This window comes from Dipodomys spectabilis, unplaced genomic scaffold, assembly GCF_019054845.1.
Source record: "Dipodomys spectabilis isolate Male_0828 unplaced genomic scaffold, ASM1905484v1 ptg000178l, whole genome shotgun sequence".
NCBI classification, from domain to species: Eukaryota; Metazoa; Chordata; class Mammalia; order Rodentia; family Heteromyidae; genus Dipodomys; species Dipodomys spectabilis.
The window spans coordinates 12060845-13214277 of record NW_024870855.1 but is presented as its reverse complement, the minus strand read 5'-3'; the positions used below and the strand labels follow the sequence as shown (position 1 = coordinate 13214277).

At 43.3% G+C, this 1153433-nt stretch overlaps 12 protein-coding genes, 1 long non-coding RNA gene and 1 pseudogene across 32 annotated transcripts; 5 read left to right on the top strand and 9 right to left on the bottom strand.

Annotated features, from left to right (window-relative positions):
- Positions 1-73545: 73545 nt before the first annotated feature.
- On the bottom strand, positions 73546-76453 carry Neurod6 (neuronal differentiation 6). The gene is made up of 2 exons (XM_042695133.1): positions 76157-76453; positions 73546-74822 (listed from the first exon to the last, which is right to left on the bottom strand). Exon 2 carries the CDS (start codon positions 74799-74801, stop codon positions 73788-73790), a length of 1014 nt encoding a protein of 337 aa, XP_042551067.1. The 5' UTR covers positions 74802-74822; positions 76157-76453; the 3' UTR covers positions 73546-73787.
- Positions 76454-192596: 116143 nt separating this feature from the next.
- Positions 192597-263271, top strand: Itprid1 (ITPR interacting domain containing 1). Its single transcript, XM_042695044.1, has 17 exons — positions 192597-192669; positions 195654-195839; positions 197090-197138; positions 197448-197491; positions 209011-209062; positions 211058-211144; positions 212996-213198; positions 216551-217113; positions 218062-218119; positions 242202-242299; positions 242651-243790; positions 247689-247816; positions 249257-249368; positions 249693-249917; positions 252019-252106; positions 255979-256107; positions 263111-263271. The coding sequence occupies exons 2-17, from the start codon at positions 195677-195679 to the stop codon at positions 263269-263271; spliced, it is 3300 nt and encodes a 1099-aa protein (XP_042550978.1). The 5' UTR covers positions 192597-192669; positions 195654-195676.
- Positions 263272-272543: 9272 nt separating this feature from the next.
- Ppp1r17 (protein phosphatase 1 regulatory subunit 17) lies at positions 272544-281527 on the top strand. Its single transcript, XM_042694953.1, has 4 exons — positions 272544-272637; positions 275596-275748; positions 276901-277053; positions 281448-281527. Exons 1-4 carry the CDS (start codon positions 272544-272546, stop codon positions 281525-281527), a joined length of 480 nt encoding a protein of 159 aa, XP_042550887.1.
- Positions 281528-297470: 15943 nt separating this feature from the next.
- Positions 297471-551036, bottom strand: Pde1c (phosphodiesterase 1C). Of its 8 annotated transcripts, none has more exons than XM_042695106.1 (21): positions 550574-551036; positions 507890-507940; positions 493986-494157; positions 436989-437015; positions 370411-370524; positions 368012-368194; positions 366463-366529; positions 360965-361081; positions 360147-360287; positions 357317-357417; positions 355975-356103; positions 354164-354265; positions 353474-353594; positions 350365-350446; positions 348724-348844; positions 347711-347886; positions 342724-342951; positions 337295-337372; positions 313463-313528; positions 309639-309699; positions 299488-299573 (listed from the first exon to the last, which is right to left on the bottom strand). In XM_042695106.1, the coding sequence occupies exons 1-20, from the start codon at positions 550656-550658 to the stop codon at positions 309686-309688; spliced, it is 2175 nt and encodes a 724-aa protein (XP_042551040.1). In that variant the 5' UTR covers positions 550659-551036; the 3' UTR covers positions 299488-299573; positions 309639-309685. The 8 variants fall into 8 exon arrangements, 7 of the variants coding, with proteins under 7 accessions (XP_042551037.1, XP_042551038.1, XP_042551042.1 ...); XR_006149805.1 differs by having other exon boundaries at positions 299500-299573; positions 309580-309699; XM_042695103.1 differs by lacking the exon at positions 309639-309699 and having other exon boundaries at positions 297471-299573.
- Positions 551037-606387: 55351 nt separating this feature from the next.
- On the bottom strand, positions 606388-610781 carry Lsm5 (LSM5 homolog, U6 small nuclear RNA and mRNA degradation associated). The gene is made up of 5 exons (XM_042695054.1): positions 610673-610781; positions 608412-608507; positions 608095-608122; positions 607174-607246; positions 606388-606643 (listed from the first exon to the last, which is right to left on the bottom strand). The coding sequence occupies exons 1-5, from the start codon at positions 610716-610718 to the stop codon at positions 606611-606613; spliced, it is 276 nt and encodes a 91-aa protein (XP_042550988.1). The 5' UTR covers positions 610719-610781; the 3' UTR covers positions 606388-606610.
- Positions 610782-612833: 2052 nt separating this feature from the next.
- Positions 612834-646130, top strand: Avl9 (AVL9 cell migration associated). 3 transcript variants are annotated; one of them, XM_042695052.1, is made up of 16 exons: positions 612834-613147; positions 624476-624596; positions 626565-626650; positions 628536-628607; positions 629763-629852; positions 630806-630872; positions 631375-631415; positions 632508-632546; positions 633968-634037; positions 634723-634874; positions 637421-637555; positions 639006-639225; positions 641439-641556; positions 642855-642908; positions 643325-643413; positions 644450-646130. In XM_042695052.1, exons 1-16 carry the CDS (start codon positions 613055-613057, stop codon positions 644572-644574), a joined length of 1572 nt encoding a protein of 523 aa, XP_042550986.1. In that variant the 5' UTR covers positions 612834-613054; the 3' UTR covers positions 644575-646130. The 3 variants fall into 3 exon arrangements, with proteins under 3 accessions (XP_042550986.1, XP_042550984.1, XP_042550985.1); XM_042695050.1 differs by having other exon boundaries at positions 634723-635237; XM_042695051.1 differs by lacking the exon at positions 637421-637555 and having other exon boundaries at positions 634723-635237.
- Positions 643400-651729, bottom strand: LOC122120831. The gene is made up of 3 exons (XR_006149797.1): positions 651658-651729; positions 650075-650203; positions 643400-643478 (listed from the first exon to the last, which is right to left on the bottom strand). It is a non-coding gene; the product is annotated as an uncharacterized LOC122120831 (long non-coding RNA).
- A 45-nt stretch (positions 651730-651774) lies between these two features.
- Positions 651775-679297, bottom strand: Kbtbd2 (kelch repeat and BTB domain containing 2). 3 transcript variants are annotated; one of them, XM_042695114.1, is made up of 4 exons: positions 679154-679297; positions 663101-663594; positions 658630-658795; positions 651775-654360 (listed from the first exon to the last, which is right to left on the bottom strand). In XM_042695114.1, the coding sequence occupies exons 2-4, from the start codon at positions 663268-663270 to the stop codon at positions 652825-652827; spliced, it is 1872 nt and encodes a 623-aa protein (XP_042551048.1). In that variant the 5' UTR covers positions 663271-663594; positions 679154-679297; the 3' UTR covers positions 651775-652824. The 3 variants fall into 3 exon arrangements, with proteins under 3 accessions (XP_042551048.1, XP_042551046.1, XP_042551047.1); XM_042695112.1 differs by lacking the exon at positions 679154-679297 and adding an exon at positions 678672-678967; XM_042695113.1 differs by lacking the exon at positions 679154-679297 and adding an exon at positions 678040-678207.
- A 5952-nt stretch (positions 679298-685249) lies between these two features.
- LOC122120844 (retinitis pigmentosa 9 protein) lies at positions 685250-694770 on the bottom strand. The gene is made up of 6 exons (XM_042695069.1): positions 694509-694770; positions 688761-688791; positions 687888-688017; positions 687541-687632; positions 686392-686453; positions 685250-685806 (listed from the first exon to the last, which is right to left on the bottom strand). Exons 1-6 carry the CDS (start codon positions 694670-694672, stop codon positions 685608-685610), a joined length of 678 nt encoding a protein of 225 aa, XP_042551003.1. The 5' UTR covers positions 694673-694770; the 3' UTR covers positions 685250-685607.
- A 2756-nt stretch (positions 694771-697526) lies between these two features.
- Fkbp9 (FKBP prolyl isomerase 9) lies at positions 697527-720015 on the top strand. The gene is made up of 10 exons (XM_042694961.1): positions 697527-697830; positions 705287-705432; positions 706627-706816; positions 707444-707589; positions 710452-710641; positions 713416-713561; positions 714743-714929; positions 715720-715865; positions 717037-717200; positions 718865-720015. Exons 1-10 carry the CDS (start codon positions 697604-697606, stop codon positions 719039-719041), a joined length of 1719 nt encoding a protein of 572 aa, XP_042550895.1. The 5' UTR covers positions 697527-697603; the 3' UTR covers positions 719042-720015.
- On the bottom strand, positions 713051-769332 carry Nt5c3a (5'-nucleotidase, cytosolic IIIA). 5 transcript variants are annotated; one of them, XM_042694963.1, is made up of 11 exons: positions 769171-769332; positions 735630-735728; positions 734048-734117; positions 732446-732492; positions 730876-730961; positions 728691-728780; positions 726129-726291; positions 724208-724408; positions 723452-723564; positions 716505-716510; positions 713051-713061 (listed from the first exon to the last, which is right to left on the bottom strand). In XM_042694963.1, the coding sequence occupies exons 1-9, from the start codon at positions 769306-769308 to the stop codon at positions 723463-723465; spliced, it is 996 nt and encodes a 331-aa protein (XP_042550897.1). In that variant the 5' UTR covers positions 769309-769332; the 3' UTR covers positions 713051-713061; positions 716505-716510; positions 723452-723462. The 5 variants fall into 5 exon arrangements, with proteins under 5 accessions (XP_042550897.1, XP_042550899.1, XP_042550898.1 ...); XM_042694965.1 differs by lacking the exons at positions 713051-713061; positions 716505-716510 and adding an exon at positions 741268-741316 and having other exon boundaries at positions 723140-723564; positions 769171-769245; XM_042694964.1 differs by lacking the exons at positions 713051-713061; positions 716505-716510; positions 769171-769332 and adding exons at positions 741268-741316; positions 744669-744854 and having other exon boundaries at positions 723140-723564.
- A 2735-nt stretch (positions 769333-772067) lies between these two features.
- On the bottom strand, positions 772068-783833 carry Rp9 (RP9 pre-mRNA splicing factor). Its single transcript, XM_042694967.1, has 6 exons — positions 783608-783833; positions 780500-780530; positions 779447-779576; positions 777234-777325; positions 773310-773371; positions 772068-772624 (listed from the first exon to the last, which is right to left on the bottom strand). The coding sequence occupies exons 1-6, from the start codon at positions 783769-783771 to the stop codon at positions 772426-772428; spliced, it is 678 nt and encodes a 225-aa protein (XP_042550901.1). The 5' UTR covers positions 783772-783833; the 3' UTR covers positions 772068-772425.
- Positions 783834-785646: 1813 nt separating this feature from the next.
- Bbs9 (Bardet-Biedl syndrome 9) lies at positions 785647-1104713 on the top strand. 5 transcript variants are annotated; one of them, XM_042695124.1, is made up of 22 exons: positions 785647-785688; positions 794032-794154; positions 798642-798792; positions 802630-802694; positions 806308-806421; positions 859597-859771; positions 864499-864583; positions 865622-865805; positions 866420-866549; positions 894875-895053; positions 899743-899819; positions 902272-902325; positions 907101-907203; positions 908522-908626; positions 917346-917486; positions 920253-920348; positions 933400-933572; positions 937041-937193; positions 1030581-1030763; positions 1048281-1048503; positions 1103758-1103868; positions 1104051-1104713. In XM_042695124.1, exons 2-22 carry the CDS (start codon positions 794043-794045, stop codon positions 1104080-1104082), a joined length of 2646 nt encoding a protein of 881 aa, XP_042551058.1. In that variant the 5' UTR covers positions 785647-785688; positions 794032-794042; the 3' UTR covers positions 1104083-1104713. The 5 variants fall into 5 exon arrangements, with proteins under 5 accessions (XP_042551058.1, XP_042551056.1, XP_042551059.1 ...); XM_042695122.1 differs by lacking the exon at positions 785647-785688 and adding an exon at positions 786953-787033; XM_042695125.1 differs by lacking the exon at positions 785647-785688 and adding an exon at positions 786968-787033 and having other exon boundaries at positions 794059-794154.
- LOC122120939 lies at positions 810363-810462 on the bottom strand (annotated as a pseudogene).
- Positions 1104714-1153433: the final 48720 nt, after the last annotated feature.

The window sequence follows — 1153433 nt, the reverse complement described above, 5'->3', positions numbered from 1 at the left end:
AAGAATCAAGTGAGAAGTTAGACATATATGAATTGCAAACAACCATTAATTATCTGCTTTGGAGTTTGGCTCTTGGGTTGTTCAATTCAGAATCAAACAATTCACAATGTAGCTAATTCAATCAATTGTAATGAAGCACTTTCCACTGTCCAAAGTGCCCAGGAAAGCTGCTTTCAATGGAGTTTGCGTGTTGGCTTCAATAGAAGACTCCCCTAATTCCAGCCTTCATAGCATTCCTTCCCTCTCTGATGTAATGTAGGATTATGTACCCTGTCCCAAAGTTGGGCTCCTCCTTACTCTTATGACTCCTTGGCCAAAGCCTATACATCCTTAAGGGGGCTGGGCTCATCTTCTCCTTGTCCATCTTCCTTCTTAGAACTCCACATGCATTTCCTGTATGTAACCTCTCCAAATCCCTTGAGAAAGTGACAGTTGCCATCCCCTATTTCAAGTCTGGGCCTAGACTCTCATGTGTCTGGACTTCAGTTCAGCAATATTTCCTAATGCAGTGTTTTTAGGGCAGAACATATATCATTTGAGACATTCAGCGTGACCCCAAAGCCTTATGACTGACTCCTCCCTTTTACATAGAAGAGACCATCCTGTGAGTCTTCTGCCAAGTGTGACCTCTCAGTCACAGTTAAGCACCTGGAAGGTTGAGATCTGCTGCTGTGGGTTTCCTGTTACCCAGCATTGCTGTGAACAGAAGTACTCTTGATTTCTGAGTGATGGAGTCCATCATGGGCCCTCTTGCTTCACAATGAACTCTGTGCTGCTTAACTATAAAAAGATAGCAGAACACTCAGGATAAACCATCCTAGGAAAGGTAACGCTGATTTTGGCTGGCCATTTTGGAGGTTTCAGCCTGAGGTCAGTTGCCCCATTGTTTGTGCACCTGTGGTGAGCAAGCGCAGAAAGGACTTTCTTGGTGGCTTCTAAGAACGGGAGAAAGCAAGATGAAGGTCCTAATTTGTCCTTCAGGGCCACACCCCCCGTGACCTCACTTCCTCCCAGGAGGCTCCACCTCCCACTTCCCAGTACACCTGAGTCTGGTCCAAGTCTTCACTAGAATATTGGGTGCATGGAAGACTTTCGTGCTCCGAAAGGTTGCATTCTCAGGGATTTTCTGGAATGAATTCCTCTGTTGGATTCATTGGGGGCTAACCTCCTAGCCTTGGCCTGCATGACAGATAGGAGGGCAGCCAACTTACAGCCTAATTCTCTTCACTTCACCTTGGACATTATTTGTGGGGCCATTTGACTTGCTTTGGCCAAAGAGCTGAGCATAGTGATGGAGTCTCTGCCAGCATGAAGCTGAGTGTGGTGATAGGATCCCTCCCAGGATGGAGAAGTAACTGTGGTACAGCGACCCTCTCCCTCAATTCCTATCACTGCCTAAATAGTCAGTGGTGTCACCTACTGGAAGTGACAGCAGGTTGGGTCTCCAGGGAGAGACATGGAGAAGATCATTTGTTGACCCTCAAAGAAAGACAGCCAAGTAAGAAATAAGTCTGTGGTTATGAGTGCAGAAATGTGGGGTATTTTTGTTACTACATCTTAATCTATCTTGCTCCACATAGGATGAGTTCAACTCATATTGCAGTATTTGACATGTACTTCATAGATCTTGAAGCAGTTTTGAAATTTAAGTATGAAGAGTTGGATTATTTCTAAGCATGAATGATCTATAGAAACAAAGTCCAAAATGAAGGCCTAGAGTAAAGGGTTAATGACCCAGGACTTTTGTTTGACCTCTGGGGTAGTATGTGTCATATCTTCTTTTCTTGTCTTGTTAAATTAAGTCAATACTTCCTTCCACTGAGCCGGTAATGTAATGAAGGGATAGTTATTGAAAGGTATGAGAGCCATCTTCAGTCAGCTGATAGGGAGGACAGGGGGCAGGACAGAAGACAGTCAGTCAAAGAGATTTAGTACTTATAGTCATGCCCTTAATTTGTCATTGAGATAATTCCACTGAGATGTCCTGGTGACAGGTGTGGTGGCAGGTGTGCTGGTATTCATTTTTACTATAAAAGCATCAGACCACCAGCAATTTATAACAGATTGTATTTCTTTAAATGGAAGTCATCTTTTTCTAGGTGTTCGATGCTGGACATTCTATCCCGCCCACATTTACTAGTGGATGGTAAGACTGACATTGCCGGTGTTTTTGGACCTTGATTTCTAGGGATGAAGATAACTCTTTGGGTCTTTGGTCAAAGAAGTCTTTAAGGGATGTGTCTCTGTTGAGTTTAGACATGAAGACCCACATCCCCTCTGCTTGCTCTGGGACTTCTTCATGGCGGTCTGCAGCTGCCTCTGTCAGCATCGCAACCCAGGCTAGCAGGAGGACAGTGGCTGCCTGCAGCCGCCCTGGAATCCCTATCTCTCAGCCCTGACTGTGTTCCCTCCTTGAGTTCCCCAAGCTCTGACCCTCAGCACCTCCTCCTTGAATTCCCCGAGCTCTGACCCTCAGTGTCCCCTCCTTGAATTCCACAAGCTCCTGGGTCTCCTCTTCTTCTAGAATGCTGAGGAATCGAACAGAAGGGCTGACAATCAAGGGCCCCCTTAGAACCACAACAGCCTCTCTTTCAGACCCTGCCTCTCTTTCCTTCCTTTCCTCGTGCTCTCCCTCCTCTGGAGTCCCTGGTGTGGGGACCTGGGGGAGGGGTGGTGACAGCCGTGGCAGCAGCTGGCACTCTGACCTACAGGCTCCCCTGGATGCCGCTGGCAGCTTGTTCCACACTGTACCCTGGCTCCTCTTATGCCCTCTCTACCTTGCAGAAGACCACAGCCCAGGAAAGCTGAGGCTCCTCTCCCCTCCCTGTGTCTGCCTCCACTCAGGACATTTGTGTCCTTTTCTAGATTCTCCCTGCGTCACCATAACACAGTCAGGAAGCTGTGTGAGTCTTTCTTCCAGCCATCTGCTGGAAGGCAGATGGCATTTACCTCTGGTTGCCTTCATCTTGGCCATGAACATGAGGCCAGGGGCTTATGTGGGAAAGGCTGTGTTTTCATCCCCTGCTCCAAGGAGCATGAGAACTGGCAAGAGAACCACTATACATTCTGCCTGACCACTCTGGGAACCACCCAGAGAAGTAATGTAGATCAGCACACAATAGAGACACCAGTACTCTGGTTACAGCCACAGCATTCCGGTAGCCAGACTATGCAATTAGCAACTGATGAATGGATAAAGAAAACGTGGGGTATCTACACAGTGGAGCATTATTCAGCCCTAAAGAAAAATGGAATTATGTCATTTGCGGGAAAATGGATGGAATTGGAGATCATCAAGTTAAGTAAAATAGGCCAGACTCGCAGAGACAAATCTTGCGTGTTTTCTCTATAGGTGGAATCTCGATCCACTCATACAAACAAGCAAACAAATAGAAAGACATGCACCTAAACAGAGTAGTATTTGGGGTACAGGGAGTGAGAGGGAGGGATGGAAGGAGAGAACAGGAAAAAGATGGAGGAGTGAGGCCTAGGAGCAGGATTCTCTGATGCGTGGCTTGGGTTCAAGGGCAGTTAGACAGAGTCTGGCTCCATATCTTCTCCAAGTTCTCAGTGAGGGCTTCAACAAGTTGGGCTGCAGTCAAGCAGAATTTGAAGGAGTTTTACATGGAGCCATGTTCAAAGTGGGAAAAAAATCCCAGGCCTTCCTATACGATTAGGTAATTAGAACCCTGTTATCTCCAGCAGAAGTGGCAGGGGGGAAGAACAGTGGGTACAGGGAGGTAGGAATGGAGGTCCTGCAGGGAGTTCCCCACAGGGAAAGGTCAGGTGGAGGTCCCTCCATTCCAGTCCCTCTGGACAGGACCTGCATGGAAGGCCTAGGCTCCTCAGAAGTGGGTCAGGGAGCACTTATGGGAACACTGGGAGGGCAGCAGGAGATTGGATGGGGGTGCAATGGTTTTGTGTCTTCACTGATAACAGCTGATCTTCCCTGGTTCCGGGAAACTCTGGGGAGTGAATGTATGGCAGCTGAGTTCCTTTGTGAGCTTTGCTTTTAGGCAGAGGAGGGTTCTTGGCACCTGATTCTCCTGTCCACTACACCTCTTCTATCTCTTTGATGTACCCTGGATTCCTTTACCCCAGAAGGGGGTGTGGCCCCTTTGTATGAACTACATTCCCACTGGGTTGGGCAGGATCCTGTGAAGGCAGCTGGAACTTCCAGCTCCTCTGTCCAGAGAGCAGCAGTGCCACCTGGCCACTCGGTGGTCACAGGATGTGGGCCTGAGGCTCAGCAGTGTCACCCAGTCACTCTGTGGCCACAAGATTCAGGCCTGAGCCTTGGAGGCAGCTCTGTGTCCTGGCTCCAGGGCACTGCACATGGCTCCCAGGCCACCCACACATGCTGTGAAGTCAATGTGGTGCTCACTTTGGGACCTCAGAGCCTAGGGGAGGCTGTGGCAGAAGAACAAGACTTGGGATTGAGACACAGATTTTCTTAAGGCTGGGGACTATGAAGAGACCCTTTTGCACTGTAAAAGGAGGACTCTGTGCACAGTCTTAAAAGTTTTATTCTGCAGTTCAAGAAGAAAGTGAAGTTCCCAGGTGTGCTCTCCAGATGGGACCAAGGTGATTCGGGTAAGGTGACAAAATTTCCTTCGTTAGGTGCCTCTTGTTTGTTACAGAAGCCGCGCAAAGGAGCTATACTGAGCCACAAATCCTAAAAACACTCGAGTGTTTTTCCTTGTGTGAGAACTTACCCTTTGAAAACTCCCAGCCCTCCCTGGGCTGCACATGCTGACTCCGGAGCTCAGCTGCCGGCAGCACCTCACCTGCGCCCGCAGGAAAGCAAAGGCAGTTGCGTGCAGACATTGTTTAATGTGCTGGGATTAAAAATACCGCCTCGGCTCCACAGATTTCTGGAACCGTGAGGGGCATTCTCATTTGTGGGCTCTGGTGAAGGTAAGATTTGGAGATGGGCATAGGTAGTGAAAAGCAGTCCTCTCAGTGCATGAGACATCAGCCAGTATTTGAATCCCCAAGCTTTAAGTCTTAAAGAAGCAGCTGCTTTATAGCCCCAGGTCCCTGTAGCCCCCACAAACTGAAGTACAGTGAGGTGGTGGTGGGGAGGAGGGGTGGACTTTCCTGAGTGCCCAAGAGAAAAGCCTTGTGCCAAATGAGGCATACAGGGAAATCCTGAGGCTCTGATGCTTGGGAAATCTTGAGGCTCTGACTCTGGGATCTATCCATAATTAAGGATAGGAGTGAAACTCTCAGTCCAGGTCAGGGTTAAAGCCATGTGATCTTCAGGACTCCAAAGATGAGTATGCCCTTGGCTAACTAAGTCAAGATCAAGTGATCTGTTCCAGACCAACTCACCAATACATTTCTCCCACTTGCTCAACACAGGGGCTGTTTGGCCCAGTCCTACTCCGGAGGTCCAAACCTAATGACTCTCACTGATCTTCCAAAGGGAAAGCATGGCCAAGAAACCCAGTACGGCCTTTGAGATGGAGACAGAATGGCCTGTGTTTCTTCAGGGGGTGGTGGTTGAGGGTTTGAGGCTAGAAAAGAGAGGAGAAAGGTAAGAAAGGAGGTTCCAGTAGGGGCTAGAAATAATCTCTAGTGTTTACTCCGATGAGTGGAACAGTTGGCAAATCACCCAGAAGTCCGAGGAAAGGATTGTGGAAACAAGAAAGAGGAAAACTACTCAACATGTGTTGATTATGAATTTTAATTACTGAGTTATGTGTTCAGTCAACAGGCTGAGAAAGAAATGTGGGCAGGACGGGCTCTGTGAATGTTACAGATGATACAATTCTGTTTTTAGGAAATGCACAATTAGACTGTATCTACACAACCCAAAGTAAAAGCAGATGTATCTGTCATCAGACTATTTTGATTAATGGGGAAATTTGGAGCTTAAATTATCTGTTTCCGCCAGCCGTGTTGATCCAATGAACTGGACCATTGCCAGCTCCCTGCAGTAGGGTGCAGACACAACTTTTGGGGTGAGGCAGTTTCAGGAACAGGATCCGCCATGTGGCACTGGCAGAGCTGAAGTGGGAGGGAAATGGGTAACATGCGAGAGACCACAGGTTCTGCTCATTTCCAAACTCTACCTGAGAAGGCCTCACCCAGCTTGGGAAGGGGCCCTCTCCTGCTGCTGGGGAGGGACCTCCTACTGCTGGCTTCAGTTGAAATGACTCAATGGAAGCAAAAGAGTTGGTAGAAGATTCTGAGGTCTGAACTATTTTGTCATTACTTTGTTCCAAGTGGAGGCCACACTGCCATTTGCTTTGACCAAAGTCTTCTCTTTCTTTCATGTTACTGAACTCGAGGCCTTGCTCTTGTAAGGCAGGAATTCTGCTGCTGAGCCATGCCTCCAGCTCTGTTTTCACACTGGTTATTTTTGAGATAGGGTTTTGCTTCCTGCCCCCATCATGTGATTGCACGGTGATCCTCCAGCTTTCTGCTTCCCGCTGCAGCTTGGATAGGAGGTCCATGCCCCACGCCCAGCTTATTCCGTTGAGATGGCGTCTTCTGGACTGTTTCTGTTCATGTTGGCCTGGAACTATGACCTGCCAGATCTCAGCCTCCTATTTCCAACTTGTTGACATAAATAGCACAGCACTGCACCAGACATGGATTGAAAAGAGGTCTCTCAACATTTCCCTCTTTTGCCTGACTTAGAAGCATATACAATGACCCAAACAACTATCAGTAGATGAATGGATGGACACATCTAGTATGAACATACCAGAGGACATTATAGAGCCATAAGAAGAAATGAAATATAGCTACATGGCACAACATAATACAGAGGGGCCTTAAAAACAAGACACCAAAAATGCAGACATGTAAGGAATAATAAGCTATGTGAGTCTGTTTATATGACACATTCAGAATAGACAAAATCCTCTGGGACAGGAAGCAGACTGGTGGTGGTTCCTGAGGGCTGAGGAATAGAGGAGAAGGTCACAAGTGATTGCTTTATTGAGTATGGGATTTTATTTTGCAAAGTTTTTGGAACTAGATAGTGTCGTGTAACACTGTGAATGTATTAAATGAGACTGAATTATGGTTTAGGTTATGGTTAATGTATACTTTGAAAAGGCAGCTAGAAAGTGAATGTATTTGGGTCCTGTGACTCCCACATACCCTCCTTTTTCCCAGTGAAGAGGGGATGGCCTTTAGGCCCACTGTGTTTCCTACAGGCAGAGAGCAGGTCAGTGCTTGGAGGACCTGAACACCACTACCTCCTGGTGTCAGATCCTCACGTTCTGCAGATAGGAAGGGAAAGAATTCCCAGAGGTCCTGGAGGAGAAATCCAGGTTCAAGAGAAGTTGCTAGTGCTTAATCCAGGAGAGAACAGTGTGTCATGAGAAAGGTGATGTGTTAGTCCATTATGGTTTTGTTGTGAAGTGAATCACCAGAGAGGACCACACGGACACAGAATACATCCAAAAGAAAGACTTTATTAGTCAGTTGGCAACTACACTGAGCCTTTGGGATACCCAAGTGCAGTCCTGAACCCGTTCTCAATGTTCCTATTAAGCAAAAAACCCACATCCTTGTTTGCTCAGGGGTGGAATGTCCCTAACAGTTCTTTCCTGCATATGCAAGCCAAGCAGGAGGTTACACAGACTTCAGTAAGGGCAGCATGACCGTTACTTAGGAACAAAAGCCAAAACATAGCCTGGAGAATGAGTAGCATATTCTTAAATCTCAAAACCAGGAGGAATTTATTCCTGCGGTTGGGGGTGCAGTCCTCTTCTAAAGAGGGAGCAACACTTGCCTCGTTGGTCCAGAGATACCCTATCAAAGTTTTGATCTGAATTATTTTCCAAAGGCCATGTGCTAAGGTATGGTCCCCATCCCGTGGCAGTGTTGGGAGATGGGAGGTGGGAGGTGGGGCCTAGCAGTAGGAAGTTAGGTCATTGTGGGCTCTTCCTTGCTCCTGGCTTCCTGGCCTCCAGGAGTGGAGTGGGAGGAGAGAGGTAGCATGTCTTTGCTGGTGACTGTCCCAATACTTGGTACTGCAGGATGCCACTTTCTGCCATGCATCTCTGTCATTTCTGTTCCACGACCACTTTGTCCAGGAGAAAGTATGGCATGGCTGGAGAAAAGTTGACTGACATCATTCCATAGGCTACCTTACCACAGAAGGCTGAGTTGTCCTGCCTCCGTTTCCCTGTGCTAGACACTTAGGTGCATCTCAAAGATCATCTCACCTCTGCTCTCACTCCTGAAGTGACCCACCATCCTCTCTTTCAGACCTTCTGGTCACTCTTTCCTCTTTCTTGTTCTTTCTCAGTACTGGATCTGCTGGCCAGTCTTTGGGCTTTGGGCACTGTGTATGAAATCAGTACAATTTAAACTGAGCCATCTCTCTTTGCTCATGAAGTGGGCATCTAGGTGGGCGGCCTGGCGTGTGTTTCACTGCGAGGACTTTTTTCTACTCCAGTCCTTTGGGGATGGCCCTACATAGGCTGTAATTTAACAAGCTCTCCCTGACAGCTGACGCCTGCAGATGGGAGATTGTCTCACAGACCAGTCCGTCCTCCTTCTTCCTCTGATAATGAGCAGCAGAGGACTCTGCAGGATGTGCTAGGTTTAAAAAGCTTGAAGTTCACTGCGGGAAGTTACGTCATTGCCCGAGCCTGGGAAGAGCTGCACTTTGGGAAGGAGGAGACATACAGGCCCTGTGAGCTTTGCCAGGAGGAGAAGGCACTTGCTCTCTTGTCTGCCATGTTTCCATTGAGGACCATTATTTCCTTTTGATTGAATAAGAACTCCTAGTTTTCATCCTAACACTAGACTCTTGCCTCAGAGAGGACAGTGAGTGAACCTGGGGCAAACGAAGATGATGAGCACTTGGGCATAGGCCTCATCTGGAGTCACTGAGGCATCCCTGGGAGTTGTTCTGAGCACCGGTGTATGATAATTGAGGGACAGTGGCTCAGGAATGGAGGTTTGCATAATGCAGCAATGGGAGCTCAGCCAGGAGCCCAGGGTTCGCATGTGGAGACACTCAGGTGTCAGAGCAGGGCTGGGAAGGCTGGGAGACGCTGGGCAGGGAGCAGTGGGGGACGTGGAGGCAGGCGGACACGGCTTTCATGTGGGCGCGGTGGTGGAGCACGGCTGTTTGAAGATGCATTTCTGTGGCTGCGGAATTAGTGAGTGGAGGCAGGAGGCTGAGGGCCACAAGCTGTAGCTTGTGCTTTGGAGCTGTGCTTTTGAAGTTAGGAAGCCAGATAGATGCAAGGAACATCTGGTCTCTCCTCATTTCTATGCACATGCAGATTTCATATTAATATCAAAGAAACTCAGCCGTGGATGTAAAGGAGAAGTAATTTTCTTCAGGGTCCTGATTTGTCAAACCCCACCAGGATATTCTTTTCACAAAAACGACAGACTCCACTTTAAAAGCCTTGACAGAAAATGATGGGACTTGATTCTAGGAATGGCAGTAGTAAGAATAATAGTTAACATCTTACAATGACTTAGGTGACCCAGGCGGTCACCACTTTGGCCCTGTGAAGCAGTGTGTGAAATGGCCTTACTTATTACCCCATGGTGCCTACGAGGAGATGGAGACTTAGACAGTTATCCTGAAACACCTGAAGAGGAAGAGACAATGTCATTCTCTAAGTATAACCAACCAGCTCTGTAGCCTATAAGCTATGGTGGTTTCCCTCTCTCCCCTACTGGGTTTGAACTCAGAACCTTGAACTTCTCAGTCAGTTTCTCTACCATTTAAGCCATATCCCTAGCCTATTTTGCTTGCTATTCAGGTAGGATCTTGCTTGTCTTGCCTAGGCTGACCTGGACTGTAATCCTCTTATTTATATTTCTCACCATAGCTTTGATGACAGATGTATACCACCATGTCATCTTCTGTTTTGTTTTGTTTTTGTTTTTGTTTTGTTTTGAGATGAGGTCTTGTGACCCATTTTTCCCAGCTCATCTCAAGCTCCTGATCTCAGCTTCCTAAGTAGCTAGGATTGCAGGTGTGACCATAGACCCTCATCACAGTCCTTATGCCTAATCAGAATCTTCAATTACATTTCAGTGGTAAATAATTTCAAGACAAGCTTTACCCTAATGATTACCCATTCCCTTTCAATTCCAATTGTCCCTTGCTATCTTCTGAGGCTACCAAAATCTCCTGATGATCAAGTCCTTTACTTAAAAGGTGTATTTTCCTATAGTTTATGCAATTCTCTTATATACTTCAAATAATCTCTAGTTGCTTATAATGCCTGCTAATATGAAAGCAGTTGTGGTTAGTATACTGTACTGTTTAAGGAAGAAAGGAAGAAGAACAAGAAAAAAAATCTATACTTGTTCAGCAATATCTATCCCTCTCCCTCCCCGCCCTCTGCAATTTCAATCTGCAATAGATTGAATCTGCAGATGCTAAACCCACAGGTAAAGAAGGCTGTCTGTACTATGCATGTGTGTGTGTGTGTGTGTGTGTGTGCGCGTGTGTGTATGTGTGTGTGTATGCGCGTGCACGGGAGTGCATGCATACATGCATGCATGCATGTGCTCATGCACACATGCTCAGTAAACTAACTTGAAACTTCAGACATTTCTAATGTTGCCATCAACTTCATGCTTTACTCACAAGTAATTGTCTATTAAATACAAAGTGACCACCCTCTGACTGAGTTATTTGGTCATAGATAAGAGACTGTATAATATTCATAGCTAGTGTTCAGCACTGACAATGGGCAAGCACTCTCGGAAGAGTGCATGATTTCATTTTCTCCTCCCCATAATCCTGGGGGTAGGGGGAGAGATTCGCATAAGGTTTCCATGTAATAAGCAAGAAGGAAAGTTGCTCTCCTAAGGCAAGCCTGTGGTCAGATCTGTTCCCATAGTTCTGTACATGGTGGTTCTCTCGAGTGGAGTTCTGTCCTTTACTATGCATGCTTTCAGGTCATCCTTCCTTCAAAAAATGCTTCTGAGCAGCTAGTGTTTATCAATTTCTCTTCTCAGTGGTGGAGCCCATAGAGGATGAAATATGGCTTCTGTTTTTGTGGTGCCCATTCCCAAGTGGGGGTGAAGCTAAGGTCCCCAGCACCCCAACATTCTAAGTTTTGGTTAGAGGCAACTAAAATATTCTGAGTGAATTCAGCCTTGACTTGGGCAATGACAAAATAACATTTCCTGGTAACTTCTGGTTGGTACCAGAAGTGGTCTTAATTTACTGAACTCTGGAGTCTTGCCTCCAACTTATAACTCTAGCTCAACTCTTATTTTCCTCCCCATTTGGAAGTTCAGAACACGGTCCCCATTCAAATGCTCTCTTCTGGCAGTACCAGGTTTGAACTCAGGACTTCAGGCTTGCTAGGCAAACACCCTTCCCTGTAAGCCATGGCCTCAGTCCCAAATGTTTTCTTTAGTTTTAGTAGGAACAAAAATTATCTTTCTTTAAGAAGAAAAGACATTACTAATGTCTGTCCTACCACTTAGCACAAGAACTACAACTTACTCCTCAACTACTCAGGAGCAGCAAACAGCAACAAAAAAATTATCTTTGTTTGCTGTATCACTTGAGATGTGCCACCAGCCCAGCTTTTCACTGATTATTTTGGAGATGGAGTATCCTGGACTTTTTCTGCCTGTGCTAGTTTTGAATTTTCCACTCCCTGGATCTCAGCCTCCTGAGTAGCTAGGATTACAAGTGTGAGCTGTAGGTACCTGGCTGAGAAGGAGATGGTTTCTTATGGGTAAGAAGCAATCTCTCAGTGTATTTCAGGACTCAACCTGGTATGGTGCAGCCAGCTGCTCAGTAAACGTGGGTCTCAAGGAAGGGGTGTGGCTAGGAGCTTGCTGGATCTGAGTCTACTCTGTGCCTGGAATTTGAACCACACCACAGACCCCACTCAGGGAGAGGAAGTTACGCTTCAGCAGGAAACAGGTTTTCCATCTGATTAATGCCCTGAACATGTAAAAAACATAGCAGATTGCATGCTGTATCCACCAAGGAACATACATATGCATTTAAACCACTTATGTTTTACTTTTTATGATGCAGTCCTGAATTGTGTTCCTTTTGCATTTGTAATTAGGAGGAGGAGCAGATGTGATGGCTTCTTTTAGAGTGGGAAGTCCATTCCAGTAAACCCATACCACCAGGCAAACGTTTCCTTTAACTACAGAGTCTGGCATTGTCCTGCTGTTTTGAACCATTTAAGTAGGCTATGAAGAAAAACATGTGTCTTCAGGAAATATGACTGATTATGAAAGTCAGAACATTTTGTGATAAGGGTTTATATCTGTTTGTTTTGTTGACATTGTTTTCTCCTTTTTGAAAGTAAAATATTATCAGAGAAAATTTTATTCCTTCATCTCTTTTTTACAAAAATCTTAAATTGAGACAAATAAATCAAGCCTATCTGTGTCTCAGTAGAAACCAAATCTTCCTTCTTTCCTTCCTTCCTTCCTTCCTTCCTTCCTTCCTTCCTTCCTTCCTTCCTTCCTTCCTTCCTTCCTTCCTTCCTTCCTTCCTTCCTTCCTCCCTCCCTCCCTCCCTCCCTCCCTCCCTTCTTTCCTTCCTTCCTTCCTCCCTCCCTTCCTTCCTTCCTTCATTCTTCTTTACCTTTCTCCCCTCCCTTCCCTCATTTTTTCCTTGTTTCCTTCCTATAAGCTATATTGAAGTAAAATTGCATGGTAATCTCTCTCACATTTAGTTGTCAGACAAAGGACCCATATTAGTGCTGGCTCTTTGTTTGAGCTTAAATAAAGTATGGGTTTTAATTTTGATCCATATCACTTTTATGAGACCTGCAGTTGTGCTTGACTTGGACAGTCATTGCTATAGCCAGTGACAATTCTTAGCACAGTATATGAATCCTCCTGACCCAATTACCCACTTCCCACCCCCAACACGGCATCTCCAGCCACCTTTCACCATTTTATCCTTGCAGTGCAATAATGCACTTGACACAGATAAAAATTAAGCTAAAATTACTCTTTGTGGAGCAGATGCTATTAACCCCTTGTACTGCTATATTTAAACACAAGTCTCTGAGTCACCAGTGCTCGTAGATACATTCCCAAGTTTCAAGTTGTCAAAAAATTAATATTAGCAACATTACATAGTCTGCACACAACTGTAAAAGATAGCATGGTTTAGTGTGAATTGCATTTAGGATAAATCATTGCCCCAAATTACAACTCTTTGTTGATGATATGAAATACTCAGAAAGGCTTGCAATGTTGATGCTTTTGTCTCAATGGCTTTAATAATCATTTAGGGTGTAGTGTTTCACCTTGCAGACACAGAGGGGAAATCTCAGACCCTCTTTACAAAGTCCCTGAGATTGCCGACAGAGTTAGGCAACTGAGCATCAGCAAGTGTGTTTGGGGCTTGCTTCTCCTGCTTTGGTGGTTTGCACTTAAGATACAAAATGTTCAACTTCCTTTTTATTCACTGTAGAAGTTTATCTATAGACAATTCTTCTTCTTCTTCTTTTTTTTTTTTGCCAGTCCTGGGGCTTGAACCCAGGGCCTTGGTGCTATCCCTGAGTTTCTTTTGCTCAAGGCTAGTGAGCCACTTGAGCCACAATGCCACTTCTGACCTTTTCTGAATAGCTTATTGGAGAGAAGGGTCTCACATTCCTGCCTGGTCTGGCTTTAACTGCAATCCTCACATCTCAATCTCCTAAATAGCTAGGATTATAGGCGTAAGCCATTGGAGCCAAGCTTAGACAATTCTTTTTTTTTTTTTTTTTTTTGCTGAAACATAGTCTATTTATTTTTCATTTTTAATAAGTTTTTTTATTGTAAAAATACTGTATGGAGGGGTTACAGTTACATGAGCAAGGTAATCAGTACATTTCCTATCAAGCATTGTTACCTCCTCCTTTGTTTTTCCCTACCATCCCTTCCCTCCCACTCCACAACTACACTCCCCTCCACACACACCTAAATTGTAAAGTTCGTTTTTCAACATAGTGTCTTGTACATTGTTACAATGGGTCAACCTGTATCCCTATTTAAACATTTTGTTTGTTCCCTTCCCCTCCCCAAATTAGACCAACATCAAATACAATGAAAATGGGTTATACCATGGGGGAGGGACATACAAAGCAACAAAAAAAAATCACATGGTACATTATAATTATGTTAGAAACAATAGCAATAAAGAAAAAACCACTTGTGTCACTATCTTGGGGTTCATTTGGTTTAACATCACCTTATCTGGTCACATGTACATAGCTTTTGACCTTTTCTGCTTCTCCCAGACATATGCTAGTTATTGCAAATAAGGGAAATCATGGGACCTATGTTTCTTTGGGCCTGGCTTACTTCACTTGACAATGCTTAATATAGCATATGATATGTGAACCCGTGTTTAACAAGTCATGTTTTTTGTTTTACTAGTGATTTTTCTGGTTTTCCATTTGTATTGTAAACTCACTGTATTTTATACCATCTGTTGAGAAGAGCCATTCAGATCATGATGGGAGGTTATTTATGGGTTCTCTCAGGGCAAGGATTATGAACTGATGTGACTAAAACTTTAAATTTTTTCCTAGACATTGGTTTTCCATTTACAAAAGAGAAACAATGCTAAAGTTTCTTCAATTTGTGTAGATTGCTTGTTTGTAGTTTTTTGGTTGTTGTTGTAGTTCTTGGATTTTGAATCAGGGCCTCATGCTTGCTAGGAAAGTGCTTTATATCTTACTGAGGTCTTCAGTCATTTTCTGTGATTCTTATAAATCCATATGTTATACTTGTCTTAAAGATTTACTTAAAATGTGGTTCAAGCAGTTGCTGGCAAATCATTGATAGATATTAATAGAAAATGTATTGTAATAGGAATAACAAACTCAGCTTATTAGTTGGTATTTTGTTAGTTTATTATTTCTGCATGTCTTATAACTGATACCAAAAAAGCCCTCTGGGAGCCCCTTAGTGGAAAGGCTTTCATAGGAGTTGGAGGCTGCCTGCTAGAGGCTGCTCAAACATAATTCTATATGAAACTTTGGCTTTCAAAGATTGTTTGTGGGGAGATTTATTAAAATGTTCCTTTAATCCATATTCTTGTTACAGTGTAGCACCAATTAGAAAATAAGCTACATAAGGACTATGCAAGATTCTTGCCATGGGGGAGGTGTGTGTGTGTGTGTGTGTGTGTGTGTGTGTGTGTGTGTGTGTGTGTGTGTGTGTGAGTGTGTAGCTGTGTGAGGATGTTCATTTGCTTCACCACAATGTCCACTTACATATGTGTGTATTTGTGCGTGTGTGTGTATGTGTGTACACATGTGTTTGAATTACACTGTATAGACAGAATAGACCTTATTGTTACAATCTTCACATGAAAGTTGGGGCATAGCTCAAGTGGTAGTGACCCGTCTAAGCAGGGACTAAAATAAAATATAAAATATGAAGTTGAGCTCTCTTGGGCCTGTAAGCTAGCTTATTTACTTATTTGGCAGTATTGGGGTTTGAACTCAGAGCCTCTTTTTGCCAGGTTGGTGCTTTGCTGCTAAATCATGACTCCAGCCCTATTTTTGCTGGTTACCTCTTCTTACTTTAGGCTTCCTATAGTTGTTGGGATTGCAGAAACCCTGCCCCACCTCGTCCAGTTTCTTTCTACAGAAGGACATGTTGTAATCAAATACTTTTCAGCCCTCTACTGGCCTGGTATCATAAACCTCCCAATCAGTTTCCCTGCAGAGTTTTGGGTGACAGATGGGCAGCACTGTACCCAGCTATGAATTGAGAAAGGAGTCTCAAGAACTTTTCTGTCCCTGATGGCCTTAAACGAAGGTCCTCCTACTTTCAGCCACCCAACTAGCTGAGGTCACAGACATAAGCTACTGGCACCCAGCCCAATTTTAAACCCATTGCTATCCAGTGGATATGCCTTTCCTCTGCAGGGGTCAGGCATGCAAGAATGCTCAGTGCTGTATAATGTTTAGAACAATCCACAGATCCACTCACACACAATACCATTATTGCATTCAAGCTGAAAAGCAAGTGTGTAATGGTGAATGCCGACCCAATGAGGAAGCCATCTTTGCTGCGAGTGCTGCCTCTTGTGCAGTCCTGCAGTCCTTCATCCCATGTAGTCCTGAAGCCCTACCTCCTGTGCTGTCCTTCCAGACTCAGTGGCAGGGCACACCTTCTGCCTCAGTCTTTGTATAAGATCACAACAGAGACAACTGAACATCAGTACCACAGGGTGCCTTGTGCAGAGGGAAGAAATCATGAAATGTCTAAGGGAAAAGCACTTAATAAGCACCAATAGGATAAAAATTGGACAAGCAGCACACGTCCTATAAGCTCTATTGAGCTGCTTGGTTTAAGCTCTGCCTCTTCTTGGGAGAAAGAAGTCAGATCAGATGACTTTCACGATCAAAACTTCATCAAGCTGCATTCAACTATCTTTTTTCCCTTTGGTAATCCCTAAAAACGTTTGACTTGAACAATAGCTAGTCAACACTAAGTTCTTTGATTCTGGCTATTTTTATTTTTATGCACTAGTGCTAGCAGGAAGTTGGGACTTCTACTTCCTGTTCTTATGGTGTCAGTAGAAACAGCTCTACTTCAGTCATCTTGGAGAGCATTCTTATGTCAACCTTATGGAAAGTTTTTACAACTTAAAACAGGTGCATGAGGGAGAGATCTCCTGCAAGTTCTGGAACTACTGCCAAGGCCAAGTGGAGGTTTGCTTGCAAGACAAGCTGTTCTTCTACATCTAAGGGATGTGCCACTTCCTCCTCCTTCCTAAATAACACCCAGATCCTTACCAAACTTCCCTTCCCTTTTCTATGATTATTACTGCCGTTATTATCATTATTATTGATTACAGAGTTTTAACACTGTGATTTGAGCTTGCTCTGTAACTTGAGTCATGCCTCCAAGTCTTATTTTTAACTTTACTGTCAAATAGGGACTCACATTTCCCCCCTGGTGCCAGCCTCAGACGTTGATCCTCCTTCCCATGCCTCTTCTGAAGTTAAGACCATGAGTTGCCCCCACCAGGCCTAGTTTTCTGGATGAGATGACCTAGAGCTCCTGCTCCTCATGCCTCTGCCTCCTGTCTGCAGACTATAGGTTAAATACATGTCTACTGAGAACTGTGAAGAGTTTTGGAAAGGGTTTTGCACACTGTTAGGACTGATCACACTAACCAACCAACTGCTGGGCTTTCCATAACAAGGTGGAATAAAAGACGCACCTGAAATAGCCAACCCATGGACAACTGAAAACTGGATAATAACAAGGAACACTAGATGTGCCTGTTCTTGTATGTATGTATGTATGTATGTATGTATGTACGTATGTATGTATTTTTACTGGTTACCAGGGTTTGAACGCAGAGCCTTGAGCTCACCCAGTTTGCTCGCTCAGCTGGCATACCACCAGCCCAGCGTTTGATGAGTACTTTCAGGATGAAGTCTTGACAGCTATTCTGCCTAGGCCAGACTAAAATCATGATTCTCCTGATCTTAGCCTCCTGAGACTCAAGGATGACCAGCATGAGTCACAAGGGCCTGGCTTCCCAGGAACTGTTTTAAACAATTTACAATGATTAGCTCAGTTCCTGACCACACAGAGTGAAGGAATGTACCAGGTCTCACCAAATGCCAATAGATAGTGGAGCCAGACATTGGGCTGAGTGATCTGTAATCCCATTCCAGGCTCTGAGTCCTCATCCTGTTCTGCTGCATAGTTTCTAAACCCTCCAGTGATGCTGTTAGCTTTGCTAATTCCTACAAAAGGTGGCTGAAAAGCCTGAGAAAGTGTGGATCTTTTGGGATATTGATTTACTTTTTCCTTTAGGAAAGTTAAGTAAGAACAGTACAGAACTAGTTGATATGGGTTGGTGCACAGTGTTTCTTCTAAGGTTTGCATGAACTGTAACCTAAGACATCTGAAAGTTATAGGTCTCTTCTGGACTTTTAGAAATATGGACAGCATAATTTTTTAAAATTGAATTCATTTTACAGATAGGAAAATTAAGAATTTCGTGATGTAAGCTGGATCTTTCTTGGTCTGGATTATGTGTGTGGCTGTCAGTCTACAATGTTCATTTCCAAGTGCGGCTGAGCAGGCAGGACTGTGAGAAGACTCCACGCTGTTTCCTAGTCACCCTCTGAGCAACGAAACTCAACACTGACATATAATTATAAATGGATTCACTGCCACAAGGAGGGTGGATTCATCACACCTTGAAACATGGAGGCAACAGAGACGTCCATAGAAACATGACACCTTGTTTTATGTCAGACAAACAGTAGCCAGGGCAGATGGGCCTGGACAACCGCTGGGTGCCAATCAGGGCCAGGCAAGCACTGTGAGAAGAGAGCATTATGTGTCACTGTCTTGTGTCCCAACACATCATTGTCATTGCCATGTGTCATTATCAGGTGCCACTGTCAGACATCACTGTCACTGTTATCTGTCACTGTTACATCTTGTCACATGTAACTGTTATGTGTCACTGTCATATCATTGTCAGATATAACACTAATGTGTCACTGTCGTCACATCTCACTGTCATAAGTCACTACCACAATTATTGGTCACGGTTACATCATTGTCATGTATACTGTCATGGTCACTGTCACATAATTATCACATGTCACTGTCACATATCACTGTAACTGTCACGTGCCACTGTCACTATTCCATGACACTATTACATGAACTTTCCGCGTGTCACTATTATGTGTCACTGTCACCGGAACAAGTCACTGTCACACATCACTGTCACATGTCAATCACCATGACTGGCCTGTGAAACCTAGATTAATGCATAGGTGCTCAGCACAACATCCATGCCAAAGAACACTGGCAGTTCTCAAAAATTCAAACCAATATTTTCTTGTGGGAGTAGAGAAATGGGCTGGATTCTTAAATATGTGGTTTGAGATTTTTGTGTACAAGTTTTTGAGGATGGAACAACTAGTAGATGGGCTATTTCTGGTTGCTGGTAAGCCTTACAAATATTAGGCTGCATCTAAAAAAATAACCTACATGCAGAACCACAAAGCTCTCTTACATGCCCATGGAAAGAGTACACCCAGTAGTGTGTGATCTATGCTGCAGTCACTCCATCAGCCCAAGATTGAGGTTAAGTGACGGATATTTCCATTGGTAGGAATCTGGGGAATTTGATGAACAAACAAAATAAAACTGAATTAATTTACACAATCTATTAACATATGATCATGCTTTCTCTTGGATGTGGTTTATTGTTGGCAAAATTTAGAAAAATTCACACATATCATTTTAAAGAGCAAGTAAGTATATTCTCAGGAAATGTACATGCTTGTGCAGTTCAATATTTATAGGAACTTTATAATTTTTTTTGCCATTCGGCTTGCTTTCAAAATATTCAAATATAATTGGCTTTTGTAATTTTGCTAATTAAACCTTCTAAAACAGATGGAATTATAGAAATCACAAGGTTTAAAATATCATCTTAATTGGTTTACAATCTATGTGACACAGTGCCATGCGTACTATATAAAATATATACGGGTGGCTCCAAAAACATGGCATGCCAAGGAACTTTTCCTCAACTCTTGATTACAATTCTTCTTCCTCCTTTTCTCCTTCTCCTTCCCCTACTTCCTCTCCTCCTCCTCGTCCTCCTCCTCCTCCTCCACCTTTTTCTTTTTCTTCTCTTTATTATTTTCCTCCTTCCCCTCAGCAGGGCTTCAAGAGAGCCAGAGTCACCCCAGCGGTGACCTGGAACCCCACTAGAGAGGTTCTTTTATGCCTGAGGTTAGAGACAGTAGGAATTTACCTTCTTTGTAAAGAAAATCTAAGGGTTAGGCTGTCCTCTTGAAAGATACTAAATTTAATCTTCTTTTCTTTCAACAGAGATTGTCTAATATACACAGATAATTTCATTCTTCTGCTTTTTCTGGAATAGATTTGATTTCAGATATCCATTTTACTTAAGAACTTCTTGTATTTATCAGCTCATGTGTTTAGATTTTTGAGACCAGAGCTCTGCTTGTTGTCTGTCAATTTTGGGGAGATTTAAATGGGCTGCTTCATGAGTGTGTATATGTGTTAAGATCAAGGATCAGATTGAATAAACTCAGTGATTCCAATTCCCAGGCCTACAAGTGAAGATTTCCACTGAATAAACCTGTTTTATTTTTTCCCACTCCAGCAAAATAACATGTGTTCAAAAAAAATTCTACATTTTTTTGGCTACTGTTGGCTAACAAAATTAAACTCGACTGTTTCTTTCAAATATCTCAATTTGCCATTGAGATGTGATTTTTGAACACATGATTCCCCTTTGTTGCCATGGTAACCGGTCTGGGCCCTCATGGGTGGCAGAAAAGTAGCACCGAACTGGTTCCTGTTTGAACACACATGTTCCCTGAGTTTCCGCCTTGCGGCGGGGAGGAGAGGAAAAAGCTGGAATTTCCATGCTTGCAATAGCAAGGTAAATCCTGAACCAAATAACACTTGAGTGTGGGCCACAGCCCACGGCAGGGCCAGATTTCCTCTTAACGTCACTGCAGAGAGCCTTCTAGAGTCTAGCTTTAATGACCCCAGATAGAGCCCTCTCCTCCCCACCAATGTGACATTTTGCAGGCATTTTAGATATCAAGGAAATATTTAATTGAAACGTGTTTGTGAGAATGCCTACTGAGCTGGCTCTAGGCATCTTACAACGTGGCAGGGGTCAATTAAAAGAACCAATCAACTGGTTTTCAAACTTTAATTTTTTTTTTTAAAGGGGAGGTAGGTAGGGGACAGAAAGTGGACAAAAGTAACGTTAAATAGCGTGGAGCTTGACTAATGGTGCTAGCATGTTAAAATCATTGGGAGAATGTCCTTGGAAGACAAATGAATTTTCAGCAGAATAATTAACTTAATTAACAAATTTGCATGCATATTCATCAGGCTATTGAAGTCTTTCCAGCCCAGCTTGATGAGCGTTGGTGTAATAATTGTCTCATTTACATTCTGCAATCTACTACAATTTAGGGCATGCAAAAAAAAAAAAAGCCAAGCTCTTCCCTTTGACTTTCTTTAGGGTCTTCAGAGTCCCCAAGGCACAGCCTTTGCCCACTCCGTGGCTGTGGGCTCAGGACTTTGGAGAGAACCCCAGAGAGAGTTTGACTGTGGCCTCCCCTCCCCCAGGTTCCCTCTCTTTTATTCTTTTTTTTTAATTTTTTTTCCTTTTGGCCCAGGTTCTCTGTTTTTGCCTCTGCGTGCTCTCCTGGGTAAATCTTGGCACCAGTTCTGACTTCAAATCTCTTGGGTCGCCAGACTGCATCATGTAAAAATTGCCATTTCCCTCTATCTCTGCAGGGCAATCTTTAAAGGCAGTAAGGTGTGACGGCCCAGACTGGCAGCTTGGCAAGCAGGAGCCCATGGATACCGGCACAGGGATCGGACGGAGCGCATGGATACCGGCACAGGGAATCCGACGGTTCGCTCGCTCTGACAGCAGTCAGTGCTGGGAACAAAAGAAATGGAAGGGAATAGCACAAATATAGTTTTACATATTGTAGGCATATGGCCATAAGACCAGAGGAAATACATTTAATTACCAATTGCATGCACTGGGGAGAGATATGTTAGGAAGGGGGAAGAAAATCTGCATACAGCAGTAGTATTCCACTTTGACTTTTCACCTCAGTTTTCTTTTCTTTTTCAAATTGAGATAAAAGGCACTGTGCATAACAATTGCAAAGGGTTTCTGCTGGAACCCTGTCCAAAACCATGTGGGTTTGACATACCATCCTAGATGGCTGGTATTGGGAAATGTACGTCTTCTGTTAAAGATTTTAAACATAGAATGTTTACCATTGAAAATTTGAACTAGAATAATTAGATAAACTTACTGTGTCTTCAAAGTCCACTTCTGATGTGACACGTTCATTTAGGTCTTAACAATGAATGGATAATGACTGAAATTTTCTCTTCTGGTTCTTGCCTATAAGATCAGAAATAGCCACTGTCAGGAGGCAGAGATGGGCAAAGTCATGGATCCATAGAGCCAAAGAAGCACAGAGACAAGTCAGCCTGGCACTGAGCAAGCTCAGGGTCTAGGAAGGGAAGCAACTACGCATAAGCACAATTATACTAGCTTATGCTAGTAAATTATTAACAATGTTAAAATTACAGATAATTATGATTTTTAATGATCATACACACATGATACTTTGCGTGTAATGCAATGATGTAGGTCCAGTGCTCCAGGCACTGTGGAGACATGTCTCTGGGTTCAGCCATGGGCAGTCATACTGGATGTTTGAGGGAGGATGGACAAGTGAACCAGGGGTGGGGGATGCTGGCCAGGGAAGAACGTAGCATACTGAGTGGTTTGTGCAGCCAAGGGTCAGACAGACAGGACACAAAGAGGAGGGGTCAGCAGAGGCAGAGATGGTGTGTGTATGTGAGTGAGTGTGTGTGTGTATGTGTGTGTGTGTGTGGTGTGTGTGCAGCACCATGGCAGGAAGAAGCCACAGCCAGAGGAAGGAACTAAAGATTTTTCTTTACAAAGCATACAGCTTTGGGTCTTAGGTTTTATCTACAGAATGTCAACCAATGCTCTGCTCACCTGTAGACTGGTGCTGTGGGGGTGACAATGACTGGAACTCAGAGTGACCAGTCAGGGTCCTAGGCTTGCTCTGCAGGACACAGGAGAGGAAGACATAGGTGCTAGCAGAGACAGAGGCTTCAATCAGATGGGGCAGAATGACTGGACTGCATAATCCCACAGCTCAGCACAGAAGCCAGTTTTGGCCATGCTGGCCTGGCCTGGGCTGGCTCTTCTGCCAGCATTTCTGGGAGCTGTGTGAACAGCTTTCTTCTTTTTCCTGACATCTCAAGGGTGAATGGGAGGGCCGACAGAGAAGGTTCTGACCCCCTAGGGCTTCTGTATTTATGATGATCTCAGGAACATGATCCTGTAGTAAATTCAGTCTGTTTGGAGGATTGACCTTGGACAGGATAACATGCAAAGGAAAGGTCATTGCAGGATAAGTCCCGTGTCTTGTGTGTAAGTTGTGCTAACTCAGTCATTATAGCACTCCTGTATGCTTGGCAGGAAATGACGACATGTTGCAATGCTCACAGGTGAAAGATGTACTTACCATTACTTTCCTGTTGTCCAGATTGGCAACATTCTGAGCAATGCACTGGATCAGAAGGTCACTATGGCCATTCATTAATTCACAAGGGATTGCTCAGGGACCTGTTCTCAGCCCTCCCCCCACCCCCCGCCAATCCCCCAGCACCAGTGGGAAGGAGAGATGGCAAAGACAGCAAGAGGGAACATAAACCATAGAGAACAAACATATGGTAGACCAGAACATTTGTGGAGCAAATGATCTCAAACATTAGATCTTTCATCCCAGAAATGGAGGACCATGATTCCTTTATTGTTACTTGCATGGTGAACTGCTAGCTCCACCTGGCTTGCCCGAGGGGACTTTGCTGACGGCCAAGTGTGGCTACAAGTGCATCACATATAGATTGCAAATATGGCTGTTCTCCTGCCTTGTGGGGTGTGGACCCCTGGACCCTCAAGTTTGGCTGATTTCATCAGCCTTAAAGTAAAGAATTATATTCTTCAAATTTATATGATAACCTCTAAGAGTTTGCTAAGTAAGAGCGATATACTGCCATATTTTTAGGCCAGTGATTCTTTTTTTTTTAAGCATGAAAATTTTATTTTATTAAAAAATTACATGATAGGCACATGGAAGCTGAGGAGTTCTCGGAAAGTAATATAGGGCATAACGTGGATATGGGCCACTATCAAGGGACCTAGTATACAGGCTCACTCTCTGTTTTTTTGTTTTGTTTTGTTTTGGTTTTAGCTTGGGGCTTGAACTCTGGGCCTGAGTGCTGTCCCTCAGCTCTTCAGCTCAAGGCTAGCACTCTACCACTTGAGCTACAGTGCCACTTCAGGTTTTCTGGTGGTTTATTGGAGATAAGAGTTCCATGGACTTTCCTGCCCAGGCTGGCTTTGAACCATGATCCTCAGATCTCAGCCTCCTGAGTAGCTAGGATTATAGGTGTGAGCCACTGGAACCTGGTTTAAAGCTATTTTTTTATTGAGATTAAGTGATTACATAAATTTCACAAATTTCACAGTATTGTGAGATAGTGATTCTTAGTTAAAGTCACAAACAAATTTTAACCGTCACAAAGCAAATGTGATTATTGTGGTCTATAAAGTTTGTGAATTCTGTGAGCTTTGACAATACAACTATTTCTCCACATGGGGTGATATGTACATTTCTTCTTTTGTGTAGTATAAACTGTTCCCTCGAGTTGCTTATTCATTTTCATCAATGTCTAGTGCAGCTGATGGGCCCTTCTGTTGTATATTTTCCCATTTCCCTCTGATTCTGTGCCCTCCTCCTAGTTTCCCTCAGATATGTGTGTATACCATACATGTGGTCAAGAACATCGAGTCATGTAGAAATGATACAGAGGTCCTTTGTTTCTTGAGTCCTGTTTACTTTGTCATATCTCCTTGCATTTTGGCTTTAGCATCCACATATCAGAGAGACCATGTGCTATTTGTCTTTCTGCTCTTGGTTTACCTCACTCAAAATGATTCGCTCTAGTTCCATCCATTTCCCTGCAAATGCCATTATTTTGTCCTTTCTAATGGCTGCGTAATATTCCACTGTATATAGGTACCACAATTTTTGTATCCACTCATCTGTAGTGGGGCATCTGGGTTGTTTCCATATCTTGGCTATTGTGAACAGTGCTGCAATGAACACAGAAGTGCATGTGTCCTTGTATACTGGTTCCTGTTGCTCAGGGTAGATGCCTAGGAGTGGTAGGCTGAGACCAGTAATTCTAAAAGTTAGACACTGATTTTTAATTTTGTAAATTGTGGGGTATCGAATATATGTATATTTCTTTCCCATCTCCCAGAGAAGAATGGATTCTCTTTTAAAAACTAATTTTTAAAAAGTAAGATTCAAAAGCAAAAACAAAAAAAGAGCAAGTTCAGTTTGAACAGAATATGTATGAAATTTCTTTCTGGACCTTCGGAAGCCCAACGTAAAAAGGGAATCATGGGAAACTGCATAATCTGTCCTGATTAAAAAAATAAGATGGTTATTAATTCTGCAGGAGTAAAAAGATGTTTACAAACACATTCTGAAAATACTTTAACACACAATTTGGGAAGGCAGGTACTAGGTGAGGTATCTGTAGTGCAGTGGGCCTGTGGGAGACACACATGGGCCTCTTAAACTTGCAGTGGAAGAGCACTGCTCCTGGCATCCAATAGTGGAAAGCCAGAGACTTTGGTTTCCCTTAACCCTGTGCACAGGCCTGGGGTCAGAGAGCAAGTCCTGTGCATCTGCACATTTACATAGTCACTGGGCAGATGCTGGCTGCTTACCTGGGCTGGCATTCATATGTCCAGGACTGGGGTTGAATGATGGAATGGTCCTGCTTATATCCACATTAAAATGATTCCAGCACACAAATCCAGAGTTTTACAGTGTCACAGTGATGTGTGATGGATGAATTACAGGTTAATCGACTCACATGATGCTTTACGGTTTATAAAGTGTTTTTGCACCCCATTACAACCTTGTGGAAATGTTAGGGTTTTTTGGTGTGACTCCCTTTCTGGTTCCAGAGTCTCACGATATCACCAAAGTATTGTTTCTGATTATGTTTTTCCGTTAGAGAAGTTACGCTTGAGAGCTTGTTTCAGAAATTACTACGGCAGCCAGCTAGCAAATACCACCAGAGACACTCACGTACCTCACTGTGCTTAAGAGTTGAACACGCCATTTAGTGACACATCTCATGAAAAACACTACAAGACGTTTTGCAAAATGTGAGATCTTTGTAGGAGACACAGCTAGGAAATATTAATAACCATTAAGTGATAACCATGGGCCCTATCTCAAGGCGCATGGTTGGTCCCTTAGACCTCAGGCCTCTCTCCTCCCTCCTCAGACCCTCAGGCCTCTCCCCGCCACCCCCTTCCCCCACTCCCCTGCCCAGCATGCTGTGCACACAGTGTGAGCACAGTCCTGCCCTCAGTAGGTGCAGAGCCCCATACTTGAGCGCTGTGCCAACAGACTTTTGCTTCTTCCCAGTTAATTAATCACATGCTAGGGTTACTGATATTCCTGGTTGGCTCCCAGTGACCTCCAGCCATCAGCCCCCATCTATCCCAGGTCTTTTGATCAGGCAGCTGAAGTCTTTATAAGAAGACTGGTTACACATATCCACAATTCCTGGGCTCAGGTGGGGTGAGTTTGCCTCTTAGTTTCCCAAGAACTTTCTGGTTTTAGAACCCAAAGACTCCTGGGACTCTCTACCCTGCCTGCCCCAGTCCTAGGGCAATAGAACTAGGTGTGGTCATTGCACACAGGAAGCTGTCTCCCTGACCAGGAATGACACAAGATCGCTCCTACCATGGGCAGAGCATGGAGTCCTCACTCACACTCCTTGGAGGCAGGCTCTGGGTCTGAGATTGAAGTGTAAAAGGTTTACTGGAGGGAGGGGCAGTGGTGTGACCCTTAAAGGCAGCAGTGTGCAGTGGGGAAAAGGTCCAGGATGCCAGCTGTCACTGTGGGCACCTGGCACCTCATCTGTGATGTGGACCAAGTGCCTGGGTTGATGTCTGGGCCATGTCAAACCAGGAAACCTCAGATGGCCTCAAACTCATGATCGGAGCCTCCCAAGTACTGGGATTATAGAGCTGCACTCCCATACCTGGCTCTCCATTTTATCCATTATTTAACATAGTTATATTTTAAATATGAAAACTGATAAGAGTCAACAGATCCACCTTAAATCTTACAGTTTGGAAAGCATGGGGTAACCAGGATACTGGAGATTTGAAGTCATCACAGATGTATGTGGGTAAATGGCTTAAGTTCTCTGAATCCTGAATGAGGATGTTGTTTACTACGAGTAGTTATTTTCCCAGGTGAGGTGACATGCCGGTGGAATCCCAGCTGTGGAAGGAGCACCATGACTGTCATCTTCAGTGTTACAGAGAAGTAGGAGGAAGATCTCAACTCAGGCCAGAAGTGACATAGATGAACCCCTACCTCAAAAAAAAAAACAAAAACCCAACACAAAATGGGACTGGCGATGCGGGCTTAAGAGCCAGAGTGCTGCCTACCATGCAGATGATACTGAATTCAACCCCAAATACTGCCAAAATAAAAATAATTGTTTTAGTCTCCACAATATATAAAAGCATGGAAATATTTCTCCCCACTCATCCATATACCCAAATGTATTGTAGAAAAGAGTGAAGATTTTTTATCTTAAAGATTGTAATCTAATAATAAAAAGCATAAAAGAGTAAGAGCTATAAACATGGAAAAGAGAGAGGATATAGGCCAAGTAGGCACCCTGACATAAAGTTAAAAACTTGATGATGAGTTCTAGAAACAAAGTAAAGCAGTCACATCCCACTGCAATAAAATGAAATGTAGCATTTAATTTGACTTCATAAGGTCAAATATGCCTTTGATTTAACCATAACTTGAATCATTAAATGGTTCCATTGTGAAACATTGAAACACACTGTGAGATTTTTACTGCAGAGACAGAAGGCCTCTGTATTCTATTTCTTCCATTGACTGAAAATGGAAATCTGAGAGTATAGGGTTGTGTTGAAGGCTTCTGGAAGGTATTTGTATGCAAAGCTGTATTAAGATATCTAAGAGGTCTACTATCTAAAAACATGAACGTTGCAGCAATGCAACCTTCAGGAGCCAGAGGACTGGTCTGGGTTCTGTTCTAGCTGACCCTTTCCCAAAGGGCCTGGGCTTCATTTATCTTGAAGGTGCCTGGACTTTGTGCAGTTGAGGAAATGTTAACTTTTACAATGGCTCACAAAGACAGTAGGGCAATAAGAAATCAGAAGGAGAAATCATGTTCAAAGAAAGTCATTCCACACCCATTAGGGCATAGTAGGAATAAGTCATCAGCAATGGTAATGGCATTTATGTGAAATTATTTATTTGTAATTTTAAAATTTGGAAAAGCACACATTTTCTATAATGGGACAATTTAGAAGTTATTATGTACATTCAACTAATGTAATGCCATCTAATCTTTAAAAAAACACAAAACCATTTTTTAAAGAACACTTAATGATTTGAAAGAGCATTTGTGCATAGAAAATGCTCCAAAAGAAATATGCCAAATGTTAATAGTAATTATAAACCTCCAGAGGTATGATTATGGATACTTAAAATAATTTCTTTTCTGATATTTATATATAGTGCATTATAAAATTCATACACAATGCATATATTATAAGCAGATTATTATAAAACAAGAATAGCAGAAGTGTTAGAAGATGATAAAATGGTTTAGATTTCTTCCTACCAATGTTGTATATAGTTTTTATTTTCTTCTAGATTCACTATCATTTTTCTTTTCTGCCATCATTTCTGTTGTTCCTTCCTGGATCTTTCACTCTGTTTCTTACTTGTCCTTCACCTTTTCCTCCTGTGTTGTCCAGGTGTTTCCTTTCCCTTCTTTTCAGGCTGCTCTACCCACAGATGGGAAGCAAGTGGGGGGACATGCAGCCCCTCGGTGCTGGCTCCTTGTGTAGTGGCTCAGTCTTGTGGCTCGGGGTGCAGATGGCGGGTAGGTTGGGGAGACCAGTGCCTCACACATTTCCCGTCGACTTCTGCTCTCCCAGACAGAAATGGGATCCACTCCTACGTCCACTGCCGCTCACCAGCATATGGAGCAGATGGGTGCATGGAAGACTCTAGCCCTGGTTCTCTCTGCTTCTATTTCTGTCTCCTCCCAGCCCATAGTGCTTTATTTATGGAGACTACTATGCTGGTAGCCCACAACTCAAGCCTGGCCCAGGTGCTTTGTGAAGAGTTGCTTCATGGATGTCCATGGAGATGAGGTGGGGGTTAGTAAAATGAGGAATTACCATCTGGCTGTCCTAAAAATACCAGGAGTGCAGTGAGGGACTGGCCAGCTAGTTTTCTGGTACATTCTACCATGAGTTCCTCAACTCAGCATCTTGTCCTGAGGGAGAACAAAAGACTTCTTCCTTCTTGTGGGCCCCTGGGATTTTCCTTTCCCATTAGCGTGAGCAATAAGAAGCATTTCAGATCCAAACTATAGCCTTCTCTAGTCCTTTCCTCTCTCCTTCCCTCCCTCCCTCCTTCTCCCTTCTCTTTCTTCCCCTTTCTCTTCCCCTTTCCCCCTTCTCCTGCTCCTTCCCTTCCCTTCCTACCCTCCCTTCTTTCCTAGCAACAGCACAGGTATTTCCTAGTGTGCCGTGGGGTTTTTGAGCTGAGGTCTAGTGGCATTAAAGTCAGATTTAGAAAAATGTCAAAATTTAGAAGTAAATTTGTAGTTTTCATGGATTTTCTGAATCTTTACTTTTTTAAATCTTCAGAGGTATTTTAATACAACATGGATAAAAGGTGCCACCTCTTCTGGTCTATTTATGTAAGAGGCCACAGTTGCATTTCTTACTGTGAGTGGTGTGATCTCAGAATGTTTTCCAGGGCCTTCCAGTTCCAATCTATCCTTAGGATTTGAGCAAGCAATCCTTATGAATGAGAAAATTTTTCCAAAGAGATTCTAAAGTCTAACATTATTAATGCTTGCCTCTACCACATAAAATGTTTTAATATGGCATTTCTATAGATTTGAAAAGCCAAATACCAGATGATGGAAGGGGTGACTTTGATAAGATACATTATATACATAAATGAACATGTTAAATTGAAACCTCCTTGTACACTTATTTAAAGATAATAATAAAAAAAGGAAAGCCAAATATCATGTTTTTGCTCATTTGTGGAATTTAGACATGTGCACGGGTATGGTCATATACATACATGTGTGTACATATGTCCACATATGCATGCATGTGTAGAACATGAGTATAACTAGGACTCTTTGAGGGATACTGGGGTGGGGAGGAAGAGAAGGAGAAGAAGGATGGACGCCAAATCCTGTCAAGTCCATACTGTGTAAAAGTAACCTCAGAAAACTCAGAGATCTGTTGGGTAATGGGTGGTTAGGTGAGGGGAAGAGCACCGTAGAAAATTAATTGACAAAAATTGTGTCTGCCCCAAAGTAGGAGGTGGAGGGGGCTGCTGTGGGCCTTCCTGGAAGACAGATGGAAAGGGCTAGTGGGAGACACTGTGCCACCCTAGTCATTGTTATTGTAGGACAACAAGGAGAGGTTGTACCTGAAGCAAGCTGTACCTCCAGCAAAGGCAGCATGGGATCTATCTCCAGGCAGGATGGCTAGCATCTCTCACACAGTGCACCTGGGCCTGTGGGAGTCAGGGCCGCCAGGTGTCCTGCAGAGGAGCTCCATTCAGAACACCTTCCAGCTGTGGTTGAGTCTAGCCAGCAGCAACCCATTGCATTCATGGCTGTGAGTTGCCATCTGGAGGAGGAGAATGGCAAAGGCTGGTGCTCCGAGGAGAGGTTTGTGGGAATTGCCCAAGTACCCCACAGAAAATCCAACAGAAAGGCACAGCAGCCTGGAGCAGATCCCCCCATCCTGCCTCACTGATTCCCTTGACTCTTAATACTGACCATCTATGGGAGTGTGTGCTAGCTGCCAGTGCCCAGACAGCCTATGAAGAAGCCAGCATCTGTGTGTGTGACACACCGGTTGGTGTGTGATACACCAAGACTCATGGACATAGCCACTCTCTCTTGAAGAGTTCTTGTCTTTCCAGGCAAGTGCATCAAGCCTGCAAACACACATACATTTCTGGGTGTGTAAGACAGTAGCTGTGTTGAACTCTCCTTGCAAGCCAACTCAGGTCTGTTGTGCTGGGCGGTGGGACGCAGGTGTCAACTAAGAGGTGAAGTATCCTGGAGAAGTGGCCAAGTTATCTTATGGGGGTTGTCAAGTGGCCATGCACCCAGTTCATTTAGAATCTCCCGGAATAATTAATGAATATTACAAGTAGCCACAAGAGAGTACGGTAATAGCAAATAGCAAAAGTCTTCTTGTCATAACTGTCATGTCGTACATAGAAAAATGTCATTGTCACCCTACTCTCTGCCTTTGGAAGGAATGAGCCTTTAGTCTTAGCCCATGACAGAAATTTGTCTTCCATTCTGCCCTGGAAAACTAAAAAGTGCTGTTTCAAATACAATGCTGTTTGCAGAACAGAAGTTCTTTTTTTTTAAACCAGTGATTGTATTTTAAGTTTTGCTTTACCTCCTTAAGCAGTAAAGAAAGCATAGTTTGGTTATCTCAGCCCAGAGTTAATGTAGTTTCCCAAATGTACTATCTTCTGTCCCCCCCACCCCCAGGTTTACTGAGGTATAACAGACAAATATAATCTTCTATATTCAAGGTGTGCAGTGTGATGTTTATGTACCTATATAACCTAAATTGCTAACTTGCCCATCACCTCATACAGTTACTTTGTATGGTGGGGTGTGTGTGTATGTGTGTGTGCATCATAAGATTGACCCTTTTAGCCATGTTTAAGCTCAGGAGATACATTATTATGAACTATAATCACTGTACCCTACACTTGTCTCTAGGATGTCACTCTATAATTAAAACCTGTACCTGTCCACCAGCCTTGCCTTCTCTTCTCCAGCCTCATACTCCTGACAACCAGCATTCTTCTCTCCATCTCCATGAATTTGGCTTTTTTAAACTCCACAAGTAAGTGAGATCATATCTTTTATTGTCTGGGTTATTTCACTTAACAGAGTCTCCCAGGTTTATACTCATTGTTATCTTTCTTTTTCTTTCTTTCTTTTATTCTTTCTTTCTTTCTTTCTTTCTTTTCTTTCTTTCTTTCTCTCTCTCTCTTTCTTTCTTTCTCTTTCCTTCTTTCTCTCTTCCCCCTTCTCCCCCCCCCCTTCTTTCGCTTGAACTCTGGGCCTGTGTGCTGTCCCTCATTTCTTCAGCTCAAGGCTAGGGCTCTACTACTTGAGCACGGCACCACTTCCCAGTTTTCTGTTGGTTTATTAGAGCTAAGAGTCTCATGGACTTTCCTGCCTGGACTGGCTTTGAACTTCGATCCTCAGATCTCAGCCTCCTGAGTAGCTAGGATTACAGGTGTGAACTACCAATGCCCAGCGACAGTTTGTTTCTTGTTTAAGGCTGTACAATATTCTGCTGTACAAAACATTCTATATATCTTTTATAATCTGTTTGTTGATGGCTACTAAGATTGTTTCCAATACTTTGGCTCTTGTGAATGACATTACAACAAATATGGCATACAGATACTTTTTTTGGCACACTGATTTCTATTCTCCAAAAAGATACACAGAAATTGGATTGATAATGATTCTATTTTTTTAGGAACTTCCATACTGTTTTTTTTGTAATGGCTACACCAATTTTAGTCCCACCATCAAATGTAATGAGGAAAGAATTCTGAAATGTCCTAAGTATAGTTACCAGAGTGGAAGGAGGGAAGAGCAAAAAGAAGGGAATTTCAACTCAGAGCTTCAGGCTTGATCAACAAAGAAAAGGAAAAAAATTCCCAAACATCTCCCCATTTCTTTCTTCCATCTGTGATGGTCACCCCCAAAGGCTAGGTCACACTCAGATTTTGGAACCAGCCAACCCAGGAACAGCTGAATTGTCTTTTTATGAGCTAACTCCTATCCAGGACTTTGCCAGCTTCCATTGTCCTCCCCTCTTATCTTCAGCCCATGCAAATCCCAGACAAGCAATGGGAGGGTCTTCTCCCTACATTGTACTCTATACCCTGTCCCTTGCCCCCTGGGTGTAGAGAATGTTCTTCCCCAGGTCTGAGGATGTACTTCCAACTGCTCTTTGCCATGCTCCTGGTGGCTCAAGAAATGTGTCCTAGGTCTCGTCATTCACCTTTTGGCTTCCAATATTTGTCAGATGTCATTGTCAATTGTGAGTATGATCACAGACATGTACAGGCAAAGAACTGAATAACATTGAAACATTTTAAATGTGAATTTCTTTGCCTTGTCAGTAAGCCAGAACTGTAACTCAACTCAAGGTAAACTAACCTATCCCTTTATTTCAGAGACCTTTCTAATCTCTACAATTTCAGTTCACAAGTGTATGAGGATCTCCTCGACTCCAAAGGCAGATGTATTCATTCACTAAACAGTATTTGCTACAAACCTATAATGTGTCCAGATCTAACCTGTAAAGCATTCTGGGCTTGGAAAGATAAAAGTCATGGCTTGTGATTCTGTGAATGGAATTATAATACACCAAGTAAATTGCTATCCGAGTGAAGGGGATTGTACAAAGGAGAGCAGCACGGGAAGCCAGGATAACTTGTGGAAGCCAGGATAACTTTACTGAGGAGAAGCTGTAGCCACATCTTGGGATCGTGGCAGGAAAGAACGGCTGTGAAAATGGTTCTTGACATAGGATGACCATCCTTATTTGCAGGGATCTGGGTACAGCAGATGTGGGAAGCTGGCTAGTTTACTGCCCTGGGTCTCAGCTCAGTCTGTGTGCATCCCTAATGTCCTTGAAGAACTTTGGCTAAAGAACTCTATAGATTGATATTGACTGCAGAGTTGAGTAACAATAAGGTTTCTCTCAGTTTCAGAAAGAGGAACGAAGTTGAGAACCAAGATACATTACAGAAATTCCAAGTAATGTGTCACAATTATAGAAGCACCTGTTCTAGGCATGACAATAATTTGTTTTACTAAGCTGCATGAGTCAAGACCAACTGCATTGGAAAATCTTATAATGAATAAGTAGGTGCTAAGCTTCATTTGTCTACCTGAGGACAAGTTGAAAAGCCATAATTCCAAAGAACCTCACACGGACTTCACTCCATACTGTTGTAGAAGTTCTGTTGTTTCTAGATTTGTGCCACTGTGCCCCCATAGTAAGTATGCTGGCATCTGACTTCAAAGATTCTTGAATCTTTGGTTCTTGAATGGAACTAAAAACTGAACTTCTTTGGCTCTGAAGGCAATTTTGTTCAGTTGCCAATCAATCAATAAGTCAATCAATTGCATTTCTTTATCTGATTTGGACCTGCAGAAAGTGACTCCCTGGGACCAAGTATGAAGCCACTAGGTCTCCAGTGCTACTCATCTTCTGGCTTCCAATATTTGTCAGATGTCATAGTCAATTGTTAGTATGATCAATTTTTCACAGACATGTACATGCAAAGAGCTGAATAACATTGAAACATTTTAAATGTGAATTTCTTTGCTTTGTCATTAAGCCAACACTGTTACCTCCTTGATTTTGCACCTTATGTGTGCTACTACATATAAGAGCAACCCAAGAGAATATTCTGGGCCCCTCAGCTACAGAAGAAGTCTTCAGGGAGCTTCAAGGCCAGGATTATCTAGCTGGACCAATGATCGAGATTTAGTGATTACATGGCTTCCCTTTGGGAGTTAGTCAGTCTAGCTGAAGATTCAAAGCATGTGTAAGGAAACTCCTCTTGATGGAAAGAATCCTATTTCCATCAATTTTATCTAGACCACTAGGAAAAAGGACTCAGGCAATCTGCTGATAATTTCTCAGCTTGTGCTTTCCTGCGTGAAGAAAGAGACAGAATACAGAAGTTAAATGTTCAGGCTTGGAAGTAACTTTGGATCTTGCCCCAAACTCTCACTTCGTGTTGTGAGTCTCTTGGAAATCTGTTCAAAATCAACATGTTGTACTCCCAAACCATAAACAATGGGTGGGGGGGGGGGGTTTCCTTATTAGTAGTATCTGCCTGTAGGGTGAGAATGAGGATTGAATCAATTCATTCCTTGCTTGTGTTCTGAAATTTCCAGTCTGGAGTTCTGCAGCAGGGATAGATAGAATTCCTCAAATACCCACACTGCCCTCCATGTCCCAGCTTCCCTTGCAGTTAGCTTAGAGCTGTGTGGTGTGGTCAGGTCCAGCATTGAATCTGGGTGGCAGTGCTCTATGTCACTTCCAAGCCAAGCATTGAAGGAGCAGCAGTCTTGTCCATCCCTGGCTTTCCCTCCCAAGGGCACTTTGAGACCACTGCTGATGTGGTCAGAGCCTGTGGCCTTGAGCTACTGTTGCTCACTCCACAGAGAACTCTCTGTGAAAGGGAAGCCAATTGTGAGAAAGAATTACTATGAGAAGTAATCTAATGTGATATACCCTCACAACAACTGTCTGTTGTGAGAAATAAATTGTTCACTGTGTTATATGATAAGCCACTGAGAATTTAGGAGTTTTTTTTCCTCCACAGCATGAAGTTCAATTACCCTTTTATTATAAGTCACAGCAGCTTAATTTATATTTATATAATCCTATTTCCTTCTCTCTTTAATTAAGACTTCACTTTAGGGCTATCTTATTTTTTAGTATAATAATGTAAAACATTAAGCCATGGCTTTTCAGGAAATGACACATTGATTTGAGTTTTATCATATAAATTCAATGATTTTTGCACTCCGATTACCAGGCACCTCTGTGTATGATAGCCAGAGATTTCCCCTGGAGAGTTTCTGGTGGGAAAAGGTGAGCTTTGCTTCCAGGAATGGGGAATAAGCCTGAGATATGACATCTCTAGTCTTGACAATTTTGCCTTACATGGGCCAGCTATCTACTGGCAGCACTACGTTGGGCATTGCATGTGAAGGCTTCTGTGCTTAGGAACAGCTCAGGATCAAAGTATAGCAGAGAGGGGAGGCTGTGGTGTAGTTCCAGCTGCAGCTGTGATTTGTTTCAAGGAGATGGAATAAAAGCAAGGCGAAGGCAATCACAGACGATGACAGTCCTTGGTCTCCTCAGCCAACAATAGTCTCCTCCCAGAATCAGTCTTGGTAGTGACTGTTTTGTTTTATTAAGAAAGGCAGCATTGTCTCAACAATCTTGTTTTCCGCAAATCCTTAAGGATTTCAATTATGCAATAATATGTAATGCCACAAACAAGCACCATCTGGAATATCCCATTGAATGTCCTCAACTTCTCTTTGCAGTCTTGTCTCTTCTGTACTGTCTTGTCCAATGGTCTTGCCAATTCTCTGAGCTCAGAATCTTGAGCCTTGGGTTTTTATTCCACTAAATTGATAGTGAGCCTATCTAGCTCTCCTATAGGACAATTAAAATCCTAGGACTGGATTTTCTTGATTGCCAAATTGGGTGAAAGGTTACAAAATGAAAGTGACATAATATTTTATTTCCCACATCCCACCAGTTGACCTCACACAGCTGATATATTTTCTAGCATTATCTTTTGACAGCTGGCATCTGTAATATTTTATGGGATCTTTTACAGCAGAGTATCTAAGCAAATATCCTTTTAAAGCAATAATTTTATTATAATTAAAATTTTAAATATAGATACTAAACTTCTGCAGTTTAAAAATATAAAACGGTCAGATGTGAAAATTGTCTTTTTATTTAAATTTGGTTCCTCTGGTTATCCAATTTCTTCCTGAGGGAATCACATTTCTGTGTTTAAAGATATGAACCATGAATACACAGATAAGCACAGAAACATATGAAATTTCATCCATCCATCCACACACACATATACACACACATATATACACCCTTGCACACTTCTCTTCTTTTTCTTGCACAAAGATAGGTACGTATATTTTCTCCTGAGCTACTGTTTTTCCCTTTAAAATATATAGGAGTGAATTATCACTCTGTGCACGAAGATCTTGCATAATTTTCACATCTTAAATTGAAGTAAGCATGCACCTTGCAAAATCTCATAAATACCATGATCACACAGCTCAGCCAGCCTTAGTGTGAGTGCATGTGGGTACTGAGCACTCAGATTAAGACACAGACACACGAACTCCCTGGGAGCAACAACTGCAATCTCCTCCAGACCTTAATCTCTCTCTTTAGTGTGAAGTTCTGCAGAAGCTGTGACTTCAGAGCTTAGGAATGTCAAATAGCCATTGTTATGTACAATTCTGCAGATTGGTGATTCCTAGTTTCCATTAGACTATACTTATGATTCAATAACCAGCAATTCAGCTGAGTTTACCTATGAGTTCTAACAATGTGTCCCCATTTTTGTTTCAGTTTCCTAAAGCTACACAATTTCCTACGTATACATTATATGATGCATGTGTATAATATTCTATTTTTCTAATATGTTTACAATTTTTGTGCATCATAGTGATGCCATTTTTCTAAATAATTGTGTGTGTGAGAGAGAGAGACAGAGAGAGTGAAAGAGAAAGAAAGAGAGAGAGAGAGAGGGAGAGCTCTTAGTGGGGCTTGAACTCAAGCCTTTATACTTGCTTGGCTTGCTTTCTTATTACTGGAGCTTCATCACTTGAGCCACGCCTGCAGTTTGCCATTTTGCTAGGAATTGGAGATGTAGTCTCATAGTCTTTTCTGCCAGGACTGGCTTTTAACTATGATCCTTCAGATCTAAATGCTTGCTCCAAGTAATTTGTTCACTTCTAAAGCTATAAGAGGTTATACTGTCTAGACAATTAGCAGATACAATAGAAAAGAGATTAATTTAAAAAAACTACATAACAAATAAACTTGAAATACACTTTATAAAAAATATTTCAGAAGTTTTCAAAGGCATAATAGAATCTGTAGGTATGATTCAGATTGTATGAAAGCAAAGAGGTATGAGTAAGAATAAGATGGAAATCCTGAAAGTGAAAAACATAGTTATTAAAATAATTTTAAGATACCTGATAGCTTCAAATAAGTTGCAAATGGGTGCTTAACTGTAGTTGAATGTAGAATTAATGAACTGAATTACAAACTTGAGGAAATAAGTCAGAATACAACTCAGGATGGAAACAATGAGGTAATGGATGAAAATGAAGGTAGGAGCCAAGGCCCAGTGAGAGTCCAGTATAGGTAATGGTGATATTGCACAGGATGACTGTGGGAAACAGCAAAAGCAGGGTTGAAAGGAAAGCATGAACTCTGATAGCTGAGAAATGTCCTCCTGCGCCATAAGTTAAATGTTAAGAAACAAACTATCTTATTCACTGGGCCTTCAGGTTGCAGGAGACCTAGGAGAAAAGAGAAAACCTGAAAAGCTAGCAGGAAAGAGGCTGACAGTCAGATTATTACACACGCATACACAGAAATCCATGTTACATGGCCATGTGAAACTTCCTGTCCACTTTCCCAGGCCATGGTCATACGGCCTTTCCAGAGACCCATCACTGGACACTTGACCCCATCTGGAGAGCCATCGAGGACCACTCTTCAGCAAGACAATGACCACAAGGTTCTGCAGGAATTAAGGCATTGAAAACTTTGGCTGCTGGTGGGTGGCTCAAGGGGTAGAACAACTATCCAGCAAGCATGAGGGCCTGCCTGAGTTCAGAACTCAGCATCCCTTCAAAGGCCAATCATAAATTTAACTTAGTGAAGAACTTAGTTCTTTTTTAAAAAGAAGAGATGATGTTGTGAGAAAGGATTTAATAAAGATAAAAACTGGATAGGAGGTTAGTAAACCAGAAACAGCAGAAAAGATAAACAAAGCAAATATTTTAAAGCTACAAATCAAAGCAAAAATAGCATATGACAGAGTTAAAATGTGAAGAAGAGGAATGTGTTTTGACATGGCCAAATGAAACTCTACTGGAAAGTCCAATGAGCCATTTTGCATAAAACATGCTCTTACTCCTTGGCACAGGCTGAAACTTTCTTAATAGAAAAACACAACAAATCAAAGAAAGTTGGACAAATGGGATTGCATGAAACTGCAGAGCTTCTGCATGGCAAAGGACATAGCTAGCAAGATCAATAGAAAGCCTACGGATTGGGAGATCTTCACTAGCCATACAACAGAAAAGGGTCTCTCATATCTAAGATAAACTTAGAACTCAAAAAATTAACTCCCCCAACAACAAATCCCCAAAGAAATATCTGCCTGGTTAATAAATGGGCTACAACTTAAAGAGAGACTTCTCTGAAGAGGAAATAAGAATGGCCAGTAGACATGAAGAAATGCTCAACCTCTCTGGCCATAAAAGAAATGCAAATCAAAACAACATTGAGATTCCACCTCACTCCAGTTAGAATGACTTTAATCAAGAAATCTAATAACACAGATGCTGGAGGGGATGTGGCCGGAAGGGAACCCTACTGCATTGTTGGTGGGAGTGTAAACTTGTTTGGAAAGCAGTATGGAGATTCCTCAAAAGATTCCATATAGGGGCTGGGAAAGTGGCTCAGTGGTAGAGTGCTTGCCTTGCATGCATGAGGCCCTAGGTTCGATTCCTCAGAATCACATAAGCAGAAAAAAGCCTGAAGTAGCACTGTGGCTCAAGTGGTAGAGCGCCAGCCTTGAGCTAAAGAGCTGAGGGCAGCACCCAGGCCAAGTTCAAGCCCCATGACTGACAAAAGAAAAAAAAAAGACTCCACATAAAGCTCCCCTATGACTCAGCAATCCCACTTTTGGGTATATACCCAAACAATCACAAACAAGGCCATACTAAAGCTACCAGCACAACTATGTTTATTGCAGCATTATTTACCATAGCTAATTGTGCAACCAATCCTAATGCCCCTCAGTAGATGAATGGATCAAGAAAATGTGGTGTATATACATATATACTCCATTGTGTATATATACACAATAGAATTCTCTGCCTCCATCAGGAAGAATGACACTGCCCCATTTGGTAGGAAATGGAAAGGCTTGGAAAAAATTATATTAAGTGAGGTAAGCCAGACCCAAAGAAACATAGGTCCCATGGTTTCCTTTATTTGCAATAACTAGTATATGTCTGAGTCAAGCAGAAAAAGGTCAGATAAGTTGATGTTAGGGAAATGAACCACAAGATATGCATTCAAATGTTTTTTTCTTTCATGTGATTGTTTCTAACATATTTATAAGATTATTTCTTGTTGCTTTGTATGTCCCTCCCCCATGGTATGACCCCTGCTTTCACTGTATTTGATGTTGGTATAATTTGTGGAGGGGAGGGGAAAAAGCAAGTCGTTTAAATGGAAGTACAGGTGGACCCACTGCAACAATGAGATGTACAAGTCGTTATGTTGAAAAATGAATTTTACAATTTTGATGGGGGGGAAGATTGGACAGGGGGTGTGGGGGATGGGAAGAGATGGGAAGGGGAAACGAAGGAGGAGGCTACAATGCTTGATAAGAAATGTACTCATTATCTTGCCCATGTGACTGTAACCCCTCTGTACAGTATTTTCACAATAAAATAAATAAATAAATATTTTTTTAAAAAGAAAAAATATATGTATGCATAAAACATAATGGCATGAACATAAAACATATAACATATATGTATAAAGCATATAAATGGCATGATATTTAACACCTAGAAATGCAAACTGTGGCTGATGCAGAACAATTTTATTCTTTTTATCTTTTCTGTAGTTGGTTCTTTTCATTGTTGTAATGTTTCACACAGAACAGCTTCTTCGAAGCTGAAGAATACAGCAAGCTAAATTGGCTTACCTAGCTTAGATTCATAAAGAAAAGTTAAGTCAATATATTTTTGTTCCTGTAACCTAAAAATAATAGCAGGATTAATAATGGTATTTGGGTGATTTTATTTGATGAAAACTGTCAAATCCAATTACTTTGATATTTAGCAGTTACATAAGCGGAAGGTGAAACTGACAATTTCCCTATGGTATTCAGGTGAGATTAGACTGTGTTTATATTAGAAATGGGTCTTGTCACTTGCTGAGGCCTTTGCAGTATCCTGGTTTTCCTGTGAATGTCACCTTGAGGTCCTGTTTGTCCTGGATTTCTCAGCCCTCCATTTCCTTCTCCAGACCCACTGTCTGGGACAACGGAAAGGGACCTGTGGCACTCCACTGAGGTCCAGACCTTCCCTTGCCGGGCTCCTGCTTCAGGAAAAGCTTAGAGATTCTTGTCGTGTTAACATGCCTCTTAGCAAGACCTCAGCTGCTGACTTCACAGACGCTCCAACTACACCCTCGGATTTCCTGTTTGTTTGTCAGCTATACAACTGAGCAAACGGGACCCAGGGACCCTGGCACTGCTCCAAATCTGAGTGAAACACATCCTGAATTGGCCCTTTGCCCGAAGGTATAATTCTGAGCTGTGAGTTGCCCTTAATTTTGAAAATCATATTTGTAGCTTCGAATTCTTCAGGAGCAGAGCAGCGTTTGTATGTAGCCCTTCTCCAGGCAATCAACATTCAAAAACAAAACACACAACATCTTTTTCTCCTTTGTCTTTGCATCAGATCAGACTTACAGACAACATACCAAGGACATTCATGTGTAAGTACTACAAAGACTGTGCTTGTTGGCCAAAAATGCCTTCATTGTGGGCAGATTTCCTCAGGTCATTTCAACCGGGTACTCATGATTTATTCGGCTTCATACCTGAGATACTTGAAACCAGATTTCACTGTGTTTATGAATACTAAAACAACTTCACATTGGTTTCAAGTACACTGGTATAAATAAAATTATTCCATGATTGAGGATAACAATTCACAACAAACAAATTTAGCAAACATCAATCCTGGCATGTTGTAAAGTAGCAACAATATATAGTTACAGTATTTCATAAGACTGTGTCACCTAGGGCTTTACAAACACCAAGTCTGTGTTTATTTTTTATTGATTAGTGAATAGTCTTCTAAGTCTTAAAACTCCAGCAAGCAAATGATTTCTGGTCCTAATCCATTAAGATCTTTTCTTCTTTGAGAAAGTGAAGCTTGTAAGAACTTGAGGAGTTTTTATGATTGCTATTTTGCTTTTGGTATTTATAAGAAGTAAGATGTGTTGTCATTTAAAAGATAAATTCCATCAACAAATGTTCAGTATCTTTATTCCTTCAAATTAAAAATTAATGCATGCAAATAAAGACAATAACAGTCTTTTTTTTAATACAAGTACATATAATGATGTTTGAATCAGAGACACTTGACTTCTGACCCCAGGTAAAGAAAATAAATTCACAGAGGAGCAGTGCTTGCAGAGCCTCGCCTCTTGTTTACTAACTGCATGCACCAAGGTACAGAGTGTTCCAGCCTCAATTTCCTCACCTAAAAACAGGAAAGTATTCCTTTTGGTAAGACAGTTATCATGAGCTAATTAATCTGTAAGTAGACCTAGCACAGGACCCAATGACAATTGAGAGTTTAATTACTGTTCTCTTATGAGATTCTGAAAATAACATGTTTTTATTAGAATATTGAAACAAAATAAGTTTTCAAAAGTCACCATTGTTGCACATCTATCTGCATCTCTTTTGCCTTTTTCCTATAATAGATGAGATTTTGCATAGTAGAAAAATTTTACATTTTGCTATAATTCAATTGACTTTAAAGCATCAGCATTTCCTTAGGTTAGTAAAGTCTTCATGAGTTTTAGAACCAAGTCGCTGCTGGAGAGTTTTGCTCCTAGTGTTTGGTAAATAGTTCCTTTTCAGCAGCTTTGATGCTAACTTTGTACTTCTCAGAATATAGACAATATAGAATAACCAAGTCAAAAGGATTGGAAGTGTGGCTCAGTTAGCAGAGCATTTGTCTAGCAGACACAGGCCTTGAGTCCAATCCAGAGGAACATCAAAACAAAACTGTCACCCCCTCAGATCTTTAGAGGGAACCACACACTCACCATTCCAGTGGCTTTTAGTTCCTTTGTATAGTTTAACTTCCATCTGGTATTAATTCTCATTTTCCATCTGCTTCAGAGACTTCTTTTTAGCATTTCTTGTTGGGTAGATCCACTGTCCATGAATTCTTTAGCTTTGGAGTCTGCAAATGGCTGCATTATATCTTTTCATTTTCAAGATATTTAATTTTGTTTCATGGGTTGCATGTTGACATTTTAGGTTTTGTTTTTAGCTGTGCCACTCTACTGACTTCTAGCTGCCATTGTTTCAGACAGGAAGTTTGCTGCAATCCTTAGCTTCTATTCTCTAACATGAATTTTCTCCAGTTGTTGCTTTTTAGATCCCCAGCATCAGTTTACTAAGTTACAGTAAACTTGAGTCTGACCTAACACAGTGTGGTTTTCCTTGAGATTTACTGAGCTTAGATCTATGGTTTAGAAAATTTTCAACATAGTAAGATGATGCTAAGCGAAATGAACCCAAAGATAGAGACACAAGAGGTTTTTATCTTTATTGTTGTTGTTTTTAATGTACTTATAATGTACTATGTGATTTTATTGTTCCTTTTGTATGTTCTTTCCCTCCCCCGCCCCATGGTATAACCCCTTTTTTCACTGTATTTGATTCCGGTACCCTGCATCTAGTATATACATTTGGGGAGGGGAAGGGAAATAACAAAATGCTGAAATAAGAATACAGGTTGACCCATTGTAACACTGATATGTACAAGACACTATGCTGAAAATGGACTTTACAACTTTGGGGATGGGGGAAGGGAGGAGTTGGGGAGGTGGGGAGGGAAGGGATGGTAGGGAAGAAACAAAGGAGGAAGTAACAATGCTGGATAGGAAATGTACTCATTATCTTACTTATGCACCTGTAACTCCTCTGTACAGTACCTTTACAATAAAAACATATATTTAAAAAAAGAAAAATTTGAGCACAATTTCTTCAAATGTTTTCCCCTAATTCCTCATTCCACCCCCTCTGGATACCACGCTACATGTATGGCATGTATTCCACAAGTTACACACATGACATATTCCACAAGTTAAATGTATTCTACATATTACAATCTGACATGGACACAAGTTACATGTATCTCATGAGTTACATGTACTTCACGAGTTACACACATGGCACACATTCCACAAGTTACATGTATTCCACATGTTACATTCATGTCATGCACTACATAACTCACACGTGTGATGTATATTACACAAATGACATATAGCACACAAGTCACATGCATGATATATTATATAATGCATGTTATGCATCACACATGTTACATGCATGACTAACTATGTAACATTATCCTCACTCACCGCTCCTTTGTTCTGTTCTCCTATTCTTTTTCTTTCTGCTTCATTTTGGGTAATTTCTTTTTTCCTCCAGATTTTATATTTTATTCCATCGACAACATATTACAAGTCAAAAATGATTCTTACTGAGCTTAGATATATAAAATGTCTCACTTTGAAAGGCATTTTGGGTAATTTCTATGCAGTCTCTTCCTATTCACTCATCTCTTCTTTTGCTGCCTCTGTTGTCATGGGACTCATGCGATGCATTTATTCATTCTCTTGGACACCACGGTTGTCTCTACAACTTCTGCATGAATTTGCCTCTGTGTCTACCTGACATTATCCATCATTATTCTATAAGTTGAAAAGGCTTACCATAGTGATTTTATGTAACTTTCTACTCTTGTCAGCTGGGCCATTTCTGTGATTATTTTTTTCCTAATTATGGACCCTATTTTGTTTCTTCATTGTTTTCCTAGCACATATTTTTGTGGGATACTAGAGATGATGACTGGAGTTTGAATTCATGGCTCTGAGCTTGCCCTGGAGGCACTTGGCACCTTTGACCTGAGCCTCTGGCCCTTTTTGTGCTGATGATTTTTGAGATAGGGTATCACTTTTTATCTGCAATGTCTTGACTTGGAATAAAATCCTCCCCATCTCAGCCTCCTGAATAGCTTGGATAACAGGAATGCATCACTGTTACCAACTACTGGTTGAGATAGTATCCTTGATGAACATTTTGCCCAGACCAACCTTCTGCTGTGATCTTGCTGATGGCAGCCTCCAAAGTTGCTGGTGTTACAAGTGTGAGCCACCCAATGCCCAGCTTTATTTTGCTTCTGAGATAGAGTCTCTCTAACTTTGACACAGATAGCTTCAAACTCAATATAATCTTGCCTTGACTTCCTGAGTAGGTAAGATTTCAGATGAATATCACAATGACAAAAAGTCTCTGATGTGTGTGTGTGTGTGTGTGTGTGTGTGTGTGAGAGAGAGAGAGAGAGAGAGAGAGAGAGAGAATGGATGGGTGTTGGTGTGTGGTAGGGGGGCAAATCTGGTTCCTCTCCTTCCATCTGGCTGGAAATGGAAATCCTCTCAAAAATAGATACCTAAGAGCTATATATAATCTTTAGAGACAAATACGTTCATCTAGAATTATAAGTATAAAATCAAAAGCCCAAAAGAGAAATAAGAAAATTCTTTTTCCCCCAGTTTATTTGGGTAAGAAATGAAATCAGGACCTGAAGACTATAAACTATAAGACTATATGTTTTGTAACATCAAAACTAGATTTAGAAATGAAGATCATTTCTTTTAACTTTATGCTCTTATGAATAGATCCAAACCATCATTGGATGATAAACCACCTTTTCTCTCTCCAGCTATTTTTTCTCAGCAGCCTTTTCCCTCACTTAGCAGGTAATCATTGTGGGCGGAAAGAATTTGAATAAGATTTCACATGCACTAATAATATTATAGCTATACCATGAAGGCAATATTACAGGTTAATACACACAGACATGATTTTAGAAGACTTCACTCACTCTTATACAGTGAGGTGATTATGTGAACTATTACTTATGGCATAGTCTCAGTAAATTGTTATAAATAAACCAATAAATACTTCCTTCCCAAACTCAGCTTGTAAACATCTGAAGTTCAACCTAGCACAGCCAGCAGAATGCTTCTCATCTCAGTTTGTCATGCACATTCACCTTAAAAAAAATTCCCAAACTAGGTACTTTTTATGTGATCCTACATCTAGCAAAACAGTTGGATAGACTTATAAGTGGTTGGATCAAGACCGCAAGTATTAATCACAAACCGAATCAGCGTATGACCTTGGAAGAAAGAGATTAATAAACCTTGAAGTTGGCCTGCAGTAAAAATTCTCCTACATACAGAATGGTGTAAACCTAGCCCTTCAGACCTTCTTTCAAGAAGCACAAATACCTTATAATTAGAAAGCAAGCAAGCTTAGTCTGCTTCCTAAGAAACTCTGAAATCTGTTTGCTGGTCTTCTGGCCTCTTGGCTATCCGTCCCAGCCTGACAGGCAAATAGGGATGATTTCTGAGGCTCAGATGACTTCAGATACTTGAATGTCTTTAAAATAATTCCCCAGGGAATCTGAAAATATTCTTTTGTGTGTGTGTGGGGGGGGTCCAGTCATGGGTAGGGCCTGAACTCTGGGCCTGGGCACTGTCCCTCAGCTCTTCAGCTCAAGGCTAACGCTCTACCACTTGAGCCACAATGCCACTTGCAGCTTTTTTCTTTTTGCTTGTGTGGTGCTGAGGAATCGAACTCAGGGCCTCATGCATGCAAGGCAAGCGCTCTACCACTGAGCCACCTTCCCAGCCCCAAGGAATCTGAAAATATTCTCTGAAATGTTAAGAAAACAGCAAATAAATTTGACATCACTAATATACTTATTCACCTGTAGCAATCTTCCTGTAGGTTTCTTAATCAAGAAGTGGCTACTCATGATTTCAAATGAATATCACATTTATATTTATCATAGGGCATAACAGGGAATAGCTTGGTCCATCCTAAAGATAGTTTATCTTGAATGAAGGGCAATAATTTCAGTAATGGGTGAATTATTAAGGCATTTCTCCATTAGGTTAAGGAACAAGCTGCTCATTACTACCCTTGTTTTGAAACATTCTAGAGGTTCAAGCAAATGTTATAAGGAAAACAAAATGAGCAGTATAAATGTTGGAATAGAAGAGGCACTCTTATTAACTGCTGTTATGATTGTGTGGTTATATACCTACAGAATACAAGAGGATTTGTTTAAAGCTATTATCAAAGCGAACAGAATTTATTAAATTGTTGGAGTATCAAAAACACTTGAGAATCAAAAGCTTTACCATCTGCTAGCTGAAACCATAGAAAATTAGAATGGCAAAAAATAACAAGTTGCTACAAACTCTTCAGGAATACATTTAATAAGAAAATAAAATAACATGTAAAAATATAGGGAAGTCCTAACATGTGCCCATTTAACTACATTTAAACTAAATGATACCTGGGTCCAGGCTGTACATGGGTTTCTCATATCAAATAAATATAACTGAAGTCTTAAGATGCAACAACCTCTTCCTTAGGGGTCTGACAAAGACACAGTAATTGTTTTCAGTACAATAGGAAATGACTGACAAAATTTATTATAAGACATCACAGCTGTATACTATTCTTCAGAGGTGATTTAAAATATTCAAGGACCATTTTGACTATAACCAATTATTGCCTTGTTCAGGTACTGGTATTGGAAAACAGCCCTTGTGAGGGACCAGATCCATGGTGGCTGCAGGAACTTGAGAATGGGATAAATGGGGTTAGAGGCCACAACATGGTTAACTGCTTGGATGTGTAACATTAAATGAAACAAAAGAAGCAGACAACTGTCAAGCGAGGCTCACCTCCCCCACTCATTACTGGAGGCATTGTGAGACAGAATGTGTAGAACTGCCAGATATCTGCCTTTCCTTTATTGCTTTTCTTCCTGGCTAATTGAGTTACAGAAACTCCATTATTAGAAGATGTGCCTGCCTCCAGACTGGAGAGCCCTGGCAGCCTTCTGGTAACCAGACTTCAGGTGGGAAGAGTAGAGTGGCTGTCCGCTCTGCCGATGTGAGCGTGTGGATGCCAATGCAGGTGGCCCTTGGATGCTTTGAGGTGTGTAAGGAGACGCATCACATTGCTAAGGCCAGCAGGTTGCAAGGACAGGACAGGACAGGGATCTCTTGGGACTGAGGGGAGAAGGCGAGAACTCCCCAAAGACATTGCTCTCCCATCTCCTCCTGCAGTGTTTGTGTCCTCCTCTGAGAGGTTGCACCTGACTTGTTAGATTTCTCCCAAACTCCAAGGATAACAAAGCCCCTAAAATTTGACAGGCAACAGAATGTGATATGATACACACCCAGGGGGCCACCGTTACTGGAGAAAACACAGCCTGGTAGTGTAGGACACAAAACAATGCCATGCAAATGTTGCTTATCCCCAGATGAAAACAAACACGCAATACTGATACATTCAGGATCCCAACTCCCCTGTTTATGTGTCTTTGGAAATGGTTCTAAACATGACAGTTGTCAAGGCGTTTTCAAACAAGAACTAAGGAGAGGCACTTACCCTCTCAGCTATAAATAGACATTAAAATACTGTACATCCATCACAAGGTACATGGATAGAAGTAGTAAATAAACAATAAAAATAGGTAGTAGGACTGCATTGTAATCATTCCACAGCAAATTACACATGGGATCAGCATGGGGAGATGCCATGCTAGCCATCAGTCCACAACTTGTGACCAGGGCACCATTTCTGTCCTCGGGAGCCCAGAGGCTTGGGTGAAATAGCAGGTGTCAGATCACAAATACTGAATACTTCCCTCCTGGGCTATCATGTGGGCCCTGCTCCCTTTCTTCTCTTCCACAAGCCTCCAGGTCCCTTCTGCCTTGCCAGTGGGTTGAGGGAGCTTGACAGTCTGGCTGGAAATTGACCTGATGTTGCTGCCTAATTCTGGGCTTCACAGGTCCCAAAACAGTGAGCCAAATAAACTTTTCTCCCACTTTCAGGAATTCTGTGACAGCAACAAAAATAGGCTAAAATAAATATAGTAATAATCAATGTCCCTTACGTTACCCCTCGTTAATTAATTATTAATAACATCATGATCGCCATTCCATCAACAATTTTTAGACTTTGTTTTATGTGGCTACAGGCTCACTTTTGGATCTTTCCTTTGCATGAGCTCCACATGCTTCTTGCCTTGTTCCTTGAAGGATTGGATGAATGGATTTGCCTTCATGCTATTATTACTATTTCTTTTAAGAAAATGGTCGGAGGTAGCACATTTTTCGACTCTTTGAAGCTGAAAAATGTCATGCCTTCCCTTCCTAGATCTCGGTCAGTGCTTACAGAATCCTAGTGACTTTATCACTAAACATTTCCTCACTTGTTAGTGTTTGATCCTGTATCCTTCTGGCTCACTTGAAATTTGGCAATGTTATCACGATATGGTTAGCGTATGGTTTTAGAACTCCAGGACAGGAACTTAAGGATCTGATGACTGAACTTTGCCCTCATTTTTCTTACTATTGTGGGGTCTATTTCCCACTCAACTCCCATACATGGTGCCAGTGTGTATCTGTAGGCAAAAAGGTCTGCTAAAATGCCACCAGAGCCAACTTGCACCCATCACAGCCCTACCCCATGTTTTCTTGCTTTCTTTTTATGTTTTAAACTAGAGCTAGATTCCAGGAATTGAGGAGAGCCAGAAAGCTTTTGGCATGTGTGTGTCCTCAACCACTGTAAAAGAATGAAACTGCATGAAGCAAAGGGGACACTGGTACATGGTAGCCTCATGCCTGATGCTCCACTTTGAAATAAAAGGAATGCCCGTTTTCATGTTAACTTACTACAGTGACTCCAAAGTGGAGGTCCAAGAGAAAGGAAGCCAGGTGAGAGAGTGGCGCTATGCTTCCACTGAGCCTTTCTTGAGGAATCTGGTGTAAGGCTGACTTGAAAGACTTCTAGATTTGGACAAGAGAGTGGGGCACTAGAATGTACCTCACCATTATTGCTACATGACCAGAAGCCCACAGTGAGGGGATAATGTCACTGTAGAAGGAAAAATTGAGACAGCAGGACACAAGTATTGTCCAGGTTCTATAACACAGAAAAGGCAAAATCAAGCTATGGTGTCTGAGATCACCAGACATTAAAACCTATGATTTATGATTTTTTTCTCTTGTTTGGGAGATGCTTCCAGATTCCATAACTAGTGCTGGCACAAGCCCTTTGTCAGTAGGGGATGTGAAGATTAAATTAGTTGTTGGTGATAAAGATTCACGTCTGCTTTCTTTGGGGACACATTGGTTTGGGATTATAGCTTATTGTAACTTGGTAACTTCAGAAATGTACATGCAACAAAATGTTACTTAAAAATGAGATGTAGGTTCAGTTGGAGGTGGTAAGGTAGTTCTGGGGTGCTTTCTGTGTGGTGGTCCTTCTGGGGTGGGGTAACAGCTGCAGCCATAATCGAACAGGGAGCTACAGCTGTTGACAGATGCATTATGAAGACAAGCCTCCGGAATTCGGCTGTAGAATTTCTCCTGTGCAAAAGGAAGGCCAAATTTGCCAGAAAAAGAGGAAACCTAAGGGACAGCAGTAAATTGAATTTCCAGCTGGAGCTTAAGGTGCTAATTCTGATCGTTACTGTTGCAATCAGTCCAAATTCAGGTTCTGACTCATCACAGAAAAGGTGGTTTAGGTTCAGAAGAGGAAATGACTCCTTTGTTTCTCAGTGCACTGCTGATTCTTCCACAGTCCACACCTATGAAGAGGAGCAGCCTGTCTCCCACTTAGAATTCTATAAGGCTCAGCTACGATACATAGGTAATAAGCCGTCCATGTTCAGCAGCATACAACTGATAAATTTAGGAGTCTAGGTGAGTCTGGAGCATGGAGTCCTCTGACATTCAATTCTCCTGAGCCTAGAGTTTTGGGAACCCAAAGCTCTTTGGTGTATCGGCTGGGCAGTGAACAGACAGCTGTCACGACTGCGACTCTAGTGGCCTCATTCCTCCGCCAAGATACTGAGCAGGAGCCATCCCCTTAATTCAGCAAATTACATTTAGGGTCTCAATTACCCAGGAGTATGACTTTGGTTATTATTCTTGGCTATATATGTGGTTGTCATGTGAAGAGACTAACCAACCAAACAGTCACAAAAATCAATTTGTTGCCTGGGAAGAAAGGGGGCTTCAAGGCAGGGAGGAAGACCCCGATCCTCTTGGGGAAAAGCAGAAAGGTCAATTTGGTTTATTAAACAGTTGATCCTTTTAGGCTCAGGATGTAATATGGTTCTTTAAAAACCATCTAGTAGGAAATCAGAAACAGCCCAAAGGCACTGCTCCCCGAGGAGGAGGCCACGCAAAATTAGTAGCACCAGACCAAATTCTAGCGCTCTGGGCTGCCTTAAGCACAGAACCCTGAGATGCAGATGTCATTTCAATTTCTCAGAATTAAATTTCTAAGGGCCTGGTGCAGGAGGTGTTCTGGCTGGGAGACTCACGGCACCATCTACAAAGGACAAAGAAATGCATTCACCCTTAGTGAACTGCTCAGCATGATGAGGGTAAATTATTTAAGAAGATTCCTCAAAAGTGGGGGAGATGGTGGAGTCGAGGCCAAGGTGAGCCTAAGGAGCTTACTAAAGACAGGGACTCTGTCATCAGTGTGGTCAATGAGGATCCACAATGGTCAGGAAGACCACCATGAAATCAAGGGTGTGGGAAGGAGGGCAGAGGTCTGAACCCACTTGCTGTGCATAGCTTCAGGGCAAGACCTGTGATACATTAGACATCAGGCTCAAGGTCCACTGTGCTTGGCCCAGTGTGCCCATGAGGTCAGGACAGACCTGCCCAAAGCACAGACCCCACCTGCAAGGGCTCCCTGCAGCATGGCTCACAACACAGGGTTGTCCCCTATAGGCCCCCCAGGATGAAGTTAGTAGTTGACACTGCAGATTCAGATGGTTGGCCCTAGGTGTGAGTGGTACACAGAGTGATGGGGAAAGTCAGAGAAGGGAGCTCCAGCTCCCTCTCCAGGGAAGGGAGAGAGGCAGGACGCTGTAGGGAAGGCACAGTGAACTCAGAGGCCCTGCGGTGGAAGGGACCTGGGCCAGCATAGTGTCTGTGTGTCCTGGCAGATTGACCCAAATGAACATGGCAGCACAGGATGTGGAAGCTGAGCCCAACAGCCCATGTAGCACTAGGAGAGGGAAGAAAACGGATGTGGCTGATGATTCAAGACCTAGCCAAGACAGCAGAGCCAGGAAAGACTGTCCAGAAGCTGTGCAAAGAGAGGTTAAGAGCGTGAAGGACTAGAGACGCAAGACTAAGAACTGAAGAGCCACATGGGAGCCAGTAAAGTACTCCAACTGTGACACCCTGTGCAGTGAAGTGCTCCGACTGTGACATGTGCAGTGTCGTACTCCTACCCTATCAGAACAGTAGCACACTCCTTAGTGCCAGAGCAGGGTATGGGCCATCATTCTTAGTGAGCACTGAGTTTCCACAGCCAGTTGGAATGCTTAAAAGTTCCACAAGAAAGCGCCATGCAACAAGCCAGAAGGAATTTTCCTCTCCAGAAGCTTCTTGGTTGAAGAAGCATTCCTCTTAATGAATGGTGTGTCTTTAAAACATTTGTTTTGTTTCCTTAGTGAGGGGTTCTTGGAGAAAGCTGTAGTTTAGCTTAGACAGGTTGATTTGGTGGAATATTTGTGTGTGATGTTATGTAAATAAAGCAATAGCCTTCCTTTCTGATAGTCACCTTGGGCAGGCATCCTGAGGATGCTGTGCCCAGCAAGAAGGGGTGTGTGTGTGCATGTGTATGTACTGAGGGCTAGTATGTATGTGTTTGCTCTGAGATCTGTTGTACGTATCATGTGTGCCCTGAGATGTGGTGCATATGGGCATGTGTGTACATGTGTGTGTTCCATGGGTTGGTATGCTTGTGCAAATGTTTCCATTAATGTTTGATATGTGGGCATGGTGTGTATCAAGGGTTGGTGTGAGTGCATACGTGTGCATTGGGGGCTGGCACATGTGTTCATGCATGTGCACTGAGGGCTTGTGTGTGTGCCTGCCTATTCACGTGTGTGAATATCTGTGCACTGAGATCTGGTTCATGTGTGCTGAGATCTGGTGTCTATTCATGCATGCATGTGCACTGAGATCCTGGTGTGTGTGCATGTATGTGCACTGGGGGCTGGAACATGTGTATGCATGTGAGTGGACTGAGGTCTTGTAGTGCATGTATATGCACTGAGGGGTGGGGGTGGGGAGAGACGTAAGCAAGCTCAGGCTAAAGTTCTTGATGTAAAGAAAGTCACCAATTCACAAAGGAATGCAATTCTCTATCCATTATCCGCACACAGTGAGGAGCGTGCTGCTAACCATCTGTCATCCATTTCCTTTGCATCTCAGCACCTGGCCTGTTTATCTGCTGCATCCCTTTCTTCCCCCATTTCTTCCCCTGCTTTAATAAAATACAGAAATGTTATTGTTCAAAACCAATTAATTTACAATCCTCCGCAGAGATAGTATTACTTATAATTCAATTTGGCTTCTAATGATCTGCTTTCTTGCGAAATGACTTAATTCTTGTGTCAGAGATTAGTTATTAGATATCACCCCACCATGGCAGCCATGTATGCTGAGGTAGGCGGAGCAGCTTGTGCTGTCCCTGGCCATTAATCAGAAGTTGGAAACGGCTTCTCATTTAACTCCTTCAAAAACCTGGTGGCAGGATAGGGCCCTTAACTCTTCCTTTACCCCAGCAGGTCTGGCATAAGGAGGGCTGAAGTCTTCAGAGGGATTCTCTATGTCTTGAATTTTAAAATTTTCATAACTGCATATAACCTGAGATTCTTCCTGCACCCATGCATGTGTCTCTATTTGACCATTGTATCTGGAACTTCCCTATGAAGAGTCTTGCCTCCACTCTGGTGTGGCTGGGTTTCCCACATAGTGGCTGGTGGGTGTCACCTGCCTGACAGGGCTGGCTCATCTGCACTATCACATGAGTGCCAGCGCAGATGGGGGCCTGGCAGCCTCCTGCCCTGGCCCACACATTTTTACAATGGAATCATAAACATAGGGTAACTAGCACAAGCTGGAAGCATCAGCCGGGGCCACCGGTATCTGAGTGGAATTGTGGTCTTACAGATCCCAAGTTCCTTAAATGTCTTACTATTTTTTAATAAAACATTCTTTATTTTATTTTTATTTTTTATTTTTGTCGGTCGTGGGGCTTGAACTCTGGGCCTGGGCGCTGTCCCTCAGCTCTTCAGCTCAAGGCGAGCGCTCTACCACTTGAGCTACAGCGCCACTTCCGGTTTTCTGGTGGTTTATTGGAGATAGGAGTCTCAGGGTCTCTCCTGCCCGGGCTGGCTTTGAACCGCAATCCTCAGATCTCAGCCTCCTGCATGTCTTTAGGTTTTTATTCTTCAATGTTTTACATAACCCAGAAATTAGCATGGGTACTATTACCTCTCTTCTCAGTTTGATTTCTACGAATATAAGCAGGTGTCATCTATCCAACAGTGGGAAATCTATATTATAGTTTTAACTGTACGCTCTGTATGGAGACAATAAACAACACAGATGTTTATAAAATAATGTGCATTTTAAATTATGACTATAAAGATTAGGACATGTCCTAGTTGCCAGAAAAAATAGGAAACCCTGAAAATAATCCCCACAGATAAATTATACCTGAATGAGAATACATCTCAAACTTGCATGGCACAAGGGGCTGAACTTGAAGTATTCACAGATTGAAATGACATAGAAAACAGATCAGTGTTTGAAGGTGGGTGGTAGGAGAAGGTATTTTGCTGCTGAACTGAAAAGCCTGTGTTTTACATTGACAAAATCTATTTTTTTGGATGATGCATTTGTAGTCTTGCACTCACTCTTACTTTTGCAAGATGCACTTACTGCCATCTCTGAAAAAAGGCCTGTGTTGTTGCCCCTGGAGGGGCTGCAGAGGTGGTGGGGACCCTTTTGCCTCCTAGGGATTGTACCACACTCAAAGCGTGGGGTGCTCATTATTTTCCAAAGGAGAGAAGCTGGCTCCATGAGGGAGCAGAAGGAACCTGAACAGCTGGCTGCTGTGCACCAAGTATTTTGGTGTTTGTGCAGAGTACCATCAAGGTCCAGCACCTCACACTCCACTGCACAGAACTGGATTTCTGCAGATAATCAGGCTCACTGGTCATCTCTCAGAGATCTTTTGCTTTGGGTGGGTGGAACTCAGCACAAGCTAGGCAAGCACTCTACCACTGAGCTACATCCTAGCCTAAAAGTCAATCTTATTCCAGCTTTGACTCATCCTGAACACTGCTCTTGGATTGTCTAACACATTATAGGTGTTATTCTGAACACCTCCTTGTCTGATCTGTTTATACATACACATACACTTGCTGTTAGTGAACCTGGCTCTAAATCATCATGTAGCATAGGAAGCTATCCTAGGAGAATGAAAATTAATTCTGATAGGGTCAAAGACAGGCCGTGATAGGACTATGACCCTAGAATCTGCTGCCTGCCCACTACAGCTCAGGATGATGCTATGTAAACTTCTGAAACAATCCATCATCACTCTCTATATGCAAAATAGGAGTGTTAACCAAATATAAAATATGTCCCCTCCCCCCAGAATAGACCTAAATGAACTCTACCTTTCAAAATTTATTCTTCAAACCAGACAATGAGTCGTTAACTTCAGGAATAGGAGCAGAGCCAGGCGAGTGGCAATCTAATATGCAAATGAGGTCCTGGCCCTGATCCCTGGCCACTCCTCTGCATGGGATCACCTGCACCCATCCCTCCTAGGAGCAAATTTCAAACAGAGTTAGTTCCTTAAACCTTCTAATTAAAACGAGAGATCCCCAGGCTTCCATGACTCAGCCTCAGAAGAAGATTATTAGGAATTTAATAGGGAGAATATAGCAGCCCAGACCATCTGTGACCCAGTGCTCTGTGAGAATTTAAAGAAAACTGGAGGGAGAGGCGCACGCTCAAGGAGGGCTCTGTAGGAGCGGCGATAAATCAACATAGTTAGAGTACAGCCTTTTTCAGATTTAATTACTGTTACATAATTATTAGCAAAGCATTCTCCTCTGAAACTGTAAAACTCATTACATCAAAACTCCCCAAGCTCCTGATGGAATTTATGAACTAGTTACTTTCTTTCTAGCTCTGGGAAAATAGTGGAGTAGTGTCCAGATCTATCTCCAGCCTTTTTAGAAGCCAGGGGAAATTTAAATCTATGTCTGCATTGATGATTCTCTTAGACATTTTCTATATTCTCACTTAAATACATGCTTACGTTTCTATTCTAGTGCCAGAAGGTGCTAAACCAAGTGAATTTGGAAGTGCACTGATCAGGAGATGGCTCTTTATTTTTGAAACAATGAGAGGTGCGTCCTTTTTAGGTGTCTGTGATTTTAGGAGGGTTAGGGTATGGTTAGAGAAAGCACCACCGGTTAAAAAGTGAATGGGATTTGTGTTGGAAAGATAAAAGTATGTTCAGGGCTGTATCAGAATGTCCAGTACCAAAAACAATGGTGGTCCACTGGCAGCTTGAAACGGACCCCAATGGCAGGCTTTAGACTACAGAAAGCAGCCAGTGTTACAGTCAAGGCCTGCTCCCTGAAGAGCCAGTGTTAAAGACAACCACGACAACTCTGTTCCCTTCCATGTTCACAGTGATGCTGGTGTGAAAGTACACTACTGTCCACGTGGCTTTCACAGCACCTCAGGCCCATTTCCCACACCGATGCACGGTGTTCCGACTGAAGGTCAACAAAAATAAGTCTCTATAGAGCCTGTCTTGGGCCGTGTGCTTGTTCTTGGAACCAGGAAGACTGTGGCAGAGACGACAGGTGAGTAGCCTGGTTATGCCCAGTATGGCCTTCTAGCCTTTGGGTGTTACTCACCCCAGGATGGGCCTCTCTCTTCCATGGATGTGAGGTGGCCTCTGGATCTCTGGCCCCTGCCTTCCCAGAATGGAGAAGCGCAGCTGTTGGAAATGCTCCGCTCCGCCCTTGCACGCACAGTATCCTGCCAGATGTTCTCTGTTGTGTTTTGAAGTTCCCCTGGGATTAGCTCTCACCAGAGTGAGAGGAGGATAAAGGCGGGGAGGCTTAAACACTCATCTGTCTGCTACTGTTCTGCCCAGGTACCGATTGCCTGCTTAAGGGATGGCCTAGGTTCCCCAAGGTCTCTGCTGTCATTAACAGTGCAGCGGAGTTAAAGGCCTCCTTACTCTGAACTTGCCCTGTACTTCCACGCTTTCCTCTGATTCTCTTATTTCTTCTCTTTTGTAATAGAGAGAGGGGGACCACTGGTATACTGTGCATCATCCACACCCTCCATACTTCCAGGCATCCATGGATTTTTTTCTCTTTAGTCATGTGAGTTTAATTGACAAGAACTCTCCCTGCTTGCTTTTTTATAGTAGCCCTGCTCTTTCTTTGTGAATTCATGAATGTGACAACATTCCAGATCCATTGGAGAAGAACGCACTGAGAATTTTACTTTGTTTTCTGTGTTCATGTTGTGCTTTCTGGGTCTAGTCTTTGTGTTTGCGAATTGTTGTGTCTTTTTCATGCTGAAGTTTTCCTGGGACATTTGGCAGTTCTTTCTGGTCCATGCCTAGCATAGCTAAGCTTCTGATTTAAGCTGTCATGGCTGCCCATGGTTGGCTGTTCCAGTTGGGAGGTTTTGCCTCCGCTAGCTGGAGGAGGAAAAGGGCACAGCAAGGTGAGGTCAGATGATGTTTCCCTAGGTTTAGAGACCAGTTCCTTAATGAGCATGTTTGTTACAATCATGCTTGCTTCTTCTGTCCCCGATCATTGTTCTGCCTCGGAGGTCAGAAATGAAAAATCAATCTAATCTACAGACCAGTGCCCTATTCAAGAGCACAGAGATGATCCGATTGACTAACCTTAAAAAAAAGAGCCATTGAATTCATTCACGGCCAGCCTTTCTCATGGGCCTCCTCTAGCGGCTATGCCTGAGCTTAGAGTGGTAGAAAGGCCTGCCAGGAAAGCCCACCTGCTCCTCCCTCATCCCCTTTCACCCAACAGGCTTGCAGGCTGCCACTTTGTCTTACCCTCCTCCCCTGTAGATAAATCAGTCCCTGTTCTCATCTGCTGTGCAGTTGCTTCCATTGCTGCCTTGCATTAAACTTTTTCACCTCTTCCTGCATTTTCATGGAATTTCAGGAGAATCGAAACATCCTAACCCAGAAATCCTTCTCCACTCTTCCATATCATTTTTTTTTCTAAGTCAAGTGTTATTGTCTATGGTTGTCATTTAACAGAACTTAACTGGAGTATTGTAGTCATTTTGTGTCCAATGGTCTAGGAAACAATATTCACCACGTAAAACAGTAGGAATCTATAGTTAAGACTTACCTGTCTACTCCATGTTTCCTGACTTGACCTTGAAGAAAATAAAAATAAGTTAGTGATGGGGTATGAAGTACTTGGAAAGAATGGCCCCATTCTTCTCTATTCTTTATTTTCCAGCATGGTTTGAATGACTTGTGTTCTTTTCTTTGGTGTTTCAGTGGGGAATTGTTATTTAAAAATCTGCGAAAACTTCTGGTGCTAATAGTCTGCATTTGATATCTACGTGCCACAAACACATTATTCTCCAGACAGGCATTGAGGATAAAATGGAAAACTTCTGTGATGTTTTCATAATGCCAGGTTTCATGGTATATTTTTCTACAATGCTATTATAGTAGACCTGAAGCTAGTTTTTCAAGTGAAGGAATGTAGTGTGAAGATAAAGAGGAGAATTTGTATTATTCTTTTACCGCAGCTTGGTAATAAATGATAGAACACTGTTAGAGCAGGACATTCTTAAACGGATTTGTGAGTGACCAGTTGCAGAGTTGAGAATCTTGAACTAGGATCATGTGACAATTCTATTTCAGTTTTATAAATAAATTTCCACATGGAAATTTATTCTGGCTTTGTGGTTCTTTGTCAGATGAGTGGACGCTGCTCCACATATATATAGAAGTCAAGGCTCTGACTGGGACTAAAAACGTGGTGTGTTAAGTCACTCAGCATGCCAGTGCAGAGAAACCCTCGAGGCTCCTGGAAGATGTTGGTCACTGCGATACTCGAGGCTAATTTTCACATCCTGCTTGCAATGGTCTCCTGTCAGCATGGTGCTGCAGGGCCCTGTCAGAGCTCTGCTGCTGTGTGACCAGGCCAGAGACAAGATAATTTGTTCAGTCAAACTATTTGGCTCTAATCTGGTTCAGGCTTTGTAGAAACTCCTCTGACATGAACACCAGTGAAGTTTACTTTATCGTGATTTGTGTTTTGGATTAGCAGGCTGGAGGGAGCATGAATGCAGCCTGGACTGGTCAGCCCGGACTCTAGGTTAGCCTAATTCTGGGCAGCCTGGACTTTGGGTCAGTTCAAAGCAGGGTCAGGCATTGCTGTTACTATTTCACATGTAATATCTCATTTAAGCCTCCCATCAACCCTGTGAGGCCAATGTGGCCACAAATTATAGATAGAAGTGAGGAAACTGAGGCCCAGAGAAAGTGAGTCAACTGGTTAAGGTGGCAGGAGTGAAGCTGTGGTTTGTACCCATGTGGGGTGAAACTAGAACCTGTATCTTTATGGAAACAATTTTGTTTACAATTTTATGACTACGTTATTTCCATATAAACCTAATAAGTGGTCTTGAACAACAAGTTGCATCCTGTTCATTAATTGAAAGACCTAGACTCAAGCACTTCACTGAACCCATGTAGCCTGTTCATGTTGTGGAAAAGATATAAATCACATTTCTATTGAAAGTATTTGACTCACGAGGCATCATGCTTGCTAGGCAGATACTCCCGTATGAGCCTTGCCTGCAGTCCTGACTTTGCCCTTTTATTACTTTGAAGATAATGGCTTCTTTCAATGTTCATGCCTTCTAATCTGATTTTGGAATACTTGCCCTGCTCTCTGCTGCTCCTAGCTTGAAAGACAGCTGCCTCTTTTTGCACTATGCTAACCCTTCATCATCCCCACCCAAGACCAGCTGGTAAAGGTCCGGGTGAATAGATGTGGCTGCCTGGGGAGCCCCGCCTCTTGGGCATCATCAACTCTGGAGAAGTGGATGTTGTTACTACCTTTCCTTGATCTCAGTTGCATGATATGTGTGTTCCAGTAGGATCCCACCATGGCAATTCCACAGCATGGTCAGAGCTAAGACTGGAAGCTCGTCACGCTGGTGGGGTCATGGTCTTCTCGATCTTCCAGGAACCATCAGGAGGGAAAGTGCTGGGGCTGAGTACAGGAGCAATCAGAGGTGAAGATGCTGGGAGTTAGCAGAGGAGAAGGTGCTAGGACTGAGTACAGGAGCCATCAAGGAGGTGAAGGTGCTGGGGCTCAGTACAGGAAGTGGTGGATTTCATCAACACCAATTGGAAGACTGGATGACCTTTCAGGGAAACTGATAGGTGGAGAGAGGCCGCCTAGAATCCCATCTCTACGTCCACAGTGCTGCCAAGGCTGTGGCTACCATCACCCCAGAACTGGGCTCACTAACATGGCTCCACATCACCTTCTCTTAGGTCCCCAAGATGCCATCTGTGAGGAAGGTCACATGGTGGAGAGAGGAAGAGGAGCAGAGGTCAAGGACAGGTGCCTACTCTGAATCTGTGCACAAAGCCCTGGGCTGGACTTGAGGTTGGGGGTTCAGAATTCCCATTTTATTTATTTTCAGAATGTTTTCTGGGGTGTGGGGTAAGCCCTGGCTGTGTTTGTAGAAAAGGCATGAGTTAAATTTTCCTTATTTTTAAATCAAGATGGAATGATGACCAGAGGGAGGGAGAACCACAGACTGCCTCCTAGTTGGCCTCCCAAGGAGTCAGAAATTCTCAACCGAGACCCAGCCTCTCTTCCCATCATTGTGGAGGTAGAGTTTATCAAGATAAGGCAGGACACATTTTATTTAACAGTTCATTAGCTAGACTTATGTAAGTTTCCTACAATGGGCATGCAATAGTTTTATTGTATTAATTATTAGTTAAGAAACATGTAATGAGTGCTATAAAACAAGCCCACACACGGTTCAAAGCCTAATGTGGGCCTCCAGTTTACAGACTCTAGTGCATTGATAAAATTTCTTAGGACTTGTGTGCCAAAACATGTTGGACCATAGAAGAAGAGACGAAGAGACTGTGACACTAACAGCCAGGATTCCCAGGATCCCCAGCCTGCAGGATGGACAAGGCACATTGGAGACTGAGTGTCTGAAGGCAAAACCTCACCAGTGGCATGTCCAGGCCCATTCCTGAGCTATAGCAGACCCCGAGGTTCTCACAGAGCAATGTTGCCTTCAGCCAGGTGGGTCAGGCACTCAGTATGCTTGTGATCACAGAGCCAGAATGTGTAATACCTGAAACTATTTGAACTAATTCTGTTCAGGAAGAAAGGCACAGTGACACTAAGTGGACCAGTCAAATTTCATTCTACTGCTATTTAATATTCTAAGCTCTAAATGCTTAGAGAATAAGATAACTAGGACACACTGCCACCAGGACATCAGATACCTTTTCACTCTTCTCCATTGTCAAGCCACCGCTGCCAGCTCTGCTTCTAATCTAACCTAGATTTTGTGCCCAACACAGCCTGGACAGAAAGAGTTGAGAGTCTATAGATGTACGTTCCCAAAGGCCACCCAGAACATGGGGGTTTCAAGAGAACCCAGAAATGGAGGTATCAAGAGAACCGGAGCAGCAGTCTCTGTAGATGAAGGGGAAGTTAGCCTTTGGTCTACTGTCTCTTATTTATAACTATGTTCTTAATGGTCAGCCATGCAGTCCCCTGTCTCTGTCTCAGGGTAGGGAGGTCCAGGGTTTGGTTTGTTGTTCAGCTCTCTGGCCACGTGGTTTTCTGCCCCGCCAGTGCCTTTCTCTTAATGATGCTTCCCGATCAGAGGGGACTCATTTTCCTTTGCCTCATTATTTTCCTGCCTGGTTTTCTGCCCTCCAAAGCTACATTTTTCCTTCCATTACACATAATTGGGAAAATGTACTCACTTGTGCATACTACTAATCTTCCTGTGGTTTTGTAGCCTGACCTCTGGTCAACCTTTAACTTACAGGACTTCTTAAAGGTGTGCCTTGCTTTAAACTTACTAAAAGACATGCAAAGACACTGTACTTCTTCTGGAGTCCCAGGAGAAAATGACATATTCAAAATGTAACCATCCTGGTTTTTTTGTGTGTGTGCCAGTCTGGGGTTTGAACTCAGGGCCTGGGCACTGTCCCTGGGCTTCTTTGGCTCACGGATACCACTTGAGCCACAGCACCTCTTCTGGCTTTTTCTATTTATGTAGTGCTGAAGAATTGAACCCAGGGCTTCAAGCACCCTAGACAAGCACTCTACCACTAAGCCACATTTCCAGCCACCATCCTCTGCCATTTATGCCACATGTGTTTGTTTATGTCAGATTCCATGCAGTGGATTGGTTACTTGACTTTCAGAAATGAAAGAGGAAATTCACATTTCTCACTGATACTAGTCATATACAAGGCCCACGGGCATCTCTGTGACAACAATTTCCCCCTGTCAAGCCACAGGGCACTTTGTGGATAACATGTAAATGTGTGAATGGTGTACCTACTATGTGCAGAGTACAGGGTTGGCTGTGGTAACTGGCATCCAGAGCCAGGATTTTTGGTAGGATAAGCATAGGGCTTCATAAGGATATTTGTGGGGCATAAAGTTTCATCGGGTGAGCAATGCAAGTTGTGGAGACCACATAGCAAATGGCTGTAAGTGCACATCCAGGTCCCTTAATGCACATCTTCTATTCCTCTCAGCTTGTCCTAATCCATCTATTTCTGCAACAACTATAATAATAAATCATCCACATTTGTCCGTGGCTTACAGGTCTCCTTCTAGCACAAGGCCTTTTCTACAGTCTGGATTCTGTGTTCAAATCTTGAGGCAGATTTACAACATCTGCAGCCTTCTTATGTAAGGTACTTAAGTGTGTAGTAAAATGTTCAAGGAAACCTAGGTGGTTCTTCACAGTCATAAAACAAATGGGAGGGCACATTGTAAGAAAGACACAAACTGAACTTGCCTCCTTATTAGGTCAAGGGTTTACATGACTTTATTAAAGTAGATAAATGTAGATAAATGCAATACTTTGGAAGGGCCATGGATAGGCCTGGCAGTGAGAAAGTCTTGGGCCTGATTTAGGTTCTGTCTCTTGATAACAGAGAGAATGTGAGCAACGAATCACCTAATTTCTCTCCATTTCACATTTCAGAAAGGAAATTGCATTTGTTTACCGTGATATGTCAAAAAGTTGTTGTGATAATCCATATAAAATAAGATTTAATAACTACCATTTGGGGCCTGGAGTGTAGCTCAGTGGCAAAGCACTTGCCTAGCATAGGGGGTGGGGAGTACGATTCAGAAGGCAGGTAGCATCATTATAGCAAGCTTGCAGATAAACTCTTGGGTATCATTTGGCTCTCTTTTTATGAATCCCTAACTGTTAACTAATTTTCTTCATGGATCTTTTTGCAATGCTCCTTTTCTAATGACTTTACTTTCCCTAGCCAGGATCAAAGTACAAAGACATGTGCAGAGTCAGGTGCCTTAGTGGTCCTTTGAGGGCTGCAGCTGGCTGCAGTGTTTCTGTCACATAGCCTCATGTACCCCTTTTCCTGCAGAAAATGAGGGAATCAGAGTTTTTCTTTCTATAGCCTCAGATCCCTTCTCTATGGCTTCCCTTCTTCCTCCACTGCTCCTGTATAAAACGTAGCAATAAAAGGTTATAATTACAGATGTGAAGTTGAGAAGATAAATCTTAGTCATCATTATTAATGTTATTTTTTTTTATTTATTTTTTGGTCTGAATCTGAGGTTTCTCTTTGCAGTTTATCTTCTGGAAATGACAGCAGGAAAGAATGTGGTAAGACTGGAGGAGTGAGAGGCAAGACTTTCCTCGTGACTGGAAGAGGGTTGCAGGACACATTCAGAGGAGAGGGGGTGAGAGGTGTCACCAGCTCCCTGGGGACGCAGTATGACATAATAGCAGCCCCCCTCTGCTGACCAGGCTGAGATCCACAGATGCAGGTCAAGGGGCACACTGTCCCCGGGCAACTCAACAAAAAAGGAAATCAAGGTAAGAGTCATAATCACTATTTGTAAGGCCAGAGCAGTGAAGTGTAATCGTGTTTTTATTTTCTGGAATGATGCAAGTGGCACATATCTCATTCTTTAGGATACTTGAACTTCTTGTAGAAGGAGGCATGACTTAGCTATGAGGTGCAGACCGCACCTGATTGGGGGAGGGTTGTGGAGAAGGGGGATTAAACTCCTAACAACTCTTATTTTTATTTCAAACTTCTTAAACAGGGGTATGTATGTATGCATTCATGTATCTAAATACATATACATATGCATATGCATATATGTGTGTGTATTTCTTCTCTTGTCTTCTAAGAGGAAAACTGAAAAGAAGAAGGAAATTGTGAGTAAGGAAGAAAAATACTAGAAGTCTTGGCTACTGTTGGAGATTGAATGCTCTTGATTTTATTCCCATCAATGAAAGAGTAAATAATAGCAGGCCTATAGATTTGAAAGCACATAATTACTTATTGTGATGAAATTAGGAAATAAAGCAAATCTTTAATTCCACCATTTGAAAGACACTGCTTCCTATTTTTGGTTAGGTCAAGAGCTTCTAACTAGACATGCTGGGCTATTCTGTAAATTGTTCAATGGAGTGACCAGAAAAACAAAAATTGGAGCCATATGGAAACTTATCGCACATACTAAATTGTGGGTAACAGTGTTAACAGCATCTTGATTTGTGGCTGCAAGTAATAAATGAATTATATTAATTTTGTAGCTACAAGCTAATTTCTCCAGAATTACTTTTTAATAACCAGCATCATGTTCGCTGGTAAGATTTAAATACATTTAGGAACAAATTTGTAGACTTTTAAGTAATGCTAGATTATCATTTGGAAAGCTTAAGAGTTCATTTACCATCTCCCTTAGCTCCAGATGTTTAGAGAAGAAATGCCTTTGCTCAGACCAGGAGCCTTAGCTGGTAGCGAATGGGCATGTTACGCCAGGGGACAGTCATGGTCCTCACATGGCCAGGGGAGCGTGGAATGTTCAAGAACTTTCCCCCATATTTTCTAGGTGATTTGTCTTTATTATATAACTTACCATTTTCTCTCCCCTGCTGGGTGGAAAATAATCACAATTTAATTTCGATGCAAAACCTAGCATGCTGAGGCTCTGTTTCAGGCAAAGGATTTCATGTGGAAGTGAGGAGCCTGGAAAGTGGTGTGGATGGGGTTTTCACACCCCAACAGGCCAGCCACAGGCCTCCATCTTCTGACAGAGTCAATCTCAGTATTCACCCCTCGTGGCCTCTATTTCCTGATGGGGCCAGTCTCAGTGTGCACTCCTTAGCCACTGGGAGAGTTATGTCAGGAAGAACACATGAGGCTCTTGTGCTCTTGTGGTTTCTCAAGGGACAGATTCTGGGATGCAGATGTTGTAGGGGGAACTCTCAGGGGAGAGGTCCATCCATCCATCCATCCATCCATCCATCCATCCATCCATCCACCCAACAGAGGCATGTCCTCAGAAAGAGTCCTGTTCCCCGCTCTCCTCTCTCCCTGCTTGGTATGTGATTGTCCCCTTTTCATGATTCCATCCATGATGAGGTCATCACCATACACAGAACACACAAGGCTGCCCTGATTGAGACTTTCAGCCTCTCTGTGCTGTTCGAATTGGATTCTTGGAGTGCAGTATGAAATCAGGGGGTCATTAATTGTTTCAATACTTTTTCTTTCTCTTCCATGAGACACAGACTCACCTCTATATTTGGGATGCAAGGAGCTGGGCAATGTCATCCAAATCCAATGACCAGATTCCCCCATCTTTTAAGCACTACATCACAGCGGACCTCTGATACCAGGACACAACAGATCTATAACCACAGATAATAAAATGTTTGTACTACTCTGGGGATATCCTCTATTTTCTCTCCTTTATCTGGAAATCAAAGCCCTGGAGTTGTCACTTGTCATGGTCTATTTTTTATTGCTATTACAGAAAATCTGGGGCTGGATAACTTATAGAGATGTGTTTATCCCAGAGGATGGAAGTCCATGCTTGGGCTGCCTGTGAGAGCCATCATGGAAGGCAGGAGGACACACAGGTTTACTGGAAGAGGTAACCTGAGGGGCTGGGCTTGCTTCACTAGTCCTTCTCAAGCTAACTCATCTAGTCTCTCAGAAAGAGCGGCATTACCCAACTTCTCTAGCCATAAAAGAAACGCAAATCAAAACAACATTGAGATTTCACCTCACCCCAGTTACAAATCGAGTAACAACAGATGGAATTCTATGCCTCCATCAGAAAGAATGATACCTCCCCCTTTGTTAAATGGACAGACTTGGAAAAAATTATATTAAGTGAAGTAAGCCAGGCCCAAAGAAACATAGGTCCCATGGTTTCCTTTATTTGCAATAACTAGTATATGTCTAGGACAAGCAAAAAAGGTAAAAAGCTATGTACATATGACCATATAAGATGATGTTAAGCGAAATGAACCTCAAGATAGGGACACAATGGTTTTTTCTTTCTTGCTATTATTTTTCATGTATTTATAATGTACTATGTGATTTTCTTTTGTTTCTTTTGTATGTTCTTCCCCCATGGTATAACCCCTGTTTTTCACTGTATTTGCTTCCAGTGTCTTGCATCTTATATAAACATTTTTTCTAATTTGGGGGAGGGGAAGGGAAATAACAAAATGCTGAAATAAGGATACAGGTTGACCCATTGTAACAATGAGACATACAAGACCCTAAGTTGAAAATGAACTTTACAACTTCGGGGACAGGGAAGAGAGGAGTTGGGGAGGTGGGGAGGTGGGGAGGGAAGGGATGGTAGGGGAAAAACAAAGGAGGAGGTAACAATGTTTGATAGGAAATGTACTCATTACCTTACTCACATAACTGTAACTCTTCTGTACAGTACTTTGACAATAAAAACATTTTTAAAAAAGAAAGAGCAGCATTAACCTTCATCTAAATGACTCTCCACAGTACCACTCCCAGCTCTGCCACAATGATGGTCAAACCTAAACAGGATTTTGGGAGGGGTTGGACCATGCTCCTACCTTGGTGCTGCTCACCCTAGGACTCCGGCGGGGGTCTGGAGGGCATTGGGGCTTCAGAGCTTCACTTGCGGTGGGCCAAGGGGAGAGGATGTACTTGGGGTTCCCCAGGGTCAGTGCTTGGCCTTGCTCCTCTTTCTTTGCAAACCCTGTCTACAACTAAAGCCCTCTTGAGCTGTCAACAGTCACCGTTCTATTGACTTTTTTACATATTTTCAATAAGGTCCAAACAAAGGTCCTTGCTTTTCTGCCTTTGTCTGTCTTCCCACTGATCTTCCCTTCCTCAGCTACTCCTCTCCTATCTATCCTGTCCCTCTGTTCTCTTTCATTCCAACAACTTTTCAATTTGTTCTAGGTTCAGCTGGGAGCTCTCACTGTACCACTCTGGTGAATGCTTCTGAAATGTGAATCTGTTGCACCCTCAAATGTAGGGGCTCTGCCACAGTTCCCCTGGGCCCTGCCAAACTTTCTGAGTACTGTGAGGCTGTGTGACTTTACTAAGGCATTGTATATCTGCTCTCATGATCCTTCATGAGTGCTCATTTCTTTCTTTCTCTCTCTTTATTCCTTTCCTCCTTCTCTCCCTCTTTACCCTTCCTTCCTTCCTTCCTTCCTTCCTTCCTTTCCCTTCCTTCCTTTCTTTCTTCCTTCCTTTCCTTCCCTCCCTCCCTCCCTCCCTCCCTCCCTCTCTTCCTTCCTTCCTTCCTTCCTTCCTTCCTTCCTTCCTTCCTTCCTTCCTTCCTTCCTTTCTTTCTTTCTTTCTTTCTTTCTTTCTTTCTTTCTTTCTTTCTTTCTTTCTTTCTTTCTTTCTTTCTTTCCCTCTTTTTCTTTGTCAGTAATGGGGTTTGAACTCAGAGCCTGGGTGCTGTTCCTGAGCTCTTTTGCTAAAGGTTAGCACTCTACTACTTTGAGCCATAGCACCACTTCTGGTTTTCTGGTAGTTAATTGGAGATTAGTGTCTCATGGACTTTCCTGACTCGGTTGGCTTTGCACTAAGATCCTCAGATCTCAGCCTCCTGAGTAGCTAGGATTATAGGTGTGAGCCACTAGCACCTGGCAAATGTTCATTTGTTAGTGTTGTAGCTTCATATAGAATGTCTCTTGCACACCCATGTTGCTCAAGAATTACTCCTTGGCTCATGGTACCCTTGGTTGGCATTAAGAAGTAGAGAATGGTAGGGGATCAATCGAAGGAGGTTGCCCTTTAATAGAATTATGGTTCCCTATTCTCCTCTTCATTTTCCTATCTTCTTTTCCTCCTTTTACTCCTTATTCTTCTTCCTCTTTTCCTCCTTCTTTTCATGGCCAAAAGGTACACAGTACTGTTTGTAATATATTACCATCAGAATGCATTTCTGCAGGTCCTAAGCACCAGGGTCAAGTACTGAAACTTCCAAGTGTAAACCAAACTAAACCTTTTCTCTTTAATAGGTAATTTATCTCAGGTATAAGTTACAACAACAGGAAGCTGAGTGTCACGTTGGTGTGCAACATTTCTGTTGCTGGCATTCAGGTTCCTACACAGACTGTGTAATGGGGAAGCGGAGTGATGGTTGAGGATCCTGAGAACTGCTGTTCCAACAAACATATCCCTGGGAGATTGCATGCCTGGGAAAGCTTGAGAGTCCTACTGAATGGGATGGTGTCAGATTCCTGCAAGCTGGTCTGGGGAGGGGTGTCACTCAAGCTGTGTTTTCCTTGATCCCCATACATTAGACTTCATAAAGTGTCTTGTGCTCCTCCTCTCCTTTCTACTGCTCACAGCATCTCTGTTCTTCACCATCTTCCTGTAGAGCTCTTAGCTACACAACAATACCCTTGCCAAAGTCTGAGAGGGAAGAGGAAGGTGCTTGACTTGATGTCCAAGAGGTTCCAATGCCACTGCAAAAGTATTCTCTGGAAACTGGCTGGTGATTCAGTGTGGACTTCCCCATGGTGAGCCCTCACCTCAGCTGTGATGGCATCTTACACAAACTGCACTTGAGCTCAGAAGTGTGCACCAGGTATTGCAAACACGACTCCTCTGGCCTTTCTCATCTGTCCTTGCTAGATCAGAGGCTCTCCAGCCTCCTGACATCTGACACTGGATTATACACATCACTCTGTGTGTGTGTGTGTGTGTGTGTGTGTGTGTGTGTGTGTGTGTGAACAATCCATTTCAGATGAACCAGACTTTTACTATATAGAAGCTCTTATTTCATACTGTTGTAAAATATACCAATAAAGGCTACATGATAAATGTAGCTTGCACTTCATCTAGATCTTACAGGAATGAGTGAGGGTATACCACACCAGCTCACTGGCCTCATTGATGGTATGCATACTTGAACCCGAATGCAGGCTAAGTGGCTTTCAGCCACGATCTCACTTCATCTTCACAAATCCCAGTGACATCTGTGCCTTATTCTCACTTCAGAGGTGACGAGTCTGCACTTTGCTGTGGGGGCTCAGCATCAACCCTTATTGGCAGTGATAAGTTGGCCTGTTTTGCCTATGCATCGAGACCTGAACTTAGATCCCAACCCCAAACCCAAATCAAGAGCTGTGTACGTGTGCTGCATGCACTTTGGAGAAGCAGAGAGGATTAATTACTGACCTGGTTGTCAAACTGAATGTAATCTAATCAGTGCAATATATCACATAGCAATGTATAACCAACTAAGATATCAAAAATCATATTACCTAGGTATGAAAAAGTGAGTGGACCACAATAGAACTGGGTTTTCAGGGCAGGATGAAGTCTTCACAGCTCACTCAGGGGTCTGGGGGCTTCACATAGAAGTCTATGTGACTTTGAGATTCAGCTCCCTGGATCCTGTCCTTTTTATGACCCTATGTTGGCATAGGAGCTAGAATAAATACTAAAACATTTGCAATCTCAGTTTATTGGCCGAGCTAGAAGAAGGACCAAAGGGACAAAAGATCACCTGATAAAGCTATAGCTACACTCTGGATCTGGTTGATACTAAAGAAAAAGCATGAGAGCCCAGAAGGGCTTTGGATGCAGAAAGTGTTTTGTCATCATTCCTTCTCCAGGTAGCAAAGGAAGCCTTATATTTATGTCTGACTCTTTGCACTGATTAGAGATCCTACTAAATATTTAACATGAGAGGACAGGTTAGAGACTCTCTCTTTCTTATACACATCTCTGGGAAGCTTTGTTATAAATGTGGATTTCCATCAGGAGACTCAAGAAATAAGGTTCCTGTGGAAAAGGAGGCTGCCTTGTACCCCCTACCCAGGGGAGAAATGCAATGGGGCAAGCTCAGAACAGGAAAAACATTGAAGTGGTGTGGTTGTAACAGGAGGCTAATTTGAACTCAGCTCCCATGGGGTGGAGTGACCAAGCACCAGAGAGCCAGGTGGTTCAAGCAAGAGATCCTGAGTATCGGGAGTGAATCCTCTGCCTCTCTACAAAATGACGATACATGTCCTTCCTGGATGAGAGAGGGTGAAGAAGGGTAAAGGAGGGTGAGGAAGGAAGAAGGTGGGTGAGGGAGGATGCTGGGGAGAAGTGGTAGGTCCAGGTGGGGGAGGAGGACTTGACTGGACTGGATGGTGGGGGTACAGGCATAGTTAGAGCCTGGACCAACATCTGATCTCTCTTTTCTTACTGCAGGACTGCTTTTATTCCTGGTGGCAATAAACTCTGTGAACTAGGATGTATTTCCCAATTAAAAGGATGTATTTCCCAGATTTTCCTAAATCTGAGGTGTTCAGCAGAATCTAGTAGAAATCATTGCACTGGGTTTTCTAAAGGAGTTTGACTAGGTGGCTGGATTCCCTTTTGCCATCTTCCTTCTTACTCTCCCCTCCTCTTCCTCTTCCTCTTCCTCCTCCTCCTCCCCTTGTAAGGCTGTATTTGAGATCGAATCTTAGGCTTCTTATGTGCTTGGCACATACTCTGCCATTTGAGCCCTGCTGCATCCTTTTACTTCTTAGTTTATTTTTCTGGTTTTATGTGTTTTTTTTTTCCTGGACCAGATTGAAACTATGATCCTCAGAGCTCTACCTCCCAAGTACCTGGGATTACAGGCACTTACCACCATGCCCACCCCTTTCTTAATGGGGCTGTGAAAACAATGGCTAGAGATCTAGTAGCTGGCTATTTTGGGTCTTGAAAATGGAGGCCTACGCCAGGTATAATACAGACACATCAAAAGAGAAAATGTGTATGGCAGGGGTGAGGAAAAAGGTGGGGGGAGAAAGAGAGAGAGATCCGTAAAACGTGAAAGAACAAATAGAGAAGAAAGCACATACTTGAAAGATGGTAAATACCGACTGGGAAATCCAGCTTAAAACCAAAGATGCTTAGTTTACTTCCAAGTCAGTAATTACTAGAAGTTCAGAAGAAATGCTGGTAGGGAATGGGAAAGGCAAGAATCCCACCCAGGTCAACCCAAGACAAGCCTGCCTAGCCCACATGGGGACGTCCTTGTGTGAGTGAACAAGTCTTACCATTTCCCAGGCTACAGTGGGTGGTGACAGACACTAACATAGGGGTCTGCCCATCACGCTGGGCTCATGGGAAGAGGGTTATCTGTCCAGCAGGCTGCCCTAACACACTGTAGGGACAGGGCAACACCAGTCAGTCACTACAACAGGGACCATACCTTAAGCTTGCGCTTCCAATCACTCAGAGAGCTTCCTGTTCTCTAGGGTGTGTGCCCCAAACCTCACTCTTTAGCTGCAATTTCTCATGAATAGGGCTGTGAGGTGAGGGGCAGCTCCTGCATGGTTAGATTCTTTCCTGTGTCCCCTGCCACTCCTCTACCTGGCAGAAGGGAGGAAGAGAAAGGTTTCCCTCCATGGCAGTCTTTTCCTAGTGAGGATTTGTGGCCCTGGAAAGACTATTCCAGAAGCCAAAGGATAAGACTCTGAGTATCCATGGGTGCACCCTGCAGCCGGATGGGTTCAAGGGGACCACACCCTGCACCCTGCAGCAGGGCTGATGGAGTCCAAAGAGCCACATCCAGTATCCTGCACCTTGCTGCCAGGATGAGGACCAGGAGGGGACCTCACCCTGAATCCTGCATTCCTCCAGGACTGGGGGCCACACCTGCCTCCTGCAGAGCGGGTAGGGACCAGGGGACCACATGCACGTGTTAGGGACTAAAGGGGACCTGCTAAAAAGAAGCAACAAAACAAACTTCTTCTGCTCCCAGATTCTTCCTCTCTGTCTTGTTGGCTCACAATGGGGACCCTGACCACGTGGGTGATGGCCACGTTGGAGCTCCTAATGTTTGAGGTGCCTTAAGGAGTTCAGGCCACCCCGGATCTGCCCAAGGAGCCTGGGCTTTGTGGGCCTATGGAGGCGGTGGTGATAAATGGTGGCCCAGAGCCACCACTCCTTGGCCCAGACGACGGAGGGACTGGCTGCTGTCTATTTTGTTACCATCTCTACCCGGAGGGCCCAGTCCCCTCCTGGAACAGGGACCGCAGCAGTGCTGGGAGCTGAGTCCCTCCTGGAGCCAGGACCGAATCCGTGCTAATTTGCATGCCATCGGAGCCCAGCCCGCCCCTGACCTGCTGGCCTGGGGATCTCCGGGCAAGGCAGGAGAAGGGGCGGGGCACACAGGGCACCGCTGCTGGAAGGAGATGCGAAGGCAGATTGAGTTGGAGCTGCTAAAGCCATCCCCTTCTTCCCTCCTGGTGCTGCCAGAGCCTGGGGCCCTGATGCCGCGGGTCTTTGCCGGTCCCGATAGTCTGGCAACGGGGTCCCTGGACTTGGAGATCAATTTTGGTGAGGGCGGCGGAGCCGGGCAGCGGGCGGGACTCGTGCATGTGCGGCCGGAGTCCATGGCATCCGCGGGATCACGGCCACCTGCACCCCCTCGCCCGTCTCCGCCGCCCGCGGGGCGCGCAATAGCAGCTTTGGCTCCGTACCCGGTCCGCGCGTCCCGCCATGGCCACTGCCACAGGCGCCGGCGCGCGCGTCCTGGGCCTCTGCCAGCCGCTCCCCTCCCCGACTCCTGCCAGGGGTCCTAGCCACCTGAGGCCACGGGGCTGGCTCTAAGAAGGCCAGCTCTCAAGCCCCGTAGACTTAAGTTTGGGGTGATCTTTTGTTACCGAAACTTTTAATCCCAGAATTTAGCCTTTAATCGGCCAGACATTTAAACGGTGCGGAAGAAAAAAAAAAAACCTTCCCTTTTGAACACCCACTGTGATGTTTGCTGGAAATTTGCCACCGAATTTAGGCCTGAGTTGAAGGTTACCAGGATTTATCATTGTTTCCCCAAGATGTTTAACCCTCCTGGGCTCCATGCTTTCATTTAAGATACTCCAGAAAGGAAAGTCTTGTCAGCGCTCTGGCCATTTTGTTTAAGAAATTTGTTTTGAGCTCAGTACGGTTTTGTAATCCAGAAGTATTTCTGAAACGGGGAGGATGTGGCAGACGTGTCCCAGGAAATAATAAGTATCATGCAAAATCACCACGGCTAGTAGGTGGCTGTTACAAGGGGAAATATCTATGTTTAATTGCTTTAAAAATAGGGGGTAGGAAAACCAGTTACCTACTGTGCTACCAAACCTGTAAGGATAATTTCTGAACACTTCAAGTGCAGGAAAATCATTTTCTGTAGGATGGAAATAATTGTTCCAAAATTAGGGTACCACCTCCCCAGCATCACGTTGCCCCCTTTTACAGATACAGAAGAGGGATAGTTACCCATAGGGTACATTTCATCTCATCCCTAACAGACAGAAAATTACATCACTTAAAGTCTTGCTGTAAATGTCCAAAGCCATTGTTAGCTCAGTGAAAGTCTCCATATTTTACTGTGTCCATTTTCAGAGATACATAATATATAATGCCTAATAATCATCAACACATCGTTTGACTCATCTGATTTTAATATCATGCATTTTTATAATGACTGTACAACCGGAAAAGACAGGCTCCGTGCGTGTCTTCATTCAGTACTATTTTCTCAGACACCTTGTTCAAACAAATTAAGTAAATCTAAGAGAAAATAAAGCAAGAAAAAAAAAATCCTGTCAGTAGAAACAGAATCACAGTGGTTTACAGACAAAAGGAAAGGAATAGAAGTTCTCATAGGAAAAGAGATATTTTTTTTATTACATAGAAAATTCTCACGGCAGTTGGAGCACACTTGAAAAACTAGTGAACACCTTAAACAGAGTTGTGCCAATTACTCAGCCCACGGGCATCTGCCTCGTCTTAATTAGACGAGGGGCGGGTGGGGGGGGGGTGAATGACCACCGTTTATTTTCATTTTCCTCATTAATTATGAAAAACTGCATTTAATTCATCCTGCATGGTGAGAGACTGGCTGCGCAGATGTAGCTCGTAGGGGAAGGGGTTGTCAGCGGGCAACCTGAACACGGCGCCCTGCCCCAGAGGGCCCCTGGGCGGCACTGCGCAGTAATGCATGCTATAATTGTAATTTTTGCCATAGTCCAAGGGCTCTTCTTGCTTCAGGGAAAAGATCCCATTATAGTTAATTGGGGGAGGACTTAAGGGCCCTTCAAACTGAGGGCTGGCACACTCGGGGGAAGCGCTCTCGTAGAAGGACTCGTACGCACTGCAGTAATTGTAGGGTTTCATGGACTTGGCATTCTCCAGCGTCCCGTGCCCCGTGGGGGTGGCCAGCTCGGGGCTGTGGTAAGGAGGGTAGAAGGTGGAGTAGGGTGGCCTGGTGGGGTGCGCAGCCTCGCCCCCCTGCCCCATCAGGAAACTCCGGGCGTTGAGCTGCAGGCAGCCGGCCACCAAGTTTGTAGTCGGCTGGGAGAGACCCTTGCACAAGTTCTGCACGAACGTGAGCAGGTCTGGCCTCTTGCCGATCCTCAGGATCTCGGAAAGTGCCCAGATGTAGTTTTTGGCCAGTCGTAAAGTCTCTATTTTGGATAGTTTTTGCGTTTTGGAATAACAGGGGACCACTTTTCGCAAATTGTCCAAAGCATCGTTGAGGCCGTGCATCCGATTCCGCTCTCGGGCGTTGGCTTCCTGCCTCCTGAACTTGACCCTTTCCAGCCGAAGCTTCGAGGTCTTTTTTTTCCTGAGACCCCTCCTTCGGGGCAGCCCGTTTTCATCTTCCTCTTCTCGATCGTCCTCCTCTTCTTCCTTCTCAGTTTCTTCTCCTGGGGCTCTTTTGAGGCTCTTGCCTCGAAGGACAACTGGTTTGGAAAAGCTTTCCGGTTTCTTGATTTGCTTCTGGTCCTCGCATTCTCTAGAAAACTTTCTGCACATCTGGGATTCTGGCATTACAACAGACTCATCAAACGGTAGTGTTAACATGGTTCTCTAATTTTAAATTACCTGAAAAAATGCCAGCACAATATTTAAAGTGTTTTCATTTTTCAAGTTTATATACTTCAGACACACTTGATAACTTAATCTTAAGACTCCAAAGCACATGAGAAAGACTGATATCAAGACGAATACCTTTTTGCATTAAATAAAATTTTTGAGTCTGTGCAGACTAATGATTGTTAAAAAAAATAAATAAAACACCCCCAAACAAAAAACACTGATGCATGCAATAGAATTGATTTACACAGGCAAATTACCAAAAGCCAAGAAGTCAGGACGCATTCATTCAGCAGCATCTCCCTCCCCATTTCCCTGGGATTTTAAACTGGATTTTAATGTAGGAAAAGGATTGTGGAATTCAAGCAAATGAAAACCATGCTATAGCAATGCAAAATTTCATTAATTCCAGCTCACCCGAGAGCAAAACAGCAGAGAAAACAGTTCTTAAAATGAAAAGTACTATCTCTCCATTAACTGACAAATTTGTGAGATTTTTCTTAGAAAAAAAATCCCCTGTTTGCAATGATCATATCATTCGAGTGTGAATTTAAGTAAATGGCTGTTAGAGTATACAAATTTAAAGAAAAGAGTAATTGAATCCATTTTAAAACTGATTTCTTTCTGATCAGTAAAAGAATTATGCAAAAGAACACTATTTTCCTTGCCTTTGAAAAGAAAAGGGGATTAGACAAATTTGTAAAAAGAAAAGAGCCAGTTTCCATAAACAAATGAAAATAAAAAACACTGGAAAATTTTAAAACAAAAACATGACATTAAGATTATTTTGAATGTAATTGTTTACTGTTGTTCGGATCATCCTGGACAAAAACCCTACTCTCATAGTGGTTTTTTGTTGTTGTTGTTCGATGAGCCACAGAAGTGTCCCTCTAGCTAAGAGCCCACAGGAATGGTCCAAGAATTCTCACTGCAATTGTGCGCGTGTGTTTAGAATCCAAATGAAAGGGGAAGAAGAGAATTTAAGTTTCAATTGCATTTTTGTTTTTTTGTGGGATAAAGCAGCAAGGATTTTCATCTAGAGTCTTCCAACAAACAAGCATGCTAAAGCAGAGACTTTTCAATGTAACAATTAATCTGTAGCCCCCTACACACACACACACACACACACACACACACACACACAAACTCTTAGTAATGTCCACATACTGGCAGTCCTACATAATAGCAGTGAAAGTATGTGATAATTATATCATAAGAACAAGATAGGATAAGAAGTTATAGATGGCAAAGAGCATATAAATACTCCAAGACAGTGACACTGTATCTTTAAATACTTGCATGCAAAGCCAGCAGCAATTGAAGTATATCTTTATTTATATTACCTTAGGTTTTAATTTCATTCAATAATCAGTTTTCATTTTGGGTCTTCCAAATCTTTTCAGGCTGAGTGTTGCATCGTCTCCAGGAGCCTCTAGATCTGTGTATATCTGCACTATCTCATTGATCTCTAAAAAGTGACATTGATACCAACTGCCAGAGCTGGTACTCATGCCATCTGCTAGTGACGTCACAGGGCAGAGAGAGCCATGTGATCCTCTCTTGGGACCTTCATTCTGCACTGATCATCTGGCATCCCTGTAAGTGGGTACCAGCATCCATGCATCAACACAGGAGGTTAGCCGGGTAGGGAGGGACCGCACCAGCCCTCCGCCTGCAGTAGTGTGTTCCTCTCTCCCTGGCGATCTGGAGAAAGAGCTGTGTTGTTAGTGCTTTGCTCACTTTCGCCCTGCCAACGGTGCCACTGCTAGGGAGTCGTTAATATTCCATTCATTTGCAAGGTGGGCTTTTGTGTGAGCCAGATTTTTGTTGTTGGGGATGGTGTTGTTTTGTGAGGATCACCATCTCCTTTGTGCACCGGGGCACCAGGGCACCTGGGCACCAGGGAATGAAAGCCTTGGCAAGGAGCTGGGCAGACACTGGGCTTGGGTGCTGAACCAAACTGAGACGAGCAGCAGAGACCAGGGTCGGCACAGGCTCTTTATTTCTTTGTTTGTTTCATGGTGTGTGTGTGTGTGTCTGTGTCTGTGTGTCTGTGTGTGTCTGTGTGTCTGTGTGTGTCTGTATCTGTGTCTGTGTTAGTGTATCTCTGTCTGTACATGTGTGTGTGAGTTCTTTATCGCATGTAAGACTTCTGTGCTCCTTAGGAATTTGGAATAAAAGAATAGTTTCTCTGTCTATCTGTAGTCTGTGAAAAGCATCCTCAAATGTTCCCGTTCCTACATTTGCTGTTATCTTCCCACAACTTTTTTTGGGAGATTGGATAAAATAGACAGATGATAGATAGCTAGACAGACACATACATACATACCTAACAAAGTAAATACATAGATAATACATAGCTACATGAACACAGGCACATATAGACCGGTGCAGACATAACTCAGCCACACTTAGACTCTCCACTAGTTACGAACTTCACATTTTACTCCTTCCTTATCCTCTTTCTCCAATCATTAACGTGCCTGCTTCTTCTCATTCCATTTCAAGCACAATAAACATAAAAATGATCACTTAGGGTTGTTTTATTTTCCACTCAGCATTCTTTGGAGGAATTTTATCACAGATTAGCATTCTCACGTTTTGGAGTTTTCAGATTTATTATTTATTTATTTATTGGTCTTTGTCCTTTAAAAAAAAAACTCCTATTTTTGTTTTTTTTTTCTAGACTGTCATCAATTTAATTATCATCTTGTTTCTATATACATGTCCAATTGTTTTCCCCTATTAGGTGTGGTCCCCTCTTTTGGGTTCTTTTCGATAACAGCTGGGAGGTGTTTCTACTTTGCAGTACAAAGCTCACACAGTCTGCCTAACAAGCTGGACCCTGAAGCCAAGAAACTGCACCATCTTTTCTCTCCTCTCCTACCCCTTCCTATCAACATGCATTTCATTTCGGGAATGTACCCAAGGTAAAAAGTGAACTTCAACTTCAAAGTAAAGTTTAAAAACAAACAAACAAACACAAGCTTTGTTGTTTGATGCCTGCCTGTGTAATCTTCTCTAGCATGAGTATGCTTTTGGTATTAGTGTAATCTCTAACCCTGTGAGCCCCCCCTTACAAATCCCACTGCAGGAAGGCCTGGGTTCTGCTGCTCTGCTGCACGTGGGGCTCACATTGGCACAAAATATAGTGCAGTTCCTCTACCTGACATTCTCACCCTCCTCAAAAAGTCACCCGACTTCTCCTAGACAATTCTAGGAAAGATGGGGGAGCTGGCAACAAGAATCGTGCGAGGCAAAAGTGGACAATTTTCTCTCCTAATCAGCAATAAAAACAGTAAGAGTAAGACTCTAAATTTGTAAGTTAAAATGGGTAAATTGGCTTTTTCATGTTTTAGAATAGAAGCAAATATAATAAAGTCATCTGAAAATTGGTAGCTTAAGTTATCGTTGCTCTTGAGTGTCAATTTCATGGAACATTTGGAATCAAAACCTAACCCCATTTTATGTATTAGCACAAAGAATTTCCCTAGTGGAGTCAAAGGCAGGATTTTGTTTGTCTTTGTATGTGGTTTAATTTTTAAATGCAAAGGAGCACAAATATCAAAGTGAGCCCAGGCAGGCTGGGGTGACTCAGGTTGGGTGTAGGATGCCATATTGCAATCTTGCAGCCTTCAAAAGCATTTTATCAAAAGTATCACATACAGGAAAAGCCAAGGAATGAGCAGCATGGCAAACTAGTGGTGTGCCTCGTCAAAAAGATCCATTTTATATTTTAGCGAAATGTGCAGAAAAACAAGAGATGGAGACAGAGACAGAGACAGAGAGACAGAGAGAAAGCTCACTGGTGAAAACATTTGGGCTGTGCTGTTCCTGCTTTTGATAATGAAAGGAAAACCTCAATAGTGATGGGTGGGGGGTAATCAGTGTTATTATCAGCTTTTCTGATTAGTAATTGGTTATTTATATGTCTTAGTCACTGTTTTTCCTCCAAAATTAAAAAAAAAAGAGAAAGTAGAACAAGAAGTTGCTATGTACGGATTTAACAAGATTTAGGATTCAGTGTATCTGTACAATCATTTTTCAAATTTCTCTGTGTCTTTTTACTAGGGTTCCAGATATGTAAATGTGTATGCATTCGTATGCATTGGTACACGGCACACAGCGAACTGTCGCTGGTGCTCTGCTGTGCTGAGGAACCAAGTGAGAAACAGAACTCCAGACAGAAATGAATTCTGACTTAGGCTCAGAACAGAGGCAGTGTCATATCACAGTTTCTATAATACGTTTTTTTTAAATTGCAACACTGCACAGCAATGTTCACTTCTATAAGGCATCAGATACTATTCAACCATTGTGATTTTTGTTTCTGGGCCATGACATTTTATAGATTTTGTAACAAGTGCCTAGTGTCTGTCTGCCTGCTGTCTCTTGCTTTCGCTAGCTAAATTCTTGTATCTCACTTACAGAGATGAACCACAGAAAATCTGGACCTAATTTTCATTCCATCTTAAAGCAAAGAAGTCAATAGTCCAAATTAAGGCTTGGGCATAGTGACTTTTGGTACAATCTGTTGGCACCTGTGCCTTAGCAAATGGGAATTCATGCAGTCCATTTTTCCTTAGTTCCCAAGGGGACAAGTCAACAGAACAAGATTAAGGAGCAAAACCCAGGACCAGATTTATGCTGGAAACTTTTCTCTGTTGTCACTTCCTTTCTTCTTCCCTTCCTTCCCTCCTTCCTTCCTTCCCTCCTTCCTTCTTTCCCTCCTTCATTCCTTCCCTCCTTCCTTCTTTCCCTCCTTTATTCCTTCCCTCCTTCATTCCCTCCCTCCTTCTTTCCCTCCTCCATTCCTTCCCTCCTCCCTTCCTTCCCTCCTTCCTTCCTTCCCTCCTTCCTTCCTTTCCTCCTCCCTCCCTCTCTCCCTCCCTCCCTTCTTTCCTTCTTTCCTTCCCTTCTATCGTCCTTCCTAACTTCCTTCTTCCTTCCTTCAACAAACAGTCTTTTTGTTTGTTTGTCTGGCTGGTTCTGGGGCTTGAGCTCAGAATTTCACACTTGCTTGGCTTGTTCAGCTAGATCTCTACCACTTCAGTCATCTGGTCTGGCTTTTCACTGGTTAGCTGGTGAGGGAGTCTTGAGGAATTTTCTGCCCTGGCTGGCTTACAACATTAATCCTTCTATCTCAGCCTCCTGAGTAGTTGAGATTACAAGGGTAAGTGGCCCAAAGCCTTTGTGAATGTGCTCCTGTTATGAATATCATGAGGGCAAGGGAGAGAGCACTAGCTTGCAAAGAAGTTAGGGTTGAATTGGGCTCATGAAACACATTCGTAGTCCTTTGGTTAAGAGCAACAAGCACTTCCTGAGTGAGAGAGTGGCTGCTATGAGTGAGTTAAGCTTGCAGTTATGTGGGGAATTCCTTCTTTTGATATTTGCTTCTTTCTGGTCACATTTGAAAAGCAGCACAGACTGAAAAGTGCACATGACCATAAAGACACAGCGTAGTGAGGGTATCTGAGCCATAAAATGTGACAAGTTGAGGGTATCTGGGCCATAGAATGTGGATGGAAAAACAGAACATTCCCAACAACCCAGAAACCTCTTCCCACCCCTTCCAGACACCAGCCAGCCACTGTTCCAAAGCTATCCGGACACCATCAAATTGTATTCATGCATTTTGTCTGCAATGTTATCTTGGTGCATTTTCAGTAATACAAATGGAGTTATTCAGTGAGTGCTCTGGAGGAGGTCTGGCTTCTCCATTCCAGTGTTTTCTGGCATGTCATTTGCCCATGTTGTTGCATGTAACCATTGATGACTTACTCTTATTACTACATAGTACTCCATCAAGTGATTGTGCTATGATTTTTTTCTGTCTACTGTTAAGAATCTGGAAATTTTTGAGTTCGATTTGATATAAGAATGGCTCAGCCAGGACCTATAATTTGGTGAATGTGTACAAGCTAGGTGCATCTCATTCCTCTGTATATATCCAACAGAAGTGCATACTTCCATCTAGTACATATACTTTTAAGGGGAGTTAGAATGAGAGATATAGAAAGAGTTCATAACTGCATGTGGCAATCACACATTTTCACATGAGATAACATTCTCTAGAAGCTTTGAACTCGGAATCTAAACAAGGAAGGCATTGATTACTTACCTGTAAATATTTACTGAGTGATTCCTAGGTGTCTGATGTTGGGGAAAGAATGAAGGGACACAGTCCCTTTGACCAGTGGGTTTGATTCCAGCTAAGGGAATGAGGTTAGCCAACTGGAAGGACCAAAAAGACTGAGAACAGACTGTGGTGGGCAGGAGCAAGTAAGAGAATATCTGCTTTGATGATCTAATGCAGCAGCCTGCAGGAAGACAGCAGAAGTCCAGGATCATGCTGTGCTTGTACCACGAGGATGTTTCAGAATACTTGAAACTTGAAGTACTTTGGCAAAAGTACTTTTGACTTCTTGTATGCTGTGGCTAAATTATTAAGACTATATTCAACTGGTGTTTAGAGAGATTTCTTAAATGCTTTCCTCATCTAGATTTTGTTTCTAATTCTTACTACAGCTGTGTGAGCATTGTTTGCAGCTGAATGTCTGGCATCTAGAGCTGGTTTCTGAGACCCACTGCCCATCTGGGCGACCTTGGGAAAGACCTGTGCTTCCATGTCTCCATCAACAAATGGAGTGCTTGTCTTCTTATCTCATAGGTTGTTAGAAGCACAGTTCCTGGAGAAGTACCTGGCATGTGGTAGGTGGATCTATTTCCATTGCTGTAATGAAATACCTGAAGATGGATTTTTTTTTTGTAATAAGGCTTGAACTTAGGGCCTGGGAACTGACCCTGAGCTTTTTTGCTCAAGGCTAATGCTCTGTCACTTTGAGCCCCAGTTTTCTAGTGATAAATTGGAGATAAAAGTTTCACAGATTTTCCTGCTCCCGTTGGCTTTGACATGAACCTCAAATCTCAGCCTCCTCAGTAGCTAGGGCTACAGGTTACCACCAGCACCAGCCTGGAGATGAATATTTAAGAACCAAAAAAGGATACTGTAGCTTATTGTACTTGGATACTGAACCAGCATGGAATATTGAAACAACACCAACACTGAAACAACATGGAACCAGTTCTGACAGGGTAGATGGCTACACAATACAAGAATGAATGTGGGAAGGAGAGATCATACTACCAGACAGGAAGTCAGAGCATAAATCAGTAGTCAGACTTACTCTGGCAGCAACATGTGCTATCCAGAACTAACCCAGAATCCTGTCAGAACTATTGTGGCTGTTCTAAGATTAGCAACCCTCAGGGCCCAGTGCCCTTTCTTGGGACCCTCACTTTTAAAGATTCTGCCACTCCAGTGTCGCCACAACAAAAACCATGCCTGCCATCCCTGGTGCTATGACAGCCAGACAACACCCAGACTAGGGCAGCAAGTGTTGTGTTAGAAAAGGGATTATTTGAAAATAAAAACTGAGACAGTGTGAAAGAGTTGAGTGTAAGTCATTAATGGGAAATACGTCTCCACTCTTTGTAGATTTCTCATTCTTTTCCCTCAAGTCTGTGGTGATGCCCTGTGGTGATTCGGACATTCAGGACACAGGTAGACAGTTCATAACCTAATGGTCCATGCCACCAGTGATTCGGAAAATGGCATAGACTGCTTGCACTTTCCATATTTGGACCAGGAATCTATAGCAGCCTCTTAGGGACGAATTGCTACTTAGTACCTGGCTGCAGATCTTATAGGAGTTTGAACCTTGTTGCTACATATTCTCTAAATCTTTGTCTCTACTTACTTTTTAAGCCATTGATGGCTTTGCTATAATAACTACAGTGCACACCCAGCTAAGATAAAGATTGAAGCACTTTCAGCTGTGATGTGTGTAGAGATATGCTGTTGAGGTGACTTTGGACTCTGAAGATTCAGGTGGAAAGGCTAACTTTGCTGAAGCTACAGCTTCAAATGCAAACAGGCATGAGTCTTTCAGTCTTCAGAGATCGCACTCTTTGGCTGAGTTCTGCCCTGTGCACACAGACCTTATCACATCTTGGGTTTATATAAACAGGAGGAAAAATAAGCAGTTGAAGTCAAGCAAACTGAAAAAGAACAAATCATGATTTGCCTTTTAGTATTTTGGACTTCAAGTTGGTTTGCTCTGCTTTGTTGGCAAGTCTCATCTAATTACTGTATATTTTCATTTGTGTTTTAGAAGACTGATCCTGACCCATCATTATTAAACATATGTGGTAAGTTGTGCCTGGGGTGGTGATAAATTTGAGGAGTCCACTCACATCGTGATGGCCTGGAATTAATCTCTCCCTCCCGATTTCCCACTGCACTTTGTGCTTAGCATAATTTGCTTTGCACTGGGCTATTTGTGATCACATCTGTCTCTCTCTTTGCACTAAGAGGTAAAAAAACTGCCCCTGATTTTTGTATGTTTCATTTTGTTTTCCTGGACTTATATCACACAACACGTTGATTTGGATAGTAGGATCAGTAGGTATCAACAACGGAATGAAATCTATCGATTATAGTTACAGTATATTCCATGGCTGAACACCGTATAGAAACCAGGCCCATCTGTCAATCAAAGCTGTGATCCTTGCCTCATTAGCTTTAGGGTAAAAAGTCAGAGACAAAGCCTCATGTCCTACACACTATAAATTAGGTAGTGTGTGTGTGTGTGTGTGTGTGTGTGTGTGTGTGTGTATTTCAGTTGTAAAAAATAAAACTTTATGGAAGACAAGAGGAGATCATGTGGCAATAATGACTCATGCTATTGATCACAATTGTCTGTTCTCCAAGGCAAGAATCCTTCCTAATTAGCATGTATATCTCCTTATAAATAATCTCTGTGGTTGTGTGTGTATGTGTGTGTGTGTGTGTGATCAGTAACAAAAATGAAGTAGAAATTAATGAATGTATGATGTATTTGAAATGGTAAGAGCAGACAGGACACATGTTACACTAATTCCAGGCCTGTTATGGTAACTACATAGAACATATTCTCTGCCCTTGAGTGGTCTCTGGCCTCCAGGGACATTTAGATGCTGATAGGTGTATTTCTCAAGTCATAGAGTGGTAAGGTACCATAGTTAGTAATCTGTCTGAAATGAAAGCAGGGAAAAGCCCATGGGGAATCTTGATAGATGGACATTCAAGTCTACTTTTCCAAACTAAGCATGACAAACTGGGACACTTTACAAAGTCTCTCTTAAGGCTTAGCGGTGATCGCTCTAATTATACCTCAGGAGACTAGAATATTTATTTTATTGTTTCCATGGGAATTTCCATCATAACTAGATGAGAAGTGGAGATTGTGTGAAAAAGGTGGAGCTTCCTGTAGACTTGAACTTGTGGGTAGGTTAGAACTCTAATTTAGTGAATTCTACCTCCTTTACTTATGTGGACCCTTTCCTCCATAAAAATAATAAAAATGATGCTTCGTAATGATATGGGTATACAAGGGTATACAAATATCATTCAGGCTGGATTATGTTCATTTCAATTTTGGGTTGGGGGAGGCTCCCTAAAAATTTTCCACAGCCTGGGGACTGTGCAGAATGCTTCACAGACAAATCTAACTTGTCACTAGAGGTAGGGTCTGACCAACAGTGCATGTTAAACCCTTTCCTTGTTGATAATCCCAAGGTATGAGAAGGATGTAGTAGCTCACAAGAAACATATTTGTGGCAGGTTCTGGTAATCCTAGCTTACTTCCGAGGCTGAGATCGGAGGCTGAGGATCATGGTTCTAAGCCAGCCCAGGCAGCAAAATCTGTGAGACTCTTATTTCCCTTTAACTACCAGAAAACCAGAAGTGGCACTGTGGTTTGAAGTGGTAGAATTCTAGCCTTGAGTGAAAAAGCTCAAAAACAATGCCCAAGCCCCAAGCTCAAGCTATGACCAACCAAAAAAAGAAAAAGAAAAAAGAAAAGAAAGGAAGGAAAGAAGAAAAGAAAGAAAAAAAGAAAGCAAGAAAGCAAGGAAAGAAAAGAAAAAAGAAAGAAAGGAAAGAAAGAAAGAAAGAAAGAAAGAAAGAAAGAAAGAAAGAAAGAAAGAAAGAAAGAAAGAAAGAAAAAGAAAGAAAGAAAGACTTGTGATTTGTGGAAGCATCTGCCTCCTCTACTTCTTTCAATTGCGGTTTCCACAAGCTGCTCACCTTCCATTCGGAGGTCACATGATTTGAGTAGGGAAGAATGAACACTCTACTCAGGTGCCAGACTTAGCAACCAAAACTGTAGGACACAGTTCTATTTGAATTTTAGATGTGTCTATATGTAGAACAAAGTTATAATAAAAAGTATACATTGCTGATCTAAAATTCAAATTTAACTGGGCATTCTGCATTTTTACCTGGCAACTCCATGGATTTTATTTTAGCAAATCAAATTGCTTTTCCTCGTAAAATATACTTTCTGATAAAGTCTCCCAGAGTGCTCTGTAGACGACTAGGAGAAATCACCTAAAAACGTAACTGTGCATTAAGGCGTCTGTTTTCTTTGCTGTCTGTTCTCATGGATACTTCCACTTGCTGATGCACATTACAACTCTCCAGGAACAGGACATGGAACAGACAGAATCATGTCCCAAATTTATCCCACCATGGGGTGGCTTCCTTTTACTGGAGTTTCTCAGGGAAATGCAGGTTTTCGTGGACCCACGCATTCTCACCACGAGCCAGCATATTTTGCTCCGTGATGAGTGTAGCAAGTGTTTTGAATCTGTGTCATGATTGATTTCCTTTCCTGTCCACCTTTCTCTTATCTCTGAGTATCTGACCACTTTGTGTTCTGACTGTAGGTTTAGTTGGGGCCCCCGGCTGCACAGTGAGAGGTCTGTAAGTCACTTTACTGTTGAGTGAAAAAACTGGTGCTGGGTGAAAAACCAATTACATCACTGGAGACCCAGAACAGAAGAGAGGGGCGGGGCCCCTCATTCATAGATCATTGCAACATTCACAGTAGCAACAACAGAGCATTAAACCCAACTGAGAGGACTGCTTGGATTGGATTCATGGGTCCTGCCACAGAGCCCTCCTGGGGCCAGGATGCTGGAAGGACCATCACCCAGACAACCCTGGAAGGGGCTTTCAAAGGCTGAAACCTCACACAGAGGCTGTGAGAAGTAGCAAAGTCACGGATCAGACCCCAGAAGATATGGGACATTCAGATATTGTGTTCACTGAGGATTGTTGTTTATATTCTCACAAACATTGCATTACACTTTTCTTTTAATCTTGATTTTTGTGTTCTTGGTCTGTTTGGGCAACCATAACAGAACACTCCAGATTGGGAGGCTTCGAGGACAGGCATTCAACTAACTCCATGGTGCTAGAGGCTGGCGAGTCCAAGGTCAAGGGACCAATTTGGTTTCTGGTGAGGTCTCTTCTCCTTTCGCCCTAGGATGGCCTTTCTTTTGAGGCTGTGAAGAGGGGAATGGGAGGAGAGACAGAGGAAGAGAGAAAGGGATGTGATGTGTGTGTGTGTGTGTGTGTGTGTGTGTGTGTGTGTGTGTGTGTGTAACCTAATGTAATCCAAATTAACTCCCAAAGGCCATCTCCTCCAATCATCTCTTTAGTGGGTAGAGCTCCAGAGTGTGGATTTTGGGAGACACAGCACACAATCTGTTGTGGCTGCCCCTTAAATTCTGTGTCCCTGAAGTCACTCACTCCTGATATTTTGGCCCTGGTGAGTTAGACAAGAGGAATTCTCCTGGGAAATGAGCAGGTTGACAGAGCTGGGAACTCTCCCGGGGGGAAGTCTACAGACTATAAATGCTGGGTGTGGAAGGGGAAGCAAAGGGAGGTGCTGAGGGTACCACGGTTCTGGCTTCCAGTCAATCTCTGCCAGTCTGCCTCTACTGCCCACTCTTCCTGTTCGAATGCCAACTTCACCGTGGCATGGATTCTCATGGAAATAGGGGAGCTCCAGTTGAGCCCATTGTGAAATGACAAAGATTCAATTATGCAGCCCACATTCCAGCTCATTGCTGTGCGAGATGAGACAGCTCACATGAGACAGCTCACAGCTACTTTTCCTCAGGACCCCAAACAGAGTCTCTGGATCCCCCAAATAGGGAGCAAAACAGAGTGGGCCACCCTGCACTCACTTGGTTTTTTTCCCTTCTGGAAAGCCAAGGCTCAGGGGCCACTTATCCCAGGAATTGAAGGCACCAGCCACCCTCAGCCCTCCTTAGGGCTCCCCACTCAAAGCTGCTCTCAACTGGGTCCACTGCCTTGGTTCATATCCCTCCCCCATCATCTTCCCCTGCTCCCTCCCACCCGTCTTAAATTCCATTTTACAACACACAAAGCAAGATAGCCTTTGTTAAAAAGTTTAATGTTCTTAATTAGTTGAATCGGTTGGGCTAATTAGAATACCAATTAGAACTGGCAGGGCTATCGTTAATTTGAAAGTGCTGTGGTCTAGTGTTAATCGCTATTAAACCTTATAGTTTGTGAAAGATAGAAAGGGGATGAATTCACAAAATTGGTTCTAAACGTGAAAGGTCTGTGGTCAGGGGATGGCTTGTCAGCGAGGGCTCCCAGAAAGCACAATCCACAGAGAACCCGAGAAGGGCCCTCCTGCCTCCCTTGCCAGGAAATGTTCAAAGACTGGAGTATGTTTTACTAAAATAGCCACAGTGTTTTAATTCACCTAATGGGCTAATGATCTGGAATGATTCTTTAGGATAAAAAAAAAAAAGATCAGTGTGTAAGTTACCAGGGCACGAAAAAGTTTTCTGCTGTTAGCAGAGCTGTGCATCCCTTTTGGGTTATAACTTCTTAAATCTGAGGAGGAACCTTCACAATTGAACCACTTTTATTTCTGGTCATGATTTGAGTTGGAAATTAGACTTTCTGCCGTCTTTGCACAGTGCATGTATGCCACATTAGGACTGAGATGGCGGAGATCTTATTCTTTCTGTTGTCCTTGGAGATGCTTTCAGGAGAAATCAGTCCTAACCTGTGTTTTCAGACAACTTTGGCATGGACAGTGATGGTAGGTTTGGAGTGCATCCTCTGAGCTGTGGCTGCTTTCACTCAGTTCCACCATGCAGACAGAAGGGATCATCCTCCATGATGGCTGTGTTATCCTCTCATGCTACCTGTGAAACACTTCCAGAAAATAAACCCTGCTGTTTAGAGCAAACAAATATAAAAATATATTTCATCATAGGCATTATGACACAGTTTGGAAACAAAGAATCTATCTTTTCAGGCAGTGAATTGCCTTACATAGCACATAAAATAATTGACTTGATTGCTGCGTCAAATCTTGTTGGAGGGTACGTGGAGAATAAATTTAAAACAAACAGACAGACTAACAAATACATAATGACTGAATGACTGCCCTGAATCAAGGTAGTTTTGTGTACAAAAATTTGCAGGAAGAACAAAAGTTTCATTACCTAGCTTTTTCTCCAAATAGCTCTTGAGGAAACATAGTGACTTTAACAGAAGGAATGTTCAGGTTCTTCATCAAATTTGACTTCACCCCCTCTGAGTATCCCACAGTATGCAAGGCCACACATGACATAGAAGTCCGCCTGGAGCTAAGAATCCATAAGTAAAGGGGATTGAGCTAGGGTATGTGGTGGAAAAGGTATAAATAACAGAAACAAACAAAAGAAAATTCTGTTTGATAGCTGATCAGAATAAAGATTTGTTTCCTCTGAGCCTGGGCTGAAGGCCACATGAAGCTTTTTTTTCTATGTCACTAAATGTTATACTTGTTTTGATCCTATATGAGTTCCAATTCTTTCAGGAATACTAATTAGAGAATAGTTTTAAGTCATGTATAAACATTATATCCAGGCAATATGCTTAGTTCAAGTAGGGTTATTGGAGGGGGGGATTTTTTGTTAACCCCAAGGACTCAAGTGGTTTTTCTTTCTTGCTATTGTTTCTAACATATTTATAAGGTGATTTCTTTGTTGCTTTTCATGTCCCTCCCCCATGGTATAACCTCTGTTTTCACTGTATTTGATGTTGGTATAATTTGGGGAGGGGAAGGGAAAAAACAAATTGTTTAAATAGGAATACAGGTGGACCCATTGCAACAATGAAATGTACAAGATGCTATGTCAAAAAACAAACTTTACAACTTTGGTGGGTGTGGGGGGGAATGGGAGGGCAGGGATGGGAAGGGAAAACAAAGGAGGAAGCAACAATGCTTGATAAGAAATGTACTCATTACCTTGCTCATGTAATTGTAACTCCTCTGTATGGTATTTTTACAATTAAAAAAACTTATTAATAATAACAAAAGAACTTAAAATTTCAGTATTTATCTAGAATCCACTATATATGAGGGTCTCTTTATGGAAGGGGGAAAACTTTGAAACTAATGAGGGCAGATACCAAGTATAGGCTGAGCTGATAGGGTTCTGCTAGATTCATTTCTGCTCAATATGTTTTGAGTCACTTGTTGGTTTCTTTTAATGTATTTGCAGCTGCTTTTTCCTTTTTGGAGACCCAGAAATCTCCAAATGAAGCTAGGTAAATCCTTGTGTTCAGTTACCCATGCAGTGAGTGAACAGAATTATTTATTTTCTGCCACATACCGGGTGGTGTGCTGAGGTTGGCGTAAAAAGGATACCAGGCACCAATGCCTAGGAAGTAAAATGAAGGTTTACAACACGACTGAATTTGCTATCTGGTCAATGGGGAGTCCCCTGGTAAGAATGAGGTCACTTGGAGGAGGGCATAACCTCGCAAGAATGAGGCAATATAAAGGATGAAAGGCAGAGCAACCTAGTCAGAGTGGCCAGGTGATGTCAGGGCAGGTTGAAGAGCAGTTGGGAACATGCATTTGTCAGTTCTCTCATGACTATAATGGAATTCCTGAGTTGGGCTGACTTTATAAAGAAGAGAGGTTGATTTGGCTCACAGCTTTGGAGACTAGCAGACTTGGAGACTAACTCTTTATGTTGTCCCCTCCACCTGGCTGAGTCACATTGTGAACAGCAATGCGGGGAGCGTGGAGGGAGAGGAGGGATCAGAAGCAAAACTAGAAGGTCAAGAGTGATTCAGGGGTGGACTCATCTTACATCAACTAGTTCCCTAAAAGCTTAGAGGTCTCCCTAGAACTCCTTTGATCTCTTCAGAGGGACCCCCCCAACTAGACTCCCTCTCTGAAAGATACGCTCACCTCTGATGTCAACACAGCAATGCTGAGGTTCCCACATGTTGGAGAATTTGGAGGGTACATTCAAACCACAGCAGACTGCTCTGGAAGGAATCTCCCTGGAAGGAGAATGCAGGACCCGTGGCAGGGATTTGGGAGTGATGAGCGGCAACTGATGTTATCTAAATGCAGAAAATGCAATGCAAGACAAGATGCATAGACATCTTGTGGATTGAAGTTAGCCAACAACAGAGCTAGCTGCCTGGTTTGGAGTTATTTTCATCAGTTAACAAATATTCTATATTCATGTTATTTGTTTCCATCTGCCAAGAATCTACAGCCCTGAGCCAATATGATAGAACTTCAAACAAATTTCTCTCCGCATTTATAACAGGTATGCAAACATGTTAGGAATTGTATGCTGTATTTTCATTTGGGGCAAGAATGTGAAGAGAACAAATGAAATTGTTTCTCTTTTGATAGTACATCAGACGAAAAGTGTCTAGTATTACTGAAGACAGTCATTCAGGTTTCCTTTATCCAAATCCTTGTCCTGAAAATAGACCTTGGGAAGTCATGGCAAGACCCCATCCCTCAAGTACCCCCAGTGTCTGGGCACTGTTAGAGACAGTCCCTCATTTGACCATGGATATGTAACGGCAGTGTTGTGACGCTCTGTCATTCTGCAGGAATGGATTCATCCAGCCAACTGGATGTGTGAGATCTGAGCTCAGTAGTCAGCTGGAAGAACAAAGAGACAGCGATCAGCAAAGGTGGTCCATGGGGGTCCCTGAGGGCTGTCATTAATGCCGGGGGGGGTCCCCCAGGGCCGTCATTGTCAGCACTGGGGGACTGTTTTGACAGAACCACTGAACTGGGTACCAGAGTCAAAAATTCTGGGGCATCAAAGGAGGATTTTCTGCTGGCCCTTGAATACCAGAAAGCCCTCTGCCTAGAAGGGGTAGATAGGAGAGATCTTTCCTTCTGGGGGTGCAGTTGTTTCTAGGGCTGGATGGGGTAATTTGCTGGAGGCAAAAGGGCAAGGAACATTGAGTAGCAGAAATGGAGGCAAATAATTTATTTATTTATTTATTTTTTAAAAAAACAACTGTGCACCCTGATGTCTGGCCGACAGTTGAGCACATCGTCCTTCCTCCAACAAAAGAAACACACATGCTTTTCCGCCCGTTTCCGCCTCATCTGGCAGCTACTTTCTGGTCCAGCAGACACTAACATCTAATGAGTCAAACTTCTCATTTTCAGACTAATCAGTCGGCTGCACTAATTGCAAATGCAAATATGCAAATTTATATTAATTAATTACTCTGCTAATTAGTTCTGCGGTCTTTTTTTGGGTAATAAATCATTGTGCAGTGGAAGGGAAACAAGTCCTGTCCCATTTCGCTCCACATAAAAATTTAATGTACTCATGGAAGAAAAAAACATATATACATATAGAAAGGAGCGGGGAGCTAATCTCTGCTTGCACCAATGAGGGCCTTGTCGAGAGGTGCCATTGTGAGGGTCTTTCACATCTTCGGCAAATGCCATCACTAAGGTGCCTGTTAGCAATTTAATTATCACATTATGAGCTTCAGAAGAAGCCCGTTTGCTGAGCTGCAGGCTATGTCATGAAGCTGGGCAGTTTACCTGCTCTGCAGCAAGGTGCTTATAAATAAAATGGGAACAGAGAGAAGGAATCCCATTGATTTGCTGAAATGCTATGGCTGGGGAATGCACAATTCTTTTTGGGGGGGGGGCCTTGCTGCTGTTATTTTTTTCAAGTCCAGATTATCCTTGAATTAAGTTTTCTCACTCAGGTTCAGAGAGGCACACAAGGTGGGCCTTGGTGCGAGGGGCAAAGGGAAAGGGGGCAGCAGAAAAACAGAGTCAGCCAGGTGTATTGATTCCATATCTTTCTCTTGGAGACTTACGACTGTTCCCAGCTGCCCACTACAGAGTCCCTGCTGCCCACTGCAGGTGCCTAACATGCCTGAAGCATCCAGAGACCATCTCTACCAATTAGTGTGAGTTCTTTTGAGAAGAAGCTGTGTGTTTTCATTCTGTCCCAAGCTTCTCTCCAGACTGAGAGAAGCTGTGCATTCTCCATGTGGGGGCTGATGTTTGAGAAATAAAGAAAAAACCAGGCATGGTGGCATCTACCTGTACTCCTAGCACTAATGAGTGCAGGAAGATCTTGCATTTGAAGTCAGCCTGGACTGCACAGTGAAGCTTTGTCTGTTTGGAGGGAGAAGGATTCCCAGGATGTGGTAGAAAAAAAGTTGGTAAAGAGGACCGAAGGAATGACATATATAGATGGGGAGGTCATAATGAAACTCATAAAAAATTAGTAAGAAAGTTTAAAAAATCAGGGGCTGTGGGCAGAGGAGATAAGAAAGAGCAATAATAGAGTAGAACTATGGATGGGCATGCCTTGTGCTTTACAACCAATATACACCAAGAAAAAATTTTAAGAAATAAAATACATAGAAAACAATGTCAATGCTCCCTTGCTTTTCTGCCTCCCTTGCTTTTCTGCCTCCCTTGCCAGTAGCAGTAGTTAATTCCTCAGTACCCTTATGAAGGAAGACTGAATTTATAAGTGATTTGTATACAGCAGGCCACACTACTGTCCTGCATCTTGCTTTTTTTTTTTTTTTTTTTGGTCAGTTGTGGGTCTTGAACTCTGGGCCTGGGTACTGTCCCTGAGCCCTTCAGCTCAAGGTGAGTTCTACCACTTGAGCCATAGCACCACTTCTGGTTATCTATTAGTTAATTGGAGATCAGAGTCTCCTGCCCTGGCTAGCTTTGAACTGTGATCCTCAGATCTCAGCCTCCTGAGTAGCTAGGATTACAGGTGTGAGCCACAGGTGCCTGGCTACATCTCACTTTTAATGGGCACAAAGATTCCCTGTGCCTTTTGAGTCTGGATGGTATACAAGACCCAGATTGGCAGGACATTTAGGTCATTTCTGAATTCTGCTACCAGAAATGATGGGGTGGTTCCCATCCTTGTATATTCAGCTCTGCCTGCATGGATGCAAACTGGCAGGGCATGTTTCCAGAAATGGAAGGGTTGGATTAAGGGGCACCCAACCTTCTACTCTCCCCTCCTGGGTTCTCCGAACCCCAGTTCCACAGCCTGTCCTGTGAGAGGTGCAGGTAGCTGATCAGGCTCTGCTCTTATTGGGCGGTGGTGGGCTTGTTATAAAGGGGGTCCTTCGAGAGCAAGTCTTGATGGATGGATGTTGTGTGCAACTCTTCCCCACAGCTCTGATCTTATGTTCACCCTCCTGGGGCTTTTGGAGGGTGATGGGAGCTCTGGTGCAAGCCACCTATAGAAGCTCCATGTGTTCATCATCAGCAAAACCCACTTGCTTTTCCTACGGAAGGAAATGGCATGCCACCAAACTCCTTTTAGGTGGAGTTTTGCCCCCCGAGGCAATAAGAGATGGGAAATGAAAGCAAGGGTTATACCGTGGGGGAGGGACATACAAAGCAACAAAGAAATAATCTTATAAATGTGTTAGAAACAATAGCATGAAAGAAAAAAAAACATTTGAATACACATCTTAGGGTTCATTTCCCTAACACACCTTATCTGACCTTTTCTGCTTGACTCAGACATATACTTGTTGTTGCAAATAACTCACTGTATTTGATGTTGGTATAATTTGTGGAGGGGAAGGGAAAAAAGAAATCGTTTAAATAGGGATACAGGTGGACCCATTGCAACAATGAGATGTACAAGTCGTTATGTCGAAAACAAACTTTACAACTTTGGTCGGGGGGAGGAGAGGATTGGGTGGGGTGGGGAGGATGGGAAGGGATGGGAAGGGGAAACAAAGGAGGAGGCAACAATGCTTGATAAGAAATGTACTCATTACCTTGCTCTTGTAATTGTAACCCCTCTGTACAGTATTTTCACAATAAAAAAATAATAAAAAAGTGACAGGAAATGAAGGGAGAGTTCTCTCCATCTTCTTTCTCTCTCTCTCCATTCTCTCTCCATCTTCTTCATCTTCTCTCTCAATCCTACCTATTCTCTCTGTCTTCTCTCTCTCCATCCTTTCTCCCCATCTTCTCCATCCTTTCTCTCTCTCCATCCTCCCCATCCTCTATCTCCATCTACTCTCCATTCTATCCCCCCATCTTTTCTGTCCATCTTTTCTCCATTCTCTTTCTCTCCCCCTGCCTTAAAGACAGGATGAAAGTTCTCCTTAACCAAAGATGGCATCAGAGGACCAGAAACCCCTTAGGGTCTTGGAATGTTTACCTTCCCACTGTCCCCTGCCTGGGTCTTCTCACAGATGTTTTGTTCCCTGTTAAAGACGCTGTACTGGCCAGCAAGTTCTCAGTCGCTGAGGTGTCTTCCATTTTAGGTCAATAAGTGTTTATCTCCTATCTATGCCCCCCCTTCAGCCCCCCCACCCCTTGCCCAGCTCTGTCCTAACCAGGAGTCTGGGATCATTTCTTCGAGGGTATGGGCCTAGCAGACTCCAATGCTGAGTCTTTCCATCATGTCAGCTCCTAAGAGACATCTCATGAAGGTTCTTCTGAAGTTTCCCAAATGCTTATTCAGATAGTACATTTAGCACAAAGAGGACAGAATTGTCTATCACCTGCCTAGGGCATAGAACAGGTCAAAGGAAGCCAGTGTAATGCGATGGATGATAAGGAACTAGAGGAGCAGGTGGATAGGACCCAGGGTGAAGAGAGGGACCATGGAACAGGGTATCTGGAGCTGGGTTCTGGACAGAGAATGGAAGGTGTCCCGGGCCCCATGAGCCTCCAGTTGGAGATGCCAAAGCCATGCAAGTGTGTGGTCGGCTGTGCCTCCCACACCCTCCAGGGCCGAGGAGCCCTCAGGCTCTTTCTGTGGAACACAAGAGTTGATGCCAGGACAGAGTTCAATTCACAAGTTCAGCACCACTGGCCACTCAGGGACACTGACCCTGTATCTCCGCAGCACTCTGTAGCTGTGCTTACCAGATGGGTTCAATGTTGTTGACGGAGCACATTGTCTCTCAGCAATGTGATTCCTCATGCTGTAGTTCGGTGCCTCCAAGAAAGTGTAAACCACTGCTTGTCATTATATTTCGGTGCGTGCTAATGAACTGTGAACCACCCTCCTTCTCTCTGTTTTGTTTTGTATCCTTCTGTTCCACTGGGGTGCGATCCAGAGCCTCCTGGTACGTGCTGGCAAGGGCTTTGCTGCCAAGATGCATTCCCAGACCTTTCAAATGTTTGTATTTTGAGACAGGGTCTTGCTAAGTCACTCAGGCTAGCTTTGAACTCACCATCTCTCTGTCTCGGCCTTCTCAGTAGCTGAGAAGACAGGTGAAGCCTGTGTATTTCTTGGTGTGGACCCTGTGCTAGGCCAGTGTTACCAAGTCCTGGGGGCATAGGAGAGGCTTAATGGCTGACAGGTCTATCAAAGTGCATAGGGCCTTCCTGTCATCTCATCCACCCTTGGGCAGCTCTCGACCCTCCCCCTCTTCCGTCTCCCCTCCTGGGGCTAGAACTCAGGTTCTGAGCATTGTTTCTGAGTTGTTGGAACCCTAGCACTCTACCACTTGAGCCATAGCTCTACTTCTGGCTTTTTGGTGGTTAATTGGAGATACGAGTCTCACAGACTCTCCTGCCCAGGCTAACTCTGAACCATGATCGTCACATCTCAGCCTCCTGAGTAGCTGGGTTTAAAGGTGGGAGCCACTTGCTCCAGGCTCTCATTTTTTAAATTTTGATCTGAACAAATCAGACACCTTTCTAGGTTTCTATGGCTTGTGCTGGTAACTAACAATTCTTGGGCAGGACACTGAGCTGCTGTCCAGGGATGCCTTGCGGGGCCCCGAGGCCCTTCTGCAAGCCGACTTCCTCTCCTCCTCTCTGACAGGCATATGGCTGAGCCCTACAGAGTCCAACTGAGAGACTTGGGGCTGATTATTTATTTAGTGAGAGCCTGAGACTGTGACTAGCTTAGATCGTAATTAGACTGACAGAAGAACCATGGTGCAGATTTTAAGAACACAAATGGCTTTGGCTGAAAACCTGGGGAGCAGAATCTTTACAATTCCATCTGACACCAAAGTATTAATGCTTTGTGAAGGTCAAGTGGAAAAATACAAGCGTCTCTTCTGATAATTAAATTTAAAACTCTGTGTCATATCCTGCATTTGTATTTGAGTCATCACATTTTTTTTCGTTATCTTAAAAATGATACTTTTTCCTCACTTATGTGTTAGGAGATTGTTGAGTTTTATTTTTGATTTTGGTCTCATATTTCTTGACAATCAACTAGGTTGATGAGGTTGAATATTTGTGTCAAAAATGTGGCCAAATGATTCATCCTGAAAAACGCATGCTCTGTATATACCTTAGCTACCTTTTCTGAAACATACTCCTGGATTCAGGGGCAAATCCATTAGGTTTACAGGAAGAGCAACTGAAAATGGCTTTTAATAGCATTTGATTTTACACTCATGTTTTGGCATAAAGAAAAAAATTAAAATCAAATATCACATATGTGTACTTGTCTCTTTGTATGTGTTACTTATACTTTACTAATGCTTAACAAGAATCATGGACCTTGCCCTTAATCTTACCATCAGAGACAATGACTGTTAAATTAGGTTCCTTCCCAACACTGCAAAATTACCTGGATTGACCAAAGGGCTTCCGAGGGTCTGTGGTTGTGTCTCTTTCTTCCTTTGGGCCTGTGGCAGCACAGCACAGCACACCACCGCAGGGAGTATGTGGAGGACCGGCACAGTGGAGCAGGCTCCAGTTCCTTGGACCCCCTGTCTCCTCATCCTCCCATGAAGCTCCCATGACTTATCAGTGCCACCACCTCCTGACAGGTCACAAGAGGGCAACCACTCCTCTTGTAAGGCCTCTGGAGGGTACTTCCTAGTCACAGGAACTGCAAACATTTGGGGTTTTCCCAGGCAGTTGTTTACCCTAATGCCACCTGCAGCTGTATCTCCACTTGACAAACTTCTCCACAGACGTGCTGGGTCTGGAACTGTGGTGCTGCAGCAGGTCTGTTGTTAAGTTCGTCACTGTTGCACAGGTCAACAATCCTTTGTCACCTGGTTGTTGTTGCACCCATGTGTTGTCTGCCTTGGCATAGTTCTTGTGTATTTGTTTATCACTTACAGGTAGCATTTTCTCTAAATGCACTTCATTTTTGTGATCATAGAGCATTTGGTTTTGTTGATAGCCTACAGCTTGTCCAACTCATCTCAGGTCTTGGAGCATCTGGATGTGTTTCCAATTCAGTCTTGCTGTTTGTTACATCTGTGCTGCATTCTACTTTCTGCTTCTGATCTGCATTTCTCCTCTCTAGCACTGACCATTCCATCCTAGCCATTCAACTCTCTACTGAAAACACTGAGTCAGTTCATCTCTAGTAGTGTTAGCTCTTCCTTAGTCCTTGCCGGTCCCCTTTCCAGTTTTGCTTTTGTCACCTCCAGTATTACCAATTCTCAGTGGACACTTAAGGAACTGGGAATTTTAAGACTCATTCTCTGAAATATAATTTGTATCTCTTCTTTCAAGAATAATGTTTGATATTTGTACCATTTATCACCACTCAACAATTGTTAAGCTATGAACTGTGAGCCTTACTGCCTTAGTAACTCACTGTGTCTTTTTTTTCTTTTCAACAACATTATTTACACTTACTCATTTTATTTTAGCAATTGTCTTAGAAAATAGGAATGCTTTCTGAGGATATTTTCTCACAAAGTATATGTAGGTAAAGAGCATGCTGAACAGAATTTTTCTCTCTTTTTCAAACACAAAAGGCATGACATTTGTTCGAAGTTTTTCTTCAAATTTCCTTACCTATGCTCCCAGTTTGTCCTCTGGCTTTGAATTTTAATCTGATTTTTTTTTCTCCCTAGATTGCCTTTAAAAACAACTACCTGTGCCTGAATAGGTATCATTCCCTCTTTGTCTCTCAAGTACAAACTCATAACTAGGTTTGCACATGTGGGAGACTGTCCTCATTACCTTCTTCAATGGACCCATGAAATCCAGATGCTCCCTAGACAGACTTCACAGGAAACCCCTGTTGTTCCTCCACATCAGGTGCATCCTGTTCTTGTGCCATGTTTCTCTCATGGTACTTGCATTCGTCTTGTCCTCTTGTGCTATCATTTATCCCTGTCCTGTGTTCGTTGTTCACCCTCTGGTACCGAGTTTGGACGAAGCCATGAAGCTGGTCCCCCTGTCACAGGCTTTTTTATCCTCTCTACTGCTGTAACTACTCACTGTGCTGGGGCATTTGCAGGCTCTGGTTTTCACCTGGAAGCATCTTTCTCCTGAAAACAGTTTTTCCCCCCTTACAGAGATATAAATCTCTTATACACTGAGGCACAGAACAACTCCCTGTGAGCATGCTTCAAATTTCTCACCATAATCTACACTGGAGAATTTGGCTCTGTGACCTCTCTTGGTCAGCTTTTTTATATGTCAGATGAACTGTCACCTTTGGAGGCAGCAGGGCTGGATGCATATCATGACAGCTACACACCTGTGACGCCACCCTGTAATCCTTCCGACTCAGGAGGCCAAGTCCTGGAGGACTGTGGTCCAAAGCAGCCCAGGCAGAAAAGTCTGTAAGACTTTATTTCCAAGTAAGTATCAAAAGCCTTGTTGGAGATATGGCTCAAATGATTCAGCACCAGCCAAAAAAGAGCTCAGCCCTAATTTCAGAAGGCAGAGCGAGAGAGAGAGACAGAGACAGAGACAGAGACAGAGAGAGGGGGGCGGGGTATTGATATCTTTATTAGCAATTTTATAAATCCTTGTTCATGTATATTTGAGTTCCAAACCTATCCCCCAAAAGTAATAAAGAAACAAGGCAAAGGTTAAAAAAAGAAGAAAAGGGGGGAAAGGGAAGAAAGAACTTATATTTCCTGTGCTCCTATTGTTGGCAGGACAATTTTCAGAGTGAGAGCCAAAGTGATTTTTGAGTGGCAGCAGCACCAGCCAGCTGGTAACTGCCCTCTGTGTCACCTGAGCTGTGGCAGACTGCGTCACCCCTTCTTGCACAGCACCCTGGCTGCTCCAGGTCAGATGTGGGTCAGGCCTCCAAGGCCATTGTAGACTCTTTGGGCATCCTTTATAGTCTCATCAGACTGGCTTTGTGTTCCAATTTGGAATATAGGCTGTGCCCTACAAGCTGTTTCATGCAGTTGGGATTTGTTCCAAGCATGCCCTGAGCTCCAGCCCCTATTTCTGGGTGTACTCAAGCTCCAGTACCTGTTCTCAGAGTGTGTGGGCTCTGGTGGCGGTTCAGCTTCTCTAAAAGATGCAGATGTTCTTGTCGTTGGGCATTTCCACTTGGGTGTCCCGTGCCAGTCTTGCGGTTGGCACTATGCCTTTGATGGTGTCCCTGAGGCATCCTTTTTGGGCACTTGATCAAAGTTATTAAACCACCTTACAGGACATCCCAAATCGATGGGAAAAAAATCTCTTAAGGGGGGCCTCATTGCTCTACAGGACCCAGAAATATCAGCATGAAAGATTCAATGAATGACCAGCATCTTGTGTCTTCATGAGGTCACCAATTCCTGTATATAGATAGCAGATGTTTAGGATTCTTATTTTCTTCTTGACACTTGGCATCATCAAAAATACAGACAACATCCACAGATTACTAAGATTGAAAAGCCATTTCTCCATGTCCCCAGGCTCTTTGGGTAGGGGTTATTTTACTGACCCCTGGTTCCTTCCTGGAAGAACTATTATTTCCCTCCCCCACCTTCTCTGGGCACAAGCTGAGCTTTACAGTTCAGAAGTTAAGCACATTAGAATATTTATTTAGAGGTAATTCTGTTGCCTGCTCTTTCTGGGTAGCTGGGCCCACCATGCTGCCAGACCTCCAGATGTGCATTTACTTTATGGTGGCCCAGCCTGCAGAGACATGGCTTTGCTGGAGTTTTTCTTCCACAAACCTTTTAACTCCATAAGTTTGCAACCATTAATTCTTAAGGGTTTTGACAAATCTCCCCAGTTAAATATTAAATAATAAATATGGCCCGGATGGTAACAGTGCTTTGTGAAGTTTGTTTGAAGTGTCCTTTAAAATATTAAATTCAAATAAATGATTGAATCAGAACAAAGGCTATATCTTAAGACAAATTCAGCCAAGTCTCTTTAACCTTTGAGCTTTCGACACAGATTAGAAAGCCAGGGAGCACATGCTTTCCTAGCAAATTGAAGTGGGATTTTGGAAACGGTTCCTGCAAATCCAGGTAACCTACACCTAGGCTTGATCTGCTCTTGCCATTTTGGAGGAGAGATTTCTGTTGCTAATGTTTGATAAGAATGTGAATCTTTTTTTTTCCTTTTTAATGCTTATGTTCAAAGAAGCAAATCCTTGGGAACGCTTGCTCCCGGTGCTGTGTTTATTTCTTGTCAATGTCTTCCATATGAAATCTGTTCTGCTCATAATATCCACCACAGTTGGAGCCCTGGGAAAAAAATCTGTTTTGTATCTGCCCTTTGCGCTTTGCTGATTTTGTTTGAGGCTTCCCCCACGTTATCTGTCTGCATTCTGTCTTGCTTCTAAGCAAACAGACTTGGGGAAGGAGGGACTGGGCCGACTGCCCTGACTTTTGGGGACCTGGACTCCTGACACTTGTGTCCTATCTCAGGTAGGAAGCAGGCAAAGGAGAAGAGGCAGAAGACTCATAAAGTAAGATTTCTTCCTTTTTCCTCCACACCCTGTGCAATCCGCTCAAGTACTCATTATATCTGGTGCTGAATTTGTGCTTGGCCACTTTAACTCCAGCATTTGTCCAGCACCACACAGATTCCCACAGCTCCTCACTTAACTAGCCCAACTCAATGACTCCACAGACCCCAGTACCTCTGAAGCAGATGGGTCTCCCAGCCACAGAACATGTATGATACAGAGACCTGATTACGGGACACGGGTTGTGTGCTGAGGAATATGGTTGGTTGCATGGGGCTGAAGGGTGTGAGCATGTCAAAGACGCCTGTTATAAACCTCTTGACTGAATGGGGGTTGTGGGGTCCACAGGTCTCTAAAAGGAGCAGAAATGAGATGTTCATTGCTTCATGCTGTCTGTCTGTGGTAAGAAAATGCTGAACATAGGCGGATGGCATCCTCAGCTAAAGGCCCTGCTTCACCTTCTCATGATGAACATCTGGTGGACGGGGCCCTCCTTCAATTCACAAGTAGTCCAAGGGTTGGCATAGGAGAGGTTAGAATTTGTCTGCATGAGTAAAGGGTGATTTACAATCCAGAGACAGACAGACAGACAGACAGACAGACAGACAGACAGACAGAGAGATCATCTTGTGCCTCCATTTTAGTACTGTCCTTGGTGAAGTCTTGTGTGAAGGCTGGTGCTGTCTTGCTAGGCTAAGTTTTCTGGGTGCCATGTTCTGTCCAAGGCATCATTCCTGTGACTGTTCTGTTCATGCCACCAGGGGGCATTGATGCTTTGCTTAGGACAAAGCAAAAGGCAGCTTTTTCAGATGAAACCCACCAAAAAGATGCCTTGGGTTGGGTTCTGTCTGTCTCTGGCTGTGTGCGTTTGAGCCTCTGGGCCTCAGTGCTCTTATTTTTATGATGAGAAGAAGAGCTTGAGAGGCTGATGAAAGATGTACTATATGCCAGATTTTGTACTATATGTAGATTTTGCTTGGGAGAGGAATTCCTCCAATAAGGCTGGAGGTAAGGACTTAGGTATGCTGACTTATTTGGGAATCATGGCTCCTGGGTATAGACAGCCAAGGCTGATGCAGGGTACATGATGGAGGGGCTGCTAAGAGCTGGGCTGCTGGGGTCCAGGGAGACAGCCTCAGCAGGGCCAGAGGCCTCACAGAGGCTGGGCCTACCTGGCTTCCATCCTACCTGAGTTGTGGCTTAGGGCAAAGCACTTTTGTACACCAGTGGATTAGAACAGAGAGAGAAAAGTGGACATGTGTGGTACATGAGTATGGTGGAGAGTCTGAAATCAGATGAGAGTCAGAAAGATAATGGGATGTAGAACCTAGATACAGTAGAGAACCTCGGATGGATGCTGGAGAGCCTGAGGTGGGATGATGGAGAGCCTGACAAAGGATGCAGAGTCCTGAGTGGTGCACAGACACAGTTTTCAGGTACTTCTTGCTTTCCAACTGGGTTCCTGCTAACCTGTTGTATTACCATTTGATGAAATGGATCGAATACACCCCAGCGGCCAGCATCAGAACACAGCTTTGCCTCTCTTGAACATGGTCAGAGCACTTACATTGGCCTGCAGCTGGTATTGCCATCCCCTGGACTTCACTGATTTCTGCACTGAACGTGAGAAATTAGGTGGATCATACTTACTTCCTTTCCTCCTCTTTCACTTCCTTCCCCTCCTTTTCCTTTTGTTCCTCCTCTTCCTTTTCTTCTTCCATCTTCACCTCTCCTCTTTCTTCTCCTTCCTTTTATCCACTCTTGCTTTGCTTCTTTGAGACTGGATTTTACCATGTAGTTCAGTCTGCCCCAGATCTCATGATCCCCTGCCTCGGAGTGCTGAGACTGCAATTGTGAATCACCACACCATGCTGGTTTCTTTTCAAGGGAAGAGCCAATGTTACATCTTTGTATTTCCTTCATGATGTAACCATTTTTATCGGGTGAGAACAATGAAATGTAGATTTCATGGTGAACACTTGTCCAGGGATATCCCAGGTTACACTTAGAAATATCAAGGAAAATATAGAGTATTTTAAGGACAATACAAGGAGTTGTTTGTTTGTTTGTTTGTTTATAAGAGAAGTTCTTTATCCATCCTGCAGTCTCTAACATTCATCACAATGTGAGAATGTTAGCAAAGGCATAAAACTTTGACACATAACTCCAAATTCAGATAATAAACTGGGAGTCTGAGGCAGAAAGATCCTGAGTTTAGGGCTAGTCTGAAATAGAGTGAGACCCTGCATTAGAAACAAACCAAAATGAAAAGGGGAGAAGGAAGAATAGATGGACCAGGATGAAGATGAGGAGGAGAAGGAGGAGGAGGAGGAGAAAGAAATACACTTCAGCCCTTACCTCAAGATTGAAATCCATTTAAATTCTGAGAATAAGTAGCTGACAAAGATAATTTCCATAGATTAACGTTTTTCACTGGGTTTTACATTTCTGGGAGAAATATGCACTGCATCGGTTATGCATTGATCAAACTTTTATTGTGCCAGCTGTACTTCATAGAGCTGAGAAAGTGACTCAAGCAAAACAAAAGAGAACATAAAAGCACAACTCTAATGGCTTTAAATCCCAAAGAGGCCATTCTAAGTTTGATTCCAGAGAGGCAGCTGGACTCCATCGGAAAGCTGAACACCTTATCCATACTAAGTAGTTAGGAAGGCGAGGGCTGGGGATGCAAATAATAAATTTGCACTGCAGTCATATTTGTAAAGCACATCCCTTTTAATAAGTGAAAGGATGGGGCAATAAATTTTCACATGAATTCGTATGCAAAGAAGAATTTTACAGAGTTCAAATGTGTTATGACAGGTAAAGAAAATGTGGGGCATGAAATAATTCATTATAGATAACAGATATGAAAAAGGATGGATTCATGTGCCCCATACCAGATCATAGTTCCTGAGTCACTTGGTGCTAGGCTCAGCCAAACACAATCTCCCTATGCATGGGGTTTTGCTGCCTCTCTTCAAAAGGAAAATGAGAGCAAATGGTTTATCCTGGTTCCCTAAGTAATTCACAAAAGCCCAGGATGATATATGTAGAGAACTAATTATTGTATGGTTTAGAATATCTTTCTCATCAAGAAGAGGAAAGTATTTATGCAAGGTTCCACTGGCACTGAGAAATCAGCCTGGCCTCCTGTCCTGTGAAAGTATTCAAACTCCAGATCCCACCCCAAGAATTTCTATTCGCTTCCCGCAAACAGAGTAAGGAAGCAAGACCAGAGTGAGGAAGCACTTAGAAAGCTTCCGGCTTCAAAGTGGCACTGTGGCTCAAGTGGTAGAGCGCCAGCCTTGAGCTGAAGAGCTGAGGGACAGTGCCCAGGCCCAGAGTTCAAGCCCCACGACCGGACCCCCTCCCCCCAAAAAAGAAAGCTTCCGGCTTCAAATTCTTTCATGTCCTCTCCAACCAGAAAACATCATGTGACAACAAAACAGAACTAGGAGATGGAAGAAGGCACCTACAAAAACCCCAAATCTAGCTGGGCACTGGTGATTCATGCCTGTCATCTTAGCTACTCAAGATGCTGAGATCTGAGGCCCAGGCTTGAAGCCAATTCAGGCAGGAAAGTCTGCGAGACTCTTACTTCCAATTAACCACTAGAAAACTGGAAGTAGAGCTGTGGCTTAAAGTGGTAGAGTGCTACCCTGAAGCAGAAAAACTCAGGGTCAGCACCCAGGCCCTGTGTTTGAGCCCCATGACCAACCAAATAAGCCAACCAACCTCAAAATCTTCAGCCCATGCCCATGCAGGGTTTTTGTAGGTGCCTTCTTCCATCTCCTAGTTCTGTTTTGTTGTCACATGATGTTTTCTGGTTAGAGAGGACATGAAAGAATTTGAAGCCGGAAGCTTTCTTTTTTGGGGGGAGGGGGTCCGGTCGTGGAGCTTGAACTCTGGGCCTGGGCACTGTCCCTCAGCTCTTCAGCTCAAGGCTGGCGCTCTACCACTTGAGCCACATGCATGAAAGCCAAAGCCATGGCAAGAAATTCTAGGCTGAGCTATCATCTGAATGGTGTCCTTCTGGGCCAAGTGTGGTGGTTCATACCTGTAATTCCAGAGATAGATATCAGAAGAATCATGGTTCCACACAAGCCCAGGCAAAAAATATTAGTGAAACCCCATCTCAGCTAATGAACTGGGCATAATGGCATGCACCTTTCAACCCAGCTATGTGGGAGGTATAGCTTAAGGATTTGTATGGATCTAGCTCAAGGCCAGCCCCAGCAAGAAGTTAGCACAACCCTATCTCCATCAATTAACCAATGTGGTAGTACATAGTTGTCAATCCAGCTGACTGCTGTCTCAACTTATCAACCTATCCTCAACCTATCTAGCAAGCCAGGGGGCTTAGTGCTGTGGAAGTCTCTGGAGGACAGATGTGACATCTGTGGAATGGCAGCTGTCTCTGAAGGCATTAATTTCACATAATAACTGTTTTGCTTTTCCCTGTGCCAAGGCTCAGGTTAGGATCATCGGCAGGGAATGTGTTCTCTAGGATCATTAAGGTTCCAGTTAGCGCTCTGTGGATATAATTAATTAAACTATACCCACATTCCCTGAAATGAAATTCTTTATATTCCTAGTGGAATTTGGGGTGCACACAGAATAGATGGAGTAGGATTCACCCAAATCTGACTTCCTGCCAAGGCTCATCTTATGCATGACTTGGGTCTTCCAGCCTCTCCTGGGGGGGCCTGGCAATGGCGGCCTGTTCCATCCACTTTTGTACTTCTCCTGTTTTGTGCTAGTTGAACAGTCGCATCTGGTAATAACACCTGAGGATAGGGTCAGAGGCTGGAGGTTTTAATTGCCATGCTACCACGAGCCCTGATCAGATCACTGAGCGATTGCATTGCAACCAGTTACATGCTTTGCCATAGTTAAGTGTGATTTGATGTGCCCATTATCAGTGCCTAATCTCAGGGGTTTATGTCTTGGCCAAAATAGTCCCTCCAGGCTGAAAGCTGGCAGACATTTCAGCCTAATTACAGTCATTTTCCTTTCTGGATTAAGAAAATGGAATTATTACTGTGCTTCAAGGCCCACCCACTCCCATATTTTCAAAGGTTTGTGTTTATATTCACATAAATTGGGGGATTTTGATCCTTTAAAGAGAATAGGACTTCCTTGATATCTGTGAGCAACTTGATCAGAGAGCGGGGAAAGAGAGAAAGAGAGACAGAGGGAGAAAAAAAGAAGGGGAGAAAAGAGGAGGGAGAGAGAGAAAGAAAGAGAGGAGGGGAGGGGATAAAGAGACAGAGAGAAAGAGGGAGAAAGGAAGAAGAAGGAAAGAGAGGAGGAGGGAGAGGGAGAAAGAGAAAAGATAGAGAGAAAGCAAGGAGAAAGAGCAAGGGGAGGGGGTGGGGGAGACTCGCCTTTGTTTCCAGCAATTGCAGTGAGAAGCTAGGACCATGAATCGAGGACCAGCTTTGTGGGGTATTGAGGAGGCCAGAGCTCTGGTTGTCTGCTTGACAAGTGTAAGTGTTTCCAAGTCTCTGGTGATTATCATGATCACTTTCCTTCTTAAACTTTGTCATGCTACTCATGTTTCTAGCTTCCTTTCTTTCATTCTTGGACACATGATCTGAGGGTAGGAGCGGTGACTAAAGAGGCCTGTGCTAGTATGGAAGAAAACTCAAGTCTGCCTTCTGGGCAGGTGTTCCCTGTGGTCATCTCTGGGAGGCCTCAGGGAAGGTTGGCTTGTCTCACCAGCCCTGAAGAAGCCTAGCAGTGACCCCCTTGGCTCACCAACTACCACTCTAGGGCAACGTGGATCATTTAAATATTGCCACCAATGCAGTAGGTAATAGATGACTTAAAGCTTTATGTCCCCAGTGTGGCTTTTTTAAAAAATTTGAATCATGCAGTGAGAGATGGTAGACTGGAAGCTTTTTGCAACTTTCCAATGGCTTCACTGACTAAGGCCATAACGGCAAACTTTTATGAAGAAACCAGTGAATATCCTGCCATTGATAGCTTGGAACTCCAGGGCTGTTGTTTGTAAATCAACTCAGAGAATGTGTCATGAATCCATAATGTGCTCTGACATGGAATGTACAGTATAAATGAGCCATGGACTTCCTCCTCAAACTAGCAACAAGGAGTTGGTGGTTAAGAAAAACACATTACCCAATTTTCTACTCAGTGCAGCCCATCCCATTGAGGAGACTGGAAAAAAAACTAGTGTGGAAGGTGCTAGAAGGAAAGTGTTGCTGAGTCAGACCCTTCTCAGAGGCACCTTGTTGAGTCACATCTTCTGGAAGGAGATGCATACCCCCAGGATCTCAGGTATTTACAAAACCTGGTATTTGTGGGATGGCATTGAGCAAGATGGCATGCCAGTGATACATAGAAACCAAGCCTCCAGAAGTTAAATTAAAAACTAAAAAGGGTTTGAATGGCACAATTGAATACGACTTAATTGAACACAATTCTATTGAAGATTATTAGCTTACCACCTTGGAAAAGAAGCACAAAGAGTTAGATAATGAGCCACAGAACCCAAGTTTAGAACAGACACTGACAAAACCGCAGGCACCCCAGTGTTGCAGACATACAGGGCTGACAATATGAAAGTATGAATTATTTATATCTTCTTTAAATGTGGAATGTAAATTTGCCTGGAATTAATTTCTGCTGGGAAATCACTACATAGTAAACAGTAATGTCTCTTAGGGTAATATTTTTCCACTCTAAATGTTATTATTATTATTATTTTGTTATTGTTCTTATAGGAAGGAGAAGAAAGGAGGAAGAATTATTTAGAGCCGAGAAGAATCTAGCTGTAATTATACTGGAAAACAAAACCTTTTATTTCCAGGGAACGTGTGATACAGACATTCACGAGGTGATTTTTCCCACACAATTCTCCAGAGGATAGCCAAACTGGGTGGCACAACTGACGCAGATCCCAAGTGCTTGTGTCAAAGCCCTGATCCCCACTATGACTGCACTTGGAAACAGGGCACAGCAGGAGATCTGTCTGTCTGTCTGTCTGTCTGTCTGTCTATCTATTTCTCTTGACCATTCTGGCAATGAAACCCAGGACCTTGCTCATTCTTCCCCTGAGCTACATCCTCAGCCTTTTGGGGATGGAATCATTAGGAGATATTAATGTTGAATATGGCAATAAAGGTGAGGCCCTAATTTTATAGACATATTGGCCTTACAAGGAAAGAGAAAGTATGTGAGTGTGGACGTACATGTGTATGTATGTGTGTCTCTGTGTGATGTGTATTGTATTGTGTGTGCATGTGTATATGTGCATGTACGCACATGCAGGTGGATATTATGTGCATGTGCTTGCATGTTTGTGTGCATGTGTGTATGTGTATGCATGTGTATATGTGTGTGTATAGAACTGAAGAGGAATTATTCAACACAAAGGAAGCTGAAGGTGGAGATTTAGAGAGTTGTTAGCTTATCCTTGTAAGGTTGCAATTAGACAATCATTGGGTGGGGATCATGACAGAGGGCCAGGACTCGTGTCATCTCTGCAGAAGTTGGGCAGAGTAGGGTCTGCCACTGCCAATTTCTACTGAAGGAAAACAGAGAAAGCGGGGTACTACAGGGCCTGTTTGATTATGCAAGGATGGACCATAGGACCATTTTTCTATGGAATTGTGTTTTTGTATTCCTCAAGGAAAGTAAAGAATATCTTCAAATTTGATTCCAATACCAACATGGCTGCCTGATAGGATCCAGGGAGGAGGGCAAGGCTGAGCCTTCTCACTTCAAGGATGGGACTACCCTTCTAGAGAGCTGTGCTGGTGGGGTCCCCACAAAGTGCAGAAGGGACAGGGCTATGACATTGAGCTGTGATGCTGCCACCCAGAAGGCTGAGCCCCAAGCCAGCAGCTAGATCCTCTGGCCTTAAAAGCTTACTCCTGAATTTACCCTGCTGGATGGGGTCTGATTTGGTAGCCACCATCTTTGTCTTACAAAGTGGTGACTTCTATGTCACACCTCTGGCACCCTGGTGTTTTGGAAGAACATAACCTGGCATTTCACACATGGACAACTGGAGAGGCTCAGCCACACCTGACTGAACTGATATATTTAGATAAAGCTTTAGTTTTCAGAATTGAGAGTTGATGCAAGAATGATTTAAGACTTTTGGAGCCTTGAGGATGAAACATATTATTTTGTTTGCAGTAAAGGCTTGAATTTAGCTGGGTGCTGGTGACTCACACCTATAATCCTAACTACATAGGGGGCTGAGCTCAAAGCCAGACTAGGCAAACAAATCCACAAGACTCTTATTTCTAGTTAACCAGTGAAAATAAGAGACTGGAGGCGTGGCTCAAGTGATAGAGAGCCAACCGTGATCAGAATAGGCTGAGTGAGAATGCGAGGCCCAGGGTTCAAGCCTCAGTATGGACACATACACCACACACATGCACACGCGCGTGCACGGGTGCGCACACACACACACATGCCTGAATTTTGGGGGATGAGCACACACTGTAGGCTGAAGTCTTAATCCCCTCAGTACCTGTGTTTGGACATATGACTTTTAGAAAGGAAATAGGTTCAGTGACATCACATGGGTGGGACCCTTAATCCTACAGGTTGGTAGCCTTATGAGAAAATAGAGATACTTTTCCTTTCTCTCCTCCTGAGCAAAGATGAAAAATCACAAAAGCTGTGTTCAAGGCAGGAGAAGAGATTTGCCAGAGCCGGGGCCCTGGTGTCATCTTGAGCTTGAACGTCAAAGTTTTTGGAATGCTAAAAAAATAAAAACCTATTGATTATGCCACTCAGTGTTTGGTTGTTTATTTATGGCAGCCCAAGCAGACTAAGACAATGAAGTTCACAGAAAAACTGAATTTGGAGGGCTCTTTAGGGTTCATTGTTCACCCATTGAAGACTGCAAAGCCTTATGACTGTCTGAACTATGCATGTGAATTCCTGTATGTTCTATACCTGTGTTGCTTCTGATTCCTTTTGGTTGAAGATTGGAAAAAACAAATAAACAATTGAGACTTGAGGTTTTGTTTGGCCCAGCACTGTCCTGTGGAGATTAATACGTTTAATTTTATTCTAGTAGTCACATTTGAAAAGTCGAAGAACTGCTCAAGGCTTTGGGTTTAACCCAGGACAACCTCCTACTGGCCAAAAAGAAAAAGAAAGTCAACAATAGAGATAAAATTAATTTTAGTAACATATTCTCTCTAACGGATGATATCTAACACATTAGAATTTTAGTATGCAATTAATATGAAAATATTAATTATATATTTTATATTCATTTTGATATTCAATCTTCAAACTCTGAAGTGTATTTTACATATTTAGCACTACAGCCCAGCCACTTTCAAATCCTCAAAAGGCACATGGAGCTAGAGGCTATCATCTTGGATGGTACAAGTATGGACCATCTTAGTCTCATGCCAAAGTAACATGGAATTAAGCCTAACACCTCTAGAAAGACATGCTCGAATGATTAGCCAAGCAATTCTGTGTCTTCTTAAATATGTATTTTTGAGTCATGTCAACTCTAATCTATGACTTACATTATTTGTGATTTCCACAATGGGAATTCATTCACAGTGACTTTCTGCAGCTATAAAATGGTTCCTAATGATGTGTTTCAGGGTTTGGGGATTAGACAGAATCTCCTGTACAAAAGGCTTTGCTGGATATTTGCAAGAAGAATTTTGTGTTATACCAAAGTCTGGCACCTAATCAGCACTCAGTAATTATTCCTGAAAAATGGAGGCAGCACAGGAGAGGAGCTGAAGGAAGAAACAGTGAAAGAAAAAGTGAGGAGAGGAAAGGAGGCTGGGAAGGAGAGAGGGAGAGAGGAAGAGTGGGAGGACAGGGAAGGGAAGAAAGGAAGGAAGGGCCAGGATTCTGGCCTCTCAGCCAGCTGTCTTAGGGCAAGGCTAAACAAAAAATGTCACTGTGTGATTGAAGGACAAAGCTATTCATTGGGTTTTCCATCCTCCATGACTAGATCCTTTTGCGTGCGTGATGGTGACTCTATCACTTAAATATTCTACAGCACTCACAACAGTGGACAGATCCAATTTATCCATTTTGTCTCAGTGCTGCCTAGATAGTCATCCTCAAGAATCACAACCCAGCAGAAGAGCAGTGAATGGGAAGGGGCTTCTGTGCCTGTTCACACAGCACCTATAGACAAGGTGGGTTGTGTTGTTTTCAGACCATTAGAAGCTACCAGAGCCTGATTCCTGGGTCCCAGAAGGAAAGTTTGGAATAAACATTTCCTTCTTTCTAATTGTACATTGTCTGTGTGATGAAAAAAATTACAACAAATGATAAAGTCTGAATATTTGCCCTTGCTTCTGAACATTCAGAAAAGAACATTGAACTAAAAAACAAGAATAGTGTATGAGCAGGCTTTGGCCTGTCCCATGCTCGATTCTGACTGGTTTCACTGCAAAAACAAATGTGACACCACATTTATCACAAGATCTGGCACTTTTGGGAACATATTAATAACTGCCCAGTGCTGTTATTCTCCTTCGGTGCCTTGGTGAAGTCATGAGTCTCTTAATCAGTCAAGTTAAAGCTCAGTTCTCAGAAATTGCCGCTTGTAGAGTCTGGTGGGCAGCCAAGGCTCAGACGTAGGGTGCTGATGGGCCCCAAGCTCTCAGTTTCTAGCTTAACATTTTCCTCCCAGCCTGTACAGCCTGGAATATTCTAAGAAACACCAGTGGGTTTGGACTTGGCCTGGCATACAGCATAGTCGAGTATAGTCACAGATCTTTAGGACATGGCATCATATACCAATGTTTTATTCAGATTCAGTTTTCCTTTTCCACCGATGAGGAAACAGCCTAGAAAAAGGGGCAAAAATGTCAAATCACGCAGTTAATGCTAGCAGAATTAACACTCAAGACTCCATCTTCTGTTAGTGCTAGCAGAATGAACGCTCAAGACTCCATTTTCCAGTTTCCTATCCATGTGCCTCTATTAGACTATGGTATTCAGAACTGATACTACCAGGCCTTTTCAGCCCTCACCAGGAATAACAGATGTCTTATGCATATAAATGGTTCACGAAAGCAAAGAACCAGAGGAAGGAAGAGACTGAAGGTGTGTGTTTCCTTGACTTAATTAAGTGGCAATCTATCTTAGCTGCTCAGGATAAATTCATGCTTTCTTGACCCTCATCCCTCTATTCTCTTCTGGACAAACATGAGCCACATTGTGCATGGGCTGGGCACAGGTGGCTCTCACCTGTAATCCTACCTGCTCTGGAGGCTGAGATCTGAGGATCATGGTTTGAAGCCAACTGGGCAGGAAAGTCCATGAGACTCTTATCTTCTATAACCACCAAAATGCTGGAAGTGGGGCTGTGACTCAAGTGGTAGAACACTAGTCTCGAGCACAACAGCTCAGGGACAGCACCCAGACCTGAGTTCAAACCCCAATTGGCATATTAAAAAAAAGAGAGAGAGAGAGCAGTTTCTAGAGTCCAGGTACAGACATGTGCTGTGCAGGCAACTTCTCCATGATTCCATGCAAAGGGAAAGAGATGCCTAGTTCCTATATGGATGCAGGCGTTTAAGATAATAAAACATTAATAAGTGCTGCAGAATGTGTTACAATTAAGCACTAAATTGACACCAGTAACTCTGCGCAGGTAAAATGGCCACAAAAGTGGATTTCAAAGATGCCTGAGTTGATCACTTGTCTGTCAATGGGTTGTCTCTGGGCTGTCCTCCTTCCTTCCCTTCTTGCCATTGAGGGCACAGGTGGGTGGTCTGGGCAGTGGGAGGTAGATTCTGGAAGCCAAGACCAGCAGGTGAGCTCTCTCTTCTCTCTCTCTCTCCCTCTTTCTCTCTTTCTGTCTCTCTCTCATTTTTACCCGAGACACAGAGCTGAGTGCTCCCTAAGTACCAAGAGAAAATATAGGGTCCTTTGCTAGTGCTGAAGGGCTGAGTTGTAGGAGGAGAGTTTAAGCAGGCCTACCTGGGCCGGGTCTCCCTAAAGCCCACCTCCTATGCACCACTGTACCCCTGATACCTGCCCTCTGCACTTCTCAGAGTTTTCATCCCATGATGCTCTTCTCCATGCTGAGTTTTGGCACCAACATTGCCTCTGCCTAGAACATTCTTATCCTTCCCTTCCCTTTGCACCTTTGCTTTGCCTTTGCCTGGCAGTGTGCGAGGCTCTGTCTCTCCCTCAACTCTGCACCGCGCCCCCCCCCCCCACACCGTGACCTTGGGCAGGGCAGTGTGGTGCCATGAGAGCTGCCCAGCTGCCATGATCTGTGTGTTGTGATTCTTGTCCCCGAAGAGGTGGGAGCTTGCATGAGGGATTCTGTCCTGCTGAGGTCCCCACTCCTAACACACAGCCTGGACAGAGGAGTCAGTCTGTGCAGACTAGCTGATGAATGGCAGCATGTGTGCACACTGCCAGTGTTGCCATCTCAGCTCCTTTTCTTCTGCATTTAAAGTCCGAAGCTCAGTTAGGCTTCCAAGTGCAAGTCCTGTTTTTGTTTTTTTTTTTTTTAAATTAGGAACTATAGGGAAATAGGCATGTGTAGGTCTGTTTGTAGTCTTGGATGTCTGCATTCCTCTCCCTCGGCCTGTGTTGCAGCCCACGCCTGCCTCCCTCGCAGTATCTGGGCAGGGAGCGCAGGCGTGAATATTCTTCTCTGACATTATTTTGGAGCACGGCTTTCCTGTTTGCTACTGCTTCCCTTTCATGGGCCATTAGCAGCTTCCAAAGGCAATATCCTTTCACTGTCACACTGTGCCACGGGGGGCCGTTCCCACAACTTCAGACTAGGGCATTAAGTGCAATTCTGGATGAGAGTCAGCACATAACAAAATAAAAATAATAAAGGGAAAGCTTGTAGGAGCCATTTGGAATGCGATCCTGGGCTGAATTCATTTGCAGCCTTGCAGAAACCTACCTATCACAAGCCATCAGCCCGGCGCCCGCCCATACCTTATTTAATTGTGAAGTATTTCATGTCCTCAGACACGCTCCTGCTCATCTGCCTTCCCTTTTTTGGAGATTGTCTTGGTGGAATGCTGAGATCCTAATCAGTGGGAGAAGAAGAAAATGCAGGTTTTGCTTTCAGCGAGAAACAAAACAAACAAACAGGTATATTTCTTGGAGCATCTCTTCTCTCCTTAAAATGAGCATTTAGGAGAGCTGGTTGGAAACTCTCCTAAAATAGGCAATTGGCACTGGGAACAAGAAGGTACAAAAGCAAAGCGATTAAGCTCGAGTACTCCAGCTACTAGGAACTCCTGCATCCCTGCCTGGTCTCAAGGTGGAGGGCAGGGTCAGGAACGATCTAGGAAGGAAGCTGTGTCTGAAGTAGGTCTTCCCTTTGGGGGAGAGCACAGAGCCTGAACCCAGAAAAGTCTCAGTTCTAGGGTTGAGGGAGGCCATACCCCCTCAGTGGGCCCCTCATTTGCCTGCCACCATGGCTGTGCAGATGAGACAGTTATTAAAAGTATTGATTCTCAGAGAAATTCTGACTTTATCCACCTGGGGTGGAAAGAAGGAAGCGTGAGAATGTGTGATTTAAGAAGAAGATCTTTAAGAAGTTAGGAAACACTGTCACAATTTAATATCCCTTCTCTACCTTGGCTTGTACTGATAACTGGTTTAGTACAGCTGGAGCTCAGAGATCATGAGGGAGAAGCCATCCATGCAGATTCTGCCTTCCAGGATCCACAGTGCAAGCATTCCAGGCACTTCTAGAAAGTTTCAGTTCCCTCCTTAGTCCAAGTGTTTTCTAGAGCTCAGTGACACAGGTGAATCACTTCGAGAAGTGCAATCAGAAGTCAGTTAAGACCTGCAGAGTCACTGCAAGATACCATCACTGAGCTCTGACTCTGGGAGAGAAGTTCCTTCAGCCTGGTGACAGAGTGTGTGCATTAGAAAGACAGGTACAGACAGACTGTCATAAAACAGCACAATAACACTGCCCAGCAGACATGTGTCACAAGCTCCTGAAAGTCCGTGTCTGCTCAGCACTGTGCAATATAATTTGCTTCTCATCTCATTTACATTAGGGACTTGGTGTTGTTCGTTGTTTCCCTGTTGGCTTCTAGGACAAGGCTAGACACAGAGTAACTACTCAGTACTTGTCCACTGAACGAGTGCATGCATTATTAGCTGATCTAATCATCTAGACAGCTCTCTGAGCTAAATAGTAAGTATTCAAGATGTTCTAACACTTTAGTAGGGGCCTCCAAACAACCTCTATTTGTATCAATCTCTTTGCAACATTAGTATGGGCCAGATTTATGAAATAGGATATTTAAATCAAATTTTCTAATAGATAGTTGAATCCCCTGGGGGAAAAAAATCTCACTGGAGTTCAGCTCACACAAGACCATCCCAAAGGCAAAGCTCTTACCACCTCTTGTGGAAGCTTACACTACATGTCACACTGAAGTCCGAACAATGCAAGAATTAAAACATACTCCTTAGGATAAAGAGAAGTACATGCTTGCTCCACTTTTGCCACATTGTTTGCTTTGCTTTGGTTTTTGGGGGCATTGAGGTTTGAACTTAAGCCCTTGTGCTTGTCAGGTAGGCGGTGTTACCACAGAGCTATGATTCCAGTCTTCTTTTCAAAATAAACTTTCACTCATTGCTTGAGTACCTGCTCTAGGGCTGTGACTGCCTGTGTTAGGTCTCCATCATGGTTAAATTGGCAGTCATTGTGCTCAGCCATCCATTGAGATGGGGGTCTTGGAAGTTTTTTGTCTAGGTTGTCCTCAAACTATGATCCTCCCATTTTAAGTCTCCCAACTGCCATGATAATAAATTAAGCCACCAGCACCCAACTGACTAGTATGTTTGAGAGTTGAGTTTCAAATCTAAGTTAATCAGATTTGAGTCTGTGTTCTCCTGCAGAGACTTTTCATCGAGATGGAACCATGATTCCTCATTACTCCTGCTTCTAGCTCCATCCTAAGCCTCCATTTTATGTGGTGAAAGACAGCTGAATGTGTTGAGCATAGACTTTCTTCCCTTTCCAACACAAAGCAAAGCAAAACAAAACACCCACTAGTTGTAGATCCCTCTATAAATGGCTCAAACTCCAGTTTTCCCCACATGTGCTAATAAAATGTCATAGCACTGAGAGTATAAAATGTAATGGCTAACATAAGCAAACCACATATAACGAATAGAATAATAAAGCGTGAAAACTGCAGCTAACATTTGCTGTGTGCAAAAACTGAGACCGAAGATCCTCACCCAAGTGGATGATGGACCAGGGTTCGAACCCGGAAACCTTTCTGTGTTCTGTAGCTAGTGACTGCATGGTTATTGCTGGCCATTGATGTAATAAGGACTCTCATTTAAGATGTGCAGTCTTCCATGGCATCTGTTGCTAGAAACGGTGGCTTACTTCTCTTGTGAGAAGAGAGCCCAGTCCTGTCTTCATTCCTTCCTGTGGATGAATGTGCCTGTTCAGAAGCTGAGACTCATTTCATCCAGTTTCCGGTAGTCCGGGGGCTGCTTTGTGAGAACCCACACTCCACCCCGAGCCTTATTCTCCCATGGAGTCATCACCAAGAACTCTAAAACTGCTGGACTGAAAATGAAATATGCAATGGCTCGGGGCTATGCTTTCCCTTTGTTGGGGAGCTCTGCCATGATAATTGTTTCTACAAAAAGAAACTACAACTCTGGCAAAAAAAGAAAAAAATCAAACCCTCTGTTTGCTTGAACCTATCATAAGCCATTGCTGGTAATTATAGAAGCTGATTGTGTGACTGTTTCGTTTAACTTAATTGGCAATTTTTTTTAAGCTACAAAACACAATAAAAATAGTAAAGAACAAGCCAGGTTCTAGAGATGGATAATTTAGCTTCAGTGAAATGTCAGAGTTCTGCATGCCTTGCCAAAGGTGTGGGGCTGTAAGTCTTTGCTGTCGGCTCTGTTATTTAAGCCTTTCTCCTCGCATTTTAAATTCTGTTTCCTGCATGCACAGAGTCTGGTGTGTGCCTTCATTGTATTATGGCTAAGCTGGAAATTCCATGGCTGTGCAAAGAAATGGGCTCCATTCACCAACTCAGACATCCAAGACTCTTGTGCCCGAGAGACAGCGAATACAAGACAAACCAGCTGTCTCCCATTACAAGTGAGGTAGAATCAACTCTTTGGCAGGCTTCTTTAACTTCACTGAGAAAGAAAACCATTTACTCTTTTTGCCAGCCTAGGGACAGTCTCATCCTTGTTTTTCTTCCATGATCCTCATCTCATCCAGTCTCACCACCACCATCATCTCCAACATCACCATTATCACTGTCATCAACATCACCATCACCATTATCATGACCATCAATCTCACCACCACCGCCACCACCACCACCACCACCACCACCACCACCATCATCATCATCATCATCGTCATCATCAGGTCATCTCTGTCATCAGGTACTGTGGAATCCTGTCTCCATGTTTAGTGCTTGCCTCCAGACTGCTTAGTGCACCTCCGGAAGCCACATCAGGAAGGAGCACTTCTCTCGTCGTTTCTCTGTTTTCCTCTTTGGAGTGTGGGAAACATAGATTCAAATTGTGTCCAGTAATTTAGCTCAGAATTTTGTTAGGAATCATTGATCTATAGACTGCCTTTGCTCCCCTTTTCTCAATATCTGTTTTTAACACTCATTTTCCTGTCTTGGTTTTAAAATGTTTATTCACTGTGTGTTATGTTACCTAACATTTGCATGTTCTGCTGAGGATCATAAATCATTCCCAGAGGAATACCTGTTATATCTACCATAACAATGCTTTTCAAACTGTATCACGTGTACTCCAAAGTGACTTGGGGGCTTCTTGAAATTCAGATGTCCAGTCAGGGTAGCATCTGACATGGCATCTAGCACCAGGGTGGGGCCTGGCTGCTAGTCCAGCCTGTAGCTGAGCTAAGATGCAAAGTTTAGCATCCCATGTCTCCAGTGTCCCTCCCAGGAGAGGCCAATGCCAGGGAGGGGTGGGGATCACACTAGTTCTCCAGTGCACCTGGGGAATGATGGCAGCCTTGTGGTCTGCTCTCAGAAGTACTCCCCAGCCTGCAGGACTTTTCTGGTGGAGGAGTTGTCTTAAACTCGAGTTAAGATTCCCACTTTACTCTGCACCTAGGCACTAATCGTTTGAGGAACATTCATCTAAGGCTTGTAATTTCCTACTACCTTCAAGACTTAAGACACCAAGATAAGAGCAACAAAGACATTTTTGTGATTTGCAGGGATGCTACCATCAATAGTTTACCAACTGCTAGCTTTTACTAATGTCAGTTCTGGACCATTGGAGCAGGGCCTGTCAGGATTCAGACACTGCCCTCAACCTGAAGGAGCTAATGCCAACTTGCTTTGCTGACTGTCCTTTGGTCTGAGTTATTTTCACCTTGGATTACAAGAACAACAGGCCTGATAGATAGATAGACATCTTGTCACAAGAATTGAACCCTCTCCCCTAGGAAGAAGTGATCTTTTTGTCAACAAAGCCCTCCAAACCATCCTGAGATGGTTTAGAGCAATGGCCTGACCTAGCTTGGTTGTTTAGCTACTTGTGCAGATCACTTGGCTATGCCAACCCCAAACCCTCACCTTTGTCCCCTTCCTCAAAAGCCTGAAAGCCCTCACAGCACTCAGGAGAGGTCACAGGCCACCTGCTGTCTGTTCTCCCCAGCAGGGTCACATTGAGCAAAGTGCCTGTCCTGCTCTTAGTGCTACTCTGTCACTTGGAGATTTGGGGATGGTGGCCATGTTTGATGTGTTCAGACAGACCTTAAAGCTGAGGCTTCACCCTGAAACACAGACCCCCTTCCCATAACCTAGGATTTGTCATGGGAACAAATAGCTAAGAGGATGCCTTCAAAGCAGGATCATGGTTTCTGAAGTCTCAGTCAGAGTTGGCTGGACCCATGGTTTGGGCCTGAGATGAGTGTGTGGCAGAGGCTGACATGGAGAGCAGGAAGTTGAGAGACAGGTGGAAAGGGTGGGGGAGGGGATAAGGCACACCGGGGGGACCTACTTCCTCCAGCCCATCCATCCCCATCTCCTGTGTCCTCCATCTCCCAATAATGCCATCAAATTATGAACCCACCAATGGAGGAAGCCATGTATGACGTCAGCACCCTCTGAAGAGCCCATCCCCGCACACTGCATGGCTGGGGACTAAACCTTTATTCCAGGAGCTTTCTGGGGACACACCACTTTCAAATGCTAACAAAGAGAGTCTGGTTTGTTTCCAGTTTTCCCTGTTGTGTATTATGTAGTGGGTGAGGAGGGGTTTGCTTTCTTACCAGGTTATTATGCAGTAGAGCACCTCTCCTTTCCCTCTTTGCAAAGCCCACACTCTCTTTCAAGTGGAGATGTGCATCTAGGACTATTTTTGATGCTCAAGTATTCCAGAAGTTTATGTATCTGTTTGTGAATTACCTATGTATCTGTCTCTTAACTAACACAGTATATATTAATTACTATAGATTTGTAATGATATTTTTTATCCAATAAAATGAGGCTGACACCTTAAGCTGTGATTTAGATATCTGTATTAGGTTTTGAGTGGCTCTGAGTCAGAAACTAACCAGCTAGCTAGCTAACTGCTAAGTAACCTAAAGAAATAAATTTGCTCTCATTCAAAACTGAGTTCACATATTCCACCAACTGTCTCCATTCAGTCTTTCAGAATTGAGAGTGTTTCCATCCTGCAGATGGCAAGTTGAGCTCCGCTAACTTTAGGGAACTTGCAGAAAGAGGTACCGTGGAACATGCTTAATGCTCATTAAAGGTGCCTGCCTCCAGAGTCCTTAGTTCCCCTCACAAAGCCACATCAGAAACAAGCGCCTCTCTCACTGTTTCTCTGTTTTCCTCTTTGGAGGGTGGGGAACTTAGCTTCAAAGTTGTGCCTGATAATTTAGCTCAGAAGTTCATTGCGTTTACTTCCCTTTTCTCAATACCTATTTTTTTTTTTTTTTTGCTGGTCGTGGGGCTTGAACTCTGGGCCTGGGCGCTGTCCCTCAGCTCTTCAGCTCAAGGCGAGCGCTCTACCACTTGAGCTACAGTGCCACTTCCGGTTTTCTGGTGGTTTATTGGAGATAGAAGTCTCATGGTCTCTCCTGCCCAGGCTGGCTTTGAACCACGATCCTCAGATCTCAGCCTCCTGAGTAGCTAGGATTACAGGCGTGAGCCACCAGCGCCCGGCAATACCTATTTTTTTAAACACTCATTTTCCTGTTTTGGTTTTTAAATATTTATTCACAGTGCATTGTTACCATACCATGTTTTGCTGCTGATCATGATTCATTTACCTCATGATATCTACCACACGGATGCTTTTCAAACTGTATCACATGTATCCCAAAGTCACTTGGGGGCTTCTTGAAATTCACATGTCTGGTCAATAAATCCAGGGCTGGGCAGAATCTGAGGTGGTGTCTAGCACCAGGGTGGGGCCTGAGCTGCTAGTCCAGCCTGTAGCTGAGCTGAGATGCAAGGCTCAATACCCCATGTGTCCTGCGGGCGCCCAGGAGAAGCCAATGCCAGGGCAGGGTAAAGATCACATGAATTCTTCAGTGCACCTGGAGAATGAAGGTGGCCTTGTGGTCTTCTCTCAGAAGCCTGAATTGGGCTTTTCTGTTAGAGAACTCACCAGAAGATGGAGCTGCTTCTTTCTGGCAGCTGTCTCTACTCTGGCTGCACATTAAACTCACCAAGGTAGCTTTTAAAACTTGAGAGAGTAAAAGGAGTCCAGGCCAACCATGTTCCAGGCCTTGGGTCAGGAATTTAAGAATATTTCTAGGTTTCCTATTGATCCCAGAGCACAGGTAAAGTAAGAGGTGGTCCTGCTGCCTGTCCTCCCAAGGAGAGGGGGAGCCCTCCTTCAGACCTCCTCCTTGGCTGGCAGGTTATTGTTTTCAAAGCTATTTCTGTTTCATGGCCCTTTTCTTCCCTTCCTTCTCCTTTCTCTTCCCTTTCTCTTTCCCCATCCCCTTCCTTTTCCCCTCCCCTCCCCTTCTCTTTCCTTCCTTATCTCCTCTTCCCTTTTCCCCTTCCTTTCCTTCCTTTCTCCCTCCCTCCTTCCTTCCTCCAATCCCCTTTCTGCCTTTCCTCATCTTTCTCCTTTCCCCTTCCTTTCCCTTCCTTACACCTTCCCTTCCCTTCCTTACACCTTCCCTTCCCTTCCTTACACTTTCCCTTCCCTCTCCTCCCCTTCCTTCCCCTTCTCTCTCCTCCCCTCCCCTTCCCTCCCCATTCTCTCTCCTCCCCTTCCCTTCCCTTCCCTCCCTCCCTACCCACTCCCTCCCTCCCTCCCTCCCTCCCTCCTTCCTTCCTTCCTTCCTTCCTTCCTTCCTTCCTTCCTTCCTTCCTTCCTTCCTTCCTTTCCTCTCCACTTAAAAGGAAAAGCCATATACAGAAAAGCTACAATACATTCTTTCATATGACTGCCCCCCCTCCTAAAAGAGATTTGAGGAGATGGAAAGCAGCTCTATAAAGCCACCCACAAGCAAGTATTTAACGGGAGTCGTTCTGTCAGAGAGAGCTGTCACTCTCCACCATTAAGATGTGATATGCGCTCCATAATCTTAATTCGAATGAATAAATTTGGAGAGAAGGGTTGCTACTAAAATTCCTAATGAAGCATAGCAATTACTTTCTTATTTTTTCTTATTTTTTATTTTAAACTAAAAACTGTGAGTGGCAAAGAAATTAAAGACAAATACGTTTATCACCTTTTTTTTTTTTTCAATTTCTGCGGATTTTTTTCCCCCAGATTTGGAAAATACCATTGAAATTCAGGCTAAGGCTTACATTTATTGTTTTAGAACGATGTCTACTCCCATTCCATGAGAACATTTACTAGTAGTAGGATTCCTTTTGACAACAAGAGTGCAGATTCACATTTCTTATACATTAAGAATTTAAATTAAAAGTATATTTGGATGGTAGTTGGAACATGATGAGTGAATATCATTCGTTCTCAAAGAGTCTTGGTTATGAGCCACAACAGAGACCATCATGAATATTGTGATTTGATTTCATGACTCCTTAACCTTATTTCTCCCCATCATTTGAAAACATGTTGAACAATATATATGGTATTTAAGCGAGTACAATGTTTTGTTTTGCAAGATTTTATGATTCCCTTTGTAACACAGACACAGGGCTAATGTCAGTGCCTTGTAGATGGGGTTGCAGAGTCCTGTGGGTACTAGGCAATTTTTAAGGAAGTTACATGAGTTAAAGCACATAGGAAGAATAGTTTTTATTTCCACAAAGAAAGAGGTCCAATCTTATTTGTATTTAAACATAGGATCCTCTGCTTACCACTCTTCTTCTGGATATAGAGAAATAATCACCTACCAAAAGCATAAAAAAGGGACAATGCTAACGTAATGATGAATGGTGTATTCCCTGTGGCCTGGGTGTGTCATGGAGGTAGTGGGGAGAGGTGAGGACTGTGTTGAACCATGGAGTAATGTTCAATTACAGGCATGTGGGAACAGCATCTACTACAGCCAGGGATTTGGAGTTATTGAGGAAAATGAACACCTTGGATTTTTTTTTAATGTTTATTTTCTAGTCAGGCATGGTGGTTCACGCCTGTAATCCTAGCAACTGAGATCTGAGGATTGTGGTTCAAAGCCAGCCTGGGCAAGAAAGTCTGTGAGACTCTTTTCTCCAATAAACCATTCAGAAAACTGGAAGTGGTGCTGTGGCTCCAGGGGTAGAGTGCGAATCTTCAGTTGAAGAGCCCAGGCCCAGAGTTCAAGCCCCACGGCCAACCAAAAATATATATTCTTGTGAAGATGTTGTACAGAGAGGTTACAGTTACATCAGTAAGGTAATGAGTACATTTCTTGTCAAGCATTATTACCCCTTTCTTTGTTTGTCTCCTATCATTCTTTCCCTTCTCAACCTCCCTAACTCCTCCCCCTCCCAAAGTTGTAAAGTTCATTTCCAACATAGTGTCTTGTGAGTATCATTGTTGCAATGGGTCATCCTGTGGCCTTGTTTCAGCATTTTGTTATTCCCCTTTCCCTCCCCAAATTAGATAAATGTATATACAAGGTACCAAAATCAAATACAGTGACAATAGGGAGTTTTTTGTACATTTTTTATTGTAAAAATACAGAGGGGTAACAGTTACATGAGCAAGGTAATGAGTACATTTTCTATCGAGCTTTGTTGCCTCCTCCTTTGTTTTTCCCCTACGATCGCTTCCCTCCAACCTCCACTACTATCCTCCCCACCTCGCCAAAGTTGTAAAGTTTGTTTTCAACATAGTGTCTTGTGCATCTCATTGTTATAATGGGTCAACCTGTATCCCTATTTAAGCATTTTGTTTTTTCCCTTCCCCTCCCCAAATTAGAGAAATGTATATACAAGATGCAAGGCACCGACATCAAATACAGTGAAAACAGAGGTTATACCATGGGGGAGGAACATACAAAGAAACAAAAAAAATCACATGGTACATTATAAATACGTTAGAAACAATAACAAGCAAGAAAAAGTATTTGTGTCCCTATCTTGGGTTCATTTCGCTTGACATCATCTTATATGATCATATGTACATAGCTTTGGACTTTTTCTACTTGTCCTAGACATGTACTAGTTATTGCAAACAAGGGAAACCATGGGACCTATGTTTCTTTGGGCCTGGCTTACTTTGCTTAATATAATTTTTTCCAAGTCTTTCCATTTTCTAACAAATGGGGCGATGTCATTCTTTCTGATGGAGGCATAGAATTCCATTGTATCAAGAAAATGTGGTAGATATATATAGCACATATATACATATATACACCACATTTTCTTAATCCATTCATCTACTGAGGGGCATCTGGGTTGGTTCCATATCTTAGCCATGGTGAATAATGCTGCAATAAACATAGTTGTACTGGTTGCCTTATTATGGCCTTGTTTGTGATCGTTTGGGTAAATGCCCAAAAGTGGGATTGCTGGGTCATAAGGGGGTTCTATGTGGAGTCTTTTGAGGACAATAGGGATATTTTTTATATTGAGATATTCTACTTAAAAAATTATATCTTTATAAAAACAATTAGTAGAACAAGTGAAACAAGACTTTGAACTGATTTTATCAAGGAGGTTATAAAACTTCAAGGATGGCTATGAGGAAATAACACAAAGACACAAGTCAGCAGAGGGCTGGAGGGATGGCTCAAGTGGTAAAACACTACATTGCAAGGGGAAGGTCCTGAGTTCAAACTCTGGTGCAGCAAAGAAAGAAAAAACAGAAAAAAGCAAAACAAAAGTCATCAAGGAAGCAGTTTTAAGCTGGCATGTGATGTGATGAACACAAGGTCCTTTCTATCATAAATTGCTGGTGAGATGCTGTGCATGTGTGTGTGCACACATGTGTATGTGCACCTGTGTGCATGTGTGTGCAAATAGACAATTGCCTTGTCAGAATACAATATTTGACACTATTTGAAGAACGTATCATTTTTGTGAGGAAACATTGAGAGGGAGCAGCTTGGGTTTGGGGCACATGGATTGAGAAACAACAAGACAGCCACATGGGATGGCAGGGAACACCCTCCCCCAGCTCAGTCCCTAGGGAATAAAGAAGGCTCCCAAAGAAAGTGGAAGGGAGAAAGAGGAGGTGACAGTCTGGACAAGAAGTGACAGGTGGATTGAGACAGTGACATAACTCGTTATTAGCCCTCTGTTCCTATAACAAGATACCTAGAGTTACTCATGTGTAAAGAGGGAAGGTCTGTTTGACCACAGTGTGGTAGATTTCAGTGCATGACTGACTGGCCCCATGGCTTTGGGCCTGTGGCCAGGCAGCACACCATGGTGACAGTGTGTGGTCAATCAGTTTCTGAGTATCTTATGACCCCCAGGAAGTGAAGGAGAGGAAGAGGACAGGGCTGGGCCAGATATCCTTTTAAAGGACACCTGCCCTGTGCCTAGAGGACCTCCTGCAAGGCCTCTTAAAGGTTCCATTATCTCCCAATAGGGTCACAGGCTTTGTCCCCACACAAACACACAGCCCAATCACACATCAAAGATAAACTACTCTCATGGAAGTATTTTTTTAAAACCAACAAATGATCAGCAGGCTGTTGTTTCTGCTCAGATTATGCCAGACCAGTGTTTCTTAGGTCTTTACCTGGGGCCTCTCCCAAACAACTAGATTAGGGCCGTCTGTCCCTCGGACCCTGTCCCTGTCTGTGGTCCTCCCAACTCTCCTACACTTTGAAAGGGGGCACCTCGGACCCCACTATCCCAGATCCCCACCTGGATTCCCAAACACAAGCTCATTGTGGCCCCTTCCTTACTCTTGCAGGCTGAAAGGCGCAAACACCCTGCACACACATTTAGTGAATGCTGAATGTGTAGTACATGCATTATTTTTGAAAGAGCATTTCCCCCACATGAGAGGAAGAAGAATTTATATTCACACTGCTTTATGGAATTCTGGAATGTGTTTTGGGGCATACAACTCAAACACGACAGTAATCTGTTTTGTGCATATTAATTGATTTTACACAGAAGCCGTCCTTGAGAGTCTGGGGAAGATGTTACCAATGGTTGTGGGGAAAGGATCTCAATTACCACAAGCTTTAGGAGACAGGGGTGAGCCCCTGCTGGCTTCCTTGCCACCAGTGGCTGGAATCCACTGTTCTGTACTCACTGCTGAGCCCTTCCCAATGCTCCCCTTCCAGAATAATCCTTGTACAGATGATTTCCACTTTACAGCCTTAGACCATTCACCAAGTAAGTGCCTGGGTGTGGGTGGAGTTTAAACCAACAGTTCTCAGCTCTATCTGACTTTTTCTCCCTTTAATATTGTACAATAAAAAGTCCATGGGGGGGGGGGCTGGGAAGGTAGCTCAGTGGTAGAGTGCTTGCCTTACATGCATGAGGCCCTTGGTTCGATTCCGCAGCACCACATAAGCAGAAAAAGCCGGAAGTGGGGCCGAAGCCCAAGTGGTAGAGCGCTAGTTTGCAGCTGAAGAGCTGAGGGACAACACCCAGGCCCAGAGTTCAGGCCCCACGACCAACAACAACAACAAAAGTCCATAGAGCATTAAATCAAACTCCATACTTAACTTCAAAGTATGTAGTGTTTCAATCATAGTATAAAAGAGAAATGAAAGGAACTTACAATAATAGGTACTTCAGCCTACACATGGGGAGAGAGGAATATTCTAGAACTCACTGGGGTTCACATGTCCACTGTGGGTGCTGTCCCTACAGCATCCCCCACAGGGCTGAGACACTCACTGCACTGGTGGGGTGGAATTCGTGTTTCTTCCTCCATGTAGAAATGTGGAAATCGCATTGGCCACAAAGGGGCCTGAGGCATACGTAAGGGCACTGGACACTCAGACACCCAGTGGTGATAGGATCTAGGGAAACAATGAACAACTTTTGACACTGGAGTGAAGTACTCTCAATCCGCGAGATACTTGCATTTCTGAAATAGCAGAATATCGTAACTGTTATACAACATGCCTTCTTACAAATGTTACATTTACAAATGTAAATGTTACGAAACATGGAATGGAGTGAGGAGTGCAGGTTTGTATAATTATGAGTGGGTTTACCACTGATTTGGGGCTTTGTTTGGGTTTTGTAAATACCATGTAGTGTATTTGAAAGTGATGCCAATTATGGCACAATGCATTGGCTTTCCTTTATTTTTCTGCCCAGTTTTAAGACTCTCCTCTTGTCTAATTAATGTGAGGTAGAGAGTCCAGCTTTTCCAAAAATGGCAAGGCTAGATTTCTGCTCAGGTCAGGTTTGGAAAAGGCTGCTAGAAGTTTCCAGGGATTTCATTCAGACAGGCTCAGACTGTGGGCCACGGGGGACATCCGTCCATAGGCAGAAGTGACTAAAATGTTCCCAGGTGTCACCTGTCACCATTCCTTATGCCTCTTGTGCAGATGGGTCTGCCAGAGCGATGGCTGCCAGGAACATGGGACCTTGTCCCACTCCTGTGCTGTTCTATTCTCATTTCCTAGCGGAGTAGTTCTCATATTTAGAAGATGTCAGAATCACCTGGAAGGTTTGTCAAGCCCCAGGTTGCCTCCCACCTCCAGAGTCTGATTCAGCAAGTCCAAGGGGGTCTCCATGGTTTGTATTCCTAACAAGTCCCCAGTTGATGCTTCTGAAATCATCTTCGAACTCCCACACTTGGAGAGTCATTGATCCAGGAAATCTGAATGAATGGGTTGTCAGCCAGTCAGTCTGCTCCTCCAACCATCAGACTGTCAGTCAACAAATACTTACTTGTACCAAATTCCTGTTTATCTGAAATTTCAGACCGGGAGTTTTGATTTTGTGACAACCATTGTGCCCACGGCAAATTTAACTAAGGCATAAAGGGTGAGAATTACTGCCTATGAAAACCTTTCAGGGCTTAGAGCCGAGTGGAGACAGGGGATCTGGGATAGAAAGGATTTCCAAAATTGGAAAATGATGTCATGTTGCCAAATCTAGTACACAGAGGGAAACTGATACTTTAAAAGAAATTGAAATCTTCCCAGAAGATCTAGAACCATGCTTGGTTTGCTCACAGGGAGAGGAGTAAATACACAAGTATGTGAGCAAGAAGTCTAACAATAGTGAGCAAGCCAGGCAGCCTGAAGGAGAGAGGCAGATTAGGGACAACTCTCATGAACAGCTGAGTCACTAAGCTATACAACGATGCAGGCAAGAAAAGGCTTTCAGGAAAGCCATTTGGGTCTGATCATGTTACTTGGGGGATCATTGATCAGACACCCAACTGCAGGTGTCAGGAAGGGAACTGGTCCCATTTTCAGAGAAAGGTAGTGAGTGGAAATACAAATTTGGACAATTTACAATTTCAAAACTAAGGGACCAGTTTTGCTTATGCAGAGAAAGTATTTGAGAAAGAAAGGTCTGGGAGAGAGTCCTCAGAGCAGCCTGAATTGAGAAGGGGAATCAACACAGAAGCACATAGAAAATTGAGGTTGGGGCTGGGAAGGTGGCTCAGTGGTAGAGCGCCTGCCTTGCATGCTCGAGGCCCTGGGTTCGATTCCTCAGCACCACATAAGCAAAACGAAAAAAGCCGGAAGTGGCGCTGTGGCTCAAGTGGTAGAGTGCTAGCCTTGAGCTGAAGAGCTGAGGGACAGCGCCCAGTCCCAGAGTTCAGGCCCCATGACCGGACCCCAAAAAAAAAAAAAGAAAAGAAAATTGAGGTTACAGAAGTCAATCACTACACTTTTATGGAGGAAAAATGACAATATGTATCAATGCCAGAATGATAAGCACACTTTTTTTGGAGGTTAGTCATGGGGCTTGAACTCAGAACTCATGGGTTCTTTTGCTGAGCTTTTATGTGCTCAAAGCTAGTGCTCTACCACTTTGAGCCACTGTGCCACTTCTGGTTTTCTGGTGGTTACTTCGAGATAAGAGTCTTATGTACTTACTTTCCTGCCTGGACTTTGAACTGCAATCCTCAGATCTCAGCCTCCTGAGAAGCTAGAATTACAGGTATGAGCCACCAGCACCCAGCTAAACACACCTTTTTATTAAGTAATTTGACTTCCAGGAATCTAGTCTATAAGAGTTTAAAATTTACATACAAGAGATTTTCATTGAAGCATTATTTCATAATAGCTGAAGATTATGTACACCATAAATGTCCAAAAATAAGAGATTCGTTAAATAAATTTTGATGCAGCTATACAATTGAATATTATGCAGCCATTAAATTATGTTTATGAAGAGTTTTTAATGAGCTGAAAAATGCTTCTAAGATGATAGAATGTTGAGTTAAAAATAATATGCGAAATTTTATAGACAGTATGATCTCAGTTATTTAATCATACGTACTGATTGAGAAATGCAGGAGGAAGTACCCCAAAATAGTAGCATATTCCTCCAGGTTATAGGATCATGAATAATTGTTATTTTTCTGTTTTTCCCCCTGAATTCTCCCAGAATCTAGCAACAAAAAGCATTAAATAAAGCTTTGTTACATGAGCAGAAATTTGTCTTCTTCTGATCTACATTTGTTTGTTCTCATTTATCCCTTTGTGTGGCTGAAAGGGTAGGGAGTCTTTCTTCCTATATAAAGGAGAGAGTGAACACCCAGAGCGCTAGCAGCGCAGACTTTATCCCCCGACCTCCAGGATCCTGAAGAGGAGTCTGCCTGGGACCCCACCCCATGTCATTTGTCACTGGATTTCATTCTCTCACAAATAGAGCAAGTAAGTGTTTGGAAAGTTAGTAAGTAGAATATGGTGTGTGCGAGCTTTTATTTTAAAAGCTGAGCCTGTACAACGGAGATGGAATGGAGGCTCCTAGTAACAAAACAGAAACTCGAAAGTCAAGTACCATTCTTTTTTGTTCTGTTAATTAAATTTACATGAGTAGGATGAGGGGTGAAGTGTCTTTTCTATTTCCTTTAGTGGTGGAGTCTTTGTGCCAGGAGCACTGTAGGTGGGGTAAAACTGTGCAGACCAGTAGTTCTGTCTCTTCCCCTCTTTTCCAATTTCTCCAATCATATTAATTTCAAAATTATATAGCTTATAGTGCTGAGGCTGGAACTAGGGGTTTTGCATACATTAATCACCTTGTCAATGAACTACATCCTCCAACCCCTATCATTTCTTTTAATTGACTAAAATTGATGCCTGAGTTCAGGAGTGACCCGTGGCATGATGGGTATGCAAACTCCTCTGGCCTCTACAGATATTGTGGGTGTAAAGACACTGGGACTGAGAGGCTGTAGCCAGGCTCTTGCTGAACTGGGGGACCAGGAAGGACAGGATGAGATGGGGATTTTTGACTATTTTCCCAGTGGCTCACATGGGTGAAAGAGGATGGGCGCTGCATCCTCTCTGCCCCAGGAGCTCTGTGTCACCAGGACCAGGGTCAGCAGTTGGGGGTGCCTGTAGCCATTTCACTATGGTGGATAACCAGCTCCTTAGCTCTTCATTCCTCTTCTTCTGCTTTGGCTATAACCTGCTTTATGCCCTCCCTCCAGAGATGACTTAGCCATCGGGAAAGGAGTCTGAGGAAGGAAGAGAGTGACTTCAGCCCTCCTTCAGCACTGCATGGTAACAGTTGCATGACTGCCACCGTGCTATGGGAGGTAGGACCTGACCAGAATCTGTCTTGATTCCCCTTCTGTCTTTTCCTTCTGGGGTCAGATGATCCAGGTATGCTTTCTCTTTCTCCAAGTTGAATGCCAAAATGCCATTTGCTCAATTATTATCCATTAGGCATCTTACAAAGTTAAGGCCCAAGTATTGCCACAAAATTTGTTTTCAAGTTCACTGTTGTTGTTGTTTTTTTCTGAAGGATTCTCTAATTAATTGGCATGTAAATGAGGTGTCAGAGGTATGGAACTATCAAGGCTTTCCATAGATCTCAGACTTTCTCATCTCATTTTCAAGGCAATTTGCATATTTTCACTCACAGCTACCAGACGCTTCTGTTTGAAGAAAGCTCTAGTGCCTGGGAGGGTTCTGAGCCCACAGCAACCCTGACCCAACACTTGGGCTGCACTTTCCCCTGAGTAGTGACATTGCCTGGGGCAAAAGTGACACATTTCCATCACTGAGGCGCATCCTGAGGGCTCAGAGAGTACCCCAGCACTGGTGTGGATTTATCTAGAGGTAGGGGTGGTCATTTTTTTTTTAAAAATTGTTATTATTATAAAGATATTCAGAGGGGTTACAGTTGCATAAGTCTGGTAATGAGTACATTTCTTTTTGGACAATGTCATCCCTTCCCTCACGCTCTCCCAGTTTTACTCTCCCATCCTCACCTACAAGTTGTTTAGTTCATTTTCAACATAGCATCCAGTGAGTACCACTGCTGCATTGGTTCACCCTTTGTCCCCCCACCCCATACCCTCCCAAAGACAAATAAATGAACAAACAAGACAAAAAGAAAAAAAAAACAAAAACAGCAACAAAGAAAAATCCTCTTGTCTACATTTCCTGGAGCTCATTTCAGTAAATATTATTTTATATGATCAGAAGCACATAGGCATTATACCTTTTTTTGTTGCTTGTTGGGCTTAAACTCAAGCCTGTGTGCTACCCCTAAACTCTTTGCTCAAATATAGTGTCTTACCATTTTGAACCACAGCACTATTTTCAAGTTTTAGATGGTTAATTGAAGATAAAAGGGGGACTTTTCTGCCCAGGCTGGCTTTGAATTGCAATCCTCAGATCTCAGCCTCCTGAGGAGGAGCGAGGATTATAGGCATGAGTCATGGGTGCCCAGCTGCATTGTGCCTTTTTGTTCCTCTCCTAAGACTATCCTCATTGGGTCCCATTGTTTGTGAATGCCTAGAATCCTGTTTAATTTATGATGTCCCAGTGTATTTTAGATCTACCTTCTGCGTATGAGAGAAAACATGTCATTTTTAGAGATTCCAGGCAAAATGTAGAAAGAAAATTAATAAACCATAATAAACAAAGTTCTTTTCTTGTTTTTTTTTAAGTATGAGTGAGCTTCATTTAACTTTATGGATTTTTTATTAATATATGTTAATTATATAGGGGGTTCCTTGTGACATCTTCATATATGGATACAATGTAACCCAATCACATTCACCCACTCTATCTTTCTCCCTTACTGGATTCCCCCTTCTAAAACAATCCCAACACGTTTCTTTCTTCTATTTTTATACATGCGAATAAACCCTTTGACTACATTCATCTCCCCTTTTCCACTTTCCCTTTCTTCAACCTCTGAAATTCAACCTCCGCAGAGCCTGTGGTACTTTCTGACTCCCATCTTTTAGTGTGTATTAGTTACATCCAGGGATTTCCCCAAAATATTTGAGGCGTCTGTGCTGTATTTAATCAGAATCATCCTCTCTATGGATCTGACTTCCTGCCCTCCAACCCTGTCCTGAGATCCCCTACGGCATCCTCTATGTGTTTAGATGTAATTCACCTTCCATTGTTCATTCTCTCTCTCTCTCTCTCTCTCTCCCTCTCTCTCACACACACACACACACACACACACACACACACACACACACAGCTTTGGTCTCTTGGCTTAGATGGAACACTGAAGGGTAGGTGAACTCTCCTTCTCTATCCTGATTACTCAACCAGCATTGCACAGTGATGCGCTAGTGAAAAATGAAGCACACACCTCTCTACCTGCATATCTGTCAAATTCCATTTGCTGTGAGAGAAAGAAGGACTCACCTTGTACTACAATTGAGTTTAGAACTTACTAGTTATCATTTATTATGAAGAAAATACTAATAATTAATCATAATAAAAATCAGGTATTTTTGAGTGCTTACTGCCCACTGTGTTATTGTTTCTACTTATTGTTCATTTGTTTGTTTAGCAGTACTGCGGCTTGAATCCAGGGTCTCATGCTTGTTAGGCAAATGATCTCCCTATGACAAACATGTAGCTGCTTTCTTCTTTATTGTCCATGTAGGGTCTTGAGCTTTTGCACCTGTCCAGCTATGTATGAGGATCCTGTTTAACTATGCTTCCCAAGTAGCTGTGACTACAGATGCAACCCAACATGCTAGGAGATGGAAGTCTGATTAACTTCATGGCCAGCTTGCCTCAAATCACAATCCTCCTGATCTCCCCATCCTAAGGAGCTTGGATTACAGCCACTAGGCTTGGCTTTTTTTCTCTCCTAGTATGTGAGTTTGAAAAAGATCTTACATTTGCTCAGCTTGATTGGTTGGTTGGAGCTCTGCCATTTGAGCCATGCCTCCAGCCCAGCTTTTTGCTGGCTATTTCTAAGATATAATCTTTGGACTTTTCTATCTGGGCTGACCTCAAGCTTTATTTTTTTCCCCTGATCTCAAACTCCTGTGTATCTAGGATTACAGGTGTGAGACACCAGTGCCCAGCTCACTAGTGTTTTTATTCATAAAAACAAATGCTAGGGCTGGGAAGGTGGCTCAGTGGTAGAGTGCTTGCCTCACATGCATGAGGCCCTGGGTTCGATTCTTCAGCACCACATATGCAGAAAAAGCCAGAAGTGGTGCTATGGCTCAAGTGGTAGAGCATTAGCCTTGAGCTGAAGAGCTGAGGGACAGTGCCCACATCCAGAGTTCAGGACCACAACCGACAAAACAAAACAAAACAAAACAAATGCTAGTTGCATATTACATGCTGGATACTGTGCCAGATTCTAATAAAAGAAGACTTGGCGATATCTCTCAGGCAGTAGGCTACAGTAGATGATAAACAGTCCTGAATGAGGAATGGTGGAGTGTGGTTCTGGGTTTAGCACATTTTGTGAGCCGGCTGTGTCACAGGGGGTAAAACAGGGTTCAAACTGAAAACCTGTGTTCCATCCATTTAAGATGCCCTTGAAGAGAAGAGAAGTTTTATTTTATGGACCACCTACAAGAAATAAAATACTGCTTACTGATCTGTGATAAAATCCTTTTCCATGAGGATTTTCTGTCTAATATATGTTGAAAGAGCACTTTTAGCCTCGTTTATACATCAATTTCCTTTAGTGAAGTATTCTTTTGGGGGTGTCCACCAAGGAAAATGCAAATAGACTGAAATAAAGTCCTTCAGAGTCGGAGTCCTCTGTACCAGCTCTGACCCCATGTAACCTATGGGAATCACATTCTCTCAAAGGCTGTTCTGCTCTGGGCTTCCCTCCATGCTACCACCGTTGATTTTTCCTTCAAATATTGACACAGGCAACATCTTGATTTGACCAGAAGATAGCAAGTGGATATTTGAACATTATTACCTCAGAATGTCTTCGGATGCTTTGTTGGCTGAAACTTCTGAAAGCTGAAACAGTGACATGCTTCTTCGGGCCCAGGCAATCACCACCATTGTCTGCTACTTGGCCCAGAGTAATTGGGAGTCACTCAGTTCTCAGAAATGTAAACATGTGTGCGGTGAGGGGTGGGGGGAGGACTTCTTATTGTGAGTAAAGACATGACAGACAGCTTAACGAGACACCCTCATCCACCAGAATTAATTGGAACAGCAATTATAAATGTGGCAGGGCCAAGCTGGACTTCACCCAGCCTCAACCCTAGGGAGTAGGAATAAGAGAACAGGCACTATGGCCTTCCTTCTGTGGCTAGAGATCTGGTGCATGATGACTCAGGTTCCCCTTCTTAGCACAGGCAAGCAAGACATCATTCTTAAGAAAGAATGCCACACGCATGACTAGAAGGAATGTTGCTAGAGAAGAAAGGGCTGCTAGGATTCTGGTGATGGAGAGGAAGGTGGGGGTGGGGATGCGTGGCTACTGGGATCCTGTTAATGGTCCAATGTGTTTGATTTGGATACTTTCAACCTTGCTACCCAAAGCATAGCTCAGGACTGGTAGCATCAGAATCCCCTGAGCATGGCAAAAGTACAGATTTTTCAGGCCTTACCTGAGAGTCACACAATCATCACCACCTCTCAGACATCACCTGAGGACCACTGGCTAGGGGTGTATTTTCTCCCTCCATACATGCTGGCACATACCACCAGTGATGCCTGAGCTCACCAACCCTAGAAGCTCACCAACCACCTTGGCCTATTAAATAGGCCATGTACTTGGAGACTTTGTTATTTTAGTTTTAAATTTTTATTGTAAAGGTGATGTACAGAGGGGTTACAGTTGTATAACTCAGGTAATGAGTACATTCCTTTTTGAGCAGTGTCACCCTCTCCCTCATTTTCTCCCAGTTATTTTTCCTTCTGATCTCTCTCACCCCATGTTGTATAGTTTATTTCCAACATAGTGTCTAGTGAGTATCACTGCTGAATTAGTTCACCCTTTGTCCCACCATTTCTTTTTTTTTGGGGGGGGGGGAGGTTCCGGTCGTGGGGCCTGAACTCTGGGCCTGGGCGCTGTCCCTCAGCTCTTCAGCTCAAGGCTAGCGCTCTACCACTTGAGCCACAGCACCACTTCCGGCTTTTTTCTTTTTGCTTATGTGGTGCTGAGGAATCTAACCCAAGGCCTCAGGCATGCAAGGCAAGTGCTCTACCACTGAGCCACCTTCCCAGCCCCTGTCCCACCATTTCTGTACTTCCCTTTCCACTCCCCTAATCAGACAAACTTACATACAGAACAAAGGGCACAGAAATAAAAAACTGAGACAAAACAAAAAACAAAACAAAACAAACCATAAGCAGTATGATTAAAAAACACTCTTGTTTTCATTTCTTGGAGTTCATTTAGATAAGGATCATTTTATATGATCATATGCACATAGCTATTGACTTGGAGACTTTAATGGTAGCCAAACTTTAATTGATTTTGTAGGGAGGAATGGTGAGATGGATTTAACAAGACCCGAGGAAGAACTAGAGTAATTATGGATCCAAATCTGGAGGGAGAAGGTGGAGGGATGCAGAAGAGAATGTGTGGTGGTGAGAGAATCACATAGAGTATACCTCGGGGACTATTGAAGAATTCCTTCCCCAAAGACTCAGGGAACATTTGGTACAGGTTTTCTGATGATTAACTGGAGATAAGACTTTTCTGCCTAAGTTGGCTTTGAACTCAGCCCCCTGCATAGCGAGGATTACAGGTGTGAGCAACCAGTGCCTGACTCCTTTCTCTTTTGTAGCACTAAGGATTGAATTTAGAGCTTTTTGCATGCTGGGCAACTGCTCTACCACGGAGCCATATGCCCTGCCTGGCACTGTGCTTCCCATAGATCCTTGGGAATTAAGTTTCTATCGGTGGATGCTTCAATAAGAACACCTCTTCCTGTTACCACACTGGAAGCACCACCCTGGCTTCTTCTCCAGGCTTATCTCTTGCTGTCTGGATCATGCCCTCCTGAGAATCCCATCCTCCAGGCCTGGGCCTCCCAGACTCTCTTCCAAGTGCACTGGGTGTCTATCAGCCCAGAAGTATGGGGAGGCATTTGTTACCAGCAAAAACTAAGGCCTAAGCACACATGTACTATTGGTTCCCTTTGCTTTATCTAACCTTTCCAATTTGATAGTATGATTCCACCCTTCTCATTAGCTTCTTATGATAAAACCTTTTGAATGGGATGTTATTTACAATTCATCAATTCAAAGTTTCTTTCTCTCTCTCTCTCTCTCTTTCTATATATATATACTTTTTATTTGAGCATTAGTACTCACGTGCAGCAGGGAGAAAAAGAGAAACAAGATAAAAGGATGTAGTCCTTTGGTGTCTTTCCTTCTCCCCACATCTTTCTGGAGAACAAAGACACTGTTGTGTGGGTTGCATGAACCCCAGCCATTTGCATCTTTGCTTTCTGCCTTGCTGGTGGGGGAGGTTATCCCCGAAGAACAGCATCTGCCCTGGAGTGGGACAAAGGTGCTTTCTAAATGCACCCATCCTCCCTCCGTCCCCTCCTTCCTCTGCGTGTCCACAGTCAGGAGTGCCTTCTGGAATGTCCAAATCAGAGGTCCCAGCTGGTGCCCATCTACCTGCATACAAGTCCTGCAGCTGCTCTGACCTTCCAGGAACAGCCCATATTGTTCCCTGCAAGTGCCCCCTGTGCTGTGCGAGTTGGTTAGGGCTGAAGCACTTTCCCACCAGTCATCATCGTGGGAACACCACCCTCCCTCACTGGCTCTGTGGTTTCATGGTACTGTATTTAACTGCAGGTCATTCAAATTCATCATCACATTGCAGCAGCTCAGTTAGATTCTGGTAGGTGCAAGAATAAGGCAGAGGCCAGCCCTCCCACTGGTGAATAGAATGTAACTGAGAAGTGGTTGAGTCCCTGTCTAGCCCGCTTTCTCCAGCACCCCGGCTGAGCCCATTCTCAACAAGCTGTGAGTTTCTTGCTGTGTCTCTCCAGAGGGGTGGCTTCTGGGGGCCCAGTGTGTGGTCTAGTCATGTGTGCTGACACATTGCCGCCTGGCATGCTGATAAAGCTTTGGGTAGGAGGCAGCCTCTGTAGAGGGTTGGAGAAGGAGACAGATCTCCTCTCCCCATTTTGAAAGTTACTGGATATTTTGGAGGAAGAATCAAATACCAGCTCCCTCTCAGATTCACAGACTCGGGAAGAGACACAGACACACTCGCAAACTCCACGCCTTTGCTAAATATAACCCTTCATAGCGACGGTATCGCAGTAATTTTAAAGAGAAGAGATAGGGAGAGAAGCCAAGCCCTTCATAATGAATGCAAGCCTATAGCTTTTAAACAGGCCTAACATATGGGCCACCGATGTGAATGTGAATGCAAATTAGATATTTCTGATTGCTTGAAATAAAGTCAGCACAATCACAGAGAGACTCATACAGCAAATGGTGCAGCTTTAACTCCATCAGTGCCAGCACCTTAACTCCATCGGTGCCAGATTGTGGATGAGAACTCTTTAACACATCCTCAGGGAAGAACAAGAAAAGGCTCTCAGGCTGGCAGGTTGGAGCAGCGGCTTTCTAGGTGAGAGTGATTTTACCTTTCTTGGTTTTATTTCCTTAGTCTTTCATTTTTAGTGTGCAGAAAAGATTTGACCTCTAACTTTTCTGATTAATTATAGGTCACCAAAAGTGTTGGTTTAACTAGGAAACTTGAGGAGAGAGTTGGGAGAGAATGGTGTAAGATATCAAGATACTCATTGAATTGTAATTGATCAAGATACTCATGAACTGATATATTGAATTGATCCCCTTCTGCACGACTATTTAAAGATAATAAAAAACAAAATAAAAATTTTAAAGTCTTGGTGTGTCCAGGAACCATCAGAAGTCATTTTGTCTGAACTTTTTTAACTTCATCCAGGTAAAAATCTTAAGTCCATGTGATGGGCACTGGGCTAGGTGCTGGAGACCCAGAGATAGAGAAAACACTCACTGTGCGCAGGGTAATCACCAGTCTGGAGACATGAATCCTACCCAACCTTGTGGGTTCTGTGACAAGGTATAGGAGGTCCTAAAAGGCCTCAAAAAAGAGGTGGGGCTTCTTCACTGGGAGTGTGAGTCTGAGTGTGTCAGTAGAGAGGTTCACAGGAGACGTCCTAGATGAGTGACCCCTGAGCCAAACACTGAAGGACATTTAGAGGAGAGTCCATCCTGCATAGAAGCCAGAAGTACAACAAAAAGCACCTTCTCTGTGCAGGTAGAGGGCATAGGGCTGGCAATTGCAGTAAGGCAGCCTGGATAGAAGCACACCCAAGTAGATACCAGGCATTGTTTCCAAGGGCTGTAGCCACAGGGACAAGGCTAAGGCCAATCCTGGATACTGGGGACATCTACCCCTATATGGAACAAAGTACCTACCTACGGAGGCCCACAGAGAAGACTCCTGTCCAACTTAGGTAGGGAAAGCTTATGAACCCGAGCTGGTCACCGGAACCTGTAACCTTATCCTTCATTCCAAGGCCTAAATTGCCATGTCCATGGCTTCCTGTTTGCAGGGTCTCTGCTGTCAGAGCTACCCAATCCTTCTGAACCCTCCCAGAAGATGCCAGATTCTGACACTCTCCTGCCTCTGAGCCCACTGTTTTTCAACCTTGCTTCTACTGTCATTTTGGAATGGATATCTGCTGTGGGGAGATTTCTCTGCATTACAGGATGTTAATGGCATCCTTGACCTTGACATACTGGATGTCAGCAGCTCCTCCCTTCCCGCCGACTGTGACAATCAAAGATGTCTCCAGATGTTGCCAGATGTCTCTGCCAGCAAGATCATTTTCTGTGAGAACCCAGCAAGGGCCCAACATGCCAATGCTCTTCTCTAGAAAATGCTTCTTTTCTATACCTCACCCCTAGACCTTTGATGAGAGTGTTCAGGTCTCCTGGGACGTCTCTTCCACTCCAAATGTGACCAAGCCAGGTGGCCTGGTTGAGGGTGTACAGTGAGAGCATTTCCAGGATGTTTATGTTGGATCACGAAATTTCTTCCTACACAAAATTTGGAGGACATGAGCCTGGGAAGTTGGCCTTACTGGCCATAGTCATTGCTTCTCTGAGAATCAAGCAAAGGGGCAAATTTGTGGTGTCATTTAGATCTGTACTTGCAGCTTCCTTAAAATCTACCCACACACCTGCCCCGTGAACATCACACTCCCTGCTGGAGTAAGTTAGGTGGGTTGAATCTGGGTTACTATTCAGCCAAATTAGACCCAAGAAACTCACCACCCCACAATGAGGGAAGTGCAGTGAGGGAAGTGGAGCAGGAACAGGAGTTTCTGTCTCCATGTTGCAGCTTGGTAGCCTCTTGGGGTGGCTTGGGTGGGGCTGCCTGCTGGGGCCACCTTGCTGCCTGGGATGATCTCACAGGCCTAGGTAGCACCAATGGCCAGAAATCTGTTCCTATTGGGCTCTGATCTAGGTCTTTTTTATTTATCCCCTGTAAAGTTTCTGTACCCAGCACTTTGCCCTATAAAATATCACAGCCTTAGTTCTTCCTCAAGCTGAGAGAAGAGGGAGGGGGAGCCAAGGACTCTGAGAAGGAGACACTATTGCTCTGGGGTTTATTCTCTTTTCCTCAGACTCACGGGCAAGCAAGATGCATGCATCCTGTGGAGGACATCAACTGAGTGCCCATCACCCTGCTGGCCTTCTTCTGAACATTCTTGTTATTGCCTGTGTCTGGGGACCCATGAGATGAGAAGCCCAACTTCCAGAGATTTTGTCAGTACTGCTTAGATGCAAACTTCAAATTGACTTGTGTCAGATATTCACCAAATGGATCCCAAACTGGAGAATTTATGATTCATCACATTGGAGAAGCCAGCCACTTTCTGTTTTCAGTTGTGAATGACCCAATCAGTTACATTTTCCAGCTATATTCAACAGTAAACATAGTGTTCATCAGAGCAATGTGTTCCTACTGAACCTCACTCACCTTGCTATCATAGCCTCTAATTCTGAACCCCACACATGGGAGGAAGAGCAATGCACAGCTATGTCTTTGGCCTTTGCTTGTCCTCAGATATCTCTGCCAGAACCCTTCAATCCCAAAGGACGAAACTTGCATGCCTGAGTTCTGCTGGTAAAGAGGGTCTGCTCTGGTCACAAAAGTAACCATGTCCTCTGCTCTGGGAGGTCACCACCAAGACTGCAGTTCCTGAGTCCCCTGAGGCCCTGGAACTGTTCTGATCTCCTAAACAAATTTTTCTTCTTGCTGATACTAGGCCCTGCTTAGTCTACAGAGGGCATCACTCCTTGGATCTGGGAGCTGTGCACAGATTCTGTGGGTAGGTGGGTTTTTAAAAAATCAGATATAATAAGACACATAATCATGACCGTCATGAAGCTAAGAAGGTATATTCCAGAAGCAAGTGTGAGGTCAGCCAGGAAAGCCAGGGCCACAAGTAGCAGAAGGAAACAAGGAAAATGTGGTACCCTTTTGAAGTAAGAGGCAGACAGGGCATTCAGACTTAGGACTGGCTAATTTGAATAATTTCACCAGACCTATGGGGAGAGGCTTTCCACAGATGTCTAGAACCTGGTCCCAAGGTGACTAGAGGAGGAGAAAGGTAGAGTGGAATGTGAGAGCCTAATAAACTGATTAGGGATATTGGTTGGTTGGGTGTGGCTGCTTTGCTTATGAAATAGAAACATCTCCTCCTGTCTGGGTTGAGTCTGTCTCTGGGGATGTCCTCCCCGGGCTCAGGCAGCTTGTGGGGGGAACAGAGAACCCTCAAGGCCTCAGATACTTCAGGCTCAGTATTGAAAAAATAGAACTTGTGCTTGACACAGTTTGCCACTGAGGAGGATATAAGGTTTGAAGCACTGGTTCTTAGACCTTCTGAGGTTTGCTTTATGCTATGGAAGCCTTGGGCACACAAGCCCCCCTCCTTTTCCTGGGTAGTTTGTAAGGACAGGAGAGGTGGGAATCCGTCGGTGATGTCTTAGAAGTGGCTCATTGGAGGCCTCTCTAGTGTCTACCTAGTATGGGACTCCACTAGCCACATTCAGGTCCTCTGTGCACAAGCTACATTCCCCAAGAGGAGCCCATCACAAGGCGGGTTGGGACACAGCATTCCTCCCAGAATACCATACACGGAGAACAGGAGAGTCTGTAGAACAAGATGGTTTTTCACCAGCTCTAGCATCAGACTGAGCCATCCCCAAGTCTCTGGGCTAGAATGAGTGATATGAATAACCTCCTCTGCTTTCCTCTCTCCAGGGCCACTTGTGCAGCTAGAAACCTCTGTATCCTCCTCCACCCAGGGCTAGGAAAGGCCTGCATGCAGCAGTGAAGGCCTCAAGGTCAAGCTGGAGTCCTTGAGGATGACCACATTTCTCTCTAGACTTCCCACAGGTCTGCCCCAGCTCACTAACTGCAGGTAAGCACAAGAAAAAAGAAGGCAAATGACATTCCACTCTCATTAGCATTATGATTTCCATCAATAATACGGTTATTAAAATTAGTCCAGCTAACTTATCATCATCATCCATTTTCCCATAATGTTCCTGTCTTGTTTAAATGCAATTCCTGCTACTGAAAATTCAGTGTGATTTGTTTCCCTGAAATGTCTAGGAGAAATCGCAGCTCTCTCCCTAATCTCTGTTTTCTATGATGTCTGAACTATGAACTTTCTTATTTTCCTGTGGCATCCAGACCTTGCAAGGGCTTAGAAGCATGGCTCAATAGCGCATCTCCCCATTTGTAGCTCATCCCATGGAGTCCAGTGACCCCAGTCCTCCTGCTTCTGGGGTCCCAGGAATCAAGGGTCCCTTGCTGTAGTCTTCTCCACCTGTTCCATGCCTTGTCCTTTTCTTGTGGAAAAGAGATCCACTGAGAAGGAACAGCAGCTTCTGATTTAGAATATGGGAAAGATCTCCCCATATTTGGCACCAATGGTTTTCTCCCCCATTGATGACTTCTTGGAACCAGTGGTGTCTGACAGACCTCTCCCTGGGTGGTAGCTCAGTATCCAGCATGAAAACCTTTGTTGATTTGTTCTTTGAGTTCAGGACTTTGATCTGAAAAATTGAAAGAACTCAAAAGTCTGACTTCTCAAGTGCTAGAATAATGCCTGTTCTTCATAAGGCTGCTTGTGGAACTTCAGAATATCCAGGGCCTCTAGGAAAGTGCCAATGTTGAGAGTTAATTATGTACGAGGTGGAATCTGGTCTGAAGAATTCAGGGGTGATGTGTTAGAACACTGGAAAAAGATTTTTTTTAGAAAGCTGTTTTCATCATCCAGATGATTATCTTTGCAGGCCATGTGATTTTAAATCTTCTCGCCCTGTGTTCATGTGAGATTATTTATACCGACACGCTTGAAATTTATAGAGTGGGATCTCTATGTTGGAGGCTGTGGGATATAGTTATTTAAATGAAGGCAATTGGCTTCTGGACTTGCTTTCTTGGCTTCTTGGATCATGTAGAAAACTAAAAGTTAAATTCAGTCCACTTGGACAGGTAGGAGAAACATTAAACATTAAACAAGGGGTCAACCTTGAGCATGTAAGTAAAAATTGAGGGTTGGAGTTGGTGATGAGCTCTGTTGAGCCTCTAGACCTTACTAATTCTGGTTAACCACCTTGGATGACAAACATTTAGATACATCACAACAGCAACAAACAAGAAGGCATCTGAGGAGTGCGAGAGTAATTTCATAAATATTTTTTAAGCAGAGTGGGTAAGGTCTATTCAATTATAGTTAATCTGTGAGGAAGTGAAAAATGGTAAGAACTATCTGAATCTCAGAAAATTGGTCAAGGGTGTAAAGAAGAGGCTCGGAGACATTCTATACTTCTGGCTTCCTGGGTGTATGTGTGTCATTTTGAATTACTTAGGGACAGTACTTCAAATGACAAAAGGAACCATCATTCAACCAACTTTCAAACCAATGTAGATTTCCAAGACCACCCTAGCATGTCCCAGCTCACATTTGACCTCTGTCTTCATGGCTTCATGTAATAGGCAATCTGGTAAACTCAAGCTACAGAAACCCACCGGAAACTTGACACGTGATGAGAATAATTGAAAACATGAATTTCAATTTTTATTTTTCCCCAGTTAACTTAAGCTTAAAAATGGATATTTGATTCAGTTACTGGAGGATTTCAAGAACATTTAGTGCAAGTTGGCGATGTTCATCGGCTTTTTTGACTGACTGTCAATCTAAATTCAGATCAATTATTCTTGAGGAAGATTTAGCATCTGAATTGAGCTGTGCTGTAAGTGTAAAATATACATCAGATTCTAGAGACAGTATGCAGAAGAATGCAAATATTTCATCAATATTTTTACATTGATTGCTTGTTGAAAGAATATTTTGAACATATCGGGCTAAATAAAATCTATTAAAATAAATTTTATCTTCCTCTTCGCACTTTGTTTTAATATGAGCACTAAAAATTTAATAACCAATGTGCCTCAAATTACTGACCTGCAAACCTGGTTTTTAAGCTTTTGGTCTCTCGATCTTTCTTCTGAACCATGGTGCTTCTCTGGGATATTTTCAGAAACTCTTCATTATTTTAGAAGAAGCTGGTGTGTGGGCTTTTGCCATAGTCACACAAATTTGAATCTGGTTTAGGCTTTTTGCTGTCTTGCCTGTTCTCTTTGTCTGGCCCCTGGTTCCAGATCTTAGGAGGGGCACTTTCTGGGGCTCTTCATTTTGCCCTCCTCTGTAGGGCTCACCCACAGAAGGTGAAAAGGCTCTGCTGTTGAGACTCAGGGATGGCTGGGACAGTCACTCTGGCCTAGGAAACAGGGCAATGGAGCTGCCTTGTAGATGGAAGTCCTAGTGCAGTGTGGGCTTTGTTGCTTCCTGGGGGAGGCTTCCATGGCTCTGATGATGTTCTGTCAGCCTGTGTCTGGAGTGAAGACAGCTTAATTCTCAGGGCTCATGAGATCTGAAAGGGGGAAGCTGGGTGGGTATCAGGGAGGTGATCCCTGCTCCTCTCTTTATAGAGATTGGGAGGACATGACAACAAGACCCCATCTTCAGGGAAGTCAATGTGTGGAATTCAGCAGTAAGATCATGTTTACTTCAGCGCATAAATGGAGACTGAAATTTAACAAGTACTCAATGGGGGCTTCCAGTAGAGTCACCACAGTGTATGTGGTCACATAATCGCTGACCCACATGTGTGCTCAGGTGGCATACAGAGACATGGAAGAGGGTCAGTGTGTGAATGGAAAAGGAAGGAACATGGTCACTCACCCACCAAGGAAACCCCAAAACAGAGACCAAGCTAATAGCACAAAGACAACAAGTTTGAAATCAAAAGAGCAGAGATAGTTGGATTCAAAATGCCTTGGTCACCCCTGTCCTGCTCTAGGGTGAACTTATTTCTCTCAGGTATTTGCTAACAGCAAAGAGAAAGTGACCAACAAGAAACTGGTTGCAGACAAGGGGAATTGTTGCAGGGACTAACTGTCCACATGGTCTGTGGGAAGAACTTGGAAGAGTTTGAAAGTGTGGGCTTGCACACTCTAGAGTATGCAAGCAGAAATTAATGGGTGATTCTGGTAGGAGCCAACAGGAATGTAGGCTGTGAAGGCTGTGCCACTAGGTTTCTGATGGGATCAAGGATTGAGGACTCTGGAGAACTGGACTAAAGGCCACTCATGTTACCTTGTGGTGAGAAAATTTAAAAATCTACCTTTTGTCAATTCCCTGAGACTTTGAGGGTGGCTGAGCTTGAAGATGTTGGATTAAAAAGATGAATCAAGCAGTTCACCATTCAGGCTGTGGCCTAGGCTTTGTCGGCTTCTTGTAGCCAGGTTTACAGGGAGAACAGAACAGAGACAGAAAGCAAAACAGAGAGGTTCAGAGGATTTCTAGGGTGGTTAGAGAAGGCTGTGTACAGTTGTTTCTCTCCCGTATTTGGTCATAGCAGCACAAGGACAGGAAGTGACTCGCTCTGATGATGCCATGTCATTCCTTTCTTCTCTTAGGTCCCACTGATCTTCCTCCTTGGTGCCACCTGGTTTCCATGGCAGGTAAATGAACAGTATGGAGATCATTGCTTCTGTTCCTTAAATAGGGGTCTTACTACCAATAGCAGAGAGTGGTCCTCACCACCTGATAAGTTCAAATCTCTTCCAGGCAGCTAACATTCCAGTGCATTCCCTCATAACACCTTTCTGAATACCTCTCTGTGCATGAACATCTCTGCAGAGTTGAAATGATGCCATGTGTGTTGTTTTTTTGTATGCACTCTTTTCCTCCACACTGTATTGTTTCACCATGCAAGAGTCTATGAAAACCATTTAGCAAACTATTTTCATTAGTAAAGCAAATACAATGATATGGAAGGCAATCCAGGGGCACCCACAGTGTGCGCTGTCCCTTCCTCAACCCATCATGTCTTGTTCCCAGTGCACCTTGCTGAAAGGCCAGGAGAGCAGTACCTCTCATGTTGAAGGCAGATCTCTGCCTCTGACACTGCTCCTGCTCCCAGTATGGGAGCTGTTACAAGGAGCTTGGGGCTTCCTGTCCATCGCCAGAGACCTGAGTTGGTCTAACTCTGAATACAATTCTCCCCACCATGCTCCCTAGCACCCTGCTTTCTGGAATCCATCCTGTGGCATTTCCCAGAACCTTGACACTGTGCTCCTGAAGGAGCTGCCCCTGTATGTCAAATAGCTCTACACCCAGGCCTCTGTCCAAGGGCCTATGAGTGACCCACCCCAGCGTAAGCCATGTGAGGTGCAAGAAGGCACTCTACACCATTTCATCTACAATGAAGCAAATCTAATCATTTATGTATAGGTGATGTGACTTAAGTGGGGCTGAAGGCCCAGCCGCCCTCCCACCATCCAGATACAGGAAACTCACCATCGTGGGAAGAAAGAGAATTGTCATCCTTGTCCAAGATAGGCGCGACACTGAATTATTGGCACTGTGGTGAAAGTCACTTATACTTTCTCTCAGAGCAATCCTGGGGTGGTCATTTCAGCTCACTTCCCATCTCCTAAGCCCACAAAGCGAGGTCAAGGGAGGCACACCAGCTGATCATGCTCTGTTAGAGGCAGGCAGGCTTGGTGGCCCCTCCTCTATAATAATTGAATCAGACAACCGAGACTCTTTATTATAGGAAGTAATTTGACGTGTGTACAAATGAACAACCGAGTACTGTAATTGTAAGAAGGTTTATGACAGAGTTGGCCAAAAAGTTAAGACACTTAAACACTTCAAGGGTGGGTGGAGAAAAAGAGAAGCAAAGAAAAGAGAGGAGAGGATGGAGGGGGTGGGGGAGGAGAAGCCATGGCCCATCTGTAAATGAAATACTATAATGCGATGTGAATTTTAAGCTGATTTAATTGAGGTTCCCACTCTGGAACAGGTTCTTGTTATATTGTTAAGTTACCAAACAGTATCCATTTAAAGAAATGCATTAAATGTTAAAAACGTTCTGCTGTGGTGGGAGTGTGATTTCGGTTGACTTTTAAAACTTATTTTTGTTTATATGCTGTCTTTTAAAAATCATCTACAAAAACACGCACTACTCTTGTAATGACGAATGACAGCCAAGGAGGAAAATAATGAGTAGAGCCCCTGACTACCCTGTGGCTTTGTATGAGGGGCCAGCAGCCCTGAGACTTAGAGTCCTGTGTCACCTGATCAGTTCTTGGAGCTGCCTGTGTGCTAGACCTTGCCTCCTCTGGGCCACTACTTGGGCTCATCCTGAGCAACGAGAGCCCAGTGGGTGGGAAGGAGGTGCAGCAACCTCTGTACAGCCTCTGCACACCCGGAGGACAGCAAAAGAACCATCACAGCACTCTCCTCCACAGCACTGCCCTGCCATCCACCTTCTGCTGACCTCAGGAAGCTCGGGCAGTTGTCACTGAACACATGTGTTCACATGTGCTCCCTACATGCCAAGCCAACCCTGGGAAGTCAGCCAGGGACCTGGAAGAGGCTCAGTTCCAGAGGTGCCAGGCCAAAGGACAGCAGGGTCTCCAAGGACAGGGCCTAGGAGCGTGTACTTTTGAGAAGCCTCTCACATTCCGTGTCGACAGGCTGCCAGGTCCCCATGCTCTCCATGCCTGTTAGTTCCTTCACCACTGAACTAGGATTCCCCTCTCTCTAGGCAGGTGGTAGAGTGGGCTCTGAGCATAGATCAGCTGGACTTCAACATCAATAGGATGAATTCCTTTCTTCAGTCCCACTGCTCAATAGTGAAGGACACAGTCCCCAGCCATGACTCCTGGCAGTGTAGGTGCAAAGGGACCAACAGGAAAATCCAGTGACCTCACAGTGCCTGGGATCGCAGAGACGAAAGCTAAAGAAACCACCTTGGCCATCATTCCCCTGAAGGAATCAAATAAGAAACCTGTACCCCCAGGTCCTCAGCTGCTGTGGAGCTGGAGGGGCAGACAGAGCAGGGAGGAACTGGGGATCAATGCCACTTGCTTACGGTAAAAGGGAATAGGGGCCGAGATTCCTCTCCATCTCTCCACCATCAGCTGTGGTATGTACTGTCTAGCTGTAGTCCCAGAGAAAGGTGACCTTACTGCGATAGATCGCCACATTCTGCTGTCATGGATCTCTGAGGATCTGATTGATGTGCATGGCCCAAAGGCAGGCACCTTTGGGAAGGGTGTAGGGTCTGCCCATCATGTCTGGTGGCCCAGAAGCTCTTCTGGGTCTCTCCTGAGCTTGCATGTTCTTCACATGGTCACACTGTTGAGGATGAAGATAACAGACCTGTGGTTCCCTGGACATGATGCTTTAGTCTGCCATCCCTGACTCCCAGTTTAAGGCCAGGTTTAAAACTAAACAGACCACACTGCTGTCTATCCATTGAAAACCTACCCTTGTCAGACTCTTAGCTGACGTCTCCCCCCTGTGTTCTGGGAGCCCTGAAAGAGACCTTTAGAGATCTGCTGTCTGTCTGTTTATGATTCAAAATTTTCAAAGTAGAAGGAGATAGAGCCTCAACTTCCTTATCTACAAAATGGGTATGAGACCCATGCTATCCATGCTTCGGCAGAGCTAGCTAATCAGGCATTTTATCTGGAGGGCGAAGCATGAAGTTGGGCAGACAATGGGTAATAATCAAGGTTCTTCTCTTAACTAAGAGGCCCTAGGTGACTTCTCAGGAAAATGACAGAGCTATGTTCCAACAGACAGTCCAAGATTTCCCCGAGTCTATCTTCCTGCCTGGTGTGCATCTTCACAGTGGCATTGTGGGAAGAGCTCGGTTCCCACGTGGAAATCTGGAGCTTCACCTTTCCTGACAAACATTCTTGCAGAGTTAATTCGCAGCATCACTGAGCTGAGGCAGTGCTGGATGTGAGTGACTTTTTTCTTTACAGTGTTACAATAATTTATCATCTTCTCTCCAGCAGCCATACTCTGGCTGGCAGCTCTAAAAACCCTACAGTCCACGAGAGAGCAGTGAACAGAAATATTTTCAAGAGCAGATGGGACATACCTTCAAAATGCAGGATTGTCCCTCTGAAACTGGGACATCTGGCAACCCTAAAAAAGCCCAAACTAGATGAAATAAAAATTATGAGACGGAGAAGCAGAAAAATATGTCTTTGCATTGATTAGCAAGGAATGTAATTAATCTCCTTCAACTCCCTTTTCAGTCCTGTGGTGTAAAACAAGGAGAAACCACAATCTTCCCGGGGCCCCCTGTGACAATTCTTACGTGATAATTTCAAAGTAGTGTGAGTTTTAAAACTTCACTGTAATGCCTTCCTTCTATTGCTTGAACTGTCCAGGGAGTGATGAAATTCACACCTAAACTTACTCAATATGATGCTTTTCTTATTAGCCTGGCCAACAATGAGGAGAAAGACGTTCAGACGACTAGAATTGGGATGATGTCTACAGGTTTATTAGGAAATTGTACAGACAAATCTTTCTTAGTTTTGTTAGGTTTTATTCCTTCCCTCCTTCCTCCTTTTCTCCCTTCCTCCCTGTTTCCCTCCCTTCTTCTCTTTCTGTCTCTTTCTGCTTCTCTTTCCACTCCCTCCCTCCTCCCTTTCCCTTCCTCTAGCCCCTTCCATTCCCCCTTTCTTTTTTTTCTCTCTCTCTCCTTTCATAGACCCAGGGAGCCCATGTGCATTCACAGGGAGCAAGTGACATCTGCAAAGCAAGAAGCAATGCCTTTGTCAGACACTCCTCAGTCAGAAGATCAACCTTTAATTTCAGTATTCCAGCCTCCAGAGGTAAAATTGTGGAGGAAACTATCCGGTCTGTGTGTTACAGCAGCCTGAGCTGACTGGGGCAGACATGGTTCTCAAAGCAGTCAAGCATACACCCAAGGGTCTTGGCTGTGATAATGACAAAGGCTGAGTCCAATCCCAGGTGGGTTTCTAGTTCACGGTGTGGCCAGCAGTCAATGTGTGATGCTAGACCACACATCTCCATGTGACCACATGGCTGGACTTTAGTGGGTCAGGACATAGCCCTGGTCCAAGGAAAGGAGAGAGAGAGAGAAAGCACAGCCATATTTGGGCTTGTCTTTTCCTGCTCCTCACTGGGAAGTGCACTCACCCACACTCATCTGCTTAAATGCTGCAGGAAGATGGCTGGGGTGCAGGGTGTGAGAAGGAGGAGAGGGGGGAGAGGCTCTACTGTAATCTAGTAGCTCTATTTACTTGATTCCATTTTAGAAGAATCCTGTTGGGTACTGTTGTTGCCTGATCAAATTCTTCAGTACCTGGACTTCTTTCCACAACGATCCAGCAGGCCAGTTTACCCAGCATCTCCCTTTCTCTTGATGTTTCCTCTGGTAGTTTTCCATCCACTTACCCCACTTGGTGGCTCCTTAGCTGTGAATCTCCCTTTACCTTAATCAATATGCGCTCAATCAACTCAGTTTTTCTCTCTGACTTCGAGGCCTTATTGCAACAGAATCGCACTCAACCTGGCCACAGTCACCCTTGATTAAGATCTCCCTCACTGACTTTCACAGGCATTCTGAATACTATTTCTTTTTACCCGCATATATGAATTGCATGAAGGGGTTCCTTTGAGATATTCCTATGTATATATATATATATATATATATATATATATATATAATGTGCTTTCATCAGATGGAAATACTTTTTTTTTTTCCCCTTAAAGCCAGTCAGCAGACTACTGTGATCACAAGCCGAGTGGCTAGGCTGGATGGGAGGCAGGCTGGTATGGAGAGCCCAGGGCCAGAAACGCGAGACTTGGCAGAGCGGGTCGACAGATTGGGTGTAGGAAGATGGGGTGAGGGAAGGATAGAGGGTGACTGGTTCTTGGTTCTTAGCCCGTGCGGCAAGACTGATGGTGATTATGTAAGGCAAGACTGAAAGTACAGAGAAGGGGACTTTTCCGTGTTTCTGGACTATGTGTGAAAACGGCCAGTGGGATAGTGGATTGGAGGGGTGTGGGGGCAGCAGCCAGTGGGAGGTGGGCCGCAGGGGAGTTGCGGGGAGGGGGAGCTTCGAAGATGACAGTAGAAGCCACAGGAGAAGGTGAGACACACCCAGGTCAGAAAGAGAAATGTGGTGAACATGAATATTTAAATAGTATCAATCCCTGCTCCTGTTGGATTTGTGAGCTCTTTATGGACAAGGACCATGGCTTTGCCATAGGAGTCCTCAAAGTGCAGGAATCCAAGTGCACCAACAAGTGTGTACCCACAGATGAATGACCAGCTTAGGGATCATTCTACAGCAGTGCAGCACTGAATCCTGAGTCCGAAGGGTTTTCTTGGAGTCTCCAAAGCCCCCTGATTAGGCCCCCAGTACCCCAGAGTCACTGAGTACAGAGAATTGGGCTATGACTGGCACACTTGTATGAGACACATGCATCTGGGGTTCAAACCCAGACAGTTGAATAAAATCAAGAGCACACTCTCACACAGTATACTTCATTGTCTCTTGTCCTCATGTCCCGGGCACGCTGCCTTGGGACAGTGTCCTTGAGCTCTGCTATGAGGGCATGGAGGCATGAGTGTCATTTGACAGGAAATATAAACCTGAGTGTGTGGGGGAGAAAAATGACAAGTACAAGAGTAGCCAGTGTCCATGATCACCAGAGTTCAGTGAGCCCAGGCAGCATGCCCAGGTGGGCTTTGCCATGGAAGTCTCTGATAGAGAGAGAGTCTCCAAGGCCACCATGGTCTGCAGGTTTGTAAGAGCACACAGAGGACAGCTGTGTAATGTCAAAACTTACTGGTCTGATCAAGGAAGGTAGAGATTTCAGAGGCCTGTGGTTGCTTGTTTATTCCATGCTTGTGAGCTTATTGCTCTGCTAAGCAACCAGGAAGGGACAGTGAGCCTTGGTGTGGGGGAAACCCTTTCTGTCTCCCTTCACTTGGGCACACCCTCTACCTACAGCAATGCTTAGTACATCCTACCAGTCCCCAGGCTGTTGCTCAATGAATACTATATAGAGAAGATTCCAGCCCAGGTGCTGGCCTCCTGCAGGGAGTAACCTAGTGCCAGCCAGGGGAGTCTCCTTCTGCCTTTCAAAAGGACTTGCAAGGCCCATGCTAAGTGTAACACTGGTTTCTCTTTCCCAGTTGCCCGTAGTGTGGGGGCCTAAGTTTCTTCCTCTTTTCCCCCTCCCATCACATTGGCTGACTCTCCAAATATTCAGGCATGGTGTCCATTCATTATCTATCCATATTTATTTCGATTCTAAATTAATTTTTCTTAAGAGACATCATGGCCGGATTAAATGTCTCATCGTCCACCCTGGCAGAAATAGTGCATTGCCTCTGTCATTACTTGGATAAACAACACATTGAGGTCTTAAAACTCCTAGGGGAGAAGGGTCTTCGCCAGCGATGCTACGATCTGTGAATCTCACCCACTGGCAGTCAGATGAGTGAGGAAAAGGACAAAGATCTTGGATGGGCAACGTCTGAACCCACCCCTGCCAAGTGGCGGGGACAATTTTAGTGCTGCCGAGATCCTGCCTGCCGTTCCGCCTACTCCACCTTCCTCCTTCCTCCTGTCCTTGCGCTCGCTCGCAGATGCCGCTTGCCTTCTGCTCTCTCCTTTCCCAGGCGTCCTCACTCCAGATTCTCATTACTGTGTTCGCCTCCTCAACCCTCCCCAGCTCCTTGCACACCATGCCATGGGTCGCTCAGTTCCGCCCCCCCCTTCCCCAAGAACCCATGTTGTATCTTCCCTTACCTCTGGGAAATTGGGACAGCCTTGGAGCAGGGTGGGGGACAGCCTGGAAGTAGCTGGAGAGAGGGTACTCCTTTCTCTCTTGAGCCCCCCGGATGGTGGAAGAAATCCTCTACCCATCCATTCACCTGTCTGTATGCAGAATGAATTCTCTAATGATCAAACCTGACCTTCTGAACTTATGACTTGTACTTCTGGAATGCCCCAGAACCCTCTTTGGTCCTCAACTCCACAGTCACCATTGTCTATCATTCAGCCTCTCCTTGCTGTCCCAACTCATGGGGAGCAGTACATGCAGGACCCACTCACTGTCCATCACTGGTGTCACTGCTCCTCAGGGAGTGAAGAATGGTAGACACTCACATGGTAGGTGACAGTGAAAGGGAATGGATCTGGGGAGGGGGTTTGTGCTAGGCCTCTGCTACTTCTTCTCTGACAGTAAGCAGTGAATAATCTGTTCTTTAGTCGGTTTTGGTCTGTATGTAATGGTAAACCTCATGTCCTTCCCCAGGGCTAGAGCTAGGGAAAGGTAAGGAAAAGGGATTTGCCTTGGGCACAAAAAGACCTCAGAAATTAGGAAAATAATATCTTAATGCAATGTTGTCAAAAGACAAAATTGATGCAAAAAAATCCGCGATGATGGACAGATTTTTTTTTAGGACTGTGAATAAAGATGCTGACTGATCCTTGCTCTCTAGCTGCACCCCGCCCCACTCAGGCTGCTGGGAAGTGGAGCAGAGGGTGTTTGCATCAGAGCCTAGTGCCCTGGCCCTCATCATAATGGTACTTAACTTTGAAAGCAGGGCACGCAGTTTAGCTCACAGAACAGGTCAGTCTCTAAACTATTATGGACTGGCAAGGTGCAGAAGATAAAGCAGTTTCTATTTTTATAATAGTTGGATAGCGGGATTTTAGATCTGTTCCATCTTTATACAAGCATGGCTTTTATTTTTTTAGGGTTTTTTTTATATTTTATATTTTAAAATTATTTCCCTTTTTTGCATTTTGTTTTAGCAGTGTGGCTAACAAATGTTTTGATGAACAATGAATAGGTCATAGCTTTATTTAAAATGTTCCTTTGTGACAGATATTTTAAGAAGCCTGTCTCTAAAGTTCAAGGTAAGGCTGAGATGGATTAATTTGCTCCTGAGATGAACCAAACCCAGGGAGGGTGAAGGCTAGACAAAAATAGCCCTATGGCTCCCAGGACCCTGGTATTCTGTGGGAATGGCGCCCCCTGGTGTTGAGACTCTGCTGTCCAGAGAGGGTCCCAGAGCGGGTCACAGAGTGGGTTCCAGAGCCACCACCTGGACTCAGGGTTCATAAGCCTCTTCCTATGTCCAGTGATGTCCACTTTCCTTTTGGTTCTTTGCTTGCCGATGATTTATCTGGACGATGTAAACATCTACCTTGCCATCCTACCAGAGAGTGCTTACTGAGGCCCTACTGTGGGCAGGGCATGTCCACAAATGCTGAGATTGGGGATGGATGAATTTGACAAACTTCTCCCATCAAACCCTCCCATTCCATCCGAAAGGTCAGGTGGAAGAATGAAGTAAACAAACCAACAAAAAGATCAATTACAAATTGACAAGGAGCAGGAAGAACTGAAGTGCTGTGGTGATGAGTGAGAGGAGCCAGCTTAGAAGGGGGCCAGATGATGAGATCTCACTACACACAGCCCAGGGAGAGCTGGTAGGCAGTGAGGATGGGGGATGAGGGAGAAGGTGGTGCTGGGCTCCAGGCCCTGAGAGGATGGCAAGCGCTAGACAGAGGGGCACATGGGCAAGACTGGCCAGACTGTGAGCACCGCCCACAGCAGCCACCTGATACCTGCCTCCAACTCAATGAGAAGTTGGTCCCTGACTTCAAGCCATGTGCCATTTTTGAGCTGTGTGCCATTTGGTATGCCACGTGGAATTGGCACAAGCCAGCTCACTTGGTTATGCCTCTTTCAGCTGCTAGGTGGTGGCTCAGCTTTTGTCCTCCTGTCCCTGTTGCTCATCTGTGCACACCGTGCATGCCTGTCTGTGCTGGGAACCAGGCTGGGCAGACAGAGCTCGATTCTTGGATTAGTCAGGAGAAAACCTGGGCCTTGAGCTGAACACTCAGATTACTTCCCTTAGGCTGATTTGAGCTGGAACTGTGAGAAAAGATCCCATGGCTGGACTCAAGACCACCTGTGGCCATGTTCCCTGCCTCGGGGGACAACGTGTGCTCTCATGGGTTGGGGGTAGGATGAAAGCAGAAAGCCGAAACAAGGACAGGTGGGTAAGAGCCCTGATGATGTTTAGGCTGAGGCCCAGACTCTCCCCAGCTCCTCCACTCCGTGTGTCACCCCAGGAGTCTACTGATGATGTCCCCCCACCCCCACTCCAGTTACTGCTTTGCTTGAGCTTGTTCAGGCTTTATGACCTGAAACTAAACAGGCTCTCCCCATCCTCACACCCTCAATATTAACCTGGGCTCCTTCTCCCTCAACAAACTACATCTTAAGCTTAATAAGAGAAAGTCCATGATCCCCTAGAGAAGGGCAATCAGAGGCTTTCTACCTCTGGGAAGCTAAGCTGGACCTCTCTCAATATTTTTTAGTCAACTTTTATCAGAATAGCAGTTAAGAAGTCAGAAAATCGTAAGTAAGCTCATGCACACACACTCATGCACATGTGCATGCATGTACACACCTCATACGCACATGTACACACATGCACATACACCTCATGCACACGTGTGCACACACACAGGTGTCTTCTTATGCACACTCCCCTCACACATGCATGCCGCGCACGTGCGCGCACACACACACGCACGCACGCACACACACACACACACAGGTGTGTGCTTATGGCCATGCCAAGTAATTTTTCAGTAGTTGCTGTCATGACCAAACGAAAGAAATTCCATTTCCCTCTGTGCTTTATAAATGAAAAGGCTTTTCTGAGCTCTGGGTCAGTTTAGAGTTCTTTAAAACCATCTGGAGCCTGATTTCCTTTCTTCTTAACAATTTCTTTGTGCTATTTTTCTTTAAGCTCAACTGTAGTAGGAGGGGGAAAAGAGACCCTAGAAACCAAGCCAAAAATCGGTGTGAATCCTGACAGCAGGCTCCAAAATGCCAAGTGGGAGAGAAAGAAATGGAAACGCTGACTTTTCCAAAGCCTCTAACAATTCACCCCTCCACAGATACCCATGTGGAGTGATGAGCGTGAGCTTCCCCAGGCAGCCAGGGCCAGCAGGCGCAGTTTGTGTCAGCGGCTGCACGTGCCATGTGCCCATCTATCCATCGACTTCTACCACTCTGAGTCTGGTGACCTTTCGAATTCACGGTGACATCCAGATGTTCAATCTGGCTTGCAAACCCCAGAGGACTAACAATTGGAACACCACAGAGGTGCACGTAGTATTTTAAACTGAAAATGATAAGCTGATGAGGAAGACGGCTTGTGGGAACGTGGGAAGGAATGATCTACTGCCAGAAACTGGGTTTTCTATGGCTTACTCTACATTCAGGAATAAATTCTGTTCAACCCGGCCCCGTACCACACTGGTGCTGGGTAGCAGCTTTCCACTGTGAAGGAAGATGTGCTCCCATTTATAGGAATGATTGATAATGAAATCCCCACTTCAAAATATCTTTAGTGAGCACAAGTTATTTCAGCATCGATGTTTTTTTTATCGCATAATTCTAATAAATATGTCCTTTCTCCCGTTCCTTAAGTAGGCTATTTGTGAAGACATAAACACATTAAGGAGAAATGCTTTCAGGAAGATGCAACTAGACATGCTATGGCAAAAGTCTTATCTGGGACATGTGGTCATAAGACTTTTCCCAGCATAACACTTGGTGATAGGCTAGGTCACTTTCAATATATTTTTGGCAGTATTGGGGCTTGATCTCAAGACCTTACTCTTGGCAGTCAGGTGTTCTATCACTTGAGACACACCCCAATCCTTATGATTCATTTAGTTTTCAGAGAGTCTCCCAGAGTGGGAGTGACAGGGATGTTTCACAGGAAGTTATATTCCTGGTGGAGTTCTCCAGTCATGGATCACCTTTCTCCCTCTCTCCTCCCCATGGGAGATGCTGTTCCAGACAACGGCCTCAGGCTCTGCAAAGACAGACCCAAAACTAAGAAAGGATGTGTAGGAGAAGTAGCATCTTAATCTCGCCCTCTTCCTGACTGGTGTCTTCCATTGTCCAGATCTCACTGGGGACCCATTGCTAGGAGAACCTGGTAAGGAAGCCTTTGTATGACCAGAGGAGAGGAGAGTGTACAAAAGCCCAGATCATTTGGCTGGTTCCTCCCTTCTAATACCCAGTTCTGGTGTCTTCAGAATGCCTTTCCTGCTGCCAGTCTTGTGTTAGATCACTCCATCATCTTGTGTTGGCTTTATAATCTTCCGCCATCCAAAACCACCTTGTTTGTTGCCTCTGGGTTCCCTCCAAGAACATATATCCCAAGAGGCTAGACCATACTTACCTCATTAACTCTAGGGCCTAGATCATAATAATTGTCTGCTCCCTATCTATCTATCTATCTATCTATCTATCTATCTATCTATCTACTGGTGGTACTGGGGTTTGGACTCAAGGCATTGTGGTTGCTAGAGAGGTGGTCGATCACTCTAGTCATGTCCTAGCCCTTTTTAGTTTTAGTTGTTTTTCAGATAGGCTATTTTTGCCCACAGCTAGACTCAGTCTACCATCCTCCCACCCATCCCTTCCTTACAGTAGAGGTCCAGATGGGTGCTACTACACATAGCTTGGATGTTGAGATGGAATCTCACTGGCATTTTGCTTGGGCTGGTCAGAATTGAGGTATTCCTGATCACTCTTGTGTGACTAGGCATGTACTACTGCTTGTCTTGTTAAAAATCTGTTGAATGTTGAATGCAGTGAGACTAATGTGAATACCTGCACTATAACTACATTGGGAGAAACAACCTTTACTCCTGACTGGATCACCAAATTTCCCTATTCTAAAGAATTCAGACTGCTTTGCCATGCTGAGTGCCTGGTTACTAAGTCCCTTGATTAGTGACATCTCTTAAGGGCTCTTGGTGTCCTCATTGTCCTTTGCACATGCAGCCAGGACAGCTAGAGGGGTTTCTCTGTAATGAAACAGGGAGAACCAAGCCCAATTTCCCTTTGCATCTGGAAGTAAGGACTCTATAACTGCTCCAGCATTCCTCTTCATTTGATGAGAGGGGGGAGCTCTCATTTTTTCATAGAAACTTCTACCTCCTCCCCCTCACTGGAGGACTCAGAGCCCTGGCACCATAGGTCATCCGAAAGTGCTGTAGGCATTGGATGCACCCTGCATGCATTGCTCAGTCCTGACACTGTCACATGACAGAAGAATTGCTCTACAGTCTCTTAGCTGAGGAACTGAGGCCCAAAGACAGGGGCTGGTTTGTCCTGTAAGCAAAATGAAACTTGGTCTCAAAGCCAGTCTGCTTCTGGTCCAGTGTCACCAAGACGAGCAGAGATAGTTAAGTTGGCTCTCCCTGATTGATATACAGCAAGCCCCCAGGACTGACATACAGGAAGCACCACAACTTACAGACAGGAAACACCCACAACTAACAGGAAGCACCACGACTGAATGACAGGAAGCACTATGACTGACAGGAAGTAATATAACTGACAAGAAACACCCCTGACTGACTAATAGGAAGCACTCATTACTGACTGTCACATGGGTGCCTGGACTGTGTTAGCATATCTGTCAGCTGGTCAAGTCCAAAAGGTTTGATTTCAGACTCAGACCTCAGTTTAACTCCACCCCCTCTGATTGTAGACAAATGGCTTTTCTTCCTTGGATTAAGTTCATTACCCACATCAAAACTGTGATGAGATTGACCATGGTGGAGCCTGAGGAATTAATTACTACTTTGAAGGCCCTGGGGAGACGCTGCAACCCTGCCTCTGTCATACACTTCTTCCAATTTTTAGCCACTTCATAGACGAGGGAGTGTGGGTCCTGGTTGTCGGAGCTGTGGGGATGTAGCTCTGAGTGGGGCTGGGCGGGCCTCCTTCACTGACTCCCACTGAACTTGGCCCCTCAGCAACCTAGGTCTGTCCTTGGCTTCTATCATCAACTGCACTCCCAGCATTTTAAACCTGAGGTTTAAAAGGGGAAAGAAGGGAATTAGAGCTTCAAGCACCTCTTCACATCCTCACTGCACCCCTTTGAAGGATGCCACCCCCTGACGACTTTAAAGATAAGGAAACCCAGGGTCAGGGAAGATGGCTCCCCTTCCCCAAGTTACACACCTGCAGAGGAAAAGGCAGAGTTGGAGCTCAGGCGCTGGTGCCTGAGTCTGCCCTGGAAGACAATAGCACTGAAAACCAAAAATCTCCCCAAGTCCCATTTACAACTTTGGGTCAACCCCAACGTCTGTCCAAACATTGTTGCAAGCATGAGAGAGCTCAAAAAGGCTTTCTATAGGATGCACTTGACTTGGCAGGGCTGGGGCTAAGTGCAGAGAAAAAAGGCTGTAAGTGGACAGAACACCGACATTTGTCTTCACAGAAAATTTATTGAGGACAATCCTCTTGTCCTCTTTCCTAAACAGAAAAGGTGCAATCCTTCCAGATCCTTTCCTTTCTCTCTGTTTCTCTGTCTCTCTTCCTGCCCCCTCTGTCTCTGTCTCTTCTCTCTCTGTTTGTTTACCTCTCTCCTCTCTCTCTCCCTCTCTCCATCTCTCTCTGTCTCTCTGTCTCTCTCTGTCTCTCTCTCTGTCTCTCTCTGTCTCTCTGTCTCTCTGTCTCTGTCTCTGTCTCTGCTCTGTCTCTGTCTCTCTCTCTCTTTCTCTCTCTCTCTCTCTCTCTCTCTCTCTCTCTCTCTCTCTCTCTCTCTCTCTCTCTCTCTCGGCAGAGACAGAAACCCTGAGATCTTGGGAATCTAGATGAAGCACAGAGCTGATGGCTCATGCCTTTCCTGCTCCGTTGCAGTAAACAGCCCCCATCCCCCAGGGACTCAAGCTCACTGCTGATGTGAGCACAAACCTCCTAGTTGTGTCCTCAATGCCATTGGAGTCCTTGATGTTCAGGAGCGCGGCAGATTCTGCAGTTAATAAAACCAGATATTGTGGCATCAGCTCTACCTGAAACAAAAGAAAGGCAGGGGTCCTTTGTGGCACTCTAAGAACAGGACTAGCAGGTAAAAAGAGAGGCCTTAGTTTGAAAGAAAGAAAGGGCTTTGATTTTAATGCCGGTCAGGACTATTTGAAATGTACATCAAGTTGACCTTTTTGAGGCAAAATCCAGAGGGTCAGCAATCTACAGTTACTGGAACAGCGGTGATCCCCACCCCAAGCCTTTCACATGGACTCTGTAGTCTCAGAAACAGGAGAGATCCTCATTTCCAATCATTGTCTGTGGAGCCTGGGAACATTTGGGGAGCAAGTTGAGTGGATCAGCCATCCCATAGGAAAGAGCTCATTAGAATGACGATCGTGAAGCTTGGATGTTGCAAAATAAACTTCTCAGTGAAGGCATTCATAATTCTGAACCAGACTGTAAATTGCCAGTGTCTACCATGGAACAATTGTTTAGTAACAATATTTGCTAATTAATGAGTCTATAATAACAGTGCATCCATACATATACACTTTTAGAATCCAATACCTTAGGCATGCTTGGTGTTGTTTTATGCACCATTGAGTCTTCATGAGTCGAGTATGAAGTGAACATTTTTACCTTGTATTAGAGTAGAGGAAATATTAAGAGGTTATGCAAATCATTATAGGTCAGGACTTCTGCAAAATCATGCTGATAAAACAAGGCTTCTTCAAAGCAAATTCTCTTATAATCCAAGTATATATATATATACTTGTTCTGGAACTTACAGGGAAAAAGTACTAACGTTTCCTCACCCATCAACAATGAATTGAGTATTTCAAAATAGTGATTAGAAGCTGGGTGCTAGTGGCTCCCTCCTGTAATCCTAGCTATTCTGGATACTGAGATCTGAGGATCACGGTTCAAAGCCAGACTAGACAGGAAAGTCCATGAGACTTTTATCTCCAACTAACCACCAGAAAACTGGAAGTGGCACTGTGGTTCAAAATGGTAGAGTGCTAGCCTTGAGCAAAAGAGCTTAGGGACAGTGCCCAGGCCCTAAGTGCAAGCTCCATGACCACCACTACCACAACCACCAATAACAAAAAAAAAGAGTGAGTCGAGAGGAGTGTGAGTGTTCCTAACAAATAATTGAAATAAACAATATGCCATTTACCCCAATCCAGTCATTAACATTTCACACATATATTGAAATGATACGCTGTACCCAGAAATATGCACAATTACCATGCCAATTAAAAATAAAAACCTAATTGGAAAATCAAGAAATGAAACTCCCAGAGAAAAGAGAAAGTCATTCTGCCAGGCCATTGGTGGCATGTCTATTTGAATCCTCACAGAAACACAGTGTAGACACATTAGTATTGATTTTTTTAGAAGAGGAAAATGAGACTCATGGCGGTCCAGTAACTTGCTAGAGGCAGCCTGGATAGGAAATAGCAGAGTCTGGTTTCAATTCAGGTCTTTATCACTCAAAAATCTGAAAACTATACAAACAATGGTTCTATGTGAGCACCTCAGCCCCTATAAGACACTCAAGGAGGTAGTGACCCAGTTCATCTTTGGGGGCTCTGGATGCACTCTATCTCAATAAGAACCCTAAGAAGTCCAGTGTATGCATGCCCAATAATATTTGACCAGCTTTATGGAAGATTGTTCTTCGATTCCAGGAAGTATACATGAATGTTCAGTGGACCTTGTGTTTTAATTGTGAGTCTCTACTTTATGCAGCGTGTAGGAGACAATCAAGGTTGTAGCACAACAGGCATTATTAATACATTATATATGTAGGTTTTTGTGGATGTCTATCTGTGCAGGTAGGTGCTTGCCTGTATGCATGTGAGAGAGAAACAAAGATTGATGGGAACAGAGAGAGAGTCTCACAGTCTGGATACCACCAAATTTCTGGTCAGGAAGGGAACATATGGATATAGATAAATGAATCATCGTACTCCACTTGCTTTCCCATATGTAGGCTAAAAGATCTGCCCTAAGACTGGCATTTGTGGCTTATGCCTATAATCCTAACTACTGAGGAGGCTGAGATCTGAGAATCGCTGTTCAAAGCCAGCCCGGGAAGGAAACTCCATAAACTCCAATAAACCACCCAGAAAACCAGAAGTGGCGTTGTGGCTCAAATGGTAGAGTGCTTGCCTTGAGCTGAAGAGCTGAGGGATAGTGCTCAGGCCCAGAGTTTAAGCCCCACGACTGACCAAAAAAAAAAAAAAAAAAAAAAAAATCTGCCCCAATTCTTATTCTTACCCTCAGTCCTCCAAATATTACAAAGTTGAATTTGATGGGAGATAATTTTGTCAGAAATTGGCATGGCTGAGCACCAGTAGCTCATGCCTGTAATCCTAGCTACTCAGGAGGCTGAGATCTGAGGATCACGGTTCAAAGCCAGCCCAGGTAGGAAAGTCCATGAGACTCTTATCTCCAATAAACCACTAGAAAACTGGAAGTGGCGCTGTGGCTCAAGCGGTAGAGCACTCTCCTTGAGCTGAAGAGCTGAGGGACAGCATCCAAGCCCTGAGTTCAGGCCCCACAGCCAACAACAACAACAAAAACAAACCCAGAAATTGGCATGTTTTGCAGTCTGGTAGGAATTCAGGAAGAAGAAACAGGTTTCCTGAGCCTCTGTGTGTATTACTGGGGCCTACAGCTAGAAGTGCAAATGGGCTGACATAAATATGTTAGGCTGTCTTCTAGTGGAATTCTAGGTTTGGGAACGCCTACCTGAGAGTAGCCCCTCTACCACCAAGACTGACACCGGTTCCATAGCTCGGAGAGATTTGACTTGTGTGATATTTAAGGCTCATTAAAGACTTATGCCTAATGACCCAGGGATTTCCACCATCCTCACAAAAGGATAAACAAAGGTATCATCCTGGAATTCCTATTGAGAATGTAGCTTGATAAGTAGCCCACGGCAGACTTGCCCAGCTTCTCATCAAAATAAATTCATATGAAAAACAAGAAAAGAATTCAGCGTTAGAATTGTTAGGTTTTTAAAAAGAGGTAGCCGAGTAAGAACAGCAGCACGCAGGTGGTATTCAGATAAGGGGTAGGTTTATTCAGTAGACCTGCTGGGACCAGGCAAGGTTGGCACTCCACGTGGCTGGGAAAGGCCTGGGAATGAGAGAGAGCTGGGAAAGAGAGGAAAGAGAGAGGAAAGAGCTAGGAAAGAGCAGAGAGAGCTAGAAAAGAGCAGCAAGATAGCAGAGAGAGGGCGGAGAGCAGAGAGAGCAGGGAGAGCTAGAAAAGAACAGAGAGAGAGCTAGAAAAGAGCAGCTAGAGAGAGGGCATCTAGGCCTGGGCTAGGCCTCATCTAGGGTATGGGTGGAGAAGGGTGTGGCTATATCAAATTCAGATGTGGCCTCTTCCACGTGTCCCAGTTGCCTAGGTAACGCAGGTACTGGGTGGAGACTTTGCTGTGAGGAGGGTGGAGTCTGCTGGCCATCCAGGAGCGGACCTTACAAGAATCAAATGTATATACAACTGACTGTCAGGATTTGAAATGCCTCCATAGAAAATATAACACAAAGGAAATCAGTTCAGAAAAAACAATTACACTATTTCATGGCCCAGTTGAGTGTCATGAGCAGGTCTTTGATGAATTTACAAATGTGTTCTTCCTTCCAGGTCTTCTCCTGCAGACATATGACCTGGACCCTGTACCCTCAAGATTAGCAGAGAAAGTATCCGATGCCCCTTCTCTCACATTTCTTAATAATAAGGCAACAACTATAAATCTCAGTGCTCACTGAGGAGTCAGCTATGGAGGTCAGGGATTCATAGCAGTGTGCATTCTGAAAAGAAATTGATAAAGCTTGAGGCCTAGGAAGGAAAACTCACAGAGCACAGCAAACTTGCACTAGTCAATGTTCATATGCTGCCTGGATTCACAATATGGAAATCAGGGAAAATAAGCCAATGAAAGACAGTTGGTGAATCTCCACTCAGGATCCTTAAGAAAATTTGGAGGAAGCTGTCCTATTCACTAGAGAAAAAGGACGCAATCTGTGCAAAGTATAAGTGGACAGCTTTCTAGAAAGAAAGGACTTCAGATTAAAGAGTTAGACTGTGGGACTATCACACAGATTCAGATAAAATAATTTAGAATTTCAAGGAGTTGCCTCTGTGTGTGTTAATTCTGGTTAATTGGAGAGAAGACTCTTACAGATTTGTCTGCCCCAGCTGACTCCCAATCATGATTCTCATGTCTCTGCTTCCCAAGTTTAAGCAGGAACCACCAGTGCCAGGCTGGCCCATTGCTTTTTAAGAGTAGAAATGATGTGTAGAAAGTGATTAGTGAGATGAACAAGTTTATAATGTTTTCCCAGAATTCTAAGAAATTATACAAAAAAAAGAGAACACTGAGAAAAAGGGTGGTAAGACTAAAGACTGATGTAGAGGGCAACTAACTTGTAAGTACATACCATTTCTAAATGAAGTATTGGGAAAACTGAACTAAAAGAACCTCTCCTGAACATTCTGTGTAAAGTCAGAGCAATGAGACATTTGGATTAAGACAAACAACTAGGATAAAGATAAAAACCAATTGTGATCCAAATAGGAGAAACAGGTTTTCTACAAGGAAATAAACAACAATTTAGCTCAGTTTCTCACTTTTAACTGAAATGCCAACAGACAAGAAGGTAATGTGTTTTCTCCTCCTACCAAGAATTTTTAGACTAAAGAATTTTAGACTCAATTGTAAGAAGCGAATAGAAATGTATTTTTTCTGACAAATGAAAGCTTATATACCAACAAAATACCTATCTTTCCTGATAAACTTATTTAAATGTCCATTTTTGTGTGTGTGCTGGTTGCAGGGATTAAACTTTGGACTTTTCTGCTCATAGCTGGTGCTCTACCACTTAAACCATGCCTTCAGCTTTTTGGTATTTAGTCTCAAGAGCTGTTCTGCAGGGTGGCTTTGAATAGTGACACCCCAGATGTCAGCCCCATAGCTAAGATTATAGCTATGAGCCCCAGCACCCAGCTTGAATGTCTATTCTAATTGACCAAGAGGTAAAGCAAAGTTTGAAGATCAAGAATAAAGAAATCAGGGTTGAAGGTGTCGCTCAAGTGATAGAGTGCTCACATAGCAAGAGAGTCCCCTGAATTCAAATCCCAGTACTGGAAAAAAGAGTGAATAAATCAATATAAGAAGAGTGATTTTGCAATAAAATGCATGTTTTTATATATATACACATATGTTAAACACATATTGTATGTTATATATTATAATATGTAATATGTTATATATATACATATGTTAAACATATATTATATAATGTTATATATCATAATATGTAATATGTTATATATGACATATAATACATTAATATATTAATTTAATATACTATATATGTTATATATTTGTTATGTTCACATTATTTATACATTTGTTAAATAGACTGGCAACTAGAACCTAATATATATATTTCATATTACATCACTACTGTGGCTAATAATTAATAATTATGACATTGTGATGTAATAAGAAATGGGTATTTGCTGTTTGCCTCCAGTTCTAAACTCCTTGGGATTTCTGGAGTACTGGAGTAGGAGGACTCTGTTATTCCTAAGTTTTCTGGGCCACATCTGAGGAAGAGGGCTGATTCCTAGGAACCCAGCCTCATGATTAGAGTGCTGGAGTTTTAGTGCCCTTCCTATCCACCTCTGGAGAGGAGAAAGGGGGTAGAGATTGAGTTCATCACCCTCAACCCATGTGTCAGCCTTTCATGCATATATAGGAGACCTCACAAAAACAGTGGGTTCTGAGAGCTTCTGGGCTGATGGATATGTCCAGATGCTGGGGGCTGGCTGGGTGGAGAAGGGGTCCTTGCACCCTCCTTTTACTACGCATTTCCTGTCTATAGTAGAATGATGAGAGTAAGTAAACTTTTTCCTGAGTTCTGAGAGCCGTCACAGCAGGTGATCAAGCCTGAGGAGAGGGTCCAGAACTTCCCCAGTTGACCGCCAACTGCTCAGGACCACAGGAACCCTAGACTTGAGACTGGACTCGGAAGTGACAACATCCTCTGAGATTGAAGCAAATAATTTTTCTTTCCTCTATAGGATCTGAGGCTAATTTTGAGTTAACATCAGACTGAATTAAAAGATAGTCAGCTGGTTGTTGAAGTGAAAAATAAATCACACATTTTGTGTCAGCAGTAATAGAACTAGGGATTACAGCTCTGTGTGTGTGTGTGTGTGTGTGTGTGTGTGTGTGTGTGTGTGTGGTGTACACATCTAGTCTACCATGCCTGTGAAATCTGCATGCATGGATTCAACCAATGATGGAAAAAAGTTGTTTTTGAGACAAGGATGGCCTGGAATTTATGGTGTAGTCCACGCTGGTTTTTTTGTGTTTTTTTTGGGGGGGGGGTTCGGTCATGGGGCCTGAACTCTGGGCCTGGGCGCTGTCCCTCAGCTCTTCAGCTCAAGGCTAGCGCTCTACCACTTAAGCCACAGCACCACTTCCGGCTTTTTTCTTTTTTGCTTATGTGGTGCTGAGGAATCGAACCCAGGGCCTCAGGCATGCAAGGCAAGCGCTCTACCACTGAGCCACTTTCCCAGCCCAAGTCCATGCTGGTTTTTAAATTTTCATTTCTCCTGTATCAGACTCCCAAGTGCTAGAATTTCAAGTGGGAAACCATTCTTAGCAATTTTTTTAAAAGTATATCTCTAATGAACATATGCAGAGTTTTTCTTCTTGTCATTATTCCCAAAACAATGCTGTTTAACAACAGTTGGTGTAACATTTACCTGGTATTGTATTTGATTATAAGAAATCCAGAGGTGATTCGGAGTACACAGCTAATCTGCAAACACAACAGCATTTTATACTGATGAGCCCCCAAAGGCTCATCATAACAGAGGTGAGTAGGTGTTGAAAAACATGTCACATTGCTAGTTTAAGGAGAGGTTGGTTGTGAAATTGAGAACTGAAATTTTTCCTTACTATCCCATATTATTGACTCTATGTGGTTGTGACAAAATATCCCAGAGAACAACAGCCAGGAAGGAGGAGAGATTCCTTCTGGCTCATTGTTTGGAAAGAGGAGAGCCCATTTCCTGGCTCCTTGTAGTTGACTTTGCCTGAAGAAGACAGGAGAATGTGGGGGAGGCGGGTCTTCATCTCTTGGTGGGCAGAAGCAGAAACATTTCAGCCAGTCGAAATATTTTCTGTCCCTCCGACTCTTCCACAGCATCCAGAAGATGTTTGCCTCCTGCTCAGATGCCTGAGTTACAAAAGGAGTTTATGTTACATCACTAATCTGTTGTGAAGGTTGTAGACTCACTCCTGTTTGGCAGGAAAAGAACGTTGCATATGGAAAATCCTTTCATAAGTAAAACTCTCTGACAATGAAAGCTCTGGGGTGGCCTCTATATGGAACTGGGCTGACATGTTTTTCTTTCTCTAGTGAAAACATAATGCATTTTATCATCCAGCAGAGTTACTCCCTGCCTCCCTGTAATGGAATAACAGTGTGCCATCACTGAATTCCACCCGTGCCATTCTTTAACCACAGCATTTGGCCAGAGGCCTAAAATACTTGGCTGAAGATGAGGGAAATTAGTCTCTGAGTAACTTGGGATTAACTCACCTCAAAACCCGAGGTAGCTACTGGGCTTTGAGACAGGAGTCCACCATGCAGTCTCAGCCTTTTAATACAGACTCTCGATTTGACCTCTCAAAAAAAAAAAAACCTGAGGGCTGGGAAGATGGCTCAGTGGTAAAGTGCTTGCCTAGCATGCATGAGGCCCTGGGTTCAATTCCCATAAGCAGAAAATCCAGAAGTGGCGCTATGGCTCAAGTGGTAAAGCACTAGCCTTGAGCTGAAGAGCTGAGGAACAATACCCAGGCCCAGAGTTCAGGCCCCACAACCAACGAAAATAAAAACAAAAACAAACAACAGCAACAAAAAAACCCCTGAGGTAAACAAAACAACCTTTGGGGGTTGGGTGGATAGAGGTTATAATAGTTGCAACACTTGTTTCCAGACCTGAAGATGTTAACCAATAAATTTGAACTCATGAATCAGAAATCCTAAACTTGGGCTCACAAATCAGAAACCCATCCATGATTGAAAAATGAACAATGCAGACTGGCTACAATCAGTATGTAAAGATTTAGGGGGAGGCCTGGTGGCAGCACACGGAGGGTCTCCCTGGCACAGTGCATTCTGGGACTATCTGACTATGGAATGGGCCCTCTAACACCAAAGGCTAAAACAAACCGTGTTTAGTTGCAAGTTAAATGGCTTAGGTATTTTTTAATAGAGACAGAAAGCTAATTAACACAGTCCCCTTTTCCAAGGCCCTACTCTAGACCACTTCAGACAATGACCAGGACAGACTCCACCAAATGACATCAACCATGTGTCCTGGACAAGTCCATGACCAACACCACAAACAAGGGAGCAAGGGATGTGGCAGTGGGTAAGAATTTCCATGGAATTTCAGGATTCAAAACTGTAAGCCAAATACACCTCTTTTTTTTCTTTTCACAAATCACTCAGCCTCAGACATACTGTTATAGAAATGGAAAGCTGAAAGCAGAAGGAACTGTGCACATAAGCAGTCACAGAGGAAAGACAGAGAAAAGGTTAGGGGGAAGTTGAAGGCTCCTGTGTCTCCTATCAGAAACAGATGGGACTAGACAAGGGCCTCATGGAGCTCCCATTTTACTAAGCCAGATTTTCCGCTACTCCTTCTTTACACTACCTATCTTCCATCTCCAGACTTGATCTTTTGTTTCTGCCTCCCGCCTTGGCCTTACAAAGGGTTATCCAAATATGTACATGTTTGGTTAAGACTTTGAGCTCTGTAATTATACCCACCTCTCATAAATATTCCCAAAGCCAAATGGAAGTTGTTCCTTCCTGGTTGCAGTTTTGCTGGTCTGACCTGGGTTATCTTACAGCAGCATATATAATGTTTACCATTGAATAGACCATGCACTGTTAGAACTTCCTTCTGGAAAACTCAAATCAGTTCTTAGCTAGGATGTTCTCACTGTCTTCCCAGGATGGCCTTGGTTTCTTCTTGACCAAGATTTAGATTCTTAGGTTGATCATCCAAGATGTCCGTGTTGGTCCTAACTGACCAGCATGTTCTATTAGGCTCTGGTCCAACAAGAAGAAACTGGATGCAGTTAGGATCCAACTGTACGTAACCATTGGCTGGTCTGGAATAGAGCATCTCTATCCACAGTTAGCTTTATGCCTGTATCTCCCAGTGTGCCATCCTGTGTGGAAGTAACTAGAAGGCTGGGATGCTGAACATGGCATTGGGCTACACATGAGATTGAGGTACCACTTGTTTCATGATCTATAGTCTATATTCTTCCTAGACAAAATCAAATAAGAAGTTTTCATAGGAGAAACAAACTAAGGATAGACAGACCATCCAGAAAGAGGGAGTGAGTCCAAGTAGAGAAATGAGACAGAAGAAAGAAAACCATGGGAGGAAAAGAAAGGTCAAAGTCAAGATGTAGGAAACAAGTTGATATTTATGAGGTAGCGAACATTCTTTTTTTTTTTTTTTTTAATTGTGAAAATACCGTACGGGGGGGGGGGGGGTTACAATTACATGGGCAAGGTAATGAGTGCATTTCTTATCAAGCATTGTTGCCTCCTCCTTTGTTTCTCCTTCCCATCCCTTCCCATCTCCCCTCCCTCACCTCCCCCCTCCCCTCACCAAAGTTGTAAAGTTCATTTTCAACATAACATCTTGTTTTGGGCATTTACCTAAAAGATCACAAACAAGACAATACTAAAGATACCAGCACAGCTATGTTTATCGCAGCATTATCTACCATAGCTAAGATATGGAACCTGCCCAGATGTCCCTCAGTAGATGAATGGATCAAGAAAGTGTGGTATATATACACAATGGAATTCTATGCCTCCATCATTAAGAATGACATTGCCCCATTTGTTAGGAAATGGAAAGACTTGGAAAAAATTATATTAAGTGAAGTAAGCCAGGCCCAAAGAAACATAGGTTCCATGGTTTCCCTTATTTGCAATTACTAATATATGTCTGAGACAAGCAGAAATGGTCAGATAAGGTGATATTAGGCAAAATGAACCCCAAGATAAGGACTCAAATGTTTTTTCTTGCTTGCTATTGTGTCTATCATATTTATAAGATGATTTCTTTGTTGCTTTGTATGTCCCTCCTCCCTTGCCCCCTCCAGTATAACCCCTGTTTTCACTGTATTTGATGAAGTAGCGAACATTCTGTCAGTTGGGCTTTAGGGAAAAGAGCCAGGAGTTCTTGGAGAATCCCAGCAGGATGTGTACTGACCACAGACAAATCTGCAAGGAAATGTACCTGAGGCTCTATGACTTCATAGGAAGGATATGACAGAGACAGAAGGCCAAGTTTGGGAGAAGCAAGTAACCTGTTTTGAGTTTTAGCTTCTTATACGTTATGTGTAGTAGAGAAAACAAACCCAAACAACCCCTCTTGCCCTTGGGATCCAACAGATCTGTAGGAAAAAAATCAATACTGGATGTGAAAGTACTTCATAAAACCGTAGATTCAGCACTGAACAGAGCACATTGTAATCACTAATGAAGTTTCACTGGGCTAAAAATATTAACAATAATACGTGCTTATGTTCCAAGAGTTGCCTTCAGTGTGAGCAGGGAAATACCAAGGACAGAGATCTGACCTGAGGATAAAATTACCAATTCTTTCCACCTTCTTCTCAGGGCCCTTATGAAAATTAACTTGCCAAGTTTCAACCACAGGACCATATGCTTGCTAGATCATGTGGGGAAATGTGGTTTATTCTGATTATTTGTTTCTATTAACATTATTAGCACAATGCTCTATTTATTACACTGGTCTGAATTCAATCTGTCAAGAGGCTTTGCAGCACATGAAGGTATAAACATATTCCAAAATGCATGGAATTTTCAAAACGAGAACTTTGAACCCCGAGCTCCCTCCTCCTCCACAGACTGTCAGTAATCATCGCTCAGCTCCTTACACAGAAAAATAGTCATGGTCTGAGCCCTGTAGACTGTCAATGGAACATTCATGTGTACTAATGACAGCTTTAATATTTAATATACTTTAACTTCTCATTATTGGGAGGCTACTCATCAATGTCTTCACTGAAGCTAGGTCATTTGATCAACCAGACTGCCATTTTCTGTTCAACACTTTCCTTCCATGTTTCTCTTCCTCCACAGATAGCTCCAGACACTACAGGGGAGACCCACCATGGCAACCAAATTCATGGGACTGTTTCCTAAGTCATCAGTCAACTCTAACGCCTCCTCTGCTCTCCCCTCACCTCTGCTGTCTGTTTTTACAAACTATGTTTCTGTCAGAAAGACTCCTTCTCAGTTCCCTAAAGGCACTGCCCTGTTCCATCATTAGTTCCACCCTGTTATCCCGTCATTTGCCCCTTTGTATTCAGTGTTCTTTCTTTCTCCAGCACTCTCCTTACAGTTCCTCCCCAGTCCAGCCCTCATTTATTGGGTTTGTTCCTATGCTTTATCTTCTGTTTAGCCTCACCATAATTCATTCTATCTCCTCTGTGGCCCCAGCACTATGGGGCTCCTCAGTATTATATTTGTAGACCACAAACAAGCATCCTTGAGCCGAGGAGAGAGGTGAAAGTGCTTGCTTCCTCTACACAGCTCCTTTTCCAGCCTTGAGTCTGGCAGAAACTAGAGCTCAGAGACACTCATGGTGACAAATGCTGGAGTTCTGTCCAGTTTGATCCACTTTTCTGGAGTCTGGAGGACAGGTTTTCTTTCAGACAAAGGGTGTGGGTTATGAAAATGTTACTCAGGATTAGTCAAATGCTATAGACTATTTCCTTCTGGAACGGCTCCAGCCAGGACTTTCACACAGTCCAGAAGCACAGCTCTGAGGAAGGTGGATGGGGTGGTGGAATGGGCATTGCTTGTTTCCAGAACTTCACTTCAAGTGAGAAGGTAAGACACTGACTAACACTCGTGTGTGTGTGTGTGTGTGTGTGTGTGTGTGTGTGTGTGTGTGTGTAGTTTATGTGTGTATGTACACTCATGTGCATGTGTATTCATGTGTACATGTATGCATGTTTGCATGTGTGTGTGCATGTGCCACTGAAATATATATGTTCTCCCCGGTCACTGAATGAAGAGGCATAAAATTACTTCTTTCCTTTCTCCCTTCTCTCCCTGGTGAGATTCTGTCGCTAACCTAGCAGGCTCACAGAGAATGCAGGTAAAATTGATGAGATTGAGTTTGCGAGGAACAAATAAAGTCAGATGTGGTGGTAGAGGAAGGCGTTGGGGCATTTATTGGCAAAGACACATGAGATTGAAAACTAAATCAGGTATTTTCTGGGTAGGAGAAGAGAGGAAACAATCAGTATGGAGCTAAGAATTGACAGCAGAATGGTGTGGCCATAAGCACTGCTACTGGAGAGAGAGAGAGGGAGGGGGAGAGAAAGAAGGGAGAGGGAAAGGGAAAGAAAGGAGAGAGATGGAGAGGGAGACAAAGATAGAAAGGGAAAAGATTCAGGGAGGGGTAGAGGATGAGAGAGAATCTAGGAGATGAAAGCTATTAATAAGCATGGAGGTCCTCCATTTTTATTCCCCATTTTTGTATGAGGATGCCATTCTAGAGCAATTTTCAGAATGCCATAAATCAGAATGATGTTTTGATACCTTGTTAGCAGATGTGTTACTAACCTATATACTAATGAGATTAAATGCTCTAATCAGAAAATAGAATGCATTGCAAATATATTTTCATATGGACAGTTACATACATATGGATAGATATTATATGATTTAGCCATAGTATAAACAATATTATAGTGTTATATCCTTATAGAATCTAAGTCATTGTTTTTGGTAGTGGGGTTTCAACTGGGGCTTGCTGGGTTTGCTGGCTTGGCATTTTACCACTTGAATCATATTTCCAGCCCAGGATTATGCTGGTTAATTTAGAGATAGTATCCTTTCCTGCCTGAGCTGACCTCAAAGCACTCTCCTCTAGAACACAGCCTCTTGAGTTACAGCTATGAGCCATCAGTGCCTGGTCACAATTGTAGTTTTAGCAGATATGTGTTGAAAATAATTACTTTTTCCTTTTTTATTAGCATCAATAGTTGTCCTAGGGTGTTTTATTTTGACATGTGAATTGGTGGATTGAGGGCTGCTCAGGTCTGGGTTCATATCAAGGAAAAATGTCCTTATGAGAGGGAGATAAGAAAGGAGATATGGTAAAAAGGGAGAGTCAGAGAGAGATTTGAAGATGCTACCCTGCTGGTCTCAAGCCCAGGACTTTGAGTAGCTCTAGACACTGGAAAGAGAGGGCAATAGTCTCTTACCACCCTTCCAAGAGGAATGTAGCCCTGCTGATACCGGAGTCTCCATGAGACCAAGCTACTCTGACCTGGTGAACTATGAAACAAATATTACCATTGGTCATTGTAGCATCCGTAGGAAAAACTGTAGAGGTGTCTTTCAGATGGACATGGCCTACCAAGCAACTGCTGCACAGGGAAGTGTGGCTGGGTCAGCTGGAGGGTTTTGCTGAGTAAGACACAAGAGTCAGAAGGGATGGCAGGCTGGTCTCTGAGATATGTGGATCATGAAGCGTGCTGTTCTGGCTTCCTTCATTTCAGGCCCACAGAGGGCCTGAGGGTGAGATACAAGTTGTTTTCTGCACATTGTAGGAGAAATTACAGAACAGTCTCACCAAGTTCATGTGAATTCGTTATCCTTGTTTTCAGTCCTTCTGTATAGTATCCGTTCTCCTTTGTTCAGGCCTTTGTAAATTTCCAAGGACAAATTTAACTTCAAGCAATAAATTATTTAAAACCTACAGGAAAGGCTTTCTGAACTGATTCCCACAGAGCAGACATTTCTTGAATCTCAATCTTCTATCACCGTCCAGGAGATGTGAACGAAGTTGGACAAAGCACACATTCTCCCTGAGGTTGCTATTTTGTGAAATCTTGCCGAATTCATCAAGACTCTTGAATACTAGATTTGGAGGGAACCCCAGAAATGACAGATTTCTTATTTTACATAGGAGAAAATCCAGAGATTACTTGTCCAGTATTGCACAGTGCACTGTATTCTGTATATACCAACATGTGCTCCAGGTTTTATGTAAGAATAAGAGGCAGAAAGATGGAGGCTTTGTCTTCAAGATTATAATTCAGGAGGTAAAATGGACAGTATAAATGTATGAAATAGTTTCTGAAGTGTTATAGAAGATAAACAGTGATTCTGGTTGGTTTAGAGGTATATTTAGCTAAGTTGTTATCACCCATAATGAATACTCAATGACTTTGTGTATGCTGGTGGTGGAGGGCCTGGACACTGTCCCTGAGCTTTTGTGCTCAAGGCTAGCTAGAGGGGACACAGCAGAGACTTGATATGCTTCCAAGGAGCCCATCACAGAGGAAGAAACTAAGCCCACTTGGGAGGAGCTCAGCAGTGACATGTGGAAGCTTGATTTGCTTTTCCTGTGACCGCACCCAAATTCCTCTAAAGGCCTAGATCACCTCAACTGGTCTCAAGTTTTCATTCTATCTCTTAGACACATTTTTATACCCCTTTTTGGCTGGGGAAGAGCACCAAAAGGAGCACCCAAAGCCTGCTTTGGGAAGGCTTCTTCTAACTATGTGAAGGTTGTTGGCATGAATGTTAGTTTTAAGGTTCTTGGTTCTTCTGGAACCACTGGAGAGCTCTTTGGCCTAAAATGGCCAAGAACCATTACAATTAAAAAAAAACACTCAATACATTTGAGGTTATTCATTTCCTAAGAGAGCCCATAGAGTTTTCTGTACACCTTAACAACAATACTCCATTTTGAAGTCATTGTCTGTCTCTTCTCGAGACCATGAACTCCTATGTTCCTTGATAGTTGAAGCACACACATGGTGGGGCGGGGGTGAAGTGTTCTGTGTGGAGAAATCTCAGGGACAAAGCCTTCCCTCCAGGTTGTATAGCAGACCTCCACATATTGCTGCTAGGATACATTTATGAACAAAGCATGTTTGGGTCCAATGATGTACAAACACATCATTTGCTCTGAAGTATCTCTGCTTCTGAAATGGAAACTGGTTTTCCACATAACTATCCAGGAGAGACTGTGTTAGGTCAAGATCTGTCCGGTAGAAACTGGGCTTCAATAGGCATAAGTGTTCTCCTAATGTCTGGGTTAAGTATATTTCAATGCTTTGTGCACTACATCCTCTCTAGAATAAAGGCACATAAAAATAGATGTACACATGATGTGTAGTTGAGGCATGGGGAGTTTTGTTGGTTTGCGATAGCATTATATTTCTATTTAAATCAGTGCTACTAACGCCTGGAATGAAGACAGTTAAAGTATGGCTTTCAGGAGCATTCTTCTAGATGTGGCACTTCAGTTAGCTCGTATTCCTCCACTTAGTCTTCCACAAAGTCACCTACTCCTGGTGAGTACTGGGACTGAGTTGTGATTTGCTTGGGGCTGTGTGTCACAGAGCAAGGCAGGCTGTTCTGTTATCTAGGATCTCCAGGCACTTCTGAGTTCCTGAGGCAGGGTTGCAGAAACTGGTGGTGAAGAGCAGCCAGAAGGAAAAGCTACCTCTTGTCTAGAGGTAGCTGCAGTGTGGCTCAGCAGAGGGATAGCTGGGTGTAGTCAGTGGAGGGATACTGAGTGCAGTCAGTGGAGAGATGGCTGGATGTAGTTACTGGAGGGAAGAATGAGTGCAGTAAGCAGAATAATGAGTGGGTGTAGTCAGTGGAAGGATGGCTGGATGTACTCAGTAGAGGGATGCTGGGTATAATCAGTGGAGAGATGAATGGATGTGGTCACTGGAAGGATGGTTAATTGTAGTCAGTGGAGGGATGACTGAATGTAGTCAGTGTAGGGATGGCCGGGTGTAGTAAGTGGGAGAATGACTGAGTATAGACAGGGTAGGGATGGCTAGGTGTAGTAGTGTAGGGATGACTGGGTGTACTCAGTAGATGAGTGGCTATGTGGAGTCAGCTAAAGAATGGTGGGGTATACACACTAGATGGGTGGGTTGGTATACTCAGTGAGGGATGGCTGGGTGTATTCAGTGGAGGGGTGGCTGAGTGTAATCACTGGAGAGATGATTGGGTGTAGTTGGTGGTGAGATGACTGGTGTAGTCAGTGGAGGGAAGATAGTAAATCAGTAGTGGGATGACAATGTAATCAGTGGAAGGAAGGCTGTGTGTAGTCAATGTGGGAATAGCTATGGTGTAACTCTGAGGATACAGCACTGGCCAGGCATAAGTGAGGCCCTGGGTTAAGTCCCTGACATAAATCCTTCCTCTAACAAAACCAAAGTAGGGACAAGAGCCAAGGCCAGTCTCTAAGGCTAGAGGGCAGATACACATCCTGCTCAGTGTGGCTGACAGCCCTGCAGAGGGGCCTTTAGACTTCTCCCAAGGGAGAGGAAAGAGCTAGGCAGACTTTGTCCTTCCCTGTCCTCCTCTGGCCCTCAGCCAGCAGCGATGTCTGACCTTCTCTATGAGTTGTGGCTCCTCTTTGCTTGAAAGGGAGAATGCAGCTCTATCAAAATGAGTGATGCTGGGGTGCACAGCTCTAGAGTTATCTTTGTCCTTCAACATCGTCTCCTCTGTGAGAATGGATGGTGAATGTGACTGAAATTTGATCCATAACCCAAAGTTGATGGTTTGCTTACTTATCTTCCCGGTGAGAAATTGTCCCATCTTTCACCCGAAATACTTGCTGCACATTGAGGATCCTGGGAGGCTATGGCTGAAGGAGATCCTTGAAGGAGGTCTCATTTCTGGGTTTAGCTCACATTTCTTCTTAACTTCCCAGCTGCAGTTCCTGTGAGCTGACTCTGCACCCAATATCAACCTTCCTGTCCTTGTTTCTAGTCATGCTTTGCAATGCAAATCACTGGGGTGGTGAGCCACAGTGCCATAGCCATGGTAACCAAATGAAGACAAGCTTGCTGGACTTCTTTAGCAAACTACATTCTGGTGGGGCTGCATTCAGATCTGTACCACTGCCCCAAAGGTCAAAGGGCATTAAAGGAACAGCAAACTGTCTCCTGGTAATAAAAATAGGACTAGAATCATGGTGTCCATTCCCTAGGCCCTCTTCCTCTGAGTCCAGGATTCCTTACTGACAATTTCTGTCCTTCCTGAGAACTACTTTGCACTGTTTTCTCTCTCCTTTTGAGGAGCAGGTGGACAGAGCCACCAGGAATCTTTACCTGCAACTTAGCCTTGGCTTTGACAAGCAGAGAGTCCTGGCTTTCTAGTATTAACACTGAAATAGCAAATAGACTGGAGTCACTGCTCTGCTCTGTGATCACTAGGACGTTTTTGTCTTATCAGCTGTGAAACAGAAGACCTCTGCAGACACCTGAGAACAACTACAACTTATAAAGGCCATTTCTCTGCTGAGACCCCTTTATTCTGGTACAGTAGCTCCTATAATTTAGCTTTGTTACACCTTAGCTGGTGGGGGAGACAGTGTTAGCTCTGTTCTCATTTTCTCTCAGCTGGAAGGAAAGGGCAGTCTCAGCTTGCCCTGAAACTTCTTTACCTGCAGCTGTGTGATGGGGCCCCAGAAAGAGAAACTATTAGCAGTAAGGTTAAGTGTTCTAATTGTGGCTGGTTCGGCCTGGATGGTCTTAGAACCCCTACCACTGCCTGGTGGCTTCCATTAGCAGCAAAGGTCTGAGATCCGTGAGATGCGGTGGCTCGGGGCTCCATTGTTAGGTTATTTCCTGTAATGTCCTGTATGTGTCTGAGGCATGGTGCTGGAACTGGATTCTACTTTCCTTTTGTGCTATTGTATTACCTTGGGACTTTTGTGGCAAGATGCCTTTTCTCCTTCACCACCTGAGGGAAGTCTATTTCAGTAAGATGATCCTAAAGGGTGGAACTCTTTCATTTTTAATCTATCACTTAGTGAATTCACTAAGCATAAGGATTGAGTTTTGATCTACTGGAGCTCTGTGGGATTTTCTGGTACCAAGTGGAAGTTGCTATGGAGGTGAATTGTATAGATACAATTCAGAGTGAGGAAAGATTAAGTACAGGACTCTGTTACGTCTAAACTTTAGACAAACAAGATTCTTTGGGTATGGGATATAAATATATACAGGATAGTGCCTGGCTGTGCTTCGGCTTATAGTCACCAGAATTCACCTGTAAATGGGAACTCTGAATTTTATTTTACTGAACTGGCAACTTGATTCAGGGACTTAAGAGAGCTATAAGAAAATAAAAGACTTCTCACTATACTTGTCAGGCAAAGCGTTCAGTAATGGAGCTCAAATTTTCAGAGGAGAAAGCAAATGAAAACAATTATAAGTTAGGGCTAGATGGTCCTTGTCTCATAATGTTGACTCAGAGATTTTTCATTATAGCTGCTTGCCAGCCAGAATGAAGATGGCTGTGATACGACCACACATAGGACTACCTGGGATGAGACTTATATGCTGCTCAGAGATCCCACCAGTGCTCTCCTGGAGGGAGTGCTGGGGCAGGAGGTCCTGATTCCATCCTCTTGTCTCCTCTAGGACCCAACAGAGGACTTGAGGAGACTTGAGTGCAGAGATTTAATGCAATACCAAATACTGCAGTACAGTTAGGCTGGAAATGGGAGGCCAGTTGAGTTTTCACAGTCACCAGATGATTTCATACATCATGAAGGTAGCCTCTGTAACCCTCTGTGCATGAAGGTTGAGAATGAACTTTCAGAGGTGAAGCTTTAGAATGGAGGGTTAAGAGTGCAAAAGTAAAGGTACCATAGACTCTTTTTTCTGATTATACAAAAAACTCAAATTCATAGACAATTAAGAAACAAGAAGTATGAGGTAGTTTTCTGCCTTTTTTTTTTTGGTGCCAGTCCTGGGGCTTGAATTCTAGGTGTAGGCATTGTGCCAGAGCTGCTTTTGCACAAGGCTAGCACTCTACCACTTGAGCTACAGAGCCACTTCTTTTTCATTTTTATTTTTTGGTAGTTTGGTGAAAATAAGAGTCTCACAGATCTTCCTTCCTGGGCTGGATTTGAACCATGATCCTCAGATCTCAACCTCCTGAGTGGGTAGGACTACGGATGTGAGCCACTGGTTCCTGGCTACTTTTCTGCTTTTTTTTGCTGTGCCTTCTTTCTAGTTTGGGTCTTGAGGTCTCTATAATGAGAGTACCTGTAAGACAAGATTGCCAAGATTGCCTTGAATAGCAGAAAGCTCTGATCAGCTGTGTTGGCCAGAAGAGACACGATGAGGAAGTGAAATAAAAATGTATAAAATAGAAGAAATGGATCACTTCTGATTAGAGAAGTCAAGGGTGTCCCCATGAGGCCTATGGAAGTTTAAGTCATGACTGACTGACATGTGTTGATCAGTAAACTTTACCTGCACTATATTGGCTTTGGGGGTCAATGGATGAGGAACAAGTAAGCCATATCATAGCAATGGTGGTGTGACTGCATTTCAAACCTCTTATGGCAGGCCTAACACACATACACATGTGTATGTACATATATATATATATAGATATAATGCAAATATATGCCTTTTAGACATCTATGTAATTTTATAAGACTTGCCATTTTATTTTCTTTCTTCTTTGTTATGTGTTTGTTTTTTTCATCATATACATTTTCTGATCACATTAAAATTTATGTGGTAGTGATTTTGATATTGACTATTTGAATATTTAAAGTAGAATGACTCTGCACCATTTATTTGAGCTTTCTGTTTGTCATGTCTGTGAGCAAGGCCAGTTTTATTCCTTCCTCTCTAATTCTGTCTGTTCCATGGCTTTGCTGAGGTGGCCAGGTCATTCAGAGCAGGGCCGAATAGCGGCGGAGGTGGCAGGCCCTTGCCTCACTTGCAGTTTGAAGAAGTGCTCCATTTCTCTTGCAGTTTGACAAAGCTCACTTCTGTTCCTAGTTTAGGAGCTTGCGTCATGAATGGATATGGATTTTGTAAAATGGTTTTTCTGAAGCTAGTATGTGATCATATGGTTTTCCTCTCTTGTTCTGCTGGAGTGGTAAAGGACATGAATTCAGTGCTCAGTGCTAAGTGCTCAATGAGAAGATGAGATTGTAGCACAGCAAGAGTGAAGGCGAATAATGTGTAGCAGAAACAGCATAGAGAGCACACAGGGAGACTGCAACAGTGTAGAGAACACACAGGAAAACAGAGCGAGCATGGATCAAGCCAGTCGGGCAGAGGTGGCTTGGGCCATTCAGCTTTTCAGAGCATCCTGCATGGCAGTTTTAATAATAAGACAATCTCACACTCCTTCCTGGAGTAAATGCCACTTATCCACTTTACATATTGAAGGGTTTATTTGCTCATTTTTTGTTAAGAGATTTTCACAGGTAGACTTAAGGATATTGGTCTATAATTCTGGTTTCTTGAAGTATCTTTTTAAATCTGAGGCTTGTGATTCATTTCCTCTCTCTGCTCTGGGTGGGAGCAGAGACGGAGATACTTGGAGTTGGTGAGGGGTAATGGGGACAAGACTTTTCTTCCTGCCTCCCTGCCTACTCGGATATTTGAGCTTTTGGTCACACTAAAGTGGGCACAGTGAGGTTTCTCCTGACTTCCTTAGTGCCTGTATAGTTTCTTTGGCATGGGGATAGCTTGTTCAGTTAAGGGTTCCTTCCTTAACGTTTTCTTAAAATATCTTATCAGCTTTCGGTAGTAGAGCTATGCTGTCTCTATTTCAGAAACTCAGAAGGGTTCCTTCTCTTTCAGAAGGAATACAAGTGGAAAAATTTACCAGCAAAAACTCTGACTCTAGAATTCTTGGTGAGAAAGATTTTAATTATGAATTCAAACTTCACTCATAGAGCTATTAGGTTGTTTTTTAAATTATTTTTCTTCTGATAATTTTTGTTCAGTAGAGTTTTCCAAGAAATTTATATTGCATTAATTTTTTAATCAAAGTAGTTAGGCAAAAATTTTCAATAATATTAACTAACGTTAAAAAAAGTCTATTAAATCTATTATGAAACGTCTACTATTATAAATTCCTCAGAAAATACTTGGCCATTATGTATTAAAAGACTTCTTCAGCTTCATTTTTCCACTTTTGCTTATGAGATATTGGAAGATCATTTTTTGCACCATCTTAGGTGTATTTTTAATATTTTACTATTTTTAATCTTTTACTCTTTGCCTTTGTGTTTTGATCATGTCTGTTTAGTCATCCTGAAGTTCACTTGTATTTTTCTGTGCTCTGTCCAGTCTACTGCTATACCCATCAGAGAATTCTTCGTTGCAGAAACTATTAACATTCTTCCATGATTTCCACTGGATTATGTAGCATATTTGCTACAGATATTTTCAGATTCTTGCCTGATGATTCTGCCATCTGGTCCACGTCTTGTTCCAGTTGCATTGCCAGTTTTCTTGCTTAATGATGGGTTTCATTTTTGTGTCCTGTAATCTTCTATTAAATTATAAATGTTGCATGCAAAATAACCAAAAGAGGAAAACCTGGAGTAGATAATCTGTATGCTCTGAAAAGGAAGCATGCTTTCTCCCATCTTGCCATTTATACAGTGTTGAGTCAACATAGTCTGTATATTGCTGTGTCTGGGGATTTGTGTTAGGGTTTTGTTTTTTTGTTTTTGTTTTTGTTTTGTGTTTGGTTTACTACTGGCTTCAAATGATTGAGGATAAGATTAAAAAATTCTCTGTACCAAGAATTTGAAGTTGAGTGACTATAGAGATTATATCTCTTTTTTGCCTTTATTCTTAGGAAGGCTACATCCATTAGCATCATTTAACTCTTCTTGAAAACTGAACATACATGGCTGCCACCTCTCATTCAAAGTATACCCTGGAAAACGTGTAGAATTATTCTCTTACTCTGCATCTTAATCAGCTTCTAGCAGGCTCTGTATTGCTGGGCCTAAATGAGACTGGCACTTAGCTTGCTTGCACTTTTCTTAACCTTTTGTTCTTCCCACAGATTAGCGTAGACCCAAACCACTAAGAGAGACTGATAACTTACCTTGTCTCCAACCCTTCCTGAAAACCATCATTAAAGATCTACAGAAAAGCAATTATGGGTGGTAGCTCACCCATTTATCAGTGTCCCTTTTTTCCTGTTGATTTTGTGTTTACATATTTTATTCAACTTGTTTATTCATATAACTTATTTCTTTATGCTTTTCCTACCATGTATATTTATAGTGCCTTGTTATTCAGAAACTTAGGCCAAGTGCAGAGGTTCACACCTAGCTATCTGGGAGGCTGAGATCAAATGGATCATGGTTCAAAGCCATCCCAGCAAAAAGCTAGCAAGAGACCATGTCAATCAATAAGCTAGGAATGGTGGTGTGCACCTGGAGTCTTAGCTACGCTGGAGGACAGTGACTGATAGAGGGATTGCAGCCCCAGGTAAAAACGCAATAGCATGAGGTTCTAGCTATAACGTAATAAATTCAAAAACAGGCTCTTTACACTAAATTATAGACACACTCTTCTTCATTTCTCATGATTTTTGTTTTGAAGGTCATATTACTGTTTCATTTAGAATCTGTTTTGTTTATTAGTGTGAGGTAAAGACTTTTTTCTTAATGCTCAAATGAGTGTCTTCTTGTCCTCAGAGAGATTTCAAATTTTATCTTTATCATATTTTATACTAATTGTGGAGTTAAGCCTGATCTGTTGCTAACAGTCTTCTATGGAGAAGGTAATGGTGTATATCCTCCGTGTATCAAGTTAGCACACACCTATAACCGTTTTCCAAAAATGATAAAATACGTTCCTGAAATATAGCAGATTTGTATTCATTCTTTATTTTTCTACCAATCTGCCAATTCTGGGAGAATTGTGTTAAAATCTTTCACTGGGATTGAAATTCCCCATTTCTTCTCCGTTTCTACCTTTCCTTTTGCTTTGTGTGTCCAGGAAATATGCACTAGTGGATACAGAACCTGGTTCTTCCCCTTTCTGGAATCCATTTGTATAAGTTCACTCTAAGATGTCTGCATGAAGGCACATTTACCTAGTGACGTGTTTCTTGTTGAGCAATGACAGGGATGCAGGCTGTATTCCTGTAAAATGATGTATAGAGCTGTCATTTTTAATACGTCCAGCCTAGAACTCAATTTTGTTTTAAATTAATATTGATACAGCTGGTTTTGAAAACAGTTCTCTGGGGTGTATTTTTCTTCATATTCAGCCTTATTCTGCTGTTATTTTTTTCTCACAAGTTTTGTCTTATGTAAATGCTACCAGCTGTACTTTAAAAAATTTCCATCTGAGCTTGTCTGTCATTTACTATGTGAACAAAGCTCACGTCTATTTATTATTATTATAGACATATAAAGACTTCCTGTTATCATCTTCTTTTGTAGTTTTCACTATCTTCAGCCTGACCTTTTCCCATTTCTCCCATATATTTGTGTGTGTGTGTGTGTGTGTGTGTGTGTGTGTGTGTATGTGTGTATGTGTGTGTGCACACATGCGTGGGCACTAAATTTTGTTATTCTGTCTTTTGGAGTTTTCTTGCATTTGAAAGGTTTAAATAAGTAAATATTTCTATCTTTCTAATGGATACCTCTCACTTTAAAAAATTGACTTAATTTCTAAACCTTTTCAGACCATTCTTTCCCCCTTTAAAAGTAAATGTCAAATTTCAGGAATAATAATGAAACATTAAATGCCACATTAAATCCTATTTCAGAAGACATCGGATTGCCAGAGATAATATGCACATTTTTGTGTTTAGCATTTGAAAATTTAGGTGAAATAAGGAAATGCTTAGAAAAATACAATGAAACAAAACTAATAACAGTGCTATCATTGAATAGTATTATAACTAAGAAAAACAAAATTGATCATTGTAAGCTTTCCACAAAGAGAAGTCCAGGTATAGACATGATAAATACTTTTAAACATTTAAGAAGTAAATCCCCAAATCTAAAATCCATTCTGAGAGTAGAATACAGAGAGCTTTTCCCAAAATAAGTTGTAAGGCTAATACCTTGCTACTGAAATGTGACAAAGACATTGCAAGAAAGGATAAATGCTTGCCAGTCTCCCTTATTAACCAGGAATTTTTGTAAACCCTAAGCAAAACATTAGAAAATTAAATCCTGTGGACTTATTAAAGTGATGGTACATCATGACCTAGCTGATTTTATTTTAGGATTGCAAGATCTGTTTGAGATCCAGAGAATTAACCAATGCAATTTAGTACACAACATCATAAAATAGAACAATAATCAAGTAGATAAGGAAAAAATGTTGCATATAAATTAACATTTTTATGATTTTTGAAATACTTTGTAAGCTAGAATTTTACTAGCATAAAGCAAGCTTGCATTTAATATGCTTTTATTTGAATATTCTCAGATTGGATAGTATTTCAGTATCTCATTAATAATCAAATATGAATAATCCCCATATGCTTGGGAATGAGATAATATTATCTACTCTTCATTTATCCTTTGTGCTTATAGATCAGATCACCCCCCTATCCCCAAATACCTTATTGATTCTATATCCTAAACACCTCAAAGCCACCTCCCATGCCATCCAGTGAGGATCTTTTTCCTAGTACCTTCCTGACTATAAGGTTCATTGGAAGGAAACTGCCCCGTGGTTCGGACAGAAAAGAGTTTATTGCAGAGAGAGCAAACTGCTGGTCTGCAGGAGATGGAGGCCTGTGGAGAAAGAAAGGAAGATAAACAGGGAGAAACTTGTGTTGAATGGGATTATATCGGGAAAGGTGGGAGGCAGGACCACAGCAGATAGGAAAGTGATCTCAGAGCCTGGGGAACCTCTCACTGTCCCAGGGAGGCTTGACTAAGGCAGTTCAGGAAGTGGCCTCAGCCGGTAAGGAAGTGACCTCAGAGTCTGAGGTCACAGTCAGGTGATTGACAGTCAGATGATTACAGGTTTCAGGCAGGTAATTTCTAGCAAGGCTAACTGCTGTCCTTCATGAAGAGGAAAGGGGGCGGAGGTCTTCTCCTGGGTAGACCTAACACTAACCTAATAAACACACCTAGACTATGATTTCATATGGATGCTTATAGATACTGATGAATGTGTGGTCAATACTGTTTTGGTTTAATGTCCCTGTTCCATGCTCCAAGCCCTTCCTTAGTGGACCAACCCTGCCTGGTTCCCTGTTCTGTTCTTGTTGACATCCACGGTCTCCTGCAACAGCAGGCTGGCTTTGAACTTGCTATTACAGATTGATGAGCCTCGCTCAAGTCGTCTGGAATATAAAATCTAGCAGACACTGGCTGGAGGAAGGTGCTGATGGCTCCCAATGGAAATGGTCAGAGATGCAAAGGTATTCCAAAAAAGGAAACAGCTAAAACAAGAACTTACTTCTTTGCCTTTGACTGCATTCCACAAGTGTGGAAATTTTATTGACATAAAGCAAGCTTGCATTTAATATGCTTCTATTTGACAAATGATGGGGATTTTTAAAGATAGAATCTCACAATTGACACACCCTAAAGTGACCCAAGTCCACCTACATTAGTGCAGGAATAGTCTGAACAATGGATCAGTTCCCATTCTCTACTTAGCACCTACCTCTGGATTTTCTCTAGGACATGCTTTGTTTTCTCAATGTAATCACTAAAAAATGTCATATTATTCAAGTTTCCTGTGGCTACTTATAAGGAGTAAGATCTCCCTTCTCTCTCTCTCCTGAGATTTTTGTGGTTACTGAGCATTCTCTGATGATTGAGGAGCAGAGCACACTAGTAGAAATTAAAACCCCTTTGTTCAACTACTTAAAGATAATAATAATTTTTTAAAATGTCTCTGCAAATAATACAGGCAGAAAAGTGGATTTAGAGATGGCAGCTGCTGTGAACCATAGTCTCTTCTCACTCTATTTGTTGTTGCTGTCTTCGTGAACAGAGCACTTTCTCATTTTTGTAAGACCTTCAGAATCAACAAAAGGGACTGAAATACAACACAAGTTTTATGGTGGAACAATGTAAATCTAAACTGGAGACACATTTGACTAGTCATCATTGAATCATAAAGTGAATTACTTGACTAGCTTTCTCGTTCTCTCTATGTATATTATATAATTTTATTTTATTTGATATGTATATTATATAATATTATTTTAGTGTATAATACCTCCTTTTTTAGGCCAGTTTTAAGTACACAAGAAAATCTAGTGGAGAGCACAGAGTTTCCATGGCTGCTTGCCCCCACACATGTATGGCTCCCCTACAATTCACACATTCACACATCTATATTAACTCACCATCATCATCATTACCACCACCACCCAGAGACCATACCTTTCATCAGGGTTATCTCTTGGTTCTGCACACTTTTTGGACTCAACATATGTATACATATTCATCTGTATATACACATATGTGTATATGCTAATGTATATGCTAATATGTGTGTATGTATATGATAATAACCATATCACTTATAAACATCCATATGTAAGCTTTTGTCTGTACATTAGTTTTCAACTCACTTTGGTAAATAGCAAGGAACATAATGGCTGAATCCTATGATAAGAGATCATTTAGTGTTGTGAGAAACTGCTAGAGTGTCTTTTGTTTTTGTAAAAAGCTGCCAGACTGTCTTCCAAAGTGGTTGGGCTATTTTGCATCCCAATCAAGATAAGAGATCCTGTGTTCATGTCTTTGGCAGCATGTGTTGTTGATATTAGTGTGGTAGGTGCATGGCACAATTTCCTCATCTGTACCTCTGTGGTGATATATCATGTTTAGCAACATCTCAAATGCCTATTTTTCATCCAAGTGTCTTTCTGGTAGACTTTCCTTTATAGTTTGTATATGTAGAGAGTTGTTAGTTTGTTTATTAAACTTTGAAAGTTCTTTTGATATTTTGAATGACAGTCTTTTATCAGCCTTGTCTTTGGCAAATATTTTCTCCCAATCTGTGGCATCTCTTCAGTCTCTTGACAGTATCTTTCACAGAATGGAGATTTTAATTGTAATAAAATCCAGATTGCAAACTTCTTTCAGGAACTGAGCCTTTGGTGTATCATGCTTAAAAACAACACTAAGATAAATGAAAAAAACAAGAAAACAAGAATAAATGCAAATCAAAACCACATTGGGATTCTACCTCACCCCAGTTAGAATGGCCCTTGTTAAGAAAACAAATAATAACAGACGCTGGCTGGGATGTGGCTAAAAGGGAACACTATTATACTGTTGGTGGGAATGTAAGCTGGTTCAACCACTCTGTAAAGCAGTATGGAGGTTCCTCAAAAGACTAAACATTGAACTCCCCTGTGACCCAGCAATCCCACTCCTGGGCATTTATCCAAATGATCACAAGCAAGGCCACACTAAAGCTACCAGCACAATTGTGTTCATTTCAGCATTATTTATTATTTACCATAGCTAAGATATGGAACCATTTATAATTATATATATTTATATTTATACCACATTTCTTGATCCATTTATGTGTGTGTGTGTGTAAAATGGAATTTGATGCTTTTATCAGAAAGAATGGCATTGCCCCTTTTGTAGGGACATGGAAAGACTTGAAAAAATAATATTAAATGAAGTAAGCCAGACATAAAGAAACATAGGCTCTATGGTTTCCCTCATTTGCAATAATTAGTATATGCCTAGGATAGTCCTGGCAGAGAATCATAATAGCTCAATAGCCACGTACATATGACCATACAAAATGATGCTAATTAAAATGAACTCCAAGACATAGAAACAACAGGACTTTTTTTTTTTTGGTTGTTGACCTTACTGTCACCAATGTACTATATCTAGTTTTTTCTTATTTTATTATACTTTTCTTTTCCCATTGGTTTATCCCTGGCAACCACTGTCTTTGAATTCTGGTACCCTACATCTTGTATATATTTATCTGAAGGGGAATAACAAAATACTGAAACAAGGACAAAGGATGATCCACTGCAACATACTCACAAGACACTATGTCAGAAATGAAGTTTACAACTTTGGGGGTGGGGGTGGGGGGAAGGAAGGCAAAGGGAAGGGATACTGGGAGAAAAACAAAGGTGTGGGTAACAATGTTCAATAAGAAATGTACTCATTACCTTACCCTTGTAACTGTAACCCCTCTGTACAGCATCTTTACAATAAAATAAATTATCATTAACATCTAAAAACCACGACAACACTAAGTTTAAAGCATCTAGGTTTTCTTATTTGTTATTTTTATGTAAATTGTAAACTTTTGCATTTAGGTTTGAGAGTAGTAGAAGTTTCATTCTTTTGCATCTGGATGCTCAGTTTTCCTAGCCTCATTTGTTGAGAAGACACCTTTTCTCCATTGGATATTCCTTGTTTCTTTGTGAAAAAAACTCAACCAACTGTAGATTCTATTTCTGGACTATTTTCTCCCAGTACAAAAGAGTAGTAGGAGAAGACATTTCTTTCTTGTGATCTAAGTGAAACCATTTTTCATCATTATGTGACTTACCAGAAGGGATTTTGTAGATATTATTAATCAAACTGAGAATTACTAATTGACCAGCCACGTATAAAAGATACAAATTGAGTAAGGAATTGTGATAACTCCAAACCATCAGATAAGCTGACTTGTGATTTCATTAAGCCAACATTAGAGAATATGTTTGTCACAAAGCCCTGTCTTAGCAGCCTTTTGGTGAAATCTAGGCTACTCTTGTTCTCTTTCAACTCCCTTTGTCTGGAAAGCTTGCTTATCTGTTTCTCCTTCGTCAGGAACCAAAACCAGATTTTTCCCTTCCAAGAAGCCTTTGCCTAATGGCTAATTTTCTTCTTTAATATTTCAGAACAGCAGTTGTTTCGTGCTTCTGCTAAAATGCTCCCCATACAGTTTCTAAGTACCTATCCTCATCATCAGTGATAAATGCAAATATTGATACTTAGATAGTCAAATGTTTAATTGAATTAAATTGGTAGATGCTATTATTTTTACCAATTTATTTATACAGTATAATTTATGGCCAACTTATGCTATGCCTAGCATGATAGAGACTATGAATACTAGAAAGTCTCAGTTTCCATCAACTGAGAACACGAAGTCCAAGGTGAAAAGCAACTACCATTCATAAGACAGTCACTGTGGACCTCTTACAACTGTCCTTGTCTTGGATTAAGTTCTGCTGGTACACAAATGATTAAACCATAGCCCTTTCCTAGAAGGAGTTCATTTAATTGGTGACAGAGGCCGGGTATGGTGAGTCACCTGACCTGAGTGTGAAGAGTACTGAAGCCTCTCACAGGTTGCTGTGAGTGTCAGAAGAAGATAGGGAGGTGGTAAATGAGGAGAGTGAGTCCTTCAGACATGTTTTGTTGTAGCTCAGCCAAACAGGTTCCTGGGAAGGAAAGAACAGGGCATGTAGAGGGGTCTGTCTCTGGGGACCAAGGCTGAGAGAAGGGTACCTTGGTGGGCTGAAAGTGGGGTTTCTCTGTGGGGCTGAGAGAGGAGGGTATCTGGGAAGGGGCTAAGAGGAGAGTGTCTTGGCTAAGAGGAGGTGTTTGTCTGTGGACATTCGTTGTTGGCATTCAGAATAGGATGCACCCAGAGGAACTAGAATTGCAGGGCTACTGTACTAGTAGATGAGTTCTAGATGTTTCCTCAGTGGGAAAAGGAAGGGAACCATTTGCAGGAGAAAAATCACCTTAAAACCCAAAAGGATTAGAATAGGGATACCAGGCATGGGGTAGCTGGCTTCACTTTACCAGACTTGAAGCCATTTCCAGTTTCCTGGAAGCTGTGTATTAATAATACTTCTCAGGCAAACATGGGAGCTCTGAGTTCAGAAATCAGCTTTGGGTCCCGCCTTGGGCATGAGCTGGCTCCCAGTGGCAGGAGAAACTCTCTACCCATATTTCATGGTGGGAGGGAGCCACCCCCAAACAAGTCATCACAGACGGCGTGTTCCTCCCAGCAATGTTCACAGAACACACTCTTCCTTGGGTCTGCCTCTACTTCACTGACTCACTTGGAAACTTTTCTAGGAGTTTGTGGAACTTCCATACTTGGACAGGAAGGGAGAGCAGAAGGGCATTCCTGGCTTGACGTCCATGCTTCTGTGTCTGAGTCTTCCAAATCTATGAGTAATTGGAACAATGGTTCATTCTTCCTATTTTTATAATTGTGATGAAGATAACTTTAAAGTATTTTAAAATGTGAGCTCCAGTGGCTAACTATTAAATAGCCTATGAGGAAGCTGGAAATAGAATAATGAACCATTGGAATTATCTCAGCTCATCTAATTCTCTCACATTATGCAAAAGGAACTTACATTCCAAGACAACTTGCAGCTGCATGCTTGGTGTTGAACAGCCAACTGATAACTATTTGTTGATTAATTAAACTTGAAACTACATGTTGTTATGTTTCCCTGGTGATAGCTTAACATCTTTCATTTGCTTACTAACTGCTGAAAGGGTCATAAGAGAAGGTAAAGAAGCTACTTATTCACATCAGTTTTTTAGATGGTATTTATTTTAGGTGGTATTATGTTTAGGTAGTATTTATTTGGATAGGAATTTTGTGTGTATGTGCGTACATGTATGTGTATCTACGAAAGTGTGTTATATATGATATGCATATATGTAAATAAATATTTGTATGTGTGTGCAAGTGTGTATATACATGTGTGTGTATGTCAATAGTCGCATCATTTTTAACAAACCCATCATGCATTACTTCTTGGGGCTATGATAATTTGTTTAACTGTTAAATAACAAACTCCCTTTAATTATTTCATAACCAGATTTTTTTGATATTTCTCAATTCCTTTTTGGCATTCATTTACACAGTCACTCATTCAACAATCATACATTGAATCCTTTTAACATGCCCACATGAAAAGGAGCTAGGATCTCTGTCTGGGACACAATCTCAAGGTGGTTAAGTTGAAATGCAAACACAGACTTATAAAGCAAAGCAAAAATACCCTGATAGTGAGTTACACTGTACTGTGAGATTTTTAGAGAAGAAAATAAAGACATACACAGACGGGGAGAGCATGGAGATAGAGGGGTGGAGAGAAAACTGCCCTGAATGAGATAAGAGAAAAGTTTGGAGTGTGTGTAATACTAAAAACAAGGCTTCGTTATAGGCTGACAAAATTCTAAAGTGGTAAGAACTGAGAGCCGACAATAGCATACTGACCTGAAGGGTTTATAGAGGGAAAAATGTGAGGGTAACACAGGCAGAAGCCTCTTGGTGAGAGCACTCTTCCACGTTAGGTTGATGGCAGGTGGTAGATTTGTTATACTGTAAGCCCCACCCCCCCATTTTTAAATAGCTCAGCAAGAGATGTGAAAGGAAGAGAGGAATCAAGAAGACCCATAAGTCCCTTGGCTGAGCAACTGCCCTTACGGTGGATGGTGCCAGGTACTGAGATGAGGAACATAAAGTGGGGGCAGGTGATGCTAGTGGGGCAAGTAGAAGTCAAGCAAACAATGAAGGACTCCGTGGGGGGTGCAAGTCAGTTTGACTATAAATATCCAAGTGGAAATGTCATGCAAGTGGGAATAATCTGTTCAAAGTTTGGAAGCTAGGCTTGACTTGGAAATAGGAATTTAGGAGTTTCTATCACTTGAATGATGAGTAAGGGCAAGTGGGGGAGGGATATGAGAGAATTAATGGGGAATTGTTTTAACAAGGGTCACATTTCAGTGTGAAGTGGAAAAAGAATGACCCAACAGGAAGGGCAGAAATGATGCAAGTGAGCCAACCTTGCTAGAAGAGAGGTAATAGTGGATGCTTGAGACTGGGGTTTGGAAGGATTTTCCCTTACAGTGATAAAATATGAGCAAGCAAATTTGGGTGCAAGGAAAAAGAGTCCTGAAATTGAGTGGTGTGGTGTCAGTGGGTCATCAAATAGATAATGAAGACTATCAGGATACCACCTAATTTTTTTCTCAGTCAATGAGGATGAATGTCTTAGATGTTGATGAGTCCATGGTATGATGGGGTATGCGTCAACGGACAGAGAACACAGTCTAGAGCAGCCATGCAGCCCATGGAGGAAACCTGTATCAGTTCCAGGAACATGGCACAGATTATACAGTAGGGGAAAGAACCAAAAAGTCACAGCTTGAGAGAGCATCTGGCTCTCAATTACAGAAAGAAGGCCTTAGCACATTCCAGAAAGAGATTGGGGTGAAAGAATTTGCGGGTGGTTGTTCATGAGTTCTGGGGGGCCCAGTGGTTGAAGGAGTCCAAGAAGGGTGGGAAACTGGGGCAGATAAAGCAAGGTCACTGCCACCACGTGGTGGAGGGCACAATGGAGCCATTCCACTGCCCTCCAGTCCTCTTAGTCTGCTGCCCTTCGTCTCAGGCCTAGGTATTCCATTATGATGAGTAATATTGAGTCATTGTGCTTTTGAGCATGATCCCTGGAGATTTCTTTTGTAGGCCTCTGGGAGAGCAGGGGGCATTAGTTGAGTAGATAGTTCTGTCTGTAGACTTCTCTATATAAGAAGTCACTGTGTACAGGATGGAGGGGGGAGAAAGGCAAGCCAGCCGGGTCTCTCTGAGATCTTACAAAAACTTGAAGAGAGAGCAAGGCTCTGATGATGAGAATCTAGAGAGGACACAAAGATCCTTGCAGACCGAGAATGACTTGAGGTCATTCCTCTGTTACAAAGTCACCTTTGTGACCCCAGGATTCACCAATAGAGGTGGCCAAGGCCAGCTCTGAAGTCCGTAATTGTAACCTAGAAATTAAGTTCAGATTTGAAGGAATCAATAAGAACCTCCCATTAGCTTGAAGGAGATCTCATTCTCCTGGTCACAGAGATGCTCTATTTGTACACTCCTCAAATATGTCTCTGTTACCCAAGCTAAGGAATCTCATGACCACACAAGATATACACAAACTAAGTACCAACTTTGTCTTTTCTAAGAAAACATTGCATGAATTGTTGACTCCCTCACTTGGCAGTTTTTGGCAGAGTAGTGACAAGAGGCAACCAAGAGAAGAGAAGGAAGAAGAAAGAACCTGCCAACATGGGTGGTTGATTGTTTTGTATACAGTTTCCATTAATTTTTCACAATAACCCTATGAACCGGTTATTTTATACCCATTTACATATTTGAAGGACTAGATTATCAGAGAACTCTGAAATTTCCCCCTAAAATATCAAAAGTTACAGAGCAGAGATGAACATCCAGGGCTGACTTGAAATCATTTGTTCCTTTAACTGTGTTAAGAAGCTATTTCTTGGGCTGGAAAGGTGGCTCAGTGGTAGAGTACTTGCTTTGCAAGCATAAGGCCCTGGGTTTAATTCCTCAGCATCACATAAGCAGAAAAAGCTGGAAGTGGCTCTATGGCTCAAGTGGTAGAGCACTTGCCTTGAGCTGAAGAGCTGAGGGACAGCGCCCAGGCCCAGAGTTCAAGCCCCACGACTGACAAAAAAAAAAAAAAAAAAAGAAGAAGAAGCTATTTCTTTGCCTTTCTTTTTTTTTCTCCTCTGGTTTATTCCCTGTTTGTCACTGTTTCTGATTTCAGTGGCCTTGGTCTTGTATATAAGCTAATCATGAGGCAAAGGGTAAACCAATGCAACAGCAACACTCACTAGACACTATGTTGGAAATGAACTTTAGAACTTGGGGGGAGGTGAGTTAGGGGGCAGGGAGAAGTGGAAGGAAACAAGGGAGGGTAATACTTTTCAAAAAGAAATATACCCATTGCCTTACTTGTCCCTCTGTACATCGCCCTTACAATAAAACAAAAAAATTTTAAAGAATCAATTGATTAATTGATTTCACTGCTAGCTGAAGGCTTCACAAGACAAAAAGGAACAGGTATGGTTGAAGTTGCTCACCTTAAAAATATAAAGTAGAATTAATTTAATAAAGTGAATTTTTTCTTGTTTTGATTATTTTTAAATTTTAAACGATTTTCTTTATTTTAGGTCCAAGACTGGGACTTGAACTCTGTACCTGTCACTTTCACTCATTAGGGTAGCCCTCTACTGACTGAGCCACACCTCCAGCCCTAAATTTTGCAAACTTGATAGCATTTTGGTCTGCTTCTCTTTGTCCAATACATTGGTGAGTATAATATATAATATATATATTACACACACACACACACACACACACACACACATATATATATATATATATACATGTAGCTCTTTTGCATCTTTATGCACATAGGAATTCAGAACAGCCAAAGAGTCAAAATAGAAGGAGTCTAAGGAGAAAAGAGCCACGGCCCTTAACTAGAGAGCACAATGTGACCTGCACAGGAGTGGGTGGCAAAGGCAGTTCCTTGAGAACAAGAGTATTTGTTTCTAGAAGCAGATTGGTTTGCTAACTGGATATGTATCTCCTAAAATAAAAGAAGGAAGAAAAGAGGTTTTCTTTACCAGTGAGCCCCTAACCCTTGTCCTTGGCCCAGGTTCCCACCTCCTTTGGCTGGTGTTTTCTTGCTCTAAAACCAAGAATAGCAAAGCTGGCAGAGAGCAGCTCTTCACTGGCTGAGAAAGGCTAGTAGCAGGGGTTAAATCTGCCATTGTAGAATGGAGGATTGGAGCACACAATCCAAGAAGCACTTCATCTCAGCACAGAGCTTCTGGTGACGCCAAGTGTGGAAGGCAGTAGCTGTGTGGACAGCTGATATCTTGGGTATCTGTATTAACATTGGAAACAGCATTTGAGAACCATCAGCTAAAACGCCACTGTACTAACTGGCTTTAGCTGAGATTAGTAGAGGAGTGAGATTATTTGAGGGACCTTGTTTTTCTATAATACATTGTTTCAATCTTTTAATGAGTCTGATATTGTTGAGAATAATTTTAGCTTTCCTTCTTGTGAATTGTTGTCCTGATTCATACTCAAATGATGAAGGCACAGCTAAAGAGAATTTCCTTATCTGAGGATCATAGTTTGATGCCAGCCCAGGCAGGAAAGTCTTAAATCCAATTAATCACCAGAAAGCCAGACATGGAGGTAGAGCACTAGCTTTGAGTAAAAAAGCTCAAGAACAATACCTAGACCCTAAGTTCAAGCTCCAGAACCAGAACATACACACACACATATACACACACTCACACACACACACAAAATTAACTTGAAATATATCATAGACCTAAATAAAATAGCTAAATCTAGAAAATTTGCAAGGAATATCTAGCAAACCTTTTGTGATCTTGTGTTACAATTACTTTGTAGAGAGAATCCAAAAATAAGAACCATACAAAAATTGATAAATTCAACCTCAGTGAAACTATAACTTTAACCTTATGTGTGTGTGTGTGTGTGTGTGTGTGTGTGTGTGTGTGTGTGTGTGTGTGATACTGGGGATTATGGCTTTAAATCTGTTAAGCAAGTAAAATATATGGTATATAAATTTTGTCTCAATAAAGCTGCTAAAAAAAAGACTCAAAGCCTGTGCAAAAAGAAATAACTAAAGTTTCAGTGTAATTCCAAAGGATTATTTTGTATAACGTTAGAAATTATAGGGTATTGAACAAATCTATAGATTAAACTACAATCTCATCTATATTATTTTGTCTTGTTATCATCAAAATGTTTATAATTTGCTAGAGGATATCCCTAAAGATAACTCCCTAAAACGAACAAATTAACATTTACTATTAGTGCAGATATCAACTACTCTCATTATTAAGTAACTACAATTTCTAAGTAAATATAAAATTTCTTTTTAAACATAAAATTAAGTTATCACAATGGCCACTGATTTTTGTAGTCATGTATAAAGGCAAGCGTATATGTGCATTTAAACTTGAAGATAGAGTTTGAATTTATAAATATATCTAAAATCTTTGTCTATATTTAAAAGAGAATGTTCAGATATTTACAATAAATCTAAGTGGTTTGCCTTTTTTAGGTGCTGATTGGAAATGATGGCATCTAATCAGTAACTCTGCCCAATTGTAGGCAGTCTAGAAACTCTGCTAAGGTGGGTATTTGGCTCTTCAGCTATTTCTCTAAACTTGAAGAATAAACTAATCCTAATTCCAAGCATACTATGGAAAGAATTTAGTCAGAAAGTGGAAGTTTGAACCCAGGGTTGGCTATTTTAATTTCTTTACATGTTAGTTTAAAACCTCCTGTGTAAAAAATTCAGTTAATAGTAAAATATCAGAAACGCATAAATCAGCATTTGTTCTTTAAGTGTTTAGGCTGGGGAGATGAGACATTTACACTACCTTCTCACTCTCATAAGGAAATTAATAAAGGCCAAAAGAAATCATGAGAACAGCTGATACTTCCCGTGCCAAGGCTGTAATATATTCCTGAATACCTTAATTGTTCCAACCACACTATGGGAGAGAGAGTAAAGTCATAGGAAGGTGATTAGGGTCCAGAGCCTGCTTTTGAGTCCATTCAGCTGTATGATGACACACATGTTAACCTCTCTGATTTTCCATTTACTGCAAATCATAACAATTCTATTACTTTCTTCGTTGAAAATTAATTATGGGATAGATGAAGAGAATTCAACATAGACTCTAGCATATAGTAAGTATTCCACTGAGGTTAATGGTTATTAAACTACAGAAGAGTGTGTCCCCAGTTAGAAGATCAGGGTCTGTTGAGAGGTTATATAATTTGCACAAGCTCACATAATAAGTTGCAGAGATGAGGCTCAGCCCTGTCGATCTCTTGTGGAAAGCTTCCATTTCCCTCATCATTTGAGGTGTTTGAAAATATATTTAGAGGAATAACTGCTTGGTAAATTTAAGAGATACTTCATGTGTGAGTCACCGAAATCCAACTTATTGCTTGCCTTTATATTCAAGACCATCAAATTAAGTCTATCACATCCTTTAGAGTATAGATACAGCCAAATTAGACCCCAGTCTCCAGCTGGTTGTTGGTGGAGAGAAAAATCTTCCACCAGAGAACAGAGCTCAGCTCAGGTGGGCAAGCCGGGCCCCTGTGAGACAGTTAGACTGTATTGCTCATTTGTGAGATGGAAATTCTGGTTGTTCACATGATTCCAAGCATTGGAGCCAAGTGTAAAAGCGGAGCTCATGGTGTCTGATTTGTTGGTGTGATTTAAGTCACTTTGCAGAATTCCTCTCTAATGATGGCGGAGAAGTCACAAGGATCTGACAACCCTCAAGAAAGCCAGGAAAAGAGCAAGAGAGAGATCCTGAGGCACACCAAGACAGCATGGATGCCTCTGGATGGACAGTCGGCTCTTGGCTCTGAGGAGGAGAGCCAGATGGTCAGCGTCCCCCTGCTAGGTGAGAAGGGACAGTGGAGCTCTTTGAAAAATGTCCTAGTGTGGGTGGGGAGTATGCAAGGTTTTAGCTAGAGTGGAGTTTTTGCAACAAGGATTTGAGTTGGAAGATATCAGTGCTCCTGGCACGATGTTGGACATTCTATGAAAGGTCACTTACCATTCCCACAGACACACAACCCAGAACTTCCACCATAGAGACAACTAAGGGATGGGTTCTGGTCTTTCCCAAGGTCCTCAAGACCTTAAAGCTGCATAAGCCTTCTTCTAGAATATCATTTTATTGAGAGATGCTTTTGGTCTTGCATGGAACAGCGAACATCTTTTTTGTAATTAAAGAATTGTAAGTAAGAAAGGACCTATTCTCCCCATCACTCAACACAGTTAGATGGCTTTCCCTTGTAGACTCTACTCCAATTGATTTCACCCTTTCCTTGTACCTTGACTGGAGAGTCACCAGTGTCTCTCAGGGCCTCTGGCTTTGCTGGTTCACCTGGCAGTGTGTGAGGGCTAACCCCATTGCTTCATAAAGCTAATGTCCCCCCAGCTGGATGGGAGCCATCAGAACAAACATCTCCCAGGAAATACTGCTTTTATCCTTCCTGTCCTGATGACAATTTGCTCAACCAGTATGAGAGATCCACCTTAAAAGACTGGAGCCTTGCTAACACAGAATGCCCTTGGCAATGGGGGACTGCAGTGTGATTTGTCCCTGGAATGAATGCAAATGTGGTTTCTAACCTGGCAGAGAACTCCTTGCAAATAAACAACCCTGGCTGGCTGCCTTAGGTAAATGTCGGGATTCAATAAGGAGAGACTCTGGGGTGATTTACATCCAACAAGAGAAAGATAAAACTCTCATATGCTTTTCTACCCTTTGTATTCACACCAGGTAATTTACAATTATCCTGTATCTCTCGCTCTTCACTGATTTGCTTCCAATCTCTTTATCATTTCTCTCTCTCTCTCTCTCTCTCTCTCTCTCTCTCTCTCTCTCTCTCTCTCTCTCTCTCTCTCTCTCTCTCTCTCTCTCCCTCTCTTCTTCCAAAGTTGCACTCTTTTGGCAAGTTTGCACTCTGTTCCCAGGAAAGGCTGATTGTGGAAAGCAGGAGACTGTGCCATCAGGCAGAAGATGAATTCGCTTATAGAAACATGTGACTGACTGTAGTAGCTAAGAGGGTGACAGGGTGGTGGTGTGGAGGCTCGTGGCTGCCTGGGCTTTGACTAACAGGTCTGTCTCTTCTTCATTTGCAGAAGATTTCAAACAGGAGAACATCCAGCAGTGGCTGGACTCTGGATTCTTGTAAGTGTTTCCCTGTTCCTTGCCTATTTCTCTTACATAGATCCATGGAAACCATGGCAAATAGGATACCTGGAGGTTTTCACAATAATTGGAAACTTAGTTTACCTTATTATTGCAAAACCTAGATAGACATCTAATAGTACAAAATAGACTACTGATTCATCCTTGGCTATTTGTTGATTCCCAGAAGTCCTCTCTTAATAAAAATCTAACTCTGCATGCACTCATGAGTTGAGTTTAAAAAAAACAAATGAGTATAATTTATTTACACAAGTTGTGTGACTCACAATCCTTTTGTTTCTCTTCTAGTGTCTCTGTAAATGAACATATCCAGCAAGTCATCGACCCCACTGGTAAGACCAGACAGCCCAGAGGAGCTCTGCTTTGTGGAGCTGAGTAGATTTATGTGTGCTGAGTAGGTTTATGTGTGGTGAGTACAGTGATTGTCTGCCTTAGAACCAGTCTTCTTCAAGGAAGGGTTAGTAGAGGCTCCCGGAAGTGGGTCCAACTTCACTTCTTTCATTTGTAAGCTTGGAACTCAGGGCTTTCCCCTAGAAATAGGTTTGGGCCAAAGCCAAGGGTCTTCCTACTACTCAATATTCTCAACATGTAGCAGAAACTCCCTGGGTTCTGTGAAAGCATTTGCAAAGATATAATTATGGAAATGAAATGATTTAGCTTCCCATATACAATGTTGTACTTGAATACAGTTTCTAAATCTAGTTTCTCTCTAGTGTTCAGTCTCAGAATTGCACTTGTCTTCTGTCTAATGATATATTTGTTCTAATGATATATTTGAACAAATGACTGAATCCTAAGGCAAACAGTACAAGTTTTCTGGGGAGAAAAATGTATCTCAGCTGTCTCACTGAAATTTGGTAAGAATAGCATAGAACAGAAAAGAAATTTAAGGACAAATTTCAAGGATTCCATCTTCATTCACTGAAATACCATACTCTATAGAACTGAGGATTCCTTAATTATAAAACGCACTTGTTTTATAAGTAGGACACCAGCAGATAAGATCAGACTTGGTGGTTGTGAGTGAAAGGCAGCATTGACTACAAGATACATATTTATAGAGAACTAGTCCTTGGATTTAGGACTCATCCTAATCCAGTATGACCTCATCTTTATTGATAGACCTAGAAAACCTGTATTTTTAAATGAGGCCATATTCTGAGATTCGGAGAAGATATTTGGTGGTGGTGGGCTCCAAGGAGAAGGTCCCTGGGCCCAGTTTCCTCATTCATCACCTTGTAGTGAACTAACAAGCACCCGATTTTCATCCATAGAAAGAGGCTCAATACCTTGAACTGTGCTCAGATACAATGACTTCAGGGTCCTCTTATGATTGCCAAGGGACTGTCTTGGACTTTTATGGTGACTCATGGACTTTAATTCCCAAGGTCCATTTTTGTTTTATTAAGCTAGCATTTTACACCTGGTTCATCACTCTCAGGCTAGGTAAGGCTCCTAAACCTTGGTGGCAGAACCAGCCTCTGAGGTCTCTATTTTCATGATCAAATCTTACAAGGAGGGAAATGAGGTTCAGGAAGGCTAAGTCACTTGCCCAGTGTAGTCTCACTAGTAGATAAGGGAGCCGAGACTGGTGTTCAGGAGTGTCTGGGTATTCAGCCACCCATCATAACAAACTGATATGTTCCATGTTATGGAATAACATGAATGGAAGCTCAGAAAGGAAAGCCTTGTACCAGCCTCTCTGGTGGAAAAGTATGAGCATGATCCAGGGGTGAGCCCCAGGCTCTTCTCTGTCTGTCATCTTACTCATGTGGTCCCACTCTCTGGGACCATGGCATAGTCCTTCTGAAGGTACACTTTTCAATAGGGGATAATCCCAATTTCCAATGTCCATCAAGTGTTTATGGAGATGCAGAGTGGTCACATCTGGGTCTTTCAAAAAGATAACCTCAGGTTGGCCAGTAGACCCAAACTTGATAAGTCATGAACACCACAGTATAGCACAGTGCTCATAGTTAACAATACTGTATTATTTACATGAAATTTGCTAAGAGAATAGATGTTAAATATTCCTGCATCAGAAAAAGTAATTATGTAAGTTGATGAATATGTTAATTAGCTTGATCATGATAATCATTTTGTAATGTATATCAGATCCTGTTGTATACCTTGAACAGATAAAAAATTTTATTTGCCAATTATACCTCACTAAAGCTGAAAAAAAAACCATCAAATCATTCATGTAGAAAGCCATGGTAGTTATGGTACTCTGATTTCAGAAATTTAAAATGATCAGAACTGTAGGTCTGGGAGTGGTGGGGTACAGATGGTGGAGCACCTGCCTAGTAAAGGCTCTGAGTTCAAGCCCAGGGCCTCCAAATACATAAATAATGACCCAAACTCGTAGAAAATTGTGGATTGAGAAACCAACGCTTACCAACTGGAGATTTCTCTGCTTACTGTGCTTTCTTGAGGCTCATTAGGTTCTTCTCTGCATACTTTTCGGATTCAAAAGTGATAATAATACAAATATTATAATTAGTAATCATTACTTATCAAAGGCTTATTGCATATAAAAAATCCATTGTATGATAATGTCATTAAGCATGGTGGAAACTGATATTTAGAAAGATTACAGAATTTGTGTAAAGTCACAGGCCAGTACTGCCTGGAAACAGGGCTTGAATTCAAGTGTGTCTGTTTTCAAAGTCCATGCTTCTTTTCTGCCAGAAGCTCATGCCCTTCCCATGACAGTGTGTGTGCTGGTGTGAACCAGCTGCCCGAACAGTATCTCTGTTTCTTTCTTAATTCTGTGAGCCAAGCATGGGTGGCAGGAAAGAACTTTCCTTAACTTTACTCTTTTACTGTGGGGACATGCTATGGTCACCATCTTGGTAATGCAAAATCCCTTTCCTTGTCTTTCTGGGGGCCATGGAAGGCTGTAAGTATTTTTATGAAAGAGATGCTGCCCACTGCGGATTCTGCACAATCCTCTTACTGCTGCCACAGAGACAATCTGAGTCAATACTTGAGCATCCCACTTCTTTGCACCTCCAGGATCTCCCATTGCTGCCTGTGAAGCCTTATGGTGCTGCTTCTTGTAGAATTTGTAAACATACTCATGTCTCTTCTTCCTGTCGGATTCCACATTGAAGCTGAGTATAAGAAATCCCGCCAAGGGGCTAGGAAGGTGGCTCGGTGGTAGAGTGCTTGCCTTGCATGCATGAGGCCCTGGGTTTGATTCCTCAGCACCACATAAGCAGAAAAAGCTGGAAGTAGTGCTGTGGCTCAAGTGGTAAAGTGCTAGCCTAGAGCTGAAGAGCTGAGGTAAGGGACAGCGCCCAGACCCAGAGTTCAAGCCCCACAACTGACTAAAAAAAAAAAAAAAAGAAAGAAATCCTACCCAAAAGGCACATGCCTTTAATCCTAGCTTCTCTGGAAACAGAGATGGATAATACCATAATTCAAGGCCAGTCTGGGTAAAATGTTAGTGAGCCCCCAATCTCAGCAGGTAAACCTGGAACCGTGGCATACAGTTGTAATCCCAGCTACACAAGAGGTATAGATAGGTAGAGGACTGCAATCTAAGGCTGGCATGGGCAAAAATACAACAACACTCTATTCTGGAAAACAACCCAAATAAAAGGAGCTGGAAGCCTAGCTGAAGTGCCAGTAATTGCAGGACCCAAAGCCCAAACCCTTGCACTGCTAAAAACAAAAATTAAAATTAAATTTAAATTAAAAAGCAAAGAAGCAAAGCTCATAGAGAGTATCTTGTTTGTGGCAAACTCATGGCCGCCACCAGATAACAATTTAGATGTCAGAACACTCTTGATTGTGACTGCATATTGTCATTATAATAGCACTTCAAGTGGGCAGCCCTCACTTGTTTATGTCTCTTTTGATCTTGGAAGTATAGGGATTGACTCAGGTTACATGCTTGCTGGGGGGGGGGGGGGGGGAGGGGGTCACTGTGACACTTGAGCTATGCCTTCAGTCCCTTTGTTTTTCATTTGTGTTTCTGGCAGGGTCTCATGCTTTTCTGGCCAGGTTAGAGTTGTATCACAGTTCTTCTACTACTACTTCTTCCTCTTCTTGAGTAGCTGAGATTACAGGTATGTTCCCCCACATCTCTGGGACAAGTTTAACAACACATTCAAGTATCGCTGCGGGTGCCAAAGCTACAACTAGCTCCTAGAACAGAAGGCTGGCTTTTGTCAGAGTTACTCTTGGAGCTGCTTGCTCCTTGGTTAATTAATTTGTCCTTTTTGATATTTAAATATTTCTTCTCCAGTCCTCAGGGAGGTTCCCAGAGGAGTAAAATGATTTCTTTCCAGAAAGAATTCGTTAAATGATTAAGAATGCAGAAAATCAATTTCTACATTCTGTGGTCTATATTATTAGAAAAGGTCAGAATAAATCCAACTAAACATAGTGCTCCCTTGAAGCTTATCCAGGCGGAGTACTTGCAGCAAAGCGCTGTTGTATGTGAAGGTACAGAAGAGGAGATGTAGAATGAGACCCTGGCTCTCAGAAATGGCATCCTGACCTTTGTGATCATCCTGGTTTGATCATTACCTACTACCTACACTGAATTTCTTGCAAGACCTCCCTGGCCATCTCCTCACTTCACAGTCTTGGTTCTTCATCCATTTTCTTCTGTCTTAAAGTCTTTCGCTCCTATGGTCCCATATTCTCCAGGAGTTTCTGCCTTACATGGACTCTGGGATGCACTTTCTCTTCTAAATACCTTGTGTGGCCCAGGCTGAGGATCTGAGGCTTCTCCCTGACACAGTGACACAGTTACAGCCCACACAAAGTAGAAGCTGTCACTAAGCTCCTGATGGCCTCAGAGCTGGTCAGTAGAAGGATCCTAATGAAACCTAGTATGTTCAGATAAGGTGGTCACACTCCAAGAGGTGCTTAGAGAAGGAAGGCCTGAGCTGGTCAGTGAAAAGGGAAACCAAGGCAAAGCCAGAAAATTCAGTTTGGTGGGAATCTTAAGAGTTTAAACAAAAGCACAGGAATGAGAAGAAACCTAAAGGTGTGTAGGAAAGTACCCAGAAAGTGAGGCTAGAGAGGTATGGAAATTTGTCTGTTATCTAAGATGTGGTCTGATTCTAAAGGTCTGATCAGAGGGACCATGTCCAATGCAGTAGGAATGAGTGTCATAGGTAAGTCACCCCATATTGGGGGTTGAATGGCTAAGTCCTAGCAGGGTGTTTGGGAGGAGTAGAATGCAGAGGCCATGTTTCCCATGGGAATGGGAGTCCTGGGTGCTGAGAATGGGAGCTGATATTGGCTGTAGGTGCAGGCTGCTGAAGTCACTACTCACTGCGCTGTGTTGAGAGAGGAGGGGGGAGAGGCGGACCCTAGAAGATTCTCTTGACCTCAGAAGCAGGGGGCTCACTTGTAAAGAATTATTGTGGCCATGGAATTGAACTGATAAGGACTGGCCCTGGGGTGGAAGGGATAACAAAAGTCCACAGCATAAATATTATGGGAGTCAGGGAGAGGAGCAGAGCTTTCCAATTAGCTTTGAAGTTTTGAGCATGAGTATCAGGCTGGAGATAAGCCTCTTTTTTCTAAGGGTGTGAGTTAAGAATTTGCCAAAAGAGAGGAACACACACTGTTAGTTGTCTTTACTCAGTGCCCTGGTCATGCAGGAGTTAAACATTCAGAAAGCAGCAGAATGCTATTATTTCAGAGCCCTGTGAAATGTAACTTGATTAGTTTATTGGATGATATTCCAAAGAACCAAATGTCTTCCATGAATCAGTCAGAAATGCTTAGGAAAACCAAAATAAAAAATGCTTTCAAAGCCAATAAAGGTGCTAATTAGTGCCTTCTGCATATCTAACTACATCTTCTTCAATAGTGCATTCTGTGGGGTTAAGTGTGGGGCTGAGTGCGGGATCTGCCATCTCAGATGGCATAAGTCCACCTGGCCAGGCAAGGGCTCTGGGCTAAGATCACAGAATGGAAACAAGCTGGATCTTTCTGTCCTCATTTTCATCCCCCTACCCCTACCCCTGCCCCAAACCCATCCTTAGAAAACTTGAGGAGAGCAAGATTTAATCTCTCTCTATATATATTTATTTTTTATTGTGAAAATACTGTACAGAGGGGTTACAATTACATGGGCAAGATAATGAGTACATTTCTTATCAAGCATTGTCTCTCTTTCTTAAGACAGAGAGAGATAGGAAATCTGGTATTGAAATCTAAGAAGAATATTCTAGAGGTAAAAAAGGGGGAGAAATGTCTGAGCCAGGCAGTTAGAGAACGCAGCATGGAGATAGGCATCCACTGGCAGGGTTTGCATGGTGGTAGATTTTTATCCCTTAAGAGTCGGGATTCACACTCCATGCCTGGAACCTGCAGAAGCTTCTAGAGGTCCAGAGTGACAGGAGAGGTATGTGTTCTATCCTTCAGATTCTTTTTTTTTGGGGGGGAGGGGGGAGGTCCGGTCATGGGGCCTGAACTCTGGGCCTGGGCGCTGTCCCTCAGCTCTTCAGCTCAAGGCTAGCGCTCTACCACTTGAGCCACAGCGCCACTTCCGGCTTTTTTCTTTTTGCTTATGTGGTGCTGAGGAATCGAACCCAGGGCCTCAGGCATGCAAGGCAAGCGCTCTACCACTGAGCCACCTTCCCAGCCCCCCCTCAGATTCTTGATCTGATCAGAGGTAACAGACTCAGGTGAGGTAGCAGAGTCAGGGGCTTCCGGGAACCAGGCAGGTGATTGCCAATGAGTGAAAGCAGACTGCACAAAGACCAGAACAGTCGAGAATATGGAGCCTGCAGCAGGTCTTCCCTGAGAACATCCAAGAAAGGATGTGCGTCTTCTGGGCTTTAAGGTAGGACCTAGGATCTCTCATCTCTGCAGACTTGGCTCATTGTGGCTCACCACCCGGGCTGCTCCACTCCGATCATTTTGAAAACAGATCAGGAAAGCAATATTCGACCCTGATATGCTCATCTCAGCCTCCAGGAAGTTTACCTTACAAACTAGCACTCTGGAGGGAAAAAGTCTTTTCAACAAGCAAGGACGAATCATATCCACTACCCTGTGCAAGAGTCTCGGCACAGTGCTGGAAGTACAATCGCGTCCTCCACAGTAATCAGCTTCAGTCCCAGAAGCCCTCTGGCCTCCAGAGCGATCAACCTCAGTTTCAGAGACTGTGCGGGTAGTGTAGGTGCTGGGACCTAGGGAACCCAGGGAAAGCAGAAAGCAGGCCAGGAACCTAGTTAATTTTAATACTTTTATCATAAACCCAGGCTTACCTTGTAAGCTTAAAATGTATTGTCGGTTTGCTTTTTATGCTTTTTTTCTTGTTATTGTTGTTGCTGGTCCTGGGGCTTGAATTAAGGGCCTGGGTACTCTACCACTTGAGCCACAGCTCTACTTCTGGATTTTTTGATATTTTATTGGATATAAGATTTTCACAAACTTTCCTGCTCAGGCTGGCTCGAACAGGATTTTCATCTCACCCTCCTAAGTAGCTAGGATGATAGGCATGAGCCACTGGCGCTGGGCTGGTTTTTTTGTTCATTTGTTTTCTTGGCTTTGTTTTCTCTGAAATCCAAGTTTGGCAGCATAGAGGACCTACATGTCTGAATGCTTTGGTTGTAGATACACATCTGTGCCATGTTCAACAAGATCAGAAAGAAGGAGGGGTCCAGGAAAGAATGTCAAAGCTGTATTTGTTTATCTGGTAAGAGCTCTCATCCCTAGTTGTGGGCCTAGCTGGGAGCTAGCTGGATGTTGGAGGACCAAAAGGTCCTTCACTCAGCTGCGGCTAAAGCTTCAAGGCTTCCTGGGGTACCATCAGATAGGACAAACTCCACTGGGACCAAATCAGGTCTGTGAGGCTGTTCCTTACAAATGATGCTGGCTTTGGAACTTCCTTTCCTCTTAGAGGGAGGAGGCCTTTTGTTTCCTAGCAACCAGATGGCACCTCACCACAGAGGTGAGAGAGGGGTGAGGCCTAGAGAATGCCTACTAGTTGTGTGTAGACACAATCCACTAAGAAGCTGTGGGCAAAGGCGCAGGACCCTGAATCACCAGATTTTTTTTTTTGGATGAATTGATTTTTTTTCTCAGGGCTTGGGTTTGTGAAAACCCAGGTGCCGGAACCAGCCGGCAACAAAAGGGACTCCTGATTCAGGGGGTGAGGACGGAAAAATAAAGACATAAGACAAAGGATGGGGTCGGGAGGTCTGCAGCTCAAGACTGCAGCACCGTTTATTTTTAACTCTCCTTATTATATACTATTGGAAGTCAAGAGGTAACCTAAGGTCACCATAGTGCAGAGAAGCAAGGAAAGTCTTTAATAAAAACAAGGGTGCAGAAAGAAACAAGACAAAGTCAACTGATAGAAAGTAAAACAAATTCTACAGACATAGCAAAGCAAACCCGGACACCAGGTGCTTTTCATGAAAGCCAGTTCCTTGTACGTGCCTTCAAGTGAACACAAGGGTCAAGATGACCTTGGAGCTTTACTGTTGGCTCCCAACACCCAGCAAGGCTGAACTAATACTTCTCATCCACATCTGAAAATGGACCATTTCCTCTCTGACATTTTGAGAAATCCATGGTGGCCACAGGGCTAGAACCTTGGCTGATCATACACATTCATCTTTGCGTTCCAAGAAGCCCACAATGGCCTATCTAAAATCTCTGCTGTATCTATGCCAAGGGTAGTAAGGTGGCAAACCGGCTTTCTACCATGTAGCACTTCCATCAGTTGGCAGTGGTTGTGTGAGTCTGAGAAGCTCTGACTTGGATTTCATTAGCAAGTGTGCCTCAATGGGTTAGTAATGCCTGCCCAGATGTGATGCTTGCATCTATCTGTGCAATAGATTAGTAAGGCCTGCCCAGTTGAGAAACTTGTGTCATGAATAAATGATAATGTTCAACCTCTGGCTTCTGGAGGTGCCTCAGATGGTGAAGCAGTTGCTAAGTGGATGATCTTGTCCCTTAGAACGTTTCATAAAACTTTTTTTTTCTAGTTATGGCCTTCCAAAGTCTGGGCATAATAAAAGAAATGCATATCAAAACAACATTGAGAAACCACCTCACCCCAATTAGAATGGCTATAATCAAGAACTCTAATAACAACAGATGCTGGAGGGGATGTGGACAGAAGGGAACCTTACTGCATTGTTGGTGGGAGTGTAAACTTGTTCAACCACTTTGGAAAGCAGTATGGAGTTTCCTCAAAAGACTCCACATAGAGCTCCCCTATGACCCAGCAATCCCACTTTGGGGCATTTACCCAAATGTTCACAAACAAGACCACACTAAAGCTACCTGCACGGTAGTTTTAGTTTGTTTGCAGCATTATTTACTATAGCTAAGATATGGAACCAACCCAGATGACCCTCAGTAGATGAATGGATCAAGAAAACGTGGTATACATACACAATGGAATTCTATGCCTCCCTCAGAAAGAATGACATTGCCCCATTTGTTAGGAAATGGAAAGACTTGGAAAAAATTCTATTAAGTGAAGTAAGCCAGGCCCAAAGAATCATAGGTCCCATGGTTTCCCTTATTTGCAATATCTAGTATATGTCTGAGTCAAGCAGAAAAGGTCAGTTAAGTTGATGTTAGGGAAATGAACCCTAAGATATGTATTTAAATGTTTTTTTTTCTTTCATGCGATTGTTTCTAACACATTTATAAGATGATTTCTTTGCTTTGTATGTCCCTCCTGCATGGTATAACCCCTGCTTTCACTGTATTTGATGTTGTTATAATTTGTGGAGGGGAAGGGAAAAAAACAAATCATTTAAATAGGGATACAGGTGGACCTATTGCAACAATGAGATGTACAAGTTGTTATGTCCAAAACGAACTTTACAACTTTGGTGGGGGGGGGGGGGGAGGAGGATTGGGTGGGGGACGGGTGGAGGGGAGGGGAAGGGGAAACAAAGGAAGAGGCTACAATACTTGATAAGAAATGTACTCATTATCTTACCCATGTAATTGTAACCCTGCTGTACAGTATTTTCACAATAAAAAAAAGGTCTGAGCATATACCTTGAAATGGTTGTTTTTCACAAAGACTCACTTATTAGGTTTGTGACAAATGGCCTTTGTTATACGCAATCATTCCAATCAGATACTCCTGGCTTTCCTCCAGGATCAAACAAAAAGCTACGTGATTGATTAGTGATGTCTGCAGTCTGACTGGGAGCTTTATGCAGAGATTATATATATTCTATTTCTCCACATAGCCTTTGAAATGGACTCACATTTTGGGTTCTGACCCAAGTGGTGATGGAGTTTCATTTGTTTTATAAGGCAGATTTACTATATCTGTACTTGCATTGGCCCTCTAAATTATGATTAGACATTCTGGGTGCAGTTAAGAATCCTTTATTCACTCACATCTCAACAATATTGCTCCAGTCTTTATCTCCCTAGACCAGCCTTCTATTTCCATTTATCAGGGTAACTGAGCCTTTAAAAATCTTAAAATTACAAATATTTCTGAACATGCTTATAATCCAAACACTCAGGAAATAGAGGCAGGAAGCTTATGAGTATGAGGCCAGCCTACACTACATAGTAAGACCTTATTTCAAAGTGAAATAAACAAACAAAAAAGGCCTGGCAAGGTAACTCATTAATGCAGTACTTGCCCCCATTTGCAATGCTCTGGATTTAATCCCCAACACCATCACATGCACATATGCGTGTGTGTAAACGCGCGTGCACGTGCGCGCGCACACACACACACACACACACACATACATACACACACACACACCACAAAATGAAAGAAATATTATGGAAATTCCTATCTCCTTTCCCCAAATTTGAAATTGACAGTCAAGCCCACAGACACCTTGCAGTTTATAGTGGACACCCTACTCAGACAGGAATCTTGTCTCTAAACTAATGTCCTTTATTATGTTCAGCATCTTCATACATTTCAATCATTTCACTTTGTTTATCCACAGTTTCTCCCAAGTTATATAAAACCTCATCTTCTCCTAAAAGAGCAGGAGGGAAATGCTTCCTGGCTTTATGAATTCTCACATATTTGTAGCTAGGACAGACAGGAAATGGAAGACTGGGACTTCTGGGAAGTTTGTACACATTCTGAAACTTGCCTCTGGTAGAAATTGGCCACACCCTATGTCACAACACAGGTATGATACTGCAGCACCTCTCTGGCTTCCAAACGAATCCCCAGCACTAGCATGCTAGACTCTCAGTGTCATCTTTCTTATGTTTGATTGCTCTAAAACCTTTCATGGTTCTCCATGTCCTGACAAATACATATAAACTTCTTTATCTGGTTTTCAAATAAACTACAAGACATTCTGTTGCCCGTGTGATGTTTTATAAATAAATGAGGCAACAACAAACTAAAATAAGCTGTGCATTTTATTTGCCATGAGAAATTTATTTAGTCTCACTGACTCTGTTTTCCTGCATACCTATTTTATGGATTTTTCTGTCAGGAATGGAAAGACTGTACATGTAACAGGTTGAGACCTTCCCTTGCACAAAGTTAGGGCTCAACAAATAATATTGTTACTCTAACCTGTGCTATAGGCATTCGTAATTCCTTCTAGCTGGTACTTTTGATTGTATGATGCCAAATTCATCACTAACCTGTTAGTCTCAGATTCTTTATATAAGACATAAGATCATAAGTAAAAGACTTTTGGGAGGATTCAGTGATACCAACAGATGGGAGATGGTGGCAAATGCTAAGTCTTTGGTGGTACACTGGAAATAAGAGTCTCACAACTTTCCTGCCCAGGCTGGCTACAAATCATGATCCTCAGATTTCAGCCTCCTGAGTAGCTGGGGTAACAGGCATGAGCCACCAGTGCCGGTCTTCTAATACTTTTTATTGTTGTTTTTGCAGGTTCTTTGCATGAAGAAGGGATGGTTCAAATGACAGTGAAAGAATACATGAGGTAGGTAGAAGAATCAAAGCTAATTACTCCAATACTACGCAGCCACATCTTGAAGGAAAGTTTCTTTTTTTGGGGGGGGGGTCCGGTCGTGGGGCCTGAACTCTGGGCCTGGGCGCTGTCCCTCAGCTCTTCAGCTCAAGGCTAGCGCTCTACCACTTGACCCACAGCGCCACTTCCAGCTTTTTTCTTTTTGCTTATGTGGTGCTGAGGAATCGAACCCAGGGCCTCATGCATGCAAGGCAAGCGCTCTACCACTGAGCCACCATCCCAGCCCCTTGAAGGAAAGTTTCTTTCTGATACCATAGATCTTGGGTACTCATGGAATGTTGCTGGTTTAGCCACGGGCCTAGAACATTCTTCTTTTCCACTCACCTTTGAGAGAAATAGTTTCTCTAAATGTAAAGAAATCAGCAAATGAAATCAACAATTACTGGCTTGCTGGGAATTTAATGAGAGTTTATGTATTAATGACCTTCTACTACAGTGCTACAGTTCCTTAAAGCCACATTCACATTTTCATGTTGCCAATGTTGGTGGACATCATTTTGTTTCTGGATGAGAAGACATACAGTTCCTGAAGTTCCTTGGAAAGCAGAGAGTCCCCTAGTAGAGCAGGCTGTTCTCAGAGTCTGGTCAATTTTTGGAAATCCTCCAAGCCTTTCTGATACACACTCTTAAATTGGATGTCCTAGTGGACCAGAGCTTTAAGGTGAGGCATTTCACACCTGCACCTTCATCATCCTTGTATTTTTAGGAATATCCCAGCTGGATAAAACCAAATATGCCATTCTCTGTCCTTCTTCATGATTCCCCCACCCCATTAAAGGATTGGTTTGCTACTCCTGGAGCTGGAAGGGACCACAGAAATCTCCCACACAACTCATTTATCTTTTCAAAGAGGAAAATGAGAAGTGGGTTCAGTGGCTAGTTCATGGTTTAGCCATGCTAGCACGCATGAATTCTTTTTTTTTTTTGGGGGGGGGGTCCAGTCGTGGGGCCTGAACTCTGGGCCTGGACGCTGTCCATCAGCTCTTCAGCTCAAGGCTAGCGCTCTACCACTTGAGCCCTAGTGCCACTTCCGGCTTTTTTCTTTTTGCTTATGTGGTGCTGAGGAATCGAACCCAGGGCCTCATGCATGCAAGGCAAGTGCTCTACCACTGAGCCACCTTCCCAGCCCCGCACGCATGAATTCTTCTGGATGTAAGGCTAACAGCCAGGTAGCTCTGTTGAGTCCTACAAAAACCAAGAAATGACCTTCAAATTGTGAAGAAAAACTAAATTATGAGAGGAGGCCCTAAGCACAGGAATCTTTTCTGCCTCTGTTCATATTCTTCCTCAGCTTTAACGACAGCAGCAGTTAGACAAAGACGCAAGTTCCAAGTACTCTTTCTAAATGTGGAGAAGGTGAAAGCAAATCATGTAACTTCATTTCCTTAGGGATATTGATAACAGCACTGGATTCTTTGATAAATTCTAAATGTTTGCGAAGCATCTATTCTACTTGATGATGGGAGAAGTGGTCTCTGGTAGAGATGAGCTATAGGAAACTGCATTGCATTACAGCTTGGGCCTATTCTCTTCAGAAGGGCCTGACCTATTGGATAGAGTGATACTCTTTTTGGTGATGGAGGGGTTTGTTGCTATTGGATCTGAGTGGGGTCAACATGGAGGCACTCCGGAGGCTGGTCACTCTTCCTCTGTCATAATTTTAACTTTTCCTCAAGGTTGAAGCCGAGCGAAGATGTGTTTCTGAAATGTCCCCCATTGAGACATTCCATCGCCTTTATACTGAGCACAAGCCCACCCCTATCACTTAACATTCTCCCACCTTCTATAGCACATGGCTCTGAAAGGAGAAACAGTCCCCCAGACTACAGACTTCCCCATCAAACCTGTGGCCATTTATGGGGCTGGCATGTTTGGCTCTGGAAGGAAGACAGTGGTACTGGCCAGAATCCATGCAATTCATCTTTGCTGTCCCCTGTTCCCCTGCAGATCTCTGCACCAGCTCTCAGAGACACCCAGCCTGTCCAGAGGGACCAGTTTCAATTCTTGCCATTCTACCACAAGTGTGCCACAAAGGTGTGTGACTCAAGGCTCCTGCTTCCGTAGGGGTGATTCTGCACAAAAGTGGATGCCACCACATGATAAGTAAACACTTGAAAAATACTCATGGAATGGATGGATAAAAGACTAGACAAAAAAGGATTTCTCAGCTCTGACAGAACAGTATAAATGATTAAATAAAATTGGAACCAGAATATATATCTGTTAAGGGAAACTTGACAGACAAATTATTGGTTAGTCCATTTGATAGAATTCAATCAGCAATACAAAGCCCAGAAATCTCTGGACTCAATGTATTGGAAATACACACACCTTATCTCTCCCGCTTAGAGAGATCTTCATATCATATATTAAATTTTTTATTTCAATTTTTTAAGTAAGGTCCTCAAAGATACATAGGGTATGTTACTATTTTTTTAAAATCAAATGAGTTCTACAAAGCACATGTGTAAGTACTTGTAAAGGTGTTTGGAAAAACACCCATGGACTGGCAGGGAGAGGGTTAAGAATGGGGATGGGGGACTAAGAAGAAAGAGAAGCATTTATGATGTATTTTCAAGTTGGTATATTTTAAATGCTTTTGCACAACTCAAATATAAATTCAAACTTAATAGTATTTTCATAATAATATGCAAATAGTTTATGACAAACCAATCGATAATTATATTATTGGCCATATGACTAATCTTTAGTCTGTCAAAACAGGGACTATCGATGTCAATTTTTCTGCCTTGTGCCTAGCATTACAGCTCAGAACGTGACAGATGTTCAATAAATATTTGTCTAAATAGATTGAATAAAAGTTTGTACAATGCGGCCGGTAGGATAATAGATTAAATCTTCCATGTGCAAATTAGATTCGTCCCTGGAGTTTCTCCCCCTCTCTTGATTCAATTTTATATTAAGATTTTCATGTCAATATGGTGACCTCCAGTTAACTTCAGTGATTAGGATATCCTGGGCCATGCCAGATAAGGTCCTCACAGAGGCTCCCTGCCTATCTTTTCTTCCTTGATTGAATCAGGTGTTAGAGCACCAGAATACCCACTGCTCTGTCACATTATTAAGAATGAGAACATGAAGATAGTAGTGTGGGTGAATGGCCTGCCCGTGGCAATATCTATCATCGTAGAGAAATGATCTAAACCATCTCAAATAAACTCATTAGTGTTGCATGTAAGGTAGAAGCTAACTTGGTAAAATCTGTACCAAAAATTCATAGAGCCTAGCAATTTTAAAAGCTCAAATCCAAGACAGACTTACTAATAGAAAAGTGGCTTGGTAGTCATAAATGGTTTTCTTGGTTTTAGTGATAAAGCAGACCAGGACAATTTGATTAGAAGTATTTCATATGTTACAGCCAGTTCAAAGAATAAAGGAGAATACCAAAAGTATTTTAATTCCATCTAAAAATTTAAAAAATATTGTTTGGAAATATGAATCTTTGTAGTCTGAATTCAGTAATATCCTTGACAGATTTGCATAGCCACAGACCTATACTCTTTAAAAATATTCTTATTTGAGTCTCCTGCTCACGGCTTTTTTTCTTGTTTCCTCTTCTGCTATCCATTTTTTCTTGGTGGTTATTAATGCACTCTTTTTGATTTCTATTCTTCAATCTCCCTGGCTCTTTCAACTTTACATTTGCTCTCTAGGAAAGGAAAAACCAGATGGACACATTCACAGAATGGTTGGTTGAGCCCCGTGAATGGGGTGGCCGACTGTCCTCTAGGTGACAATATAGGAGTTCTATACAGTCCACCATGTTTATTTGTCCAAGTTCATTTCTCTTTGTTTTGAAAGATTGGATGACTAGAAACAAAATGAGGTGCTATTGGATAAAATTATCTATATTTTTTATCCCAGCATTCCAGAATGGCTGGAGTTTTGGGAAAAAGATCCAGTGGACATTCTCTTGGATCTGGGGTTTGGTACTGACGAGCCAGATATCTGCACACAGATCCCAGCCAGGTTCCTCACTTGTGGCTCAGCTGCCAGAGGAATCGACATGCATGTATTTCTTGAGGCTCAGAAGCAACGGATGGATGTGGAGAACCCTAACTTGTATGGTAAGTGAGGGCCATAGGGCACTAACACCTCAGAATAACAATGAGTGGGCCAAGCATACCTCATTGTCTGACAGGCTGAGCCAGCTGGCTATGTGTGTGGTAGCAGCTGACTCTCTACTGTGGTGTCTTGGGATGGTCTATTGCATATCTGTTGTGATTGGCTGTGTAGGTCTTGGATCAGGACCCATCTGCTCCCCAGATCCTCCCTGAAAGATTTGCCCCAGCCCCCCTCAATCTGCAGCATCACTAGTTGCAGTGACTAGTTGCTCATAATTAAACATCTCAGGTCTGCTCAGATTCCATTGGCCCAAACAAGTCAGACGGCCACATAATCTCAAGTGAACGGAATCTGCAATGTTGCTGTACACCCAGAGGGAACAAAACTGGCAAAAACTGGTAAAACTGCCAAATGCTCACATCTCCCCCACACACAACTAGGACAAGACAGACCTCTCGGTGTCACTGGGGGGAGTGGCCCCCTGGAAGGCAGTTAGGACTACACTATGCCTGCAAGCCTGTGGATTTACTATGCCTGACTCCTACGGCAAGTGTACACACTGCTCTACTTCTCCAATTGGCTGTCCAAGGACTCTGTTCTCTGGGCTTTTTCTAAGTATGTCTTTGGAGTATGTATACTGTGCTCCCTCCCCAAATTAGGGAAAAGATGATTTAAGGCTGAGCAGGCTTGTGTTTTGTTTTTGTTTTTGTTTATGTGTCGGTTGTAGGGCTTGAACTCTGGGCCTGGGCGCCGTCCCTCAGCTCTTCAGCTCAAGGCTAGTACTCTACCACTTGAGCCACAGCACCACTTCCGGTTTTCTGAGTGGTTTATTGGGATAAGAGTCTCACAGACTTTCTTGCCTGGGTTGGCTTTGAACCATGATCCCCAGATCTCAGCCTCCTGAGTAGCTAGGATTACAGGCTTGAGCCACCGGCGCCCAGCTCAGGCTTGTTTTATTACAGGATTTATTTAATATGCTAACACACATATTCAGCTCTGGGGTGCAGAGGGGAGCTAGCAGCATTTCCCCCAATCATTGCAATCTATCCACCTTTACCTACGAGGCACATCTTTAGGGAAGAGAGTCTGAGAGTTTCAGATGAGGAAAATACAAAGTTATAGTTCCAAAATCAAGTACTGTCAATAAATAAGGTCCCTGGATGGAAAAAATCGAGGGAAATGAAATGCTTTCCTCAAGATTATCTGAAACAGACACTTCACCTGGATTTGACATCTGAGTTTCGGTCTCTCCATTTTCAGGTAGGTGAAATCTCACTCAAAATCTCAGTGGTGAGATGGTTAAAGAAGAGGGAGTAACACAAAAGTGATAAAATGTCATTTCTTCACCTCTCGGAAGCAACTAATGTTGGTCCTTGCTGCCTCTCTCTCCTGGAAGCATGGCTTCCACCTGAGTTTTTGAAATAAACATTCTACAAATGAAATCAACCCAGGGATTATAGAGAGCTAGTGACCCAGGCCCAAAGTCTGGGAGTCTTAATTAGGTCTGACCACTCACCCTCATATGCCAAATAGAGACATGGTGAAAGGCAGAGAGAGGAGATTAGTTCCATGGCAACCATGGGAAGACCACCTCAGTACATCTTCAGACAACTTTAGGAGAATAGACATTGGCCTCATGTTAAATAGGGAAAATAAATAGGTTTACCTTTTGCCACAAGAAAAGGACACGAGGGGCCCAATTGCCTTACATCATCAGATGTTTATTGGTGAATCTGGTCTTTCCAAAGTGAGCCCAAGGTGATTGCAAAGTAACTACAGGTGGAAAGGGCTCATCTCAACAAACGCATCCACAAAGCAGGAGCTGAGAGTCCAATTTGTAGTTCATTCACAGGCCCAGCAGAAGCAGCTGCCTGCATGAGGAGCTGGAGGCAATCCCATAAGCTCTGGACCTTCCTGCTTTCCTCTACATAATACTTACCACCACACTTTTGGAGTCAAGAAAGCTGAGAAGGTCAGATGTAAAACAGGCAATAACAAAGTTAGTTGGCTGTTCAAAAGACAGAATGGGAAATGATGTCGCATTCAAAGTCAATATAAAAGGTTTAAACTGGAGGGTAAGAATCAATTAGTCCATCATTCAGTTTACCCACAGGCAGAAATAGAACAGTCATCTGAGACTGTTGTGCTTTGAGAATTGACTGAACCAATTAAATTGATAGGTTTTTGTCTTAGACTAACTGCATAAACCTGCTCTGAGAGGGAGAGGAGACAATCATAAAAGCTATATTGTAATTCAGACATGCCCCCCAGCTCACAAAACAGATTTGCTTTCAAATAAGCTTTATTTGGAGGGAGGAACGTCATCAGATTTATTCCGAAGCTTCAAACCCTGTAGTTCCTAGAGGTCTTGAATAGATCACACAGTCCTCTGTGAAAAATGCATCACATTTGTGGAATCGAAGGATGATGAGTCAAGAACTCCTCCTCACAGGTGAAAGACACAGGTCAGCCCCAAGATGTGCCAGGGTGTTAGCTGGTGACGTGGCAGGGATGGTGTGAATGATAGATGAGAGGTGGCATCCTGTTGCCTCCTCCAATTTGACTTCTGCAGAGCCATGTAACCCTGTGTGCAGGCCCTTGACTGGGAGAGGGAGATGATGGAGGCCATGGTGATGATGATGATGATGATGATGATGATGATGATGATGATGATGTCTTCACACCAAGCTGGGGGGAGAGGGCGGGGAGATACTGTGATTTTTTGACTATGAAATGTCAAACCATCAAACAGGCTCCTCTGTTGACTGCTGTGTCCTGAGCTGGCAGCACTATTTGGGGAGGTGGGTGCTACCTCATTGGTGGCATGCCTTTAGAGGTTATCCCCTCCTCTCTCTTCGTCCTGTCCCCCATGAAGCAAGTAACTTCTGTTACGTGTTCTCTCTACCATAGACCTTCCCTCAACAGAACTCTCCAACACCATGAGCTCAAATGAATCCTTCTTTCTTTACATTGTTTTCCTCAGGTATGTGGTCACAGGGATGAACTCAAGCAACTTCACACTGAAACTGCCCAGTTGATGTTTTTGCACTCATTGCAATACACCCAAGTTTCTAGATTCCCATATACCTGGAGTTTCTAATGCGCTGACACATTAAAATCCAGAGTGACTCAAATTCGCCTACCAAGGTGTTATGCTGCCCCTGGCACAGCATAGGGGACCATCTTAATAGGACAAAGGCATTACTGAGAAATCCTTATCAAGAGCTTAGCTGTCTTCTGTACCTGAGAAATCCAAGGACCCCTCTCTTTAATTTTACCACTTGTACAGCACCACACCAGTGCATCTCTGTTGAAAGACACAGTCTAAAGCCATGGTGTTTCTGTGTTCTTCAGGCCGGTTCCGGCAGCTGGAAATCCTGGACCGCGTGACCAGTGCCTTCTCCTCTTTGCTGCATGACGTTAACGTACTACAGAGCAACAGTGCAGAGAAAGCTGGAGGGCAGGGGCTGCAGAAGACTTCGGCAAGGGGAGCTCAAGAGCCTCGAAAACGAATGAGCCGACTTTTGAGGAGAGCTTCAAGGCAGGACACCAGGAGGATATGCAAACTAGAGGCCCCTGAAGCATTAGGGATCGAGAATGGGTTTCCTACCAGCTCAGCCAAACAGTGGGATTATGGAGCAGAGTTACCAATGGCCTCCATCAGCCACAGCCAAGACCACAAGTCTTCTTTGACAGAGCTTCATTCTGTCCAGATCTGCGATATCCGGACTCCCTATCACTCTCCACGAGCCTCCCTGGAGCCTAGTTCCTCCGTGCTGGCCAGGCAGTCTCCTCTTCCCTGGGTACCCCAGATGTCAGTCAGGGCCAGAACCCAGAAGGACTGGATTTACACAAGCAAGCCCAAGAACTCGCCTCATCTTGTGGGGAAAGCACCAGACTCCTTTGAAATGGAAGAGGTAAGTATTCGTGTTCTGTCATTCCCCCTAGTCATGTCCCTAATTCTGCTCCCAATATTCAGACATCAGTCAGTCCAATTTGACGAGTAGAAAGGGAGTCAGCATTCTTTACCCTTGCAAAAAATTTTGAAAATTCCGGAAGTTAGAGAAATGTTACATAAATGAATGTACCTTCAAATTGCAGCCTGTGCATCACTAAAGATGGTATTTGCTCTGGGTATAAGGTGGAGGAGCTCAGCTCCCCTCCATAATGCCCATAAAATGTTTGATGGTGCCACTATATCCAGACCATTGTAAAGAGATACTAGCATAATTTCTTCCAAAAATGTTAGCTTCTAACTGTTTTCTGAGCCTCTTAAAGATTTTTTTATCTGGTTTGTTTCTATAGTAAGATGTTTTAGTACATTTGAACAGTATGAATAACTTGGCCTTAACAGTAGTTTTATTCTTCTTAATTGATTACTATTTATTAGTTTATTTTTTTCAAAAAAACTTTCAAGAATTCTTCTCTGGCAATCTGGAAAATGATGTTTTGTTTTTAATCTAAGCACTATATAATAACTGAATTTCCTAAATGATTCTCTCCAAGTGTATTGAGCCATCACTAACCAACTTTCTCTAAATATAGTGAACATTGTTTGGCAACAATATAGGAGTCCAGCGTAATGATATTGTTGTTTACATTTAGTTCAAAAGCACATCTTCCAGAAAGAAGCCTGGGTCCTGTACCCAGATGTGATCTTCCTCTCTTGACCTTGTTAATTGTTTGAAATTTCCTCATGGGGTCTTGTCCCTGCCACCAGCAGAGACAAGTTACTTGACTGAAGAAGCTCTGCGACTTTAGCCCTCTTGCCAATTATTGCTTATGGACACTCCTTATATGTTGACTGAACAAGGGAGTTTTTTCTAAAGAAACCTCTAATGAGTTGATGTGCTTTGGTACCGTAGGTGCAGAGCTTTGAGGAGGAGATGAGCAGCGTCCTCAACCTGACCTCAGGGACGGCAGGTAGGAGCCCTTTGCAGGGCGAGACTCTGTATGTGATCTTTCACGAAAAGAGTGAAACAATTGCTGCCTATCTTTCTCAGTGTGTTCACAGCTTCGTTCATCTCTGCAAAGCGTCCTACATTTGCGCATCCTTGGGGATGGTCAAAACCTAGTCTTGAGCAAATGTATGTGGCAATGTTAAAATACCAGAAAGAGGTTTGTTATCTCCAGGACTGGTAGGGTGAGTGGCTTGTCTAACAGCAACGTGTTTGCTCTGACTGTACCAGAGCCAATGGATTTCACACAAGACCGAAAGGAACTAGAAAAAGTTCCTCCCTCCTCTTTTGCCTACAGCGCCCATATTGTAGAAGTCCTAGTGTTTTCCTGGGCTTCCAATTCTCCATCTGTCCGAGTGAGATAAGTGTGGGAAAATGTTAAATTCTTTACTAGTCCTTTGGTTCTACATTTTGCATGACCCCAATGTCAAACTTGGTATACTCAAATTGCGCAGATGTAACTTTACAAGCCCCATCCTGAAAGGATGCACTGTTGTTTGTTGTCATCCCAAACAACAGAGAAGGAGCCTTTTTCCCCTCCTCCCCACCCCTTGTCCCCCAATCCCCCACTATTCTCCTCTCATGCATTAGCTCCATGATTCAGCATTTCCTAGATCCTTTATGGAGCTGGAGATAGGCAGAGATGAGTCAAGCAAAACAGAGCAGGCGAAGCTAGCGCCTTTCCTGGAAGAAAATATGCAAATTTTTAATTTAATTTAGTATGGTATCAAACATGTCTTTTCCATTACAAAGTGTATGTATGGGCCTCATTTTGCTAAATGCTGTTTGGAAATTATGCATTAGTAATTATAGGGTCCTGCTGATTACATAAATTGTTATCCTGCTCTTCTAAGTAATTACCACATAACCTGCGTTGAGGTTTAGAAGACAAAAATAAGCAGCTGTTTTCCATCTAATTGAATGCTTCTCAGTGAAGCTGGAGTCCCCTTGTCAGTAGGAACTGCCTTCCTTGACATTCAATTAAGAGACCTACGATATCGTGTAAACCATCCCAATGATTCCAAAAAGAAATATTTGGGAATTTATGCAAATGGAGATTGTGGTCTAAGACAGGTGACGGCTTGCATAATGGATAAAATCTAGACAACAAATAGGATTTTATTACTTTCTGAAACACTGCATGTGTGTGTATGGGGGGGGGGGGGGGAGAGTGGTGGTACATGCCTGTAATCCCAGCAGAGTAGGGAGCATCAGGAGTTCAGAGCCAGCTAGCAATACCATGCCTCAAAAAATAGTCCAAAGTGCTCCTCACCTAAGAAAAATAAGACTGAGAACAAATCAGTCAAGTTAATGAGGAAAGGATGATTGTATACAAGTCATTGCTTTGAGATCCAAGATGTATAAATGAGACACACACACACACACACACACACACACGTGAGCCCCCAGGGAGACAACCCATCCTTGATGTTCAGTTCAGGATGACCGGAACCTAGAAACCAGAACCGGGGGAGGTGATGGCAAACCATTACCTCATCACGTGTACAAAGAGAGCAAGTAGAAGCAGACATTCACTGCCACCTTGCTGTGGGCTCCCATGCCAACCTCTGAGGGAAGGTAGGAAGGTGAATTTTGCACCTCAAGCAGTAAGAGGCCTTCAGAGAGATCACTCACAGAGCAGCTTCACCCTATAGAAAAAACACATGTGCATTGCAAGGGGTACTTTTCTATAGACCTTAATTCATCCCCTGAGGGAAGCACTATTTTTTCTCTTGATTGTACTGGGATTTTAACCCAGGGCCTTGTGTTTGCTAGACAAATGCTCTGGTACTTGAGCCATGCCCTCAGACCTTTTGACTTTCAATTTATTCTCCAGAGAAGGTCTTGCTAATTTTTTTTTTGCCAGGTCCTGCCTCAAACTGTGATCTCCAATCTCCCAGCTGGGATTGCAAGAGTGTAGCACTTGTCCTGTCCTGAGGCACTATGATTATTGCATGCGTTAGATGAAGAACTTGAAATGTAGAGAGCTCCAGTCTAACATATAGTAAAAAGTGTTGTCTTATTTCAGATTAAGACCACTGAGCTCGTTGTGTGCTCATGCATCTTTGAAATGAGTTACTATCATCAGGAGAATAACTCTAAATTTTCATGTTTACGCATTGGATATTTCCAAGGACTTAGTAAATTGTAGTTTTGCTCAAAGCAGACTCAGGGAAGGAAATGTGTGTCATTTATATTCTGTCCTCTGGTGGATCTTCTTTCTTGCCACTTACCCCAGACACTGGATTCTGTGTATTCTCTCTGTCCTAGTCTCATTTTGATGTCATTTCAAAGGGGCTGAGTACTAACTAGCACACCTTTCTCCTTCCTTAAGTAGGCAAGTTATTCTGCTCTGCTTCTCTTCCTCCTCCTTCCCTTTGTGTCTGCTATGATCAGAAAATGACATCCCTATTGGTCTCACCTGGAGAAACTGTAAGGACATGCTTGTGTTTCCTCTCTTATGCAAAACTGTGCCACACTGGAAGATAGAGCCCTTGTCTTCTTTACCTTGGATCCCTGCACCTAGCCCTGTGCCAGACTGCAGGAACCCTACTCTGGGAACCCCACTGCAGGAACCCTCTGCATGTGAGAACCCACCGCAGCAACCCACTGCATGCAAGAGCCTGCTGCAGAACTCTTAGCATGCAGGAACCTTCCCCCACCCCCCCCCCCCATCACATCACACATGGTGTCTGTCTGTCCACTTCTCCTCCTTTTTTGTGGGATACAGGGATTGAGCTCATGGCTTCAAGTTTACTGGGCCCTCCTACTCATCTAAACTCCCAAACTAAGTTAAATGCAACATTACATGATAAGACATATTATATGCATATATGATATTATATGATATATACTGTAACATACAATGTGACATATTTGATTATGTTCCTAGTTGGGGATTCAGAAGGATTATCCCTTGGTGTCTGTGGGGGTTTGTTTTAGCACCTCCTGGTAGACGCCAAGTTCACAAAGGCTTAAGTGCGTTGTAGAAAATGATGTCGGATTTTCATACAACCTATGGACATGCTCTGGTAGACTTGAAATCTGCTCCAGATTACCTACCATACCAAGTGCAGTGTAAATAATATGCAAACAGTTGTGCTATTTTTATTGGTGAGTTGCATTTTTCATGCATAATCAGTTGGATCTGCAGATGCACAACCAGTGATTAGAGAGAATGGACTATATTTGTAAATAAGGAATGTATCCAGTTGTATATACTTTCCAGATTTATTAATTGGTGCCTAGTGTTTACAGATACAGTGAATGCTAGTAACATAGACTTAGGTATTTCATGTAACAAGCTCTGACCTCCCTCCAGCAGCTGTTCTCAGAAAGCTGCTTTACCTAAATAAACATGGAGTCTGTGGAGTAGCTTCAGAGTGTAGATCAACTACACTTCTTATTGAGGAGTTGTTAAATGTTTGCGTATTAATCATTGACACAGGGTCCAGAGCAGTTTCAATTATATTCCTTGATACAATCACCACACTACAGTTTCCCTTTTAGAGATTAGAGCTCAATGGATTAACCAACTTGCCTAAATTTACACAGCTGGCAAAAAAAGGAGAACCAAAATTCAAGCCAGGATCTTTTGAATTCAAGTCTAGTCCTTCCTTCCATCCTGAATTCATGCATTCTGCAAATATTGAATGAACTCTCATTTAATACAAATGGGAGGGAGAGAACTTGTAAGTATCAAGAAATACCAATCAATTATTGAGTGATGATGAAGAGAACGATGCTCATACCCAGGAAAGAGCTGGCCCCTCGTCTGTGAGCCTTGCTGAAGCTTTGTTTCCAATGCTTGGCATCTGTTAAAGAGCTTATCCTCCTGCCAGCAGGGATTCATAGAGGCCTGTCCTTGTGACAACCACACCCCTTGCACAGATGAGGAAAGTAAGGTAGAGGCCAAAGCTTCCTGCAGCCACAGTGCAGAGCGGCAGACTGTTCTCAGTTCTGGTTGCCTTGTGAATGACCTTGAGAGCGATGACTGACCTTGACCGATGATAGCCCTGGTCACAAAGTCTGAGGACTCACCTTAACCTTAACCCAGAAAAGCTACTCCACGGCACAGCTGCTCAAAAATAACAGAAACCGAGGCCACAGATCTCAGAAAATACTGCATCCACTTCAGCATGCCTAGTTCACTCTCTGGGTGGTGCCGAGGCCTTCCCTATGGTAGAGGTTGGAAGCATGAGAGGACTCTGTTGTGGCTGGAGGGCTAAGGCAGGGGTCCTCTCTTCTGCTGTGATTAGGGGTTGGTGGGGTTATTTCTTTTCAGGGAATCAGCACATATGTTTGGAAGACAGACAGGCCAGATGAAGGGAGGTGACTGCTCACAAGACACAGGAGGACCAGAGCGCTGATGGACAGGCTTTGGTGACCCTGTCCCCTAACTCCCTCAACCTGACTCCAGTCTGTAGCCTCAATTTGAATCTGATTTTGCTTAATTTCCTGCGCTCCCCACAGAAGCCAATCTCCATTTTGCTGCTCTGTATCTTCTTTATATTTTCCCACCATCTAGTGTCTGGCTGTTTAACAGCAGCAGGCTTTGTGGTAAGGGTTGTGTGTTTTTTTTTTTTAATTTCATTTTGTTTTTCTATTTTATTTTATTTGCCTTTCTTTTTTTCTTTCCTTGGCAGTAAGCATAGACTTCATTTTAAAAGACGCACGCACAATCCAACAGCCCTGAACGACTTCCACGCGAAGCGGGGTATTTTCTAGCCTTGTTTTTTAAAATATGGCCATTTTTTTATTAGGCAATTTTATCATTGTTATAAATAAGTAATTGTACTGGGGAGAAGGGATAATCCTTATTTAATTAAATTCGTCTACACTCCCAGGTTGGCGGCCACAAGACATATGTGAGGCTAATGCCGGCCGCCTGCCTCTTTGCCTGTGCAATTAAAAATTCACTCTACAGTGGCACTGGCAGTTTAGTGTTGCTTTTGGCATTTACAAATTCTTTTATTTTGTGACTTTTTTTTTTACCATACACATATGCTGGAGCAGATGTTGCTTATTTGTTGTTTATTCAAATCTGTAGGCTCTGGCAGCTAACTCCATTGTTCTGTAATGAAGCTTTATTCGCTGTCCTGTATTAGGACCGGGCTCCTGCACCAGAGGCTGTGGGTCCCGTAGGACTCCTGCCCGCCCCAGTTACTGCTCTCGTAGTTGGCTGTGTTGGGCTGGGGACTGGCCCTAGGGGGAGCAAAGCAACAAAGGGTGGATGGCCAACGGCCAAATGAATGCAGAGGGACAGGCAGGAAGGTCATCGAACTGTCCTCGGGTCCTTGTTTCTCTGTTCCGTGGTTTCATCTGCTATGGGGTTGGTGTGTAAGACTTGTGAGCATTTTCTTCCTGCTCTTTCTGGACGGTTCCTTCCCCTGGCTCCCCAGTTATTTCTTTCATTCACAAGCAGGGTGTTTGCTGCCTCCCCTTTCCTTCTCCCCTTCTCTCTGTTTCCCCAGTGTGTCACAGATTCCTCCCTGACCCTGCTTGGCTCTGCGAGCCCTTCAGTGCACACTCTTGTTTCTTGCATGGCTCTCACCTTTCTGGCATCTTGTCTCACCCAGACATGGGGTTTTGGCTGCCCCTGCCTTAGGGGCAGCCACACTGCGTGAAGTGGAGAATGTCACGTCCACAGTGACCGTAATAAAGACCTGCTGATCCCTGGGGCTCCCTTGCCAATTTGGAGCTGTTTGCCTTCTGGAAAGCCCTGCCTGGGCCAGGAGGCGATCAATCAGAGATGTAACCACCTCCATCTGGCACGATATGACATGGACCCTCACTATTAACACATTTGTGATTCGTCTTGTCCCGAGGAGTAGCGCCAAGATCACCCTCCCCCCCGGCAGCTGGGAGCATTGGAGCTTCCCAGCGTGCAGCCTTAACACGGCGCCTCCTGCGACACTACCAGTGACAATTCTTTTAATTATCAGCCCCCTCCCATCCCCCCACTCCACAGACATTTTGGCTCCGTGGAGATATTCTGCAGCCGGCAACCAGTGCTGCTCTTGATGGCTGAGGGCCGTCCAGAAGCAGGAGGTCCGGTGTTCCCCACGTAGGATGAAAAGGGCAATTGCTTGATGCTGGAATCTCACCATCAGCACCACCACTTGTGTGGGGGGCACTGGCTTCCATGAGCTGCACTGTGTGCCCAAGGTTATGAACTGATTTCTCTGCATTGTCTATATTGTGAACCTAAGTCTGCTTAGGATTGAGTCCAACATCTTTCTCGTCCACTCTCAACCCTCTGACCTCCTGCATCTCCTCTACCACCCCAGCCCTCCTGACCCCGTGTCCCCTCCACCACCCCCAGCCCTCCTGACCGCTGCGTTCCCTCCACTGCTCAGGCCCCAGCAAGGCTAGGACACTCTGCATCACCCCTCCCCCCAAGCTCTCCACCTTTATTCCTGAAGCCCTGTTGCTCCCTTTACATAGAACCCACTCTGATGTCATCTTTCCAGTGTCAAAGGCCATCTAGGCCCATGGGGTCAGCTCTATCACTGCCCCTTCGAGTCTCCTCCCCTGGACCCTTGCACCTCACTGTGCCCCAGGAGGAGATCCACCGCCCCAGAGACCTTGGCCCATTTTTGCCCCATGTTGTATCTGTGTGCAAGGCCTTTGTCCCTAAGTCATCTCTCCTGTGAGGGGCACCTGGCCAGCCTCCTTGTAGCTCGGGGCCAGCACAGGGCTCCGAAGCACATGGCCATAGCCTGACTTCGCAGCATGTGTCAACCACTCACTACTCACTGTGTGCTGAGCCCTGCACAGCACGTTCACGGTAGGAAGTGAAGCTCACTCCCATTTACCAATGAGGGTACTGAGGGTCACACAGGAGAAACAACCCAGAGAGTAAATAACTGAGCTAGAACCCAGGCCTCCTTCTGATCCTGAGGCTTTTATTCCTGCTAAGCCCCCTTCTCTTTCCCTAGCCATAATCATGGTGATAATAATGAGGATGATGGTGGTGGTATTAGTCTGTAAGATTAAAAATAAGATACCACCTTAAATAAATACAATCCGAAGCCAAAAATAATTTAAGATACTGACTGAAAATAAAAAAAATGTAGGCAGAACTACACTTAGGGCCCAAACACCACTGTATCTCTAAGGGAATATTAAAATCTGGTTTAAGTGATCCATACTAAAAAGAAAACACTAAAAATTTATAATTTAGCTATTAAAGATTGAGTTTATTCAAATGTAAACATCTTAGTAATTATTGTTGCTATGGTAATTATGTTGTTTGTTATATCAATACTGTTGTATTATTTATAATAAGAATGTTGAGAAATAATAACAATTGAGAAAATTAATGATGATAATGACTGTTATTCTAAAACACATCCACTCTGTGGAATTCTCCTACTATGTGAGACTTCATTGCCAGACTTCATAGAAAATTAAACTTTCATGTTTGACCTGAGATTCTTCCATGAGAATAATTTATGTCAATATTGAAGCTTAGAAGCTTTTGTTTTAGCCTGGATTGTTCTGGAAGTGAGTCCATAAACCTCTCCCTGGCCTTGTTGAGCCTGTGGCCAAAGTCTATAGTAGCTTCTGAAGGGAAGGGAGCAGGCAGGCACAGTGAGGAAGGAACACTCACTTCAGGAAGAGGGGTAGAGTTGACACTCCAGTGCTCTTTGTCATGCTAGCACAAAACAGTTCATGGTGAACATTTCCTCAAGAAATGCCACCCACCGGCCATTGGTTAAGAAGTCTACCCTTGTCCTGAAGTCCATGGTAGCTGGGTGGCTGGGAGCAAGTGGGAAAGGCAGATTCCCATGTCCTCTAGGTCTTCTCTGGGGCTCTGTGGAAAGAACACAGGCCTTGCCCTACAGCAAGCATTCTTTCTAAAGAGCTCAAGGCCACAGAATGGGTGAGAAATGAGGCATCTTGGTGAGTCAGTGCCTCAGGCACTGGAGTCCGGCCTCATAGCTGGTCTTGTCCTGGCTGCTCTGGCCTTGGTGCTCTCCCTCCTATCCTGCTCTAAGAAAGTTGGAGCCATGTGAGGATTGGTCTACCTTCTGGTCTACCTTCTGAGCCAGAGCAGCTGAGGGTTTGCTTCGTTTTCTCTGGTACCAGCTCTGCCAGCTGCTGGCACCAACGGACCTTCATGCTGACATCTGACACGGTCTGTTTGCTGTACAGTGGGCACATGGGTTTAACCTTGGTCACGGATGGATACACTAACCAATAAGATTAGATTTGATAAATCTGAGAAGTATGACTCTTTAAAAGACAACATTTGGTATTTGTGAACTCCAAAGATTCTGACCTAGATAGCCTGGTAACACCATACTAAGTGTAGAATCTGACACCTTCTAGAATATCCACAATTGCTTTTTCAATGGGAGACAAGGATCAACGAAGATATCTGTCTATGCTAAAATCCAGCAAAACCAAACCAATGATGAAGGTCTTCAGAGTGTGCTGAGATGGGGGAGAGAAACAGGGGGTTGGAGGAGTCATGATGCTCCAGTACTAAAGGCTCAAATAAAACTAAAGCCATGCAGGCCAGACTTTGCAAAGATAATTTGGTCCAGTACCATAATCCTGTTGCCTGACCATTTTCCATTTTCCTTTGTTGTTAACTCTTTCTACACATTTCTTTTTTGTTGTTGTTGTTGCTGCTGTTGTTGTTTGTTGTGAGTTTTGAACTCTGGGTCTGGGCACTGTCTCTCAGTTCTTCAGCTCAAGGCAAGCACTCTATCACTTGAGCCACAGTGCCACTTCCTCTTTGTACACATTTAACCCTTCCAACATATTATTCTTCTTATAAGAAAAGTTAGCTAGGCCTAACCATTTTAATTTACGGTTTGAATTTCCCCTCTGATAATCTCTCTTCTTTTCCTTTCTGGAGTAGATGACTTCTAAGCCTGCAATGAAGCTGCCTCCATTGGGTGTCCCTTTGTCTTTTTCTCAGGTTAGATTTGCTCTGTCCTACAACGCACAAATGTTTCTCTTCCTTTAGATATTTCTCTCAGAGTTTCTTTTGTTTGATTTTTCTTTTCTTTTCTTTGTTTTTTTTTTTTTTTTTGTCATGAGGCTTGAACTCAGGGCCTGGTGATATCCCTGAGCTCTTTTACTCAAAGCTAGCACTTTACCACTTTAAGCCACAGCGCCATTTCCAATTTTCTGGTGGTTTATTGAAGATAAGAGTCTCACAGACTTTCCTGCCTGGGCTGGCTTTGAACTGTGATCCTCAGATCTCAGCCTTCAGAGTAGCTAGGATAACAGGCATGAGCCACCAGCACTCAGCTTCTTCTTTTAAATAAAGTACAGAGAAAGAGGGAAGCAGGGAGGAGACAGGCCCTAGAAAGCACCAGTAGGTATACACCTATTTTCTCCAGTAATCTGTAGGTCTGCTTTCATTGTCGTCTTGCTTCCAATGCTATGCTGAGAAGTCTAAAGCCATAGCAAGCTGTAGCAAGTCTGTTTCTCTCTCTTTACAAGCTGACTGATTCCCTTGGTGCTTCTATACTTCTAAACTTTCACACTGATGTATATGAGCCTATTTTCATCTGTTGGATTGGGTACTTAGGGCCTACTTCAAACACAAATTCATGACATTCAATCATAAATTATTTGTTAGTAGTTTTATCACACTAGTTTTCCCTCTTCTTCAACTTCTAGAAAGCAAATAATTTGAATATGAATACTTATGGATAGACTAATCTGCTAGGTTTTCCCCCTTATTTTCTACTTATTTGTTGTTGAACTTTCATTTCTGAAGTACTTTTTAAGTTTTTTTGTCTAATTCTTCTTTGGATTCTGCCAAATAGGATCTGAAGTGTCCCTCAAGCTTCCATGCTCTGATGTCTTACTCAGAGTCTGTAGCGTTACTAGGAGATGTTAGAACCTGAGCAAGGTAGGGCCTAGTGAAAGGAAATCAGGTTGCTGGGAGTTGATGAGCATATCCAAGTGTAGTCCCACGTGTCTCTCTCTTTGCTTCTGTCTACCGTAAGGGTGCCTCCTGCTCCCACCGTGTTGTACTAGGCTGACACAGCCCAAAGCCACGGGATCAAATGACTGTGGATTAACACGTGAAATTGTGAGCCAAAACGAGTCTTTTACCATTTTCAGTTCCTTGCCTTGGGTATTTTGTTGCAGCATCAGAAAGCTGACTAACACAGGTTGATTTCAGATTTTTGTGTTTACTATACATTTAACCGCCCATGCCTCATAGCATTCTATTCTTGAGTCATAGTTGTGATGCTTTCCTTGTCTCTTTGTAGACATCACACATATGCATGCACATCTGTAAATTTTTCTTTCCCTGTGTAGTTCTGGTTTTTGTCATATTTTCCCCCACATAGGCTTATTGTGGTCTTTATCTTCCCTGCTGGACGTTTTCTTAAGTACCTGGGATCCTTGTTATACCCTCATGGGTAAGAGTAGGACTATAAACGCCATTATGAAGTTCTGAACAGGTGGGGAAGTTTTGTGGAATTTAACTGTAGGGATGCCTGGAATACCTCACTGCCAGGGGAACCCCTGTGGTGATATATTTAGATCATTTTTCTTGGATTACTTAGAAGGCACAGAGAACATTCTTCTAATCTTCTGCCTAGAATAACAATCTGTTGAGATTCTGGGAAGCTGGTCAAGAAAAGCTTAGAGTTTTTGGCTTTGAGTCTTCAGTGCTTGTCTACCCAGCATCATCTCAAGGCCATCACCTCCTCTGTTTTTCCAATCCTATGGATTGGAGGTGGGTACAACTCAGTTCATTATGGAATTGGAAGAAGAGGTTGCAGTCCCCAGCAGCACTTCTCCAGCCCTGGCATCTCAGCGCCTCTAGTTATGGGAGTGGTTGCTACCAAGGGTCAATGGCTGCTTCTTATTTCTATTGTTTTTCATGGTTCAGTTTCCTCTAGGAAATCGCTTACTCACTTCCACCTGTTTCTTAACTCTTCAAACAAGGCTTTTTTCCCCTTCCATTGAGCATTTTTATGTATCCTTTCATTGTCATTTAGTTTTAGAACAAATTTATCGAGGTATAATTTATATGCCATAAAACTGCAGATCCTCAGTTTTCAGCCTCCCAAGTAGGATTATAGATGTGAACCACTGGTTCCAAACTCAACATTCTTGTTGAATTTTCTCTTTCTCCTATCATTTCTGTCATAATAGATATTTTTTGCAGTTTTGTTTTTAGGTGTATATGTATTTTTAATTGCAATGACTTCTGATGAATTTACTCTTTATCATTATGAAATATGAAATGTCCCTTGTCCTTAGTAACAATTTTCTTAATATTTTTCTTAATAACATAATATTTTCTTAATAACATAATTTGTTATGGAAAATATAGTGGTTGATTTTCTTTAGCTACTATTAGTAACTTTCTTTAGTTACTATCATAAATCTTTTTGTTTTTTTTGGTGGTGGTAGTGGAGATAAAACTCAGGGCTTTGAGCTTGCCCAGTGGTGGTTAAACTCAGTGGAGATTAAACTCAAGGCTTTGAGCTTGCCCAGCTTGCTTGCATAATTGACACTCTACCATTTGAGACACTTCTTCAGCCCTGCTTTTGGGTGGTTTAAGGGTGGGTTTTACTTTTGTTTGTTTTTTTTGTTTGTTTTGAGATGAGACATTGTGAACTGTTTTGCTAGGCTGATTTTGAACTGCAATCCTCTGGATCTCAGTTTCTTGAGTAACCTCTTCCCAGGCTCACATATCTTTTTCTAGCATTTAATGTCAACCCCATTTGTTTCTTAGAATCTACAGTGCCATTCTTACAGGCAGCATATATTTGGATTGCATTGTGGTTTTATCCACACTTCCAATGTCTTGTGACTTCAGTGTTTGTTTAATCTAGTTCAATGTAATGTTACGATTGATAATAAATTTTACTTATATTTTATGTTCTATACCTTTTTAATCTTCTGTTTCTCCATTATTGAATTACATATGATGCTATTTCATTTTTGAAAAACAACTTCTAAGTTCTTAGTGAGGGCCCTGGGAATATCATTGTCTTACCTAAAAAATAACCTAGCTAGAATTGATGCAAAATTATTCTATAGTAAGCATATAAGTCATTGCCCTGTTGTTCTGATCCTGTTATTTGTGATGTTATTTTTATACAAATTATAGTATCATACATATGATTCCATCAACAGTCTTGTAACTATTGCATCAAGCTGTCTTTTTAACAGGTAAGAGAACAAATAAATTTTAATTTAAAATATTTCTGTCTTTAAATTTACTTTATATATTTGTCTTTGTGAGTGCTGATTATTTCTTTGTATGGAGCTGAGTTCCTGCTTAGTTATTTTTCTGTTTTTGTTTTTGTTTTTTCTTCCTTCTGAAGGACTCCTTCAGTTTGTCTTATAGAGCAATTCTTCTGGCAATGAATTCTCTCAGTTTTTGTTCATCTGGAAATTCTTAAACTGTATTTCGTTTGCGATGAATCACTTTTCTGGGTGCAGAATTCTTGATTGGCTTTGAATCTTTCTATTCAAATGTCAGTCCACAGTCTTTTAGCCCTTATGGTTTCTGATGAGAAGTCAGCTGTTAATCTCACTGGTTGTGTGAACTGAGTCATTTTTCTCTTATTTTAATAAGATTCTTTCTCTGTCTTTTGGAAATTTTTCTGTCATGTGTACACGGATCTCCACAACTCTCTGAGTTTGTTCTACCTGGAGTTCCTTAGTGTTTGGATGTCTACTTTATTTTTCTGGGAATTGGGGCAATATTTTTCAACTACTCTTTATTGCTGCTTCTTTCCTCTTGCACGTGTCTGCATTTTCTACATCTGTTGCATTTAAAGGTGTCCTACACATCTCAGTTCATTTTCCTCAATTCTTTTCTGTCTGGCTTTACAGCCGGATTATTTCATTTGGCTTATTTATGAGGTTTCAGGTTCTTTCATCTGCCAGCTCACATCTGATCTTGTGGCCCTGTGCTGAATTTTTCATTTCAGTTAATACAGTTTCAATTCCAAAGTGTGACAATGGACTCTCATTGTAATGTCTATATTTTGAGTGCTCTGCATTGGATGAGACCTTGCTCTTACATCTTCCTTTAATTCTTTAGAGATGGTTTCCTTTAATTCCTTAAACACGTATTAATGGATGATTAGTTATATCTGTATGTTGACTATATCTTCGATTCCTCAAAGACAGTTTTAACTGTTTATTTTGCTTTGGTGTGTCAGGACTATACTTTTATTTCCTTTCATGTCTTGTTGTAAACTGGGTATTTAAAATAAGATGAATACTCTTGAACTCAGCCATTTGTTGTGGTGTTGTTGGTTTTCTGCTATTGTTTATGGTTTGTTTATCTGCTTGCTTGTCCTAAAGTTAAAGACTAGCTCTGTAGAGTCTGTATTTTTTCATGTTCAGCCACTGAAAATTGCTCAGATAGCTTAGTGGTCTGTGAATAATTTGTAGAATAAAGTGTCTTGAACAAATAAGTTTACCTTTCTTTGATGAGGAGTGCTATATATTTATTAGAGCATGCCCTGTGGTACTTTGACAATTCACACACCTTTAGTCTTTACTTCCAAGTGTGCAGAGCCTCTGGCCATCCTATGTGTGTGACCAAAGTCTTTGCATGTCTCTCCTAGACCTGTACAAAACCCTGCAAAGAAGGAAAAACTGTGTGTACTCATTCTACACAGAGTCAGAGTCTGTTATGCTTATTTTATTATAAATTCAGGTATTTAGATCTTTCAATCAGAACCTCCATTTATTATACCGTCGACTAGTCTACCTGATTGTTTCTGCATAAAAGTTTATTTTCTCTTACTTGTAGAGTATCTGAGAGTAAAACAGCAGAAGGATGAAGGCCTTCCTCCCTTTAAATCCCTCTATGATCAGCAGTCAGCTTTACTTCGGCTGAAGCCAGATCTAGTAATTATGTCTCTGTATGTGCTGTGTACCTAACCCATACTCTGGGCCTCTCTGAATTCCATAAGCGGGATTGGCTGTGCAGATTTCAATGGTACTCTATCCCTATTTATACAATATAACAAAACTCAATGGTATTTGTGTCAATCTGGCCACAATGCACACGTCAGCATTTTCTGTCTCTTATTTTCTATTTCTTATCTTACACATCTCTTACAGTCATCTACACAAAGCTTAGACAGGATTATCTATATTTTTCAGATGCTCAGAGCAGCTGGTCTCAGGGAAGTTCAAGGGAAATGATGGGGAAAATTTTCGGGAGTAGACATATTTATTATAGTCAGAAAAATCATTGACATGCTCAGGACATTTCAGGAAGCTGTGGCCTCCCAGGAAGGAAGTGGGAAGAACTATAGTCCCTCAGGTCCATAGCAGGGAGGAGTAGGGGAGGACAGAAGCCCCTTAGGCCCTCTGACCTTCAGTAAACTGTATCTTCTTGGAGCCCACCTTCCCAAACTTAAGATTGTCTTTCCTACTTGCGTCTTCTTCAGTCACAACCTCATTCACTTCTCCCACACACACACCCAGTAAACCAACCATATGATTTTATCTCATGAAATCATGGCTGTTCATGGGAAGCCCAAAGAGCCCAGAGTTCCATTATTAATTGGAGAACCACTCCCACATGCTCTCGGTGACACACAGCACTACCATGAGTCTGTGAAGTGGATCACCGGGTAGGGTTGGCTTCCAGGATCCACATTCCACAGACCTTTGATTGAGAATGAATCTTTGTTCATCCATAGCCTAATCCCAAGACAAAATTCCTCCAAGAATTCCTTCTCTGAAAAGTTACACTTGATGTTAGAAAATGTTTTGATCCAAGAAAGCAAAAAGGAGTCAAGAAAGGCCAGAACTGATTTCAGACACTCCCTTTCTTTCAGTGCGTTATAACACACATCCTCCACTGGGTTACAACACTGTAACGGTTACAGCCCATACCCTCCACTGGGTTGCATGCATATCGTATCACTGCATAGTGATAGGTATGTTCCTATGCTTAACAGGTTTCTCCCCTATTCTTTGCTTGAACTATATTTGTAAAGCTAAGTGTGACACAGATGAGTCTATGACACCAGAGCATTTTTTTCTTTAGTCTCAACCTTCACGTCACCCTGGGCACACAGCAAACACTCAAAGACATCTGTGTTGAGGGAACAATGATCATGTAGGTTTGTGAATAAAATCTGTTCTTTTTTGTAACATTTAAAAATAGAATAAGCTATTCTCACAATGCTCTCTCGTCTGCCTTCATCTTTAGAAGGTTATTTTATGAATGTTTTTACAAAGGTAAGTGATCCTGTTACTAGACTCCCAAGGCAGTACCCAATCTGGGGCGGGGGGGGGGGGGGGGGTGACAGGGAGAGAGGAGGGAGTCCCAGCAAATCATGTCCTTTGAGGACTTGACAAGAGCTTTAGATTTATTAAGAGGAAGAAGGTGAAGTTAATCAAAATTGATCAAACTGAGGTCTGGCCAGTCACTATCTCAGATCTTGTCCCAGAGTCTTATTAAGGAAATCGCCTCTTGCTCTCCAGAGCTGGGGAAGGAGAGAGGACGTTGCCTTTTGGTGCCTAGAAAATAGCCACTGTTGAGGGGTCTGTCTGGGCAAGTCCATGTCTGCTTTGCAGTGTTTACTCTCAGGCCTATGGGCTTCAGGGTTAGTTCAGTTCCCTGGAGATGATTATGCCTGCTAAGGGCAATCTCATCATGGAGTCACATACTCAGACTGCCAACCTTGAGGATTTTTCAGTGCCATTCCAGGAGTCCAGAACAGGAATTTTTGAAAGCTGTCAGTTGCCCATATGCTGATTCTCACTAGTGCCCCCAAATCTTGGGAATATCTCAGTTATCTTAATGTCTTCAGCCTTGAAGGCAGTGCTTGCTAGTGGTATTGGTGGTGGAGGGGAGATTCCTCTGGTTGAGATGAGCTCTCCTTGGAAGATCAACAAACTGGGAAGGGACCTGACCTAAAGTTTAACGCAAAGGAGACAGAGAAGAAATGAAGGCAGAGATGCCAATTTTATCCTGGTGTTAGTCACTTGTGGGGCATCTGCAGGCTCAAGCAAAGGGTCAGAGCTTTTAGCACACACAGTTCAGCTACTGCGAGTGTTAATAAGAAAGTTCTTTAGGTTTGTATGTGGTGTGTGTGTGTGTGTGTGTGTGTGTGTGTGTGTGTGATAGAAAAAATCATCAGTAAACTTCATTACTTTTCTTATATAAAGTTAAATCTAATTTTTCTGCAGTGTTAAAAGGAAACCAAGTTGATTCTAAAATCAAAGAACAGACAGAAGTTCAAGTGGGTTGTAAACTTGGCAAAAACATGTTCTGCCAGGAAATAAAAAAGAATTTGGTCTCAAAATCTGTTACAGTGCAGGCTTCTTCTGGCTTTCCTTTTGTAAGAGCAAAGTCCAGGAAAAAAAAGAATCATAACATCATCTAACACATGAATCCACTTTCTGAGTCTGACGGTATTTAAATTGCTTATCTGAAATTAGGCCAAGGCTATAAAAATGTTCCTTCTGAAAAACCAATTTGGACATGCAGTACACATTCCACCGACATGTGTTTGTGGAGTGAACAAATAGAACACTTTCTTGTAGAGCATTGGCAGCCATTGATTTATAATTGGTTGATTTTTTATCTCTGTGATTAGAAGGAGACCCTGTGTGTTTTGATGTCTCTTAAAGATGATATATGTTGAGGATAGTTTTCTGGGATTCTTTTTATTGCTGTGAGTTCAAGGAAAAGGTGACCCTAGTAGTTTTCCTTACCATGTAATTTATCCTTAATCTGTAACTTGTTCGGTAGATAGGCTGCCCAAAAGTTGGGCAGTGCCTCTGAACCTCTAGTTCATCCACAGTGCAGCACCACAACCACTCGGTAAATGTCAGTAGTGACATAAATGACTGAGGATATATGAAACTATGTCAGTCTGAATTTAAAATGACTTGGAAGCAATAAAACATATAGATGATGTAGAAAAATAAAAGTAACATGGAACACCATCTTTGGAGAATTATCAAAATACAAAGGAATGGGAAAGAGATGATGGATTCAATATGACAGCTTTGGAAAGCAATGCTACCATTCTCTGCCCATCCTTACTAAAGCTTAGATGAAGCCCCTAAAGGTTCGAACTTCCCTTTTATTCAAAAGGAGATTAATTAGAATTAAGGTGGAAAAACTATGGACTGCTGTACAAGGGGGCTGCCTCTTCTTCTTGTGTGAGCATTTATCCCAGTCGCCTGCCAGTCAACTGGTTAACTTGAGCAAGGATAAAGTTTGCTCCCAGTCCACTTCAAAAAATAAAAACAAAGAAAAAAAACCCCAGCAACATTCTGAATGGGTAACACTGGAACTATTGTAGTAAAATCAGTGCAGGAATTAAAAGCTGCAAAGTAACTGGCATTACAAATCTTGAAATGTACCTGTTGTCTCAAGTGGCGGTAGAATGGCTGTTGATTTAGCCCAGGATACGTCTGCTACTCTGTTTTCAAATAGGAGATAAGCGCCAGATCTAAATTAAAATGTATAATGACATTATTCTTCTGGGAAAATAAATGTAGGTTTATTACTCAAAATTGGATCTTTCCTCTGTCTTTTTACATCAGAATGTCTAGTAAAGAAATATCCATGTAGACAAAAAGGATATGTGTGTTTAAACAACACAATCTTTATAGATGGCTATAAATGTTCTGTTTCAGACATATTTAATTGGGTTAAAACTCTAACGTCTTTCTTCTCATGGTCCTGCAATGACTAAAATTTCCTGATTTTTTTCCATACCTCTGGGCTTCAGACATCCTTGCCTCTCTTCCACAGCCATAACTGTGGGGGATGGAAACCCCCATATTCCTGAGTGACTCTTGAATAGCACACTCTAAAGGGTCCTTTCCAACAAGGTTTAGGTTCATGTGTTGCTATGACAGTTTTTCACATTTTATTTTATTGTAAAGATGCTGTGCAGAGGGGTTACAGTTTCATGAGTAATGAGTACATTTCTTGTCGAACATTGTTACCTCCTCCTTTTTTTTCTCCTACTATTCCTTCCCTCCTTCACCTTCCCTACCCCTCCCTGCCACAGTTGGAAAGTTCATTTCCAACATAGTGTCTTGTGAGTATCATTGTTGCAATGGGTCATCCTGTGGATATGACAGTTTTTAAAGGTCATAAGATGAAGCTGGAGGGAGCAGTGTGAATTAGGTACTTATATTGCAGTGGTCATTTCGTGGGCCAACCCTCACCTCCTAGCCAACGCTCTGGCCAGAGCCAGGAGAGAGCAGAACTGCACTAGTTCCCTTTTGAAGTGGAAATTAGACAAATCAAGATTTGTTTATGGTTACACATTGTCCTTGGAAGCAATATCTCAGACAGGCAAAGGCTCAGGAAGTAGATCATCCATAGCTTCTTCCTGTGAAGAAGGGATGTGCCGTGAGCACTTGCCTACCCAGGGGTGAGGTCCTGCTTCAGTGTATAAAGAATTGTGAATCCCACGATATAAGGCAAAAGATCTCCATTTTTTAAAACAGAACAAAGAAATTAAAAAGTAACCATGGCTGTATTTAAAATTCTAGGGTGAGTCATAGAAAGCTGAATGGAAGAAGAAAATAAAACTGTCAACAAAAGCTGATTGAGGAATGATAGATACTGTTTCATTGTTGATACCAACGGTTAGAATTTGAGACATGCTAGAATTTTTGACATACCATATGCTTTTTTGGGGGGGGGTCCTGTCGTGGGGCCTGAACTCTGGGCCCGGGCACTGTCCCTCAGCTCTTCAGCTCAAGGCTAGCACTCTACCACTTGAGCCACAGCGCCACTTGCGGCTTTTTTCTTTTTGCTTATGTGGTGCTGAGGAATCGAACCCAGGGCCTCATGCATGCAAGGCAAGCGCTCTACCACTGAGCCACCTTCCCAGCCCACCATATGCTTTTTGAATAACCAAGGGAGAAAAAAAACAATTAAAAGAATTGTGTCCACTTTGCAACACAAGTAAACATGGAGAACTAACTGGACATACATCGATGAATTAGGAAACCTGAGGAGCCAGTGGTGATGAGAGAGATGGGAAGGAGGAAAGATGGTGGCGGAAGCAACACTGGCCAAGACATACTGTGCACATAAATGGATGCACATAACTATGACTATTTGAAGATAATTTTTTAAAGTAGATTAACATTACTTTGATTTTTACATGAAAAACAAATACTTTAAAAACACAAATCCTTTAAAAAAAAAAAAAGGCTCATAAGGGCAAGCCTCTGTGTAATGGTCTGTGGATACTTTGGAGACCCAGTGTGGGACATGGACCCAGTGCACACGTACTAGGAGCAAAGGATGCTAGTAGAGCATCGTGTTCTGTCTGTTCACCATATCACCAGGGACTTTCCCACAGTGAGAGTGTTTTTCAAAGCGATAGGCAACACAAATAGATTTCAAACTGAAGATCAAATTACCCTTGACAGGAAGGAATCGCCGTCTCAAATGTGCAAAAACAAGGATGCAGACAAAATTGTTCATGTAGGTTTCAGTATCTTTTATTTTCCCATTTCCAAATAGAACACAGATAGTAGAGTAGGCCAGTGCTGGAAATACAACTTGTAACTGAACTGAAAGCACAGGCTGTGGCAGGGGCTGAGATCCCCAACACTTCTGCTCTGTGCATGGCTGGGCCTGGGGATGGACCACACAGCTCCTGAAATCAGACGAGGTGTCATATTTCACAGCAAGCTAGCAAACCATATCCCTCAGGGCTGATTTAAAACTCTAAGGAGAACTGGCCTGACATTCATACCCTGCAAGGGCTGGAGTTAAAGGGGCTGGAAGATTCGGCAGAGGAAAAGGGTTGTTGAGTGTAAGATAGCTGTCTTCAAGGAGCAAGACAATGACCAGCAAATGGCATCCCTGTACATATGGTTCACTACAAAAAGGGTTGGCCAATACATTCTGTGAAGAACTTGAAGTGGTCCTGAAGAACATTTAGAAAGAACAGCGTGGTAAAATACTCTTAACTACACGGGAGTAATGCCTTATCACCAGCCTGTGCAATCAATAGCCAGGTGACAACTGTAAAGAATGTTCTAGAAGCTTTTCACTTCTTCACCTGGGGACTTGAAGACTGTGGCTCATGAAGAGGCTTTGTTGTTCCACAAAAACAATTGAAATTTTCTAAATGCCTTGAGGAGCAACCAGCAGAATCGAGAGAAGGCACATGGCTGCCCTGTGCCAACTCCAAACTCAACACCTGTGCTTCTTTCCTTGAGAGAAGAGATAGGAACTTGGCAACAAAGCAGGTATGGTGAACCAGCGGATGAAGATGGTTCACTCCAGACAGCCTTCTCTCCTCTGAACAAGACCACAGACTTCCCCTCCCCCATCTGAGTTCCAATCCCATAGGATTTCTGCCTCCAGGACCATTTTAAGTGCAATTCCAGGAGCTCCTGCTATCAATGTAGATGACAAAGGCAGCCTTTTGGGTTCGCTTCTTCCTGCAGCCAGTTCCAGGTCCTCCACAGGGCCCAGGCTCCTGCACTCTGTGCCTGGTGTAATACTGCCATCTGGTGTCTGTTCATATGCAGTGCCTGAGGGCTGGGCCTCCTGCTAGGCATGAAGGTCTCTAAATGTGTGACCTGAGCCAGCCAGTAAGAGAGTCATCCTCTCAGGCCAGCCACGGGGGGCAGAGTGGTCCTTCCAGGCCACCAGCAGGAGAGCAGCCTCCCAGGTAGCCAACAGAAGAGTGGTCCTCCCAGGCTGCAAGAGAGTAGTCCTCCCAGCCAAGAGTAGTTCTCCCAGCTAGTAGGAGAGTAGTAGTCCCAGGCTGCCCGGGGAGGTGGGGGTGGGGGGAGTAGTCCTCTCAGGCAGACACACAGAACCCAGAGGAACCTGTGAAGACAATTAGGTACACAAGAAGCTGGTTTCTAGTGAACACGGATACTAATACATGTTATAATATATTAATATTGCATATTAATAATGCTGAGTAGTAATCAGTGTAATCAAGTGTGATCATTATTAATGATCTTAATTGTGATTGTGCAAAGGAGAACATAAAACAGTTCTATATGTGCAGAAAGTCTTCATGTACATATTATCAACGATGATCCTCATCGCGGCCTGCAATTAGCATAGGGTCACCATGTCCACACACACCCCAGGGGGAGGAGCACTGTGTGCTCAACTGCACATCTGGCTCCAGGTCTATCAAATGATGTGGTTATCTGGGCCAACAGGGTGCCAGCATCACACACTATGAAGAAGTCAGGCTCCTGGCCTTGGGCAGACAGAATGAGGGCATCAGTTGGCAAGTGTAGGACAAAATTATGGACAGGGGAGGGGGAAAGGAAGGGGGAAAGAGGGGAAGGAGAAGGAGGAGGAAGGCTTCGTTTATTGAACTGCTTTGAAACAGGGGGCAGTCAGTAGCAGGGCATTTGTTCATAAGATTTATCTGAAAGGAAAAAACAGATGGACAGTCAAGGCCACAACTTATGGAGTAAGGAGTTGCTGGGGTTCCTTGGGAATAGTATGCCCCTGGGGAAATCTCCCCAGGCAGGAGTTCCCTGGCCTGGCCTAACTAGCTTCAAGAACCGTGAAACCACACTCTGGGGGGGCGCCCCCGGCGGGGGATGGGTTGGAGGGGGGGACTGGCATGGTGGCCTGCTGCTGCCCCCTGAAGAACCCCCTGCCGCAGCCCGCCCCACAGACGAATAGGCTGGGGGGGGAGAGGCAGGGGAGGACAGGTCACGCTGGTTCCTGCCGGGCTCCCCGGGTGAGGCCGCGACTCTGCCAGCCTCCCCGGGTGTCCGGGCCACCGCGGGGACCGTCCCCCCTCGCCTGCTGCTAGTACCACTTGCGCAGCACTGTGCCCGGGGTTCGCGGGAGGATTGAGAGTGACAGGCCCGGGCCGTGGGGACGGGCCCGAGCCGACGGAGGTGCCCGGGGAGTGGGAGAGGGCAGCCGCGCCTTGTCCAGCCTCAGCACACACCCAGCCCCCCTTTGTGGGCCAGCCTGACCGATCCAGCCTTTAGAGCCAATCCTTATCCCAAAGTTACGGATCCAGCTTGCCGATTTCCCTTACCTACATTGTTCCAAACTGCCAGCGGCTGTTCACCACTGTTTAATCCCGTGAACACCACGTGGACACCCTCGTTTGATCACGTGGACACCACTGTTTAATCACGTGATCCTCACGTGGACACTATCATTTGATCACGTGATTCCCACATGGATTCCCTCATTTGATCATGTGGATACCACGTGGACACCATCACTTGCTCACATGGACACCACATGGACAACACTGTTTAATCAGGTGATCACCACGTGGACACCATCACTTGATCACGTGGACACCACGTGGACAGTACTGTTTAATCGCGTGATCACCACGTGGACACCATCATTTGATCCCGTGGACACCACTGTTCAATCATATGATCCCTACATAGATACCACTGTTTAATCACGTGATCACCACGTGGATATAATCATTTGATCACATGGACACCTTTTAATCACGTGATCCCCACGTGGACACCACTGTTTGATCTTGTGATTCCTGCATGGACACCACTGTTTAATATCGTTCATCCATTCATGTGCGTCACTATTTAGATGACGAGGCATGTAGCTACGGTAAAAGAGTTATAGTTACTCCTGCCGTTTACTCACACTTCATTGAATTTCTTCACTTTGACATTCAGAGCACTAGGCAGAAATCACATCGTGTCAACACCCATCGCGCACCTTCTTGCCTGAGTGTGGTGCCATGACATGATGCTCTCCCTAAGGCCCACTGTACCGTGTGTCTTGAAGGATTGTCTGCTGTCCACTGTCTAGAAAATCAATTTTTTCATGTACTCTGGTCTAGTTTTTAGTTAGTTATTTTGAGACAAAGGAAAATGTATCATCTTACTCCAGTTTGCCAAACAGAAAGTCTCATCTAAGTGTATCACTGGCAAATATTTCCTATACTTTAATCTCAACAATACAACAACAAAAATAAACACTGTATGAGAGACCCTATCTCCAAAACAACCACTTGAGGCATTATGGCTCAAGTGTTAGAAAGCCAGCCAGGAGTGAGAAGCTAAGCAAGTGTGAGGCTCTGAGTTCAAGCCTAGCATCAATTTCAAACAAAAAACAAAAGTACTAAGATACAAGATACCGACGCATATTCACCAACAATGTCTTTTCAATGCAACTCCCAGACCCACAACCAATTTTTTTCACAGAATAAAGAAGGGCCCTCCATCTGGTCCCTGTGTTCTTAAAATGCTTCCTCCCAGCCTCCCACTTCCCAGATGCTTCCTTTCCAGCCCTGCTCTCGTCCCTGGATGAATTTCTCATAGAGAAGGAACAAATCTCCTGCTCTAATCTTTAGCAGAGCCACCATCTACTAGCTATCTAGCCATGATCCCACCATGATCAAACGTACAACTGACATAAGTTTTTGGCCAGAAGCAGCCTCAAGTAGAGGTAGAGTTCAGGTGCTGCTGCTCACAAAGCCACACCTGCCCCACTTAACTATGCAGGGTCTCTGTGCATCACAGTGTCTCCTGCTGACAACAGCCGGTGTGACAATGACAGACCCAAACAACAGGAGCGTGGATTGTCATAAGGCCGGGTCCAGCTGAAGCTTCGAAAAGCTTCTTATCTAAAACCAACTAAAGAGGAAGGGCACACAGGCCTTTTGGTCTTTTATCGTTTTATTGAGATAGCATGTAAAGTTTATGCCTCTCCTAATAACCATGCCTCTACTAATCTAATAAAAATTCAACCCTTCCCCCCACCCAAGTTGTCCAGATCGTTTCCAGCATACTGTCTTGTGTATATCAGTGTTGCATTGGTTCCCCCTTGTCCTTTGTTCACCATGTTGTTGTTCCCCTTCCCTGTTATTTTGTTTTAAGAGATGTTAGTGCCTCTGGCTTTCATGTGATGACCTTCCTATCAGTAAATCAGAGATGTACTGATGTGAACTCTTGAGAATGGAGGAAAAGAAGTCCTTAGAATTTCTTCATCCATTTGTGCTGGGCACTGACAGAGGCAGGCACTGGAAAGCTGGGCCCCAGACCTGTTGAAAACACATGTGCTTTTCACTAACCTCAAGGTCTCTTCCTTCCCACAGGTGCCAGAGTAGACAGAGCAAACAGCTGCCAGTCTGACAGCAGTGGGTTTCTGGAGGAGCCACTGGAGCCCCCGCAACTCCAGGTAGAAGGGAGTGAAGCAAGGCCCTAACTGCCCTTCCCTCCTGCTGTACTCAAGTCCTCCCACCCCTCCCACCCTGGGCCCGGTGTTTAAAAGTGCCCAACACCATGGGAAAAATCTGAAAGCACATGCCACACCCCTCAAGGACAGAGGGTGACAGAACCACAGAGGCCACGTGCCAGAACTCTCTTTTATTTCCTTTGATTTTTCTAAGTAAGAAGGCTGAGCTATGTAGATGTGATTTGATGCAAAACCCATTTGCCATCTTCATCCTTTGACTTCTGACTCAATGGTAATGGTACTTCTCCTTGCCTTCCTCACTCCTGACTCCATTCCTTTGTCCCCTTATCTTCTGTGACTCCTCTGCAGAGCAGACATGGTCCCCCTGAGGCTGGAGAGGGGAAGCCAAGGGATTCAAGCCACAGCTCTGTGTCCTTCCGGAACTTCCAGCAAGAGTCAGGTGGCTCTGATTCCATGGGCCTGGTGGGTACCTCCTCAAGCCAAGACTGCAATGTCTTGGAGGAAAAGACCTCTGCATTTATGGTGGAGGAAAAGCCTCTGCTTGGGGCCTCTGAGGGGCCACCAGATCTGTGGACTCCAGATATGGACTCCAAGAACCCTACAGGGGGAGAAGATCCAGAAGAAGATGTCGAATACGAGGATGCAAATCCTGGCCTTTGGGGACCCCTGGTGCCTGAAATTACAGAGAAGGGAGGTGGGTCTGTGAGGCCTGAGGAGGCAGGAGAGGTGCCCGGGAAGTGGCAATGCCAGGATCCTCAAAGGTCATCTGGAATGGATTCTACTCCAATCAGAGTCCTGCGTGTGGACTCTGAGTCTTCAAGAGCCATGGAGAGCAGCAAGCTCTGCTCAGACACCAGCGAGACTGTCCTGGCACAAGAGAGGCCATCACAGCACATCCCCAGTCACGGAGTCGTAACACCCCACACAGCTGACCTTGTCCGCACCACAAAGTCCAGCCCCTACCTCCATACCCTCCCTGAAGCAGATGCAGGCTGCCATGAGTCAGTCACAACCCCAGTGTCCTCCGGTCTGGAGTCAGGTGCTTGGAATGCTGTGGCCGTGGGGGCCAACCGCAGAGGCGCAGCTTTCGAGCAAACTCTGTCTGACCCCATCACCATGACAGGCACCCAGGTGGCTCAGGTCCGTGATGTATCTGTTCAGACTTCTATAAGCAGATCCCCATCACAGCCCTGCTGTTTATCCCCCTGGAACAAACTCTGTGCTTGTGGGCGCAACGCCCTCACCAAGTCGGCCTCTCTGGACACAGATTTCCCCAGGGCCTGCACAGCAGGCTTCTGCCACTCTACACCTGTCCATTGCTGCCTCTGTGGCCCATACCATCCCTATGCCCCTGGGGACAGATGCTGCCTCAGCCCTGCACCAGCTGCCTGCTCATTGGGCCTACACCCACAGACAGGGCTCACAGAAGCCCCACTCATGGAGACCCCAAAAGTCCTTCAGGATACCACCAGGAGGGAGCTGCCATCCGTAAGTGTTCTTTCTGTAAGCCCACACCACCAGCACCATCATCTACATACCAATACCTCCACCATCCACAAGCTAACACTACCATCCACACCAGCTCCACCACCCACAGACCAACATCACCCCCCACAGACCAACGCCATCATCTACTCACCAACTCCTCTACCACCCACACACCAACATTATCTACTAACCAACATATCCACCATCTACAGGCCAACACTATGGCCCACCTGCCAATACTACCACCTACACCCACTCCCCCACCCATACTGCCAACACCTCCAACTTTGGCACAAAGCTCTGAGTGAAATTAATTGACTTAGTGATAGCAATTGATTTGGTGTTACTCTGATCATTGATTTGTTTTACTGATTTATTATTGCTCCAGTTTTAAATCTGGAGCTTTTCACAATAAACAGAGGGCATTGTCTACTTTTATTAGTCTTGTTTAAAAGTATTCATTGGGTTACTGAGAGGTGAGTGATCTCCACCTCCTTTAGCTTTTAATCAGCATTTAATGAGTCCATCTTGTTTCTCTCTTCAGTGTATCTAAATGGGAGAAGTAACCAAGGCCTTCAAAGCTGGCCATTGATTTTAAAAATGTATTCTGGTGAGATCTGGTTTCTATTCACGTGGAAATCATTTATTGTAATTATTGATGGTAAGGAGAAATAACAAACACATGTCAACAGACAGAATCTAGAAGTCCATCGCACCACATTGTGTTTGCGCTACATTAGTTAATTTTTGCAGAACATGGCCACATTTCATCAGACCATTGCTTTGACAGGCCTAGAGTATATGAACTTTTGGTGTCCCTGGCAACTTGTAGGAGTTGGTTCAAAGCACAATTTGACAACTTGGAACACAGGTGCAGCTAGATGGACTGCAGCTGCTAGAAGAAAGAGGGTAGACAGGGAAGAGTGAGAGTCAGCCCCAAGAAACCCAGGCACTGGGGCCCAGAGCCAGGTATAGTAACGGCATTGCTTAGATACAATGTCTGCCCATTGTGTCCAGAGAGTACTTGGAGTGTACGTACAGTCCCACATGTGTGGGACTATCAAGGATACAGCCCTGACTTCAAACCCCAGTCACATACACACGCATACACATACACAAATACACACTCACACACACATATATACCCACACACATACATACACATATACACCTGAGTCTTGATTGGAAATGTGCAATTATTCAAATCTGTAAGGCACTGCATACTCATTGAGCCATACTATATGGGGCTTTACTAGATGACAATGAATTTGTCTTTAGAGTCAAGGAAGCAGGAACACACATTGGAAGGCAACAATGAAAATATGCACACTATACATGTGAGTGTTTGTACTCACATTCAGGCTGTATGCACACACATGCATGGACATGCGCGTGTATGCACACACACAGCACAGCCAATGTAAAGAAGATATTGCAACACTCCATAAGGAAGCCATTTCCAGAAAGTTGAAGAAGAGGACAGGGTATGGCAGACAATAAGATCTATAGTGAGCCAGCATTTTCTAAAGCTGGAACCATATTCTAAGGGGAAAACAAGGCCTTGAGTTGAAGGTTGTATACTAGCTAGGGGAAGAAAAAACACTTTGAAAAACATAACTAGAAAATAGTACATAGACCAAATGAAAATTATAGGCAGTCAGGAATGTCACCTTTTAAATGCTAACAGGAATTCCAGGGGATGTTCAAACTAAAAGCAATTTCAGGTAAAAATTTTGAAAAGTACCTCCTCATTTTATCCAGGGCTTTGTAAATACTACAGAGAAGCATGCAGCCATTTCTGTGGTCTTGAAGGTTATCTAAAATAATAGTTTGTGATTGAATCTATATATATGAGGCCAAATGCCAGTGGCCAATGCCACCTATAATCCTAGCTACTCAGGAGCTAAGAACTATGATCTGAGGATCATAGTTTAATGCCAGCTCCAGGCAGGAAAATCCATGAGACTTTTGTCTCTAATTAACTACCAAAGAACTGGAAATGAAGCATGGCTCAAAGTGGTAGAGCACTAGCCTTGAACATAAAAGCTCAAGGAAAGTACCCAGGCCTTGAGTTCAAGCCCTAGGACAGCAAACAAATAAATAATCAAGAAGATAGATATATTCGATATAAATCAAGATTTTATTATAATTTTTCAATTGCAAATTATTGCTGGTGCCATTAAATTTATTTTAAAAATGAGTTCTTTAGAATAATTTATGAACTTAAAATACATTCTGGAAAGACAAATGTCTTTCCAGAAAAAGAAAAGATGCATCAGAAACAACATTTCTGATTATTTGAAGATGCTTCTATAACATTTATGACTTAAACCGCAGGAGAAGAAGGAAATATACAATTTCATAAAGTTCCTGTGAACCAATTCAAGAGTCAAAGCTCTCACTCTGTCAAAAGCTGAGGTTTGCTTTTCTAGATTAAAGTCAATGGACTTGCTTGCAGTGGATTTAACCCAGTCTGTATGTGAGGGGGGAAAAAATGTCCAAAACTGTTCTCTTCTATGTCCCATATCGGGCTTTATCTCTGAAACTGTTTAGCAGAAAATTTAGCTTCTCCAGAGCTGAACTCTATTGTTTATAAAGTTTCCAAATGGCCAGAAGATGGCAGCACTCTAGTTCTCTCAAGTCCAACTCTACCTGCCTGGGGTTTTCCAACCACAAAAGGTCACCCCAGAATATCTGATGGCAATCTAAGGGCCCTCTGCCTATTTGAGCTCACACGGTCCCTAGAGCTTGGAAGTTGATTTTGGCCCTCCCTAACCTTGGTGACCTTCTAGGAATCTGCTTGAACCAGGCTGGACAAGGTCAAGGCCTCTAGGTCAGTGGCGTGTTTCTGAGCAACAAGCTCAAAGCTAGGGTTCCACTCTCCCACAGGGGTTGAAAGGTGATCCCGGCTGTCCAGATAGCACAGGCTCTCAGATCCTTGAGGAGGACACATGAATTAGATGTCACCACCATCATAAGCTCCTCATAGTACCTGCTGAAGTCAGTGGTCAGCATCAGGGATTATAACATTCAGCAACTGCTGCCGGCAGGGCAGGAGGCCACCCCAGGGACGTGGCCACCCCAGAGACACAGCCACCACAGAGACACAGCCACCAAGGGACATGGCCACAATAGGGACACGGCCATCACTGGGCCAGTGCCTGTGCTGCTAGGAGTCATGCTTGAGCAGGTTAGGCTGTTTCTTGTGCAGAGGTTCCCCCAGATCCCTGGACCATCGGAACATGCTTATGCTAGGAAACCAAGGCACAGATCAGCTAAGAGAGAGTGTCAGGCCACCATGTGACCCACATTAGCAGTGACTGAAGCAGGAAGGGCAGCTCAGGAGAAGCCAGGATGTCTTATCTTTGCTTGTCCTCCTCCAGGTGGACTGGTTAACCAGGTGGAGACGATGGCAGATTTCACCCCCCCAGAGATTATGGCTAGGCAGGACTGGGGTTAATACAATTGTTCCAAGGGCAAACTCCATCTGAGCCAATACATTCAATGTTCTTGATTTACTTTGGTGTAAACACCATGAAAGGAGGCCCTGGCTTTCTCAGCCCTGTCCAAATCCTCACATCCTGTATCACCTCTGTCCTCCCTCTGGTCCACATCCTCACAACCCTGCATCACCTGTGTCCCCTTCCTGTCCACATCCTCACAGTCCTACATTGCCTAGGTCCTCCTTCTTGTCCATGTCCTCAAGTATCTGGACATGACTGTCATTAAGCGCCATCCAGACACCTTCCAGGTTCAGCCAAGAAATGCCTTGGGGTTGGGTGTCTCTGCCCACCCCTCACCTCCACTTGCCTTCACAGTCAGACTTCCATGGAAACAGGTGACCCTTTCGTTGGAATGCAGATGTCCTCCCCCTTCTCAGCTCTCTGCTTGTCCTTAGTGTACCCTGCACGGACTGGAAGCCATTACAACTGTATGCCAGAGTTTCCGGGAGTACCTAGAGGAAGTTGGACAGCACCTAGCAGGACAGCAGGCACTTTTGTCCAGGGACATGCTAGAAGAGGAAAGGTAATTATCTAAGGGAGCAATAAAACCAAGGAAGGGAGTTGGGGCAGTGTAGGCCTGGGGCACAGCCTGGGGCAGGGCTAATGAGAAATCTGCAAACTCTTGCTTTGCTTTCCTATCTTATGCTTGCTTTCTCCAGGGGAGGCTTGAGAGCGATTTGCCAGATGGGGCCTAGTTCAGGAGGTCAGAGGAGGGGTGATCCGGTGGGGAGAGGCAGTGTCCATCGCATGGATTTAATCTATGGGAACAGGGCTCATGCAAGGGAACATGTGCAAGTTATTAGAATCTGCATTATATTCACATGAGTTAAAAATATATATCCCAAGGCTTAACACAATGAGTCACACCTGCCATCCCAGATCTGTTACTTAGAAGGCAGAGAATGGAAGATCCTGGTTTGGGGCCAGACTAGGCAAAATGTTAGGAAGACTGACTCCATCTCAGGTACGAAGTTTTGTCACACATTTTCCTGGTAGCTAACATCCTGGCTACACGGGAGGCACAATTAGAACTGTGGTCCAGGCCAGCGTGGGAAAAAACAAAACAAAACAAAACAAAACCCACAAGAGTTTTATTTTCAAAATGACTCAAACACAAAGGAGTGTCTCAATCAGTAGAGCACCAATCAAACAAGTGCCAAACCTAGTACCATGGCAGAGGAGGCAAAAGTAGATGCATTATCCACATATACAGCCTGGGACTAGAAATAGAGTTGGAAGTCGAGTGCTAGGGTTTGTTTGCTTGTTTGTTTTTTCTCCTGAACTCAGGAGCGTCCCTGCCTCTGAGCTTCCTTTACTCAGGGCTGGCATTCTGCCACTTGAACCCCAGCTCCATTTCCAGCTTTTGAGTAGCTTATTGGAGATAACAGTCTCATAGACTTTCCTGCCTAGGCTGGCTTTGAACTATGATCCTCTGATCTCAGCCTCTTGAGTAGTTAGACCTACAGATGTGAGCCACAGATCTCCAGCTGTGCGTCCTAGTGTTCTTAATGGAGGGGGAATGTATTCTGCAGCTCTAGGATGAAGAGTTACACAACTTGGTAAATGTAGTGCAAATTATTGAATGATAGCTTAAAACAAGTAAATGAGATAGGAAAATTTTAGTATAATAGAGTAGTTCTAAAAATTAAAACAATACAAAGAAAAATAGGTAAGCTGGAGATGTATTTAAGTGGAAGAGCGCTTGCCTAGCTGATGTTTAATACCCTGAAAAAGGAAGGAAGGGAGGGAAGAAGGAAGGAAGGAAGGCAAGGAGGAAAGGAAAGAGTGAGGGAGGAAGGGAAAAGGGAGGGAAGGAAGGTAATGTACTATGCATGCAACTGAATCAAATGAAGGGGATGACATTTCCTCTGAGAAACATCAATGAGACAGGCCTGTACTGCCAGCAGCACAGTGCAGAGGTGCACCCCAGGCTGAGGCTCCTGTTTTCTGCTGTCTTCTTCAGGGAGGAGGTACAACACCTGCACGCCCTGCGGGAAGCACTGCGACAGCAGGTGGCAGAGCTGGAGTTTCAGCTTGGAGACCTCGCTGGGAAAATCAGAGAAGAGCTCCTACTGGTAGGGGCAGGGTGGGAATAAGAGTTAGACTTTGTCCAGCCCAGCCCAGGGAGCAGGGAGTGAGAAACCCATTGGTGCCCTCGTTTCCATCATTCTAGGGTCACATGCCCATGCCCAGGTGGTAGGTACAAAGCAAAGCCATTTGGTCTGTTCATACCTACACAGTTGCCTAGTGGTCACTCAAGGCTAGACAGCAGTTCCCCAGTACTCCCTCCCAGCCTGGAAATGAAAGAAGAGTTCCATCCACCATCTTTCCCCAAGCCTCGGGTGGCTTCAGGTGCAGATATGACACTGTCTTCTCACCTCTTTCTACTTTCCTCTCAGGAGCTGGACTGCCTCATAGGGGAGTCCCTTGGACTCCATACAAATCTACCACCATGTAACTGGACAGAAGACAGAAATGGCCAGAATCTGTATGCTCACCCCCACCCTGCTGTGGTCCCGGAGCCTGCCAGTCCTCCTTTCTCAGGGGAGACTCAGCTGCCTGCTGCCTGCACTCCACTGGTCCTGCGGAGTAGCACCATGCCATCTGCCCAATCACCTGCTCAGGTATGTCAGGTCCATCCCCTGCATCCCCTTGTTCTTCTAGAGAAAAGAGTACAGATACCTCTTCTAGATCATGGCAGGAAGGGGATGGGGAGGGGGAGAAGGATGGTCCTCAGGCCTTTGGGTACCACAGAAGAACCAAGAAAAGCTCTTGCAAGGAAATCTAATGTTACGAGGTGAGAAAACAAAGAAGCCACTTTTCGAGAGGTGGTTGAATCTCAGAGTCTTTATTAAAAGGCCAGCAACTGCATGATGGACTCCTGTCTCAAAGACCAGCAGCCAGCAAATACAATTAACACTGTTAGAAAACTGAGCCACAGGGGCTGGGAAGGTGGCTCAGTGGTAGAGCACTTGCCTTGCATGCATGAGGCCCTGGGTTCGATTCCTCAGCACCACATAAGCAAAAAGAAAAAAAGCCAGAAGTGGCACTGTGGCTCAAGTGGTAGAGCGCTAGCCTTGAGCTGAAGAGCTGAGGGACAGCGCCCACGCCCAGAGTTCAGACCCCACGACCGGACACCCCCCCCAAAAAAAAAGAAAACTGAGTCACAAAGTCCAGAGAAGAAAGAAAGAATAAAACCCAGACCAAATTGGGACATCATGGTGACCAGAGAAGAGCCAGGAGACAGGAAACAGGACACAAACACAGAGACATGTGTTCTGGTGTTGAGGTGCCTGAGCTGGTCCAGGCCTAAATAGAGTCAGATCAGGGGTCAAGGTCACAGGAAACTGATATCCCAGGCACTGGACTGACAGGTTTAGTAACCTATCATCCAAATCCCCAGCCCCACCTCCAGGGATTCAGGCATGCCTATCACTTGAGAGGCAGGGCCTTCACCTTACACCCACCATGAAGACAAGAAGCCAGACTCTACCATCCACCATGAGGCTAAGATGGCACAGCCAGATCCAATCTCTCTATTAACCAACACTTCATCAGCAATTCTTTTTTTCCCCTCTTGTACCCTATAATTAAAAGCAGTAGAACTCAGAATATTTGAATCTTCATTGACTATAGCATAATTAATCACATCATCTATCCCTGATGGTGTATACAAGGTATACGAAAGTGACCAAAATGGTACACAGTCTCTGATCTGCTAGAGTACTACAGTGTAATGGGAGAGACAGAATATAAACACACATGTGCATTTAACAGTGAGGCCCAGGAAAGGCTCTGGAGAACACGAACAGGTTTTTATGAACAAGAGCAGTGCAAGAGTCTGACTCAGACCCTTGGTCAGGAGGGCTTGGGGATGTGAAAACAAATGAGGGAAAAGGATCCCATGTCTGAGTTGCAGACTGTCGACAAGTCTAGAGTCAATCTACCATGGGAATGTCAATGAAGTACCTATTGTGTGCCAGGGATCCTGCTCATACTGGAGCTTTTGTGAGTCAGACAGACAGAAGGCCTCCTCATGGGGAGTTTGAAGAACCTCAGAAAAATAAGACAATTTCAATCCAGACATTGTGGGGAAGCAGCTGGTGTAGGGTAACCTCAGAGGGTAGGTGAAAGGGGGGCTTTGGTTGTGCAGCTTCTTGGGGAATGGTGAGGAGTGACAGCAAAGGAGATGGAAGGGCCCTGGCTGAACTACATTTCTGAGCAGTGGGCCTGGCCCACGTTAAGCCATGGCCAGGAGTCTAAGAGCCTAGAGTCTCCTCCTAAGTGTAATGTAAACCTTTTATAAGCTTTAGACAGGGCCGCCATCCATACAATACAGAACTCAGGGTCTGGAGCTCTTGTTTGGCTATTTTGCTCACAACTGGGGCTCTGCCACTTGGATGCCCCAAAAGTTATTTTGGGATCCAGAGAACCAGCAAGAAACCCCAGAATCACCACACTGCTCCCTCCCCTGAGCAGTCTTTCAAAATGTCTGCACACCCTGGGATGATGGTACAGCTCCCCCGACCAGATTCACACTGAAAGAGTAATTTGGCCTCTTCCATAATGGAGTCCCAGAGTCTTTCCCTGGGTTGATTTTGTTCTCTGCATATTCCATTTCTTTATTCAAAGCCGAAATCATAGAATGGGGGTGGGGGGGGGAGACTGGTTTAAGACAGAAGGCTTGGAACTGGAGTCACACATTTTCTTGGCTTTGTTATGCAGGGGCGAAGACTCAAGTTACAGAAGACAGAAGGTGAAACCTTGAAGGCTGCTCTGAAGCAGAGCACATGCACAGACCATGTAGATTTGTGTAAAGAAATGAATTTTTAACCCACAGAAAACATTCCCCATTAGATTTTGTGTATTTAACAAATTTCCCTTGCACATATATTTTTTTATTTTTGGCCTGCATACTTCGAGCTTATTTTCCCTTTAAGAGGAAATAATTTTTCTAAGGCGGAAAATAAGAGGCTTTCTAATGACATGAAAGTTTTGTCCCCTAAGGAGGAGTCCTTTGCTAAGGAAGCAATCTGTTCTGTGATGTCACCCAGTATAATTAAAGAGCATGTGTGAGAAGGATAAAAGTGTGTGTCAAGGGTAGAAGTCCTTTCTCTTGGAGATGAAGCTTCCGTGTTCTTGTGTGGAAGGATGGGTTTCACATCCAACTTCAAATTGTAATTTGAACAACAAATTATCACCATGATTTTGAGGTATAGTGATTATTCAAAAATATTCCAAATCGTCTTTCTTCTTTTTTTTTGGGGGGGGGGAGGGGAGTCCAGTCATGGGGCCTGAACTCTGGGCCTGGGCGCTGTCCCTCAGCTCTTCAGCTCAAGGCTAGCGCTCTACCACTTGAGCCACAGCGCCACTTCCGGCTTTTTTTCTTTTTGCTTATGTGGTGCTAAGGAATCGAACCCAGGGCCTCATGCATGCAAAGCAAGCACTCTACCACTGAGCTACCTTCCCAGCCCCCCAAATCGTCTTTCTTGAAAATTGTAGAGCATAAAATTTAGCTAATGGTTAGATAGAAAATTTCGGCTGGGCGCTGGTGGCTCACGCCTGTAATCCTAGCTACTCAGGAGGCTGAGATCTGAGAATCACGGTTCAAAGCCAGCCCGGGCAGGAAAGACTGTGAGACTCCTATTTCCAATAAACCATCAGAAAACTGGAAGTGGTGCTGTAGCTCACGTGGTAGAGCACTGGCCTTGAACTAAAGAGCTGAGGGACAGCGCCCAGGCCCAGAGTTCAAGCCCCACAACCAACAAAAAAAAAAAAGAAAGAAAATTTCTCTAATGCAAACTCAGCCTTTCTTACAGTCTAATTTTAAAACAGTAGCAGATCAGAAGGTTTGGAATGGGATGTTCCTTTCCTTAATCTATGCCAAGTTAAGAAAGAACTCATGCCATCAAGAATCATTCCTAATTGCAAGAACTAAACTAAAGAATTGTCCTTTCATTCTCAGGTACTCAGAGACTGCTGTGTCACCCATCACTATTCATGTCCTCGCACATTCCGTCCATCCCTTGTCTGATTCTATCACCAGGAATGTGTAGGGGGAAAGAAATGCACCATTACATGACCACTCTAACTGTGTGCCCCTTTCTTAATTCCCATTATATTTAACAATTGCTTATTTGCTCATGATGATAAATTATCATCACAAAGCATTTATTTTTATTTCTTAAAAGTTAAGCTGTTGGGAACTAATTCACAGGTATGAAGTTTATAAGAAATACAATAAGCCGGGTGCTAGTGGCTCATACCTGTAATCCTAGCTACTCAGGAGGCTGAGATCTGAGGATCGAGGTTCAAAGCCAGCCTGGGCAGGAAAGTCTGTGAGACTCTTATCTCCAATAAACCATTCAAAAAACAGAAATGGCACTATGGCTCAAGAGGTAGAGCATTTGCCTTGAGCTGAAGAGCACAGGGACAGTGCCCAGGCCCAGAGTTCAAACCCCACGACCAACAAAAAAAGAAAAAAAAAGAAATACAATAGTTATCTATTATTTTCTCTCCCTAGAGTTGTGTGTGTGGGGGGGGGTGTAGTGTATGTGTTTGTGTGTGACTCGTTCCTACTCTGGATCATCAGTATTCTTCCATTACATGAGGCATTTGTCAGGTGCATTGCTTTGCTAGCAATTTCTATGTTATAAAATGAAATTATTTCCTTCAATTTTGTATTACCCTCTGGCATATTCTCCTTGAACCTTGAAGGGCCTAAAGTTGCTCTATCTTGTGAGCTGGACCTTGCTTTAATAAATGCATAAATAGATAGATGATAGATACATAGATAGATAGTAGATAGTAGTAGATAATAGATAATACATAGATGATAGTAGTAGATAGATGATAGATACATAGGTAGATAGCTAGCAGATAAATGATAGATAGGATATAGATGATAGATAAATAGATACATCGTAGATAGATACATTGATATATACATAAACATATCAAAGATACATAGATACGTATAAGTTGTAGACATTATCTTAATCATTGTGTATCATGCTTTCTAATCCATATCTTTCTGTACAGTGAAAATTCTGAGCACATCAGAGATACATAGATACATACAAGTTGTAGACATTATCTTAATCATGGTGTATCATGCTTTCTAATCCCTATCTTTCTGTACAGTGAAAATTCTGAGCTAATAGTCTATAATTCTCTTCCCTCTTCATTCTGCTTTAGTCATCAACCTGGTGGCTTCTTTTCTATCTCTTTTTCTTTCCTGAAACAGTTCAGGAAAACTGACCAGTGATTTCTTAATAGAAACCAATATAATTGCTTCTCTCTTTCTTTGATCCACATATGGTAGTGTAGCATGGAGATGAGAAGTTTGGTGTAGAAAGTCTAATTTTATCTCCTAAAATCTGCTTAGCTTGGGTGGATTATCTAGTCTGTATAGCCATAGTTCATAAGAAAGATAAAAACCAATATCAAATGTGTGTGTGTGTGTGTGCGCGCGCGCGCGCACGTGTGCACACACACGCGTGCTGGACCTGGGGCTTGAACTCAGGGCCTGAGTGCCGTCCCTGAGCTTTTTTGTTCAAGGTTGTGTGTGTGCTGGTCCTGGGTCTTGAACTTGGGGGCCTGAATACTATCTGGAGCTTTTTGTTCAAGGCTAGCACTTTACCACTTGAACTATAGCTCCACTTGCTGCTTTTTGGTGGTTAATTTGAGATAAGCCAGTCTGTCCAGACTGGCTTCAAACCATCATCCTCAGATCTCAGCCTCCTGAGTAGCTAGGATTACAGACATGAGCCACCAGCACCCAGCCCAACATCAAACTTTGATTTAGGATAAAATGGCAGACAATTTTGGATAAATTAATTGTGTTTCTGAAGTGCTTAGCCTCAGACATGATAGAAAACTACTTGTTTCTGCTCACACATGTTGCATAACTAAACTAACTAAAACTAAGATAACTAAACTGTGGGAGTAGAAAAGAAGCAGAAACTTGTTTGTGTAGTTCTTTATCTTTCTTTTTTTTTTTCTCCCCAGTTGTCCTGCTACTTTCAGGGTCCTAGAATTGTTTCATATTTTTTATTCAGGACTTGTAGTGTTCATCGATATAAAAGATACAACTTCTAACCAGATTGAGATCTATCACTATATTTGATTTTAATACTCTTATTATGATAAAAAATGTTGCTATTACTCTTACATGGGCTAAATAAGCGGTGTGATTTACACTTAGCAAACCCTGAAATCATTATTGTCTCCATTTCAAAGATGAGGAAGCAGAGGCTTAAAGGGGCTAAGTGTTTTTTTTTCCCCACACAACTGGAAATCCAAGTGTGATCTCAGATTGGCCCCAAGTCATAGCCAGCCATTTTATGCAACCAGAGTTGCAAACATTTCCATTACATGTAAGGATCTCTCTTTCCTGGTCGACCTACACCTGTGTTTTTGTAGCTTTCAGCATTGATCAGGTCAGGTTGAAAGAGGTACTTACACACCACAGGTTGAGATCTAATATTGCTTTGTATTGGTTATGGGGCCTGTGTTTGTTTAAAGGAAGTGGAAACAGGTGTGTGGGCCTTGATTCAATTAGTTGATGGAGAGGTACACACTGATCCATGGCCATTTTCAAGGAGAGATGCTGGCTGTGGTAATTCATCACTTTTCTGTCAGAACAAAGTAGAACATAATAGGAAATGATGTTCGGTTTCATAGGTGTGGAGCGTAGGCGCCTACGCCGCGTTTTTCAGCAAGCAGAGGCAACTGTTTATGATGACAGCAGTGAAGATGCAGAGCTGCCTGCTTCAGGATCCCCCGTGGTACCTGAGACAGCTGGAGGGAGAGGTGTCCTACAAACTCTTGCCAGCACTGTGGGCCTCATCCAATACAGGTCCTCTCCAAGGAAACTTTCCCTCCTCCTTTCAAAGAGATTAATTGAGTCTCTCTAGATCTTAAGGGTAGCCCAGAGAAAGACCTAGAATGGGCATTTTCTTTTCTGTGCCATGAGACACTCAATCCACTTTTGCAGACCAAGCATTGATGCTCACGTTGGTGTATATAGTAATATGTAACTTATTCTTTCATTTATCTGCTGGCCATTCATGAGCCATTCTGGTCATTTGAAAACATAAATCAGGTACATTGATCTGAAACATTAAATAAGAGTTTTTGTTTAAAAGAATCTCCATAGACATTTAAATATATGTCCAGTCTCAATTCCTTACCAAGATTTTTTGTATGTTTTTTTTTAATTGTAAAAATGCTGCAGAGAGGGTTACAGTTACATGAGCAAGGTAATGAATACATTTCCTATTGAGCATTGTTGCCTCCTCCTTTGTTTTACCCCTACCATCCCTTTCCTCCTATCTCCCACCCCACCCCACCCCACCCACACCCCTGTGGAAGTTGTAAAGTTCATTTTCAACATAGTGCTTTGTACCTCTCATTGTTACAATGTGGCAACCTATATCCTTATTTAAGCCTTTTGTTTTTTCCCTTCCCCTCCCCAAATTAGAGAAGTGTATATATAAGTTGCAGAGCACAGACATCAAACACAGTGAAAATAGGGGTTATACTATGTGTGTGAGGGAACATACAAAGAAACTAAAAAATCACATGGTACATCATAAACACGTTAGAAACAATAGCAAGAAAGAAAAAAGATATTTGTGTCCCTATCTTGGGGTTCATTTCACTTAACATCATCTTATATGGTCATATGTACATAGCTTTTGGCCTTTTCTGCTTGTCCTACACATGTACTAGTTATTGCAAATAAGGGAAACCATGGGACCAATGTTTCTTTGGGCTTACTTTGCTTAATATAATTTTTTCCAAGTCTTTCCATTTCCTAACAAATGGGGCAATGTCATTCTTTCTGATGGAGGCATAGAATTCATGTGTGTATATATTTATACACACACACACACACACACACACACACACACACACACACACACACACACACACACATATATATCAGATTTTCTTGATCCATTCACCTACTGAGGGAGGGGCATCTGGGTTGGTTCCATATCTTAGCTACCTTACCAAGATCTTAGTAAACTACATTTTGATTAGGTTAAAAAAAAATTAGCAAATCGTGATAAGGTGGAGCTTGATACAGACAGACTATTGGAGAGCAAATTAATACAATTCATCATATTATTAGACTAAAGGAAAAACACTTCATTGGCTTAACAGTTTCAGAAGAAACATTTAGTGAACACTATATCTCGTGATGAAAATCTTTACCTAAGTAAGGTTTAAGTGCAACTTCCACCAAAGTGATAAAGGACAACTTTAAAAATCAAAAGCTAGATCCTTATATTTCACCCTGCACCAGAATCAACTCCAAATGGATCAAAGACCTCGGAGTCAAAGCAGACACTCTGAAAACATTACAGGATGGAATAGGAGAAACCCTAGGTCTCCTTGGCACAGGCCGAACTTTTCTTAATAGAGACCCAGAAACACAACAAATCAAAGAAAGGTTGGACAAATGGGATTGCATGGAGTTGCAGAGCTTCTGCAGGGCAAATGACATAGCTAGCAAGATCAATAGAAAGCCCACAGATTGGGAGAAGATCTTCACTAGCCATTCAACAGACAAGGGTCTCATATCTAAAATATACTTGGAGCTCAAAAAATTAAATCCCCCAATAACAAATCCTCAAAGACACAACTGCTCAATAAATAAGTGGACTAAAGACTTAAAGAGAAATTTCTCTGAAGAGGAAAGAAGGATGGCCAATAGACACATGAAGAAATGCTCAACCTCACTAGCCATAAAAGAAATGCACATCAAAACAACATTGAGATACCACCTCAGTCCAGTTAGAATGGCTAAAATCAAGAACTCTAAAAACAACAGATGCTGGAGGGGATGTGGACAGAGAGAATCTTACTGCATTGTTGGTGGGAGTATAAACTTGTTCAACCATTTTGGAAAGTAGAATGGAGGTTCCTCAAAAGACTCCACATAGAGCTCCCCTATAACCCAGCAATCCCACTTTTGGGCATTTACCCAAATGTTTACAAACAAGACCATACTAAAGCTACCAGCATGACTATGTTTATTGCAGCACCATTTACTATAACTAAGATATGGAACCAACCCAGATGCCCCTCAGTAGATGAATGGATCAAGAAAATGTGGTATATATACACAATGGAATTCTATGCCTCCCTCAGAAAGAATGACATTGCCCCATTTGTTAGGAAATGGAAAGACTTGGAAAAAATTATATTAAGTGAAGTAAACCAGGCCCAAAGAAACATAGGTCCCATGGTTTCCCCTTATTTTCAATATCTAGTATATGTCTGAGTCAAGCAGAAAAGGTCAGATAAGGTGATGTTAGGGAAATGAACCCTATGATATGTATTCAAATTTTTTTTCTTTCATGTGATTGTTTCTAACACATTTATAAGATTATGTCTTTGTTACTTTGTATGTCGCTCCCCCACAGTATAACCCATGCTTTCACTGTATTTGATGTTGTTATAATTTGTGGAGGGAAGGGGAAAAACAAATCCTTTAAATAGGGTACAGGTGGACCCATTGCAACAATGAGATGTACAAGTCGTTATGTCGAAAACGAACTTTACAACTTTGGTGCGGGGGTGGTGGGGGGAGCGGGGAGGATTGGGTGGGGGGGCAAGGTGAGGATGGGAAGGGAAGGGGAAACAAAGGAGGAGGCTACAATGCTTGATAAGAAATGTACTCATTATTTTGCCCATGTAATTGTAACCCCTCTGTACAGTATTTTCACAATAAAAAAAAATCAAAAGCTATTATCATTACTAAAGGTAAAAGACACAACAGTTCAGGGCTGGGAAGGTGGCTCAGTGGTAGAGTGCTTGCATTGCATGCCTGAGGCCCTGGGTTTGATTCCTCAGCACCACATAAACAGAAAAAAAAAGCCGGAAGTGGCGCTGAGGCTCAAGTGGTAGAGCGCTAGCCTTAAGCTGAAGAGCTGAGGGACAGCACCCAGGCCCAGAGTTCAGGCCCACAACCGGACCCAAAAAAAAAAAAAAGACACAACAGTTCAGCCCAAAGCAGGAATGTCCCATCTTAACACTTTCTGGAGATACTGACAGTGAAAAATAACAAGAAAAGTAAGTGAAAGACACCAAGCGCAAAGAGATACTATATTGCCTGGAAATCCAAAGATCTACAAAAGATCTGCTAAGCAATCATGTTATTAGCAAGACAGTGAGATACTGGGTACATACATAAAAATTATATTTCCACATGCTACCAATGAATTCAGAAAAAATAAAATAAACTCCAATAGAGATTATAGCAAACTTACAAATTCTTGTATGTAAGTCTAGGAAAATAGGCAAAGGGATTTTGTTTTGTTTTTACTAAAACCTAGAAGGTGGGTTTCATGTGTCAGCCATCTTTCTGCAGGTGTGACTTATACATGAGCTAAATCACTTGAAAGGAAGACAGGATTGATTTGGGTATGGTCTCAAAGGTCTCAGTCCATGGTGGTTTGGCCCTGCTGCTTTCGGGGTAGTATTCGTATCATCTCAAAAGCATGCGGCAAGGAAAGCTGTTCATCTCATGGCAGCTATAAAGCAAATAGAAGAAAGGGGCAGAGCATAGGCATTGCCTCTGAGGACATGCCAACAATAATCTCACTTCATCTCAACCCATAAAGACTGGCCTATAGGCTGGCAACCAAGCCTTTAACAAATGGTCTTTTGTTAAAGGGGACATTCAAGATCCAAACTATAGCAGCTTATTAAGCAACCCACAGAGATTTTAGCTTTATCTCAAATTTATTGAGAAGCCATTGAGGGCTTAAAACAGGACATTGACATGTCATGAGGTGTTTTAGGGAGAAATTCTGGCTAGCTTGTGGACATGAAAGGAGAGAGAGAGAGAGCGAGAGAGAGAGAGAGAGAGAAGGCGCCAAGAGCTTTTTGCCATAGTTTAAACAATACTCAGGAATATGGATTCCATTGCTTTCTCCTCTTTTTTTCTTCCTTTTTCTCTTCCCTTCCCTTTCCTTCCTTTCCCTTTTTCTCTTCTTTTCTTTTTTTTCCTTTCCCATCACTTCTTTTGTTCAAAAACTAAAGACAAGGTTACTTGATGCTTAGCAGGATATTTCTTGTGAATTGTTATACAAAAAACCTCTTAGCCCAAATATGTGAACTGGTCTTAATGTTCAGTGGTCACAAAAGAATAGTCTATTGAATGCAAAGTTGATGTTACTCTTACACAATTAGTGCTCATGGAGGGAGTTTAAACCCACTTCTTCCTCCAAAACCTAAGTGAGATGAAATGTGGGGCACCCCTTCTGTCTAGGACAACCCTTTCCCCCATGACTGGCTGGCTGGGAGCAGCTCAGTGCCATAGCCACCTTGCCAACTCCAGCCTTTAGTGTATCTTCAGAAGGAGCACAATGGAGCATCTCCAGGGAAACAATGCATCAGGCTCCTGATTTGGCCTCAGGGTTGTACAGACGAAAGTGGGTGGCACAGAATAGTCAGGCTTTGTTAGGTCATTACTCACGTAATGAGATTGGAGCGCTGCTATTCACCATGATTTTTAGTGGGCAATTTCACCGCGTCTGAATTACTGCCTACAGACACTTGAATGATCAAATAGCATTCAAAAGAAAAAGAAGACAGAACACCACTTACTTTCTCAGGCCCCTGGTCTTTTCTATTTTCACTTTATGATGGAGATGTGTACAAAAGGTGACTGTGCTCAGCCTGGAGATGTTCATGTGTGGCACCTGCAAACTGCTCCCCCCCCCCCCACACACACACAGTCACCACCAAGCCTGTCACAGTCCTCAGGGAGCTCTCCACAGGACCCAGACATTTCTAGTCAGGGGCCCATCAACCTTGACAGTAGGAGTGATCTGACACCTTGTCTTGAAGCCAGCCCTAAACCCTCAGTACCGCAGGTCCACTTCACTTATCAAATCAAGCCAGGCTTACCGGCTAGTTACAGATCTGTTCATCAATTCTAGATATTCTGTGTTTGCAATTTCTTCCAGGTTCTCACCTATGCTGTACATCTTCCTATGGACTCTGTGGTGTCCCTAATCCCTCTGACAGCTTAGAAGTTAAGAGAGGTCTGAGTATGCTTTAAAATATATTCACAGGTAACTTTAGAGTTAACTGCAAGCCCAAGTCCTGACTCCATCATGACTCTTGGGCCGAATGCTGTGCCTCAGCACAGAGCCAAGAACTGACCCAGAAGACCTTAGCTTGAACCTCTGGAACTCATGAAGGACCATAGAACATTTACTTGGTTTCCAAGTCTTTCCCTTAGCCCTACTACCTTGGATGCAGTCTCTATAGGAGCACTACAACTCAGACAAGGTGCCCTGAGTCCTAAGGACAATGCTCTACCCTGTCCCTGCCTGTCCCATGTGACTACACCTCCATACTCAATACCTGATTGACACCTGGCTGGAACAGAGGGGAATAGTCTAGGAAGTAGTGGTTAACCAGGCTGAGAGGATGTAGTTGGTTCAGGCAAGCCCTGACTTTGGCCGTGATATTCAAAACCATCCTTAAAGGTAATACTTGCCTTTTCCAGGATGGCTGATGAAATGTGAAAAAAGGCTTTCTGAACCACTGACCAAGATGAGGGACGACCCACTTAGCACCAATCATCCTACCTAACCTAAGTGAGTATGAGGCTAGTGAAACAATGTGCTTCTTTCCTAGCTCCAGCTCAGAGGCAGCCCCTCTCACCACACCTCTGGATCAGCATGCACCCCTGGGTCCCTCCTAGGTGGGCATTCTGGAACAGTCACTGCCCAGCCAGGGGACACTAGACAGCTAGGAGAAGCCAGCTGAATTCTGCACGCCAACTTGCCAGAAACAGAGGGGCTGACTTTCTCGCTGGCAAAAGGAAGAAAATTTCCTTTATGAAAATAGGAATACAAGGCATGTGATTTTCTTGAAATCAAGTGCAGAAGTTACAGTTGCTATTTTAAATACATGCTGGGTTTGAAATTTGCTTTCACATATTCCTAAGTTGGGTGTCATTTTTCATACACTTTAAGCCAAAGAGGTAAAGTCCTAAAACCAAGAAAGTAAGAAAGGAAGGAAGGAAGGAAGGAAAAAAAGAAAGGAAAGAAAGAAAGAAAGAAAGAAAGAAAGAAAGAAAGAAAGAAAGAAAGAAAGAAAGAAAGAAAGAAAGAAAGAAAGAAAGAAAGAAAGAAAGAAAGAAAACAAATCCTTTTTCCGCATTATAAAAACTGTCATCAACACTTTTCCAGAAGCTCACAGCAAGCTAAAGAACTGGCTTATTAATATTGCGTGGCACAATTCAAATATGATAACCCTGAATATCTAAATACTTCTCTCTCTGAGTAACAGAAGCTTTAAACTCTATTGCATGCACCTTAAACTTCGATGTGACCTCTGGGAAAATAGACATACTCACTCGCTCAGTGTTCTGTGGCTCTGCCTGTGCTCTGCCTGCTGCTGCCACCATCTTGTGGCTGATACCTTTCCATGTAGATTCTTCCAACAGGGGTAGGAATGGGGGTGAGAGATCAGAATCCAGGTAGTTCTCATGTGTGGAAAGAAGCAAGCTAGGGAAGAGGGCAGCCCTGTTCATTCTCCTGTGCTCTGAGCAGTAAACAGTGACCCAAGCAAAGCTAGCTGCCTCTTAGTGATGGCAGGCTGTACAAGAGAAAGTATTTACAGCATGGTATTGTCTTTAAGATTCTTATTAATTGAAAATCAGAGGAACTAGGATAAATTGCTATCCAAGCAAAGCTATGGAGTCACAACTGAGGAAAAGCCACACATGGCTTCTTCACTGTTCTACTGAGTGTCATCACCATTTTTTTTTAATGTAAACCAGATGTCCAGATTGGAGAACATGTGACTGAAAAGAAAATCAAGTGGATTTTAAAGAGCAAGCAAAGAAAGGGCCAGATCCATTTTATTAATGCAGAAGAGGAGGAGAGTCTGAAGCAGGAGGATGGACCAGGAAAAAGGCAGCTGGACGTGCACACTTACTAAAGGGAAACCTGGAATCCTCAGAAGATTTGCTCTTGAATAAATACTATGTGGCACTGGCCAGTGACATGAAAGCCTTTTGATGGCATTGGTCCCCAAAGAAATGCAAATTAAGCCCTCAGTGAGATGTCACTTCCTGTTAATCCAAATGGCCACAACAGGTAAAAGAGCAAATATTGAGTGCATGCAAAAGGACTGGGTCATGCGTGCATTGTTGGTCTGTGTCAAAGTACAGCCAATCTGGAAAACAACTTGGCAATTTCTGATTAAACATGCGAGTACCATGCAAGTGAACGTGTGTACTATTGCAAATGTATCCCAGAATAATGAAACCTTACATGCACACAAATACATGTGCACACATGCTACTAGCACAATCATTTGCAATAGAAGAAGCTTGAATCAGCCTGGTTAGGCTGACTGTGGCATATTTATCACATGGAATATCTCCCAGTCACAAAGAATGAACTAGCAATACAACAATCTCAATAACTCATCAGAGAACTAAGCCGATACGAATGATTATGTACTATCTAGTTTCATTTATGTATCATTCTTGAAGTGACAAAATTTTAGCACTAGAGAGCCAAATCGTGATTGCCAGCCATTATTGTGGAGGATGGCAAGGTAGGAGGGGGGGACCAAAGCTGTAAAATAACAGTAAGAGGGATTTCTGTGTTGTTGGAAATTAAGTATTCTGTCTGTAGCCATGGTAAATGCACTCAAATGAAACAACTGTATAGAACTTACATACACAAACACAGAGACACACCCACATACCCACACCACACACAACTGGAAAATCTGATTGTTTTAGGCCAATATCAATGTCCTGATTAAGATATTGTGGTAGTCACCAATTATTTCAGAAAATATCACCATTGAGGAAAACTAAGTAGAATATGCAAGAGCACTATCTTCCTGTATATTGTGAATATATATGTGAATCTATAATTATCTCTGAAGTGCCTGAAGTAAAGAAATCTGAAAGAATGAATATGTTCCATATTCCTTCTGATGAAATGAATAGATACGATCAGATTTTCTCGTAAATTAACTCAAACACTCCCCTATTAGGAAGAGCTCAAATGTGTTCAGAGCTACCCACCACAGAGACATTGGTGCTGATTTACAGAAATGATTGACCTAAGACAGTGAATTCCTTCTCTGAGAAGCTGATGAAGACAATGAAAGAGATGAGCAAGATTTCTTAGGTAAGTCCAGCCCACTAATACTTAATATTTTCTCTGTGTCTGTATTTCTCTGTCTCTTTCCGTCTCTCTCTGTGAATCCCACAAAGTATTTCCTAGATTGAGTGTGAAAGGAAATTCTTGCACGTGGATGTTATAAGTAGAAATTGCCTGGAATAAGTCATCTGGGGATGTTCATTGCTGTCATCACACTTATTCATAAGTATAGAATCTGCGGTTTAAATGAAAGCGTATTCTTTCCAAGCTCCTTACCATTAGGTATCCTGACGGGGAATGAAGGTGGATGCTGATCTGGCTATACATCAGAGGACTTGTGGCTCTACAAATCATGTCATGGACACAGTGGTTCCCTGCACTTACAAGTGAGTGCTGCAGGCCAAGGGCCATGACTTCAGCCCTGCATACACAGCCCTGCTGTTTACAGCTCTCTGAGGTATAGACTTACATGACCATCTGCCAACTCAGGGGCTGTTTACATTTGGCTTAAAAGGCAGAGGGATCCGATCAATTAAAGTATGTAGAAAGCCCTGGAAACACCACCAACAGCCACATCCGGAACCTGGGAGAGGCGCCTGTGTCTGCCCAAAGAGGAATGAAATTCATACTCTCCAAAAACTTCTTGCCTGTGGAAAACTAGATGACCCAATTGTTTGTTTAAAACCACAGCTCCTCTAAAAAGCCTCAGCGATACCTCCGTCATATAAAATTGGAAATTAATTTATTTACACGTTTGAATTCATACAGATTTGCAGCCTTTGCTTTACGCAAGCTGCAAATTAAGACACCCCCCCCCCATTTGCCAATCAAGTTTCTGATAAAAGGATAGTATCAGAATATCTAAAGCATTTTGAAAATTCAACAATAAAAAATTCAATCCAATTAGAAAGGGATAGGGGTGAGGGAAAGGCCTTCTTTGCCAGGTACTGTTCCAGATGTTCTTCGGTGAGCAGAGTGGCTAAGAGCATGGACGTAGCACCCAGGTGTTGGATGCAGACCTCCACTTTGCTGTGTGAGAGTTGAGCAGGTGACATAGTTACTCTGGGCCCCAGTTTCTGTGGTCTGGTGGGTCTGGTGAGCAATGCCTTCATCACAGGGTTGTTTTGAGGTTTAAATGAGTCAATACATGCAGTGTTTGGAAGGACGTCTGGAATGCAGGACTGTTAATATCATATTAGCTGCTACTACTGGTCTTCCCTACTCCTGATAATATTCAGAGACAATGAGGGAGCTTTGTAGATGCTCTAAATTTAAATGCAAATCTAAGGCAAGTCACTCTGTGCCTCAGTTTCCATGTCTGCACTGTTTCTAGATTGCTACTGGCAGTCAAAGATGTAGTGCTTTGTGTTTCTCTGGGATGCACACTCCAGACTCCAAGCAGGACTCCATGTGCTGTTCTGTACTGTGCGGAGAGTGCTCTGGCCCATACTACCTCCCTCTCCATCCCCCTTGCCCTGGTGCCTGAGAAGCAGAGCATCTCCATGGCAACAGCAGCAGCTGGTCCCTAGATAAGAGGAGCTGGAGCCTGGCTGCAGCAGCCACTGTAAGAGGAGCCCAGCAGTCCAGGCCCAGCTTGGTGAGCGCTCTCCCAGTCATCTGCAGCCCTCAGCTCAGCGCCTGTGTGGATTGGTGAGCGCTTTGTATTTTTATCCTGGGAACTTTTGTGGTGGGAAAAGCAAGTTTCAGTAAGTTACTGCTTCCTTGTAGATACTGGGTCAGACAAGGTGGCAGGTGGTGTTGGGGTTTATGCTAGGTAGAGGCTAGGTGGGGCAGGAAAGTCACCACCTACCCACAACTTTTCTAGATGAGGTGTGGCATTCCATCAATCTCATTGCTCAGTGAGGTGTCCACCTGTTCAAAAAGCATGGCGGTCTGTCCCACCTCATTCCAAGGGTATCTGCCTGCCAGCCACCATCCCTCTGCTCTGCTTCAAGTCACCAGCACTCTTTGGAGGATGCTGCAAATATAGTTTTTCTAAGTGAACAAAGGTGATTTTAACATGTGGTGCTTTGGGACCTGAATTCAATTCCACAGTAGATCATAGCCAGGGGAATTATTAACAGGATACTACATTGTACTGTGTGCTTTTAAAGTTTTTTCCTTGGCCAAGGAAAGCTAGATCTGATTGCTTTGGGACTATTCTTTAGAATATGGTGCAGCTAAAATAAGTGTCACTCATTCCTGAGAATCAGCTGTAACTATCTTCCCAAGTCAGGAAATGGGTCGTTGGTGTCCTATTATTGTTTCTACTGTTATCAGCTCCACAGAAGGCTGGGGGAGGGGGAGGGGAGTATTGTGACAATGAGTTTGGGTGACATTAGGCCCAGGGGTTCCAGTCATGGGGAAGGGGACTGAGAGAGCAAAGCAGACATCGGCATCTATGGAGCTGGGTCCTGGCCAGTACCATGAAGACTTTGTGTTGCCAGTGCTCTCAGCAGCCCTAAAAAACAGTCACAGGACCCCTTTTGCAGATGTGAGAATTAGGGAAGGAGCACAGAGCTCTTCCACGTGTGCTCAGCTAGAGAGGGGGATAAGAGACAGTATGCTTGAAGCACCAGAGGCTGGTGTCAGGGAAGGGGTGGCCTGCCATGAGTCACATTCTCAGAAATGAAAATGTATAATTCTCAAATTCTCTTACCCAGTGGTATGAGAAACTACTACACCTGGACCAGCTTCAGACCTCAAACTGAACTACAGAGATCCTTAATACTCTGTTCATTTGATGCAGTACCTAGCCTGGGCTAGTGGAGGCTGGATGTAGCAAAATGGACTAAGGTTTGCTAAGGGCATGCCTGCCATTCTGCACCTGACTGGGGCTCCTACTAGGCAGGTGACCAGCTCCTGGATCCTCTCAGTTCCTATAGTCTGAAGGTGTAACCTTTGTCATTAGCAAGGGTGGGTGGGGCCGTGGTTTATAGATCTCTCTCAGTGGTGCTTGCATTTTCAAGTGTCCCTTGTGAAAAGGGATCAGGAAGAAAGCTACTAGAGTTTAGCCTCTGGGTCCTGACAGCCTTCATCTTTGCGCCTCTCCGCCTCTCATTCCAGGAACATGTCCTCCCCATGCCCCCTCCAACAACAGCCACCAGAAAGGCAGTTCAGATACACAACTCATTATTCTCTAATCACAAATTCCAAACAACTGAAAAAAAATGGGTTGTGGCTGTGAAGTCCACCAGAAAGTCATTCAGTAGCAAAGCTGGAATCCAGACCTGGAAGGAACTAGGTCCTAATGTGGCTGTCCTTGAGCTGTGGCCACTGGGGCTCTCTGAGAAGCCTGTCCTGATTTCCATAGAGCATCTGGCTTACCGTTCACAAGGAAGGGTGGACAGCAACCACAAGGGAGTCCAAGTCCCATGATGAACCAGCATGACTCCAGCATGCTGAGGCCTCAAGTCCTTGCACAAGAGAGTGTATGGATCACACACATACACACACACACACACACACACACACACACGAGAGAGAGAGAGAGAGAGAGAGAGAGAGAGAGAGAGGAGACCCTGTCAACCAGCACCTCTGAAGGTCTTGGGTTGGAATCTGAAGCCCTGGAGGACAACTATTCAGCTGTGAAGGAACTGGTCTCAGACAGCCCCTGGATTACAGGGAGCTGCTAAGGGCCATGACTAAACCTTCCCTGGGCATCAAGACAAGACCAGAGTCCCTTCAGGACATCTTGGGTGGGGGCTGGACTAGAGAAGAATGTATGGAGAGCTAGAAACAGAAAGCAGAATCATCTCATTTCTTGGTTTAAAAATTAGATGAGTTCATGTCATGTTTACTCTTAAAAAGCATCAATTCCACCTGGCTCAGTGGCTCACATCTATAATCCCAGCTACTCAGGAGGCTGAGATCGGAGGCTCATGGTTTGAATCCAGCCCGGGCAGGAAAGTTTTATCCCTTATCTCTTATCTTCAACTAACCAGCAAAAGGGTGAAAGTGGATCTGTGGCTCAAGTAAGTGGTAGAGTGCTAGCCTTAAAATGCTAAGGAACAGTGCCCATTCCCTGAGTTCAAGTTCCAGGGCCAGCACACACACACAAAAAAAAAAGAGAGAAAGAGAGAGAAAGAAAAAGCACCCTTTCCTCCAGCATGCCAACGGTAAGGGAGGCAGGAGGCAGGTTCCTCTGGGACCAGTGCACATGGGCAGGTACCGGCAAGGATTCTTATTCTGGAAGCAGGACCAGACCCATACCCTCTGCTAGCAAGGATTCCTAAAGCAATACCAGACCAGCATCACCTGCCCTCCACTACTTTGCCTTTTATTTGTTAGAAGGGTTTCTGACTGGAAGGTCATAGTGATGTCATACAAGACAAAACATAAACATAGGTCGTTGTTGTGATGAAAAACTCCAGGAGTGGGCATTGTCTCTCGGCCACTGATAAACAGTTTTCTGAGTTCCCCACCACCCTCTTCTCCTCACACTGATTCAGAAGGGTTGTTTCCTCTGTGGATGATAGGAGCTGTTCTGGGAAGAAGCAAATGTCACTTCTGTGATGAATCACTAGTTGCTGTAACTTGTTCAGAGGCCTCTGAAACACACATGGAGCCAGTCCTCGAACAATTCACCAGCTGGGGCAGGCTCCTTTTTCTGCTTTACTTAAATGAGGCTGACCCGCCCAGGCTCAGCAGCTGAATGAAATAAAAAGACTACAACGTTTCCTAGAATATTCCAGTTATACCTGGTCTCCACTAGCCAGACACCTAGCCAGACATAGCCAACACTGTGTGACAACGGTGCCCACACTGAACATTACATGAGGCTCTCCTCCTTCATGTGAGAGAAGCGTCATGGTTTCTATTTCACAGACAAGAATACTGAGAGCAAACCTAGGGAGCAGAGAGGACCCTATGAACCTAGGTGCCAGTCTAAGGGGGAGCCACAAAGAAGCCAGTCTTGGAAAACTTCACCACCACAGCAGTAGCTTTCTAGGAGTGGGCATGAGGATTCCATTGCATGGGGCCTACTAAAAATCCCCACTACTTTGTTAAGATTCAACAGCTTCATCAAAAATCCACCTGAGCTGTAGTTACAGATCTAAGATTCAACCTAGGTCTCTCAGGCTCCAAATCCTGAGTTCCAATTTGCTAAGCAGCTATGGATGCCAAGGAGGAGTCACAGGTCCAAGAACACTGAACAACTCCTTATGAGTTGGAGTGAAGGAAAGGAGGCCTTACTGACAACCTGAAGTAGACAGGAGGGGCCCATGTCCACACTGGAGAGGCAGGAACTTTGGATAGTCAGTGAGCTACAAATGACATGTCAGTGTAAGCTCTGTGAAGCTCATTTTCTAGTGGGGAGAATTTTAACACATCTGTGGTGGGGGCCAAGACCACCCAGAGAAGAGAATGGCTGGTGACTTGGGTGGTGGGCATCATGTTTGAGACTATTGCCTTGTCTGAAGAACTCAGCTCAGAACCCACTCCTGAGTTATGGTCACAGAGCTCAGCTGTTTACAGACACAGCGGGGGTAGGGGGAGACCTAGGCACCTACCGCACTTCCTTCCGGCCCCAGGAGTTGGCTCTATTCATACACTCAGAACAATGGTCTGACCAATGCGATGTCTGCTGAAGTCACTCAGCACAAACAATCTGCACAGAACGACACTAAAAGCCAAGCAAGAGGGATCAAGTAATGGCCCCATCTGCTATGGGATGACCTCAGCGCATGGCAAAGAGGCCTCAGCTGTTCCCCAGAGCCCCTCACTCCTCAAAGACAACTGAATCAGACACATGCTAGGAGCAGATAGCAGATAGCAGATAGCTGCTCTGTGTGGTCTCAGAAGAAGACACTCGGCTCCTTCATCCTAATCTTATTCATTCCTCCCCCGTCAGTCCTGCTGCTGCAGGACATGGGTAGACAGTCATCAGAAAGGAACTTGAGTAACAGAGTAGAGAAGATTCTCTATAAATTTCTCTTTTTTTAAAACTAGGTTCTACAAAAGTAATTAACCTTTATTTCTCCCAATACATTGTTATTTTATATAAATGTTATCCATTTTATAGCTGAAGAAATTGAGGGGATTTTTTTAAAATACATTTTTTATTGTAAAAATACTGTACAGAGGGGTTACAGTTACATGAGCAAGGTAATAAGTACATTTCCTATCAAGCATTGTTACCTTGCGACGGACCAGCTCGGCCGGAGCACTGGGACCGACGGGACAGGGATCTCGGGATAGGTGGGCAAAGAGTCGGCGAAGTGACAAACAGACACAGACTCAAAAGAGTTGCATCTGAGTGTATCTTTATTGAGGAGAATTAACATTTTTATACAGTGTGTGATTGTGACATAGATTCTTTGCTTATTTAAGCACGTAATCAATTTTTTTAAAAGGCAGAGCATTGATGAATTACATGAAAATTGATGACTATCCCACCAACTGTTTAAGCTAAGTGGTGCGAAACAAGTCTAGCATATTGTTTAATAGAATGCGTCATCTATTCAGCCTTTTTATGTTTAATAATTAACAAACCTAAGACAGGGCTGTACTTATATTGTACTCTTTTTAATTTTATTTTTATCCAACTGTTTTCATCTTTATAAGCTCCTGTATAAGGAAATGGTTCTTGGTTGGTTCAGGAAATATGTTACTAACTTTATATTTTGTGTGAAAACACCATCTATTCCCTATAACGTAAGTTGGACTAAACAATCATAACTGTTGGGAGAATCTTTCTTTTTCTTTTATAATCAGAGGTCCCTTCTTTTTTAGAACTCTCTGAACTACTGGGATAACTCTTTCTAACTTAGTTTAATTCATTGATTTTGTCTGTTGGACATATCTGGAAATTTTAAGTCTCTATATTTACTATGTGTGACCTGCAAAACCGCTTGTGAAGTTGTAGGAGTTTCTGGAGGCAACGTCACATCAGATGATAGATTGATTGGAGCATTGCCCACATTTAATCTTTGGTCTTAGTCTTTATTACTTAGAGAAGCCGTCTCTATTGGACTGGAAAGATACAACATGCTCTGTTCGCGGATCAATAGAAAAATAGCCAAAACGAGAATAAAGGCAACGAATGTACAGCCAAGAAGAATATAGTAAGAATAAAGGTAGAGGCTATAAAGGTGCAGCCAAGTGTATGGGAAGCCTTGAACCAACACCCCCTTCCTGCAAGCATGCTTCCTTGAAGCTCTTTGTCTAACGCGAACTCTCACGCAGACTCCGCAGAAGGTGGTGTGGCATTACCTTCTTCTTTGTTTTTCCCCTACCTTCCCTTCCCTCCCACCTCCACAACTGCACTCCCCCTCTTTCCTCCTTCCCCTCCCCCTTCCCACCTAAACTGTAAAGTTCCTAAATTGTAAAGCATCCTGAGATGCTTGCCATACCTCCTGGACCACAGTGCTAACTGACAGCTCTGCAATGTTCAATGGAGTTGTGGCCCAGGAAAGAGAGGGATCTGAGGATGTCCAGATCCCTAGGAGTAAAAATAATGGGGCTCCGCAAAGACCCAGATTTTCTCCTGACATTCTGCAGCCTTGGAGAGAGAGCTACACTATGTTATAGGATACAAGGGTAGAAAGCATCTGAGTTTGGAGGACTGCTTATGTTTTTAAGAGACTTGAGTATCTAGATTGTGATCTAGGCTCAGCTACTTAATAAACATGTGGCTAAATAAAGTAAACTTTGTGAGCTATAATCCCAACTTTGCAGAACTCAACAGAGCTGACATACAGGCAGTTGATTAAGACTTTCTGTAACTCTTAGGCAACTCCTTACTAATTCAGATTTAAATAAATACTTAACAAGTATTTATTTTGAAACTACAATAATAAGTATATATTGACCATTTTCTACATGGTGATCACTGCTAACTACGTGGGTGTGTGACTTATCCATGTGAACCCGTACATGTAAATTAACCCATGTGACTGATTTTAGCTCACGCCTCAAATTCAGTAGTTCTGTCTAAGAAACAGACTTGGGAGATGGCGTTAAATTGGGAACAAGATAGTCAATTGTTCAATAAATGTGTGTGTTAATAACTAAGTGGACGTGTGGACAGATCTGTCTCTTATCCTACTGCAGTGCTGGAGAAGGAAAGTAGCCACCTCTTTCATCATGTCCACTGAGATGATGACCTCAGAGCAAGTTCAGTCACGGGAGGACCCGGAAGACAGGCGGGAGAAGCTAGACGCTCACTGCAACCACTTGGGTAAATACTTCATTGTCAGTATCTATCGTGGAAGTCAGAGGCTGGTTCCTCTGCCATCCTGTCTGCAGTCGAGTCAGAGAGTAGCCCCTGAAACCTGATAGCCCGTGCCTTCTGGTGAGAGCCAGCACCAGATGGACAGGCAAATAGCCAGGGGTCTGTGGGGTCTGCCATGTAAATATTAGCTGAAGTACTGGAGACGTTCATCAGAGTTAGAGAGAGAAGAGGCCTGGTCCTCTTCTTGGGGCGTCTCACAGAGTCCCAGGAAGAGCATTTGTGAGCCATAAATGGAACGCCGTGGCGTATTTTGTTTCCAGTATTTTCCAGCACACTGACACCCCACGTGCAGTGCCAATAAAATATTTCAAATATCTCTCTTTGCCTATCAAGACAGAATTTTAAATAGCCATTTTCTGCTTTATTGTCAATCTGTTTCCTTTCCAGAACTGACTTTTTGCATAACCTTTGTAATGAAAATACCAGAAACACTGCTGCCTCTACCCATTTCTAAAAATGAGACTCTCAGACTTTTGATGGATGGGCCTTCTGCATATTCATAGCCTTTGTTTATGCCCTGCCTGCCTGGTTATGGCTCTCTCCTCCTCCCCCCTTTCCCCATTTCCCATCAAGATATTTTATGTTCAGAATTTCTCCCAAAATGAGGAAAAGTGAGACTGAAGTAAAACTCAAAATTGAAGCAAATGTCTCACTCTTTATCTGCATGCTGAATGTTGCCCTAGGTTGAGAGTATGGCACACTCTAACTGGTCCGTGCCCAGGCCCTGCCTCCAGGGATTCAGATGCCCCCACTCATTCCAAGCAAGATTTATTCATTCATTCCACTTCTGGTTGAACCTAAACAATGCTTACAGTATGTATAATATGCAGGGGTTTTAGCTATTGTGTGATAACAAAATTTAAGGGTTCCCTTAACCTGCCAGCAGTGTACCCCTCAGCTCTTTACCTGGACTTCTGAACCTCAGTTTCCTCATCTGAATATTAGTGAGTTGATAATAATAGGCTGTCTTTAGAGGTTTAGTGTGGGAACTGAATGAGAGTCACTGATCAGGAAGGATATTAGTAAAACCAAGTGATCAAGCATGGGCACTCACTGAGTCAGAAATGTGTCCATCCATCCCACATGCTAGATGTGAAGTCTCCCAGGACCTAAGCGGCACTAAGTGCCCCTTCCTCTCTCCATTCCAGTGCCTCACACCCCACACTATTGCGATAAATGCCTATTAAAATGATATGACTGGATAAGATTATCAAAATCCCTTAGGTAAAGGGAAAGTGACCAAATGTGGCTAAAGAGAATTATTCTATTTGATTGTTTGCTATATATAATGATCTTTGATAATCCAGGCATGATGATGTATGGTCATGAAGTATTTTTGATGGTAGGGTCCTTACATATGCTGAGTATTCTAAAACAAAGGATCACCTAGACTCAAACAGCCCTGTAAACTAATAGGACCTTGAAGGCAAAAACAGTTTCTTACCTGTCTTATTATTCCTGGAATATAAAACAGGAACTGGCATTTACTAAGACCTTAACAAACTTTGGTTGAATAAAACAATCAATAATGCAGATTATTCTAGATCCATAAAACTAATGTTTTAAAGAATTTTGCTTGAGGGCTGGGAAGGTGGCTCAGAGATAGAGTGCTCACCTCGCATGCATGAGGCCCTGGGTTCGATTCCTCAGCACCACATAAGTAGAAAAATCTGGAAGTGGCGCTGTGGCTCAAATGGTAGATCACTGGCCTTGAGCTGAAGAGCTGAGGGACAGCACCCAGGCCCAGAGTTTAGGCCCCGTGACCAACAAAAAAAAAAAAAAGAATTTTGCTTGAATATTTTCTTTTAAAGAGAGATAAGGGGGGCGGGGGGAGAGGAAGAGATTGAAAGAGGCCAGGCATGGTGTTATATGCCTGTAATCCCAGCACTCAATAAGATAAGGATACAATAGAGGCCATTCTGGATTATGTAATGAGACCCTTTTTATCAAAAGAAGGAGGAGGAAGAGAGGGGAGGGAAAGATAGGGGAGAGGAGGAGAGGGGAGGGGAACTAGAGGGGAGGAAAGTAGAAGGGAGGGAAAGGGAGAGAAGAAAGTAAAGGAATAAGAGAGGTGGTAAGGAAAGAGACAAGGCAAGGAGGCACAGGGTGCTATAAGCACAGGGGAAGGGAAGGGTAGAGAAAGGAAAGAAAGAATGGAAGAAAGGAGGGAAGAAGGAGGTATGAGTCCTGGTTAAGCTCTGAGTCCCACATACTCATGCATACACTTGTAGGTATGTCCAGGCTGTGTCCAGACACAGTTAATAATTTCTGGAGAGGACAAGCAGCTTCATTGTTTTCTGCCTTTGTTGAATCCTAATAGAAATGCTTCCTACACTAAGTGTATTTGCGTCTCCATTCATCAAAGCATACACATTCAACAAATACTTATTGCTTCTAATGAGATAAAAAGATACTATTATTGAGAAGACACATGCAAAAATAATAACTACACAATCCTTTAAAGTTGTTACCTAGGCAAAATTGCTGTTCATGTTGCCAAAATGAGAAAGGGCAGCCAAGCACAGAGTCGACGTGGAAAAGCTGACAAAGTTGGGGCTTTCCTCTGGGTCTGGGAGAGGGTTAGGGGCTGACCACAGACCAGTTAGCAATCTTTGGATATATGATATAATCAAATCTTTCAGATGCTTTCAAACGAACAAATCTGTTCTTTCTCTGCATCTATCTCTATCAGACTCTCTCACAGACTAATCTGAGTTCAAATCCTCACTCTTTTGTGTGTGAATTCTGAGACCTTTGGCCTAATGTCTACGTCTCTCAACATTTAAAATATGAAAATAGCATTAAATCTCCATGTGTTTGTGTGTCACTGTAAGCCCACCCATTTGTGACAGGCCCTTACTTATGTCATATTCCTTGGTCTCTTCACTTGCTGTCAAAAATCAGGTGATCTCTCAGACCAATTCATTGAGGACTGTGATCTCAAAAGGAAGCCAAGAAAGGGGAAAAATGCACAGGCCAACCTGAATGTGGACTCTGACCAGAAAAAGCCCCGGAGGAAGGACACGCCAGCACTGCACATCCCTCCCTTCATCCCAGGTAAGGGACACACCCTCAGATCCTGGGTCTCGCCACAGCCACCAGGTCACGTGGCTCTCCACAAACTTAATCAACTTAAATATCAATGGCTTATCAACAATGCTGTAATAACAATGCAGGATGGTGTTTTCATGCACGGATAGTAGAAGCTTGGAAATGCTCTGCTTCGACACGTCATTTAGAGATGCAGGCTGTGTAGCGCTCACCTCAGCAATTTATGGTGAAGTCACCTTGAACTTCCAAAGCCACCCTGAATGGGGGCCGGGGTGTGGTTGTGGGGAGGCTCGCGTGTCACAAGCCTCTCCTGACGTAAAGGCAGGCCAGACATGTCACCTAGCCCTGTGCCCGAGAGGACAGCAAAGCAGTTTAATGAAGAGCAACTTGTCCCGATGTTTCCTTCTCTCCTTTACTTTTAGACATTTCTATAATGTCCTTTCCAGTCAGTACCTTTTGAGTGAGACAAGCCAAATGAGACACCAAGCTTTCAAATATAAAAGAAAATAAGAGGAAGGTACAGATGCAGTGGGAATACACAGCAAGCGTAGTGGAGACTCATACAAAAGGACCAGGAGAGATGGTTCTGAGCAGTGCATCTTTGGAAACTTCATTGAAAAGGCTGTCTTTTAAGATTATTAAATGATGGTAGAGCAGAGGTGAGAGGGCAGGTGGGGGAAGGTGGGGGAAAGGGAGCAATAAACATGGCAAGGGGATGGAAGTATGTGGCACATTGCTTACAGAACAGCCACGGAAGATGAGCTTTGTAGATGACAAATCCAGCTTCCATCTCAACCCAATGCCTAGCAGCTGCAAGAAATCCTGTTCAACCTTGCTCATGTAACTGTAACCCCTCTGCACAGTATTTTTACAATAAAAAACATACAAAAAGGAAAAAAAAAAGAAATCCTGTTCACATCTTGGCCTTGCCTCCTCAGATTGGTGGCATGGTAGTGACACGAACTTCTTCAGGGACTTTGAGGGGTTCTAGTTTGGCCTCCATAAATAATATTCTTGCTATAAGGGAACTTCTCCCATTGAAATAGTTGGGAAGCTGTACTGAGTGCAGATGGGAATCTGTTGGAATGCAGGCCTCCTACGTTAGGTAAGACAACTGCCTCTGGTTCTGCTGCTTTCTCTAATCCCTGAATCATACAGGTGTGATTTCAGAACATTTAATTAGAAGATACGATGTTCAAGAAAGACATCCCAAAAGCAAAACCAGCCCCACTCTTCATAATGCTGATGCAGAACAGAAGAAGCCAAGGAGAAAAGACACACCTGCCCTGCATACGTCCCCCTTGACAGCAGGTGAGAGCCAGCCCTGTGCACTCAGAGGAGGGGTAGGGATAGGGGTCAGGTTCTTTCCACCCTGAGGTACTGGGGGCATGGCCTGTGTTTTGGCCCAACAACCTGTGTTGACCAGGTACTCTGCCCTTGCTGCTGTCAATCAGGTTTGTCTTTGAGGACTGGTCAGGCCCTGGCTCAGTGATTTTCTGCAGACCTGGTTAAACCTCCTAGGCCTGTGAGACAGGAATGTTGGTGTGTCCTTGGGAAAGGGAGGAGGTCCACGCTTCCCACAGGCTGGCATGAGTCTCACATCCTTAAACCTTGGCTGGTGGCTGGTTCTACCATGGGCTATGACTAAGCAGAGGAAAGGCAGGAGAGGAGTAGGAGAAGGACCACTATCTTCCAATGTGCCAAGTGGAGCAAAAATCCTCATAACTCATCCTTGCCCCAACCAAATTCATATGCAAGCTGGGAAGTAGATATTCATGCTCATGAATAGATATGAGATTCTGAATGAGGCTGTGTGCAGATGCATACACATGTGTGTTACATAGATGGTTGTGTGGGGAGAATGACAAGGGGAGATATGGGCAAATATTTAGTGAGACCCTAATACATGTATGGTGTGGATTTACCATGGACTTGTAAAGAATGATCTGAACAGCACAATAGAGTAGATATCTCCATTTATAGATGAAGTTTATCTTCATAGGAGATAAACCCCCTGAACTGTAAAACCCCTTCAACCCACCCATCCCTGACCAGAGGATTCGATAATCCACAGATGAAGTTGTTAGAATCAGGCAGCCATAGTGGCTCATGACAATAATCCCAGATACTCAAGAGGCAGAGACTGGGATGGTCGTGGCTTGAAGATAGCCTGGGCAAAAAATTAGTGATGTGGCATTATACACCTGTGACACAAAAGGAAGGCTGTAGGTAGGAGGGTTGCTGTCTGAGAATGGTGCTGAGCAAGAAACACAAGACTATCAGGAAAAAAAAAAACTAAAGCAAAAAAGGCAACAGAAGTGTTAATGCAATTCAATAAAGTACACAGATCACTCGGTGGGGTTTTGTTACATTGAAAGAACTCAGTGAATGTTAGCACCACGACCATTCTCCACGCAATCGTACACCCTAAGACTGACCAATTTCCAAGGATGAGAATTCTTGTTGGCTGCAGCACTTCTCTACATAAACTTGCTGAACCTAGAAACTCTCTGTATTCCCTTAGCGATGGATGCTGCCTCCTAAGAGCACAACTTCTCAGGCACTGTAGCACATGGAAGAGGGAGGAAGGGGTGTGTGGACACAGAATTTGTCCGAGCCAGAATTACACGTGTGTGCAATCAAAGCTGTTTGTCAGCTTCTGGCTTTTATTAGCACAGTAGCCGAAGTACTTCATTTCTGAAGAGCCTTTTAGTATCTAAAGATTTGGCAGTAATTGGAATGCTAGTTAAGCTGATGAGGACAGAGCCTTCGGCAGATGTTCAAAGGACGCCAGCAGTCCTAAGAACACAGAGGGAAGCCCACGCGCAAATGGACTCTGGAGATGAGTCCTCTCGTTAGCCCTTGGCAAGTAGAACCTGGATGCGGACTCTCCCTGCTCTGAATCTCTTGCTAAGCACCTTGTTGCCTAGGTTAATGAGCTGACTTGACAGTTTCCACCTGCCAGAATGGCCCCTCCGTGGGGCTCATCTCAGTCTCCGTGCCAGCCCCAGGCTTGCTCCCAACTTGGCCTCCGGCTGCCAGAACCCCTGTCCTGGTGATTGCATGGCAGAGTGTTGGTTGTGACTAGCCAGATCTGGCAGACAAGGCCTGCCTACAAGGGAAAGAAGTCTCCAGTAAAGAATAGTGTGTGGGGAGCACTAGTAGAGACCTGAGCAAAGAGGAGTCTATGAGACTATCTTGGGCGTCATATCCCACAGGAAATACAAATTATTTTTTCTTCGCCAACTTTTCCCATGAGTAAAGTGAGCCTCAGATAAATTCAATGAGCTTCTCTGAATGTGAGCTGCTGCTGATAGCTCACCGAAGGCAGAACTTCCTAGTCCCATGGCCTGTCTCACACCTTCCCTGGGGGGACAGCTCTGCTCTCAGGAAAGCGTGTCACACCAGACCTCTGATTCCTACACCCATCAGCAACATATGGAGAACAGAACACAGTGATGACACATGCCCACTCCAGTTCAAAGGGTCACCCAATGCAACATGTCCACAAAGTCAAGGTGTTAGTGGGTGTCTGTGTGGTCAGTTGCCTTTGTATCCTTCGTGGGGATGCGTACCTGAAAAAAATCAGGTACAGTGTTCTATTGGTTTCAGCTGTTGGTCATGCTGTCTTTGGGCCTATGGTGAGGCTCAACGTGGTGACAGGGAATGTATAGAAGAGAAGCTACTTGCCTCATAACAGCTGAGAAGCAGAGACACATAGAGGAATATACTGAGGCAGAGAGAGTCAAAGGTAGAGACAGAGAAAAAGGGCTAAGGTCCCAACATCACCTTCAAGGCCACACCCCCAATGACCTAACTTCTTCCCCCATCAGCCCCACCTCCTAGAGTTTCTAAGGCTGCCCAGCTGGGGGCTGGGCCTTTAACGGATGAACTTTTCAGGGTCATTGAAATTCCAGACCACAACAGCTTCCATACTTTTTCATCATAAAACATTAACATTAATACTTAACTATATTTAATTTACTAGCTCGTTTTCCACTTCAAATGACCTCCTTTTCCCCTATGGACAAGCTATTTCACTTTTTAATATGAACATTCAGCAGGCACCTCCTATCTTTGAAATTCCAGGACTTTCCTCCCCCTCCTTTGACCCAGATTATCTCTGACTTGATTTTAAAGATATCCAGAGTAACTAGGATGTTTACCAGGACTTGGGAACGTAAAGACTCTCACTGCTTTAATAAATGTAAGTTTGGCTTAATATAAATGGGCATTTGGAAAGGAAGAACAGAAAGTTTGGGACTCACCATCGCTGATTCTGTATTCTCCCTCATGCTAACTTTAATTCCATATAAAAATCCCAAACCCCATGTAGCTGGTATAAGAGAAAATATCTCCCACTGCACTTGTAAGTGATTTATGCAGAAGCCTGACTCTTGAGATTGTTTTTCTCCTCCAATAAATATTAGGTAATTGGTAAAAAGCCCATCTAAACAAACAAGATATGGAACCAAATGATAGCTGTTAAGCTCAACAGTTTTCATTCATTTGCTGCTGTTGAGAGGAGTTCGAGCTATCGTAGGCTCCTGTTCCTCAGCTTGAGATCTTTGTAAACTGGGTCACAGACAGAAGCCTTTATGAGAGGAGGGGACAGAGTTGCGAAGCCAGTGGGAGAGGGGCTGCCAGGGACTATAAGAATCACAGAGGCCCAGTCTCTAATCACAGCCTCCTCTCTGCCCCCATATTATATTTCACAGAAGATACAGAAGCATCCTGACCTCCTCAGCCAGCCTTTGCTGAGCTGACCAGTCCAGAAAATTATACTCAAAGAAAAAAAAAAATAAGTTCAGATTTCTAATTTTCACAGACCAGTACACTTTAAAAAAAAAAAAGGCATAACAACCTTTTATTTTGCCTAGTAAGGATACAAAAACAGAAATGTTAACATCCCTAAAGTTTCATAAAAGATGCTTTAATTCCCAAAAGAAGGAAAAGGGTCATCTCAAAACAACAGACCACACTCTATGCAGCCGTGCAACTACACTCTCCTTAAAGCAAGTAATATGACAGCTACACTCTCCTTGAAGCAAGTAGTATGACAACTATACTCTCCTTAAAGTGAGCTGCAGGAGCTTCATTATTGGCTGGGACTGAAGGTGGCAGCGCGTGGTCCAGAGCCTCAGCCCGCTTTCCCCAGATGTTGGTGAAATGTTTTTATGTCTGATTTCCTGAGCTCTACCATTTTTTCTCCAAAGGACCAGACTGACCCTTAGTACTGGCAGGTGGGGCTCTTTGCTAAGCAGGTACACACATCTTCTTCCAGTGATGCAATCACTTCATAGTAAGGGTTAGTGTCTTGTTTCACAGATGAGAAAGTTAAGGGGAGGGCGTGTCACTGTATAGGCAGATGTGGAAGGTGGCTAGACTAGAAGCCCAAACTCCGGAGTTCAAACACTGCTGATGCTTAGGAGCAGAACTCAGAGAAAGAAGGTGAATAGTGTCCTCATTAAGCACCCCTGAATAGGTTGAACCAGGCTACTCAGCTCTTACGCACTCTCCCTCTCTCTTTCTCTCTCCCACCCTCCTTCCTTCCCTTCCTCCCTCCTTCCCTCCCTCCCTCTCCCTCCCCTTCCTCTCTTTCTCTCTGAAACTGAGCCATTTCTGGGTTGCTAGGCCCTGGTACACAGGCTGTCTAGTACTTTAATTAGCAGCATTTAATTGAAGGGCCATTCTCTGTTTTGCAGGTGTGACTCTGCTCAGGGGGGAGAGACCTCGAGTGATCGCAGAAGATGACGAAAAGGACGGGAACAAGATGGCTATTTAAAGATGTCTCCCCTGAGATCACGTGTAAATAGGTTAGCTTGCTTCCCTGGGGTGACCTAGAGAAAAAAATAGAGCCGCTTCTGCCCTCTTTTGTTCTAGTCAGATCAAGACCTCGAGTCCCCTCCCAGGAGACACGCTGCCACAGATCACTGGCCACTGGCCACTGTTCTGACTCTTCCTTCTTCCTTGCATCTGCTTTACAGAAACTCCTGGAGTTTCCATATTTTGATTGAATGGGAACAAATCATTCTGATCAGAAGGTAACAGGGAGAGCGAGCTCTGGTGATCATCTGGACCAATTCATGGAGCAACAAATAGGGACAGTCAGAACCAACTTCATTCCTGGATGGTCTCATGAGCAGAACCTGACTTAGCAGTGTACACACACACACACACACACACACACACACACACACAATCATCATGCCCATTAGAGAGGCTCTCTCTATCATTTTGGAGAGTGTGGCCTTTCACGTCTCCTGTCTTATCTTGAGCACCAACTCTGGTGACATTGCCACGTCCCTGGTCACAGCTGCTGTAAAAGGAAACTTAAAAGTCAGCAGCCGAGCACACCTCCATTGAGAGGATAGAAAGCGAAGAGTTCGGTCTCTGAGCAGTTCTGTGATGTGTCCTCAGATTTACTTCCGGTTCTAAAAGTCAACAACTCCTCATATTATTGCCCTGACATTTTTGAACAGTGTCACAGTGAGCCATTACTAATGAGTGGTAAAAGACCAGGTTTGTGATATATTTCCTTTTAGAAAACTAAAGCCCACTGAAGATCATTCCGATACTCTTGGTTTCTTGCTTAGAGACTTCAATACAGGTTTTTGGATGGATGGGGAATATGGCATTAGCTAAGAACAGGGCAAGCCCCATCCTCAGCCCCTGCCCCAACCTGAAATCTATAGGTGACTCAGGAGGGGGCTGTGCACACAGACCTCCATCCTCAGGCCTCAGACAGAAAGGCGAGAACAGTATAAAAAGGGAGAAAACTAGATGCTACAATGATTGCCTCTGACAGCAAGTTCTCCGCACCCCCCACCCCAAAAGCTTGTCAGCTGCTACACCCGCTGCCTGCACTCCCTTCACAAATAAGGCAAGGCTGCAAGACCCATAAAAAAATAAATAAAGCTACTTCGTCCAAGTCTGCAGTGCTGATATCTTTCTTCTAGACATATCCTAATGGCTTCTAATGACAAAGCACAGACCCACAGGGCTTCTTTGCTTTTGCTTTCTGTTTGGCCTATAGAACTTTGAAAATGTTTGAATCAGCTGTTCATGTTTGATAATTCTATCAAGAGAATCTCCATCATATTCTAGATTTCCATCTTCTCCTGAAAAAAATGTGTCAAGACTTGGTTGACTTGAGTCTTATTGGAAACCTTCCTCCCATGCTGGCTCTGAGCACCAGGCGCTGTTTAGAGATAGCATGTGAGTCCCCACTGTCCTGACCCACCCTCAATGGCCTCACCCTCCAGCCTTTGCACTTGAGTCCAGAGTCCCTAGAGTACAGACCTGCATTCTGTTCTAGTGTTCCCTCTCCCTGATTGTAGCATCCACTTCCATTCTGATGAATTCCATCATAGTTTTGAAGCTTTGGAGTGACGCCTGAAGCACAAATGGAAGACCAGGCCACCACTAAGTCTCCACCAGCAAGTCCCCATCAAGGCTATGTGGATCATGGGATTATGCCAACAGCAGTCATCTTTAGGCTAGCTGTATAAACACAGGGCACAACCACAGCTATGTACAGGTATATGTTCATAACTCTTAGCTACTTAGAAAAGACTCCATCATTTCTGACTTCTGGGGGCCAGGTGCAGAAAGAAAAGCTTTGGGTTCTAGGCCAAACTGTGACATGGAGCAAGTTCCTGAAACTTGTCATGGTTCTTTGTCTTGAAAATAAGAATAAGAATAGTTCTAGTGTCTTCCTCATAATTTGAGGAATAAATAATGTGTGGCAAAGATCTTTGTGAGCTAAAATGGCCAGTCCAGTGGTGACACAGGACAATCTGAAGACATGTTCAGAGCACAGCTGTCACCATAGTCACACCCCCTCTGACAGCAAGTTCTCCACACCCCCTTCTACCCCAACAGCTTCTCAGTTGTTACACCTGCTGCCTGTGCGCCCCTCACAAAGAAGGCAAAGATGCAAGACCAAGGGAATAAAGCGACTTTGTCCAAATCTGCAGTGCTGATATCTTTCTTCTAGAAATACCCTATTGGTTTATAACGATAAAACACAGAGCCTCTAAAAGAGACTCACAGGGTTTCTTTGCTTTTGCTGGAGTTGAACAGGTAGGAATTATTTGCAACAGACTTACAGTATTGGAAGAAGATTTACAGTAGGGCAACCAGTTGCCTGTATGGACTTTATGGAAAGGCCAGCCCTCTCTTCTGTGGAAGACAGCCTCATGGCAGAGTCCTAATCTCAACCAATTATAATCAGAATACCAGGGAAAAACCAGCTAACACATAGCTAAACATAGCCATCTCATAGCCAATGCAGAGTCAAGTCATAGCAAATGCATAGCCAGCTCATATTCAACTCGTAGTCAACATGTTAGCAACTCATATCCAACACATAGCTAACATGTGGTTAACCCATAGCCAATATGTAACCAACACATAGCCAGTTCATAGCCAACACAGAGACAGCTCACAGCCAACATATAGCCAGCACTTAGCTAACCCTGGTCATGCCACATCTGGGTGGGAGCCAAACCTCCTCGCCACCCTTGCCCTATATGGGCAGGTGAATTACAGGTTCAGCGATGGAACTTAACATTCCAATTATAATTGTTCTCAGTATGTTCGGAACAACTTCTTCCAACCAAATAATAGTGCTAATACAATATTAGAAGCATCATAAGGTTCCCATTCAGAAAGAAGGCTCAAATTAAAGGCCTCTCAACAGAAACGACAAAGCAGTTGACCATTCAAACCTTTTAGAAGCATCTAAAGGGAACCCAGGCTAAGTGAGAAGAGGAACCACTAGACGGGTGTGAGATACTTCCACTCTCTTTCAAAAGCCCCACATAAGGCCTTTGTGAGAATCCAGGTCGACTTTAAAGGCTGTTAGACAGGACCACACAGCCAACTTCTCACACCTAATTATCACTTAGAAGGACCGAGCTAGTAGAAAGGATCAATGGTATCATAAAGAATTCAAACCCAGTTTCCTTTCAAATGCAATTAAGTGAGTGTCCCCTTCCCTGCCTGTGGTGTCTCTCTTTAAAGAAGGAAAGACTGAGATCACCTGTGGTCGTGAAAATAAGCAATTATTTTTGAGAACCAAGTGGCTGGTTCCATGACTGAAGGATTCAGAGCATGTCTGGCATCCTGGGTAAGTGAGGCTCCTGTGCCACTGATAATTTGTAAGTGTGGAAAGTGTTACTCAAAATACTCTGGAAGAGGGTTTCAGGTAAAGGACTCTCTCCCTGCAAACCCCAATGGGTAGCTGCTCACATTCTATCCTGGGGCTGGCTAGCCAGCGGCTTTCTGTGACTCTGGGAACTTCTCAAGACTTGGCCTTTTCCTGCCTAGTGACTGTGAGGGCTCAATAAATACTTGTCACTGCAGAGATCCCTCAGCCTCAAGATCCAGCTAGCAAGGAAAAATTCCTCAAAGGAAATGGCAGAATTTTTCTCTGTCTCTGTCTGTCTGTCTGTCTGTCTGTCTGTCTGTCTGTCTGTCTGTCTCTCTCTCTCTCTCTCTCTCTCACACACACACACACACACATCCACACACCAAGAAATGGAAGACAAATTGGCTCAGCTCTTCCATGTGAGGCCGACTGTGTACCTTGATGGCTGAGTAGAAATACCAAGGTACAGATTCTCATGCCTTTATAATTCTGATAAAGCTGCATAAAGACAGTATACACCTTAATGTTTATCACTATATTACAAACACATTTATTTAAAGCATATTACTTTTTTTTTAATTTTATTTTATTTTATTTGAGAACATAAACATTACAGGATGGAATAGGAGCATATTACTTAATCACTATTTAAATCACACCTTTCGGCAAAGGAGCCTTCACGTGAGTCCGGCCTTTCCTATACTATCTCATTTAAGCCTCTAAAGCAATGGAAGGGAGCTAAGAACCTGGAAACATGGGTTGAAGAGGAAACCAGGACAAGAGTTTAGGTATCTGAACCCCCTACTCTGAGTCTCTTTTTATGAGCAGCTGAGAATCTTCCTTCAAAGAAGGGCCCAGGGTACTGTGAGGTTGTGTGTGTGGTGGTAGTGGTGGGGTTCTTTTAGTGATCTGGAAAGGAATAATTATATCTTCTGTCAGTTACCCATTCTGTACAAGTTTTGAACAAGTCAATATACAAATAAAGATGATCAACTTTCTAGCACCTTAGGTTGAATTGTGGCTCCCTGTGCTTCTGAATTTTTGATTCACTGAGGCTCCACATCATGCAGCTAGAACCCAAATCTGACAAAGTCTGGCTGGACTCTCACCCCACTCTCTTCCAGGCTCCAGGAACATCGACCTGTGTCTTGGTGGGGACCTTGCTCTCTTTTCCCTTTTCTCTCCCAACTCGTCTGCCCTTCAGCGCACCTCCCCTGCAAGTCCTGCTTACTGCACAGTCCTAAGCAAGCTGCTACTCTCCCTCCTTTCCAGCTATTATTTGACTCTTTGTGAACCACTATGTTCTACGTGCATCCATACACACCTACACACACGCATATAGATACACATACACTCCCACACACACAGACACATCTTTCAAAGGGGTATCACTTCGAGTTTATGGATGCAATGCATCTTGAGCCATGTCCCCACAGCTCTTACGCTTTCATTTGTATAAGGAATATCTTACCAGTGAGGTCAGCTTGTATGGCTAGAGTTATGGCTCCAAAGATTGTCTTTAGATCTTGAAGCCGAGCTAAAGAGTGTGAGTGTGTGTGTGAGACAGGATGAAGAGGATGAAGGGAAGGGAGAAGGAAATGAGTATCGATTCATGGAAAATTGAAGGAATGGAAAGACAAGTAATATTATAATCTTCATTATCTGTGTCCTTTTTCTTTTGATCTTCCTTAGCAACTTTCCAGAAATGTTTAGGTAGCAATGTCTCCTATTGAGACCTAGAGTCCCCTTCTCCTGGAACCCTCTGGAGCTCCTAGCCATCCCATCACCCAAGAGGGTCCTAGCAAGCCATGGGCCTTGGGTTTCAAACTTCAATGACCTCCATGTAAAGCTCACCCTAGCTGGCCCTGGTGTGCTGGGTGGGAGGAGGCTTATAGGAGCCTGTGCAAGATGTCTCCATCTTTTGCAGTGATTTTTTAAACCTCCTGTGTCCCCTACATGCTGCCATGGAGCAAAGACTTCAGCAGCATGGAGGACACTGAGGGAGTAAAGGCTGAGGAGATGAGAAGTGTACAGAATTGTTCCCACGGTTTTTGCAACCTCCATCTAGGCTGTGTTCTAAGATGGAGGGTCTGAGGACCATCCAGGGGCCATCCCCACCCTGGATGAAGCTATTGAAGCTTCTGGGTACCATGTCCTCAGGAGTTCCTGGACTCCTCTCTGCCCCCACAACATGGACACATAGCTCTGGGACCCCTCCCTGCCCCCACCATGTCAGGGCCACATGGCTGTGGGTCCCCTCTAACAGACAGATGCTAAAACAGTAATTCCACCTTAACTGAAACAAAAAGTCATCCATAGGATGGATTCTTGATGCAGTGGTTAATGTCCATTGCTCTGAGTCTGTTGCTCAGAAAAAAAACAAGTGCCATGCTGACACTGCTGGTCCCCGATCCCTCTTCCCATCAGAAAGGCTCCTGCAGCCATTGGCAAGAGTTTGAGGATTTTTTTTAATTTAAACAAGATCATACTTAGACATCCAATATGTGGGACACAGAAAGTGAGGCTAAGTTAGGGAAGTGGAGACACCCCAAGTCTACTTCCCACCTTGGCCTCTCCCCCACACTTCACCTGGGACCTTTAAGGAGGCCTAGAATTCTTGAGCATGAGGTTGGAAAATGCTGCACTAGGGGATCCGGATCCCTTGGCTGCCTGCAGTCTGAGCATCCTCCGCTCACACGCGGCCTCCCACATTGGTGGAAGGGCGGAATGCAGGCTTCACCGTGTGGGTAATGTATGGGTTTTAATATACAAGTTGCAATCTCTGTCTTGGATATGCCCTGTGCATTTCTGAATAGGAACAGCATCCCTGGCGACGTCTCACTCTGAGCAGAAGCCAAATCGGCAGCCGGTCTCCTATAGAGCAATGCAAAAGCCGGCAATAAAAAAACTAAATAGCAAATCCACGGGGCGCAGTTCCTGAACAAATGCACATTCATAATTTGTAAGTGTGCAGTTATAAATCCCCTCCTGGAGCTCTGCTCTAACGACCCTAAACAGAGAGGAAACTTTTATTTTTTCTCCATTTGAATATTTGGTGAAGGAGCACTACACAGTTGCCAAGTGTACAAATATTTATACATTTTACTACCTTAAATAATTACACCTTAAGCAATTATATATATATCAGGTATAATTAATTATATGTATATATATGAGGTTAAAAAGAATCAACAGCTGAATTGATCAAAGCCCGCCTCTAAAATATCTATCTGCCACACAGATTAATTTTAGATGAAAAGGAGTGTACGTGATTTGTCGCAAAAGCTTTAAGAACATAGGCCCCATCACAAGACCTCAATTTCATGACTGTGTGAGTATGTGAGAGTGAATATGAGGAATCCACTCCAGAGCCAGGCACCATGGCTCACACCTGTGATCTTAGCTACTCAGGAAGCTGATATTCAGAGGATCATCATTCAAAGTCATCCTGGGCAGAAGAGTCCAGGAGGCTCCATCTTCAACTAATCAGCAGGAAGCTGGGCTGGTGTGTTGGCTCACATGGTAGAATACCAGCTGTGAGCAAGAAAGCTGAATGAGTCATGAGAAGTTCTGAGTTCAACCCCCAGTTGAAAAGACAAAAAACTCAGTCTCAGTGTCTTTTGTGTTCTCTTAAGCATATAGGGGACAACAAGCTGAAGAGGTAAATGGGAAGAACCATCAGACCAGAGACTCACATTCATCCTTTAGAGAGACTGGCTCATTATCTGAAGCATCTTGGATTAACAGCATTTCCTTCAGGAACCAGTGTCCCAGGCTGAGGTGTCTAGTGTGGCTCTAGCTACAGGTGCTTCTCAGGCTCCTGGAGTGTGGCTAGGGAGACAGAGGAATTCATTTTCATTTTATTTTATTTCAATCCATTTTCATCTTAATAGTCACATATGAGTGCTGGGTGTGGAACATTAGAATAACTAGTTCAGGAGACAGTATCAGGTCGAAGATAACTTAGAATAGTCGTGGTGTAAGAAGCAGAGTTAGGGAACTTCACATTAAAACAAGAAGAGAATCATAATAGAATCGACTATGAGTGTCTGAGATACTTGGAAGGTTCTAGTCTGGAAGCCACAGCTCATATGCCAGCATAAGGAAGATGCTTCTGATCTCATTTCTTTGGCTATATAAAGAGCACCAGGCCGATGGAGGTTGGAAGGCAGATACTACTTTCTGCCCCCAAGAACGCCATGTGTCATGATCCCTGCCAGAGAAGGTTCAGTAAGGAGCAGGTAAGAGGAATACACTCCTGGGACTCAAAACCCCACTCATATGTTCAGCAAAAGTTATATAATTGTGTGTGTGTGTGTGTGTGTGTGTGTGTGTGTGTGTGTGTGTGTGTGTGTGTGTGTGTGTGTTCCTGCCTTTTCCTCTGGCAGACCACCATTGCATTTGGTTGTCCCCTAGCTCTCCCTCTTCCTTCAACCTCTCACCCTGGTCTGCTCCGGGCTCCCTCTGAGACTTCCAGCTATCCTGTTTCCTTCCAATGCCCCTGTCTGCTCCAATCCCCACATCTTCAAGTACTGTGGTGGTCCCCAGCCTTCCTTTTGTGCTCAACATGTTAGTCCTATCACCCAGCCCCTGCTGCATTCCACATGGGCTTTCATTTCATACCAGCCTCAATGTGGTTCATGACTCCAGCACTCGTAACTTTTGGACAACATTTCACATACACATCAAAAGGGCCTATGTCCCAGGCCTGATGTGGCCTAACAAGGATGTCCAGAGAGTAGGCCAGTCAGATTTCACATCCTTCCCTGAGCTACAGACCTTGGCACCATGGTGGGCATTGAGCCCATTTCCTTACTTTCTGAGTGAGTATCTTGGTTGCTGCTCTGTCTTGGGTGGTAATAATGAAGTTTGTGAAGTGACATGATGCTTACAAAGTAGCAGGTCAGCACCATAGTGTTCATTTCCTTCCTCAGCCTGCAGCTCTGGGGCATGTTTCGGATCTTTTTTTCTGTAGCTCTAGTCCTTTACCGCCTTTTCTCTGTGATCCTTAGAGAGAGGAACGTCTATGATGATGACCAAGAAGATGCAAATGTACCCCATTTCCAGACCTCAGACAAGATGTGCTGCTGGAAACATGCCTAGATTTGATTTCTTCATCCCTAGGAAGCCAACACTGAGGTCCACGGCAAAGGACCGGTTTGGGGCTGGCTTTCCTTACTTTCCAAGAATAGCATGAATGCTCCTGCCAGGTAGCAAGGATACATTCTTCTCTAAGAGTGTGGGGCTCTACCCCCAAGCCAGGATGATCCATCTGTCTTACTCCTCCAGGACCTTCATACACATAAAGTGGATCTTGGCACCTGAATGGTAAAATAGGCTTTTGCCAAATTCTAGGAAAGGGCCCAAAGCAACCACCACCTTTCTCCATGCCACAGTGTAGCTTTTCCCTACATGGCACTGCCATCTGCTGGGTAGATAGCCACATTGCAATTGCCAGCTAATAGAGTGCCTTTGGTGACTATGTATGTACATCAGGGCATTGTAATTCTTTTTAGATAAGAGATAAATTTCACTTAATATAATTTTTCCAAGTCTTTCCATTTCATAACAAATGAGGCAATATCATTCTTTCTGATGGAGGCATAGAATTCCATTGTGTATATATACCACATTTTCTTGATCCATTCTTCTACTGAGGGGCATCTGGGTTGGTTCCATATCTTAGCTATGGTAAATAATGCCACAATAAACATAGTTGTGCTGGTAGCTTTAGTATGGTCTTGTTTGTGATGCCCCAAAGTGGGATTGCTGGGTCATAGGGGAGCTCTATGTGGAGTCTTTTGAGGAACTCCATCCTACTTTCCAAAGTGGTTGAACAAGCTTACACTCCCACCAACAATGCAGTAGGGTTCCCTTTTGGCCACATCCCCTCCAGGATCTGTTGTTATTAGAGTTCTTGATTTTAGCCATTCTAACTGGGGTGAGGTGGTATCTCAATGTTGTTTTGATTTGCATTTCTTTTATTAGCCCTAGAGAGGTTGAGCATTTCTTCATGTGTCTATTGGCCATCTTTCTTTCTTCTTCAGAGAAGTTTCTCTTTAAGTCCTTAGTCCACTTATTTATTGAGCAGTTGTTTCTTTGAGGATTTGTTGTTGGGGGATTTAATTTTTTGAGTTCCAGGTATATTTTAGATATGAGACCCTTGTCCATTGTATGGCTAGTGAAGATCTTCTCCCAATCCGTGGGCTTTCTATTGATCTTGCAATCTATGCATTTGCCATGCAGAAGCTCTGCAACTTCATGCAATCCCATTTGTCCAACCTTTCTTTGATTTGTTGTGTTTTTGGGTCTCTATTAAGAAAATTTTGGCCTGTGCCAAGGAGACCTAGGGTTTCTCCTATTCCGTCCTGTAATGCCCAAAGAAACATAAGTCCCATGGTTTCCCTTATTTGCAATAACTAGTATATGTCTCAGACAAGCGGAAATGGTCAGATAGGTTGATGTTAGGGGAAATGAACCCCAAGATAAGGTTTCAAATGTTTTTTTCTTTCTTGCTATTGTTTTTAACATATTTATAAGATATTTCTTTGTGGCTTTGTATGTCCCTCCCCAATGGTATAACACCTGTTTTCACTGTATTTGATGTTGGTATAATTTGTGGAGGGGAAGGGAGAAAACCAATTGTTTAAACAGAGATACAGGTGGACCCATTGCAACAATGAGATGTACAAGACATTATGTCGAAAAACAAACTTTAGAACTTTGGCTCGGGGTAGGGGGAAGCGGGCGGGGGTATGGGGGCAGGAGAATGGGAGGGATGGGAAGGGGAAAAAAAGGAGGAGGCAACAATGCTTGATAAGAAATGTACTCATTATCTTGCTCATGTAATTGTAACCCCTCTTGTATGGTATTTTCACAATAAAGATTCAGATTTAATTTTGATATGTAAAGGTTATATATAGTTACATTTTTATGAGTATGCAGAAAACCATCTGTGTGTATGTGTATGAGATAGAGAGAGACAGAGACAGAGACAGAGACAGAGAGACCCAGGCTAACCTTCCAAATTTGAGTCCCTTGTGTGGAGTAGGCTTGAGAAGAAACAGGAAACATGTCATTAGTGTGAAATAATACAGAGGTCGAGGCCAGGCTAAGCTGGGCTGTGGGCACTTTGAAAGTGGTACTTAATGCAGTTGATCTAATTGCCAACTAGTGATTCATTAAAATAGCTCTTTTAATTCTATCCATAGCTGCAGGGGGTTAAAAAAAAGTGGATACTGTTCCCATTAGCCTAGTTTAGTCTCTTGGCGTTCATATTCAATAAAACTATTTGTCCTAAAGCCTAGGATTGAGAATTTGACTTTTCAGGCTGACCTGATCTCCTGACCACCCAAATAACTATCGGATTTCACTCCCATAGAGACAGTGTCATCTCAGTTTGGAAAGAGTATAGGAAAAACTTGCATCCAGTTCGTCTGAGGACTCTGATTTCAGACATTACTAACACATAGAGGGCGAAGAGGACATTTCAGCTTGCTTGCCTCAAGAAGACCATTGTGTAGGTAAAAAGCAAGGTACTAGAGAGCCTAGAAACACAAGAGGTATTCGTTAGAATTGTTTCCTTCCCATTGGGCTGGAGTCACCCTTCCAAGCCCATATTGGTGCCCACTCTCTCCCTACCCTACCCTCAGCATTTTAGAGAAGGCCTAGAATGTTTCAATTCCTCCCTGCTTCGGCCTCTCAGCCTGGCAGACAAGCAAGAAGCCTGGAAAGAGGTATAGGGAGGGGAGAAGGAATGAGGTGAAGCAGATGAACACAGTCTGCTAGGGTACAGGTGACACCTGAAACAGAATGGTGTCAGGAGAGGGGTGCTGAGAGGCTTACTGGGGGGGGGGAGGGGGCGGATAATTCCCACAGCACCAAGGGCATTAGGAAGAGGCTAGGGGGCAGCAAACCCACCAGCTTCCATGGACGTGACACTTCAGAAAGAAGAAATAAGGCCTAGACTTGGGCAGACCTGGGTTCAAATGGATGTTTCCCTACCACATAGTCTCCAGTACAACACAGACTCAGTCTCATGGACTTTGTGTTAATTCTTATCCAACTTCGTCTCTTAGGATTCCTTAACTGGGCTCAGGGAAGTGGTCCATACAGCCCGCAGCCTACCTGCGCACATGCAGAATGCTTTTCTTTCTTTGTGGGAGTCACACATGTGGTCTCATCCTGAGGACAGGAGGAAACGAGTGAGGCTTGGGATGGAGAGGAACTCAGTGTCACTGAGTGAAAGTTACTGTCGTGGACAGCAGAGGACAGGGGGAGGGAGGTGGAGCCGGGCCATCAGCTTTCTGAACGTTGAGCTCCTGTCCAGAGACAAGCTGCTGACTCTAATAGGATAACAGATAAATTCTAACAGGACGAAGAAGAGGGGCTAATATCTTCTGCTCCCATCCCCATCATGTTCTCCATTCCATTAACCCATTCAGCCTGTGAGGGGGCAGCACTAAGGCCTTCCCTAATCACCTGCCCATATTCTGCTTTCTCCTTTCCCAAGTTCATCTTCTGCTTCAGCCCCGAGCCCGACACTATCCTCTCCTCTGCTCTCAACACCTCCCTACCTCTATGGCTGAGATCTCTTTACTACAGTCAACCCATTTGCCATTGGCAGCCCCAATGATCTTTGTCAAATATGAATTTGCTGTTGTTGTTGGTCATGGGGTTTGAACTCAGGACCTGTCCAGGATCTTTTGCTCAAGCACTTTGAGCCACAGCTTCACTTCCAGCTTTCTGGTGGTTAATTGGAGATAAGAGTCTCACAGACTTTCTGGCCCCTGCTGGCTTTGAACCACGAGCTTCAAATCTCAGCCTCCTGAGTAGCTAGAATTACAGGTGTGAGCCTGGCTCAAATATGAATGTGATCCTGCTGGAAAATAACTTATTTTTTTTTGTTTAAAAAATCTTCCAGCCTGGGCTGGGAAGGTGGCTCAGTGGTAGAGCGCTTGCGTCGCATAAATGAGGCCCTAGGCTCGATTCCTCAGCACCAGATAAGCAGAAAAGGCCAGAAGTGGTGCTATGGCTCAAGTGGTAGAGTGCTCACTTTGAGCTGAAGAGCTGAGGGACAGTGTGCTGGCCCAGAGTTCAGGCCCTATGACCAACCAAAAAAAAAAAATATCTTCCATTCTTTTTTTTTTTGGGGGGGGGGGGTCCGGTCATGGGGCCTGAACTCTGGGCCTAGGCGCTGTCCCTCAGCTCTTCAGCTCAAGGCTAGCGCTCTACCACTTGAGCCACAGCGCCACTTCCGGCTTTTTTCTTTTTGCTTATGTGGTGCTGAGGAATTGAACCCAGAGCCTCAGGCATGCAAGGCAAGTGCTCTACCACTGAGTCACCTGCCCAGCCCAAATATCTTCCATTCTATTTCATATCAAGTCCACAGTCCCCTGCACTCCCCTACAAACCACTCTGTCCCTCCCTCACCTCACCTCACATGAGACTTAGCAGCTTCCCACCTAGGCCTGTTAAGCCATTCCCAGTAGAGGTGTGCTTCTTGTCTCACTCATTCCCCTGGTAAGAATGTTCTTTCCTGTTCTTCGGACACCTGAGGCTGCCATCCTGTGCCCTAAAGATGAGGGGGCAACAGAAATATGAGAAGGGGGCTGGGAAGGTGGCTCAGTGGTACAGTGCTTGTCTTGCATGCATGAGGCCCTGGGTTCGATTCCTCAGCACCACATAAGCAGAAAAAGCCAAAAGTGGCGCTGTGCCTCAAGTGGGAGAGCACTAGCCTTGAGCTGAAGAGTTGAGGGACAGCGCCTAGGCCCCCACAACCAACCAAAAAAAAAAGAAGAAGAAGAAGAAGAAGAAATGTGAGAAGGGACAGCTGTGGATTTCATGATATCAGACCCAGTGTCAGCGCAGAAGTGAAAATCACATCAGCAAGCAAGCATTCAATGGAAGACTCACTGTACACACACACACACACACACACACACACATACACACTTGCATGCACACACAGACATGTGCGTGCACATAGCACATGAACAGACACATGAACAGACACACATGCATGCACACACAGACATGCACACAGAGGCATGCTTATAGGCACACACAGACACACATGCATACACACAGAGACACACAGACACACATGCATTCATGCACACAGACATGTACATACATACACAGACATGCATGCACACACACACATATATACCAATTCTGCAGAAAAGTAAACAATGTATCTCACTGAAAACTCCAGGGAAACGAGTCTTACGCTTAGTTAGAAATTGGCCTCCAGGATAAAAATTGGAAGCATAGCTTCACAGAAATGAGTAACATTTATTTTTCTCAGACAGGAGAAAAGTCCTAAAAAATCAGCTCAGGGATGGCCCACACCTGATCCTTTGTGCTCTGCCATGAGCATCAGGCTGGGTCCGGCAGTAGACCCTCTGCCACCACACCTCCAGGCTCAAGCTGGCTCAGGAGCAGGAGAGGGAGCTGGAAGAGGCAGCATCTCCCTTGCCACCAAACTTCTCACTCAAAGCCTCTGGCATGCAACACCACGAAGGTGAGTATTCACTCTGACAATGTCTCCTTAGGAGCCTTGCAGGGTAGAGAACTTAGAAGGGCGGGGGAGCCTGCATGTGAGCAAATTTGAGACAATCAATAGAAATTATTAGCATTGCAGCTGTTGTCATTTATCTCCATTTATAAAATATCATGGGTATTGTCTTTTAATTGTAGTTATTTATTATATTTACTAAAATTTCCATATAATTTCTCCCCCAATGTTTACCACATTGTTTTTGGCCTAGATTAAGATAGATAGATAGATAGATAGATAGATTACATAGATAGATGATAGAGATATAGAGACACATAGACACGAGCACTCATGTAACAGCAGTACTATACAGCAAACCAAGCCCTTCATTGGCAGAGGCCAAGGCCATGCAGAAATGCACGAACACTGTTATTACCAGAGCCAGGACTTCCTTTGTTGCCTGCCTGCCCTTAAGCTCCTATGAACATCTAGCCAAAAAGTCCTACCTGCTAATGATCCCTGAAAATGCTCACCTCTGATGGACACCAGGTGGAGCTGCAGCCTAACACAAGACCAATCTGTGCAGCCAGAGCTGCGATTGGGTCCCACTGAATGAAAGAACACAGATAACCTTTTAAGTCTATGTCTTGCCCGGGTCCTAGAGCCAACAATGCATCATCATGGCCTCAAACTTCTCCTTTCAGTAAGGCCATTCACATCCAGCTGTTTGGCTTATTAACATTGGGGTTCTTTTCAGATGGGTGCTGGCAACTAAGTACACACCTGTGTGGCCTAACCCAGAATCATCCAAGGCAAAAATCAACTGTGTTTTCTTAGTGCCTAGGAGAGAGCAGGGGACTGAGAGAGGAGTCAAAGTGAGTATGATGCATGGTACACATAGGTGGAAATGTGAAGTTGAAACCCCTTTGTACAATGATTTTAAAATAATACACTACATAGGTTAAGGAAAGAGAATCAAGTCATGGAGTAGGAAATGAACCAGGTGGGCAGAGCTGAATGAGAAACAGCACCATAGGAAGTAGGATTCAGAGAGGAAAATCTGAGAGCCAGAGGTGGCCAAAGTGAATGGAGCGTGAACAGCTGTGCATCAGGGGGGAAGGGAGAAGCAGGGGTGGGGGTGTTGGGTTGTTACCAAATGTAGCAAAGTATAAAGACTCCAGAGCAGGGTGATGTGGAAATGAGAATGTGTAGGAACAGAGGGATGTGTGGCACTTGGCTGAATGACCAGCCACCTTTAACTGAGGTAAAGAGGATTCTGGGCCTGGTCCCAGGCAGAGCAAGGATGCTGCCCTCTATGTCAAAAGCTACATTTCTTTTGTGCTGCTCTCACCCTTCCCTGTAGCCCTGAGCTGTGCTGAGTCAGGGTTTTTATTACCCTCATTTTATAGTGGAGGAAACGAACATTGAGACACATTATGTAAATCAGCTAAGCTCTCAGAGTAAACAAAAAGCAGAGCCAGACTTTAATTATACATTCTTCTGACTCCAAAGTCCCAGGTCTTAACCACTGCCTATAACCTTTTCATTACAATAGAAACTCTGACAGCGCAGATGCTCATCTTCAGTGGGCCCTGGTTATGGGTTGATCACATTGACAAATTATGAAGTCTGCAGGGAAGAGGAAATCATTTAAGAAAAGTTATCCTCTACATAATCAGGAACCAAGTTGAAAGGGGGAGTTATACTATTCACCTTCACAAAACATGCAGGGCTGAAGGAGGATGCCAAACTTAGTAGGAAATCTAACTTAAAAAAAACTTAGGGACTGGAAAGTGGCTCAGTGGTAGAGTGCTTGCCTTGCATGCATGAGGCCCTGGGTTCGATTCCTTAGCACCACATAAGCAGATAAAAAAAAGCTAGAAGTGGTGCTGTGGGTCAAGTGGTAGAGTGCTAACCTTGAGCTGAAGAGCTGAGGGACAGCGCCCAGGCCCAGAGTTCAGGCCCCACGACCGGACCCAAAAAACAAAACAAAACAAAACAAAAAACTTAGAATTCCAGAGAAGTTAGAGATGACTCACATACAAGGAAGTCCTTTAAAAGCTTATTTTTATTTCATGTAAGAATAGAATCTGCATTTCTATACAACCCACCATGCCAAAAAAAAAAATACAGGGGAGGCATTTTACAACATTTCAGTATCTTTACATTTGCTCAACTAAAATATTAGTAGAGGTTAAAAAAATAACAGCTTAGCAAATAACACAAGCAATTAAAGTTGTTTCTTCTTCGGAAAGATGGCTTCCAACATCAAGAAGCACAGTCAAGAAATCACAGCCACACCAAAGCCTGAGCCCTAAAGCTGGAGACCTTGAGAGACAGAGAAAGCATCACTGTATCCCGTGGCTCTGTACCACCATCTAGAACATCTGTATAGAAACAGGTATGAACCACCTGCAGAGTGAACCTAAGTAAGGTGGAGGAAGTGCTACCAGTTTGCAGAAGGGTTTTCTTGCTCAAATACCAAGCCAGGAGCTAAGAGTTACAATTTTCTTCCTTAACACAAAGTCTTCAGTGTTTTTTTTTTCCTGTTTGGAAAGCAAATTAAATTTCCCTATAATACCATCTTTTTTTTAAAGCACGGTACACATAAGCAGCTCAGGATGGTCACTAAACTCTGGAGTAGGCTCAACTGAGTAACTGTGGTCCACTGGACATGAACTGTGGACAGGGGAATGGATGTCTCTAAACCCCTGACAACTGAGTCAGGAGGCTGTGACCATGAAGGCTGCCTCGTCTTTGTGAGACTCTCCTGAATAGCTCGGCCTCTTAGTGGACATGCTCAGCAATAGCAGCCCTGACCTACAATCTTATTCTTCTTCATCACAAGATACAGAGTAGGGACCACGAATCCATGGACTACTTTTGTAAACAGAAGTTTCCAAAAACTCAGGCCCTGATAACCAGAACTTCATTTGTGAAGGAATAAAAAAAGCATCTCTGATCATGAGCTTTCCCTTGCTATTTCTCTGATTTCAGTACCAACATAAAAATTCTCATGAGAGATATAAAAAGGCAAAAAAAAAATGCCACCCCAAAGAGAAGTGAGCTGTGAAGTCTTCTGTTCTACCAATGGCCATGAGAGCAAAGAATACCACAGGGCTCTGGACACGTGCTCTGTTGAGAAGGTGACCTGACATTTAACTTAAAGACATCTCCAGTCTTATGGAGAAACATCTGTAAATAAGGAATTACAATTAAGTTCACCTTCCTGTTCCAGAACCCACCCCCCTAAATAACTTTATGTCTAAATAACTTTGACTGTTAAGGCTTGAGTGTCCCATGGTTCCTCAGCATTCTCTACTGAGATGGAAGAGAAAGAGTAGAAGAAATATCTTGAAAACTCCCAAATCCTCGCACATGTGATTAGAGATCAAAAAAGGGTTTTTTTCTTTTCTATTTGAGATTTCTTTCTTTTAATTTGGATCCAGTTTGTAACACCCACATTCTGAAATGTATACAAATATAAGTTTCAGACATGTTTTCCTTCTAAAATTATTACATTCAGAAACATATAACTTCTGTTTTGAATGCAGTTACTATGAAAATTACATATTTACTTGTATCTTAGATAAGAGTATTTAAAATGAAAAGATACTCTCAGAAGTTTACTTCTTAAATATGATGATTACTATACTGAGTATATTCTTATTGGGGGCAAATTGAAACTTAGGGATGAAAAATGGCAGCTTTTCCTCTTTTATCTGAACAGGATATATAATTGTAACATAGGTCCAACTTTGAAAGATTTATATAATAAAAGCCACATAGTTTATTCTTGGAGTGTGGATTGACCTCGAATCCAGCCACGGATGGGCCTTGCAGGAGAATGACAAAGGTTAAATCACATATACCCTGATGCTGCCTTCCTGTGTCAACCATGATGGTGCTAGCTCTTCCCAGATGATGCCAGCCCTCCAAGGATGTGCGAGGCCTGTCCTGCTCTGACAGGTAGGCTCTCTTCACACCCTCTTTTCTCTCTCTGGCCCTATTTTCTGTTCCAGTGATGTGAGATGTTCTGAATCTTCTTCATTTTGATCCTCTGATCCAGCATCTTGTACCTTGCAGGGTGGTCATCAGCTTTCTTGGGAACCGAAGGTGCATAGGAGCTGGAGGCGTAAGCTGGGCGTTTAAAGTGACGCAAAGGAGGCTTGATGACTGGAGCCATGGAAAGGAAACAGACAATTATTAGACTCACCAAGGGCACAGTACAACCTACATATCATAGTCAACTTCCTCCAGACTGGCCTTCCCCACGCCAGCATATGCACATAGAGTTGGAGCCTTATTGGGACCCTCATCACCAATAGATCAGTAACCACATTATCAACTTCATCATTGTCTTAAAATGAACAAAGGCGAGGACTTCCTACAGAAAGACAGTGCTCATAGCACATCAAGGCTCTTTGACGACGTGGATGGGGTTAAGGAAGGGAGAAGACAGCGTGGGACACTTGGGGACAGCAGAACAAATGCGGCGGACAGAGTTGCATCACTGACGACATTTAGCCATGGAAGTGAGCTCTTGAGTTTGGAAAGCGGCTATCATTAAAGGAAGTTCTTGAGAATATACTTGCAAAACACCTATAAAGGTCCTGTATTCAAAACCTAGAAAGAACTCTTAAAACTCAACCAAAGGAAACAACCTGACTTAAAAATGGACAAAAGAGCTGAATAGACTCCTCACTGGAGAAGACACATGTCAGATCACCCCAGGAATACAGATTTAACATTTTTTTTGTCACTAACAATTTACACAATAGATATTCTACTGCATACCAATTGCTAATAAGGATGCAGAGCAACAAGGACCAGCGTGCATGCAGAAGAGTTTCCACAATGCCAAACATTACAACTTCTTTGCAAGATAGTTTGGCAATTTCTCATGAAGCCTAGATTAGTGTTACCTTATGATGCAATAATTGCGATCCTGAGTTCACTTGACTGATTAGAAAAAAAAAATCTATGTCCACATGGAAACTTCTGTAGAAACTTTTATTTCCCCAAACTGGAAATTACCAAGGTTTTCAATAAGTGAAGGGATTGATAAATGAATTATCAAGCCACACAAAATTCTGAATGAATCTTAAATGCATATTGCTAAGTAACGCAGGAGAGTCTAGAAATGTAACATATCCCATGATTCCTTTATATAGCATGCTCATAAAAATTATAGAGATAATAAAAGACTGGTGATTTCCAGGAAATTAGAGAAGGAAAGGTCGAATAGATGAGTAAAGGATTTCCAGGGCAGTGAAATTATATTATGTGATGCTATAGTGATAGATATGCATCACTATGCAATTGTCAAAATCCACAGAAAGTGATCCTTAATGTATGCAAATTAAAAACACTATTTAGGGAGCTATGGGATCCCAGAATCGAAGGCAAAATGTCACCAAACAATCTGACTTCATTGCCAATGTAAGAAACAACCTCACTGAAGAGAAGACAAGAAAAGACAATAAATAGCTTTGGATAAAAGTGGACTCCACAGACCAAAGGCCAAAGAAGGTAGGCATAAGCACTGTAGTCTTATAGGCAATGCTGTTTCTCATGCAAGTACATTGCTTCTCACATAGATACAGATAACATCTCTTATCACTCTACATGAGTCATTGAGCAACTATGTAAAATAAACCTATTAGGAAATTTACAGATAAGAAGAAAGGATAGAAGCATGTGGTAATAGATTAGACTTGGAACAATATAAATTCAGTTAACAGTGATATTGATAAGGTTGCATATAAAGATATGTATAGATACATGTGTTTATGTGTGTAAGCATATACCTCTTTTTCTCTCATTCTATCAGCTGAGAGGTTGGTTCTAGGAGCAGTGAAAAGTCAGCAGACCTAGAAACTCCAAGCAGCCCACAGTCTGTAGACCTAGACTTCTAACATTTCAATAAAAGGAACTAGGGATTCGTGAAGAAATGACTCCTGGGATTAAGGCACAAGATAGACCAGGCACACTTGGAACACATTCTTGGGGCACAACATTGAAAAGTGTTTGTAGACAAATAACAACAGATAAGCAATCTCCAAGTGAAATATCTCAACTTGCTTTAAGCAATAAAATATAGTAGCATCGTTTTACCACCCAAAGTAGAAAAGTAATAAGCCTATACTGACATAAGTGAGGAAATAAAAACACATGAGAGAATAGATAATTCTGTTACACCTGTCTATTCAAATACAATTTTCTATTTGCAGATTACCAGATAATTTATGCACGCAAACACCCTAAGATTGAGAAGGAGTTAGTGTCAGGTAATTGTAGCACTTCCAAAGTGTATTGTCCAGACACAGTACAAAGAGTAATTTTGCAGTGAAAAAAATCTAATTCATATGACCTTATCCAGAAGATCAAAGTGACACAAGTAAGTACTGGTGGCAGCATGCATTCTGATATTATGTGATGGAAATGTACATTTTGTGATAAAAATAGAAATTTACCTCTATGGTCATCCTCCCTCAAATACATAACTTCTCTCTGATAAGTCACAACTGAAGTGCATTCTACAAAATGCCAGACTAATATTCATCAAAAAACAAAAACAACAACAACAAAAACAGAGACGGCTGGGAGAGAACCTGTCAGGGCCCAGAGCTACTCTAAGGAGACATGACCACTAAGGTACTGTGTTACCTGGATGAGATCTGGAACAGATCTGGAAAACCAGTTACTCTTAGGTTAAAAAAAAAACAACCAGCAAATCACTGCTAACAATAAGAGAATGCATTTTTGGTGTTTGCTTTGAAGCAAAATGTAGACAAACTTCACTATGCAATCATAGGGAATGAAGTCAATACTAGTATATTCTTAAAATGTAACATTATGACACCTGAAAGATAGAATGAGTTTCTCTTAGCAAAAATGGACAATCTTACCTCATTATCAGAAAATACATAAATATGCACAAAATCTGGAAAAAAACTCAAAATCATAGCAGTACTTGTCTCCAAGTCACATTAAGACCGCTATTTTATTTTTATGTATATTTTGCTTCCAGTTGATTCCTTTTTCTGATTTTCTATGATGATCAGCTTTGAGCGATGTAACTTTTTAAAAAGAAACCTAACAGTCAGGTGCAGGCGGCTCACACCCATTATCCTAACAACTGTTGAGGGTGAGATCTGAGGATCACAGTTTGAAGCCAGCTGGGGCAGGAAAGTCCATGAGATTATAATCTCCAGTCAACCACTAAAAAGCTGGAAGTGGATTTGTGGCTCAAGGGGTAAAGCACAAAAACTTAGGGACAGTGCCCAGACCCTGAGTTCAAGCACCAGGACCAGCATCAAAAAAAAAAAAAAAAAAAAAAAAAGATAAAAAGAAAAGAAAGAAACATAACTGACAAAAGTTTCTTCTAGAAAATCACAGACCAGAGCTATGTTACAAAATTATACCTTATAGAAAGCAAATAAAACGAAGTATCTTGGAGGCTTTTGTTATAGTCATCTCAGAGAACTCACTGCTGAGGACCCTTTGTGCAGCTTGCAGACTAACCTGCTGCCTAACTTCTTAGAGAGCCTACCCCCGTGCTGCTGTAATACAACAAGACAGAAGGAAAGCCCTGCCCTCGTGGCTTTCCTTTCTGGATTCTATTCTGTTAAATATACCAAAGCTTGTCGCCCACTTAAAAAACAAAAAGGCATCGAGGTAAAAACGATGTCACCCTATAAGAAGCAACTTAAAAGATACCTTTTCTGGGCCCTGTGAATGAACTAAATGCCCCCAGCTTTGCATCTGTGCTGGTGGATCTGAACTAGTCTCTGCGATAGTCACCTTGGGCTCCAGAAAAGAAAAGATTCGCAGTTAAGTACCTTGTATAAAAAGCAAACTGCTCCCTCCCCCCCACAAATAGACAATGTCCTCTTCTTTACCATCCTAAAGGAAACAGCCAAACACTTAGATCACCCATCAGGTATCATGTTCCTGCTCTGCCCCCATGATAAAGTGTTAACTCCTCCTGAACAACTCCAGAGATCCAGACCAATGGTTATCCAGCCCACACCTGGGCTGACCCACACGTGGGATGTGGGACAGTGTTAACTCACCCGGCCCCCAACTTTCCCATTCAGCCTGAAGCCAATATATATACTCCTGAAGATGAGTGAAGATGTACTAAGGTGCTATCTTCCCATGGCTGCCATGGAACAAATCTCTTCTCTCTGCCCTTCACCATGTCTCTTTATTTGGCATATGGGCGCATGAGACTTTTGGATTTGGGGCCTGGCATGATTTCCATGCCAACTGTGCCTTTTGAGTTACCCTAACACAGTAAACACTATCAATTAATGACCCTGTTGAAGCTTAACAATAGACATCATTCTATATAGAGGAACTGTTCTCTTTTAAATGCCCAGAGCTTAATTCTGTGACTTAGTGTAAAGGAGGGACTGGGCACTGAACACCCCTGGGGAGTGGAACAGAGAAACAAGAGGGCATTGGATGGAAGGCAATGGCTGGGAACAGTTGGGGCTCCTGATGTTCAGCCTAGAGAGCCGCAGAACCCTCTGCATTCAGTCTATTTTTGCAACTCAACAGGAACCCAGTCACTGTATTATTGAATTTCTCATTCTCAGCATGAGGAATAGTCTCAATTGGCTGGAATTCAGTTGTCAGAATTCAACTTCCCTGGCCACTGGCATCTCTTCAAAGAGATTGTTGGACCTGCTGGTGGAGATGGGAGAGGGTGGGCCTTGGTCAGCACTGACAGGATGGGTGGCAAATGAGGCCTGCACATGGCTAAGTTGTCCCATAAGTACTGGCAGCATGGGTTATGGATTTCTGTTGGCAACTGAGAGCACGCTGCTTTTCTTCGGCAGGTGTGGATGGTTTTATTTGGCTAAAGGATCTCTTCATCTCATGACCATCTCATAGCACAGTGGAAGGCAAACACGTTTAGGCCTTGGGTGTCAGTGGCTGATTCAATGTCCACTCTGTGTTTTATACATGGTGAGGACAGAAGGAAGGACCATCACTTGCTCTTTTCCACACCTGAGTGGCACAGTGAGCTGCCTTGAAGTAACTGTGGCTTCCATTACAATCATTCTTGATTCTCTCAGTGCTCTACAACCATAATGTCATGTGTGCAGAGCAGTGAGCACACCCAGAGACTCCTGGACTCTCCATGGACAGGTCTCTACTGTTGTCAGCTTTTTATCTTTTTTTATCCTTGGACACTAGGTTTCTTTCTTCTCTTGCAGAGATAATGCCACAATGACAGTTACAAAACAAACATTTCCACCAACAGACATATGTATGCACACCTCCACACACACAAAACACATTACTAAGACGATAATCATTTATTGTCACAGGAATGTTGTTTTACATCGATGAAAACAATTATCCCACATGTGGCATTTCCCAAATCAGGATAATTTGTGGTGTCTGCCTGAAATCTTATGAAGAGTCCTTATAAAAAATGGACAAAATTCATCCAGGAGCTCTGAGTCATCCCCAGTGATGATGGAAGAATGTAAAAGCCGAGCCTGTGATTGAAGATGGAAGAATAAAAGAAGTGATGTTCATCACAGTAAATGCACTGATAACATAATTGCATTAGCTGTATATCATACACTGATTGGCTAATCACAATGCTAGGACTCTAACATGAATTACCTGCAATTCTCACCACATTCCTATACACGAAGTACTGTCTCTCTCCAGTTCTGGTTGAGGAAACTGAGGCTTCTCACATTTAAATCATTCACCAAAGATTGCAAAGCTAGGATGAAGAACGGCTGGAGTCTAGATTCACTTCCACGCAGTTAGATTTCAGATCTCTCCTTGTATATTTAAAATGATTGTGGTCCCTAATTCAGTTTTAACAACTACTATAGTAGATTTAAGACGGTCACACTAAAATAGCACCAAATTTATATATCACTGTTTGAATATACACCTGGGATGTATGGCGGATTCTTGAATAGCCTTGTTAGCAGCTATCATCATACTTCTCCCAGAACAAGAGGACCTCATCTCATTTAAAGCAATGGCTCAGGATGCACCTGCATGAAGGTCTCTTAAACAACTGCGTTCACCTCTTCCCTCACTGTGCAGAGTAGAACGCCAACATGTCCCAAAAGTCTAGACTCACAGAAAGAAGCCACCATGGCAGGCAGGCTCCAGGTCTTGAGTTGAAATTGTAACTCAGTGATTGTCACCCCTGGCTGCAGATGAGAGCCATGTGGAGACAATGTCTAATGCTTAAGTTGTAGCTCACTTAGAGCAGAACCCTCTCCTGTTATTACCCTCACCTGTCTCCTCCTTACCCACCTTCATATCCACCTTCTCATGTGTAGGCCCCTACCATCTTCAGAAGATGGCCAGATTCAGCTCTGAGTCTGGCCCCATGTAACTGGGTGTGTGCTTTCCCTTTTTGGGTTTGATATAATGGAGAGAATGACCCTCAGTTCAGCCAAGTGTTGTAATGCATGCCTGTCACCCCAGCTATAAGGGGAGACACAGGTAAGAATATTATCAGCAAAAGCAAAAACCTCTCTGAAAATATCGTGAAACCAAAAGGGCCAGGAGCATGGCTCAAGTGGTGAGCACCTGCGGAGCAAGGGCAAGGCCCCAAGTTCAAAACCACAGTAGCACCAAGAATAAATAAGCAACAGTCAGCTGAGAGGGCCATGATGAGAATGAAAACAGTGTGTGTGTGTGTGTGTGTGTGTGTGTGTGTGTGTGTGTGTGTGTGTGTGTGTGTGTGTGTGTGTGTGTGTGTGTGTGTGTGTATGCGTAAAGCCAGCAGCCCAGTGCCCATGCTCATGAGATCCAGTTTCTATCCCCTGCCTAGGATGAGGACCCTTTGTTTCTGGAATTATCTAGAAGAGTTACACTTGTCAGAAAATTTCAATAACACAATCCTTTTCTAACTTGGGAGTTCATTTGCATCTCAAGATCCAAGAGCAATGCAACGGGGCCCCCACGGACAGGAGACCAGACAGGAGTCCTTGCCCCTTGGAGGAACACAATGCAGCAACATAACCCAAGCAGGAAATCAGTCTTCTACCACACACATTAGGTAGAGTGTTCTCTAAGATGATGAGCTATTCTTGGACTCCTCAAGGTGTATTATGTATTAAAAATGAGAATGATCAAAGCCACTATCTGCATTTTTAAAGACTCTAGCTCTCCAAGGACTTTACCTCAAGAAAATGAGACACATAAATTCTCCATAGCTTCCGGTTTTTTTCTCACACAAAGCAAAGAGCTCCAGAACAAGAAGCCTAGATAAGATGACAAGCTATCCAATAGGAACTAAGGTGACACCCCACCTCACCCTAACCAAATCATTACCCATCTGACATGGAAAAAAATCACCCAAAGGGTAATGTAAGGTCTCTGGAAGAGTTGGGAAGATGAAACAGGCAGAACATATAGCTTTGATGTCTTCAATCCCACCTAAAGATGTCTGCTTCCTCCAGTAGTTCTCAACCCTGGAGACCATTGGTCTACTAGGAAAGTTTCATAAAATCTGCCACTCAATCCCTGCTCCAAGAGCCTTTGGGATAGCTATTTGGATCTCAACCTCGGTATGTTTGCAATGCTCGGTCACTGGACGGGTAGCCAGGGTTAAGAGCTGCTAAATGAACTACCTTTGTTTTCAGCACAAGCCAGAAATAGGCATGCACTATATAATGGTGAGTGATGACCCATGTACAGAATAGTGTGTGCCATGCAGCATACATGTAAAGTAGGCTGTGTAACCGAGGGTGTGTGCACACACCGTACAGTGTCCACACAACTTCAAAATCACCTATGGCACACTTTCTGGAATGTACCCCAATGGAAGGACTGAGGACTAGACTGAAGGTAAGAAGGGTCTTGGGCAGCTGACCACAACTGGTCAGTGCCTGGAAACCTGTTCTGGTCCTTCTGGGTTTGTGCCTAAGGGCCTTGGCTAGGTTCTAAGACCAGAACACAGATCCACAGAGCATCTATGGGGAGAAGTGGGAGAAATTATGGAAGCATCCTGGGCTTGGGGTACTCAGAACTGGGCTGAGATATTTCTGCAAGATCCTCAGGAGATCTTAAGCATCTTCTTGTACTTCCTCTCTGGGTTTCATTCTTTCTTCTGTGAATAAAATAGTAACTGCTTTTCACGAGACTGTGCGGGCCTCAGAAGAGTATAGGGCAGAATATGTACCTGAGGCTCTCTGCCCTGTGCCCAGCATGAAGCAGGTGCTTGGCATAGGATGACCATTACTACACAGCACAGGAAGATCAAAGGTTACCCGGTGCTTCTTAATGGAGCCTTCCCTGCCCTTAATGTTACCACAGTCTTAAAAAAATTCTCCCTGTCTCTCATACAATTCAACTTTACTATAAATAAGAAAGATCTTGTCACACCATGAGGAAATCGCTTACTGGATTTATTTGTGAACATTTGGCCAAAAACACTCCACTTTGATTCACAAAGATCAATTATCAAAAATACACATATGTTGGAAAAGTATGTATATATACATATATATGTACATATATGTATTTCCATTCAGCCACCCAAGGAAAGCACTTGGCCAAATCCAAGTCCACAATTGAAACTAAGCAATGTAAAAGCATGGTAAAAATTAAAAAAAAAAAACACAGTGACCCATCCAGTAATGACCACAGTCACTATAGTCATAGTGCTTCGGAGACATGGATGAGGAAGGTATCTCAGATAACAAGCCAGGGTGGAAGGAGCTCCAGTCCCTGAATTATAACCTTGGTATAATGAGGGGAATGTAGAGAAATTAGGAAACAGTTGGGCACTTCTAATTCTTGAGGCTCTTTGCTTTCATTATGCGGAGTCATAATGATGCTTTAATTTATCCTCACTGGAGGTCTTTGAGATTCTCCCTGTTTGTGCTTTAGCCCACTGGCAAGTCAGCCCTGCAGGTCCACTTCCTGAGGACGGGGGCAGAGAATATACATCCTGAACCCCAGAACACAATCAAGACTGATAACAGTTGGTGCAAAAGAGATATTTAAATGAATGAATAAACTACTTCTCTAAATCACATTCAGTTACCTTCATAAATCTCTCATTTGGAGAATAAATTACTCACTACCAACATATACCAGCTGTAAAATTGTCAATAGAAGCTAATATTTCTCCCTCGTGTCTGCAGGGAGATTTACTGCCTTGTTTGCTTAAGGAGAAAGTCCTTTTCTTCTCAAGTGTCAAGTATAAGGTCTGAGCAAACCTGCCTTACACAAATGACAGCATCTCAGCTCATTTCCACTCTCAACAGTAGTGTGGCACCATTTCCCAGCCCTCCCCAGTGCCTAGCAAACTAGTGAAAAAGAGGAACAATTAGCCTAGACTGAAAAATCAGGTTTATTCTTATCTAAACAATGGCTACCTATCAAATACCCTGTGATATAAAAGAAGATTCCAGAAATATCTCCCTTGAAAAGGAGCTGATTGATTTTAAATTGTGTTTGCCCTGGCATGTACAGCATACAGGGTTCATTCTGCGTCAGTGGAGAAACATTGTATGCAAGCTAACTCTTTCTCATTTGATTTTTCTCATTGACATAGATATTTTTCCATGTATGAGAATGAAGTCTAGAAGTATAAGGCCAGTCCACAGCCCTCAGCCTCTGGTCATTACTAATAAGGCCTATTTTTAGAAGAAACTGGTAAAGATAAAGCACTTCAGGGCTCTGAAGTACTCAATCAAGGCCTAACAATGACTCTGTTTTGACTCAGTCCATATAAGTGACATCCTTCAAAGTGAACTCAAGGTGAAAGTCAGCTTCAGAGACTGCCATTCAGGTCTGCACTATGAAGTTAGTACAAAGTCCTTGAATTGGTGGATGGGAAGTAATCCCTAGGCAGATGGAAGTGTGGAAGGTAGTTAGAAATGCAGGCTATTTAGCATCAGGCTGACAGCAAATCATACAGGAAAGAGCATAGGCTTTCTATCTGCCCCTTGCCAGCTTGAGCAAGCTACTCATCTGCTTGTGCCTCAGTTTCCTAACCTGTGAAATGGACATAATAGTACTTGCCTTGGAGAGTTTGAAGGACTTAATACATGTTAGAAACCTAGCATTTCCCTGAAGTTTGTAGATTTACCATACACATAAAAGTACTTATGGGAAAAAAAAAATATATTAGGGAGATCCACAATCACCATTTTTGAAGCTCTCAATAACTTACAATACATGTAGTTTTTGTTTTGGCAAAAGAAACATAAGCTTTCTATAATGTCTTCGGACCTCAAAGATGGTCGAGTCTCTTCCAAAAAAGCTTCTGGATGTCCGCTTTATCCGTAGTCCCCTAAAACAGGACATACAACAATATTATTGCCAGGCCGCCAACAGGGGGCATGCACACACTCTAGCAGGGAGGAGTTTTAGAAGCAGAGCCTTGTCTACAGCCAGGACTACAGCACAGGCCAGCAGCTGCACATGGGACCAGCTACATCTGCATCAGCCAGCGATGGCAGTACTGTACCTTGTCCTCTAAGGCCACTTCCGGAAAGTAAGGGGGCGGGGACTCTCTGCTCGGAAGTGAGGAGCTGTGCACCACGCCTCCACCGGGAGCCACTGTTTCCCCAGCTCTCCATCACTGACGGCCCACCCATGGAGGTCCACAGGGGCTCACAAACTCCCAATAGATGATGTTGGTGCTAGAAAAAGATCTATGACTTTCCCACATGAAAGTTGAAGTTTCCTGGTGTTGGGGTTCCAGGATGAGCCCGGAGGTAACTTCAGAAAGAGTACAAGCAGTTATTTAGTGATGGCAGGTGGCCACCGTAGGGAGTCATGGTCCTTGCTGGACTTTCCTTCACACCCCATCTTCATATCCCAAAGCCCATTTCTGCCCATGGGTTAGCAGGGGGAAAATAGTACATTTCTGAAAACTATCTGCTAAATCACCAGCATGAACGAATCCCTCAACAAAAACATCTTGCCACACGAGCACAGGTTTTTCAGTTAAAAGTTAATACAACATTAAATCATAGAGGAAAAATAGAAATACTAGAATGATGCGCATCTACATATTCAATATCACTCAAGTAAATGTTAATGGTTTCTATATTTGCTCAGAAATATTTTAAAGGGAATAACACAAGTAGAGTTGCATGACCCACTCTTCTTCCTGTATGATATGTGGGATTTGTGTGTGTGCTTGGCTTCTGCTAAGCAAAATGTTTCCAAGATCCATGGGTGGCGTATCAGATGCCATTCATTTAGAACAGAGATGACATTTTGTCTAGCTGGTGGCCGGGTGACAGAAGTTTAGGTTGTTTCTATGTGTGGACAATCGTGGATGCCAAGTAGTAGACACTTGTGAACAAGTTTTCACAACATTCAGGTTGTATAAACCAAGAGAACTGCTGAGCCAGGAGATTGCTGAGATTGCGTTTGAAGAGGCTCAGAACTTTTCAAAGATGGCTGTGATGTCCTTCATGTAAGGGTTCTAATTCCTCCACGTCAGAGCCAGGACCCATGATGACAGTTTACAGCAGATGTCCCATGATCATACCAAGGACAGCACAGATCAAGTCAGCATCCTCCTGTCCATCCAGGAATAGCAGCTTTCTGTGACCCCTTGGGCTGTAGCCCTCTGCCCCCACACTTCGCATCCTGTATTCAGACTGAGTCCCATGGCCCTGGGCTCTTCTGGTCTCTGTGACTCCTTCCTGATGTTCCTGCTCTGGGTACAGAGCACAGCTGTCCTGTGGACTTTGTGCACACTTTGAGACACATCTGTACAGAACAGCCCTTTGTTTCTGCTTCCCAGAGACATTTGTCTCCAGCACGGCCTTTCAAAAATTACTTCCTTAAGCTGGGTGCAGTGGCTCATACCTACAATCCCAGCTACTCAGGAGGCTGAGATAAAGAGGTTCACAATTCAGGGACAGCCTAGTCAAAATGTTCATTAGACCCCATCTCAACCAGTGAAGTATTTGTGTCAAGTTGTGTACATCTGTCATTCCAGGTAAGTGGGAAGCACAGATGGACCAGTCCAGGGGAAAAGAATGAGACTTTGTTTGAAAAATAACTACTACGGCAACAAAAAGGGGCTTACATAATAGAGTATCTGTCTAGCAAGCACAAAGCCCTGGGTTCAAACCCAAGTGCTGCCAAAAAAATGTTTATTTTTCTATTTTGTCCAACTTCTCATTCACTTAGAGCAGAGGAATTGTGTGTCAAAGAATCAACTTCTTGGGCGATGTTGGTTAGAATTTACAATAGACATTTTCCTCTCTTAGTGACTGAGCTGTTGAACTGTTTGGATCTGGGCACATGGATGATGTTGAAGAAAACAACACCCATGAAAATTCTGACAAGGCCCATATCTGGTACACTGCACAACTGCAGTATTTTTTTAAACAGCTATTTACTGCAAATAGCTAAGAATTGTGTACCTGTGGTGTCAACAAAGGCATCTCTGAGGTGAGGCTGGGAGCAGGCCCTGTCCGGGCCTGGATAGGGAGCTAAATTATGCTACATGAAGTAAGCTGGGTTCAAAGAGACAAAGGGGAAGTGTTTTCTCTCATATGTGGAAGTTAGATCTAAATGACAAACATGTGAAAATACATACAGAGTCATATGCACGTACACCCAAACTGTCTAAAATACATCTACACAAGGGAGGATTGTAATGCAAGGATGTAATGCCTTTGTACAACGAAGTCAGAGGTTAACAAAATGAATATCAGGAAGCTGAAACTTATGTTGTTGGGAAGAGGGAAGGTCAAAGGAGGCGTGAAAATAAATAGAGGCATGGGAGGCGATGTAGTCATCATATCCAATGTACATACCTCAGAACGGAACCAAATTCCCTGATGGGGGGAGTGAGGTAGGGATGGGGGAGAATGATGGGAGGTGGAAGGGTGACACAGATAGAAAGAAAATGAAAACTAAACGAAAATAAATGCCATATTGTCACATACAAGTAAATTGTGACATAGTCCTTGAAATACCAGCCAATCACAGGAATATTTGCTAATTTTGTAACATGGAGGAAATGCTGTGACTTAAGGATGAATTTCAAAAGGAAACAAAACTGCACACAAAGCACAACTTGAGTCTAGGATAGCAAGAAGGAGAGACTGTCTCGGTTAATTAACTGAAGAAAAACATGTTGCTACTATTTCTTCTGTATATTATTAGTATTATTATTATTTCACAATAAACATTTTTCACTTTCTACAACTGTCCTTTCTACCCCCCCCACCCCAAATCAATTGCATTTTTTCCATTAAATTGTAGAAAGGAGTCTAAGCCTAGACATCGACACAGAACCTTACATGAACTACTAAGGCCCAAAGCTATTATCACAAGTGCTTAATCATCTCCCCTACACCCTGGAGGGTACTAGGGTCCTGTGGCCTCTATTTTTCTCAGTAATCTAAACCAGGTGTGTATCTACGCCAACCCTGTGTGAGTACTATGCCAAATTTACCAATATTATTTCTCATCCTCAGGAGAGACAGGTGAGGAACCTATAGCATTAGTGAGGGGCCAGAGACATGGGATGATAAAGAAGTGCATATGTGGTTGCAGAATTTGAACCCCTTCTCTCTCTGTCACCAGAGTGACTAGCATTCTTTATTTTCATCAGTCCTGGGGCTTAAACTCCAGGCCTGGGTGCTGTCCCTGAACTTTGGTGCTCAAGGCTCATACTTTATCACTTTGAGCCACAACACCACTTCCAGTTTTCTGGTGGTTAATTAGAGATAAGAGTCTCACAGACTTTCTGCCCAGGCTGGCTTTAAACCATGATCCTTAGATCTCAGCCTTCTGAGTAGCTAGGATGACAGGCACAAGCCACCAGCACTCGGTTTCCCATTCTTCCCTCTGTCTGCCAATGCTCCCAGAGCTGGACCAGGTGACTAGCAAAAAGGACCTGAATCCTGTTCTTTCTCCCACTGGATGGGAGACATCATAGGCCAACTATAGAACTGCTAGACCATTGCTAGAAGAACCTCATAACATGGACAACCAAGATGGGGTATACTACATAAAGAACTGGCAAGGATCTGTTCATCAACTCCTGCATTCAGCTCTGATGCCAGATGTTCACTCACCTGGCAAGGTCAGACGACTTGAGCTGGTGCTGGGGGCCGGCGAGCCCTGAGAATGTTTCTTTGCACCTGTGAAGAGGAAAGAAAGGATAAGGGGAAGTAAAATTTTGGATTGATGTGGATAGGCCAGTGTTCACCTGACCTGTCGTCGGATATCCTAAAAGTGTGGGTCTAAAAATAACCTTTAGTAGAAGGCCGTGGAACATGGATGCGATGGTTCCTGCAAGCCAGGAGGCCAGCCTCCATTTTTGGGTGGGGGATTGTACTAGATTGGCTGGGCTGGAAGATTGGGACACTGGGACCAGTGCCCCTGCACAAGAGGAGCCTCCTACATGTGCCACTCCCTGGGCCTGAAGTAGACATCATGGCGGAAGATGGCTAAGCAGGGATGGGAAGTCTGGTTCTTGAATGGAAGACTCAGGGCTGTGTCCCTGCTTTGCCTAACAGCCTCTCTTTGCTATTTGCCCTGGATCGCTCAGTGGTTCCTGTCCTCTTCTGAAACACGAGGGAAATACAATGACTTCATCCATTTCAGGTCAGGATCATAGAAACAGAGGTATGTGAGAGGACTGGAGAGCTGGGAGAGGGGGAACACAGTGGCTAGGGGAGGAGGTCTATGTTCCCTAGTAGCCAGCAAGGAATGCTTGTTAGGAGGGGCTCTGGGTTCAAAGCTGTGGTTTAATTGGGTCATAGGAGATGAAAAGGACTCCAGCTCGGTAAACAGAGGGAAAAACCAAGGGGAAAAGGGATGTTCTATAAAAGTGTTCATATTTTATATATATATATATATATATATATATATATATATATGTATATATAGTGTAAGTTACATGTACATACATAAGGACATATAGACATATTTATTTATATACACAGACATGTATATACATATATTTGATAAATTTATAAATATATTTCATTCATTCATTCATTTATTATCTTGCCATCCAGATTGAGTGGGAAGAGCCTGGAGTGAGGAATCTAACAACCCAGCCAGATGGAGACAGAACTCCACACAAGTCAATGTTATTGCTCTGATGAACCCCAGGCCACTTCCCTAACTTGTAGAGGTTGACTCTGTCTTCAGAAGCCCTGTGAGGGCGCACACATGTTTCTCCATCAGCACAGGGGGCTTGGGGTCTAAGCATGGCTGCATCTGTTTCAGTATCAGGGGTGATGTAACTCCAGCCTCCGGGGCCTCCTCTGGGACATGGAGGCAGAACTTCTGGGCCCCCAAGGAGTGGAGCCAGAGCCTGGCACATTAGGTAGGTACCCAGGGGAATCTAATGACCAGTAATCTAAGAATGTGCCATAAACACCAGAAGACGTAACATTTGCCCAATGTGACACAGCAACACAGCCAGGGCCAGCCAGCCCTCTGCACAAGATCGCTGTGTACTGTTCACACTGGAAGCACAGTCACTCAGTAGGTGCTGCTCTGCACAGGTGCTGATCAGTATATCCGAACAAAGTGCCCAGGATGCTGTTCACCTTGTGTCTCCACAAAGTGTCATGTGAGTTCTGTTCACACAGTACCTACACAAAGCACCCAGTGGGTGCTGCTCACACAGTATCTATACAAAGCACCCAGAGGGTATTGTTCATACAGAACCTTCACAAAGCACTCAGTGGATGCTGTCCATACAATATCTACACACCCAGTGAGTGCTGTTCACACAGTACCTACACAAAGCACCCTGTGAGTGAGTCACCCTGGTAAGAAATTTGAACTCATACCCATAGTTCTTGACTAAAGTTCCTCCGAAGTCTTTTAGTTAAGGCCAAGAAATGAGAATGACATTAGCCAGTGGCCCAGGAAAATGAATCTATCATTCCACTGAGTGAGAAGAAAATCAGAGAGGTGAATATTATAGAAATGTGTGTGTGTACATGTGTGTGTATAACACACATATAATTGTGTGATGGAATCCATTGAAAACCCATAAAAAGAAGGGAGTAATTATGAGTTACATCACATGAGTAGATTTGGGTCATATACATTATATGTACGTATGTAAATAAATTTAAACTATTAAAATATTTAAAGTGGGGGGTACATTTAAATCTAGATGGTGACTGAGAAGAAATTCTGTATTTCCTAGCATGCATGAGGTCTTGGGTTCCATTGTGGCACAGGAAATAAGGAGGGGAGAGGAGAAGGAAGAGGAGGTAAGGAGGAAATAAAAGCCAAGCCTAGTCATTTCTTTTTGTCCATCTAGTAGAAGATCAGGTGGTCAGTCCTCTTCCATAAATGCTCTTAGGAAGCCCTGTGGGCTTGCTGACTACTTTAAAGGTGCTCAGCCACTGCAAGCTTTAGCTTTCACCTGTGGCCACATTCACCCCCTGCTGGGAATCCACAGGACTTCTTCAAAAGGGGCAGCTTGGTGGTTCCTCGGCTCAGGAGGCCTGGCCTTCCCCTGCTCCCTGGGCAGACATGGAGGGAGGAACTTCCAGGCTGAGCTGGTGATGAGAGATCTGTGTTTCTCTGTGCCTTTGGCAGAGTTCCCAGTGTGTCCCCATCCTCCTCCCACCAACCTGTCTTTATTAACAGAGGCAGACAGAGACACTGAGACAGCCTGGTGTGACTTCTCCAGACTTGGATATCACCTAGCACCACATGGGTGGGTTGTACCTGACCTGGTATGCTACTCTTGAGTTTCTGTGCAGAAGGAAGGAAGTGCATGTGCATGGCTGCGCACATGCATGCATGTGTGTGTACATAGTAGGTGGCATGGCTCAAGTAGTAGAGCACTAGCTAAGAAAGCATGACAAGGCCTTGAGTTCAAACCCCAGTACTGTGAAAGAAAGGAAGAAAGGAAGGAAGGAAGGAAGAGAGGGAAGGAAGACAAGGAAGGAAGGAAGGAAGGAAGGAAGGAAGGAAGGAAGGAAGGAAGGAAGGAAGGAAGGAAGAAGGGAAGGAAGGAAGGAGGGAAGGAAGGAAGGAGGGAAGGAAGGAAGAAGGGAAGGAAGGAAGAAGGGAAGGAAGGAAGGAGGGAAGGAAGGAAGGAAGGAAGGAAGGAGGGAAGGAAGGATTGATTTTGCTTTGGGCCAGGAGAAGTCACAGAGAATTTGGAGGAATTCAGACCACCTGTAATTTCCAAAGCATTGCTTTTCATGAGTACATGAGTAAGGTCTGCACATATAATTTGCAGGCAATATGAGGTCTGGTATGTGGTATTTTCCCTCCACAGCACCACGCAGCCTCTGTACTGCTGTGGTTGCTTTGGTGTGACATATCTGTCCATCCCAAAGAACAATGGTGGAAATCACAAGAGCTATTCAGACATGCACTTTGTCTGCTATTTGAATAGGGCTGTTCTGACATCTGAATGTGCTTGGAATTCAGAACCCCCAGAAAAGGTTTGACCTAGTTGACCTTTGACCTAGTAACTGTACATCCACAGATTTGTTCAACTTCGCTACTCAGAAATAAGATAAAATCTAAAATTCAAAGATCTTCATATCTATTATTTTTAAGAGCAAAATCACAAAGAAAAGCACCTAACCTAATTTCCTCTGACGAGAGAGATGTGGGTAATAGCCTGTGCTGGATCCACAGACTGAAATACTGTGCTGTGCTGCTACTGAATTCTATTCATGGGGTTTGGAAAACAGAAAAAAAAATGTTTACTACCTAATGTCAGGTGAATGGGCCAAAATGCAAAATTCACTATCCTGTATGGCCTTAACTTTGTAAACCCTAACACATAAGTAAACCCTAAGTAAACACAGCGTGTTGACCTACTAATTGTGGGATGGAGTTATACAAGTTATTTTAAGTTTTTTTTTAATGGTCTGACAACAGCAATGCTGTTATAGTACAATCAGATCCCACAGTGTGGAGGTGGGTTCTGAAAAGCTGTGTTTTTCAAAATGGGTAACAATCAAGCACAGGTACTGTGCAAGATCCACCCGCCCCACCCCTTCTCCCACCCCCATCTCCATCCTATTCCTACCCTGCTGCCAACCCTGCCCCTACAACCTCACATCTAGGAGGTTGGTTGGAAGGAAATAGGCCCAGGCCCCACAGTATATAAGCCAACTGCATCCTACTCAAAGGGCATGACTATTTCCTAGCCAGACTCCTGCAGGCTAGGAAACTATTTCTAACTGTCGGCCTTTGGGAAAAAGGAAAAAGAAAAAAAATGGAATTAGATAGCTAGCTTCTTAGGACTGTAAAATCCTATCGTGGTGAACCATGAAAATATCCCTGGGAGGGCAGCCTGGCCCTCTGAAAGCTTCTCTACATTGGAGGAGGAGTTTCTGAAAACTCATCTAACTCATCCCTCATTCTCAAAGAATGATATGGAGCCAGGGACCAGTGGCTCAACCCTGTAATCCTGGCTACTTGGGAGTCTGAGAGTAGAAAGACTCTGGTTCGGGGTGGGCCAGGACAGAAAAAGTTCCTTTTTAATGAAGAGCTGGTAAGTGGAGTGTGAATGTTAGTACCCTAAGCTTCATGAGAGGCCAAGAAAAAGAGGATTATAGTTCCAGCCTAGCCAGACAGAAAGGTCCTGGAGATTGTCTCCATGAGGGAAGCTGGCTGCAGCAGCATGCATCTGTGACACTGGCAACTACAGGAAGCGTAAAGTTGGTGGAGGCCTAGCAATGAGACCCTATCCTAAAAGTAACTGGTATGAAACAGGGCTGGAGGCATGGCTCAGCAGTATCATCCCACCTGGCAAGTATGAGACGTTGAGTTTGAACTTCAAAACTAGTCCCAAACTAGAAATGAAACATGATTCTGTCACCCTCTGTGAATATCTACTGTGTTTAGCAAAAGTGCTTGGTCCCTGGATTTGATGGAAGGGGGGTGGTCTTTGGGGAGCATTTTGCTCCTTCTCTGGAAACAGAGTGTGGGAAATTAGGGGGAAAAAAACAACCTTTTCATTTTGCAAACTCTAGTGCAAAGTGTTCGTTTGGTAGTGAGAACATACAAGCACTTGTCCTGTGAGATGCTGAGGGGGAGTTACACACTGAGGGATCCGGAGGCTCCTTTGTGCAGTAAGGATTTACAATGGTCTACTGTCAACTGCCCAGGAGGGGCTTAGCTCTATTTGCTTCCCATAAAGCCCTGAGACTTGATTTTGAGTCATAGCTTTGACAAAAGTGAGTCATGAGAACACGCCTCCTTCACTGACCACTCCCTGTCTTCCTCTATGAAGAAACCGAAGTGTTCTTGGTGGAATCCAGGGATTTCCCACAAATCCAGCTTCAAAGTCTAGAGCTGAGGAGATGAGGTGATCCTCCATAAGGGCAGAGCAGCCAAACAAGGGAAAATCTTGGACCACAAGCACAGTGCTCTCAGCTGAGTGAGGAGGATGACAAAATCACAGTAGCTGCAGTTGGTCCACCTGCTGAGCCCCTGACTGACAGGCCTGGCCCTGGACATTCTTTTAAGGCTGTCTTCCTCACCTGGCCTGGCCTCTAGCTCCTCCCCATGTCCCAGCTGCACTGAAGAAGCTTTGCTTAGCTTTGTTTAGCTTTTCCATTGCACGGTGTTTCTGTGTTGCCCACAAGATAGTGCAACAGATCCAGGTCAGGGAAATGATGTGGCAATGACAGAAACATGGAGAGGAGATGGGAAGGACAGAAATGGGGCAAGGAAACCTAGACCAGATGGGGTTAGGAGGAGGACCCCACCAGGGGCAGGCACAGAATGGGTAGCGACTTAGCTGGGCTCTACAGATGAAAACTGACAGGAGATTTCTAAAGACCTATCAGATAAGACTTATGGTTATGTATGTCTACTGTGCAGTGGCATATGACCATGTATCTGTGTCATCACACACATGCACACATATTCAAAGACATGGACAACCATACAGAAATCCCTCCTCCTAGATTAGGACATAAGGGCAAAGATTATTTAAAGATGGGCACCTCCTGAGCAAGCTAATTAAAAGTAATCTCACAACCACTGGGTTGTAATGGGCACCATAATCTGATGGATTTACAGCATAGATCAGACCCATGGTGCTGAATGACAGTGGGCCAGGAACTGCAGGATATCAAACTCAACCACATGGCCAGGATGAAAGCCACCTAGGGCCTGTTACAGCCAGTATTTGCTCCAGTACGGGGTGAAGTGGCCCCTGGGAAAACTGACCAACTGCACCTTGAGTGAGGGAGGGACTTCACCAATCATTTCAGTTCCCCAGCTCTGCTCTGGCACTTAGGCTACTCATTACTGAAGCCACTACATGGGCAGTGTTATGCTGACACTGGGGGTTAGAGTACACGGGAATTCATCTCACATGTGTCTGCCAACAGTTTTAAAGAAAAATAAATAGGATGGGGGGTTGCTTAAGGAAAGAAGAAATTAATATGCCATTTGACCTTCTGAGCCTTTCAATCCAGATCTGCACTCTACCCACCCTTGTTTAATACAAGCAAGAAGCTCTCTCAGTGAAAAAAGGCTTGCTCGCTGCAGACTTCCCTGGAGGAGATTTACCATTCTCAGATGCCCCTCGAGGCCCCTAGAGACATCTGCTTTTCTGACCCCAAGGAGAGGAACCGTGGTGACCAGCAGTGCGTTTTAATGACAGGAAACCATAAAAACCGAAATCTGGCCTTCAGGTAATTAATTGTGTTTCTTGATGTCCACAGGCATATTTTATAGGAATATTGTTATTGTTCATTATGATTTTTTTCATGTTGTCCATTTCTTCTGTAATAATGAGGCTTTTAATCATGGGGTCACTGTGGATGAATTACATGCAGTTTTCTATTTCATTCAGTAATAGGAGCCAGTATAACAAGGTGATTGTAACACTGTGCTGGGTGGCATTCGTTCTTGCCAGGTGCTGAACCCATTACATTTGTGGTACAGAACTATGCAATAATGTGTGTGTGTGTGTGTGTGTGTGTGTGTGTGTGTGTGTGTGTGTGTGTGTGTGCTGTGCACACAGATCCTGTCTACTGTGCCATCCGTCTTAATTTTTAAAGTTTCAACTTGGCATCTGAATGAATCCACTGATATTTTTTTCATACAGATCAATGTCATCATCTCTTTGGGTATTCTCAGATCAATTCTGTTCCATTGCTATGACTTTTTTCCCTTAAGTTAAACATCCTTGGGAAAATTTAAAGACACTTTTCTTAAACTTGGCCGTGACACTTTCTACCAAAATACCTGCCGTTTCTCACCTCCTCTTAGAATAAGCTATTGGTATGTAACCAGGGTGTGTCTGCCCACACTTAAAACATAAGCTCATGAACATTAAGTGATGTGTTCTGTGCAGAGGAGATGCTGAGTACATTTTCAGTGAATTTGATTTTGGTTTGCATTCCCAAGTGAACAGTAGAATTCCAACTGACAATTCTGTATGTGTTTCCTGGATACTGGCTGAGTTCCAGGCAGTACTATCCTGTCAGCAACTCAAAATCAGGAGAGCAAAGCCCACAAAATGGGAGAAAAATACAGTGTTGTAAGGGTCTGCATCCCTCTTTACCTGAGATACAGGTCTCCACATTCAAGATTTTAATCTCAAATCTTCTCTTTGTGATTTTTTTCTTTTGTTTATCCCCAAACTCTACAAGGAACATTACAGAGAAATTTTCCATTGTCTAAGTGTCTGCTCAGACATTAAGAAAGACAAGATACAAGTATACTGCATGTTTTGTCTGTCTACCTACTCAACCTTTTCCTTCCCACCATCTCCACAAGAGCTCCTCAGGAGAAGAGGCCTGTCCTCTCTCACCTCATGGCAATGTTGCTAAAGGATGTGGAAAGCATGATACAAAGTCAGAAGTTCTGTGAATGCATCAGATACATGCTTAGTATAAGTTTTCTGTTCACGTGTCAGCTCTGTTTTGGGATCCTTTTTGACATTTGAGACAGCTCTTTTTAAAAGCTCAAATATGAAATGGACAGTGGAAGAAAGTCCACTTCAATGAATGGGTTAAAAATAAGCTTCTCTTTTGCTGCCACAAGGTCTTTAGGCTCATAGCCCAGGCAAGGTAGGCATGAATAAAAGATGCAACGTGGACTTCCCTAAGAATAAGTCATTATGCTACCAAATCATAAAGCTGTAGGGCTATTTAGTGACCCAAACTCAAGGGTTCTCACAGGATTGTGCAGAGCCTGTGATTGGTTGGTTAGAAGTGAGGATGTCCCCACTGCCATCTGCATACTGTGCCCTCATAGAATGTATAGGTTTTTCTAGCCAGAGGCCCCAGCTAGTGCAAAGAACAATGTGAGTCCCACATGGCTGCCCATCTCTGAGGAGCAGTTTCAAGTGGGAAGAAAAGACCCCAGGAAATGAGTGATGGCTTTGGAAATGTTCTCCCAACCAGGCTGATTCAGAACAATGATTTTAATGTTTGTTATGTCCAGTATCATTTCACAGCATAATAGCACATTGGTACTTTTTAAAAAAACAACTTCACATTTTTACCCAATACACCTTCAAAAACACTTTTAAAAGGCTTCAAACTAACAGTGAGGTACACAGAGATCTTTTTTTTTCCTGCTCTGTTTTAAGCGAAATTTTCCTTCCATGTTTTTCCTGCTGATTAACAACTTAAAGCAAATGAGAAATATTTCCATCTAATGGCTATATTCCTGTTTCTTTTGCAAATGCTTGGTTTTGCTTGCTAGGTTATAAAATGGAAGCTGTAGACATTCTACTTTGGCTGAAAAGCTCCACATACAAAAATACAAGATAGAAACAAGGTGAGAGATGCAGGTTCCGCTGACATACATGTGGTTATATTTAGTCATATACAGAACCATGCCACCTCTTACAGCATGGTTTGCAGTCTGATGTCTCCTAGACATGAGCTTATGCACAGTTGGCACAGTGTAAATTTCTGAGTCAGTCACAACATGTAAAACTTTGGAGAGACTTCCAGAAAATTCTAGATATCTGGGACTCCCATTCCCATGTACCACCAAGCCAATAAGCAGCAGATGGTGGGCTGTTGGCTTCTCTCAACAATACCCATCCTCATCAGTTTCTTACAGTCTCTACTCTTCCATGCTGTCTCCCAGAGACCAGAGCCTGTGGTGAGGTATCATGTACCACCTGGTTGAGATAATGCATGGCTTATTTGAGTCACACACTTTGATCTCCTGGGCTGCTGAAGTCATCTCATTTATTTACTGTGGTCCCTATTAGCAAAAATGAGACCCACAGAAATATAGATCTTTTATTTTGAGATCCTATATAAAACCAATAAAAGAAACCTGAGCTGCATCAGCACACAGTTGTGCAAGCTATGCAACCACCTTCTTCACAACTATGGCTGTAGAATATTCCAGAGAGCCAAGCACCTCAGAGATGTATCTGTCCATCTGAAAACACCAATATTTTACCTTACCAATGCAGAGGTGTTTAAATAACTGGCTTTTGTTCTCTTAATGTGGAAATTAAATCTGGAAGCTGACTGCCTGGCTTCTCTTCCTATTCTTTTTTTTCTCTTCCTATTCTTAATCCTACTCCCTGTCGTTTCCTCTTGGGAAGGACTAAAGCTTTAAAGTAACAGGGTAAAGTTCACTTTTATCAAAGCAGTCCACTGATGTCCACAGGAGCACACTTGCCTTGCACTCCCCTTTTAATTTGGCTCTGGGGGTGATGCCATTCCTATCTTCCCTGCTATGCCTACAATTTTTATTTTCTACTCGAGCTATTACTCAGCTCGTATCTGATATCATAAAGGACTCACTAGAGTGAAAAGAATGTTCACACTTACATTCCTGATGCTACTTCCCTTATCATTTCCCTGAATAAAAATGATATTCAAAAGAAGAGCAACCACCATTGGTGAACTCTCCATCACCTCTTACTTATAGAAACTACCCACCAAAAACAATGGCCCTACCCCCTGCCAGTGTGGCTAGGAGCCAGTATGTTCAAGCTTACAGTCCTGAATGTACAATAAAATAACACAAGCATCAAGCACATGCCTCCGTGGCACAGAGCCCCCCTTTTCAAAAGGCCAACAGAATTTCATGTTATTCAAATGGGAGAAAGCATATGAACATTTTTTTAAATTGAAAAGAAATTGGGGGTGAGGTGGGGGAATAAATGTTCCTGACTCAGGAAAGAGCCAGAAATTGGAATCATCATTCTAGCTGTGGTGAAGGCCAGCCTGGCTGTATCCAAGATTAGCAGCCAGGGCAAAAATAACCATGTTAACAGCCTTGATGGTGACCAGGCGCGAGTCCCTGTGGGTGGCTTTTCTCGTCTCTCCTAGCATATCCCAGATGTCCAGTCTCACCGGCCCGGACAGGTGCAGGGATGCCAGGTGGCTGGCATAGGGTACTCAGGAAGTCCCTTCACATTTTATTTCTTGGTTTATGCAAAAATACTCAAGTGGTTTGATCTGCTCAGGGGACAAATCCCCAGAATTCTAAGTCCTCAAGCAAACCTCTCAAAAGTCATCCCCAAGGAGGAGATGGCATGAGTGAGAGAAGGCCAAATGTGTGTGGAGGGGGCAGGGGGGGGTTGTGCTCGAAAGTTGTACACCTTCTCCACACAGGGTCTTTGTGGAAGAAGGAGGAGGAGGAGGAGGAGAATGAAGAAGCTAAGATGATGCAAAACATTGGCAGCCTCTTTTAGTGTATGGGAGATCTTTTCTACTCTTCTGAATCTGAAAAAAAGAAAAAGAAAAAGAAAAGTGTCAATGCTGCCTCTCCCCCTCCACCCACCTGCTCTCAGGGAAGAAAAAGTCAGGGAGGGGCAGAAAATTGGGGGGCCAATTAAACATTTCAAGACTGGTCATGACTATCTCTTTTGCAAAGAAATTTGTTCTTTCCATAAGAAGAAAATCCTAGTGGAGAATTTGAAACACTGGTACGTTTGATGTATTTGGTTTAAATTGTATGGTGAAGGCTTTGGTTCAGGCACTTGGATATTGCATCACGTTATTTGCATTCAAGATCAGAATATTTGCCACCCTGATCAACTTGCCTCCATGACCAGTGGGATTCAAAGAAATTGGCTTCATCTAACCCCAACTATATCCATGTTGATTCTCTCTTAGAATTCTTTTGCCCCACCCAAAGAAGCTTCCCAGAGACATTGAAAACAAGACACGTCCCAGCCAAACTCATTATGCAGGTGAGACACTCTCCCAAATTCTCCACAGGACCCAGAGTGAGAGGTAGAGGAGGAAGATGCATGGAGAAATAGCACAAGAAGCTCTGCAATTCACCATTCCTTCTCTCCTTTCATACAACACTGCAATTCACCATTCCTTAGGTTAAAAGCTCCCTTCTGTGCAGGGCAATGGCAGTGAAGAGGTTAACATCACCAAAGGTGTTCCAGGTCATTTCAGGACAAGGAAAGTTTTCCACTCAACTTTAAAGACTAAGAGCCTCTCCTAAAAAAAGACTTAGCTGAAATTAGGCAGAAAACTCGTAAAAAAACAGGTGACCCCCTCAGATCTGTTGTAATTACAGTTGATTTGCAATTTTCCAGGGGCCATTGATCCAGGCCTCCTGAGGCTCCTATCTTTATCTGGGTGCTCTGATGTTTCCTTGTGTCTACCCTCTATTAGCACCTCCCCAATTTAGAAGACATTGGAGGAAAGAAAATCTTCGGACCACTCATCCCTTTCTAAGGATCAGAGGGGCAACTGGCCACATTCATATTTGAGAATCTATGCAGGGAACTGAAAAATAGACGAGGATCCCAGAGCCCTGATTCAGCTTAAGGTCAAATGTAGTGAGAATGCTTTCAGATGGTCACCATGGCACCAATGACTTTCCAATAGATTCCAGGCTGCTCTCTCATCAAAACCCAGTTTTGTTAAGATGATATAAGGTTGAGTTTGACTTTTCAAATACCAGGAAGGTGAGGACAGGTAGCTGGATTTAGTGGAAAGTTCCACCATTTAGCTCAGTGAGCCCATGCTAGCCGGCAAGGACAGTGACCCACTTGGACTCAGAGGCAGCCTGGGCTAATGGTGGCCTGAGGCCAGGCTGATGGTCCCACAAATGGGAAAGGGCTGTCTTCTCCGTGGAATCTAAAATTCACCGAGAAGAGACCTTTCCACTCCGAAATCAGCTCAGGGAGGAGACAGAAGAATGTTCCTTCTGGCTTTTCGTCTCCATCCTCCTCTCCACTCTGGAGTCCAGGAGTGAAGTTGGCCAAGGTGTGGAACTGGCAAATACAGGAAGTCTGGACATTTAAGCTGTGTCTATTTTCCTTGCCAATAAGTGCCATCAGTGGGAAAAGAACAAGAGGCATGAGTTCTGAATCTGGCTCTGCTGCCCATCATCACCCTGACCTTCCTCCCCAAGGTCAAATGTAGTGAGAATGCTTTCAGATGGTCACCATGGCACCAATGACTTTCCAATAGATTCCAGGTTGCTCTCTCATCAAAACCCTTAAAAAAAAACTTGCGTTAAAGACTCAGATCACCTGCCCTAAGGCACCTGGGCTCACAGCTGGCTGCTGGTGCTCCAACCCACACTGCAGGCTCTCTGTGCCCAGGGAGAACACTGCATCTTCTTTTAACATTCCTTGCGTGGAGAACAATGACAGAGCATATATTCATAGGTAACTATTTTTGTGGTTTCGCAGTGTTACTTCTTGTACAATATTATTATGAATGGCATTTAGGTTTCCATTCTACATGGAAGATTATGAAAAGTCTAAAGATGTCACTATTCTCTAAAAGAAATATTATTAGTATAAATTGTACAAATGTGTCTCTTTATATGGGCAATGTACATGTAAGTACATGCAAAACATGCACTTTTATCAAATTTACCACATCTAATTTATTCTCTCTCGGGAATCCTTCTTCTTTCCCTTCCTTTTAAACATTTTTTGTTTTGTTTTAACTGAAAGGAGATCAATGGAATAAACATGAGAAGGGTGGGAGAAGACCACGTGTGGTGATGAGAACGAGAGTCCCTCTACTGTTTTCTGATTGTGTCTTTCACAACATGAAATCAAAATTGAAAAGGCCACCATCGACATATTACTCCCTGTGAAGGAGCTCCATTACAAATGGCTTTCAGTGGGGCTGACTTCCCAGAAATCAGCAGCCACTCTCACTCAGCCTTGCCGTGGTTTGTAGATTCAGCCTGATCCTCATCTCACACTGGCTTTTCTATGTGTTAGATGCCAGTGTATTTGTTTTTAGTTTACCCTGACTTCGAGGAAGCATCAGCCAAGACCACAACATTTGAGGAACTGCCAACGACATGTCAGCGACTCATCTGGGCTGAACACAGAGCTCTGAGAGGTTCTCAGTAGCTGCTTTGAATCCCACTCTTCTGATCTTTGGAGGTCACAAAAACTCACCGAGTTCACCCACTTTTCAAAACAGTGAGAGATGAGCTGAGGTGGACACTAGATTCATGTTGGGATGATTCATGAACATATTCAGGGAAGTGTCATCCTCACCAGCCCCTTGGCTATAGATAGTCCCTCTACCTCCCTAGGGGCAGGTGTGGTAGATTTGAGTCTTAGAGCACAAATTAAGAGGTTATGAGGCCACAGAAGGGTGTTTACTCTGAAGAGAAGACTAAAAAACTTGAGCAACTTCATTAGGAGATTTCAACCTACGTGGCTTTGTTTATGCCACTTCCCATGGAATTCTGCTGGCAAGAAGGGGTGCCACGAAGTGATGCATCACCACTGGTTTAAGACCACGGTTGCAAACAACAGGTCAAGTCCAAATTAACATGATGTTAACATGTTTCTCTTTCATTTTGCTTGGGTTTGGATTTTTTATTTATTTTATATTTTTTGGTCGGTTGGGGGCCTGAACTCTGGGCTTGGGCGCTGTCCCTCAGCTCTTCAGCTTAAGGCTAGCACTCTACCACTTGACCCATAGAGCCACTTCCAGTTTTCTGGTGGTTTATTGGAAATAAGAGTCTCGAGGGTCTTAGATCTTCCCTGCTTGGGCTGGCCTTGAACCAGGATCCTCAGATCCCAGCCTCCTGAGTAGCTAGGATTACAGATGTGAGCCACCGCTGCCCGGCTTTAAAAATTCCAAATCCAAAGAAATGACTTGGCTGAGGACAGAGCAAAATTTAAACCTAGATTTTTAATTCCAGAGAAAACACCACAGCTGCCTCTCTATGGGATCAGCTTTCTACAAAAGCAAGAAAGTATGCAGCCAGTGACAATAGACAAATGGAGAATAAACCTAGTGACGCTAACCCCCCCCTTAAATGTCAAACCGCATGGCACTTTTTTTAGCCTACAAATGGTCTTGGTTTTGTTTTTTGTTTTGTTTTTTTAAGCTGTTACATGAAAATAAGTTTTTTACTTATTTTGAGTTTGATGTTTCAATTCTACAGCAAATGCATGCTTAACTTTGTAAGAATCTGCCAAAATGGCACAGCGCATGGGACTTGAGGTTGCTTGGTAATCGTTCACTGACACCAGTGTTTCTAAATGAGCTCTTCTTATAGGTGTATAGTCCCATCTAATTATGTCTTTAATTTAAATGTCTTTCATCATTAGTGATAATTTGCTATTCACATATTTGTTCAGCAACTATGTGTTTATTATTTTTTCCTATTTTAATTGAGTTGTTTGTTGTTTTTTCATAATAGGAAAATACAATGTTATTTGAAAGGCAGCTGTTTGACTTGGCAGCCCAGATCTGGCTCTTCTACTCTATAATTGCTGTTTAGTGCATGCATGTTTTCTTCTTGTCCAAACTACAGAGGAAACAGAGTGGGATTATTCTTTTCTGTTTCTGTTGCTCTTTCTCTTCTTTACATGGCTTATATTCCTTTGCAATTTTAAAGTATGTGGCCAACAGTCTCTGCCCTCCTGCCACCTACTACCCAAGGTATTTTCCCATTACCTCTCTTTCTGAAGAACCTAGTGCATTAACCCATAAGCAAACAATGAAAACATGAAGTCTCTCAGGGCCCAGGGCTCCATCCACTCTACTCAGGCAAGTAAGACCAGGCTAGTGACCCCTGGTGACAGCTCATCTCCTGCTCCCAGGCTCCAGAAGGGGCAGAGTTAATGCTTCTTTGCAAGGGACAATTTTGTTTCTGCTCTGTTAGAATTAGTAAGCTCAAGAAGAAACAAACCCCAGGAAGACCCAAGCAAGGTCTGCAGAATCAGGAAGGGAGGGGCCGACTCTGGACCCCAAACAGTCTAACTGATCTCCCTGCCTTTCTCAGTTTTCTTGGTTCAGAAAAAAGCACTAACTGTTTCAGAGTACAAATCAGAAACAAAATCTATTTTGTCATGTTCTCACTATGGCTCTAGGATAGAAAATAAAAATAGCATGTGATGTAGTGGATAATGGTTAGAAAACATACATCCTCACTGAAGGTTGGGGTGCCCTTTGGCGGGAATGCCAAGAAGAAGCACACAGGGCAAGCAGGAATACTCAAAGCTTTTTAAGCACGTAGGTGGCTAGACAAGAAATAGCACAGGCAAATGTAGACAGTCCTCAGTCCCAGATTCCATACCCATCTATTTCAAAGACAGCAGTTTCTTTAGAAAATTCTTAATGAAGTCAACAAAGTTCCTTTCGGTAAATACATTATTACTGTTGTTTCTTATGTTATTTGACTAGAATCTGACAAAAAAGAATTTTTCTAGGTGGAAAACAGATAAATACTTATTTTATGATTTCTAAGTAGGTTTAATTTTTTTTAATCTTGAGCATCAATTTTAAGCGGAAAAGAAAAATTGCTTTTCTCTAGTAGTTCCAAAATTTTAATTTGCTCTGTCAAGCCAGGCTCCTTTAAAAATATAATGGTAGACTGGGAGTATAACGAAATGTCTAGAAGATAAAGTAAAACACTGAAAGTTTATAGCCAAGAACTACAGGGGAAAGTGCCTTTAAAAGATTAATTTTGTCATTAACAAGAGTGCAAAGTATATATTCCTTTGAAATTTTAACTATTTGGCTATTTGGTAAGAGACCTATATCTAAGCAACTAGGTAAAAACCAGCATGATATAGTGCTTTAAGTCTTCTTTGGTATAACGACTTTGGGCCTTCAGTTTGCTTAGTTGCTTGTTCAACCAAAGCTCTACTACTTGAGCTACATCTCCAGGCCTGCTTTTTGCTTGTTATATCTTGTAGACTTTTCTGCCTGGGCTAGCTTTGAACTTCCAAGTCTCTGCCTCCTGAGTAAGGATTACAGGTGTAAGCCACTAGTGCCCAGCTATACGATTCAAAATTTCAAACCCACCAATTTCATATCCTTGTGGACACATACCCAGGACACATGTGCAGGTGTACACATGTGTTACAGTGGCTGATATCACATGTTCAACAACACTGAATCTACAGCTGACCATTGAACTGCATGCCAACTTTCTTCTTCCTTCCTCCCCTAGATACTACCTTATTCTTCTGAAAAGCACAAGCATGGTTACTGGATCTAAAATTACTTTAGGATGTACTGATGTGAAATGGATTGCTTCAAATTGGACATCAGAGTGGAGGTTTAGACACTTGCTAAACCATTTGAGGAAGTAAGGTTATAAAATGCTTTAAAAGGCAAGTATTTTGTGTATCTCCAGCTAAGCCAAGGCTTTTCCTTCCTGTTGGTATGTTACATAAATAGGTCACAGGAGTTTTCATGGACAAATGGCAACATGTGGTATTAGGATGATTTGTCTTCATTGTGAACAGAGAACTCCAAATGTTTGGTCCCCTCACACTCATGGAAAATAACCCCCAAAAATATTGGCTTCTCTTTTTAAGGGTAATTATTTCATTAAAAGTAAAGACCTCTTTTTTATAATATATAGAAGTTTATGGTGAGATATCTCTAGGAACAAAAAGTAGTGTTTTTCTCTGAGATAAAAATGAGCTCAAAATTCAAAGGCTGAGATTAAATATTTACAGAATCAAGTCAGCAGACATTGATGTCAATGGTATGACCAAGAGTGATATGGACTGAAAATCATTTAATACTTAAAGCAGTTGGGCACTCATGTCATGATGCTTTGAGGTTCTTAAAGTAATAGGAGAGGATTCCAGGTTACTACTATGGCAATGTCGTGTTGTGTCAACAGCCAGTGCTCGCAGAACCTGCGCCCTTGTACATCTCATTTTACACATCACATGACTTCTGTGGGTGGTGGTGGTATAGATCTTGTGAGAATATGGTGGGCTAAAAGGGACAAACATAATGAAAATGAAAACATTCCAGAACAAATGCCTTAAAGACAAAGTTTCTTCAAGATTAAGGCCCCCAAAAGAAGCAATCAAGGAAAACTACAAGCGAACACAAATCATTACCAAGAGGTTTGATGGTTTAAATGAAACTAGAAGAGAAGGTGTCATGAGGGGTGGAGGAGAAGACTCTGTGCTCTCAGTACACAGCAACCACCAGATGGACTGTGTCCACACTGCGTGCAGGTCCAATCAACCACGATATTCTAGCTTGACATTAATATAATGTTATTTAAGTTTCATAGCAGATACTGTTGTTCTTATGTCTAGAACTGTGATTTGGATGCTTTTAATAAATCCCATGTCATTAGTTAATTTCTGAATATATGGATTACTGTTACAAGTGCTGCTTGCCTTCCTCATCTGCTAATTCTAATCTCTGTTTCACTTCTGGTTTGGTTTCATTTGGTTACTCGTAGGTTTTTTCATCATAGTTGGTTAGTTTTTTTCTATTTGTGCATTGCATGAATTTTTACTGGATGCCAGACACTGTGAATTTTACCTTGCTGGGGGGCTTGATAACTTTCTATTATGTATTTATTCACATATACATATATAGCTTTTCAGTTATCTAAATTATATGTTGTTTTCTCTATAATATGTCATATGCTGGGCACCAGTGGCACACACCTGTAATCCTAACTACTCAGAAGTCTGAGATCTGAGGATCACAGTTCAAAGTTAGCCCAGGCAGAAAAGTCCCTGAGAGACTTTTATCTCCAATTAACCACTTAAAAGCCAAAAGTGGTGCTGTAGCTCAAGTGGTAAAGCACTAGCCTTGAGTACAAAGAGGCTCAGGGACAGCACCCAGGCCCTGAGTTCAAGCCCCACAACTGACAAAAAAATAATAATATGTTATATGCAACCTAGATTATATACTAAGGGCTACATATTAGATTTAGTTATATTATTTTATTGCATATAATTTTCTATTACATATTATATACAATGTATTATATATTTTTAAAGGTAAGTTTGTGTTTTTTAGTTACTATAATAAATATGGCAGGTCCAAGAGGCAATGCTATTACAATTGTGGCTAGCCCTGCACGGAAAGAATTGGTTTTCTCATTATCCCTCAAGTCTTCCAATGACAGTGGAAAACTCCACATACTAAGAGAAACCTTGGCTCAGAGGCCTTGGACTTACTATGTCAGTGCATTTTTTTCCAGAGGTAAGCAAGGTGCTTTCAAAGGAAACCCATTCTCTGCAATAAGTTCGAAAATGATTGCTGCAAGGTACGAAAGAGCACCTCAGTACCTGCAGTATGTTCATTGTGCCAAGGTGTAATTTACCCTTCCCTCTATGTGTGCCCCAGGTCATGAGAATTTGGGAATAACAGACTGGATTTCTCTGTCAATGATTACAACGGTAAACCTCGGTCTGTGGGTTAGATTGCAGTGGCATGAATGATGACCAAATTCTCCCCCAAAATTACAGAGAATTACCCATCAACATTCTCAGAGGTTGGAATAAGAACAGAGTCATTGTAAAGTTCATTAACTCCTCCTGATCACCAGAAAAAAAGATATACTAAAAATAAACGTTCCAAGTGTTGTCTCTATACATTTGAAGACTTAATAAAGAAACAACTGACCTACAGATACCCTTTCACAAATCTTCTAGAGCAGAAAGGCCTTTAATGAGTAAAAAGGAGATGGTATACATAATATATCACATTAACAGAGTCAAAGACAAAACCATATGATCATCTCAATAGATGCAATAAAAGCCTTTGACAAAATCCAACATCCAATCATGTTTAAAGCTCTGGAGAAGCTAGGAAGTGAAGAAACATATCACAAAATAATAAAGGATTTATATGACAGACCAATAGCCAACATTATACTAAATAGTGAAAAAGTAAAAACATTTCTTCTAAAATCAAGAACACACTAAGTATCGCCACTCTCTCTGCTCCTCTTCAGTATAGTTCTGGAACTCTTAGCCAGAGCAATAAGGCAAGCAAAAGATATAAAAAAAGGATACAAAAGGGATTCACATAGGGAAAGAAGAAGTCAGACTATTCCTATTTGCAGATGGTGTGATCTCATAGCTAAAGAACCCCAAAGACTCCATCCCCAAGTTCCTAGAGCTGATCAACAACTTTTGCAAAGTAGCTGTATGCAAAATTAACCCACAAAAGTCAGTAGCCTTTCTTTATGCCAACAATGCCCAAGCAGAAAGGGATATCAAGAAAACAACTCCATTTGCAATAGCCTCAAAAATTGCCTGAAAATAAACCTAACCAAAGAAGCAAAAGACCTTTATAGCAAAAATTATAGAAACTAGAAGAAAGGAATCAAAGAGGACATCAGGAAATGGAAAGATCTTCCACATTCATGTATAAGTAGAATCAATATTGTGAAAATGGCCATACTACCAAAAAATGATCTACAAATGCAGTGCAATCCTCAACAAAATCTCAATGACATTCTTTACCAAGATAGAGAAAACAATCCAAAAATTCATATGGTAAAAAAAGACCTTGAATAGACAAAGCAATTATAGGCAAAAAAAAAAAAAAGCAATGCTGCTGGTATCACAATCCTGACCTCAAGTTCTACTACTGAGTTATAGTAACAAAAACAGCTTGGTATTGCCCAAAAATAGACCCAAAGATCAATAGAACAAACTAGAAGACCCAGAAATAAAACCATGTACCTACAGTCATCTGATATTTGATAATGGAACCAAAGATATACAGTGGAAAAAAGATAGCCTCTTCAATAATCGGTGGTGGGAAAACTGTGCAACCATATACAGAAAGCTAAAAGAGGATTCCTGTTTGTCATCTGTGCACAAAATTCAAAGTGGATCCTTTGATCGACATCAGGGAGTGGGAAAAACACTAGAACTTATAGGCACAGACAGAAACTTTTTGAAGAGTCCCAGGGACACAACAGATAAGAGACTTGATAAATGGGATAATATCAAAATTATAAGTTTCCACACAGCAAAAGATATAGTTACTAAATTATAAAGACAGCCAACAGACTGTGAGATCTTTACCAGCAATACATCTGACAAAGGCCTAATATCCAAAATAGACAAGAAACTCAGGAAATTAAGCCCTCCCAAAGCTAATAAACCAATCACTAAATAGGCAAAGGAGCTAAGGAGAGACATCTCAGAAGAGTAAGAATAGCAGACACACATGAGAAAATGCCCAGTAGCCCTGGTTGTAAAGGAAACGCAAATCAAAACAACTTTGAGATTCCATCTCACCCCAGTTAGACTGGTCAATATCCTGAGCTCAAACAACAAATGTTGGTGGGGATATGGTGGAAAAGGAACCTTACTGCACTGTTGGTGGGAATGTAATCTGGACAGCCACCGGACAGCAGTCTGGAGGTTCCCCTCCCTATGACCCAGCCATACCACACCCAGAACATTATGAAATAGGATATGATAAAGACACTTGCACATCCATGTTCACTGGTCGCAATATTCACAATAGCCAAGATATGGAAATAGCCCAGATGCCCTACAATAGATAGGTGGATCCCAAAAATGTGCTGTGGTACCTATACACAATGGAATTTGCAGAGAAATGGATGGACCTGGAACAACGTGAGGCAAGCCAAGCTCAGAGAGACAAGTGGCACATGTTTTTCTCTCATATGAAGAAGCTACATCTAAAATATGCCAGGACATGATAAATTATACAGGACTCTGGGAATTCACACACAGTGAGACCAAAGGAGAATACTCCTGGGAGGAATACAAAGGCACGATGCCTCTGTGCCTTTGATCATGTAAAATAATATTTATCAAAAAAATTCCAGGAAGTGGAAGCAAGAGGGTTTTTTTGTCTTGTTTGTTCATTTATCTGTCTTTGGGGAAGTAAGGGGGAACATAGAAATGGAGGGACAAAAGGTAAACAAATGCAGCAGTGGTACTGACTAGACATTATGAACTATATAACTTGTGGGCAGGGATAGAAAGAAAAAACTGGGAGAGAGGGAAGAAAGGAATGACATTGTCCAAAAAGAAATGTACTTTTTAACTGACTTATGAAAGGGTAACCCTTGTGTATATCATATTTATAGTTTTTTTTTTAAAAAGGAGAGGGTAAAAGAAAATTGTCAAATTCTTTTGTCCTTCATGAGCCAAGAAGTAGCTTTATTCTTGGGAAAGTTGTTGGGGGGAGGGGGAAGGGGGGTCTTTCTTTTAGTGGTACTGGGGTTTAAACTCAGGGCCTTGTGCTTGTTGTTTGTTTTGGTGGTACTGGGGCTTGAACTCAAGGCCTGTGCTTGTCAGGCAGGTGTTCCCCCATTGAAGCCATGCCCCCAGCCAAGGTTTGGACAACAACTGTATCAGTCACTGAAGCTCAGGGCTCTAAGTCTCATTGTACTAATGCTCACTGACATGTTTGTTCACCAATGAAATCGAAGTACATTTCTACACCCATGTTTCCCTATGAGCTTACAAGTATATGGTCACACATCAGATCCTTCTGGAAGCCGTGGGAATCAAAGTTGTGGATGGAAGAAAGGAAATAGAAGTGAGAGTTTGTCTTAATTCACTATAAGCTGTTCATTGTGCATTGAGAACAAGGATCCTGTTCATTAGACAAATCTGTCACTTCACTAACTTCCCTGTTATCCCAAACCCATTTCACTCCTTTGCTACATTATAAATTATTTTAATAAATATTATATCAAAGGCTTTATGAAGGTTATAAAACAATCTGCAATGCCCACTTGCTGGCATTATAGTAGCTGTTTTAGAGCACAATTAACAAGTCAGTGAGATTCAAGATTCCATATTCAGCTGGGAAGGTGGCTCAGTGGTAGAGCGCTTGCCTTGCATGCATGAGGCCCTGGGTTCGACTCCTAAGCACCATATAAGAAGAAAAAGCTGGAAGTGGCTTTGTGGCTCAAGTGGTAGAGCGCTAGCCTTGAGCTGAAGAGCTGAGGGACAGCACCCAAGCCCAGAGATCAGGCCCCACGACCAACAAAACAAAACAAGATTCCATATTCAAAGCTTTGAACTTGATCTATTCTGGGCCTGTGAACTTCAGGTGTTGGGTTGAGAGGGCACTGGTCAGTCACCAGAAGTGGTCACCGGGCGGGTATCCTGGTGCTGGGTCGCTAGCTACCACTGGACATTTTTCTGCTTTGCTTCTAATGAATGATGCCTGGCAAAGGACTCTGGTATTTGGCTGAGAAATGATCATTTTATTTCTGCATAATTCATTTTCCTTAACTACAAGGAATCCAGGAAAGTAGGATGACCACCAGGCCATGGTTTCTGTTTGCATAGGCAAGTTGAGAGCAAACCGCAGATGAAAGTTCCTAAGTATTCTGTGTGTGAAGACCCTGGTGTGAAGGCTGCGAATAATCTTAAAAGGAAAATGAGTTCACACCAGAGTAAAGACAGCACATCACTATGGCGTAAGGCTGAAAGCTAAGGGACGACTTCCCTAATGGATGTGGAGGAGGAGTTGTGCTCAGATCACTTCTCACTCCTCAACCCTATGGCCTGGCATTTGCCCTTCATAGGTATTTTAACCAAACTTGTCAACAACAAACTGAGGGACAAATACAAATACACATCTCCCAGGAAATACGATTCCAAAAGAACCCTGGACTCAGCAACACAGAGCTTGGAAACTTTCATGCTTAGCTTAAGAACATGGCCTTGCACAAGAGGATAACTAGCAACAAGCCCCATTCATGACTGAAACAATGAAGTCTGTGCTGCTGGTAAGGTAGGTTTCTCAAGCCGACAGTCTAAGAGGACAGGGGGACATGATTTCACCTTCCAAGTTATTTATTTACTTACTATTTATTGCTGTCTTGGGGATTGAACTCAGGCCCTTGTGCTTATTTAACCACTCTACCACTTAAGTCACATACCCCTAGCCCAAATGGCTTTATTTTTCCTTTTTCCCCAGGACAGCCTTGGACTGATCCTCCTATCTCTGTCTCTTGGGTATCTAGGATTATAGGTGTGGGCTACCATACCTGGCTTGTGTTTGAGATAGAATCACACTGGCTTTTGCCTGGGCTGGCTTTGAACTGCTATCTACCCATCTATGCTTCCTACATAGCTGAGATTACAGATGTGAACCACCATGATCAGTTGAGTTTCCAGATTTTAGAAAGAGTAGAAAGATGTTTACGACAAGTAAGGTAGTGCTTGTAGTGTGTCACAATGCTGGCTTACTCTATCTATAGTTTTACATTGTGGTAGTCTTCAGGTTTTTTTCTTTATCTCTGTACCTCCCAATGTAAAAACTGAACAGACTCTTGGTTTCTTTGTCTTTAACAAAACAATAGTTCACTCAAGGTAAATAAAAATGCCAAGACTTAAACATGGAACATATCCTTCTATGAGATATACTTCATGACCTCAAACCTGTAATTCATTGATGATATATTTTTACACCACTGCACTGCAATCAGAAAGCCCAGAACTAATTTTTTATGAAATTTAGAATAAAAGCTGAAGGCAGGACAGAGAGAGAATAGAAAGTATGCATGGATAATGAAGAAACTATGGAGGAGTTAAAAGGAAGCTGAGATACTTGAGAAGTATTGAGGAAAGAGGTGACAGTGCTCTTCTTATGTAGTGCTCTATTTTTTGGGGTACAATATAAGAATGTATGATGACAACCACTATTTTAAGTTTAGGCATGATTCTGACAAGCTTTTAACATTGCACATTTTGTGAGATTATATAATGAGAATGTCACTCTTACCATCTGTTTTCTTTGAATCATTTCCGACGGCGGCGTGATCCTTCTTGTCTGCCTTATTTTTACCATCTTTCAAGTCACCTGAAAACAATAAACATGACAAACAGTTAATGCTACAGCTGAGGGGAAAGTCGTAAATATCTTTAAACCTGTCAGGCGAGGAAAGAGAGTGTAGCACAATTTTTATGGTCATGAAGGAATTCCTGTCTCAGCGTAAAAAGTATCATCTGTAACCACGTTAGGTTCTGGAACTAGGATTCTAGTCAGAAATTACAACAGAAAACTCCTGTCAGACAGGGTTGTAATTAAGCCAACGGTGTTATTTTTCCAGGAATGTTGTTAAATTTTATTGTTAGACTATGGGATGAGGAACAGCCGGTATAAAATGTGAGTTCTACTCATTAACAGCATTTCACAGCCCCATGCTTTCGTTTTCTTGTCTGTAAAATGGGAGTGTAGCATCTGCTTTATGAGCATAAGGATAAACGTCTTCCAAGTATGTTAGGACTGACTGTCACATCACTCAAAAATGGTCATCATTCTAAAGCAGAGTTCGAGTGGTATTCTAATTAATGAGCTCGTTAATGTGCAGGTTTTAAATTTTTATTTTTTATTCAACTATATTGTAGAGGTGGTATATAGAGGTGTTACAGTTATATAAGTCAGGTACTAGCTACATTTCTTTTTGAATAGTGTCACTCCCTCCCTCATGTTCTCCCAGTTTTCCTCCTCCCAACCCCCCTCCCTTCCAAGTTAATGTGCAGTTTTTGTTTCGGGTATTTTTTGTTTGTTTGCTTGTTTGGTTGCTTGCTTGCTTTTGCTGGTTCTTGGGCTTGAACTCAGGGCCTGGGCTCTGTCCCTGTGCCTCTATGTGCTCTACTACTTGAGCCACAGCACCACTTCTGGTTTTTTCTGAGTAGTTTATTGAAGATAAGAGTCTCATGGACTTTCCTGCCAAGGCTGGCTTTGAACCATGATCCTCAGATCTCAGCCTCCTGAGTAGCTAGGATTATAGGCATGAGCCACTGGTGCCCAGCTAATGTGCTGTTTTTAAGGCTAAAAAGAATACTATTCTTGGAAATGTAGAAGGAATGTGTGAAAAAAATATGTATTTAATTCAGTTATGAGGGAGCTAGTGAGTTTATAAGATGGTTTTAAGAGCATTTATGGAAGAAGATATTTATGAACATTAAATGAAGACAACTCCGCTGGAGAGCCGCCATTCACAGCCCATATGCCGAAGGAAGGAAGGAAGGAAGGAAGGAAGGAAGGAAGGAAGGAAGGAAGGAAGGAAGGAAGGAAGGAAGGAAGGAAGGGAGGAAGGGAGGAAGGGAGGGAGGGAGGGAGGGAGGGAGGAAGGGAGGATAGAAGGGAGGGAGGGAGGGAGGGAGGGCGAAAAGAAACCCTTTGGGCCATCTTCTCTACAAGTCAAAAATCTCCAAGTTAGCATAAAATTCACTCCACAGTTACAGGCATTAACTAGTAAGTAGAAATTAAACACAGCCATAGTCTCCATGCACAAGGGTCAATAAGTCATGGCCCATGAAGAAATTGTTATCTAAGGCTAACTCAAGGCCATCTTTGGGTATGATATCCTTCCTATCATATATATATATATATATATATATATATATATATATATATATATATATATATATATAAGTATATATAAAAGTATATATTAAAAAAGTATATATATATATATAAGTATAGATATATATTTTAAAAAGTATAGATATATATGTGTATATATACACACACACACACACACACACACACACACACACACACACACACACACACACACACACACACATATATATATATACTTTTAAGCTCTCCAGCCTTCCTCTCTTTCTTATTCTGCACTGAAATGACCTGGCTTCATACACCTTCAGGCTTCATACAGCACCTGACCTTCACTCTCTATCACACTGGTAACCAGAGAGAAGTCTTTCTTTGGAAAGCCCTCAGAGCAGTTCAAATACTGGCCTTTCCTGTGGATGGAGTCAGAGAGGGCCTTGAGGATCACAAGTCATGTCAACACTTTTAAGTCCCCTAGGACATGGGTCCTCCCCTTTGCATAAGCTTTTACACTTTGCAAGTCCTCTACCAAGTTTCAGGATGCTCTGAATACAGATTTACCCCAAGTTTTATAAGACCAGAATATCTTCCAAAAGTCGACCCAGATGTTGGGTTTGCTGGAGGATGCTAGCAGCCAGGGCTAGGGAGGCTCAGGAAGTTGCCTGATGGAGACAAAAGTCCAATTAGAGGGTGTTGTCATTGCCCAGCAGAGACCAAGCCTCCAAGGATGGCCTTGTCAGTCCATGAAGCAGGGCACCAGGAAAGGGGCACATGCATGCTCCATGCTCCTGAACAGAACCCATTAGGTAATTTCCCATGGGCTGCACAGAGAATAATGGCGAATGTGAGCTGTTGCTCAATAAACAGGGGAAACACAAGAGCCTTTCTGGGCAGTCATAAATCATCTTAATTAGGCTGCTGAATCAAAGTCCCCAATTGCCATTAGCCTTACTTATTACTGCACTAAATTGATTTCTTTTCCCACCTTTCATCTCGGGCTTAATTTTCCAGGGAAATGGTGGACTACTGCTGACTTTGGGAAGTAAACACAGTTGCAAATCCAGCCAGCCTCCTTGAAGACTCGGGCTCCTGATTTGTGTAGTACAGCCCTGCTCCCAATTATCTTGAAAATAAACGGCTGTCTTATCAGCCTCCTCTAGCTTTTTGGCATCCATTGATTACTCTCACTGACCCAATCATGGGAAACCACAGGTCAAACCTGGCACAACTACCACTGTGTGATCGATGGACTGAAAATGGTTTTTACTCTCCAAAAGGTTTGAGGGGAATGTTAAGACTTTTGTGATACAAACACATTAGTGAGAATTCACATTTCGATTTCCATAAATGAAGTCGTATTGGAATTCAGCTATGGCCCTTGGTTCCTGTACCACTTTTAGCCCTTCTCTGGCTAGGAGAGTGTCGAATCGTTGTAATAGAGACCTTGTGGCTTTCGAAGCCAGAAATGTCCACTCTGGCTGGTTACAGGAACCATGTGCCAACTTCTGTGATCGAAAATGAACTTCCTGTGGGCAGCAGGTAAGTCTCCACCTTCCATGCACACCTCCACAACCATGCCAGACCTGGCACATTGTAAGGGGTTGCTGATTGCTTATGCAAGTAATTTAACATCTCCACATCTCTTCCATGTGCAAGAGGAGAAAAAAATGACTCTACCTGATAAGAGTTGCTAGGATTTTAAAATAATTTAATGTCGAGGGAAAATCACAAGCACAACCTCTGGCATGCTGAACACTGAGTAAATGGTCATGTTATTCTCATCACTGTTTTCATTCATCCTTTATGTCCCTTTGTTTGAAATGGGAGATTTATCTAAGAGTTTTCCAGCATGTGAAGCTTGACTCAGCCACCATCCCCCACCCCTTGAGAAGTGTTTTCCACAAGACACAGCTTTCCTGTGCTTACTGGGGAGAAGGAATGCTGCACCCCCTGGCTCTACTTATGTCTGGCCACAAACTCAGCTCAGGTCACCATGGTAAAGAGAGCCCTTAGCTGGGCACAGTGAGTTTATGCTCTGAATTCGGCTCCAGCTGGATCTGGGCTGATGCTTCATCCCTGGGCTTATGAACCAACAGGGAAGTTGGTCAATTTGATCTCAAAAAAGAGAGAAGGAAGGCAAAACCTCAACTGGGGCACCCTGTATTCTAGCTGGACCAAATCTTTATTTTTCCAAACTGTGCTCACGTGAATATTGCACATTCATTGCGAGAAGTCTCCAGAACCAGACTGGTTGGGGCAACGGCCTTCCTTGTCTCTTAGAAAGATCATGTAAGAGTGTTTATGTACATTTCTGGAATGTGTTATGGGCTACTTTTACAGGCGTATTAAAACACCATTACCCAATTATACTCATGTGTATGTTACTCTATGCACTTTCTGCCTGTTCGCTCCCCAGACCTGTAGCATAACATCTAGAACCAGAGGAAAATACCTGGTCCTTCTGCGCAGACAAGAGAATTGGATGCCTTAACACAGCATGTGGTACAGGAAGTGAGGGCTGTGTTGCTGTTGCCTTTTTGTTTGATGGTGTGTTTTTTGGAAAATTTTTTCTCCCATGATCATCAGCAAAGGCTCACAGAGGTCTGTGTTATGAATGATGTTTTGTGTATTTTGCAGACACAGAGAAAGCTTAAGTCATCCAGACAAAGCCAGCTATAGGAGGCAGACTATGGACTTTGGCTACAATGCTGCCTGGCTTACCTGACCAAGCGAATGGTGGAGACTCTGAACTTGCAAACCTTCCCTAAGCACAGGAAGCACACCCAGGACCCAGTGGGAAGCCCCACTCCTACCTGAGCAGCAAACTGCTGCTTCAAACTGCAATCTTCAAAACCTAGCACAGAGGCGGGGCACTGGTGGCTCACTCCTGTAATCCTAGCTACTCAGGAGGTTGAGATCCGAGCATCAAGGTTCAAAGCCAGCCTGGGCAGGAAAGCCCTTGGGATTCTCATCTCCAATTAACTGCTAGAAATCCAGAAGTGGAGCTGTGGCTCAAAGTGGTACAGCACTAGCCTAGAGCAAAAGAGCTTAAGGACAGCACCCAGGCCCTGAGTCCAAGCCCCACAACACTCTCTCTCTCTCTCTCTCTCTCTCTCGCTCTCTCTCAATCTCTCTCTCTCTTCCTCTCTCTCTCTCTGTCTCTCACACACACAGGCACACATGCACGCGCACACACACACACACACACACACACACACACACACGAACAACAACAAAAAAGAAACAACCTGGTTCAGACTCTTCTTCCTCTTGAGGATTTCCCTGATAATTCACCCCCACCTCCAGCCCCCAACAAAGCTGGTGCCTTGTTCTTTGTATATGATCATTGGGCATTTTATCTTCCATGCTCCTATGACTCCTTGCCCACATTCCACCAGTATTTCACCATATCCCGATGACATCATGGGTTTCCAATGACATTTCTGTTGCTAAGGCACTCGTGCCTAGAATAGCACTTGATATAGTTGCTAATGAGTAAGTATTTAGTGTATTCAACATAAGAAATGATCGATGACAAGAGTTATGGTGGCTCTCTCCCTTTGGTTTTAAAACTGAGAGCCTTATATCCTAGGAAATCCTCAGCTATAGGCAAGCCACTGTATCTGATTCACCATATTGTGTGCAACCTGCATGCTGAAGGGGAAGGGGACGCACACCCCTGCAGCCTGGCTGCTGGGTGTGTGTGTGTCCTTCCATCACACCTATGCCAGCAAAGCCCTCAGGACTGTGCTGGTGTTGTGAGCAGTAACTACACCTGGTGGTCAGGAAGGGGCAAATTCTCCCATAGAGAAGGACAGAAAGACACAGATGAGCCCGTCCCTCCTCACCATTCTGCTGCTTTCCTCCAGAGGCCTTGTCGCCTTTGGGGTTCTTCCCACGAGGGTGGTCACCTTTGTTGGGACGGGTGCCATTGCCTTGACTCTTGGCTTCTGAAGTCTTCTTCTCTGTTTTGTTGGCAGCACCTTCTTCAGCCTGGCTTCTGGCTTCCATTTCCTTCTGCTTCTCCTCGGCAGCCAGGAGAGCCTTCTCCTCTGCTTCTTTCTTGGCCTTCTCCTCTGTATCCCCAGCAAGTTAGTGAAAGCAGGGAAAGGAGACAGAAGAAAGGAGACAAAGAGGACATTAGGAGAGTTGCCTCTTTGGAGGAAAATATCAATTAATACACAAAAATGGCCTAAGGTATTTACTAAATTGGGGGGGGTATATTTCTTTGGTTAATTCAAAATATAAGTTACTCAAAAATCACTCTTTTGCAAAAGCAGATTCGGCCAGGGGTCAGGACTAGATGGTCTGGTCAGTGTCCACGGACAGGCCTGTTTCAGGTGATGCATGTCTGGGAAAGCATCTGGTCCCTGACAAGGCCGAGTCCTACGTTATGGCCTACAGAGCCAGGCAGCATCCGGCATACTTCCAAGGTCTTCCAGATTGTTCCACAACCTCCACGTGGAAAGCATCACTGCATTTGTCTCCATGTGTGTTGACGTTGCCCTACAGATCATTTTTGAGAGCCCTTTTTCTTCCCCTTGTGTTAGTATTCACAAAAAGCTGCCTCACATATGACTGTATTTGTGCATCCGGACATGCTCATTTTCATTCTACCTGCTGTCAGCCCATAATCCATATAAGGTCTAGGTTCATGGTTCAGGATGCTTATGGTATATGTTCATGATGTCTGACTTTATTTTCCTATGCCATTCCCTTTCCTCAGATGTCCTCTTTAATGTGTGATGGCATTTTCACCCATTCTTCTATTGATCCATCAGATTATCCATCCATCCATCCACCCTCCCATCTATTCCTCCCTCCAGATCAGTGACTTCACCTCCCACTATACAAATTAAAGCAGATTCTGAAGGAAGAGGAACAAGGATAGGCTATTTTGAATGTTTTCTCTGTGCAATAAGGATTGAGTAGCTCTGATTGAAAGTTGGAATATTTGCTTTTCAGTGTTTCATGACACTACTTTCCAACAAGTTGCATTTATTATTTCCACTAACATGGGAATATTTCTTTATAAATAAAATAATCATGTCCATCTGCAGTATAATAGTCTCCTAATTTCTGTAGAAATGGACAGCTAAAAAGTGAAAGAATGTTCTTGCAGAATGAATGCCATCTTCTGCCTGGCTCCCTCCCCTCATTCTTCAGTGCCCTAGGATAGGGCTCATGTGCCATCTTATCCCTGCTTGGTTCAGCACCTGGCACACAACATATCCTCCTGAAGTATTTGTGTATTCAGGGTAACACACCCCATGTGTGTGATTTATACCATCTGCCAGTGTAGCCTTGTTTATACATATTTCACTTTCAACACCATTCATTAGCATAAAACAAAAGCACATATACACACTCTCAGAACCCAGTCTGAGAGAGTTGTTTAACAAACATCAGCCTCCTTAACCTCTAATATAAGTGAATAAGAAGATGACGACTGTTTGTTCTACACAGAGAGGGAAACTGAGGCAAGGCAAGGCAAATTCATTATACTCAGAGCTCATTTTCAGGAGAAATCATTTATAATCCTCCCCCCACTGAATCCATGGCCATCGTTCAACGTTCAAAATATCTGTGTTGAAAATGATCTTGATAAAAACTGAAGGCATTAAATCCTGGTTGGCTACAAAGGACCATAAAATAGTACCCAAGCAAGAAAAATTCATGTGACAACTCAGTCAGACCAATTTCCCATGGAAAATGTAAAAATAAATCACCTTAGAAGAAATGCATTTCAGTACCCAATCTGTTTTTGTCCAAGGGCAACTACATACAATGACAGTTAATATTTAGATTAATGCATGGTGCCTTGGTGACATCATGATCAAATCACATGAGCCTGCACCACTGCGATTTTGTTCTCAGCAGCAACCACCTCCAGGCGAGTGGCTCTGCTTGCTCTAAATTTCTAATTCTGGCTTGGATCTGAAATTGCTAATATCAGTATAATCAGCCAAAGGGTACTAATCAAAATTAACCTAATTGAAACGAATGCGCAAAATGAGCAACATCAAATGTAAGAGAGAAGAAAATATGCCCCTAGAAGGTAGAGTTTTGTTTCCCCATTACAATCACATTCCTTTATATTCTCATGGTGAAATTATTAGTAGTGATAAAATTGTCATACGATGAAAAAATAGGCGAAGGCACTCTAATTTACATATGGCCAATCTCCTGGTGGCATGCGCATGGTGAATTCACTTTTCAGGTGTTGGATTCAACATCTTGACATTCATAGAGCTTTGAGTCTAGCAGACCACAAACTTCATGGCCTATTTCCTTTTGCTCCCCATTTTAGACTATTCATGTTGATGTGACCCGTTATGACAAGACTCACAGAAAGCAGATGAAGGGTTGGTGAGGACACAGCAGATTCCCCCATGAGTCTTCCCAACACAGAGTTAAATAGAAAACTGGTATGAAGTCATCTAGGGAAAGTGACCACCCACAGAAAGATGATTGTAATTTGATTTCTCCTTACCATCAGTCAACCATAACATGTTCTAAAGCGTGAGTTTTCTATTGGTGCTTTTACTACCAGGACCTTAACTTTGCTTCATAATGGCTCTTTCTTTTCTCATGTGTTTAAACAGCAACTCCCATTTACCATTTATGTGGTGATTTGTATACATTATACTATTTAATATGCACTAACCTGGGTTCTAATGATTTGTGTACATTGCGTCTGCTCTTTACATCCATTCTCTTATGTGCATTATCATCCCCACAATTAAGTCACAAAGAGCCTCAAAGATACCTTGGATTTCATTTCTTCCTTTCCCCATTAACTAGAATTTGTCTCAAGAACCAAAATACCCTCCCATAAAACACTATAACCCAAGCTCTGCACCTTGGCCCATCTCCTTTCTCTATCTTCAGATCAACCCCAAGTCCTGGCTTCTTAACACCTTCCCAAAGAGCCCAACCAGCATTAGGGACAGACAAACCCTTTCATGCTGGAAAAATAGATTTCGTGGAGCTCTTCCTGCATACCTCACACATTGTAAATTCTGAGCTGTTTATCTGTCCTTTGCAAAGGGCTGGCTTTCTGTTGGGAAAGGAAAGGAACCTTCGAATGCTTCCCTGGTTGATTAGCTTCCAAGGGTAATTTTAGTACGCTGGATCATTGCAAGCAAATGATTCTCGAGCACCTCTTTAAACTGTGTGTTGTCAGGACCTGGGTTTTCAAGCATAATGAGTGCAATTGATTAGGAGAGCATACTTCTTTTGAGAGGATGCAGCGGCAGCCATGGCTGCCTACAGTGCCTGCCAACAGGAAAGGCTTCCATGCTGAAAGCAGTGAATGGACTCTAAAAGGCTGTGCTTAAAATAGGAAGGAATGTTGGCTCCCATCATAACACAAAGCCAATACCTGTCCCAAAGTGATAAGGGGCCACTTCTGTCCTAAAAACCCCATACATCTAAAGTCTGCACATAAAACAAGCGGCTGCTTGAGCAGGATTCTGGGGCCAGTCAAAGTACAAGCAAATCCCACCTGAGTCTGATTCCCTCCGATTCTAAAGGTCCCCTCTCAATGAGGGGCCCAGAGGCAGACTCCTTGCTCCCAATGGTGGCCAAGACTACCTATGGTCTCCCACTGCTATAGTTTCATAGGGGCAGCCCTCTGTGATGGCATCAGTGGCTTTATAGGAAGAGACTCAAGTTATCCACTAGCTCTGTCTTGCCACATGGTACCCTCCACCAAGCTTTCCAGATGTCAGGCCCATGCTTCTAGAATTCCTGTAGCCCAGAAATTTGAGGCAAATAAGCGTCTATTCTCTGTTAATCATGTGGTTTTATTATTGAGACATAAAATGAACTAAGACATCCACTATCCTACTTTCTTGCCACGTGTTGCACCAGCATAAGCAAAACACAAGTACAGGTGCTGTGACTGGGTTCAAAGCTCTCCTCATCCTGCCCAAGGGTCCAGAGCTCAGGACTGTCAGGGGGTGGTGACTCCTATTCTTTTACATGAAATATGTCATAATGTCTCCTCTTTCCATCTATGAACTGGGAGGATGAGGATGCCAATTACTTATTTCTCTACCCTGGGCTCTGGGCATGGAGCCTAGGAGGCAGTGGACACTCAATAGAGGTTAGCAAAAGCTGGCCACTGTTGAAGGAACATGTGAACATGTGAAATGAAGATAAGACCCATTCGATTCTTCACATCCCAATGTAATGACCCAGGTGGTCACTGGCTGGCTGGACTTTACTTAGGTAAAAGAAGGAATGAGGTCTTACATTTAGCCACATGACATGAAGTAAGAATGAAACATGCTGGTCTCACTCATAGAATTTTCTTTTTTTTTTTTTGGGTCCGGTCGTGGGGCCTGAACTCTGGGCCTAGGCACTGTCCTTCAGCTCTTCAGCTCAAGGCTAATGCTCTACCACTTGAGTCACAGCGCCACTTCCAGGTTTTTTCTTTTTGCTTATGTGGTGCTGAGGAATGGAACCCAGGGCTTCAGGCATGCAAGGCAAGCGCTCTACCACTGAGCCAACTTCCCAGCCCATCACTCATAGAATTTTCATGTGGAGGTGAGTCACATCACATAAAAGGACATGATGCTGGAGGGTTGGTATGTTCTATCATTCACTGAGTGCTAGCTATAATGATGAACCCTTCTTATCTGCAAGGTCATAGCCTGAAATTTCCATCTGATTTGCAATACCCATAAATGAGGGATGATAAGCCTGTGCTTTAAGGAGTGGACGAACCCCCTGGACAGTTCTCCCTCACCCCATAGATGAGTCTCCGAGGCAAGTCTCCCTTGCCCCATGGACCAGCCTCCTGGATGGGTCTCTCTCACCCTTCATTACCTTTGGGCACCTTGGCCCTCCACCTCTCCCGGTTGATATGCACCACCTCTGTCCAGGTGGCCTTGAAGCTCTTGTAGTCCACAGGGATGACGGAATTGTTAATGGGGGCACTTCCTTCTGACCCAGAGCTCTTGACACCTGAACGCTTTGCATCTGAGGAGTTGATGTTGTTCAGACTGCAGAGAAGAAAATGAAGACCAAACCAAAGAGAAGAGTGCAAATGAGCGAGCTACGAGAGGAGTGATCAAACTACATGTGGGTGTGCAATTCCTGTAATTATCCTATTTCCTATGCATGACAGCAGGGAAAGTCTAAAGTTTCCAGGGAGGGGAGGGAAATGATATTAACAGTACACCATCTAAATTCTCAATATTTCTCATGGGTCCTCTTTCTCAGTAACTAGGATCCAGTAACATCACTGAACATGGACTCCTATGTGTTTCACAGTGTGAAAGATTTTCCCAAGCTAACCAGTGGTTTTGTCCTCCTTCTCTCCAGTTCTACCCTCCCTCCCTGCACCCACAATCCCTTGCCTCTGGTTCCTTAAGTCCAAGAGAAATGAGATTGTGGGAGACATGACATGCAAAGATCTTGCTTTAAATGGGTTCTACTCCCCTAAAAACTGACTAGATAAGAGAGTCAGTCCTCAAAAATCTGTGCAACTGTGGGGACAAGAACAGGAGAGTCCACCTTCTCTAAGAACACAATGCAGTGTGCCCCTCTTGAGCATCCACAGAGGCCTGCTGTTTTTACACTTCTCCTGCCTTCCCTTCCTCCTGACTGGTCCTTTCCCTCCTCTTCCCATTCCTTCCATGTTCTCCCTCACTGATGGCCAAGTTCAAAGCTTTGTATGGATATGGAAGAGAGCTGCCATCACAGTACAACTGCAAAAATGGGATGGTGGACCAAGGCAGCCAAAAGAGAGGTAATAAGGCAATCACCACAAAGCCACACCCACAGGAGACTCTGTCCACCCAGAAAGATCCACGCCAGGTCCCCACATCCCCACTGACCTAGAACGCCTCTGTCCTGTCCCACTGGTTTGGGAGGTCTCATCGATGAAGGGACTCACAATCTTTTCCGTCATGTCGGTGAGCACAGTGAAGGTGGGCTCCACAATGAAATCTATAAAACCTGCAGAGAAGCATCTACACCTCAGCAGAGCAAGCAGATATAGCCCCCCAGGCAAACCCACATGGCTTCTCTTCCTGCGCAGGGAATCCAGAGATTCTGGGATCTGAATGTCAGGAGTCTCTTCCATTGCTCCAGTGGGTGATCCCAAAAAGACAGATCATAAAACCCATCTCATCCCCCGCCTCCCAGGAGAGTGAGCACAACACAACCCCAGAGTGTACACAGGACACAGAAGTCAGATGAAGACCCCTGGGGAGGGGAGGGGGGCAATTCTCACCCCAGGAGACTTGGGGACACTTTCGTGGAGGTTGAACACTGGTGGGAAGAACACATGCCCCTTATTCTGGGGCGGGGGGGGGGGACAGTGGGGGCACAAGATGGAAAAGAGGATGAGAGGTAAATGTGGTAAGGGGTTCATTCAGGCTTGGGTGAGGAAAGCTCAGAAAGGCTGCTGCCTGGAGTTCAGGGGAGGGAGAACTCTTAGAGGCTGGGACTTAGAGGAATATTAAAAGCCTCTAAAGATATTTGGAATGTCCTGTGACTTTTAAATGTTCTGTTAGAAAGTTCCTGGATCACAATAGACAGAAAAGAAGTGAGCAGGACAGCAAGGATGAAAATGTCTTGCTGGAAAATTGCATCCATGTTGGATTTTTGTGTACATTGCATCTTGTCCACCACCCAACAATGTCTTAGTGTCTTAAGAAACTACTAAGTGCACTTTGTGTTTAAAATATCACAATGCTAGGCAGTGCCCGGCACCTAACAGGGGCACATGATGCATTGTACAAAAAAAAATAAAGAAGTACTCAAAATACAAGCAGGAAAGTCAACAAATTAGTATTCAATTTGTTTTCTGAGTGCTTTCAGACTCTTTCTGAGTGCTTTCAGACTCTGCAGGTAGAGATCCCTGATGACAGTTGGTAGACTGGTACCCTCTCCCATGGCTGAAGAATTTTATAATGCATGTATTATACTGATTTGCAGTACAAAAGTTATCATTACCAACAACAATGAAAAATATTCTTCTAAAACCAAAAGTAAAGGAATATAGGAGAGGAGAGCTGGAAAGATGAAGAGGAGGAAGAAGGGAGATGAAGGAAGGAAGAAGGGAGGAAGGGGGGTTAAAAGAGCCCCTTTTGGGTGCTTTAGAAGATCGGCCTGCCCTGAACTCAGGCCTAGAAGGAGCATCACATAGGAGAAGCGGGACCTGGACCTCCTAGGCTGCATGCATAACAGCTTCTGTACAATGGCATTCACTATCTACTGGGGAAGTTGAAGCCCCATTTTTCTCTTGGTAGAGAAACACCACAGTGTCACCGCCTAAGGTTGCCAGACTCCAACCACACCTAGGGTAGAGGCTGCCCTAGCTCCACCATGCAGCCAGAGTCCTGAACAATGCTACCTGGCAAAGCAGCAGGGTACTGGTAGTGGGCACCCGGCACCTGAGGTGGGTCCCGGAGCGGCCATGGCCCTTCAGGCCTTGGCCAGCTGCTCCCTCTCCCCAAGCAGCCAGCACCTACCTACTTGGGACTGGGCAACCATAGTGGACTTCCGATCACATAGAGGAGAAAAGGGCAACCCCAACTCTGCTTCTCGGTCACCCTAGAAACAAAGGAGATCATAGTAAATTAAGGGACAGAAGATGAGGCTGCCCAGATTTTCTTTTGCGGCTTCAACTGCCATGTATGCCACTGGTCTTTAATTATTACAATTACATGATGTAATGTGTCTTCATGGGCTTTTTCCTCTGTACAAAGGATGCCAGGAGGCCAAGCTCAATGGGATCCAGTCTTCCCATTCCACCACAAAGGCTCATGCTGTCCCCAAGAAAGCCTCAGTGGGCAGCAGGGGGCTCCCCAGGGAAAATGAGGCAGCAGGCCAAGTGTCCTGAGACTTGGAGCTGCTACCGCCGCAGCTACAGCCACAAAGGCCCTGCCCATGTTTTCCCGTGTCCATCAGGGCCCCCTCACCAACCACTGTGCCCTTCCTGGCTGTGGGCAGGAACTGAAGCTACAACTCAAACTGGACTGATGGACCAAGAGAATGGACTAGTCTAGTCCAATGGACCCGTTTCGTCCATAAAAATGGACTAGAAAGAACCAGAATAGATGAGGGGTTATCAAATCATACAAGACAAAGCATGGCTGACAGGACCCCAGCTCACCAGAAGCATGGCTGCAATGCAATATGTAAAGTCTAACTCAACGGGGTGGCTGATCAGAAGGTGACCCAAATACTCAATAGTCATCACCAGAAGAAGGGAGATGACGTCTCTCCTCTCCTAGCGGATTCAGCTCTCAAATCACACCTGGAAAACCCACTCAGGAGAGCAGCTACTAACTGCTGCTTGAATCCTGCCTTGGGCCCCAGAGATGTGTGGACACTGAAAGATTAAAGTTCAGTGTGGAATAATTCCAACATCACGGGGTCAGAATGAGAATGAAATGATAGTACATTTTCAAAAACGATTGAAAAAGAATATTGTTTCCCAATAGAAACCTATGATATTTAAGTCCCAGGTTTAAAAAATACTTAGTGAAGTTGTTGCACTGAACACACTCTGATTGTAACCAGTGCTTGATAACTTGGGAGTACATGTAAGAGAACAATAACGTGAAACCAAGTCAGGCCCAGAAACTGAAGGCTTTCCTCTCCAGCTCCCTGTCCCTCCTTCTCTCCCTCCCTCCCCCTTCCCCTCTCCCTCTTTCTCCCTCTCTCATTCCCTCATTCCTTTCCTCCCTCTCTCTTCTTCCTTCTCTTTCTCCCTCCTCTCTCCCTCTCCCTACCCTATTTCTCTCTGTCTCTGCCTCTCTCTGTCTCTGTGTGTCTCTCTGTCTCTCTCTGTCTCTGTCTCTCTGTCTCTCTCTGTCTCTCTCTCTTTCTCTCTCTCTCTTTCTCTCTCTCTGGGGGTAGGTAGCACTAGATTTTGAACTCAGGGTCTCATGCTTCCTCAGCTTGCTTGCTTGGCTGATGCTACACCTTCATCCCTGCTTTTTGCTGATTATTTGGAGACTGACTCTCTCAGACTTTTTTTTTTTTTGCCAGTCCTGGCGCTTGAACTCAGGGCCTGGGCACTGTCTCTGAGCTTCTTTTGCTCAAAGCTAGCACTCTACCACTTGAGCCACAGCACCACTTCTGGCTTTTTCTGTTTATGTGGTACTAAGGAATCGAACCCAGGGCCTCATGCATGCTTGACAAGCACTTGACCACTAAGCCACATTCTCAGTCTCTCTCAGATATTTTTACCCTGACTGGCTTTGAACCATGATCCTCTGGATCTCAGCCTCCTGGGTAGTTAATCTTTAGGATGTTCTTAATTCTAGTCTCACTTCATTACCAGAGAGAAGGGAACATGAATACACACACATGTGCGTGTGCATGTATGTGTATGAGTGTGCTTGATAACTCAGGAGTGCATCTGAGAGAATCCAAGCGTGCTCATATACATCCATGCATGCAAGCACATATACCTTCTATCATTTCCTACTTAAACAAGAATCATAAGAGTAAGAGTAATCACGAAGGTAATTTGCTTCCAAGAATCAAAGTAGCAGTGTGCTATGGCTGGACTAAGTTCAAATATCACTCTCAGGACTTTAATCCCCAAAGCTGGGTGTTAATGGTATTTGGGGGTGTCTGGGGCTAGATGAGGTCAGAGGGGGGCTCTCACGGTATCCTGGGAGACAAAGCTAACACACCTGTTCCATGTTGTCACGCTCCATGCTAGTGCCAGCTTTGCACTCTAGAACTTCCCAGACCCCAAACCATGATCTAAACATATCTGTATTTATAAGGACCTGATGGGAGTGTTTTGTCAGAACCACTTACTTGTTTTAAAGCAATATATGTTCCATAGAGACATGTGTGTGTCTCTCTGCATGTCTTTGTGTGTGTGTGTGTGTGTGTGTGTGTGTGTGTGTGTGTGTGTGTATGTGTGTGTGTTCTGGTCCTAGGGCTTGAACTCAGGGCCTGAGCTTTTTTGCTCAGGGCTAGCACTCTGCCATTTGAGCCACATTTCCACTTCCAGCTTTCTGGTGGTTAATTGAAGATAAGAATCTCACAGACTTTCCTGTCCATGAGATATAAACCTTGATTCCCAGATCTCAGTCTCTTGAGTAGCTAGCTAGGATTACAGGTATGAGCCACCAGCACCCCACTAAGACTATTGTTATAGACAGCAAAACTCTGGATCTTAAAGTACTGGTAGTTAAGTGATTTCATGGCCCTTATTTGCCACTGAGTTTTGGAATTTCGTATCACAGACTTGTTCACTGGGAAGAAACAACCCGACAAATTATAACAGAAACACGATACAGAGATTAACAACTGAATCCTACATGATGAAGGCCAAATAAACACCATTCTATAAACCAACTAGGGGAAAAGAGACTCCTCAAGTGGCATTTTGAGAAGACTGTGGAACAGAAATGCATAGGATAGAAATGCATGAAATGCTTCAGGTAATATCCCATGAGCCAGAATTTAGGTAAGATTCAAACACTGATAGCCAGGAAGCATTAGAAGCTGTGAAACCTTCATTCCCCCAAGGACCTGGGATAAAACAGATCATTCAGCTGTTCAAGGCTGGTGCTGAGGACAGCACAGAGATGGCCAGTGCAGAGATGGTACCTGTCTGAAGAATTCCTCCAGCAGCGACATGGTCCAGCGGTGGTGTAGGTCCCAGGCCTTGGCAGGGTGGCTGATATCAGCTGTGTGCAACATCAGGGACAAAGCTTTTGGCTTTTCAATCCTGTGAGCCCAGAGTACAGACAGCACAGGTGACTCACTCAGAAGAGTTCATTAAGGCTGTCATTCACCTCATACCCCTCCCATTCTTCAGCCTCAGTCCAACCTCTGTGGAGCCATCCTCCGACTAGGATATGATCCCCTGGGTCTCTGAGATCACTGAACTAGAATCATCGCACTTCAACTCACCATTCCAGAAAGCAACTTGGACACAAGAGTCACTCATTGATCTGTTACCTCTGCATCCAGGGAATCTTTGATTATTTAGCTTCCCACAGGAAATGATTCTATTTGGCGCAAACCATCACCAGCCCCATCATTGACTGCAATCCTGATGAGTGCAACTGTGAGGCATGTACACCAGGCCCTTGCCTACCAATACGACACTTGAAGCTTACTCAGCACAGTTACTGTGAAGGACACAGGCTGGAGCGTGGACACATTCTAGTGCAGACACCTAGAAAGATGCTCCGTGTCCCCAGAACACACCACACCACAGCCAGGATATGCACATATTCCATGCGGACACCTAGTGCATTCTCTAGTCCCAGGGACATGCCACAGCTTACTCACGCTTCTGGCTGCTGCAAGGCCGTCTTCATTGCTTTGATTTGTTGGAAATGACAAGACATATCCGTGGCCATCACCATCTCAATAACCAAGGTCCGAAACTCCCTTTAGGGACACCCAGAGAGAAAACAGGATGGAAGTTAAAATTGTAAATAAGTAAATAAATACAGAAATTAGTTTATTTCTTGCCACTTTTACCCAAAATAAGTGGTGGGTTAGGCACAGCGTGCACAGGACCAGCTCTCTGCCATAGCTGTGGGCTGAAAGAGGTTCTGGGACTGGTTCAATGGAAGTAGAAAATCCCAAACAAAAATAAAGAAAAGGGCCTGTGGCCTGTCTGCACTTTAACATATCCTAAGAAGCCAGGGGCTGGGCCTTGGAAATCAAGAGCATGTGTCCCCACACCAGTCCTGTGAAGCTATGTCCTGCCAGCTCAAACCTTTCATTCACTTATAGCCCTGGATACTGGACGGAAAGCTTTGGGTTTTGCTGAAGATGTGCACTGAGTAATTATTGAGCTCTAACCTTTGAAGATGAGGGCTAAGTCCATTGCAGTCTAATAAAGCTGAAACTAAGGACTCCCTCTGGCTTGTTTTGGGTGAAGATAGAGTCTCACTATGTATTCCAGGCTGACCTAAAACTCTCACACCTCCTGCCTTGGATCCATTGTTTGCATTCCTTGTATGGCTTATTTGTCTGGATCCTTGCAGAGTGGCAGGCAAAAGTATACTCATTCAATGAACAGTATCTGTTCAATGAAAACGTAAGCATGCGTTAAGCCACAACAAAGACAGAACTTCTGAAGGATTTAGCTGTGTTTATCTACAAGCTTTGAAACATTTTGACCTATGCTTATAACTGCAGTGACTTGCAAAATTGCTTGAATATCCCACAAAGTGTGCATTTTAAGGGAATAATGTCATTGTAATCCTAACCAGTCCTGAGTTGTGGTATTGTCTATTTGCTAACTGTTCACCATTAATGAAGAGATTGAATAATGCTCCCAGCCTCTCACAGCTAGTGAGTAATTCTGTCTGTACTCAAACTCGGGCATGCTTAAATCCAAGGTCATAGCATAATTTAGGAAACAGGAATAAATACTTTTTTTCTGATGAGGGAGGCTGCACTACTGAGCATGGACCCAGGGCAAGCACTCTTTTGGTTGAGCCATACCCTTAGCCATTTTATTGGTATTTTATATTTTGTCTTCTAGATGGAGTCTTGCTAATTTTGTCCAAGCTAGTCTCAAACTCAGGATCCTCCTGCTTCCACCCAGTAGTCCACAATCTAAATAATTCCCATAGAAAAAAATTTAAAGATTATTTAAAAACCCAAATCAACAATAAGGTGTTTTTCCAAATGATAAATGATAAAAATTCACATGTATGGAGCTCACCTAAAAGTAATACAAGTTTTTAAAGGTAATAATTAATATTCACAAAGTGTCCTTGTTTGGACACTATTGGGACAATACTGTCAAATTTTCTTCCACAAGAATCTCTAGCATAATATAGAATTATTTGACCCAAACTGGTTCCATTTCTCAATCCATTGATACAAAAGCAGAAAGATGATGAAATAACTTAGGTGGACCTTGAGGAAAATACTCTATTGCCTTTACTGATAAACATTTGAACATCTGTGTCAAGAAAAAAGTAGAGAAATAAGAATGAACTTCACACAGGTGGAGAGAAGCAGGGGAAAGAGGCAGAGACAGAAAGAGAAGAAAAATAAAATTTTAAGCAGGGTCTAGTTTCAGCATTCATCTCCACAGTTCTCACCCTGACTTTCCAGTCTCTCCCCCTTAGCCTCACCTCCAGTCATCCTTTGAGAGGTTGATCAAAATATTCATCTCTTCATCTTCTTGCAGAAGCCGGTAGGCTGCACTTAAGTGGTGATTTTCCAGTACCGATCTGTCGTTGTAGAGAATGGCTGGATCTGACCTGAACAGAAAGCCACACACAATCAATGAGGAAGGGGACCACTGAGGCCTGCTCAGCTGGCACGTACAGGCTGGGAGGCACCATCGCTCGCCCTATGTTTAGAAGCGATTATTTGCCCATGTAAGTGGAAGCAACTGAAAGCTAAACAAACACTACAAGTTATCCATCCACACCGAGCAACATTCTACAACCCACTCATGGGCAGAAAGCCTGTGACATTCAGCCCAACAGCTCTGCACAGAACTATTTCATAACTAGACTCAATCAACTTCACTAGTGGCATCTAGTGTTTATCGGGCATCTTTCTTAATGTGGGTAATGTCAAACATCCTTTTACTTTCTGGAATTATTTTACTTTTCCTTCATAGTTAATTCAATGGATGCGATGGTATAGATCTGTTCGCTCTCTGTGAGCCACCTCTGGTAGAAGCCTGATGCTAATATTTTCCACAGGAAAGACACAGGAGCTCAGTTGAAAGTAAGAAGCAGCCACTTTCTGACTGTTCTCTCTCACCAAACACAGGGATATATATTATTATAGCACCTTTAACTTAATGAAAACTTCAATTCTTACAGGCCCTTTATGTCCCATGGAAGAAGCTGAATCAGGAGATGAGAGGTATCTTCTTGGAGCCTTGTAGTGGTCATATGTCAGGGTGAGGGGAAGGTGAGGTCTCCCCAGAGCAGGCCACTCCAAGATGGCATCCACCTGTCCCTGGCCAAGCTTTGGGGTGGATCTAGCCAACCTTGAAAGTGTTAGATTTACTTATCATTTAACAGACCTGATCGCACACTTAGTTTTCTGAGTAGTGATCACCAGAAAGAGAAGACCACCTTACCAGAACCCCAGAGATTGGAGGGCATGAAGACTGTTATCATGTCAACCCAAGCCCCGCAAACCACCACCTGTCCGTACTGCTTTAGTTCACATCGTCTCTACACAAACTCCCCACCACATAATAGAAATAGGCAGAGCACCGCATAAATAAAGCACTATAGTAGAAGAAAAACTGGTCCCCATTGGATCTGAATAAAATAAGAACTAGGAACCAGTGGCTGCTTCAACCCTAGCCACTGACTGAAGCTGACCAGACCCTTCTTCTGCAACTCACAGCCGCCATGCCAAAGAAAGCTGTCAAAAGCACAGCTCGCTGACTTCTGAAACACTTTCCCTGCCATGTTTTGCTTCTCTCCAAACATGTCCCAGGCTCACCGAGTCTGAATGTGGAAATTGTTGGTGGTGCCCGTGTGTTCATAGTCATGGATGGCAGCTGAGAAGATGATGGCGAAGATCTCCAGCTCCGTCAGCCAGTTCTAGGAGTGAGACAGAGCAGTCAGATGACATGGCCCCAGTTCTGAGAGGGAGGCAGAGCAGTCAGGTGACCTGCCCCTTCCTCAGTGTTGACAACATGTCCACACTGCCACCTCTCCAACCTGCAGCTGTGAGCAATTGCCAGAGGTGCTTTCTGACACACAGTGAATTCATTGTACATGCTGCAGAATTGAGAAATGGAAGGGGAGGGGTGGGTCAAAGGGGGTGAAGATGTTGAAGTGATGACACAGATCAAGATGCATTGTACGCATAACTTGCTCTGTTAAATGGCAAAATATTCAATACATACCCTAAAATTAAGAGAAGGGGTAGGTTAGGAGGGGTGGGTAAGAATGTGGAAAGGGACGACATTGATCAAGATATACCATGTTCATAAACTGCTTTGGTGAATGGCAACTCCTTGTGCAACTATTCAAAGAGAACAAAAATATTCCAAAAAAGTTCTTAATAAAGAAAAATCATAAGTTTTCTGCTTTGTTTGCTTTTGTTTGTGAATAGCCTGGGACTCGTGGTTTTCAAGCAATGTGCTAGGTTGAAAGAGTTAACTAGTAGTTTACCTTTTCCCCAAGAGTCAAGGAGACTGAACATGAAGACTTTAAAAGGTCTCAATCTTCTCCTGAGTTTCTCTCTCTCCCTCTCTCTCTCTCTCTCACGCATGCGTGTGCGCACACACACACACACACACACACACACAAACACACACATGTGTACACATACACAAACATCATACACTGCCAAGCACAATGGAAGACCTACTGTCTGATTATGGTATGATACACAAGTAGATGCATGGGGGAGATGACACAGGGTGCACAAGTGTTTGAAGGGCCCCATCCCCCTAGGCACTATCATGGTTGGTTATGGCTCAGGGCTTTCCCAGTGTGCTCCCTGGGTAGCAGAACTAGTGTCACTAGTGCTAAAAATACAAATGAAATTTCTGGCCCCAACCAATGCTCCTGGCTTAATCATGTGTGTCTGAGGAGACCATCTGAAACCATATGCTGGAGTTTGAGAGGACTTCTGCTCTAGAACCTCCCTTAGCTAATCTCCACTGATGGGTCTGGGGGTTTGCTGATATTTCTAATCCCTCTGTGCCCCTTAGCACCTAAGACCTGTGTTCATGACCCACGGGCTACTCTCTGGTGCCCTCTGCTCACTTTCACTAAGAGGGTCATGGTGCTCACAAAATTTGGTGTAGTTATTCCAAACCCTGTTGTACTTGGTTATTACCATTATACAACATGACATAAACCAATAAAGATGAACAGAAAAATGAAGCCACTTCCTTAGAACACAAATCCAATGCTTTGAGCAGTTACTAAGAGCACTGCTGTCCGAATAGGTATGACAACTGCCAGAACACTGAGAACCCATGTAAAAATCTAGCAATTGTGCATTCTGCTTGCTTCATGAGGGTCTTTAAAGAAATAAATCTAGAAATCTCAGAGAGGGGTATAGGGAAAATGTAAAAAAAAAAAAAATACTGAACTTGGCAGAACCCCGGAAAGAGTTTGTAATGTGTGCCTAAAATAAGGGCATAAAATATATTTATAGGACTTAAGGTTATAGAAAAGGACTTTAAATGAGCATACATCTTTCTGATTCTCAGTTTTAGCCATTTCTTTCTATTAATAATTAACTTTTGTCATCATCTAAGAATATTTTTGAGAATTAAGGCCTTCTTGGAGGACAGACATGGGGTACCACATGGCGTCCAAGAGCAGAACAGTTAATAAAATGGATTTCAGAAGAAAAATCTAAAAATATCACAAAAAAAGTAGAAAGGCTGGGCCACAACCAGCATGAAAATTTCAAATGATTAGAAAACCAGCTCTTAGATTAAAGAAGAACTCAGGTATACACAGACAGATGTGGATAACAACAGTTTCTGTGGAAAAGACGCAGACGTCTGAGTCGAAACTGAACTGGTATAACATGGCTGCCAAGTCTATTGGACACAGTTTCAGACTGTGAGACACCATTGTTAACTCTGGTGATGCAACAGAACCACCACCACCCAAAGCTGCAAACATATCATCAGTTGTACCCGTTGTAAATGATTATGGTCTGGCGATGACAGTGACAACTAGTGTCTACTACATCAAGTCCAGGAGGAAGAACACTTCACAGGTGACGGAAAACCTCCAGATTTCCCAGGGTGGCGAGGCAATTCCTGGGAGTCTGAAATAAAATGTCATCTTCCTGGGCTCAAGCTCAACAAGCATGGGGACATCCTTCAATAAGAAGTCAGTATCAGGACCAGAGAGATGCAGACAGATATAGATGATAGATGGATAGACAGACAGAGACAGAGATGAGAGAGAGAGTTAGATATAGACAGATGATCAATATGATTGAGGTATGGTATACACATATGAGAAATGCCATGGAAGCGCCTTTGAACAATTAAAATACACCGTAACAAAAATGAATATTAGAAAAGTAAAGTATGTCCTGTGGAGACTGTGTAAGATTGGGAGGCAGGGTGAATGAAGAGGTGAGTATGGTTGAAATATCTTCTGTCCTTGCTGGGCTTGGCCTGGGAAAGGGGGAGGGGATGGAAGAGTGAGGGTGGAGTGTGTCAGATCAAGGCACATTATGTGCATATAGGGACCTGCCACCATGAACTCCCTTGGACAATGAATTGGAGCTGATTTTATTAAGGCAGCATCATGTTTTGTGTAGTTCAAGAGTTATGCTCTCTACATACCGCCACTCCTGTCTTGTAGAGGAGGTAATGCACCGTCTGTGTGACATCGGCAGCATGCATTAGATTGTGGTAAGGGTTTTTGTGCTTGCTGTAGCCCACTTCCAGGGCCTCCACAAAGGAGACAAGTGCAGAAATGGGGATCTGAAAGAGAAGAACAAGCTTCATTCACTCGAGGGGGCTGCGCAGGTGGAAGGCACACAGCCTCCCCCCCTCCCCTTGCTCCAGGTGGAAATCACATGAGGAAATCACAGTGACTTACAATGAACAGAAATTACTGGAGAATTGCCAGATAACTTGAAATCAAATATGAGTGCCCTAGCTGCAGAACATCTGGCCCTGGGGGCCCTGAGGAATGACGTCAGAATGATCTTAAAGAGCTTTAGTTTGATTGCCATGCAAACCAAGGACTTGCTGCACAAGAAGAAAATGAAGTGAGCTATTACTACGCTAATTTTCTGTATTTCCTTGTCCTTGTTCCTCTATAAATAGCCTCTGACATCAGTGGTGATGACGCATTGGGCGTAACGGCCTTTGACAGCAGTGACAATGGGGCTGGAAGGAGAAGGAGATGGGGCAGCCATGGAGCCCAGCCATGGCAGCCTCTGGCAAGCTCTGGGTGACTCCAGAAGATGGAGATCTGCAGCTTCTCCAGCCTCTTTCTTCTAAGAAGGCCCCAGACAGCATAGGATATAAAGCACCCAACACAGAATAACATGCCCAAGCCACCTAAAGATATTGATAAGGAGCCTCTTGGTCATAAATCACAAGGATGGACAGCTGTGAGGTTTATTTGTTCATCTTTGTAGTGAGGCACTTACCTTAAAGCGGCTGATCAGGTCATAGCGTGTGAGAAGCTCGTAGAAAATGAATTTCAGAGCGTGGTCCCCACTGGCTTCATTGAGAGAGAAGACGTCAAAAGACCACTTGTCCACATCCTATGCGGGCAGAGAGCACATGAGCGTATGCCCACCAACCCAGCCGCCAGGATTCCACAGCCAAGGACTGTGACAGGCATCCACACAAGTCCACATACATCCACACAGGTTTACACAATACACATGTGTCCATACAGGTTCACACACGTCCACCCATGTCCACACACATCCACACTCCACACACGTCCATGCACATCCACACACTTCCCATCCCAGGCTTGATCACTTCAATCCAGTAGTCCTACATAGCCCTGGCTGTCAAAAGCAGTTAGTCTGCAGAATTTCTCCAGTGTGCAGGGGGTGGTAGGCATTATGACGGATTGGTGATAACAATCATGAATGGTAGGAAGGTAGTCAAATGTCTCAAATGAGAAAGCTGAAACTCAAGGTCCCTAAGCCACACTGCAGGAACCAGTAAGGCACCCCAGCAATACCTGCACTCGGCACCCCCACACACACTGGGGCCATACATAGTAAGGACACTTGCACACTACATTTAGTGTACTTTGAGCACACTTCCCCCTCAAGGCTCTATCTTACTGAGCAAAATGATTTTACACAGTTATTAAACCTCACAACTCTAGAGCGTGGTATCGCTTCCCCAGATCTGACGGCAGCCAAGGAGATGACGTGAAATGTCAACACCAGATGGTAGCACAATTAGGCGATAATACCAGAGACTGACAGACAACATTGTGAACTCAATTCATCCATGCTGCAACCTGGGCCCCACGCCCTCAAGACCTGGCGAGGAAGGACACAAGCCACACACAGCAAAATCTGTTGAGAGGTACTCAAGACTACCAGTGAAACCTTGGTTCCTAGAATTGACATGGCCACGAATCCTCCATTGTCTAATGGAAAAGCCACTGATAGCTCAGGGGACTGGGAAAAGTCTTTTCACACCAGACATTTTTGGCAGTACTAGGACCCAAACTCAAGGATTTGTGCTTATTTGGCAAGTTCCGTACCACATGAGCCACATGCCCCCAAGACCTTTTTGAATTCCTATCTTTTGAACAGGTTCTTACTTCCTTCCCAGGCTGGCTTGGGCCACCATCTTCCTATTTACCTTTCCTGTGTAGCTGGGATGACAGACATGTACTACCTGCTCAGCTCCTTGTTGGTTAAAATGGGGATCTCACATTCTTTTTGCCTAAGTGAGCCTCAAATCATGATCCTCTCCATCTTGCCTTTGGAGTCCCAGGATTACAGGTGTGAACCCCTGTGTCCAGCCACATATGACAATTTTTAATCATGTTCTCCAGGATGAATTTCTTTTAAGAAGGAAAATCTCTCACTGGAATATCAAAGTAAAAAGCTAAGGTTTATTCTGGTTCTCAGATGCTCTTCAACCCCTTCTTAACTGTGGTTCTTAAGATTAATATTTCACCCAATCACTGTGGGCTTACTCAAAATACTGGTGGTCACACAGACTGAGAATCCTGGCCCTGGCGTCTGCATTCTAACAAGCTCCCAGTTTATCTGTCTTAAACATTCTTCCTATTTACCAAATTTTGCCTGAAACAATCCCCATGGGAAAACCACACGAACTTCCCTCAAGGAAGCTGGAGTCTGCTCACATCCTCACACTTAAACCTGGAGTCTGGCCAACCTGTCACTTCCTGAGTCACAGGATGATGTCCTTCTAGAATAGGAGGTGCCCCTGAGTTTCCAGTAACTGCACCCAGAAAACTGGAGAGAAATAACAAAAAATTAGAAGCTACTATTTACTGGGGGAAAAAAGAGAAAGGAATGCAAATTTAGAACTGTGGTGTCTCTTACTTAGTTGTCATTTATGCTGTGTGCCCACAAGCATTAACACAACCATGGCATGGATAAGTTAGTGAATTATGTTCTCTATCTTTGAGGAAAATATCTGTCATAGAAGAAACCAATAGTGATTCTACATTGAAAAAAAAAATCTTTCCTCTAGCAGATACCATATACAAAGGAAATGAGACTCTTTCTCTGTTCCCAACTCACCCCGACCAAAGCAAAGAAAAGTCTGGGGATCTGGAAAAATATTAAATCTTTAAAATGTTTTGAACTTCTAGTGGATGCCTGTAAACCCAGCCACTCAAGAGGTGGAGACAGGAGAATCATAGACAGAACTTGTTTGAGCAGAAAGTTAGAGAGACCCTAGATCAAATGTCAAGCTAGCCTGGCAGTACATATCTGTAAACCCAACTACTCAGGAAGTACAGATAGGAGAATTGCAGCCAAGTACTGGGCAAAAGCAAAAGACCCTATCTGAAAATATTAAGTGAAACAGGAAAAACGGGCTAAAGGCCTTGACATCAAACCCCAGTTGCCCCCCCACCACAAAAAAAGGCTTTGAACTTTTCTAGTCAACAGAGGTCAAGGCCAAAGCAAACAGCCTAAATGTACATATCAATAAGGCATGCAAAGGAGGGCAGCAATTGAGAGCTAGTGCTTGCTTCAGGTCTGCACCTCTCCCTTAGACAACCTGTTTGCACCAGAGACTTCCCCTACCCTCCCATAAAACAACAGCCTGTAATGTACACAAGTTGTCTGTGTTTTTTTTTATTCTGCATAGAAAAGAGGGGCTGGAAATGTTGCTTAGTGGTAGAATGTTTGTCTAGCACAAATGAAGCCCTGGGTTTGATCCTCAGTACCAGAAGTGGTACTGTAGCTCAAGTGGTAGAGTGCTAGCCTTGAGCAAAAGAAGTTCAGTGACAGTGTGCAGGCCCTGAGTGCTGCTGCAGCAGCAGCAGCAGCAACAGCAGCAGCAGCAGCAGCAGCAACAGCAGCAGCAGCAGCAGCAGCAGCAGCGGAGGAGGAAGAGGAGGAGGAGGAGGAGGAGGAGGAGGAGAAGAAAGAAAGAAAGAAAAGAAAGAAAGAAAGAAAGAAAAAAAGAGAGAGAGAGAGAGAAAGAAAGAAAGAAAGAAAGAAAGAAAGAGAGAGAGAGTGAGAGAGAGAGAGAGAAAGAAAGAAAGAAAGAAAGAAAGAAAGAAAGAAAGAAAGAAAGAAAGAAAGAAAGAAAGAAAGAAAGAAAGAAAGAAAGAAAAAGAAAAGAGGCTTCAATTTGGTGGTGGGAAGGGAAAGGTTCTGGTAAATGTCTAAGTATTCATATCTCCTCCTGTGTTTATGCTATGACAAATAAGAGATTAAAGATGAGAATATGCTCTTAGTGATCCTAAGACATTTCAGGGTCAATTGTGAAAACTGATGTGATTTCATAGCGACGTTATGACACATGAGAGCTCATAAGGTTATCTTGCTGATTATATGGGGAACAGGCTGTGGATCACACTGATATAATGGGCATTAAAATGGACCCAGGGGTGGTGAAAGAGAAACACATAGATTCTCAGAGCATTCTCCCTTCTCCTCAGATTAAGGAAGCAGAGACAGAGACAAAAAAAAAGTGAGCATCTGTCTGTATGTCTACCTGCCCAGCTACCTGCCTATCTATCTATCTATCTATCTATCTATCTATCTATCTATCTATCTATCTATCTACCTACCTACCTACCTACCTACCTACCTATTTATCTTCTATCTGTTTCTACCTATCTATTCTATCCAATTATCTAGTTATCATGTACCTATCTATCAATACATACATCTATCTATATCTATTTGGTATCTATTGAGTTCTATCATCTATTTGCCTGTCTAGCAATCTATATATCTATTATGTGTCATGTGTCTTTCCCATATTTACCATTGATCTATCATCTACCCATCTAGCTATTATCTATCTATTCACACATCTACCGATTTAATATCTATCATCTATTTACCTAGTATCTATCATCTATCATGTATCTATCTATATATCTACCTATTTGTCTATTAGCACATAACATCTACCATCACGTATCATCTATCCACCTATCAGCATCTATCTAGCTCTGTAGTACCTATCATCTATGTATGAATGAATGTGTGTATATATATATATAGCATATATAGCTATCTACCTACTATCTACCATCTATCCATCTGTTGGTCTCTGTCTATCATCTATCATCTATCTATCTCTTTTATCAGCTAGCTAGCTAGCCATCATCTATGGTCCCATGCATTCAGCTAGTGGCTCTGAGACAAGAAGAACTATGAATATACAGTCAAGATGTCCCTGAGGCTCATTTTGATGTAACTTTCATTCTCAATTCCATGAATAGGCAATTTATCTTCTGAAAACATCATCAGGTCATTGTTTTCAGGCTCCAGAGAAAAACAACATCTTTAACAGATCAGAATTCAAGATGCCCTAAGCAAACAGACTAATTCTATGTGTGTACACTAGGTAGTGCTAACCAGCCTTGTGACCCAGGTCCCTTCCACATCTCTACTTGGGATTCAGAGTCAAATCAAGCCTAGGCAAATGGACCCCAAGACCAGTGGGTTGGAACCAGCCTGGAGCGGCACCTCCACTTTGAGGCTACAAGATACTCTGCATATTTCTATGAGGTAGCCTGTCAGGATTCGCCTATTTAAATGCGAAATTTTGGGTGACATCTATGACCCCTTGGCTCAGTCTACTTCTTGGAAAAACAGCAGGAGAAAGGCAGAGACAAAGGCTCTGGGGGCCAGCATACTTGCATACAGCAACATACTCCTGAGAGCTTACTAAGGTGTTATAAACACAGCTCTCCAACTTTAGCTCTATTTTTTTCCTTAAATCTTACTGAGTCTTACTCTCTTCCCATTTGCCACATTTTTACTCACACCAATTGAGTGTACAAGGGGACTTTATGTTGACATGTGCATATACACATACAATGTGCCTTGATCAGATTCACCCTTCTGCCACCCTCCCCATGCACCTCTGCCTTTCCAAACCAATCTAAACAACTTTAAACATACATGTTCATTTGTAAACACACACTGCACACACATATTTTCACACTATATGCACCTTCCTCGTCCTCCGCTTTATCCTCTTCCCTTTTACTTGCCCCCGCATCCTATATAGAACCTGCTCTTCATTCCTGTCCCTCATTTTCTTTTACTTTTCTTATCTATAAAGTGGACTCGGAGTGGATAATCACACAATGATGCAATGACAATCACCAAAAGATTTTCCCATGATAGGCTTTGACCATATCATATTTGATATCCATAAGGCCAAAGTTAGCAAATTTCATACAACCAGGCATTGCATACCCTAGAGAAACAGAAAGCCACAGAGCCCATGGTTTTGGTTTTTTTTTTTTTTTAATTTAAGAAAAATAAGGCTGAAAATATCATTATCCTATTGAAACCAATCAGAAAATGCCAATGAAAGCTGGATGTTAGGGATCATGAGCAAAAGAACTGTGAATGGAATCCTCTCCTTTTCTAAGAAGAAGTTCCATCACACTTTTTATGAGGTGCCGTGTGTACTGCAAACCTTTCACTGGCCTTACCTTTAGTGCCTCAATGACAGCAGGGGGGTAGCTCAGCCCAACCATGTTTGATGTCCGTCTATACATTCTGGCAATATTGGAGAGGAAAAATGCAATTTTAAAAAGGGCATCTGCAGTCCACAACTCCATATTTACACAGTATGGTGACAAATCATGAGAAGCTAGAAAATCTAGAGACACAAAGAACCTAAAGTTCCTTTTGGCAACTTTTCAAAGGAGCCTTATACCATTACATTCAAAAGAAATTAAAGCAATCCCAAATGCATAAACTACCCTAAATGAAAAAAGTCTATGTGCCCTAGGCTGGAAATTAAATTATGAAAGGGGTCACCTGCTCTACCCAAAAGAATTACAGAACAGTAGAGACACTTTTCAGCATAGTTCTTGAACTTGAATAAAGTACTACTGTGCACAACCCACTAGCACAGCCTGTCCTTTACAATTATCAAAACAAGTAAGAAAGTTGTTCTATATAAACTCTGAACCTGCCATGTATTTCTAATGTATCATTGTAGCTAGAAGTGCAGCTCAAGTGGTAGAGTACCTGCCAAGTAAGCATAGGCCCTGAGTTTAAACCCCATGGTCAAATGCCTCTCCCCACCTCCCCTGCCCCCTACCCCTAGTTAAAAGAATGAGTGTGGCTGTGAAACAGGGATTACAGGAAGAAATAAATCTATTTTGAGTAGCAGGGGAAATTGTTTTATTTCAAGGTCCAAGAAAATCAGAATGTCGTGGAAAACATAGCTCTTTAATGAACTGTGCTCTCAGATCAGCAAATGCAAAGCTCCCCACCCATTCAAAAGTGGACACTGTCCACATATTTCAAAGGATGGTGGATTAAATGGCTTCCTTCTTTAAAAATTAGAGACTGATCCAAGCACAGGTGGCTCATGTGTGTAGTCCTAACTACTTGGGAAGTTGAGAATGGGAGGATTATGGGTTCCAAGCCAGCCTGGGTGAAAAAACCAGCAAGACTCTATCTCAACTCATGGTTGATGTATCCTGGTGGTCCTAAACTATGCAGAAGGCTGAGTGAGGGAGGGTCGCAGACCAGGCCAGTCCAGACAGAAGAGTCCACAAGATGCCATCTCTACCATGAGAAACTAGACCAGGGGCATGTCCTTGTCAACCTCATAAAATAGACAGATAACTGTTGGGGCATGTGCCTGGACAGGAAGTGAAACCCAATCTCAAAATCAACCAGGGAAAAGTAGGGCAGAAGGTGTGGCTTGGTGGTAGAGTGCTGGCCTGCCAAGCCAGGCCTTGAGTTCAAACCCAATACCAACTCCCCCAAAAGCTCAAACTAAATGCCTCCTGATTAAGAAAGGGGATTCTGATCATGGGAGGTGGGGGGGATGTATTCTTATGATATCTCAGAGATTAAAACAGATATGGTTTTTATCATTTCTCATTCGAGACTGTTTCCCACCCATTAATTTCCCTGTTTACAAGTCTCACAGCTCCATGGAAGCCAGGCTTCCCATTACTGGGGGCTGGCAGCTCCTTTTGCTGCTTTGTTCCTGAGTGATGATGAGCGCGACTTCTTTACCTCTCCACAAATATCCCAGCCTGCACCGCGTGCACGATGCTCTTGAACCGGGGTTTCTCCTCGCTTCTGCGGAGCATCAGCCCCATCTGCCGGGTGAAGGTGGAGGCCAGCCAGTCCCGGACCTCAGAGGGCACAGCATCTGACTGAATGTCACTGAGCTCATCCTCCGTGTCCAGAAGTCGCCTGAGCAGGACAAACAAATGTGACACTAAGACTGAACTTGAATAAGGGCCCCTGGCCATCACAGCCACTGTTCACCCTGTACTGAATGAGGGCCCCAGGGTCTCTACAGCTGCTGACTAGCCCACCCGCTGCGCAAGCACAAAGAAACTAAGTTGAATCGGACACACACAAAAATACAGTATTATTGTGGCTCCCTGGATTATAGTTTGGGTGTTGAACGGCCCCAAGGGGCCAATGTATTCAAGGCTTGGTTTCCAGCAAGTGATACTATTGGGAGATGGTGCGAACTTCAAGAGTTAGATCTTGAAGCCCTGCAAGTGTGACCTCAGAGGCGACAGTGGGCTGAGCCCCTTCCTTTTCCTCCCTTTTCCTTCCTGGTGGCCATGAGCTGAACAGCTCCTGCCATGATGGGCTACTTGCTCCAGGCCTAAAGCCATGAAGCCAATTCATCATAAAAGGGAATCGCTCCAAAGCTGGGAGCCCAAGTTAAACTTTTCCTCTTCATAAGTCAATGGCCTCTGATGGTAGAGCAATGGAAAGCTGTCTGAGGCCCTGAGCAAAGGACTCAGGGAGAAGAGGGGTCAGAACTGCCCCATCTCAGGCTCTCCAGGCCCACTCATCCTTGGGCTCCTCTGGCTGACAGATCCACTGGTCACAGTGTGCACACACCAACTACTTAATCCTCTAAGGAATTGTGGAATTTGAGTGAAATTTTAAACTTCCTTCTAAAAACTCAGGCACAAGGAGGTTTAAATAATTCCATAGATGGACTAGGTACATTGATTTTAAAAAATAATGAACATTTGCCGGGTGCCAGTGGCTCACGCCTGTTATCCTAGCTACTCAGGAGGCTGAGATCTGAGGATCGCAGTTCAAAGCCAGCCCGGGCAGGAAAGTGCGTGAGACTCTTATCTCCAATAAACCACTCGGAAACCGAAGTGGCACTCACTGAAGAGCTGAGGGATAGTGCCCAAGCCCAGAGTTCAAGCCCCATGACCAACAACAAAAAAAAAGAACATTTAAAGTCTTTACAAAACATCCCCCAACCACAGCAAAGCAGGCCTCTGAAGTAATCATCTTAAATGATGTCAACTGATACACCTTCTTGTCTAATAAGATGTAACTGAAACTTAAATGTCTAAATCCAAGCCAAATTGCTAAAGTAATGTAGTTTTAGAACATGAGTGCAATGAGTTAAATCATCAGATGGCTGTGTTTTGCTGGACAGCAAACTTGTCCATAGGTCAGGTAACTAGAAATGAACATAAATCCAATAGTAATTCCATACTGTGATAAGTTATAAAGCTGAATGGTTCTGCTTAGTAAAGATATTCGATTACTAGAACAAGGGAATAATATTAGGAACTTACATTGTTAGGATTTTAATAAAACCTAAAATTGAATGCTAGACCAATCTAGTCCTACTACAGTAAAAGTGAGCATTATAGAAGCAGATGTCAATGAAAAAGTTATTTTTGTTTTTGGTTACTAAGTTGAGGTAAGAAAAAAACACACAATGGAAGAGATGTTGGTATTAAGAGTCCTTAAATAAGCCACAAGGCTTGTCACTGCCATACCAAGCCATGTGATCCTTAGATTACAGAAAAATTAAAATTCAAATTCCATTCCCCCCCCCCACCCTAAAATTAAGACATCACAAATGCTGACAAAGCAGCATGTCTTATGAGAAACAAGAAAGGCCTTTTATATCTCACATTTTCCAAAACAGAAAGCAATGTTTTATATTTTCAAATGCATGTTTAGCACCCAGAACTGCTTTGATTCTTTTTGGACAATTCAATGGAAAAGTGTGTAAAGAAAACCAATGACAGACATCAGAGAAGGAAGAAGAGCACATGATCTTCCATCTCTCCAGGTCCTCAGCGTTCAGGCTACTGGGAATTAAAACCAGCCCTGTGTGCACATAGTCACAGTATGCAGCAATCACAGTGCAGGGGAGAAAAGTCTATGGATGTTTCAGAATTGTATTTGTATTTCTTCCTTCTATATCACCTCCCCTTCTGTCCTAATAGTCATTGGAGATGAGTTCTGTCCATTCCTTTTACAGATGAAGAAGCACAGAGGGAAAGACACTTACCCAAACCAATCTCATTCCAAGGGCTGGAGTCTCACAACCCTTATACCTGCTGGAGAACAGTTTTTAAAAATACTGGACAGTAAATCACTTTACTGATTTGCAAACATCTTTAGCTTACCGGGTTTCATCAATGTATACAGATTCCAGCACTGTGGCTGCATATTCCAAATTCTTCTTCAGATCTACCACGGAGGCTTCCCCTCTCTCTAGCTGTTTCACCAAAGATCGTAACCTACAAGAAATGGAAAGTGACACAGCTTCATTAGACTAGAGGAACAAAGAATTAGGGTGACACATTTTTAGAGTCATTGAATGTTGCTCTTTAGCACAATACAAGGATAATACTCATAGGGCCAAAGGAACAAGTCACAAAATAAACATAGTTTATTGTCCTTGCCAAATGAACAAAAATGTTCTCATAACCTGGCCCTAGACACTCCCAACACAGAGGAGTGTCCAAACTATCAGTGATTTTGCTTTTCCTTGGACTTCCATCTTTTTGGTTACAACTCAATGTGGTAAGGTAGAACCAGTGGCAATACCAGCCAATGACTCTGGAGGATTTCTCTGTGGAAAGAACTTCATTCAGCCTTGATCACAGAGGACAGCTTGAAAATATCCACTGGTAATAGAAGTGTGCTGAGAATAGACCTTAATCCTCAAAACCCAAGAGGAAAGGACAAAACAAAACAATAACGGGAAAATATGACTCACAGAAGGAAGAACCAGGAATCCTATCTACCTATAGTAGGATTTTCATAAAAATAAAAATAAACAGCTTTGATCAAAATAGGCTTTTGTAGGTTAAGGCAAAGCCTTAACTGAGCCGAAGAAAAAGGGTCAAATAGGTCAGAAAAAAAATAGCCAGTATGTGTTATTGCAATTTTTTTATTCCAAAGAATAGAAAAAAGAACTTGAAAAGCTTTGAGAGAAAAATACATTGCTTCAGAAGTTACAAATCTGAAACTAGTCATAGACTTCTCTGAAGTCAAACCCAAAAAGTGACTAAAAAGTTTTGAGAATACACCATTGAAGGCATTTATGTCTATATCCCGTGGAGCTGCCAACAAAGATTGTAAAAACCACGAAGATATTCTTAGATGCCAACAAACTCAAAATACTATCGCTTATATGCTTCAATAAACAGATACAACTTCCTGGGCTCCAGGTAAGTGGACAGTGGGTTTATGGACCACATCTAACTATGCCAGCCTTTGCAAAAACAGAAAACAAGTGCCCAAGGATTCCTGAAAGAAGAGGCTGACACAACATCACACTACAGACACAAGGACAACCAGACATGCAGATGAGGTGGCATCATACTATACTACAGACACAAGGACAACCACACATGAAAACACGGTAACATCGCAAGGCTCACACTACAGACACAAGGACAACTGGATATGAAGACAAGGTGACCACAATATCATACTAAAGACACAAAGACAACTGGACATGGAGATGAGATACCATTCCATTTTCTAAACAAGCTCCTGTTTTAACATAAATACCTTCCAATGCCTACCTGTTCTATGACCTAAAAACTATCCTGTTTTAACATAAACATCTTCCAATGCATGCCAGTTCCATGACCTAAAAACTAACAGTGTACAGAAATTCTGAACTTATGAAGAGCATTATGCAGATTCTGGATTCACAGCCTCTACTTTAACAGCTCCCCTCCTGGGACAACAGGCAGCAAGGGAGTTGTTGTGCGATGCACCAAGGAGCCAGACCCAGGCCGGGCACAGGGGTCCCACAGAGAAAACCTGGCATGGAGCCACATCCAGCAGAGCCCAGCCGCAGCTCTGAAAGGCTTTGTGTCACAATTCGTAGGAAATTGGCCAAGCAGGGACCGGTCACCAGCAGGATGGGTGAGCAGTGCCATTTATGAAGTAATGGACTGACCCACTGGAATGTTATAAACAAAACAAGTCCCAGCCAATGGTTTCAACAAACCCAAGGAAGACATGATACGGGGATAGAATGCCTTCAGGGTACACCAGAGGTACCCCCACTTCTGAAATGAGCAGAGACTCAACCAACAACCTGGCAGGCAGTAGAGAAACAGACCAAATCTTTTGTTTGGGAAAATCTTCTAGCTGATGATTTGAGGATAAGCAAACACACAAAATTATCTAGAAAGTTCCGTAATAAGGACAAAGAAGGAAACCATCCTCCAAATGCAGAGAAAGGACTCGCTTCTGAAACAAAACAAAAAAAAATAATTCACTAGTAGAAGGAGAAATAAAATTCTGGGTAGCATCTGTTGTGGGCTCAATAAAATTCAAGAAAGTCTACATCTGTGGACGCTGGAATTGGTGTTATAAAAAGCGAGCATATTGAGAGGAGAAGCAATTAAAAGGAAATGAAATACGATAGTAAAAAAGTAAGAATTCTTTTTTGAAAAGTTAAAACGAACCAAATTTCTAAGTACCCAACTCCTGTTTGGCTCAAGGAACCGTCCATGTTGGATACAAACTAGAACTATCAACTGAATACTTCACAAAAACACCACTCAACCCCCCAGGAATTCCAGGTGGTCCTTCTGTCCACATTGTTGAGTTTAGCCCAGTATACAGGCAGCTGCTCCACAGCCCCAGCCCACTCTCCACTCTGCCCCTCATCCCTTCACTCAGAACCCCTGCCCTGCCCCTCCCATCACCTCCTTCCTAAGACCAAAGGCTGCCATTTCTCAGCTTCTTCACCACTGCACTATTAGGAGACACCAGTCTTTGAAATTCCTCTAGTTCTGGGAATCAGGACTCTCGCCCGTTCTCGCAATGTTGTACATTTTCCCTAGATCTGAATCCATCAGAATCCATCAGAAAATGAGCTGCCCTTTCATCATTACATTGTAAAGTATTCTATCGCACTTGGAGGAGAGCTGGGTGGGAAGGCTGGACAGCCTTTCTTTGTTTCCCAAGGGAAGTGGACCTGTGTGAATTGATTATCACGGAGAGGCTGAGGGCCAAGGACCCACTGTGTGGCAGCAGTCTATATGCTGAGAAAGATGGAGGCTATCTATCTACCTTCTGAATACTGCCACAAGGGATGTTGGTATTGGCACCCAAAAGGAATACATTTTGAAGAACATTCATAACAAATTCACAAGGAAAAAAGAGAGAAGAAAAGGGGAAGGGGGGAGGGAGGAAAGGGAAGAGAAGGGGAGGAAGAATAAGGGAGGAAAGGAAGATGGAGAGAGGAAAGGAGGGGAAGGAAGGGAAGAAGAAAGGAAAGAAGGGAAAAGGACAATGAAAATAGCAGAATTCAAGTTTGTTTTCTGAGAGAACACTCGTGGTCTCCACTCTATCCATTGCTGTTACTGCACTGCCAGACAATAGTTCCAGAACAAAGGTGTAGCACCATTTCAAGCTCCCCAGCCTCGGCTAGCTACCCATGTTAGACAGCTTGAACTGTTCCCAGGGAACAGCCACCAAGCCCCCCATCTCTTCATGCAACCACTGTTCTCTTTGTACATCTTTGCACATGACTGAAATATCATGTTACCTCTGTTTCCCATACCTCAGCATCAGAGGTGAGTTCTGGATGCTGAGTCCCCAGCACTCAGGCCGGCCTGTGGGGCCCACAAAGGAGCTGGTGGATGGGAACTGAGAAGAAGAAAAAAAGTTTTGCTTTTGTTGCTTTCTTACTACTAAAGCAAATTTTTAGGACCCATAGGGTACATGCATTGGGCTTAAGTCTTGCTAGAATTTAATTACCAGCAAAGTACAAGCAAGACTTAACTGGAATAAGACGCTACAATGTGCTCTCTGGTCTACCGAAGGATGGATATGAGCTCTTAAAATACCCTGGGGTGCTTGGTTCTGGATGGCTATTGCCTTGGACAGGTTTTTAGTTGGAAAAGTGAAAGAGAGCTGGATGTTGTACAGAGCTCCCCTACCTGTCCCAATCAGAAGCCTTGCAAACTCATTTGAATAAAAGAATCCGCTCAGAACATCACATCTATGGATTTGTAAGGCGCAGGTGTCTGTGATTTTCACACACCACCTTCTCTTCCACTCCTATCCCCCCTCCCCTCACTTACCTAAATGCCACCGAAAACAACGTAACAGAATTCCTTCGAGTGGGGTATTCCACAGTGATGTCCAGCCTTATGTTTAAAACCACCCCAGTCTCTCACTCCCAAATCCATCCCTACTTCTGTACCCAAGGAGCCTGAATCAGGCCTACAGCTGGTCTGACTTCATCTCTCCAAGGTACTTTCTAGTTAGAGATTCCTCTCCTCTTTTCTTTCTTAGCCTCACACTGACACCACTTACAGGAGGCCCTAGAAGGCGCTGCTGCGAGCTAGCTGACTTCCCAGACCCAGGGGAAGAGATGTTTTCCCCCTATGGTGTTGCTGGAGCCCTACCAATGTGGCTGCACATAGAAATGACTCAAGGAATAAGTACATGAACAATGAGTGCTTCAAGAACAGCCTTCCTAATCAGTTGTCATTAATAATGGACACAAACAACATCAAGGAAAAATGTCCAGCTGACTGGCATCATTGAATACCACTGTGAGTGAACCCCCTTGGCACAATTAATATACACTAATAAAAAGAGAATGTGTCTCATTATGAGCCTATTCCCTCTTGTGAATACCATAAATAAAAGAATTTTGCTTCTATGCTCCCATGTATATTTGCTTAAAGTAAGCTTGCAAATAGATGTCAATAAATTGTTAGACTCCCGTTTACTTCATTTACTTCAGAACAAAATCCAGTGCCCAGCTTCCCATCTGTATTTTTACATACCTCTCGGTACCACCTTTTAGTTGATAAATTACAGAAGATTTTGAACAATGTCATTACCAAAATTGACATAAGAGCCGTGATAAACACTGCACTTCTGAAGTTCCCCTTGTTCTCTCCAGCGACAAAAATAGACCATGTTCCAGAGTATGGACAGGGCCTTAGCAAAACTTGACAATGGTAGAATGAAGTCTGAAATAGATAACAGAATAAAATGCCTAGAAACAGCCCAGTTGTTTGGAAATTTAGGAACACACTTCTAAATAACCCCAAATCAGACTACTCAAAGGCTGAGATTGAAGGATTAGGATTAGAGTCTAACCCAGATAGAAGTTTTCAAGAGAAGATCCCTTCTCAAGCCAAAGCTGGACATGGTGGTGTACCCCTTCTATCCTAGCTACAATGGGAAGCTTAACAGAGTAGACTGCACCAGGCAGGAAGCAAGACCCTATCCCACAAATAACCAGAAATAAAAAACGCTGGGTACATGGCTCAGTGGTAAGAATACCACCTAGCAAACACAAGGTCCCAAGTTCAAACCCTAGTGCTATCAAAAAGCAGAAAGTGGCTGGGTACCAATGGCTCACACCTGTCATCCTAGCTACTCAGGAGGCTGAGATCTGAGGATCATAGTTCAAAGCCAGCCTGGGCAGGAAAGTCTGTGAGACTCTTATCTTCAATAAACCACCAGAAAACCGGAAGTGGCGCTATGGCTCAAGTGGTAGAGCGCTAGCCTTGAGCTGAAGAGCTGAGGAACAACGCCCAGGCCCAGAGTTCAAGCCTCACGACCGACAAAAAAAAAAAAAAAAAGAAAGAAAAAAAGCAGAAAGTGTTCAGGTGATTTCATCGGCTTTCTAAGATAAGAAGCCCTAGCACTAGACAATGTTCTTCAAAACAAAGAAAGAAGAGGAAGGGAACAAGAAAGTGCAGAGCATGATTCAGAATCCACTCAGGCCTGCTGAGGACTGGGGAGGGAGAAGGAGGCAGGGCCTGCCAGGGGAGGTGAGCTCTAGAAATCATTTTTCATTTGCATCTATTCATGTGGAAAAAAATCACCACCACTTTTCTGCGCTGATAAACATACCACTTCCACATCTGTCCCAACAGACCACAGAAACAGGAACTAAAAACATCCTTGAATGGCAGTAATTAGAGAAAGAAGATGCAAGAAATGAGACGAGAACTCAGGAAGGTGGTAACTTATCAGGAGACATCGTTTCTCATCGACTATTCAGACCTGCTCCACGAGTCTCTCCTTTTCCTTCCCTGGATGCTGTTTCTAATCCAACCGGAATCCTGTCGCGTTTGTATGACTGTCACCCAGGGAGAGCCTGGGGATTCATGCTACTACAAAGATCAGAGGCTATGATCTTAGCTCCATGCTGTGTGCATGGGGCTATTTGTGTCTGCCTGACAGGAGTTCTATGTCCTCTTACTAGAAGAGGACCTGTGTTGGGCAAGGAAGAGGGAAATAGAGGATGCTAGGAAAGCAATAAAGAGGATCATAGATGTTACATGTGTGTATGGATGCATATATTACATACATTCATCCATGCACACATACAAAACAGCATAGCAAAACTCATCAAATGCTGTTTGAAGTCGAGAGGAGAAGGGAAGAGGGATTGGGAACACACTGGTGAAGGCTAGGTATATTCCCAGAGCACAGGTGCGTGTGTACAAATACCACAATGAGACCCCCTTATGCTATGTGACGTGCTTTAAAAAAGCACAGCATAAAGTTTGTCTGTGAATCTCATATAAAAATATTTCCTTTTAATAAAGAAATAAAAAAGAAAGGAAGGAAGGAAGGAAGAGGATTCAGGAAAGCAAAAGCCCTAGCTAGAATTTACATCCTAACGCTGGACCCCAAGAAGAGGCAAAGAAATTATTGGCGGCGACAGCGTTTTCCAGCATCCACAGTGGCTGCTCCATCGTCTGTACTCACAGATGCGTGTGCACATGGCCCAGACTGCACCAGGCAAAGCACAGTAAGGAAGAGTAAATACTTGATCCACACAGTCTATGAATGAATGAATGAGGAGACTCGCCCACTAGCATGTCATCATGAGAAGATTCATTTATTCATAAGTGCTTAAAAAGCACCACATTATGAACAAAAGAAACATAAAACCGTCTTTCTAAAAAAAATGTTATTTGTTATCTACAGTAAATATACAAGTAAAATAAATATAGGATCCCACAAGCCCAGTGGCTGCTGTGTACCTGTGGCGAATCAAGAGAAGAATGCGGAGATATCCATGTGGGACTAGGAAGGATCTGGAACTGCTTGGTTCTGTCTGCTTGCCTTTGTCCAGACCTGTACATAGCCACACTTTCCAAATCAGATGCAAGAAAGGAAGGGAGATGCAGAGTGGGGGAAAAGCCAGCCAGTCCCTTCCTCACCCCAAGAGCATAGCCCTGTTAGCCTGGCTGTTACATTTAAGACTTTAGTATCTTTTACCCTGTTGAGATGATCTAAGTGGAATGTTGGGTCCTAACGTGATTTGTTAACTTTATCATCCTATTTAGAGGCATAATGATCCTAATTATGAAACAAACTCCCAAACGTGCTTATAAAAATAAGCACTCAAGGGAAGTGAATCCCACGAGGCTATATACTATACGATTCTGTTTATATAGCAAAGACTGTTCTACGCACCTCCACTACACAACATGATATTACTACATGATTTAATTTACATAACGAAAGATTTATGCACAATACAATTCCACTATACAAGAGGTTATATACTACACAAATCCAATTATATAACTTCTCAATGGAATGATGAAATGAATGGAGAGTAAGTGGCTGTCAGGGGCTGGGGAAGGAAGAGATGGAGGCAGGTGATTTGAGTGAAACAGACAGTTCAGAGCTGAGTGATGAATGGAATTGTTCTTACCATGGCTGACAGTGGATTCGCAAACCTCACATGTGCTAAGATTTCACAGAAACACACACACACACACACACACACTCTCTCTCTCTCTCTCTCTCTCTCTCTCTCTCTCTCTCTCTCTCTCTCTCTTAGAGGAATCTAAGATAGATGAGTTGTACCGATGTCCACATCCCCACAAAGTTGCAATATTTTTATGAGTGACAGCCATGAGGGAATTTCTCCATATTCTGTAGGATCCAAAACCCACAATCATTGTAAAACCTAAAGTTTCAAAGACTGGGACACAGGCACGGATAATCAGCTAAAGGCTGGCAAAGGCTGTCCATTCCCAGATGTTAGCTATGGCTTTCTATGCCCTTGGCCTATGTGGCTCCCAAGCCTTCTGCCAGAGGGAAGAAAGAGACATGTGTTCACTTTTATCCCTATCTGATGACTTTAGACCCAAGGACCTTTTGTGGAGGTGGCAGAAAATAAGTTAATTAAGCTTAAAAGAAGTTAATTAAGATTAAAATAAGGGCTGGAAAAGGTGGTTCAGTGGTAGAGTGCTTGCCTTGCATGCATGAGATCCTAGGTTCAATTCCTCAGCACCACATAAGCAGAAAAAAAAAGCCAGAAGTGGTGCTATGGCTCAAGTGGTAGAGCGCTAGCCTTGAGCTGAAGAGCTGAGAGACCCAAGCCCAGAGTTCAGGCCCATGACTGACAAAAAAAAAAAAAAAACCTTAAAATAAAAATCTTTAAGATGAAGAGCCGATTGCATAAAATAAAAGAAGGGAGGCTAGGTGCTGGTGGATCACGCCTATAATCCTAGCTACTCAGGAGGCTGATATCTGAGGATCATGGTTCTAAGCCAGCCTGAGTGAGAAAGTCCATGAGACTCTAATCTTTATTTAACCACCAAAAATCCAGATGTAGAGCTGTGGCTCAAGCGTCTGCACCCAGGGAGAGGTAGGTGGGGTGATGTGGAAGGGGCCTGGGCTGTGTAAAGAATGAGCAGAGAAGGGAAATTAGGAGATGAGAGCCTCAATCTGCTTCATTCCTGGAGGAGGTCCTGCTTCTGCAAGCCCCTGCTTGGTCCTCTTGGCAAGGGTTTCTTTCTATCACTGTGCTTAAGAAGAAGAGAGGCTAACTGGAGCTTGATGCGTACACCATGCAGAGTGGCTGCCTTCACATTCTCATGTGCTGAGGAGGAGATGGGAGGGGAGAGAAAGTAATTTCATGAGGGAAGGGAAGGTTCTGGAACAATGCTGGAATGGCTCTCAATCCAGGGCAGTGATTCAGTTCCACAGCTAACTTCTTTCCTGGTCTCCCAGGAAGACATTTGAGACTACCAAAACGGACTTGAGACCCCAGTGAGAAGTCAGATACTCCTGCTGATTGCTTTCATGGAAGATGAGTGTAAAACTCTTAGCCCAAGCATCTGAGCAGTTAAACTACTTCAACTGATCCCTACCAGTGCTTTCTATGTACTTTCCTTAGAACATTTGACCAAGGGTACTAAGAGGCACATAGCTAAAGAAAAGTTTGCCCTGTGCAAATGTTTACAAAATCCAGGTCAGACAAAGCTACACAGTGTGTTTAGTCTCTGCCTTCCAAGGCTTTGAACACCATGCACACACACCAGGGTGCAGAGAGAGTTCTCTCGTGCCAACATGTCCTCATGGGATTGGACAATACTTGTGTTTGTCTTCACAAACCTCAGGATTACAACACCCTGTAACATGGATTTGTAGGGTGCTGCTGGGAACACTGTCACAGGGCCCACGTCCCAGGTGCCCAGATGCCCCAAATGCCCTCACTTCCCCAGACCAGGTGCCTTCACTTCCCAGGGGTCCAGGTGCCCTTGCTTCCTGGGTGCCCAGAGCAGTCATTAAAAATCAAGGACCAGGCACACTTCCAACAAAGGGAGGATCACAATTTGAGAACCAGCGTCTCTTCCTTGTCCATGCCCAGCCAGCTTTCTAGTACAAACAGAAATCAAAGGGAACATGCAGAACAGGTGAGATTATGAACTGGTGGGTGTGAAACAGGACACCAGGACACACAACTTCCTGAAGCCAGGCTTTCCACTTCTTGGGTCCATTCTCTCACCCAACACTGTGGCATTAATTATTGGCTTATAAGCACATAAATTCAATAACTCACTTCTAAGATTCACAGGAGAAAATAGTTTCTTTCCTAAGTTGCATAATTTTCTCAGTGGGTAATGTGGTAATTTTGCTCGATACATGAAAAATGTATGTATCCTCTGAATTAACAGTCTCTCTCCTGGTAACATAAATGAGGATGTTCTAGAATATTCTTCTGTACTACATAATGGCTATTCAGGAAACAGTACGTCTATGAACAGCAAATGGACTAATTACATCTCATTAATTACATCCATAATTGCATTACTATAATATTATGCTATGGGAAACTGTTTCTTCAGCTGTGTATCATAATTATAATGTGTAATTATATAATACGTAGCACAATAGTTTATGGAGTTTCTCAACACTGAGAGGTGCAAAGATTGTGTGAGATAGCTAGGTATACATAATTGTCAGTTACCTTACTGAGGCCACAGAATAAGAAATATTTCTTAGACTTCCTAAACAAATTGCTAAAAAAAAAAAAGTTTGTCCTAATCCTGAAGTCCAAATGTTATGTTTGGTTTTGTTTACATATTCAAAACTTTTATAACTTCATATTTCATGTGAACAAATAAACTTTTACAGACAAACATGCAGTAAGGCAAAAGTTATGATGAAGAAGTAATCATTAACTAGAATTAAGATGGTGATTTTTTTAATGAAGCAATTCCATTTTTAGTGAAAATGTATTTTTTCAAGAAAAAAGAAATGTTCCAAAAGGAAAATAAGGATTTTCTTAAAAATAAAAAAGTTTCAAACTGCTAAAAAATAAAAATCTTTCATTAGAAAACAAAAATATCTGAAGACAGGACCAAAACTTTTACATAAGTTGTAGTTTAATCTATTGATAACTAGAGTCAAGATATATTCTGATGCCGGACACTGGTGGCTGATGCCTCTAATCCTAGATACTCAGGAGGCTTAGATCTGAGGATCATGGTTCAAAGCCAGCTTGAGCAGGAAAGCCCATAACTCTTATCTCTAGTAGACTACTCAGAAAAAGCCAGAAGTGACACCGTGACTCAAGGGGCAGAGCACTAGCCTTGAGCACACAAACGCTCAGGGACAGTACCCAAGCCTTGAGTTCAAGCCCCAAGACAGGCAAAAACTATATACATATAAACGTATGCATACATATACACATACATAAACACATAAAAAAGAAAATATAAAGATTGGGATACTGCTGGCAAAAATTATTCAAAGAGTAAGGAATTACAAATATACAATTTTCCATACAATGCTACTCCAGTGGATTGTAAATGGTACTCAAATATGAGAGTTCAGGTTCTTAGTATTCACCGTATAACCTGTCAATCTGTGAGTATAAAATACTCTAATTAGTCCATAAATCAGCATAAGTAGTCTCATTCTTTTGCCAAAGCTTCAAAGTGAGAAGTCTGGAATCGAAAAACTATTGCTATGAGTGAGATGTATAAAGTCAGGAGCCTGAATCAAAAAAAAAAAAAAAAAAAACCACATGGCCAAACCCACTTATTATTACAGTCTGGTCATGATTTACAGCTGTCCAAGGGCTATTTAGGAAATTACTATTTTAATCCAAGGGCCAACATGAATTTTTTTAAATGATCAGCTTTCCTTTGTTTTTAATCATGATTGAGAGAAAAAGCAGTCATTTCCTTTTTAAACTAATTCTGACCTTCACTGGTGGATTTCCTCTTTATAGGTGCACTCATTTAAGTGCTGCAGTGCACTAAAGCACAATGGAAACTTTTCTTTGACACAAGAGCAACCTTTTTTGTAATACTAATATTAAGAACTTATTATCTCATCACAATCACTATGATACAATAAAAACAGATGTTAGAAGGAAAGCAAAAGTTTAGAGAAAAAGAATGAAGCAGATGATAAATTGGTGTTTAGTATTCTTGGGGATAGTGTTAACATAAAGTTTCTTCCCATGTATTGGTCTGTAACTATTCTTCATTGATTTCTCTTTTTTAATCTTTTTTCATGCATTTTTATTGTTATTATAAAGGTGAGGTACCGAAGGATTACAGTTACATGGACATGGACAATGTCACTCCTTTCTCTCTCTCTCTCTCCACCCCCCAGTCTTTCCCTCCCATCCCCACCCACAAGTTATATAGTTCATTGTCATCAGTGTCTAGTGAGTACCACAGCTAAATTGGTTTCCCCTTTGTCCCTCCATTTCTGTGCCTTCCCTGACCATCCCTCCAAAGACAGATAAATGAGCAAACAAAAAAAAAAAAGAAAGAAAGAGAAAACAACAATGAAGAAATGAAGAAAACAACCATGTTTTCATTTCCTGGTAATATTATTTTATATGATCAGAGGCACCTAGGCATTGTGCCTTTGTGTTTCTCTGTTAAGATCAAAGGAAGATATTCTTAGCCAAACCACCTTTTACACAGGTGCTCACGTGGGTGCCCCTCCATCCAGCTCCACACAAAGGAGGCTGAATCCAGTGTACTCAAACAGAGGCAAGGAGCCAGCAGGTTCCTTGTAGACTCTGCTACCCATCATTTCTAAGTATGACTGACTCACTTCCATCCCTACTGCCCCTCCCTAGTGTTCCTGAGAAATAATCACTCTACAAAGATCCCCTGAAAACTCCTATCTCAGTCTTTCGTGAAGCATTTTCACAGTAAATTATACATCTGACCATGGGTTCATGTCTGTCAGTGATTAGCTGACAGGGAAAGATTTAGATGTTCGGTCAAATGACCACATTTATTGATGAGATTCTTTCTTCCTCACCATAAATTAGCTGCACTTTCTCCAGTAGTAGTTGAACCCATCCGCTAATTATTATTCTCTTGAAAACTTAGGGAAACGACATTTTAAAATTTCCATCCTCTTACCTATCAGAAGAGCATACTTGTGTGGCTAGATGTGACATCAGACCCTGTGGGAATAATTGATGGTTCCCACAGCCTAACATCATGACTTCCCTGCCAGCTCCCAGATGACTGGTTTCACTTAGTGCAGTAAACATCTGAGAACATGTGCCAATGTGCTACACACCATTCTAGACCCAAAGACACAGATTAAACCATGTTCTATTTGATTCCAAGCATGAGTGAGAATGTCTCTACTATAGATTCTTGTCCAACATCCTTATTCCTATAGATTAGCTTCGTTTTATCAACAAAACACATGATACACTCAGATCTCAGTAGGTCTGGACTTTTTATCTTGACAACCTAAAAATAACATAAAATACTGAATTAAGGTAAAATCTATTTTTATCAAGTCTGCAGAGATGAAACATCCTATTGGAGAGAATTATACCTTTCTTAACAACATTAGCTTACTTACAGATTGGTAAAATAAATATCACAGCCAAGAAACAAGTTCCCACTTCACTTGGCCAAAGTAAACTATATAATTAATGATGAACAAATATCATCTTCCACAAAGCTGTTAGTGACTGAAATTTCCTTTCCACTTTTATAATCACAGTGAACAGTAATAGGATGGATAACACTGCATGACAAATCATGCATTCATTCTAAGTACATTTCCTCCTGTGTCGAAACTGTATACTAAATCAGTCACAATTGGTCTTGCCCAAATCTTCATGTCTGAAGCCACGATCTAACTATATCTTTCTCCTCTTTAGTTAACTACTTCCAAGTCGCTCCTCATAAACATCCAAATTTAACACCTTAATCAACTCACTAATTCTCACACAACTTTTCTCCAGCTTACTTGAAAGTATTAGGAACATAAAATTCCTGTTTGTTCTATTCTCATATTTTTATATTCTCTCTCTCTCTTTCTCTCCCCTTCCTTCCCCTCTCTATCCCTCTCCAATTCTCTCCCCCTCTCTCTCCTTCTCCCTTCCTCCCTTCCCCCATCTCTGTTTTATTGTTACTTGGGTCTGAACCAGCACCTAGAGTGTGTCAGCTTGCTTACTGGCTGGTACTCTACCACTTGAGTCATGCCTGTTTTTTGATGGTTTTTTTTTTTTTTTGGAGACATAGTCTATTGAACTTTTCTTCCTGGGCCAGCCTTAGAGTATGATCAAGTGTGCTGAGTGGCTGGGATAATATGCATTAGCCATTGGTACCTGGCTAAATTCTCTTAATCATTTCTATAAACATGTTAATTTTTATTATAAAGATATTGTAAAGAAGGGTTACAGTTAAATGAGTAAGGTAATAAGTATACTTCCTATCAAGCATTGTTACCCCCTTCTTTGTCCCCTATTATCCCATCCCTCCCACCTCCCCAACTTCTCCCTCCCCACCCCACCCCCGAAAAAGTTGCAGCCCAGGCTGGTCTTGACCTCATGATCATCCTACCTTATCCTCCTCATTAATTACCAGCGTGCGCCACCACAGCTGGTTAATTTTTTGTCTTACAGTAGAAACTTAGACTGTGGTCAGCTTATGTTCTGTGTCATGCTTGAATAAATCCATCGTGTAGTAATTTTTTTTTAGGACTGGTCTCAAGATAGGGAGTGATTTACATTAGAACCCTCAGGTATTTTGGCTGCTAGCACTGTGAAGTCAATGATGATTTTACGGTAGGCAACATGTGAGCTAGAGATAAGGAAGCAGGAAGTGTATGGTCAGCTGGGATGGTGACAACTCTGAGTGAGGCCAACAGTCCAGAACACAGCCTCTGCAGAAGAAAGCCCATGTCCAAAGCTGTTTTTTCTCCTTGACTCACTGTGTGACCTTGAACAGGTTCTAAATATCACCATAGGTCCCTATGTGATCAGTAATGATAGTGACACCATGCAACCCCACATGAACAGCAATGGCATTGTCACCACACATTCCCACGTGATCAGCAATGGCACTGTCACCACCTGTACCCAGGTGAACAGCAATGCCACTGTCATCATGCATTCCAACATGAACACTGATGGCACTATCACCATGCATTCCCACCCCCCCCCCAGAAACAACTATGGTGCTGTCACCACATGCCCTACAAACCAGAAGATACTGTAGATGACACTACTTCTCCACTTATTTATAATCTCATATTCAGCCTTTTCGTTTCGTTTTTCATTGAAAGTTAATGCATTGCAACTCTGGTGGGCAATTTGTTTTAGTATAAAAAGAAATCTAATAATAACCATCTGTGAATCTGAAAATATATCCCAAAGATATCAACAGATTTGTCATGCATAGCTGGAAAATGCATCTCTCCTATGTGGGCTTCCTGAATTGAGCCAACTGCTCTGGGCAGTGTACACATACGTGGGCCTTTACCTATGATGTGAGAAATTGCTTGGGAAGAGGTGAAAATGAATCAAGAAATGAGTCAAGAAGTATTCATAGGCCACCAAATAAATGAAGCAAAATGAAACCTTGCAGGAGAACTAGATGAGTACCATGTGTGTGTGTGGGGGGGGGGGGGGGAGGGGAAGGAGGAGTAAAGAAAGGAATATGTAAAATTTTAAGGAGAGAGTTACCATCTACCCAGGTTCCCACAGTGAACGAATGACATGACACCTGCATTGTGATTTCATCTACCAACTGCCAGTAGAAATGCCTCTAAGGAAGTGACAACTAGTCACTGGTAACAGCCTCCATCACCCTCTAATGAAGTAACCTCAGTCACTGGTAACAGCTCCATCACCCTGTAATAAAGTGACCTCAGGCACTGGTAACAGCCTCCATCACCCTGTAAGGAGTGACATCAGTCTCTCATAACAGCCTCCATCACCCTGAAATTATCCTCTAGGATGCTTAAATGGTGAACACACGCGGTAACATTTTCATTTTTAAATTGTTGCTCTTTGACTGCTTCTCTAATCTCAGTGCCAGCTGTCAAAGGTGCTGCTGAGTTCTCTGTGCCCATGGATGGTGGGTGCCCACCCTGGCCACACAGGAGGGTACTCGCTTCCCATTACAGTGTACCCAGGGCAGGACATGCCACAGTGTGGCCACAATCCATCTGTATGTTCCCATACTGTGCCAGCGCATAGGAAGATGGGCACAGGCCTGTGATGTCGAGTAAAATAAGCCAAGCTCAAAGAGCCAAATACTGTACATTTGTAGTAATTTATGAAATATAGACCTAATATGATAGTGGTGGTGATGGTGGTGATGATGATGATGATGATGATGATGAATGTAAAAGAGGGAATTGATTATCCAGGAGTAGATCCTTATCTAGTATTCTGCTAGTTCTGATCTCAGCTAATCCTTTTAGTCATCTGAGATCTGTATTATTGTTACCTTTCTTACAGGTGATACAATTGGAATGAAGAGAGGTAAGTAAGTCAGTTTTCAAGGATTGTCAGCTATAGCCTGAATATGATTATCTCCAAGAGTTCACCTCTTAGTCTTTTTTTTTTTGGTCGGTTGTAGGGCTTGAACTCTGGGCTTGGGCACTGTCCCTCAGCATTTCAGCTCAAGGCGAGTGCTCTATTGCTTGAGCAACAGTGGCACTTCTGGTTTTCTGGTGGTTAACTGGAGATAGGAGTCTCACAGACTTTCCTGCCCAGGCTGACTTTGAACCATGATCCTCAGATCTCAGCCTCCTGAGTAGCTAGAATTATAGGTATGAGCCACAAGTGCCCAGCTTAGCCTTTTTATTCTATTGCTTCTCTATGCTTGGGAAGAATAAGAGGGGAATACATATTGATAATGTCTGACTTTTCTAAATTCCTTCTGATGTGACATCCTCAGCCCTTCCTGCATACACAGCAGATTCTTTTAGGTAGATTCTATTTATCAATCCTACGGAATTGCCAGTGGACTTGAGCTGCCACAATATAAAACCTTTTGCTCCAAGCAATAATGCTCTAAGATTAGAGCCGGATTTTGCTTATTATAATTTAATAGTCTTCTCTCTGTTATCTGAATAGTGATATAGTTTTACAGAACTTTAATTTTAAATTGATACTACCAAAATGTGCATCTGGAGGCTAGAATCCTAACTTTTCCACAAGCTTCTATCTCTGAATACATTTAAATGTTGATTTCCTTTAAACAGTACATTTCAGAGGTAAGATGTATTCTGAAAACTTCAATCTCTGCACAAGCTATTATAAAACTTCCTTGGCATATCCTTTCCCTTACAGTTAGTCAGATTATATTTGGGTACTGGAAACGTGGGGATACAACAAAGCAATGTGAGTGGACAAAATGTATGAACAGCCTCGTGTTTACAGAGTACTCTCATGTATATGAGCTGACAGAAACAGCTGAAGAAGCAAATAAAATCACTCAGCGGTTTACAAAATAAAACAAACAATGGTAATCTTTGAAATAAAAGTGTAGAGAGGTTTATAAACAATAAGGGAAGAGGGAATGTTAAACATCAAAAAATACAGAGTCGAAAATGAGGTTTGTAAGAAAGAAAACTGATCCAGATTACAAAAGTTCTTAGATGATTAAAAGTACAACATAACATCTAAGCTTTTTTGTTTTATCTTTATTGAAAAGGCAATGAACAGGGGGTTACAGTTACATAAGTAAGGTAATGAGTACATTTATTTTTAAACACGTTACCCTCACTTTCTTCCATTTATCCCCCCTTAGTCCCCCCTACACAAGTTATAGAATTCATTTCCAACCTAATGTCAAGTGAGTATCAATGTTCCCTTCCACAGATCGAATAAACTTATATACAAGACACAAGGTACAGGAAACTAAGAGTAGTGTAAAAAAATGTTTAAAATAAAGAGTAATATAAAAAAACTAACTACATCACTTATTCTTATTAAAGAACCTCTTTTTTCCATTTCTTGGAATCCATGTTGATAGTCTTCATTGTATATGGTCCTATGTGCTTAGCAATTGGGTTATTGAGAACCCCTGTTAAGAATATCATAGACATATTCTAGTTATTACAAATGAGAGAAACCATGCAACCTACTTTTCTTTGGATCTGGGTTACTTCACTTAATATAATTTTTCCAGGTCTTTCCATTTCCTTATGATGGGGCAATATCACTCTTTCTGATGAAAGCATAGAACTCCATATCTTCTTGATTGATTCATCTACTGAGGGGCATCTGGGTTGGTTCCATATCTTAGCTATGGTAAATAATGAAATAAACATGGTTGTGCTGGTAGCTTTAGTATAGCCTAGTTTGTGGTCATTTGGGTAAATGCCCAGGAGTGGGATTGCTGGGTCATAGGGGAGCTCTATGTTTAGTCTTTTGAGGAACCACTATTCTGCTTTCCAGAATGGCTGAACAAATTTACACTCCCACCAATAGTATAGTATCACTCCCCTTTGGCCACATCCCCACCAGCATCTGTTGTTATTAGATTTCTTGATAATGGCCGTTTCTAACTGGGGTAAGGTGGAATCTCAAAATGCAAATCAAAACATGTAAGCTTATGGAGAAGCAGATCCACTTCCAGACCTAGAACCTGTCTGCCTCCTTTTTATGTCTCTCTCTATAAAATGATGCGCTCTCAGGTCAGAGTGTTCCAAGGGAGTAGACATTGGGAAGCAAGCACAAAACACTGGCCAATGGCATACGCTCAATCAACTCAAGCAGGGAACATGGGAGATGTACCAAACAGCTGGGGCTCAGAGACTGCTGTAGAGCAGTCTCTAGGCAGAGGAAGCACACTCAGGTTTCACCTAGATCCCCGCATCAGAATTCCAGTGCTAGGTACTCTACAGTGGCCTTGAGTTTCTCCACAACTGGCCCCACAGCCTGGTTCATACACAGTGGTTTTCAGCCCTGGCTGCATGTGAGACTCATTGGAAGATGGTAGCCAGGCTCCGGCTCACCTACATAAGTTAGAATCTAGGGGGTGAGGTAGAAGATGGAGGAACAAGTAGCTGTACAAGCCACCTGTGTTTTTAGACCTCAGGTGTCATCAGAGTTGAAAACTACTGGTTCGGGTTCGGGTTGAATAGCAGGAACGATTCATTTAATAATGGTTATTGATTCTCTCTCAAAATAATATAGAAGATGCCAGTGAGTATTGTATAAAATTACCATGACATTTTGTTTAATAGAAAGTAGCTGAAATTATAGACATCTCTGTCCCACAGTATCCTTGCAAGAAGCTCAGCCACTGAAAAGTGGGACAGGCCGTCGTATTTGGGCTAGGCAATTGCAACTCAAGCTTTAGCCACGCCCAGTGCTGAGCCGGTATGATGGTGCCAATGTCCAAGTGAACTTTTCCCCATGACACAGGTTTCATTACCAGAAGCTCAGATGTGAGCTTCTGTCACCTTGGCTAGCCCTATGTGTTTAAAGTGCCTGAAGTGGCTGGGATCAAGTCTTACTAACAAAGTGACCACAGAAGGACCTGTCCTAATTTGGAGCAGAGATGAGAAGCTTCTTCCCCGCTGAAAAGCATTTCCCATCCTTCAAGGTCAGCCTTGGACTTCAGCATGAGAAACCTAGAGCTTGCTCGCTGTACACAATGCCACGGCATACACTGGCATAAGCCTGCCTTGCAGAATCGCCAACAAACCAGAACCATGATTGTAAAAGCCAAGATACGGGACCGTCAGCAAAGAAAGTAAAAAGAGAGAACAGAAAGGGAAGGGAGGAGAGTGGAGGGGAGGGGAGGGGAGGGGAGAAGAGGAGACCTTGCTATCTTTAATGCATTCAAGGCCTCCAGGAGTGATTCAGTGTTCTCAATACGAGATGCATCAAGAATCGTGTCACAGCTCTCTAAGACTCAGTTTTTGTTCATCAACAACATTTTTATTGATAAGTGTAATTCAGATGACATCATAATTAATGTAAGCCCTGGCATTTATTCCAGTGGCAATTTTCTCTTGGCACTGGAAACAACTTTATGCTCCTGGCATAACTGCTTTGAAGTAGAAACCTGTGATATAAAATCTACAGTAAACTCAATTAGTACCACAAATTAAAAAAAATAACAGCATTAGCTTATGAATTGAAGCCAGCCATTTGGCAAAACCATCAGACTTTTCCCTCATCTTTTAAACATAGCAAGAATGCTCTCAGGATATCTCATTGATGTGTTTTCTCTTCTTGGACCACTATTCTCATAAGAGCCAGTTTGTGGCAGAACTTACATGAAGTCACTCAAAGCACCTCTCATTCCCCTGGTGACAAAATCTAGCTTGTTCCACACTCTCCTATACAAACTATCTCTGTGGGTCAGAAAACTATGAAGGCCATGACAGCCTGGTTTAAAAAACAATACCTTCAAAGACTGAATTCTCTTTCCAAATAATACAAGCACTGGATTTCAGAAAAATATAGAAGGAAAGAAATGACTAGGCTCTGATTGTGTTTCTTATTTGCATCTATTAGTGGTACAAAGTCATGGACTTCACTGTGACATGCCTTTTGACCCAACACAGTCCTGCTATTACAGTCTCTTATCCTCTACTCCCCTTATTTCCTTCATATCCTTAAGAGACCCCTGAATTTTAAACTAGCATCCTCATTTCGGTATACATGTGTGAAGATGAACATGTCAGGTTAACAGATCAGACAACTGTTACTATGTTAAGAATAGCCAAAGCTCAAATGCTCAGAATGGAAGGAACCAATAGATAAAGTTGTCACATAGACATATAATCTAATATACACATGGATACAGAGTCTAATGTACTCATGGATGCATGATCTAATGTATACAAGGGTGCATAGTCTAGTGTACACATGGGTGCACAATCTAATGTCCACACGGGTGCATAATCTAATATACACACAGATGCATAATTATAAAGGCCCAGACACTGAATAATACAGAGAAAGCATCCTGAGTAGTTGGGGAACCGCAGGTGTGCCCTGCACTGGCACAAGAATCCCCTTGTTTAACTGAAATCAATGCTTCTCATAACGGCTCAGCTGAGCCATGACAGTCTCCACTTGCTTAGCAAATCAAGTCTGTTATTTCAACTCTTGTCCTCACCTTATGCCTTAATGTCAGTCCTTTCATCTGGGACCTCTCACGAAGGTCTCTGAGAGCCAGTGGCAGGGGAGGAAGTCACAGCCTCCACAGCATTGGGGACACTGAGTGTGGCTGACAAGGCCAGCACCCAACTTCTTAAATTCTGATAAGTTCAGGGGACTTATTCCCCCTTCCTTAGGAAAGCAGGGTCTGGAGTACCTCCCAGATGAAATTGACAGCCACCGCTGTCCACATTTCAGCCATTTTCCTACTTCCACAGTGCCCCTCCCCTATGGGCTAGAAACTGGAACATATTCAAGCAACACTATGGATCTGATGTCTACAGAAGGGAAGCAGATCCTTCCAGGCTTTTTCATTCATCTTTAAAGCTGGTGACTAAACACCTTCCTAAGAGCAGAGCAAATGGCTCCATTCTCCTTCAGGAGGAATGGGAGAAAACCACACAAAGAGTCAAGCATGCACCACAGATCAGCATCTCCGGAGATGCTCCAAAGCTTGGGAAAGAAATCATAAGCTGAGTCCAGCTTGTGTCAATCTGAATCATGAGCCCTTATCATGATGTCCATCCTGGGGTCACTGGCTCCCAACTTACACTCCTCAACTAGTCTTCCATGAACCAGTCCACTCACAGTGCCCTTGGTTGCCCCAGAAAAAGGAACATCTCTACAGTTTATGAACCTCACGAAATGTTATCAGAGCCATCTGAATCCTAAGAAGAAATGCACCATAGAAATATCATGACTTAAAATGCATCCAAGAGGTATTGAGATGGATTTGAGCTTCCCTTTGTCTCCTGTGTAATAAATGATGCTGTCCAAGTAAGTAGAAAGTCCAAATATTAGAAGAATCACAGACAGAAACTCTAGATCATGCTTCCCAGAAAAGGCTTGTTTCAAGAGCCAAGGGGAAGTGATAATAAGTAAGCCAGCACAGTCTTGAGGAGGAAGGGGAGAGGGGCAATATCTATTTTGAAGGATAATTACTACCTTGGACATGCCTTTTCTGGTTTAAAATTGCTTTAAGGCTGATCATACATGAAAAAAAAAGTTTCCTACCCCAACATTTGCAGAACGAATTACCTTACATTCACACTGGAGCCAAGGCAAGTTGTCAGGCAGGAAAGCTTTGACCTGCATTTCCCACCCCAGGTCTCAAGAATTTACATTAATGAGCCCAGTGGATGCTCAGAATCACTTCCTCAAGGCACATTGGGTCAAGGCACACTACACATAACCTGACTTACAGAATTGAAACCTCTTTGTACAACTACTTCATAATTTTTTTGGGGGGAGGAGGGTCCAGTCGTGGGACCTAAACTCTGGGCCTGGGCGCTGTCCCTCAGCTCTTCAGCTCAAGGCTAGCGCTCTACCACTTGAGCCACAGCGCCACTTCCAGCTTTTTTCTTTTTGCTTATGTGGTGCTGAGGAATCGAACCCAGGGCCTCATGCATGCAAGGCAAGCGCTCTACCACTGAGTCACCTTCCCAGCCCTACTTCATAATTTAAAAAAAAAAAACTGCCATCATATTTTGTAGCTTTGGTAAACACTTCCTACAGGCACTGAGGGGCATCTGACATGGTTCAGTATTCCTCAGGAATGCTATCGTCTGACTTTTCTGTGTAAATTGAGCAATTAAAATGTGCAGAGCTCCTGCCTGTAATCCTAACTACTCTGGAGGCTGAGATCTGAGGACTGAAATTCTAAAGCCAGCCCAGGCAGGAAAGTCTATGAAACTCTTATCTCCAATTAGCCACCAGAAAACCAGAAGTGGAGCTGTAATTGAAAGTAGCAGGATGCCAGCCTTGAGCATAAAACTCAAGGACAGCACTCAGGCCCTGAGTCCAAGCCCCATGACTGAAAAATAATAAATATATATATATATATGCACATAAATAAATGAGCACATTTACAGAAACCCCATGACAAATTCTTTTGAAAAGTTGCCTTTTGCAAGCTACTATTCAGCCTTGGTTGACCGAACTCACCTCCAATGTTCATATATCAAGCACACTTAACAAATGACAACTATAGTACTTGACCAACTCTAGTCTCTCAGAATATGTTTGGGTGTAACAGTCTTTCTAAAGGTTCAGGAAATCTGGAAAACCATACTACATATCATGTATACCCAAACACACAATCCGTAGAACAAGGCATGCTGTGATCTAGGAATAATTGGATCATATTGGATACATGGAACTTTGGAATTCTAGAGAAATCTTCAGATGGGATCAAACAGCAGAGAAGAATTCAATATTGCTCTGGCGAGTTGAAGGGTTTTGAGGTGATGGCTGCAATCTGGCAATTGGTGTCCAGGCCTTCATATTCCTGGATCTGAGGTTTCCTTACATCTCTCCTCCTTACATGCCTTTCCCTGATATAACCACCTCAGGAAAAACACACAGAGCCTGGTTTCATGTGTTTTATGATTTATTTGAAACAATTTTATTAAAAGATATAATTAACTTATGTAAATGTTACCAACTTTATACTAAAAATAAGTAAGAGATAGTCTAATCCAAAGAGGGAAAAAATAGGGAAAGATTTAAGGTCAAAAGATATTTAAAATAAATATTGTCTCCTTCATACTGTCATTGTTTTGGGCCATGGTGATCCATCAGCATACCATCCCTATTCTCCAATGCAGGATAACATACCATTTTGAAAATAACAGCAACAACAAGAATAGTTAAACTTACTGGTACCTAAAGAACTTGCTCCCGTTGGTTTTTCTCAGGATAATAGTACCTGCATGCCAAGCATGCCATGGGACACACTTTAGGAGTCATGCAAGATTCCTGTTAAAATTGTCAGCATTTGCCATACATCAGAAGCAAGGTCATTTTCAACTTCCTATGGTTAAAATTAAAATACAGACACTTCCTGGTGGAGAAATCTGGGCATCAAGAAACTTCAAGCTGGCAAGACAGGCGCAGGCTCTACACCGGTCTACGGTTCCATCCTGGATCCTGCTGGGTTTGATCAGATGTCCCTCTCCCTTCTCCTCAGCCACACACACAGCTACATGTATGTAAGTGGCAAGATATACACACATACATGAACATACACAAATTCGTATGCACAAAATCCCGTCTATGCTCAGACAAGGACCAAACTCCCCAGAGACCAATTTAGTTCTTCCTATCTTCTCCAATAAAGAGCATTAGCTCTTTATTGAAGACAGTGGGTATTTATGAATCAAACCTTGCTTTGGTTCATTGCAATCATCCTTAAGGGCAACAGTTCACATGTCAAACCTCTGAGACAAATCCTATAGCTAGCAATCAGTGTAAAATCTAGGATAAATATCAGGAGAAAATTGATGGCACAGTGCAGGTCTTCAGACCATGCCCAGGATGTCGCCATTTGGAGTCAATCTCTAATTTCTAGATGTTCAAGGATACTGTCCACTATCTTTTCTCTAAAACAGTACAGAATAAAGAAGTCCTTTGGTCCCACTTATCTCTTATAGAAAGCAAACCAGTTACAACTGAAGGAGCCTGGATAAGTTCCACTTCTCAACCCTCTCTAACCAAAGCACCTCAGTTCAAGCATCTTCCCCTACTAAGCGCCAAGCCACGCCCCTTACTAAGTGCAGATGCAGTAAGCCTTGGGCACTACTTGCAACAGCTGAAAATCCTTTGTGGAGGTTAGGTCTAAAATATAAACATACGTAAAAATGTGCACAGGGCCACACATACGCTAGCACAATCAAACTGACTTGGATATGGTATGTGCAGCTCCTTTCAATGATTAACGGATGGTTTCATAAAATGAATACCAGGAATCTGGAACATGTGTATTGCTTGAGGGAGTGAGGCTTGGGGGAGAGGGCAGATGAATGGAGAGGGGAAGTGGAGAAGGGAAATACAGTCACAATACTCCATGTACAGAAGTGAAGCTGGAACCAGGTAACTTAAGTGAGGGGCGGGCTTAACGAGATGAGAGAGAAGGATGGAAGGGGCGACTCTGATTAAGATGTACTATATTCACAAATTGACATACAGAATTGAAACTCTTTTATACTACTACTTAAAGATAATCCAAAAAATGGAAAGAAGCCAATGAGATCACAGAGAGGATTTTTTTTTTGGGTCAGTCGAGCATGAACTCAGGGTCTGAGTGTTATCTCTGAGCCTCTTTTGTGCTCAAGGCTTGTGCTCTACCACTTGAGCCACAGCACCACTTCGGGCTTTTTCTGAGTAGTTTATTAGAGGTAAGAGTTTCACAGAATTTCCTGCCTGGGCTGGCTTCAAACTGTGATATTCTCAGATCTCAGTCTCCTGGATAGCTAGGGTTATAGGCATGAGCCACCGGTGTCTGGCAACAGAGAGGATTTATTATGAAAACAGAATAGCATCTTTATGTCAAGCAATAGTCTCCACTCAGCCCTACCATTGCGACTCCTTAGCCCAAACAATCCACAGTATTCTATACAGAAGAAGAACCGCTGGGAAGAGTAAAAAAACAAACAACACATCCACTTCTCCAAGATGAAATAGACAACACGCATTTCTAAGAGGAAGAAAAGCCAGAGACCCTGGCCACAATATCTTCCTTCAGTATCCGACTGCTCTGGATACAAATCTCTTTTCTCCTGTTAAGAATTTATTGCAATTTCACCTTTCCTAAGACATGAATATTGTGATCCTTGAGTAAACAACTTACAAAGCCATCTACTCTCGCCCACACTTACTAAGTGCCTTCGCTTCCTGAACCAAAATTCTATTGAGTCATTTCCTCCAGCGCATCACACATTCTTAAGTTGTGTCTCCATTAGGTCCTTGGAGGAACAGAGGAAAGGCTGCTGGAGGCACTCCATGTCCTCTGGGGGAGGAAGTATCTTAGCTGCACACTGTAAGGTCCGCTCTTGGATGGCTAGCAGACTCCACCCTCCTCGCAGCAAAGTCTCCACCCAGTACCTGCATTACCTAGGCAACTGGGACACCTGGAAGAGGTCACATCTGCATCCCCTGAGGTCACGTCTGAATTTGATGTGGCCACACCTTTCCCTGCCCATACCCTAGATAAGGCCTAGCGCAGGCCCAAGCTCTCTCTCTCTCTCTGTTACCTCTGCTCTCTCTGTTCTATTCTAGCTCTCTCTCTCTGTTCTTACCTCTCTCTCTGTTCTATTCTAGCTCTCTCTCTGTTCCTTTCTAGCCCTCTCTGCTACCTAGCTCTCTCTCTCTCTGTTCTATTCCTCTTTCTCTCTCTGTTCCTCTCTGTCTGTCTTGCTGCTCTTTTCTAGCTCTCTCTGCTCCCTCTCTCTTTCCTCTTTCCCAGCTCTTTCTCTTTCCCAGGCCTTTCCCAGCCACGTGGAGTGCCAACCTTGCCTGGTCCCAGCAGGTCTACTGAATAAACCTACCCCTTACCTGAATACCACGTGTGTGCTGGTGCTGTTCTTACTCAGCTACCTCTTTTTAAAAACCTAACACACACCACCCGTGTTTCCAGTTCCATCAAGAAGGGGCATGGATGAAGGAAGAGAGGATCAGAGGAAATGAATTTCTGAGTGCTGGGGCACACCTGCGTGCATACACACACACACACACACACACACACACACACACACACACACACGCCCCACTTCTTCAAGCCTTCCCAGGTGAGTTACCCTAACTGTGCAACTTAGAAACTGAGGCTGAGAGTAATTAAATCACATCCAAGGTCGGGACACATAATGCCAGGGTTCAAATACCAGCAGAATTGGTTCCTAGCCATGTCACCTGGAGTGAGTTATTGAATCATCTTGAGGTTCCGTTTCCTCTTTAATAAAATGGGAAACGGGGAGATTGGGGTATCTCTGGGAATCTTGTCTCTAAATCACTTAAGCTCCTTCGATGGCACATCACAAGAAGTGGGTAGATGGCAGCCATTGTTATTTCAACCTGCACCCAACTGGGTCAGCCTTAGCCTCCTCTGCCCTGCTCTGTGAAAAGAGCCTTTCTGGGACCATTCATTCACAGTCCTCCCTCACAGGCAGGCTTCCAGCTGAACAAAGTCAGAGGGAAGTACAAACAGCAAAAAATCAGGAGCAGAGAAGACTGGAATGACTTCCCACTCCCTTCTTCCTCTTGTGTGTGTTGTGTGACAATGGCGTCCCTCTGCCATCTGCTCCTGCTAGGAGACTCCTCTCCTCACTGGTTTCCTCCCCTTTACCCTCAGGACTTAGGATTGTAGCACTTCTGTTTGAATCTGTCTCCAGATGCCCCAGGGCCTTCATTTACTTCTCCCATCCCCATGTCTGTGAGGCTTTTTACCAAAATCTCTTGGCCCCTCTGAGTTGGAGTCTACTTGACAAAAAGCCAAACTCAGAAATCACAGTAAACGAAGGACTCACTCACCACTGGGGCACTTTGCTAGTGCTTTACAAACCACTTGCTCACCAGCACCCATCTAAATTGCCAAGATAGTTTCGTGATCAAGTGGTATGGAATAAACATTGTTAAGCACATTGTTAAATACAGCCAGCATGGCTGAGAAATACATTTGGCGTCTTATTTTGATGGCATTTGAAACAGGCTGTATCTCACTCCTGATGCCTCATCCCTAATCACCCCACCCACCCAGCAACTACAACCTAACTTTTCTTTGTGAGAAGGATCAGTGTAACTTGGTGAGGGGTGTCAGTTTGACTTCATTTGGAGAAAATGAAGAAGATGGAGACTCTTCCTAGAACTCTGGGAGAAAAGTTCTCAAAGTATAGCCAGCACAGTATTTCTCATTCCCCCTGAAACTGTCTTGTCACAAACTCCTAAGCTCTGGGAACAACTGTTATCCAAGTACCACCAGAGTCACTCTGAAAGCCATCATTTTCAACCATGTTCAGTTAAGACTTGACAGAAGCCACCTTAGTGGTTCTCAGTTTTCCCCAGCAACTTCAAGTATAATTGTTAATCAATCCACGGGACATGCATAAGCATGTAATTACTCAGTTAAAGAGAAATTATGTGGGCATTTATTTGTATTCTACAAGCTCAAGGCATACAGTGTGCATTATCTGAAAGGGGTGTACCATATGTTTTCAAAGACTTAGATTTGTGTTTGCTTCGGTGTTTCCGTGGATATTTTCGATAGCTTTTGTTCTGGGGCAGTTTGGCTGCACAGCGCTGAGGCGCAGGAGATGAAATGTTCCGAGCGAGGCACCATGGCACTTCCGCAGGGCTGTGTAATCAGTTCTGATGGTTTGAAGCAATTTTATAAGTGACCCTCCATTACTAGTGAATCATTGCAAAATGCCCATTTTGGAACAAAGCAATAAAACAGTGGTCTTGACAATTGCTGGGCATCAAGAAAACCTCAAGCTGGCAAGGAAGGCCTGGGGCACAAGCTCTGGGAACCTGGCAGTTTGCCGCTTTCACTAATTACATTCTGCCTGTCTTAGTTCGCAGCTGCAGTGTCGGCAGGGTGCACCACCTCTCCCCACTTCCTGCCCTGAGCACTGTACTGCACACTCATGGGGCTACCAGCCAGGTCCAGATGCAGGGCTGTTCCATCATGGGACCAGTGGGTGCTGAGCCAAGCTCTTTCCTAGTAAAAAGAGGGTCCCTGAGGACCTGCGGGAGTCACTGAGTCTGGGAAGGAAGAGGGTCTCCACCCCAGCACCCTTCCATCTGGGCCTGAGGTATATACACATCCCACCCTGGCAGACCCAGCCCCCATTCAGACAGATGTGTTCCAGAGTACCTCCATCTTCTCCAGTGCCCACCTCTAGTTAGCCCTCCGCTCCTTTACATACATACGAAGCACAAAATAAGTATTTAGTAAATAGACAAACAAGTGGACACAGCTCATTTTCCTCGGTCCCCGGTGCTCCGTGCCGAGTGTGATGGGCATCTTGCAACTACTCAGCCTATACAATCTGAGCATCCAGTCAGCATCTCCACCCGACACCCCACAGCATCCATCAGTGCTGGAAGCCTGACCTCTGTCTTGTGCCACCCCATCTGTGACATTAATTTCATGTTGCTGCATTCATAAAGGCTCCTCGTGAGATTCCATCCCTGCCCTGATGGGCTGACATTTCATGCCAGACCCACTACAATCAGCTACCACAGAAAAGCCCATCCTTGGCACCTAGTAACTGCTCAACAAACATTCACTGCCATCAGTTTAAGTAACCTCGTACTCACATCTGAGGGCCGCAATACAGACTTGAGGTGCATGGGTCAACTTCTACCCATATCATCTTCACAGGCATCATATGAATTTGGAAACAATAGAAGATAAAGTTGTATCCTGAGATCAAGCCAAAATCCAAGGGAAAAAAGCAGCCAATCGGGCCTGGAGATGTCAACCAAATCATGAATAATCCTTCCTGCCCATTAGTCAAGAGTAAGATGTGAACTCCATCTCCCTTCTTCCCAAAAGCTACAGAAACTGGGGCCTGCAGAAGGTTAGCTCCCAAGCAAAAGTCACAGACTGATCAGCAGTAGAATTGGGATATGTGTTCATTCCTAACTCCCTAGACTGGCAGAGAGTGAAGGGAGGAGAAAGATCCAGGTGAGAGGAGGTGAGTCATCCCCTTGTAGAGAGGGAAAGAGGGAGAATTTGGGATGGCTGCTCCATTCTGGTGCTCCTTTTGTACGGTGCGTTCCCTTCATTGGTGATGGCAGGAACCATACTGGAGAGTCTGACGAAGGACAACCCTGCCCCTCCATCACCAGAGAAACTCTCCACACGATACGCCAAGAGCAAAGGCCCCTGGGGGTCGCACAGAATAGTCTCCCAGGATGCATGAAAAAAATCAATGAATAAACCTAGTACAACCCATTAATAGATATTTCGAACAGCAGAATTAGAATAATGATAAAGATGTAAGGATCCGTAGTTGCTCACTTACTTTAGCGATGGACATTAAAATGAGAGGAGACTCAATAAAACTGCCTGAAGCCAGGCACTGTGACTCATGCCTGTAATCTCAGCTAGTTAGAAGGCAGGGATGGGAGGTATGCAGTTTCAAGCCCAACTAGGACAAACAAGTTCCTGAGACCCTACCTCAACACTGGGTATGGTGGTGTTCAATGTCATCCCAGATACAGTAGAAAAGCATAAATAGGAAGACCAAGGTCTCGGCCATTTGGGGTAATGTAATAAACACTACCAAAAAAAAAAATAACCAAAGTAAAAAAGAGGTTGGAGTCATGGTTCAAGTGGTACAACACCTGACTAGCATGTGCAAAGCCAATTTAAAAAACAAAACAAAACAAAAGCCTGCCAGAGAGCATACTGCTGGTCATTTGCAGAACCAGAGTTCAGAGCCAGGCTAAATCCCAAGTTCAGAGTCTTTACAACCTTATGCCAAAACATGCATCTGCCCAGGTGTTTGCACCATGACCCCTGCACCTGCAGGGAAGCCAGCCTCCAAGTCCCCAGTGAACTCTCCCCACAGTCAGAAGCTGACTGCGGTCCCACTGATCTCATCAAATTACTATGTTAATGGTCAGGCACTTAGAGTGTCCATTTCACAAGACTCTTAAATTGAATGCAGATGCTTAGAAGATTGGTGTCAAATTAGAAAGCATTAAGCTGACATTAAGTGGACCAAATTGGTATTTTCAAGAAGCTGGGCCAGGCCGTAATATGCACCTGCTAAGTAGGCCAGTTACTCAGAGGTGGATCCCTAACACTGGTGGATGGGTCTTTGGCTCTGCCAGAGGATGTGAGTAAGGGGCCTGAACCCCATGCAAAGTATTGGACTAAGGGTTTCAGACGGGGTGGAAGGAGGTCGTTTCTCCTGCTAAGCAAAGCTGGAATCCCCCAGCAGATTCAGCCCAGAACCCCTGCATCCAAACTGTCTTCCTATTCATTGCCTGATGGTGGAAGTATACTAGCTCAAACTCCAGTATTTCAATAGAAATCACTGCAAGAAATAAATGAGATCCACTCCCTCAATAGATATGCCCGCACTGTCCATCTAAAAAATCCCAAGGAAGCCAATCGTCTCTGAGGGTTTTGCTGTTTCTCTGGGTGATAGGTAGAGTTTGAACTCAGGACTTCATCATTGCCAGCAGGCACTCTATGCCCTCCTCCCTTTTTGCTTTCATAGGGACTCATGCATTTGCCTAGACCAGCTTGGTGGGTCATCTTACCTATGCCTCCCAATGCCCACAATCCTGTTGGGATTATAGGCTGTGCTGCGACATGTGGCTTGTTTGTTGAAACAGGGTCTATGATGAGCCAACACAGCCATAATACTCAATGTACACATGTGAAAATGGAGTAAGAGGATCTGAGGAGATGGAGGAGGTGGGATAAATGGGGGGAAGGGAAAGAAGGAGAGATGCTGATCAGGATGCATTGTACACATAAATTAACACATTGAACTGAAACCCCTTTGTATAACTACTTAAAGGCACTAAGAAAAGATAGGATCTTAATTAATCTTTTTGTCCAGGCTGAGAAGAGGAAATTGCAACCATGGCAGGAGAGAGTGGGGAGGCCCAAGGGAGGGGTTGCAGATGAGCAGACACAGCCTTTACTTAAGATCTGTTTACAAATGAATCCCCAGTGCTCTGCAAAAATCTGGTAGAAAAGCCAGTGCATGGAGTCATGAGTACCATGTGAGATGATGGCTAGCACCAGGCATCTTGTCTTCAAAGACTGTGCAGAGGACGTGAGAGCTACAGTCCAAGGGTGTACTGGGGAGGACTCCATCCCTGCTGGGTAAGGTTAGACATCAAGTTGTACAGAAAGAAGGAAGGGGTGGGGAGGGGAGGGAAACGAAGGGGAGTGAGAAGAATATAACCATGCTAATCCAAATGCAACTGAAGAAGGGATTTGATGCTCAATGAACACAAACACTTTAAAACTTAGTTACCCAAAGCCCTCCCTTAAAAACACAAATGGACACCAGGTACCTATGGCTCATGCCTGCAATGCTAACTACCCAGGGGTTGAGTTCAGGCGAATGATAGTTTGAGACCAGCTCAGGCAGAAACGTTCATGAGATTCCTTCTCAATCTATAACTGGGCACAGTAATACATGACTGCTGTCCCAAGCTATATAGGAAGCTGAGATTCAGGAAGATCACAGTTCCAGGCCAGCCTGGCAGAAGTGACGTCAAGACCCTACCATACCAGGATCGAGGCTCATGAGCACACCAGGTAAGACACTAACCTTATCCTTAAAACAAATCGTGAAAGCCAGGGCTGGCAGCAGGGCCCACGGGCAGAGCAGGAGCCTAACAAGGGTCAGCTACTCAATGCATACAAATGAATTCTGACCCCAGTAGTGACAACAACAACAACCAAAAAAAGTAGAGTATTCTCAATATTTGAATGGCAGCATTTTTCAGAGAAAGATCAGAGCATTTGGCATGGGCAAGTTTAAGGCATTGCCCAGCTGAGAGACTTTAAGATAAGTGATTTATCTTTTCTGGTTTCTGTTGTTTGGTCTGTAGCAAGTACACGATAGCCCCTACCTACCAGGGCAGGAAGAAACTGGAGAGCTGTACACAGGAGGACCTGACTCAAGTATATATACTGGAAAATGTAGATTCTTAGATCCCAGCGACCCTCAGAAGTGGAGTGGTAGGGGGGAGAGAGGGAGACTATAGAGGCTTTGATGTAAAAATGGACTATAACACTTTTGTGAGCTTCTATTTTTAAAATAAGAAAAAATAAAAATCAGATGAGCTATTTCTGTTTCCAGACAAATCCTCCACAAGCCATTTGACCTCAATGTTGATTAAGTAACAAAAGCATTATGATTCAAAGCCATTTTAATTCTATTAATTTGTACCTTAAGACAGCTGTTTGGGGGGGGGGAACACTGTATGGACTAGGATTAAGGTACTAGACATTTTCCTTTATTTAGTTACTTATTTAGTTATTCATTTACTTATCTGTTTAGTGGATGAGAGTCACTTTTTTTAAGAGACCTTTAAGTTGCATATCAGAAGTCCTTGCTAAAGCAACAACCAGCTCTGACCCAAGGATATAAATGTGGTGTGCAACTCAAAGTATTTGTTCCCAGAGGTACTCAAGGCCAGAACAGGGTGAAGACACACCCAGCAGAGCTGTCTTTCCTCAGCTTACTCTGCAGAAAGTCTGAGTCAAATCCTTCTGGGTCACCATCTTAAGAGCTATGGGCATCATTCTAGTAACCTGGAACTCCTAAGAGGACCCAAAAAGAAAGCCACACCCAGGCCTAAAGGAGAAAGAAGGAACTTAAACCTAGAGAAACACATCCATGCAATTCTTCATGTAATTAGGGGTGGGGTCTGCATAATAAAATATCCCCTCCTCTAATAAAACCAGCATCACTACCTTTGACTTTCCATGTTAGCCTCAGAATATAAATTTAAAAGAAAGTATCTTTTGGCTATTACCGGTGATAAAATCCTCAGAATGGTATCTGAGGCAGGGCTGTCTTTCACTAGATTCTTCTCTGTATGGGCAGCTTTAGTGTGAACTTTCAGGATGCAGCTGCATTCCATAAACAGGACTGTATTCATAACTGCAAGTGTGTGTGTGTGTGTGTGTACCATTACTGTCTGACAGCTCACATGCATCCTTCATGGATTGCCCTTCATTACCTCTCTGGAGACACAAGCAGAAACTGGGCAGTGAGAATGAGGAGAAAATCAGGGTGGATGGATCACTGGGGCCATTCCAAGTTCACTATGGGTTTGGCTAGGGCAGATGGGTAAGTCACATCATATAGCAAGGGCTTCTCTCTAGCCCATCTTCACACCTCCCCCTGCCCGTCAGAGGTGTGCAGAGGTGTAAACGATTTGCTCTCTCCACCTGCCCCAGGTGCCACACATTCCTTTTGGCTCTGTTGAATTCCCAGAGGCTGGCTGTGAAGTGCTCCTTTGTGCAATAGCTGAGATCTTGAACCCCTGGACCTGCCATTAGTTTCCAACTAGGACCCAGATCAACAAGGGGATAATAATAACATCTGAACTTGTAAGTTTGGGGTGCTTGGTGGTAAGCCCTCAGATGATTTTCTCTTCCCTGTCTTTCCATAGCCTGTTTCTACCTTTGAGCTCTGCTCATCTGCTCATCATTCAAGGACCACCAGTCCTCCTACATAGGGGCCTTGGGATTTTTTAATTGTTCTGTGTTATTTGCATGGGTATTAAAATGAACAGAATAGGCTACACCCTCCTGGTATGGGTAAACATTTTTCAGTGTCCACAGATGGAATGACACTAGTTCCTCATCGCTCCCCATCTACATGATCCCAGCACCAGGTCACAAAGAAATTTGCACCATGAGTAAATTAACAGAATGCCGGGAATATTCCTTCACCAAACCAGGACCATTCCATGACCCTACCCACCCACCCCATATGGTATTACTGTATGCCTATACAAATGCCACAACCCCAAAATTTTACCTCAGTTTTGCCCACCGCCCTCCTCCTCCACCATTTTTGTGCACATAAAGAGTGCTTTCCTTTGGTCAAGAAGTTTCCAGGCACTTTATACATTTTCCGCATCACACCTCTGCTCACCTAGGAAAGCGGAGGCCTTGTTCTTTTTTTCCCTTTCATGAGACCCTTTCAATGAGATGCCTTGAAGCTGCACTGCTCCTGATTGGCCTTAGTGCCGTGCTCAGGCACCTAATCCTGATGAGGTTGATTGGTGTGAAGAAGCCAGACAAGATTTCTGGAAGGACCTGGCCATGGGAGGCTATCATCTTAGCCTGTTTGAGTGATGAGGCTAAGAATGGGAGGATTGTGGTTCCAGGGCAGCCCAGACAGAACATTCTACAAGAATCCATCTCAACAGAGGAAAGGTGGACATGGTGGTGCATACCTACCTGTCATCTTCACAATGATAGGAAACTGAAAATAGGTAGATTGTGGGCCAGGCCAAGACATGAATCAAGACCTTATTCAAAAAATAACCAGCACAGGAACAGCTTTTGGTGTGGCACAGCATGTGAGCGTCTGTCAATTTAGAGGGCGGAAGGACTTTAGCCATAGACACAGGTCCCAAAAATCATAGGTTTCTTGGGCAGCCAAGGGAAACTTCTGTTCACCAGGAAGGTTTGACTCTATCCCAGCCTGCACAACATTTCTTACGTTCAGTGGGTGTGAAACCCAAGTTGTAAGAGAAAGGCAAGAACACCCAACCTCCTCCAGCAGAGGCAGGACCCTGATGTCTAGGAAAGCTTGCTGTTCCCTAATGAGGGGAGGACATTTCTCTAGTCCCAACCTCAATCAAAACAGTAACTGAAAGCCTGGAAGTTTGATAAAGTCCATACAAGATGATCTCAAGACGAGGCCACAGATCTCTTTTCAAGACATTGTTCTGTTGTAAAGTCATCAAACTCTGAGGAAAAACAACTCCTGCCAAGTAGATTTTACAAGAGGAAACAGGACAAGAAGGCCAGTGTCTGCTGGGTGGATGGTGTTTTAGTTAGATTACAGGATCAATCAGATCCTGCAAGAGATAGAGATTACCATTGCACAGGACAGATACAAGGCAGGCACCAGCAGCCTCCAGGGAAGGCATCTGTGTGCGCAAGGCAATGTCTGTATACACCTATGAGGAAAGACAGGAGGAAAGCTTGAGTTCAGACCAAGCCAGTTTCTCTCTATTGCTGCCCTTTGTTAATTAAGCTTATGAGCAAGATGAAAAATATGTTTGAAAGAAGTTATAAATGTATCATTGATAGCCTACTTTTAACCAATGATTAGGAAGCTCAAGAGGCAGATCAAATAAAATATAAAAACAAGGGACAAGAAATAAAGCTGGGATAAACAGTATCAGGAATCAGAAAATAAGAAAGATATTGCAACCTACCACTCAATCTATCTTTCCAGTCAAAACAAAAAGGAGTCACAGGCAAGATACCCCTCAGAGATGAAGAAGGTAGAGTATGCTTACCTGGCAGAAAAATAATCAGCCATTTTGGCACTGGGTTGTGGGAAAATCTGACACATGGACATAGAAAGCTATGGATCAATAGGTGAATACTGACAAAACACTAAGTGCCAGCATATGGTACTTCACGAGTCCAGTCCTTATAGATCTTCTGAGGACATGTTCTGCAGTAGTTAGACCCAGGTTCCTACAACACTGGGAGAGTTATTAAATATACTAAACTTCTGATTTCTCATCTCTAAAATGGAAGCAATGACATGAGTCTCCAAAGATTCATTATGAGCATGAAGTAAGGATTTTGTGTAGTATCTGGCTGATGTAGGTTTCATCTTCCACCCCTTGCCTTCATTCCCAATGGTGTGAGCCGACATGCAGACAGAACAGAACCAGAGACCTAATGTCCATCCCTCAAGGAGATCAAGGCAGCATGACTGACACAACGGTCTGAAAAATTCACTAGTCAGATGCAACAGTGCAGCAGAGAGAGCCTGGAAAGATGGCTCCTGGCCTGACAATGACACCCACCACTGCTGGGGAGCAACTGCAGGGTTGACCCAGCTTCTGCCAAGCACATAAAATGTAGATATTCTCTGCGACTGGTCATGTGAGGGCTGGATATGTGAAATGCCATGGTCAAGTGGTAGAACTGCAGACCATTCACCTGGGCAGAAAGTCGGATAAAAGTGTGATTATACACCAAGCCAGTTCTCTATTCCAAAAATATGCACAGATGAACCCTTCAAATGCTTAGAAAAAGAGGAGTGGGGATTCTAGAACTCTATCAGTGGGAGAATAATTTCAACTTGGAATATTTAAGAATAAGTGTCGTCTATGCAAAAGAAAAATTGCCAAAAAAAAAAAAACAGAATGGCTGCTGGAAAACATTTTAGCAGCACTGTCACCAGATGGAAAACTGAATGCATGCATGACTGGGTGGGTGACATCATACTTACTCACCTTTTCACCATATGTCTGACTCTTGGCACACATATTGCTTCAGAGAATCCCAGCAATAGGAAAACAGAGGTAACATGCTGAGATACCGCCACCATCTCATCTACATGTATGAGCTTCTATGTGCAAAGAGTCATCCATAAAAGAGCTGTTCAACTAAATATCCCCACACGATCAGGCACATAACACAAAATATAGTTAAAGGAACCAAACACAAAATGCTTTTATAGAAAAATCATGGTAAAATAGTCACAATTATTTGTTACTTTGAGCATAACCAACAATTTGGTTAATGCACAAATTCTAACACTAGAGCCTCTCTAGATAAAGGAGCTTAACAGAAATTCACTGCCATAACAGAATTCTCAAGCCCAACAAATTTTATAATACACATTTTCTCAGATGATGAAGGCAAGCCAACAGCACTCAGCCAGAACCACTGTTTAATTCTAGCAATTCTGTACAATAGCCATTGCAACCAAAGATGGTCACATCACAATCACCCGTCACTGCCTAAGGGCTTTGCTGCCAGAAACCACTGTTGGCTTACAAATCCTGAAAGCATGGAAATTGTGTTGTAGTCCAATAACAGAAGAACTTGCAGAGCATTTTCAGAAAGTTACCTCTTTGAAAACAAGCATTCCATCACTCACTGGTTGCCAGGCATTGTACGAGGTCTGGGCTGGAGGGGTATGTCTCTATCAGACGCAGGCCACAGCCGTCTTGGAGCTTACAAACACACTTAATCAGAAGTGGTGTTGTGGTACAAGTGGTAGAGCTCTAGCCTTGAATACAAAGAGTCTCAGGGACAGCACCAAGGCCCTGAGTTCAAGCCCCAGGACCAGCAAACAACTATAGTTCAGCCAAGAGCAGAAAGCAATCGTGAGATATGAATCACTTAGAATTATTTATTCAGTATCTCCTAAGTACCAGGAGACATAATCAGTGTGACTACTGTTGAAGAAGAAAAGGAGGCCAGGGTTGTGGGGGCAGGAACAGGCCCAGGCCTGGACTACAAGGTGAGTTGGTGTGTCAAGGCAGAGGCTGACATAGGAGAATCAAGAGAAAAAGATGGAAAGGCAATCCTGCCACTTAGCATGGCATCACTTGGCAAGCTGACTTCCCATCTGGACTTCTAGTTCTTCATCTATGAAGATGGAGATGACCACACTCACCCCTCAGCCATGGCGAGAAGGAAACATGGATGTGACCCAGGGCTTGGATTTCAGGCTATAGTCATTGCAAAATGAGCTTTACCGTTCAGTGAGGGAGTGGGAGGGGGTGGTGCTCTCTGTCCTCTGTGCCTCAGACTTCCTTGGCTCTTGAACAGGTGAGGACAGCCTCTCCTGAGATGGCCGTGAGGACTCCATGAGTTCATGCAGAACATACAACAGCCTGTGGCTCACTATAAGAACTCAAAACAAGTTTACCCTCACCTGCTGCCTTTCTGAGACTACAGGGAGCTTGAGGATGCTAGCAAAGAGATGTTTACCAGGACAAATGGTGGGGTGGGGTGGGGTGAGAGGGATAGAAGTGGAGAAAAGGGGAAAGTGAGGAGGGAGGAGGGAGGCTGGAGGCCTGGAGCCTAATGCTCTCTTGTCTGCTTCATCATCGCCCTGACCCCATGCAGTCCCCAGCCAATCTCCACCAGCCCCCGACTCACACAAGGTGCTAAGCCATAGACCAGATGTCTGAGATGAATTCTGAACACACACAGGCCCAGGAGACTCCACCACCAAGCCCTTGCCCATGCCCATGATCAAGCCTCCATTTCCAACCCAGGCTGCTTGCTACCCTGGACCCAGAGACATTTTCGGAAGCCCTTTGGCTCAAGCTCCACCACCTCCACCCACACAGTTCTAATGTATTATAAGGTGTTGTTACATTTGCTTTATAAATTCAGGACGGGTTAATATGTCATGATTTTTTTTCACCTACTTGATTATCTAAGAAAGTGTGATAATGGCATCACCGATAATGGAGAGGAAATGTATATCCCTGTGTGCACAAAGTGAAAGGGTGTAACATGGTTACATTAGAATACATGGAACAACAGATGTGCAAATATCACGTCTGTAAATAAGAGCCCTTGAGGAAACCAAAGACAGCAGCCATAGCAATTATTCTCTGGAGAAGACTCACACGGAAACTAACCTTCCAGTTAATATACTTTTGTATGTCTTCGTTTTATACCATGCATGTTGCTACTTTATTTTTTAAATGAGTTGAGCAAAAAGCAGAAAATTTCATCACCAAGTTGATTCTAAGGCTTGGATGAAAGTACAGATTCCACAAGGTAAGTTGTTGGTAAATGGTTATTGACTAACAGTCACTGCATTAAATGTTGTCACTTTTGCTACAATTCCCACCTTACTGTGTGTCAAAGTATTTATGGCCATCCACTGTGCCAGGAGGCTGAGAGCTCCATGCAAACAGCTCTTGCCTGTGATGGTCTTGCATTCACACACATGCATGCACACACACATACACACACAAACACACACACACACACACACACACACACACACACATACACATGCACACACCACCTCCCTCAGAGGAGATCCTGACAGATTGAGCAAGCCAGCACCCCCAGGAATCAATGCACCACACAAGGCCCCATCCATGCAGAAGTAAGTGCATCCTTATCTCTATTTTGTAACCAAGACACAGAACTAGAGGGTGCTGTAGAAACCAACAGTCAAAACATTCGAAGAAGAGCCCCGACAAGTCCAGCTTCCCAAGGCTTTCAATCTAACCCTTCCAGCCACAGCCATGAAAACACAATTTGTGAACTTTCCAGCAGCAGCAGTCATTAAAACAATCCGTCTGACTCATTGCCTGAGACCAGTGCTGCGAGCCCAGTGAGAGCTGGGCTGGGGACTTTGAAGAAATGAGCTTTCTAAAACAGGCTGGCAAATGTCATCTCATCTCTTATAAAAGAAGGTTCTCTCCTGGCTTCAGCAAAGTCCCCCGAGAGGCCTACACAAAGTAGCCCAGAGGGGAAGAGAGCAGTCTTGAAGGGTTCCTGGCGGGAGAGCCTGCTGACCACCATGGATGTGGGACACCCAGAAGTGATGGTCAGCAGATGGCTGATAGTCTCTTGGTTGGACCCAGGCTCTACCCCACAACCTCACCTAGCTGCTGATGCTCATTTGTGAACTCAAAGGCACCCATATATAGATACCTACACTGCAGGTGTCAGATAATCACAATAGTAAGTGACAAGGGACACATTACATGAATATTAGCCATGTGCTTCCTTTGTTACCACAGTTTGAGTGAGGCCTCAGTGCCCCATGCCTGTAACCTTAGCTACTTGGAAGGCTGAGAACAAGAGCATCAAGGCAGAAAAGTTCACAAGACTCCTTCTCAATTCACAGCTAGCCACACCCACACGTGGCTGGCATCCCAACCTAGGTGAGAGTCTGACCATAGAGGATCGTGGTTTTAGGCCTGTCCAGGCAGGAAAGTGGGACATGGCTGCAAACTCCTGTAAACCTAGCAATGAGGAGATGTCTAAAAGACAGGTATTGTAGCTCAAGTGCACACCCAGGCCCAAAGTAACACCTGTTCTCAAAAATAAGCAGCAAAAACAGGGTCAGAAGTGTAGCTCAGAAGTAGAGCACCAGACTGGCAGAAAACTTAAGCCTCTGAGTTCAAACCCTGGTGTTCTTCACACATATACACACACACACACACACACACACACAATAGTTGAAGTATAAAGATACCACACAGGTGTGTGTGCATGCATATGCACGCACACACATAGAGACTTCCATCCTTTACTCCCTCTTAATGATATTTTTCAAAGACTATCATATCATGCATTATCAATACCAGCATTAATTGTGTGCAGAACTCTTTTCTTCCTTCTAACTGGGCACTGCCCAATACAAAACCAGAAATTGTCTTATCCAATTTTATATCCTCAATGCATACAAAAGTGCTTATATGTGTCTGTTGAAAACATCAATGTGGAATGAAAAATTTTAAGCATTTTAGACTCACAGAGTCATAACTGCAAGCAATATTCTGAAAATTGAAATTCAGTTTCTTTTCATTTGGTTGATGCCTTCTAAAATAGTTGGCCATGAAAGCAATATCCATCAATAAAGCCAACTTGTGCTGGGAGGCTCCTTAAATGCTAAACCATCAGCCCTGCGGCCTCTCTTGATGTTCATCGAACTTCATTTCTACAAAGTTGAAGTCTACACATTGAACCAAATGAATTCCATTTGTCAAGAAGCTCAGCCCACCAAGACAGTAACAAGGCTCTGTCTGGAATGGACGATGCAGGACCTTCTTTAACAAGCACCATCACTGTTCAGTTCTCTTTCTCAATCATTGCTGGTGAGAGGTGAGGGGAAGAGTATGCATGGGGGAGGAGCTGAAACTCTGACCCATTTCCAAGCCATGTGCCAAAATTCTGTGAATGAAGCAACAACTGTGACATCTTTGCCCAGCAGACTGGCAGATGACATTAATAACAAACCTTATTCCACTTCGACCCAGTGCCTCCCTTTTGCTCTTGGGTGCAATTGCATGGTTGGAGATGAAAAACACTGTACTATTGTACGGCGCTTATGTCTTTAGCTGGGACCCCATCCATCATGGAGGTCAGATTCATTCCATGCCACATTGCTATGTGTCTTCTGGAAAAGGACAATCTTAGGAAGTTAATAACTTTATTATATTCAAGGCCCATCTATTATGGCATAGCTGTAGCTACATTTGGCTATCTCAATTCCTCAATCCACCCTCCTCTACAAAACCCATGGAGGCAGAAGAAAAAATATGATTCTAGGAGTGGTTCATTTATAGTCCACTCACTATTACTGCATGTCTAGGATGTACAAGCATGGGTGATATGGTCCTCAAAGAAAACAAGACAGAAAAAAATTGCTTGTGTAGAGTTAATATGAGAGGAAAGAGACTGTTCTTTAAAAAAACAATTTCAGCTAGGTGCTGGGAGCTCAAGCTACTCAGGAGGCTGAGATCTGAGTTATATCCATGAGACTCTTAACTCCGACTAATCATCAAAAAAGACAGAAGTAGAGCTGTGTGTGTGTAAACTGATAGATCACCAGCCTTGAGCAAAACAGCTCAGGGACAGCACTCAGGCTCTGAGTTCAAGCCCTAAGACTGGCTATCACAGACAACACCTCCCCTCCCCCCCCACACACACACAGCCAATTTCACAATAGGATACATTGTTATGAAGACTCACAAGTGCAGAGTGTGACCCAGACTACAAAGAAAGACCATGTGGACTGCCCTCTGCATGGTGGACTCACATACACTGCCCTCTGTATGGAGTTGAACAGCTCCCTGCTGATACTTGCACAGATCTCTGAGGATGAACACTTTGGTCAGTTTCCAGAAAGTCATAGCTAGGACAGATCACAAGAACTTGTGTTCAATACTGGTGCCCAAACACTGAGGAAGATCTTGTCAAGCTCTTGAGTATAGTTATTTTATTGCCTGTCAATACAACTGGCGTTCAAACACCAGAAAACAAACATATGCCTATAACAACATAGGCTTTGATGACCCCTCATTGTCTCATTGAAGGTAATACCAGGAGAAAGAGAGAACTCTGACAGCTGAAGCATGCATACAGGAAGAAAATGGTCACTGGGTTTCACTGACCACAGCCCTTCCCGCATCCCTCACTGTCTGGTCACCTGTGTGGAGAAGATGCCATTCCAATCTCAAGAGGATTACCTGAGGTAGACCGTGACAGTGTGCCCACCAGACACTACCCCTACCACAGGACTAGTAAGGGAGTGTCTGAGACTTGTACAGGGTTACTAAAGACATGTTACTTTCCTGCTAGATAAGAACCTGCATCTTGCCAGGCCCAACTGTGCCAGGAAACTCACTCAGAGAGCACAGAGCAGGAACGTGGAAAGGTGGAGTAAGACCCTGGCCCTAGATGCCAACATCCAAAACAAGCCACATTTGAGTCCTCTTGCTTTCAAACCCTCAAGTTCTCTGGTAAATAAGTTATCATTTTATTTCTTATGGGTATTATTTTTTGACAGTGCTGGGGTTTGAACCCAGGGCCACATGTCCACTCACCTGGTGCTCTACCACTTGGGCATGCTTCAAGCCCTACTTTCTGCTGGCTAGTATAAAGATGGAATTTCAGACTTTTCTGCCAAGGCTGGCTTCTTCAAACTGCCATCTTGCAGATCTCAGCCTCCCAAGGAGCTGGAGTTAAAGGTGTGAGCCACTCACTGGTAACTACCTTATATTTTATGGATCAATACCATAGAAAGTAAAATAGACAAAAATCTCCTTCATACTAAATTATTGAGGACAGAGCACATTTCTCAATATATTCAAAGAGCAATTTGTTGAGAATTTCAGAGTGCTGGAGAAAAATGAGGTCTCTGTTGGTTTCTGTTTGTCAACATTTGACAGATACCATGTTTGCAAATTGGAACCAGCTTCCAGAGGAGGGTGAAAATGTACAAAACATTGTCTCCTGGCCTTCAAGAGTATCATCTACAAACTGTCACAATTGCACAGCCTTTCCGTGTTGCAGAGCACTTTTACAACCTCATACTTCAGCTCCATAGAATGAGATTAGATTCATCAAAATCCTCAGTTTCAGGTCACTGGAGAGATGGGTGGGAGAATGATGGAAGATACTGATCAATACACTGTACTCATAAATCAACCTATTGAATTGAAACCCCTTTGTGCAATGGCATAAAGATAAAATGGTAATAACAACAATAATCACAAAATTCTAGGAAAAACCCCCAATTCGTGAACTGTTATCATTGCTCCATGCATCATCCTGTTTTAATTGCATGCCCACAAGTTCCCTTCTCCATCCCCACAACCAGATAGGAAGTTGAGGTCTCTGGGATTCTGAGACCCTCACAACTACGGGGCATCAGACTCAGAACTCAGAACTGCATTTCCATCTCTTTGTGTAAGAATAAGAGGAAGATGAGGTTCCTGCAGTCATCCTGGAAGGACTAGTAGTACCTAAGAGCTGTTATGTCTGCAGGGTAGAACTCAACATATCACCACTAAAGCACACCACTGGAATGCAGGGATTCCTGAACTGCCACTCCTGAGTATGAACATTCCAAAGAGATTTTACACAAACTCAGTACCAGAATTCTGTTCCTTACCCCTCACAAACTGATATCAACCAATACATGAGGTACCCAAGCTACACTCAGATGTGTTCCATGCAATAAGAGGCAGTCTCTGGATTTTTTAAAGAAGTCATTCCTTTAAATGTCATCCCGGCCTTCCCTCAGTGGCATTTTCTTTTCTTATGTGACACATGAGGTAGCATTTTCTACTGGGAGATCAATACCAGGTCTCCTGTGCCCTTTCCATCCCTCTGCTCTGACCAGATCTGGACAGGGAAGAAAAGTCACAATCGTTCCACTTATTTTATCTAGAAATAAAATCACCCAAGAAACAGCATTTTACATTTTTGCAGGTGCTTGACCTTGCCTTCTTTGTCTGAAAGATTCACCACCTGGTACACCAATTTAGTGATGTTTTATATGCGATACTTTATGCCCGCAAGTTGAATTAATGTTCTCTATACTGGGTGACTAATTTGGAAGAGTTAACTTATAATTCACCCTAAAACACAAAATCCTCCCCTACCCTCAAGCAGTACAAAGCACATAGGAAAACAGAAGAAAGATGTGTTTCCACTGCATGAGTGTCCACAGGACAAACTAGCTGCCACTGGATCCATTATCTTGAGCCAACTCCAAGAACCCTGAGTGAAAGGCCCCATGTTATAGCCGGCAATGGGAATAAATAGAAGGTGGACAAGGGCTCAGCGACTCACAGGTGTGGCAGGAAATGAACTTCATAAACATGGAAGTAGCGTGTGGAAGAGAAACATGCCTGAGGTCAGCAATACTGTGTGACAAATCCCAGCCCCTGGAGGCACCAGACAGTCCCAGTGCCCTGAAGGGAAAGTACTGTCCCTCAGTCCAGATGTCAGAAGTCGGCAACCAAGCAGGTGGCATCCTTGTCTCCCTCTGTAGGCTGTGAAGGAAGGGTACGCTCGAAGCCTCTCTCCCTGGCTTGGAGGGAATCACTTTCCCCTATGATTCCCTGTCAGGCTCTGTCTATATTAATATAATATCAGGGTGCAAATTTTTCCCTTTTTATAAGGAGACCAGTTACACACGGTGGGACCCACCTTCACAACCTCGTTTTAACTTCATTTAACTTTATTGTCTTCTCTAAAGACACTGTCCCCAACAAAGCCACATTCAGAAGTACGAGGAGCAGTACCCTAGGAATAAAACCATCTGTTCCATGGGGCCCCAACACAGTCTAGAACAGATACCACAAGCACAATCCATAAGAAGAACAAATTCATAAATGGAAGCCTTCTGTTCTGCAGAAGATAGTGTTAAGAAAACAAAAAGTAAGTCTGCAGTATGGATCAGGGCCCTGAGTTCAATCCCCAGCACTGGAGAGGAGGTAGAAAAGGGGAGAAAGAGACAGGAAGGGGGAAGGGAAGGGGTAAAGAGGGAGGGAGAAAGGAATGGAAAAAGAAAGAGGGGGAGATGAAGAGAAGTGGGGAAGAGAGAAATGGAGGAAGAGAGAGGAAGAAGAAATAAGAAAAGGGAGAAGTCAGACCACAAGAAAACATTTTCAAATCACTTATCTGATAAAGAACTTGTATTTCAAATATACAAAGACTCAAAATCAACTATAAAAATGTTAAAGAGAACTGAATGGATGTTTTTACCTGAGAAGACACTGACACACAGATGGCAGGTAAGCGTCAGATGTTACAGAAATATAAATGATAGTCACAATGGAGTCCCACCATTCACCCATTACAGATGCCAAACTTGACCGTGCCCAGAAAACTAATTTGAGAGCTGAAATGGACAACCTACTCTTCAAAATCCAGAAAGTTGACTCCACCACTTTCTGACTCAGGCTTTCAGATCATGCTAAAAGTCAGTGCTGCCAACTTGAAAGTGTATTAGCAGAAAGTAAAAAAAAAAAAAAATGAGTGTTTCTTCAACTCTGAAGAATTTTCAGATGGGGTCATGACTTCCCTGGCCACAAACATAGAGGCTCAATCTCAGTGACATAGCACCTGTGAACCTTCCTCCACTCCAATGGGCAAAGCAACATTTCCAAATGCATGAAAGGAATTACAGTGTGAAGCTGAGTTTAGACCCCCAAGACAGAACATAAAGGAAGCATTAATCATTTGTCCTCTTTGCACTGTGGAATCTGGAGCAGTGTGCAAAGGAACTGACCTGGTGGGCCCCTCTGAAACTGGGGGGTGGGGGGTGGATGCCAATGAATCCCTCAGCCTTAGAAGGCCCTGTAATCAGGGAAACAAAAGGAGCATAAGAACATCAGGACCATCAGGGCTGTGTGACCCGTGGTTCACTGAGGTGTAAGGTGGGACTTCCAGGACAGAGACAGGGAGCCCCTTGTCAACACAGAAGCAGGGGTAGACTAAGGGGGCCCAAGGATGGAGAGAAATCAATGCACAAAAGGGAAACACAGCTAGCAATGTTGGAACAGTGGAACCTATTCCAAATGGCTATAGCTCCAGGATTTATAACTCCTCTATTTAAAGGAATTCTTCTGCTTGCCCGCATACAGGGTCCCTGAAGGATTTGGAGAAAGTGCTTGGAGAAGGTTTGTGTTTATAAAAGGCAAGCAGAAAAATTCTAATCCACATGCCCAATCCCAGGTCCCATTCATCAGAGTGCCTCTAACATGTGCCACACAAATGTGAAGTCTATAATCATTTTGTAGTGTGAACCTCCCCATAAAGCATATCGATAACATAGCAAACGAACTAGCAGCTGCAGTCAGAGGATGGAGCACCCATGCACTTTAATTATTCCTGAAAAATAACCCAAATACATAAAAATTCCCTGCACTTTATATTCCTTCCAAGTGGTAACAGAAACGAAAGGGAGACAATTCAGTTTCATAAATATTGAATCCATTCTCCTGAAGTACAAAACTCATGAAGTATGCTTGTAAAGATTTCCAAAAATCCCAATATTATCACAAGCCTCTTCCTCAAAATGGATTCTTTAAACCACACCTCACAGATCTGAAACCTAGAAATCTTGAGAGACACTTTAAAATCAAGAAAACAATAAAAGAACAGACACTTGTTTTGTTTCCCAGAGTAAAAGTGTTGAGGGTAAAATTGCAGTTACACATTTCTGAAAAGCACAATGGAGCTTCAAACCCTGGAAGTTTGCAAGAAGATAAACTGAAGCAAACAAGGCCCGGAAGAGTTCCGGCCTGTGTCAGACTCAATTTGCACAGAACTAGATGGTACCCTGAGGAACAAATGAAAATCTTCCTGACAACACCCAGACCCTACAACAATGGTTTTCACTGCAGCTGCCAGGAATGTGAAATCCCAAACTGTTTTGGCCTGCAGCGATTTCTTTTATCTTTTTTTTTATTGTGAAAATACCGTACAGAGGGATTACAATTACACGGGCAAGGTAATGAGTATATTTCCTATCAAGCATTGTTGCCTCCTCCTTTGTTTCCCCTTCCCACCCCTTCACATCCGCCATCTCTTCCCCCCCCACCCCTGTGCCAAAGTTGTAAAGTTCCTCCCTGGGGCTGCCTGCCCATCACTAATGTAGGAGACCCCAGCTCTCCCTCCTCTTCTTCCTTTCTTTCCTCTCCCCTTCCCTCCCTCCCTCCCTGTGAAGACCACATCCACCAATGTTCCCCTCACTTGGTGTCAGAACAAATGTTTCCTGTACTTTTGACTGGGTAGACATGAATTCCCTCAGACTCCACTTTTTTCCTCCCCTAAAATCCTGGGCACTGGACATGTGTGAGGGCACTGTAGACTTTTCCTTACAAACCCTCACCAGGCTGACTTGGCTCTAAACAAATTACACTCCATGGTTGTTCCCAGATTCCCACATGTTCTTTTCACAAGAACATTTCTGGAGCAAAAGTGGGTCAAAGGAGAGGCAGCCGGAGGATGGCATTCTGTTATGGTACCCCCTCAGCCACAAAACAAGACCCAAGGTTAGACAAGGCGTAGCTCGTCAGTCAGTGACCCCAACACGCATCCTCACTCCCAATGGCCTTTTAAGTATTTTTCGCATACGTCAGAGCTGTTTTCCTTGGCAGAAGCATTTCTGTATACCAGTCAAAATTATTTGGACACTTAATTAGAACTGCTGTTGTATCTTACCCTGACAGCTTCATTTTCTGTCACCAGCTCACACCCAACTGATGTCTGTCAACAAAACTTGGTGCTCAATACTTTCCTTAGCTTCACAGAATCTTGACTCAGAAGCCAAGTCTTTTTCTATTGAAGGGGACTACAGTCCATGCCCCCTGTCCCAGAAAACACAACTTGCTTTTCTTTAAAACTTCTGAAGATGAATATTCTATGTTTTTTCTTAGGATGGCCTACATGTCTCCATCTGATGAATAGATTTTTTTTTTGAACCCTCATGTTTAACTTTAAAAACCAGTCATGAGCCAGGAGCCAGTTGTTCATACCTGTAATATTGCTACTCAGAAGCCTGAAATATGAAGATCGAAGTTCAAAGCCAGCCTGGGGCAAGGAAGTCCATAAGATTCTTATCTCCCATTAACTTCCAAAAAGTTGGGAGGGAAGCTGTAACTCATAAAATAGAGGCCCAGCACTGAGTAGAAAAGCTCAGGAGAAGCACTCAGCCCCTGTGACAGTGTCTAGAAAGAAGCAGGTAGCAGTATCTAATAAAAGACCAGATGAAAGAGAAAAGGAACAGTGAAAGAAAGGGAAGAAAAGATAGAACCAAGCCTGATGGGGAAGAAAGGAGTGATGGGTAGAAGAGAGAATATACTAAGTTGATCAAACCTGAATCCTGAATCTAGCTCTCAAGAAATTAGCAAAGGAGTGGCAGAGCTTTAACACACCACCTGTGAATAACCAAAATACTAACTAGGAAACTTTAAGGAGACACAGATTCAAAGCTGGAGGAAATCAGAAGAGGGTTATAGATTTTGTGAAGGAGGCCATACTGAGGTAAGCTTTGAAGCACAGGTCGACATCAGATGAGTGATCCCGAGAAACTGCATAATTCCCAAATGCCACAAATGTGGGGACTCAGGTGATGTCATTTAAGGAAGGAAAGATTATGGGATGGGTTTCCAATCTATCCAGACTTGAGACAGAAGTGTGAGTGACTATTTAGAAGATCATTTCAATGAGTGTGTGAATGGATGAACAAAAAGAACAAAGAAAAATGAACTAGCCTGGGCCTGTCAGCTCCAAGATGATAAATTATAGTTTCTATAACCCATCTGTCAATATCCACTGTGAATAACACTTCCACTCTCATAAGGACCCTCAGGAGGGGAAAGCCTCCTTCCTTTAAATTAGGTTTATTTGAGCAAAAAAATCAATGACATAATCTTAATTAAATTAGCATTTGCATTTCACTTTTTTAATCCCAAGGATATGGAAAGTTGGTATGCAATCATTTGTAATATTTCATTCAGCAGACCATGACCCGCTGTGATTTTTCTGTCTTCTTTATTTCTAATATTTTTAACACTTAAAAGCAAACTGAAAAAAAAAAACCCTAGCCCTTGACTTTTTCTGTTCCCTGTTCTTCTCATGTTGCTTGTTATGGCTGAGTTGTTTCTAGTAAAAATTTAGGAAGTGGGACACACAGCCCCACAACTGGCACGGGGTGGGGGGGGGGGGGGGAAATCAGTAACTCTAGCATAAGATGGATGAAAAAAACATCCGTGTCAAAGCCAGAGGGATTAGCAAATGTTGTTGTGACTGCTGGCAATGCTTAAAATCTCCTGTGACTTGTAACATTTAGGAACATCTTCTGTGCTGTATTTGTGGGAAACCCTCCTCAGCCACTGGCATGAATTCTACCTGTGTTTTCTTTCTATAGTTGTCCAACCACCTCTGCTCGTAGGTAAGCACAAACAAATTCCAGGACATATGTCAGAATGCAATCTATTTCACACAAGGGTTTCTGCAGCAGCTTCATCTGCGATAGCCCCAAATGAGAAATAACCCACTGTATTTCAGTAGCAAGTGGTTAAAGCCCTGTGGTCCATCCCCATGATGCAGTACTATCCAGCTGTAAAAGAGAAAAATACATTGACCTACACAACATAGATGGACTGTGAGCAAATTGACTCGAGACTTTTTGTCTGGGCTGGCCATGAATCTTGATCTTCTCTATCTCTGCTTCCAGAGTAGCTGGGATTATAGGTATGAGTCAAAACACCTGCCTATTACCTTATTTCTTGATGACATTATCTTTTTGCCCTTAATAACTTTTGGAAGGACTACATTTAACCATTCACCACTAAGGCACAATTCTGAGCTCTCAAAAGCACATAGTCAGCTCAGAAACCACGGAACTGAAACCATACTTAGAACATTCATCCCTCAGGAAGCTCTCTCTAGCATTTTCTGCTCAAAGCAACTTCAGTTCTCTTTCCCTCAGTAAATATCACTCCATCTCCACTCCCCCTTTTAGTGAGTTATAACGACCTGATGAGCAGCTAAGCAAACACTGGGAAAGTGGAGTCTTCAAACACCATCCAAAGCTTGACACGAAATAGCCAAACAGGACCAAGGACCACAAGGCAGGAAATGAGCAAAGAGGAGAATATCTCAGAGTGGCGCAAGCAGAAGAATGCCAGCCTTCCTTGCAAGTTCAAGCCCCAATTCTGTCAGAAAGGAATAGAGAGGTCAGACCCAAGGTAGCCTGAAATCGAAGATAGGATCCAGGAGGAGTGAGGAGAAGGTAAGGCCAGGAGATGTCAACTCATCATGAAGTCCATAATGAAAAGCTAGAAGAACTGGCTAGAGCAGCTGTAGTCTACTACTGGGTGACACAGCCACAGCTCCACACAGTGATCAGACCTCTCAGTCCATATGCATAGCCAAAAGACACACAACCTGCCCAGGCCCAGCCACTGCTCTGTCCCAGAGAGCCACATACTCCCTGCAATCTCTAGGGGTTACAGTTACAGTTACATAAACCAGAAGAAGTCCTGGCAATTTCCATGCCTTGTCACACCCCTGCAGGAAGCTGCTCTGCTAATGAGTCCCTTCCATTGGGTGGCCAGTTACATGGCTGCCACAGGTAAACAAAAGCTACATGTTGAGGTAGCCAGTTCCCTCCAAATCACACACATGTGAACTTGTGTACACACCAGTGCTCTCACATACATACATGTGCACATGCATGTGTGCACATACACTACCCAGCACAAGCCAGGGACTGTGGTCAGGATGAATGAACATTGAATGACCCAAGCAGGTCAGCAGAGTTCACACTGAATGTTTTCCAATTCCCAGTACTACCACGGTTTTGTTGTTTGCAGATGCAACGTAAGCTGTGTACTCAAAGAGGGCAGAGCTGACCACCCTGGCAGTGTGATGAAATGGGGGTTCCCCAACTCATAGCCTGCCTGGCCCCCTAACTGTCATCACGAAGGATGACATCATGTGGATGTCAGAACATGCAGACACATGTCAGTCATCCAAGGACTAAAACACTGACCTGGTTAGATGAAGACTCTCTCTCTCTCTCTCTCTCTCTCTCTGACACACACACACACACACACACATTATTAATTACACTAATGACTGCTAAGAATGTGAAACCACAGAGACACCCACTTGGCTAAGGACTGCACTAGGATGCCTACTTTTACCAAAACTTGGAAGACACCAAGATGTCCCTCAGTGTGTAGATGGATAAATAAACCATGGTTCATCCAGGCGATGGAATGTTTTCCAGAATCAAAGAGAGATGAGCAAGCCAGGTACAGGTAGCTCATACCTATAATCCTAGCTACTCAGAAGGCTAAGCGCTGGAGTATTGGGGATCAAAGCCAGCCTGAGCAGAAAAGTCTGAGAGGTACTATCTCCAAATTAACCAGCAAAAACTAGGCTGGAAGCTAGGTGCTGGTGGCTCATACCTGTAATCCTAGTTACTCAGAAGTCTAAGATTTGAGGGTCATGACTCAAGGCCAGCCTTGGCAGACAAATCAGAGATTCTATCTCCAATTAACCAGCAAAAAGTCAGATACATGGTACTGTTTATCATAAGGTAAAGCATCAGTTGTAAGAGAATGAAGCTGAGTGATAGCATAAGGCCCTGAATTCAAGCACACAAAAAAAAATAATTTTTAAAGCAGAGCTGGAAGTGTGGCTCAAGTGGTAAAGGACAAGTTGAGAAAGTACAAGGCCCTGTGTTCAAACCCTGGTTCTGTCCAAAAAAAAAAAAAAAAAAATGAATGAGTTACCAAGCTGCAAGCAGGAGAAAATGAAGTATACATCACTGAATGAAAGCGGCCAACCTAAAAAAGCTACATGGCTCTACTTACATGACATTTAGTGAAAGGCAAAATGCAGAGCGAGTAAAAAGCCAAGTGGTGGCCAGGGAAGAGAGAGAGGGCAGTGTCCAGAGGACACTTAGGGCAGGATAACTATTCCATATGACACCAGGTACAACAATGGATTCAGGCCATTACAAATTTATCCAAAACCATTGACTGTGTGAGACAGTGAACTGCAATACGAAGGGACAGTTTTGAAGACATCATCAGCTGTGACAAATACAATTTTGGGATTTTGACATTGACCCACAATCAAGGGCCCTGAGTTTATGGTAAGTCTCTATTCCTTTCTCCTTCTCTGTAAACATAAAACTGCTCAAAAAATTAATAAAACCCATTGATTTAAAATGAATCTAACAGAAATAAACTGAAAAAATGTTGACATGGAAAAATCACCATGCTTGTGTACATATATCTAAACAGATAGGAAGTATGGCATCCTAAAGCAATGCAGCACATATGATACACCAATCATGACACAAATAAAATTCCACTGCTACTATTTCCTTTGCCAAGGCAAAGAAACTCATAAAAAATAGCTCAGAGGCTAAAGGAAAGAAGTTGATGGGTCAAAAGACCTTGAAAACCAAAGCAATTCTAGGCAAATAATAAAGTAATGCTAATGGTATATCACGGTCCCAAACCTCAAGCTCTACTATAGAACTATAACAAAAACAGCTCAGTATTGGCACAGAAATAGATATGAAGGCCAATGGAACAGACTAGAAGACCCAGAAATAAAATCATCTACTTACAGCTATCTGATATTTGATGAGAAAGCCAAAGATATACAGTACAAAAAAGATAGCCTCTTTACTAATTGGTGTTGGGAAAACTGGGCATCCCCATAGAGAAAACTAAAAGTGGATCCCTGTTTGTCACCATGAACTAATACCAATTCAAAGTGGATGAAAGACCTCAATATCAGACCTCAAACTTTGAAATGATTGCAAGAGGAAATAGGAATGACACCAGAATTCATAGGCATAGGCAGGAACTTTCTGAAGAGTCTTGGAGGGCAGATAGGAGAGAGATTTGGCAAATAGGATTACATCAAAATAACTTTCTGCACAGCAAAGGACATAGCTACAAAACTAGAAAGACCGCCAGCAGACTGGGAATGAAGATCTTTACCAGCAATACATCTGACAAAGGCCTAATAACCAATCTACACAAGGAACTCAAGAAACTAACCCCTCCCAAAGCTAATAAACCAATTACTAAATGGGCAAAGGAGCTAAGGAGTGACTTCTCACAAGAGGTGAGGATGGCAAAGTAACACATGAGGAAATACTCAATGTCCCTGGCCAGCCATAAAAGAAATGCAAATCAAAACAACTCTGAGATTCCATTTCACTCCAGTTAGACTGGCCAACATTGTGAATTTGATCAACAACAAATGTTGGTGGGGATATGGGGGAAAGGAAACTGTATTGCACTGTTGGTGAGAAGATAAACTAGTACAATCGCTGTGGACAGCAGTCTGGAGATTCCTCAAAAAACTAAACATAGATCTTCCCTAAGACACAGCCATACCACTCCTGGACACCTACCCAGAACATTACAAACCAGGATACTGTAAAGACACTTGTACATCCGTGCTCATTGTTGTACTATTCATAATAGCCAAGTTATGGAAACAGCGTATATGCCCTACAATAGAAGAATGGGTCCCAAAAATGTGGTACTTACACAGCCATTAGGAAGAATAATATTATGTCATTTGCAGGGAAATGGATGGACCTAGAACAAATCATGTTAAGTGAGGTAAGTCAAGCTCAGAGAAACCATTGGCACATATTTTCTCTCATATTTGTAATTTAGATCTAAAAATCACAAGGGCATAATAAATTGTACAGGACTCTAGGCATTTACACAGAGTGAGACCAAAGGAGGATGCTCTTAGGAAAGGAACAGAAAGGCATAATGCCTGTGTGCATCTGATCATACACAATAATAGTTATTGAAATGAACTCCAGGAAATAAAGACAAGTGCTTTGCTTTTTTTGCTGTTTTTTCTTTTCTTTTCTTTTTATTCTATTTGTTCATTTATATATTTTTGGGAGCATAAGGAAAGGAACAGAAATGGGGGGACAAACGGTAAACAAATGCAGCAGTGGTACTCACTAGACACTATGTTGAAAATGAACTATACAATGTGTAGGTGAGGATGGGAGGGAAAAACAGGGAGAAAGCTAATGAAGGGGTAAGACTGTCCAAAAAGAAATGTAGTCTTCACCTGACATATGGAACTGTAATCCCTTTGAACATCACCTTTACAATAACTAAAAAATTTAAAATAATAATTTTAAAAGTGGTTCAGAGACTAAAGGAAAGAAGTTGATGGGTCAAAAGTGACAGCTTTGATCCTCTATTGAGATAAGCTTCTCCACTGTGTTCCAAACTGTGGCAGACAGATGTAATTTCTCTCTGTGCCTGGCTACGTGGTTCCCACACCCTCCAACTCGTCCCTCCGTGTTTCCAGGGCATCACCAAATCTGATGTGATAAGGCTGACTGTATTGCTGTGAGAAGCAATCAGAGGAAAAGCAACACAAAGTCCTAGGATTCAGCCTTAATCACGCTTAGGCTCTAAAGGTGGGATCAGAACTTAAGCATCCAGAGCAAAGACCATGACGGATGGACAGATGCAAGGGCTGCCCTGGCTCAAAGCCTGCTGTCCCCAAAGAGAATGCGGGGTAGGGCTGCAGCCCACAGCAAGACAATACATTCTCCTGGCCATGTGGGAAAGAACACACAGACAAAGCTAACAGCACTAGTGTTCTTACTTGAATACAGGACAGATGACTGTTGATGGTTTCAAAGACTCTACAACTGCTTGAGGCTAGAAGACTTGATTTACAAATCTGACAGGTCCCCACCTTACCCTGGCAAACATCCCTCCATCCTTCAAATACACGCATGGGAACGCCTCTCCCATGTCCCATGTCTTAGTTCTTGACATTCAACAGATTCAGCAGCAAAAAAACAGGGTCATTCTAAATACATTCAAGCAATTCCAAAACAAGGGAAGAGCTCTGCCAGTGTGAACCAGCTCCAATTTCTATCATCATCAGTGCTACTATTTTACTCCTTGTGTCCATCCTTCCCTATATCATTTGTTTATTGTAATTTTGATTGTATGAAGACAATAAAAAAGTAATTGCATGTATTTGTTGGGTAAAAGTGATAGCATGATTTATGAACTTAATGCAGAATAACCAAATCAAGTTAACTAACATAACTTATCAACTCAAATACTTGACATTTTTGTGGTGTAAACATGTGAAATGCACTCTCTTAGCAATTTGAAAATGTACAGTGGTCTCATTCATAGCCCTGCCTCAACTCAGGACCTTTCTGCCTAAGCCTCCTAATTGCTGGGATTACAGGAGTGAACCACTACATCCCCATCACCTATTACTTATTGTACTCACCATGATGTGAATAAAACCCATACCTCCTCCTGTCTGAGTTCCTGTGTATCCTCCAGCCACCGCCACCACCACCCCTGTAACTACTCTTGTAATCTCTGCTTATCAGCATTACATTGACTTAGATTCCTTAGAGAAGTGTATTTTTTAAGTGTATTTAAAAGGAAGCATTCAAGCTATACTGCCAATAAGGAATTCATATGCAAAACAGTTAAAGAGTTTGAACCCATCAATAAGAGTAGAAGGAAACATCCCCTTTAAATGGCAAGGGCTCTGAACAGACATTTGAAAAAGGCCACACGCAACTGGCCAACAGGAGTATGAGAAATACCATCATGGACAAAGGATACCAAAGAGATGAACAATAACTGGGACTGGAGAAAAGGTAGAGAAAGGAAAATCTTGTATCCAGGCATGAAATAGAACAGTACAGGTGTGTGGGAAACTACGGAAATCCTCCAAGAAGCCACAACCAGTGTTTCTGTAGGACCCAGCAGCCCACCTCTGAGACTACCTTCCAGACCACAGTTCACAGGCACAACACAAGGAACCAACTTCCCATATTGTTGTGAAAAGCAAAACATCATTAACTTATCTTTGGGTATTGAAGGGATGTGCTACATCATTATGGCCAAGCAATTACTCACAGGTTTTAAAGAAGTAGAAAAATCAAGATCTACTATGCACAAAGCAATCTGAGGCCTGCAAGTGGAGATGAGTGTGGTAAGAAGTGAGAGGAGAGAAGAGATGGAAGAGGGCAAACCAGACAGGACAGACACCATAAGCCAAGCATCTGAGAGGGACACCCTCAATGAATGGCATCCAGTCACGCAGGTAATAAAGCCGAGGTTCAAATGTGATTTAAAATAGGGTTTTCAAAGCAACGCACATTGATTACATGCACCAATACATCTGAAAGAGCTAGAACACAGGGTTTCTTCAATGTACTTGTGCATTTGAAGTCTGGCCCTTAATAAACCTAACGATGAGCCTTCTTATTTCATTGCAGCATTATTTATCATGCCAAAGAACTGGGGCAACCCAATGACCCTTCACACAGAGGAAAACCTGCATAATTGGCATCCTCTGGACTCCATGGAAAAACTTGAACTTATGTGACCTATACCCATGGCTCTTGACCTTCAGTTCCTTTTCCAGTAGGGTCTTTACTGGCACTGTGTATAAACGACCAGGGTTTGGGTAATATGGTGACAGAGAAATAAAACAAAGTAAGCTGGGATGCTCAGCATGATTGGAGTCTGCAACTTTCATACCAGGCACCTAGCACCCATGATAGCAGGTCTCTCACATCCATGATGACATTAGGACCCTCACACCCATGATAACACCAGGTCCCTCAAACCCATGACACCAGCCCCTCATGCCCATGATAATACCAGGGCCCTCACATCCATGATAACATCAGGACCCTAACATCCATGATGACACCAGGGCTCTCACACCCATGATGACATCAGGACCCTCACACCCATGACACCAGGGTCTTCACACCCGTGACACCAGCCCCTCACATCCACGATGACACCAGGCCCCTCATGTCCATGATGACACCAGGGCCCTCACACCTATAGCTGACTTCATATGAACCTCCTTAAGGACTTAAAACCATCCTGGAATTTCTAAACTAAGGGTACAGTTGCATGACACCCTCTAACCCACTGGTATTGGACTCAGCCTAGGATTACTTTGTCCAAAGAAATATGAGTGCTGACATTCCTCACTCAAGCTGTCTTTAGCAGTGGCAGAGGGAAAAGCCCTTGCCCTGGGTGCTAACTCCCCCAGCAGGTGCACCCCAGAGCCTTTACACTGGCTTATTCAAATGCACATTTTGGACACTGATAACAATGAAAAATTTTTGTTTTGTTATTACTGTCTGTAAGTGAGACACAGGGTGGTTTCAAGTTGCCACATCCATTTTATGTGTGCAATGCATCTTGGCAAAGTAACTCTTGTCTACAGACAAACAGTAAACTCAGCCTTGTAGCAATTCAGTCAACTCCTTAACCCCCTGTGCAAAAAAATCTCAGCATACATTTGCACATTCTTCATTAATGTGATGATTTTCTGAATTATTCCAATGGGGGAATAATGTCTTTCCATTCTTCTACTAAACAATGAGTTAAAATCTTCATTTTATATCTGAATGAAAGCACAATTTTACCATCTTTTGAAAATCATCTTAACAGCTCTTATTCTGTGTGTGGTTTACTCTTCACCGGGCCCCTCCAACAATCCCACCTTTTACTATCCAGAAATCAGTACTACCAGGCAATGGTGGCTAATGCCTATAATCCTAGCTACTTAGGAGGCTGAGACTGCCAACCCAGGCAAGAAAGCTTGTGATACCCTTATCTCCAATTAGCTACTAGAGAGTCAAAAATAGGGCTGTAGCTCAAAGTGATAGAGCACTAGCCTTGAGCACAAAAGCTCAGGGACAATGCCTTAGCCCTGAGTTCAAGCCCTAGGACCAGCACCAAAAAACAAAAAACCAAAAAACAGAAATGAGAGTTGTGGAGAGACTGAAGTGTTCAGTGTCTGGGTAATAGCACAGCTGATGTCTACACTTGCATACAACCAGCACCTTCACCCGGTGCTGCCCTAGGAAGCGCCATGCTTGGGGCACATTGTCTGTCTCTATGACTCACCGCAGATGGTTGGGCTTCCAGAAAAAAGAGAAGGGAGCCATGAAACACAGTGAATTACAACTCAATCTTCTTCACCCTGGAAGTCATTCAGTAGCGTTAATGAGCTTACTGTCTGAAAGGCAGAGGAAGAATGCATGAAATACAACTCAAGTCACACCTGATTCTTTTTGTTGTTAAAGGGATATATCGACACCCTTCCTTCTGGTAAGTACTTTGGCAAAGGAAAATCACATTATTGTTACTAACTATGGCAGGTGATGAAGCGTTCCTTAGAGCATGAAGTGGCTCCTAACAACATAGTTGGTTTTCTGACTATTCCATCCTGTCCACTGGGCAGGTGGAGGCAGAGGAGGCAGAGGCCCATGAGTCTTCACCTTGACTGTACCAGCTTCTCCAGAGCTACTTCCTTATACTTGACCCACAACCCAAGAGGCACTCAGAGGGTTGTTTCAAATTCAGGCAGAGGAAAACCCAGAGAAAATTCAGGCTCCCCCCCAAGAAATTGCAGCACCTGGCTTCACAAACAATTCGAACTCAAATGTTCAAGTCATGCTTTTGTGGTAATTCTCAGAAACCATTATCAATACTTTTCCAATTATGGATCACTCGCCATTGGTGGATAATAAAAACAATTTACTAGGTTAAGGACAACATATTTTATGTGAATAGAATAGAATTGAATGAAGAATAGAATAGAAAAAAAAAAACAGTAATTTCTGAGCGGCTGGAACACAAGGTAACAACTTCCTCCACCTCGGCCTGTCCTTTGCTGGCACGAATCCAGCTAGTCATCTGATAAACAAAGTCCTGAAAGATCAAGCTCTAGAACACATGCAGTCATTAAGAGAGATCAAGTTTGGCAAAGAGTTTACAGGGTCTCACTCTTAACTATGAAAGAGGGTGGCATTCTGATATTATTAAACTCCTGACTAGATACCTACACCTGTCATATGTTATACATGCATTGTTTCATTTGAACCCCAGGGGTGATTGACCAGGACACCTCCTACTGTGAGAATACTCCAAAGCAAAGGAGAAGGAACACTAGATCTACACTTCCATCTTTCAGACCCCAAGGCCATGCTCTGAATGGCAATGAGATACTGCCTTATTTAGACACTTCTGGCACAATTATGCTGCATCAATGTGCACACAAACCAAGGGCGAAAGAAAAATCTCAGCTATCAAGGAAGGAGAGTCATCTGTCCCCTCATGCTGGAGACCCAAACTGTCATTTAAACACGCTCCGCTTTCCACACACATGAGACTGATTTGGGAGAAATTTCTTTCTATTCGAAATAATGGTGCTCAGGGTGACACAATTGAAGCTACCAGGGGACCATCAGATCCTCCTCTGCTCAATCCCAGAATGGTGCTCCTCTCACAGCTGTGAGTGCAGGGGCATCAGTGGGGAGGGCAGGGGGTGGAGCCAGTGGGCAAAAGCACAAAGCCTGCCCACTGTGTTGAGCATGCAATGCATCCTTGATGAAGAGCAGTGTAGGTCCCTGGGCCCCCTCTCCACCTCCGGGGACGGGCTGTGGCCCTCATCCCAGAGGAGGGATGTTTTGTCCTCTGAACAGATGATGCTTCTGCTTGCCCTTCATACAGGAGGCCCCGTGGGCTTCACCATTTTCTCATACTGGGTCACCAGTCATCAGTGACAACCACAGCGGATATGGTTCCTGAGCACAGAGAACACTCACTGCTACTGACAGGATCACAAATCCCGGCAAGATTATCCAGAGCTAGAGTTATGGGTAATGGCAGGAAGGCACTGCTGGGCACACACCAGCTCTCCTTAAGTGCTTTCATTGCTTGCCAGCTCTATGAAACCCCAGATAACAGTCTGATGACAGAACATCTTAAAGATAAAGGAAGAGATTACAGAAATGTCGGCTGGACACAGTGGCTCATACCTGTAATCCTAGGAGGCAGAGATGGGAAGAATCACAATTTGAGCCCCACCTGGGCAAAATGTTCATGAGACACCCCTCCCCCATCTCAAACAATGAATGGGCCTGGTGGTACATACCTATCATCTCAGCTAGGCAGATGATGAGATTGAGAGAATCATACTTCCAGGCCAACCTGGGCAAAAAAGTTTGTGAGGTCTCATCTCAACAGAAAATACACACACACACACACACACAAATTGGCATGATGCCATGGTGTTGTGCACCTTAGCTATGGCAAGAAGTTTCTATCAGATGATCTTGGTCCAAGCTGGACTGGGCAAAAGCAAGAATATATCTCAAAAGTAACCAGAAAAAAGCCAGGCACGCTCACACCTGTAATCCTAGCTACTCAGGAGGCTGAGATCAGATGATTGCTGTTCAAAGTGAGCCTAGGCAGTAAAGTCCATGAGACTCTTATCTCCAATTTTAAAAAAAGGGCAGGGGGGAAGAAGGGAACAGAAAATAATCCTCAGTAATCTGCTCTCACTGTATTTGATGTTGGTATAATTTGTGGAGGGGAAGGGCAAAAACAAATCATTAAATAGGGATACAGTGGACCCATTGCAACAATGAGATGTACAAGTCATTATGTCGAAAAACTAAGTTTATAACTTTGGTTGGGGGGGGAACTTTTGAGGGCAGGGATGGTAAGGGGAAACAAAGGAGGAGGCAACAATGCTTGATAAGAAATGTACTCTATCTTGCCCATGTAATTGTAACCCCTCTGTACAGTATTTTCACAATAAAAAAAAAGGGCTGGGACGGTGGCTCAGTGGTAGAGTGCTTGCCTTGCATGCTCAAGGCCCTGGGTTCGATTCCTCAGTACCACATAAGCAAAAAGAAAAAAGCCGGAAGTGGTGCTGTGGCTCAAGTGGTAGAGCGCTAGCTGAAGAGCTGAGGGACAGCACCCAGGCCCAGAGTTCAGGCCCCACGACCAGACCCTCCCCCAAAAAAAGATAATCTGACTGGTTTAAATATTAAAAAACAAAACAGAAGCAGAGATATGACTCAAGTGGTAGAGCACTAGCATTAAACAAAAGAAACTACCAAGCCTTGATTCTAGGCCTGAGTTCAAGTATCTAGGCACTGAGTTCAAGCCCCAGGACTAGCACCCCAAAATAATCAGAGCAAAAAGGATTGAAGGTATGGTTCAAGTAGTAGTGTGCCCACCTACCAAGTGTAAAAGCCTAGTTCAAACCCCAGCACTGCCAAAAAAGAAAGAAAAAAGAGAGAAAAGACAAACAAAGAAGAAAGGGAAAGAAGAAAATGAAGGGGGGGAGAGAAAGAAAATGTCAACCTACAAGTCTTCAACTTGTACTTAGAGCTGAGAGCAATGAGACAGTGGGACCAGCAGGCCCTCCTGGAGCCTCCTTATGGCAGAGCTTTGCAATCCAGGAACTCAGGGCACATGCTAACTTGCCAGCAGTCCCATCAGACCTGCTTTGTGAGGCGTTGCACTTGCTATGCTACAGGACTAGCATCAGTGGTCAAGGAGGGACTTGTAGTCTGGCCACTTCTATTGCAGCTTTGTAGCTATTAATTTTCACTGAAATTACTCTGATAATTTACTTTCTCTATCACAACATAAAAGATAAACCTCATCCCAGCACATCTGCATGTTATTGCCTTCTAGATGTGATATGTAGTAATACCAAAGTGTTTCTGCTCAGAACCATTGTTTTATGCTCTTTAGGACTAGTGCACTATAACATATGGGAATTGAGACTTCTGATTTGTTTCAAGGCACGGGCATTACTGTAGTTACATAAATCAAACCGCATTCTCCCTATAAAATCTTGAAAAATCTTTCCATGTACCATTAAAAGCATTTTAATTTTTTTCCTGTGAAACTTAACTGCATTTACCATGCTGTTATATCTTATATACAGCTACATAGATTATGAGACATCATCCATAAGCATGAGCCAAAAACAATGAATCACATTCAAAAGGAACCATGATAATAGGTGAAATGCTATTTGCACTTACTAAAATTCAGAAGAACACTATCCTGTAAACTAGGTAGCTAATTTCTTTCTCTCCAGATCTTGCTCAATAATCTTCCTGCCCCCAAAGAGCTGGGACTATAAGTATGCTTGCATTCTCTCTCTCTCTCTCTCTCTCTCTCTCTCTCTCTCTCTCTCTCTCTCTCTCTCTCTCTGCAGAGATAACAGTGAAGCATGGAGCAAGGTTTCTCAGCCTGCACAAGCATTGCCAAACATCATCTGCAGGGAATTTCACCCACCCCCTACCCCCCACCCCCGCCCATCGGAAACCACTGGCTTGCAGAAGTCAAGAAATTACTTTAGAAAGCTGCAGTGGAAGTCAGGTATTGAGTCTAGATCATGTGTTCTCAACCAACAAAACACAGTACTCTCTGTTCTATATAGTTTAAATAACACAAAAAGAAAGCTACAAGGAGGATGAACTACAAGCCCCTTCCTGTGCAGAAATCTTCCATGGCCACACCAGACCCAGAGTTTCCAATCTTCCCTCTTCCTATCCAGGCCCACATTCCAGTGACTATACCTAGTGGGCCTTGCTCCCTGACCCACCTCTCTCAGTCTCCTTTGGGTCTTGTTCCATGTGCCAACATTCTAACAGACAGTCATCACTCACTCAGTGAAGGGGACTCATCGCATGCTCTCCTAGAACCCCTAGAGTATCAGATCTGACTTCCTCCCACCCATTCCCTAGGCCACCCAACATCCCACCCTGCACCATCCCAGAGTGCACAATTGTGTGTGCACCTTAACTCTGATCTTCCAGGATATCCAGACCTTCCAGGCCAAACATTTTTCCCATCTTTTCCTACCTGACTTACACATGTTATTTCATGTCTGACTCATAAGAAGCCTACAGAGCAAATAGTATTTCCATTTGGCCAAGAAGAAATAGAGCCCACTAGGTAAGAAGACCCAGCATTCAGGACTCAGCATGCCAGGACGCAGATTCCAACCTAAGGATGGGAACTCTAAGCTCTTTACCCCAGACTTCTCTGCCCTACCAACTTCCTGACCAAGCACAGACTATAGGCCTGCATACCTCTTCTGAAGTATGCACCCAGCATACTCTACTCCAGCTTCCTTAGATGTTCCTTATTCTGGTCCCCTCTTCCTGACATCCCAAAGTTATAGGCAAAGCAAAGGGAAAAATTCAGGCAGTCACCCCAGGAACTTGGAGAGGTAATAGCCTACTAAATCAGAGGATAGAAAATACAGAACAAGTTTTCCCTTATCTGATTCGAGTTCTGCTATTTACTTTTTATGCACAAAGAGTTATGCGTTCATGTGTGACTGGTCAGATTACTCCAAGCCCTTGAAGCCTGTAGGCAGAACAAGAGAAGATATGAAAACCAGAGCCTGGTGGGGAGGGAAGATTCCTCTATTCAATCACATTGCTTCCACAGAGCTCTAAAATAATCCTCCTGAGTGAGTGCTTCCACATCTAGGTTAAGGCAAGATACAAAACACTTTCAGACATCAAAGGCCCTGACAAGAGAAAAACGATGGGCAGAGTTGGGACATGAACTACCAGAGGCAGATCTTCCCGGCCCACTGACTTTTTTCCACTTTAAGCTAGTGGCTCGGTTGATGACTCAGTTAAGCAGGCTGATTCATGGAGGCTGGACATAGGCAGACCTGACCAAGCGAATCATTTGCTGGATTAAATTGATTGCAAAGCTCATCAAACATGACTACTGAGCCATATCAAAATCCAAGTGAAAGTAGGCATTGGACACTGAGGAGAAAAACAACTCCTTGCTCTGTTTTCCAATACACAGAGTCCTCTACCTGTACAATCTCGGATGCCTACACACGTTTGCCTCTTGAACCGTTTCTTTTGTTGGGTCCATAATATTTTTAAGCCAATAGCCTCTTTGAAAAAAAAGGTAGACAGAATCAGAAAAAACAAACATGCATTTTAAAAAATGTATGCACAGAGGGATGTTTCCTACAAGTATTCATGTGTCTAACTTAGCTTTTTAATCTTAATTTATTCTAGGTAAGCCCCACTTGGGACCTATTTCCATTGATCTCTCTGTTGCTTAAATTGGGCCAAAAAGGGTCTTGGCACAGATTGGCCCTGACCTGTCAATCACCCCCCTTCAACATGGGGTCAGAAGAACTGAGACATCATTCAATTACAGCTAGATATTTATGATCAGCATGTATGCATGGTCTGGCATGCTTTCTCAAAGACACAAACTTCTCCAGGGCAGCCCTGAAGTTGAGCTAAAGACACAGTGATGAGGATTTCCCAGGAGAGCCAGTTTTCTCTGTAATCTTCTCCTGTCAAGTCGCCATGCACCCACTTTGGCAAATCCTTTAGAATGACTGACCATCATGGACAAGACTGCTTCACACAGCAAAAGCAGACATCTCCTAACCAGGCCAACTTTAAGTCTACTCCTTCCATTGAAATGCTGCTCTTGGAGGAGATGCACACTGCCCAGCACACCAGAAGAGAGGCTCAGAGGCATCTGGATCATCACAATTCTCCCCTGGGCTAAGATTTGCTGATACTTGCTGTCTTACATACAGAAAGATGACTGCCTAACAAGAGCTGCAGGAAAGTAAAAATTACTTTGAAAACTGGTGGGTTTTTTCTCTTTAGTGGAGTATTGAAAGGTAAACAAACACATTAGCAAAATTAAATATAAACTATAAACAAAAGAAGATGGTTTGTGAATACTAGACCATCAACCCTTCCATGTGGCAGCAAATCAACCGGACACAACCTAAAGCTTCTCAGAATAACTAGCATTTATTTTATTTTATTATTTTATTTTTGTTGGTCATGGGGCTTGAACTCAGGGCCTAGGCACTGTCCCTGAGTTCTTTTGCTCAAGGCTAGTGCTCTATAGTTCCAGAGCCACAGTTCCACTTCCATGTTTTGTTTTGTTTTGTTGAGTAGTTAGTTGGAGATAAGAGTTTCATAGAAACTTTCCTGCCCAGGCTGGCTTTGAACTGTGATCCTCAGGTCTCAGCCTCCTGAGTAGCTAGGATTATAGGCGTGAGCCACCAGTGCCCAGAGATAAATTACTTTTTACTACTAAAGATGATGGCAGCATGTAATCTGAGTGGTTAATTTACATCCTGCTGAGGGCTACATGAACAATTACTACCTTGAGTCCCTCCAGCGAACTGGAACACAACTGAACGGTTTAGTCACCTGTAGACACTGATTATATTTAGAAAGTACAACAAGTTCATTTGGCCCTCGATGGTTCATGCAGTCCAAATTACAATACAACCCCTAGGACTGCTGTTCTGTTTGGAAGCCCTGGGACACAAAAGTCTCTACCCAGTGATGATCCTCATTAGAAAATACAGAATTAAAATGATCAGCTAAAAATGCCATTGTTGAAACCTGTTGACAGATTTTAATTGTACTGACATTTTTATCTGAATGTAATATATTTAACTCTGCAATACTAAAAGGAAAAACAAGGAAAATTAGATACTAGACCTTCAATCTGAACTGTGGGCTTCAAATGCTTGTCAGACAGAAAGCTGATGCAAACTTCCTTCTTTGCAATGTATGTTGCTCAGTATGTTAATAATTAATAGTAACAATTAATAATAATACATTACCATGACAGGTCTTAGGGGTTTCCTGGGTGACTTTGAAATTGATACTTTTCCTTACATCACTCAGAAAAGCTCCCTCTCACACACAAACACAAACACACACAAACACACACACACATCTCAGATAAACTACAGATAAATTAATTGACCACAAGTTCACCAAACCTCTTCCTAGGGGCCATGGTCATCTAAACCTTTAAAACCACGACTCTCTTGGAAAAGCTATAGCTAAGGCTTAAGAGGGGTCTCATTTGAAGAGTCAAGAGTTGATGTTGGAGTTATGTGCCATAATTGTGCAATTCAGTTTATGACAATCCTCACTGCATACAAGATGAACTGATGAAATGAAATATGTCATTGAAGGGGGAGGAGGGAAGTTAGATATTTGCTTGGCTACAATAATTATTTTAGTATGTATATTAAAGTATGTTACACACCTTAAATATACAATTTCTAAAACGAACCAATGAATAAGTGCACATGACATTTCCAGGGCTCACTTCATTATTCCAGGTTTAGAGATTGTACATAGTCTCTCCACCTTCACAAATGTATAATGCACATGCCAAACCAGCAAGCAGTATCTGCCCAAGGCCCTCTGGTGGGGAGCCAAAATCACATGTGCCCTGAGAAACAGGCCTCCACCACAACCAACTACTCGTGTTGGCCTTGCAAGGGCACAGGTCAGGAAGAGTCCACGCAGTCTCTTCAAGACTCCTCATGTCAAAACAGCCAAGAACCCGGCCAGCAGCTCCCCTGGTGCCTCCACATCTCCACACCCAGGGAACATGGAAGGCTTGGCAGATTCTGTGCTGAATTACCCTTCCCACACATGTCAAAAGTCAATTGTTGGCTTAGAATCTCTGCCTATGCACTGAAAGAAACAGAATTTTCTCAGTGAATTGGCCAAAGGAGAATCTGAGGCAAAAGAGAAGTCAAACCTTAAATGAGTTTTTAAAGATCTCTGTGTTCCTCATTTGTTAACCCTCAACCCAGCCAGCCTGGCACTGGCTAGTGAAGGGTTTGGCTAAAATTACTGGCCAGCTCTGGTGGACTACGCTGCAGGTCTCAATCAATTTTTAATTCCAGCAGCAGTAAGGTCTGGAGAGAAAGCAGGCAACTCACTGAGAAGGATTAGAGAGACTGTTTATTAATGATTCTAGCTAACCATGAGCCACCAATATGTCAGCTGAGCAGCTTCCAGAAAGTTCCCTCTGCCAGAAAGATGCTCTTACCTCTGGGATGTTTTCTTATATTTCCTCCTGTAGGAAAAGAAGCAGAAAAGTGTTATCAGAAAAGCCTTTGACAGGGGACAGAGAATGTAATACTTTAGTAGGTCAAGTACAGAGGTTAGCACTTTGGGGGTCAGTCTCCTGGGAGGTCTCTCTCCTGGGGGTTCCTTTCCTAGAGGTCACTCTGGGAAACTTACCAAATTCAAAGTACAGCTAAAAGCTGAAGATTGTTGGATCATGTGTATTATGGTTGGATGTACACACACACACACACACACACACACACACACACACACACACACACACACACACACACCCTTGCCAGTGAAAAGCAGCACTCTAAGAACTCAGTGGCTCTGCTGTCTCCTTCCTACCCCTTAGGGATACTGTGGCCTCTTGTCTGAGGTCAGGCTTTAAAAGCAGAAAGATCCAGGTTCAAACCTCAGTCCTTCTTTCTGCAAAGGTACAGGATTATAGTAAATAGGCAGAGGCTTATAAAGTATTTCTTATGTCTAGCACATATTAAATTATTGGTAATTATTCCTTGGGTTCTTATATTGTGACCATTACCCCCACTGCCGGGCAATCAGGTCCATTTAAGGGTCTGCCTTTTCTTTTTATGTGGGAGGAGGGTGTTAGCAATTGAGCTCAGGCCTCAAGTTTGCATGGTACTTGCTTCTCCCCAGTCCCCAAAAGTACTTTTTAAAATATAAACATGTCATCATGCAGCTCAAACATGAGGTAGGCATGAGATTTTCAAAGAAGGGAGCAATGGGGAAGGGGACAATGGGGAGGCCTAGAAGCAAACAGGGACCCACATCTGCTTTCTACAGTCATTGGGCTGCATCCACTCAAACTACTGACTCACTAACTGGCTGCTATATCATATATGTTAGGAGAGGGGAAGAAAGAAAGAAAGAAAGAAAGAAGGAGGGACAGAGGGAAGGAGGGAAGAAAGTCTCAAATTTTAAAAATCACTGACCAGTCACCTCTGTGTTAAAATGAAAACATGTTCCATGTTGGATGGAGATGGCGTGACAAACACAGCACACCACATAGACCCTTCAGTGCACTGCTCCCCAGATAGTTACAGATATCTGCTTCTCTGAAAAGAAACACCAGAGTAGCAGCCATCATCCCAGGCTATTGATTAATGGAGCATCCCTTTGATTTTACAGATCTGCCAAATTTTAAAGTGAATACAATGCCAGGCGCTGGTGGCTCACCCCTGTAATCCTAGATACTCAGGAGGCTGAGATCTGAGGATCACGGTCCAAAGCCAGCCTAGACAGGAAAAGTCCGTGAAACTCTTATCTCCAATAAAACACTAGAAAACCGGAAGTGGCGCTGTGGCTCAAGCGGTAGAGTGCTCGCCTTGAACTGAAAAGCACAGGGACAGTGCCCAAGCCCAGAGTTCAAGCCCCACAACTGACCAAAATAAATAACCAAATAAAGTGAATACATAGTTATGTGTGGAGATGTAGCTATACATAGGAATATTCAGATTTGTGGATTCTTGTTAAGTACACTAAAGGATTGCTTAGGCCACGGTATCTAAAACTACCCATGGCCCAACAATGGCTCAGGAACAATGGTGGACCAGGCATTCAACACCTCTGAGCCCCTACTTCATCTACAATGTGAGGATCATCAGGACCTTGTTATGAGAAAACTCCCAAGGTAGGTCCTTTGGGAGGTTCTTCACTGTGTGCCAGCTCCTAAAACAATGCTACATCCTCCTCTCAAAAGCTAAGATAGTGCCGGGCACCGGTGGCTCATGCCTGTAATCCTAGCTACTCAGGAGGCTGAGATCTGAGGATCGCAGTTCAAAGCCAGCCTGGACAGGAAAGTCCGTGAGACTCTTATCTCCAATAAACCACTAGAAAACCGGAAGTGGCGCTGTGGCTCAAGCGGTAGAGTGCTCACCTTGAGCTGAAGAGTGCAGGGACAGCGCCCAAGCCCAGAGTTCAAGCCCCACAACCGACCCAAAAAAAAAAAAAAAGCTAAGCTAGGCAGCTGAGCTAGGCAGGCACTGAGCTAGGCAGGCACTGACCACTTGCTCTCTCATACTTAAACCTGTCCAGGTTTCATTTGCAGGCCTAGAACATGGGGAGCTATGGTATGACCTCAATACCCTTGGCTTCGCTAGCAATATAATCTATTAAACTGGTCTAAGAAGCCTCTGGCAAGACTAGAAAGTAACCCACTAAGACTGTGCAAGCACTCAAGGCAAAAACAAAAGATGGATACCCTTGGCCTCTCCTTCGAAGCCTAACTGGTTCTATCAGCAGAGGGTGAGGGCGTCTTCAGAGGTTAGAAGGCCGAATGCTACTGGTGCACTTTCCTGTGCATTTTCCAAGGGTCATACAGAGGTATTATTCTGGAGTACTGGAGGAATCAAACAGGGACAAATATAAGAATAGCTTCATTCTCAGCACTGAACTATAATGTGCCCTTTTATATCATTAATCCTCATAACACTGATTTTGCTTACCATACTACAAGGTATTCAAAGCCCCACTTTACCCTTCCAGGCAACATCTGTGTTAGGCCAAGCTTCACATCTAGAAGAAACAGGATGGTCTTGGATAGAGGTCATGTATTTAATTCACCAGATGCTGCATATTCTAAAAACATTGGGCCCCTTAAATCCCTAGTTTTGAGTTTTGAGGTTAGAGATCCTGTCGTACGAATCTCTGAATTTCTCCCAAAGGCTTGTATACAATCGTTACAAGATTGTCAAACCACAAATATCTTTTGGCCAAATATCTATTTGCCATCCATGTGGGTCAAAATATGGGTTAAGCATTCGGTAGACCAGGAAAAGAGGTACTCAGCCCCACACACGCTCCTGTCCCTCACTCCTCACCTAGAGGTAAGTGTTCTCAGCTGTACACACAGTATGATGTTTCACTCTCGTTTTTCCCCATTTAGACTCAGCCCCCAAATCAAACTAGACCCAAACTGAACAGTGGAATTTGGAGGGCTGCACTTAAAGCACCACAGGAAAAACAACAACAACAATTCCATGGGAACAAAGAGCCAACTCTCCGGGGGTCCTGTTGACTTGTCATTGTCCCCTGAACCCTACCTACTTCTGGCTTCTCAGCTGAGCCCTTGCTTCTTTCCTTCCCAAACCTGCAGGGCCTCCCCAGCCCCACAAGATGAGGCCCCTCTGTTCCTGGGACTAGTGCTCCCCCCTATGCAGCCGCATTGTGACGTGGAGTGCTCTTTCTGTGGCAGTGATGTGAGAAGGTTGGTGTGGCCCTGCTGGTGTTTCTCTGTGTCTGCCATGTTGTGTTCAGCAAATGGCAGCTGCCCAACGTGTTGGTCAATGAATGCTTTCTCATTACCCATTTTCCTTCCATTTAGTGACAACTTTACTAAAAGAAGGAAGACTGTCTGCCTCAGCTATGATTTCCTATCCAAAGGAGAAACCCAATGATTTCCTATCCAAAGGAGAATCCTATCCAAAGGAGAATCCAACAAGGTAGGGCGGGAGCCCCTTCTTCTGTAGGCCTGGTCAATCCTGCGACAAATCCTGTGAGGTCCACCTGCTCCCACCTTGATAGACATGAGGCTTATGAAGGCTGAGTAGCTAGTGACGTAGCTAAGGAGCTAACTTAAGAAACGAGTTCTAAGGACACAGAACCTTGAATCAGCTGATATGAAAAGCACTTCTGAAACCTTCCAAGAAAATTGGGGAAATTACACAAAGATATCAGAGGATTCCAGGAGGAAACGTAGATACTAGATAAAAAACAAACCTGGCCAAGGGGAAACCCACTGAACTCCTTTTCATTCCAAAGGAGGAAATGAGCTGGCAAAGAATCCCAGTTTATTTTCGGTCTTTTGTATTTGTAAGGACTCTATCACAATTCTTCCCTGACTCACTACCTGAAAGACCTGGGGAAGGTTTTCTCTTCCTTTTTCAAACTTACTTTAAGTTTACACTTCTCTGAAACTTGGAACAGGAAGTACAAATCTTAGGAATCCTGTAACTAGACTGAACTAATAATGAAGAAGCTGGGAAAGAAGGAGCAAGAGCCATCTGCTCTGAGACCCAGCTGAGCTGGCAGCAGCTTGGAGATGAGCAGCACTGGCTTTGGAACTCCAGCAGGAGTCAGCTTGCTCATCACCTTGGGGCCAGGCTGAGCAAAGACAGGGACAGTGCTCCCCAAACTGTGCTCCCAGGACCAGCTGACATTTTGTACACACACATGTATACCTAGAGATCTACACATGCACACAGGTGAATGCACATCAACCAGGGCTTCATTTATGTGCCTGAGTTTGCATTTTTAGGAGAAGGCCTCAAGCACAGTGCTTGAAATGGCCTACCTGAACTCAAATCCTTTATCCAATAAAATGTGTCCAAAAAGCTTTGTGACCCTTACAACTTGCGTTTCTTCCCCATCTACCAGTTCTTCTCCTTGGCAAACTTTTGGTGATAGGGCCCCTTTCCCAGTGGTCACTGATAACCGCACAGCCCACAGCATAAAGCAGGGTGTCCAGGAGGTGCTTGAGAAAGAACCAACCGCTGCCTGTCATAGTGGTCCTGCATTGATAACAATGGTCCCATAATTCAATAGATTTTCACATTTCACTTGGAAAGTAATCCTTTCTTTCAGCAGTTAAAAATGTCAAAAAAAAATTTAGTTGGAAACCAAAATACTCCTGGTATGGAAAAACTAAAACTCCCTTAGTATTCCTAAGCTTGGATCCCTTGGACCACAAAGGAAGAAGGTGCTAATTCTGCCAGGTAAAGATGAATCACAGCCCTTTGTGGCACCCCTGCGGCCTGTGCACCCACCCCTACTCTATGGCTAACCCAGCAGAGTTCCACACTTCCTCTAAAGTCAAAGTTGGGCCATTGCTCCGAATAGTACAACTGGGTACTTGTGGACTTGTGAACAGACACCTTAGTGATCCTTGTACAAATCTAAAATTGCTTGTAACAAAACATCTTGTTATCAATAGTTCCCTTCACACAGAACTAGCCTGCATCTTGCCCACACAAGCACCTGGAAGCCTCCTCAGACACTATGTGCTAAAACTACAATTATTGATGGGCCCACATTTCTCTACCTCTTCTACAAATTAAAAGACTGCTGGCCTGCACTGGAAATCAATACCTGTTAAAGTCCAGAGTGTTTCAATGGAGCTTTGGCTTGCCCAAGCAGTATCTTATGGTGCGCGCATGTGTGTGTGTGTGTGTGTGTGTGTGTGTGTGTGTGTCTGCTCATTGGTACAGGTATACAGACAGAAGTGAGCTCTAAGACTCCCCTCGGAGGCATCCATCCATGTACATTCACCTGAGACAGGATCATCATCAAGGGATAGAGCCCCAATATTTTAAAAGGCTCCCAAAGTTCTTTGTGACTGTGCTGTCCAGCAGAGGCTTCTTGACCCTGAACTTCATTTCACATCTTCTGTGACCATGGAAGGGAGAAAGTCCACAGCTAAGCCCATACTAGGGATCTCGACTCACACAGCAAGGACGCCCCTGCCCAGGAGCACACTGGGGACCAACAAGGACCCCAGGAAACACCAGCAAGGATAGAAAGAGGAGATGAGGAGATTCTGAAGTCAGGCCGATGACCAGGGATGGCTTCTAATAGCCCGGATGGGTGGCAGCCGACTGAATGCTGATGCTCAATTACTCATTGCTCTAAAGTGAGTACGGGAGCAAGAGCCATATGTGTATGCAGTAATGAGGTTTATAAATAGGCTTAATATTCTAACAAGCTGGCTCGGGGAAACCAAAACGTGTACTCTGCTTCAAGTTAACAGCAAGACGCCTCCCAGTGGGGCACAAAGCTTCAAACATACAACAACTGTGCACGCGCATGTGCACGTGCACACATGCACACACGTGCACGCACACACACACACAAATGGGACCTGCAACCTTGCCTTCCATGTCCCCCTGAGTAACTGATGAGCTGCTGCCAACACCCAGACCACTGTGGTGACCCTGGTGCTCAGACCTTGGTTCCCTTGAGAGGAGGCTGAGCGAGAGACTCCATCTGAGCACAACAGAGAGGCCAGCGACACCGGGGGTGGGGGTGGGGGTGGGGTGGGGGTGGGGGCAGGGGGAGTAAGCAACTCATTCTCATGAGACTGGATCCCGTGTGGCTAGCTTGTGGGAAAGTAGACTGCAATAAAATGCCACAGACAGCCGTGAAATGAGCCAGGACAGGAATGACCATCTGATCCTCTGGTTTTGATTTTCATTGGTATGCAGAGTGCAGACAAAACAGAATGGGTGGATCTAGAAACTTCTACAGAGCACATCTTCCAACACTTGTATGAACTAAATCTCCAGGCTGCTGGGAATGGAAGGGCTCTACATGCTTCCTCCCTTTCCGCTCAGGGTTTCATATCCCGGATGTCTAGGGTGAAACCTAGATTTGCACCATTTGTCCACTGATTGTTGGCTGGCCTTTCCGTCTTCTGAATAAGCAAATGTCAATATCAATACAAATGTGTGTGTGTGTGTGTGTGTGTGTGTGTGTGTGTGTGTGTGTGTGTGTGTGTGAATATATATGCATATAAACTGGAACAGCCCAGTCATTAGGAAAGAGCTGGGCTCTGCTTAAAATTTCTAAGGGATTATTCTAGGAGGTTTTCTGTTGGGGACAATTGTCTTACAGTCATAGCCCCTCTGGCTTGGACAAGGATGCTTCTATATGGTGACAGACATCTCCCAGATACACACACCAAAGTAATGAGCTCAAATGCAAACAAAGGCAGTCTCTGGAAATGTGGTTTGAGGCTGGGGACAGTGAGCGGGGAGAATGGGAGAATGCTTGTCTGAAACAGCTGTAAATAAGACAATTTTCTCCCTGCTCCTGGGACCAAGTGGCTTTCTAGCTAGCCTTGTCTGTCTGGTGTTAGACAGTGAAGCTCATAGACAGAGAGGGTTCACTATTCCAAAGGAGCCAACTGTTCAGAAAGCCACACCTATAAATACACCAGCTCATACAGCAAATCTACACAGGCTCAGCTGGGCTCCAAACTCCTGGGCCAGCCGGCTCTTCAATACTGTCCTCCCCTCCCTCATCATCCTGCAGACAGCTGGCCAGACACAGAAATCCAACCCTCTTGTGCATGCCCACTTCTCTCCCAAGCCTGAGTTTAAAAAAAGAAAAAAGGAAATAGAATTCTAGTACTTGGAGGCTCCGGAATGTGACTTGGCTCCATAGAACACTGAAATCTTCCTTGGATAGCAAGGGTATGGGTTTTGTTTTTTAGAAAAATCAAACACTATTTCCTTTCCATCTAGCTGAAAAGCAAGGCCATTTCTTAAATCCAACAGCTTGTCAAGGCCACCAAGAAGAAGGGGGAGAGGGGGAAATGGAAAAGAGTTGAGCAATAGTATCAGGCATGTGGAAGTCCACGTAGCACATTTCCTGCACAACTGCTTTATTCCTTTAGTCGTGAATTCCCTACTATCTGGACTTCAGCCAGACTGCCTGCGTGGGAAGAGGACAGAGTTCTGTTACCTCTTTCCGGGGAACCTGGCTTCACCAAAACCAACATCAAGCGAGAAAGGCTGAAATCAGAACTTGCTCTTAATGTCTGTGACAGCACTGCTAGAGTGCAGCTAAAATCCAAAGGCTTAAGACAGAAGCACACTCCTCACAGACAAAGCCTTGCAACTAGTGGAAGAGGGACCTTCTCAAATTTTTGGTCTATCCAGAGAGTTCCTTCCATCTTCTACTTTCCAGCTGCCCTGGTAGACTTAGCCAGAACAAAAACTGTATCTTTGGTCAAACCCTTCCACCCACCCCAGGGGCTCCTCTGTCTCCAACTCCTCGTCTTTTCCTCCAACTCTTGCTCCTGAAGGCAAGTGGTTGTTGGTCATTCTCCCTCCTGGGTGATTTGAAAAGTCAGTGTCACAGCTCTGGGGAAGCTGAGAACATTCTTATCTCATCTAAAACCTGGTCTCCAGTAGCATCATCTCTGTCAGCATCTTAGGACACAGATTCTAGAATGCTCCACAATGTAAATAAAACAAATGAGTTCCTTGTCCAAGACATATGGGACTGGGAAAACTAGCAGATGCCATCCTGGGGCCCATTTTGAGCTCTTCTGTCAACAGAAATTAGCAGAACATTCTAAGCTCTAATAGTAACTTCCACATCAAAGTGCCCAAAAGGGGTGCCTGGAAAAATTCTGCCAGCATTTGTTTAGTGGGGATTGTTTTGGATGGTTTTATAGACAGCATGACAGTTCTAAACCATGTTTAGGATGTTCCATTTATGAGCATCGGTCTTTATGCTTCACAGATGAGCCACACGGGACCCTACTCATGAAAGCATTGTTTACAGAGCCTCAGGCTCAGCAGACAGGGTTTGCATTAATGCCCTTCTGGAATAGTACACAGCAATGAAGGAAGTAGTTACTTTGTGGGGCTTAATTGGAAGGCATTGTAGAGCTCTTAGAGTCATCCTCAGGCCAGGAATAGAGAAGTAAAGAAAAACAGATGGCCAAACACTAGTCTAAATGTGAACTCTTCCCTAAACACACTTGGCAGGAGTCTTCTAGGGTGACTCTTTCAGGGCCTGTTCACTAGGTTTGCAGTTGTTGAAGGATTTCGGAGGTGTGGAATCTGGATAAACCAGATTAGCTGGAATCCAGACAGCATGGAACTGAGCTTGGCTGGGTCCCTCTAGAGTTTGCTGGGCTCTCAGCTTTGAGCCTTAGCTGCCTGGTTCCTGTGCCTTGTACTGCCAGAAGTTTCCTGATGAGGGTTTCATTCCTTTTCACTTCTTGGGTTGTACTATCTTTGTGCCTTAGGAATACTGGGGAAGACCCCGCCTATGCCAGGCCTTCATGTCCCTCCCAAACACCTATGCCCAATTAGCCAAGGCAAAAGCTTCAAGCAAAGCTATCCACGGTGATTTTAGCCAGGTCTCTTGGTACCTTTTGTCAGACTATTTAGGCTGTCACATAGGACTGCATTCTCTCCCTCTCTCTCTCTCTCTCTCTCTCTCTCTCTCACACACACACACACACACACACATACATATACAAACACATACACACACACACACACACACACACAGAATTCTCTTTGTTGACTTGTATATTGTATAACCCAAAGCTTTCCCTAATCTGCAGACCCTTTACTCAATTACACACCTTTGCATACTATCACCCCAAGGGTCCTATAAGAAACCTCATGGTCACCACACCCCAAAATGAGCCCCATTCTCTGTTCAGTCTGCTTAGTCTGCTTGAGCAGCACTGGTATTCAAGCTAAAATTTGGGGCATTATTCCAGGTTCCTCTCTCTGCCTCTCCTAGGGTCCCGCCAGCTTCACTGCCTCAAAAGCCCTGAAACCTTCCCCACAGACAGAGGCTTCTCATTCCATGGCCCTCCCATGGCCAGCTCAGCTGCATCTCCAACCCCATCTCTTATCGTCTCTGCTGGGCCACTTGGCCACAATTCTGTCCTCTGAAGTACCATCATCCTTCCTGTCTTTGGCTCTTCAAGCAAGCAAAGATCCACTAGCTTACGCTTCCCCTACTCTCTAGCTACCCAATATCAACCTAGTCTTCCCATCTCAACTGAAATCTCACTTCTTCAAAAACACCTCTGATGAGTCTTGGACCAAGTTTGGACCCCCAAGCTAAAAGTTTCAAGAGCATCTTGGTTGTTTTTTTTTTGTGTGTGTGTGGCATACACCACAGTAAATATCTGTTTGTGGAAATATTATTTTTATTTGCTTCTGTCCACACAGTGGAGTACTCCCTGCAGGAGGGCCTGTGGCTCACTTCCTCAGACCTCTGTCCCAGGCACAAGGTGAAGCGTGTCCTACATATAGACTGTGTGTGTATGTGTGCGTGTGTGTGTGTGTGTGTGTGTGTGTGTGTGTGTGTGTGTGTTCAAATATAGAAGTCATTGGTCTGAGAAGGTGGCTCAGTGGTAGAGTGCTTGCCTTGCATGCATGAGACCCTGGGTTCGATTCCTCAGCACCACATAAGCAGAAAAAGCCGGAAGTGGGACTGAGGCTCCAGTGGTAGAGCGCTAGCCTTGAGCTGAAGTGCTGAGGAACAGCTCCCAGGCACAGAGTTCAGGCCCCACGACCAGAAAAAAGAAAGAAAGAAAGAAAGAAGTCAAATATAGAAGTCATTGATTAAAATTCTGGATTTTATGTCTTGGTTGAAATATTCTCCTAAACATGGCAAAATTTCACAATATAGTTAACACTTCAGATTGTGTTCATTAAGATTCCTTTACTTTGTTTAATACAGCTATTAAGGGGGTTTTAAATAGAGAGTACATTCCATTAAAAGCCTGAAGGAACCCAGGCTTTACATGGATTCAGGACAGTTCCTCCAGGAGCAGCGTTCTATTTGTCACACGACTGGCTTTTTAATTACTAATGAGAAACTGTGAAGGTCATTCTCAAATTGCCTTTCTTAGTCATTTTTCAAAAAGCCATGAGACAGGCCACAGAAGCACTTTCCTTCCCTCCGTATAGAGAAAAGGGAATCGAAGAGGGCATTGTAAGAGCCAAAGAAAACTAAGAGAAAAATCTTCAGAGACCCCCTCTGCTTAGAGCTGCAATCCAGTTTTAGGGATAATACTTGGCCAAAATAATAAGCATGGAGCTTTCGCATGCTGAGTTATAATTAGCTAGTAAGTTAGCACAACGATTCTGATAAGAAGTGAGGTCACCATATTAATCTGCATTAGTAATCCATCAAGGAAAGTTTCCTCTAAGGTGAGGGCTTAGCTATCCTCGCTGATGTCACTTCCTGTCCTTTATCGCTCAATTAAGAACACATTTCCCTGGAAAGATTTGGAAAAAATTATACTAAGTGAAGTAAGCCAGGCCCAAAGAAACATAGGTCCCATGGTTTCCCTTATTTGCAATAACTAGTATATGTCTGAATCAACCAGAAAAGGTCAGATAAGTTGATGTTAGGGAAATGAACCCTAAGATAAGTATTCAAATGTTTTTTTCTTTCATGCAATTGTTTCTAACATATTTATAAGATGATTTCTATGTTGCTTTGTATGCCCCTCCCCCATGGTATAACCCCTACTTTCACTGTATTTGACGTTGGTCTAATTTGTGGAGGGGAAGGGAAAAAACAAATCGTTTAACTAGGGATACAGATGGACCCATTGCAACAATGAGATGTACAAGTCATTATATTGAAAAACGAACTTTACAACTTTGGTGGGGGAGAGAGGACTGGGTGGGGGGAAGATGGGGAGTATGGGAAGGGATGTGAAGGGGAAACAAAGAGAAGGCAACAATGCTTGATAAGAAAGTACTCGTTATCTTGCCCATGTAATTGTAACTCCTCTGTACGGTATTTTCACAATAAAAAAATAAAAATACAAAGAACACATTTCCCAAAGACTTCAAACACCATCTCTCTAACACCAAGTCTGCCTGGGGTGTTACTATCACTTTTAGCAGTTTGTTTTTGCCCTCCATTTTTCATTTGTGTGTGTGCATGTGCGTGTGCGTGTGTGTGTGTGTGTGTGTGTGTGTGTGTAACACTTTACATGCCTTAGTTTCCTGTGTATAAAGTTTGTTTTTTTTTACTTCGGGTTAGTGCCATCTCCCCTGGGTCACATGCTTATAAGACTAACCCAAAACAGTTCCAAGCTAAAGCTCCCTCAATCACTCCAGGTTGCTGTCACCAAGTTCCTGGGACATTCCAGGAGCCCCAGGCCAGTGCGTCCATGACTGGCTACTAGCTGCTTTACCCTTGCTGCTCCTAACAGGCCATATGGCACCCAGTCTACTGACAGGTCCCAGATGAGACGGACCTGGAAGACAGTCCCAGCCCTTTCCTGCCACAAATCCAAGTTCTGTGGATTATTCTCATTTCAGGGTTATGTCTCAGTTCCACTGTCTTCTCAAAGCCTCAAGTCCCATCTCTAATCTCTCTCTTGATCGTCATCTACCATTACAGCTCTAAATTAACTCTCATTTTGCTACCTTCCTATTTAAACCATTTAACAAAATAATGAAATGTATACTCCTTTTAAAAAATATATTTCTCTGACAGCCAGGCACTGGTGGCTCACACCTACACAGGAAGCTGAGACCTGAGGATCTCAGTTGGAAGTCAAGCTGGACTGGAAAGTCCATGAGATTCTTATCTCCAACTAACCACAAAAAGCTGTGCAATAGAAGAGCATTATCGAGCACAAAAGCTCAAGACAGCACCCAGACTGAGTGCAAGCACAAGGACTCACAAAACAAAAAAGAAAAGAAATTTCTGGCTGGGCACCAGTGGCTCACACCTATAATCCTAGCTACTCAGGAGGCTGAGATCTGAGGATTGCGGTTCAAAGCCAGCCTGGGCAGGAAAGTCTGTGAGACTCTTATCTTCAATAATAACCACTAGAAAACCAGAAGTGGTGCTATGGCTCGAGCGGTAGAGTGCTTGCCTTGAGCTGAAGAGCACAGGGACAGTGCCCGGGCCCAGAGTTCAAGCCCCACAACCGACCAAAAAAAAAAGAAAGAAAGAAATTTCTGGAAGATATGAGAGGAAAATGTGGAACACAACACTTTTTGGTGTATAGTAAAAAAAAAAAAAAAAGTTTAAATACCTCCTTAAGCTATAAACCTGTTCAAAAAAAAGTAAATTTATACAGGTGCCAGAGGCTCATGCCTATACCCTAACTTCTTGGAAAGTAGAAATTGAAGGATCATGATTTAAGGCCAACTGGGCCAAAAAACTCAGAGAGCTCATCTCAATAGAAACAGCTAAGGCCATTCCAGCTATATCAGGTAGGCAAGAAGTCAGTGTTTCAGGTTAAGCTGGGCAAAAACTGAGACCTTGGTTCAAAAGCAACAAGGGCAAAATTGACTGAAGGCATGGATCAAGTGGTAGAGCACCTCCCCAGCAAAAACAGAAAAACCCAAGTTCAAACTCCAGTACCATCCCAAAAAAGTTAATTTTAAATATTCCCTGCATCACTTCCTGGCCCTCACCTTTTTTTTGGGGGGGTGGTCCGGTCGTGGGGCCTGAACTCTGGGCCTGGGCGCTTTCCCTCAGCTCTTCAGCTCAAGGCTAGCACTCTACCACTTGAGCCATAGCGCCACTTCCGGCTTTTTTCTTTTTGCTTATGTGGTGCTGAGGATTCGAACCCAGGGCCTCAGGCATGCAAGGCAAGCGCTCTACCACTGAGCCACTTTCCCAGCCCTGGCCCTCACCTTTCTTTCCCAAATCATTTCTCACTCCTTCTTGATATTCTGTTATCTCTCAAGCCCACAATGCCCTCTCCAATTGTGAACTTTACCCATCCCTCAATACCCTGAGAACAGCAATGCCACACCTCTTAGGGGAAATAGTTAGGCTTTGGGGATTGACCAGTTTTTTTAGGGGGGGGGTGACTACTTTTGCAGAGACCAGGGAAACTTTCATTCAGTAACTTTGCTTTGAATGACAGCAGAGCCCCAATCATACCTCATACTTTGGGAATTACTGATGAGGAGTTAGCATAGAGAAGTTTACTGAGACCCTAGACTTACACTGGTCACAAGAACCCATTTTCCTAGCAGCATCTGGAAAAAAATCACAGACAACTCAGGACTGCTTAATGTTGTGCTGACTATATGGCCCCTTATTACCCGCCCCGTGTGTATTCAAAAGACCTCTGCATCCTTGCAAAGAGGCTGAGTTGGGATGAAAAGAATAAGTGAAAGGAATTTTCCTTAGATTTTTTTGACTCCACCCTTTCTGTGACACCTGCCCTGGGCTCCCAGGCAGAGGTGACTCTCTCTGGCCTATATTCATCTGTACTGGATATTCCTGACAGCCCTGTCTCTGCCTAGGAACCTCCAGTGGCCAGCTAAGCATACTACTCACTTTTGCAAATTCAACAATTAACAGAATGCTGGTGCGTGCTCACACACGCACGCACACACACACACACACATACACACACACACGACACTCAGTGAAAGAATACTGAATATATTCCTGTCAACTGAACATCAATTACATTATTTAAAATTCCAGTGAGTAGGAAGAAAATACAGAGTAAGAAGTCTTAGGTTACAAAAAAAAAAAAAAAGGTGTGAAACAGAAGATTCAGGTATCTGAAATTTGGAAGAATCATTTTGAAGTCTCTGTGTTAGTTAAGACTCATGCAGAGAATCTGAACTCAAAATAGCCTAAGTGAAAAAAAAAATACTTTAAAAAAACAGTGATAAACTCAGAAAAGCATGTGCAGAGCCAGACCCTGGGGTTAACAACCATCCCCTCCTCTGCTTTTCTTTGAGAGTTTGCTCAGTCTTCCATCACAGGAACGCCTTCCTATGATAGTGTAAAAGGGACCTGATAGAAGTCACTATAAGAAGGCTGGGAAGGTGGATCAGTGGTAGAGTGCTTGCCTTGCATGCCTGAGGCCCTGGGTTCGATTCCTCAGCACCACATAAGAAAAAAGCCGGAAGTGGTGCTGTGGCTCAAGTGGTAGAGCGCTAGCCTTGAGCTGAAGAGCTGAGGGACAGCGCCCAGGCCCAGAGTTCAGGCCCCACAACCGGACCCAAAAAAAAATTAAAAAAAAAAAAAGAAGTCACTGTAAGAGCCCAGAAGAAGGGGACACATTGGTCTCCACACAAATGTCAATGGAGGGCTCTGATGCTCCTGTGCATGGGGCATCCATGCCCCCAGTGAGAGGAAGACAGGACCCCAGGACCAGCCAGAGCTGAGCCAGGAGCCCAGCCCTGTGACAGAGCTTACAGAATAGAGTGAGAATCAAAGGCTGTTACTATATTCAGGAGTAGGAAAGCCCAAGCACAGACAAAAACAATAGCTGTCCAGTCTACTAACCATTTACCTGCCTTTGTGCTCATAATGTTGCTTAAATAATGCAAAATTCATCATTTTCACAAAGCATTGCATAAGCATAAAATTTATTCTATTACCTCATAGTTGGGGAAAGTGAAGACCTGAGAGCTTAGATAATTACAATTATGACAATAAATGCCAAGGAATTAATGAAACCAGCCCTCTGGGTCTTGTTTTTAAAAAAAAAAAAAATCAGTAAAGAAACACCTATAGGCCGGCACAGAAAAACTCTTGGTCAGGGCCCAAGGTAGGAGCCATGATCTATTTGCTCAACTCCAAGCAGCCCAAGGCCTCCCCAAGTCATCAGACACCAACTCACGCTGCGCCTCACTAGTGGAAAAGCCATGGTCACAAGGTGATTGGGCATGACTCTTAAAAATTCCATAGCCTCTTAGGAAGAAAAAGAAATATCCCAACAAGCCAGGCATGGTGATGGTCCAGGCCTGTCTTTAATCCCAGCTAATCAGCAGGCTGAAGTAGAATGAGTGCAGCCAGAAGCCAGTCTAAGGAAAGCCTGTTACTCTATCTGAAAAACAAAGTAAAAGCCCAAGAGCTGGGGGAAGGGGGCTGAGCAGTCCATCAGCAGTACACAGCCCCAGTACCAAGAGGGGAACAAAAACAGAAGTGAATAAAAGCAACAGAAACAATCCAACAATCTACAGAACACAACCAAAGCTTTTAGAAAAGTGAGAAATGAGCCTTCTCTGAAAAGAGCAGAGGGCAATGGTGCCCAGGTGACAGGAAAGCTCAGGTGTGCAGACCAAGAGCAACGTGGACCTGTGCATGAATGGAGTCGAGGGCCGTGATGCCAGGGAGTCAGCCTGGGCCTGGGCAGCAGTGAGAAGAACCTCCCTTAGGGACCCTCACTCAGAAAGGCCACACTAGACCTACAGGTTAAACACCCTCAGCTCTGCGGTGTTTGAAGCTCCTATTTCCCATATTCTTTGTATGCTGACAACACAAAGAGTGGCCAGTGCTTTCGAGTTTTTCCTAGTTACTTTCTTTGAGAACCACGTGAAACAGCTCTAGGTTTCAAATCGGTGTTGATAATTTACCATATACTGGGGAATGTTACAGGCACTGAGCATTGATCAGTGAGCTGGACAGAGTCTCCCCCCACCCCACCCCACCCCACAGCTTCTGTTCCAATTGTGGGAGGTAGACAATGTGTATAACAAACAGACTGCAGCCCTCAGAGGTGGAGAAGAGCCCGGGAAAGCTGGGGAGACCCCACCAATGGTTCCTCCACATTCCTTGTGTGTTGTGGATTCCTTCTAGATCACAACCACAGCTGACCTCTTTCTCCTAGTAGACCATATCTCATGAATGCAGAAAAGGGGCCATGGGGAAGGAAAGAGAGAGATTCAGTAAGCATGAAAATGGTACCTAATCCTGAGTCATCGCTTTCCTAGATTTTACTCTACTCCAGTTAGGCTGTTAATAAAGCCTCTAGCTCAGGGCTCAGGTGATAGGTCTCATGGCCCACAGGCTGACTCAAATGGAAATTCATCTTCATTCTACATATTACAAAGTTCACATTAAGAGTATTTTTTTATCACCCGTTAATTGAGTATCTACTATGTCCTGGGCCCTGCTAGGGAGACTAGAGCTCCTGGGGGTTGGGGGAGGTACACCAACAGAATCCATCCTTATGAAACTTACATCCTAATGGTGGAGATTTTTTTTAAAAAATCAACAAAAAGTTCATGAAGGGAGAGACTGACCAATCCAGGACTCACAGGACTTACACACCAGTTGAACTGAAGTGCTGACCATCTGTGGTCACTTATAAAGCCCTGTCCCCAAGGGTACCATGGCAATAAACTACTATGAAAGTTCAGCTGTGGTGCTGGCTCTCTCTAAAAACCGTGAAAATGCAGCTTCCCTTCTCATGCTGCTGTCTGGTGTGAGGCACCAGATCCCATGCAGACCTCCTTCCACGCCCTGGAGTTTCCATTCTGTGGGCTGCTGAAGGCTCATTCCAAGATGCATACATGGGCTCTGTTTTCTAGGGTCTCCAGCAGCTATAACACCACTGCTTTGTTAAAATAAGTAAATGAATCATAAGAGTAGAAGCCCCCACCATGGAGGAAATGTATTCTGATAACATTAGAAAGTGTTACTAAGGTCTCTTGGGGCAGCTGTGAGGGAAAAGGGGGGACAAAAAGAGTCTACCCATGGCTATCATGCTCAAAGACACCAGGTTCTCTTGGATATGGTGGATAGAAGAGACTAGAAAAGCAAACAGTGGCTACATCACGGGACAACGCCTCAAGGAGAGAGGCCTTGCAGATAGGAAGCTGAGAAAGCTACAAGACAGTGAGGTATAAGTGCTAAATGCTTTCTTACCCCATTCTCAACTCAGCTTTGCTGATCTACCCAAATGCTCCCTCTAGTCTAGCTGAGGAGTAAGCTTCATGACATGTCTTTGACTTGTGAAGCAGCCAGAGAGCCAGAAAAGTCCTGTGAGTGTGCTCCTCTGGCCAGGAAGAGGAAGACTCTAGCCTGGATACACCATCCCACATGCCACAGACGCAGGCTTTGTGAACACAAAAAAACCTGTGTGCTGCACAGGGTTATTGGACATCATGCGCAGGACAGTGAACATGAGCTTACCATAAACACAGCTCTCATGAGCTATCAGAGGAGCGTGCTGGCCAGACATGACTTCCAAATAAGTTTACAGCTCCACTAGCAGCAGCCAGACAAGTCAAAAACCAAAATATTTGGCCTGGTTTCTCATGAGAGCCACAGCCCTGCAGCTCACTTGTGTTCCTGGTAGAAAGTCTGTTATAGATCGCACCTTTCTATGGGGACCCCTTAAAGAAGCACATGCTATTTATTGCTTCCCCTGAGAAATGGACAATCCTGTTGGGATAGCTCGGCTTAGTTAGATGGGTTAGATCAGAGCCTCTTTATTTGTTTGGTTTTGCTGTGTGCATGAATATGTGTGTGTGTGTGTGTGTGTGTGAGAGAGAGAGAGAGAGACAGAGAGAGACAGAGAGAGACAGAGAGACAGAGAGACAGGGAGAGAGGGAGAGAGAGAGAGAGAGTTTTCAAAAGCAATCGTGGCAGCAAAACACACAAGGAACTGGTTTTCCCAACTCTGTCCTGGTAAGAACAGAACAACTGCAGAACTTGCGGAGAAAAGCTATTCTTTTAAATAACACTAAATTTCTGGTGCAAATATCTGCCGTTTATGTGGAGAAGTCATGTAAGTGTATTTGGGAGTTGCTCAGTGACCAGAGGGGGAATCGGTGCAGTTTCTAATGAAGGTTGCAGCTGTTCATTGTTTATGAATGTTCTCCGATGTTCATTCTCTCTCTCTCTCTCTCTCTCTCTCTCTCTCTCTCTCTCTCTCTCTCTCTCTCTCTCTCTCTCTCTCACACACACACACACACACACACACACACACACACACCCTAAGCCAGTACCCCAAACCAAACTCAAGCCATCATGGTGACCAAAATTCAGACATCCCTTCCTGTCAGCTAGCACTCCAGCTGCTCCACTCCGGGCCAGCAGCTCAGATAATTGCCTGCATCTCCCATACTGCTAGGAAAACTCCATCACTGCTTCTAACCTCAGCTTTGCCCCAAACAGCCCTTCTTGTAGTAAGCATTTCTCTGCTAGGAAGACTCCTCAGAAAATACCAGATGCTGAATCCTGCTGGAAAGAAGGAAAAGGAGCTTCCAGGGTGATTGAATTAGAACTGTTTGTTAATCCTGAACCATTCCCAAAGTGGATGCAAGAAGCTTTCAAAACAAAACTCTGATTAAAAGTCCCTGATCAAGCTCCCCAAACTTTTCTCCCTGGACAGAACGAGTCAGAAACAGCTCCTTGCTGTAGAGCTAGGACCATGGCTAATCTAAGAGCTGCACCTGACCCCCCCCCTCCCCTCCCCTCAGGACCCTAACAGAAGGACTTGGCCGGCCAGGTGCTGTGCCCAGAGGCAGAGAGCAGTGACTGTAATTAACAGGGCAGATGTGGGTCTTGCAGGGCCAGGTTTAAAGGCGATGCAGGAGCTGGGATGATGGGGGCAAATAGGAGAGCAAGAGGAAAGGGGTCCAGGGGCACGGGGTGCACTTACAGTCCTCGGAGCCGCAGCCAGATCTTCTCTATCTGCTCGGGCTGCAGGTATTTCAGAGAGTTGCTTTCGAATTCTTCGATCTCCTTGGTCGGGGACTCCATCGCGGCCGCTTCTCGCTGGGGTGAGGCGGGAAGAGTTTGACGGTTGGCTCCCAGCCTGGTCAGGGGGGGTCTGGTCCCCGCAGAGCCCTCGGGGCGCCCACGGGGCTCAGAGTGGGCGCGGCTGGAGGTGGATCCCGGCCCCAGGTGCACCCTGGAAGCTGCGGCAGGAAGCGGCCATGGCCCGGCCCAGGGCAGGGGTGGGGACCGCGCGGTGCCCGGGCCGGCCGGGATGGGGACCAGTTTCCAGTACCCAGGGCAGGGATGCCCAGGCTCCGGTGCCCAGGCAGGGGTGAAGACTGCGCTCCTCCGGGCTGGCTCTGATTCTTCCACTAAACAAAGCCGGGAACAGAGCGATGGTGGCCCGCGCACCTCGGGGTTTGGAGAAGGGGCTCGGGTGGGCGTGGAGAGAGGCAGAGGTGTGGATGGGGAGGTGAGCGCGCGGGGTGGGGCGCAGAGCCGAGCCCAGGAGCAGGCGGGGAGGACGCACCCGGACCGCGCCCCAGCTCCGCCCTGAGCCCCCGCCCCTCTCTCCAACGTCACCCCAGTTTTCCCTCACTTACCAGCAGGGCGGACAGGCCAGGGGGCTGACAAGTGAGAAAAAGCGGTGGTCAGCGCGCGGGGTCCGCCGTCCACACCCCACCAGATCCTGGCCTGGCACCCACACTCCGCAGTCCCCAGCCCTGCCACACCGCTTCCGGACCACGAGCCACATACAGAAACCTGGGCTCACCGAGCCCACAAAGAGGAGGCAGTGAACCCCAAAAGGGACGCAGACTAGGGCGCAGCAGCAGCAGCAGTAGCGGCAGCAGCAGCGAGATGCGCGAGTTTCTAGCCAGAGCTTTCCGCTAGGGGGGGAAAAAAGAGCCAGAATTCCAACCCAGGAGGCAGGAGTTCCCATGCCCAGGGTCCCGGCGGCGCTGCTGGGGGGGAGGGAGGGGGCAGAGGTGGGCAGGGTTTCAGTTCCCCAGAGTTGTGCTTGCTTAGGTGATTCCAGAGGTTACTGGCAATGTCAAGACAAGGTATCCCCGGGGAAGGGAGCAGGTATGGAGGTGGAAGGAGGGAAGGGCAGGACAGGAGATCAGAGAGCCAGGGACAAAATCAAAGCCAGGATCAAAACCAGACCACTCGCCTCTGTGCCCAAATTGCCTGGAATCTAACACAGAATTGATTACCACATGCCCTTCCAGGTGGGGAGGTCCCTTCCCGGGCTGCCACCCCCTCCCCAGCCAGCCCCACTGTGGATATGGATACTGAGAGCCAGCCTGCAGCACCTGTGGCCTGCCCGGCATGGTCTCCCAGACAGGCCAGGTGTCTTTGAGCCACACTTCTCAGTATTCTTTCTGTTTCCATCAAATAACTCAGAGCTTGCTTCCCAAAGGAAAGATAAATGTAAAGGTGAGCACTACTTTCCTTCCTTGATCAAGCAAAGTTCCCTTCTTGAGACAATGACAAAAATGCTTAACACAATGGTGGCCAAGTTTGCCAGGCTACTTTAGGTAAGAGGATAAGGATTGTGTAGCCAGCTCCGATCACCCTAACAGAGAAGGCTCCCATAGAAAGTTCTGGTGGACAAGCCTGCCACCCACAGTCAGTCAATGTCAGTCCTTAACACTGCTCTGGAAGCTGTCCATCCTGAGTTCAGGCATTATTGCCAGACATAGATGATATTAAACAACCAATGTGGTCATGCGGAGCTCAATTATGAGAAGAAAGCCAATCACCCACTCAGTGCCAGGGGAACTGAGCAGCAATAGAAGAAATTACTTTGGCAGCTTGCTTGGGGGGGGGGGGGGGGGTGACCAGAGACATACGTGGTTGCATGGTTGCAGACGGGGTGTTTCCTTGGGCTGGCCCATATGGTGCAGCCTGCAGTCCCAATATGAAGGTGCAGCAATGCAATGCAACTAGCACACACATACCACATGCAATTGCAGACTCCCCCTGATCCATGCTTATGTAAGATTCATGTCTCTCCAGAGGGACTCTCACATCCTCTCTACGATAAGAAACTCAAAGCACTAGGGGTTCCCTGCTAGGAAGGGAACAGAACAGAGATGGCCAGACCCTGAGGGAAGGCCCACAATCTCGGCCAGTACAAATGTGTCCCACTCCATGAGGTTCCCTTTTCCATCTCTGCGAAGTAAAGAAACCAAGCAAAACTATTTCCTGTGTCTACTGCTCCCTTAGACTACTCTTGGAGGCCACATGTACGGACCAGAAGAAAATTGGCTGAGGAGAGGTGACTACCACTGAGCACATGTACACATTGCAGTGGTCTCCATGACAACAGGCCTGGGATGGAAGAAAAGGGAATGATACAGGACGAATTCCTAGGTCCTGTCCCAGTGTTGGTGAGGTTTTGATACATCAGAGAGAAGGCACTTTGGGAAGGAAAAAGAATAGCCTTACACTGCAATGAAGCAAATGAGAGAGAGAGAGAGATGGGGGGGGGGGGGGGAAGGGAAAGAGAAAGAGAAAGAGAAACTTGACAAGAGTTTCTAAAAGAACATTTGGCTTCATTTCAGGAAAAGAAAATTTAAATAGTAGAAAGTTGACTTTTAAAAATATAACTTTGACCGGGCACCAGTGGCTCACGCCTGTAATCCTAGCTACTCAGGAGGCTGAGATCTGAGGATCACGGTTCAAAGCCAGCCAGGGCAGGAAAGTCCGTGAGAATCTTATCTCCAATAAACCACTAGAAAACCGGAAGTGGCGCTGTGGCTCAAGCGGTAGAGCACTCGCCCAAGCCCAGAGTTCAAGCCCCACAACCGACCAAAACAAAAAAAATAATAATAACTTTGCTGTATTTCAAGGGAACAATGATTTTTCAAAACTGGAAGAGGCCTGAAAGATAATTTAGTTTGAAGGTTTTAAAGCAATGGAATAGTTTATTTCAAATAACAAATAATTTCAAATATATCTTATAAGCACTTACAATGCATACTTTGGCTTCAGATCCTCAAGTCAGAGCTGCTCTGACTGCATAGAAAGAGGGGTTATCAGGTCCCAGAGACGTTGTCCAGCCCTCTACCCCATTTCTGAGTGCCCAATGCTCCCATTTTAACAGGAAGAAAACTGAGGCCAAAATATCACAGAACAGCCTCTAGGATTCCTTCTTCCTGAACCAGGGTTCTTTCTAACCTAAGTAAAGTTTTCTTCTGTCTATAAAGTACTACTGTTCTCAGCCATGCATGCTTTTATGTTACTGGGGGTTTGTTCTCTCTTTATCCTTTCCAAACAAAGTAAGCTTAAAAGTCACAACACCACAAGCTGTAATTGCTACCAGCATACTGCACAGAAGCAACAAAGCATGGGTGCAAACTGACCTGGAAACAAAAGGTCAAAGAAAGCTATAATACCACATACAACTTTGCATTGGAGATTAATTTCCATTCTAAGTCAGATTCAAGTCAAGACTCTTTAGGAAATCTCACATGGCCAAACACCACTGAATTCTACATACCCATATATACACATGTTCACACATATTATGTATGTGTGTGTGTGTGTGTGTATGTGTGTATGTAAAGACATATATATGCATATATATATATATATATACATATATATATATATATATATATATATATATATATATACCCTCTAATTGATACATAGTAACACAGCCTAAGTACTAGCAAACCTCTAAGCCATCAGCATTGAGAGTAGTGGGCACTCTCTGTTCTTAGAGGAGTTCAAGGGGAAGCTAGACAATTATTTCACAAGAACACAAATTCAAGCCTTTGCAGACATGAAGATGAGTTGATCATTGTAACAACCATCCCTACAAGTGAGCAACAGCTACCATGGTGAGTACCAGCTGAGTCTGGCCAGGTTATTTGGTTCATTTCATCAACAGTTTCAGTTGACACTGATAATTCTTGTCGGGACAAACAACTATCAGTGGCAGAGCAGCTCTCAAACCCAGGCTTTTCCTGGTACCTTACCACCTCCCTACAGGCAAATCAGAAGACCAGTAGGATGGTACAGACTGGAAGGGCCTGGCTGCCCCATGAGCAGAGGGAACCCCAGTAATACAGCAGAAAAATCAGGTCCAGGGTCTAGGTGACATTTGAACTGGATCATGAAGGTAGATGTGTAGAAGCCACTCTCGTGGGAGGTGGATGGAAACAAATGGCCGTAAAGATAACCTAGTATGAAAGGAGGCACAGAAACACGGATGGATTCTAAATGCCTAACTAAGAACACCAGGAGAAAGTGCCAGAAGGCTCAGCCAGCCCTTGTGATCAAGAAGAAGCTTGGGATCTCTCCTGCAGGAGCAGGAAGCCATGGGTGGCTCCAAGAGAAGATGTCAGCCACGTGTTCTTCGTGCATGCAGCCCTGAGCTTGGCATTCAGGGAAGTTCCACCACAGATCCTGCAACAGCCATGAGGAAAAGATGCTAGGTAGCCCTTGGTGGGCCCCAGCCCCCAGATGTGCACATGCTCTCAGCTAAGAAAGATGAAGAGTCGGCGAAAACAGATACAGCCAGAAAAGGCTGAGCACTGTCACCCAGAAACTTACCACTATCCCATCCCAAACACTCACCTTGATCCATGAGGTCAGTGCCTGCCCTTGGTGCCACATGGATACCATCAAGGTGCCTTCTGGGGGGGGGGGGATTCTGGGGGCAACTCAGGGCACTGGAAGCAGTGGCAGGGTGCCTCTCCCACCCCCACCCCTGCATGTGGGCTGACCCCCCCCCCCAGGGCCACATAGCCTTCCCCAACTCATCCCACAATGGTGGTACGGGAGGGGGGGGGACAACTCTGTCCACAGAACCACCTTCACCAGAAAAAGACAAGGAGAGATGGGGGAAACTGGAAGAAAGGACTAACCCTCATCTAAAATAGTGCTCTGAGAAGCCAGCACCACAAATATATCCTGAGAAGGTGACCCAGAGATTCTGGGAAGAGGAGAAAGTGTGGGAAGAGACAGAATGGAATCCCAGCTCATGGGGAGGGGAAGGGGAGCAGCAAGTGTCCAGACCCATCAGCTGCTCTAACAGAAACCCATGCCACCCTTCCAAGGAGATGGCAAAGACGAAGCAAGGACTTAAGACCCTGACTGCCACACCCCTCTCTCTTCTCTGGCGAGGGCCGGGTTAAGCCTACTATGTACTGTGGATCTCTTTCCAGGGTTCAACGTGCTTAAACTGAGAACCATGGCCTGACCTATACCAGCCATGTTTTCATGAGACCCAAAAGCTTACATCAAGACCCAGGTCTCCCCCCCTACCCCACCCCCGCCTGCCCCAGGCTGTCTATGATGTAGGAAACACAACCAAGGTTAGAGAGGAAACACAACCAAGGTTAGAGAGTAAGAGTCATGTCCCCTACATCACTGAACAATGCACTCAGACCAGGAATGGCAGGGGACTGAAACAGGTCCTAGCAGCTCCAATACCACTTCCCCATGAGGAAGTGGAGGAGGCCACTTGAAGAAAATCAGCTTGTTCTCAAGCATAGGCCTGACACTACCTCGGCCCTGACCTTCTCTTTCCCACCAGTGAAGAGAACACAATAGAAAAATGACATCAACAAAAAGACAGAGAAAACCTAGAGAAACAAAGGGAAAAGATAGAAAAACCTTTGGAGTCCCTTGATCCTGCTATATCTGAAGCCAAGCCACCGATATACTTTGAAGTTACATGAAACAAATAAGTACTCCTTCTGCAATGTTTGTTTGTTTGTTTGTTTTTGAACTTTAGGCCAGTTTGAGTCAGGTATCTGTCATTACAGTAGAAGACTCCTGACACACCTTTCCCTATGGAGGATTGTCCCTATGGAGCCTTGAACACTGGAGACTCCTGAATGTCTAGCTCCTTCCCCACCTCCTATCCGTCAGAGCTCATAAAAGGAAACCAGGTAGCCCTGAGGTGGGCAGAGCACTAAGGAGCCATTGTCATTTTGATAAATAGATCCAGGAATAATTTTGTTTCTTGGCAATGCCATATGAAGGTATCACCACACTGCACATGCTAGCCCCTTCGAACAACCCTGAAGCGAGTGGCATATATTTATTATTCATCCTATGATCATAGAGCCGTGGCTTAGAACTGAAGTGCTGCCCTCCTTCTGGCCCACGGGCCCTCAGCTAGCAGCAGCAGAGAGACAGTGGCCTGCATCTTCTCCATTCCTGGCCCTATGGCCGCTCTGCCTCTGCTAGGCCAGCAGAATTAACTTGGCAGAACTAATGAAATTGAAATTTCTGTTCATATAAAACTGCTGATGCTACAGTAAGCCAAGTTCTGACCCAAATGTCCATAAATCAGTGAGTCCCTTCCCACTACATGAAGAACATTTAAATGTGGAGAACCACTGCCCCAGGCCTGGTTCTAAACAGCTTTTGGGAGTGGATGAAAGAAGGAAGACCAGAGGCCCTGCCCTTCCCGTACTCTCAACCCAGGCTCCAGCAGCAACGGCTCCACGTCCCACTAAGATTTGTGTTCTGCCAGGCATGAATGCTCACACCTGTAATCCTAGCTGCTCAGGAGGCTTAGGCTTCCTCCAGAGGCAGAGGGAGGTCAAGTCCAAGTGTCCAGAAGGAAGAGACAAAAGCTGGGCCTCAGAATGGTGTCTCATGGCTGCTGCCTTTGTTTTGAAGCTTCCCTGAGTGGCTCTGATTCTGTGGGGAGAATTGCGCAGCTTTCTGATGGAGGAGGAGGAGGAGGAGAGGGATGCAGTTTGGGCAGCCCTGGTGAATCTACCCAGGTGGTCAAGGATGGCTTCCATGAGCAGGAGACACCCGAACCCAGACTTGCACAAAGAGTGGTCCAGGGAACAAGTAGAAGAAAGAAGGAAGAGCAGGCACCATGATCCTAAAGCAGGAAGGGGCATGATAGTGGTGGCTGTGAGGAGCAGGTGAGAGCCCAGGGTGAGGGAGGTGGACACAGGGGCACCGATGCAGGCAGGGACACAGGTGAGCACAGGGGTACAAGTGAGGGCTGGAGGCATAGATGTGAGCGAAGGAGGGCTTCACTGCCAATGGAGGTCAGGATCCACTGTGCTGTGCTATCCCCGGCTGCAGAGGTCACGGGGCCCAGTCCCACACTGGGCACTCCTCAGAAGACTATGAAATGTATCTGATTTAAGATCCCAGGGTTAAACACTGGCACATAGAAGCCAAGAGCACAGAAGAGGTGAGGAAACAAATGAACCTTCAACTAGACTTGAACCAACAGATGTAGGTCTTCAGGAAGAGGCTACATAGACACTGCCCAGGGAAGCTCTCGGGGTTCAGAGGGTTAGCTTCCAAGTTTCCGGTGGAGAACGTGCTTTCCGGCACCTTCCAGAGTAGTGAAATGCAGCTTTCTGTTTGGTTCAGTGCACAAGGCACCGAGAGATTGTAACCACTGCTGACAGCATTTTCAAAATTGTCCTTGGGGACCTCTGGAGTGTCCGCCTGGCCCCTGTGATTCCCAGAAGGGCATGAAATTTGAAGATCCAAGAGGATAAAAGACTAAAATGTCATGAATCCCTCCCACCTGCATGCTTTCCTAATCCTTGCTAGTAAATCAGGACCAGGTCACCTTGAATGTGTCCATGATCCTTGGTGCCCACACACAGCTAGAGCCGGCAGAGTCAGGATTTCTACTTCTAAGGCCTAACAGACTCTTCCAAGCCTGATGTGAGGTTTGTATGGAAAATAGAAAACTAGACCCAATGGTTTTTTCCAGTCCTGGAGTTTGAATGAACTCAGGGCCAAGGCACTGTCCCTGAGCCTCCTTTGCTCAAGGCTAGTGTTCTACCACTTGAGCCACACCTCCACTTCTGGATTTTTTCTGAGTAGTTTATTGGAGATGAGAGTCTCAGGGAAGCCGGGCGCTGGTGGCTCAGCCTGTAATCCTAGCTACTCAGGAGGCTGAGATCTGAGGATCACGGTTCAAAGCCAGCCCACCCAGGAAAGTCTGCGAGACTCTTATCTCCAATAAAAACCACCAGAAAACCAAAAGTGGTGCTGTGACTCAAGTGGTAGAGCACTTGCCTTGAGCTGAAGAGTTCAAAAAAAAAAAAAGTCTCAGGGATTTTCATGCCTGGGCTGGCTTTGAACCACAATCCTCAGAATTTAGCTTCCTAAGTAGATTATAGGTGAGCGCCACTTGCTCCAATCCTGGCTAAGGGCTCTCAAACTGCCTAAAGTCCTCCAGAACCATCCTGGAACTGGGAGGGGGGAGAGAAAGGTGTCTCTCATCCCAGGTGGCTGGCACACAGACACAGCCTTGGGTTAGATGTACAGGGAGAAAGAAAAAAAAAAATCTCAGGAAGATTTTTTTGTGACTCAGGAAGTACTTAGTGCCTCTATAGCACTGAAGAAGGCATTGAGTCCTGGAAAAGAGCCTTGGCCGGGCCAAGTTATGTCCTGTCCGCATTCATTGTTCTCTCAGAATGGACAAAACAAATAGAGCTTTGGGATCAACCAGTCTCTAATACTTCCCTTCCCTCCACCTGGCACAAAGAACATTCCTGCCACATCCAACCCCACCCATTCAAATAGCACAGAGAAAGTCCCTTACATATCTTACATGGGACTCATCAGTTCCATTGGCATCTGAGGACATCTACTGATAATTAGATATTTCTACCAGTGTCCTTCCCACCATTCTGCCAGACCAATACTAAGTGATACAGGAGGCTCTTACCCTTCTCTGGGGACTTGTGGCCCTGTGTCCTATTCACTAATCAATGAATTAATCTGTCTCTGTCACAACACTGGGATTAGCAAGTGAGAGAGGAACCTTTAAGGACTGATCTCTGCACATTTCATAGCAAGATTTAAACTATGAGAGTCTGTTGACAACGGGCTACACCATTGACTACATGTGATCTCAGAGGCTTATTTGATCACTGGGGCTTTTCGAAATTCTCATCTGGTTTATAGAAAATGTGTTTATGTCCGAATATTGGCCAGGAGATTCATAGCATTCAGTTTGTGATAGATTCGATTAGCAATTCAGAGTTAATCTGCCTTCTACCATTACTAACTTAGTCCTGAAAAACATTACTAATAAATGCATTGTCAAAAAGGACTGTAAACAGAACACAAAGGAGGGAAGGAAAAATCATTCCTAAAACACTTGCCAAGTATCACAAACATAAGGACTTGTAGCGACTGAACTCTCACTCTGTCTCTCTCTCAAATCTGTCCATCCCTATCTGTCTGTCTGTCTCTGTCACTGTTTGTCTCTATCTGTGTGTGTGTGTCTGTGTGTATCTGTCTATCTCTGTCACACTTTGTCTCTCTCTGTCTCTGTCTGTCTGTCTCTCTGTCTCTGTCTGCCTCTCTCTCTCTCTCTCTCTCTCTCTCTCGCTCTTGCTCTTGCTCTCACTCTAAAATCCAGCAGAAGAACAGTATCCCCACTTCAGTGAAGAGCTCCTATTTCTCCCAGCTGCTAATAACTGTAGCACAGATCCATACCTCTCCAACTGGACTAGCTTTTGAGGCCGGGTGCTCCAGAGCTCCCTCCACCAAGGCTGCGATGTGCTGGGTGTTTGTACACACAGGAAAATCCCTGTCTGCACTGCAGCCCTGACCTCACCCCAGCAGAGCTCCCTTACTGGCCCACTGGCATTTAATGACCTGTGAAATGGTGTACAGAAGCTGTGGGAGGAGAGGCCGAGAGGAGAAAACAGGGCAGAGGAGCTGTGGCTTGCGCTTTTCACCTTTGAAGGAAAGCACCATTTTGGAGCAGATCACAGACAGGCTTGCCTCCAGGGACACAAAAGGAGGGGAAGACCTTTTCTGCCGACATAATGCATAGAGACCCATGCTGACATGCTTCTCGGCTATCTGGATAACTGAGCAGGGTCAAATTCAGCTCTAAAAGGCCACTTGTGGACAGAGACTGTGGAAAGGACTGGTTTAACCTGGGTGGGCCAGAGAGTGCATTCCAGCCCAATCTGTCCCCACGCATTAACACTGCTTCTGGTACTAGTGCAGGCAGTGACAGACATGGCCAATGTACACCATGTGTGTCCCCCTGGCCACCAGCAGACATCCTGTGGAGCCCTCATGTGGTACCTCCAGCTACCAACTCATGCCTACAGGGCAAGGAGCAGCACTGGGTTGGAGCCAGAGCCTGTCGCTGGCATGCACAGGATGCATCTGTCTGTCAGATGCTGAATCTGAGCATCCCACCAGTCAAGCTCTGTAGCCATGGTGGCTTCCAAACCAAAGGAGCCAAAGCCACGATGGCTGGCATCAACACGACAAACTGGAGAGGACCCTGCAGCTCTCCTGAGGGCCACCATCCCAGTCACCGGTCTGCAGGCCTCAAAGACTCTCAGAATGCCACTATGAGGGTGCCAAGGACCACCCCAGGGAGTCCTCATAGCAGAATTTCCCCAGAGGTGACCCTGTTGTGTGGGAGGTTCAAATGACAAAAGCCCGGCATGCTGGCAGAGCTGGGCATGGGAACGCAAAGCCTGGATAGACAAAGCCTGTAGATCTTTAACCCAGAGGAGCCCTTAAACACCACAGTTTCTTATATTGATCTCAACAGCATCTGTTCCTTCCTCTGCTAAAGGGCCGTGGAGTCTGCAGTAACACATGGACCCCTACGTATTTTCATGCTTGCTTCATTACAGCAGGACAGAATCATTTCCCTTCCTGTTTCCTTGCCTTTCAACTGCCTCCCATTCGTAGTTTTCCTCTCTTGCAGATGCAAGAAGTACAAGAAATGAAGACAGAACATTTTCCTAGGATGGGATATGGAAATGAGGACAGAATAGAGGAGCTGGATCAGATGCTAAGAGCTGAAAAGAACGGTCGTCTCCTTGCTGATCACAAAAAGAAAATAAAGATAAGGGCACCTGAACAACTCTGAAGTTACCGCCAGCCAAGATGGCCTTTCCACAGACCTTCCAAGTCGAGATCCAGAATTACAGAATTATACTCAGTACTTGAGGGGACTCTGTGCTCTCCTCTCCTCCCCCTCCCCCACCACCCCCTGCATGGGCTCTGGGCTGCCACAGATTAAGAAAGCATTCCCAACACCTGTGCCTGCACTTGTGGACCCCATCATCCACCCTGGCCTACTCCATGGTGGCAAATTCCAGGGACTCAGATGGCCTTGGCATGCACAGACTTGCCTCTGACCACACAGGAAGCTGAAGGACTCTGCTCTACTACCAATCAAAGACCATTTTCCACTAATGATCATGTTCACATTTCCATTTCAAAACTTTTTCTTTCAGGAAGCTTGAACCTGTACACCAACAGTGGTGGTGTGGAAATGTTTAAGGGTTGATGGAATTGGATGAAAGCTCTGGACTGAGTATGCTTGGATAGGCAAGGGATCTGTATCTTGGATCCAGGAAAGAGGAGACACAGCCACTTCTTCACGCGCGCACACTTCACACATGCAACTCTAGCAGGCTTTTCTTAGCACAAAGAGAAAAATTACACAAACTGAAAGAAGATAACTTGCAAAGAGCACATTGGAATTCTTCAAAAGGGGCACTGTGCTTAATGAACATCAAATGAACACCAGCTTCTCTGCAGGGTGAGGTATATACATTCGTAAGTTTAAATTATAATGTAAGAATGTAAACTGTAATCGCTATTGTAATTATTAACACATATTAATTCTACAGATTAATGGGTTTCACTGTGACACTTGCGTACATACGTATATGTGTTTGATCTACCCACTCTCATCCTCTCTCCCCCCCTCCCACCACTCCCCTTCCTAATGATCCCTCTTTTACTTTCCCGTCATCTCTCTCCTTTTACTTGTCTTTCTGAGCCCACTTATTTTGCTTAATATGCTATCCTCCAATTCTCATAATTTCATTCAATTTTTATGGCTGAGTAATATGTTCCTGTGTGTGTGTATGTGTGTGTATGTGTCTGTCTGTCTGTCTTTCTGTATCTGTGTCTGTGTCCATTTCTTGGCTATTGTGAACAGTTCTACAATAAAATATGCACCTCTAAAGTATGCTGTCTTGATTTTCTTCATGTAAACATGGGGAGTGATATGACAGGGCAGCCATTCTACTGTTGGTTGGTTTTTGGTTGGTTTTTTTTAGGAACCTCCATACTGATTTCCATGGTGGCTGCCCATCCACCATATGTGAGTGCCCCCCTTCTCCCTTCCTTCATCCCTGGAAACACTGGCTTTTACTCAGAGTAGAAAGGAGGGACAAGGACTTGCTGTAATGTCCTGAACAGAGTGGAGACATTGCCTGATGACTCCCATTTGATGATGACACCAAGGCCACTGCTTTGGGAACTGACCCTGGTAGGGATGGGGGCAGGATGGAAGGCCAGGTGGGAGGATATATCCTATTAGCCAGGCAGAGCCGCAGAGGCTGGGCAGGGGCAGAACCTCTGGCAAAGGACAGGAGTGTATGTGGCTGTGTGAGGGAAGACCAGAGGAAGGGCGGGCTAGAACTCTGGCCAGGGATTCCAGACAATGTGTGCTCTGGCTCCCCCCTGCATTGAAGGGGCCTTGGAAGCTTGCTGCCAGCCTCACCACACCCCCAAACCACGTGAGGAGTGGCACTGTATGGCACTACCCACATGGTACCATGTCTAAAGGCCTTTCCTGTCTGAGCCAGCATCCTAGGCCAGGGGCAAGTGGGGGGGGGAACAGGGGGGTAGTTGGGGGGAATGAAACAGCTCCTCAGTGTGTTTTTCATCTGATTTCACTGTGGTAAAGCAAGCTTGGGATGTGTTCTCTTTGTCCTGCCCTGACCTTGTGGCTAAAACTGAGGGATATCTTCTTCTGCTCTGCTGCCTGTCAGTTACCTAGACCATCCTGCTAGCCACTAAGTGCTGTGGCTTTCTAAAGTGGAAGCTCCAGATGACCAAATCTGACATCAAGAGCAAAAGGCCACAAACAACATAGACAAATTCCTGGTTAGCACAGACTGTTAGGCAAATGTCAAGCCATCAGCTCTGAACACAATCAAGTGTAAACCTGGGGTGCCCTGCCAACGCCTTCTGTTTGGCCAGGGAGGCAGTACTCAGAGGCTGAGCAGGCAGTAAGGCTCAACTTACTTGCTCTGAAGTGTTGCTTTGACATATGCTTTAGCATTTAAAAATGGAAAAACAAAAGAACTCTAAGATGGCAGAAAACAATAATCTCGTAAGGAAAGTAATTGCATATCGGCAGGATGCTAAGGGAACTCACTTCCTAGGCAGGTACTTTATCATTTGAGCAGCACCTCAGCCCTTTTGCTCTGGTTACTTTTTAGATAGGACCTCACTTTTTGCCCATGCCAGCCTAGACAGTGATCCCCTATTTGGATGGAGAACCACCGTACTTGGACAATAGCTACATGCATCACACCAATTTTTTTTTCCCATTAAGTAAAAATTTCATGACCATGATCTTGTTTTGTCAGCCATGTGGCTTGAACTCAGGGCCTGGACACTGTTCCCAAGCTCTTCTGTTCAAGGCTAGGGGTCTGCCACTTTGAGCCACAGAGCACTTCTGATTTTCTGGTAGTTAATTGGAAATTAAGAGTCTCAGAGACTTTCCTGCCCAAGCTGGCTTTGAACCACACTCCTCAGATCTCAGCCTTCTCATTAGCTGAGATTACAGGCATGAGCCACTAGCACCTGGCTGATTTCATGGTCTTAAGTAAGGATTTCATGATCTTTTTGCCTAAGCTGGCCTCCACCCTCAATTCTCCAACTAATATTACAGGCATGAGCCTTTGGAACCCAACCCATGTTGTGTTTTTTAAAAAACATTATTCTACTAAATCTACCTGACACCATAAAAAACAGCATTCTTTTCTTTTCTTTCTTTTTTATTTCTTTTACTTTTGCCAGTCCTGGAGTTGAACTCAGGGCCTGGTCACTGTCCCCTCGCCTCTTTGTGCTCAAGGCTAGCACTCTACCACTTGAGCCACAGTATCACTTCTGGCTTTTTCTGAGTAGTTTATTAGAGATGAGAGTCTCATGGACTTTTCTGCACAGGCTGGCTTCAAGCTCTGATCCTCAGATCTCAGCCTCCTGAGTAGCTAGGATTACAGGCATGAGCCACTGGCATCTAGCTTCTCATTCTTTCAAGCAGTTTTCCCAGTAATATCTGCAAGTTGGAGCAGGTGTCATCTGACCTCCAAGTATAGTTGCCACCCCAGTTGCCTTTAGAATGTCCAAGTAACCTGCCTGCCCTGTTCTGAGTGTGTTGCTGAAATTTTCATTCTAAATGCAAGAAAGTCTTGGCCAAATGAGGACAAAATGGTCACCTTTGCTGCTTCTTAAAAACTGGAGGAAGCAGAACTGTGGCTCAAGTGATAAAGCACCAGCCTTAAGCTGAAGAGCTAAGGGAGAATGCCCCAGTATAAGGACAAAAATCAAAATCTGCGCCTCCTCCTCCTTCTCTTCCTCTGACAGGAATGTGCCCCTCTGCTGTCCTCTCTTGCCAGTGTGCCATGGCAGTGGTATGCTGGTAAATGCTTAAGCACCACCTCTGGACTGGAGATCTAGACCAAAGCCCTGGTTTGCAGTGTTTGCTGATTCCTAGGGTATAAATGCATCCACTAGCACCAGTTCCCAGCTCCAGACCTGATAGACACATCACCCAGCACAGAGCCCAGCAAGCTTGCTGACACGCAGCTCAGGAGCATTCCCCCACACCACACAGCACAAAGGCCTTGTCCAGAGCTCCTCCATCCTCCCCTCCCCAAGTTTCCAAAGATTACAAACCAGGATACAGAAAAGCCATCTGCACCACTATGTTCACTGCAGCGCTATTCACCATAGCCAACGTATAGAATCAATCCAGATGTCCCTCCATGGATGAATGGATCAAGAAAATGTGATACACACACACACACACACACACACACACACACACACACACACACACACACACACACACACATACACACATACAAAATAACATTTTAGAGCTGGGTGCCAGTGGCTCACGCCTGTAATCCTACCTACTCATGAGGCTGAGATCTGAGGATCGAGGTTCAAAGCCAGCCAAGGCAGGAAAATCTGTGAGACTCTTATCTCCAATAAACCACCAGAAAAAAAAAAAAAACAGAAGTGGCGCTGTGGCTCAAGCGGTAGAGCGCTCACCTTGAGCTGAAGAGCGCAGGGACAGTGCCCAGGCCCAGAGTTCAAGCCCCACGACCGACAAAAATAAATAACATTTTACTCGGCCATTAGAAAGAATAATACTGTACCTTTTATAAAGAAATAGAAGGACCTGGAGGAAAAAAATCATGTTATCTCTTCTATGTAGAGGCTAGAATTAATATGTAAATATATAAATATACAGAGTGGAATCCAAGTGTACACAAATGTACTAATGAAAATATAGTAGAGCGGGGGAGAATTTAGATGACATAATTCCTTAGTAAGGCTAGAAATAAGCACTCAAAGGTGGAGTAGGCTCAAAGGGAGGGGAGTGAAGATGAATGAAGAGAGGGGAGGGGGTGAAGATGAGGAAGATGAGAAGAGAGGAAGAGGGGAAATGCAGTCGTAAGATTCAATGCATATCCTACCAAATTAGGAAAATTGACGGGAGGGGTAGGGTTGGGGGGCTGGGGAAGAACGATGAAAGAGTGACACTGATCAAGATTCATTGTGTTTGTATGTTGCTTTGTTGAATGGCGACTCCTTTGTACTTACAAATAAAAATTAAATTACATTTTAAAAAAAGAACAGGAGGGGCTGGGAAGGTGGCTCAGTGGTAGAGTGCTTGCCTTGCATGCATGAGGCCCTGGGTTCCATTCCTCAGCACCACATAAGCAGAAAAAGCCAGAAGTGGCGCTGTGGCTCAAGTGGTAGAGCGCTAGCCTTGAGCTGAAGAGCTGAGGGACAGCGCCCAGGCCCAGAGTTCAGGCCCCACGACCGGACCCAAAAAAAGAAAGAACAGGAAGGAAGTACAGAATGCTGTGCTGGATGTCGTGGAGGGTGTGTGGATTTGACTACTTGGAGCCAAGCAATTTCCTCTTCTATTGCTAAGAAATGTGTGTCCATTTCAGGGCAACCAAGAAACCTGTGGAGGAGGGGAAGGTGTTGCTATGAATTAGATGAGGAAATTGCCTCCGAGGAGACTGCTAACAGGACAATCCAATGCAGTCCTGCATGGCAGGTATCTCTAGTCATGTTGTCTAAGAACCCACCACAGGCACCACCACCACCACCATAGAGGCCCCCAAGGTCCTGTCCACAGTGTGTGACCACGGGTGGCGGCCTGGAGTCTACAGAGGCTCCCTGATCGGCCATCTCTGTCCCGCCTCCATCTTCCCACCAACCTAGGTTCATCTCCCACCCCTTGTCACCAGCCTGCCAACCTTGCCTGACCTCCAGCTATACTGCGTGGAGTTACAGGAGTAAGGAACCTGCTCTCTGTCAAAGGCCCTTTAGATATTTATAGCTTCCTCAAGAGCCATAGAAATTATCACTAAGGGCAGGCAGCCACAGGCAGTTGACAAGAAGCTTGTGAGACCCATGTGTACCAAATGGCCCTGGCTTCCCTGCAGCCTGGCGCCTACCCCTTACTCAGGCCCTGGTGACCCATCATGGTAGGCTGCATAGAATTCCTGATCAGGATTCTACGAACAGACATTGCTCATGTGAAGAGGGTGACTCAGCTGGGCCGCATCTGAGAGCTTGCACCTGGAGCTTGGTGCATTATCATTAACCTCCAAAACACAACTCATGGGGGATCGCGGGCATCCCCATCTTCAGTGAACATCCTGGCCACAGCTGCTGTAACTCAGGAGCCAGCTCCACATAGCTGCCTGAGCTCTGTCAGAGAGCAGGCCAAGTGCTTTCAAGGGAAGGGACAATGTATTCCAAAGCCCACATCTGAGGACGCTAGGAGATAAAGGCAGAGGGATACCAGAAAATGGCAAAACATGCACAAAATGAAACTTTGGTGCCTTAGTGGCAGGTCCACAGAGAGCATAAAGCATTGCCAAAATAGGCCTCAAATCCCTCCTGCCATGTTCTCGATTCTCATCGTGGTAGAATGAACCCAGGCATAGGAATTCAATACACCTAAGATTAGATATGCCTCACATCTTGCCTCTCAAAGCTAAACTGGCTCTAAACTGGTCTTGAAGGACTAATTTGAGAATTGAATAAGATAATAAACACCATCACATGATAACACACAATCGACTCATGCCTTGAAATACTGTTATCCTGTGCTGTGGAAAATATCCCAGTCTGTCTTATGCCCATAATCTAGGTCCTAGCTACAAAGAGGATGGTTGTAGTCCAAGCTCTGGTATTGGTCCTAGTCCAGGATTGATTTGTATAAGGAGAACACAAGAAGAGAGAGGGAGGAGGGAGGAAGGAAGAGAGAAAAGAGAGACAGACAGACTGACAGAGACAGACAGAGATAGAGACAGAGACAGACAGAGACAAAGAAGGATAGACGTGGCCTAATCCACCCTGCCTAATCCTCTATCCTGTTACTCCTAACTGTTAGAGGTACAGCCATTCTCACTTTCTCCAGAGTACCACATGCCTTTGCAGCATAGAAGTTCCTTCCTGCCTCCCCCTCCTAACCCTCCTCCTGTGCTCACTCTGACTTTTCCTGTAACTTGACTCAACCCAACTGGTCTCTGACCTTCAACCCCACACTGTCATCACCACAACATGCACATGAAGCGGCTGTACAGCCTTCCACTTGCCACACCTCACTGTGGACTACCTGCACGTGCACAGTTGTGTGTGTAATGTGCCGTGTGCACTGCTGGTAACAGATCTACAAAGCTCCTGATTTTCCTAGCAAGAAAGGGGAAGGAGGAGAGAGGGAGGAAGGCAGGAGGCGAGGAGGGTGGGAGGGAAGTCAGCATATCTATTTGTCCCATCAAACCTCAGGCTGTTTCCCCACACTGCTCCTGGGAAGGATTTCTTATGTGCAGAAATAAGTGGTATACATTCTGTTGTGTCTGATAGGAAAATGAACGCAGTGGCCCATCAGTCACCAATGTCATAACTTAAGCTGCTGTCTGCTATCCCCTGAATTTCACCCACGTGGTGGGGGGTGTGGGGGTGGGGGCAGGCCCTGGGCCACCAGCCTCTCTTGTGTTATGGGAAAATGAGAAGATGATGTTTTACTTCAGCTTTTCAGAAAATCACCTAAACACTCAGTACCTGTGCTTGGAGATCAGACTTTACTTCCCCTCAGTCTAATCTGACTCATCTGAAACCTGCTTGCTTTCCAGAAGATGCAGGCTGGGCTCAACACCAACTAGAACCTGAGGCGATGCGTGCATGTGCACACAGATGTGTCGACATGTGTGGACACACATGCATTCATATGTGTGTACATACACCTGTATGCATGCCAATACACCCGTACACATGTACATTAATGCACATGTGTTCCTACATCTGACTCCGTCTTTGCTATCCCTACCTTCCTCCCTACCTGGGGCCAGACTTGGAAGGAAAACTCAAATTCTACCAGAACTTGACCAAAAGTGCTACAGAGAAAAACCATGCCCTAAGAGGTGACTCACATCTGAGGCCCAGCCCCGGGTTCTGACCGGTGAAATCCTCTCATGGCCTGATCAGCAGCCAGGACCATGCTTCAGTCACATACAATGTGGCTTCTCACCTCAAGGTCCCGGGAGGGTGGAAAATCAAGGCAAGTCACCTTACCCTCTAAATGCGGTGGAGGTTTTTCCTTCTTTTATGAACATTCTTTGGGGAAAATGATGACAAAAGGAGGTTAACCTTTGTCTCAAACACAGATGTGAAGTTGTTCCACCATGTAGAGAACTCCTCCTCCCACTAGGGGTCCTGGGGAGGAGTAACAAGACACTCAAGACCTGGATCTTGGCTGAGGCCATTGGAAGTTGTTGAGTATTTAGAGTTCTAGACTCTTCCACACAATGCTCTAAAACCCGAGACTATTGCACACCCTAAAGCATTAGGACAGGAAGATCCTTCTCCATCACCTTATCCATGGCCTCAAATCACATTGGTTAGGCACCTCCTCTGTCCTGCTTAACCTGGAACACGGATCCATGATGGTACCTCAGAAACGAGACCTCTATTCTTCTTTATCATCTCTGTGGTCTATGGAAGAGCTGCTAGACATATGTGAGTTCAAATTCCTATCCTTCCACGTGACTACAAGCCCTTTCAACATGCAGTTTTCCTCTTCAGTAGAGCAGAGCACCACCACCACCCTCCAAGGATCATTAGTAGAATGAGATTGTAAACCTACATAAAGCAGCCTCTACAGGCCACATGAAACCACGTCCTGTTCAATAAGATGACACTCAGGTGGATTCGAAAATGCAGGAGAATCCCCTGAGCTTTCGAAGGCACAGGCCCAATTGTGTGGGTAAGGACAAGCAAGTCCACCAGGGTTTTACCCCCCAGATCTCTCACCCAAAACTCCACAAGAATAAAAAACAGACAACTAGATGTGGACACATCAAAAGGCACCAGAGCCCCAAGGATCCTCAGGAACAAAAGAGAAAGAAGCAGGGAGTAAGTGTGAGTTGTCCTGCTAGGGAAGGGAGGGCATGATGTAGATGTGGCACCACTGTGAGCGAGAAGGGAGTAAGTATGTGCATCACCCTCAAGAGACCCAAGGCTGGAGGAGCTCAGCACTGTGGAGGTCAGGGGTAAGGATGGAGCTGAGGAGTCTTAGATTCTTCTCTTTGAGACACTGAGGCATTCCAGAGAAAATGCCATCATGTACCTGTCTAATAAGAGACCTGCTAAAATGCTGCCCTATGCACTATGAGAAAGACTACCCACACAGCCATTAGCTTTTAATGCTCCTGAATATAATGATGGATAGACAATGAGTATCACGTATTTGAGAAAAGCATTCAGCATGATCAAAGTCCAAAGCAAAAGGAAAATAAGAACCTGGGAAGAAAAATAAATCAACGCAATGCAATGCAATGTAGAGGAAAAAACTTTCAGAGAAATACAATAATGTCTACAGAGATAAGAGAAAATATTGCTGAAACAAAATAATAATATTAAAGTGAAGTGAAAACTAGTTAGAATAAAAGAGCTATTAGACAAAATAAAAAAGGGTATTGATAAGGTTTTAAAAAAATCCAATAAAACAAAAATCAAAAGACAGACAGCGAAAACTAACACAAAGGGTTATTCAAGATGAGAGAACAATCTGGAATATGTAATCTGACTAAGAGAGCTCCAGATAGAGCAAAGATAATATGGAAAGGAAGAAGTTCTAGAGGAACAATACAGTAGCACTTCCCAAATGGGGATAGGAAGTCCCAGATGACAAGGCACTTGATGTGTGCACATACACACACACACACACACACACACACACACACACACACACACACACACACACCTCTGCCAGGTCACCAATATAGAATTTAAGAAAACCAGAGGAAGGAAGACACACTAAAAAGATGATTCTGGGTTGAGGAGAGAGAAGTAACGATTCACCAAAAAACCACAATGAGAAAGCACCATCATTCTCAATTGTTACATAGGAAACTTGAAGACAATAAAACCTCGCCTTACTCCTTTCTGAGAAAAATATAAAGAACACACTAACCCTGGGGTTAGCCCCAGGATTGCCCCATCTAGAGCTAGAGCTTCTACTGTCAGTTCTGAATACTGATGGTGAACCTAAGAAAGCTGAATCTACATTAGATGTAGACTGTATCTACATTATATGTCATTCTATTCAACGTACATTATGTAAAATATGAACTACTGAAGTTGAGGATAGGGATGGAAGGGGGGAATGGAGGAGAGTGAAGCAAGAGGTGACATCGTACTTATATAACCTGACTTACAGAATTGTAACTTCGCTATACAACTACTTAATAATAAAGTACAAGAAAAGCAAGAAAACTGACTCTTTAGCAGACAAGAAGCCAGTGGAACAGATCTAACATTGGGAAAACGAGGGGAGCTCCCCACATACATGTTACTTTAACAAAAGTGATGAGTCAAAATAAAAGGACAAAAACCTAACTGTGACTCATGCAGAAGACCCAAGCACACCTGTTCAAAGCCCCGCATGTACCACAAACAAGAGGGCAGGAGACGATGGGGAAGGCATCTATCCCCTCTTCTTTCTCCTAAGCATCTATGAAAAGGGATATAAGTGAGGTTTCTTCTCTTTTCTTTTTAAGACTTTTTTCCATATATATTTTTTATTGTAAAAATACTATACAGAGGGGTTACAGTTACATGAGTAAGGTAATGGGTATATTTCCTATCGAGCATTGTTACCTCATCCTTTGTTTTTCCCCTACCATCCCTTCCCTCCCCACCTCCCCAATTCCTTCCCCCCACCCAGCCAAGTTGTACAGTTCATTTGCAATACAGTGTCTTGTACATCTCATTGTTACAATGGGTCAACCTGAAACCTTATTTCAGCATTTTGTTATTTCCCTTCCTCTCCCCAAATTAGAAAAATGTATATACAAGATGCAGGGCACCAGAATCAAATACAGTGAAAACGGCTTATACCATGGCTGACAAAGGCAAAAACAACACAAGGCTATATAAGAGCAGCTCTGTTTGGATCCCAGGGACAAGAGATGAACAGTAACTAACTTAGAATATCTGAATGCAATGTCTCCCAGAGACTCCAGGATTGGCAGCACCCAAGGCTGAAAAGAGGAAATGGGCAAAAATCTGAGTGAGAATTCTACCCCAAGATGCCCAGCCCAGCAGCATACAGACAGAAAATTCTCCTCATGCATGTTTATTGCAGTACTGTTCACTATAGCCAAACTGAAATCCATTGAAAAGCCTGGCAACCAATGAGCAGATAAAGAAAATAAATCACATATACACCATGGAATATTACTTAGCCATCAAGAAAAGTGAAATTATGTCATTACAGAAAAATGGAGAGAGCTGGAAAGCACATCACACTGAATGAGATTAATACTGCATGTATTTGCTCATTTGTGGAATCTAGATCTAAAATACAGGCATATACATAGATCTGGTAGAACTTCATATGCACTTATCTGAACAATGAAACCTGTTGAAATTGTTTTAATAAGGAGGAGGGCACTAAGAGAGCGTGATAGGAGAGACGATTTTAATGGGATCTTTTGTGTTCATGTATGGAAATATCACAATGAAATTCATTGTACAATAAGAGAGGCTAATAAAAATCTTTAAAAACAAGAGTCAGTCTCAGTTCTTTTTACTTGACAAGTCATATATTGCTCTCAACAGCAACAAAAGAAAATACAAGCAACAATAAAAGGCAAAAATAAGAGTCTAAAGAGATAAAATATTAGAACTAGACTCAAATATTCTATAAATATCAGGTAGGGCATTTATAATAACTATAATTAGCCAGGCATGGTGGCTCAAGCTTATAATCCTAGCTAGCTACTTGGGAGGCAGAAATCAGAGATCAAAGTTAGCCTAAGTAGACAAATTCATTTATTGCATTTGTCTCATATCTTCAGTGAACCAGCAAAAAGCCAGAAGTAAAAGTGTAGCTTGAGCGGTTAGAATGCCAGTCTTAAGCAGAAAAGCCATGCAAGAGTACAAGGCCCTGAATTTAAGCCCCATGATTAGCACCAAAAATGAAATAAAATTGTAATTATCAGTTAAGGAAATGATCCAGACTAGAGCAAAGAATAAAACATAAGGACTCAGAAACAACAAGAAAAATTAGAAGATCCATCCAAGCCAACAATGAAAATGCAAAGGGTTCCCAGGGTATGGCTACAGAAGAAAATTCTGGAGATGCACGATTTATCAGCCCTTTTGCTTAGCACTTTCTGGTACTTGTCATATACATGCATCAGTTGTCCCTTCCTTCTTTCTGGACACATGCAGCATGAACGTTCATGAAACTGAATATCTGGTCAGCACTCCCTGGGCCTTAGCACAAACCAAGCAGAGAAGAGACCAACATGGGTTCTCCTACTGTGCAGCCCTCCTGCCCAACCTCCTCCTGCCCAATCCCTGCTCCAGACCCAGGCCTGCAAGTGGGGTTATCCAAGTCTCTCAGTGCTGCACCCGGCTCCTGAGCTAAGCTTTCCTGCCTTGCTCCACTCAGCCTCCCTCTGGCACTCCATTTTCTGAGTCATCTGGACTTCGCTGCAGGACTGGAGGTAAAATAGGCCTGGCAGTCAGAGGAACTGGCCGCAGTCCTGCCGGCTCTGTGGGTGCAGAGAGAGAACAGCTCAGCCCAGCCGGGAGGGACTTTTACTGACGCCCTGTCCGCTTCAGGCTCAGGGTGAGTCACCAAGTTGCAGAATGAACAAAACACATAAATATGTATGTGTGAGAAGTCTCCTCCCAGGGATGTTTGTGACAGCAGAAAAGAAAACCAAATATTTGAAAATCGGGGATATTTAAACTGTGGCAAAGCTTCACCATAGAAAGGCTCACACGTGGGCCTCATAACACGCAGATGGATGGGAGGACATGTTTGATGTAGATCTCGGGTGGAAGGGAAAGATTCAAATACTGTGGGTTCCATTTCTAATTTTTATATTTAGTTGTTGGGGGGGTCTGTTAATAATTTCTCCACATTTCTGTTGGCATCAATTAGTTGTACAAAGGTGTTTCCTTTTGACATCTCTATAGAAGCATACAATGCCACCTTGATCAGACTCCCCACCTCCATTCCCAAACCAATCTCAGCAAGCTCAGTCCTTCTATTCTCACACATCTACCCCAAATGTTTTAAATACTTTAAATATTCACCCTCCCTCATCCTCTCCACTACCCCTCCCCGCCAAGTACCCACAACCTGGATAGGTTGCTTTTTTATTTGTTTGCTTGTCAGTCCAAGGGTTTGAACTCGGGGCCTGGGCACTATCCCTGAGCTATTTTACTGAAGGTTAGCATTCTACCACTTGAGTCATAGCTTTGGTTCTGGCTTTTTTGGGTGGTTAATTGGAGATAAAAATCTCATGGATTTTCCTGCTCTGGCTGGCTTCCACCCTTGATCCTCAGATCTCGGCCTCCTTGGTAGCTAGGACTGCAGGCGTGAGCTATCAGCACCCAGCTTGCTTTACATTATTGTCATTCATTAGTTTTAAGTATATGCTATTTTTGCTTAAAACATCACCTTGAGCCCAACTACTACCTCTAAGCCAGGTCTCAGGTCCTCAGCATTTTGGGTTGGAGGTGTGCTGTATACTACAGGTGTGGGACAGCCCAGATGTCTCTAGACATATCCTAATACCTCTGGGAGGTAAAGCTGTGCCCCAGCCAGAGAGTCACTGGTCTAAACTAAATCTGAGCAGGGTGGGAAGTACAGAGTTCCCTATTCAAACTCTACCAATTCCTTCTCATTTCTTAACAGTCCTTGAGGAGTTCTTTTTCATTTTTTCTTGGGGAGGAGATGAAGCAGTATTGGGGTTTGAATTCAGATCCTCATACTTACTAGAAGGATCTCTGTCACTTAAGCTACTCTTTTTTGAAATAGGTTACTTTTTGCCAGGGCCAGCCTGGACCTCTATTCTCCTATTCAGGCTTCTCCCTGTGGCTGAGATGTGGCCTCAAACTACCTAAGTAAAGCATGAATCTGGATGCAAAATTGTCCTTGCCTGTGACCTTTGCCTTGACACAGACTGCAGGGTGCCATAAAATGCCAGTTGATCCTTTGATTAGCATCAGCCAACTCATTTCCTCTTTCATTTCTGCATGTGCTTGGCTGTGGGATTCACATACATTACTCCATTTGTAGGAGGGTTCATGTGCCTTTCTCCCTCCCAGCACAGAGCTGTGTCTGTCTCATTGCCAACAGATGCCCCCAAATGAGCTCATAAGACAACTGCACCGCTGTCCTCAGGGAAGGAGCCATGGAGCGCATCCCTGCTGCCTCTGCTGAAAACCACTGCACAGGCAGGATGCAGGTGGAGGTCTGTCAGATTTATGCCAAGTAAACACCTTAATGACCCACCTAAACAGCAGGGGGCCCGCTCATAATCTTCTATACATATGTAGAATAGTAAAAGAGAGAGTGCCAGAACTATTCTGCCACCTGGACTTTCCTCTCCTGCTTCGACCACCTGGGGTGAAAGGAATAGAGCTGGGAAACAAAGACAGTGCAGTCACCTTAGGAGGCTGGGGGGTGAGGAGGGGGGACAGGAGAGGGAGGGGGTCAGGAAGCCTAAGGCCTGGTCCACACACCATGAGGTGAGGTGATTGTGCTCCTACTGGACCATTGCTCAGGATTGCAGAGTTAATGGAACCATACAGCTGGCACCTTCTATCGCCACAGAGCCATCTCTTCCCAGTGCTCCAGTGATATCTCTGGACACGTTCAAGGGCAGCATTCACTCCTCCTGCCGTTAGCTCCTCCCGCTGCACAGTGGCTTCCCTGAACTGCACAGGGAAGATGCTGTCAACTGCATGCGTGAAAACTCTCTGCTTCTGGCTCCTCAAAGGGGGTGGCACAAAGGACAGAAACCACTCCCTTGGCTTGGTATTCCTTCAGCAGCCTCTCAGCAGAAAAACAGCCTTAAAAATTCCACGTCTCTTGACATGCTCAACTCTTCTTTCTTCTAACCCATCAAAGGGATTTTGTTTTTAAGGTCAAGGAGAAAATGTTGAATGAAAGCAACTGGCCAATTCATCAAATATGCGGAAACTTGTTTGTGTGTGTCGAGACCTGGAGTGATATACCCCCTTCCTTCCTAATTCTGGTCCTTTGTCTTTTCACCAATCTGGTACAGTTCTCATGACAAACTTTGTCGTCGGGAGTGCTGAGAATCCATGCCCCCTCTCCTTCCCGAATAACTACGACATGCTGGAAGAGAGTAACGGAAATTAAACTGGAATCACGCTTTTAATTTGAGGGGAGTTGAAGAGGTGCATTGTGAACTCATTGTTCGAGCTGTGTTTCTCCTGCTCCTCTCAAGAGGGAGGGAGCTTGACTATGTCCATGAGGACTAATCTGTCTCCTCTGTCCCTTCAGGGAAGGACCAGGAGCACAGTGCTCACCAGAGGATGGCAGAACACATTCGGTGGGACAGAGGCCTCCCTCAAGGGCTCAGTGCCAGAGCCTAGGGCATTCAAGGTAGGAAAGAGAAAGTGGAGTTGCCTGGCACCCTCATAGTCAAGCCTGCTGTGGGTGGGGAAGAGGTCTCTGGGTTTCATCAGGACAGGTGAGAATTAAAGCCTGGCTGACACAGGCCCAGGTGTCCACCAGAGTGGATGAAGGGCAGAAGGTGACCACCATGGAGGAAAAGCAGGAAGTGAGTGAGACAAGATGCTTGAATGATTTAGTAGAGAGAGCCTCCCCAAAGAGAGGGAGCCCCCCAAAAGAGGATTCTTGGAATTCTTCCCCAATCATAGCTAGTGCTGTGAACTGAATGACGCCTCAGAATGTGGCACATGAAAGGTTATATTTGAGGTGAATTTTAAGAGTTGATACAGCTCCATAAGTACTAATTTAATAAAAATGAGTTGCTGCCTATCTTTTGTGGCAAGACACCAACATAAACCCCAGTGTGCCAATAGTCATGGAGGAAAAACTGGAACCACATGATGATAGCTTAGAGAACTAGTAACACCAGTAGGAAATATTTCACAAGTATGAGCGGATCCTAGGTGGAAGCTAAATCCACAATATAAACATGTATGAACACACATGCAGGGCTGTGTACATATATGCACAATCTAGCTGTCTAAAGTACGCACAGGGAAGGATCCCCACATGGTAACGTTCTTGAACAATGAATACAGTTCAATGAAATGAATACCAGAAAGCTGAAACATGTCTTAGCAGAATGAGTGGGAGGGAAGAATGGACAAGGAAATAGTGAGAGAGCACAGTCCTAAAACTCAGTCTACACACCTGAAAATGGGCCAGGTAACCTGAGGGGATGCGACAGATCGGGGGATAGTGAAAAGAGCGACATTGATCAAGATGCGTGGCACACACACAAACTGACATGTTGAATTGAAACCCCTTCATACAACTACTTGAAAATAACTTTTAAAAAAACAAACTTTTAAAAATCAAAAACAGAGAAAATTTGACTCAGAAAGAATCCCTAAATTTCAACCTCACAGCAGCAAAATGAAAAGCACACAGCAGGTGAGGGAAATGATACCACTGTATGTGACATTGAAATTGGGTAATGTCATTATGCTCACAACTGCATAAGTAAATGTATAGTGTCAAGAGACACAAAGAACTCCAAATGGCCCATAAGGTTCAACTTCACTGTTCCGTTGTAAGAGGTGCATGGAAATAACCATGGTGTTTCTGGACCATGAGGTTGGCATGGATTATTAAATGGTCTTATGGTCTAGATTGTGGCCTGTGGCCCACCATCTAGAAGGAACCATGTGTTCCTACTGCATGGAAGGCTTCTTCACATCTAGAAACTTAATTGTAAGGAAGTAAATGGGCAAAGAGGGAAGGAGCTGCCATTTAAAACATATGTATCACAATGTGTAACACTGTGATAAACAAAATGCTATATGCATAACCAAGTATTATTCAGCCATAGAGAAGAATGAAATTATGTGGGGAGTTGAATGAAATTGTTTTTGGGGGTTGGGCAAGACAAGTGTTATATACATACTTTGTGGGGGAAAGAAGGATTTGTTAATAAATTACTTTGGTTTTTGTGTATTAATTAATTAATTCTCTCTTAAATGTGCAATTGATATTGAGAGAGTAAGTGTAAAACAGGAAGCGCTGGGGAAGCAGTAGGGAAGGCGTGATCAAAGTACTTTGTATGAATGTATGAAAATAAAATAGTAAAACCCAGTAAACAAATAAAAACTGTTTGAAAAGGGGTACAGAAGATGAGGAAGAGTAGTAGAGGGAATGGTTCAGGTCAGTACATTATCCATATGTAAAAACATACCCATAAAAATGCTTTATATAGGGCTGGGAAGGTGGCTCAGTGGTAGAGTGCTTGCCTTGCATGCATGAGGCCCTGAGTTTGATTCCTCAGCACCACATATGCAGAAAAAGCCAGAAGTGGCGCTGTGGCTCAAGTGGTAGAGCGCTAGCCTTGAGCTGAAGAGCTGAGGGACAGCACCCAGGCACAGAGTTCAGGCCCCACAATGACAAAAATAATAAAAAATAAAATAAATAAAGTAAATAAAAATGCTTCATGCAAAAAATACTCACCAATGAAACTGAGAGACTATGTAGGTGCTCTTACAACTGTGCCATTTAAACCATCACTGAGAAAGCCACTACAAATATTGTCACAGGTACTTCTCAACATAAAAAGGTCCCATCTATCCTCCTGACTGAAGACCTCAGCAGACTGCCACAGAACATTATAATCATCTCCACCATGGGGTTAAAAGTGCTGGTGTATTATGGTAAGTTCACAGGAACAAATGATCAAAATAGCTTCATATGATCCACTCACTCTTGGATTTCAAGCTCCTTCTGGCTAAGAAATGAACATCAATCTCTCAAGAGACCAAGGTCAAAACAGGCTTCCATCAACAAAGGCCAAGACCAGAGCTACCAAAATGCTATCCACATGGATATAACATCAGCTCCATCCATGTTAAGATACCTCTCCATGGCACTGTAATTACAGAGGACAAGGGGGCCTGGAAGAGGCTCAGACATCTCACTCCTTTCAAAGCCGTTGCTTTCATGTGAAAGACACACAGAGTTCACTTGTTTAATTGTGAGTAGTTTTGTGTTGTTTAGCATTAGCCGTTCTTAATAGAAAACAAGAAAGCAATCATACCCACGAGACTTCCTCTTTAAGCTAGCATTGTATCACCTTTCTATATTCACCTCTAACTCCCAGAGTCACCTGTATGTCCATTCATGCAGACACTCATTCATGCATCATTCATTTCATTCTTGCACGCTATGGCCCAGATGAGGCATGAGAACATCACAGTGCTGCTGTGAAATGGAGATGCTGTGAACGGCTCAGCACGGTTTGCATTATGAATCATGGTGTGTATCCAGGAGCCTGGCTTCACACTGCAAGCAAAGATGTGTAGCAAGCAATCTCAGCACTCTAAAAATAAACCAAGACACACCCCAGCCTACCACTTCCCTCTGACGCTCCAGCAAGAGAAACATCAGCTGGGCTGGAGGCATCCTGAGTTTATGCTCCATTTTCAGGGAGGCATGATCAAATGAGTGCATGTCATATGCTTTGTTTAAATGTCACCACGACTCAGGAGCAGTCTGGATGTTGTCTAGGAAAGGACTAATAGTAGCTACTGCGGAGTAAAGACCCACAGATGGAATAATGAATCCAGGGAGAGATGGCCTCCCAGCCAGCTGTCCCAGCTCCCGTCCCCTGCAAAAGCAGAGAGGTGGCCAGTGACCAAGGCTGTTTGTCCTCACATTAAGTAATGAAAAAACAGCACCATCGTGCTCTGTTCCAATGTCCGTTTTCCAATTCTGTGTGACATATTCAAATCTTGTCTCCCTCCTTGAAAGAATGTTTCCTGTTGGGAACCTTAATAGACTATGTGAGAGAGAAGAGTTGTGTCTGTCCAGGGACTTCACCTCGCTTCCCACTCTGCAACCCACTTTACCGCCATCCCAGAGTGGACATGGAGGGGTTGCTATAGTAACAAGAGGTTTTCATCCATTCCCTAAGTGTTTGCATCTCTGTTGATGAGGAAAGCCTGTCCTTGCTGATCACACCTCTTATTTCTCGTGTGATTACTTATGAACCAAGTGCATTGGCTTTGGGTTTGTCAACTTCAGTGAGAGTGCATCATTGCCATTTGTAGCAATGAACCAAAGTACAAAGGTAGAGTGGAGAACAAGGAGAGGCAGCCTGAGGAAATACGAAGAACTCCCCATGGGGAGTCCTCAGTTCAAACTCGACTTAATGCTCTTTTGAAGCCTATGCTGTGTGTGTTCAGTGAGAACTGCCTTAAGCCAATTTTTTATTTTATTTAGAAAAAAAAATTACCCCGGCCGAAGGTACCACAGAGTCATAATCTAGTCTTTTCCTGTCTGAAAGATGGGGACAGTGCAAGTCTTTACGGGATTGTTGTAAAAGATTAAAAGAGGTAGCAAACGTGAAAGGGATATTCCAATATAAAGTGATTATCATTAAAAAATTCCGTAGATTATTAAATCATCCAAACTCATTTAGATCATCCAAATGCAGATGAACTAGCATTCTCTCTTCAAAGCTCCACCCAAGACACGACTTACTACTTCTTGCTTTCCTCATCTTCTGGCTGGTAAGGGTATAGAACTCAGAGCTCGGGCTCCCAAGACAAGAGAGGAAATAGCAAGATCAGGGGCTATCACTTCCTGAATACCTAAACTGGAGGCTCTTCTGTTACAAATGAGCAGGCACTAACTAAACCAAACACAACTCCATTTAAACTCACATTGCAAATGCAAGCGCCGTGTATCATGAATCCCAGTTCACACAGATCCCTTGACAATTAGTTTAGGATGACAATTCCTAAATGTTGACACAGGAACAATTTGTATTTGTTACTTTTTCCAGCTGAGGCATCTCCCTAACCGAATAAGTCAGTCCTCACAAGGACACGGTCAGCACAAGCAATGGACACCTGAGGGAACAAGTCAATCCAGGCAAGGATACGGTCAGCACAGGCAGGCCAATACCTGAAGTATGGCGGGAAGGAGAGCATTGAAAGTGAGTCTGGAAAGAGGCTCAAGCTCTGTTGTAGCATGGGGCAAATTAGCAAGACTTTGAAGCAATTCCTCACGTACTTAAGCTTTGTTAGCCAAGGCATGATACACAGAGCAGAATCATAGGGCCACGCTAACCCACATAAGGATGGGAAAACTACCACTGCAGCCCAGCCGGGACAACCAGAACTAGGAATGTGGGGAGGGCAGGGGCCCCAGAAGATCCAGAACCTGGTGCCCCGTGCTGCTCGAGGCATGGCGTGATTTCTGCTCCTCAGATAGAACTGGAGTCATGGCTGAGTCTCCCTCTTTACCATCCCACGAGTTTTGTGAAATTCCTCCTGGCCAGGGGCTGCCTCAATTTTGCAGCTGTCAAGTGTACAAAGTTCCCAGAAGAAGAGATTAACTGGGTTTAAGTTGTTATTCAACACGTCCTTCCCACCTGCCTTTACCCAAAGCCCACCCTTAAGACACATTTTAAACAGCCCGATACGGGTTTTATTGCTTCTTTTTCTTTGCTTCTCTCCTTCCTTGATTCTCTTTTTCTGCTACATTCAGCTCAACAAATATATAATGTTTATCACAGAAATGGTGTGAAGTGTTACAGATTTACACTGAAATAAGAAGTGCTGAAGTGAAGATCCCATAAATGAGGGGAAATTCTCCTGCACTACTGAGTGTAGCTCACTCTTGAGCCTGTGTTGACAGGACAGAGAGAAGAAACACATTCTGCCCAGGATGGATGCAAAGGTGCTTTAAGAACATCTGACCTGAGCCTAGACAAATGGACAGAGACATGCTGGGTTGAAAGATGGAGATGGACATTCCAGGACATGAGCAAAAGTAACAGATGTGCAAAGCCTTGCTGTTGTCTGGGCAACAAGACCAATCAGGGCTTCTGATTGAAAGTAACAGAAAAGAAACTCACAATGATGTACTCCAGCAATACAGACAGACAGGCAGGCAGGCAGGCAGATGGGCAAGCAGGCAGGCACTATCTTGGCTCATAAAATCAAGAGACTCCTCTAGATGCCAGCTACACAGAACAGCAGCTCATATCCTGACTGCACATCCTACCAGCTCAGCAGCCTAAGCAGACACAGTACCTCTTCCCCAGGAATTCCCAGTACTCGTGGCTACTGACTGCCTATCTCCAGCCAGTCGCTGTGGCTGAGGGAGTCCCATTCCTCTGCTGATCCACTCTGGGACACACACACAGTGCCCTGCTGTGTGGTAGAGGTAGGGCCAACCTCACCCAAACCTTCTGGTCTAAAGAGTAAAAGAACAGAATTGGTCCAAAGAGATGCCAGGCTATTGTGACCGCAGTAAGGAATGATGCATTGTGGGTAAGAAATAAACGTCCCTTCCCTGGGTACAGCCAGAACTGAGCATGAGATGAGAATGACTAGAGCAAGAATGACTAGAGAATGACTAGAGAATGACTAGAAGAATCAGTGCAAAGCGGGCCCCAGACCCCAGATCTCTACGACACACAGAGGGCGCTGGACTTCATGGTTCCTCATCATCCTCCCACAGCACAATGAAGGGTGGGACCACCCTGGGCACGCCCAGCCGTCCGCCACTTTCCACACTTGGCTTTCATTCCATCCCTACCCTCCCCCATGAGGTGGCCATGGCACAGAGAATCTTGAAGGGTGAAACAAAAAGAGAATAAATTATTCACAGACTTCAGCTCACTAATTATTGGTAGTAATAAATTACTTCGGTTCCACGCTGTCTCCCAGTACTGAGGCGATGGAGAGCTACTGGAGGGTATTAAATGATTAAGTCTCTTTATTCTCCAAAGACACAAGTGGTGGCAGGCTGTGGGTAGATTGGAGGAAGACAGTCTTCAGGCAGCAAGGTCTGGGAGGCAAGGAGAGGGACAGCTTCCTACCTGAACTAAGCTTCTGTGCTCACGGTTAAGGCCTGTTCTTTGATGTCTACACATTCACTGTACTTCATTGTGCAACCCGAGAATGGTTCACAAGGATGCTGACGGTGATTTCCAGGGATCATTCATGATAGGTGGGCAATACTAATAATACCTGCCCTGTAACTTTTACACAATTGCCACCAGTAATAACTTAAAAGAGTACCTTATGTCTTATGCTGGTGTTCTACCAGTCAAGCCACGCCTCTAGCCTGTGTTTTATGTCCTATAGCACTGTACCTCATTTTCATAATAATTGTGAAGCACATACTGTTGATCCCATTCTTATACCAACTTGTCCAAAATCAGCGGACAGATGGGCATCAAAGGCTGTGCTAAAACTCCTGACCTCTGACCTCTGCAACAGGCTGTCTGGGTGCCCATTATCTGCAGAAAAGGTAAATAAAATGGGGTTCTTTGATCTGAAAGAAGAAATCAGAATCCACACAGATTCTGAAATGAAGCAGGGAGGGAGCAAAAGGAAGAGCTCTTGACCATATCAAGTACCCCCAGTAAGTCAGGGAGGCCATAACAAGAGTCAGTTATAAGGATCAGCAAGTGATACTAGACCCTTTGCCTGTTTGTTAAGAAAAAGGGGATTTGAGTCTCAGAGTAGCTCACACTATATCCCCTCATCATAGAAGGGGGACAGGAAGAAGGCTCTTTTGCCACAGGTAAATTAGGGGAAAACAACCAATGCCCAAAGTCAGCATCCACAGTACTATGTGTCCATGTGCTAGGACACACCCACCATCCACGTACTAAGACATACCATCATCCACATGCTAGGATACACCATCATACTAGGACACACTATCATCTACATACTGGGACACATCCATCATCCATGTACTAGGACACATCCATTGTCCATGTTCTAGGACATACCACCATCCATGTACTAGGACACACCACTATCCATGTACTAGGACACACCCACCATCTTCTTCCTCTACTATATTCCTCCTTATGGTTGCATGGCAAAGGGCCATGTCATGTATTTTTGATAAAACAGGAGACATGAGGATTCACAAGGCAGTGCAATCAGATAAAGCAAAACTCAGAAGCTTCTGCACAACAAAATAGTACTGTGTGCCTTGGGATGCAACATCTAAGAGACAAAGGGAAGATGAGCAACAAGGAGGGTAAATCCACATCATGACACCTCCATGTCCTAGAGCCTGAACAGAAGAGGAGGATGCTAGGAAGGGGAACTGGGTGAAATCTGAACATGACTATGTACCTAGCTAACAGCATTAAATAAACATTGAGCTTCCTGACAGTGATTATTTGTTCTGAAGAGACTCAAGTGAAATCTGACAGGTTATGCCGCCGAGAGCTTAGAGTCAGAGGTTCAGGAAAAGGAGATAAAGAGGTAAAATGCTAGATCTACAGCAAGTGTAGCAAATGACAAAAAGTGATTCTAAATAGCAGGTAGTGATTGGTTTCATGAGCCTTGCAGTGATTATAGACATTTAAATATTATCAAAATAGTTTTCTTTGCAAAAGGAAAACCCAAACAGATGCAAAATCATTTCTTTACTATAATCCCTGTAACTGCCTAGAGTTACATATTATCACTGGATTACCTGCTGTCCTGGAAGATTTAACAACCACAGAAACACAACCCTGACTTGGGCAGCCATATTTAAGGATAAAATAATGAGTAGGACATTATACAAACACCTAAGTAAACAATTATAACCCCAGCATCTACACATTTAACTTTCCTTATTCAAACCCTGAGCTATTTTCAGAGAGTGAAGACAGCGAAGCCAAGTATAGTTTCCGATCCTGAGGCCAATCTTGCTGCTTGCGTCACGACTTCCCATGTGTGACTTAGCAAAGTGAGTGATGCTCTGGGTGGGCTGCAGAACATCTGCTTTAAAGTTCTTGAAGCTCTCTGCCTGTGCCCAAGTGATCATCACCTCTTCTAAGGAGGACACGTGTGTCTGCAACATTCTTGCAAATAGCAGAGCTAACCCAACCTAGCAGCTCAGAACCTAGAGGCAATTTGCCCTGCCCAACTGCCAACACACTTAGCAGTAATCAATAAACAGTGTACAGATAACAGAGCCCTCTTCCAATGACCCTTAACTGCTCAAGCATTTAGAAGTCATTTACAGTATGGGCTCCGTTCCAATCCATTCTCACCGGTTCCTCCCAAACTCTCCCTGCCTTCCTCTAGGCCCCAAAGTCCCACAGGCGATCAGGCCTCTTTGCAGCTGTCCAGCTCCAAGATGATTCAGGATGTCTTCATTTGGGTGCTAGATGCATAGGAGAAATTAACTCCTAATTCTATAACTTAGTGGAGGAAAATATGTACCTAGATATATATTTTTTATCTTTAGACATATGTTTATCTAGATGTATCTCAATATTTATCAAATATCTAGATATATATTTTCCCAAGTATGATTATATAGTCATATTTGTGATATATAGTCATATGATATATATGATATATAGTCACCTTTCTACCTCCTCAAAGGTGGATAATGGGGGTGGTGGATAACGGGGGAAGTGGATAATGGGGGAGGTGGATAATGGGACAGTAGATAATGGGGATGATGGATAATGGGGGTGGATAATGGGGGTGGTGGATAATGGGGTGGTAGATAATGGGGTGATGGATAATGGGAGCAGGAGCTTTGGAAGGGATCAGTCACTAATCAGGGAATATCCAGATTGGTGTCCTTGGTGTTTCATAGAGCATGTCTTGCGGGGAGAGGGTGGCAGTGATAACGATGACTCAATTCTTATTTAAGGCATCTCAATTTCCCCACAAAGCAAAGGCAGTGATGTCATTCATGGCGGAAAGCTTCTGGGGTGACATATGGTAGCTCTGAGACATCTCCCAGCAAGGAGTCCCATGCCACTAGGCCAATCTGTCTCTACTTCATCCTCCATTGAGACTTAGCCCCAGGCCTAGTATCGGGGAAGAGGGGGAATTGAGGAGAAGATGATGATGATAAAGCAGAAGATGTGGGAAGTCCTAGATGCAGCCTCTGGCTGGCAGCCTGAGAAGGAGAAGAATGGTATGAGATCAGGGAGGTTGTGGAACTCTTCTCTCTGCTGCACCCACTCCCCCTAGGGGAGGCTGCAGTGGAGGCCAAGAGAGGGGAAGGGAGCAGGCTTTTTTATTTCCCCGTGGTCCCTTAAGGCCTGTGTGGTTTGGGCAGGCCCCAGAATCTCCCACAAGCTCCTCCAACCAAACCCCAGCTCTCACCTGGCATCACAACTGGGGAATTTGCAGTGAGCTGATGTGGTGAGGAAGGAATCAGGGCTGAAGCCTGGACCATCTGATACAGACTCGTAGGTGGGTCCTGGGCACTGCCTGGGGAGAGGGAGGCCAAGGCAGACAAGCGAGGCCCTAGCCCACCTGCCAGCAGGAGGTAGCAGGGAACTCTACCTCAGGGGCCACCAGAGCCTCACAAACACAGACACCATCATGAGGAGGAGAGAGGACACCAGAATGAATATTTCACTCAAAGTAACTAAATCAAGCCAAATATAGTGGTGTACACCTGCAACCCAGAGCTCAGGAGGCTAAGGCAGGAGGAGAGTCAGTTCAAGGCCAGTCTAGACACAGTCTGAAAAGAAAAGGGGTGCAGTTGGAGGGAAGAGAAGGAATAGAGATTAAGCATAGGAGGCTCAAAAGCACTGCCCACATGTGAGGCTCCTCGTTGACTTCAAATGTGAGGTATCTCCCAAGGAAGATGAGTTCCTTGCAAAGACAATTAAAAAGCTCCATGTTCCTGCTCTTCTCCAGGCTGTGACCCCATGCCACAATGTCTGTGGAATCCAGTCCCTGCTAAATAACAAGGACAAATCCTCTACCCGCTAATAAATTGGGGAAGCAGGAAAAGTGGGAGTCAGTGCACAACACCACCTGCTGTGGCTTCTGGGACTGCAGGACCTCTCCCAGTGTCTGTCTGTCTGTCTGTCTGTCTGTGGCCAGGGTAGGGGCTGGGTCTTGGCAGGTGACAGGAAGCAGAGCAGGATAGGGGCTGATCCTCAAGCTGGAGGCCAGTAGGAGTAGCTCAAGAGAACATGTCCAAGAAAAGACTTCCTAATAATTTTTCCCTTCAGGTCTAATGCCATTTGGGCCTTGTTTGAGAGTGAGAGCTGAAGGCTGGGTGTCCTGAGCCTCCATCCCCAAGGCCTAGGTCTGCATGGGAGGGAGGAAATGGAGTACCCAAAGCTGTTACTCACCCTGTGTCTTCAATGTCATGGCCAGCCCCACTCGGAGCTGGGAGACAGTGACAAACAGTGACAGTTTCTGAGCCAACTAAGACATGTAGCGTGTTAACAATCCCATACACAAATCCCCCGACTGAATATGCACACGCACTTGCAGGGCAGGGTGGCTGAGAGGGCCAGGATTGCGCAGTTGGAGAGAAGGGCCCAAGTCTCCAACCTCCGCAGAGGAACACCTGCCCCCTAGTGGTCAGAAGAACCATCTTCCATTCTCACCTGAGGTCTCCAAGCCCTGGAGGCCACTGTGAATTTTCCTCCTGGGTCTGTGACATCTGGAGTCAGCATTGTTTAGGGATATTTCAATGTTGTGGGTAACATAGGACTAGGAGTATGACATTCTTTCTGTGAGCGCCTCTTTCTAGCTGTTCACTGGGGAAGACCAAGAACCCAGGAGAAGTAGAAAGATCACAAGGAGGACACTATGAGACTGGTTCCATGGCCACGAAAACCACTAGCTGTCCAGTCGTCCTACAGGTGAGTGGACTTCATTTCATGTAGAACCTCATAATGCAGTAGCCAAACCTGTTCTGCAAACAGGAAACGCAATTGCCTGCAATTCTGCCTCAACAACGTTGCCACCACAGTTACTATTCCCTCTCCTTGTCAGAATTCATTGCAGTTCCATCTACACAAAAAGCTTCCCAGTAAGCTGCACACCAGTGGTTCACGCCTGTCATCCTAGCTACCCAGGAGGCTGAGATCTGAGGATCGAAGTTCAAGGCCAGCCTGGGCAGAAAACTCTATGAGACTCTTATTTCCAACTAACCACTAAAATGCCAGAAGTGGAGCAGATGAGGTAAAGCACAAACCTTGAGCAAAAGAAGCTCAAGTACAGCCTCCGGGCTCTGAGTTGAAGCCCCAGGACCAGCACAAAACTAAAAGATAACAGAGTATCAGCAGCCAACACAGATGGAAATTTCTTAGTTCATTTCAGTCATCCATTCATCTCTCAGTACCAGAATCCCAACCACAGAAGACCCAGAGATGGATGAAATATGCCCTATATTTCCTGTGCATTTATCTGTCTATATCATCTCCTTTGGAGCAAAAGCTTATTAATGTGACTCAAATTGCCAACATCGGGCAATCCTAGCATTCAAAGGCCAATACCACTGAAATACCAACAGCAACTTAACTTCAGGAGCTGCACCCGCAGCCCAGCTCACATTGACTCTGATTCTACTTTACAAAAGAAGTCACTCATTATAATATGGTTGCATGGAACAATTCCCTGGCTCATAAGAAGGAATCAACTGGGTTTCTCGCCAAACCTGAACGACGTCTTCACCAAGGCCTCTGGGCTGTCCAGCGGTGGCAGCTCATCAGCCAGGATCTCCTCTGGGGGCCGGGGGTCATGAACGATGGCAGGCCGGGCTTTCTCCTTGGTGTTCCCTGTGAGCCCATCGATGAGCGAGTTCCACAGGCAGTTCTGTGACTTTGACCCTAAGGGAGAGGGAAAAAGAATTGTGGTGAGTCCCCAGCCAATGTCCAGACTCCACACCAGCCTCTCCTGGGGCCCAGACTAGCCAGAGGCCAGGTCTCAGGATTCTATAGAGACATCCCACAAAAGGAACCCATTTCTAAGCGTCACTGCTCACCAAGGAGCCCGGATGCATGCGCCCTACAAATACTTCAACAGGAGATTCATGTGAGAGACCAACATCCAGAGGGAATGGGGCTGGAGAACAGAATGGGATTAGCCCAGCGAGCCAAGTCAGTGCCAACAATGGCACATCACACTGACAGCCCAGCCATCTCCCTCATCCAAATGTACAACCCAATGGATCTGCACACTCCTAGCTTCTGTCAACGTTGTGCTTTGTCATCAGCCAACAGCAGCCTCTTACATGATGACTGAGCATGCACAGACTCTTACATGATGAGTGAGTATATACGGACACTTAGGTGGTGACTGAGCAAACATGGACTCTATGTGAGGACTGAGTGTACATGATGTCTTGGATGCAGAAATATGTTTGGTAAAATCTAAAGAAATCTGAGCAATGTTTGGACCTCAGCTAGCAATCATTGTCAGTCTTGGTTCATCATTCATAAGACACGTGCCACACAAATGTACGAAGTTAGTAACGGAGAACATCTTCATCCACTCTGAGTTCTATGAAGAGCTTGGTTTTCTACTGCTGGGTCAGGACACAGTAACTCTAAATCATATTGCATGTGTGTGATATAACCTGTGTGTGATGTAATTAGTAGTCATAAGGGGGCTGCTGGGACCAGAGATCTCACTTTCTGGAAAAGAAAACCAGCAGATGGGAGAGGGGTGGGGGGGAGATGCCACAAAATCCAGTGGTATCAGATATGAAGGGCAATATCTGTGCGGACCCGTGATTGTATTTGGCAAGCCTTGAGGAGATGCTTGATGACTGAACTATTTAGTAAATGATGAACTACTTTTCAAACAGCAGAAATATGAGCAAGAAGAGATTCGAATACAAATCAAGAAATCCAGAAATGACAGACCCTCCCCCACCTCACACATTCTGGGTCATTATCTACCTGCCCTAATCCCATAGTAGACAAAGTCTACTATGAGAGAGCCGGGGACATCCTGGAGCCCACCGGAATGGTTCTGATTAGCTCTTGCTCAGCAGGCCTCCTACTTTCTCCCTAACTGTTGAACCCATCTTAGTGTGCCCCTGCCTGACCTCCCCCATGGCTTGTGTGTCCCCTTCTCTTGGTATTTATAAGTGTCCATGTCTAGTGTCAGTCAGACACCTACAGAGGGAGGTAAGCCAAGTTGGCTCTACTGGGGTCTCCAGTGCAGGAATATTCCCACAACTCCTCTGAGCAGTGGGAGAAACAGCATCTACTGCTAGCTGGCATGACCACCAGCAAGAAGAACCCCACCAGGATGAACTCTTTAGCTTTTCTGGTCTATTCACAAGCACGGGATAATTTCCACACCATTGGAGAATTCCGAGGGCAGAAACAGAGAAAATGGTGTGGCCAGAATAAATGAAACCAGGCTGGAGAGGTGCCTGTACACAGTGTCTTTGTAGGCCTGCAGACTTAAAAACAGCGGCATCCAGACTGCCACTCATTCATACCTCAGAGGGCAATGCAGAACCCATTGCCTTATCATCCCAACTCAACCTGGGGTGAATCTTTTAGAGCAAATTCTCTCTGGGAGAGAGTGGGAAAGAACTCTTCCTCTGATCCTATATGAATGGGGGGGGGGGGGGGGGCGGGATACTCTCCGGGGAGATTGGAAAGGTCTTCTCTGACAACGTGAAAACTAAAAAGTCCCCTGCGCTGGTTTATTTTAAGCTTATTTCGCAAGCATGAAATGCTTCTGACTAAATAGAGGCAAAAACACGGACACTGAGAGAGTCACACTGGTCTTTTTCAATAATAGCAAAAAAAAAAAAAAACCCATGAGGGGAACCATAGGTAAACTAAGCTTCAGGGAACAAAAAGCAATGCGGCTCAGATGCCAGGAGGAACCAGATTGCCCAGCCCCTCCATTCATCTGCTTCCCTGCCCGCTCCCTCCCCACCCCCTCCACCACCACCACCACTCCCACCTCCCACACTTACTCAGAATTCAATGCCTGCTGCACTTTCCTCCCCTCACTCTTCCCTCTGTCCCTGCCATAACATTCCTCCTTTCTGTCTTCACAAAGACAACTTTTCACATCCCCCATAAACCTTAAGCCTTGAGACCAATGATAAAGTCCATCAACTTGGCTGGTGGCATCTGTGCCTCTGAGTAGGTTTGGTCATTCCCCTCCCCCAAACCCTCACCCTCCAATCATGTGACAGCACTGTGCTTTCTACATCCTGGGCACTGCAGTGATGCCTCAACCTGGGTTACCTACATAATCACCAAATCAAGCCTTCCAAGCAAGTGTCACTCAATTCTTCTTCTTACTATTTTCACTCAAACAGTAATGAGCACTCAGACACGAAGGCTTCAAGAGATCACAGAATTGGAAAACAGCAGATTGTTCACCCCTAACCCAGAGCACTGTGTGACACAGCACACCACGTGCCCGTAGCCAGCAAATGTGTGCTAGGCAGATCAGGCAGAATGTCCTGCACCTGGCAGAGCCCAAGCAGAATGATCCACACGCTGGAAAGAGATAAGAAACCCTAGTCCCCTAGTCTGAGGAGGAAGAGGCTGGACCCTGCCCTGTCCCTTGCTAGAACAGTTCGAGCTTCAGAAAAGGAAGTTCTGCAGCTCAAAAAGGAAGTTCTGCCATGGGAAACAGGGATGAATAAGGTCAGGTAAATGTAGTGGGTTGAGAAAAGACAAGGAAGCAAAGAAAGGAGTGGGGGGCATTGAAATCAGAAGTAACTTCAGGCCATGGCTAGAAAAGGATCTGAGAAGTATGAGATCAGAGGTAACTATAGCTTCGTTGCAAGAAAACAAGGGAAGAAGTAGCAAAATCAGAAATAATGATAGGTTTGCTTCACGGTGTGGCTATTCCAATATTCAAGTGATTTTTCCACTCAGTTCTGGATGAAAACCTACAAAGACTCCACTGGCAGAAGGCTAAGAATTTAAAGTCCAGCAAATCACAGCGAAAAAAAGTGATTTAACTCACCAGAATAGAGATTTTAAAAAAAAAAAATCTCGATGGTTCCCAAAATAGCTGTGGCCTGAGGAGGAGGCACAGGACTCTTCAGGTTTAGAAGGAGGCTCCTAAACCCCAAGTGGACCAGAATACACAGGAACCAGAAGGAATGAAACAAACCCAGATAAGAACCTTGATGCTGGGGCTGGGAAGGTGGCTCAGTGGTAGAGCGCTTGCCTTGCATGCATGAGGCCCTGGGTTCGATTCCTCAGCACCACATAAGCAAAAAGAAAAAAGCCGGAAGTGGCGCTGTGGCTCAAGTGGTAGAGCACTGGCCTTGAGCTGAAGAGCTGAGGGACAGCGCCCAGGCCCAGAGTTCAGGCCCCACGACTGGACCAAAAAAAAAAAAAAAAGAACCTTGATGCTTACTAAAACCCACCAGTAGTGACAATATGGAAGATTAAGTATTAATAATTGCTGAATTCAGTCATGTGGCATCTGTTCTATTATTTTCAATATACTAATTCTCACTTGTAGTAGCTTGTCAGGAATTCTTTCTCCTGCAATTTTGAAGAGATACAAAACTTTGCCTCCATATTTTGTACACTGTAGGGCACAAGGGCTGGCTTCCTCATCAAAATATAAGAAACCATTCGATCTGGGATGACTATGCTGAATTCTTAAAGGTATTACAGTTTATTTCTGAGTTCTCCTGTTTAATGTGTGTGTACGTGTGCACACACATGTGCACGTGCATGTGTGCATATGTATGACTACATCACAATATGGTGAGCTGTATCTGCTTTTCAGTATCAAGATATAATTTCTATCTACAAATGTCTCTGTAAGGCTCACGTGATAAAGGCTCAGAGATAGTCGGCTGGTGGGTGTCTGGACCATTAACTTCATCAGTGGATACATCCACTGAAGCGCTCCTGGGTGAATGAATGGAAGTCACTAGGGAAGGCCTTTCTTTTTTTTCTTTTTTTTTATTATTAATAAGTGTTTTTATTGTGAAAATACCATACAGAGGGGTTACAATTACATAAGCAAGGTAATGAGTACATTTCTTATCAAGCATTGCTGCCTCCTCCTTTGTTTCCCTTACCATCTCTGCCCTCAAATCCGCCCCCCCCAAAGTTGTAAAGTTCATTTTTCTTTTTTTCTTTTTTCTTTTTTTTTTTTTTGTCAGTCATGGGGCTTGAACTCTGGGCCTGGGCACTGTCCCTCAGCTCTTCAGCTCAAGGCGAGCGCTCTACCACTTGAGCTACAGCGCCACTTCCGGTTTTATGGTGATTTATTGGAGATAGGAGTCTCACGGTCTCTCCTGCCCGGGCTGGCTTTGAACCACGATCCTCAGATCTCAGCCTCCTGAGTAGCTAGGATTACAGGCGTGAGCCACCAGCGCCCGGCAAGTTCATTTTTCAACATAGCATCTTGTACATCTCATTGTTGCAATGGATCCACCTGTATCCCATTTAGACAATTTGTTTTTTCCCTTCCCCTCCCCAATTATACCAACATCAAATACACTGAAAACAGAGGTTATACTGTTGGAGAGGGACATACAAAGCAACAAAGAAATCATCTTATAAATACATTAGAAACAATAGCAAGAAAGAAAAAGCATTTGAGTCCTTATCTTGGGGTTCATTTCGCCTAACATCAACTTATCTGACCTTTTCTGCTTGTCTCAGACATATACTAGTTATTGCAAATAAGGGAACCCATGGGACCTATGTTTCTTTGGCCCTGGCTTACTTCACTTAATATAATTTTTAGGGAAGGCCTTTATAAAGCAGCCTTTCCCCCCAGGCCTCTAGGCCCTTCCTCCTGTCTCCTTGTTTCCCAGATGCCACAACGTGATTAGCCTTTGCCTGCCGCCATGACGTTCTACTTCACCACAGCCCAAAAGCAATGGAACCAACCACCACACACTGCCACCTCTGAAACCACAGGATAAAGCAGATTTTTCCTCCTTCTAAGTCAATTACCTCAGGCATTTTGTAAGAGCAGAGAAAAACAGATAACACACTAGTTTTGTACCTGTGTCTGATAGTTCAAGACCTCATTATTTCTCTTTTTGCTTATCCTTACTGAGTGGTTAAAATCATATTCTCAGTTCCTCGTATAAATGATTTTTGTTTCTTTCAAAGCTTTTGTCCTGGAAACTTTTATAAGTTTTCTTTACTCTTCTTTTAAAAGCTTTCTTCTTGCTCTCTCAAATTAATCAGAAAATCATATATAATAGCCATTCATGTAATTCATTTTTTAACAGTCTGGCTCTTCCATGAACTCTTAACACTTTTTATTCTTTGTGGTACTGGGGATTGAACTCAGTACCTTATGCTTTCTAAGCAAGCACTCTCTCTACCACTTGAGCCATAGCTGCAGACCCTTTTGCTTTCTTGTAGCTGGTTTTTACAGCTATAATCTAACACTAAATTTGGCAAGGCTGGCCTCCAATCACCAAAGTCTTTCCCAGTTACCAGAGTTAGGTACTCAGCAGTTCTTAAACAAAATCATTTATAATCTAGGTCACTCCTGCTCGATGTAACAGATGCAAGCTATGTGTGTTAATTTAAATTTCCTAGTACCTACATTACTAAAGCAAATACAAATGATATTAGTTTCAATAATACATTCTCTTTAATCCACGAAGCCCAAAATATTGCTGCCTGTAATCAATATAAAAATATTAATGAGCCAGGCACTGGTGGCTTACGCCTATAATCTTAGCTATCCAGAGGCTGAGAATGAAGACCAAAAAAAAAAAAAGAAAGAAAAATTCTTTCCAAGAGCAGCACATTGGCTAATGGGACACACATAAACCACAGCTAAGGTACAGAGTGGCTCAATTTTCATTAAGCCCTGAACATACTTATCAGACACAATAGAAAATAATTGGGAATTTGGTCTGGTGCTTTTTTTTTTCTTTTATAGACAAACAGTTCTGCTTGGCTTTGTCATTCAAAGAGCTTGTCCATATATATTCAATTGTAGGTCACTTGTACTGAATTTTACATTTCTTTTTTTTTGGGGGGGGGGTCTGGTCGTGGAGCCTGAACTCTGGGTCTGGGTGCTGTTCCTCAACTCTTCAGCTCAAGGCTAGTGCTCTACCACTTGAGCCACAGCGCCTCTTCCAGTTTTTTTCTTTTTGCTTATGTGGTGCTGAGGAATCGAACCCAGGGCCTCCTGCATGCAAGACAAGCGCTGTACCACTGAGCCACCTTCCCAGCCCCTCCTACTATGTTTTCTTGCCCTTTCCATTCTACCCTCCCAAGATAGTGTCCTCAAGCCTGTTGTCCAATCATTGGCATTCTGCTTGTGAAGATGCATTTTAGTTCCTACATTGCACGTTTGCTCTCTTCACACCATTTCTTTCTCCCCTCCAACTCAAAACCACTGGCTTCTCTTCTTGTGGGTTTTTCCTCATGTCTCCTAGCAGCTGCATCTGCTTGATTCAAATGAAGAAAGCCAAGTAAACTTTACCAGCCCCTCTTTGGGCTTCTACATTAAATCTTTTTTGTAGTGTCTGCCTTCCCACGAAGTCTTTATGATGACGATTCCTTTCCCTGGGTCTTCATATTTTGTTTGCATCTCATTTTGAATTTATCTTTACTTTAATCATCGTGGGGTACAAAAGCATTTGTACAGAGGTAGTTGTTCTCTGCTGGGCAGAACCACCAACCCACCTACACCAAGAGCATGTCACTTAGTCTAGGTTTCAACCAATGTCAATTGGAGCTGCCATGGGAAAGCAGCAGGAAAAAGACACTGACACTGGTATTTAAATAGCTGGCTGACGCCGTAAGCAATGCTTCACCCAGGTCCACAGAATGAGCAGGGAAAAGAAATGGCACCCAAAATGCCTCAAAGCAAAGCTTCACACCTGTCCTTCCCAATTGATGGACATTGCTCCTACATAATATCCAAAGTCTAGTTAGAAAAAAAAATCTGAAACAGTGGATTACTATATAGAGGGACCATCAATTCCAAGAGGAAAGGTCTCAGTGATTCTTTGTCACATAAGAAGAATGAGTCTGCTCAATGCAGTAATGAGATAGACAAGATTAAAGAGAGACAGCTTTCAAAAACTTCGCTCAACAGCATTCATTTAGGAAAGTAATTAAAACATAGGCGAATCTATTAAGAGTGAAATCTACTTGGCAAATAATTTGTTAATGGTTATGGAAGCTGAACCCTGGAGTTTGGGAAGACAGCATTTTTTTTTAAGGTTTTCTACCATTTTGACTTTCACTAAATCAGATACTGCCTTCCCCATAATTTACTGGAATTCTTTTTCAATGCATAACTACCTCAAGAATGCTAATGTCTGTAAAACATGCAAATATCCAAATCTGACCATCTGCTGTGGGATTCATTTGTGAATCTGCCTAGTATTCCTTTGGGAAGTTCCAGGACTGATTTGGGGGGGGTCACATTCACTGATCTAGTGGGATGCTTGAATGGGATGCGTACAGTGATGCGTACAGGGTGTGAAAGAAATTGCTGGAAGACTTGAAGTGTTGACAAGATCCAGTCAAACAGAGAGGCTTGGAGGACCATATGGATTGCAGAGAAGAACTGTTTTTCCTTGGGGCCCAAACTACCTACTGCTGATAATAAACGTAAAGATGAGGGCCTTCTGTCGGCAGTAAGAAGAATTAGGACTTGCTGCTTTTGATAATTCCACCTCCAAATGTCCTTTCAAGGTTAACTTGGGTCTGGGCCTCCATGGTCTTAGTAGACACCACATGAAAAACTTGAACAAACAACACCACCACTTTTCCCTTCTGCCAGCTTCAATTACATCACACCTGAGTTTCTGTTTTAATTTCTGACTCAATTGGCTCACATCTTGACTTCCTTCCTTATCTCTTTCTATTTAAAAAACTCACTGACTTAAAACAAGGGTTCAAGGATTGCATTCATCAGATGAACTGCTGCACTGTGCATGCCGTCAGTTTCAGCCAAGAGTGGAATCAGCCCCCTCTCCTAGTCACGCCCTGAAAATACCCAGGAGCTCTGTCTCCACCTCCGTGCCCCCTCCTGCCCTGGGCCTCAAATGGACATTCCGCCCTTGGTGTAAGTAGGGTCAGTGTGCAGTTAGGCCCTTCTTCCCAGGCGTCAGTCCAGTTTCAACCAAACTGAAGCACCCATACAGCTGAAACACATGTCTTTCATCTGACCTTCATGTATATGGATCACATCTCATACACAAACTTAAAATTATAAGATGGGATCTCATACACGTGTGGATCTGTTCCAAGAATCTGCCCAGTCACCATCTCTGAGGTCCCTGACATCAGTGCCCTGTCCTCACTGGGAACTCCCATACTGAACCCTGAATATGATGACCACGAGCTCCCTAGCCACCTTGCGTAAACTGTCTCCTTGCTTTGCCATGTGTGTGGATGTGTGTATATATGTGTACATGTGTTCATACGCATGTGATGTGTCCACCGGTGCATATTGCATGTGTATATGTGTATATGTATATGCCTGCATGTGTGTATGTGTATGTGTGCATGTATATATGTAGATGTATATGTGTGTGAATGTGTATGTCTATGTATGTATGTATGTGTATGTGCACAGTGTATATGTGTGTGGATGTGGATGTGTCTGTGTGTACATGGGTGTGCGTATGTGTATATGTGTATTGTGGATGTATATATGTATATTTATATGGTATATGTGTATATGAATGTGTGTATCTATGTATGTCTGTGTGTATGTATGTGTGCACGTGTGTATATGTGTATATGGGGGTGTGTGTCTATGTGTGTATATTGTATGCATATGTGTGTATACGTGTGTGTATGTGGTGTATACGTGTATATGACCATCACTGGTAGAAGAGGTGGTTCAGAACTTGGGCTATGAGACAAAGCCCCTGGAACTTCATGCTTCCTGGCCGGCAAGACTCTATGTGACCACACAAGAGTTGGCTGAGGCCTAATACCCAACATGGCAGGAGCCACAGCCTCTGCCTGGTCTTCCTGCTGCCAAAGGCAGGGGCCTGGCCCTGTGCTGGTGCACAGTGCTCCATAGAGATTTGTACAAGGGAAGCAAGGCAGTAACTGGTGACTGGAGATCATGAGACTCTCATAAGTCAGAATGCCCCTGACTCCTAAATTCTTAAATGAAAACAGAAACAGCCAGATTCATCAAGGCAACGGCCCCTTAGCCCCATGAGTCACTAGAGGATTTAAGATCAACTCCTCTCTCCAGGACAAACGCAATACAAATGGAAGACCCTGTCTATAAAGGACAGCTGGGACCTGAGCGCTACATCTGAAACAGAGGATGGATGAATAGGTCACCATCTTCACTATAGCTATTCAACCTAGCACGCAGTGTCTGCGGGTGACAGTTATATTCAGCATATCCAATAGGTTAAATCTATAGACTTTGCAGTTTTTAGGATGCCTTAAAAAAGTCCTATTGACTATCCATGCAGAAGACACTGCTGAGTTTTAAAAGGTGTTTCCCACTAAGATCTCCTTGATGTCAGGAAGAAAATAAGTGTGTCTCTGTGGTCATCCTCTGCTCCTGATCATTGCAGCATGTCAAATTGAATTGGTTCAGCCTTGATGAGTCCAGACCCAACTTGGGAAGGAATGCTGGACCATGCAAGTCATTTCAATTGCTCCAGGAAGACTTATCCCCAAGAGCCAGAAGAGGCAAGCTAGCTCCTTCTGACCTCCTCAGCCCTGCAGGTATATTTGGTTTGTCTGTGTCCATTTCACTGCAGTTATCCAATTGCTGTATAACAGAGTGAGGGCTCAGAGGTAGGACTTCCACAAGGACTCTGGCTCCTCACAGCAGGCTGACAGTGGTCGAGGAACAAGAGTCCCACAGGCCACAGGTGGAAGGTTCCCCATCCCCCACCCCGCCCTACCTCTGTGGATGGAGCTTTCCAAGTCCAATCATATTTCTACCTCGGCTCCAGGCCCCCCCTCAGCTCAGAGGGAGAGGATGCAGATTTTTCATCTTGTAGGAGGTTTGTCACATCACATGGAAAGAAGAACGTGTGGGAAGGAGATTGAGATGCAAATATTTTTGGAAAACAAAATCTGCCATATGTTTTCAGGGTCTGAGTTTAGGCAACTCCAACTCTTCATATTGCACAGCACAGGAGCAGACTCAGGGCTGTGATCCCAGCCAGCATCACTCACAGGAAATTCCTCCTCCATTTCTCGCCCCTGTAGGATTCTTTCCATCACAAGGGAATTTTGCATTTTAAAGTGCTTTGAAAATATTTCGTTCAGTATTTCTATGTGTCGAAAAAGTGAGAGAATATTCAGTTGATTCTGGTCTACCTCTTGCCTGGAACCCAAAACTTCATCCTAATTCTATTCAAAGAACATTCAAGAGAGGGTAAAGGAGACGCTACTCCGAGTTCAGCAGCCTGGCTGCATCTCTCTGGCCTTCCCTGTGAACTTGGGGCCTGGCAGAAAACATACTGTATCTCATTTATGTATAAAATGGCAGGAATTTCCAGGCACCAGTGAGCTAGGCTGATAATCCTGGTTACTCAGAATGCTAAAATCAGGAGGCCTGAGGTTCAAAGCCAGCCCAGGCAGGGAAGTCTATGAGACTCCATCTCTAAAATGACCAACAAAAAGCTGGGCTGGAGATATGATTCAAGTGTGCTGACAATTCAAGGGGGTGGGAGGTGAGATTGTGGGTTCCCCTCCCACCCTACCAGCCCCCACACCTTCCAGAAAGAAATAACAGCCACACTGGTGTATTGTTGCCTCGCAGTCGTGTATTGTTATCTGGTAAGGATACATGCTGTCTTACATCCATGAAGTTCTCCATAGCAGACTGCAGAAATACATAAATCGAACTAGAGCACTGGGCAGCTCTGCCCCAGCCCCACCCCCTCCCAGGTTCTGCCCTGACCCAGCCCATGACTCCACCCCTGACTCTGCCCAATCATGGCTCCGCCCCTGACCAGGTTCTGCCTGATCCACCTCTGACTCTGCCCCTAATCCACCTCTGACTCTGCCCCTGTCTCCACCACACACCTGGTCCCCTGGAGCCTTGGTTCTCCAAGGCTGTGATGTGCACAGGATTCTGCTCGATTGTTGCCTCTAAGCCCCTGGTATGTAGAAATCTTATAGCTACCATCAACAACATACCTTTTTTTGTGTATGTGCCAGTCCTGGGGCTTGAACCCAGGGCCCAGGTGCTCTCTGAGCTATTGTGCTCAAGGCTGGTGCTCCACTACTTGAGCCACAGCTCCACTTCCTGCTTTTTGGTGGTTAATTGGAGATCAGAGTCCCACGGGGCTGGGCGCTGGTGGTTCACACTTGTAATTCTAGCTACTCAGGAGGCTGAGATCTGAGGATCATGGTTCAAAGCCAGCATGTTTAGAAAAGTCCATGAGACCCTTATCTCCATTATTGGAGATAACTAGAAACCAGTAGAAAACCGGAAGTGGCGCTGTGGCTCAAGCAGTAGAGCGCTTGCCTTGAGCTGAAGAGCGCCAAGATAGTACCCAAGCCAGAGTTCAAGCCCCATGACTAACAGAGAGAGAGAGAGAGAGAGAGAGAGAGAGAGAGAGAGTGTCTCACAGACTTTCCTGCCCAAGCTGGCAATCCTCAGATCTCAGCCTCCTGAGTAGCTAGGATTACAGGTATGAGCCACCAGCACCTGCCTTAACAATACAACTTTTTACTGAGAAACATGGGAAGCAGAGGTGAGCGGTCTTGACTATTGTTGAGCATGAGGCCCTGAGAACACAGAAATCCCAGCCACCAGCCCAGCCCTCCATTCAGCCTCTTGCCCATCTTCCATAATCTATCTTCTCCAGGCCAAGCTCCTAGTAGTGCAGCTCAGGCTAAACCTTCCCTGGGTAGCCACACCTGGGCACAGCCACATAACAGTGCCCCACCCTCTACCCTTCCCAGGCACACAGCACATTCCCTTGCCCACCTCTGCCAGAAGAGGGGATGGTTCATCCAGCCCACACCAACCAAGTGCTGCCTCTCCCTGCTCAGTCCAGCTCATCCACAGGACTCCTGGATGCCCCTCCAAAGCAGGAAGCATATGCTGAAGGCGTTGCTGTGAGCCTCCAAGCCTCCAGTTCCCTTGCTTTTGATACTATTATTTTTTTCCATAATTGCTTTTCTCAAGGAGAAATTATTCTCCACTCATTTAGGGAGGTAGTTAAAACTCCAGGATAGAACTGCCCAACTACAAGATTCGGGGCAGTAATCCCTCTTCCCTTCCCTCCCCTCCCCCCCACATACACAGGGTGGGAGATGCTGACCCATGGTAACAGAGCCTCTGGTAGGTCTAGGGTGGACAAACAGATGGAAGTCGGCACCATCCAGGCTCATCCTGCCTCCCTGTGGCCTTACCCAATACTACATGTGGTCTTTATACCCTCATGATCATTGGGTTTCTTTCTTAGATAGGAATCACCTTCTGTACCCTCCACATCCTTGTACACAGGCTCCCACCCAGGGCAGCCAAGCTCCTGGTATTCATAAACCAGCTGGCCATCAAAGCCAAGCTGCCCTGGATTACCTCAAGCGGCCTCCAACTCAAGGTTATCCATGACTCCCCATCCTCCTGGACATTTCATTCTTCTGCGGTTTTTGAGGGACAGGGGGGAAATCCGACTTCCCAGCTCTGCCTCTCCTGTGGCTACCAGGGACATGATCCCAACTGAAGTCAGACTCATCACGGTCAAAGAGGGAGCCAGCCGGGTAGGGGGCCTCAGACAGGACCCAAGGCTCAGGAAGCACTGCGTAGACCACCAGCAGCACCAACTCCAGCAGCGCCTCCCCCAACCCAGAGGCTTCTCTGGACCCCAGGGCCCCAAACCACATAGTACAGTGCTTGCTCCATGCTCCATGGTCAGATCGCACTCCACACAAGCTGGCAGGACTTTTGCATCTGTCTGTGTGGCTGGCTGCACACTGCATTCCCACGGTGAACCAACATCAGTTCAAAATGACGCGCTGAGATTTCATTTTCCTCCCTAAAAGACCTCAGTGTTTGCCTCTGTGTGCAGGCCACCAAAGACTTGGGAGCTAATGCAACACATGACTTCTTCCAGGATACTGCACTAAGTGTCTCTCTCTCCCCCCTTTCTCTTTCTCTCTTTTCTCTGTCTCTCTTTGTGTCTCTGTCTCTGTCTCTGTCTGTCTATCTGTCTCTCTCTCTCTCTCTTTCTGTTATATGCATTTTCTCACATCCTTACTGATCTCCAGGTAATAAGTTATCAAGTGGGAAGTATTCTTCCAACTCAGCCACACAGCTTAGAAATCACAGAAGCCAAGTGCAACATGAGCCTTCTTTATCCACACAGGGGCTCCCAGCTTCAGGCTTTAGGACTGGCCCCCCCTCCTCCTCTGACAGCGTCAGGAACTCCCCAAGGGGCACACGCTACCCCCTGCAGGGCTCAGTTATGGCCCGAGGGTATTCATTTACTGGACCATCCTTGAAAAGAAAGGAGCAGGAGCATATTCACCATCCTCCCTGAGCTGTGGGATAAAACTTATTTGGGAAACGATGGTTCTGTTTCCACTTCTAACAGGGCTAACGGGGTGAGCCACACAAGAGTGGGCTCTGGGAAACCAAGGTGTTCTGAGAGAGCAAAACAAAAGTACTCACGGGAGAAGCGGGCAAGCGGCCTAGCATTCTTGTCTCCAGCTTCATTTGCAACTGGAATAAAAAAAAAAATAAGATATAATTAAGAACAAGGCTCATGTGTCCACAGAACAGGCCAAGCTGTGGAGAAAAGGAAGAAAGCGTGATCAGGTAGAAATGCTAAGTTTGACTCACTTTAAATCTCACTTTTCATTCCCAGAAAGATGATACTGAGTTGTTTAGGGTCCACACTGAAGGCCGACATTAACAACTAAAAGAACACCACCACAGCCACCAACAGGAGGAACACTCTCTCTGCTTAGATCAAAAACAGCACTCAAGGCTCAGGGAGGGTGCAGATGCTTGCTGGAAGGGCCCTCACTGTGGGAGAGAGAAATGGCCTTGGCCATACGGAAGAAATGTCCTGAATTCAGTGCATCCTTTCACAAAGAATGAACAGAGCCATGTCTGCAAAGGTAGATGTTTTAAAGCTCACTATGTTTTGGATGATTTTTCCTTCAACAAATTCAATCTCAGGCTACTTTTGTAAATCTGGCAATCCTACCTATGTGTTCCCAGCATTGTGTCAGCTTGCTTCACTGTTATAGAGGAGACATGTCTAAGATTGGCCAGCAGGGGGCAGTGAAGGCACATCCAGCTCATGGAGCACATCCAGCTCCCCAACACCTCCTTCAATTTGAGATCAGGGAGAAAATGGGATACCTTGGCCCTGTACCGAACACTTTAAAAAGGAAAATATTCTCAACTTATCCAAGGGTACAGGGCCACCTGTGAGAAATGGCCATCTTGTTTCCTTCCTCAACCAAGAGATTCTCATTTCTATTCCTGCCTAAGCAGGGGGACTTCACAGCCTGGACCAGGGGCCGGGCATTCCCAGGTGAAAATTGTAATCAGGCCTTCGTAGCCTCTCACTAGGGTGAGTGTGGGAAACATGACTTGCTACCAGCACTTGAAAAACTCAGGTAGTGGCAAGAGTTTTCCAGACTCAAGGTTATGGTATCACAGAGGGAAACGAGTGGGGAAAGGAAGAGGAATGAATCACAGATGGCTTGCCTGGCTGTTTTTGTTCTGTTGTTTTTGTGGCAGTGGTTTAGGGGGTTTGAACTCAGGACCTTGCACTTACAAGGCAAGCACACTATCAAGCAAGCCCCAGCTCTAACTCCTGTGTGTGTGTGTGTGTGTGTGTGTGTGTGTGTGTGTGTGTGTGTGAAATACACACATATGGTTTTGACACTCTATCTGTCAAGGGATAGCCTCAGCCCTTATTCATGTTTGTTTATTTGGGGACAGACTCGTGTTTTTTTGCCCAGGACAGCTCAGACCACAATCCTCCCACCTAAGCCTCTCCCATACATAGCTGGAATTACAAACGTGTATGCTACCACAACCAGAAAATTGTTTCCTTTAGGCACCATAGAAGAAGAAAAAAAAAATGGGATGGTATTTTTTTTCTCTCTCTCATTTTCTTCAAGATGTTTGTGGCAGACACTGATGGCCTGCTTCAAAAGCAGAGTTGCAAAGGCCACCTTGTGGTGAAGACAAGAGTGACTCAGAGCTTCACACTCAGCCTGAGACCCCCACACCCTCCCACCCTCGCCAAGGTGGGAGTGTGTCCCAGATCCGGTCACGCAGGAGAAGCAGAGTTCAAGACTTAGGTCTGTGGGTGGCATCAGAGTTCCCTGCACCCACCCACCCCCAGCACTGGTTTCCTACAGGTTCAGGTCTTGAAGCCCCATGCCCACAGACACAACCCAGCTCTGCTGGCTGGAATAAACACCCGGCCCACAGGCAATGCTGCTACTGGGACAGCGGCACAGACATCTTTCCAGCACCACCACACCCACGGAGACAACTTATTCTCAGAGAGGAAAGTTCATTTTCCCTCTGTTTCTAGCACACCAACAAGTAGGTTCATTGTTCTGGGCCTTCATGGGGTTTCTTGATGGTAAGAGGGTGTCCTTGGCAGAGAAAAACCACTGTACTCACTGCCAGCAAGCCGCAAACTGAGGAAGAGGTAAGAGAGGCCACAATCCTGCCCCCCTCCCCAAAGAGCACGCACCCCTCCCCCCAAACGAGGCCAAACTTCTAAAAGTTTAACTAAGAGCACCCTCCCCCATCAGGCCCAACTTCTTGAAGTTTAACTTCCCACAGTGCCACCTAGTGGACAAAATCTTTAATACGTGTGTCCAGAAAGCTAGCTCTTTTTGCTAGAGCATCTGTCAGAGCCGTCACCCACCAGGACTGCTGCTGACCTTAAAACTACTCTTCCCACCTCTCCCCTCCCCACTCTGGCCTTCTGCCCCTCCCCTGGGGACATCTAGCTGACCAACTCCTGCCCATCCTTTGAGATCCAGGCCAACCACTCCCTTTACCACCTCCATCCCTGATGCCCCTTCCAGATTTGTGGTTCTCGAACCAGAGGACATCATGCACCTCCCTGGAACACTTGCTAAATGCACAGGGCAGGTTTGTTCAATAGCTCCCGCCCCAGGAACCTGCATCCTGCTGCTGATCATCTGGTATGCAGTATTGGTCATGGCTGCTCCAAACTATCAGCCACCACCGCTCAGGAGTTCTTGCTCTTGGTCTTGCCCAGGCCTGCTGGTTCTGGATCCTTCTTTTCACACTTCCCGCATCGCTGGGATGACAGGTTCCATTTGTAAGGTGCAAGTAGAGCTTGCATTTGGCAAGATGCTCTGAAAGTAATGGGGCAGATGGATGGAAAGTTCATGTGCCACGTTGCTGTATCAAACACAAGCTCCCAATCCAACAGTGAGGCACACTCTAAATGTGCATAGCTGCAGACATAGAGATGGAAACTCCATCAGAGAGGGGACAGGAACCTTACTTCCCCTGTGCTGGAGGTTGGGAAGCTTTCTGACTTTTTAAATACTTTTTTCATATAATGGCTTATAATAAATATTGCTTAGTTTTATAATCAGAAAAATACTTTTACTATTTATTTTGTGCCATTTCTGGGACTTGAACTCAGGGCCTGGGCTCTGGCCACAGACTTTTGCACTCAAGGCTAGTGCTCTAGCTTGAGCCACAGCTCCACTTCCAGCTTTTTTGCTGGTCAATTGGAGATAAGAGTCTCATGGACTTTCCTGCCCAGGCTGGCTTCAAACCTTGATTCTCAGATCTCAGCCTCCTAAGTAGCTAAGATTACAGGCATGAGCCACTGATGCCCAGTAGTGTTTGTGTTTTTATTTTACTTTATTTTATTTTTTTGGCCGGTCGTGGGACTTGAACTCTGGGCCTGGGCGCTGTCCCTCAGCTCTTCAGCTCAAGGCTTGCACTCTACCACTTGAGCCACAGAGACACTTCCAGTTTTCTGGTGGTTTATTGAAGAGTCTCATGGACTTTCCTGCATGGGCTGGCTTTGAACTGCGATCCTCAGATCTCAGCCTCCTGGGTAACTAGGATTACAGGTGAGAGCCACTGGTGCCCAGCTGTGTTTGTGTTTTTATTAGCATAAATTAAAACAGAGGAATTTCATTCTGATAGTTACAAACATGCACACAATGAACTTGATCTGATCCATGCTGTCTGTAATGTTCCTTGTTAATGGCTCCTAACAGTTCTTAGTGAGTTTCATTCTGCTGTTTCGCGCATACACACACACACACACACACATATATGATACTTCCATCATATTCACCCATCACCCCCTCCTTCTCTGCCCCCCACAGAAGGAAAAATATTTTATCAAAGTAGTCAAAAACAGCTGGCTATTACTCTTTCCCAGGAGTGCATATGTGTTATGATTTTGTTCACTTATATATGCATATATATGTTACATGTGCACAAATGCACACATAGGTAAAGTACATTCTAGACTCAGATTTCAGAGTAGTCTGGGATCACAGATTCCAGAGTGCCTAAAGCCCCCTAGAATCTTCCAGAGGTTTGTCTCCCCCTCCCCTCCCCCATGTCCTAGGCCACAGACTAGAAGGGAATGGCCTGGGGACATTGACAAACTAGATCACACCCCAACCAGTGATCAGGGCCTTGTGGGCCCCATCATCAGGCCCGGAAGCCTAAGAAAGGGCACAGTTTAGTCACCCCTCCCTCATCCTGAAAAATGCTGCTATTTCCTCATTAATGTCCAGAACCAAGGCATGTCTCTGCCTTAGGGAATTGCCACTGTGGGCAACAGGCAGCTATGAGGGTCATTAGGAGACAAGTGGGTAGTGAAAAATCTGTTTCATATCACTTTGGACCTTCCACACTGAGAGCTGGAGTGGAGTGAGGGGACAAGTATGGGAAGGAGGGAGGGGGAGGGAAGGAAGGAGGAAGTGGGGGAGGAAGGGCACTATGCCTCTGCTTTACCCACTGTGGCAGTAGGATACCAGCTTGAGTCCCTGTGAGTAAGGACAGGCCTCGGGGCTTTAACAGGTGCCCCAGAAGCTACTTGGGCATGTCACTGTCTCCACAGCAGGCTTCGAGGTGACGGGCTGACCTGGTGTCTGCTGGGTGCCTTTCCTCTTTGGATGCCCAGCCACAGATCTCAAGGCAGAGAGCTGCATGGAGGCCAATGAGAGCAGGGAGCTCATGCAGAGGGCTGGGCCCCTACCAGAGGCAGACTCTGCAGCCCCAGCCAAGCCCCCCGCCCAATCCAGGCCATCAGAGAGGGCAGGGGGCCATGTTGGGAAAGGTCAGGTGGGCCAAACAGTTGTGGTGGAGGACTGGGCAGGTGCACAGTGCTTTGTAACCAAAAGTAGCACCCACAACAGTGCCAGCCTTGTTTTGAAAGTGGTGGCAGCTGGGGGAGCATAAACGCAGCTGGGAGGTGGGAGGGGCAAACACAGGAGCAGCCAGCTGCCCTGGGGTGCTGGCTTCCTAGGAGGGGACCCACCTGGGTGCCAGCTTTCTAGGGGGGCCCAGTCCAAGGTGCTGGCTGGCGTCTCTTTTACCACAAGCTCCAGTCCTGACCCAGTGACCTTCCCAGGTGAGCAACTCCAGGAAGACAGGTGGCTGACACCACACACATATACACACACACACACACACACACACACACACACACACACACCCCACAGGAAGAAAGGGTGAGAATAAGGACCCAGATACTTTTCCTTGTTACTGGAGAAGCCAGTGCTCAGACCTGCTCACAGGAGTTTGACTTCCCTGAGCCTTCCGCTCCCAAAGACCCAGGATGAGGGGCCAATGGGGAGACTCAGGCCCCAGGCTGCTGTGAGCCACCTCTGCTTTGGTGGTGCCAGTTTCTCAGTAGAGTTCTCCATGATACCCTGATCAGAGCACAGATATCCCTCAACCTCCTTTACCACCCCCCCCCCCAACAGTATTTAGGAGACTTACTGCTAGTCTAAGCCTAGCCAAAGCATAGATTCCTGAAAGTGAAGGATGGATGGAGCCCGGGGCCTAAACACTGCCTGCACAAAGTTCAGGGAAGAAACCCACACGTGGCTCCAAGAGGAAGTGTACAGAGGAGAGCACGAGAACAGTGGAGACACCGGGCAAAAAGACCACCCAGACCACACCAGGCCCCCTTTGCTGCCCCTGGCCCCATTTCCTCCCCTCCTGCCCTCCGCAGCGCGTGTGCAGAATGCATCTGATCATGACCAGTGAGGCAGCTGTAAGTCCACTCCCTGGCACTGTGTGGCAGGGCCCTGGGTGTCTGTTCCTAGCACCCAGCTGGCATGTGACTCAGCCACAGGACCACACCGTGAATAAGACCATGACACCTCATGTCACAGAGGAAAGGCAGGCTTGACCTCCTCGGCGACCCCCTTGGCAGCTTCCCATGGCCCCGTGGCCCTGTGGGACCCACCAGCCTGGGAGGTGACAGGGGTGGCACCTCTGTAGAGCCAGGTGGAGAGGAAACTCAGGCTGCCCGGCAGACAGCCCCACAGGGGCAGGATGAGGCTGCTGACCACAGCCCATGCCACTGGAGTGGCCCCTGGGGAACAGGCCCCCGTCCTGCTCCAGCCTTCAGGTGACTGCAGTTTGGTGACAACTTCAACGTGATCTCAGAGACCCTCAGCAACACCCCATAGCCAGGAGACCCTGCTTCAGATTGAGGTAGGAGCCTTCACGCTATGCTGGGCACTTAGCATCTCCAAGAGCTCAAAAACAGAGAGGACCAGGAAACTTGAAGGGGGGAAAGGGGGGTCAGGGAGCTTCTCCGGACCCACGTGGTACAGGTACTGTGACCCCACAGAGGGACAGCATGAGAAAAGACAGGAATGGGCAACACACGGCAGATGGCCGCACTCAGAGGCCGGGGGCTGACATTGGAATGGACCACCAGGCCGGGTCCTGGAACACGCTGGCATGCTATTTTCACAAGTGGGTATGCTCAGAGGCAGTGTGATTATTTCTGTCTCATGAATGGCACATCTAAGGCTCAGAAGGGTTTCGGCATCTGTCCAGGAGTGCCCAGTAGTGAGACCAAGTGCAGGTTGTGGTGACAGTTGAGCCTGGCCTTGTCCAAGACAGCTTTACAGCTCCCCCACGCAGGCCTCACAGGTCTCAGCCAGACCCTGTGGATGACGCGGTCTTCTGCTCTGGCTCTGGGTAGAGCAATGTTGGGCTTGGACGCCCCTCTCCTGTAGAGGATCCCTGGGATACCTCCTCTGGGCTGCCTGCGCCTCCGGCATCTCCTGGGCCATTCCTCTGCCTGGCAACCAGGCTGTTCTGTGCGGCCAAGTGATGGGCTGCGCCCAGGCTCTGCCCCTGCAGGGCAGGCAGAGGCTGTGTTCCACTGCTCCAGCACGGTGGGACTCCACAGCTGGAAACACCCAGCCACCCTCTGCCACGCACTGGGCAGCCAGATAGTGATTGGCTCTGAAGAGCTGGTCCCAGAGGGGAGCTCCTAGGGACCGAAGGAAGTCAGGGCCTCAGAGCCCCTGGCTTCACTACTGCTCTTCACTCCCTGCCATGCTGGGCATCCAGATGAGGAAACGGAGGTCTAAAGAGACTGAGCAGCTCGCCCAGGGCACCATCAGCTGCTGTGTACAGCTGGCCTGGCGGCGTGGTGCACGGCTGTATGACTCGGAAGCCACACCACACTCACCACAGGGGTCTGTGTGTGTCATGAGGATTTCCTGAGGACGGCAGAGAGGACATCATTACCCCATGCATAGCAGAGCACAGATAAGTCAGCAAGGGCTCTGCGGAGTAGCTGGGAGACCAGGTTGGCTCAGCCTGGTGGCTGTCTGACTCCAGATCCCTCACCCCTCCCACCAGGCCTTTATGCCTTCCCAGCCTCTCCATACCAAGTTCTCCACAGCTCTGTCCACAAAGATGAAACTATAACAGAATCATGGCACTGGGGGAAGGAAAGAAGAAGGAGGAGAGGAGAGGAGGAGGGGAGGTAACTTAGCCCCTTCCAATGAGAAAATACGTAGGAAATCGATCGTGCGCCTCAAATCTGCCCTTTGCACTGGAAGAAAATGCATGTGAGCCTCCCAAGGTCACAAGGTCACACCGCAGGTGCACACCGTGGGCACCTCCATTCTGCGCCATGGCAGGCAGGTTTGGCCTTCATGTAAAGTTGCTCTGATCACAAACACAGAAGACCAGAGCCACATCATCCAGTCGGGTGGTCCCAACCTTGTGTAGCAGAATCGTTGCCTCTTTTCTGGGTGGGGCCCCCTGCACCTGACACCCGTCAGAAATCTAAACTTCAAGACCCGGAGTGGAGGCTAGAGGGTGGAGGCTGGAGAGTAGAGGCTGGAGGGGCAAGGGAGCTGATCCCAGACAGGACCAGACTCTGCCCTGTGCAGGCCTTGGGAGGGCACAGTTGCTAAGTGGAAGCCTCGGTCACTCCTGGGACCATTAGAGCACTCTGAATCCACCCTGAAGGACTCGGACTCTGTACGCTGCTCCCTGGGAGCCCTGAAGCCATGGTGACAGCCCTTGGAAACAGCCCTACCTGGGCTCCAGTGGGGCAGCAGGAATCCAGGGAGAGAGACCTCGGGGAGGAAATCCATGCCCTTCATTTGCTGTTCTGTGGAAGACACTAATTAAAACACTCTGAGCCAGGTGACTCACGCCTGTAATCCTAGCTATTCAGGAGGCTGAGATCTGAGGGCTGTGGCTTGAAGCCAGTCCAGGCAAGAAAGTCTACAAGACTCTTATCTCCACTAAACTACCAAAAGAAAAAAAAAGACAAAAATGGAGCTGTGGCTCAAGTGGTAGAATACTAGTCTTGAGCACAAAAGCTCAGAGACAGCACTCAAGCTCAGAGTTTAAGTCCAAGGACTGGCACACACAGACCAAAACAAACAAACCCTCTCCGTCCTCTGAGCTGCCATGAGCCCTGGCCCTGTCTTGCTGCCCATTTTGGGACCCCCCAGGGACTCAGTTTCCTGATGGTCAGGAAGCCTCAAGCATGTACAATTAGAGGCATAAGACTCTCTGGACTGGCAAGCCCTGAGTGGCCCCCCAGAGTCGCGTTGCAGGTCCTCACTGCCCCTATGGTATCTGTGAAATGATATGGTAAGCAGTGCTGAAGACCCTCACGCCAACCTGGCGTAGCACAGACCCCAGTCCTCCCACCTGAGTCCACACAGCTCAGGAGCCAGGCAGTTGCTGCACAGGCTGAGGATCTGAGATGTTAGCCTCCAGGGCTCCCCACCACACTGCCAGGGCGCCCCCACTCCAGCCTCACTCAGTCCTCACCAGTCTGGCCTCAGGGACAAGATTCTCACAAAGAAGGAGAGCAAATCACCTCTCCACCTCAGGCGAGCAAATCACAGAGCCATACTGGGGGTGGGAGGAGGGGCACCGGGAGGGAGGGAGAGTTGTTTAAAGGAGAAATGTGCTGAGAGCAGATGGGGAACCACACACTCAAGGAAGAGATGGGTAAGAACTCATGCAAAGGCTGGGAATGTGGCTCAGTGGTAGAGTGCTTGTCTAGCATGCATGAAGCCCTGGGTTCGATTCCTCAGTACCACATATACAGAAAAAGCCAGAAGTGGTGCTATGGCTCAATTGTTAAGAGTGTTAGCCTTACACAAAAGAAGCTCAGGGACAGGGGCTGGGAAGGTGGCTCAGTGGTAGAGCGCTTGCCTTGCATGCCTGAGGCCCTGGGTTCGATTCCTCAGCACCACATAAGCAAAAAGAAAAAAGCCGGAAGTGGCGCTGTGGCTCAAGTGGTAGAGCGCTAGCCTTGAGCTGAAGAGCTGAGGGACAAGCGCCCAGGCCCAGAGTTCAGGCCCCACGACCAGACCCAAAAATAAATAAATAAATAAATAAGAAGCTCAGGGACAGTGCCCAAGCCCTGAGTTCAAGCCCCAGGACTGACACACATACACACACACACAAAAGAACTCACATAAATGGTGCCAGAGAAAAGCTGTCCCCCAACACTGAAAAGGTAAATGCATTTAAAAAAAAAAAAAAGATGAGACCCTGATTACTTAAGAACATGAGAATGGGAGGTTTATAGTGTGAGGGCAAAGTCCACAAGACTCCATCTCAACAGAGGGGAGTGGAACATGGTGGCACATGCCTTCAATCCCAGCTACAACTGTAAGCCTAAACTAGGTAGATGGCAGTCCAGGGGCATACTCTGACAGAAAGAAAGACCCTATTTTTTAAAATAACCAGTAACAGAGAGAGGGAGGAAGGGAAGAGAGAGAGAGAGAGAGAGAGAGAGAGAAAGAGCTGGAGGTGTGGCACTTGCCTAGCAAGTATAGGCCCTGAGTTCAAATCCCATATGGTAAAAAGAAAACGTTTCATTATTTAGCGTACACAAATTCTAAGAATAATACTATAGAATTTATAGTAGAAAACACAATAGATTCGATACTATAGAATAGATTCTATAGTATACAGATTCTAATAGAGAGTATAGAGATTCCATAGTATAGATTCTATAACTATACTTTAGAATCAGCCACTGCTGCAGAGAGGGTGAAACAGAGCAGACATTCCAGAAAGCGTTGATTGTTTTATAACGACATTAAATACACCTAACGCAAATATTTCTATAATTTAAAAAAAAGTTAGACAAAAGATGTCCACAAATGTTTGTAGTACCTCTATCTCGAATCACCCAAAACTTGGAAACACCAAAATCTCCTTCAGTGGGTAAACAGACAAACATCATTCCATTACACACTGGAATACCTCTCATCCACGGGAAGGAGCACACTACAGATGTGGGCCACCACAGGGATGCGTTTCCTCATCATCTCACTGACTGGAAAAAGCCAGTCTCAAACTTTTACATATGATAGGATTCTATCATGCAGCGATCTTTGAAAAATAAAAATCAAATTATGGTACCAGAGAGCAGATGCTATTGTTCAGGAGTTAGCAGCACAAATCCCTATTGGATTCCCTTATACCAGCAACACAAAACTAGAACACTTTTCATTTAGAAGGTGCAGCTTTTCAAATGGTATCTTCTACAAGCTTGTCAAAAATTTTACAAGGGGCCAAGAAATGAATCTAGCTATCCCATCAAGAGCATGATGGAGAATATGCTTGGAATTTAGTTAAAAGGTGATAAAGAAGGCAACTGTGCTCCTGAGCAAGAAGACTTGGGACAAATAAAGAGAGTCGGGATCATCTGAGGAAGTATCTGAAAAGCCTGACACTAATAAGTGATACAGAAATGTTGTTGAATAAATAAATCAAAAATTCCTACAAGGCTTTTCATAGAACTTGACAAGCTTGTTCTAAAATTTATAAGGCAGAACAATGGTCCAAAATTAACCGAGGTGATCTTGAACAGCAGAGGTGGGAGGGAAGAGAACGCTCGCTCTAGCTGGTGTTGGTACTTCATTATGAAACCATCAAAGCAATGTCCTTGTCCACCTAGAAATAGGTGGAATATTCTACATATCAGAGCCAGCACTGCAAGTTAATGAGCACTGGAATTCTTATTCATCCAGAGGATAAACTAAGATGTTCACAGCTTTGAATTCCAGGCAGAATAAACACATCACACAGAAAGCAAAAGGGAAGGAAAGAAGGAGGGAGGAAGGGAGGGAGGGAGGAAGGGAGGGAGGGAGGGAGGAAGGAAGGAAGGAAGGAAGGAAGGAAGGAAGGAAGGAAGGAAGGAAGGAAGGAAGGAAGGAAGGAAGGAAGGAAGGATATTTTTTAAAAATGTGATTTTCTCAGGATTTCTTTTTTCTTTTTCTTTTCCTGTTTTCTCTTTTTGGTGCTGCTCCTGGGACTTGAACTCAAGATCTGGGCTCTGTCCTTAGGCTTTTTTTCTCAAAGCCAGCACTCTATCATTTAGACTACAGCTCCACTTCCAGCTTTTTTCATGTGTGATTACTCAGAGATAATAGTCTCAAAAACTTTTCTTCCCAGGTTAGTTTCAAACCATGATCCTCAGATATCACTGAGTAGGATTACAGGCATGAGCTACTGGCATCTGGATAGATAGGATTTTTTTTTCCCATCATGGGGCTTCAACTCAGGGACTTGACACTGTCCCTGGGCCTCTTTATGCTCAAGGCTAGTGCTCTATCACTTGAGCAACAGCATCTCATCTGGCTTTTTCTGAGTAGTTTACTGGCACTAAGAGTCTCATGGACTTTTCTGTCCAGGCTGGCTTAGAACCACAATCCTCAGATTTCAGTTTCCTGAGTAGGTAGGATTACAGGTGTGAACCACCAGCACCTAGAGAATTTCTTAACCAGTAAGATGCTGACTACAAAACAGAGGAAGGCAGATCAGAAGAGATGAGGTAGACAAATAACCAAGTATTTTTAAAACTCTGCACAGGGCAATTCAAACCAGACTAGATCATGTTTGCAATTCATGTCAACAAGATACCAGTATCCCAAGTTCATACAGAATGCCTGTAGATCAATATGGAGCCACAAATACTTCAGAGAACAGACACTGGTGACCTCACACATAACAAGGGGACGGCTATCTGCTATCTGCTATCTGCACTGTCACTATGGTCACGGCACTGTAACACAATCATGGCACTGTCACCATGGTCATGGCACTGTCAACACAGTCATGGTGCTGTCTCCATGGTCATAGCACAGTATGGAAGTGGTCTCTGGAGAACAGTGGCTGTCACCTGAGCCACTGGTGCTCACATTCTCCTCTTCCTGTGGACCCAACTGATCACAGGCAGTGGCCCCGAGCCTGTGGGCCCAATGAACCTCTTCTCTCTACAGGCTGACTCTCATGGATGTTTGTTAGAATAATGGGAAGCTGACCCTCAGCTTCTTCCCTACAAAGATAGAACAGGCTCTGGGTCACACAGACCTGAATGACAAAAGAGATGCTTAGTATTTCAGGTCAGGAAGGGCCTTCGGATGTGAGCTGAGGCACCCAGGGCTGAAAGCTGAGGGACTGAGAGTTTTGGGGCTTCAGACTTCAGGGTTTTGGGCTTTGGAGCTGGATGTAGAGAGAATGAAGCCCATCTTGAAGCCTTTGGAGATGAGGTCTTGTGTGTTGGTGGGTTTCCAGGGAGACACATTTTACAAAAGCTACTACGAGAGAGGCCCTCCCTGCACAAAGAGAGCCACATCCCACTCCTGTGCTCAGCCGCTCCACCTCATCCTGACAGATGACAGCACAACGTAGGAGGGAAAGGCCTCAAAGCTAGATATGAAGACAGCACCCCACACCTGGTCTGCGGGGTGAATGAATGAATGAACAAATGCAGTGCCCTTCCTTCACGCAGAGATGGAAGGAGACATAAAAGTGGCCAGACGGGGACCAAAGATGGGGTATAGAGACAATAGGGTCAGTCACGGGTATAATATAACCCACATAGTGGATCCTAAAACTTTCAGCACTCTGAACAGGAGTGGTGGTTCATACCTAACATCCCAGCTTCAGTAGAGGCAGGGCTAGGAGGATCACATTTCAAGGCAAGCCCAGACAAAAATATAAATAAGTTAGCAATGGGGCTGGGAAGGTGGCTCAATGGTGGAGCGCTTGCCTTGCATGCATGAGGCCCTGGGTTCGATTCCTCAGCACCACATAAGAAAAAAGAAAAAAGCCGGAAGTGGTGCTGTGACTCAAGTGGTAGAGCGCTAGCCTTGAGCTGAATTGCTGAGGGACAGCGCACAGGCCCAGAGTTCAGGCCCCACAACCGGACCCCCCCCCCCAAAAAAAAAGTTAGCAAGATCCCATTCAGCAAACAAGCCAAGTGTAGTCATACCTGCAACTCAATTACAAAAGAGGCATTGCTAGGAAGATCGTGGTCCAAGACAAAAGCAAGGTCCTCTCTGAAAAAAAATCTAAAGCAAGAAGGGCAGGGGCATAAATTGAGTGGTACAGAGCCTGATGAGCAAGCATTCAGGACTCACCAAGAATAAAGGACAGACAGAAGGTGTCCACTCCAGAACCAGCCCATGGTCCCTGCCAGAGTATCACTCTAAGAATGGCAAACTCAGATGCAAACAAGAAAATGGGGTCCCATGGCCTCTGTGTCCTTTGTGGGCATATACTACTTTCTGTCATCAGGGTCTTCCTCAACCTGGGTGCTTTCTAGTGAGTGTTCTGGGGGGCATGAGTACCCCAAGCCAGCCTCTTAATTACAGCTATAAGCCCTGACAATAACTTCTCACCCATCATGCTACTCAGGACACATCCAAGCTCAGGAGTGTTCCGAGGAGAACATCAAGGAGTGCTGTAAGTTCAAGATGGGGTGCCTAGAAAAACCCTTTTCTTACCCAACCACCACCACCCTGGACATGGTTCTCAAAAATTCCATCAGCTGCACTTAGCCCCCACCCTGAAGCAGATCTTCTTCTAATGACATGAAAAAAGTTAAGAGTCCAAGTGGTAGAGCACCAGCCAAGCAAGTAAGTAAGCTGAGCAAGCACAAGATCCTGAGTTCAAGCCAGAAGAAGAAGGAGGAGGAGGAGGAGGGGGGTTGGTATTCTCTCGTTCCACAAAAAAGCAAGACTGCAAGGATTTGAAAAGGCAATTGCAACACTAAAGAGCTAAAGAGAAAATGCTGTACACTCCAGAAGGGAGGCAGTCTGGCAAGGTAGCTGAGCGTGGCATATGGAGCAGGCACCCAAGGACTACCTCAATTTGGAGGCTCCTCCCAGATTGATCCATTAGACATTAGTGTCATTTAGGCCTTGCCCCGAGGGCAGGGGCTCCACATCTGGTCCATCTGACCCAGCAGCTGTCTCCAGGAAACCATGGGTGGAAGGCTCTCCATGTAGGCCAGGCGATGCCAGAAAGAAATGATTCTCAACACTGTCACCAGCCCCACACCCTCTCCACTGCAATCTTAGAAACAGGCAGAAAGTTCCCAGAAAACTTCATTTAAGAGGCTCCCCTCTCCACCCCATAACTTTAATACCTGCTTATGTCTGAAGACCACTGACCCCAAGATTTCTACAACTAGTAAGGAATAATAAAATTTGAGGGAGGAAGGCATGATGGGAAGAAATCATGCTGGTGGCTCAGCGCTCTTGGTGACAGGGAACAGAAGGGGATCTCAGCAGGAGGAATGTGGCAGCCCCACCCACCCAAATGTGGACCCTGCCCAGGCAGCTGCAGGCCCCAGTGGGTCTTCTCTGTGTCCTCATCAGGGAAGTCTATGATGGCTGTAGGGTGCCTGGTCCAGCTGCACAAACTCGGGCCTCACCAAGATCACTGACACTGCCAACTGGCTTTTTCCATGGATGCCCCATGAATCAAGAACAGCTGCCTGATGGCACTGTGCCCATGTGGTAGGCCCACCCTCTATGCCCACATGATGCACTTGGCAGATCCTCCTCTGGGGAAGCCCTGCTAAGCAGGACCCTTTCCCCCACTTCAGAGACACAGCAACTGGAGTTCCTAGAGCTCATGTAACTGTGCCAAACTGGCATGCGCCCAGCTCCAAGGGCCCCCCAAAGCCATGCCCTTTCCTATGCTAGGGTGCCCCCAGGGGAGAATGAACTGCCTCAGAAGCTGGTGGGTTCCATGGCACTGCCATTCTCTCAGGTCCAAGGGGAAAGGCTTGGCATGACTTACTGGCTTAACTTGAGTGAAACCCCACAGTTGCCTTCCAATGCTTTATACCCATAAAATAACAATGTCATACAAGGAGCTCCCCAATGCACAAATCTGAACCAAAGACCTGAATTCCCTCTGTGAGCTCTGCTCCACCATGCTCCATCCCTCCTCAAACCTCATGTGTGCCCCATGCCCCCCTCACCACCTTGTCCTGCCCACCTTCTACCCTCTGCCATCTGGAGTGACCTCGTCAGCCAATCACAACTCCTTGGCCATTTCCGGCCTTGTGTTTTCTATCAGGGCCTCAGATGTGGCCTGCATTGAAAGGCGCAACTCGCTCAATTTAAAAAAGAAGAAGAAGAAGAGAAAGAAAGAAAGAGAGAGAGAGAGAGGGAGGGAGGGAGGGAGGGAGGGAGGGAGGAAGGAAGGAAGGAAGGAAGGAAGGAAGGAAGGAAGGAAGGAAGGAAGGAAGGAAGGAAGGAAGGAAGGAAGGGAGGAAGGGAGGAAAGAAGGAAAAGAAAGAAAGGCACAGCTCAGTGAGCATTGGCATTCTCACCTGAGCCAGAGGAGGTGAAGGACACGTAACGCAATTCAGAATGGATTTTGTGCCTCCCATGAGCAAGTCAGAGATAAACAGCTAAACCGGTCCACATTGAGTTTGAGATCCAGTTGGCAAGGAGATGCCTAGGATGGGGTTTTGGGAGAAACAATGGCAATGCCATGCAGAAATCATGGTAAAGGGGAAGTTCCCAGGGGAGAGAACTGAGAGTGGGCAGAGAAGTCAAAATTCTCCTCAGATTACTGTTAGAATAGTGAGCACCTGAATGGGAAAATCACCAGACTGGAATTACTTGAATGCACATAGCTAGAGCCCAACCTGAAATAGTTTTATAACCTAACAGGGACAGGGGGAAGAAGGGAGAGAGGGAGGGAGGGAAAGAGGAAGATGGGGGTGGGGGAGAGAGGGGAAAGGGAAGAGAGGAAATTCAAACTGAAAACCATGCATGAAAGTGAAGCAACCATTTGAAGCAGTCCCAGAAGGGACTCCCAAGGTCCTGCAGGACTTCCAGACACCCCAGTGAGTTGTGTAGCCCCTCCTTAAACAGACACACAGGGGACCCTCTGTTAGTGCACTCTGACCAGACATCACCCCATAGCTAACTCTTAACCACAGAGACAGGAGAAAAATATTACCAACTCTTGGAAAACAAAATGTATGGGGAGAAAAGGCTTTGCAAAAAAGCCACTTTTGATTTTGTGCCTTGTTCCCTAGGTTAGGGCATGAGGGAAGAGCAGGCTGAGACAGGTGGGGTGAATGTCAGGAGCAGGAAGAGAGAAGACACCATCATCTTCAAACACAGGGATGGCAGACCCACACAAGGCCAGGGCAGATCCACTAACATGCTGATAGACTGGAGCTTCTGAGAGAGTCAGAATCCAGGACAGTATAAAGATGTCCAAGCGTTAAAAGTCCTGGAGAGAGTAACTACCTTGGGGATAATAGGCCTTGTTATTGTTCAGTCTGGGTTTGACATTGTTCAAGCAGGGTTAGGGATGCTATGGGACAGATTCAAATAGGATGTTAAAAATTCTAGCCCAGCCAGTGTAGTGGTGCATGCCTACAATCTCAGCACTTAGGGGGTGGAGACAGGAGCATCACTGGCTCAAGTCCAGCCTAAGGCTCATAATGAGACCAGTGTCAAAAACAATCCGTTATGTTTTGTTTTTTAATCGGTCATGGGGCCTGAACTCGGGCCTGAGTGCTGTCCCTCACCTCTTCAGTTCAAGGTGAGCGCTCTACCGCTTGAGCCACAGTGCCACTTCCGGCTTGGAACACCCTACTTGAATCATTGGAAATGGAAGAATGGGCCCATGACTGTATGGTACACTGAGGCAGGACAGAGGGGTCTCCTTTAACACCAGCCTAGCTCACATACAGCTGGCCCTACCCATGGCAAGAGGAGGAAAGATGCCCCCCCACCCCAGCTGCTGAGCTGGTCTTGAAGGTCCATCAACAACACAATGACTATTTTTGTCCATTCTACTCTGGACTAATTTAAAACGTGTTTCTGTTCAAGAACTTGGTGTCTTTCACAACCTGCACTCTTAAGGATACACCCAACAACTCATGAGATGTCATTATTTCAATTTTGCAGATAAAAAAAAAAAATCAGGGCACAAAAATAAGTCAATTACCATGTGGTAAATACAGCAGGGTCTGGATGACAAAGGCCAGGCTGGTAGTTAGCTTTAAACGTACAGGCCCAGGGCTCCTTTGACAATCCCTTAATTCAAGAGTACAGTCCCTTTGGTTGGATGGATAGAGTCCTATGTGCTAAACAGGGTAAATGCACGCAGTATTTAACAGGGTCCAAATGCAAGATCGCAGAGTTTTGAATTCCATAGAAGAGAGAAAATAAGGCTGCATGGTGACCTTTGCATAAGTGAGATGGATATTTGTATGCTCGCCTGCCACAGCACAGCAAGGCAACATTACACAGCTCTGTGTTTAGACAGGTGAGCCACCCCAGGTGTGGACGCTGACAGCTGGGCCACCTCAAGTGTGGATACTGACAGGTGTGCCTCCCCAGGTCACCTGCCCCACCAGCAGCTGAATGAGCACTCAGTGGCTTATGGAGAGAACCCTGAGTTCATGCTGTGCACTGCCCTCGCTATATTTGATGCTCACACTGAGTCACAAGCAGAGGCAGAAGCCTCAAACTCAGGGCCTGTGAGTCTCCAAGCAGCCATGCTTCTCCATCATCGATGATGTTGTGAGGAAGTCTCCTGGGTCTCTCAGAATCCCTTCCAGCCCACTTTGACACAGGTATTCCACCGGCCACCTGTGGAGGGACCCCACGGCGGGCTCTAATTCCCTGCCTAATACACTCTAAGCCCACGCCAGGGCATCTGTGCAGGTTTGGTACTGGTCACTGGTGACACCCTGGGCCATGTCCTCTTACCCCTCTCCCTGGAAGGCCCCCCCCCAGGGAGAAAGTGAACCCCGCAGCCTGGGGTTCCACTTAGTGAGCTGAGGCCCAGTAAAGCCCTTGAGCCAGTGAGGCCTTTTCCTGCAAGAATTCGGTCTCACAGTTAATCCAAAGAAGCTTTCTACTTAGGAAATGCCTCAGAGCTGATTAGACGTTGGATTCGGTGGTAACGAACCACAAAGGTAGCTCCCCAGGCCTGGCCTCGCATTTTCTGAATAGAATTATTCTGCTCCGTTTGATTGAAAGAGCGCATGATCTAGTGCCAGATGGCGACATTTGTGCAAGCCAAGCTGGATTAAGTCAAGAGCTTTAGTGAAGCATGATGCAGATAAAGAAGACGATGGATTATCCACGCACACGCACACATACACATACACGCACTGCTAATGCGAAATTCTTCCAACTCTGCCAGTCAGCCGATCCCCCCAGTAGCCTGTCCCCAGCTTCTCACAACTAGAAATGCTCCTACATTTATTCACCTGCAGCAGATTACCCCGGGGCCAGCCAGATGTAGGCCTAAAGCATAGACTAGGACTAAACCCCTACTCCCTTTTTCTACCCAACTTCTACCTGCACCCTGGAATGTGGTGCTACAAATTGGATTTTAAGTCTCTCTCAGAGGTCCCTATCATAGTCTTCATCCTTGGGGAAGTGGTAGGAACTTCCAGAGGGAGGCCTTCAGGCCTTTGGAGGCCTGCCTTGGCTAACGCAGGGAGGCCCTAGCCCCTTCCTCTGTCTCTCCTTTGGCTTTCTAGCAAAGCAATGCAACCAACCAACATCCAAAACTGTTTGTCTTCGGGATGCCGAGGTACATATTAAGTCTGTGTTCTGTGATCACAAGTATTTGTAGTGAAATTATTTCTGGTTCTTGAGGCTGTGTTCTCTGTTATCTTAAGCACTTGTGACAGTATCTTGGGTATTTGTTTCAGTCCTGGAAAACAGGCTAATACATAGCAGGGCTCTCATCTCAGAGCACCACCTGCAGAAAGCCTCAACTCAACAAAGGAGACCTCTTCCTACCCCAAACCAGGCACCTGCACATCCACCACCCTCACCTTCCACATGGAATCATGGCTAGGTCCTGCCAGGTCCAGAGTCCACCTGTGCCTTTCAGGCACCATGCTTGCTCCTATTCCAACTACAATGCTGCCTCTCTGGGTTCCTCTAGCCATCTCCTAACCCTCTCCTGCCTCAGATTCCTCCACGTCTGGTCAGCTGCTTTCCCCAGTCCTCAAACCCCTGCCACTGAGTCATGATTAGCCAGATGAGTCCTAGTAGAACCACAAGGGGAGGGTCTGTGCAAGGATCTGGACTGGACGAGACTCTGAGAGTCCACTCAGGTATAGGTCGTTGGCCTTATTGCTGGAGCTGATAGAACAAAATCGTGGTTTGCTCATGGCATTCCCTGTGCATACCTGCAGAGACCACAGGCTGAGACCCTGGAGCGGTGGTGCCCCATGTTTGCAAACATTGACACAAGCCAATGACATCTGCCCTGGGCTTCGGTCCTACTTGAACTGTGAGGTCAGAAGAACGCAGATGCCCTGTACACTCAGGAGACCCACTAAATACTTCTATTTTAAGGGATGGAAGGAATTGGTGGGGGTAATTTGATCAAAGTACATTGCATGCATCTGTAGAAATATCACAAAGAAACCCCTTGGTACAATTAATACACAGTAATGAAAAAATGGATAATGGCCCTGAGTAGAACAGCACAACTTTCTAGACCTCCTGAGAGAACAGAAAATCTTCCTCCTTCCTTCATCTCAACCTTGAAAAGTAGTCAGAAAGCTCAGTGGCACCTTTGTTATTGTCAAGAGCAATCAGCAAATGCTATCTATGAGGCATATGAAGAAGAACAGAGGGAGACCAATCCAGGGTGAGTGTGTTTGCCTAGGATATGTGTGAGCATGAGTACTGTACATGTGTGCAGGTGTGCATGAGTATGTGTATATACGCATTGTACAAGTGCCAGTGCATGTGTGGCCGGGGGACAAATGTGTACATATAGTCATGTGTGTACATATGAAAGGGGAAGATGGAAGTCTAGTCTAGAGATTGCTTCTCCCTCCTGCAGTCAGTACACAGGGCATAGGACCTGTCAACATTCTTCTTTCAAAAGGCTTGTTGCCTCCAAGGAGAGACTCTTGGTGATAACCACTGTCTAAGAAAGGTGAAAAACAGCCTCGGTGTAAAACAACACAGAGGGATGCACTTCCTTTCTCCTTAGGGTCCTGTGGGACACAGCCAGTCTCTAGTAGCTGCAACACTGATTCTTAGGGGCCTGTGAGATACAGTCCATCTCCAGTAGCTGTAACACTGATCCTTAGGGGGTCTATGGGGTCCAGCCTGTTTCTAGTAGCTGTAACACTGATCCTTAGGGGGTCTATGGGGTCCAGCCTGTTTCTAGTAGCTGTAACACTGATCTTGTAGGATACAGCCCATCTCTAGTAGCTGTAACTTTGAACCTTTCCCCACTGCCAGAGATTTCCTCTAAGGGCTCTGACACTGGAAGTTTGGAAATTGCCCACACTGCTAACAAGTTGTCCCAGCAGACTGAGGGCAGGATGGCTGCTGTCACCTGCCACAGCTGTGAAGTGCATTCATGAGTTCCTGGAGTGAGGCTTCTGGGCGGAAGACTCAACATAAACCTCTCACACTGGTCCCCAATCCAGCAGGGTCCTCCCCTCCTGGAGACCAAGGCAGATGCAAGGGCAGAAGGATTGGAGCTGGAACTGGCACAGACCTCAGCCTTCCTGCACCTGAATCACACTCAAACCTTCCACCTGAGCAAGCACTCTTCGAGCCCTCCACCCATTTTCTTAAATTCCCAGAGCCCCTTTCCTCCTTTCCTATCTTCCAAATCACCACCACAACACCTCTTGCCTAGAGCCTCCAGGCATTGCATGAAGGGACCTGTTTCTCAATCCCTGTCACAAAAGAGGCATTCGATCCATGGCAGCTAGAGTTTGCGGTGGTCAGAGAGTGTGCCAAGAGAGCCGGGAGTTCTAGGACAATAACACAGGTAGAAACCTCAAGCTCCAGAAGGTTCTACGCATGCACATGTGTGTGCATGCATACACACACACGCACACATGCAAACACATACCTTCACATTCAAATACCTTCAGAACCCTGGGCAGCTTGAGTTCTCCCTGCTATGGAGAAGAAAGGAGAACCCAGAACAATAGGGCTGTTTCTGCCCTGCAGGCCTTGATTCACCATGTGGGCACGGGCAGAGCCACAGGCTTGAGCTGGGCACAGGGACAGAAGCCTCCTGCATTCCTGCCCCTGACGACCTCAGCCAGCCATGGCAGGTATCAAAAACACAGTGTTTTGAAGGCCATATGAAAAGCCATGGAAATGTAGTGGTCACCGAAGAGACAGAAGGATGGACACTTCACAGAAAATGGCCCTTGCCATGGACCTACGTGATTCACAGGAAGAGGAGAAAGGATCCAGACAAAAACAAGCAGGAATTAAACACATATGCTTCCTGGTATGCTGTGTATGCCCATAAGTGGTTGAAGCTAGTTTAGGGAAGGGCCTGGTAGACCATGGTGAGAAATCTCTGCTCATGCAGAGAAGGACACTGTCACCTTGTCCAGGCACGGCTCTGTGGCTGCTGCATACAGTGGCTTGGGGGAGGGGGGGCAGAGAGCAGAAGAGAGAAACCCTGCAGGGGGCTGGAGATGGGATGATGTCTCCATGGTGCTGATGCCGGGGAGAGGTTGAATGCATCACATTATAAGGCAACAAACACTTTAACACAGAATGGTCTGGGTTGGATCTGGTAGAAACACTGGCCTTGGATTCCTACCCTGCACCTTCAGAACAGAAATGTCTGCTAATGACTCGTTCACAAGACATTTTCCATGTGCCCTCTGCAGTACCCATGAGAGCCAGGCACATGATATGACCGTGGGCCAGTGGTGTGCAGAGGGACAGGGGAAAGGCCACATCCCTGGTGAATTCTCCACTAACAAGCTGTGTGCACATGCAGCATAAATATTGCCAGCCAGGGGAATTCAAGACTTTGGAGTCCCTAAGGAATCATCATGTTTAAAAAAAAAAAAAAAAAGCTGAAGTCAATGAAGGAAATCCCCCAAGTTTGGGGCCCAAGAAGCTCAACCGGTAATGGCAGCCGGCTTGCTGGGACTTTATATTGGCAGCATTGCAGGTGTCTGTGATATTTTACACTCAGTATTTGTTACTCAAGAGGATCACAGCTCAGAGAATCCTCTAAGAGGCTCAGCTCCTTCCATGAGGAGATCTGACCTTGTCACTTGCCCAGGAAGCCTCCATCTTCTTATCTGTGGGGTTGGAGAAAACAGGACCTAGGGCTTGGAGCAGCTGCAAGGATTGAGGGCTGACACCCATGGAGAGCCAGGCACAAGGTTGGGAGGAGGAGCCTTAATAGAGGCACCCTTCCCCTCACCCCAAGTGTCCCAGGCCACGTCCTGGCCAGCACTCTGTAGGTTACTGTCCATGATAGAAAGGCCACAAAGGGTCTTCTAATAGAACAGAGCCTATTTGGTGGGTGATATGGTTTGAACTCAGGGCTTTGCATTACCGAGACAAGTGCTCTACCCTTTGAGCTACACCCCAGCCTGTTTTGCTTTAGTTTGTTTTTTAAAAGGGCCTTGTACGATTGCCAGGACTAGCCTTAGACTACTCCTCCCTCTACCTCCTGAGTACTTGGGTTACAGGCATGTGTCACCCTACTCAGTATCACAGACAAGTTTTCATATACCACTCTGCTGTATTCTAGACATGGAGAAAGAAAGAACAAAGGCCAGTGAGGGCAGTACTGGGACCAGCCTGTGTTTCTCCTGTACTGCCTCTCTTCTTCTTACTCCTCCTTCCTCCATCGGCCCTTCTCTTTCACCTATGTGTTAGCATGGCTGGAGAAATGCCAAGAGGCCCAGAGCCCAGGCCTTGCTAGGGAGAGGCCCAGGCAGGTCTCTGCTCTGGGACAGGCATTGACTAGAGTTCAGGACAACTGACCTCCGTGGGTCTCTGCCTCCCATGGCTGGGCGAGTTCCCAGGCCTCCTACACATCTGAACCCTGGGGCTTCCCCCGGGGGGCTGAAAAGGCATTTTCCAGACTTCCATCAGATCTGACCTCAGATAGCATGCTTTCATTATTGTCCAAGACTGGAATTGTCCAAAGCAAAAACAGAACACTTCTCCGAAGGAAGGAGTTGATTCATTCTGCTCATCTACCCCCCTGGGGAATTCCTGAACAAATGTGATCCCATCTCTTCCCGTGTGCACCAATATGGTGGCCAGAGTAAGCCTGGTTAGTGCAGTGTGGAAGAGTGCTGGCACCAGAGGCTGCCTGTTCTCCCATCAGCTCCCCTGCCTCCTTCCAGTGATGGTTCTGTGCACGGTAAACCAAGGCCAAGTGGCAGCAAATCAGCAAGTCAGCTCACAGTGACCAGGTCTTGAAGCCAGGCCCCTCCACTCAAGAGCTCTGCAACCTTGCAAAAGCTGTTCAGCCTTTCTTGATGTCAATGTTCCATTGGCAGAATGATGGTCTGCACTTTCTAGGGCTGCTGTGAGCCTTTGGGAAGGTGTAACATTCATCATCCAGGCAGAGAAGGCCACAGGAAGCATGAAGCACTTTCTCCTGATTCAGTCCCACTCTTTGCCTCATCTGCAAGGTGGCCTTGCAAGGGCCCTCTGGATAGACTGTATCAACCTCACCCCTCAGAGAACAAGGAAACTACTCCCCATCATCATCCTGTGCAGTCACCTCTTGCTGTTGCCCAGGATCAGAAGCAGAAATTCATTTTGAGTTTCACTTGAACGCTGCCTGTAAGTGTCTGCAAACATGATAGCTACAACACTGAGAGCCACGAAACCTACACATAGCCCATCACTGGTGGCTCATTCCTGTAGTCCCAGCTACTCAAGGAGATGAGACCTGAAGGGTCAAAGTTTGAAGCCTACCCTGGCCAAAACTTATATAAATAAATTAGCCCACAAGAAGTCCATCTCAAATGAACTATCCAAAAGCTGGGCTAGAAGCATGGTTCAAGTGGTAAAGCACTAGCCTTGAGTAAAAAAGCCAAGCAGCAACCTACATGAGTTCAAGCTCTAGTACCAGCAAAAAAGAAAAAAGAGAAAGAAATCGAGTGGGGCGCCAGTGGCTCACGCCTGTAATCCTAGCTACTCAGGAGGCTGAGATCTGAGGATCATGGTTCAAAGCCAGCCTAGGCAGGTAAGTCCATGAGACTTTTATCTCTAAGAAGTCAATCAGGAATCCAGAAGTGGCGCTGTGGCTCAAGTGATAGAGCACTAGCTTTGAGCTGAAGAGCTGAGAGACAGTGCCCAGGCCCAGAATTCAAGCCCTACAACTGACAAAAAAAAAAAGAAAAAAGGAAGGAAGGAAAGAAAGAAAGAGAAAAAAAGAAAGAAAGAAAGAAAGCTACACAAACATTTTGGTAAATAAGCTATCTTGAAATCACTTATTCACCTGGCAGCAATTCAATATCACAATTTTAATAGGCTCCCAGTTTTTAAATACTGTCTTCAGTCAAAAAGAATTTTAAAACACTGTTGAGCTAAAAATATCCAGAGCCTTCCAATCTAGAAACCAAAACATTTACAAACATTTTGTACAGAGTCCGAGATGGCTGACTCACACCTGCGGCCACTCAGGTATTTCCAGGAGGGACAGCTACCCGTTAGTAATGAAACTGCTGCCAGGAACCGGAAAGGAGGCAGAACTTCACCTGCCTCCTCTGATCATGGGGGGAGAGGGCGGTCCTGGAGCTTTAACTCAGGGCCTGGGCATTCAGTGTCTCTTAGCTGTTTTGCTCAAGACTGGTGCTCTACCTCTTGAGTCACTCCACTTGGCACTTTTCCACTCGAGGTTGGGAAGTTTTTAAACTTTGAAACTTTTACATTGAACTTGAGCAGCTGTGCCTCAGGATCACTTTTGACATAACTTTGGTTTTTTTTTTTGTTTTGTTTTCTGTGGCTCCCATCTCCCTGCATACCCAATTCCAAACAAGCCACCAAGCAAATAAGTCTACAGTCTGCTTGTCTTTGGGAAAAATCCTAAACTCATTGAAATGCAGTGAGCTGGCAGGGATGGGCCGGAAGTTGGCTCAGAGGTCACCCAGTGACCTTGAAGTTTCTGAAGGAGGAAAGAGAGTCATGGCCCCAGAGCACTCCAACCTGCACAGAGGATGCCTGGAGCGGCAGTGCTCACATGAGCTCTGTAGCCCTGGGGTGAGGCCCCTGACAGGCCACGGGAAGCACCTCTCGCACACAGGTCCCACTGGCCCAGCTGTGTACACATAGTGTAGGGAACGCAGCAGCAGAGATACCAGCCAGACCTGCACAGACAGGCTGGAACCCGGTAGCTGCAGGGTGCCCAGTGTAAGCATAGAAGATAACTGGGACTCCCCCCCTCTAATTGCATATGCTCTCTCTCACGTGTTCTCTCTCCTTCCCTCTTCTCTTCTTCATCCCTCTCTCTTGTATGTATGTATCTGCATGCATGTGATTTATATATGCATATGTGTATAAATTTGTTTCTCTGAACCATTCATACGTTGATGACTTTTTGCTCTAAATGCCTAAGGATACAATTCTCTGGCTCATATACATACCCAGGGAATGGTAACTTTTTTCATCTAAGTTAGCATCCACATTCCTGCTTTTCCAGGTAATAGAAAAACATCCTCCTAGCATCTTGGCCTCCAGACAGGGCCAAGCCAGAGTTTCAGGCATTGCAGTTTATGTTCAGGCAGACTTCTCTAAGACCTTTCCATCTGCAAGAATTCCCACAGCCTTTGCTTGTCTCCTGTGACATTGACTTTATGAATACAGTCCTGTCCTACACACACACACACACACACACACACACACACACACACACTGTACCTCATTTGTGTGGGTGTTAGCAACTTTCTTTTTATTAAATTCAGGCTTTGTCCACTGAGCTGGTCTCTGCCTCAACAATGCTGTTTCCTCTTTAGGTCTCACATCTAGAGGTACAATGTCCTCATCTTCCTCAGAAGAAACTTAATTTTGGCCATCTGAGGTCTCCCAGGCCATGAAAATGCTCTGCTCTACATTGGCATGCCAGCCGTGCCCTTGACTGATGAACAATTGATTTTGCCTGAACCCAGTCTTTACCATGAAGACTGTGACACAGTGTTGAACAAAGGTACCAAGAGCACAAGGGTGCCTAAAAGCACTCACAGGGCACAGGCTGTGGTGATGGGCAAAGGATGGATGTAAAACTGTGCAGGAGACAAAATCTCCAGGGCAGGAAAAGTACATTAACTGCTGTGCTGACTTGAGTGGACATGGAGCATATCTGGTACATTCACAGAAGTAGAAAGGACTCGGAAGAACAAATGAATCCATTCATGAGGCACTGCCAGAGGCCAGGCCGCTTCCTGCCCTGGAACACAGCTACCAGACTGTACAACCCTGGCCTTTGGGGACTAGCATTTCAGCTGATGGAAGGAGGGGTGGGGGGGCAGAGTGCGCACAAAACTCAAGGATGACAAATACAGAGAAACCAGGCATTCTGTGAAGGAATTAGAATTAGAATCCTGCTGTGGTAGATGAGGTCCAGGGACAGGATTCAGGGGTAAACTTACTGTAGGACTCCCTAACATCTAAGCAAAGGTGTGAATGGCGAACTACAGCCTTTTGAAAGAATAAACACTAGCTGGGTGCCAATAGCTCACACCTAGCTATTCATGAGGCTGAGATCTAAGAATCAGAGTTCAAAATCAGCCTGAGCAGCAAAGTTCTTACCAGCTCATCTCCAATGAACCAGCAAAATGCATGACAAGAGGAATGGCTCAAACAGTAAAGCTGTCACCATAAGCAAGAAAACCAAGTTAGTTGGGCTCTGGTGGCTTCTCAAAAGGCTTAGAACTGACTATTGCAGTTTGAAGCCAACCTGGGCAGGAAAGTTCATGAGACTCTTATCTCCAATTAACTGCTTTAAAAAAAAAGCCAGAAATAAACCTGTGGCTCAAGTGGTAGAGTGATAGCTTTAAGCAAAAAGCTCAGAGACAGCACCCAGGTCTAGGACTGACACAAAATAAAAATAAAAACTGAAAAAAAGAAAGCCAAATGAAAGTGAAATCCTGAGTTCAAGCCCCAGTATCTGTACCCAAAGGCTAAATACTAGCAGCAGAGGCAGGTAAAGCCGGAGATGCAAATGAGCCCCAAGAACAGTCAGTTCACGGGGTCCAGAGCCAAGAGGATAAACTGGCAGGATTTCCCTAGGTGAGAATGCCACTGGTGGGGTGGGAAGGAGGCTGGGGAGCCTTGGGACCAGCAAGGGAGAGAAAGGACAATCAGGCAGGGGGAGGGGTTGACGTCTGAGATCACTTATAGTCTTAAAAGGTCAGGTAGACAGAGCGAACACACACCAGCCATCAGAATGGTTTTGCAGCTCCTGGGTTGAAGGCAGCCACCCCCTGCTCCTCCCCATACCAACGTCAGCTTCTCCAGCTTTGTACCTGCTTCTGCCTCACTCTCATGACAGACCTCTGCACACACCCAAGCAGGAGCAGCCAGGGAGAAAGGAAGACATGGCTGAGGCCTACTCCTAGGTGGTGGCTGGGGTGGAGGAGCAGCGACCATGTTCCATTTAGGATATACTGGACAGTGTCACCTCACTCTTCCTCCCGGCAGAGGCTGTACACACCTGGTCCTCAAACCTCAGCCTGTGTAGGGAGCTGAGACATCCCAGACATGCCCATGGGACTTTAGTCACACAGCATCCCTGAGCATCGAGGATCACAGAAGTGGAAACAGAGGCTCCCAGTGCCCAGCAAGGATGCCTAGCCTAAGGTGACGCCTGAGCCCTCAGATGGGGAGCCCTGTGTGTCACACAGGCCCGAGGCCAAAGCCACAGGGTCCCTTCCTAGAGCAAGCCCTGAGGGACTTAGGGTAAGGCTTGATGTCAGGAATTTCAGTTCAGTTCCATCCTGACAATTTCTGAGTGGTTCGTGGCTCCATTTTCCAGAAGGTTTGGGAGGGTGCCTGGCAGCCTCCCGGGCAGGTTGGTGGATAGGGGGAAAGGTGGGCATGGTAAGAGACCTGAGTCTAAATGCTGGCTCCTGGATCATGGGCAAATCTTCAGCCTCTCCAGCCTCAGTTACCTCAGTAGAAGCTGAGACTAAGGCTGCCTCCTTCTAGAATGACTTGAGAAATAAACCCTTTTGGAAGCAGCGTACACACAGGATGCAGGAAATGCTCCAATGAGAAGAGGAAGTTGGGAATCCGTATTTATTTACTTTCTACCTCATGTTGTTCTGGAAAGAGATTCAAGACAGAACATAAACACTTGCTGAGTAGATAGTGGAGAAGGGAACTGTGAGTCTGATCTTTGGAGAGGTAGGGGGTGGAGGGTGGGGGCGGGGTATAGCCTGCAGTGAAATTCCCCGGGAGTTTTCAACATCAGTGATTTGAGATTCCAGCCTCCACAGGAAGGAAAACCAGCTTAGATGAGAACACAGTACCAGGGGAAGTTCTGCCTGTGTTTCTCTTCTTTCCTTGCCTCTGGAACACCAAGGACAATCTGAGTTATTCTCGCCTTGGTAGAACCAGGTCTGCTGAGCACTTTCCCATGGAGGGGCAGTGAGCTGGGAAATACATGCCCCCTGCCCACAGACCATGTTGCCACAACAACTCTGGGTCATGGAGTCCAGCAGCAAAGCCTGTGAGATGCCTGCAAAATGTTCCCAGCACTGTGTGTAGTCAAAACACAGGAAGCAACCGCCATGGGCTGCCTTAGACCAGAGCTTCACCCTCTCCCCAGCATGTCCCAAACCCAAGGAGGATATTGCAGGAACTTGGTGAGTCACTAGGTCCAGCTGGGGCTGAGGATCTCCATTTCTAACCAGCTTCTGGGTGGGGATGACCATGCCTACAAACCACCCCTAAGTAGCAGTCTTGGCTAAAATAATCTGGGAAGAGTTTACATTGGGATAGTGTGCACCTCTTTTAAATGATGTGAACCTACCTTTCTATACGCATATAGAAGAGAATTTAGGGTACACTTTTGATACTAAGCTTGAACACAGGATCTTGTACTCTTGCTCATCACTGACACTCTACCACTTGAGCCACGCCTCTACTCTACCACCAGCTTTTTGCTGGTTAAAGAGTATCATAGATTTGTCTGCCCAGGCTGGCTTCAAACCACAATCCTCAGATCTCAGCATACTGAGTAGCTAGGATTACAAATGGGAACCTCTAGTGCCTAGCTTAATATCTATTTCTCATATGTCTTAAATTAAAATCTTAATAAAATATCCAATTAAGAATTAAAGATTAAAATGCAGAATGCAAAATAATATGTATAATTCTGTTTTGTATGCATGTAAAAAAAAAACAAGCTTAAAAGAATATACTTCAAAATCCAATGGTATTTCAATCGGCAGCAGAATTTAGAGTGATTTTAATTTATTTCTTTATATTTTCTAATTCTAATTTTTTACAATAAAGTAGCATTAAAAAAAACCTACAAGAAGTTGTGAGGCCCAGGAAAATCTTTTCTGTCTGGAAATAGGTAGATAGATAGATAGATAGATAGATAGATAGATAGATAGATAGATAGATGGATGATTGGTAACAGCACTACTCAGAAGAGATAAAAAGTCAAGTTCCTGTTCTGTCACCATGCTGACCATCAGGACATCCCCAAGGTACCAGTGACATGCTATGAGAAATACAGCAAGCTAAAACTACATAGGTTCAGGGCTAGTTAGGATGGTGGATGAGATGACACCCGGCCTGGAGTCCCAGACCCAGGTGGCTGCAGTGAGATTGGCTTGCATGCAGTACATGAGGAGTCACACTCAGGGAGCATCATGGACCAAGGCTGGCCCCATGAGAATTAGATCTGAGCAGAGGCTAGCCCTGTAGGAACTGGAACTGGAAAGAGGCTAACCCCAGGAGAAGTGGGCAGAGGCTAGCCTTGTGAGGACTGGGCAGAGGCTAGTCTTGTGAGAGCCAGGCAGAGTCTAGTCCCATGAGAACTGGATTATAGGCAGAGGCTTAGCCCCTTGAGAACTGGAACTGAGCAGAGGCTAGCCCTGTGAGAAATGGACCTAGGCAGAGGCTATCCCCATGAGAACTGCAACTAGACAGAAGATAACCTCAGAAAAACTAGACTTGGGCAGAGGCTAGCCCTATGAGAACTGGACGTAGGTGAAGGCTAGCCCCGTGAGAATTGGAACTGGGCAGAGGTTAGCTTTGTGGGAATTGGACCTGGCCAGAGGCTAGCCCCACCAGAACTGGACCTGATGTCAGGCCCCATGTTTGTTAGAAGCCAGGAGCACTGCAGGCTCTGCCACAGCCAGCACCTGGAAGTCTGAGAGAACCAGAGGTGAGGTTTGATCCAGGCTCCCAAGCCTCAGACACCTCTTTGTGGGAGTGTATGGAGCTGTAGTCCCCTCATTCTCAGCTTTGCTGTCTGCAATTTCAGTTACCCAAGGGCAACACTGTCAGGAAATAGCAAATGGAATGTTTTACAATAAACAACAGCATAGCCTTCTGAGCAGGGTGATGAGATCCCCAGCCACCCTCTCCTTCCTGCACCACCACGCCACGCACATTTCCACCTGCTCGTCACCTAGCCCCCATCTGTGTTACCCGATGGCTGTCAGCGACCCAGGACCTGCATTCACCCTGTCCCCGTTTACTTCACGGTGGCCTGAAAGTGCAAGAAAAACGAGCTAGGCTGGAGATATTATCATCATGTATTATTCTAACTTGTTATTGTTCATGGCTCACTGTGCCGAAGCTATACATAAAACCCCAATTGGATGTGTAGCAGCAAAAGTCATCAAACCTTTAGGCCTCTGCACCCTCTGCAGCCCGAGGAATCCCCTGGGGGTCTCAGAAGGGCCCCTGTTCATGGAGGGGAGCCAGCATATTTATCTACTGACAGAAGAGGGGAGTCAAAGTAGGCCAGATGTCCACCAAAAACCCCAGAATGGCTTTGCACACAGTTACACCTCAAGGGGCTTCTAAAACTAGAAGGCACTGTGCAGCCATCTAGCACACTATCACAAACATAGCACAGAACATTTGACTCAAGTAATGTGTGGCACAATTCATTTTTTTCAGTTTTTAATTTTTCTAGAACTGGTGTTTGAACCCAGATCTTGCACTTGGCTAGGCAGGCACTCTACCACTTGAACCATACCCCTAACCCTTTTTTTGGTTTTATTCTTTTATGCTTAAGTGGTCCTGGACTGTGATACTCCTATTTTTACTTTCTATACAGCATGGACAGGAGCAGGTGGGCTTCACTTCACAAATAGTCAAGAAAATTAACAGAAGATTTATACATTATTTTTTAACCTATCGGCTTACAATTTTTCCAAAGGTTCAAATCCTCATCTACAACACCAACATGAAAACATACTTTATGTGAAGAATTATAAACCAGTGCAATATTGGAGGAGGTGATTCAGGGTATATCTCAAGTGCCTCTCTACTCAGCAACTTTACCTCTAGAAATTTATCTTGAAGCTAAACAAATTTATAGAGAGGCAGCCATGATGGTAGTTGTTGTAACCTTATCTGTGACCAGGAGAAAGCAGCAAGAACTTCAACATTCAGCAACAGACCACATGGTACCTTAACAACTCTGAGGAAAAAGAACATTAAGATGAAGTTGAGATAAAGAGATATTATTTTTACCTTGCTATGGCAGGGAACAAAGTCCTTGCTAACAGTAATGATCACCTACTTGAAAAATAATCAATGCATGTGTGTACATTCACTAAATGCACTGCTCAGAAAGATAGTGAACAAAATGCTAACCAAATGCTATGTTGATATTACCAGTACAATTTTGTTTCCTTGGCCAATCTTTGTACATTTTTCCATAGTCAGCACATACCATGTGCATGCTCATTGCTGCACAATGACCAGAGTGGTAATATAATGGCCTGCAGGAATTATTAGGCCTTTGCCTTGTTCTATGAGCACTGGCACACTGGTTCTTATGGTAGAAGTCACCAAGCTTCCCATTAGTGAAAGAAGACTTGGCTTGCCACCGCCCAGAGAGACTCCTCCAGTGGGCTGATTACAGCTGCTATAGCAACAAGGGGAGGATGTGACATCACAGGATGATCCGGTGACTTTGTCGCCCCCGTCCCAATGCAGAACCCTGGATGCCAGCTGGGAACCCAGCAGGGACCTCATTAAAGGCATCTGCTCAGTAATTACTACAAGTTTCCCTTCATCATGCATCCAACTCTGAAAACAGCCTAGCCCAGGACTCCAACTCCTGATTCCAGGGGCCCTTAATCTTCCACTCCTGTAGAGCTCAGGCTGACAGCCACCAGGGACACAAGGTCAAGTCCAGCTGGGGTGGTAAATGCACGCTGACCCACAGGAACCAACAGAGAAGCTCCGTCTCTATAGCAATGTAGCATTTCCATTAGAGATAATTGAAAGAGCTTCCATCCTACCAGCAAGAAGGGCAAGCAACAGTGATTGCACAGGCTGCCCCAAATCCATGGCCGTGTTAGTGTGCATGCTGACCTTCCACAATGAATCCGCAAACCTGGGACACTATCCCATAGTGCTGGCACTGTCATGGTGCAGGGTGGGACCAGCTGCTAGAGTGGCAGTGGACAGTTAGTGAGTGACTCTGGCCACTGCCAAACAAGGTCTCCAGAGAGCATAAACCCAGATAAAAGCAAGGACAGGGTCAGGAAATCCCATGGGTCCTACTGGGCTTGTGGGCCTGGTCTACAAGCAAAGAGAAGCCACCAGATGGTTATTGAACTGGAGGAATAGAGAACCCTCAAGACTTGAGGCTGATTAGCTGGGTGGAGGTAGGCACACAGGAAAAGGAAGTAAAGAAGGCTCCCAAGTTTCTGGCTGAGAGGCCCCATCCTTCAGAATCATAGACTTGAGTCATTGCTCTATAACTAATCACCAACTTCTGTGAACCCTCATTTCACTTGGCATGGCTAAGGACTCCTCTGGTTCCTCCTGGCCATGGGAAGGGTGAGGAGGTAGCGTGGCCCCTGGAATTCAGCTCTCAGCTCACCGCCCTGAGGAGGGGCCACCAGCCACAGACATCCTTACCCCACTGGCTCAGTCCATCTGCCCAGTGGAGCTGATCATGGTGATCTCACGGGTCAGGGTTTGGATAGATCATCCATGCTGAGGTCTGAGGAAGTGTGTCACAAGTGGTCAAGCCTTGCAGTCAACATGGGGGCAACAGCCTGAAGAACAACTGCATAATCAATCCCCCAAAATGGCCTCCTTGAAACAGTCACGCAAAGCAGGCTCGCAGTCTCACAACTGGACTAAAGTCGGCATCTTGGAAGCCTTTTCCCTCTCAAGCAGTTGGCCTCGTGCATGGCTGTGATGAGACAGGAAAGTCTACCTTGTTGGGAAATCAGGCTTCCCTGGGGTCCTGCAATGGTCAGGCAGGAGCTGAGCTCTGCACCAGCCTGTACTTCCTGAGATGCTGGGGACTCCGTCAAGACTCGCCGACTTGACACAATTTGGAAGTCTAAAGTAACTTCCAACTGTTAATGGAAGGGAGTCATTAGACACAGGGGGACCCTCTGGGAAGTGGTAAACTAATGACTTTAGAATAGAAATGCATCCACTTTCCCACTCTGCCTAAATCCTACTGTGTTAATTTGGGCTGCCTGGACCCCATGGAAGTCAAGCCGTGTTATCTTTCTCCCAGATCCTCTCAGAGGGCAAAAACTTCCAAGGCTGGAGGGCCCTCTACTGTGTGAGTGCACATCCACAATTCCTCAGGTTTGGAATGCATGAAGGAGCTGGGGGTGGGGAGGAGGAGAAGAACTGGGAGTATTAACCCCTTACCATAGTCTCCTTGCCAGACAACAGGTCAGACTATATGTATTATTCCTACTTTACAAGATTCAGAAAAGTTAAAAAAAAAAAAAACCAGCTGGTACTGGTGGCTCACACCTGTAATCCTAGCTACTCAGGTGGCTGAGATCTGAGGATTACAGTTCAAAGCCAGCCCAGGCAGGAAAGTTTTTAGACTCTTATCTCCAGTTGACCACCAGAAAACTGAACATGGCTCAAGCCACTGTGGCTCAAGTAGTAGAGGACTAGCCTTGAGCAAAAGAGCTCAGGGACAGTACCCAGGCCTAGAGTTTAAGCCCTATGAACAACAACAAAAAGCAAACAAACAAACACTCATAATGATGAATACCAGAGTTCAACAACTCAACTTCTGGTTGATCTAAAAATAAAGGAGGAATATTTTTTTCCCACCATATATATCACAGTCTTTTGAGATGATCCAAGGACAAAAATAGCCAACCCATCAGACCCCACGCAGTATTCCAACCAGAAACACAGGAGAACGAAGCCAGGAAAGATCCCTGGGACAGAAAAGAACTGCATGCAAACCTTCACTCATTAGTTTGATCTTGGGTGAGTCACTTTTCCCTCATCTAATGTCAACTTGTGAAAACTGAATTACCCTGTCACTAGCTCATCTGTGGGGCTGATCACTGGGGACGTGTAGGTCTAGAGTGGCCCCCCACCCTCCCTGCCTTCCTTCTCAGAACCAGGGAGCCCCTGGGAGGCCCCTGGAGCTATCAAGGAGCACATGGAGCAGCAAGGAGACAAGTCAGTGATTCAAACATGGTTTGTTCTCATGAGCAGCAGTGACATGGCCCAACACAGCCAGAGCTGTGAGTGGGTCAGACTCTACCTAGCCACTATCGTCCTCCATCAAACAGAAACCATCTTCCATCCTCCAAGTCACTGGGCCTCGTGGGGGAGGCCTGGTTCTGTGGCCAACCTCCTCCACACCCCTGAGTCTGCTGGCTAGCCCCACAGGAAGGCACCACTAGGCTCTCACCAAAACAGCTGACACCAATTACCCAGCCCCAGCTGAGGAGAGGGAGGGACTCCACATCCCAGCCTGTTCAGAAATTCTACACTGAAATGAAGACAGCCTGGCAGCCACACCAACACTTGTCTAAGTGGCTGGTTGGGGAACGTGGGAGGGTGCGGGGAGCAAGCTGCTGGGCACCAGGCAGGGGAACAGCTGTGGGTCTGGGCATTTTGCCCATTCCCTGATTTCAGAGCCTCTCCATCATCAAAACCACCACCAGCTACTGACTGCCAGGCACCTAGAACATCCCTGAGCCTGCCCAACACCCCCACCAAGGTGATCAGAGTGACTATCACCATTCACCAGTGAGGGACCTGAGGCTCAGAATGGCGAATGCAAGTCCCATGACCTCAATAGCAGGAAGAACTAGAGTTGGGTCTGGAACCCAGGGCTTCTTGATCACATTTCTCTCCAAATGGCATCCATCCTGGCTGAGGTGAGCTCACAAACCATCAAGGACCTGGCAGTTATTGGCACCAGCTTTACTAAACTATCATAGGTCGAGACACATCCTGAAAGACCACCCTTGGGGTACGTAGAGACCCAACAAGAATCCAGCATGGCAGAACACAGGCCCCAAGAGACATTATGTCTGGTAGGAAACTCCAATGTGGACCATTGAAAGCCAGAGGAGCAAGGCTGCCCTCACAGATTTTCAAGAACAATATACAGCAATCTCTTATGAGCCAGGACTCAGAGCTGGTTTTGTTGTTGTTTTCATGTTAATAACATCAGGAAAACTTGTTGTAAGTAATAATAACAAGCCGGAGCAGTGGCTCACACCTGTAATCCTAACTACTCAGGAGGCTGAGATCTGACGATCACAGTTCAAAGCCAGCCTGGGCAGGAAAGTCCATAAGACACTTATCTCCAATAAACCACCAGAAAACCGGAAGTGGCACTGTGGTTCAAATGGTAGAGCATTAGCCTTGAGCTGAAGAGCTGAGGGACAGCGCCCAGGCCCAGAGTTCAAGCCCCATGATGGAACAATAATAATAAAATAATAATAATAATAAACAAGTATCACAAGTGATATAGAATGTACTGTGTCCCCTGTGTAGTTCTGAATACTTGCTTAATCTAACATCCTGGGAAGTGAGGAAGTATAATTATCTCCATTTAACAGATGAGCACACTGAAACACAGAGAAACTAAGTAGCATGTCCAGGATCACACAACTACTATTAACTTCAAAGCAATAACTAGGCCAAGGTAGCAAGCTCCAGAATCCATGCTCCCAAAACCCAGCAAGCCATTGCCAAGCAGGACCCAGGCTTGGACTGCCATACTACTCCTGTTCTTGCCTTTAATCTTTGTAACAACCAAATCTACTACCAAAAGTTGAAGTCATGACAAGAGTCTAGAGCTGAGCCTGTAGGCAAGTAGAAAATCTAGGAAATCTCTTCCCTGCCCCATTTCCCAGGGAAGTCTGTTCCAGAACCAGATAAAATCCCCAGACAGCTAGCTACACACAAACCAGCCTCCGTTCTTTCTTGAATCTAACTTGGTGGTGATCAGACTTCACTGTGAATGTAAAAACAGCAAATTCGTATTCACGAGGCCCGATGTGCTTGACTCAAGAATCATCTTGGCTCTGATTTCATCATTAATCTTCCCTGTAGCTTCCTTCCCCTTTTCTCTGAACTTGGCAATGGTCTGTCACCATCACCAACCCTGGCCACTCTCTGTGGCCATCAAGACTAAAAGTTCATCTCCTTCCAAAGTGACAAAAGCCTCAGAGATTTTTTTCCCAGCTAGTTCATGACAGATGGAGAAGCATGAGCAACTCATTCAAAATGAAGGACACTAACACCCCTGTGGATTCTGAATCTTCTGTCTCCCCTGAACATGTACACTGCCAAGATTTCTTCCTGGTACTTGTCTTTCCACAGTTCCTCCTGAACTTAGTAAACAGCAAATGTTTGTGTGTGTGTGTGTGTGTGTGTGTGTGTGTGGTGTGTGTGTGTGTGTGTGTGCACACGCGTGCTCGGAGCCTGGGAGCTGTCCCGGAAGTTCCTTTGCTCAAGACTAATACTCTATCACTTGAGCCACAGCTCTACTTCCAGAAATGTTTCTCAACCAACACACCAGCTATCAACTTTTCTTATCTTCCCCCTTTCCAGCCTGGCACTAACCCACGTGAGCCATACCTTCACTTTTAGCTTTTTTGCTGGTAATTGGAGATAAGGGTCAGATTTTTCTGTAAGGCTGGCTTCGAACGTAGACGCTCAGATCTCAGCCTCCTGAATAGCTACGATTCCAGCTGTGAGTCACCAGAGCTCAAGCTAACAATTTCGAATGTCTCAATGTCCCAGTCCCTACCCTCCCCGCTAAAATTGTCATGGGTCCTAGACATGTCAGCCTTTATGGACCCCTTCCCCATGAAAAACTTTTAAATGTGTTTTAGTATTGCATTGGTACTCATTGCCTTACTCATGTAACTGTAACCCCTCTGTACAGTATTTTTACAATGAAAACATATAAAAATACATTATGCTTTGCTGTTTTGTTCTTCCTGGTAGGAGCACCTGAGCTGAGGCCTCATTTCCTATAAAACTTTTCTGGTACTGGTGGCGCCGTGCAGCACAAGGCTCTAGAGCCTCTTCATCTCGCTCAGCTGAAACCCTACTAAGGTTTGGCTTAACCTAAAAGCCTATTTTTCTAATTATAAAAGAAAGTAAAATATTTTCATAGGTTCCGAAATACATTGCGCAATCTGCAGGCTGGGCCTCCCATAAATGCTACCCATAGATCTCATCTGACGTCACTGCCCACAGATCCCATCTGACGTCACTATCCCCGCAAGTAGGTACTATTTTATCCTGCTAGTATCATCTGACTACATGATATCCTACAGCATGATCTGACATTTTGAGAGAGAACACATTCACCTAACTTTATGCTATTGTAATGATTCTATTTTATCATTAGCTATCTTCATCCCTTATGGTGACTAAGCTATAAATCAAATCTCATCATAAATATGGTGTATAGGATCTGATTTGGAGCACACCCTCTATGGATGAGAGCCCTGTTGTATTTTTATCTCAGATCTTTATTTTTGTCGCTCATTATTCTCCATGGCCAGGTATAAAAAGGTCCAAAGGTCTTGCCTGTACTTGGACATGCAGGCAGATAAAGATGAGACACTCAGCCCAGAGGACTGAGAGAGTCCGAAAACATACACGTGCCGTCAAAGGCCAGGGGCATCGGTATGTGCTGGAGTGAGGGCCACATCCTTGGTGCTGGCAGCCAAGTCCCCCTGGCCTCAGGCATCCACAGAGCTCTGCCCATCCTCCAGATGGCCTCTGGGAAAAGTATCCACAGCAGTCCCCTTCCCTCAGCCTGGAAGGGGGACAGGGAGCCCTCCCTCCTGGCCCTTGGCGTTGAGACACCTGTCTAGGGAACCTTATTTTTCCTCCTCTGGGACAATCTAAGGAATGAAACACACGCAGGCAAGGCAGTTGCTACAGGACACGAATGGCTCCATTAATGACACCTCTTCCGAACAGGACTGGCATTTTCTACGCCACCACCACTGTCTTGAGAGAAGTAGGGGCTGCATCCCACCACCCTCCTGTCCTCCACACTGCAGCCCCAAATTCTCTGGACAGAAGAGAGGGAAAACCAGCAGAGCTCCACTCCCATCTTAGAAAGGAGAATCACAACACAAGTGGTGTTTTTGCACACAGTCTACCCTGGGGGTGAGGAGAGGGTATTTAGGGTTCAAGCCACCTGAGCAAGAAAACAAGAGGCTGTGAATCAACTCACTAGCAACCCCATAGGAAGAACACTGGGAAGGTTCTCTGAAAAAAACAAGATAGTACTCCGCACATCTCCACTCACCTCCTATTCAAATGTACATTCACCCCACCCCAGCACAGGGGGACATCAAGACCCAGCCTTCACTGCAGGCCCTAGCCACACTAGAGATGTCCTGCACATGGAAGCCGAGCCAAGTTCTTCTGGTGTATGGAACAAATTCATTTGTTCCGGAACTGACCACATACCCATCTCGTGACCTGAGAAATTCATACAAAGAAAAGCCAAAGTCACCTGCCCTGAGGGAGACCAGAACCAGAAGCCTCATGGCAACCAGGCCAAGGAGCCTGTTTCTCTGCCCATCTTCCTCCAGGCACAGGGCCGGCCCTGCTAAGGCACTTGTCTCTGCTCTTTCTGGTCTCACTCACTGGGCTGCTCCAAAAATCTGAGGACCCCTGAGGTCTCTTTTCACTGAGGTGATGAGCTGTCTGTCCCAAAGCTCCCACAGAAACAACCCCCACTGTGGAGTGGGGGGAATCCCTGGATGATGGCCAGCACAGATGTGGTTTGAACCTGCTCCTGCCACTTCCTTCTGATGTGAGTTACCTCCTCTCAGTCTTGGGGTGCCTATTTCTGAATGAGGTCAGAATGGTTGCCTTTCCCAATTAGCGAAAGAGATGAGCAAGCCCGGGGACATGGTGCCCGGCACCACCCGCCCGTTCCACCAGGGCCGATCATTCTCAGGAGAGCCCAGCCAGGTGCTGCCTGCAAACCCAGTCAGGGATGCAAGGTTCAGGGGCTCCAGACTTCCATGGAAAGGGTCCCTGGTGGAATTGCCCCGTGGTGGCATTGGTGGAGCTGTCCCACATAGGGTGTCCCAGGACAGGGTACCCTTGGGATACGGGTCACTCCTCACTGGGAAGGGCTGGCCTTCTTAAGGTCCTGACCTCTGCTCACCTATTTGAGGCTGTCTCTAGGTCCCCTTTACCTTGGTGGCCCTTAAAGATGCCCCATGGCTGTCCAGATGTCCCTGGGGATGTCACTCCTGAGGGACAGGACTGGTCAGGAGCCTCCAAGGAGAGTGTGCTTAGGACCTGGAGCTGGATCACCCCACCACCACCTACCTCCATTGAGACCCCCCCCCTTATCTGCATAGGCCCTCCTCTGGAAGATTCTCAGGTCTCCCCAGGAGTATACAAAGAAAGGAGATCTGGGACTACAGGACCTCCTCATGTTGCTTTGCCACAGAGCACTAGGCACCTGTCCACCTGCCCATCCTGTACCCACAGCTGCCAGGACAGATGTGGAGTCAACAGGAGTCCTTACTGCCGGCCTTATACCCAGTCTGCAAGGACAGGAGTCCTCCTGCTTAGAAGAGAGATTTGTTCCAAACACATCTCATAGTGCTTGCAAGTGTGTGCAAGTTCCATATGCATGTGCATACAGACACACACATGTAGATGTGTACTATACACACATGTATAGGTGTATGCATGTATGTGTGTATCCATATATACACATACACACATCTACATATGTCTATGAATATGAGTATTATTTAATTATATGATATGTTCATTAATGTACTCATCATGATTACATGGAATGCATAATATATCAGCGAGATTAAGAGTTCTTGGAAATTAGTAAATGATGAAGCCTACCCACCCCACCCCCCAGACAGTAAACATAGTTGAAAAAGAAATAGAAAAGCAGTTTTATGAAAGAGGTGAAATGATGTGTGGGACCTCTGAGACCCAGCTATCCACCTCCAACCTTGTTTTAAATGATGGTGGCCAGCACTGAGAAGGGTGAGTAACTTGACAGGCTACAGTTCCTAAAACTGTAGATGCTAGAGCTGGGGGCATGGTTCAAGTGGTAGAGTGCCTGCCTAGCAATCACCGATCTCACTCACACACTTATACAGAAACACACATACATACACATACACACGGTATTTGTATATAAAGGTACAGAATATTCTGGAACTAATCAGTAATAGCTAAGTATTCATGGATGCATTCAGGGATTTCAATATTTATCATTGCTCATTATGGTAAAAATGAAAGGCCTAAGTACCAACAATAGGAGATTGATTAAATACCTTATTATAGCAGGAAGCAAAGCTAATGAGATATCATTAATCACCATGATTGATTTTTTTGCCCCCCCCAAATGTATTTATGCAGAAATACTAATGGTTAGCATTGAGTTAGAAAATTAGTGATTTTCTTTTTGATTACTTGTATTTTCCACAATGACTATATTAGCCTAAAGTAATTCTGCTTTGTAAAATGGTTCTGTGCTCAACTCACCTCACCCCAACGGTTGAAAATTCTCTGAACACAGGGCTTAAAACCCCCATTTGTCTCCCTAATTTCCCATCTATTGGCTTAGTGCCTTAAATGATTGCCACCATTACACTGGACTGAAAGTTTGCCACATGCATGCATCTTACTACATTGTATTTTTTTCAGTAAGATTGAATAGGCATTCCTTGAAGGGTGGGGTGAAGGAGGAAGGGCAGAATGAAAAACCTGGCAGCTGTTTATAAGTGATCAACTCCCTTGGGGTCCCTTTGACCAGCAGCAAGTGCCACCTGCAGCCCCTCTCTTCTGAAGGGAGGGAGGGGTCCTCAGAGGAGGATGGCCCCACTTTTTAGAAAACACACTTTGAGGAAGATACGACTGGAAGAAACTACCTAAGAAAACCTAAAATACATATCTGAAATTTTTCCTTCCAGAGCCAAGAAAACCAATACAATGTTCTTGTGTGTGTGTGTGTGTCTGTGTCTGTGTGTCTGTGTCTGTGTCTGTGTCTGTGTGTGCAGGTCCTAGACCTTGATCTCAGGGCCTAGGCACTGTCCCTGAGCTTTTTCCTTCAAGCCTAATGCTCTACCACTTGAGCCACAGCTCCACTTTTGGCTTTTTGGTAGTTAATTGGAGCTAAGAGTCTCACAGATTTTCCTGCCAGGCCTGCCTTCTAAAGGAATCCTCAGATCTCAGCCTCCTGAGTAGCTAGAGTTACAGGCGTGAGCCACCTGTGTCAGCTAAAATGACCTTTGAATGAAATACATTTGCTCTTGGCAAGTCTTTACTCATCTTTACTTGGCTGGAGGGTGAGAGATGAAGTTACCTAGAATCAGACTCAAGAAATTCGCGGTGGGAAGAGAACTGCCCGCAGGTGTGGACCAGGAAGTTCAGACAGGGCAGGAGCTCTGCTGGGAAGCTCTCAGGATACCATCCAATGGGGCCTTGGCCCAGACAGAGTTAGGGAGAGGCAAGTGATACCAGCACATGAAGGCAGACAAGATTGCAGGCTTGGCCTGGGCAAAGTCTGAGGGTGTAAGTCACTGTCTTTGGGGAAGTAAGGGGGTGCAGCCCATGCCCAGGGTTCTAGGACCACCTCATTAGAAGCAAAAGTGGCCCAGGTGGAGCTGCCCATCCTCTGTTTTCCTTGCCTGCCACTCCCACTACTGCAAACCTACCAAGAAGCAAAGAAACCTTCACCCTGTTTCCCAAGGCTTAGGAGGACCCTGAGAGCTAGGCTCCTGAGTGCCCCCAAAGTGCCAAAGAGCTCCCTTGGCCTCCAAGGCCGGGTGTAAGCAGAGGAAGTGGGGTTCAAGGCCTGGTGATGAGGGTTTTTACTGAGTACTCTCTGCTTCCGGTGGAGCTTGGGGCAGGAGGGCCTGGGAGCCCCAGAGCAAGGGGGGGAAAGGAGACTTCACCACACAGCGCAGCTTTTACTCAAGTATTTGGGTTACCCAGGTTTTGTCCCTGCCCCCCTGCCTTGCTGTCTCCCCGGGACTCAATGCTCCCCTTCCTCTAAGTCATTGTCCTGTGTCTCCTGGTCTGTCATGCTGTCTCTACCTCTGGATTTCTGCCTTGGGGTCTTCTTGTCACTTTCTGTCGCGCCTCCCTCCGTATTCCTACCCTCCTCTCACCACAGCGAGGAAGGGGTGGCGCAGAACACCTGGTCCAGCGGGGTGCCCAGCTAGGGTTGCCCAGAGGGCAGGCGGGCATGGATCCCCTCCTCCGGGACCCCCATCCACCCTCTCCCGCTTAAGCCATAGCGCTCCTAAGCCCGGAGCCGGGCGGAAGTTCTCACCGATGGTGAAGCTGTAGCCATCGATGCTGAACGTGGCGCTCCGGCACTTCTTGAAGCCCTCCTTCCTGCTGCTAGCGTCGCTCATGGCTGGGCCGGCGGGTCCGAGTTCGGATCAGGGAGCTCCGGGCGCGTCCCGATCCCCGGGCTCCGTGCGCCTCTCCCCGCGCGCCCCGATCCCGGTCCCGGTCCCTGGCGCACTGTGCCCGCAGTGACAGCAGCGGAGCGCGGGCCTCGGCAGGGACGTCAAGGAGCCATAATAGCCATGGCCGGCACGTTCGGAGGGGAGCGGAGGTGCTCGGGGCGCGGGAACGCAGCGAGGCCCCCGTGGGTGCGGGTGGGGAGGCGGCGGCCCGGCCTCGCTACTCCCCCAGAGCCTCCGCAGCCCGCGCACTGTTTTCCATCCCCGCCTCGCCCTGGCGTCTTCGGGAACCCCGGGGGAGCGGCTGGGATTCGGTGGCGCCCTGCTTCCTCTAGCTAGGCGCGGAGCTCCCCCCAGCACCGCCCGCGCCACCACGGAAAGCAAACTGCGCCGCGCCGCCAAAGTTTACTCCAAACAAGGAAGGCAAGGAAGTGGCCACCAGGGACACGCGCGCACACAGACATACACACGCGCGCACACATACACCACTCGCATGCACACGCATACATAGACACGTATCCACACATGCACATACATGCATGCACATACACACCACACAATGCACACGCCCATTCATGCGCATGCATGCTTGTGCAACTCAGTTGCTCTGCTTGTCCCAGGAGCGACCAGTTCCCTGAGAATTGGGATTTTCCCAATATGAATTTGGGAAGGGACGAAAGGTACTGTGGCTCCTATAGGTAAGGCTTTAGTGACAGAAATGGAAACGGAGGCTAACAGGGCCTGAGGATGTGCTTTAACCAGGCGTGGCAGCATTTAGGCACAGAAGCTTCACCCCCAGATCTGTCAGTGATCTTTGTCATGGCAGAAGTTAGGAGGGCATGCACTGGGGTGGCCTATGTAAAAATGGACCAGAGCCACAGCCCACTGTGGAGTATGCAATGAGGTGCAATGTCTAAGCGATCAAACAGTGCAAAGAAATCAGCCTCCTTTATCATTTGCCCATGGTAAGAATTGAGCAGACGCCAGTGGGTCATGCCTGTCATCCTAGCTACTCAGGAGGCTGAGATCTGAGTTCAAAGCCAGCCCGGGCAGGAAAGGTTGAGAGACTCCCCACTGCTGCACCAGCTGCTTCTCCAGGTTCACGATGTCTACTGCAATCATATCTGCTACTTTCTGTCACAACCTCTAGTTTTATGGGAGAATTATAGGTAACATTGTTACCTATTGCATATTTTGGTATATACTTTTATTATCCTTTTTTTTGGGGGGGGGGGGGTCCGGTCATGGGGCCTGAACTCTGGGCCTGGGCGCTGTTCCTCAGCTCTTCAGCTCAAGGCTAGCACTCTACCACTTGAGCCACAGCACCACTTTCGGCTTTTTTTTCTTTTTGCTTATGTGGTGCTAGGGAATCGAACCCAGGGCCTCATGCATGCAAAGCAAGCACTCTACCACTGAGCCACCTTCCCAGCCCCTACTTTTATTATCCTTAAGTGCATGGAGTTGCCATTTAACAAAGAAGTTTATGAATGTAATAAATATATCTCAATCAATGTCACCCTTTTCAATGTCCTCGCCCATCCCTCCCCTACCCACTCCTTCCCTCACTTTTTTTTATTTTAATTTTATTGTCAAGCTGACGTACAGAGGGGTTATAGTTACATAAGTAAGGTAATGAGTACCTTTCTTGTCAAACTTGTTACCCCCTCCCTCATTTTTCACCCTCCTTCCCTCCCCCATTTCCCCAAGTTGTAAAGATCATTTCCAACATATGGTCTTATGAGTATTGCTGTTACAGAGGTGCCACTTTGTCCTTGGTCTCGCCATTTTGTTGTTCCTTTCCCTTCCCTAGTTCAGATAAATGTATATATAATACCTAGGGTACCAAAATCCAATACAGTGACAACAGGGGATAAACCATAGGCGGGACTAACATCAGGAATTTTTTTCTTCACTTGACTGAAAGTAAAGTGTGGTAATTAAACACTCTTCACTAAAAAGCTTCTTGGAATATAATTGATAAAAATAATAACAGTGTGATCACTTATCTGTCCCCTAAGTCTGGTAAAAATAACTTGCCTGAACAATTAGAACTGTTTTTAAACTGCTTCTCCTCAGAACCATTATCTCGCCTGGTTTTAGAGATTCCACACCTACAGAACCACGAAACGCTTTGCTTCACAACTCAACAGCCTTCTCCACACAGGTTTCTTCCACCACACCCGCGAGCCTCAGTGCTAGCATTACATAAGCCCAGGAAAAGGGGCTGTGTGCCTTCCTCAGGGAAGCCTGTGAAGGAAGAAAATAGGACATGACAATCGGGCAGCTGTGCTAATGCTGTGCTCTCACAGACAGAGCAGACATGGGCAATGGCATGTCTGCAGGGCAGAGTTGCCTTTAACCTGGCTCTCCGGAGGCTGTGAGCTAAGGATGTCTATTAGTTATCGGAAATAATTCCAGAAAAGAATACTTCATGACACATTAAAACTATACAAGTCAGCTTGGCACCAGGGTCTCACATCTGTATTCCTAGCTACTCAGGAGGCTGAGATCTGAGAATCACAGTTCAAAGCCAAAGGAAAGTTCTCATCTCTAGTACACTACCAAAATGCCAGAAGTGGAGTTGTGGCTCAGGTAGTAGAGTGTTAGCCTTGAGAATTTAAAAAAAAGGGAGCAGCACCCACGGCCTGAGTTTAAGCCCCAGGACCAGTCCGGGGTGGGGACGGGGAAGAACCTATAGGAGCCAGACATCAGTGACTCACACTTGTAATCCTAGCTACTTAGGAGGCTGAGATTTGAGAATCATCATTCAAAGATAGCCTGGGTAGAAAAGCCTGTGAGATTTTTGTCTCCAATTAATGGGCAAAAAGCCCCAAATGCAGATGTAATTCAAATGGAAGAGCTCCATCCTTGAGCAAAAAAGAAAAGAGAGAGCATCCTGGCCCTAAGTTTAAGTCCCAATACTGGCATCTTGACAAAGAAGATAGGAATGGTATCGGCATACACCTTTGCTGTAAGGAAGGACAGAAGCAGGAGGATTGTAGTCAGACCTTCCAAGTGGAACTCTCCATATTCTCCTATCTTCCACCATCTTTGACCACCTGCCTCTACCTTCCTCCACTTTCTTCCTTCTTCCTCCACCTTCCTCCTTCTTCTTCCTTCTTCCTCCACCTTCCTCCTCCTTCCTCTACCTTCCTCCACTTTCCACCATCTTCTACCAACTTCCTCCATCTTCCTCCATCTTCCACCATCTTCTACCAACTTCCTCTGCCTTCCTCTACCTTCTTCCAGCTTCCAGATTCCTCTTCCTTCCTCCATCTTCCCTTCACCTTCCACCATCTTCTATCAGCTTCCTCCACTTTCCTCCAACTTCCTCCATCTTCTTCCATCTTCCTTTCTCCTCCAGGGGTTCCCTTGGGGCATGGGTCAGGGAGCATAGCTTCTTACCACCCCCCTTCTTAGGACAGCCTCAACCTTGCTGACCTCAACCTCACGAGGAGTCTCCCAGCTGACTCCTTGATGTTCCAGGACATTCCTTGGAGGGAACCACCAGGGTGAGAGTTTTTGCTGGGCAGAGTCCACGTGGAGCTCCATGAAGAGTGGAAAGGGCTTTCTCCCCAGGGAAGCAGCTCCATGCCAGGACCCACACAGTGAAGGGTGAGTGTGACAGGCCAAGGTCCCTGTCCCCCAGCCTCTCACAATCAGATATTGCTGGTCTTCTCCCTTCACCTTCAACACTGTCCCCTCCACAATGGTCCTTCCAAATGCCCTATTATCCGATCTGAACTGCAGATCACTACCGCTCCTTCTGACTTCTCATCTACACAGCCACTACCTCTGGCAAAGCCTCAGTGTCAATGTGGGTGACACCGTCCCCCATCTCTAGGGCAGCCTCTGACAGGAGCCTACTGCCCCCTCTACCTCCCAGCCAGTCAGCCTTCCTACTCCAAGCCACTACCAAACAGCCAGAGAAACCTAAAATACAAATCAAGCCATGTCCTCCTCTGCCTAAAACCCCTCGCCCCTCCTCATCTGCCTAGAGAACATTTAGAATAACGCAACAGACCACCCCCCCCCCTCCACACACACACACACACTATCCCGTGCTGTCTCCTGTGGCCCCATATCACATGAGGGCAGTGAGGAGAGGCCAGCGAGGAATGGCTGGGTGCATGTTCTCCCCCAAGCTGGGGAGTAGGAGTTGTCAGGAAGGAAGCTGGAAAGCACTAGCCACTGAAGGCAAGCCCACGGGCCCTTGGGCCCATGGCACCCAGGGCTCCTTCCCCTGGGGCCATCAGGAGCCAGTGACAATGTGCTGGGCTTCCCTGCCTCATTCCTGGCTCATTTCAAAGGCTCAATTTGAACCAACTCTACAACTCCCCTCACAGCAGACTTCCCAGAGTGACTCCAACATGGTGTGCTTACTAGGGAGCAGGAGGAAACCATACTAACATTCGTTGAACACCTACTATTGCAAACCTTTTTAGTGGTTTGTTCAGCTAAACTCTCTAGCAAATACATAGTTCAGTATCTAACCATGACAATGGCTTATTTCCTGCTCCTCACAGAGCTGACATGGATGGAAGGCAGGTAAAGAACTAAGTTTTTAATCCTATAGAATTCCTCAAGGAGTGAGCCTCCCTCCATCTGGAAACCCCCCAATCCAAGGGTCTCTGAACCTTCCCTTGGTTCCTCTCCAGTATCTATCACCTGGCAGGGGACTGATGAGAAAAAAGGTCGAGGGCCATAAAGAATTTTAGGGACAAGGTATAGAAGATACACACATGCCCTTTTGCCACATTCCCTTATCCAGAAATTAGTCAAGTGTCCCATCCATCCTCAAGGCTGTCTGGAAAAGGAAGTCCTGAGAGGAAAAGAAGGTGTGGTAAGCACTGAGCCTTTAAAACTCTATTCCCTCCCATTGTATTTAACTCAGCTTGATCTCCAACTCACCAGGTAGAAATGTTATTTATTTTTTATCTTTAAGTAGTTGTGCAGAGGAGTTTCATTATAAAAAATGGAGTTTTAACAGAATGATAATCTGTCTACAAACTGGATTTTATCCTTTTGATCTTAAGTCCAAACACATAGAACCAAAGTCCCTGAACCCCCACCAAGAGAGAAATCAGGGCCTACTTTCTACAGAAAGAACATCACCTTTCTTGTGATCTCTTGCTGGTAAAGGTTTAAAAGTTATTTTAACACTATGTTATAATGCAGGATTCAGAAAGTAAACCAAAAATGTAATTTAGTAGCTGATCAAGGCACCCTCTTTTGATATATGATTTCTTCTTTTCTGTAACTAGAACACATAACCACATAGAAATACAGCAGTGCCAAGGTGTGAAACACAAAGTGTATACAGAATTTCCACAGTCTTTAGTTTGCCAGCAAATTTCACCTCATCAAGAATGTTGAAAGGGGTGACATTAACCAAGATGCATTGAATTCACAAACTACTTTATAGAATGGCAACACTTTTGTGCAATTACTTAAAGATAACTTAAATTTTTCTTTTTCATTTGCCCCATCAAAGATGCTTGGTAAAGATCTCGGAACAAGGGACTGGAATAAATACGGAGGATCCAAGGTTACAACTTGCACAGTGATCAGTCCCAGGTGGGTGCCTGGTTACAGGCAAAGTTGGCACATACTGGCATCCAGGCATGGAGAAGGGTACCTACTCAGGGCCCTGGTCTTGAGCCGGCCATGTGTACCAGGCTGTGTGCTAAGGACTTGTATATCTCATTCCAAATCCTCCTGTAACAAAAAAGGGGACTTGGGGTTAGATTTTTCACTATGGTGCTGAAATCCCCAGAGAAGGTAGCATGTCCCGGGGGGTAACCTTTGCAACAGAATTGTCAAGAGCAGCAAGGCCGAAACCAAGGAGAAGACTGGGGCAGCCCAGGGGATTCTGACACAAGGTGATTTAGAACAGAGATTCTCTTCTGTCAGCCATGCACTGGCAGCTAAACTCACCTAGGACTTTCCTCTAGCTTCATGATTCACTTCCAATCGGTTAACAAACATGTTCCTGATTATCAGAAAACACGTACCCCCACACACACCCCACTTCTGTCTTGGATGTGGGTTGCCTAAGCAGGTTGGTATTTTGAAGAAAATGTCACAGAACAAAATGTTAAAGAAAGAGAACAAACTATGACGTAGGATGCAATAGTTTCAACTCTTTTTTCTCTTTTTTCTTCTTTATTTTTAATAATTTTTTATTGAGATTAAGTGATTACATAAATTTCACAAATTTCACAGTATCAACTATGTTTCTTAAAGTGCATTTAAGAAAGTTGGGATGAGATGTGTGCTGGTGGCTCACACCTTTAATCCCAGATACTCAGGAGGCTGAGATCCAGAGGATTTCAGTTCATGGCAAAGAAAGTCTATAAGATTCCATTCCAAAAGAGTCATCAAAGAGCAGACCTGGAGTCATGGCTCAAATAGTGGAATGCCATCCTAGTAAGCAAAGCCTAGCAAGGGTATACCTGAACTCAAACCCAGTACAACCAAAAAAGGAAGAAAGAAAGAAAAAAAGAAAGAAAGAAAGAAAGGAAGGAAGGAAGGAAGGAAGGAAGGAAGGAAGGAAGGAAGGAAGGAAGGAAGGAAGGAAGAAAGAAGGAAGGAGGAAGGGAGGGAGGGAGGGAGGGAGGAAGGAAGGAAGGAAGGAAGGAAGGAAGGAAGAAAGAAAGAGAGAGAGAGAGAGAGAGGGAGGGAGGGAGGGAGGGAGGGAGAGAAGGAGAGAGGGAGGGAGGAAAGAGGGGGGAAGGGAGGGAAGGAGAAATGGTAAGAAAAAGGCAAAGAAAGGAAGAAAGAACAAAGTGGGGGGGGGGGGGAGTAAGATGAGCAAGAGTGATAGAGTAAGCCAGGCACAAAAAGCTCCAATCTTTGGCTTCCCTTGGATCAGACAGGATCTAGGGATATGTGGGTGTGTTTTCATATTTGTTTTTATTTTGCCCTATTTAGTTTTTATTTTAATTAAATTGAAAAAAATTTAAAGAAAGAAAGGCAGGAAAGATGAAAGGGACGGAAAGGGTGCAAAGGTGATCGTACTCTGGTGCTGGGCTTCCCAGAGCAACTAGTTGAACCTGGTTCAGGCCTGGCCTGCATCCCAAGGCTTTTCATCCATGAACATGGCCCACACGTGGTTTCTTCATGCATATGTCCACTAAATTTTCCTCCATGCCTATCATCAGGAAAATATGCACATTGAAAGTTAGTTACTCATACAGAGACAGGAAGCTAAATTACCCATTGCACTAGATTTTGTTTAACACATTTTTTTTTAATTTTAGATAAGTATTACATAAGTTTCCCTGTGCCAGGTCAATGACCCATGTAAGTCTGCATTCTTACTGGACGTGAACCCCATGAGGGCTGCATTTGTTGGTTTTCTGGCATATTCCAAATGCTTTGTTGACCCTACATTGATAGCTAAAAATACATGCTGAATGCACAAATACATGGTATTCTGTTTCTCGTGGTCATTTTAACATTGGACAGAGGCCAGAGGTGGACCACTGACCTAACAGGCACAGGCCCTCAGTTTGGTCATAATTGCTCAAAGAATGGAAGAAAATCATTGCCTGCTATTTGTCTGATGGGAGATAAATAAATATTCAGACAATCTAAAGAGCTCAAAAACTAAACAAATAAAGGACAAATGATCCAATCAGTAAATCTGCAAATGAAAAGATCAATTTTCAAATGAAGAAATACAAAATGGCTAATAAATACATTTTAAAATGTTCAACTTATTTAGCCATCAGGAAAATACCACTCAAAACTATACTGAGGTGGGAAATGGTGGCTCACACTTGTCATCTTAGCTACTTGGGAGGCAGAGATCAAGAGGAAGGATCACAGTTCAATGTCAGACCCATCATATACCCCTTTCTCAACCCACAGCTGGAAGCAGCAACATTCACCTGTCATCCTAGCTATGAAGGAGGCTGCAAACAGAAGGATCGTGGTTCCAGCCCAGCCCAGGGATATGTGTGATCCCTTTTCAACCAATAGCGGGTGTGGTTCCATGCACTTGTCAACCCACCCATGATGGGAAATGAAAAAATAGGAGAATCAATGCTCCAGGCAGGAAGCTGGACATATCTCAAAAGTCACCAGTGTTTGCAGGGTGCCAGTGGCTCACACCTATAATTCTAGCTACTTAGGAGACTGAGATCTGAGGATCATAGGTCAAAGCCAGCCTGGACAAGAAAGTCTGTGAGAGTCTTTTTTTTTTTTTTTGGTCAGTTGTGGGGCTTGAACTGTGGGCCTTCTGTGCTGTCCCTCAGCTCATCAGCTCAAGGCTAGCACTCTACCTCTTGAGCCACAGTACAACTTCCTCTGTGAGACTCTTATCTCCAACTAATCACAGAAAAAGCCAGAAGTGGCGCTGTGGCTAAATGGTAGAGTGGTAGCCTTGAGCAAAAAGGAACTCAGGGACAGTGCCCAAGTCCAGAGTTTGAGCCCCAGGAACAGCAAAAAAAAGTCACCAGTGCAAAACAAAAAAAAAAAAAGACTGGTGGTGTAACTCAATGACAAAGCACTAACTCTGCCTAGCAAGTATGAAGCCCTAAGACAAACCCCAATACTGAAAAAGTTAGAAACCTACTACCCTCAAGGAAACAAACAACAAACACAAGCAAGGATAGGTTGGGAATGAAAATCAGTGTAACCACTGTGGAAACTGGTACTTCATGAAGTGTATTTAAAAAACTAAAACAAAACAAAAAACCTAAAACCAAAGCTGGGTGCTGGTGGCTCATGCCTATAATCCTAGCTGCTCAGGAGGCTGAGACCTAAGGATCATGGTTTGAAGCCAAACTGGGCAAGAAAGTCCGTGAGATTCTTATCTCCAATAAGCCATCAGAAAACTGGTAGTGACACTTGGCTCAAAGTGGTAGAGGGCTACCCTTGAACACAAAAGCTCAAGACAGCACCCAGGCCCTGAGTTCAAACCCCACAACAACAACAATAACAACAACAACAAAACTAAAATTAGAATTACCATATGAGTCTGCCATGCCAGTCCTTGGTATATAGCCAGAAAAATCAAAGTCAGCTCACCACAGAGAGATGTGCATGCCTGTTTATGCTGCACTATTTATAATAGCTCAGTTGTGGAACCAGCCTAGGTGCCCATCAATAGATGGATGGTTAAAGAAACTGTAAATATACACGAGAGTTTTATTCAGCCATGAGAAGAACAAAATTAAGCCATTTGCAAGGAAATAGAAGTGGAGATCATTAGGTTAAATGAAATTTACCAGCTTCACATGTTTTCTCTCATACATGAAAATCTAGCGGTGAGGGAGGACATGTAATGGGGGATGATTAGCAATGTGGACGGGGAAAGTAGGGAGTGATATGAGAAAGAGAAAGGAATGAGTATGTTCCAGGTCATTATATATACCTATGATACTGTCAATAAAACCCATGACTTTGTACAGTTGGCATACACAGTGTAATTTTTTTTAAAAAGTAACACAACAACCTTGTAAATCATGGCCATACTACAGTCATCAGGATACAAAGTGCTTGTTTGTGATTGATTGAGTGAAGAACTCACTGTTGTCCAGGGCCCCCAAGCAATTCATAAACACAAGACATCTTATCTGTGGGTATTTTCACCATAGAAGGTAAACTGGTGTCAAAAAGAAATAGATTACAGACTCATGTGGTTGATGATGTTCTAAGTGATGATCATTAATTACAAAATCTCTGGGGCTGGGAGGCGGGGGAGATCACAACATCTCCACATTGACAAATGACTGAAGTCTGAATCTTGAGCAAAGTTTTCCAGATGTTGATTACATTGCTGCCCCCAAAACTTTACCAGAAATTCCGACAGTGTATTAATCATGATAAAAGAAAGCAGTTATAGCTGACAGCAGGTGGGAGCAGTAATCACTTAAAGCTGTTATTGTGGAGTATTTAAGTTACCACAATGTACTCTTTCCTTGTGACAAACACTCACACATACCTTGGGAGCCACATCTTTAGCACCCACCATGCCTCCTAAGCTGACAAAGATCACCTCCTTTCCACATCCTGACTGTGAAGTCATCTCCCCAGACACACCATTCACACAGCCAGCACTCGACTCTGGATTATGGAATTCAGTGTAGCCACTGAAGGAAATCACAAGAAGCTAGAACTTCCCAGTGAGCTAGACATGCAGGACCACATATGAAAAATATCTGCAATGAAGGAGCTGGGAAGGTGGCCCAGTGGTAGAGCGCTTGCCTTGCATGCATGAGGCCCTGGGTTCGATTCCTCAGCACCACATAAGCACAAAAAAAATCTGCAATGTTCTTTGAGGTCAACTTGTGTTTTGCTGAGACATACACTGTGGCTGCGTGTTAGGGCTCAGAACACAATATCCTCTATTACAGACACTGTAGGCTGGTGTTGGGGCTCCCTCCTATTTCAGGGAGACGAAGCAACATTTCTCCCCGCTGTCCCTCCTTGTCCTCCCTGATCAAGTCAGAGAGTCTAGAATTCCTCTTCTCCTACCCTAGAAGCTGGAATCCCTTTTCCTCCAAGTCAGCCATAAAGCCTAATACTATCATGATAGCTTTCCTGGCCTTTCTGGGTAAGTAAAAGGGTTGGCCACAAAGAAATACAAACCTTCCTCCACCTGCCACTGTGTCAGACTTGAGTCATTTCAGCTCATGCTTTCCTGCTCCACAGTGAACCCAGCTGAGCCTTGGGGTAGGGGGGGGGAGGTTGAGCTCCTTTGTCCCCCTACCCACCACAAGTTGCCTCTGTCTCCGGAGGGGATTAGAGCTACAGGGAGCTTCACCTGGTGGGAAGAGAGGATCATAACCCACCCTTAAAGAAAAACAAAAAACAAAAACTCCTTTCATTTTTTTATTTGCTTTATCTTTAAATAGATGCATAAATGGGTTTTAATGCAACCTGTCGATTTTTGAGTACAATGCATCCTGGTCCATGTCACCCCCTTCCAGCCTTGTCCCAACTTCTTTTGTTTTTGTCAGTTGTGGGGCTTGAACTCTGGGCCTGGGTGCTGTCCCTCAGCTCTTTAGCTCAAGCCTAGCGCTCTACCACTTGAGCCACAGTGCCTCTCACCGTTTTCTGGTGGTTAATTGGAGATAAGAGTCTCATGGACTTTCCTGCCTGGGCTGGCTTTGAACGGCAAGCCTCGGATCTCAACCTCCTGAGTAGCTAGGATTTCAGGTGTGAGCCACTGGTGCCCGGCTTCTGCTCAACTCTTACCATGGGCAAATGATAAAGGAGGCTGAGTTCTTTGCTGTGCTTGATCGTTTAGGCATTGCACCTCATTGCACTCACCACCTCAGGCTGTGGCTCTGGTCGATTTTTCCAAAAGTCACCCAGTGCATGCCCAGCTTCTCCTTTTAAATAAAGCCCAGAGAAAGAGGGAAGCAGGGAAGAAACAGGTCCTAGAGAGCACCAATGAGATAGAGTTTTTTACATGCCTGTGTGTGCACGTGCATGCACACACGCACGAGAGCGCGCGCACACACACACACACACACACAGCTGTGTTTGGGGACTCCCACACACACACACATCCTGTGAACAGCTGTGCTTGGGCCCCACAAGGCCTGGAGCGAATTGGGCCTTGGCAGGATTCCACACCCCACAATTCGGGACTATCATGTCATAGAAAGAGAGGAGGCGTGCCAGGGACAGAGAAAATGGTAATGGGCCAGCAGGGTGTTCTCCAAGCTGCAGGCCCAACAGGAGAGATACCTCCCCTCTCCCACCCAGAATGCAGAGTTACCAGGGCAACAGGAAATGGGGAATCAGTAGGAATTAAAGCAAGAACTCAGCACATGGCAGCCAAGAGATGACCACATTGACCTGGATATCTTCCTACAAAAAGAGACACCAGAGTACCTACCTGAGGCTTTCTGTGTGGCCCAGGTGCCCACAGGAAAAGCAATACCACTCACTGGGCTCCCCATAGCCATGCAAGCACCCAGGACTCAGCCTGAGGCTCTAGGAGGGAGGACTAGATGGGTTAGGGCATATGGAGGCTCAGTTGCTTATGGACACAGCTATGCCAAGGGCAGAACCAGGAGGATCATCTTCAGGGCCTTGCAGGTCACCTGGCTCTGCCACACCCTGGAATTTCTCTCTGGTCTCCTCCAGTGCTCTATTCCCCAGAACCACTCTCCTCCCAGGGCCTGCCTGTGTGGGCAAAGAAGAAACATGGTCTGTGAACTTCTGAGTAGGCAAACACCATTGTCACCAGGCCCATGCATGCTGAGCTGGAGTCACTGTGCTCCCCAGAGTTGCATCCTTGACTCCTTTCAAACATGTCACATCCAGTATAACAAATGGACCTTCTCACGATGGCCACGGTACTGACTGTCATGTCATTCCCCGAGTACCTAGTAAGCAGTTCCTGAGCACCTACTAAGCCCCTTGGCCTGCTACACACTGCCCAGCTCCAGCTGCACCAAACCCACAGCCACACCCAGAAAGTCCATGCCATCATCTGTGAGGATACACTGGCCAGCATGGGGCACAGGGATGGTCACTCCAGGCCCGGGCCATGTACTGCCACATGACAACTCTGATTCACACCCACATCTGTCTTGTTCCAGAGGACATATGTTTAGAGCAGAGAGAGGAAGAAGAATAAATTTCAGAATGCAACCTTGATTCTTCTTGTACAACAATCTCACATCTCTTGCTTAAATCTACTCTTATAAGAGTAGACAAAGGAAATTTTTTTAACACACTGAGAAGAAAAGTCAAATTGACATGCTTTCTTGAGGCAGTACTTTCTCAGCACAGGAAAGGGCAGAGACTTTGAGTTGCCAAAAGACAGGAAAAGATGAATGCCTAAAAAAAGGTGAACCCAGCAAAATGACAGTGAAAGAGAAGAGAAATCAAAGGATCCAAATCGCCAGGTTGTTGCACAATCACATTTCAGTGGCTGGGGGAATATTACCATATTATGATCATTTTTCCAGCAGCATAAAATAGATGCCCCAGAGTTGCATCCTTGACTCCTTCAAGTGCCCCATTCAATCATTAAAACCTATTCTGTTACTAAAGCAAAACACACTTAGAACACTTCAGCACACACTGGGAAGGGAAGAAATGGAATTTTGAGAGCAGGTTTGCTCCTAGTGTGGGACAACATCAGCTTGATGCTAACCATTCTACAGTGGGTTTCTCTATTTAACAAATGGCTAACTCTGGGAGCACAGGGATCTTTCTATGAACACTCTCTAGCTCCACCTTACCAACCCTCAGAGGAGAGTTCCAAGCCCATCAGTGGTTCAAATTCTCTTAGAGAAGGAACTCTCCATCTCTGCATGTTTTGGAAGCACTGAGGTTTAAATGCAGGGTTTCACCTTGCTAAACAGGCATTCTGCTGGTGGAGCCAAATCTCCAGCCCTGTTTGCTCTGGTTATTTTTGAGACAGGGTCTCACTTTTTGACAAGGGCTGATCTGCTCTCTTTTCTGACATAGCTGGTATAACAGACAAGCACCAACATGCCTAGCTTTCTCTTCTGAGATGGGGGTCTCATAAACTTCTTGTCCTTTGTGCTAGCTTCGAACAGGTCCTCCTGACCTCTCCATCCAGTGAAGACAGGCACCAGCGGCACCCAGCTCCATTTGCATTTTTGCTCATATAATTAACATTTCACATGCATAGTAAAGGTATTAAATAGGCAGTATCTGGCATTCATGCATCCATCATTCCATTCATGCTCCATTTGCATAGGCAACGTGATAGGGGCTGAAGATAAAATACTTAGTAAAAATAGCTGGATCCACAGGGTGGCCATGAAAGGAAGGCATTGTTGTAGATGCTTGTGTGGGTGTTAACCTTGAGTCCTCTCCCTCCATGGACAATGTTCTGATGTCACCCCCATTCTCCTAACGAAGCAGACCAAGTGAGTGGGTTGCATGGCCGGGCTTGCTAAGACTGTAAGTAACAGAGTTTGCACCCAGATACCCTAGCCCTACAGCCCTGGAAATTAATCACTCTTTGATCTTCAACTGTCTTCCCTAGCTCACATTCAAGGAACTAATAGCTGAATAAAACAAGAACACACAAAGCTGTTTGTGAGCCCAGGCAGGGAGCCAGCACAGACTGAGAACGTCTAGAAAGAATTTACCAGGAAGGTACAGGGGTGAAAGATACTCTAAGCATTTTTTTTTGATAGCTTAGCAAGCTAGAGGGCTGGAGGTATACCTTGGTGATAGAACAGTTACCCAGCAAAGCAGAGTGACATAATTCATTCTTCTCTTAGTGCTACCTTCTATAAATCAATGGGTGGGGTAGGTTGGGACATAACCTAAAGAATAATTTTATCTTCCTGGGCTCACACACCATTGTGCTGTACGCCAGCAATCTTGGACAGGAAAAGCCAAAAGCAAAACAGAAACAGTGCCTAACTTGTCTTTGGTGGATTTTCATTGCCATTTTCCAAGGTCTAATTGCTTCTACCATGGCAGATTTCAAGCTACCGGGCAGAGAGCACAGTACTCAGAGTTGGCAAGAGAATCAATACATGTGGGCCCTCTGTGCAGACTTATGCTGGCACCAATCCACCACCACACAGTTACTTATAGTGAGAGTTGGAGTCTGAGAGCCAGGCTGGGGCATGTTCAAAGGATAGGGCACCAGTCTAGCAAACACAAGTCCCTGAGTTCAAAGCCCAATAATTCATTACTACCTAGAGAATTCATTGCTATGGAAATACCAAAAACTGAGATGAAGGACCCTGTGGACCAAGCGGGCTTGGGGAGGAAGAGCGGAGGTTCTGATCAGTAATCTACTCGAGTGATGTCCACGCAAACAACATCGCAATGATCAACAGGCAACTGTGGAGGCAAGTCTGAGATACAACTACAGCTATATATTCGGAAATTCTTGGCTCAGAGGAGCCATCTTGGTCTACAGGAGACAGGAACCACAGGACAGAAGGGATAAAATGGATCAGGTGATCCAAGCCTGTGCAGCTTTCCAACATCTAATCAACAGGATTTGGGGGTCCTGGAAGAATGAGGGCTTGGGGGCTGAGGGAAAGGGGAGGAAGCCCGGTGGAGCTGAGTGAGCTCACCTGAATTACTGTGTTATTTTGTGGATTGCAAGACTATGGGGGCAGGAGTGGCTGGGGCTCAAACCCAAGATCATCAAGCCACAAGGCAGGACCAGCCCTTTACCATCACCTTGTAAGATGAAGAGCCCCAGGGCACTGCAGCCATTGCCACCCATACCACCTCACACATGCGGATGATGAGAGGAAACGGAAGTTTTACTCTAGCACTCAACCTCCCTTTCTATCCCTTCCTGCTCTCTAAGAATCCCAGAACTCCACGCCCAATGCTTCTCCAGGCATTGCCTTATCTGGGACACACACACACACACACACACACACACCCGAGAAACCATGGTCACAGTAAACCAAAGTCATAGCTACAAAATTCATGTTGAGCATTATATTAAAACAATGTGGAAGAGACAATAGCAACAACAGCAAGATGGATATGTATTCAAACATCAAGTTTCTGGGTACTTTAGAAACTTTCTGGGGTCTAACACCCAGCATTTGGCTCTGTACCTGAGTTCAGGCTGTGGGATGTAGCTGGGTATGGGAGGTAGACATGGTGGAACCAATTGGGGTCATCTTTCTTCACACCTGTGTGTGTGTGTGTGTGAGAGAGAGAGAGAGAGAGAGACAGTGAGAGACAGAGAGGAGAGACAGAGACAGAGAGAGAGACAAAGAGAAACAAAAAGAGACAGAGAGACAGAGAGAGACAAACAGACACAGAGACAGAGAGAAAGACAGTGAGAGAGAGAGAGAGAGAGAGAGAGAGACGAGCATACAATGAGCAGTTCCTGAGCACACAAAATGAGCATGGGTGCCTTATCGGCACACCTGGCCTAGGTGTGCATGCTCAGAGCCACTGAATGGCCATTACAAGAGCCCAGAACTGATGTGAGAAGCAGGCCTGACCATCAGAAAGCTATGTGCCAAGTAATGGATGGGTCGCATGCACAGCAACCTGCCACTTACCTTCCCAGTGCCCTGGAGAATTGCCTCGACCTTTTCTGACTCAGTTTCTGCTCATTGGATTAGAAGACATACACCCTAAATTGTGAGGCTCAAGTAAGACTTATACAAAATAGTTTATGAGAACAGGCTTGGCAGAAGGAAGCCCCTAATGGGCTCTGGGAAGCTGAGCATGGAGGAGGTTGTGGGCCTTGTAGTTCCCCCATTTTAACATAAACACATTCATAGTTTGTTTCCTCCCGTGTTTAGTGAGGACTTCTGAACTTGCTTCATAGACAAAGAATTTTCAGGGAATGTTGAAAAACACCCAGGTCCTGTCATCACAGACAACGAAGCAGATATAGGCAGGAGGGTCTGAGGACCCTGACGCTTGGAATACCTTAAACAAATGCTTTTGTAGTGCCTTTGCTCATCCAAGGTAAGAACAGACTATTGGTTGATGGGATGAAAACAAGCCCATCGCCAGGCACCAGTGGCTCATGCTTATAATCCTAGCTACTCAGGAGGATGAGATCTGAGGACTGTGATTCAAAGCCAGCTGGGGCAGAAAAATCCGTGAGACTCTTATCTCCAGTAAACCACCAGAAAACTGGAAGTGGCACCGTGGCTCAAGTGATAGAGTGCTAGGCTTGAGCTCAAAAGCTGAGGACAGCAGCCCAGGCCCAGAGTTCAAACCCCACAACCAACCAAAAGAAAAGAAAAAAGAAAACAAGCCCATCTTCCCCTGTTCCCTCCCACTGCTACCAAAGGAGGAATAAGAATAAATGTTATAAATATTGGGAGAATGATGGGAAGGGTAACATGAATCAACTGTACTCACAAACTGACATGCTGCATTGAAACCCCTCTGAACAACTTCTGAAAGATAATTTTTTCAATAAATAATCAAAAAAAACACAAAGTCTTATTGCATATCCTGGTCAAATTTCTTTCAGTAAAACTAAACTACCTGCAAAGGCAGTCTATAACTTCCAAGAAGGAATAATTTCAGATGTGATTATCTAAATAAAGATCTGCATAGTAAATGCTCAGTTTACTTTTATGTCAAATATAAAAATGATTTTCCTAACATTGTATTTTTTTAACATGGTCCACTAACATCTTGTTCACATTTCTATTTGAAAACTGAAGTTTTTTTCTGTGTATTAGCATGTTGGTTAAATATAGCACAGGACATTTATACACAGGACTATTAAGATGTATCTATAAAATTTGCATTTTCTTTTTTGTTCCAGTCCTGGGACTTGAACTCAGGGCCTGGGAATTGTCCCTGAGCCTCTTTGTGCTCAAGGCTAGCACCTTACCACTTGAGCCACAGTACCACTTATGGCTTTTTTTTTTTTTGGCCTGCCTTCTTTTATTAAGAAAATGTTTTCGAGGGCTGGGAAGGTGGCTCAGTGGTAGAGCGCTTGCCTTGCGTGCATGAAGCCTTGGGTTTGATTCCTCAGCACCACATAAACAGAAAAAGCCAGAAGTGGCACTGTGGCTCAAGTGATAGAGTGCTAGCCTTGAGAGGCTCAGGGACAGTGCCCAGGCCCTGAGGATCAGACAAAACAGAAAGAAAAGAAAAGAAATGTTTTCAAGATTCAACTATCTTGTATCATATATCAGCATTCTGTTCTCTCATGGACCAATCATATTCTTTCATATGGGCATATTATCAGTCAATGGACATTTGGATTGGCTATCATGCTAAGTACTTCTAGCTTCTGGGTGGCTAACTGGAAATAGAGTCTCATGGACTTTCCCAGGCTTGCTTTAAACCATGATCCTCAGACCTCAGCCTCCTGGGTAGCTATATGAGCCACTGGTATCTACTTTCATTTTTTAATATACAAATAAAGCATTTTTATAGCCAGTCATAGTTGTGCACGCCTACAATTCCAGATCATGAGTCAGAGGCCAGCCCAGGCCAGGTTACCATGACACTATCTCAAATATCAAAATTTAAAAGAACTAAAGGGATGAGGTGGCAGAGCACTGAGGCCCTTGGTTCAATCCCCACTTCCATCGTGTGTGTGTGTGTGTGTGTGTGTGTGTGTGTGTGTGTATGTGTGTGTGTGTGTGCGCGCGCGCGCACGCTTACACATGCATAAAAGCGCAGAAGGTTAACAATTTAAAATGTTCCTGAGTTATTCTGAATGGTAAGACTATGGGAGATACAGTCTTTCTTTCTGCAAATATTTGTTTTCAAATTTTACTCTACAAATAATGGTTACCACGCTGGAAAGGCAGCTCAGTGGTGGAGCACTTGCCTTGCATGCATGAGGTCCTGGGTTTGATTCCTCAGCACCACATAAGCAGGAAAAAAAAAAGCCAAAGTGGCTCTGTGGCTCAAGTGGTAGAGCGCTAGCCTTGAGCTGAAGAGCTGAGGGACAGCGCCCAGGCCCAGAGTTCAGGCCCCACGACCGTATCCTCCCCCACCCCCAATAATGGTTACTTTTATAATAAAGATATTCTTCCTTTTTGGAAGTATGGAGATTTTGCACTCAGGACTTTGTGCTTGCTAGGCAAGCACTTGTCTACTTAAGCCAGGCTACTAGCCCTTATTTCTTTAGTTTACTTTAAGACATAACCTTGCATTTTTGCCAGGGGCTGTCTTTGGACCATGATTATCCTCCTTATGCCTACCAAATAGCCATTATTACAGGCATGTAGTCACCTACCCAGCTTGCTTTTCAAGATAGAGTCATGCCAACTTTTTGTACCAGGGCTGACCTTGAACTATGATCTTTCTATCTCTGCCTCCTACAGCTGGAATAACAGGCATATACTACTACACCCAGCCCTGAAAATAGTCTTCTTTTTATGATGTGTAATTGTTTATGGGATTCTATGTTCTTCACATCTTGGCAGAAATCTAACTGTAGATTCTTAAGATTATAATACCCCATATCTGTGATATTCTTTTTAGTTCCTTCCATTCTGTCCACCAGCAGGAAACACTGATGAGTTTCTCAAATGAAGTAAAACATTGATCCGTTGGCTCTCTTCTAGGGATTGTGCCATGTTCTGGCCTCCATCTGAGTAAGTCCTCCAACTATCAGAGCCTCTCCTCCCCCACGTGGGCCCTGAGTGGAGGGGGCCGCCTTCTCGGTCATCCCTAAGATCCAGGAGACCCTGTGAAGTACCCAGAGGTCTTGGCAAGGTGGGAGTGGAGTTGATGAGTTCTGGGCTTTCTACTGGGGTACAAGAGGTCTCAAAAGGCAGGTAGTGGGCTTCAAGCAGCTGTGGGCTGTTGCTGGCCTACTATAGCAAAGCACTACAGTCTCGGCACCTTTTACCATCGAAATGTATTTCCCTCAGAACTGGGGACTTAGGAGTCAGAGGCTATGGCTGAGCACAACTGGTTTGTTCAGAGGCCTGTCCCCTTGTGGTGGCCGCCTCTCTCCATTCTTGTCCCAGTAGTCCTCCCACACTCTGTGTGTCTACACTGACCTCTTCTTACACGGCTTCCCATTGTATTGGACTCCAGCCCAACCTTCACCCAGCCCTCCTGTACACCTCTGTGGACCTTCTAAATACATCCACATTCTAAGGTTGTGGGGGTCGGAGGTCATGTGAGTCCTGAGGAGACACAGCTCACCCCACAAAGTCCTAAAAAGCAGTGCCCCAATGGACATTGTATATATAAAAAATGCCAGTATAAAGGACTCCAGGGAAATCAGCAAGATGTACGCAGCATCCTTCTCACACCAACAAGGACAGGCCGAGACCTTCGTATGCCAGCCAACAGCCATCCGGCCAGCTGCCAGCTTGGGCTTCAAGTTTAGTTCAGCTGACTTCAAGCCACTACAGGTAGATCACTTGTACCCTTGTTTACACATGATCCTGCACTTTGTCCTCATGATGTCAAGTCCGTGTGTAGAAAAGGGGGAAGTGATTAGCTAGAAGCCATGACAGGCACAGAAGTCTCATAGCTTTACTCAATGACAGGAAAAAGGGAATGTTCACATGAGCACTAGCCAGGAACTCCCTCAGCCGGAGTCCACGGGACCTTAGCTGACACACATGCATTTATGAAGGGATAGAAAAAAGAGACAAAAAGCTGAATGATCCAGACCAAGGCCTCAAACAGGCCATCAAGGGCCAGTCCTCAAAGACCACATGTGGTTTAGAAACTTAAAACATGCCTTGAGCCCAGTGCCGGTGCTCACACCTACAATCTTAGCTACTCAAGAGGCTGAGACCGTTAAGATGGTGGTTCAAGGCCAGCTCAAGCAGAAAAGTTTATGAGACTCTATCTCCAAAATAACCAAGAAAAAAGCTGGGTGCAGTGGAGGGGAGGTACTCACTTAACAGCTCCCAGTCATCCCTTCATTTTGGAGGGGGGAGGTGTGCTGGTCCTAAAGCTTGGACTCGGGGCCTTGTGCTCTTGCTCAGCTTTATTACTCACTACTGACATTCTACCCCTTGAGCCACACCTCCTCCCACTTTTGGCTTTTTGCTAGTTAATTGCAAATATGAGTCTCAAGGATTTGTCTACACGAACTGGCTTTGAACCACACTCCTCAGATCTCAGCCTGATGGGTAGCTAGGATTACAGGCATGAGCCACCAGCTCAGCTCATCTTTTATTATATGATTATTGTATCTGTTGCTCCACTTGCAGGTTAAGCTAATGGTGAGGCTGAAGCTAACCACTAACAATAGACCTCAAACTCTTCCCCTTCTGCTGTGATCAGACATGGTATCTTCTGGAAAAGCCCTCAAAGAGGATCTGGAGATCTCCCTATCCTCACACTCACAGGTTATGTCTCTCCTGGAGGCCCCATGCTGGGCACTGGCTTCCCTGGCAATGTCCTAGAGCCTCTCCCCAGACACTTACTGTGTCTGAATGAAGAGGAAGAGGCCAGGAAGAGGCTATGGAAACATAGGTAAAGTTTTTGCTTACTTCCTGTCTGCTCTCTGTGCTGCACTCCTGCAGAGAGCAACTTGTCCCAGTGTAGCAATTGTCCAGTAGCTGGGTCCCCTGTTCCTTCACTGGGGGAAGTGGCACAGGGATCTTACAACATCAGCACATGAGCCAGCAGAGAAAAACTGATGCTTGGATTTAATTAAAACTCAAAGCATTTGCTAAAAACCAAAAACAATATTAAGAAAATGAGAAGACAAGCCATGGCCTATAAGAAAATATATTCTGGGGCTGGGAAGATGGCTCAGTGCTAGAGTGTTTGCCTTGCATGCATGAGGCCCTGGGTTCAATTCCTCAGTACCACATAAGCAGAAAAAGCCAGAAGTGGCGCTGTGGCTCAAGTGGTAGAGCACTAGCCTTGAGCTGAAGAGCTGAGGGACAGCACCCAGGCCCAGAGTTCAAGCCCCACAACAAAGAAAGAAAGAAAGAAAGAAAGAAAGAAAGAAAGAAAGAAAGAAAGAAAGAAAGAAAGAAAGAAAGAAAGAAAGAAAGAAAGAAAGAAAGAGAAAGAAAGAAAGAAAGAAAACATATTCTGGTCATATGAGTAAAACACCTTGTATCTAGTACCTATGGGTGATGGCGGGGGGGGGGGCGTCCATACAATTTAATAATGAAATAAGCTACCCCCATTTCAAAATAACAGACAAAAGACTGGGCGCAGTGGCTCACACCTGCAATCCTCACTATTTAGGAGGTAGAGATCGGGTAATCCCTGTTCAGGGCCATCCTGGGCCTAAAAGTTCATGAGACTCCATCTCAATCAATGGTTAGGTGTTACAGCATGTACCTGTCATCCCAGTCACTCCAGGAAGCAATCCAGCAAAGCTTAGGCATTAAGTGAGAAACTACCTCAAAAATAACCAAGGCAAAAGGAGCTAGAGGCATAGCTCTAGTCTGCCTAGCAAGCACAGGGTCTTGAGTTCAAGCCCCAGCATAGCTGGAACAATCCCTGGGGCACACAGTCGGTGCTCAGAAGTGCTGGTTTGCTCTTCCCTCTGCCTTACCTGAATGGCTGTCTAGGGATCTCAGATCCACCTTACTCTGTACCTGGGTGGGAGGCCTGCCAAGGAAGACTCAACCAATGGCGCCCTGGGGCTCTGACTATAGTGTGTGTCACATGGGCACCACTGAATGGCCCTGTGTGTGCAGGAGAGCCCCACCTCCCTCATCACTGGACACTTAGGAGCAACATGGCTCAGTCAGCAGCTTGCTGCTCAAACCTGTGACCGACAGCAATCTGAGCCCCCTCCCACAGCTTCTGCAGCCAGTTCTGAGAAAGGATCCCCAAGGGGGTCCTTCCAAACAAGGGGACCCTAAGTCTCTCGACATGAGCCCTGGCTGGGGACCTCAGGCCCTATGTGCTGAACGCACTCGGGCTGTGCTGAAGACAGGCGAGGGTCTGAGAACAGAGCTTTTGGAGGGTGGGGCGTGGATTGAAGCCGGGTGGGGGGAGCAGGTCCAATGGGTTCCAAAATTAAACTCCTAAAGAAATACATTAGGGACTCCCACACTGCCGGGGGAGGTACTCCTGTGAGCAGTGTAGAGCCAAGCATTTGCAGAGCTGGTCTCCATGGCGTCCATTAAAGTGGTGCTGGTATGGATGGAGCTGAGTTCTTGATTCATTAAAGATGCATTAGAGATCAGAAAGGCAAATCGCCTGCTCATAGCGAGTTCCTTCACTCCATGACAGTAATAGATTCAGTACTGTTTCTATCCTCCTGGTCTGTTACTATCCCACAATGCCTACCATGTCTTTCCCAAGCCATTCCTTTACACACTCATGCATTTAGTTAGTTAGTTAGTTAGCTAGTTAGTTAGTTAGTTAGTTATTGTCAGTTGTGGGGCTTGAACTCTGGGCCTGGGCGCTGTCCCTTAGCTCTTCAGCTCAAGGCTAGCGCTCTACCACTTGAGCCAGAGGGCCACTTCTGGCTTTTTCTGCTTTTGTGGTGCTGACGAATCGAACCCAGGGCCTCATGCATGCAAGGCAAGCACTCTGCCACTGAGCCACCTTCCCAGCCCCTGTTGTTTGTTTTTTAAGGCATAGTCTTACTTTGTAACCGAAGTTGCTTTAAGCTTGAGATCTTCCTGGGTCTGCTTCCCAAGTGCTGGGATTACAGACATGCACTACCACGCCACTTCTTTTTTTTTCTGGTACTAGGAGTTGAATCCAGGGCCTGGGTACTGTCTCTGAACTGTTTTGCTCAAGGCTAGCACTCTACCACTTGAGCCACAGTTCCATTTATGCCTTTTTGGTGGTTAATTGAAGGTAAGTGTCTCATGGACTTTGCTGTCCAGGCTGCCTTTGAACTGTGGTTCTCAAATCTCAGCCTCCGAACTAGCTAGGACAGGTGTGAACTACTAGCTCCTGGTAAGATTTTTTGTTTATTAGACCTGCTCCTGTTGTTTAGCACTAACCACCTCCATAGCCATCTTTTTCCCTCCATGCCTGTGCTGAAGGGCTTCCCCCACTGCCTCTAGAAGAGCAGGGTCACAATCACTTTGTGAGAAGCAGCACCCTGGGGACATCAGTTAGAAGCAAGCGCAGACATCCTTCCACTCCATCCTCCCCCATTCCTGTGCCTCTGAAACATAAAGGTTCTGTCCCTCCACTCCATCCTCCACTCCTATGGCTCTGAATAACACTACACAGAGCAGAGCCACTCTCAAACTGCAGTCAGGAAAATTACCATCATGAAACACTCAGTATTATAATATTCACCTGTCTCCTGAATGTCACCAACTTACCGAGTTATTTGTTTTGTTTTGACTTTAGAATCAGGCTTGTACACTTGGCTGATATGTCTTTGAATCCCTGTTACTAGGTGTTAGGTCAAGTCTTGCATTCATAAATTCAGTCCTTGAGTATCGCCCTGGAGATAAAGTTTCTCAGGAGAGGAGATCTGAAGCTTGTAGCATACAACCCCATTTCCCAAAAATCATTTCTGCTTTCCCAGTGGGCCTCCTCCATCACTATCCATCTTCTCTGAGGTCTTCCCAGAATCCTAAAGGTCAAAAAGGCACAGAGCCCTAGGCTGCTGAGTAGCCAACAGCAAGAACAGAACCCCAGCACAGCCATTTCCTTCACGTTTGCTCATCCTCGGTCCTCCATAACAGCTGTGGTCAATCCCATGATTCCCAACAGATCACTGTGACTCTGGACTTCTTAGAAATGATGGGGTCCCCTAGTTCCCAGGCCCTCCTTTGCAGTCTGGTAGATGTGGGCATTTGCCAATAATGATGCTCTTAGGAGTCCTCTCCCCTCCCCAACTACCGGTTCTGGAGTGCTGCTAAACAAAAATCTTTGCTTTTTTCTAACTCTTAAGGGTTCACAGAAATCTCTTCAGGAAGAACCCATCCTGCAGGCATGGACTGGCTACACCAGCTGTCCCCAAGTCCATCCTGGGAATCGGGAGGTCTGGGGTCTCGTTACTTTTTTTTTTTTTTTGGTCGGGTCGTGGGGCCTGTCCCTCAGCTCTTCAGCTCAAGGCAACATTCAACCACTTGAGCCACAGTGCCACTTCTGGCTTTTTCTGTTTATATGGTACTGAGGAATCAAACCCAGGGCCTCATGCATGCGAGGCAAGCACTCTACCACTGAGCCACCTTCCCAACCACTGCCATCCATCTTTTAATGCTTACACAGTCCAGCCTTTCATATAGCTCTGCATATTTAGTGAGGCTATACAAAGATGACTCTCTGGCTGTCCCTGGTAAAGGAGAGGGCTGTAAGGCCTGAGGGTCTACTGGAGTTTGAACTCAGAGCCCTGCATTTGGCAGTCAGGTGCTCTTAAGGCTGAGTGATGCCACTAGTGCTTTTTCTTTCTTTTGCTAGTCCTGGGGCTTGAACTCAGGCCCTTGGTGTTGTCCCTGAGCCTCTTTGTGCTAAAGGCTAGTGCTCTACCTCTTAAGCCACAGTGCCACTTCCAGCTTTTTCTGAGTACTTTATTGGAAATAAGAGTCTCACAGACTTTCGTGCCCAAGCTGGCTTCGAACTATGATCTTCAGATCTCAACTTCCTGAGTGGCTAGGATTATAGGCGCCTGCTGCCACTAGTCCTTTTGTGCACTGATTATTTTTCAAGATAGGATCTCATCCCCTGCCCAAGTGCCTAAACTTGGGTCTACCTGTATTAGATTTCTTGTCATTGCTAGAGTGGCAGGCATACACACCATTCCTGCTCTCCGTTGAGAAGGAGTCTCATGAACTTTTCTATCCTGGCTGGCCTGGAATCACAACCCTCCAATCTCAGCCATCTGAATACTAAGATTACAAGCCTGAGCCACCAGCATGGGGTTCTTTATGATTCTGGGGAGTCTTACATCTTCTTTGTAATACCACCTGTGATCATGGTGCAAGAGTTTCTCTCCTCGGAAGACTTTGTCATGTTTCAAAGCCTTGCACTCAGTGTTTCTTACAGCAGAAACAGGCATCCCAAGTGGAACCCTGCTCCTCACCCTCAGTCCTAAAACTGAACACAGTCCCTTCACCCATAAAGCAGTTCAGAAAACCAAATCATAGGCATCCTGGGTATGCAAGCCTTGCCTCCCCAACACAAGCACTGCTGTGTCATGGTCAGGAAAGCTCTGAGCTCTGACCAAACAACTCTGGGTCCAGGGAAGGAAAGCCTGCAGGGTCACGCCAGTCCTGAAGCAGGGTGAGCCTGCCCCCTACCAGCCTCACTAAGGACAGAAGACATGCGGCCTTGCCCAGAAGGGAAACTGGGGCTTCTCATGTCTCCCCAGCATGAGAGGATTTTCACCAAGACCAAACAAGTGGTGCCCTGACCCTTTAGGGTCTTCCTCTCCTTGGGGGCATCTTTATCATCCATGCTTCTACTCAATTCTCCACATGCTCCTCTTCACCCTCCACACCTTCCTACCTGTCTTCTCCACCCAGTCCAATACCCAGCCTGAGTTTCCAGGTCAAGAGTGTTGATGGCTTGTAGCTTGAATTCATGGGGAACTCTTTCCTTATTTCTACTATGCCACCTGGACTTTCCGGATCACACTCAGTGGTATCACTTACAAATGAACTATGAGTAATCAGCCTCCTTTCCAGACCCGAGAGAGGACACAATGCATCCCTGGGTGAAGAGCACGCTCCAGGACTATCCCTTGCCCTCAGCATGCACCACAGCACTGCCCATCAGAACAAGGATATCCCCAGGGCAGGGCCCACTACCTGTGCATGATGCACAGAGGGACTGTCCTGAGCTCCAGCATCAGTCAGGAAAAAGATGTAAAATAAACAAGCATTCACTTAAACTTGACCCATTTGTGAAATGATGCTCTCTCCTCTTTCTGCCATTTGCTGGGGGGGGGGGGGGGGCGGGAGGGTGTGTCTTCAGAATCTTGTCGGTCTTGGAAAGCTCAAGAAGGGGAATCCAAACAGAATGGGTGGATGACAAGGGGGGGTTCCCATGGGGAGACACTACCAGCCCATGCCCACCCTCCTCCTTGCACACCTCTCTGGGGCTCTAACACTAGCATTTCTGTGCCTGCAGTGCCATCTGGTGATGACATGCCTGCACTGTCTTAACACTTCCAGCAATCCAGGTCCCTTCTAGGATCTGCAGTGCTATAAGGCCAGCCTTTTAGGGCTCCTGAGCCTGCTCCACCAGGAAGGCCCACCCCACTGTGGTCTGGATGTAATCTGTCTCCTGAGGTCTCTTGTGATCTCCTTTTAATCCATGTTTGAAAACCAGAGGAAAGAGATGGTTCCAAACGTACTGGGTAGCTGCACAGTATGACTGGATTCAAGCTTCAGCCCACATCCAGCTGCAGTGTCTGCTAACAAGAGGGGCTGATACATAGACAGACAGACAGACAGCTCCTCCTTCACTACCCTCAGGGGTGGGGGAGACCATATCTGGAAATGGCAAGCTGTGTAAAGACTGAGTCCAGCCTCCTGCCTTGCTAGATGACCACATAGGCCTTCTTCACCCCTGGGGTCCAGACTCAGCCTGTCCTCCCATGACAACTGTGCTCACTCCCATCTTAACTCCAGTGCTGGGGAACAATCTCCCATACCCAAATCTACCCTGTGTGCTCCCAGGGAGATGGGCAGGTGGCATGGGTTCCATGAAGCTCCTCCCAGGAAGAAACATCCCCCCTCACCCGACTGGGGCCTCCTTCTCTGTGGGCCCTGCACATGAGACCCCAGCACTGGGAGGAGTGAGGACATTCGTGCATGGATTGGACCGCTGCTCCGAGCCCCCCAGGACCATGTTCAGCTTGGTGATGGGGGATGGAGACCAGTGCTGCCCACTGCTGCCCAGTGGTGCTCACTGGTACCCAGGAAAAACGTTGAAGTCACCCAGGCCTGAATCCAGCTCTAGCACTTACACAGAAAGCTCCAGGACATACCCCAGTCCACATGACAACAGAAAAGAACAGGGTTGTCTGATATCCTGCCAAGGCCCGAGGTTCCAGCAGCTGAGTTAGGAGTCCTGTCCCCCATTTCCACCCTCTCATCCCCAGCCTAGGCAGCAGCAGTGATGAAGAAGCCTGTGCGCCTGCTCCCCACCACGTTGATCACAGCGCCATCTTGTGCTGATCTGTCCATCAGAGCACTGGCTAGAAACTCCACAGCCATGCCAGGCAAGACAGCATACAGGAAGGACAGACAGAGGCACAAATCCAGACAACAGGACACAGCCTAGTACCATAAATGAGACAGACTTCTTGATGCAAGGATCCCAGGTCAAAAACACGAAAGGAGCCAAAAGGAATCATTAGATTCTTAGTGAGAAAAACACAAGAACAGACACCGTCAGGAACAGAGAGAGAGAGGCAGGGAGGATACAGCCAGTGCTAGGCTGATTGCCACCCTGAGGGCTGGAAGTCAGACTTCACGCTTCCTGGAAAAGGTGTCTGTGCTTGGGTAGAAGTGAGCCTGTAAGGGGAGCTGCAGGTTCCTGCTACCAAGTGTAGGACCACCTGTAAAAACCACAGCTCCCAGGAACCCTCACAGAGCAACCTAGGGACTCCAAGGACATCCAGAGGCCTTTGCCTCTGATCCAATTACATGCAAACACAGCTGACAACTGCTGCTGCCTGGGCTCTGAATCCATCCCTCCTTGATGGACAATGCATAATCTGGAAGCCAAGACTTTTCCTGAATTGCCACTGGCAGCTGCCCTGCTGCCCCATCAAATTCACTTCCATTCTAAGTCCAGAGATCCAGAGCCATTAAAAGAGTCTAGTTTTGCTCTATGCTCATGGCAATGACTCAATACTTTCTGCTCCTTCTCCCCCGCCCCCAAGTGCCTAGAGGTCTTGCTCTTGGTGGTGGCTGTGTTCCATGCCTGCCCCCATCCCCATCAAGGCCAAGTCCTCCCCTGCTTTGCTCAAGCTTAGCTCCTGCCATGCTCCCCCACACACACACACACACACACAACCCATCAGACCTGCCAGGCTCATGATTTTCCTTCCACTTCTTTGCCTCCTCCTTCCCAGACTACCTTGAAAGTTGTCCTCATTTCTCTGACTTCTTACCCAGGGCTAAGTCCTCTCAGGTGCCCTTGCTGTGAGACACATCTACCTCCTGTCTCTCAGACAGCTTCCTACACCCAGTCACACAGCCACAGGCCTCTTCCCTGTGGGGGTCGAAGGAGGGGCATCCTTTAGCCTTTAGAAAGCCTCCGAGCCTCCTCCTGGTCCTCTTTACCTTAAAACAGTAACCCTATTTCATTCTTGCTTACACTAAATATGCTTAGAGACACTGTGACTCCTTTCTTTCCTTCTTACTCCTTCAAAACGCTTGCTGATGCTAGCCAGGTATGCTGGCACATGCCTATAAGCCCAGAGGTCAAAACTAAGCTGAGCTATATAGAGAGACTCTGTCTCAATATGTAAATGAATGGATAGCTAGCTAACTAGATAGATAGATAGATAGATAGATAGATAGATAGATAGATAGATAGATAGATAGAGACAATACATGGATATAGAAGATGATAAACAATAGATATACTAGACATCATATATAAAGAGAAAAATCTCTTTATATATAAAGCAAAAAAGTGGGTTATCTGTCAGCCAAACAGCTAACTGTCTCACATCATGATAGAAGCTAAAACAATGGAACTTCATAAACTATACCAGTTTCAGGTCAACCCAGGCCCACCCTGGTGAGTTACATCCTCCCTATTTTGAGACCTGACCTTCCTTGGGGCATAGTTTTCCTTCTATGAGCCAGGGAAGCACCTCTTAGAAACATCTCTTCTCTTTTCCTTTGTGGGCTCTATCTCCTTCCAATTTTACTTCTCACACTACAAGAAGAAATATAAGCTGGGCACCAGTGGCTCACGCCTGTAATCCTAGCTACTCAGGAGGCTGAGATCTGAGGATCATGGTTCAAAACCAGCCCAAGCAGGAAAGTCTGTGAGACTTTTATCTCCAATAAACCACTCATAATACCAGAAGTAGCACTGTGGCTCAAGTGGTAGAGTGCTAACCTTGATCTGAAGAGCTAAGGGACAGCACCCAGGCCAAGAGTTTAAGCCCCACGACTGACAAAAAGAAAAGAAAAGAAATATGAGGAATGTTGATGGATATTCCTAATTTGATTATCATCTCTGCAGAGTAAAGATACAGTGAATCCCTCCCACTCTACTTTGGGAGGAAAAGGTGTCCTGATGAAAGTAAAGACACATTGTTCTGGAGTGCCACTCATTGGCTCTGTGACTGGATAAATCACTTCTCTCTGGACCTGGCTTCATAAACAATGGAGCCAGCTCACCTTAGTTATAGATTTAATGCATGCCATTTTGACTACACACAGTCAAAAATTAAATAAATTAAAAAAATTCAGGAAGTGGGGGCTGGGAAGTTGGCTCAGTGGTAGAGCACTTGCCTTGCATGCCTGAGGCCCTGGGTTCGATTCCTCAGCACCACATAAGCAAAAAGAAAAAAGCCAGAAGTGGCGCTGTGGCTCAAGTGGTAGAGCGCTAGCCTTGAGCTGAAGAGCTGAGGGACAGCGCCCAGGCCCAGAGTTCAGGCCCCACAACCGGACCCCCCAAAAAAAAAAATTCAGGAAGTGGCGCTGTAGCTCAAGTGGTGGAGTGCTAGCCTTGAGCTGAAGAGCGGAGGGACAGAGCTCAGGCGCAGAATTCAAGCCCCATGACCGACAAAAAAATAAAATAAATAACTCAAAAGAAATGCCAAAAAACATTCTAAAAGTTTTAATTTCCATGTGTGCGTTAACGCAGCTCAGTGGTAGCAAGGGAAACACCATTAGTCTGCATTACGGCCAGTTGGGTCTAAGTCCATCTGTGATATCCCCTTGTTTTCCTTCCTGTTGTATGAAAACACAGTGTGCTTCCCCAAAGCAAAGGGGACTCCCAAAGCAAGGTGAAAGTGATGCACTAATAGAAGTGACCAAGTGAACGTTTGAGATTTGTAGAAAACACATGACTTTAGCAGAAGCTGGGTTGCATTGTGGGAAAAATGAGTCAAGCATCCACAGTACCATGATGAACTCTACATGCTGACTGTACTGGTTCTTCTTCAACCATGGTGGCCTCCTAGAACCATGTGACCATGAGCACCAAGGGTCCACTCTAACAGAAGGAACCTTCACCCTTTGTCCTCCAACAGATACTTCCTACCCTAAACCATAACCAATATGATGACTTTTCAGGTCCTTTCCAGGTATCAAAGTTTCCATGTAAACATTAATGCCTCCCTTTAGGTTAAATGTGGTTCTATCCTTCAAGACACATGATGTAGGTTCTCCCATTCCCAGACAACAGGCAGCAGCATCCACAGATGAATTGAACTGCAAACAGCCCCATTATATATACATATACTCGGCTATATGAACTACAGTACCTGCCACAGGTCAGGACACCATGATTGGCTACAAAAGGCACACATGTTCAGAGACACAACATACAAGATCCCTGTTGTTAAAAAAAAAACTGATGAAAACTCAGAGACACTAGACCAGGGTTTTCAGGAAGCCGGGCCAGGCCAGGCTCCCAGTGCATGCCCCAATGAGCAGAGGCCATGCTGAGCTCTGGGAGTGCTGGCTCTCAGCAGGTCAGTGCAAGTGTCTATGTCTTGTGGCTACTCCAATCAAAACAATCACATCTCCTCTCTTCCCAGAAGTTCAGGAGGGCAGACACAGGATAGGTTATAAATAAGAGATCACCTGAAATCTCATCTTTCTGAGGGTAAAAGTCATCCACCTCATCAGAACCATTAACCAACTCTCCCATAGCTTGCCAAAACCCAGCTCCTTCTGAATACCTCACACACCATGACCCCCCAACTGGTTTACCACACCACATTGCAGTTCCCTTGTCATGGCATCTGGCTGTCACTTCACATCACAGACAAGCAGTGGTTTCCCAGCCCTGAGCACTGACCACCCATGCATTTGCTCTGACAGTAAGTTTCTCTTCAATCATTCCTGTGCCTGTCCTCTTTCTCTCTGAGCCAAACACATTAAACCCTATGGGAGAAAGGAATAATATTAGCTTTGCCCTCCCAGCTGGGCACTCATTTGCCTACAGTCTTCAATTGTAGAGAAAATATGTAAGAAAATATGTAGGAAAAATATGTAAGTTATTGTAAGAGAGCCTGATGGGACAACGCTTGGAAGGCCGAGGCAGTAGGATCTCCAGTTGCAGGCCAGTCAGGGCTATGTAGAGTTCAAGGACAGCCTGAACAGCACAGTGAGACCCTGTCTCAAAAAATAAGATAATAAATCCAGGCACTGGTGGCTCACGCATGTTATAATCCTAGGTCCTTGGAAGGCTAAGATTGGAAGGAATGCAGCTGGAAGCCAGCCCAGACATAAACACAGTTTCCTTTTCAACCAGTAGCTGGGCATGGTGGTATATGCCTGCCTGTTATCTCTGAGTAGGAGAGGCTAAGATCTGAAGGACTGTAGCTCCAAGCCAGCCTGGACAGAAAAAGTTCACAGACTCCATTTCATCAGAAAGAAGCAGGGCATGATGCCGGACACTGTCAAGCACTTGCCATTCTACCTATGCAAAGAGTCTAAAATATACATGTCATGTGTCACAACTTGGGGACACACTGGTGTCCATAGGAAAGAAGCTGAGATTCTTGCTAAACACCCAGCATGTGTAGGACAGCTTTTAATGATAAGGAATTATCTGGGCAAAGGTATCAATAGTACAAAAGTTGAAAAATCTTGCCTTAGAGCAACCACTAATTTTTTTTTCAAAAAAATACAGTAAAAAAAATAAATACAGCCAGGCACTGGTGGCTCACGCCTGTAATCCTAGCTACTCAGGAGGCTGAGATGTGAGGATTGCAGTTCAAAGCCAGTCCCAGCAGGAAGTCTGTGAAACTCTTATCTCCAATTAACACCAGAAATCCAGAAGTGGTGCTGTGGCTCAAGTGGTAGAGTGTTAGCCTTGAGCTGAAGAATTGAGGGACAGCTCCCAGGCCCAGAGTTCAAGCCTCATGACCTTCAAAAAAAAAAAATTAAAAAATAAATGCATTAAAATTCTTGCTCAAAAATAAATATTTAAGCAGGAAATTGGTGGCTCAAGCCTGTAATCCTAGCTATTCAGGAGCCCAAGATTGGAGACTCCAAAGAGGCCCTCTACAATTAACCAGCAGAATGCAGACTAGAGGTGTGGCTCAAGTGGTAGAGTACCAGCTATGAGCAAACAAACCAAATTTAGTGGTAAACGCTACCTAATACTTAAAAGAGAAATACTGCCAATTCTTCACACTTTCCCCCAGAAAATAGAAGGCAAGAAACTCTCTGCCTCTTGTTCCATGAAACTAGCAATGTCCTCACTAATGTCAAAGACATTACAGACAGATAAAGCTCAGCATTCCCAAATATAGAAGCCAAAATCCCCAACAAAATACTGATGAACCGAATCTAGTGATGCACTAGAACAATATACACCATGACTGAAGGAGATCTATCCCAGGAATAGGAGTAGTCTCACATCTGAAAATCAATTAACAGCCTATATTAAGAGAACAAAGAACAAGAAAGTATGATTATGTTAATAGATGTGGAAAAAGCATTTAGCCAAATATAATATTCATTCTAATGCAGAATAAGAGCAATACTTGAAGTAGGATCCAAAGAAAATCTCTCCAATTAGCTTAAAAGCCAGTATGAAAATTTTAGATCTAGTTGGGTGTGGTGGCTCACACCTGTAATCCCAGTTATTCAGAAGGCTAAGGTAGGAAGATCTCAGTTCAAAACAACCCCAGGCAAAAAGTTAGAGATCCTATCTGGAAAAATTGACTTGAGCAAAAAGAACTGGGTCAGGCCTGAATTGGTAGAGTCCTTGCATACAAACACACCAGCTATGATTTCAAAACCCCAGTAATATGAAAAAATAAATTAAAATAAAATACAAGAAAGGATATAGAGGATACTGACAATCTGGAAGTGACAGCATACAAGGCTTGTAGAAAAATTAATTGTTGAGAAGTATGTGTGCATTAAATATCTTTGCTGGGTGCCAGGGGCTCATGCCTGTAATCCTAGCTACTCAGGAAGCTAAGATCTGAGAATTGCAGTTCAAAGCCAGCCCAGGCAGAAAAGCCCATAAAATTCTTATCTCCAATTAACTACCAGAAAACTGGAAACGGAGCAGTGGTTCAAAATGATAAAGAACTAGCCTTGATCAAAAGAGCTCAGGGACAGCGCCCAGGCCCGGAGTTCAAGCCCCACAAACCTACAAAAAATTAAGCTTCTGAATTATCCAAACCTCTGCCAAGGTTATGATGCAAATGATGCCAATGATGAAGGTAATGATGATAATGATACCAAGGTCATGGAAAATGATGAAATGTCTCCTCTCTGGTTTGAAAAAAAGCATTAAAAAATAAGATGTGTACAAGATGTCGTGTCAAAAATGAACTTTACAGTTTTGGTGGGGGGGTGGGGGGTAAGGGGGTGGGAGATGGGAAGAGATGGGAAGGGGAAACAAAGGAGGAGGCAACAAAGCTTGATAAGAAATGCACCCATTACTTTGCCCATGTAATTGTAACCCCTCTGTACAGTATTTTCACAATAAAAAAAAAAGATGGGTTGCTGGATGAGCAGAAGGATAGACATGAGATAAAGCAAATATAGTGAGATGCTTGTGTGGAATTCCAGATGGGTGTGTGGGCGCTCGCTGTAAAATCCACTTGATCTGTGCATTTGTTGGAAAATATTTAATTAAAAACAAAACAAAGCATTTGTTGGGAAGTATTTAATTATAAACAAAACAAAGCTGGGACACAGACATGAAAAATCTCCCAGGGAAGTTATTAAAACCCAAATTACCCAAGTATTCATTCAAAAGTACATGTGCAAGTTTTGTATTGACATGGATGGAGTCTCAAACCACTTGGAATGATGATGGCAATTTTTTTTATTGTGAGAATACCGTACAGAGTAGTTACAATTACATGGGCAAGATAATGAGTACATTTCTTATCAAGCATTGTTGCCTCCTCTTTGTTTCCCCTTCCCATCCCTTCCCATACTCACCCCACCTCCTCCCACTGGGTCCTCCCCCCCCCCCCCACCAAAGTTGTAAAGTTTGTTTTTTGATATAACGACTTGTACATCTCATTGTTGTAATGGGTCCACCTGTATCCCTAGTTAAACGATTTGTTTTTGCCCTTCCCCTCCACAAATTATACCAACATCAAATACAGTGAAAGCATGGGTTATACCATGGAGGAGGGACATACAAAGCAACATAGAAATCATCTTATAAATATGTTAAAAAAACAATTGCATGAAAGGAAAAAAAACTAAAAAATTTGAATACTTATCTTGGGGTTCATTCCCCCAACATCAACTTATCTGACCTTTTCTGCTTAACTCAGACATATACTAGTTATTGCAAATAAGGGAAACCATGGGACCTATGTTTCTTTGGGCCTGGTTTACTTCACTTAATATAATTTTTTCCAAGTGTTTATTGCAGCATTACTTACCATAGCTAAGCTATGGAACCAACCCAGATGCCCCTCAGTAGAGAATGGATCAAGAAAATGTGGTATATATACACAATGGAATTCTATGCCTCCATCAGAAAGAATGACATTGCCCCATTTGTTAGGAAATGGAAAGACTTGGATGATGGCGATTTTAATAAATGGTTTGAGATTGTGAATAATCATTTGGAAAAAGACTAATAGCTCTGTACCTCACACCATAAATAAAGAAAAGCTTCAAAAGGATCAAAATGATAAAACAGGGAAACAAACTAGTACTGGTTGAAAAGGTAAATTGAGATTTTTTTTTTTTTTAGAACCTCAGTATAGGAAAGGATGCAAAATTCAAGTACAATAAAGAAAAAGTTCAACAACTTTGATTACATGGAACTTTTTTTCCAGGCACAGTGATTCATGTCTGTAATCATAGCTATTCAAGAGGTTAGGATCCAGAGGATTATGGTTCAAAACCAGCCAGGCAGAAAAGTCCATGAAACCCCATCTCCAAAAATAACCATCCAAAAAGCAAGGCTGGAGGTGTGACTCAAGTGATATAGTCCCAGCCAAGCAAAAAAGGAAGTAGAGTAAGAGCAAGGCCCTGAGTTCAAACCCAAGTACTAGAAAAAATAATTAGTTGAATGTTTATCACAGCATTACTCACCATAGCTAAGATATGGAACTAACCCAGATGCCCCTCAGTAGATGAGTAGATCAAAAAACCATTATATATATATAATGGAATTCTATGTCCCATTTGTTAGAAAATGGAAAGACTTGGGGGAAAAAATCATATTAAGTGAAGTAAGTGAAGCCAGTCCCAAAGAAACTTAGGTTCCCATGGTTTCACCCATTTGCAATAACTAGTATACATATATGATAATTTTATCAGATGAGCAGCAAAAGCTCAAAAACTAGGTTCGTATGACCATATAAGATGATGCTAAGTGAAATGAACCCCAAGATAATGGACACAAGACGTCTTTCCTTATTGTTGTTGTTTTAAATGTACTATGTGATTTTTTTTGTTTCCTTTGTATGTTCTTCCCCTATGGTATAAACCCTGTTGTCATTGTACTTGATTTTGGTACCCTGCATCTTGTATATACATTTGTCTAATTTGGGGAGGGGAAGGGGAATAACAAAACGCTGAAACCAAGACACAGGATGACCCACTGCAACAATGATATCCAAAAGACAGTATATTGGAAATGAACTTTACAACTTCGGGCATGGTGGAGGGGGGAAGAGTAAAGGAGATAGGGGAGGGAAGGGATAGTGGGAGAACAACTGGGAAGGGGTAACAATGCTTGACAAGAAATGTACTCATTGCCTTACTCATGTAACTGTAACCCCTCTGTACAGCATCGTTACAACAAAATAAAATTTAAAAAAACTACTTGAAACCCTCATCACAACCAATAAAAAGCTGGGCACAAGTGATGCATAGCTTGCCCTCCCAGCTCTGTGGGAGCTGAAAACAGGAAGATCACAGACCATGCTAGCCCAGGCAGAAATGTGAGACCCTATCTGAAAAATAAGTAAAGCAAACAGGCTGGGGGCGTGGCTCCATGGTAGAATATCAGTCTAGCAAGTGTGAGGTTCTGAGTTCAACCCTGGTTTTATCAAAAAGGGTAATGTGGGAGGAGGGGAGACCTTACTATATACATTCTTATGTACTCTGCTTCTCTTGCTTAAAGTATGCTGGAAGGGTGGCTAGGTGCTGCCATTTCAGAGAGAACATGCTAGAAGGTGATATTCACAAGGCCTGATGTGTGGGGCACTGTGGGCTGGGTTGGAGATCCTGAGCAAGTGTTTCCACTTCCTTTCCTGGATCCCAGGGTGTAACCGAGCTGGGATGCAGCACCCAGAACCCAGAGCTGGTGAGTCAGAACCGCAAAGCCAAGCAGGCCACCTGCAAGGTGACATCAAAGCCAGGCTGGAGAGCTGCCTCACTGTCACTGGGGGTACCAGGTTTGAGTCCCTTCCTCCACGAGGACCTTAGCTTTGTGCAGAACCAAAGCTTTGTCTCCTGTCACTCTGGCTATGGACATCGGCCATAATCCCCTGAGATCAGCCACAATCCCCCATTTCTTTAGTCCGCAAAAGGTCTCCTTGATGTCCAACAAGCTCAACTTTGCACTTAGAAAGCTGCTTGCTGTGCGCTGTCAATTATTCTAGGAATCTGTAAGCAAATGTTTTGGGGATGGCTGTTTCACGGTGCAGAGCTAAGAACAGTCAGGGCCTCTCAGTCCACTGTGTCCCCGGACACACATTAACCCCCACTCATGCCTGCGTCATCATCTGGTGCTGCCTAGTGCACGTGGCAAAGTGCCTTTGTGTCCATTAGTCCTCGGTGACAGCTGAGGTAAATAGGGCAAGTGTTCACACATACACACACACACACACACACACACACACACACACACACACAGGCCCAAAGCCAAGTGAGACAGAGCCAGGACCAGCATCCACCTGCCAGTCCTCCCTGCAGCCTCTGCTACTCCAATCCAGTCTTCCACACCATCAGCCACTCATTGCCTGGCTTGGGGTCTAAAACCTGAAGAAACAGAATCCTTGCTGGGCCTTCAAGTCAATGTGGAGAAGTAAAATCTTCCAAGCTGACACCGCAGGGACAAAGGCCAGAGTGGACAAACAGAAAGGAAGCACCTGTTTTACTGTGTCTCTGAGGACCCCTCCTCTAGTACTCAAAGAAGGGGGGATGCTGTTCTGAGCCATCTTCAGCTTCCTCGCATGGCAAACATAACGGCCTCAGCCCTGGCCCTGGCCTGTAGGTGGGGCTGTGGCCCCTCCCCCTGGAAGAGAGTCAGGAGTGGTTTATGTCCAGAGGTTCCAAAGGGTGGCCTAGGAGTCCCTTCCTCAGCTCCCCATCTCCCTCTCCACATAAGTGACAGAATTTTCCAACAGCTGACAAATGTAAAACACCGTCCACTGTGCTGAATTCAAGGTGCCACTGTCATCTTTGTTTAACTTTGGAAAGATATGCTTCAGAACATCTTCTGCAGGAGAAGAGGTAAGATCAAGAGAACTAGAAAACTGGCAGAAAATCCTCCATTTTAATGGGGATGGTACTGAGCAAGAAAGAGAAAAGGACAAAGCAAGAAGAGGTATAGAAAGACAACATATAGCAAAGAACCAAGTTCAATATACTCTCTGAAGTTGTAAGGCTGGGCATGGTGGTACCTACCTATAATTCCAGCTATGCAGGAATGGGGAGGAGGAGGGACATAGGTAAGTGGATAGGTAGGAGGATCATAGTTCAAAAAGGAGCCAGACAAAAGGAAAAACAAGTAAAGCAAAAAGGGCTAGGGGTATGGTCCAAGGGGTAATGCACCTGCTCAGTAAACTGCAAATCCCCGAGTTAAAACCTACTCTGCAGCTGAATGCAACAGATAATTTTCTTGGAAAATAGAATTTGCATTAAAATTCCTTATCATAACCAAAAAATATGGTGGGAGGCATTGCTCAGCAGTAGAGGACCTGCCCAGCAAGTGCAAGGCCTTGAGTTCAAACTCAGAACTGACTAAGATAAAAAGGAAGGAAAAGAATGTAATTGTAACCCCTCTGTACAGTATTTTCACAATAAAAAAGAAGGAAAAGAAAAAGAAGAAAGGAAAGGAGAGAATGAAAAAAGGAAAAGAAAAAAAGCAATGAAAAATATAAATGGCCCAGTTTCTAGAAAAGAAGTCATCAAAACACTGTGTCCAGAATAAGCACCCAGCTCCAAGGTTTCAGACATTCAAAGAACAGGTCATTTCAATTATACTTTTCCAGATTCTGAAAATAAAGGGAAAACCTCAGTTAATTTTTATTAGGAGAGTATTACACTGATAACGGTTTCACATGCAGTAAACACTAAAGACAAATTTCACTTAAGCATGTTGCTAACAAAACTCCTAAGTAAAATATTAACCAAGAGTCAACAACACAGTAAAGCAACAATATGTGCATGCCAGGAGAGGTGCTTCTTAAAATACAGATGGTAAAACATTAGAAACTCTACTGATTACTCATATTTATCCATCTAGGGAGAAAAGTCCTTAGAGAAAGAACATGTGTCAAACTCCATAAAAACTGGAACAAAAACACCCTAAAACGATTACCAAATATATATATATATATATATATGCATAAAGATATAAATTATGTCTATCTGAAACCCCAGGATAATAAAAACTAGTTACGAACAATCACATTGGATTTAAAAAAAAATAAAATGAATAGTTGTTGTATAGTTGTTGCTTTACACCAACTACCGAACCCAACAAGCAAACGGCTTGCCCTGGAGGACCTCATGTTCTCGAAAGCAGCTTAGATACAGCTCAGGGTAAAGCTGAAGGTGGGAGCTGAGAGATCAGAGATCTGGGTTCAAATCCTAGCTCAAACTTCCTTGCTGTGTGAGTTTCGCCAGTGCAATCACCCCTCTGAACCTCAGCTCACAAGGACACCATCTCAGGGGTCTGTTGGAACATTGTAATTGCTCAAATAACACACAAACCAAATGCCACACTAACCCATTATTTCCCAAAACAAACAATTGACAATCTGCAATTAAGAACTGGTTAAAGATGATTTTGTCTTCCTTTGCCTTACTCAGGTTCGGGGAGCTGACATTGGGGTGCCAGCAGAGAAGTACAGTTTAAACAGAGCACGTCCTTTTCCTGGAATATTTGCTCATTAATTCCCATCAGAGCCAACTGTGACCTAGTCTGGGCATCTCCTCCTGAGCTCAGCCACTCACAGGAAATCAAGTAGGTGAAGGACACGTGTGTGTGCACATGCATGTGTGTGCATGTGCCCTGCAAGCCACTCTCTTTCTCCCAAGGGTGCAGCTTGCCTTTAATTCCAGTTTTCAGTCCTCACCCTGGGTAAAATGTGGATCCAGCATTCAGCCTCCAGTGTGGCCTTTGTGGGCCTGCTTTCTCTGCTGTGAAGGGAGAATGGTCTCAGGTGAGCAGCAGTCAGAAGTGCTGTTATGATTCTGTCCTCTCCTGAGCACAGGAGAGCTGCTTTCCTGTCCCCAGCCTCTGCATTGACAGGGCCAGGAGTGAAGGCAAACTCAGCAGTCACCACTAGGTCAGCCTTCAGAGCCTGAGCCTCCACCTCCATCTCCACCTCTAACTCCACTCTGTGCTCTGCCAGGTATAAGCTGTCATCAGAGGCAGATGACCACAAATTCTTCTAACCACCCCCCCCCCCCGTGCCCAAGAGCACAGTGCCTGGCATTTCTAAGCAGCCATGCATCCTAATCAGCGGAAAATTATTCCTAATTATACTCATGTTGATTTTAAAGCCCTTTATTACAACAAGGAACTGTAGAAGAATGGAGGAATCAAATTCTGAGTATCTCTGATCTGTGTGTGAATGTTAACTACTCAGTTCTAGCAGGCAGACTGGAAGGTGCACACTTGCACACTTGCACGCACACACACCACCTAGGTTGAGTAAATGACAGATAATATCACACCATAAATCTGTGGGTCTGTCATCATCTCAAAGTGAAGTGACATGGCGGGGGAGCTTTGTGACTTTCCACCCCCAAGTTCTGTAGCTTCAAGCTCCACTCCCTCCTCCCTCCCCATTCCTTTCCCCTTCCTTCCTCTCCCTCCCTCACTGTGCAACTTCCACCTTAGCATCAGCACCACACTGTGGAAAGGACTAGAACCAGCAGCTCTGTCTCTCAGCCTGGTCAGTTTATTTGCTGAGGGACATCAGCTGCAGGAAAGTCTTTCCCTTGCAGCTACTCTGTTTGTTTATTCCAGCCAGATTTATCAAATGATGCTCTCTGAGGCATGTGCTAAATGAGCCCCTGCATAAATTACCCCATTCAAGTGAGATCAGTACCATCTCCACTTCCCAAATAAGAAAATGGGCTCAGGGGAGTCCACTCATGGAGGCTTCTTCCCTGTCACCACACTGCCTGGAAGAATTAATCATGAGTTACCTGCAAATCCAACAACTGCAAGTGATCCAGGGGAAAAAACACATGCACATACACAGACACACAGACACACACACAAACACACATATATACTAAATAAAAATAAAGAACTGATTCAAATGCCCTTTATTACGAGAAACAATAAAATCGATCCCATTTACCTCAGGCTGAATAACAAAAAGGCTCCGTTCCAGGAGGCATTGTACAAGATAGTGGGTGCCACCAGCTGCAGATAATTGATCTAAGCTGGCATTCAGGGCTAAGACAATCATTCGGCCCTGTCCCATGTTGAGCCCAACTTCAGAGAAGTGACTATCCTACCCCAGGAGAGGGAAGGAAAGTGGTCCTAAGAGTTCTCAGCCTTGATGCACTCTCAGACCCCACCAGGCTCCCTGGGGAGAGAGGGTGAAGGGGGGGGGTCTCCAGAGATGTTTCCTGAGGTATCCCCAGAGGTGACATGGCATCTAGGGGCCCAGCTCTTGCCTGTCATGGTTGCTTCTCATCAGCACTGTCTGTCACTAACCTAAGCTTTAGAAGGCTGAGCATGTCTGTTTAACTCAGAATGGGCCACGAGTGGGGAGAGGCTGTGAGAGTTGAAAGTTAAGACACTGGGGTGGGTTGGGAAGGTGGCTCAGTGGTAGAGCACTTGCCTTGCATGCATGAGGCCTTGGGTTTGTATTCCTCAGCACCACATAAGAAAAAAGCCGGAAGTGGCGCTGTGGCTCAAGTGGTAGAGTGCTAGCCTTGAGCTGAAGAGCTGAGGGACAGAGCCCAGGCCCAGAGTTCAGGCCCCACGACCAGACCGCCCCCCAAAAAAAGATACTGGGGTACCTCGCCACTCTCCCTTCTAAAGGGACAAGTTTTGCTTTATAGTCACATTCGTCGTTCCTTTTAATTCAGCTAAAGGCCCAAAAATGTAAGAATTCTAAGTTATCAGCTTCCCTGGCAAAGAAAAACTCATAATCAGCCTGACATTTTGGAACCTGGCAGGAGAGTGGATGTCAAGGGGCTGGGCGGTGAAAGGGAGATGAGGTAAGGGACAGCACCTCTCCCTCCAGGGTCTGCTGTGCAACATCTGCTCAGACCCCAAAACAACAAAAAGCAACAAGTCCCGCTGCTAACACAGCAGTGACTCTTTCCCTAGCACTAGTAAAAACATCTGGGGATTCTCAGAAATGCATGTTCTCAGGATGTTTGCCTGACCTGCTAATGAGATGCTGGGGAAGGGTCCAGATCAAATGTTTCAGCCTCCAGTAGCCATGGCACACACTTGAGTGGTAACACAATCACCTGGGCTCGTCGGTTGATGTCTTAAGACCACAGCTTTATCCTGTGGAATCCAGCCTGTGCTTCAGAATTCTCTCTCCAGGTGATCTTTCTTGCTGAGCATCAATGTTAAAAATGACAAATCCCAACATCTGAGGGGGCCCAGCAAGAGGCAGACGGGGAAAGCTCAACAGAGCCACAGGAGATGGAAGCCAGGAAGCAGAGAGACATTCTCTCAAGACTGACATTTACTCCAGACTGACATTTGAAAAATACTGGTTGCATTTCAAAATCAGTACTCAGGGGCTAGGGAATGGAGCTTAGTGGTAGTGGGTTTGCTCAGTATATACTAGGCTCTGGGTTCAGTCTCTAGCACAAGAAGGGAGGTAGGTAGGAAGGAAGGAAGGAAGGAAGGAAGGAAGGAGGGAGGGAGGGAGGGAGGAAGGGAGGGAAAGGGAAGAACGGAGGGAAAGGGAAGAAGGGAGGGAGAAAGATCTTATAGGACACACATTTTCCAAATGTTGAAACATCAGGACCAAAAAAAGATCATTTGAAAATAAGAGTCTCCAAAATACAAATGCATGTATTTATTCACCAAAGGTAATTTTTATCACCAACATCAAAGTTCCTCACCACCAGCAACCACAGGAGCTTCCCCCAGCACCCCAGTGCTCCTGCTAATGTGCCCCAGGTTACTATGTAATACACAGGTAGCTATGAGCTATTCCTTCTGCGTTTTGTTATAATGAACAATGAACCTTTTCCCTAAAAACAGACTGAGCTTCTCTCTCCTTTCTGCCAGCATTGAGTAGAACCTCAATGCTCCAGAATCAGACACAAAACAGACACACACACCTCCCCATGTACTTTGACATCTGATCTCATGCAATTGGGAACTGTCACCATCCTTAATAAATCTCAGAGGTTCATAGAACTGAGATTTCTGGCAGGAGAAACAGCTGGTCAGCACTTTGACCTTGACCTTCCTCAGCAGCTTCCGGGCTTTAATTACCAGCTCAGTAACTAACACCCAAGATGACTGTTTCTCCCTGGTGCTCTGGCTCCTCCCCAGACACCTTCCACTCCGTCCAATGCGCTTTCCATTGGTACCTTCCGAGCAACTGTGATAGAATAAAGCATTCAAAGGACATCACTAAATAATCAAATAAAACATAACAGCCAGGCACCTGTGGCTTACACCTATAATCCTAGCTACTCGGGAGCCTGAGATCTGAAGATCCCAGTTCAGGAAAAGTGTGAAAGAGTCTTATTGTCAATTAACCAGCAAAAAGCTGGAAGTGGAGCTGTGGTTCAAGTGGTAGAGCACCAGCCTCAAGAGAAGATGCTAAGGGACAGCATCCAGGTCCTGAGTTCAAGCCCTAGTACCTCACATAGAGTTTCACGTAGGAAACTAAAGGCCAGCAGATAAGACTTGGCAACATTTTAAGCACAAGTGATTTTGTTGGTGGTGGTGGTTGTTGGAGCTTGAACTCAGGACCTGGGCACTGTCCCTGAGCCTCTTTGTGCCCATGGCTAGCTCTCTACCACCTGCGCCACAGCACCACTTCCAGTTTTTTGAGTGGGGAGATGAGAATTTCATGGAGTCTTTTCTGCCCCTGCTGGGTTTGAACTGTAATCTCAGGTTTCAGCCTCCAGAGTAGCTAGGATTACAGGCGTGAGCCACCAGCGCCCAGCTACAAGTGATTTTTAATAGATGTACCAACTAAAAAATTGTACTCCCACTTGAACAAAATAGGATCTATGACGTTGAAAATGAACTTTTGAATGTCTCAAAAAAAACCTTTAAAAGTTATTTTTATCCTTTTAACTCTGAAATAATTATAGACTCATAAGAAATGTTCAAAAATACGGAGAGTTCCTACTAGTACCTTTGCCACCCCCGCCACCAAACTAAAAACTTTGTCAGTTTTCCTGCTCCTTGAAGCAGTTTTGGTCCACACTGAAGCTTTAGCTGACAAAGTCTGTGCAGAGGACTTCTGGATGTCTGGCTCTCCTCCTATTTTCCAGCCACCTGGTTGATAACTGTCCACATCACCCTGGGTCACCCACGGGGAGACTGAGACCTGGGCAGCCTGATCCAGCCCAGGACCACTGTGAAAGCACAGCGAGGACTTAGATCCTCCGGACTCCAAATCCTGTCTGCAATCCTCACCTCTGCACACTGACTTCCTACCCCAGACAGAAGTCTTGCCAGCCACACCCTTGCCTTCTGCCCAGACCCGGTCAAGCACTGGTCTCCTGAGCGCATGTACTCAGTCTTGAACCAGCAGGAACCCCTGCCTTTTTCCCACCCCTCCAGAAGGAGACAAGCAGGCCGGGTCCTTCCTCCAGTCTTTGGGGAGAAAGGTATTTCCCAGGGCACCCACACAAGCTGGGTATGGTGTTGGGGTACAAGCTGTGTCCCCAGATATGCAGCCTCCTCTGAGGGGAAACCGGGCCCTCGACGTACCCGCTATGGATTTAGAAATGAATAGTGACCTGGGAAAGAAGTTGGGGGCGTAAGGGCGAGAGAAGTAAAACTCTGTGGGACTTTAAGCCTTTCATTTCTCCCTGTAAAAGATCTCCAGGTGAGACGCTCCCCCTCCCCAAAGGTCTCCAGATGGGAGCCCCGAGGTCGGGGTCGAGCGGGACAGGGACTCACCCAGCCGGCCGCTGCTGGGCGAGCGCGGTGGGGGCGCGTCTGGTGTCCGCTCCGGCTCCGTGCGCTCCGGCTCCGCGCGCTCGGGGTCGGGCCGCGCCCCGCGGGCCGCCGGACGGTCGGGCGTAGGGGGTCTCGGCCCCGGGGTGCCGGGGGTCGCGGGGTCTCCGCGCGGCGCTCTGGGCTGCACTACGGAGCTGCGGGACCGCGCCAGCGCCGAGGAGACCGAGCCCATGGCCGCCCCGGGACTCCAGCCCCCCGCGGGGCCGAGGCTGGCTTCGGGGCCCCTCCCGCACTGGAGGCCCCCCGCGGTCGGTATCTGAGTCTCCCGCGGTTCTCCTGCTGCTGGGCTGGGGGGAGACGGTGGCGCTGCGCTGCGCTGCGCGCCCACCCCAGTGATCCGCGGGCGCTGGGTGTCTCGGGGCTCCCCGGGCGCGGACGTGCGGGGTGGGGGCGGGCTGGGCGGGGAGGGGCGTGGCCGCACGCGCCATGCCTTGTTCTCCCGGCCACACACGGCTGGTGGTGCCCTCCTCCCGTCCCCGGACCCTGGGGTCCTAGGCTTCGGAGTTAGGAGGGGCGCCGAGACCTGCTCAGGTCCGGGCTGAGCCTCGCCTGGGCCCCATAGCCCACCCTGGGCGTCTCCCTACCTGCCTGCTTGCCAAGGATGGCAGGGCGTGGGCCCCGGGCAGAGGCTGGAGAAGAGGCCGGCAAATAACGCCCTTCCGTGTCAGCGCTGCCCAGTATCACACTCCAGGTCAGGATGAGACGGTCTGGGGGACACCCCCTCCCGCCCCCCCCTCTGAGGGCAGCACTAGAGTTTGTCAATGCACAGTGAGTGAAAGACTGCCATGTATGGAGGTGCCTTCAGGTGACCATGTGTGAGCAGGTGCCTGTAGGTGGTCATGTGTGGGCAGGTGCCTGTAGGTGGTCATGTGTGGGCAGGTGCCTGTAGGTGGTCATGTGTGGGGAGCTGCCTGTAGGTGACCATGTGTGGGGAGCTGCCTGTAGGTGACCATGTGTGGGGAGCTGCCTGTAGGTGGTCATGTGGGAAATCAAAGGACACAGCTCCAAGGACACAGATGTCAGGTGAGCTGGGTATTAGGGAAAGGTCAGGCAAATGAAAGTAGATAAAGAAAGAAAGCAGAGGGGCTGGGAAGGTGGCTCAGTGGTAGAGCGCTTGCCTTACATTCGTGAGGCCCTGGGTTCGATTCCTCAGCACCACACAAGCAGAAAAAAATAAAAAAAGCCGGAAGTGGTGCTGTGGCTCAAGTGGTAGAGTGCTAGCCTTGAGCTGAAGAGCTGAGGGACAGTGCACAGGCCCAGAGTTCAGGCCCCACGACCGGACCCAAAAAAACCCAAAACATTATAATATCATTGGGCTGGGATGTAGCTCAGTGGCAAAGCGCTTGCCTAGCAAGTGCAACGTCCTGGGTTCGATCCCCAGTACCAAAAAAGAAAAGACCAAAAAAAAATACAGTTAAAAAAAGAAAGTAAGAAAGAAAGCAGAGACCTCAGCAGTCCAGAACAGGCATTAATCATTGCTGCTGGAGAGGGACTCCATAGACCCAGCAGGGTCAGACAGACAATGAACAGGAGCATGGGAGGGCTTAGGTTTTTATACATTCAAGGACTTTGGCATTTCTTTGCCTTGTCCTGTTGGGGATTTATGGTGAGGATGTCCTTCTGACACCATAGATCATGGGTGATGTTCCGGGGCCCTTGGAAGTGGGTGGTCAGTGGGCCGTGGGAGCAACATGGAGTCATGAAAACAAAGCAGATTCCCATCACTGGGTGCCAGCTCTTCTTCTGCCCCAGGTTTATTCATGGGCCCAGCCAGAGCCACTCAGAAGACTTCTACACTTCAAGCCAGGCAGGAGCCCAGGGGCAAGAAGCCTGCTCTGCTGGGCTCCCCAGACATGGATGGACATGAGCAGCTTTCTATGGTCAACTAACCACACAGCTAGACCTGCCTCCTGCCCAGGGGAACTCTGGAAATAGGATCTGGCATTGGAAACAGGATGTGCCAGGGGATGAAGAGGTGAACTGCACACAATACAGCCCTGAAAGGTCAGGGGAATCCTACCCTGGGGACACCTGAGAGCTGAGGAAAGTCATCTCAGAGCAACGCCATTGTGATGTCATTGCTAAGCCTCCAGGTGTGGTACAGAAATAGAGCACACGTGGTTTCTCATGAAAACAATGACGCCAGATGTTTTCCTGCTACCTGCTCTGATGCTCCACTCTGCTGTGCAGTGCCCTTGGAAACGAGAGAGGCTGAATGCCCTGTCTCATTCTGTATTCTAACAAAGGCTGGAGGGCTGAAATCCATTGTGTCTGCTGTTTGAAGAAAGGGAAAGGAGAAAAGGAAGGAATATTGTGGGACACGGTGGAAGGTAAATCTGTTCAGAGTACACAGAATGTACACAAGGAGGTGTCACAATGAGACACCCTTGTGCTATGAATGTCTGAAAAGTCAAAATAAAATAATAATTGGCAGATCCCTTGTCTCAGCTTTTGATTTTTTTTGGGGGGGGGGGAGTTCTGGTTGTGAGGCCTGAACTCTGGGCCTGGGTGCTGTCCCTCAGCTCTTCAGCTCAAGGCTAGCACTCTACCACTTGAACCACAGCGCCACTTCTGGCTTTTTTTCTTTTTGCTTATGTGGTGCTGAGGAATCAAACCCAGGGCCTCAGGCATGCAAAGCAAGCACTCTACCACTGAGCCACCTTCCCAGCCCCCTGTCTCAGCTTTTGTGTATGTCTTAAGCTTCCCACACAGAACAGTCCTGTAGTTTGGGGCTTATTGCATTGTTGTTGTTGTTGTTGTTTTAGTGGTCCTGGGGTTTGAATTCAGGGCTTCATGCTTGTTAAGCAGGTGCTGTACCCCTTGAGCCATGCCTCTAGCCTTTTTTTGCACTGGTCATTTTTGAGACAGGATCCCAGTTTTTTCCTAGGCCTGTGTCTGGACCACAATTCTATTTTATGCTTTCCTCCATAGCAGAGATGGCAGGTGGGTGCCCCCTGCCCAGCTTCTTCCATTGAGATGCAGTCTCACAAGGTTTTTGCCCAGGCTGGCTCAAAACTTCAAGCCTCCTTTTCTCAGACTCCCTAATAGCTAGGTTTAGTGGCATGAGCAACTATGCCTGGGTGTTTTCATTTGCTGATTTTTTTTTTTGTCAGTTATAGGGCTTGAACTCACGGCCTGGGTGCTGTCCTTGAGTTCTTTTTGCTCAAAGCTAGTTCTCTACCGCTTTGAGCCACAATGCCACTTCCACTTTCTTTTCTAGTCATTAATTGGCTATGAGAGTCTCCCAGACTTTCCTGCCTGGGCTGACCTTGAACCCAAATCCTCAGATCTCAAACACCTGTAGTAGCTAGGTTTATAGGCATGATGCACCGGAACCTGGCACTGATTTTGTTTTGGTATTTACTGGGTACTTGGGTACTTATTAGTCCAGGCTGGCTTCCAACTCCTGTTCTTCCTATCTCAGCCTCTTGAGAGCTGGAATTGTAGGCAAAAACCGTCACTTCTGGAATGCAGCACTGATTTTAGCAGTGAAGTCACATCTAAGCCATGCTGGGAAGGGTGCTGGGAAGGGGTACAGATATGTATGAGGGAAGCAGTGAAGACAGAGGTGCAAGTATGCCACCGTTTGGTGCAAGACCCCACAGGTTTTACTATAGTTGGATGCCTGCCAAGGTCCTGTGACTGAAACCTAAAGGCCCTTAGTGGGAGTGTTCTAATTGCTCTTAATTTTCAGTACCATGTTATAGGAAGTAATGCTATAAATGGAAACCTAATGTCTGTAATTCCCTCACCCTCTGAGGACATCTGCACATGCAGGGCTGCCTTCGCTGTGTGACACACCCAGCCTGGTGAGGAGGTGCACTCCAGATCAGAAGCAGGAAGCCTTCCCTAACGGAAGCCAAAAGAGGAGGAAGAAATAGTAACGATGTGATTTTTAATTACGTACAGCATGACAAGAAGCATGTGTGTGAAATTACATAATTTTATATGTGATGTGTGTGTATTCACCATTACTAAGGTAAATATATGATACAATGTACTACCTACAAAGACATAGAGCTGGGCATATGCTAAATGTTCATGCTAGCCAGGTTATTTGATATGGTGTTGTACAATCTTTCTTTCTTTTTTAATTTAATTTAATTTTTTTTGTGAACATACTGTACAGAGGGGTTACAATTACATGGGCAGGATAATGCATACATTTCTTATCAAGAATGCTTGATAAGAATGCAGCCTCCTCTTTTGTTTACCCTTCACATCCCTTCCCTACCTTCCCCCTACCTCCCCACCACCCAATCTTCCCCCCTTCCCCCCCACCCCGCACCAACATTGTAAAGCTCGTTTTCGACATGACCTTGTACTTCTCATTGTTGCAACAGGTCCACCTGTATCCTTAAACGACTTGTTTTTCACCATCTCCTCCACAAGTTATACTGACATCAAATATAGTGAAAGCAGGGGTTATACTGTGGGGGAGGGACATACAAAGCAACAAAGAGATAATCTTATAAATGCGTTAGAAACAAATGCATGAAATAAAAAAAGCATTACTTTCTTTCTTTCTTTCCTTTCTTTCTTTCTTTTCCTTTCTGTCTTTCTTTCCCTCCCTCCCTCCCTCCCTCCCTCCCTTCCTCCCTCCCTCCCTCCCTCCCTTCCTCCCTTCCTTCCTTCCTTTCCTTCCTACCTCTCTTTATTTCTTTTTGTTTGTGTGCCAGTCCTGAGCGCTGTCCCTGAGCTTTTTCGCTCAAGACTAGTGCTCTACCACTTGAGCCACAGCTTCACTTCTGGCTTTTTGAAAGTATGCACTAAGCATGCAATGAAAGTTGCTTACATTTAATTAGCATAGTTCAAAACAGCAGTCCCTGACCCCAGCTACAAGTATATCCAAAACCACAAATCCCCCCCATTTTGTTTCTATTTTCAAAACTTCTCTAAAACCTAGAGCATTCCAGACTCTCTAAGCATGCTGCTATCTACTTCCTTTAAGTGGGTTTTTATACAAAAGTTAAAGTCATTCAGGCACCAGCAACTCACGCTGGTAATCTACTTATTCAGGAGGCTGAGACCTAGAGGATCTTAGTTCAAAGCCAGCCCGGGCAGAGAAGTCTTAACACTCTATATCTCCAATTAACTAGTAAAAAGCAGGGCTGGAGGTATGGCTCAAGTGGTGGAGTGCCAGCCTTGAGCAAGCAAGCTGAGCAAAAGCCCAAGGCCCTGAGTTCAAGCCATGATACCGGAAAAAAAGATGTTAAAATCATGACTCATATAAATATAAAATAAACATATGTCAAAGAGTTTATTAAGCTCATTAGTTAATTGAAGAGCTGATGTTTAAAATATATCTGGTTGAGATGGGGGTCTCTCAAACTCTTCTGTCCTTGAAACTTGATCCTTCTAGTCTCTGCCTCCCACTTCACCTACTTTGTAGTTTTTAAAAATCCTGCCTGAGTGGGATTTCAGAAGTGGAAAACTGAAGAGTACCTTGTCCAAAAGCTTTAAGCTCTTTGCTCATAAGAATTTGTACATAGGGATCCGTTTCTAATAAGGACTGAAGGATGTTCTTGCTTGGTTTTGATTTGCTTTGTTGAAGAGCCAAAGGGTGGGGCTGGTGGCTGGACATACTGGATCAAGAACAGTCAATCCCAGGCTCTGGGAAGCCTGAGGTCCTGAACATGTCCCCAGCCCTTTGCCTCAGGCAGGCTCTATGATGGACACAAGCTGGAAAGATGAACAGTGACCCTATTATGGGAGACAAAGCCAAGCCAGGCCTCCTACTGCCAATCCTCCTCCTATAGCCTTCTCCCAAACACATACATGTGTGTACACATTTGCCTCCACTCAGCCTCCTACCACAGGACAAAAGCTTTTGATGTCACTTTTCTCAGAGTAATTGCCTCTGCTCTGACCACACACCAAGACTCAGCATTAGGAGGGGTGAAGGAACCATCAGTAGACTGCCCACGACACACCCTTGGGACTCCAAATCACTTAATGAGAGGTGATGTGTCACTCTGAGCCAAGTAGTCAGCTCAAGCCTGCACAAAGTGAGTTTGCCTGTCCTTGTGTTCCCAAGGGGGCACATCAGAACCTGGGACTACAATGGAGTACTGGGATCTTATTTCTAAGTGTGCAATCCAGTGGGGTTTAGTGTTGTCATAATGTGTGCCAACCCCAGCTTGCTTTGGTGTCAAACCTTCCCATCGCCCCATGCAGACACCCTGACCTGGCAGCCATCACATTATCCTGTTATATGAGGATCTCATTAGTATTTGCAGACTTCACCCTTCCTCCAGCACATGGAAAACACTGGGCTTGAACAGCCTCCAAGAAATCCCTAGTAAGAGAGCAGAGAGAGAGAGAGAGAGAGAGAGAGTGGTGTTTTGTGTCCTGGGGCTTGAACTCAGGGCCTGGGCACTGTCCCTGAACTTTTGTGCTCAAGGCTAAGTGCTCTATTACTTGAGCCAAAGCACCAGTTCCAGTTTTTGGTAGTTAATTGGAGGTAATGCTCTCACATACTTTGCTATCTGGACTGGGTTCAGTCCTCAAATCTCAACCTCCTAATTAGCTGGGATTATTGTGTGAGCCAACAACACTTGACAGCATTTTTTTAGAGAGCATTGCTCTTCTACTGTCTGATTTTCACTTCACTCTATGGTCTTAACACATTTTTAATTTATATGGCTTGAACATCATACAGTAGTTACCCTCATCCCTGGGGTTTTCCAGAACCCCCTGAAGGTCCAGGTGGTCCCAAACCTTCTGGACAGTATGCTTGTTTCTACATACATTGGAGCTGTAACTTTAACAGTTTGAAGTATAACAATAAAATCAATCAAGTTTTTTATTTCTTCTGCACAACTTCATGGAGGATTCATTCTTAGTAGATCTTAGCAATCTCAGCTTGCAATTTTTCTCCTTTTCTTTTTGAGTTTTAACTTTCATTTAAAGGTAGCCCTTTTCTGGGTTGGAGGCATGACTCAAGTGATAGAGAACCTCCAGGCAAAGTTTAAGATTCCCAGTTCAAACCCCAAAACCCCCCTCCAAAAAAACCCCATCAATGTCAAGTGGGACAGAAGACACGAGGGTGTCTGAGGTCCCATTTGTGGTTTTGCTCACAGTGGAAAACTCCTTAAGCTTCTGCAGCTCCCACCTTGGGCTGTGCACACTCCACCTGGGCAGGCTGCTCTAGCCCCTTGTCACCCTGTTGGTGGCATAAGCTGCCTCTTGCCTGACAATTCTCTCCACTAATTAAATGTCACACTTGCAGCTGCAATTGCCCAGAGATGCTCTCCAGACAATTCAGTACAAGAAAAAAATAAGGGCCTCCCCATTTCTTGCTATCCTCATGAGATGCTAACCACGAAGCTGTGAAAAGCCATGACAAATAACAGGGTAGTTAGGAGGAAGTGTCAGTGGTCTGTGGTCCAAGAAGCAGCAATTATGAGAGAAAAGAAAATGCTTGAAAGGAAGTAAGTGGAATCCTTTCCAGAGTGCTGACCACGCACATACCTGAGTCACTCTGCCATAACCTTCCCCTAGGCTGCCAAGGTTCTTTTTATTCCCCCACCCCACCCCCCCACCCCCAGTCCTGGGGCTAGAACTCAAGACCTGGCTCTGTCCCCGGGCTTCTTTTGCTCAAGGCTAGCACTCTACCATTTACTGGAGGCACAGCTCCACTTCTGCCTTTCTTCTTCTTCGTCTTCTTCTTTCTTCTCCTCTTTCTTCTCCTCCTTCTCCTTCTTCCTCCTCCTCCTCCTTTCTGCCTCTTCTTTTCTTCTTCTTCTTCTTCTTCCTCCTCCTCCTCTTCCCCCCACCTAGGCTGGTTTCAAACTAAGATTCTTAAATCTCAGCCTCCTGAGTATCTAGGATTACAGATGTGAGCTACCAGCACGCTGCTCAATCTTGCTTTGGAAGAAACGAAGCTTCAAATCTTAAAGGAGTGACTCACTTTAGACCACACAGCTACTTGGTGACAAACTCAGATTTCCAGATTATCTTTCTACTTTGTGCTGCTATAATAGAATATCTGAGGCCAGATAACTTTTTTTTAAAGATTGATTCAGAGACCCTGTAATAAAAATAATATATAACTACTCACTGAACACTTGCCATGTAACTGAAGCCATGATGGAAGTTTACATATGTGATCTCCTCAACCCTAAAAGGTGGTTATTCTTTATTACATTCAGATCATGAAAAAGAGGTGAGCAGGGTTAAGCAGCTCAATCAAAATCACAAGTAACAAATGTTAATAGGACTGGGGCCCATGGGTCTGACTCTAGAGCTCACATATGAAGACAAATACTGAAGACAGTATTTCATGGTAAAGGTGTCTCACATAGAACACAAAATGGCCGGGTGCTGGTGGCTCACACTTGTAACCCTACTCAGGAGGCTGAGATCTGAGGATCGCGGTTCAAAGTCAGCCGGGGCAGGAATGTACGTGAGACTCTTATCTCCAATTAAACACCAGAAAAATGGAAGTGGCGCTGTGGTTCAAATGGTAGAGCACTAGCCTTGAACTGAAAAGCTCAGGGACAGAACCCAGGCCTAGAGTTCAAGAGCCATGATCAACACCACATACACACACACACACACACACACACACACACAAACACACACACACACACACAGACACACACAAATGGATTATATGAATGAAAAATATATTTGCCTTTTAAAAAAGTGTGAGATGGTGAGTCCAGCTCTTTATCTGTCTGGGTCCTGTGACCCAGTAGTAGGAAGAAAGGATACGTGCTCAGAAACCTGAGTTCTAAGGGTTGGAGGTGTGACTCAGTGGTAGTGTGTTACCCTAGCAAGTGTTGAGTCCCTCAGTTCAAACCTCAGAACCACTCAAAGAAACCTGAGTTCCACTGGGGTCTGCAGAACCAAGGCACAGCTCCAGCAACTGTCTAATTCCACAGTGCCCTTGGGTGGCCAATCGATATCAAGTATCACTTTTCTAAATTCAATGAAACACTAATTAACCATTGTCAGGGTGGATGAAAGTTTCCCAAGTGTGGCTCCTGTGTTCCTGAGTGCTTCTCCAAGCTAGAAGTGCCAGTTCACAGCATTTTCTGACCCAATGCTTTCTTGGTTCATGAGTAAATAATAGAGGATTTTGGAGGGCCCAGTACATAGTACCCTTATTACTTAGAACAATTGTTCCCAACCAGGGTGGCATCCTGGCATCAGAGGACACTTGTCTGTGTCTAGTGACAGTACTGTCACTGCTGGAAGGAGGTAAAGGATTTTACTGAATCACAGAAGCTGCTAGAATTCCAACAATGCAGATATCCTCAACTGAGAATTAACCAGAAAAATGTCAACAGCACTAAGGTTGAGACACTAATAGTCTGTAAACAAACTGCAGACACAAGTGTAAGCAAGAGTAAAACCACCACCTAATCTAAGACTAGACTTAGGCCCTGACTAATCGGTGGACAAATGGCCTCTCTTACTACAGCCACTAGTGAAGCTAGGAACACAAGTTCCCTGTAGGTCACTAACTCCTAAGGAAAGAAAGTAAGAGTTGATGGGCTGGGAAGGTGGCTCAGTGGTAGAGCGCTTGCCTTGCATGCATGAGGCCCTGGGTTCGATTCCTCAGCACCACATAAGCAAAAAAGAAAGAAAAAGAAAAAGAAAAAAGCTGGAAGTGGCGCTGTGGCTCAAGTGGTAGAGCACTAGCCTTGAGCTGAAGAGCTGAGGGACAGCGCCCAGACCCACGACCGGACCCCCCCCAAAAAAAAAAGAAAAAGAAAAATGACCACCCTGCTTCCCTGGTGGAGAGAAGAGGGAAGGCCACCATGACATCATCTGTGTTCCCCTCAAAGGGGAACAGAAAGAGCAAAGTATTCCTCCTAGCAAGTCAGTGGTAGCTGCTGTAACCTGCTCTTACTCCTCTAACTAGAGCTAAATCTTTTTTTCTTTGGTAATTCCTGGCAGGTTGAAATCTGTATTTACACTATGTAAACAAAATATGTATTACAAACCTGTGGCTTGTGTTGTTTTTCACTTGTTGGCTGCAACCCTAGCACTCCTAGGCTAAGGAGTTTGAGGCTAGCCTGAACTAATTTCATCTCAACAAAAAGTTAAAAGCCCTGTATGATTCATAAAGTCTCAATGTGCTCAAACTAAAAGAAAACCTGATATTAGGATTTCCTTATCTCAGGTGCAGAGGAGAGAGGGAGAACATGGTGAGTGATGGCCAATTGCAGCCGGTACTGTGGACGATGCTGCAGGGGGCAGGTGAGTACAAGCCTCCTGCTGACAACAGGACAAATCATGCCTTTGATATATCTGCTTTTGAACTGATTCTAAGAAAAATAAAAATATGTTAGTGACTTACTACTCTGGCCACAAGAACAGACTACATAAGTAATTTATAGTAAATCCACTTAATCAAATAGTATGTACCTAAAAATATTGAAGTATTTTAGCTATATGGACAATTTACCACTTAAACGTATTTACATGGAGGCTAAATATTCAGGAGCACTTCTCTATGACTACAGGCACAGTAACATGTACTTCAAAGGTCTAGCGCAATACAAAGTGCAACAACTGCTTTTCCTTCTGCTCACCTGCATCCCATGTCTTTAACTAAATCAAGTCAATCAAATAGCTATTACAAAACATCAGTTTGAACTGAATTTTCTAAGTAATCCTGTCAGGTTTTCTAAACACTTCTGTTCAAAGTCCAAGTCCATCATTAGTCTGAACAACTACTGACAAGTCAGTCAGTGAAGAAGCAAACATAAGCAAGGCGAGCCAGGTGCGGTAGCCAGAGCTTCTGTCCTCCACTGCTTCAGTGTACTACATGCCACAGCAGGTTAACCACACGAGCCAGGCACAGAAGTAACCAGAGCCTCTGGCCACCATCACTTCAATGAATACATGCCACAGGCAGTAACCAAAAACATCTTTATTTTGTAATCTTCAAAAAGCAAACTCTTCTTTTATCAAGGTACTCATGATTAACTTAGAAAAATGGCATATGATACACTGTCATACCATTTCCCTTCAACGGGAAACAGCATTTTAAAATATAAACATTAAAAGATTAAAAAAAAAATCCCATTTGCTTGCCATTATAAGACAAAACAGAATCTAGGTAAGCCAAGGAAATCCATTCATACTTCAGGTCCTTCTCCTCCAGGAACCAGCTGAATGAAGGAAAAAAAATTCATTAGTAACACCACCATGTTATTAATGCTAATGACAGTTACTGATGCTATCCATATTAGTAACCAACAAACCCCCTTTGCCCTTGCCTACCCTCATAGTTCCCAGACTGTCTGGTCATCGGTATCTATATTCAATTCCCTCACCAAGGGTTACCTGTTTTTAACAATGACTCCTGACAAAAGATTAAAAAACCCAAGCATACTCAAATTTAGGCCAAATGCCTTTTCTTTATTAAGTAATCATACAAAGGGTTGCAATTCTGTGAGTCAGGTTATGAGTACAAAGCTTCCTGGTCAATGTCACCCCTTCCTCCATTTCCCTGCTTCTGTTTCTACCCTCAAGGCTAATGCCTATTCAACAGCTGCTTTAGGTGTGACCAACCCTCTCCCATCTTAAGCACTACAGTCCACCAGTGTTCAGGGAAGCAAACAGCAGTACACATTGCTTTTATAATCCCTGCCTCCCAAAATGAGCCAACATCTAAGTAAAACAACATACTGTGCCTTACCATGGTTATATTATTTCCATTCAGCAATATCTGATCCAATTTAGTAATCCGTCTTCCTTCTGGTGTGATTTCACTAAGGAACAGATTAGAGTCAGGATGAAATCAAAGCCAACATTTCAGAAATACTTTTCATCAAAAGTTATTCTAACAACTAGGTTGGGGTTAAGAGCACAGTCTTAGCATCTACAAGGTCCTGGATTCAAGCCCCAGTAGATTATTCTTGTTATAAAATGAATGTGAGGTCAGGCATTGTAGTAGTAGTTTTCAGAGACAAAAACTGTCCACTCTTCATTAGAGGCAAAAAAAGACTGACTGGCCTAAAATCCACACTACTGAAGCTCCTTTATGAAGAGAAACAAACTTGCCAAAGAAACCAAATATGAATAAAACACACAGTACTTCCCACTCCTCCATTTAAGCATCTGTAATCAACTCAGTTTTAAGAACAGATACTGGTCATGATCTTTGTAATGAGAATAACTGAGCCATCACATCAAATACTCTCATCAGCTCCTTGATTTAACCGAGCCTTAACATTGTTAGCTGTGTTCTGCACCTTTTACCTTAAAGCTTTGTCTGTACTAATGTCCTAAGAATTTACTAATAAAAACATTAGGGTGATCACTTTTTTTTAATTAGTAAGCTTTTTTATTGCAAAAATACCATACAGAGTGGTTACAATTACATGAGCAAGGAAATGAGTACATTTCTTATCAAACGTTGTTGCCTCTTCCTTTGTTTTCAAGGCGATCACTTTCTAATGCAATTTTACAAGCATCAGTAAATACTTTGTCTTTAAAGTAATTCTGACAGATAATCATTTCTCATCCATCATTTTCTTAAGAAACATACTAAAACTGCCTTTAAAGAAGATGACAGTACCCCTCCTCCCCCACCTAATGAGTTTTTACTACTACTCACAATTCTGTGACATCTTCCAGCACCATATCTAAAATTTGGTGTTAAGAAAATAAATACACCAGGTTGAATTTACTCTAGCTTCTGTGGCTTGAACTCAGGGCCTAGCCACTGTCCCTTGGCTTTTTTCACTCAAACCTAACACTCCTAAGAGTGCAGTCACAGCTCCACTTCTGGCTTTTTAGTGGTTATTCACGCATCTCATAGATTTTCCTGCCCAGGCTGGCTTCAAATTGTGCTCCTCAGATCTCAGCCTCCTGAATGGCTAGCCTTACAGGTGTGAGCCACTGCCACCTGGTCACTAGGTTTTAAAAGGATATTGACAAAGTCGTCGAATCCGAGAAGTGTGCCAACAATTTCCTTGTCACTCTTCATCACTATGTGAATTCTTGATCCTATGCATTTGTCCACGAGCTCTGCAGAGAGAAAGGGGCCATTCTACCCATTCACCGTTTTAACAGGATTGATGCCTACCGGCATTTGGTGAAGAGAAGCAGGAAAAGCATCCACGCCACAAATTCAGGTCTTCTTATACAAGTCTGTGTTCAGTCTAACAGGAGGGTTTCCCCTCGACATCCACTTACCTCGTTGGTGGCAATTGATTTGACTCTGGTTTTGTACTCAGATCATCTGACTAACATAGCAATGCGCCAACTTCCCTCTGACCCGACTCCCCTCGGTGAGGGTAGAGGCTGTGCTTATTTGGCCCACCGCCCTTTCCGGTGTCCCGGGTACACAGTGCCCGGCATCCACCCGGGGTCGCCAAGGCGTAGTGAGGCCTGCTGAATGGAGCCTTCAGGTCACGGCCACCGGCACCAGGCGCTCCCTCTCTCCACCGCCGGCAGCATCTGGGGAGCGAGACCCCATGTGGCCTCTTCCAGCCTCCCCACCGAGCAACGCCACCCGCTCAACTCCGACAGCGCAGCGCCAGCCACAGGGCCGGCCGCGGCGACGCAGCGTGGAAGCAACGGCTGCGCTGCGGATGCGGCCGGGGAGAGCGGAGGCCGAGGCCGGGGAGAGCGGAGGCCGCGGCCGGGGAGAGCGGAGGCCGAGGAGAGCGGAGGCCGGGGAGAGCGGAGGCCGAGGCCGGGGAGAGCGGAGGCCAGGGAGAGCGGAGGCCGAGGCCGGGGAGAGCGGAGGCCGAGGAGAGCGGAGGCCGGGGAGAGCGGAGGCCGAGGCCGGGGAGAGCGGAGGCCGGGGAGAGCCGGGGCCGAGGCCGGGGAGAGCGGAGGCCGAGGCCGGGGAGAGCGGAGGCCGAGGCCGGGGAGAGCGGAGGCCGCGGCCGGGGAGAGCGGAGGCCGAGGCCGGGGAGAGCGGAGGCCGAGGCCGGGGAGAGCGGAGGCCGAGGCCGGGAGAGCGGAGGCCGAGGCCGGGGAGAGCGGAGGCCGGGGAGAGCGGAGGCCGCGGCCGGGGAGAGCGGAGGCCGAGGCCGGGAGAGCCGGGGCCGAGGCCGGGGAGAGCGGAGGCCGAGGCCGGGGAGAGCGGAGGCCGCGGCCGGGGAGAGCGGAGGCCGAGGCCGGGGAAAGCGGAGGCCGCGGCCGGGGAGAGCGGAGGCCGGGAGAGCGGAGGCCGAGGCCGGGGAGAGCGGAGGCCGCGGCCGGGGAGAGCGGAGGCCGGGGAGAGCGGAGGCCGGGGAGAGCGGGGGCCGGGGAGAGCGGGGGCCGGGGAGAGCCGGGGCCGAGGCCGGGGAGAGCGGAGGCCGGGGAGAGCGGAGGCCGAGGCCGGGGAGAGCCGGGGCCGAGGCCGGGGAGAGCGGAGGCCGAGGCCGGGGAGAGCGGAGGCCGCGGCCGGGGAGAGCGGAGGCCGAGGCCGGGGAGAGCGGAGGCCGCGGCCGGGGAGAGCGGAGGCCGGGGAGAGCGGAGGCCGAGGCCGGGAGAGCGGAGGCCGAGGCCGGGGAGAGCGGAGGCCGGGGAGAGCGGAGGCCGAGGCCGGGGAGAGCGGAGGCCGAGGCCGGGAGAGCCGGGGCCGAGGCCGGGGAGAGCGGAGGCCGAGGAGAGCGGAGGCCGGGGAGAGCCGGGGCCGAGGCCGGGGAGAGCGGAGGCCGAGGCCGGGGAGAGCGGAGGCCGAGGCCGGGGAGAGCGGAGGCCGCGGCCGGGGAGAGCGGAGGCCGAGGCCGGGGAGAGCGGAGGCCGCGGCCGGGGAGAGCGGAGGCCGAGGCCGGGGAGAGCGGAGGCCGCGGCCGGGGAGAGCGGAGTCCGGGGAGAGCGGAGGCCGGGGAGAGCGGAGGCCGCGGCCGGGGAGAGCGGAGGCCGGGGAGAGCCGGGGCCGAGGCCGGGGAGAGCGGAGGCCGAGGCCGGGGAGAGCGGAGGCCGAGGCCGGGGAGAGCCGGGGCCGAGGCCGGGGAGAGCGGAGGCCGAGGCCGGGGAGAGCGGAGGCCGAGGCCGGGGAGAGCGGAGGCCGCGGCCGGGGAGAGCGGAGGCCGAGGCCGGGGAGAGCGGAGGCCGAGGCCGGGGGGAGCGGAGGCCGGGGAGAGCGGAGGCCGAGGCCGGGGAGAGCCGGGCCGAGGCCGAGGGGAGCTGGGCCCATGGGTCCCGAAGGCGCGGAGGGAGGGCCCGGCTCCAGGAAGACGGGAGGCCTTTACCTAGCGGCAGCAGCTGCGACGGGTTGGTGGTAGCGTTAGCCGCCATGGCCACGCCGGAAGTGGTCTCACATCCATCGACGTCCGCGCGCGAAGTGTAAAAGAGCGCGCTTCCGCTTTGGCCGCAGCGCGCGCAGGCACGGACAGTCGCTGGACGAGCTCGAGAGCCAGTCCGCTCGATCGATCACCGCTTTCTCGATCGGCGGTCTCTCTCTCTCTCTCTCTCTCTCTCTCTCTCTCTCTCTCTCTCTCTCCCTCCCTCCCTCCCTCCCTCCCTCCCTCCCTCCCTCCCTCCCAGCTTCTGCGGGGCAGGTGGACGCCCTATGTGCCCCTGAAGTTTCGGGGAACAGTAAAAGATACCTTGCCTCCGGTCTTATTGGACTGCTTATCCTGCAGTCTTATGGTCCCGTAGATTGTTGCATCTCATTTTAAGCCAGAATCTTTCTTCAAACCAATATTTCCCGCCTCTACCTCGCTGATCGGCAATTCCGCCCCCCAACTCCCTTCCCCCCCTAAAAAAAGCCCGACTCCTTTTCTGAAAATCCACAAACAGCCTTTTCTTTACAGTTATAATGCTCTTTGTATTCAACAGTATTAAAAAATTATACTAAGGCCGGGCGCTGGTGGCTCACGCCTGTAATCCTAGCTACTCAGGAGGCTGAGATCTGAGGATCGCGGTTCAAAGCCAGCCCGGGCAGGAGAGACTGTGAGACTCCTATCCAGGCCCAGAGTTCAAGCCCCACGACCGACAAAAAAAAAAAAAAAAAAAAAAAAAAAATTATACTAAGGACTTAAATTTTTTCTCGCTTAATCTTTACTATTTTATTTATCTTTCTTATATTGTTAAACATAAAAGTCATAAAAGTCTACTATAAGCGCCGGTGACTCACGCCTGTAATCCTAGATACTCAGGAAGCTGAGATCTGAGGATCGCGGTTCAAAGCCAGCCCAGGCAGGAAAGTCCGTAAGACTCTTATCTCCAATAAACCACCAGAAAACCGGAAGTGGTGCTGTGGCTCAAGCGGTAGAGTGCTCGCCTTGAGCTGAAGAGCACAGGGACAGCGCCCAGGCCCAGAGTTCAAGCTGCCAAAAAAAAATGTCTACTACAGGCATTTTTGTTCAGAGCCTCTGTGTTCAAGGCTAGCACTCTACCCCTTGAGTCACAGCTCCACTTCCAGCCTTTTCTGAGTAGTTTATTGGAAAATAGGAGTCTCTTGGCCTTTTCTGACCAGGCTGGCTTTGAGCTGTGATTCTCAGATCTCAGCCTCCTGAGTAGCTAGGATTACAAGCTCGAGCCTCCTGCTCAACAATTTTTTTTTTTAACAGACAACTAATGGATGTCGCTGTAAATTTTATGCTGGTGTCATTGAAGGCGGAAAACTCATGCTTTTGCACTTCTATTTTTAAAAAACATAGAAAGCAAACAAATTCTGCACCCTAGTTCTTTTTATATTTGTATCCGGGGATCTTTGTGAGAAATCACGAAGATCACCTTTCATGCCTACAACACCTACCACCCTCCCATTGAATAAGTAGGGGCTTGTTTTATACTATTAGACTAAAGGTTTGACTAAAATCATACTGTTTGACTTAAAAGTTTGAGTGCACAGATACATAGAACGTGCATGCGTCTATGTTGCTAAATATTATGATTCAGGAGAGAGACTAAGCCCGAGTGGAACTAGTGAACAGAAAACAAGTTTTACAAAAGGAAGGGAAGGAGCTGATGTTCCAAGGAGGAAGAATAGACAATAAGGGGGAAGGAATCTAGTGACAAACTTGGAGAGACGTTAGCAGGTAACCCTTCACCCCACCAGCCCCGCCCCTCTCCGTCTGGCCTCCTCCCTGCTTGCCTCCTAACCCCGCCCTTCCCCATAGCCCCGCCCCTGCTCTATCAATCCCCGCCCCACCAAGTACCTGTGCAGTCCAGTGAGCCCCGCCCCATCCCCCGCCTACCCTTCTCTAACCTTGCCCCGAGCCACTGGCTCCAGCGGCCTCTGAAGGCCCCGCCCCGCTCACGTCGTTAGCCCCGCCCCAGTCCCCTCATTAACGCGGCTCCAGTTCCCTGGCTCCGCCCCGGACTGCTCAGGCCCCGCCCCGCTAGGTCCCTCCCGGCCCCGCCCTGTCCCGCCGCGGGCGGCTGGCGAGTCAGGTGACAGCCCGGAAGCTGCGGAAGCCGATGAAGGAAGAGCGGCTGCGGCCCCCGAGGGCCGGTGCGCACCCGCTCGGCGCACCGCGGCCCGGGCGCAGCCCTTCTGCGCGCGGCCCTCATGCGGCGCCGTCGCTGACAGCTGGAGGCCGCCGCTGTCGGTCCTCCGAGGACCGTGGGGTCGTCCAGCCCGCCGGCCTCAGCGGCTAACGTCGGCGGGGCCGCGGCTGCCTCCCATGGAGCAAGCCGGGCACGGCGGCGAGAGCGCCCCTCGGGGCCCCGTCCTGCACATCGTGGTGATCGGCTTCCACCACAAGAAGGGCTGCCAGGTGAGGTCGGGGTCCGCGCCCCCGCCGGGCGCCTCCGCCGCCGCCGGCTCCGCTCGTGGGGCCCCCGCCCTCTGCCTGCGCTCCCGCGGATTGCAGCGCGCGCCCGGCGCGGGGGGGGGGGGCGGCGGGAGCGGGGGCCGCGCTCCCCGTCCTCCCCGTCGGGGTCCGGTGGTCGCTTTCGGGGCGTCTCGGGGGACGTAGCTCCGGGCCGGTTTTCGGGAGGCGGGCACGGTGAGCTCCTTACCCGCGAGCCCCTGGGTGGGCAGCAACTTCCTTTGTTTACCTCCTGCAGGCCTGGGAATCGGGGTGCGCGGGTGGCGGGTGGGCGCCCTCCCCGCGCACCCTCCCCCCTCCCGGCCAGGCCTCGCGTTTTTGCTCTTGTCCTGAGCGATTGATTTTGTTTGGCAAGGTCGGCCTCTTCTGGTCGGTCACAGCAAGCAAAATGTGCAAGTCGACTTTTCCCTCCGTCCTCTCGCCAGTTCTCGAATCCGACATCTGAAGTGGAACACTTGCAGGCTGGGTCCCGAAGGCCCAGGAACAAAATAGAGTCGCAAACCCTGGAAGCAATGATGTCATAGTGTGCCAGTGAACACTGAAGTGCGTCTTATTAAAGTGTCGAAAATCCTAATCGCCACCGCCAGGCAACCTTGCATTTGGTTTCTTGTGTTCTGGAGAAAAATGTAACCTTTAGAAGACTTATTGGCAAAAGTGCAGTCCCTTAGAGGATGGTGACACAGAAGCTTGAAAGGAATGAAGAGATGTTTATTCTAGGCATTTTGAAGACTGAAGTTTAAGATATTCCTTATTCCCATGTGGTAGTAAAAAGTTTTGAGTACTTGAAAAGCCCCCGTGTTTGAACCTGTTGTAAAGTGACTCATGGTGTGTGTGTGTAAAGTGATTGAACCTTGATATGGTCAGCACTACAAACAGTCCTGGAGTCTGAGCTGCATTGATTGCCACCATTGCCCATATTGTCAACTCTGTAGGGTAAAGAAAGTTGGAAGTGAGCCAGGTGTCAGTGGCTCACTTATGTAATCCTAGCTGCTCGGGAGGCTGAGATCTAAGGATCCCCATTCAAAGCCAGCTGTAGCAGGAAAATTCAGCTGGGAAAAAACTAAGGGGCAGTGCCCAAGCTGAGAGTTCAAGCTCCCGTTCTAACAACTCCTCCTCCCCCCACACACAAAGAAAGGTGAAGTTGAAGCCGTCACTCAGCTGTAGGGAATGCATTTTGTCCCTTTGTTGTTACTGTCACTTGCAAGTCAGAGTTTATTGTGCTTTCTATTACTAGTGGATGGTGTGGCCTTGGTATCCAGCAAGGAAACACAGTGTTGCGTGGAGATTGTAGAAAACCAAACCGGCTGTAAGAGGAAAAGAGCACTGGAGCCAAAGTAGCGCCTGCCTGGGGCTCTAGGCACAGCCTTTCCCTGCCTTTGGCTGTTTGGTTTTAGTCCCAAGGGGAAAGTGACTAGTTTTGTAAGCTAAACACTACAGAAAATCAGGAGACTTGCCATGACCCTGACCTCAGGCAAATCCTGATACCTTTACTTTCTTCCCACTTTCTCCTCCCAGACATTATGAGCTTTTAGATCTGGCATGAATCTTAGGGATTATCCATCCTAAGATGTGTCCTGAGCATTCACAGCTATTTTTTTCATTAAAAAAAAAATCTAACAGATATTTGTCATCATAACCACGTAGATGTGCACAACTGGCAGTAAACAGATCCTGGTGTTGGGTAATCCTCCCTGATATCTAGATTTCCAAAACCTTTCACTACACAGAAATACAATGTATTGTTCCAACAGCATTTTTAAAGCTATAAACACTTAAAAAAAAAAAAGACCTGCCTTGTTTTTGTGGCTGTAATCCAACAAATGGATCCTTACAGATATGATGGCAATGTCTGTGCTTGATGGATGTGGATGACGAGTAGAGTGGAAGAAAGTGGGAAGGATCTGTCCCAGTATAGTGACAATTGAGAGTCCCAGTGGAGCTGTCTTTTCAGGTGCTTAAGGGGGCTTGATTTGTTACTGCAGCTTTTGAAGATCACATACCTGTCTTGTAGTGGAACAGAAAATGAAGCACTAGAAACCTGGGGGGGGGGGGGGGGCTTGGAAGTCACTCATTGGTAGAAAGCTTGCTTGGTGTGTTTGGTCCACAGCCCTAAATAAAAATCAAATCTTGCTCTGCAATTTAAAACCATGCCAAAAAAATAAAAACATGCCATAGGTAGACAAAGGCAAAATGTACATTGAGTACAAAGGTGATTGTAGATAGACACACATCCTGTAGCTTTTGCAAGAGCCAATCATTAAAGATTTTACTGGAGCTAAGTTTTCTTAGGATCTTTTGCTAGTTTCCTGTTGTTTAATGGAAGTTGGCGGGATAGATGACTGGTTTCTGGGGTCTAACGAGAGTTCAGGTTAGGTAAGTGGCCTTGTCAGGAACCCTAGCTGACTGACTAGTTACTCAGCCAGCCCACTCCATCAGCAGCCACTGAGTGGTAGATGAAATTGACACCTTAAGTAGATCAGGAGCAGTGAGATTTTGGTAAGGGCATAATTTGTATAAGCCCTGTAATTCATCTAGCTTGACAGGATGTTCAATGGATATATGCTGGAATCAGAAACTAGTTCCTTTCTCTTTTTCCTTTCCTTTTCTTTTTTTTTTTTTGTGGGACTGTGAACTGAACTCTGCCTGTGCTTGTGCCTCTAGCCATATCCCCATTTCTGCACATTTGTGTACAGTCCAGTGCAACTACATTGTATGTTTTGGAAAGTGTGTTACATGCCTGAGTTTGAATGTGAATAGCCTTCACTTTTTTAAAGCCAGTGTGTCCATTTTTGTCAGAGCCGGTGCTTACGTAATTTTCCCCTGGCTGCTCCACTTGTTAAGATTTCCTTCTAGGTGTAAAGAATTAAGCGTATGCCCAGTTCCTTGGATTGTGGCCCTGCCTTGGGATGCTTTTAGTCTGTGTGAATTTGTTAGCCCACCCTCCTCTTACCCAGGCTGGCTATGATCCTGCTGCATGCACTCAACTGTAATTGGGATTCAGGTGGCCTGAGATTAAAAAAAAAAAACAAAAAAAAAACCTTTGTCTAAAAGTGCTGCCTTCTGGCAGTGGCTTGCTCAGGTGTGGCTACAAGCAGGGCCGCTGTTCTTTTTGGGGCTAGAGAGGGAGGAGCCATCCCCTTAATGGTTCCTTGGAGAACCAGGTGACTAGGGAGAGGCTCATCATGGTGCCCTTTGAAGCCTTCAGATGTATTTTAAATGGGAAATTTCCTCATTTAAATTAAAGTGAACATCTACTAACTTTATCAAATGATGTTTTTTCTCATTTGTAGGAGTAACTTATGGAATGAATCCTATAGATAAATAAGCTGAGTTGTAGTGATTTTTCTACTTTATTGCTATATTTAACATTTAGAACATTTTCAGTGGCTTAAAATATTGCCATGGCTTTTTAAAGTTTTGAAATATTTAGCTTTTGCAACTTTTTTGAGGCATAGCTCCAGCCCGGTCTTTTGTTAGTTATTTTGAAGATGGAGTCTCACCAATTTTTCTGGCTTCAAACCTTGATCCTCCAGATCTCAGCCAGATCTCAAGTAGCTAGGATTACAAGTGTGAGCCACTGGTGCACAGCCTTATTCTTTTTAATTTGACAAAAGACTCCTCTGCCTAGAAAACTTATCTGAAATAAACTAACATGAAATAATTTATGTGTACCCTTCTATACAGTATTTTCTTGTTTTGCATCGTATGTAGCTCTTATTTGTTGAAACATACAAATTAAATTTGTTAGGTCAGCATACATTTTTGGTAATTTATATAATGAAATACCATATAAACTCTGGTTCTCTCATAGATAGGTTAGAACTTTTTTAAACATTCAAATCAATAGGGAACAGTTACTTCCCAAGTGATCTCATTAGAAAAAAAAAAGTACTTGATTTTTAGTAGAGTTCATTGCTTTGTCGTAGTTTTCATTTTTATGTAAGTGCATCACTCTTGGTTTTAATTGTAGTTGTAGAAGGATTGAGCTGTTACAGGGAGCTGCAGCAGTACCCTGCGTAGATGCTCGCCAGAAAGTCTTCAATGGCTAGCAGAACCTGTGGTGCAGGTTCAGGGCTGGGCTGAGGTTGGGGAGGTTAGTTTATGTGCGTTTGACATGGCTCTGTGGCTCTACAGGAGCCTTGCTCTATTCAGATTTAGTGACAGATGGTCACCAGAAGGCTGGTTGTTTGGGCACCTGCCGTTGAGGGAACCCTGTGGTGACAGTGATGAAATATTCCAGAGGCGTTGCTCAGGACTCTTGTGGAGTAGAAGGGCTTGGAAAGAAAGAGCAAAACTTTAGAGGGTTAGAGGCTAAAGGAGAATAACATTTTAAAAATCTTTTAGCTACAGGGTTTACAGAAACTTTGTCCTGAAAGAAAAATCACATTTCCTAGCCTTTCATTGCAGTCTTCTTCCTTGTTCCTCCTCTTTTTCTCCCTCCATCTCTATCCTTCCTCATGGCCTTCCTTAAAATTTCCATGTTTTGGTGGAGTTTCTCTGAAATCATGTGACTCTCTGACCTTGCAGTGCCCCCAAATGAATGTTTAGAATAGTGGAATCATTTGCAATGAAGGAATTTACATATGTGAGGGATACTTTGGCCCCTTATAATTCCAGCTAGCTAGAAAATGACTTTTCTTTGGCTATAGTCTCTGGTCCCCATAAAATGCTCCTAGAGCATATCTGATCTCCTTCATATTCTTAATTTGTTGTGTGTCCTCAGGGGTTTCTGATAGAGGCTTTGTCACTATTTCTGGTTTTTGGTAGTGTTCTGGAAATTAAGTTGTTAGAAGACTAATTTCCCAATAACCTCTGTCTGGGTGTCCATTGTGCTCATTACATGTGCATCACTGCACTCACCATGCTTATTGCAGGTGCATGTCTGCGCTCACCATGCTCACCGCACGAGGATCCCTGTGCTCCTCATGCTCATTGCAGGTGCATCTCTGCGCTCCTCATGCTCATTGCAGGTGCATCTCTGCGCTCCTCATGCTCATTGCATGTGCATCTCTGCGCTTCTCATGCTCATTGCATGTGCATCTCTGCGCTTCTCATGCTCATTGCATGTGCATCACTGCACTCACCATGCTTATTGCAGGTGCATCTCTGTTCTCACCATGCTCACCGCACGAGGATCCCTGTGCTCCTCATGCTCATTGCATGTGCATCTCTGCGCTCCTCATGCTCACTGCATGTGCATCACTGCACTCACCATGCTTATTGCAGGTGCATGTCTGTGCTCACCATGCTCACCGCACGAGGATCCCTGTGCTCCTCATGCTCATTGCATGTGCATCTCTGCGCTCCTCATGCTCATCTCTATGCTCTTGTGCTCATTGCGTGAGCATCTCTGCACTCTCCATTCTCATTGTGCAAGCATCTCCGCTCACCATGTTCATTGCACATGCATCTCTGCGCTCCATGTGATCATTGCACATGTGCGGCTGGGCTCCTTGTCTCAAGGTATGCTTTTTTTTAATTTTTTTTATTGTGAAAATACTGTACAGAGGGGTAACAATTACATGGGCAAGATAATGAGTACATTTCTTATCAAGCATTGTAGCCTCCTCCTTTGTTTCCCCTTTCCATCCCTTTTCATCCTCCCCCCTCCCCCACCCACCCCTCCCCCCCACCCAATCCTCCCCGCCCTCCCCACCAAATGTTTTTTTTCTTTCATGCGATTGTTTCTAACGCATTTATAAGATTATTTCTTTGTTGCTTTGTATGTCCCTCACCCACAGTATTACCCCTGCTTTCACTATATTTGATGTCGGTATAATTTGTGGAGGGGAAGGGGAAAAACAAGTTGTTTAAATAGGGATACAGGTGGACCCGTTGCAACCATGAGAAGTACAAGTCATTAAGTCGAAAATGAACTTTACAACTCAAGGTATGCTTTTGTTTGTTTGTATGGAAATGGCTGCAGCATTGTTGTTTGGACTTGGGTCTACTCCATGGCCTTCACTGGTGGTTCTAGGAATCTGGGAGGCTTTATTTGACAGGTATAGCACATTCCCAGAAGAACTCAGGGCCTTGCCCTCTCAAAAGCTTTTTTCCACTCAAGGATAGTGAGTTCAGCTTTTTGGCTGGTTAGTTGGAAATAAAAGTCTCAAGAACTTTTCTGCCCAGGCTGCTTTTGAACTGTGACCCTCATTTTCTCAGCCTCTTGAGTAGTTAGGTTTATAGGCACAAGCCACTGGTACCTGGTTTATGCAAACTTTGATAATCTTAGCGCCTGGGAAGCTGAGGCAGGAGAATCAGAAGTTGAAGGCCAGCTTAGGCTACATTATGAGGCCCTGTTTTAAAAAAAAAAAAATCAAGGTCAGGGATGTAGCTCAGTGGTAGAATACTTGCCTAGAATGTGCAAGACACTGGGTTCCATGCCTGGCATAGTAGGCAGGTGGGTGGGTGAAGCCTTACTAAACATATATGGAGCTGTTATAAGTGCACTCTAAATACAAATCTGCTATTACTGTAAATTGTTGCTCTGAAATACATAGTATACTAACTCTATCTGAGGGCATTTCTGATTCTTTTGAACTGTACATTTATAGATCCTGATGTTTTAGTGAATACTAAATCCCTGCAATCAGTGGTGTTTGGTTTCTTATCATGTATATTTGTATCATGAACAGACGTAAATAGTAATAGAGTTTCTCAACTTTACTATTTAAAAGGAGCATGCTTTCATTCCATAAAGACTTCTGTAAGAAATGTGTGCGAGTACATGGTCCATGTCAAGCATGCATACTTCATGGAGCTCTCTCTGCAGTAAACTACAAATGGGATGGTGGTCACTGAGTGCCTTGAGGCCCCACAGTGTGGTATCAGCTGCCTAGCTGCCTGTGGTGATGGTGGTACTGGCACTAGAGTCCTGTCCTTGTTCAGGGCACTCTTGTTGTGGTCTGGTGCCACCACAGTGACACTAGCAACTACCCAGAAAATACATTTCTACATTCAAGTTGACATGCATGTCATCTGTCATCCTGTTCATAATACAAATACTCCTTCTGAAGAACTATGGAATAGAAAGTGTATCTTTGATCCTAGCAGAAAAGTAACAGCCACAGCTTTTTATTCATTTCATTCTACCCATAAAAGCAAATGCTTTATACTAAAATGCTTGTTTCTGTAACTCTGCAAAACCAAACTTAGCTTTAATGGAGAAATCTCAGCAGTCTCCTTTTGCCTCTGCAAACTATACATTATTTGAGGGGCCTTTAGTGCACTCCTGAAACTATACAGTACTCCATTGTGTGGAGGTTTAAGAAGTTACGTACAAGCCATTTAAAAAATCAGCAGTGATTGACAAATGCAGTGATTTTGATAGCTCTGCAATAGAGCCAACATAATGCTGACTTTTTAAAAAATTTTTTATTGTAAAGATACTATACAGATGGTTACAGTTACATGAGTAAGGTAATGAGTACACTTCCTATTGGGCATTGTTACCCCCTCCATTGTTTTCCCCCTACTATCCCTTCCCTCCCTACCTTCCCCAAGGTTCTTTTTTTTTTTTTAATTGTGATTAAGTGATTACATAATTTCCCAAATTTCACATTATTGTGGAATAATGATGTTCATTTAAAGTCACAAGTTCATTCTAATTTTCCTGGAGCAAATTGTCTATCACGGTCTATAACATATAACAGTGTACATATATACATCATACATGTGATCAGCAGCATGGGGATATTTAGTAGTGGTTCGACCAGATGAGTGGGAGTTTTGTTTCTTAAGTCCTGTTAATTTTGTCGTATCACCTAACATTTTGGATTTAACATCCACTTCTCAGGGAGACCATGTACCGTTTGTCTCTTTGCTCTTGGCTTACCTCGCTCAACATGATTCCTTCTAGCTCCATCCATTTCCCTGCAAATGCCATTATTTTGTCATTTCTAATGGCTGTATAATATTCCATTGTGTATAGATACCACAATTTTTGGATCCATTCATCTGTGGTGGGGCATCTGGGTAGTTTCCATATCCTAGCTATTGTGAACAGTGCTTAATGTTGACTTTTTAAGAGATTTGATGAAGAAAACACGTCTTTGCCTTATAAGATTTTCTTTCTTTCATTTTTTTGTTTGTTTTATTTTGTTTTTGTTTTTGCCAGCCCTGGGGTTTAAACTTAGATCCTGGGCACTGCCCCTGAGCTTCTTTTGCTCAAGGCTAGCACCGTACCAGTAGAGCCACAGTGCCACTTTGGGCTTTTTCTGTTTATGTGTTATTGAGGAAATGAACCCAGGGCTTCATGCATACTAGGCAAGCACTCTACCAGTAAGCCACATCCTCAGAACTCTAAGGTGTTCTTGATTTCTCCTTTTGGGGGAAGTTTGGTAATGCTGAGGATGGAATCCAGGAACTCGCATGAGCTCCAAAGCTTTAAACATTGGGACCTGGCCACGACTTTGGTGCCTGAATGTTAGGATTATTGAGAGAAGAAGGATAGCTACCCAGTCTCTGAGTTTCCTAGATTGGAGTGGAGGGCCAGAACAGCTGGTGAGTATTTTTCTGCAAACAGTGACCACCTTGCTTTCTGTTTGCAGTAGTGCTGGACAGGGCAGTGGAGGTGATGGAATGTGGACACTGTGTGCTTCTGAAGTACTCAGAGCTTATCCTAGGGCGCTTTTTGTAGTTTTCCAGTGTGTTTTCCTTAGTCTTCCCTCCTGAGGACACAGCAGTAGAATCTGACTTGTCTTAGGAATGAACAAAGAAGGTGATATAGTAATTTCTACTGCTTCTGGACAGAACAGGTCATGCTTTCTTATACAGCTTATTCCACATTTAGAAAAAACTGCCCTTTATTCCTTGTGATTAGAGCATCCCTGTTCAGCTTTCACTTACTGGAAGTCAAGTCTTGTTCTTTCCCTCTTCTCTCTATGTTAGCATGTAAGCGTGTAAAGTAATTGTAATTGAGGTAGATTGGGTCACATGAGTATTGGTTATTTAAAGAGAGGCACTTAAAACTTGCATCAATATTATCCTGTGAAGGACATTTAAGACCTGACACAATATCCTGCCAGCTGCCATCTTTCAATTTTCCAAATTTAACTTGATTTAAATGGAAGAGCATCTTTAGTACCTCCCCACACACCCCTCCCCCTCACTCCAGACTGGATACTAATTAGTATAAATGTTCTTAGTCTCAGCTGGACACTGGTGGCTACACCTGTAATCCTAGCTACTCAGGAGGCCGAGATCTGGGAATCATATTCAAAGCCAACCTGGGCAGCAAAGTCTATGAGACTCTTAATCTCTGATTAGCCAACAAAAAGCTGGAAATGGAGCTATGACTCAAGTGGTATTGTGCTTCCTTGAGCAAAAAAGCTCAGGGTCAGCACCCAGGCCCTGAGTTCAAGTCCCAGGATTGGCACCAAAAAATGCTGTTGGTCTCTAGGCACCTTGTTAGTTTTGTCCACATTCTCACAGATGCCTCTGTGGCAATTCCAGCTGTATAGACCTGTGCAAGCTGCAGTGGCCATGATTTCCCTTGGGGGTGTGCTTTAAGGCAGCCCACCATACCAAACCTACCTTCACTTTCTGGTTAGCTTAATTTGCATTGTTGTTGAAATTGCCTTCTGTTTCAACCAAGTTTGTTTACTAAGAATCTCAAGTAATTTTCTGAGCATTCCTCTTGTTTCTATGCCATTGTTTGATCTATAGAAACATAGAGTGGCTGATATTAAAAATATGAAAAATGTACCATTTAATACTTTCAAATGCCATCAATCTGGTCGTCCCCATGTTAGATCTTTGATTCTAACAATTCAGACCCATTCTGACATTGCCTATACAAAGTTGGCTTTAAACTCAATAGATTTAAGTACCCAGTTCCTAGCCTGTCCTCACTTTAGCTGCCAGCTACTTGTCCCAGGGCCCTCTGCTCTCCCCCCTCCTTCCCCCCCCCCACTCCTGACAGACTTAGCTACAAATTCAGGGTTCCCATGACCTTCAACTTGGGGGTGGCAGGTGAAGATGTACATAGGGCATGGTATGAAGAAGAGTACATGGGCTGGGAAAGTGGCTCAGTGGTAGAGTGTTTGCCTTGCATACATGAGGCCCTGGGTTCAATTCCTCAATACCACATAAGCAGAAAAAGCTTTAAGCAGTGCTGTGGCTCAAGTGTTAAGAGTGCTAGCCTTGAGCTGAAGAGCTGAGGGACAGAGCTCAGGCCCTGAGTTCAGGCCCCACGACTGACGAAAAAAAAAAAAAGAAGAAGAAGAAGAGCACAGGCCTGCCCACTCCTAGCACCTTGGGGTCTGGACAACTTGGGAACTTCCTAAACCCCATTTTTAGGAGATTTAAAAATTACATAGTCACAATCACTGATGACTACAATCTCTAGTCCCTTTCTGCCCCCAGAGATCCAGGCATGGGCCTAAAAGCTGGTTTTCTAATCAAGGTGTGGTCTTTCTGGTGACCAGTCCTACCCTGAAGCTGCCTAGGGGCCCTTCCAGGAGGTACCTTAATGACCATAATTACTTAGTTGCTTTAATTACTCTAATTAATGAATGGCACCCAGGAAATGCCTAAGGACATAGGGGTCTCATCTTACGAACCAGGCACAAAGCCTAAACGTATGACTTTTCATTATATATCTGAATAATACTGATAATTTATTAAAATTTATTTTTAATAGGCTAAACAAGGAAATAATGCTAAGTAGCCATTAAAGTGGTTGTGTGTGTGTGTGTGTGTGTGTGTGTGTGTGTGTGTGTGTGTGTACACACACACACACACACACACACACACAGATGTTTCTGTACCTACTTTGAACTTGATTTGCTAATTTGGGAACTTTGACAATTGGCACCTCTACCAAAAGACAAGAATCCTAGGCCACTGCCCACACAGTACTAGGCAAACTACAGTGTGAATGGGTTGTGTTCCAAACATTGGCTGTTTGAAATTCTAACCACATTTTCCTAAAGAAACCATGTTTTAAACACTGTGGGCTCAAGTCAGCCTAGAATAGCCTTAACTTTACTCATAGAATTCTTGGAGTATATGCAGTACTTTCACATAACTTCCATTTAAAATAATTTTATGAACATCAGCATTTGAATTCTAATTAGAGACCCTAAACCAAAAAAGTAGGAAGCCTTTTATACCTTTTCCTCTTCTGTGCGTGAGTTTACAGAGAATCCAAGCACACTGACAGATGTGTGGCTTTTCCCCACTGTAGTCACTGGGGGTCAAAAACATTGGTGCCTCTCTGGATAAAATGCATCCTTTGACCAGTCACCTGATTACCATCTCTTACCATTTTAGGTTGAGTTCTCCTACCCACCCCTGGTTCCAGGAGGTGAGCATGACAGTCACACTCTACCTGAAGAATGGAAGTACCTGCCTTTTCTTGCCCTACCTGACGGTGCGCACAACTACCAGGAAGGTATGTGATGCAGCCACACTTGAGCAATGAGTAGGCTCCAAGACATCTTAAAGATTTTAAAAACTAAGGTAAATGAAAATCTTTGGGCCTAGATGACTTAGGAAATCTATATGTATTGTTTGGAGATAACTCGTCATGTACTACAGAAACCCACCAGGCTTACATGGGCCATGCTGTTGATCCTTGGCAAGGCAAGTGACTAGCCAGCATACATGGGGCTTCTTTCCATGGGTTACGTGCACCAGCCACACATGCTTGAAGCTCCAGTGTTAGGTTCACTCTTCACGTCCTACCTGGGAACAGCCAGGGTCTGCTGTCACCATTGCTGCCCCAGTGACCTGCCCACTAGATTGCATGCTTGCATGGAGAGCAAAGGTAAGCTCAGTACCCAGTCTCCCACCACCCTAGAAATGAAAGACACAATTTTACCATGGCGTTGGAGGCTCACCCAAAATACCAGATTAAGCTTGGTTTGATGACTTGTTTTCCTGATAAAGTATTTAATCATTTCCTTATTAAATGAATCAAATGTGTACATTTATGTACAGGATTTATAATCTCAGAAATCTTTTATCTTTTTAGTTTTTTATTGTAGAACTTTTCAAATATATGAAAAAGTTGAATTAGGATTATAGGAAATACTTTACAATCATATATTTGTGTTCTATGTACAGTTGTATTTTTGTTTTGGTAGTACTGGGGTTTGAACTCGGGGGCTTTTGCTTGCTTGGCAGGAGCTCTACCACTTGAGCTATGCCCCCAGGCCATCTATTCAGTTCTATATTTTCTATTTTAAAGTCAATTGCAAACAGCAACAGACACTTGACCTCTAAATTCTTAATTCTACATAATCTAAGAATAAAGTCACTCCTCAGCATAACATCCAATTTCATCATCATGGCTAAATGATTTGACAGTAATTCAACAGTACTGTCTCACATCCCATCTTTGTTCAAATTTCCCCAGTTGCCCCCAAAATTTCTTGGATCAACTCAAGATTCACACTTTGCCATTGGTTTTTATTATTTGTTTCTTGTGTTTCTTTGTTAATTTATTCTGGGCTTGAACTCAGGTCCTGGGCACTGTCCCTGGGCCTTTTTTTTTTTTTTGGGGGGGGGGGTCCGGTTGTGGGGTCTGAACTCTGAGCCTGGGCGCTGTACCTCAGCTTTTCAGCTCAAGGCTAGTGCTCTACCACTTGAGCCACAGTGCCACTTCCGGCTTTTTCTGTTTTTGCTTATGTGGTACTGAGGAATCGAATCTAGGGCCTCAGGCATGCAAAGCCAGTGCTCTACCACTGAGCCACCTTCCCAGCCCTCCCTGGGCTTTTTTGCTCAAGGCTAGTGCTCTACCACTTGAGTCACAGCACTTCTAGCTTTTTGGTGATTAATTGGAGATAAGAGTCTCATGGGGGCTAGGAAGGTGGCTTAGTGGTAGAGCACTTGCCTTGCATGCATGAGGCCCTGGGTTCGATTCCTCAGTACCACATAAGCAGAAAAAAAAAGCCGGAAGTGGCGCTGTGGCTCAAGTGGTAGAGTGCTAGCCTTGACCAGAAGAGCTGAGGGACAGCACCCAGGCCCAGAGTTCAGGCCCCACGACCGGACCCAAAAAAATAAAATAAAATAAAAAATTTTTTAAAGAGAGTCTCATGGACTTTTCTGCCTAAGCTGGCTTTGTACCGCAGTCCTCAGATTTCAGCTCCTTATTGAGTAGGATTACAGATATGAGCCAGTAGTGCCCAGCTCTCTTCTGGCTTTTAATCTAGAGCAGTCTCTATACAGAGCGTTTTGTGAAGAGTATACTCTCAAGGCACTGTGTGGAATTCTGGGAAGGCAGAGGCATGAGGTTAAAATAAGTATGACATGGGTCCCTAGTGTCTCACCACTTTGTGTTAGTGACTGCATTTTGAAGATTTGTGTTTACGAATAAGGTAACCCACCTTAGGACTTTTACTTCCCATGTGTCTTTTAGATACTGTGTTCTTTCACTTGCCACCCAGAAATGGAAATGGAACCACAGTGTACGGCGTCTCCTGCTATCGACAAATTGAAGCCAAGGTACAGTGGTTGTGGTCAGCAGCAACAGAACAGATGCTGAACACAGACTTTATCTTCCACGTGATACCTGGATGTTTCAGGGTTGTTTTTTGTTGTTGTTGTTGTTGGTCATGAGGCTTAACCTCTGAACCTGGGTGCTATTCCTGAGCTCTTCAGCTCAAGGCTCAACAACTTGAGCCACAGCACCACTTCTGGTTTTCTGGTGGTTTATTGGAGATAAGAGTCTCATGGACTTTGCTGTTCTGGCTGCTTTGAACTGTGATCCTCAGATCTCAGCCTCCTGAGTTGCTAGGATTACAGGCGTGAGCCACCAGCACCCAGCTCAGGGTTGCTTTTTATTGGTTTGTCAGCACACATTAACAGTGCAAGGGAGTCTCACTGTGCTGAGTAAATGTAGAACAAATTCACCCTCTATTCCTACAATCCTCCTCGATTACATTCCCACAATCCCTCTCCTGCTCTCCTTTTCAGACAGAATTTAGTGGGTTTTAGTATACTGTTTAATGTTGAATATGGTTGTATGTGTGTAGCATACTTCAGTCCTCCTCCCAGATGCTTAGACTTTATAAACACTTTATAAAACTATTACTCCAATAGTACCAATTTATTACCAGTGTCTTTTTTTTTTTGGGTCCGGTCCTGGGGCCTGAACTCTGGGCCTGGGCGCTGTCCCTCAGCTCTTCAGCTCAAGGCTAGCGCTCTACCACTTGAGCCACAGCGCCACTTCCGGCTTTTTTCTTTTTGCTTATGTGGTGCTGAGGAATCGAACCCAGGGCCTCATGCATGCAAGGCAAGCGCTCTACCACTAAGCCACCTTCCCAGCCCCTATTACCAGTGTCTTTATAAACTGGCAAAGGTGGTTGCAATTATGCTGTTGTATATTTTGTATACACCATTGTCAGATCATGATACCAGATTATCCATTTTTCTCTCAAGTATTATAGTTTAGTTTCATAGTTCTTTAAATTTTCTGTTTCTAGTGTTTGATGCTATTGTTATTTTTCCATTACTGTAACAGAATACTGAGATAATCAGTGTATAAGAAGGAAAGGTTGGGCTGGGAAGTTGGCTCAGTGGTAGAGCGCTTGCCTTGCATGCCTGAGGCCCTGGGTTCGATTCCTCAGCACCACATAAGCAAAAAGAAAAAAGCCGGAAGTGGCGCTGTGGCTCAAGTGGTAGAGCGCTAGCCTTGAGCTGAAGAGCTGAGGGACACCGCCCAGGCCCAGAGTTCAGGCCCCACGACCGGACCCAAAAAAAAAAAAAAGAAGAAAGGTTTATTTGGTTCAGTGATTTCAGAGGTTGTAGCCCATAATCACTTGGCCCCATTGTGTTGAAGCAGAGCACGTGGAGCTGCCCACCTAATGAGGGCCAAGAAGCAGAGAGATGGGTGGGAAGGGACACAGTTCCAAGAGCTCCTGTAAGGGACCAGGTCCACTGACCTCATTTCCTACCCCCACTGGCATCACTTTTGCCTGGTAGGTCACATCCCTGCTGACCATACTTCAGATCCTCCACTGACCTCACTTCCTCACTCTAGGCCCTACCTCCTAAAGGTTCCATTACCTTCCAGTAGCTCCATAGGCTGGTGACCAGGCCTTTAGCACCTGGACCAATAGAAAATTCCATAGATTGATTAAACTCAGTAGGATTTAATTAAAATACTATTCCTGCATTGGGCAGTTCCCAGAACCAGAGTAGGTTCTGAAAATTGCAGCCAACAGCATGGTCATAGCATTCAATAAGTGTTTTGACTTTCTCTATAAGCAAACTTACGTATTTAACTGGATGCAAGAAATTGCTTCTATTTATTTATTGTTTTCCTGTTGGAAATACTTTGTGAATAGTGCTGTGGAATACTTCTAATAATGACTATTTTTCATAATAGGCATTGAAAGTAAGGCAAGCCGACATCACCAGAGAGACCGTTCAGAAAAGTGTGTGTGTTTTAAGCAAGCTGGTAAGAGGCTCATAACTTGTGTGCAGATGTGTTGACATTCATGGTAGAGTCTCATTGAGGATGAGGCATGAGCATAGAAGGGATTTATTTATTTTATTTATTTATTTTTGGTCAGTCATGTGGCTTCAACTCTGGGCCTGGACGCTGTCTTTCAGCTCTTCAGCTCAAGGCTAGTGCTGTACCACTTGAGCCACAGCACCACTTCGGGTTTTCTAGTGGTTTATTGGAGATAAGAGTCTTATGGACTTTTCTGTCTGGGCTGGCTTTGAACCGTGATCCTCAGATCTCAGCCTCCTGAGTAGCTAGGATTACAACGGTGAGCCACCGGCGCCCGGCTAGAAGGGATTTATGAGAGCCACTTGTTGAAATTAGTCAGGGCTTACTACTTGTGTGCTTGCCTTTTTGCTTCCTTTGTGTTCCCACACTTGTACTCTCATTTGTTCCTCAACGGAAGACATGAGAGGCGGGGAGGAGAGTAAGGGGTTTGAGGAGCTGTTGGGGAGGAAATTGACACTTGACCAAAATGAGGAAGCTGATAGATTTCACTCAGTCATTTTTGTTTTGTTTCTGTCTTTGGATGAGTAATGAATAATGAGTAATGAGAATCAGTAATGAATACAATTTTTCAGTGATCTTTGCATCCTATAAAAGACATACACATGAGAAAACATTAAAAAAGAAGGCTAAGATAAACGATGCGAATCGTAGAAGAGGGTACTAAGTAGAATAGATTTGGTACTAAGGGAATAGCTTTGTTCAAGTATACTAAAAAAACCTCATGGTACCGGACACAGATTAGTTGCTTTGAGGCTCCACAGAGAACAGGAAAAGAAAGTGAACTTCACTTCATTGTGAGCATTCAGTTATATGATTCAGGTAGATTCATGCTACCAATGTAGCATTGAAATGAAATGCGTGCAGAATGAGGATAATTGAAATCGGGTGCTGAGAGCTGTGTATATGTGCAAGCTGTGTGCCCTGTGCCCTGCAGTGCCTCGGGTAAGGGCGGCACTGTCTGGTTGTGCACACATTCAGCTCCATGAGCAGGTGGGCTGGAGATAGAGTCAGGTATAATTTTCTCAGAATAAAGTGAGGAGGCTTCTTTGTGGTTATTTACTCCCATCAACCTTACAGCACCTTTCTCTTTTCTTTAAGCCTCTCTATGGCTTACTCCAAGCAAAACTTCAACTCATTACACATGCCTATTTTGAAGAAAAGGATTTTTCCCAGATTTCCATCCTAAAGGTAAACTTTCTATCTCTCTGAAAATGTGTCCATCTGAAGGCAGGGTCACAGAGCAAGTCAATCTTGTCAGCACTGTCATTTATTAGCTTAAGAAAGACGTTCCAGGGGGCTGGGAAGGTGGCTCAGTGGTAGAGCTCTTGCCTTGCATGCATGAGGCCCTGGTTCGATTCCTCAGTACCACATAAGCAAAAAGAAAAAAGCTGGAAGTGGCGCTGTGGCTCAAGTGGTAGAGAGCTAGCCTTGATCTAAAGAGCTGAGGGACAGTGCCCAGGCCCAGAGTTCAGGCCCCAGGACCGGACCCAAAAAAAAAACAAACGTTCCATCCGCAATAAAACATTGAAGGATCAGGGATCTCTTCATAGTACATACGATGTCTCACCAAAAAGAATCATAACTGTAAGTAACTGCATAGATGTTTTTCTAAATGGATAAAGGTCAGTTTGCTATGGCATAGCTTTTGTAAGTTTGCTTATCAATAAATACCACAGTACATTCATAAATCAGGCTGTGGCCCCTAGGTCCAATGTTTAATTGAAGATGGATAATGCCTTTCTCAAGGTTCATGCAGGCACCGATACAGGTCTCCTGGACACCAGGGAAAGTGAGACAGTAATTGGGTAGGGAGGCAGAGGGACTTACTCTGAACTTCCTACTCCCATGTGGTGACTCAGGCTGTACAATGAGGAGAGAGCAAGCAAGGAGAGGGAAAGAGGAGAAAGAAAGACATAGTAACATCCACAGTTGGTGTCCAGTTCTCTTTCGCAGTTGCTCTGTATGGAAGAGACCTAGTGCTAGAAACTGGCAGGGTTCTGGAGATATCTTGATGGTTTCTAAACTTAGTATCTGTCAGAATAACCTGCCCAACTTTTTCCGGCAATCCTATGTCTTGACCTTGAGCTCTGATAACCATGTGCCTGGGGGTGATGGTGAGCTCTGACAACCGTGTCCCCTAGGAGCTCTATGAACACATGAACAGCTCCTTGGGCGGGACCTCGCTGGAAGGATCCCAAGTATATCTTGGTAAGTCCCTTCTACACGTCATATAGGGGAAGCTGCCTCCTAATGCACATGGGGCCGGCCCTGTTGGTGGGCATATCATAGGGCACATAAAAATTTTGTCCTCTGTGTACAATCAGGGTTTTTCAGTGTTAGCTGCTGCTGCTGCTTCAGCCAGCTTCTTAGCCAGTGTTTGCACTAATGGCAGAGTTCACAGCTTTTTCTTTGTACACATGTACTTATAAAATTAAACAGATGAAGTCAGTTTGTCAGTCAGTCACCCCCACCATATGTCTAGGGCTCCATCTCCATACTCGGCTCAGCTGCTGGTTTCAGACTCCCTCCCCTCCCCCACCCCCAGACCCAGAGTCCTGTTGGACAGCTCTGCTTCTGAGCAAGTGTGTATTTTGACAAATATTTGAATATTCGTGTGCTCCCTCTTGCTTTGTTAACCCTCGCTTTCTAACTAACTTTCCACAAAAGCTGTAGAATGCAGTCACAGATTAGCTTTGCATTACTGTTACAGGTCTGTCCCCTCGAGATCTGGTCCTTCATTTTCGACACAAGGTAGGATTCCTTCTTTAATTTATAGTGTGCTAAATGCTATGTCTTTGGTATTGTTTGGGCATGTGTTTGCTACTACTGGAGTTTCTCAAAAAAGGGCTTTATACTCAGTAGGCAAACACTTTCCTGCTTGAGCCACACCTCCAGCCCTTTTTGCTGGTGTTATTTTTCAGATTGGAGCTCACTTTTTATCCAGGCTGGCTCAGACAGCAGTCCCCTCTTTTTGCTTCCCATATAGCTGAGGAGCAGAGGTGACAGGCGCATACCACCATGCCCAGCTGCTTTTGAGATAGGATTTTGCTAGCATTTTGCTTGGGACTGCCCTGAAACCTTGATCCTCTGATTCTCTGCTGTTGGGTGTTTACAGACATGAGTCACTGCATTCATCTGAGACACCATTCTTACTGCATTTCTTTTATTGACAGATGCAATGTGCTATATAAGATTCAGCTTAGTGCATAACTATTTTAGATCTTTGAGGACTGGTGCTTGGCCTTAGAGTCATACAAAGTTGAAACTGTCAGGAATGTTTGTATCATAGACATCTTTAAAAGACTACAAAACTGTCTATTCTAGCAGGGTAGATTCGTGTTTTTCTATTGTCTGAAATTTCAGCTATGCTTAGATCAAAGTGGGGAAGAACATGTTTTGATTTGCTGAATATTGCTCTGAGAATGGAACATTTTCTGGCAAAATAGCTGTCCTTTACCTTTCCAATCTTGTATTCTGTTTTTGGCTATGGGGATTATGATCTTGGTTATTAAAGCAGATGTTGTCTGGGACATGTGTTCATTCCCCAAATGTGTATCAAAAACCTGAGGTTCAATGCTCTGCACCCTTGCCCTTTAAGGTACTTGCAAAAATTTCAGGCAAAAATTCCTCCATGCCTTCCACCAAAGATAATTTGCTTCAAGATTTGCATGATTCTTACATTTTTAAGGGGGCACAATTATTATTAATTTCTTGGTGTAAATCCATAGTGTATCATAAGGTTTTAATTTACTCCAATTAGTTCAGTTAGATGGCACATGGCTGTATTTAAGAAGGGGACACAGGACTACAATGTCTAATTTTAATACATTGTTCTTTCTTCAGGTCTTAATCCTGTTTAAACTAATTCTTCTTGAGAAAAAGGTATGATACAAAAGGATGAAGAGCTGGGTGCTGGTGGCTCACATCTATATTCCTACCTACTCAGGAAGCTAAGATCTGAGGATTGTGGTTCAAAGCTAGCCTGGGCAGGAATGTCTATGAGACTGTCATCTCCAGTTAACTACCAGAAAACTGGAAGTGGTGTTATGGGTCAAAATGGTAGAGCACTAACCTTGAGTGAAAGAGCTAAAGGACAGTGCCCAGGCCCTGAGTTCAAGCCCCATGACTGACCAAAATAAATACATAAATAAAAAATAAAGAGATTAATGGAAGGCTGCTATAGTATTTACCTTTTATTAACATTTTTATAGAAATTAATAAAATATTTAGTATTTTTTGCTTATGAAACTGGTGACCTGGAGCATGTGTTCTGAGTGCTACTGCTGTCCACGTTTGAATGTTGGACACATATTCATTCCATCATCAGGATCGTTTTGGATATAGGTAACAGAGCTCCAAGGTTAAGCTAACTTGACTTTAAAGCAAGTGCCTGGCCCATGCAGACTTCAGGCTTGGCCGACTCAATGGTCATGGTGAGTTAGTCACTAAGCACCTGGATTTCCCCTCTCTCCTGTGCAGTGCCCCATCCAACTTGCTCTGGGGCCCCATGTCCCTGGTAGCACAGGAACTAATCTGCTTCTTGCTTCTCAGTCCCAATTGGTGGGAAACCACTTGATATGAATTCTTCACTCCAGTTGGTTTGGCTTGTCAGGCTGTAGGTCTAGCCCTGCCTGCACTTGTTTCCTGGTCTGCCTTGCCCCTGAGTCTTTGCATGCATTTCTCAGACTTTGTAAGCAGGCATGTCCTCCAGAGTTAGTTATATTCAGTAAAAATCTCAGCTGTAGAGACTGGGGAAGGGCTGGATGCACTCTGTGCTATAGGAAGCTGAGCCACAGATGAGGTTACGGTTCATGCTCTGTTCAAGCTCAGCAGTTCCCCTGCAGTATCCCAGCATTGCTGGTCCTCCAGGGTCAGAAAGCTCTGTCACTGTGCACTTGCTTTATTTTGTACTCTGTGACACTGGGACTCTTTAAAGAATCCAGATTTGGATTAGAGTTGTTTCATATTAAACATTTTAATAAGAATGTTACTGAGGTGAAGGGCTCCTTGGTCATGTTGGAAGGCTCATAGTTATGTGGACAGCTGGTAATAATTCGCAGTTTGGTGGATTGGTTCAGGCGGTGTCCCACCTCATGGGTGCCAGGGATAAGGGATAAATCTAACACACTGAGTAAATACCCTATGCCAAACACTTCCATGGTCATTTTAGTATCAAGTGTTTTCTGTCAGTGCTTGTACACTGGTTAGCTATGATCCTTCTGCAGAGAGCTGAACCCCTACCCCTTTTAGTAGCATTCAGGCTTCATGGATTTTCTAATTAATTTCGGTTGACTCCATTTCAGGTTCTTTTTTATATTTCTCCAGTGAACAAGTTGGTGGGGGCGCTGATGACTGTGTTATCCCTCTTCCCAGGTAAGAGGACTGGTTTCCCATCTACTCTTCATTACACTTGGCTGTAATAAGAACAATCAAAAGATAAGTGTTAGGGTTAGTCTTTGTATTTTTATGTGACATTTTCCTTTGGGAATAGGTTTTCTTTTTTGTCTGAGTTTTCCTTCATTTCTTTAAGGTTTTTTTTTCTTTTTATAAATGAATACAATAACAACTTTTTGTTTTCTTGGTCTTATTGGCAGTACTGGGCCTTGAACTAGGCAGACCCACATTACCTTGAGCCTTGCTGCCTCCAGCTTCTGTTGGCATTGGTCATTTTTAAATCAGGGGCTTGCCTAGTGCCTGGACTGCAGTCTTCCCACTTGTGGCTCTCCTGGAGGCTGGGGTGACAGGCGGACACACAGTGCACACAGTTCCAACACCATGCTTCCCCAAAGCTTGAGTAACAGGTGCACACTACCATGCTCAACTGTTGTTGAGATCGAGTTTCCTAAACTGCATTCCCCAGAACTCAGCCTCTGAGTAGCTGGGATTCCAGGATTGTGCAGTGCCTGGCACAGGCACAGCCTTCAAAACCTTTAAATGTAGGAGCATTCTGCTGCATGAAACTGCACAGTTCTAGTCTTTCCTGTTGTAAACACATCTCTAATCCTACGTGTTATTATCTGTTATAAACCATGTGGATCTCCACCCCTGCGTGTTCTAGGCATGATTGAGCATGGACTTGGTGACTGCTCTCAGTATAGACCCCGGAAGAGCGTGTCAGAAGAGGCAGGACTGCAGGAGAGCAGGACTCCAGTGGACGACTCCCTCTCTGAGCCTGCTTCTGAAACTTCCATTGCTAATGTGAAGATGGAGGTGAGCAGCAGCCACAGAGGAGATGCAGCCCTCACCTCTGAAAAGCCTCTGTTCCCAGTAGATGACAAGGGACAGGAAGGATCCAGTGCCCAGCAGTACTTGAAGCCCCCCTCCCGCCTGTCTCCAGAATCTTCAGAAAGTGACTGGGAGACGCTAGATCCCAGCGTCCTAGAGGACTTGAAAGAAAGGGGGCCAGTAGAACCCGACCTCACAGACTCGCTTCCTAAAGACTCGGTGCCCTCAGACAGCCCCCCGATTACTGTCCAGCCGCAGGCCCACACTGGCCAAGTGGTCCTGATGCCAGGACTCATTTCAGGGTTGGAAGAGGACCAGTATGGCATGCCCCTGGCCATCTTCACAAAGGTAGGATGGGTGGCTGGGTAGCTCAGTGCTGAAGGCCATCGGGTCTCAAAAGTGTTTTTTTTTGCTTGTGCTTTAATCATTTATTTAATCATTTTGAATCTTATTATTTTTATTTTTATTGTTATTATAAAGGTGATATGCAGAGGGGTTACAGTTACATAAATCAGGTAGTTTTTCTCAAAAATGTCTGGGGCAGCACCGCTTCTGCCTGGAGTGCAGGCGAAAGGTGCTGTCAGGTGCCGTGAGGTGCCATGAGGAGCTAAGGGCCTTGGTATGTATGAAGGCAGCAAGTCTCCAGGTCTCCTTTTAAGTACATAGGTTAAACCAAGGAAGTCCAGAGTCCTGATGGCACTTATGAATGTATAGTACACATTACCTTGGTAGCCCCACCGGCCAGGAGATGGAGGCAGGGCATCCATGAGCTCCAGACAACTCAGCAAATCACACAGATCCTGTGTCTCAGGAAATCACATTGTAATGTCATTACGTAGGGAGCTGTGATAGATAAGACATTTTCTGGAAGCTACAATTTTGGGGCCTTTTTTGTTTTTGTTGTTTATTCTATCCAGGAAAAACTGTTGTGGTGTCATTTGCAAGTTATTTTTGAACATGGAACAGAAAAAAAATTCCATTTTGTTCTTTCACCATAGACAAGGAGCACTAACAGGCGCAAATGAAGCCATGTGGAAATGCATTTCATGTCTTGTCAATCAAGCTTGCTTAGCAGAATGTTGGGAGTCGTGTGCTTGATGCTAAATGTTGTTGAGCTCTATTTCCAACTTACCTTTCGTCTTTCTTTTCCCTCTCCCCTTTATCCTAACATGTTCTGCATGTTTATGTATATGTATACAGGTATATGTGTGAATGTACATGTCCCTTAGTATGTATGTCTTTTAGGTGCGGCTTTTTGAGTGTGGTTCATTTCAACATGATGCTCTCTAGTTCCATACATTTTTCTGCAAAGGACATGATTTCATTTTGCTTATGGCTGTGTAATAATCTGTGTGTGTGTGTGTGTGTCAAAATCTCTTGGGAAGGGCTGGGAAGGTGGCTCAGTGGTAGAGCGCTTGCCTTGCGTGCATGAGGCCCTGGGTTTGATTCCTCAGCACCACATAAGCAAAAAGAAAAAAGCAGGAAGTGGCGCTGTGGCTCAAGTGGTATAGAGCACTAGCCTTGAGCTGAAGAGCTGAGGGACAGTGCCCAGGCCTAGAGTTCAGGCTCCACGATTGGACCCCCCCCCCCCCCAAAAAAAAAAAATCTCTTGGGAAGCAAGCAGTAATGTTTTGGATTTGGTTTTAGTTGTTGGTATGGGGTTTTGTGCATACTCCAGTGCCTCTGAGGTTTACAGACTCACAAATAACTTCCAAGGCAGTGTTGTTTGAAATAAAACCCACAACTACTGCCATTCATTTTTGCTTTATCAGTTGGTAGCAAATTGTCTAGACGTATCTTTACCTTTGTTTTTGTTTTTTTGTTTTTTGTTTTTTTGGCTGGTCCTGCGGCTTGAACTCTGGGCCTGGGTTCTGTCCCTGAGCTTCTTTGGCACAAGGCTAGAAATCTTCCACTTTAGCCACAGCACCACTTCTGGCTTTTTCTGGCTTCGAACCTCGATCCTCATATCTCAGCTTCCACGTAGCTAGGATTACAGGTGTGAGCCATCGGCACCTGGCTTCTTTACCTGACTTTTTGTAGTAGGGAAATAAAATATTGTGGTGCTTTGCCATCCTCATAATGGTATTTTGGTGATCATGTGCAAGCGCATGTTTGAAAGAAAATTTTTTGGCCGGACTGGGTTTTAATCGGTTTGAACCAAAGGCCTTTGTACTTCCTAGGTAGGAGCTATATCACTTTAGCCACACTTGCAGCCCTTTTATCGTAGTTACTTTTCATATATTCTCACATTTATAGCCAAGTTGACTAGGACCATGATCCTGTTTAGACTTTCCTGTTTGTCTGGGATGACATATCTACCACATCAAACGCAGATTTTTTTGTTGATAGTGAGTCTGTTATTGTTTTGCCTGTGCTGGCCTCTAACTTTGGGTTCTCCAGATCTCCGCCTCCTCCAAAATAGTTAGGATTATAGTGTGAGTCTGTAATAGGACTCACTGGTGTTTCTAGGGGGCAGGCAGGGAAGGCTGGGCAATGTTCTCTTCCTTTCTTACCATGTCCTCTGCCTGCAGGGTTACCTGTGCCTGCCTTACATGGCTTTGCAGCAGCATCACCTTCTCTCTGATGTCACTGTGCGCGGATTCGTTGCTGGAGCCACTAACATTCTTTTTCGACAACAGAAACACCTCAGCGATGCCGTGGTGGAAGTAGGTTGTGTCTGGTGTTCTGGCACTGATGGGCCCTGCCCCTTCCTCAGCTGCTTCCATAAGGCACAATGATAGCCCTGTAAAGGGCGCCCTCAGCTTCACATGTGGCATGAGACCCCGGAAGATGGGCAAACGTACTCGTGCAGAGGCTGAGGTCAGAGGTCAAGTCAGTGCCAGGAGAGCAAACAGCCAGTACATGTGTGAGCCAGCGCAGCTTCCTGTCAGCCACAAGTCACCAAAACACATTTCCTGTGTGAGTTCCTCCTCCTAGTCCATGTAGCATGTGCCTAAAGTAAGAAAGAAGCCAAGAATAGGTATTTGGTCTTATCATTACACAAGAAGTTCAAACCATCTAGTCAATTTTACAGTTCAAGGAGTCCTTTAAAAAGCAAGAACCGGGCCTGTGATCCTAGCTACTCAAACAGCTGAGATCGGGACATCCCAAGCCAGCCTGGAAAGTCAAAGAAATCCCATGTCTAGTTAACTAGCAAAATATTGGACTGGAGGCATGACTCAAATGGCAGAGCCCCAGCTGTGAGCAAACATGCTTAGAAAGAGCACGGACCTGCAAGCCCTGTTCTGCAGAGAGAGAAAGAGACACAGACAGAGAGTCCTTGCTAAGGTTTTTGTAGGTCCTGACAGGAGGTACATGCTTTATGGGGAGATAGTTCCAGGTTATTTATTATGATCTGAATTTGGAGGACAGTGTCTTTCCTTTCCAAGCCAGGAGGACACAGAACCAGAGCTTGTGGCTTGTAGGCAGGCTGGAGGGCTTATGGGTATTTACTAAATCTGTGGGCCTAGAGTGCAGCTGTGGGGTAGAGCACTGGCCCAGTGTCCGTCTCTAGCCTATGAAAGCAAACCGAGTTACAGCTAATATGTATTCATTGTGTATCAAATATTACATAATAAAATGTTCCCCCAAATCCACACATTCCACAGGAAAAGTTAAGGTTGTTCATTTCAGGTGACTAAAGATTTTTATTGTAAGCTGGGTGCCAGTGTCTCACCTATAATCCTAGCTACTTAGAAGGCTGAGATCTGAGGACAACAGTTCAAAGCCAGCCTGAGCAGGAAAGTCCATGAGACTCTTATCTCCAATAAACCACCAGAAAACCAGAAGTGGCACTGTGGCCCAAGTGGTAGAGTGCTCACCTTGAGCTGAAGAGATCAGAGACAGTGCCCAGGCTCAGAGTTCAAGTATCAAGATCAGCAAAAAAAAAAAAAAAAAAAAAAATATATATATATATATATATATCAAAATGGTGCATTTATGCATGTACTTTCTACAAACAAAACGAGCATTTTTTGAATATACTGGACACGAGTGTAGGAGCCGGTTTCCTGAGTGTGGTTCTGTCCTTTGACCTGTCCCTTGCTGGCCTTAGTTACAATTCCTGTGAGCAAGGACTGGGCCTGCTGACTTACCCCTCATCCTCACTTCCTGTAGGTAGAGGAGGCGCTTGTGCAGATCCACGACCCAGAGCTCAGGAAACTGCTGAGCCCAACCACGGCAGACCTGAGGTTCGCGGACCACCTGGTGAAGCATGTCACAGAGAACCGCGATGACGTTTTCCTGGACGGCACAGGCTGGGAGGGTGGCGACGAGTGGATCCGGGCCCAGTTTGCAGTCTATCTTCATGCCCTGCTGGCTGCCACCCTGCAGCTAGGTGAGGTGCCCATAGATACGTAGAGGTGCACATTGTGGTTGCCCTGCACACAGAGACCGTCCTGAGCCTGCCCAAAGCCTTGGCTTTGCATCCATTTTTGGCATTTCTGTGGGCTGGGATGGTCCCAGGGCCTTGGACATGCTAGGCATGTGCTTGTCCCTGGGCTGATCCCAGCTCATGTTTTGTCAGGGCTTTGTTTTATGGTCTTTTTACAGAAATAGAGCCCTTTGAGCATGTTGTACCAGTCTTGCCTTTTCTGGCTCTTAAGTAGAAACCTAAAACAAACACTGAGCCCTGCCTCAGGAGTCTTCACAATGTGGCACCACAGAGGGCATGTCACCTGTCAACCTTCATGGCCATGTACACAGTGAAGACCTCTGGAGAAAACAGTCACAAGCCACATTCTCCACTTGCTCCTGCTAAGAAATCCTTCCAAGAAATGGGCAAGATGGCTCCCCATAGAAAGATCTGGAAAGTAGCACTAGAGCTTTCCCCAAGCTTCACCACCTCAGGAGACTAGCAAGTAATTGTTCTCTTCCAGGACTCCTCAGTCCTCCATCAGTGTTGGCTGGATGTCAATAAGATAGTCTAAAAGGGAGACCCCAGTTCCTGTCACTGAACTTCATGAGTAACCCATTTTCCTTTGTAAACTACTTTTCCAGGAGGCTGTAAGAACTAACATTTTATTTGAAACATTTAACAGGGAGAAAGACCTTTTCTGGGAGCTGGGAATGTGGCTTAGTGGTAGAGTACTTGGCTAGCATGCATAAAATGCATAAAATGGGTTCAAGTCTGAAGTGGCTCAAGTGGTAGAGTGCTAGCCTTGAGCAAAAGCAGCTCAGGGACAGTGCCCAAGCCCTGAGTTCAAGCCCCAAGACTGGCAAAACAAAAAACAAACTTTTCTGAACACCTGAAATCTAATAATTCCTGCCATCTTTGCAACAATACTGAAGGCAGTGTCTTGCCATGTCTATTTTATTTTTCTTTTATTTTTTAACAAGTTTCATTTTATCTTCTAGCAGTATTTAGGTTTGAACTCAAGGTCTAGGTTAGTTGGCAGTTGCTCTACCACTTGAGCCATGCCCCCATTCCGTTTTGCTTTTATTATTGTTCAAGTGTTTTACCTGAGCCAGCCTTGACCACTGTCTTCGTACTTAAGATTCCTACACAGCTGGGATTACATCTGTGATCACCATGCCCGGCTTTTCCATTGAGATTGAGTTTCCCTAAGTTTTTGCTGGGGTAGGCCAGCCTTGAGCCACTGTCTTTCTGATTGCTATCTCTATAGTAGCTGGGATTGCAGGCATGTGCCACCTCTGGCTGGCATCCCCATTGTGCAGAAAACAGAATGAGACATAGGGAGTTTAAATAACTTGTGACCCACTCCCCAATCTGGTGAGAGCCTGAGCTAGGGCCCAGCTCCAGTTTAATAAGTTGAGGCACTGTCAATGGAACTATCTCCTACTGTTCCTTTCCCAGTAATAGAAAGTACTTAGATTTACCTTCAAAGCAAGCAACACAGCAAGCCTGGTGGTATAGTCTATAATCCCCTTAGGACCATGGTAAGGATGGGGACTTCCAGGCCCACCCAAGCAAGCACACAGCTAGATCCTGTCTCAAAAACAGACACAAAAGTAAACTACATACATTTGACGTGGGACATGGTCTCATGGACCCATCTGCCAGAACTGCTCTGTGGCTCCCAACCATTGCCACAGCTCAAAGTTGTTGTCTTGGAAGTCCTCATGATTTTAAGTAGTTTGGACTGTGAAATGCTAGAAAAGTCTAGAACAATGTCCCAGAGGGTGCGACAATGTCCAAAGGAAAAGAAATTGGGTGAAAGAACCACTTTATTATATCTTGATAGAAAAAAGACATTATAAAAAGTACTCCTCTTTTCCATACGCATTGTTTAGTTTTTATTAGTAAGTTATATAGTCTTCCATCATGGAAGGTGAACTCAAAAACATTTTGAAGTTCAAGGAACTTTGGAAAATGTCTGGTTCAACCCTGTTCTCTTCAGTTAGGAGGTGAAGTTCTGAGTGACTGACTTTCCAAAGTCCATGTATCTGCTTAGGATTTCTGGAGCCAGACCCAGGTGTCCTGACAGGTGGCAGGCGCTCAAACCAAGGACAGGAGCTCTGCCTGCCTCTGCTTGTCAGCCTGAGCCCCGTGGCTGCACAACTCAACTCTGGCCAATATTTCCTCTGCAGATAATGAAAAGATGCTGTCGGATTACGGGGCAACCTTTGTCACTGCGTGGAGGAACACACACAACTACCGGGTGTGGAACAGCAACAGACACCCCGCACTCGCCGAGATCAATCCCAAGTAGGCACTAGGGAAGGGGGAGGGTGTACCCAGAGTGTCCCACACAAGTCCTACCCATCCCGCAACTATTAAGAACAGCCCTCTGTGGGTTGTAAAAAGGCTGCACAGCCTGAGATCTCCTTTTGTATGCAGTCTTTACACAAAAAGCATCCAACTTCTGTTTGGTGTATCCATGTGTGAGTGAATACCATGGAGGTGAACTGTTGAATGCATACACGCTAGAAACTTCTTTCCTAACTTAAAAGATAAAAATATTCATGTCATAAGCATACACTATTGTTATTTAAATGTGACTCAGCTCAGTACTGACTTCCATGTTCCTGTTTAGGGCTGACTAATGCTAGGATGGTTGCCCTGTGCACATGCTCACACACTTTTCCTAAACATGCACTCACCACACCTGGCAAAGCAGACACCTATGTTGACAAGTGGATGTAAATAAAACAGTACCAAATGGTACATGCCATTCTAGCAACACAAAAGAAAGGATCCGAGTTGTCTCCCTCCTCGAGCGTAGGCCTATGATCCAAGACCCTGGAGGGGGCCAGTGGGGACTGTTTCACAGTAGACATGGGGGTGGGGGAGCAGTGCCCAGAAAGCAGAGGCCTCCTGTTAGCCATGCAGGCACTGCTCTGGTGCTTTTTCACTTCTATCAGCACTACAGACTTCAGGGCACGTCTTCCAGAGGCACAGCTGGAATGGGTTTGAAATCAGGGTCTGGGTGCTGTTCCTGAGCTCTTTCCATCAGGGCTAGTACTCTTTTAACTTTGAGCAACAGTCCCATTTCTAGTTTTCTGGTGGTTAGTTGGAGGTAAGCATTTCACAGACTTTCCTGCCCAGGCCAGTCCTCAGATCTCAGCTTCCTGAGTAGCTAGGATTACAGGTGTGAGCCACTAACTCTCAGCAAAGAGGTACATTTTGAGTTTCTTTTCTAACTACAAGGCTTATGCTAATCCACTAATTAAACTTTACCTTGTCCTAAATTGGTGATTCCCTGACTGTCCCACCCCAGACTCAGTGAAGTGGGAACAGAGGGCAGCTTTATCACAGCATCAACTTGTGTACCCATGCGGTTTTACAAGGAGGAAACGAGCTCCCATGAGTTTTCCAATGGGTCTCAGCTCCAAGGTGACAGGAGCTATCTGGTAGATCACAGCTCTAGGCAGAGAGCTGTCACCCAGCCAGCTCTAACCCCACCTTGAGCACTTCTCCCTACCTGCTCAGCCAGGAGCTACTGGCAGTGAACCCGTGGCTATATGGTGAAGCCCCTGAGCCTAAGCTCACACTTTGTTTTACAGCCACCCATTCCAGGGGCAGTACTCCGTGGCGGACATGAAGTTAAGATTCTCTCAGTGAGTACCTGGAGGATATGGCCATGTGCAGAAGTTCTATACCTGCTGCTCACAGGAACCTTTTCCACCTGAGAACTTGACGCTTTTAGTAGCTCAGCAGTACATGCTACAGAGTTGAAGCTGCTGTGGGGAGGGCTGTGGTGTTCAGTGAGGTACTGTCAGCCAGCCAGTCTATCTGCCTGTCTGTCCATCTTTCATGGACACTTGACCAGCCTTTCTTCACTTTTGACTAGCTCTGTTCTTTGCTATGTTCTGATGATCTGCATGCTTCAATCAATAAATTTACTCACAGATACTGAATAACAGTTTCTCAGTAGTAGTTTGGGACAGTCACAGTATGTGGGGGTGGAGGGGTGCGCACGTGCAGGTGCGTGCAAGACTTGTCAGTTGTACTCACACTCCTTTCCTCTCCTCAGCTCTGTTCAGAACAGTGAGCGTGGCAAGAGAATTGGGAATGCCGTCGTCACAACCAGCCGGAACGTTGTGCAGACGGGAAAGGCTGTTGGTAAGGTGCCAGGCTGAGGCCTCCACACCTGTGGTCCAGCTTCAGCAAGTAGAAAGTGGTGAGGTCTGTGTAACACACAATAGTAACACAAGGTATATCAATCTCATTTCAAATGAACATTCTGAAGATTTCACTGAGTTCCTTTTCCCATTTCCCACCACTGCCCAAGGCCCCTGTGTGTAGCCAAGAATTGCAGTAGAGTGGGCATTAGGAGGTGCTGTCTCTAAAGTAAGAAAATGAATGGCCAGTCATGAAGCTCATGACTATAATTCCAGTGGGAGAAGGAAATGGGAGGCACACAGATTCCAGGCCAGCCTGGGCTGCATAGGAAAAGAGAAGGTGAACACTACCAGTATTCAGAGAACAGAAAGATGAAGGAAGAATAACAGGAGTGGTGGCTCTTGCTTATAATCAAGAGGCAAAGGTTGGGAGGATTGTGGCTTGAGGTCAGCTCAGGCAAACAGTTAGCAAAGTCCTCATTCAGCCAACAAGCTAAGCATGGTGACACTTATCTGTGCTCCCAGTTCTGTGGGAGACATAGGCAAAAGGCTAATGATCCAAGGCTAGCCTGTGCAAAAGTGTAAAATGCTATCTGAAAAATAAAGCAAAAGAGAATTGTGGCTCAAGAGGTAGAGCATCTTCCTACCACACATGAAGCTCTGAGTTTGAGTCTCAGTAATAACTAAATCAATAAGGTGACTAGTTATGTGTGTGTAAACACTTTTACACACGTAAGTGGATGTTCAGTAGGATCTGAGATGGAGGGACACAGATCTGCATGCTGTGCTGCAGCTGTGTGAATTCCACAAACTGTTGAGCTACAATAGAATTCCAACTTTCTAGAAGACATTCCCAAGGGAGGGGATTACTGTAAAGCTAGAAGTTTAGGAGCGTCCATGTAAGTTAAGTGGCGAGCTGTGGTTCCTACTGATCTCAAGATTTAAGGCATGGTCTGGGGTGTGGCTTGTAGAGCCAGGCCTGGTTTCCCTCTCCAGCACCACCAGAGTTTACCGTGGCATCTCTCTTCCTCCCCCAGGCCAGTCCGTGGGAGGTGCATTTTCCAGCGCGAAGACAGCTGTGTCTTCCTGGTTGTCGGCCTTCAGCACCTCGTCCCCCCAGAGTCTCCCTGAGCCATGCAGCCAGGACAGTGGGAAGCCCTGAGCTGGGACCCAGCTGTGTGGCCTCAGGTGTGGGGGTGCCCGTCACCTATGGCTCCAGACCCTTCCTCTGCCACAGGCCCACAGCAGAACTGTGCTGGGTGGCAGCTGTGCCTATGGGGAAGTCCATCTGCTGAGAAGAGGGACTCCACTATGAAGAGCAGCACGGCATCCAGGCCAGACTGGGCTCCAATTGACAACTTTTATCTCCTGAGCCTGATTAAAATACAGCAAACCTTCCAGTGAGTTCTACATTCTGAGATTGTACATTTGTTTACTCCAGAGAAGTTTTTACCTATGTATATTTTGTTCTATTTTACTGCTGGGATATCTAGATGGTGGTTGTAATTTATATATACTAAAATTAAGTTATATTCCTGTTTTAGTTTCTCTGAAGTTGGCCTTAGTACGTGCTGAGCTTAGAGTCAGGCAGCCCACCTTGTTCTCCTGAGTGTTTACCAGGCCACCTCCCCTGGGACCATGAAGGCCAGAGGGGGCCCCAGGCTGGGACGCCCTGTTTCAGTCTTTATTCTTTGCTGACTGGATTGCTGAGGTGACAGGAGGGAGGCATAGTGCAGAGGAAGCTGGGGGATCATGGGAGGCCAGGTCCATGGGCCAGGCTGTCTGTAGGGCTGAACTTCAGAGCCCACCAGTGAGCTTGGCCCACTCTGTCCAAAACATGTTCTTCATCACTGTTTAAACCAGAGCTTTGCCTCCACCTCCCAAGGGAGCACTTCTTTGCTGGTGTGGACAGAGCTTCAGACGTCTGGGCCTCATTGTTCAGAAAGCTGTGCCCAGAATGTGGCCTCCTTCCTCACTCAGAGTCCTCCACAAGGCACTTCCTGCCCCTTCCGAATCTATGACTAGAAGAAATCTCACCCAGCTCACATGTGTAGTGCACAGGAGGCAAGAGAGGCCAATGGCAGGCCACCCTGGTCACCTGCTGTTAAAAGGGCATCCTGCTATGTTGGCCTCTGCTGGTTTTGCCCAGCAGCTAGTGTTTGCCACACTCAATACCCACTGCAGGCTGCAGTTGGTGGACGTGTGGTGGCTCAGGGAGTGCTTGTTGGTAGCAGTCGCCTTCTCGGTGACAGAAGACACACGTGGAAGGGGTCAGTGAGCAACGTCCTGCTACAGTTTTCCAGGAGTACCAGAAACCAGGGGCATTGACAGGTGATGAGTTGATTTCTCCTGGTGAAATGTTGGTTTATAAATATGTAAATGAGGCATGTGGAAAAGCACAGTGTATGCTCTAAATATCCCTAAACTTTCCAAACTGGTGCTTCTGCACAGGTCACTAAATCTCAGAGCATATACTTCTGTTTGAGCATAACTTGAGATATCAAACTGCAAGATTTAACCTGAGAACTCCATTAATTTACTTCAGCCAGGAAAATTAGCCTCAGGAAACATTATTTGAAGGAAGAAAGTAACAGCAAAACCACCCTTAAAAGGTAGTTAATCAATATTGTAGAGATTATAAAGAATTCGTTCTAAAGTCAGGCATGGTAGTACATATCTATAATCCCAGCCCTTGGGATTTTTTTTTTTTTGCTGGCCCTGGAGCTTGAACTTGGGGCCTGGGCATACTGGCCCTGAGCCTCTTTGTGCTCTACCTCTTGAGCCATAGCAACACTTCTGGCTTTTTTCTGGAAATCAGTCTCATGGACTTTCCTGCCTGGGCTGGCTTCAAAATGGGATCCTCAGATCTCAGTCTCCTGAGTAGCTAGGATTACAGGACACACACACACAGGCAGAACAGAATACTAAAGCAAAATAAATGTAACTTTTTCAGTGGAATCTGAGGCATGGGTTGGGTTCTTTTGAGCAGTTGGAGAGAGTTCCCATCCCACAGCCTGCTGTGGCCTGTTCCGGCTGCCCCTGGGCCCTGGGCCATGTGAACGACATCTGTGAGGTCACAGCTGCACAGGCACCATCATACCACATGAGGTGAATTCTTTTTGTCTTTAGATCATTTTTGAGACAGGGCCATGTAACCCAGCTGGCCTTAAGCCCTCAGTCCTATTGCCTCTGCTACCCAAGTAACTGAGATTACAGGTGCACCTCTGCCATAGAAATGGTCATTAGTCTGTGCCAGTTCTGGGATGTCAGTGTTAGGAAGGGGCACAGGTGTTTCAGGGTCGCTGGCCCTGGTGGCAAGCTTGCATGCTAGGTGGCTGAGCCCTGCTAAGCCAGGTTGTGATGCAGCTGTAGTAAAGGTGTGGCAGGAATTGCCAAGGCCTTGTGCCTGACAGCTGAGTGCCTAACACTCATCCCAGGGGAGCTGGGGGCAGCCAGCTGCCTTCTGCCTCTTGGGCACAGTCCATCTGCAGCCTGGCAGCAGTCCCACTGCTGTCTGACTTAGGAGCCAGTATCCTGGCGTAGTGACAGGGGCATGGGTAAGGAGGACTTACAGCTGGCTGAGTCCTTGTCACCCAGATAGAGCTCACGGGACTAGTGTGGTCTATCCTAGAGTCCATGAGTGATTCTAACCATGTATGCTTTCCCTTTAAGAAACAGTAGCAGCTTTTGTTGGCAGCAAAGATGACTCTATGCTGTCCAGGTTGTGACTCAGTGCTCTGTGTGCTCAGTGCTTCTATGAGAAAAACTTCCTTTGTGAAGCCACTGAGAACATGGACTGCAGATACAGGGCAGGTGGCTGACGGCGCAGGTGCTTCAAGTGACGGGATTTTGACAGTAGCATTTAATCTGCTTAAGGTTATAAGAATTCTTCTGGAAAGAAGTTTCAATTTTAATCTGCCAGGTCCACATTTCAGAGTGGAGCAGGCATCACCTCCTGGCAGACCCCTTGTGTTAGGTTTTGTGTTTTGTGGAGAAGTTTTGCACAAATGACAGTTCCCTTGGTCCAGTCCTGGTGGCAAGCCTGGCAGTCTTTAGAGACTGGAGGCCAGGCTTGGTCTATCTCACCCACCCCTGTGGAGTTGCCAGGCAGGGGAGCAGTGGTCACCTGAGGGCAGTGCCAGTTCTCCTGAAGTGATGCCAACCCTGGAGGACATGCCCCGATTCTTTGGTGAGACCACCCAGCCTTCATGCCTTCCCACCCTGTCTTGAGAGCCTTTCACCGTGACAGGGTTACACAAATGACGCCAGCCCGCATAGCATACCTGCTGCAGACCATTCCCATTCCACAACTTCCGACTCCGTAACTTTTAATTCTCCACAATTCCTCACATTCCACAGTGAAGGACTGAGAACATGTGCCTATGGCCCTTCACATAAGGGCTGGTGCGCATGACCACTTTCCCGCCCCATGTCATCACCACATTTGCCAGGTGTGTTATGTCTGAGGGGCTGCGTGTATTTTGTAAAATTAAATGCGTTTTGTATTTGTGCTGTTGAGAAGTTTACCTTTCTACATAAAGATACAGAAACTATTTAGATCACAATCAGGGCTTCACATCTAACCCTTGCTCTGAGTCTCACACCCACAACTTGCTGCTCAGTTTATTTTGTGTGTAATATATAAACATTTGAACATTTCAGTCAGGTACTGAGCCCAGAAAGGCCATTGGCATTTTCAGAAGGCTTCTGTGAAAATACTGCCTCATTTCTTAATATGATTTCATAGCAAAAAGATAAGACTTAGAAAGTATCTGATGAGTAAGCTGGTGAAAGCACTTGGTGACAAGTGTCCCTCAGGTATTGGGAAGACGGTGTCCACAAGCCATCGTCAGAAGCTTCTAAGATTTGGCTGTGGCATCTCCTGATCAGAAGCAAGTCTCTCTTGGCTTTAGTGCTTTTATCATTTGTATCACTTCTTTCAGTTGTCCGTTGTTTTCAAAAATGATGAATCATGTTTGGTCACATTGAATTGTAAAATTCTTATTGTCACTTTAAGAAAAAGTGGTAATAAAATGACCGTCTGCCCTGGAATCCTCTGGCATGTTGTTGTCCGTGTGGTCTGTAGCCCAGCTTGGCAACAAGATGCCAGCCTTGGGGTGCACTGTGTGGTAACTGCCCTTGGCTCCCCACAGAGACCTCAGCTCGTGGGCCACACAAGGCACCGAAGAGGCCAGTCAAGCCATGTCCTCTCCCATCACTGGTGTTACCCTCAGACAGCTTGGACTCCACCTGGGCCCTGAGGACTTCAGTGTTGTCATCTGTGTCCCTTCAGGTGCTGTCTTGCACCTGCTCGACAGCTTCACAGGGGAGCTGAGTTATGCCACGGTTCAGGCAGTCCATGTCACACCCAGGGTGGAGCCACTTGCTGTTCTTCTGATGCACCAGGGAACTTCTGACTCCTTTACCATCCAGGAGCCTGGAATGGAGTCAGTTCTCTGACTTGACCTGATCCACACAGGGCTGGGAGTGGGGAAGCCCCATCACCAGATCCTACCTCAGGTACTTTTCAAGCACAACAGGGCTGTTTTGTGTTTTCTGTTCTTGACTCCACCACACTTGCCTCAGGAGGTCCCTGATGTTATCCCATGTCGACAGGACTCAGATACTGTAAATGCCATGTGTCCCTGGATGGGGCTGCACTCCGGGAACAAAGTGGCCATGGGAAAACAAGAGCCACTTGATGACATAGTGGGCATAGCTGAGGTGGATGGTGGTGCACAGGCATTCACAGGTGTGCATTAGACTTCTTGGCATTGCCTTATGAACAGTTTAGAACTGCCAGGGGCAGTGCTTACCTATATTCCCAGCTGCTAGGGAGGTGGGGACAGTGGGGGAGTTTGAGGCAGCCTAGGCAAAGTAATCTCACTGAGAATGTTGAACAGAATCCGGTTATTAGGCTGTGACCTGAGGTCAATACTCTTCTCATGAGGCCCTGATAAGTGTTCAAGACAGAATTGTTTGTACCTTCTGCCTTTGCCACGTGACCTCACATGTACACTGGTCACTGCAATGCCTCTGCCACAGAGAATGAACTTCACCATGGCAGAGCTGATGCCAGCACCAGAACGCTGAACTTCCAGAACTTAAACTATACAAACTTTCAAAAAGTAATAGTGGGGCTGGGAAGGTGGCTCAGTGGTAGAGCGCTTGCATTGCATGCCTGAGGCCCTGGGTTCAATTCCTCAGCACCACATAAGCAAAAAGAAAAAAGCCGAAGTGGCGCTGTGGCTCAAGTGGTAGAGCACTAGCCTTGAGCTGAAAAGCTGAGGGACAGCGCCCAGGCCCAGAGTTCAGACCCCACGACCGGACCCAAAAAAAAGTAATAGTGTCTGAGTACAATGGTGCCCACCTGTCCTTCCCAGGAACACATGGGGAAGGAAGTGGAGGACTATAACCCACATTGGCCAGGGCATAAAGTGAGACCCTGTCATGAAAATAATCAGCACCCAAAGTGGATGGTGGTGTGGCTCAAGTGGTGCAGTGCCTCCCCATGGTGCAAAGCCCTAAGTTCAATCCCCTGAACCATCAAGAAAAATGAAGAGGTGAAGAGAATAGCTCGCTACATGAACGAAGCTGTTGGCTGTTGCCAGTGGAGACTCCAATGGGTTCTGAAGGGCAGTGCTTGTGTGCATGAAGCTTACCTGATACAGATGTTCAGGCAATCCTGTGACTAGTTGTATGGTAGAGGAGACAGCCACAGAAATAGTGTCATGCAGGGAGGAGGCCCACAGGCCCATTTCTTCTTCCTAGGTATTTCCTCAGCTTCTCACCTGGTTGCCAAGAACATGGAAGTATGAACTGCATTAGGGTGACTTACTATGGCGATCCATCTGCTTTTGAACTGTCCCTGTTGAAGGGGTATATAGGATCTAAGCATGGCAAAAGGCAGAGAAGCTGCTACCTATCAGTGAAATGCAGAAGCCCTGGCCCATAACAGTTTCAGCCAAGCAGGCACATCTTCACTGTCAGGCCCTTACTACATTCCCATGGCTGTGGCAATGGCTCTGGAAGACCTGCTTGGCACTTAAGGAACTTGAGGCCAGGCGCCAGTGGCTCATGCCTGTAATCCTAACTACTCAAGAGGCTGAGGATCTGAGGATCACATTTCAAAGCCAGCAGGGCAGGAAAGTCCATGGACTCTTATCTCCAATAAACCATTTAGAAGTGGTGCTGTGGCTCAAGTAGTAGAGCACTAGCCTTGAGCTAAAGAGCCGAGGAACAGCGTCCAGGCCCAGAGTTCAGGCCCCACGACTGACAAAAAAAAAAAAAACAACTCTGGAAGAGAAAGAACACTGTGCATTCAAGCTCTTCCTGCTTTACCAAGCTCTTGAACTGGGAAAGGAGATTGAGAACCACAGGAAGTAGGCTTAAGGGTAAGAAAAACTGCATACCCAAGGGAACTCAGATGACCAAATCCAGACAAAAAAGCTCTCATCTGGAAATCTAGCAGTTCCAGAAAGTTCTGTCCATCTGCATAATTACATAAGCTTTCTGGAAAGAATGAAGTGGCAGACTCAGGAAAATGGTCCTCAGTCCTCCAAAAAGACAAAGACAAACAGCTCCTAGGCCTTCACTATGAACTAGAATGCTCAGATTTTCCGAGGCTTGCCCATCATCCAGAAGCTTCTATTATCAACTCCCAGTGAAGAAGTGGGAATGTCCTTTTCATTGAACACAAGGTCTTAACACTCTCACTTGGCTTTTCCTGCTCATGGCTGGTGCTCCACCAGAAGTCATGCCAACAGTCCCAATGACCATTCACTAATAAATAGCAGAGGAGGCAGTAGTGGTGGGTGCAGGTACAGATATGGTGATGTTCTATCCCTGCGAAGACTGTTTCTCATATGAAGTATGAGCACCTCATCCTCTTATTCGGCAGGAGGTGAGTCCCATGAGCCCCAGTCTTGAGTATTATTGAAACTGTGGATGTCAAACCCCTATATGCTGTTTTCCTCCACACAGGTTATCTATGATAGTTTTGTAACTTGTAAAGTAGGCTCAGTAAGAAAGAAACAATTTTAGCAGAAAATGGTACCAAAGAACAGGAAGATGAGAGACCTGAACTCTGGAATGGCCAAGGGCAGCACACAGCATAGGCACATTGCTCAGAAACACAAATCCCAAGCAGAGAGGCCACAACTTAAAACCCAGGAATTATTCATTTCTACATTTTTTCCATGTAGTATGTTCAGAGTGCAGAAGGGAAACTACTGTGTGCACATACATCTCACACAAAATCCTGAAGATACCAATACCGCTACCTGAGCTGTACCAGCAAAACCAAACTAAAAGCAGCCCACCCTGAAACACAAAAAAACATATGTTGAATATATACAATTTATTTAATAAATTAATGTCATTCAAAATACAGTGCGAGAACATTACAGAGTTGAACATGCCGGCGATGTTGGTCACAAGCGCCCATGCTCACATCCATGGGGGCGCTACTACTGCCAGTGGTTTCTGGGATAATGCCACAGGCACCAGTCATCTGCCCTCCTGCAGATACCAGTGCAGATGGCACCTAACCCGACACACACACATCAGGTTTAAAAAACACACTCTGACAGCTAACAGATACCTACACACAATCACTCTACAGTAATGCTTGTTATTAAATTAGGATGTAATGACCTGGTTAACCCACTCTCAATCTTGAAGATGGAGGACTACATCAGCAGCAGGTAATTCTATGCATGAGCAGTGCTAACGCATAGAAGAGGTGGAAACCTTCATCATGAAAGCCCCACAGACCCGCACAATTCTCACTGCAAGCCCAGCAACTGGGTTCATGTACCTGGTACACGGCCAGTTGACTGGACGACCTGTATTCTAGATAGACAAGTTAGTGGAGAGAGGATACATGCACCTAACTGGATAGACTGGTCCTGCAGTCGTACCTTTCCTGTGTAATACCACAAAATTACGGAGTGTTCTCAACTATGGCAGAGGACATGGACAATACTGCTACACAAATGTGGACATCAGTGTTAAGCGCAGCTGGTTAGTTACTGGAAAAATGTATTCCAGAACTTCAGAACAAAGCACAGGAATGAGATACACTAAATAATCTCAGCATAGTCTGTGATGTCCCACACTAGAAAGGAAGCTACTTCTCTAAGTGAACTTTGAACTGTACGTGCACGGGGCTAACAGCATTAGCTGTTCATCCCTCTGCTCTCAGAGTACTTAGAGGTTCTTAACCTAGCTCCTATTATGGAAGCACATCTTCCTGTGAGACTCACTGATATATATTATACTGAAGCAAATATTAAGTAGGGCATAAAAATAAAATTTATCAAAGATAGAATTTTTTGTACTCCCCATGTGGTCCTCTCCTAGCCTGTCACTTAGTGAAGGAACGGAACCAAGCAGCACTACTCCAACTTGACTATACAGGAGGGAGTGCAACCATCTCTCCGTCCAGCTCAAACTCCTCTGTCCCATCTGGCGAGAAAAGGTAAGTTGGTGGTTTCCATGGTGATTCTTCAAGGCAGGATGGATAAAGTTTTCCCACAGTGCATCGAAAATCTCTGCCTAAGTCCCAAAGCACGCGCTCTGATATATGCTGGCGCAGAGACCAGCGGTCAAGTTCCAGGTCGTACTGGTAGGTGACATATTTAGCTCGCTCATTTAAGTGGGTTTCTCGCATGAACACACAGAGAGAATTTGAGATTACAACAGCTCGAACACATGGGTCCGAGTACCTCTTGGCAGGGATGTTGGCTGCCATTTTCCACTCGTTTTTGTTCACATCATAAATCTCTACAGTCACTGAAGATCCATCTACAGTGCCAGAGGGGAGTCTTAGACCAGAATTTGTAGCAATGTGCAACCCTCCAATGTAGAAAATCTTATCACCAAAAGCTGCAGCTGAGGCAAAGGATCTGCTTGTCTGCCTCATGGCCATCTCCACCCAGGAGTCAGACCTGGGGAAGTAGCAGTACATGAGGTTCAATGTCATCACATAAATGCAGTCATGGACCACCACTGCCGCACTCCACTGCCATGCACAAGGTAGAGGGCTTACCATCGTCCACTCGTCTTTTTCGGTGTCGTATCTTTCTACGGTCCTCCGATTAAGTTCTCCCCCCACACTGTCACCCCCAATCGCATAGATGTAGCCTTCACAGCAAACCAAAGACGGCTTCACACGGACAGTAAGCATTGGGGTCTTTGGGAACCAGGTGTTTTGCTGTGCATCAAACCAGTAGAAGCAGTTCACAGTTCTAAAGGCAGTCTGCAGTTTACTTGTCTTGCTGTGATTGCTCTTTGTGTTTTTCAGAGGAACCTGGCCCCCTGCTATATAGATGTCATTATCAGGGGTGACCACAGTCCCAACCTTATGCAAATCTGCAGGTGGACTGCACAGCTTGTAAACTTTTTCTGCCTGTGGGCTGTAACAGACCGAAGAGTAAAGACTACAAGGGTTTTCTGAAGAGGCTTCAATGAAGATCATCATCTCTTCTTTAGTCATCCCAAGGCGTGGTTTGAAAAACTTAGGCATGGACTTATAAAGACCTTGGACCACCACAGACTTATCATTGGGTGGTAGGCCTTGAAACCAGGCTCGCTGGGTCACTTCTGAAAGTGCATCAATTCGGATCTGGCTAAGGACTGAAGATAGGTATTGGGACCGTGACTCTGTGTTGTACTCCAGCCAAAGCATAGCAGCTTCTCGAACGGTCTCTTCCTTCTCTACATTTAAATTGTCACTGCTAAGAATGTCTATTAGCAGGTCATGGGACAACTGCATGAAGGCTTCCTGGTGACACACAGCCGTGAACTTGTGCTCCACCATCCTTTTAGCACTCTGCTTTAGTTCCTCACAACTAAAGAGGTCAGCAAAACTCAACAATCTCACACAGTTCTCTGCATTTATTTTTTTAATTAAATACTCTCGACAACGGTGCAGCACATCTTCTACCTAAAATAATAAAGGGAAGAAGGTTGATAAGGACATGGGAGACCAACAAACAAATCAATACACAACAAATTATGGCAGTGGGGACAGAGGCCCTGCATGCAAGTTCAAGAATGTGTCTACCCTGAACCATAACCCCATCTCACATTTTAGGTGAGATGCAGGGCCTGTGTCACCTTTCCCTTTCTGAGAACTTTTTACTTAAGATACATCTGTTTAGGCTAAGAGAAAAGTTTCCCAAAAATAATTAAGACTAGTAGAGGTCTGCATTTCCTTGATCAATACCTTACTTAACTGGCCTACTTAAACAGTAGTAAAGTATTAAGCAAGCATTTAAAACATTTGAACAGCCTCAAGGATAAGGAAATTCATAGGGAAGTTAACTTTTCTAGGCATTAAAAAACAAGGTTCTTGGGGCTGGGAAGGTGGCTCAGTGGTAGAGTGCTTGTCTTGCACGCATGAGGCTCTGGGTTCGATTCCTCAGCACCGCATAAGCAGAAAAAGTGGAAGTGGCGCTGTGGCTCAACTGGTAGAGTGCTAGCCTTGAGCGGAAGAGCTGAGGGACAGTGCCCAGGCCCAGAGTTCAGGCCCCACGACTGACCAAAAAAAAAAAAAAGAAGGGCTTAAAATTTAGTTAAAAAAAAACAACACATGAGTATCTTGTGTAATTACAGGAAGTGATTACTGAGTAGCTGGAAAAGGCAACCATATAAAGTGATTAAGAAGAGTTGTTACTGCCACACTTTTCTAGAGAGGGAAGATGCAAGTCAGAGCAATGTGCAACCCTCCTTTGGTCAGTTTCAGGGTGCTGGGGACTGTAGTCAGAACACTAGGTGTTCAGACAAGTGTTCTACCACTGCTATGTCTAGAGCCCTAGCTTACCTACACTAAAATGATGCATCTGAACCACCCAAGCCTTCTCTTCTACAGATTTTTTTTTTTTCCTGAGAAAGCAGGCAGGTTTCAGCTGACTCAGAAGTGCCATCCACTAATCACATTTATTCATCCATACTCATTCACCACCTGGTTAACTAAAAGCCACTTACAATGAAGAGTCAGGTCATTTCAATCCAAGACCTCAATTGGCCAGTCAGTACTTGTATAATTAACAGGCAAATGGCGTCTCTCTAAGCCTGTCTTCTCTCATATAAACTGACGAAATAATAATTGTCTATCTTAAATGATTAAGGATTCACTTTGAGGATCAAAGTGAAGTATGAGTATAATATCTGCTGCCTAAAAATACTATCGCTTCAACTTGGTTACAGCAACCAAAGCCAAGGAGCACTCACTGATATCCCAAGAGGCAAGCCTACACCTTACACATACAGAATTTATTAACATGGCAAGAAAGATTACAAACTTACAGAAACCTTTTAGCACCTGAAAAATGTGATCGTGTAAGCCATAAAGAATGCTTAGTACAGACAGTACTCTCTTCCAAGTCTGGCCTTGGGAAGTGAAGGCTACTAATTATGAACTATGAGAGAGTGACCAGACATGACCACACACAAGAAGACCAGTGTAAGACTAAGAAGGAGGGAAGCAATATAAGAAGGAATTAACTATGCTCTGGTTCCTAGGCTACATCCAAGTGAGCATCCAACCACTGTCATTCACATGGAGGGCAGACCTCAGTACCTACCAGCTACATTCACTATGTCCCCAGTACCTACCAGCTATCATCTACTGTATCCTCAGTACCTACCGGCTATCATCCACTGTGACCTCAATACCTATCATCCACTGTGTCCTCAACACTTACCAGACATCATCTACTGTGTCCTAAGTATCTACTGAGTACCATCCACTCTGTTTCTAAAACACTTTAAACTTTGTTTTGAAGGTTTCCATTTAGATAAACCTTCTCATTTTTTGTGGTGTTTTTTGAGACAGGGTCTTGGTAGGTACCTCCTCCTGCTTCTACACTCCTGAGTTCCTGCACTGACACACCCCACCCTGTATGTACCCTGCCTAAAACTTTCTTTCTTTCTTTCTTTCTTTTTCCTTCGGTCGTGAGGCCTGAACTCTGGGCCTGGGCGCTGTCCCTCAGCTCTTCAGCTCAAGGCTAGCACTCTACCACTTGAGCCTCAGCCCCACTTCCGGCTTTTTCTGCTTATGTGGTGCTGAGGAATCGAACCCAGGGCCTCATGCATGCAAGGCAAGCACTCTACCACTGAGCCACCTTCCCAGCCCCTAAAACTTTGTTTCTAAGTAGAAAGTGTCATTCCAAGAAAGGAAATGAGGGGAAAGAAAAAGCAATAACTCCTGGGGTTGGAGATGTTGCTCAGGGGTAGAGCACCAGAGTCAGATTCCAAGTTTGAGTACATGTCTCAGACAAAAAGATGAAAATAATATGACTATTAAAATCTGAAAAGAGGCCTGCTCATGCCTGTAAATCCTAACTACTAGAGACTGAGATCCAAGGACCATGGTTCAATGCCAGACTGGGAAAAAAAGTCTTGTGAGGCCAGGCACTGGTAGCTCACAACTATAGTCCTAGCTACTCAGGAGACTGAGATCTGAGGATCACACTTCAAAGCCAGCACAGGCAGGAAAGTCCATGAGACTCTTATCTCCAATTAACCATCAGAAAACCAGAAGTGGCACTGTGGCTCAAGTGGTAGTGTTTGCCTTGAGCTGAAGAGCTGAGGGACAGTACCCAGGCCCAGAGTTCAAGCCCCATGACCAACCAAAAAAAAGTCTGTGAGACTATCTCCAAGTAAGAAGTGGAGCTGCAGGTCAAGGGGTAGAGTAGTAGCCTTGAGCAAAAAAGCTCAGGGACAAGCACCCAGGTCCTCAGTTCAAGCCTCAGTACTGGCAAAAGATAGAGGGGGGGAGGGAGGAGTGAGAAGTCCGAGGGAGATAGGGAGGCAGAAATGATAGGAAAATAGAAAGTAAACGTTAATCAGGGAAAGGGAAAGTGGAAGAAAAGGGAAGGGGTGGTAACAATGTTTGACAAGAAATGTACTCACTACTGACAAGCAGAAACGGTCAGATAAGTTGATGTTAGGCAAAATGAACTGAGAGATAAGGACTCAAATGTTTTTTCTTTCTTGCAATTGTTTCTAACATCTTTATAAGATGATTTCTTTGTTGCTTTGTATGTCCCTCCTCCACGGTATAACCCCTGTTTTCACTGTATTTGATGTTGGTATAATTTGTGGAGGGGAAGGGAAAAAACAAATTGTTTAAATAGGGATCAACGAGGTGTACAAGATGTTATGTCGAAAAACGAACTTTACAACTTTGCGGGGGGAGAGGGGAAACAAAGGAGGAGGCAACAATGCTTGATAAGAAATGTACTCAATTACCTTGCCTATGTAATTGTAACCCCTCTGTACGGTATTTTCACACAACACCAAAAAAAAAAAAATATATATATATATATATATAAAATGCTGAAAACTTAGGAATAAAAAGCACATACCTCAAAAAAAATGTATTCACTACCTTACATATGTAACTGTAACCCCTCTGTACATCACCTTGACAATAAAATTAATTTTAAAAAAGTTAATCAGACAGGGCTAGAAAGGTGGCTCAGTGGTAGAGTGCTTGCCTCCCGTGCATGAGGCCCTGGGGTTCGATTCCTCAGCACTACATAAGCAGAAAAAGCCGGAAGTGGTGCTCTGGCTCAAGTGGTAGAGCGCTAGCCTTGAGCTGAAGAGCTGAGGGACAGCGCCTAGGCCCAGAGTTCAGGCCCTACGACTGACAAAAAAGTTAATCAGAGATAAATATAACAACCATCAATATTATTTAACTACTAAACAGCATAATATAATTTACCATAACCATTGTAAATATTTAAATTTCCCAGGCATAATAGGCAAAATAAGAAACCAGTATGACATTTTGGCCTGAATGAGTCTTCCTTTATGTAGTGCAGGCTGGCCTCAAGATGGCAAACTTCCTGCATCAGCCTCCCCAGTGCTGGGATTACAGGCATGCCACACCAACACTCAGCTCACCTGTCATAAAAGTAACTTAGTCTGCCAGCTGATTACATCATCAATTCTTTTTCATTTCACACTCCCCCCCTTTTTTAGATTTAGCAAGGCTTTATTTTAGTGTAATGGGTAAAAGAAGGGAGAAATGGGAAAAAGAAAGTAACACTGTTCCCCACATAGGAAATGGGAGTTAGATGCCGCTTTCATTTCATACCTTATAAAACACCCAGTAAAAACCTTACAGACACAGGTCACTAGTAAACCAGGACTTCCTGACACAATAAGCAGCCTCAGAGGTATCACTGAGGAAGAGCAGCTTTACCTGTAGGAAACAGGCTGTCTCATACAGCTGCTCCACCGTGTTGTCACTGAGCGCCAGGTTCCCCGTGTAGGCATAAGTGATTATGATCTGGAGGGTGGCGGCATCCACATTCCTCAGGTGCACATGTGTCTGCTTGCTCTCACTGAGTCCACTCATGAACATGGCCCTATAAAAGACAGGAACAGAGCTGAAGGATTCAGGGTAAACCAAATGTAGCGCTACAGAGAGAAATGACATAACACAGGAAGATTAATGCAGGGTCCTTTTTGATAAGGAAGACATCCAACAGACAACAGAAAATAGTACATAATTCAATGCCAGACTCACTCTGCCTTTCTGATTACTTACTGAGTATAGTCATACAATGGAATAAAACAGAACTACTGATGAAACACTTAAATGAGCCTCAAATACAATGGTCAGACGGAAACATAGATGCCAGACACAAAAGATCATATATTGTATGAATTCATTTGTATGAAATGGTCAGAAAAGAAAAACAGAGACAGCAAGTAGATTACTAGTTACCTAGAGCTACAGGCAAGGATAAGAGTGACTGTAAATGGACACAAGGTGACAGAGAGCTCAGTTAGGTTCTAGAAATGGTACACAGTTTTGTAGGAGTACTAAATTTATCACATCATATAGTATCTGCTAAGGACTACTTGCAGGAGAGACTAAGACCTGAGGGTACTGTAGTCCCCTATATAAATGGCTACTTGTATGAAACCTATACTCTATCCTCAAGACTTTAAGCCATCACTAGACTGAAAACAATGTAAATGCATCCTAAGCAGTAAAGACTGTATTGCTTATGGAATAAAGACAAGAAAACTCTATCTATTCAGTAGATATGAAAAATTTTCCCAAGTATATCTGATGTGTAGTTGGTTAATACAAAGAACATACTGGTAAAGAGACCAACTATGTATTTATAAACATTAGTAACTTTATGGTAGGTAAAATCTATGTCAATAAAGGAAAAAAATTACAAGAATTTCCTAAAATTATGCAGGATACTTTACAATACCACACTAACAAGATTCCCAGAATGTAACTATGCTTCTTGGAATTACGTAACAGTACAACAGAATGAAGCACCATAGTTCAAGTTCTGAGCAGTTCACAAGTGGGTTTCTCATTTGGGTCCAAAATGAACAGTAAATGTACCAAGAAGCAGAAACTACTATTCAAAACTACATACGGGTTTTGGTAGGACAGCACTGATAATCCAAAAGGAAGAGGGTAATCCTTCCTAATGTAATTCAACAGGCAGAACTTCTGGATTGGTGCCATGGCTCAAGTAGCACAGCACTTGCCTAATAAATGTGAGGCCTTGAGTTCATCTCTACCACTATGAATGAATAAATAAATGAATTTCTTAAGTCACAGCAGTATTACATGTTAATGACCCTGAAATCGGAGAATATAGTTAAGAACATTTGGAAAAAAAAAAATCAAATGATTGTAGAGTATAAAAATGTCTACCCAGGGCTGGGAAGGTGGCTCAGTGGTAGAGTGCTTGCCTCACATGCATGAAGCCCTGGATTCGATTCCTCAGCACCACATAAACAGAAAAAGCTGGAAGTGGTGTTGTGGCTCAAGTAGTAGAGCACTAGCCTTGAGCTGAAGATCTCAGGGACTGTGTCCAGGCCCAAAGTTCAAGCCCCCAAACCAACAAAATAAAAATAAAAAATAAGTTACTGACACCACTACAAATAAGGGAAGTTAATCAAGATAAGTTGTTACTTTCTAGTCAAGATCATGACAATAAAATATTAACAGAAGTCGGGCACTGGTGGCTCACGCCTATGTAATCCTAGCTACTCAGGAGGCTGAGATCTGATTGCAGTTCAAAGCCAGCCCAAGCAAGAATGTCCGTGGAACTCTCAATCTCCAATTAGCCACTAGAAAACGGGAAGTGGAGCTGTGACTCAAGTAGTAGAGTGCTAGCCTTGAGCTGAAGAGTTGAGGGACAGTGCCCAGGCCCAGAGTTCAAACCCCATAACCGACCAAAAAAAAAAGTGTGTGTGTGTATATACATACATATATACATACATACATACATACATAACATACATACATATATATGTGTATGTGTGTATATATATATATATATATATATATATATATATATATATATAAAACAATTTTATTTTTTCAGTCCGGGGGCTTGAACTCAGGGCCTGGGCGCTGTCCCTGAGCTCTTCAGCTCAAGGCTAGTGCTCTACCACTTTAAGCCAATGCTATACTTCTGGTTTTCTGGTGGTTAATTAGCAATAAGAGTCTCACAGTCTTTCTTGCCCTGGGCTGGCTTGGAACTGAGATCCTCAGATCTCAGCCTCCTGAGTAGCTAGGATTACAGTCATGAGCCCCTGGCGCCCGTCTATTTTTTTTTTTTTTTGAGTCCGGTCGTGGGGCCTGAACTCTGGGCCTGGGCGCTGTCCCTCAGCTCTTCAGCTCAAGGCTAGCACTCTACCACTTGAGCCGCCACTTCGGGCTTTTTACTTTTTTGCTTATGTGGTGCTGAGGAATAGAACCCAGGGCCTCAGGCATGCAAGGCAAGCGCTCTACTACTGAGCCACCTTCCCAGCCCCACTCCTGTCTATTTAACAGAATTTCGGTAGAGGCTTAAAAGTTAGGGCAGGTGACCACAAATGTCAGGCTATAACTTAGAAAGCTAGGACAAGAAGGTCATTTGAACTCATGATAAGGCTTAAAAGTTCTTTCCAGGGGCTGGGAAGGTGGCTCAGTGGTAGAGCGCTTCCCTTGCGTGCCTGAGGCCTTGGGTTCGATTCTTCAGCATCACATAAGCAAAAAGAAAAAATCCAGAAGTGGTGCTGTGGCTCAAGTGGTAAAGTACTAGCCTTGAGCTGAAGAGCTGAGGGACAGCGCCCAAGCCCTGAGTTCAGGCCCCACAAGGGGACCCAAAAAAAAAAATAAAGTTCTTTCCAATAATGGGCAATCAACTTAAACCTTATGGTACTAAAAGGAGGGCTTATGAGCCCATTTATCAACAAACCTCTAACCCTGAATTTCTCCCACCAACTGCTAGGACAATGGGTCTGAGTGTAGGTAGGATCACAACCATCCCTGAACCTACTCTACCTCTGATCTACTGAATCAGAATTCATGGTTTTGAAATTCCATAATCCAAATCACATGATTAACTAGATTTTAGAGCTACTGCTTGCAAATAATAAATAAAAACAGTAATAAACTTTCTGACACAAAGAAAATCAGTAAGAAAACTAGCATATGAAATAGCATGAAAAAGCAACTTAAACTTGAAATAAAAGCTTGTAAGAGCTAAGCACTAGTGTTTTACTCCTGTAATCCTAACTACTCAGGGGGCTGAGATCTGAGGATCACAGTTTGAAGTCTGAGCAGAAAAGAAAGACAATTAACCACCAAAAGGCCAGAACTGTAGCTATGGCTTAAATGATAGAGAACTGGTTTGAACAAAAACTCAGCAACAAGGCTTAGCCCTGAGTTCAAAACCCCAAGACCAGCACAAAACAAAACAAAAACTTTCCTTTCAGCCTCATGCCAGTAACTCATACCTGTAAATCCTAGATATACAGAAGGCTGAGATCTGAGGGTTGCAGTTTGAAGCCAGCCCAGGCAGGAAAGTCCAGGAGACTCTTATCATCTCCAATTAACCACCAGAAAACCAGAAGTAGTGTTGTAGCTCAAAGTGGTAGAGCGTTAAGTCTCAAGTGCAAAAGCTCAAGGACAGTGCCCAGGTCCTGAGTTTAAACCCTCTGACCAACACAAATAAAAATTTAAAAAAAAAAAAACCTTTTCACCTATCCTATGATATACCTACAAGGAAACGGTAAGTACTGAAAGGTCAGATAAGGTGATGTTAGGAAAATGAACCCCAAGATATGTATTTAAATATTTTTTTTCTTTCATGCATTTGTTTCTAACGCATTTATAAGATTATTTCTTTGTTTCTTTGGATGTCCCTCCCCCACAGTATAACCCCTGCTTTCACTGTATTTGATGTTGGTATAATTTGTGGAGGGAAAGGGGATAAGGATACAGGTGGACCCGTTGCAACAATGAGAAGTACAAGTTGTCATGTCGAAAACGAACTTTACAACTTTGGTGGGGGGGGGGGGGGGGGGAGGACTGGGTGGGGAGGCGGGGGGAGGCTGGGAAGGGATGTGAAGGGTAAACAAAGGAGGAGGCTACAATGCTTGATAGGAAATGTACTCATTATCTTGCCCATGTAATTGTAACTCCTCTGTACAGTATGTTCACAATTTTAAAAAAAGTGGTAATACAAAAAAAAAAAAGAAAATTTAAATGTAAAAAAAAATAAAGGTCAATAGTGAGCAATCACAAAAAAAAAAAAAAAGGAAAACAGCATTGAAAATTTTGAACATTTAAAAACATTCCTATTAAAACATTAAACTAGGTCAATATTTTATATTTGATTGTAAAATAAGATTAAAGTACTTACCTGAAGTAGGAGCTACAGGTTGCAAGAACCATCTTATGACAAGGGAACTCTGTGCCCTCGACAATCAACACTATGTCTGTGAACAACCGCTGCTCATAAAACAGTCTCAACTGTTCCAGCAGAGACACAGCGTACTCTGTATTGACCCGCCTCTCGTCTGGAGTGGCCATGTCTGTATTCCATTAATATCTTCAGGAGCACAATGGAAAACTCTGTCTTGCTAGAAAGTCACACCAATTCTTCAGAAAGAAAAAGATAAAGTCGGCTTGCAGTTATCTGCAGCATTCACAACCAACACTGACATTCTCTAATATCTATCTTGGCAGGCTTAAAAAAAAAAATCCCTGCTAGGTCATCATGTGTCAGTTGTGTTCTTCAGAGTTTTTCAACAGTCTCCAGACATTCTGCTCCAATTTGGAAGTGCACTGCTCAATGGTGAGTGAGACAAATTCAGGAGGTAGATTTGGTGGCAGCATCCTATGTTCATAGATCTTCTGGAGAATTAAAAAGAAAAACAGTTGAGTTAAAGAGTATCTCAGCTACCACTTTTTAGAATATAGTGTTAAAATGGAAGCCTCAGGACAGGAGGTTCAGCTCAAGTATTAGGGCCATAGCAAGCCTGAAGTCTTGAGCCAAACAACCCAAGAAGGGTAAAAAGTCTTAAGAATAGTTATACCATAGTTACCATAAAATGGTTACCGTGTAAATAGAGCTTGAGAAAAATATTTTTAAAGTTACACATTTAAAATAAAAAGTAGGGCTGGGAAGGTGGCTCAGTTGGACAGCTCTTGCCTTGCATGCCTGAGGCCCTGGGTTCAATTCCTCAGCACCACATAAGCAAAAAGAAAAAAGCCGGAAGTGGCACTGTGGCTCAAGTGGTAGAACGCTAGCCTTGAACTGAAGAGCTGAGGGACAGCGCCCAGGCCCAGAGTTCAGGCCCCATGACTGGACCCCCCCCCAAAAATAAATAAAATAAAATAAAAAGTAGACTACAGAAAATGAATAGCTGTATTTCTAACTTTTTGCCTTCCATATGAAACAACATCCTGGAGCCGGGCACCAGTGGCTCACACCTGTAATCCTAGCTACTCAGGAGGCTGAAATCTGAGGATCACAGTTCAAAGCCAGCCTGGGCAGGAAAGTCCATGAGACTCTTATCTCCCAATAAACCACTACAAAACCAAAAATGCCACTGTGGCTCAAGCCGTAGAGCGCTTGCCTTGAGCTGAGGAGCTGAAGGACAGCACCCAAACCCAGAGTTCAAGCCCCACAACCACCACCACCACCAACAACAACAAAAGAATCCTGGCAAATAAAAAGCACTTGAATAACCATAATTTTAAAGTTCTGTACAGAGTTTAAGCTATCAAAGCCAGATCTCACAGTTACTTGGTAGTATCACATGATCTTAATTATGGGTGAAAAGAACAAAAATCTCTTTTGCAGGAATTGTCATTTGAGGACTGGTTTTATATAGTTTTAAAGGCTTCATATTTAAGTTACTTATTAAACTAAATGGCAAAGGGACTTTAGAAATCAACTTCTAAAGTCACACATACACATATGCATACACACAGACACATACATAGTGTAGTTTTTATTTGCCCGAGTTGCTAGGACTGGAACCCAGGGCCTACAAGCACTCTTCCACTGGGCAGAACCACTAACCCCATGCTACATGTTTTCAGTCCTTTGAGAGAAGCACCTGTAACTTATCCCTTTGAAGAACTTCCTGATAAGCATATCTTTCTTTTCTTTCTTTCTTTGTCGGTTGTGAGGCTTGAACTCTGAGCCTGTGTGCTGTCCCTGCACTCTTCAGCTCAAGGAAAGTGCTCTACCACTTGAGCCACAGTGCCACTTCCAGCTTTCTGGTGGTTAATTGGAGATAAGACTCTCATGGGCTTTCCTTCCTGCCCAGGCTGGCTTTGAACCGCAATCCTCATATCTCAGCCTCCTGAGTAGCTAGGATTATAGGTGTGAGCCACCAGCACCCAGCCTGATAGGCATCTTTATAAGAACATACACTTTCACGGAGAAATCTATGGAACATGATCAAGTGGAGATACATGTTCCAAACACAGAAAACACCATTATACAGATATGACTAGTCTCCAAATTAATGTGAGTTTAATACAAATCTAATCTAATTCTTATTTATGTACCTAGAATCATGCATAAAGTTGTAGAGACAGTGTTTTCCCTCAACTCTTATCAAACACTAAAATGTATAACAAACCAAAACACAAAATATTGTACATGATAACTATGGCATTTGAAATCAGGAAGACTGGCTTATCTCAACAAAGAATGTTGGAACTGGCTAACCACATAAACAAATAAGAAGCACCTTAGACTTTAGTCATACTATATACCATTCATCAAAACATAATTCCAGTTCAATTAATATTTAACTTTAAAAATGTTATTTGAAACTCCATTTACATGTGGCAAAATAATTACAAACCAGAAAAAAACAAAATTAGATTGCTACTATGTTAACTATAAACCCATACCACCCTTTTTCTTATTAGATGACCCTGAACTCCCATAATCAGAAAGTAAAATGATTTGCATATAATAAAATCTATAAAAATGACCATTACATGGGGCTGGGATTATGGTTTAGTGGTAGTGCTTGCCTTGCACATGAAGCCCTGGGTTCCATACCACATAAAACAGAAAAAGCCAGAAAGAAGTGGCGCTGTTGTTCAAGGAGTAGAATTCTAGCCTGGAGCTTAAAGACCCTAGGAGGGCTGAGAAGGGGGCTGGGAAGGTGGCTCAGTGGGACAGTGCTTGCCTCACATGCATGAAACCCTGGGTTCGATTCCTTAGCACCACATAAACAGAAAAAGCTGGAAGTGGTGCTGTGGCTCAAGTGGTAGAGCACTTGCCTTGAGCTAAATAGCTGAGGGACAGTGCCTAGGCATGGAGTTCAAGCTGCACAACCAACAACAACAACAAAAAAGACTTCAGGAATAGCGCCTAGGCCCTGAGTTCAAGCCTCACAACATACCAGAAAAAAAAGAAGACCATCACAGAACCAAGAATATTTTCCTCACAAATTATCTTCCAGTATGCCAACAAGACAACATTGTATCTTCTCACTAAACTATACTATTATAGGAACTGTTAAATTGGTAATATTGACTGTCCACTTACCAGCAACTGAACTACTGAAGTGACTAGACCAGGTGCAAAGACAGGGTGAGACTCTGGGTTATAAAGTAATGTCTTTACTCTTCCCAGACTGAAGGTTATATCTAAGTTTTACCACTACAATCTCTAGGGAGAGTAATACCTAAACTCTCGAGCTGCCATCGCCACATATTAACAATGCAGCAATGATTAGTGTTGGTCAGAAAAGCAAGTCACACACAATCCTAGTGCTGTATTCAAAACTCTTGGGACAAGATTGTGCTCTAGAATTTCTTTTTTTTAAAGATTTTATAGAAGTCACATGAGGGGCTGGGAAGGTGGCTCAGTGGCAGAGTGCTTGCAGCCTCGCATGCATGAGGCTCTGGGTTCGATTCCTCAGCACCACACATAAGCACAAAAAGCTGGAAGTGGTGCTGTGGCTCAAGTGGTAGAGTGCTAGCCTTGAGTGAGGAGCTGAGGGACAGCAGCCAGACCCAGAGTTCAGGCCCCATGACCAACCAAAAAAAAAAAAAAAAAAAAGTGACATGATATGTTATCATGTTACCAACTCTCCTTAAGGCTACTAGGGCAGCATTCCATAAGTGAACACAGGGTCTATGCTAGGAAATTTGAATAGTGATAAAGACTAGTATATTATTTGTTTTTTGCCAGTCCTGGGGCCTGAACTCTGGGCCTGGCTGCTGTTCCTCAGCTAGCGCTCTACCACTTGAGCCACAGTGCCACTTCTGGCTTTTTTTTTTTTGCTTACGTGGTGCTGAGGAATCAAACCCAGGGCCTCATGCATGCAAGGCAAGCACTCTTACCACTGAGCTACCTTCCCAGCCCCGACCCATATTATTTGAAGTCACATTTGCTGGCCATGAATTTTAGGATTATGTCTGGGTTTTTAACTTTTCAGAGCTTTTTGAATTTGAAGTTATTTCACTAGACAATATGTATAATTTTAAGTATTTAATTCCACGGGCAGATTTTTTTTTACAGAAAAAACTTGGGGCTGGGAAAGTGGCTCAGTGGTAAAGTGCTTGCCTTGCATGCATGAGGCCCTGGATTCAATTCCTCAGCACCACATAAGCAGAAAAAGCCGGAAGTGGCGCTGTGGCTCAAGTGGTCGAGCGCTAGACTTGAGCTGAAGAGCTGAGGGATAGCGCACCGGCCCAGGGTTCAGGCCCATGACTGACAAAAATTAAAATAAATAAATAAATTGAAAACTCCTATCAAATACACAATTGTCCTCAAGTGGTGACCAAGTGGACCAGTACCAAGATAGATTCAGACCACACTGGGGACTTCAGGATTTCTTTCAGGCTATATACAACCTTAAGCTGTACATGCCATTCACCAGATAATGATATGACCTGATTTCCTACAGTGATTTTCTTTCTGTCCCATTTATGTCTAGATTTTGCTAAACTAATTTTTAGATCATATGCATTAATCTGTACTTAAACAACTGAAAGTTTTATTTTAGAAAATTATATAGTAAGCCAACTTTATGTAATGCTCATTAATAATGCTTTGTTAGTTTCTCTTATTTCTGATCCTTCTTTTAAATTCAGGGTACATTTTCTTCCTGAAGAAATATACTCAAATAAAAAATGATCATCAAGTAGGCAGAAAAGTTATTCAGATTGCATACAAACTAAAAATAATTTAAGATCTTCAGTACAACTGAAAATAAAACTAAGCATTTATCACTTCTGGGAACATAGATGTCAAAATTTATCAGCTATACAAGCACAAAATTGCAAAGTTTAAGGTTCTCAACCAACAACCTTCAAATACCTATACACAAACATTTTCTGTAACAAGATTTTTTTTTTTTTTTTGGTTGGTTGTGGGGCCTGAACTCTGGGCCTGGGCGCTGTCCCTCAGCTCTTCAGCTCAAGGCTAGCGCTCTACCACTTGAGAGTCAGCCCCACTTCTGGCTTTTTCTGCTTATGTGGTGCTGAGGAATTGAACCCGGGGCCTCATGCATGCAAGGCAAGCACTCTACCAGGGAGCCACCTTCCCAGCCCCTGTAACAAGATTCTTTAATTGATGTGATAGCTCCTTTCATCTGTCAACTTGATTGGACTGAGTAATGCCAAGGAGATCAGCAAAGCATACCTGTGGGCAGGTGTGTCAGAGGTCAATTTTAAGAAGATGGATTGAAAATGCCAACAGAAGGCTAGCCATGTAGCTCAGAGTGCCAGTACAGCACAGACAAAGCCCTAGGTTCAATCTCCAGCATTACACATACATGCAAGTACATACAGGAAAAGAAAATGAAAAAAATCAAACGTGAATAGTTAACTGGGAGAAGGCAGGTCTGGTTGAAAGAAGTAGGTTACTTAGTGTCATTGTGCTTGTCCTGGCCCCTTCCTCTTAGAGCCTCACTCTGCTTCCTGCCCACCAGGGCTTGAGCTACTCAGTCATCCTTCCTGTCAGGGTGGGTAAAAATCTTTGAACCTGAGCTATAATAAATCCTTCCTCTTCTTTTAAGTTGGTCTCTTGAATGTTTGTTCTCTCTCACACACAACCACAGTTTAATAAATTACTCATTTAGTGACCAAATGATAGGATGTTATAAATTTCTCTCTCCAATAACTGTATTGTTTTGTAGGTCATTCTATCTTATATCACGAATTGAGAAAAAGCTGGGAGCCGGTGGCTCACACCTGTAACCCTAGCTACTGAGGAGGCTAAGATCTGAGGATCTCAGTTCAAAGCCAGCCCAGGGCAAGAAAGTCCATGAGACTCTTATCTCCAATTAACCACCAAAAAAAAACAGAAGTGGAGCTATGACATAAGTGGTAGAGTGCTAGCCTTGAGCTGAAGAGCTCAGGGACAGTGCCCAGGCCCCCCATCAAAAAAAAAAAAAAAAACAACCTGAGAAAAGTAGGATGTAATTCACTGGTAGGGCATTCAAAAGGCACTAGGTTCAAGTCCCAGCCACAAAAGTGTCTGCACTGGAAGTATAAGGCCCTGAACTGAAACCCAGTACCACCAAAAATAAATGAACAAATAAAATAGCTCCAAAATCATACATCCTCATCCATGGAAACTGGTATCTTCAGACAAAGTAATTCTTAAGTATCAAGGAAAATGTTTACTTTGTTATAAATATCTACTTAAATTCAACCTATGTTTATTATTTACTGTTAATCATTGCATTATGTATGCTTGGAAAGTTGCCAACTGGCAAAGCTCAAAAACCAAGGGCATTTACTCTTACTATGACTACAGCTAAATCCACAGCTAACATTTACAAAACAATTCTAAACTGTTATCTTAGACAAACTTAAGCCATTAGAGTCAAATAAAGCAAGCTGAGTCTAAGAAATGTTTTTCTTGCCAGGTATAGAGGTAAACACAAGCTACTTAGGAGGCAGAGATAGGAGGACAGCAGTTTGAGGCCAGCCAGGGCAAAAAGTTAATGAGACTCTTTCAAAAACTAGCTGAGTGTAGTGTAATCCTTCACAGTTTATTGGACGGCAGAGGTAGGAGGATCAAGGTCCAAGGATGACCAGGGCAAAAGTAGGACCACTATCTGAAAAAACTGAAATCAAAAGAACTGGGCATGGCCCAAGTGGTAGAGTGCTTGCCTGGCAATGTCCAATACCACCAAAAGAAATAGAGAAAATATTTTTGTTGAAATCTATGTATGTATCCTTTTGTTTCCAAACTTTTTTGGGGGGAAGGGGGTAGGGGAAGCAGGGAGCACTGACTTTATGGCTTTGCACATGCTAAATTAATGCCCCCCCCTTTTTTTTGTCTGTCATCAAGCTTGAACTCTGAGCCTAGACGCAGTCCCTCAGCTCTTCAGCTCAAGGCCAGTGCTCAACTACTTGAGCCATAGCACTACTTCTGGTTTTCTGAGTGGTTTATCGGAGATAAGAGTCTCGCAGAGGGGCTGGGAAGGTGGCTCAGTGATAGAGTGTTTGCCTTGCATGCATGAGACTCTGGGTTCGATTCCATAGCAACACATAAGCAGAAAAAAGCCAGAAGTGGCACAGTGACTCAAGTGGTAGAGCGCTAGTCTGGAGCTGAAGAGCTCAGGGACAGCATCCAGGCCCAGAGTTCAGGCCCTACGACCTGAAAAAAGTCTATCCAGTCCATAGAAAAGGTAAGTGAGAACAAACAAAAAGTCTCACAGAACTTCCTGCCCAGGCTGGCTTTGAACCACGATTCTGAGTAGCTAGGATTACAGGCATGAGCCACTGACGCCCAACAACCCCCCACTTTTTTTTAAATTATTATTGTGAAAATACTGTACAGAGGGGTTACAATTACATGGGCAAGATAATGAGTACATTTCTTATCAAGCATTGTAGCCTCCTCCTTTGTTTCCCCTTCCCATCCCCCCCCCCCCCCCCCCCCCCCCCCCCCCCGGGCCAAAGACAGGGTCTTACATGCTTCCCAGACTTTCAAACTCTAAACTTTTGGCGCTGAGATAAAAATTGCTGTGCAGTTCAAGTTGGCCCCAAATTACTTTCCTGCCTCAGCCTACTAAGTGCTACAATTATAGGCCTGCTCTACCACATTCAGCTCAAACTCCCAATTTTTGATGAGACCCAAGTGCAAGAAATTTTACTCTGCCATAAGAAAAATCATAAAACTGAGCAAAAGTAGATAGTTGGCATTTGATCCCACTGTTGACAGTGATAATGGAATTCTATGCCTCCATCAGAAAGAATGACATTGCCCCATTTGTTAGGAAATGAAAAGACTTGGAAAAAATATTAAGTGAAGTACACCAAGCCCAAAGAAACATAGGTCCCATGGTTTCCCTCATTTGCAATAGTTAGTATATGTATGAGTCAAGCAGAAAAGGTCAGATAAGGTGATGTTAGGAAAATGAACCCCAAGATATGTATTTAAATGTTTTTTCTTTCATGCATTTGTTTCTAACGCATTTATATGATTATTTCTTTGTTGCTTTGTATGTCCCTCCCCCACAGTATAACCCCTGCTTTCACTGTATTTGATGTCAGTATAATTTGTGGAGGGGAAGGGGAAAAACAAGTCGCTTAAATAAGGATACAGGTGGAACCATTGCAACAATGAGAAGTACAAGTTGTCATGTCAAAAACGAACTTTACAACTTTGGTGGGGGTGGGGGGTGGGGGGAAGGACTGGGTGGGGGAGAGACTTGGAAGGGATGGGAAGGGGAAACAAAGGAGGAGGCTACAATGCTTGATAAGAAATGTACTCATTATCTTGCCCATGTAATTGTAACCCCTCTGTACAGTTTTTTCACAATTAAAAAAAAAAACACTGGGAAGAAAGGAACAACTGACTCAACACCTACTTAAACATCCCAAGTTTCATTAACATAAGAAATGATTACTTAGGGGCTGGGACTGTGGCTTAGTGGTAGCATGCTAGCCTTGAGCTCAGGGACAGTGCCCAGGCCCCCAGTTCAAGACCCAGGACTGGCCAAAAAAAAAAAAAATAGGGGCTGGGAAGGTGGCTCAGTGGTAGAGCGCTTGCCTTGCATGCCATGAGGCCCTGGGTTCGATTCCTCAGCACCACATAAGCAAAAAGAAAAAAGCCGGAAGTGGCGCTGTGGCTCAAGTGGTAGAACGCTAGCCTTGAGCTGAAGAGCTGAGGGACAGCGCCCAGGCCCAGAGTTCAGGCCCCACAACCAGACCCCCCCCCCCAAAAAAAGTAATTCCCTTTCCCCACCAAAAAAATCCCAAACAAACAAAAAAAAAAAACCAGCATTTTAAGCTTTGGAAGCTTACTATCTCAGTCCTGAAGACTTAACCTAGTTGCTGCAGCCAAAAGTAGCAAGTGTGTGACTATTTCAACCTGACAATATTAGCAAAAACCAGTACCACTGACAGGATCTGGCTACACATAGTCTAGGCTGTGTAATCCAGGCTGACTCTGAATTCACAATTCTCCTGCCTCAGCCTCCCAAGGGCTGGGATTACTGGCCTGTGTCACAGGCTCTTTTAGGCCATTTCTGAAAGAAATAGTGACTAAAACATCTGGTTTTACTAAGAAAAATAAATGCCCCTTCAGAGCACAAAAAGAAGAAAAAACACAAGCTGTACAGTCCTGAAAATATTGAACTAAGTTTCACTTGGGTCATTAACCTAACATGTATATAGTCTTGTGTTTCCTCTCAACATCTCTTACCTCATCTAAGTGCTTCTCAAAGTGGACATCGGAAAGCATTTTTCCTAATGTGAGTTCTCTTCAGTGAAGTTCTAAACCCTAAGCAAGCAAAAGCATAAAGACTTCCTTTTACCAGACAACCTGCTGAAAAAAAATCTACAATGAGAAATGCTCTAATACGGATGCAAAAAGTTTGCACGTGGGGCTGGGAATGTGTCTTAGTGGTAGAGCGCTTGCCTTGCATGCCTGAGGCCCTGGGTTCGATTCCTCAGCACCATATAAGCAAAAAGAAAAAAGCCGGAAGTGGCACTATGGCTCAAGTGGTAGAGAGCTAGCCTTGAGCTGAGGGACAGTGCCCAGGCCCAGAGTTCAGGCCCCACGACTGGACCAAAAAAAAAAAAGTTTGCGTGTATGAGCACCTGTTATCTCAGTTAATGAGATTCTGAGGCAGGAGGAACACCAGAATCCAGTTCAAAGCTAGCCTGGGTAACATAGCAAGACCTTACCTTGAAAATATACTACTGGATGAACATAGGAGTTCACATCTATAATCCATAGATTACAAATTCTAGGCCACTCTAGGGAGACATCATCTCAAGAACAAAACCATATAATACTGATGAGACTCAAAAACTCAAATTACTACTATTTTATCAGCTACAATAATATCTACATACATCTGAAAAACCCAAGATGGAATGGGAGATGGAGCTCAGTGGTAAAGCACTTGCCTAACATGGGCAAGACCCTAGGTTTGATCCCCAGCACAATAACCAAAACAAATGTAATTTCACAAAGACTGAAAGTAACAAGATTGTGTCAAATAATGATTCTATAAAGACATGTACTAAACTCATATATTCAAATTAGATGAGTCAAGGGCTAGAGAAATTTGGAAATCATTGCTACATGTCACAATTCCTGGTACCAGTTGTTTCAAGATTAACAGAAAATGCCCTATATTCTAAAGATGATTATGAAAATATATCCCAGAGTGAAAAATGTCAACTATTAAGAATTAAGGGCTGGGTGCTAGTGATTTATGCCTGTAATCATAGCTACTGAAGAGACTGAGGATCATGGTTTGAAGCCAGCCTGGGGAAAATTTCCATGAACTTTATCTCCAATTAACAAGCAAATGCAAAACTAGAGGCATGGCTCAAGTGGTTAAGCACAAGCCATGAGTGAAAAAGATGCAAGAACATGAGGCCCTGCACTTACTGGCACACACACACAAAAATTAAACGAGAACCACACATTGCAATCCACTTTGACATAAAGACAATGGACAGTCTTAATTCCTGAGCTCAATTCAATGTTTCTGACTGATTTCCTTGAGGTATTTTAGGGCCTCAGTTTGTAAGAGCCTATATACACCTGAAAGTTTATCTGCTACAGAAATTACATGAATTTGTTTTATAGATTCTTTTTTTTTTTTTGTCAGACATGGGGCTTGAACTTGAGGCCTAGGTGCTTTCTGAGTGGCTCGGAGTGGTAGAGCACTAGCATTGAACAAAAGAATTTCAGGCCTAGGCCCTGAGTTCAAGCCCCAGGGCTGGCAAAAAAAAATAAAAAAAATCAGAGCAGTGTGTCAGAGTGCTTAGTCTTTTGGTTTGTCTTGCAGGGTGGAGGTTGAAGGAAACGGTATCTACTTACATTCTGAAATCTCACTTTCATTCCTACAGGTCTGTAAGTAGACCCCGCTCTACTAAGTATAGAAATAGAGAAGCAAACTTTCCCAATGTTAGCCAGGAAAATTATAGAAGATGAAGGAAAATAAAAAGGATTAAATACTACTGAATATGAAAATGAAATTTAACAGTAAAGGCTACCTGAATTGTGGAGGGGAAAATGAAGGAAAAATAATAAGATGGGGAAAACTGTGAACACTGCTTGCACACAAAGTACATAGTATGTTAGCATGGGAACTCTATTAAGAACCTGTGGCAGAGCACAGCATGTAGTTGCATAAAATCTGCTTAGACTTTAAATGTTACCACCACCAAAAAAGAAAATGTAAGGTACTGATTATATTAGCTTAAATCTTTCCACATGCTTTACTGAAGTATTTTATTGTACCCTCCATACATTTAATTAAACAGAACAACAACAAAAAAACAGAAGAAAAATTAAACAGAAAATACACATGGCATGCATGTGTATTTAATTCCAGCACGTGGAAAACTGAGGCTTGAGGGTAGCTAGTTATGAGCCAACCTGAGCTACAAAACAGGTAACTCAAAAAGCCCAAAGAAATCCACCCTAGGGATGAAACAGAGAGAGGGTAGGGTGTTTCCCTTCAGAAAACTCACTCTAGGGCTGGGATGTAGCTCAGTGGCAAAGCACTTGCCTAGCAAGTGCAACGTCCTGGGTTCGATCCCCAGTACCAAAAAAGAAAAAAAAGACAAAAAAATACTTAAAAAAAAAAAAACGCAAACAGAAAACTCACTCTACCTGTAGGAAGCCCTTTCACATAGTGTTACAAATGTCCATACAGAAGACTGAGAGGTTTTGTGGGAAAAGGATCCATGGCATTCTGGATGTCAAAGATCAGGAACAGATCAAGAGAATGATTGCAAACTACTTGAAGTCCAGCTACAGACCTAAAGTCATTATTACTCTGCTTAGTTTGCTCATCTGTAAACAGCAATGAACACAAACTCTTTAATCCTCTCACACTTGGAACAGCACTATTACATAAATATTTTTATTAGTCTGCTCACTGGTGAAGTTTTCCTAATACTTTTCCAACTTCTGAATGTACATACCTAAAATAATTCTAGAGATCCCAAGATTTCAGTACTCCAAATCCAGTCTTTTATTCTTATCTTGGCTAAATCATACTTAGATATGAAGAATCCAAAGTTTTTAGGGACCATTTTGATGTTACAAATCATGAAACAAACTAGCCCAAAGAAGAGTGATGAAAATTAAGCAAACTATGAATGCCACAAGTTACCATAAAACACTGACAGTTGGGAATATTTAGAAAAGACTATTTAGGCCTCTAGACAGTCAAATATTATTATACAAACAATTTTCTCAAGTTATGACAAGTAGCAACTAAGAAACAAGCACCTTAGCACCTTACCTTTACTAGAATTTATCAAGCTCAATATATTGATTTCAACATCATTTCCCCTACTCTAATTGAAGGCTTAGGTCTATCCCGTGTTACTTCTTTCCCAAATTTAGAAGAAGAGATCTACTGGCCAAATCAGCTCACGCTAAACAAACTCAGGCCTCAAGTATTAGTTTCTGCACAGTATGACTAATAAGCTGTCTCACTTTTAAAAAACCGAAAGGAGGTAGGTGCTGGTGGCTCATGCCTGTAATCCTGGCTACTTAGGAGGCTGAGATCTGGGGGTGGCAGTTTGAAGCCAACCCAAGCAAGAAAATCCGTGACTCTTAACCACCCCAAAACCACAAGTGGAACTGTGGCTCAAAGTGGTAGAGCCCTAGCCTGGAGCAAAAAGATCCAATAGTTGTCCCTCTCTATGCTGCAGTTCACTTATCAGTACTTCACAGATTTTCACACGTCCAAGGGGTCTCTGGACCATCCCAGCTCCCGAGATAGGTGAGGGATCAATATGTTCTCTAAAAACCCAGGGTATAGTGAAGCCGCAGTAAGTGAACTGTGATACAGCGAGGGATGACTGTATACCTTCTGTTTTGGAAAGTGCTTTTCTTTATTCTTCTCATCTTTTCAGTAACTTCCTAGGAAAGCTGGGAATGGTATGGTAATACATAATTGATTTTAACCTTTTCAATTATCAATTTCATTTCCTCAAGTCAATCATTTCTCCCATCACAACATCGCATGGTCACATTACTTAGCTTCCCAGACACTTATGGATGAGGTTATGAAGAATGTAAGGTTATGATTTACTTAAGGTGGTTTTATTTTTTTAAATACATAGCAGACGACACCCATGCCTATAATGTCAGCAATCCAGAGGGAGAGCACCAGTGATGGTGAGGGCAAGTTCAGGCCAACACGGGTACATAGTGAGATCCATTCTCAAGCTACTTAGGAGGCTGAGATGTGGAGGACTGCAGTTCAAAGCCAGCATTGATAGGTCAAACAGTCTGTTCCACTCTAGTTCCAAAATAGCCAAAAGAAGATCAAGTGGTAGATCACCTAGCCATCGGTGAGGTCAATTAGTCCTCATTTCAAACCCCACTACTACCAATAATAAATAAAATAAATAAATAAATATTTGGAGATGCAGCTCAAGTGAGAGTGCTTGCTTATCATGTACAAAAAAAAAAAAGATAAACTTTACATTTGAAAGAGAATTAAACTCTTAGAAGCCCCTGTTTATTGTGGATGCTACTACAGGTCACTATTTGTCAAGGTATGTGCCTTAAGAAAAGGAAACCACGGGGCTGGGAAGGTGGCTCAGTGGTAGAGCGCTTGCCTTGCATGCCTGAGGCCCTGGGTTCGATTCCCCAGCACCACATAAGCAAAAAAAAGCTGGAAGTGGCACTATGGCTCAAGTGGTAGAGTGCTAGCCTTGAGCTGAAGAGCTGAGGGACAGCGCCCAGGCCCAGAGTTCAGGCCCCAAGATTGGACCCAAAAAAAAAAAAGAAAAGAAAAGGAAACCAGCCGCTCTTGTTTTACGGCTGGACTTCCTCCTAATTTCCTGCTGCAATTCATTTTTCTCACAAGAAAAAAAAAGGATCTTTAACACTGCAAACTTCTGACAGAACTAGAAACACTTTTCATATACCTAAAAAACTACTTGAAAGCAACCTACCCATTCTCATTTGAATATTTAAATATCACTCAATATACTCAAATCCTACAATGCTGCTGTTAAGATGTCTATGCAAAACCAACCTTATCTTTTGGTTTCAGTGCCTGCGCTTATAAGAATATGGTGGCACACGCCTGTTACCAGGAGGCCTCTGCTGGACCACATGAAGACACAATCTCCTACAAGAAAAAAAATTCCAGCTTCTGGGAATTTACCACGTGCCTTAAACACATGCAGTTAGTCAATGTTCACATATGAAAAAAATCCATTCTATCAACGAAGGAAAAAAAAGCATATGGGATGCACATTTAAGAAATCCAACACTTATCTTCCCCACTATCTTCTTATGTTGACTGATTTCCTAGCAATGCTTCCTATAAAGCCTGGAACGTCGAAGCACTTCTAAAAGCCTGCAGCATACTGGACTACTCAGCTTGCTTTACACAGTGCTAACTCTCCAGCACTTACTACTGGCAACCTCGCAAGGGCTTCAGGCTCCAATCTAAATGGGCCTCAAAAAGTACTACATCAAAAAAAAAAGACCCAAGCGAACTCTAGCAGGCAGATGAAAGAGAGCAGAGCGCAATCCCACATCCAGGGAACTGGAAAACGAACTTGACTTTCCCATTTATCTTAGGTCAGGGGAAAAAAAGTTCTTTATTCAACGATAGATAACTACAACCAAAAAGGCCTAAAGTCCCGACCACTCAGATTCGGGCCGAGTCAGAAGGAAAAGTAAACCTGTGATCTAGTGGCACAGAACAGGCGGTGATTTCGATGGGTGTGCTGCGGACCGGCTGCTTCTCCACGGGAAAGCAGAGGGCCCGACTTCCAACTTGTGACCAGTGGTGCTTCCCCCCTCTCCCGCTCTTCCCCCGTCCTGCCCGGAGACGCCCGTGGACGGAGCATAAAGCACACCTTTTCTAGGCTGAATGGACACTCGCAATTCTCTTTATCTGCACTGGCAGGAACCATCATAGAAGCGCCCACTCGAGAAGTCAGCAGGTCGGTGGAATCAACTTTACGAGACCATTCGCTGCAGAAACAGACGCATACAAACCCGCCTGCAGCCAAGCATCCGCCTAGCGCGGCCTTCGACTGGCAGCCCTACGCATCCATGCGGTGCGGCCTGGGGCTGCCGCTCCGCACGCCGCTGGGCCCGCCCGAGCCGCCTCTGCTCGCCGGCCCTGAACGCCGGGAAGACGCTGGGCCCCGGCGGCGCGCGCTCGGCGCGGTCTCAGGACTCGGAAAACGCGGAATCAGCGCGGACGCCCCGAGGCCCCGGCCCAGACCGGAAACGCCCCCGCGAGCGGCCGCCCGCCCACTCCGTCCCGCAGCCGCCCGGGGCGACGCCGCGCCCCGCCCGCCACTCTTTCGCGCCCCGCCCGCCTCTCACCCTCCCCGCCCCGCCCGCCGCGGCGGAAGCGCCCGCGTTTGAAAGATGCCGCGGCCGCCACCCTCCCCGCCACAAAGGCCCGAGCACCCCCGCCCGGCCTCCGCCGCCGGCCCCTCCGCAGAGCGTCCCCGCCCGCCTCGCGACGCTCGCTCACCCGTCCTCGGCCCGGGTCCCGACCGGCCGGCGGCGCCCACACACACCGGGCCGCGGCGGCGGGGGCGTGGCCCTCCCGCGAAGGCCAGCGCCGGGGTCTCGCCTTCCCCTCCCGCTCGGAAGAGTGGTCCCGCCGCCTCCCTTCCGGTTCCTCTGCGCCTTCGCTCGGACGGCCGGCCCGGCGGGAAAGCTCGTCCTCAGCGGAGCCGCTGCGCGCCCCTCCGAGCCCGACCGCCGCCAGGTCCCGCCCCGGGAACCGCGCGCGCCGTCCACCGCCCGCGCCACCTCGTCAGCGCCGCCTCGTCAGCCGGGAGCGCCAGACGCCCAAGCCCAGCCCCGCGCATCCTGGCTCCGCCCCCATACGCGCCTTAGCCCCGCCCCCAGCTCTGGTCCCGCCCCCACGCGCCCTAGTTCCGCCCCAACGTTCCCCGCCCGCGGCCCGGAAGCGCGCTTTGAGCAGGCCCCGGAGATTCGCTGGCTCACCTCTCAACTGCTTCTTTTCCAGCAGCCGCGCTCTTGGGAACACTGGCCGCACCTCTGTAGTTTCCCGGGTTCTGCAGACGTCCCGCACCCCACCCTCTTCCTTTGCTAGATTCCACCGGAAAGCCAAAACAATTGGAGCCGCGCAGGCGCGAAAGGGAAAACGGAAAGAGCAGGCTAGGCGGGGGCGGCGCGAGGTGAAGGCGGGCGTGAGTCCAGGGTCTTCCCGGGACGGTGCGGGGGGCACCTCAGCCGTGTGCGCTTGCGCGGGAGGGCGCGCTCCCGATGCGGAGCGCGAGCACGTGCCGGACTTAGGCGCTGGAAAGTCCAGGCGGCCGACTCCCTCTTTGCATTTCCCTGGGAAATACCGGTACTGGCAAGCGGGGTCCCAGTAGGCCATGCTGGGGCCGAGAAGGAATCGGTTTCGGAATGGCCCTTGTGTCCTCGGCCTTGGCTCCATCCGGGGCCCGAGGAGCCTCCGCCAGCGGAGCGCACTTGTTTTTTGCTGCTACCCGTGTGCCTCGCCTAGACAGGTTGACCGCACCTGCACCGGTGTGCTTCGCCAGGAGGTGCTGACCGCACCTGGACAGGTGACTGCACCTGTACCTCTGCGCCTCATCTGGGACTACTGATGATAATAAATGGCACCGATGAGGAACTAGACTCTGCCTGGCGCCGGTGGCTCACGCCTGTTATCCTAGCTACTCAGGAGGCTGAGATCTGAGGATCACGGTTCAAAGCCAGCCCAGGCAGGAAAGTCCATGAGACTCTTTTTTTTTGGGGGGGGGGTCCGGTTGTGGGGCCTGAACTCTGGGCCTGGGCACTGTCCCTCAGCTCTTCAGCTCAAGGCTAAGCGCTCCACCACTTGGGCCACAGCACCACTTCCGGCTTTTTTCCTTTTGCTTATGTGGTGCTGAGGAATCGAACCCAGGGCCTCAGGCATGCAAGGTAAGCGCTTCTACCACTGAGCCAACTTCCCAGCCCGTCCATGAGACTCTTATCTCCCACAAACCACTAGAAAAACAGAAGTGGCGCTGTAGCTCAAGTGGTGGAGCGCTCGCGTTGAGCTGAAGAGCTGAGGGACAGCGCCCAGGCACAGAGTTCAAGCCCTACTGACAAAAAAAAAAAAAGGAACTTTGAGTTCTAGTATCCAATCACAGTGGTTAGTCTGGCCAAATGTTTGATATTTTGATAAACAATAAAGAAGCCTGACAAAAGAGTTAATCATGGATGGGTTGGAGGGGTGTGTGGCTCAGTGGTGCTTGGAATGCGCAGAGCCAGAGTTTAAAATCCAGGGCTTAGGGAAAAGTCTATGAACCTGAGCACTGCCATGCCTGGAAAGCTGCAGGGACAAGAAACACCTGTGATTGTAAAGCACTGAAGATACTGGGCTGGGAATGTGGTTATCAGGTAGGAAGCTGCTCAAATAGTCTGGACAGGACTTGGAGAGAAAGTCTAAACTAATGGTGATTGAGAGCTGCTTTCTGCGGAGCCCCTGAATTACAAGAGAAATGCTTTTCAGCTCTCTCCATCTTGTACACGTCTCTTCCTGTAGCCATTTTCCCTGCGGTCAGTATGCTGTCATGCTGGACTCTGAAAAGAACGGAACTTATCACCATCATAGTAATGGGAACTTCAGAGCTTCCACAAGACAGACCACACTCCAGACAACAGCCTGACCAGTGATGACAGGAATGACAACTTGTAAACCCTTCCCAAAATGACATAATGATAAACCAGATATACCTCATCTAGGACCATTATGCCCATCTCTTTCCCTTATGCCTGTTATAAACACTAAGACAAATGTCTGTAGGTCTGAAGACATACTGAAATGCTATCTTCCCATGGCTTCCATATAGAAAATTTTTCTCTGCCCTTCACGGCCTGTCTATTTGCCACTTAGAGGCAATCGGCCAGACCTGGCATACAGAACTCCTGGCATTTGCATTTGGGCCTGGGGTCTACAAATTCCTGTTTCAGCTTTGAAAACTGGCCATGATGAACAAGTCTTGGTTATCAAAAGTGTCAAGGAAATTCGTCAAGGATGAGTTTTTTACTTGTAAGGACAAGACTGATATCAGCTATAAGAGGAATAACAAATTGTGAGTAAAAAGATACTTAGAAACTACTTTTGCTAAAAAGCACCAACTCCTTACTTTGAGGCCTGCAAAGTAACTAAAACCAAGATAAAAGCTGAACAGGCATCTCTGCCTTTACTTGGTTTCTCCTTTACTTTAGGTCAGACACTTGCATAATTCTGCATGTAGGAATGTTAATTACTCAAGATGTGCCGGATGAAGGCACAAAGATAGGTACAATGGGTATTGCTGACATATAGTGTCATATTGAGGGTTGAGGGGGTTGAACTCAAGGTCTACATGCTGTCCCTAAGCTCTTTTACTCAAGGCCAACACTCTACTACTTGAGCCACAGCTCCACTTTAGGCCTTTTAGTGAGTGGAGATGGAGCGCACAGATTTTCCTGCCCAGGTTGGCTTTGAACCACGATCCTCAGATCTCAGCCTCCTTAGTAACGAGCTATGAGCCACTGGCTGCTGGTGTTACTGACATCTTTTATAATGTCCTATCAGAGATCCCCATCCCCACCCCCTGCCCAAAAAAGTGCCTGTGATTCCAATCTGCAGTCACATTGGATTCTAGAAATAATTGAACAGATCACCCACAATGAGGTTATCCTCCAAATAAGCCATCTTCTCCTGGGAACTGAATTGTCTCCTTGAACAGTAAAACCTCTTCAAATCTTCACAGAATCAGAACTGTTAGAATGATCAACCAGACCACACTGCCTGGAACTGTCTAGCTATGCATACCTCTTGCCCTTGTTCCAATTCTTCCTGTTTAAACCTAAAGCTTATTTCTGTACCCCAAAGATGAATACTTAATATCATTTGACTACACAACACAGCTATATTGGTTAAAATCCTTTCCTACCTCTCCACATTCCTCTGGCTGTTTTCTTTGGGGCCAGAGGTTCGAACTAAATAGAACCTCAGGAGTCAAGGCTCTGTATATGTGAAGGTGAAAGGTCAGACTTTTTAGTCCTTTAAATTGCTATGCAGTCAGGAATGTATCTGATTGCAAGTAAAATTAGAAAGATTTAGCCAGGCACCGGTGGCTCACACCTGTAATCCTAACTATGAAGGAGGCTGAGATCTGAGGATCTCGGTTCAAAGCCAGCCCAGGCAGGAAAATCTGTGAAACTCTTATCTCCAATAAACCACCAGAAAACTGGAAGTGGCGTTGTAGCTCAAGTGGTAGAGCACTAGCCTTGAGCTGAAGAGCTGAGGGACAGCGTTCAGGCCCAGAGTTCAAGCCCCACGACCGACAAAAAAGAAAGATTTCATTACAATCTAGTAAATATACGGTCACAAAACATCTACAAGTAGGCAAAACCTTTGTTGACTCAAAAGCTAAAGAGCCAACATTTTATTAATTCTCTGGACATTTTCCTCAGGGTTGCAAGCTGTCCACAGGAATTTTAGGCTTTGTAAAGCCCTTCTTCAAGGCAGGGGATTGGGAAAGTTATTTTTTTCAGGACAGCAAAAGCTTTTTCAGGACCCTACCTCAGCAGTGATTTGGCAAACTTCCCCAGACATCTCACTTCCCAGAGTCCAATCTGGCCACCTGTAGCTGCAAAGATTGTTTCCAAGCTCTAGCTCTGCCTTGCTCCCACATTTGTCAGGAACAGTCCTAAATAGAAGGAACTCTCAGCTGGAAGCTTGAGGCAGAAGCAGATAGGGTGAGTAGCTGTAAATCAGCTACACCCCGGTAGCCTGTAGTAAGTCATGCATTGAAGGTTAATCCTAGTCACGTATCTCTGACTGAAATGGGCACCTGTTAGACAATCTGCAGCTCTCTAAGCATAGGCATAGGATGTTTGGCTGTAAATATGTCACCATTGCATATTCATTCCCCGTTTTGTTTCCTTCAGCAGGGAAAGATGAAAGGCAGGAGAGAAAAGAAGGAGGAAAGTAGGAAGGGAGAATATACATCTATATGTATGTATAGGAAACTTTTAAATTATACATAGAGCTGGGCACTGGTGACTCATGCCTGTAACTAGCTATTCAAGAGGCCCAGGCTGGCATGATTCTCAGATCTCAGCCTTCTGAAATGCTAGAATTTCAGGTGTGAGCCACCAGCACTCAGCTGCATTTCTTTATGACAGGAAAGTAAAATAGAACAATGAAATTGTTTTAATAGGTAAGGGGAGAGTTACAGGGGGAATTTGATGAGGTACATTGTATGCACATATGGAAATGTCACAATGAACCCCCCCCTTTTGCACTAATACCAATAAAAGTCTAATGAAAATATTTTTTACAATTAAGTCTTTAGAGACTTACATTTAAGTCTAACCCATTTTGTGTTGGTTTTTATTATTAGTGGAATAGGAATCTAGTTTCATTCTTCTATATGTGTAAATCCAATTTTTCCTGCACCTTTTGTTGAAGACTTTTAGCCAATGTGTTTTTTTTTTTTTCCTTTTGCCAGTCCTGGGGCTTGACTTCAAGGCCTGGGCACTGTCCCTGGGCTTATTTTGCTCAAGGCTAGCACTCTACCACTTAAGGCACAATGCCACTTCTGGCTTTTTGTTTATGAGGTACTGAGGAATTGAACCCAGAGCTTCATGCACTCTGCCACTAAGCCACATTCTCAGCCTGCCAATGTGTTTTCTAAGCAAGTTGTCAAAAATAAGTTGGGTGCAGATGCATGTGTTTATTTCTAGGTCCTCTATTCCTTTCCACTGGCATAACTTCTGCAGCCTTCTACCAGAGAGCCACATTCCCAGCCCTGACTTATGAGTACTGAATCATTTCTCTGAATTTTCTTGAAGTTTTTTCCTTAGAACAGCTGCTTTTAATTCGCCATACTAATTACTGTCCTGTTATTTTCCGGCTTTATTCCTGTTATTTTGACTTTTAGTTAAGGTCATGGTTTCTTGAAAGTACTTGATGTGTGTTGATGTATTACATCATCTGAGCATTGAAGAATTAGGTATTTATTCCACTCTTCATCTGGCCTTATTGGTGCATGTCTTTCCAGAAATTCTACCCAAGCTATGTTCTCTGAGTCACTTGTACTATTTCAGGACTGGATGTTGTCCAAATTCTATAATAGACTATTGAGTCTGCTTAATGTGTTGTCATTCTTTCAACACTAGAGGGTGATGTAAGCTCAGGTTCTCAAACCAGAAGGAACTAGGGAATTACCTAGAAAGGGCAGTCCATAGCACAAGGCTTACTGGGACCACATACTTCATCCATGCTCACTGGCTAACAGTCAGGCATTGTGGGATGGTGCCCAGCTTTGGGCAGAATCATTGCATGAACGAGCCCCAAGGTCCTTTGCTACCTGTTAGCCCCAAGTACCACCAGGCTGGGTAACCCTGTGAGTCCACAGTCCAAGACCACCCAGACTAGCCCCCCTACCCCAGAGTGGAAGGACAAAGGTCTACAATGTTATGGGCTACCTACTGCTGAGGTAGACTCATGGCCTGAGCTGTTGTAACCACCCAGGGCACTCTGAAATGTGTGTGTGTGTGTGTGTGTGTGTGTGTGTGTGTGTGTGTGTGTGTGTGTATGTGAAAACCTCTGTGGCTGTGGAGACCACTAGGAGATTTCAGGTGGACGGACCCAGCAGCAGGATGAGGTGGGAAGTTAAAGGCATGGAATAGCTGATCCAGTCTACTACTAGGCTTATTATGTTTGTTTCTAGTCAATGCTTGTGAAAGTCTTGGGACTTTGGAAGTAATAGACAAGCAAGTTAAATGTAATTAAGTCACACCAGATTTTTCACTGTTGCTATAGGAACCCTTCTCCTCAAACCATCAGATACCAGAATGTGCATGGAAAGATGATTATATCCATACACTGTTAAATTTTAAAAAGAATACCACTCACAGCTTTTGTACATAAAAAGCCCTTTGTGTTCATGATATACTGAAAAGTGCACTACAAATTGTAAGCAGGAATGGGAGCCTCGGGGAAGTAACGGGTAGAAATGAAGAGTCCAGTGTCAAACCTCTGAAATTCATTCTACATGTCCGTGCTGTTCATGAATAGATGACTACACTTTAAAAAATAAATCATTAACTTTTATTACCCTCAACAGCAGAAGGGTCCAGCCCGAGGCTTGTGGGCACTGAGCTGCCCAGGATGGCGGGCAAGGCTGGGGGCAGCTCCTTTGTCCCACGCCCTGAAGCATTCCACAGGCACCAACTCCAGGGACCAACAGGAAAGACACCCAAGACACTCTCCTGCCTGGAACTGGCCCAGCCCCAGGCAGCACCTGGGAAGACAACCCACCCTGCTGGGAGTCAGCTGGTCATGGGAAGGGATGAGCATCCACAATGTGATGACTGTCCCCTCTGGGTCTATAACCTGACTCTCATCCCATCTTCCTCTGCTCTTCCAGTGCTTGAGGACCCCCCATCATTCCGAGTCTGAACTTGAGCTTGACTTGGAAGACTTATGCTTCCGTTTTTTCTTCTTTTTCTTCTCTTTCTTCCTTTTTTTATGTTTTTCCTTTTTCTTCTTTTTCTTGTGCTTCTCTTTACACTCAGAGGAGCTGGAGCTGCTCCCATCCTCATCTGAGGTGGAATCCTCCAGCAACTGCTTTAACTGCTGTATCCTAAACACAGAACAGGTCGGGGGATGTGATCTGTCACTGACAGTGCTTTTCTGTACATAGGTAATTTATCAAGCAGCTTTGGGGGAAGAATTGGGAATGACTGTGTCACTAGAGGACATCTACACTCCACTGTCCATTTCTGCACGTTTCCAATCTATCATTTCCAACTGATAGATTACTGAACCAACACATCCTTACTGAGCTTACCTACTGCTCAATTTCATGGTTGTTTATCTCTAGAACTACACCATACATAAATTATCAAGTCTAAGAATAAATTTTAAGAAAAGCTCAGATCCTCAGAAATACTGGGTTAGAAACTAAATCACACAAGAGTTAACTACACGCCACAAGCAGATCCACATATGCATCACCTCCTCACCTGCACACACAGCTGGGGCACCAAGCCCCTCTCTTGCTTTTAAGCAAACACCAGAAGGAGGCTGGCCTGCTGCTACCCCTCACCCCCTGCTTTAGGCCTGTTCAGGTGTACTTTCTGCCCTCCCACTATGCACTATTTACGATTAGAATGGAGGTTTCCAACTCAAAGACTATGGGAAGCTGTTCAGGGTCAGATGACCTCACCTCACGTCTTTCTCATGCCTTTTATTCTCCCGAATGATGTCATACATGGGGTCTTCATGTGCCTAAGGGTGAGAGAAGAAGGTTAAGCTTCTAGAACTATAAAAATTAGCTCCTATATCACTGAAACCAGCTTCTTTTTATTGTATCATAGAGCTTTATGCTTAACATGTTCTCATCTTCTAAAAAAAGTCAATTACCCATTAAGGCTACAAACAATTTCTGAATAGAAAAACAAAATAAGGAAACATTCTTCATCAGCAATGAGCAATATAAGTGAACAGTGGTCCAGTCCTGCTATAAAACAGTACTTAGGCTAAGAAGATTGAGGTAATATTTGTTGACCTATATAGGCTGATGACCAAGAAACAGTGCTCAGTGGAAGAAATGGGCTATGCAATGCCGTGTAGGAATGATCCATCTCAAGCACACAGAAAATGTCATGCCACCTATCACAGGAAACATGTAAGTACATGTGCCTGCTGGGGGAGGTGTCAGCATGATTTGCCCTGCTGTGGGGGCATGAGTACAGATCCTACTGTGTGTATCTCCTCTTCAGTCAGGCAAAGGCATTGTTCCATCATTAAAGTAGCTCCTAACATACATACACAACTCTTTGTTTTATGCTTGTTTTCCTAAGCATTTTCCCATCAGGTTATACATTTACTAAAGCAATTCCTAATATCCAAATAACCTGTATATTACAGTTATTAGGTGGGCATGTTGGCCTTTAGTTTTCATTAAACTTATCAGCATATAATAGTTAATATTGTGTCTGTAAAAGTGATGTTTATGTGGGTGCCCTATTAAATCCCTGTGGTAAATTCTCAGAAGCTGGATGGTTGAGTTTATTCCTCTCGGCAGAGCAGTTACTGAACAATGAATGATCACTCTGAAAAATGAACCTATTGAAGATGAAATGAAGATTTACTCTCAGTGGAGAGCTGATGGACATGCACGTACAAAGACCTGGATTTATTCCTCCATGCAGGGGTGGCAGGGGAGAGCTAATTTGTGTGGTTATCAAGGCATGCTTGGGCCAAGAGGCTTCTGGGAACGCCTTTCTGTGAAAACTCATTTGCTGATGACAATCTGGCTCACAGCTGTCCACAATCTATGATCAATGTAAATCAACACTGCAGGTTTACTTACTACTCTGAACTGCTCTAACTTTTGGTTGCCTTTGATAAAGAAAGGGCATTCTTTGTCGCCTGTTCGGTGACCATACCGTTTGCAACGCCAACCTAAAACAAAGAAAAAGGGAGATATTTCTGTAAGGCAATGCGGTTTCTCACAGTGAAGTTTTCCTTCCTGAGACTAGATGATGCAGTTCTAAATGCAGAGGCCAACAGTGGATGACATAAGAAAGTGACATCCCAGAAAACAGGCAAGCCAGCTGCTTCCCCACCCAGCCTGTAGCTTTAGAAGTGAATGTTCCCTAACCAGTGTAGATGTGAATTTATCTTTAGCGTGTTTAGCTCTGTCTTCAAGACACTCACACTGCATAACCTTGACTTCTTTCCCCAGGGGCATCCACAGTCCTTTAGTTGGCGCGTGAGCCAGAAACTCCCTGGCATGCTCATTTCCTGGGACATCCGGTATGCAGTCTTCCGGCTTAGTCTCGTCTTCCTATGGGAAGGAAAGCACATGTAAGCAACAAGGGAAAGCACTGGCTTCTGCTTCTCCTGTCCAGAACCCCACCACCACCTGCTTGTCCTGCACAGTTGGGCTCAAGGCCATTCTTGATCACTCCAGGAACTGGGGAGAACAGTGACCTGACAGGAGAAACAATGAGACCTCACAGAAGAACCTGAAAGTCAAGACAGCTGTTCCTGGAGGATGACCGTGAGCACCATGTTCTGATGGGAGTAAGACTCCATCAAAGGTTTCACCACACCAGATGTGTGCCAGGCAGGAGCCGGGCATAAGAACTGAATCAAGCCAGGCTACATGGAACACTAGAGACAGCCTGTATGTTCTGATGGCTCCCCTTACTGCAGCAGCCCGACAGGGAGCTATGCAGGGTCCCTTCAGGGGCTTTATGAGGGCACTGAGACACTATTCTGAAGTATACCGAGGGTGGGGTACACCCCAGCCTGAGTGAGGCAGACAAGGAACATGGCATAGTTCGCAAAGATGCTACCATGAGGGAACCGTGGCAGAGGAGCCCATGGGAGCCTGCACTGCTTCCTTGGGGAAGGGATACTTGGCTGATTCAATTCCTCAGAGACACAAAGCCCCACACAAGAACCTGACACCTGTGGGAAAGGACATAGGTTTCCACAAAAAGAGAAAAGAGGCAACCGTTTCTCCTACCTAGTTATTGAGGAGGAAATACAGATAGAGTAGCCAGTAACTAATACCACACTAACCTTGATAAGTCCAGGAGGAGGTTTCTCATAACTAGAAGATAAAAAAAAAAAGTGAAACTTCAGCAATGCTAATGAAAGCACATCTTAGCTGTAAGGTCACAGCAATAGTTGTAGCAAAAACTTAAGGCTAGATTATGTCTGCATCAGCAATAAAACAGGATCTGCCTTCAGGATCTTAGTGAATAAACGGGTGCATCCCACATCCTGAAGAAGTGACATAATAACTTACTGCCTGGAACTCTGGATGTTTTCTAGAAGGAGAAGGGAGTGAATGTAGGTTGAGTGTGACACTGTAAATTCCTGGCTAGCTTGGCGCCAGAACTGCCCTGCAAGCAGGTTTACAGGAAAACGCGATGTCACTGACAGGCAGGGCATCATCCATGTGCAAGCACAGCAACATCCACACACAAGCACACTGTCAACATGCAAAGCATGACATCATCCATGTGCAAGCATGATGTCCATTTGCAAGCATGCCATCCACGTACTCAACAATGCCCAGGCTCCTGGGGAGGTGCCCTATGTTCCTATACAGCTGGAGGAGCACAGGGCAGGAGCAGCAGACTCCAGCCCTCCTCTGTCCAGTTGCTGTGCTCCTCAGCCCTCATCACTCTTCACACCTGTGTTGACCAGCCCTGCGTGGCGCCCCATCCTGAGTGCCCTCATGCTGACTGGTGCCAGATGCAGTACACAAAGGTACACAAAGGGACGGGGAGCCTTTTCTCCTCTTCCTCAATTACAATGAGCTGTGAGTCTCCGAGTCTCCCAGGGTTTGAGCCTATCTTCCACTTCTGAAACAGCCAGAAGAGGCTGCTGGTCACCAAGTGTTGAAAATCAGCAGCAGATGCTCAATCTCATTTTTTAAGCATCAACATGTAATCATGTGAACCAAACACAGCGTGGGAGGTTGCTTGTTTGTCATGAATGCAGGTCAGGAAAAGTGCAGAAAGGAGGCAGACGTGGAATGCCTCCCCTGGGAACTGACCTGTCATTAGGGCACTGAGGCTGCCCTGACACAGTATCTGGACTCCAGAAAATTGGAAGTGTGGAGCCTCAAAATGCTGCAGGAGTGACTCAGGGCCTGCATTTCTGTATTCGAAATTTCTGTATTGCTATTCTTATCGGAAATACCAACGCTCAGGAATACCAGTGCTGGGCTACCCACAGGGCCTCAGAGGCATTGGAGGAGGGGAACACTATGGAAATACCCACTAATCCAACAATACGCTATTTTTGCCACATGAGTTGTACAAACAACATATGGCCAAAGGAGCCCAGTTCCAAATTCCTGGAAAGCCTGTCAGTGTTTCTGCGCTGGTGGAAAGGGGAGTGAAGAACTGTACGTTTTCAATTCTTCTATTATTAGTAATGGCACTGCCTTAAAAGTGTATCTTACAACTGTGCATGCACAATTAGAGGAAGACTTTTTTTTTCCCCCAGAGGCAAGCAGCCTGGTACATGGTGTACAACTTTAGTCTCAGCTACTCAGGAGGGTGAGGCAGAGACCCACTTAAGACCAGAGGTTCAAAGCTAAATTAGAAGTCCATTGAATTGTGTGTGTGTGTGTATGTGTGTTTTCTTCTAAAAATCATTATCTAGTAAATAAATAGTACATTGCGGAGCAGATGGGAGAGGCTGGGCTGAAGAATGAACTGACAGAGCTGGTGTGGAGGGACATGAGAAAGGACCCTCAAGCTTCTGGAGCCCAACTGTTGGGGGTGGGGAGAGGAGGGGGATACCAGCAAGGAAAAGCGAATTAAGCAAATGGAGAAACTGAGCACCTTACTAGAAACTTGGACGACAACCCTAGAAAGCCAAAGAAATTACCAGAATGCTATCTGGCCCAAACCTGAACAATGTGGTACATTAACACTAGTGATTTAGCAGAGTTTAGTATAGTGCAGTTGTGAGATGGTCACCTTCCAGGCTGTTCTCACTCCTCTCCCTTAGCCCGCACTCTAAATGCTACAGGAAAGATGCATGATTCAGACATTTACCTTGAAATCATCTGAACCCAGAGCTATCTGACAACAGAATGTGTAACACCCTCCATATATTCTGTGCCCCTGACCACACATGTGAATGGTAGTAAGGTGGAGAAAGTACAGGAAGCCAGAGGAGTCAAATCCTCCATACAGAAATGCAGAACAAACCTCCAGTTCCCTCCCTATGCACCCTTGTGAGTGGACTTGGGTGAAGTAATGCAACTGAATGGCAGAGACCACAGGATAAAAAAGACAGGTGGACAAATCCTTGTGTGCTGTGTCCTGAGGTTCCAGGTACAGGAGGCCAGGGCACTGCCCAGCACACTGTGGAGGCCTAAGGATTACTTTGACAAATAATGAAAGGGATCTCCTCTGAAGGACCATCTGTGTCCATAAAGGAAATCTCCATTTCTAAATGTCCTCTCCCAAGAACAGAATGCCACTGCTCACTGTCTTATAGATTATTGAATTCTAACATTTTCTACATACAGAACACACATTTCTTCACGGTTCCCCAAGACTGCCTGAGAGGAGGATTTAGTATGTCATATGCACTTACCTCGACATTCAACTATAATGTTCATGCATTGCTTAATTTCCTTATAAGCCCCGCAATGGAAAGACTTAGGAGATCAATCTAAGTTGGGTGCCCATGGCTCACACTTGTATGTAAACTACTCAGAAGGCTAAGATTTGAAGGATCAAAGTTGAAAGCCAGCCACTCAGGCAGGAAAGTCTGTGAGACTCCATTTCCAAAATAACTTTCAAAAAGCTGAGCTGGAGGTGTGGCTTAAATAGTAGAGTGTTAGCAATGAACAAGAAAGCCAAGTAAGAGTCCCAGACCTTGATTTCGGGCACCAGCAAGAGTTAATCAGTTATGTGAAATTATTACATGTATGTTTCTTAAATTCCTGCTCGTTAATTCATATTCATTCAATTACATTTGGAGGAAAGAGAAACAAGCTTTTCTGTACCACTGGATATTTAATCTACATTAAACATTATTACCATGGAATGATTAGAAGTTTATTTAAGGGTACACAAAGCCCTAAACATGTCAGCAGCCTAGCCAGTCTTAATTGTGTGAAACTGGAAAAGGCCACTGGCCTGGGAATTAGTCAAACACCTAGGTTTCACTAGTTTATAGACAGACATGGCCTGGAAATGGACGCTCCAATTTGCTCATTAGCAAAAGTAGTTTATAAAGTCTCTGCTGTCTACAAGCTACAAAATAAATATGTTCATAAATAGTTCAGGACATTATTCTGAGCTAGGCTCTGGCAAGGCTCCAACCAACCCAAGAAAAATTAAGATGGGGGCTGGGAAGTGGTAGAGCTCTTGCCTTGCATGCTTGAGGCCCTGGGTTCAATTCCTCAGCACCACATAAGCAGAAAAAATAGCCGGAAGTGGCGCTGTGGCTCAAGTGGTAGAGTGCTAGCCTTGAGCTGAAGAGCTGAGGGACAGCGCCCAGGCCCAGAGTTCAGGCCTCATGACCGGCCCCCCCCTCAAAAAAAAAATCAAGATGGGAGTCATCCATAATAAAGTTCCAAAGCATCAAACCTAAACTACCTTGTCACCTGACCTAAGAAGCTAGGAGAGAAGAATGACATCCAAGTTTCCCCACAGATGATTTTCATGTGCTTAATAATAATGTTTCCTGAGCCTTAACCAGAAAGCAAATGCTCTTAATCAGATGTTTTTCTATTGTTCTGCTAATGACACCCCCCCTTAAGGAAAGTAACTTTGAAATAAACTTTTTGTTCCTGGCTACTGTTTTCGTCTACCTTTACATAAATATCCTAACACTATTGGAAGAAGAGCTGATTAATTCTACACTCAAACCCAAAACCAGTTCAGATCTTTGGAATAACTGCAGTTATTAGGTCCTCTGACAGTATTAACCACCACCTGGCACCTGACATTGCAAGATACTGGGTTGGGCTCCATTTTGGAGGTACTCAGGATTGTGAACTCAGGACCTCACCCTTCCCAGGCTAGCACCATAGCACTGAGCCATACCTCCAGCCCCCTACATTTGCAGATACAAAAGGCTGGACAGAGCCAGGCTATGAAAAGGTCTCTGAGCACCTATTGCTGGGCCCAGGCATGAGCCCTTAAGCACATAGTGGTAAGACATAAAGAGTGGGCTCAGCCCAAGAAGGAAGGCACTTTTCCATCAAAGGTCTCCTCAGATTAACTCTGAGGACTTCTGTGCATAACTTAATAACTATGAGGCCTAGAAAGTAGATTGGTGAATAACTTAGGGAACAGTAAACTCAGAAAAGTTTGCCTTCTGTGGTTAACTATACATTCATTATATACACACACAAAAACTCAAAGGCTGACAATCTAATTCCCACCTGATTCCTGTATTGGGGGAGCTAGATAGCTGCAAGAGGTTATCAATACCCCACACCAAAATATGACACCCTGATACTTTATTTGTAGCTAAAAGAAACTGAGAAACCCAGCACAGTAATCCTAGCTACTTAACGATTTGAAGCCAGCCTGGGCAGGAAAGTCTGTGAGACTCATATTAATTAACCAGCAAAGTCAGACGTGAAGATGTGGCTCAAGTGGTAGTGTGCTAGCCTTGAAGGGGGGGGGGAGGGGACTAAGGGATGGCGCCCAGACCCTGAGCTGAGCCCAAGAACTAGCACAAAAAGAAAAAAATTAAAGAAATCGAGAACCAGCCCTCACTAACCCTTGGACCTAACCTAAAGCACAGGAGAGGTCCATTATCTTTTTTTTTTTTTGAGTCTGGTGGTGGGGCCTGAACTCTGGGCCTGGATGCTGTCCCTCAGCTCTTCAGCTCAAGGCTAGCGCTCTACCACTTGAGCCACAGCGCCACTTCTGGCTTTTTTCCTTTTTGCTTATGTGGTGCTGGGGAATCGAACCCAGGGCCTCATGCGTGCAAGGGAAGCGCTCTACCACTGAGCCACCTTCCCAGCCCCGACAGGTCCATTTTCTAAGGAGAACTTCGCATCCTTTTTCACCAGGAGAGCTGCGGGAGCCAATTATCTGACCCAAGGGACTTTCTTCCCCGAGGGAGACCATGGCCCCATTTCTCCCTTCTTTCTCCCTTCCCCCAACCCCCTTTACTTCTCAGGAGCCACAGCCCCCAGCCCTGGCTCCTGGGCGGTTTCTGTCTTCTCAGTCTAAGTCCATTTTGTGTTTCTTCTCCCGAGGACGGGGTCACTTTCGTCCCCTACGCGGGAACCCCACGACCCCTCAATCCCCCTCCGTCCACAGTCCTGAGCTGACCCAGACCCCAGCCCAGACCCACCGCGTCCTTGTGCCACCTGCCAACGAGGGGACCGCCCAACCGCCTCGGCTCCTCCACGGCCCGGGGAGACCGAGGACCCGCGCGCGAGACCCGCGCTCAACCCCCCCCACGCAAGCCAACACCCCCACCTCCACGTTCCCTCGCCACCCCAACTCCCACCTCTACCCCCCCACATCCCTACCCCGCCCCAACTCCCACCTCTCCCCCCCACATCCCTACCCCGCCCCAACTCCCACCTCTACCCCCCCACATCCCTACCCCGCCCCAACTCCCACCTCTACCCCCCACGACACCCTCCCGCCCCTCAACTGCCACCTCTCCCCGCCAGCACATCCCTCCCCGGCCCCAGCCCTCATCACTACCTCCCACCCCCATCCCCGCCCTCCTGCGCCCCCCACGCCCATCTTCCCAGCACACCCCGGCCCCGCCTGCCCCGCCCCACCCCTGCCCCGGCCCACCCGCGCCCCGCTGACTCACAAGGACTCCAGGTGCTGCAGCTGCTGCAGCTGCTGCGCGTCCCGGCGCCGCCGTTTCAGCTCCCGGCGCCGCTGCAGCTCCTGCTCCGCCGGCTCCCGCTGCCGCCGCGCGCCCCCCGCCCGCGCCTCCGACCCTGCGTCGTCGCGCCGCCGCTGGGACGACATCGCGGCCCGCGGGGCTCCGGGGACGGCTCCGGGCACTTCCTCCTCCCCGACCCCGCCTTCCCGCCGAGGGTCCCCGAGTCCGAGCGCTGAGCCCCGCTCCCCGGAGCCAGGTCTGCGGGCGCCCCCTGGCGGCGTCCTGAGGAGGGGAGGGGCGCGGCCGGAGAGAGAGAGGACTTCCGGGAGCGTCAGGGCCGCAGGCCACGCCCGCCCCAAGCCAGGTTGGGCTTCTAATTCGGGGCGGAGCTTGAGAGGACTTCCGGGAGCGTCCGGGCCCGCAGGCCACGCCCCTCCACTCCAGCAGTCGCGGTTAGGTAGTCTTGGTTAGTAGGTTCAGTTTCCTCCTGGAGAGAACACCAGTGTTTTCATACAAATCCTCCCCTTTTCCAGCCTTCCATCCGCGATTAAAACCATCACATATTAACGAGGTTTGGATGCTAGCAGCAAGCTAATCCCTTAACAAGATGTTATATAGCTGGGCGTCGGTGTCTCACGCCTGTAATCCTAGCTACGCAGGAGGCTGAGATCTGAGGATCCCAACAGGAAAGTCTGAGATTCATCTCCTGTTAACCACCAAAACACTGGAAGTGGCCCTGTGGCTCAAACGTTAGAGTGCTAGCCTCAGCAAAAAGGAGCTCAAAGCCAAGGCCCAGACCCAGAGTTCAAGCTCCAGGACAGGCAAAATAAAATAAAATATAAACGTAAAGATTTTATTTTAAACTTTTTTATTTTTTGTGATGCTAGGGATGGAACCAGGGGCACCACACATGTTCGGCCAGGGCTCTACCACTAGCTTACATCTTCTGGGGAACTCATTTAAATATTAAACACTCAAAAGCAGATTGTGAAAGGATAGATTTGGTTAAGTAGATTAATTCGGGCCCAGGACTCCTGGGGAACATCTCTAAGTTGAAAGCATTCTGATTTGGCAAGCTGAGACTAAACTAGGGAAAATGCATGATTCAAAAATCCCACCCCTAAAGAGAATGCTTCACCGTTTCTCCATCCCTCCCAGTTCTTCCCAATCTTCATTGGGTGGCTTGGAATACAGTAGACAAACCCAGTCTATGATAACTCAAGTCTCATTTTGGCAGTGATTTAGCAGGTCTTCTCATTGCATAGGGGTGACCAATAGGAGCTCAGTCCAGGGTATAAATTCCCTAGACTTAGATCCATTTACAGAGTCACACTATAGTGAGCCAGCTTCAATGACTTCAGCCAAGATGCTTCTGAGTAAAGTTCTAGCCAAAGGTCTGCAAGCCTAGCAGTCTGGGCCCACTGCAGAGCTAGAAGGGATGAGCAGACAAGCTGTGCCTAGCTTCAAACAGCAGAAAATCCTAATCCATAGTAGTATCCTTTGTTTATAGATAAGGAGACTCAGACAGTTGAGTAATAAGCATCATTAGGCTTATCATTGAAAGCAGGATTCAGAACTGTTAGTTTCTTTGTCCAGTTTTCCAGAACCATTTATTGAAGAAACTGTCCTTTATTCAAAGTATGGTCTTGCTGCCTTCATTGAAAATCATATGGCTATAATACATAGATTCACTTCATTTCTTATTTGCTGGGCTCAAGTGACTCCCTTCAGACTCTTGTCACTATGCCTGGTCATAAAAGATAATTTTTGGTGCTTCTTGGATTGTCTGTTTATAAAAGCAGACTTTGCTATGGTCTTGCTCTTCAGCATATAGGAAAGAAGTGTGGGGTGTTTTTCTTCTTGGTTTAAGCATGAGGTTATAAGTTGCCATGAACTTCTCTGATCTCTTTCTTCTCCGGTTTGTAAGTAATTCTCCTATTATTAGAGTAAATCCTAATGGGAACAAGAACATTTCCTGTGAGCTACTTGTAGTTTCTGGTTTGATCCCTGGAATCCAGTAATTAGATCTATAATACTTTTGTAACCATCATTTTATCCTCATCTTACAGTTGCAACTGAAACTTTCATCAGTTTGAAGTCATCCAGATTAGCCCATGTATTGGTGGTGACCCTGATTATACTGCTAAGTTCAATTTGCTCACATTTCAGTCAGCAATTTTACATTCATAAATTTAAAAGATTGTCAAGGGTTCGTGTGGTGTGTGTGTCTTTTTATATTCTCTTTATTCTATCTTTGCCAGGTTTTGGTGTCTGGATTATTCGGCAACTAGTTTCTAAAATAAGTTGAGAAAAAACTGCTGTGATTTATGCTTCCAATTTTAATCTTTAGCTTCTAAGATTCCAACTGTAATACGTTTCTAAACCAAGAGAGCAACTACCGACTCCACTGGATTCCTCGTGGCTGGGCCCTGTGTTCCTCCGGTGGAGCAGAGGGGGTGAGTGGCTCCCGGGCGGCGGCGGCGGCGGCGAAGTTGCAGCACGTGGGGAGCAATGTGCAGTCTTCTGGGGACAGGCGGAAATTCCCCCCCTACCCCTCTCCGGCCCGCTTCCCTTCCGCCACCCCCTCCGGCCCGCCGGCCAGCGTCAGGCGTGGAAATGTCCAGGTCTCCAAGTCCCCCGAGGATCCGAGATTCCTTCTCAAGCTGCCGCCCCCGGAGGGGCGGAGCGGTTGGGGCGGGGCCTGTAGAAGAGGAGCCTATGGGCGGGGCCTGATGGGATGGGGCGGGGCCTTGGGGGAGGTGCTGTGAGGCGGGTTCTGTGGGACGGGGCGGGGCTCAGAGCTCTGGCGCTGGGCAAAGCGCGGGTCCCAGCGAGGAGGGGCGGGGTCCTGAAGGACGGGGTGTGGCCCTGCCGGGTGGGACGTGGCCTCGCAGGATGGGGCGGGGCCCTGCTGGACCGGGCGGGTCCTGGCGGGCTGGGCGCGGGCTGGGGGCGGGCGGGGGGGGGAGGGGTCCGTGGCCAACGCCGGGAGGGACCAGGGACCGTTCCACGTTTGCAGACGCGCCGCGCATCCGCCGCCCTAGCTCCGCGCGCCCCCGCTCCTCGCCCACCGCCCGATGGCGTCCCGGGCCCGGGGCTGGCGGTCCCTGCCGCCGCCGCCGCTCTTGCTGCTCCTCTGGGTGACCGGACAGGCGGCGCCCGTGGCGGGCCTTGGCGTCGACCCGGAGCTGCAGATCGAGCGGCGCTTCGTGCCCGCCGACTGCCCGCGCGCCGTGCGCAGCGGCGACTTCGTGCGCTACCACTACGTGGGCACATTCCCCGACGACCGCAAGTTCGACTCCAGGTACCGCGCCGCCGGCCCCTCCCGCCGGGCCTCGCCTGCAGGCCCGGTCCCCAGCCCTCGCGGCAGGGACGCCGGGGTCCCCAGACCCCCGCAATGGCCTCTCGGGCCGAGCTCCGTGACATAGTGTGAACTGGCCCCGGGCCGGGGAGAGGCCGCCGCCCGATGGCCCTTCCGGCGGGCTCCCAGCATCTCCGCGGCCGGGCGGGTCGGAGCCGCTGCTGGTTAGTAGTCCAGGCCTGGACCCGGCCAGCACTGTTCCCTTCGTGTGGAAAGGAGGACGTGAGCAGAGGCTCCGAGCCTCCCGAGGCCGGGAAACTGGAGTAAAGTCGGAGTGGGATGGGACGGGGTCCCTGCGCCCCCTCCCGTGGGTCGTCCTGAAGCCAATGAGACAGAGGTGCGTGGTCTAGAGACATTGCGGCCTTTGCACTCAGCCCTGCTTGGGGTCTTAAGTCCCAAGGATCACCCGCCCCTCCATTGTCTTCCAGTGTAGTTTGGGCCACATAGGCCCCAACATCAGGCTAGGTTTCTGTTGCCAACAAGCGCCCCTGACTCATTCCAGCTGTAGGATGTTGGGCCCTGCCTGAGGCTGGGCTGAATGCATCTTGGCTAGAACACCGACTGCCACCTCTCTGAAACTTTGCAGTTTTGCACACATTACTACGTGGCACATTAACAAGTGCTAAGAGATGGCTTCTTGCCATGTAGGCGTGAGATGGCGCATGCCTGCAATCCTGGCTACTCTGGAGGCTGAGGTCTGGGGATCTCCAGGGGAAGAAGCCAACCCTGGCAGATAAATCTGAGAGATTCCAGTTAACCAACAAAAAGCTGAAAGTGGAGCTGTGGCTCAAGTGTTCGAACACTAGCCTTGAGTGAGAGAAAGCCAAGCAAGAGCAGGAGGCCCATAGTTCAAACAAAAAATAAAAAGTAGAGATGGCATCCTTACTGTTTACTAAGGGCCTTGTGCATCCAGGCAGGAGCACTACCTCTGAACCCCAGCCCTGGTCAGTGATTCCAGTTACTTACTATTGCTTCAGGATGTTGCTTAAAAAAAAAACAAAAAAACTTCATTGAAACATCGTTGTTATAAAATTGACCTACTGAAATGGGCGCCGGTGGCTAACGCCTGTAATCCTAGCTACTCAGGAGGCTGAGATCTGAGGATCAGGGTTCAAAGCCAGCCCGGGCAGGAAAGTCCATGAGACTCTTATCTCCAATTAACCACCAGAAAACCGGAAGTGATGCTGTGGCTCAAGTGGTAGAGTGCTGGCCTTGAGCTGAAGAGCTGAGGGACAGCACCCAGGCCCAGAGTTCAAGACCCACAACTGACCAAAAAAACAAAAACAAAAACAAAATAAAATTCACCTACTGAGAATGTACAGTTAGGTGTTTTTTGTTGTTGGTGGTGGTAGTCATGGGGCTTGAACTTGGGCCTGTGCACTGTCCCTGAGCTTTTTCACTCAAGGCTAGCACTACTATTTGAGCCACTTTCTGGGTTTTTGGTGGTTAATTGGAGGCTCATGGACTTTCCTTTCTAGGCTGGCTTTGAACTGCAGTACTTAGATCTCAGCCTACTGAATAGCTAGGATTACAGGCATGAGCCACCAGTGCCCAGCAGTTGGGTGTTTTTTTGTTAAAGTATATTCACAGAGCCATGCAAATACCACAACTGTCTACTTCCAGAACATTTCTATCATTCCAAAAAAGAAATTAGGCACTCCTAATTTAGCAGTAGCATACCCTCCCCCTAGCCCCCCCCCCCATGTGTTGTTGAGTTTAACTGTCGCAGACATTTCATATAAACAAGTCATCCAATTTGTGGTGTGGGCATCTGACTTTTGTTTCCTCACGTAGCTTTCCAAACTTCATGCATGTTTGGCACCCCCAGTACCTCAGTCTTTCACAGCAGTCAAATAACCTCTGGTTATTTGGCTTGTGTACATGGTCCTGCATTATAAAGCAAAGTTCATATGGTATTTGGCTTGTGTACATGGTCCTGCATTATAAAGTTCATATGAACATTGTGTGCAGGATTTTGTGCTGGTGCGCCTTTCAGTTTCTCTTGGGTTTATATCTAGGACTGGAATCATTGGCTCATTTAACTTTGTGAAGGACTTTGTCTTTGTCCCTCTTCTATGTCTGTTCCCTCCTGCCTAATCCTTCACACGTTGTTCACACTTTCATTTGACTCTGGTCACTTAAGGGTAGTGGTAGTGTCATATATGGCTGTGATCTGCATTTCCCTGACATTGACTGAGAACAGTGTTTCACAGGTTCATTGCCTGTTTGTGTATCTTCTTTCATTTGTTCCTTTTGTTATAAAAGAGGGGATGCTGGGCATGGTGTTTCACACCTATTCACACCCAGCTGGTTCACACCCAGCTATGTAGGAGGCAGAAAGTCAGTAGGCTCACAGTTCTGAGGTTAGCCCCAAGCAAAAATGTGGGACCTAACCCTCAAAATAACTGAGGAGAAAAGACTGGGGGTATGGCTCAAGTGTCAGCTTGCCTACCTTTCAAACTAAAGCCCTGGATTCAAACATCAGTACCACAGTAATAACAATAACATAGGGAAGATTTCTTGCCTGAGCGGATAGAGTCAGTAATCCCTGCTAGACCAAGTTGTGCTGTCTGTGCAGCCACAGGTGTGAGGCATTGTAGGACAGTAGAAAGAGCATATTGGAGCTGCCTCATCCATGAGACATTCATGTGGTCTGCCCTCAGAGACTAGTACTAATCCTGTGTGTCCCCTCCCTCAATCCTGCCATTTATGGCCAAAGCAGTTACAATCAGTGCAATAAGAAGAGTGTATATATTCCAACTCACATAGAGTTTATGACCAGATTCAGCCTGTGCCTTCACCTGTATTCACTCCTTTAATCTCAACAGAATCCAGCTCAGGACATTGAGAAAGGTATCTTATTGCATGTGAAGAGTCTTAGAGGAGTCAACCACAGAACCTCACTCCTATAATCCTAACTCAGGAGATTGAGATTTAAGGACCATTTGTTTGAAGCCAGCCTTGACAGAAAAGTCTGTAAGACTCTTATTTTATCTCCAGTTAAGTAGTAAAAAGCCAGAAGTGGAGCTGTGGCTCAAGTGGTAGAGCCTTGGGCAGGGGGGAAAAAAAGCTAAGTAAAGGCATGAGACCCTGAGTTCAAGTCTTAGTATGGCACATGCGTGCACACCTACACATATGCACACATACATGCACATACAGCTGAGAAAGCCTGAATGGCTTGTCCAAGATACCTAAGTACTGAGTGGTCCTGTGTAACTTTTAACCTGGCCAGTTGCTTATGACCATAGTCTATGGTCTACCCTTAACTACAGTGGGCAGAAAGGCAGGCAACTAGGAAAATAGGGAGAAGGCTTGACTCCAAGTTGTTTGTGTGGAAGGCAGCCTGGGCTGAGGCAAAAGACACAAAGGAGGCTAGAATTTACCAAGGAGGATGGAGGATGAGGGCTGGGAAGGGTGTGTGGGGAAAGGAGGATGGAGGGCAGAGCTGGGAGGGGGTGTAAAGGGAAGGTGGATTGGAGGAAGGAATGCTGGTCAGACAATGAAAATGTGGATAGTGGTGGGGGAAGAAGGGAGGGGAAACAAGAAGGTGGAGCTAGCCTCTTTTTTTTGTTTTGTTTTTTTTTAATCGCTGGGTGCTGGTGACTCACACCCCTAATCCCAGCTACTCCAGGAGAGGCTGAGATTAATCAATTCTACGTTTTCTTTTTTTTTTTTGGGTCCGGTTGTGGGGCCTGAACTCTGGGCCTGGGCGCTGTCCCTCAGCTCTTCAGCTCAAGGCTAGCGCTCTACCACTTGAGCCACAGCGCCACTTCCGGCTTTTTACTTTTTGCTTATGTGGTGCTGAGGAATCGAACCCAGGGCCTCGAGCATGCAAGGCAAGCGCTCTACCACTGAGCCACCTTCCCAGCCCAATTCTAAGTTTTCTTGTAGATTCTGCTGAGCTTTCTACATATGATTCCATCTGAAGCAGATGCACTTCTTCCTTTCCAGTGTGTAGGCTTTGTATTTCTTTTTTAATTAGCATACATTATTACACGAGGGGTTTCATCATGACATTCATTCCTACACAGGCATACAGTGAATCCCCATCAACCTCACTGCCTTTAGTCCTCCCTCCACCCAGAACATTTCAACAGGTTCACTCTTTATTTTCCTACATGCAAACAAAACTACTTTGGTCTGCCTGCAGCCTCTCTACTCCGCTGTTGTATTCCTTTTTCTTGATCCGTCCTTCACTCAGGACATCCCAGACCAGAAATGGCACAGGGGGCTTCACTGGCTAGTGGCTGATCAGAAACAGTTCTGCTTCTCACTGTGAGAACAGTGTCTGTAGGTGTACCCCTTTGTGAAGCTTTTCTGGACCAGCCTGTGGGGTGTGGCCTGCAGGGCTGGCCTTCTGCAGAAGGTAGAAAGGAACTGGACACCGGGACCAGCTGCTTGCGCCCTCATTCTAGATGGCAGGAGTGATTTTCATGAGTGCTGGGCTGCCAGCTGCCCACTGGTCAGCAGAAATGCTCTGGAGATAACTGCTTTTCCAGATGGTCAGACTTGAGGCAGTCAATAAGACTAGCCTCCATGGTTAGATGTTGAGTGCCCTTTTTTTTTTCTTTCCAGTCCTGGGCGTGGACTCAGGGCCTGGGCACTATCCTTGAGCTCCTTTTGCTCAAGGCTAGTGCTCTCCCATGAACCACAGTGTCACTTCTGGCTTTTTCTGCTTATGTGGGACTGAAGAATTGAACCCAGGGCTTCATGCATGCTAATCAAGCACTCTACCACTAAGCTACATTCCCAGCCCATGAGTGCCTCTTTTGGAAAGGTTCTTGTTTGAGATTCTCAGGCCATCATGAATGAACTAATTAGGAGTGAGGCCTCTGCAGGTTTTTATTCATCATGGAGAAGCTCTATGCCAGGTGCCTAGGAGTTGGACCATCCTGGGATTTAGCAATTTTTTTCCCACTTGGATAACTGACTTTGGAGAAGTTTTTAACTTTAGGTCCCTATCAGAGCACCCACTTCTCAGTGCTGCATGAAGAGTAAATGAGGTAGCAGGAGAGAAGAGCATTCTTTGCCACTGTGCCTGTAAATACTATTAATTATTTAAAACCGCCACTAAGTTTGGGAACTATATTCAGTTCTATGGGGGCACGGGGCTGGAGGGGGGAGAAGAGGTTCATGCATGTGTGCCAGGGTTGAACTCAGGGTTGGGTGCTGTCCCTGAGCTTTTTTGCTCAAGGCTGTCACTCTTCACTTGAGTCACAGCTCCAGTTCTGGCTTTTTGGAGATTAGAGTCTCACAGACTTTCCTGTCTGGGATGGCTTAGAACTGCGATGCTCAGATCTCAGCTTCCCGAGTAGCTAGGATTACAGGTATGAAAATCAGAGCCTGGCTGACATGTTTTTGTTTTTGTGTGGTGCTAGAGATTGAACCCAGGTCTTGTGCTCAAACAGTTCTTTACCAGCTCTAAAAACTGTGTTCTTGGAGTCACCTTCTGCCTGTGTGTTACTGTGTGCCATATTAAGTACCTCTGGATCTGTGGAGTCTGGTTCTTTATCATAATCCTGCTAGTTGGTGATGTTTACAGTGCAGTGTGCTACAAACCAAGTGTAATCCAAGCTGGCCTTCCAGGGTAGCTGGGAGGCCCCGGGGGAGGGGGTGTAGGTACAGATCTAACTTGGCCATTGAGCTTACCAGAGCTTTGTCCTCTGGCTTGGCCTGAACTGGAATTCCTGCCTTCTGCTTATTGACCCTGAAGAAGGGAAGGAAGGTTATCCAGATCTGCAGAACAGGGCAGTGGAAAAGATGGTGGATCCAGGAAGCTGCCCTCACTTGCCAAGGGTTGGAGGATTAGGGTGGAGTGACGTAGATTCACACTTGTCCCAACTGTTCAGTGGGAAAAATGCAAAGAAGAAAAACAATTGGCAGTGAAAGGCAGCAGGTCCCAATGGCCTGAGTACCAGCAGCTTTGAACTTTGCTTACACAAGTAATTACAGGGTCATTTCTGAAGAGAGAATTAAAGAGAAGACATAGCCAGTCACCTGGAATCTACTGCCCATAGATTAACACTGACAAAATTTTCATTTACTGCCTTGTAGATTTTCCTGTGTCAATTATGCAGCTATCTATCTGTCTGTCTGTCTGTCTCTCATATGTATCTATATTATCTATATTTCTGTATCATCTATCTACCTATTTACCCACATATCTATTGTTTTTGTCTATTATCTTTTAACCTATAATTAAATACCTGTTATCTATGTCACTATCTATAATTAGTGACTATTACTATCTATAAATAAATGGGATTAAATCTAATCCATATATAGGATTAAATATATATATATATAATTACATATACTGTGGCTCTATAACTTGTATTTATCTTATTGAATATGTCCTTCCAGTCAATAAGTAGAAATCTATGTTATAAGATGGCCACCAAGCCATCTTTATTATTATTATTATTATTTTTTGGTTTGTTGTGGGCCTGAACTCTGGTCCTGGGTGCTGTCTCTTAGCTCTTCAGCTCAAGGCTAGCACTCTACCATTGAGCCACAGCACCACTTCTGGCTTTTTCTGCTTATGTGGTGCTGAGGAATCGAACCCAGGGCCTCATGCATGCAAGGCAAGCATTCTACCATGGAGCCACCTTCCTAGCCAGCCATCTTTATTATAGGTCCTCCCTTATATGCAGTGAGAGCCATGCCCTTAAACTTCTTCTGTCCATTACTGTAAATCAAGCTCTGAGTGGGTTTTTTTTAATTCATTTTTCTTTTGTGTTTTCTCTTTAAAATTTTGTAGTCTCTGCATTATAGTTTTGGCAACTCAGGGCCTTATACTTGCTAGGTAGATGTTTCACTACTTCAGCTACACCCAGCCTTTTTGCTCTATCTTTTTTGTATAAGGCCTGCTGTTTCTGCCCAGGGCCAGCCTAGATCTTGACTTTCCTCCCTCTGGGCTTGAGTAGATGGAATGAGAGAGCCACCATATTCAGCTTTTTTTCTTTTCCCATCCTGGCCTCTAACTGAGAAGCGAGGATTCCAGGAGTGAACACTAGGCCTGGCCTGAATGAGTGTACTATAATCATTGTCTTATACAGGATCTGAAACCACCTCTCTCTGCCAGTTCATAAAGTAGTATTTGTTGGCAAAGTCTATGTCTTCGGCTTCTTTCATGTCTCCCAAAACACCCAGCACAGTGTCAAAGGGCAAGCCTTCACTTGTTGAATTTGACATTGCAAGTGAGCACAGGCAAACTCCTGCCGTTTATCTTCGGCCCTAGGCCAAAACCCATCAGCCCTCAATACAAATGAGTGGTTTCAAGATGCACTTACACTGATTACCTGCGATAATTGTGGTAGTGACCCAACCCCATGCTTGCAGAAATTTTCTTGTTGGAATTTATGCTTTTCTTTTTCTCTCTCTTCCTTCTGGTGGTCAGCTATGACAGAGACTCTACGTTCAACGTGTTTGTGGGCAAAGGACAGCTGATTGCAGGGATGGACCAGGCTCTGGTTGGGATGTGTGTAAATGAGAGGCGCTTCGTGAAGATCCCCCCAAAGCTTGCCTACGGAAGCGAGGGCGTTTGTGAGTTCTGTCATTTTGTACTTATTTATTTTCTTGTTTCCATTTCCTGGAGTTCATTCTGGTAAATACTATTTTATATGATCAGAGTTGTACTTGTAAACACACCTGAGAAGCCACCATAACACTCTATAGAGACTGTGGCCAACTAGACTGGAGAGTTTTGGAGGCTTTTTTTTTTTTTTTTTGCCAGTCCTGGAGCTTGAACTCAGGGCCTGGGCACTGTCCCTGAGCCTCTCTGTGCTCAAGGCTAGCATTCTACCACTTGAGCCACAGTGCCACTTCCAGCTGTTTCTGTTTATGTGGTACTGAGGAATTGAACCCAAGGCTTCATGCATGCTAGGCAAGCACTGTACCACTAAGCCACATTCCCAGCCCTTGGGGACTTTAAGAGGGGAAAATAAAAAGCAGTGAAGACAGATACAACTGATATTACTGTTTTAGATTTCATCTCTTCTAGAAATGAAAGGTGTCATTGACATGGGCATGTCCATGTCAATGGACATGATTTTTTTTCCCCCAGTTGTGGGGCTTGAACTCTGGGCAGGGGTGCTGTTCCTCAGCTCTTCAGCTCAAGGCTAGTGCTCTACCACTTGAGCCACAGCGCCACTTCTGGTTTTCTGGTGGTTTATTGGAGATAAGAGTCTCATAGACCTGGGTGCCAGTGGCTCATGCCTGTAATCCTAGCTACTCAGGAGGCTGAGATCTGAGGATCACGGTTCAAAGCCAGCCTAGGCAGGAAAGTCTGTGAGACTCTTATCTCCAATAAACCACTCAGAAAACCGGAAGTGGCACTGTGGCTCAAGTGATAGAGTGCTAGCCTTGAGATGAAGAGCTCAGGGACAGTGCCCAGGCCCAGAGTTCAAGCCCTATGACTGACAAAAAAAAAAAAAAGTCTCATGGACTTTCCTGCCTGGACTGGCTTTGAACCTCAGTCCTCAAATCTCAGCCTCCTGAGTAGCTAGGATTACAGGCCTGAGCCACCAGTGCTTGGCTCCCACTGGTGTCTTTGATGAGAGGAAATGTGTTTTTTCTTTTTAGTTTCATTTGGAAGGAAAGATGGGTCATTTTGGAAGTCTTCATCAGTGACCCAGCTTGAGCCCTTTGGGTTTCTGTTCCTATTAGCAGTGTCCTAGGTATTTATTTTGTGGCCTGAAAAGCAGTAGTTTCTAAGTGTGAACTCTCTTTCATTTCTAGCTGGTGTGATTCCCCCAAACTCTGTGCTTCATTTCGATGTACTTCTGATAGACATTTGGAATTCTGAAGACCAGGTCCAGATTCACACTTATTTCAAGCCCCCGACGTGCGCTCGGACTATCCAGGTGTCAGATTTTGTTAGATACCACTATAATGGGACTTTCTTGGATGGGACACTGTTTGACTCCAGGTAAGCCCTTCTGTTCATAGCAGTGACTGTGAAATGCCCCCTGTGTCTTTTGGTTTTGTCTATATTCTATGCCCATGAGGAAGCCAGAAACAGGACCCTTCTGAACTTTCACCAGTATTAAACTACTCTTTGTAATACTTGTGGGTAGTGTCTTATGCTCATGGTGCCAGAATCAAGGCTTAGTGCATATTAGAAAACTCTCAAGTATTTCTTATCTAATTTAACAGTATTTTGATACTTTATCATTAAGCAAAGAGCCTTATTCCTTAGTAGACTCATGTGTTTTGGCTCATTTTTATATTTTCCCCATGGAGGGAGAACAGGCAGAAATAAAGCTGTAAGTAGCCACAAATAAAGCTATATATAGGCTAAGCTTTAGACCAGATTTTCTGCCATGACAGTGTGCTTGACTAGTGGAATAAGCTGGTCTATGGTAGTCCATCGCTGATAGAAACCCGAGCCTTTCCTTTCTTCTTAAACTGGATGCCTTCTGTTGTGTTTGGGAGCAGCAGTCTCCAGAGATGGATGTGGGCTTGTTTACCTGAGATTTGGGTAACAAAATTCTCCCTGAAGGACACACTGGAAACCTACACCGTGGAACTCTTTCCCTTTCTCATTGGCTTTCAGTCACAATCGCATGAGAACCTACGACACATATGTGGGCATTGGCTGGCTGATTCCTGGCATGGATACAGGGCTGCTGGGGATGTGTGTGGGGGAAAAGCGAATCATCACCATTCCTCCTTTCCTGGCCTATGGAGAACACGGGGATGGTGAGTCCTCCTCCTTCTCAGGGATTAAGACTGTTGTGATCCTATGGACCCCACTGCTGTGCAATCCAGTTATGATCCTAGGGGACCCATTGCTGTCCTATCCCGTCGTGACTCCATGGGACCCACTGCTTTCCAATCCAGTCTTTATCTTGTGGGACCCACTGCTGTCCAATATGGCAGCCACTTGATACAGTCAAGTGACAATTTGCCCTTGCTGGGCAAGTGCCAGGTGGCTTCTTAAAAGAAGTATGGGCAGAGTACCCTGCTAATAGAGAAGTCAAGTTTGGAAATGATTATCATAAATATATGCCCATTCTCCCTTCTCTGGGGTCAAGTTCTTTGCACTGCTATTCTTCACCAGTGGAAGTTCTTTTTACCTGGTCTCAGACCCTTTGCATTTTCATCCACATAACAAACAAGATGCTCAGTCTCATGGGAAGACTACTCTTTGTCTTAAATAAATATTTAATAGCTTAAATATTTAAAATAAGTAATTTATATTTGACTATTGCACAGGTATTCAAGTAAATCGTTGAATGACTGAATAATCTTGGGAAATACTTACATATGTGTATATATGTATATACATATATATATGCTAATGCTAAAATCATGCAAACTCTGGGGGGTTGTTTTGGAGCTGTTCTCCTAGGAACTGAGGGGTGGCTCAGTGGTGGATTGCTCACCTAGCATGCATGAGACCCTGGGTTCTGTCCTTGCACCACAAAAGATAAAAATGAAAACCTTTGTTCCTCTTTGTAAGCCAAAGTACAAAGGGTTAACTTTCTCTGCCACACATTTGCTCCAGGAATGGGACACACCGTGTGTTCCAGAGGCTGGCACAGATCTGCTCCAGGGATGAGGCACACCGTGTGTTCCAGAGGCTGGCACAGATCTGCTCCAGGGATGGGACACACCGTGTGTTCCAGAGGCTGGCACAGATCTGCTCCAGGGATGGGACACACCGTGTGTTCCAGAGGCTGGCACAGATCTGCTCCAGGGATGGGACACACCGTGTGTTCCAGAGGCTGGCACAGATCTGCTCCAGGGATGGGACACACCATGTGTTCCAGAGGCTGGCACAGATCTGCTCCAGGGATGGGGCACACTGTGTGTTCCAGAGGCTGGGTCAGTTGCCTGCTTTCATGTCACTGTGCTTTGAGGGGAGAGAGAGATGCCTGGGCTGGCATGCCACCCAGGATGCTACTGCCCTCTTTGTACACTGTAACACATGGCCAGCAGGGGTGCTGAGGGCTCCCCGCACACTGGCTGGTGGGGATCTTTACAGAAAGCTTGTGCCCTGCCTGCCATACCCAAAGCATTGTCCTTTGGCTTTACCCTTTGCAGAAACGTCCTCTCCAGATCATTTTAAATATGGGCTCTACCGCTGCTTTTCCAGCCACAGCTGAGGGGACCAAGCTCTCAGGATTCCCAGCTGTGAAGTGAGATTTGAAGTAGACACTTTATGGGCCCAGCGCGCTTCCACTGGGCTACTCTGCTACCATTGAAGTAGACACTTTAGACAGAGAAGTTTAGCCATATGATGTCATAATTGCTAAGTTTTCCTCATTTCCTCCGCTATGCTGTGCTTTACCTATGATTAACTTCATATGACAAGGAAAAATTGTTATTTTTTTTAATACCTCTGGTGTGTATGTGTGCACAGCAGTGCTGGGGCTTGAACTCAGGGCCTTGTTTGGCTTTTTTGCTCAAGGTTGGCACTCAATTCCTTGAGCCACACCTCCACTTCTTGACTTTTGCTGGTTACTGGTGATAAAAGTCTCTCAGATGTGTCTGCCTTGGTGGCTTTGAACCATGATTCCCAGATCTCAGCTCCTGTGCAGCTAAGATTATAGATGAATGCCACTAATACCAGTTAACATTATTTTTGAAAAATCCTTAGTATTTTTTTTTCTTTTTTTTCCAGTCCAGGATTGAACTCAGGGCCTGAACACTGTCCCTGAGCTGCTTTTGCTTAAGGCTAGCGCTCTATCACTTGAGCCACAGTGCCACTTCCAGCCTTTCTGTTTATGTGGTACTGTAGAATGGAACCCAGGGCTTCACGCATGCTAAGCAAGCACTCTGTCACTAAGCCACATTCCCAGCCAATCCCTAGTATTTTCGATCTGGACTCGGTTAAATCCCCCAGATAGGGAGCCCAAAGCAATGCTGGAAGGGGTGATGGTGTTCAATGAACATCCTGTGTACCTCCAGGCTCATCCCAGAGAAGCTATACCATGCAGGAGGGAGATAGAATCACTATTTTGGATTATGGGTGCCATATTTTCCCCTTTGTTATCTAGCCTTGGTTTTATTTGTATCTTGCTGTGGATAAAGCACTGAATTTTCCATTTTGCCTTTCAAACACCTTGGCTGTGATCATGAAGCCTTTAGGGACTGTGGAAAAGTGAAGAGAGGCACGGAGGGTTGAGGAAGAAGAATAGAGTAGATGTGCACCACCAATCTAGGCATGGAAGACTTCCCAGAGACACAATGTACAGTTCATTCATCCAACTTCAAGCCTGGCTCTCAGTGGGTGTGTGAAGCCCTATGAGTGGGATTTCTGCACAACCAGTGCAACTTTAGGGCCTGTGCTTTTCATCTGTCCACACACAGAACCCTGAGGCCTTTGTGAGTGCGGGGGCAAGCAGTGCAGAGCCACTCAGCATGGGCACAGGCAATGGGGTCATACTGCACATGGGTGAACATGGTGAGACACCATAGTCAGACCCCAAGGATCCCCAGAACTTGGAATCCCCCTTGCTCTTGGCCAGACAAGGTCAGGGGCCAGCACTAGGGTTGTTGTGTGGTGGTGGCCCAGCCCCAGCCTGGTGCAAACATCTCTCTTCCTCTGTTGGGTAGGGAAGGACGTCCCTGGACAGGCGTCCCTGGTGTTTGACGTGGTCCTGCTGGACCTCCACAACCCCAAGGACGGCATCACAGTGGAGAACACAGAGGTGCCTGCGGACTGTGCGCGGCGCAGCCAGAGTGGAGACTTCCTCAGGTACCACTACAACGGCTCCCTGCTTGATGGCACCGTCTTTGACTCCAGGTGAGGAAGCAGCCCCAAATCTCTGGGCCAGGGCTACTGTGAGGGGGGCCAGTGTCCTGCTCCTCCAACAGACTCCAGGCCTTTGCTTCCCGTAAAAGCTGGAAGTCTTGCTGGTCCCTCTTGGTATTAGACTTCCAGTTTATGTGCTCATCATCCAAGAGCCTTGCAGAATTTTCTGTGGTAAGGTTTCATTTGAACCAGGGGCAGTGGCTTACACCTGTAATCCTAGCTACTAGGAGGCTGAGATCTGAGGATCCTGGTTAGAAGCCAACCTAGCCCGTGAGACTGAGGGTATGGCTCAAGTGGTAGAGTAGCTAGCCTTGAGCAAAACAACTCAGGGGCAGGGCCCAAGCCTTGAGTTTAAGGTCCATGACAAAATGACAAATGGCACATACACGAAAATGATTTCATTTGAATAATCCACTCTTTATTCCTATCAGCTCTTCTTTCATTTGAGATTTTTGTTTTGAAAGAGCATCAGTCATGTGATTCTAAATAAAAACAAAATATGAGGTCACAGGGAGGGGAAGAGCAGACAAATGTAGAGAGGAAAGGTGGGTGAAAGTAGTTTAATATTCAATGTATATATGTAAAAATGGAACCAGGTCATGTGAGGGGATGGGTGGAGTCGGGAGAGGTGGGGAGAATGATGAATTGATCAAGATGCAATGTATATAGCCTGGTGCCTGTAATCCTAGCTACTCAGGAGGCTGAGATCTGAGGATTGTGGTTCAAAGCTAGCCCTGGCAGGAAAGTCTGAGATTCATCTCCAATTAACCACCAGAAAACCGGAAGTAGTGCTGTGGCTCAAGTGGTAGAGTGCTTGCCTTGAGCTAAAGAGCTAAGGGACAGCGCCCAGGCCCAGAATTTAAGCCAAATGACTGACCAAAAAAAACAAAAAAAGATTCAGTGTACTCACAAATTGATCTGGTGAACTGAAACACCTTTCTATAGCTACTTAAAGATAATATATATGAAATCAATATGCTATATGCCCACTCCATCTGGTTACCATTTTATTAACAATCCTCATTAGTAGTTTCTGATTTGTTCAGTCATTTCTATATGGCATACAGAATGTCATATATGTATATGTTATAAAATATTTTCTCTGTTACATAATAAATAAAATTGTGTAATAACTTTTTGTTTTTGGTCAGTCGAGGGGCTTGAACTCTGGGCCTGGGTGCTGTCCCTGCACTCTTCAGCTCAAGGCGAGTGCTCTACCACTTGAGCCACTGCGCCACTTCCAGTTTTCTAGTGATTTATTGGAGATAAGAGTCTCGCAGACTTTCCTGCCTGGGCTGGCTTTGAACCGTGATCCTCACATCCTCAGTCTCCTGAGTAGCTAGGATTACAGGCGTGAGCCACTGGCACCCCGCTGTAATAACTTTTGTTAGCTCCTTATCGTCCTCACCGCAAGGCACCCAACGCTTAAAAACCTCTTAAAAAACTTGCCCTGTGGGCAGAGAGCCTTTTCTGTTGAAATCTTTAATCTGGATCTTTTATTGGTGGTGGTGGTGGTGGTGGTGGAGTCTGAATTCTGAGTCTGGGCGCTGTCCCTCAGCTCTTTAGCTCAAGGCTAATGCTCTACCACTTGAGCCACAGCGCCACTTCCGGCTTTTTCTGCTTACGTGGTGCTGAGGAATTGAACCCAGGGCCTCATGCATGCAAGGTAAGCACTCTACCACTGAGCCACCTTCCCAGCCCCTAATTTGGATTTTATTATCGTCAGTTGTACAAAGAGGTTAACATTCAACCAATGTGTTTATAAGTATAATGCATGTTGGTTGACAATCACCCTTTTCATCGTTCTCCCCTCTCCCTTCCAACATCTAGAAATCTTGGTGTTAACAATTTTTTTTTTTTTTTTTTTGGTTGGTCATGGGGCTTGAACTCTGGGCTTGGGCGCTGTCCCTGTGCTCTTCAGCTCAAGGTGAGTGCTCTATTGCTTGAGCCACAGCACCACTTCCGGTTTTCTAGTGGTTTATTGGAGATAAGAGTCTCAGGGTCTTTCCTGCCTGGGCTGGCTTTGAACCATGATCCTTAGAGCTCAGCCTCCTGAGTAGCTAGGATTACAGGCGTGAGCCACAGGCACCCGGCGGCGGCGGTGTTAATCAATGTTTATGATGGAGAACCTCACTTGAGTTGACTGGCTGGGTTTTCCAGAACCTGTCACTTCTATGGCAAATGACTTCTATGGCAAATTTAGTTCCTATATGGATTTGGAGGGTCTTCATCTAGGATTGTTTCTGCACTGGAGAGGAGGTTCTTCTCCCTAGGCCCCTTGGGAAGGAGTGCTCTGCAGTCTCTGGAGTTAAATTGTCCTCAGACTTGTGCTACTCTCCTGGAAACACTGTTCATACCTGCACTGGGGGTGTGGTTCAATGGTAGAGCGTTTGCCTAGGATGTGTGAGGCCCTGGGTTCAATTCCCAACCCATACACTGGCTCACATGCACATACAGATGATCCATATCTCCCATATTCAGATATTCTTCTCCAGAGGCTGGAGACACTGCCCTGTGATCTCTTAGTTTCCACTGCGACCTACCCTTGGTTTTTCATTAAGTCAGCACTGGCTCCCTGTGGCTCCCTCTCTCAGATTACAGTGCATTTATGACTGACTCGACCAAAGCCGAGGTCTGCTCCTGTCATATGCTAGAAAGCACATGCCCCCACTGTGGCCTTACCTGTTCTGGGGCCTGGAGGCCTCTGTGGTGCTGATGGTTGACATGTGTGTGATTGCCTGGTTGTTTCCATTCTTCTCTTGTAGCTACTCGAGGAACCGCACCTTCGACACGTACATCGGGCAGGGCTATGTGATTCCTGGGATGGATGAAGGCTTGCTGGGCGTCTGCATTGGGGAGAGGAGAAGGATCGTGGTCCCCCCTCACCTGGCCTACGGAGAGGAGGGCAGAGGTGCGCATCACCTGCCTTTCTGTTTACTGGCTGCTCCCACCTTGCTGGGCTTCGAGAGGCAAACCATGGGTTGACATCCAACTTAAACCTTGATTGCCCATGTAGATTTAGTTCTAGAATGGCCTTGATTGCCCATGTAGATTTAGTTCTAGAATGGCCTTGATTGCCCATGTAGATTTAGTTCTAGAATGGTCTGTGGTATTTTCTGTTCTCCTAGCTCCATTTTCTTTTCCTTCTGAAAATATTTAAGCCTATGCCAAAGTTGTAAGATCTGCATTGTGAATTCTGTTCATGTTCATTGACTGTTCATGTTTTTGCTCTGTTTTCCCTCCTTTTAGCTTTATTTATCTTGTTTACTTGAACTGTGTGAAAGTACAAAATCCTTATTTAGGTGAAAGGCCTGCCTGGGTAGGGCTCAGGTCCCTGTCTTAGGGCTCAAGTTCTGGTCTTCAGTTTTGCTGTCCAGGAACTCCATCTGCCTGTCTGTCAAGGCTTCTTTGAGTTCTTTATGACATGGTGGTAGGGATTCTCAGAGAATCAGATGGGCAAAGCTCCTGCTCATGCATGCTTGCATCCTCCCCCCACACCCACTGGATGCCCTCTGTGCCTCAGAGTCAGCCAGGTACCTGGGAGGTGACACACAGCCAGCTTGATGCGAAGTACTGTAGTCGTCACTGGAGTAGGTGGGCATCAGCCTCTGGGTTGATGGGATGTTTGTGCTGCAGTGCTCAGTGCAGAAGCTGAGCTAGTCAAATTCAGTGTCAGCCTCACTGTATCCCTAACTCTGTGAAAGGCTACCACTCACTACAGACCTACAGAGGTGGAACTGGGATTTGAACTCAGGGCTTCCTGCTTACTGGGTAAGTGGTCTGGTAGACCATTGGAACCTCACCCTCAGCCATCTGTGGTCAATTCAACTGGGGCAAACAGGCTAGAGTCCTGCATTTGAGTCCAAAGTATGCTAATTGGCCTGGTTCCTCTGGACAGATCTATGCCTCCATTTCCTTGTCTTCAGAATGAAGATTCAGTTCTTCTAATGGCCACAGCTCCGTTCTGGTGTGCCCTTGCCTCTCACTTCTGGGTCCTGTATTCCTCACAGGAGGCAGGCAGGACACCCTGGGGGGGTGCTGGGTGCTGTGGCCCACAGAGCTTGTTCACTAAGTCTCTGTGTCTGTCCTCAGGGAACATTCCAGGCTCAGCTGTGCTGGTGTTCGACATTCATGTGATCGATTTCCACAACCCCTCGGACTCCATCAACATCACCTCCCACTACAAGCCCCCTGACTGCTCAGTGCGGAGCAAGAAGGGTGACTACCTCAAGTACCACTACAATGCCTCCCTTCTGGATGGGACTCTGCTGGACTCCACGTGAGTATCCCTTGGGGGCGGGAAGTCCTTCAAGTTCTGCTGCCTCAGCCTTCACCGTGCTGGGGTTAAAGGCATACACAACCATGTCTGGCCTACCAGACTAATTCTTACCCTGTAGAATTGTTTTTCTATAAAGGCAGATCTTGTGCAGCTGTGTTTAAAACTGGCCCTTGGATAAACACCAGAGTCTCATTGTCAGCTAGCTCTGCTTCTGATGCATGTGTGCGTGTTTGTGAATCTGTTTCCCAGGGCTGCCCTATATGGTGAAGCAAGTTGAATGCGCTTCTTCTGGCCACTTTCTGCCTTGGGTTAAATGTCTTGCCTTTTTTCAACACTGTCCCTTCATTTCTTGAATCAAGTGCTTCATATTCCAAAGCTCATATTCCCGTTAGGGCTCCTTACATGGGAAAAGGGGAGTATGGGCAGGAACTGAACAAAGGCATTCCTTCTGGAAGTCAAGGATACGTTTGCCTGTGCAAGAGGAGCCCACTTCCTGCCTTGATTGCACTTGTGCAATGGGAACCTTGTCTCTGAGTTCCCCTCTTCCTGGGGGCTCCATCCTGGCACAGAGCTCATCCTCTCTGCATGGCACTTGTCTCTCTGGAAGCTCCTCAGGGCAGCAGGGGTTGGGGTGAGAGATTGTGCCAATCTGTGGCTCCCTCCAGTATCCTGGGGAGAGAGAAGAGTTGGGTATCTTGAGAGGATCCTCAGGGACCCACGTGTTCCTCTCCTAAGCACCCTTTCCGGTCCCAGTGGCTGGCCAATCTAACCTGTGTCTCTTGTCTTTCAGGTGGAGTTTAGGCAGGACTTACAACATTGTGCTGGGGTCCGGTCAGGTGGTCCTGGGGATGGACATGGGCCTCCGGGAAATGTGTGTGGGTGAGAAGCGGACTGTGATCATCCCGCCACACCTGGGCTATGGGGAGGCTGGCGTGGGTGAGTGACTCTGCTTGGGGTACAGGCTGTACTTTTGGGGGACTAGAGCTAGAACTGCCATATGCCTCTTCCACTTAAGACTCCAAGGGCTATGCTTTTTTTTTTTTTCCTTTGGTGCTGGTCCTGGGGTTGAACTCAGGGCCTGGGCACTGGCCTTGAACTTCTTTTGCTCAAGGGTAGTGCTCTATCATTTGAGCCACAAGGCTTTTTTTTTTTGGGGGGGGGGTGGGTACTTAATCAGAGATAAGAGTCTCAAGAGACTTTCTTGCCCAAGCTGCCTTTGAACCATGGTTCTTAAATATCAGCCTCCTGAGTAGTTATGCTTTCTGGTTTGAAGTTGCTTAAAGAGCCTGTGAACTTGGTGCTCCTGAGCTTTTGTAAGAAGAGTAGCAGGGAAGCGAGCCGAGTGTTGGTATGGGTGGCAAGGCACCGCTGCCCTTCTCCATATGCAGAGGCCTCCTCCCTCTGGCTTCTAGCCTGGACGGGTGGATGCCGAAGGTCAGGACTCCTCACCACAAGTCTGCCAGGAAAGTTTGGCAGAGTTAATTAAGACTGGTTCCGGGAAAAGTGACTTTCCTGCATCTTTGCAGGGTTATGTCCTGCTACATGACATTGCTGAGATATAGCTTTCCAGAACACTTCTAGCTGGGATCATCACTACAGTGGAAAGTGTCAGCTATTTTTGTGAGTCTTGTGCTTGTAAGGCAAGTGGTTTACCACTAAGCCATACCCCTGTCTTTTTGCACAGTTATTTTCCAGATAGGGTCTTGCTGTTTTTTGGCCAGAGTTGACCTCAGACCACCATCACTGTTATCTGTAGCCGTCCACAGCTGGGATGACAGGCACAAGCCCTTATGTCTGACTTGTTGGTTGAGATGGAGTCTTGCTAACTTCTTTTGGCCAGGGCTGATGATGAACCTCAATCCTCCCAATCTGTTTCGCTAGTAGCTGGGATTACAGGTGGAGCCATTGCATATGACTACATTTATTTCGTGTTGCATATAAAATCGAAACAAGTTGCATGAAACAACACCTATCTTTTCTAAATGCCACTCTCAGGATCTAGTTCATTTGGAAGCAAGTGCAGTCTCCCCGCCTTTAGGTTAGTGGGAGCAGTGGGTGGAAGGATCTGCTGGGTGCAAACCCATGCCGTTTGTCTCTCCCCGAGCAGATGGAGAGGTGCCAGGCAGTGCTGTCTTGGTGTTTGACATTGAGCTGCTGGAGTTGGTGGCTGGCCTGCCTGAGGGGTACATGTTTGTGTGGAATGGGGAGGTGTCTCCCAACCTCTTTGAGGAGATTGACAAGGATGGAGATGGAGAAGTCCTCCTGGAAGAGGTGAGCAGCCTGATGGGCGGGTGTGCCCAGGGCTTTTATCAGTGCCAGTGACTCAGCTCGGCTGAGATAGGGAGCTGGGAGGTGCAGGAGGGACCCCAGGCCTCTCCATGGAGCTGGGTGACTTACTGCGCTGACAAGCTGGAGTCACAGCTCCCTGGCTTTTCCTCTGTGCATTCTTGTGCAGGCTCCAGCCATTCCTTCAGCATCAGTTTTCCTCCAGCTCCTGTCTTGTTTTTGTGACAGTGTCTCACTTTGAACCAGAGGTCCTCCTGTCTCAGCCTCCTGGATTACGGGTGTTCAACACACCTGGCTCAACTTTTTAAGAGACAGGGTCTCACTATACTTCCCAGGCTGGTCATAGACTCTCCATGCTGCTGGGACTACAGGAATGTGCTGCTGCCCCCAGCTTTCCACTCTTTTATTTCTTTTTCTTTCTTTCTTTTTTTTTGGCTTTGGGGCTTGAACTGAGGGCCTAGATACTATCCCTAAGCTTTCCTGCTCAAGACCAGTGCTCTGCCACTTTAAGCCACAGCTCTACTTCCAGTTTTCTGGTAGTTAAGTGTCTCATGGACTTTCCTGCCTAAGCTGGCTTTGAATTATGATCCTTAGCCCTCAGCCTCCTGAGTAGCTAGATTATAGGCATGAGCCACCAGCACCTGGCTTTCCATCCTTTCCTAAGCTCCCTTCTGGTGAACTTTTGTCCTGCGATGCTGCTGTTGTTTCTCAGACCCCCTTGCCACCATGTCCAGCGCCTTCTGAGCCCGAGGTTGAGATCGGTCCTCGATCCTCTCTCTCTTCTTCAGCACCCCTGACTGTCCCAACTTCCAGTGAATCTGCTTGTCTGGTTTCCCTTGTGAGGCTCTGCTGGGCCAGGGATGCTCTGTTTCATCCAGGCTCCATTGTGGGTCATCCCGTCCCAGTGCTTCAGATGTGGAGCATGAGTTCACATGTCTCCACCTGCACCAGTTTGACATCAAACTCACTGCACTGCTGGTCCCCCACTTCTCCCCCAAGCCTGCTTCTCCTTTACATCCTGTGGCCCTCAGCACAGCTCTGTCCTGCAGCTACTCAGGTGACTGCACTGTCGTCTGGCCTTTCTCAAAAGCTCACAGAGTCACTTCAGGGCCTCACAGGGCTGTAAGACCTCTGCCTCCTTCCTGTGCCTCATCTGTGTTCCAGCTGGGCCTTTGTACCAGCCACACCCCCTGCTCAGAAGACTCCACTGTAGATGGTGTGCGGTTCATTATCTCACCTTCTTTAGGCTTTTGCATATGTCTCCCCCTGAGGTTTTAGCCCACCACTTCATCCTGCTCTCCCTTGCTTCCATTCTGTGCCTGAACTTTGGAACAAGATGTGCCATTCGTTCACTGATTATGCTCATTTTTCTCCCTGTAAGGCCAGCATGTGCAGGATGTTTGTTCATTTGTATCCCGATAAGTCCCCAGGGTCCACATGGGTACCTGGTACATAGTAGAATCACTAGGTTTGCACTGTGGGGAGCTTGTGGGGTGAGGGTATGCTCTGGTGGCCACTGGTGTAGGGGTCTGGTGGGAACAGGCTCTGGCTTCAGCCATGTCCCCTGGGCTGTTTGGGCGTGGGTTATGATCGGGCTGGTTCTGCATTCTCAGCCACTGTCTCACATCTGCCTTGCCCTTTGTCCCCAGTTTTCACAGTATATCCACGCTCAGGTAGCCACTGGCAAAGGGAAACTTGCTCCTGGCTTTGAGGCTGAGATGATCGTGAAGAATATGTTCACCAACCAGGACCGGAATGGCGATGGAAAGGTCACGGCTGAGGAATTCAAACTCAAAGACCAGGAGGCCAAACACGATGAACTCTAAAGCTGACATGAGCCAGGTGGATCCAGGGAGTGTATGACCCAGCCACCACTGTGGCAGAATGTAGGGAGGGTGAGGGCCATGGCAGTTTGTGGGCCATGCGGACCTGGTGCAAACTTCAGACTGGGGGATATCCATGAGAGCCTTAGCTAGTGGACAGATTCTGCAGAGGCCTTAGGCAGGCTGTGAGAAGTGCTAGAAAGGCTATTCTGCCAGTCTGAGTCTTCGGGCAATTTTGTCATTAAAGGAAAATAGGATCAGGTAGAAGTTTCCATTTCTTGGAGGAAACAGAATACTTTGTCCAACTCTCTATGTAAAGTGATTAAGTTTTTTATTTTTAACTTCCCAGTGTCTTAAAATGTTCTCTCCATGGGCAGGAGAAAGAGGCTTGCGTGCCTGGGAGAGTCCTGCTCTGCCTCTGGCTTTTCTCAGTGTTCTGTACAAACCCTGCCCTCCCCACCAGCCCCAGATCCCCACTTATTAGAATATCCCATCCCACCGGAGCCATCCCTCACTGGCACGTTAACGGGGCTTCCAGCAGACAACTCCACGGACCAATGAGTAGCTGTGAACCATGCTGTGTGGAGCATCTGCCTGGCTCTTTCCTCCCAGAGCCCATTCCCACCCCAGCCATGGCTGGTCCTCATGGCCAGGCCTTGTGGCCACTCAGCAGCCAAAATGACCTTTTCCTGCTGCTCCTTCCTGTATCCTAGAGGATGGTTTGGGGCTCCGCAGGTCACCCCTCTGCCACAGGAAGGCAAAGATACTGCTTGCTGGTTGCTTTTCCCATCATGCAGTGGTCACACTGTGCCTTTCTTCTGCCCTTATTTAGTGTGGGCACCACCCCTAGGCAATCAATCAACCATTTCCTTTGGAAACTGCCTTTGTTCTAAGGCTGTTGTTGCATGGATGTAGCCTTGAGATGGTTCACGGAAATGCTGTACTTTCCTCTAGTGGAATAAATGTTGGAAACTCAACCTCACTGATGTAAAATGTTGAATCACATTGTTTCATTGTGTGACATTTTATTTGGAGGTACAGAGGGTCCCTGGAGAACACAGTGACTGTGAGAGCCAAGCAGGACCCCACATGACAGTTTAGTACTTTCTGGAAAGGAAGTTATGCCTAGTGTGGGGGTGCAGGTCACGTGTTGTCTTGGGGGGACTCAGGGGGCCTGCAAGAAATCCAGGGGTCCTGAAGAGGAGTTCTTGAAAACTCTGTGGAAGTGAGGTAGGGTTTAGGACACCAGAGGGGTAATGAGGGCAGTGTTGGTTATCAGGTTGTTCACCCTGACCTGAAAGACAAGGAGAGTGGCTCACCCCTGTAATCCTAGCTACTCAGGAGGCTGAGACCTGAGGATTAGGGTTCAAAACTAGCACAGATAGGAAAGCTCATGAGACTTTTTAACCACAAAAAAGCTGGAGGTGGAACTGTGGTTCAAGTGGTAGAACACTAGCCTTGAGTGAAAGAGCTGAGAGACAGGTCAAGCCCCAGGACTGGCACAAAAACAGGTCAAGAAGAGGCAGCAGGAGAAGGGAGGGGCGGAGGCAGCCATTCAAGAGCCCTGGCTACCAGTGCAGCTGAGAGAAGTACAGATACCAGACTTTCTGCCCTTCCGGACTCCCTCCCTACACATGGCTACCTTCTCACTCTCCCATACTGCTGCCCTTCCATGCTTCTACCCTCCTATCTGTCCAACTTCCTGTCCATCCTTCAGCCTGTCCACCTGTCCTCCCTCCGTTTGTCTACCTTGCTGCCTATCAGTCCTGCTGCCCTTCCATCTCTCATCCTTCATTTCTCCCATACATCTACCCTTCTGTCCTATCCACATGCCCTTCCCCTCCACCTAGTAGTTCCTAGTAGTTGAACCTTGTTCAAGGCCAGAGGAATGGGGTGACCTGTGGGTGCAGAGAAATGTGGAGAATGGATCTGAGCTATGGGTTGAGGTGCTGGTATTGAGGCTTGAACTCAAGGCTTCATGCTTTCCTTTGGGTTTTTCAATCTAGGCTGGCACTATACCACAGCTCCACTTCTGGCTTTTTGGTGGTTAACTGGAGGTAAGAGTTTCACAGACTTTCCTGCCTGGGCTGGCTTTGGAACTAAATCCTTAGATCTCATCCTCCAGAGAAGCTAGGATTACGAGTACAGAGACACTGGCACCTGGCTAGTAATGCATCTTTGGATACGTGACTGCTAAGTTCTTGAATATATGGCAAGGTGTGGCTGTGGATGTGACAAGGGGACACATATGGAAGCTATAGGGTAGGGGCCTCAGAGAATACCCTATTTCAGGGTACTCAGCACAGGAAGTGACCCTGACCCTAATTTCCTCAGGATATGATAAGAGTTCAGGTCTTGGGTTGGGTGGTAGCTCAGTGGCAGAATGCTTGCCTGGCATGTGCAAAGCTGGGGTTTGACCCTTGCATCACAGAATACTTTTATAAAAGGACAATTGCAGGTCTTAAGGTTTTGTACACTTACATCATTTGTTTTTTTAATGGATGTATTATGAAGGCCTTTGGAAGGCATCTAGGATGATAGCAGAATGCTGAAATCCAACTAGCCATTTCTATTGTTTTTCTTCTTCTTCTTTTTTTTTTTTTGCCAGTCCTGGTACTTGAACTATGGGCCTGGGTGCTTCTTTTGCTCAAAGCTAACATTCTACCACTTGAGCCACAGCACCATTTCCAGCTTTCTGTTTATGTGGTACTGAGAAATCAAATTCAGGGCTTAATAATTGCTAGATAAGCACTCTACCACTAAGCCACATTCCCAGCCTTCTATTTTTTTTCTATGTGAAAAACCTTCCAGTAAGTTCTGACATTTCCATCACACTACCTGCTTTCCTGTATTAACTTCAAACCTGGAGCCTTGCACATGCTAAGTACACACTTTGCTTTTGGACTTTTCTTTTCCTTTTGCAGTGCTGGGGTGGGACCCAGGGTTTCTGGCTTTCTAGATAAGTGTTCTGTCACTGAGTCACCTCTCTGGTGCAAGCTGATTTTTGAGCTCGACCTTAGAAATACTTAAACAAGGTCTAGCCTACTTTTTGCTCTTTCCTATTTTGTTTCATTGTTTATTCTATAGAAGGAGAGGCAGTGCACTTCCTCCGCACCCCCAGAAATACCATCACAACATTGACTAGGAGCCAACTAACATGGTGTGTGGATCACAACTCAGATGCCACAACAAATCACTTAAGTAGCCCATGGCTTCTTAAGTTCAAGGTCAGAGGGTGAAATATATCACAGTGGCAAATCTAAGCCTATAAAAGGCAATTATGGAACAGAAGCAGATATTTTAGAGTAGAAGCTGGATTGGTTCCTAACCTGGTATTTCCCAGTTTATTCTGTTTTCAAACTCATAAGAAAGCACTTTCTCCAGAGGTTTTCAGTAGGGAAGAATCATTTTTACAGGCCTCAGTATTTTCTGGAGGACAGGCTGAATTTTCTCTGCAAATCTCTTTTTTTATGCTCGGATTTAAAGTACACGACTTTTAAAAATCATTTAAACTGGGCGCCAGTGGTTCCCACTTGTAATCATGGCTACTCAGGAGGCTGAGATCTGAGGATCACGGTTCAAAGCCAGCCCGGGCAAGAAAGGCTGTGAGACTCATCTCCAATAAACCACTAGAAACCTGGAAGTAGTGCTGTGGCTCATATGGTAGAGCTCTCGCCTTGAGCTGAAAAGTGCAGGGACAGCGCCCAGGCCCCACAACCAACAAAACAAACAGACACAAACAACAACAAAAAAAAATGGTTCAAAATAAATAGCCACTACAGCAAGGATGCTGGGACTCATCTGTCACAGAATGAAGGAAGGAGGAAACTCATGGCAGGTGATTGGTACAGTAACTGCTGAAAAATACAGCCAGGACAGCAGAGCTGAAAATGAGAAAGGCTTTTCATGTCCATACATGTATTATCACTGCATCACATGGAAAATCTGCAATGTTCAGCAACACGAGTGGCTGTCTGTGTCCCAAACACATCTACCAGTGTTTCCTAGGAAATTGTGACCAAGTATGTAACACAAGTGCAGAAGATGACAACACCCATGGTTATTACAAACCACAATAGAGCAGCCACACTAAAAATCATGCAGATTGTCACCATTTCATAAAAATGCTACAAATGTCCCTGTGGTTGAAGACCTCATGAAACCTTTAAACAAATGGCTCACTCTGGATGAGTGGGGAGATATGTTTCTAATTTTGGCTTTAAGTTGTTAAAAAATCAGTTTTAAAAATGTGGCGAGGAGTGTCTTGAGGTGGACATGAGGTGTTTCCAGCTGACAATGGACGCCTCTGAAAGCACTTCAACCACACAGAGTGAAAACTTCAAGAGCAACCACATTATAAACAGGAGTTCATCAGCACAATGGATGGGGAGATTGTATGGCTGTGCCCAAGGCAAAAACACTTGTTATAGAATCTTCTGAAAAATAGAGTTGGCCACCTCCAGTGATTCATCTTTGACTAAAACAATATCATAAGAGTCCATGTATTTTTCCAAAAGCTCTTCTACCTAAGAGAATAAGAGAGATAAGTCAGTACAGGGAGCAGCATACAATGTGCACATTAATCTCATCCAGGCAGAGCTATAGAATGTAGCAAATGAAATTCAAGTTCATAAAACATTCCTCAAACTTTAAAGGTTGACAGATGTGTTTGCCAAATGGTAGCTTTTCTTCCAGAAGGCTTTCTCTTCAGTCTAGTGGTCTTAACCAGACAGTTCTGACTGAGGGGAACTTCAAAGTCCTGAGACTTAATTTCTTTTGCTGAAGCCTAGCACTCTACCACCTGAGCCAAAACCCCACTTCTAGCTTTTTTCTGGTTAATTGGATATAAGAGTCTCACAGACTTTCCTTTCTAGGCTGGCTTTGAACCCTGATCCTCAGATCTCAGCCTCCTGAGTTGCTAGAGTTACGGGCATGAGCCACCATCACTGGCTGGAGACATTTTTGATCCTGGTGAGCAGGACGCATGCCCAGCACCTGTAGCCACCCGGGAGAGATGGATGCCTCTCATGGCCAACACTGGAGGCTCACTGCACTGGCCACCAAAGTGAAGAGGTGACATAAGCAGGTGCTAGTGCAGCTTGGGCAACAATCACCAGAAAGCTTCATCCTCATTTTTTCTTAAAAAGTAGCTGCAGACCTGATACTCACCCGGTCATTTAGATAGCCGATTTTCAGGACATGCTGGATGTTGGCGACTCCATCGGCCATCCGTGGGTCTCCTTGGGAGTCCCCCAGGAGGATGACATTACTGTTGTCCCTCACTTGGCCGAAACAGTCACTGTTCTTCAAGGCACCATTGTGCTTGTTAAATACGTGGATCAGCTCTCCCTTAAAACCCCTCAGCACCCCCTGTCAGAAATACAAGGATTTTGAAATGACAGCTTTCACCGACTGTCCTACTGCATAGTTCTTAATAGATTCACTAAGATTCTACTTATTTGTAAACATCGCTTTGACACCCAATCCAATCACCACACTCCCGAGTTTAAGTGCTCGGAGAAGAACTTTTCTTTTTTGTGTGCCTATCCTGGGTCTTGAATGCAAGGCCTGGGCACTATCTGAGTTTTTGTGCTTAAGGCTGGCATTGCTCCATCACTTGGAGCTACATCTCTGCTTTTGGTTTTTAAATGGTTAATTAAAGAAAAGAGTCACACAAGACTTCCCAGGCTGGCTTTGAAACAGGATCCTCAGCTCTCAGGCCTCCTAAGGAGCTAGGATTACAGGCATGAGCCACTGGCACTGGCTACAAATAACTTGTTTTCTGGTGACCACTCTAAATGGTAAAACACAATGAACTGAGAATTCAACCATCACTTATCATACTGTATCTTCTTCCTAATCACAATGTCCTACTTTATATATTTTAAAATAATAAACTGTCTTGATTCTTTTTTTTTTTTTGTCGGTCGTGGGGCTTGAACTCTGGGCCTGGGCACTGTCCCTCAGCTCTTCAGCGCAAGGCGAGCGCTCTACCACTTGAGCTACAGCGCCACTTCCAGTTTTCTGGTGGTTTATTGGAGATAGGAGTCTCAGGGTCTCTCCTGCCCGGGCTGGCTTTGAACCATGATCCTCAGATCTCAGCCTCCTGAGTAACTAGGATTACAGGCGTGAGCCACCAGCGCCTGGCCTGTCTTGATTCTTGATTAAGAAGATTCATTTAAACAGTGTCAGTTCTAATTTGTTTTTAAAATAAAATCTATAAATGTCTTTAGTTGTTGTAGTTAAAAAAAAAAAAAAGAGAGAGCCAGTGCCCCATTCTTATAATCCTAGCTATTTAGGAGGCTGAAACCTGGAGGATAGAAGTTCAAAGCCAGTCTGGATAGCAAAGACTGTGAGACTCCATCTCCAGTTAACCAGTAAAATGCTAGATTGGAGAAGTGGCTCAAGTGGCAGAGCACTAGACAGAAACAAAAAAGCCAAGTGAGAGCATGAGGCCTTGAGTTCAAGCCCTGGTGCCAGCATATACACACACTGACAGAGACACTTAAGCATACATGCACACAGACAGACACACACAAGGTCTATTAACTTATAAATGATACTTTAAGAAAGTTATTGTTATCATTTTATTTTTATTTTTGTCCATGGTGGAGCTTGAACTCTGGGCTTGGGCTCTGTTCCTCAGCTCTTTAGCTTAAGGCTAGTACTCTACCACTTGAGCCACAGAGCCAGTTCCAGTTTTCTGGTGGTTGATTGGAGATAAGAGTCTCACAGACTTTCCTGCCTGGGCTGGCTTTGAAATGCAATCCTCAGATCTCAGCCTCCTGAGTAGCCAGGATTATAGGCGTGAGCCACCAGCGCCTGGCTAAGGAAGTTATTATTTTTAAAAATAAAGATAGGACATTGGGAAAGATAATGAGTTCCATAATAGAACTACTGACTTCAGCTGATTAAATGAATGTTTGTCAAATAATAATAGAGAGCAGATTAATTTATATGATTAAAATGCTTCAGGTTTTAGAAGTAGTTCTTAGCAGAGTGTGGCAACCTTGGAGGTACAGGCAGGACAGGGAGATCCCATCTGCACACGAACAAAAGGTCACACTGAGGACTGATTCTATCTTCTTACCTTTTCGTCGAAGTCCATGAAGTTGGACACGACTCTGACATTTGGATAATAAACTCCAGCTTGGCGGATGACTTCCTCCAGGACATCACCAATTCCAGCCGAAAAGATGAACACAGGCACGTCGTGCTGACGCAACTTATCGAAGAAATTCTTATAGCCTTCCCTGCCAGGTAGGGAACAGACCCATGGTCAACCCTTCCCTGCCTTGGCTTAATCGCAGAAATTCCCCTCTACCTAGCCCTGCCTAGTGTTGTATAGAGAAGAGGGTGGTTGAGGTAGGGAACAAATTCATTGTTAATGAGCAGAGTATTTCCTGGCTATTTAGAAGGGGAAAGGAGAAAAATTTCTGCCTAATTCTGTGGTTCATTTATATTTTCATCTTTTAATCAGTCATAAAATGAGATGTGTTTAGGTCTTCAATGAATATGGATACAAGGATTCACATTTATACCACTTAGAGGCAAGTAATTAAAACCACACCTTGAAAAGCCCATTCAGGGTGGCCATTGGCCTGACTGCTTGGCTCTTCTCAGCCACCAGAGAGCAATGGACGAGCTGTGCTCTGTACTCCTGACATCTCCTTCACAACTCCTCACCACCTTTTGCCATCCTTCTAAGTTGCAGGCTAACCTAACCAATCACTCACTCATGGATCGAATACTCAGCCATACACAACGCTCTTTCTGACAAGTTCATAATTTCCACACAGAAGTAATCACTTTAAAATACACCATCATTAGGGCTGGGAAGGTGGCTCAGTGGTAAAGCGCTTGCTTTGCATGCATGAGGCCCTGGGTTCGATTCCTCAGCACCACATAAGCAAAAAAGAAAAAAAGCTGGAAGTAGCGCTGTGGCTCAAGTGGTAGAACGCTAGCCTTGAGCTGAAGAGCTGAGGGACATCACCCAGGCCTAGAGTTCAGGCCCCATGACCGGACCCCCCAAAAAAATGATAATAAAATAAAATAAAATACACCATCATTCAGACTGAAAAAAGAAAATGAAGACTTGGCTGGTGGGAGGCTGCTCAGCATCAGAGCTCTTATTGCCAGGGAGAGTACCTGGGTCCTGATCCCTAATATCATGTACACCAAAAATGTAGAATCATATTTGTCTCATGAGTTGAAAAACATTTATTTTTGTTGGTTGTAGGGCTTGAACTCAGAGCCTGGGTATTATCCTGAGCCTCTGTGCTCAAGGCTAGCACCCTACCACTTGTGCCACAGTACCACGTCCACTTTTTGAGTGGTTAACTGGAGATAAGAGTCTCACAGGCTGGGCGCTGGTGGCTCACACCTCTCTAATCCTAGCTACTCAGGAGGCTGAGATCTGAGGATCACAGTTCAAAGCCAGCCTGGGCAAGAAAAGCTGTGAAACTCTTATTTCCAATAAACCACCAGAAAATGGGAAGTGGTGCTGTGGCTCAAGTGGTAGAGTGCTAGCCTTGAGCTGAGGAACAGTGCCCAGGCCCAGAGTTCAAGCCCCAAGACAGACAAAAAAAAACCCCATCCTCATATCTCAGCCTCCTGAGTAGATAGGATTACAAGAATGAGCCACTGGTGCCTAGCTGTGAGTTGAAAATTTGAACAGATGGTAAGCAATATTGCAAATTAGATAAAAGCCTTTTACATATTTTAATTCACAGTATTTTAATTATTTTAATTATGAAAATATATTTCCTATAACATTTCAATGAAGTGTGACAACTGAGAAAGTAGATTACTGGAAATTTAGAAACAACGTGCTTAGTTAAATCTTTCCCAACTTGATTACATTCATATTTAAATATTCCTTTCATATTATACATCTTGCAAAAATGTTTTTTGCTAAAGGATTTCAAAATGGTCTTGGTTGCCTAAATTCCTAAGTAAGTCTAGCCTGCCTTATTTTTTGTTTATTACGTGTGGTCTTGACTAAGTGCAGTCAAAACAGAGTTCCCATGTGGGTTCATATATCAGCAGATGTGTATAAGCTGTCCCATGCATGTTTCAGTCAGCTGTGTTACCTGCTGAGTTTTTCCTGACCTTCATTTTGTGACCATTTGCCTCCAAAAAAGCAAATAGTAAGCTGGGCACTGTGGCTCATGCCTGTACTACCCAGGAGGAAGAGATTTGAGGATCTTAATTCAAATCCAGTTCAAGCTGGAAAGTCTATAAGATTCTTATCCCCAATTAACTACTCAGAAAAGGCCTGTAGTGATGCTGTGGTTCAAGAGGTAGAGCACTAGCCTTGAGCAAAAGAAGCTCAGGGACAGCGCCCAGGACCTGAGTTGAAGCTACAGGACTGGCACAAGAAAAACAAAAATCAAATGCTGCCCCCAAAGCAGAGTGAAGATGAATGTACTTTACTAAAGTAGTAAGTGAAAATCTGAGCTAATGACAGGTAGTTTGTCTTTCAAGGAAGTTGCCTGGTTGGGGGAAAATGAGTCAGGCACCTTCAGGACAGTACTGATCTTTATGCATCCTAAGCATGTGCAGTTTTCCTCAGGGGCAGTCTCCTTGGAACCCTGGAGGGTCTCCTGCATGTCAACACCAATAATAACAAACAAATCCCCTCGGCACTTACTTGAGCATGATGTCAGATTCAGCCACAATTTCTTTAAGTTTAGCTTTCTGTATACCTTGTTCAACAAGCAAACCATGTGATTTAGTATACCTATAGGTTAAGACAGAAGAAAAACAGGCAAATGAAAACACAGCCGGAACAAACACCACCACCACCACCACCACCACCAAAAGACATTAGCTAGGTTCCAGTAGTTCATGCCTTACTTCTAGCTACTTAAGAGGGCTGACCTGGGGAGGACTGCATTTTAAGACCAGACTGAAAAGTAAGGCTCACAAGACCCCTTCTCACCCCATAGGTGGGGGCAGTGGCAAACTGTCCTCCCAGTTTCCTAGGAGGTTGAGAACAGGAAAGTCATTGTTCAAGGCCAGCCCAGTCAGAATAGTCCACGAGACTCTTATCTAAATAGCAGATGCTGGGATGATGGTATGAACCTGACATCTCAGCTACAAAGGGAAGCACAACAGGTAGATCACTGTTCAAGAATGTGCCTGGGCATGAATCAAGACCATATCTTAAAAAAAAGCAAAAACAAAAACACAACAACAGTACAAAAAAAGGTCTAGAGGTATGGCTGAGTGATTGAGTACCTGCTTAGCAAGGCACGCGCGCACGTGTGTGTGTGTGTGTGTGTGTGTGTGTGTGTGTGTGTGTGTGTGTGTGTGTGTGTGTGTGTGTGTGTGTGTGTGTGTGTGTGTGTGTCTGCTTGACACAAAGTCTTACTATTGTAGCCCTAAACTCCTGATCCTCCTCCCCTCCCACCTCTCTCTCACCTCTGTAGTGCTGGGATTACAGGCATGCAGCACCATACCTGGCTGCAAAGTATTCTTGAGTATAAGAAGGTGATTTTTGCTCACCATATTGCATTTAGACCTTAAGAGATTTCAGCTCATCACTGATGAATGGATATCTCAGTGTGCCTAAAGGTGCAATGTGTATGTTTTCCTGTATTTCCCAGTTCTCACAAACTCAGGCTTGGCTTGAATAGGCTAAGGTAGTGAGAGTAACAGGCCATAACCCTCTCTTCAGTCTGCAGACAAGAACACAAGCCAACTTAGGGTGGCAAATCATCTCCAAGTTCAGTAAGCTGTCACTTGGGTCATCAACTTAACGTCTGAAATGTCTGAGTTCTGAAGTTCTGCCTATGCAGCATGGAGAATGTATGCAGATGGGTATGTTTTATAATTAGGTAACCCCCTTAGGCCCTACCTCTCAGGGTAAGAACTCTAAGAACTTGACTCATGGCCAGATGACTCAGTGTCCTTGAGCAGTCCCTCTTGGTGAAGTGAGTTACTGTCCCTGCCTCACAACAAAGCTGATGAGGAAGGACTAGCTGGCACTCTGGTTCCAAGGGCAGGTAGAGTCTGTCTTCAACATTCAGTACCAGAAACGCAGAAGCCCTGTGCAAGTGGACTTGTTAGGGGATGGGCTAGGGGAGATACACAGTCTATTCCTGGCCTCTTGAAGTTTTCAATTCAAAGCATTTTATCCATGCGGGGCTGTCCTTGAGTGGCGTGGCTGATGTCTGTGGTCGCACTGGTGGATCTGCTGCTCTGTTCACCAGGGTTTGTCCCAGCAGCATTTTCTCTCCCAGAACTCTGGGACACTCAGCTGGTCTTCTTGGTCCAGAGTCTGGCCTCCACATGTGCCTGCTGCACCCAAGCATTCTGCCAATTCAACCCTAATGCTTTGTCTCTACTAAGGCACATCTTGCTCATGTGCCTCTTTCAAATAATCCTCGTTCTAAAGACTGAAGTGCAGGGTCTCATAATGTGGTCTGTATCTACACCATTTTTTGGATTCCTACAGAACTTCAACTTAGATGCTAGAGTGTAAGAGGGAGTTTCCCGAGCTCAACTGTAGTTCTTGGTTCACTGTGAATGAGCACCAGGGGAAACTGCACTGAGTCTGACTAGCTTTTTTATGTTGGTCCTGGAACTTAAACTCAGGCCTGGGCACTGTCCTTGAGCTACTTTTTGCAGAGGATAGTGCTCTACTATTGAGCCATAGCGCCGCTTCCAGCTTTTTCTGAGTAGTTTTTATTGGAAATAAATCTCATAGACTTTCCTGCCCACGGTTGGCCTCAAACTGCGATACTCAGATCTCAGCCTCCTGAGTAGCTAGGATTACAGGCGTGAGCCACCAGCACCTGGCTAGTCTCACTAGCTTTTCTCTCCCCACTCACCACTCCACGATGAATGGGCATTTCTCTTCCACAGTGAGGACAGGGTCAACTTCGATGGCATAGTACTTCTCCTTCAGCTCCAGCAACTAGGAGAGTAGGAGATGTGGTTTTGTGGCTAATGTGCTTATTACAGAAAGCAAAACAAGGCAACAAGTTGTTTCCCATAAATTGTGTTACAGGGCAAGATTAAGTGAGTCCACAGCTGACCGTGAGGCTCTATGGACACTACATATAATCCAATGTACCTGCAAAGAGCCATCTTTCTTTTTAAAGTACTCCCCAGCCAGCAATTAGGATAAAGAAATGACTAATCAGACTATGACCACAAGGCAACTTTAAAGTTTAAATCTTTAATGACTCTCTTAGTAAGATAAACTGAGACAAAAAAGATAAACTGAGTCAGCTAATCAGCAAAGTACTAACTGAAGTAATTTCTCCAAAAATTTAATGGAAGAAAAAAAAAAAGCTGAGCATTGGTGACTCATGCCTGTAATCCTACCTAATCAGGAGGCTGAGATCTGAGGATCTCTGTTCAAAACCAGCCTGGGCAGAAAAGTCTATAAGACTCTTATTTCCAATTAGCCGGGGGGGGGGGGGGGGGGGGGGGGACAGAAGTGGAGGCATGATGCAAGTGATATAGCACCAGCCATGGGTAGAAAAAGTTGCTTTGGATCTCGAGGCCTGAGTTCAAGCCCTGGCAATAAAATAGCTGGGTGCTGGTGGCTTATAACTGTGATCCTAGCCTCTCAGGGCTGAGACCTGAGGATCCTGGTTAGAAGCCAACCCAGCCAGAAAAGTCAGTAAGACTCTTATCTACAATTAAGCACCAAAAAAATCTGGAAGTAGAGCTCTGCCTCAAGGGGTAGATCACTAGTCTTGAGCCAAAAAACTAAGGGACAGTGTCTAGGCCCTGAGTTCAAGCCCTAGGACCAGCAAAATAAATAAATAGACAAATAAATAATAAAACTATATAAAGCCGAAGTGTTTTTAATTTTCTAACATAGGATACTTAAATATTTTAATAGTCATTCAAAAATTTTAAATCTAAATTTTGATGTTTATAGTCACTGTTAGCTAGATGCAGTGGCTCCTGCCTGTAATCTTGGCTACTTGAGAAGCTGAGATCATCAGGATCAAGGTTCGAGGCTGTCTGGGGCCTCATCTCAACCAATACAAAGCCAGAGGTGGGTCTACATGCTTCTTGTCCCAGCTACACAGGATGCATACACAGGATTGTTATCCCGGCTGGCTTTGTCAAGGAATGAGACCTTATTCGAAAAATAATGAATGCAAAAAGGGCTAGAGGTATGGCTCAGCAAGCATGCCTTCCTAGCAAGGCCAAGGCCTGGAGTTCAAACCCAAGTACTTCCAGAGGGAAAATAAAAGTTTCTTAGTTTTTCCTTAACAATACGCTGAGCACAGCTCCTTGCACAGTAAATCCGTGAATGCCTACCATGTAGCAGGAAGGCTGTGAGCCCTGCCCCAATTCTCACTTGTGACAATGACCCCAGCAGACACTGAGTGTGCAAATACACAACCACAATGTGGCTAGCAGGATCCCAGAAATTACCTTCTTTCGACACTCGTCAGTAACAAACTTGCAGTTGTCAATGACATCTGAGGGGGGAAGCAAAGCAGGCATTGTAAGAGAAAATCTGCTCAGTGCTCCCACACCTGTATTTTCATAGCTAAGTCCACGAAGAACAGTGTTAGTACAATCCTCAGTCTCAGTGGTGTGTTCTGCACACACTGCATGTCACAGGCTGCTGTCACCAACACTGTGAGCTGAATCCTGAACTTCCCACCTTGTTTTTTTTAGGGCCCAGTCCTAGGGCTTGAACTCAGGGCCTGGGTGCTATCCTTGAGCTTCTTCTGCTCAAGGCTGGTGTTCTATCACTTAAGCCAGTGTTCCACTTTTGGCTTTTTGGTAGTTAACTGGGGAGTGACTTTTCTGCCTAGACTGGCTTCAAACTATGATCCTCAGAATCTCAGTCTCCTGAATAGCTAGGATTACACTGTGCCCAGGCCCCAGATTATTTTTATTAAATAGAAGAAATGTCTCTTGAAAAAAGGCCTTTTCTTAACAGAGCATTTAATGTAAAAATATGGAAAATAGGGACTGGAAAGTTGGCTCAGTGGTAGAGTGCTTGCCTCGCATGCATGAGGCCTTGAGTTCAATTCCTCAGCACTACATAGGCAGAAAAAAGCCAGAAGTGGCACTGTGGCTCAAGTGGTAGGGTGCTAGCCTTGAGCTGAAGATCTGAGGGACAGCGCCCAGGCCCAGAGTTCAGCCCCTGTGAGCAACAAAAAATAAAAAAATGAAAATATTATTATAAAAAATTGTATTTCTATCATTCAAACTAAATTATTAATATGTTAGTATATTTTCTTTCAATATTAAGTTTTGTGTATTTTTAATTAGATGAGAGATCAAACCACATCTGGAATTTTTATTGCTTTTCAATTTATAATGTGGTCTGTATTTTTTTTTTGACCTTTTTTTTTGTCAGTCGTGGGGCCTGAACTCTGGGGCTGGGCACTATCCCTCAGCTCTTCAGCTCAAGGCTAATGCTCTACCACTTGAGCCACAGCACCACTTCCTGATTTTTTTGCTTATGTGGTGCTAAGGAATGGAACCCAGGGCCTTCTGCATGCAAGGCAAGCGCTCTACCACTGAGCCACCTTCCCAGCCCAGTGGTCTGTATTTATACCATTTCTGCATTGCTTAACTTTTTAGGTTGCTTCCAGGCTCTTGATTTTATGTTGATCTTTTTTTTTTTGGTGTGTGTGTGTGTGTGTGTGTGTGTGTGTGTTGCTGGAGATCAAAACTAAGGCTTTACACATGCTAGACAGGCATAGAAATTCAGCCCAGAATATCTTATAAATGCAATTTCTCTCAGTTAATTTAAACATTCTTGAATAGTTGACATTTGGTGACAAGTTTTCTCAAGTCTCCATTCTCTGCCATCGGACTACACACACAAAGAAGCATTTCCAGAAACACATGTAAAAGCAAACCCTCACCACACAGTAAGAAGGAGCAGTGTCTCACTTCCAACAGCTGGAAGGCTGTAGCACAGGCAACACAGAGATGTGAACGAACATGCCACTGTGCCACGCGGAGGTGTGAGTGTGAAACTGGCACATGCAGAGATGTGAAGATGACACTTACTATGACATGTTGGGCACCTTTTGCCTTCATAGGAGAATCTACTCAGTGTCATATCAAAGTCTGTGATTATCTGTAAGGAAAGGGAAAGGCATTAGGCAGCCACAGAGACCACCGCCACGATCACTGCTGTTCTTTCTACCTTGTGCTCTCCTCTCCACCATGCACTGTCCACTCCACTCCATGCTATCTGCTCTACCCTGCTTTGTCCTCTCCACCCCTCACTGTCCATTCTACCCCAAACTATCCTCTCCACATCCCACTGTCCACTCCACCCATGCTGTCCCCTCCACACTGTCAGTGCCCTGGACACAGACAGAGCCGGCTCCTAGCCCTCTGTAGTTATAATCCGTGTGCTCAGCTGTTGGCTGCAGTTGGTAGCCTTCACTAGGAAGTGTGACCAGTGGCTATTACCACGTCAGATACAGTTACTCCATGTGAGACTGCAGCAGCCATTCTTCTCTCTGCGGTAAAACATTGCACACTCAACTGCTTGGTTCGGTGTGCAGAAACACAATGGCAGCAGTTGAGCCCACGAGGCTCCAAGATCCTGAACTGGTCACACCTGACCCATGTTACCTCATGACCTGGTCACACTTAATCTATACACATGACTCCCCACCATGACCCTATCTCATATGACCTGTATATGTTACTCCATGACCCTGTTACATATGACCTATATATGTCACGTGACCTGTTACACTGTGCTCATCTAACATGCTGGATCTAATTTCCCTACTTATGGTAAATCATACCCACTTAATATGATAGTTTGGTAGCTCATAAAACAGGAGATTGGATTAATATTAGAAATGCTTAAAAAGGAATTGTTTGGTGACTATTCACGCTATGGTTTAATTACATTTAAAATGTTCCTTAAAAAAGGAGAATTACAAAGTTCAATGAATATGCTTCCTTTCTTATTACAATGACAGAGAATTAAAATACAAAACAGCAACCTGAAAGAGTATACTTTTAAATATCATTATTAAAGTGTCTGAATACCTATGCATGGTATTTGTTAGCTAAGTATTCAATTCTGAAGAAAATAGAGTTTGGGGCTGGAATGTATCACAGTGGTATAGCACATGCTTGACATATGCAAGCCCTGAGCTTAATCTTATGCAGAAAAAAAGAGAAAGGAAAGGAGGAGAGAGGAGAGGAGAGGAGTACAGAAGGGAGGGGGTGGGAGGGAGGGGCTAGGGAGGGCAGGGAAGGGACTACTGGGCATGGTAGAACATGGCTGTAATCCTAGGCTAGGGTCCAACCCAGCCTGGGCTACACAGTGAGTTCCAGATAAGCCTGGGTTGCAAATTGAGTGTCTAAAAAATAAGGAGAAGAGACAGAAAGAGAAGGAGAAAAAGGAGAAAGGACCTATATTTATCTGAAGACTAGTACTTTTTGTGCCCAACAGAGCATTCTGTGTGTTTTAGGCCAAATCTAGCTACATTGTTTTAGATTTTAAATCCCCCCAAACAGACAACAAAAGGACTAACTACATTTTCCTGAGATTTTATATAAATAGGAAAATTATTCTACTTGAATGATTAAAAACAAATTAATTCCATGATATAGGCTTCACCTGAAGTTTGGCAGCTCCTCCTTTGATAAGACCACAGATGATTTCTTCTACTCGTGTAGGATTCTTGATTCGAACTGAACTTTTCTGGAATTCTGGCATCTAAGAGGCAAAAGGAAATTAACTATTTTTAATCCCTCTTTTTCCTGGTTCCTCTGTTATTAAGCAGAAGCCTGTATTATTTAAACATACAGCAACGTTGAGATATAGCCTGGAATGGTGGTGCAAAGCTGTATTCTAAGCACTAGGGAGGCAGAGGCAGGAGGCCAATCTGTGCTACATAGTGAATCCTTGTGTCAAAAGCAAATGCAGAAAGGCTGAGGCACTGTTTTTTAAATGTAAGCCACCCTGCTGGGAATGTGGTAGAGTGCTTGCATAGTATGCATGAAGCCCTTGGTTCAATTCCTTAGTACCACATAAACAGAAAACGCCAGAAGTGGTGCTGTGGTTCAAGTGGTAGAGTGCTAGCCTTGAACAAAAGAAGTTCAGGGACAGCCCTCAGGCCCTGAGTTCAAGGCCCAGGATTGGCAAGAAAAAAAAATGTAAGCCACCATATCTAATTACCATGTAGACACACAAGAGTTTTTTAGAGCACATTTATCATCTCCATCTTGAAGACTAAAACTGTGTCAGGCACATAGTTTTTTATGTATGGCACATGCTGGGATTACAAGCGTGTACCACTATGTCCAGCTACATTTCTCATTTCTCCTCTAATAAAAGTGGAGTAGAACAGTCAGAAGAACACTACCATAAGAAACACAGTTCCTTTAGCACCATACAGCGGGGAGGAGGGATTATTTTATAGTGGTTTACGGTAGATTTTACCATCAGCTACACAGCACAGACAATAGCAATATTTCATATTATTGGGATATCTTTATGTGTTTTTATTCTAGATTAGCTATTGCCAATATTAACGCACTTCATGCATGTTATGAAATCCCTAGATTTCTGTCTTACATTAAAAAGAGGCTCTAACCAGGTTAATCTACCAGGTCCTCTGGTATTCCTAAATATGGGCAAGAATGGAGATTCTAGAAATGGATAGAACATTTTCCAGAAGCTGGAAGCTTCCAGAAGTAGACAAGAAAGAGAAGTGCTCATGCTAACATTTTCTTCCTGAATGAAAAGAGCTGGACCTACCATACACTCCACACCCCACACTCCAGCTGGCGTGGAGAATGCATGAGCTCTACCACTCCGATAACCCTTCATGAACACACTATGTCTATCGCTGAGCTACACACACACACACACACACACACACACACACACACACACACACACACACACACACACACACACACACACACACACACACACACACACACTCTACCACTGAGCTATCCCTTTACCACCAACAGCCCCATTTTGAGGATGGGGCATTCACAAAGCAATCAAACCTTGACATGGCGATTCTTCTGAGTTTCAGTGATGGAAGTTTTGAAAATGACAGAAGGTTCTCTAAGATATTTATGTACAAGGAACTCAAGAGAGACAGGCAGGCAGGCTCCACTCTGTCCCTTCATGATCTATTCATTGCACAGTCAGTGCCCTAGTGGAGACTCGTTTGTGCCAGACGCTCAAGTGAGAGGCGAGGGCTGGGTGCTGGCATCCTCACACCATACTCTGGAGCAGTGTGGATGCTGTTATGCAGGATCCCCTCCCAGCTCCCTTTCCAGCCACTGCTCATATCCTGACAGCCTCCCTGGAAGATATAGAGTGATCAGCATGTTTGGCTCCATGACTAACCCATTCAACCGAGAAGAGTAAAGGATGGCATTACCAGTCTCATTGTCACCACAAAACCTAGCACCAGGTCAGAATGGTTGCCTGTCTTAGGTCTTAGAGGATAGCCAGGGGACTAGAACCTAGGTCACTGCCTGGCTATGTCACCACCCTAACTCCTGTCCCAAGGCTTTCCTCTTTCCCAACCAACCAGGATGGTTTTATTATGAAGTGACTTTTCTTCTTATCACAAAGCATGGAAACTTTAAGCCTATGTTCATTTCCCATAATGTTGCAAAGTTTTCAGGCAACTGATTGAACCTGCTCTCCAACTCTGCTTAAGGCTGCTTTCTGCACTCTCAATCAGTGCCCATGAAGAGAACCAAATGCTTGAGGCATCAGCAGCTGTGCCAGTTGTTCCAGATAAATAAGTAGCAAGTGGCCAGCAGCCCTGGAGGGAGCAAGGAATGACAGCAGAGGAGAGAGCTGTGCCTGCTTGGGACACAAGATGTTGGAGGACATCTGTGGAAATGTGGCAGCCAAGGTTCAATCCCCAGCAGAGGAAGGAAGACGGAAATGATCATTATAGGTATATAACACTCCTCCACTGCAACACATACATACACAGACACAGACACACCCACTCAATACACATATGTGCTCACTGTCACTAAATACTTCCCAGGTGCCTTTGGGAATATATCCAAACAACAGAGTTGAAGCACTTCAGTCTGGGAAAGGTCAAAGGCCACCAGACCACTCAGAAGCCCCGGGAGGGCAGGCATGTGAAATCTGTCTCATGCATTTCTTGCCCCACATCCTTTCCCTCCAGGTTCTTCATGTACAAAATAAAGACTGGTTTGGTGATGAACTGCATAATCACGCTTCAAACCTCAAGGGCAAGTTATTTTGAAGGGTGGAATGTTTTTTCCATTTGTTTGTGATACACTGTTACAGAAAACAAGAAAAGGAAGAAAAGGAAAACAAGGCCATAATACAAAAAGCTGGGGTGTACACAGCCTTGCTGTGGAGACCCAGGGAGAGAGGCTGACTGGGGAGGCTGCGCTGATTCAGCACTAAAAATTAAGAAGCAACTCAAGCATATTAATTCTGAACTCAGGTCTGTGCTCTTGCTTAGCTTTGTCTCTCAAAGCCGGGGCTTTTCCACTTGAGCCACAGCTCTACTTTCTGATTTGTTTTTTTAAAATTTTGAGGCAAGGTCCAGCCATGTAGCCTAAGCAAGCTTTGAACTCACTCTATAGCCTTGCTGGCCTTGAACTTTCAATCTTCTTGCCTGTCTCTTACAGCTACTGAGATTATAGGCAGATACCACTGTTCTGGCTCTGAATTTTAACGTATTGCATTTATACAGACGAAGTGAACTCCCAATCATCAGTCTACTTCCACATATGGTTTCTAGATCAATTGGTTTGAAAGTTGTCCCACTTCACTGACAAGTCAATGGTAGTGTTCAGTTCTTTGGTATTACCCTGTGGATGAATTAGGACAAGATGAAAATGAGTTATCTTCAGTTACCATCAGTCCAGTAATAATGTCCCCCCCAAAAGGTCACCCTAACTCCAGGATGGAATTATGAAATTATGTTCAGAAGTAATTAATAATACATTACCTATTCTTAAACTCAAATGTGAGAATAAGGGGCTGGGAAGGTGGCTCAGTGGTAGAGCGCTTGCCTTGCATGCAGGAGGCCCTGGGTTCGATTCCTCAGCACCACATAAGAAAAAAGAAAAAAGCCAGAAGTGGCGCTGTGGCTCAAGTGGTAGAGTGCTAGCCTTGAGCTGAAGAGCTGAGGGACAGCGCCCAGGCCTAGAGTTCAGGCCCCACGACCGGACCCCCCCCCCAAAAAAAAAAAGTGAGAATAAAACCTAAAGGTTAGTATAATTCACAATGTACAGACAGTTCATGTTTAATCAGAGAAAACTATTTGTATTTTTATATGTTCATCTAAGGTAATTATCTTAACATTAGACTGTATTGTTCTGAAAAATGACCCACATAAAAATTCATTGAACAGTTGAGTGCTGGTGGTTCATGCCTGTAATCCTAGCTTCTCAGGAGGCTGAAATCTGAGGATCAGGGTTCAAAGCCAGCCTGGGCAGGAAAAGTCTGTGAGACTCATCTCCAACAAACCACCCGAAAACCAGAAGTGGCGCTGTGGCTCAAAAGGTAGAGAGCTAGCCTTGAGCTGAAGAGCTGAGGGACAGTGCCCAGGCCCAGAGTTCAAGCCCCATGACCAAAAAATAAGAATAAAAATAAAAACAAAAAAATAAAAAAAATTAGTTGAACAACTTAATGTCAGCCAGATACTCTTTTTTTTCCTGGTCTCTCATCATTCACACTCTGTGTGGACCTTAGAGCTCAATACTGCCCGGGTACAAAGGAGAAGACTCTGTTATGTATGCAACGGATTTAAAGCTACCTATTCAACCTCCTAATTGGAGAGTGGAAATACAAATAAATGAACCCAACATTTCTTTGGGAGCTTATGCATTACCAAATTTCCATGATCACTATGTCCCCTGTGTACCTCAATCAGGAAGGAGAAGACCTAACTGGTGCATCTACTTGCTCATCAGAAGAGCCCTAAGTGTGAGGCCATGCATTCTGCAGTGTTATAAGACTTCTGAAGGCTTATATTCAAAGCACATGTTCTAACACAGAATGCAAGGCAGGACCCCAAGTGACTAGCACAATGCTGGAAAGCCCAGTTAAAACATACAAGGCACAGAAGAAAGGGAGCTATGATACTGAAGGTCCAGGAAGAAGAGTGGGCTCAGCCTTGGAAGAGAGTGGAATCTGGATTCACAGAGGATGGAGAAAAATCAAAACTGAGAGTCTAGTGTGGAACAGAGAAAGAACAGTATCGTAACTATACACAGAGGAGAGAAAATGAAGACTGCAGAGGCTGGAACCAGCACAGGAGGCATGAGGAACCTATGAACTCTACTGGTACTTTCAGAAAAAGAAAACAAATGTAAGGTTAAACTTGCATCTATTATCAACAATACCCAGTTTTATTCTCCTTTACTTTTGGATTTTTCTTGTCTATATTCAGGGAAATGGAAGAAAGAGTTTGTATTGGTACCGTTTCTCCATTCAGTGGCTGGTTAATGGGATTTGCTAGAATTTATTCTGATTGGAAGGTAGAAACAGAGCCTTATGTGTATGTTGGTGCAGAGATACATGAACTTGCCTTAATGGGAAGATTGAAAGGTATTATGTTCATACATCTGTACAAATTTATAAATATACTATACATATGTGTGTATAAAGGTATGTATACATCTATTTCCCTAAAAAGTGTGTAAACAATCTTTATTAAGCAAGATTATATGCCCATGATCTGAGCATTGGTGGCTTGTGCCTGTAATGCTAGCTACTCAGGAGGCTGAGATCTGAGGATCACAGTTTGAAGCAGCCTGAGCAGGAAAGTAAATGAGACTCTCACCTCCAATTAACTACCACAACACTAGAAGTGGAGCTGTGGTTCAAGAGGTAGAGCACCAGCCTTGAGTGCAAAAGCTCAAAGACAGCATCTAGGCCCTGAATTCAAGCCAGAGAGAGAGAGAGAGAGAGGAGAGAGAGAGAGAACAAAGAATAAAAGAGAAAGGAAAAGAGAGAAAGAAAAAAGGAAGGAAGGAAAGAAAAGAAAGAAACTATGTGCTAAGAAGCATTATAAAATACCTTTTATATTTCAAGCAAAAAGATTTCAAAGATAATTTCAAGTTCAATGCAATGAGCAATGGGGTTGTATTGTGTGCCAAGCACTATGAGCAAAGAGCAGGGTGAAGTTTCAGTCCCATAATGCTTAGGGTGATGTTTCAGTTAGCAAGAGCTCAGGGCAGGAAGTTCACCATTAGTAAGCAGAGATGAAATACTCAATACCCACCATTTTCAAATGCACAGCAGACTCTTGCATTTCTTGATTATCCAATCTTCTGGATTTCCCAGGTGGTGTCACAGCAAGAGAAAGAAAAAGAGGCACACGTGACATACATAAATTTCAGGCTCTTCATGTATGCAAATGATATGCTAAGGCCATGTTTTGGTAGGATTTTAATACCAAGCGATGGAGGCATCTCATTTTTCTCCTATGAAGCTCAGTCCAGCAAAGCCAGGGTTTGAAAAACTGTAGGATGAGCTTGAAGCTGTTCTGTACCACTGAGCTGGTGCTAAGAAGATCTGAATAAGAGCTGCAGGAGCATACATGTGCACAGATAAGACTTACTGCAAGAACCCTTTAGGAACTCTCCTCTACATAGAAGGAAGAGGAATGGAAGAAATCTCTGCACAGGACTAAAAACAAGGAAGGAGAAACTTTCCATTATGTTGTCTATATGGTTAAGATGAGCATTTGAATGTAGTGGACTGACCCTTACAAAATGGGTATGGGACCTTTTTTTTTAATGAAATGAGGGTTTTTTTAAATGGTGTGGGTAAAGTTTGTGTAAATTCATTAAACTAAAAGTAAATACCCTTCCTCGTCATTATTCTAATTATTATTTCTTTCTAGTAGAATAAATCTTAAGAGGAAAACTGGTTGCCAGTGGCTCAAACCTGTTATCCTAGCTACTCAGAAGGCTGAGATCTGAGGATCACAGTTCTAAGTCAGCCTGGAGAAGAAAAACTATGTGATTCTTATCTCCTGTATCAACCATCAAAAAAGTGAGAAGTGGCTCAGATAGTACAGCACCAACCTTGAGTGAAAAGCTAAAGGACAGCACCCATGCTCTGAGTTCAACCTCCCCCCCCAATCTAGATCTATAGATATATATATGTTAGAGTAAATTACTCACTTTTTTTCCTCTCACGACTTTTCTTTTACTTTATTCCAGCTAAATAAATTGTAAAGTTTTACAAAGTCTATTTTAAAATGGCTACTTAGGGATTCTTGCCCAGTATGCATACATACATGAGCCCTCCAAAAATTAAATAAAGAAATAAATTTTGAAAAGAAGGTGGAGTTAGTAAAAGAATAATCATCTCTAATGATTTCTTTAAACATTTCTTAAACAACAGCAAAGACTGATCAGAATTGTGATCCTGGCTAGCTTCTCTTCTACCAGTTCCTGGATACAATGCAAATTTCAGCATTAGAGCCAACTCACTGAATTCACCCTGGCTTCCAGAAAAGGATGCCACAGTCCACCACCCTGAAATTCATATTCTTATGAGGTGTAAGCACTCAGCACAAATGTCAGCCCTCTGGCACTCTGCAAACATTGGGGCAGAGTATTTTAAGCAATAGGGTGCATGCAGGCCAGGCATAAATTCAGGCTGGCTCTGTGGCAGATGTTAGGGAAGGGGTGCAGGAAGAACACATCAGGTGCAGAGATGCCCAGAATAGAAGGTGGTGCCCTTGAACTAGAAGCTTTCTTCAAGTCCACGATCTTTACACAGTAACAACTAGAGAATAATTATCCTGTGTGCTGAGCTCTGAGGTTGAAGCCTTTGAGGAGAGTCCAGATGCCTACCACCCAACCTGGAGGAAGGAACTGCACTTGAAAAGCATGAGCCAGGGGGCTGGGAAGGTGGCTCAGTGGTAGAGTGCTTGCCTCGCATGCATGAGGCCTTGGGTTCGATTCCTCAGCACCACCTAAGCAGAAAAAGCTAGAAGTGGCGCTGTGGCTCCAGTGGTAGAGCACTAGCCTTGAGCTGAAGAGCTGAGGGACAGCGCCCAGGCCCAGAGTTCAGGCCCAATGACTGGCAAAAAAGAAAAGAAAAGAAAAGCACAAGCCAGATATTAGGTGACAACTTTAGTTACAGGATGACACCCCAAGGTAACCATTTACCAAGCAGTTAATGGAGATCATTAATGTACTTGCTTTATAAAACAAAACTCAAACTAATCAAGGAGGCTTGGTGCTGTTTTACTGGAAAGCAAAAAAGATGAAGTTCACTGACACAGCCTGAATTCTGACACTGGAGGGACGCATAAGACATTCTGAACTGTATTTTGAGAGAGGGCTGGTCCTCATTTACTCTCCTCTCACAAATCAGTTCAGTGTCTGCAGCTTGGATTCATCCAGGCAGCTAGCTCACGAACAATCTAACCATCAGTCCAATTGTTTGTTTTTTGTATAGTTGTACTGATTTCCTTGGAACATTAAAGTAATTCTCCCTAATTAGGTTTTTAATTTGGTACTAAAAATACACAAGCTGGAAAGCGAAACTTTTCCAATACATGAATCAAAAATGAAAGTGACCTGAAAGGGGAGGGGCTGGAAAAGAGGAAATAAGACAATTCAAAGTGGGCTTAAAAGAAGGCAACCTATAACAAGATTGTCAAGCAGAAAGACAGAGTTATAGAACTCCTGAAGATAAACTTTCAGGACTTGCCTGGGACTGCTCTGGCCTCAGGCACCTGGTACACTTTCCACAGGGAGGAAAGCCAAGCAGGAAAGCCAAGTGGGGGGGGGGGGGGGCGCGGTGGCCCTACAGACTATGACCCTCATGGAAGCTGACTTCTGACCTTGACTCTGTTCTGAAGCGGTGCACAAGGACAAGCAACATCCAGAGATGTTGGGTTTGGGTACAACCTGACTGCCAGACCCAACAGAGGTTTCATGATGGTCTGCTACATTTTCAATCATTTTTGTGATTTAAACTAAAAACATACTATATAAACCCTGTACACTTGACTACTGAAATCTGACATAACCACGATGTTCTAAGGTGTCTCTGTCATGTCATGTTTGAGTCCTGCTGGGTGCTGAGGAATGGACAAGGAGGAACGCATGGCCTCCACAGCTTAGGCATGCACTGCTCCACTGAGCTCCATCCCAGCCCTCACATAGCTGAATCTTCATGTTCAAAACACAAGTTATATTGTAATCTAGCTTTTGTTAATTCATAAAAGACACCCAGTATAATGGCAGTTTATAATATCCTAGATATGGCTTCAGGGTATTGAGTTAAAATGGAAATAATCTTTGTTATCAGCTATAATAAATGGTTTCTAATCCTAGAGACAGAAAGCAGGTGGCCCAGAGCAGCTGGTGAAGAGGCGTGGGGACTCTCGTCCCAAGGGAGAGAGACACTTCTAGCTGTCACCTACAAGAAACTCTCAAAACCAGACTGTATAAACGAAGACACCTGCAAGTCCCACATGTTCCACACCTTTGCAAACTGCAAAGAACTTTCTCACTACCTGCCTCATTCTACTTTTGTTTCTCAATGTGTCTTCTAAATGCCCCTCAATTTCAAAATGATAAAGAATTAACTAAGAATCATGTCAAACTTAAATACCACAAACTCCCAAGCACACACAAACTGTAAACAAACACTTACCCTGAAGGTAACCGGACCAGCTGGGCCAGCGAAAGAAAATTCTTCCTGTTGGAGGAGAACTAATATAGACCAGGTGCCAGAGGGCGGTTCCTGAAGCCGAGCCTATGCTGAGCAGCCATGACGCTGCTCAGACAGGGCGGGCCACCCGCTGCTCTGAGCATGTCAACAGCTGGACCCAGGGTGGTAAGAAAAGCCTGGGGACACAGGAAGGAGCCTCTTGCTCTAACACTGACAGACGTCCCTCCCCTACGTGCTTTGGATTTGCCTGTGTGCCTGTAAAGTGTGGGCTTGTTTGGGTGGACTTGGCAGCTATCCAGAGTAAGGAGGCCAGGTTGAGGCTGGCAGCCAGCACTGGGGACAGGGGCAGGGTTTCAGTTTGGGAAGCGAGAGAGTTCTGAAGGTGGCTGTGATGATTACACAACCATGCTGGGTATAGTGCTGCCTCACGGGGGCCCTTCAACATTATGCAACATTATGTAACTAAAAAGAGAAGATACAAAGACTCAAGTGGGGTCCACAGAATGCTAATAGTCCTCTGGGCAGGCTGTGCTTGAGGAGAGCAGTGCGGTTAGAGAGGCTTTTACTGGTGCGGTTAGAGTGGCTTTTATCTTGTTCTTCATATTTTCCTGTATTTTCGGTGAACTTTAACAAGACCATGCCATAAGAACTAATTTTCATTTTTAAATACCAAAAAAGCCAGGTATAAGAATGGGTCCCAGATGACTCGAGGAGAGCCGGCCCAGATTACACAGTATTGCTCCTGTAGACCCTATTAAAACAAATAAACAAACAAAAAATACACAACAAATACACAAGACCAAGAAAACATTCCTTCCAGTTAGAAAGAAAAGCAGCCGGATTGCGGGAAAGAAAACATTTTAAAAGAAAACCAGTCCTGCTTTTAAACTGTCATGTGCTAAGACCTTGTCAGGACCTGCCAGCACATGCGGCTGAGCTCAGGAGCTTTATCATCTAGAACACAGCTAAGCTACAATGACATAAATAAACTTTCAGAGCACCTCCCTCTCTCCAGTGCTTAGAGAAATCTCACCCAGGCAACCCTTCAGAAATGAAACTTCGTGAAGTAGTATTTTCTATTTAAAACAAGAAAAAGCTGTTTACCAATTTTTGTGGGGGTTTCATTGTTTTGTTTTTTAAACTGGCCCAGGCTGGCTTCCACTCCTAGGCTCAAGTAATTCTTCTGCCTGCTCAGCCTCCTGGGTGGTGGGGACATTACCATGCCAGTTTTCAAATAGCTTTTACGAAAATAAACTGCTTTTTAAAGGGCTGAATACTGTGGGTCAGGCCTGTAATCCTAGCTACTCAGGAGGAAGAGGTAGGAGGGCCAGCAAAACTTGGTGACTCTATCTGAAAGGCCCTGAGTTAAAACCCCAGTACCACAAAGAAGGGCCTTCTCTTTCTCATATCACTTGAGTCTAGTAATCCCTCCGGAGGACACAAGGACACAGTTGCAAGAATGAGTACTGTGGATGTGTTTGGATGTTTTTTTAAATAATTTTTATCGTGATTGATTACATAAATTTCCCAAATTTCACAGTATTGTGAGATAATGATAATTAGTTAAAAGTCACCAACACATCCTAACCAAATTGTCATTATCTTGGTCTATAAAGTTTGTGTGTGGATGTGTTTTATAATACTAGGAAACTCACACCTAGTACTGGTGGTTCATGTCTATAATCCTAGCTACTCAGGAAGCTGAAATTTGAAGCCAGAGAAGGCGGACAGAATTGAAAGACTCTTACCTCCAATTAACTGGAGAAAAGCCTGAAATGGAACTGTGGCTAATGTGGTAGATTGCCAGCTTTGAGTGAAAAACCTAAGGGAAAGTGTTCTGGCTTTAGGATTGGCTGTGCATGCAAGTGAGTACACATATGGACACACAAGTACATACATGTGCACACACACAGAAACTGAAAATCATCTAAACAATAATTTAGTAGAGGTAGGGACTGGAATCTGGCTGGATGGACACATTCCTGAGAATGCGAAGGGCACCAAACAAAGCCAGAAAAGTGACCATACTGTGATCCATACCTGAAACACAATCCTACGCGGCTCTTACCAGTGGCTGTCATCACTGGCTAAAATGCTAAATCCTAGGCAGGTGACATTCCTTATTCTTCTACTTGTAACTCTGGAGGCATGAGCCATTACCATTTTCCTTTCATGGGGGAGCATGAGGCTACCAGCTGGCAAGTAGCAGAAGTAGATGAGAATGCAGGTCTGACTCCAGAGTCAGAGTCCAAGTGTGCGAGTACTAGTCCAGCCTGGTCCATAGGATCCTTCCTCACAGACACATTGACGCACTGGCACAGCTCAGTGCTGAGAGCCAGAGTCCAGTTATGAGGAGAAAAGGTTTTTGTTTTGTTTTTGTTGGTTTGGGGGCTTGAAGAAAAGTTTTCTTAACATCAATTTTGTGAGCATAAATTGTGTGAGAGCCAGCGGCTCATGCCTGTAATCCTAGCTACTTAGGAGGCTGAGATCTGAAGATCACAGTTCGAAGCCCACCTGGGGAACGAAAGTCCATGAATCTCTCATTTCCAATTAACCACCAGAGGGCTGGGAAGGTGGCTCAGTGGTAGAGCGCTTACCTTGCATGCCTGAGGCCCTGGGTTCAATTCCTCAGCACCACATAAGCAAAAAGAAAAAGCCAGAAGTGACGCTGTGGCTCAAGTGGTAGAGCGCTAGCCTTGAGCTGAAGAGCTGAGGGACAGTGCCCAGGCCCAGAGTTCAGGCCCCACGACTGGACCCCCCCCCAAAAAAAAAAGAATCCAATTAACCACCAGAAAACCAGAAGTGGCAAGTGGTAGAGTGCTACCTTTGAGCAAAAGAGGCTCAGGGATAGTGTCCAGGTCCTGAGTTCAAGCCCCATAATCAACAAAACGAAACAAAACAAGTGGAATAGTAACACTATTCTGTTATTCCTCTCCATCATCAGAAAATTTATAAAGCTAGTGCATCGTCATACAGATGGACTGCTTAGAGCTTTGCAAGAAGAAACCTATTTGTGCTGGAAATGTGGCTTAGTGGTAGAGCACTTGCCTAGCATCCATGAAATCCTGGGTTCGATTCCTCAGTACCACATATAAACAGAAAAAGCCAGAGATGGCACTCTGGCTCAAGTGGTAGAGTGCTAGCTTTGCGCAAAAGAAGCTTAGGGACAGCACCCAGACCCTAAATTCAAGCCCCAGGACTGGCAAAAAGAAAATAAATAAAAAAATAAAAAGATACCTATGGCATGAAAAGAAGCTGGAGGAAATCATCTAAGATGGCTATGGGAGCCAGATACAGAGGGCTGCAGCTGGAGGCCAGCCTTGGTTACCTAGCAAAGCCAACTCCATGTACAGGGGTCTTAAGGACAAGTGCAGGGAAGCAGGGTGTTACTTCCTGCCTGGACACTGTGCTGTCCTCTGACTCTGCCCATAGCTAGTTGGCCTAGTGGACTGTGTAGGCTGTAAGCTGAGGCTCTGTAAAGAAGGTGTGGATGTTTGGAGGGATTTACATTCACCAAGCTTGACTGACATATCTCTAGGGATTTCCTCCTGTTTATCAGAGTCAGGTGTGTGAATGCCCTTAACAGATGTTCTAATTTTATCAGTAGAATAACAAGACAATACAGGGGCGCTGGAGGCTCACACCTGTAACCCTAGCTACTCAGGAGGCTGAGATCTGAGGATCGAGGTTCAAAGCCAACCCTGGGCAGGAAAGTCCATGAGACTCTTATCTCCAACAAACCGAAGTGGCACTGTGATTTAAGTGGTAGAGGGCTAGCCTTGATTGAGCTGAAGAGCTGAGCGACAGTGCCCAGGTTCAGAGTTCAAACCCCATGGCCTACAAAAAAAAAAAAAAAGAAAGAAAAAGAAAAGAAAAAGAAAAAAAAAAAGAATACAGGGGCTGGGAATGTGGCTTGGCAGTAGAGTCCCTGCCTAGTAATGCGGAGGCCCAAAAGTTCAAACCACAGAGCCATCCCCCCCTAAGAATGTTCCCCTACAGAGAAGGAATATGAAGTCTGGATGAACTGACTTACTACTTCTGTGATTTATGCACAAGAGCAGCAATTTCTTCTTTTGTACAGAGTGCTGTCTCTAAGTAGCATTACATCTCTACAGTGACACTAAGGACTCAAGAAGTCTGCCTGTAAGAATGTTCTAGATGTACCACAGCCCAGCCCAGGAATAGGGACACACAGAGCTGAATTAAAAACAAACAAGCAGTCTTGGGTGGAGGATGCTAGTCCTAGGTGGAGTGCTTGCCTGCTATCATTGAAGCCCTCATTTTGATCCCCAGCACCACATAAAAAAACAAACATTTTGTTTCAAATAGGTTGTTTTTGTTTGTTTTCTTGTGATGGGTTAGAAAGAATGAAGGAATAAGACCAGGAGCTTCATTAGTAGGACGGACTTTCAACTCTGTAGAAGAACTGCTGGTCTCCATAGAGACACATACCACTCAGGTGCACCCAGGCAAGCGCCACCCAAAGTTTAAAGGCCAAGAGGAAGAGTAGAGGATTTCCCATGTAGGGTACTCTCTCCAGTTTGACAATGGATATAACCATAACTGGTAACTTCTTCCTTTTTTTGTTTTTATAGGAATGGATATCTTGATCAGTGAAGAACACAATATCTATTTGTGCTCAGAGCACTGTAAATACTGTCCATTAATCAACCCACTTGAATTTTAGGACTTGAAGTGCTAAAAATGATCATTTCATATTTGGTCAATATAAACTTTCTGAGCCAAGTATCGTGGCACACACCTCTATTCCCATCATTTGGGACCCTGAGGCAGGAGAAACAAGATTTCTTAGTCACCCTGGGCTGCAAAGCACGACCAGGTGTCCAAAACCAAGGGGAGAGGGTCCTCTACAGAAAAGTAAACTTGTGTATTATAATCTTTATGACTGTTGACTTAAGTACCAGGACAGGGAAGTAACAACTAAATCCAACACATCATAATCCCACAGCTGGAATGTGTACAGGTGATGCTCAACATTCCAGTCTAAGAATACCAAATCATAATTGGGTTGTCATAATCCAATGATCACTCCAACAAGGAATGCAGTTTTAAACATCAACCAAAGCTTGGCTGACACCCCAAGAGTTGTTGAAGACAATAGGATGAAACCAAATAAGGAAAGCCCATCGTGAACGATTTCCTACACTGACTTGCCCAGCTCTGCCTTCCTGCCAACTCTGTAAACTTACAAGATGAATTTTCAGCATGTAAAGAATCACTCTAGGTATTTGGCTCTTCTTCAAACTTCCCTGAGAAGGCAGCAGAGACCTGGCTTCAGGAATGTGATGGTTCAAACAAAACTTGAACTGGCTCTACAAATGCATCTTTGAATATGGCCTCAAACTTCAAGAAACTGTTCTCACTATAAACACAAGTGTAGCTTCACAACTGTGAAGCTGCCTGGAGGTGAGAGCTTAGAGAGCCGTGCACCCACACACCCAGGAGAGGTTGCTCCAGCCACACAGATCGCATGGAAACCCTCCCAAAGACCAGAGAACTTCAAATGAACCCCCCCAAACCCAGTTCCTGCCATCTTAGTGAAACAGTATTCAATTCTGTGTAGTCCAAGCCCTTTTGGAGAAGATGACATTTGTGTTGCAGCAGTAACGTCAGCGGAGTCATCCCCAGCTCACCCTTCAACCCTCCTCCCTCTAATGTTTTCAAGATGCTTAGCACTGAAGCTGTTTCCATTGATTACAGCCAGATTTCTGGGCTGAAAATGGAACAAGATAAAAACTTTGTGTTCGTAGTCAGTATTTTGTCCCAGGAAGAGGAGCAGCACTGCTTAGGAGATCGTAGCAAAGGAATATGGAAATTAGGGTTGGTACCTTGTACCTTTATGATTGGTGTTTTCTACCTGGCATAGTTTTCTACATGGAAAACACAAAGTGAGACCCAAATCATTAGCTTTCCCTTTCACTGTGCCAGATATAAAAACCTTATGATGGTCTGGTATGGAGTTGCCTATTGGTTACAAAGCCCTGGGTTTAATTCCTAGAACTGTAAGTCAGCAACTAGAATGCTACCAGGTGCCATGGTTATGGCATTGACATAGTTATGGCAGCACTATTCACAGAAACCCAACATGCCCCCAGCCCAGTGCCCATCAGCTGATTTCATAAATATGGTTGGTAGGTTAGTTACAAAGATAGATGGAGATAGAGGTAGACAGATACAGAAGTGTGTTTTACCCCCATCCCACACCCTGTACACACACAAAGAGTCTTACTCAGCCATAAACAATGGAAATGATATCATTTGCTGGAAAATGGATGGAACCAGAGATCATTATGTTAAATAAAATAAGTCCCACAACTGCATTTATTGCAAAAAAAAAAAAGAAAAGAAAAACAGGGTCATGAAAGTAAAATGAGGGTACTAGAGAGGTGAAATGGGAAGGAAAAGGGGGACAGGGAATAAGAAAGAATAAGTGGGAGAGGTAGAAATGATCAAAGTTTATTTGATACATACACTAAAACATCACAAGGACTATACTTTGTATATTACCGTATGCTAATAAAAAACCTCCCCGAAACCCAAACCACCCACCTATCAAACAGAACCCATATAGATGGGGTGACCTGTGCCCCTCCCACAAGCCTTTAAGCTCTAAGAAGGGGAACAAACCCCAGCAGCAGTCACCCGACAGTGCCTGCCTGTTCCCTGTTCTCAAAACTGGCAAGGTATTGTTCTGTAAATCTAAAAGGACTCCAAGGGCTGGGAAGGTGGCTCAGTGGTAGAGTGCTTGCCTTGCATGCCTGAGGCCCTGGGTTCGATTCTTCAGCACCACGTAAGCAAAAAGAAAAAAGCCAGCAGTGGCATTGTGGCTCAAGTGGTAGAACACTAGCCTTGAGCTCAAGAGCTGAGGGACAGCCCTCATGATGGCCATAAATAAATAAATAAATAAATAAACAAATAAATAAAAGGACTCCAAAAAGTAAGTATTTTAAAAAGAAAGCTAACAGGGAGCTGGTGAGGCAGCTGGTGCAGAAGGCTGAGCCAGGAGGCCTGGGAGCTGGAGGCCCATTGTTATCCCAGTATACAGAAGGTGGAGGCTCCTTGTAATCCCAGAATGCAGGAGGCTAACACAGGGGCCCAGCCACTGGAGATTTTGTCTCAAACTAAACAAGATAAAGCAAAAAAGTGAAGAATAAAAGGGAAAACACCCAATTTCACAGACACAAAATTCTTCATCAACCATTAGCAAACTGAACTGAATGAAGAAGGCGACAGGATGAAATGAGGACAGCCCAAGAGCCAATGAGATTCTTTGGAGGGAAGGGACGGCCTAGGGTGATATGTGACCTGTTTGATGCCCACCATGTTACTAAATTAAGGGAAAATAACCAGGTGGCAAAGCTACTCTGCAGGGCCTTCTCCATGGACTCACTTCCTCATTCTAAGGCGAGGAGGACAACGGATGGAGCACTGCACTGCTTCCTTCTCCCCGGCCCACTGAATTGCAGGTGAGGCCTATAAGCCATACCCAGAATTGCTGGGCTGCAATGGGATTGGGACAGACAAGGGCAGAACCATGGAAAGGGTGAGCTGATCAACAGGCATTGTTCTCATAATGGACATGCGGCACTGACACCTCTTCGTATGACTTCCCAAAGATAATAATGAACAAATAAAACAACAAAATATTTTTTTGAAAATAGCATTAAAAGCTTTTGCTTTTCATTTAGGTTCAAATATGAAAATGAAGCCATGTGCCAGTGGCTCACACCTGTCATCCTAGCTACTTAGAAGGCTGAGATCTGAGGATCAAGGTTCAAAACCAGCCCAGGCAGGAAAGTTTGTGAGACATTTGTCTCCAGTTAACCACCAGGAAGCCAGAAGTGGAGTTGTGGCTCCAAGTGGTACAGTATTAACCCTGAGCAAGAGTTCAGAAATATCACCCAAGCCCTGAGTTCAAGCCCCATGACAGACCAAAAAAAAAGAAAGAAAGAAAGAAAGAAAAAATGTATTTCCACATACTTTCATGGATCGTCTTTTTGTAAAGGGCCCTTGTACATCAGGAAAAAGAACCCAGGGCTGGGATATAGCTTAGTGGTAAAGCCTCAAGTAGCTTAACAGGAGATAATTACACAGGCGAGTTTATGAGGAGGTAGATTTAACCTTGGCAGTAATGGTGGCACTGAAAGACCAGGATGTGTCCGCTGCCTGTCAGGTTAAATGCGCTGTACAAAACCTGGCATTAGCTGGGTGCTGATGGCTCACACCTGTAATCCTAGCTGCTCAGGAGGCTGAGATCTGAGGATCATGGTTCAAAGTGAGCCTGTGAGCCCTGGAAAGTACAACAGACTCTTATTTCCAATTAACCACCAGAAAACTGGAAGTAGTGCTGTGGCTCAAGAGGTAGAGTGTTAGCCTTGAGCTGAAGAGCTCAGGGACAGTGCCTAGGCCCAGAATTCAAGCCCCATGACCAATAAAAACAAAATAAAACATCAACAAAAAACCTGGCATTAGGTTAGCTGTTTCCTATTCTCTATACTCCTAAACTTGAAGAAACATGATGAAGAAGATGAACCCATCCCAGCTGATCAGGAGGCTGAAGAAGGAGGATCTAAAGTTGAAGCCCAGCATGGGCAACAGTGCAAGGCCTAAGCCCCTTTGAAATTAATTAATTAATTTTTAAAAAGATGTGTGATATTGGACTGAGGGCATGGCTCATATGACAGAGCACTCACCTCCCAATATCAAAGCCCTGAATTCAAACCCCAGTACTACACACACACAAAAAAAGGTTTGTATATGGTATAATGAAACATTTTGGTTTGCTCTTCCAGTATGATGACTCAAAGTAGGTTTAAAATACATCACTTAACAATCACATGAAAGAAAAAAACATTTGAATACTTATCTTGGGGTTCATTTCACCTAACATCAACTTATCTGTTTCTGCTTGTCTCAGACATATACTAGTTATTGCAAATATGGGAAACTATGGTTGGGCCTGGCTTACTTCACTTAATTTTTTCCAAGTCTTTCCATTTCCTAACAAATGGGGCAATGTCATTCTTTCTGATGGAAACACAGAATTCCATTGTGTATATATACCACATTTTCTTGATCCATTCATCTACTGAGGGGCATCTGAGTTGGTTCCATATCTTAGCTATGGTAAATAATGCTGCAATAAACATAGTTGTGCTGGTAGCTTTACTGTGGTCTTGTTTGTGATCATTTGAGTAAATGCCCAAAAGTGGGATTGCTGGGTCATAGGGGAGCTCTATGTGGAGTCTTTTGAGGAACCTCCATACTACTTTCCAAAGAACAAGTTTACACTCCCACCAACAATGCAGTAAGGTTCCCTTCTGCCCACATCCCCTCCAGCATCTGTTGTTATATTTATAAAATGATTTCTTTGTTGCTTTGTATGTCCCTCCCCCACGGTATAACCCCTGCTTTCACTGTATTTGATGTTGGTATAATTTGTGGAGGGGAAGGGAAAAAAACAAATCGTTTAAATAGGGATACAGGTGGACCCATTGCAACAATGATATGTACAAGTCCTTATGTCGAAAAACGAACTTTACAACTTTGGTGTGGGGGGAAGGGCTAGGTGGGGGGGTGGGGGGAGGATGGGATGGGAAGGGGAAACAAAGGAGGAGGCAAAAATGCTTGATAAGAAATGTACTCATTATCTTGCCCATGTAATTGTAACCCCTCTACAGGGTATTTTCACAATTAAAAAAAACAACAGAAACATCACTTAACTGAGACTACCATGAGAGAGCACATGTCAGAAAAAATTAGAAAGAAAATGAATGTTTACTGACTACATTGTGGTCAATGAGGTGCATGTTATTGAACTGGGAAGGTGCTTGGAAGACCGCATTGTGTGAACTTCCCCCAACATAATGTAATTATGCAAAATACCACGCAAAATACTGTCAGACAGAACTTTTTTTTTTTTTTTAATGAGACAGGGTCTCACTCTGTAGCTCAGGCTGGCCTCAGCCTCATGACCTTCTGTCTCTGGCTTCCAATTACTGGGATTCCAGGAGAGCAGGTGGATGGCTTCCACACTCATGCCTGGAAATGGGATTTTGAGGAGTGACAGACTCTCTCCAAGGACACACCATTACAATGTGGCAGACCTGAGACCCACACCAAGGGTTCATGATTAGGAGACTCCCCAGCACAGCCCTACTCCTTCACAAGAATGTTCTGGGCTCAAAGCAGAGTGCTGTACAGGGTCTCTCACTCACTGTTAGCTCCTAGCAGGAAGGAACAGAGATACAGAGCAAACCATGGGACACCAGACACATACCTGTGAGCGCATGGGAGGTGTTGCTCAGTATCCAAGGGACACTAATGCCAGCATATGCACACACCCAAGATGATAAGAAGGAAGTCTCTACATGTTTGTACACACGGCATCTGGGAACATATGCACAATCCAAGGATGGGACCTTGTGAACAGAAAGGACACACACAGACACACATACTCTCCTGGCTTGGAAATGATCTGGGCTGATGGTAGCTCTGTGGAGACAGAACAGGAGCAAGCACCTACCTGGTGAATTCAGAGCCCTGGGTTCGATCCTCTACACCACAAAAAAAGTCACCCCCAAAAAATCAAGTAAAAATAAATAATGCTCAGTAACATATTCAAAAGTACTGAGGGCCTGGGTGTCAGTGGCTCAAGCCTGTAATCCTAGTTACTAAGGAGGCTGAGATCTGAAGATCACGGTTCAAAGTCAGCCCAGGCAGGAAAGTCCGTGAGAATCTTATCTCCAATTAAACTACCAAAAAACCAGAAGTGGTGCTGTGGCTCAAGTGGTAGAGTGCTCGCCTTGAGCTGAAAAGCTCAGGGACAGTGCCCAGGCCCAGAGTTCAAGCCCCACAACCAACAAAAGAAAAAAGAAAAAAAAATACTGAGGTTCCTCAGTATTTGATAACTTTACCCACAAGCTTCGGAGAGCTGCAATCTGACTGCAAGCAGCTGACAGGCCCCGGTAAATACTGAGGAAATGCAAGGCTGCTCCACCAGAGTCCACACCCTCAAATGAGCCCAAAGGGAATTCGTTTCTACTAGTCTTCCCATTCCAGTCCCAGTGTGCCCTTCTTCCCCCATCCCAAAAATACCAGTGTTTCTATGTTTCTATTTTGCAACATTTCAACATGCAATAGCTCTCTGGGATTTGACTTGTTCCCATTTGTCATCAGGAGCAACTAGGGACTCATTCATTCCCTTTCAATCTGGCAACTAGACAGAGAACTAGATAGAACAGCAAGATGATTTTTGTTCCTGGGGATGGCTACCTGTGTGAGGGCAGAACTGAGGTTTGAACTCAGAGCCTCTCAGTAGCTGGGCCACATCTGCAACCCTTTGCTGCTTATTCCTGAGAATAGGGTCTGGCTTCCTGCTGGGTGTGTGCCTGGACTTTGGTCCTGGGCATTTTGTTTCTCATTGTAGCTGGTAGGGAGGCATGCTTGCCACGCCCAGCTTCATCTGCTGATATGGCTTCTGTGGGCTTTTCTGACCACAATTGTCCTGAGGTCAGCTCCCATAGGCAATACACTGGTTTCATCTTTTTTATTATTAGAGTGGGGTTTTAATTTTTGAGATAGTATGTCCCTGTGTTGCCCATGCTGTTCTGGAACTTACTTTTGTCTCAGCCTGCCAAAGAGTTGGGTCTACAGGTATGGGCTACCACACCAGGTTTAGATTACTGTATTCTTAATCTCATCCCCAGCCCAACTCCCAGCAGGTGAGGACTGTACTTTGACAAGGCCTAGACAGGAAGCATCTTGCAAGAATCTGTATTTACTTCTACCTACTTACAAGAGAATTTGCCAAACAAATGAAGCAATTTCAACAGCTAAATCATTCTGCATCTTCCTCATTCCAGAGGATAAACATCATATTTTAAATAAGAATCAATCCCAGGTTTGATGGCTCACATCAAAAGGATGTCAGTTCCAGACCAGCCTAAGTTTTAAAAAATGTCAGCAAGATCTCCATCTCAACAAACAAGCTGGGTGTGTTGGTATATATCTATGATTCCAGTTATGCAGGAGATGTAAATAGTAGGACTGCAGTCCATGCCAGTCTAGACAACAAAAACAAAACCACTCAAAAGATAACTAAAGAAAAATGGCAGGGAATATGGCTGAAGTGGTAGAGCGCCTGACTACAAGGCCCTGGGTTCAAATTCCAGTAATCCTTTCCAACAAAGTGGTTAACAACGTGCCATTGCTGTATATGCCTGTAACCTAGCTCTAGGGAGGGGAGGCAGGAATATCCTGAGTTAGGAACCAGCCTAGGCTACACAGAGAAGCCCACCTCAAAAATAAACAAAGTAACACTAGAGTTAGGGGTATCTGCCCCACTTGACAGGCATCATCAGGCACCAAGTGAAGAGAGAGAAGAGTGGAGGAGGAGAGGAAAAAAGGAGGGGAAAGAAGAAAGGAGAGGGAAAGAGAGTGGGAAAAACACAGGAGGGAGGAGAAGCGCTCTTTCCTTAAGAAGTAGTGCTGTGCCGCGCAGAGAAACCCGCCCCCTGCTGACAGAAAAGCTGAATTGTTTAGACCTCCCTGAATGCTGTTTTTAAAGATCCCAAGGCCTCTCACCCTTGCCAAGCAGACGTGGCTGTCATTTGAGCCACATCTCCAGTTCTTCTTTTAGGTTATTTTTCTGACAGAGTCTTGTGCTTTCTTCCTGGACCAGCCTCAGGCAACAATCCTCCAAATTCTACATTCTAAATTGGTAAGATAATAGTTATGAACCACCACTCACTGTGGCCCAGCCTGATAGTGGAGCTGGGGGGTCTCACTAACTTTTTTACTCAGCTTTTTCCCAGGCTGCCTTTGAACTACAAATCCTTCCAATGTCTGCCTCTCACACAGCTAGGATTACAGGCCTAAATCACCGTGCTCATTTCAGAACATTTAATCTGCCCTAGAGTCCCAGCACTAGTGAACTCTGGCACACTTACTTTTTATTGACTGTGTACTACTTCCTTATATCAAGGTATCATGATTGACTTAACAGCAGAGTACTCACACATGGCCATGTCACTACCCTATGAGCAAGTAAGCAGGGACTTCCAGGACATGCTAAGCTTGTGCTTTGCTGGGTTAGAGGATAAGAGTAGGAACTGTTCACTCCAGTTGTTTGGTCCTTTCACCTGCATCACAACCACCTAGACGCGTAGTTTAAACACTGATGGCCAGATGTGGTAGCACATGCCTGCAATTCTGCAGCCCCAGCAAACACTGGGGCAAGCTGAGGCAGGAGGGTAAGTTCAAAGCAGGCCTGGAATACAGGAGAGCCTGTTTCAAAACACAAAAAGGGAAACCTTGCTGATCCAATTTCTGGCTGAAGTGGGGGTCCTGGATAGGTCCAGGTCATTTGTCTACTTAAGAAGTTGCCCCCAGAGGCTCACATGGGAAGGTGGTGTCAGACCCTAGGTGCTGTCAGGTCCACAAAACCAGACTTCACGCCTTGGCTTCTACCAGCAGCATGAACGAAAAGTGATGCTGTGGCTCAAATGGTAGAGTGCTCACCTTGAGCTGAAGAGCTGAGGGACAGGGCCCAGGCCCAGAGTTTAAGTCCCCTCCCCCTTGCCACTCCCTTCCCGCCCCCCCCCCCCCCCCCCCCGCAAAAAAAGAAAAATGAAAAGTGCTGCTTTGAAGAGGGAAGTACTAAGCACAGACTTTACCCCTAATGCTTGACCTCAGCTGGCAATCCACTTGCAGAGAATAAAGACTGTGGGGGGAGGGTTAACTGTTGGTGGCCAGTTTAAGGTGGGCCCATTGGTTATGCAAATCATTTCACAGGAGAAGAAAGGAAGTGGAAGCCATGTCAATAGCTGCAGTCAAGAACAACTTCTAGTTTTCATGGAAGCTGATGGTGAGGTGTGGTCACTGGGGCAACCCTGCTTTGAAAGAACTGAGTTATAGAGAGCTAGCTCCTCCCACTTCTACACTGCCAAGTTTGTGGTTAAGGAAGAGCTGGAGGAGCTGATGGAATTGCGGCAGGGCACTGGCTTGGATCTCACCATCTCCACCTCCATGCACAATCAAACCACACAAGATGACTCTAGGTTAGTGTCCATGGGTTAACTATTTTTTTACCTTACATTACGCCTTCCTTAAACATTTTTTTTGCTTACTGCTGGCCTTCTACCACTTGAGCCATGCCTCTAGTCCTTTTGACATTTTTATTAGCACATATTGCTAGTACAAGAGGGTTGCACTGTGACATTCCCATATATACACATGTAATAAGTACACACTCACTTTTAGTCCTCCTGCTACAATGGTGCCTGCAGCCTGTTTAACTTTCCTGTTATGTTTAGTGTATATGAATTGTATTTCACCTGTGCATGCCATTTAGTCAGATTGATGCCCTCTCCCACACTGCTCTTTCCTACTCACCCCCCCCCCCCCCCACCCAGCATGTTCAAAAGCTTTTACCTTCCATCCATGTGCACTTTCCTGTGCAGGTACAATGTATGTGGGTATTATTTGAGCACTGCCCCTCGGCCCCTAACCACACACAATGTGTGTATGCGCGTATGTGTGTGTGTGTGTGTGTTTCAGGTCTAGGTTCCACAAAGGAGTGAAAACATGCAATATCTGTCTGTGAGCTCTGCTTATCTCTGCATTTATGGTGACTCCCAGTTCATTCATTTTTTTTCTGCAAATGACTCCTTTTTTCTTTATGGCCTAGTACTATTCCATGGTAAACTTTACTGTCTTGATCCATTCTTTGGTTGTTAGATACCACAGCTGGTCCCTGACCATGTATTTTGTGCAGCTGGACCAACACAACTGTTGCCCCCCAATACCACCATTGCCATGACCCCTTCTTCAGTGCCACTACCAGGGCAACTTATCCAGTGCCACCTATTACCCCACCACACCTCAGAGAGCACTGGGACACTGACAATTGCCCACTGAGCAACTGCTTGGCTCTAGGGCTGCTGGCCTTCTTTTCCTTTCCAGGGCTTCCCAAGGACTCAGAAAACACTTTAGGCCCAGCTCCATCCCCATCCTGAAACACCAAAGCTCAGGTCTCAAGGAGTACCTAAACTCCAGGTATGTCTTTTCTTAGTACTTCTGTACTCTTGTGTTAGACAAGAGGAAAGCTCTCCTGAGTCTAGATTCTCTACTGCTGCTCAACATATTCTCCTTTCTGACAGGATCTGAAGTTTGGAAGGTGGCAGAGCACTCAACCAAAAAATAACTACCCTGCTCTCTCTTGTGGCATGTAGACAGAAAACTACTAGAACAAAATCCCAGTTCTTTTGTGAGCAGGACTGCTGCAGCCACTTTGTGACATGATCAAATCTAAGCGGTAAAGTGTATGCTTAGCATGTGCAAGACCTGGAGCTCATCCCTAGCACTCAACAAGGAAAAGCAAAAGCCCAACCCCAAGGAAGCTCCTGCCTTAATATTCTGTAGCCTCTGAGTAATACCACCAACTGCTGGCTGTGTGGACTGCTCATTCCGTTACAAAAATAAAATTCGTATGGCTTATTAAGGCCAACATTTCTGGGTTTGATCTCTCAGTAGTCAAGGGAAATTAACCAGATATCAGAGACAAACAGACAGGGAGGGAGAGATACAAACACAGAGACAGAGAGATAGGATGATGAAGGAGGGATTGAGTGAAGAGAGAGAGAGGAGAGACTGAGAAAGAGAGGGAGAGATAGACAGGGAACAGACTGGAAGGGAGAGGAAGGAGAGGGAAAGAGAAGGAGGGAAGGCAGGAGGGAGAAAGAGATACACAAATAAGGAAAGAAAGAGGGAGCAAAAGAGGGAGGGGGAGGGAGAGAGAGGGAGACAGAAAGAGAGAGAGAGATGTATCCATAAAGATTTTCAAAGAGCATACCTAACTACAGACAGGAAACACTATGAATTTTGTTTCATAAAACAAATGACAAATTCAACACAGGTGCTAAAAGGCCCCAAGATGTGAGTGCTGGTAAACGCTGAGCTGCAGAGACGTAAACTGCCACGATAGCTGTTGTTTAATCTCATCTCCCCTTCCTGCTTCCTAAATATAGACTCGTCTGCCCAGAGCTGGTGACCAGGCCAGCACCTAGGACACATCTGAAATTAGCTTAAGGTAGAATAAGGGACGTTGTTAGCCAATCTACTAAAATGAAATCCAGAAAAAAGAAAGTTAGAAACAGCCTGGGCTTTTTAGGGACCACAGATAATGTCCACAATGAGGGTCAGGATGTGCTTAATTGGGAATGATCAGCTTGGTTTTTGGGAATTATACTTAGGGTTTTATGCTGGCAAAGAAGGAAGGCTCTATCACTTGAGCCACACTGCTTGCAGGGAGGGGGGGCACTAGCAGTGGCACCCTGGGCCTCCTGCTGCGCAATTTCCTCTATTGATAAGACTAGCAGATGATGTTTGCTAAGTCTCTGTTCTAGGCTTGGGCCTGTGTTTCCTCCCACTTTGAGGGCATATTCAGAACTAAGATTAAACGAGCTCATTTTAAAAAGAGTTTCTTAAGCAGGGTGCAGGTGGCTCACACCTGTAATCCTAGCTACTCAGCCGGCTTAGATCTGAGAATCATAGTTCAAAGCCATCCTGGACAGGAAAGTCTGTGAGACTCTTATCTCCAATGAACTATCAAAAGAGCTGGAAGTGGAGCTGTGGCTCAAGTGGTAGAGCACTAGCCTTAAACAAAAGAAGCTTTGGGACAGTGTCCAGGCCCCCAGTTCAAGTTCCAGGACTAGTGTGCGCGCGCACACACACACACACACACACACACGTTTCCTAATGGAGAAAAATAAGACATTTGTTGATGAAAGATAGAATAAAGAACCCAGAGTGATGGCATACACCTGTAATCCCAACACACATGTGAGGCAAAGGGCTGGGGATACTGAGTAACAGGCCAGCCTGGGCTAAAGCAGGGCCTGTCAAAAAGCAAGCAAGCAAACAAAAACAAGAACTAAGACACCTGTCCACCTCTGGTCTCCAGCCTTTACCTCCCCGTCTCCACAGGACACACTCAGTGTATTTAAGGGGAGACCTTGAAACCAATGAAAATTGTCAGTCTGTGGAATTTGATGTCTTAAGATCAACTGCTCTGATATGCTCAGCATTTTTTCTCAGAATTGCAGACATTAAAGATGCACCTTCCAAACAATGGTTTCTTTGTCTCACTAAATCTAGCATTACCACCTCACACGGGCACACACACCCATACACACCCATATGTACCCTTACACACAGCATACAGAGTCTTTAATCCTCCAGGCTGTGAGCCCCATCCAAACACTGGGAGCACAGTACAAACAGAGCCAGCAGGAACACTGGGCACAGGTCATGGGGTGAGGGGGTCACTTGAGGGAGGGGGGAAACTGCCCCACAGAGCTCCCAGTCCTGTGCTTTGTGCACGAGGCATCTCTGAGATGCCTCCTTTTCATGAGGCAAAATTGCAGTTGCTAATACATCCCTAAGTGTGTATTATTGTTAATGCCTTTATTTTTAGGTTAATCCTAAAGCAGGCAAGTGCTCTCTGGAGAGAATAAAATACAAAAGTAATGTCAGTGAATAAAAATCAATAGAGTAAAACTCAGAGGTTGTTAGATATCATTTGGTATTTTAAAAAACTATATGGCCAGGTGCCAGTGGCTCATGCCTATAATCCTAGCCACTTAAGAGGCTAAGGATTGCAGTTTGAAGCCACCTAGGGCAGGAAAGTCCATGAGTCTCTTACCTCCAACTAACCACCAGAAAACCAGAAGTGGTGTTGTGGCTCAAAGTGGAGGAGCGCTAGCCTTGAACAAAAAAGCTCAGGGACAGTGCCCAGGCCCTGAGTTCAAGCCCCATGACTGACCAAAAAAACCCCCAACAGTAGGCATGGTGGTTCAGGCCTGTTATTCCAGTTACTCAGGAGGCAAAGATTGGAGGATCATGGTTCAAAACCAGCTCAAACAGTTCATGGAGACCCCATCTTGACAAATCTAGGTACAGGGTAGGGTGCACCCGCCATTACACCATGTGGGAGGCTGAGATCAAGAATACAGTTCCAGCCCAGACAGATGAACTGTTCATGGAGACTCTATCTCCAGGGAAGAAGCTGGGTTCAGTGGAGTATGTCTGTCATTCCAGTTATGGTGGGAAATGAACAGAGGAGGATTGTGGTCTAGGCTAGCCCAGGGGAAAAGTGGGACCCTGTCTCAAAAACAAGCAAAGCAAAAAAGGGACTGGGGACATGATTCAGGGTGGAATACCTGCCTACCAAGCTAAAACCCTGAGGTCAAACCCCAGGGAAGACCCCCAGAGGAATTAAGGCTTCAGTTCTATTTTGTAATGCAGCCCCAAATGCCAGCTTTGCTTATGAAAAAGCCTGTCAGAGTGTAGACCTTTGTCTATATGTCTGTTAACTTTTAGTTTCCTTTAGTTTCAGTTTACAAAATATGCAGATCACCCTTATTGGGAGCTAGAAAATACAAAACAGAAGCCAGGTACTAGTGGCTCATGCCTATAATCCTAGCTACTCAGGAGGCTGAGATCTGAGGATTGGGATTTGGAGCCAGCTGTGGCAGGCAAGTCCATGAGACTTTTATCTTGATAATCACAGAAAAAGACAGAAATGGCACTGACCAAAAATGCTCAGGGCTGGGCTGGGAAGGTGGCTCAGTGGTAGAGTGCTTACCTTGCATGCATGAGGCCCTGGGTTCGATTCCTAAGCACCACATAAGCAGAAAAAGCTAGAAGTGGCACTGTGGCTCAAGTGGTAGAGCACTAGCCTTGAGGTGAAGAGCTGAAGGACAGTGCCCAGGCCCAGAGTTCAGGTCCCACGGCTGACCCAAAAAAAGAAAAAAATGCTCAGGGACAGTACCCAGGTCCTGAGTTCAAGCCCCATGACCAACAACAACAGAGAGAGAGAGAGAGAGAGAGAGAGCAAGAGAGAGAGAACAAAGAAAGATGAGAGAGACCTAGGCAAGGCATGACAGTGCATGCCTGTAATCCTAGCACTAGGGTAGATGAAGCAGGAGGATCATAAGTTCAAGGCCAGCACAGGTTACATAGTCATTACAAGGTCAGTCTGGGCTACAGAGTGAGTCTCTGTCTCAAAAAAAAAAAAACAGAGAGAGAGAGAAAAATAATCTTAACAAATATTTAACAAATAGTAAGAAAAGATCACAGTCAGACACAAGAGGGACTGATAACCTGTGCTGCAGAATAATCATTCATTAAGCAGTTACTATGGCTCACATACATTAATTCATGTTATACCTGCAAAACATGTTATCCTACTTAACATACTGTGACAAGGATGTAGGCAGATCAGTTAAGACAAGGGACCAAGCTAGTGGCTCACACACGTCATCTACTAAGCTATTCCTCAGGAGGCTAAGACATGGATGCTTGAAGCTGGAAGCCAGCTTGGGCAGAAAAGTCCAGGAGATTCCATCTCCAATTAAACAGTAAAAAGCTAGACTTGGAGGTGTGGCTTAAGTGGCAGAGAGCCAGTTGTAAGCAATAAAGCCAAGCAAGAACTCAAGGCCTTGAGTTCTAACCCTGGAACCACAGGGTGGGGGTGGGGGGGAGGGGGGGAGGGAGCTCAGGCACAGAGACAAGGAACTTCAAAAGTTACAGTCTGTCCAAACCTGCATCACTTGCAAGTAGTGAAGCAAGACATGTGTATGTATAGTGAAGCATATGAATACATATCAATAATATTAAAACAGAAGCCAGGGTAGCTCAGTGGTCAGGTGCTTAGGTAGCAGGCACTAGGCTCTGGATCCAATTCCACCACAAAAACTAAAGCAGAAGAACAACAAATTAACTGGACATTGTGGCCCATGCCTATAATCCCTGCCTATGAGACAGGAGGATCAGTAATTCCAGGCAACCTAGGCTACACAGAAAAGCAGTATCTCAAACAAAACAAAACAACAAGAAAAATGACAAAGTAGGTTTGATATCCTGGGTTAGAGTGCAGACTAGGAGACTCCCGAAGTGACTCTTGGGGTTGTATTTTTTATAACAATTTTTCTTTCTTTCTTTCTTTTTGTTTTTAGTTGTGGGGTTTGAACTCAAGGCTTGGGCACTGTTCCTGAGCCCCTTTGTGCTCAAGGCTAAGCTCTACCATTTGAGCCATAGCACCACATCCTGTTTTTTAGTGGTTAATTGGAGAAAATAAGAGTTAATAAGAGTCTCAGGGGGACTTTTCTGCCCTGGGCTGGTTTTGAATCACGATCCTCAGATCTCAGCCTCCTGAGTAGCTAGGATTATAGATGTGAGCCACTGGTGCCCAGCTAACAATTCTTCTTAATTGGGGTTCAAAGTTACCATTCTCTATCATGAAAATGTACTCTCGCCAGGTATGGTGGTGGTGCACTCCTGTAATCCCAGCTACAGCAGTATTTATTCTCCTTCTCCTTCTCCTTCTTCTTCTTCTTTGTCTTTTTTGGCTAGTCCTAGGGCTTAAACTCAGGGACTAGGTGCTGTCCCTGAGCTTATTTTGCTCAAGGCTAGCACTTTGCCACAGTGCCACTTCCAGCTTTTCCTGTTTATGTGATATTGAGGAATAGAACCCAGGATTTCATGCATGCTAGGCAAGTACTCTACCACTAAGCCACTTTCCCAGCCCCAAGCTACTGTATTTCTTTAACAATGACTTTCTTTTTCCCTACTCTGATAGGTGATATGGGTGATACTTGATATGTTGGCCATTTGTTACTAAGACACGGGGATCTGAAATGTACCAAGAAGTAGCAGGAAGAAACCCATTCTCTTGCTCAAGTACCAACCTGAATGTTACCTGAGAGCGGCCTGGATAGTACAAATAAACTCTAACTGGTTATCAACGAAAACTGGGTTTCACAGAATTATCAAGTGTTATAAAACTACATTCTTCCTTTCCTTTCTTCCTTTTTGGCCTATGGAGTATACTTTGCAAAATCCTTCTTCTAAAGCTAGGCTTAGTGATGCATTACTGTAGTTCTAGCTACATGTAAGGCTAAAACAAGAGGATCACTTCAGCCCAAGGGTTCAAGACTAGTCGGGGCAACACAGATTCCCCCTAACCTTCTAAAAAAAAAAGTTGGACTTGGTGGTGACAGGGGCCTGTAATCCCAGCCTAAGGGATTAGGAAAGGCCAGCCTGGGTTACATAATAAGATTCTGTCCCAAACACAAACCAACAGAAAACACCAAGCCAGGGCGCTGGTGGCTCATGCCTGTAATCCTAGTTATACAGGAGGTTGAGATCTGAGGATTGCGGTTCAAAGCTAGCCCAGGCAGGAAAGTCTGTGAAACTCTTATCTCCAATAAACCACCAGAAAACCAGAAATGGCACTGTGGCTCAAGTGGTAGAATGCTAGCCTTCAGCTAAAGAGTTGAGGGACAGTGCCCAGGCACAGAGTTCAAGCCCCATGACCAACACACACACACACACACACACACACACACACACACACAATACCAAGCTACTATTCTAACACTTTTCATTCTTGCTACACCAGCTACAAGGCACCCAAATATTTCATCTTCATTTGGGATTTTTACAATAGAGAATGATGGGGCTGTGGCAAGGACAGAAGAGCTAATTGACAGTGTCAAAGCCAAATGAAGTGAGCCATAACCGAAACTGTAAAATACACAGCTGGGTGTGTCAACTGAATGAGTGCAGGAGTGGACAGTGGACACCAAATGTCCTGGGTGGAGGTCTTCCTCCACTTATCTCTGCAGACCAGCATCCCCTCTCAATGTGGGGACTCCAACAACTCCTTTCCAAAGAGCTCTGTGTGGGAGCCCCCAGGGGACAGGGTGTCCACAACTACCACACTACCTCAGCCAAGATCAAGCTCAGAGCATGCACCCTTGACTGTAACAAAAGCAACACAGTCCTCAATAGTCAAATGAAGATAAAGTTGAACTAAGGGATGGCCTACAAAGTACCTGACCACAGCTACTCAAACCTTCAAGGGACATAAGCAGGGTCTGAGGAACCATCATAGCCAAGAGAAGATAACAGGATAAGAGGCACGATGACAAGGTGTCATTTGGTGTCCTGGAGGGGCCCCTGGGATAGAGAAGAACAGGTAAAGTGAAAACAAAGGAAATTTCAATAAAGCACAGGCACTGAGTAAGAAATCCAATTTGTTCGGGAATTGTGACAAATGAACCATGCAGCTGTGGTGTGAATCGGTCATCCTGTATATGCATGACATACAGAAGGAGCAAATAGGGTATAGATTCAAGATTCTAACTGAAAAAGAACTGAAGCAGAAAGGGCTGAGAGACCAAGTAGGAGAACATTTGTCTAGCAAGCTTGAAGCCTAGAGTTCAAACTGCAGTATCACCGTGAGAGAGAGAGAGAGAGAGAGAGAGAGAGAGAGAGAGGGAGAGAGAGGAGTGCACCAAAAAATAAAGTGACAATGCATGGTTTCAAAAGTCATGGAAACCATTTTTAAATTTTTTTTTATTGTGAAAATACTGTACAGAGGGGTTACAATTACATGGGCAAGGTAATGAGTACATTTCTTATTTCCTCACCCTCCATACTGAAGTCATCGTCTCTAGTGTCATTTGCTGTGACCAGAGGAGATCATGGCTTTGTGAGATTCTCTGAGGAAGAATAGTGAATGAGCAAACCAGACCCAAAAACATGGCTGCCCCAAAGAGAAAGAAACATTTAAGTCTTCCAGGTAAATACTTTTTCTATTTGAGGAAACAACCTATGAAAACTACAGAAGTTCAAGCTAGGCACTGCTGGCTCATGTCTGCAATCCTAGTACCCACGAGGCTAAGATTTGATGATGGATTCGAAGTCAGCCTGGCAGGAAAGTCCATGAGATTTTTACCTCCAATTAACCAACAAAAAGTTGGAAGCAGAGGTGGGCTCAAGTGGTAGAGCATTAGCCTTGAGCAAAAAGAAGCCTCAGGAACAGGGCCCAGGCCCTGAGTTCAAGCCCCAGGACTGCTGTCAATAAATAAATAAATACCCGGTGCCAGTGGCTCACACCTGTAATCCTAGCTACTCAGGAGGCTGACATCTGTGGATCTTGGTTCAAAGCCAGCCCAGGCAGGAAAGTCCATGAAACTCTTATCTCCAATTAACCATTAGAAAACCGGAAGTGGCACTGTGGCTTAAGAGATAGAGCTCTAGCCTTGATCTGAAGAGCGGAGGGGCAGTGCCCAGGTCCAGAGTTCAAGCCCCACAACTTCCAAAAATAAATAAATAAAGCAACAGAAGTTCTATTTCTGCATCTTTTCAACTGGAGAGCTTCACGCAGGCCACACATATAACCCAGTCTGACTTAAAATAATGTACTCAGAATACAGTTAGTGATGGACTGGTGTTCACAGACAGTATACAAGTCTATAGATTCATCATGAATCCTCACTACTTTTTGCAAAGACAACAGTTTCTTAACCAACTTTCTAAGAAAGATGAACTACATACAGAAAGCCAGAAGGATGAATTATTTTTCAACATATAGAATATAAGATTGTAGTTTGGGTCAAAAGAAAACCACTGAAGTTCTCTAAACAGTATGGCAACATGAACAAAATGAAACTACAGAGATGAAAACATTTGGGGTCCACAGGGGTAGAGAGGAAGCTATCATGGTCCCAGAAATAAGTCAACTCAAAATCTGGGAATATTATGAAGAGATAAATATGGGAACCAACCAATTATTACAAAATGTTCCTGTATCCAGCCTTGGGCCATGTGCACTAAACAACAGGCTAAATCATCTCTCCTGTTTGAATCGATTCCATGAGCTGCAACCTAAAATGCAATTATTTAGAATTGCAAGTAAAACCTCACCTTGTCTGTGTAGGACATCCATGGCCCAAGTGTTTGCAAGGACAGCACTGGATAGCTGCTGGAGCCCGGACCATGCATGCTAGTCAATAAACGAGTCCAGTCCTGCCCCAGTCTCCTCCAACTCACAAAAAGGAACATATTCAGCCTCCAAACATGAACGACTTACAATGCTCCTCAGATGGAATTCTTGAGACACACTGCTTTGACCCACTTGGAAGTACATTGCCAAAGGAAACTGTAAACATTTAGGCAAGTTCTTTTGTGTGTGTGTGTGGGGGGGGAGAGAGAGAGAGAGGGAGACTTCTTGGAGTTTGAAACAAGAAGGAAAATACATGAAATACAACATGAATTAATCTGACCTGTATTTTTAAAGCACTAAGGATATCAGGTTTTCACAATGTAACTGGAGCAGCCCAGGCTGAGTGCAAGTCCGTACCGATGCGGGACGGATCCATGCGGGCAAGGAGAGGAAGGCGGGGTTGGCAGCAGCACAGGGTGTTAGCCTCCCGAGCATCTCTTTTCTCCTGGCTCCATCGGATGGACACAAAGCCCGCCGGGCCCCCGCGGCCGCCGTCGGGCCCCCGAGGCCGCCCTCCGGCCCCGGAGCCCCGCGCGCCCCACGTGGCGGCCCCACGACGGACCCACGGACCCCGCCACGGGCCTAGCGGTACTGTCCTTCCGCACTCACCATCTCGATGATCTTGGTCTTGCGGCCCGTCTTCCTCCTCAAGGTGAAAATGTACTGGGCCAGCACCACCCCCGCCACCAGCGCGCACACGCTGGCGCTCGCCACCGCGCCCATCCGCGCCACGGCCGCGCGGTCCATGTGGACCCCGAGTGCCTCAGGCCGGAACACTAGACGCTGTCCGCACCGACGCGAGATGTGGGACTCGGGAGCCGTGCGACCGGCCAAGAGGCTCCGACACCCCGCCCCAGAAGTCCCGCCCTCTAGGTGGCCACACCCACCAGAGGGCCCGCCCGGCGGTACCAGCTCCGCCCTAATAAGACCCCACCCCAGTCCAAAGGCCCCGCCTTGCTAGTACTCCGCCTCTCCCCCATAAGCCACGCCCTAACGCTTGGGGGCGGGGTCAGTGAGTCTCCCCCCACCCGAAGGCGTGGCCTGCGTCGTACTCCTTGCAGGAGGCGGGACTTCCGCAGACCCGGCGTCTGAGTGCCAGCGTGCGAGGCAACTTGGCCTCCGGCTCTGGCGGCTGTGTCTGTTATGGCTCTGCTGAAAACCAGCAGGTAGTGTCCGGGCGCCCCGCCCTTGAAGTAGTCAGGCGCGCTGCCCTCCGTCCGGGCCGGACTTAAAGGCCTGCGCGGCCTCGTGGATGGATGGTGCTGTGACAGCCGTGCCGCCGTGGGGAGTCTGACGGACCGGGTGGCCGCGCCGACCCTCTCCTCGCGCGTCTCCGCCTCGGTGGGACGGGGACCCGCGGTGCTGGTAGCCCCGGTGTTACAGGCTCCCGGCTGATTCCCGCTGTCTCTGCGTAACCCACGTCCATGGGGCCTAGCTGGTACAGCGCCTTGCATTTAAACTTAAGTACTAAACAAAACTGATTCTGCACACCACGATCACGAGGGCGTGGGCTGTTAGGACTCCGGGGTCAGCGACCGTCCCAGGGCTGATGCAGGTCCTGGAGAGGCCATGAAGATCTGAACAGGTGACCAGCGCACTGCTGCTCATGGCCACTGCCTTCCGTTGAGAGCTGATAGATTTGTAATCTACATTGTTATCTTCCCCGCTCCCTACCCCTAAATTGAACTGGGCCTTGAACCTGTTAGGCCAGCATTCTGCCAGTGCTGTGGCTATTTTTTAAATATTTTGGACTATTTTTAATTTTTTCCCAGTAGTGGGACTTGAAGTCGGCTTCTTACACTTTTTCTGTCATTGCTGGTGTTCTACCATTTGGACACAACTCCACTCCCAGCCTTTTGCTATTTGGAATAAATTTCCTGGATTTGTCTGCCAGGCTGGCTCAAATCACAACTCCCAGAACTCAGCTTTCTGGCTTTTAGGTGGTTTTGTCTTTTCTTTGAATCAGGCTCTTGTTAGTAGCCCACGATTGCCTTTAACTTTTTTGCCTGTGTGCTGGTCCTGGGACTTGAACTCCAGCCTGGGCACTTGTCCCTGAGATATTTTGCTCAAGGCTAGTACTCTATCTACCACTTGAGCCACAGCTCTACTTCTGACTTTTTTGGTAGAGGTGAGTCTCATGGACTTTTCTGGCTAGGTTAGCTTTGACCATGATGCTCAGATCTGAGTAGCTAGGATTACAGACAAGAGCCCTCCATGCCCAGCTGAACTTTTGATTCTCTTGCCTCAGCCTCCTGAAGGCTGTTACTGGCAGTCAGGTCTAGCTTTTACCTAGCAGGCATGGTATAGGAACTGGGGAGAGATGACAAAGATCAATGGAAGGAAAAGACGGACTCAAATGGCCCTTGGCTTTGAGAAACAAAACCAGGGGTATCTGATTATGACTCAGTGGTACACTTGCCTAGACTGGGTAAGCACTCAATCCCCAGCAATATAAAAACAAATGAACCCCAGAATTCTTCCCAAGACCTGGCAATTGGAGTATAGGCATCCTGTGCTCCTAAGGTGCTTTTCCAAAGCCAGGACTGGAGCATTCCTGTGACAGGTGGGTCCTCTAGGCCCGGAATGAGTCTTCTATGCACTGTATTACCCCTCATTATTGAAGGAAGTAGTAAGATTCTGAACCCTAAATGAACAGGGGAATAGCAGTTGTCTATGATGGATGCCAACACACTTGCCATTGGGCAAGATCCAACTGTACTTTGGCTCTATGAGAGAATGTCTTCTCTCAGCACAGGCACCTCCCTGTCCCCTGCAGCAGCCCATCATAAGCTACAAGGTTACAGGCAAGCAGGCTGTGTTCATGGGGGAGGCGGGAAGTGAGGGGTGTATTCTGGGATATGGCTAGCTGGCCCAGTTAGTATTTCCCCTATAAACTTTCTGGGTCAATACCTCTGTGTAAAGGTTGGGACCCCGGTAATAGCCAGATAGGCACACACAATTTCTTATTGTAGGAATCCTCTCCAACCTAGTTGCTACTTATGAAGTGAATATAAATGTGCACCTTTTATAGGGTAACAGGGCCATGCATACTAGACCAAAGATCACATTTATACCATTAAATTTAAAAAGGAACAACATACATTACATTTGTACATAGAAAGCCCTATGTGTACTGGTGGCTCTTGCCTATGATCCTAGCTACCCAGAAGGCTGGGATCTGAGGATCATGGTTCAAAGCCAGCACAGGCAGGAAAATCCATGAGAAGCTATCTCCAATTAACTACCAGGAAACTGGAAGTGGAGCTGCTCAAAGTGATAGTGCTAGCCTTGAGTAAAAAGAGCTCAGAGTCAGTGCCCAAGCCCCAAGTTCAAGTCCCCCTCCCAAAAAAAAGTGTCCTATGTGTTCATGACATACTGGCAAGTTCACTACAACTGTAAGCAAGAACAGGAACCTCTGGGAAGTAACTGGGGTAAAAATGAGTCCAGGATGAAACCTTTGAAATTCATTCTACATGTCCATGTTGTTCATGAATAGATGACTACACTTTAAAAAATAAATCATTAACTTTTATTACCCTCAACAACAGAAGGGTCCAGCCCGAGGCTTGTGGGCACTGAGTTGCCCAGGATGGCGGGCAAGGCTGGGGCAGCTCCCTTATCCCACGCCCTGAAGCATTCTATAGGCACCAACTCCAGGGACCAACAGGGAAGACACCCAAGACACTCTCCTGCCTGGAACTGGCCCAGCCCCAGGCAGCACCTGGGAAGACAACCCACCCTGCTGGGAGTCAGCTGGTCATGGGAAGGGATGAGCATCCACAATGTGATGACTGTCCCCTCTGGGTCTATATCCTGACTCTCATCTCATCTTCCTCTGCTCTTCCAGTGCTTGAGGACCCCCCATCATTCTGAGTCTGAACTTGAACTTGACTTGGAAGACTTATGCTTCCGTTTTTTCTTCTTTTTCTTCTCTTTCTTCCTTTTTTTATGTTTTTCCTTTTTCTTCTTTTTCTTGTGCTTCTCTTTACACTCAGAGGAGCTGGAGCTGCTCCCATCCTCATCTGAGGTGGAATCCTCCAGCAACTGCTTTAACTGCTGTATCCTAAACACAGAACAGGTCGGGGGATGTGATCTGTCACTGAGTGTTTTTCTGTACACAGACAACTTAAACGCAGCTTTGGGGGGAGAATGGGGAACAACTGTATCACTAGAGGCAACACCTACACTCCACTGTCCACTTCTGCATGATCCCAGTCTTTATCATTTCTAGCAGAGGCATATTTATTGAAACTTTCCTCCTTGCTCAATTTCATTGCAATCTACCTCAAGTACGATTCAGTGTATCTAGCTGGAAAAAAATAAGTTACTTTTTTCAACCTTCTCTTTAAATCATGTCTAATTTTTAACAAAAGATTAGGTCCTCCACAATAATGAAGTAAAAACTAGATTAGAGCTGGTTTTGTTGTGCCCTTGTATACACCTAGAATCCCAGCTGGAAGCTGAGGTGGGAGGATGGAAAATCCACACCCAACCTAGACTAGATAGTCATACCCTGTCTAAAACAAACAAACTAGAATTGTCAATTGATGACCCCATAGTGCTTTTAAAACCACAGGAGGCTGGCTGGTCCCTGCCCTTCATATCAGCCTTCTGGGATGTGGCACCTGTCTCCTACCATTCACAGCTACAGGAACATGTTCACAGGACCAGCCCCCTAGTACTAGAATGGTGGTCTAAACATTGTATAATCTAAGACTGTGGGAGGATGTTAGGTCATATGACATCACCTCACGTCCTTCTCGTGCCTTTTATTCTCCCGAATGATGTCATACATGGGGTCTTCATGTGCCTGAGGGTGAGAGAAGGTTGGGTTAGGTTTCAAAGACTTGCCAAGTAAAAATTAAATTTTATGTCATCAAAACCAGTGTTAGCTGGAGGTTTTTTTTTCTTAAAAAATTACATATAATGAATTATGTAGTTTAGGCTGGCCTCAAATTTGTGATTTTCCTACTTCACCCTCCTAAATGCCTAGATTTCAGGCTGTTACCACTATGTCTATCATGATCTACTTTTAGTTGCTATATATACACATTTGTGTGTGTGTGTGGTGTGTGTGTGTGTGTGTGTGTGTGTGTGTGTGTGTGTGTGTGTGTGTGTGTGTGTGTGTGTGTGTGTGTGTGTGTGTGTGTGTGTGTGTGTGTGTGTGTGTGTGTGTGTGTGTGTGTGTGTGTGTGTGTGTGCTCCAGTCCTGGCACTTAAACTCAGGGCCTGGGTGCTGTCCCTTACCCTTTGCTCAAGGCGAATGCTCTCCCATACCTCCATTTCTGGCTTTTCAGTGCTTAATTGGAGATAAGAGTCTCAGACTTTCCTGCTCAGACTGGCTGTGATTCTCAGACTCAGCCTTCTGAGTGGCTAGAATTACAAGCATGAGCCACTGGTGCTGAGGCTATACTCCTTTTAAAGGACTTAACTGACTACAAAATCATTACAGCTACAAAAATACTTCTCTAATTAGAAAAACACAGGAGCCGGGCACCAGTGGCTCACGCCTGTAATCCTAGCTACTCAGGAGGCTGAGATCTGAGGACCACAGTTCAAAGCCAGCCAGCGCAGGAAAGTCCATGAGACTCTTATCTCCAATAAACCACTAGAAAACCAGAAGTGGCATTGTGGCTCAAGCAGTAGAGCACTCACCTTGAGCTGAAGAGTGCAGGGACAGTGCCCAAGATGAGAGTTCAAGCCCCATGACCGACCAAAAAAAAAAAAGAAAGAAAGAAAAAGGAAAACACAGGAAACAAATAATCTTTAAGAAGAATATCTAAATAAACTGTGGGGTAGAGCTATGAAACTTGGGAAGTACATGTAGACAGCTGTCCAAGATCAGTGAATAAAAACTTGAGTTGCAAAGTGATACATAAGAAAGACCACTTATCAGAACATACAGATAGATTCAAATTCCAAAGACTCTGGGTATACAGACATCTGGTACTGTCTGCAGACTGACTCTGGAAAGACAAGCACTCTTATTCTTGGTGGCAAAAACTAAGGCTCATTTTGTTCAGTAAGGAAAATACATTCTACAATTACATCATTTACTAAGTAGCTCCTAGTACTTGCATATAAGAATATACTTAGAAGAAATATGAGAAGTGAATTATCTCATGATCTCATTTTAACAAAAAAATGACAGCTTAACCCAGCTCTTCAGAGGCTGAGGCAGAAAGGTTGAGTTTGAGGCCAGCCTGAGCTACATAGCAAGACCTTGTCTCCATACAAAATAAAAACCAAAGGAAAAGGCTGTCGGTAAAGTATACAATGCCCCAGGTCCAATTCTCAACATCAAAACAAATATGCATATATAGACCCAAGTAACTTGAAGGTATGGATTAGAGTTGAGGAGATGAGGAAACTGATATATAAGGGGTGGCATTGATCAAGATGCATTGTACTTGCCAATATGTTGAAATACCTTTACATGATTACTTAAACAAAAAACAAACCCCACAAACCACCCCATACATGCATATATGGTATGTGTGTGAAGTATCCCCTAAAGAGGGAATATAGCCTATGGGCTGTGCCTTAGCAGGCTGGTAGATTCAGAGAGTTGACTGGATCATCAGGGCCTAGCTTTGTGAACAAGTTAATCCACTGGAAGGCTTATACTAACAGGCTTCTAGGAGGCTGGTCTGGCTGTAGGAAATAGGTATTGGGGGCACATCTCTGAAGGCTGTGCCTTGTTCTACCTCTTGTCACTGCCTTCAGCTGCCAGAAGGTGGGCATGCCCAACAGCAATGGAGCTAACTGGCTGGGGACTGAAACATCTGGAACCAAGACTTAAACCTGTCTGCCTTCCGAGCCTTTTCCACAGTGATTAAACCATTTATTGCAGAAATTTTCAAATATTATAAAACAAATGTAAAGAACATATTGTTCAGAGGTAGATCACTTGCTGAAATAAATATGTATGAGTGAATTTAAAAAAAATCTATGATCTCACTTTCCAGGTGAATTCTCATTAATCTCTAGTGTATTTTTATTTTTTTTTGGGTCTGGTGGTGGGGCCTGAACTCTGGTCCTGGGAGCTGTCCCTCAGCTCTTCAGTTCAAGGCTAGCACTCTTCCACTTGTGCCACAGCGCCACTTCCGGCTTTTTTCTTTTTGCTTATGTGGTGCTGAGGAATTGAACCCAGGGCCTCATGCATGCAAGGCAAGCTCTCTACCACTGAGCCACCTTCCCAGCCCTCTAGTGTATTTTTAATATGAAGAATTTGAATCATATGATACATATACACAGCTTTCTTTTTTCTTTTTTTGTTGGTTATAGGGCTTGAGCTCAGGACCTGGGCACTATCCCTGAGCTCTTTTGCCGAAGGCTAGAACTCTGATACTTTGAGCCACAACTCTACCTCCAGTTTTTGAGTGGTTAACTGGAGATAAAGAGTCTCAGGGGAACTTTCCTGCTCGGGCTGTCTTTGAGCCACAATCCTCAGATCTCAGCCTCCTGAGTAGCTAGGATTACAGGCATAAGCCACCAGTGCCTGGCCAGCTCTATGAGTTTTCACTTAGGTTTTTGCAAGTATTTTCCTACATTACACAACCTAAATCATAATGCGGCTGCAGGTGTAGATTACGATTAGAGCACTTGCCTCTAATACAAAAAGCAGTGGGTTTGATCTCAACAAAAGTTGGGAGAATTTTGTTCTTTTTTTATTTTCCTCTGTGTGTGTGTGTATGTGTGTGTTTTAAGACAGGTTTTTGCTGTGTAGTCCCGGCTGGCCTCAAACTTGGGATGCTCCTGCCTTAGGCTTTAGAGTGCTGGAATTACAGACGTACATCACCACACCTGGCCTTGACCCCATGTTGATAAACATAATAATCCTAGTACATTCACACAGTAGCATATTTTTGATAGAAGTAGTTACAACATGTGAATTCATACCTCCCATGGAGTTATTTTGTAAAAATACACAAGGAAATGGGTGATCCGTCTTACTATAATCTAGAGAGAAAACAGCTTAAGACAGTAAAACATTTAATGTTTATAAGAATCTGGGAAGTGAAAGGGTTAATTTTAGTAATGCAACATGACTATATATATATATATATGTATGTATGTATGTATGTATGTATATATATGTATGTATATATAGTAAGTTAAAGGGGATCTGAACAGTCTGCTTTAAAAAGAGACTGATGTCCCTAAGGTAGAAGTAAAAATCTTTTTATTTTGGGAGTACCGTGGATTAAATCCTAGGTAAGAACTCTACCATGAAGCTATATACTTTAAATTCCTTAAATTTTTTTTTCCTTGCAGGCTGGCATGGAACTTTGTGAATCTCTTACCCACCCTTGCAGGCTGGCATCCAGTGTGTGATGCTCCTAGCTCATCCTCTTCTGCACATTGTCTGTTAGTGTACACAAACATAGCTGGACAAAAATGTGTTGAGACAGTAGGGTCTCTCCAGGTTGTATAGGCTGGCCTCAAAGTAACGCTCCTTCTGCCCCCGCCTTCTTGAGTAACCACTGTGCCTAAGTACAGAACACTTTAACAGAGCTAATTGTGTCACCCAAGTATGGTAATCAAGGCATGCTTTGGCCAAGAGACTTATGGGAACAGCTTTCTGTGATAACTCATTTGCTGATGACAATCTGGCTCACAGCTGTCCACAATCTATGATCAATGTAAATCAACACTGCAGGTTTACTTACTACTCTGAACTGCTCTAACTTTTGGTTGCCTTTGATAAAGAAAGGGCATTCTTTGTCGCCTGTTCGGTGACCATACCGTTTGCAACGCCAACCTAAAACAAAGAAAAAGGGAGATAATTCTGTAAGGCAATGCGGTTTCTCACAGTGAAGTTTTCTTTCCTGAGACTAGATGATGCAGTTCTAAATGCAGAGGCCAACAGTGGGTGACATAAGAAAGTGACATCCCAGAAAACAGGCAAGCCAGCTGCTTCCCTACCCAGCCTTAAGTACTGTAGCTTAGAAGTGAATGTTCCCTAACCAGTGTTTATGAAGCAATGTGATGTAGACTTATTGTAGATGTGAATTTATCTTTCGTGTGTCTTACTCTGTCTTTAAGAATGAATCTTTTCCATTCACCAAGTGGTACAAAGTCTCATTTAGAAACACAAGATTGAATCAGCTACTGTACAATTCCCTCAGTTTTTGTTTGTTTGTTTGTTTTTTGGTCATGGGGCTTAAACTCTGGGCCTGAGCACTGTCCTTCAGCTCTTCAGCTCAAGGCTAGTGCTCTACCACTTGAGCCACAGCACCACTTCTGGCTTTTTCTGCTTATGTGGTGCTGAGGAATCGGACCCAAGGCCTAATGCGTGCAAGGCATGCACTCTACCACTAAGCCACCTTCCTAGCCCCAATTCCCTCAGTTTTAAGGAAACTCAGTCACCAGTTCTCTGAAAATGTGAATGGCATCACAACCCTGGTGGAACTCCACCTGCAGAACAGGGCAACTGTGCACTTAGTGACATCTGTTCTTACAAGCAGCTGAGCACATGCGCATGGTTCAAGTTCACAGTTCCAGGAATTTCCTAAAGCACGGATCTCACAGTGTGCCCAGGCCCATACTGCATGCAGTTCTGGTGCTTTCTCAACCTTTATGATGAAAGAAAATTCTATTCCCTGGGCTTGGCTATCAAAATAACCATGGAGTCTTTATTCTTTTCAAAAATTTTTTATGCTCTCCGAGATGTGACTGCTCTGGTGGGCAAAGTGCAGACATGGCAAGCTCTACTTGGGCTGTGGTCCAGGCTGTCTTGTTTCAGGTATTTGAAGGGACCACTGAGAGGGCAACCCAGAAGCCCTCTGAAACACCCTGAGACCCTATCAGGTTCAGCATTCAACAATTTTCTGTACAGGCGGATCACTGGGAAGAGGACTCCAGGGCAGTTAGATCCTGAGCAAAGATCACTGGACTTGGGTCAAAGCTAGCTCTGCCCCTACTGCGGGACTTTTCACCAGCCTGAGCAAGCTCTTTCCTTTCTTTTTTTTTTTTGATTTTTTTTTTTTTAATTGTGAAAATACTGTACAGAGGGGTTACAATTACATGGGCAAGATAGTGAGTACATTTCTTATCAAGCATTGTAGCCTCCTCCTTTGTTTACCCTTCCCATCCCTTCCCATTCTCACTCCCCCCCCAACCCTACCCCCCCCCCCCCCAGTTTGTTTTTGACATGACAACTTGTACTTCTCATTGTTGCAACGGGTCCACCTGTATCCTTATTTAAACGACTTGTTTTTCCCCTTCCTCTCCACAAATTATACCGACATCAAATACAGTGAAAGCAGGGGTTATACTGTGGGGGATGGACATACAAAGCAACAAAGAAATAATCTTATAATTGTGTTAGAAACAAATGCATGAAAGAAAAAAAAAAACATTTAAATACATATCTTAGGGTTCATTTTCCTTACATCACCTTATCTGACCTTTTCTGCTTGACTCAGACATATACTAGATATTGCAAATAAGGGAAATCATGGGACCTATGTTTCTTTGGGCTTGGCTTACTTCACTTAATATAATTTTTTCCAAGTCTTTCCATTTCCTAACAAATGGGGCAATGTCATTCTTTCTGATGGAGGCATAGAATTCCATTGTGTATATATACCACATTTTCTTGATCCATTCATCTACTGAGGGGCATCTGGGTTGGTTCCATATCTTAGCTATGGTAAATAATGCTGCAATAAACATAGCTGTGCTGGTAGCTTTAGTGTGGTCTTGTTTGTAAACATTTGGGTAAATGCCCCAAAGTGGGAAGCTCTTTCTTTTTCTAGAAATGGAGAGCATTCAGGACTTTACAAGGGCACACTGAGATGAAGTTATGGAAGTTAGCACACTGGGGTATTTGGTATACACCTGTATTTCATGGAATATACCTGACACCCTGTATACTCACACTGCATAACCTTGACTTCTTTCCCCAGGGGCATCCACAGTCCTTTAGTTGGCGCGTGAGCCAGAAACTCCCTGGCATGCTCGTTGCCTGGAACATCCGGTATGCAGTCTTCCGGCTTAGTCTCGTCTTCCTATGGGAAGGAAAGCACATATAAGCAACAAGGGAAAGCACTGGCATCTGCTTCTCCTGCCCAGGACCTTACTACTGCCTGCTTGTCCTGCACAGTGGTATCCAAGGCCATCCCTGATCACCCCAGGAACTGGAGAGACCAGTTACCCCTGACAGAAGAAACAATGAGACCTCACAGAAGACAAGGATCTGAAAATCAATGCAGCTGCTACTGGAGGATGATATGTGAGTGATGTATTCCGACAGAAGTTAAGACTCCAAAGGTTTCACCATGCCAGATATGTGTCAGGCAGGAACATGTATAAGAACTGAAGCAGGCCAGGCTACACAGAATACTAGAGACAGCCTGTGACATTCTATGGGCTCTCTGTGCAGAGCTCTGCAAAAGGGAGCCATGTGGGGTCTAGTGAGCTCTAGTGAGACCCCAGCCCAGGGTATACTGAGGGTGGGGTATACTCCAGCCCTGGTGAGGCAGACCAGGTACATGGCAGAATTCTTGAAGATGTCACCAGTGAGGGAGCCATGGCAGAGGAGCCCTTGGGAGCCTGCACTGCTTCCTCAGAAAGGGGAAACATGGCTGATTCAATTCCACAGAGAGATGTCAAAAAACCCCATCTGACACCAGCATGGAGGAGAGAGGTTTTCCATCAAAGGAGGTTTGAAACATGCAAAGCCAAGTGTTGTCCCAATCCCAGCATTCAGGATATGGAGGCAGAGCTGTGCCTATACTATGTAGTGAATTTGAGGCCAGCCTGGGCAATATGGTAAAACACTTTCTCAAAGACAGCAACAAACTAACAGATCCCCCTTCCCCAAGAACCCCACCAAAGCCCTCATATACTCAAGGTACCATGCAACCATTTTTCCTAGTTACTGAGGCTGCAAGCACAGCCTGTGGAGTGACAGTACCAACCTCACACTCACCTTGATAAGCCCAGGAGGAGGTTTTTCATAACTAGAAGATAAAAACAAAAAGCAAAACTTCATTCACTGTGTCAACAGAATGGATGTGTTCAGCTAGATGTGAAGCAGAGCTCTGGCACTTGTAGGGATTTTAGCAGTGAGCTTTCACCAGGAAGTTGCAGAGTAGCAGTCCCCAGACTCCAATCCAGCCTTCTTTGGGCAACAGACACTAACTGGGGCCTGTGCTCCCAGAGACCCAGAGGGCAGGGTATGCAAATTTACATTTGGGAAAAAGGATGGCAGGACAGGTTTGTGCAGTAAGTGCAGCTCTAGTGCTCTTCACACCACCCCATGGCCTCCAAAGCAGGCTGTGGTGGTCTCAGCTCAATCTGTGCATCATCTCTCCAAGTTCCAGGCTGTTATTCATGTATGTTAATGCTTCTGAGTACTAACTGGAAAGGATGGAGACACTTAATGACATGCTTTCCTCATTTTGGTTCTCCATATATGTATGCAGTGTTGAGAGGTCCTTCAGGAAAGGGGGGAATTAGGCAAAAGGAAGGTGAGAGTTTTCCTGTCTTCTCTAATACATGGGAGAAAACACATCAGTGGATGATGGATGAGAACTCCTGTGATGTTTGAGACTCTTATCTCCAATAAACCCACTAGGAAACCGGAAGTGCCTCTGTGGCTAAAGTGGTAGAGTGCTCACCTTGAGCTGAAGAGTGCAGGGACAGCGCCCAAGCCCAGAGTTCAAGCCCCAACGACTGACAAAAAAAAAAAAAAAGACTGGGTCTGAATTGATTTAGCTTCTTGGATTTGGTACAGTACTACTTCCAAAGTGGATGCTGAAATACTTTGTAAAGGAATGTTGTGGGGAGACAGAACTACCTTAGGGGGAAAAAAAAAGTGAATCCTGGGTAGTGATTTATTAGCATCTTAGTTAAGGCATTGCTTCATGCACTGATAGTAAAATATATAAATAAAAAAATTCCTTCATTCTGAGCTTTGAGAGTTGTACAAACAACATATGGCCAATTAAACTGAGGTCCAAATACATGGTAAGTATTGTTTTCTTGCCAGGACAAAAAGGAATATCGTGCAATTACAGACTCTGAAATATGGTATTAACATTGTACTCCCTAAAAGGCCATTTTATAACTGGTTCATAAGGCAGTATTTATTCCTTGAGCAAGCCAATCCATGAATGTGGTAGGTACATTTAAAATTTAAGTGTCAGCTTGGCACCAGTGGTTCATGTTTGTAATCCTATTCAGGAGGCTGAATCTGAGGATTATGATTCAAACCCAGACTGGGCAGAAAAGTCTGTAGGAGACTCTTATCTCCAATTAACAAGCAAAAAGCTGGAAGTGGAGGCATGGCTCAAGTGATAAGCACACCAGCCTTGAGCAAAAAAGCCAAGCAAAAGCATGAGACCCCAAGTTTGAGCCCCAGTAGTGGCACACATACACACAAAAAAAGTTGCAAAGACATACTTAAGTGCTATATATGTGCAATCAGGAAACTGGAATAGGTTCAGGTGCCTAAAGCTGTTTAGCTCTGTGCAGACTGTTAAACATTTGTGACAGGCCTGCCTCCAGAGAGACAAGACACATCCAGGTGGTCTTCAGTGACTGAGAGGTCTGAACCACTTTGTTGCTGCCTGCCTAGGGTCAAGGAGAGATAAGTACTGTGAAAGTAAGGAGACATAGGCTGTGCCCAAGTGGCTCACAGCGTGCTTGTAATGCTAGCTACTCAGGAGGCTGAGATTTGAGGATAATGGTTCAAAACCAGCCTGGGAAGGAAAGTCCATGAAATTCCTATCTCCCATTAATCATCAGAAAAGTGGAAGTAGCACTTTGGCTCAAGGTGGCAGAGTACTAGCCTTAAGTGAAAAAGCTCAGGGACAGTGCCCAGGCCCTGAATTCAAGCCCCATGACTGACCAAAATAAATAAATAAATAGATTAAATAAATAAAGCAAACAAAAAGTGAGGAGATACAAGGAAGGCCCATCCCATTCATAAGGATGAATAAACCCAGATTCAACTTGAGAAACTCCACCGTGTGCTAGCTTATAACATGGCCGAGGGATCTGCCTGCTATCTATCTTCCTCCCCAGGGGCTGTGTAGTGGCACACATCTGTAATCCCACCCAGGAGGAGAGGGCTGAGGCAGGAGGATGAAAAGTCAAGATCAACCTGGGTTAATAAGACCATGTCTCAAGAAGAAAAGGCATCCTGAGAATAAGAAGAAACATGGGAGAAGGACACTTTGGTGACCATGGAGTGGGGGAGATGGGTCTGAAGCCTGGGCTTTCCTGGAGCCAGGAGGCCCCAGCACACTAGACCCTGGTAAGGCAGGGCAGGCCCAGGGCTCTCACTCCAGCCGCAGGCAGGGGACTGAAGACTTTTGTGGAGCCCAGTAGAGTAAGTCCACCTGCTGACCTTGGGTCTCCACTTGCGGACCTGGGCATCTCACAGCCTGACCCCCGGAGAGGTTACAGAGACAACCGTGGGCCTCGGTCCCTCCTTGTGCCTCACAAGGCTGGGGAAGGATCATCGGAGTCCTTCCAACCACGCACTCGCTGGGGCACAGAAAGAAAAACCAAACAATCATAAGACGGGAAGACAGAAGTCAAAAGAAAAGTCACCGAGAGAGGCCGGCGGTGGAGACAGGAAAACAAACGAACAGGTTTTCCCCCCTCAATCTAATTCCATTTCAGGTTTCTTCTCCCGAGGGCGGTGACCCCGCAATCCTTCCGTCCCCTCTGTCACCCGACCCGGGCTCGGACCCGGACACCCCGCGGAGCGCGTCCTTCCAGCACCCGCCACCCGACGGGGCTGCCCAACGGCCTGGACTCCTCCATGGCCCCGGGGCGACCGAGGACCTGCGCGCGACACCCGCGCCCCGCACCCCAACTCCCACCTCTACCCCCCCACGACACCCTCCCGCCCCTCAACTGCCACCTCTCCCCGCCAGCACATCCCTCCCCGGCCCCAGCCCTCATCACTACCTCCCACCCCCATCCCCGCCCTCCTGCGCCCCCCACGCCCATCTTCCCAGCACACCCCGGCCCCGCCTGCCCCGCCCCACCCCTGCCCCGGCCCACCCGCGCCCCGCTGACTCACAAGGACTCCAGGTGCTGCAGCTGCTGCAGCTGCTGCGCGTCCCGGCGCCGCCGTTTCAGCTCCCGGCGCCGCTGCAGCTCCTGCTCCGCCGGCTCCCGCTGCCGCCGCGCGCCCCCCGCCCGCGCCTCCGACCCTGCGTCGTCGCGCCGCCGCTGGGACGACATCGCGGCCCGCGGGGCTCCGGGGACGGCTCCGGGCACTTCCTCCTCCCCGACCCCGCCTTCCCGCCGAGGGTCCTCAAATCGGTGCTCCGAGCCCCGCTTCCAGCAGCCAGGCCGCGGGCGCCCCCTGGCAGCGTTGGGGAGAGGGCGAGGCCGGAGAGGACTTCCGGGAGCGTCAGGGCCGCAGGCCACGCCCCCTCCGGTACAGGTTGGGCCTGCAGGCCGGAGCCCCTCACACAAGGGGGGGCCTTGTGTGGTCTTACCGCTGACTCTCTCCCCACTAGATACGCATGTTAGAATTAGAATTAATAAGTTTATTGACTTACTTATGTTTTGGGCAGTGGGGCTTGAACTCACGGCCTGGGCGCTGTCACTGAGTTCTTTTGCTCAAGGCTAGCACTGCCACTTTGAGCCACATGGCCACTTCCGGTTTTCAAGGGGGGGGGGGGGTTAATTGGAGATAAGAGCCTCGAGGACTTATCTGCCTGGGGTTGAACGTCGATTCTCAGATCTCAGCCTCCTGAGCAGTTAGGCTTACATGTATGAGCCACTGGCGCCCAGATGTGTTTTTATTTATTTTTTTCATTTTTGTTGGTCGTGGGACTTGAACTCTGGGCCTGGGCACTGTCCCTCAGCTCTTCAGCTCAAGGTGAATACTCTACCACTTGAGCTGTAGCATCACTTCCGGTTTTCTGGTGGTTTATTGGAGATAAGAGTATTGTGGAAGGGCTGGGAAGGTGGCTCAGTGGTAGAGCGCTTGCCTTGCATGCATGAGGCTCTGGGTTCGATTCCCCAGCACCACATAAGCAAAAAGAAAAAAAGCCGGAAATGGTGCTGTGGCTCAAGTGGTAGAGTACTAGCCTTGAGCTGAAGAGCTGAGGGACAGCGCCCAGGCCCAGAGTTCAGGCCCCACGACTGCACCCCCCCAACCCCCCCCAAAAAAAAGAGTGCTGTGGACTTTCCTGCCCAGGCTAGAACCGAGATCCTCGGATCTCAGTCTCCTGAGTAGCTAGGATTACAGGCGTGACACCGCAGCTGGCGTGTTTATTTATTTTTATTTTTTGTCGGTCGTGCGGCTTGAACTCTGGGCGCTATCCATGCGCTCTTCAGCTCAAGGCTAACGCTTTATCACGTGAGCTACAGCGCCACTTCTAGTTTTCTGGTGGTTTATTGGAGATGAGTCTTATGTACTTTCCTGCCGGGGCTGGCTTTGAACCGCCATCCTCAGATCTCAGCTCCTCAGTGGCTAGGATTACAGCTAGCTACTCAGGGAGCTGAGTTCTGAGGATCAGGGTTCAAAGCCATCTGGGCTAAGAAAGACCATGAGACTCTTATTTCCAATCAACCACCAGAAAACTGGAAGAAGTATTGTGGCTCACAATGGTAGAGTGCTAGCTTTGAGTTAGGGACAGTGCTCAGGTACTGAATTCAAGCCCTGCTACCTACAAAGAAAGAAAGAAAAAAAAAAGAAAGGAAGGAAGGAGAAAAAGAAATAAAAGAAAGAAAAGGAAAGAAGGGAAAGAACTGAAACAGTGGTGAGAGATATGAATAGTTAAACAGCACTGGTGAAACCGTGTTGTCTAGTTGCTCTTTACTTCAATCCTGTCTGGTTCTGCAAGTGGTTCCAAGCAGTCCTATTTACAGAGATAATCCAGGTCCTGTGTCCCCTCAGACCACTATGGTAGTATTTGTTTAGGTATGCTAGGGAAACTGCTGGGAAAACCATGGTTATGTTACAGTAATGTAACGTTTGTACTTCTCTACCCTCTACTCAACACCAAGGACACATTTTGGTGCAGATGTTACTGGAAGGTGAAGGCAAATGGAGTCCTCTACTGGGTTTCTAGGTTTTGTGTTTCTAGGTCCTGGTCAGTGTCAGAAGAGGAATTCAGAAATAAGATGAAGTAAGAAATTTAAGGGGTGAGTGCTTACTAAACAAGTGTTCTATGGCTTGATCCACACCCCAGTCTTTTTTTGTATTGGTTATTTTCCAGATAGGGTTTTGCTTTATGCCCTGGTGGGACTAGGCTGTGATTTTCCTACTGGTGTCTCCTAGCATAGCTAGATGACAAGCACCTGCCACTGTGCCTGACCAGTGTGCTTTCCCCATAGTTGGGGTAAGGTATGTGTGTATATGGGTGTGTCATTGCACTCAGCCATTGGTTGAGGAGAATTCCCCAGGAGTTTTTTTGGCCTGGCTAGCCTATAACCACAATCCTCCAATCTCTGCCTCTTAAGTAGCTAAGATTATAGGCTTGAGCCACTCACTCAGTTTTGAGTTTGAAACAAATCTATCTACCATATGGTAGCCTATAATATGCCAAATCTGCCTACATGACAATTCATTCACAAATATTGTGATTGAGAAGTGCTACGTTCATGTTTTTCAACTGTGGGTACAAGTCACTATTGCACTGAAAATTCAAATTAGGGAATTGTCAAAAATACCTTTTTTGGGGGGGAGGGGTCTGGTCGTGGGGCTTGAACTCTGGGCCTGGGTGCTGTCCCTCAGCTCTTCAGCTCAAGGCTAGCGCTCTACCACTTGAGCCACAGTGCCACTTCTGGCTTTATTTCTTTTTGCTTATGTGGTGCTGAGGAATCAAACCCAGGGCCTCATGTGTGCAAGGCAAGTGCTCTACCACTGAGCCACCTTCCCAGCCTCCAAAATATCTTTAAAAATGAAATTAAGGCTGGGAGTGTAGCTGAGTGGTAGAGTGCTTGCCCAGCACGTACAAGACTTGAGTTTGATCCCTAGTACTGGAAAAAAAATAAACAGAAGTATCAATGGGTGTTGCCATCACTCATAGTTATTAGTTTTTTCCTCCAAATTTATATTGTTCTGAGTTATGATACAAAATGGTTGTAGTGTCTTAAAAACACACACACCCACACCAAAATCCTCAAGGAAACAAAAGCAAAAAACTTCAAAAAGCTCCACCACCTTGATGACCCCGGTCTTTAGGGGCACCACCTTGCAAGCAGGGCACACAGTTCGAGATGTCTGATTCATGCCTCCCGCCCTGCGATAGCCCCGCCCACACGTCAATCTACTAAGTCCCTCTGAGGGCCCGCCCCTCTCCCTCAGCCCCGCCCCTGAGGTCAACGGACGGGATCAGGAAGCCCCCCCAGAGGGCGTGGCCTGCGTCAAACTCCCCGCGGGAGGCGGGGCTTCCTCAGACCGTGCATCTGAGGACCTGCGTGTGAGGAGCCGGGGTTCCGGCTGGGAAGGCCGTCTGCGTCCCTCCCTTATGCAGAAGACGAGCAGGTAGTTTACGGACGGCCCCGCCCCGGCTGAAGCCACGTTTGGGCCCCCGGCCCGGTTGGAGGCGCCGCCCGTTGCCCAAGCTGGACTACAAGGCCCGGCGGGCTCCGCGGCTCCGCGTGCGGCCTTCCCATCCCCGTAGGTGTGCGGTGCTATGACAACCGCGCCGCCCCTCGCCTGGAGCGTCTCGCGGTCGGAGGAGCCGGGGCCCGCGGTGCTGGCAGCCCCGGTGTCCCGGGCTCCCGGCCGTCTCCGGGCCGTCTCTGGGGGTGGGGGGTGGCGGGCAGGGCCGTGCCCGGGTCTCGGGTACTCTGCTCAGCGGGGTCTCGGTGTGCCCGTTCGGCGGTGCTCCTCCCCGCACCCAGGGTGGTTGCTCCGACCCTGGGTTCTTAGAAGCCTGCGGATTGGGGTTCGCGGAAAGGTGAGGCGGATCCGCCTGATTTGGCATCAGGTAGGAAAGGTCTGGAATTCCAGCTTCCGTGCACGGGAAGCCCTGCCGGTGTTTTGTCTCGTGGACAAGACTCGACCTGCAGTGACTTGAAATGATGTTTGGAGATGTGTGGTGATCGGTGTCTTGCAGGAGGTTCGCGTCCACACGAACCCGGAGCACAAAGGATGTGGGATCCTGTGAACATTTTTGAGCAAAGGATGGGTTTTAGGAATACCACGGGAAAAGTCACGTGCGCTCAAGCATCCTCAGGAGACATCTCAACAGGTCTGGGGAGTTCTTACCCAGCTAGTGAAGCGGGGTGCAGCAGAACATGACCCCTAATGCTCCTTGCAATAGGATTAGTTCCTTCGCTCTTCACTGTGCAAACCGCAGCAGTTTAGGGAACTAAGCTGATTTTTATCAGCACCTCCTCTCAGCCAAGGTATTTAGATGAATTCGATGTCCTGGAGAAATTGGTGGGTTTTGTTTTTTGCATCTTTTACTTTAAATATAAAATTATGTCTTATTTGTTCACACATCTAATGTACACACACAACTTGGAAAAGTACTGAAAAGAAAAATATGAGTTTTTTGTTGTTTTGTTTTGGTGCCCTTCTTGGGCCTTGAACTCGGGCCTGTGCTCCGTCTGAACTTCTTTATGCTCAAGGCTAGAGCTCGACTACTTGAGCCACAGCATCACTTCTGGCCTTTTCTGTTTATGTGATACTGAGGAATTGAACCCAGGGCTTCATGCATGCTAGGCAAGCACTCTACCACCAAGCCACATTCCCAGCCCAAAACATGAGTCTTGAAGTCGGCCAGTGTGAGAGAAAGATTGCCTAGGTTGTTAGCAATTACTTAAGGAACACAATTGTGGACTGTTATTTAGAAGAAGTAAAAATGAGATTTTTTTTAAAGTTTACAAGTTTTTTTGTGAGAGTTTAAGGGATGTTTTCATTATGTATAATTTTTTTATATAAATGTTTTTAAATTACAGTCAGCACTTAAATTTATGGTACAACTTCTTGATGGAAATACTGAGTCAGGAATAAAGTAGTGATGTAAAGTTTTCTTTTGGTGGTGCTGGGATTTGAACTCAGGGGCTAGCATTTACTAATCTGGTATTCTACCACTTGAGCCATGCTTTCAGCTCAGTAATCATGTAGTTTTACATCTTTTCGGGTATGTAGCAAGTCTCATCCCTCAGAAAACACACACACACACACACACACATTGCCCTCAGCTCCTTGGATACCATTTAAATTTTATTCTCAAGGTTAAATTGACATTTCTAAGTTTGTTTGGCTCAGAACACTGTGCCACCACCAGGTTATTGCTGCTCTTTATCTCACACTTCTTTGAGTGCTCATTATGAGTTCGGCACTGGCTAAGCAGTTGGACCTATTAGGCTATTTTATTCTCTCCTTGCCCCAGTTAATTGGGAAACTTGTTTGAGGTCAGTGTTGCTGGAAGTGAACTAAGGTTTGTCCAGCTGCAGCACTGTAATCTCTTACCTTTTGCATTTATTGAAAATGCCAACACTGAGTCCTTGTAATACTGCCTTCAATATTGTTCTTCTGTGTATATGCTATCTTTCCTGGCCTGGATGATCTGATTCCAGCTTTCTGGGATTAGATGTGACAATTGGAGAAAGAGAATTTCCAAGTATGAACCACAGCAGCTTTGGAGTCTTAGTCTCAGATTTCAGAATCTCCAATCAGGCAACAGCTTCCTTCTGTAGCATCTGTGTTTTTATCCTCACCATTGATTATCGACCTTTCTCCTTTCCTCCCTCCCTTCCTCCCTCTCTTTCTTCCTCCTTTTCGTCTGTCGTGGGGCTTGAACTCTGGGCCTGGGCACTGTCCCTCAGCTCTTCAGCTCAAGGTGGCTCTGTCACCTGAGCCACAGTGCCACTTCCAGTTTTCTGGTGGTTTATTGGAGATAAGAGTCTCACTGATTTTCCTGCCTGGGCTGGCTTTGAACCATGATCCTCAGATCTCAGCCTCCTTAGTAGCTAGGATTACAGGTGTGAGCCACTGGCACCCAGCTTTTTTTTTTTTTTTTTTTGGTCAGTCATGGGACTTGAACTCAGGGCCTGGGTGCTGTCCCTCAGCTCTTCAGCTCAAGGCTAGTGCTCTACCACTTCAGCCACAGTGCCACTTCCAGTTTTCTGAATGGTTTAAGGAGAGAAGAGTCTCATGAACTTTCCTGCCTGGGCTGGCTTTGAACCATGATCCTCAGATCTCAGCCTCCTTAGAAGCTAGGATTACAGGTGTGAGCAACTGGTGCCCAGCTATTATCATCGTTTTTATTGTCACCAACCTTCCACATTGGGGGACTTGGTCAGTAAGGTCTTAAGACCATCTACTTTTCCAGTGAAAGTAAGGTTCTTAAGAGCATTTACCTTTCCAATGAAATCCAGAACCTGAAGACCAAATATCTACCTCTTCTGTGAAACTGGAGGTTTTAGGACCAAATGTCTACTTTTCTAGTGAAATACACATCTAAGTAGATCTGGTGTGGAAGTCAACAAGTCCATAAGTAAATATCAAACTAAAAATGAAATGTCATGTGGTACATTTAGAAGAGAATTTCTGGAGTTAGAAGATAAAGAGATGATCTGCATTTATTGTTCTAAGGATTTTAAAACTAACCTTTTGTCCTATTTATGGGAATGTGTTTGTTAACTTTATTAAATTCTTGTTTTCTAACAATCCTTTAACAGTTTAATGAGGTGTGTGCAGTGCTGGGCAATGGGAACAGTAGTGACACCAAGGTACTATGTTCACAGTTTGTGTGGAGTGGCTGCAGGGGCAGTTTGTTTAGAGAATTGGAGAAGACAGCCTGACACTTGTTAGTTGTGGTCTCTTAGCCAGGTTTCTTAACTTTTCTGTGCTCAGATTTACTAGAATATTAGTACCTATATTTATTCTATAGATTAGAATTGTTACAAAGCATTTAGAGCACTAGGATTTAGCAAATGATTAATAAATATTAACTATTGCTTTCCTTCATAATAAAAGGAAATAATAATCTTGAAAGTTTAACTTCTGAGCTGGGAGCCAATGGCTCACACCTGTAATCCTAGCTACTCAGGAGGCTGAGATTTGAGGATCACGACTCAAAGCCAGCCAGGGCAGGAAAATTGTGACTTTATCTCCAATTAGCCACCAGAAAACCAGAGGTGGTGCTGTGGCTCAAGTGGTAGAGTGCTTGCCTTCAGCTGAATAGCTGAGGAACAGCCGTGCCAGTGGCTCATGCCTGTAATCCTAGCTACTCAGGAAGCTGAGATCTGAGGATTGTGGTTCAAAGCCAGCCCGGGCAGGAATGTCCGAGAGACTCTTATCTCTAATTAACTATAAGAAATCTGGAAGTGGTGCTGTGGCTCAAGTGGTAGAGCCCTCACCTTGAGCTGAAGAGCTCAGGGACAGCACTCAGGCCCAGAGTTCAAGCCCCGTAACCACCACCAACAACAAAAAAGAGCTGAGGAATAGCACCCAGGCCCAGAGTTCAATTCTCACAACTGACAAAAAAAGAAGAAAAAAAAAAGAAAGAAAAGAAAGTTTAACTTCTGGTTTTCATCCTAGCACTTGAGACAGGAGGATGGCAAGTTCCAAACTTGTCTTGACACACTCTCTACCACTCCCCGTCCCCCAAAACAAGAAAGAAAAAGAAAAATTGCCGAGAAACTAGAGTTCAACACTGAGTAGAGTATAAAATACAAACCCTAGCTGGTAATGTACCTGATTGGTAGAATACTTGCCTAGCATATACAAGGTCCTGTATATAATTTTTAGGATTGGGCAGAAAAAACAAATATAAAGGGAAATACGATCTTAGTGTCTCTCTCTTTTTTTCCCCCTTGGTGCTAGTACTGGGGCTTGAACTCGAGACCTGGATGCTGTCCTTTATTTCCAAGTTGGGGCTCTTCCACTTAATCCACACCTCCATTTCTAGCTTTTGGGTGGTGAATTGGAAATAAAAATCTTATAGACTTTCCTGCATGGGTTAGTTTTGAATCATGATCCTCAGATCTCAGCCTTCTGAGTAGCTAGGATTACAGGTGTGAGCCACCAGGCTAGTTTCTCATTTTTAATTAAAGACAATGTTAAGGAAATTAAAAATCAGTTATACATATTTTACTTTTTTTTTTTTTTTTTTTACTGTTTTTGTGTGAGTGTGCACATGTATGTATGTCAATACTGGAGCTTGAACTCAGGGCCTTCTGGTTTTGTTCAGCCTTTTCTGCTTAAGGTTGGGCTTCTATGCCTTGAGCCACACCTCTATTTTTGGCGGTTGTTGATTAACTGGAGATTAGAGTCTAGTGGATTTGTCTTCCCTATGGTTGTTTTTGAACTGGGATGCTGACTGAACAAACTCTTTCCTTTCCCCATTGTCTGAAGTTCAGTGTTAACTCTCCATTCTCCTGAGGGTCACTGTCCCTTGGCAGCAATCTGAGGTTCAGTACCCCCTCCCCACTCCTCCCCTATGAGATTCATTGTTCCCAGCAACCCCAGGCAGTTTTCTCCTGAGGGAAAGAGGTGAAAGTAAATACTCCCATCCTGTTTTTTCTCCTTTGGTCTTATTTTCAGGGATTTTCTTTCTTTTACTTTGCTTTCTTTCTTTCTTTCTTTTTTTTCTTTCTAGCAGTGCTGGGGGTTCAACTCAGAGCCTTTTGCTGGAGTCACACCCTAGCTTTTTTAAAAATTTTAATTTTTATTGTGAAAATACCGTAGAGAGGGGTTACAATTACATGGGCAAAGTAATGAGTGCATTTCTTTTCTTTTCTTTTTCTTTTTTTTTTTTGGGGGGGGGGGTCCAGTCGTGGGGCCTGAACTCTGGGCCTGGGCACTGTCCCTCAGCTCTTCAGCTCAAGGCTAGCGCTCTACCACTTGAGCCACAGCGCCACTTCCGGCTTTTTTCTTTTTGCTTATGTGGTGCTGAGGAATCGAACTCATGCATGCAAGGCAAGCGCTCTACCACTGAGCCACCTTCCCAGCCCATGAGTTCATTTCTTATCAGCATTGTTGCCATCCCTAGCCTTTTGTCTTCTTTTGAAATAGCCAATGAAAAGAGGATGGTTTATACTTGTCATTTTGAGAAAAATTATTGAAGAGTTACATTCATATAGAAGATTCAGAAAAAGTGGTTTCTCAAAGATAGAAATAAATGATCAGAAACATTAACTTAGCATCAGTGCAACACTAAAATAAGTTGAAGATTTTATTTGGTTTTTACCAGGTTTTACATTTTTTTTTTCAGTTTCCTTTTGATAACCAGGCAGCTCTGAGTATCTGCAAGGAATTGACTCCAGGATCACCTTGGACACCCCCAAAAACTTTATAATTTTTTTGTGCTAGTACTGGGACTTGAACTCAAGGGCTTGCTTGGTTCTTTTGGTCATGGTGACTCTATTTGAGCCATGCTTCCAGTTCTGGCTTTATTGCTGGTTAATTGGAGATGAGTCTAGAATTTGTATGTTCTGAGCTGGAATTACAAGTATGTATCACAACATTCACCTTTAAGTTTCTTCTATAAGGTGGTATTGTCATATCATCTACACACATATATATGTGCACATGTACTAACCTGTGTTTCAGAGTTCCTCTCTAGATTACTGAACTTAGAGTATAGTGGCATAATAGCTTTGTATTATCACCTGGACACGCACACACACACACACACACACACACACACACACACACACACACACACACACACATGCACATATGTGTGTACATATACTATCCTGTATTTCAGAGTTCCTCTCTAGATTAATGAAAATACCTAATGCAACATAGTACTGTGGAAGTAATTCTTAGACTGTATTGTTTAGGGTATAAAGATAAGAATAATTTGTGCTCTGAACAGAAGCAGCTGTGATAGGCCCAATTTATGTGCTAACTAGTACTGCTAGATTTCAGGTCTTAATTGTTTCTGAAATTTTTGTTGTTACTTTGTAAGTAAAGTTCTTTCTTAAATGTCTCAGAAGATAACCCAATACCTATTAATTATTTATATTTATATAATTATATATAATGGAATTATGCATTTAAAATAAATACTTAATTTAAAATGTATTCTTTCTCAGCCCAGTTTATAACTGGCAAATGGCATTGCAAAATACCCATTTACTTGTGATTTCACGTATGTGTATAAAATACAATAAATTAAAGTTAACTGGGTGCCAGTGGCTCATGCCTGTAATCCTAGCTACTCAGGAGGCTGAGATCTGAGGATCACAGTTCAAAGCCAGCCTGGGCAGGAAAGTCCGTGAGACTCTTATCTCCAATGAACCACTAGAAAACCGGAAGTGGTGCTGTGGCTCAAGCGGTAGAGTGCTCGCCTTGAGCTGAAGAGCACAGGGACAGCGCCTAAGCCCAGAGTTCAAGCCCTACGACTGACCAAAAATAAAAAAATAAAAAAATAATAAAATAAAATAAAATAAATTAAAGTTAATACAGAAATGTTAATCACAAAGGTATCCAATTTTAATTTGAGCTGATTTAAGAGATTAAATAATTTATCCCATGAAGTGGATTTTTATTATAAATGAATGCTTCCTTTTTAGAGTGAAAGAAAATGTCTTTATTTAAAGCCCGTGATTGGTGGTCTACTGTTCTGGGAGAAAAAGAAGAATTTGATCAAGGCTGTTTGTGTTTGGCTGATGTTGACAATAGTGGAAATGGACAAGGTAAGCAACTTAGGTCCATGCACTTAAGCAAACTTTCATGGTCTTACAGATTGAGCCAGGGCCTCACATATACTGGTCAGGTGTTTTCTACAGAGATCCATCCCCTACCACTACTTTCATTGTATCTGAAGATACTCATGCCATGATGAAAATATGCTAATTCCACTTGCAAAAGAATTGTTAAATCATTGCTCTCATTATTATATCCTGATGCAAACCCAGCTCCTATCTTGTTGCATTGTTTGTTTCTGTTTGCATCATCATTCGTTTAAATGACCTGTAAAGGAGTTCTAGGACTGAGGGCATGGCTGTCTATCTGCCTAGCAAGTACAGGCCCTGAGTTCACTGCCCCTTTCCCCCCCATTATTGTAAGAAGAAACAAAAGAACAACAATGAGAACCCAGTCTAGTTTTGTACCATTACTATACGAACTTGGTATTTGTTTAGATAATGTATATTCATGAGTTTTTATTTTGCTGTTCAGCTCATCATTGGCCTTTAAGAAAGAAAACTTAGGAGCATGATTGTGTTCACTGCATGTAATATTGTATTATCTATGCAATTTTCTTTATTTTGTCTATAATACTAGCAGTAGGATCTGGGGGAAAAGGTGATTAGAGTAAATTATCTTGGTCAAGAAGAAGTCTAGTGCCGATGTCTCACTCCTGTAATCCTAGCTATTTAGGGAGCTGAAATCTGGGAAATGCAGTTCAGAATCAATCTGGACAGGAAAGTCTATGACACTCTTATCTCTAGTTAACCACAAAAAGCTGGAAGTTGAGTTGCGGCTCAAGTGGTGGACAATTGTGGGGCTTAAACTTGGGGCCTGGGTGCTGTCTCTGAGCTGTTTTTTTTTTTTTTTTGCCAGGCGGAGCTTGAACTCAGGGCCTGGGCACTGTCTCTGAGCTGCTTTTGCTCAAGGCTAGCACTTTACCACTTGAGCCATAGTGCCACCAGCTTTTTCTTTTTATGTGGGACTGAGGAATCGAACCCAGGGCTTCCTGCATGCTAGGCAAGCACTCTACCTCTAAGTCACATTCCCAGCCCTCAAGTGGTGGAGTGCCAGTGTTGAGTAGAAAAAGTCAAGTGAGCTTAAGGTCCTGAATTCACCCAGTAGTGGTACACAAAAAAATGACAACAGGGTCTTGAACTGCTCTTAACCCCTTATTTCTGAGGGAAATCTGGGCTCTTCCTCCCACCAAGAGAAGTTAAGTTAAGGTCTTTTGTTCACAGGGTGCTTTTTAGAGGCTCCTCAAAGATGGTTACACCTGCCTCTGCCCAACTCTTACCACTCATAGTTTCCCTGTTATTGAGGCACATAAAGTCATGCCACAACTGTGTAGTGGCCCAGCCTGTGATCCTAGCATTTAGGCTGCTGAGGCAGGAGGATTGTGACTTCAAGGCCAGTCTGGGTTATATACTCTCACCCAGATAAAGAGTTATTCCACCAGAACACCTGTCAGAACAATTACAAGTCCACTTCTGCCCGAACTGTCTAAAGCTTAACCTGATGAAAAACTATGCTGTCTCATTTATTGATTGTTTACTCATCTATTTCTACTAGAGCTATTTCTGGGTGTGTCCAATAGGTTACTGATATACTGAGAGGTCTTCCTTACTTTGCGGTTAGCTGGGAAGCAGTATACAGAAATCATTACATGTTTGTGTTCATGTAGACAAAAACACTGATCAGTATTTCCTAAAGCCTGGACCCCTCGTTGTGACATTCTGGAGTGACTCTTGCAGATGAAGGTTGTTTCTTCCAGACATACAAGATCCAGTAAGCATGTATTCTCTGTACATAGTAAAACTATGTAACTGCATTATTTCTTCTTCTCTTTTGCTGTCTCCTCCCCCATCTTTTTCTTTGGGGGCAGTACTGGGGTTTGAATTGGGTTTTGTGCTTGCAAAGCAGGTACTCTACCATTTAAGCCAACACCTCTAGCCCTTTTTGCTTTACTTAATTTTGGGATAGGATTTTGCAATTTTTTTCTGGGGTTCGCCTTGGACTATGATCCTCCTTGCCTGTGCATCTTATACAGTTGAGATTACAGGTATGAACTGGAAATAATCCATGTTGGGTTATTTGTTGAGATTGAGTCTTGTGGATTTTTTTTTTTTTTTTTTTTTTTTTTGTGGGCTCGCTTTGAACTGCAAGTCTCCTGATCTCTGCTTCTGAGTATCTGAGATTACTAGTATGTACCATCACACCCAGCCCTGCATTTTGACAAGTGCTAATGTTGAATGGAGGTGTTCTATAAAGTTGGACAATACTAATGATATTAGGGAATAGAAAATTGATTCTAACAGTTTTGGCTGTGTTCCTTCATCCCGTTCAAGTGGTCAATTGCTGTCTATCCTCTAGCATTTTACCTGCAGTGGGCACAAGTCCCCAGTGACTCGAGGTAATAACTGATGAATTGCTCTGTTACTGTGCACAGTGCCACTTAATCCAGTCTGGAATATGAAAAAGAGTATTGGTTTTCACCTAGACTGAGCTCCAAAAACAATTCCATTTAACTCATTTGGAAGGAGTAGTTGTATTTGTGCCTAGGTTATACTCTAGTGTTCATTTCTCCTGCAGATCGCTGTTTTTGGGGGGAGAGGCATAAATGAATGGAAACTATGATAAATTTAGGTAGAAAGGAGATGGGAATGAGAGTAAGGTCACTTCTCAGATGCATGCAGAGATCATCTTACTGGGGACAGGAGCATGTGGATCTTACAAGACTGCTGTGGGTCTTCCTGCACTACAGTCGTGCTGAGGTCCCCACAGGAGTGCCTGAGGTCCCCACAGGTTATTATGGGGATGCAAGAGGAAGTCCCTGAGAACTATCTGGACCATTGTCTGCATCCTTGGCAGCTGTCAGTTAATGAGCTTTGTAGTACTTTAACAAATACCAGGGCTGGGAAGATGGCTCAGTGGTAGAGAGCTTGCCTTGCATGCCTGAGGCCCTGGGTTCGATTCCTCAGCACCACATAAGCAAAAAGAAAAAAAAGCCGGAAGTGGCGCTGTGGCTCAAGTGGTAGAGTGCTAGCCTTGAGCTGAAGAGCTGAGGGACAGCGCCCAGGCCCAGAGTTCAGGCCCCACAACCGGACCAAAAAACAAAAAACAAAACAAAACAAAAAAAACAAATACCACACATTTGGGTAGCTTAAGACAAGCAAATGTGTTCTCTCATAGTTTTAGAAGCTGAAGTTCTAGATTCAAGGTGAAGGCCAGGACTATGACCCTTCTGCAGCCTCCAGGTTCTTCCTAGCTTTCTCTAGCTGCCGATAGACCCAGGCACTCTTTGGTATTACTCCAGTCTCTGTCACATGGACATAATCTTTCTCTGTGGTTTTGTGTGTGTGTGTGTGTGTGTGTGTGTGTGTGTGTGTGTGTTTTAAGACAGGATCTCACTATTTAGCCAAGGCTGATATTGAACTTATGATATAGCCCAGGCTAACCTGAAACACTATTTTCCAAGTGCTAGAATTATAGGCATAAACTGCCTGGCTTATTTTTGGCTCTCCTATTAAGATACTTTCATAGAATATTATTATATTCTTAGCAGACTGTGTCCTCACTCACTGTAGCTTGTTTATTTCTGCCAACACACTGTTTCCAGATAACATCACATGCATAGGTATGTGAAGTTAGGCCCTGAGCATGCTGTCTGAAGGACATGCATTCTTCCCTCCTGTACTCTGGGCTGCACACTGTAAATCAGGGCAGGCCAGCAAGGCCTCCAGACCTTTCTAATTCAGTGTCCAATTCAGTAGGAGAGTTAGCACAGTGATGAAGTCAGTTTACAGGATTCTACTAGCGCTTCAGCAAAGGGCTTTCTGTGATTGAGTGAAGTGATAGCTAATTCCATTGAGGTTTTGGAAAAAATGCAGTATGTTAGTGCACTGGAATACAGGTGATGTAAGGCTCTTTTTTTTTTTTTTTTTTTTTTTTTTGGCAGTTCTGGGGCTTGAACTTAGGGTCTGCGTGCTGTCCCTGAGCTGCTTTTGCGAATAGCTAGTGCTCTACCACTTGATCCACAGTTCCACTTTCGGCTTTTTTAGGGGAAGTTTATTGGAGATAAAAGTTCCACAGACTTTCCTGCCTGGGCTGGCTTTGAACCTGATCTTCAAATCTCAGTCTCATATGTAGGTAGGATTACAGGTATGAGCCACTGTCATCTGGCTCAGCCAAGTTCACTTAAATCACCTGTTAGCAGAGTGGCCTTTATATGTGAAGCAAGACTGGTTTCTTTTTAAATGTACATTTATCTTTTAGATGTTAGAATGTTTATTCCTAAAGATATTGGCTAATGTATGAGCCACTGGCGTCTGGCTCAGCTAAGTTCACTTAAGTCACCTCTTAACAGGGTGGCCTTTATATGTGAGGCAAGACTGGTTTCTTTTAAACTGTACATTTTTAGATGTTAGAATGTTTATTCTTAAAGATATTGGCTAATGTTTGTTTATTCCCATCTTTTAAAAAAAACTCTCTACAGATAAAATAATTGTAGGTAGCTTTATGGGATACCTAAGAATCTTTAACCCCCATCCTATGAAAATGGGAGACAGCGCTCAGCCTGAGGACTTGCTCCTGGAAGTGCATCTTCGAGAGCCAATACTTCAGGTGGAAGTCGGGAAGTTTGTTTCGTAAGTATAGTTCACTAATTCCAGTGTCCTGTCTCAGTCGGTGGGTATGACAGTCTCCAGGGTGTCACTTGTGGATTCTTTAAACAGCATTGCACATGACACATAGAAAGTTGGGATCCTGTCACATAGGTATTCCATATATACTGACTTTTTTTTTTTTGTCGGTCATGGGGCTTGAACTCTAGGCCTAGGTGCTCTCCCTGAGCTCTTCAGTGCTCTCCCTGAGCTCTTCAGCCCAAGGCGAGCACTCTACCACTTGAGCCACAGCGCCATTTCCCCAGTTTTTTGTGTGTGTGTAGAAATTGGTACATTTTGAGGTAGAATAAGACATTACTGTTATTATTACATTATTATACTATTATAATAATATATTACAAAGGGATTCCATTTCTATAGCTCAGGTTATGAGTATAATGTACCTTTTTTTTTTTATAGTAATGTACCTGAGTGTTCCTGGCATATTAGAGGCTTAATGGAAAAGAAAGGAACTTAAAAAAATAATTAAATAAAGAACTACCTAGTATTACTTAAAGAACATATTGTAGTCAGGGTGCTAGTAGCTGACATCTGAAATTCTTTCTACTCAGAAGGCTGAGATCTGAGGATTGAGGTTTGAAGCCAGAGTGGGCTGAAAAGTCTGTGAGACTTGATCTCTAGTTAACCAGCAAAAAGGCTGGGATAGAGGTATGGCGCCAATTGTAGAGTACCAGCTATGAACAAACAAGCATACTAACAGCTTGCGTCCCTGAGTTCAAGCTAGAGGCCTTGAGTTTCAGCCCCAGTACTGGCACCAAGAAACAAACAATGACAACAAAGAACAAAATGTGCAAGTCCTGAAGGTGTCTGCTTAATAAGACAAAGTAACAGATAGCAATCACTTTTTGGTTTGGATCTTGAAGTTTAAAAATGAATTATTTGGGGTAGAGAGTTCCTGACTTGAAAGGTCAGTTCAGTCTACAAACATAATCTACTCCATACTACAGATTTGTTTCAAAGTCATTAACTTTATATTTTGTTGTTACTAGGATTTGAATTCAGGGCCTTGTAACTACAAGGCAAGTGCTATAGAAGTTGAGCCATACCTAGCCCTATTTTCTGGATAGGGTTTTGCTTTTGTCATAGCTGGCCATAGACTGTGAACCTTACTTACACCTTCTGAGTAGCTTGGTTTGTAAATGTGTACAACTATAACTGCCACCCTAAGGGTGAATTTGATGTATATCCTGGCCAGCTTCAAACTCAAATTCCTTCAGCCTCTACCTCCCGACATTACATGAGTTTTCTTAAAGTGATGGTATGTTTCCTTTCTTTTTTTGTCGGTTGTAGGACTTGAACTCAGGGCCTGGGTACTGTCCCTGAGCTTTTTTTCTCAAAGCTCTTTCTTTACTATGTTGAACCACTGCCTGTTTTCTGGTGGTTAGTGATGAGAGTTTCACAGCCTTTCCTGCCTGGGCTGGCTTTGAACTATGATCCCCAGATCTTAACCTCCTGCGTAGCTAGAATTATAGGTGTGAGGCACCAGCACCCAGCTTCTTTTGTTTTTTAAATTTTATTTTTATTTTTGAGATATGGTTTTGACATGTAGTCTATATTGGTATATGGCTTGCTGTGTATAACTCATACTGGCCTGTAACACTTGATTATCTTGCCTCAGTCTCCCGAGGGCTAGAATTACAGGTATGTGCTGCCGTGCCCCAAAAGTTTGTGTTTATTTTAATTTTTAATTTTTAATTTTTGTTCCTGTGCTAGAGAATTGGGGCTTGAACTCACAGTATCTCACTCTTGATTAGCTTTTTCACTCAAGACTGGTGTTCTACCACTTGAATCATACTTTCACTTCCTGCATTTTGCTGGTTAATTGGAGATAAGAGCCTCCAGATTTGTCTTCTTCAGCTAGCTTTGAATCAGAACCTCAGATCTTAGCCTCCTAAGTAGCTACAATTATAGGTATAAGCCACTGCCACCCAGCTATAGAACACATTTGTGCCTTTTAATTTTATTTTTAAAAATTTATTAGTATTCTTTTTATTTGTTTTACTTTTTGAGGCAGAATCTCACTATGTAGATCAGGTGGCTTCAAACTTGAATCTTCACCCCTGCTCAGGTGCTGGGATGGCAAGTGTGTGTCATCTGACCTGCATTCTGGTGGGGTGATCCTCACATCACTTCTCACCTTTGTGATTACTGTTGTGAGGGAGGAGGTGAACATTGTGTGTGGATATTGTTTTGGGCTTTTACACACGTGTCTCTGTAATCTTACCTGTGTTTAGAGAAGAGGATGCTGGACTCAGAGCCAGGCCACACAGCAAGGTTCAGGTCTCTGAGCCTACACCTCACCATCTTTCAGCGGCAGATAAGCTATTTTGTGAGCATGATGGGAAAATTGTTTTGAGTATCTAGGGCATATAAGAATGAACTGAAGGCATTATCAGTTTCATGAATCATTTGTAATTTGCATTATCTGGTACCTAAGTGAACAATGGGGATTTATCTATTGATAATAACAGTGTTTTCTAGTTATGACTTAATATATGTCTTTCTTTGTAATGAGACACTAATACTCTCTAAATTTAAATGATCCCACATAGAGTGAGGTATAGAATCAGAATTGCCATCCAGGTTCTCAGATTTTAATTGCAGTCTTTGTAATTTAGAAGAGTCTCAGAGATTGCACACTGGAGGTCTGCTTGCACATGGGACCCTGCAGTGATTTAAATTGAAAAGAGCTGCCAGCATGGAAGAACCAGGAATTTTTACTTGACATCTTGGCTTTCTGGCTTTTCTTGAAAAAAAATGTGGAGATCTGGCCACAAGCCCAGAACCAACTAGTAGCCACATCCATTCGTCTGGCCCTGGTCTTCCCTTAATCACAGCCATTTGCACCTCCTCTCATTAATGGCCATTTGCTTGACTCTTGGATTTCTAGACTGCCATGTTCCTTCTCTGGAAACTACTTGACATGAGTTGGAAAATGTACTGGGGATACCATATTTTATTTCTATTTGAGAATTAGTCCAAACTGAAACATTTTAAATACTTTTAATAAAATTTCAGTTCTGGAACTGATGTATGCCATTTATTAATAATGACTCAAATTTATGGTACATTATACTTTATAGTACTTTCTCATGATTTTGTTTACTTGAAAACTTTTTTACTTTCCAGAAGGTAATATAGGCTTAGGGAGATAAATTGACTGGTACCAAGTCATTGAGCCAGGACCAGAACTTGGAGTTTGTTATTGTAGGAGAGCTGAGAACACACAGGAACCAACTGTGGCTTGCAGGTTCACTGAGTCAGTACCCTCCCCCTCCCTCTCCCCTTCCTCCTCCCCTTCCCCTGCCTCTTCCCCCTCCTCTTCCCCTTCTCCCTCTCCCACCCTCTCCCTCTCCCTCTCCTTTTCCCTCTCCTTTCTCCTTTTCACACCTTCTTTTCTTTCAGTTTCCACCTTCTTTCTTTCTTTCCTCCTGTAGGGTGGTCCATAGGTGCGATTCTCATCTTTGTGGTCACTTTTAAGAGGTGAATGTTGATTTGTGTCCTATCCTCCTTTCTACCTTTCTTTCCAGACAAGATCTCACTCTGTAGCCCAGGCTGGCCTCAGACTTGTTACCTTTCTGCCTCAGACACCTCTTTGCTGGGTTACAGGTTCATACTTGGTGAGGCTGAGTATTTGAGCCTTCATGCTTCTCAATTGTCAGCTTGTTGAGCATTTATTTTTCAGTCTAGAATATTTAATAAATTGTCTTGTGTTGTAATTATGAGATGTTTTGAAATTATTTTTTATCACTTTGGTTAAATATGAGTAATATTTAAAAACAAAAATTTCTCATTTTTCAGAGGTACAGAAATGCTTCATTTGGCTGTGTTGCATTCTAGAAAACTTTGTGTCTACGCTGTCTCAGGTAATAAACAATTTTTTTCTGATGTGGAATTTGTATTAGTAAATGGATTTCTCACAATAAGAATAAATATTCCCTTTTGTGTGTGTGTACTGGTATTATGGCTTAAACTCAGGGCCTCACATTCTTGCTTAGCATTTTTGCTCGACTGGCATTATATCATTTGAGTCATAATTCTGCTTCTGGGTTTATTGCTAATTAATTGGAGCTGAAAGTCTAATGGAGTTTTCTCCCTGGGCTGGCTTTGGACTGCAGTCCTCAGACCTCAGCCTCCTGAGTAGCTAAGATTACAGTCATGAGCCATCTCTACCCATCAAAAGTAGATAATTTTTTAAAAAAGAATACAAAACATTCATTTGAAGGTTTTCTTGTCTTGGTTAACATTTTACCATCATTCATTTTACTCTTTTCAGGATACTCAAGCTTCTTGGTCGACTATTTCTTGCATCTTATTTTTCTGGCAGAGGGATTCTTGTCATCTCCTTACTCTCAAGGTTGTGTCCAGGGTTGACTGACCAATGACAGAGAACAGTTCTGGGTTATTTAGGGCCCTTGAGTCTTTAGAAATGTTCACCAGTACCAGTTGGTTTGATGCTGAGCCCTAGTGGTTGGAAGTGCATTTTCTTTGGTCAACCTTGAGGGTTTTCTCTTTGTGGTTCTAATTCCTTGGCTTTTAGTTGTCTCCACTCAAGCCAACCTCAAGCACTTATCTTAGGCTTATCAGGTTTTGTCCTGTGACATGACCCTGTGGATCCAGGTACACTAGTTTATTGGTTTGGTTTAGCATTTTGGCTCTTACAAATGCTAAAAAATAACTGAAAGTTTATTTTGGTTATTGAATAACTTTTAGCTCTAATTGAGAGTGATTTTTATGTTTTTCAATGCCAGTGGACTTTTTTGTGGTTTTGATAGAGCTCAGTGTCTATACTCTGTTCTTTCTTTTGAAATTTACTGTAAATACTTTCCAGTATTTGGGTTTCTTATATACTTATTCTCTTGATTTGGGCTTGCTTTACTTTTTGTCTTTTATCTGTGTAACAATTCATATTTCCTGTCCCCAGCCTGTACAGTTTCAGGCAGTCTCTTTTTGGGGTAAAGCTCTACTAGCTTTCTGAGGCAATCTCGTTAACAGGTGATCTGGTAGTGGTAGACAGGTGGTAGACACTGCTTCTGAGAATGAAGGGACAGATTGCTAACTCTTTCTCCTCAACAGTGCTATTTTACCTGTGTACACACTGCCATTGACAAGGATATTGTTCCTTCTAATGATAGAGCAGAATAAGAAGAGGTTGCATAGGTCACCTGATTTCACAGATCTACTTCCTTGAGACAGATTCTCACTATATCAGTCCCAGACTGGCTTGGAACACACTACATAAGAGTTTTATGATCTTCCTGCCTCCATCTCCCAAGTACTGGGATTACAAGCATGAAACACTCCTCCCAGCTCCTGTTCCTCTAGTCTTGATCATGCCAGTGATATTTTACTAACTGGATTCCACAGGCCATAGAAGGGAACTTGCTCACATTTAGTCTCCCTTAGTACTTCATGGGGAATCAGTACCTTAAGGATGCTACACGGGGGTTAAGCAGGCTAGAGAGAAGGGCATTTTATAAACTAGAAATTAGATTAGACTCTTGGCCTTCCTTGGTCCCATTTGAATTATGGCTGGCCCAGAAAGACAATGCAGTTCCATGGGGCCTTGGTGTATGCACTAAGAATAAAATGTAAAAACATAGTGAAAGAAACTGGACTGTGTGGTCACAATTGTTTATGGTACCTGGGTATCTATTTTCAAATTAGTGTTGAAAATAAAAGTTATTTGCTGTTGGAATGATGATTTTATTGCTTTCATTTAAAAGCTTTATATTCTCAGGAGATGAGGACTTGTCCATTCTGCATCCCCTATGATCACCTTACTTTCCTTAGATTCTCATGTCTTTAGGTTTTTAGGATATTCTTAGGCTGACAATTAGTATATTTTTTCCTGGCTCAGCTTAAATTGAGAAGCATTGGAAATGGGTGTTTTTGTTTTCTGGATGTTTCTTGAGATTTCAGAGTGAACTTTGATCTAGCTTCTATTACAAGAGACCTACGGACATTTCCACTTTAAATGAAGCTACTACGTTGGCATGTGGGAGTGGTAATATTTGACATCCTTCCCCAACCTCCCCCCTGCCTCCCTCCTTTACTTTTCTCTCCCTGCCTTAGTCTCCCCAGCAGTTGTGTATCACTGCACTTGGCTCAGATTTCTTTCTGTTAGGCTTTGGTTTGTAAGTAAAGTTTATAGATATGTGAGCTTAAGCCATACCAATTTTGTTCTCTTGAGTACTCTTTTTGAAAAGTTTTATACTCCATAATATGCATTTACTAGATGCCTAGTAAAGGAGAGGCTGGACCTTTCCTTAGGTGAATGTGGTATCTTATTTAGATTTTCCCTCCTTTCTCCATGTGTTTAGTTAGGACTGATTATTCTGGCACCTCATTGGCTCACTTCCAGAAAACCTTCTTCTATCATAGCTAGCTGGCAGGTTTGAGTCTTGCTTTGTTTTATATTCTGTGGGTATGTGAAATTAATTGTTATCATTTTAGGGGCATGGGACTGTGTAGAAGTGATTTTCCCAAGAGACCTGCCTTGTTAGTTTTTTCTCTTTTAACTGTTAATAAAAACAAAACAAAACAAACTTAAAGCTGGGCACCAGTGGCTCATTCCTGTAATCCTAGCTACTCAGGAGGCTGAGATCTGAGAGTCTTGATTCTAAGACACCCAGGCAGACATATGCATGAAACTCTTAGATTCTTTGTCCAGTTAAGCAGCAAAACAGCCAGAGGTGGCAGTCTTTCTCTTCTTCCCGCTCTTTCTATTCCTTCCTCTGTCCCCCTAATCTCTATTAACCCCTCTCCCCCCATATCTGCCTTTGAAGGAGTTTAGGATTACAAGCTTGAGCCACTGCACCTGGCTTTCTAACTAACTATTCTTAAAATCCTAACACTAGAGAGTAAATACAGGTGAATAATCTTTTATTTTCTGGAATGAACTAGAAAGTAATTATAGGATTTTAAGTGCAGAGAGAATGTTTTTCTTTGTTTTGAAGGTGATTCTTTTTGACTGACTTCAAAGAAAACACATTGTCTGATTTACTTGCTGAGGAAAGCTCCAAAGATCATCCCATTCTATTAGAATATATGAGGGCATTTAGTATTTTGAGAGTTGGTGCAGGAAAATGAATTGTTTTGAAGTATTGGGATTTTTTCTTAAACACCGAAGCATTTCTTTACTCTGTTGTAAATGCAAGGAACTTAACTTCATTTATTTCAGTAGAGAGCTTTGTTGTTATTTCAATAATTACAGTTTACTCAGGCGTATCTAATAGAAATAGATCATAAATGTTCCCCATGGTAGTACTTCATCTAATGCTGTGATCTAGCTGAGATTCAAATGTTCTAACTGTGCCGGCTTTGTGTTACCATGAAATAATTGTTCATAAGGTTTTAGTGATTTGTCATTTTAAATTTCACTAAAATAAAATTAAGAATTGGTATGGAGAATGAGAAGAAATTAATGTTTGTTAGTGCGAACAAAGATAAAGTAATCTGTTTAATGTTTTTCTTCAGGAACCTTGGGTAATGTGGAGCATGGGAACCAGTATCAGGTCACATTGATGTATGAGCATCACCTTCAGAGGACAGCCTGCAGTATGACATATGGACCGTTTGGTGGTGTTAAAGGTAATTTGCTTTTAATTGTGGCAGATTTAGAATATCTGGTCATATAAAAATAGAGACGATTATATAGTTTTTTAAATTGAGATTAGGTGGTTACATAAATTTCCCAGTATTGTGTAATAGTGATACTTAAAGTCACAAACACATTTTAACTTTTACAAGGCAAATTGTCAATAGTTTGTGAATTCTATGAGCTTTGATAATACAATTATATATATATAGTTTTAATCTCAGAGTTAAACAGAGGCTTTAGTGAAGATTTATATTTAAATACTAAAATAGTGAATAGTGTATGTATTCATATTCATGTAATCGACATCCATAAATGGTCTAGGTACTTATTTCTAGATGGTTTTTTTCCTTCAGACTTTGTCTTGTATAAGCTAGCAATGTGAACTATTTTGTGGTAGAGCTCTGTCAGTGGAGTTGACCTTTCCATTGGTGGTATCCTCTGCCTGATGCAGGCCAGTGGAGCCATGAGCCCCTCCCTCCATCCTCCCATCTTCATGGGAGCTGCTGTATGAGCTCTTTCTGCACAAGAGCAGCTTGAGGAGGGGACAGACAGGGACTGAATGTAGATTTTTTTCTTTTTTCTTTTTTTTTTGGTCGGTCATGGGGCTTGAACTCTGGGCCTAAGTGCTGTCTCTCAGCTCTTTAGCTCAAGGCAAGCACTCTACCACTTGAGCCACAACACCACTTCAGGTTTTCTGGTGGTTAATTGGACGTAAGAGTCTCATGGAGTTTCCTGCCCAGGCTGGCTTTGAACCACGATCCTCAGATCTCAGCCTCCTGAGTAGCTAGGATTACAGGCTTCAGCCATCAGCATCCAGCTGCAAATGTAGATTTGATCCTGCTCATCAAGCCATGGATCTTTAGCTTGAGAAATAGACTCTAAAGAAAGAAGTATCTGCCTCAGATTTCACAATGCTATCACCTTTACCAGGTATAGCTGTCTTTTTGTCCTGGGGCCTTGGAGTCAATTCCAGAGGACTCCTCCATCCTCTAGAAACCAAAGTCTTTAGATGCCTCAGTCTTTTTATGTTATGTTATTTATTTATTTGGATAGGATCTGGCTATGGAGCCCAGGCTAGCCTGCTCTGCTTCCTGGGTACTGGGTTTACAGGTGTGCACCACCATACATAACTTTCTTTGTGTACCTCGAATCATGTCTAGATAAATTCTGGAATACTCATGATACTTAATGCAATGTAAATGTTGCAGGATCATGATACTTAATGCAATGTAAATGTTGCAGGAATCATTGTTATATTGTATTGCTTAGGGAGTAATGACAAGAAAAAGTTTGTACAAGAAGCATTTTTTCCCTGAATATTTTCCATAGAGCTTGATTGAATCTATTGAAGAACCCAATGACAAGAGAGCTGATTGTCTGGGCTCAGGGAATCTGTGTTCTCCAGGTCCTGGGTGTTTCTTTTGCTCCTTAGCAAAGGGCTGCCTGCGGCTGGCATGCAGAGGAGAGATCAGCATCTTCTCTCCCCCTCAGCTTTTAGAATTGATTTCCATTGTTCTGTAAAAAAATGACACTTTTGGTGAACTTTGTCTTTCTTAGCTATTTTCAAGTTGCTTTTCCTTTGCAAATTCCCACATGCAAATGTTGGAGCCTGTAAATCTGGAGTCCAAAAGTTATTCAAAGAGAAACAAAGTGCTTGTACTAATTAAAAGCAAGCTTTTTTTCTGTAGCATCATTAACAGTCCTTTAGAACACGTTTCAAGTATTATTTATAATACATTATATTATACCTTTTATGTTATCAGATGAAGTTAACCAACTTAAAGCAAAAATAAAGAATTCCTTTTTTTGTTGTATGTTATAAAGGACTTCCAAAATAATGCAATGAGGTTCAGTATGTGAACCTAAAGTATGTCACCTTGGGGCTGGAGATGTGGCTTAGTGGTAGAGTGTGTGCTCAGCATGTGCATGGCCCTGAGTTCAGTTCATTTGGACACACATGCACGTGTATCACATTACACACACACACACACATACACACACACACACACACACACACACACACACACACACACACACACAGAACTTGACACATTGAAGTGCATTGTGGAAACAAAGATTACTTTGCCCTCCACACTGCCTTCTTCCCCTTAGGCAGGTTTTAGATTCTCCTGTGAGAGGAATATTGTATCTGTCCCTGAAGGTGGTAGTGAGCCTTGCTAAGTTCCTCACTTAACCTTACTAAGTAAGGAAGACCTCACTTCCTTTGTCCTATCATTTCTCTATGACTCTACGTTTTCTCATTTAACCCAGCCTAAAATTCACAGGTTAAATTATTTCTCCTGGTCCTCCTTTGCAATGTAGACTCCCATGTCACATAAAAGTTTTATTAAATCCACATGAATGCTTTTCCCATCTCAATCTGCATCATACTGAGACGCTTCTGATCCTAGGTTGGGGAGGAATATCTAAGACTGTTATTAACTTTGAAAAGAACAGACAGCTTTGTGCCCATGTGGTACTTTTCTTCTCTTAGTTCTCAAGTTATACCTTACATTTTTTATTTTGTCAGCTGTGGGGCTAGATCTCAGAGCCTGGATGCTGTGTCCCTCAGCCTCTTTGTGCTCAAGGCTAGCGCTCTTATTTGAGTAACAATACCACTTTATACCGTACATTTTTTTTTTTTTTGGTCATGTGGATGAACTTTGGACTTAGGCGCTGTCCCTGCGCTTTTCAGCTCAAGGCGTGCACTCTACTGCTTGAGCCACAGTGCCACTTCTGGTTTTCTAGTGATTTATTGGAGGTAAGAGTCTCACAGACTTTCCTGCCTCGGCTGGTTTTGAACTGTGATCCTCTCATCTCAGCCTCCCGAGTAGCTAGGATTACAGGCATGAGCCACTGGTACCCGGCTATACCTTATATATTAAAAGTACATTTTATGCTGGGTGTAGGTAGCTCACGCCTGTAATCCTAGTATTCAGAAGGCTGAGATCTGAGGATTATGTTTTTCTTTTTTTGAGCCTGGGCACTGTCCCTGAGCCTCTGTACCCAAAGCTAGCACTCTACCATTTGAGCCACAGCACCACTTCCGGCTTTTTCTATTTATGTGGTTCTGAGGAATCGAACCCTGGGCTTCATACATGTTAGGCAAGCACTCTACCACTAAGCTACATCCCCAACCTTCAGGATCATGGTTTGAAGCCAGCCCAGGAAGAAAAGTTTGTGACAAAAGTTGGTTGGTAAGAGGAGCAGATGTTATTGCTAATGGATGGTGTGGTTTTGGGGGGATGCTGAAGTTGTTCTCAAATTGGGTGTGGTTACATAGCACTATGAATTTACTACAGTTGTTGAGTTGTATACTGTACAGGAGTGAACTTTATGATATAGACAGCGATGTCCACATACTCTGTCCTGTTCTCTGTAGCTCATGTCCTTGTGAAGTGATGCAGCCTTCTCTTAAAGCAGCTCATGGTTAAGAACCATGAAAGAGTTCTCCAATGCTGGGTAAAAGTCACCTGTAAACTGTTCACATTTCAAAAATATTTACTTACAAAAATATTTTATCTGATGTCTGTAGCATGTTTAATTTGCACCTTTCTGGGAATGAGTAGGTATTTCTTTTAATTTTAAATTTTCCTTAGAGTTAATCCAAATAACTCTAAATTCTTCAAAATAGGAAGCAAGTAAAAGTAGAATTTGGTGCTACTTCAAGTGTTCCAAATGATCTGGGAAGGCAGTACATCTATTTCTTTCTTTTTTTAAATTATGAAAATACCATACAGAGGGGTTACAATTACATGGGCAAGATAACGAGTACATTTCTTATCAAGCATTGTTGTTTCCTCCTTTGTTTCCCCTTCGTATCTCATATCCCGCCCCCCACCCAATCCCCCCCACCAAAGTTGTAAAGTTCATTTTTCGACATAACGACTTGTACATCTCATTGTTGCAATGGGTCCACCTGTATCCCTATTAAAATATGGAACGCTTCACGAATTTGCGTGTCATCCTTGTGCAGGGGCCATGCTAATCTCTGTATGGTTCCAAATTTAGTATATGTGTTGCCGAAACACAACGCATCTATTTCTATAGGTGCTAGTGAGTTGCCACTAGATGGCAGTCTTTTCTCATTTTGTATCTTGGTTGGCAGTGGCCTGCCTATGAGTGAGGCATATAGTAAGAAATCACTCATGGAGGAATTTTCATCCTTAAATAATGCTTTGCCCTTTAAGAAGAATAAACAGGGCATTTCTTTTATTTCTTAATTTTTAATAACCTGATTTATGTGTTCATTTATTCATTTTGGTGGAGTTTGGACTCAAGGACTTGTGCTTGCTAGGCAAGCATTCTGCCACTTGAGCCACACCTCCGGCCACAGAGTGTTTCTTTAAAAAATTAATTATAGCCGTTAACATTTTGTAGAATATAATTTCAAACTGTTTTCTGTTTGCTTTTTAAATTTTCCTATGGATTTGGTCATAAGAAGATAATTATTTAAGTGCAGCGTCTGCCTCTTGTACATCTGGATTCCTGACAGTATTTCAGGTATCTGGAGACTTGCTACAGATGTTTGCCTGCCATGTTCTGTCCCCCACTAGTCCCCTTCTATGCGCTGTATAGGTTGGAAAGCGTTGCCAAGATAAATGGGACAGATAGAGGAGGGCTTCCTCCAGGCCTTTGGTATTCACCTCCTTTCTTGGGTTTCCCCTGAATGAGCCTTCCTTCATAGTTTAGAAAAACACTTTTATGTCAGAAAGGAGTATAGATCGCTATAGCTAAATTCAAGTGTATAACTTTTATTCTTCACAAATTAAGTAAAAAAGGTTGAGCCATTTATGGGTCATTTATATTTTCAGTGTTATCTTTTGGTTGATGCTTTGGTTTGTAAATAAACTAAGAAAATTGAAGTTTAGGGGCTGGGAAGGTGGCTTAGTGGTAGAGCGCTTGCCTTGCATGCATGAGGCCCTGGGTTCGATTCCTCAGCACCACATAAGCAAAAAGAAAAAAGCCGGAAGTGGTGCTTGGCTCAAGTGGTAGAGCACTAGCCTTGAGCTGAAGAGCAGGGACAGCGCCCAGGCCCAGAGTTCAGGCCCCATGACCGGACCCAAAAAGAAAAAAAAAAAAAGAAAGAAAATTGAAGTTTATTTATTTATTTTGGTCGGTTATAGGGTTTGAACTCAAGGAATGGGTGCTGTCCGTGAGCCTCTTTGAACTCAAGGCTAGTGCTCTCTCACTTGAGCCATGATGCCATTTCTGTTTTTGTTGTTGTTGTTGGTTATGGGACCTGACCTCTGGACCTGTCCCTCAGCTCTGCAGCTCAAGGCTAGCACTCTACCACTTGAGCCACAGTGCCACTTTGGCTTTTTCTGCTTATGTGGTACTAAGGAATCGAACCCAGGACTTCATGTATGCAAGGCAAGCACTCTACCACTGAGCTACCTTCCTAGCCCCATTTCTGGTTTTTGAGTGGTTAATTGGAGATAAGCGTTCTTACTAGGACTTTTCTGCCTGGGCTGGCTTTGAACTGTGATCCTCAGATTTCAGCCTCCTGAGTAGCTAGGATTACAGGCGTGAGCCACTGACGCCCAGTTTAGAAAACTGAGGTTTAAAAAGTGTTGTGTTAGGGGCTGGGAAGGTAGCTCAGTGGTAGGGTGCTTGTCTTGCATGCATGAGGCCCTGGGTTTGATTCCTCAACACCACATAAAGCAGAAAAAGCCGAAGTGGTGCTGTGGCTCAAGTGGTAGAGTGCTAGCCTTGAGCTGAAGAGCTGAGGGACAGTGCCCAGGTCCAGAGTTCAGGTCCCATGACTGGCAAAAAAAAAAAAAAAAAAAAAAGTGTGTGTTAGTCTAATGGTGGTGGCTCATGTCTGTAATCCTAGGTATTTAAGAAGCTGAGATCTGAGGATAGTAGTTTGAAGCCAGCCGGGGCAGAAAAGCCCATGAAAATCTCATCTCCAACTACTCAAAAACTGGAAATGATACTGTGGCTCAAGTGATAGAGCACTAGCCTTGAGCAAAAGGAGCTCAGGGATAGTGCCTGTGTTCAAACCCCAGGACCAGTATATTCGTACACACACACACACACACACACACACACACACACACACACACACACACACACACACTACACACACACTACACACACACACACAAAGTGTAATAGTGCCTGCCACTGGTGGCTTATGCATGTAATTCCAGCTACTTGGGAAACAGACATCTGAGGATTGAGGTTCAGAGTCTGGCAAGTTCAAGAGACTTTTATCTCTAATCAATCAGCAAAAGCCAGAAGTGGAGCTATGGCTCAAGTGGTAGGATGTCACTCTTGAATGGAAAATCTAACAGACAGTGCCCAGGCTTTGAATTCAAGACCCACTATTAGTACAAAACAAAAAAGAAGGTGAGAGGAGAAAAAGTTAGAGCTTGATATATTGGTGTGTGTCTGTAATCCTAGCACTTGGGAAGTGGGATGCAGGAGGATGTTGTGTTTGAGGCTAGCTTAGGATACATAGTGAAACCCTGTCTCCAAAAAAACAAAAAAACACCAAAAAAACAAACAAACCAATTTTAAACCAAACCAAAAAAAGAAAAAAAAAAAAGGATAGGATTTAATAGGTTGATCTCTACTTGTTTTTGAAGAAAGGAACAAGATGATATTTCAGCTAGATTTTTAAAAATGTTACTAGAACTTCAATGTTGTTAACATGGTATTTTACCTAGATAAGATAAACTTGCCATTTCAAAATAGCATTTGGACAGAGAGAGCATTAATATTGGCTGAGAGAAAGCTGGCAGTGGAGTGAAGAATAATGGTATTATTCGAAGGTCAACTGTATTCATACAGCTTGATAAAATAAGATCCTGCATGTGGTCTGTGTAATGTATTTGGCTACTGTCAGGATATTTCAGCTGGGTGTGGTGGTGCATGCCTATAATTCTGGTATTCAGGAGATTAAAGCAGTAGGATTACAAATTCCAGGCCAGCCTGGGCTACCTAGGGAGACTTCATGTCAACTTTTTCTCCCTGGGAGTGTTGAGGATATCAGAGCTGGTCAAAGAAAAAGATAGGACTATGGGATGGCACTGGGATACAGGAAACTTTATTTGACATGCTCTCAATGTGGCATGTCAGGGGCATGCTGAAAGGGTCAGCTGCAAGGAACTTCCAGGGGAGGGGTCAGAGTGGAGTTATTTATGTAGGCAATGGTGCTCAGAAGCAAGATAAGTCACTTGCAGCCACTGATTGTCCCAGAGGTTGCCTTATTTGTGGCTCTAGGATACTGGTGGAGGTTTTGTGGGAAATGCAAAGGCAGGTAGACTCTAAATGGCTAAGAACTGTGCCTGTTAGGATTACATTTAAAACATTTGTGCAGAAATCTGCCAGCTTGAGTTAGCCTGCTTGGAGATGTAGCAATATGGGCAGTGTACATGGGGCCACCTTTAATCCAGCTGTGTGATATTCACAGAGGACAGTGTGCACAGCTCCACCTTTCACCCAGCTGTGTAGTATTCACAGAGTACAGGGTACATGGGGTTACCTTTAACCCAGTTGGGCAGTACTCAAAGGACAGTGTACATAGGGTCACCTTTAACTCAGCTGGGTAATAGTCACATAAGAGAATGAAATAGATTTGTCTTCCATTTGGTTTCTTTTCTCTCTTCTCCCTTTTCTGGGTGGTGCTTCAGATCTGTCAGGAGAGGAAGGCAGTGTGGATTAAGTGCTGGAGAAGTGGCGGTGGATTGGAGAGAGCAGGGCCAGGCAAGTCAAGCATGCACTGTGTCTGATGTGAGTCTCAACCTTCTCTAGCCACCTGAGGGAGTAAAATTGTTCTCAGTGGTATTCCTAATTGAGAGATTCTTTATCATTTAGTTTAACTGAATGTTTTCAAAGCCACCTGTCACCTATTTTATATATATATATATATATATATATATATATATATACATACACATATGTACGTATATATGTATATATCCAATTTTTGTTGTTGTTGTTGGTTGTGGGCCTTGAACTCCACAGCTCTTTTGCTGAAGGCCAGGACTCTACTACTTTGAGCCACAGCTCTACTTCTGGTTTTTGAATGGTTAATTGGAGATTAGAGTCTTTTGGGGATTTCTTTGCCTGGGCTGGCTTCAAAAGGCAATCCTTAGATCTCAGCCTTCTGATTAGCTAGGATTACAGGTGTGAACCACCAGTGCCCAGCTCTACCTACTTATTTTATTTATTTACTAATTGACTAGCTTCTTGGCTGAGATAGAACCCAGGGTCTCAGGCTTGCTAGCCAAGCACTCTACCATTGAACTATATGGCCTCTTTTTGTCATGTTTTTAGTTCCAAAGTGGGAGCATATCCCAAATTTTTATAGATAGAAACTTAAACAGGCCATGAGCTTTACCTCATATCTTTCTGACTTTTCACATTCCCCATACTGAAATGTGTATACTTTTCTTTGGTTGTTTGCAGTGGTGTCACTGTGTACAGTAGATATTTCTGGAGTTGACCTTTCTGCCAAACTGGCAAAGCCATGGCAAATGTATATTTTTCTGTAAAGTCTGGGTGCTGTGTAGTATGGGGTATAAACAAGTTATGGTCATTGATACATTAAATAGATATATTTCTTAGAAAAACTTTGATCTTGTTTGCATGTTCTTAAAGATTTTACTAAGTATTGGTCCTCGTTTTGCACCAATTGAATTCCTATGGGTTTGCTAGAAAATAAAAAGCAACACATTATTTGGATTTACTAGAAAATTGAAAAAATGTAATATATTTAAAAATATTTAGCGATAACTGTATCTTGCTTATTATTCTTTATACTCAGAATCAAAATATTCCTTTCCTTAAAGTGGAAAACAAAGAACAAAACCAATACAAAAGTATGGTTTATAGCTTGGCGAAGCTCTATGAAATTGTACAAAGGCATTGTCCAAATTGTGGCTCAGGCTCTTTGAAATAGCATCTACAGACCTGAGGAGCACAGAGTGTTTGGAATAGCGTCTGCTGCCTTGAGGAGTACAGGGTATTTGGCTGTCTGCAGTCCTAAGGGCTCCTAAGCCTCTGTCCTGCAGTCTGTGACAGAAAGGCAGAGCCTTCATGACTCAGTCACCTCCCCACAGCTCTGTAATGCCAGTATTATGGGAAGTAAGGTCAACCCTGGAATTTGGGGGACTTTCACCACATAGCAAGTACTTAGATCTGTCTCATTATATGTCTTCATAGTGTGGTTTAGGATGCTTGACTCTCCTGTCATGTGATCATTCATCATTTGAGACTATGTGGATGAAACCACAGCCATAGTTACAATGCTACAGCACACATTATGGATCTGTACTTTTTTTGCTGTATCTATTTCTCTCTTTAGACATATAGATGTCACATGTATTACATTTTGTTCTCATTGTGTAGTATTAGTTCTTCAGTCTCCCGTATTACTATGTGTGCTTGTTTGGTTTAATTGAGTCTTATTAAATTGCCCAATAGTGTGAACTATTTTCAGAGAGCTTTCTTCTGGTTTTGATCTGTTTTTCCTCCATCTGTCTTTTGCATATTGTATTCCTCTATTTCTCTCCTCTTTCCATTTTCTTCTGCACTGCCTTTGTGGATTTGCCAGGCCAATCTATTTACCTTGCTCAGGCTTAGCCTGGCCAACCCTGTCAGAGCCAATGTGCTTTTACATGTGATGGTGCATTTTTCTTCTCTTCTCTCCTATCCCATCAGAGATAAGCTTTTTTCCTCACTGACTTACTGATTTAGGGCTGGACATTTTCCACTGTCTCAGCTCGTCACCTGTGTGTGGGGCTCTGAAAGGACTATGAGGTGGGGAGTTTATCCAGGTTATGGCAGCTTACTGGAGGACCTGGCCTTCATCCTCTCTGCTGCAGTTTTGTTTAGCTTCTTGACTCATACACCTGGAGAGTAGAATGCTCACATTCCCTGGCTGGTGTTTAACTTGAGGGTCACGTTACCTGGCCGGTATGAACTTGTTCATAGGACCTGGATTGCCAGCAGCTTGTTGTTGTGGAAGTGAGAGAGGTGCCTTAGGCTGGATCTTCTCTGCTTCCTGAATTATCTCTCTCCTACCTCTCCACCCCCTATTGGGCTGTCTCCAGGAGCTATCTCCACTTCCCTGTTTCCCTTTGGTCTCTTGAGTATGTTTTGAGTTAAAACAGCATCCTTTTTCCAGCCTGTCTCCTATTCCCTAAACATGTTGTCCTAGCTGGGATTTACCCTGGTGGCTATTATTTATAGTCCTTGTCTTTTAATGATTTTTTAGTTGTTTTTTTTTTTTTTTTTGTCGGTCGTGGGGCTTGAACTCTGGGCCAGGGCGTTGTCCCTCAGCTCTTCAACTCAAGGCAAGCGCTCTACCACTTGAGCTACAGCGCCACTTCCTTTTAATGATTTTTTTTGGTCATGGGGCTTGAACTCTGGGCCTGGGCGCTGTCCCTGCACTCTTCAGTTCAAGGCCAGCACTCTACAGCTTGAGCCACAGTGCCACTTCTGGTTTTCTAGTGGTTTATTGGAGATAAGAGTCTCACTGACTTTCTTGCCCAGGCTGGCTTTGAACCGTGATCCTCAGATCTCAGCCTTCTGAGTAGCTATGATTACATATGTGACCCACCGGTGGCATTTTTTCTGATCTCTTTTATTGTTTAGGAAATGGTAAAATTTGTTTATCCTATATGACAGGAAGGGAATGTGATGAAGGTAGAATTCTGGTATTGCAGGCATTTCTAGTTGACTGTACCACCCTCCTCCCCATCCTTCTCTAATTATGGATTGTTAGAACTGTATATGCTCACAACCCCACCACTCCTCCAAAAGTCATGGCGAACTTGAAGCTTCACATGATGTGGAGATTTAGCCTGAGATGCTTATAAGCATCTCCTCGAAGCTATTGATAAGAGATGGTGGCCTAAAGTCCTACCTTTCCATTTATTTCATTTCTACCTGCATAGTTTATTTATTTTTTTATCATTTACTTGTTTGTTTATTTACACAATGTTACAGTTTTTAAAGAATCTTTTGAAATGAATGCCAGTGCTGGATTTGAAAAATGGATGTTTATTATAAAAAAATCCTGTGGATTGAATGATTTAGTTTGGATGATTCTGATTGAATCCTGGACAAGCAATCTTTTCTTTCTATTGTGAATTATTTGTTTAGTATCAATTAATTTCATGTTTGATATGAAGGTCTTTTTTTTCAGATTGTTCTTGGCTTTCAAATTGTGTTTTGATGTGGTCAAAGTGTTCCTTTTCTGTACAATTTATTCTCTTTCTTCTAAGTTTAGAAGCTGTGCTCCTATGCAGTTTTTATGTTTCTGTATTCTAGAGTCTGATTTTTCTAGCCAGAACTTTTATGTTATAGAAAAGACTATATGGAGAGAGAGCTTATATTTGTGGTCTTCAGTAGTTGTGCTATTACGTTTAACCCTGTTAATGACCATTTTTTTCATAATGGAAAACCAAAGCTTAGAGAAGCAAAGATCTTATGTAAATCATACCCATATGTAGTAAGGATTTGAAAACATAGCTATCTAATTCCAATGTTCTGTTTGTTCTGCTACATTACCTCTTATTTAATTGCTTTGCTCATTAAAGATTGAGTCTAAATGTATTCTAAGAGAGGAAGTAAATGGAGCTTATTCTGAAGGTAGAGACTCATTTTTCACTACTGTATATGTACTATTTCCCAGACACTGGCACATGCTAAGTAAGTATTTGCTGAGTGATGGAACCAAAGAAGCCATGTGATTGGGCAAGGTTACAAGTTGGTCAGACTTTTTGTCTGTGGCAAATACTTGAAAGATTTATTTTGGTTCCTGGTTTCAGAGGTTTCAGTCCATGGCTGGTTGGCTCCTTTGCCAACTGGAAAGAGCAAGATGACTCCCTCATGGAAAGCAGATGCAGAAGGAGGACCCTGCCCCCAGTGACTATTCCTCCAGCTAGGTCTGCCTTCTAAAGTTTTCTCTACTTCCCCCAACAGTGCCATTGGCTCAAGACCCTGCCTGTGGAAGACATTTCTTACTCAAGCGACAAGAATATGATGACACTGGGATAATACTTGTTCCCAAATTACCCCATTGCTATCATTCTAGCAACTTCTGAGTTTTGCTTTTTTGTCCAGCACACATTATGGACTTATACCATATTGTGCAGGTAGGGTTAGGGAAGTCCTTGTTTCTCAGAGGGATAAAATAGAGGCTTCTTGGGTTTACTTAGACTCAAAATTTTTCTTTTTCTTTTTCTTCTTTTCTTTTCTTTCTTTCTTTCCTTCCCCCCCCCCCCCCCCCTCCTCGCTGTACTGGCACTCTGTCACTACACCTCTAACCCTTTTTGATTTAGTTATTTTTTAGATGAGGTCTTGTGTTTTTGCCTGGCGCTGACTTCAGATATGTTCCTCTTATGTACACTACCTGTTCAGTTGGGATTACAAGGTCTAACCACCATACCTGAGTTTTTGGTTGAGATGAGATCTTAGTAACTTTTTGTCTGGCTGGCCTTGAACTTCCTGATCTCTTGTCTCCTGAGTACTGAGATTTAGGCTTGAGACACCATATGTGGCTCATATTTTTCCATTTATCTGTGATGTTGAGTTCATATGGCAAGTTTACCACTAGAAATCAGAGTTCTCATCTACTTATTGCTGTGTTTCTATATCTTATTCTTCTTTAAACTAATTTTAGAATAAACCATGACATATATGTATATGTATGTATATATATGTATATATATGACCATTTGTGATAGCAGTCACAAAGAAAAACATTCTTAGCCTTTAACAATTTTATGTTCTTTAATATTTAATATAAAAGGCATTTCACTACCTCTTTAATATTTCTTTTCTCTGTGCCTTGTGAAAACTCATTTTCCTTTAACTCTTTCAGTTGCTCTATTTGAGTTTTCTTTTAGCCACACAGAACTTCAGAAAAGTAGAATTTTTATAGGGAAAGTTTCACATTAGCATGTAGACACAACATGGCATGGTGTAGATTAGTAGTCTGACAGCACAGTAGTCTCACATTTGTGACTGAGGTGGAAAGAAAATACTATTTATAAAAGGCTCAATATGTTTGAATTATAATTGTCAGCGGTGGAGACTGAATTTTACCAATACGGTATGTGAGCATGGTAGAATTTTTTAAAATCACTCAGTGACTTCTATAAGCTTATATAGGATTATATTGTCACATAAATAAAAGCATTTGAATTCTTTGGAATTCAGCCTGGCCAAAGAAAATAGTGAACTAAAAGGAAAGTTCATAAGTTGCCTTTTGCCTCATCTTGGGGCAGCCCTCAATAATTAGATCCTCAGTCTTGCATAACCCAAGTTGTCTGCACCCTAGCTTTTCCTGTCTGCCGAATACCTGTGTAGTGACCACATGTGGTGGCTGTGGGGCTCTGTGTTCCAGAGCCTTTTTAGTTTTTTGATTGCAGTCTAGATAGTGAACTGATAGGCTCAGTTCGGATGAACACCAGCACCACTCATTTGTTGGGGGGTGTTGGTGTTAATAATTGATGTGTTGTTTTCCTCTTAGGGATTGACAAGAACATAATGTTGTCATGGCCCTAGCCTCACCACTGTACCATATGGCCCCCTTTTTTCCCCATTCATGTGCTTCAAATAGAACATAGTTACCAGTGTCTGCTCTTCCTGGCATTGAAGTGTAGGTGTTTTCTATTCATGGAATACTTCTCTCATCTGTTGTAGTAGTGGAGCACTTCCTTCATCTGTTGTTATAATAGTGGAGTACTTCCTTCATCTGTTGTAATAATGAAGCAATTCCTTCATCTGTTGTAATACTGGAGCACATCTCTCTTCTGTTGTAGTAGGTGGAGCACTTCTATCATATGTTGTTGTAACAGCAGAGCACTTCATTCATCTATTGTTGTAATAATGGAGTACTTTCTTCATGTATTGTTGTAATAGTGAAACACTTCCCTCATCTGCTGTAATAGTAGAGCACTGCCTTCAGCTGTTGTAGTTGTGGAGCACTTCTTTCATCTGTTGTTGTAATAGTGGAGTACTTCCCTCATCTCGTCAGATCCTTTATTGGACTACAGTGGGAAGTCAGCAGAACCAGGGGGTCATACCTCATACTGGTTCTTGTCATTGATATAACATGTAAGTCCCATAAAACAATATCACTATCAAACAGCTTCTTCCTACATAATGCTGTAGAAACCTTTAGCTCCTAGGGAAAGTTATAAAGGGAATTCCTTGTAGTCTACAACTAGTTTTTTTTTTTTTTTTTTTAGTGGTACTGGGCTTTGAACTCAGGCCTTGCTAGGCAAGTGTTCTACCACTTGAGCCACATCTGGACCCTTTCAAATTCATTTCATTGTTTTAAAATGATTATGAAGTTGTTACTTTTTCTATATGTACCCAATGGAAATTGTGTGATTAAATAACTCCTTGCCTGCTTTTGATAAGCAGGAATGATTAAAAGGGAAAAAGTTTCCTGGTGGAGTTTGAAAAAAAAAAATCACAGTTTTTTCCTAAGTGGTTAAATGTGAAGATTGGAAAAGTGATAAGCGTTTGTAGTCAGCATTGTCTTCCAAGGAGATGGTTAAATATGGGTCTTAACTGTGTGTGGTGGCTTGGGCCTGTTATCCCAACTCCTTAGGAGGCTGAGTCAGGAAGATTGCAAGTCTGTGGCCATTCTGGGGCTATACAGTGAGACCTCACTTCAATTTTTAAAAAAGTGGTAAGTCAGGGTCTGGGGACATAGCTTAAGCGGAGGCCTTGGTTTAGTCTCTAGGACTTGGGAAAAAAAATTAGCAACCAGTACCGTGACTTGAAAAATAAAAGTGGGCATTTTGATAGGATATGTTAACTATTTTTATCTGTAGACATTTTTATCATGATCTCCTTTTATTTTATTTATTTATTTATTTGGTTGGTAGAGGGGCCTGGACTCTGGGCCTGGGCACTGTCCCTCAGCTCTTCAGCTCAAGGCTAGCGCTCTACCACTTGAGCCACAGTGCCACTTCAGCTTTTTCTGCTTATGTGGTGCTGAGGAATCGAATCCATGGTCTCATGCATGCAAAGCAAGCATTCTACCACTGAGCCACCTTCCCAGCCCCATGGTCTCCTTTTAAACTGTGGGAGACCTAAGCTGTTAAACATTTTGTTAATTGAGAAGGCAATTATACACAAACTACAAGTGACACTGTGATACAGAATGTTGCAGCAAGTCTGAGCTTCACAGTGAGACCCTCCCTATCTTAAAAAAAAAAAGACAAGACAACAGGCTTTGACAGTTTCAAGATTTAATCTATAGAACATGTTGCTCTGAGAAATGAAATCTGCTCCTGCTGGTCTCTTAAAAAAGTTGATTCAGGCCTTGGGCAGCAGAGTGACTGGCAACCCAGCTATTACATTTGTGTGACATGTGGAAGTATGATGTATATGTAAGCCACTAACTGCTTTAGCAGCAGCCATGACTATTAGGGATGGCGGTGGCTGTATCCCAGCAGAGCCGATCCAGGGTTTGGATCCCATCTAGACAAGGTATGGTGCTACTGTCCTCCAGAGCTCGTCACATCCTTCCTGGACACGCTATGATGCTACTGCTGATGAGAAATGTCTCCTGAACCCAGTCTAGACAATTCCTGCACACTGAGACGAGTTTGCGATTCTCACAGGGAAATAATCTGGGCTGCTGCTGCAGACACTGAGAAGCAGGGTGTAGAAGCAGATTTCAGTCACTGGACTAAAACACATCAGGAAGCTCAAAATGGATCAGAATCAGAGGACTTTGCATCTCTCAACTCATTCAAAAGTGAAGATGATCTCATTATGTAGCCCAGATTGGCCTGGAATTTGAAATTCTCCTGGCTCAGGATCCTGAGTGCCAGAATTACAGATGTGCAACATCACACTGAGCTGCAGTTTTCTGAAAAAGAGTTGTTTGCTTTGATGAAGCTTCCTTCTGTAGAGGCTTACACTTAGAAACTGAGACCATTTCATCCCAGAACACCAGACCAGACACATTTAAATACTTTCAATAAAGATTGAGAATTAAAATGGGAATTGAGATTAAGATGAGATTAAAATGAGAAGCCAGAGGCTGTAAGATGGGAAAGCTAAAGGGTCAAGGTGATGTACATTCAGCAACACCAAACTTCACAGCAGATGTGAAGAACCTCTTGCACAAGCATCATACGCTATAAGAAATAGGGATCGGTTTGTGATAAGATCAAGATGAGAAGGGAGAGTTGGAGGGTGATGCAGCTATAAGCTGGTTGTTCTGAAGGAAAGACCCTGTGCCATGAAAAAATCATGTCTGCAGTTTGAGGGACACAGCACCAACAGATCTGGAGAAAGTGACACAAAACTTGGAACCAGTCTCCTGATGATATGGAATGGAAAAAAGTGCTAAAGAATTTGCTGTAAGAAGTTGATAGAGCCATTTTACATTCTACGTGGAAATTCTTGCTTTCAGATTTAAGTCCAGAGCACAAGTAGGAACGTGTATTAAAGCTTAATTTAAAGAAGCAAAAGTTTGTGTTCAAAATATATTAGTGCCACTCATGGAGTTGAATATTTGTAATCTCAGCACTCAGGAGGCCCAGGCAGGAGGAGGAGGAGTTTGACATCAGCCTGGGCTGTATAATGAGACTCATTATTATTATTGTTATTGTTATTGTTATTTTTGTTGGTTGTGGGAACTCTGGGCCTGGGCATGTCCCTCAGCTCTTCAGTTCAAGGCTAGCACTCTACCACTTGAGCCACAGTGCCACTTCTGGTTTTCTGGTGGTTTATTGGAGATAAGAGTGTCATGGACTTTCCTGCCTGGGTTGGCTTTGAATCGTGATCCTCAGATCTCAGCCTCCTGAGTAGCTAGGATTATAGGCATGAGCCACCGGCTCTATTTTTTTTTTAAAGTCCATTAGTGGGCTGTGGTATAGGTTCAGTGATAAGAAGCCTTGTTTAGCATGCCTCAAGCCCTGAGTTTGATTCTTAGCCCTGCAAAACCGAACTGAAAAATGAAAACATATTAGTACTCTGAGTAAAGGGCGTATACATATAAAAATTTAAGCCAGAAATGGAGTGGTGGCTCAAGTGGTAGAGTGCTAGCCTTGGGGGGGGGGGGGGGGGGGGAAGCTCAGTAACAATGCCCAGGCCTTGAGTTTAAGCCCAAGGACTAGCACAGAAAAAAAATTAAGGAGATTGTCTTTTTGATTTAGAGTGATTCCCAATCTTGGAAATGAGAATAGGAATAAAATTACTGCAGAAACCTCCAGTTCTCATCCTTTCAACATTGTTAAAGATGTTGTAAAGAAAGATCCCCAAGATCCTGAGGATAGAATTCTGTAGTATATCAGTAGATGTACTTTATCTCAGAAGGGCTAGTAGACATATTGGTGAGCTTGGCATATCAGAATAAATCTGTATTTCTACCTAAATTAAAGATGAGTTGTTTTTTTTAAAATTATCTTTAAGTAGTTGTATAAAGGAGTTGCTATATAACAAAGCAGTTTATGAATAAAATGTATCTTGATCACTGTTACTCACTTCACCATTCAAGTTGGCATTTAAAAACCAAATTTCCTTCCAATGAAATTTGTGAATAATAATTTATTTATTTATTTATTTTTGGTTGGTCATGGGGTTGACTTCAGGGCCTTCTTGCTGTCCCTGAGCTTTTTTGCTCAAGGCTAGCATTCTACCACATGTGCTACAGCATCATTTCCCATTTTCTAGTGGTTAATTGGAAAGAAGAGTCTCATGGCCTTTACTACCCAGGTTGGCTTTGAACCACAATCCTCAGATCTCAGCCTTCTGAGCAGCTAGGATTACAGACATGAGCCACTGGCACCTGGCCTAATAAGAACCTTTTAAATCAGCAATTCTAGCTTTTTGCTAAAAAGACTCAGTGCTATTTAATATGGAAGCAATACCAGACATTTGTAAGTCTCATGTGTTCATGGTTTTAGGGTAATGAAAATGTGATATGCATGAGTAGAAAATTAAGATTTCATTTTGCAGTTGGTTGATGATGTCCTCATACAGTTCATTGTCTTCAAGATGGAGATTGTGTGAAGCTTTGGAAGGCAGAGGTTGCATGTTAAAATTTCTTCTTTCCAAGGTCATACAAACTGATTTTTCCAATTTATCAGCTTTGATTTGCGGAAGGAAACAATAAAGAGCAAAGGAAGATATGAAGTCATGATGAAAAGCTGTAAGAAGAAAGAAAGACATAGACTCCTAGGAGGAAGCTGCTTTCCCTCAGCACTCTGTCTAAATTCATTCTACTTTCATTATATATTGAGCCTAGAGGCAGAGTAAGCGGAGTGTTACAACAAAGAGGGTGTTATGAGGAGTCCTTTTTTTTCCTCAGTAATAAAGTATAACATGTGTAAACCATGCAAACCGTAACAGGAAACTTTATAATAAGGGAGGAGTGTGCTTAGCTTTTCCACAATTTTGGAAGAATAAATTTTATTAGGTGTTAGACAAGAAATTATCAACTGACTTTTATGCTGCAAGGGTGAAAGATTTGTTATGACCATCCCTAGACTTTAGCAGTGGTTTTAGTGTGAGTCCAGTGCCTCGTGCTGTTAATGTGTCTACTGTGGCTGGTTCTCTTAAGGAAAATGATGCTTTCAGTGAAGGATTATTCAAAGTTCTGTCACTGGGTTTTACAGCAGTATTTGGTGGCCCTTGCATTGAACAACACAAAATATTATTTAGGAACCCAATCAGTTTTTTTTTTTTTTTGTGCCATCCTAGAGCTTGAACTCAGGGCCTGAGCACTGTCCCTGAGGGTTTTTTTTTTTCTCAAGGCTAGTGTTCTATTATTTGATCCACAGTTCTACTTGTGACTTTTTTTTTTAATTGAAGATAAGAGTCTCACAGATTTTCCTGCTTGGGCTGGCTTGATCCTCAGATCTCAGCCTTGAGCAGTGCTAGAATTACAGGTGTGAACCACTTGCTGGTTCTTTTCTTTTTGAAAGACAGTAAAAAAATTCTTTTAGAACTAAAGAAATTGGATCCATCATTTATTCATTATTTTCTTTTGCTTCTACTCAAGTTCCCGAAAACCATATTATTTTGATGTCAGTATGTAGAGTAGATTACATGTTGGGAATCAATATGTATTAATGATATTGAATAAGTATAAACTTGAGAAACAGTATAGCTTAGGGGATGCTTATTCAGTTAATGAGGATACTAAAATCAGGGAGCTCTAAGTCTGAAATTCATTTCCTGGTTTCAAGATTAACTGGCAGTAGTTCTGTTTCTCTGGCTTTTCAAACCTAGTATATCATGGCAGAGTTTTAGGATTTACATAATGCTTGTTATAGAAAAGTTGAGCTCTGTTTATCACAGTTACTGAGGTAACCCCGAGCATGGAATCATTCCTATACACATAGTCCGTTAGTGTATGGTGTGTGTGTGTGTGTGTGTGTGTGTGTGTGTGTGTGTGTGTGTGTGTGTGTGATAAGCACACACACACACATTACACTTACTCTTCTCCCCTCCCTTTCTCACTTAAAAACAATGTGCAAGTATGTACAGTTTTAAATAGACAGTTTAAAGACACAGCTCATGCCTGTAATCCTAGCTATTTAGGAGGCTGAGATCTGAGGATCATGGTTCAAAGCCAGGCCAGGCAGGAAAGGCCATGAGACTCTTCTCTTCAATTAACCACCAGAAAACCGGATGTGGCTCTGTAGCTCAAGTGGTAGAGTGCTAGCCTTGAGCTGAAGAGCCCTGGAACAGTGCCCAGGCCCAGAGTTCAAGCCCCATGAGAAGAAACAAACGAGACACCCTTTAATGTAGTTTATATCACTGCAGAATGGTTAGAAAATCAAGGCTGAAGCTCCTAGGAGATGAGAGTTAGAAGGATTGAGATGTTCCATGTGCATTAGGAAGTATGTTGTTATGCTACAGAACAATAAAATAAACACTTAGAGAAAAATAAAGATTCAAATGCTATGTACACACTTATGAAAGCTTCAGTTTCCCCACCTCACCCTACTTGCCAAAATAAGATCGCCTTTAATTTTCCCCTCCCTTCTATCTCCCCTTCCCCTTCTTTTCCCTACCCTTCCTCTTGCTTCTCACCCCTTTCTCCTTTCTCCTTTCCTTTCCTATTTTCTCTTTTTCCTTTTGTAGGCAGGATCTCACTGTGTAGCCCAGGCTGGCTTTAGATTCAGATTCTCCTGCCACCAAGTGTTTCCAAGTGCTAAGATTATAGATGGGTACTACCATACCCAGTGCTATCTTTATTGACTGATGGTTAACTCATCATTAAATAATATTATACTACTAGTCTTTGATTAATCCTATTTAGGTTTTTGTCTATTGCTTTGCCATAGTGTTGAACATTTTTCTTATCCTTCAAGTGTATTGGTTTGGTTATTTTGTTGATCATCTCTATTTCTTCAAACAAGATATTTATTCTTTTTATGTTCTACCACATTTCCATCTTCAGTGAGACCAATTTCTAATGCTAGTCAAAAGAAAATGGTCCTAGTAGAATCTTTTTGGAAAACATTTGTAAAGTTTTAGGATCTCTCAAGGCTTTCCAGCCTTGCAATTGTATTTACAAATCTATCAGTTCCTTCTAATGCCTGGGGACCTTCCTGATATCCTAAGGTAGGGATCCCCTCCCTCCCAATTTTCTACTTTGTAATTATTTTATTTGTCCTAGAGTAATTTTTATTGTGTTCTTTTGTTTTGCTTGGGCTTCTCTTTTTCTTTATTCCACATTTATTTTATTTTATTTTTTTGTTGGTCGTGGGGCTTGAACTCTGGGCTTGGGCGCTGTCCTTCAGCTCTTCAGCTCAAGGTGAGTGCTCTACCTTATGCCACATTTATTATAGCTGACTTGGTAAACCAATAGAGACTAGAAACTGGTTGAGAACTGAATCTCTAAGATGGGGATATTGCTCAGTAGTAGAGCCCTTGCTTAGCATGCCCAAGGGGTAGACACACACACACACACACACACACACACACACACACACACACACACACACACACACAGACAGCTCTGAAACCATTCAATTACTATATATGTGTCATATATGATATGTGGACATAGGTTATGAGATATTTTACATTTGTGCTGTTCCTTTGCTTGAGTTTTCTTCTGTTTTACAAATTTCATGTCTTAGGAAACACATAAAAGAGATTTGTATGCCAATTCTTGCATTAGGCATGGAAAGGGCTGCTGTTATCATCTGTAGTTTATTGCCACTAGTTTTGCCATTGAAGGATCAAAGGCTCTGTTTAATGATCCTAAACTGTGTACTTTCCAAGGCAGCATGTATGGTCACACTGGGGCCCCTGGGCTTCTCTGTTCTTGTTAAATACACAATGCCATAATGTGCTTGCTGTTCTTTTAGCTACTGCAGTGACCCTGAGACTTATGCTTTTAATGAGAGCAACCCCATTCTAAACACTGCCATTAACAGCAGAATGATTCTTTTTTATTCTTTTAAAAAATTAAAAAAATTATTATTGTAAAAATTATTATTACAGTTAGACAAGTCAGGTAATGAGCATGTGTCTTTTTGAACAGTGTGACCTCTTCCGTTGTTTTCTCCCAGTTTTTCCCTTCTAACCTCCCTCCCCCACAAGTTACCAATGATTGTTATATTTCCAAACCTGGGTAGAGTTGATCCTTGCAGAAAACAGACCCTACCTTTGCTTCCTGTTTATTATATAAAGACATCTTTTCTATCTCAATGAAGAGAAGTTATTTTCCATGTAAGAAAAGTATAGGTACTGTATCTGGTTGGGGTAGTAAACCACTGGAGTTAAAGTAAATTGGATTTTTTTTTGAGATAAGCTACTTATGTGTAGCTCAGACTGGCTTTGAATGAAGAATCCTCCTGCCTCAGCCTCCTGAATGTGAGGATTATAAGTGTGTGCCATCACACCCAACCTATGAGTTGTTCTTAAAAATTTCTGTGGGGGTGTATAATGGTCATCACAGGATAAGCTTGTTGAAATCAGTTATGGTAGCAGCAAGAAGTTCACTGAACTAGGCTTGCCATGTGCTCATGGTTTGGAAAAACTTTGACCCGATTTGATGTAATACATACATATTAAGGTACTCACGCAATCAGCTAATGTGGGCTGTTGGATGGACCAAACTGCCTTTTTGTTTTCATTCTTTTGTAAAATTGGAATTGTCTTTCTTTTTGAAAGACAAATGCAAATGCAACCCTTGGAAACAAAGAGATGTATTTGGTGAAATTCCTTATACTTTGCTCTAATTGTCATATTGAAAAGGGTTTCTGTATATCCATAGTCATTTTTCAGAAAGGAGTGTAGTGTAAACTTGTTGCTGTTTTCTAATTTTTAATAGTATAGATGATTTTTTTACTTTAGACATTTACCATTTTAGCTTATAGGAGCTGTTATTGTCTGGAAAACTTTTGTCGTAAAAGAACTTGGGAGCAGAGGAAAGTGGTAAGAGGTTTTGGCCACTCAGCATTGCCTTCTGGCTACTTAAGCATTATTTGGACATTCCATCATGTTCATGTTCATAGTGCAGGCGTGCTCTAGTTCTGTGTGTTCAGAATGTTTGCACACATCATCCAGCCAATTCACATTTATAAGTGCTCATGGGGCAGTAGCTGCTTTGATACCTAGAAGTAACACCTGCTAGCTGAGGGCCAGTTCTCTCGAGCAAGGACTGGAAGTCCTGCCAAGTGTACTATGTAACTGTATCTGCCTGCAGAAAATCTCCGGTTATATTTTATCTGCCTATTTTGCTGACACAACCAAATGGCTTTGGTGACCTTTGTCAAATGGACATTTCTGGTTGAGATTTCAGGGGGCTGCATTTACAAAGCAGAACATAAAAATCCCACTCTTCACTACCTTCCCATTGAAAACATGTGGTCTCAGGAAAAAAAGATGACATGCAAATCACTTGTAGGATGAAAATACTAAACTTTCCATACAATTTTAGTTTATTCTGTTGGTAGTAGTTTAGGAGCCATTATACATAATATAATAAGCTCTAAACTCTCTAAAAAAGCAAAGTATTAGTTACCTCAAACACTGCAGAGAAGAATACATTATAATAGCTTATTAAAGAAAGCATTTGGGACCAGGCACAGTGGCTCATACCTGTGATTCCAGCTACTCAGGAGGCAGAGATTGAGAGAATCAAGGTTTGAAGCCCAAAGTTAGCAAGATACCATTTCAACCAATAAATGCCTCGTGCGTGTAATCTAGCTGTGCAGAGATTGATGTAGGAGGATCACAGTAAAAAAAATGTAGTAATATCTGAAAAACAGCTGAAGCATAAAGGGATACGAGCATAGTCCAGGAGAGGACACCTGCCTAGAAAGTATGAGGCCTTAGATCAAACCCCAGCACAGCTAAAAAGATGTAACCAAATGAAAAAAAAAGAGAGAGATTTCACACTGTTCCTTTGAGAAATATAAGCACAATTGTAGAGTCAATACTTACTGCATGAAGACTTGAGAAACTGAGGTGAATCAATGTCCTTTTCTCCCTGGGGAAATGCAGTGTGGTTTATAAAAACTGAACTTGAGGCTAACATTTCTGAGTATGAGTCCTTGCTTTGCCATGACTGTCTTGGCCAGTGTAAAGTACATACCTCTTAGCATTGTATTTCCCTCTAGTTGCCTTTTTTCCACCCTCAGAACTGAGGCCTGAACTCAGGGCCTTGTACTTGCCAGGCAAGTGCTCTTCCATTGAGCGAAATCCACAACCCCTGCATTTCCTTCTAAATACAATTGCACATTTGCCCGATCCATCATTGTTAGTAATGAACTGTTATTTAGGAGTGGCTTAAGCTCCTAGTAAGAAAGCCATTTTGGTAAATTCAGGGTATTATTTTTATAGTGTTCAGTAACTGAACAGGCCAAGCCAGAGCTTCAAATCACATATGGTGTTGAGAGATGAGTGAGTAGTTAGTGCAGGAAGGCTTTCTATTACTTAAGATTTACAATGGGCTGCTCAGTACTGGTAGAGCTTCAAGATAGGCACCCGCTGCTTTCCCAGCCCAAGAGAAGGAAAGAAGTAATCTAAGAAACCAATGGGGCCACAGTTGTGAAGGGTCCCAGAGGGGCCTGCAGAGGGTCTTCAGTGACATAATAGCAGAACTCAGCCTCTTTGGACAGCAAAGGGAGTGGCTGCTAGGTGATGCATGGGAAATGAGGAGTGACTGTCCTCACTTGGTGTCAAGGTCAGGATGAGATCCTGTCATGCCCTTTTGCCTGTCACTGCATCCTTCAGGGAGATGGGTCTCTGTGGGACCCCTGAAGTGAAAATACATCCACAGAATCTGGATGTTTAGGTGTTACTAGCTAAGCCTCTCGTGTTGGAAAGATATTTTAATCTCTGGAGGAAATGACGCTGGACTTCTTTCAAATTTGGCAGTCAAAACAGTGTAAGAGGATGAAAGTGAGGATGCCTTTTGAGTGTCTGTGTCTGAAACTGGAATAATTCAGAGGGCCTCCAGCTTGGTAGGCAAGCACTCAGGTGCTCTACTGCTGGCCCATGCCTCCAGTGCACTTTGTGCTATTTCAGTGATCCAGTGAAAAACACTCTTGGGAGGAGGAAGCAGCATGAGTTAGGTGCTGATTTATGTCAGGCACTGTGCTGGTGTTCATAAACCTTATAAGCACTGTGCCAGTTGAAAGCTTCATATTAGCATGTTTTGAGTGCCTACTATGCACCTGGCACTTTGCTGAGACTCTGATAACTGCACCTTATTTTCCAGATAGGGAGACTGAGATTTAAAGAATTTTTTCCAGGGCATAAGCATATTACCAAAAGTGCCAGAGTGCAGATTTTGTTCTATGCTGTCTCACATCTGGGAGCTGTACTTTTTAAGTGATGACAAGTTTGAGCTAGGTTTTGTGGCATAGGTTTAAAAAAAAAAGAAAAAGGACTTGTTTTCTGTGTTGAGGGATCATCAGAGGGTCTGCTCCTGTGCATTTTGGCTGTGGCTTTGTGTTGCCAGATAAGAGGCGATCTCTAGGGTTGAGTTGAAGCAGTTCCCAAGTTAGCTGGATTGAGACATCTTGCAGTGGTCAAATAAGATCTTCATCATTAATGTGGTTCCTTCATAGATGAAACTACTTTAAATACAGTTGTGCTCATAAACATAAACCCAGATTTATTTTGTTTTGAATATATTCTGTCAATGGAATATAAAGATAATTGGCTCTTTGGCAGATACATGAGATTTTGTTAGTAAAAATATAAATTCTATATATTTGTATATATATAAATAAATATATATATACACATATATACACATATCCCAGGAGACATTATCCAATTTATGTATTTATTAATTTATTTTTAATCTTACACTGATGAATACTAATCAAATGCTGTTGCTCTTCTTGATTCCAAAATTTACATGAAACAATAATAACAATAAAATGAAACACTTAAGAGCCCATCTTTAAAATGCAAGTTATAAAGTTTTCCTTGGCTAAGGATAAGGGGAAAGAAATCATATTTTATGGTTTTGATTTAGACTAAGAAATTTGTTTCATAGTTACAAAACTAAAGGCATGTATCTTTCCTACAGTGTTAGAGAAAAATGTAAAGCATTTCTTAGAAGACAGCAGTGATTTTTATACATGTAGTTTCTGCCTTTTCTGACTGGTGGGATCTCATCCTCAGCCAGACTCTACTCTTACATCAGACTTGCTTGTTTATACCAACAAAAGTTGTCTCTTCCTTATCTTTAATTGTTATGTACATTAAGTTATGGTGTAGTGATTTGTCTTATTATTTCTTCCTTGTGACCAAGAATTCTGTTTTATTCATGTTTTTAATTTCTAGTTCATAGCCTAGTTTGAAAAAAGGATCATATTTTTGTTCTCTGGATAATAATTTCTCCTATATTCCCCAAAGTGGATTTTTTTTTGTTTCTAGAAGAATTTTGTTTGTTAACATGGGAAGTTATAGTTAATGGATTCTAACCAAGTGGCTGACAATTACCCGTAGGGTTTAAACAAACTCACAGGTCTGCTTTTGCTGGGTGTTCTTGTGATCTAATAGGTCATCTTGAAGGTCTTCTAAAAAGTAAGTGTTGGAGGCTCCTCAAAAGCAGGGTATAATTCATTGAGCTAAAAAGACTCTACTTTTCAAATGATTTATTTTTAAAATAGATAAATCTTACCTTGAACTATAAATAAATGATGACGTTTGCCAGTTCACTGCAAGAATCAACAAGTTAAAAAAATTAAAGAGAGGGGCTGGGAAGGTGGCTCAGTGGTAGAGCGCTTGCCTTGCATGCCTGAGGCCCTGGGTTCAATTCCTCAGCACCACATGAGCAGAAAAGAAAGAAGCCGGAAGTAGCGCTGTGGCTCAAGTGGTAGAGTGCTAACCTTGAGCTGAAGAGCTGAGGGACAGCGCCCAGGCCCAGAGTTCAGGCCCCTTGATCGGACCCCCCCCAAAAAAAAAAATTAAAGAGAGCATATGATTCAGTCTCCTTCTGGAGATACACACACACACACACACACACACACACACACACACACACACGCACGCACATGCATGCACATGCACACACGCACGCACGCAAAAGCAGAGCTGGGGCCTGAACTCACTATGTTCAAGCAGTCTGGTTCACATGGGCAGAAGTGGCAGCAGCTGCCTGTCTGACAAATGTATGGTAACCAGTGATGTGTGTGCACAGTGTAGTAATAGCCAGAAAAAAACAGTGCTTGCATTGCTGCCACATGAATGGACTTTGGAGATATTATGCTAAGCCAGTCACCAAAGGGTGAATGCGATACGATTATCCTCTTCATTTTCCAAGGCTGGGGATCAAACCAAGGCCTCCATCATGCTGCCCAAGCAGGAGCTACATCTCCAGCTCTGTACATTCTTCTGGAGGAGCAGTGTTCACAGAGACAGGGCTTGTGTGGTAGCTTCCTCCCCGTCTAGGGGCTGGAGGAAGGGATAGAGAACAGTATTTGATCGACAGGTGAAAATGTCATGGATGGAGAGCCACACAACAGTGTCAGTGTCTGTTAGGCTGCAGTACACTAAAATAGTTAAAATGGCAAATTGTGTAATCACAATTTAACAAAAATACAGTCTTGAAACTAAAAATAACTTAAAATTGGAATAATTAAAATAGTCATTTAACCTAAAATTTATTTGTAAAGACACTTTTAAGCCAAGTGTTGCTGAAAAATGCAGTGTGGTTCACACCACAGTCAGACACACTGTAGGGTAAAATGCAGTGTGATTTTAGAGAACATTCAGATACACTAGGATGAAATGCAGTGTGATTTCAAAAACACTCAAACACAGTATAGGATAAAATGCTATGTGGTTTAGAGCACAGTCAGCAACGGTGTAGGATAAAATGCAGTGTGATTTAGAGAACACTCACACACAGTATAGGATAAAATGCAGTGTGGTGTAAAGTACAGTCAGAGACAGTGTTAGTTTAAAATGCAGTGTGGTTTAGAGAACACTCAGACACAGTATAGCATAAAATGCAGAGTGGTATAGAGTACAGATAGAGCCAGTGTTAGGATAAAATGACTCCTCCCTTCTTGGGTAAGAATGGTGAACAATGATTATAACAATGCATGATTAAAAAAAGTAAAGGTATTAGGGTTACAAGCATAGCTCATGGCTATAGTCAGCACACACCACGTACAAAGCCCTGGGTTCCATCACCAACACCCAGAAAGTAAACAATAATAAAAAATAAAGGTGCCACAACTTACCATTATTTTCACTTCACTTAATTTTGTTGGAATTGAATAAATAATTGTGACATTGTATTTGTGAGATTAGAGGAAGCTTGTTTGAACTGTCTACTTTAGAAATTGACATTAATTTCTTCATGTGTGTATAATACCACGTTAAACCTTTCAACTGTTCATGTATAATGTATGGCCTAGGTGTATATGTTTATATGTCTGTATACATCTACACGTATGCATGTCTGTTTCTAATTTTGTAAACAATAAAACCTAGGTTGAACAGAAGCCATAGTCTTTGCTCTATAATTGAAAAAGCATGTGTTTTGGTGGAGGCAGTCTTAGGGAAAGCTGTAACTGAAATACTTCATCTGTAGGAATGCTTTTAGGACTTTATATGTTAAACTCATAATTCTATTATAATTATTGAATTTTGTAATGAGAAGCATTTGTTCATTGACTTAAACTTTTAGCAGAATTTAACAACTAGTTTCCCAAAGTGTGACGCATGCCATGTTGGAAAACTAGAGGGGGCTGAGAAATGAGGAGAAACAAGCCTTCCTGGAAACCTGACCTCCTTAACTCTCAGAGGTTAAACTTCAACCTCGGCATCGATGTTTTGGAGTGCTGCAGATGATTCTAAAGTGTTCACTTAGCCAGGTGCTGGTGGCTCTTGCCTATAATCCTAGCTACTCAGGAGGTAGAGATCTGAGGATCACAGTTTGAAGCCAGCTAGGGCAGGAAAGTCCCTGAGATTCTTATCTCCAATTAATCACAGAAAGAGTTGGAAGTGGTGCTTTGGCTCAAGTGGTAGAGTGCTAGCCTTGAGCAAAAGGGGCTTAGGAACAGCCCAGGACTGACAGGAGAAAAAAAAAACAAAAACAGCAGCCATGAAATGTTCACTTCTTTTTTTTTTTTCGTCAGTCGTGGGGCTTGAACTCTGGGCCTGGGCGCTGTCCCTCAGCTCTTCAGCTCAAGGCGAGCGCTCTACCACTTGAGCTACAGCGCCACTTCCGGTTTTCTGGCGGTTTATTGGAGATAGGAGTCTCACGGTGTCCCCTGCCCGGGCTGGCTTTGAACCGTGATCCTCAGATCTCAGCCTCCTGAGTAGCTAGGATTACAGGCGTGAGCCACCAGCGCCCGGCATGTTCACTTCTTTTTATTTCATTATTTTCCTTAGGATGCACTTTGCAGTTTTGACTGATTTCAGGGACTTAGCAAAATGTGGTTACTAGGTTGCAAACTTCTTTTTTTTGCAACTGGGTCTCTCTGTGTAGCCCAGGCTGGCCTTGAATTTGAGATCCTTCTGCCTCAGCCTCCTGAGTGTTAGGATTATAGGTGTGCTTGGATGTATATGTTGTCAGATAACTATATAGAATTGTTCTTATTTGGGCTGAGAAGGTGGCTCAGTGGTAGAGCACTTGCCTTGCATGCATGAGGCCCTGGGTTCGATTCCTCAGCACCACATAAGCAGAAACAAAAAAGCCAGAAGTGGTGCTGTGGCTCAAGTGGTAGAGCGCTAGCCTTGAGCTGAAGAGCTGAGGGACAGCGCCCAGGCCCAGAGTTCAGGCCCCACGCGACTGGACCCAAAAAAAAAAAAAAAAAGAATTGTTCTTATTTTAGCTAATAGAGGAAGGCTTTTCATTAATGTTGCTGAGCTTTGTATAATTATTAGACATTTATTTTAAGTGGTATTTATAAAAGGTAAGTTTTTGTTGTTTTTTTTTTGTCGGTTGTCGGACCTGAACTCTGGGCCTGGGAGCTGTCCCTCCGCTCTTCAGATGTAGACTAGCCCTCTACCACTTGAGTCTCAGCCCCACTTCCCGGCTTTTTCTGCTTGTGTGGTGCTGAAGAATTGAACCCAGGGCCTCATGCATGCAAGGCAAGCACTCTACCATTGAGCCACCTTCCCAGCCCCAGTTTTTTTTAAAAATAGGAACAAAGGACATTGTGGTCATACTTCATTTATGTTTTTGTTAGACTAAGCTATCTGTCTGTCTGTCTGTCTGTGTGTCTGTTTGATCTCCACTAGAGCTTGAGCCTAGGGCCACATGCTAAGCAAGCCCACTCCTTCCAGGTCCCTTGCATAGAGAGAGGAAACTCTTTTCACCCTACAAAGTGGATACTGTTCTCACTCCATAGATGAGAAGCTGGAATATAAAGAATTAACTAGGCAGAGACCAATTTGTATGGATTTATGTACACAGATTATATACATATGTGTGTAAATGTATGCATGTATGTATTTATGCACATGTATATACATTCAGAAGGTTTATATTTCATAATAGCAATCTCAGGGAATAAAGGAAAACAATGTCTTAGGAAATACTGACTTTTCAACCTTCGTTGTTTGATAAGAAATTTATTTGAATGGAAGTTTATAAAAGCAGTGGGTTTATTTTTGTCAGTTTTGGGGCTTGAACTCAGAGCCTGGGCGCTGTCCTTGAGCTTTTTCACTCAAGGCTAGTTCTCTACCACTTTGAGCCTCCTCACCACTTCTGTTTTCTGGTGGTTAATTGGAAATAAGACTGTCATGGACTTGCCTGCTTGGGCTGGCTTCAAATCTCAGCCTCCTGAGTAACTAGGATTACAGGCATGAGTCTTAGCACGTTTACTTCTAATGAAATCCAGAGCTCATAGTTGCAGTAGGGGATTTGTTATTACTTTGAAGCAATGAGAATTTTGAACTTGGGAGAGGACTTTTCTCTTATAAACAGTGCATTTGGGCCTTAGGTTTTAAAAAGCTGCTGACTGCCCATTGTACATTAATGAAGGTTAAAAGTTGTCATTTTAAGAGTTTTGTGGCATTCCTTTTCGTTATGATGCTTGTTTTATGGGTTTTATGAATGAGCATTAAAATGGAGCAGCTTCTGTTGGGATGATGTTAAATTAAGCTTGTGGCTTTATTGGAAACTTCTTGGTCTTTGATAGTCTTGGACTGTTGGCATTATGCATTTGACTAGAGGTGGTAATTCATGTTCAAATAACATGGTGTGTGTGTGATACCTAGGAGGTAAAGGTGGGTGGAGGGGTACGGGCGGGTAAATGCCTTACACTGTCAACCTCGATTGGAGTACCTGGTATCTTCTCCAAGGATACATACATATTGTTATGCCAACAGTCTTTTTGTTTGTTCACTTTTTGTGGGTAAAAATGAGATCTTGAGGTATCTTCATACTTTTTTTTTTTGTCAGTGTGGGGCTTGAACTGTGTGCCTGGGTGCTGTCCCTAAGCTCTTCAGCTCAAGGCTAGCGCTCTACCACTTGAGCCACAATGCCATTTCTGGTTTTCTGGTAGTTTATTGGAGATAAGAGTCTCACGGACTTTCCTGCCCAGGCTTGCTTTGAACCATGATCCTCAGATCTCAGCCTCCTGAGTAGCTAGGATGACATGCGTGAGCTACCTGTGCCCGGCCATAGTTTTTAATAATAGAAAAAAGTATATACCGGGTACTTGTAGGTTCTAACACCTCAGACTATGCTAGGAATTTAACCTAAATTTTCTCATGGAATCTTCAGTGCAACTCAAGAAAATAGAAAGTAGGTTATTACTCTTATTTTAGGCAGGAGAAAATTTAGGCTTACAAATTGATGTGTGATCTGCTGAGGGGTTCTTTAGTCTTATTTGTGACAGCAATTGATACTCAAGAAGCAAAGTGAAGGCTAATGTACTAAATTGATATGATCAAGTGAAAACTTGAGGTATGTTGAGAGACAGCTATGCCGTTAGCCAAAGCTGAGCCGTGTTGTAGGGGAAAAAATGAGCCAAGCACCCATAGTACAGCACTGAACTCATATGCTTTTTGAGCAGCCTAATTTTTTTCCTCTCTGTGGGGTTTCTGTGAACTTGGTACTTGTGAATACCAAGGGTTTACTGTACAGGCGAAAGACAAAAAGAAATAAGAATTAAAAAAAAATGCTGGGTGTTGGTGGCTCACACTTGTATCCTAGCTACTCAGGAGGCTGAAGTTTGAAGATCACAGTTTGAAGCCAGCTTGGGCAGGAATGTCTGTGAGACCCTTTAAAATCTCCAGGTAAGCACCACTGAAACCAGAAGTGGAGCTGTGGCTTAAGTGGAAAGAATGCTAGCCTTGAGCAGAAAAACTCAGGGACAGTGCCCAGGTCCTGCTTTCTTACATATCCTTCTGTGTCTTTTCAGGAAATTTTCACTTTACCTCTACATTGATTTTATTAGCTCTTGCTATACCCCCTCCCTTCCAGTTCTCTACCAGGCATCCTGGTAGAAGCTGGATGTGATAGTGAGCCAAAATAGAGGTACATGGCTTCTGTAGTTTGGGAGAGTGATATATGTTACATAATCATCAAGTTGTACAAAGTGCAACTCTGTGAATGGAGCTATGTGTGGGGATAAGGGTATGTCAAGGGACTATTACATAATCTGACCTTCTCTAGTCAAGTTTTTCTGAGTTATTTTAAGATCTGTGGTCTGCAACTTTTAGCTCAGCATTCACTGTTGCCTGGCATGTGAGAGACCCCACATTCCATCCCAGCTCTGGGAAAAACAGAAAAAAAACAAAAAATCTGAAAGCTGATTTAGACTCAATGTGTTAGGACCTAACTGCTATGATACCTATTGTGAATAGACTCTTTTATTATATTAAAATATTTGGAGTGAATGTGGAGGAGGCTGGGAATACAGTGGGTTATTGACAGTTATTTTTTCTAGTGCACAAAAGAATATCTGGCTCTGTTCTGACTTGCTGGTAGAAGGACATCAGCTTTCAGTCTAGCTATTATCCTTATATATATTTGATAATTTGCCCTTTCTATTTGCTTTAGGAGATTCTCTGCATCTTTGGTGTTATGTGTTTCTTTTCATAGGCTTGTGGTGCTGAGGATTGAACCTTGCACATGGCAGACAAGTGCTCTACCGCAGAACCAAGTCCCCACTCTTCTATTTAATTCTTTCAGTACTGGCGATTGAACTCAGGGACTTAGGGCTTGTTAGGCAGACCCTTTACCACTTGAGACAACACTGCCAGCTCTCCTTCCTTATTAACTTATTTAAAATAAATTAGGTATATGCTAGACTGACTATTCATGATGATTTTCTATTATTGATGTATTCTGGATTCATTGTTGTTTCCTAACATTGACTCCATTGTTCTTCTTTTAAGACAGGATACCCTATGTAGTCTAGGCTGATCTTGAACCATTTTCCTGCTGTCTGAAGTTCGTGGCTTTCAATCCAACACAACTAGCTAGACTCAATTTCTAATGAAATTACTCTTGGGCTCTTGGAGGTTTTTTAGCTTTTTAATCTATTATTTTTTTATTTTTTCAGATCTTTTTTCTTTTTTGCCAGTCGTGGACCTGAACTCTGGGCCTGGACACTGTCCCTCAGCTCTTCAGCTCAAGGCAAACACTCTACCGCTTGAGCCACAGCGCCACTTCTGGCTTTTTCTGTTTATGTGGTGCTGAGGAATTGAACCCAGGGCCTCATGCATGCAAGGCAAGCACTCTACCACTGAGCCACCTTCCCAGCCCCTTTTCAGATTTTTTTTTAAATGAGCTTTTGCTGGGCACTGGTAGTTCATACCTGTAATGCTAACTACTCAGGAGGTAGAAATCTGAGGATCATCGTTTGAAGTGAGCCTGGGCAGGAAAGTTCATGAGACTCTTATCACCAATTAATCATAGAAAAAGCTGGAAGTGGCACTGTGGTTCAAGTTACAGAGTGCTAGCCTTGAGCAAAAGGAGCTCAGGGAGAGTTCCCAGGCTCAGAGTCAAGAAGCCCCCGGACTGACAAAAAAAAAAAAAAAAAGAGCTTTTGCTAGGTGTTGGTGTTTGGTGGCTCATACCTATAATCTTAGCTACTCAGGAGGTTGAGATCTGAGGATCATGGTTCAAAGCCAGCCAAGGCAGGAAAGTCCATGAGACTCCTATCTCCAATTAACTGCTAGAAAACCAGAAGTGGCACTATAGCTAAAAGTGGTAGAATGTAGCCTTGAGCAAAAGAGCTCAAGGAGAGCACCCAGGCCACAAGTTCAAACCCCACGACTTACACACATACAAAAAAATGAGTTTGATCATTGATGAAGTCTCCTAACTGTGTTTTTAATATTTTCTGCCAATAAGGGAAACCATGGGACCTATGTTTCTTTGGGTCTGGCTTACTTCACTTAATATAATTTTTTCCAAGTCTTTCCATTTCCTAACAAATGGGGCAGTGTCATTCTTTCTGGTGGAGGCATAGAATTCTCATATACACACATATATATGTATCTATATAATTTTCTTGATCCATTCATCTACTGAGGGGCATCTAGGTTGGTTCTATATCTTAGCTATGGTGAATAATGCTGCGATAAACATAGCTGTGATGGTAGCTTTAGTATGGCCTTGTTTGTGATCATTTGGTTAGATGCCCAGAAGTAGGATTGCTGGGTCATATGGGAGCTCTATGTGTAGTCTTTTGAGAAACCTCTATACTGCTTTCCAGAGTGGTTGAACAAGTTTACACTCCCACCAACAATGCAGTAGGGTTCCCTTTTGGCCACATCCCCTCCAGCATCTGTTGAAATTAGATTTCTTGATTATTATTTGCAATAACTAGTATACGTCTAGGATAATCTTACCAGACAAGCAGAAAAGGTCAAAAGCTATGTACATATGACCATATAAGATGATGCTAAGCAAAATGAACCCCAAGATATGGACACAAGGGGCTTTTTCTTTGTTGCTGTGGTTTTTAATGTACTTTGTGATTTTTTTGTTTCTTTTGTATATTCTCCCCTTATGGTATAACCCCTGTTTGTCACTGTATTTGATTCTGGTGCCCTGCATCTTATGTGTACATTTTTTTCTAATTTGAGGAGGGGAAGAGAAATAGCAAAAGAATACAGGTTTACCCATTGTAACAATGAGACGTACAAGACACTATGTTGAAAATGAACTTTACAACCTTGGAGAGGGGGGGGAAGGAGGAGTTGGGGAGGTGGGGAAGAAAGGGATAGTAGGGGAAAAACAAAGGAGGGGGTAGTAATAATGCTCGATAGGAAATGTACTCATTACCTTATGCATGTAACTATAACCCCTCTGTATCTTTACAATAAAAAAATTAAATATTTTCTGCTAGCATTAGCACTTGAAATTGTCAGATCTCCTCTGCTATTTCTCATATCTTTTACTCTCTCATCTTTAGTTCCTGTCTGTTGTGAGGTCTATGAGATCACGCTTTCAAGAACTTCATTGATGAGAATGAGCACCATGTTCCTTTAAAGACTTGAATAGTCTTTTGTCAGGTGCTTGGCCATGTTTCTAACCCAGAATCGCTTTACTCTGGGATCTCAGAGTTTGGGCTGTCTACTAATAGCGCTATTTTGCCCTGCACACTCACATTAAGATCAGCTTGGAGTTTATGAATTCTTAGGAGATATATTTTTCTTTTATCTGGTTCCAGCTTTTGAGATGTGCAGTTTGTTTTACTTTCTCATTGGCTTGAGCAGTAAGGCAATTTCTGGGCTCTCTATGTGAGGAACTGAGTGTTCTGTGGTCTTAGCTTTGTACTCAGAGTGATGGAGCCAGCATCAGGATCTATTAGACTCCTCGCTTCCCCCTTTTAAGGTGGCCCCTCATTTTCTCCTCTTCTGAATGTCATTTGAGACCATGAAAGCTGAAGCATGTCCTGATCTAGTTTAGGAAAATGCCCCTAGGGCTGTTTACCTTTGTGGATTCCACTTCCACCATGTTTTTGGCTTCTGAATTTTTTTTTTTGGCAGCATACTAGTATACTTTAGAATAGTGCTTTTAACAAATATTTTATTCAATAATTTTGAGATTGGGGTTATATGTCATTCTCTCCTCTACTTTATAATTTGCTTAATTTGATCCTTTCAAGCAATTAACTGAATTCAGTCAGTAACTTTATCAGGTTTTCTCTGTCCTTAAATCTGATGTTACTGTGAACATTGAAAATATAGTTGTGATGATAGGCCACATTTCATTTGGAATTAAAAAGGATCTTATTAGGCATTGACTGTATGCATAACATTCAGTTTGAGAGACAATGTGGAGATTCAAAAATAAAGGTATGTTTGGGCCCTGGTATGTACAGGCAAGAGAACTTCCTGAGCATCAGTCTTCCCCACAGTCAGATGAGAATAGTCCTTCCTAATTCATAGAAGAGGTACTCATATTGTTAACTTTGAAGTCATTATTTGTGTGTGTGTGTGTGTGTGCTGGTCCTGAGCCTTGAACTCAAAGCCTGACCACTGTCCTTGAGCATTTTTTGCTCAAGAGTGGTACTTTACCACTTGAGCCACTGCTACACTTGTGTCTTTTCTGGTGATTAATTGTACATAAGAGTCTCATAGACTTCTTTGCCTGGGCTGTCTTTGAACCATTATTTTTAGATCTCAGCTTCCTGAGTATTATTATAGGCATGAACCACTGGTATGTGGCATAAAGTCTTTAATTTTGATCTATTAATTTAAATTTCCGTAAGACAATATCATCAGTGCATTCACTGTACTATCCTTGCATTCATAACCTCTTTTTTTTTTGTCGGATGTGGGGCTTGAAATCCTGGCTTGGGCGCTGTCCCTCAGCTCTTCAGCTTAAGGCTAGTACTCTACCACTTGAGCTACAATGCCACTTCCGGTTTTCTGGTGGTTTATTGGAGATAAGAGTTTCACGGAGGCTGGGAAGGTGGCTCAGTGGTAGAACGCCTGTGCCTTGTATGCATGAGGCCCTGGGTTTGATTCCTCAGCACAGACTTTCACGGACTTTCCTGCCCGGGCTGGCTTTGAACTGCAGTCTTCAGATCTCAGCCTCCTGAGTAGCTAGGATTACGGACCGGTAACATTCCTTGTTTAATTTCTTCTTTGTATAATGCTGTGACTAAGCCTAACAACACAGAGTAGAACCAAGACATTTGAAAACTGGTTTAGATTAATTGGATTAATTAAGTAATAAGATTAATTGGAATATGAAAATAGTGTTACCTAGTTGTTAATGTCCTCACACTCAGATCTCATATAACAGTGTTCTAAAGTTTTAAAGTGTCAAATAAAATGAGTCTTTGGTAGAAAACCATAGGAACCTATGCAATATCTTATCAGAATTGGGAAGAGTTTTAAAAAGTCAATTACTATTTGCCTGGTGAAGGTTAAAATGTGTTTGTGACTTTTAACTAAGTATCGCTATCCCACAATACTGCGAAATTTATGAAATTTATATAATCAATCTCAATAAAAATTATTTTAAAAAAGAATAAATTATATAAGATCCCCCCCTGCAAAAAAAAAAAAAAAAGTCAATTACTAGGGCTGTGAATGTGGCTTAGTGGTAGAGTACTTGCCTAGCATACCTGAAGCCCTGGGTTTGATTCCTCAGTACCACATAAACAGAAAAAGCTGGAAGTGGCACTGTAGCTCAAGTGGTAGCCTTGACAAAAAAAGCAGCTCAGGGACAGTATCCAGGCCCTGAGTTCAAGCCCCAGGACTGGGAAAAAAAAATCAATTACTGGTTGGATGCAGTAGTGTACATCTAATCCCAGCACTTGGAAAACTGAGGCAGAAGGATCTCAAATTTGAGGCCTGAGCTACATAGAAAGACTTAGTCTCAGAGAGTAAAACAAAAAAGTCAGTTGCTGCTTGGTGGGTTTTGGTTGTTTGGTTGTCAGCAGAGGGAGCCTGGGCCTCACTCATTGATTCCAGGTACCCTGTGATTGTGGTAGTGTTTTAAAGAGCCAGAGTGGTGTGGAAAATGCTGTTTCCTCTCCTGTGCCTGAGGAGGATTGGGTCAGAGCCAGCATAGTGTGGAAAATGCTGTTTCCTCACCTAGGCCTAAGGAGGATTGGGCCCAGTTTTTCCTTTGTCCCTGGAAGGAAAACCTTTCTGTGCTTAGTTTCTGTGTTCTTGGTACAAGTGGTTTCCAAGTGATGGTGTGGGGAGTTCTTTGTGGGGCTAGTGCTGGTGTATAGTAGCACTTCTCAATTGCTGGCCCTTTTTAGTGGTCTGGAGATAATAAAAACTGATTGCTGATGTGGTAATGTAGTTTTTTTCACTTGCTGAACTAAATTTTGTTTAGCAAAAGGCTGTCTTTAGTGCTGATACTTCTATTTTTGTCCCTACTAACTGCATTTGGCTTTTTTGAAAATGTTGGTGATGAGAGTCTGTATTTTTTTTTTACTGGTAAGAAAACTTGGCAGGGCTTTATTGAGTAAGTAAGCAAGCAGGCAAGCAGACAGAGAGTCTGAGTTTTTTTTAAAACAACTATGATTGGACACTTTACAAGGCTGGAAACACTATTATGCTCCTGAGTAGTTTCTAAAAGTTCACAGGTCAGTGAAATTCAAGAGCTTGGGAATCACTGCTTTAGCAAGCCTTTTACTGAATAAAGATGCGAAATGTTTCTGGTCACCCTTTGAGATCTTTTCTATCTTTCTATACCTAAGGAATGAGTGCAGAGTGCAGGTCCTTGGAGAAGTTGATTTGATCCTTTCTTAATGAACTGTGCTAAGTTTGGGACTCAGCTGGCAGACATTTATCCCATGTCCCAGGTATTGTCCTGAGTTGTTAATTTATGTTCTATTTTTCAGTCTTCACAACAACCCGAGAGGGAGTAGAGTTTATAAGATGTATTTTACACTTGGAAACACAGACAGAATGAAACTAAATGGTGTATGGTCTCATATCTAGGATTTGCCAAAGCCAGAATTTGAAACTTTATCATTTCAGATTTCAAAATCAATGCTCTTTTTACTACTGACTCCTCTTTTATCTGCATTTGGTGTCCTCCCCATGTTTTTATGATACTATTTGCTCTGAGAATAGTTAGAGTACTCTAAATTTTCTCTCCCCCCGCCCTTCTCTTCTCTTCCCTTTCCTCTTCCTCCCCCCCTCTCTCTCACACACACACACCATGCCTAGACTCCTTAAAAATTGCTAAAGCTAAAGGTGAGAGTTTTATGAACTACTGAGGGATCTAAGGATTGTTCACTCCTTTGGTGTCCTTTAGGGGTTCCATGCTTCATTCTTTATGGTCGAAAGATTTCCTATTTATCTATGTCTCATGTTAGAATCCTCCACCTCCACCTCCATGCTGCTGGTGGTAGCAATCTGACCCCAGGGCCTTGTGCATGCTGGACAAACATTCTGTTAAGCTTCATCTCCTCACCTCTTATGCATGCTGGACAAACATTCTGTTAAGCTTCATCTCCTCACCTGAAATAATTTTTTGAGCTCTTTTGTATAACAGATGCTTTGAGGAATGGGGTGGCATGGTGGATGGAACATAATACTAACTCTGGAGGGATTGTCATCTGAATATGGTGATGTATTACCAAACATCTAGATCTCTTGATGATCATAAGACATCATGGTATCTAGTAGTTCATTTCCTGAGAGAAGTGTAAAACTGGGCAGGTATTTTTGGATCACCAACATAGAAGAGACTATGTCCAGTGCTGCAAGGTAGACAATGAAAGCAAAATAGCCAAGTGTTCAACAATTTTATGGTTACTTTTTGTAAATAAGGGATGGGAGAGAGTTGAGTTAAATTTAGCTCTATCATCAGGAGAAAAATCAACCAGTACTAATAGCGAGCAGTGCACAGTATACTAGGAAAGAATGGGAAGGGTAGCTTATTATGCTAAAGGGAATTAGAGAAGGCTTCATGAAGGGGTGGTGTTGGATCTTGGGGGCTGAGAGTATGTAGAAAGATTTTGTGAGGTTGAGATAGGAGAATAATGTGAGGGGAATTAGAGTTAAACTAGTAAAAGTATAGTGGAATTTAGGCAGAATTAGTTATCTGGAGAATTTCTGCATGACTGACTGCATGGTGGGCAGCTACCCCTAACTATGAATGGACACTAACAGGTGCTCTTTTGATGTTTTTTTTATGAAGTTTTCACTTAACTCTGGCATGCTTGTGAAAACTTTTTTAGGGTGCTGATAACATGATTTCATCTGTGTATGCATTATTGTGGCATATTCTTATTTATGACTTTATTAATGATATAATTTACTTCCTTTAGAAGAAACCAAATGGATTTAATATACAAACTACAAAGCACATGGATTCTGTGATAAGAATCGACAGTTCAGGATATTTATATGTGGTATTGACATCTCTAATTCATTTTTATTTGCCTTTTAAAATCATATGAACCTGGGCTGATAATTTCCTGGCTTTAATTTTTTCCACAACTCTGACTAATTCATGGATTTTACTTGTTCCCCTTTCGATATGCTAATGTTTTAAGACATAAAGTTCTAATATTATGTAAACAAATATTTAGCTTTTAGAGTTGTGTCACTTTATGTGACTAATCTTATTTCAAATGAGAAATATTTATATTCATAAAGGGATACTTTTAAATTTTTGTATATTTTAGCATTTTTGAAACATTTTCTTAATTTCTTATCATGATTGTTGTTAGCCTGTGTAATTTATTTTATTTTGAAACTAGTTACTTAAAAAAAATAAGCTCAACATTATACTCATCTTTAAAAAATTTTTCCTTTGGATGAAGGAGAAGAAAGGAATGCTAAATACATGGGCTCTTCATTATGATATCATCTGTCTTGTTTTTTGTACTTTTTACCGAGAGGATTATCACCCTCAAATATGAAGGGAAAGGAGAATAGGGTAATGGAACAGAAGAGCAGGGCAGGGGAAGGAGGGTGAGGGTCTGGGGAGGGAAGGGGAGAGAAATGAAGAGGAGAGGAGAGGAAGGGAGGAAAGTAAGGGAAGGGAGAGGTTGGGGAGGAAAAGGGTGGACTATAGAAGAGAAGAAGGGAAAGGAAGGGAGAGGAGGGAAGAGAGGAAAAGAGAAGAGACAGAGTAGGGGAGGGAAGGAGAAGAGAGAAAAGGAGGGGAGGGAAGAGAGGAACAGGCATGTGTGCATGTCTCAGGGAGGGTTTAGGGTCAGAGGCAGCTTGTTCCCTATTCCCATTTAGTATTTTTGGCAAGCTCACAATATATTTCCTAAGATAATTTTATTATCATGTTAGGGAAATTACTGTTTTAAGAAAAGTACATCTGAGCTGGGCACTGGTGGCTCATGCCTGTAATTCTAGCTATTCAGGAGGCTGAGCTCTGAGGATCAAGGTTCAAATCCAGCACGGTCAGGAAAGTCCATGACACTCTTATTTCTAGTTAACCACCAGAAAACCAGAAGTGGCACTGTGTTTCAAGTGATTGAGTGCTCGCCTTGAACTGAAGAGCTGAGGGACAGTGCTCAGGCCCAGAGTTCAAACCCCATGACAGACGAGAGAGAGAGAGAGAGAGAGAGAGAGAGAGAGAGAATACATCTGAATAGCCAATGGTTATAAAGACCTAACTTCTGAGAGGTTTTTCCATTATTAAAGTCTTAAAAATCTTTTGCTGCTGGGTGTCGGTGGCTCATGCCTATGATCCTAGCTATTCAGGAGGCTGAGATCTGAGGATCAAGGTTCAAAGCCAGCCTGAGCAGGAAAGTCTGTGAGACTCTTAACTCCAATTAACCACCCCCACCAGAAAACTGGAAGTGGCACTGAGACTCAAGTGGTAGAGCACTTGCCTTGAGCTCAAGAGTTCAGGGACAGCACCCAGGCCCAGAGTACAAGGGCCATGACCGACCACCCCCCCCCTCCCTCCCCCCCCAAAAAAATCCTTTGCCTTGGCAAAGCAGATGAGTTTCTGACTGTGCTTATCTCCTTTTTTGAATCCTTTTTTCTTAAGAGGTTTCCCCTTTAACTGATTTTTTTTATTGTTAATAAAAAGATGATGTACAGAGGGGCTTCAGTTAGATAAGTCAGGTAAAGAGTACATTTCTTTTTGGATAGTGACACTCCCTTCCTCCCTCTTTTCCAGTTTTTCCCTCCTGTCCCCACCTACAAGTTATATAGTTCATTTTCAATGTAGTGTCTTGTGAGTACCACTACTGTATTTGTTCCCCCTTTGTCCCTCCATTTCTGTGCCCCACATTACCCTTCCAAAGACAGATAAATGAACAAACAAGATAAAATGAAAATAAAAACAGCAAAAAAGGAAAAAACCTCTTGTTTCCATTTCTTGAAGTCCATTTCGATAAGTATTATTTTGTATGATCAGGCACATAAGCATGCACTTTTTTTTTTTTTTTTTGCTTTTCAATGTTATTTTTAGAATGGTTAACAAAATGAATATTAGGAAGCTGAAACATGTTTTGTCAGCAGAGAGAGGAAGTCAGAGAATGAAGGGAAGATAAATGGAGAGAAGAAGAGAAGAAGTGTGGGCAATTACAATCATTATATGTGAAAAACAGAACCAGGTAACGAGGGTATGAACAGAGATGGGAAATATAGGGAAGAATCTCCCCTCACTTTTATTTACTTATTTTTTTTAACATAATTTGTTCTGTAAGGAGAAGGCAATTATGTAATAAAAAGCATAACTTACTGGGAGTTTAAGGTACTAAGCAGTGTGTATTTTCATTATATTTTCTTCTTACAATAGCAGCATCATACTACTTCACCTGTGAGGAAGCTAATAAGCTCCCAGAGCTGAAATAAAGATGCTGAGATGTATCTTTATGTCTCTTGAGCTGTAGATTTCCCTTCCGGGCTGATAAGCATGTTGTGTTCATCAGCATGTTTCCCTTCCCTTAGTTTGCTCTCTCCCAACACCCTCCAGACTCACATCTTTGTGCATGGTTTCCAGATGACTTTTCTTTTTTTTTGATTGCTTGGTTAACAACCTGGAGGCCTAAGTATTATCTTTGTGCTAAGCTTATCCTGATTATTTCAGACATTGTTAATCACCCTCCCACAGTCCTTTAAATTATTTCAGAGTCATTGTTACATTGTTGTTATATTAATTGGTTAACTCTCACTGAACTTTCTGAGGGTAGCTACTATGTCTTTCTAGCATATATTGGTTGAGTGGAAATCTTTTTTGTTTGTTTGTTTGCTTGCTTGTTTCTGTCCTTTGGCTTGAACTGTGCACTGTCTCTGAGCTTTTTTGCTCAAGGCTAGTTCTCTACCATTTGAGCTACAACTCCACCTCTAATTTTGGTGTTGATTGGAGATGAGAGTCTCATGGACTTTCTGACCGGGCTGGGTTGGAACCACAATCCCCAGATCTCAGCTTCCTGAATAACTGCAAGTTACTCGGTTAAATCAGGTATGAGTCTCTGGCACCAGGCTGGAAATTGTTTACTTTTTCTTTTTTCTTTGGTTGGTCATGGGGCTTGAGTGCTGTCCCTCAGCTCTTCAGCTCAAGGCTAGCATTCTACCACTTGAGCTACAGTGCCACTTCTGGTTTTCTGGTGGTTTATTGGAGATAAGAGTTTCACAGACTTTCCTGCCTGGGTGGCTTTGAACCGCGATCCTCAGATCTCAGCCTCCTGTGTAGCTAGGATTACAGGCACGAGCCACCAGTGCCCGGCTTTAAAATTTTCATGATCATTACATCTGAGAAATAATATCCCCTATTTTCCCACTTGATAATATAACCTTTAGGGAGCTCTCTTTTAAACTCCAACATAGCATTCATACTGAATCCATCACATATAATGCTAATTTAATGAATGCTTGTAGTTTGTTTATAATGTTATTAACCTTGTTCACAGTTTAAGGCTGTGATAAATAGCTTGACAAAATACACAGTAGTGGTCTTTGTAAAACTATTAAAGTTTCCTATTAATATGAGACACATTAAAATGTCTAAAGACAAGTGCAGGAGAAGAATTAGTATGTAGAACCAACTTTTATTTTCCTGAGTCCTAAAGTAATTAGTCTCATGAAGTTATTTATTGAGGTAACACTTGGATAGTAGTTGAGAATTTGTGTAATTTTTCCGTGGTATGTAATTTAAAATATTAGCTATTTAGCTTGACACATGTATTCTATTTGTTGATTTCCTGTGTTTACTTAGGGCTTTAAAATTTATTTATTTATGGCTAAGGGTTAAACTTTAAATGTAATTGGATATCAAGCACAAATTACTTGTAGAATGTTCAAACAAAAAAGTGTAATAAGCTAGCATTTTTTTTGTTCAACTAATTACCAGTTATTACTTTGAAGTGTAAACGGTGTACATCTACAAATGATGGTAGGTTTATTTGTATAATTTGAGTATAAAGTTAAAAAGTGATGTTTAATGGTAAATTTATAACCCTATAAGTTCTAGAAATCCATTCATAGTTGTTTTGAAGGAAATATCTACTAGAATCCTACTGAGAACATTTTTATGTCTTTGCACATAGAAAACATGTTTCCTTGTTTTTGGGTTAGGTTTGCACTAAAGATTAATGAGTGAGTACTTCAGTTTTTCTGTATCTACAACAAGTTTCTCATGTGTGTGTGAAAGAGAGGAAGTTGCACAGACTTCTGCACTCTTCCCTCTCTGTGTGTTAGTCTCTTGATATTTCCTGTCTGCCTTTTGACAGCTGAACGCTGGACTGCAATATATGCTTGGCCACAGGTCACGTTTGCATTTCTTCACTTGTATTTTTACTCAGTGTCTAAAAGAAGTATGAGTCCAGAGAGACTTGGAAAACATGTAGCACGCTAGGTAATGGTAGTCTTCTTTCATGTACCCGACTCCACTGCTCTGCTTCAAAGACTCCACAAGTAGAGAAATGGGGAAAATGGAACCTTGTGGCTGTAGTATGAATGATGGAAAATGCTTGGTAGAAAAAACCTTGCAGGGCAAATCAAAACAGCATTAAAATTCCATGTTGCTCTAGCCTGAATGCCTATCATCAGGAAAACAAGCAAGAATAAATGCTTTGTGAAGATGCAGTGTGGGAAGATATGGGAAGGAATCCTTACATACTGTTAGTATGAATGTGACCTGGTGCAGCCATTATGGAACTCAGTATGAAGGTTCTTAAGGAAACTAAAACAAGAACTACTCCTGATGCCAGTCTACCACTAATGGGCCTGTATGAAGAAACATAAGTAGATAGCCTAAGCCCAGACACCTGTACACCTGTAAGTAGAGCAGCACTATTTACAATAGCTAAATTAGTGAATCAGCCTCAGTGTCCATCACCTCATTGAACAGATAAAGAAAATGTGGCATATATACACAATGGAGTAGTACTGAGTTACAAAGAAAAATTAAATTAACATCATTTGCAGGCAAATGGATAGAGCTGGATATCATCATATCCCAGACTGAAAAAGACAAATGGCCCATGTTTTCTCTCTTATGTTGGATCTACGTTAAAAAAAAATGACCCAATGTAAAATGGTGACTGTCTTGGTGGGAAGAATCAGTGGGAAAGAAGGACATACACATGTATGAAAATAGAATAATGGAGTTGCTTTTGCTTAGCATCATCTTATATGGTCACATATAGCTATTGAGCTATTCTGCTCATCTGCTAAGATTATCCTAGATGTATACTAATCATTACAAATAAGGGAGAACATGGGACCTATGTTTCTTTGGGTCTGGCTTACTTCACTTAACATGATTTTTTCCCAAGACCTTCCATTTCCTTACAAATGGGGCAATGTCATTCTTTCTGATGGAAGCATGTAATTCCATTTTGTGTGTGTGTGTGTGTGTGTGTGTGTGTGTGTGTGTGTACATTTCCTTGATCCATTTATCTACAGAGGGGCATCTGGGTTGGTTCCTTATCTTAGCTATGGTAAATAATACTGCAATAAACATAGTTGTGCTGGTAGTTTTAGTGTGGCCTTGTTTGTGGTCATTTGGGTAAATGTCCAGAAGTGGGATTGCTGGGTCATAGGAGAGCTCTATGTGTAGTCCTTTGAGAAACCTCCATACTCCTTTCCAGAGTGGCTGAACAAGTTTACATTCCCACCAACAGTATAAGCAGAATGAACTCCAAGACATGGACATGAGGTTTTTCTTTGTTGTTGTTGTTCTCAATGTACTACATAATTTCTCTGTGTGTGTGTGTGTGTGTGTGTGTGTGTGTGTGTTTTCCCCATGATAACCCCAGTTGTCACTGTATTTGATTTTAGTACCCTGGGTATTGTATATATGTTTATCTGAACTAGGGAAGGGAAGGGGAACAACAAAATGGTGAGACACAAGGCAAAGGGGAACCCTATGCAACAGAGATACTCACAAGACAATATGTTGGAAATGATCTGTACAACTTGGTAGGGGGATAGGAAAGGGAAAGGGAGGAAAATGAGGGAAGGGGTAACAAGTTAGACAAGAAATGTACTCCCTACCTTATGTAACTGTAACTCCTCTGTACATCACCTTGACAAAAAAGTTTTTTTTTTAATGGAATAATGGAACCTGTTAAAATTGTTTAAAAAGTTGGGGAGGGGTAAGAAACAAAAATAGAGCTTGGCAAGATGGCTCAAGCCTATAATCCTAGCTACTTGGGAGACAGAGATTGGTATCCCTGCTCAAAGCCAGTTTGGGCATAAAAGATTCCATCTCAATAAATAGCTGGGCACAGTGGTGCATGCCTGTTATCCAGCTACAAGAAAAGCACAGTGGCAAGCATCTGTTATCACTAGCATCATAGGAAGCCCAAGTAGGAAGATCACAGCCCAGGCCCAATACAAAAAAGGGCTGGAAGCCTGGCTCAAGTAGTAGAGAATCTGCATTGTAAGTGTGAGGCACTGAGTTCACGTTCCAGTACAGTAAGCAGGGAGGTGTGAGAAGCAAAAGTGCTTAAATTTAATCAAAGTATGTTATATGCACATTTACTTTTTTTTGGGAAAGGGGAGGGGAGGTGGGAATTCAGGGCCTGGGAACTGTCCCTGAGCTTCTTTTGCTCAAGGCTAGCACTCTACCATTTGAGTTACAGAGCCACTACTGGCTTCTTTTGAGTAGTTTATTGGAAATAAGAGTCTCATGGACTTGCCTGCCTGGGCTGGCTTTGAACTGAGATCCTCAGATCTCAGCCTCACTAGTAGCTAGAATTATAGATGTGAACCACGGGTGCCTGGCTGCAGATATATTTTTAAAACTAAAAGGAAAAAAGCTGGGCATTAGTGGGTCAAACCTGTAGTCCTAGCTACTCAGGAGGTTAAGACTTGAGGATTGCGGTTAGAAGCCAGCCCAGGCAGAAACGTCCCCATGAGACTCTTATTTCCATTTAACCACTTGAAAACTGGAAGTGGCGCTGTGATTCAAAGTGGTAGAGCACTAGACTTGAGCAAAAGAACTCAGGGGCGATGCCCCAGCCCTGAGTTCAAGGCCTCACAACTGACATATATAAATAAATACATAAATAAATGGAAAAAAGGAAAGTCTCTCCTTACATACTTTTACAGAATCGACAATCATTTAGATGAGAAAACTGTTAATCAAGATGTCAATTCCACATGTAGTTGATTACTGGTTTATGTATCACGTTAAAGCTTTAACTATATGATATTTTAGCACCAGAAAATGAGAAATTCTACTTAATACTATTTAATAATTTTTTTTTCATGAGGCTGACACAATAACCTTTTTCTCTTTGGTCCTCTGTCCCTACTAGGCACAAAACTTTTTCTTTGCCTTTGAAAATAAGAAATAAATAGTGATTTGCAGGATTCTTTCAGAGTGGTCTTAATAGGATCTTCTCAGATCTTACAAATAATATTTCAAACCATATTTTATTTTTCTCTTGTGTTCAAGATTAATGGAGTAAGCATCTGATGAAATCTTCAATCTTTAATTATTTGTACTCAAAACCTTTTTTCCCTTTATAGTTGAGGCATAATTTTTTAGGAATTACCATTAAAATGTTAGTTTTCAATCTGTTTCCTTTAGTTTTCATGATCTGTGGTAAAACTTGACCTATAGACCTGAGGGTCAATTCTAACAGCCAAAGCCTGCTTTTCCACCTCCCTCTCCCCACCCCCCTTGAAGACAAGGTTTTATTATGAAGTCCAGGCTAGTCTCAAACTTACGATCCTCCTTTCTTAGCCAAGTACTGGGATTATAGTTGTGTACCACCCCATTGGCTGTATACATCTTTAGCTAATGTGTTTCTTTTCTCTCCCAGAAATTCCCTCTGCTATGAGCTTTGATCTCTAATCTCTTTGCAGCCTGGTATGCATCGACTTTTATCATGAAACCTTTCCTAGGAAGTTCGCTGAAATTAAACACCAGTTTTCTGTGGCAAAATGGGTATCAATTTTGCCTCCCAAGCATTTGAGGACTGGAGAGATCTCATTTGAATATTAATTCTGTCACCTTCTAATTCTTTGACATGAGACAAATTATTCATGCTCAGTTAGTCATTTCATGTGTAAAATGAGACTAAAAGTTTTTTGACAAATGAGTTAGTGCAGATCATAGTCATTATGCTGGTTAAGTGTTTAGCACAAAGGGATAACAGGTGTTCTGTTTGGTAGTACTAGTTAATATTGCTTGTGGTAAGGATGATGTTGAGTATATAGTTCATGGCTAGGTCATTGATATAGCTCTGAGATTCTATTACTTTTTTTTTTTTTTTTTTTTTGCTGCAGGGGCTTTAACTCAGCCTGGGCGATGTTCTTGAGTTACTTTGCTCAAGGCTAGTGCTTTACCACTTGAACCATAGCTCCACTTCTAGCTTTTTTGGTAGTTAATTGGAGGTAACAGTGGCTTTCTTACCTGGGCTGACTTTGAACTGTGATCTTCAGATCTCAGTCCTGAGTAACTAAGGTTATGGGCATGAGCTACTGTGCCTGGTAGAGGAACTTTTCTTTATGGAGATAGATAAGAATGTCTTTACATAGCAAACAGGAAGCAAAGCTCACTTTTTTGAAGGCTTCTGGCTCTGTTCTATCAAATCCACAAAATTTTCATGGCTTTTCTGGACCATTCTTTCTATTCCCATTATCTGTAAGGGGAGCCTACGATATATATTCTGATATATGTTCTGAAATTCAAAACAGTGATTTGAAGGACTTATTTATTAATTTTGAATAATGTTTTGAGTTGATCCCTACAGGTTTCTAAACATCAGTAGCCAAGATTGAAATAATTTTTCACATACTTCACACTCAGTGTGTGAAACACTTAAGCTCGACAGACATTTATTAATATATCTCCCATATTATAGTTATTTTATAGTTGCTGGATTTACACAGATGAGTAAAGTAGGGCTTCTGCTTTTGAGTTAAGGGTTAATTTGAAACATGGAAATGGGATGTTTTAGTGGATGATATGTTCTCCAGTGACAGTAAGGTTGGAGTCTTCGGGGTCACAGGAGAGGGTAACTGAAGGGAAGACATAAATCTCAACCCATGACCTATCTCGGAAGAAAAAAATGGTTGACAGGTTTGATTCAGAGTCAGAGACCCAGCCCAAAGTGGCTTCCGTGTTGATAAGAAATAACTGCCTGTGAAGTTTAGGGGTGGCTTGATGCCCAGGTGCTAACCGTGCCTTCTGAGGCTTTCATTTACCTATGTGGCCTCTGTGATCCCAGAACTTACTGTGCAGGAAGTATAACTTTTTTTTTTTTTTTTTAAGTTGAGCTCAACTTAGGGATTTGGCTTCTCATTTGCTGTGATTTGTCTCTATAGCTTGTTAAACCCTTGCTTGGCTCTGCCACTGTGGCTAGTGGGATACGATTTAGTTTGTGTAAGCCAGAGCTTCCCCTCAGTCTTAGAATGGGGTCTTGTAGCTTGCCTTAGCATAGGAGGACAGAATGGATGGTTGGGAAGAACTGAATAAATATTCCTTAGAGCATAAAAGCGAGAGGTCTTTTTTTTTTTTTTTAAAGGAGCCATGTATTACGATGTATGTAAGAAATAGTAAGCAGTTAAGTGTTAATCTAGTATGTTCTGTGAATCTAATTATAAAAATAATAATGCAATTAAGTATTTGCCACTGCCAGACCTAGTTTCCATACACTAATTTCTAATTCTCCTAGTGAGGTACTGAGTACACTGTCTTGAAGATGAGGAGACTTCAGCCTGAGCCTGAGCTTATGGCTGATAATTGGAACTGGAGTCAGATCCAGATTATCTGACTAGAGTCAACTCCTCTGGACTTCATGGTGTATTCAGTACTTTTGCCTGGGCTGCTAAGGAAAAACAAAAAGGGTGCTAGATTTCTCTGGGGTTTGTTTTCTTTAAGCCCAGAGTTTTATCCTATCCAACTGAGTCAGTAGTGGGTCTGAATAGTCTCTGTATCTTGTTAAACCCTTGATTTGTTTGGCTTTCCCACCAGACTCTTTGATACAGTGGAGGTAGATTAGCATTTCTGAGAGGTTTGTGGATATTCTGGTGTGAGGGCCACATTGGATGCTACTGATGGTGCTGATCTGAGGGCCATATTTTGAGGACCACTTCATGGTCTTTGGGAGACTAAAGACTCTATGTTGAAATGAATATAACTTTTATTGGTATTTTTGTTGGCCAATACTTTTGTGAACTCACAGACTTTAATAATATAGATACCAGGAATATATTTGGTTACTGTAATATCCTTTTCCATACGTCAAGGTCATTCTATAAGTGTTTCATATACAAAAATATATTTAAGCATGTAATTTTTCTACAGAATGTTAATAGAAAAAGTAACATGAATACGTATATTTTCACACCTAGTTAATAGTTATAAAAGTACAACCTCTTTGATGGAGTATTTGAAGGTCAAGTTGCAGACTTTAGTATCACTTTACCCATAAATACTTTAACACACATCTTCCTGTATTTTCTCTTACATTATTACAGTACTGCTATCACAGTGAAGAAATTATTCCCCCAAGTTACCTAAAATGCAATCATATTCAAATTTCTCTACTTGTACCAATATGTCTTGCATATCTGCTTAATTTTTGGTACCAGCATCCAGTCAAGCACAATCACACATTAAAGGTTAGGTTCTGCATTATATAATACAGTAAAAGTTTTGTTTGCTGTAACAAATATCCAAACTTAATGAAGGCTTAAAGAAGGAAGATGGTTATTTCAGTTCTATTTAATCACCTGGAGATAAGGTGGTGCAGGTCTGGAAAGATGCTCTGTTTTCCTCAATATGTGACTTCATCTGAGGCCAAGACACCTGCTGTACCCCATTATAATGGAGTCAGAGAGAGAGCAGTGTCTGTACCTGAGAGATGTTCAGATAATGTCTGCTCCTGCCTCATCATGTGCTATAGTCTATAACAGAGGACCACAGGCTTTAGTTTGGATGGACATGTGTCTACTAGTATCAAGAAAGAATGGCTGTGGGTGGGAATAATATATAGTAAATAGCTATAGTAAATCCACACAGTAACTCATGTCTTTTATAACATTTCTTTTTTGAGGCATATAGAGCTAATAATTGCTCCTACAATGAATCCAGATTATCCTTTTAAAAAAATTGTTTGGTACATATCTTGTAGATGATCTGGTTACTTCCATTTGTTAGTTGTCACTGCTCACAGCTGGCAGTGTCTTTATACCTTTCTGATTTGCTGTTTTCCTCTGGGCTGGGTAAGCAGGTAATGAAAACCCTCATTTCATGATGTAATTCATGTGTCTTATATGTTCTCTTTAATCTTAAGGAGTCTGACAACCTCTAACTTTGAAGCTCTTTCTTTTTCCCCAGCTCCACTGAAGTATAATAAATAATTGAATACCTTCCATGTGTACAATGTGACATATAATAAAGTGAATTAGCATATCCATCCACCCCTTCACATAGATACTTTTTTTAGTAATGCCCCTTTCCTCCCCTTTGCTCTTCTTGTTTGCATGTGGGTACTCAGCTTCCCATTTATCCTTTCTCTATTATAATTCTTGGTACCTTACATAAGATGAGTTGATAAACTTGGAGTTCTTGTTTAGATACACTCATTTAACTAATGAGAGGGCTGAAGCTCCTAGGGATAGCAGTTTTTTAAAGTAGATTTTTGTTTATAAAAAGTACAATAGTTAGAACTATCATTAAAATAGGAATCGTTGCTCCGGATCTTCCACTTATAAAAAGTTTGCCATGATTTTACTTAAAGACCTTGTAGCTTGGATTGAACCTCTCGGAGGTATTGTTACCTTATTCCCTCTCTCTGGGAATGGTTCAGATATATGCTTACTAAATGTTCATTTATTAGACAGTATTTAATTTGACATACCACTCATACTAGTTAAGCCTGATTAGCATCTTCTATCAGTCAAGATGGGCTGAAGTATGTTGCAGTCATAAGCAAAAAATTGTCTCTTTTCCTCTGTAAACAAGTCTGTAGTCAATATGTATTCCTTTGAAAATTGCCCAACTATGTGATTGTCATTAATCAGATGTAACTATGACAATATAATCTATTTAAATACAATTTAATTTCTTTATAAGCAGAGTTACTCCTTAAATTGAAATATATGATGCATAATATTGTCATTGATACAGTAAATATGGGCTAGGGATGACTAACAACTAGGAGATTGATCTTTTCCCTTAATGAGTGGCTTAATTTTTCTCCAATACAGCTTTCCCCTGTGTGATTGGTTATGTGATAGTAACTATATCTTTCTCAGGTTAGGGAACTCGGTATCATAGAAATTATCATTATGTCAGTACATTTCATAAACTGTATCATAGTACTGATAGAGGACATGCTGTAATCAGTCTGTAGGACAGGGATCTTAACATTGATACTTTTCATTCTTAACAATGTGGGTTGTACAAAATGAATATCTAAGATAGGCCTTTTGATCTCGTGTGTGTGTGTGTGTGTGTGTGTGTGTGTGTGTGTGTGTGTGTTTGTGTTCTGAATCTAGGCCTTGTGCATTGTGCTGCACTCCCAGTGCTGTCTGTTGTCTTTGATGTCTAAGTCATTTTAAAACATGAGACTGACATAAAGGTAAGTAGTTCTAGCTGGGTGTCAGTGGCTCACTCCTGTAATCCTAGCTACTCAGGAGGCTGAGATCTGAGGATCATGGTTCAAAGCCAACCAGGGTAGGAAAGTCTATGAGACTCTTGTCTCCAGTTAACCACCAGAAGACTGGAAGTGGAGCTTGGCATAAGTGGTAGAGCGCTAGCCTTGAGCTGAAGAGCTCAGGGACAGTGCCCAGGCCCAGAGTTCAAGCCCCACAACCCCTCCCCCCCAAAAAAAGGTAAGTGGTTCTATGAAGAATTGTTTTAAATTTTGAATTTAGAAAAAAAATTTATTATAAAAAGTCATAATTGTTCTCAGTGCTCATATTGACCAAATTTTACCAATGCAGTCAAATAAAAGTAAATATACTTGAAGTTATAAAAATTGAAATGTATGTTCATTAATATCAATAAACCATTAGCTTCATTGGTTTGTAGTTTAAACTTTAAAATACTATGGGGTTGTCTTATAGGGAAAATTAACATTGACATATTTGTGGTGGATAGTGATGAATTAAGATTGTTGCTGGGCACCAGTGGTTCACACCTGTAACCCTAGCTAGTCCGAGGCTGAGACCTGAGGATTGCAGTTTGAAGCTAGCCTGGGCAGGAAAGTCCATGAGACTCTTATCTCCAGTTAATCACAGAAAAAGCCTGAAGTGGCACTGTAGCTCAAGTGAAGGAGTGCTAGCCTGGAGCAAAGGAGCTCAGGGACAGCATCCAGGCCCAGAGTGTAAGTCCCAGGACCAGCAAAACAAACAAAAACACCAAAAGAACAAATTATTTAATTTCCTCTCATTTCCTCTCATTTTAGGTCGAGACTTAATTTGCATCCAGTCTGTGGATGGGATGCTGATGGTGTTTGAGCAGGAAAGCTTTGCCTTTGGGAGGTTTCTCCCTGGTTCCCTGCTCCCTGGCCCCCTTGTATATAGTCCCCGAACAGATTCCTTCATCACTGTTTCTTCCTGCCGGCAAGTGGAAAGTTACAAGTAAGTCTGTATCTTCAACCTTTGCAGCCATGATTTTTTTTATGTGTTTGGTACTGATTAATTATTTCCCACAAAGAGCTTGAATATTGTTACAAAAGAAAAAGTGACGGGTTTCTTTGATAAAATATAACTGGGATGACTTTCACTGTCCTTAGTGTAAGTATTAAGCACATTGCTACCACATAGAAAATGCTTGAATTTATCACCCTTGTATGTAAGATATCTGAAAGGCAATGTGGTACAGTATTGGATTGGAGCAGTATTTGGAGAGAGGCCTATTTCCTTCTACCAGGCCCACTTCCTAAAATTTTTGGAACTTATTAAGATGATTTCACTAGCTGAGGACCAGGTCTTTAGCACTGTGGGGACATTTCATATTCAAACCATATCACTGTCCTTACCCTGGCTCTAAAAGAGGGTAATAATGTTCATTTTGACAAGTTCATTATAAAGATTAAGTGCATTTACATTGTATTAGCAATTATAAACAATGTAGAGATTATTTAAAGTACATAAGGAGAAGCTGGGCACTAGTGGCTCATGCCTGTAATCTTAGCTACTCAGGAGGCTGACATCTGATGATCATGGTTCAGAAGCAGCCCAGGCAGGAAAGTCCGTGATATCTCCAATAAACCGCCCAGAAAACCGGAAGTGACACAGTGGCTCAAGTGGTAGAGTGCTCGCCTTGAGCTGAAGAACTGAGGGGCAGCGTTCAGGCCCAGAGTTCAAGCCCCATGACTGATAAAAAAAAAGTTTTTAAGGAGGGTTTAGGATGCAGCTTCTTAGTAGAGCACTTGCCTATTATGTATAAGGCTCTGGGTTTGATCCCCAGAACTACAAAGAATAAAAAAGCACACAGGGGGATGTGTATAGTTTACCTCCAAGGGATTAGAGCATCTGCAGACTTTGGTATTGTAAGGAGTTGTGATGTCCCAGAGCTAGTGCCTTGTGGTGTCAGGCAGTGACTGTATCGGCATTCAATGTTCTGTGTGTGTATGTGTGTTTGTGTGTATATACATGTATACATACATACATGCATGCATGCATATATTTCAGCCCCCATATGTATATACATATATTCAGGCTACAGCAGAGCTTTGTCTGAAGCACTGAAGAGGCTTTGAGCAGAGGTGGGACTTACTTCTAAGTGAGAACCAAGTATAGAAAGGTCCTAGGAGTATATAACAGTGACTGTTTTCTTCCCTCTCTCTGCTTCCACCTCCCAGAACCTGCAGTGCCTCCTAGTACCTTGCTAAATAGGTAACAGGCTTTAAACATAAGCAATTATGGTGTTCATTTTAGTTGACTATTTTAAAAGAAGGTTTTGTTTTTCACCAGGCTTAGACTCTGGCCTTGAGTAAATATATGTATTTTCCATCTATGATAAAGACTTTTCTCTTTCTCAGCTTTTTCTCAGCCTGTTCCCTGTGTCTGACCTGCTTTTCCTTTCTTCCTTCTTTGAACATGAAGATTCTATCTGGAAGCCTCTTTGCTCCCTGAGTTCTTCCTTAATCATCTGCATAGTGTCTCATCCTCCTTAATTCATAGAGTAGCTGTTCAGCAATTCCCTTAAGTTTTTTGGTGCTTCATGCTTTCTCTGATATATAATACTTGCTTCTTGGTTTTTCTTCCTGGTCAAGTGTAATTGCCCACATGGAAGGAATTTTGTAGCCTCTGAGGAGCCTGGAACTTTTGCCTTTGAACTAAAAGCAGGCGTTCAGCAGGAAGTATATGGAGGACTGACAACATATAAAGAAAGCTTTGTTTGTTTCGGCATCTTGTAGTGCAAGTGATTGTCCCTGGCAATAGGAAGAGCTTGTGAGCTGTTACAGAAATAGCTGTCCCTGGTGTCCTCTTCTAGTAAAGTTCTTCAGGTTAAACAGCAGGGTTTTAAAATCACCTGCTACACCCCTGAGGTGATAACTATGTTTTACTTGCAGATAACTGATCAGAGGGTTTGCTGCTGCCCTATAGTCAGGGCTCCTTGCTGCTATGTTATGCTCTATGTGGAAGGGCATTGAATTCTGTGCTGGGGTCTGACTGCTGTGCTCCAGGGATCCAAAAGCACCATACTCTTTTGGATGTGCCCTGTTTGTGTTCTGAGAAGGTGTCAGGCCTATCCCAAAGTCTTTCTGTACTGGCTGGCTCAGCAGCCTCCAAAGGAAGGCTTTTTCTTCAGTTTCTATCACTGAACTCATATGAGTGGTAATTAAAAATTCCAAGTGTATTCTTTATTTCAACTTTCTAAGTCTGCTTGAAATTGTTTTGTTTGGGGACCATATTTTTGTTTAGATTATTGGCCACAATTAAGAGGGTAAAATACATGCAATTGTGAGTTTGTTGTCACTAAGTTTACTGTCTGGTGTGTTAAAGTAATGAAATACTCTTGTGAGTTGTCTTCCAGAAAGACAAATGGTTCATCCTTGGAAACCAGGTGTCAGTTTTGGCTGAGTCTCTGCCTGCTATTTTGACGTTAACGAGGCCACTTTTAGGGGCTCTCATACCCTCAGATGAAATAATAACTGCAGTTACATTTATAGTTACATAAGAAACATCAAATAACTCAGGGAGGTTTGGATTTTGCAACTATCTCATTAATATCCATAGCATCCTTGGTAGGGTAGCACCTGATGGTTAGTTAATTGCCTGAGGTGAGACCTACGGCAGGACTCGCTTTGAGGGGCTGTTAACTGTCTCTGTTACAGTGAGCTGGATAGGAAGTTGGAATGCAGTGTCTAATATTTGATCCTTTTGGAAGCAGAGATTTTGAAGGTCAGACTCAGATGATGAAGAGACTTTTGCTGTAGCCACCTTTGGAGTTTTTTTAGTATGCTTTTACCAGGCTGGGATCTTCTCCCTGCCACCTTTTCTGTCTCATTTCCCGTGACTCACTCTTCCTTGCCCACATACCTCAAGCCCTCCTGTGGCCTTTCATGTCTCTTTTATGGCTACATGCCTTCACATGTGCTGTTGCCCTTGCCAACAGGCTACTTGTCTCTTTACCAGTATAGCATCTTCTTTTTTTCAATGGTGTTGTTTGAACTCAGTTCCTTGTGCTTGCTAGACTGAGACCCTATTGTTAAGACATATCCAGCTCTCTCTTTCACTGTTGTTGTTGTTGTTTTGTAGGTCATGGGGCTTGAACTCTGGGCTTGGGTGCTGTCCCTGCACTCCAGCTCAAGGCGAGCACTCTACTGCTTGAGCCACAGCACTACTTCTGGTTTTCTAGTGCTTTTTTTGTTTTTATGGGGGGGGGGGGTCCTGTCGTGGGGCCTGAACTCTGGGCCTGGGCACTGTCCCTCAGCTCTTCAGCTCAAGGCTAGCGCTCTACCACTTGAGCCACAGCGCCACTTCCGGCTTTTTCTTTTTGCTTATGTGGTGTTGAGGAATCGAACTCAGGGCCTCATGCATGCAAGGCAAGTGCTCTACCACTGAGCCACCTTCCCAGCCCTTCTAGTGGTTTTTATTGGAGATAAGAGTCTCACAGACTTTCCTGCCCAGGCTGGCTTTGAACTGTGATCCTCAGATCTCAGCCTCCTGAGTAGCTAGGATTACAGGCGTGAGCCACCAGTGCCTGGCTTCACTGGTTATTTTTAAGACAGGGTCTTGCTTCATGCCAGAGCAAGCACCTGAGCAATAATCAACTACTTTAAGGCTTCCCTTCATTGCTGGGTTAAGGTGTGTGCCACCATGTTCTGTTTCCCTTAGCAATAACAGTCGGCCTGGGCAGTCCTGGTCATACAATCCTCCCCTCTCACGGATGTATACTATTTCTTTGCTCAGCTATAGGTTGAGAAGGATCTTTTGAACTTTTGTGCCTTGAACTGCAATCTTCACTTTCTTAGCCTATGGTTATAGGTGTGAGTTGCCAGTGCCAGTGTGATAAATTTTTACTCATCTTTTGAAACCTAGCCTTCTCTTCCTGAACTTCTATTGCAAGCACATCTCCTACACAACTCCTTGCTTCTGTCACCAGCTTCCTCAGGATGTGTGCCTACTCTCTGTGAGCACAGGCACTCTGAGCTGTGCCTACTGGCTGTATCTGAATCCACATCACACACGTGGAAGGGCTTAAGTCCAGAGACTTGATTCTCCATTGTTGTCCCTAGAGTAGCTCCCTTCTGCATGCTACATACAGAGGGAATGGGCTGCAGGTATTAGCTGCCAGCCTGGTAAAATCTATCTTATTTCATTCTAGCATCTTGATGAAATTAGAGCTTTTTTTAATCATTATTTTTTTTTCTTGATTGAGATAAAATGGCTTTAGAGTTACTGTTTGCCTTAGTGTATTTTGTAACACTAGAACTGAATATCCAAGGCTGGGTATTTTTTAAATGCAGTTTATTTCTTACAGTTCTAGATGTTGGGAAGTCCAAGATTATTAGTCCACCCTCTCATGAGACCATTTATTTATAACGTTTTCCCATGACATGCTTCAAATGTTTAATTTGTGCTTTTTTTTTTTTTTTTTTTTTGTGCCAGCACTGGACCTAGACCTCAGGGCCTGCGCACTTTCTCAGAGCTATTGTCACTCAGGACTAGTAACCTCAGATCCACTTGCATCTTTTTGGTAGTTAATGGGAGAGAAGAGTCTGCAAAGAGAAGAGAAACTGTGATCCTCAGATCTCAGCCTCCTGAGTAGCTAGGATTAAGGCATGAATCACTGACATCTGGCTACATTTGTACTTTGTAGAATTATTTACCCCTTTTCCATCTGTTTTGTACAGGTACCAAGTACTTGCTTTTGCAACAGATGCAGATAAAAAGCAGGAGACTGAGCAGCAAAAACTTGGTTCTGGAAAAAGACTAATTGTAAGGCCTTTGTTAAAATGATTTCAGTAATTTCCTATCTAATAATGTTTGTTAAGAATAAGAATTCCTGGGAAAAGGGCTGGGAATGTGGCTTAGTGATAGAGTGCTTGCCTAGCATGCATGAAACCCTGGGTTCAATTCCTCAGTACCACATAAAGAGAAAAAATCAGAAAAGTGGTGTTGTGGCTCAAGTGGTAGAGTGCTGTTCTTGAGCAAACGAAGCTCAGGGACAGAGCTCAGGCCCTGAGTTCAAGCCTTGGGACTGGCCAAAAAAAAAAATTTCTGGGAAGAAAATCAGAAATATGTTTTATTCATTTCTGTTTTGTATGTACTATTATGTCAATGATATAAAAATTTAATATTGGCTGTATGATTTACTGATGATTAAATTTAACTTGCAAGGTAAATACAGTAGCTTTTTGAAAATTAAGTTTATTTTAACTGATAAATGAAAGCATAAAATCTCATATTAATGCTATACTTTGTGATGTTTTGAAATATGTGTACATTGTTTATGTTTAAATAAGGTTAGGCAAATTTACCTTCTCAAACTTTCACCCTTTTTTATAGTGAGAATAGTCAAAGCCCTTCCTTTCTTCCAGCTTTTGGGGCACACAGTACCTTACTGTTAGCTATAATCACCATGCTGTTCAGTAACACACAACTCCTTCTCATTCTGGTCTAACTGTAATTTTTCTATAACTAAGTAAGTTATTGTCTAATTAGCTTGATGCTTCCTCCCCAAATAGCGGTTTTTTAATAGAAGTTTTTCAGAGAAGCAGAAGTCTTTTTCATGAGTATTTTTGAATCACTGAATTCCTAATACTGTTTGGTAAGAGATGGTATAAAACCTGCTGGGGTCTATAAAATACCAGATCTCAAGACAGAAAACAAACAGAACTCAAAAAGGAAGTGAAGGAAAATTTACTTTTGTGTTTTGATTAAAGCAGCTAGTTAAATTAATTTGCATTTAATATGAAGATGGACTGAACTTTTGTGTTCTTAGCTACTAAGTTAACCTGGGGTTTTGCTTTGCAGGTGGATTGGACTCTAAATATTGGAGAGCAAGCCCTGGATATATGCATTGTCTCTTTCAGTCCATCAGCATCTTCTCTTTTTGTCCTTGGTGAGAGGAACCTCTTTTGCCTCAAGGATAATGGACAGATTCGCTTCATGAAGAAGCTTGACTGTAGCCCAAGTTGTTTCTTACCATACTGCTCAGGTGTGCAGAGTTTTCTTTTATCTTTTCCATATGTCAAGGGTATGTTACACATACTAGAGAAAGCCAAACTCATGCACATGTTTTAAACATCCAGGAAAACAGTTTTATACTGAACAACTAATGGAAATTTTAACTTTCAGTGCTAGAAGAGAAGTTTGATAGAACACATATATTTGGTTTTGTCAGTTACCTTGCTTTGTAGAAAATGACATGTAGAACTTGCCTTTAGCATGTATTAATTTGTTCCATAATTGGGTGTTCATGCTTCCGAGTGAGCATCACTTATGAACAGAGCAGTGATGTCTGATAGAATGACTTTATAAGACGGCTTAGAAAGTCATTAGATTAAATGTTAATGAAATTTATACTTTCTGGTTGAAATGTAAACATGTTAGTTGTTATCTAAACTTTTCAAATTTGTAAAATGACTTGTTTCTTTTTGCTATGGATAGCTTGAAGTTGTAAAATACTTTTTCTTTTTGAAAAATAATTTTTATTACCTAAAAATCTGTATGTGTTAAAATTAAGATGTTAATGTCATAAGTCATCTTAAAGATATATAATGTACAGTTTCCCTTGCCTGTTTTCTTACTTTCTGTGTCTTCAACCCACAGTTTCTGAAGGAACGATCAATACTTTGATTGGAAACCATAGTAGCATGTTGCAGATTTATCAGGATGTGACACTGAAGTGGGCTACTCAGCTCCCTCATGTACCTGTGGCAGTAAGAGTTGGCTCATTGCAGTAAGTGGTTGATTTTAACAGATTAAAGGATCTTAGCCAAGGAATTCTCTAGAAGCCTTGTGAAATAATGTCAAGTGAATTTACAAAAAAATGACATGAATATAGTGTGAATGTCAGTAGCAGAAGTTAAGAGAGAAGTATGGCACGGTGCCAGTGGCTCATGCCTATAATCCTAGCTACTCAAGAGGATGAAATCTGAGGATTGTGGTTCAAAGTCAGCCCAGGCAGGAACAGAAAAGTCCATGAGACTCTTATCTCCAATAAACCACTCAGAAAACAGGAAGTGGTGCTATGGCTCAAGTGTAGAGTGCTAGCCTTGAGCTGAAGAGCTGAGGGATAGCTCCCAAGCCCAGAGTTAAAGCCCCAGGACTGACCTCTGAGAGAGAGAGAGAGCGAGAGAGAGAGAGAGAGAGAGAGAGAGAGAGAGAGAGAGAGAGAGAGAGAGCGAGAGAGAGAGAGAGAGAGAGAGAGGGAGGAGGATGTAAGAATACCTTAATTAGTGTCACTATTTAGTTTCATTTCATATTTGTGTGTCTTAGGTAGAGATTATTTGTTGGTAGGACATATGGGTATTATATTGTTCATAATGTTTCAACTTGTTTCATACCTTATTACAATGTGTAACTGGCTACTGATCATGTGTTGAAGTAGTTTAGATGTTTAATAGGACTTTTTAAAATGACAGATCAAATCTATATTTAGCATTAAACTTACAAAATTTGACAAATAGCTGAGAAATGGGAAACCATTTCTCAGTGAGTGATTTTTCAAGGTCATTGGTATAATGGCAAGATCCTGAAAAACTATTCAACATCTCAAATTCCGGAATTGAAAATCTCAGCTAGTGTCTAAAACACAACTTTCTCCAAAGCTCCATGGATTTCCTCATCTGTTCAGTTTTGTTTATTTTAATATCTTACTGAACATACAATGATATCTTCAGTGACACCAAGGGGTCAATACTAATACTGTTGAAGTTCAGTAAGGGCCATTCATATTTGTACTAGTGGGTCATCTAAAGCCATGTTGTAAAACAAGAAATAACTGTTTGGAAAACACTGTATTTTTGAAAGAAGTTACATCCCTATGTTTTATGAGAGTGGATTGTCTTAAGTAGAATTGATGTGCACTTACACTTGGTCAATTTTTATCTGTAGAGTAATTGAACAAGTTGAAATTGGTTGTTACAATGTTCACCATCTGGTGTTCTCAAATCCACTATACCGACTATTGGCATGCTGCATCAGACTGACTTAGCAGGGTTTAGAACAGGAGTCATTTCTTGTCAGCAGTGTGTGGTCAGGTGATTTTCTTCTGAGGGAGCAATTTTTACTACAGTCTGTATGTCCATACAAGTGCTGTTCTCTTTGGCCTAACAAGTGACATCTCAGGTACAAGAAGAATGACCCACACCTGTGTGTATGTGGCCCATCTTGGCTCTTCTGCTCCATGTTCTTCAGGAGCTAGTGTCTTTAATCTTAAAAGTCACATAGTTTCTGTGTATTTTGGGCATATGAGAATGATGGAGAGAATGACTTCTGGAGAGTATTTCATTGATATACTTAGCATATGTACACATTGCATAAATATGAGACTTTCAAGGCACTTTGTTTACTCAGAAGTGTAAACATATGGCTTCTTAGTGGATATGTATTGTTAATTTATAGTTTCTAATCCACATGTAGTTTACAGATTAAGGATCTAGTAATAACTGAAGCTAGAATAAAAAATTAAATTTTTGTTGGGTGCCAGTGGCTCATGCCTATAATCCTAGCTACTCTGGTGGCTGAGATCTGAGGATCACAGTTCAAAGCCAGCCCAGGCAGGAAAAGTTGGTGAGGCTTCCATTAACCACCAGAAAAACCAGAAGTGGAGCTATGGCTCAAAGTGGTAGAGCTGTTAGCCTTGAACAAAAGAGCTCAGGGAAAGCGCCAGGCTCTGAATTCAAGTCCCACACCAACCAAAAAAAAAAAAAGTTCCACATAGTACACATATGATGCTTACATTAAAGGTAATGTGTATTCTAAGTAGTAGAACTCTAGGTAAATTAAATTGTATTCTAGGTCCTTACATGTATGAGAGGACCTTCCTGTTTCTCGGCTTTTTCCATCTTAACTACAAACAGTAAGATGTGATAATTTCAGTAGTATTTTCCAAAACTAATACATAAAATAAATACCAATTATTTAAAGGGTTTATTGTTTTTAATAGGCCTTAAAAGGTTAAGAAGATTTTTGAAGAGATTTTAGTGTAATTTTTTTATTACTGAGGTAGCTGCAACATATTTATATTTAGAAGTTATCACTCAAAATTATAAACACTAGAAGAACTTTTCTCATGCTTTTAATTAAGTTTAGGATTAAACCTTTTTGGTACAAATTTTCTTGGCTAAGTGTTTCTTTGTATAGGAAATTGTAGCTCTTTTGATTTCTTTCAATGATTAACAGCACAAGGAGTTGTGGAGAACGAAAGAAGAGAATCCTACCATATTTAGTATAATTTTTTTCTTTCTCTTCTTGTACCTTAGTTGTTCATTTGAACAAGTTATTTTTGTCAATCCTATTGAATAATTTTTAGGACTAAAATGTGTCATTTTTGATGGTCATCATTACTTGCATGCATATATTCCCATTGTTTTATTAGATGATGTGTAGATCTTACACTGCTTAAAGTGAAAAAGCAAAAGAATCAATTTATAATGTCCCTGTGCCATGTGTCAAAGCTATCATTGGCACATGGTCTACCTTTGGTCTGCTCCTTTTCTTAAATTGTTGACTGTTTCATCGATAAGTGTTTTCATCACTAGCAGTCATTACATAAGTAAATTAAAGTAAATTAAAGAGCCATATCTCTATTTCTGTTTGTCATTTGGGTCATAGCTCTCACAAAATTCTTATGAAAATTAGAACTCTGCTTGGCCTTATGTTTTCACTATCATTTTGTTTTTTAATGCAATAATGTAAAATACAGTGTCTTCCATACTTATGAAGAATGTAACTAATTACAGTTCCTGATTGTTTGGTTTTGTTTCATTATATAGCAAATCTGCTTGATTTGCCTTCCAGAAATCTTAAAAATGCTGTATAGTCCAGGAGGAGGAGTGGCACTTCAGTGCTGGCTGGTTAAATGATTTTCTGTTTTACAAATTGAATGTCTTTTGGCACAATTCTACTCACCACATATTTCCTCTGGATAACTTTTTCAGTTTATTTTCACTGAGGTAGTGGATATCTCTTAAAATATCTCTTAAAAAATCTCTCTTCAATCTTATTGTCACTGAGATAGTAGGTATCTCTTTTTCAGGGCTGGAAATGTGGCTCAAGTGATAGACTTCCTGCTTAGCAAGTGTGAGGTTCTGAGTTAAAACCCTAGTTCTTCCAAGAATATCAGAAACAACAAACCTATGCTGATGGATAAAGGAGATTTGTGTTTTGGGTTTTTGACTGTCTAAAACAGCAGGCATGTGCAGGGACTCAGTGGTTCAGGAGAGCACAGCCCTGCGGGGAAAGTGCTTTTCTTTTTTCTCTAGTTATAAAAGGCTTTGACTGTCACTAAGTACATACCTTCTTTTGTCCTGGAGATTACTTGTGTCAGGTTAGCAGCTACTTTCACCATTTTTGAGAGTTCCATGTAATTTTATATCTTTGCAAGTAGTGGGCCTTTGTCATAACTGGAATTTGCTTCCATGGTTTTACTTTATTCCATATGTCTATTTCTCAGAGAAAAAAAGATTATGTTTTCTTCGTTGTTTATTAGAGAATACAAGTGGGATTAAAAGGACTTTTTTAGGGTGATGATAAATTTACATGTTTATAATCTTCATAGAGGATTGTGATGAGATTGATCATGTATATCTGTGTGTGTGATCCTGTAAGTATTTGTGTGTATGTTTATTATTTAGGCCTAGCATCCACATATGAGAGGAAAAACTGTGACCTTTGAGCCTTAATATGATGGGCTCCTGCCCATCCATTTCCCTACAAATGACATAATCTCAATTATCTTTAGGACTGAATAATATTATGTTGTATGTCTAAACTATATTCTTGCTCTATCTATCAGTTGTAAGGCATCTGGGCTGTTTAAATGGCTATGGTGTTGTTTTTAGTGCTGTAGTGAACATGGTTGTGCAGGTGCCTCTATTATATCCTGACTTATAGTCCTTCAGATAAATCTCATGCTGGATTCATGAAAGTTTTAGTTTTAGTGTGTTTTTCTCTTTTAAAAAAGTTTATTGTCAAGGTGATGTACAGAGGAGTTAGTTATGTAAGGTAGTAAGTACATTTCTTATCTAACTTGTTACCCTCTCCCCCATTTTTCTTCCTCACCCCCCCACTCCTTTCTTACCCCCCCCCCCCCCGTTGTACAGATAATTTCCAACATATTGTCTTGTGAGTATCACTGTTGATTAGGTTCTCCCTTTGTTCTTTGTCTTATCATTTTGTTGTTCCCCTTCCCTTCCCTAGTTCATATAAACGTATATACAATTCCCAGGGTACCAAAATCAAATACAGTGACAACAGGAGATAAACTATAGGAGTAAAACACAAAACAAAAAAGAAATCACGTAGTACATTAAGAATAACAACAACAAAGAAAAACCTCTTGTGTCCATGTCTTAGAGTTCATTTTGCTTAGCATCATCTTGTATGGCCCTATATACATAGCTATTGAGCCATTCTTCTCATCTGCTAAGATTATCCTGGATGTATGCTAATTGTTACAAGTAAGGGGAACCATGGGACCTTGAAGTAAGCCAGACCGAAAGAAACATAGGTCCCATAATTTAGTTTTAGTTTTAAGAGGACCTTCCATACTAATTTCCATAGATGTTGCACTATTTATGGTGTATTAGAGTTGATTTTTTTCCCCCTACAACCTGTCCAGCTTTTATTTATTCTTGTCTTTTTTTTTTTTTCTTTTTTGGTCATTCATGGGGCCTGAACTCTGGGCCTGGGCACTATCCCTCAGCTCTTCAGCTCAAGGCTAGTGCTCTACCACTTGAGCCATAGCTCCACTTCCGGATTTTTCTGCTTATGTGATGCTGAGGAATTGAACCCAGGGCCTCATGCATGCAAGGCAAGCACTCTTCCACTGAGCCACCTTTCCAGCCCCTATTCTTGTGTTCCTGATAATGGTCATCTGACTGAAGAGATGAAATCTCAGTCATCTTTATTTGTGTTTCCTTTATGGTCAGAGATGTTGAACATTTCTCTATGTTTTTATTGGCCCTTTGTATTTTTTCTTTTCAGAAGTGTCTGTTCAGTTCCTTTGCGTATTTATTAATTGAGTTTTTGATTCTTTGGGAATTTAGTTTTTTTTTGAGCTTTCTATCTTTGGTTTTCTTAGAGGAAATGATTTCAATTTTTATCTATTTAGTATGGCTATAGGTTTATCATATATAACCTTTATTATCTTGAGGCAAGGTCTATTCCTAGTTTCTTTGGAGCTTTTGTCATAAAAAGATGTTGGATTTTGTCAAAGACTTTTACTGAATCAATTAATCACATGATTCTTGTCGTTAATTCTATTTGATTTTTGTTTTGTTTTGTTTTGTTGGTCATGGAGCTTGAACTTGGGGCCTGGGTGCTATCCCAGAGCTTTTTTGCTCAAGGCTAGCATTCTACCACTTTGAGCCTCAGCACAACATCCATTTTTCTGGTAGTTAATTAGACATAAGAATCTCATGAACTTTCCTGGTTTTGCTTTGAACTGTGATCCTCAGATTTCAGACTCCTGAGTAGCTAGAATTACAGGCATGAGCCACTGGCACCTGACCCTCAATTCTATTTATATAATGTTAATACATTGCTACCTCTCATTCTTAAACCATCTGAACCATCAAGAGATACTCAGATGTCACCAGCCCATAGAAGAGCATAACAAAAATGTCTAGGCAGTAGAAGACTACAGGGTTTGCTTTCTTAAAGACTTTAACTAGGTTTATACAGTAAGTCATAGAAACAAAATATTTGTCTTACATAGTATTTATGTTTCTAAGATGGTAATCTCCTATGATGTGTATGTAATCTTTAGCAGTGTCCAGTTGCAAGTATTTGGGGAAGAAGCTCCATCTCCAACTGAGGTTTTTCCAGGGGATTAGTTTATTGAATGGGCCTTTCTTTGTTTCATGTAAGGACCATTCTTAATCAATTTCTTCATAGTTAACAGTTAGGTGTCGTATTCCATGAATGTTGGTGTGTGATTGAATGGTGGAGAAATGTGTGAAAGAGTGATCTGTAAACAGGAGCCTCATTTAGAAGTAGGTTGAAGATGTGCAACTGCAGTCTATTGATACTTTGCCCATGATATTTGGGTAGTTAAAAATTTCTTTTGCTTTTTTTTAATTTAATTTTTTTGTCAAGGTGATGTACAGAGGGGTTACAGTTGCATATGCAAGGTAATGAGTACAATTCTTGTCAAAGATTGTTATCCCCTTGGTTTTTCTCCCACTTTTCCTCCTCTCTACCTCCCCTACCCCCAAGCTGTAAAGTTCATTTGCAACATATTGTTTTGTGAGTATTGCTGTTGCATTGGTTTACCCTTTGCCTTTGTGTCACCATTTTGTTGTTCCCCTTCCCTTTCCTAAATCAGATAAACATATATACAAGACACAGGGAACCGAAATCAAATACAGTGACATCAGGGGATAGACCAAAGGAAAAAAGAAAAAAGAAATAACTTCACACAGTGTATTAAAAACAACAAGAACAGAGAAAAACCTCTGTTTCTATATCTTGGAATTCATTTCGATTAGCACCATCTTATATGGTCCATATATACATAGCTATTCTGAGCCTCTACTAGGACTATCCTAAACATAAACTAATTATTACAAATGAGGGAAACTATGGGACCTATGTTTCTTTGGGTCTGGCTTACTTCATTTGATATGAGGAACCAACTCAGATGCCCCTTAGTAGATGAATGGATTAAGAAAATGTTGGTATATATATATCCACAATGGAATTCTGTGCTTCCATTAGAAAGAATGCCATCACATCATTCGTAAGGAAATGGAAAGACTTGAAAAAAAACTTTTTGGCCTTAAGCATTTGTTGTTGTTAAAACTATGACCTAAAACAGGGGTTTCAATTTTATGGAAATTTAATTTATTTTTGGCAAGACTGTCTTCTTTTATACAGGTAATGTGTTTACTTATAATACTTTTATTTATTTAGGTCAAACATTATACTAACTTCTCATCTGTTAGCTATAGATAATATATCCTGAAAAATCTAAGATCCATATTTAATAAAGGCCATTAGTGTAATTGGAATTTCTTATATGCACAATTAATATTTACTATGCTAATAAATGTCTGAACAATTGCTTTAGAGGATAGAGGCTTCAAAAGAGTTTTTTTTTTTATCATTGACTTCATTTTATGTCAGTGGCAATGAGTTGAAGTATTTTTATAAACAAAATTTCTTATATCACTTTCTAAACATTTTATTTTATTTTTTTTAATTTAATTTAAAATTTTTTTGTGAACATACTGTACAGAGGGGTTACAATTACATGGGCAGGATAATGCGTACATTTCTTATCAAGCATTGCAGCCTCCTCCTTTGTTTACCCTTCACATCCCTTCCCAGCCTCCCCCCACACCCCCACCCAATCCCCCCCCCAATCCCCCCCCCACCAACGTTGTAAAGCTCGTCTAAACATTTTATTTTTAACTTCTAATGCATTATGTTACAGTTGCACTTGTCTATTTTGTGTAAAAACATTTTATGTTCCAAGCTTATAGACATCAATAGCCACTTAAAATATATTATTGTAAGAAAATAAAACCAGAAAGTAATTGCAAAATAAATTGATATAATTACCACATGATGCTGATGCTTTTGAGAAAAGCTTCAGTGCTTTGATGATGAAATAGAGAGACAGAGGACTCAGTAAGAATAACGTGTGATTATTGCAAGAAATAGACCAACAGAGCACTGAACAGTGTCATACCCTGGAAATCATCCTTCCATTGTTTCTGTTGATTTTTTTCACCAATGATTTTGTCTTTCATAGTGGGTAGTGAACCTAGCACTTGCCAGCACTCTACAATTGAGCTCCATCCCCAGGCCTTGGGTTTTTCTTTTTTCTTTTTGCCAGTCCCTGGCCTTGCATTCAGGGCCTGGGCTCTGTCCCTGAGCCTCTCTCTCTATGCTCAAGGCTAGAGCCATTTGAGCCACAGCACCACTTTCCCACTTCTAGATTTTTCTGCTTATGTGGTACTGAGGAGTTGAACCCAGGGCTTCATGCATGCTAGTCAAGCACTCTTCCACTAAGCCACATTGCAAGCCTGCCCTTGAGTTTGTTAGAAAAGGTTTTGCTATGGAGCTTGGGATGGTCTTGAACTTTGATTTTTCTGCCCCAGATTTCCAAGGTCTGGGATTACAGGCATCACTACCATTCATGTTACAAATAACCTTTTTTTAAAGTTACACAATTTCATTCAGTATAAAGTGTAAGTATAGGAAGTTTATAATAAAACTTAAGTATCGTTTAGGTTATATAAGGCCAAGTATATTGTATTATGTATGTTTTCTTTCCTGTTGTTTCTTTCTTTTGCCTGTTTGTCTAGAGTTGTATCTAATTTAATCAGTAAATAGAACCTGTCCTGTAAACCATTGGGTCATAGATTCTATATACTTTTAGTTACTATAATTATTAGTGCATAATGTATCCAGTTTTCTCAACATCTCTTTTGTTTATTTCTATTTATTTATTGTTTGTTTTTTGAGACAGGGTGTCATTATATAGCCTAGACTGGCCTGGAATGTGGGGGAGAGCCTCCTGTCTCACCCTCCCAAGTGATGAGATGATAGGCGTGTACCACCTCACAGCTGTGTTTCTTGTTTAAACTCCTCATCAGTGTTTTTCTCTGTGAACAGATCTGAGCATAATTTTACATGTGGCCTTAATCTGCTAGAAGCATTTTCACATTACCTTGTTGTTTTCAGTATGTGTATGTGGGGCACAAGTTGCATTGCCATACTGTGGGTGTATTTTAAAGTTCTCCTGTTTCAAGTAGTCTAAAACCTACAGAAGCATAAAACAGTATATACTTTTTAGGAATCCACAATAAGTAATTTATATTATTGTGTTAAACTTGGATCTGACCAATTAATAGTAATGAGACTTCATTTAAATATCTTCTCAGTTAAAATGTTTACTTTCATTAACAGGATCAAATTTCAGTGTCCTATCCTTCTGTCTACATCTGTATGTCTGTGCATCTATGATCTATTTGTTTGTGTGTATATATGCATTGTGAATGTGTGTATATATGTGCATGCATGTACAGATGAATGTGCACATATGTGTGCATATGCATGTATGTTTGTTTTCTTTCTCTTTCCCAGTTGCTTGGGTGGACTGGTGTGAGAGCTGGAGAAGGGAGGGAGGCTCTAGTGGCTGCTGTTGGGGGAGGTAGTGGCATTGTTAACAAACAGCATCTGTACTTGGCTTTGGTAATGCAGCTGACCCTTTTAGCTGCTGGGTACCCCAGCTGTAAGTAGCAGTCTTCACAGTGATAGTTTATGTTATGTTCTTACCAAATAAATCACATTTAGAAGCTTTTATGCTCTCATAGTCATGCTTGTATATTAAAAAGTCTATGCATGAAAAACATAAAAATGGATTTATATTCATGAAGTCAAATTCGATTTTCTAGATAATGACCAATTCATCTAGAAATTCAGATGGTTGCTTTTAGTGTTCATCTATATAAATGGACCTAATCAAAAAAGTAAGCTGTGCCGTGATAGTTTGTGCTCCGATGCAAATGGTACTTGATGATAAGTTTACTTTGTCTAATGTTTTTCTAAATAGTCTCTTCTTTTCCTAAGTAGAACTTGCTCTAGTTGGAATTAATATATGTTAGAATGAGACTAGAATGATCCTTTATACATTTTATCTAGGAGCCTTAGGTTAGCATCAACTGAACATATTGAACACTTGAAATGTAATTGTAAACAGAATATAGAGATATGACATAATCTCACAGATGTCTACCATTAAGGCAGGCAGTGCTAGAGTTATTTCAATGATGTTGGAGCTAACATCAGACTCAAGGAAACCTAAATTCAGAGGAACTTGGTTCCTCTGGATGTTGGACAATGAGAAAGACATGGATTTGCAGTGATGTTCAAGAATAAAATTCTTTTTTCCGGCTATGGAGTGTATAACTGTAATCCCAGCACTCCTAGGTGACATGACAAGATCATCTCCAATGAATAAGAAAAGACATCGATAAAATTCTTAACCATAATTTCTTGGTCTTTTTGCCTTAGACCCTTCTATTCACGCACAACTTTTAGTACTTAATTTTAGGCTCTAAATGGGAAAATGCTGAAAAGTATTTTTTAAAATGATATGCAGAGACCACAGACTATTTGAAAAGCATTTGAAAAGTGGACAGAAATAAGAGACTATTTTTTTTAAAGCTAATGTGATACCTGAAATTTGAACTTTAGTTCTGCTTTCCTGCCTTAATGACATTTCATTCCCCTCCATTTTTTAAAGATTTCTGCAGAGATTTTCCTATCCCACCATATTAGTTTATAAAAGTAGTATACTTGGGAGGATGGGAGAGAGAAAGGGCTGTGGGGAGGTGACATGACCATAGTATGTTTCTTGCAAACTGAGCTTCCTTGGCTTATACAGTTAATAGATGCGTATAAAAAGCAGTCGATGGTCCTTTTAGTTTGTAAAATAAAAATCTCTCCAGATTATATTGGAATAGTATGACTTTCCATTTTAGACAATACTGTCATTAATGAGAAGCTATGAAAACCACAACACATCTAGAGGAGACAGATAAATCGAGAAAAGTCTATTTGGACACATACTGTTCTGATGTTTAACCACTGCACTGGCAACTGTTTTATATAGTCTGTTGGAAAAAATAGTTCAGAAAATACTATAATTTAATTAATTTTTTTTTAAATTTGTCGGTTGTGGGGCTTGAACTCTGTACCTATCCCTCAGCTCTTCAGCTAAAGGCAAGCGCTCTACCACTTGAGCCACAGCGCCGCTTCCAGTTTTTTGGTGGTTTATTGGAGATAAGAGTCTCATGGAGTTTCTTGCCTGGGCTGGCTTTGAACCAGAATCCTCAGATCTCAGCCTCCTGAGTAGTTAGGATTATAGGCGTGAGCCACCAGCCCCCGGCTAAATTTTTAAATTTATGAGTGACCTTTTTCTCCCCTTTTTGGTTGTGGGGCTTGAACTCAGGGCCTGGGTGCTGTCCCTGAGCTCTTTTGACCAAGGCTAGTATGCTGTCACTTTGAACTACAGTGCCAATTCTGGTTTTCTAGTGGTTAATTGAAGATAAGTCTCATGGACTTTCCTGCCTGGGCTGGCTTTGAACCTCAGTCCTCAGCTTCTTGAATAGCTAGGATTACAGGTGTGAGATACTGGTACCCAGTTTATATGAATGACTCTTGAAAATAGTTTTATGAATGTATCTTGGTGTTCATGTCTTAAGTTTCAGAAAGAGGGATTACATATATAAGCCATTAGAATCTAATTCTTGAATAGGTGACATTTAATCACATTTCAATACCCAGTTTATTTAAGTATTTACTCACAGTCACAAATTTTGTCATGTTCTCACTTTGGATTTGTGATTGGAAATTCTTTTGAAGTCAGGGACTGACCACCTGTTCCACTGAGATCCCAGGCATGGAACAGAGCTAAATGGACCAACTTCTCATTAAATCGGACCTCTGACCCAAACTCAGCATTTGCTCAGCTTGCCAGAGATAACACTTGGAGGTCCGTTCCTTTCTTCCATCATCTTAAAGAGAATTTACCCCATTTTTCTCCACCATTGACTAACCTTTGACTTCCTAGACCTGCATCTCTTGCCAACAGAGGTGTATAAACACTCTTGGTATGTGAAGATTAAAAGCCTGTGGCCCCTGCAGGTGCCCTGAAGCAAATTTGTTCAGAATTAATTTGGCGCCTCCAATTGTAGTTTGTTTAGGATAGGAAACCAAATAGAATTCAATAGTGTATCTAGACTCTCAGGGCTTAATACTTTTGTTACAAACAACAAAAAAGAAAATATGTCCAAGAGCCAGTAACATTTACTCTTCAAAGGAAAGTTTTTGTCTTTCTTTGCCTGGTTAGCTTCAAGAGTTGCAGAATAAGAAAGAAAAATTCAGTGGAAATACAGTTCTGTCTCTGCTATAGAAAAGACCTTTTAAAGAGTGATTGTTGACGTAAAAGGTTAAACATTGTGATTTTCTGGGATACAAGCCTTAGAAAACAAGCCAGAAGAAAAAGAACACGTAGAAATGAAAAACTTATGACCCTCAGAGAATTATTATGTTAATTATTTTAGGATCTTGTGGACATCTCAGTGGTTAGTGTCCTCTATACATGTGGTCCTGTGAACTTCCTTTACTGAGTTAGTGGTGCCTACTTATCTGTAGTGGGAAAATCTGTAATGGCCACAACTGTTCTGAAGACTGAAAATACTGCTACAGAACATACTAAAAGAATGTGCCATAAAAAACAATATTTAAGTTTCCCTATAACCAGGGAACATGAAGAAACATTTCCTCTGAGAAATTGTTACCATTACCTGTTGCAACAATGAGAAGTACAAAATGTCATGTCAAAACCAGCTTTACAATGTCGGTGGGGGGGGGGGGGGAAATGATAGGATGGTGGGGAGGGGGGAGGCTGGGAAGGGAGGTGAAGGGTAAACAAAGGAGGAGGCTGCAATGCTTGGTAAGAAATGTATGCATTATCCTGCCCATGTAATTGTAACCCCTCTGTACAGTATGTTCTCAAATAAAATAAAATAAAATTAAAAAAAAAAAAAGAAATTGTTACCATTGATGTGTCTGTAGTAATAGGTGAGTAGTTTATAGAGTTTAAAATGACAATTGGTGGGCCCCTTTGACTGGTTCCAGCTAGATGAGTCTGGCATTCTGGAACCAGGTAACTTGAAGGGATGGGGCTAGGATGGATAGAGGGGAATGGTGGAATTGAAACCCCTTTGTACAGCTATTTAAAGATAATAAAAATAAATGATAATATATGAAATATTTTATAAGCCATCTTTTCAGTGTGAGAATAGTACAATGGTTAAGGCAGATGATTGTGAGCCACAGACGCACTGGGTACTCACTAACTCTGAGATTGTGAGTGTGTTTGGTGCCTCAGCCAAGCTCTCTGTAAAATATGCTTGGTAACAGTATCTACCTCCTGGGATTTGTTTTGAGGACTGAGTTAGGATAAACACTTAAAGGAGTGCCTGCCTCCGATACTGCATACGCCTTTTGATCCATTGCAGTTCTGACAATGAATTTCCTTTTCTAGCCTGTAACTCCATTTATGGAATTAAGTCTCTTACAGAAGTTTATCTATGAGGCCTGTCTTAGAAGATTATACTTAAAGAGGAAAAGCTAGATAAGCAGCTAGGCATTTTCTATTAAAAATTATGCAGTGAGTCACCTAGGCCAGTGACATTATTTTGTACTTGCCTGTGCAGCCAGTTTCAACTTCCATTGTTACTGGATTGCATCAGGTTGGAGCAATTCACATCTGAGGGACTTGGAAATTGTTTCATAGAGGGAGCTGACTCAGGAAGAACTGCTGAGGATGAAGGTCTTGAACCACAGTCCACACAGAGGCCAGGCTGAACTGGCACTTTGATGCAGTACAAAGGGGTAGCTCATACTTTTCTTGTGTTTCTCCCCATTGAGTCAGTACCATGGCCATCCTGGGAAAATAATTTTGTTTGATGGTTTAATAACAGTCAGGAGTCTCTTACTGTTCTTGATGCTGTTTTTCACTTAGAAGAAATTTTGAAGATGGTTATCTGTTTAATGCTGCCAAATATCTTGTTATTATGCAGACCTGCAGGCAGCAGCTACAGTTGTTTCAAATGACAAGCAGCAGTGTAGCTCTCCAGCCACAGCCGCATTGTTGCCTGCTCTTTAAGGGCTCTCTTAACTCACTGTTGATTACCTACTAAGACTTTTAGTTTGAACACAGAAATTGAAAGATGAACACTGTAAATGTGTGTGTGTGTGTGTGTGTGTGTGCCCGCGCGCGCGTGTGCGTGCGTGCACACGTGGACGTGTGCATGCATCTTGGCTGTGCCTGTGTGTGTTTGGGTATGCCAGTCCTGGATCTCAAACTCAGAATCTGAGCACTGTCCTGTAGCTTTATTTAATCTCAAGGCTAGTACTTTACTACTTCTGGCTTTATTTGGTGATTAATTCTAGATAAAGAGTCTCATAGGGCTTTTTTTTTTTGCCCAAGCTGGCTTCAAATCGTTATCCTCAGATCTTAGCCTCCTGAGTAGCTAGGATTACAGGCATGAGGCATTTCAAGGGCAGTATTTTGATGGTGTATCTTCTCTGTCATCTGTTCTTTTTAGGTTACAAATTACTGCTCTTATTTTTTTGAGTATTTCTGACCAAAAGTGTATATTCCATTTCTATTTAGGCTATTTTTAGGGGGTAGGGGCTCAGAGAAATTACATAAACAGAAGATATGAAATGGTTGGCTTTGACTTGACCTAATTAGAATTTACTTTAGCCTGAGCCAGCTGAAATAAGATTGAGCTAATTTGGGCCCCATGTTTTTGGGTAGTGTTGAGCTGGCACAAAACTACTTATCATGCTAGTGCTCCCCACCAAAACATTCAGATGCTCATTTGCATAGACAGAAAAATTACTTACACCAGTTGCATTTTAGTCTGTGGTAGGCAAAGCAAAGCATGTTAAAAAGGCACAGTTTGCCTTTTGATGTGATTTTTTGCTGGAGTGGAGTAGATACATTTACTCTATAAATGTAATGACCACTATTTTGTGGTAACTGTTTGTATTACGCTTGTAAGGAACACACTATAGAAATCAGTAATAATGATAACTATAATAATTTAGTATTTATGAAGCCTCTACTTTGTACCAGGTACTGGGTGACGATCTTTATATTAAATAACTCCCAGATTGGACAGGGGAGGAGTAATGTCTAATGTTCTGTGTAGTGCAGTGGAGTTAACTGTGGTTGGCAGCAGTGAATTGTTTCTGTAGAATAGCTCACAGAATCTCAGTAGCCTTAACCACAAACATAGTAAATGTTTGAGGTGATGGATATACCAGTTGCTTGGTTCTTATGCATACACTGACTTATCATATGTACAAGTTAAGTGTCAATTTATTAAAATAATTCATACCAAACAGTTTTTGAAGCAGGAAATGCTAGTGTTTCCTTGTTTTATAAATTAGCCAAGAAGGGCTTGGTGGTATTAAGTGAAGTCTTCCAGAATCAGTTTTGTTACGAAGACTAGCTGTTTATGACTTTGGCACCCAGGCTATTAGTCTTGTTCTGTTATTACTACACTCTGTTATAGATTTGTCCACAAAGACTGGGCAGCAAGTGGATGGTTCATTCAGATAGGGTAATTGAGAGTGTGGTTGTGGAGAAGGGTAAGGATAGTGACATTTCCATGCAATGGGAGCTATTGTCATTAATATCCACAGTGAAGGGACTTGTTATGGATCCTGAGAGATAGCCATCACCATAGGAGAGCGCTATCTGGCAGGAGCTGTGCCTCAGGAAGGTGACAGGACAGAGGAGGAGCAGAGGAAATGAATACCTGGGCCCCACTCCCCTCTTCCTCTTGCCAGTGGTTCTTACTAGCCAAACTCAACTAAAGCCAGAGGGAAGGAGCTTTGGATTCAGCGGTCAGCTTCTGACCTCCAGCTGATTGGAGACAGATGGAAACTTTGAGAGGAAAACAAAATATCTAGTTCACAGATGTATTACTGGGAAAATAGTTTCTCAGTGTCAAAGCATCAGTACAGCCAACATTTTCTATTTCTGCCTCTAATCATTTGACTTTCTTTGTTTTAAATCCTTAAGTTTTTACTTTGTCTTCCTAATTATGGTGGGGAGAATACAGATTCAGATTTTCTTTTGTAGTTGCTCAAGTTACTGTTACCATTTTGGACAAATTAACTTTGGATATCTTTTTTGTTTTGTTTTTGTTCAAAATATAAATACCCAAACCATCCCTGTACTAGGTATATTTGTAGGAATGGGTTCATGAAATGGTAATGAGATGTAGAAATTTAGTAACAGATATGTCCACATTTTTATCTTTCCCATGAGTTCTTTTTCCTTCCTAAATCTTTCTTAGTTTCTACCTGAGATTGTTTTCCTTTTGCCTAAAAATTATCCTTTGTTTTATCTTTCTTCCTTTTACCTTTCCTCCCTTTTCCCCCCTACTTTTCTTTCTTGTTCTTGCTTGCTTTTCCTCCCTTCTGGTTTCTTTCCAGTTTTTTTCTCCTTACAGTATTGAAGATTGAACCCAGGGCCTAATGTATTTTAAGCAGGAATTCTATCACTGAACTATGTCATTACTCTTTTAAATTTTTTTGTTTGGAGATAGTCTTATAAGTTGATGATCTAGGATGATCTTGAACTGGTCATTCTCCTACCTTAGCTTTAACTATTTCTTTTAGTATAGGGGGCCTGGTAGGTGAATTTTCCAGGTTTTCTTTATGGTACATTCATTTTTTGAAGGATATTTTTGCTGGGTATAGAATTTTAGATTGGCAAGCATATTCTTTCAGCACAGGCTTCTATAGATACTTATAAGAAATAAGTATTTTCTTCTGATTACTACTGCTTTGAATGGAGGCTGTCCTTTCTGGCTACTTTCAAGATTTTTTTTTTTTGCAATTGTTTTTTTAGTGTTTTTACTATGATAGGATTAAAGTTATGAATTTATTCAGCACTTCCCTTTTTTCTAAAACTTTTTTCCTCTCCTTCTGGTACCAAGATTTGAACTCTAGGCCTCATATTTGTTGGGCTGGAGCTCTACCACTTGAACCATACTCCCAGCCTGTTTTTTTCTGGTTATTTTGGAGATGGAGTCTTGTGGATTCTTCTTCTTTGACGGTCTCTGAACACAATCTTCCAAATCTCAGCCTCCTAAGTTGCTAGGATTACTGGTAAGAGCCACTAGCACCTATAGTTCAACACTTTTTAAAAGAGGATCTATAATTTTTTTGAAACAGATAAAATGTTGAATTGAAACCCCTATGTACAACTACTTTAAAAAAGATACAAATAGTAGGTAACAAGGACAGGATACTTTTGCATATTCCATATTCACACTGATTCTTAATAGAAGAGTGAATAATGTGGGAGGAAGTCATTTAGTAAAGATTCTCTTAAATAACTTGATTAGCCAGGTGCTGGTGGCTCACACCTTTAATCCTAGTTACTCGGGAGGGTGAAATCTGAGGATTGTAGTTCAAAGCCAGCCTAAGTGGAAAAGTACCTGAGACTCTTCAGCAATTAATCCCAGAAAAAACTAGAAGTGGCTCAAATGGTAGAGTGCTAGCCTTGAGCAAAAGGAGCTCAGAGACAGTGTTTAAGCCCCAGAACTGGCAAGAAAGAACAGAGAGTGGGGGCGGGGAGGCAAGGGAAGGGAAAAGGTATGCTAGGAAAAGGTAAAGGTAGCAGGAAAAAGTAGATTGTTTCATGTTTATCTGGAACACTATGAAAATCATTTTTTTCTTTTTCCTTTTTTTTTTTTTTTTTTAGCATTTTTATTATCATTTCTTTTGCCTTTGCCATTTCATAATGAAATAATGCCTTTTGAAGGACAGCTCCATTTGTTCTTTTTTTTTTTTTTTTTTAATTTAGTCTGTCCTGGGGCTTGAACTCTGTGTTTGGGCGCTGTTCCTGTGCTCTTCAGTTCAAGGTGAATGCTCTACTGCTTGAGCTACAGCACCACTTCCAGTTTTCTAGTGGTTTATTGGAGATAAGAGTCTCACGGACTTTCCTTCCCAGGCTGGCTTTGAACTTTGATCCTCAGATCTCAGCCTCCTGAGTAGCTAGGATTACAGGCATGAGCCACTGGTGCCCAGCCATTTGTTCCTTTTTTTTTTTTTTTTTTTGAGAGAGAAAGTTTTGGCTATGTTACCCATACTGGCCTCAAAATTGTGATCTGCCTTTCTCAGCTTTCCAAGTGCTGAGATTATAGGCATGGGCCACTATGTCCAGCTAACAAGTACTTTTTATTAAAAAAAAAAAAAAAGATCAATTCTGAAGCACTTATACAAAGTTAGAGATCTTGAAAATGGTAGAAGATTGTTGTGAAGGACAGATTGTGTCAATTATTAGTGAATATGAATGAACAGCTAGTCATTCTGTAGTTATTATCTTACTTTCTTTCCATATTCTGAATTCATTTTATAGTAACATCATTTATAGAGTTTCAAAGGAATAGAAGTAGGAATACAAGAAAAATGAAAAACATAATTTAAAATATGTCTTTTTACAATCACCAAATGACACTGGAATAAAAATGATGAACGGCTTTTCTTTTGATAGTAATCTGAAAATAAAAATCTGTGTACTAAATCCTGTAAGCCAGATATTTGACCTATTAGGTTGCTATTGCATGGTGGAAAATATCTGAAGCATTTTGATTTCTTAAAAGGTTATGCTGTGAAAAATTTGTTTTGTAAGAGTAGACATGCAAAAAGCATATGCCATTGTTATTATCTAGAATCCAATAAAAGATAGCTTTTGCAAATGATTACCACATGTGTGTGGGCAGTGCTCTCATAGTTAGGTTATTTAGATACTGGAGTAATTTGTTTCATATTTTAAGCATTGAGACGCTCCCTCAAATTCCATATTCCTGTGACTCTAATATGAGGTCTTATAGAAATAATACAAATACTTTGATGAGTAATCTAATTGGGATGGAAACATTTGCAAGCCATTTCCTGAATGAAGTAAAGATATTTGCAGGGACATGGGTCCATGAAGTAGTGTTAGAAATCTTTCCTAAAAGATTCTAAATGTAAGACTTTTGTCTTAAACTTCATAATTTAAAAAAGAAAGATCATAAATCAATCTGATTGAATTGAATGACAGTTCATTAGTAAATGCAATCCAGTATAATTCTCAACTTGTAACCTGTATTTGCCTTTAAACTATCACTTAGTTGTGTACATGCAGTAACAAAATCAGGACTGTTTTTCCTTCTTCTAGTCTGTGTTTATTGGATTTAGTGTTGGTAACATTCTGGAGTCACTTGAACCAAAACGAATTTACAGCCTGTAATAAGAGTTGGAGCAGAAGTGGTGGGTAGCCATAAAGAAGGCTGTCCTCATTCTCCCTTAGGGCATGTACTTCATGTGTCTGGTCCTATTCAGGGCTTATCAGAAGGCATCTGGAACTTCAGAACCTTTGTCAGTGGTGAAATGCATTTTTATTTTTATTTTTTTTATTTTTTTGAAATGCATTTTTAAAAATCAGCTATCATGTAGAGAGGAATACAGACTTTGCCTTACTTAATAATGCATGTTTTTGAATATTTATGACTAGCAATTCTTCAGGTGTAGGGACTAATGGACACATTAAAAGTGGCCTATATGCTGAGTGTTAGCTCAGGATAAGTCCAAGTAGGTTTAAATATGTGTTTTTTTTTTTAAATTGCTAAATGTAAGTTTTGTGGAAGTCTAGTACAAGCAAACAGAATTGTGTTCTAATGAGATCCCTTGATCATAGTCACACTGTGCTGTGTTTGGTTGCAGTATTGTCACTTTATACTCTCCAAAAGCAAATTGTAAAACATAGAAAGGGCAGGATCTTGTTAGCAGGTATGCAAAGTGGATGCAGTTGTTGAATGAGAAGTCAGCATCAGGTAGAAGGGAAGGGCCCTTGCTTACTGGCCTGGTGGGAGTTGGTCAAGGACATGGTAAAGGTGTGCTTGGCAAAGGTAGTAGGCAAGTATTGGCTTGGTGTCCTCAGCACCTCTGGCAGCTAGGTGACACTTTGCCTCCCGAAGACCACTTGGCAGCACTAGACAGGAGTGTGGCCTCCTTTGAGGACACTGAGTCCCGTGAGGAGAGATTGCAGTAGGAAGAGGCCCTCTGCTGCTCCAAGAGGAAGGAGACAGACCAGAAAGTAGGGCAGGCTACCTGATTGCATCTATGTGTACAGAGCTCCAGTCTAGGACTTCCTCCCTCAGGCTAGTGCAGCAGTTGGTCGCCAGCATGCCTAAATTAGTGTGACAGTTTGAAGAGATGGATAGATCTGTGCCATCTTGCCATCTCTCCATTGTCATTACACCAGTTCCACTAATAACAATGTCTACCTCATAGGTTTTTGAGAAAGTGTCACGTTTATTGGAAATAACATGACTGCAATAGCATCTGCTATGTTGGGTGAAAAACATTGTCCTGAGGTACAGGGTGATTCAGTCATGACGATAATCAGGTGGGCCATGAGTAGGAAGACAGTGTAATTCACATCTAACTTGGTATATGTCTGAGCATGAAAATGGTTCTGCAAACAGTTCTACTAGGACCATAGACATTAACAAGGACTATCTCGTGCCAGTCAAGAGTTTTTCAATTAGAAGTGATTTTATACCTGCTTTGTCCTGGGCACAAGTAGCAGTGCTTGGAGATAATTTTGGTAATCATAACGGGAGGAGGGAAGGTTGTTATTGGCATCTGGTGGACAGAAGCAGGGAGGCTGAATGTCCTCTAATGCACAGGATACCTCACACTAATTGGATGAGTAAACTCAGTAAGAACTTACATGGTTTTCTTCATCTAATTGATCTAGCAAGTGATTTTAGTCTCTTTCTCTGTGCCAGGTATTGTACTAGATTTGGGTAATGTGCCTTTATTTCTTTTGTTTTTGGGTTTTCTGCCTTTCTTAGACTGTGAAGACAGATTCCCTCCCTCTCTCCTTCTCTCCCTTCTTCCCTTCCTTATTTCCTTCCTGCCTTCCTGCCTTCCTGCCTTCCATTTTCTTCTTCTCAAGGCTAGTGCTCTACCACTTGAGCCACAGTGCCACTTCCAGCTTTTTCAGAGTACTTATTAGAGATAAGAGTCTCACAGACTTTCTTGCCTAGGCTGGCTTCAAACTGTGATTCTCAGATTTCAGCCTTCTGAGTAGCTAGGATTACAGGCCCCTTGCCTCATGTGATTTCTTCATCAATATTTTATTCTGGAACTGCCTGGCACATGCAAGTACAGTACTTGGTTTTCAGTATCATTCAACAGATACTATTAAATGAGTGGCCTTCCTTTTTGCTTTCTCTGCATTTGCATTGCTGTGTGAGTATGTGCATCATTTTTGCTTTTTGTTTTTTATTTTTTTGAGACAGGGTTTTCCTATGTAGTCCTTGAACACGCGATACTTGCTGGCCTTGAATTCATAGTACTGTTAGAGCCTTTCTTGTTTTGGGATACAGTCATATACTACTTTGCCCACCTTCATTTTTGTATTGATAGTCCCTGTGGTAATGTGTTTGTATCACCTACTACAAGTTCTTAGAGAGAAATGAACAGTATACCTTTACTGTCTGCATCTCTGGACTGAGGCCTGATCATAGGGTAGTAAATAGTATATTTTCCAATAAATGAAAGAAATTATAGTTCAGTCCGATCCTTATAAACACATTTTACTTCTAGACTACAAAATAACCACTTCTAAATGTAACATCATTTTCTTTATTTTCTGGTGAGCAATTTGCCTTTTTAGCCTGTGAATCTAATTAGTCAGATTTAATAGTTCTTTTGTTGATTTTCTAGAAAGTCTAATAAAAGTTTTTAAAGAACAGGCTAGACCTTGAGTTCTTCATACAAGGAAGTTTCTTCACTACAAAAACTGTTTTGTTCCATTTCCTTCTGTTGCCTCTGTAATTTGCAGTTTGCAATTTGCTGTAACAACTTATTTTGTAGACTTCATGCAACTTTGAAAGCTGGCCTTCGCACCTCCATTTTTCCTGTTCATTTCCTGGGCATTCTGACTAGGGCTTTCCCATTAACTAATTCAGTTCTTGATTCTTGAGGCTAATGGTTAGTAGCGTTAGTAACTGAATGCCTTTTACACAGCCCCAAATTGCACCTTAAAAATCATAGAAAATTTTCCATTCCTGGAGTCAGCACGAGGAATGTACAGCTCACTATGAGTCAGGAGACTTGGATGTCAGGCTTGTTTCTTCCTGGCTCCTGGATTCTTGGGTTGAGTAGGAAATGTGTCCACACAAATGCATTGATAGGAACTTTGCCTGGGAGATGGGGATGCAGGAACATGCCAGCAAGCAGTGTTGTTTCCAAAGCCTACAGAAGGACCCCTCACATAGACTTGATTAAAAAAAAAACACTCAGGAAATTAGTTTAATGCCTGACTTACTTCCAGAAACATGTTGATAACATTGTGAACATTGTTTGTCTGGAATTAATGCCTCTTGCATTCATCAAAAACTTCAACATTTAGTTGTCTTTGAACAGAGATTTGTTACTTGAATTACACTTCAGAAAAATCAACTTGTTTCCTTGAACTTGTAGCTTTGTGCTCTCAACTTTCTTGCTCATGGTTGGTGCTGTACCACTTGAGATATGCCTCCAGTCTAGTTTTTGCTGGTTAATTGGACATGAGTATCTTGTGGACTACTCTATTTGGACCAGCTTTGAATTGCTGTCTTCTAGGTGCTAGTCTCTTGTGTAGCTGAGACTACAGGTGTGAGCCATTCATGTCTGGCTGAAAAGTCAACTCTTCTTTCCATGGGAGAGAATACATTTGTACATTTACTTTTAAGGCTCTGTGTGGATCAGAGCTATCATCACATATTCAGATGGCTCAGATGTCATTCCTGCTTTTGATAGTCTTATTCTTGGAAGACTAGAAGGGATATTAGATAACCAAAAATAAATTGGTTATACTCATTATTGATATCAAGTCTTCCTTTTATGGACAATCTGGAATTCTAAATTTGTTAGTTTATAATTACTGATTTGTATGTAGAATGTTGTAGTGGGTTTTTTTTGGGGGGGTGTTGGTGGCATTAGGAATTGGATTTAGGATTTTATACTTTCTAGGCAGATGCTCTCCCACTTGAACCATGTCTCTAGCTGCTTTTTGAATTGATTATTTTTGAGTTAGGATCTTGCTTTATGCCCAGGCCAGCCTGGGTTTTGATTCTCTGACTTTTGCTGTGTACTGGGGATGACAGTCATACACCACCGTTCCCACTGTTGAACTTCCCCTGTAGCTAGGTAGCAGGGTGCCACTCTGTCTGCCATTGGCTGAGATGGAGTCTAGTGAACTTTTATGCTTAGGCTGGTTTCTAACTTTGATTCCTCATCTCTGCATTCCAGGTAGTTAGGATTGCAGACTTAAGCCACCATGCCCCAATAGTGTCTTTGTATTTGGTTACAAATAAATATTATAAATGAACATGAACCTAGAATAAATAGTTTGGAAAATTTCATGTAAAGTCATTTTATCTGACAGTGATTGATACTAAGTTAATGCCTCCAGCATCCTTCCTTCGAGTGAGTTCACAGCCTGCTCAAAGGTAATGAACACGTCAAAAGTTACAATAATATCTATGATAGGAGTATTATTTCTGACTAGAGTGAGATTATAAAGGTAGCAACAAGCTATTTTATCTGAAGGTAGTGCAATGTCTTAGAATGTTTTAAACAAGGGGTAGGGCTTGCCACATCTCCATTAGGTTTCCTGAGTATAAACCATCCTGAGAGGCAATGGTTTATATCAACTACTTACTCAGGTTATAATTCTGTGGATGATTCTGCTCTTGGCTTATTTATAGGTTTCCTGCTGTAGCAAGTTATAATGAACTTATTGGCTTAAAACACCAGAGATTTCTTCTCTTACAGTTCTGGAAGGCAGAAGTCCAAATTCAAATTGTCATTAGAGCTGGTTCCCTTTGAAGGCTATCGCAAAGAGTCTTTTTCCTGTCTTCTCCTATCCTAGCTCTGGCAGCTGCAGGCTCCTTCATATTGCCTTGTGAGCTCATGGCATCTATCTTCACATGATATTCTTTCTTGTGTTTTCATAGGAAGACACATGATTGGATTATCAACCTATCTTTATCCAAGGTGATTTCACCTTTCTCTTAACCTGAGCAAGGCACGTGACAGTCCAGATTCAAGAGGTCAAAGAATAGGCTTTACCCTTTGTTGCAGACAGCTATAAAGCTACATTGCTAGGTGTTTTTGTTTTTTGCTTTTTTTTTTTTTTGTACTGGTCCTAAGGCTTGAACTCAGGTCCTGGTCACTATTCTTAGCTTTTTTGTTCATGGCTGGTGCTCCTTCACATCTCACTTTTTTGGTGGCTAATTGGAGAAAAGAGTTGCACTAACTTTTCTTGCCTGGGCTGGTTTTGAATTATGATCCTCAGATCTCAGCCTCCCAAGTAGCTAAGGATTACAGGCATGAGCCACTGGTGCCTGGCTAAGACATAACATTTAATGGCTTTTAAGCATTCTCTTGTTCTTATGACATGATTTTAAAAATGTATTTCCCCTTTTTCTTGTCATTTGGGTTGTTTGTAAATTTCTTTAATAACTATGGCAATAGATTATTGCATAGAGAATAATGGGTATTTTTTAAAGACTTTTAATACAGATTTCTAAAAATGTTCTCTAAAAGGATTTTTAACAGAGTTGCATTCCTTTAGAATTTGAGACCTTCTGTGCTTTCTAATGTACTGGGATGCATTGTTAAGTACAATAAATCATAGCTTTAAAAGTGATGTGAGCTAGGTGCCGGTGGCTCACACCTGTAATCTTAGCTACTCAGGAGGCTGAGATCTGAGGATCACAGTTCAAAGCCAACCCAGGCAAGGAAAGTCCGTGAGACTCTTATCTCCTATAAACCACTAGAAAACCAAAGTGGTGCTGTAGCTCAAGCGGTAGAGCACTTGCCTTGAGCTGAAGAGCTCAGGGATAGAGCCCAAGCCCAGAGTTCAAGCCCCACAATCAACAACAACAACAACAAAAAGTTATGTGAAATACATTTCTTTGATTTTCACTTTTTCTTACTTATTCATTGACTATGTTATTTTTATTTTTGGCAGTATTGATGTTTGAACTCTGGGCCTTATGCTTGCTAGGCAAGTGCTCTAACACGTGAGTCACCCACCCAACACTTCTTGCTTTATTTTTCTAGTAGAGTTTTGCATTTTGAATCACATCTTACTTCCACTTCTAGTGGTAGAGCTGTTTGTAGGCATGCTCCACCATGCCTGGCCTTTGACTATAGTTTTTTTTTGGCCTTTGACTATAGTTTTTTTTTTTTTTTTTGAACACAGGGGCTAGACACTGTCCCTGAGCTTCTTTTGCTCAAGGCTAACACTCTACCACTGGAGCCACAGTACCACTTCTGGCTTTTTCTGTTTATGTGGCACTGAGGAATTGAACCTGGGGCTTCATGCATGCTAGGCAAGCACTCTAGCCACATTCCCAGCTAATCTACATAGTATTTTGTGGGACCTATCTGTATATATCATTTGACCCTTTTCTATTAGGATATTATCCTATTTTCATTGAGTTTTAGGAGAGTTCTCTTTTAGGAGAGTTATATTCATTGCATAAACTTGTAGTAAGTCAGAAATACTTGGATGTAAGCAATCATATGCTTCAATTTAAAATTATCTTAAGTTGGTTGCCAGTGATTTCCAAGTTTGTCTTTTGTTCTTCTTACTGTTGTTTTCTTAAGCAAATAACAAGCTTAAAATTTTTATGTGGTCTCGTTTAGAGATTCTGTATTTTGTAGTATCCTCTGTTACTTTCTTCCAGCAAAATTTCTTCCCATTCCAAAGGAAGATAAATATTTTTGTAGTTTCATATTTTTAAACTTAACTTTTCAAATCCATCTGGAATTCTGTTTCAATATATTGTTAAGGCAATGATCTGTTTACTGACTGATGGAAGAGTTACTCTCAGATTCTTGAGCTTTGTTGTTAAATTTCATATTCCATTGCTAAAAATCACAAAATAATTATGTGTCCAAAGAATATAACATCTCTGACTTTGGTTTTTCCCCACGTCCATTATTCTGGTATCTTCAATTATCTGATAGATTTCAGTGGCCAAAAATAATGTTAATGTTACTTCTTCTTGGAATTCGGAAGTGATGTGTACCCGTTTATTTAGTACATTTGTAGGCTTGAGTTAGATGTTTTATATAAAAATTCCACTGATTTATGATGTAGATTTTAAGCTTGTCTTAGTGGTACTGAGAAATTAAAGTATAATATTAAATGAGCTCTTCTACAATCTAAATTTCTGTTATTTGATTTAAATTACATGCAGTGGCTCTGATGCCTAGACTGGGGTGTGGCTGGCGGAGGGGAAGAGACAGTATCCTATCTTGGCTCCTTACAGATGTCTGTTCACATTTCCTTGGCCACTAGGTGGCTTCAATTGCCTGCAAAGAAATGCAAGAAATGTGACCCATAGGCACCAGGGGTTGCCTTGCATACTTTATTTAGGAAACGAATTTCACTCTGGGGACTGGTACAGCTTTAGGGCTTTGTGGGATTACCAGGTCACACTTCATCTTAGAGATAAAGAGTGCTCAGGAGGGAGGACTTCTGACACAAGTCCTCTGAGCCTGAGGGTCCAGTTCATTAGCTGTCATGTCAGTGACATGAATTCGGTTCTCATTTCCCCTAGCCCCATCCAGGTTGCTATGGCACTGACTGTGCCTGGGTTGGGAGGTGTTCAGGAATGCTTTCTGTAAGGCAGCCACTTCATGGAAGGGCCTGGTCAGTGCCGATATATGCTACGAGCTTTTATGTTTACAAGGTGACCACAGTTGGAGAGTTTGAGCATTTTTTAATTTATGCTGAGCAAATCTAGGTTCTTCTATCATTTGTCTCTTTTTCTTTTCTTCAGCTGAATAGCAGCAGTTTTTTTTTCTTTTCTTTTCTCTGACAACTTTTCTCTTGTATTTAGTTAACAGTTAATGTTAAGGACAGTGTGAACATGTTTATTTTTTATTTATTTCTTTTGCTGGTACCAAAGTTTCAATTCAGGGGTTTGTTTTTTCTTGTTTGGTACTCTTGCCTCTTGAGCCACACCACCAGCTCTGCTTTTTTACTAGTCATTTTGGAGATGAAATCTTATAGACTTTTGGCCTTGAAATGTTATCCTCCTAGTTTCAGCCTCCCAAGTAGCTTTGATTACAGATCATTGGAATTCAGTTTAAAAAAAGGTGGTTTTTTTTGAGAAATGTTTTATTATGGTTGCTTTGTAACCTGTTTGTTTTTAAACTTATAATAATTATAGAGTCACAAAAAGTATAAAAATAGTGTGTTTTTGAAAATCAAAGGCCCTTATAAAATACAACAAAGACTAAGCAATTCATTAGTTATCACTCCAAATTACTTGTAATGTTGAAGATTTCTGTGAAAATTAAGGAAGCAAGCAGTATTCTTTTCAGCTACTTTTCAATAATAGGTCCAAAAACTTACAATTTTTATTTTTAAAATATCATGTTAAAACTACTCACATTTCATATTTTATGACTAGTTTCTAGAGTAAAGCATAGATAAGGGAGGCTGAGGGAAGAGTACAAACATGCTGTCTTAACCACTTTATGGTATACTGGAACAGAACACCAAAAAAATGATTTCCCTTGTTGTCTAGATGTTAGGAGTCATGCAAGGGCTACATTGGTGTGGATCTTCTTGCTATATCATCATTCCATGGAAGATCTAGTGTTGTATGTATAAGACAACACAAAATTGAACTTGGAGCCTAAGGCTCTTTTTTCTTTTTCTGTTCTCTAAGCTTTGAAAATAATCAGCATTAATACATTCATGGGGGCCGAGACTTTGTGATGCAACTACCTTTCAAAGATCCTGCCTCCTTGAGGGACCTTTGAGAGATTAGCAGGGTTAGTTAAACACTATTGCATTGGAGGTTATATTTCTAGTACATGGTTCTGGGAAGGAGAAAGATAATCAGAGTGGAAGAATGATGGAGAAAGAGTTAGAAAGCAGAGTAAGAGGCAACTGAAATACCTCAGAGGGTTACCTGAACAGAGAAGGGTGGGGGGTGTGAGAGAGAGGAGGGTGTGTGTGTATGTGTGTGAAGAGGAAGTCATGGCTGGCAGATCTGTGGAAAGAGGCTCTGCTGTCCTCTCTCTGTACCATCCTTGCCTTGCTCCTACACCTCATTTCTCCCCTTCAGCTGGCAGATGCCTGGTGTCATCTCTCTGCCATTTGTCACCCAGCTCATGGCTGGCGTGAGTCTGTCAGTCAGTACTGGAGAGGGGCATCCATGGTGACTGTTAAGATAATTTTAAAATTTGCCCCCTTTTGCAATGAATCCATAAATGCAATGTCTGAAACCTTTGAATTGAGTCTTTGAAATGTTAAAAGTAGAGCTGGACTCATTTTCCTATTTGTGTGTTGAAGATGAATTGAGTCAAACTGTAATTTCCTGGGACAACTCAGCCGCAATTTTAATTCTATCTCATTTTTCTTCTTCCTTATTGTAGTGATTTAAAGGGTGTGGTGGTCACCCTGAGTGATGAGGGTCATTTACAGTGTTCATACCTGGGGACAGACCCTTCTCTCTTCCAAGCGCCAATAATTGAATCTCGAGAACTCAACTATGATGAGCTTGATGTAGAGATGAAAGAACTTCAGAAAATCATCAAAGATTTTAAATCACAAGGTATCTAGTTTCTTGCTATTATCTAATTTTAGTATTCATTGTAAAATTCACATCATCTGTTATATGGTTATTGTTTTGCATGTGTTAGTTGAGTTTCTCCCTTAACTGAAGAACTCCTATGAGAGAGAGCTGCTCATTAGGTACTGACTCTGCACATTCCCTTGGTTGTTTCAGCTCCACAACTCAGTCCTACTGAAGGCAGTTTTCTTTCTGTTAGCTGTTTCAGGAGCAGTGCTGTCTAGCTTTCCCTTGTTTTAACCCTAAGGAAGAAGCATTACTTCTTTGTGTACTGGTGGTAGGTCTTAGGAACATTAAAACTTAGTGGTCACTTATTAGCTTCAAATATCTCTGTAAAAGTGTTAGTTGCTTTAAAAAGAACCCAGTGTCTTCTGTGAGTTACTATTTGATCCTCAAATGCAGTAATTCATAGCTTAGTTATATACTTTATGTTTGGAGTTAATTAGCCATCCAGATGGAGTACAGTCTGTGGTGTGCTGATTTCTAATGACTCACACACTAATGGTATTTTCAGTTCCTACATTTTGAATAACTCAATATTATCTTACTTTGGGACTCACAAGGGTATAATTTTATTGTAAATTAAAAGGAGAAATAAAACACCAATGCACAGTTTGAGTTGGACATGTGAAAAGCATTACTTTAAGTTCTCTCTTCAGGGTCAGGTAAAAGTATTTTTTTAATGAGAAAAAATATGGACTATTTTCACATAAAAGAAATGTTAAAACAAGTAGGAATAATAAAAGAAGCAGAGCATCCAAAGCCAACCAAAACAGAAGAGCCCATCTTACTCCTGGTCCAGTCACTTTACTAGATTTATGTATTTTTGAGTATATATTTCCAAGATTATATTCCCCTCGTTTTAAGGAATTGAGATGATATATTTAAAAATACGAATATTAAAAATGAAGCTGTTATGCTTTGGCTTCACACATTCTCTTGGAAAGTTTTGAAAGTAAACCAATGAGACTCAGGTGTTTAAGTGCCTCCTATTAGTTAAGACTGACTTGTTGTCAGCACTTACCAGGCTCATAGAAAATGGGTAAAATTGGATGTGTCATACTGCAACATACATGTTCTTCCCATTGTCAGTACCAATATTTGGAAGATTAATTGAATTGTAAGACTGATTTTTGTCATTTTAAATATAACTGAAGAAGAGTGGTATGTTTATGAAACATGAAATTCGAGAGTCTATTAAATATTGTGTGTGTCTGTGTGTTCTATGGCTTATATCATGAGATTTTGCCCTTTCCCTAAGAAGTGTGCTAATGGGAGTTTGATCAACATTAATTTCATCTGAATTTTCTCAGGAACCCCCCTCACAGCTAAAAGTGATTTCTTTGTGGTCATAGATGCCCTTGAGCAAGAAGGTTTGGGCTGTTTTGCTTCTGTATATGTGGAATGAGTGCTCATTACCCTAGGGAAGTCTCTGCAGACTTGAGCACAGTTCATTATTGAGATTATCTCAGATTTTAATGTTTGAGGTCCTAACCCTTCTGTGCTACCATTCCTAAAGAAGAAGCAAAGAGAAATTCTTCCACAGGAGAAGCTTTTAAAACATTTTATTTTTAGATATGGAAGAAGCCTTGGTATTTTGTACCAATATAAAATAGCTGCAATTATATAAATGCCCAATTTTTTGTCACAGATTATGAAAAATTAGAACTTTGGACTTTTTGATGACCTCATTTTTTCATTTTAATGTCACTTATTTTAGTAGAGTGGTTTTAACATGCAAGAAAAGTTCATAGTCTTGTGGGTGCTTAAAGCTGTTTAAAACTTTTCAAAGGAAGAGTTGCAGCAATTTAAAGCCAATTTAAAGAGTACATTTTGTTGTACACATGGTGCATATTATCTGCTGTAATAAAATGTGTTTGAAGCTGGTTTTATGCGTGTGAGTTATATGAGGAATGTATGTTGTAAGCATGGAATTATAGTCATAATTTTGTATATAGCTCATGGATTCCACACTCAGCTCATTAGTGTGAATCTAGCCAGGCACTCTTGTTAGCAGCAGTGAACATTGTCTGCTTGTAGGATCTTTCCAAGATGGAGTTTCCTCATGAAACTGAGCAAACTGACCATGTTCTCTTCCTGGGGTATGACAGCATGGGGGGCAGCTTTAAGACAGGCCCCACACTGTGTCTCCAGAAGGGAGAGGGAGCAGAAGCTTGGGCACCTGGAAGAGTCTGCACCGCATGACTTGTGTCTGGGCTAAGTGAAGTTCACGCTCTGGCTGCATCCTAGGAGCACCTGGGCTCAGTGTGTTTCAGGTTATTATAATGCCATGCCCAAACAGGGCAACTTTGGTTTGTTTTTTCTTCTGTAAAAGAAGCCCAGTGCTGGGAGACCTGGGGTGTCTTGGTCACCAGGGATTTGAATTTCTTCCATTCCCAGGATCATCTGTTGGTCCAGGGTGGCTTCTGGAACTTCAGCCCTCACATCTGCAGTTGAGTCAGGACCAGAAGGAGCCTTCCTCGAAGTCATACCCAGAACAGCACCTACTTAGATCTTATGTCTGTCATTCCAGACTGCAAAACAGGCTGAGAAATCCAGGAGTTTCATGGAGCATTCTGTTGCTTAGAGTAAAACTGGGCTTCTTTTAGTAAAGCATTGAAGAATGGTTATTGGATTGGCAATGAGCAACATTTTGTATTCTCGCAAACTTTAGAAAACTCCCTTCTGGGTTTGTAACAGTGTTGGGAAGGTCTGGTGGCAGATAGGGATGACTCCTCTCTGGCTGAAATTTGATTCAGTGACATCTCCAAGTGCTGTCCACAGTTTCAGCCACCCATCCTTAGTGTGCTTAGGGTCACAGGCTGACTGCAGCAGCTCCAGGCCTCTTATGTACAGATGTGGCTTTCAGGGAAGGAGAGGGTGAGTCTCCCATGTCTCTTAGTAGGGAAAAGCTTTCCCAGAAGCATGTACCTGCACTCCCTCCCTAGTCCCAGCTCCCCTCGTTGTCCCCTTGCTGGGGTAAAGACCCTAGTTCATGGTTTTAGACCCTGGATCCTGGGCCTGCATACTTACTTTTAGATAAAATTATATTCAACAGAGATAGGGCTGTGCATACTCTGGGAGGAAAGAGGAATGAGTGTGGGTTGATAGTTATTTGTATGTGTGTGTGGATGCTTGTGTATTTATTGCTGAAAAGATGTGGAAAACATGTAGTTATGTTTGTGTAAATATTATTTTCTTATTTATAAAGTATTTGTCACTTGTACTATCTTGCTACGAAATATAAACATTTAAAATGATAGAAAAAGCATGTGTCTGTTAATCCATTTTCTGTCACTATAACAGAATGCATGGAGTTGAGAATTTAATAAAGAAAGATTAATTAGCTCACAGTTCTGGAGGTAAAAGGACATGGCGCCAGTACTACTTCCTTTTAGTTAAGGACCTGACAGCAGGTGGTAGAAAGCTGTGTGAGAGGAAGAAGGCACATGGCAAGACAGGGAGCCAGAGAGAAGGGATTGTCCGGTCTCCTTTTTGTTTTTTGTTTTTATAGCAAACCACTTGTAAGAATGAGCCAGGTTCCATGAAAACTGTATCTGTTTCTGGGAAAAGGCCTCTCAGAGTTCCCACCACTCTTTACACTGCACTGGGGACCAGCTTCTCCCGTGAACCCACCCAGACTACAGCAGTGGATATGGTGTTAGTAACTCAGGCAGAGCTAAAGTTCATCTCTGGTTGTCCCAGCTCTAGTGCTGTTGTTCCTATTTATGTATTGTTGTTTGTGGGACTTGAACACAAGGCTTGGACGCTATCCCTGAGCTCTTTTACTCAAGACTGGCACTCTCCCACTTTGAGCCACAGCTCCACTTCCTTTTTTTGATTGGTTAATTAGAGATAAGAGTCTCATGGGAACTTTTCTGCCTAGGTGGCTTCAAACTGTGATCCTCTGATCTCAGCCTCCTGAGTAGCTAGGATTACAGGTGTGAGCCACCAACGCCTGGCCTGTTCCTCTTCCTCTTCCTCCTCCTCCTTCTCCTCTTCCTCCTTTTCCTCTTCTTCCTCTTCTTTCTCAACTCTTCCTGCTCCACCACCACCACCACCACCTTTTTTTTCTTTATGGTAGCAGGGTTTGATCTCAGGACCTTGCACTCTCACTCAGCTTTCTTGCTCATGGATGGTACTCTACCACTTGGGTAGAGCACAGCTTTTTTCTGGTTAATTGAACATGGAGTCTGATGAACTTTTCTTCCTGAGCTGTCTTTTTTGAACTTTAATCCTCCAGATCTCCTGAATAGCTGACATGATAGATATGAATCACAGACACAGTAGAATTATTAAATAGAATTATTAAGCCACAGATCTCTCTCTCTCTCTATTTTCATGTTGATAGCTACAGACAACTTACCTTCTAAAGGATTCTTCTAATTTGAGCCTTCACTAATAGTTAAGGAAAAGACATTAAAAGTTATAGTATTGGTCACTCAGTGGCTCAGATCTTAGCTAGTATCTTTGGAGGAAGCCAATTTTTTCTTACAGTGTTGTAGTGGGAAAGAATTAGTATCAGGTTTCTAACTCCAATGAGTTATTTTTTAAACTTGAAAGTGTTTGAGACAGTATATATATATATGATGTAGACTTACATAATACTATATACTTTATAATACTATATTACTTTATGATTAAATATCTATTTTTATTTTTAAATTATAGGTGTTTGGCCTACGACCGAGAGAGAAGATGATTTGGAAGTTTCTGTCACAGTTTCTCCTAACTTTGATTCAGTGTCTGTAGGTGTATTTACATATTTTGAATTGAGATAAAAATATATTGATTTAAACTAATCCCTTAAAAACTTCAGGGAAGAACCTGAAAGCTCATGTTCCATGCCTGTGATCCTGTCTCCTCTAAGACTCCTCTAAGACTGAGGATCATGTTTGTTTGTTTTTTTTTGTCGGTCATGGAGCTTGAACTCTGAGCCTGGGCTCTGACCCTCAGCTCTTCAGCTCATGGCTAGCGCTCTACCATTTGAGCCACAGAGCCAATTCTGGTTTTCTGAACAGTTTATTGGAGATAAGAGTCTCACAGACTTTCCCTGCCTGGGCTGGCTTTGAACCATGGTCCCCAGATCTCAGCCTCCTGAGTAGCTAGGATTACAGGCGTGAGCCACCGGCGCCCAGCTCCTGGTTTTATTTATTTTTTATTTATTTAATTTTATTTTTTGTCAGTCATGGGGCTTGAACTCTGGGCCTGAGCGCTGTCCCTCAGCCTTTCAGCTCAAGGCTAGCGCTCTACCACTTGAGCTACAGTGCTACTTCCAGTTTTCTGATGGTTTATTGGAGATAAGAGTTTCACGGAGTTTCCTGCCTGGGCTGGCTTTGAACCGTGATCCCCAGATCTCAGCCTCCTGAATAGCTAGGATTACAGGCATGAGCCACCGGCACCTGGCGGATCATGGTTTTAGAATCTAGTCCAGGCAGAAAAATCCATGAGCAAAAAAGCTGTGCAGTAAGGATGGCTCAAGTAATAGAGGCACCAGCTATGAGCAAGAAAGCTGAGCTAACACAAAGCCTAGACTTAAATCTCAGAACCGGCACAAAAGCCAACCCATAAAACTTCAGACTTAGGCTTTGTTACTTAATTTTAGACAAAACATTTCTGTTCTCTCAGTACCAATAAGGAGCTTCTTAGGCAGGATTTCCATTCAGAAAAATAGTGAGGGGAGAGAGAAGTAGTAGAAAAGGTTCTCAGTTTTGTTCTGATCTGCCTTATTTTAGTTTTATCAGTACCACAGTATTGAGATAAGTTCAATCTAGATGAATATCTTACCTCACAAGACTTCATTGAAGGTTCAATGAGATTGGTATAGTGTGGGTCCTGGTAGGGAAAGGCCCCAATGCAGTAGTATGACATCACAGTGCATGATCTAGTGCCTCTCTGAATTTCATGTCTCTTCCTAGCTCCATTTCTTTGGGCCACTATTTTCTTTCCATCATAAGAAATTTCTTGACATCACACATTCGTTCTATTGGAAAACATTTGCCCAACAATTTATGTGGCTATGATGCCATAGTGTCTTCTTTATAGCCATTTCCCTGACTATAGCTTCATGTTCTGAAAGGACTACTACTCTTGAAATATCTAGGTCTGTAGACATGGATTGTAGGAGGGATTGGTGTCTCTTCTAGATCCACAGGTAACAGAATCTGAAACATTTCCTGCATTTTAGATGATACAGTACTAGAAAAAAAGCCTTAATTCATATTTTATTTTGAATCTCTTATAAAAGCACACATCTCAAAAACAAATATAATTTATATGAATGGAGTCTTTTGTAGTGGAAACAAGCTTTCCTATTTCTATCTTTCTGATTGAGCAGCTGGGTCAGAGTTAAAATATGATTTTCGATGGAATCTTAAGTAGGATATGAACCTCCTGTTGAGGACCATGGTTCATTTCTATAATCCTAGCTACTTGGTAGGCTGAGACAGGGAAGACTGAGGTTTGAGGCCAACTTAGGCAGAAAAGCTTCATCTTAACAGAGGGAAGCTGGATGTGGAGGTGTGACCTTAATTGACCCAGGGGAGACAATAATGTGGGTATTATTAGAAAGTATATTGCCCATTGATCTTATTCTATCATATTAAGCATTTCCCCTTTTCAGTGTATCACTGTCATTGTGCCAAGGTATAAGTAGATATCCACATTCTTTAAGAGACTAGACCAGGTAACCTAAACTAATACTCATAAAAGGCCTATTGAAATTGTTTATGAAATACTCTAATAAAAAACTCCATATTTACCTTCTAAATGTGATGCTGCTGAACATATTATTAGCCATATAACTTAGATAATGTTATTAATCCAAATAAAATGAACCTCTTATGTAATAGTGTGGCATAGGGTTTCCTGGGAAATACAGAGGAAAGTTCTTCTCATATATAAAGAACAAGGTAATAGAGTCTTCCAACATTTCAGCAAATTTGGAAATACAATGGTCTGATCAAATGCCCAATTCCTTTTTGAGGAGTGGGTTTCTGAATATTACCTCATGACTGTTCACATTCAGATTGTAAACATGGTTGCACTGATTCTATAGTCTATCATTAGGGCAGTTAAGTTCTTTCTGCTTTGTCCCCTAATTGAAGGTGGAAAGTATACATTGTATTAATGTAGTCACTTATGCTGAGTAATATTGAAATCCCATTTTCCTACTTTTTCTTCTCAATTCTGTGTCTACAGCAAGCCATTGATGTTGAACTTGGAACCGACCTTGTCCCTTCTATCACAGTTAAGGTATGGTACCAGATTTTAGACTGTACTTATGTGCAAACAATACTGTATATTTCCTCATGTCTGTCTCTATTGTTTCCCAGAAGCAGTTTGGGAAAATTTTAGGGGCCACCCTTGGGACCTTGAGTAGTAAAGGAAAAATATAAAATGGATTATTGCACTTAGAGCAGTATGTATATAGTGTGAATAATGATAATGCCTTTCCTCTCATTTAAGTGCCTAACATGGCCTGTTCTTCTTCTTTCTAGAAATGAATTCGGTCTTTTTCAGTCAGCTATAGGGATGGTATCATCATTCATAGTAGCCTAGCCTGTTTACTGTAGCATGGTTTACTGTAACATGGTCATAGTCAGCTGTGACGTGACGATTGCTTACAGCACCATTCTTGCATCTGTGACTGTGTGTTTGACAAGAATTCCCATTTATATGCCACAATGTTAGCTTTAGATGGATGTATTTTTAGCAAGAAAATACAAAAAGAAGAAGCCACAAAGTAGGGTAATGACAAATTGATAGTCCTGGAAAAATAGAATGTAGAGGATGTGGTTTTGGTTAAGATTTTCAGTCCTGTCATTGTGGACTTTAAGAACTAGAACTCAAATGTAGAGCCCTCTTAAGGCATTTAGGTTAAAGTGTGGTAATCAGTCAGCACATTATTAAGCTGAAAATATTTATCACTGCCCAGACCTTGGGAGCCAAGACAAGTTGTGGATTTTGGCGTTTCATGTAGTCCAAACTTGGACGAGACTTTGTATTTTCTTAGATTATGAGTTGCTGTCCTTGGAGCAACTTAACAGGGAGCCAGGCTTTACCAATTGTGTTCGCTTACACTAGACCAGCGGGTGGCCCAAGTGTGGAGATCTTTGGTCAAAGTTGAAGGCAGCCCATCTTACAACAGTTTCCTAAGCTAATTATTTTGGATTCTTGCCACTGGAAACAAGGGTGGTCTTTCCCCAGTCTGCCTTCCCCTGTTCAATCAAAGGCTCAATCTCATTAATACTTCTAAGTGTGGAAAGACATTAGTGGCAAGAAATCAAACAAGAATAAAAGTGTGAAGTTCCAGGAATGATCTGTACCTTTGTGTGAGGAAAACCTGTTTTATACTTGTGTGATAACATTGCAAAGACACAGGCACATAAGAATTCAGGAGCACAATGCAAATGCTAAAAGAAGTCTTGTGCCTAAAGCAGATCAAGTTGCTCTGGCTATACTGCATCTCAGATTCATCATGCTAGATGGTTTTGAATCTCAGCTTCAGTGTAGATATAGCCACCTAGAATGATGGCTAACACTACTGGAGAATCTTTCTCTGTTACTGAAGTGCATTTACTGCATTTGAGAATGCCTAGGTCCCAGTTCTCTTACAGCCATTGTGAAAGCACAGGGAGAATACAATAGGGTTTTTGGTTGGTCTTACATAGCAGACATGGCGGTTTCCTCACCCTGTCTCACAGTTTCTATACAAATTTCAGCTATAAATCTCCTCTTATAGCCTTTTATAACAACGGCAGCCAAGATACATAACCATGCAAGTTTCCATCGTAATAAATCCTGTTAATTGAGAAAAATTTTCCATCCGTTCCAAGTGAATGAAGATGTGGCTACCTTGAATATGTGTGCCTGATGCGTGACCATCCATTCCAGGCAGCAGGGCCGAGAGGTGGTTCATACCTGGCCTTTGGAGCCATATTTAGACATCTAGGATGAAAAAAAAATTGGTATTATATTTCCTAAGGATTAGATTTCATTTCGTTAGAAGAGGAAAATAGCATGGAAAATTCTTATATTAACATTTTATATTTTCTCCTTAATATTCTATAATTATTTTCCTCTTAAAATACAAGGTTTATGATTTAGCCAAGTCTGTAACTCTCCTTTTGGCTCCCACACAGCCATTCTTTGTTACTGTAGTTATTTTGGTCCCATCTCTTTGATTTGTGTTTTGCTGATTGTTAGGGTTTGATAAATCTGTGTATGGAGCTATCATGATTATGCATCTGAATCTAATGCACAGCCTCCTGGTAACAATGCAGAGCTGTGTGATTTGTGTCAAAGTAGACACCATTATGCCCGGCAGAGTCAGAATGTCTGTCCTTTACAAACCACGCATTGCCACTGGAAGGAGTTTCATTTTCCCATAAGTAAAGTAAACTTAACAGACGTTCCTGGTCTCCATGTCTAGCTTTCCAGCATTATTGGCTCAATGGTCATGGTTTTTTGTTTTGTTTTGTTTTGTTTTTTGCTTGTTGTTTTGGTTTTTGGGGGGCTTCTCTGAACCTCTATTTTCAGGTTGTAACATGGGACTCCTTTCTCATCTGTAAAGTTACTTTGTGATTCAAATATTGCTGGTGAAAGGCCTGAACTTAGAGTCTGGCAAACAGAGGTTGAATTGTTCCTTTTCCACCAATGTTACAGTGACCTTGGGCACCTCACTTAGCCCTGTGAGCCAGGTGTCTCCTTTGTCCAATGCACGTGACAGTACTTACATGATATATTGCACATAACTGAATTACTTTCCTGGTTCATGAATATAAAAATGTGTTATGACTGTTATTAATTTTATATAAAAGTATGTATGCATACCAATACTGTTATTGTTAATAGAAACATACTTACATCGGTTCTGTTTGCTTACCAGACTAACTAGCTGTTTGAGAAATGGTAATCCATGTCACACATCATTTCTTCCTGTCATAGCTACCATTAAGATTCTACTAAAGAGGTGCTAGGTTGTTTACTGGACTCAGACATCCTTGAGGAAGTTTTATTTGTTTTGTACCAATTATTTCATGTTCTAACAGAGTTTACAAAGTGCAAGCAAGAATCCGTTGTTCATTTGCTGTGGTTATTATATTTGTTTGCATCAGTAATTCTCTTTTAAAACTTTTACAGGTCAAAATTTTTATTTTAGATTTGTTTATATGCTTGTATGTATCTACATATGTTTATACAATGCATGCCTTAAAGTTAATACAAGACATTTTCTGACTCTTAACTGTATTTATATATTATTAAGGCATAAGTGATGCATACCCTTTACTTAAAAACTATCATTTTTAAGCAATAAGAATGTATTTGCACTTCATTAGTTAATAATGATATGTGTAACCTGGTAAGAAGGCAGAACCACTTCATAGCACATAAGAGAGCGAGGGATAATCACCCAGTGATTCTTGGTTGTGTGTAAGAGTCCCCTGGGAGTTATATAAGTACCAGTATTGTGTCTGCCCTGGAGGTTCTGACTCAGTTGGTCCCGTTTACCACAGCAGCCATATGTGATGAAGTCATCTAATGGAGTCTATACAACCAAGCAGAACTTTTAGAAGACCAAATCCAAAGAGATAACTTGGCCAGTGGAGACCAGGTCTTTATGCTTCTCTCTGATAGCCTGAAAATAAAGCTCTTAACTCTGCAGCCCAGTAAAGATCCTTGAGGCTGATAATTTTTCCTGACATTGTCAGAGGAGGGAGAAAGTCCTGGCTTTCTGTACGTACACTTACATTCTGTTCCAGGCCAGCTCTTGCTCCATACAGCCTAGCTATCAATTTTTTCAGCACCAGGGGAGTTTTTTTAGTGTCACCAATCACCTTAGAATTGGAACAACTAATCTTGCTATTGTTTGATACTTTTCAAATTAGTTATGCCATATATTTTTGTGAACAAAATGCAAGACTTTGATATGTATCTAGCCTAATGAAAATCCACGTAAGTATGGGAATCATAAGAAAATCATTAGCTCATGTAAAAAAAGAAGTATATTGAAACTAGACAAGATAAATAATTGACAACAGTATGACTATAATAAGAACAAACCCCTTTATTTCAGGAGGCAGTTATTCAGTAGCCATGAGGGCAGGGTTATCTTTTTGAACAGCCTTCCTAAGACATAAGTAACACATACTCTACAGTGCACCCCCTTTGATGGTTCATAGTGTCTTTTCAGAATTGTCCATCTATACCACATCCAATTTTAGAATGTTTGCTTCTCTTTCAAAGAAACATCATACCCATTAATTGTTCCTCATCCCTCTCACTTTGAAGCAACTGCTACTTTATTTTATTTTTCTGTAGATTTGCCTGGTCTCTACCCTTCCTATAGAGTTATGCATAAGTGTTCTTTGTGACTGGGTTCTTTCACTTAGCATAATGTTTTTTCAAAGGTTACTTATGTCACATAGCAAGTGTTAGTACTTCATTTTAGGATTTTCTTTGGCAAAATCATTATTTGATTGCAAAGAGATATCTTAATTTCTTTATCAGCTTATTGTGATGATATTTGGATTATTTACACTATTATGGAAATGTGGCTACACCTTTGTTCAAGTATTTGAATGGGTGTATGTTTTCATTTCCCTTGGGATGGAATTGTGAGGTAGTGTAAACTTTATGCTGAACTGTTCTTCAATGGCTGCACTGCTCTGCATTCCTAGTAACAGGATGTGAAGATTCCAGTTCTACTGCGCCAGTACTCACACCTAAAGTCCTTAACATGTACAGTTTAGTGTGTCTTTGTGGCTTCAGTCCTTATTTCCTTAATGGGTAAAAACTACTACACATCTCTGTACATGCATAATGTTTATCTTTTAAAAGCTTTCTTTGGAGAAAAATCTGCTCAACTCCTTTGCCCAGTTTGTACTCATACTTATATTACATGTTTTGTTTTGTAACTACTTATTTTCTCATGTTTACCAATTATTTGTTAGTGATTTTTTTGGTGGTTGTGACAGCCTGCTTGGATAAAACATAATTTTATATTAATGAATACTCTGTTTCCCTAGGTTACATTGCAGAATCGAGTGGTATTGCAGAAAGCCAAATTGTCTGTCTATGTGCAGCCACCATTAGTATTGACTTGTGATCAGTTCACCTTTGAATTTATGGGTAAGCTTTTCATTCTAGTTTGAAGTCACTCATGGTGTGAGGCCTTCAAAAATATTATTAGTGCTTATTTCATGGCATGTTTCTTACCTAAACAGTGAGACAGACCTTTCTAAAATCAATGACTGTGTTGTTTTGCTCGTTGTATTTTCCCTCCAAGTATCAAGCATAGATATTTAATCAGTAATTGTTTAGGATCTCAGATTTCTAAATGCTTTCCTTAACTAGTTGGACCTATTATTATATAATATTATAATTTGCATAGCTTTCTTTATTGTATTGCCAATGACCTATTTATGGAATCAGTATGTTAGAAGAAAGCTCACTGGCTTTGAAGTTTGGCCTGATTTGAATCCTGCCTCTTAAACTCACTTGATGTGTAATTGGAAAAGTACTTTACTAATCACTTGGAGACTCAACTATTTTAATTGGCAAAAAGAGGATAATAATATCCATGTTTCAGGTTGTTTGAGGATTTAATTAGAAAATGAACCTATATAAAATATCTGTAATAATGTCTGAAAGAGTAGACATGTCCTAAGTGGCCATGCTTAGCAAGATTTCTTTATAAGTATCTATCATTCCAACCACTTACACCCAAGGCATCATTAACCCTGTTAAAGGGATGTTTTAGTTATCTTTCAAGCCTCTCTATTTATTTTGCAGGTTAGCTTTTCAGCCAAGGCTTCTGTCTCTTTCATGGGTCTCTGCATATCAGGCCTTCCCTGGGTGTCTGACACTCGTGGGAACTCAGTAAATATTCTCAAATGCATGATTGAGTGTTGTAACTTTGTAGATGATGCTCAACTACTGAATTCTCCATTTCTAATTTTTCTTTGCAATACTTCCAATTTATCTTTCGGAAACATATTTAGAACAACTTTGTATTATAATTAAAATTCTCCAATGCCTTTTTAATGCATATTGGAGGACAAATGGCTTACACAGAAAAGCATGCAGTCTACAACATGGTTATTCACAAGCTATCAAAGATGTGAGGAACTACTGCTCTGCCCCTACCTTCTTTTGTCCTACTGAGCCTATTTCTCTGCTTCATTGTCTGAGGAAAGAGGAACAGGTAGTAGAGTGGTAGATACCACATTTGTCAGTCAGTTACTACCCCTGTTATTAGCTATGTAACCTTACTTTCTCTGAAGTCTGGTTTTGTGATACATGGTACCTTCCTTGTAGGTTGTTGTGAAGATTATGTTACTCCATGCAGAAATGCTTGTGGCAGCATGTGGCATATTGTATGTGCCTCATGAGCTTTAGCGAATATTGTCCCCCCATGTAAGTTATGCTGCTTTTACATTTCTTACAGAACCAGAGATGACTAGCACAGTGGCCTTCTCTGTATATCTGAGAAGAAGTTACACACCTTCAGAATTGGAAGGAAATGCTATTGTCTCCTACACCAGACCAACAGGTAAACATGGAGTGATTCATACTCCACTCTCACTGAATATAGGGCTTGAATTGAGCAGTAAGGCAAGAGACGGTAACAAAAGAAATACAAACAGGAAAGGAAAAAGTCAGCTTATTCGTATTTGCAAATGATAAGGTCCTATACTTGAGCCAAAAATATCTTAGGTCAGCAAAATAGCAGGGTATGAAATCAATATACAAAAAAGAATAGATTTTTCTAGTTCCATTCATAATAACCCCAAAAAGCTAAATACTTACAAGTAAGCCTAACTAAGGAAAGATGAATGAAGTAAAAACTAAAACTTTGAAGAAAGAAATTGAAGATAATAGAAGATGGAAAAGCCTACCATGTTCATGGATCAACAGAATAAATCCTGTTAAAACTATTAATTCTAGTATTAATTTGTAGCACTTTACAAATTCAGTACAATCCACATAAAAATTCCAGTGTTATTCTTCATAGAAAGAAAGAGCTGGGCGCTGGTGGCTCATGCCTGTAATCCTAGGAGGCTGAGATCTGAGGATCGCAGTTCAAAGCCAGCCTGGGCAGGAAACTCTGTGAGACTCTTATTTCCAATAAACCACTAGAAAACCAGAAGTGCCGCTGTGCCTCAAGTGCCTTGAGCTGAAGAGCTGAAGGATAGCACCCAAGCCCAGAGTTCAAGTCCTACGACCAACACAAAAAAGAAAGAAAGGAAGAAAAAAAAGAAAGAAATTTTAAATCAATTTAAAATTTATATAGAAACATAAAAGACCCCAAATAACCAAAGCTATCTTGAGCAAAAAAGAGCAATGCTAGAGGTATCATGATTGCTCATTTCAAATTATACAATAAAGCCATAAAAACCAAAACATAGTTGTACTGGCACAAAACAGGCACATAGATCACTAAAAGAACAATAATCCAATTAACAAATTGGCAAGATGAATGGATAAAGAAAATGTGGTATATATACACAATGGAATTCTATGCCTCCATCAGAAAGAATGACATTGCCCCATTTGTTAGGAAATGGAAAGACTTGGAAAAAATTATATTAAGTGAAATAAGCCAGGCCCAAAGAAACATAGGTCCCATGGTTTCCCTTATTTGCAATATCTAGTATATGTCTGAGTCAAGCAGAAAAGGTCAGATAAGTTGATGTTACGGAAATGAACCCGAAGATATGTATTCAAATGTTTTTTTTTCTTTCATGCGATTGTTTCTAACACATTTATAAGATGATTTCTTTGTTGCTGCTTTATATGTCCCTCCCCCACAGTATAACCCCTGCTTTTACTGTATTTGATGTCGGTATAATTTGTGGAGGGGAAGGGGAAAAACAAATCGTTTAAATAGGGATACAGGTGGACTCATTGCAACAATGAGATGTACAAGTCATTATGTCGAAAATGAACTTTACAACTTTGGTGGGGGAGGGGGGAAGGTGGGGAATGGGAAGGGATGAGAAGGGAAACAAAGGAGGAGGCTACAATGCTTGATAAGAAATGTACTCATGGGCTGGGAAGGTGGCTCAGTGGTAGAGTGCTTGCCTTGCATGCCTGAGGCCCTGGGTTCGATTTCTCAGCACCACATAAGCAAAAAGAAAAAAGCTGGAAGTGGCGCTGTGGCTCAAGTGGTAGAGCGCTAGCCTTGAGCTGAAGAGCTAAGGGACAGCGCCCAGGCCCAGAGTTCAGGCCCCACAACTGGACCCAAAAAAAGAAAAAAAAATGTACTCATTATCTTGCCCATGTAATTGTAACCGCTCTGTACAGTATTTTCACACACAAAAAAAAAAATTAGCAAATAAATTGAACAGATACTTCTCCAAAGAAGAAATACAAATGGCTAATACATGAAGATATGTCCAACATCTGTAGCCATAAAGTAAATGTAAATTAAAATGATAGATTCTGTTTCATCCTGGTCAGAATAACCATCATCAAGAAACTAAGCAGTGCGGGCTGGGAAGGTGGCTCAGTGGTAGAGCGCTTGCCTTGCATGCATGAGGTCCTGGGTTCGATTCCTCAGTACCACATAAACAAAAAGAAAAGCTAGAAGTGGCACTGTGGCTCAAGTGGTAGAGCGCTAGCCTTGAGCTAAAGAGTTGAGGGACAGTGCCCAGGCCCAGAGTTCAGGATCCACGACCGGTCCCTTCCAAAAAAAAAAGAAACCAAGCAATGCTAGATGCTGGTAGTTCAAGCCTTGAATCCTAGCTACTCAGGAGGCTGAGATCTGAGGATCATGTTAAAGCCAGCCTGGGCAAGAAAGTCCATGAGACATTTATCTCCATTAAAACTACAAAAAAGCCAGAAGAGAACTGTAGATCAAGTGGTAGAGTGGTAACATTGAGCACAAAATCTCAGGAACAGCACCCAGGCCCAGAATTCAAGACCTAGGTCCTGAAAAAAAAAAAAAGGAAAGAAACTAAGCCGTAAAATGCTGTCAAGGATGAAGGGAGAAAGGAGCCACCATTACGTACTGTTGGTGGTAATATAAATGAGTTCAGTCACTGTGGAAATCAGTGAGGAAGTTCCTTAAGAAAGTAAAAACAGAGCTGCATATGTCCTGTTATACTATTCTTATGCATATCTCAACTAATGTGTTAACTGAGCATGCAAATGAGATGCCTTCACACTTATAGTAGCACTATTCACAATAGCTGTGGAATCAGCTTGGTTGCTCATCAACTGATAAAGAAAATGTCTCTCTTTTTCTCTCTTTCACACACACTCCCCCCACATATGAGTATATGCATATTTGCAGGAAAAGGGATGAAACTGAAGATCATTGTGTTAAGTGAATATACTGGGCAAAGAAAGACAAGTATTGCATGACCTCCCTCAAATAGAGAATATAGACCAAATAAAAGTGCAGGAGTGTAAAACAGAGACTGTTTATTGAAGGGAGAACATTTGGAAGATGGCGAAAGGAGAGGGTAATGGGGAAGTACATATGATCAGTGACTTTATATGCATGTGTGCAAATGACATGAAACTTGTTAACAGATGTTCTAAAAGGGTTGGGAGGGGGGCAAAAGAAAGAGTAATAGGCTGAATTTAATCAAAATACCTTATACACGTGTATAAGGCATATATATATATATATATATATATATACACAATGGATGGATATATACTATATGTAGTATATATAATGTATATATATGTATATAAACCCCTCTGTACAAATAATATATAGTATTTTAAAATGAGAAGTTGTAAAATCAATGTATTAGCTCATGGCTGCATATTCCATTTTGTGCTACTATGCTTTTCAATAAATAGAACTTAAAAAATTATAAATAGTGCTCCAACATAGGAAGGTTAGATATTGATTAACTGAATACGGGTTATAAATTATTGTTAAAGGGGAATAAGAGGAATAAGAAAATATGACAGAAGGGTTGAATTTGAACAGAGCATCACAGAAAGCCTCTTTGTCCAGTTAGTATAGTCTAATATAAACTATGTTGAAAACTAATGTGAAAAGTATAGAAAGGTAATGAATACCAAGATCAGCCCTCAATTCCCCAAATGAACATGACTCTATGATAGTGGGATCTACTAAAATTGTTTTTAGGCACATAGCTGAAAATCCTAGTGTGTTTTTGGATTTCACTCAGTTTTCATTCACTCACCTTCTTTCATATCATATGGATTGGTAGAACATAGATCTTTTCTTCTTTTTACCATATGTGGGCCGGAATAACGCTCTCACACTGGCATCTGAGAGTGGAAGTGTGAGCTCATTGTTGGATTTCATTTATTTGAGTAGTACTCTTCAAATATGGAGACGTGTTTGACTGGTGGTCTGACTGATCGTTTTGCTGGTTATCTGTGATGACCTTGAAAATTTAAATGTTATTTTAGCAGAGTTATGTTAAACTAATGTTTTAATTTTACCATCGATAATTTCATCTGTTCTTTCCCTCCAACTCCTTTACCCATTGCTTCTGCTGGATAGATCGAAATCCTGATGGTAAGTGAAGAAATAGTTTAGGACAGAACTAGTTTCAAAATTAAAATTTTTGATGGGTTGAATGAGTTTTATGCTGTGAATGAACTCTTCATAAACTTCTAAGTATGCAATTTCTTGAGGATAACTCAATAATGGACCCTGTCTTAGAGAGCAGTGTACACTTTTCCATGGAGAATTTTTGATTAAATGAGTATGTCAGAATTGTGAGAAACCATCAAAGATATCATTGACAACTTATTGAAAATCATTGATTGCCACTTGCATACTCTGTTTTGCTTTACTCAATGTAATTGAAAGAATAAGGAAAAAAGAAAGTGGTGTGTCAGAATCTTAAATGATTTTCTCCACTTTTTGCATATTATAATACATACATGGTACCGCACTATGATTTAACAAGACAAATTTTAAGTATCAATATTGGTCATTAATGATTAACCATAATTAAAGCACTTATAAGACTGCAGTACTTACTCCAATAGGCTTGGTAATACTAATACTTAGCACATTTCATGATATCTGATATATCATGAAAAGTGCCTGGCAGGGTCTGAATAGAGGTGAATGCTTAGCTTGACATAAAATTTACTTGTCAAGTTAGAATTTAGGTAGTCAAAACACAGTCTGATAGTCATAATGAATATTTTTTAACATTCATGATTATATGTAGTTGTTAACATTTTGGTTTATGTTTTGTAAACACCACAATATTATTTAGATGAGAAAGTTTGAAAGATTAATGAAGGTTATTGTCGAGAGACATTTTTTTCCTTTCTGTCAACTCAGCCCAAACAACGAGAAAAATAATCATAGTAGGGAAAAATTAATGTTTCAATTCAGGAGTAATGGTTTCGATACACTTAAAATTCCAGTGAAACTTCAAGGAGCAGAGTTGAGATGTTGGGCAAGAACCTGATATGCTGCCACGTAGGTCTGTCTTCCACACAGGGCTTCATGTTTCAAAGGCGAGTGTTTTATCGTCCTGGGGTGTTTGGCCTGCTGGGATAGCAGGTCTGCTTTCACATGAGGAAAGGGAGGCTACTGTGGTTTTATGTTGTCCCCTAAGACTTTGTCTCCATTATTTCTGCATTAAAGTTACATGACAGAGCAGTGTAAAACAGGATTGTAGATGAAGCGCAGTGTGTAGCCAGACAGAACAGGAAAAGATCACGGAAGTGCTGGCTACCAGACCCTGCTACTGCTCTGAGTGCCCTGTCTTCATAAGAAATGACTCTAGCAGGCCCTGGAAAGCTTTCTGAGGTATTATGTACATGTGTCATATATAGATGTATAGACGGGGCAAGTTCTACTCCATGCAGATGCATTTTCTGGAGTAGAACTTGACAGGAATCCTGGGTTTTGGGGTATGCCAGGTAGAATTAAAATTAACTTTCTGGAAAAATGATTCTGTCAGGAAAGGTTTCAATGTGTGTTGAATAATTTTGTGATGAATTGTCCCCCCAACCCCCAGTCATTGTGACTATCCACTGGTAGGCTCTAGGGGAAGGGAAGTTGAGGGAAAGTGACTGTATTTGGTTAAAAAAAAAAAAAAAGCAACTCTCAAATGCTGCAGAACAATGTCAGTCTCATGAACGACTAGGTCAGTAGCTAAGTAAAATAACAAAGTTTTCTTTTTTCTCATCTGAGAGAAAATGGAGAACATTTGATAAGGTAAGTATAGAGACTGTTTTTCCAGCCACAGGAGGAGCTCTGGCTGATGGGAGCAGAGTTAGAATCAGTTAGGCACTTTCAACTACACAGAAGTTCTGTGAGCAACCTTGAAGTCTTTAATTTGCATGTGATTATTTACTTCTTCCTTATAGATACCTGCATATACCCCTGTATGCCTCTATGGCTCTTTGGTTTCAGGTTCTTCAATATAGTTATAGCCTGAAGAGTAATTAAAACCCAATTTCACTTCAAGTTTCTCAAGGAACTGTAAATCTCAATAGGAACTTGCTCTCAGAAGACCCATGTCTCAACACTAGAGATTGTATTTCAAAATGCTTAGATTTTGATTTGATAGGATGTTCCATAAAATAGTAGCTTTTCTAAGTTTTCTGTTAAAGGTATGGTTTCCTTATTCTGGATTTCATTTTCTTTTCCTCCTAATGCTAAAATGGTTCAAGCTGCCATCATTTAAAAAATAGCCACAATCACTTTATGAAGTATGAGTGTCATCATCTTTCAAAGTAATGTTTTCCAAATGTTCTGTGAAACAAGCTTGCCATTCCTGGGACAGAAAGCACTTTTGCAGCGATTCTGCAGATGTCAGCAACTGCAGATTGTGCCCCTTGCCCTACTGTGTGACATTGTCATTAATGCCCATCTCAGCAACTGCACACTGTGCCCCTGCCCTACTGTGTGATGTCATTAATGCCCATCTCAGCAGCTGTACACCATGTACCCTGTCCTGTGTGACATTGTCACACACCTCACTGAACTGTGAACTCTGTTATAAAGCATTTCTTTCCTAGGCTTATTAGTGCTAGTGATCCATTTGTTCCATTTCTGAAAATGTATATGCATCATCATTTTCTTTATCTCTTGGTTCTTATGGATTTAGGATAATAGTCTTCAAACATATATGCTCAGAAATGTGTTTAAGGTCTTTAAATTGTAAGTTAGTATATGGTATAGTTTTTGAAGAATGTTGGTAGCAATTTTTTTTAACAGTTGGAATTTGGTTGAAGGTATATAGAAGATAGCCTCCCTCTAGTGAAGGTATAATTGTAAAAAACAGAAGCCTACTTTTGTTACACTGTTCATCTAGTGTTAAGGAGATGAGAACAAGTTTTTGCTTTCTTTCTTCTGAGTTTTATTAATCTGGCTGTAATTTATTTGTTGGAGCAGAAGCATATTCAATGGATACATTTTCATAATTTAGAGATAGGTGTTACAGATGGAAATTTCCCAATACTGGAAAGGTAGTATGGTATATTTTTTTGGGTGTGTTAGAATTGATAGTTGTGGTTTGAGCAGAATCTTAGATCATGTTACCATAATATTTTGAGTCAAAACATTTCATCATTGTAAAGTACAAATACATTTGCCTCTAAACCCTCCCAGAATGTCAGGAAATAATACCTCAGGACTTTCCTTAAGAGACACTAGCTATAATATACAGCTAGGGTTCCAGAAGTGATTTTAACATCTGCTGGTTTATGAGCAAAAAGTAAGCTATGTGAAATTTGATGGATAGTAGAATATGTTGAAGAGAATGACAAATATGCTCCACATGCTCTGAAAAAGGATTTAATTGGCCTCATCTATCAGTGCTCATGGCCCGGATGATCTACCATGCCTCAGTGCATTACGGGACTGGGAAGTTTGCTTCCTGCTTCAATGGGAGCTGAACCACACGTTTACCATTTGTCATGGACAACACGGATTTTTGATCTTAGGGATCCTGTGTTGGGATTCTGTCTCCAGATTTTAGCCACTTCTGCTTTTACTATGTGTAAGTTGCTGACTCTCACTGCTATACAGAAATGAAAGATTAATGTGAGAAGCCATCAAGTAGAGCATTTTGATTTTCCCATTTCTGTATGGTACAAGGCAGGATGCTGAGACACTGAATTCTATATATTTTATCTTGTCTAGTTTTAAGTAGAGAGCTTAATTTACACTGGTTTTAGTTACATTCTACATAGGAATATTGAATAATTAAAAAAAGATTTAAGGGCTGGGAAGTTGGCTCAGTGGTAGAACGCTTGCCTTGCATGCCTGAGGCCCTGGGTTCGATTCCTCAGCACCACATAAGCAAAAAGAAAAAAGCCGGAAGTGGCACTGTGGCTCAAGTGGTAGAGCGCTAGTCTTGAGCTGAAGAGCTGAGGGACAGCGCCCAGGCCCCAGAGTTCAGGCCCCACGACCGGACCCCCCTCCCCCCCAAAAAAAGATTTAAATTCTGATAGGAAACTTCTTTGTTATCCAGTTACCTACTATCCATGTGTGGATATTAAAAATATGTGACAATTAGATGATTAAGCTTTTCAAAATATCACTTAAAGTTTGCATGAAATAAAATGACTTAAGAAAAACTTAATTTAGGGCTGGGAAGGTGGCTCAGTGGTAGAGCACTTGCCTTGCATGCCTGAGGCCCTGGGTTCGATTCCTCAGCACCACATAAGCAAAAAGAAAAAAGCCGGGAGTGGTGCTGAGCCTCAAGTGGTAGAGCCCTAGCCTTGAGCTGAAGAGCTAAGGGATAGCACCCAGGCCCAGATTTCAGGCCCCACTACTGGGCACCCCTCCCCCCCAAAAAAAGAAAAACTTAATTTACATATAAAAGCTCTGTTCTTAATACAATGTGTGAAATGGGCATGTATTTTAGTTGAACTGAAGAGCAAAATTATACTTTCATTCTTATGTTGAAAATTGTTAATATAATATGATTCTTCCATAAGTAAAAAAATCTAGATATGCTTTGGATCGAAAAATTTTCTTGTTCTTCACCATTTTAGCTGAGTTCTGGATTAAAGCTAGAGCTGTAGAAATCTTAAAGCCTTGGTTCAGTAATTGAGGGTAAATAAGTAGGACTTTTTTTTTGTAGTGTCCAAATGTATTGACTTAAGACCCATGCTTCTTTTAAGACTTCCTTTTTTGGCACAGTAAAGAAATACAAATCACAACAGTACTCCACAGTTATTTCAATTATTCTAAACAAAGTGGGCGGATAAACTGAGTATGTTGCTACTCAAAATACAAATTGGTTTCTGCCAAACTATTTGTCAAACTATGTATCTACAATTGACTCTTATTTCAGGCATTCCTCGAGTTATCCAATGTAAATTTAGACTTCCTCTGAAATTAGTCTGCTTGCCAGATCAACCTTCAAAAACTGCAAGTCACAAACTCACGATTGACACCAACAAATCTCCAGTGAGCCTGCTCAGCCTCTTCCCAGGTAGGACTTTGGAAGCAGAAATGTTAGGAATTTCAGATGGAATCTTCTGCAGCAGGTAATGGTGGATAATTATCATGTAATTGCTGTTAGGATATTATAGTGCCTTAAGGACCTTTCCCTCTTGTTAGCCTGTTCAAAGGCGAATATTCCTTATATCAACAAGGTAATGGGGTATACCTTTTAAGCTTGATTAAAATTATTATAATAATTGTTTTCCTTTAGTACTCAAAAAGACAACATCAAATGTTTCTTTTTTAGGTTGGAATCTTTTGGCCTAAGATGTAAATATGTAGTATTTCTCTTCTTCACAGATCTTCAGATGGGTCCCTTTTCTAAGAATATATCTTACCTTCACTGTAGACTTTTGTAGTGTAACTTCAAAAGTCTAGTTTTAGGCTTCTGGAAAAGTAGCCTCCAAAGTAGGTGCTCTTGGGGCTGAGCACAGTAGCTGGAAGGAGCAGAGTTGCATGGCTCTGGTTAAGTTCCCATGGCCCTGGTTGTGCAGTGGTCACATGCACCACAGCGTACGTCTACCAATTCATATGGGGAAGGTAGGACCTTCTTCAGTCACTTTGCTTCCTGGGTGGCTTGGAAAGGCAAAGTCTTTCATTAGATAAAACAGCTTTAGTAATCAAAGTTTCCAAGGCATTATATCTACTAACTTTCTTGTGATGTGGTGAAATTAAAGAAAATAATCTGGGGATTAAATTGCTCAGCCACGTCCTTCATTAAAAACCAGCACTTGGCCAGGCACCAGTGGCTCACACCTCTAATCTTAGCTACTAAGGAGGCTGAGATCTGAGGATCACGTTTTGAAACTAGCCCAAGGAAAACAGTTCTATGAGACTCTTATCTACAATTAACCATTCAAAACCCAGGGTGATGCTGTGGCTCCAAGTGATAGAGCACTAGCCTTGAACAAAAGAACTCAGGCACCATACCCAGGCCTACAACCAACCAACCAACAAACAAAAATCAGTACTTGTACAGTTTAACAAAATGATTATCAGGAAACTGAACCATGTGTTAATGAGGAAATCATGAAAGGAAGAGGAAAAAAGGATAAGGGAATGGTAGACAAGTACAGTCCTAATACTCAGGGCTTATGTGTAAGAAAGGAAGTGGGACCCATCTGACAGCTGGGGAAGGGGTGACTCATCAAGCACTGGCCACATAAACGGTCATGTTAAATTGCCATCTCCCTGTTCAGCCATTAGAAGATAAAAAAAATTAAATTCGGCATTCTGGCTATGAGATACATTCCCTAAAAAAATTTTAAATTCAGCACTTCTGGCTATGAGATACATTCTCCCCTCCTCCCCATATCTGTGGTAGGACTCAGAATGTAGAGAATATTTCTCACTAGAGTTAGGATTTTATGTAAAGTCAGCTTTTGTTAATGACTACTTAGCATGCCTTAAATTCATTTTTTTATTAATTTGAAGTGTTTAAAAAAGTCTTACATAAAAGTCTCCAAAATTAAGTGCTTTTATGATTATTTAAATTTTGAGCTTGAATTAGATTTGAAAATATGCACATATATTGCTAGTAATTATGTGCTTAGTTTCTTTCTTCCTCACCTCTTCTTCTTTCCATTCTCCTCCTTTTCCCTCCCCTCCTGTCCTTCTCTTTCCTTACCTTCTTATATAACAAGTTTGGGTTGTAAAAAAAGAAAAAAAAAAAGGAATAGTCACTACCTTTGCAGCATACTGTTTAAGTTTATAAGTTACTTGGTGGCTTGTTCTGCCCTGGAAACATAGTGGAAAAGTGTGTGCTGAATGACAAGTCATTGGTAAATCTGCAAAGTATTAAGCACCTGGCTTTTGAGAAGTTGATCCTTTTTGTAGATAGATAAACTCATCTGGAGCCTGAGTAAACATTGACTAGGGAGGTTTCCCTGCAAGGTATGAATTGAAATGCTTAGAGGAAGGAAAGTGTGGGACTTTCCTGTTTGGGACTCAGATGGTTTGACATTATTGGTGTTATGCTTGTTGTTTGCTTACTTGGTTTAGAAATAGGACTTGGTGGAAAAAAATTAAAAACATTTCCCCAAGATTCAGAGTATATGAAATATTCAAAAATTTTCTACATTTGTGGTCATATTGGAATACTTTCATCATATAACTGTTTAAAATAAGTATCATTTCTCTCTTGGTGAGTATACAGCTTTTATATGTTGAACACAGATAAAAGTTGCTATCACAGGGGCTGGGAAGGTGGCTCAGTGGTAGAATGCTTACCTTGCATGGGTTTGATTCCTCAGTACCACATAAGCAGAAAAAGCAGGAAGTGGTGCTGTGACTCAAGTGATAGAGCTCTGGCCTTGAGCTGAAGAGCTGAGGGACAGTGCCCAGGCCCAGAGTTCAGGCCCCATGATGGACAAAAAAAAAAAAAAAGTCTCTATTACAAATCTTTACTATTTTTTTAACTGAAAACAAATTAATGAGCTATGTAGAGAAGAAATAAAATAACTTTGAATCTGTATCTCTTTCTAATTGTTTTCTCTGTAGGTACATTTAAAATAATTTAAAATTTCTTACCAAAGAAATGTGAAATTTAATCCAGGTAACAATAGCTTGTACCTATAATCCTAGCTGTATGGGAGGATTTCGAGTTCAAGGTGGGCCCCAGAGAGAAAAGTTCTTGATATGAGCCTTAAATATGATTTGTGACCAAAAAATACTTGACTAGGCCTCCTGTCTTAAGGACTAATTGTTCATTTTACCTGGTGATCACACAATGTGATTTTTCCTGTTTTCTTTGCAGGCTTTGCCAACCAGTCAGAGGATGATCAGGTGAATGTGCTGGGTTTTCGGTTCTTAGGAGGCTCCCGTGTTACTCTGCTTGCTTCCAAAACCTCTCGTAAGTACAGTAAGATAAATCTGTTTTTGAAAAAAATTGTTAATAGGAACATATGTGCTGTTATGAAATTGTACCTGTTGTTCTGTAGCTTAGATCATAAAAGCTTCTGCTAACTGATGTGGCAAACTCAGAAACAAGCAAATACAACTGGATAAGTAACAAAAATACCTTAGAAGAATGAGAAGATTCCACATGGGTCTGGTCCTGGTGACTTGTCATGAGTACAGTTTTCATCCTATTCATATGCTCTATTTAAAAATATATTGTTTGGTAATACAGTTAGTATGAGCTTTGTCACCTTACAAGATTCTTAAGTGCGTAATTCAGTATTGCTAACACTAGCCATGTGGCACCATTTTGCTTTGGTCACCATTTTGCTTTGGTCAGTTGTCTGATGGATTCATTTTGATGTATTTCTTTTATTTATGTAAACTGTTTTCTCTCTCTGTGTGTATGCTCTGTCTCTCTGTGTCTGTCTTTCTGTCTATCTTGTCTCTTTCTCTTGTTGCTTGATTGGGTTAGAATCTCATGTCTCATGGATTTTTCTACCTGGGCTGGTTTCAAACTAGAATTCTCAGATTTCAACTTCCTAATTAGCTAGGATTATAGGTGGAGCTACTGACTGGCACCTAACTCTCAAAGCATTGACAGAGCCACAGTGTAGGTTCACAGACTAAATAATGAAATAAGAATCAAATGACTGACATAAAGCCAAACCTGAAGGGCAGCCCTACGTCTTCTGTTGGTTTTGGCTTCAGTGTGCCGGATTAATCCCTAGGAGATAGCTTAGTGTTGGAGCAAATAGGTCTAATAGAATATACAGCTTTCTGTGGTCGAGGCAGATGTTAGGGCTCCCTTCTGCTATATCAGAATGCTCATTCTAAGAAAGACATGAAGAAATATGAGCCCAACTTGTGTTTGCCATTTTTTCCTTTTTGTGAAAAGCACATAGTGGTAATTCTCGTCAAGAAACCTGAATCCACAGAGAAACTATGGCGAGAACTCAGTATTTCTTCCATGTTGAACAGGGAAGTGATTCATAAGCCATGCAGAGTTGTCCTTGGCTCTTGGTTAGTGTTTCCTGTAGGTCCCACATACTCATTTCCTCTCCAAGCCTGCTGGATGATCAACGAAGGCTTCAAGGGTGCGGTATGGTAATTTGAGTTCAATTTCCTGATTCAGTGCAGACCAATCAGAGCAGACAAGGTGAACGTGAGTTCAGCTCATCATTTTAGATATCAAATCACAGTCTCTATGGACCTGAATATGTTTTTGTTTTCAGAAAATAAGTGTAATGCTTCAATGTAACTGAAGTGTAGTATGTGAATTCTGACAAATGAACACTGTGATGAAAATATTTGGGAGAATGGTCTATACTAACAGGACTTCTGAAAATTATTACTACAGTCCCAAATTAGAAAGAACAGGATGGGTCAAATTTTAATGAGATCAATTATTTTTACAACCAGCATTATAAAATATTATCACATGGAAGTCTGTAATTTTGAGTGATTCAGTGTAGTGGAATTTCAGAAGAAATCTGATATTGCTTAACTATCTACAAATCATTCCCATGTAGCTTTCCTGAGATGTAGATGCTGAACCATCAGCTAAACTCTGCTGCTCTGTGTACTGTCCTCTTCTGTTCCTTTCTTTGTCTTGGTCTCTCCTCTGGATTTTTATTTTTATCTCTTTTTGTGTCTTAAAAGAATTTGGAAAGCTTAAAAATGCCCAAAATGTATAAGGTAAAAATAAGTAGTCAAAGAAACTAGGGAGAGAAAGTAAAAGAAGGAAATAAGGTTAGGAATAACATTAGCACTCAGAAATGTAGTTTGTATACTTCATTAGATCCTAGCACTGTACAAGAACAAGAAAGCATTTCAGTTACAATTTTTAGCAAGTTCAAAATATATAATTATATAATCTGGGAATTGTGCAGCTTGTATTGTTACTAAGTTTAGGATGAAATTTCTCTTATAAGCATTCAGGAAGATAATTCCTTTAATAATGTCTATACAATTAATATTTTATAATGATAATGATTATATAATCATAATTTATGGGTAGAATTTTCACAAATGTTTAAAAATAATCTCAGTTTACTAAATTTCTATGTAAGCCCAGATTGGTGCATTCTAAACCACAACTTGATGCAAATATGCATTTAGAGTCTCTAGTACTGCAAGTTTTCAGTACCTAGTGTTCCCAGAGACAATTGAGCAGCCAAATTTGTAATTCAGGAATGAGAAGTAAAATAAAGTAGTTGTATGTTTTGTTTTGTGATGAGTAGGCCATCAGAAATAGACTGTCATGCCTCTTATGAATAATAATTGGAGAGACAAATAAAGAAAACTGATAGAAAAAGTTGAATATCCTTACAGAAGCAAGCTTTAACTAGTGTCAGATCCCCAAAGAAGATTTTATTTGAAAAGGTTTTTAGGAATGAATTGACTTAAGTGCAGGCCATTTCAGGAAGAGGGAAAAGTCTCTGAAATGTTTGGTAAACCATGAAGATTTTAGGAGTCAATGAATTTTCTTTAGTGTCTGGAGGATCACATTATGAGAGCTCTGTGATACTACTTTAATGAAGTTAAGAAACTTAGGGACCATTCATGATTATATTGATTAAACCTAAAGACATCTGGTGCCTGCCCCATGTCCTAGGAGTAGTTTGAAGTATCTGGTGATTCATGTGTATATTACTGTTAATATTTATCTCAGCAGTTTATTGGCAGTTATCAAGGAACAATGTGATTATTATATTGATCTAGCTTAAAGAAAGCAATCTAGCTTGAAGGTTAAAATGTGTTTGTGACTTTAACTATCACTATTCCACAATACTGTGAAATATGTGAAATTTATGTAATCACCCAATCTCAATTAAAAAAAATTTTAAAAAAGGGATGTGTTAGGAGCGATGAGTGACAATGTTGTCAGACACCTTGTATTCATATACTGTTTTGTAGAATGGGAACTTCTTTGTACAACTACTTAAAGATAATAATAAAAAAATTTTAAAGAGAAAAGAAAAAAGTAAATGTAGGTAAATATCCATAGTTTCTAGTAATATTAAAGAGGTTATATATTTAGAACATTAAGCTTTTATCTATTGTAATTGTTTATATATTTCCTCCAACTTTGGGGTCAAAAAAGTACCCATCTGCTTTTCCATGTTATGTTTTAAAATTTCCAACTTGCATAAAGGCTGTGGATGCATTGTTTATGATATGAATACAGACATTATTTAGACTGATGAACAGATGTTCTGACATTAGCACATACTGACATGGTGCACTTTTGTGCTGTACTTAATGAAATACATTATTTTCTCCATATGTAGAGGAGTGGAAAGGCAGTTGACTGGGTGACTAGTGTACAAATTTATTTTATTTGGAAGCTGACATGATTATGTCCACTGAGCTGCTATTACAAGATGCAGAGGGAAAAGAGATAAACAGATGGCGTGTTCATCTTGGCAGCTCTTTTGATTATGAGTGTTTTAGGGCCATATTTTTAAAATAGAGCTTCTTTTATGTTGCATTACAAATAGAAACTTTCCTTTCTCCTTTTCCATTATATAATATATATATAATCTGGAAAGTCTCCACGGGCAGTGTTAATCATCTTGGAGTATTAACAGTGAGAAAGCTTTAATAATCAAAATAATGTCTTATAAACCTTAGACTCATTGATTCTTGTTGATTTTTGGTAATTGAAAAAAAGCCAACTTAAGAATATTATTTATCTTTCTACATCCCACTTTTCATAGTAGAAAAATGCAGTTTCTTCCCTCCCCCTCGCTTATGTTGACACAAATAAGAAAACAAAAGCATAAACTGTCAAGTTCAGAATATATTAAATCTGTGTCAGTATTCACTACTATTTTTGCTTTTTTTTGTTGTTGTTGTTCAGTCGTGGGGCTTGAACTCTGGGCTTGGGCACTTGTCCCTGCGTTCTTCAGCTCAAGACGAGTGTTCTACCACTTGAGCCACAGCACCACTTCCGGTTTTCTAGTGGTTTTATTGGAGATAAGAGTCTCACGGACTTTCCTGCCTGGGCTGACTTTGAACCGCAATCCTCAGATCTCAGCCTCCTGAGTAACTAGGATTACAGGCGTGAGCTACTGGCACCTGGCTACTATTTTTGTTTTATAACTCTAGTACATGTGTGAAATGTGGTCACAGGGTGCCTGTTAGTCACCTAAACTTTTACATACATTTCATTTTTTACATGCCCTATACATTATTAAATAGTTCTATACATAATTCTATACATTTATATAATCTATATATTTTAATTAAATAGTTCCATTTTAGACCATGTAATTTTGCTTGCTCTAAAATTTGATTGTATAAAGGTAAATTGTCTTTGCCTTTGCTATGCAGCATTATATTGAATCTCCATGATGAAATACACTATTTTTAACCATCTGCTGAGGTGTTTTATTTATTTTTTCCTTTGTGCAGATGAAGAAATTTAAAGTTGAGTAATTTATTTTTACTGAAGTAAAGATTGAAAATTAAACTGGCCATTAAAGTTTTTTCAGAGAGTAAGAATTGAGAGAGTGGGAGTTTCTTTGTCCTCATGATGTCCGTGATGTTAGAATGATGACACGTCTCATTTGTCACCACCACCCATTACCTGGGCTATAGCTATCAGTTCATTTCTTTTTTTTTTTTCTCTTGGAAGGCCTTGTAGTAAAAGCAAACAAAGAAGTAGACACTCAAAGGTTGTCATTGTGTTAGCTTCTCAGTTAAAATCCTCTGCATTTGCAATAATATTCACAATCTTTTGTTGTTTTGCTTCTTGAGTTAGGATCTAAGTTGCCCAGACAGGTCCCCAACCCAAGTTTATTCTGCCTCAGCTTCCTCTGTGCCATCATACTCTACTCAGTATCTAAATTCTTCACCAAGCCCTGTTGATCTCTGTTTATAGTCAGACCTTGGCCTAATGTTCATCATTAGCTAGGGCAACTGTCTTCCTCACCCTGACCATCCTTCTCTTTCTGGTAAATGTCTGGCCTTTTTCTGCCCTCAGGTCTTTATACATGGCATTCCCACTGCCTTAACAGCCAAAGTTAATGTACAGTATGCTTGGGATGTGGGTCCTTGATCTTGCTCTTCCTTGAGGTTCGCCTGAATGACTTGGGAAAACTTACTTAACTATCTGTAAAATGGCCACAAGAGATCCAACCTAGAAGATGGCAATATAATGCCCTGACAGTATTATTTAGGAGTCATGTTGTCATTTTCTGCTACATTGTAAGTGCTGCTGGGTAAATTCTAGCTGATTCCATCATTTTCAACATTGTCACTGTTAATGTTCTCCCAGGGAACCCCTCCTGATCTTGCAGTGGCCTTCCTGATTGTGGTGTCTGCAGAGTCTCCAGGAGTCTTGATTCCAGCACCCTCCTTACCTGCACCAGAGTCCCTTCATAGTCTGCACTTTGCTGCTTACTTGTGTGATTTCTTCCTTCTCCTAGGACTAGGGCAGCAGCATTTGCATATTGGGTTGCTTGCCACTGTCTCAGCACTTACCTTCATGGCATTTTTTGGATAAATGAATAGCAGTGAATAACTAGTATATGATTGAACCTGTCAACCAGTGAAGGATTGCCTTGTGTTACTTGTTGTTCATAAAGAGAATTTTATTCCTCTCGATATGATTTTTCATTTTTGTGCCTGTAACAGGACTTTAACTCAGGTTCTTGTGCTCTTGCTGTAAGTTTAAGACTTGTGTCTCACAATGTTACCCTTCTTCCATCATTTCTTCTATAATTCACAGGAAGATTTTCAAGAAGATACTGAAGACTAAGGAACTTAGAGCCTTGAAGACACAAACAGCATGAGAAAGTCCTCTTCTTCCTGAGGCAGTAACTCTTTGAGCATATAGTTCTTACCCATTTCTTTTAAAAAAAAATAATTTACTTTTATTATAGAGGTGATATAGAGAGGGATTATAATTATAAAGATCAGGTAATGAGTACGTTTCCTTTTGTACAATGTCTTTTGTTCCCTCATTCTCTCCTAGTCCCTTCCTCCTGTTTCTACCAAGTTGAATAATTCACTTTCATCAATGTCCAGAGAGCTCCACTAGTGCCCCTTTTCACCCTTTTTCCCTTGAGTTCCCCTCCACCCTCCTGATGATATACACTTGAATACACGATACATAAGGTAAAGAAGGCATAATCTTCAAAAAGTTGAAAAAAAGAAGTCTTTTGTTTCCATATTTTGAAGTTTGCTTAGTATGTATATTACTTTAAATAAATATGAAGAGGCATTTAAGCATTGTGCCTTTGTGTTTCTCTTCAAAGAGTATCCTCTTGTGGTCCCACTGTGTGTGAGTATCTATAATCCTGTAAAATTTTTCATATCCCAGTGCATTTTATATCTAACTTCTGCATATCAAAAGGAACATATGCCATTTGTCTTTCTGAGCTTGTGTTGTCTCACTTAACATGATTTGCTCTAGTTCCATCCTTTTCCCTGCAAATGACATTAACCTTTCCAGTGGCTGTGTAAAATTCCATTGTTTATAGGTACCACATTTTTGGATCTACTCATCTATTGTGGGGCATCTGGGCTTGGCTATTGTGAATAGTGTAGCAATGAACATGGTTGTGCAGTTGTCCTTAACATATCCTGGCTCATGATGTACAGTGTAGATGCTCAGGAGCAGTATGGCTGGATTGTAGGGGAGTTTAGTTTTTTGAGGAATCTCCAGATTGCTGTCCAGAGACTGGTTGTACCACCAACAGTGCAGTAAGGATTCCTTTTCTCCCACATCCCTGCCAACATTGGTTGTTCAAATTAACAATGTTGGCCAGTCTTACTGAAGTGAGATGAAATCTTAGAGTTATTTTGATTTGCCTTTCCTTTATGGCCAGGGATGGTGAGCATTTCCTCATGTTTCTTTGCCATTCTTACCTCTTCTGTGAAGAAGCTGCCTTGCCCATTTAGTGATTGGTTTATTAGGTTTGGGAGGTTAGTTTCTTTGAGCTCCTTGTCTATATTAGATCTGATATATTGCCTGTAAAGATCTTTTTCCAGTTGGTTGGCTGTCTTTCTAATTTAGTAACTATGTCTTTAGCTGTGCAGAAACTTTTTTTTTTGATGTGGTCCCACTTGTCAAGTCTCTTTCCTATCTGTTGTGCCCCTAGGATTCTATTCAAGAAGTTTCTACCTATACCTATAAATTCTAATGTTTCTCCTGTTCTCTCAAGCAGTAGTTTCAAAGTTCCAGGTCTGATGTTAAGGTCTTTGACCCACTTTGAATTGATATTAGTGTATGGTGACAATCAGGGATCTACTTTTAGTTTTTTGCATATGTATACCTAGTTTTCCCAATACCAGTTGTTGCAGAGGATATTTTTTCCCCCCACTGTATGTCTTTGGCTCCTTTATCAAATATCAGATAACTGTAAGTATATGGTTTTATTTCTGGGTCTTCTAATCTATTTCATTGATCTTCGGGTTTATTATTGTGCCAGTACTAAGTCTTTTTTTTTTTTTTTAAACTATGGCTCTGTATCTGTAGTAGAGTTTGAGGTCTGGTATTGTGATACCACCCATGTTACTTTTTTTTTTTTTGCCTAGAATTCCTTTGGCTATTCTAGGTCTTTTGTTGTGCCATATGAAGTTTTGGATTGTTGTCTCTATCTTGGCAAAGAATGTTATTGGGATTTTGATGGGGATTACATTGAATTTGTATATAATTTTTTCAGTGTGGCCATTTTCACAATATAAGTACTACATATCCATGAACATGGAAGGTCTTTCCATTATCTTGTGTTCTCTGATTTATTTCTTCAGATTTTTATAATTTTTGCTATAAAGATCTATTAAGTCTTTGATTAGGTTAGTTCCTAGGTACTTTTTTAGTCTATTGCAAATGGAGTGTTTTCATGGTTTCCCTTTTTGCTTATTTTGTACATTGTTAACATATAGAAAGGCTGCTGATTTTTGTAGGTTAATTTTGTGTCATGCTACTTTGCCAAAGTAGTTTACCAGCTCTAGGAGCTTAGGGATGGATGGATATATATATCTATATATCTATATCTATATCTATCTATCTATATATAAAATTATTTAGGTATAAGATCATCTCATTTGCAAATAGGGATAGTTTGATTTCTTGTTTCCATATGTGAATCCCTTTAATGTCCTTTTCTGGCTATATTTCTGGCTAAATTCCAGAACTTATATTGAAGAGGAAAGAGAGTAAATATCCTTGCCTTGTTCCTGAGTTTAGAGGAAATAGTTTCGGTTTTTCCCTTATGCAGTATACGATGTTAGCTGTTGGTCTGTCATACATAGCTTTTATTATTTTAAGGAATGCTCTTATAAGTGCTTTTCTTTTTTCTTTTTTGTCGGTCGTGGGGCCTGAACTCTGGGCCTGGGCGCTGTCCCTCAGCTCTTCAGCTCAAGGCTAGCGCTCTACCACTTGAGCCACAGCGCCACTTCCAGATTTTTCTGCTTATGTGGTGCTGAGGAATCGAACCCAGGGCCTCATGCATGTGAGGCAAGCGCTCTACCACTGAGCCACCTTCCCAGCCCAGGAATGCTCTTATATTTCTAGCTTCTCCCAAGTTTTTAACATGAATGGATGTTGTATTTTTTCAGAATATTTCTCTGCATCTATTGAGATGATCTTTTGTTGCATTTCTTGATTTGCATATGTTAAACCAGCCTCGCATCCATGGGATGAAGCCTACTTGATCATAATGTTTGATTTTTAAAAATTTGTTTCTGGAGTCTGTTGGCTCATATTTTATTGAAGAACATTGCATCTGCGTTCATCAGAGAAATTGGCCTGCAGTTCTTTTTATTTGTTGGATCCTTTCTGGTTTGGGGATGAGTTTACACACTTCTTATTGTAAATTCTGCCTTGCTGTTACCTATTTTTTCTCTATAATGGGCCTGTCATTACTTGAAAATAGTCATCCCTCCTCTAGGTAAATCCTGGCACCTCCGTGGCAGAGTTTTCCTGATGGGTGTAGCTGAAGCAGCATTTATTCTATGCATCATCATGTCACCTTTCCAAAGCTTCTATGAGCTTTTGGAGGTGGAAGCTCTTGCTCTAGTTTGGATTTTATTCCCAGCACCTTACACTGAATTATGTAAATGAAAGAAAGAGTGAAAAAGTGACAGCCTGTGTTCAATATGTTAGACCTCAAGATTAGCTCCAATAAGACTCGATATAGGTGATTCTTATACTGTATCTCATCACCACCAGTCTTTCTATCCCTCTGTCCCTTCCTCCAACACCTATACTATGTCTGAAGCATTAGTGATGCTTAAAAAAAAAAAGTTAAACCTGTTATCTGTGACCTAAGACCTGATATCTTCAATAGAGAAATGAGGGAAAATAAAATTATTATCATGGGAAGAATCTGTCAAATATATTAAGATTGGAGGGAGAGAGCATGGAAGCTTCGGGGGAATGAATGATGTGTTGGCAGCTGATAAGGCCCAGGGTAGGTGCTGCGCTGTGACAGGCATAACCAGTCTGTTTTATACTGAGTGGAGTTGAAAAAGAGAATGTCAAGGCAGGAGAGGAGATACCTTCTTGAATCTGATGGTAAATTGAAATCCTAATATCCTATTATTGAACATGTAAAATACTTAATAGAATTGACAAGGGTACCAGGAGTAATATAAAGAAATACTGTACTTGTTCATGTATGATGTTGCTGCAGTTAGTTTCTAGGCTTTGTAAGCAAGAACATTGACTTTGTTCTTATATCCTCAATGTTTATTTCTTTATGATATAATGCTTGATATAAGTGCCCAGTAAGTTGTGAATTAAATGAAAGAAAGGATTTATTCTAAGATCTCAAAAAGTATGTTGTCTCTTTGAGGCAAAAAATACAGTCATTTGGAAAGGTAAATAAGACCATGTGTGTGGTTAAGTGACTAGTGAGTGATAGTCACACTGCATCACCATATCTGCACAGAGAGATGCAGTACTGGGAGTTGGTTAAGATTTATAGTAAGCTTTTTACAAATAATTAGAATTCCAGTCCTTCCTTAGCTACTAACTAGCTAGGTAACTTTGAAATTTGCTTACACTTGCCTGTGATTGGACTGATTTTTCCTGGGTAATGAATAACATTATTTTCCCTATACGACTGCTAGAAATTAAACAGAAGAAAGCTTAAAATGGAGCTTAGTGCATGCTAGGCTTCTGTGGGTATTAGAGAAATCAGGGGTGCTTGTGGGTAGGTAAGAATGATTTATGCCTCAGGCACAGGTTGGATTTACAGGGGTGGGGCAGGATGTCTATGATGAGTTCTAGCTCCAGCATATAATTTGCTTTGTGTAATCACCTGTGCTTTGGCTTCCTTTATAAAAATGAATGCCATAATCTCAGTGCTCAGTACATGTCAGTACCCAACAAGTAATAGCTGCTCTTATTCTCTGGTCACTAACTCCTTTATCAACCTCATCAGTGTTGGTATTATGGTGGTGGTGGTTGTCATCATCATTGAAGAGAACACACTGGGGTCTTGTTCTCATGGAGCTGAGGTTGTAGGGAATAGAGGAAAGGAAGATTTACTTTTGGAGAAGGATCTGATTGTAAAGTCTCCTTTCAGATTAAAGAACTATTTAAAAAGTATAGTATTTTGATCAGATTATAGGGATTTATATAGCTATAGAATCCGGAATATGAGGCTTCCTATAGAACAAATATTATTCAACATCAATATTCTGAATCAAATTAGTAATATTAGGCTGTATTTTTCTAATTCTTCTTTTTTTTAAACCTTTTAAATGTGTGTGTGTGTGTGTGTGTGTGTGTGTGTGTGTGTGTGTGTGTCTGTGTCTGTGTCTGTGTGTCTGTATTCCAGTCCTGGGACTTGAACTTAGGGCCTAGGTGATGTCCTGAGTTTTTTTGCTCAAGGCTAGTGCTCTACCAGTGAGCCACAGCTCTACTTATGGCTTTTTTGGTAGTAATTGAAGATAAGAGTCTCAAAGACTTTCCTGCCTTAGCTGGCTTCAAATCACAACCCTCAGATCTCAGTCTCCTATATAGCTAGGATTACCAGTATAACCCACTGACTTTTTCTTTTTTGAGTTTTAAACATCTATTCTTTTTTTTCCTTTTCTTTTTTAAAAATTTTATTTTACTGTAAAGGTGCTGTAAGAGGGGTTACAGTTACCTGAGTCAGGTAATGAGTACATTTTATGTCCAGCATTGTTATCCCCTCCTTTGTTTTTCTTCTACTATCTCTCCCCCACCCCCACTCCTCCCTCCTTCCACTTGAAGTTGTAAAGTTCATTTCTGACATAGTGTCTTGGGAGTATCATTGTTGCAATGGGTCATTCTGTGTCCTTGTTTCAGCATTTTGTTTTTCCCTTTCCCCTCCCCAAATTAGATAAATGTATATACAATCAAATACAAATATACAAATGTATATGCAATCAAATACAGTGACAATAGAGGATATAACATAGGGGGGAGAACATACAAAAGAAACAAAAAAATCTCATAGTACATTAAAAACGACAGCAACAAAGAAAATCCTCTTGAGTCCATATCTTGGGGTTCATTTCTCTTAGCATCATCTTATATGGTCATATGTATATAGTTTTTGGGCTTTTTTGCTCATCTGATAAGATTATCCTAGATGTATACTAATTATTGCAAATAACGGAAACCATGGGACTTGCATTTTTTTAGGTCTAGCTTACTTCACTTAATATAATTTTTCCAAGTCTTTCCATTTCCAAACAAATGGGGCAATGTCATTTTTTCTGATGGAAGCATAGAATTCCATTGTGTGTGTGTGTGTGTGTGTGTGTGTGTGTGTGTGTGTGTGTGTGTGTGTGTGTGTGTGTGTGTGTGTGTGTGTGTGTGTGTGTGTGTGTGTGTGTATCACATTTTCTTGATCCATTCATCTCCTGAGGGGCATCTGGGTTGGTTCCATATCTTAGCTATGGTGAATAATGCTGCAGTAAACATAGTTGTGCTGGTAGCTTTAGCATGGCCTTGTTTATGATCACTGGAGTAAATACCCAGAAGTGGGATTGCTGGGTCATATGGGAGCTCTATGTGTAGTTTTTTGAGAAACCTCGTACTGCTTTCCAGAGCGGTAGGGTTCCCCTTTGGCCACATCCCCTTCAGCATCTGTTAGATTTCTTCATTATAGCCATTCTAACTGGAGTGAGGTGGAATGACTTAAAGAATTTTTAAGGACCAAAGTTTGGGTTATTTTCTTGTTGTCTTAATTAGACACATGGTAAGAAAGGAACATTCTTAGCTTGCTCCTATGAATTAGAATCTTTTTGGGATTAGATTTGAAAATTTTGTGACTCCTATAGAAAACCAACAACAAAGTCCAGAAGGATTTTTATTTTTTTTGAAAAATGATATTTTTTATTAGTTTGTCTATGTGTATGTCTTTAAAGTCTAGATTCTACACATGAGCAGAAACAATGCTGAGTTTGGTTTCTTCAATTTCTTAAAGTTTCATAGATTTCATTGTAGAGGTTTTTACATTTTAATTAAGTTTCTGTCTAGGCATTTTTGAATGTAATAACTATTCAAAAAAAGATTTTTATTAGTATATGTTAAATGTACAAGAGGGCTTTCTTGTGACACTTTTATATACATATACAATGTACCCTATCTTACTCACTCCATTTATCACTCTCCCGCCCTCTCTACCCACTTCTTTTTAAATTTCGTTGGTCAGGTTATAAGTACAGTGCTTCTTGACAATGTCACTTCTTCCTTCCTTCTTCCCCGTTTTCCCCTACTGTCCCTACCCATAAGTTACATAGTTCATTTTTTCATAGTGCATATTGGTTACAATGATCCTTCCCCAAAATGACTTTACTGCAGTATCTCATAGTGCTTTATATTTTATTGTTCAGAGTAGACCACTCTCTCTATAGCAGCAGAAATATTTTTTCATAAAGCCATAGAAATCATGTAAAGGACATCTTTGTCATTTGGTATTGTCAGTTAAGGTTAGGGATAGTTCACCTAGTACCAGCTAGTAATTGTATGTTAATAAGAATTTTTCTTAATTATTTTTCTCTCTTAGAACGTTATCGCATTCAGAGTGAAGAGTTTGAAGATCTCTGGCTCATAACAAGTGAGCTCATCCTTCGCCTTAAGGAACATTTTGAAAAACAGGGAACCAAAGATTTCGCGTGTTCTTTTTCTGGATCCTTGCCCCTTCAAGAATATTTTGAGTTGATTGATCATCATTTTGAGGTGTGTATGATCGTAACCTAGTCTCCTGTATTCCTTCAGTATACAAAAGAGAACCAGATCTGAGAATGGTGAATTCCAGGATAGGTGCAGCAGGCCACATGCTTTGCATCTTTCTTATGTGGATGGTGGAATTTATTCCTGCCCGCTTGCCTGCGGTTTGATCAGCTGCAGCCATTTATGGAGTGGCTGCCTGGAGCTAAGCATATGTCTTGCCTTGAAACAGAGCTGATTTAGTTCTTGCAATGAGGACTTAACCCTTGACCCAAATAACCCAGTGTTAAAACTATTTGAGCTTATCGGCAGCCATTTGGCTAACTAATTGTAGCAGGCCATAAATGAGGTGTCATTAGAAAGGAAAGTTAGTTTTTTTCTTTTTGGCAAGCACTCCAGAGCTTCTGCATCTAAATGAGGCTTAAACACTTAGAATGCTCTCCTATACCAGTGTACAACATGTACCCCTGTGGAGAGTGCTTAGTTAATGAAGTCTGATAGGACTTTGCTCCTCTGAATGGTTTTACATTTCTTCTTTGGCAGCACCCTCAGAGCCTGTGCTAGTCCTCTTAATTATCTCCATGGCGTTACCTTCATCATTTGAAGATTAATTTGATATTTGGGAACAGGCATGTTTTGTGACTGGATTAGACAATGACAGTCATTGCTTCAAAAGTTTATATGTTAAAATTAAGTCATCAGGCTCTACTTATTTTCAATGTCTGTAACAGGCAATACACAAGAGAAATTCTGAAACAATTTAAAAATAAAATAAACATACTACTAAATAAGTGGTCATATTAAGATACAATCTATGGTGTGAGTGTATATGTATATAGAGAGATAATGAGGGAACATGAATAGAAAATTTCATGAAAGTCCAATTATGAATAACCATGTCATTATGAAAGAAACTGAATTTACTTTATTACAGTATTTTATAATTTATTATGCATTGGTAAATTGTGGCACACAGATAGACAGTTTAGGGGAGTTGTTGGACTGAGTATAGAAAGGTTCATGAGCCTTCCCATCCCTCTAGGATGTATTATATAAAATTCTTGCTTCATTGGGCCAAACTGGGGTCTGGTACTTTATGAGCTTTGTGATTCCACAGAAAGACTGAACTCTTATTACTTAGTTCTAGTATTTAAAACATAAAACATTATATGCTCTACTGGTAAGTTGGACATATGATTTCCCTCCTGTCTGTTTGCTAGGAGGGTCCTGGAGTTTCCACATCAGGAATACCTCCTTTCTAAGGAGGTACTTGTGGCATAGGGTAAATCTTGGGCATTTTGTATCTCTCTCTGTGTCTGTCTGTCTGTCTGTCTGTCTGTCTCTCTCTCTCTCTCTCTCTCTCACACACACACATACACACACACACCACACACACACACAAGCATGTACATTCTTTCTTTGTTCTCTGTCCACACCTCTGCTTCCAGCCATTAATACGATTTTCAACTTTGAGTCAAGATAGCGTTTGGAGCCCAAGCATCCCATCATGGACAAAAGGCATGGATTTTGTTTGTTTCATTGACTGCTGTAATTGTTAGTGCCTGACACAGTTCTTGGCCCTAGGATCATACATTTTTGTTAAATGTTCACATTCTGACATGCAAAACCATTTCAGTCATGGCAGGGAGGCTGTACCTTCAAAGGAAGGAGACCATAATTGATATCTGGGTATTGAGAGTGTCTTCTTGTTTGTATGCTTCATGAATTCAGGAATAAAAAACAATAAAAATAAATCACATAATTAATTGAGTTATTGATAAGTAAGCCTTTATATTTTTTTAGTTATTAAAGACCATTTTGTTAATTTGTGGTAGTGAAAGTTTTTCTCAAGGGAATTTTCCCTTTTTTGGCTTAGGTAGCTACTTAGTACTTCTAAAATCGGGATTGAAAGAAGTTAATAAAATTTTAAGTTTTATATCATGAAATACTTAGGTATTGAGGGAATTAATGCACTGCAAAGAAGTTTGGTTTGACTCATATCAGAAATGTAAACTATAATATGGTTGATTTCTGAAGATTTGAATTTCTTTCAGAGGTAGCTTTATTATAGTTTCATGAAGCTGAACTAGCTGTTCGCATGAGAGTGCCTCCGATCTCGTGTCTGCCTTCTTCCTTGTGACTGGCTGCCTTTCCTTTGTTTCTATTGAATTTAATTAATGTGAGATGGGCAACAATGATGAATAATTTCTCATTCTCTTTCCTCTTTTGTGGTAGCTTTTGGAGACTAGTTCCTTGTGCATCTTTGTAGAAATATTCTACATAGTTATGATTATGCTAGTATGTAGCTTTGTTGAGAAAACATGCTCATGGGTAGTATCACATGATGCGGGCTATTCTGAGTCTTTTGTTTGCTTTCATGAACACATTTTGGGTAGCATCTCATGTCAGCACTTACCTTGCAGAATATAGTCTTCTTATTTAACTAATGTTTCTATTGATAGGCGTTTTGATTATTAGTAATATCTTAAGACAATATGAACAATAGAACAATTATATTGCAAATATTCTTATATGTATACCCTTTCTGCAAATATTATCTCTAGGATAAAGTCCTAGAAATGGGTTATTAGAACAAAAGCTGTGTACTAAAAGTCTGTTGGGTCAAGTTTTATAGGAAATTGCCTATTTTTCTGTTGCATTACTCTTTTTCTCACTGATTTCTGTTTAGTTGTACTTTTTCACATGCTTTTTAGATAGAATTTTAGGTCATTTTTTAGATAGATTACCCTATAGTTATTGCTATTTGTCTTCTTGCTTAAATAAAAGTTTTTACCATGTAGAATTACCTTTTTTTAATTTACTATCTATTTTGTAGGTTTGAGGCTTTTGACTTTTAATAACAAAGGCCTTTTGCATGCCTTTATTTTTTCTAGTGCTTTTATAGTGTCTTAACCTCTGTTCTGTCTACAGTTGAGCTTACTGTAAAGAATAGGAAGAAAGGGACTGGGAAGGTGGCTCAGTGGTAGAGCCCTTGCCTTGCATGCATGAGGCCCTGGGTTCGATTCCTCAGCACCACATAAGCAAAAAAAAAAAAAAAGCCGGAAGTGGCGCTGTGGCTCAAGTGTTAGAGCGCTAGCTTTGAGCTGAAGAGCTGAGGGACAGCACCCAGGCCCAGAGTCCAGGCCCCAAGACCGGACTCCCCCCCCCCAAAAAAAAGAATAGGAAGAAATTCTTTCTTATCTCCATGTAGTGAGTTATTACAAAAAAATCAACCAAATAATCAACCTTTCCTCCAGGGATATTGGGTCACCTTTACTACATTTCTATTTGATCTATTTCACAGTATTAACTATGTATTCATTTACCAAATACCACATTGTTTTAATTCCCACAGATGTATGTATATTTAAATTTGTTTATTATCACTTTCTAAATGTTTATTGCTGTTGACTATATGCTTACTTTAACATGTTTTTGTGCCTATTTCATATTAATGTAAGAAATTCTTCATTGTAGCTACGGATAAATGGTGAAAAATTAGAAGAACTCCTATCAGAAAGAGCTGTACAATTCCGGGCCATTCAACGCCGGCTCTTAACAAGATTCAAAGATAAAACACCTGCTCCCCTTCAACACCTGGACACCTTACTAGATGGAACTTACAAGCAGGTCAGTATAACAGTGGTGATGGTTTTACACCCCTGAATAAAATTTTCTTCCTCACCCTAGACTCAAACTCCAGAATACCAACATAAGGTATTTATTTCCCATGCACTATGGTGAGGTTTATTATTTAAACAACTCCTATCATCATAATTCTTTAGTTATCTTCCAAGCAACTTGTTTGTGTTTGTAGTATTATTTAGTTAGTATTTTGAGATGAAGTTTTTACTCAGCCTTGTTCAGAGAGTTCTATTCAAAGAGAATTTTCTTTCTTGCTTTCCTTCTACTTGAGGCTAACTTTTGGCATAGCTTGGGCAAACTAGCTCTTTTAAGGCATTACATCTCAAAAAACCACTCAGAATCATAATCTCTGACTCAGAATAGCAATTATTAAAACTTAAATTCCATGAATAAGCCTGATACCAATTCCACTGTGATGGAGTCTTTGCATAATTGTACTGTAGACTTTAGCCACATTGTGCTTTTCATGTTCTTATTTTGTACGATTGACATTCTATGAAAAAAGAAAACTAAAGAGCAGTTTTATGTTGAGTTGAACCCTCAGGAAACTCTCTGAGCTAAGTCTACTGTGGTTGGGGCATATCATGTATCCCATTACCATACCTCTTGTTTAGTGTGTCTTACCATTATACTTCACCAGGCTAGGAAACATGAGTGCCTGGTAGATCAGCCAAGCACCAAAATAACAAGCTCTACCTAAATCCATCCTGCTCTCCAAGGGCTACCTGAATTGCACGGCCCATACCAGAATTTTGTTTTTATTGCAGTAGTAGGGCCTTGCGCTCTCTAGGCAAGTAAGTGTTCTGCCATGTGAGCTACATCACAGCCCTGATATCAGCTTTAAAAAGTGTTCTTTTTTTTCTGATACAGTAGTTTAATATTAGATCTGCCACCTATTTAGAGTCCTGTTTTCTTATGCAAGGAGACCTTTCTGCTTTTCTCTGTTCTCTGTTGATCTTGGTGCTGGGATGATCATATGATGAGCAATCAGAGAAGCACCTGAGCAGTACAGGAAACATTTGTTCTCTGTCCCATTTAGCATCTTGTGTATGGATGACACTGTGTCACCACTATGTCATAAGCAGTGAGACTTTACTTTTGTGGCAATAAAAATAGAAACAAGTATTTTTCTAGAGCTACAGTGTAAACTCTAAAAGCTGGACTTGTCTTTTCCTCCATTGTATTCTTAGTTTAATATGGTCTTGGCACTTAATAAGTTTTTAGTAAATGTTTGTTCTGTGAATGAATGCTCTATTGTTGTTAATGAAGACAGTCTCTTGAAAGTGATGTCTTTGATCCCAGTGCCACTACAGAGAACAAAGCAACAGAGAATTCTTTGAGCCTAGCCTCATGAGTCATTGGGGTGATTTATTTTAAAATACCCATGAGCTGTAAGAAGTGGAAACTCTTCTTTCTTCCTAAACAATATAATTGGAGGACTCAGGCAAGCCAACATAGCCAGGAAGGTTGTATAGCTGCCAGTTCTTGGCTGAGCAGACCTTTCCTTTTGGTTTTTATGAGACTCTGTGTTATAGTGAATGCAAGGCAGTCACTTGTTGAAATGCCCCTTTGTAGATGCCATGTTGTTGAGTTTGAATCCCACCATATTCTAAGTGGGATAATAATTTATTGAGCCTTTTCTCTGCAAATATAACTTTATTTGCTGCCTACAGAATGGTTGAGCTCTTCCTCATACAAAGCAAATTTTCTTTCGCAGAATCTCCTCTCTGAGTAAGCAGGATTGGATCTTAGGTATGGAGGACTGAAGGGATGTCATGGAGATTGGACATGCTATGGCTGGGATCATCTAGGAACTGCTGTGAATTAGATTACATTAGTTAGAAAAATAAGCTTACGTTTTTCTGTAGTCATAGGTATCTTCTGTACTTTTTGGTTGACTTTCTTTTTCTTCCATTTGGGGGTACTGAAATTTGAGCCCAGGATCTTATGCTTGCTAGGCAGTACACCTTCCACTTGAGCCATTCTCCCAGTTTGCAGTTGCTTTGTTTTGTTCAGGTAGAGTCCCATGCTTTTGCCTCAGACTGCAAGCAGACCTCCTATCTACATCTCCTGTGTACCTGGGGATATCTCTGTGCATGTGCTGCCACACTTGGCTTATTCACCTGAGGATCTCACCAACTTTTGCTCTGACTGGCCTTGAACTGTGATCCTCTTGATCTCTTACTTCCTAAGTAGTTAGGATTCCTTTTTCTGCACTTCTGGGATTAAACCTAAGGTCTCATGCATTCTAAGCAACACAGTGTTACTGAGATGTACTCCATTCCTCTACACGTACATTCCCCTACACTGTCATCAACAGTCAGTTGGTCTGTGGAGTCTGAAGATGTTGATCATACATTGATTCATCTGTCAGGCATGTTTAAAGTGATCTATGCTGGGGTTGTTCACAGCTGGTGACACTGCTTGGGCACTAGCTACCTGCTTCCTGTTTAGCATATAGACGTGTTTGTTTTAGATGGCATCTACCATCCTGTCTCCTTATAGGTTTTTACCTTACCCTCTAGAGGGCAGCTTTCTAGGCAAGTGAGCTGCAGTCACATAGATCCCTGGGCTTGGGTTATTTCCTGTGGTGGTCATCCTGACACATGTATACATTCATGATATCCTAATACCACTGTACATGCATCTATCAATATAAAAAATCACCTGGATAGTTCCTTAAAGTCTGGTAGAATATCTGAAACTGGAGAATCAGAGGAGGGGATTTTGTTAATTTGTTAACTTCTGCAGTTTTCTTAGCTTCTATTGCAGTTAAATTTTTTGGAGCTTTTTGTTTTTTTGCTATCCAATGCTTGTGCTTATTACTGCATTTGCAGAAAAGCTTTGCGAAATAAGTTCTCTTTCATGTTGTAAAATGTTCACATGCATTTGTGAAATGGTAGATTGGTAGAGTAAACTGAAGTAGGGGAAATTGGACTTACCCTTGGGTTTGGCTTATGTTTTAGGGCTTTTATGTGTGCTCAGCTTGAACACTAACCCTGTGTTATAGCACAGGGAAATATTTACTGATCTAAAAGTTTGTGTCAGATGACATACGTGTGATGTAATGACTGATAGTCATTAATGTTCTAGAAAGACACTTGGCTTGTTTTTCTCTTCTGCAAAATAGAGGCTGTATTAAGTATAATTTTAAACAGAGATCTTGTGGTTTGGAGTTTGTTATTTGTTACTTTTTCTGTAGTTCAAACTTCCTTCCACTCTTTATTTTTATGGCATTGATATAAAAAATCATTGTAGTCCCACAGAAGTCTAGGAGCTGGACTGCATGGTTCCAGGCACAATGAATTGCCAGCTCTCCATCTTGAATTGGGGCTTCTAATAGACTTTCCTTGATGATTCCCTAATCCTTTTCAATTCTAGTCCAATAGGCCTTCACTGCCCAGCAGTTGTGTGTGTGTGTGTGTGTGTGTGTGTGTGTGTGTGTGTGTGTGTGTGTGCGCGTGTTAGCTGTGGGGTTTAAACTCTGGGCCTGGGTACTGTCCCTGAGCTCTTCAGCTCAAGGCAAGCACTCTACCACTTGAGCCACAATGCCACTTCCAGTTTTCTGGTGGTTAATTGCAGATAAGAGTCTCATGGACTTTCCTGTCCAGGCTGGCTTTGAATCACAATCCTCAGATCTCAGCCTCCTGAGTAGCTAGGATTACAGGTATGAGCCACCGGTGCCCGCCTCTGGGAGTTTATCTAGCTGGACAATGAACACTATTGTTGGTGTCTCTTTTAGTGTGAACAGCGTGGCTGGCGGCTCTTTTAATGTGAACAGCATGTTTGGTAGTGTGAACAGTGTGGCTGGTGGCTCTTTTAGAGTGAACACCGTAGTTGGTAGTGTGAACAGCATGGTTGGTACTAGTGAGGAATCATCAGGAACCTTTGCTCATATAAATTATGCCTCCAGTGGTTCTTTTGTTTATAAAACCTTGTCAGTAGCCAGGTGCTAGAGGCTTATACCTGTAAGCCTAGCTAATCAGGAAGCTGAGATCTGAGTATCACCATTTGAAGCCAGCCCAGGCAGGAAAGGCCATGAAGCTCTTAGTTCCAATTAACTACTAAAAAAGCTGGAAGTGGAACTCTAGCTCAAGTGGTAGAGTACCAGCATTGAGGAAAAAAAGCTCAAGCCTTGAGTTCAAGTACCAGTACCAGCACCAAAAGGAAAGGGAAAACACTGTCAAATTTCGTGCTGACAGATTGGGTCCTGCACAACCTCTTTGTGTGTGTTTTTTTTTTTTTTTTTTTGAGATTGAATATGTCACCTTACCTCCCTGAACTTTACCTTCTCCATTTTGTCTCTGGACCTCTTCAGCCCTCATATAGCATGCTGTTTATTTTCAGCTTCATTGTCAGTCTACATTTGTCATATCTACTTGATAGTAATAGTAGGAGTCTTGGAATCGTGAGCCTTCATCAATTCAGGATTTCAGAAGCTCCTGGGTCTCTAGTTCCTCTGGTAGCAGCCTGGGGATGGAGTGTGGTGGGTAGGTGTTGACTGCCATGACTATGATCTAAGTTACTGGGCTTTGTGAGACTAAATTAGTGTCAAAGAAAGTAGGAAAGTGCAAAGTACTGTTGTGGCATTCTCTAGATTTAGATTTAGCATAGGCAAGGCTTACATGGAGGATTTGCTGTTACGTGTTAGAACAGTTACTAGTACCAGTCTGGCCCATTTTGCTGCTGGTATGTGGGCTTTTCATAAACCAAATGCATACTTCTTTGTTGGCATGGTCTTCAGTCAGTTATTCAGGCTTTCAGCTTGTTCCTGGTGTCAGACTAGATTGTAAATTTAATATTAGGATTTTATCTTGGAAAGTTTATGAGATGCAGAAATTTGGTAAATATATCTGAAATAAATCATTCTATGCCAGGCTACCCTTGTGCTAAAATTTTGTTCTACTTTTGTTTGATCTTTTAAAAACATTAGTTCTTTGAGATACCTGCTGAAGCAAGATGTTTCTAATAATAAAATTATTAATGGTCCCATTTTAAGGAAATGAAAATCTTATCTTTTTGTGTCAGTGATGAGAGAAAAATATAAAAGTGGCCTCCAATTATCTGTAATTATATGAGGCTTTCTTTCATTTGGGTTATCTCTTCCTGTTTACTCCCTTAGAGCACAATTATTCCCTTTGTATCAGTTTTCTGTAAATGGAGTTCTGAATGGTTAGAATTGTGGGTGGATAGTACAGTCCTTAGCCCCCACTGCCCTCCCTTACTGCCCCCAGCTTCTTTTCCTTTCCCACATTGTCTTTCTCTTTAAATATAGTGTGCAAAGCCAGTTTCCTAGACAGCTGATTTTGAAATCTTTTGGAGCAACAATAAAAGGATGTGCTATCTTTATAGTGCTGTGGGCACAGCCAAGCTGTTCTACTGTATGCATATGAGGAGGCCAGTACCAAATATGGCCAAGGGTCAGTTGAAGTGGTGCATTTTAAAAAAGATACCCTAGTGGTTTTTTGTTTGCTTGTTTGTCTGTTTTGCCAGTCATGGGGCTTGAACTGAGCGCCTGAGCAGTATCCCTAAGCTTCTTTGGCTCAAGCCTAGCACTTTCTCACTTGAACCACAGCTCTACTTCTGGATTTTTCTGCTTATGTGGTACTGAGGAATCGAACCCAGGGCTTCATGCATGCTAGGCAAACACTCTTAACACTAAGCCACATTCCCAGCCCACCTTTGTTAGGTCTAATATATATCCAGAAACAAGGCAGAGATAGATAATTGGCTTAATGCACCCTAGTCTTAAGTGGATTTTCCCACTACCTGAGAATTACTAGAATGTTCTACATACAATATAGTCAGCAGCTAACAAGTGCCCACTTTACCCTATTCTGTGTCAGGCTACTTGCATTTTTGTTTTGATGCTTCTTTCCAGGTGATTTTTCAAGTGTCTTTTAGAAGAATACTAGCTTTCTGGGAAATCCATTCCCTCTGCATAAATTTTGACTCCTTTGAACCCAGGACTTCTGGGTGAAAATATTTTCATTTGATTGATTGACCAGTTGGAGTGATGGATGTAGTGCCATATTCTGTGGAGGAGAGATTTTCTTTTCTTTTTTTTTTTTTGTCGGTCGTGGGGCTTGAACTCTGGGCCTGGGCGCTGTCCCTCAGCTCTTCAGCTCAAGGCGAGCGCTCTACCACTTGAGCTACAGCGCCACTTCCGGTTTTCTGGTGGTTTATTGGAGATAGGAGTCTCACAGTCTCTCCTGCCCGGGCTGGCTTTGAACCGCGATCCTCAGATCTCAGCCTCCTGAGTAGCTAGGATTACAGGTGTGAGCCACCAGCGCCCGGCTGGAGGAGAGATTTTCATGAGTTGTATTCCTCCATCTTTCACTCTACCTTTAAGGTGAAGGTGGTAGGGACCTGCCCTTGTTGACTGAGACTTTGGCCTCAGGGAGTCCCACAAGTCCTTTTCCTCTCTTACTGTGTCAGCTACTTGTTTCTCTCATTAGATAACATTATTCATTTGTTCTATTCTTTGGCTTTTATTTGTTTTTATCATTTTCCCTTCTACACCTTCAGGGAATTCCTGTCAGGTTTCTGGTTGAGGCCTACTAGCCATGACATTCAAAGATGTGAAGAGGCACACTCAGCTCCTCCTAATCTTGAACTCTGCTGTTTCAGTAGGAACTGTAGGCCAGCAAAGTTAGCCTAGCCTCTGGAAAAGATAAGTTACTTTATATTAGAAAATAGACTAAATTAATTTCCAAAACTAAATATGATATGACAGATCATGTTGATGTGGCTCTATATTCTTTGTTCGTTCTGAATAAATAAATAATAATCACTTGCTCTAAAAGCCCTGATCAGAAAACTTATGTGCTCTGTTAAAGAGCATAGCGTTAGTATAAAATTTGTCATTAAGTGACACAGAGGCAATAAGTTTTAATACCTTGTATCTCTACACATAGGTCCTCAGCGAGTCTCCAGCTGAAGATTCCTGACATGAAACAGAATCTTTTCTCCTCAATGCTATTCTTGCTTCGAGAATTCCTTTAATGTTAAGGGAACCATGTAGATAATATGGTATAGAATATCTGAATTGCTTCTAAGCTTCTGGCAGCTAAGGGCAGTATTTAATACTGAGGTGGTTTTTGTTTGTTTGTATTTTGGGTGTCGAATGAAGTGATTTTTGTGAGAGCCTTTGACATTAATACTACTTATGTAGTTTGAAACATCACATATTTAAAAATTTGTGTTGGTATGTTTTTAATTTAGAAAAGAAGGCAAAATTATACAGGAGGTTAAATTTTGGTTGTGCATATGCAGAAGTGGACTACAGAAGAACTTTAAATTTCCCCTTTTTATGTATACCTCCAGTATATATGCATATGGGAATAATTAAACTCGGAAAAGCAGTCTACTTGCTAGCCAGCAAGGATGCCTGGAACATGTGGAGAAGCTTGAGTATTTGTCTAATGTTAATTGGAATATTGGCTTTCAGTTAAAGATGCCAAATCTTCAGAAAAGTAATTGGATTTAGCTTCCTATTTAGCAAACTGCTTCAAATCCCTGAAGTATCCCACATCCGAAAGTAATTTTTCTTGATTGTATCACGCTTTGTCATGAGCAGAACAAGGTTGAAATGTTTCTCGACAAGATCTCAGCCGTGTTTCTTGTCCCCATCCTTATTGTCAGGCCCACTACAAATAGATATGGGCAAGCTTTGTGCTCTGCAGGACTAGTACGAAAACTTTGCAAAGTTTCTTCCTGAGATAAACCACATTTGTTTTCCCCCATGTACCTAAATTTAAACTGAGACTTTGACCACATTTCACAAAACAACACAAGAATGATGTATTTCTTATTGCTCTTGATATAGTCTTGTATGTGCACTTAATCTAATGTCTTTAGAGTTATCTTAGAAAGTATACTTTGTGATGGTTTTTGAATCTTGGTGGTATTGTTCAGTCTAGATGTCCAGTGTAATATGTCAAAATACTCTAGGTTAGTTAAAGAAAGGGCACTTAGAAAAACTTGGACATTTTGTCGCTGAAATTCAGTGATCAAGAGATGTTATTTAAGAAATTAGTTTATCAGTTTATTGGCTAACTGTACATAGGTCCTTCTTGATTGGAAAAGGCATGTGATGATTGTTAGGTAAATTAAATTGGCAACTTAGGAAAGAGAGCAGCTCGGGGTATTCAAGCAAGGGAAAGGTTTATTTTCAGGCCACCTCAGGTCAATTTGGAAGTCCAAGCAGCAGGAATAAAAAGGTTGAACCACAACTGGGCCAGGACTTATCAAGGCCAGAGGCCAGGAGTGGGAGAAGGTGTGACCACACTGAGGTGACCTCAGGGAGGGAGGAGGTGACTGCCTCCAAGTGTGCTGGTTACCTAGGTGATGCAGGTACTGGGCAGAGACTTAACCAGGAGGAGGAAGGAGTTGGCTCTGCCTTCCCAGGGTGGACCTTACAATGGTGTCTTTTGCCATTGAGGATGATCACTTAAATATTTGGAAAATATACTGCATCATCAGTAATTAAAGTGTTTGACAGTCACTTTGCTGATCTTAATAAACAGTGATGACAGAATCCCTGTAGCTCAGCAGTAGACCATTGTAATGGATTTTTTTTGTACTAGGACTATCTTGTTAAAAAACTCACAACCAAGCTTTCATGTTGCTTTTCTCTCAGGGCCCGTAACTATTTAGCATGTAAACCCTGTACATTTAGTTGAAGTGGATTTCTAGTATTTTCAGTCTGTCTGCAGGGTAGCATGACTACCAGGTAGAGCATTGCTCACTCACTGCTGAGCAGTCTCAGGGCCTAGCACAGGGCCTGATGTGGTGCTCCATGCATGTAGATAGGTCTCTGGTCCTGCCAAAGACAGGTGGCATTTCTTCTGGAAACTTCTGGATGGTTATCATTTCCACTCTTGGAGTTGAGTGCTTGCCTGGGCACCACAGGCAGCCTTCTACTGCCACACTGTGTTTGAATTCTCAACTCGTTTGGGGAAGATTTTTGTCACTGTGGAACTCTTGGTGCCTGTGTGCTTAAGAAGCAGTCATCAAGAACCAAGAATACACAGCATCATCAGTGATGAAAATTTATACTTGGTCTCTTTTGACATAAATTATTTGCTATATCTCAAGTCTAACCACCACCACCCCCCCCCCTTCCCCTGCAAATACTGGGGTTTGAATTTAGGGGCTAGAGCCTGCTAGGCAGATACTATATACTTGAGTCATATCTCTACTCTTTTTGTTTTAGTTTTCAAACATTTTTTATAGTCAACACCAGGTGATTGGTTAAATGACAATTCTGTTAGCTTCCAATCAAGTACAGGTCCAGATTAAAGTTTAGTTGGCATAGTAACATGTGGAGTGCCAGGCATTCCTAAAATGCTCAGCACCCAAAAAACCCTCTATTCTCAGGCATTTTAACTTTCAGCTTTGGCTAGGGAGAGAATCTATAAAAACTGTTAACAACCATAGTTAACCATTCTCTTACTAAGACTAACCATTATCTTCCTTAGACTCAAAAGTTGAACATGGTTCATGCCTATGATTGTAGCACTGAGGAGGCTGAGGCCAGATAATTGCAAGTTTCTGACAAGCCTAGGCTACCTAAGGTGACATTGTCTCAAACATTCAGAAAATAGGATAGGAGTGCAGTGGGGAGAACACTCAAATTTAATTTTTTGTTTTGACTGTACTTTCTCATCCTCCCCTTTTTTGGTAATAATAATGTTATTTCACTTCCTTCCTTCCTTCCTTCCTTCCTTCCTTCCTTCCTTCCTTCCTTCCTTCCTTCCTTCCTTCCTTCCTTCCTTCCTTCCTTTCTTTCTTTCTTTCTTTCTTTCTTTCTTTCTTTCTTTCTTTCTTTCTTTCTTTCTTTCTTTCTTTCTTCTCTTTCTCTCTTTCCTCTTCTTTCTCTCTTTTCTTTCTTCTTTCTCTCCTTCCTTCCTTCCTTCCTTCCTCCCCTTCCTTCCCTTCCTTCCCTTCCTTCCTCCCTTCTTTCTCTTCTCTTCTCGTCTCTTCTCTTTTCTTTCCTTTTCTTTCTTGTTGGTTATGAAGCTTGAACTCAGGTCCTGGGTGCTATCCCAGAGTTCTTTTGCTCAGGGCTAGCACTCTACCACTTTGAGCCACAGTGCCACTCAGGTTTTCCTGCTTTGAATTGTGATCCTCAGATCTCAGCCTCCTGAGTAGCTAGGATTGAGTAGCTAGGATTAACAGGAGTGAGCCCAGTTGCCCGGCCCTTCTTTTCTTTTTCTTTCTCTCTCTTTTTTTCTTTGTCAGTTGTGAGGCTTGAACTCAGGGCCTGGGCACTTCCCCTGAGCTTTTGTGTTCAAGGCTAGTGCTCTACTGCTTTGAGTCATAGTTCCACTTCTGGTTTTCCAATTGTTAACTGGAGGTAAGAGTCTCACAGATTTTCCTGCCCTGGCTGGCTTCACACCATGATCCTCAGATCTCAGCCATCCAAGTAGCTATAAGGCTTAGAGGGTTCTTTCTTAAGACAGACTCCCATAATGATAATTACAAAGCCAAAAACTAGAGGCATTTTAAGTTTTTATTCTAAATTACCAAATTTTTACAATTTTATGAGTCTTTAGTGCCACCATCAGCATCAATAATGCAAGGGTAATTCTTTAGTGGTTCCCTGACAAATGCTCTGTTTGTAAGTATATCCTAAAAGCATGAAACAAACATGCCAGCTGGCAGGAATTATTAAAGATAGGGCTGGTCACTGCCTTTGTTGAATTCAGTAAATCTAAGCCTGACATCTCTATCTATCTGACTAGCATAGATCTTTGGCAGTCTGTTAAAGTGATTGTGACAGGTGTGGGTGCTCATGTCTGTAAGAGGCTGAGATTTGAGGATCACGGTTTGAAGCCAGCTAGTACAGAAAAGTCTGTGAGACTCTTACTTCCAGTTAATGCTAGTACAGGAAAGTCTGTGAGACTCTTACTTCCAGTTAACCACCAAAAAGCTGGAAGTGGAACTGTGGCTCAAGTGGAAGAGCACCAGTCTTGAGCAGGGAGTATCCAGGCACTGAGGTTAAGACCTATGATAAGCAACAACAACAAGATTGTCTGGAGATTATAGTCATTCATTCATTCAGATAGTCATCGAATGCTATTTCTTTTACTAAGTTTTATTTATTTTTCAAATAAGGCGAAGTTTATTTGAAAGCAAAAGCCATGAAAGAAAGTAGTAGAAACAGTTCATCTGAAGGGAACTAAAGAGGGGTCCCTTATTTATTTATTGATTGATTGATTGATTTATTGAAAGGCCTTGCCATATAGCTCAGGCTGACCTCAAACTCATTATTTTTTTGGGTGTGCTACCACACTTGGCTCAACAACTGCTATTTGAATGCCTGCTGTGTGCTACACCATTGAGCTGCGGTACAGTGCTGGCCACTATGCTAGGTCCTGAGGCCTCAGCCGTGTGGGAGGCTGCAGCAAGTGCTGCCATTGTGGACATTACAGTCTGGCAGGACTGTCCAGGTCATCCCCCATCTGCAGCTCATATGCATGTATATAGCTCACAGCACCTTTTGATGGTGGACAGCCACGCCCAGGTCATGTGGAGGTGCTAAGCCATGTAGCCAGTTGTCTTGTAGGAGAGCCACATGGTTCCTTTTCTCCTTAATGTGGATGGGAGAGTAGGGATACATGCTTCTCTCATGCATCTAGTATTCCTGGGAATTTTTTTTATGCATACTTATCCAATGGCTATTTGGTAGGGATGCTGGGCAGGGAAGTCAGGTAGGGGTACAAAATACATTTAAAACAGTTGATCTCCTCAAGGAGTTTTACTCTGGTTGGGGAGATGAGTCATGCACCTATAAAGGCACAACCTTTTAACAGTACTTGGTAGATTTGGGATGTAGACCACAAACTGTTTCCAGCTTTTATTGTGATACAGCAGGCCTCTTGCAATTCTATGATTTCTGCTAGTTTCTCATTTCATATGTGTACTCATGGTATGGACTAAAAGTATTTTGAGGACTGATTGGTGAAATAAACACGATGCATAGCAGTGCCTTTTGGGGAGAGATTCCTGCCATGTTCTGCATGCCTTATAAACACTTTGGCAATATTGTAATTCAAGTCAGACACAACTTTTATTAAGATTTCAGATTTCTAGATCCATGGTATTGCAACTGACCCTCAACCAATTGTATGGTGCCTAGGAATTCTTACACTGGGTGTAAATTCAGATTGCACTGGTAGGCAATTTTCACCTTCTATGTCAATTGTAAACTGACTAAAGATGCTGAGTGCGGATGATTCTGCAGTTCTATGAGGCTCTAAGGCAAAGTGGTCCTGTGTGTTCAGCAGTTTGTCAAAGGTGAGGAGATTAAGAGTGTTTTAGTATATTCTTGGATATCAGGAAGCAAATTTTTTTTTCAGTGGCTAATCAAAATGAGTTGCATTTTCAGCCTTTAGAAACAAAAGTCTTCTCTTTCTCATGGGCAGTCTTTGATTCAATCACTTTCTTTGGGGACTGATGGAGACCAGGAGGAGAGCACAGAGTGAAGAGTGATTCAGCGAGGTTTCAGCTTGTCTCCAACCTAGTCAGGATGCTTTTCCTTCACCAGAGGTTAAGCCTGGGAGTTGGGGACAGCATGTGGCAGTATGCCTGAGGACAGGGACAGGGACAGGGACTGTGTCTGTCTTGCTCACCTGACCAAACACAGTGCCTAACACATGGCAGGTATTTCTGAGGCTATAGAATGAATGCAGTCTCTGACATCTTGGGAGTAAATCTAAGATTAGCTCTAGTGCTTCTGAAAGCAGCCCAACCTGTTCCTCTGACTGCGACTGCAGGTCTTTGATTATAGATCAGCATTAGTGGACACATCTGTGCTGCCTCTGATTTGGCTTGTGAGATTTTGATGGCGTGGTCAGGACAGAGTGAGCTTTGTTGTGGAAAGCTCTTCACCTCTGATTGTGAGAAACAAGATGTGGCCATCCAAGAGTTGTCTGTCAGGGCACTGAGTATGGGCCAGTGTTGGCATGGTGATGTTATGGTGCATTTCTGAACCTTAGCCAAGGTGTCTTTTGTTCCCTTGTTTGCTAAGTAAGGGTAGGGGCTAGGTCATGACCAGGGTTTTCTCACAGTGGAAACCATTTTCACTCAGTTAATGAGATGAAAAAAAGACAGCCCATGCCTGGTGGTTACTGCTTTACAAGCAGGAGGCTCAGACAGAATTACAGGCTCCCCAGGTGGGCAGGACCTGGCTCTTCCCCAGGGAGAAAGCTGAGACTGAAAGCACCCTGTAGCCGCCTTCCTGGTTGATTTCATAGATCAAGGCAGCAGGTGATAGGGGGAGAGAAGTGATGCTGGAGATGTGTCAGACTAGAGCAGTGGGGAGAAGAAAGCAGCAATAGCTAAGTCCTTAGCCAACACACCACACACACAGTCTGATGGCAGAACTGTCTTTCCTGTCACAGTGTGTGTACTCAGTAGTTACTACACACACTTCCTGTCACACTGTATGCGTTCACTCAGTTAGCATGCACACTTTGCTGTCACAGTGTGTGCATTCCCACACCTCTGCAGGGCTGCTTTCATCCTCCCCCTTAACTATCATGCAGTGGGGGAGGGGGAGTGCTAGATGTTAAAAAGTTAATTTGTTCTGCATTCCATTCAAATGGCACTTTTCCATGTGCACTGGGCCTTGCCTCTTGTTTAAAGGCTATAATTTAAGCTCACACCATGGTAAAATCTTTGTAACCTCTTGCCCTCGCCACCATAATTATTCTCCATCACACACATCATTTCAAGAGGACTGGCAGTAGGCTAACTATATGCCAGTTCCTACAAATGCCTGCCACTTACAAAGAAAATTGGACATCAATCATGAACTAAAATTACCTTTTTTTAAGGAAAATTGATTTAAAATATTGCTTTCTTTTCAAACTAACCATGCTTTAATGAGGGCCAGACAATTGATGAAGTAGGTGATTGTTTAAAAGTACTAAGCCATTTGCTTTTAAAATGTAATCATTTCCTAATTAAATTCATTGTCTCCTTATTGTGCAAATGTGCTTAGAAATTGTTATTATTAGCAGTACTGGGCCTTGCCCTGGCGAGGCAGGCACTCTACCTCTTGAATCACGCCTGAAGCAATTATGATACATATAATCATAAAATATTGTGAAATCAGGTCCTAGTAATGGTAAAAACTCCTCTCTTGTTTGATTCCAGATGTGCTAGTTTTTAGTTTGTGGGTGTTTTGCTTTTTGCACATGCATCATGCCAAATATATTCTTAGTAGCCTGTGCTGCTTCTCAGCTGTTCCTATGTGACCGCTGGTCACTGTGGTAGGCTGCATCAACACATGCAGCCCTTCAGATGACTTTGGATTCATTTGCCCTGGAGAACTTACATGCTAACACCACACAGAGGGAAGATAGGAGCAGATCTGGAGACTACTGGGAAGTCTTGGAGATGACTTCTCTTTACTTTTTCAGTTGCCTCATTTAACAGAATATGAAGAGGCCTTCCCAAAGCCCTCTAACCATTCCTACTTGAGATGGGACCAGAGCAATGTACCCAGGGTGATTTGATGGGCTTGACAAGTACTTGAGGGTGAGATACATTGGGGTTCAGTCCTGACTTTATTGCTATCAGCCTCTGAACTTGGACCTGTTTCTGAAACTTACCATGCTTGTTCCCCTTCTATAAAAGGGATCTATTTACCATCTTAGGGGCATTGATAGAATGATTCATGATAAAATTTTATTGAAAGGGCTGACCCACCCTGGCCCTTCTAACTACATCAGTGTGGATCTATCTCTTCTCTTGCTAGGCCAGTGTCTTCCAGCAATACACTGTTGTCTTAAATAAGGGGATTTATGCCACTTAGGCTCTGTCCTGTGGGCTTGCTGCTAACCAGCTGCAGACACATCAGAGCACTGGTATGCAGGTGGCTGTGATGGTCCTGGTGGTAGATTCAGGAAGGGGACCTTGTGGGGGGCTACTTAGGTACTTTCCTTCTGTGACCTATAGACTCCTGAAGTCTCCTACTCAGTCTGCCATGCAGCAGAGAAATGGAAGACTCCAAGATATTGCTGCTTCTTTTTGAAGAAGGAATGTTTAATGGAAACTTTCCCTGTGAAACCCTCTTTAAGAGATTTATGCAGATTATAAAGTCAAAAGAAAGGGTCATTTCAGACTTTTCTTTCCAGACAAAGTGTCCAGAACATAATTTTAGCAGGTATTAGTAAAAATTGAGAAGTATGCTGGGATTCCTGCCAACATCTGTGTTTGCAACTCCCAAGACAGGGCTAAGGTGAAAGATTTTCCTCTCTGCCCTCAGAAGACTTTTGAAACAAACCGGCCATGATTCTTTTCCATTGCATCTGGGTAGTGAGGCCTCTCCAAACACTGGCTTGTGGAATTTGGGTCAATACAGATTGATTGACTTTCACCAAAATAGATTCATGCTGCATGATGACTGCAGGTGTGTTGGGGAGGAAATAAAAACAAAAACTGGTAGATAAAGCAGGTGCACAAATGATTCTCCCTAAGAGTCCAATCAGGTGCATCAAGGGCACTTATAGAAACTTTTCCATGATTAAAGACGGACCTCTGAAGAAAGCTTTAGGCCTGAGAGCATTAGAGGAAATAAAAACACAAAGCAAAAAAACCAAATGTAACATTTAAAAGTACTGACTCTGCCATCATTATCAATGATTGCACAAATAGCCATTATCTGATACATGGGCATGATGATACTTGGTGTGTATATTTCCAAACTCTATAACTTTTGTTAGATAAAAATATTTGTAATTATCCACGGAGACAGACACCAGCCTGAAAACTCTTTAACCAAATGCAGTGGAGGCCTGGGCTTCCTTATCAGTCTTTTTGTGCAGAACATTAGGATAATTCCAGCAGAGTGCAGCAAAAGCCAGCTTTGCAGAGCTTAGTCTTGTCTTTCCTTAGACTGAAGTGTGGCATACAGGAGTTTCAGATTGAAAACCTGAAGAAGCAGTAGAGACCCAACCTGGCAGGCTGAAAAGGAGAAGAGCTTCTCTAAGAAGCAGCTTAGTAAGTAGTACCTTACTCGTACAGCTAACATGCAAAATTTAGCTCCAAGTGTCTTTATTTCTTTTCCTTTCTGCTATTCTTTTTGTTTTCTCTTTCTTTCTTCCTCTCTTTCATGGAGAACACTGGGATCTGGACTCTGGGCCTTAGCTTACAAGACACCCACACTTTATTGGTGAGCCGTAAAGCTTACCATGTTTTCTTTTCTTTTAAATACAATTTTTTAGAAAACACAATTTTAATGTTATTAAAGTGTTTCACAGAAGGGTTACATTTCACAAGTCAGATAATGAATACAATTCTTTTGGGACAATGTCACCTCTTCCTTCAATTTACTCCATTTCCCCCCTCAAGTTACAATCTTCATTTTCCACATAGTGTATACTGAATATCATGCCTACATTTGTTCATACTTTCAGCTTCTATTTCTACATCCCCCTTGCCCTCCTAAAAAGACAAAAACAAACAAAAATACTATCACCACCACCACCACCAAAAAAAAAAAAAAGGTAGTATTTAAATGTTCAGAGTAGTTATACTTGGGGGTTCCTCCCCTAAGTCTGTCCTCCTTTATTTTCACTGTTTGTGTATGAATGCCTGGAGTCCTGTATAAGTTATCATGTCCAGAAGCATTTTAGATCCATCTTTTGGAAAAAAAGGAATATTATGCCATTTGGAGGGAAATGGATAGACCTAGAATGAACTATGTTAAATGAGGTAAGCCAAGCTCAGAGAGACAAATGGCACATGTTTTCTTTCATATGTGAAAGCTGGATCTAAATACAACTTTTTTTGGGGGGCGGGTCTGGTTGTGGGGCCTGAACTCTGGGCCTGGGCACTGTCCCTCAGCTCTTCAGCTCAAGGCTAGTGCTCTACCACTTGAGCCACAGCACCACTTCCGGCTTTTTTTTTTTTCTTTTTGCTTATTTGGTACTGAGGAATCGAACCTAGGGCCTCATGCATGCAAGGCAAACACTCTACCACTGAGCCACCTTCCCAGCTCTAAATACAACTTTTTAATACCAAGCACTAAATGTTAGAATTCTTTATCTTAAAAACAGATGAAGAGGACTGAGAAGATGGCTCCGTGGTAGAGTGTTTGCCTTGCATGCATGTGGCCCTGGGTTCGATTCCTCAGCACCACATTAAGTAGAAAAAAAAAAAAAAGGGAAGTGGCACTATGGCCCAAATGGTAGAGCGCTAGCCTTGAGCTGAAGAGCTGAGGGATAGCGCCCAGGCCCAGAGTTCAGGCCCCATGACCAGACCCCTACCCCCCAAAAAAAAAACAGATGAAGAAAGAGTAAGAAGTAGATAGGAAAAGGAATATATATATATACACACACACATATAAATATATATCTCCTTTTGTGTGTGAGTAGACACAAGAGGCAGAAATATTTTAAGTGGGACTGTAATAATACATACATGCTTCTTGTGAAATTTTTTTTCTGTGTAAATATAATAATAAATAAGGTGATCGTGGCTACAGGTTTAATAAATACAGTCACACTCTCACTGCTCATTTCTGTGATTGTAAGATAATCGATTTCTGCCTTTGAAAAAAATGAGGCCTACTACTTCACAGTAGTGTGTAAGTCATTCATTTTACTTCATGAATAAATATTATTGTGACACTGTATATTTGATGTGTACCATGAGGAATAAATATTTACCATTGTAGATGAGCTGACTTTTCATTCTATTGGAGGTCTACTTTAAAGGTTCTTTTCTAGCTTTTAGCCCATTTTTAGAAAGAGTGATACATTTTTTACTGGTATATGATTATGTAGTGCTGATAACCTAAAAAATATTTGGTGTTTTAAGAAAGTTTTGGTTAAGTAGAAAAATGTTAAATTTTTCTTACTTTCCACCCACTGAAATTGAATAATTTTTGATTGGCCTATGTAAATTCCTGCTTTGAGGACAATAATTTATTACTTTTCTATAATTATATAAGAAAAGAAATATACAAGTTTATTTGTCTTTCAGTGAAGTAAAACATTGATTACCAAAAATAATGCTATCAAGTTTTTATGAAAGTAATTAATAGGCCAACTGCCTGGCTCATGTCTAAAACCTTAGCTACAAAGGAGGTGGTGATTAGGAGAATCTATTTTTGAAACTAGCTCTGGTAAAAATATTTATGAAACCCCATCTCAACTCATAGCTGAGAGTGGTGTCATGTATCTATCATCTCATCTCAGTGGGAGGTTGAGATGGGTAAAATTGTAGTTCTCAGCCAGCCCAGGCAGGAAATTCAGAAGATTCCTTGTCTCAACTGAAAAAGCTAGGCTTGATGGTTTGTCCCAGCTAGTCAGAGAGTGTAAGTGGGAAGATTGAGGCTATAAAGAGAAACTGATGCCCTATCTCAAAACTAGCCAGAGCAAAAAGGGTTGGATGGGGAAGCTCAGTAGTAGAGTTCTTGCTTAGCAAGTACAGAGGCCTGAGTTCAGATCCCAGTACTGCAAAAACAAAAAGATGCTTACACCATTTGCATATGAGCCTATCTTTTTGAATTACATGTGGCATATTAGCATTCTAGAAGGACCACTGACTGGGGAAATACTTGGGGTGGCTAAGTTAAGGACTCTCTTATGAGAAAGAAGTACTATTACTCAGCCAGGCTCGGACAGTGATGACAATGAGTGCCTGGGTCTCAGCACGTGCTGACTGGGTGGTAGCCAAGCTAGAGACCACAGAAGCTACTGCCTTGGGGCTAGGGCTCTAGGAGGACTCACTATACAGTGTAGACCCCATTCTTCCTGCCAAGAATATGCGCCTCAGCTGCCAGTGCAGAAGCAGCCTTTGCCTGCAGGAAAAAGTGTGTGTGTGTGTGCGCACGTGCACATGCACACATGTGTTGGGGGCATGTATATGTTGGGGGTGTGCAGACAGGGCCTATGACACACCCTGCTTCAGGTAGTTAACAGGACCTAAGGCTATACACGGCAGTTATTAATCAATCAGGAAAGTATACACGATTGTAGGAAACAAAACATAAAAACATTTTGATAAACTTCAAAAGTTACAGATGCCTCAGGAAATAAAGACCTGGAGATAGTTAACTTTACAAGAATGAGTATCAGGACAGAAACCAACTTTAGTTTAGTTTAGAAATTTTTGAATTTCAAAAATTTCTAGACTTTTCTGTATGTCTCCCTTTAAAATAATGTAATTGGGGTAAGCAGCCACCAGGGGGCAGCCATGATGTGGTAAAAATTATGATTTGTAACCAGGATGGTTCTTCCTGGTGGGAAGTGGGAAGGACCATTTTTATTCCTCTTTAGAATAAAGCAAGTGAAATGGAAAGAAAGTTCAGCAAAATTTACAAACATAATTAACTTCCAACTTGGTCTAAAAGACAGTTTTGAAGTTTTGATGTTCAGCTATGCAGGGGCTTATTAATTTTTCTCTATAGCCACCTTCCCAGTCTTTAGTAAATGTAATCACACATGTTTCATGCATATGTAAATACTGTTATTGTTTTCAAATTCTATCTTTTTATTTCTGTGATTGAAGAACAAGCAAGGTCAGATACAGAGGAGCACAGCCAGACTCCTAGCTTATCATTTCCACAGAGCAGGAAGCAAGGGCTCTCTCCTTTCCTGATGTCTATCAGCTTGCATGCAGCTGGAAGTATGCAGGATGCTTTGGTAGTTCTGACTAGTTCAGTCTAGAGTACAGGTTCCTGGGCCCCCACCCTCCATTCAGTGAGTGTCAAGGGAAAGAGTATATTTACTTTTTCAAGGTTCCCCGGTGGTCTGCATATAAGGTCCAAGAAAATGCTGGCACTGTCTCTTGTAACTGCACAAGAGTGAGAGTGTCTCAGAACTGAAAGTTTACAGGGCCAGAAACAAATATTGAGATACATTTGCAAATGGTCATATAATGAGGTTTTAACATTATGTAAAAAAATTAATACATAGACTACATTTTCAGGGTTTCTTCTCTTTTCCTCTTCCTCCTCTAACTGATGGCCATATAATTACAACATTTGTTTTTTAAATTTTGGAAACAGATTGGGTTTTTGGTTTTTTTTTTGCTTAGTTGCTATTCAAGAAAGATCTAGATTGCCAGAGTAATAGAAATTCTGATTTATAACTTAAATGATTTGATCACTCAGAACGATAGATATGCAAGTCACAGTGGTGTGATGGAGAATATAAATAGTGTGAGGTATAGGATATACATTAATATTGTACTCTTCATGAACATTTCCTGTAAAGGGTAAAAGAAAAGGAAAGTGACCACACTGTAGATCACAGCCAGGAAGCTGAGAGAAGAAGGGCAGGCACCCAAGGGCCATGGCTTGTGGGAAGCACACAGAAGTGAGCCAGCCTAGTTGGGTCTGTGAACTATCACCAGGGAAGCTCTCTTCTTCCCTACTCCTGTCTAAATGCAGAGACTGATCGTCCACTTGTTATCTTTCTATACTGCACACTTTGTCCAGTGCTTACCATTATTAGTTCAGTGTGTTAACCATACAAGTGGCATATTTTGGGGGACATATGGACAGGTGTTGCATGCTTTATAGAAATGAACTAGAACAAAAGAAATGTCTAGAACAAAAGGTGTCACCAGGAGAGGGGCTAGAAAGAGTGAGGAATTATGAAAAGTCTTGGTCCTAGTCAAGCTAAGTTGACATCCCCTTCACTTAGAGAGTCCATCCAGGTCTTGCTGAATGGTGTTGAGCTCAGATATCTAAGGCAAGGATCCTTTGTCACATCATGGCCCTCAGGGGTCACTTTGCTGGGCAAGAAGCTGAAAAAGGTACAAACAGAAACTATGAATGAATTCTAAACAAAAACAAATCTAATTTTTTTATGTTAAAAGAAAACAAGGAAGCCTGGCTTTGGGTAACATTTTATCAAATTTAGACTAAAGTCAATCTAGATATTTACAAGTAAGGTCCAGTTTGTTGAGTAAAATATTGGCCCAATGTGGATGGAAATGCTGCCTGTAGGAAAATGCAGGAGAGGAGAACTCAGAAGAGCGCCAGTATCTGCTCCATGTGGCTGCAGCCACCATAGCTGAGTTTGAGAAGAAATTGTGTACAAGGCACACTATGTGAGCACTGGGTCAAGACAGCACCTTGGGCAGCTGCTGCTGAATGCAGTATGCTAGGTGTATTATCTGCATCAGCACAGTTGTTTTGAAGTGTCCTGTTGTCCTGGAAGACTCCAACATTACCTTATGAAAACACTTTGCTGTGGAAAGTGGGAGTTTACGAAACAAATGGGAAAACGTTAACCAACCAGTACAATGGCGAGAACAATGGAGCTGGGCATATGGCAGAAACTCTCCCTAGATTTCCTAAGCTGTGATCCAAGGAATACTACTTGGGGAGATCTGATAGGTTCTCTGTGGAGTGAGGTTTGAAATGTGGTGACTGAGGAGACTAGCTAAGTCACAGAGAGTTATTAAAGGCAATGAGAGACCAAATTGCACCTTACAGCACTGAGCTCAGGCTTGCTGACTGACCATTCTAAGAGATGCAGGTTCCCTGAACACCCCTGAGCTCAGTTCTCCTGTGTCATAGCTGCTGTATATGTCCACGTTGCACCTGTGGGAGACTGTGTAGGTGCTCGCATTCCACTACCATTCTCTGTACAAACACCGTCACAACTGGTAGGTCCATGAAAGTCTTAGACTTTCAAGTCCTGGCCAGCAGGGAAATGCTGCAGTGTGTTCTCAGAAATAAAGGTGCCTTCTCTTCAGGTGAGATCATCTTCTGCCAGCCAGTTAGATTCAGGTGGGGTAAGGATGGAGCAGCTGGAAAAAGCTATGAAGAAAGGAAGAGAGAAGAGAGCAGGAGGGAGGGAGGAGAGAGAGAGAGAGCAGGAGGGAGGGAGGGAAGGAGGGAAAAGAAAGAAAGACATTCTGTAATATTGATTCTCCTTGCAGGTTTGCTAATTTGAGCCTATTAATCTCAGATTCTACAGCTTTCCTTTCAGGTCTGTCTGCACATTAGTTAGGCTTTGCTATTATTCTATTTTTCCTGGTGTACAATTCTTGTTAGATATTTCTGTTATGTAATACTGAATAGCAGTGATTTTAGGGAAAAGAAGGGAATATGCTAGTGAGTGTGATTTGTGTACCTGGAACTCTGCTAGGAGTTCCCAGTGTAATCATATTACTCACCATTCTGATGTTATTGCCCCCAATAAACAGGGACTCTATGATGTGCTTTTACAGCAGCTGCTGTGCTAATATTTAGCACAGGGTATTTTCTTACTTAATCTTCACAATGATCCTGAACTAGTTACTGTTAATCCATATTTTATGCCCAAGGAAACTGAGCACTTAGAGGACATGATCCCACCCAGATCTTGAGATAGCAGAGCTATGATTTAAGCATCATCATTCCTAGTGACTTCAGTATCTCACTCCCCTTGTGCCTCAAGTTGAAGTTTCTGAACATAATGGTGATGAACATATTTGGCTTCAGCTCAAGGAAACCAGGCAGTGATCGTTCAGACAACATTTTGAGAGAAATTGGCATCAGGTCAACAGATGAGAGCTCAGGAAGGCAAGATGAGGTTAACCTCTGTGTGCAAGTGAAACACTCAACATATAGTAGGTCAGATTTCAGTCATATTTATACTACTGTTTTTCACAGGTGTGGTTCCAGGCTGTTCTCTCCCACTGAGTCACTGTTGAGCCCAAATAGTTTATATATATATAGGGTTTGGACGTGGGCCTGAACTCTGGGCCTGGGCGCTGTCCCTCAGCTCTTCAGCTCAAGGCTAGCACTCTACCACTTGAGCCACAGCGCCATTTCCGGCTTATTTATTTTTTCTGCTTATGTGGTGCTGAGGAATCGAACCCAAGGCCTCATGCATGCAAGGCAAGCACTCTACCACTGAGCCACCTTCCCAGCCCAGTTTTTAATATTTTATATGCTTTTAATATGCTTTTAATGTTTGTTGCCAGGGTAGACCCTCCCTGCTTGATGATTCTAGCACAGATAAAATGGATAGATAGCTGCAATGTTTTTCTTACACCTCGTGTTTTAAGGGTTTCCACATTCAGTGTAGTCCAAGGTCAGGGGAATATTTATGGCATTTTATGTTTTTGACATTTAAACAGGAGAGAATTCTTCTCTTTCTTTCTCCACCCTGACAAGCTGAAGAACATGATTGACTTGGCTTTGTATGGTCCACATTCCTCATCTAAATGAAGCCAGCTGGGGATGGAAAGTTGCCACCCTAATCTTGTCCTCCAGTATCAGCTGACAAAGGAGAAAGTCCTCCTGTTCTCCTTGACGTTTCCATGGGAGTTGAGCACAGATGATAATACTTAATGTACACATCCGTAGAAGCCACTGGTAGTTTTCTTGTGGTTTAGACATAGTTGTTTAATTAGCCTCTACAGGGTATTATGGTGGTTTTCAATTGATTGCTTCTGTTGTGCTACTGTTAGCTTTCTGACATTACTAGTAGGCCATCTGTATTGTGTGCATGTTTCCAAACTGACATTTTTAAAGAATATACTCTAAAATGATCCATACTATGGTCACATGCTGCCTTTTTTGGAGATTTAATGATGCACTAATAGCATGCTTAAAGACTAGAAATAGTATTGGAAACAACTTTTAGCCCAACATTTCTTACACTTAAATCCTTGAGTGTGTTTTTTTCCCTACTTTTATGGGACACAATTAATAGCTATCTAAAGAGTCCTCAGGTCGCCCATTATACATATGTACATGGCAAGCATGTCTAATGGTTTTTGTTCAAGGTCGGCACTTTTGAGCTACAATTCAACTTCTGGCTTTTGTTAGTTAACTGGAGATAAGAATCTTGTGAACTTTCCTTCCCAGGCTGGCTTCAAATCAACATCCTCTGCTCTCAGCCTCCTTAGTAGCTAGGATTACAGGCATGAGCCACTAGAGCCCTACTTGTCCTGGCCTCTTAAAAATAAAATTCAACCAGGTAATTTATTATCTTTCAGGTTGTTCACCCTCTTTTTTTTTTTTGTTCCAGCTGCTATGCTTTTGATTTACTTTGTTCCTGTCTAAATGTTTTCAGTTGAAAGTTAACAGCATTTGTTTTGAATCTTCTAGAACCCTAAAAGCATTTAAGGCTAAGCCTTTGTCTAGAGTGTAGCTTTGCCAGCATTTTACATTCAAGATAATAGTTTCAGGATGGCATGGTGAGAACATGGGCCATCGACCTTTTTTAGGCCTGCCTTTTATTTCACTGCTGTTCCTCCATTGCAAAGTGGGGTTCTTCCAGGATTCAAAACTTGATTTAAATTTTATCTGTAAGATTAATAGCATAGTAAAAGGAAGGCAGATGACTGATGACAATGCTTTATTATTTTTGTGATTTTAAAACCACTGTAATTTTACTTTTGCTAGGGTACTAGGGTTTGCAATAATGGTCTTTCATTTGCTAGGCTGATGTAATACCAATGAGCCACCCCTCCAACCCTGTTTTCCACTGGTTATTTTCAGGTTAGGGTCCTGTTTCATGTCCGGGCAGGGGCCTGAGCTGTGAGTCAGCCACTGTAGCCTTCTTGTCATTCTAGGATCATAGGTGTGTACCACCATGTACAGCTCAAGACTTCATGGAGATGGGGTCTCCAGGACTTTTTGCACGAGCTGGCCTGGAACTACAATCCTCCAAATAATTTGGGATCACAAGGATACATCACTGTACCCAGCTAAGGATTGAGAAGGGGTTTTGCTAACTTTTCTACCTGGACCCTGGCTGCAAACTGTGATCCTGTTTTCAGCCTCCCAAACAGTTGTATTATAGGCATGAGCCATCAGTATCGAGCTTACTTTTTTGTTGTTTTGTTTTGTTTTTTGTTTTTTTTTTTAATTAATTAATTTTTTTATTGTGAAAATACTGTACAGAGGAGTTACATTTTTTTTTTCTTTTTTGAAACAGGTAATGTAGTCTGTCCTCAAAGTCACCATCCTCTGGCTGAGATTAAAGATAGATTAAAGATATGAACCTCCACACCTGGCTCTTGATTTCAGTTTTAGTGGCTGAATGACCACAGTGGCAGTCCAAAAGCTGGGGCAAGTGTCTAACCACTGAGATTCCTGGCCAGTTATAATTTCAATTTCAGTTTCCTTTGGATGTAATAGTTTTACAGTAGCAGTTGAGGATAATGATTTCATTTGCTAAACAGCAAGATTTGAAAACATATAGCTTTCATAATTTTGCAAGCTGATGGGATGTTTTTAAGGAAGAGATACACTAGGTCTGGAAACTCAAATACTTTTTTTTTGGTGCCTTTTCTGGGACTTGAATTCAAGAGTGTGAATGCTGTCCTTGAGCTTTTTTTCCTCAAGGCTAATGTTGTACCACTTGAGCTATGACTCTACTTCATGCTTTTTTTGGTGCTTAATTGGAGATAAGAATCACTGGCTTTCGGGCTGGGAAGGTGGCTCAGTGGTAGAGCGCTTGCCTTGCATGCCTGAGGCCCTGGGTTCGATTCCTCAGCACCACATAAGCAAAAAGAAAAAAAGCCGGAAGTGGCACTGTGGCTCAAGTGGTAGAGTGCTAGCCTTGAGCTGAAGAGCTGAGGGACAGCGCCCAGGCCCAGAGTTCAGGCCCTACTACCGGACCCAAAAAAAAAAAAAAAAAAAGAATCACTGACTTTCCTGCCTGGGCTACAATCCTCAGATGTCAACCTCGCTTTGTTTCTGGGTATCTTTTTGTTTGCTTTACAGGAATTCACACTACAGTAGAGGACACAATGTGGCCAATAGAATACCTCCACTTCTAAAGAAAAATATTTTTAATAATCCCCAGAAACTCACTCTTGTTTGTCAAATATTTGAGTCATAATATTTTCCTCAGATCACTCTCAGAAATCCTTGTTTTATAGTATAATTCCAGCACAATGTGATTTTATAATTCTTTGATGATAAACCCAACATTCCACAAAAAAAATTGTTGTCATCCAATCCCAGGTGTTCTTTTTGACCATTAGCCTAAACTAGTATGAAATCATTAAAAAATACTTTTTTTCTCATTTCTTTGTTGTTTTACTAGGAAGAATTTTACAGACAAAATGTTCAGAGGAAATCAAATTTATGTATGTTGTTACTCAAAATGGAAGATGATATAAACTAAAGGCGCTGTCATTTTTCTTAAGCTTATCGGAGAGTTTCCATGGACCCCTATCAGCAAGCTTGGAGCTTGCCCTGCAGGATTTGAGAGGCAGTGAGTGGTTCCCCTGCTGGCATCATGGTTTCCTCCTCCCCTGCCGATGCCCCACCCCTCTATAATTCAGGCCCAGAGCTGAGAGGAACAGGCCCCAGGGAAGAGTGAGCCTGTCTTCCTTGGACTCCTTTAATCTGCCACCTGGCCATTTCTAGAGGCTGGAAATGGATCCGTTCCCCCACTGCCTAACCTAGCAGACTACCTGGTTTAGGGTATGCCTCGAGGCAGCTCTAATAGTTCTTACTCTTCCTTACTCTGTCATAATGGATATCATTTTAGACTAACTGCCAAGATGGCAATTAAAAATATGTATTTCTAGTATCACAGTCTTCAGTTGATGGATCTACATTGTTACATGAAATACTAATACATATATAATAATCACTAATTTACCTTCAGTCACAATGGTCTCTGAAAGGCCTTTCATTTGGCATATGGTCAGTAGATTAGCTGGGCGTGAGAAGCAACAGTTGTTACTGATTTTTCTTGATTTGGCAGGCTTGGAACCAACCTCCTACACACTGATCCAATAGATAGATAGTTTGCATTTGACATTTCTTCCTCTGTTTTTACTCTGAGTGTTTATTTTCCATCAGTGCATAACCTTGACCCTTGATGGGGAGTCATGTATTATTCATGAATTCTTGCTCCTTCCATTAGTCTAGCAGCATGAGTATTCCCCTAAAGAGATACAATGAAGGCAAAGCTCTCTTGAAGCTGCTATCCTGCCTGCATTTGTTTTACATTTGTAGAAAAGGCTTCTCTGGTACCATAGGTCTTTTTATTTCCTGATGTCAACTGGAATGAAATAAGAAATTGATATAAGGCTGATGTAGCATTTCCTTTTCCATAATACTATATTTTACAAATAATTATTATGCAAAATTCAAGAACACTGGAATGCCGCCAAACTGGAAATTATGTATAAGGGGGAAACAAAACCCTCTCTGTAATTATATCATTTTACTAACATGTTACTTTTCTGGTGTTTTTAAAAGAATTGCTAGAAGGTACAGTTTATGGTATACAGTTGGTTTTTTGGTTTTTTGTTTTTTGGTTGTTCTTTGTTTTTGTTGGTAATGGGGTTAGAACTCCAGGCCTTACCTTGCTCAGCTTGCTTGTTCACCTGGCATGCTCAGCCAACTGAGCCACACCTTCATCTTGGCTTTTTGTTGGTTAATTGGAGATAGAGTCTCACAGGGTTTTCTGCCTGAACTGGTTTTGAACCCTGATTCTTAGATCTCAGTTTCCTGAATAGCTGGTGTGAACTACTGATTCCTGCTTCTAGCTACAGTTTAATGCACTCTTTTTTGCATATTATATCATATATATTTAACCATGTTTCACTTTTAGAAATTTTTTGGTGTTCTTAATATTGTTCACCATATTTTATCATTTTAACCATTAATTTTCAGTCATATTTTTCTATGGCTTGTTTATAAATCTTTGTTGGTACTTCTGGTTATTTCCTTAGGATAGATTCCTAGATATAAAATTACTGAAACAAAGAACGCAGGCATTTAACAATAGATATTGCCAAACAACTTTGCAAAAACATCCTTTGATTCTAAAAAGTACATCTTCCCATTTGGCTTTGCATAGCTCTGGTCTCAGTGGTATATTCATTCAAGCATATGAGTTAGAATATCATTGGATTGCTAGCAGAACCAAAGCCACTCAATGGCTAGCTTTCTAATGCTAAGAGAGGCCCCACATTTTGATGGACTATCCTTTCTTAATATGTAATTTCTGATGACACAATTGCTAGGTCCTCTAGCTAATTGTACTAATGCGAAGGTAGTGTGGGTCTGGGTGTTCAGACAGATAACAAGCCCTCAATAAGTCTGCCATGGAGCACTAAGAGGCTGTCTTCTGCTTTAGAAATAATGGCTCAGGTTTAATTTTACTTTACTTGTCTTCTTACCTTATTCACAGAGCCCACTAAAGACCTAGTTTTGAAATGTATAATTATTGAAAAATTTTTAGGTAATCTAATCAAAGCAAGTTACATTTGAAATGACATACTTCCTTTTTTACTCACTGGATCTTAAATAATGGAGTCTAAAATGATGGCCATGACATAATATGATTTGAATTTAATATAATATTGCAGCTTTAATCTTATAAAATGTGCAGAAAATACTAAAGTCAAAGGTAATATTTTAGTGATGGTGTGATTTTGTTACTTCATCCTTGCCTTCTGTCACAAGACACTTCAAGGAACACTGCGAGGTTTCACACTCTCTAAAGGCTATATGAAGCAATGATATGAATTCATTTTGACCATCTATCACAAGAATAGAAAATGCTACGAAATCTCACTTTTTCCTTAAAGACTACATGAGACTAAGAGTGATTTTTTTATTCCTTTGTCCACGCTGATGGAATCAGTAGATGTCTTTATTGCATTATAAAATAACCCTAAACTTTAGGCACAAGAAACACGTACTTTATAAAAGTTATTTGGTTAGTTTTCTTCCCACTTGAACACCACACCTGGACTTAGGAAGCATATCAGTAAACTATTTTTTCCACACTTCAAAATTTTGTACTTGCTTGACGATGCCTACCATACTTCCAGGCCTTTGTTATTTTTGAGATAGGCTCTCACTTTTTGTCCAGGCTAGTCTAGATTATGAACCTTCTGTGTATACTTCCCACTGTATCGTGGATGACAGGCATGGACCACCATGCCCATTTTTATATTGAAGGAGGTCTCAGGAACTTTTTGCTCAGGCTGGCCTGGAAATGTGATCCTTCTGGCTTCAGCTTCCTGAGTAGCTGGGATTATAGGCATGAGCTACTAGCTCTTGGCCTCAGTAGACTTCTTATTGATGGGGAAGGGGAGAAAGCATGAGTATGAACATTTAACAATTCGATGTAATCCACTGTTTAGTATGATGCTTGCTAAGTTCTTTTTTTTTTTTTTTCTTTTTTGGGTCCGGTTGTGGGGCCTGAACTCTGGGCCTGGGGGCTGTCCCTCAGCTCTTCAGCTCAAGGCTAGTGCTCTACCACTTGAGCCACAGTGCCACTTCCGGCTTTTTTTTCTGCTTATGTGGTGCTGAGGAATCGAACCCAGGGCCTCATGCATGCAAGGCAAGTGCTCTACCACTGAGCCACCTTCCCAGCCCCCTTGCTGAGTTCTTGATACTTTCTGAAACTCAGTTTTCTTATCCATTACTGACAGATAATACTGCCTCTGAGATTAGTGGTAAGTGAATGAGATACTCCATTTATAGAGGATCCTTAATTAGAGATTATCCCTTTCTTGTCCCTGTATGTGAAATGTAGAAGATGAGGTAGTGTGTGGCTGGTATTGAAAGCAACCAAATCCATCACACATGTAGCCTGCAGGAAAGCAAAGCCTTCAGAAATGTTTTGTCCTGTCCCTACAGTACAATGGCATCGATGGATATAGAATGAAATATGGGGCTGAGTCTGTGGTTTGGCAACATCTTATGTTTGCCAGTGTTGGAATCATTTTGGCTTCTAGCACCACAGGTCATAATTATGAACCATAGTCACAAAATTGCAGTGCAGTTGGTTCCAAGAGGATCTGATCTGTTCTCTTGTGACATTGAATCTTTGATCCCTGTGCTTCCCGTGTGTGAGAGCTTAAGTGCTCAGAACGATCATTACAGTGTGACCATACACTAGTGTGAGCCAAGGTACTCTGAGGAATTCACAGAGCTTTCTTTGGGCCCAGGCTAGTAGCAAGTGTTCATTTCAAGACAATAGCTCTAGTCCTCCCAGGACCTTCAGCAGATCTCCCCAGGTCTGTGACACAGAGTTTGTGCAGAGGCATCAGAATAGGATGGCTGGAGGATGGCTACACTGAGGTGGGAGCCACCGTTTGGTCTGCATGACTTTGGTGAGAACTGTTTCTTCATCCATCAGCTACTGTCTGTGTGCCTACTTTACTTAACTCTTCCCCAAGGCCAAGGCAGCATCATGTGCCACCACTACTGCTGCTTCTGTGAGTTTAGACCCTGCTGTTGAACTATGGGATGAGTGAAGAAAAATGTGTGTAGATCAACATTTTTACGTAGTCATTCTTAGTGATTCATGTCATTGACAGTGGATTGCTCAGCATCTCAGGTTTGGATCTTCTAGCTCGAGATAATCATTGCCCAGAAAGTTCCCTAAGGATTGTGCAGCTGACACTTGTAATTATATGATTCAACCCCAAACTCTCCTACAAGAAATAATGAACAAAAACATGGGCCTCTCAGATCTAAGCCCTGTGTAAGATTTCTTCTCTGCTTGGATGCCTAGCTCCCAGGGAAGCTGGGCTGCTGTCTCTGCCCTCACAGCTTCTAGAACCATCTTGACCACAGCCTTTATGACTCTGTCTCGCCATACTTTTATTACACATCGACTTTGTTACCAAGGTGAGAACTGCCTTCTCTAATGAGTTCCTCAAGTATTAGGAAATACTCCATTGTTAATAAATACCAGATGAATGTTTTCCATTTCCAAATGATCTTGAACTGACTTAAACATGGAATATTAAGAGAAATGTCCAAATTTTAGAGCATTAGTGGTCTAAGATTATTTCACTAGGAAGTGGCGCTGTGGCTCAAGTGGTAGAGCAATAGCCTTGAGCTGAAGAGCTGAGGGGCAGTGCTCAAGCCCAGAGTTCAAGCCCCATGACCGACAAAAAAAAAAGATTATTTCACTATAATTTGACTTATAACTGTGATATGATTTATTAACATGAATTTTGTAGTAAGGTTTATACATGAGTGAGGAACTTAACTTTAACTTATGATTATGTTATCAGAGGATAACTAAAGAAGCAGCAGTCTGCAGCTTTTACCCTGCCTTCCAGAACCTACCCATCACCATTTTGAAACTCATCTCAAAACTTTAAGCCTTATCAAGAAAGCTAGTTGGAAAGTCAAGGTTATTTCTGTGGAGGTAAATTGAGTTAGGATACACTGCAGCTTGCTCTGGCACTTGCCTCCTGAGAGGCAGAGCAAGGATTGTCTGTGTGCAAAGCCATCCACTGACCTTGCTCCTCTCTTCTTCTTTTAAAAAATTTTTATTGTAAAAATGCTGTACAGAGGGGTTACAGTTACATGAGTGAGGCAATGAGTACATTTCCTGTCGAGCATTGTTACCTCCTCCTTTGTTTTTCCCCTATCATTCCTTCCTTCCTCACTTCCCCTACTCCTCCCTCCCCCCTCCAAGTTGTAAAGTTCCTTTTCAACATAGTGTCCACACCAGTCTAATTTCCAAATAGTGACTTGAGAGCATTCACTGAGTAAAAGAAGGTATTGTATCAGGTGAACGCCGGGGGTTTTTAGTGGATATGCCAGGAAATCTCCGAGTGGTGTCTGTCAGAATTATTTCCAGGTTCTTTAAGAAAATTCTTTTTCATTTTATGTAACAACTTTAGCTGGAAACACAAATTGCTCCATATTGAAGATTGCCATACATTAAATGAGAGTTTCTTAGATAAGTAATCCAGTCTTCAGTGTAGCTTTTGAAATAACTTATATGTTAACAAATGACTCATCCAGTCAGTATTTTTGTTGGATATAATGTTAGGAACTGAAATAGAGAAATGAAAATGACAAGGCTCTCTAGCAATTCTAAATCTACTAGCAATAAAATATTAAAAAGCACATTTTAAAACTTTGCAATAATACCATGTATTGTTTTCTATCTTAAAACTCATAAGAACTAAACCACTTTGTTATATAAAAAATAAAATTAGATCCTTACTTCACACAATAGACAGAACTTATAGTTGAGTTAAATATCTAAAGGAGAAAGGCATAGCCTTTCTAAGAAAAGAATAGAATATACCATTAAAACCTCTGGGGCTTACTAAACAAATTACAGAAGGTACAGCCAAAGTCTTAAATTTTAATAAATGTGATTAAATCAAAATAGTTTGTCTACAATGAAAGATACTATAAAGAAAATTAAGACAAGATATTTTCCTTCATTCTGCCAACAGCAGGAGTATGTAAAGAACTCTCTATATAGACAGAGAAGCTTAACAGGAAAATTAGGCAGTGGATATGTGTAGAAAATTCCCAAATAGTGTAAAAGTTGAAGACAGAATAAAACATCAAAAGAAATTAAAATCTACAGTGAGATTAAGCTGCAAGAAGGGAAGGTCTAACAGGGTGAGGTGCCGGCTGGGGTCAGAGCAGTGACACAGGTCATTGTTAGAATGTGAGAATGCTAACAAACCAGGGCACATGCCAGCACCTAACAGCCTCAGGAGATACTGTGATGAGAAGAGGAAGGATCAGCATGAGGACATTCTTTTCCACACGCCACTTTTCTCTGCTTCTACAGAGACAGTCACTTCATCCCGTTACCATGAGTGACCATGAATGAAGGGGCCCAAGGAGTCCCTTACCACCGAGGCTCCTAACATTGGTACCACAAGACTTTGACCACTCTCCCAATGCTTGGTAAAATCACCAAGAATGAAGGCAGTGTTCAAACTCCAAGCTTTATGGACTATCCTTCCTCCCTAAAGATTAGGGCAGCTTAGGTGCAAGGCATATGTTTGGTTTGACTTCCAACCCCCACTGCAGGCCAGCTGGGTGGGCTATTTTACCTTATAATTGCCATTCATCCCATCTGTCACACATTTGTATGTTTCTTGCAAGAATTTTTTCATGAGCCAGGCCTAGTGACACATACCTTTAATCTTATCTACTTGGAAAATAGAGATTAGGAAAATCGCAGTTCAAGACAAAAAGTTAGTGAGAGCCCATCTTAACAGACAAGCCTAGCATGGTAGTATACATCCCAGCTATGTGGGAGCAGAAATAACTAAAAAAGCAAAAAACAAAACAAATAACAATGTGTGTGTGTGTGTGTGTGTGTGTGTGTGAAAGAGAGAAATTGAGGACACAGCTCAGCTCAAGTGGTAGAGTACCTATCTAGCAAGCACTAAGCCCAGAGTTCAATCCCCAGTTACCCTCACACCAAAAAAAAAGAAGAAAAAAGAATTTTCTTTTGAGTAGGATACTTTGTTTTTGAATAGCCATCCATATGAGTGCTTACTACTTTTGTTTGTTTATTTATTTTTGGTTTTCCTGGGATTGGAACTCAGGGCCACATGCTTGTGAGACTGGTGCAATACCACTTGAGCCATGCCTGTAGGCCCTTCTCTTTAGTGATTATTTTGGAGAGAGAATCTCATGGACTTTTTTACCTAGGCTAGTCTCAAGCTGTGATCCTCCAGATGTCAGCTTTCTGAGTTGCTAGGATTACAGAATGAGCCATCACTGCCTTGCTCATACCTCTCCTCCCTCTCCCTCTCCTCCATTCCCCTCCCCTCTGTCCTCTCTCTGCTCTCCTCTCTTTTCTCTTCGCTGTTCTTGGCATAGGGCAAAAGATGGAAATAAGGAAGTGGCGCTGTGGCTCAAGTGGCAGAGCACTAGCCTTGAGCTGAAGAGCTGAGGGACAGTGCCCAGGCCCAGAGTTCAAACCCCACAATGGACAAAAAAAAAAAAAAAAAAGATATAATAATAAAGGTCTCTCAGTGATATGTTGGGTTAATTTATGGTAAGTTGTAAAGTGTTAGAATTTTAGGGCTTTGTTGTTGTGTGGTTGAAATAGTTGAGCAATATTCTCAAAGACCAGATTATCTCAGTCACACAATTAAGAAGTGGATCTTTTATGTTTGTTTGTCTATTTAGATAGGCCATTTGTTAGACTATTAGATCAAGCAGATCTGTCTATAAAGAATAAGAATCTAGGAGCCAGAAAAGTATGTAAGATTTGAACAATAAAACGTATTACCAGCATTCACGAGCTAGGCACATAATGTGTGCAGTGGGACAGTGATCCCATGTATTGCTTCACAAGTGGGCATGATCCATCTAAATCAAGGCCAGGAGAATGGTTGTGTTTGGAGAATGGAGGAGAAAAAAAAAGAACTTGAGAGCCTTTTTTTACGGTAATGGAACATTTTCTGATGTTGAGTTTTAGTTACATAGGTGTATACATGTGTCAAAATTCAGTGAACTGAACACTTAAAAATCTGTGCACTTTCTGCATATTTAACCAGAAGAATAAAGACAATACATTGTTAAAGGGAAAGAATAACTAGGTCTGGAAAGCAGTAATCCGTAGATACAGATGATTATAGTACAGGTAAAAAGCAGCATGAAAATGTCATCAGAGTGGCTGGGATGGGGGAGGGCAACCCTAGATCACCCTCTGTTAGTGAGTTCTTGAGTCTTATTTTGAGACTGGGATGGGCTGCAGATTGGCAAAAAGAAGGAAAAAACTTCCAGTTCTAAAAATCATAAAACCAAGAGCTCAGGGGGTACAAGGTCAGACCCAGGCAGGATACCAGATTGAGTAAAAAAAAGAAAAAGAAAAAGAATAGAGAAGCCATGCTTCGTGAGTCTTGCCATAGAGTGAGAATTGAAGTAACAGCTTATGGAAACTTAATAATAATTCTATTTTGCCTTATTACTATGAAAATTATGTTTCTTGGGGCTGGGAAGGTGGCTCAGTGGTAGAGTGCTTGCCCTGCATGCATGAGGCCCTGGGTTCGATTCCTCAGCACCACATAAGCAAAAAGAAAAAAGCCGGAAGTGGCGCTGTGGCTCAAGCGGTAGAGCGCTAGCCTTGAGCTGAAGAGCTGAGGGACAGCGCCCAGGCCCAGAGTTTAGGCCCCACGACTGGACCCCCCTCCCCCCCCAAAAAATTGTTTCTTTTGAGTGTCCTTTCTGAGAGTATGAGTATTCCATATAGTACAGCCTGACTGTGAAAATACATGTCTGCATTTATACACTAACATCTCTATTATTCCTGGAGGTTAGTATCTGCCTAGTCATTAGCCTCCTTAATTGGAACTAAAGTACACTTGATGGCTTCTATTTCATCTCATTGCCTTTTTGATTTGTTTCCTAAAAACCCGTTATGAAGAGTTGGATTCATCTTTTGTGGAACTCATAAGGTTTGAGATGTAACAAAAGAATTCTTTTTATTGGCTATCTCAATTCAGACTGCCTATCAATTTCAGGAGTGTGTTAGCCATCCCTGGCATGTCCTTCTAAGACATTTCCACATTCAGTCAGTTTGACAGTTGAATCCTTGAACTCTTGGTCTAAAAGCCCTTGATACTAATTATTGTATTATGTTCCTCAAAGAACAGGAAAGAGATTAAGATAACAATAGATGGCTGTAACATAAAGCATAGAGAAAGCACCATGTGGTTTGTGGTATGTAAGCTGTACATGGAATCCAGGCACGAACTTTTAAAATTATCAGTGGTGTGTATTTGAAATACTTTGGAAAGAGTTCATCAGATTATTAAATTTGTACTATGGTAAATTTTGGCAAGGAACAATATTAAATGAAGTGAGTCCATTCTGGTCTGATCGCTGATAACCTTTTCTGACTGGGAAGAACGTTAGGCGCACTCACGAGTCAGCAGGGGTGCTCCAGGACTGCTGCCCCCTTCAGATGTGGGACAAGGTGCTCTTGTGTCTGTCTCAGGGCCTTGATGTTTCCCAGGTGTCTTTCATTAACCCTGGCTGCTTAGAATATAAGCTGCTGTCACCTGGGTTGGTCCTCCTCCAGTTTTCACACTGCATAAATACAGTGAGAAAAAAATTTTAAAAGTGCTCCTAAGAAATAACTTTGAAGACTGAGGAAGTCTCCCGGAAACATGAAGCATATTTGGCATCTTTTAGGTTATGTATGAATTGGTTTTATGACTGGCTCATGGAATCCATGTTATTATTGTACTGTCACACCTTGTGTATGGATAAAGGGATAGATCATTTACTCATTTCTGTGAAAAATCATGGCTACTTTGGAGCAGAACTGGCAGTATTATCAACAATTTATGAATTGGAGATTTGTTTTTTCTTTTTCATTCTCTCTCTTTTTTTCTAGTACTCTGGTTTGATCTCAGGGTCTTGTGTTTGCCAGGCAGGTGCTTTATCAATTGAGCAACAGTCCTGATCCTTTTTGCTTTGGTTTTTGAATAAGGTCTTCTGTCCTTTTTTTTTCTTTTTCTTTTTTTGTTGGTTGAACTTGGTTTGTCCCAGCAGGCCAGTGTGGCCTATGATCCTCCTATTCATACTTGTATAGCTGATATGACAAGTATGTGAAAGGATCTAGCCCATCCATCCATCCTAGGGGACCACGCAGAGGCAGGCAGGCACAGGAGAAAGATTATTACAAGATTTATCAGAGGAGCTATATTTCCCCTGGAGAGGGAACACATGGCACCCTCTGCTATCTAGGTAGCAGAGGAATCTCAGAGCAGGAGGTGAGTTAGATGGGAGCTCAGGTGGGTCTGGGCAGAGAGAGAGAGGGGCCAGCTGTATGACTGGAGCTCCAGGGCTGGGAGGAGCTCAGGTCTCCGTGGAGCTGAGGACCAAAGGTGGGCATAATGCTCACATCCAGCTTTTTATTGCTTGATATGGCACTTGAATATATATATATACATACATATATACACATGTGTATCTCTACATATATGCGTGTATAGATGTAGAGATACACATGTGTATATATGTACATATATGTGTGTATATATGTATATATATGCATATATATATATATATATATATATATATTTGTACTGTGCTGGCCTTGAACTGTGATCCTCCTGATCTCAACTTCCCATGTATATAGAATTATAGGTGTTGAACCAATGGTGCCTGACTAAATGTAAGTTGTTTTAAGCCAAATGCCTCAGTGGGCAAACCCTTGCATTTGTAACTGTTCACGAGAATTATTTGATTTGGTGTCAGTGGAGAGGGACATGGCGAGGAGGTGTGGCTATCTCTCTGCCTACTGAGGCTCCATGTTGTTGATGAGGTTCTTCACAGCCTGTGGTTGTCTTCTACACAAGCCTCTATTCCTATCCCCATGGGCTCCATGCTTAAATACTTTGCCTCCCAAAGAAACTGTATCAGTTTCTTCACTGTTATTAATACAAGAAAAATTACATGTTAGATTCAGTGCAGAATGAGCCTTGACCTTTTACTTCATGTTTGGAACCATATTATACAAATTACATACTCCATCATTTAAAAATCAGTGAAAATGATTGTTAATTCTCCATTTGACCTGCAAAGAGTTTAGGATGACTGAAAGTTCTGTTACCAAGTTAAAATGGGTTATGTATGACACTAGACCCTTCTTTCAGTGTGACTGTGGCTTATAAGTGTAAAAGTGGCTTGACTTGAAGACAAGTTTAAGCCAATAAAGTGAATTTCTAAGCAAAGAAGCCATAACCTTAGATTCTTGGTTATGGAAACAAAGAGCTCCAACAGTGATCACCAGAGTCCAGGAAGGTGTTTGAATTGAGCTCTGACCTTTGCCATCATCTCAGGTTTAAAGAGAATTACCCTCCTCCTCTTTTCCCCCAAAGGCAAGCCTAGCCAGAATTCCAGCTATTCCTTTTGAAGAACGGTACCCAGGGTACAGTGAATCGGGTTAGGATATGACCTCACACATCTGTGTTTCCCTAGGACCCCCCCAAAACAAGGTACCTCCACTTCTGCCTTCAGGCAAAGTGCTTTCTCAGTCCAAACCAGCTTTCATAGCTCCTGATAACAGGAAGTATCTTACTCTGGCCCCAAACTGCCTTCTTTGGGGTGATCGCTTTTGGAGAATAAAAGATAAAAATGAAAAAGGTTAAGGCGATGAAAATGAAATAAGTTATTTGAGGGTTGTCAAATATGTTGTTATTTTAGATGATAGAGATTATTTTAAATTTCTCCTAATTTTCAACATGTGTAGCTACCATCTTATCATCAGAACACTTCTGGAATTGTAATAAACAACTTACCCAATCTGTATAAATTTGTTATACACTGCTAAGGACTTCAACTGGAAATACAATTAGTCCTTTTACAGGATTAGTCATTATAGACAGCTGATGTGCATATTACACTAAGGAGAGAGAGACGTAAACAGCCCTGTGTCACTTGCTTGTCATGACAACACACAGATGTCTTGGCTCCATTAGCACATGTATTAAATGAGTGCTGGCCTGGATTTGTGCCAAGGTTTAGAGATCTTAAGTAAGAGCCCAGAGCATCATGGGATGGGAGGTTAAGTAACTGCTTTTTCTTCTGGGAGCTCTAGACCAGACCCGGGAGTCTGTGGATTGGGGAAAAGAAGTCACAGTACAGTTTGTTCTTCTATCAAAAGACTTTACTAATGCATGAAGCCCTTAGGAGGTGAGGAAGACATCTCACAGAAAGGACTACCCTGCCTGGGGAAACAAAGTTCATGGTCAGGCTTCAGGAGAACTGCGTGTCGGGGAGGGAATGGAAGAAGAGCCGACAAAGCTATATGATGGGTGTGATTACTGGAGAGAACCCATTTCTGTTGAGAATGGAACGACACAGGTGAAAGCCTATGTCTGGATTTCAGGTCTTCAAATGATTGGCTGACTCACTGCTGGGTACAGATGCTAGCAGAGCATAAACTGGCTGGTGTTCCTGTTAGTGCTCTGCTCTGACTGAGGAATCACCCGTGTTCGTGTGTCTTCCCTATACACTGTTATTTTAACATGCAGATTTGCATAGGGTGAAGAAGTTTTGGGGGAATTTCTACATTTATATCGGAAATGCTAATGTACAAATATGAGTGTGTACTTGGCAAACTACTTCTGTGTTATATAAAATTAAATTTGCGAAAAGACAGGAAACTAGATGAAAACCAAGGCATGAACCTGTTTATTGTGTTGTTCTGATCTGTTGGATTGTTTATTTCCCAGACTGTTCATCCCTTCATTGAAACCATTATTGTGCATTTAAATTTTACACACGCGCGCGCACGCGCGCGCACACACACACACACACACACACACCCCACCCACCAGTCCTGGGGCTCAAGGCTAGCACTCTATCATTTGAGCCATAGTCTCACTTTCAGCTTTTTAATAGGTAATTGAAAGCAAGAGTCTTAAAGACTTTACTACCCAGGCTGGATCTGAACCATGATCCTCAGATCTCAGCCTCCTGAATAGCTAGGATTACAGGTGTGAGCCACTGGTGCTTGGCTGGTACTACTATATTTAATTTTGAGGCAGATAATGTAAATTGGTGTTCTTTCAAGTAATAAACACGAATGAAAAGCACAAACTTTATTGAATGTGAATGATCTCTCATTCTACGTTATGGTTGCTTGAGATTCAGACAGAACAATTCAGACAGTGATAGCTTATTATCACAGGGATATCATGACCATCCTTCACCAGTGGAGAGAGGTGGCCTGAAAATAGTCTCATAGGAAAGCCTAACTTCCATGAACTAGGAGGTCTTGCCTTGTGTTTCTATGTCTAGCCAGGCACAATTCTGGGCCTGTAGTATTGCCATTTGGTTAACACTGATCAAAAATATTAAAATGATGATATATAGTAATTAACTCTAACACTTAATGAGAATACGAAATATCAACTCTGTTTTATTGGGAGAGCTTGTCATTTCCCTACTGTAAGGTTTTAGGCAAGTAAAGGACCACACAGAGAGAAATAAAAAAATTGACAAGAAAGTTTATTGGGGTACGCTCCCAGGCTGACTCCCTGGTTGGGATCAGAGAGGTTGCACTGAGTTTAGTTGTAGAAGAACTTTTATAGGTGGGGTAAAAGTGGAACTTGTAGCCTGTAGCTTGTTTTGAATAGTTTTAGGACAGTGCACTGGAAGAATGGTTGACTCAGATGGTGTTTTTGATAGGGATGTGGTCTTTTTCGGCAGCAGCTTGTTTTTCCCTAGTGGCCTGATATTTTTCCTGGCTGTTTACTTCCTCCAGCAGCGCGAGCGACACTTAGATTGTAAGGAATTGTATCATTCTGCCAAATCTAAAACCAGGTGAATATGAGTTATTGTTGTAAGTTGCATTATTGCAGAAGCCACATTTTGGAAGATGGAATATTGGAGTCTTTATTATTATACAGTTAGCAGGCTGAAGGTGAAGTAAGGAAATCAGGTCTGGCTGGCGCCTTGTTGGCCATATGGTGGATTGTAGGGTCTGGCATCTTGTCTTTATGCTGGGGGAAGAAAACCCCCTGCCCCTTACCTGCCTCTCAAGTAATGGGCATGTCCAGACCCCTGGAGGCAGGGGTGGGCACTTGGCTGATCGGTTACTGAATCTTTCAGTACAGTGCCTGGGAATTTCCTATGGACCTGCCCCCTGCTCTGACCCTATTTAGGCCTGAACTAGCCCAGCGGCCAGGACGCCATAACACATGTATCTCGTGATTGTGTCCAGTGTCCTATCTCCTGGCTCATCTCCAGTCATCATGGCATCCAAGTTCAGCTCACCATTAGAGCTTAATTGGCTTGTTGGTATTGTTTTTGTTCTTTCTTTCCTTTTTCAGTTCCTAGTGGTGCTATGTGTATTTGGGGGCTGCAGGCTTTTGTAACAACGGGCGGCCTGCAGCCTGTTAACTGTGTAATAAAGACTCCAATATGCTATATTTTAAAATGTGACTTCTGGCTGATTCACTTTACAACAAAGGAAGCCAGTTGTTACAAAGGCCTAACCCCCAAATACCCACAACGTGGTTAGAAAACAGGCCAGAGAGGAAAGAAAGAATAAAAACAATACAAACAAACCAATTCAGCTCTGATGGAGAGCTGAAGTAGGACGCCATGATGACTGGAGGCGAGACAGGAGACAGGACACAGGGCATGATCATGGAGACACATGTGGCATGTTGTAATGGTGCTGGGCTGGTCTAGGCCTAAACAGGATCGGAGCAGGGGGCAGGTCCACAGAAAATAACTAGTCCCAGACACTGGACTGACAGATTCAGTAACCTATCAGCCTAGTGCCCGCTCCTGCTTCCAGGGATCTGGGCACACCCATTACCTGAGAAGCAGATAATGGACAGGGGGTTTCCTTCCTCCAGCATGAAGACAAGATACCTGACCCTACCATCTCCCATGTGGCCAATATGGCCCTGGCCAGACCTGACCTCCATACTTCAGTATTGACATCTGGTCAATGTTATGATGGTAGGTGATGGACAGCCTGGGGAGAAGGCTGCTTGTAAGTTGTATTTAAATGTCTTGACACACAGGACATTTTATTTAAAGCTTGATGTGTGGCTCTGAAAAGACAGAAAGAGGTTAAGTGAGGAAGGGGTATGATTTCTGCCTTTTTCCTGTCCTGTCAACATTCCTCCTATTCACCAAAGGTGAACCCTGTTCTTCAAGGTCAGCCTCTTTTTCTCAGGCCACAGTATGCAGCACTGGCCAGGAGGCTGGGGTGTTTTCTTTTCTACTCCCTGTCCACAGAACCCCAGTGGAGCCCTCAAGCCCTGTAGCTGGCATCTGGACCAAACCTGGATGTGTGGAGAACAAACTCCATCTGAGCTGCTAGGCTCCTTTCTCCCAGATCAGACCGAAGTGTGCAAGCCCTGCGACCAAGAACTTTAATGGCTAGAGGATGGGGGAGGCCAACCAAGGGAGGAAGGAAAGCAGTGAATTCATAATATAAGCAAAGAAGCATGCTACAATCAAAGACCATGCAAATATTTTTTTCTTACACATTATCATGAGGGAAGAAACAGACAAACAAAGATTGCTAAAGATGTGCAACAAGAGACAAACCAGAATGTTCTGTTTTATTCTTGGTTGGCAGTCTTCTCCCTCACTTCTAGGCCAGATGGCTACAGACTGATATGTCAGGAAGAAGCCTGAGGCCTAAATGAATTGTTGAAGTTGCAGGGAAGCAGGCACAGTGGGCATCCCACTCAGAAACAGCCTTGGGAAGATAGTCCTCTAAGCCTGGGTTCAGAGGATAACAAACTACATAACACTTTTATGTCTTGTCTCCACTGTAGACAGATAGCATTAACCTTCTTTTTCATAAGCTTTATTTTGCCAAAACTATCCCTAAAGCAATAATTGCCAGCTATCATGGCACTGTAGACTGCTGAAAGCCATCCATAGTGAAGCAACATGATAATTAGGGGTCTACGGTCTTGTTTTCTTTCTAAGCCCTAATGGGGCTTCAGACAACCCACAGTCAGAATCCCAGAGGGTCATAGAAGAATTTGGTTGGCCTCTGGTGTTCTGAGGAGCTGTTAGTGACAAGCGGAGCTCCCTTTGCCCCACGTATTCTGCTGCAGTGTTAAAGAAGAGAGGAAATCATTTAGTTAGTACCATTGAGTACTTATTCCAAGACTGACTTTTATTTTTAATAACAATGTAAGAAATATTTGCAATGTACAGAGATAAAATTATTGTGGTAGGGAAAAATTTTACCATCAAAGCTGAAATATGATATCAAGTGTTTGTCTCTCCTCCTCACCCCCACTTTCATGGGCATACAACATACACATACACACACAGCTTATTAATCCAAGATATGAATGCTTATGTAATATTAGTGTCTTTTTGGTAAAGTTTTTGTTTTTGCAAAGAGACAGCAACTATTTTTAGTTATAGTAGATAGAGAGACAGGAACTATAAGGAAAGTAAATCTTTAAAAACTTAAGCTATAATTGGAAATCTATTAAATTTTCCACTTGCTTTGTGTTTGAATGAAAGTAGTGAAATTTATTCCATATTAAAGGGAAAATGCGCATTTCATTAAGCAAGTATGACTTATAAAGTGGCTGTGTCCCTGTAACCTTGAATACCAGAATGTGAACAAAATAATCAGATAACATCTTCATTTCAGTGTCCTCCTCACAAGACCTCTCTCTCCACTAATTTATGTTAATCTGATCCAAAGACATATTGGTAAATGCTAATTAGAAAAGACTGTTTTGCTTTGTTCTAGGTAGATTTTATGATTCTTTGTTTTTAAATTTAAAAAAAAATCAACAAAACCTGAATTAAAACCAGGTCTTCCTTGGCTTTTTCTCTTTCTTTTATGAAGGATTTTTTTTAATGTATCCTGGATATGAGTAAATAAATGTGTCTTCTAGATAAAATGGAATGCTTAGGGTGGCTACTGTAAAGGAAAAAAAAAAGTCTACATGTCAGGTCCCATCCTCTGACATCCATGGTGTCTCTCCTAAAAAATGTCAGTACAAGCTTAGATTAAAATGTGGGAAGAAGTAATTCCATCCAAAAAGTTCAAAACTGAAAATAGGACAGAGAGAAAGGCCCAAAGCAGAGGGATTACTGACTAACGTTTTATTCTGATTGCGAGCACTTCTGCAGAACACCCAGTCTAGTTGTAAATTACATAGGTGGTTAGGAAGTGGTGATTAGGAAGTAAGGCAGCCACTTCGAGTTGGTGGTGCAGGGCAGTCACTTCCCGGAGCCAGCAGGCACTTCAGTTCATTCTAAAGCCTTGCTTGAGCAGAGAGATTAGGACTTAGCCTTTGTCCTCTTGCATGGCTTCTGTGACACTCTTCAGACATTGTTTACAAAGGGGATCCTCTTTCTGGAAAATGCATAGGACACTGATTAATGAGTGGCAGGAACAATTAGTTTTATAATACTGAGTGGAGAGAGCACTTTTCCTAAGGTACAAGAGGAATGTGAAGAGCAAGCTGGATTAGCTTAGGCTTGTGCAGCGTTTTAGTTTCCACAAAACCAGTCTGCTAATGTGGCTACCCTTGGAAAAAACAGTCTGTTAATAAAGGGGTGGGTGTCATGTCCTCTCCTCTGCCTGCCAGCGGGAGAGGTTTGAAGAATTTTGGGGATACCAGAGGAGCAAGACTTGAGTTCTGGCTGCCCTGTAGTTACTCCGTGAGAAATATCACCAAAGTCTTCTTTTATAGTAAGAGTCAGATTCCTTCTGAAACTTCTTTGTTGATAGGTGCTCAAAATGTTTCACAGAATGACCAGAATACATGTGTATTTGGGTTAAAAACTTTCTTTCTTTCTTTCTTCCTTCCTTCCTTTCTTTCTTTCTTTCTTCCTTCCTTCCTTCCTTCCTTTCTTTCTTTCTTTCTTTCTTCCTTCCTTTCTTTTTTCTTCCTTTCTTTCTTTCTTCCTTTCTTTCTTTCTTCCTTTCTTTCTTTCTTGCCAGTTGTGGGGCCTGAACTCTGGGCCTGGGCACTGCCCCTCAGCTCTTCAGCTCAAGGCTAGCACTCTACCACTTAAGCCACAGCACCACTTCTGGCTTTTACTGTTTATATGGTGCTGAGGAATCGAACCCAGGGCCTCATGCATGCAAAGCAAGCACTATACCATTGAGCCACCTTCACAGCTCAAACTCTTGAATTCTTTCATAGCTAGCTGATCATTTTATATTCAAGATTAATTTGTCTGGAAGCCTGCGATGCTACCTGTTGCAAACTGTGCAATGGTGACTTAGAAGACTGTTGGAGACCCCAACAGCTCTATTTAGTGTTTGAAAGTACTATTTAGCTTCATGTAAGGACTGCTAATCAATGCACTTAAAGGGCCCTTTCCATAAAGTAACCTGTCCTTTGCCAAATAGCTGCCATTTATAGATCAATAAAAGTCCAAAGAGGTTAAGTGGCTTGTCAAAATAACACAGCATGTGGCAAAATCAGAAAAAGACTGGAGGTTTTTTGTTTCCAGTCTTTACTCTAAAACAATTAGGCCAGCACAAGGCAGTTTAAATGGAGCCTGGAGGAGACAGTTTGGCCTGGGCACCCCGGGTTATTTTGCCTTTATCTTTTTGAGGACTAGTCATTGTGGAGATCTCTGGGTTCTGCTAAACTGTTGAAGTTGCTCTGTCAAAGAAGAAATGTAGAAGTCAGCTGAAGAAAGGTGATTCAATGAGAGTACAGAAAAGCATGGTCTCACTGGGTGGTACATGTAGCTGTTTGGCCATTTGATCCCTGAGTTTCTTCACTGATAGATGACATTAGTGTATAGAATTAGATTTAGAGAACTAAACTTCTAGTCCAGTTTAAGAATTTGTATAACTGTCTTACCGCCTTGGAGAGTGGACAATTCTGTGTCCATTTTTCGTGAAAAACCCTTCTTGCTTTCAGCTAGAACAAGAAAGAAAAGGCTAAAGGCTATAGCTCATTGTTTGAAACACAAGTCAGAGTCCTCTTTCTGCAGAAGCCATGAGTTACAGAGTTTGGCCCAGGCCTGAAGAAGCTGGCCCCTGCTAATCGCATGGCCCTGTTCATAAACAGGTGTTTGCCCAAGAGGACTGTAATTACTTTCTCTTAAATGTTATGGAAGAGCGATTCATGACATAGATGGACATTTCTTCATTTTATACCCTGAGTACATTATGGCAGGAGCTCAGTGAGCTTCCTTACTAGCAGTGGAAGAGATGGGATGCCAGAAACTGTAGCACCTCCTTATTTGGGATTTCTGAGTTTAACTGACAGGCACTGTCCCTATCTTAATTAAATGCTTCTCAACGCAGAGGCTTTGAAAGACAGCTCTTGTGAAGTGTGTCAAATGGGAATAATGAAGTTAGGGATCAGCAGAATAGGACCCAGTGGTCATTAACAAGAATATTGAAGTCAGTTAGAGATCAGCTAAACAGGGATAAATGGTGATTAAAGGGCCTCTGCTGATTGCTGAGGCCCCTTGGAGTGAGGCTAAAGAAGAGAGACATCTATACAAAACCAAGTCTTTTCCCTGGAGACCATTCTCTCCTGCTAAACCGGTTCTCCACATTAGCCTGGATCCTGCACTCTCCTATTGTTCAAAGCAAGTTTAATTTCCCTGGAGAAACGATTCTCCACTGGAGTGTAGGGGGGTGGTTTGGACCCCCATTCAAGATACTTGGCCATATCTGGGGACGTTTTGGGGCCTCACAACATAGGAGGAAGGGCAGTATGCTGTTGTCTAGGACTGGAAGATGAGGGTTTAGGAGGACAGGGATGTAATGAAAGTTCATGTGCTCAGAGGAACTGGTAGATGTGCAGGCTGCCAGCCTGGCAGTTCATAAAGAGAGCCAGGTTGGCCCTCAGGGTGGAGAAAGTACTAGAATGACCTGGGGCTCCCAGGTCATCTTGTGCATTTTTTTTAACTTTTTAAAGAATACTTTTTTTATTGTAAAAATACTGTACAGAGGGGTTACAGTTACATGAGCAAGGTAATGAGTAAGTATATTTCTTATCCAGCATTGTTGCCTCCTCCTTTGTTTTTCTCCTACCATCCCTTCCCTTCCCACCTCCTCAGCTACCTACCGGCCCACCTCTCCTCCCCCCCCCCCCCCCACCTAAATTGCAAAGTTTGTTTTTCGACATAGCATCTTGTACATCTCATTGTTGCAATGGGTCAATCTGTATCCTTATTATTTTAACACTTTGTTTTTTCCATTCCCCTCCCCAAATTATACCAACATCAAATACAGTAAAAACAGGGGTTATATGGTGGAGGAGGGACATAGAAAGCAACAAAAAAAAATCACATGGTACCTTATAAATACGTTAGAAACAATAGCAAGGAAGAAAAAACCACTTGTGTCCCTTTCTTGGGGTTCATTTCACTTAGCATCATCTTATATGGTCATTTGTACATAGCTTTTGAACTTTTCTGCTTGTCCTAGACATATACTAATTATTGCAAATAAGGGAAACCATGGGACCTATGTTTCTTTGGGCCTGGCTTACTTCACTTAATATAATTTTTTTCCAAGTCTTTCCATTTCCTAACAAATGGAGCAATGCCATTCTTTCTGATGGAGGCATAGAATTCCATTGTGTGTGTGTGTGTGTGTGTGTGTGTGTGTGTGTGTGTGTGTGTCACATTTTCTTGATCCATTCATCTACAGAGGGGCATCTGGGTTGGTTGCGTATCTTAGCTATGGTAAATAATGCTGCAATAAACATAATTGTGCTGGTAGCTTTAGTATGGTCTTGTTTGTGATCATTTGGGTAAATGCTGGGTCATAGGTGAGCTCTATGTAGAGTCTTTTGAGGAACCTCCATACTGCTTTCCAAAGTTGTTGAACAGGTTTTCATTCCTACCGACAATGTAGTAGGGTTCCCTTTTGGCCACATCCCTTCCAGCATCTGTTGTTTAGTTAGAGTTCTTGATTATAGCCATTCTAACTGGGATGAGGTAGAATCTCAATGTTGTTTTGATTTACATTTCTTTTATGGCTAGAGAAGTTGAGCATTTCTTTTTATGTCTATTGGCCACTCTTATTTCCTTTTCAGAGAAGTTTCTCTTTAAGTCTTTAGCCCACTTATTTATTGGGCAGTTGTTTCTTTGAGGTTTTGTTGTTGGGGGATTTAATTTTTTGAGTTCCAAGTATATTTTAGATATGAGACCCTTATCTGTTGTATGGCTAGTGAAAATCTTCTCCCAGTCTGTGGGCTTTCTCTTGATCTTGCTAGCTATGGCCTTTGCCATGCAGAAGCTCTGCAGCTTCATGCAATCCCATTTGTCCAACCTTTCTTTGATTTGTTGTGTTTCTGGATCTCTATTAAGAACAACTTGTCTATTTCTTACCTGATCCTCAGTTCCTTTCACTAAGGAGCAGTAGCAGATGCTACCGATGTTTCTGGGATCTGTGTATATTTGTTGGTACTTTGGTTTGTAAAGTCTAATTGGTTTGTAATTGAAGTCAGTTTTTCAGACTTGGTTTTTATGTGAGTGTTTGAGCTTATATGAGCCATTTGCATTACACAAATAGTACTAACATTTTAAATGACATATTTTTATAAGCTAAATGAAGTCTGTAATAATGTGATTCCTAACATGTATTGCTTTATCACCTGTAAGTGGTGTTTGCAGCCATGTTGAGTCGAGGGGGTTCTATTACATAGCTTCCTGCAGCTGAAAGGCACCAAAGTTGGCCTTCTCTCCATGTAGATCATTTTTTCTGAGATGGGTGAAATAGAAGAGTTTATTGGATGATCTTCATTAGTTATTTTTCATCTAATAGAAGTTTAAGGTTTAAATCATTCTAAGACCAAACTCTGGAATTGGGCCTTTCTGGGTAGGTGTTCCACCACTTGGGCCATGCTCTTATCCTTTTAGCTTTAGCAATTTTTCTGATAGCTTTTTACTTTTTGTCCAGGCCAGTGTGGTCTTCCTACCTACTGTCCCCTCAGTAGCTCGTTTAACAGTGACATACCATCATACCTTGCTTGTTTTCTGAGATTGGGGAGAGGTGTGTCTAACTTTCTTCCTTTGCTGGCCTTAAACTGTGATTTCAGCATCATATGTAGCTGGGATTACAGATGCAAGCCATCATATCTGATTTAATTTCTAGATTTGTTAAGCTTTGTCTGTAACTGGTCTATTTCAGAAATAATCTTGTACACTCATGATTGAGCTGGTAAGCTGTCAAAGTTTTCTATATGTGGCATTAGAAACAGTTCAGGCCCAAATAAAAATAATGTAAGCTTTTAGACAGTTTTATTACTTAATAAAACTTTTTGTACTGTAAGAACCCCTTAGATTACTGAGTTACAAATTTTATGACTTTTCACACTTCAGTATACATATAAAGAAAAAATACTTGCAAAATCAGTTGCTTAAGATGAGGAAGTGACCTCAGAGCCTGGGATCCTTTGCTGACCCACAGTCAGGTAATTGACAATCAGGTGATTATTGGTTTCAGGCAGTTGAAGAGGAAAGGAGGAGGGGCTGTTCTCTGGAGTAGAGTAACAAAGTTATTTTCACTTCAGCATATTTGGGGAATCACTTTGAAAGTCAGAGTTGTCAATATCTGTATTTTCTGAAACATTACTGTCCTCCGTGTCATCAGAAATTTTGGTCATATAGCACTAAAGAAAAAAAAAACAACACACCATTCTGAGATGAAGTTCATTTATAAAGTAGAAGTACCGATGGCATTTAGTACATTCTGCAGTGCTAGGTGCGCACAGCTCTGTGTGACTCTGAAGCATTCCTATCACTTCAAGAGTGAGACTTGGTCTCTCCCCACCCTCTGCCCTCATTGAGGTCTTTATGGATTTATCTCTTGTGTGAAGTATATGGTCTTTGCCAGGCTCTTTTCACTTAGCACAATGTGAAACACTTAATGCTTAGTATTTAAGGATGAATACTATGCCATTGTTTGGCTATCCCACAGCTTGCTTCTCATCGTCCAATTGGAGCTCTCTGGGCTGTTTCATCTTTCAGCCCTGTGGCCAGTGTGGCTTTGATCATGCAGTTGGGATGCACCTCCACTGTGGGAGCAGGTTCCAGTGCTTTTGGAGAAGGAACAGCCAAACTTTTCCACAGCAGGAGAGTGATTTTTGAAGTTATTTCTAATGTCTGTTATCTAAATCAAAATACTTCCATCAATGCTTTGATTTTTGTTATTAAAAAGTCAATTATTCTTTAACATATCTACCACCCCCCCCCCAAAAAAAAAACACTGCTTAAAAAGCATCTTTGGATAATTTCCATGTTCCTCTCAGGAGAGTTTATAAGACTCTCAGGAAGAAGGTTCTTGGCTTTTGATTTCTATTCTTCTTCCCTAAGCAATTAGCTAGCTCTCCCTTGAGCTCACCATAGGCCAGTGTCAATGTTCAGGCACAGTATCAATTTTCCATAGGACTTAATCAAAAACAAAAGAAAAACAAATAAAAAATTATAGTGAGTGCTCAGTTTTCCTTTATATATTTAAAGAGACAATAAATACCTTATTTGTTCTGAATGGAAAAAGAAAAGAAATGAACTCTTGAAAAAATGTCCTCATGAATAGGAAGCCAGCCTCTTCTCTGCCTTACCATGTTGTAGGGGTTGGGGCAAAGGAGTGGCTTTGAGATGCACTTGTACTCTGTAACCTCCCTCAGGCCAATTCATCACCAGGGGTTGAGAAATAATGTTGCAGTTCTGTGGCTTTTATTTTTAGCAACCAACTGTCAGTTTGTATTGTTTTCTTAGCACTTTATTTATTTATATAAATGTGGAGAAGGAAGCCTGGGATCCTGCATGAGCTTTCTTATGTTCTCAGAGAAGTCACCACAGAGCTAGCTTGTTTGAGATGCTTGATAAACACACATTGAACTGAATCATTAGTAAAATTTCCCTACAGACAGGAAGCATCAGGAGTGCAGGAAGCAAACTTGTCTGGGTCACAGGAAACTCCCAGCACCTACCAGTCTCTTCCACATGATAAATGTTTATTGAATAAATGAGTGAAGGACTGTAATGTAGATCATAAATATTTTCCAAGTGCCGGAACAGCTAATTCTTCCCATAATCAAAGGCCATTTAAATTTTATTTCTCTCTTTAACATCAGTAGGATATTCTATTCTGTCTGGGTTTTCCTTGGGGTGGGCATATTTGGTTCAGTACTAAATGATAAAGTAATTAAAACTTTGACTTCAGTTTGATCACTTAATGTGAGAAAAACTGTCTTTTTTTTTTTAATTTTATTTTATTTTATTTGAGAACATACTGTACAGAGGGGTTACAATTACATGGGCAGGATAATGCATACATTTCTTACCAAGCATTGCAGCCTCCTCCTTTGTTTACCCTTCACCTCCCTTCCCAGCCTCCCCCCTCCCTCCCACCCAATCATACCCCCCCTCCCCCCCCCACACCGACATTGTAAAGCTGGTTTTGACATGACATTTTGTACTTCTCATTGTTGCAACAGGTCCACCTGAATCCTTAAACGACTTGTTTGTCCCCATCTCCTCCACATGTTATACTGACATCAAATATAGTGAAAGCGGGGGTTACACTGTGGGGGAGGGACATACAAAGCAACAAAGAAATAATCTTATAAATGCGTTAGAAACACTTGCATGAAAGAAACAAAAACATTAAAATACATATTTGAGGTTTCGTTTTCCTAACATCACATTATCTGACTTTTTCCGCTTGACTCATACCTATACTAGATATTGCAAATAAGGGAAACCATGGGACCTATGTTTCTTTGGGCCTGGCTTACTTCACTTAATATAATTTTTTTCCAAGCCTTTCCATTTCCTAACAAATGGGGAAATGTCATTCTTTCTGATGGAGGCATAGAATTCCATTGTGTATATATACCACATCTTCTTGATCCATTCATCTACTGAGGGGCATCTGGGTTGGTTCCATGTCTTAGCTATGGTAAATAATGCTGCAATAAACATAGTTGTGCTGGTAGCTTTAGTGTGGCCTTGTTTGTGATCATTTGGGTAAATGCCCAAAAGTGGGATTGCTGGGTCATTGGGGAGCTCTATGTGGAGTCTTTTGAGGAACCTCCATACTGCTTTCCAAAGTGGTTGAACAAGTTTACATTCCCACCAACAATGAAGTAAGGTTCCTTTCTGTCCACATCCCCTCCAGCATCTGTTGTTGTTAGAGTTCTTGATTTTTGCTGTTCTAACTGGAGTGAGGTGATATCTCAATGTTGTTTTGATTTGCATTTCTTTTATGGCTAGGGATGTTGAACATTTCTTCATGTGTCTATTGGCCATCCTTCTTTCTTCTTCAGAGAAGCTTCTCTTTAAGTCTTTCTCCCACTTACTTATTGGGCAGTTGTTTCTTTGAGGATTTGTTGTTGGGTGGTTTAATTTTTTGAGTTCCAAGTATATTTTAGATATGAGACCCTTGTCCGTTGTATGGCTAGTAAAGATCTTCTCCCAGTCCGTGGGCTTTCTATTGATCTTGCTAGCTATGTCATTTGCCCTGCAGAAGCTCTGCAACCTTATACAATCCCATTTGTCCAGCCTTTCTTTGATTTGTTGTGTTTCCGGGTCTCTATTCAGAAAATTTCGGCCTGAGCCAAGGAGACCCAGGGTTTCTCCTATTCCATCCTGTAATGTTTTCAGAGTGTCTGCTTTGACTTCAAGGTCTTTGATCCATTTGGAGTTGATTCTGGTGCAGGGTGATATATAAGGATCTAGCTTTAGTTTTCTACATGTAGTTAACCAGTTTTGCCAGCACCATTTACTGAAGAGGCTGTCTGTCTTCCATTCTATTGTTTTAGCTCCCTTATCGAAGATTAGATGGCTATAGGTCTGTAGGTTCATTTCTGGGTTTTCAATTCTATTCCATTGGTCCTGAGGTCTGTTCTTATGCCAATACCAAGCTGTTTTGATTACTATGGCTTTATAGTAGAGTTTGAAATTTGGTATTGATATTCCTCCAGCAGTGTTCTTTCCGTTGAGGAGCGTTTTTGCTATTCGGGGTCTTTTATTGTTCCATATGAATTTTTGGATTGCCTCTTCTATTTCCTTGAAGAATGAGGGTGGAATTTTGATAGGTATTGCGTTGAATTTGTAGATAGCCTTGGGAAGTATTGCCATTTTCATGATGTTAATCTTTCCAATCCAGGAGCATGGGAGGTTTTGCCATTTTTTAAGTTCTGTGTTGATTTCCTTTTTCAAGATTTTAAAGTTTTCATCATAGAGGTCCTTCACTTCTTTAGTTAAGTTAATTCCGAGGTATTTTATTTTTTGTGGGGCTATTACAAATGGAGTTGCTTTCCTAATTTCAGCCACACTTTTCTCATTGTTGGCATACAGAAAAGCCATTGATTTTTGGGGGTTAATTTTATAACCTGCTACTTTGCCAAAGTTTTGAATCAGCTTGAGTAATTTGGGAGTGGAGTCTATGGGATTCTTTAAATACAAGATCATGTCATCTGCAAAGAGGGAGAGTTTTATTTCTTCTTTCCCTATTTGGATCCCCTTTATGTCTGCATCTTGTCTTATTGCTGTAGCTAGGCATTCTAATACTAGATTGAAGAGGAGTGGAGAGAGTGGGCATCCTTGTCTTGTTCCTGAGTTAAGAGGAAATGGCTTTAGTTTTTCACCATTGAGTATAATGCTGGCTGTAGGTTTGTCATATACAGCCTTTATTGTATTGAGGAATGTTCCATGGATTCCTAATTTTTCCAAAACCTTCATCATAAAGGGGTGTTGGATCTTGTCGAATGCTTTTTCTGCGTCTATTGAGATAACCATGTGGTTCTTATTCTTGCTCCTGTTGATGTGATGAATAATATTAATTGATTTGCGTATATTGAACCAGCTTTGCATCCCTGAAATGAATCCTGTTTGATCGTGGTGTATGATTTTTTGGATGAATTGTTGAAGTCGGTTGGCCAAAATTTTGTTGAGAAGTTTTGCATCAATGTTCATCAAAGAAATGGGTCTATAGTTCTCTTTCTTTGATGAGTCCCTGCCTGGTTTTGGGATGAGGGTTATGATGGCTTCATAGAATGTGTTCGGTAGTGAGCTTTCTCTTTCAATTTCATTGAAGAGTTGGAGGAGAATTGGTGTGAGCTCTGCTTTGAAGGCCTTGTAAAATTCCGCTGTGAAACCATCTGGTCCTGGACTTTTCTTAGCTGGGAGGTCTCTTATTGCTGTTTCTATTTCAATGCTTGATATGGGCCTGTTAAGATAGTTTGCCTCATCTTGGTTTAGTTTTGGCATGTCAATATTTGCTAGGAAGAGGTCCATTTCTGTCAAGTTCTCGAACTTATTAGCATAAAGTTTTGAGAAGTATTCCCTTATAATGTTCTGAATCTTGGTTGTTTCCGTGGTGATGTTTCCATTCTCATCTCTGAGTTTATTAATTTGGGTGCGTTCTCTTCTTTTTCTGATAAGATTTGCTAAGGGTCTGTCAATTTTGTTAAGTTTTTCGAAGAACCAACTCTTTGTTTTGTTGATTCTTTCTATAGTTTTTTTGGATTCTAATTCATTTAATTCTGATTTAATTTTGATTATTTCTTTCCGTCTACTGGATTGGGGTTTATGTTGCTGCTCTTTTTCAAGGAGGTTTAGATGTGTCATTAAATTGTTAGTTTCAGATCTCTCCAATTTGTTGACGTAGGAGCTCAGAGCTATAAACTTGCCTCTGAGTACTGCCTTTGCTGTGTCCCAGAGGAGCTGGTATTTTGTGTGTTCATTTTTGTTGAATAGCATGAACATTTGAATTTCCTTCTAATCTCTTCCATGACCCACTCATGATTCAGCAGTGTGTTGTTCAGCCTCCATGTGATACCGGACTTTCTTTGGTGGCTTTTGGTGTTGAGTTCTAACTTTATTCCCTTGTGGTCAGAGAGAATGCAAGGTATAACTTCAATGTTTCTGAATTTAGACAAGTTTGCTTTGTGGCCTAAAATGTGGTCTATTTTAGAAAACGTTCCATGTGCTGCTGAGAAAAACGTGTATTCTGATGCTGCTGGGTGAAATGTTCGGTAAATGTCTGTTAAGTCTAGTTGATCTATGCAGCTGTTTAGATCTGCGGTTTCTCTGTTGAGTTTTTGCCGAGTTGATCTATCTAGTGGGGAGAGTGGTGTGTTAAAATCCCCAACAATTAATGTCTTTGGATCTATATGGGATTTGATGGAAAGTAGTGTTTCTTTGATAAATTTGGGTGCTCCATTGTTTGGCGAATAGATATTTAGAATTGTAATATCCTCCTGAAGGAGAGATCCTTTAATTAGTATGTAGCGACCTTCTTTATCTCTTTTCACGAATTTTAATTTGAAGTCTATTTTATCTGATATTAGGATTGCAACTCCCGCCTGTTTATGGGGGCCGTTTGCTTGGTAGATTTTGTTCCAGCCTTTAACATTGAAAATGTGTTTGTTTTTCGGGCAAGATGTGACTCCTGCAGGCAGCAGATAGAAGGGTCTTGTTTTTTAATCCAACTAGACAGTCTATGTCGCTTAATTGGAGAGTTCAGTCCGTTAACATTAAGAGATAGGACTGAGAGGTATTTGGGAGTTCCTGCCATGTTATCTACCTTCTTGGGGGCTGCGAAAACTGGGTTCTTCCTATGGTTCTTGGATTCTCAGTTTGGGTGCAGTTTCTTGGCCTTTATTGCGGTCTTGTTGGTTTTCTATGTGTAGGACATCTTTAAGAATCTTTTGTAGGGCTGGTTTGGTGGAGATGTATTGTTTCAATTTTTCTTTGCTATGGAAGGTTTTTATTTGGCCTTCAGTTATGAAGGAGAGTTTAGCTTGGGTACAGTATTCTTGGTTGATAGTTGTTTGTTTTTAGGGCATGGCATACATCATTCCAGGCTCTTCTTGCTTTGATTGTCTCTGCTGAGAAATCTGAGGTGATTCTAATTGGTTTCCCTTTATAAGTGATTACCCTTTTCTCTCTGACAGCTTTAAGGATCTTTTCCATGTTCTGAGTTGATCCTGTGTGGATTATAATGTGACGGTGGGATGTCCTATTCTGGTCTGGTCTATTTGGGGTTCTAAAGGCTTCTTGTATCTGGACAGGCCTATCTTTTTGCATGTTTGGGAAGTTCTCTGCTAGGATCCTGTTAAACAGATTTCCTAGACCATTAACTTCTGTTTCTAGGTGCTCCTCTACACCCATTATCCTTAGATTAGGCCTTCTGATGGTGTCTTCCAGGTGTTGGATAGATCTATCATATTTCTTGGACTTGTCTTGGATGGTTGTATGTTCTTTCTCTATAATATCTAGGCTGTCTTCAATCCCTGAGATTCGATCTTCTGCATGGTCTAACCTGCTGTCAAGACTCTCTACTTTGTTTTTTATCTCTTTTCCTTCTAGTTGGTCAGCTTTGATGGCTTCAAGTTCTTTGTTGAAGCTCTGTTTTAGGTCTTGTATGAATTTCTTTACTTCCTTAATTTGGTGTTCAGTGTTTGTCCTCAAATCACTTAGTTGATTGGTTATGGTTTCTTTGGGCTCCCATTCCTTCTGTTGGGTTCCATTCAGCATTCCCTTTGTGGTCTCCCTGACTTCCTTCAGCTCTTTGTTAATGGATTCCATGAATGCCTTTAGTGATTTTTGTGTGTTCTCTACCTGGTCTCTCAATTCCTGTATTACTCTTTGATTAGCTTCCTCCCGTTCGTGGGATTCCTGCAGATCTCTTTGAGTGTTCTCAGCCTGCTCACGCCATTCCTCTCTTTCTCTTTGAGTATTCTCAAGTTGTTCATGCAAATCCTGTATCAGTTTTTGAGTAGCTTCCTCACGCTTATGATATTCCTGTATAAACTTCTGGGATGCCTCCTCTCTCTCCCTATCACGCTCATACAGAGTCCTTTGTACGTTGTCAAACTTTTCATTTATCATGTTTGCCAGCAGTGTTTGTAGAGCTGTTTGGGAACTCTCCTCTGGATTATTCATTATCTGTTCTAACCCCTGATTATCAGGATTGGGAATTGAGATACCCGAATTTGCCATTTTTCTTGTGTTTTTCCGGCTTACTCTGCCCATTTGAGATGAAGATAGTACCAGTTTTGTGCTAGAACACTATCTTAAGGCAACCATCAACCAAAGTTTGCATTTGTACAGTCAATAGTCTACAGATACAATCTAGTTCAACAGATACATCTATTCGACATCAAACAACTTTATGTTAAAGGACTTCGAACCGCAGAGAAGAATTTGGAAAACCAGAAATTATTAGGGTTAGGGAGAGATGGGGGTAAAAAATAGGAATAGATTGGTGTGGGGAGGCACAGGGAGAGTTAACTATGTCCTAATCACAATGCAGGAAATAGGTTGGGTAGGATGTAAGTAGAGAGAGAGAGAAAAAGAAGAAAGGGAAAGGGGAATGAAAAGAGACCAGAAAATAAAATAGAAACGTAAAAATTAATGTTATTTTAGAGATTAAAAGACCATCTATTTATAGAGGAATATGAATATGTTGAGAGAAAGGGAGGGACATAGAGGAGATGAGAAAAACTTTAAAAAAATGCTTAAAATATTATATAGGTATAAAGAGGTAGTACTGCTATTAATGAATTTAAGTCTCAGAGGTTTTGAATTGAGTAATAAGTTTGTGGATTAAGTGTGTACACAATGGGGGATAGGGTCTACTGGTTAACTACGGGTTTATCTGAGGATGTGCAGGACAAGAGTTAAGTCACATAAAGATGAACAAAGAGGAAAAGATGGAAAGGATAGGAAAGTGAGAAGAAAAGATCAGAAGTTCAGTAGAGCTAGAAAAAAAAACAAAAAGATAATTAAGAATGAAAGAAAAAGAGAAAGAAGACAAGAAAAGAAAAGAAAACACACATTCACGTATTCCTAAAATAAAAATTATAAGAGGAGAAAAAAAAAAAGTTAACGGAAAACAATTATTTTTTCAGAAGAGGCAAAAATTAAAGATTAATAAAAGTTTTAGAAAAGCAAAAAAAAATTTTATATATATATAAGGTAACAAAAAAATGAAAAAAAACAAAACAAGAAAAAGAAAAAAAAGAAAAGAAGAAGAAGAAAAAAAAAGTTCTTTGATTTTTTTTTTTTTTTTTTTTTTTTTTTGGGAGGGGTGGGAAGAGTCCTGTATCTCCCTTTTGTCTGTAATCAGAGTCTGGTTGGAGTCTCTGGTCAGCTTGAGGTCCTGTGGCTTGATTGGTTTCTTAAGTCAGTTTGTTGGAACAGGCAGAAAAATGCTCTGCTTTACCCAAGATTTTGAGATCCCCCTCCCAGGTTAGTTTACTGGGAGGGTGATCTGCTTTGAGAATCACAAAAGAGGGGGATGCAGTGATGAGGCTAGGTTCTGGGTAGAGTTGAGGCCTTTCAACGAACAGTAGCTTTTCCCTGGGGCTATTTTGTGAAAAAAAAACTCACAGCACCCAGCCTGGAGCCATTCTCAGGGTTTCTGTTTTTCAATTGATTGTGGTGGCTGCTAGAGGGCGGGGCAGCCTCTGGCTCTGGTTACCAGGTGAGGAGAGCCACTCCAATGGCTGGCGCCTGAGCTGGGTGACTTTTCCCTGGATGGAACTGAGTCTGTGAGGTCACTTCGCCGTTAAGTTCTTGTGACCTGCTAAATGACTCGTTTTATTCCAAGGCCTGAGCTGGAGCTAGCCGCTCCTCCGAGCTTTGTCGGTATCCAAGATGGAGATCACCGGTGCTGGGGTGGGAGGGGTGGCCTTCCCTCCTCTGCTCCCAGAGAAGGAGTGAGGAAGTGGGGCTTCTACTCACGCGGCGGAGTCTTGGATCCCGGGTCGTCTCTGGTCTGCAAAGTGCAGGATGAAGTTGTCCACTCCTTGTCGGTTCTTGCTGGTGTTGAGTAGAATCCGCTCGTCCGCTGCGTCTGGCTCCTTCGTCCCGGACTGCGTCTCAGGTATGCCTCCACGGCGGTGGTCGCCGCTGTGACCCTGCCGCCGCAGCGGCAGCTGCTCAGATGTGTCTGCTTGGCTTCCCCTCTCTTGACTAACTCTCTGTCGTGTGATGGCACACTTGGTGTGATTCTCTGGCTTGGGACTGTTCACTGGAACTCTGAAACTGTTTTCTATGCAAGAGCTTGTTCAGATTCCAGCTTCTCCTCCGCCATCTTCCCGGAACTCCAGAAAAACTGTCTTTTCTATCAAAATGAGTTGCTTAAAAGTTCCTGCTTTGACTTAGTGGCTTGGCTACTGTTAAGGAAAAGAAGAACTGCTTTGGGATAAGGAAAGATTTTTGAAATGTAAGGTTTTGTCTAAAAACTGTTTTTTTTCCGTGATAGAATTAAGATTACATCAGAAGATAAACTTCAAATGTTCAAGAAATACCTGGGGGTGTGGGTATGTTTTGAGATTATTTGTGTAGTGTTAATTTTATTTCGAAGACTTTCATGGTCACCTTATGTAAATTCCTTTTACCTTATTCAAACTAGCCAATCTGAGCTCAAACAATCTGAACAGAGGGGCCAGATCTGCTGTATTAGGGATAAATAGGGAGTAGCCTGCCTGTTCTGCCTGATTTTTGTCTGGTGTCACACCCTTTAGCCTTGATGAGACAATTCTTTGTTTTTGTGTCTATCATTGTTACTCTGGTGGTTCTTGGAAAGCATATTTATAACACTTAAGAACATTTTATTGGAACAGTATTTGGTTATATGCTAGCATCCCCTATTGTGAAATACCCCATTTTATTAAATATATTAAAAAATTCCAAATTTGGAACTAGGGTTGTGTCTTTTTATGTTTTATATTTACACTTGAAGTCCACCAGGACTTGCAATTATTTCTTAGTTAAAGAAATATGTGTTTTTTTTAAAAAAAATTTTAGAAATACCATGCCAGTGTAGGAGTGAAGTTAGCTGGTGCAGTCCTGCAGAAGCGTGGACTTGGGTGATGGCTAGAGTTAGCCCTGGATATTCACAGTTACAGATCTCAGCATCCCCATAGATGTTTGCGCTTCTGTGCAAGAACTGTGGGACATCAGTGAAAGTGATCACAGAGGACTGACCTGAAAAAGTGAGGTAGCTTGACTGGACACTGTGACCGCCAGTACCAGTGTCCTTCACAGTATTTTCAGCAGTGACAAAAAAAAAAAATGGTGACCTCTGATTGCTTTTAAATGGAACTTTTAAAAATCTGTGCTTATGGAAGAAAAAACCATGCTTAATCTTCCTGCTTAGGTTCTTGAAGCCCTTTGGGGTACAGACAAGGGCAGTTACTCAGAGGGTGAGGGACACATCTAGACCAGCAGCTCCTCTTCTTGTGGGGAGGCTCTTCTGGGTTCAAGAAATGTTGAGAACATTCAGGCAGTCTACTTATCTTAAAGCTTATTCATTAAGACATAAAATCTGAGTAAGTAGATCAACTATAAATTATTTTAACCCTTAAGGTTTGAATTGTAGGGACAAAAAGAATAAAATAGGTCATATAAGGCTTTGAAAGTGATTGGTAAAAATAAGGAGAGATGGAGAGCCTGGGTAAAAAGTAGTGGACTTCCCAACATTTCTCCTGTCTCCTTCTTGAGCTCCCTCTTCCTCCCCACCAGTCAACTTTGCTCCTAGGACTTTTGCTATTAACACCCTATCAAACACACCCCTACCTCTGGTAGGATCTTACTTTCTTATGTAGATCTTGAACCATGATCTACCTACCTCTGTCTCTTGAATAGCTGAGATTACTGGCATGCACCACCATCTCCCACTCTCAGAATGTCTTAATTGCAGTGTTGTGCACAGGTTTTCCCTGTGTATTAGGTGACACTGGCTAGAGGATTGAGGCTATGTTGTCTAGCTCAACAGTGATCTGATGACAAGCCCAGCCTGGCTCGTTGCCTGACATACTGTGGGCCAAACCACCAGTGAGTAAATGCTTAGACTTCTCCTTTGCAACCACTTGTGCTTAGTAGTGTGTGCTTAGAAATGAAGTAGCAAAGGGAGTTGGTATGCTAACTTCTTGGTATAAGGATGCCTTCTTCCATTGATCCAGTTCATTAAGAACCTGGTGAAAGCAAAAAATGGTTATATTGTTGTGATCATTGGAATAAATAGGCTTCAAAATATTTCTATGTTTTGATGATCCTTTCTAATTCTAAAAACTTTGTGCTTCTAAACTGCATTAATATATTATCTCTATGAGCCATATCACTGCTCTTAATATTTTATTTTTGTTTGAAATTAATCAAATTCCTTTATACTGGAACAAGCTTCAGCTGGTACAGTGAGGTTATTACAAGCAGATATAAACCAAGTAAAAGTAATGTTTTTCAAGTGTTTTAGGCTTTTAAGTTAATGCCATTTGCCCATGCAGAAGAGCCTGATTTAGCGATATACCAATATAGAGGTGGTGAATTAATTTTGTGCAAAGATTAATCTTTAATTTTAAAGTTGAGTCTCAAGTAGAGTACTTGCCCAGTATGTGCTAGGCTGTGGGCTTGATCCCCAGTACACATACATAAAAATTTAAATTTGATCTATAAACTTTGCCCTCGCTGTAATTCTATGAGTTGACATTTGTGTTCTATGTGGGGGAAAACATGTAAATATTGCATCATTTTTCTAGATTATATGCTGTTTGTTTTTCAGTGAGTTTGACAAATCTTGTAGTTTGCTCTCTTTTTAGATGTGATAATGTTTACATATTTTTATACTTTTAAATGATAATATTTGCAATTTTGTGAAATTAAAATTGAACTCCAAACCCAATTAATTCCTATATTTAAAAAGATAAAGTAAAGCCGGGCACCGGTGGCTCAAACCTATAATCCTGGCTACTCAGGAGGCTGAGATCTGAAGATTATGATTCAAAGCCAGCCTGGGCAGGAAAGTCTGTGATACTTATCTCCAATAAACCACCAGAAATCTGAAAGTGGCGCTGTAGCTCAACCAGTAGAGCGCCCGCCTTGAGCTGAAGAGCTGAGGGATAGCACCCAAGCCCAGAGTTCAAGCCCCATGACCGACAAAAAAGAAAAAAAAGATAAAATGAGCCAGGTGCTGGTGGCTCACACCTGTAATCCTAGCTACAAAGGAGGCTAAGCTTTGAGGATCGAGGTTCAAAGCCAGCCCGGGCAGGAAACTCCATGACATTCTTATCTCTAATTAACCACCAGAAAATCAGAAGTGGCTCACCTTGAGATGAAGCGCTCAGGGACAGCGCCCAGGCCCAGAGTTCAAGCCCCATGACAACCGCCTTACCCCCACCCCCCCCGCCCCCCCAAAAAAGATAAAATGAGCCTTCCGCAAATACTTATCAGGGCATTCTTACATGGGGCTGTCAGATGTTCTGCTTCAGTACAGGAAGTTTGGCCTATGCTATGTCAGAGGTCAAGGATAGACCTAACTCTGGTACAGCTTTCAAGACCTCTGTAACCTGGCACCTTGCAATCCCATCCCCACCCCACCCACCTGTTCAGTCCCTCTCACTAGGCGGCCAAACTCCTCCTTGTAATGACCTTGCATGACAGGCACTCTTAACTGTTGACCTTTAATATGGGCCTGTTTTGCATTGAGAATGGAAGCTGTGGTTAAAGATGTTCTCAAGGACTTTGTTCTCAGAGAGGGGCTTGATTCTGACAAGATGGTTCCTTGTAGTATTACTGGGCTTTCTGCTTGCTTGGTTATTTGCATGAAAAAAAAATACCCCCTTTCGGGCTTGAAAGGCGGCTCAGTGCTTGCCTTGCATGCATGAGGCCCTGGGTTCAATTCCTCAGCACCACATACGTAGAAAAAGCCAGAAGTGGCACTGTGACTCTAGTGGTAGAGCGCTGGCCTTGAGCTGAAGAGCTGAGGGACAGCACCCAGGCCCAGAGTTCAAGCCCCATGACCGACAAACAACAACAACAACAACAAACCCTCCTTTAATTTTACTTTGTTTACTGACCCAGGATAGTATCTTCTCTCTGTCTACTACTTTCCAGCTCTAAAAGTCATCAGAGATTCCAGGTCCTATGTTGAATTTTCTTTTTTTTTTTTTTTGGGTCCGGTCATGGGCCTGAACTCTGGGCCTGGGCGCTGTCCCTGAGCTCTTCAGCTCAAGGCTAGCGCTCTACCACTTGAGCCACAGCGCCACTTCTGGCTTTTTTCCTTTTTGCTTATGTGGTGCTGGGGAATCGAACCCAGGGCCTCATGCATGCAAGGCAAGCGCTCTACCACTGAGCCACCTTCCCAGCCCCCTATGTTGCATTTTCTTTGTAATTTCTATGGCTGGACAAGAGCCTGAACTTCAATCCGTGCGTTCTTTCCTATTCCCAGTTTAAAGGAATGAGTCTGTTAGTCCATCTGTGAATTTCTTGCACTTAGACTCAGTGTCTGACCTTCCCCCCATTTCCCAAATGCCCTCCTTCATCCCCCACACAGCTGTGCTATGGCCCTCAGCCTGCATGTACTGCACTATTCTAACCAGTCTGTACTTTCGCTGTTGACATAATATGCTCATCTCCTGTTCTTAATTCAGGTTTATAACGGTATTTTCCTATAGAAATGGAAAGCTCTGCTTTCAGATAGAGCTCACCATCATCCTTTCTTGTTCTCTCTACCTCCACTTCCCTTTCATTTTTTTAATACTTTTTTTTTTTATTGTAAAAATACTTTACAGAAGGGTTACAGTTACATGAGTAAGGTAATGAGTACATTTCCTATCAAGCATTGTTGCCTCCTGTTTTTCCCCTACCATCACTTCCTTCCTCACCTCCCCAACTCACCCCCTTAAGCCAAAGTTATAAAGTTCATTTTCAACATAGTGTCTTGTACATCTCATTGTTACATTGGGTCAACCTGTATCCCTATTTAAGCATTTTGTTTTTTCCCTTCCCCTCCCCAAATCACAAAAGTGTATATTCAAGATGCAGAGCACCAGAATCAAATTCAGTGAAAACAGGGGTTATACCATGGGGGAAGAACATACAAAAAAACAAAAAAAAAATCACATAGTACATTATAAATACATTAAAAACAATAGCAAGAAATAAAAAAACACTTGTGTCCCTATTTTGGGGTTCATTTCGCCTAACATCATCTTATATGGTCATATATATATAGCTTTTGACCTTTCCTACTTGTCTCAGACATATACTAGTTATTGCAAATAAGGGAAACCATAGAACCTATGTTTCTTTGGGCCTGGCTTACTTCACTTAGTATATTTTTTTCCAAGTTTTTGTATTTCCTAACAAATGGGGTGATGTCATTCTTTCTGATGGAGGCATAAAATTCCATTGTGTATATATACCACTTTTTTTGTTTTTTCTTCCCTATTTTTTTACGCTTTTTTTATTGTGAAAATACTGTACAGAGGGGTTACAATTACATGGGCAAGAAAATGAGTACATTTCTTACCAAGCATTATAGCCTCCTCCTTTGTTTCCCCTTCCCATCCCATCCTCCCCCCACCCCCCTCACCTAACCCTCCCCCCCCACCAAAGTTGTAAAGTTCGTTTTTGACATACGACTTGTATGTCTCATTGTTGCAATGGGTCCACCTGTATCCCTATTTAAACAATTTGTTTTTTCCCTTCCCCTCCACAAATTATACCAACATTAAATACAGTGAAAGCAGGAGTTATACCCTGAGGGAGGACATACAAAGCAACAAAGAAATCATCTTATAAATGTGTTAGAAACAATCGCATGAATAAAAAAACATTTGAATACATATCTTAGGGTTCATTTCCCTAACATCAACTTATCTGACCTTTTCTGCTTGACTCAGACATATACTAGTTATTGCAAATAAGGGAAACCATGGGACCTATGTTTCTTTGGGCCTGGTTTACTTCACTTAATATAATTTTTTCCAAGTCTTTCCATTTCCTAACAACTGGGGCAATGTCATTCTTTCTGATGGAGGCATAGAATTCCATTGTGTATATATACCACATTTTATTGATCCATTCATCTATTGAGGGGCATCTGGGTTGGTTGCATATCTTAGCTATGGTAAATAATGCCGCAATAAACATAGTTGTGCTGGTAGCTTTAGTATGGTCTTGTGTGTGATCATTTGGATAAATGCTGGATCATAGGTGAGCTCTATGTGGAGTCTTTTGAGGAACCTCCATATTGCTTTCCAAAGTGGTTGGACAAGTTTACATTCCCACCAACAATGCAGTAGGATTCCCTTTTGGCCACATCCCCTTCAGCATCTGATGTTATTAGATTTCTTGATTATAGCTATTCTAACTGGGGTGAGGTGGAATCTCAGTGTTGTTTTGATTTGCATTTCTTTTATGTCTAGAGAAGTTGAGCATTTCTTCATGCTCCACTTCTCTTTCCAAAACCTGACTCTCTTGTTTGCTAACATTTTTGTTAAAATATCAATCCTTCATAGTTTTGAAATCATTTTATAGACTTCTTTTTGACTTATTACAAACAGGGAATTAGAGTGACAGTATCAATTAACAGCCTTTCCCCTCAGCTTGCATCAGTTTATATCATCATGTCCACAGGGACTCACATAGTCTTGGGCCATTGTGAGATTTCTGACTTCTCATGCCAAAGACCAATGACTATGGATTCATGATACCATTACCATTTCTCTATTACAAATCACTCATGATTCTTCAGATCCCTTAATCTCATTACATGTGACATCCCAGACTGAGCTCATATATCCTGTTCTAAATCTTCTCATCTCTAACATTTCCTCAGTCAGGCATGCTTTTGAGAAACTTGCTCCATTTTCCAGCTAATTAGTATTGAAGGCTAATTCAGCCAATACAATAAAATATCTGCTTCCATTTCTGGGGTTCTTCTGTATCTATATCTAAACATTTGCCTATAAACGTAGATACTCTTAGGTGGCAGAATTTTAAGTTGAGAAATAGAACCAGCAGTGAATAATAGCCATTTCTGTGCTGATATAATAACTAAGGCAGTGAACCTTGTAGTGTAGAAAGTGTAAGATCCTAGCAGTCAAGGGCAAGGTGGAGCAATGATGAAAAGGAAATGCGGCTGCCTGTGTTGAGGGGAAGGAAGCAGGTGATGGAGAAACTATTCATTCTGGGCTGAAATCTCTTTCTGGAGTTAGCCACTACATTTTCCAGCCCAAGCTAAAGAAGGCATGGCTGCCTTGAGGAAGGTCTTGTCTGTCACTTTGATGAGACCTCACTCAATTGCTCTGTGATCTAAAGCTCCTCATTCCATTTCAAAGGAAAAATATTGTTAAAGGCAGATTATTGTATTCTTCCACTCTGAAGCAGACAGTGGAAGGTAGTAAATGGAAAACAGCAAGGCAGCTAAAGGAGGGGAGAGCCTTACATTGTGACAATGTGGACACAGTGACTTGAACTGGGTTGTCACCAGCTCTTGTTGAAAACTAGTCCAATGTGTCTAGTTTACAAGCTGCAATAAGGCCAAGCAAATTGCACAGTGGTAAACACATTGCATTTGTGTTCAGATTACTTTTTTGAGGAAATAGCTGCTTCTGTGGTGTTTGTCTTAACCTTGGTCACAGTAAAATAGATGGACTAAGCATTGATAAGTAGTTCTGACATGCCCCTGCCATCATAGATTCAGTGATGGAATCCAGGCATCATGGAGGTACTGTAGCCCAGAATGGGTAAGTCCATTTGCACCAAGTGGACGAGATAAAAGACAAGTGGCCTAGCAGGGCACCAGTGGCTCATACCTATAATCCTAGATGCTTGTGAGGCTGAGAACAAGACAATGGGAGTTTGATGCCTATACTGAGCAGAAAAGTCCGTGAGATTCCATATCAGTAGAAGAATCTGGGTATGGTGGGATGCATCTGCCATTCTAGCTACAGTGGGATTCCTGAAATAGGTAGATCATAGTTCAGGTGCATGCTTAGGCCAGAAGTGAGACCTTATCTCAAAAATAACTAAAGGTTAAGGCATGGCTTGAGATAGAGCATCTACCTAGCAAATGTAAGGACCTGAGTACAATAAAAAAAAAAAGAAAAAGAAAAAAATGCTGCTTGTTCTAGATAGTAAGAAAGGTCTATTAGCATACACAGAATATGCAGATATCCCTGGTTATTTTTTGACAAGATTTTTCTCAGCTATTTTTCCAGTCAATATTAATATCACAATGTCTTATTTCTTAGCAGATAGAAGAGATGTCATTACTCAACTAACTCAGATCTAACAGAGAAATTGATAAGGGGAGAGTTTCTCAACTAAGATGCAAAGTGAAACAGTTCACAAACTGGGAAGTATCTGGACAGTTTAACAAACTATGAAGATGTATTTGAAATCTTATTTTTGTAAAACTATTCAAAGCCAAAGTGTGACCCTCACAGCTTTCCCAGCTGTTAAAAACTAATTGTTTTTATTGTGGAAAATTAGAACCTAGGTTTTAAAAAAAGTCACTTACAGACTTTATATATATAATATATATTACATATAATATATATTATAGTAAAGATACTGTGCAGAGGGGTTACAGTTATATGAGTAAGGTGAGTAAGGTAATGAGTACATTTCCTATCGAGCATTGTTACCCGCTCCTTTGTTTTTCCCCTATCATCCCTAACCTCCCCAACTCCTCCCACAACTCTTGAAGTTGTAAAGTTTGTTTTTAACATAGTGTCTTGTACATCTCATTGTTACAATGGGTCAACCTGTATCCTTGTTTCAGCATTTTGTTCTTTCCTTTCCCCTCCCTAAACTAAAAAAATGTATGTACAAGATGCAGAGCATTGGTATCAAATAGAGTGACAACAGAGGTTATACCATGGGGAAGAACATACAAAAGAAACAAAAAAAAAATCACATAGTACATTAAAAACAATAGTAACAAAGATGAAGCCTCTTGTGTCACTTACAGACTTTCTTAGTGAGGGATAAATGGAAATGAAGCAAGCTAGGCATCTCTCACTGTAGGCTCCGAGGGCTTTGGACCTGTACATCCCAAGGACTGGGCCTCAGCTAGTCGGCATATCCATGTAACCTTGAGTCAGGGTTACATGTGCTATCTCAGGTAACTGTCTCCCCAAACTCCTAGTGTAAATCCTGATCTTGGCTTTTAACCATTTATTGCCCTCATATAGATCATGTTGCTCATTTTCTTTTTTTTTAATTTTAATTTTTTGTGAACATACTGTACAGAGGGGATGTTGCTCATTTTCTGTGCACATAGCCAGCTCTTTTCCTGCATTGGTCAGTACACTGTTAGCACTCAATGATGAACTCAATCTTTGCTAAATGGTGTGGGATTCTACCTTAGCCAGAGAGACCTTGGAAGGTTAGGACACTGAGGGGAGTCACTGTGTAGCAGTGAATATGTGCTTGTCCAAGCCCTGGGAAGCCCCACCTTAGAAGGATTTTTTTTTTTTTGTTGGTCATGGGGCTTGAACTCTGGGCTTGGGTGCTGTCCCTGAGCTCTTCAGCTCAAGGTGAACGCTCTACCGCTTGAGCTACAATGCCACTTCCGGTTTTCTAGTGGTTTATTGGAGATAAGAGTCTCACAGACTTTCTTGCCCGGGCTGGGTTTGAACAGTGATCTTCAGATCTTAGCCTCCTGAGTAGCTAGGATTACAGGCATGAGCCACTGGTGCCTGGCTCCTTAGAAGGATTTTGAAGGAAGTCACAAGTGTCACAAAGCAACCCATGTGTAATCAGGAGAATCCTTGGTCCTGCTGTCTTCTGCGGTTGCTCCTAGTGACAATGGCCTTGATGAGGTGGCTGTGGGGAGGCTTTCAAACAGCTGACAGACATCAGCTGATGATTCCTAGAAAATTCTATGATGCCATCATGTCACGTACTGGCATAGGTTGTCATTGTCCTGTGGCGCATTCATGGACCAGTTTCTCATCTTCTCAGGTGAAGTAATCTGACATTTATATTCACTGTTAGTAAAAGGTGTTTCTTTTCAGCATAAGTTGTTCCAGTGGCTAATTATTACTTAATTATTGACATACCAGGTTTCTTTCTCCTGTTTCATCCATCTTTTACCCAGGTAAGGAAGTGAGATAAAGAAGAAAGCTAGACAACGACAAATGCTGGAGGGGATGTGGAGAAAGAGGAACCCTATTACACTGCTGGTAGGAATGTACACTTATACAACCACTTTGGAAAGCAGTCTGGAGGGTCCTTAGAAAGCTAAAGATTGACCTCCCTTACGACCCAGTCATACCACTTCTAGGCATCTACCCTGAACAACAAGAACCAATATACAAGGACACATGCACCTCCATGTTTATTGTAGCACTGTTCACAATAGCTAGGATATGGAAACAGCCCAGATGCCCCATCACAGATGAATGGATCCAAAAATTGTGGTATCTATACACAATGGAATATTATGCAGCCTCTAGAAATGACAAAATGATGGCATTTGCAGGGAAATGGATGGAGCTAGAAGGAATCGTGTTGAGCGAGGTAAGCCAACAGCAAAGAGACAAACAGTACATGGTCTCTCTGATAAGTGGATATTAAATCCAAAATGTTAGATGATACGACAAAATTAACAGGACTTAAGAAACAAAGAACTTCCACTCATCTGGTCGAACCACTACTAAATATCCCCATGCTGCTGATCACATGTATGGTGTATATGTGTACACTGTTATATGTTATAGATCATGATAGACAATTTGCTCCAGGAAAGTTAGAATGAGCTTGTGACTTTAAATGAGCATCATTATTCCACAATACTGTGAAATTTGGGAAATTATGTAATCACTTAATCACAATTAAAAAAAAAAGAACCTCGGGGAAGGTAGGGAGGGAAGGGATAGTAGGGGGAAAACAATGGAGGGGGTAACAATGCTCAATAGGAAGTACTCATTACCTTACTCATGTAACTGTAACCCTCTGTATAGTATCTTTATAATAAAAAATTTTAAAAAAAGAAGAAAGCTAGAAATGTGAGCTCTCATTTATTCTAAAACTGTTATCTATTTGCTTGTACAAAAGCTGGTGGAGAAGTTTTTTTGTTCTTTTTTATAACTTAGTCCAAATGAGGTACTGGATTTGGGATTTGTTAGCAGCATTTTTTTTTTTTTTTAGCATGAAGGATGACAAATGGGTTGTGTGTAGGAGCAAAGACTGTTTAGACTGTGAGATCCCTGTTGATGAGGTAGTGACTTACAGCCTTGTCACACAAGTGCAGAATAACTGACTAGAGCTTGAAGGGCGTAGGAGATGAGGCATCCAGGGCCCAGGATGGGTGAGAGCATTCTCATTAGCGACAGACGACTGGCCCAGCTCCCCTTTCCTAGGCTACACTGCTTCCCACCAAGCCACATTGCCCACAGGCATTGGCGGTCCTGGCTGCAGAGGTCCAGCAGCTGAGCTGGAGACTATGCCCAGGGACAGTAAATCGGAGGCAGCTGGTCAACAGGGATTTCATCCAAATTTATTAATGCTGCTTTGTCAGAAAGGCAGGGCTCTGGGGCCATTTCAGAAAATTTCCAGTTAAAGTGGAATTTTCAAAACCGTGATCCACCACCAGGTCAATGAAGCTGATTTTATGGGAGCCAGGTTTGCACAACTGGTAGAGCAGACTGGTAATGGTGGCTCCAAGGAGTATTTCTGCCAGGCCAGATCACCTCTGGCTACAAGTGCCTAAAATCAACCACCAGGGATTGCTCTCCTAGGTGTCTTTGAGGGAAAAACCTCATTTTCCTCTAGAGCCTTTTGACTCATACTACAATCTAGAAGGATATTTATTCATTTCAACTCTGCAGGCTGTGACTGAAAATGACTGCAGTTAGGCAAGAGGGTTAGGAATGATTGCTCAATGATAAACAAGCAGTTTTGTGCAGGAGTAATGTTTGTATTCTTTCAGAGCAATAGGCACATCTAAAGCACAGTTCAGATGTCCAGGTGAGTTTATTACATTTTGAGGGAAAAGAAATTGATGAGGAGCAGATGAGAATCTTGGAGAAAGGCCTAGACCTTGATCATAGAGGATTTTATTTATTTTTTGATATTATAGTGGATAACAGCAAGACAGAACTCATAAGGAGGATCATTTTCCAGAAAATAAATAGTGAAGCACTGATTTCTTATGCAATCCTTGAGAAAATATCTCCCAGAGAAGATTCTGGATCTAATTCTGGTAAATAGGCCAAATGTACTAAGTAAACTTGAAGCTGAGGAACCTCTCATGTGTGACTTCTCAGATCTAATCAGAAGAGGGTGTGATGTTAACTGCTTAAGAGATTCTTCAGCGAAGAACTCTTGACAGAGTTCACCGCTGAAGTTAGTGCATATTTAATCAAGGAGCTGTTTAGACCAAATGACCTTTTCTCCATCCTGAGGCTGGTGGGTCCTCACATGCAGTGGCATGAGCCATGTTCTCTAAACCATCCTTACTTGTTTGTGGATTTGCCCCATAATAACTGTTGTAAATTAGCTTGGTGACTATGACCACATAGCCAGTGCCTTTCCTGCCTGGTCAGTCATGTGATGAAATGGTTAGTCCCAGAGCTATTCTCCGTGGTGACTAAGTTGAGTTGAGAATCAGTCTAGCTCCAGCTTCCAGAGTGTTTTGGGTTCTACCTGTGTCAAGACCCTAAGTTGGTCAAGTTAGAACCGCATTGCCTTGCTAAGTGCCTGTCTAGGACACACCTTTTTTTGCACATGGGAAGACTTAATTATTCACGATATTGGAACCTTTTTTGAACTATTCCTTGAAAGATTATAATCTTCCCCTGCCAGGTATATACTGAGACTCTAAAGGAGATAAACCCTCATGTGTAGTGAACTCCAGAAGTATCATGTTTTATGAATCAAATTAGGTTGCCTGCAGACTAATTCATTTTAAATAATTCTATCCAAATTAATTTGCTATACAAGTTTATAGTCCTGTGTGTCCATTGTTTTTAAATGCTAGTTTTTCAAGTGTAGTTTGGAATACTCCTTGTATTTGTATGGTAAGTTATAGTTCCCTTACTCTTTCCTTGCACATGATTTTCATTCTAATTTGTGACCTCCTTTCCTCTGTGTTTTCATAATTGCAAACTCCTCCTTTTAAAATTCTATGTATGTTTTTTCTCACACCACACAGAAGCTATATAAAGGCAGGGGCTTGTGACTTATTTCTTTTTGCCTCTAAAACCTAACACAATACCAGGTACATTATGTAAATATGTGCAAGCTACGTTATCTTCTGTGGGAAATGAGATTGCATTATGAAGATTTTAAATCTCTATTTGGATTTGGTACATCAAAAGTTCAAGTTGTGTTCTCTTAGGTTGCTGTTGATTTCTTGGAGAAGATGATTGCAAGTATAGTGAGCTTGTGCTGTGTGCTCTCCAGTGGAGAACTATGATTACTTTGTTGCAAGTGTGGCATGCTAGTGAAAGGAAAGGAACTAATCATCCTTCATAATTCTTAGAGGAAAAAGTTAATTTTCTTCAATCCAGAATTGACTTTAGAGTTTGTATGGACCATGGATCTAAACATTCATTAAAACATAGATTTAAGGTAACTTAAACACATGTAATTATTTGGTTGGCATCTTTATCCCTTGGTTTTCTGTATCGCTCTTTTCCTAGTATTTTAAATTTTGTTTTAATTACTCAGATAATACAGCCTCGTTGTGAAAGAACCTCATATTCTTTCCATATATTTTTTCCACTAGCTAAAGGTAATGAGAACATTTCTTTTTGGACAATGTCACCCCTTCACCATTTCTTATCTTTGGGGTATATGTTTTGGCTCTTAGTTTGGCTTTTTTCCTAGTGTTTGTAAACACACACACACACACACACAGCTTAGTATCTCAAATAGAGGCAATCATTTGTGTTTTTTGTGTTTCATGTGTTTCTTGTGTTTTTGTCAAAGACTGGCTTTGGACCAAGGTCATATAATCTATCCTTCTGTATAGCTGGGAATATAGGAGCCTGCTACCTTCCTGGCTTGTTGGCTGAGATGATCAGTCCTCACTAACTTTTTGCCTGGGCTACCCTCAAACTGTAATCCTCCCAATTTTTACCTTCTGTCTAGCTGGGACTATAGGTTTGTTTCATCAGGCCTAGCAGAGGTAATTTTTAAATTAAAGTTACATGAACATCAAGACTAATTTTCAGAAAAGTAGGAAAGACTTCCAATTGCAGAGATTTGGTTGGCCTGGAACAGGTACTGGCTCAGATTTGAAGTGAATGATAGTACTACGCAATAATCAGTTAGTTGCTCACCTTAGATATACTGCTGACAGTGGACATTTTAGTCTGGAGTAGAAGCACTGCGCATCTTGAAGAGGGCGCTAGCTAATTTATCAGAGAATGAGTAAGTGACCAAAAATTATTTGAGCAGGGTTGGAAGGTAGCACAGGTATCAGGAGTAGGAGGAAGTACCATGTGAAGTTTTCAAGGCAAGGCTGTGTTGTTTTTTTTTTTTAATTCAATTGTATTGTAAAGGTGATGTGCAGAGGGGTTACAGTTACATAAGTAAGGTAATGAGTATATTTTCTTGTTGAACAGTGTTACCCCCTCCCTTGTTAAAGCTGTGTTTTTTATGTTGTTCTGTTTGTGTAAAGGAAATCTACAAGGAAAAGGAGGGGAGGAGCCAGAAGTATAAATCATGAATTGTTCATTATACAAATAGTCATAAGAAACCATGTTTTGTATTTAATACTTTGACTTTCCATTCCTTCATTAGTCTTAAGTGTCTTGAAGAGCATAGAGGAACATGGAAGCTTGTGTGTGAGATATGGAAATCATGTTTTGTTGCTATGTTTGGCTCAGCTCCTAAAAATCTTTTGTTGTCTGGTAAATTAGTCAAGTAAACGGTCCCAAATTCAAGTTGAAATAAAAAATTAAGAAGGAGACTTTTTATTTATTTAAGATTATGTTCATTAGTTAGGTATTTTCACAAATACACTATCGTGCAAGTTTAAAGAGATAAATTAGTCTTGAGGATCATTTTACATCTCATTCTATAGGTTATTCCTTAAGAGTTAGAGTCAGATGCTGACTAGAAGTTACATAGAACAGCATGAAACTTGAGAATATATAAATAAGAGAATGCCCAGCCGGGCGTTGGTGGCTCATGCCTGTAATCCTAGCTACATAGGAGGCTGAGATATGAGGATCACAATTCAAAGCCAGCCCAGGCTGGAAAGTCCAGGAGACTTATCTCCAATATACCACTCAGAAAACAGGCTGTGGTGCTGTGGCTCAAGTGGTAGAATGCTAGCCTTGAGCTGAATTGCTAAGGGACAGCACCCAGGTCCAGAGTTCAAGCCCCACAGCTGACAAAAAAAAAAAAAAGAATGCCCTATTTTTCAGCCTTGATGCTCACATTGTTTATTAGATTTGTGTGCTTTATTTCAAGACTTGTCTGAGAGAAACCTTGTCACATGGTTACTTGGGGGAGAACGAATCAGAAAAACCCAAAGTAGGTCAAAGTAGGTCATAGGGACTCCCTGGTGTTCCCATCAGGTTGTAAGCTGTGCCATCTATACCAGTGAGGATTGTGGCCCATAAACAGAGAACTGGTTTGTGAGGCCTGGGGAAGGAATCATAGAGGAAAGAGTTTCTTTTGTGATGCTCAGGCTGTCTCTCACAGCTCTTGCTTCAAGGCAGCAGGTAGGTTTTCTTGACTGCTAGAAATTCTAAGTCTGTGAAATAATAATACGTGTGGATGAAGAGGATGAGAGGAGAAAGTTAACTACAGTCGTGAACCTTGGTGTGGAAGTTAAAGATTCCAATGGGACTCTGAAAACTTTGGGGCCTTTCTGCATAAAAACATGTAAAATGTTTCAATGTCAAGAGGATTTAAAGACTCCTGAGACCCACTTTTGGGTCCAGGTTGCAAAAGAAAAAGTTAGGGTTTAGAAACATGCACTGTTTGTAATGTTGTTATCCATTTGGGATGTAGTTGGGGGCCACTGTAGCTTTCTGGTTATGAGATTGGCATGGTCCTGGTATTTCTTACGTTTCTTCTAGAATACTCTGTTAACAGCTGATGCAAGGTACAATCAAGTTGAAACTAACTGGGGAAATTATAAAATTTCAAAATTTCATTAAGGGAAACATTCATAAAATCCTATACGATGTCATTTTATTTCAGAATGAAAGGTTTTTTTCTTCTTTTTCTTTCTGATTTTGAACTCAGGGCCAGGGATTTGCATGGTTTGTGCCCTACCACTTGAGCAACATCTTCAGTCCTGCATTTTTCTGGTTATCTTGGAGATAGTCTCATGAACTTTTCTGTGGGCTGACTTTTGAACTCAGCCTCTGGAGTAGCTAGGATTAAAGACATAGCCACTGGTACCAATCTATGAAAGGTGTTCTTGTTGAATCTCTGGCCTGTTGAAACATTGAGGAATACTCATTCTCAGTTTATTTGTATTTTTCTTCTATTTAAGAAGTGGTTCTAGGTTTTTTCTTTGCATTCTACATAAATCAGGATATACATATTTGAGCCAAATATCTTGCTTTCTATTTGTGAACTTTATTTACACATCTTGCTATGTTGTCAAAGCAGTTAATATAATGTGTTCTTTCAACTAGGCATGAGAAAAATTACATAACTACTGTCTGAAATATTAAAATAAGGTGCTCTTGTTTTCCTCAGACATAATTTAAATATGATTGATGATGATACTCTTCCATCCCTTTATTGGTAACTAAAGTTCTTGAAGTCAAATTAACAAGGAACTAAACTGGCTACATTCAGTGTTATGCAGATAGTTGTGTCTTTTTTGGGGAATTTCAGATCATTGTGTATCAAGCTGGTTGAATTTCACTTACACATGGCTAAACACAGCAGGAGAAATCAGTGCTTTCTCATATAGAGAAGCCTCAGTAGAAAAGTCTTCATATGAAGAATAGCTGTAGATGATTCTTATGAAGAAATTTCTAAATGCTTATTTGAAGCAAGTATTGTTCATCATAGTCAGATTCACATTTCTCACTTAAATATTATTATTAAAATCATTTCATAGCATAGATGATACATAGAATTTCAGCATGTATTTTTCTATAAAGTTAGGATAGGAACAGGTTGGGAAACACAAGTACCCATTTTGGAATTAAGACATGTGGTTTGTTATTTATTGTACAATAATGTTGTATGATAAAATCACTATTTCAAACATCTAAAATTTATTGCCTTCATATAAGTCAATATATCTTCACCTGTCTATCTGTATCATCCATATCTGTATATATAGCTAGTCTCAGAGAAAAGTATCTGAAAAGATATTTCCCAAAATACTAATGGCTGGCTTTCTGGGGATGGTGTGTCATCTGAATGATTGTTTTCTCTTCTTTTAAAATGAATATAATCCCTCCCTCCACAACCCCTGCAAATAACTGATACAAGCATAAAAACACAAAACAAAACTGAGTCCATTTTAGTAATTTGGACACTGTTGGTTGGAGTGGAGAGGGAAAAGTAAGCATGAAGAGTTCTTAGTGAATGGGACAAAGTAGAACCATGAGTTGAGTTTGTTAGGGTTTGGACCCAGCTAGTAATTAATAGCAAAGCTGAGAGATAAATGTACACTGTAGCTTAGGACATTTTTGATGGGAAAATTGGTTTCTTGATTCCAATCTCTTCAACCGTTATATAAATGTGTGAACAACCATTGAAGTTGCCACTGTTGGTAAGCCATGTCACGTCAAGTAATGATTGGAATAAGCAGAGGCTGGCACGGAATTGTGATTTTTTCTATTACAGGATTTAACATTCTTTAAAATGAAACATCTGTTCTGTTCTGTTCTCACATACTCTTAGCAGAACTGGAAAATACGATTTGTTTTCAAGAACTCTGAAAATGGAGACAATCGCAGTCATATTCAGGTACTTTGTGAATGGCAAAGAGAAGATTTTCCTGCTGGTTGACAACTCTGTTGCCTCAACAAGAGAAAATGACCCTCACAGATCCATTGTGGCTGGTTCTTTGGTTATAACCCTTCTCTTTTTAATCCAAATGAAAAACACCTCTGTTTCCTAAAGCTGTGGTGGCCTGATTTGTAGGTGTGACCCACAACCTAGGTAAGAGATCATGAAGGATGGCTCAAAATAGGAAATGCAGTCATGTAATGAGACAAAAAGGGATATCCTGGAAATAACATTATACTTAGCAGTAAATTTTAGAACTTCTAATTATGCTGGTCTTTTTTCCCCTTAATTACTAATTTTAGACAACATATCTTTCGATTTAAAAGTTAGCCTTAAGTTTGTGTGCTGAAACTGTGCTACTAACAACATACTTCCAACTGAAATTACATGATGTTAAACCTATAACTTTCCAGGTTCTAGAGATTGTGACAGACATTGATGTGAAGCTATGTTGCTTCTATCCTTTTCACAGAGGGTCAGGTCAACTATTACACAATGGAAATGCTACTTAATCCCTTTGAATAAAAGAATATTGTTCATCCCTACTTTAAGAGTACATTAGTAAACCAGATTATGGATAGGAATAAAAAGGAGGGCAGTTTTACATATTTAATTTCATAGACTATAGAGCTCAACAATTCTATGCATATTTATTTATTTTTTCCTGGGAAATAGCTTTAAAACAGACTGACATATTTGATCAGAGCAGAATATTCCTAGACTCATGTTACAGTTTGAATGGGAAGTATTGCCACAGGCTTCCACGTTGAAGCCTAGCCTGCATCTGGTGGGCTATTTTGAGAGTGTTCCTTTGATGATTATACCTGGTCCTGGGTCTCATTTCCCACCCCATCCCCTTCCTGTCTACCACTAGGGAAAAGAGCTCCTCCATACATTGCTACTCCCCTGATACTCTGCCTACTCTCATGGAGTCCAGCAAACATGGATTGACTGAATCCTCTGAAACCATGAGCCAAGTCAAATCTTTCCTTCTCTCAGTTTCCTTACATTCATTCTGTTACAGCCATAAAATATGCTCTATGAAGAGAAGTAGTTACCTTGAAGGACCTGGCCCAAGGTAGAAAATGGAGGGATCCTTCTTGGAAGTCAGGGCCTCATACTCTACCATTTGAGCCATACTTCCCATCCTTTTTTTGCTTTAATTAACTTTATTAATATACTCTGTAAAGAGAAATTGTGTTTTTGCCCAGGTCTGCACTCAGACCACAACTCTCCTATCTATAACCTCTTCCATAGCTGGGATCATAGGCATTGAATCACCACGTTTGGCTACTAGTTTAACACTTTTACTGAGTGTTATCTTTAAAGTTTCAACAAAAAGAATCTTCTCATTTGAAAAACACTGTCAGGACTATTTGTCATTAATAGAAAGGTCATGTGGACAAAAAGTTCTGCAATATGACTTGTTGAGATCAAAATACTTTAAAATATTAATTGAGCTAAATTGAGATCATTTTTATTATGATCATCCTGGCATGAACCAATTACATAATTCTGCTTGCTAATCAGTAAAGAACCCCAGTGTACTATCCAGGAAAATATACTAAAAAAGTTAAATTTCAGCTGGGTGCTGGTGACTCACACCTGTAATCCTAGCTACTCAGGAGGTGAGATCTGAGGATCATCATGGTTTGAAGAGAAAAGCTCATGAGACTCTTCCCAATAAACTACTCAGAAAAATTCAGAAGTGGGGCTGTGGCTCAAGTAGTAGAGTGCTAGTCTTGAGCACAAACAGGCTCAGGGACAGTGCCCAGGCCCTGAGTTTAAGCCTTAGGAAAGGCAAATAAATAAATAAATAAATTTCTTAACAAGCCTCAATCAAAATCTAGGTAAAAGAAAATTTGTAATATTTTAACATAGCTGGGTAATGGTCACCGGTAAGACTTCTTTGCATTCAATGTAAAGTTAGAATCATAGCCATTTAAAATATTCTGGGGCTAGAAAGGTCACTCAGTGGTAGAGTACTTGCCTTGCATATATGAGGTCCTGAGTTCGATTCCTCAGCACCACATAAACAGAAAAAGCCATAAGTGGTGCTCTGGCTCCAGTGGTAGAGCACTAGTCTTGAGCTGAAGAGCTGAGGGACAGCATCCAGGCCCCAGAGTTCAAGCCCCACAACCAACCAAAAAAAAAAGTTCCTGTATGTTTTTTAAGAAACCTTGGACATGTGATTATTTTTCTTGTAGTTGTTGTTGTTGTGTGTTTGCTTTTATGTTTGATTTTATTGTTTTGTTTTTCATGAATGGTTTGACATTGCCTGACACTGAGGACTAAATAGATTTTTCCCTCTGGGTCTTTATAAGGTAGACCTTGTATGATTCTGTGAATAACAGCTTGCCAACAGTGGAAGATATGGTTAGTCATTGATACATTCCAGTGAACTAAATCATTGATTAGGTGTGAATCTTGCGAAGGCCATTGGCCTTCTCCAAACTGTACATTTCGTTTTGCCAGCCCTTTACTGCGGTGTAGATGGCCAGTCACCTTCGTCAAAGAGGAAAAATGATGGTTCACTCACTGATTGAATCCAGTGCCTGGTGTCTCATGGGTAGTTGGGTGTAATTCTTATGACCACACAATGGTGAGTTAATGCCCATATTCCTAACTTTAGAAGTTAATTTTTTTATGTTCTTTTGGGGAGTTGAGCAGGAATGGGCAACCAAGGAAGCCTCTCTCTTCTCCAATTTAGTTCATTGTTTAAGACTTCCTGCCAAAGTAGTCTATATCAGTTTTGTTCTCAGTTTAAACTATGTAGACTAAATTTGATTTTCAGCTTACTGTCTTGAAATAAAGGTACTGTTACAGCTTTCCAAATCTGAAATGTTCAAGAGGCCTCCTCCTGGATGTGAGGACTGAGAGCTGCCCCAGAGAAGGTCTCTGGGAATGGAGGTGGTGGTGGTTAATTTACTGTTGAGGATGCAGAAGTCAAAGCTTCTCCCGTGGGCTGCATTGCAGTTGTGCTGCAGAGGAAGAGCCACTGAGGAATGAGTTTTGTTTACATTGAATTTTTTTGTTTTGCCCTGAGAGCGTTATTAAACACTTACATTTAGGAGTCCTCTGAAGAATCACTTTTTAAGTGAATAACTCTGTGATACTTTCCATTTCCTACTTTGACATCTGGAGAGATCCTGGACTAACTCTGGATGTGTGGATTTTAAGGCATAATTTCATCCATAAAAGTCTGGAGGACAAAGTCAAGATTCTGTTCTTTCCTCACTCAGATTCTTCATATTGCTTTTGCTGTTGTTTCAAAAGTTGCTGTATCCCCTACACCACCACAGACAGACAGACAGACAGACAGACAGACAGACACACACACACACACACACACACACACACACACACACACACACTTCTTGAGCAGCAAGCCTGTTGCCAACAGGGCTAGCCCTACCAGCCATTCAGGTAGAAAAGGGCAGTTGCCAGGGGAAACCTTCCCCTAATTCCTACAGCACTCTCCTGCAAAGAAAATGTGCTTCTCTTTAGCAGTATCTACTGTTCAGCACACATGGGAACAAGATTTGGTAGGCAATGTCTTAGCCTTTTTCTGTACAGTGTACAGGTACTAAGCCAATGACAGTGTTTTATTTTACAAATTGAAATTCAGTGCCAGTGTTATAGAAAGCAGAGTTCTTTCTATAAAGTTCTGTGATATTGAAAGTCCTTTGATGCTGTTGAGTGGCCTCTGTACCTCAGTTTTCTAACAAGCCTGCACTCCGAAGTAGTGTTCTTGGTTTAAAGACATACACCAAGTTTTCATTAGCATCATAGCCATTGGTTTCTCCATTTCTTAAAATGTAATTTGTTCCAGATGCTATTTTTTTTTCAGATAAGCTACTGATTCCAGACATTTTCTTTGTAAATTAGTTGAACAGTAGGCCTCAATTTGGAGAAAATTAATGAAAAGTATTTGGAGATGTTAAATGTCTTGTTCTCTAGTAGAATGCTAGCTACTATTTATAGTGTGTCTCATACTTCACTAGAATTTAAGTAGATTATTTTAATTTTCCCTCACAATCACTCTTTGAGTCAAGTTAGTGATACTTTGCTACTTTTTTTTAACATTAGAAAAAAGAGAATTGTCTGGAAAAGCACAATGATTTGCCTGAGGTGAAACATCAGAGCTTAGACTCAGACCCTGAGACTCACGGCCTGTTTGTTCCCTTTGTACTTTCAACAGGCAAGTATATAAAGTTTTTATTGTAATAGTCTTGAGGCTTGAACCCAGAGCCTGGTGCTGACTCTGAGCTTTTTTGCGCAAGGCTTGTACTTTTCCACTTGAGCCATAGCTCTACTTCCAGCTTTTGCTGGTTAATTGGAGATAAGAGTCTCATGGACTCTCCTGCTGGCCCAGCTTCCAACCATGTTCCTCAGATCTCAGCCTTCTGAGCAGTTAGGCTTACAGGTATCAGCATCTGGCTTTCCCCTCTTTTAATGAAAAGATAATATATCACCCTAATGTCCCCATTTCCTTGATCCCACGGAAAACCATGGGAAGATGTGATGTGAATTATACACAAATCAGCTTTGCAAACTATAAAATGTTTACAGTGAAGCTTCAGACATACAGAAAATCCACCAGAGCCCTTCCTGCCAGTGCCTTCTTATTCTGTATCTTCTGTGCCCTGCGTCTACCTGCACACTTCTGCCTTGTAGGAAGGAAGGGCTGTGGGCTACAGGAACAGAAGCTCAGGCCTGATGTTTTGGATCCTCTACCCTTCCTAACCTGCCTTCAGGTTTAAGTGCTCTTTCTACTTACTCATAAAATTGTAAATACCTAATGAGACAGTATAGGGAAGATCCTTAAAGATTTGCATATGGAAGACTAGCCTTGGATATAGTACTCAACTGTGTAGTTTTAGGCAAATCATCAAACTTATCCAGACTGTAGAGAGTTAATTTTAATTTTTGTACTAAAAAATAAAGAGCTTGGCTTAGACGATTTGAAAATCTTTTCAAATGCAGCCAGTTGAAGCCAGGTAATTGTATTGAGTATATGTAGTATATTTTCTGCAAAGAAGGACATTGTCCTTGTTTTCAAAGACCCTAGGGAGTAAAGACATTTGTCTTATGATCTAGCCCTAATTATGATTGCCAAACTCATCTCCTCCCAGGCTCATTAATTTTAGATTTTATTTTTCTCTAGAGGAAAAGAAATTACCAAATTGCTACAAAAGTAGTTTTCATATTAGGAAATGGAGCTTGCTTGGTCTGTAGTGGAACCTCAGTAGTGATTGGTAACAGATACGTGTCTGTGACCTCCGGCTAAATGTCTTAAAATCAAAATAACCACTTGGAATTTCTATAGTGGCAGCTTTTCAACAACCATGGATCTAAAATTTTATGGAAACCTTAGTTGGTGGATCTTCCTAATAAGAGTTTTCTTCTGGAAAGAAATTAAATTTAATTGAGAGGAGTAAACTAGTAGAAGTCTGGTTTAGAGATCAGCTTCTTTTTTTCTTTTTAAGTGAATCTCATGTTAACTGTTGCTGAAATTGCCTCTGAACTTTCTCCAGAAAGTGGAGAGAAACTTGAATATTTAATAAGATAGAAAGTTATGTTGGTGATCAAGAAATTCCTAGTCTCTGTTCAGGCAATGACAGTTAGAAAACCAGAGAAAGAATCTAAATATCCTGAACATCTGTAAACTAAGCTGTGATTGCTGAACTTTTAATTCTCAAATTCCTGCCAGAATAGATTTCAGACATCCTGGAAGTCTTGTGGAGAGGTATCCCCAGTGACCTGTTTAATCTTTTACAATATTGCTTTTTAGTCGTAGAATCATAATTGTCTGTGATTGCTAAGGTGTTCTTAGTGGAATTAAAATGATGGCTACAGTACAAACTCAGGAGAGCTGAACTGAGGGAGTGTGAGCTGAGGTTTACTAGCAAAACTGAAGTTTCACACACACTCCCAGACACGAATGGGTGCCTGATGGAGCAAGGTGGCATATTCTTCCGAGAGTTGAAACTTCTCTGCATGCCACCTGTTCTTTTATCCAACTCAGGTCTTTTTCCCAGTTTGGGATATTAATATCAATAATTCAGACAAAATAGCACATGTGAGTCAGTTACTGATATAATGATAATCCTTTGATGTTATTGTATGAATTTGTATTCAAATATCTCGAAAATGGATTGAGCTGACATTAGTTTAGGTAGTAGAAAGTGTCTCTCATTAGATGACCCCACCTGCATGGATCCTACTTCAACTGTTTTAAGGGTTAGCAGGATCTCTCATATAGTCAAATTCAAGTTCAGACATTTCCAGAAAAGATCTCACTTTACATATAACATATTTACTTGCTTATGTTTGTAAGTTTTTTTCTTTGCTGAGGCACAACAATATTTTGTTCTTTGTTGTTGTTGTAGCTGTTTCCTTTTTGTTGTTTTTCCAGATTTATTTTTTAATCTGTACATTTTAAAAGAGAACCATAAATTAGAATGTTGGCTCCAGGGCACAAACCATGGGTCCCTTTTAAAAATATTTAAATCTGTATTAGTTTAAGTAACTCTCTATTTTTTTTTTTTTTTTTGGTCGGTTGTGGGGCTTGAACTCTGGGCCTGAGCACTGTCACTCAGCTCTTCAGCTCAAGGCTAGCGCTCTACCACTTGAGCTATAGTGCCACTTCCGGTTTTCTGGTGGTTTATTGGAGATAAGAGTTTCACAGACTTTCCTGCCCTGGCTGGCTTTGAACTGTGATCCTCAGATCTCAGCCTCCTAAGTAGCTAGGATTACAGATGTGAGCTACCGGCGCTCGGCGTAACTCTCTGTTTTTTTTTTTTTGCAAATTTTGAAGTTCAGGATCACATATAGTCCTTAAAATTATTTTGTATTCATGCAAGGTTTACCATCTTATTACTTATACTCAATTAAGATCCATAGAGAAACTCACCCTCAGTTGATATTTGTTGAATAGAGTGAATGAACATAAATGTTATGTTTCCTCGTTGTAAGATTTACAATCTTAGCTTCTATTCATAAGAAATGCATCTTATTATCTTTCTGTATAAATAGGGTTTTCTTTCAGGGAAATAATAAGGGAGTGGAATTGCATTTTTAAAATAAGTAAAATTGTTTTAGAAGTCAGGGTCAAGCATTAGTGTTGTAGGCCCGTAAAAAGTGTTGGGGAACATGATGGGGTCTTTATGAAGAACTGGCATTGGGTAATATAACCATTTTTTGTTACTTAAAAAAATTGTTTGAAGTTTTTATACCATACCACTATCTGCAGTTTCTGATAACCTCAGGGGCTGTGAACTCAGATCACTGCAGGGCCAGGCCAGTAACACAAGTGCAGATGGAAGATGGTGAGGACTAATGTGTAGGATTCCAGTGTTTTCCTCAACCAACCATTTAGACATTTAAACAAGAATATGCCCCAGGAAGTCTGTTGGTGGAGAGAGCTTGTTTACATATTGTGCATATGAACTAAAACTGGCTGACCCTATGTCCCTGTGGTCTAGCCATGGAGGTCATACATGTCCCACCAAAGTCCTACCAGATGGTAGTGATATCATTGTGTCCTTTATCTTAAAAAAAAAAAAAAGCCAAAGCATAGGGGCTACAACTATTCAAGAGAAATAGACCCCATAAACAACCAGAAGCTGTAGAAGAAGGTTCAGGAAAAACAAAACAATAGTTCCACTTTATTGTGAAGATACGCTTTGGCAGCTGAAACTCTAGAGCCAAGAACATGATCAGTATGTTCCAGCACAGCTGGGGGCCAGGCAGCTTTTTTTGCTGTCTTAGGTGGGTCATCAGGTTGCCATAATTGATCACATGTAATTACATGTCCTAGCAGATTGCCTTAGGTAAAAGAAGGTGCTAAGGACACCAGCCAGTTGTCCTGCTATCCGCGTTTACCTTCATTGGAGATGGCACTGGAGACCACCTTCATTGGAGATGGCACTGGAGACCACCTTCATTGGAGATGGCACTGGAGACTGCGTGGGTGGTTCTGCAGTCACAAGTCTGCCTGTCGATGTTGTTTCTGGAGAGTGATAGCTGTGGCGGTCTCCAGGGCTTATAAAGCATTGCCCACCATGGATTCCAGCTTTAACAGCAGTCTATTCAGTAACTGGGCCAGAGAACTTCCATTCTTCTTTTACAACTTGACTTCATTAATTATTATTTTTTTTTTAATTTGGGTTTCACTTGGCTATAAGTAGATAGTTTTATGGAAAGAGGTAAAAATTTGGTCAGCCAGGGGTTGGGGGAGGCAAAAAGCTAATCAGGCTTGAGATCAGTTGTATTTTTAGCTCCATAGTAGCCAAGCCTTGGAGTTAGTTTCCTTTCAGATGATTAAGTTACATGTCTATTTGGTGAATAAACTTTGCAGAAATAGCAAGATTTGTCTCAGTGTCACTTGTAAATGATTTATTGTCTCTCTCATTTAACATTTTTATGTATCAGTGGTATATGTTTTTAAAGTCCCAGCCAAAATCTATACCCCTACACTGCCTACCTTTTTATATTCTTCTGACAGATCATTTAAAAAGAAAAAAAATGGTGCTACAGTATAGTATAAAGAAATTTCTCAGGAATAATTTGTTTTTCTAAAACAAGTTTTATGTGAATTCTCAAGGCATTTGGCAAGTGTACATTGGTGTGAGGGAAAATTCTCATCTCAGGCCAGAAAACCCTCCATGACAGACTTGTAAAAGTCATGTGGTCACTCCTGGTCATGGCAACCTTGGGCAGTTTACCTGTGAAGACGCAAGTTGTGTGACGAAAGCTCTTTATTGAGTGCACATTTGTCTGTTATCTCAATAGCTACCCAACATAGTGTCATGTGAAAAATTTGAGCTGAATGCATGTTGAGGGGAAATTTCAGGCACACTTTCTGTTGTAGGTACAGTAGAATAGTATCTAGCTTCTATCCTGCTTGTATGAATTAACATGTGACACCAAATGCTAAGAATTAGATTGTTGTAACACCTTCAAAATAAAAATCTAGGGATCTCTTTTATCTAGCAAAAAAACCTTGGGATATAGGTAATGAATGCACACAAGTAGTAAGCTTGCTACCTAGTCACTTCTGATATGTGGGTCTGGAATTGAAACCACTCCATGCCCTTTCTTTCTCCCTTGTGAGCCTTTTTTCATTCTTCTTATGGTAAAATGATGATTCTTTTGGGTACACATTAGATCTTTCTAGCCAAAGTAAAGGTTTAGCCTGTTAACCTTTTTCTTTTTCCGTATTGCCATGTTGGAGTCAGAAGTAAATGTCATCACAAATAGTGCCACTGAGAGGGAAGCATGCCTTGTTTCCTGCCATCTCCCACACCTCTCCTAGACTGCAAGTGGATCTGTGTAACCTGGGGCTCCATTCGAAGGAGACATTCTCTTCAGCAGTTACTAACGTTTGTAGTTAAGAAGCTCTGGCTGAAGGTAAACTGGAGCAATTTGTTCTAAGTAAATTGCAGATGTGAAGTAGGTGTGTTGTTTCCAGGTGACATCATTTGGGTTACACTCAGATTGGGAGCTTGACAGGGCCTGATTCAGTGTGTCTAGGATTTGAGAGGCAATTTGGTATGTTTTAGGTCAACTGACTTTGGGTTCATCAGTTCATCCAGCATTTGTGGGACACCCACTGTATATTGGGGTACTGGACACTGTGTGTATGTTGGGGGTGTATCAATTGCTCTTTTTTATGCTGACATTTTCCGGGCTTTTTAAGCATGAGTGTTATTTTCCTTCTTCCTTTTAGAAACAGTCAGATCACCCAATTTTCCAGCATTTTCAATAATGCATAAAGAGCTCCCTAAGTAAGAGGCCTCGGTGGATTCCTAGAGAAAAGTCATGCCAGGAGAGTCTGTGCGTCAGTGTGTGTGCTTTAATAAGAGGTGCTAATGGAAGCCTGTATGTATAACTTACATAGATTTTAGTCCTCTGTTCAGTATTCTAAAACTTGGTGAAACTTAGCTATACACACTGTCCTACTGAGTGAACAAAGAAGGAGGGGTACAGAAAGAAGAGTGCAATTAGCCCAGTTTTGGAGAGGCCCAGTTTTTGGTAGTGTACCTTAAGTATCAACAGAGGAGTTCCTCTCCTTTGTGAATGCCATTGTTAGTTTAATAAAAAACAGACTTCACCTATTGTAACTAATTTGAGATGAGTCTAAACTATATGAGTATGAGGACTATTAAGAAGTAGAAAGCAGGAGCCAAATGAATTAGAAATGAATATGAGAGTATTATGGAGTACTACTATGTAAGTGAGAAAACTAAGTCTGACCCAGGTAGAGCAACTAGCCAGAAGTTGGACAGCCATATGCAGCATTGCAGTGTTCATATTTAGATCTGACTGACTCCATCATCACTGGTCATTTTTGAATGTTACTAAGTCCTAGTTGCAATATAGGGTGTCTGTTAATGCATTACAGTTGTTGCCCAGGTGAAAGTGCTATATTTGTTCATTCATTTATATTCCATAAGTTACAAAGTACTTTTTAATGTCTCTTAATAGCTTTATTGTGAAATAACTTACCAATTCATTCATTGAAGGTGTATAACTCACTAATTTTTGTTACATTCACAAGGTTGTGCCACCATTACCACAATTAATTTTATAACATCTCATCCTCCCTAAATACCTCACAGTCATTAGCTGCCACTTCATATTTCCTCCTGCCCACTACCCAATCCCAGCCCTAAGCAAAACAACTAGTAATCTACTTCCTGTGTTTATGGACTTGCCTGTCCTGGGTTTTTACATGACTGGGATCATACACCATGTGGTCCTTTGTGATGAGATGCTTTCAGTCTGTACTGTTTTAAGATTCTTCTGTGTCTAACATGTATGAGCACCAAAACCTTCAGGGCGTGGATGCACTGCGTTCTGCTCATCTACTCATAAGCTGGTAGACATTTGAGTTGTTTTTACTGTGGACCATTATAAATAATGCTTCTATAAACATTCATGCTAGAGCTTGGGTCTGGAGAGTTCCTCAAAGGCCCAGGTTTTAGAGGCTTGACCTCTAACTTGGTGCTTTGGGGAGTGGGAACTTAAGAGGCAGGGCCTGCTGGGAGGTCTTCAGATCACTGAAGAGACATGCATTTCCTCTTTCTCTTTCTGATTCCTGAGATAAATGCTTTTGTGATACCAAAAAATGTGCCACCACGAACTCAAAGCAATGGGGCCAACAGATCATGGACTTAAACTTCTAAAACTGTGAGCCCCCAAGTAAGCCTTTCTTTATAATTAGATTGTCTCAGCTTATTGTTACATTAACAGGAAGCTAACACAGTTCTGGAACAGGATTTTGAGTGGGCATATATTTTCATTTCTTCTTGGCATAGACCTAGAAGTCGAATTGCTGGATCATATAGTAACTGAGCTTAATGTTTTGAGGAACTGCCAGGCTGTCTTACACGGTGACTATACATTCCTTCTAGCAATTTCTCCACATCCTTGCCAACCCTTGTTATTATCTATTTTTAACCCTCATTGAATTCTCATAATCCTGTGAATTAACCAAAGAAAAATGTTCTTACTCTTCTATTATAGATTCAAAATTCCAAGTCAAGAAACATTAAGCAAGAAACCTAATGTGTTTGTGTAACAGAGTAGTATAAGTAGTTCAAAACAACAGATCATCCAAAATTAATTTAAAATGGTTTGAATCAGATACTTAAGAGTTGTTGGATGCTTGTGACCATGTTTTTCACATCTAAAGATGATGTAACTAGAGCCATAAAGGGAAGAAAACTGAACATGAACATAAAGTTGCTTTGTAGCACAGCCAGGATGGCTCCTTGGCTCCTCGGCCATTGCCTGCTCCAGTGTCTGTTCTTTCTTCTGAAGGGGACACATAAATCATCCATATCATAAGTCCATCTAGATTCATATGAGGTATTGGAAGGTCAGCAGCTGAACCCTCCCACTGGGGAACCAATAGAGTTTGTTCCACATATTGCCCAAGACAAAGATGAGGCTGATGTGTGGGGTTGTGCTCACCAAGATGTTCTTTGGGTCAGATTGCTTGAGAATGAGTTCTGGCTCTACCACTGTCCTCTGTTTGACCCTTTCTGAGATTCTCTTTCCTTATTTTTAAGGTGGGGGATAATAGGATCTGCCTCTTAGGATTGTTTTGAAAATTAAATGGATTTATCCCTGCAAGAGTTTAGCACAGTGTCTGCTTCCTAGAAATCCCTCAATAAATGTTGACAGTTATTATGGAACATCAACTTGCTCAGATCATTGAAAACATTGCAATGTGAAAGTTATAGAAAAACAAATGAATCATCCTCTTTTTTTTTTAAATAGCCGTATTATGTGGCAGGAAAGTAACTCTAATCTGCCTGTTTTTGAGCTCTGTAGAACATAATGAAATTCCCTTTGTTAAGAGAAAAATGTTTAGCATCTTAGCTTCCCATCCTTCAACGTAACCAGTTCCTTTCTCCTGTGACTTGGGCTATATAAGCTAAATTTGGGCGGAAACCAGCCAGCTACAATTGTGGTCTCATGTTAAAAGCCCTGGGAAGACTTGTGATTATCGAGGTAAAAATGCAGTAGATGGTTTTATGAGGCCACCTGGGTATATTGGGTGCATTGTGTCTGTAAAGAAGAAAAGGCAGGGGCTGGGAAGGTGGCTCAGTGGTAGATTGCTTGCCTTGCATGCATGAGGCCCTGAGTTCGATTCATCAGCATCACATAGCAAAAAAAAAACCCAGAAGTGGCGCTGTGGTTCAAGTGGTAGAGCGCTAGCCTTGAGCTGAAGAGCTGAGGGACAGTGCCCAGGCCCAGAGTTCAGGCCCCATGACGGGACCAAAAAAAAAAAAGAAGAAGAAAAGGCAGTTGGTAGGAGATCAGAAGACAAGACTGATCCCTGGTATCTCTCTGTCTTTCTGCATGACCACAGCCAGTATGTAGAATGGTTTACACTTAGGTTTCCTCAAAAGGAGGTAGGGCTGGAGGGAGTCCACAGTTCCTGTTTGGATTGCTGTCAAGAGGACAGAAGGATAAACTGTGTAGAAAGGCCTTGAATACAGTACCTGGCTAAATCTCAGCCCTTGATAAACGGTGCCTGACCAGCAATGTAGTGGGTTTCTGGGTACCACCCATTGGATTGGAGGCCTCTGGTACATTTAGGTGGAGAAATTGGACATGTCCGTGCTCACATAGAATGATTCATGTCTACTTGTGTTGCTGCTGCTTTCCTGTAACCAATTTTAGAGCCTATCTTGGCAGCTGGAAGTATTTGGGATTAATTTCACACTCACTTTATTAGTTGAGAGTTTTCCTCAAGCAGCTCCCTGGGCCTCTGCCTCATTACTTTGGCATCAACTGAGATGGCAGTTGGACAGAGATGTCCTTCGGGGTCTCCATTTTATTTGGAAACCTTCAATTTGAAAAAACAAAACAAAGGCCATCAACACATTGTGCTTGAAGTCGTTAGCATTTATTGTTTCCTACAGCCCTTCCTTTCTGTAGCTGTTGAACACCAGGGAACACACAGCTTGCTCGGCTAGCAATGAGCCCCCAGATTTAAGTCCTAGCAGCTGCCTGGCCTCTATTTTCTCAGTTCCAGGTGAACTATGAGGTCTTCTAGGCCTCAGTCACACAGATCTGAGTTTTGATGGGTCTAGTTTTTCTAGCTCTTTTTACTATGCTAATTCTGCTAAATTCATTTGGCTCTTGTGGAAAACAAAGTAAACTTGGCTGTTATGTGTGAAACTAAACTGAGACCATAGGGATCTGGTTAGTATTTCATGCTGGCCAGTAGGTCAGCTGGCTTTTCCTCAGGGGTAATTTACATAAGGAGCTGTTTATTCCATGTCTTTCCAATTTTTGTGAACATTTGGGGATAGCAGTGTGTTTTCACAATGGCACAGAAATACATCCACTGAGATTGGAACTCCGAGAGATGATGCTTTTCCTGGATTGATGGATTTGGGGCCCTGCTCAGGAAAGAGCCTATGGCTATGCTGCTGTCTCTCAGCAAGCTGTTCTTCCATCCCAGCTGTGTTCAGCAAGTTGCATGGGTCTGGGAACTGACATGCTGTTATACTTAGTGGTAGCCAGAAATGTGCATCGAGCCTTCATGGACATCGCAACAGATGTCCCAAACACTTGTTAGGATCTGGTTGCCACTAAGTGCAGCTCTGTCAGGTAACAGCAGCACACCGTACTCTGGTTCCCTGGTACCCATGGTTAACTGTCTGCCCTTCACCTTGACATTCTGCCTCCTCCACAGCAGTGGGCCAACTTCCGTTTTCACTGCCACCAAATACCCTTTCCATCCCCAAACTAGCATGCTTGCCCTTCTCCAGTAAGCAGCCTTTGTTTTTCTGACTCGCTCAAGTGTCCTTCCCTTTCAAAGCAACTTTTCTCACCATTTGTGCTTCTGGAGGCATTTTTTAGGTACCTCTTCGTGTGCTGACAAAGTTAACAAAAGGTCCTGGCTGGACAAGGCCAGGAAGCCTGGCTCTGACATTCATTGAGTTCCATGTTGTAAAATCTTCCAATGGCTGATTTCAGGTTGTCAGTGTGAAGTCTCTGAATGCAAATGGGCAGAAATGGCAATAAGACCACCATTGCAGTGTTCACAAAACAGAACACAGTAGGCATAAATAACAAATATCTGGAAAGCCTACATAATCATAGAAAATGATGAGTTCTGAGTGGTTGTTGCCTTCACTTTTAATATAATTCATTTAAGTTTAAGTTCATGCAATCTAATTTTTAGTAATGGATGTCTAACAAGGCTTGTGAGATTCCCCAAAGTTGAACAGTAGGTTCTTTGTTCTGAGTAGGGAGTAGCTGAACAAGTCAGCCAGCCTTCTCCTTCTCCACACTCCTTTTTCTCCCTCCCTTCTTCTTCCCTTCCCCTTTTTAGAGCCTTCCACACTCAGCTGTGTTTGTATGCCCACCTCTGAACCTAGGCATGCCTGCAGCTCCAGAGGGCTTGAAATGTGACAGATTCTAAAGTTGGAATCTCTTTTTTTTAATTTACAATATGTATGGTCAGTATGCCTATTTAATTTGTGGATGCAATGTGAAATGAAATTGAGGGAGTCTTTGTTTAAAAAAAGCAGGAAGAAAGGGCTGTTAAAACAGCTACCAAAACAGAAAACCTCTTCCTTTCTTCAATGGTCTCTTTATTGTAATTTCCAATGATCTTTTCTAAAATTTTCTATTTAATATCTTTCTAAATAAGGAAAAACATTTTAAGTTGTTAGCATGAATTTCATCAGTAATCTTACATTGGTAGAGCCAGTTTTAAATGCAAGCATAAGAGCATTTAACTCATATGAGAGAACGTATCACCCCAACTTACTTACATGTGGCTCCACTGACACATCAACTTCAATTACAAAACACAGGCTTAAAAATAAAGTTACTGAGAATTGCAGGAGAGAGGCAGCAGCGCATTAAGCCAAACGTGAACCATGTTAGCATGTGCACCTTGCATGCAGTCCTAGCAGATTCCTTCTGTTAGCTGAGACTTGCGGTCCAATTAAATGTCGAAGTATGAGGATTGAAGACATGGATACCCCCGTGACCCAGAGAAGAATGTAGGGAACCCACATTAATTGGAGAAACTGTCATTAGAATAATAGTCTCAGTATATTGGGATTCTCTTCTAGAATGTGGAGGGTCTTGGTTACAGTATTTGCCTTCATAGTCTGTTTTCCTTTCTCTATTGGGACCCACCCTTCGAAGATAGAGATTAGATGGTCTCCCTTGAGTCCCTCACAGTGCTTCCTGAAAATTCCAGTTCATACCTGGCACTCACTAGGTGTTTATGACCTTGATCTTTGCATGATCTAGGCTTTTGGATGATAAGCATCTGTGTCAATATGATAGCCCCCCACAATGGGGTGTAATTGTTAACAGTCGCAGGAAGAGAAAGTGTATAAACTCAGACTTTAACACAAGTTGGTTGTAATCCAGGTGTTTTGGTTTAAGGAAAGTGGCCTCTCCTGTCTCTTTGAGGGGACTTCTTTGAGTTCCAAGCCCCATTGGAGTAAAAGACGCCCCAGGGATATTAACTCTGGCCCACAGTAATCCATCCTTTGCTAACTTTTTTCACACTTTCTGTTCTGCACAATTTGGACATTATTATAGTAATGTTTCTTCCCACTAATTGGTTGTGAATGTATGTCCCCTTTCCAACAAATTACAAGATTCTTGTGTGCTGTGAGAGCTCTTGCACAGTAATAGAAAGCACAGTAATAGGCGGATGGTGAAGAAGCACTTCTTGTGGTGTTGGTCATGGTTCAAACTCCCCTGGTACCCTGGAGACTACATGTGAGCTATGACTGTCTTTTATAACTCCTGTAGCCAGGGCCAAAGAATCCTGGTCTATACCGAATCTTGGGGTAAAGACCTTTCCCTAACTTGTAGGTCTTTTCTAATATCTTGCAGGCACTCTCTGGACAGTCCCTTTCTAGTCCCTCTCCCCACGTGGAAGTCCAGAGACCACACAGATGTAGCCACTACTCATTTGAATGATGATTTTTTTAACAAGGCCTTTGGGCCATTGTCAATAAGCCATGAAATATCTGCAAGGATCTCCTATACCAGCTCTGAATCTCATCTGAGCTCCAGTCTCTCAGCTGGAAGCCTCTTAGAGAAAGAAGCTCGTTGCCCTGGCTTTTGCTATTCCCATTCTAGGGTCTGTCAGATGCCTTGGGCCTCTGGGGCCATCAGTTCATTACTTTTAATGAGCACAGAATTCACCAAGACATTAAAATAAAGTAACACACCAGTGGGCAGCTTCGGTGTTCCATCCAATTGTTGCTTTAGTTCCTTTTTCCACAGGATTATTCAAAAGGAATTAAAAAAAAAAAAAAAGAAAAGCAAATTCTATTCACTCCTGCCAATTTTTATCCTAAATAGATTTGGCATTGTAAAGCTAACACATTTTTTTTCTCCAGGTCACTATGGACTGGTACCTGACATTTGTGTTAAATATTACATTATTCAACTGGTCAAATGTTTTAATATAACCAGCTTTTTAGTTATACTAAAGAAATACTGGGTATCCCAACAGCACCAAATGTAAAGACAAGTATCAGATGGAGAAGAGAATTTTCTAGAAAAGATATAATAAAATTATTTTAAACCTCAAGGCAAATGTTTTGATAAGTGTATTTTAATTGAGTATTCTCCATGGCCAGTAGTAAAGACTGTATGAGCTTAATTTTAGGGGTTATTTACATTACCACCTATTGAAGAAGGTCAACCAATGGTGAAGCAGATGCAGAACAATGTCCCCATTAAGTTGAGTCTATAGATACTCTCATCCCTTGACCATATGGCTTTGGAATTACTTTGGACATTTTTTAAAAAGAAGGAAGTGGGCAGATGAATGATAACTCATTTATTATTCAACATAGCTGGTGTTTGTGAAAGACAAAGTTGGTCAGGTTGTAAAGAAAAACAGAAGTGTGCCAAGCACAATTTGTTGAGGGCTTAAGAATTGTGAAATTATCCCTAACCGAAGTTTGTAATTGCGGCAGGTAATCGCTCTAGCAGACACAGTTGAGGAAAACCAGGACAATCTGTTGCAGTCATTTGCCAGACTGAAGAGTGCCACCCATCTGGTGATCCTGCTGATTGGGCTATGGCAGAAGCTGAGTGCTGAACAGATTGCTATTCTGGAAGCTGCATTTCTGCCACTACAGGAAGACACACAAGAATTGGTGAGGACCATTGGGGGGAGGGTGGCGGCGGGCGGGGTGGGGGGAGAGGAGGGTCTATGAGAGGAGGGGGGAGGTCGTGGTGGAAGGTATCTCATGACAAGCAGGAAGAAGCATTTTTCTTCAAAAATGCTTTTTTCTTTCCTCCAAACCATACTAAAAGTGTTATTCGAAGGCCGTTTTATCTTTCTAGAGCTGCTTAGGATAGGTAATAGTCTATTGTTATATGATACCCACCAGGTTTTAACGTGCTCTTCAATCACTTTGAAACCAGGGGAACAGTCATTGGATGGTCCCAGCAATGGCATAAACCTTCAGTTTAGCTAATGCTTTGCTTTTCTTCCAGAGAAAACAACCAGACATTTTAATTCGCCCATGTCCTTAAACTTAAGTGTCACTTTGAAGGTCAAAAGGAAGCATGGCTCCTTGCCTTTATAAAGCTCTTTGTAATAGTTCAACAGCTCCTTTACTCTCAACCCTGATTAGACAGTTTTGAATTAAAAAGGGAAAATGAGGGTGCTATTCACAAAGAATTATTTAACTAAAACTATGTTCATTCTTGAATCATAAAGCATGTGTCAGTGACCCCTACATGCCATTATGGGTGGCCTTTGTGTGCTGTTATTTACAAAGAAATAATAAACACCTGGGAAATTAGGATCCACGAACTATTGTTTTGTACTGAAGGAAGCCAGTTGCAGAGAATGAGTGGTTTCAAAACCATTTTTAAGCCTAGACATAGGACCACCATATAAAACGTTAATAGTGTTAAAATGGACATTTTCAAATATTTGTCAGCCATTATTTATATTATTTCCTAGGAATTGTCTTTTTCAATCTTAGACTTGGGACTGTTTATAGCTCCATATTGATGGTAAAGTACTTTTCTGAATCTACTGACAGGACTTGAACCCAGGTCTGTCTGCTTCCAAAGCATTTTTTTAACCAATATTTATTGTACTTTAGTGAGCAAAGTCATGAACAGTCATGAACAAGATTTTGAAAATTTTGATTTTGAAAATTTTGTCATCTGAGTCAAATTTAAAGAAAAAGAAAAAGCTCTATTTTATGACCTAAATAAAATGCTAATAAATAAATTGGAAAAATTTAGAATATATATTTCTGTGTCAGATGATACAGGGATACTGATAAAAGTATAATTACAACTAAACTTTACCTTAGAGAAGCTATAGAAATGAAGACATGCAGCAGTAAAAATAGTGTTTCTGAAGGGCTCAGCTGTCTTCAGTCCCCAGTCCCACCATTAAGAGGCCCAGTTTTTAAGCTTCCCTCGCTCTAGGATGGAAATGGGGCATTGTGAGAGGAATTGAGCTGAGTAGAGAAGTATTGAAGGCTAGCAGTCACCATTGCCCATGGTTTGTGCCCTTGTATTACATACAATTCTAACAGAATGAGGCAGATACAGAGTGCTTCTTCTTCCTGGTTATTCATCCCTTCCCCTCACGTACTTGAGGAAGTAAGAATACTCATTTTTATGCCCCCAAACCCTGGGAAAAGTCTGAGTACAGCAGAGTCAGTACTTGGAGGATGAGTAGAGAAGATGGGGAGTGTTAACCAGGAGACCTGGAGGGACTGGTGGAGATGGCACAGTCTTTGGTGGGAGGAAGCAGGGCATGGCTGGCTATGCCCTCATGGATAGCACAGTCCTCTGATCCTGAGGTCAACTGCAGTATGGAAATACTAATACTTGTCTTGGGAGAAAAAGGGAGAAGCCACATTCAAATAATTTTATTGAAGTATATTATTATAATTGCTCTATTTGTATTAGTTATTTTCGTCAATCTCTTGCTATGCTTAATTTATACGTTAAGCTTCATCATAGATGTATATGGATAGGACAGTCGTGAATCTAGGGTTTGGTACTACTTGCTTTCAGGAACCCACTGTGGGTTCTGCAACATTCCCCACCCACACCAAAGATAAAGGAATCTACAGGCCTAACAACGTATGCATATATACGCTGGTTCATGTCCTTAGTAAGAAAAAGAAAATTTTGAATTGTTAGTAGGGGCGTTGTCACTGGTCTTTAAAATGTGCAGTGCTACTTTAAAATGGCTGTGAAAGCCTTGTAGTTATATGAGAACTGGTGACACAGTTTATATCTTGCCTTTTGTCTATACAAATGTACTTCGTTCTTTGTGAACTGTGGAACTGCTGCACAAAACTGAATTTTATTTCACGTAATGTATGCTTTCCACCCCCTCGAATTCCCTGAGCTGGTCAGTAAGGAAGGCAGGCCTGAATGCATTGCCTTTCCTTCCGTGCCATCATTTTCATAGAATTGCTGGATAATAGGGAAGAAAAGAGGAAGGAAGAGAATGGGCTTCCTCAGCCCATTCATTTGTGTTCTTTGACTCTGTTGTCTCCCTTCTTCATTTGAAACACATTCTGGTCCTGGTTCCAGGCTGTCATGCCCCCAGTCCTCAGCTCTGACCTACACCTTCCCCAACCTTGCCTGCTGTCCTTCCTCGAGCCATGGCCTTCATAGCTGACCGCACTGAGTGCCGGTGGGTGGAAAGGAGAGAGAAGCACCTGCTGTGCCCATCTTCTTTCACATACAACTCCATCAATGTTATGTACAGAACCTAAGTTCAAAGACAAAATTAGAGAATGTCAAGATAGTGACAGCAAAACGTTCTCTCAGGAGGAAGGTCCTCCTGAACCCAGGTCCCTGTATTCACTGCTCAAAATGCTAGCCCTGAAGCATGGATGAACAGTCTGGAATTAAAGAGTAGGAGTTGATTCCCCGAGAAGACTGTGCCAGTATGTAAGTGTGTTCATCCATGGGCAGGTGAACAGACGTGGTCTCGTCCTAGGGTACCCCTCCTGCCTCTGCACCTCTCTCTCATACCTCCTAGAATACATAGAGGCAAATTCTTCTAATGCTCCTCTGAATTCAGTGAGATAAGAAGGTGTGCATACTCATTACATCTATTGGAGTCATTAATGAGACAAGACACCAGATAAAAATGTAATTTGGAGAAGACTGAATCAGAAAAGACATTTTAATACTCCCTGCTATGCTCTTCATCCTAAATTAGGTTGTGGTATTCACTTTGGACTTACACTATTGAGACAGCTTATATGTCTTGAGAAAAAAGAATTCCTTTTTCATTCTTGAGGACAGACGCAGGCAGTATGTGGTTTTGACATGCTGGCTCTCAGTCCTCTGTAATGCCTAGAGACTTCACAGATAAATGTTATGTGATGGGAATCCCACTGAGATGTGAGAATGAGCTATGCAGCTGGAAGGAGGGTGAGGCAGGAAGAAAAGAGTCTCTCACCAGAATGCGGAGACAGAGTCCCATGTGGAAGCGATTACGATACCACAAGAATCTGAATGTCATCTAGATGCTTGGGTTGAGGGAAGATGGCAGAATACGTGTGGGCGGAGAGAAGTTTGGACATGTGGATGATGTTTGCAGAAGGAAGAGGAGGAAAGGCTTCGTTTTGTATATTGAATACTTAGATCTCTGCATAAGGACTGGTCTGTTGCCGCCTAGACAGTGTGTGTCACAATCCACAGCCAAGTCAGGACTACGGTCTCCCCAATGGCATTATGTTCATTTAGAATTTACTATTGCAAAGGAAAAACATGCTGTTTGCCCTACACTCTCAGTATTTGTTTAAAATACCACTGTGTGTGGAACAGAAGTCATCAATTGTTTTCTTTGGCTTCTCTTTATTAATTTTTTCCCATTCTCACCACTTCTTCCACACTGGGGACTACTGAGACTGACATCCACCACAGTGGCATTGTGAGACTACCTTCTCTCTAAGAACATTCCATGTTGCCTGGTACTCCAGGGGGGCTCTTAAGCCCTCTGCCATCAGGGCTTGATAATCAAAACTGTCACCACCAACTTCCCTGATGGTCATTTAGTCCAAAGTCATATTTTATCAGTGAGAGGCCATTTTGTGTGTGTCTGTGTATCTGTGTGTCTGTGTGGGTATTGAATGGAGGGCCACATGTATGCTAAGCACACAATGTACCAGTGAGCTGTACTCTTAGCCCTCAATAGGGTAATTTGCAAACAATTTCTATGTCCTTCTGATGAAGTGCCAAAGGTATTGCATAGTATTTGAATTCTCAGTGCAGAATTTAAATACATACCTCTATAGATCTTCTTATTGAAAATATTGTCTGCTAGTGTCTGTGAGGGCTCTGTTAGTGGTTTGAGTATGAGGGCTTAACTGTAGCATGGATGTGTCTTCCTCTTGTGATGCTGCATACATAGAAGCTAAAAGCTACAAAGCCATTTGTAATTATTCATTGAGTATTTACTGAGCATTTATTGTTTTTAGTACTCTAGTTGCACAGAATACCTTAATAATAAACTAAACAGACTGAGATCTTACCCTTTGTGCTTTCACTTGTACATTACCAACAAGCATTTTAATTCTGTGCTGTCCAATATGATAGCTACTTGCTGAAATCTAAATCAATTAAATTGTAATTAGAACTTTAGGGAGATTTCACCTGCTTTGCAGCCACATGATGGGTGTTTACTACACTGGGTAGTTTAGAACATTTTCATCTCTGAAGACAGTTCTAGTGCACAGTTCTAGTGATAAAGAAAGAAAACAGATTTGATCAGAGGAATTCATGTCAGCACATTTTAATAAACCTATGAAAATGGGTAGGATACTGACAGTAAGGTCTGTCATGGTTTTTGTATCAGTAGATCTTATTTCTGGTATCCTGGGATCTGTTGATCCTCTGCAGGCACTCTCAGGAACAAGAGACTTCTCTGGATTTCATGCATCTCCATAAGGAAGAACAGGAGGCAGGCACCCTCCCATTTTGCTCAAGGACCCCTGTGTTGAAGGCTTGGTTGCTCCCCTGTGGCACTATTGGGAGGACGTAGAAGTGGAGAAGTAGAGGTAGTGAGTAAGATCTAATGGAAGGAAGTGATATCATCAAGGACCCAAGGCCTTTCCCATCTCTCTTTTGTTTCCTGGCTGTCATGAGGTGAGCAATTCCTCCTCTGTATGCTCCCACCCTTATGTACTTCCTCTCCTCAGGTTCAAAGCATCCACAGACTGAATCCTCCCAAACTGTGAGCCACAGAAACCTCCCCTGCTTACAAGCTGATTTCCTGAACTGTTTTGTCACAGTGACAGAAAGCTGACCAGTATTCCAAGGCAGATCTCACCTTGTAACTATTGTGAATTCTCTCCCATTGAAATGCATATGATCTTCAGATACTCCTCAGTACAGCATTCTAGGTAGGCACTTCATTTGGAGTTGGTATGTGGATGGGTCCTCTTCTCCCTGTTCTCTGTTCAGATCCCCTTCTCCTTATCCTAGTAAATGGCTGAGATGACTAAGATTCTACATCCAGCAAATTGCAAGAGAGCAAGGAGGAACAGTGTGGTTCTTTCCATGTGGGTTGTATCAGACTTCTTTTCTAATGTTTATGTATATTCACATAGCTCCAAACATCTCTGATGAAAATAGCAATAGGGCTCAGGTTTTGGGACCCAGTTTCATAGTACTGGACTGGGAAGGAATATTGGCACGTTGCAGAGCATTTTGCTTGACTTTTTCTTTTCTTTCAAAGTACATTCAATATCGTTGGTAGATGTTATCTACCATTTGAAAGAGAAAAGCTTTATTGTGTTCCTAAGGCTTTAATAGTTACCTTTCCTAGTATTGAACTTTCAAACTCCCTGGGAAAGCTTAAGATGGAAATTTACATCAGTGGGGGAGAGAGATTTGGACCTACAGTCTTACTATTTGATTGATTATTCCATTTACAAACTGATATGGAAAGAGAAACTTAGCATATCCAACCTGGTTTATGTGAGAAAACAGATGTTTATAATAGAAATCCTCATTAAAGGTTTAAGGCATCTACGTCACAGGTCAGATGTGATGTAAGGGCCATTGTGTCTGCTGTCTGGATTGAGTGATGACTGAGATGGCTAATCATTACCATTATTAATGACCACTTCTTAAAGGCAAACAAGAAAAGGAAGTCTGGTGTCAGTATTAAATCTGCCTTTGTGGTGGTTCAAGTATCATCACAATTACAACTGCCTATGGGAACTTAGTGTACAAAGTAAATATTTTGGAAATTCCCATGATCTTAGCCAGCGAGATAAACATGAAGAATTAGGTTTATGCTCCTGATGGCCACAGGCCCTGTGTTGTTGCTAGTTAGATGTAACTGCTCTTACTGGCTTGAATAAAATTCTACTTCAGTTGGGTTGAATATACCAGGGTCTTTCTGGTGACTTCCTTGCTGTTTTTAAAACTAAAATAACTGAAATTTGCCAGAATAGGAGCTAAACAATACAGTTGTGCACTATTCCATTGCAGACTGTGATGCACAGCCTTTAAATTTCTCTTGTTTATATGAAATATGAAATATTACTTTAGTGGACACACTTGAAAAGTATGAATGGAAAAGCATCATTCTTCTCCTGTTGTCCCCTCAAAACTGTGGTGAAATATGATGGGACTTAGATGTAAATAACAAAATAAGTAAAATTCATAGAACCACAGTGAGGAAAATCATAATCCTCTTCCTCATAATGCCTCTTAATTTTAATTCCTGGCTAGGAATGTATTCTATTAAGTTGATTGAAAATGCCTTTACAAATCACAGATTGCCAAGAAATGATTTTGGCATTTCTGTGATGACATTCTTCTGAATGTACATGCAGAAATGGGTGATGCTTTTAGCCCAGTGCCCTCCCCCTCGTGCCGTGCCCTCTTCTCTCCCCTACCCCATGTCTCCACATAGGTCCGTGTTTGCTCCTGCTGGTGTTCATTTGGAAGTGTTTGTGGAAAACACACCCTTGGCTCAGGCCCTGAGTTTTTCACCTGGTTTCTTATGGTGGCACCAAAGCTGACCTTCTTCCCATTTCTACAGTGGTGTCCTCTGCCCTCCTGCTGCTCATCTGCCCCCACATTTCCTGTGGCTTGTTGTCCCTGGGTACAGTTTGAACACCAAGCCCAGGTACACGGTTGTTGAGTTCTTTTCCATAGAGTTCCCTTATGTCTGACTTGTAAAACTCCTTTCTGCATTTCCCCAGCTTCCCTCTGTTATTGTAGAAAGGCACAATGTCTTTTCATCACATCAGGGCTGGTAGTGTCCCCCATTTACCCCCACCCCTGCCCCCACCCACCCTCGTTGAGAAACATATCAGTTTTCATTTCCTCCCTTTTACTCTGGCTTCCATTCTCCTGTGAATTTCACCTGGGGGTATGACACAGTTTAGCTCTCATTATATACTCTAACATTGTCACATGTGTCTGTCTTATATTTCTGATCAATGTAAGGGCAGATTCTTTTACATCCCTGCAGGATTAAAGCAATTAGATACATGACTGTTTGATATTCCCTTATTTTCATAATGTCTCACAGAATTACAAATGCTTTTCCAGCAACTGTACAGATTTTTAAAGTCATGGTTTGAAAAGGAAGCATCCTATCTCTACTTTGTATGCTCCTTCTTTTGTAAATTATGCCAAATATTGTAGAAGAATAAAGCCTGATCTTTCCAAAAGACAGTCAGAAATCTAGATAGATAGAACAGGAATTCCATCAGACTATGTCACCTTGTGACACCAGAGATGGCTTAGTTTATGTCAGTGCCCTCTGATGCTTACTTACACAGGGCAATACTCTTGACACTCTTCTCAGAATGGAACAGTTGTTGTATTGTATGATTATACATTCATAGTTTGCTCATACATCTTCATAGTTCAAATAAGCGAACACGAGGTTTACCAGTGATTAAACAGATGCAGGTGAAAGCAACTGTTGGGTACACTGACGTAGCAAATTAGTCATAAGTGGCCTAGCAAAGATGTACTAAAATAGACATACCTGCCTTTTTCTGATACTTCTTTTCCATAGATTGCGTGAGGAAAATTTGGGTCGTAAAACATAAAATCCTACATCAAGACTCTTAATGCACAGAAAAGCAGTAAACTAAAATCCATTTGGTCTCCTAGAGTTTCTGATTATGAGAGACTGAAACAACCTGAATGCTAAAAGTTGGAAAATGTAAACTGCTATATTAGGTGACTAGAAAACTATACCAGATTGGGATTCAAATCTACTTTTGAACAAATATTTACCCAGTTCTATGTCCTTAGACTTGTGCAAAACTCTGAGCATCTATCCAGAGTTCGCTGTTAATATCCTCCAAGAACTGTTTCAGTTTTGAAGATGAGGAGAGCAGCCATCCAGATCTGGTCTCAGCTTTTATTTTTTTTTTATAAAGGGTCTTGGTTTTTGTCTAGACTGGTCTGGAACTCAGTCCATTTATGCTTCCTCTGCAATTGGGAACTTTTTGCCTAGGCTGACCTTGAACAGTTGTCCTGATCTCCACCTCCTGAATAGCCATGATGAAGGCATGAGCCACCAGTGCCTACCGGTAATATTTTTTAATCACATAAAATTTTTAAATAATCATTGAGAAAGGGAGTGGTGCTGTGGCTCAAGTGGTAGCGTGGTTGCCTCGACCTGAAGAGCTGAGGCCCAGAGTTCAAGCCCCACGACCGACAAAAAAATAAATAAATAAAAATAATCATTGAAAAAGCTCTTTGGAAACTTACTCAGCCATATAGTTTATCATATAAGATTCTTGGGTTTGAATAAGAAGAAATCTATAAGCAATATACCAGTTAGCCCTAAATAATTGTTTATTAAGTAAATAGATGGCTGGTGCTTTAATATTAAAAGATACTTTAGGATCAGTATGGGGAGAAACATAGCTCTTTGGGAATAATTACAGCTTTGAGGTTTTAGCTATTTTTCTTTTAGCTTCAGAGCTATGAAAAATGATCCTATCATTGAACGATAAGCAGCTCAGTTGTTCTGAATACATTTTTTTCTGCATTTGAATTCTGTTTGAAGAAAACAGCAATAGAAATCCAGTGTGAGATTCTTCCTGTAGTTTTGTATCCATTGGTAGCCCTGACAAAAAGGAAGTAGGTAGCCACATCTTAAAACACAGAAGCTTCTGGGTGGTCCTGAGGGATCCAAAGTAATTAAAGGGAGAAGTACAGAAGGAAAAGGACCATGCATTACTTGCACTGAAATCAATGGTTTTTGTGTATTTTGGGACATTTTTCCCTTGAGTGTGTTATTCCTTTTCCATTGAAGACATGGCATTGTCAGTGCAGGAATTGATGCCTCCTGTTAACCTCCCATGGTTCCTCTTTTGTCTTGGATGTCCCTGTAGATTTCCTAGGACTGGATTAATTATGTGGGCACTGAGGGTCTTATGGTTTTCTAGTAACATTGGAGGCTCCCAGAGATTTTTATCAGTGAGTCCTGCCCAGGAGCATTGGTAATTATTCACATTCTGAATCAGAGTGGAGTCTGGCTTTGTGTTACAGGAGCTCAGTATCTGTGGACATTTCTAGTCAGTCTCATCTATCTAGCAGGTTCTAGAAGCACAGATTTCTGTGCTTGCTTGCACAGTCAATGGGCATCAGCAGGTGATGCCCATTGATAAAGAAGCTGACTGAAATTTTGGTTCTGTGAGTATGCTAGTTATGACCATAAGTTTTCCCTGTTTAAAGTTCCACGTAGTGAAAGAGCCTACTGGCAGGACTGCTTATAGGAAACAGAAGGATGCATAGGGAAATGGGAAAGAAGAGCTCTGGAGCAGAAGGGTCAGGGACATGGGCCTTTCAGTCTTGAATTCTTGTTTCTGCTGCTGCTTCTGGGACATGAGCCGCACAGTCTTCAGTTCTTTACAACTTCTACTTCTCCTCCTCATTCCCCTCCATTCCAGCTTCCACTTTCCCTCGCTTTCCCCTCCCTCCGCTTCCTTCTTTTTGTTATTATTGCTATATTGGACACTCAATAACTAGCTCTTGAAAGGCAAGTTCTCTGCCATTTGAACCACATCCCTATGCTTGCTTTTGGTTTTCATGCAGGGTCTCACATTAACTTAGCCTTGGTGGTCTTGGACCACCTGTGGGGGATAGCAAAGATGGCCCTGAGAGGAAGTTGAGTGGGCAGAGCTGGATTTGTTTAGGTTCAGTGTGTAAACATCTCATGGAAGCTTAGGTGCATGATAAGGTGTGGCCTTTCAGTGATTGGTTGGTTCCATTTCCTCTCCTCCTACGCAGTCTTTTGCTTTAAAAAGGGGATGCTCCCTGTTAATAAACGAGTTCCTGCTTGGTTTGACTCCCCGGCTGCGTCTGAGTGTCTCCTGGGCTACTGGGCTAAGGGAGGCTGGGGAACGGGCGAGCAGCTGCACTTCACTTCGCACTTACCCTTCCCCGTCCGTCCAAAGACGGACGAAGACCCAACAACCACCTACCAAAATAGTTGGGATTATAGACATGTACCACCATGCCTGGCCTGTAGCCCTTAATCTTAATAAGTGAGCCTCATTTGGACATTATATTATCTATGGCTTAGCAGCAATGAGCTGAAATGTCATTTGTAAAGTTTTCAGCACATTTTCTAGTACACAGAGCTCCAGTTAGTTTTTTGTTAATGAAGTGAACCTGCACAAAAAAGCTGAGCTTTCAGAGAGGACTCTCCTAAGAGTCCTAGCATAGTATTACCTACCTACTTTGGTAAATCTTACCAAGACCTATCAAGGGAAATATTATTGTCCTACTAGGTTTATACCAGTGAGGAAACCAGGGACCTGAGAATGAAATAACTTTCCAGAGTTGTAAAACTAAATGGAAAGTTTCAGTCAGAAGCCCAGGTCTCCTGAAATCTGTTCTAATGTCTTTTCATGGTCCATGCTGAATCCTTCATATATACATATATATATATATATATATATATATATATATATATATATATATATATACATAGGCAAAACCAGCGTACACCGTATGTGAATAGAAGTCTGGCCAGTGTCACAGCACACAGCCAGTGACTGAGAAGAGACTCATTTTCAGGGCTTACCCTCTGAACCCCCATCACCCCAGCATCCAATTGTTGGTTGTGTTGTTAGATTCCTATGCCTTGAAGAAAGCACACAGACATACACATGTGTGTATATATATAATGCATTATGTATGTACATATGTATGTACATTAGTTATTCTAAGTGGAAAATTGGCCCAAATGATGTCATTCATCATCATAGAGTAGCCTTCCCCTGGAATTTTCATTATCAACTGGATTTTCTAGTCATCATAGTTGTCATTGTTGTTGACTCCTCCTCCTCCTCCCCTTCCTCTTCTCCCTCCTCCACCTCCTTTTCCTTTTCTTCTACTTCATTTCAGAATAGTGCCTGTGATGGAAGCTTCTGCCTGAAGCAAACTTTAATGTTGACATGTGATTTGCTCCATCAGACATCATTGTTTAGTTTTATTAATATTTTATTTCTTAAATCTGATTATAGCCAGCTAGGATCAAGTTTCATAAAATTCAGGCAGTCTACTGCATAGGCTTCTATCTCTATCTCTTCTATTTCTGTCTCTAGTGGTAGACCAGGTCACAAATGCTGGGTCCTCAAAAAGCATAAGCTAAGGAGAGAAAGGAAGGATAAGAGGAGACTGGTGTGAGAAAACCTGTGCTTCCTTTGTGTGCTGCAACAACCACAAATATTACTTAGCTTCTATTTGTCAGAGAAGTTTTGGAAGCCAGACATGGTGACATAGCCTGTCATCCCAGGACCTTTGAGGCTCAGACTAGCATACCCTGAGTTGGAGTTCAGCCTGGGTTACATAGTGAACATGATATTAGACTGGGTTATCTCTTAACTACATACATATACATACACACTCTCTTTACCTCTCTCTCTCTCTCTCTCTCTCTCCCCGTGTGTCTCTCTCTCTGTCTCTCTCTCAACTACACACATACACACACTCTCTTTACCTCTCTCTCTCTCTCTCTCAACTACACACATACACATACTCTCTTTACCTCTCTCCCTCTCTCTCTCTCTCTCTCTCACACACACACACACACACACACACACACACTCACAGACATTCAGTCACCACATTCACACACAGACATACCTGCTAGGAAGGAGTATACTCAAGTATTCATAAAGCCAAGTAGATAAGCCTGTTTTATTTTGGATGAAGCTGCAGAAATTTGCAGCTTTTCTGTCATGAAAAAAAAAAGCTTCAAAAGCTAAACAGCTCAGTTGAAAACAAAAAGGAATTATGTTGGGTAATTACACAGAGGGAATAGTTTTCATGTGGGATCATCTTCATTTTACTAGCAATGAGTTTAAAAAGTTGAAGAGACTATTTTTTCCAATACTTTATATAAAGACCCACAAATATGATTTCTAACTCGTTGAGATGCCATATAGACCATATAACTGAGAGTTTTTTATTTTGTTTTTTTTTAAGTATAAAGAACTGATGTTTGTTTTATTTTTATCCTGGTCCTGGGATTTGAACTCAGTGCCTGTGTTTAGTACCTTAGGTTTTTTGCTCAACGCTAGTACTCTACCACTTAATTCAGAGCTCCACTTTTTTGGTGGTTAAATTAGATAGTGTCACAGACTTTCTTGCCCAGGCTAGCTTCAAACCATGATTTTTCAGATCTCAGCCTCATGAATAGGTAAGATTACAGGCATGAACCACCTGTATCTAGTTCTAAGAACTAATTTTTTTCTCAAATGGTAACTAGCTCAATATTTTGACCCCTTTTTACATGACAGGAAATTACTAAATTTATTCTTTGGAAATAATCTAACCGTTAGGTAAATCCTGAAAAACAACTATTCCTTCAAAAATATGTAATTTTCAACTAAAAGGTTTTACTTATTCTTAGTTTTATAATGATCCTTCATACAATTATTCTGATTATCTTGGCTAAATATAGTCTGGTACAAAGTAATAACCATTAGGCTTCATATATCAGTCATGATACCAATAATTTCATTATGAATCATTTCCTGTATTCAAGGGGAAATGTATTTCCCTTTGATACAACTTATCTTGCCTTCATGTATAAACACAAGACTGACTGGTGGTACATGTGGAACTTCCCTCCTTCACCATAACAGGGCCACACCATGCCCCCTTGACCAGCATGTGTTTCCTGTGACAGACCTTTTTAATGTTTTCTCTGTGCAGATTTAGCAATCAATGCTACAGTGGCATTTTGTGGGTTTTCCCTGTACTCCTGTAATTTAGGATGTGGTAGTGTTTCTATTACAAACATAAGTTCACAGGCATTTATAATTTTGCTTTAAAAGGTTGAAGGATGTTTTTACACATTGGATTTTGGTGGTGTACTTCTATTTTCTTAATTGAATAAAGCAGGATTGAGCAAGTCGCTTATTCCCTATTGGCTTGGAGTATATCTGCCTCTGTCTACTTGCTGGGTGAATTACATAGTAAATAGTGATATTCTTGTTCTGTGGAGACCCCAGGCATACCCCACAGAGGGTCAGCAAGTTGTCCAAGGCCATACCGTAAGTGGGGAGGTGAGTGAGGTTAAGGCAGAAGCTCTCTTCAACCCCCCTTTTTAATTCACAGGGGATAGTACTCTTTAGCTTCTTTTTTCCTTTGGCTGTTTTGGTTGACACTGAGGGAATTAACTTTATTGCACTAACTGGACCTACATGGAGCATGGAGTTTTCACACAGGAATGTGGGAGCTAGCCAGGCAGCCATGCTGGGGAGTAGGCACAGCTGTGGCTTAGACTGGAGAGATCAGGCAGCCAGGCTGACCAGGTCCAGTTCCTTGAGGGCATCAGGCAGGAATGCTGCAGCCCAGTCTGTGAGAGCAGCTTCTCAAGCAGGCTCCTGAGGCAGGGGCTCGGGTAGAGAACCACAACAGATGTATGTGGGTAGGGCCAAACTCCTTGTTATCCACACTAGAGTCAACAAAGTACACTCAACTCCCCCAAGTCCAGTGAATAGGGGAATCTCTAATATGTTCAGGCTTGTAAAATGCAATAGAATGACATGCACAGTTCAATTCTTTCCTTCCTTCCTCCTTTTTCTCTTGACTCTTTCCTTCTACCCACCTTCCTTTCCTTTCTCCTTCCTCTTCCTCGCTCTCCCTCCTCTCCCTTCTCCCCCTTCTCTCCCTCCTTTCCGCTTCATACTTGCTGTTGTTTCAACTCGCAGTTCAAGTGAGACTTTATAATAAAGTTGAGGGTATAAGATCTAAACAAGGGGCTGGGAAGGTGGCTCAGTGGTAGAATGCTTGTCTTGCATGCATGAGACCCTGGGTTCGATTCCTCAGTACCACATAAGCAAAAAGAAAAAAGCTGGAAGTGGCGCTACAAGTGGTAGAGCGCTAGCCTTGAGCTGAAGAGCTGAGGGACAGCGCCCAGGCCCAGAGTTCAGGCCCCATGACCGGACCCCCCCACCAAAAAAAAAATCTAAACAAACACTTGTTCTCACTGCCTGGCACTTGCTTAGTACCCTTCTAGACTTTTCTTTCATTCTTACAGTATGAAGCCCGTTTTCAGTAATAGTGATATGCAGCTCTACAAGTAGGGTGAGAGAGAGTGTGTGTGTGTGTGTGTGTGTGTGTGTGTGTGTGTGTGTGTGTGTGTGTGTCTGAGAGGCGGGGGAGGGAGGGAAGGAGAATTAGGTTAAATTAGATACAGGGCTGTCAATAAAAGTGATAGACACCAGAAAAGTGGTCAAGGTGGCTTCCTTTTAAGGACTTCTCCCCCTAAAGTTGTCCTCAATCCCACAGAGACAGTTCACATTTCTTGAGGTCATGCACTGTATGTCTGTTCAGTGGATCCATCTTACCACATGTTCATGTCAAACTCCTGTTTTCATCTCATAAACATTCCCCTCTATGATCTATTATTCCCTTCTATTATCATGTCTGAATATATGCAGAAATTCAGGCCCTCCAAATAATAACCATATTTTAGTAGCAATCTTCCTGAAGCATTGGCATCATGCCTCATTGTATTAAAGAATTATCCATGACAAATGCCTAAACATGACATGGCTTTTAGTTTGATCCCCAGGTTGGCAGTAGAGAAAGAATTCTGTAGTGGTACTTTGTGTTAAGTAAATGCAGTATCTACTTAGACTATGTTATAAACTACTATTTATGGAGGCAGCAGTTTGCTTAGACTTTTAAGCTGGAAATAAATGAATAGTCCATAAAAAATATTTAATGCCGAAATGACCACAGATCACACAGAGTCCATGTATATTCAAGAATCTTTCCTTCTTCCACTCTAGAGGCTGTTGTCAAAAGCAACTTGAGAATTTGTCCTCTTCAGTGACATCTGTGCTACTTTTTTTGGTCTTACCACTTGCCATTATTATTGAAATACAAAGCCAGTATTATATATTTGTCTAGTTCAGATTTCTGTGTTAGTAGAGAGATATCTTTGTAGCAACCAGTAGTTTGTTTTTTAGTGGTTTGGTTTTTAGTCTTCGAAGTCCTGAAACATTTTTCAAGTTCATTTTCTAATCATTTCTTTCCTTATTAATTTGTCTAGGGGCATCTACAATAGAAAATGTGCAAATGTGTCAGTGGAACCAAATGGCTCAATTAACAGACCATGACAATGAGCTCTCTAGTTGAATATATGAAGATTCTGTGTTTGGTTTAAAGAACCAACCGCATAAAGCTTGGAAGGGGAAGTCTTCCAAGCAGGAAGTGACCTGTTACGGGTGTCTGTCAATCAGGGGTGTGGTGCAACTGCCAGGAGAGCATAGATGACCCAAGGCCAGCCTGGCAGGTAGGACATCCCAGAAAGTGGCTGCATTCCCAGCCCAGCCTGGTGTCCTAGGGCCAGTTTGGAGTTCTCTACTTAACTGTACATGTTTTTAAGTGTCTCAAAGTATAACCTGTTCAGAGAAGAGTGGTCCTGCTGGAGTTGAAACATGTTTATAGAAGGAAGAACTGGAAGAACCAGGAGGAGAGAGTCTTGACACATATTGAGAGCTGTCATGAAGAGCAGAGGGTTAGACTTAGGTAGGTATAGAATAGGGTATAGAATAAGGGTCACTGGGGCAGGTTGGGCCTGGAAGTGGAGTGCCTATCACTGGACACTAATGTCCTGAGAAGAATGAACTGCTTCCAACAGCAGTATAACTGTGGACCTTGAAGACCACCATGCCTACACAGGTGGCTACTAGAGTACAAAGGATCTTGGGGAAATCCTGGAAGATCTCCAAGACCTCTGGAATCTAGGTTCCTGCCTGGTTCTAAATCTCAGAAAAGTGATTTCAGGACCACAATCAGTGTGCCAAACAGTGTAGTGATGTGGAGAGCTCTGGATACTTTGTGGGGAACTCAACCTGCAAGCAGGGACTAAAGTACAGGGCAGGGAGAGCTGGGATAACACTAGGTGTAAGAGAGCTGAGGCTCAAAGGAGGGACCTAGAAACACTGCCCTTGGAAGGCAGGGCCTGTATTGTCCTATGTGGGGACTGGCCTAGCAAAGAGTAGACACTGAACACTGCAGCTGAGGGTTTAAGGGAGGGGAAAGTATGGACTCAGGTGAGGCAGGGGAGAGTGCCCTGGAACAGGAGCATATGGAGCCAGGAGTTGAGACCTGAGAGTAACACTATCCATTTGCGTATGTGAGAGGTGGCTTGTCAAGGCAACTTTGAAGGTTAGGGTGCTAAGTGAAGGATCCAGAAACACCCCATCTCCACATCGCACGTGTCCTGCCCCTGATACACGAGGCTTGGGCTGTTCTACAGTCTGTGAGGATACATTCATTCAGTGTCTTGACCTTCTCAGTATTTGGGTACAAATGGAGTCACATTGATAACCCACTCAAATTAAGTCAGATTGAACCCATACTTCCCTGTTGTGTTCCTTAAGACCTGTATTTCCACACACCCCCATAAAGATCTTAGCCAGTCATCTGTGGGGCTCCTTTGGGATATGTAGTGGGAGCCCCTCAACTGAGCCCACTGGAAGTGGTCCTCCCTGGGCTCTGGAATCCTCTGTGGTGATGCTAAGGTCTTATGCAGCCCTAATGGTGCCTCTCCAGGTCATCTTCACTGGTTCTACAGCCAGGGTTTTCCCAGCAGAAATAGGTAGTGGCCCATTTCTTTGCTCTGTGTCACTTTTTATCACTTGACATTGAAGTGGGACTAGATAGGTCCTGGCATCACAGAATCCCTCCTGACTCAGGAGGCTTCTTTACTTCTTGCCTGTGGCTCCACAGCTGTGGTCCTAGCAGTGGGGCTATCACAGTCTTCTCTGGAGTGCAGTGTTTCCTGAGCATCCAAAGGTCTCGTCTCCCCTGCCTGACTTCCTCTCTGTTGGGGCTGGCTCCACAAGCACAACAAACTTCACTCCTTCACCCACACTCCTGCCTCAAAGGCTGACCTTCCTTTTATTGGTTGGTGTATAGTTGGTACCAGGTAATCGCTTCTCATATATCATCTTCTTCATTCATCCTAACTATCAGAGGAGCACATTATAAGAAGTGAGTAGTTTGGTCAAGGCCAGACAATTGATATCGAGCTAGAATTCAAAACCAGGCTCTTCAGAGTAAACACCCAGCCAGCTGCCTCACCTGCTCGACAGTAAAGTGCCCCGTTTGCTTGCTGTCATCTGCATAAATTCCAAATTGGCTTTTGCATGCAGGGCTGGGAAGAAACTGTGGATGCTGCTATTGCACACCTACTGAAGACCTGCCTGTCAAAGAGCTCCAAGGAGCAGGCTTTGAACCTCAGCAGCCAATTGAGCATGCCAAAAGATACCAGCCGACTGAAGAAACGCATCACCTTGCTATGTGATAGATTAGCCAAAGGTGGCCGTCTCTGCTTGAGCACTGATGCAGCAGCCCCACAGACCATGGTCATGCCAGGTAAGAGCTCTGCCCACGCCTCCTAAGCACAGTTCTGCTGCCCTTGGAGTAAAGGAATGTGCCTGTGGTTGCATTGGGGTTTAAGTTTCATATTAAAGTGATGATAGCCAAGAAAATTGTTTGCACGTTTCCCCTCGATATCCTGGGGAAACCACTTGGATAAATGTTCTCGGGTGTCTGTTGGCCAGTCATTTCTAGGATGGTTTGTCTTTCTTCTTCTCTGTGCTTTCATATATATATGACCCATTTTGTTTTGCTTCTAACCAATAAAAAGAGGATTAGAGAATAAAACTGTTTTTTAAGGAAAAGTTTTACAGAATGTGATCTCGCGATACCATGCCTCATGAATGTAAATAGCATGATACAAGGAGCTAATATGATCCAGATGGGTCAGGTCCTCCTGCTGTTTGCTTGGACTGTGGACACTGGAATAAGGGAAAGACTTGGGATCAAAACATGTAAGCAGGCTTCAGGGCTAAGGCACCTGTGGACCACCACGGAGGATGAGTTCCAGCGTGGCCCCCACAGGAGTCAGTGGAGGGTCACAGGCCTCCAGGTCTGCCTTCTCACAGTCGGAGGTCCAGGCACTCCACTGCATTGCACTGCGCTCCCTTAGAAGCTCCCAACTTCCACTTCCCTCTTCCCAGCCTCTCTGTGGCAACGTGGAGTATGACACAAATGAGTTCACTGAACATGGCAGCTGTGGCAGCTATTCCTCTTAAGGCAAGGACCATAGTTTGGGAAGTAATGCATTTCTTTCTTCTTCCTTTCTGCATGCCTTTGCCCATCTCTTCCCCATGCTAATTCTCTTGCTGTTGCCTTCTTTTCCTCTCAATCAGCATTCCTAGAAGCAAAAGGAATGCAAGCAAAATCTTACAAAGATAAACATAGAGACAGAATAGTATAATTTAATAAGCACAGACTCCAGAGGCAGACAGCAGTGTTGGATGCAACCTTTATCCTGTACTACTTAGATGGCCCCGGGTGTGTTACCTAACTTTCCAGTCTGGCTTCTTCCTCTAGAAGAGGTGGGGGGGGGGATGGGGGGGAGGGAGAAGGGGGGGGGTAATAATGCTGGCTTTGTTGCCAGAGCTTTAGAGGTTTGTAAAGCACCTAGCACAACACTTGGAATAGAGACCCAGTGGAAAAATTCAAGCTACTGTTGGTACCATTGTTACAGATATATGCATAACTCAACCTCTAAAATCAGGAGTGAGGAAATAGCTGCTAGGTTTAAAATATGTTTGCCTTAACTATACACCAAACTTTTACTCCATAAGAACATATCTCTATTTTTTCTTTCTTTTTTTGTTTATGCCAGTCCTGGGCTTGAATTCAAAGCTGAATGCTATCCTTGAGCTTTTGTGCTTAAAGCTGGTGCTCTACTACTTGAGCCACAGCTCTACTTTCAGCTTTTTGGTGGTTCATTGGAGATGAGAGTCTCATGGGCTGGCTTTAAACCGTGATCCTCAGATCTCAGCCTCTTGAGTAGCTAGGATTATAAGCGGTAGCCTCTGGCACCTGGCTGCAAAGAACGTTGCCTATTCAGTCTTGTAGAATTTCCACAGAGAGTTCTGATGCCATTTGATTTTATGTAGCCCCCCTCTTCATCTTGCCCGGGTGCATCCTTCTAACTGGTTCTCATCTGTCTCTTGCTCCCTATTACAGGAATATTTTCCTAGGAAATAAGTATTAAGACTTAAGTAAAGCAAATGAACAGTTAGTTATCACTGTAATTGATACAACAAAGGAGGGTAAGGGGGAAAGGACAGACGGGCAAAAGAGAAAATCACAAGAGGATTGGGCTAGCTGATGAGCCAGGACCCTGTCAGTTCAGCCATGGCAGCTGTGGCTTTTCTCTGCCCCTTGGGAGCAAGCCACTCAGAGGCTGTGGCCATGCTGTGAGCTGATGCTCAGGTGCTCCCTCAGCCACACTGAGCAACTTGAGGCTAGGGTATTCCCTCAGCCACACCATGAGTAACTTGGAGGTGGTGCTTATATCTAGGACTCAGAATATGGGAGCCTTTCATGCAGAATGTTTGTGGCAGGAAAGGGCTGAGAAAAGGGAAAGACAAGAAGGAAGAGAGGGAGAAAAGGGAAAAGATGGCAGTGTAGTTGTCAGATCCTGGGTGCCGGTGAGACAGGTACGTGTCTCTCATGCCTGTCTGTTGGGGTGGTCTTCTCAAGGGACATTGGGGCTGTGTGTTTGTATCTCACTGTGACAGTTGTCATTTGCTTGGTCACCTTCCCCGATGCCTTCCTTCATCTAGTCATATCAGGGCCTTTTGTCCTACCATGCTCACTCAGTGCTTTTAATACTGTTTCTCAAAAAACTCAGAATTTTCACACACTTTATCCCTGTTCCTAGCACATTTTTGGGTAGAAAAGAACATGTAGAATTATGCTGTTTTACAAATAGAAAATGGGCAGCAAAAGCAAAATATCTTGCCCAAGAGTTACATGGTTCCTGGAAGGGTTAGGCCTCTCAGCCAAATCTCCTAGCCTGCTGTGCTTCCTGCTAGACCACACAGTCCCTGCGCACACATGCCTCCTCCCAGGTGAGCAGGTCTCCATCTAGCTCTTTGCTCTTTAATTTGTCTAGCAACATGGAAGGAAAAGGCCAGTAGCTCTACAGAGACTGGTTTCTTTTCAGTGAAACTATATTGAAGATTGCTGACCTATTTGAATTGTGCTCATTCTTTATTTTTCCACAGGTGATGTGATATTATTACAGAGATAATACTAAATACCATGAGTTATTTCTATATTTCTACTCCCAGATACTACACTACAGTGTAGTTCACAATGCTAGTGTAAAGTTGTAATCATTGTGTCAGAGCATTGGAGGTACAGTGGCATATTAGGAAGGAGTGTGTGGCTGAGCAGATAGTCTTACAGACATTTTTCATGGGCATGATCTTCCTCTAAGACCTGGCTCAGAACTCTGGAATGACCTGGGTCACCTCCCTCAGTTAGCCGCTGAGGGAAGGAAGGACTGAGAAAGTGAAGTGATTGAGTGCTTAGTATTAAAAGTCAGGAGTGTGTGTGTAATTTCACCATGTTCCCTATTAAATTGCAGATGGATAAACATCTCGGAATAAAACACCCTTAGTCTTTTCCAGCGCCATGACTTTATGAGCCCAGCACCTTGGATGTGCCCTTTCTCTGCTCTGTGAAGGCCATGATGACAGCATCCTCCCAGGGGGCCAGAGTTTGAGAGTCTTCCCACTTCAAATTACCTGTGGCCTTCACCTCACATTTCTCCTGCTGGCCCTGGTCAATTCTGTCAGGTTCTCACTTAACCTTTCCTGGGTGAGTTCTTTTTACTGCAGAACTACCAAACTTACTGTTCTTATCTGTAGCACTAGTATTCACATCTTTCTGCCATAAGCTCATGGCTTGCAGGGAACTCTCCCTCATTAATATCTTTTTGCCAACTTTAGATCACTGCATTCTAAGAGAGTCAAGAGGACGTCTGAGTAGTTTCCTAAAACATCCAATGTGAATCAGTTAGTGGTCTAGCTGGTCTCCTTTGTGTGGATCACATCCCTTGTCCCCTGGGGCCAGGAGACTGCCTTAATTTGCTCAAAGTTTCTTGTGACTTGGGTGGCTAGGACAATGTTCTAACAGCTCTAATTACAACAAAGTTTTGAATCTCTCAAGTGTGTATGTGCTTACATATCATGGGTGTGTCTAATTCCTGGTATTGGGAGACTAATTCCATCTCATCAACACATGGGAGCTTTTATCACCTCTTGATAGTACTCGTTAAACAACATTTCATATATAAATGATGAATTGATACGTTTGAGTGATGGCTCTTCAGATGGAAGCTTAGAGAACAAAACGACATGGGCCCACAGCCAGCCAGGCCTAGAGAAAGGGCTTAAAGAAAGTCTAGGCTTGACCAGGTGCCACCAGAGGATATTTCCTTCATAGGATCCCACGAGTCAGAAGTCACCATGGGCCAGAGAGTCAGCTGTGTTTTCTGTGCCACTGTCAGATTTGGGAGGGGGCCAAAATGAAGCCAGAGGTAGTAAAGAAAACAAAGTTTGATAAGTAAAATAAGACTTTTCATGGCTATGGATCAAAAAATTTAGTTTTTGACATGTGGCATGGACTACCTAGGAATTAATATTTTGTGCAACTTTATTATACCAAATGGATGGAAACAGAGTATACATCTGAAGTCAGCACAAGCCTGCCTGAGGATCTGGCAGAACATGAGTCTGAATTCAGAGTACAAACTTGACTGAGATCTGGTCTGTGCTCTTGGGAGATACATATAATTTCTACTTTTTAGTATTTTGAACTTGAGGTAATGGTCTTTCTGACTTAAGGACTTGACAATGTTTTGCGACTACTTCCAAATGATCCATTTCTTAGAATTTCAACTGAATTCTCTAGAGTATCACTAAGATTCTGGATCAAATATTGGTGTTTCTTTTTTCTTTTTTTATTATTTTATTTTTGCCGGTCGTGGGGCTTGAACTCAGGGCTTGGGCGCTGTCCTTCAGCTCTTCAGCTCAAGGCGAGCTCTCGACCACTTGAGACAGCACCACTTCCAGTTTTCTGGTGGTTTATTGGAGATAAGAGTCTCATGGACTTTCCTGCCCGGGCTGGCTTTGAACCAAAATCCTCAGATCTCAGCCTCCTGAGTAGGTAGGATTACAGGCATGAGCCACTGGCGCCCGGCTGTGTTTATTTTCTTACTGTCAGTCTGGTTCAACTCTTGATCTGACACTGAATTTTTTAAGTTTGAAGTCTTCCATTAAGAGAAATTTCATAGAATTCCACATAGGAAAATTACTAAGTAGCTTCTCAACCTGTTTTTTCTACAGAAAACAAAACATTTTGTCTGTACATTTTAAAAGAAAGAAAGGAGGGAGGGAAGGCAGGAAAGAAGGAAGGAATGCAGTAGACTCCCTAATGGGAAAATACTATTGTGAAGAGGACTTTAACTTCAGAATTACACATGTTCCAAAACTAGCTTGGCCCATTACCAGCTCTGTGATAAGGAACACTTTCTTAACCTGTCTACTTGTTTTCCCAATATAAATAGGAATAATAATGGTACTTCATTATAGGTTGGCCAAATTAAACATAGGAATACATGGAAAATACTTAGCAAGTACCTGACACCTAACAAATTCTTACTGAAGCCTAGTTTATATTCATTGTAATAAGAAATACCAATCTAAAACTTACTGTAGAGGTGTGAGGGAAAATCTGATCAAAGGCTTCTAGAGTTCAGCTAGAAGACACATGATTATATAGGAGATTTGTAGAGTATAGAATTTTCTTTTCAGAACATTATTATTAAGTAGATGTGAATGACTGTCAAAATGATCAGAAAAGATTCCACCAAATTGGAAAGTTCAGACTTGATTACAATATGGAGGATTTGAGGCTAACTCTTAATAGAAAAAGTAGCATCTCTCAGGATCTGAGGCCATATTTCACAGTAGCGACTAGGAGATCAAAGGTTTGTTTGAGAAATAAAATTATAAGTTTATTTTATAGTTATCCAAGTTTAGGTTATGCCTGTAATAATGGACTAATTTTGGAGGCCACAGTGGGAAAATTGAGTGAGATTTCTGGGGTTTTTTGGGGGGGAGGGGTGTGGACATAGAAGTCCGCTCTCAGATCTGACCTCCCAAATACTTCCCTAAGGTGAATCATTGTTTTTTTTCCTCAGAATGTAAATCATTTGCTTAAAAAACATCTACCTTGGGGGCTGGGAAGGTGGCTCAGTGGTAAAGCGCTTGCCTTGCATGCCTGAGGCCCTAGGTTCGATTCCTCAGCACCACATAAGAAAAAAGAAGAAAGCCGGAAGTGGCGCTGTGGCTCAAGTGGTAGAGCGCTAGCCTTGAGCTGAAGAGCTGAGGGACAGCGCCCAGGCCCAGAGTTCAGGCCCCATGACCAGACCCAAAAAAAAAAAGAATAAAACCAAAAAACATCTACCTTCTCCTCATTCTTGCCAGTTTTCTTGTCTTCACTGTTAACAAGACTGTCTGCCACAAATTGACTGGTCATTGCTTTCCATGTCACAAAATTTCCAATAATGCTTTACATTAAGTTTTAAAAACTTGGCTATTTCATAATTTTGCTCAACAGATTACTTAACATTGTATTTGCTACAACTTCTAATAGTCAGTGAGAGATGAATCAATAAAATGTCAATAGCAAGTAGAGATTGATCTAGTGTTAAATGCAGAAGGACAGTGAAGTAGAGACTAATTTTATAAGTCATCAGTTAGTCTTTAAGTACATAGTTTTGTGTTATGCTTTTGCTTCTATGATTATAGCGTAAGCAGAATCTCCTTAATTAGGAGGATCTGCTTCCTTTCCCTAATTATAAATGTAAGAATTGAGAATGTGAGAACACTAACTCTGACCACAATTGCTAGTATGGCATTTCAAAGCAACAGAAAGAGGACAAGATGAATTAGTTTAAAAATGCTGCGGGGAACTGGCCAATCATTTGGAGAAAAGAAATAGATTCTAGGCTTATACAATATTCCATAAGCCCATTTCAGAGCAAAAGATTGAAATTTAAAAAAAAAAAGACAAAATAGAAACAAAGAAGAAAGAAATCACAATAGCACACAAGAAATAAAGGAAAAAATATTCATACCGAAGCAGGACAGGCCTGCACAGGGCCGCCTTGCAGAAATGTATTAGCTGGTTATACATTCAGCATCCTCCTTTTCTCTGCAGCTACTCACTGAGCATAGGCAAGTTACACAATTTGCCCATCTTTGAGTAATATCTTTCCTTGGTCTGGTGAACCCTTTTGCACACACCCTGTAGGCCTGACTGGGACCCATTGTGAGCCTTCGGTTCATCACAACTGAGATACAAATAAACCACAGACACTTGCCCACAGTCCTTCAATAATTTACTTCCTTTGAGAAAAACAATTTTTCTTTATCTCTGAAAAACAGCCCTTCTTGTCTTTTATCACCATTTCATATAAAGCTACTTTCTTGGTATTTTCTATCATCTAAGCATTCTTACAAAAGTGATATAGATTATTTGAAGAAAATGTACATAAAATATGACAGAGGAAGACAGGAAATCCAGAGCTCAGCTATAACTACTGCCCCAACATAGCTGCTCTAATCGACACCTTGCTTTACATCCTCCTGAACCAGATTTCAAGAAATAGATGACTAAGTTCAGGCTTTTGTTTCCTGCCTTTTCTGACTTCTTTAGAATGAAACATTACTACTTTGGGACATTTTATGAGACCATTGCTTTTGTAGACTATTCTTAGTCCTTGCAGTCTTTATTTTATTTATTTGTTTATTTATTTACGGTCATGGGGCTTGAACTCTGGACTTGGGCTCTGTCACTGTACTCTTCAGCTCAAGGCAAGCATTCTACTGCTTGAGCCACAGCACCACTTCCAGTTTTCTAGAGGTTAATTGGAGATGAGTCTGCCTGGGCTGGCTTTGAACCGTGATCCTCAGATCTCAGCCTCCTGAGTAGCTAAGATTACAGGCGTGAGCCACCAGCACTCAGCTGGATTCTTTAATACCAGAAATTACTTGTACCCTCCATACCTATCTTTCTTTTGGGGGGGGGAGGTCCGGTCATGGGGCCTGAACTCTGGGCATGGGCGCTGTCCCTCAGCTCTTCAGCTCAAGGCTAGGGCTGTACCACTTGAGCCACAGCACTACTTCCGGCTTTTTTCTTTTTGCTTATGTGGTGCTGAAGAATGGAACCCAGGGCCTCATGCATGCAAGGCAAGCGCTCTACCACTGAGCCGCCTTCCCAGCCCCCCATACCTATCTTTCTAGATTTTGTAGCTTCTGTTTTTTTTCTCTCTGTTTTTTTCTCTGTGTCTTTACTATTGGTGTTCTCCATGCTTCCAGAGGGTCTTATCTGGCTACCTTCTGAAGTCCTGGTGCTTCCAGGTTAGAACCTTCTGCTGGTTTCTCTTTGTCTTCTCACACCCCACAGGCTGCTGTGGGTCCACATGCCTGACTGGAACTTGCCTCCTCCTAGGTTCCCAGCTCAGTAAATGGCATTGTTCTATGTCTAGGTCAGGAGGATGACATCAGCTAGGGGAACACCATTGTCCAGGTGAACAAAAGGAGAATTTTAAATCACCTCCCTGAAGTAAATATAAATATATATAAATATATAAATTTCTGTGTAGGTATATATGTATGGAAGTGTATATATATTCATACTTTTTTCTCTGCATATGGATACTTATCTAAAAATTAGATCATTCTGCTGCTCCTACTTTTCTTTTTCTTTTTAGTGATAGGATCTTGCTAGGTTTTCCAGGCTGGCCTCATCAGTCTTCCGTCTCAGCTCTCCTGATGGCTGTGACTACAGTGTGCACCACTATATTTGATTTATGCCTATTACTTTATAGGCTAGTTTTTAAACTTTCATTATTCCATTGTTAAATAGGTGTACATTATTTGCTTACCTATATACTTACCCTAGTCTCCTTTTGTGAAAATAATAAAGGCTTTTGGTGTTAGTATGATATATAACTATTTGTCGAATAATCTTGTACCTAACTTTGTATATAGCATGATGAATTTATGCTTTTCCACTAGTTTCTTTGAAAAACTATGAATCTGATTATGTAACTTTACCTGATTTAAAAGGTTTTACAGTTCTGTTATCTACCATATTAAATTGAAAGTTCTCAACCTGAAATGCAATATTCTGGACTAATTAGGACCACATTATCTTTCTAACCATATTTTCTGCTTTCTAGGCAGGTTCTCAATCACTTGAGCAATGCCTCAGTCTAAATTTCTGTGCTTTTGTAGTGTTCTTTTGCCCTAGATAGTGTTGTTCTGCTATCAAAATTACTATCATTTCTGAAGGTATGGCTGAAATAATGTTCCATTAAGTGCTCCCTGGAGCTCTTTGCACTTCTGTTCTCTCTTTCCTCTTTCCTCTATGCTCTCTACTCCCCTGGGCACATGACTATTAGAAGCTAATCTTCCAGGGTTGGTCTTTTTTTCCTTTAGAAAGGGTATTTGAGATGTTTGGAAGTCAGGTGACATAGCAAGTTGAGAGTGCTAAAATCTAATGTTTATGTTAAATGAGAAGCTTTGGAAAGGCACAAGGAATAATCTAGAATGTAGGTAGGCATTTTAAAAGAGAAAAAGTGAGAACTTAATATATATGTGGGGGGAATATATGGTGATAAGGAAAAGAGGAAAGGGTAACGAGGCTCAGCCATGGGCCTTAGAGAAGAAAGTTTTATATTAATCGTGCAAGAGCAAGAAGGCATAAATGGAGAGGTGGTATACAAACATTGACTTGAAATAAGGAAGGACAAATGTTAGGCTATTTATTCCTTTGGAGTCTTAATTTTTTCACTTGAGAAGATGAGATAATACCCCCTTGTTTTGCAGATCAAATTGAGCTATATTGAATAAGGAAAGGAGGCTTATAGTCATGGATGGGGGTGTACATTCTTACCCCTTGTGGTGGAGTGCTTGGGGGGGGGGTAAGGATTAGCAGAAGGACATTTGAGTCTGGGATTAGAGTTGGATTTGACAGGAGAAGCAATTAGAGGAACACAAGGGAAGGTCTGCCATCAAAGACCTCACAGGATAACGTCCTCCCTGTGTTGAGCAAATGCTTGTTGATGGACATGCTGGCAATCATTACACTGCAATGTCCAAAGACCGGCTTCTTGGAAGTAGGGTTGTTAATACAGGAATAGAATACCAGGGGAGTTTGAGGAATTTCCTTCCCTGCACATGTTTATACTAATGTGAGTACTCAACAATCTAAAGATTAATTTGGGAAAAACCCTGCCTGAAAGCTGGGGGGAAAATAGCTCATTTTTAAAGGACAGCACTGTTCCTATTTCTTCACGGACTCACATGACCCCTCAGGTCACAGGGGATACATCTTACCTAGGTGTCACTGCTGTGTCTTTTCTTCTTTCTCTCTTATATGAGATATTACAGTGAAAACCCTGGTATCCTTATATTGTGTGGCCCTGAGGTACTGAGTACTAGTCTCACTGGAGTTGTCCATAGGAAGATACCTATTTCTAAGGCTTCTTGTGATATCAGAAACAACTTTCCTCACAAATTTTGTTTACTTCTGGGATTGCCTTCTTACCACATATAAGGATGAAAAATTTGATATTTATTTCAACAATGGCTGGCAACAAAAAATTATAATGGAATTTCTACTGACTGACCACACTCATGTAACTGTTTTGTGTGTGTGTGTGTGTGTGTGTGTGTGTGTGTGTGTGTGTTGGAGTTTTTCTTCTCCTCAGCCCTTATCCCAACTTCTGGTACTTCAGTGGCTTTACCTTCAACAGTCAGGTGTGGTGGTTCATCTCAGACTTAGAATAGATACACTTCCTGTTCTCTCCAGCATCTCCCCACTGCCTACTGTCTACCATTTCTCTGTGGAGTTCCATTTTCAATAATAAGGTGAATGTGTTTCTCTGCTTTCATTATAAATTCATCAATATTATTAACGTTATATTTGTTTTTTATTTTCTTTTAGACTTTTAAGGTAGCTGGATAAAGTATTTTAGTTACTTAAAAACAGTTCTTCAAACAGATACTTATGTACAACAATCACTAAGACTTATTTCATTTTACATTATTTTGCTTAAATATTTTAAATCCATGAACATACATGAATAGTGAGAGTTATGTACAGGGCATAATGTATATGGGGCACGCACACACACACACACACACACACACACACACACACACACTCACTCATACTCACACATAAGACCCATTCCCAGAGCTTAGTCACTGTAATCTTGGATGACACAATTGGCCCCAAATACCAACTTCTATTGCAGAGCTGCTTGACTCAGCATGACAAGAAAAGTAACAATCTTTCAGAACCAGAACTGTCATGTCAAATGAAGCCAGTACCATACTTCCAACCTTCTAAAACATGTTTTTGTAATAAACTTTAGAAACCTCCTAGAGTATTTATTTCAATAAATTGTTGGAATAGTCAAACTGTTATGATTTATGTGTGTGTAGATAACAGAGATTAAATTGGAAAGGCCAGGAGGTATGGCTAGAGGTATGGACACCTGCCTAGCAACTGTGAGGATCCAAGTTCAAACCCCAGTGCTTTTGAAACAATAAATCCCAATAAAGCACAATTCTCCGTTTTGACTCCCAGTACATAGCCCTAACCTGTCCTAAGAAGCAGGCATCCTTTGTTGGGATTCTTCGTACGATCTGTCTCAAGTATGTAATTTTTAGGTTTCTGTTTTGAAATATTTTTATTTAAAAATATTTTTGTGGTCAGCCAGAATTTTGGTATCCCTTTCAAATATGCTTCCTGAGCCATTCACAGGACAGCACTGTTACTTCCTAGCTCTCAGAAGCCATGAATTTTACTAATGCTGGTAGGTGTCCTTTAGTTAGCATAAATGCTTATGTGTTGGTAGCACCCAGCTGTTTTTGGCTCATGTTAAAAATAATCCTGAAAGTAAGTACAACTGTATATAAGAAGCACCTTCACTGTCCTTTCAGGTGCATAGTGAGAGGTTGCAGGCTTCTGGTTTTGGCAAAGGCCGTGGCAGGTAGTGAGGGCTCAGGTGCAGAAGTTTAGCCACGTTTCAGTTAAAAGCACAAAGTTTGGGATAGTACATCTGATAAACAGATCATTTATTCCAGTATGCATGACTGTGTACTTGTGCAAATAAATTACCTGATGTAACCTGCTTTTTGTCAAGAGATAAATCTTTCTTTTTAATATGAGATAAAATAACCTGCCTGTGATGATCTTTTAAATGCAATGTGTTGACTCTGAAAATGCTATAATTTTTATCATTTATGATTTATTCCCATTGAAAATATATCATTCACTAAACCAAGACTGAGCCCCAAGGAGAAATTTGTTGAGTATTTACTGCATCCTGGGCCCTGTTGTAGGCACAAGGGTTTGCTGGTCAGCCCCACAAACACCCCTACCTCAAAGAGGGAGCCTCAAGCCACAGAGAAGCAGCAGAAAAATAAATCTAGGCAAGGAGTAAGGATGCAGGTATAAACTATTTGTGCCTGCACCTTTCTTAGGACCAAAACTTTTTTCACTAAGTATAGTGAATAAGAGGGTGTCATTTTGTTATTTGAGACAGTTTCCTTATATGACTAGTTTGGAGATGTGTGTGTGTGTGTGTGTGTGTGTGTTTTGGTACCACTGCTAGGGCTTGAACTTAGGCGCGGGTGCTGTCCCTTTGTTTTTTCACTTAAGGCTGCGCTTGAAGCACAGCTCCATTTTTCTGGCTTTTTGTTGGTTAATTGGACTTTGCTGCTTGGGCTAGGTTCAAACCTCCAACTCAGCTTCTCAAGTAGCTAGGACTACAGGCATCAGTGCCTGCCTTGGGTATATAATCTCTAGTTTATTGCTATGGTTTTTCAAGTTTTCTACTTTGAACAGTATGTGTTGGATTTCAGAAAAGAAGTCAAAGCAAATCTTGAGAAGTTTTCCTAAGAAAAAGTTAGAAAACCTATTTGCAGTGATAATTGCGTCATTATACCACAAACCCTTTTCATATTATTTTGTATCGTCAAATAATGTTAGCTAGCAATTTCATGGGCTTCAACATAATACTGTCACCATTTCCCTTTGACACTTGGCATGACACCGTCTGTTTCTCTAATTGCCATGAGCTCAAAGTAAAGACATAAAAACCATGTGGGCACAAAATGATTATTATTTTGTTTGTGTAACTGACCATTATCTGGCAGTGCACACTGGTTTGTACTAGCACATATTTGGATTTCCAGTGTCACTAAGTGGCTTCCTTGAGAACAGCCTAATTATAGGTTAATTCATAGTTTTCAAAAATTCATTACTGAACAAATATCAGGGTAACAAGAATGAGCAAGTGTACAATTAGATAGTGAATTAATATACTCCAGTGTTCCATTAGATGACACATATTCTTAACCTAGAACTCTTCTGATTAAAGTCATAAAACCTCCACTCCTGATTGAGTTAAGTAGGATTTAACTGGACCTCAAGGGCAGCACAAGGATGATGAACTCCGGAGAGTTTGCCCAGCCCAAATTCTCCTTAGTGCAGTATGAAACATCATTTAAGTTTGTGTCTTTAATAGAATTTGATGGCCATAGCCCTCTTTAGACTGTTTGTCAAATTGGCCTTAGAGGTTTCAGCATCGGAAAGTCAGGATTTTGTTTTCCCAGCTGTTTAAACGTAATACATTTGAAGACAGAGACACTGTCCTGTAAGTTTATAGCCTAAATAAATCTATTTTAAAGGTGTACTGGTCTGAGGCCAGGTGGCATAATAGGATGACATATGAGCTGTTCACATCTGAAGACCTGGCACTGTATCCATCTGTAGGTGCCAGGAAAATGACTTTGGAGGAGTCAGTTTGCTAGAGTCCTTGGTGGGCATCTGAGAACATCACAGTGCTGTTGTAAAGTCTTACATAATGTGTCCTCTGTAAACTACATTGCCACGTTAGCCACCTAGGGCACAAAAGGGCAGTTTGAGTGACTTCAAGAGGTGTTCCAAATTCATGTTTTAATAAGTCGTGAGAAGTATAGGCCAGTCTGCAAGAAGGCCTGAGGGCAGTAGGAGGGACTGAGGATTGAAATTTAAGCTCTTTGTTTCTCTCATCTTTGTTTGGCTCATCAGTTATTCAGCAAGTATTTACTTAAGCCTGTTTTTCTGAGCCCTTGTCATCTTAGGCATGAATTTTATAATAAGACCAGTTACCTTTCCTCTCCCTGGCTTCACAACTCCTCTAAATGCCAATAATAATATTTCAAAGAAATGTTATGAAGAACTTACTAGTACTGCAAAAAATACTGTGATAACTCTGTCTGAATACCTGTAAATTCATCTCTCAGTAATCCCAAGGTGCTTAATTGGAATGCTTATCTGAAGATCTTTTGTTGTTTTTCATTTGCATTTGCCAAGAACGTCTAGTAATTACATGCTCAGTTTCCATTTGAGGAGCTTTTTGAATTACTTAAAAGGCCATCATCATTAATTCATATTTAGTATCTGAATCTAAGGTTTCCTTATTGTAGTAATACATTGTGTGCTAGCCAGAACCATCACTTAATTTGAGAAAGTAAAATGCTCAGAGGTACCAGTCAGACTTGGATTTTTATTGTGAAAATATATTTCAGTAACTCACAGGCCTCTCCTTTGTTAACTTGACCCATTTAGCTCCATTCCTTTTGCAGTTAGACTCCATCCTTTGGATGAAATGGTCTGGTTAGTGACTTGTTGTCAGAGGAAGCTCAAAGGAAGAAGGCAGTGATTGATGGGGGACCATGAGGACATAGAGTGGCAGGCCTAGGCAATGGAGTGGGCATCCTGAAAATAGGCCACACAGGTCCGTGATCTTTCTAGGGGTTTATCTAGTTTATCTAGGGGATTATCTAGTTGGCAGTGCTCCAGGCACTTTTTTATCCTGTGATCCTACCTTGGGCATCTTTTATGGATTGCAGGGTGATGCTGAAGGAGAGGCAGGTGGACTTACATGCAACCTCTCTGAGCCTCAGTTTTTTCTTTACCTCTAACTGTTAGGACCTCAGGATCTTTATACCAGTGAGTCTGTGATACAACCCTCAGCCCCCAGCATTCCAGGTTATAGGTTATGGCCTGTGGCTCTGTTAGGTGGTCAGGTAGATGGCAAATGAAGTCAGTTTATAGAAAGAACTGAAGCAAGCTGGGGACAAACTGAACTTGGGCAACTGAAGAGGTGACTTGGGAATAAAATGCATTTTAATCTTATCTATTGGAATTAAACATTAATTATTCTATAAACTTTTAGTAAGAGCCTACTATGTACTCATTCCTATACTAGAGCCTGGGTGTGCAATAGTGAAGAGATACCGCAAAGCCCTGCTGTAATACAGCATCATCCTAGTAAGGATGGGGGGCTTCACCAACAGCAAAGAAAGTAGATAGGGAAGGGCGGGACAAGGGTGAGGGGGACACAGGGGTGGCATGTGAACTGGGGCTGGAAAGATGGGAAGAAGTCCAGCCCAGGCATGAAAACACACAGGATGTTTAGGGACCAAAGTGGAGGAATGAACTAGGATAGGCAGGGATTCAGAGGAAAGAGGGGAGGCAGCCCAAGTGCTTGGGGACATGGAAGGTGGACAGAGGCCAGATCACAGAGGAGGCTTTGTTTCTAGGTCTGGTTAGAAATGAAAATTCCTAAAACAGGCCATTTTTAGAGACCTGTTATTATCTCTTAGAGCAAATAAAAGATGACAGTCAACCTTGAAGAGCCTCTCTGTGTCCTGCAGCCACAATAATTGTGAGCAAGAGAGGTGGGTTGAAAAGCATTTTATTATAGGCAAGTCCTCAGGCATTTATCACTTGAAAGTGGAGGAGTTAAAAAGTTTAAAGGCTATAGCAGTAGCATTTGAGAAAATGAATAATTTAAAGAACATGAACTCATGAATAATAAATTTTGAAGACAGAGACCTCTCGCCTGATGAGAGGTTTGTAATTTTCACTTTACAGCAAAATACAGCTAGCTACCATGCATTCCTAACTGACTTCATCTAAGTACAATTAGTGCCTTGGTGTGCAGACTTACAACTGGCTTCTTGTGTCGAAGCCATTAAGTTTTAATGTATTCAGCTTAAGCATAAGTGGTCACAGATGATTCATAATGCTGCTCCCTGCCTTTGGTGAAAATGATCGTCAGCCAGAGAATTGCCCCCAGTGGCCACACTAATCTTTGCAGTTGATTCCCTCAACGTTTTTGTGTCTATGGCAGATCTCAAGTAAACATTGCACACTGATGGATAAAGCCCTGTGCTAATCGCCCTGAAACCACAGGAAATTTGATGATGATAAAGTAGAACTCAGTAACTCTGGACATTTTATTTTTAAAGTCTTGGTATCAGAAGGGCACACGTAATATAAGCTGTCCTTTAAGGATGGAATTAACTGACCATGAGGGTATAAGATTTTTCCCCTTCTTCTTTAAGAAACAAATGCCAAGAGTTGCCCACGTCATTGTGATCTCATCATTTAGTTACTGGGCACAGAGGTGGGATGAGCCAAAGGCTCACCTGGCTGCAGCTTTAAACAGCAACTTAGCCCAATAAAAATAGAACTGAGGCTTGGGCCTATGAGATTTAACAAGCTGGTAATTAGCCCAATGCTCACCTGACCCAACTACCATCCAAGTATGGAGAAATCCAGGTAGATCTGCTGCCAGCTGTGTTTCCCTATCTTATGCATCCTGCCAAGACTCATGGGGTCAAATCCCATCCAGAGCTGGAGGTCTTCCATTGCCCTCTGATCAATTCCAGAGATCCACCATGACTTCTGGGTCAGTTATGGTCTGTGTCTGCACTTTCCACCAGCAACATATGCTGCCATCAGTCTTACCCACCTGCAGCCCTCAGGAATGAGCCATGCTCTTCCCTGGTCCTCAGGTCTCCTTTGTCCCCAGTTGTGTTGCTCTTCTGCCGAGGCCTCCTATCTTACCTACTTCAGCTTCCCATAGTCTTTTGTGACTCTTGATTGTCTAAGGCTATTTCTGCCCATCCCTAACCTCTCTCTGCTTCTGTTTGCCTCTAGGATAGCATGGTGTCACAGAGATAGACTTCTGGCTCTGGGTGCCTCCAGGTAGAGGAACCCTACACCTCACAATTAGTAGTCTTCCCATGGGAAGTGCTTGGTGGTGGATGGCCCCATATATGTGGTGTGGTTTGTCTCTTCCTGGTCTTGACATTATGTAGAAAGAACATCAGGCTCTTCTCCAGATAGTCCAGGCATCATAGCAGGCAATTAATTCCTGGCAGGAACAAGATGACAGGATATACTCCAGCTTCTCATCACATTATACACAGTCCAATGAAGCCAGTTACAGTCCTCCTATGCAGTGAAGGAGCATGCTCCAAACTTGCTGTAATTCTGTGAGATCCTCTTGAGATGCGGTCATCACCTGGGTGCAGGCTGTGGCATAAGTGCTCTGATGCTTTTATTCAGCAAAGTCAAGACAGTGCTGCTTGCTTATAGCCTTTCAGCGTGGCTCCAACCCTGTCTCAAATAACACAGTGGGAATTTAGGATGAAAAGGCACGTCTCTAAGTCTCCATCCTGATATCAGGCTTCTGACAAGACAGATATTTACTCTAACTCTCCAGAGATAGGCTCCCTCTGCCTCTTACTCCTGGATTCTGTTTCTCACCAGCCTCATCCACTGGAAGGATTCCTCTGATGTTTACCTTTTGTTTTTGTTTTTCCATTTGTGGGGCTTGAACTCAGGGCCTGGGCATTGTCCCTGAGCTTTGTGCTCAAGGCCATCACTCTACCACTTGAACTATAGTGCCACTTCCAGTTTTCTGGAGGTTGATTGGAGATAAGAGTCTCACGGACTTTCCTGCCCAGGCTGGCTTTGAACCGTGATCCTCAGATCTAGCCTCCTGAGTAGCTAGGATTACAGGCGTGAGCCACCAGTGCCTGGCCTGATGTTTAACTTTAACCCCACCTGTTACAATGGATGCTCTTTCTCTTTCATCCTGGCTTCACCATTAACTCTCTGTGATGGAGGATGCCAGACCCACCCTCTCACCCCTGCCCCCCACAGTTTTTTTTTTCCCCTAGTGCTAAATGGACCCACTTTTGTTGCTTTTTTCCCCCCTCTTTTTGCTATTCCCTAGGGAGTTTTCATTTATGACCTTTCTTTGCCATGAAAGCTTATAACCATGTAAAAAAGATTGGTCCTCATTATTAATAGATTAGATACTATCCTACTACCTAGGATAATTCAAAACTAACAGTAAATACTCAATAGAGTGAAAAATTCTGTTTTCCTGCTTCCTGGAAAAGGTAGCATTTGACCTTTTAGGTTTTTCTTCTTTTTTTATATATTTTTTTATTGTAAAGATACTTGTACAGAGGGGTTACAGTTACATGCATAAGGTAATGAGTACATTTCCTATCAAGCATTGTTACACCCTCCTTTGTTTTTCCCCTACCATTCCTTTCCTCCCCACCTCCTCAACTCCTCCCTCCCCCCCACCCCAAAGTTGTAAAGTTTGTTTTTAACATAGTGTCTTGTACATCTCATTGTTACAATGGGTCATCCTGTATCCTTATTTCAGCTTTTTGTTATTTCTCTTCCCCTTCCTAAATTAGAAAAATGTATATATAAGATGCAGGGCACCAGAATCAAATACAGTGAAAACATGGGCTATACCATGGGGAAAGAACATACAAAAGAAACAAAAAAATCACAGAGTACATTATAAGTACATTAAAAACAACAACAAAGATAAAACCTTTTGTTTCCCTATCTTTTGGGTTTATTTCACTTAGCATCATCTTATATTAACCTTTTAGTTTTAAATTGTAAATACAATTCTGTCTTGCTCCAAACTAAATTAATTGGCTTCCACTAAGTCAAATACACCCCTATTGTGTGACTCTTGGGTCCTACACATCTTGAAGATGTAATGATCGAAGCCATAGAAAGAGAAAGGAGACCATTGTTAACATTTTTATAAAGCTAAGAAGTGCCCATTTCGATGACATATTGATGCAGAGAAGAGTACAATGATTATTATGCCAGTATGTGTGCTTATTATTGTAGTCTAGCCATGTACATGAAAGCACTGTCCACACAGTGCTCCATATGTGTTGAATTGTCTGTGGGGCTCAAGTGGCAAGTTTGGATAGTACTGAAGTAAAAAAAAAAAAAAAAAAGTGTGTGTGTGTGTGTGTGTGTCTGTCTGTCTGTCTGTCTGTCTGTCTGTCTGTGTCTGTCTGTGTCTGTGTGTATACATATACATATATATATATATATATATATATATATATGTATGTATAGAGAAGGGGGGAAGGAGAGATTTACGTTCTCAGCTTTTAAGACCTCTACCCATTTTACTTCTACTTTAAAGCAAGGTTATGACCCCTGGAATCTGCAAACTGGAAATGGATATATTGTTGGGATTAGTACTTGTTTCTCATTGTCACCTCTTGGCCATCAGTACAAGACTATTACAAAAGAATTTACAATCTCCACAAATGCAGGAGGGCAAGTCAACATGAATTGTGACCATTCTGTTCTTACCTGATTCAGATCTAAAATAAAGATGTATGATTTTGAGATTGAATCTTGATAACATCTTTTATGACCTACAATATATTCATTTTCTCTCTTAAAACAGACAGTGTGATACTTTTACTGCCTAAGAAATGGTGTGTGTTTTGGGCCTCTATTCCAGCACTGTAAAAGCAATGTTTTATTCTAGTAAAATTGATTCTCAACTGGGCAGCTCTGTGCTATGCACAGATATGGGCTGTTATAGCCAGAGGCAAAGTGCATTGTGAGCACTGGCTGAGGAGACTGCCCGGTAGGGGTATGGCCTGATGGCTTTGCTGGGTTCATTTGTGGGGCCAAGCTGCGAGAGGCACAGGAGAGGGCGTGTGCATTGTGGCCTCTGCAGCCTTGATGCAGGATCACAGCTAGCTTAAACTTCATATCTCATCTCAGAATGGTTCTGCTTAGAAGACCACAGGCTTATGCTTACTGGAACTTACGCTTTATTCATTTAAAAGATTGTTTGAACATCCTGCCTGGAATTCGATTTCAGCATCTTTTGAATCTTGCTTTAGAGATATTTTTTTTTTCTGTGTGTGTGTCACAGCATACGCACGCACATGGACGCACCAGGCCTAGGACTTGAACTCAGGGCCTACATGCTGTTTCTGAACTTTTTGTGCTTAAGGCTAGCATTCTACCAGTTGAGCCACAGCTCTATTTCCAGCTTTTTGGTAATTAATTAGAGATAAGTACCTTATTGTATACTTTCCTGCCCTGGCTGGCATCACACCTAGGTCCTCTGATATCAGCCTCCAGAGAAGCTAGGCCTGAGCTACTGGCAATTGGGAGAGATGATCTTTTTTTAAAGTTATCTGTTTGGAGAACAAACAAGGGAGGGAGAAAGAGAAAGATCTTGGCTTGTCTGCATTTGTCTGCTGTAGATCAACTGTCACACTATTCACCCATGGCCTCTGTCACCATATTGTAACTCTCACCTGTGATTCTTCTTGGATTTTTGGCATTGGAAGGCATTTTCATAAAACACAAGCAAGAAATAATTAGTTAAAGATGATAGGTTTTATTTTAGGATCACAAATGTTGGGGCAGACTGACCTGGATTGGCATCCTAGCCTCCCACTTAGCTTGCCATGTGACTTCTAAGCGTTAGTCTCTAACCTAATACCATGGTAGCATTGTGGGGGTGGGTTGAGTTAATTTAAGGAAGACACAGTACAGCACCTGGCCCTTGGGAGTGCTCAGCCCACCACAACTCTGTGTTGTTGTGATTGTTATCATGGAAAATGATTTAATCCATTTGCATCAAATGTTCTGAAACTGCCATAAAGATTACATAAAGAAATTCTTGGCTATTCCTATAAAGCACCAATCAGTTTCTTCTGGAAAAAGGTGAAGATGTTATGTGTGCTCATTCTGTGATGAGAATCACAGTCTCACACACATTTCTGGGTTGCCTTACCAGCATTTGCGATTGAAAGCAGATCCAGCCGGTTCCAAACAGTGAACTCATTACTGAGAGATATTCTCTCCTTTTTAAGGTAAAAAATGATTAGTTATAATTTTTGTAGCTAACACTAAGAATCCCTGACTATAGAACTGCAGTGTAGCTATAATATCAAAAGGAAATATTTGCTTATGAGGTGGAAGAGGCCATGTGGGGAAGTGAAAATAAAAATAGCTTAGTGATTAGTTTGAGGCATCATCATCATCAGCATCATCATCTACTTATTGGATACCATTGACCCTGATGTCATTTATCAACAGTCAGAAGGCCTAACTTGTTAGGGGACATATCCAGAAAGATAGCATATAAAGTATCTTGACTCCAGATCTGGTTGCACAGTATGTGTTGAGGAAGTCCTAATTGTCATCTGCCTCCCTACTTCATTCCCTCTGTTTTTCATATACAACTACTGAATGGTTCTGCTTTTTCATCTTTCTGATTTCAAGCCTTATTTCCAAACCACTGCCTACTTGTTATAAGCAGGGTCAATCCAATCCTACCTTGAAGAGTGCTATGTATTGACTAGTAGATTTGTGTGCTAACAGAAAATGTGTTGCTGCTAGCAATGTCTCCCTCCTTGCTGAGTCCATCACAGACAACAAAGTGGTATTATTTAAGAGTTCCTTTTCTTGTGGTGGTGTTTTTTGTCTTTTGTCTTCATGATGATGCACTAAGATAGCAGAGATTAGTAAAGTTCTGTGTCCATTTCAGAGCTGCCAACAAAGTGGGTATTTCCTTGACAGTGGCAGTATCATCACTCCTGTTCAACAGCCTATCTTGAGATAGGAGACTTGCATAACAGGCAGCATCCAAGTGGGTTGAAAGCAGAACCCAGATCAATATAGAGCATTAAGCTTTTAGCTCCCCGATAAGGCATCTGTTATAAGTGTACTCAGACACCTCTTAGACACACTGACAGGGCATGCGTTTGTACAAGTAGGAGGTGGGAAGTGGCAGGGACTGCATCCAGGCTCAGATTAGAATTATGCATTTCCTGTTGTATGAGAACGCAGGGAGTGTGATCTGCAGGTGACATCTGGATCATTTAGCTTTGTTTCCATTAGTGTTGGTCTCTGCCTCCAGGGCCACAGGATCCCAACCATGCTCCACATAGCCACTCATTTGTAGACAGATATTGATATGTGCTGATGGAAAAGATTGGTTCTCATTTCAGGGTGTTGGCATAATATTGGTGATGAGGAAATGCTAGACAAGCAGCAATACTTCTTTTAAAAAAAGATAGCTGTGCTTTTGCTAAGTTTAACTTATATGTACTTATTGCAGTTTGAGATCTGTCATGCTACATTAATACATGATATATAATATATGTATTAAACATTTATATATATATGTATATATGTTTAATATATATTAAAGTTCTGAATACCCTGAAAAGTATTTCCTGATAGTGTATTTTGATAGTAAATTATGACAGCCTTAAGATTCCTATTTATTTAAGAGAATCAAGCATTTATAATAAAGATCTTCTGACCTAAAAATCAAAGAGAGTTGCTTTGTGGTTTGCTTGTTTCAAAGTAGTGTCTCTAATTTGGAAGGAGGAGATAAAGAATTACTGCCTTTCAAATTTAAACAGTTGTTTGCTATTTTTATAGTTCTAGTTATTATCAGAGGGCTATCTTTTTTAAACAAGGAGAATTGAGTCATTACCGTATGTAAACAGTACATTTTTACCTAAAAGTTATAAAGTACATATATTATTAATATAAAGACAAAACTTTCAAATGAAGACTCCAAAAATGGATTAAGTTACATTGAAGAAGAATGAAAAATTGACAAATTAGAGACACATTTTTTCCAAAAAAAAATGTAGACTGATAATAGATCCTTTATGTTAAGAATGCAGCCACCTTGTAAGCACATAAGGAAAATAGCTGTACAATGAATAGCTAAAACTCCCAGGTTGTTGGTTCCCTTCCCGGGGTGGTTTGGTGGGATAATTAGGCCAATAAAAGGAAAAGGAGACAGGAAGGGTACTTAGGTTCTGTCCCCTTCAGGTTGCTGTTGTGTTGAAGTAGGTCTAATTAGATGAGCACTACTTACAGAGTCCCTAAATCCAACCCAGTCTGCTCTCTGTTAAACACAGAGTGAGCCTACATGCAGCCCAGCCCTTATAATACAGGGCTCTTGATCTGTGCTGAGAAGTGGTAAACAAGTTTCTTGTCTAACAGCAGTCACTCAGCAGTTTCCCTTCTTTTTTTTTTTTTCAGTTTCCCTTCTTTAAATGTCCACATTATGTATGTCTCTGGGGTCCTAGGACACTTCACAGCTGGTGCCATTTCTTTCTCCTTTCAGAATCAAGACTTTTGAGCTCAGCCTTTGATGGACTTAGGTCCTATAACTCTTCACCTCTTTGAACATTTTTCTTCCCTGTGGCAGCCCTCATCTCTTGGTGTTCCTCCTCTGCCTCTTTTGGGACTTCCCTTATCTCTTACCTGTGCCTAGTCTGATCAGATGGTGTCCTTCATGTCTGACCTGGGTTCTCTTCTCACCTGCTGAGTGATTTTCATTTCTGTTATTAGTAACTCTTCATGCTGATGAGTTCCAGATCTTGACCGTCATTGTATCTGTCTCTCCCTAGCTCTGGATTTATATATTCTACCTCTCTTTGGCTTTTCCTCCTTAAATGTACAACAGCACCTTAAATTGAATGCTTAATGATGCCATTATCTTCCTCATCCCACCCCACTTAGGTGCCCAAAATCAGATTATACTGTAAAATCACTGTCCTGAACCATTTCTCTTCATCCCCACTACTGCTGGCCAGGTCTACACAGGCACTGTTGATACTGTGTAAGCAACCTGCCCTCTCTTCCTCCATCCTTTCTTCTTTCATACATTTTCTATAGGTCATCACATGTAGGAGACTCCTGTAGCTTAAAATCTTCACTAGCTCCCAGGTTCTCTGAATACAGTCCAAATTCCCTGCCATAGTAAGGGACCCTTGGTCTTATCATTGCTATGTTCCTTGGCCTTGTCTCTCACCATGCCCTGACATGAACCAGCTACATTTTCTCTGAACATGCTGAACAGTCCCCATCTGGACTGTCATTGCCCTTGTGTCTGGGCAGTTCCTCCAGAAGCTCTCACTGACATGCTTGTTTTCTTCTTTTCAGTGTCCTAGTCAAAATGTGGTACATCTCTGGATCCTGTGGTTTACCCTTGCTGCACCTCCCAATGTATTAGAATTGCCTTTTGACTCTCAACTTTCCCCTCTGGATTGTAAGCTGTTTAAGCTTAGAGATGTGCCTGTTCAGTGTTGAGACTTAGAGGAGACTCTTGGAAAGTAGTGGATGCATGGAAAATACTTCTTGAGTCAGGCGCATGCACGGCTGTGAGTGTTCTGTGACTGTTCTTGCTATTTCCAGAGTGGTTTGCCAATTATCAGGCCCTCCTTCCTTTCCGTTTCAGAATCTCTCCAGATTCACACGAGAGCTTAACTTCAAATCATGTAGAAGCATCTGCACTATTAAGTGAAACTGAGAAATTCAAAGCAGTATTACAGTGTGCTTCCTCAGGGAGGAAGGAAGGAGTATAAGAAAATGAATGTGTGTCTGCTTGTTTGTGCAAAAGAGGTACAGGAGGATAAGTCAAAAACTAAGGAGAGTAGTTACTTACAGCCAGTAAGTGCTAACAGGAAGGAAGGAGATGAGTCAGGAGAGTGGGATGAGGGGCAACTGCCCTTTCTGTGAACTGCTTTGACTCCTAGCTCTATAGGAATGTTTTATATACCTGCTCTTCAGAATAAATAAGATAAATAAAACTGAGATGTGGGGACCCCCAAGTAGAATACAAAACTGCAACTGCTGAGTCTGTTAATGTGAATACAGAGTATCCACACTAAAGAGAGTGGGGACAAAAACATCAGAGTTCTTTAACTGGTTGCTGTAAGGCTGAGAACAAAAGCTGCACGGATGCAATATTAAGCTAGTAAATCTATTACTCCTAGAGGTGTAAGAGTCTAAAACTGCATTATTTACCTACCAGGGTTAACGAAGAAGTTAGATTGACAGAAATGGAAACAAAAAAAATCAGAGGTAATAGTATGAGGTCATAGATTTTAATCTCTTTATCTATATAATTATATGTATATGTACATGCATACATATATGCACTTCTATACTTACAGTGACATACTCCTTTGCCACTGTACTTACTTAGAAATACACAATGCTTTCCATTTTCCTTTTATGTAAGTATTTATATAGATGTATAGGTACAGAAATAACAGATTTGCATATGTTTGTATATGCATATAGCTTAACCTTCATAATATTCCCTAACTCTGTCTGCTGAGAGGGAGCAAAGACATTAGCAGCAGCAGTGAGTATACCTTGTATCCAGATTCTAGTTTCTACTTCCCATCTCTCATAAAAAGCTTAATCATATAGATAATACATGGTTATGTTCCATATTCTGCTTTTCTTTCTCTCATAAATAAAATACTTTTAAGATAGAAATCACATCCAAGGGGCTGGGAAGGTGGCTCAGTGGTAGAGCGCTTGCCTTGCATGCATGAGGCCCTGGGTTTGATTCCTTAGCACCACACAAGCAAAAAGAAAAAAGCCGGAAGTGGCCCTGTGGCTCAAGTGGTAGAGTGCTAGCCTTGAGCTGAAGAGTTGAGGGACAATGCCCAGGCCCAGAGTTCAGGACCCACGACCAGACCCCCCCCCCAAAAAAAAGAAAGAAATCACACCCAAATATAATGTATTTTTACATTACAGGTGAATGTTAATAGTGTTCCCATCTACAAGACAAAAAGATAAAATTTAAGTACTTAAAAGATGGGAACCAGGACCCATTGGAGATACAATTCATCCCAGAACAGAGGTAGAAAAACACAAGATGTGCCTGGGACATGTAGCTTCAGAAGGTGTACAAGCTGGCCACAAGGAGGCCCTAGCAGTCAAAGTTGGAAGAATTTAGGAAACAAAGTAAGTAGTGATAGTATTGGATTATAATCCATAGAATAAATACCAATGAATTCAGTAAAGAACTGGCTATCTAAATAAAGGCACAGCTCTTCCTTAGATTAAGTTCCATTTCATAAAGAATGAATATGTGAAATAAAAAAATCACCATTAGGCAAACATCACAATAACTATTGCAAGCATGATCTAATAGTGAATGCTAACATCAATTAGAAAAAGTGAGGAAAAGCAACCTATTTATGTAGACTCAAAGTATTTCCCCAACATAGTTGTTAATAATAATTGAAAAAATATATAATTAACTACAATAGAGAGACATGGTAGACATGACCTTAACCGGGTAATCACAGCTTACATTACTTGTGGTGCCACCAAATACCATGTGCTGAGCAGTGGCGCATGTGCGGCTTCTATGGTTTTGACATCAAAACATAAACTCAGTCTAATCACAAGGAAGCATCAGGCAAACCAATTTGGAAAATATCAGGAAACAGCTTCCAGTGTGTCAAGGTCATGAATGCTTGATGGAAGGAAGATTCATGGACAGATGGAGACAGAAGGACATTGGAGTGCAAATGGACCGTCTAGAACAGAAAAGAGGCTAAAGTACTTACAGTAAAGCCTTTGGGGTATTGACTAACTTAATTTTATAACTTGAGTGTGCATACTGCTGTTTTAAGGGAACTAGAAAGGAAGAACAGAAGGATAAAACAGAAAGAGAAAAATAATGTGAAAAAGAGGCAAGAGAAATGGGAGAGGAGATGGAAAGTATGAAATGCTCAATCCATTCGATTAGATGAAGGCCCTTGTCGTCCAAATTTGCTGAAAGTTTTTATCATGAACAGATGTTGAAACTTATTGAGTGAATCTTCTGTAGCTAAAGCGATTATGTAGTTAATTTTTTGCCATATTGCTTTTCAATTATGAATTATAATTAGAAAAATGGCCCCAATTCGAAGTTATATTTTTTCTTCTGTAGTTCCAGAGTTTCATTGTTATAAAACTCGATCATTTTGTAATTTGAGATGCCACCTGAAAGTACACATAGCTTACATTTGCTACTAGATCTGTTTCTGTGCTGTCTACTTAGTTACATAGTCCATCTGCTTGTTCATGAACCAATATTATACTTCTAATCACATGGTTTATAATTTGCAAGGCTAGTCCCTTCTATGGCTTTTCCAGACTAAAAGTTTACTTATCTATTATTTTGTTTTTGTTTTTATTTTTATTTTGATAATAGAGTTTGAACTCAGGAGTTTGCATTGTTTCATGGTCTAATCAAACTGATCAATTTGATAAGCTCCAGATGAGGGGTGCAAACCTAGTATTATTTTGTGGAAGAGAACAGAATTTAATCAGTTAACATGGGGAGAGCTGATGTGTTTATGGTGTTGAGTCTCTGTGTCCCAGAACGTGGTATGTCGTTTCATGTGTTCATGACTAGTTAGTCTATATTAATGTTTCATAACTGTTCTCATTTGCCACCTTTTCTGCTGAGATATGTTGTACAGACTGGGATGCCGGTCTTGTATAGATAGTTTGGTGAGTTTTGACAATCATTTCCACTCAAGTAATCAGCACTACCTCAGCCTTTCTAGTCCCTGCTTCCTCCCATACCCTGAGTAAGCAGGATTCACTTTTGTAAGTGAATCACAGCATGTTTGACCTAAGCCTTTTTTATTCAGAATGGTTTTGAGATTCACCCATATTCTCATGTGTATCAGTAGTTCATTCTCCTTTCTTGCCCAGTAATATTCCTTTGTAAAAATATACCAGTCTGTTCACCTGCTCTCCTGCTGGTGGTTGTTTGAGTTGTTCCTAGTTTGGAGCTGTGATGACCTTCATGTATATGACCTATTGTGAAAATATGTCTTTGCCTGAGTAAATGTTTGCTCACCAAGTAGGGACATGTTTAACTTTAGATGAAAGTGGCAAGTTGTTTCCAAAGTGGTTGTGCCATATATGTATGCTTATCATCTTTAAGTAATTTTACAAAGGAGTCAGCCTTCAACAAAGCAGTTTATAACACAACAGGTCTTGATTGGTATTGCCCTTTCATCAAACCCCTGCCCTCAATTTTCCTAGTTTCATAGGTTATGCATTGAGTATTATGTCTGCATTCTCCCCTTCTCTTCATCCATCTGCTCCCTTCCTCTTGATCTTCCCCTCTCACGTTTCAAGTACCAGCATCCTGGTACTCATTTTTCAACTTCCTTATTTATAACCATTCTGGTTAACATTTCCTCCTACCATGGAACTCATCCTGTTTTGGGGGAACCTAGCCAGGGCATACTCTCTACACGTCATTATGAGCTGACCAGGAGCCAGTCCAGAGAGCCTGTTCTGTCTGAGATGGAGCCAGATATGTGTCCCTCCTGTGTCTTGGTATTGCCAAGTCTTACGTTGGTCTTGCTTCTTTGTGCAATGCAACAGGAAACTTACTTTCTAAATAGTTGAAAGTTTAAGTGGATCTCTAACACTGTTAGTAAGGCTTGACTTGAGTTACTTGTTTGTTTTCACCAACTTGAGCCTTAAATATAGAAGCATTTCAGCAATGATTAGGATGTCACCTATTGCTTAATTTAATGAGATGGAGAGAAGCTAAATTACAGCATGACTTGGACAGCAGCAGACTTAAGAATTCAACACCTTTGGTGTTGGTTACAAGAAAAAAAAAGAAAGAAAAGTAAAAGAAAATGTCAATGTCAGCCAAGCTTTCCGATGCAGATTAGAGAATTACCCAGTTCCTCATCTCTTTAAGTCTAAGCAAAGTATTCATCTAAAAAGTTAACACTAAAAAAAAAAACACAAAGTTTGTGTTCAGTTGAATGAGTTTTTTAAATGTATATTTTTATTGTAAAGATACTGTACAGGGGTGGACCCATTGCAACAATGAGATGTACAAGTCATTATGTCAAAAACGAACTTTACAACTTTGAGGGGTTGTGGGGGGGGGAGGGGGAGAGGAGGATGGGAAGGGGAAACAAAGGAGGAGGCTACAATGCTTGATAAGAAATGTACTCATTATCTTGCCCATGTAATTGTAACCCCTCTGTACAGTATTTTCACAATAAGAAAAAACAATAAAAAAAAAGATACTGTACAGAGGGGTTACAGTTACATGAGCAAGGTAATGAATCCATTTCCTATCCTTTATTTTTCCCCTAACATCCCTTTTCTCCCCAACTCCTCCCACCCTCCCCCAAAAGTTGTAAAGTTCATTTTCAACATAGTGTCTTGTACATCTGATTGTTACAATGGGTCATCCTGTAGCCTTATTTCAGCATTTTGTTATTTTCTTTCTCCTCCCCAAATTAGAAAAAATTTATATACAAGATGCAGGACACTGGAATCAAATACAATGACAACAGGAATTATACCGTGGGAGAAGAACATACAAAGAAACAAAAAAAAAATCACATAGTACATTATAAGTACATTAAAAACAACAGCAAGGGGCTGGGAAGGTGGCTCAGTGGTAGCGTGCTTACCTTGCATGCATGAGGCCCTGGGTTCCATTCCTCAGCACCACATAAGCAGAAAAGAAGCTGGAAGTGGTGCTGAGGCTCAAGTGGTAGAGTGCTAGCCTTGAGCTGAAGAGCTGAGGGACAGCGTCCAGGCCCAGAGTTGAGGCCCCACGACTGGCAAAAAAAAAAAAAAAAAAACCAGCAAGAAAGATACAATCTCTTGTATCTCTATCTTGGGGTTCATTTCACTTAGCATCAGCTTATATGGTCATATGTACATAGCTTTTGACCTCTTCTTTGAAAGGGTCTCTTTTTATTTACAACAGATCTAGAACCAAACAAAGAACTCTGTGGACCTGTGTCATAATTAGTTTCTCCTCCTCCTCTTCCTCCTGCCTCCTCCTCTTCACTAGGGTTTGAACTTAGGATCTTGTTAGGCAGGTACTCTACTACTTGAGTTCTGTCCCATCCCTTTTTGCTCTGTATGTTTTTGAGATAGAGTCTTGCTTTTTGCCTGGATGGTTTGGACAGAGATCTTCCCATTTCTACTTCCCACCATAGCCAGTATTCCAACAAGGCCCCCCTTACCCCCCGCCCCACATACACAGCTTTTGCTGTTGAGCTGGGAGTCTCATAAACTTTTTTGCCTTGTCTAGCTTCAAATTACAATCCTCCAGATCTCTGCCCTCCTGCCTAGTGGCATGTGCCATGGTGCCTGGCTATGACTAGTGCATTCTTAGTGAAGATCAGTCTTTTGTTTATCAGTACTCATAATGAACACCATAAATGCAACAAAAATTTTAATTTAATTATATGTTTTAACTGTTTTGCATAATAAAAATAATAACTTTTATACTTTTTTTTTTTTTGGTCAGTCATGAGTCTTGAACTCTGGGGCTGGCCGCTGTCCCTGCACTCTTCAGCTCAAGGCTATAGCTCTACCGCTTGAGCCACAGCACCACTTCCGGTTTTCTGGTGGTTTATTGGAGATAAGTCTCACAGAGTTTCTTGCCTGGGCTGGCTTTGAACTGCGATCCTCAGATCTCAGCCTCCTGAGCAGCTAGGATTATAGGCATGAGTCACCAGCGCCCGGCTACTTTTATATGCCAGGCTTATCCTTATGTCTATTTCAAAAGTCCTACAAGATAGGTACTCTTTCTCTCACATTATAGATGAATAAAGAAGGTTCTGATATCTAGGTGACTTGGCTAAAACCATTTTAGCTGGGGGGCTGGACCTGGGCCCTGGAGTCTGACTCCAGTATAGCACTCTTCATCTCCATACTACATGGCCAGCTGCATTGACTCTCAGTCTCTCCAGGCAATTGTTAGCCAGCAGGTCTGCAGGACAGTCACTTCAGAAGAGGCGTTGTCTAGCAGACAAGGGAAGACATAGACATTTTTAAACATGTATGTTTAGTATTTACATAATATAATTGATGATACTATAGAAATAAGTTCATAGCTATTATGTAGAAAGAACTAAGTAGAATCAAGATAGGATTTGCCCATTTGTATGTCAAATGATTCCTTTTCCTTATGTTCTCAAATAAGACTTTACCTTTTCTGTTTTAAGCGGTGGCAACCCATATGCTGCTCATAAGAGACCTGGGAAAACACCAAACAATCCTCCAAGAGACTGAGCCAGGGTGTCCTGAGAGGTTATTAAGGGATAATTTCACTGAGGAGAAAATTTTTACAGATCAATCTGGCAGATGGGAATCATTTGTCTCTTCCAGAAATACATGAAGGAATATAGCACAGATTATTCCAGTTGAACAGATATATGGGGATGGATTCATCTGGGATGCTAAAAGAATAAATAATAAATATCACCAAGACCCATGATTCTGTAACTTAGAGGTCTCGAGACTTATCCATATCCACATTGTAAAACCATACCATTCAACACAGAGCCTTTAGGGAAAGTAAAGATCAGTTTTTGACACTGGTAAGTAGCTGTACTAAGCTATTACAGAGCCAGTCATTTGACCACTGCCTTCACAGACAATGTTTGCTTTCCATTTACTGAAAGTTTGTGTTATTTGTGTGTGTGAGAGAGCAAGAAAGTAGGGAGGGGGATTGGAAAAGAGACTGAGAGACAAAGCCAGAAACTTTAATTCTACAGTTACCATTTTGAGCCAGTACACTTTATACTCATTTTTGGGGGGGGGGGGAACTAAAAATACATTAGTTGAAAAAATTAGTTGTTTTTTTTTTTTCCTGGTAGAATTAAGTGATAACTGAGAAAGTTCTCGTATGCAGAATGGAAAGCCACAGTATATCCCAAATGTCTGTTCATAAACATAGCTGGGCACATGAAGCCTGTTTTCTTGTACATACAAAGCCATTCTCCCTCAATTTAAACTCATTCCTCTAAGAACAGGGGTTTGCTTAATGGTTTGTCTAGCTGTATCTCTGCCTGGCGAATAGAGAAGCAATTGTTGTGGGGAGGCCAGCCGCAGTGAGATCTTCTTACCTGACCAGCCCTTGGTGGGGACAGTCAGACCAGCTGATAAACAGAGGGGTTAGTTTCCTAATGGCTGAGGGGCAGGGGGCGGGGGGAAGTGGGGGACAGTGCAGGTATCACGTGCCATGAAGGTTTATCTAGGAGTGCAGTGGCAAAAACCCTTCCTGCCTCAAGAACGACAGCCACTAGCATTTATGTGACATTTATGTGACCTTTCCCAAGTCATTTATATGATCTCATCTTATCATTTTATCTTTACAGGGCTTTAGAAAGTAAAAGCCATAAGATACACAGCAAGCTTGCTTCAGGCTGTTTCTTGGGAACACAGACAAACACACACACACACACACACACACAGAATATTTTACTATTTCCTAATAGTCTCATGTACTCTCATTTCTCTGCTCGTTTTCCTGCTTTCTTGTTCTTCTCTGGACAGCATTCCAGAGACTTTTGCAAAACCTGGCTTATTCCTTTTATTTTCTTTGTTACAAGACTTGAAATCGTCACTATTTTCTCTTACTGGTTTTCTCCATATATCTCCAGCTAAGCCACAGCATGACATCTATGTTCATTAGAAAATTGATCTATTATTTCTTTTTGTTACTATGTGTCCTTATCAGGTTTTGGTATCAGAGGGGTTTGCAAATTTCCTCCCTTAGTATTTTATGGACAATTTGGGAACCATTGGTGGTGTTCTTTAAAGGTATGATAGAATGTACAAGTGAATCTTTCAGCCCTGGGCTTTTCTTTGATGGGAGTTTTTTTTAATTACTTTTTTTTTAATTTTCATTAGTTATAAATTTAAATTTAGGTTGCTTATATTCCCTTGACTCAATTTTGATCATATATATTTAGAAATTTCTCCATTTCTTTTAGGTTTTCTAATTAATTGTAATGTAACTTTCCAAAATGTTTGATAATAATCCTTTGGACTTCAGTAATACCTGTTGTAATTTTGCCATTTTCATTTCTAGTTTTATTCATTTGATTTTTTTTTTGTTTCTTTTTGTTAAAGTTTGGCTAGGAGTTTGATAATCTTGTTTACTTTTTCAAAGACCAACTCTTTGATCCTTTGTATTGTTCTTTTAGTCATTTCTTTAATTTCTGCCCTGATCTTTATTATTTATCTTTCTGTAGTAATTTTGGACTTACTTGTTTTCCTAAGCCTTTGAAGTGTATCATTAGGCTATTTATTTAAGATCCCTTGGATTTAAATGTAGCCACCTATAGCTATAAACTTTTCTCTTAGAACTACCTTTGCAGCTCAAAGGTTCTGACAAGTTGTGCTTTCATTTTTATTTGATTCTTAGAATTTAAAATTTCCCCCCAAGATCTTCAGTGACCCAGGGATCATTCAAAAGAGTTGTAGTGTTAAATTTCCATGACTTTTTTTTATATAGTTTCTGTCATTTCCCTTGAGATGGAGTTCTTAATTTTACTCCATTGTGGTCTGAGAACATAGAAAGTATTAGTTAAATTTTTGAGTATTTGTCAATGCTTGCTTTGTGGCCTCAAGTATAATCTGTTTAGGAGACAGTTACATGGCTGCTGAGAATGTGGTTCTGCAGCCATTGTTGGAGTATTTTGTAGATATCTGTTTAGGTGCTCCATTTTAACTCTGAAGTTTCTTTATTCCTTTGGTGTCTTCTGAAATGTTAGCTTATCTTCTTTATGTTTATCTTTTTTTTTTCTTTGACTTTAAAGAATAACTTGAGTCAAAATAGTAATCTTGGGTAGGTATTCATTATGAAATGTATGTCCATGCTTTTCTGGCATTTAAGGGTTTCTGCTGTGAGGTCTGCTGTTACTCTGATCAGATAATTTGTGAGGAGTTTGGTACTCCTCTCTTGTGGCTTCCAGCATCCTTTCTTTCCTTGACACTCTTGACATTTTAACCAAATATGACATGAAGAGGTTCTTCTCTGCTCATGTCTAGTCGGAGTTCTAAATGTAGGTTTTCTGTCTTTAGTCTGATCTCATTTCACTCCTCTACACCATATATTCATAGGTCTGGTCTGTTAATTGCATTCTAAATTCAATGATGTGGTCATGGTTGCTTTCTTTTTCTTTATTGCTATCTAAATGTAGTAATTTCTTGGTCTTGTATGATATTCTTTCTTCCCCCTAATCTGGTCTCTTGGTGATAGGTAATATCTCCCATTCAGTTTGTTTGATTTATTGAAGTTTTCAATTTTGAGATTACTGTTGTTTTTCTTTCACAATCCCATTTTCTAAATCTGTCATCCAATTTATTGACTTTCCTATCCAACTTTGTACTTTATTTGTCCCTTTGAATCCATTTTGAGGTAACTGATCCTTTTCTTTTTTTTTTTTAATGGTCAGTCATGGGGCCTGTGCGCTGTCCCTCAGCTCTTCAGCTCAAGGCTAGTGCTCTACGTCTTGAGACACAGTGCCACTTCTCGCTTTTTCTGCTTGTGGTGCTGAGAAATCGAGCCCAGGGCTTCATGCATGCAAGGCAAGCACTTTACCACTGAGCCACCTTCCCAGCCCTAACTGATCCTTTTTATTTTTTATTCTTTTAGATTTTTTTATTGTGAAAATATCATATAGAGGAGTTACAATTACATGGGCAAAGTAATAAGTACATTGTTGACTCCTCCTTTGTTTCCCCTTCTCCCCCCCACCCCCCGCCCGCACCAAAGTTGTAAAGTTCGTTTTTCAACATAAAGTCTTGTACATCTCATTGTTACAGTGGGTCCACTTGTATCCCTATTTAAACAATTTGTTTTTTCTCTTCCACTCCACAGATTATACCTACATCAAATACACTGAAAACAGGGGTTATACCATGGGGGAAGGACATACAAAGCAACAAAGAAATATCTTATAAATATGTTAGAAACAATAGCAAGAAAGAAAAAACATTTGAGTCCTTATCTTGGGGTTCATTTCGCCTAATATCATCTTATCTGACTGTTTCTGCTTTTGTCTCAGACATATACTAGTTATTGCAAATAAGGGAAACCATGGGACCTATGTTTCTTTGGCCTGGCTTACTTAACTTAATATAATTTTTTCCAAGTCTTACCATTTCCTAACAAATAGGACAATGTCATTCTTTCTGATGGAGGCATAGAATTCCATTGTGTGTGTGTGTGTGTGTGTGTGTGTGTGTATGCACCATATTTTCTTGATTCATTTATCTACTGAAGGGCATCTGGGTTGGTTCCATATCTTAACTATGGTAAATGAGCTGCAATAAACATAGTTGTGCTGGTAGCTTTAGTATGGTCTTGTTTATGATCATTTGGCTAAATGCCCAAAAATGGGATTGCTGGGTCAGATCCTTTTAAAAATTATACTTTTGAATTATTTGTCTAGGTTCCAACTATTTTAATATCTTTGGATTCTATTATTCTAGAGTTATGAACGTTTGGAGGAATCATGTGACTTTTTCATATTTCTTGTGTTTCGGTTTTTTGATTTGAACGTTTGTTAGGAAGTGTATGTTGTAGTTTATATGGGATGGTAGTGTCTCTGGAAGACCCAGAAGAACTTCTTGGAGGGAATGGCAGGTGTGCATCTCCACACTAGCTTCTTCTCTAGAGATGGTGATTTTGTGATCTCTCTCTGTCTGTTGCTGTCTCTCTCTCTCTGTCCTTCTCTGTCTCTCTATCTCTCTATCTATCGATTGCTCTATCTATCAATCTGTGTATGTTTGCTGGTATGGAATTTGAACTCCAGGCCTTGCACTTTCACTCTACTTTTTTTTTTTTTTTTGGTCAGTCATGAGGCTTGAACTCTGGGCTTGGGCGCTGTCCCTGTGCTCTTCAGCTCAAGGCAAGCACTCTACCGCTTGAGCCACAGCGCCACTTCTGGTTTTCTAGTGGTTTATTGGAATAAGAGTTTCACGGACTTTCCTGCCTGGGCTGGCTTTGAACCACAATCTTCAGATCTCAGCCTCCTGAGTAGCTAGGATTACAGGCGTGAGCCACTGGCACCCGGCTTCACTCTACTTTTTTACTCAAGGCTAGTGCTCTACCACTTGAGCCACACCTCCCCTTCTGGCTTTTTGCTGGTTAGTTGGAGATTATCTCACAAATCTGTCTGCCTGGGCTTGAGTTACTATCCTCTGACCTCAGCCTCTGAGTAGCTAGGAGTTGAGATGTGAGCCATCAGAGTCTGGCTTGTACTGAATCTTGGTTGATAGACATATTCCACTGTGCCTAGCTATTGGTTGAGATGGATGTCTCATGAACTTTTCATGAGACTCAAACTATAATCCTCTGATCTCTTCTCTACCTGTCAGGAGTCTTTGTGTTCCCCTCCCCTCAGGGAGCCACCACTGTTGGAATACAGATTGTGGCTTTTCTCTGCACCTTTCTGTTTTCCATGTTGTTTGGCTGCCCTATCACTCTCTCTTTATTCCCATTGCTCCTCCTCTCTGTCTCTCCTTTGTTACTGAGTCTGCATCCATCGAGCTGCATGGATGAAATATTTAACATCTAACCTTGGCAGTGCTCCACTGATCAGTCTCTCAGTAATCTTTATTTCTAATATCCTTCACTTATTCTTACATGAATTCCTATGACATTTCTGAATTTCGAGAAACCTGTTTGACTTTTAATGGGATATATTGATTAGATCCATTAGATACTTTATTATTTTACTGATTACCTTTTATAATTCCTGTCTACTCTAGTGAGTCACTTCCTCGCCTTTGCAAATACATTCTACATACCTTTAGATGTATCTGTCCATCCAAATTCTTTTAGTTAGTTATTTATTTTTGTTGGTCATAGGCTTGAACTCTGGGTCTGAGTGCTGTCGTTGAGCACCACTTGAGCCACTGCACCTCTTCTGGTTTTCTAGTGATTAATTGGAGATAAGAGTCTCACAGATGTTCCTGCCTGGGCTGGCTTTGAACTGCAATACTTAGCTCTCAGCCTCTTCAGTAGCTAGTATTACAGGTGTGAACCACTGGCACCTGGCTTCCTAATTCCTTTTAAATAGTGTTTTAGGTGTTAAAAGGCTTTGTTCTCACTGTTTCTCTTTAAGTTACTCTTGTGCTAATTTCTTTTGTACTGAGGTGAAACTTCATTCACTTCCCGAACAAGGGATGGGAATAGGTGTTAAGGTCATGGATACATGCCGTAATCTTACCTTTACCAGTCTAAGACTCTTATTCACTAAAGACTAACTCAGTTGTACTGCTGTGTCTTTCTAACAGGAAATGTCAAGATAAAGGATTAATTTAAGGCTTGAATTTCAGAGTTGTCATGTGATAACGGACTGTGTATGTGACTCTAAGCAAATCATGTGATTACTTTAGAGTCTGATTTCATCATGTAAAATAAAACAGTAGTGACATACCATTTCAGATCACAGTTAAGTGCCTAAGCATGCAAATGCACTGTGGCTAGCACACAAGCTCTCAAAAATAGAACCAGTGTAGTCTTCAGTCACCACATAGAAGTCAATAATCTTGTCCCTTTAAGTTTGTTCTTTTCATTTATGAAGTTATATTTTCTTTTTTCGCCCCTTTGGAACCTGGAATCTGAGTCTGTTGCTGCCTGTATAGTATATCCTCTATGCTAACTTACATACTCACTTTAGAGAGCTGCATGTTGTATAGACCCCTCAGTTCCGTGCCCTGCGCCCCTATCCCTGGCAAGGAAGGTCCTGTAGACCCCTCGGTTCAGTGCCCTGCGCCTCTGTCTACAGCACTGTGCTTGGGTGGAGTTCTCTACTTACTGTGGGGACACTTGACTTCTACAACCACCAGGGCTGCTGGTTCTTGTCTAGCCTTGGATGGACAGTCTTCTTATCACTTATTGTAACTCCAAGCATGGTTCCACCCCATGCTTCCCACAGCATTTCATTTACTCTTTGAAATTGTTTGTTAGGAAGGTGTTTCCATTTTACAAACAAGAAACTGGAGACCAAAAAATAGTCTCTAACTGCCAGGAGTTAGCTTGGTGTATGGTTTTTATGCTCCATGGGTACAGATTATTGTCTAGTCTACCATTCAAAGTTGTAAATAGTGAAAACTGTGTCATATACTGTGGAACATAACATAAATTGAGGGCTTGATAGAGCAGGGTGTTTTTATTCTCTCCTGACCACCTCCTTCACTGGTGAATTTGCTTCCATGTGGGTTATAGAAGGCCTGGTGATGCCCATTCCCTCCTCTCCCCTCTACCTTCTCCTTTGCTTTCTCCTGTGGTATTCCTGCATAGGTGCTTCATTCTTTGTCTCAATGAAAGAGTTGTCCTCTCTCTGATGTTTTCTTGTTTTGCTTTTCAACCCATTTACTTTGGTTTGGTTTGGTGTTGGTGGTACTGGGATTTAAACTCAGGGTTCTAAACTAGGCCCCAATCCTTTCTCTCTAAGCACTTTCGAAATAAGGTCTTACTTTTGGACCATAATTCCTGCTGAAATTGGAATTACAGGCACACACTGCCACACCCAGCAATTGGTCATCTGGGGTCTCATGAACTTCTTGCCCTGGCTGGCCTAAAACCATGATCTTCCTAATCTTTACCTTCTGAGTAGCTGGGAATATAAGCATGAGTCACAGGTGCCTGGCTCAACCCTCTTCTTTTCTGTGTTTGATACCATTTTTATTTTATTTTTTTCTGTAGTTAAGTTATAGGCCAATCACTCTATGTTTCCTCTGTGTTTATAAAGCCTGGTTTGAAAAAGGGCAGTGCAGGATGTATAGGAGGTAAGGGGGAAAAAAGAAACTGTTGGGAAGGGCTGCTATGTTCCATCTTCAAAGGAAGTAGAGCTGGGGTAAATCCAAGTTGTTTTACGATTGGAAGGGAGTCATAGTACCATAGTTTGGATGAAGCCTGGCTTTTTATTGCCAAAAAAAGAGTACAAGATGGAAATGGAGGTAAATGTGAATAATTCAAAGTAATGTTTAAACTTTGATGCTATTCACCTTCTCTGGAATTAGAGATTTATGCCTATAAAGGGTTAGGGAGGAATTTGAAATGTTTATGTTACCCAGAGTGTAAAAAACATTGTCCAGTTGTTTATCTAATCTTTCATTGGGCTTGCTTTTAAAAACACGTTCGGATTTGAAGTAGCCTGGGAAAAATAAACTCTTCCAGGCCATAACTTGATGCCCCAGTGGAAATAAGATGGATCCTTTTTTGTTCATTTTGAGAAATTTCCCACGCAGACAGATGTCTTTGTGCCTTCCTTTGTAGTCCCTTCATCCACAGTAACTGTTATCAAGAACTAGAATTACAAGTCCTCCGTTACCTCTTTCTAGCCTTGGCTTCTACCCAGATCGCCGCTGGGATCTTGTTTCTTGTCTGGACTGGACATGTGGTTGTTGCACCTACTCTGTCTCTCCATTCTCCAGGTGTTGTCATCCAATAATATGTGGTTCTTTTAAGATATGGATCAGCTCAAGCAAAGAACTTTCTGCAAGTCTTTCTAGGTTTTCAGACAACCAGGTAATCTTGGAGGCAGGGCAGGAAAGAGTCCTGTTTTTCACTGTGGTTACTTTCCAACCTCCCAATGGGAAATGGGGGAATTGTTATAAAGAAAATCTCTCAGGCCAAAATCATTCATTCATTCATTTGAGTCAAGAAATAATTACTATGTGTTTATTGTATGCTAGGAGCGGGTTACAGCAGCAACAAAGTGGACAAACCTTTCTGCCATCTCAGGGTTAGAATGTATGTAAGAAAACAGGAAGCTTACCAGTGGTGATTTTTAAGTGGGTGGTCGAGGTCAGCTTTTGAAGAAAAACTTGGCGGGAGGTTAGGGATTTTCCCTACAGTGATAGGAGGAGTGGGGACCCACATAAAGCAGATGGACAGCAGGCCACCCCTCAGGTGGGAGCAGCCAGGAGACTAGCGAGGCAGTGGGGTAGGAGGTGAGGTCAGAGGAGTCAGATCACATGCGGCCTTTGGGAGACATTTGCTTTTTCTGTGGAGAACTGGGAGATGGTCATGAAGATAGGAGTGATATGGTCTTACTATAAAGAATCCTCGATGCTGCTCAGAGAACAGACTGGGAATCAGGGTGTCAAAGTTTGAAATGAGAAATCCAGATGGAAAGCAATTCAAACAAGTAATTTAGCTGTCCTTCTGTGGGAGATGGTGGTGACTTCCCCATGGGGGTAGTAGGGATAGAAATGGTCTGCCTCTTGAGAAGCTTTTAAACATAGAGACAACAGCTTCACAGCCAGGTGATGGTGTGTGAGAGGAAGTCCCACTCACTCCAAGATTTGGTTCAAGTAGCTGGAAACATGGAGTTGTGATGGGAAAGACTACAGAGTAGGCAAGATTGAGGAGAATCAGGAATAAGGTTAGGACAAGTTTGATATCCCCATGGAGGCATTTAGCAGGTAGTTGGATATCCAACTGGGATTTGGGAAGAAAACCTGAGATGGAATTATAAAATTTGAGAAAGGGCAAATTAGCTGGGTGTGCTAGTGCACACCTATAATCCCAGCCAGCATTCGGGAGGCTTATGCAGGAAGAGCAGAAATTCAAGGCCTGCCTGTTGTTTTCCTGAAGGTCAGATAGCTATAGCTACAGCTGTTGCTTTCTGCCATCTTAAACCTCCACTCTCCTGTTCATCCCCATCTTCCCCCCAGCCCATCTGGTATGAGAATCTCCACTTAGCTTAGCCAAGATTGTAGCAGCGCTGAAACTTTCTATGAACTACTTGAAGTGTTTTTACATAAATTAGCTCATTAATCTACACTTCTCCTCGGTGCCAGGTACAATTATCTGCATTTACAAACAAGGAAATTGAGGCAGAGAAAGATTAAATAGTTCATTTCATTACACGTATGTACACACACACACACACACACACACACACGCGCGCGCGCGCGCGCGCACACGCACATCAAAGCTAAGCGTGGCAGAGCTGAGAATTCTGATGGTCCTGCTTCAGAGGGCATTCTCTTAAAGCATCTAGAGAATTTAAGAGCTATCTGTTAGCCAGAGAGACCTGATTTTATTCAGTATTAGAGTATTCTAGAAAAGAATTAGGTTCTTTGTTTCATTTTGTTTGAGAAATGGGAGAGGATACAAGGAGGAAGGAGCTGGCTGGTTCTTGTTCCAGGTTCTCTAGCCTGTACATTAGCAGCTGTGTACAGCTCACAGTCCTGGGAGGATGTGCTGGCACATTCTTCAGTGATGAGTTTTTTTCTTAAGACTATATTTCCTCCACTTTCATGCATTCCTCTTCAAGTCAACAAGAATATATTAAGCACCCACTCTTTACGTAAGAGACAGGAAAATTAACTCCTTTTGCTCAATGTGTTTATTTTCCTGTGGGAAGTGTATTTGTTTATCATGCAGACTGTAGAGTCATCTGGAAACTAATGCATTCACGGACTGGTTTTTTTAATTCCTCGATCTTTACAGATGAGGTGTAAACAGAATGATTTTGTTGAGCATTATTTCTGAGTACCCTGGTGAGCAGTTGCCACTGAATCTTCCATTAATAATCCCTTCCTCTTTCAGAAGAACTCACTAGCACCTATAAAATATTCACTAGGAGAATTAAAGTCCCATAAAAATAATTGGCGCTTGCTTCCTTCAAGGCATACATGGAAATGCATGGCTCCAGTTCTTGGTTCCCTGGCTGCTCCTGCTCTGGGTCACTGGGCTGCCTCTTCAAGCTTCATCTGCTGGCTACTTCCAAAGGCATCCCTTCCCCCACCCACAGTCTTACCCTGGTCTTACCTCTTTCTCTCAAAGCTTCATCCCTTTCTGTCACAGTCTCAGTAGGAAACTGCAGCTGTAAACAGAAAACAAGGCGTATGATTATGGACCCTGGGCAGTTACTAACATCACATTTTCATTATCATCTTCATCACCAGAGCCTTTATTCTGGAGGCCAAGGCAGGAAGAACATGATTTTGAGGCAGCCTGGGTTACATAGTAAGACTCAGCAAATAAAGGAGTAAATGAATGAATAAGTCGCCTAGTGACACTTACATACCCCTTATTTATATTTCCTCTTTCTGCTCTCTCTCACACTGATGTATCATTAGCTAACAGAGTAGTCTTGGGCTTGAGTCCTGAGCATATGTTCCGTTCCTCATTGTGTATAATGGAATAGGCTCACTCTCCAGAGCTCTTGTGTTCTTTTCTCTTTTTTCTCAACCTCTCTATACACCATGACCCAGCTGCAGTCAGCTTCATAATCACCACCTAGACTTTGCTGTTATTAACAACAAGACAATTTGATCAAGCTTATAGCTTTTAATTGGTTTGGGAAAGGAATTCAAGATGGAGAAATGTTGCCAGGCTCACTGGGAAATTAATAGCCACTTGATGCAAGAGAGAACTATGAAGAACACTAGCCTTCTTCTGTGCTACCCAGACAAAGAAGAGCCATGCTTTCACTGCTTTCTCTCTCTCCCCCTCTCCCTCTCTGTCTATGTCTCTGTCTCTCTGTCTCTTTCTCTGTCTCTGTCTCTCTGTCTCTCTCTGTGTGTCTCTTTGTCTGTCTGTCTGTCTCTGTCTCTGTCTGTCTCTGTCTCTGTCTCTCTCTCTCTCACCCCCTCTCCCTCCCTTTCTTTCTTTTTGAAATTGTTATTGCAGAGTTTTTGGCTTCCTTTCTTTCTGAGCTGTGACTGTGTTTTATTTGTGTGTGTGTGCTTTGAAAGAGCATTGGTCTCTGAAGAGGGAGTTAGGAAAGTATTTGAAATGGAAATGTTAAAAATTATGTCTCTTTCCAGTTGTACATTGGATTTCCTTGGGGTTTCGAAACAAAATGGAAATTGAAAACCACAACTGCCTTCTTTTCGAGCTAGAAAATACTGTGCTTACCAGTACAGAAAGGATCTAGGTGAAAGACAACAGACCCAGGAGAAGACCTAGGCACTGGTGGTGGGGAAGAAGGTGAGCATTCCTCTCTCTCCTTTCCCACCCACCCACTCACTATGGTGGACAATACTCCTGTCTTCCTGTTTGGAGCGTCTAATGACCTTGTTAACATGTGGGAAAACATTGTGATTGGAGACTTTAACAAAATAGTGAGCAGGTTTTTTTTCTTTAAGTTTCCATGTTTATGTTCTTACTGGGTGTGTGTGTCTTCCAAGTGCTCCAGGTTAAGAGCTAAATGTGTTAGAAAAACAGACGTAACGCAAATAAATGGAAGAGTTCTCATTTCCTTCAGTGAACAGCGCTCCAAGTTCCTGAGCAGGAATTTCCCAGCACCTTCTTTCCATATCAGAAGTTGTGTTCACCCCATTTCTTTTCCTTGAATTCTCATGATCCGCACTGATCAGCAGTCTGTAGAGCCAGCCATGCACCCACTACGGCAAGGGATCAAAGCACAATGCCACAGTGATGCAGAAATCACTCCTGCCAACAATTAATTGGGGAATTCACTTGATGAAGCCCTGTTTACAGACTGACATCTGGAGAAATTCTTAACCTGGATCCCTTCCAGTCTGTGGGATTTATGGACTGTGCTTGCTTTTTTGTAAATAGGACTCTTTTTCTGCATGGTACTTTCTATCTACATAATTATCAGTAGAGGAAAATGGCAATGATCCTACAATTCCTTAATCCTTTGTACCAGATGAACCTATACTGTGATCCAGCCAGGAAGAGAAGAGTGCTTGGACACCTTGTTATCAATGCTGTGAGGATATCTTAACTGGAGGATCACCCTGCTCTCTGAAAGCCTACCTCTCTGACAGGAGCCCTTATGCCTGAGGGACTGAGTGTTCAGCCTTTATAGGGGTTTTTAAACCTGTTGGGACACATGCGAGACCTCTTTAAATGGATTAGACTCCCTTTTATTCACATGCTTGGTCTCTACTGGGAGGAGTGAAATGGAAATATTTTCAAACATAGGGTACATGCATAGTCTTGACCATGTTTTTTAGCTCTTACCTTGTGTGGGGGGATCAAAGTTGGTTGGTAGACAGCAGAACCAGGCTGTGCTCATCCCCAGGGCTTCAATCCGACACACACTATGCTGACCTTTACCTGCCTCTCTGTGTAACCGAGATCATTGCTGTTTCCAGCTGATGATTGGCCTTGTCTCTGAAAAAACAGGGAGAAAGAAAAGTTGTAAGGCAGATTTCATAGAATAACAGAATACTACATACCACTTAGAACTGGAAACCTAAGACTGTAGAGATTTTTTCTTTGTGTTGAGTTTTATAACTGAAAAATTATGCCAGGTTAAAGGTGGTATGTTTCAACATTACACACAGTGAAGGGTAGAGTAAGATGAGAGATGATATCTGGACATATGTTCTTGAGTTGCATCTTAAGACTAGCAGCATCAAGCATTCCTATAATCCCAGGCTGAGGCAGAAGGCAAACACACAAAGCAAGCATAGCTGATGAAGGAACTGTGAAGTCCAAGTAAGGTACTGGGGCTTTGGTCTGAAGTCCAGTGTGGAAAGACAGGTTGTGATGTGAAGGTGTGAGCCACACCTCTCCAGAGCTTTGGACATTTTCATCTCTGTGATAGCCCTTGTGTAAGTCCCTACCTGTGTTCATCCATACCTCTTGTTGGATAGTCTCTTGTTCTGGTTTGCATTTTTCTAATGGCTAATATATTTTGCACGCTTTCATATTTTATCACCCACATCTCTAGCAAGTCACCTCAAGTACCTTATGTACATGTATATACACAGAAAATTAGATATATGGGTTACTCATCCTTTTCCCTTTTCACCCTCAGTATCTCTCTTCCTCCTTCTCCTTTTCCTCTTGCTCCTCCTTCTTTGTTTCCTCCTCCTTCTCCTTCTTTCTTCTTTCTTCTTTCTCTCCCTTCTTCCCTCCCTTCCTAAAGAATTTCTACATACTCAGCCAAAATTGCTATATGAGCATATGGGATGCTTGTCTTTGAATAGCTGTATTTTCTGTGGGTTAGAAAAACATATATTTGGCCATATGCCAATGGCTCATGGCTATAATTCTAGCTACCCGGAAAGGCTGAGATCTGAGGATCATGGTTTAAAGTCAGCCAGGGCAGGAAAGTCTGTGAAACTCATATCTCCAATTTACCACCAAAAAAGCTGGAAGTATAGCTGTGGCTCAAGTGGTAGAATACTAACCTTAAACAAGAAAAGGTCAGGGACAGCATCTAGGCTCTGAGTTCAAAGCTCCAGGACTGGCATTCACAACACAACAAAACAAAAATCCCTACCATATAGTTGAACAATAGGATAGAAAATTGTCAAGAAAATATGTCTATATAGAGGAATTCCCTCTGTTCCAAGATGCCAGAGGATGCCTGAAGTCCTGTAGCACTGAGCTCTGTAACTAGGCGCTTACTATCCACTATAGCTTTGGCAATTTGAAGTGTGACAGCAAAACTGGCACTGATTTCTTTTTTTCTTCTTCATAAATTCATGGTGAGATTTGTTCTTTTTGGAGATCTTAGCAACCTCAGAATCCTTTTTCTTAGTGACAACATTCACCTTTTCATTTTAAGGAAGCACTTTATGACCTCTCTACCCACATTGCTACTACCATCACTGCTCCTGAACTTTAGGGCCATTTGTAAATGTTACTTGAGCACAGACAATGACAGTAATGCCATGGTACTGCCATGATGGTTCCCAGGTCATTAACAAGTGGGTAGCAGACGTCCTGGATACACTGAGCTCACATCATGACTCACATCCTAAGTCGGAAGGGCAAGTTGAAGCAGGATAGTGTGAGATTTCATCATACTACGTGCACAATTTAAATTTTTTAATTATTTCTGGGCTTTCCCACTTAATATTTTCTGCCTGTGTTGACCTTGGGTAACTGAAACCATGATAAAATGGAACCACGGGTAAGGTGACACTGCAGCGCCTGAGTGTTGTGCATGAACACGTGATGTGATCTGGAGACTTTCCCAAATCATGCATTTGCAGAACATCTCTGAGGGATGCTTTCCCTATTTAAGAATGTAACATTCTTCACAAAACTCTCATTCCCTACATTTCACATGGTTTTAAAGCTTTGAAATGTTAACCTCAGAAAAATACTTTATCCGCCAAGTCAATCTTGATTAAAAGAAAAATATCACTGCTCTCTATTTTTTTTGAGGTTTACACTATTTTTAATGATCAGTGGCAAATTCAAGACATAAAAACTGAAAATTGATTGGCTGGAAAATCAGAGTAGGACCTGTAGTCATTTGTGATGCTCTAAAAGTATCTACATGTGTGATTATTTTTCTTTTTTTCTGTTTTTCTTTTTAATTGTGAAAATACAGAGGGGTTACAATTACATGGGCAAGATAATGAGTACATTTCTTATCAAGCATTATAGCCTCCTCCTTTGTTTCCCCTTTCCATTTCATCCTTCCCCCATCCCCTCACCCACCCCTTCCTCCCCACCACCACCAAAGTTGTAAAGTTCATTTTCGACATAACGACTTGTATGTCTCATTGTTGCAATTGGGTCCACCTGTATCCCTATTTAAACTATTTGTTTTTTCCCTTCCCCTCCACAAATTATATCAACACCAAATACAGGGAAAGCAGGTGTTATACCGTGGGGGAGGGACATACAAAGCAACAAAGACATAATCTTATAAATGTGTAAGATACAATCACATGAAAGAAAAAAAAAACATTTGAATGCATATCTTAGGGTTCATTTCCCTAACATCACCTTATCTGACCTTTTCTGCTTGACTCAGACATATACTAGTTATTACAAATAAGGGAAACCATGGGACCTATGTTTCTTTGGGCCTGGCTTACTTCACTTCATATAATTTTTTCCAAGTCTTTCCATTTCCTAACAAATGGGCAATGTCATTCTTTCTGATGGAGGCATAGAATTCCATTGTGTATATATACCGCATTTTCTTGATCCATTCATCTACTAAGGGGCATCTGGGTTGGTTCCATATCTTAGCTATGGTGAATAGTGCTGCAATAAACATAGTTGTGCTGGTAGCTTTAGTATGGTCTTGTTTGTGATCATTTGGGTAAATACCCAAAAGTGGGATTGCTTGGTCATAGGGGAGCTCTATGTGGAGTCTTTTGAGGAACCTCCATACTACTTTCCAAAGTGGTTGAACAAGTTTTCATTCCCACCAACAATGCAGTAAGGTTCCCTTCTGTCCACATCCCCTCCAGCAGTTCTTGATTTGATTATTTTTCTTTGTAGGCTTTTTCCTCGTTCTTTTCTTTCTTGTTGCGTGTGTCCCTGGGATTCGAATTCAGGGTCTCACCCTTGCTGGGCAAGTACTCTTAACATTTGAGCCACACCTCCAGCTTTTTTGCTTGTTTTTTTTTTTTTTTCAGATAGGGTCTCACACTTTTACATTCAGCACTATATCTGGCTTATTGAGATTAATCTCACTTTTTGCCTGGGCTGGCCTTGATTTCAGTCCTCCTAATCTCCGCCTCTTGATAACAGGGTCTCTTGATAACAGGGTTTACAGGCATGCATTACTGTGCACAATCTGATTCCCTTTAAATACAGGAAGAAGGCAGAAAAAAAAAATCTTTCTTCTCATAATCTTACCCATATATCAGGTTGGCTGTGAGTTCACACCATCTGTTGAGATGTCTATAAAATAAAGATCTACTAAATGAACTAAAAATAAATTATCTTTGATTGCACATAAATGGTACAGAAGTGTTTCTTTGCCAAGAAAACAAACAGAAATAATGTGTGGTAAGCACATCAGTCTCATTGCAACCCCTTTGCAGACAGGAAACTTTACCTGCTCTGGCTCCCACAGCTGGTCTAGCCAGTCTACAACTGTCTTCACAGCAGACATAGCCAGTCCATTACTGTGAACACTTGAATAAGTCCAGCCTCTAGCCTGACACTCAACCTCCTTCCCCACCAGTGGCCTGTCTGGTCACTGTCTGCTAGATTTCACTTCTGAGATACAAGGAAAGAAATACTTGATGATCATCAAAAATACTGACAACATGTAGAATGTATGAGAAGAAACTTTTATTAAAAACATTTCATCAGGGACTACTGGTTTCCTGGTCCTACTTATCACTCTCAATGGCCTTTACTTTGGTTAAATAAACCCTTTGTTACCTTACTATATTAAAAATATGTTTCCCAAGACTAATTATAAGAAAATATCAGACCATTGAATCGCAGGTACATGTTGTACTGAATAGTCTCCCAAAGTATCAAGACCAGTCCAAGTAACTGTCACAACTAAGAAAAGCCAGAGAAAACACGATAACCTACCTCATGAAGTACTCTGGAAAGACTCTGATACAGGAAGAGGAGGTCTGATAGAAGCTATTATTAGTTAATAAGAATGCATTGATACTAGCACAGTCATGGAACAAATGGAAGATGTTAGCAATAAGGAAACTGCTAGATTTCTCTAGTCAACTAACACTGCTTTGAAAAATATTACCTATTTAGCATGTAAAGCTGTCACTGCCCAAAGTGAAAACATTTGTTGCACCAAGCAAACAAAATGCATTAAACTTGTTATGGTGATGTTAGAAGATATTCTGGTGGCGATGCTACAACATGACAGGTGGTAGGGTGGCAGGGTTAAATGCCTGTAGGGACCTTAGGGTTAGGGCATGCAGAGTAGCTCTCCAGGAGCCTTGTTGGACCAAAATAAGCATCTTTCAGCCTTCTCATGGCCCATAGGCCAAGGCTGGCACATTGCCTGTTTTGGTGATTACATTTTATTGGACCACAGTGCTCATCCCCATTAGCACACAGACTATGGTTGCTCTTGTGAAGCCATGGCATGAGTAGTGACACCAGAGAGAGAGCAAATGGCTTATAGAACCTAAATGCTTTATACTGTTTGACCAGGTTATCTAGTAGTTAACTGGGCCTAGGATAGAACTTAATGCTTAGATATAGGTACATCAGGAGAGCACAGTTGGGACTTGAGATACAGTAGCCAGCTGCCTAGTGACTGCAAGGTAAGTGCTCCATGCATTGTATATGCACTGTCTGTGTCCTTGCCTTGAGTTCTGTTAGTTTCTGTGAACCCTGCTTTTCTAGACCCCTTCCCCCACATGAGGGAGTTCATCTTGGCCTATTTATCCTCCTCTTCTTGTGGTATTCCTGATTTGTACCTAAAAATAAAGAAAACCCAGTGTGTTTCAGTGTGCAAGGCACTGTACATAGCCATGAAACAAGGCTCTTAAGTCTACTTTACAGGTAAGGAAGTTCATTACAGGTAAGGAAGTTCAGGCCGCTGTCACTAACATCATTTGTTCAGGAAGGCCACCTAACTGACCAACCCATCCATCAATCCCCTTTGGTGCTAGAGATGGCTTGCGCTGCCTCACAGGAAGCTATTGTTGAATTCTCAAGGATTTTTGTGGGTTAATTGTTGAATATAGCTATTATTAAATGTTGTATAAGTTTACCACCAAATAAATTACATTAAAGCAAAGACATATACTTGCAGCTCTCTTTTCTTAATGATTTAGCTGTGTTTTACTGTAACCAGTGTACATGAAGACTTTTATGTCCATGGGCTCTGTAGTGAAGACAGGTTAGAATTCTGCACTGCTAACACAGCCACAGTCAGGGTTTGGTGATGTCATATTGGCCACTTGAAATTGACCATGATGGAGTAATTGTACATGACAGTGGGCAAATAGTATAGATTAGGATTTTGCTTTCTGCTCTTTTCCTGGAAAGCAAGCTGTAACACATTTACCAGCATAACTCTGCTTTCCTTGCATACTGATTTTGATCTCCTATATTCTAGATGACAGTCACATTTGTATCTGTCTGCCTTTTTTTTTTATTTGTCGGTTGTGGGACTTGAACTCTGGGCTTAGGCTTTGTCCCTCAGCTCTTCAGCTCAAGGCAAGTGTTCTACCGCTTGAGCCACAGTGCCACTTCTGGTTTTTTTCTAGTGGTTTATTGAAGATAAGAGTCTCACAGACTTTCCTGCCCGGGCTGGCTTTGAACCGTGATCCTCAGATCTCAACCTCCTGAGTAGCTAGGATGACAGGTGTGAGCCACCGGCGGCTGGCTCTGTCTGCCTCTTAACCTGTCACCTCTGTGTAGCTTACAGTGAACTCCAGCAGCCACCTGCAGAGGGTGGGTGCCCTCCTTCAGTGGGGACAAGGATCCTTATGTAATTTCATATAGACAATGTGTTTTCCACTTGGTGAGGAGGATCTTCGGAACTTTATGACTTTTTGTGGCATAAACGAATGGGTTTGTGGATAGTTTTCATTCCCTAAAATAAATCCTAGAATCTTCATTCCATGGCTATGGGGACTCCTGGGCCTCAGTCCTCCCAGCATCCCATGCCTCCATTCTTTATACTCTGTTTCCCTGGGACCCTGGGCTGCTGCCTCTGCACCAGCTGGACCTTAGTCCAAATTATCCTTCTCAATCCTATCTCATCCAAGAGGCCCAGCTATAGAAACCCAAAGGCAAAAAGAAAAATAGATAGGACTTATAAAGGGGTTCTGTCCCAATAAGCTCCATGTTAAGTAGAAAATGGAAAATGCATTTAGCTCGCAAAACCTACCAATCCTTCATCTTAGCAGCCCAGTACTGTGTTTTAAGGCCTCCCCTCATGATTCTGGGGGACTAGGCAGCCACTGCCCCACCCAAGGGGAGAAGATCACACCACAAATCACTAACTGAGACAAGGGAGGAGAATTGCACTGCAGATCGCTATCTGGGGAAGAGATCCAGATGCAAAAATCTACACCATTTCTACAGAATGTAGTTGTCCTTGCACTATTGTGAAGCTGAGGGCAACATTGTTATGTCCAGACTACTAATGATTCAGACCCATTCCCAAGCTCCCTGAGGAGAGAAAACACAGTGTGGCTGGGAATCGTGGAGATGACAGAGGAGGAACAGCAAAAGAAAAAGAAATTACTGTCGACATGTAAAATGAGGACCAGGAACCCTTGCTGGAACAGTGATTTGAGGACTGAGTTAGCATATTGCATGTGCAGCAGTGCACCCAGCATGTAGTAGGTCCACATTACTGTTAGATCCTAACTTCTTGGATGCCCTTAGTTGATGTCCAGGTCGGGAAATCCTCCACTATTCCCTATGGCTGCTTGTAGCTCCTATGTGTTGCACATTCAGTTTTTTATTTGGAATAGTCCATCCAGTGTGAGTTTCCTTTCCCTTCTTTACTGGGGTGAAGGCTTGGAGGCTAAAGTTCTTCATCTAGTATCTGGAGGACACAGGTTCCACTTCAGATTATCTCATTAGTTTAAAAGTCTGTTCTCTGTTGTTGTTACTCTTAAATTCTTGAATATATATGTACATATACATACGCACACACACACATAAGCTTTTTCCTAGCAAAAATCTCCCTAAATGCCCCTCTGCCCTTAGCAAACTCAGATTCAGCAGGTATAGGTAGGGGCCTAAGATTGTGCATTTTTACTCAGCACCTAGATGATCCTTTTGCTGCTAGTGCTGACTCTTTCTGACATTCTTCTGCCCATCACTGAGCCTGCCATTTTCTTTTTGCAGGGTATTTACTCATCTACACTAAAATTCTTATGATTATAAATATTCCATGCCACGGAATCTCCCAGTGTCTTGACCTCTAGATGCAGGTCATTCCAGTTAACCAAGGGTGGAAGCTTAAGCAGTTCACACCAGGACTTGTTACCCTCACCCTTAGCACTAGCAGTGGAGCCCCTGGCTCTTATAAATGAGTGGCCTGTTGACAAACTTCAAAATTCCCTCTTGAAGCCTTGATTATTTTTTAGAACTACTTCTAGAGCCAATGATTTTTGCAAGAAAATGGCCTGAGGCAAGGATTAAAATGGTGGTAATTTATGGGGGAGGTGCAGACCCAAGAAAGGGCAAAGGGAATGGGAAGATGTGGGAGGTATGCCTGGGATGAAGTCTGCACAGGTGGCACTTCTTCTCAAGAGCCAGAGAGACTCGTGGGATGCATCCACTCTCACACAGCACTTCTCTGGAGGTCTGCAGAGAGTAGTGACCTCACCGCAGCTTGGGGAAAGGCAGATGGAGACTCCTCTGAGTCCACAGCCATTATCCTGGCGGGACTCTGGCCCCAAGGTTGACAGTCTGACTGCAGAGAGATGGGGAGTGCATAGTCAGGGCAAGGGACTAAGAAGCTGTGCAGTGGGTGTGGTGCTAAGGCAGCAGGCAGTGGCAGTCCAGTACAGCACCTGGATGGAGAGCACAGATGCAGGTAGCTCCTCACCTCCTGAATTTAGGGTTAGGCAAAGAGAGAAATTCCAGTAACTGTTGGTTGCCCACAGCAAATGATGTTTCTTTTTCACATGGTAAATAACTACAAAGCGTTTTTTAAGTGTTTATAGGTTTTATGTCAGCTGGCATCAAAGGTAGATTATAATTCATCACTGGAGACAGTTAAGTAGGGTGGACGTGGCTCTATTTCCATGGGGATAGGAGGAAGAGGAGGAGCTGTCTGCCCAACTCTGGCCCAGCTATGGAGAAGTCACTGCCCTGATGTGAGCCTAAAATGAGAAACCAAACTTTCATCTGACTGACTTCCAACCAACAGCAAGTACTCCCTCTTCCTGCCCTTTGATTGGTCCTTCAGGAGCCTTTGGCCCCGCCCGCTACACCGCCCCTGCCCCTCCCTCACGATCCTGTGCCTTTTCTGAGTAAAAATGAAAGAAGCTGTTTCATCTCCTGACACCTGTTTTCCTATCTTTAAATGAGAACAACTGCTTTTCTTGTGGTGCTGTTCCGCGCACTTAGAAACCCTGCTGCCATGATCTGCAGGCTTTGGGAAAAAGGAAAACCGGGCCTTCCTTCTGGGTGAGATGGCTCTCTTCCCCAGTGAGATGGGCTTCCTTCCCCGTAGATGGCCCTCTTCCCCGGGGAGGTGGGCCTCTTTCATGGTGAGATAGCCCTCTTCCCCGGTATGGTGGGCCTCCTAGGGGAGATGGTCATTTGCCTGCAGAGCTGGGCCCACTCTGTTGTTAGTGGACGGTTGTGCCTATTCCAAGGACCTGCGAGTTTGAGACTGAGAATGCGCCTGCCCAGGGAACTCTTGCAAGGGTTTACACTACACCTTCAGTCCGCCGTGGGTCAGACCTTCCGGTAGTGCCTTCGTGGCTTTGCTGATGAGCTGTAGAGAACTTGGTGGGAAACTGTGCAGGAGGCCTGGGGCTGGAGGAGAGCAGAAACCCTCGGGCACCAGCGCCACGGCGCTGTCGTTCCCACCCTGTGCTTGCGTGCCTTTGCAGCTTACAATGTACTGTGGGGTTTGTCTGCCCCATCCTCTTAAGTGTCTGAGGGACACGACTCATTCACTGGAGAGGTGTTTAAGATAACTCTCTGTGAAGGAACATTCCTTAAAGCAATAAAAGCCATATACCACAGACCAGTAGCCAATATTATACTTAATGGGGAAAAGCTACAACCAATCCTCCTAAAATCAGGAACAAGGCAAGGATGCCCGCTCTCTCCACTCCTCTTCAATATAGTCCTGGAACCCTTAGCCAGGGCAATAAGACAAGAAAAAGACATTAAATGGATCTGCATAGGGAAAGAAGAAGTTAAACTATCCCTTTTTGCAGACGACATGATACTATACCTTCATGATCCCAAAAACTCCATCCCCAAACGCTTAGAAATTATAAATCACTTTGGCAAAGTAGCAGGATACAAAATCAACCCACAAAAATTAGTCGCTTTCCTGTACACTAACAATGTACAAGCAGAGAGGGAAATAAAGGAAGCAATCCCATTCACAATAACCTCCCAAAAAATAAAATATTTAGGAATTAACCTAACCAAAGATGTAAAAGAACTATTTAATGAAAACTATAGAAAGTTAAAGAAAGAAATTACAAAAGACACTAGGAAATGGAAAAGACCTTCCATGGTGTTGGATAGGCAGACTTAATATAGTGAAAATGGCAATACTGCCAAAATTAATATACAAACTCAATGCAATTACTATTAAAATCCCAATGACGTACATCTCTAAAATACAGAAAACAGTCCAAAAATTCATATGGAACAACAAAAGACCTAGAATAGCCAAAACAATTCTAGGAAAAAAAGACAACATGGGAGGGATCTCGATGCCGAACTTCAAACTCTACTATAGAGCCATAATCACAAAGACAGCATGGTACTGGCACAAAAACAGACTTGAAGACCAATAGATAGAATAGAAGATCCAGAAATAAAACCACAGGCCTACAGTCAGCTGATATTTGACAAAGGAGCCAAAGACATACAATGGAAGAAACACAGCCTCTTCAACCACTGGTGCTGGGAAAACTGGGCAGCCACATACAGAAAACTAAAAGTGGACCCCAGCCTATCACCATGCACCAACATCAACTCAAAATGGATTAAAGACCTTAACATCAAACCTGAATCCCTGAAACTACTTCAGGACAGAGTAGGAGAGACACTTGAACTTATAGGCACAGGAAGAAACTTCCTGAACAGAGTCCCAGGGTCACAACAAATTGGAGAGAGACTCAACAAATGGGACTACGTTTCTGTACAGCTAAAGCTATAGCAACCAACCTAGAAAAACAACCAACTAATTGGGAAAAAAATATTTATCAGCAGTATATCAGACAAGGGGTTAATATCCAGTATATACAGGGAACTCAAGAAACTAATCCCTCCCAAACCCAACAAACCAATTACTAAATGTGCAAGGGAACTAGAGAGAGACTTCTCAGAAGAAGAGATAAAAATGGCAAAGAAACACATGAGGAAATGTTCACCATCCCTGGTTGTGAAGGAAATGCAAATGAAGACAACCCTGAGATACCACTTTACCCCAGTCAGAATGTCCCACATCCTCAAGTCAGCCAATAACAAATGCTGGAGGGGATGCTGAGAAAGAGGAACCCTATTACACTGCTGGTGGGAATGTACACTTATACAACCACTTTGGAAAGCAGCCTGGAGGGTCCTCAGAAAGCTAAATATTAGCCTCCCGTATAACCCAGTATAACCACTTCTAGGCATCTATCCTGAGCAACAGGAACCAGTCTACAAGGACACATGCACCTCCATGTTTATTGTAGCACTGTTCACAATAGCCAGGATATGGAAACAACCCAGATGTCCCACCACAGATGAGTGGATCCAAAAATTGTGGTATCTATACACAGTGGAATATTATGCAGCCATTAGCAAGGACAAAATAATGGCATTTGCAGGGAAATGGATGGAGCTAGAAGAAATTATGTTGAGCAAGGTAAGACAAGTGCAAAAAGACAAACAGCACATAGTTTCCCTGATAAGTGGATGTTAAATCCAAAATGTTAAGTGATATGACAAAATTAACAGGACTTAAGAAACAAAGGACTTCCACTCATCTGGTCGAATCACTACTAAATAACCCCATGCTGCTGATCACATATATGGTATATATGTGCACATTGGAGGGAAACCAGGAGGACGACACAGAACTAGAGGGAATCAGGGAAAAACATACAATGGCAGGACCCATCAGCTGCACTGGACATTGACCAAAATGAACTAAGCAACTCAATGGCAGCAATGGGAGGGAGGGAACCAGTGGAAAAGAGGGAACAGCTGATGCTGTGCAAAACAAAAGAAATGTAATTACCACCCAATGTGGAAGAAATAACTGTATTGCAAAGCCCATAGAACTCATAAATGTTTAGACTGTGATAGACAATTTGCTCCAGGAAAGTTAGAATGTGTTTGTGACTTTAACTAAGCATCACTATCCCACAATACTGTAAAATTTGGGAAGGTATGTAACCACTTAATCACAATTAAAAAATTTTTTTAAAAAGTTAACTCTCTGTGGCCCGGTCCTGATTGTGGTCACTCCATGTATAATCTTCGTGTTTGGAGCATTTCTACACTGCAGTTACTGTGTACAGAGGCAGACTGCCTAATCTAAAACACTATGTGTTTTCACCTAGGCGGTTGTACTCCAATCCCAGAATCAGACCAAGAAGAGAAATCAGTAGAACAGGACTCCACAGAACTGTTCACCAACCACCGCCTCCTCCTAGAAGAGACAGCCAGACCTGGTAAGAGAGTGGGTAGAGTTGCACAGATTGGGGACACTGGCACCTGGGTCAGTTTTTGCTAGACCTGAGAGCGTTTTTGTACAAAGACTTGTTTCCCTTATCACTGGTGTGGCTGATTGGATTGTCTGGGTACTGCTGCTATAATCTAGACCTTCTGTTCCCTCCCTCCCTCTCTTTTCCAGAAGTTTCAGCCCTCCAAGGAGTGTCTGAATAGTCTGAGGAGAGGTCTGTGGTTGAGAGGAAGATGCCCTTGCCAAAGCTGACAAGTGTGGACCACACACCAGCACAGATATAGGGCCGACACAGGTGCTTGTTCAGGTCACCCTTCCCAGTGACGCCCCATAGGGACCCGGTCGGTCTACTTGTTTTGCTAGGAAGACTTCGAATACCATAGACACGTCTGCAGAAAGACAGGATCTGCTATTTCTTACTGGGAAAGGATGTTGCTGCCTCTGTTTATCGGTATGCTTACAGTCACAGGATATATAAAATAACATGGTTGGGGACTGACTTGACAGTGCAGAGATTCACGTCCAAAACAACTTGATACTCTCATTTTTTTTCACAGAATTCTTGTATAGTAAATGTGTCAAGTTTAATAAAGTATCTCATTGTCAGACAACTGGAACTTAATCATCAGGGGGATGTATAAGTGATTTCTCTACTTAACTTTTGAAAGGAATTGCAAAATTGTTACTCCACAGGAAGACTTAAATATGATTATTTTTATCAATAAGCAACCACTGTGGAACCACTGTGGAGCTAAAAATACAAAAGGACAAGTTATCTAATATTATATGAAAATCTCTGAATATTTTCAAGACTGATAGTATATTAACTTCCTTCTTTAAAAATAATTGGGGGAGAGGGGCACCAGGACTTGAACTTAGGGCCTTGTGTACTTTGTTTTCTTGCCCATGGCTGGCCCTCTACCACTTGAGCCAAACCTATGAGAGGAAGTTAGGTCATTGGGGAGTACCCTTGAAGGAGGGATCTTCACCCTTTTTATCCTCTTAGTTTCACTTCCCAACCTGAGGTGAATAGCTTCCTCTGCCTTGGGTGCCTGCCTTGATGTGCTACCCTAACCATGGCGCCAGCCACTGTGGATTGAAATCTCTATCACTGTGAATCACCATCTTTTCTCAAGTTATATTTAATTATAAAACACTATAAACTCGGGCTGGGAAGGTGGCTCAGTGGTAGAGCGCTTGCCTTGCATGCGTGACGCCCTGGGTTCGATTCCTCAGCACCACATAAGCAAAAAGAAAAAAGCCGGAAGTGGCGCTGTGGTTCAAGTGGTAGAGCTCTAGCCTTGAGCTGAAGAGCTGAGGGACAGCGCCCAGGCCCAGAGTTCAGGTCCCACGACCGGACCCAAAAAAAAAAACATAAAAGACTATAAACTCAACTAAATAATTTTATTATCTGAATCACATTATCATAGAACTTTCTCCAAAAAAATCACACACAAAAATATGCAAATATTCTATATTACATATATAAAAATACATCCAAAGCTTAGAAGGAAGGATTTTGAATGTTTCACGATAAGGAAATGATAATGCTGAGGAGACAGGTAAGTTTATTCTGACTTAAACATTCCACAGTGTGCACATCTATTGAAATGTCACGTGGTACCCTGTAAATGGATAGTTTTGGAGTATCAAAATTTTTTAGATTTATTTAAAACCTATAAGTAGTTATACAAAGGAGTTTCAACTTAACATGTCAGTTTATGAGTACAATACATCTTGAGCCTTTCATTCCCTTCCTCCACCCCCCCCCCCCCCCGCCCCAGGAGTATCAAATTTTTTATTTGAAATTTAAAATACAGGCCTTTCACATTTTTTATTGGCTGCTCCAAGGAAAAACATTGCTAGTCAACTTTTCAACATAATCTAATTTATAATAAGATTTCTAAAAAGGATGCAATAACTCACTTTAGACTTTAAAGGTACCTTTTGAACTTAGTAGACTTCAGTTTGGTACTGGTACTGGGGCTTGAACTCAGGGCCTCACACTTTGATTCAGCTTTTTTTCTGCTCTCCGTTGGCCCCACCTCCAGGCCTGTATTTTTACTGGTAATTGGAAATAACAGTCTTGGAGATTTGTCTCTCCAGGCTGGCTCTTAAGTACTAGCCTCATTATAGAATTATAGGCATTTTATATCCATCTTTTACCTTTGATTTTAGCCTCATAATTTAAAAACACATAAAAATCTTTTTACTAACACTCAAATAATAAAGGTGAGAACTGCCTTTCCAGAGGGGTTCAATATGATGCTCCCCACACAGCCAGGGAACAAGGGTTACTAATGTGCTTTCTCTGCTTTACATATTTTAAAACTTAGTCATCAAATTTTATCAGAAACAAGGTACTAATACTTTGTGGGCCAAGCTCATAGTAACATATCTTTATTTAATGTTACATTTCTGTGAAACCATGTATTCAATTGAATTGTCCTTAAATAAACACAATCTTCCTTACATTATCAACAAATTAAACCTGGACAATTGCACTTGCTACTGTGGTTGCCTGTGAGCCCTTCTAAAACTCTTCCATGTTTTATTGCTGTGTAAACATTGAGGAGACTTTTAAAGCGTGAATTTCACATCTGGGTCCTCTCTCTTCCACAGTTTGTATTTCAGTCTATTTATGCACTTTGGATTTTCATTTTTGAAATCCAACTTGGCTCTCACATTGTTAAGATTTACATTTTCTTTGCAATGTGCCATAGGTTTATAAGATTTACCATTAGGATTTTTCATGTGATTAGATGCTTTTAATTACAGCTAAAAATCTTTTGCCAAATAATGATTTGAAAGCACAGAAATGGTACAGTTGAGACAAGCAAAGCAAAACAGATCTAGGTGAAAACCACATCAAGTAAATCTGCCTAATCTGCATATGGGGAAGATTGACTTCAATTAGAAACAGAACAAAAGATAAATGGGGTGAGAAAGGCAGGTGGAGAACTGTGAAGTATCGGAGCTTCAATGCTATGTTTTACAAATCAGCATAACTGATTCTTCTGTGCAGAGTTTTTGGAGGGAAGAAGCAAAAGCATATATAATTATGATTCTGCAAATTGCATTTACTGACTGTTGAGCAAACTCAATTAGATTACTCAACCACAATGGCTCCCCGCCCTGTGTCAGTCAGGATCAACTCTCTTTGCTGGTTTCCTAAGGCCCTAAATACTTAAGCACACTGGGGTCTTGTGTGAGAGTTAGGTTTGTCAGGCTGCCAGAGCCCTGCTCAGGCCTCTTCAGCCCTTCTCAAAGATGTCATGATCAGGTTCACAGTCACATCCTTGGTGGGCCCAAGGATAAGAATATTTCTTCTTCCCTACATATCATTGGCCACACCCCTTTCCTCTAGCCACACAGCTCTGTGTGCACATGCATGTGCACACACGTGAACACACATACACACGTACCACAAACCACACATCTGTGTCTTCCGCCTGTGTTTTCACTTACACATACTTTCTGTCATTCAGCTGCTCATCTTACAAACATTTATTGTCTATACTTAGTGATGGGGATATGACAGATATTTGCTACTTATCTTGTCCCTGGTTCTAGGCTCCTCCTTTGCTTCCTGTCCACCATGATATTAACAGCCTCCTCTGCTACATGCTTCTGCTGCCATGATGTTATATGCAAGTGCATGTGGTCAACCATGGACTGACCCCCTGAAACCATGAGCGAAATAAATGTTAATTTTCTAAGTCATGTCTTGTCAGGTATTTGGTCACAGGCTAATACAAATATAAGTTCAAAGGAAAAGCTGTTCTGCCCACCCAGTGTGTCCAAGTACAGAAAATGAACTTTACTCAGGGTGCCCCACTGCGGTGGCACACCCCGCCACCCTGCTCTTGTGCTGTAGAGGTGAAGTGGGGGGGGGCAGGGTGCCCCCCATGAAAAATACGGGGATCCCTGAACTTGCGAGGCTACTTCCCAGAGAGAGCAACTTGGTCAGAGACACCAAGGAAGTAGTGTGGGAGTGTGATGACATAACTGCTGGGCACAGGAAAGGAGAATGGCCTCGTGACCAGCCCACGGAGAGGGAGGAAGCCATGTTGAATGGTGATAAAGAAGGCAGACGGCCTGGCTGTGCTGTGCTGTGAAGGCTGTTCGATTTGTCCCCTTACAATATATATGTTCTTTTCCTTCTCTCTAGACCCTGGTCCCCATCCCCTTCATTCCTGAGAGCCCCAGGCTCTTGGCTGTGAAGCCTGGGGAGGGGGGGGGGGTGGCCCCTCTCCCAAGGGTGCAGTTTCCCACTCTGATCTTTGTGTCTCAGGCTCTGACCTCCACCAGGCACTGGAGAGGTGCCTCAGAAGGAAGGCAGGCCAGGCCTGATTGCAAGGCTTGGTGTGTTGAGCACATGGAGACAGCTTGGCTACATGTGTGAGTTTAATTTTTAAAAGCTCTCCAGCGGGTGGCCCTAAGTCATCCAGCACCAAATCGGAGGCCTTGTTCCTCCAAAAGACCCCTCCCTTTAATTCAAACCAAACCCAGCCTGATGTAATTTCAGATGGTAAGGAAGCACTGGATGCGAAGTGGAAGCCTGCGGTTTGTGCCGAAGAACTCAACCATGACTCGCTCCACACCACGGGTGCCTTCCCAGTTCTCATCAGCTCCCCCAGCCTGGTGGCACTGCAAGGGGGCGGGGGGTGGGTGCTCACTCCTGGGGAGGTTCCAGGGAGCAGCAAGGGAACCAGGACAGAGAATCACAGCCACTAATTGGTACATAGAACGGAACAAATTCCCTCTCATCACAGAAAGGTATTGGGTTTCATGTGGAGGGAAAGGAGAATCCTGACTACAAATTAGGCTGGAAACTGTAGAGGAGGAACTGTTTGCTGGCTAGACTGGTGTGCCAGGCTGTAGTGAAGTACAACATAGGAGAAGGGGTAAGTGCTCGGCAAGTAAGCATGTTTGCTCTAGTGTTTCCTATACTGTCCTATGGAGGGCTGGCTCCCTCCTCTTGTGTGAAAGTTCCTCATCTGGAGCTTTCAGCCCCTTTCCTTAGCCATGACTTCAAGCAGCAGCAGCAGCACCACCACCACTAAGTACTTCCCGTGTCCATGAAGAAGCTGGAGGAAGCATAAAGCAAGTGGGATGGTGCTTAGACATGATTTTGGTTTTGTGAAGTGTGCAACAAGTAAGGCTGGCAGAGCCTCTGATTGGCCCCCACCTTGTGCTCACCTCTCACCTCTCTGCCCAGAAGGTCCTCTCCCACCTTTGGCTGCGCCCAGCAGCTGGCTTCTCTTTTTGCCTGACCTATCCCTTCTGTCTGTCCTTCCTCTGGTTTGTGAGTGAAGCAAAGTAGCCAGGTTGAGGTGAAAGGGGGCTGAGCCAGAACCAGGAATCACGGCTGAAAAATCACTAGGAATCAGCAATGGAACCAAGACCATAAAGAATAGGCACTTTGGGGGCTGGGAAGGTGGCTCAGTGGTAGAGCGCGTGCCTTGCATGCCTGAGGCCCTGGGTTCGATTCCTCAGCACCACATAAGCAAAAGGAAAAAAGCCGGAAGTGGCGCTGTGGCTCAAGTGGTAGAGCGCTAGCCTTGAGCTGAAGAGCTGAGGGACAGCGCCCAGGCCCAGAGTTCAGACCCCACAACCGGACCCAAAAAAAAAAAGAATAGGCACAAGACCCCATCACAAGACTGTCACAAGGTTATCATGAGATTGACTGCCATGTCAACACAGGATAATTGGCTAGATGACCCTATATCTAGGTGACAAACTCCGGACTGGAAAACCCCAGCAGTGAGGGGACAAATGTCCCTAGTGCAATTTGAACTGGGTGCCTTGCACTGGTTGGACACGCCACCTTCCCTATTCCTTTGAAATTCTTTTTTTTTTTGTCGGTTGTGGAGCCTGAACTCTGGGCCTGGGCACTGTCCCTGAGCTCTTCAGCTCAAGGCTAGCACACTACCACTTGAACCACAGCGCCACTTCCAGCTTTTTCTTCTTATGTGGTGCTGAGGAATCGAACCCAGGGCCTCATGCATGCAAGGCAAGCGCTCTACCACTGAGCCACCTTCCCAGCCCCTACTTTGAAATTCTTTTGTTCAAGGTCCAGATCCCTGAGCTGAGACTGTTGAGAGTCTCCCTCTTCTGTCCTAGGAATCTTTCCTGAATACCTTCCCAGTGCATGGTGCTCTGGTTCTTTCTCCTCACAGTAGCCCATTTTACTGCTTGGCTTCAGAAAGACTTCCACCCTTCCCTCCCCTCCTCTCTTCCCCTTCCCCTCCCCTTCCCCTCCCCTTCCCCTCCCCTTCCCTGCTCCTTCCTTTCCCTTCCCTTTTCCCTTTCCCCTTCCTTTTCCCCTTCCCTTTCCAGTTCCCTTCCTTATTCCCTCCCCTTCCTTATTCCCTCCCCTCTCCCCTCCCCTCCCCTCTTGGTCTATGAAAATTAAGGAAGATCTTGATGTATGTTTGTTGGCTTTGGTGGATATTGCTAACTGAAAGGCTACACTTGTGCGCTCAATCACTCTTATTAAAAATGGGTAAGTAAATAAATGGGAGGCAGTGGCAGATGTCAGTGGTTTCTTCAGTGGTGGCCCCCTGGGGATGTTGGCTTGGTGGCTGTCTGATGGACCTTCCTCTAAGCCTCTGAAGATTCCTTTGGTTTATGGTAAGAATCAAGAAGACTTCCAGTGTGTTGAGTGGTAAGTGTTCCACCCCTTCTAAAGCCCACCTGATCCTGTGGCCCAGACTAGGATTCACCTAGGCAAAGGGACCTGGGAATGAGGCCGCTTGCTGGGGAAGCCACTTGACCATGTACTTAATCCCTGAGAAAACTCCACTTGCTGCCGCTGGCTGTGGAATGGCTCAGACAAAATCCCCTCTTCTCCCCGTGACTTCTGATTTGATTGAGTTGTGTTTTTTCCCCCAAGGCAAAGTGTTATGAAGATACTGCTTTTACTAAAAGGTAATTCTATATAGTTTGCTTTTGTTTTGTTTGGAAAAGGATTTCAAGAGGAGACTTAAAAACTTTTTTTTTTGAAAAAAAAAAAAAACCACACAATCGCCTTTTCTTCCAAGGAAACTTATGGATTTGGGTGGAGTATGGGGGGCGGGGACTGATTTTCATTCAAGTCATGTTAGTCGGCTGACAGATTTGGAAGGCTGGTTTCTTATGAGCAACTGCTTTGCAGTGGGGAGCTGATAAAGCTAATTTCTTTCTTAGGAAAGGAGTAAGAGAGGAGATGCTGGCTAGGCAAATGCCAGAATGAGTTTATCGTGCTATCTTTATGGGTTTTGCTAGCACCTTCACAAGATCTTGGAATAGCTAGCTCATGAAGTAATAGCAGAATACATGCAGTATTCTTTTCTGTGAACTTTTACAAGTTCAGAAGAAAGGTTGTTTTCCTCATATCAGAACTGTGTTTAATTATCTTGGAAATCCCGTGTTGAGGTCAATGAGAGGGCACGCCTTGGGCCAACATCCTTTCCTCACTGTGATAACATGTGCTATTGAAGATGGAAGTTGAGGACTAATGGTGAGGTACCTAGCACACTTGCAGGCTAACAGAAGGAATTGCACAAATCCAGACCTTTCCCTGATGCCCTGTCAGGGGCACACTATCTTTTCCCTGAGTCCTGTTACTGTGAGTTAGCACTCTGCCCAGTGCATTGGAAATGCTAAAAGGAGCAGCAAGAGGGCCCTGCCTGAGACTCAGTTGGTAATGGGTCAGGCCTGGTTGTGGAATAGCACATTTGTAAGAGTTGGATGGGGTCTGGCAGGATTTACACTAGGCTCCATACTTGGGCTCAGTGAATACATCCTGCAGAGGCTAGGGAGAATGGGACACCCTCCCTGGCTGGACCTAGAGAGCAGAGCTGCCCCTGGGGGAATGTGTGGAGATGGGGAGATTTTCCTTTGTGGTCCTCGGGCTTCACCATTATCTTCTTCCCTCTCATGGTTACTCTCTTCTTCAAGCCATGGGATCCCCAGTGGCCTCCACACTCTGCCCCAGTTTGATCCCGTGCTTACAATTAGATGCCACAAAATAATCACAGCCCCTGCCCCTGGGTCTGGAGTGAGAAGGTAATTCCAACACGGGCCCTCCCTGCGTTCCAGTCCCCAGCTGTGTATGGATACCTGGCTCAAGCTTCCCAGGTATGTGTGGCTCCTGAGGATGGCTGAAGACTGGAAGGAACCAACAGAGAGGAAGTCCTCTGTCTGTGGTTTGTTCCATATCCTGTGGAGAAGGCTGGTGTACCGAAGAGCTCAGGGTGAGCCCAGCCAGTGTGAGGCCTGGGGAGGGATGGACCAGAACCAGTTCCAGACTCCCACAGTCCCAGAGCCAGCCCGGCCCATGCAGCCACCGCCCTCCTGTCTGTGAGCCGCCCTTCTAGTACTATTCTTCATTTTGGTTCAAGCAGCTTGTGTTTCTTCTGTTGCTTCTCTCTGGAAAAAAACCTTGTGTGCCGGGACTCCAATGTCTTCCCTTCCTGAGATGGATTTCTTCGAGTCACCACTAAGATTCCAGTACAGGGTATATCAGCTATTTGTCTTTGAAGTTTGCTTTAAAAATTGACAGTCGAGAAAGAAGTAGGGAACTAAATCACATTGCTCTGGGTCTAAATGTTCAAAGTACAAAAGGCAAGCAGCTATGGGGAAGAACAAAGACAGTTTAATTTTAGTTTAATGAGTCCTCATTTCAGATGGCCACTGAGGGTCTCCAAAAGATTGTAATAATAATTTTTGAAGCCACAAAAATGTTATCTCTACCTCTTAGTGACACCTTTCTTGGGTTGGGGGAAAGGGAGAATTTCCCTAAATGGAACTGTAGAAGCCAGCCCCAGAGTGGCTTCTTAGATAACTGCTCCACAGTGTGAGGTTGAATCTGGTGGACCACCACGATTGTGTGTCGGTGATGCCTAATGTGCTACAGGAGTGGTTCCTGTAGATGCTACATATGCCACACACATTTTCTATCTGCAGGTCAGAGTCTCTGCAGCAGAGTGAGCAAAAGATTCCACCTCACCCCCACACAGCCAACCTCAGGGACAGCTCACCAGTTATGAAATTGGGCAGGAAAATTTCAGATCATGTTGACAGGTGTGCTGGGGAAGCCCAAGCGTCCATCTGAAGACCATGACAACTGTCTAGTGTTGCTACCAGAAGTTGATCTGTTGCCATCACTTTTCTAGAACTGAGTTTAGATAACTCACCCTATGTGGGCTAAAAAATAAACCTCCAAGGTAACATGATGAGAAAATTCTGCCAACCAAGAGAAAGCAAACAATATTGTGAAGCTTAAAAAAATAGATCTGTAGACTCTAAAAGACATTTGTTGTTTATTTGTATTGTTTTGTTCTATGTTGAGTTTTTTATTTTATTGTTAAAATTATTTTTAACTGAAGAGAGGTTTCAGTTCAAAATGTAAATTTGTGAGTATGACACATCTTCTTCCATCATTATCATCCTATCTATCACAAAACAACAACAAAAAAGACACCGGTAATTGCTTGAAAAATAAACAAAATCCCAGTCACACAAAAAATTTTTTTCAAAGAAAGAAAAAATAGAAGTATAGTCTCTGAGATTAAACACTCGAAGAGACCAGGCTGAGATGTAGAGACACTGGAATAAGATGACATACACTTATTTTCTTTAGGTTTGTCTTCTACTTCCTGTTAGCTGAGTGAATACATTTTCCATAGATTGATTGTGCATATGTGTATGCATACATATGTGTGTACACCAATACTGGGGCTTGAACTCAGGGCCTTGGCACTCTCCTTTAGCTTTTTCTCTCAAAACTGGAGTTCTACCACTTGAGCTACAGCTCCGCTTCTAGTTTTCAGTCATTGATTGGAGGTAAGAGATTCAGACTTTCCTGCTGGAGCTCAGCTTAAACCTTAATCCTCAGATCTCAGCCTACTGAGTACCTAGGATTACAAGCATGAGCCACCAATGCTGGACTGTTTCCAGCATACTCAATTTTGAATGTGTGTACTTAAGAGGATATTTTTTCTTAGTAACAATTTGTCAGTTTTCTATAACTTGTTACATGCTACAGTGAAAGAAAATTACAAGGTTTTTTGTCTCCAAGTTATTTAAAAGCAACTATTAAATATTTTCCAAGTGAAGGGGATTTTTGAAAAGAAATCTATTAGATGTCACTTTCTACTTTTATTAACTTAATGATCAAGAAATGAGTCCACTGAGCTGGGCGTTGGTGGCTCACGCCTGTGAAATCCTAGCTAGAGTTCAAGCCCCATGACCGACAAAAAAAAAAAAAAAAAAAAAATGAGTCCACTGATTTTTTTTTACTTTTAGAATTTATGGAGTTTCCCCCCCCCCTCCTCAGGATGGTTATATCATCATTTTTTGTCTATCCTTGTTTGCTCTCATGATATCTTGATTTGTGAGAGATTAGGGTAATCTATTTCCCTAGGACATTGGATTTGTGTTTCCTTATTATTCAAAGTACTTTTAGTATAATACTATTTAGGTATGTAAAGGTTCACAGGAAGACTTCTAAACACAGTTTGTTCCTTTGTCCATTTCATCATCATTTCCCATTATATTTTTGTGACCCTCATGTTGTAAATACTTTTGCTTAAAATGTAGCTCCTTTACATGTAAACTCCAGTATTTTCTCTGAGTCTGTATCTCTTCTAATGGAAGATTTGCAATTTTATTATGGAGAATTTCCTACATACAGAAAGATCAATGAATCTTACTCTGCCTCGAGTAATCAGTTTATTAATGTGAAGTATTAGTGTGTATGTGCACACATGTCACCAGTACTGGGGCTTGAATTCAGCCCTTAAACTTGGCTTTTTTTCCTTCATGGATGGCACTCTACCACTTGAACCATGCCTCTAATTCCAGCTTTTTGCTGGTTAATTGGAGATAAGAGTCTCATTGATTTTTCTGCCTGGGATGCTTTGAATCTCTATCCTCAGATATCTGACTTCAGAGTAGCTAGTAGTGTGAGCCACAGGTACCCAGCTTAAAGTATTGTCTTTTGTAGAAAGGTTTTATAAAATTTGAGATAAGTGGTAGCAGAGTTTGTTCTAGCTGAAATGTTTCAGGAGAAAGAAAAACTATGATACTGCCTCTAGTAGGTAGAATCTCTTTGTGCATGAAGAATGGATGTGTGAACAATGTATTTTTAGGTTTACTGTGAGTTTAATCTCATTTCTTTGTTACTTTTTGTTGTGTCCCTGATTCTCTGTTTTAGATCTAGAATTAGATCTATTTTCTAGATGGTATCTTCTGACTAAACTGCTTTTCTTTTTGGAGAAAGTCACAAATCAAAATACTCTTTCCCCTCAACTCTGGAGCCATTACTTTCTGCCTTTTGTGTCTGGGGCTGCTCATGGACCATTTCTATTTTGGAGTGCCCAGTAATTAATTTACAAGTGGATTGTGCATGGGCAAGCAGACATGGAAAGCAAAGACTCATCTGATGCACCATCACAGACATAAATCACCCACAGAGGCCTGATGTAGGCAACTGTGGAAGACATGGACGTGTGCTCTGCAGGCTTTCCCCTCCGAGTTTGACTTTCCCTAAATTAGCTTCTCAGTGGGTTTTTACCTGTCAGATGAATTCCTCTCCTGGAGGACCTCACAATGGCTCAAGCAAACATCCTTGTATTTTCTGAGGTGTAAGGCTTGTGTTGTTCAAGCTTTGTCCCTCCCAAAGAAATTCAGAAGCAATCTCTCTTCTTTAATGCTTGCTTACAGCAGTGATAAAGGTACTCTTGCAGTGGCTGCTGACATTGGCTGAATATGTTGCAGAGAGAGAGCAAGAGAGGGAGATGGTGATGGAGAACAATAGAGAAGGAGAGGATGATCAAGAATGACCGAGAGTGATGCAGAGAAATAAGCAATATTCAGTCAGTTCTTTCTCTGCATTCCCTCCTCTGACATAGTGTCTCAGAAGGGCCCCTTTGTTGTCTGATTTGGGGAGAACTTTACAACTTAATATCTGCTCATCCCTTGCTTTTCCCAAAGAGTGTATCCTTTTTCTGGTCTAATGCAGAAAACAACAATAGGAGGAGCAACGTTCTATTACCTTCAGTTTCTGGTACTGAGGGACATACAAGTCTGGGGAGGAAAGGCGTTCTGGGTTTGTTCAAGAGCTGGATGCTGTTTTCTCTTCTTCCTCTGAAGACACTGAAGAGAAAGAGCAGAGAGCCTCTGGCTGAGAATAACAATGATTCTGTTATGTTGTCCACTCCAGGCTCCGTGCTGCCCATCCTTGGGCCTGTTCTCTTATTTTCCTAACACTCTAAATCATTTCACATCTGCAAGTAATTAGTTGCAAAATAATCTGTCTAGGGACTGTGGGCTGGGGAAGGGTTGGGCAATAGGAGTTGCAACTGTGGTCTCTCAGTGCGTAAATCATGTGCTCCCTTGCTTTGGTCTGCATTTACACTGTAAATACATCGTGTGCACGGGCTGGTCCTGCCAAGTGGTGAGCAGCGCTCTTTGAGAAGCCCATCTTCAGCTCCCATACCTCCACTGTACACAACCTCACCTTCTACAATGCTCCCTTCCATTGCTGTCTTTCTGTTTTACACTTCTATTAGCACACACTAGTTGTACAAAGACGTTTCATTGAATTATTTCCACACATGCATATGATATGCCTTGGACTAATTCACCTCCTCTATTACTCTTTTCATCCACCTACCCCCTTTACAAGTAAAATTTTCACAGGTGATGTGCCATTTGTTCATTAACCATAATCACACATATACAGAGAAGTGTAAAAAACGACAAAAACCAAAAACAAAACCTGAAGTGGTCCAGCCCAAGGGGTCATCGGAGAGTGTGTGTATGTAATCAAGAAGATCGATGTGGGTACTTCCGGGTCAAGGAGAACAAGATCCAGAAGGAGAATGAGATCAGCACTTCAGGGTCAAGAATAAAATCAGTATTCGCAGGTGAAGGAGGAGAAGAGTGTTGGCACTTCCAGGTCAAGAAGAACCCTACATACTTCCTTATTCCTTTCTAGCTACCACCTCTAAAGCCAGCCACCAGCCAACCAGTCTGTGGCTGGAATATGTGAATTAATTGTCTTTGGCATGTGAACAGAGCCTTGCAGTGTGTGAATGCCTTCCATGATGGAAGTGTGCTCCCCGTGAGCAAAGCGGGGCAGGAATGGAGTTTGATTTAAAGAAAACCCGAGTCCTCATGAAAGAATGGGCTTGAATGAGTGACGGAGGAGTGGGGAATTATCCAACATCTTCACCATTTCTATTAAGAACCAACAAAAAGGTTATGTGGAAAGAGGAAACAAATTTCTTTCCTTCTTAGGGCTTTGCAGACAAGAATTCTTTTTCCTTCTGTGTACTTTCTAAAATTTGGGGCCTAAGTGCATAATTTGAAGATAACTTTAGTTGCATCTAAGCCCGAGGCAAGGAATTGACAATGTGATTGTTTCAAGAACTTTCTTTCTCTATTTGGCTGAGTTTATCAGTCTCTGTGGGAGGAGCTTCACTGTTTTACTGGAAACAGGATGGGGGAAACTAGTGTCTAATGTAACCCCTTCCCTTGGAGCTCTGTGTCCTCAGCGATGAAGTCTTTGCTTGTAAAAGCACTGTTGCTCCTGCTTGGGATGGGTACAGATACTCCAGCTGGACTCCTTCCTGAGATAGATTCTGGAAACTTCCTCGCCCATCCTTGCCTTGCCCATCTTCTAATTTTTCTCCACCCCCTGGTGACTTGGATCACAGTGGCAGCTAATGATTTGTTGAAATGGTTTGGAGCTCATGGATGGATAACCATGTCCCGGTTTACTGCTGCCTTTCTGTGAATCACGCCATGGCTGCCTTGGCAGTCTCTGGGTGAGCAGCAGGGCCCAGGTAGCTGGGTAGAGTCATCACTGTGCCTGGGCCCCAGTCTTACAGATTTTTAACATCCACATACGATCAATAACGAGCTAGTGTATTTTGGACATGTTAGCTATTTTAATATCATTTAATCAATAACAGTCCTACTCTAATTAAGAGAAAAAAGATATTGGCATTGCTTTGTGTTCAGCATGTATAAAATCAGCACTCAACTTGAGTTTCTTTTTTTCTGAATGATTCAAGGCACATTAAAAAACTGCCCAACTACCACGTGATGTGTTACAAAGTTCTGAGTTGTGGTGTTCTCTCTTCCCCCTCCCCCACCTGAAAATGCTTGTGATAAATGCTTAAGATAAATTAAGATAAAACTCATGATCCTCTGCCTCCTGCGTACTGGGGTGGCAGGTGTGCACCCCACAGTAGCTCCTGTTTTCTTCCTAGCATCCATTCTCATGGCCAGTGGGCAGCAACTCTCACAAGTAGACTGAGGTAAGGGACAAGGACTAAGACGGTTTGGTGACAGTTCCTCATTCAATATCTTCCTTTCCTGCTTGTTTGTCAAGCAGTTTCTGTTAAGAAAAACTGCCTCTGTTGTGGGTGGTGGTGGTATGTCTTCTGATTTTATGATTCTCTCAATGTCCAATTCTTTCCTATTTTTTTTCTCAGAAGGATGCTCTTTACAGGTCACCCCTTTCCTGCAGAGCTGATGCTTTCCTGGGCTTCCCAGCTTCGAAGATTCCTGTAGAAGGTTGGATGTGGTGGCTCCCACCTGTAATACCAGTTGGTGGGAGGTGGGAGTTTGAGGTCAGTCTGTGTTAGTGCCAGACACTGTCTCAAACAAACAAACAAACAAACAGGCAAACAAAAAAACAAGTCCTTTGGCTGTGGACCGGTCCTCTTTCCTCATGGCCAGTGCACAGATCTTTAGTAATGGCCCAGTAATGTCTAACTGGGGCCCAGACATTACTCTTGCTGGGGTTCCTTTCTGTTTCCCACACCATGAGCTCTTCCTTCCTGAGTGGTTTCCTACCTGTGTGGACATCACTGGTAGTTTGGGGTGGTTTACCTGCTCCACTTGTTGATCTGGAAGATTTTCTGGAATATTTACAGGGAGAGATTCAGCATGTAGTACCTTTTTTTTTTTTCTTTTCTGAGTTTTATTTCCTTTCCATCTTCTGTCTGTGCGTAATTTTACATACTTGTCATCACGGGTCTATTCAATTTTGTTTCTTGTTAACTGAATATCATTTTAATTCTCCCAATTTCCTTCATTATCCTGTAGATGGCTTGCTATTTGTCAGTGGTCCCATCGTCTCCTGCCAACTGGATGTACCATCAGTGTGTTTGATTACTCTTTTACTCTTGGAAATTGACCCGGGGAAGAGGGCGGGTTTATGCAAAACTGGCTGAGGCTACTTTGAGGGTTGAATGCTTTGGCCAGAGCAGGCATGTAATATATCTTTGTAGAATTAAGGATTGAAAAGAAAACAAAAATTGGATGAAAATTCCCAAATATAAGGAAAACTGCGGTGTCATCATAAATGACCAGCTCGAATATATAAACCCCACATTCTAAAGGAAGGTCACAAGATGTGTAGGACTTGACTTGGGTAGAACAGACCAGAAATAAACATCCTGGGGATATCAGATGGGAAAAGGTTGATTGCTAAGCTGGATATTCAGTGACATCCAAGTGCCACAGTGTTGTCTTCGAGTCCAGGGCATGAAAGAGAGCGGCATCTCTGGGCAGCGACTCCTGGGAATCTGATCATCACCTTCCATCTTCTGTCCCTGCTACCTGGGTGGAGCTGTTCCACACCTGAGACGTGGTCAGCCCAGAGCAGGCATTTCTCCCACTGTCTGGATCCATCTGAGCAGCCACAGAAGTTGATTTCCAAAATTCAGAAAGCAGCTGAGGCCGGGGGTGTGATCTTGGAGCTATTGAAACAGTGATTCTAGCCAGGTCGGGCAGCTGTTCCCCATTAGTCGTCCATAGATTCTGGGTGCCAGGGAAAGCCCACAAGGGTGTCACTAAATTGAATTTTAAATGACCTCCTGTTCAGATGAAAACCTCCTAGCTTGTTCACCGCCCCCCCCAAAAAAAACTGGGGCCCCATTGAACAAGTTAACAATTCCCTTGTTCTGCTGGATCCCTGCTACCACCTAGAGAGGAAATCTGCATGGTCTCTGGAGGCGCTAAGGAGCCTGAGCTGACCTTCCAGAAAGTGCTGTATAAATGCTGGAAAACTGAAAGGACAAGGCTGACATCTACAAAATGAGTGTGCATTCATGTCAGAGCACACAGCATACAACTTGTGTCCAAGCCTGGTGCCAGCACTGACTTGGTGCCTGGCATGGCCTCTCACCACCCCTGTAGGGACTTGAGACCAGGCCCATTTCCACTGGGGACGGTGGGGGTGGTGGGGGGGCAGGCCTTCAGGATTTCCTGGAGCTCATCACAGATTACAAGAATAGCTTCTGCCAGAGAAGTCTTGGAAAATTAGGTCTGACAAGGTACTCTTTCAACACAAAATCTTACCCCAGCATTCCCTAGTGTGCCTTCTAACCGATTCCACAACGAAACATCACGAACTCTGGAGGCCATTGTAGCATTGTATCTTGGCCTCATTGTGTGTCCTCAGACAACCTGGTCAACCTTTGCTTTTTAATCTCTCCTTTTTTCTATCTTTAGAATGAAGATAATTAACTACCAACATAGTGGGCTTGCTGTGAGAAGCGAACACAATGATGTATTTTCAGTGCTTGCCAAGTGCTCAGGGTCAGGGATTCCCCCCCCCCCCCCCCCCGCACACCGTCTCCCACCCCACCCCCCACTCCCTTACAGTTGTCACCATTCAGGGGATATACATAAGGAATTAAAACTCAACTCTTATTTCTCTCACCCCCTCTATTGGCACTCACTACTTGCAAACATGGACCATTTGAATTATTTAAAGCAAACTATTTCCCCCCTCCTTCCACATGTGCAGAAATTACAGACGTGTCCCAGCAGCTTTTTTACAGTGTGTAAAGCTCAGGGTATCCTTTGTAGGGATGATGGAAACACCTCCCGGGGTCACTGGCCTGCCACAACGTCGCCACATACCCTTCCAAAATGACCTCAGGTCAGTGACAAATTCCTCATTGTATGCTTTCCCTGAGCAATGCAGGAACTGAAGCTGGAGACAGACCTATTTGGCCCATGTCGGTGTAAGACATAAAAGTGCTGTCTTAATTCTGTATGCCTCAGATATATCAATAGGATAGTTATTTCACAAATATGAAAAAAGGGCCCATTTCATTAGCTGTCAGGGCTAGTGAGTTTATGTCTTAAGCACATATGAAAGCGCTTTGAACAGAGGAGTTTATTTAGTTGTTCTGTTTTACAGCGGTGAGGTGCCAAGCTGGCTCCAGAGAATTCCTGCCATGTGGTGCCTAGGAGTCTAAGGCCCAGATTGGAAGCCTGCATGGCTCCCTGTCCTTCCCCCACCAGGACTAAGAAAGCAACCTCGGGAGACGAGGGCCTTTTATTTCACACAATGAATTCTTAACAGTCAATGTTTATGATTGGTTTTACGTACAGATTTTATGACTTACTTTACATCTGTAAGTTTCTTGGATTATGTGTCCCCAAGTTCAACATTTTCTCCTTTAGTCCCTCAGTCCTAACTGCATTTGATAGGGACATTTGATATGCTATCTTTTATTATGCAGAAACCTTTTGATCTCTGCAGAGGAAAGGCGCCACATAAATGCAGAAATCCATTATAACCCTACTGAAGAGTGGCTTTATAGGCCAAGGCCCGCCTAGAGACACAGGGCTGGTGTGTGGAATACTAAACCCAAGTATCTATTCAAATTGGTGGGCTTGCTGAAGACTATTCTCAAGGATGCTTTTTAATTGAAGTACACACACACACACTCTTCCATGAGACATTCGTGTCTACCTTGATGATGTTTAACCTACTGAATGTACCATGAAACCAGCACTCCATTCAGAATTAGACAGTCAGTGTCCCCAGCCAACCCCAGCCATCCCCACTACAAGAGCTCCACCCTTCTGATTTCTAACACCATAGCACTTACTGTTGAGCTTTCTGTGGGTCACATTGCACAGAATGGACGGTTGGGGCCTGGCTTCTAGAGAGACTTATCCAATGGGAAGTCTTCAAGCCTGTCTGGTGGGTAGATTTGCCCACTTGAGTCATTGTCAGTTCTTGATTATTACTAAGCATTCTTGTAATGCCTTAGTATGTACATGGCCAGGCAGGTGCATAGGCACTCCTCGGGGAATGCATGTGCCTAGCTTTGCTACACAGTGCTGGCTTTCCAACCTGGTCATATCAGCTTTTAGTTTTAGGGGTGGATTGTGAGAGGTCAGGCTGCTCTGTGTCCTCACTGGGGGGCACCCCATTCTACACCACTGCTCCCCCCACCCCTGCTGCCTCTGTGGAATATGGATTTACTATGAAAGACCAGGAAAGACAAGAAAAGCTCTTGAAACAGTGCATGTCTCCCTTTGTAAAGCATTTACTTTTCTAAAGGAAATTTCCAGCACCCTCTTTTACACCACAAGAGGAACAATTGGGGTTGAACTCAGGCCTAGCGCTTGTTAGGTAGACACTGCTTGCTAGGCAGGTGCTCTACCATTTGAGCGATGCCTTTGGCCCCTTTATATGTTATTTTCCAAGCAGGGTCTCAGTTTGTGCCTAGGCTGCAGTTCTTATACTTGGGCTTCCCTGTGTCCATGCGAGGACAGGTGTGCCAAATCATCCGTTGAGATGGAGTGAGTCATGCGAACTCTTTTTATGTTGGCTCTAGGCTGGTCTTCAACCATGATCCTCAAGGCCACCTTCAAATTTGCTAAGACTCTACGCATGAGCCACTGATCCTGGTCTGAAAAGGAGGACTCATAACCACTATTAGCAGTGGAAAATCCACCAGCTTAAATCTGCACAACACATGTAATTAAATGACATTTGCTTACTGTATTTTTCTGAGTCATCTTGTTATGTAACTTCCCTCCCCACCTACAAGTCCCAAACCTCTCTCTTTTTTTTTTTTAATTTTAGACTAGGAGGGTATATAAATCTGTGGTCTAACCACTTCTGCCACTCAGCACTGCATGGGCCCATACTAACAAGCTTGATTCCCTTTTCCTCCTGTGAATCTGTGTCTGGCCAGTCTCCTGGGACAGGGGGACTTGGTCCCTCCTGTGTCTCCCATCAGCATGGCCAGTCTTTTCCATGTTGGCCATTCTGTATGTGTAGAACTCTCAACCACAGGTTAAAATATTATACATAGATAAACAGCCTACATCTGTTGTGAACATGTTCAGATTTATTTTCCTAACACAATTTCCTAATCCATACAGTCTCCCAACTATTAATGAAGCATCTATGTTATATTAGGTCTTACAAGAACTCTAGGGATAACAAGAGGAGAGGCTGTGCTTGAGCTATGGCTATCTACCATGCCATTTTATACCAGTAGCCTGAATACCCACAGATCTCCATGTCTGAGGGGTCCTGGAACCTGTCCCTCCAGGGTACTGAAGGATAATTGTGTGCTCCATCACTCAGTGCTTATAGCAGCTGGCCATGGCCACTACTGAAGTAGACTCTGTCTACCTGCCCTCTGGGAGGAAGGTGAGTAGAAGAGGGGGAGGGGCAAGGCAGATGGGGGAGAGATAAGGGCAGGTAGGTGGGACACCCTACTGACCTCTGCTGGGTAGGGGACCATGGGGACTTGTGGTGACATCCCTCTTCCCCACGGGGCCACAGGAACCCCCATACAATGAGGAAGGATAGGGCTATAGTTGTACCCTAGATAACAGTATTAAAAATTCAGTCTTAAATATCCCCAAATGAAAGCAAAATCTGAAAAGCCCAGTTTTAAAATTGGATGTAATTAATTTCTCATGCAATGAGCTGAAATTCAACCCAGACCTGTGTGTGTGTGTGTGTGTGTGTGTGTGTGTGTGTGTGTGTGTGTGTGTGTGTGTGTGTGTGGTGTTTGTTTTTGTGGGTTTTTTTTTTTAATTTTTTTGTTTTTTGTTTTCTGCAGACAGTTTCCAGCCTCCTAAAGAAGTAAAATCCATGCAACCCCTTGGCATGCCGGTACAACTTTCCTGAGTCTCTTTATTATTCTGATCGTTGTTACACAAACATGTGTATAATGAGTTCAACTCCTCTGTGAACGAGATTTATTTTGCCCCAAGACCTCTCATCCTTCCTCCATAGTCCAATCACTAGTGCATTTCTCTGTAAATGGTCCCATTTACCTTAAATGTCGACACTAGTTTGAAATTGTTAAATATATTATTTTATTACTGTTATTATTAAGATAATATACAGAAGGGTTCCCATTTCATAAGCAAGGTAATGAGTACATTTCTTTTTTTTGGGGGGGGGTGTCCAGTTGTGGGGCCTGAACTCTGGGCCTAGACGCTGTCCCTCAGCTCTTCAGCTCAAGGCTAGTGCTCTACCACTTGAGCCACAGCACCACTGCTTGCTTTTTTCTTTTTGCTTATGTGGTGCTGAGGAATCGAACCCAGGGCCTCATGCATGCAAGACAAGCGCTCTACCACTGAGCCACCGTCCCAGCCCATGAGTACATTTCTTTTTGGATAATGTCACCACTTCTTTTGCTTTTCCCATTTCCCCTTAACCCATCCCTGCCTACAGTTACATAGATCATTTTTCACATAGCCTAATTTGAAATTTTGATTATTATTTTTTGTGCTAGTTTTGAGGCTTAAATTCAGGGCCTTGTGCTGGCGAGGCTGGCACTCTACCTCTTCGGTCACCACGACTTCCAACTTTTTCCTGGTTGATGGAATAGCTATTTTTACAGGCATGATCACCAGTGCTGGCTTGAATTTTTAGCGGGGTCATTGGATCTATATCAGGATGGTGCCTGGATCTTTGGATAGGCTCTGGGCCAGGCTCCTGGTACCAGCCACTGAATGAGAGTTGTCTTTTCAGGCCACCTTGCCTGCTGTGTTGACCTCTTTCCTTCATGCTGACAAATAGGTCACTTCATCATCCTTAGCTTGGTGGCTCTTCTTCGTGGATACAGACAGTGTTCTGCATAGTTTCTGGTAGAGTATATGTCAGGTGAGGTCTCAGCTGGCCCTCAGCCTAGCACCCAGGGGCCTCTGGAGGAGACGCCTGTGCTTCCTATCTGACTGCATGATCTGCCCTCTGCTCTGCTGGTCATCTTATGTCTCACTCAGTTATGGCTCTCATTACCTATCATCTTGTCTGCCATCTATTCAATGAGGGGACTTTGGAATTGAGCTAGATTGTGAATTCCCTTTGGTGATCTGGTCCATGTTTGAACTGGCAAATAGATGCTAAGATCACTATTTTCCCCAGAATTTTATAAAGTTCCCATTTTATAAGATCCCTAAAAACAGAGGAGTCTTCTGATCCCTGACACCTAGCTCTAGGTGTTGCTTTAATCCTTCTAAAAAATCTCAAGTTTCTTAATAAAAACCACCACAGTCTGAAATGCTGGAATTCATGTCTTGATGAATGCTAGAATGCTGGCATCCAGGATTTATGGAATGCAAAAAAAGGAGAAAATCAGAAGTAAATGTCCAGAGTCCCTAGTTGCTAGAGTTGTTTTGGTTGTGTTCATTTGATGGGGAATAGGAATGAGAGCATGCTTGTGATTTGCTTACTTTCTGAATGTTTCTCCTTTGTTGTTGGTTAATCTGATCATCTGTAGGGAAGGTCCCTAGATGGCTCTGGGGGAAAGTACCACAATTAGAAGAAGCCAAGACAGGAAGACATCTAGATACCTAGACAGAATTTCAGGAAGCTCCAGGGATTCTGGAGAAATGACCTTTCTCCTAGTGACTTGTGTATGGGTAGAAATGTGGTCCTATCTTTCCTTCCTAATTTACAGATCCTGTCAGGTACTATAATAGACAGCAAGTTAACAAGAGAAAAACATAACAAGTTCATTTAATACATAAACCTTACCTGACATGGAAGCCTCAGAAATAGATCCAGGGGGCTGGGAAGGTGCTCAATGGTAGAGTGCTTGCCTTGTATGCATGTTGGCCCTGGATTCTATTCCTCAGCACCACATAAACAGAAAAAGCCGGAAGCGAGTGGTACTGTGGTTCAAGTGGTAACGCTCTAGCCTAGAGCTGAAGAGCTGAGGGACAGCACCCAGGCCCAGAGTTCAAGATCCACAACCCCCCCCAAAAAAGAAATAGACCCAGAGACTTGGGAAAAGCTGTTAATATCTTTTAGAATTTACTTTATTTGTTTATTGCAGTACTGGGGTTTGACCTCATGGTCTCATGCTTGCTGAGCAGCCATGCCACTAGAACCTTTTGTTTCCTTTTGTCAAGTGCCACCGTACCTGACTGCTGTGCTTTCCCAGGGCACCATCACACCCAACTATTGGGTGAGAACAAGTCTTGTGAACATTTATGCCCAGGCTGGGCTGATAGCTGCCAGGATTACAGGATTGAGGCACTGTGCCCAGCAAAAGCTGTTGGTTTTTATGGTTAGCTCTGATGAAACATGGACAGCTGTGTAGAAATGCAAGTTCTGACCTGTGGTAGGAGACTGGGGGAATAAACCAGCAAGGCCTGTTCAAGTCTCCTAGGCATCTTCATAGAGTGTTCCTTCTTCCTGGGTATGGGGCAGGGCCCCCTGGCAGGGCCTCATGGCCTTTCTACGCCTGCTTTGTGGGGAGGAATTCTAGTTTCTGAGACTTGAGTGTGTGTATGTTAATCAGCTCTCCATTGCTGTGACAAATGACTGAGGAAAGATTTGTTTTGGCTCATGATTTCGGAGGTTTTGGACTGCAGGCATGGGCCTCCCTTGCCGTGGTGAGTCAGCATCATGGTGGGGAGGGGTTGTCGGCAGAGCTGCTCACCTCATGGTGGCCAGGATATAGAGTGAGGGAGAATGTCAGGAAGGACCAGAGCCTCCAAAAGCTGCCTCTCCAGTGACCTACTTCCTCCAATGGGGACCTAGCAGGGACCTACTTCCTCCAGTGGGGACCTAGTGAGTACCTACCTCCTTCAGCAGGAACCTAGTTCCTCTAACAGGCACCTACTCTCTCTAGCACTGACCTACTTCATCCAGTCAGGACCTATTTCCTCCAGAGGAGACCTACTTCCTCCAACTCCCCACAGACAATTCATCACCTCATGAATGGATTCATCCACTGTTGAGTCAATGGAATCAATGAGTCAGTGGCATCAATCCCCTCTCAGTGATGGACTGCACCAGCTAGGAACCAAATCTTCCACATAGGAGCCCTTGGGGGAAATTTCATATCCAAACCAAAATAAGGAGAGAAACAGGTGGGAGACCAGAGGACAGGAGAGGATCAGAAAGACCTTGTTTCTGAGGCCTTTCCTGTGTCTGCAGTATAACATGCTCAGCAGGGCTTACTTTGGGATATTGTGGTTGTTAAGGACAGATGTAAGAGAAACCTTGGAGGTGCAGAGAGCATTGGCTAACTCAGAAACACTTCTTGACTGTTTTGGGTGTAAGCATTGTTTGAGGCCCTTAGGAAAGGCCTGGGTCCTGGGAGCTCCACAGAATGTGGGCCTAGTATTCTGCTGCATATAACAGAGGACTTTGGACTGATAATTTATAAAGAAAAGAAATTGATCTCTTTACAGTTGGGGAAACTGGAAGTCCAAGATCAAGGTGTTGGCTTATGGTGAAGGCTTTCTTGCTATGTCTCAAGGCAGAGGGAGAGGAGAATGAAGAGGAGGAGGAGGAGGAGGAGGAAAAATGAAAAATGTTTGCCAAAGCTACTGCTGATTGCACAATAATGGCAAATATCCTGATATGACCCCTTGGTTTTTTTTTGTTTTTTTTTTGAGATGGGACTCAGGACTCTTCTGTCTCAGCCTCCCATGTTCCGAGACAATAGATGTGGTAGAAGCCACCATGCCCTGCTCTTCATTGACCTAAAGGCTCAGTACAAGATCACCATGGCAATTAAATTTCAATATAAAATTGTAGTGGGAACTCTAAAGCATAGCCATCATGAAGATGGGGGAGGATGGAAACAGTTTCCAAATATTTGCTGAGTCTTAGCCATAGTTTGGATACAAAGTGACCCCAAAGGTGCATGTGTGAACGTTTTTTTGTCCCCAGCCCCAGAGGCTGCTGGGAAGTGATGGGAGCTTTAAGGGTGGGTCTTAGTTGGAGGAAGTGAGGTCACTGGGAGAGTATTCTTGAGGGGGAGGCTGGGACCCTGGCTTGGTTTCTCCCTTTGATTCTTGGTTACTATGAGTCCACAGTTCTCTTCCACCACCTATCCACCCTACAGAAGCAAAGCAACAGCACTCAGTGGCCATGGACAGAAACCTCTGAAACAATGAGCTAAATTAAACCTTTTCTCTTTATAAGTCAATCTACCTCAGGTGTTTTGTCACAGCGAAGGGAAGCTAACACAAGACTACACTGAGAAGAGGCAGTACACTGGCAACACCAAGCATGTATTGCTAAAACGTTTCTTTTCATAGAGATTGCGCTTAGCTATCCCTTCTGATGTCCTTTCTGATTTCCTTCGGACTTAATGCTGTGAGTTGTTTATTTTAGTCTCTTAAAGTTCAGTACAAGATAGAAAATCAATTTCAAAATTGGAAACTTAGCTGGGAATTGTTTTGAATTGCTCTTCCCTGTCACTTTTCTGGTTTTGTTTTTGTTAACTGTTAGCTAGTGTTAGTGAGTAATCACATGACTTGTTTCTAGGCTGTCAAAATAATTAATTAATGGACTTGTCTCCTAATCACATTCCTTCCTAGCTTATTTGTTTGAGGGGTATTTAATTTTTAAGTATCCTCTTCCTTAATTTCTTGATTTTTGAGCATGTTAAGTGGCTTGAAATATGAACATTTTTCTTCCTTTTTGGCACAGACTAGGTTAATAGTAAGCTGAAATTTTAAACTTCCACATTTTTTTGTGGGCTCAAATTTGTATAACCACAGTGAAATGCAAAATAGAAACATTTGTGTTCAATTTTCTTCCCTGTGTATTATCATTAGTCCAAATTCCCACATCATTTCCATTCTGAATGGTGATTTTGATGGGAAGCTTGTGAGTGTGTGTGTGTGTGTGTGTGTGTGTGTGTGTGTGTGTGAGTGTGGGAGGCATGTTAGAGGAGATGTGAGGATGGGATCTCTTTCATGGGTGGGGATGTAGCTGTTTTCATTCACTCCACTGTTGGTGTGCTGATAAGAAGGAGCTGTTCTTCACAAAACAGCAGATCTCTGTATCCATTTCATCTTCATTAACCCAATTATCTCAGTGCACGTGGTAAATGAAGCTGGCTCATGGGTATGTGTGGGAAGAAGTTCAAAGGCCTCATCAGCAGAAAATCTGGGACCTGGGGTAGAACGGCCTTCTACCCCCTAGAATTAAGAGGTCCAATTACATCATTATCTCCCCTGGCACCTACTTTAAAGCATGGGAAGAGCTGTGAGTACTTGAAGGCAAGTGGAGTTCCAGCATCGAGCAGCTCCGAGGCCGTAAATAGCTGTGACTTCAGCAATAGAATTGGTGTTCCAGGCTGGAGTGGCCGTGCAAAGCTGTGTGGAAGATGAATTCTACAGAGAGCCCTGCAATCCAGCTCCAGCCATGCCACACGTGGGCCTGCTGGCCAGTCCTCCCCTCGGACCTCAGATGTGGGCTAGAGAAGAGGGAAGGCTGTCATCCAAGATGCAACCCAGCCTGTTGTACCCCCTTCCCAGCTGCCTCGCCTGGGGAACATCGCAGGACATGACTAGGTGTGGGTTCTGTTTGTCATCAAGGGCCAAGGTCATGTGTGAATGTTGTGTGAGGGAGAAATGCTGGCTATTTCCCGCCACTCTCCTAACCTGCATTCGGAGTGCCATGTCAGGTCCCCGTCAAGAGCACAGATGTAGAATTGGGGTAGACACCATTCAGTGACCTGTCCTCTAAGAGATTTCCAAATCTGCTGGAAGAATTTAAATTTGAACTCAGCTTCATTCCAGACTCTTATTGGGGGAGCTTCCCCCCCCCCTATTATTTTCCAATCACAAAGCAATAAACCACCAGTCTGAGATTGGGCTAAAAATGTGTTGGCGTCTTCCGCCTGGTTTTCTCAATAAAGTAGTGGGGTATTCTTTGCCAAAATAGTGAGGTTTGTTGTGAAAGTCGTTAAAACATAATTGAAGCCTAGTTCTATTTGGAGCCACTTGGTGTTATTCTTTTCTTCATCTCTCCCTCCCTCCTGCCCCATTTGTGTGGTTTCAATTTTAATTATCTTGGAAAACCAGCTGATCATCATCTATATGACACAGAAATACATTGGAAAGAAGCAATATCCTGCCTGTCCCATTCAAATAGACCACAATTTGTGTTAGTCATTGGATGATTTAGGGTTGTTTTAAGTCACAGCTAGAGTAAATAATCTGGTTGCCCGTGGGTGAGTGGCAGGACAGAAAGGACCAGGTGTAAGGTTTGCTCTCAGCTTTATCTGCTGCCAAGGGCAGAAATGAAACCCAATCGATCTGCATGAGACACTCACATGCTTCCTTCACATAAAATAATTTGTAAAAAGTCTTATACTTCATATGAGAAAATACATATTCAAAGCTATATAAAAATTCTATCAAGGGCAACAAAAAAAAAAAGAAGAATAGAGCAATAGTGTCTATTGTGATTCAGGTCTAACAAATACAAAAGCAGCCGTTGGTGAGAAGAGAAAGCTGGTGTGCTTTCCAGAATGCGTTTTAATATACGTTCCTCTAGAGTTGGCTGCAGAAACATTTTCCTACGGAATTCAGTGTTCAGGGGTGTACATTTTCAAAGGAGAAGGAAGGAAGTGGTCCCACTATGTAATAAAAATCAGAGTTGAGATTCAAGTGACTGTTATAAATCACACTTTGTAGGGTTGACCCCACTTTCCTAACAGTCAGCTAACAGTGGAGAAATGCAGGCCCTGCACGGATGTGTAATCGATTGCTTCCTCTTAAGGCTGAGTCTATAGATGGCCTGATCTTTGATAGGAAAGAGACTGTTTCTAAGTTTAGTCTGAAATGCTCCCTGGTGGGGGAAACTAGCTTTTAGTTGTCTTTGGTGCCAGGAGGACTCAGCGTGTGTTCCCTCCTTGCTAATGGGGCATGCCCACAGGAGCCGTGCAGTCCAGGGGGTCTGTCCCTGCAGCCTTTCCAAGAGTGGATGCATCTCTAATCCACAAGTCCCACAGCTTCCTGAACCATAGGTTCACTTCCTAAACAGGGGTTATTGGACAAAGAAAGTGGCCACCCAGGAAAACTTGCTCCCTGGCTCACATCTTATACGTAAGTGAGGAGAGTCCATTCACGTGAACATCTACTGGTGTGGGACAGATCTGCCCACACTCCTGGACACTAGAGTCCTGTCATAAAATGTGCAGGGGTTTCTTTTCTAAAAAACTGGTTTTTTTTTTATTAGCACATATTGATTGTCATTGGTATTTTCACACATGCATTTAAGATGCTTGGATCATATTCCCTCTATTACTCTTTCTTACCCCTATAACCACTTCATCCTTTCAAATGTTTAACACATTTTGTTATGAAATTTCATGTTGATACAATGTCGTTTAATCAGGAGTGGCATAGCAGGATCGAGTGACAGTTCCATTTTTTAGGGGTTTTTTTTTGTGTGTGTGAAAAACATCCACATTCATTTTCATGGTGGCTTCACTAATTTACATTCCAACCCACAGTATGTGAGGCTTCTTTTTCCTCTTCCTTCCCATCCTTACTAGCATGTATTGCTGTTTCTCTCTCTCTCTCTCTCTCTCTCTCTCTATATATATATATATATATATATATATATATATATATATATATCTTTGTGCCAATACTGAGGCTTGAACTCAAGGCCTCTCAACTCTTGCTTGGCTTTTCCACTCAAGGCTGGCTCTCTCTACTTGAGCCATGCCTCTACTTTTGGCCTTTTGGTGGTTAGTTGGACATAAGAGTCTCATGGACTTTTCTGCCCAGGCTGACTTAAAACCGAAATATTCAGATGTCAACCTCTTGAGTAGCAAGGCATGAGCCACTGGTGCTCAACTTGTTGTTTGATTTCTTGTTGCTGGATGTCCCGACTGGATGGGTGTTGGGGGTGGTGGGGGGTGGGAATCTTAGTGTCATTTTGACTTGCATTTCCCTGGTAGCTAAGGATATTTACTTGGAAGACAGAAAGGATTTCTTCTGTCATTTAGATTTCTGGACATCTTTAAATTGAGTCTTAGGGTCCTTGATTTATTTTGTTCACAGTCCAATAAATTATTGGAAGTTAAGACTAGATAACTTTATTAGATGGTCCTGAGCTAGATCAGAGGGACAGAGACCAGGCCCTGGCAGAGTGAGCAGCCTTCAGGAGCAGCCTTAAGCATGAATGGATCTGGAGCTTATGTATGTGAGGAATGCCCGTAAGAAAAGCATACAAAATTATGAATCAAAAATATATTAAAATAACCACAGGCTGGTGGTCCACATCTATTATCCTAGCTACTCAGGAGGCTGAGATCTGAGGATTGCGGTTCAAAGCTACCTCAGGCAAGAAAGTTCCTGAGACTCTCATCTCCAATTAACTACCAGGAAAACAAAACAAAACAAAACAAAAAACCTCAAAGTGGCACTGTGACTCAAGTAGTAGAGCACTAGACAAGAGCAAAAAACTCAGGGACAGTGCCCAGGCCTTGAGTTCAAGCCCCAGAACTGACACCAAAAAAATAAAAATTAAAATACACGAGAAGCCAAGGATAAGCCGGGCGCTGGTGGCTCATGCCTGTAATCCTAGCTACTCGGGAGGCTGAGATCTAAGGATGGTGATTCAAAGCTAGCCTGGGCAGGAAAGTCAGTGAGATGCTTATCTCCAATTAACCCCCAGAAAACCAGAAATGGTGCTGTGGCTCAAGTGGTAGAGTGCTAGCCTTGAGCTGAAGAACTCAGGGACAGCACCCAGGCCTAAAATTCAAGCCCCCATGCTGGCACCCCCCCCCAAAAAAAAAAAATCCAAGGACAAACACTACAACGTCTAGGACAATAGAATATGTTTATTACTAAGAGCCAGATACCTGACTGTCATTAACTTTTTTCAGTCTTTCATCCCTTTGCCTCTTCACATGACAATTTGTTTCATACTGTACATGGAATGAGGCAGTTTTGTTTTTCTCCCGGTGTAATTTGATCATTTTAACTTTGGGGATTTTTTTTGTTGTTGTTATTGATGATTTTAAAATGTTTACTTTTTCCTTTGCAACTTGCTATCGATCATTATTTTAGAATTGTAGAGCTGAAGAAAGCCTCTCTGTATTTCCCACATCCTTGTGAATCTGTGAACGCTGCATGTCCCTGTGTTAAGGAATGTCCTGATGTATTTTGAAAGAAAGTGCAAAGTTGGATCTTAATTTCTGTGCTGTGAGAGTGAGGACCAGTGTCCTTATCCTTGTCTTACTAGGCCCTTACTTCGCCATTTTCCTTGGGGTTTCTAGAAAGTATATTCTCACTAAAGATATGGAAAGAGGAGCCACAGACAAAAGTCAGTGTTAGGTTGGAAATAACTTCCAGCCACAAAACGTCTAAAGAAAATAGACGTGATATGGGAGGTATGTGAAGAATGTTATTCAAGCACTATGTATCCTCTCCTGTCTGAGAAAAGAAATACAGACTTGACTCACCCTTGCCAAGTTGTGTTTTGGGATTTCCCCATATCACATGGGTTAACTTTTTTTTTAAATGTTTTGTTAGACTTGGAATTGTTTCTGGTACTTTCTAATTAAAGTGGGAAGTCAAGGCAGGCAGCTCAGTGGGGCTTGTGCTAGTTTGGTAGGCAACAGAGCAAAACTCTATGGACCAGAGAGCTTAGACAACAGGGATTGCCTCAGTTCCAGGGACTGCTGTGGAGGTGGTCAGCTGTGGGAGTGGTCAGTGATGGGAGGTGGTCAGCGGTGGATGTAGTCAGTAGTGGACGTGGTCAGCGGTGGAGGTGGTCAGTGGTAGAGGTGGTCAGAGGTGGTGGTCAGTGGTGGGAGGTGGTCAGCGGTGGAGGTGGTCAGCAGTGGAGGTGGTCAGCGGTGGAGGTGGTCAGTGGTGGGAGGTGGTCAGCAGTGGATAGGGTTAGCGGTGGAGGTGGTCAGTGGTGGAGGTGGTCAGCAGTGGATAGGGTTAGCGGTGGAGGTGGTGGGTGGTGGGCAGTGGTCAGCGATGGAGGTGGTCAGTAGTGGACGTGGTCAGCGGTGGAGGTGGTCAGTGGTAGAGGTGGTCAGAGGTGGTGGTCAGTGGTGGGAGGTGGTCAGTGGTGGAGGTGGTCAGTGGTGGGAGGTGGTCAGTGGTGGGGGTGGTTAGCGGTGGAGGTGGTGAGTGGTGGGAGGTGGTCAGCGGTGGGAGGTGGTCAGCGGTGGAGGTGGTCAGCGGTGGAGGTGGTTGGTGGTGGGAGGTGGTCAGCGGTGGAAGGGGTCAGTGGTGGGAGATCGTCAGCGGTGGAGGGGGTCAGTGGTGGTCAGCAGTGGAGGTGGTCAGTGGTGGAGGTGGTCAGCAGTGGAGGTGGTCAGTGGTGGGAGGTGGTCAGTGGTGGAGGGGGTCAGTGGTGGGAGGTGGTCAATGGTGGAGGGGGTCAGTGGTGGGAGGTGGTCAGTGGTGGAAGGGTCAGCAGTGGAGGTGGTCAGCAGTGGAGGTGGTCAGTGGTGGTCAGTAGTGGAGGTGGTCAGCGGTGGAGGTGGTCAGCGGTGGAGGTGGTCAGCGGTGGAGGTGGTCAGTGGTGGAGGTGGTCAATGGTGGAGGGGGTCAGTGGTGGGAGGTGGTCAGTGGTGGAAGGGTCAGCGGTGGAGGTGGTCAGCAGTGGAGGTGGTCAGCAGTGGAGGTGGTCAGTGGTGGAGGTGGTCAATGGTGGGAGGTGGTCAGTGGTGGAGGTGGTCAGTGGTGGTCAGTAGTGGAGGTGGTCAGCGGTGGAGGTGGTCAGCGGTGGAGGTGGTCAGTGGTGGAGGTGGTCAACGGTGGGAGGTGGTCAGTGGTGGAGGTGGTCAGTGGTGGTCAGTAGTGGAGGTGGTCAGCGGTGGAGGTGGTCAGCGGTGGAGGTGGTCAGTGGTGGAGGTGGTCAGCAGTGGAGGTGGCCAGTGATGGAGGTGGTCAGCGGTGGAGGTGGTCAGCGGCGGAGGTGGTCAGTGATGGAGGTGGTTAGCGGTGGAGGTGGTCAGCGGTGGAGGGGGTCAGTGGTGGGAGATCGTCAGCGGTGGAGGGGGTCAATGGTGGTCAGCGGTGGAGGTGGTCAGCGGTGGAGATGGTCAGCGGTGGAGATGGTCAGTGGTGGAGGTGGTCAGTGGTGGGAGGTGGTCAGCGGTGGAGTGGTCAGTGGTGGAGGTGGTCTGTGGTGGGAGGTGGTCGGCGGTGGAGGTGGTCAGTGATGGATGTGGTCAGCAGTGGAGGTGGTCAGTGGTGGAGGTGGTGGGAGGTGGCTTGCACAGTGTCCTCCTCAACTCCCTGGCAGGCAGATGCCTCACTCTCCACCCTGGTTTTCTCCACCCCTACAGCTCTTGAGTTTCCTCTTCTTTTTGGGAGAAGGAGTCAGGCTGGAGAAGGCCCACCCTGATGGAAGCCTGGTTAACCCCTTATGTCCTCCAAGACCCTGCCTCCAAACTCAGTCCTGTCCTGAGGGAGGCGGGGAAGGGTGAGACTCTGATACCTGAAGCTGAGAAAACTAGATCCAGCCTGTGTGAGGGCTCAGTCTCAGGAAGAGTGGACAGACAAGGCCTGATTGAGCGAATCATTCAGTGGAAATGCCTCACCGGGGAGCAGTTGGCCCTGTGGTCCTTACGCAGTGATCTGACTAGGATGAGAGGCTGCTGAGGCCACAAGGCAAAGTCCATCCAGATGCCCACACAACACAGGACACAGCCCCCCCCACGGGAAATGTTCCTAAGATGCCCAGCGAGGCTTTTTGCCAAGGTTAACTAGACCTTGATTTAAACCCCAGTAAGGGAATCTACTAGACAGGGATGGTAGCCACCCTCTATCTTTAGCAACATCCAGGGCTTTCTAGCTTTCTCACCCTCAGACACCCAGCTGGAGGGCAGTGAGCAGAGGACCACACTCAGCATGAGAGGGGAAGGCCCATCCAGGCAGGGAGACCAGATGGTCCTGGGGAAAGCAAAGGCCATGCCTTGCGCGCTATATTGGAGTCTGTCTCTTCTTTGGATGGTTTCCAGTTCGAAATCTGTCTGCTGTGCTGGGCCAAATATGGCTTGGATTAGGGCTGGCCTTTCTCTCAATGTAAAAGGTTACGTCATGCATTTCCAGTATCCAGGCTGCCCCTCACTGCCTCTTCCTTGAAATCATTTAGAAAGAGATGGTCGGATCATCTCATTTCTTGTTCATAGTGGCAGGCCCCGGAGGAGGGAGGGAGAGGCTGGGATAAGAAGCCTCCACTTCTGTTTGTTCAGTAGAGGATGTGCAGTCCAGGCAAATACACATGCATACACACATACATACGTACACACAAGCACACACTCATAGCCTCAACATTTTCTGAGGCATTTAAATCAACATCCAGTCACTTAAATAAATACCTGCCTGGTCAGAGTGAGTGCGAGGTGAGCCTGGGAGGGTGCCCGGGGGAGAGAGTTCCCAGGCAGCTCACAAGCAACGATCTCTGGGAAGGTATGCAGCTCAACAACCTGGAGGCAGAAGTCACAAAGAGACATGGAAAAGCAGAAAAAAGCCCATTGTGGCATATGTCTGCTTGGGCCTTTGGCAGTGGTGCAATTGTCCTGAAGGTAGCTTTTTAAGCTCTCTGGTGAGTCTCCTTTCTTCTCTCTTAGATGAGTCAGAAGGGTACTTATTGTTGATTGGTTCAACCAGTGAGGCAGAAGGGTTGGATGATTGCTCCATTCTATCTACCCTTTAATAAAGGAAATCACCAACACTATGTGGTGGTGCACCAGGCATAGACCCCCATGGGGTGGTGGAAGATGAGGAAGTCCAAGATTAGAGGACTTTGACAAACTTGCCAATTGTCACTCCGCTAGGAAGTGATCAAGTGGGCTTCGAACCCAGACGTCCAACCAGTCACACTACATAGGGTCATCTTTCTGCAGTATCTGGATGTGTAGCATACAATGTATGTCCCTACTTCTTACATTCCTAGCTCTGGAATGTAGTGGTTAAGACACTGTCAGCTGAGCCAGAGAGAAAAGTCCCTGTCCTCTGTCTCTGTAGCAGTCAGCTTGGTTGGCCATAGGGCAGTGCATGAAGTTCAGACACTCTACAGGATGGTAAAGGCAGAGTCACCGCTAGCTCCTGCTTCATCAAGTGAGCCCAGTATGTTAAGATCTAATGATCATTCCATTGGATTTCCATGAGTGTCGACAGTTCTACAGGCAAAAACATGCCTGTCATTGGATTTCCATGAGTGTCGACAGTTCTACAGGCAAAAACATGCCTGTATGCCATATTGTTAAAAGTAAATTATGAATAAATGAATGAATAGTTGGATGACTGGATGTATTGTTGCATGGATAGGTGGATTGTTAGATGGACTGTTGGACAAATAATGGATTTTGGATGGACTATTTGGTGGATGTATTGTTGGATGGATGGATTGTTGGATGGGTGGATGATGGATGGATGGATGATGGGTAGATAGATGATGAATGGATGATGGGTGGATGAATCATTGGATGAGTGGATGGATGGATGGATGGATGATGAATGGATGATGGGTGGATGCTGATTGAATGCATTAATGGATGGATTATTTGGGGGATACATTGTTGAATGGATGGATGATGGATGGATTGTTGGATGGATGGATGATGGATGGATTGTTGGATGGATGGATGATGGATGGGTAGATTGGAGGTTGGATGGATGAATAAATGATTAAGAAGCACAAGTACTATAGACAGAGGTTCTAGGCACTAATCTTACCTCATGTGACCTTCAAGAACCCTTTGCAGTTTAGTGTTCTTATCTGTAAAATGGAGAGGAGAATAATAACTACTATTGCACAGGGTTTATGAAAGAAAAGATCAAATGATAAAATGTTCCTGAAAGTATAAGAATATAATTTAAACCAAAGATTGAATTCATTTAAGCAATACTGGGGAAAATATTGCATGATCTGGAGGGTATTTTGGAGAAAATGAAAGTCTTTGGCGCCAAAATAAAACTAGTGAAAGAAGGTCACGAATGATTAAGGGAGGCGAGTTTCTGCTACTGTCTACAGAAAACAGAAATCAAATATGATTCCCTGAGCACATAGAAACAGCCTTCGAATACTGCAAACCCCATGGCTGCAAACGATAATCCTCATTCCTGCATAATAGGAATATGGTTCCGATTACAGATCTGGTTTACTTGGGGCACAGTCTGAATCCCTCAAAGCCATCATCTTCTATTTTGAATGCTTTCCCAAAATATGTAGTATCCAAAATAACTGGTTAGGTGCCACACACGCAAGAGAAGTGAACACTCGTGTTTTTAATAGCTTGTGAAATGCAGCTGAGGCTCTGCTGGTTGGAGCTGAAAGGAAGTAGCCCATAAACGACTCTGTCAAGCGTGGCAAAGCATGCTGGAGCTGTTTCACACAAAAAAAATCCTCTCAGGCTCCAAGAGCCTAGGATCCTCAACAAGATCAGATGCTGCTGGGAGTGATGGAAGGATGGTGCTCTGCAAAGGCCACAGAGATACCTGGACACTCTAGTCTGAAAAGATCTGGAAGAGAGAGGTTTAAGATTTATAAGAATTGCGGAATAGACCGCTGATAGATCACACCTATCATCCTAGCTACTGGGGAGCTAAGATCTGAGGATCTCAGTTCAGTACCAGCCAGGGTAGAAAAGTCTGTGAGACTCTTATCTCCAAGTAACTGTCGAAGAGCTGGAAGTAGAGTTGTGGCTCTCATGGTAGAGGCTGTGTGACGTTGACAGATGTTGTAGCCTCCTGTTTTCTTGACAGTAACAGGACAATAACAACCACCACAGAAATCAATGATTTACTTGCTAACTTCACTGGTTCATACTCCTTACACACACACACACACACACACACACACACACACACACACACACACACACAGCCTGTTTTGTGGCTTGAACTCAGGGACTTGGACTCACTCAGCAGCTTTCTTGTTCAAGGCTGGCACTTGCCATCTGGGCCATCCTTCCAGTCTGGCATTTTGCTGGTTAATTGGAAATGGAGTCTCTTGGACTTTTCTGCCCAGGCTGGCTTCAAACCATGATCCTTCAGGTCTCAATCACCTGAATAGCTATGTTTATAGGGATAAGCTACCAACACCATGATGCTCATGGTGTTTGAACATTGCATTTACATAGCACAGATTTCTCTCTGTAAAGTTGGTATGGATCCAGCACAGTGGCTCATGCCTATAATCTTGGCTACTCAGAAAGCAGAGATCAGGAAGACCATTCCAAACCTGCCTGGGCAAAAGTTAATGAGACCTCCATCTCAACAAATAATCAGATGTGGTAAGGATCTACCCTCACTCTCTACTGGTTATTTTGGAGATGGAGTCTCATCAACTTTTCTGCTTGGGGATGGCCTCAAAGCACAATCCTCCAAATCTCAGCCTCCTGAGTAGATAGGTTTACGGGCATGAGCCACCAGCGCCTGGCTAGAGGCAATTATTTTTAGCCTCCTGCACATGTTGGGGCATCTCCTCTCAGCATTGATATATTGCGGCTTGTTAGTGATGTCTCCTATTGTGGAGAATGGAGTCCGTGCTGCTGTTAGCCTTCTGATTTGGAGAAGTAGCAGGTGTTCTAGCTGTACCATTGCTGCGGTTACTGGGGCTTTGTGGCAGTGCATGGGGAATGGAACCTTACCCTCTATGGTTATACAAATGCATACCAAGGCATCAGAGAAAGCCTCTTCCTTCTGCAGTGACAGAGTTTGGTTGTTGGGGAATTCTGAAGCTATGCTGATCGTTGACTTAGGCTATGAACAGCACATGTGAGCCAAAGACACCAAGTATTTCTGGGAGGACAGTAGGTGAGGTGTTTACCTCTGTTTAGAAACTCCTCTGCAGTGGCTCTGCAGACTGAGAGCCTCTCCTCCCCTTTCCTCCCCTCCCCTCCTCTCCCCACTTTTCCCTTTTTCTTCCCTTCACAAGGAAGCCAGTTTCTTCCTCTTAGCAGTTCAGTTTGACCTCTGCCATTAGTATATTAGATTAGTGTATAATCTAATATGCATGTATATATTATACACACAAAATATACACTAATGGGGTCTATTAGGTTACGCTCCGCTGTATTTCTCTATGAACTCTCTGTGTAATTTTCTATGAAAACAACTGTCATGTTCTATATAAACCTTTGTGCTCAGCAGGGGCCACAAAGGGGCGTTTCTCTCAGTGGAGAGCAGGGTCTGCCTGTCCCCGCATTCTCTGAGGAGGTGTGCCGGCCCAGGGCGGCCGTGGGGAACCATTCCAGCTTCAGAGGTAAGACCTGATGCTGAAGTTCACATGAGTTTTCCTAATTAGATGGTTAGCAAAGAGTGGGGTGGGGGGCGAATCAGGGACGTCCTTTGTCTCTCCACTGGTCTTTGTGGCAGGGCTTCTATTTCCGCAGTGTGGCTCACTGGAGCTGTTTCCACAAGGATGTCCCGGTTATTCCCTTGGGAAGGAGGACTTTGGTCTCAGGCTGTGCTGAGATCCTGGAGCCTGGTGTTCCCGGTCAATTTCCACTTTCTAGGAAAGGGAGGGAGGCATGCTAGAATGCAAGTCTCACCCGCAAAAGCCTGAACAGGAAGGACTGCAGCGAGACAATAGGAAGCACTGTCATGGATGTCTTGCACACTTGTCCTGAAGGTAGGTTATAGCAGGGAGTTTCAGAAGAGTGGAAGGATCACCTTAATACAGGTAAGGTGGGCGGAGTGAGCCCCACCCAAACACTGCTTGACAAGGGGGAGGGGAGGAAGGCGTGGGGGGTGAGGTGCGCAAGGCGCAGAGTGCAGGTGTGGAAATGCCATACTAAAGTAGATATGCTGATTCCAAATGAAAATTATAATTAGAAAGAAAGACTCTTCGCATTTATTGACCAGCTTTTGGAATCGGTTCATTTGCTCATGTCTCAGTCATTACCAAGGGTCTCTTAGTGTGATGGTGGCACTATAGGATGTGTTAGGTATTTTTTTTTAAAGGAGTGAGATTCAATCTGCTCTGTCTTGTAGCGCCTTCTCCATCCGGAGTGAGGTACAGCTTGCTCTGTGCCCACAGGGGAAATATCACTCCTATGTTATTCAAAGGTGTGCGGAGCAGGCACATCTCCAGAGCCAGACAATTGACTTTACAGGGAGCTTGTCTATTCTGCCTTTTAGATGTATTTTCCATCTTAGTATCTATTCACTGTGACATCATTTGGGCCGGATATTTGAAACTGGACTAGTATAGTGAGGGAAAGAAAGATTTTTTTTCCTCCTCCTCTTCCTCTTCTGCTTCTCCTTTGTGCAGCACTGGGCATTGAACCTGGAGCCCTGTGCATGCTGGGTAAGCCGCTACTACTGAGCCACATCCCTAGCCATCATCCTCTTTTCCTCTAGAAACAACCAACTCTGTGGTTATTTTTCTAAGGCAACAGTGAACATGACAACCCTTTTCAGGCTGTCCAAATAAAAGTTGCAATTGTCATTTTTATTTCTTCCCATACTCTTTACTGCTCAAATTTAGCCACTGAATGTAAAGCTATGAAAATGGCTGATCCATGAAGCCATTTGTCTCTTGCTCAGAGAATTCACAAGTTGAGACTAAAGGGAAGAAACGACACTAGAAATGACAAAAAAAACAACAACCATATTTTATTAGTTATTTTAATAGAAATGCTATTTTGTCAGTTTGGAGTAAAATAGAGAAACAACAATGCACTTCCCAAATAAAAGAGTTAGTTAAAAAGAATTACAGGCTGGACATGGTAGTACATGCCTATAATCTCTGCTATGCAAGAGACAGATATAGGAGAGTTGTGGTCCAAAGCTGGTCTGTGACCTCCTATCTGAAAAACCACATAAAATGCAAAAGGACTGGAGGCTGCACAAGGCCCTGAGTTCAACCCCCAGTACCACCAAACAAATTGTAGATTGGCTACTTAGTTCCATTGGTCTTCTCTTCATTGTTTCATTTCTTTCTAAACAACTTTTTGTCCAAGTAAGGGTCATGTCAAGATAAAGGTACTGAAAGCCATCATTTATTCATCGATCACCAGGAACTGGGGTGAGCTGTGCCTTCAGAGTTCCCCCTCCCCCATCCCCCCACCCCCACCTCCACATGCTAAGAGCCTAAAGGAATCTTCTTATCAGCTGCCCCTGACAAGGGATGTACACTGAGCCTCAGCTATAGAAAAGAGTGATTTTTCAGGGCATGGGCTTCAGGAGAAAGTAAAGATGAACTGAGTAATGAACTGAGGTTCATCAAAGTGACTGGTCTGTCCCTGGATGGGATGTATGCCACAGACCTGTATGGGACAGGAGTTGGCGTCTGCCGCCACTGCAGGTCAAGTCTACACCATGCCTGTGAAGTGAATGCTTGTAATTCCTCATCTCCCCATGTTTTCCTGACTGCTGTTGTTTATCTGCATGCTGGAAAACAATATTCCTGACTAGAAAATTAACTAAAAGTTGTTGATGTTAAGAATGACCATTAGCCAGGTGATAGTAGCTCATGCCTGTAATCCTAGCTACTCCAGAGGATCTGAGGATTACAGTTCAAAGCCAGTCCAGGCAAGAAAGTCTGTGACACTCTTATCTCCAATTAACCACCAAAAAAGCTGGAAGTGGAGCTGTGGCTCAAATGTTAGAGTGCTAGTCCTAAACAGAAAAACTCAGGGACAATACTCAGGCTCTGAGTTCAAGCCCCAGGATAGACATATGCATGTGCATGTGTGTGCGTGTGCATGCACACACACACACACACACACACACACACACACACACGACCATTAATCTTGGAGCCTAAAATCCAATGAGAGACATGGGTGGTAAACAATGAACCATGCTGGCCTGTCCACGCCAAGGAGAATGTCAGATGTGTTAGTGAGACCCACACAGGCTGGTCTCCTCACACACTACCCACATGTAAAGTGGACATTCATGGCCACTCTGAGACGGTGACATCGTATGCATGTTGGGGCACAGGAGAGATGGATATGAATGGTTGGTCTGCAGCAGTCTCCTGCCCTTCATCCTGGGATTGATAAGACCAGTATCTCCTCCAGTGGCTGCTGTGTGTGACATGTGACCCAGGGTCCAGGTGAGGCTTCCAGGAATGGGGACAGGTGAGCTTGTTTCTGCACAGTGTCCTTGTTTGTTCCTCAGAGCTGGTAGGAAGTAGGCCTGGACACTGAGAACAGTCACGCTGAGCCATGCAGAAAGCAGCAGGTGTTAAGTGAGCATCCTGCCCTGTGCTTCTTGCTCCACGCGATCTGCAGCCTGGGAAATGAGGAGACCTACAGATATCTGAAATAGTCCCCATGTCCATGCGTTCCCCAACTCTGCTTACAGCAGTTCTACACAAAAGACCTGGAGTTGGTCAACCTTTCCTCCTGCTATGAGCATCTCGGAGCTGGAGGAAGGAAAGTTGGCCAGGGACAGTGGCCTGTGGAACTTGTGCTGGCCCCAGAGCAGCACCAGGGTCTTGTTTCCATTCTCTATTATGATTTCCTTTTCCTTCCATTGGTGGACCTCAAATTTGAATCCTTCGTCACAAAAACCATGCATCCTTCTAGTATGGGATTTTTGTCTCATGATCGAAGATCATAAGGGGAGAGGAGAGATCAGGAGTTGGCTTTTATTTTCTGCATGTTTGGACTCTGACATAATTACCTTTCCTACATTTAATAAACATATGGAATTACTTTCTCTAAGCATGACTGTGGGGTTAGAGTTTATGTTTCCTTTAATAAAATTACAAAATTTCTTCAAGTTGAGAGAGAATTTCCCTGGTGTGATTAAAAAAAAATTCGGAGAGGTATTTGACTTTTTTTTAATGCAAAGACTAGATTTATTCTTATTGAAGTGTGTGTGTGTGTATGTGTGTGTGTGTGTATGTGTGCATGTGTAATTTTAACTCTTTTCCATTGGATAGTTTGTATTCATATAAGACATTAGATTTGAGCTGGTCCCATTTCCTCCTTTTTAAAGATGGAAAATCTTATTTACAAATGTTCTGGTGGTAATTTAAAATTTTAATTTTACCCCGGGCATCCAAAGATGTAGCTGTGCATTTAAAAATATATGTAAAAATATATGTAAAAAATGCAATATGAGAACAGGTTCTCTGAGTCATCTTGATAGAATGGCACCTGAATTCCGAGTACCTGTATTAAAAGCTAAACTCACCCCCTCAGCTGGCTTTGAGAAGAGTCCTCGTGCAGCGCATAATAGAATTCTTCACTTTATAACTTTGCACAGAGTTGACATAGTCACATTCCCACCCAGTTCCTTTTATACCGGATTGTGAATATAAAAAAATCCAAAGCATTCTGATATACATTTAACTTCTTGGGACATTTTTACCGAGTGAAGTAAGGCATTTCTGTGTTTGTCTTGCATTCAGTGGTGTTGGCATCTGCCAGCGCCGCATCCTGCACTTAGCACAGGCAAGCTCTGTGCTCTGTGTCCTTTGTCTTTGAGTTGTTTGGGGAAGTTGATTTCCTGTTCAAGACAAGAGATGGCTTCCAGTTCAGCCATCATAGAACCAGTGTGTTTGTAACTGCTCGCTTCCTCTTCCACCTCACACGGATCCATTAAGAAATTCTATTAGATCTGTCTTCGGGTTACATCTGCAAGCTGAGCCCTTCTCAATTCCTCCACTGCTACCCTCCTGGGGCAGGCATCACAATCAGCCCACCAAAGCCGGAGACATGGCTCAGAGGTAGAGCACCTGCCTGGCCAGTATGAGGCCCTAAGTTCAAACCCCAGTACTGCAAAAAGCCCACCAGGGAGGCACTGACTTGGGAGAAAGTTCTAGCTGATGACACCTCATTGAGAAGGAAAGTAGAGGAGGAAGTCTGCGAACGTCATTCATGATGTCATTAGTGGATGTTGTCAATGGAGTCCTGTCTTTCAGCGTCTGATGGAAAAAGAGGATGAGACACAGAGTTTGAGGAGGTGGCTACAGCAGGCAGAGACTCAAAGTTTCAGTCTTCAACCACATGGTTATCTCAATAGATGCAGAAAAAGCATTTAACAAGATCCAACACCCCTTTATGATGAAGGTTTTGGAAAAATTAGGAATCCATGGAACATTCCTCAATACAATAAAGGCTGTATATGACAAACCTACAGCCAGCATTATACTCAATGGTGAAAAACTAAAGCCATTTCCTCTTAACTCAGGAACAAGACAAGGATGTCCACTCTCTCCACTCCTCTTCAATCTAGTATTCGAATGCCTAGCTACAGCAATAAGACAAGATGCAAACATAAAGGGGATCCAAATAGGGAAAGAAGAAATAAAACTCTCCCTCTTTGCAGATGACATGATCTTGTATTTAAAGAATCCCATAGACTCCACTCCCAAATTACTCAAGCTGATTCAAAACTTTGGCAAAGTAGCAGGGTATAAAATTAACCCCCAAAACTCAATGGCTTTTCTGTATGCCAACAATGAGAAAAGTGTGGCTGAAATTAGGAAAGCAACTCCATTTGTAATAGCTCCACAAAAAATAAAATACCCAGGAATTAACTTAACCAAAGAAGTGAAGGACCTCTATGATGAAAACTTTAAAATCTTGAAAAAGGAAATCAAAACAGAACTTAGAAAATGGCAAAACCTCCCATGCTTCTGGATTGGAAAGATCAGCATCGTGAAAATGGCAATACTTCCCAAGGCTATCTACAAATTCAATGCGATACCTATCAAAATTCCAACCTCATTCTTCAAGGAAATAGAAGAGGCAATCCAAAAATTCATATGGAACAATAAAAGACCCCGAATAGCAAAAACGCTCTTCAACAGAAAGAACACTGCTGGAGGAATATCAATACCAAATTTCAAACTCTACTATAAAGCCATAATAATCAAAACAGCTTGGTACTGGCACAAAAACAGACCTCAGGACCAATGGAATAGAATTGAAACCCCAGAAATGAACCTAAAGACCTATAGCCATCTAATCTTTGATAAGGGAGCTAAAAAATAGAATGGAAGAAAGACAGCCTCTTCAGTAAATGGTGCTGGCAAAATTGGTTAACTACTTGTAGAAAACTAAAGCTAGATCCTTATATATCACCCTGCACCAGAATCAACTCCAAATGGATCAAAGACCTCGGAGTCAAAGCAGACACTCTGAAAACATTACAGGATGGAATAGGAGAAACCCTAGGTCTCCTTGGCGCAGGCCGAAATTTTCTTAATAGAGACCCAGAAACACAACAAATCAAAGAAAGGTTGGACAAATGGGATTGCATGAAGTTGCAGAGCTTCTGCATGGCAAAGGACATAGCTAGCAAGATCAATAGAAAGCCCACGGATTGGGAGAAGATCTTCACTAGCCATACAACGGACAAGGGTCTCATATCTAAAATATACTTGGAACTCAAAAAATTAAACCACCCAACAACAAACCCTCAAAGAAACAACTGCCCAATAAATAAGTGGGCTAAAGACTTACAGAGAAACTTCTCTGAAGAAGAAAGAAGGATGGCCAATAGACACATGAAGAAATGCTCAACCTCCCTAGCCATCAAAGAAATGCAAATCAAAACAACACTAAGATACCACCTCACGGGGCTGGGAAGGTGGCTCAGTGGTAGAGCGCGTGCCTTGCATGCCTGAGGCCCTGGGTTCGATTCCTCAGCACCACATAAGCAAAAGGAAAAAAGCCAGAAGTGGCACTGTGGCTCAAGTGGTAGAGCGCTAGCCTTGAGCTGAAGAGCTGAGGGACAGCGCCCAGGCCCAGAGTTCAGGCCCCACAACCGGACCCAAAAAAAAAAAAAAAAGATACCACCTCACCCCAGTTAGAATGGCAAAAATCAAGAATTCTAATAACAGCAGATGCTGAAGGGGATGTGGACAGAAGGGAGCCTTACTTCATTGTTGGTGGGAGTATAAACTTGTTCAACCACTTTGGAAAGTAGTATGGAGGTTCCTCAAAAGACTCCACATAATTTTAATGTTTTTGTTTCTTTCATGCATGTGTTTCTAACGCATTTATAAGATTATTTCTTTGTTGCTTTGTATGTCCCTCCCCCACAGTGTAACCCCCGCTTTCACTATATTTGATGTCAGTATAACATGTGGAGGAGATGGGGACAAACAAGTCGTTTAAGGATTCAGGTGGACCTGTTGCAACAATGAGAAGTACAAAAAGTCATGTCAAAACCAGCTTTACAATGTCGGTGGGGGGGGGGGGGGTATGATTGGGTGGGAGGGAGGGGGGAGGCTGGGAAGGGAGGTGAAGGGTAAACAAAGGAGGAGGCTGCAATGCTTGGTAAGAAAAGTATGCATTATCCTGCCCATGTAATTGTAACCCCTCTGTACAGTATGTTCTCAAATAAAATAAAATAAAATTAAAAAAAAAAAAAAAAAAAGACTCCACATAGAGCTCCTCTATGACCCAGCAATCCCACTTTTGGGCATTTACCCAAATGTTTACAAACAAGACCACACTAAAGCTACCAGCACAACTATGTTTATTGAAGCATTATTTACTATAGCTAAGATATGGAACCAACCCAGATGTCCCTCAGTAGATGAATGGATCAAGAAAATGTGGTATATATACACAATGGAATTCTATGCCTCCATCAGAAAGAATGACAGTGCCCCATTTGTTAGGAAATGGAAAGACTTGGAAAAAATTATATTAAGTGAAGTAAGCCAAGCCCAAAGAAACATAGGTCCCATGATTTCCCTTATTTGCAATATCTAGTATATGTCTGAGTCAAGCAGAAAAGGTCAGATAAGGTGATGTTAGGGAAATGAACCCTAAGATATGTATTCAAATGTTTTTTTTTTTCTTTCATGCAATTGTTTCTAACGCATTTATAAGATTATTTCTTTGTTGCTTTGTATGTCCCTCCCCCACAGTATAACCCCTGCTTTCACTGTATTTGATGTCGGTATAATTTGTGGAGGGGAAGGGGAAAAACAAGTCGTTTAAATAAGGATACAGGTGGACCCATTGCAACAATGAGAAGTTACAAGTTGTCATGTCGAAAACAAACTTTACAACTTTGGGGGAGGGGAGGATTGGGTGGGGGTGATGAAGCAGGATGGGAAGGGGAAACAAAGGAGGAGGCTACAATGCTTGATAAGAAATGTACTCATTATCTTGCCCATGTAATTGTAACCCCTCTGTACAGTATTTTCACAATAAAAAATAAATGAAAATTTAAAAAAAAAGTTTCAGTCTTCAAAGGCAATAATGGAGATACAGGCCCCTGGCACCAGCAGCAAGGCTAGGGAGAACTGGGGTGTGGCAGGGGGCAGAGGACAAGGCTATACCCAGCTTAGGGGCACCCAGTGGCTGCAGTGAAGGGTAAAGCTAGAGTCAATAGGGCTGAGAACAGGGTGAGGCCTAAATATCTTTTCCTCCATCTCTGGGTTTCTATGTTGAGAGGAACATGAAGCCAGGCTTTGGAGGAGGCAGGGTGCACATTGCAATCTCACCTCTGTGCAGCCACCATCCAGGGTGAAGCATTTTGCTGGGAAGGAGAAACAACAGAACAGCTCAGCTTTCCTAGGCAGTGCCTGGCGCCCAGCACAGTTACAAAGATGAACTGTTCCTTGCATGTGCAGAGGGTGCAAAAGGCTCTGTTCTTCCATCTTCTGGGGCACGTCTGCTCTTAAATGCTGCCAGTCTATGGGGCAGGAGAGGCTGTCTGACTGTATCCAATGGACTGGTGTCTTTTCTTCCCCCAAGGTATAGGCTGGAGAAGCGTGGCAATTTACCATGGACATGTGGAAAACACAGAACCAAAGTGATGAGCTACAAAGGCATCGTGTTTTCGAATGCTTGGAGTTGCATTGACAGGAATGCCACAGAAAGCACTTTTGCTTTAGTTTTCTAATCTGAAGGCTTCGTGGAGCGAGGACTAATTTGGAGTCCTTATTGCCTATCAGGCTGCCACCATGAGACACTCCTTGTTCTTGTTGAGTGATCGAATGTGAATACAAGGTGGCTCCAGAGGATGCAAAGTTTTGGAAGGCACTTAATTCCCGGCTGCCAAAAGTTTGGCCCCATGCTGACGCAGCTCAGGAGAGAGGAACTTAAGTGCAGTCAACTTTTCCCCTCTTGGCACCCATCAGAGTTGATAAGGAATTAACCTAAGTTTGTTTATTGCCTTCCAACCCAATCCCAACTGGGGAGAGAATTTCCTTTCACAAAAAAATACTCAGAGGGGGGAAAAAATGTTGCATTAATCAAATGATAGTCCCTTTAGACTTGGGCCATCTTGAAGATTCAATTTTAAGAGTGTTTTAGTGTAAACATATTTCCAAGATTTCCTAATGCCAGCTAATATAGTCCTTTGGGGAGAAATGAAATGAAATGTGCCCAAATGAAAGAGCAGTAGGTGGCACGGAGAAATTGCCATACATTTAGTGGTTTTATGCCAAGATTCAGCAAAGACAGTTCAGGATAAAGAAGGACAAAGGTTAAGCCTTAATCTTGTTGATTATCAGAAGCTCCCAGTGTGTGACACCGATCCTCTTGTGCTCACAGAGGTATCTGCTGTGCTTTGTGCTTTCTCTCGTGTTTTCCATGCCGAGGACCCATGTGGACAGGGTTCGTGACAAGGGGAGCATTCTCTCTGGCTCTGGATTGTGTCTGCCTCTCTCTCCTTCCCTTCCATTACCTAGAGGAAGCTGAGCCTCTCTGCGCGGCGGCTGGGGCAGCTCAGCCTTCTCTGTCTTGTGTTCAGATGGTCTTATCGAGCAAGTGCACACTGAACACCTCTCCTTGTATGAATGTTCACTGCGCTTTTCTTTGTATCACGAGTATCACAATTACATATGACCACTTTCCTTGAGAGTTTTAATCTCTTGACATGTCCACGGGGAAATAGCCATGCCAAAGAAACTCAGGGCATTGGGAGAGGCTGGGCAAGGAGAGAATTTATCTTGGTGATAGGAAAAGGGGAAAGGTTCCCAGAACGGTAAACTGGGAAGGGCAGCCAGCACTGGCATGAGTGCTCAAACGAATTCCATAGGACAGGACCAGAGTGGGAAGTGTTTGTCTATATCACTGAGGTGGGAGTAACAGAATCCCACATCTGGATATTATAGCTCGTGTCTTAGCCCCCAGTCTTGTAAGCTCCGCCTTTCAGTTCAGTGTTGGATTCTTGTTCAGAACAACTCAGGCCATGCCATTTTGTAACTCATGGTTCTGGGTATCCATTTATATGGAGACACAATCTCTAGGGAGATTATTTACAGGGACAACACCCCTACATCATGTAACACGTGATCCTTTCCATGTCTAGCGAAGACTTGAATGGGCAAAACGTTCAGAGCATAACCCACTCTTCGAGGTTGAATTTTGTCTCCCCTCCCACACACCACCCTCACCACCCCTTTAACTTGTCTGTTGAAGTCCTTACCCATAAAGTGACTTCATTTGGAGATAGAACTATTGCAGACAGAATTAGTTGAGGGTGGGGTTCTCCTAATCCAGTCAGACTGCTGTGTCTGTCAAAGGTGGAATTTGCACACAGGTGGTCCTAGAGGGAAAGCTGCATGGGGAGACAGAGACAAAGGCACCTGCAGGCCCTGCCCAGACATCATGTCAGATTCCATCCTCAAAGACTTCCAGCGTCCAGGCCCAGCAACACTAGGCTACTTTGGGTGACCTGTCTGCGATCCTTTGCACCTCTAAGAGACAAAATAGCCATAGAATTGCACCACCCAGGGCTTCAAGTACAAGGCAGAGCCTGTTGAAGGTCACTTCATGTTATCCTAACTGCTTTCTGTCCTCCTCGCTGTACCCACCCCCCCTCCCAGCCCTGGGGCCTTCCAGTGATTCTGAGTACTTCCTCATGGATCAACTTGGGACCTTTTCCCTTTCAAAAACCGTATTCCAGGAAGGAAAGAAACAGAATTTGTGGAATGTTGGACAGGGACAAAAAAGAGAATTGGCCCTCAGGCACTTTAATAATACTTTAACCATCAGTGAAAAGAATTCACAAGTTATTGATGGACTATTTTTAAGGTGAGAAGGTATTTTGTAGATTTCCTTTTCAAATGACAAAAAAAAAAAAATCCCTCAAAGCCAGGCTCATACCTGTAATCCTAGCTACTCAGGAGGCTGAGATCTGAGGCTGAGGATGGCTGTTTGAAGCCAGTCTGGGCAGAAAAGTCTGTGAGACTCATCTCCAAAAAACTACTCAGTAAAAGCAAGAAGTGGTGCTATGGCTCAGGTGGTAGAGTGCTAGCCTTGAGCACAAAGAAGCTTAGGGATAGTGCCCAGGCCCAGAGTTCAAGCCTCAGGACCAGCAAAAAAACAAAACAAAAACCGCAAACAATAATAACAACAACAACCAAAAAAAAAAACAACAACCTCAAATCCAACTCTTCCCTTATTTTCCTGATGATTTAGTCATAATCTCTGATACTAACTTTTTTACTAATTAGCTTTTGATCTGATTTTCAATCCTTAATGACTAGTATTCTTTAATTAAATGCTTAATAATTTCTAGTTACTCAAAAGGGACTGACTGCCCCTCCCTGAGAAAGGTATGTGTATTTGTCTAAGAGACAAATGATTATGATTCCTGCTTTTATTTTATCATGTAATATGCTATCACTGTTAATAAAGGCTATTCATTCTATCATTTGAACTTTGTGTGTGACCCAAAGGAAGGAAGCTGAAAATACAAGTGATCATTACACTCAATACTGGCATTGAAATAAGGAAATCCAAGTCCAAGTGTAAGCTGACACTTTTGAGACTATCAGCTAGAGCTTAGAAGCCACTGAACAGGGGGCAAAGCTCCAAGACCATGTCCACCCTTATATGCTTCTTCTGAGAATGAAAAGTAATTTGTGCCCATTGAGTCCTTTGACACAGTGCTCATATAGAGGTACAAAAATATACCTATTGGGTCTTTGTTAAATGGAAAACTCTGGGTTTTTAAAAATTATTTATTATTATCTTCAAGTAGTTGTACAAAGGGGTTTCAACTTAACATGTTAATTTCTGAGTACAATGCATCTTGATCAATGTCACCCCTTCCATCCTTCTCCCTAGCTTTGGGTTTTGGGGTGGAGCTCAGTGATAGAATGTTTGCCCAGCACACACAAAGCCCAGAGTTTAATTTCCAATGCCACAAAAAAGAAGAAAAATTAATATTATTTTGAATGGAGAGTATCATTACCTGAAAGTTCAAGTGATTGAGTACCAGCCCTGAGTGGAAAAACTGGGAAGTTCTGTTGGAGTGGCAAATAGATGTTCTCTGCATTGCAGTGTTTGAGTTTGCTTGATTTGGATTTTTGATTTTGTTTTTCTGAGATGCTGAAAATGGTGCCCAGGGCCTCCTGCTTGCTGGGCAAGTATTCCATTCGGTGCCCACCCCAGCTTTTATTCTAGGTGTTGGCTTTTTTTTTTTTGTTAATTTTTATTTTCTTGTAAAGATGCTGTACAGAGAGGTTGCAGTTACATCAGTAAGGTAATGAGTACATTTCTTGTCAGGCATTGTTACCCCTTCCTTTGTTTTTCTCCCACTATCCCTTCCCTCCTCCATCTCCCCCATAGGTGTTGGCTTTTATGTGGCTGGCCTCTCTTCAAACTCAACAAGTCCTTCACAGTAAGTTGAAAAATACCTAACTTACAATGGACGTTGCAAGGCACCGAGCTTGAGGATGTGGAGTCATACTTCTGGTGAGTTTTGGGGGGACCAGGAAGAGTTTATCTTTATTATCGAAGTTGGCTCTTATCAAATCCCAAGAGAACAGCATTGTCTTTCCCACAGGGGACTGGAAACTTGAAGGCTGAATTTTACCTTGGCCGGCTAGCCTGGGGCTAGTGGCTGGGAAGGAGAGTTCTGGGCAGAGACTGCCCATGCTGACACCACCCTAACATCCAGCCCCTGGCTGCCCTAGGGTAGGGGGAAGTGTTATCTCAGAGAGAGGTAACCAGCCCAAGGCTTTAAATTGATTGTGACCGCAGTGTAAAGGCTGAGGCTGCTGAGGACTGGCGTCTCACGCCTGTCATCCTAGCTACTTAGGAGGCTGAGATCCGAGGATAGCAGTTCAAAGCCAGCCCAGGTAGGAAGGTCTATGAAATTCTTATCTCCAATAAACCACCAGAAAACCAGAAGTGGCACTGTGATTCCAGTGGTAGAGCACTCGCCTTGAGCTGAAGAGCTCAGGGACAGCTCCCAGGCCCAGAGTTCAAGCTCTATGAAAAGGATGAGGCGTCTTAGACAGCATCGCAGACTCTAATCTGTTTTTTCGAAAGAAAAGAATAAATGAAAAGGAGAGAGGGTCAGCTTTGGAGAAACGGTTTCTCACACCTGGGATGATTTTGCATCTTAGTCTCTCTGCTCTTACTACTGGCCTGCTCCCACTATTTCCCCGGGAATGCCACATCCAACATGACACATGGACACAGAGTGCTCGGCTCCACGGATGGCAGGTTGACTTTGTGGGCTTTTCCTGTGGTCATGATCCATAGTCCTCCCTCGTATGGCTTTGTGGGGACGTGGACGAGACGCTGACTGCTATGGGACAATGGTGGTCCCTGATTTCATCTCACTGGTCCTCCTCGTTTTACC

Excerpts from the sequence above, each read along its gene's own strand:
- Fkbp9 (XM_042694961.1), top strand. The coding sequence starts at position 697,604 with ATGGCGTCCCGGGCCCGGGGCTGGCGGTCCCTGCCGCCGCCGCCGCTC. Across the intron at positions 706,817-707,443 it reads GGGACACTGTTTGACTCCAG|TCACAATCGCATGAGAACCT; the intron begins GTAAGCCCTTCT and ends ATTGGCTTTCAG. Across the intron at positions 714,930-715,719 it reads GGGACTCTGCTGGACTCCAC|GTGGAGTTTAGGCAGGACTT; the intron begins GTGAGTATCCCT and ends CTTGTCTTTCAG.
- Lsm5 (XM_042695054.1), bottom strand. The coding sequence starts at position 610,718 with ATGGCGGCTAACGCTACCACCAACCCGTCGCAGCTGCTGCCGCTAG. Across the intron at positions 607,247-608,094 it reads CTGGAAGATGTCACAGAATT|TGAAATCACACCAGAAGGAA; the intron begins GTGAGTAGTAGT and ends TCTGTTCCTTAG. Across the intron at positions 606,644-607,173 it reads ATGGAAATAATATAACCATG|CTGGTTCCTGGAGGAGAAGG; the intron begins GTAAGGCACAGT and ends TCCTTCATTCAG.
- Neurod6 (XM_042695133.1), bottom strand. The coding sequence starts at position 74,801 with ATGTTAACACTACCGTTTGATGAGTCTGTTGTAATGCCAGAATCCCAG.
- Nt5c3a (XM_042694963.1), bottom strand. The coding sequence starts at position 769,308 with ATGGACCGCGCGGCCGTGGCGCGGATGGGCGCGGTGGCGAGCGCCAGC. Across the intron at positions 734,118-735,629 it reads GAGGAGCTGCCAAACTTCAG|ATAATCACAGACTTTGATAT; the intron begins GTGAAGCCTATA and ends CTTTCCTTACAG. Across the intron at positions 728,781-730,875 it reads TGCCCATTCATCGTGGAGTG|GTATACTAAATCACATGGTT; the intron begins GTGAGTGGGGAG and ends CTTAACCTATAG.
- Kbtbd2 (XM_042695114.1), bottom strand. The coding sequence starts at position 663,270 with ATGGCCACTCCAGACGAGAGGCGGGTCAATACAGAGTACGCTGTGTCT. Across the intron at positions 658,796-663,100 it reads ACCTGTAGCTCCTACTTCAG|GGCCATGTTCATGAGTGGAC; the intron begins GTAAGTACTTTA and ends TGTCTTTTATAG. Across the intron at positions 654,361-658,629 it reads AGACAGCCTGTTTCCTACAG|GTAGAAGATGTGCTGCACCG; the intron begins GTAAAGCTGCTC and ends TTATTATTTTAG.
- Pde1c (XM_042695103.1), bottom strand. The coding sequence starts at position 550,658 with ATGAGCGACGCTAGCAGCAGGAAGGAGGGCTTCAAGAAGTGCCGGAGC. Across the intron at positions 357,418-360,146 it reads TCTACAAGACAGGAGTGGCG|AACTGGCTGACGGAGCTGGA; the intron begins GTATGTAGAGAG and ends TCTCACTCCTAG. Across the intron at positions 342,952-347,710 it reads GAGGGCCAAGGTGCCCAAAG|AGGAGAAGGCCAAGAAAGAA; the intron begins GTAATGAAGGGT and ends CTGGGGATACAG.
- Avl9 (XM_042695050.1), top strand. The coding sequence starts at position 613,055 with ATGGAGCAAGCCGGGCACGGCGGCGAGAGCGCCCCTCGGGGCCCCGTC. Across the intron at positions 637,556-639,005 it reads TCAGCGATGCCGTGGTGGAA|GTAGAGGAGGCGCTTGTGCA; the intron begins GTAGGTTGTGTC and ends CACTTCCTGTAG. Across the intron at positions 639,226-641,438 it reads GGCTGCCACCCTGCAGCTAG|ATAATGAAAAGATGCTGTCG; the intron begins GTGAGGTGCCCA and ends TTTCCTCTGCAG.
- Itprid1 (XM_042695044.1), top strand. The coding sequence starts at position 195,677 with ATGATGGCGGAGAAGTCACAAGGATCTGACAACCCTCAAGAAAGCCAG. Across the intron at positions 195,840-197,089 it reads GGTCAGCGTCCCCCTGCTAG|AAGATTTCAAACAGGAGAAC; the intron begins GTGAGAAGGGAC and ends CTTCATTTGCAG. Across the intron at positions 213,199-216,550 it reads GGAGAACCCTAACTTGTATG|GCCGGTTCCGGCAGCTGGAA; the intron begins GTAAGTGAGGGC and ends TGTGTTCTTCAG.
- Rp9 (XM_042694967.1), bottom strand. The coding sequence starts at position 783,771 with ATGTCGTCCCAGCGGCGGCGCGACGACGCAGGGTCGGAGGCGCGGGCG. Across the intron at positions 780,531-783,607 it reads CTGCAGCACCTGGAGTCCTT|TTATGAAAAACCTCCTCCTG; the intron begins GTGAGTCAGCGG and ends TTTATCTTCTAG. Across the intron at positions 777,326-779,446 it reads AGAAGTCAAGGTTATGCAGT|GTTGGCGTTGCAAACGGTAT; the intron begins GTGAGTATACAG and ends TCTTTGTTTTAG.
- Bbs9 (XM_042695124.1), top strand. The coding sequence starts at position 794,043 with ATGTCTTTATTTAAAGCCCGTGATTGGTGGTCTACTGTTCTGGGAGAA. Across the intron at positions 899,820-902,271 it reads CTAACTTTGATTCAGTGTCT|CAAGCCATTGATGTTGAACT; the intron begins GTAGGTGTATTT and ends CTGTGTCTACAG. Across the intron at positions 1,030,764-1,048,280 it reads AGGAAGACACACAAGAATTG|GGCTGGGAAGAAACTGTGGA; the intron begins GTGAGGACCATT and ends TTTTGCATGCAG.
- Ppp1r17 (XM_042694953.1), top strand. The coding sequence starts at position 272,544 with ATGTCCACTGAGATGATGACCTCAGAGCAAGTTCAGTCACGGGAGGAC. Across the intron at positions 272,638-275,595 it reads CGCTCACTGCAACCACTTGG|GTGATCTCTCAGACCAATTC; the intron begins GTAAATACTTCA and ends GTCAAAAATCAG. Across the intron at positions 275,749-276,900 it reads CATCCCTCCCTTCATCCCAG|GTGTGATTTCAGAACATTTA; the intron begins GTAAGGGACACA and ends TGAATCATACAG.
- LOC122120844 (XM_042695069.1), bottom strand. The coding sequence starts at position 694,672 with ATGTCGTCCCAGCGGCGGCGCGACGACGCAGGGTCGGAGGCGCGGGCG. Across the intron at positions 688,018-688,760 it reads CTCCTCCTGGACTTATCAAG|GAAGACGAGACTAAGCCGGA; the intron begins GTTAGTGTGGTA and ends TCCTTCCCATAG. Across the intron at positions 685,807-686,391 it reads AGGCATGAGAAAGACGTGAG|GATACAGCAGTTAAAGCAGT; the intron begins GTGAGGTCATCT and ends TTCTGTGTTTAG.